Below are 1,153,433 nucleotides of genomic sequence, written 5' to 3'. Positions count from 1 at the left end.
GATCTAAGGTTGCTTGCCCCCTGGTCGGTTCAGTTACATACTGCTCAAGAAACCCATCCCAAATACACTCAATGAACTCATCCTCAAGGCAGCCCTGCCCAATTTGATTTATCCAATTAATATGACAGTTAAAATCCCCCATAATTATAGATGTTCCCTTATTACAAGCCTCAACTATTTCCTGATTGATACTCCGTCCAACAGAGTTGCCACTGTTCGGAGGCCTATAGACTACGCCCACTAGTGTTTTTTCCCCTTATTATTCCTTACCTCCACCCAAACTGTTTCATTATCCTGATCTTTTGACCCAATATCATTTCTCTGTATTACAGTGATTCCTTCCTTTATTAACATAGCCAACCCACCTCCCCTTCCTTCCTGCCTGTCCTTCCTGATCGTTAAATAACCTGGTATGTTTACTTCCCAGGCATTGTCACCCTGCAGCCATGTTTCTGTAATGGCCACAAGATCATACCCATATGTAGTTATTTGTGCCATTAACTCGTCTATTTTGTTACAAATGCTACGTGCATTCAGATAGAGAACTTTCAAATATGTTTTGTGACACTTAGTTCCTGCTTTTGTCCTTTTTATTACTTTACCTTTTACTCCATACCTTCTGCCCCTTCCTGACACGCTCTGGTTTTTAATTTCCCCACTGCTACCTAAGTCTATGATCTTCTCTGTTGTCATTTTTTTTATTTGCCCTCTAGGAACCTCCCCCCTACTAGTTAGTTTAAAGCCCTCTCTACAGCACTAGGTATATGTTCCGCCAGGACTTTAGTCCCAGCACTGGCCAAGAGAAGCCCGTCCCAACGGAACAGCTCCCTCCTGCCCCAGTACTGGTGCCAGTGTCCCAGGAAGCAAAACCCATTTCTCCCACACCAGTCTTTGAGCCACGCATTTAGCACTCTAATTTTATTTGTCCTAGCCAAATTCGCTCGTGGCTCAGGTAAGAGTTTATTACCCTTGTGGTTCTGCTTTTTAATTTGGCCCCTAGCTGCTCAAACTCCCTCGGCAGAACCTCCTTCCTTGTCCTATCTATGTCGTTGGTACCAACATGGACCACGACAACTGGATCCTCCCCCTCCCACTCCAAGTTTCTCTCCAGTCCAGAGGAGATGTCCTTAACCCTGGCACCGGGCAGGCAACACAGCCTTCGGCACTCTCGCTCTCGGCTGCAAAGAACTCTATCTATCCCCCTAACAATACTATCCCCTACCACTACAACATTTCTTTTAACTCCCCCCACTTGAATGGCCCCCTGCTCCATGGTGCTGTTAGCAGGTTGCTCATCCTCCCCGCAGTCCCTGTTCCCATCCTCACAGGGAGTAACAGCCTCGAACCTGTTGGACAAGTGCAAAGGCTGCGGCTCCTCCAACACTACCTCCTGGAATCCCGTACCTGCCTCACTTCTAGTCACAGCATCCTGACCCTGGCCATGGACTACATCTGAATTAATTAATCTAATTGGTGTGAATACCTCGTGATACACAGAGTCCAGGTAACTCTGCCCCTCCCTGATGTGTCTCAGTCTTTGAAGCTTGGACTCCAGCTCTTCATCACGGAGCCAGAGTTGCTCGAGCAGCCAACACTTACTGCAAATGTGATCACCGTGAGCATCAATGGTGTTCACCAGCTCCCACATATTGCAGCAGCAACATATCACCTGATCTCCCATTCTATGTAATTAATTAAATTTCTTCATATTATTCTTAAATATCCTCTGCCCCGATTCTAGATGGTGAATAACACACCTTAGAAACTATAAACCAAAGAGATTTAAGCTTAAAAAGGGAGAAATACTTACCAACCAATCACTTACACGCTTTCTGGTGACGTCACACTTGGATTACTTTTTACCTCTCTCCTTCCCTCCGAGTTCCCAGACTGGAGATTGGTCTCTGGGGCCTTTTATAGCCCCGCTCTGCCGCTCGAGATTCCCGCCGACGCTGTGAGGCCTTAACTGGTCTCTGGGACTTTTATAGCCCCGCTCTGCCGCTCAGGATTCCCGCCGATGCTGTGAGGCCTTAACTGGTCTCTGGGACTTTTATAGCCCCGCTCTGCCGCTCAGGATTCCCGTCGATGCTGTGAGGCCTTAACTGGTCTCTGGGATTTTATAGCCCTGCTCTGCCGCTCAGGATTCCCGCCGATGCTGTGAGGCCTTACCTGGTCTCTGGGGACTTTTATAGCCCCGCTCTGCCACTCAGGATTCCTGTCTACGCTGTGAGGCCTTACCTCGTCTCTGGGGCCTTTAATAGCCCCGCTCTGCCGCTCAGGATTCCCGCCGATGCTGTGAGGTCTTACCTGGTCTCTGGGACTTTTATAGCCCCGCTCTGCCGCTCAGGATTCCCGCCGATGCTCTGAGGCCTTACCTGGTCTCTGGGACTTTTATAGCCAAGCTCTGCCGCTCAGGATTCCCGCCGACGCTGTGAGGCCTTACCTGGTCTCTGGGGCCTTTTATAGCCCCGCTAAAACAGGTTTGCTCACAATCTTGCTTTGGTGTTTCACAGTTGCGAGAAATCCCGGGTTCAAATCCCGGACGAGTCCCGCTACATTTTAGTCAAAACTGAGCTTCTTATAGCCAATCAACATTGCAGAAAACTTAAATACTTTCTATTAAAAACAAGTGATTTCGTGTCATTTTGTCCATATCTTTCGAAATCACAGAGCTTCACTGAAGCAACTGAAAACCAACCAACTGAGAAAAGTTAAAGGCTCCCAGGTGTATTCTGCTCGGTGTCTCATTGGACGCCTTGCACCCGTGTTCGATTCCGGCCAATGCAGGAACTTTACATTTTTCTTTCTGCATCCATGAGCTCGCCTGAATTGGGATAAACTTACATTCAGCGTCAATCTTCTTGAAACACCCTCTTCCCTGAATATTGGTCAGTCCTGCTTTCTCTGGCGCTGAAAGGATGTGAGAAGCTGCCTTGTGAATTGGTCCTATGTGTGCCGAATTCAAACCGTACAGGGTTCTGGACTGGCCAGGAATCAAACCGGCATGACCAGCCTGCCTGGTCTGATTAAAAGGGATGCACACCTCATCTTTCATTTAAGCACTTTCCATCCTGTCTGAACTAATGGAAAGCCTTTTGCTTACAGAAGCTGATTCTACATTTTCACCATTGTCGATCTGGGTGCACAGGCAGGACAAGCGGTGAAGTGGACTTTCTTGTGGAGTATTTCTGTTTGGATGCAAAAAGCAGGAAATGGAATGTCTGAGTTGTCGTAGCCGGGAGACGAGAGGTTATGACGATGGAATGTTAATCCATTGTGCTTATTTATTGTGTTGAATGTTTGATGCTGAAAAACCTTCCCAGCATTTGACTGAATCTGACATAAAATTAGCTTTAAATTCTAATCTCGTCCAAACCACTGGACTTGGCCCCTTCATTGTTCATATCTTGTTTAAATCAACACAGACCATTGGAATTCTTCACCTTCTTCAAAGAAGGTTAAACAGAGACTGCGAATCAGAGAGAGAACTTTCTTCCTTCTTCCTTCAGTTCGTTCGGCTGGAGTGAAATGACGGAGATAAATATAACTCTTATATCTCCGCACCCCTGGAGCAATCTGTTTCGGAAGGTAAGAAAATACCCTGGATGGGTTCAAGATGAGCCTTTGAGAGGCAATATCTTAGTCCAATTCGTCATCACGTGTAATATTTGATATCTGCTGATGTCCACAGACAAGGGCCGGGAAATTCGTCTCGGGCGGTGACACAAAACTGGAGGTATTGAATCGGGCGCCCGTTATAGAGAGCGCCTGATAATAAGCTCCACTGCAGTCAATGACCAATGGGTAGGGCGAGGTCCCCAATTCTTACACTACATTTCCACGTTTTTCTGTAAATGTGAATTCACTTCAGTGTCAAATAATTAGTCTCAGTAATCACAGAATCACAGAAACCCAACAGTGCAGATAAAGGCCATTTCGTCCCATCGAGCCTGCACCGACACATATCCCACCCTAGCCCCATAACCCCGCGTATTTAATCCCCCTAACACTAAAGGTCAATTTTATCACAGCCAATCAACCTAACCTGCACATCTTTGGACTGTGGGAGGAAACCGGAGCAAACCCACGCAAACACGGGGAGAATGTGCAAACTCCACACAGTCACCCGAGGCCGGATTCGAACCCGGGTCCCTAGCGCTGTGAGGCAACAGTGCTAAGCACTATGCCACCGTGCTGCCCTTCAACTTCAACACGCACGTGGTCCCAAAAACAATTGCCCCCTTTTTAAAAAAAGAAAACATCCATTCTAGCTCTCCTTGAGAGTGGAAAGGGTTAATAAAATCTCAAAAAGATGGCGGAGCCACAGCCAGTGAAAGACAATCATCCACACAGACATTTTAAAGAGACGGGACCAGTCACACAGGCTTTTTAAAGAGACTGGACCAGTCACACAGGCTTTTTAAAGAGACGGGACCAGTCTCACAGGCATTTTAAAGAGACGGGACCAGTCACACAGGCTTTTTAAAGAGACTGGACCAGTCACACAGGCTTTTTAAAGAGACTGGACCAGTCACACAGGCATTTTAAAGAGACGGGACCAGTCACACAGGCTTTTTAAAGAGACTGGACCAGTCACACAGGCATTTTAAACAGACGGGACCAGTCACACAGACTTTTTAAAGAGACGGGACCAGTCACACAGGCTTTTTAAAGAGACGGGACCAGTCACACAGGCATTTTAAGCAGACTGGACCAGTCACACAGGCTTTTTAAAGAGACTGGACCAGTCACACAGGCATTTTAAACAGACGGGACCAGTCACACAGGAATTTTAAAGAGACGGGACCAGTCACACAGACTTTTTAAACAGACTGGACCAGTCACACAGGCATTGTAAAGAGACGGGACCAGTCACACAGGCTTTTTAAAGAGACTGCACCAGTCACACAGGATTTTTAAACAGACTGGACCAGTCACACAGGCTTTTTAAAGAGACGGGACCAGTCACACAGGCATTTTAAACAGACGGGACCAGTCACACAGGCTTTTAAAGAGACGGGACCAGTCACACAGGCTTTTTAAAGAGACGGGACCAGTCACACAGGCTTTTTAAACAGACGGGACCAGTCACAAAGGCATTTTAAAGAGACTGGACCAGTCACAGAGGCTTTTTAAAGAGACTAGACCAGTCACACAGGCATTTTAAAGAGACGGGACCAGTCACACAGGCTTTTTAAAGAGACGGGACCAGTCACACAGGCTTTTAAAGAGACGGGACCAGTCACACAGGCTTTTTAAAAAGAGACGGGACCAGTCGCACAGGCTTTTTAAAGAGACGGGACCAGTCACAGAGGCTTTTTAAAGAGACGGGACCAGTCACACAGGCTTTTTAAAGAGACGGGACCAGTCACACAGGCTTTTTAAAGAGACTGGACCAGTCACACAGGCATTTTAAAGAGACGGGACCAGTCACACAGGCTTTTTAAAGAGACGGGATCAGTCACACAGGCTGTTTAAACAGACGGGACCAGTCACACAGGCTTTTTACAGAGACTGGACCAGTCACACAGGCTTTTTAAAGAGACGGGACCAGTCACACAGGCTTTTTAAAGAGACGGGACCAGTCACACAGGCTTTTTAAAGAGACGGGACCAGTCACACAGGCTTTTTAAACAGACGGGACCAGTCACACAGGCATTTTACAGAGACGGGACCAGTCACACAGGCTTTTTAAAGAGACGGGACCAGTCACACAGGCTTTTTAAACAGACGGGACCAGTCACACAGGCATTTTGAAGAGACGGGACCAGTCACACAGGCTTTTTAAAGAGACGGGACCAGTCACACAGGCCTTTTAAAGAGACGGGACCAGTCACACGGGCTTTTAAAGAGATGGGACAAGTCACACAGGCTTTTTAAAGAGACGGGACCAGTCACACAGGCTCTTTGAAGAGACGAAACCAGTCACACATGCTTTTTAAAGAGACGGGACCAGTCACACAGGCATTTTAAAGAGACGCGACCAGTCACAAAGGCATTTTAAAGAGACGGGACCTGTCACACAGGCATTTTAAAGAGACTGGACCAGTCACACAGGCTTTTTGAAGAGACGGGACCAGTCACACAGGCATTTTAAAGAGACGGGACCAGTCACACAGGCTATTTAAAGAGACGGGACCAGTCACACAGGCTTTTTAAAGAGACGGGACCAGTCACACAGGCTTTTTAAAGAGACGGGACCAGTCACACAGGCTTTTTAAAGAGATGGGACCAGTCACACAGGCTTTTTAAAGAGACGGGACCAGTCACACAGGCTTTTTAAAGAGACGGGACCAGTCACAGAGGCTTTTTAAAGAGACGTGACCAGTCACACAGGCTTTTTAAAGAGACGGGACCAGTCACAGAGGCTTTTTAAAGAGACGGGACCAGTCACACAGGCTTTTTAAACAGACGGGACCAGTCACACAGGCATTTTAAAGAGACGGGACCATTCACACAGGCTTTTTAAAGAGACGGGACCAGTCACACAAGCTTTTTAAACAGACGGGACCAGTCACACAGGCATTTTAAAGAGACGGGACCAGTCACACAGGCTTTTAAAAGAGACGGGACCAGTCACACAGGCCTTTTAAAGAGACGGGACCAGTCACACAGGCTTTTAAAGAGATGGGACAAGTCACACAGGCTTTTTAAAGAGACGGGACCAGTAACACAAGCTTTTTAAAGAGACGGGACCAGTCACACAGGCTTTTGAAAGAGACGGAACCAGTCACACAATCTCTTTAAAGAGACGAAACCAGTCACACAGGCTTTTTAAAGAGACGGGACCAGTCACACAGGCATTTTAAAGAGACGGGACCAGTCACACAGGCATTTTAAAGAGACGGGACCTGTCACACAGGCATTTTAAAGAGACTGGACCAGTCACACAGGCTTTTTGAAGAGACGGGACCAGTCACACAGGCATATTAAAGAGACGGGACCAGTCACACAGTCTTTTAAAAGAGACGGGAGCAGTCACACAGGCTTTTTAAAGAGACGGGACCAGTCACACAGGCTTTTTAAAGAGACGGGACCAGTCACAGAGGCTTTTTAAAGAGACGGGACCAGTCACACAGGCTATTTAAAGAGACGGGACCAGTCACAGAGGCTTTTTAAAGAGACGGGACCAGTCACACAGGCTTTTTAAAGAGACGGGACCAGTCACACAGGCTTTTTAAAGAGACGGGACCAGTCACACAGGCTTTTTAAAGAGACGGGACCAGTCACACAGGCTTTTTAAAGAGATGGGACCAGTCACACAGGCTTTTTAAAGAGACGGGACCAGTCACACAGGCTGTTTAAACAGACGGGACCAGTCAAACAGGCATTTTAAAGAGACGGGACCAGTCACAGAGGCTTTTTAAAGAGACGGGACCAGTCACACAGGCTTTTTAAAGAGACTGGACCAGTCACAGAGGCTTTTTAAAGAGACGGGACAAGTCACACAGGCTTTTTAAAGAGACGGGACCAGTCATACAGGCTTTTTAAAGAGACGAGACCAGTCACACATGCTTTTTAAAGAGATGGGACCAGTCACACACGCTTATTAAAGAGATGGGGCCAGTCACACAGGCATTTTAAAGAGACGGGACCAGTCACACAGGCTTTTTAAAGAGACGGGACCAGTCACACAGGCTTTTAAAGAGACGGGGCCAGTCACACAGGCATTTTAAAGAGACGGGACCAGTCACACAGGCATTTTAAAGAGACGGGACCAGTCACACAGGCATTTTAAAGAGACGGGACCAGTCACAGAGGCATTTTAAAGAGACGGGACCAGTCACACAGGCATTTAAAAGAGACGGGACCAGTCACAGAGGCTTTTTAAAGAGACTGGACCAGTCACACAGGCTTTTTAAAGATACTGGACCAGTCACACAGGCTTTTTAAACGGACGGGACCAGTCACACAGGCTTTTTAAAGAGACGGGACCAGTCACACAGACTTTTTAAAGAGGCGGGACCAGTCACACAGGCTTTTTAAAGAGGCGGGACCAGTCACACAGGCTTTTTAAAGACACGGACCAGTCACACAGGCTTTTTAAAGAGACGGGACCAGTCACACAGGCTTTTTAAAGAGATGGGACCACTCACACAGGCTTTTTAAAGAGACGGGACCAGTCACACAGGCTGTTTGAACAGACGGGACCAGTCAAACAGGCATTTTAAAGAGACGGGACCAGTCAGACAGGCTTTTTAAAGAGACGGGACCAGTCACACAGGCTTTTTAAAGAGACGGGACCAGACACACAGGCATTTTAAAGAGAGTGGACCAGTCACAGAGGCTTTTTAAAGAGACGGGACCAGTCACACAGGCTATTTAAAGAGACAGGACCAGTCACACAGGCTTTGTAAACAGACGGGACCAGTCACACAGGCTTTTTAAAGAGACTGGACCAGTCACAGAGGCTTTTTAAAGAGACGGGACCAGTCACACAGGCTTTTTAAAGAGACGGGACCAGTCACACAGGCTTTTTAAAGAGACGAGACCAGTCACACATGCTTTTTAAAGAGATGGGACCAGTCACACACGCTTATTAAAGAGACGGGACCAGTCACACAGGCATTTTAAAGAGACGGGACCAGTCACACAGGCTTTTTAAAGAGACGGGACCAGTCACACAGGCTTTTAAAGAGACGGGGCCAGTCACACAGGCATTTTAAAGAGACGGGACCAGTCACACAGGCATTTTAAAGAGACGGGACCAGTCACACAGGCATTTTAAACAGACGGGACCAGTCACAGAGGCATTTTAAAGAGACGGGACCAGTCACACAGGCATTTAAAAGAGACGGGACCAGTCACAGAGGCTTTTTAAAGAGACTGGACCAGTCACACAGGCTTTTTAAAGATACTGGACCAGTCACACAGGCTTTTTAAACGGACGGGACCAGTCACACAGGCTTTTTAAAGAGACGGGACCAGTCACACAGACTTTTTAAAGAGACGGGACCAGTCACACAGGCTTTTTAAAGAGGCGGGACCAGTCACACAGGCTTTTTAAAGACACGGACCAGTCACACAGGCATTTTAAAGAGACTGGACCAGTCACACAGGCATTTTAAACAGACGGGACCAGTCACACAGGCTTTTTAAAGAGACTGGACCAGTCACAGAGGCTTTTTAAAGAGACGGGACCAGTCACACAGGCTTTTTAAAGAGACGGCACCAGTCACACAGGCATTTTAAAGAGACGGGACCAGTCACACAGGCATTTTAAAGAGACTGGACCAGTCAAACAGGCATTTTAAAGAGACGGGACCAGACACACAGGCTATTTATAGAGACAGGACCAGTCACACAGGCTTTGTAAACAGACGGGACCAGTCACACAGGCTTTTTAAAGAGACGGGATCAGTCACACAGGCTTTTTAAAGAGACGCGACCAGTCACACAGGCTTTTTAAAGAAAAGGGGTCAGTCACACAGGCTTTTTAAAGAGACGGGACCAGTCAGACAGGCTTTTAAAGAGACGGAACCAGTCACACAGGCTTTTTAAAGAGATGGGGCCAGTCACACAGGCTTTTTAAAGAGACGGGACCAGTCACACAGGCTTTTAAAGAGACGGAACCAGTCACACAGGCTTTTTCAAGAGGCGGGACCAGTCACACAGGCCTTTTAAAGAGACGGGTCCAGTCACACAGGCTTTTTAAAGAGATGGGACCAGTCACACAGGCTTTTTAAAGAGATGGGACCAGTCACACAGGCTTTTTAAAGAGACGGGACCAGTCACACAGGCTTTTAAAGAGACCGGACCAGTCACACATGCTTTTTAAAGAGACGGGACCTGTCACACAGGCTTTTTAAAGCGACGGGACCAGTCACAGAGGCATTTTAAAGAGACGGGACCAGTCACACAGGCTTTTTAAAGAGACGGGACCAGTCACACAGGCTTTTTAAAGAGACGGGACCAGTCACACAGGCATTTTAAAGAGACGGGACCAGTCACACAGGCTTTTTAAAGAGACGGGACCAGTCACACAGGCATTTTAAAGAGACGGGACCAGTCACACAGGCATTTTAAAGAGATTGGACCAGTCACAGAGCATTTTAAAGAGACGGGACCAGTCACAGAGGCTTTTTAAAGAGACGGGACCAGTCACACAGGCTTTTTAAAGAGACGGGACCAGTCACACAGGCTTTTTAAAGAGACGGGACCAGTCACACAGGCTTTTTAAAGAGACGGGACCAGTCACACAGGCTTTTTAAAGAGACGGGACCAGTCACACAGGCTGTTTAAACTGACGGGACCAGTCACACAGGCTTTTTAAAGAGACTGAACCAGTCACACAGCAGTTTAAAGAGAGTGGACCAGTCACACAGGCTTTGTAAACAGACGGGAAAAGTCACAGAGGCTTTTTAAAGAGACGGGACCAGTCACACAGGCTTTTTAAAGAGACGGGACCAGTCACACAGGCTTTTTAAAGAGACGGGACCAGTCACACAGGCATTTTAAAGAGACGGGACCAGTCACACAGGCATTTTAAAGAAACGGAACCAGTCACACAGGCATTTTAAAGAGACGGGGCCAGTCACACAAGCATTTTAAAGAGACGGGACCAGTCACACAGGCTTTTTAAAGAGACGGGACCAGTCACACAGGCTTTTTAAAGAGACGGGACCAGTCACAGAGGCTTTTTAAAGAGTCTGGACCAGTCACACAGGCATTTTAAAGAGACGTGACCAGTCACACAAGCATTTTAAACAGACAAGACCAGTCACACAGGCTTTTTAAAGAGACGGGACCAGTCACACAGGCTTTTTAAAGAGACGGGACCAGTCACACAGGCTTTTTAAAGAGACGGGACCAGTCACACAGGCTTTTTAAAGAGACGGGACCAGTCACACAGGCTTTTTAAAGAGACGGGACCAGTCACACAGCCCTTTTAAAGAGACAGGACCAGTCACACAGGCTTTTTAAAGAGACAGGACCGGTCACACAGGCTTTTTAAACAGACGGGACCAGTCACAGGGGCCTTTTAAAGAGATGGGAGCAGTCACACAGGCCTTTTAAAGAGACGGGACCAGTCACACAGGCATTTTAAAGAAACGGAACCAGTCACACAGGCATTTTAAAGAGACGGGGCCAGTCACACAAGCATTTTAAAGAGACGGGACCAGTCACACAGGCTTTTTAAAGAGACGGGACCAGTCACACAGGCTTTTTAAAGAGACGGGACCAGTCACAGAGGCTTTTTAAAGAGACTGGACCAGTCACACAGGCATTTTAAAGAGACGTGACCAGTCACACAAGCATTTTAAACAGACAAGACCAGTCACACAGGCTTTTTAAAGAGACGGGACCAGTCACACAGGCTTTTTAAAGAGACGGGACCAGTCACACAGGCTTTTTAAAGAGACGGGACCAGTCACACAGGCTTTTTAAAGAGACGGGACCAGTCACACAGGCTTTTTAAAGAGACGGGACCAGTCACACAGCCCTTTTAAAGAGACAGGACCAGTCACACAGGCTTTTTAAAGAGACAGGACCGGTCACACAGGCTTTTTAAACAGACGGGACCAGTCACAGGGGCCTTTTAAAGAGATGGGAGCAGTCACACAGGCCTTTTAAAGAGAAAAACCTCTGAAAACAGATGGGCCTGTAACGTCCTCCGGTGGTGGCACAAAACAGGTGGTATCTGATCCGAAATTCGGATTGGAAAATCTAGGCCCTCATTTTGGTCCTATCAGATTATTCCATCATTAATGTTCCTTCACAGGTTCTAAGCTCGTCCTCAATATCACCGCTTAGAACCTACTGATTTTGCAGACTCCAGGTTTTAGCATGTGTAATTTTCCAATCATATTGAGCAATGATTCATAAAATTATTAGAATTAGTTGGATCTTACCCTATGTCATCCCTCCGTCTACACTTAGTAGAGAATATTCCATAACTCTCTTGACTTGTGCCTTGTAGGCTTTGGAGATGCTTTGGGGAATCATGAGGTGTGTTAGCAACGCAGAATATGCAGCCTCTGACCTGCTGTTAAAGCCCCGACATTTTTCTGGCTGGTCCATTTGAGTGTAGGATAAATGAAGAACCCTAGGAGTTTGATGGATGAGCATTTGTTGGTGGAAACACCTTTGACCGACAATCTCTTGTTGAGGTGGTCATCTTCTGCCACTTGTGTGGAGAGAATTTACCATAACGACACCAGGGATGTGATTTCAGTTATATGGGTAAATGAGAGAAGCTGGGATTGTTCTCCTTATAGCAGAGCAGATTAGGGAGAGATTGAATATATGTATTGAGGTTCTTTGCAACAGTAGATTAGGAGAAACTATTTCACTACTTGTCTTGTCATTACAAAAAGGACACATTTATAAGATAATTGGTTAAAGACACAGGGGACTGGTGAGAAGTACGTTGGTCATGCAGAGAGAGTTTATATTCTTGAATGGACTCCGTGAAAATCAGGTGGAAGCAAGATTTGGTAGGGTCAAGTCCTAGCAATCTCGGCTCTGAGTCAGCAGCTTTTGGTTTCAAGTCCCACTCCAGAAACTTGAGTGCAAAATCTAGGCTAACACTCCCGTGCAGTGCTGAGGGAGTGCTACACTGCCGGAGCGGCTGTCCATCAGATGCAACGTAAAACCGATGTCCTGTCTGTTCTCTAAGGTGGACGTAAACAATTCCTTTGCATTATACTGAAGAAGATAGGGTGGAGTTATCCCAGGTATTCGGCCAAACATTTATCTAAATCAATATCACTCAAACATTATTACATTTCTGTTCGTGGGTGCTTGCTGTGCCCAAATTGGCTGTTGTGTTTCCTACATTATAAGATTGACTACACTTCAAAGGTTATTCATTAGCTCTAAATGTCGTGAAAAGCCCTATTTAAATGGAAGTCTTTCTTAATAGTAACTTTCAAAAGCTATTTGGATACATACTTGAAAAGGGAGAAATTTTCAGGGCTATGGGGAAACGGCTTAATTGTTTACTACCATTCACGACTGGATATGACAGTTTTGACACAATCTGATCTGTTGGTTGCGGGATCACTTGGCTCTGTTTAATTTCATCCCGCTGAGCACGATGGTAGTGACACATTATAGGTTGGATGTAGTCCTCAGGGTGAAGACGAGACTTATTCTCCACAGATATAGTGCAGTTTTCAGTCCTATCAATATCGTCATGGGCAGATAGATATGTGATAGGTAGGTTGGAGAAGACGAGGGCAAGCAGGCTAATCGCTCATCTTGTTTCTCCCACCACCTGCCGCAATCCCAGTATGGCAGCTGTGTTCTTCAGGGCTTGGTTAATAATGGTGCTTCCGAGCCACACTGATGGACACTGAAGTTTCCCCCTCATGACCCAGGGTATATTTTGTGACGTTTTTGCTCTCGTTACTCCCATCAACTGGTGTTCAGCATGAAGATGTGACGATTCCTCATTGAGGGAGAGCGGAAGTTGTTAATCAGCAGAAGGTTACCTTGCCCCTGTCCGACTGGGAGACATGATAAATTATTAAGTCTTTAGGCAATGTTCAGGGCTCGCAAGAACCACTGTTCCCCCACAGCTGTTGTGCCTGTGCTGCCGGTGGGGCAAAACACACCCTGGGATTGTGGTGGAGAGGTCAGGAATTTTGACTAATCGGTATGGTTCTGTGGGTATGACTAGCCGAGAATTCCATGTTTCCAAAGCGTTTCATGGAGTATTTTAGATGCTTACAATGCATATATCTCATTGCTTAATGTTTTAAAAGGTTTCCTCTGATTCCTTTGTGTCAATCCTTTGCTTCTTTTATTTTTTTTCCCACTCAGTAAAGCACCATTCCATGTACGGTAAAGGTCACACTTTAGAAACAATTTGCTGTTCTTGTTCTAATTTCAGGCCAACAGAATGCCGTGGGAATGACACTCCTGGATTGAGGTGGCAGCAGTGTCATTTAGGCAAGTCCCATCGTTCCATCACTGGGATCATCTGTAAGATCCTGTAGGTTATGAAAAATTATTTATTGTGAATGTTTTTACCTTGATGGACTGGCTAGAATAATTCAGATAGGGGCAATCCATCTGCTTCAACATTTATTCCTTCTTTTTTCTGTGAATTTCTAGTCTTTTATTCTCAGTTTTTGTTCGATACATGAAGATAAACTCCGCTCTCTCTGTTCTGTCCTCGGTGTTCTAAGGTCGGGTGAAAAATTATGGATTCGCTGACTTTTAATTTAAAACTGTGTACAATAAGGCGAGCTAGATTGTGTTGCAGTAAATTGTTGTGGTGACAATGATTCAATGAGTCTGTTTGTTCAATGACTGTAGTTAATGCCAGTTACGTGACACCTAATGAAGTCATTCGGGGATTTCTCTCTGCTCTCAATAAGGAGCTCCCTTCACTGTGTCACCACATAAAATCAGCGCGTTGCCTCCAGCACAAAGACCACCAGACATTCATAGAAGGGAAGTCGTGGGTTTGAGCACGCTGAAGCGGTCCGATAACGGTAATGGCCCAGAAATTGGGGTCGGAGGCTTCCCGCGGGTGTAAGCCCCCAAACTGCACTTACCTTGCGCGCCGGTCGTTGAGCTGTGGGACCCCGTGGAACTCTGATCCGGGGCCTGGTCCAGCTGCCGGCGCGCAGTGCTTGCGTATCCCAGGCGCGCAGTTAGTTCGATGCATCCCCTGGGATCACGTGGGCCATGGGGAGCCAATCGGAGCAGGGAATGCTCCATTCAAAAGTTTGACAGGAAGAGCTGTCAAAACTTATAAATGCTACGGACCCCAAAACAGCACTAAGTCTTCAAATAAAATAATAAAAAACATCACATTTTTAAATAAACTATAAATTGCATGAAATAACTATGTTAAGCAATAATTTAAATAGTTGAAAAAAATAATTTTATTTTATAATGGGGCTAAAAATAAACTTACCTTGTTTTAAAGTATTTAAAAATGATAAACCTGTGGAAAAAATGTTTGAATTTTAATTAATTCACCACTTACCTTGTAAAAAGCAGGCCTTAAATGTGTAAATTCTGGAGACTTACCTTCCCGGGAAAACCTGTAAGAAAATCCGAAGTTCAATGCGCACACGCAGCCTCTGCTGCGCATGCGTTCGACTTCTGAACCCCTTCGTTCAGGGGAATGGAAGTGCCGGTTTCCCACGCATGCGCATTGCATGCAGGAAACCGGCACTCCCCTTGGGCCTATGGGTGAGTACCCCGTGCTTACCTATGTGTACCTATGTCCAGTTGTTACATCTGTAAACCATGTTACACTGTAATATTATTCTTGCTATTTACCGTGGGATATTCATTTATTAATATTATTATATATTTCAAGTTGCTCCCTCTTTGATAATGCATGGTTTGTTGTATAATTATTCTGGAATATCCTCGCTGCTTTTGGTGTCCCTGTTAAATCTCTGTATCCACCTATTAATTCTGTGGTCATGCTTAACTGTATTTCTCTCCTTTCCATTCCCCTTCCCATCTGTGCTGCTGTCAGCTATTGGTTCTGAACGTGATAAGTTGTTAACCAGATTCAAATGTTCTATATCCAACTGAGGACGAGATACTTTATTTAATGAACTTCCGTCTGTTATCTACACTGATCATTTGTAACAGATCAGAAGAATGTTGTCTTGGTTCAGGAGACATCTCACCTAATGGCAAAGGTCATCGATCTCAAACGTGGACTTTGTTTCTATCATCACAGATGCTGCCTGACGCGCTGAGTATTTCCAAAAAATTAGGTTTCCATTTCAGATTCCCAGCATCCACTTTATTTTGCACTTGTTTTCACCTATTGTTCGGTATGGTACCTACAGAGAGTCACAGGAACAAATCACATACACATCTTTAAATGTCTGAAATATCCTCTAACCATTCAGTTCCAGTCAGTGTCTCCTGTCCCACCATCTCCAGTTTTGCATTAGTGGCCCTGCTTCTGATATTTGGAGTAGGATTACAAGGATAATTTAACATTCTCATAAAATGTTCATTTAGCCAGCTTTCAATACATTTGTTTCCAATCTTGTTTTGAACTTACAATTGGATCCCATACCCGGCTGCCAAAATTCAATGGATCGCTCAGTGAGGCCCAGAGTGATTCTTCTGCTGTGCTGCAGGATAAACAGCAGATTGTAACTGAAGTACTGAGGATAAGAAAATCCTTTGATATTTTGTCACCTAATATTCTCTGCCCAAGTTGGAAAGCATTAGGTGAAAAAGTACAATAAATGTCTTCTATTTCTGTTCAGATGCTTTACAAATGCTTTTAGCGGCACTTTTCCTTTGGGATAAGTTGTCTGCTTCTGCTGATAAGAAATGCATTTAGTGGGACATTATGCGGTCAATGATAATGATTTATTTTAATTTATATTCCATTCTTATTGCTGTTATGTGCAATATTATTTGGAAATCTTCTTTTGAATGAGATACAATTTGTGTATATCGACAAAAATGTGGAAAACTCATTCTTCAGTACACTTCTGGATATCTTTATAACTACAGTGCATCTCTACTGATTATTTTGGCATTTGCATATTAGATCAATAGAATTTAAATGCCCTGTGATTATTGCTTTCCAAAGTTGCAGTTTCAGTATTTTGCTTTTGAATTCATTTCTGAGTTCGAAATATAATGGATATTCTAAACAGGCACAGGAATCCAAGCGGGATTTGCTCCTCCCTAACACAAGGGCACGGAAGCGAATTGCTCCACTCCAAATGCTGACTGATCCCGGGAAACGTAGGCTTTGTGAGATATTAGATTTTTGTGTCCCTGGTATCTCGGGTGGTGCTTTTGGCTGCTGGGCTGAAGGTAGATCTATCATTGGACCTCTCATTGATCAACTATCTGTTACTTTAATGTTGTATGTATCCCCATTTTATGTATTGATTCCACAGTGTACTACCGATTATTCTTACAAAAAATAATGTGTTCAGATCCAATAGGTAATAGAATTAGGTATTATTGAATCTCGCTAATAAGTAGCAGACTTCACCACGAAATGGTTGACGCTTTGCTGATCATCTTCCAGCATTCGATGGAATCAGGAACAGTACCCATGGATTGGAGGGTAGCTAACGTTACCCCACTATTCAAAAAAGGTGGTAGAGAGAAAACGGGGAATTACAGACATCGCCTGACATTGGTAATGGGGAAAATGCTAGAGTACATTATAAAAGATGTAAAGCAGTGCACTTGAAAAACAGTGATGGGCTCGGACAAAGTCAACATGGATTTACAAAAGGTAAATCGTGCTTGACTAAACTACTGGAATTTTTGAGGATGTAACTGGTAAAATAGATAAGGGAGAACCAGTGGATGTGGTGTATTTGGACTTTCAGAAGGCTTTCGATAAGGTCCCGCATAAGAGATTAGCGTGTAAAGTTAAGGCACATGGGATTTGGGGCAAGGTATTGAGTTGGATAGAGAACTGGTTGGCAGACAGAAAGCAAAGAGTTGGAATAAATGGGTCTTTTTCCGAGTGGCAGGCAGTGACTAGTGGGGTACCGCAGGGATCGGTCCCTGGGCCCCAGCTATTCACAATATATATTAATGATCTAGACAAGGGAACTAGATGTAATATCTCCAAATTTGCAGAGGACACAAAGCTGGGTGGGCGTGTGTGCAATATAAGGTGGATAAATGCGAGGTTATCCACTTTTGTGACAAGAACAGGAAGGCAGATTATTATCTGAATGGCAATATATTGGGAGAAGGGGAAGTGCAACGAGACCTGGGTGTCCTTGTGCACCAATCGCTGAAGGTAAGCATGCAGGTGCAGCAGGCGGTTAAGAAGGCAAATGGCATGTTGGCCTTTGGAGCGAGTAGGTTTGAGTACAGGAACAAGGATGCCTTGCTGCAGTTATACAGGGCCTTGGTGAGACCACATCTTGAGTATTGTGTGCAGTTTTGGTCGCCTTATCTGAGGAAGGATGTTCTTGCCATGGAAAGAGTTCAGCGAAGATTCACCAGGCTGATACCTGGGATGGCAGGAATGACGTATGAGGAGAGATTGGGTCGATTGGGCTTGTACTCGCTGCAGTTTAGAAGAATGAGAGGGGATCTCATTGAAACTTATAAAATTCTGACAGGACTGGACAGACTAGAAGCTGGAAGGATGTTCCCGATGGTCGGGGAGTCCAGAACCAGGGGTCACAGTCTAATGATCAGAATAGGTCATTTAGGACAGAAATGAGGAGGAGTTCTTCACCCAGAGAATGGTGAACCTGTGGAATTCTCCATCACAGAAGGAAGTAGAGGCCAATACATTTGGCCAGAAATTGCTGAACGGGGCTTGCAGCCCCGTTTTTGCACTTACCCCGCGCTCCTGCCGATCAGCTCCAGGGACGCCTGCACTTGGTGAAACAGAAAGAAGAATCCCGGGCAGTGTATGACGTCACGCCGCCCAGGAGTGCAGCCAGCGCGAAGCCAGGAGCGTGCAGTGCAAGTGAGACACGCCCCTTGAGGTCTCTGTTTCACTGGACACGCCCCCAATGTTTCTGTCAAGCTGCTAAGCATTTTTACATGCAAAGCAGCAGTTTAAATAGGTTTTTGGAAGTTTTTGGAAGATTTTGGTAAATTTTATAAACTTTTTTAAATGTTTACATTATTTTGAGTAATCTGAAGTAGTTTTAAACAGAATGAAAGCAATTTAAAGACTTTTAAAAGCCCTAAAAGAATTTTTCTAATTCCATTTATTTCTTTAGCAATGTCGTCGTCATACGTGTCTTCACACTGTTCCCTTTGGGGAACTGTATGAAGTGGTGGAAGGATTTATGGCCATGATTAACGCTCATTCCGTGACCGTAACCATCTTTGAACCAGCCATTAGGGCGGTTAGTCCTATGGCGGGAGGGTTTTACGGGCTCCCACAAGCTATACAAGAAGGGGGGCCACCCACACCCACGGACGCAAATATCCCACTGGATGTCAACCCAGAACTTAGAGCCGGAGCTCCGACTCCACTTGCCGGGACTGTCTGGAGGGGGGTTCGAAACTCTACCCTGATCTGGCCCAGCGGTGGGGATCCTACCGCTATGACAAAGGCCCAATCCGATTAGCAACGTGAAATGGCAGCATAGGGCTCCAGTCACAGGGAGGGAAAAGGCGCAGGAAACGTTAGAGTGTCACTTTCAGCTCACTCACTCTGCCACCTTCAACCCTCAGTCACACAGGCCAGTTGGCAAATCGTTAAATTGTTATATTTTTCACTTTATTGAAATGTTAAATGTTTTATTACATATTTAAATTCAACTGTTTTTTAATGAAGGAAAGGATACGTAACCTTATCGTTTAATCAGTACACCCAGTAAGCAATGTTGAAAGAATTTAAACATTTATTTAACTTCAAAAACTTTTACAACAAATGTTACAAAATTGTAAAATATCTAGTTTGCACTTTGAATATCTGTATTGCAGTACGAAAGTAAAAATTACTGTAAAATGTTGATACTTTATTTTGTTACAGTCACCATTTTGCACATGTTCGAAGACATTGAAAGAGGTAGTTAGCATCTTTATTTTTGTTATATCACTAAGAATCAAACACAAATAGTTAAACCTGTTTACAAAGTGATTTAAAAACTGTTAACATTAACATTTTACAATTGCATTAAGTAGGTCATTAACATCCTTGAACAAAGAAAGACAAGTAAAGACGAATTCTTTCCAATAACACTTCCTCAATGTTCCTGCCCATTAATTTTTTTTAATGTTAATAAATGTTACTTAAAATTTACAAGTTATTCACTTTATACATTGAAACTGAATCTGAAAAGTTTTTCATTATACCATAAAAGGTCAATGTTGCACTTTATTATGTGTCTGCTTCTGTCTTTGCCTTGTGGGTGGAGGGGTAGGTACAGGGCATAACTACCGCGTGAAGGTGTTGGCTACCAGCAGTTCGCGAGCAGCCTTAGATTCGGCGGCACTTGGTTCCTCTCCATGAGGCCTGGCAGCATGCACATTGCCATCGCCTTCATCCTGCACTTCAACAGGCAGCTGTTCCTCATTGTTAAGGGTCAGTCCTTCCTGCAGGGCAAGGTTGTGCAAAGCACAACAGGCCAGCACAATCGTTGACACTTTCTGGTGAGAGTACTGCAAGGTCCCCCCTGACCTATCCAGGCACCGGAAGCGTGATTTCAGAACTCCTATTGTCCTCTCCACCACTTGACGTGTAGTCACATGTGCATGGTTGTATCTCTCCTGAGACTGATTAATGGTATTGCGGTAGGGGGTCATCAGCCATGGTTTTAGCGGGTAGCCCTTGTCGCCCAATATCCATGCGGATCCTGTAGGCAATTTGCTGAGAGAATCATACAATTTAGAGTTCCGGAGGGCAAATGAGTCATGATTACTTCCCCGGTGTCCAGAATTAACGTTTAGGATCCTCAGGCGTGCATCACATAATATCATTACATTCAATGAATGATACCCCTTCCTGTTAATGAATGTCACAGGTGCATCCTTGGGTGACTTCAGTGCAATATGTGTTCCATCGACGGCCCCAATCACTTTGGGGAATCCAGCAATGCGACAAAAAGCTAAGGCCATCTCCTTCTGATGTCGAGTTGACAAGTCATAAAGAATGAAATCTGAAATCCTACGGCAAATGGCTGCTGTGACCTGGTGAATGCAGACCCTCGCAGCATTCTTGGAGATGTTGGTTATGCTTGAAATGATCCACTTGCAAAGAAGTTCACTGCTGTGGTTACCTTCATGTTCACTGACAAGGCAGTGTGGATCTTCGAGCGTGGCTCCAAGTCTGCCTTCAACATGTCACATAGTCGACCAATTGCCTCTTTACTGAAGCGCAGCCGCCTGATACACAACTCCTCGGACAGCATTTTAAATGATCGCCTCTCCCTGTGAACTCTGTTTGGTGGGTAGTTGTTCCTTCTGATCAAGAGACGTTCCTGGTTCCTCAATCTTCCACGTTGTTCCCTGGCATTCCTATTTCTTTGCAGCAAATACAGAAATAGCATCAGGGCTAAATTTCTACAGCAGGGCATTTTCCTCGCTCACAGGACTACTCCTCACACAGACGTACCTGTACGGAGTAAATGGAAATAGTTGTTACACCTCTGTTAATAAACTGAGTGCCTATAACATCAACTCTGCCTATGCCAGGAAGCATGCTTTTACGGCTTGCAAACACATCCTTCCCGCCTGATGAATATCACAGACCTACATCTTATTCACTGAAAGGAATACATACATAAATGCACATCCTAAATGGAATATATACAGACATACATACAATCATACATACATACTTACTAAATATTACTGATGACTATTTCATTCTGTAAGCATTTCATTATTTTAAGCATAAATTTAACATTTTCGGAAAAAAATTTCAATGAGGCCTTGCCCACAGCCACAACAGTTGCTCGTTCTAACTACAGCACTGAAAAACCGTTTAAACAAAAAAAATGTTTTAACTTACCTCAGCCTTTCTTAAAATAAGTTTCCTCCCTTTCCCAAACAGAAATAGAAGACTTTCTGAAGCTCCACGATAAAATGTTTCTTCCTCCGCAGCCAATGATCAACTTTACACTTGCTTTTTTCAAGTGTAACTATCAAGGACTTAACCTCACTGAATCCATCAGTGAAATCTACAAAGTTCACTGCACAAGCGCTGCCTGTGCAGTCGCACGCGCTGTGAATAGACCTCGGGTCTGGAAATGCCGGCGTTCCCCGCATGCGCTGTTCCTGCTGAACGCCGGCATTTCCAACGGCCAGCTGCGTGAGTAACCCGACCATACTCACGCTTCTGGCCGCGAATTTCTGGCCCATTAAATATATTCAAGAAGGAGTTGGATATATTTCTTAAGGCTAAAGGGATGAAAGGGTATGGGGAGGAAGCAGGGACCGGGTACTGAATTTGGATGATCAGCCATGATCGCATTGAATGGCGGAGCAGGCTCGAGGTGCCGAATGGCCTACTGCTGCTCCTATCTTCTATGTTTCTTTGTTTCTATGAATGCCATCAAACTGATTTTCGTGCTCCCAGGCTGATGTATAATTTCTCTGTTGAATTCCCTTCCTCACAGTTAACTTAGTGACGATTGTGATCCTGTCTCGGGGAAAGTGCGGTCTCTCCAAGTGTGTCACTCGGTACCTGGTGGCCATGGCAGCAGCGGATCTACTGGTCGTTATCCTCGACCTGATATTGAGACACATTCCGATTGTTTATAGGGAATATTTTATTCTCGTGAAGTCCATCCACATGTGTAATGTCCACGCTGTCCTGCTTTATGCAGCCACAGACTGTTCTGTCTGGTTCACCGTAGCGTTCACCTTTGATCGATATGTGACCATTTGTTGCCAGAAGCTGAAACCTAACTACTGCACTGAGAAAACGGCGGCTGTGGCTCTGGGAACAATGACTGTGCTAAGCTGCTTAAAGAACGTTTTCTGGTATTTTATGTACACAGATTGGCACTGGCTTACGAACAGCCCCTGGTTTTGTTGGGTAACAAGCGATGTTCTGCAATCACGGATCTGGCGAGCACTCGAGTTCGCTCATTATATCCTCACTCCATGTGTCCCATTTGTTCTGATTCTGCTGCTAAATGCTTTAACGGTCAGATGCATTTTAGTGGCCAGCAGAGCCCGCAGGAGAATCCGGAGTCCCAGCAGTGCTGAGAGTCCCAAAGACCTAGAGATGGAGAGCCGTATGAAATCCATCATTTTATTGTTTGTTATTTCGGGCAATTTCATACTGTTATGTTCACTGTTTATGTTGTATTCTATATGGAGGCGGATGTGGGATGCTGGGTATCAGTCTGTATAACTACCTCGTTATATACAAGAAATGGGCTTTAGCTCCAGCTCCTGAGTTGCTGCACAAACACTGGTATTTATGCCGTGACCCAGACTAAGTTCAGAGAGCAGTTGAAAATGTTGGTGAAATATCCCTTTACACTCATTGTAAAATTAATTAAACGGTGAGAAGAAGCGGAGGTTTCACTGATTCGGTGCTCAATGCGGCCTGATATCTTCCTCTCCCTGCAGGGCCGTGAGCTGGATGAACATTAACATGCTCACTCACACACTTTCAGCACTGGGCTCCCTGTGAGGGGTGCGGCTATCTGTCAGGCCCCTCTGTAAAGGCATCAGTGCCATAAACAAAGGTGGCCGGACCCTAAATCGCCGAATAAAGCAGCAGGAATCCCGCCCACAGTAAAAATGACCGCTGCCGTGCCCTAGTCAAGATTCCTCAATGAATGAATCACCAGGACCCCGGCACCACACCCTCAAACCTCGCTGCCCCTCATAAATAAGGCGACACTCGCACCCGCACAGCAAGAGCAGCTCTGGTGCCCAATGCCAAGATGGCAGGGGGGCCTTTTCCCCGTTGGGCTGGTTCACAACATTGAGGTTCCCCTTTCCCAGAAGTGAGGCCGGGTAAGATGCGGCAGAATCCAGCGGCCGGTGGGCAGGAGCAGCTGGAGGTACTTTTACCCTGCGAGCAAGTGAGCAGCGAGGGGATGGGTGGCCCGTCATCAGGTCATTGTAAATTATTGTAACGCTTCATAAATCATTATAATCTTTTATAAATCATTATGAACCTTTGTAAACCATTATAACCCTTATAAATCATTATGACCATTTATAAATCATATATGACCAGTTGAAAGTCATTTCAACGCTTTTAAAATCATTATTACTCTTTCAGAATCATTGTACAATTTTATCAAGCATTATGACACTTTATAAAAGATTATCACCCATAAATCTTTATGACTCTTTGTAAATCATTATAACACTTCATAATGCTTTATAAATCGTTATGTCCCTATGAAATACATTATAATGCTTCAAAAATCATTATAACCATTGCAACTTATTATATTCCTTTTTAAACTATTATGACACTTTATGTATCATTACAACACTTTATAAACTATTACGACCCAATCCCAATTTTTAGTACCGTTTAACATGCATTATAAATCATTATGATCGTTTAAAAATCAGTATAACTCCTGATAAATCATGTAATTCTTCATAAAGTTTTGACACTTTATATATCATCATGAACACTTATAAATTGTTATAAACTTTTATAAATCGTTATATGCTTTTCTAAATCATTGTGATCCTTCATAAATAATGAAGACTCTTTATAACATAGAAACATATAAAAATAGGAGCAGGAGTAGGCCATTCGGCCCTTCGAGCCTGCTCTACCATTCAATATGATCATGGCTGATCCTCTATCTCAATTCCATATTCCCGCTCTCTCCCCATGCCCCTTCATACCTTTTGTGTCTACAAATCTATCTATCTCCTTCTTAAATACACCCAGTGACCCGGCCTCCACAGCCCTCTGTGGCAGAGGACTCCACAGGTTCACTACCCGCCGAGTGAAGAAATCTCTCACCATCCCACTCCCAGTCCCATAAACCTTTATGCGGAGAAATTCATTAGAACCCAGAAATGGGCGGTAACTTATGAAAAATTGAGATTGTGCACCAGGCGCTAATGTATCACACAACACACAAAATTATGACTCGTCACTCAAAGAAAGAATTGGTGCATTAAATGAAGTGCTAATGGCCTCATTCAGTGGCGTTACACTCAAAGCGCTAAGCAATATTAGGTGCAGTCAAATTGCAAGTCGTCATTGCCACAGGCTCTTTCCAGTTCTTATCGGGGAGGTTCATTGCTGCTGCAGAAGCACTTTCACAGCATTTCTGGCTGTGAAGCTATGCCAGCAAGCAGGAGTAGGCCAAGCCCAAGGAGCTGGACGATCCAAGTAGGTTTCATGATGACAGATCCACGCCCCAAGCATTGGGGAAGTTGGTCTTCGCTGTGGAGAGACGGAGGGTGGTGCTCTGCCCAGCACATGGCACGAGGCCCTCCCCTCAAGTCTTCCGTGCTATGTGGAGGGAGGTTGCCCAGCATTTCTCGGGTAGCTCTCTGGTCCCCAGGACCCACACGCAGTTCAGGAAGAAATTTAACGACCAAACTCGGGTGGTCAGGGTGCGTCAATGCCTCAACAAATGCTACATACCACCATCCGAGCTACAGCCTGCACACCAAAGCTCCACACACTCATCACTCACCCATCAACAGTCTCCACCTACCAACACTCACACGCACACCTCATACATTGCACACAATGACAGCTATACATCTATGGCAGGCACATCACCCAAACAAATTGTGCCCCACTCACTCACATACTTTCATTTCTCTTACAGGCCAAGGTGGCTCACAACAGGAGGGAACAGGAGCGCAGAGGCGGGGGACATCCGGACACCAAACCACTGTCTATGCTTGAAAATAGAGTGCTGCAGACCATTGGGCGCCCGGTGGTGAGCGCCGAGGCCACCATGACGATGACCCCCTTGGGAACAACAACAGCATGTTCATCCCTGCTCCTTCTTCTCACATCCCACTTCCCCATCTCTTACCAAACTTTAGCACTTTCCAATTAATCATGCTGTATACATGAATTTCTCCTTCCTTGCCCCTCCCCTTACTTTAACCCAACTCTGGTGCATATATGCTTTCAGATAATGAGGGAGCAGCTGATCAGCCGGTCCCTGACGTCACCATACAGAGTGAGGTGGGAGAAGAAGACATCGCATCAATGCATGTCTGACCTGCAGGCACCAACTCAAATACTGTGCATTCTTGAGAGACCAGTATAGTAAAGGGATCTGCACAGGGTGATGCCCCGGGAACTAGCGGGCTGCAGAAAGGCTAGGGAGAAAGGATAGCTCGGTGATCAGCTTCCCAGATTGCGAGTTCGCACGTGAGTTCTCCTGGAAAGAGCTCAGATATGCACCCCGATGGGGAAGCCGTTAGATGAAGGGTGATGGGCATGCACACGGAGATGTTAGGTGCATTGGCAAGGATGGCCAGGAATCTCTCGGCCGTGGTTAGGAGCATGGAGGAGTACGCCTCCAGCATTGCACAAGGCTCTGTGCACAACATGGAGCCCATCATTTGCAGTCTGGAAAGAATGGTAGAGCCCCAGGGAGACGGCGGTGACCCAGACCTGATGCCGTGTTGAAGGGAAATCTGGCAGCTTCCATTGCAGCACAGGAGGAAGCGAGGCAGCATCTTAGTGCTTGTTGCCATTCAATCTCAGACTGCTCCCATGCAGCTTCAGCTTGCTGCCATGCAAGCTCCGACTGCTGCCATCGTAGCTGTGTCTACCACATCGACTGAGGCTTTCACCGTGTCACAGCAGGCAAGCAAGCATTTTTTATTCATCATTATGGGATGTGGGCATCGCTGGCAAGGCCTGCATTTATTGCCCATCCCTAATTGCCCTTGAAAAGGTGGTGGTGAGTCACCTTCTTGAACCACTGCAGTCCGTGTCATGAAGGTACTCCCACCGTGCTGTTAGGTAGCGAGTTCCAGGATTTGGACCCACCGACGTTGAAGGGTCAGCGACGTACTTCTAAGTTAGGATGATGTGTGACTTGGAGGGGAAGTACTAAGTGGTGGAGTTCCCATGTGTTTGCTGCCCTTGTCCTTCTAGGTGGAAGTTCGCGAGTTTGGGAGGTGCTGCCAAAGAAGCCTTTGTGATTTGCTGCAGTGCGTCTTGTAGATGGTACCCACTGCAGCCACGGTACGCCTGTGGTGGAGGGATTGAATGTTTAAGGTGGTGGATGGGATGCCAATCAAGTGGGCTGCTCTGTCCTGGATGGTGTCAAGCTATTTCAGTGCTGTTGGAGCTGTACTCAGCCAGGGAAATGGAAAATATTCCTTCACACTCCTGACTTATGACTTATAGATGATGGAAGGGCATTTGGGAGGCAGGAGGTGAGACACTCGCCACAGAATGCCTAGCCTCTGACCTGCTCTTGTTGCCACAGTGTTTATATGGCTGGTCCAGCTAAGTTTCTGGTCAATGATAAGCCCCAGGATATTCAGCGGTGTCTGATTTTTTTCCAGGTCTTGCTGCATGCGAGCATGGACAGCTTCATTATGTGAGGAGTTGTCAAAAGAACTGAACACTGTGCAAACTTCAGCGATCTCCTCCACTTCAGACCTTATGATGGAGGGAAGGTCATTGATGAAGCAGCTGAAGTTGGTTGGGCCAAGAACACTGCCCTGAGGAACTCCTGCAGCGATGTTCTGGTGCTGAAATGTTTGGCCTCCAACAACCACAACCATGTTCCTTTGTGCTAGGTATGACCCTGGCCAGTGCAGAGTTTTCCACCTGATTCCTATTGACTTTAATTTTACTAACGCTCCTTGGTGCCGCACTTGGTCACATGCTTCCGGAATGTGAAGGGGGTTACTCTGTGTCGGAGCTTACTGAGTTTGTGTAGGAGCTTTCTGCGTTTGTGCAGGAGCTGTCAGGGTCGGTGCAGGTGCTGTCTGGATTTGTTTACGAGCTGTCTTGGTTTGTGTAGGAGCTGTCTGGGTCTCTGCAGGAGTTGTCTGGGTTTGTGTAGTTGCTCTCTGGGTCTGTACAGGAGCTGTCTGGGTTTGTGTAGGAACTATCTCGGTCTGTGCAGGAGCTGTCTGGGTTTGTGTAGGAGCTGTCGCGGTCTGTGAGTGGCTGTCTGGGTTTGTGTAGGAGCTGTCTGGGTTTGTTTATGAGCTGTCTGGGTCTGTGCAGGAGTTATCTGGATTTGTGTAGGAGCTCTCTCGGTCTGTGCAGGAGCTGTCTGGGTTTGTGTAGAAGCTGTCTGGTTTTGTGTAGGAGCTGTCTGGGTCTGTGCCGAAGCATCCTGATTCTTTGTAAGAGCTGCCGGGTCTGTGTAGGAGTTATTTGTGTCTCTGAAATGAACCTACTGGCTCTGTAAAGGAGCAGTCGTGGTCTGGAGAAGCGTTGCCTGTTTCTGCGTAGGAGCATTCTGCATCTGTGTAGGAGCTATCTGCGTCTATAAAGGCACTGCCTGCGTCTATATGAGCTTCTAGATCTGTGTGTATGTTCCCAGTTGCTGTGCAAGGTGTTGTCTGGCTGTGTATAGGAACTTACCAGGTCAGTGATAGGAACTGTCTTGTTAAAATAAGGAATAGTCTAGGTTTTTGTAGGCCCTGCCTGGCATATTTAGAAGCTGTCTAAATCTGTGCAACAGCTGCAGTGTCTGTGGAGGAGCTCCCTGTGTTTGGGTGGGTGCTGTCTATTTCTGTGTTGCAGCTCCGTGTTGCAGGGTGGCAGCTGTCTGTGTCTATGTTAGACCTGCTGAATCTGTGTAGGAGTTTCCTGTGTCTGCCGCACGCTCTGTCCCCCACCTCCCACTTGTAAAGTCTCTGAACATCTGTCTCCCCCATCTGTCACCTTTGTCTGACTTCAGTCGTCTGTCTGCCTCTCTCTCCCCCGTCTGTCTCTCCCCTTATTTCTCCGCTTCTGTCTCTCTCACATTCTCCTCACCTGTCTCTCTTTCTTTCCACTCGCCTGTCTCTCTCTCTCTTTCTCTTCTCATCCCCATCTGTCATTCAGCGACTGTCTCTCATCTGTCTCCACCGCTCTATCTCCCCCTGTCTGTCTCTCTCTCTGTCTCCCCACTGTCTCCCTCTCTCTGTCTGTCCTGTCTGTCTCCCCCTCCATCTGTCTGTCTCTCTATATCCACGTCTGTCTCCACCCCGTCTGTCTATCTCTTTTCTGTCTTTGTTGCTCCTTGTCTCTCCCGGTCTGTGCATTCTGTCTCCTGCCTGACTTGCTATCTCTCCATCTAGCTCTTTCTCTGTCTACTCTCCATCTGTCGCCCCCTATCTTTCTGATGCTCTGTTTCCCCACGTATGTCTTTTTCTCTTTCTCTTTGTCTGCCGCATCTGCCTCTCCCACTGTACATCTCTCCCGTCTGTCTGACTCGCTGTCTCCCACGTCCGTCACCCCCATCTGTCACTGACTCTGTTAGCAACTGTGTCTCTCACCCCCAGTCTGTTTTGGCCCATCTTTTGCTCCCTCTGGGCGGAATTCTAACCCCTTGGGTGGAGGTCGGGTGGGAGCTTAAAATGTGCAACCTCAGTGATAAGCACCATTAAAAAATTAACTTTGACTGGTCGTGTTACTCAGGCCTCGAGGAATCCGCCAGCTTAAGGGAGCCGAGGAATGCTGCCTCCAAGAGCTAAGTGCTGTTCCACTTATGTCCTGGATCCAGTGTCCTTGCCTCACCCACCCATCCGAGGCAATCCCCCCTGCTCCTTGCACGATTCCCCTCCAGATCAACCGGCCCCGAGCCCCCGTCCCTCAATCCCTCCTCTCTGCAGCACTAGAGGCCTCCCGATCACCACAGATCCCTAAACCAATCACCCCGTCTTTTATGTCTGTGTATAATTGAGACACGGACTGCAGGAGTTGATTATAACAAGTCTTTACTGAATGGAGACAACCTGGAAACTGAAACTACAGAAGCCTGCTAGGGCCTTTTATACAGTGGTGGTCACTGCTGGTACTGCAGTCTGAGACCAGTTATTCCCTTAAAGGTACATACACAACAATTCCTCCCCTTTTAGATAAACAGTACATAACATTCATTTAACAACTAAATAATAACTAATTACAATTACAATTACGGTTGCTAGATACATTGGTTGAAGTTAAGCAATTATAAGTTCAGTCTTTGAGGAGGCCTCCTGATTCTGTCTGGATAACGCCTCTTTGGGATATCAGGTTCTTCTGGCAAGGTTGAGTCGGGATCAATGTCGTTGTTTGGTTCGTCTGCTTCCAATATCACCGATTCTGCGGTAGATGCAATTGGTACTTCGGTTTCATCGCCAGGTGTATCAGATCGTGGTGTGGAGTTGACGTTTTCCAGTGACTCTAGAATCTGGTCAGCATGGCGTCTTACAATGCTCTCTCCAACGTCCACGGTATACATTAGAGGTCCTTGCCGTGTACAGATCGTTCCTGGCTGCCATTTCTCTGTGCGGTAGTCCCGGGCCAAAACTGGTTGACCTATCTTAAAACTCCTGGTCGGCCTTTCATTCATATTCTGAAACTGCCTGTTCTCCACATCTCTTCTGACGTTTGGCTTAACCAAATCCAAGCGGCATCGTAGTCTTCGATTGCAGAACATCATGGCTGGAGTTTGGTTGGTAACCGCATGTGTCGCATTCCGGTAGGCAAACAAGAAGTTATCCACCTTGTGTTGTAGGGGTATATCTTCATTACACATTGCCTTGATAGCCTTCTTGAATGTTTGAACAAACCTCTCGGCCAATCCATTAGTGCCTGGATGATATGGGGTGGATGTGTAATGCTTAACACCATTGTTCTTTAAGAACCTCCGGAAATCTTCAGACACAAACTGTGGTCCATTGTCAGAGCAAATCTGTTCAGGCAGCCCATTCCTGGCGAATATGGTTCGTAAGACTGTGATAGTTTTTTCTGTGGTGGTTGAGGACATTTTTATTACCTCTGGCCACTTTGAATGTGCATCCACCGCAATTAAAAACATCGAGTCTATAAAGGGACCAGCAAAATCAACGTGCACCCTTTGCCATGGAGATGAGGGCCACTCCCATGGATGTAGAGGGGCTTGTGGTGGTGCGTTTTGGACCTTCTGGCATCCTGTACAGCTCTTGGTCATCACTTCGATTTCTCTATCGATTCCCGGTCACCACACAAACGCTCTGTCTAAGTTCTTCATTTTTACCCCTCCCAGATGACCCTCATGAAGCTCATTGAGCACTCTATCCTTCAATTTGTGTGGAATTACTACTCTGGATCAACACATCAAGGTTCCTCTGCACACTGACAGCTGTTCTCTTCTCGGCGAGAATGCTGGCAGCAGTGGTTTGCCATGTGCTGGCCATCCCTTCACTGTTAATTCATAGACCCAGGAGAGTGTCGGGTCATTTCGTGTTTCCTTTTCTATGTTTGCATTCGTCACAGGGAGACATTCGACTATAGTCGAGTGGAGTAACTCCACTGGATCCACTGCCAGTTCTTCTTCCACCATCGGCAACGGAAGGCGCGACAATCCACCAGCATTCCCATGCTGTTTAGTTCCTTTGTACTCGATGTCATATTGGTGTGCCCCTAGGAAAAAGGACCACCTCTGTAGCCGTTGTGCCGTCATTATCGGTACGCCCTTCTGAGGGTTGAAAATGGAGACGAGAGGTTGATGATCAGTTAGTAGAGTAAATTTCTGACCGTGCAGGTAGTGATTGAACTTCTTCACTCCCCACACCAGGCTGAGGGCCTCTCTGTCAATCTGGGCGTAGTTACGCTCGGCTGAAGTTAACGAGCGTGACGAAAAAGCTATCGGCCTCTCTGAACCGTCAAGGAATTTATGTGACAGTACCGCCCCAATGCCGTAGGGAGACGCATCACACGCCAGTCTTATCGGTAGTGATGGGTTGTAGTGAGCCAATACTTCTCTTGAAGTGATTAGGTCCTTACTCTTCTGAAAGGCCCGCTTACATTCATCGCTCCATTTCCATGCTACTCCCGTTCATAGTAGGGCATTCAGCGGATGCAGAATTGTGGACAAATTCGGCAAAAACTTATGGTAGTAATTCACCAATCCGAGGAATTACCTCAGTTGCGACACATTTTCAGGCGCTGGAGCCTTAACTACCGCTTCAATTTTGTCAGGGGACTTATGCAACCCCTCTTCATCAATCACGTGGCCACAATACGATATCTGTTTCTTAATAAACTCGCACTTGGGGCGATTGGCTCGTAGCCCATGTTCACGTAGTCTAGTGAGCACCTGCTCTAGGTTGGCAAGGTGTTCACTGTCATCTTCACCTGCCACTAGGATGTCGTCCAAGCAACACTGAATCCCCGGAATCCCTTGCAGGACTTGTTCCATCGCTCTTTGTCATATCGCCGGAGCTGATGCTACTCCGAATACCAGTCGATTATACTGGTAAAGACCTTTGTGAGTGTTTATCGTGAGATACTTCCTAGAGGATTCTTCAACCTCCATCGGCAAATATGCTTGTGCTAGGTCAATTTTTGTAAAACGCTTCCCTCCAGATAATGAGGCGAAGATATCTTCTATCTTTGGAAGAGGATATTGTACTGTGTGAAGGACTGGGTCCACCATCACCTTGAAGTCCCCACAGATGCGAACCTTCCTTGGCTCCTCAGACTTATTGTTTAACGTTTTCTTCATGACAGGAACGATGGGTGTCGCCCACTCACTCCAGTCTACCTTAGATAACACGCCTGCATTCTCCAGATTCTCCAGCTCTGCCTCGACGGCTGGGCGAATTGCATATGGTACCGGTCTTGCTTTGAAAAACTTGGGAATTGCATTCTCCTCTATTTTTATCGAGGCGGTTACGCCTTTAAGAGTGCCCAGTTCTTGTTGAAATACCTCTTTGGCGTCAGCTAAGATTGTTGACAATCGTCCAGGAGTGACGTCGTCATCCTTTTTACCAGCCACCGTCAGTGCCTGAATGGAGTGCCAGTCTAAACTTATCTTTCTGATCCATTCACGCCCCAATAACGGTGGTCCATCATCTTGCAGAAAGTAGAGATGCAATTTCCATATTTTCTTGCCGTTGTATTCGACAGGCACCCTTATTTTTCCTCTGGGGTATACTTTTTGCCCTGTATACGTCCTCAAGACAATGGATGTCTCTCTCATGGGTATGTGTGAGAATAGCCGCTCGTTGTCTCGTCGATTCATGACGGTTAGAGCTGATCCTGTATCCAATTCCATTTTGACTTGGGACCCTGCTATCGTGAGGGTGACCCAAATGGTTCGGTGATCCTCTTTTGCGATTACGTTGTGAAGTTTGAGACAGCTTAGTCTCTTGTTCCCGGATTCACTATCGCTCATCTGGTCTTCGGAACTACTGTCCATCATCTTTTGTACTTTCCTGTACAGTTCCTTAGTAGCCTTTTTGTTGTCGTTCGTCTTCTTCCCAGACCTGCAAACTCGTGCAATGTGTCCCATCTTTCCGCATTGCCTGCATATTTTTTCCTTGGACCAGCAGTCCTTCTGGTCATGGTTTGTTCTGCCGCAGCGATAACATTTTGCAAATCCCCATGTCATTTCGTGGGTGCAGTATCCCTGTGGCTTTTGTTGTATTTCTGCAGCTCCCCTTGCTGCTGCTTCGTACGATTCTGCCACGCTGAAAGCCTTATCTAGCGTCAGCTCTTTCTCTGTGAGTAACCTCTTCTGGGTTCCTTCACTCAGGAGTCCACAGACAAATTTGTCCCGTAAGGTATCTCCCAGTCCTGCTCTGAACTGGCAGTGCTTTGATAGCTTGCGTAGTTCCATAAGGTAATCAGCATTGCTCTCATTTTTATGCTGATTTCTCCTGTGGAATTTAAATCTTTCTGCTATCAGCAGCGGTGTAGGATTTAGGTGTTCCTGTAGGATAGCAACAATTTTGTTAAAACTCTTCGCCTTCGGTTTGGCTGGAGTAATCAGGTCCCGCAATAGGCCGTACTTTCTTGCGCCCATTAAATTTAGCAATACCGATGCCTTTTTCTCATCAGCTATTTTGTTTGCCTCGCAATATACCTCGACTCTTTCCACATACGTGGTCCAGTCCTCTATTGCATTATCAAAGGCAGTGATATCGCCAGTCTTTGGCATCTTGAAAATCTAAGATGGCGCCTCCCGCGCTTCATCCCCGACAGATCAAAATGGCGCCTCCCGTGCTTTACCTTCTTCCCCGCTGAGTTAAGATGTCGCCTCCCACGCGTTCGCGCCACTGCCGCTGCTGCCAACGCTTTTGCTGGCGATTATATTTATTTTACTATCCTGTAATGGCGACGCGCTATGGTCTTCGTGCCTCGCCGATCGCTGCTGCCAACGCCGCTCTCTGCGGCATTTATATTTTTCTATCGCGCTTCAATATTTGCTCCGTTAATTGAAGAACCGTTCCCATCGTGGAGCGGACCCTCTGGGACACTTCCCTCCCTCTTCTTAGGTCCGAGCGCTGCCCGGCTTTGAAGCACCAGCCGTGCCCTGTGTGCTCCACCCTCTCTCTCTCTCTTTGCTTCCCGACTCGCTGCCCGGCCCTGTTGCAGAGCCACCCGTTCGAGCTCTAGCCCGCCACAGCCCAGGAAGTATCAGTGCACTACCTGCCACCAGCCTGGTTAGCTGGGAAACCACAGACATGAGAACCAAGCCTGGCTCTCGACAGTCTGTCCTGTACTTTTCAATTCGATGATTTGTAGGGCGGTTGCCCACGGTCGACGCCCGTTTCTCGAGTTTCTTTGGATTTTTTTTTTTTTTTTTCTTTCTTCTGGCTTCGACCTTCAATAACGTCGTCTGAGGTGCTGCCGAGTTGCAGTTAAGTTCGTTTCTTACTCGTCGCCAATATTATGTCCGTGTATAATTGAGACACGGACTGCAGGAGTTGATTATAACAAGTCTTTACTGAATGGAGACAACCTGGAAACTGAAACTACAGAAGCCTGCTAGGGCCTTTTATACAGGGGTGGTCACTGCCGGTACTGCAGCCTGAGACCAGTTATTCCCTTAAAGGTACATACACAACACTGACCCTCCCCTTTGTATCACTAAATGCCCCCGCCCCCGATCCCTCTCTCCATCTGTCTGGCTGTGGGTGGGAAACAGAGCTTTGAAATGCTAATCACGCCCTGTCGTTCTCCTTGGTTTCCCAATTGTCATCTTGTCCACCCGCTCCCGATCCGCCTTCACATTAAAATTATGGCCTATGTCTCCCAACATACCTTTCACCCCCAGTCCATCTCCACCTGTCTGTTTCCTCCCCGTCTGCCTCTCTCTGTCTCACCTTTCAGTATCTCTCTCACTCTGTCTCTCTCCCTGTCTCCCATTCTGTCTCTTTCTATGCCTGCCCCTTTCTGACTCCCTGCAGTCTGTCTCACCGTTCCTGTCCCATTCTGACTGTTGCACCATCTGTCTGCCCCTCTGTCTCCATTTCACTATCTTCCCCGTTTGTCTCTCTCTTTTTTTAATCCGGCTGTCTCCTCCATCTGTTTTCCAATCTCTCTCTCTCTATCTCACCACGTCTGACTCCACTGCTCCGTCTTTCTCCATCTGTCTCTCTCCCACTGGTCTGTTTCCCCATACACTCTGTCTCACGCTCTGTCTCTGCCATATGTTTCTCATCCTCTGTCTCCCCCGGTTTGTTCCTTCGTTCTGTCTCCCACCAAATTTCTCCCCATTTCATTCTCTTGCTGTCCATCTCATCATCTGTCTCCCATCGTCTGTCAGTCTGTCTCTATCCTTCTGTCTCCTGCCTGTCGCGCTTTCTCGCTGTGTCCCTCACTCTCTGTCTCCACCGCACTGTCTTGACTCACCTATCCCCCCGTCTGCCTCTGCCATCTGCCTCCACTCGGCTCTCTCTCTCTCCATCTCCCAATCGTCCATCTCAATCCATATAACTCCCCCCGTCTGTCTCTCCCACTTTCATCCCCATCAATTTATTCCTAGCTCCCTCTTTGCCGCTATACTATCTCCCAGCCATCTGTCTCCCATCGTCTATCCCTCTCTCTCACTGCCTCCCCATCGTTGGTCACCTCGTCTGTCTCTCTCACTGACTCCCTTGTCTATCACTCTCCCTCTGTCTCCCCATCTCTCTCCCACGTCTGTCTACCCCCGTCCGTCTCTCTACATTCTCTGCCTTCCCCACCTCTCTCTCTATCTTTCTGTCACACTTTCTCTATCTCTCTATCTCTGTCTGCCACTTCTGACTCCCCACCTTCTGTCTCCCACCTCTGCCTCCATCCGCCAATATACCCACCTGACTCCTCCAGTCAGCCTCCCCGTCTCTCCCTCTCTCTTTCTGTCTAAACTCGTCTACCTCCCAGTTCCGTCTCCCCACCGGCTGTCTCTCTCTGTCTGCCTCTGTCTCTCTCTCTCACTCACTCTCTGCCTCACACCGTCGGACTCCTCGTCTGTCTCTGCCCGTCTGTCTCCCTCTCTTTCTCCCACATTTTGTATGTCTCTCCCTCTGTCTCCTCCCATCTATCTCCCCCATCTATCTCCCCGTGTGTCTCTTCCGCTGTCTGCCCACTGTCTACCCCCGGCATTCTCCCCTTCTCTTTTATCTCTCTCAACTCTGTCCCTCTGTCTCTCTCCATCCCGTTTGCCTCCCTACAATCTGTCTCTCCTCGTCTGTCCCTTTCTCTTGTGTCCCTGCCTGTCGCCCCTATCTTTCTACCCAGTCTGTCTATCTCTCCATCTCCCCGTTTGTCTCTCTCTTTCCGTCACTCCATCTGTCTCCCCAATTTGTCTCCCCATCTGTCTTCCAACCTGTTTCGACGTCTGTCTCCTATCTCCGGTCTCTCTCTCTACCTCTTGCCCATCTGTGTGTCTCGCCATCTCTCTCTCTCTTTCTCTCTCTCTCCCACCTGTATCTCTCTCCCTCTCTGTCTCCGTCTGACTGTCTTGCCTCGTCTGTCTTCCCCTTTCTGACTGCGCCCGACTCCCTCTCCCACTTTTGTCTTAAATCGTCTGTCTCCCCACCGTCTGTCTCCATCTGTCTCTGTAATCCAGGTCTGCCTACGCCGCCCCCACGCCCCTGCCCCACATCGGTGTCTGTCTCTCTCTCTCTTTTTCTATCTTTAACCTGTCTATCCACACGTCTGTCTCTCTTTGTATCCCTGTCTATCTCCCTCTCTATTTCCCCCCGTATGACTGCTTTGTCTGTCTCACCCATCTGTCTCTCTCTCTCTCCCCATTTGATTCTTTCGCTCTCTCTCCATCTCTCTCTCTCTTTATGTCTCACTCCTTCTGACTCTCTTCCCCCCTCTCTCTCTCTCTGCCTTCACTTCTGTCTCCCCATCTGACTCTTTGTAATCTCCCCACGTCAGTCTCTCTCTCTCTCATTTTATCTGTCTCAAAACGTCTGTCTGCGCCCTCCCACCGTCTGTCTCTCTCTCTGCCTCCCGATGTCTGTCTCCCTGGACTGTCTCCCTCCATCAGTCTCCCCTGTCTGTCTCCCTCGCTGTCTCCCCAGTATTTATTTCGCTCACTCTATTCATCTGATCTCTCTTTCACTCTCTGTCACCCACCGTCTGTCTCCACCCATTACTCTCCATCTGCCTCTCTCTCTCTCCCTCTCTGTCTCGCCATCTGTCACCCCATTAGCCTGCCTGTATTCCTTGCTGACATCTGTCTCTCTAGTAGATTGATGGTTAGGATCAGATCAGCCATGATCTTATTGAATGGCGGAGCAGGCTCGAGGGGCCGATTGGCCTACTCCTGCTCCTATTTCTTATGTTCTTATGTTCTTATGTTCTATCTGGCCCTCCCTCTTGTCACTGCTGACTTTCGCTCTCTCACTCTCTCTGTCTCCCCGTCTGTCTCCCCCGTCTGCCTACCACATCTGTCCCTCACTACATTCCCCACCTTCCATTTATTACTCCCTCTCCTTTTATCTGTCTCCCCGTCTGCCTGCACCAGCATTCTCCCCCGTAGTATTCCCTGGTCTGTCTACCCCCATCAGTCTGCATCCACCTCTCTCCCTCTGGTCTGTCTCCCCCTGGTCTGTCCTTTGCTCTATCTCCCCAGTATGACTCACTGCTTTTCTACTCCTCATCTAGCTCCATCACCTACCCCCGTCTGTCTGTCTTGCAGTCTCCATTGTCTCAACCTTCTGTCTCCACACCGTTTCCCTCTCTCTCTATCGCACCACGTCTGTATCCCCATCTCTCTCCACCTGTCTGTCTCCCCCATCTGTCACCCCATCCGTCTCTCTCTCCATCCATCTTTCTCCTCCACCCGCCATCTGTCGCTCCTCGCTCTGTCTGCCCCATCTGTCTCACTACCATCTGCCTCTCCCTGTCTATCTCACTCTCTCTTGTTGCCTCCCCATCTGACTCTGTTTCTCTGTCTCACCCTTCTGCCTCCCCTTCTGCCTCCCCCCATATATCTTTCCCCATCTCTCTCCTTTCCACGTCTGTCTCCCTCCATCCCTTTTTATATCACTGTCTCACTCCATCTGTCCCCCTGGTCTGTCTCTCCACCGTCTGCCCCTCTCTCTCTCTCTCTCTATGTCCTTCATTTGTACCTCTCTTTATGTCTTCACCGACTGTCTCGCCCCAATGTTCACCCCTGTCTTTCTCTCTATGTCTCGGTCTCCTCCGAACTATCTCATGCAGTCTTTGTCCACCAGTCTCTCTCCCCCTCTCCTTCTCACCCGGTCTGTCCCTGTCTGGTCTCTCCTGAACCTCTCTCTCGCTCTGTCTCTCTGCTCTGTCTCCACCATCCGTATCCCACCATTTGTCTCCCATGTCTGTATCTCTCACTGTCTCCTCCCCTGTCTCTCTCCCATCTCTCCCCCGCCTGTCTCTGCCTGACTACCCCATCTGTCCCGCGCCATCTGTTTCCCTCCATCTGTATCCCCCATCTGTGTCCCTCGCTCTCTTCTGCCATCTCGCTCCCTTCTGTCTCCCATATTTTTCTCGCTCTCTTGCTGTCTCTCCCGTGTCTGTTTCACTCTGTCTGTCTCTCTCTCTGTCTCACCACAGCTTCTCAGTCCACCTATGTTTTTCTTAACCCCATCGGATCCGGTTCTCTCTCAGCCTGCCTTTCTCCCCTCTCTGTCTCCATTCCGTCTATCTCCCTATCTGCCTCCTCCCATCTATTCCCCCCTCCCACCGTTTGTCTCAACCCTCTGTCATCCACAATCTGTCTCCTGTCAGTCAGTCTCCATCTGTCTCTCTCTCCCCATCTGTCTGTATCTCCCACCCCAGTCTCTCTATCTTCAACCTTATGTGTCACTCTCTTTGTCTCCCCGTCTGCCTCCCCCATTTCTGTCGCCCTGTCTGCCTCTCCCTCTATGTCTTCCCTCTGTCCATCTCCCCATCGTCTTTCTCCCTCTCTGTCTCCCTCTCTGACTCGCCCTGTACATCTCCCCATTTGTCTCCCCGTTTCTGTCTAATCCCTTCTGAACCCTGTCTGTATGTCTCTGTCTCCCGTCTGTCACTCTTTCTGTCTCCTCCATCTGCCACCCACCATCTGTCTCTCACTCTCTCTTTGTCCCACCTTCACCTGTCTTAAAATCTGTCTTTCACCTGGATGAAGATCGCTCTGTCTCACCCAGTCTGTCTTCATTTCTGCTTCCACGTTTGTCTTCCATTCTGTCTATCCCGTCTAGCTCCCCATCTGTCTCCCCGTCTCTCTCTCTTTCTCTCTCACTCTCTGTCAAAAATACATCTTTCTCCCATCCGACTCCATCTGTCGCTCTCTATCTGTGTTCCCGTTGTCTATTTCTCCCAACACTTTTTGTGGCTCCATTTATCCCCCTCTAGCTGCCTACCGTCTGTCTCCCCCATTGGTCTGCCCCCGTATCTTTCTCTCTCTCTCTGTCTTCGTGTGTCTGTCTTCCAATATCTGACTCCACCTGAATATCTTTCCCTGTCTCTCTCTCTCACAATGTCCGTGTCTCTACCCCCGGCTGTCACCCCCATCAGCATCGCCGCCTATCTCTTCCCTTCTCTCTGCCAGTCATATGACTGCCCTCTGTCTTTCTCTCTGGCTGTCTCTGTCTCTCTCTGTCCCTCTGTCTCACATGCTTCTTGCCATGCCCATCCCACCCCGGTCCCTTGGGTAATATACTAGCATGGATTGAGGATTGGTTAACGCACAGAAAACAGAGAGTATGACTAATCGTGTCATTTTCGGGATGGCAGGCTGTAACTTTGTGTGGTACTGCAAGGATTAGTGTTGGGCCTCAGCTATTCACAATCTACAACAATGATTTGAATGAGGGGACCAAATGTAACATATCCATGCTCACTGATGATAGCAAGCTAGGTGGGAATATAAGCAGGATGCAAAGAGGCTTCAAGGGGATATAGACAGGCTAAGTGTGTGGGCAAGAACACTGCATTTGGAAATGGAGAAATGTGAAGTTATCCACTTTGTTATGGAAAATAGAAAAGCTCGGTATTTTATAAATGTTGCGAGATTGGGAAATGTTGGTGTTCAGTGGGACCTCGGTGTCCTTATAACAGAATCACTGAAAGTTACCATGCAGGTATAGCAAGAAATTAGAAATGCAAATGGTATGTCAGCCTTTATTACAAGAGGATTTGAATATAAGCTTAAAGATGTCTTACTGGAATTATATAGGGCCCTGGTGAGACCACACCTGGAGTATTGTGTACTCAGCAGCGGTGGACCTGGGTGAAGCGATGGCAGTGGCGGAGCTAATTTAAATCAAGGTGGCAGCAGCAGGTAGGCCCCACATTGGCGGCGGACCTGGGTGAAGAGGCGGCGGTGGTGGATCTAATTTAAACAGAGGTGGCAGAGCAGGTAGGCCCCACAGCGGCGGCGGGCCTGGGTGAAGCAGCGGCGGTGGTGGAGCTAATTTATTCTGAGGCGGCGGAGCAGGTAAGCCCCACAGCAGTGGCGGACCTTGGTGGAGCGAGGCGGTGGCAGAGCTAATTTAAACTGAGGTGGCAGCAGCAGATAGGCTTCCCAATCTCAGAGCGGGAGAGAGGGAAGTAAAAAGTAATCGAAGTGTGACGTCACCAGAAAGCAGATAATGATTGGTTGGTGAGAATTTCTCTCTTTCTCCTTTTATCCAAACTTAAACTCTGTGGTTTATAGTTTCTAAGCTCTCTGTGGTGTAGCAGGGCCGTTGCAAAACAAGGGCACTTGAGTATATCATTTAATTATAGTGTAATTGGTGCCATTGATTTGATTTAATTTAATTTAAATTAATTAAAGGATAAATCATGGCAGGAGAGCTCGGCCCCATGGTATGCTCCTGCTGCGCTATGTGGGAAATCAGGGACACTTCCTTTGTCCCTGAAGACCATGTGTGCAGGAAGTGTATCCAGCTGCAGCTACTGGCAGACCGCATTGCGGCGCTGGAGCTGTGAATGGATACACACTGAAGCATTCACGATGCTGATGACGTCGTGGATATCACAATTAATCAGTTGGTCACACCACAGGTAATGGTTGCACAGACAGAAAAGGAATGGATGACCACCAGGCAGAGTAGTGATGGTATCTCAAAGTACCACCCTATAATGGAAGAGACTGTATATGAGGGTATTTGAGACGCAACAGGATTTTGGGAACCCGTCTGACTCCAGATCATAAGACCGCCTGCTCGAATCAGGCCCAGATCGCGGCGACTTTTATACCAGAATAAATCTAAACCGCTCACAATAAATACTGTCAACTTTCAATGTTTAGTGGACGATTTTCCCCGAGCGATGTATCTGATCCTCTCATTAATACGTTTGTACAAACTTTGGGAAAAGACGGAGCTGGAAATTATTGACAGGGAAATCATCTGAACATATCGTCAAGTCTCCCGGTCACCCACAAAGAAGCTCAATCTCACCGATTCAGCGTCATTTGCCGTAATCGGCTCTGTGGCGCAATGGGTAGCGCATTGGCCTTTCTAGTGTTAATGGCTGGAAAGGTCATTCAAATGTTGTGGGTTTGAGGCCCGCCAGAGTCGCTGTTCAGTCATGTTTCGGTGATGAACTTTTAAAGCAAAACCACATTGATGTCCTTCAAGGACTGAGAATCGCCAATGAGGTCAGTTGAGTTGTAAACAATTATCATGTCAGCTTCAATCTGCGCACATTCTGCAACTGTACAAAGACAGCGTTTGAATCTGGGAACCTCTCCCATAGAAACCAATGAAACCCCTCGAGCGAGATTCAAACTCCGAGACAAACAAGCCGCTGGTAAATGAAGCTGTAAGATTTCTTTCAGACTGCTTCTGTCCTTACAACCTCGAGTTCCTATAAAATGTACAGCAATATCAAGTGGTACCCGAAATATTTCAAGTCAACAATATCATCCTTACGTCATCGGGTTCGGTCTGAAAATTGGAATTTGACTTTTTAAAGACGTTCCCTGCCGTCTCAGTCATTGTTTCTTTCTTTACCCTTTCCTGCTGGTGCGGCAGGTTAGATCAGACTTGGCAGTTGAAGGAAGCCTGAGACGTCCATCAGTGGAAAACACAGAGAGACAAGACACAGAGACGTGAGACATTGAAAGATAGAGTCTAGCGGTATGATTCTCGCACAGAAAAATCCATTGATTTAAAAGCGAGAGGCGAGGACCCAAATCCCGGATGAGCCCCCGCTCTTTAATCAAAAATCCCCAATTCCCTCAGTTTGGCGACATTGCAGAAGATTTAAAATAATAACTGTTAAAATTCCGCGATTTTATAATTAAAAGCGGGAATTCAGTCCTAGATGTGCGGAAACTGTGAGGTAAATATATAAATCCGCTTGTTTACAGAAGACTGCTCCACATTTTCCACATTCTCAATCTGGGAGAGCGAACAGCACATATCTACATGTCTGCCGCTCACCCACAAAGCAGCACAAACTCACGGATTCAGAAACAGCTCATAGATGAAGAATGAAAGATAAACACAACCAGAGAAACATGCAAAACTGAAGTCAATTGGAATCAAGGGGAAAACTCTCCATTGGTTCGAATCATACCTAGCACAAACGAAGTGCTGGGTCCCCACCTTCAACATTCGCTCCCTCCACCACCGGCGCACTGTGGCTGCAGTGTGTACCATCTACAAGATGCACTGCAGCAACTCGCCAAAGCTCCTTCAAGAGCACCTTCCAAACCCGCGACCCCTACCACTTAGAAGGACAAGGGCAGCAGACGCATGGGATCATCACCACCTACAAGTTCTGCTCCAAGCCACACACCATCCTGACTTGGAACTGTATCGCCGCTCATTCACTGTCGCTGGGCCAAAATCTTGGAAGTCCCTTCCTAACAGCATTGTGGGTGTAACTACACCATATGGACTGCAGCGGTTCAAGAAGACTGCTCACCACCATCTTCTCAAGGGCAATTAGGGATGGCCACTAAATGCACGCATAGCCAGCGACGCCCACATCCCATCAATGACTTTAATTTTTTTTTTAAAAACATGTAACACAGTAACGACGAGGATGGGATCCCAACCCACGCGTGCAGCACACAATGGATTAGCAGTCCATCGCCTTAACCTTTCAGACACCTCGTCTCACCGATGCTTGGAAAGTGCATCAGCATCAAACATGCAACACAGTAACGACGAGGATGGGATTCAAACCCACGCGTGCAGCATACAATGGATTAGCAGTCAATCGCCTTAACCTCTCGGTCACCTCGTCTCACCAACGTACTGCTTTCAGACATTCCATTTCCTGCTTTTTGCATCGAAGTAGAAATACCCTGAAAGAAAGTCAACTTCACTGCTTATCCTGCCCGTGCACACAGTTCTACAATGCTGAAAATGTACAATCAGCTTAATGTAAGCAAAAGGCCTTCCGTTGCTTCCCTTTATCTCCGTCATTTCTCTCCAGCCAAATGAACTGAGTGTAGGTGTCAGCCGTGGCTCAGCGGCAGCAAAGTCAAGCACCACTCCAGAGACTTGAGCACACAATCCAAGCTGACACTCCAGTGCAGTACTGAGGTAGTGCTGCACTGTTGGTGCCTCCGTCTTTCTAGTAAGACGTTAAACCGAGCCTTCCGATCCCATGAGAGTATGCCGAAAAGCACGAGGATTTCTCGCCCATTATTTATATCTCAACCAAAGACACTAAAACAGAAAATCTCGTCATTAAGGTTGATACATATTATTGAAATTACATTGCCTCCTAAAGGAGAAATTTATGTTTCTGCTCCCTAATCATTTGCCTCTGTTCCCGTTAATCTTTCATTCGGTGACAATCTCAGCAGAAGAAAGGAGAATTCGACAATCTCCGAATCGCGATCACTGCTCCACCTTCATTCATGAAGTTGAAGAATTGCAGTGGTCTCTCTTAATTTTAACAAGACGTGAGTAATGCATGGGGCACAGACCAGTTCTGACGAAATTGCATTTGAAAGCTTGTTTTAGGCAAGATTCAGTTAAATGCTCGGAAAGTGTGCCAGTTTCAAACGTAATAACGACGAGGATGGGATCTCGAATTCTCGCGTACATATCGGCAATGTATTAACCGTCCATCGCCTTAACCTCTCGGCCACCTCGTCTCAAACATGCACTGCTCTCAGCCAGTCCATTTCCTGCTTTTTGCATCTAAGCAGAAATACCCTGAAAGAAAGTCCACTTCACCGCTTATCCTGCCCGTGCACACAGATCTACAATGTTGAAAATGTACAATCAGCTTAATGTAAGCAAAAGGCCTTCCGCTGCTTCAGTTGAGGGATTTTTGAAAATGGTCGGTTTGAAGCTAGATTCAGAACAGAAAAAGTGTCGCCCAGTTAATTAAACGACTGCGGCAGGACTCGAACCTGCAATCTTCTGATAAACTGAAAAACTCATAACCGAAGACAGACGCATTATCCATTAGGCCACGTGGCCGCTGATACTGCTAAGTCTCTTTTTATGGGGAGAATTGTGAGCAGATTCAAGGAAACTGTTCGAAAAAAGTAGCGGATTGAGGAGAAGATAAACATTTTAACTGAATGAACAGAACTTCTGCGAGCTGGGTTTGCACCAGCGCAGGGAATCGCAATGCAACTTGCAGCAGAACATCGGCGGCCCGTTGGTCTAGGGGTATGATTCTCGATTAGGGAATTTTTGTGGCTTAAAATGCGAGATATCCCGGACGAGCCCCGCTGCATTTAGTTAAACTCAACACCTCGGTCATGAAAGCTGAAATCGCTCTACTTAAAAAAAAACGGAATGATCCGGGATTGTGAGCTCTGCAATTTTAAACAGGCACAGAATAATCCTGGACTGTGAGCACTCCCGATTTAAACAGACCCAGAGTGATTAACAACTGACCACGACCGATTCCATTATAGACAGGCCTGATTTTCAATGCTTATGAAATCGATGGCAGCATAAATCGGACTGTTTCTATAACAGGCGGCCGATTACGATGCCCGCTTTTCTGTTGGACGACAAACTGAAGGTTTACTCCATTTTAACATTTCCGTTTATCTCCGTCATTTCTCTCCAGCCAAATGAACTGAGTGTAGGTGTCAGCCGTGGCTCAGCTGCAGCAAAGTCAAGCACCACTCCAGAGACTTGAGCACATAATCCAGGCTGACACTCCAGTGCAGTAATGACGTAGTGCTGCACTGTTGGTGCCTCCATCTTTCTAGTAAGACATTAAACCGGGGTCTCAGATCCCATTAGAATATGCCGAAAAGAACGAGGATTTCTCGCCCATTATTTATCTCTCAACCAAAGACACTAAAACAGAAAATCTCGTCATTAAGGTTGATAAATATTTTTGAAATTACATTGCCTCCTAAAGGAGAAATTAATGTTTCTGCTCCCTAATCATTTGCCTCTGTTCCCGCTACTCTTTCATTCTATGACAATCTCAGCAGAAGAAAGGAGGAGTTCGACATCTCCGAATCGCGCTCACTGCCCCATCCTCATTCAAGATGCTGAAGAATTGCAGTGGCCTCTTTTAATTTTAACAATATAGGTGTAATGCATGGGGCAAAGACCAGGAGCACCAGGGCGATTCTGACGAAATTGCATTTGAAAGCTTATTTTAGGCAAGATTCAGTTAAATGCTCAGAAAGTATACCAGTTTCAAACATAATAACGACGAGGATGGGATTCGAACCCTCGCGTAAAGATCGGCAAAGAATTAACAGTCCATCGCCTTAGCCTGTCGGCCACCTCGTCTCCACCATACACTGCTCTCAGACATTCCATTTCCTGCTTTTTGCATCTAAGCAGAAATACACTGAAAGAAAGTCCACAGTGTCGGCGGGAAACTCGAATGTCAGAGCGGGGCTATAAAATGCCCCAGAGCCCAGGTAAGTCCTCACAGCGTCGGCAGGAAACTCGAGCGGCAGAGCGGGGCTATAAAAGGGCCCAGAGCCCAGGTAAGGCCTCCGTGTCGGCGGGAAACCCGAGCGGCAGAGCGGGGCTATAAAAGGCCCCAGAGCCCAGGTAAGGCCTCAGTGCGAGAATCGGCGAGAATCGCGGGCTGAGCGGCTGTATAAAGGCCCCAGAGCCCAGGTAAGGCTCTCCAATCTCCAGTCTTGGAACTCGGAGGGAAGGAGAGAGGTAAAAAGTAATCCAAGTGTGACGTCACCAGAAAGCGGGTAAGTGATTGGTTGGTAAGTATTTCTCTCTTTTTAAGCTTAAATCTCTTTGGTTTATAATTTCTAAGGTGTGGTATTCACCATCTAGAATCGGGGCAAAGGGTATTTAAGAATAATATTAATAAATTTAATTAATTACTTAGAATGGGAGATCAGGTGATGTGTTGCTGCTGCAATATGTGGGAGCTGGTGGACACCATTGATGCTCACGGTGATCACATTTGCAGTAAGTGTTGGCTGCTCGAGGAATTCCGGCTCCGTGTTGAAGAGCTGGAGTCCGAGCTTCAAACACTGAGACACATCAGGGAGGGGGAGAGTTACCTGGAACATGTGTATCACGAGGTATTCACACCAAATAGATTAAATAATTCAGATGTAGTCCGTGGCCAGGGTCAGGATGGTGTGACTAGAAGTGAGGCAGGTCCGGGGATCCAGGGGGTAGTGTTGGAGGAGCCTCAGCCCTTGCTCTTGTCCAACAGGTTCGAGGCACTTACTCCCTGTGAGGATGGGAACAGGGACTGCGGGGAAGATGAGCAACCTGGCCACAGCACCGTGGAGCGGGGGGCCATTCAAGTGGGGGGAGTTAAAAGAAATGTTTTAGTGGTAGGGGATAGTATCGTTAGGGGGATAGATAGAGTTCTTTGCAGCCGAGAGCGCGAATCCCGAAGGCTGTGTTGCCTGCCCGGTGCCAGGGTTAAGGACATCTCCTCTGGACTAGAGAGAAACTTGGACTGGGAGGGGGAGGATCCAATTGTCGTGGTCCATGTTGGTACCAACGACATAGATAGGACAAGGAAGGAGGTTCTGCTGAGGGAGTTTGAGCAGCTAGGGGCCAAATTAAAAAGCAGAACCACAAGGGTAATAATCTCGGGATTATTACCTGAGCCACGAGCTAATTTGGCTCAAAGGCTGGTGTGGGAGAAATGGGTTTTGCATCCTGGGACACTGGTACCAGTACTGGGGCAGGAGGGAGCTGTTCCGTGGGGACGGGCTTCATTTGGCCAGTGCTGGGACTAGAGTCCTGGCGGATCATATAACTAGGGCTGTAGAGAGGGCTTTAAACTAACTAGTTTGGGGGGAGGTTCCGAGAGAGCAAATAATAAAAATGACAACAGAGAAGGTCATAGACTTAGGTAGCAGTGGGGAAATTAATAACCAGAGCGTGTCAGGAAGGGGCAAAAGGTATGGAGTAAAAGGTAAAGTAATAAAAAGGGCAAAAGCAGGAACTAAGTGTCACAAAACATCTTTGAAAGTTCTCTATCTGAATGCACGTAGCATTCGTAACAAAATAGACGAGTTAATGGCACAAATAACTACATATGGGTATGATCTTGTGGCCATTACAGAAACATGGCTGCAGGGTGACAATGCCTGGGAATTAAACATACCAGGTTATTTAACGATCAGGAAGGACAGGCAGGAAGGAAGGGGAGGTGGGGTGGCTATGTTAATAAAGGAAGGAATCACTGTAATACAGAGAAATGATATTGGGTCAAAAGATCAGGATAATGAAACAGTTTGGGTGGAGGTAAGGGATAATAAGGGGAAACAAACACTCGTGGGCGTAGTCTATAGGACTCCGAACAGTGGCAACTCTGTTGGACGGAGTATCAATCAGGAAATAGTTGAGGCTTGTAATAAGGGAACATCTATAATTATGGGGGTTTCTAAATATCATATTAATTGGACAAATCAAATTGGGCAGGACTGCCTTGAGGATGAGTTAATTGAGTGTATTAGGGATGCGTTTCTTGAGCAGTATGTAACTGAACCGACCAGGGGGCAAGCAACCTTAGATCTGGTCCTGTGTAACGAGACAGGATTAATTAAAAATGTCCTAGTAAAGGATCCCCTTGGAATGAGTGACCATAACATGGTTGAATTCCATATTCAATTAGAGGGTGAGAAGGTTGGATCTCAAACAAGTGTGCTAAGCTTGAATAAAGGAGACTATGAAGGTATGAGAGCGGAATTGAGTAGATTGGATTCGGAAAATAGATTAAAGGGTAAGACGATACATGATCAGTGGTGTACATTTAAGGAGTTATTTTACAACTTCCAAAAAATATATATTCCACTGAGAAGAAAAGGGTGTAAAAGAAAAGACAGCCATCCGTGGCTAAGTAAAGAAATTAAGGATAGTATTCGACAAAAAACAAGGGCATATAAGGTAGCCAAATCTAGTGGGAGGATAGAGGATTGGGAAAACTTTAAAAGACAGCAAAAAATAACAAAAAGATAGATTAAGAAAGGGAAGATAGATTATGAAAGTAAATTAGCACAAAATATAAAAATAGATAGTAAGAGTTTTTATAGTTGTATGAAAAGAAAAAGGGTGGCTAAAGTAAATGTTGGTCCCTTAGAGGATGAGACGGGGAAATTAATGGAGGGTAATATGGAGATGGCAAAAACACTGATTGAATATTTTATATCAGTCTTTACAGTAGAAGACACTAAGAATATCCCAACACTGGACAAACAGGGTGATAAAGGGGGGGAGGAGCTAAACACTATCAAAATCACTAAGGAAGTGGTACTCGGTAAAATAATGGGACTCAAGGCGGATAAATCACCTGGACCTGATGGCTTACATCCTAGGGTCTTGAGGGAAGTGGCGGTAGTGATTGTGAATGCATTGGTAATAATTTTCCAAAACTCACTGGACTCGGCAATGGTCCCGGCAGACTGGAAAACTGCTAATGAAACACCCTTATTTAAAAAGGGCATGTAGACAGAAGGCTGGAAACTATAGACCGGTTAGCCTAACATCTGTGGTAGGTAAAATTTTGGAGTCAATTATTAAGGAGACAGTCACAGGACATTTGGATAATCATAATTTAATAGGACAAAGTCAGCATGGTTTAATGAAGGGGAGTCGTGTTTGACAAATTTGCTGGAGTTCTTTGAGGAAGTAACATATAGGGTGGATAAAGGGGAACCAGTGGACGTAGTGTGTTTAGACTTCCAAAAGGCAATTGACAAGGTGCCACACAAAAGATTATTGCTTAAGATAAAAAATCACGGGATTGGGGGTAATATTCTGGCATGGATAGAGGATGGGCTATCTAACAGAAGGCTGAGATTTGGGATAAATGGTTCATTCGCAGGCTGGCAATCAGTAACTAGTGGTGTTCCGCAGGGGTCAGTGCTGGGTCCCCAACTCTTTACAATCTATATTAACGATTTGGAGGAGGGGACCAAGTGTAACATATCAAAGTTTGCAGATGATACTAAGATGGGAGGGAAAGTAGTGAGTGAGGAGGGCATAAAAAACCTGCAAGGGGACATAGACAGGCTAAGCAAGTGGGCAGAGATTTGGCAGATGGAATACAATACTGGAAAGTGTGAGGTTATGCACTTTGGCAGGAAAAATCGTAGAGCGAGTTATTATCTTAATGTCAAGAAACTGGAAAGTACTGAAGCACAAAGGGATCTGGGGGTCCTGGTGCATGAAACTCAAAAGGTTAGTATGCAGGTGCAGCAAGTGATTAAGAAGGCCAATGGCTTTCATTGCTTGGGGGATAGAATATAAAAATAGAAAGGTATTGCTTCAGTTGTACAAGGTGTTGGTGAGACCGCACCTGGAATACTGCGTACAGTTCTGGTGTCCATACTTAAGAAAGGACATACTTGCTCTCGAGTCAGTACAAAGAAGGTTCACTCGGTTAATCGCGGGGATGAGGGGATGGACATATGAGGAGAGGTTGAGTAGATTGGGACTCTACTCATTGGAGTTCAGATGAATGAGAGGCGATCTTATTGAAACATATAAGATTGTGAAGGGTTGGACCGGGTGGATGCGGGGAGGATGTTCCCGATGATGGGTGAAACTAGAACTAGGGGACATAGTCTTAGGATAAGGGGCTGCTCTTTCAAAACTGAGATGAGGAGGAACTACTTCACTCAGAGGGTGGTAGGTCCATGGAATATGCTGCCCCAAAAAGCTGTAGAAGCTACATCATTACATAAATTTAAAACAGAAATAGACAGTTTCCTAGAAGTAAAGGGAATTAAGGATTACGGGGGGCGGGCAGGAATTTGGACATGAGTCTAGGTCCGGATCGGTCATGGCCCTGTGGGTAGCGGAACGGGTCCAGGGGCCGTGTAGCCTGATCCTGCTCCTATTTCGTGTGTCTAATTCTTTTAGATTCAGGAGATGGTTCTGTGATAGTGGATTGGCGGTTAGGATCAGATCAGCCATGATCTTATTGAATGGCGGAGCAGGCTCGAGGGGCTGATTGGCCTGCTCCTGCTCCCATTTCTTATGTCCTTATGTTCACCGCTTATCCTGCCCGTGCACACAGATCTACAGTGTTGAAAATGTACAATCAGCTTAATGTAAGCAAAAGGCCTTCCGCTGCATCAGTTGAGGGACTGTCAAAAATGGTCGGTTTTAAGCCAGATTCAGAACAGAAAAAGCGTCGCACAATTAATTATACGACCGCGGCAGAACTCGAACCTGCAATCTTCTGATAACTGAAAAACTCGCAACCAAAGTCAGACGCCTTATCCATTAGGCCACGCGGCCGCTGATGTTGATAAGCCTCTTTTTATGGGGAGAATTGTGAGCAGATTCAAGGAAACTGCTCGCAAAAAGAAGCGGATTGCGGAAAAGATAAACATTTTAACTGAATGAACAGGACTTCTTCGAGCTGGGTTTGCACCAGCGCAGGGAATCGCAATGCAACTTGAAGCAGAGCATCGGCGGCTCGTTTGTCTAGGGGCATGATTCTCGCTTTGGGAATTTCTGTGGTTTAAAATGGGAGAGGTCCCGGGTTCAAATCCTGGGACGAGCCCGGCTGCATTTATTTAAACTCAACATCTTGGTCATGAAAGCTGAATTCGCTCGACTTTAAAAAAAAACGGAATGATCCGGGACTGTGAGTTCTGCCATTTTAAACAGACACAGAGTGATCCGGTACTGTGAGCAACCCCGGTTTAAACAGACCCAGAGTGATTAACAACTGACCACGACCCATTCCATTAAAGACAGGCCTGATTTGATTTTAAATGCTTATGAAATCGATGGCAACATAAATCGGACTGCTCTATAACAGGCGGCCGATTACGATGTCCGCTTTTCTGTTGGACGACAAATTGAAGGTTTACTCCATTATAATTTTTCCCTTTATCTCCGTCATTTCTCTCCAGCCAAATGAACTGAGTGTAGGTGTCAGCCGTGGCTCAGCGGCAGCAAAGTCAAGCACCACTCGAGAGACCTGAGCACATAATCCAGGCTGACACTCCAGTGCAGTACTGAGGTAGTGCTGCACTGTTGGTGCCTCCGTCTTTCTAGTAAGACGTTAAACCGGGCCATCCGATCTCATGAGAGTATGCCGAAAAGAACGAGGATTTCTCGCCCTTTATTTAGCTCTCAACCAAAGACACTAAAACAGAAAATCTCTTCATTAAGGTTGATAAATATTTTTGTAATTACATTGGCCCAGTAATTCCTCTCTGAATGCGTGAGTACGGACGGGGTACTCACGCGTGTGGCCGGAGGAATTGCCGGTTTTCAGCATGCACAGCGCATGCGGGGAAAACTGCCATTTCCTGTCCCCTGACCTAAGGGGTTCAGAGGCACAGCGCGTGCGACTGCACAGGCAGCGCGTGCGCAGTGAACTTTGTCGATTTCATTCATGGATTCAGTGAGGGTAAGTCCTGACAACTTGGAAATAAAAAAAGCAGAAGTAAAGCTATCGAGAAACTGCGGAGGAAGAAGTCTGTCATCGTGGAGCTTCTGAAAGTCATTTTATTTCTGTTTGGGAAAGGGAGGAAAGTTATTATAAGAAAGGCTGAGGTAAGTTTAAAAAATTTTTTTTCTTTAAAACGGTTTTTCAGTATTGTAGGTAGAAGGAGCAATTGTGGCTGTGGGCAAGGACTCATTGAATTTATTTTTATAAAATGTGAAATTTACTGTTTAAAAAAAAATAAAATGCTGACAAAATGAAATTGTCATCAGTAATATTTAGTAATATGTATGTACAATTGTATGTATGTCTGTATATATTCCATTAAGGATGTGCATTTATGTATGTAATCTTTTCAGTACGTGGATGAAGGTATTTATGTAATGATGAATTTCTGCAAATGTAATTTATTAGAAAAGGATCTAGGCCTGTGATATTCATCAGGCGGGAAGGATGTGTTTGCAAGCTGTTAAAGCATGCTTCCTGGTATAGGCCGAGTTGATGTTATAGGCACTAAGTTTATTAAAATAACTGTAACAACTATTTCCATTTACTCCGAACAGGTACGTCTGTGCAGTGAGGAGTCCTGTGAGCGAGAAACATGCCCTCTTATAGAAATGTTGCCACGATGTTCTATGTGTATTTGCTTCAAAGAAATCGCAAGGCCAGGGAGCAACATAGAAGATTGAGGAACCATAACCATCGCCTGATCAGAAGAAACAACTACCCACCACACAGAGTTTACAGGGAGAGGCGATCATTTGATATGCTGTCCGAGGAGTTGTGTATCAGGAGGCTGCGCTTCAGTAAAGAGGCAATTGGCCGACTGTGTGACATGTTGAAGGCGGACTTGTAGCCACGCTCGAAAACACGTACTGCCTTGTCAGTGAACATGAAGGTAACCACAGCATTGAACTTCTTTGCAAGTGGATCATTTCAAGCAGGCACCGGTGACATATGCAACATCTCCAAGAATGCTGCGAAGGTCTGCATTCACCAGGTCACAGAAGCCATTTGCCGTAGGCTTTCAGATTTCATTCATTATGACTTGTCCACTCGACATCAGAAGGAGATGGCCTTAGCTTTTTATCGCATTGCTGGATTCCCCAAAGTGTTTGGGGCTGTCGATGGAACCCACATTGCTTTGAAGGCACCCAAGGATGCACCTGTGACATTCATTAACAGGAAGGGGTATCATTCATTGAATGTTATGATATTATGTGATGCACACCTCCGGATCATAAACGTGAATGCAGGGCACCGGGAAAGTAATCATGACTCCTTCGTCCTCCGTAACTCTAAATTGTATGATTCTCTCAGCAAATTGCCTACAGGTTCCGCATGGATATTGGGCGACAAGGACTACCTGCTAAAATCATGGCTGATGACGCCCTACCGCAATACCATTAATCAGTCTCAGGAGAGATACAACCATGCACACGTGACTACACGTCAAGTGGTGGAGAGGACAATAGGAGTTCTGAAATCACGCTTCCGGTGCCTGGATAGGTCAGGGGGGACCTTGCAGTACTCTCACCAGAAAGTGGCACGGATTGTGCTGGCCTGTCCTTGCCCTGCAGGAAGGACTGACCCTTAACAATGACGCCTGTTGAAGTGGAGGATGAAGGCGATGGCAATGTGCATGTTGCCAGGCCTCATGGGGAGGAGCCAAGTGCCGCCGAATCTAAGGCTGCTCACGAACTGCTGGTAGCCAACACCTTGACGCAGTAGTTACGCCCTGTACCTACCCCTCCCCCCGCAAGGCAAAGACAGAAGCAGACACATATTAAAGTGAAAGAGTGACCTTTTATTGCATCATCAAAAACTTTTCATCTTCAATTTCGATGTATACAGTGAATAACTTGTAAATTTTAAGTAAAGCTTCTGTAGTTTTAAAAATTTTCTAAAAATGAACAATGAGGAAGAAATATTGTGAACAGTTCGTTTTTACTTGTCTTTCTTTTGTTGTGCAAGTAAAACATTCAGGATGTTAAGGACCTCTTTTATGCACTTTAATAATATTAAAGTTAACAATTTTGAAATCACTTTATAAGCAGGTTTAAGTAATTTTTGTCTGATTTACAGTGAAATGGCAAAATTTAAGATGGGTACTACCTCATGTAACGTTTTCAAACATGTGCATAATGCTAATTGTTGGCAAAGAAAGTGTAAACATTTTACAGTAATTTTTACTTTCTTACTGCAATACAAACATTCAAGGTAAGAACTAGCTAGTTTCTACTTGTGTAACTGTTGTAAAAAAAATTGAAATAAAAGAAATGTTTAAATTGTTTTAAGATTGACTACTGGGTGTACTACTTAAACGAAAAGGTAACATATCCTTTCATGCTGAAATAAACATTTAAATTTAAATATGAAAGAAAACATTAAACATTTCAATAAAATGAGAAATATAACAATTTAACGAATTGGCCACTGGCCTCTGTGGCTGAGGGTTGAAGGAGGCGGAGTGGGCAGAAGGTGACACGCTAACGTTTCCTGCGCCTTTTCAATGCCCTCTGCGGCCGCTGACTCCACGCACTGCTCATCCCGTGTTTGACAGGTACTCTGTCCAGCTGTGGGAATGAAGCAGAAAACATTTGCAAAGGTAAAGCAAGATGTGCCACATCACCGATATTCAACACACAACTATCCTTCTTCAACATATAGCTGGGCAGGGCAACTCACTATGAGGGTCAGCAATGTTTGTTTCAGATCCTTCAGCAGGGCGATTGCTAGCAAATCCACACATCTGTTCGACCCGTTCCTCATGCTCGGTCAAAACCCTCAGCAACACCACTGCCTGTGCGTGTGCGTTCTCTGGCATTGTGAGAACTCTTACTCTGATATTAAAGAAGAGGAAATAGAATCAGACAGCTGCATTTCTGACATGGTCAGCAGAGGCTTTGAAGACTGGGTTGGGTGTTTCTTAAAATCTCTGATTGAAGTTTTACAGCTCAAAGCACTGGAATCAAAATAAGAGAACAGAAGGTAACCCTGAGCTGCCCCCAAAGCCACAAAGTTTTATTGCTAGCTCAGGTGACTTTACCATGAATTAGCTTTAGAAAATTTAATGCAGAAGCCTTTTGCAATCCAGTTAAAATAAACTCTTAGCAATTTAACAGTACACTTTCGTTAAAACTGTACAAACCCTGACACATCGCAACAAATTTCTTGCGACATTGTTCCGCTGTACGTGGAATGGTGGAGCTCGCGCTGACAGCTTGTGCAACTTCCGACCACGCTACCATCTGACCTTTTTGCGGTGCCCTCGACTGCTCATTCCCCATGATGCGCAGGCGCCTCGCCTCCACCTCGCTGAGGAGATTTCTGAGGTCATCCTCAGTGAAGTTCTGAGTTCTTTTAATCACGTTAAATGTGGTCATTCCAGCCATCTCAATTTGCTAATTAACTGAACAGAATTAAAAGATTGATTTCAAGGCTTTAAAAACTGCTCAAACAGCTTCAATTCTCTTTAAAACATTCTGAGAGTCATCAAAATCATTCAAAACTTTTTAAAAGTTTATAAAAGTTACCAAAACATTGATAAAAATACACAGAACCTACCTGCACTTCTCTTCTGTAAGAAAGAGTGCTCTCCAGCTGCTTTCACAGATTATGGGCGTGTCCTTTTAAAATGAGACCTCAAGGGGCGTGTCTCACTTGCACAACGCACCGCAGGCTTCGCGCTGGCTGCGCTCCTGGGCGGCGTGACGTCATACGCTGCCCGGGATTCTTCTCTTTCAAAAAGGAATTCCAGGCGTCCCTGGAGGTGAACGGCAGGCACGTTGGGTAAGTGCAGATCGGGGGCTTGCACGCGCGACAAGCCCCCGATCGTAATTTCTGCCGCATTACCTCCAAAAGGAGAAATTTATGTTTCTGCTCCCTAATCATTTGCCTCTGTTCCTGCTACTCTTTCATTCGGTGACAATCTCAGCAGCAGAAAGGAGGAGTTCGACAATCTCCGAATCGCGATCACTGCTCCACCTTCATTCAAGAAGTTGAAGAATTGCAGTGGTCTCTTTTAATTTTAACAAGATATCAGTAATGCATGGGGCACAGACCAGGACGATGCTGACGAAATTGCATTTGAAAGCTTATTTTAGGCAAGATTCAGTTAAATGCTCGGAAAGTGTACCAGCATCAAACGTAATAACGTCGAGGATGGGATCCAAACCCTCGCGTACAGATCAGCAATGGATTAACAGTCCATCGCCTTAACCTCTCGGCCACCTCGTCTCCACCATGCACTGCTCTCAGCCATTGCATTTCCTGCTTTTTGCATCGAAGCAGAAATACCCTGAAAGAAAGTCCACTTCACCGCTTATCCTGCCCGTGCACACAGATCTACAATGTTGAAAATGTACAATCAGCTTAATGTAAGCATAAGGCCTTCCGCTGCTTCAGTTGAGGGACTGTCAAAAATGGTCGGTTTGAAGCTAGATTCAAAACATAAAAAGTGTCGCCCACGATTCGAACCTGCAATCATTCTGATAACTGAAAAACTCACAAGGAAAGTCAGGTGCTTTATCTATTCGGCTATGCAGCCGCTGATATTGGGGAGCCTCATTATATGGGGAGAATTGTGAGCAGATTCAAGGAAACTGTTTGCAAAAAGAAGCGGATTGAGCAGAAGATAAACATTTTATCTGAAAGAACAGGACTTCTGCGAGCTGGGTTTGCACCAGCGCAAGGAATCACAATGCAACTTGAATCAGAATATCGGCGGCTCGTTGGTTTACGGGTATGATTCTCGCTTAGGGTAATTCTGTGGCATAAAATGCGAGATGTCCCGGGTTGAAATCCCGGACGAGCCCCGCCGCATTGAGTTAAACTCAACACCTCGGTCATGAAAGCTGAAATCGCTCTACTTCAAAAAAAACGGAATGATCCGGGACTGTGAGCTCTGCCATTTTAAACAGACACAGAATGATCCGGGACTGTTAGCACTCCCGGTTTAAACAGAACCAAAGTGATTAACAACTGACCACGACCCATTCCATAATAGGCAGGCCTGATTTTCAATGCTTATGAAATCGATGGCAACATAAATCGGACTGTTTCTATAACAGGCGGCCGATTACAATGCCCGCTTTTCTGTTGGACGACAAATTGAAGGTTTACTCCAATATAATTTTTCCCTTTATATCCGTCATTTCTCTCCAGCCAAATGAACTGAGTGTAGGTGTCAGTCGTGGCTCAGCGGCAGCAAAGTCAAGCACCACTCCAGAGACTTGAGCACATAATCCAGGCTGACACTCCAGTGCGGTACTGAGGTCGTGCTGCACTGCTGGTGCCTCCGTCTTCCTAGTAAGACGTTAAACTGGGTCCTCCGATCCCTTGAGAGTTTGCCGGAAAGAACGAGGATTTCTCGCCCATTATTTATCTCTCAACCAAAGACACTAAAACAGAAAATCTCTTCATTAGGGTTGATAAATAGTTTTGAAATTACATTGCCTCCTAAAGGAGAAATTTATGTTTCTGCTTCCTAATCATTTGCCTCTGGTCCCGCTAGTCTTTCATTCGGTGACAATCTCAGCAGAAGAAAGGAGGAGTTCTCCAATCTCTGAATCGCGATCACTGCTCCAACTGCATTCAAGAATTGCAGTGGTCTCTTTTAATTTTAACAAGATATGAGTAATGCATGGGGCACAGACCAGGAGCACCAGGGCGATTCTGACGAAATTGCATTTGAAAGCTTATTTTAGTCAAGATTCAGTTAAATGCTCGGAAAGTATACCAGTTTCAAACGTAATAACGACGAGCATGGGATCCGAATACTCACGTACAGATCGAGCAATGAATAAACAGTCCATCTCCTTAGCCTGTCGGCCACCTCGTCTCCACCATATCCTGCTCTCAGCCATTCCATTTCCTGCTTTTTGCATCTAAGCAGAAAAATCCTGAAAGAAAGCCCACTTCACCGCTTATCCTGCCCGTGCACACAGATCTACAATGTTGAAAATGTACAATCAGCTTAATGTAAGCAAAAGGCCTTCCACTGCTTCAGTTGAGGGACTGTCAAAAATGATCGGTATGAAGCCAGATTCGGAACAGAAAAAGTGTCGCGCAGTTAATTAAATGACCGCGGGAGGACTCGAACCTGTAATTTTCTGATAACTGAAAAACTCGCTAACCGAATTCAGACGCCTTACCCATTAGGCCACGCAGCCACAGATGCTGCTGAGCTTCGTTTTATGGGGAGAATTGTGAGCAGATTCAAGGAAACTGCTCGCAAAAAGAAGCGGATTGAGGAAAAGTTAAACATTTTAACTGAATGAACAGGACTTCTGCGAGCTGGGTTTGCACCAGCGCAGGGAATCGCAATGCAACTTGAAACATAACATCGGCGGCTCGTTGGTCTAGGGGTATGGTTCTCGCTTAGAGAGTTTCCATGGCTTAAATTTTGCGAAAGGTCCCGGGTTCAAATCCCGGACGAGCCCCGCCACATTTAGTTGAATTCAACACCTCGGTCATGAAAACTGAAATCGTTCTCCTTTAAAAAAAACGGAATGATCCGGGACTGTGAGCTCTGCCATTTCAAACAGACACAGAATGATCCGGGACTGTGAGCACTCCCGGTTTAAATAGCCCCAGAGTGATTAACAACTGACCACGACCCATTCCATTATAGACAGGCCTGATTTTCAATGCTTATGAAATCGATGGCAACATAAATCGGACTGTTTCTATAACAGACGGCCGATTACGATGCCCGCTTTTCTGTTGGGTGACAAATTGAAAGTTTACTCCATTGTAATTTTTCCCTTTATCTCCGTCATTTCTCTCCAGCCAAATGAACTGAGTCTAGGTGTCAGCCGTGGCTCAGCGGCAGCAAAGTCAAGCACCACTCCAGAGACTTGAGCACATAATCCAGGCTGACACTCCAGTGCGGTAATGAGGTAGTGCTGCACTGTTGGTGCCTCCGTCTTTCTAGTAAGACGTTAAACCGGGTCCTCGGATCCCATGAGAGTATGCCGAAAAGAACGAGGATGTCTCGCCCCTTATTTATATCTCAACCAAAGACACTAAAACAGAAAATCTCGTCATTAAGGTTGATAAATATTTTTGAAATTACATTGCCTCCTAAAGGAGAAATTTATGTTTCTGCGCCCTAATCATTTGCCTCTGGTCCCGCTACTCTTTCATTCGGTGACAATCTCAGTAGAAGAAAGGAGGAGTTCGACAATCTCCGAATCACGATCACTGCTCCACCTTCATTCAAGAAATTTGAAGAATTGCAGTGGTCTCTTTTAATTTTAACAAGATATGAGTAATGCATGGGGCACAGACCAGGAGGATTCTGACGAAATTGCATTTGAAAGCTTATTTTAGGCAATATTCAGTTAAATGCTATGAAAGTATACCAGTTTCAAACGTAAGTAACGACGAGGATGGGATCCGAAACCTAACGTACAGATCGGCAATGGGTAAACAGTCTTAGCTTGTCGGCCACCTCGTCTCCACCATACCCTGCTCTCAGCCATTCCATTTCCTGCTTTTTGCATCTAAGCAGAAATACCCTGAAAGAAAGTCCACTTCACCGCTTATCCTGCCCGTGCACACAGATCTACAATGTTGAAAATGTTCAATCAGCTTAATGTAAGCAAAAGGCCTTCCGCTGCTTCAGTTGAGGGACTGTCAAAAATGGTCGGATTGAAGCTAGATTCAAAACGAACCTTGGATGACAAGGGATATACAAATATGCATTAGGCAAAAAAGGGGGGCTTTTGGCAGTTACAAAAGATTAAAGACGGAGGAAGCCCTAGAGGCGTATAAAAAGTGCAGGGGCATACTTAAAAAAGAAATTAGGAGGGCGAGGAGGGGCCATGAAATAACACTGGCGAGCAAAATAAAGGAAAATCCTAAGATGTTTTATAAGTATATTAAGGGCAAGAGGATAACCAGCGAAAGGGTAGGGCCCATTAGGGACCAAAGTGACAATCTGTGTGTAGAGCCAGATGATGTAGGCGGGGTTTTAAATGAATTTTTTGCATCTGTGTTCACTATGGAGAAAGACGATGTAGACATAGAAATCGGGCAACGGGTCTGTGACATACTTGAAAATATTAGCATCGAGAGGGACGAGGTACTAGCGGTTTGATGGTCGAAGGTTGCTTTTGTGACTGGAAGCCTGTGTCCAGTGGGGTACCTCAGGCATCGGTGCTGGGTCCCTTGCTGTTTGTGATCTACATAAATATGATTTGGATGAGAATGTAAAAGGTATGATCAGTAAGTTCGCAGATGACACGAAAATTCGTGGGGTGGTAAATTGTGAGGAGGAAAGCCTCAGGCTACAGCACGATATAAACGGGTTGGGCAGATGGGCAGAAATGTGGCAAATGGAATTTAACCCTGAAAAGTGCGAGGTGATGCATTTTGGACGGACAAATAAGGCAAGGGAATAAACAATAAGTGGTAGGACCCTAGGAAGTACAGAGGGCCAGAGGGACCTTGGTGTACATGTACATAGATCGCTGAAGGCAGCGGAACAGGCAGATAAGGTGGTTAAAAAGGCATATGGGATACTTGCCTTCATTAGCCGAGGCATAGAATATAAGAGCAGGGAGGTTATGATGGAGCTGTACAAAACGCTGGTGAGGCCACAGCTGGATTACTGCCTGCAGTTCTGGTCGCCTCACTATAGGAAGGATGTGATTGCTTTGGAGAGGGTGCAGAGAAGATTCACCAGGATGTTACCTGGGATGGAGCGCCTCAACTATGAAGAAAGACTAAACAGGCTGGGGTTGTTTTCCTTGGAGCAAAGAAGGCTGAGGGGGGACCTAATTGAGGTGTACAAAATGATGAGGGGCATAGATAGGGTAGATAAAGAGAAACTTTTCACCTTAGTAGGGGGGTCAATAACAAGGGGGCATAGATTCAAGGTAAGGGGCAGGAAGTTTAGAGGGGTTTTGAGGAGGAACTTTTTCAGCCAGAGGGTGGTTGGAATCTGGAACTCACTGCCTGAAAGGGTGGTAGAGGCAGGAACCCTCATAACATTCAAGAAGCATTTGGATGAGCACTTGAAATGCCATTGCATACAAGGCTATGGACCAAATGCTGGAAAATGGGATTAGACTGGACAGGGATTGATGGACGGCGCAGAAACGATGGGCCGAAGGGCCTCTTTCTGTGCTGTATAAATCTATGACTCTATGACTGTATGACCTCCGTCATGAAAGCTGAAATCGCTCTACTTTTAAAAAAACGGAATGATCCGGGCCTGTGAGCTCTGCCATTTTAAACAGACACAGAATGATCCGGGACTGTGAGCACTCCCGATTTAAACAGACCCAGAGTGATTAACAACTGACCACGACCCATTCCATTATAGACAGGCCTGATTTTCAATGCTTATGAAATCGATGGCAACATAAATCGGACTGTTTCTATAACAGGCGGCCGATTACGATGCCCGCTTTTCTGTTGGACGACAAATTGAAGGTTTACTCCATTATAATTTTTCCCTTTATCTCCGTCATTTCACTCCAGCCAAATGAATTGAGTGTAGGTGTCAGCCGTGGCTCAGCGGCAGCAAAGTCAAGCACCACTCCAGAGACTTGAGCACATAATCCAGGCTAACACTGCAGTGCGGTACTGAGGTAGTGCTGCACTGTTGGTGCCTCCGTCTTTCTAGTAAGACATTAAACCGGGTCCTCTGATCCTTTGAGAGTATGCCGGAAAGAACAAGGATTTCTCGCCCATTATTTATCTCTCAACCAAAGACACTAAAATAGAAAATCTCTTCATTAGGGTTGAAAAATATTTTTGAAATTACATTGCCTCCTAAAGGAGAAATTTATGTTTCTGCGCCCTAATCATTTGCCTCTGGTCCCGCTACTCTTTCATTCGGTGACAATCTAAGCAGAAGAAAGGAGGAGTTCGACAATCTCCGAATCCCGATCACTGCTCCAACTTCATTCAAGAATTTGAAGAATTACAGTGGTCTCTTTTAATTTTAACAAGATATGAGTAATGCATGGGGCACAGACCAGGAGCACCAGGGCGATTCTGACGAAATTGCATTTGAAAGCTTATTTTAGGCAAGATTCAGTTAAATGCTCGGAAAGTACACCAGTTTCAAACGTAATTAACGACGAGGATGGGATCCAAACCCTCACGTACAGATCAGCAATGGGGCAAACAGTCCATCGCCTTAGCCTGTCGGCCACCTCGTCTCCAACATACACTGCTCTCAGCCATTCCATTTCCTGCTTTTTGCATCTAAGCAGAAATATCCTGAAAGAAAGTCCACTTCACCGCTTATCCTGCCCATGCACACAGATCTACAATGTTGAAAAGGTACAATCAGCTTAATGTAAGCAAAAGGCCTTCCGCTGCTTCAGTTGAGGGACTGTCAAAAATGGTCGGATTGAAGCTAGATTCAAAACATAAAAATTGTCGCCCAGTTAATTAAACGACCGCGGCAGGATTCGAACCTGCAATCTTCTGATAACTGAAACACTCGCAACCGAAGTCAGACGCCTTATACATTAGACCACGCGGCCGCTGATATCGGAAAGCCTCTTTTTATGCGGAGAATTGTGAGCAGATTCAAGGAAACTGTTCGCAAAACAAGCGGATTGAGGAGAAGATAAACATTATCACTGAATGAACAGGACTTCTGCGAGCTGGGTTTGCACCAGCGCAGGGAATCGCAATGCAACTTGATAGTAGAACATCGGCGGCTCGTTGGTCTACGGGTATGATTCTCGCTTAGGATAATTCCGTGGCTTAAAATGTGAGAGGTGTGGGATTCAAATCCCGGACGAGGCCCCCTGCATTTAGTTAAACTCAACACCTCCGTCATCAAAACTGAAATCGCTCTACTTTTAAAAAAACGGAATGATCCGGGCCTGTGAGCTCTGCCATTTTAAACAGGCACAGAATGATCCGGGACTGTGAGCACTCCCGATTTAAAGAGACCCAGAGTGATTAACAACTGACCACGACCCATTCCATTGTAGACAGGCCTGATGTTCAATGCTTATGAAATCGATGGCAACATAAATCTGACTGTTTCTATAACAGGCGGCCGATTACGATGCCCGCTTTTCTGTTGGACGACAAATTGAAGGTTTACTCCATTATAATTTTTCCCTTTATCTCCGTCATTTCTCTCCAGCCAAATGAACTGAGTGTAGATGTCAGCCGTGGGTCAGCGGCAGCAAAGTCAAGCACCACTCCAGAGACTTGAAAACATAATCCAGGCTAACACTGCAGTGCGGTACTGAGGTTGTGTTGCACTGTTGGTGCCTCCGTCTTTCTAGTAAGACATTAAACCGGGTCCTCCGACCCCTTGGGAGCCCGGTATAAAAACCGGCGACCAGCGAGGCCCGAGACCAGTCGGAACACGGAGCAGGGAGGTGAGGAGCCCGGTATAAAAACCGGCGACCAGCGAGGCCCGAGGCCAGTCGGAGCACGGAGCAGGGAGGTGAGGAGCCCGGTATAAAAACCGGTGACCAGCGAGGCCCGAGACCAGTTGGAGCACGGAGCAGGGAGGTGAGGAGCCCGGTATAAAAACCGGCGACCAGAGAGGCCCGAGACCAGTCGGAGCACGGAGCAGGGAGTTGAGGCATACCAACTCAGCAGCGGGGGAGAGGTAAAAAGTAATCAGAGTGTGACGTCACCAGGGAGCAGGTAAGTGATTGGTTGGTGAGTATTTCTCTTTTTTAAACTTTAACTCTGTAGTTTATAGTTACTAGGTTCTTTTCTGGTATAGCAGGGACTGTTGGTAGATTATACAAGCGCCTTAGAGATATCTTTAGTTGGTGATAGTAAATTAATTTAAACTAATTAAAGGGAAGGTCATGCCAGGAGAGCCCAGCCCCGTGATATGCTCCTCTTGCTCTATGTGGGAATTCAGGGACACTGCCGGTGCCCCTGATGACCACGTGTGCCGGAGATGCATCCATCTGCAGCTACTAGCAGGCCGCATTGAGGCACTGGAGCTGCGGGTGGATGGGTTGTTGAGCATTCACGATGCTGAGAGGGTCGTGGATAACACGTTTAGTGAGTTGGTCACACCGCAGGTAAGGGCTGCACAGGAAGATAGGAAATGGGTGACCACCAGGCGGAGCAATAGAAGCAGGCAGGTATTGCAGCAGACCCCTGTGACCATTCCCCTCTCAAACAGGTATACCGATTTGGATACTGTTGAGGGGGATGACTCACCAGGGGAAGGCAGCAGCAGCCAACTTCCTGGCACTGGGGGTGCTCCTGCTGCCCAGGAAGGGAGGAAAAAGGGTGGGAGAGCAATAGTGGTAGGGGATTCTATAGTAAGGGGAACAGATAGGCGTTTCTGTGGCCGTAGATGTGAATCCAGGATGGTTTGTTGCCTCCCTGGTGCCAGTGTCAAGGATGTCACTGAGCGGCTGCAGGGCATTCTGGAGGGGGAGGGTGAACAGCCAGAGGTCGTGGTCCACATTGGTACCAACGACATACGTAAAAAGAGGGATGAGGTCCTGCAGCAAGAATTTAGGGAGCTAGGTGGAAGATTAAAGAGCAGGACCTCAAAGGTTGTAATCTCTGGATTACTCCCGGTGCCACGTGCTAGTGAGTATAGGAATAGGAAGATAGAACAGATGAATGTGTGGCTAAAGGGATGGTGCAGGAGGGAGGGCTTTAGTTTCCTGGATCACTGGGTCTGCTTCTGGGAAAGGTGGGACTTGTACAAGTCGGACGGTTTACACCCAAACCAGAGGGGAACCAATATCCTTGCGGGGAGGTTTGCTAGCACTGCTGGGGGGGGGTTTAAACTAACTTGGCAGGGGGATGGGATACAGAGTGGAGCTATAGTAGGGGGTGATTTACAGCCAAATACGGAGGAAAAAGCAAGTCAGCTGGGAAGGCAGAGCAAATATGTAAAGGCAAAAGGGAATATGGCAGGGCTGGAAGGCATTTATTTTAATGCAAGCAGTCTTGCAAATAAGGTGGATGAACTGAAGTTGTTGTTGAAAACATGGGAGTACGATATTGTTGCTATCACGGAGACATGGTTGAGGGAGGGTCAGGACTGGCAGCTCAATATTCCGGGGTATAGAATCTTCAGGCGAGACAGAGGGGGGTGTAAAAGGGGAGGGGGTGTTGCAATATTAATTAAGGAGTCAATTACTGCTGTAAGGAGGGACGATATATTAGCGGGTTCCTCTAATGAGGCCATATGGGTAGAACTTAAAAACAAAAAGGGGGCAAGCACTTTGCTGGGAGTGTAATATTGGCCCCCAAACATTCAGGGGGAGATAGAGGAACAGATATGTAGGCAAATCTCAGAGAAGTGCGAAAATAATAGGGTAATAATAGTGGGGGATTTCAACTTCCCCAATATTAATTGGGATAGTCAGAGTGTGAAAGGGCTAGAGGGTGCAGAATTCTTAAAGTGCATCCAGGAGAGCTTTTTGAGCCAACATGTGGAAAGTCCTACAAGAGAGGGGGCGGTACTGGATCTAATTCTAGGGAATGTAGTCGGGCAAGTGGTGGAAGTGTCAGTAGGAGAGCATTTTGGCGACAGTGACCATAATTCGGTGAGATTTAAGGTGGTCATGGAAAAAGACAAAGACGGCCCGGAAATAAGGGTTCTAAATTGGGGGAAGGCCGATTTTAATATGATAAGGCAGGATATGGCCAAAGTGGACTGGGAGCAGCTACTTATAGGAAAATCCACATCAAAACAGTGGGAGACTTTTAGAAGGGAAATAGAGGGAGTACAACGCCAACATGTTCCTGTAAAGGTCAAGGGTGGGACCAACAAGCAAAGGGAACCTTGGATGACAAGGGATATACAAAAATGCATTAGGAAAAAAAGGGGGGCTTTTGGCAGTTACAAAAGACTAAAGACGGAGTATAAAAAGTGCAGGGGCATACTTAAAAGAGAAATTAGGAGGGCGAGGAGGGGCCATGAAATAACAATGGCGAGCAAAATAAAGGAAAATCCTAAGATGTTTTATAAGTTTATTAAGGGCAAGAGGATAACCAGGGAAAGGGTAGGGCCGAATAGGGACCAAAGTGGCAATCTGTGTGCAGAGCCAGATGATGTAGGCGGGGTTTTAAATGAATTTTTTGCATCTGTGTTCACTGTGGAGAAAGATGATGTAGGCATAGAAATCGGGCAAGGGGACTGTGACATACTTGAACATAATAGCATCGAGAGGGAGGAGGTACTAGCGGTTTTAGCAGGCCAAAAAGTGGATAAATCCCCAGACCCGGACGAGATGTATCCCAAGCTGTTGTGTGAGGCAAAGGAGGAGATTGCAGGGGCCCTGACACAAATTTTCAGAACCTCTCTGGCCACAGGGGATGTACCAGAGGACTGGAGAACAGCTAACGTAGTGCCATTATTCAAGAAGGGTAGCAGGTATAAACCAGGGAATTACAGGCCAGTGAGCCTAACATCTGTGGTAGGGTAATTATTGGAAAAAATTCTGAGGGACAAAATTAGTCACCACTTGGAGAGGCAAGGATTAATTGGGGATAGTCAGCATGGCTTTGTCAAGGGTAAATCATGTCTGACCAATCTGATTGAATTTTTCGAGGGGGTGACTAGGTGTGTGGATGAGGGGAATGCTGTGGATGTGGTCTACATGGACTTCAGTAAAGCTTTTGACAAAGTCCCGCATAGGAGACTGGTCAAGATGGTAAGAGCCCATGGGATCCAGGGTGCCTTGGCGCATTGGATCCTAAACTGGCTGAGTGGCAGGAGGCAGAGGGTGATGGTCGAAGGCTGCTTTTGTGACTGGAAGCCTGTGTCCAGTGGGGTACCTCAGGGATCGGTGCTGGGTCCCTTGCTGTTTGTGATCTACATAATGATTTGGATGAGAATGTAAAAGGTATGATCACTAAATTCGCAGATGACACGAAAATTGGTGGGGTGGTAAATTGCGAGGAGGAAAGCCTCAGGCTACAGGACGATATAAACGGGTTGGTCAGATGGGCGGAAAAGTGGGAAATGGAATTTAACCCTGAAAAGTGCGAGGTGATGCATTTTGGACGGACAAATAAGACAAGGGAATACACAATGAGTGGTAGGACCCTAGGAAGTACAGAGGGTCAGAGGGACCTTGGTGTACATGTACATAGATCCCTGAAGGCAGCGGAACAGGCAGATAAGGTGGTTAAAAAGGCATATGGGATACTTGCCTTCATTAGCCGAGGCATATAATATAAGAGCAGGGAGGTTATGATGGAGCTGTACAAAACGCAGGTGAGGCCACAGCTGGAGTACTGTGTGCAGTTCTGGTCGCCTCACTATAGGAAGGATGTGATTGCTTTGGAGAGGGTGCAGAGAAGATTCACCAGGATGTTACCTGGGATGGAGCGCCTCAGCTATGAAGAAAGGCGAAACAGGCTGGGGTTGTTTTCCTTGGAGCAAAGAAGGCTGAGGGGGGACCTGATTGAGGTGTGCAAAATGATGAGGGGCGTAGATAGGGTAGATAAAGAGGAACTTTTCCCCTTAATAGGGGGGTCAATAACAAGGGGGCATAGATTCAGGGTAAGAGGCAGGAGATTTAGAGCGGATTTGAGGAGGAACTTTTTCATCCAGAGGGTGGTTGGAATCTGGAACTCACTGCCTGAAAGGGTGGTAGAGGCAGGAACCCTCACAACATTCAAGAAGCATTTGGATGAGCACTTGAAATGCCATTGCTACAAGGCTATGGAGCAAATGCTGGAAAATGGGATTAGACTGGACAGGGATTGATAGACGGTGCAGACACGATGGGCCGAAGGGCCTCTTTCTGTGCTGTAAAACTCTATGACTCTGTGACACCCGGCACTGCAGCTGGCCGATGCAGCCGAAGTCGCGGGCGCGGTAGGCCGAGTTGTGCCGGCTGCCGTCACGGGAGGCCGAGCTGGGTTGGCGGCCACCGCGCGTGCGTCACGTGATTCGTGACGTGACGGCAGCGCATTAGGACGCGTCCTTAAAGGGGCAACGGCCCAAACAGGTACGTTAAAGGGGCAACGGCCCAAACAGGTAAGTTATGCACATACAAAGGTAAGTTAAAGGGGATTATGTATATACATAGTAAGGGACACCCGGTGGAACCGCCACATGCATCCCCACCAGAATTCACTTTAACGAAAGTCGAAAGATGAGATGGTCTGATGAGCTACTGGTCTCGGCGGGCATGCTGTCTCGACTTGGCAGGCGAGGTTTGAAGATGCTGGTCATAAGCTGATCCTTACGCATGTTGTCGCAAATAAAACATATCCATCAGGTGAAGGACCATGGAGACGTGCGAAACAGCCGGCCTTATCAGACTGACGGGCAGATTGGGCGGACATGGGCGATGTCTCCGTTGATGTTGAAACAAGTCCTTGTTCTGACAAACTCTGCAGGAACGCCAAATGATGGATCCAGAAGGACTTGACAGGCGAGGTTGGTGAACTCGCCGACAGGTGAGCGTATTGTTCGGGAGGCTGGAGCACACAGAACGGTGCGTGCCATAGTGCTCCGATGATAACACAACGGAGGTTGAAATTTGCTGCGTTGATCAGTGATCGGTGAAAACAGCAACTTTCCCGTGGCAGATCATGGCCGGGGGATGCCCGTTGGACCCGTCCTCGATGTTTGCAGCGTCAGTAGCTGTTTGCGTTTGTTAAGGAGAAAACTGGAGAAAGGACGGCAACAGTCCGGGTTGTTGTGAATTTCGGTAGCGGTAAACTGCCTGGAGGATGGCAAAGTTTTTTGTTGTTGTTGACTTAGTGGAAAAACTGCCGAGAGGGCGGCACGCTTCTCCGCCTCGCTGAAAAGTGTGGTAGGTCACACAACCAGCAGGCTGACGGGCTGGTGCATCGTCGGCAGGGAACGAGTCTTCGTGGTTGGGGTCACCAATGCAGCAGTTCGTGTTCACCTCGGTAGGTATTGAATGAATGACTGCTAAATAATCGAGTTGGACGCCAGGAGAACAATGAATAAGTTATTTAATGCAGGAAACAGATGTTATACAGCAGACAATGGAGTTGGATGCAGGAGAGCCGGTAGGTAGGTCTTAACCCAGCGGGGACACCACGAGGACTAAGTCCGCAGTCCTGTGGGTTGTGTGATGATGTCATCACGCTCGGCAGTGTTTTCCCGCAGTTCGGGCGTCACGGGACCGCGTCGTGACGTCAGAGCGTTCGCCCGCGCTTGGGGCGGTCACATGATCTGCGCCGATACGTCGGCGCATTTACCCAGCACTGAGGCTGGCCGTTGCGGCCGAAGTCCGAGCGCGAGAGGCACCCGGCACTGTTGCCGGCTGTTGTGACCGTCGAGGGAGCGGACGGCCGAACTAGGCCGGCGGCCGACGCGTTTAGGTGTGTCACGTGCTGCGTTATGTTACGTCAGTGCATTATGTCGCGGCCTGAAAGTGGCAACGGCCCAAACAGGTCTGTTAAAGGGGTAACGGCCCAAAGAGGTAAGTTATGTACATACATAAGTATGTTAAAGTGAATTATGTATAATATATGTAACGGACACCCGGTGGAACCGCCACAAGAATGTTATTGGCAGATTTCAGGAGGACATAGACAGACCGGCGAAATGGTCATGGCAGATGAAATTTGACGAATTAATTTTAGTAGGAAGTATCAGGAGAGTGAAAATAAACCACGTGTTACGTTTAAAGTGGGTGCAGGAACAGAACGACCTGGGGGTGTACGGTCACAAGCATTTGGGGGTGGGAGAACAAGTTGAGAAGGCTGCAAGGAGGGCATCGCGGTCCTTGACTTTATAAATCGGGGAATAGAGCAAAAAAGCAAGGAATTTATGTTCAAACTTCATAAAACCCTAATTAGGCCCAAGCTGGAGTATTGTGACCAATTCTGGGCTCCACAGTGAGGAAGGATGTCAAGCCCTCAGAGAGTGTGCAGTGGAGATTTACTAGAATGGTACCAGTGATCAAAGACTTCAGTTACGTGCAGAGACTAGAGAAGCTGGGTTGTTCTCGTTAGAGCAGAGAAGCTTAAGGGGAGATTTGAGGGAGGTGATTAAAAACTTGAAGGATTTGGGGAGAGTTAAGAAGAACAATCTGTTTCAAGTGACCAGAGGGTGGGTTACCTGAATTCACAGATTTACGGTATTTGGAACTGAAACAGAAGTGACAGGAGGAAACATTAATACAGTGAATTTTTATGATCTGTAATGCACTGCCTGAAGGGGTAGTGGAAGCAGATTCAATGCTAACATTAATAAGGTAATTGGATAAACACTTGGAAATATAAAATATGCTGGACTATGGGGAACCCGCAGGGGAGAGGGATTAATTGGTTCACTCTTTCAAAGGCTCGATGGGCCGAATGCCCCCTACTGTGCTGTAATATTCTATCATTCTATGATTCTATGTTATCGACCTCCATGGCGTCACCTATAGGCGTGAGATGTAATGCTCTGCACAACTCTGCTTCAGTGGGATCTTGTTCCCCAGAGATGGGCTGTAATGCAGTGTCTGTTGCCACATTCGCTGCTATTTGCCAGCAGCGGGTTATTGAAGAGAGCTGCTTTTCGCGGCCTCACTCATTCTGGGCTCTGGAAAACAGCAACAAAATGATAGATTTGCTGCCGTGTCTCAAATTCAGCTTAAAACAGTTATTATTAACCGAGGCAGCCCTGCAGGATCTTATAATGATCTCTCACAAACCAACTGAAGCCAGTGAGAATGTGAATATCATTTTGCTTTTCCAAAATAAACGGTGTGACATTCATTGTAGAAACACGGAGAGAGCCTGGTGTGGCTCACTGCGGAAACATCCATGTCACAGCGAACCAGCTCTCCTGCAGCCAGTGCGGCCTCCCATCCGTCCTTTCGGGGCCTTGTCTGCTAAGATGAATTCTGATTTCCGTGAAGCCAGTCTCAGGCTTTTATATATTTTTGATGTGCTTGCTATCCGACCGCAGGGTAAATGTTGGGAATATCAGCCGGGCCCAGCTGGCAATGTTTGCAGCACATTTGTGTTCATTCGTTGAAAACTGAAACTGTGAGACATTAAGATAAAGATTACTCGATCGTTAATGGAACCATCAATTATTTGAGCTGACAGCTGACCTTGTCAACCGATTGTGCCACAGAGACCCAACCCTTTCCAAACTGAAACACCGAGCTACAACCTCAGGTTACAGCGACCAATATGGATCGATGATGTATTACAAATTACTTTCAGTCTGATTTAGATAAGTGGAGCATTGGAGACTGCACTTTATACATTCTGAATTCCAATGTCCTGTCAGCTCAGCCCGCAGATCTATTCCCATTCCCAGCCCTCTTTCACATTTCGATGACGTCCATCCTATAACCAAGTTTGCTGATGGCATTAAGTTAGGTGGCACAGTAAGTAGTGTAGGTGAGAGCAGAAAGTTCCAAGGGAACATTGATAGATTAAGTGAGTGGGCAAAACTGTGGCCGATGGAGTTCAACGTGGAGAACTGTGAGATCATCCACTTTAGACCTGTGTAATACAAATCAGAGTATCTTCAAAAAGGTGAGGAGTTAGGAACTCTGGAGGAGCAGAAAATATTAAAACTCCACGTAGAGTAATTACTTCAAGCTACTGGACAGGTACAACATAAAATGAAAGGTTCATGGAATTGTAGCCTTCATATCAAGTTGGCGGTAATACAGAGTGGTGGAAGTTCTGCTGGAAGTCAACAGGAAAGATAGGGAAATGGTACAAGGGGAGTCGTAGTCTTCGTGATTAAGCATGAAATCACTACAATGCTAAGAGAGGATATAATGAGAGATAAGTAGGCTATGGAGACTTTATGGGTAGAATTAAGAGCTAGGAAAAGAATTAAGACTGTAGTGGAAGTTGGGTAGAGGCCCCCTGGTCGCAGCTGTGAAATGTTAGATTTTATAAATGCAGAAATTAGACAAGCGCGTAGGAAAAGCAGAGTGGTTTTAATGGAGGATTTAAATTTTCCTACAGATAGCGATAAGCAGACTAGCACCTGTCAGATAGTTAATTAATTTATTGAGTGCGTCCGGAATAGTTTTCTACAACAATATGCCTTAGAAAAAACACGCGGGCAGGCCATATTTGATTTAGTAATGAGTAATGAGTCAGATTTATTCAACAGACTAAAGGCGCATGAACATTTATTTAATAGTGATCATAACATGATCGAGTTCAACATAGTGTTTGAAAGGAAGAAACGCGAAACAACTGCTAAGATTCTAGATTTGGGTGGGGCCGACTTCAACGGGATGAGACAGAGACTGTCCACATTAAACTGGGCAAATCTGTTAATAGGTAAAATGACAGAAAATCAGTGGGAGGTGTTCAAAATAAATTTAACATGGAACAGAATCAGTTTATACTGCTGAGGGGCAAGAACTCTACTGGACAAAAAAACAGGCATGGACGACTAAAGAGGTAAGAGACAGACAGCGGTGAAATAAAATAAAAAGCATACAAAAAAGCTAAACATAGCACAGATCCTGGCGAATGGGAAAGATACAAAGCACAGATAGTAAGAGCAGATAGTAAGAGCTACAAAGAGGGAGTATGAACAGAAAGAGACTGGTGAAATGGGCAGACACATGGCAGATGAAAGTTAACGTAGGTAAGTGCAAAGGGATATATTTTGGTCGGAAGAATGAGGAGAGGCAATGTAAATTAAATGGTACTAATTTAATGGGGCCGATTATTTCCTTTTATCGGCTCCCTCTGGAGATCACTGGCCCCTAAATTGCTCACAATGCTCTCCCCTGCAATTTATTAACCAGCTCTAAATGGTACAATTATAAAGAAGTTGCAGGAACAGGGAGACATTGGGTGTGTGCACACAAACCTTTGAAGGTGGCAGGACAAGGCGAGAAGGGTGTTAGAAATGATTAGGGTTCCTTTCTTATATTAATAGATGAATAGAGCATAAAAGCAAGGAAATTATGCTAAACATTTATAAAGCACTGGTGAAGCCTCAGCTGGAGTATTGCGTTCAATTCTGGGCACCACACTTTAGGAAAGAACTCAAGGCCTTGTAGAGAGTCCAGAATAGAGTTACTGGAATGGTGCCAGGGATGGGGGACCTCATTTATGTGAAGAGACTGGAGAAGCTGGGATTTTTCTCCTTAGAGCAGTGAATGTCAAGAAGATTGTTGATAGATATGTTCAAAATTAAGAATGGTTTTGATAGAGATAAAAAAAGGAGAAACCTTAAAAATGTCAAATTAAATATGATAAAACCCTCCCAGGCACAGTTGTGGGTGATATTTGGTTTATGAGACGGACGCCTTACCACTTGGCCACCGTGCAGTACTCAGAGCTTGAGTTGAGGTTGAGGGAAAACAGAACAGATACTTGTATACAGCAATAAAATGAGATAGTGGAGCTGGCAAATAATCGCCTCATTTAGATGAATCCTTTAATAAAACCTTTCAGAGAATCAGAGAATCATACATCACAGAATGAGGCCATTTGCCCCGTCGTGCTCTTGAAAGAGCAATCCAATTATTCCCAGCTCTTTCCCCATACACCTGCACAATTTTCCAATTCAAGTATTTATCCAATTCCCTTTTGAAACTTACTATTGAAGCTGCATCCACCACCATTTCAGGCAGAGCATTACACATTATAATAACTCGTAATGTAAAAAAGAAAAACTCCTCATCCCCCCTCTGTTTATTTTGCCAATTACATTTCGACTGTTGTCCTCTGGGTGTTGCCAGGACTGGAGAATTTTGGCTCTGAGGAAAGATTGGATAGGCTGGAGTTGCTTTCTTTGGAACAGAGGAGGCGGAGGTGAGACTTAATTCAGGTGTATAAAATAATGAGGGGCCGAGCTAGAGTGGATAGGAAGCATCCGTTTCAGTTAGCAGAGAGGTTAATAACAAGGAGGAATAGATTTAAAGTAATTGGTAGAAGAATTAGAGGGAAGTTGGGGAGAACTTTTTTCACCCAAAGGGTGGTGGGGGTCTGTAACTCTCTACCTGAAATGGTGGTAGAGCAGGAACCCACGTCATATTTGAAAAGTACTTGGATATTCACTTGATGTGCCGTAAACTGCAAGGCTACGGACCAATAGCTGGAAAGTGGGATTAGGCTGGGTCGGTCTTTCAGCCAGAGCCTATCACCCTCCTTCTGTGCTGTAAATTTCTAAGGTTCTTTGAGTCTAAGAGGTACTGAGTTCTCCTAGGTGTCCTGGGCATAGCTGTGTCCGACAGCCAACATCACAGTGGGATCTTGCTGTGCAGAAATCGGCTGCCGTGTTTTCCTATATTATAAGCAGTGACTATGCTTCAAAAAGTACTTCATTTTCTGTAAAGCAATTTTTAAAAAATCACCATTGATGGGATGTGGGTGTCGCTGGCAATATCAGAATTTATTGCACATCCCTAATTGCCCTTGAAAAGGTGGTGATGAGCGCCTTTTCGAAACACTGCAGTCCGTGAGGTGAAGGTACCCACGTTGCTTTTAGGGATGGAGATCCCGGATTTTGACCCAGCGACAATGAAGGAACGGTGATATATATCCAAGTCAGGATGGTGCATTCCTTGGAGGGGAACTTGTAGGTGGTGGTGTTCCCATGCACTAACTGCTCTTGTCCTTCTATGAGGTACAGGTCGCGGTTTTGGGAGGTGCTGTGGAAGAAGCTTCGGCACTTGTGTAGCGCGATGGTTGCTTACCACATATCAGCCCAAGCCTGAATGTTGTGCAGGTCTTGCTGAATGCAGGCCAGGATTGATTCATGATCTGATGAGAAGAGAATGGAACTGAACATTGTGCAATCATCGCTGAACATCCCCAGGTCAGACCTTATGATAGAAGGAAGGTCATTGATGAAGCAGGTGAAGATTAACTCCTGCAGTGATGTCCCGGTGCTGACATGATTCGCCTCCAACATCCACAAGCATCTTCCTTTATGCTAGGTATGTCTCCAAAAGTCGACTTTCCCCTGTGTCCACCCACAAGTTCCATTGACTTCAATTTTACTCGGGCTCATTGGTGCAACACTTGGTCTAATGCTGTTTTGCTGCTAAGAGCAATCACTCTCACCTCGCCTTTAGAATTCAGCTCCTTTGTCCATGTTAGAATCAAGGCTGTAATGTGGTCTGGAACCTAGTGGTCCTGTCGGGACTCAAACTGAGCATTGGTGAGCAACTGGGACGTCCGACGGTCGTGAAAGGTGCTATAGGAGTGCAAGTTGTCTTTTTTACTGTTTAAAAACTACTAACATATGCATGATGTTTATTTGTAGGAACAGATGGTCATCGAGCTGAAACCTTAACTCTGCCTTCCTCTCCCCACAGATCCTGCCAGGGTGTCCCAGCATGGCCCGTTTATAAATGTTGATATTAAATAAATGGTTCCATCTGCAGTGGGGAAAGAGTAAAAGTGACATCGCTGGCAGTTGCACTGAATGGTGTAATAAAGAAAATAATCTAATAAGTCTTTGCAGTAGTAAGCTTTTTCTAAATTGCTGAACTGGCAGTTGAGATAACCTAAGTGGTAGTGTTAGAACTGCAGACTGTGTCACTTACAGACAATTGCAAATAGTCAGATGTGGAAACCATAAGAGGCCTAGAGGATGTAAGTTCTGTTCTAGCAGGAAAGTAAAACAATGAGTTGGAAGTAAAGAGGCCTAGAGAGGCAGGAAAGGAGGACAATGAGTCAGAAGTACAATGTTGATGAGACCCTATCTCGCATAAGCAAAGATCATAGGTGCAACAACAGCGTGGGGGATAACGGACATAAAGGTTTACGATAATAAAAGTGGTACTTTAATGTTATGCAGCATAGGCAACCAATCAGTGAAGATGCATATGGCCAAGGCCCAATCAGGTGGCAGGAATGAATTCTGAGCGAGCAGGACATATGTGTTTTAATGTGTAAAAATGTAGTGTTTGCTGTACCAATTTGGTGAAGTCTGGCTAAGACAGAGCAGATTGTCTCCCCACCAGTGTAATGAAGAAGACTTGATTATCGATCCGAAAACCTTGTGTCAAGTGTTTGTTTAAAATGCTCCACATCAATTGGCATCACGAACAGGATCCTCACGGACGGGAAGCATGGGCGAGTGAAGCTGAGCCAAAAACGTGAGTACTTTAAAAAGCCACATACAGTTAGGGCAAGGTAACACCGTCTCATGTCCACCGCCCCCTTTTGAATCAAAGAACTAAAACATGTGAATCGATAAGTCAAGCGGTCTTGGGGTGCAGGTGAAATGCGCGGAAGTGTAGGTGTGGTATGTGTTGCAAGTAGTGCGTTAACTTTGGAGAAAAAGTCTAAAACATAACTCTGACAACTCGAGTTGCAAGCAATGCAGAAAGTTTAAGCATACCTCTGACAACTCCAGTTGAAAGTAGTGCTCAGCATACATCTGACAACAAATTACCCGAACAAAATTGTTGCCAGGATGGACTCACTCTGTGAGAGTAAATAAGGGAGATACCTCTGAGAACTGCGGTTGCAAGTAACATCTCACTCTGCGAGAGTAAAGCAAAGATGGTACCTCTGACAACTGTGGTTGCAAGTACTGTCTCACTCTGCGAGAGTAAAGTACGGGATGTACTGCTGACAACAATTAACCATGGAAAGTGAAAAACTCGAGTGGGGACCGGTGGGGTCTCTGACATGCTATTTAGCGCAAAAAATAAAAGATGAATTGACAAAATTGTTAATAAGGATTGGCAACCGAATGACCCACCGGCGAAACAAAGAGAATGGTAAGCTAAAGAAACAAAATTAAATGAAGAAAAGGCCATCATTTTAGTGGCTCACGCATATTATGAGTTGAGTAGCCGTGCTCGAATTTGGACCAAAAACGGGCGCGAAAATTGTACCGAAGTACCAGTAATGGCAACAGATCCTGCAGCGCCATCAGAGGTGAAAAGAGTATTCAAGGACAGGATAGACTGGGAGGTGCTAAGCCAAAAAGGGGCTGAACATGACCTCGACTGTAATGATGGGGATATCCCGCCCCCATATGACGACGTAAAAACGGCACCTATTAAGGTGGAATTTATTCCGGGCACCCCGGCGGTGCCTATACTGGTAGGGGCATCCACAGGCACCATTACCATCCCAGCAGTACCAGTTCAGATAAAAAACACTTACGTACCTTTCTCCCCAGGAGATAAATTAAAGTTGCTTCAAATACTGCCGGAACTAAAGCCCCGACAGAGTAATGCCATATTCTGACAGAAACTAAGAGAAATGAGAATAGGTCAGAACTTCCAAAACCGGGATGCTGATGGAGTAGTGAGGGCAAAAATGAGTGAAGATATGTGGGGTCAATTAACTCAACAATATAGGGACGGAACATGGTATCAAAATGTAGCCCCTACAAAGCAGCAACGAGATATGGATTATACAGCATTTAGGACCGCAGTTACGCACGTTTTAGGATTTGTACAAGTAAAGTAGGGACAAGTCATGGGAATTAGTCAGGGGAAAGGGGAGTCCGCCCATGACTATGGAGAACGGAAGTGGACTAGTTTTGTAGCCCACTCAGGCATAATAGCACCACAACAAGACAATTTGGCATGTTGTTAAATGTACAAGGAAGGGCTGTGTGGTGCCCATCAGGCCACACTGAAAACTGGATTGGTCACCATGCAGACCTTTGATGAACTGATCAGATGGGCGACCGAGGTAGACAACCAGCAGAAAGTTAAAGTGGCTGCCTTGGAGGAACATATAGCTGCAGTATAGGAGATGGCAGAGCTAAGCGATCTCACAACCATCGGATCAAATCAAAGCTCTGCAGCCCTGCCACATCCAGTCGTGAGTGGTGGTGGACAATTAAACAGTTAACAGGAGGAGGAGGCTCCAAACATATCCCCATCCACAATGATGGTGGAGCCCAGCACGTGAGTGTAAAAGACATGGCTGAAGCATTTGCAACTATCTTCAGCCAGAAGTGCCGAGTGGATGATTCATCTCGGCCTCCTCCTGAGGTCCCCAGCATCACAGATGCCAGTCTTCAGCCCATTCAATTCACTCCACGTGATGTCAAGAAACGGCTGAAGACACTGGATACTGCAAAGGCTATGGGCCCTGATAACATTCCGGCAATAGTACAAAAGACTTGTGCTCCAGAACAAGCTGCGCCCCGAGCCAAGCTGTTCCAGTACAGCTACAACACTGGCATCTACCCGGCAATGTGGAAAATTGCCCAAGTATGTCCTGTCTACAAAAAGCAGGACAAATCCGACCCAGCCAATTACCGTCCCATCAGTCTACTCTCAATCATCAGCAAAGTGATGGAAGGTGTCCTTGACAGTGCCATCAAGCGGCACTTACTCAGCAATAACCTACTAACTGACACCCAGTTTGGGTTCCTCCAGGGCCACTCAGCTCCTGACCTCATTACAGCCTTGGTCCAAACATGGACAAAAGAGCTGAACTCAAGAGGTGACGTGAGAGTGACTGCCCTTGACATCAAGGCAGCATTTGATCGAGTGTGGCATCAAGGAGCCCTAGCAAAACTGAAGTCAATGGGAATCAAGGGGAAAACTCCCCATTGGTTAGAATCATACTTAGCACAAAGGAAGTTGGCTGTGGTTCTTGGAGGTCATTCATCTCAATCACATGGCATCACTGCAGGAGTTCCTCAGGGCAGTGTCCTAGGCCCAACCATCTTCAGCTGTTTCATCAATGACCTTCCCTCCATCATAAGGTCAGAAGTGATGATGTTCGCTGATGATTGCACACTGTTCAGCACCATTCGAGACTCGTCAGATACTGACACAGTCCGTGTCCATATGCAGCAAGACCTGGACAACATTCAGACTTGGGCTGGCAAGTAACATTCGCACCACACAACTGCCACGCAATGACCATCTCCAACAAGCGAGACTCTAACCATCTCCCCTTGACATTCAATGGCATTACCATCGCTGAATCCCCCACTATCAACATTCTAGGGGTTACCATTGATCAGAAACTGAACTGGACCAGCCATGTAAATACTGTGGCTACAAGAGCAGGCCAGAGGCTGGGAATTCTGCGGCGAGTGTCTCACCTCCTGACTCCCCAAAGCCTTTCCACCATCTGTAAGGCACAAGTCGGGAGTGTGATGGAATACTCTCCACTTGCCTGGATGAGTGCAGCTCCAACAACACTCAAGAAGCTCGACACCATTCAAGATAAGGCAGCCCGCTTGATTGGCACTCCATCCACCACCTTCAACATTCACTCCCTCCACCACCAGCGCACTGTGGCTGCAGTGTGTACCATCTACAAGATGCACTGCAGCAACTCGCCAAAGCTCCTTCAACAGCACCTTCCAAACCCGCGACCTCTACCACTTAGAAGGACAAGGGCAGCAGACACATCGGAACATCACCACCTACAAGTTCCCCACCAAGCCACACACCATCCGGACTTGGACCTGTATCGCTGGTCCTTCACTGCCGCTGGGCCAAAATCCTGGAACTCCCTTCCGAACAGCATTATGGGAGTACCTACACCATATGGACTGTACCGGTTCAAGAATGCGGCTCACCACCATCTTCTCAAGGGCAATTAGGGATAAGCACTAAATGCAGGCCAACCAGCTAGCGACGCCCACATCCCATCAATGAATTAAAAAAAAAATGTCTGTTTTAAATGCAATAGGCTTTGGCACAAGAGTTATGAGTGGTCAGTTGTTAATGACTTCTTTTTGCGAGCAGTTTCCTTGAATCTGCTCACAATTCTCCCCTTAAAAAGAGGCGCAGTATCATCAGCGGCCGCGTGGCCTAATGGATAAGGCGTCTGACGTCAATTGTGAGTTTTACAGTTATCAGAAGATTGCAGGTTTGAGTCTTGCCGCGGTCGTTTAATTAAGTGGGCGACACTTTATCTGTTCTGAATCTGGCTTCAAACCGACCATCTTTGACAGTCCCTCAACTGCAGCAGCGGAAGGACTTTTGCTTACATTAAGCTGATTGTTCATTTTCAACATTGTAGATCTGTGTGCACGGGCAGGATAAGCGGTGAAGTGGACTTTCTTTCAGGGTATGTCTGCTTAGATGCAAAAGGGAGGAAATGGATTGGCTGAGAGCAGTGTATGTTTGAGACGAGGTGGCCGAGAGGTTAAGGCGATGGACTGTTAATCCATTGTGCTCTGTACGCGAGGGTTTGGATCCCATCCTCGTCGTTTTTACGTTTGATGCTGGTACACTTTCCGAGCATTTAACTGAATCTTGCCTAAAATAAGCTTTGAAATGCAATTTCGTCAGAACCGCCCTGGTGCTCCTGGACTGTACACCATGCATTACTCATATCTTGTTAAAATTAAAAGAGACCACTGCAATTCTTCAACTTCTTGAATGAAGGTGGAGCGGAGATAGCGATTCGGAGATTGTCGAACTCCTCCTTTCTTCTGCTGAGATTGTCACCGAATGAAAGAGTAGCGGGCACAGAGGCAAATGATTAGGGAGCAGAAATTATATTTCTCCTTTAGGAGGCAATGTAATTTCAAAAATATTTATCAACCTTAATGACGAGATTTTCTGCTTTAGCGTCTTTGGTTGAGAGATATATAATGGGTGAGAAATCCTCGTTCTTTTCGGTACACTCTCATGGAATCGGAGGGCCCGATTTAACGTCTTACGAGAAAGGCGGAGGCACCAACAGTGCAGCACTGGAGTGTCAGCCTGGATTATGTGCTCAAGTCCCTGGAGCGGTGCTTGACTTTGCTGCCGCTGAGCCACGGCTGACACCAACACTCAGTTCATTTGGCTGGAGAGAAATGACGGAGATAAAGGGAAAAATTAAAATGGAAAAACCTTCCATTTGTTGTCCAACAGAAAATCGGGCATCGTAATCGGCCGCCTATTATAGAATCAGTCCGTTTGATATTGCCATCGATTTCATAAGCATTGAAAATCAGGCCTGTCTATAATGGAATGGGTCGTGGTCAGTTGTTCATCACTCTGGGAAACTATAATGGAGTAAACCTTCAATTTGTCGTCCAACAGAAGAGCGGGCATTGTAATCGGCCGCCTATTATAGAAACAGTCCGATTTATGTTGGCATCGCTTTCTTAAGCATTGAAAATCAGGCCTGTCTTTAATGGAATGGGTCGTGGTCAGTTGTTAATCACTCTGGGTCTGTTTACACCGGGAGTGCTCACAGTCCCGGATCATTCTGTGTCTGTTTAAAATGGCAGAGCTCACAGTCCCGGATCATTCCGTTTTTTTTAACGTTGAGCGATTTCAGCTTTCATGACTGAGGTGTTGAGTTTAACTAAATGTGTCGGGGCTCGTCCGGGATTTGAACCCGGGACCTCTCGCATTTTAAGCCACAGAAACTCCCGAAGCGAGAATCATACCCCTAGACCAACGAGCCGCCGATGTTATGTTTCAAGTTGCATTGCGATTCCCTGCGCTGGTGCAAACCCAGCTCGCAGAAGTCCTGTTCATTCAGTTAAAATATGTTTATCTTTTCCTCAATCCGTTTCTTTTTGGCGAGCATTTTAATTGAATCTGATCACAATTCTCCCCATAAAAAAAGGTACAGCCGCATCAGTGGCCGCGTGGCCTAATGGATAAGGCGTCTGACTTCGGTTGCGAGGTATTTCAGTTATCAGACGATTGCAGGTTCGAGTCCTGCCGCGGTCGTTCAATTAACTCGGCGACACTTTTTCTGTTCTGAATCTGGCTTCAAACCGACCATTTTTGACAGTCCCTCAACTGAAGCAGCGGAAGGCCTTTTGCTTACATTATGCTGATTGTACATTTTCAACATTGTAGATCTGTGTGCATGGGCAGGATAAGAGGTGAAGTGGACTTTCTTTCAGGGTATTTCTGCTTAGATGCAAAAACCAGGAAATGGAATGGCTGAGAGCAGTGCATGGTTGAGACGAGGTGGCCGAGAGGTTGAGGCGATGGACTGTTAATCGAGAATGCGGATCCCATCCTCGTCGTTATTACGTTTGATACTGGTCCCCTTTCCGAGCTTTTAACTGAAAATTGCCTAAAATAAACTTTCAAATGCAATTTCGTCAGAATCGCCCTGGTGCTCCTGGTCTGTGCCCCATGCATTACTCATATCTTGTTAAAATTAAAAGAGACCACTGCAATTCTTCAACATCTTGAATGAATGTGGAGCAGTGATCGTGATTCGGAGATTGTCGAACTCCTCCTTTCTTCTGCTGAGATTGTCACCGAATGAAAGGTTAGCGGGACCAGAGGCAAATGTTTAGGGAGCAGAAACATAAATTTCTCCTTTAGGAGGCAATGTAATTTCAAAAATATTTATCAACCTTAATGAAGAGATTTTCTGTTTTAGTGTCTTTGGTTGAGAGCTAAATAATGGGCGAGAAATCCTCGTTCTTTTCGGCATACTCTCATGGGATCAGAGGGCCCGGTTTAACGTCTTACCAGCAAGACGGGGGCACCAACAGTGCAGCACTACCTCAGTACTGCACTGGAGTGTCAGCCTGGATTATGTGCTCAAGTCTCTGGAGTGCTGCTTGACTTTGCTGCCGCTGAGCCACGGCTGACACCTACACTCAGTTCATTTGGCTGGAGAGAAATGACGGAGATAAATGGAAAAATTATAATGGAGTAAACCTTCAATTTGTCGTCCAGCAGAAGAGCGGGCATTGTAATCGGCCGCCTATTTTAGAAACAGTCCGATTTATGTTGCCATCGATTTCATAAGCATTGAAAATCAGGCCTGTCTTTAATGGAATGGGTCGTGGTCAGTTGTTAATCACTCTGGGTCTGTTTACACCGGGAGTGCTCACAGTCCCGGATCATTCTGTGTCTGTTTAAAATGGCAGAGCTCACAGTCCCGGATCATTCCGTTTTGTTTAACGTAGAGCGATTTCAGCTTTCATCACTGAGGTGTTGAGTTTAACTAAATGTGTCGGGGCTTGTCCGGGATTTGAACCCGGGACCTCTCGCATTTATAAGCCACAGAAATTCCCTAAGCGAGAATCATACCCCTAGACCAACGAGCCGCCGATGTTATGTTTCAAGTTGCATTGCGATTCCCTGCGCTGGTGCAAACCCAGCTCGCAGAAGTCCTGTTCATTCAGTTAAAATATGTTTATCTTTTCCTCAATCCGTTTCTTTTTGGCGAGCATTTTAATTGAATCTGATCACAATTCTCCCCATAAAAAGAGGTACAACCGCATCAGTGGCCGCGTGGCGTAATGGATAAGGCGTCTGACTTCGGTTGCGAGGTATTTCAGTTATCAGACGATTGCAGGTTCGAGCCTTGCCGCGGTCGTTCAATTAACTCGGCGACACTTTTTCTGTTCTGAATCTGGCTTCAAACCGACCATTTTTGACAGTCCCTCAACTGAAGCAGCGGAAGGCCTTTTGCTTACATTATGCTGATTGTACATTTTCAACATTTTTGATCTGTGTGCATGGGCAGGATAAGAGGTGAAGTGGACTTTCTTTCAGGGTATTTCTGCTTAGATGCAAAAACCAGGAAATGGAATGGCTGAGAGCAGTGCATGGTTGAGACGAGGTGGCCGAGAGGTTGAGGCGATGGACTGTTAATCGAGAATGCGGATCCCAACCTCGTCGTTATTACGTTTGATACTGGTCCCCTTTCCGAGCTTGTAACTGAAAATTGCCTAAAATAAACTTTCAAATGCAATTTCGTCAGAATCGCCCTGGTGCTCCTGGTCTGTGCCCCATGCATTACTCATATCTTGTTAAAATTAAAAGAGACCACTGCTATTCTTCAACATCTTGAATGAATGTGGAGCAGTGATCGCGATTCGGAGATTGTCGAACTCCTCCTTTCTTCTGCTGAGATTGTCACCGAATGAAAGATTAGCGGGACCAGAGGCAAATGTTTAGGGAGCAGAAACATAAATTTCTCCTTTAGGAGGCAATGTAATTTCAAAAATATTTATCAACCTTAATGAAGAGATTTTCTGTTTTAGTGTCTTTGGTTGAGAGCTAAATAATGGGCGAGAAATCCTCGTCTTTTCGGCATACTCTCATGGGATCAGAGGGCCCGGTTTAACGTCTTACCAGCAAGACGGGGGCACCAACAGTGCAGCACTACCTCAGTACTGCACTGGAGTGTCAGCCTGGATTATGTGCTCAAGTCTCTGGAGTGCTGCTTGACTTTGCTGCCGCTGAGCCACGGCTGACACATACACTCAGTTCATTTGGCTGGAGAGAAATGACGGAGATAAATGGAAAAATTATAATGGAGTAAACCTTCAATTTGTCGTCCAGCAGAAGAGCGGGCATTGTAATCGGCCGCCTATTATAGAAACAGTCCGATTTATGTTGCCATCGATTTCATAAGCATTGAAAATCAGGCCTGTCTTTAATGGAATGGGTCGTGGTCAGTTGTTAATCACTCTGGGTCTGTTTACACCGGGAGTGCTCACAGTCCCGGATCATTCTGTGTCTGTTTAAAATGGCAGAGCTCACAGTCCCGGATCATTCCGTTTTTTTTAACGTAGAGCGATTTCAGCTTTCATCACTGAGGTGTTGAGTTTAACTAAATGTGTCGGGGCTCGTCCGGGATCTCTCGCATTTTAAGCCACAGAAATTCCCGAAGCGAGAATCATACCCCTAGACCAACGAGCCGCCGATGTTATGTTTCAAGTTGCATTGCGATTCCCTGCGCTGGTGCAAACCCAGCTCGCAGAAGTCCTGTTCATTCAGTTAAAATATGTTTATCTTTTCCTCAATCCGTTTCTTTTTGGCGAGCATTTTAATTGAATCTGATCACAATTGTCCCCATAAAAAGAGGTACAGCCGCATCAGTGGCCGCGTGGCCTAATGGATAAGGCGTCTGACTTCGGTTGTGAGGTATTTCAGTTATCAGACGATTGCAGGTTCGAGTCCTGTCGCGGTCGTTCAATTAACTCGGCGACACTTTTTCTGTTCTGAATCTGGCTTCAAACCGACCATTTTTGACAGTCCCTCAACTGAAGCAGCGGAAGGCCTTTTGCTTACATTATGCTGATTGTACATTTTCAACATTGTAGATCTGTGTGCATGGGCAGGATAAGAGGTGAAGTGGACTTTCTTTCAGGGTATTTCTGCTTAGATGCAAAAACCAGGAAATGGAATGGCTGAGAGCAGTGCATGGTTGAGACGAGGTGGCCGAGAGGTTGAGGCGATGGACTGTTAATCGAGAATGCGGATCCCATCCTCGTCGTTATTACGTTTGATACTGGTCCCCTTTCCGAGCTTTTAACTGAAAATTGCCTAAAATAAACTTTCAAATGCAATTTCGTCAGAATCGCCCTGGTGCTCCTGGTCTGTGCCCCATGCATTACTCATATCTTGTTAAAATTAAAAGAGACCACTGCAATTCTTCAACATCTTGAATGAATGTGGAGCAGTGATCGTGATTCGGAGATTGTCGAACTCCTCCTTTCTTCTGCTGAGATTGTCACCGAATGAAAGATTAGCGGGACCAGAGGCAAATGTTTAGGGAGCAGAAACATAAATTTCTCCTTTAGGAGGCAATGTAATTTCAAAAATATTTATCAACCTTAATGAAGAGATTTTCTGTTTTAGTGTCTTTGGTTGAGAGCTAAATAATGGGCGAGAAATCCTCGTTCTTTTCGGCATACTCTCATGGGATCGGAGGGCCCGGTTTAACGTCTTACCAGCAAGACGGGGGCACCAACAGTGCAGCACTACCTCAGTACTGCACTGGAGTGTCAGCCTGGATTATGTGCTCAAGTCTCTGGAGTGCTGCTTGACTTTGCTGCCGCTGAGCCACGGCTGACATCTACACTCAGTTCATTTGGCTGGAGAGAAATGACGGAGATAAATGGAAAAATTATAATGGAGTAAACCTTCAATTTGTCGTCCAGCAGAAGAGCGGGCATTGTAATCGGCCGCCTATTATAGAAACAGTCCGATTTATGTTGCCATCGATTTCATAAGCATTGAAAATCAGGCCTGTCTTTAATGGAATGGGTCGTGGTCAGTTGTTAATCACTCTGGGTCTGTTTACACCGGGAGTGCTCACAGTCCCGGATCATTCTGTGTCTGTTTAAAATCGCAGAGCTCACAGTCCCGGATCATTCCGTTTTTTTTTAACGTAGAGCGATTTCAGCTTTCATCACTGAGGTGTTGAGTTTAACTAAATGTGTCGGGGCTCGTCCGGGATCTCTCGCATTTTAAGCCACAGAAATTCCCGAAGCGAGAATCATACCCCTAGACCAACGAGCCGCCGATGTTATGTTTAAATTGCATTGCGATTCCCTGCGCTGGTGCAAACCCAGCTCGCAGAAGTCCTGTTCATTCAGTTAAAATATGTTTATCTTTTCCTCAATCCGTTTCTTTTTGGCGAGCATTTTAATTGAATCTGATCACAATTCTCCCCATAAAAAGAGGCACAGCCGCATCAGTGGCCGCGTGGCCTAATGGATAAGGCGTCTGACTTCGGTTGCGAGGTATTTCAGTTATCAGACGATTGCAGGTTCGAGTTCTGCCGCGGTCGTTCAATTAACTCGGCGACACTTTTTCTGTTCTGAATCTGGCTTCAAACCGACCATTTTTGACAGTCCCTCAACTGAAGCAGCGGAAGGCCTTTTGCTTACATTATGCTGATTGTACATTTTCAACATTGTAGATCTGTGTGCATGGGCAGGATAAGAGGTGAAGTGGACTTTCTTTCAGGGTATTTCTGCTTAGATGCAAAAACCAGGAAATGGAATGGCTGAGAGCAGTGCATGGTTGAGACGAGGTGGCCGATAGGTTGAGGCGATGGACTGTTAATCGAGAATGCGGATCCCATCCTCGTCGTTATTACGTTTGATACTGGTCCCCTTTCCGAGCTTTTAACTGAAAATTGCCTAAAATAAACTTTCAAATGCAATTTCGTCAGAATCGCCCTGGTGCTCCTGGTCTGTGCCCCATGCATTACTCATATCTTGTTAAAATTAAAAGAGACCACTGCAATTCTTCAACATCTTGAATCAATGTGGAGCAGTGATCGTGATTCGGAGATTGTCGAACTCCTCCTTTCTTCTGCTGAGATTGTCACCGAATGAAAGATTAGCGGGACCAGAGGCAAATGTTTAGGGAGCAGAAACATAAATTTCTCCTTTAGGAGGCAATGTAATTTCAAAAATATTTATCAACCTTAATGAAGAGATTTTCTGTTTTAGTGTCTTTGGTTGAGAGCTAAATAATGGGCGAGAAATCCTCGTTCTTTTCGGCATACTCTCATGGGATCGGAGGGCCCGGTTTAACGTCTTACCAGCAAGACGGGGGCACCAACAGTGCAGCACTACCTCAGTACTGCACTGGAGTGTCAGCCTGGATTATGTGCTCAAGTCTCTGGAGTGCTGCTTGACTTTGCTGCCGCTGAGCCACGGCTGACACCTACACTCAGTTCATTTGGCTGGAGAGAAATGACGGAGATAAATGGAAAAATTATAATGGAGTAAACCTTCAATTTGTCGTCCAGCAGAAGAGCGGGCATTGTAATCGGCCGCCTATTTTAGAAACAGTCCGATTTATGTTGCCATCGATTTCATAAGCATTGAAAATCAGGCCTGTCTTTAATGGAATGGGTCGTGGTCAGTTGTTAATCACTCTGGGTCTGTTTACACCGGGAGTGCTCACAGTCCCGGATCATTCTGTGTCTGTTTAAAATGGCAGAGCTCACAGTCCCGGATCATTCCGTTTTTTTTAACGTAGAGCGATTTCAGCTTTCATCACTGAGGTGTTGAGTTTAACTAAATGTGTCGGGGCTCGTCCGGGATTTGAACCCGGGACCTCTCGCATTTATAAGCCACAGAAATTCCCTAAGCGAGAAGCATACCCCTAGACCAACGAGCCGCCGATGTTATGTTTCAAGTTGCATTGCGATTCCCTGCGCTGGTGCAAACCCAGCTCGCAGAAGTCCGGTTCATTCAGTTAAAATATGTTTATCTTTTCCTCAATCCGTTTCTTTTTGGCTAGCATTTTAATTGAATCTGATCACAATTCTCCCCATAAAAAGAGATACAGCCGCATCAGTGGACGCGTGGCCTAATGGATAAGGCGTCTGACTGCGGTTGCGAGGTGTTTCAGTTATCAGACGATTGCAGGTTCGAGTCCTGCCGCGGTCGTTCAATTAACTCGGCGACACTTTTTCTGTTCTGAATCTGGCTTCAAACCGACCATTTTTGACAGTCCCTCAACTGAAGCAGCGGAAGGCCTTTTGCTTCCATTATGCTGATTGTACATTTTCAACATTGTAGATCTGTGTGCATGGGCAGGATAAGAGGTGAAGTGGACTTTCTTTCAGGGTATTTCTGCTTAGATGCAAAAACCAGGAAATGGAATGGCTGAGAGCAGTGCATGGTTGAGACGAGGTGGCCGAGAGGTTGAGGCGATGGACTATTAATCGAGAATGCGGATCCCATCCTCGTCGTTATTACGTTTGATACTGGTCCCCTTTCCGAGCTTTTAACTGAAAATTGCCTAAAATAAACTTTCAAATGCAATTTCGTCAGAATCGCCCTGGTGTTCCTGGTCTGTGCCCCATGCATTACTCATATCTTGTTAAAATTAAAAGAGACCACTGCAATTCTTCAACATCTTGAATGAATGTGGAGCAGTGATCGTGATTCGGAGATTGTCGAACTCCTCCTTTCTTCTGCTGAGATTGTCACCGAATGAAAGATTAGCGGGACCAGAGGCAAATGTTTAGGGAGCAGAAACATAAATTTCTCCTTTAGGAGGCAATGTAATTTCAAAAATATTTATCAACCTTAATGAAGAGATTTTCTGTTTTAGTGTCTTTGGTTGAGAGCTAAATAATGGGCGAGAAATCCTCGTTCTTTTCGGCATACTCTCATGGGATCGGAGGGCCCGGTTTAACTTCTTACCAGCAAGTCGGGGGCACCAACAGTGCAGCACTACCTCAGTACTGCACTGGAGTGTCAGCCTGGATTATGTGCTCAAGTCTCTGGAGTGCTGCTTGACTTTGCTGCCGCTGAGCCACGGCTGACACCTGCACTCAGTTCATTTGGCTGGAGAGAAATGACGGAGGTAAATGGAAAAATTATAATGGAGTAAACCTTCAATTTGTCGTCCAGCAGAAGAGCGGGCATTGTAATCGGCCGCCTATTATAGAAACAGTCCGATTTATGTTGCCATCGATTTCATAAGCATTGAAAATCAGGCCTGTCTTTAATGGAATGGGTCGTGGTCAGTTGTTAATCACTCTGGGTCTGTTTACACCGGGAGTGCTCACAGTCCCGGATCATTCTGTGTCTGTTTAAAATGGCAGAGCTCACAGTCCCGGATCATTCCGTTTTTTTTAACGTAGAGCGATTTCAGCTTTCATCACTGAGGTGTTGAGTTTAACTAAATGTGTCGGGGCTCGTCCGGGATTTGAACCCGGGACCTCTCGCATTTTAAGCCACAGAAATTCCCGAAGCGCGAATCATACCCCTAGACCAACGAGCCGCCGATGTTATGTTTCAAGTTGCATTGCGATTCCCTGCGCTGGTGCAAACCCAGCTCGCAGAAGTCCTGTTCATTCAGTTAAAGTATGTTTATCTTTTCCTCAATCCGTTTCTTTTTGGCGAGCATTTTAATTGAATCTGATCACAATTCTCCCCATAAAAAGAGGTACAGCCGCATCAGTGGCCGCGTGGCCTAATGGATAAGGCGTCTGACTTCGGTTGCGAGGTATTTCAGTTATCAGACGATTGCAGGTTCGAGTCCTGCCGCGGTCGTTCAATTAACTCGACGACACTTTTTCTGTTCTGAATCTGGCTTCAAACCGACCATTTTTGACAGTCCCTCAACTGAAGCAGCGGAAGGCCTTTTGCTTACACTATGCTGATTGTACATTTTCAACATTGTAGATCTGTGTGCATGGGCAGGATAAGAGGTGAAGTGGACTTTCTTTCAGGGTATTTCTGCTTAGATGCAAAAACCAGGAAATGGAATGGCTGAGAGCAGTGCATGGTTGAGACGAGGTGGCCGAGAGGTTGAGGCGATGGACTGTTAATCGAGAATGCGGATCCCAACCTCGTCGTTATTACGTTTGATACTGGTCCCCTTTCCGAGCTTTTAACTGAAAATTGCCTAAAATAAACTTTCAAATGCAATTTCGTCAGAATCGCCCTGGTGCTCCTGGTCTGTGCCCCATGCATTACTCATATCTTGTTAAAATTAAAAGAGACCACTGCTATTCTTCAACATCTTGAATGAATGTGGAGCAGTGATCGTGATTCGGAGATTGTCGAACTCCTCCTTTCTTCTGCTGAGATTGTCACCGAATGAAAGATTAGCGGGACCAGAGGCAAATGTTTAGGGAGCAGAAACATAAATTTCTCCTTTAGGAGGCAATGTAATTTCAAAAATATTTATCAACCTAAATGAAGAGATTTTCTGTTTTAGTGTCTTTGGTTGAGAGCTAAATAATGGGCGAGAAATCCTCGTTCTTTTCGGCATACTCTCATGGGATCGGAGGGCCCGGTTTAACGTCTTACCAGCAAGACGGGGGCACCAACAGTGCAGCACTACGTCAGTACTGCACTGGAGTGTCAGCCTGGATTATGTGCTCAAGTCTCTGGAGTGCTGCTTGACTTTGCTGCCGCTGAGCCACGGCTGACATCTACACTCAGTTCATTTGGCTGGAGAGAAATGACGGAGATAAATGGAAAAATTATAATGGAGTAAACCTTCAATTTGTCGTCCAGCAGAAGAGCGGGCATTGTAATCGGCCGCCTATTATAGAAACAGTCCGATTTATGTTGCCATCGATTTCATAAGCATTGAAAATCAGGCCTGTCTTTAATGGAATGGGTCGTGGTCAGTTCTTAATCACTCTGGGTCTGTTTACACCGGGAGTGCTCACAGTCCCGGATCATTCTGTGTCTGTTTAAAATCGCAGAGCTCACAGTCCCGGATCATTCCGTTTTTTTTAACGTAGAGCGATTTCAGCTTTCATCACTGAGGTGTTGAGTTTAACTAAATGTGTCGGGGCTCGTCCGGGATTTGAACCCGGGACCTCTCGCATTTTAAGCCACAGAAATTCCCGAAGCGAGAATCATACCCCTAGACCAACGAGCCGCCGATGTTATGTTTCAAGTTGCATTGCGATTCCCTACGCTGGTGCAAACCCAGCTCGCAGAAGTCCTGTTCATTCACTTAAAATATGTTTATATTTTCCTCAATCCGTTTCTTTTTGGCGAGCATTTTAATTGAATCTGATCACAATTCTCCCCATACACAGAGGTACAGCCGCATCAGTGGCCGCGTGGCCTAATGGATAAGGCGTCTGACTTCGGTTGCGAGGTATTTCAGTTATCAGATGATTGCACGTTCGAGCCTTGCCGCGATCGTTCAATTGACTCGGCGACACTTTTTCTGTTCTGAATCTGGCTTCAAACCGACCATTTTTGACATTCCCTCAACTGAAGCAGCGGAAGGCCTTTTGCTTACATTATGCTGATTGTACATTTTCAACATTTTTGATCTGTGTGCATGGGCAGGATAAGAGGTGAAGTGGACTTTCTTTCAGGGTATTTCTGCTTAGATGCAAAAACCAGGAAATGGAATGGCTGAGAGCAGTGCATGGTTGAGACGAGGTGGCCGAGAGGTTGAGGCGATGGACTGTTAATCGAGAATGCGGATCCCATCCTCGTCGTTATTACGTTTGATACTGGTCCCCTTTCCGAGCTTTTAACTGAAAATTGCCTAAAATAAACTTTCAAATGCAATTTCGTCAGAATCGCCCTGGTGCTCCTGGTCTGTGCCCCATGCATTACTCATATCTTGTTAAAATTAAAAGAGACCACTGCAATTCTTCAACATCTTGAATGAATGTGGAGCAGTGATCGTGATTCGGAGATTGTCGAACTCCTCCTTTCTTCTGCTGAGATTGTCACCGAATGAAAGATTAGCGGGACCAGAGGCAAATGTTTAGGGAGCAGAAACATAAATTTCTCCTTTAGGAGGCAATGTAATTTCAAAAATATTTATCAACCTTAATGAAGAGATTTTCTGTTTTAGTGTCTTTGGTTGAGAGCTAAATAATGGGCGAGAAATCCTCGTTCTTTTCGGCATACTCTCATGGGATCGGAGGGCCCGTTTTAACGTCTTACCAGCAAGACGGGGGCACCAACAGTGCAGCACTACCTCAGTACTGCACTGGAGTGTCAGCCTGGATTATGTGCTCAAGTCTCTGGAGTGCTGCTTGACTTTGCTGCCGCTGAGCCACGGCTGACACCTGCACTCAGTTCATTTGGCTGGAGAGAAATGACGGAGATAAATGGAAAAATTATAATCGAGTAAACCTTCAATTTGTCGTCCAGCAGAAGAGCGGGCATTGTAATCGGCCGCCTATTATAGAAACAGTCCGATTTATGTTGCCATCGATTTCATAAGCATTGAAAATCAGGCCTGTCTTTAATGGAATGGGTCGTGGTCAGTTGTTAATCACTCTGGGTCTGTTTACACCGGGAGTGCTCACAGTCCCGGATCATTCTGTGTCTGTTTAAAATGGCAGAGCTCACAGTCCCGGATCATTCCGTTTTTTTTAACGTAGAGCGATTTCAGCTTTCATCACTGAGGTGTTGAGTTTAACTAAATGTGTCGGGGCTCGTCCGGGATTTGAACCGGGACCTCTCGCATTTTAAGCCACAGAAATTCCCGAAGCGAGAATCATACCCCTAGACCAACGAGCCGCCGATGTTATGTTTCAAGTTGCATTGCGATTCCCTGCGCTGGTGCAAACCCAGCTCGCAGAAGTCCGTTCATTCAGTTAAAATATGTTTATCTTTTCCTCAATCCGTTTCTTTTTGGCGAGCATTTTAATTGAACCTGATCACAATTCTCCCCATAAAAAGAGGTATAGCCGCATCAGTGGCCGCGTGGCCTAATGGATAAGGCGTCTGACTTCGATTGCGAGGTATTTCAATTATCAAGACGATTGCAGGTTCGACTCCTGCCGCGGTCGTTCAATTAACTCGGCGACAATTTTTCTGTTCTGAATCTGGCTTCAAACCGACCATTTTTGACAGTCCCTCAACTGAAGCAGCGGAAGGCCTTTTGCTTACATTATGCTGATTGTACATTTTCAACATTGTAGATCTGTGTGCATGGGCAGGATAAGAGGTGAAGTGGACTTTCTTTCAGGGTATTTCTGCTTAGATGCAAAAACCAGGAAATGGAATGGCTGAGAGCAGTGCATGGTTGAGACGAGGTGGCCGAGAGGTTGAGGCGATGGACTGTTAATCGAGAATGCGGATCCCATCCTCGTCGTTATTACGTTTGATACTGGTCCCCTTTCCGAGCTTTTAACTGAAAATTGCCTAAAATAAACTTTCAAATGCAATTTCGTCAGAATCGCCCTGGTGCTCCTGGTCTGTGCCCCATGCATTACTCATATCTTGTTAAAATTAAAAGAGACCACTGCAATTCTTCAACATCTTGAATGAATGTGGAGCAGTGATCGTGATTCGGAGATTGTCGAACTCCTCCTTTCTTCTGCTGAGATTGTCACCGAATGAAAGATTAGCGGGACCAGAGGCAAATGTTTAGGGAGCAGAAACATAAATTTCTCCTTTAGGAGGCAATGTAATTTCAAAAATATTTATCAACCTTAATGAAGAGATTTTCTGTTTTAGTGTCTTTGGTTGAGAGCTAAATAAAGGGCGAGAAATCCTCGTTCTTTTCGGCATACTCTCATGGGATCGGAGGGCCCGGTTTAACGTCTTACCAGCAAGACGGGGGCACCAACAGTGCAGCACTACCTCAGTACTGCACTGGAGTGTCAGCCTGGATTATGTGCTCAAGTCTCTGGAGTGCTGCTTGACTTTGCTGCCGCTGAGCCACGGCTGACACCTACACTCAGTTCATTTGGCTGGAGAGAAATGACGGAGATAAATGGAAAAATTATAATGGAGTAAACCTTCAATTTGTCGTCCAGCAGAAGAGCGGGCATTGTAATCGGCCGCCTATTATAGAAACAGTCCGATTTATGTTGCCATCGATTTCATAAGCATTGAAAATCAGGCCTGTCTTTAATGGAATGGGTCGTGGTCAGTTGTTAATCACTCTGGGTCTGTTTACACCGGGAGTGCTCACAGTCCCGGATCATTCTGTGTCTGTTTAAAATGGCAGAGCTCACAGTCCCGGATCATTCCGTTTTTTTTTAACGTAGAGCGATTTCAGCTTTCATCACTGAGGTGTTGAGTTTAACTAAATGTGTCGGGGCTCGTCCAGGATTTGAACCCGGGACCTCTCGCATTTTAAGCCACAGAAATTCCCTAAGCGAGAATCATACCCCTAGATCAACGAGCCGACGATGTTATGCTTCAAGTTGCATTGCGATTCCCTGCGCTGGTGCAAACCCAGCTCGCAGAAGTCCTGTTCATTCAGTTAAAATATGTTTATCTTTTCCTCAATCCGTTTCTTTTTGGCGAGCATTTTAATTGAATCTGATCACAATTCTCCCCATAAAAAGAGGTACAGCCGCATCAGTGGCCGCGTGGCCTAATGGCTAAGGCGTCTGACTTCGGTTGCGAGGTATTTCAGTTATCAGACGATTGCAGGTTCGAGTCCTGCCGCGGTCGTTCAATTAACTCGGCGACACTTTTTCTGTTCTGAATCTGGCTTCAAACCGACCATTTTTGACAGTCCCTCAACTGAAGCAGCGGAAGGCCTTTTGCTTACATTAAGCTGATTGTACATTTTCAACATTGTAGATCTGTGTGCATGGGCAGGATAAGAGGTGAAGTGGACTTTCTTTCAGGGTATTTCTGCTTAGATGCAAAAACCAGGAAATGGAATGACTGAGAGCAGTGCATGGTTGAGACGAGGTGGCCGAGAGGTTGAGGCGATGGACTGTTAATCGAGAATGCGGATCCCATCCTCGTCGTTATTACGTTTGATACTGGTCCCCTTTCCGTGCTTTTAACTGAAAATTGCCTAAAATAAACTTTCAAATGCAATTTCGTCAGAATCGCCATGGTGCTCCTGGTCTGTGCCCCATGCATTACTCATATCTTGTTAAAATTAAAAGAGACCACTGCAATTCTTCAACATCTTGAATGAATGTGGAGCAGTGATCATGATTCGGAGATTGTCGAACTCCTCCTTTCTTCTGCTGAGATTGTCACCGAATGAAAGATTAGCGGGACCAGAGGCAAATGTTTAGGGAGCAGAAACATAAATTTCTCCTTTAGGAGGCAATGTAATTTCAAAAATATTTATCAACCTTAATGAAGAGATTTTCTGTTTTAGTGTCTTTGGTTGAGAGCTAAATAATGGGCGAGAAATCCTCGTTCTTTTCGGCATACTCTCATGGGATCGGAGGGCCCGGTTTAACGTCTTACCAGCAAGACGGGGGCACCAACAGTGCAGCACTACCTCAGTACTGCACTGGAGTGTCAGCCTGGATTATGTGCTCAAGTCTCTGGAGTGCTGCTTGACTTTGCTGCCGCTGAGCCACTGCTGACACCTACACTCAGTTCATTTGGCTGGAGAGAAATGACGGAGATAAATGGAAAAATTATAATGGAGTAAACCTTCAATTTGTCGTCCAGCAGAAGAGCGGGCATTGTAATCGGCCGCCTATTATAGAAACAGTCCGATTTATGTTGCCATCGATTTCATAAGCATTGAAAATCAGGCCTGTCTTTAATGGAATGGGTCGTGGTCAGTTGTTAATCACTCTGGGTCTGTTTACACCGGGTGTGCTCACAGTCCCGGATCATTCTGTGTCTGTTTAAAATGGCAGAGCTCACAGTCCCGGATCATTCCGTTTTTTTTAACGTAGAGCGATTTCAGCTTTCATCACTGAGGTGTTGAGTTTAACTAAATGTGTCGGGGCTCGTCCGGGATTTGAACCCGGGACCTCTCGCATTTTAAGCCACAGAAATTCCCTAAGCGAGAATCATACCCCTAGATCAACGAGCCGCCGATGTTATGCTTCAAGTTGCATTGCGATTCCCTGCGCTGGTGCAAACCCAGCTCGCAGAAGTCCTGTTCATTCAGTTAAAATATGTTTATCTTTTCCTCAATCCGTTTCTTTTTGGCGAGCATTTTAATTGAATCTGCTCACAATTCTCCCCATAAAAAGAGGTATAGCCGCATCAGTGGCCGCGTGGCCTAATGGATAAGGCGTCTGACTTCGGTTGCGAGGTATTTCAGTTATCAGACGATTGCAGGTTCGAGTCCTGCCGCGGTCGTTCAATTAACTCGGCGACACTTTTTCTGTTCTGAATCTGGCTTCAAACCGACCATTTTTGACAGTCCCTCAACTGAAGCAGCGGAAGGCCTTTTGCTTACATTAAGCTGATTGTACATTTTCAACATTGTAGATCTGTGTGCATGGGCAGGATAAGAGGTGAAGTGGACTTTCTTTCAGGGTATTTCTGCTTAGATGCAAAAACCAGGAAATGGAATGACTGAGAGCAGTGCATGGTTGAGACGAGGTGGCCGAGAGGTTGAGGCGATGGACTGTTAATCGAGAATGCGGATCCCATCCTCGTCGTTATTACGTTTGATACTGGTCCCCTTTCCGTGCTTTTAACTGAAAATTGCCTAAAATAAACTTTCAAATGCAATTTCGTCAGAATCGCCCTGGTGCTCCTGGTCTGTGCCCCATGCATTACTCATATCTTGTTAAAATTAAAAGAGACCACTGCAATTCTTCAACATCTTGAATGAATGTGGAGCAGTGATCATGATTCGGAGATTGTCGAACTCCTCCTTTCTTCTGCTGAGATTGTCACCGAATGAAAGATTAGCGGGACCAGAGGCAAATGTTTAGGGAGCAGAAACATAAATTTCTCCTTTAGGAGGCAATGTAATTTCAAAAATATTTATCAACCTTAATGAAGAGATTTTCTGTTTTAGTGTCTTTGGTTGAGAGCTAAATAATGGGCGAGAAATCCTCGTTCTTTTCGGCATACTCTCATGGGATCGGAGAGCCCGGTTTAACGTCTTACCAGCAAGACGGGGGCACCAACAGTGCAGCACTACCTCAGTACTGCACTGGAGTGTCAGCCTGGATTATGTGCTCAAGTCTCTGGAGTGCTGCTTGACTTTGCTGCCGCTGAGCCACTGCTGACACCTACACTCAGTTCATTTGGCTGGAGAGAAATGACGGAGATAAATGGAAAAATTATAATGGAGTAAACCTTCAATTTGTCGTCCAGCAGAAGAGCGGGCATTGTAATCGGCCGCCTATTATAGAAACAGTCCGATTTATGTTGCCATCGATTTCATAAGCATTGAAAATCAGGCCTGTCTTTAATGGAATGGGTCGTGGTCAGTTGTTAATCACTCTGGGTCTGTTTACACCGGGTGTGCTCACAGTCCCGGATCATTCTGTGTCTTTTTAAAATGGCAGAGCTCACAGTCCCGGATCATTCCGTTTTTTTTAACGTAGAGCGATTTCAGCTTTCATCACTGAGGTGTTGAGTTTAACTAAATGTGTCGGGGCTCGTCCGGGATTTGAACCCCGGACCTCTCGCATTTTAAGCCACAGAAATTCCCTAAGCGAGAATCATACCACTAGATCAACGAGCCGCCGATGTTATGCTTCAAGTTGCATTGCGATTCCCTGCGCTGGTGCAAACCCAGCTCGCAGAAGTCCTGTTCATTCAGTTAAAATATGTTTATCTTTTCCTCAATCCGTTTCTTTTTGGCGAGCATTTTAATTGAATCTGCTCACAATTCTCCCCATAAAAAGAGGTACAGCCGCATCAGTGGCCGCGTGGCCTAATGGATAAGGCGTCTGACTTCGGTTGCGAGGTATTTCAGTTATCAGACGATTGCAGGTTCGAGTCCTGCCGCGGTCGTTCAATTAACTCGGCGACATTTTTTCTGTTCTGAATCTGGCTTCAAACCGACCATTTTTGACAGTCCCTCAACTGAAGCAGCGGAAGGCCTTTTGCTTACATTAAGCTGATTGTACATTTTCAACATTGTAGATCTGTGTGCATGGGCAGGATAAGAGGTGAAGTGGACTTTCTTTCAGGGTATTTCTGCATGGATGCAAAAACCAGGAAGTGGAATGACTGAGAGCAGTGCATGGTTGAGACGAGGTGGCCGAGAGGTTGAGGCGATGGACTGTTAATCGAGAATGCGGATCCCATCCTCGTCGTTATTACGTTTGATACTGGTCCCCTTTCCGAGCTTTTAACTGAAAATTGCCTAAAATAAACTTTCAAATGCAATTTCGTCAGAATCGCCCTGGTGCTCCTGGTCTGTGCCCCATGCATTACTCATATCTTGTTAAAATTAAAAGAGACCACTGCAATTCTTCAACATCTTGAATGAATGTGGAGCAGTGATCATGATTCGGAGATTGTCGAACTCCTCCTTTCTTCTGCTGAGATTGTCACCGAATGAAAGATTAGCGGGACCAGAGGCAAATGTTTAGGGAGCAGAAACATAAATTTCTCCTTTAGGAGGGAATGTAATTTCAAAAATATTTATCAACCTTAATGAAGAGATTTTCTGTTTTAGTGTCTTTGGTTGAGAGCTAAATAATGGGCGAGAAATCCTCGTTCTTTTCGGCATACTCTCATGGGATCGGAGGGCCCGGTTTAACGTCTTACCAGCAAGACGGGGGCACCAACAGTGCAGCACTACCTCAGTACTGCACTGGAGTGTCAGCCTGGATTATGTGCTCAATCTCTGGAGTGCTGCTTGACTTTGCTGCCGCTGAGCCACGGCTGACACCTACACTCAGTTCATTTGGCTGGAGAGAAATGACGGAGATAAATGGAAAAATTATAATGGAGTAAACCTTCAATTTGTCGTCCAGCAGAAGAGCGGGCATTGTAATCGGCCGCCTATTATAGAAACAGTCCGATTTATGTTGCCATCGATTTCATAAGCATTGAAAATCAGGCCTGTCTTTAATGGAATGGGTCGTGGTCAGTTGTTAATCACTCTGGGTCTGTTTACACCGGGAGTGCTCACAGTCCCGGATCATTCTGTGTCTGTTTAAAATGGCAGAGCTCACAGTCCCGGATCATTCCGTTTTTTTTAACGTAGAGCGATTTCAGCTTTCATCACTGAGGTGTTGAGTTTAACTAAATGTGTCGGGGCTACGTCCGGGATTTGAACCCGGGACCTCTCGCATTTTAAGCCACAGAAATTCCCTAAGCGAGAATCATACCCCTAGATCAACGAGCCGCCGATGTTATGCTTCAAGTTGCATTGCGATTCCCTGCGCTGGTGCAAACCCAGCTCGCAGAAGTCCTGTTCATTCAGTTAAAATATGTTTATCTTTTCCTCAATCCGTTTCTTTTTGGCGAGCATTTTATTTGAATCTAATCACAATTCTCCCCATAAAAAGAGGTACAGCCGCATCAGTGGCCGCGTGGCCTAATGGATAAGGCGTCTGACTTCGGTTGCGAGGTATTTCAGTTATCAGACGATTGCAGGTTCGAGTCCTGCCGCGGTCGTTCAATTAACTCGGCGACACTTTTTCTGTTCTGAATCTGGCTTCAAACCGACCATTTTTGACAGTCCCTCAACTGAAGCAGCGGAAGGCCTTTTGCTTACATTAAGCTGATTGTACATTTTCAACATTGTAGATCTGTGTGCATGGGCAGGATAAGAGGTGAAGTGGACTTTCTTTCAGGATATTTCTGCTTAGATGCAAAAACCAGGAAATGGAATGGCTGAGAGCAGTGCATGGTTGAGACGAGGTGGCCGAGAGGTTGAGGCGATGGACTGTTAATCGAGAATGCGGATCCCATCCTCGTCGTTATTACGTTTGATACTGGTCCCCTTTCCGAGCTTTTAACTGAAAATTGCCTAAAATAAACTTTCAAATGCAATTTCGTCAGAATCGCCCTGGTGCTCCTGGTCTGTGCCCCATGCATTACTCATATCTTGTTAAAATTAAAAGAGACCACTGCAATTCTTCAACATCTTGAATGAATGTGGAGCAGTGATCGTGATTCGGAGATTGTCGAACTCCTCCTTTCTTCTGCTGAGATTGTCACCGAATGAAAGATTAGCGGGACCAGAGGCAAATGTTTAGGGAGCAGAAACATAAATTTCTCCTTTAGGAGGCAATGTAATTTCAAAAATATTTATCAACCTTAATGAAGAGATTTTCTGTTTTAGTGTCTTTGGTTGAGAGCTAAATAATGGGCGAGAAATCCTCGTTCTTTTCGGCATACTCTCATGGGATCGGAGGGCCCGGTTTAACGTCTTACCAGCAAGACGGGGGCACCAACAGTGCAGCACTACCTCAGTACTGCACTGGAGTGTCAGCCTGGATTATGTGCTCAATCTCTGGAGTGCTGCTTGACTTTGCTGCCGCTGAGCCACGGCTGACACCTACACTCAGTTCATTTGGCTGGAGAGAAATGACGGAGATAAATGGAAAAATTATAATGGAGTAAACCTTCAATTTGTCGTCCAGCAGAAGAGCGGGCATTGTAATCGGCCGCCTATTATAGAAACAGTCCGATTTATGTTGCCATCGATTTCATAAGCATTGAAAATCAGGCCTGTCTTTAATGGAATGGGTCGTGGTCAGTTGTTAATCACTCTGGGTCTGTTTAAACCGGGAGTGCTCACAGTCCCGGATCATTCTGTGTCTGTTTAAAATGGCAGAGCTCACAGTCCCGGATCATTCCGTTTTTTTTAACGTAGAGCGATTTCAGCTTTCATCACTGAGGTGTTGAGTTTAACTAAATGTGTCGGGGCTCGTCCAGGATTTGAACCCGGGACCTCTCGCATTTTAAGCCACAGAAATTCCCTAAGCGAGAATCATACCCCTAGACCAACGAGCCGCCGATGTTATGTTTCAAGTTGCATTGCGATTCCCTGCGCTGGTGCAAACCCAGCTCGCAGAAGTCCTGTTCATTCAGTGAAAATATGTTTATCTTTTCCTCAATCCGTTTCTTTTTGGCGAGCATTTTAATTGAACCTGATCACAATTCTCCCCATAAAAAGTGGTACAGCCGCATCAGTGGCCCCTTGGCCTAATGGATAAGGCGTCTGACTTCGGTTGCGAGGTATTTCAATTATCAGACGATTGCAGGTTCGAGTCCTGCCGCGGTCGTTCAATTAACTCGGCGACACTTTTTCTGTTCTGAATCTGGCTTCAAACCGACCATTTTTGACAGTCCCTCAACTGAAGCAGCGGAAGGCCTTTTGCTTACATTATGCTGATTGTACATTTTCAACATTGTAGATCTCTGTGCATGGGCAGGATAAGAGGTGAAGTGGACTTTCTTTCAGGGTATTTCTGCTTAGATGCAAAAACCAGGAAATGGAATGGCTGAGAGCAGTGCATGGTTGAGACGAGGTGGCCGAGAGGTTGAGGCGATGGACTGTTAATCGAGAATGCGGATCCCATCCTCGTCGTTATTAAGTTTGATACTGGTCCGCTTTCCGAGCTTTTAACTGAAAATTGCCTAAAATAAACTTTCAAATGCAATTTCGTCAGAATCGCCCTGGTGCTCCTGGTCTGTGCCCCATGCATTACTCATATCTTGTTAAAATTAAAAGAGACCACTGCAATTCTTCAACATCTTGAATGAATGTGGAGCAGTGATCGTGATTCGGAGATTGTCGAACTCCTCCTTTCTTCTGCTGAGATTGTCACCGAATGAAAGATTAGCGGGACCAGAGGCAAATGTTTAGGGAGCAGAAACATAAATTTCTCCTTTAGGAGGCAATGTAATTTCAAAAATATTTATCAACCTTAATGAAGAGATTTTCTGTTTTAGTGTCTTTGGTTGAGAGCTAAATAATGGGCGAGAAATCCTCGTTCTTTTCGGCATACTCTCATGGGATCGGAGGGCCCGGTTTAACGTCTTACCAGCAAGACGGGGGCACCAACAGTGCAGCACTACCTCAGTACTGCACTGGAGTGTCAGCCTGGATTATGTGCTCAATCTCTGGAGTGCTGCTTGACTTTGCTGCCGCTGAGCCACGGCTGACACCTACACTCAGTTCATTTGGCTGGAGAGAAATGACGGAGATAAATGGAAAAATTATAATGGAGTAAACCTTCAATTTGTCGTCCAGCAGAAGAGCGGGCATTGTAATCGGCCGCCTATTATAGAAACAGTCCGATTTATGTTGCCATCGATTTCATAAGCATTGAAAATCAGGCCTGTCTTTAATGGAATGGGTCGTGGTCAGTTGTTAATCATTCTGTGTCTGTTTAAAATGGCAGAGCTCACAGTCCCGGATCATTCCGTTTTTTTTAACGTAGAGCGATTTCAGCTTTCATCACTGAGGTGTTGAGTTTAACTAAATGTGTCGGGGCTCGTCCGGGATTTGAACCCGGGACCTCTCGCATTTTAAGCCACAGAAATTCCCTAAGCGAGAATCATACCCCTAGATCAACGAGCCGCCGATGTTATGCTTCAAGTTGCATTGCGATTCCCTGCGCTGGTGCAAACCCAGCTCGCAGAAGTCCTGTTCATTCAGTTAAAATATGTTTATCTTTTCCTCAATCCGTTTCTTTTTGGCGAGCATTTTAATTGAATCTGATCACAATTCTCCCCATAAAAAGAGATCCAGCCGCATCAGTGGCCGCGTGGCCTAATGGATAAGGCGTCTGACTTCGGTTTCGAGGTATTTCAGTTATCAGACGATTGCAGGTTCGAGTCCTGCCGCGGTCGTTCAATTAACTCAGCGACACTTTTTCTGTTCTGAATCTGGCTTCAAACCGACCATTTTTGACAGTCCCTCAACTGAAGCAGCGGAAGGCCTTTTGCTTACATTAAGCTGATTGTACATTTTCAACATTGTAGATCTGTGTGCATGGGCAGGATAAGAGGTGAAGTGGACTTTCTTTCAGGGTATTTCTGCTTAGATGCAAAAACCAGGAAATGGAATGGCTGAGAGCAGTGCATGGTTGAGACGAGGCGGCCGAGAGGTTGAGGCGATGGACTGTTAATCGAGAATGCGGATCCCATCCTCGTCGTTATTACGTTTGATACTGGTCCCCTTTCCGAGCTTTTAACTGAAAATTGCCTAAAATAAACTTTCAAATGCAATTTCGTCAGAATCGCCCTGGTGCTCCTGGTCTGTGCCCCATGCATTACTCATATCTTGTTAAAATTAAAAGAGACCACTGCAATTCTTCAACATCTTGAATGAATGTGGAGCAGTGATCGTGATTCGGAGATTGTCGAACTCCTCCTTTCTTCTGCTGAGATTGTCACCGAATGAAAGATTAGCGGGACCAGAGGCAAATGTTTAGGGGCAGAAACATAAATTTCTCCTTTAGGAGGCAATGTAATTTCAAAAATATTTATCAACCTTAATGAAGAGATTTTCTGTTTTAGTGTCTTTGGTTGAGAGCTAAATAATGGGCGAGAAATCCTCGTTCTTTTCGGCATACTCTCATGGGATCGGAGGGCCCGGTTTAACGTCTTTCCAGCAAGACGGGGGCAACAACAGTGCAGCACTACCTCAGTACTGCACTGGAGTGTCAGCCTGGATTATGTGCTCAAGTCTCTGGAGTGCTGCTTGACTTTGCTGCCGCTGAGCCACGGCTGATACCTACACTCAGTTCATTTGGCTGGAGAGAAATGACGGAGATAAATGGAAAAATTATAATGGAGTAAACCTTCAATTTGTCGTCCAGCAGAAGAGCGGGCATTGTAATCGGCCGCCTATTATAGAAACAGTCCGATTTATGTTGCCATCGATTTCATAAGCATTGAAAATCAGGCCTGTCTTTAATGGAATGGGTCGTGGTCAGTTGTTAATCACTCTGGGTCTGTTTAAACCGGGAGTGCTCACAGTCCCGGATCATTCTGTGTCTGTTTAAAATGGCAGAGCTCACAGTCCCGGATCATTCCGTTTTTTTTAACGTAGAGCGATTTCAGCTTTCATCACTGAGGTGTTGAGTTTAACTAAATGTGTCGGGGCTCGTCCAGGATTTGAACCCGGGACCTCTCGCATTTTAAGCCACAGAAATTCCCTAAGCGAGAATCATACCCCTAGACCAACGAGCCGCCGATTTTATGTTTCAAGTTGCATTGCGATTCCCTGCGCTGGTGCAAACCCAGCTCGCAGAAGTCCTGTTCATTCAGTTAAATATGTTTATCTTTTCCTCAATCCGTTTCTTTTTGGCGAGCATTTTAATTGAATCTGATCACAATTCTCCCCATAAAAAGAGGTAAGCCGCATCAGTGGCCGCGTGGCCTAATGGATAAAGCGTCTGACTTCGGTTACGAGGTATTTCAGTTATCTAGATGATTACAGGTTCGAGTCCTGCCGCGGTCGTTCAATTAAATCGGCGACACTTTTTCTGTTCTGAATCTGGCTTCAAACCGACCATTTTTGACAGTCCCTCAACTGAAGCAGCGGAAGGCCTTTTGCTTACATTATGCTGATTGTACATTTTCAACATTGTAGATCTGTGTGCATGGGCAGGATAAGAGGTGAAGTGGACTTTCTTTCAGGGTATTTCTGCTTAGATGCAAATAACAGGAAAAGGAATGGCTGAGAGCAGTGCATGGTTGAGACGAGGTGGCCGAGAGGTTGAGGCGATGGACTGTTAATCGAGAATGCGGATCCCATCCTCGTCGTTATTACGTTTGATACTGGTCCCCTTTCCGAGCTTTTAATTGAAAATTGCCTAAAATAAACATTCAAATGCAATTTCGTCAGAATCGCCCTGGTGCTCCTGGTCTGTGCCCCATGCATTACTCATATCTTGTTAAAATTAAAAGAGACCACTGCAATTCTTCAACATCTTGAATGAATGTGGAGCAGTGGTCGTGATTCGGAGATTGTCGAACTCCTCCTTTCTTCTGCTGAGATTGTCACCGATTGCAAGATTAGCGGGACCAGAGGCAAATGTTTAGGGAGCAGAAACATAAATTTCTCCTTTAGGAGGCAATGTAATTTCAAAAATATTTATCAACCTGAATGAAGAGATTTTCTGTTTTAGTGTCTTTGGTTGAGAGCGAAATAATGGGCGAGAAATCCTCGTTCTTTTCGGCATACTCTCATGGGATCGGAGGGCCCGGCTTAACGTCTTACCTGCAAGACGGGGGCACCAACAGTGCAGCACTACCTCAGTACTGCACTGGAGTGTCAGCCTGGATTATGTGCTCAATCTCTGGAGTGCTGCTTGACTTTGCTGCCGCTGAGCCACGGCTGACACCTACACTCAGTTCATTTGGCTGGAGATAAATGGAAAAATTAAAATGGAGTAAACCTTCAATTTGTCGTCCAGCAGAAGAGCGGGCATTGTAATCGGCCGCCTATTATAGAAACAGTCCGATTTATGTTGCCATCGATTTCATAAGCATTGAAAATCAGGCCTGTCTTTAATGGAATGGGTCGTGGTCAGTTGTTAATCACTCTGGGTCTGTTTACACCGGGAGTGCTCACAGTCCCGGATCATTCTGTGTCTGTTTGAAATGGCAGAGCTCACAGTCCCGGATCATTCCGTTTTTTTTAACGTAGAGCGATTTCAGCTTTCATCACTGAGGTGTTGAGTTTAACTAAATGTGTCGGGGCTCGTCCGGGATTTGAACCTGGGACCTCTCGCATTTTAAGCCACAGAAATTCCCTAAGCGAGAATCATACCCCTAGATCAACGAGCCGCCGATGTTATGCTTCAAGTTGCATTGCGATTCCCTGCGCTGGTGCAAACCCAGCTCGCAGAAGTCCTGTTCATTCAGTTAAAATATGTTTATCTTTTCCTCAATCCGTTTCTTTTTGGCGAGCATTTTAATTGAATCTGATCACAATTCTCCCCATAAAAAGAGATCCAGCCGCATCAGTGGCCGCGTGGCCTAATGGATAAGGCGTCTGACTTCGGTTGCGAGGTATTTCAGTTATCAGACGATTGCAGGTTCGAGTCCTGCCGCGGTCGTTCAATTAACTCGGCGACACTTTTTCTGTTCTGAATCTGGCTTCAAACCGACCATTTTTGACAGTCCCTCAACTGAAGCAGCGGAAGGCCTTTTGCTTACATTAAGCTGATTGTACATTTTCAACATTTTTGATCTGTGTGCATGGGCAGGATAAGAGGTGAAGTGGACTTTCTTTCAGGGTATTTCTGCTTAGATGCAAAAACCAGGAAATGGAATGGCTGAGAGCAGTGCATGGTTGAGACGAGGTGGCCGATAGGTTGAGGCGATGGACTGTTAATCGAGAATGCGGATCCCATCCTCGTCGTTATTACGTTTGATACTGGTCCCCTTTCCGAGCTTTTAACTGAAAATTGCCTAAAATAAACTTTCAAATGCAATTTCGTCAGAATCGCCCTGGTGCTCCTGGTCTGTGCCCCATGCATTACTCATATCTTGTTAAAATTAAAAGAGACCACTGCAATTCTTCAACATCTTGAATCAATGTGGAGCAGTGATCGTGATTCGGAGATTGTCGAACTCCTCCTTTCTTCTGCTGAGATTGTCACCGAATGAAAGATTAGCGGGACCAGAGGCAAATGTTTAGGGAGCAGAAACATAAATTTCTCCTTTAGGAGGCAATGTAATTTCAAAAATATTTATCAACCTTAATGAAGAGATTTTCTGTTTTAGTGTCTTTGGTTGAGAGCTAAATAATGGGCGAGAAATCCTCGTTCTTTTCGGCATACTCTCATGGGATCGGAGGGCCCGGTTTAACGTCTTACCAGCAAGACGGGGGCACCAACAGTGCAGCACTACCTCAGTACTGCACTGGAGTGTCAGCCTGGATTATGTGCTCAAGTCTCTGGAGTGCTGCTTGACTTTGCTGCCGCTGAGCCACGGCTGACATCTACACTCAGTTCATTTGGCTGGAGAGAAATGACGGAGATAAATGGAAAAATTATAATGGAGTAAACCTTCAATTTGTCGTCCAGCAGAAGAGCGGGCATTGTAATCGGCCGCCTATTATAGAAACAGTCGGATTTATGTTGCCATCGATTTCATAAGCATTGAAAATCAGGCCTGTCTTTAATGGAATGGGTCGTGGTCAGTTGTTAATCACTCTGGGTCTGTTTACACCGGGAGTGCTCACAGTCCCGGATCATTCTGTGTCTGTTTAAAATCGCAGAGCTCACAGTCCCGGATCATTCCGTTTTTTTTTAACGTAGAGCGATTTCAGCTTTCATCACTGAGGTGTTGAGTTTAACTAAATGTGTCGGGGCTCGTCCGGGATTTGAACCCGGGACCTCTCGCATTTTAAGCCACAGAAATTCCCGAAGCGAGAATCATACCCCTAGACCAACGAGCCGCCGATGTTATGTTTCAAGTTGCATTGCGATTCCCTGCGCTGGTGCAAACCCAGCACGCAGAAGTCCTGTTCATTCACTTAAAATATGTTCATCTTTTCCTCAATCCGTTTCTTTTTGGCGAGCATTTTAATTGAATCTGATCACAATTCTCCCCATACAAAGAGATACAGCCGCATCAGTGGCCGCGTGGCCTAATGGATAAGGCGTCTGACTTCGGTTGCGAGGTATTTCAGTTATCAGACATAGATACATAGAAGATAGGAGATAGGAGCAGGAGTAGGCCATTCGGCCCTTCGTGCCTGCTCCGCCATTCGATGAGATCATGGCTGATCCTTTAATTCAGTATCCCGTCCCCGCCTTCTCTCCGTAACCCTTAACCCCTTTTGCCCGTAGAAATATATCTAATTCCCTCTTAAATATATTTAATGAGCTGGCGTACACTGCCCTCTGTGGCAATGAGTTCCACAGGTTCACCACTCTCTGAGTGAAGAAATTCCCCCTCATCTCTGTCCTAAATGGTTTAGCCCTTATCCTTAAATTATGTCCTCTAGTTCTGTTCTCACCCGCCAAGGGAAACATTCCTTCTGCATCCAGTCTGTCTAGACCTGTCAGAATTTTATACACTTCTATGAGGTCCCCTCTCAATCTTCTAAACTCCAGTGTGTACATCCCTAAACTACATAGTCTCTCCTCATAGGTCATTCCCGCCATTCCTGGTATCAGCCTGGTGAATCGCCGCTGCACCCCCAAATGGCAAGAACATCCTTCCTCAGATGAGGCGACCAAAACTGTACACAGTACTCGAGGTGTGGTCTCACCAGTGCCCTGTACAGCTGCAGCAAGGTATCCCTGTTCCTGTATTCTAACCCTTTTGCTATGAAGGCCAGCATACCGTTTGCCTTCTTGACCGCCTGTTGCACCTGCATGCTCGCCTTCAGTGACTGGTGTACAAGAACACCCAGGTCTCTCTGTACTTCCCCCTCTCCCAATCTATTGCCATTTAAATAATAATTTGCCCTCCCGTTCCTGCACCCAAGGTGGATAACTTCGCACTTGTCCACATTATAGTGCATCTGCCATTTATCCGCCCAATCGCCCAGTCTGTCCAAATCGCTCTGGAGCTTCCTGGTCTCTTCCTCTGAGCCCACCCCCCCTCCTAGTTTAGTGTCGTCTGCAAATTTGGAAATGCTGCATCCGACTCCCTGATCCAGGTCATTAATGTAAATTGTGAACAGCTGGGGGCCCAGGACAGATCCCTGTGGTACCCCACTTGTTACTGCCTGCCATTCAGAAAATGAGCCGTTTATTCCAACTCTCTGTTTTCTATCTGACAGCCAGTTCCCTATCCACGCCAAAACTTTCCCCTTTATCCCATGAGCCTCAATTTTCCATGCTAATCTTTTATGTGGGACCTTATCGAAGGCCTTTTGGAAGTCCAGGTACACCACATCTACTGGCTCTCCCCCATCTATTCTACCAGTTACTCCCTCAAAAAATTCCAATAGATTAGTCAAGCACGATTTACCCTTTGTAAATCCATGTTGACTCTGTCCTATCCTGTCCCCATTTGCTAAGTGCTCCGCTATTTCATCCTTAATGATGGACTCCAGCATTTTGCCCACAACTGATGTAAGGCTTACAGGTCTGTAATTACCTGCTTTTTCCCTACCCCCCTTTTTGAATAGTGGGGTAACGTTAGCTACCCTCCAATCCATCGGCACTGTTCCCGAGTCTAATGAATTCTGAAAAATCATCCTTAGTGCATCCGCTATCTCTAGGGCCACCTCCTTCAGTACCCTAGGATGCATGTTATCAGGCCCTGGGGATTTGTCCACCTTCAATCCCTTTAGCTTCCTTAACACCATATCCTTAGAGATATTGATTTGCGTCAGTTCCTCCTTTGCCAATGTCCCTATTTTTCCCGATATCCCAGGGAGGTTTTTTGTGTCTTCCTTCGTAAAGACTGACCCAAAGTATGCATTTAGTTGATCTGCCATTTCCTTATTTCCCATTATATATTCCCCCGTATCTGACTGCAATGGACCAACTTTGGTTTTCACCAGTCTTTTCCTTTTGATATATTTATAAAAGCTTTTGGAGTTAGTTTTTATATTTTCCGCCAGCTTGTTTTCGTAAGCTATTTTGCCCCTCTTGATCATGCCCTTTGCCCTCCTTTGCTCTATCTTAAACTGTTCCCAATCTTCCGCTCTGGCGCTTTTTTGGCTATTTTATACGCCCTATCTTTGGATTTTATGCTGTCTCTAATTTCCCCTGTTATCCACGGTTGAGTCACCTTTTTAGATTTCCTTTTATGCCAGATTGGTATAAACAATTTTTGCAATTTTGTCATTCTATCTTTAAATGTTTGCCATTGTTTATCTACCTCCAGTCCTCCCAGGAACGTTGTCCAATCAGACCTACTCAGTTCCCGTCTCATGGCATCATAATTCCCCTTGTTTAAATTCAGGACCTTAGTCTCTGAGTCAATTTCTTCTCTCTCCATTTCGAGTGAGAAATCGATCATGTTATGATCGCTCTGACCCAAGGGTCCCCGTACAACAAGATTACTGATTAGTCCCTTCTCATTGCACAGTACCCAGTCCAATATAGCCTGTTCCCGAGTTGGTTCCTCGACATATTGATCCAGATAACCATCCCTCAAACACTCAAGGAATTCCTCCTCCTCATTATTTTTACTGATTAGGCTAGTCCAATCTATATGTAAGTTAAAGTCACCTATGATGACAGCTGTGCTCTTATTGCACGCTTCTCTAATTTCCCTCGTGATGCCCTCCCTAACCTCTATTTTACTATTTGGAGGCCTATATACCACTCCTATTAATGTTTTTCGCCCCTCGCTATTTCTTAGCTCCACCCATATAGATTCTGTATTAACTGAGTTAATATCCTTCTTTTCAATTGCATTTATCCCCTCTTTTACTAGCAATGCTACCCCTCCTCCCTTTCTTTTTTGTCGATCCTTCCTAAATACTGAATACCCCTGTATGTTAAGCTCCCAGCCCTGCTCACCCTGCAACCATGTTTCCGTAATCCCAATTAGATCATAATTATTAACCTCTATTTCCACAGCTAATTCATCTACCTTGTTCCTGATGCTTCTCGCATTAAGGTATAAAACCCTCAGGCTTTTTTTATGCTCACATTTTTTATGAATTAGTTTGGCCCTTTGTTTTTTGTTCCTCACCCTTTTACCATTTATTTCTGTCTGCCTTTCACTTTCCTCTATTTCACTACATAGGTTTCTAGCCCCCTGCCATACTAGTTTAAATGCTCCCGAACTGCTTTATCAAAAATTACCCCGAGAACATCAGTTCCATCTCTGCACAGGTGTAGACCGTCCCTTTTGTATAGGTCACACCTACCACAAAACTGGTTCCAATGCCTCAAAAATTTAAAACCCTCCCTCTTACACCACTTGCAGGTTCGAGCCTTGCCGCGATCGTTCAATTAACTCGGCGACACTTTTTCTGTTCTGAATCTGGCTTCAAACCGACCATTTTTGACATTCCCTCAACTGAAGCAGCGGAAGGCCTTTTGCTTACATTATGCTGATTGTACATTTTCAACATTTTTGATCTGTGTGCATGGGCAGGATAAGAGGTGAAGTGGACTTTCTTTCAGGGTATTTCTGCTTAGATGCAAAAACCAGGAAATGGAATGGCTGAGAGCAGTGCATGGTTGAGACGAGGTGGCCGAGAGGTTGAGGCGATGGACTGTTAATCGAGAATGCGGATCCCATCCTCGTCGTTATTACGTTTGATACTGGTCCCCTTTCCGAGCTTTTAACTGAAAATTGCCTAAAATAAACTTTCAAATGCAATTTCGTCAGAATCGCCCTGGTGCTCCTGGTCTGTGCCCCATGCATTACTCATATCTTGTTAAAATTAAAAGAGACCACTGCAATTCTTCAACATCTTGAATGAATGTGGAGCAGTGATCGTGATTCGGAGATTGTCGAACTCCTCCTTTCTTCTGCTGAGATTGTCACCGAATGAAAGATTAGCGGGACCAGAGGCAAATGTTTAGGGAGCAGAAACATAAATTTCTCCTTTAGGAGGCAATGTAATTTCAAAAATATTTATCAACCTTAATGAAGAGATTTTCTGTTTTAGTGTCTTTGGTTGAGAGCTAAATAATGGGCGAGAAATCCTCGTTCTTTTCGGCATACTCTCATGGGATCGGAGGGCCCGGTTTAACGTCTTACCAGCAAGACGGGGGCACCAACAGTGCAGCACTACCTCAGTACTGCACTGGAGTGTCAGCCTGGATTATGTGCTCAAGTCTCTGGAGTGCTGCTTGACTTTGCTGCCGCTGAGCCACGGCTGACATCTACACTCAGTTCATTTGGCTGGAGAGAAATGACGGAGATAAATGGAAAAATTATAATGGAGTAAACCTTCAATTTGTCGTCCAGCAGAAGAGCGGGCATTGTAATCGGCCGCCTATTATAGAAACAGTCCGATTTATGTTGCCATCGATTTCATAAGCATTGAAAATCAGGCCTGTCTTTAATGGAATGGGTCGTGGTCAGTTGTTAATCACTCTGGGTCTGTTTACACCGGGAGTGCTCACAGTCCCGGATCATTCTGTGTCTGTTTAAAATCGCAGAGCTCACAGTCCCGGATCATTCCGTTTTTTTTTAACGTAGAGCGATTTCAGCTTTCATCACTGAGGTGTTGAGTTTAACTAAATGTGTCGGGGCTCGTCCGGGATTTGAACCCGGGACCTCTCGCATTCTAAGCCACAGAAATTCCCGAAGCGAGAATCATACCCCTAGACCAACGAGCCGCCGATGTTATGTTTCAAGTTGCATTGCGATTCCCTGCGCTGGTGCAAACCCAGCACGCAGAAGTCCTGTTCATTCACTTAAAATATGTTCATCTTTTCCTCAATCCGTTTCTTTTTGGCGAGCATTTTAATTGAATCTGATCACAATTCTCCCCATACAAAGAGGTACAGCCGCATCAGTGGCCGCGTGGCCTAATGGATAAGGCGTCTGATTTCGGTTGCGAGGTATTTCATGTATCAGACGATTGCAGGTTCGAGCCTTGCCGCGATCGTTTAATTAACTCGGCGACACTTTTTCTGTTCTGAATCTGGCTTCAAACCGACCATTTTTGACATTCCCTCAACTGAAGCAGCGGAAGGCCTTTTGCTTACATTATGCTGATTGTACATTTTCAACATTTTTGATCTGTGTGCATGGGCAGGATAAGAGGTGAAGTGGACTTTCTTTCAGGGTATTTCTGCTTAGATGCAAAAACCAGGAAATGGAATGGCTGAGAGCAGTGCATGGTTGAGACGAGGTGGCCGAGAGGTTGAGGCGATGGACTGTTAATCGAGAATGCGGATCCCATCCTCGTCGTTATTACGTTTGATACTGGTCCCCTTTCCGAGCTTTTAACTGAAAATTGCCTAAAATAAACTTTCAAATGCAATTTCGTCAGAATCGCCCTGGTGCTCCTGGTCTGTGCCCCATGCATTACTCATATCTTGTTAAAATTAAAAGAGACCACTGCAATTCTTCAACATCTTGAATGAATGTGGAGCAGTGATCGTGATTCGGAGATTGTCGAACTCCTCCTTTCTTCTGCTGAGATTGTCACCGAATGAAAGATTAGCGGGACCAGAGGCAAATGTTTAGGGAGCAGAAACATAAATTTCTCCTTTAGGAGGCAATGTAATTTCAAAAATATTTATCAACCTTAATGAAGAGATTTTCTGTTTTAGTGTCTTTGGTTGAGAGCTAAATAATGGGCGAGAAATCCTCGTTCTTTTCGGCATACTCTCATGGGATCGGAGGGCCCGGTTTAACTTCTTACCAGCAAGTCGGGGGCACCAACAGTGCAGCACTACCTCAGTACTGCACTGGAGTGTCAGCCTGGATTATGTGCTCAAGTCTCTGGAGTGCTGCTTGACTTTGCTGCCGCTGAGCCACGGCTGACATCTACACTCAGTTCATTTGGCTGGAGAGAAATGACGGAGATAAATGGAAAAATTATAATGGAGTAAACCTTCAATTTGTCGTCCAGCAGAAGAGCGGGCATTGTAATCGGCCGCCTATTATAGAAACAGTCCGATTTATGTTGCCATCGATTTCATAAGCATTGAAAATCAGGCCTGTCTTTAATGGAATGGGTCGTGGTCAGTTGTTAATCACTCTGGGTCTGTTTACACCGGGAGTGCTCACAGTCCCGGATCATTCTGTGTCTGTTTAAAATGGCAGAGCTCACAGTCCCGGATCATTCCGTTTTTTTTAACGTAGAGCGATTTCAGCTTTCATCACTGAGGTGTTGAGTTTAACTAAATGTGTCGGGGCTCGTCCGGGATTTGAACCCGGGACCTCTCGCATTTTAAGCCACAGAAATTCCCGAAGCGAGAATCATACCCCTAGACCAACGAGCCGCCGATGTTATGTTTCAAGTTGCATTGCGATTCCCTGCGCTGGTGCAAACCCAGCACGCAGAAGTCCTGTTCATTCACTTAAAATATGTTCATCTTTTCCTCAATCCGTTTCTTTTTGGCGAGCATTTTAATTGAATCTGATCACAATTCTCCCCATAAAAAGAGGTACAGCCGCATCAGTGGCCGCGTGGCCTAATGGATAAGGCGTCTGACTTCGGTTGCGAGGTATTTCAGTTATCAGACGATTGCAGGTTCGAGTCCTGCCGCGGTCGTTCAATTAACTCGGCGACACTTTTTCTGTTCTGAATCTGGCTTCAAACCGACCATTTTTGACAGTCCCTCAACTGAAGCAGCGGAAGGCCTTTTGCTTACATTAAGCTGATTGTACATTTTCAACATTTTTGATCTGTGTGCATGGGCAGGATAAGAGGTGAAGTGGACTTTCTTTCAGGGTATTTCTGCTTAGATGCAAAAACCAGGAAATGGAATGGCTGAGAGCAGTGCATGGTTGAGACGAGGTGGCCGATAGGTTGAGGCGATGGACTGTTAATCGAGAATGCGGATCCCATCCTCGTCGTTATTACGTTTGATACTGGTCCCCTTTCCGAGCTTTTAACTGAAAATTGCCTAAAATAAACTTTCAAATGCAATTTCGTCAGAATCGCCCTGGTGCTCCTGGTCTGTGCCCCATGCATTACTCATATCTTGTTAAAATTAAAAGAGACCACTGCAATTCTTCAACATCTTGAATGAATGTGGAGCAGTGATCGTGATTCGGAGATTGTCGAACTCCTCCTTTCTTCTGCTGAGATTGTCACCGAATGAAAGATTAGCGGGACCAGAGGCAAATGTTTAGGGAGCAGAAACATAAATTTCTCCTTTAGGAGGCAATGTAATTTCAAAAATATTTATCAACCTTAATGAAGAGATTTTCTGTTTTAGTGTCTTTGGTTGAGAGCTAAATAATGGGCGAGAAATCCTCGTTCTTTTCGGCATACTCTCATGGGATCGGAGGGCCCGGTTTAACGTCTTACCAGCAAGACGGGGGCACCAACAGTGCAGCACTACCTCAGTACTGCACTGGAGTGTCAGCCTGGATTATGTGCTCAAGTCTCTGGAGTGCTGCTTGACTTTGCTGCCGCTGAGCCACGGCTGACATCTACACTCAGTTCATTTGGCTGGAGAGAAATGACGGAGATAAATGGAAAAATTATAATGGAGTAAACCTTCAATTTGTCGTCCAGCAGAAGAGCGGGCATTGTAATCGGCCGCCTATTATAGAAACAGTCCGATTTATGTTGCCATCGATTTCATAAGCATTGAAAATCAGGCCTGTCTTTAATGGAATGGGTCGTGGTCAGTTGTTAATCACTCTGGGTCTGTTTACACCGGGAGTGCTCACAGTCCCGGATCATTCTGTGTCTGTTTAAAATGGCAGAGCTCACAGTCCCGGATCATTCCGTTTTTTTTAACGTAGAGCGATTTCAGCTTTCATCACTGAGGTGTTGAGTTTAACTAAATGTGTCGGGGCTCGTCCGGGATCTCTCGCATTTTAAGCCACAGAAATTCCCGAAGCGAGAATCATACCCCTAGACCAACGAGCCGCCGATGTTATGTTTAAATTGCATTGCGATTCCCTGCGCTGGTGCAAACCCAGCTCGCAGAAGTCCTGTTCATTCAGTTAAAATATGTTTATCTTTTCCTCAATCCGTTTCTTTTTGGCGAGCATTTTAATTGAATCTGATCACAATTCTACCCATAAAAAGAGGCACAGCCGCATCAGTGGCCGCGTGGCCTAATGGATAAGGCGTCTGACTTCGGTTGCGAGGTATTTCAGTTATCAGACGATTGCAGGTTCGAGTTCTGCCGCGGTCGTTCAATTAACTCGGCGACACTTTTTCTGTTCTGAATCTGGCTTCAAACCGACCATTTTTGACAGTCCCTCAACTGAAGCAGCGGAAGGCCTTTTGCTTACATTATGCTGATTGTACATTTTCAACATTGTAGATCTGTGTGCATGGGCAGGATAAGAGGTGAAGTGGACTTTCTTTCAGGGTATTTCTGCTTAGATGCAAAAACCAGGAAATGGAATGGCTGAGAGCAGTGCATGGTTGAGACGAGGTGGCCGATAGGTTGAGGCGATGGACTGTTAATCGAGAATGCGGATCCCATCCTCGTCGTTATTACGTTTGATACTGGTCCCCTTTCCGAGCTTTTAACTGAAAATTGCCTAAAATAAACTTTCAAATGCAATTTCGTCAGAATCGCCCTGGTGCTCCTGGTCTGTGCCCCATGCATTACTCATATCTTGTTAAAATTAAAAGAGACCACTGCAATTCTTCAACATCTTGAATCAATGTGGAGCAGTGATCGTGATTCGGAGATTGTCGAACTCCTCCTTTCTTCTGCTGAGATTGTCACCGAATGAAAGATTAGCGGGACCAGAGGCAAATGTTTAGGGAGCAGAAACATAAATTTCTCCTTTAGGAGGCAATGTAATTTCAAAAATATTTATCAACCTTAATGAAGAGATTTTCTGTTTTAGTGTCTTTGGTTGAGAGCTAAATAATGGGCGAGAAATCCTCGTTCTTTTCGGCATACTCTCATGGGATCGGAGGGCCCGGTTTAACGTCTTACCAGCAAGACGGGGGCACCAACAGTGCAGCACTACCTCAGTACTGCACTGGAGTGTCAGCCTGGATTATGTGCTCAAGTCTCTGGAGTGCTGCTTGACTTTGCTGCCGCTGAGCCACGGCTGACATCTACACTCAGTTCATTTGGCTGGAGAGAAATGACGGAGATAAATGGAAAAATTATAATGGAGTAAACCTTCAATTTGTCGTCCAGCAGAAGAGCGGGCATTGTAATCGGCCGCCTATTTTAGAAACAGTCCGATTTATGTTGCCATCGATTTCATAAGCATTGAAAATCAGGCCTGTCTTTAATGGAATGGGTCGTGGTCAGTTGTTAATCACTCTGGGTCTGTTTACACCGGGAGTGCTCACAGTCCCGGATCATTCTGTGTCTGTTTAAAATGGCAGAGCTCACAGTCCCGGATCATTCCGTTTTTTTTAACGTAGAGCGATTTCAGCTTTCATCACTGAGGTGTTGAGTTTAACTAAATGTGTCGGGGCTCGTCCGGGATTTGAACCCGGGACCTCTCGCATTTATAAGCCACAGAAATTCCCTAAGCGAGAAGCATACCCCTAGACCAACGAGCCGCCGATGTTATGTTTCAAGTTGCATTGCGATTCCCTGCGCTGGTGCAAACCCAGCTCGCAGAAGTCCTGTTCATTCAGTTAAAATATGTTTATCTTTTCCTCAATCCGTTTCTTTTTGGCGAGCATTTTAATTGAATCTGATCACAATTCTCCCCATAAAAAGAGGTACAGCCGCATCAGTGGACGCGTGGCCTAATGGATAAGGCGTCTGACTGCGGTTGCGAGGTGTTTCAGTTATCAGACGATTGCAGGTTCGAGTCCTGCCGCGGTCGTTCAATTAACTCGGCGACACTTTTTCTGTTCTGAATCTGGCTTCAAACCGACCATTTTTGACAGTCCCTCAACTGAAGCAGCGGAAGGCCTTTTGCTTCCATTATGCTGATTGTACATTTTCAACATTGTAGATCTGTGTGCATGGGCAGGATAAGAGGTGAAGTGGACTTTCTTTCAGGGTATTTCTGCTTAGATGCAAAAACCAGGAAATGGAATGGCTGAGAGCAGTGCATGGTTGAGACGAGGTGGCCGAGAGGTTGAGGCGATGGACTATTAATCGAGAATGCGGATCCCATCCTCGTCGTTATTACGTTTGATACTGGTCCCCTTTCCGAGCTTTTAACTGAAAATTGCCTAAAATAAACTTTCAAATGCAATTTCGTCAGAATCGCCCTGGTGTTCCTGGTCTGTGCCCCATGCATTACTCATATCTTGTTAAAATTAAAAGAGACCACTGCAATTCTTCAACATCTTGAATGAATGTGGAGCAGTGATCGTGATTCGGAGATTGTCGAACTCCTCCTTTCTTCTGCTGAGATTGTCACCGAATGAAAGATTAGCGGGACCAGAGGCAAATGTTTAGGGAGCAGAAACATAAATTTCTCCTTTAGGAGGCAATGTAATTTCAAAAATATTTATCAACCTTAATGAAGAGATTTTCTGTTTTAGTGTCTTTGGTTGAGAGCTAAATAATGGGCGAGAAATCCTCGTTCTTTTCGGCATATTCTCATGGGATCGGAGGGCCCGGTTTAACTTCTTACCAGCAAGTCGGGGGCACCAACAGTGCAGCACTACCTCAGTACTGCACTGGAGTGTCAGCCTGGATTATGTGCTCAAGTCTCTGGAGTGCTGCTTGACTTTGCTGCCGCTGAGCCACGGCTGACACCTGCACTCAGTTCATTTGGCTGGAGAGAAATGACGGAGGTAAATGGAAAAATTATAATGGAGTAAACCTTCAATTTGTCGTCCAGCAGAAGAGCGGGCATTGTAATCGGCCGCCTATTATAGAAACAGTCCGATTTATGTTGCCATCGATTTCATAAGCATTGAAAATCAGGCCTGTCTTTAATGGAATGGGTCGTGGTCAGTTGTTAATCACTCTGGGTCTGTTTACACCGGGAGTGCTCACAGTCCCGGATCATTCTGTGTCTGTTTAAAATGGCAGAGCTCACAGTCCCGGATCATTCCGTTTTTTTTAACGTAGAGCGATTTCAGCTTTCATCACTGAGGTGTTGAGTTTAACTAAATGTGTCGGGGCTCGTCCGGGATTTGAACCCGGGACCTCTCGCATTTTAAGCCACAGAAATTCCCGAAGCGCGAATCATACCCCTAGACCAACGAGCCGCCGATGTTATGTTTCAAGTTGCATTGCGATTCCCTGCGCTGGTGCAAACCCAGCTCGCAGAAGTCCTGTTCATTCAGTTAAAGTATGTTTATCTTTTCCTCAATCCGTTTCTTTTTGGCGAGCATTTTAATTGAATCTGATCACAATTCTCCCCATAAAAAGAGGTACAGCCGCATCAGTGGCCGCGTGGCCTAATGGATAAGGCGTCTGACTTCGGTTGCGAGGTATTTCAGTTATCAGACGATTGCAGGTTCGAGTCCTGCCGCGGTCGTTCAATTAACTCGACGACACTTTTTCTGTTCTGAATCTGGCTTCAAACCGACCATTTTTGACAGTCCCTCAACTGAAGCAGCGGAAGGCCTTTTGCTTACACTATGCTGATTGTACATTTTCAACATTGTAGATCTGTGTGCATGGGCAGGATAAGAGGTGAAGTGGACTTTCTTTCAGGGTATTTCTGCTTAGATGCAAAAACCAGGAAATGGAATGGCTGAGAGCAGTGCATGGTTGAGACGAGGTGGCCGAGAGGTTGAGGCGATGGACTGTTAATCGAGAATGCGGATCCCAACCTCGTCGTTATTACGTTTGATACTGGTCCCCTTTCCGAGCTTTTAACTGAAAATTGCCTAAAATAAACTTTCAAATGCAATTTCGTCAGAATCGCCCTGGTGCTCCTGGTCTGTGCCCCATGCATTACTCATATCTTGTTAAAATTAAAAGAGACCACTGCTATTCTTCAACATCTTGAATGAATGTGGAGCAGTGATCGTGATTCGGAGATTGTCGAACTCCTCCTTTCTTCTGCTGAGATTGTCACCGAATGAAAGATTAGCGGGACCAGAGGCAAATGTTTAGGGAGCAGAAACATAAATTTCTCCTTTAGGAGGCAATGTAATTTCAAAAATATTTATCAACCTAAATGAAGAGATTTTCTGTTTTAGTGTCTTTGGTTGAGAGCTAAATAATGGGCGAGAAGTCCTCGTTCTTTTCGGCATACTCTCATGGGATCGGAGGGCCCGGTTTAACGTCTTACCAGCAAGACGGGGGCACCAACAGTGCAGCACTACGTCAGTACTGCACTGGAGTGTCAGCCTGGATTATGTGCTCAAGTCTCTGGAGTGCTGCTTGACTTTGCTGCCGCTGAGCCACGGCTGACATCTACACTCAGTTCATTTGGCTGGAGAGAAATGACGGAGATAAATGGAAAAATTATAATGGAGTAAACCTTCAATTTGTCGTCCAGCAGAAGAGCGGGCATTGTAATCGGCCGCCTATTATAGAAACAGTCCGATTTATGTTGCCATCGATTTCATAAGCATTGAAAATCAGGCCTGTCTTTAATGGAATGGGTCGTGGTCAGTTCTTAATCACTCTGGGTCTGTTTACACCGGGAGTGCTCACAGTCCCGGATCATTCTGTGTCTGTTTAAAATCGCAGAGCTCACAGTCCCGGATCATTCCGTTTTTTTTAACGTAGAGCGATTTCAGCTTTCATCACTGAGGTGTTGAGTTTAACTAAATGTGTCGGGGCTCGTCCGGGATTTGAACCCGGGACCTCTCGCATTTTAAGCCAGAGAAATTCCCGAAGCGAGAATCATACCCCTAGACCAACGAGCCGCCGATGTTATGTTTCAAGTTGCATTGCGATTCCCTACGCTGGTGCAAACCCAGCTCGCAGAAGTCCTGTTCATTCACTTAAAATATGTTTATCTTTTCCTCAATCCGTTTCTTTTTGGCGAGCATTTTAATTGAATCTGATCACAATTCTCCCCATACAAAGAGGTACAGCCGCATCAGTGGCCGCGTGGCCTAATGGATAAGGCGTCTGACTTCGGTTGCGAGGTATTTCAGTTATCAGATGATTGCAGGTTCGAGCTTTGCCGCGATCGTTCAATTAACTCGGCGACACTTTTTCTGTTCTGAATCTGGCTTCAAACCGACCATTTTTGACATTCCCTCAACTGAAGCAGCGGAAGGCCTTTTGCTTACATTATGCTGATTGTACATTTTCAACATTTTTGATCTGTGTGCATGGGCAGGATAAGAGGTGAAGTGGACTTTCTTTCAGGGTATTTCTGCTTAGATGCAAAAACCAGGAAATGGAATGGCTGAGAGCAGTGCATGGTTGAGACGAGGTGGCCGAGAGGTTGAGGCGATGGACTGTTAATCGAGAATGCGGATCCCATCCTCGTCGTTATTACGTTTGATACTGGTCCCCTTTCCGAGCTTTTAACTGAAAATTGCCTAAAATAAACATTCAAATGCAATTTCGTCAGAATCGCCCTGGTGCTCCTGGTCTGTGCCCCATGCATTACTCATATCTTGTTAAAATTAAAAGAGACCACTGCAATTCTTCAACATCTTGAATGAATGTGGAGCAGTGATCGTGATTCGGAGATTGTCGAACTCCTCCTTTCTTCTGCTGAGATTGTCACCGAATGAAAGATTAGCGGGACCAGAGGCAAATGTTTAGGGAGCAGAAACATAAATTTCTCCTTTAGGAGGCAATGTAATTTCAAAAATATTTATCAACCTTAATGAAGAGATTTTCTGTTTTAGTGTCTTTGGTTGAGAGCTAAATAATGGGCGAGAAATCCTCGTTCTTTTCGGCATACTCTCATGGGATCGGAGGGCCCGTTTTAACGTCTTACCAGCAAGACGGGGGCACCAACAGTGCAGCACTACCTCAGTACTGCACTGGAGTGTCATCCTGGATTATGTGCTCAAGTCTCTGGAGTGCTGCTTGACTTTGCTGCCGCTGAGCCACGGCTGACATCTACACTCAGTTCATTTGGCTGGAGAGAAATGACGGAGATAAATGGAAAAATTATAATCGAGTAAACCTTCAATTTGTCGTCCAGCAGAAGAGCGGGCATTGTAATCGGCCGCCTATTATAGAAACAGTCCGATTTATGTTGCCATCGATTTCATAAGCATTGAAAATCAGGCCTGTCTTTAATGGAATGGGTCGTGGTCAGTTGTTAATCACTCTGGGTCTGTTTACACCGGGAGTGCTCACAGTCCCGGATCATTCTGTGTCTGTTTAAAATCGCAGAGCTCACAGTCCCGGATCATTCCGTTTTTTTTAACGTAGAGCGATTTCAGCTTTCATCACTGAGGTGTTGAGTTTAACTAAATGTGTCGGGGCTCGTCCGGGATTTGAACCGGGATCTCTCGCATTTTAAGCCACAGAAATTCCCGAAGCGAGAATCATACCCCTAGACCAACGAGCCGCCGATGTTATGTTTCAAGTTGCATTGCGATTCCCTGCGCTGGTGCAAACCCAGCTCGCAGAAGTCCTGTTCATTCAGTTAAAATATGTTTATCTTTTCCTCAATCCGTTTCTTTTTGGCGAGCATTTTAACTGAATCTGATCACAATTCTCCCCATAAAAAGCGGTACAGCCGTATCAGTGGCCGCGTGGCCTAATGGATAAGGCGTCTGACTTCGGTTGTCGAGGTATTTCAGTTATCAGACGATTGCAGGTTCGAGTCCTGCCGCGTTCGTTCAATTAACTCGGCGACACTTTTTCTGTTCTGAATCTGGCTTCAAACCGACCATTTTTGACAGTCCCTCAACTGAAGCAGCGGAAGGCCTTTTGCTTACATTATGCTGATTGTACATTTTCAACATTGTAGATCTGTGTGCATGGGCAGGATAACAGGTGAAGTGGACTTTCTTTCAGGGTATTTCTGCTTAGATGCAAAAACCAGGAAATGGAATGGCTGAGAGCAGTGCATGGTTGAGACGAGGTGGCCGAGAGGTTGAGGCGATGGACTGTTAATCGACAATGCGGATCCCATCCTCGTCGTTATTACGTTTGATACTGGTCCCCTTTCCGAGCTTTTAACTGAAAATTGCCAAAAAAAAATTTCAAATGCAATTTCGTCAGAATCGCCCTGGTGCTCCTGGTCTGTGCCCCATGCATTACTCATATCTTGTTAAAATTAAAAGAGACCACTGCAATTCTTCAACATCTTGAATGAATGTGGAGCAGTGATCGTGATTCGGAGATTGTCGAACTCCTCCTTTCTTCTGCTGAGATTGTCACCGAATGAAAGATTAGCGGGACCAGAGGCAAATGTTTAGGGAGCAGAAACATAAATTTCTCCTTTAGGAGGCAATGTAATTTCAAAAATATTTATCAACCTTAATGAAGAGATTTTCTGTTTTAATGTCTTTGGTTGAGAGCTAAATAATGGGCGAGAAATCCTCGTTCTTTTCGGCATACTCTCATGGGATCGGAGGGCCCGGTTTAACGTCTTACCAGCAAGACGGGGGCACCAACAGTGCAGCACTACCTCAGTACTGCACTGGAGTGTCAGCCTGGATTATGTGCTCAAGTCTCTGGAGTGGTGCTTGTCTTTGCTGCCGCTGAGCCACGGCTGACACCTACACTCAGTTCATTTGGCTGGAGAGAAATGACGGAGATAAATGGAAAAATTATAATGGAGTAAACCTTCAATTTGTCGTCCAGCAGAAGAGCGGGCATTGTAATCGGCCGCCTATTATAGAAACAGTCCGATTTATGTTGCCATCGATTTCATAAGCATTGAAAATCAGGCCTGTCTTTAATGGAATGGCTCGTGGTCAGTTGTTAATCACTCTGGGTCTGTTTACACCGGGAGTGCTCACAGTCCCGGATCATTCTGTGTCTGTTTAAAATGGCAGAGCTCACAGTCCCGGATCATTCCGTTTTTTTTAACGTAGAGCGATTTCAGCTTTCATCACTGAGGTGTTGAGTTTAACTAAATGTGTCGGGGCTCGTCCGGGATTTGAACCCGGGACCTCTCGCATTTAAGCCACAGAAATTCCCGAAGCGAGAATCATACCCCTAGACCAACGAGCCGCCGAGGTTATGTTTCAAGTTGCATTGCGATTCCCTGCGCTGGTGCAAACCCAGCAGGCAGAAGTCCTGTTCATTCAGTGAAAATATGTTTATCTTTTCCTCAATCCGTTTCTTTTTGGCGAGCATTTTAATTGAACCTGATCACAATTCTCCCCATAAAAAGAGGTATAGCCGCATCAGTGGCCGCGTGGCCTAATGGATAAGGCGTCTGACTTCGATTGCGAGGTATTTCAATTATCAAGACGATTGCAGGTTCGAGTCCTGCCGCGGTCGTTCAATTAACTCGGCGACAATTTTTCTGTTCTGAATCTGGCTTCAAACCGACCATTTTTGACAGTCCCTCAACTGAAGCAGCGGAAGGCCTTTTGCTTACATTATGCTGATTGTACATTTTCAACATTGTAGATCTGTGTGCATGGGCAGGATAAGAGGTGAAGTGGACTTTCTTTCAGGGTATTTCTGCTTAGATGCAAAAACCAGGAAATGGAATGGCTGAGAGCAGTGCATGGTTGAGACGAGGTGGCCGAGAGGTTGAGGCGATGGACTGTTAATCGAGAATGCGGATCCCATCCTCGTCGTTATTACGTTTGATACTGGTCCCCTTTCCGAGCTTTTAACTGAAAATTGCCTAAAATAAACTTTCAAATGCAATTTCGTCAGAATCGCCCTGGTGTTCCTGGTCTGTGCCCCATGCATTACTCATATCTTGTTAAAATTAAAAGAGACCACTGCAATTCTTCAACATCTTGAATGAATGTGGAGCAGTGATCGTGATTCGGAGATTGTCGAACTCCTCCTTTCTTCTGCTGAGATTGTCACCGAATGAAAGATTAGCGGGACCAGAGGCAAATGTTTAGGGAGCAGAAACATAAATTTCTCCTTTAGGAGGCAATGTAATTTCAAAAATATTTATCAACCTTAATGAAGAGATTTTCTGTTTTAGTGTCTTTGGTTGAGAGCTAAATAATGGGCGAGAAATCCTCGTTCTTTTCGGCATACTCTCATGGGATCGGAGGGCCCGGTTTAACGTCTTACCAGCAGGACGGGGGCACCAACAGTGCAGCACTACCTCAGTACTGCACTGGAGTGTCAGCCTGGATTATGTGCTCAAGTCTCTGGAGTGCTGCTTGACTTTGCTGCCGCTGAGCCACGGCTGACACCTACACTCAGTTCATTTGGCTGGAGAGAAATGACGGAGATAAATGGAAAAATTATAATGGAGTAAACCTTTAATTTGTCGTCCAGCAGAAGAGCGGGCACTGTAATCGGCCGCCTATTATAGAAACAGTCCGATTTATGTTGCCATCGATTTCATAAGCATTGAAAATCAGGCCTGTCTTTAATGGAATGGGTCGTGGTCAGTTGTTAATCACTCTGGGTCTGTTTACACCGGGAGTGCTCACAGTCACGGATCATTCTGTGTCTGTTTAAAATGGCAGAGCTCACAGTCCCGGATCATTCCGTTTTTTTTAACGTAGAGCGATTTCAGCTTTCATCACTGAGGTGTTGAGTTTAAACTAAATGTGTCGGGGCTCGTCCGGGATTTGAACCTGGGATCTCTCGCATTTTAAGCCACAGAAATTCCCGAAGCGAGAATCATACCCCTAGACCAACGAGCCGCCGATGTTATGTTTCAAGTTGCATTGCGATTCCCTGCGCTGGTGCAAACCCAGCTCGCAGAAGTCCTGTTCATTCAGTTAAAATATGTTTATCTTTTCCTCAATCCGTTTCTTTTTGGCGAGCATTTTAATTGAATCTGATCACAATTCTCCCCATAAAAAGAGGTACAGCTGTATTTGTGGCCGCGTGGCCTAATGGATAAGGCGTCTGATCTTCGGTTGTCGAGGTATTTCAGTTATCAGACGATTGCAGGTTCGAGTCCTGCCGCGGTCGTTCAATTAACTCGGCGACACTTTTTCTGTTCTGAATCTGGCTTCAAACCGACCATTTTTGGCAGTCCCTCAACTGAAGCAGCGGAATGCCTTTTGCTTACATTATGCTGATTGTACATTTTCAACATTGTAGATCTGTGTGCATGGGCAGGATAACAGGTGAAGTGGACTTTCTTTCAGGGTATTTCTGCTTAGATGCAAAAACCAGGAAATGGAATGGCTGAGAGCAGTGCATGGTTGAGACGAGGTGGCCGAGAGGTTGAGGCGATGGACTGTTAATCGACAATGCGGATCCCATCCTCGTCGTTATTACGTTTGATACTGGTCCCCTTTCCGAGCTTTTAACTGAAAATTGCCTAAAATAAACTTTCAAATGCAATTTCGTCAGAATCGCCCTGGTGCTCCTGGTCTGTGCCCCATGCATTACTCATATCTTGTTAAAATTAAAAGAGACCACTGCAATTCTTCAACATCTTGAATGAATGTGGAGCAGTGATCGTGATTCGGAGATTGTCGAACTCCTCCTTTCTTCTGCTGAGATTGTCACCGAATGAAAGATTAGCGGGACCAGAGGCAAATGTTTAGGGAGCAGAAACATAAATTTCTCCTTTAGGAGGCAATGTAATTTCAAAAATATTTATCAACCTTAATGAAGAGATTTTCTGTTTTAATGTCTTTGGTTGAGAGCTAAATAATGGGCGAGAAATCCTCGTTCTTTTCGGCATACTCTCATGGGACCGGAGGGCCCGGTTTAACGTCTTACCAGCAAGACGGGGGCACCAACAGTGCAGCACTACCTCAGTACTGCACTGGAGTGTCAGCCTGGATTATGTGCTCAAGTCTCTGGAGTGCTGCTTGACTTTGCTGCCGCTGAGCCACGGCTGACACCTACACTCAGTTCATTTGGCTGGAGAGAAATGACGGAGATAAATGGAAAAATTATAATGGAGTAAACCTTCAATTTGTCGTCCAGCAGAAGAGCGGGCATTGTAATCGGCCACCTATTATAGAAACAGTCCGATAAATGTTGCCATCGATTTCATAAGCATTGAAAATCAGGCCTGTCTTTCATGGAATGGCTCGTGGTCAGTTGTTAATCACTCTGGGTCTGTTTACTCCGGGAGTGCTCACAGTCCCGGATCATTCTGTGTCTGTTTAAAATGGCAGAGCTCACAGTCCCGGATCATTCCGTTTTTTTTAACGTAGAGCGATTTCAGCTTTCATCACTGAGGTGTTGAGTTTAACTAAATGTGTCGGGGCTCGTCCGGGATTTGAACCCGGGACCTCTCGCACTTTAAGCCACAGAAATTCCCGAAGCGAGAATCATACCCCTAGACCAACGAGCCGCCGAGGTTATGTTTCAAGTTGCATTGCGATTCCCTGCGCTGGTGCAAACCCAGCTGGCAGAAGTCCTGTTCATTCAGCGAAAATATGTTTATCTTTTCCTCAATCCGTTTCTTTTTGGCGAGCATTTTAATTGAACCTGATCACAATTCTCCCCATAAAAAGAGGTATAGCCGCATCAGTGGCCGCGTGGCCTAATGGATAAGGCGTCTGACTTCGGTTGCGAGGTATTTCAGTTATCAGACGATTGCAGGTTCGAATCCTGCCGCGGTCGTTCAATTAACTCGGCGACACTTTTTCTGTTCTGAATCTGGCTTCAAACCGACCATTTTTGACAGTCCCTCAACTGAAGCAGCGGAAGGCCTTTTGCTTACATTATGCTGATTGTACATTTTCAACATTGTAGATCTGTGTGCATGGGCACGATAAGAGGTGAAGTGGACTTTCTTTCAGGGTATTTCTGCTTAGATGCAAATACCAGGAAATGGAATGGCTGAGAGCAGTGCATGGTTGAGACGAGGTGGCCGAGAGGTTGAGGCGATGGACTGTTAATCGAGAATGCGGATCCCATCCTCGTCGTTATTACGTTTGATACTGGTCCCCTTTCCGAGCTTTTAACTGAAAATTGCCTAAAATAAACTTTCAAATGCAATTTCGTCAGAATCGCCCTGGTGCTCCTGGTCTGTGCCCCATGCATTACTCATATCTTGTTAAAATTAAAAGAGACCACTGCAATTCTTCAACATCTTGAATGAATGTGGAGCAGTGATCGTGATTCGGAGATTGTCGAACTCCTCCTTTCTTCTGCTGAGATTGTCACCGAATGAAAGATTAGCGGGACCAGAGGCAAATGTTTAGGGAGCAGAAACATAAATTTCTCCTTTAGGAGGCAATGTAATTTCAAAAATATTTATCAACCTTAATGAAGAGATTTTCTGTTTTAGTGTCTTTGGTTGAGAGCTAAATAATGGGCGAGAAATCCTCGTTCTTTTCGGCATACTCTCATGGGATCGGAGGGCCCGGTTTAACGTCATACCAGCAAGACGGGGGCACCAACAGTGCAGCACTACCTCAGTACTGCACTGGAGTGTCAGCCTGGATTATGTGCTGAAGTCTCTGGAGTGCTGTTTGACTTTGCTGCCGCTGAGCCACGGCTGACACCTACACTCAGTTCATTTGGCTGGAGAGAAATGACGGAGATAAATGGAAAAATTATAATGGAGTAAACCTTCAATTTGTCGTCCAGCAGAAGAGCGGGCATTGTAATCGGCCGCCTATTATAGAAACAGTCCGATTTATGTTGCCATCGATTTCATAAGCATTGAAAATCAGGCCTGTCTTTAATGGAATGGGTCGTGGTCAGTTGTTAATCACTCTGGGTCTGTTTACACCGGGAGTGCTCACAGTCCCGGATCATTCTGTGTCTGTTTAAATGGCAGAGCTCACAGTCCTGGATCATTCCGTTTTTTTTTAACGTAGAGCGATTTCAGCTTTCATCACTGAGGTGTTGAGTTTAACTAAATGTGTCGGGGCTCGTCCGGGATTTGAACCCGGGACCTCTCGCATTTTAAGCCACAGAAATTCCCTAAGCGAGAGTCATACCCCTAGACCAACGAGCCGCCGATGTTATGTTGCAAGTTGCATTGCGATTCCCTGCGCTGGTGCAAACCCAGCTCGCAGAAGTCCTGTTCATTCAGTTAAAATATGTTTATCTTTTCCTCAATCCGTTTCTTTTTGGCGAGCATTTTAATTGAATCTGATCACAATTCTCCCCATAAAAAGAGGTACAGCCGCATCAGTGGCCGCGTGGCCTAATGGATAAGGCGTCTGACTTCGGTTGCGAGGTATTTCAGTTATCAGACGATTGCAGGTTCGAGTCCTGCCGCGGTCGTTCAATTAACTCGGCGACACTTTTTCTGTTCTGAATCTGGCTTCAAACCGACCATTTTTGACAGTCCCTCAACTGAAGCAGCGGAAGGCCTTTTGCTTACATTATGCTGATTGTACATTTTCAACATTGTAGATCCGTGTGCATGGGCAGGATAAGAGGTGAAGTGGACTTTCTTTCAGGGTATTTCTGCTTAGATGCAAAAACCAGGAAATGGAATGGCTGAGAGCAGTGCATGGTTGAGACGAGGTGGCCGAGAGGTTGAGGCGATGGACTGTTAATCGAGAATGCGGATCCCATCCTCGTCGTTATTACGTTTGATACTGGTCCCCTTTCCGAGCTTTTAACTGAAAATTGCCGAAAATAAACTTTCAAATGCAATTTCGTCAGAATCGCCCTGGTGCTCCTGGTCTGTGCCCCATGCATTACTCATATCTTGTTAAAATTAAAAGAGACCACTGCAATTCTTCAACATCTTGAATGAATGTGGAGCAGTGATCGTGATTCGGAGATTGTCGAACTCCTCCTTTCTTCTGCTGAGATTGTCACCGAATGAAAGATTAGCGGGACCAGAGGCAAATGTTTAGGGAGCAGAAACATAAATATCTCCTTTAGGAGGCAATGTAATTTCAAAAATATTTATCAACCTTAATGAAGAGATTTTCTGTTTTAGTGTCTTTGGTTGAGAGCTAAATAATGGGCGAGAAATCCTCGTTCTTTTCGGCATACTCTCATGGGATCGGAGGGCCCGGTTTAACGTCTTACCAGCAAGACGGGGGCACCAACAGTGCAGCACTACCTCAGTAATGCACTGGAGTGTCAGCCTGGATTATGTGCTCAAGTCTCTGGAGTGCTGCTTGACTTTGCTGCCGCTGAGCCACGGCTGACACCTACACTCAGTTCATTTGGCTGGAGAGAAATGACGGAGATAAATGAAAAATTATAATGGAGTAAACCTTCAATTTGTCGTCCAGCAGAAGAGCGGGCATTGTAATCGGCCGCCTATTATAGAAACAGTCCGATTTATGTTGCCATCGATTTCATAAGCATTGAAAATCAGGCCTGTCTTTAATGGAATGGGTCGTGGTCAGTTGTTAATCACTCTGGGTCTGTTTACACCGGGAGTGCTCACAGTCCCGGATCATTCTGTGTCTGTTTAAAATGGCAGAGCTCACAGTCCCGGATCATTCCGTTTTTTTTTAACGTAGAGCGATTTCAGCTTTCATCGCTGAGGTGTTGAGTTTAACTAAATGTGTCGGGGCTCGTCCGGGATTTGAACCCGGGACCTCTCGCATTTTTAAGCCACAGAAATTCCCTAAGCGAGAATCATACCCCTAGACCAACGAGCCGCCGATGTTATGTTGCAAGTTGCATTGCGATTCCCTGCGCTGGTGCAAACCCAGCTCGCAGAAGTCCTGTTCATTCAGTTAAAATATGTTTATCTTTTCCTCAATCCGTTTCTTTTTGGCGAGCATTTTAATTGAACCTGATCACAATTCTCCCCATAAAAAGAGGTACAGCCGCATCAGTGGCCGCGTGGCCTAATGGATAAGGCGTCTGACTTCGGTTGCGAGGTATTTCAGTTATCAGACGATTGCAGGTTCGAGTCCTGCCGCGGTCGTTCAATTAACTCGGCGACACTTTTTCTGTTCTGAATCTGGCTTCAAACCGACCATTTTTGACAGTCCCTCAACTGAAGCAGCGGAAGGCCTTTTGCTTACATTATGCTGATTGTACATTTTCAACATTGTAGATCTGTGTGCATGGGCAGGATAAGAGGTGAAGTGGACTTTCTTTCAGGGTATTTCTGCTTAGATGCAAAAACCAGGAAATGGAATGGCTGAGAGCAGTGCATGGTTGAGACGAGGTGGCCGAGAGGTTGAGGCGATGGACTGTTAATCGAGAATGCGGATCCCATCCTCGTCGTTATTACGTTTGATACTGGTCCACTTTCCGAGCTTTTAATTGAAAATTGCCGAAAATAAACTTTCAAATGCAATTTCGTCAGAATCGCCCTGGTGCTCCTGGTCTGTGCCCCATGCATTACTCATATCTTGTTAAAATTAAAAGAGACCACTGCAATTCTTCAACATCTTGAATGAATGTGGAGCAGTGATCGTGATTCGGAGATTGTCGAACTCCTCCTTTCTTCTGCTGAGATTGTCACCGAATGAAAGATTAGCGGGACCAGAGGCAAATGTTTAGGGAGCAGAAACATAAATTTCTCCTTTAGGAGGCAATGTAATTTCAAAAATATTTATCAACCTTAATGAAGAGATTTTCTGTTTTAGTGTCTTTGGTTGAGAGCTAAATAATGGGCGAGAAATCCTCGTTCTTTTCGGCATACTCTCATGGGATCGGAGGGCCCGGTTTAACGTCTTACCAGCAAGACGGGGGCACCAACAGTGCAGCACTACCTCAGTAATGCACTGGAGTGTCAGCCTGGATTATGTGCTCAAGTCTCTGGAGTGCTGCTTGACTTTGCTGCCGCTGAGCCACGGCTGACACCTACACTCAGTTCATTTGGCTGGAGAGAAATGACGGAGATAAATGGAAAAATTATAATGGAGTAAACCTTCAATTTGTCGTCCAGCAGAAGAGCGGGCATTGTAATCGGCCGCCTATTATAGAAACAGTCCGATTTATGTTGCCATCGATTTCATAAGCATTGAAAATCAGGCCTGTCTTTAATGGAATGGGTCGTGGTCAGTTGTTAATCACTCTGGGTCTGTTTACACCGGGAGTGCTCACAGTCCCGGATCATTCTGTGTCTGTTTAAAATGGCAGAGCTCACAGTCCTGGATCATTCCGTTTTTTTTTAACGTAGAGCGATTTCAGCTTTCATCACTGAGGTGTTGAGTTTAACTAAATGTGTCGGGGCTCGTCCGGGATTTGAACCCGGGACCTCTCGCATTTTAAGCCACAGAAATTCCCTAAGCGAGAATCATACCCCTAGACCAACGAGCCGCCGATGTTATGTTGCAAGTTGCATTGCGATTCCCTGCGCTGGTGCAAACCCAGCTCGCAGAAGTCCTGTTCATTCAGTTAAAATATGTTTATCTTTTCCTCAATCCGTTTCTTTTTGGCGAGCATTTTAATTGAATCTGATCACAATTCTCCCCATAAAAAGAGGTACAGCCGCATCAGTGGCCGCGTGGCCTAATGGATAAGGCGTCTGACTTCGGTTGCGAGGTATTTCAGTTATCAGACGATTGCAGGTTCGAGTCCTGCCGCGGTCGTTCAATTAACTCGGCGACACTTTTTCTGTTCTGAATCTGGCTTCAAACCGACCATTTTTGACAGTCCCTCAACTGAAGCAGCGGAAGGCCTTTTGCTTACATTATGCTGATTGTACATTTTCAACATTGTAGATCCGTGTGCATGGGCAGGATAAGAGGTGAAGTGGACTTTCTTTCAGGGTATTTCTGCTTAGATGCAAAAACCAGGAAATGGAATGGCTGAGAGCAGTGCATGGTTGAGACGAGGTGGCCGAGAGGTTGAGGCGATGGACTGTTAATCGAGAATGCGGATCCCATCCTCGTCGTTATTACGTTTGATACTGGTCCCCTTTCCGAGCTTTTAACTGAAAATTGCCGAAAATAAACTTTCAAATGCAATTTCGTCAGAATCGCCCTGGTGCTCCTGGTCTGGGCCCCATGCATTACTCATATCTTGTTAAAATTAAAAGAGACCACTGCAATTCTTCAACATCTTGAATGAATGTGGAGCAGTGATCGTGATTCGGAGATTGTCGAACTCCTCCTTTCTTCTGCTGAGATTGTCACCGAATGAAAGATTAGCGGGACCAGAGGCAAATGTTTAGGGAGCAGAAACATAAATTTCTCCTTTAGGAGGCAATGTAATTTCGAAAATATTTATCAACCTTAATGAAGAGATTTTCTGTTTTAGTGTCTTTGGTTGAGAGCTAAATAATGGGCGAGAAATCCTCGTTCTTTTCGGCATACTCTCATGGGATCGGAGGGCCCGGTTTAACGTCTTACCAGCAAGACGGGGGCACCAACAGTGCAGCACTACCTCAGTAATGCACTGGAGTGTCAGCCTGGATTATGTGCTCAAGTCTCTGGAGTGCTGCTTGACTTTGCTGCCGCTGAGCCACGGCTGACACCTACACTCAGTTCATTTGGCTGGAGAGAAATGACGGAGATAAATGGAAAAATTATAATGGAGTAAACCTTCAATTTGTCGTCCAGCAGAAGAGCGGGCATTGTAATCGGCCGCCTATTATAGAAACAGTCCGATTTATGTTGCCATCGATTTCATAAGCATTGAAAATCAGGCCTGTCTTTAATGGAATGGGTCGTGGTCAGTTGTTAATCACTCTGGGTCTGTTTACACCGGGAGTGCTCACAGTCCCGGATCATTCTGTGTCTGTTTAAAATGGCAGAGCTCACAGACCCGGATCATTCCGTTTTTTTTTAACGTAGAGCGATTTCAGCTTTCATCACTGAGGTGTTGAGTTTAACTAAATGTGTCGGGGCTCGTCCGGGATTTGAACCCGGGACCTCTCGCATTTTAAGCCACAGAAATTCCCTAAGCGAGAATCATACCCCTAGATCAACGAGCCGCCGATGTTATGCTTCAAGTTGCAATGCGATTCCCTGCGCTGGTGCAAACCCAGCTCGCAGAAGTCCTGTTCATTCAGTTAAAATATGTTTATCTTTTCCTCAATCCGTTTCTTTTTGGCGAGCATTTTAATTGAATCTGATCACAATTCTCCCCATAAAAAGAGGTACAGCCGCATCAGTGGCCGCGTGGCCTAATGGATAAGGCGTCTGACTTCGGTTGCGAGGTGTTTCAGTTATCAGACGATTGCAGGTTCGAGTCCTGCCGCGGTCGTTCAATTAACTCGGCGACACTTTTTCTGTTCTGAATCTGGCTTCAAACCGACCATTTTTGACAGTCCCTCAACTGAAGCAGCGGAAGGCCTTTTGCTTACATTATGCTGATTGTACATTTTCAACATTGTAGATCCGTGTGCATGGGCAGGATAAGAGGTGAAGTGGACTTTCTTTCAGGGTATTTCTGCTTAGATGCAAAAACCAGGAAATGGAATGGCTGAGAGCAGTGCATGGTTGAGACGAGGTGGCCGAGAGGTTGAGGCGATGGACTGTTAATCGAGAATGCGGATCCCATCCTCGTCGTTATTACGTTTGATACTGGTCCCCTTTCCGAGCTTTTAACTGAAAATTGCCGAAAATAAACTTTCAAATGCAATTTCGTCAGAATCGCCATGGTGCTCCTGGTCTGTGCCCCATGCATTACTCATATCTTGTTAAAATTAAAAGAGACCACTGCAATTCTTCAACATCTTGAATGAATGTGGAGCAGTGATCATGATTCGGAGATTGTCGAACTCCTCCTTTCTTCTGCTGAGATTGTCACCGAATGAAAGATTAGCGGGACCAGAGGCAAATGTTTAGGGAGCAGAAACATAAATTTCTCCTTTAGGAGGCAATGTAATTTCAAAAATATTTATCAACCTTAATGAAGAGATTTTCTGTTTTAGTGTCTTTGGTTGAGAGCTAAATAATGGGCGAGAAATCCTCGTTCTTTTCGGCATACTCTCATGGGATCGGAGGGCCCGGTTTAACGTCTTACCAGCAAGACGGGGGCACCAACAGTGCAGCACTACCTCAGTACTGCACTGGAGTGTCAGCCTGGATTATGTGCTCAAGTCTCTGGAGTGCTGCTTGACTTTGCTGCCGCTGAGCCACTGCTGACACCTACACTCAGTTCATTTGGCAGGAGAGAAATGACGGAGATAAATGGAAAAATTATAATGGAGTAAACCTTCAATTTGTCGTCCAGCAGAAGAGCGGGCATTGTAATCGGCCGCCTATTATAGAAACAGTCCGATTTATGTTGCCATCGATTTCATAAGCATTGAAAATCAGGCCTGTCTTTAATGGAATGGGTCGTGGTCAGTTGTTAATCACTCTGGGTCTGTTTACACCGGGTGTGCTCACAGTCCCGGATCATTCTGTGTCTGTTTAAAATGGCAGAGCTCACAGTCCCGGATCATTCCGTTTTTTTTAACGTAGAGCGATTTCAGCTTTCATCACTGAGGTGTTGAGTTTAACTAAATGTGTCGGGGCTCGTCCGGGATTTGAACCCGGGACCTCTCGCATTTTAAGCCACAGAAATTCCCTAAGCGAGAATCATACCCCTAGATCAACGAGCCGCCGATGTTATGCTTCAAGTTGCATTGCGATTCCCTGCGCTGGTGCAAACCCAGCTCGCAGAAGTCCTGTTCATTCAGTTAAAATATGTTTATCTTTTCCTCAATCCGTTTCTTTTTGGCGAGCATTTTAATTGAATCTGCTCACAATTCTCCCCATAAAAAGAGGTATAGCCGCATCAGTGGCCGCGTGGCCTAATGGATAAGGCGTCTGACTTCGGTTGCGAGGTATTTCAGTTATCAGACGATTGCAGGTTCGAGTCCTGCCGCGGTCGTTCAATTAACTCGGCGACACTTTTTCTGTTCTGAATCTGGCTTCAAACCGACCATTTTTGACAGTCCCTCAACTGAAGCAGCGGAAGGCCTTTTGCTTACATTAAGCTGATTGTACATTTTCAACATTGTAGATCTGTGTGCATGGGCAGGATAAGAGGTGAAGTGGACTTTCTTTCAGGGTATTTCTGCTTAGATGCAAAAACCAGGAAATGGAATGACTGAGAGCAGTGCATGGTTGAGACGAGGTGGCCGAGAGGTTGAGGCGATGGACTGTTAATCGAGAATGCGGATCCCATCCTCGTCGTTATTACGTTTGATACTGGTCCCCTTTCCGTGCTTTTAACTGAAAATTGCCTAAAATAAACTTTCAAATGCAATTTCGTCAGAATCGCCCTGGTGCTCCTGGTCTGTGCCCCATGCATTACTCATATCTTGTTAAAATTAAAAGAGACCACTGCAATTCTTCAACATCTTGAATGAATGTGGAGCAGTGATCATGATTCGGAGATTGTCGAACTCCTCCTTTCTTCTGCTGAGATTGTCACCGAATGAAAGATTAGCGGGACCAGAGGCAAATGTTTAGGGAGCAGAAACATAAATTTCTCCTTTAGGAGGCAATGTAATTTCAAAAATATTTATCAACCTTAATGAAGAGATTTTCTGTTTTAGTGTCTTTGGTTGAGAGCTAAATAATGGGCGAGAAATCCTCGTTCTTTTCGGCATACTCTCATGGGATCGGAGGGCCCGGTTTAACGTCTTACCAGCAAGACGGGGGCACCAACAGTGCAGCACTACCTCAGTACTGCACTGGAGTGTCAGCCTGGATTATGTGCTCAAGTCTCTGGAGTGCTGCTTGACTTTGCTGCCGCTGAGCCACTGCTGACACCAACACTCAGTTCATTTGGCTGGAGAGAAATGACGGAGATAAATGGAAAAATTATAATGGAGTAAACCTTCAATTTGTCGTCCAGCAGAAGAGCGGGCATTGTAATCGGCCGCCTATTATAGAAACAGTCCGATTTATGTTGCCATCGATTTCATAAGCATTGAAAATCAGGCCTGTCTTTAATGGAATGGGTCGTGGTCAGTTGTTAATCACTCTGGGTCTGTTTACACCGGGTGTGCTCACAGTCCCGGATCATTCTGTGTCTGTTTAAAATGGCAGAGCTCACAGTCCCGGATCATTCCGTTTTTTTTAACGTAGAGCGATTTCAGCTTTCATCACTGAGGTGTTGAGTTTAACTAAATGTGTCGGGGCTCGTCCGGGATTTGAACCCCGGACCTCTCGCATTTTAAGCCACAGAAATTCCCTAAGCGAGAATCATACCACTAGATCAACGAGCCGCCGATGTTATGCTTCAAGTTGCATTGCGATTCCCTGCGCTGGTGCAAACCCAGCTCGCAGAAGTCCTGTTCATTCAGTTAAAATATGTTTATCTTTTCCTGAATCCGTTTCTTTTTGGCGAGCATTTTAATTGAATCTGCTCACAATTCTCCCCATAAAAAGAGGTACAGCCGCATCAGTGGCCGCGTGGCCTAATGGATAAGGCGTCTGACTTCGGTTGCGAGGTATTTCAGTTATCAGACGATTGCAGGTTCGAGTCCTGCCGCGGTCGTTCAATTAACTCAGCGACATTTTTTCTGTTCTGAATCTGGCTTCAAACCGACCATTTTTGACAGTCCCTCAACTGAAGCAGCGGAAGGCCTTTTGCTTACATTAAGCTGATTGTACATTTTCAACATTGTAGATCTGTGTGCATGGGCAGGATAAGAGGTGAAGTGGACTTTCTTTCAGGATATTTCTGCTTAGATGCAAAAACCAGGAAATGGAATGGCTGAGAGCAGTGCATGGTTGAGACGAGGTGGCCGAGAGGTTGAGGCGATGGACTGTTAATCGAGAATGCGGATCCCATCCTCGTCGTTATTACGTTTGATACTGGTCCCCTTTCCGAGCTTTTAACTGAAAATTGCCTAAAATAAACTTTCAAATGCAATTTCGTCAGAATCGCCCTGGTGCTCCTGGTCTGTGCCCCATGCATTACTCATATCTTGTTAAAATTAAAAGAGACCACTGCAATTCTTCAACATCTTGAATGAATGTGGAGCAGTGATCGTGATTCGGAGATTGTCGAACTCCTCCTTTCTTCTGCTGAGATTGTCACCGAATGAAAGATTAGCGGGACCAGAGGCAAATGTTTAGGGGCAGAAACATAAATTTCTCCTTTAGGAGGCAATGTAATTTCAAAAATATTTATCAACCTTAATGAAGAGATTTTCTGTTTTAGTGTCTTTGGTTGAGAGCTAAATAATGGGCGAGAAATCCTCGTTCTTTTCGGCATACTCTCATGGGATCGGAGGGCCCGGTTTAACGTCTTACCAGCAAGACGGTGGCAACAACAGTGCAGCACTACCTCAGTACTGCACTGGAGTGTCAGCCTGGATTATGTGCTCAAGTCTCTGGAGTGCTGCTTGACTTTGCTGCCGCTGAGCCACGGCTGACACCTACACTCAGTTCATTTGGCTGGAGAGAAATGACGGAGATAAATGGAAAAATTATAATGGAGTAAACCTTCAATTTGTCGTCCAGCAGAAGAGCGGGCATTGTAATCGGCCGCCTATTATAGAAACAGTCCGATTTATGTTGCCATCGATTTCATAAGCATTGAAAATCAGGCCTGTCTTTAATGGAATGGGTCGTGGTCAGTTGTTAATCACTCTGGGTCTGTTTAAACCGGGAGTGCTCACAGTCCCGGATCATTCTGTGTCTGTTTAAAATGGCAGAGCTCACAGTCCCGGATCATTCCGTTTTTTTTAACGTAGAGCGATTTCAGCTTTCATCACTGAGGTGTTGAGTTTAACTAAATGTGTCGGGGCTCGTCCAGGATTTGAACCCGGGACCTCTCGCATTTTAAGCCACAGAAATTCCCTAAGCGAGAATCATACCCCTAGACCAACGAGCCGCCGATGTTATGTTTCAAGTTGCATTGCGATTCCCTGCGCTGGTGCAAACCCAGCTCGCAGAAGTCCTGTTCATTCAGTGAAAATATGTTTATCTTTTCCTCAATCCGTTTCTTTTTGGCGAGCATTTTAATTGAACCTGATCACAATTCTCCCCATAAAAAGAGGTACAGCCGCATCAGTGGCCCCTTGGCCTAATGGATAAGGCGTCTAACTTCGGTTGCGAGGTATTTCAATTATCAGACGATTGCAGGTTCGAGTCCTGCCGCGGTCGTTCAATTAACTCGGCGACACTTTTTCTGTTCTGAATCTGGCTTCAAACCGACCATTTTTGACAGTCCCTCAACTGAAGCAGCGGAAGGCCTTTTGCTTACATTATGCTGATTGTACATTTTCAACATTGTAGATCTCTGTGCATGGGCAGGATAAGAGGTGAAGTGGACTTTCTTTCAGGGTATTTCTGCTTAGATGCAAAAACCAGGAAATGGAATGGCTGAGAGCAGTGCATGGTTGAGACGAGGTGGCCGAGAGGTTGAGGCGATGGACTGTTAATCGAGAACGCGGATCCCATCCTCGTCGTTATTACGTTTGATACTGGTCCGCTTTCCGAGCTTTTAACTGAAAATTGCCTAAAATAAACTTTCAAATGCAATTTCGTCAGAATCGCCCTGGTGCTCCTGGTCTGTGCCCCATGCATTACTCATATCTTGTTAAAATTAAAAGAGACCACTGCAATTCTTCAACATCTTGAATGAATGTGGAGCAGTGATCGTGATTCGGAGATTGTCGAACTCCTCCTTTCTTCTGCTGAGATTGTCACCGAATGAAAGATTAGCGGGACCAGAGGCAAATGTTTAGGGAGCAGAAACATAAATTTCTCCTTTAGGAGGCAATGTAATTTCAAAAATATTTATCAACCTTAATGAAGAGATTTTCTGTTTTAGTGTCTTTGGTTGAGAGCTAAATAATGGGCGAGAAATCCTCGTTCTTTTCGGCATACTCTCATGGGATCGGAGGGCCCGGTTTAACGTCTTACCAGCAAGACGGGGGCACCAACAGTGCAGCACTACCTCAGTACTGCACTGGAGTGTCAGCCTGGATTATGTGCTCAATCTCTGGAGTGCTGCTTGACTTTGCTGCCGCTGAGCCACGGCTGAAACCTACACTCAGTTCATTTGGCTGGAGAGAAATGACGGAGATAAATGGAAAAATTATAATGGAGTAAACCTTCAATTTGTCGTCCAGCAGAAGAGCGGGCATTGTAATCGGCCGCCTATTATAGAAACAGTCCGATTTATGTTGCCATCGATTTCATAAGCATTGAAAATCAGGCCTGTCTTTAATGGAATGGGTCGTGGTCAGTTGTTAATCATTCTGTGTCTGTTTAAAATGGCAGAGCTCACAGTCCCGGATCATTCCGTTTTTTTTAACGTAGAGCGATTTCAGCTTTCATCACTGAGGTGTTGAGTTTAACTAAATGTGTCGGGGCTCGTCCGGGATTTGAACCCCGGACCTCTCGCATTTTAAGCCACAGAAATTCCCTAAGCGAGAATCATACCACTAGATCAACGAGCCGCCGATGTTATGCTTCAAGTTGCATTGCGATTCCCTGCGCTGGTGCAAACCCAGCTCGCAGAAGTCCTGTTCAATCAGTTAAAATATGTTTATCTTTTCCTCAATCCGTTTCTTTTTGGCGAGCATTTTAATTGAATCTGCTCACAATTCTCCCCATAAAAAGAGGTACAGCCGCATCAGTGGCCGCGTGGCCTAATGGATAAGGCGTCTGACTTCGGTTGCGAGGTATTTCAGTTATCAGACGATTGCAGGTTCGAGTCCTGCCGCGGTCGTTCAATTAACTCGGCGACATTTTTTCTGTTCTGAATCTGGCTTCAAACCGACCATTTTTGACAGTCCCTCAACTGAAGCAGCGGAAGGCCTTTTGCTTACATTAAGCTGATTGTACATTTTCAACATTGTAGATCTGTGTGCATGGGCAGGATAAGAGGTGAAGTGGACTTTCTTTCAGGGTATTTCTGCATGGATGCAAAAACCAGGAAATGGAATGACTGAGAGCAGTGCATGGTTGAGACGAGGTGGCCGAGAGGTTGAGGCGATGGACTGTTAATCGAGGATGCGGATCCCATCCTCGTCGTTATTACGTTTGATACTGGTCCCCTTTCCGAGCTTTTAACTGAAAATTGCCTAAAATAAACTTTCAAATGCAATTTCGTCAGAATCGCCCTGGTGCTCCTGGTCTGTGCCCCATGCATTACTCATATCTTGTTAAAATTAAAAGAGACCACTGCAATTCTTCAACATCTTGAATGAATGTGGAGCAGTGATCATGATTCGGAGATTGTCGAACTCCTCCTTTCTTCTGCTGAGATTGTCACCGAATGAAAGATTAGCGGGACCAGAGGCAAATGTTTAGGGAGCAGAAACATAAATTTCTCCTTTAGGAGGGAATGTAATTTCAAAAATATTTATCAACCTTAATGAAGAGATTTTCTGTTTTAGTGTCTTTGGTTGAGAGCTAAATAATGGGCGAGAAATCCTCGTTCTTTTCGGCATACTCTCATGGGATCGGAGGGCCCGGTTTAACGTCTTACCAGCAAGACGGGGGCACCAACAGTGCAGCACTACCTCAGTACTGCACTGGAGTGTCAGCCTGGATTATGTGCTCAATCTCTGGAGTGCTGCTTGACTTTGCTGCCGCTGAGCCACGGCTGACACCTACACTCAGTTCATTTGGCTGGAGAGAAATGACGGAGATAAATGGAAAAATTATAATGGAGTAAACCTTCAATTTGTCGTCCAGCAGAAGAGCGGGCATTGTAATCGGCCGCCTATTATAGAAACAGTCCGATTTATGTTGCCATCGATTTCATAAGCATTGAAAATCAGGCCTGTCTTTAATGGAATGGGTCGTGGTCAGTTGTTAATCACTCTGGGTCTGTTTACACCGGGAGTGCTCACAGTCCCGGATCATTCTGTGTCTGTTTAAAATGGCAGAGCTCACAGTCCCGGATCATTCCGTTTTTTTTAACGTAGAGCGATTTCAGCTTTCATCACTGAGGTGTTGAGTTTAACTAAATGTGTCGGGGCTACGTCCGGGATTTGAACCCGGGACCTCTCGCATTTTAAGCCACAGAAATTCCCTAAGCGAGAATCATACCCCTAGATCAACGAGCCGCCGATGTTATGCTTCAAGTTGCATTGCGATTCCCTGCGCTGGTGCAAACCCAGCTCGCAGAAGTCCTGTTCATTCAGTTAAAATATGTTTATCTTTTCCTCAATCCGTTTCTTTTTGGCGAGCATTTTATTTGAATCTAATCACAATTCTCCCCATAAAAAGAGGTACAGCCGCATCAGTGGCCGCGTGGCCTAATGGATAAGGCGTCTGACTTCGGTTGCGAGGTATTTCAGTTATCAGACGATTGCAGGTTCGAGTCCTGCCGCGGTCGTTCAATTAACTCGGCGACACTTTTTCTGTTCTGAATCTGGCTTCAAACCGACCATTTTTGACAGTCCCTCAACTGAAGCAGCGGAAGGCCTTTTGCTTACATTAAGCTGATTGTACATTTTCAACATTGTAGATCTGTGTGCATGGGCAGGATAAGAGGTGAAGTGGACTTTCTTTCAGGATATTTCTGCTTAGATGCAAAAACCAGGAAATGGAATGGCTGAGAGCAGTGCATGGTTGAGACGAGGTGGCCGAGAGGTTGAGGCGATGGACTGTTAATCGAGAATGCGGATCCCATCCTCGTCGTTATTACGTTTGATACTGGTCCCCTTTCCGAGCTTTTAACTGAAAATTGCCTAAAATAAACTTTCAAATGCAATTTCGTCAGAATCGCCCTGGTGCTCCTGGTCTGTGCCCCATGCATTACTCATATCTTGTTAAAATTAAAAGAGACCACTGCAATTCTTCAACATCTTGAATGAATGTGGAGCAGTGATCGTGATTCGGAGATTGTCGAACTCCTCCTTTCTTCTGCTGAGATTGTCACCGAATGAAAGATTAGCGGGACCAGAGGCAAATGTTTAGGGGCAGAAACATAAATTTCTCCTTTAGGAGGCAATGTAATTTCAAAAATATTTATCAACCTTAATGAAGAGATTTTCTGTTTTAGTGTCTTTGGTTGAGAGCTAAATAATGGGCGAGAAATCCTCGTTCTTTTCGGCATACTCTCATGGGATCGGAGGGCCCGGTTTAACGTCTTACCAGCAAGACGGTGGCAACAACAGTGCAGCACTACCTCAGTACTGCACTGGAGTGTCAGCCTGGATTATGTGCTCAAGTCTCTGGAGTGCTGCTTGACTTTGCTGCCGCTGAGCCACGGCTGACACCTACACTCAGTTCATTTGGCTGGAGAGAAATGACGGAGATAAATGGAAAAATTATAATGGAGTAAACCTTCAATTTGTCGTCCAGCAGAAGAGCGGGCATTGTAATCGGCCGCCTATTATAGAAACAGTCCGATTTATGTTGCCATCGATTTCATAAGCATTGAAAATCAGGCCTGTCTTTAATGGAATGGGTCGTGGTCAGTTGTTAATCACTCTGGGTCTGTTTAAACCGGGAGTGCTCACAGTCCCGGATCATTCTGTGTCTGTTTAAAATGGCAGAGCTCACAGTCCCGGATCATTCCGTTTTTTTTAACGTAGAGCGATTTCAGCTTTCATCACTGAGGTGTTGAGTTTAACTAAATGTGTCGGGGCTCGTCCAGGATTTGAACCCGGGACCTCTCGCATTTTAAGCCACAGAAATTCCCTAAGCGAGAATCATACCCCTAGACCAACGAGCCGCCGATGTTATGTTTCAAGTTGCATTGCGATTCCCTGCGCTGGTGCAAACCCAGCTCGCAGAAGTCCTGTTCATTCAGTGAAAATATGTTTATCTTTTCCTCAATCCGTTTCTTTTTGGCGAGCATTTTAATTGAACCTGATCACAATTCTCCCCATAAAAAGTGGTACAGCCGCATCAGTGGCCCCTTGGCCTAATGGATAAGGCGTCTGACTTCGGTTGCGAGGTATTTCAATTATCAGACGATTGCAGGTTCGAGTCCTGCCGCGGTCGTTCAATTAACTCGGCGACACTTTTTCTGTTCTGAATCTGGCTTCAAACCGACCATTTTTGACAGTCCCTCAACTGAAGCAGCGGAAGGCCTTTTGCTTACATTATGCTGATTGTGCATTTTCAACATTGTAGATCTCTGTGCATGGGCAGGATAAGAGGTGAAGTGGACTTTCTTTCAGGGTATTTCTGCTTAGATGCAAAAACCAGGAAATGGAATGGCTGAGAGCAGTGCATGGTTGAGACGAGGTGGCCGAGAGGTTGAGGCGATGGACTGTTAATCGAGAATGCGGATCCCATCCTCGTCGTTATTACGTTTGATACTGGTCCGCTTTCCGAGCTTTTAACTGAAAATTGCCTAAAATAAACTTTCAAATGCAATTTCGTCAGAATCGCCCTGGTGCTCCTGGTCTGTGCCCCATGCATTACTCATATCTTGTTAAAATTAAAAGAGACCACTGCAATTCTTCAACATCTTGAATGAATGTGGAGCAGTGATCGTGATTCGGAGATTGTCGAACTCCTCCTTTCTTCTGCTGAGATTGTCACCGAATGAAAGATTAGCGGGACCAGAGGCAAATGTTTAGGGAGCAGAAACATAAATTTCTCCTTTAGGAGGCAATGTAATTTCAAAAATATTTATCAACCTTAATGAAGAGATTTTCTGTTTTAGTGTCTTTGGTTGAGAGCTAAATAATGGGCGAGAAATCCTCGTTCTTTTCGGCATACTCTCATGGGATCGGAGGGCCCGGTTTAACGTCTTACCAGCAAGACGGGGGCACCAACAGTGCAGCACTACCTCAGTACTGCACTGGAGTGTCAGCCTGGATTATGTGCTCAATCTCTGGAGTGCTGCTTGACTTTGCTGCCGCTGAGCCACGGCTGACACCTACACTCAGTTCATTTGGCTGGAGAGAAATGACGGAGATAAATGGAAAAATTATAATGGAGTAAACCTTCAATTTGTCGTCCAGCAGAAGAGCGGGCATTGTAATCGGCCGCCTATTATAGAAACAGTCCGATTTATGTTGCCATCGATTTCATAAGCATTGAAAATCAGGCCTGTCTTTAATGGAATGGGTCGTGGTCAGTTGTTAATCATTCTGTGTCTGTTTAAAATGGCAGAGCTCACAGTCCCGGATCATTCCGTTTTTTTTAACGTAGAGCGATTTCAGCTTTCATCACTGAGGTGTTGAGTTTAACTAAATGTGTCGGGGCTCGTCCGGGATTTGAACCCGGGACCTCTCGCATTTTAAGCCACAGAAATTCCCTAAGCGAGAATCATACCCCTAGACCAACGAGCCGCCGATGTTATGTTGCAAGTTGCATTGCGATTCCCTGCGCTGGTGCAAACCCAGCTCGCAGAAGTCCTGTTCATTCAGTGAAAATATGTTTATCTTTTCCTCAATCCGTTTCTTTTTGGCGAGCATTTTAATTGAACCTGATCACAATTCTCCCCATAAAAAGTGGTACAGCCGCATCAGTGGCCCCTTGGCCTAATGGATAAGGCGTCTGACTTCGGTTGCGAGGTATTTCAATTATCAGACGATTGCAGGTTCGAGTCCTGCCGCGGTCGTTCAATTAACTCGGCGACACTTTTTCTGTTCTGAATCTGGCTTCAAACCGACCATTTTTGGCAGTCCCTCAACTGAAGCAGCGGAATGCCTTTTGCTTACATTATGCTGATTGTACATTTTCAACATTGTAGATCTGTGTGCATGGGCAGGATAACAGGTGAAGTGGACTTTCTTTCAGGGTATTTCTGCTTAGATGCAAAAACCAGGAAATGGAATGGCTGAGAGCAGTGCATGGTTGAGACGAGGTGGCCGAGAGGTTGAGGCGATGGACTGTTAATCGACAATGCGGATCCCATCCTCGTCGTTATTACGTTTGATACTGGTCCCCTTTCCGAGCTTTTAACTGAAAATTGCCTAAAATAAACTTTCAAATGCAATTTCGTCAGAATCGCCCTGGTGCTCCTGGTCTGTGCCCCATGCATTACTCATATCTTGTTAAAATTAAAAGAGACCACTGCAATTCTTCAACATCTTGAATGAATGTGGAGCAGTGATCGTGATTCGGAGATTGTCGAACTCCTCCTTTCTTCTGCTGAGATTGTCACCGAATGAAAGATTAGCGGGACCAGAGGCAAATGTTTAGGGAGCAGAAACATAAATTTCTCCTTTAGGAGGCAATGTAATTTCAAAAATATTTATCAACCTTAATGAAGAGATTTTCTGTTTTAGTGTCTTTGGTTGAGAGCTAAATAATGGGCGAGAAATCCTCGTTCTTTTCGGCATACTCTCATGGGATCGGAGGGCCCGGTTTAACGTCTTACCAGCAAGACGGGGGCACCAACAGTGCAGCACTACCTCAGTACTGCACTGGAGTGTCAGCCTGGATTATGTGCTCAATCTCTGGAGTGCTGCTTGACTTTGCTGCCGCTGAGCCACGGCTGACACCTACACTCAGTTCATTTGGCTGGAGAGAAATGACGGAGATAAATGGAAAAATTATAATGGAGTAAACCTTCAATTTGTCGTCCAGCAGAAGAGCGGGCATTGTAATCGGCCGCCTATTATAGAAACAGTCCGATTTATGTTGCCATCGATTTCATAAGCATTGAAAATCAGGCCTGTCTTTAATGGAATGGGTCGTGGTCAGTTGTTAATCATTCTGTGTCTGTTTAAAATGGCAGAGCTCACAGTCCCGGATCATTCCGTTTTTTTTAACGTAGAGCGATTTCAGCTTTCATCACTGAGGTGTTGAGTTTAACTAAATGTGTCGGGGCTCGTCCGGGATTTGAACCCGGGACCTCTCGCATTTTAAGCCACAGAAATTCCCTAAGCGAGAATCATACCCCTAGATCAACGAGCCGCCGATGTTATGCTTCAAGTTGCATTGCGATTCCCTGCGCTGGTGCAAACCCAGCTCGCAGAAGTCCTGTTCATTCAGTTAAAATATGTTTATCTTTTCCTCAATCCGTTTCTTTTTGGCGAGCATTTTAATTGAATCTGATCACAATTCTCCCAATAAAAAGAGATCCAGCCGCATCAGTGGCCGCGTGGCCTAATGGATAAGGCGTCTGACTTCGGTTTCGAGGTATTTCAGTTATCAGACGATTGCAGGTTCGAGTCCTGCCGCGGTCGTTCAATTAACTCAGCGACACTTTTTCTGTTCTGAATCTGGCTTCAAACCGACCATTTTTGACAGTCCCTCAACTGAAGCAGCGGAAGGCCTTTTGCTTACATTAAGCTGATTGTACATTTTCAACATTGTAGATCTGTGTGCATGGGCAGGATAAGAGGTGAAGTGGACTTTCTTTCAGGGTATTTCTGCTTAGATGCAAAAACCAGGAAATGGAATGGCTGAGAGCAGTGCATGGTTGAGACGAGGCGGCCGAGAGGTTGAGGCGATGGACTGTTAATCGAGAATGCGGATCCCATCCTCGTCGTTATTACGTTTGATACTGGTCCCCTTTCCGAGCTTTTAACTGAAAATTGCCTAAAATAAACTTTCAAATGCAATTTCGTCAGAATCGCCCTGGTGCTCCTGGTCTGTGCCCCATGCATTACTCATATCTTGTTAAAATTAAAAGAGACCACTGCAATTCTTCAACATCTTGAATGAATGTGGAGCAGTGATCGTGATTCGGAGATTGTCGAACTCCTCCTTTCTTCTGCTGAGATTGTCACCGAATGAAAGATTAGCGGGACCAGAGGCAAATGTTTAGGGGCAGAAACATAAATTTCTCCTTTAGGAGGCAATGTAATTTCAAAAATATTTATCAACCTTAATGAAGAGATTTTCTGTTTTAGTGTCTTTGGTTGAGAGCTAAATAATGGGCGAGAAATCCTCGTTCTTTTCGGCATACTCTCATGGGATCGGAGGGCCCGGTTTAACGTCTTTCCAGCAAGACGGGGGCAACAACAGTGCAGCACTACCTCAGTACTGCACTGGAGTGTCAGCCTGGATTATGTGCTCAAGTCTCTGGAGTGCTGCTTGACTTTGCTGCCGCTGAGCCACGGCTGATACCTACACTCAGTTCATTTGGCTGGAGAGAAATGACGGAGATAAATGGAAAAATTATAATGGAGTAAACCTTCAATTTGTCGTCCAGCAGAAGAGCGGGCATTGTAATCGGCCGCCTATTATAGAAACAGTCCGATTTATGTTGCCATCGATTTCATAAGCATTGAAAATCAGGCCTGTCTTTAATGGAATGGGTCGTGGTCAGTTGTTAATCACTCTGGGTCTGTTTAAACCGGGAGTGCTCACAGTCCCGGATCATTCTGTGTCTGTTTAAAATGGCAGAGCTCACAGTCCCGGATCATTCCGTTTTTTTTAACGTAGAGCGATTTCAGCTTTCATCACTGAGGTGTTGAGTTTAACTAAATGTGTCGGGGCTCGTCCAGGATTTGAACCCGGGACCTCTCGCATTTTAAGCCACAGAAATTCCCTAAGCGAGAATCATACCCCTAGACCAACGAGCCGCCGATTTTATGTTTCAAGTTGCATTGCGATTCCCTGCGCTGGTGCAAACCCAGCTCGCAGAAGTCCTGTTCATTCAGTTAAATATGTTTATCTTTTCCTCAATCCGTTTCTTTTTGGCGAGCATTTTAATTGAATCTGATCACAATTCTCCCCATAAAAAGAGGTATGCCGCATCAGTGGCCGCGTGGCCTAATGGATAAGGCGTCTGACTTCGGTTACGAGGTATTTCAGTTATCTAGATGATTACAGGTTCGAGTCCTGCCGCGGTCGTTCAATTAAATCGGCGACACTTTTTCTGTTCTGAATCTGGCTTCAAACCGACCATTTTTGACAGTCCCTCAACTGAAGCAGCGGAAGGCCTTTTGCTTACATTATGCTGATTGTACATTTTCAACATTGTAGATCTGTGTGCATGGGCAGGATAAGAGGTGAAGTGGACTTTCTTTCAGGGTATTTCTGCTTAGATGCAAATAACAGGAAAAGGAATGGCTGAGAGCAGTGCATGGTTGAGACGAGGTGGCCGAGAGGTTGAGGCGATGGACTGTTAATCGAGAATGCGGATCCCATCCTCGTCGTTATTACGTTTGATACTGGTCCCCTTTCCGAGCTTTTAATTGAAAATTGCCTAAAATAAACATTCAAATGCAATTTCGTCAGAATCGCCCTGGTGCTCCTGGTCTGTGCCCCATGCATTACTCATATCTTGTTAAAATTAAAAGAGACCACTGCAATTCTTCAACATCTTGAATGAATGTGGAGCAGTGGTCGTGATTCGGAGATTGTCGAACTCCTCCTTTCTTCTGCTGAGATTGTCACCGATTGCAAGATTAGCGGGACCAGAGGCAAATGTTTAGGGAGCAGAAACATAAATTTCTCCTTTAGGAGGCAATGTAATTTCAAAAATATTTATCAACCTGAATGAAGAGATTTTCTGTTTTAGTGTCTTTGGTTGAGAGCGAAATAATGGGCGAGAAATCCTCGTTCTTTTCGGCATACTCTCATGGGATCGGAGGGCCCGGCTTAACGTCTTACCTGCAAGACGGGGGCACCAACAGTGCAGCACTACCTCAGTACTGCACTGGAGTGTCAGCCTGGATTATGTGCTCAATCTCTGGAGTGCTGCTTGACTTTGCTGCCGCTGAGCCACGGCTGACACCTACACTCAGTTCATTTGGCTGGAGATAAATGGAAAAATTAAAATGGAGTAAACCTTCAATTTGTCGTCCAGCAGAAGAGCGGGCATTGTAATCGGCCGCCTATTATAGAAACAGTCCGATTTATGTTGCCATCGATTTCATAAGCATTGAAAATCAGGCCTGTCTTTAATGGAATGGGTCGTGGTCAGTTGTTAATCACTCTGGGTCTGTTTACACCGGGAGTGCTCACAGTCCCGGATCATTCTGTGTCTGTTTGAAATGGCAGAGCTCACAGTCCCGGATCATTCCGTTTTTTTTAACGTAGAGCGATTTCAGCTTTCATCACTGAGGTGTTGAGTTTAACTAAATGTGTCGGGGCTCGTCCGGGATTTGAACCTGGGACCTCTCGCATTTTAAGCCACAGAAATTCCCTAAGCGAGAATCATACCCCTAGATCAACGAGCCGCCGATGTTATGCTTCAAGTTGCATTGCGATTCCCTGCGCTGGTGCAAACCCAGCTCGCAGAAGTCCTGTTCATTCAGTTAAAATATGTTTATCTTTTCCTCAATCCGTTTCTTTTTGGCGAGCATTTTAATTGAATCTGATCACAATTCTCCCCATAAAAAGAGATCCAGCCGCATCAGTGGCCGCGTGGCCTAATGGATAAGGCGTCTGACTTCGGTTTCGAGGTATTTCAGTTATCAGACGATTGCAGGTTCGAGTCCTGCCGCGGTCGTTCAATTAACTCGGCGACACTTTTTCTGTTCTGAATCTGGCTTCAAACCGACCATTTTTGACAGTCCCTCAACTGAAGCAGCGGAAGGCCTTTTGCTTACATTAAGCTGATTATACATTTTCAACATTGTGGATCTGTGTGCATGGGCAGGATAAGAGGTGAAGTGGACTTTCTTTCAGGGTATTTCTGCTTAGATGCAAAAACCAGGAAATGGAATGGCTGAGAGCAGTGCATGGTTGAGACGAGGTGGCCGAGAGGTTGAGGCGATGGACTGTTAATCGAGAATGCGGATCCCATCCTCGTCGTTATTACGTTTGATACTGGTCCCCTTTCCGAGCTTTTAACTGAAAATTGCCTAAAATAAACTTTCAAATGCAATTTCGTCAGAATCGCCCTGGTGCTCCTGGTCTGTGCCCCATGCATTACTCATATCTTGTTAAAATTAAAAGAGACCACTGCAATTCTTCAACATCTTGAATGAATGTGGAGCAGTGATCGTGATTCGGAGTTTGTCGAACTCCTCCTTTCTTCTGCTGAGATTGTCACCGAATGAAAGATTAGCGGGACCAGAGGCAAATGTTTAGGGGCAGAAACATAAAATTCTCCTTTAGGAGGCAATGTAATTTCAAAAATATTTATCAACCTTAATGAAGAGATTTTCTGTTTTAGTGTCTTTGGTTGAGAGCTAAATAATGGGCGAGCAATCCTCGTTCTTTTCGGCATACTCTCATGGGATCGGAGGGCCCGGTTTAACGTCTTACCAGCAAGACGGGGGCAACAACAATGCAGCACTACCTCAGTACTGCACTGGAGTGTCAGCCTGGATTATGTGCTCAAGTCTCTGGAGTGCTGCTTGACTTTGCTGCCGCTGAGCCACGGCTGACACCTACACTCAGTTCATTTGGCTGGAGAGAAATGGAAAAATTAAAATGGAGTAAACCTTCAATTTGTCGTCCAGCAGAAGAGCGGGCATTGTAATCGGCCGCCTATTATAGAAACAGTCCGATTTATGTTGCCATCGATTTCATAAGCATTGAAAATCAGGCCTGTCTTTAATGGAATGGGTCGTGGTCAGTTGTTAATCACTCTGGGTCTGTTTAAACCGGGAGTGCTCACAGTCCCGGATCATTCTGTGTCTGTTTAAAATGGCAGAGCTCACAGTCCCGGATCATTCCGTTTTTTTTAACGTAGAGCGATTTCAGCTTTCATCACTGAGGTGTTGAGTTTAACTAAATGTGTCGGGGCTCGTCCGGGATTTGAACCCGGGACCTCTCGCATTTTAAGCCACAGAAATATCCCTAAGCGAGAATCATACCCCTAGACCAACGAGCCGCCGATGTTATGTTTCAAGTTGCATTGCGATTCCCTGCGCTGGTGCAAACCCAGCTCGCAGAAGTCCTGTTCATTCAGTTAAAATATGTTTATCTTTTCCTCAATCCGTTTCTTTTTGGCGAGCATTTTAATTGAATCTGATCACAATTCTCCCCATAAAAAGAGGTACAGCCGCATCAGTGGCCGCGTGGCCTAATGGATAAGGCGTCTGACTTCGGTTGCGAGGTATTTCAGTTATCTAGACGATTACAGGTTCGAGTCCTGCCGCGGTCGTTCAATTAACTCGGCGACACTTTTTCTGTTCTGAATCTGGCTTCAAACCGACCATTTTTGACAGTCCCTCAACTGAAGCAGCGGAAGGCCTTTTGCTTACATTATGCTGATTGTACATTTTCAACATTGTAGATCTGTGTGCATGGGCAGGATAAGAGGTGAAGTGGACTTTCTTTCAGGGTATTTCTGCTTAGATGCAAATAACACGAAATGGAATGGCTGAGAGCAGTGCATGGTTGAGACGAGGTGGCCGAGAGGTTGAGGCGATGGACTGTTAATCGAGAATGCGGATCCCATCCTCGTCGTTATTACGTTTGATACTGGTCCCCTTTCCGAGCTTTTAACTGAAAATTGCCTAAAATAAACATTCAAATGCAATTTCGTCAGAATCGCCCTGGTGCTCCTGGTCTGTGCCCCATGCATTACTCATATCTTGTTAAAATTAAAAGAGACCACTGCAATTCTTCAACATCTTGAATGAATGTGGAGCAGTGATCGTGATTCGGAGATTGTCGAACTCCTCCTTTCTTCTGCTGAGATTGTCACCGAATGAAAGATTAGCGGGACCAGAGGCAAATGTTTAGGGGCAGAAACATAAATTTCTCCTTTAGGAGGCAATGTAATTTCAAAAATATTTATCAACCTTAATGAAGAGATTTTCTGTTTTAGTGTCTTTGGTTGAGAGCTAAATAATGGGCGAGAAATCCTCGTTCTTTTCGGCATACTCTCATGGGATCGGAGGGCCCGGTTTAACGTCTTTCCAGCAAGACGGGGGCAACAACAGTGCAGCACTACCTCAGTACTGCACTGGAGTGTCAGCCTGGATTATGTGCTCAAGTCTCTGGAGTGCTGCTTGACTTTGCTGCCGCTGAGCCACGGCTGACACCTACACTCAGTTCATTTGGCTGGAGAGAAATGGAAAAATTATAATGGAGTAAACCTTCAATTTGTCGTCCAGCAGAAGAGCGGGCATTGTAATCGGCCGCCTATTATAGAAACAGTCCGATTTATGTTGCCATCGATTTCATAAGCATTGAAAATCAGGCCTGTCTTTAATGGAATGGGTCGTGGTCAGTTGTTAATCACTCTGGGTCTGTTTACACCGGGAGTGCTCACAGTCCCGGATCATTCTGTGTCTGTTTAAAATGGCAGAGCTCACAGTCCCGGATCATTCCGTTTTTTTTAACGTAGAGCGATTTCAGCTTTCATCACTGAGGTGTTGAGTTTAACGAAATGTGTCGGGGCTCGTCCGGGATTTGAACCCGGGATCTCTCACATTTTAAGCCACAGAAATTCCCGAAGCGAGAATCATACCCCGAGACCAACGAGCCGCCGATGTTATGTTTCAAGTTGCATTGCGATTCCCTGCGCTGGTGCAAACCCAGCTCGCAGAAGTCCTGTTCATTCAGTTAAAATATGTTTATCTTTTCCTCAATCCGTTTCTTTTTGGCGAGCATTTTAATTGAATCTGATCACAATTCTCCCCATAAAAAGAGGTACAGCCGCATCAGTGGCCGCGTGGCCTTAATGGATCAGGCGTCTGACTTCAGTTACGAGGTATTTCAGTTATCAGACGATTGCAGGTTCGAGTCATGCCGCGGTCGTTCAATTAACTCGGCGACACTTTTTCTGTTCTGAATCTGGCTTCAAACCGACCATTTTTGACAGTCCCTCAACTGAAGCAGCGGAAGGCCTTTTGCTTACATTAAGCTGATTGTACATTTTCAACATTGTAGATCTGTGTGCATGGGCAGGATAAGAGGTGAAGTGGACTTTCTTTCAGGGTATTTCTGCTTAGATGCAAAAACCAGGAAATGGAATGGCTGAGAGCAGTGCATGGTTGAGACGAGGTGGCCGAGAGGTTGAGGCGATGGACTGTTAATCGAGAATGCGGATCCCATCCTCGTCGTTATTACGTTTGATACTGGTCCCCTTTCCGAGCTTTTAACTGAAACTTGCCTAAAATAAACTTTCAAATGCAATTTCGTCAGAATCGCCCTGGTGCTCCTTGTCTGTGCCCCATGCATTACTCATATCTTGTTAAAATTAAAAGAGACCACTGCAATTCTTCAACATCTTGAATGAATGTGGAGCAGTGATCGTGATTCGGAGATTGTCGAACTCCTCCTTTCTTCTGCTGAGATTGTCACCGAATGAAGGATTAGCGGGACCAGAGGCAAATGTTTAGGGAGCAGAAACATAAATTTCTCCTTTAGGAGTCAATGTAATTTCAAAAATATTTATCAACCTTATTGAAGAGATTTTCTGTTTTAGTGTCTTTGGTTGAGAGCTAAATAATGGGCGAGAAATCCTCGTTCTTTTCGGCATACTCTCATGGGATCGGAGGGCCCGGTTTAACGTCTTACCAGCAAGACGGGGGCACCAACAGTGCAGCACTACCTCAGTACTGCACTGGAGTGTCAGCCTGGATTATGTGCTCAAGTCTCTGGAGTGCTGCTTCATTTTGCTGCCGCTGAGCCACGGCTGACATCTACACTCAGGTCATTTGGCTGGAGATAAATGGAAAAATTATAATGGAGTAAACCTTCAATTTGTCGTCCAGCAGAAGAGCGGGCATTGTAATCGGCCGCCTATTATAGAAACAGTCCGATTTATGTTGCCATCGATTTCATAAGCATTGAAAATCAGGCCTGTCTTTAATGGAATGGGTCGTGGTCAGTTGTTAATCACTCTGGGTCTGTTTCCACCGGGAGTGCTCACAGTCCCGGATCATTCTGTGTCTGTTTAAAATGGCAGAGCTCACAGTCCCGGATCATTCCGTTTTTTTTAACGTAGAGCGATTTCAAGCTTTCATCACTGAGGTGTTGAGTTTAACTAAATGTGTCGGGGCTCGTCCGGGATTTGAACCCGGGACCTCTCGCATTTTAAGCCATAGAAATTCCCGAAGCGAGAATCATACCCCTAGACCAACGAGCCGCCGATGTTATGTTTCAAGTTGCATTCGGATTCCCTGCGCTGGTGCAAACCCAGCTCGCAGAAGTCCTGTTCATTCAGTTAAAATATGTTTATCTTTTCCTCAATCCGTTTCTTTTTGGCGAGCATTTTAATTGAATCTGATCACAATTCTCCCCATAAAAAGAGGTACAGCCGCATCAGTGGCCGCGTGGCCTAATGGATAAGGCGTCTGACTTCGGTTGCGAGGTATTTCAGTTATCAGACGATTGCAGGTTCGAGTCCTGCCGCGGTCGTTTAATTAACTCGGCGACACTTTTTCTGTTCTGAATCTGGCTTCAAACCGACCATTTTTGACAGTCCCTCAACTGAAGCAGCGGAAGGCCTTTTGCTTACATTAAGCTGATTGTACATTTTCAACATTGTAGATCTGTGTGCATGGGCAGGATAAGAGGTGAAGTGGACTTTCTTTCAGGGTATTTCTGCTTAGATGCAAAAACCAGGAAATGGAATGGCTGAGAGCAGTGCATGGTTGAGACGAGGTGGCCGAGAGGTTGAGGCGATGGACTGTTAATCGAGAATGCGGATCCCATCCTCGTCGTTATTACGTTTGATACTGGTCCCCTTTCCGAGCTTTTAACTGAAACTTGCCTAAAATAAACTTTCAAATGCAATTTCGTCAGAATCGCCCTGGTGCTCCTGGTCTGTGCCCCATGCATTACTCATATCTTGTTAAAATTAAAAGAGACCACTGCAATTCTTCAACATCTTGAATGAATGTGGAGCAGTGATCGTGATTCGGAGATTGTCGAACTCCTCCTTTCTTCTGCTGAGATTGTCACCGAATGAAGGATTAGCGGGACCAGAGGCAAATGTTTAGGGAGCAGAAACATAAATTTCTCCTTTAGGAGTCAATGTAATTTCAAAAATATTTATCAAACTTATTGAAGATATTTTCTGTTTTAGTGTCTTTGGTTGAGAGCTAAATAATGGGCGAGAAATCCTCGTTCTTTTCGGCATACTCTCATGGGATCGGAGGGCCCGGTTTAACGTCTTACCAGCAAGACGGGGGCACCAACAGTGCAGCACTACCTCAGTACTGCACTGGAGTGTCAGCCTGGATTATGTGCTCAAGTCTCTGGAGTGCTGCTTGACTTTGCTGCCGCTGAGCCACGGCTGACACCTACACTCAGTTCATTTGGCTGGAGAGAAATGACGGAGATAAATGGAAAAATTATAATGGAGTAAACCTTCAATTTGTCGTCCAGCAGAAGAGCGGGCATTGTAATCGGCCGCCTATTATAGAAACAGTCCGATTTATGTTGCCATCGATTTCATAAGCATTGAAAATCAGGCCTGTCTTTAATGGAATGGGTCGTGGTCAGTTGTTAATCACTCTGGGTCTGTTTACACCGGGAGTGCTCACAGTCCCGGATCATTCTGTGTCTGTTTAAAATGGCAGAGCTCACAGTCCCGGATCATTCCGTTTTTTTTAACGTAGAGCGATTTCAGCTTTCATCACTGAGGTGTTGAGTTTAACTAAATGTGTCGGGGCTCGTCCGGGATTTGAACCCGGGACCTCTCGCATTTTAAGCCACAGAAATTCCCTAAGCGAGAATCATACCCCTAGATCAACGAGCCGCCGATGTTATGCTTCAAGTTGCATTGCGATTCCCTGCGCTGGTGCAAACCCAGCTCGCAGAAGTCCTGTTCATTCAGTTAAAATATGTTTATCTTTTCCTCAATCCGTTTCTTTTTGGCGAGCATTTTAATTGAATCTGATCACAATTCTCCCCATAAAAAGAGGTACAGCCGCATCAGTGGCCGCGTGGCCTAATGGATAAGGCGTTTGACTTCGGTTGCGAGGTATTTCAGTTATCAGACGATTGTAGGTTCGAGTCCTGCCGCGGTCGTTCAATTAACTCGGCGACACTTTTTCTGTTCTGAATCTGGCTTCAAACCGACCATTTTTGACAGTCCCTCAACTGAAGCAGCGGAAGGCCTTTTGCTTACATTAAGCTGATTGTACATTTTCAACATTGTAGATCTGTGTGCATGGGCAGGATAAGAGGTGAAGTGGACTTTCTTTCAGGGTATTTCTGCTTAGATGCAAAAACCAGGAAATGGAATGGCTGAGAGCAGTGCATGGTTGAGACGAGGTGGCCGAGAGGTTGAGGCGATGGACTGTTAATCGAGAATGCGGATCCCATCCTCGTCGTTATTACGTTTGATACTGGTCCCCTTTCCGAGCTTTTAACTGAAAATTGCCTAAAATAAACTTTCAAATGCAATTTCGTCAGAATCGCCCTGGTGCTCCTGGTCTGTGCCCCATGCATTACTCATATCTTGCTAAAATTAAAAGAGACCACTGCAATTCTTCAACATCTTGAATGAATGTGGAGCAGTGATCGTGATTCGGGGATTGTCGAACTCCTCCTTTCTTCTGCTGAGATTGTCACCGAATGAAAGAGTAGCGGGACCAGAGGCAAATGTTTAGGGAGCAGAATCATAAATTTGTCTTTTAGGAGGCAATTTAATTTCAAAAATATTTATCAACCTTAATTCTGAGATTTTCTGTTTTAGTGTCTTTGGTTGAGAGCTAAATAATGGGCGAGAAATCCTCGTTCTTTTCGGCATACTCTCATGGGATCGGAGGGCCCGGTTTAACGTCTTACTCGCAAGACGGGGTCACCAACAGTGCAGCAGTACCTCAGTACTGCACTGGAGTGTCACCCTGGATTATGTGCTCAAGTCTCTGGAGTGCTGCTTGACTTGGCTGCAGCTGAGCCACGGCTGACACCTACACTCAGTTCATTTGGCTGGAGAGAAATGACGGAGATAAATGGAAAAATTATAATGGAGTAAACTGTCAATTTGTCGTCCAACAGAAGAGCGGGCATTGTAATCGGCCGCCTATTATAGAAACAGTCTGATTTATGTTGCCATCGCTTTCTTAAGCATTGAAAATCAGGCCTGTCTTTAATGGAATGGGTCGTGGTCAGTTGTTGATCACTCTGGGTCTGTTCATACCGGGAGTGCTCACAGTCCCGGATCATTCTGTGTCTGTTTAAAATGGCAGAGCTCACAGTCCCGGATCATTCCGTTTTTTTTAAAGTACAGCGATTTCAGCTTTCATGACTGAGGTGTTGAGTTTAACTAAATGCGACTGGGCTCGTCCGGGATTTGAACCCGGGACCTCTCGCATTTTAAACCACAGAAATTCCCTAAGCGAGAATCATACCCGCTAGACCCACGAGCCGCCGATGTTATGTTTCAAGTTGCATTGCGATTCCCTGCGCTGGTGCAAACCCAGCTCGCAGAAGTCCTGTTCATTCAGTTAAAATATGTTTATCTTTTCCTCAATCCGTTTCTTTTTGCGAGCATGTTCCTTGAATCTGCTCACAATTCTCCCCATAAAAAGGGGTTCAGCAATATCAGTGGCCGCGTGTCCTAATGGATACAGGCGTCTGACTTCGGTTGTCGAGGTTTTTCAGTTATCAGACGATTGTAGGTTCGAGTCCTGCCGCGGTCGTTCAATTAACTGGGCGACACCTGTTCTGAATCTGGCTTCAAACCGACCATTTTTGACAGTCCCTCAACTGAAGCAGCGCAAGGCCTTTTGCTTACATTAAGCTGATTGTACATTTTCAACATTGTAGATCTGTGTGCACGGGCAGAATAAGCGGTGAAGTGAACTTTCTTTCAGGGTATTTCTGCTTAAATGCAAAAAGCAGGAAATGGAATGGCTGAGAGCAGTGTATGGTGGAGACGAGGTGGCCGAGAGATTAAGGCGATGGACTGTTAATCTATTGGGCTCTGTACGCGTGGGTTCTGGATCCCATCCTCGTCGTTATTACGTTTGATAGGGATTGCCAGCGAGGCCCACGTTCCAGGAAGGAATAAAAAGAACAGTTTTTTCGCGCATGATGTTGCTTAATGAAGGGATTGTTGATGAAGTGCCTGTTTCACTCGATGCTACTTGACCTGATCAACGTTCGCTCCATCATATATTTTTTATTTTGAACTTTGCAGCGAGCATTTTTTCGGGCAACAACAAAATCAATACAATTTTATTACAGGAGTGGGTTTCGAATCCACGCCCCCGAAAAGAATAGAGTTTTAATTCAGTGCCTTAGACTGCTCGGCCACGCTACCACACCCGTGTTATTTCATTTCTGATACTGGTGACTGATAATTGAAAGCCGGCATTGAGTCAAGGGCTTTGCATTGAGAAAGAAGGAAACAAAGAGCTTTCTGAGCTCTGTTTATGGAGCGAGGTGGTTGAGGGGTTAAGGCGGTGGGTCGCTAATCATCTGTGCTCTACACGCATTGTTTTGAATTCTACCGTTATTGTATTTAAGACTAGATATTTTTCAACGCATCCAAGACTCCTGAGTCCTTTCCTTGCCCAATCCGCAGTGGGAAGTTTTGTTTTGCTGCCTCACTCTATTTGCACAAATCAGCAAAGTCCTCATTTCAGCCCAAACTGTTTCTTGCACGGAGGTGTTGAAATTGTAAGCTATAATTTACGTGAAGTGTAATTGAAAGTGGACAGTGACGTCTGGTAAAAGGAAAATTTCTCTTCAGATGCTGCCTGATCTATTGAATATTTCCAATATGTCCTGTTTTAATTTTGTGCTTTCACTGTAGCAGTTTACCCGACAACACAAAACTTGCCTCAAGGGCGCAGTTTCAGGCAAAACGTTTCTGCGCTCTTCTCACATACAAGATCTACTTACCTGTTAGTAGGAGATGTGCTAAAAAAAATTGATGCACTTTGCGCTCCCAAAAAGAATGAGACGTATGAAAAATACATCTTCCGTTCTCGGACACAGCAACAAAATGAGACTTTTGCTAGCTTTATAACTGATCTGAAACTGAAAGCACAGACATGTAATTTCTCTGAGCTCAAAGCATCCATGATTCGTGACCAGATTGTGTTTGGTGTTCATGATAAAAAAGTCAGGGAACGTCTGTTGAGAGAAACCAAACTAAATTTGGAAAATGCGGTGAAAATATGCCAAGCCAGCGAGCTAGCTCGAAAGCACATGAAGACTTTCAGTGAAATCAATAATGATGCGATTGCAATGAGTGATAATGCTGCTGTCGGTGCTGTGTAATACAAGGGGAAGAAACGTGGGCAGAACAGAAATGAAAAGCAATCGGAGGATGAAATTTTTAATTGCAAACGCTGTGGTTACAAACACCAGTTAAGACAATGCCCAGCGTTTGGAAAAATGTGCACAAAGTGTAATGGAAAGAATCACTTTGCCAAGCAATGCTTTTCAAAAGTAAAAACAACGAAAGGGCAACAAGTTAATGTGATTGAGGACATTGATGCTCAAAGTGATCACATTTGCAGTAAGTGTTGGCTGCTCGAGGAACTCCGGCTCCGTGTTGAAGAGCTGGAGTCCGAGCTTCAAACACTGAGACACATCAGGGAGGGGGAGAGTTACCTGGACTCTGTGTATCACGAGGTAGTCACACCAATTAGATTAATTAATTCAGATGTAGTCCGTGGCCAGGGTCAGGATGGTGTGACTAGAAGAGAGGCAGGTGCGGGGACCAAGGAGGTGGTGTTGGAGGAGCCGCAGCCCTTGCACTTGTCCAACAGGTTCGAGGCTCTTACTCCCTGTGGGGACAGGAGCAGGAACTGCAGGGAGGATGAGCAACCTGGCCACAGCACCGTGGACAGGGGGCCATTCAATTGGGGGGAGTTAAAATAAATGTTGTAGTGGTAGGGGATAGTATCGTTAGGGGGATAGATAGAGTTCTTTGCAGCCGAGAGCGAGAGTCCCGAAGGCTGTGTTGCCTGCCGGGTGCCAGGGTTAAGGACATCGCCTCTGGACTGGAGAGAAACTTGGAGTGGGAGGGGGAGGATCCAGTTGTCGTGGTCCATGTTGGTACCAACGACATAGATAGGACAAGGAAGGAGGTACTGCTGAGGGAGTTTGAGCAGCTAGGGGTCAAATTAAAAAGCAGAACCACAAGGGTAATAATCTGAGCCACGAGCGAATTTGGCTAGGACAAATAAAATTAGAGAGTTAAATGCGTGGCTCAAAGACTGGTGTGGGAGAAATGGGTTTTGCTTCCTGGGGCACTGGCACCAGTACTGGGGCAGGAGGGAGCTGTTCCATTGGGATGGGCTTCACTTGGCCAGTGCTGGGACTAGAGTCCTGGCGGATCATATAACTAGGGTTGTAGAGAGGGCTTTAAACTAACTAGTGGGGGGGAGATTCCTAGAGAGCAAATAATAAAAATGACAACAGAGAAGGTCATAGACTTAGGTTGCAGTGGGGAAATTAAAAATCAGAGCGTGTCAGGAAGGGGCAGAAGGTATGCAGTAAAAGGTAAAGTACTAAAAAGGGGAAAAGCAGGAACTAAGTGTCACAAAACATCTTTGAAAGTTCTCTATCTGAATGCACGTAGCATTTGTAACAAAATAGACGAGTTAATGGCACAAATAACTACATATGGGTATGATCTTGTGGCCATTACAGAAACATGGCTGCAGGGTGACAATGCCTGGGAATTAAACATACCAGGTTATTTAACGATCAGGAAGGACAGGCACGAAGGAAGGGGAGGTGGGGTGGCTATGATAATAAAGGAAGGAATCACTGTAATAGAGAGAAATGATATTGGGTCAAAAGATCAGGATAATGAAACAGTTTGGGTGGAGGTAAGGAATAATAAGGGGAAGAAACACTAGTGGGCGTAGTCTATAGGCCTCCGAACAGTGGCAACTCTGTTGGACGGAGTATCAATCAGGAAATAGTTGAGGCTTGTAATAAGGGAACATCTATAATTATGGGGGATTTTAACTATCATATTAATTGGACAAATCAAATTGGGCAGGGCTGTCTTGAGGATGAGTTCATTGAGTGTATTAGGGATGGGTTTCTTGAGCAGTATGTAACTGAACCGACCAGGGGGCAAGCAACCTTAGATCTGGTCCTGTGTAACGAGATGGGATTAATTAAAAATGTCCTACTAAAGGATCCCCTTGGAATGAGTGACCATAACATGGATGAATTCCATATTCAATTAGAGGGTGAGAAGGTTGGATCTCAAACAAGCATGCTAAGCTTGAATAAAGGAGGCTATGAAGGTATGAGAGCGGATTGAGTAGAGTGGATTGGGACAGTAGATTAAAGGGTAAGACGATACATGATCAGTGGTGTACATTTAAGGAGTTATTTTACAACTTCCAAAAAAAATATATTCCACTGAGAAGAAAAGAGTGTAAAAGAAAAGACAGCCATCCGTGGCTAAGTAAAGAAATTAAGGATAGTATTCGACTAAAAACAAGGGCATATAAGGTAGCCAAATCTATTGGGAGGATAGAGGATTGGGAAAACTTTAAAAGACAGCAAAAAATAACAAAAAGATTGATTAAGAAAGGGAAGATAGATTATGAAAGTAAATTAGCATAAAATATAAAAACAGATAGTAAGAGTTTTTATAGTTATATAAAAAGAAAAAGGGTGGCTAAAGTAAATGTTGGTCCCTTAGAGGATGAGACTGGGAAATTAATGGTGGGAAATATGGAGATGGCAAAAACACTGAATGAATATTTTACATCAGTCTTTACAGTAGAAGACACTAAGAATATCCCAACACTGGATAAACAGGGGGCTAAAGGGGGGGATGAGCTAAACACGATCAAAATCACTAAGGAAGTGGTACTCAGTAAAATAATGGGACTCAAGGCGGATAAATCATCTGGACCTGATGGCTTACATCCTAGGGTCTTGAAGGAAGTGGCGGTAGGGATTGTGGATGCATTGGTAATAATTTTCCAAAACTCCCTGGACTCGGCAAAGGTCCCGGCAGACTGGAAAACTGCTAATGTAACACCCTTATTTAAAAAGGGCAGTAGACAGAAGGCTGGAAACTATAGACCGGTTAGCCTAACATCTGTGGTAGGTAAAATTTTGGAGTCCATTATTAAGGAGACAGTAACAGGACATTTAGAATATCATAATTTAATAGGACAAAGTCAGCATGGTTATATGAAGGGGAAGTCATGTTTGACAAATTTGCTGGAGTTCTTTGAGGAAGTAACATATTGGGTGGATAAAGGGGAACCAGTGGACGTAGTGTATTTAGACTTCCAAAAGGCATTTGACAAGGTGCCACACAAAAGATTATTGCTTAAGATAAAAAATCACGGGATTGAGGGTAATATTCTGGCATGGATAGAGGATTGGCTATCTAACAGAAGGCAGAGAGTTGGGATAAATGGTTCATTCTCAGACTGGCAATCAGTAACTAGTGGTGTTCCGCAGGGGTCAGTGCTGGGGCCCCAGCTCTTTACAATCTATATTAACGATTTGGAGGAGGGGACCGAGTGTAACATATCAAAGTTTGCAGATGATACTAAGATGGGAGGGAAAGTAGTGAGTGAGGAGGACATAAACAACCTGCAAGGGGACATCGACAGGCTAAGTAAGTGGGCAGAGATTTGGCAGATGGAATACAATACTGGAAAGTGTGAGGTTATGCACTTTGGCAGGAAAAATCGTAGAGCAAGTTATTATCTTAATGGCAAGAAACGGGAAAGTACTGAAGTACAAAGGGATCTGGGGGTCCTGATGCACGAAACTCAAAAGGTTAGTATGCAGGTGCAGCAAGGGATTAAGAAGGCCAATGGAATGTTGGCTTTCATTGCTAGGGGAATAGAATATAAAAATAGGGAGGTATTGCTTCAGTTGTACAAGGTATTGGTGAGACCGCACCTGGAATACTGTGTACAGTTTTGGTGTCCATACTTAAGAAAGGACATACTTGCTCTCGAGTCAGTACAAAGAAAGTTCACTCGGTTAATCCCAGGGATGAGGGGATGGACATATGAGGAGAGGTTGAGTAGATTGGGACTCTACTCATTGGAGTTCAGAAGAATGAGAGGCGATCTTATTGAAACATATAAGATTGTGAAGGGGTTGGATCGGGTGGATGCGGGGAAGATGTTGCCGATGATGGGTGAAACTAGAACTAGGGGGCATAGTCTTAGAATAAGGGGCTGCTCTTTCAAAACTGAGATGAGGAGGAACTACTTCACTCAGATGGTGGTAGGTCCATGGAATATGCTGCCCCAAAAAGCTGTAGAAGCTACATCATTACATAAATTTAAAACAGAAATAGACAGTTTCCTAGAAGTAAAGGGAATTAAGGGTTACGGGGAGCGGGCAGGAATTTGGACATGAGTCTAGGTTCGGATCGGTCATGGCCCTGTGGGTAGCGGAGCGGGCCCAGGGGCCGTGTAGCCTGATACTGCTCCTATTTCGTGTGTCTAATTCTGTTAGATTCAGGAGATGGTTCTGTGATAGTGGATTGGCGGTTAGGATCAGATCAGCCATTACTTATTGAATGGTGGAGCAGGCTCGAGGGGCCGATTGGCCTACTCCTGCTCCTATTTCTTATGTTCTTATGATTTAAGTGAGACATTTTTTGTAGGAATGGTGTCATGTGACGATATCAAAAAAAATACAGAAAATGTGCAGCCCTCAGAAATGGACAATGCTGAACATAAAGTCAATGCAGTAAAAGTGGACAAATGGATGATCCCACTGCAGATAAATGGAGCATTAGTTACATTGATACTGGACACTGGGGCAAAAGCAAACTTAATCAGTATGAGTGACATAAAAAATATGAAAGAAAAGCCGAAAATACAGAATAAGTCAGTACTACTGAAGAGCTATAATGGACAGAACATAGATAGCTTAGGTGTATGCAGACTTAAAGTGACAGTCAAAGACAAAGTGCATCATCTCTTGTTTTCTGTTGTGGCTGAACGACTTGATTCGATACTAGGTGACAAAGCTTGTGAAGAGTTAGAACTGGTCAAGAGAGACTACCGTATAAACTGTGCCATAAGCAGACCAGATGACTCAGGTGATGAAGCAGAGAGCCCATCAAGGATGAAAAGGCGAAAGGTATCCATGTCTTCAAAAAGCCTAGTTTCTCCAAGAAGAAGGAAAAATACTTTAAGGTCAAAGAGAAGCCGCAGGAAGAAAAGCACAAAGAGGAAAACACAAGGAGAAAAAGTCCAAAGATATAACCGCAGCAGATGTTGTTAAGCAGTGGAAAGAGAAAAAGAAAAAGAAGAAGCCTGCACCAGAGCAGGAAGCAGTTCCGGAGGATACTCATTCTTCCCTCAGGCCAATCTTTGGTGTTCCATTAGCTGAGGCTGCTGAGAGGACTATGCTGTATGATGGGATCCAGCTGCCAGCAGTTTTTCGAGAGTGCATTGACTACATTGAGAGTTATGGCATGAAGAGTGAAGGAAACACTGAAACCCTCTCCAAGCAAAGATTGCAAGGAGACCTCGATCTATTCAAGACCAGATTGATGAGAATGCCGCAACTGCATCTTGTCATTCACCTCCAGAACAATCTCATGAAGACACATCAGACTTACCCGTGTTGAGAAGATCCACACGTGAAGTAAAAGAGCCTGATAGACTTAATCTTTGAGTACAATGTAAAGCTTTGAATAGGGCTGACTGTTTTGAAAATGTTTATGTTTATAGAGCACTAACAAAAGTGTTACTGATATTATCTTTATTGTTTTCTTGAAAGTTGATTGATATTGATTTTGTTAAACCTCAAAGAAAGGGGGATGTAACGATCAATAACATGTCATTCTATAGTGGACACTAGGTGGAGCCGTAGAGCTGTGTAGAGCTGTATATAAGACTACACTACTCAGCTGTATATATATTAAGACTACATTACCCATGAGGCACTAGGCTACCCACAAGGCAGCAGTCAAGATGGAAGCCTCTACAGATACTGTACCAGTCCACATGAGCTCAATAAAGTAACTAGCAAAAGCTAGCTGTGTTCATAATAAAAATGTCTATTTATTAATGAACATAACAGGGACAATGGGAAGATAGAATGGTGTCGGACTGGACATTTGCAGCGCTCAGATATACATTTATTACATTTATTACTGACACAGATCCCCCACCCAATACAAAAATAATAATACAGACACATCTAACTATATTAGTAAATAACAGAGACGCAAAATCATTTACATTCAACACATTAGCAACTCGCAAATACACGTGTATCTAACATGGGCACACCTAAATATATTTTAAAGGATCACAGGTTATTGATTGCTAAAAAAAGACTTTAATTGAGTGTCTTTAAGTCCTGAAGTAAATATGCTAGTTTACATTTGCCTTCTTCCAAAGCCACTGGAGATTGCTGTGGAATGATATGGGCCCTATCTGATAATTTATGATGTGGAACTGCAAGTTTGAAGCACAATGGATTGATTCCACTGGCCCTGTTCTGCTGACTGCCAACACAATACATACTTACAACCAATGAAACAAACCTGCCTTGGATGGAAGTGGGCTTCGTTTTCTGGAAGGAATAAATCAACTGGGCCGAAAAATTACCTCCAAAAAATCTAGATAAAATTGTTCTGTATAAGTAAAGGACAAATTGTCAGAAGTGGAATTCGAACACTCGTCTCTAGAGGAAATTACAACCATAAACAGAGCGCCTTAGACCATTCGATCATTCTGACCTCCTGATTCAAAACTTAATGACCCTGCAGTTACACACTGAGGTAAACAAAACGCGAACTGTTGCTGGAAGGCCCTGGGATTTCACTGTCAATGTGTTCTGTGTATGAGGAGGCCTCGCTGGGCCATGTGGTATCTTGCTTCACTGGCAGTAATGCGCTGCTTTCGCTGCAGTGGGTCCCCCAGCGATGGGTATTAGGATTATTTCTTTTCTTGTTTTATATAAATGACCTGGAGTTGGGTATAGCGAGTCAAATTTCAAAGTTTGTGGATGTGTTGGCAACGTAATAAGTAGTGAGTATGTTATTGGCAGATTTCAGGAGGACATAGACAGACCGGCGAAATGGTCATGGCAGATGAAATTTGACAAATTAATTAAGTTTGGTAGGAAGTATCAGGAGAGTCAAAATAAACCACGTGTTTCATTTAAAGTGGGTGCAGGAACAGAGCGACCTGGGGGTGTACGTTCACATGTATTTGCAGGTGGTGGGACAAGTTGAGAAGGCTGTAAGGAGGGCATTCGCGGTCCATGACTTTATAAATCGAGGATTTGAGGAAAAAGCAAGGAATTTATGTTCAAACTTCATAAAATACTAATTAGGCACAAGCTGGAGTATTGTGGCCAATTCTGGGCTCCACAGTGAGGAATCATGTCAAGCCCTCAGAGAGTGTGCAGTGGAGATTTACTGGAATGGTACAAGTGATGAAAGACTTCAGTTAGGTGCAGAGCTGATTCAATACTAACATTTAAAAGGTAATTAGATAAACACTTGGAAATAAAAAAAATATGCTGGACTATGGGGAACCCGCAGGGGAGTGGGATTAATTGGTTCACTCTTACAAAGGCTCGATGGGCCGAATGCCCCCTACTGTGCTGTAATATTCTATGATTCTATGTTATCAATTTCCATGGTGTCACCTATAGGCGAGAGATGCAAAGCTCTGCAGAACTCTGCTTCAGTGGTATCTTGTTCCCCAGAAATGGGCTGTAATGCGCTGTCTGAGGCCACATTCGCTGCTATTTGCCAGCAGCGGGTTATTGAAGAGAGCTGCTTTCGCGGCCTCACTCATTCCAGGCTCTAGAAAACAGCAACAAAACGATAGATTTGTTGCCGTGTCTGAAATGTAGATTAAAACAGTTGTTATTAACCGAGGCAGCCCTGCAGGATCTTATAATGATCTCTCACAAATCAACTGAAGCCAGTGAGGATGTGAATATCATTTTGCTTTTCTAAAATAAACGGTGTGACTTTCATTGTGGAAACATGGAGAGCGTCTGGTGTGGCTCACTGCGGAAATATCCATGTCACAGTGAACCAGCTCTCCTGCAGCCAGTGCAGCCTCCCATCCGTCCTTTCGGGGCCTAGTCTGCTAAGATGAATTCTGATTTCCGTGAAGCCAGTCTCAGGCTTTTATATATTTTTGATGTGCTTGCTATCCGACCGCAGGGTAAATGTTGGGAATATCAGCCGGGCCCAGCTGGCAATGTTTGCAGCACATTTGTGTTCATTCGTTGAAACCTGAAACAGTGAGACAATAAGGTAAAGATTACTCGATCGTTAATGGAACCATCAATTATTTGAGCTGACAGCTGACCTTGCCAACCGATTGTGCCAACGAGACCCAACCCTTTCCAAACTGAAACACCGAGCTACAACCTCAGATTACAGCGACCAGTATGGATCGATGATGTATTACAAATTACTTTCAGTCTGATGCAGATAAGTGGAGCATTGGAGACTGCACTTTATACATTCCGAATTCCAATGCCCTGTCAGCTCAGCCCGCTGATCTATTCCCATTCCCAGCCCTTTTTCAAATTTCGATGACGTCCATCCTATAACCAAGTTTGCTGATGGCATTAAGTTAGGTGGCACAGTAAGCAGTGTAGGTGGGAGCAGAAAGTTCCAAAGGAACATTGATAGATTAAATGAGTGGGCACAACTGTAGCCGATTGAGTTCAAAGTGGAGAACCGTGAGATCATCCACTTTAGACCTGAGAAATATAGATCAGAGTATATTCAAAAAGGTGAGAATTTAGGAACCGTGGAGGAGCAGAAAGTGTTAAAAGTCTACGTACATTAATTACTTCAAACTGCTGGACAGGTACAAAAGAAGATGAAAGGTTCATGGAATTGTAGCCTTCATCTCAAGTTGGCAGTAATACAGAGTGGTGGAAGGTCTGCTGGACGCCTACAGGAAAGATAGGGAAATGGTACAGGGGGGAGCAGTAGTCTTAGTGACTAAGCATGAAATCACTTCAATCATAAGAGAGACTATAATGAGAGATAAGCAGGCAATGGAGACTTTATGGTTAGAATTAAGCGCTAGGAAAAATTTAAGACTGCAGTGGGAGTTGAGTAGAGGCCCTCTGATCGCAGCTGTGAAGTGCTAGATTTTATAAAGAACATAAGAACATAAGAAATAGGAGCAGGAGTAGGCCAATCGGCCCCTCGAGCCTGCTCCACCATTCAATAAGATCATGGCTGATCTGATCCTAACCTCAAATCTTCTATCACTCTGCATCCACCCGAAACCATGTGAGGCGAAAAACCAGATAAAGACCCAATGGCCAATTTGGGAGAAAAAAATCTGGGAAATTCCTCTCCGACTCATCTAGGCGATCGAAATTCTTCCAGGAGATCACTCTGTCCCTATATTTTCTACAGTACTCACCTTCTGTAAAGGCGATCTCCACCCCAGCCAGGAACAGGAATAAAACCATCTCCTGAAATCTAACACAGAATTAGAACACAGTAGGTGCAGAACAAGGCTACACGGCCCCTGGGCCCACTCCACTACCCACAGGGCCATGACCATTCCGAACCTAGACTCATGTCCAATTTCCTGCCCGCTCCCCGTAACCCTTAATTCCCTTTACTTCTAGGAAACTATCTATTTCTGTTTTAAATTTATTTAATGATGTAGCTTCCACAGCTTTTTGGGGCAGCAAATTCCACAAACCTACCACCCTCTGAGTGAAGAAGTTTCTCCTCATCTCAGTTTTGAATGAGCAGCCCGTTATTTTAAGATTATGCCCCCTAGTTCTAGTAAAAGCAGAAATTAGACAAGCGTGTAGGAAAAGCAGAGTGGTTTTAATGGAGGATGTAAATTTTCATATAGATAGGGATAAGCAGACTAGTACCTATCAGAAAGTTAATTTATTGAGTGCATCCAGAATAGTTTTCGACAACAATATGCCTTAGAAACAACACACGGGCAGGCCATATTTGATTTAGGAATGAGTAATGAGTCAGATTTATTCAACAGACTAAAGGTGCATGAATATTTATTTAATAGTGATCATAACATGATCGAGTTCAACGTAGTGTTTGAAAGGGAGAAACGCGACACAACTACTAAGATTCTAGATTTGGGTGGGGCCGACTTCAACGGATGAGGCAGAGAATGTCCACATTAAACTGGGCAAATCTGTTAATAGGTAAAATGACAGAAGATCAGTGGGAGGTGTTCAAAATAAATTTAACATGGTACGGAATCAGTTTATACCCCTGAGGGGCAAGAACTCTACTGGACAAAAAAAACAGGCATGGACGACTAAAGAGGTAAGAGACAGACAGCGGTAAAATAAAATAAAAAGCGTACAAAAATGCTAAACATAGCACAGATCCTGGCGAATGGGAAAGATACAAAGCACAGATAGTAAGAGCAGATAGTAAGAGCTACAAAGAGGGAGTATGAACAGAAAGAGACTGGTGAAATGGGCAGACACATGGCAGATGAAAGTTAACGCAGAGAAGTGCAAAGGGATATATTTTGGTCGGAAGAATGAGGAGAGGCAATGTAAACTAAATGGCACTAATTTAATGGGGCCGATTATTTCCTTTTATCGGCTCCCTCTGGAGATCACTGGCCCCGAAACTGCTCACAATGCTCTCCACTGCAATTTATTAACCAGCTCTAAATGGTTCAATTTTAAAGAAGGTGCAGGAACAGGGAGACATTGGGTGTGTGCACACAAATCTTTGAAGGTGGGAGGACAAGGTGAGAAGGATGTTAAAAATGATTAGGGTTCCTTTCTTTTATCAATAGACGAATAGAGCATAAAAGCAAGGAGATTATGCTAAACATTTATAAAGCACTGGTGTATTGCGTTCAATTCTGGGCACCACATATTTGGACAGAAGTCAAGGCCTTGGAGAGAGTGCAGACTAGAGTTACTGGAATGGTACCAGGGATGGGGGACCTCATTTATGGGAAGAGACTGGAGAAGCTGGGATTTTTCTTCTTAGAGCAGCGAATGTCAAGAGGAGAGTTGATAGAAATATTCAAAATTATGAATGGTTTTGATAGAGATAAAAAAGGAGAAACCTTAAAAATGTAAAAGATATTATGATAAAATCCACCCAGGCGCAGTTGGGGGCCGAACCCATGATATTCGGCTTATATGACAGACGCCTTATCACTTGGCCACCACGCCGTACATCAGCCTTTGCCTTGAAATTGAGGGAAGGCAGAACAGACACTTGTATACGGGAATAAAATGAGATGGTGGAGCCAGCAAATAACCGCCTCATTTAGATGAATCTTTTCATAAAACCTTTCAGAGAATCAGAGAATCATACATCACAGAAGGAGGCCATTTGCCCCGTTGTGCTCTTGGAAGAGCAATCCAATTATTCCCAGTTCGTTCCCCATACCCCTGCAAAATTTTCCAATTCAAGTATTTATCCAATTCCCTTTTGAAAGTTACTATTGAATCTGCTTCCTCCACCATTTCAGGCAGAGCATTAAGATGATAATAAATTGTAATGTAAAAAAGAAAATCTCCTCATCTCCCCTCTGGATCTTTTCCAATTCGATGTCGTCTGTTGTCGTCTGGGTGTTGCCAGGAGTGGAGGATTTTGACTCTGAGGAAAGATTGGAGAGGCTGGAGTTGCTTTCTTTGGAACAGAGGAGGCGGAGGGGAGGCTTAATTGAAGTGTATAAAATTATGAGCGGCCGAACTATAGTGGATAGGAAGCACCCATTTTAGTTAGCAGAGAGGCCAATAACAAGGAGGAATAGATTTAAAGTAATTGGTAGAAGAATTAGAGGGAAGTTGAGGAGAACTTTTATCACCCAAAGGGTGGTGGGGTCTGTAACTCACTACCTGAAATGGTGGTAGAGGCAGAAACCCTCATCATATTTGAGAAGTACTTGGGTATGTACTTGATGTGCCGTAAACTGCAAGGCTATGGGCCAAGAGCTTGAAAGTGGGATTAGGCTGGATAGCTCTTTCGACCAGAGCCGATGACCCTCCTTCTGTGCTGCAAATTTCAAAGATTCTATGATTCTAACAGGTACTGATTTTCCTAGGTGTCCTGGGCATAGCTGTGTCCGACAGCCAACATCAATTCAATTTCAATTTTATTTGTCACGTAACCAAATACAACAAGTGAAATCCAGTAAGTGAAATGCTTTTTCCTTAACAAACCGAGCGCACCAAGCAGCAAGGACACTTTGCTACCTGGTACACACGGAGCCCGCAAGGACGGCAGCCATCTTCATCGGCGCCACAAAACAGCGCCCAAACTGGGACAGCAACAACATCACAGTGGGATCTTTCTGTGTAGAAATCGGCCGCCGTGTTTTCTTATATTATAAGCAGTGACTACGCTTCAAAAAGTACTTCATTTTCTGTAAAGCAATTTAAACAAAAATCACCATTCATGGGATGTGGATGTCGCTAACAATATCAGCATTTATTGCACAATCCCACTTGCCCTTGAGAGGGTGGTGATGAGCCCCTTTTTGAACCACTGCAGTCCGTGAGGTGAAGGGACCCAGAGTGCTGTTAGGGAAGGATGTCCCGGATTTTGACCCAGCGACAATGAAGGAATGACGATATATTTACAAGTCAGGATGGTGCATGCCTTGGAGGGGAACTTACAGGTGGTGGTGTTCCCATGCGCAAACTGCTCTTGACCTTCTAGGAGGTACAGGTCGCGGTTTTGGGAGGTGCTGTGGAAGAAGCTTTGGCACTTGTGTAGCGCGATTGTTACTTTCCACATATCAGCCCAAGCCGGAATGTTGTGCAGGTCTTTCTGCATGCAGGCCAGGATTGCTTCATTATCTGATGAGATGAGAATGGAACTGAACACTTTGCGATCATCGCTGAACATCCCCACGTCTGACCTTATGATAGAGGGAAGGTCATTGATGAAGCAGGTGAAGATTAACTCCTGCAGTGATGTCCTGGTGCTGACATGATTGACCTCCAACAACCACAAGCATCTTCCTTTATGCTAGGTATGTCTCTAACAGTGGACTTTCCCCCGTGTCCACCCACAGGTTCCATTGACTTCAATTTTACTCGGGCTCCTTGATGCAACACTTGGTCTAATGCTGTTTTGCTGCTAAGAACAATCACTCTCACCTCGCCTTTAGAATCCAGCTCCTTTGTCCATGTTAGGATCAAGGCTGTAATGAGGTCTGGAAACTAATGGTCCTGTCGGGACTCAAACTGAGCATTGGTGAGCATTAGGACGTCCCAAGGTCGTGAAAGTTGCTATAGGAGTGCAAGTTCTCTTTTTTACTGTTTAAAAACGACTAACATATGCATGATGTTTATTTGTAGGAACAGATGATCATCGAGCTGAAACCTTAACCCTACCTTCCTCTCCCCACAGATCGTGCCAGGGTGTCCCAGCATGGCTCATTTATAAATGTTGATATTAAATAAGTGGTTCCTTCTGCAGTGGGGGAAGAGTTAAACTGACACCGCTGGCAGTTTTACTGAATGGTGTAATAAAGAAAAAATCTAATAGGTACTTGCAGTAGTAAGCTTTTTCTAAAGTGCTGAACTGGCAGTTGAGACAACCTAAGCAGTAGTGTTAGAACTGCATACTGTGTCAATTAGTGACAATTGGAAATAGTCGGATGTGGAAACCATAAGAGGCCTAGAGGATGTAAGTTCTGTTCTGGCAGGAAAGTAAAATAATGAGTTGGAAGTAAAGAGACCTACAGAGGCAGGAATGGAGGACAATGAGTCAGAAGTACAATGTTGATGAGACCCTATCTGGCATAAAGAAAGGTCATAGGTGCAACAATAGCTTGGGGGATAACGGACCTATAGGTTTGCGATAATAAAAGTGGTACATTAATATAACGCATCATAGGCAACCAATCAGTGAAGATGCATACGGGCCAAGATCCAATCAGGTGGCAGGAATGAATTCTGACCGAGCTGGACATATATGTTTTAATGTATAAAAATGTACTGTTTGCTGCACCAATTTGGTGAAGTCTGGCTATGACAGAGCAGATTGTCTCCCCACCAGTGTAATAAAGATGACTGATTATCGATCCGAAAACCTTGTGTCGAGTGTTGGTTTGAAATACTCCACAGCAATTGGCATCACGAACAGGATCCCACATGGATGGGTGGCATGGACGAGTGAAGCTGAGCAAAAATGTGAGTTATTTTGAAAAACCACGTACAGTTAGGGCAAGGCAACACCGTCTCGTGTCCACCACCCCCTTTGGAATCAAAGAACTAAAAGATTTGAATCAATAAGTCAAGTGGTCTTGGGGTTCAGGTGAAATACGCAGAACTATAGGCGTGGTATGTGTTGCAAGTAGTGCGTTAACTTTGGAGTAAAAGTCTAAAGCATACCTCTGACAACTCGAGTTACAAGCAATGCAGAAAGTTTAAGCATACCTGTGACAACTCCAGTTACAAGCAATGCAGAAAGTTTAAGCATACCTCTGACAACTCCAGTTACAAGCAATGCAGAAAGTTTAAGCATACCTCTGACAACTCCAGTTGCAAGTAGTGCTAAGCATACATCTGACAACAAGTTACCCGAACAAAATTGTTGCAAGTATGGACTCACCCTGCGAGAGTAAATAAGGGAGCTACCTCTGACAACTGTGGTTGCAAGTACCGTCTCACACTGTGAGAGTAAAGCAAGGATGGTACCTCTGACAACTGCGGTTGCGAGAGTAAAGGATGGGACATACCGCTGACAACAATTAACCATGGAAAGTGAAAAACTCGAGGGGGCTCGGTGGGGTCGCTGATACACTGTTTAATGGACAAAAATAAAAGATGCAATGACAAAATTGTTAATAACGATTGGCAACCGAACGACCCACCGGCCAAACAAAGAGAATGGTGAGCTAAAGAAACAAAATTAAAGGAAGAAAGGGCCATCATTTTAGTGGCTCATGCATATTATGAGTTGAGCAGCTGTGCTCGAGTTTGGACCAAAAACGGGTGCCAAAATTGTACCCAAGTACCCATAATGGCAACAGCTCCTGTAGCGCCATCTGAGGTGAAAAGAGTAGAGGAGGACAGGATAGACTGGGATGCGTTGAGCCGAAAAGTTGCTGAACATGACCCCGACTATAATGATGGGGAAATCTCGCCCCCATATGACGATGTAAAGGTGGCACCTATTAAGGTGGAATTTATTCCGGTCACCCCGGCGGTGCCTATACTTGTAGGGGCACCCACAGGCACCATAGCGATCCCAGCAGTACCAGTTCAGGTATAAATCACTTATGTATCTTTCTCCACAGGAGATAAATTAAAGTTGCTTCAAATTCTGCCGGAAGTAAAGCTCCGACAGGGTAATGCCATATTCTGGCAGAAACTAAGAGAAATGAGAATATGTCACAACTTCCAGAACCGGGATGTTGATGGACTAGTGAGGGCAAAAATGAGGGAAGATATGTTGGGTCAATTACCTCAACAATATAGGGAGGGGACATGGTGTCAAGATGTAGCCCCTGTAAACCAGCAATGAGATGTGGATTATACAGCTTTTAGGACCGCTGTTACACAAGTTATAGGATTAGTACCAGTAAACTGGGGACTAGTCATGGGAATTAGTCAGGGGAAAGGGGTGGCAACCCATGATTATGGAGAACGGAAGTGGACTAGTTTTGTAGCCCACTCCGGTATAATAGCATCACAACGAGACAATTTGGCATTTTTGAAAATGTACAAGGGCTGAGTCGTGCCCATCAGGCCATAGTACATTTGGATTGGTCACCATACAGACCTTTGATGAATTGATCAGATGGGCGACTGAGGTAGACAACCAGCAGAAAGTTAAGGTGGCTGCCTTGGAGGAACAGATAGCTGCAGTAAAGGAGATGGAAGCCTGTATAAAATGCAATAGGCTTGGGCACAAGAGTTATCATTGCACATTAACTAGGAAAGACACAGGAAGGAGATGTAACAACTGTAATAAACCTGGACATGAACAGCGAGACTGTTGGTCCAAGGGAGGGGGGAAGGAAGGTCAAGGCTCAAGACAACAAGAGGCAGCGTGTAGCGAGAAGATAACGGACGAGGCCAATATGAATAAGATTCAATTGATTGAACTAATCAAAACCCTGTCACAGTCCCGCTAGGTATCATCGGCCCTCGGTACAGGCACCGATCCCCGTCTGTATCTAACAGCACTGTTATGGGGCCAGCAGTGCGATAAGTTAGTTGACACAGGGGCATCAGTGTCTATAACCAATTTGGACCTCCGGCACACAAAAACCTCAAAACCTCAATAATGATACAAGGAGTGGGCGGGAAGAGTAATCACGCTTACAAAAGCAATACACAATTATTGGAACTAGGAGGAACTTTACTCACATTCCAGTTATGGACATGTGATAACCCAGAGGGAACAATCTTAGGAGTGGATAAAATAAGTGAACTGGACCATGTGACAGATGTATGAAATAAGACTGTATTACGAAAGCGCGTAATTGATGATAAATTTGAAGCCAGGATTATGGCCAGTTATATGATAAAGATCGGTAGTAAAGGGATTGGGAACAATATGGAATATGGGGAGTCCTATGCCAGGTGTTGGAAGGAGTATGGGTCACCTCTAAACAGGACTGTGGACTAACTACAATTAACCCTATCATGATACCCGGACCGGAGCACAAGGCGCATAGACAATACCCGATAAAACCAGCAGCCAAAGAGGCTGTATTCAGGATAAAAACCGAGTTACTGAAACAGGAAGTGTTAAAAGAAACCACAGCAACCATAAACTCACCAATTTGGCCGGTAGGTAAACCAGACAGATCAGAAGTAGTGACTCTCACGGAAGCATTGAAATTGGCAAAAGGAAAACGAGTAAATATATACACAGACAGTAGATATGCGTTTGGGGTAGTGAATGATTATATGACAGCGTGGAATAGGAGAGGATATGTAACCTCCAGAGGAGGAGAAATACAGCATGAGGAAGTAGTGAGAGACCGAGTAGAAGCGGTAAAAGGAGCAGAAGAGGTAGCAGTGATTAAAATAAAGGCACACCGCAAGATAGTGAGCGAGCAACAAAAAGGAAATATGCTAGCTGATCAGGCAGCAAGAACAGCAGCGGACACAGAGATCCCTACACCAATAGCTGCAAGTAGAATAACAGCAGAGGAAGTGAACATTAAAATAATCCAAGAGGAGACCGAAATGGAGGAGCAGGAGCAGTAGATAAAGAAAGGCACAGCCAAAGGTGGAATATGGAAAAAGGATCACAGGGGAATTTGTTGAAAATGTACCATGAGCCAGACCATGGGGGGCGGAATGGCATGATAGGTAGGCTAAGTATAGATTGGTAGTGGAGTGGAGTGGGAAAAGATGTGGCAAGATACTGCAGACGCTGCATCATCTGCGGACAACACAACCCAGGTAGGCCCATAAAGGTTGGAATAGCCCACCAGCCACGACACAAAGGCCACTGGGAAAACCTCCAATTAAACTTTACTGGAACCCTACCTAACAGTAGAGGGAAGAAATACTGATTAGTGATCATAAACCAGTTTACAAGGTGGGTGGAAGCATTCCCTACTGTAGTGCTCAGACTGTGGCCCGAATATTTGCATACGACGTGATACCGAGATGGGGGTCCCATTGCAAATAGATTCAGATCAAGGTACCCACTTTACGGGAAAGGTAATGAAAGAAACTTGTAAGTTACTGGGAGTAAGACAGAAGTTCCAAATCCCCTACCATCCGCAAAGCTCAGGCATGGTAGAGCGAATGGACAGAACCCTGAAAACAGCCTTAAACAAGGCCATAGCCGAAACTGGACAGGGGTGGGTGGATGTCCTTCCATGTATCCTGATGAGGCTGCGAGCCAACTCAAACAGGATGACCGGACTGACACCATATGAACTCATGAGTGGACAAGCAATGTGTCTGCCGGAAGTATTAGCATCTGGTAGCGAGGGATTGGACCATTAAACGATAAAATTAGGAAATACGTGCAAACATTGGATAATCAATTGAAAGAGCTCAAACAAGAAGTTAAAGAACAACAAGACATCAGAGATAAAAATACACAAAAGTAGGGGTCCTCGGAGCCCCTACCCAAGGTGGGCGAGCAGGTGGTTATTAAAATATTGCCAGAGAGATCGGGATTCTCACCTAGATGGACCAGAACATTTGAGGTTATCATGACCAGCGATATGTGCGCATGTATACATATGAGGGGAAAGGATAGATGGAAACATTGGACACAACTAAACCAGTACAACAATAACCCATCTGATCTTAAGTCCCACAGAAACAATGGAATAAACACTGGAGATGAGCTACCTCTGGTGACAGCCAGACCTCTGCTAAATTACAGATAAACATGGATCCCGTAAGATGGATTGTCATAACTACCCTGGTGACAGCATTTATAAGTACAAATAACGGGCTGGAAGAAATGGACTGCAAGTTAAGATCCCCTAATGGCGACTTCATGGAGGCTTCATCATATCACACAGTTAGGAGTGTGAAAAACAAGGAAAATTATGTTACTGGTGTAACGGTACCTGAGTGAACTTGAATCAACAACCATGCGGACCCTGTAGAATGAAAAATGCCAGCATATGGTAGAATGTAATAGACACTGGCAGGTGTTGGCTCAAGTAGGGGGAGGATATGTCCTGAGCTGCGCAGAAAATGATATAAGATGGACTATTGTACACGGCATTACAACACATCAACCAACAACAACAAGGACCACACCACAAGGGTTAACCCTAGAAACAACAACACCCCCAATCACAACAATACCTGAAGAACGGAGGTGTCCGAAATGGACGCCTGGGCCTGAAAATGGACTGGTGATATTCACTGAGGGAGAACAATTGTATGATAGCGTGAGACACGAAATTGTACCGGTACTAATGAACTTAACCATGTTACAATGGCCAGGGTATTCTGAAAGGTTTACTAAAACTAGAAAATTCTATGCATATATGATAAAGAATGTAATTAACCAAGCTGCTGATGTGACAGGGGCTACTGATTTTAGGGGACATGCTGCATTTCACCAAAGGATTAAGAGGAGCTTAATAACCGATATACCCATGGGAACAAACACGGGGACATCATTCATTAATGCCCTAGATATACAACGTGGCCAGAGCCATGTGGAACGACTACAAAGGGTAACACTTCAGATTTTAGAGAAGGAAACTGGTTTGGTTCGACAAGGATCAGAGTTGGGAGGACATACGATAAGGAAGTTACTCAAGGGAATCAAGGTTATAGAGGACCATGCTAGCATTATCAACAAACCAAACCATAGAGATGAGGAACAGGCAAAAGACGGGGTAGGAAGAGGCTTGTGTTAAGCCTATGGCCAATGGATCACTGGACAGTTAAACACAATCTTCCACAGATACAGCGAGGCGATGTACCAGACTGGATTAACAGCACACAGCTCTGTGGCCTGAGCCAGAATCCAGGCCCTCTGACTGCTTGTACCCTCAAAGGGATGACCAGCGTATATCCAGTGATACAAAAATGTAAAGCAGAAGTGACAGCAATGATAGGCATGGTACTCCTGATGTCAGTGGTGGGACTAGACATGGCTCCATACCCACAGTACCAGGTAACAAACATAGGCATAGTGAGGGGTGAGACATACCTCCAATACTATTCAATTGATAACTATGCCATCAGGAAGAATGATACTATGAGAGGCGTCTCCCTAAACGGATGCCACAGGAAAGGCACGCTTATGGTGTGCCCACATCCAGTAGGAGAAGGCCCTATAGATGAGTGCGCCTATAATAAGACAGAGAGTGTGTGTTGGACTGATCACAAGTTGATCACCATCACACCCGCTCAGGATATAAAGGCGAAGGGGAGTATTGTACAGCCACCACAGAGGCTGAGTACCAATCGAGTAACCTTGTATGTGCAATCACAATGCCTAACTTTTGCTTTACGCCAAAGATCCCTGTCACAATTGGACACACCAGATTGGTGTATGTACATTCAAGGGAGGAGATAAACCTAAATGTGCCAGATAGTCTAAAGAAAGAGTTGGTCAATTATGAAGCAGCAGTAGGGACCGCAATACCCCACCTGCAAGAGGATCTGCAAGAATTGAAAGAGGATTTAAGTAAGATGGTGAAACAATACATAGTGCTGCAAAGGGACCTTGGGGAATTAGAAAGGGTAATAGAGATAGAGCTACATGAGCTCCCGTGGTATGAGAAGCTGTGGGATTGGGGAATGAATGTCAACATACAACCATGGATCCGCACCATTTCCCATATATATTAGTGATAGTACAGTTAGTCATGGCTATATGATGGGGAATAGCATCATGCACCACTTGTAACAAGAAACGGACCAACAAAGAGCTAAAGTGAAGCGGAAAGAGCTGGAATAAACAAGTTTGCTCTGCACATGATGGGTATGCAGGGCCTCCTGAGCCAGCGCCTGATCACCACATGGGGCAGGAGGCACAGCAATGCTTATACATGTTGTTCAACTTGGGCAGTGGCCAAGTACCAAAAGGGGGGATTGCAGTGGGGAATGAGTTAAACTGACATCGCTGGCAGCTTCACTGAATGGTGTAATAAAGAGAATAATCTAATATTTGCAGTGGTAAGCTTTTTCTAAATTGCTGAACTGGCAGTAGAGATAACCTAAGCAGTAGTTGTAGAACTGCTTACTGTGTCACTAAGAGACAGTTGCAAATAGTCGGAGGTGGAAACCATAAGAGGCCTAGAGGATGTAAGCTCTGTTCTGGCAGGAAAGTAAAATAATGAGTTGGAAGTAAAGAGGCCTAGAGAGGCATGAAAGGAGGACAATGAGTCAGAAGTACAATGTTGATGAGACCCCATCTGGCATAAACAAAGGTCATAGGTGCAACAACAGCGTGGGGGATAATGGACATGTACTTTTCCGATAATAAAGGTGGTACTTTAATATAACGCAGCATAGGCAACCAATCAGTGAATATGTATACGGGCCAAGGACCAATCAGGTGGTAGGAATGAATTTTGAATGAGCTGGACATATATGTTGTAATGTATAAAAATGTAGGGCTTGCTAATCCAATTTGGAGAAGTCTGGCTAAGACAACTTGATTATCGATCCGAAAACCTTGTGTCAGGTGTTGGTTTAAAATACTCCACAACACTTCTATAGTTATTAATGACTTAGAAAATTCCTATATCCACGTTTGCTGATGATGCAAAGGCTGGTGGTATAGTAAGTCGTGTAGACAGCAGCATATAATTACAAAGATATATTGATAGATTAAGTGAATGGGCGAAACAGTGGCTGATGGATTACAACGCAGGTAAGTATATCGTCATTCATTTTAGACCTAAAAAGTAGATCCGAGTATTAATTACATGGTGCAGAGTTCGGAACAGTGGAGTTCCAAAGGGGTTTCGGGTCCATGTACACAGACCACTGAAATGTAGCAGTAAGGTACAAAAATAATCAAAAAAATAGAATATAAAGGAGAGGAAGTAATTCTGCAGCTATACAGCGACCTGGTTAGACCACATCTGGAGTTCTGTGTACCGTTCTGGGCACCGCCTGTTAGAAAGGATAGATTGACCTTAGAGGAAGTGCAGTGCACATTCACCAGAACGTTACCAGCGCTCCAATGGTTAAAATATGAACAGAGATTACATAAACTGGGCTTGTATTTCCTGGAATATAGAAGGTTGTGGGGATTTGATTGAGGTTTTAAGATTTTGAAACGAATTGATAAGTTAGATAGAGAGAAACCTTTTTTGGCCGTTGGTGGGGGAGCCGAGGACAAGGGGACATAATCATAAAATCAGAGGCAGGCCATTCGCGAAAGAAGTTAGGATACATTTCTTCACATGAAGGTTGGTAGCAGTGTGGAACTCTCTCCCACAAAATAGCAGTATATGCCAGCTCAACTAATAATGTAAATCTGAGATCGGTACGTTTTTGCTACACATGCGTTGAATTGATGTGTTGCCAAAGCAGCTGGATGGAGTTAAGGCAAAGCTCAGACAGGAATTCAGTGAAGGGCGAACAGGCTCAAGGGGCTGAAAGGCCTCCTCCGGTTCCTATGTTCAGTACACCAATTGTAAATGAAGAAACGCTGTCTTGAAGGGTGAATTATAAATATGGCACCATCCCTTGCAGAGATCATAAGCGTTTTCATACCAAAAATAGCTTTAGGTTTTACTTTCAACCTCGTTGCCTTAGCATCTACCAGGAGTGGGGTTCGAACCCACGCAGACACACGCCCATTGAATCTTAAGTCCAACGCCTTAACCACTCGGCCACCCTAGTGGCAGAAGCCCACCCGCGCAGTGCTTGAAAATTCGACAAATCCCTTGCTGACTAAGTTTATTTTTCAGCGTAGAGCAAACTACGCGTCAGCATAATCTGAAAATGTGAGAGGATAAAGACATTTTCTAAAACTACAGACGGTGAAAAGCTGAACTGCAAAAGCACAGCAGCTGGGCAAGTAACGCATTGAGCTGACCGTTCGTAACTGGACAAGAATCCCCTCGGCTTTTAGCCCACAGAACATGTAACCCTCCCGTCAACACTGAAAACCTTTGAAGGAAGAATGTTAAAATGCAGGTCAAACACCCAGGATCAGCAAGCTCTAAACTGAGCCAGCGCTTAAAGGGTTATATTATAAGGTGCAGAGTAAAACGATGTGGGGGAGCGATGGGGAGAGTGACCGAGAAAGTAATAGTTGGACGGATAAACAGAGACCCAATGAGAAAAGCTTACAGAAAGTGACTGAGACTGAGTGAGACATACAGAGAGACTGACAGATGGTAAGAACGACAGAAACAGAGAGAAATAGAACGAATCATAGAGCGAGAAAAAGAGAAACATCACATTAAAGGTGAGAAAGTCGCTGCCGGCTCGGACGGGAATTAAAGCCGTGACCTGAGGTTTACCGGTGAAAACACAAGCTCACTGAGGGAGAGCATTGTCGCATCATAGAACCATAGAATGACGCACTTGCCCCACAGCCCTGCACATTGTTCGCCATCAAGTATTTATCCAATTCCCTTCTGAAAGTGACTATTGGATCAGCGATCGGATCTGCTTCCACCAACAGTTCAGACAGTGAATTCCAGATCATAACTACGCTCTGAGTAATAAAACAATCTCATCGTCTGAGTAATAAAACAATCTCATCTCACCTCGCGTTCTTTTGCCAATGTAATTAATAATTTAAAGCTCAGGTCGATAGTTTTCTGTTAGGCAAGATAGGGATTGATTAGAAGTCAAAGCAGGTGGGTGAAGTTAAGATCCAGGTCAGACATGATCTCACTGAATGCCGGAACAGGTTCGAAGGGTTAAATGGCCTACTCCTGTTTCTATTTTCAGTCAATCGGCGGAGAGCCTGCTGTAAATGTAGGAACGCTGCCTGGAAATGTGAGAGATAAATATTAAAACTTCCTTTCCAATGGTTACAATTCTCGGACGAGTTATCGCATCCACCAGCAGCAGTGCTCGAAGCCACACGAACTGAAGTACACTCGATCTTTAACACGAATCCTTCAACCGCCCTGCTGATTTAAACAGCGACGCGCAGTTGTACACAATTCAACAAATTCTTTTCACATCAACATACCAATCCATTGATAATGCCAGTGATTTGAAAGCTGCTGTGGAAAAAAACAGCAGTTACTTTCCAGTTTCCTGTTCCTCATCGTCTCCCTTTCACTGTGGGCATCCAATCCCTCTAAATTCCATCAGCCACCAGGACGGCAGGAGGGCCCTCCGCTTCTTCCTTGAACGGAGGCCAACACAGTCACCATCCACCAGCCCCTCCTCCGCCTGGCTGCCCTTGTATTGAAAATACATTGAACTAATTCTCCTTTGAATCCATTCACTTCAACCAAATAAGCCCAGCTGCTCCCATAGCTAACTTGACGACACTTCCTCCCACCTTGATTCCTGTAAGGGCTCTATTCCTTTTTCTCCGTTTCTCCATCTCCATCGCATCTCTTCTGATGATGCCACCTTCCGATATGTTTTACTTTTCCCTCAACCAAGGACTCCCCTCCACCATGGTGGACAGGACTCTCGACTGTTCCATTTCCCGCACTTCTGCTCTCACCCATTCCTCTTCCTCTCAGAAGCACGATAGGATTTCCCTTGTCCTCACCTTTCACCCCACCAGCCTCCACATTCAACGGATCATCCTCCGCCATTTCCACCACCTCCAGCGTGATCCCATCACCAAACACATCTTCCCCTGCCGTCCCCTTTCAGCAGTCAGCAGAGACCGCTCCCTCTGCGACACTCTGGTCCACTCATCTATCACCCGCCCACACCTTCCCCTTCCCACGACGCCTTCCCGTGCAAGCGCAGGAGATGCAACACCGGCCCTTTTACCTCTTCCCTTCTCACTGTCCAGGGACCCAAACACAACTTCCAGGTGCAACAACGATTTACTTTTCTTCTTGCAATTTAGTAAACTGTACTTGCTGCAGACTCCGCTACATTGGGGAGACCACACAGAGATTGGGTGATTGCTTTGCGGAACACCTCAATTCACTTTTGAAAGTTACTATTAATATGCTTGGATCTCCCTTGTTGATATAATAATACAAATCTAAGTGAAAGGACGCTGGGATAGTTGGACCAGTGAATCATCTTAAAGCATTCTGACATAAATCATCTTAAATCATGCTAACATTTCCCCCCTTTAGACCCAGAATTTGAGCAATCACTCTGAGCCAATTAACTTTCTTTCTGTCTTTACTGTTGATTTGCTTGGAGTATACAGTCGATTACTGTTACATTGATGTCAGCACACCAAACATGTCCGCATGGCTCCAACGGTTCCTTTGGCCTTATTTCATTGGTTGATCATTATTCCTGAGTTTCCCCGCACTCCAGGCTTGGGAGAGCTCTCTGCTGACCCGGCTCCTTGTTTTTCCTCTTCAATTGTGTAAGGGCTTGTCGAAGCAATGCGTACAGAATGATCACCAGGAACAGTAGACGGCATTGGAAAGTAATTAACAGTTGTGAAATAATTCTGAACAACAGGTGTATCAAGATGTTATTGACTTGCTCCCACCGTGATTTCCTTCCCACTCCCTCTAGCTCTGTTAGCAGGTTTTCATTTTCCTGGTGTAGTTGGTGCAGGTGTTTTACTGTGATCACGGTTCGTTTTCTAATCTATTTTAGTTTTAGTGACGTGCGTGGTGTGGCGGAGGGGCGTCCAGTGGATATCTATCCAAATCCAATCAATATTGTGTCAGTGTCTAAGAGCATATCACCGTGCACTGTGATGTTAGTAACATTATGCTTGATCACTGGTATCAGGATCTCATGATCTATCTTGGTGACCTGGGTTGGTTCAAAGCAGAAAGAGGAGTGGGTGACAGGGCAGGTGAGGGGTCTGTATTCACAGAGGCTGCGGCCGTAGTGACGCAATAGCGCCCCTGTGCGACACAACTAGTATTAGTTTATCTCTGGTGCCAGCATATTACAGACATGGTGCAATTTGGAGTTTCTTAATTCCAAACAAGACCACCATAGTGTTTCATTAACTTCCCTCAGGTGATATCAACACATCCTTTGATTAAAAAACATTTTGCCATGTCTGGCACTGTCTTTCCTTCATTTACTTGAACCATGTACGGTGGGAATGGCTGATATTCATAATGCAATTTCTCTTCCAACATCAGAACTGATTCTACTGACCATACTTTTATGGATATTGGGTCGCTTGTATTGTCAGGGCAGGAATGCTCCCTCCCAGACCCTTCAGTTTAGCATGGCACGGGTGAGTCGTAGCCCAGACTCTGCCCAACCTCCTGAGTTCACAAATGGAAAGCGTGACGTCGACACCTTCCATTCTGCCAGCTGTTTATTTGTCACAAAGTTGGGGATTAGGTTGTTCTTGATATCACCCCATCCCCGGTGTATTAGGGGAAAGAAGGAATACCCCATACATGCTACAAGCAACTCCCTTTGAGGCGTCAATTGAAGCCTGAGCATCCTCTTGGATGGTGCACTAATTTTGACCTGCAGTTTATGTTCATTGGACACTCGGTCCGTCACTGAGAACAACACCTGTCTAATCTCCCCTCCCTGGTCCTTGAACATCTGGTCCTCCTTTAACAACATTCCTTCAAGCTGCCATTGCATCTTTTCCTCACTTCCAGCCAAGGAATCAAAGTCCATCATATTGCACCTGGCAGTGCCCCCCAGCTCAATACCCAACCACTGCTCCCACCACAGCTGCAATACACAACAATTGTCCCCCCGGCTCCAATACTCAACCATTGCTCCCACCACAGCTGCAATACCCAACCATTGCCCCTCAGCTCCAATACCCAACCACTGCTCCCAGCACAGCTCCAATACCCAATCACTGCTCCCACCACAGCTACAATGCACAAACATTGCCCCCACCACAGCTACAATACCCAACCAATGCCCCCAAGCTCCAATACCCAACCACTGCTTCCACCACAGCTACAGAACCCAACCATTGCCCCCAGGCTCCAATACCCAACCATTGCCCCCGCCTCCAATACCTAACCACTGCTCCCACCACTGCTACAATACCCAACCATTGCCCCCAGGTTCCAATACCCAACCATTGATCCCACCACAGCTGCAATACCCAACCATTGCCCATTAGCTCCAGTACCCAACCACTGCTCCCACCACAGCTTCAATACCCAACCATTACCCACCGGCTCCAATACCGAACCACTGCTCCCACCACAGCTACAATACCCAACCAGTGCATCCCCCCGCCCCGCAGCTCCAATACCCAACCATTGCCCCCGGCTCCAATACATACACACTGCTCCCACCACAGCTGCCATACTCAACCACTGCCCCCCGGAGCCAATACACAAACACAGCTCCACCAACAGCTACAAAACCCAACCATTGTCACCGGCTCCAATGCCCAACCATTGCCCCCCGGATCCAATGCACGAACACAGCTCCCCCCACAGCAACAATTCCAAACCATTGCACCCAGCTCCAATGCCCAACAATTGCCCCCAGCTCCAATACCCAACCATTGCCCATCGTCTCCAATACTCCACCATGCCCCACTGCAACACGCCCGGCCCTCGGCTCCAATACTCAAATATTCACCCACTGCACCACCCTTGCACCCCCAGCTCCAGTACCCAAGCATTCAACCACTGCCCCCCGGTGCCAATACCCAACCATTCACCCACTGCTCCCCGGCTCCAGTACACAACCATTCACCCACTGCCCCCCGGCTCCAGTACCCAAACATTCACCCACTGCCCCCTCAGCTCCAGTACCCAGCCATTCACCCACTGCCCCCTGGCTCCAGTACCCAACCATTCGCCCACTGCCCCCGCAGCTCCAGTACTCAGACATACACCCATTGCCCCCTCGGCTCCAATATGCAATCATGACCCCCGGCACCAATACCCAACCATTCACCCATGGACTGCCGGCTCCAATACCCAAACATTCACCCACTGCCCCCCGGCTCCAATACCCAACCATTCACCCACTGCCCCCCGTCTCCAATACCCAACCATTCACCCATGGACTGCCGGCTCCAATACCCAAACATTCACCCACTGTCCTCCGGCTCCAATACCCAACCATTCACCCACTGCCCCCCGTCTCCAATACCCAACCATTCACCCACGGACCCGCGACCACAATACCCAACCATTCACCCACTGCCCCCTCGTCTCCAAAACCCAACCATTCACCCAGGGACCCCCGGCTCCAATACACAACCATTCACCCACTGCCCCCCGGCTCCAATGCCCAATCATTCACCCACTGCCCCCCGGCTCCAATATCCAACCATTCACCCACTGCCCCCCCCCGGCTCCAATACCCAACCATTCACCCACGCACCCCCAACTCCAATTCCCACCCATTCACCCACTGCCCCACGGCTCCAATACCCAACCAGGTGTTGTATGCATGTGGGTTTGCTTTTAATCACCTGAGCTTAAAGTAAATGATTTTTGATACTTGCTTGTGATAAGTACATGAATTGAGTACTGTTTGTATTCTGCTAATTTTACTTGTAACCTCTTGTGAATTTTTAATTAAAAGAAATTTCACAGATTCATTGGGTTTTGTGTTGTCTGTTCCACGAGTCTGAACTCTATAAACTATCAGACAATCAGACTGTCTTACAACTCCCATCTGCACCAGTTCTCCAGCCACACGTCAACATGTCTTATCTTACTTCTCCTATATGCTCCAGGACGTGACACTGGGAGTAATCCAGGGATAACTGCCATTTTTGGTCCTGCAATTTAACTTGCTCTGGAAAATGTGCCTGTAGGAACACAGCCCGTTTCCTATCTCTGTCATTGGTTCCAACAATGATCATGGCTGCTGGCTGTTCATCTGCCCTTCGCAAAATGTTATGCACCCTATCAATGATGTCCATCACCCTGGCATCAGGGAGGCAACATACTCTGCGAGAATCACGACGACTGATGCTGTAACGCCTGTCTCTCCCCGCTGAATATCAAATCCCCAAGCACTACTAAATGTGCTCGCATTGCTGCGCCCCCTGTGCAGCCATTTGCCCCACGAAGCCGTTTAGCAGATTCACCCATCTCTCCCTTCACCAAGCTCTTTGCTCTAGGATGCACTCCCCCAGGGTGTCATCACCGTCACTGGTATCAGCACGGAAAACCGGGTTGAGAGGGCCAGATTCGCGGGGGATTCCTGCAGGGCCTGCCTCTTCCTCACCTGCCGGCTGGCCACCCACTTACTCCCCACCTGAACTCTCTGTAGCTGCGGGGTTACCACCTCCTGCAACTTTTTCTACGGGGAATTGCCATCACCCGAATGCCCAGCAGTGACTCCCGCCGCTCCTCAGTCTCAGAAACCCTGAGCTCGAGAAATTGGGGGCTCATCCTGCACACGTGATTGTCCAGGAAACAGGAAACTTTCTGCAGCTGCTAAATGCCACAAGAATTGCAGGCATCGGGTCTCACCTGCCCCTTGATCTTGATTAAAATTGGACCTGTATTTGTAGGGAACTGATTTCCAGGATTAAGAGTAAAACGCTGGGGTCTGGCTTCAAATTTTACCGCTCTTTCAAAGAACAGGCACTGGCACGATGGGCCGAATGGCCCCTTCGGTGCTGTAAACTTCTATGATTCTATTCTATTATTCTATATATATTAATTTAGCACTCCTTACTCCTACTTATTATTTAATTAATGACGTACATCCGATTTTTATTTAATGCAGTTCAGATTCCTTTAATGTTGCTATCCTGAACTTAGTTAATTTTAATTTTATCCCTAGTTCTAATTAGTTCGACTATTTTGGTGTATTTACTGTTGTTCCTTGATTTAAATTACTGAGCAGCTCCCTCCCCCTCTGCACCGAAGTCCCACTCTCACCAACTTCCCATCACCACTCAGTTTAGCAGATTCACCCAACGCTATCTTCACCAAGCTCTCTGCTCACGGCAGGTGGAAAACACTTCTCCATTGAAAGCACATGATGTTCATATTATTGTATCATTATTCTATCAGCCCCGAGGTTTAATGTTTAAATATATCTGGAGATCCAAGCTGTTTCTGTTAAAGCAGAATGACAATGAGTGCAGTGGGAAATGTGAAGAAACAGCAGCAATTCCTTCTGCTCACTGTACACACTGAGGGCAATTATTGTTGAGCAGCAGCCGCAGTGGAAACCACAGTTCGCCTGCCCCTCTTCATCTTAACTGTGCGCCCCATTTTATAAATAATGTGAGGTAACTTTAAACACAATACATGACAATACATTCAGCTGCAATGTAGATTCACGCTGCCATCTTCTGACTATTGTCTGATTTAAAGTCAAAGTTTCCGTGAAATTAATGTAAGGTGGAAATACCGGCCAGGACACCGGGAGAATTACTTGGGATGGTTTTACGATGTTGAAGAATTAGCGAACAGGTCCCCGTAGAGTTCCTTCTTTCCTATATTTGTTTGAATCCGTCATTCCCGGATTGGGTGTCTGGCAGGTCACTAATTCACCACTTCCTTTAATTTCCCCGATTGGCTTCCCGCTCTTCTCAGAGAGATTCTTTCGCTCAACAGGACACCTGCAACCTGTCGGTTCCAACAATCCGGGAAGCTCCAGCTCCGTTTCGATACAATGAAGTGGTCCTTCAGGGAGGCTGTGTGTCAGCCCTGGCTCAGTTGGTGACACCCTGAATCAGAAAGATATTGGTTCAGAGACCTGGGCACTGCAGTGCCGCACTGAAGGAGTGCTGCACTGTTGGAGTTGCCGTGTTTTAGCTGAGACGTTAAAACCAAGCCCCGTCTGCCCTCTCAGGTGGGCGTAAAAGATCACATACGGCACTACTTCGATAAAGAGCAGGGAAATTACCCGGTGTCCTGGTCAATATTTATCCCTCAATCAACTCAAAACAACAGATTATCTGGTCATTGTCACATTGCCGTTTGTGGGAGCTTGCTGTGCACAAATTGGCTGCTGCGTTTCATAATAACATTAGAAAAAGGAGCAGGAGTAGGCCATAGAAACCCTCGAGGCTGCTCCACCAATCAGTAAGATCATGGCTGAACTTCCACCACAAATTCAGTTTCCCGCCCGATCTTCATATCCCTTGATTCAGTTGGTGCGCAGATATCTATCGATCTCAGTCATGAAGATAGTCATCCACAGCCCTATGGAGATTCCCCTCTCTCTGACCACATTTACCTGCTGCTGACCCTCTTCCCCCTCTCTCTGACCCCATTTACCTGCTGCTGATCCTCTTCCCCCTCTCTCTGACCCCATTTATCTGCTGCTGACCCTCTTCCCCCTCACACTGACCACATTTACCTGCTGCTGACCCTCTTCCCCTCACTCTGACCCCATTTACCTGCTGCTGATCCTCTTCCCACTCTCTCTGACCCCATTTACCTGCTGCTGACCCTCTGCCCCATCTCTCTGACCCCATTTACCTGCTGCTGACCCTCTTCCCCCTCTCTCTGACCCCATTTACCTGCTGACCCTCTTCCTCCTGTCTCTGACCACATTTACCTGCTGCTGACCCTCTTCCCCCTCCCTCTGACCCCATTTACCCGCTGCTGACCCTCTTCCCCCTCCCTCTGGCCGCATTTACCTGCTGCTGACCCTCTTCCCCCTCTCTCTGACCCACTTACCTGCTCCTGACCCTCTTCCCCCTCTGTTTGACCCCATTTCCCTGCTGCTGACCCTCTTCCCCACTCTCTTTGACCCCATTTACCTGCTACTGACCCTCTTCCCCCCTCTCTCTGACCCCATTTACCTGCTGCTGACCCTCTTCCCTCCTCTCTCTGGCCCGATTTACCGGCTGCTGACCCTCTTTCCCCCTCTCTTTGAACCCATTTACCTGCTGCTGACCATCTTCCCGCACTCCCTGGCCCGATTTATCTGCTGCTGATTCACTTCCCCCGTCTCTAGGATCCCATGTACCTGCTGTTGACCCTCTTGCCCCCTCTCCCTAACCGCATTCCTCTGTCATGACCCTCATTCCCCCTCTGGCTGACCCCATTATCCTCTCTCTGACCTCCCATTCTCTAGTCTTCCCATCCTCCGACCCCCATTGCCCCTCTCTTTCCACGAGGCCCCAATCTGTCCCTCCAATCCATTTTCCAGTCTTCCTTCCTTCTCTCACCTCCCGAGTCCCTCACTGATTATATATAGGCCTTGGAGTTGATGCAGCACAGAATCACCTGAAATTTACCTGAGCTAAAAGGGTTAAATTACGAGGACATGTTGCAAAATATTGCTTCCATTTCCTTGAGAAAAGGAGATTGAGGGCTGACCTGTAGGAGGTGCTTAAAATGTCTAACGATTCAATAGGGTAGATACCGGGAAACAATTCTGTCTGGTGCAAGAATCATGAACAAGGGGACGTATTGTCGAACTCGCTACCACAATCATTAGGTGAATCGAGTTGCACAGATGTATTTAAGGGGAAGCTAGATAAATACATGAGGGTGAAATGACTAGAAGGCCATGGTGATGGGGTGAGAGGAGACTGGTAGAGCAGAAACAGCAGCTTGGACCAGTTGGGCCGAATGGCCTGTTCCTCTGCTGTATATTATCTGTAATTCTATACAATAAGCTTAACATTAGATTTATGTCATTCAGGAGCGAAATCAAGATACACTTTGTCACACGATGGCTGGTGGGAATTTGAAACTCTAACCCACAAAAAGCTGCAGATGCTCGGGATTATTTGGAGCTTTCATGGCTGTGATCGATACATTGTTGTAAGGTGAGGATATGAAGCGATAAGCAGCAAAGCCGGGGAAACGGGTCTGAGCTGCAGATCAGCCATGATCAAATTGAATGGCGGAGCAGGCCCGAGACGCTGAATGACTTACTCCTGGTCTGAATGCACCTGTGTCCCACGGACTGACCTTCGATAATATCACTGGAAAGATCAAAGTGAAACTACCGGGAATGGGATAATAATAGAAAATAATGAAATGAGCAGAAACTCTAATCCCCACCGCAGCCCACATAATCCTGGGGGATGGAGATTTCCACAGCGATTCTGCTCTAAATGTGGCCCAACCTATTTCAATATTGTATAGTACCCCATACCTAGATTATCCCTCTAAAGGAACAGGGCTCTGCCTTAACCTGTAACCTTTATAGAATGTGGATTTCAGTGAAATCCAGGATTTTTCGAGCCCCTGTCCATGGTTTCATTTTTCTACCTGAGATTTTAGATTTAATTTATTCCAGGTGTTGCTGCAAAGACCGAACTCTTCCCGTCCTAAAGACACAAATTCCTCACTCAATTGCCAGCCTAAACTCCCACATTGAAAGCGCTGAGTTTGGAGCTCCGGGGGCGGTGTAAACACTGAAAGATGTTGGAGAATTGGGGGAGTTCAGTTGCTGCATCGACAGGACTGAGCCGTGTGACGTCACAGGGGGGACCCTGAAGCTGCTTCTGTTGAAGGTGTTGCAGCGATGCTGTCAGAGCCCGGCTTTCAGTACATTGACAGAGAGAAATGTGAGCAAAGTATTATTCCAATCTTTGGGCGGTTTCATTTCAAAACACTTGCAATATCAATTTGTATCTAATTAGTGCAGCACAAACATGACAGTGTAGGGAGTTGACACGCTGCCCAAATGACTGGAAGTAATGTCAATACTCCTGATGCTTCCTGATCCCACGGGAAGTGTCCCTCAATTATAAATGGTTTTCTCTCAATCACTCATCTCACAGACTCAGTTGAGCCCTGTGTCCAGTGCAAAGAGTCACCATCACTTCTCCGACAGAATGAGAGTTCCGTACATTGCATATCCATTTACCATCTTACCGCCAGTTATACAGGCAGTAATGATTTACTATCCGATTATAGCAGCCGTTGGAATCCCCGGTAAGAGATTATCTTCCATTACTGAAGTTGTGAATCAGGGTTGACTCTGTTTCTGCTCCTATCTCGGTAAGTGTCCTTTTCTCACTGTTTTTCACAAGTCAATTGAAAGGCAGAAATTCAGTGACTGTATTTCCCGCTGTACCTCGTTCATTGACTGATAATTTTTTGCATTTTTTAGTTTCTTTAAACCCCATAAAAACTGCAGATTATTTTCTGCATTTAATGTCTTTCCAATGATTCCATTTTAACTGAGAACTCGTGCAATGTGTGATTCCATGGAATATTTTCATTCCATTGTTTCCATGCCCGGCCAAATTTTCTCTCCTCCCCTTCTTTCCAGTAACACTCGGTAATACCTGACAAGGACTATATTTTGCTGAACATTCACTGTGTTATAAAATGCTCCAGTTTTTCCCCCTCTGACTCCCGCTGGGGATCGGTCGACTGACGGCCGCTCCTGGATATATACCTGGGAATCCGTACAGTCAGGACTGGGATTTGTTCAGTCTCATTAATCAGAATCTTCCCGCTCTTCTCAGTCTGTTTCCAGCAAAGTGCTGGATATTGTTCCTGCTGAACACACTCCATGCCGAGGGTGGGTTTGTGCTCCATGCAGGGACATAGGATCTCGCCCTGGTCTTCTCTCCTGACCGGTCACCAGCCTGTTCTCATACTCCTCTTCACCCACCGGGCGGGCACAGTGCTGCCTGTCACATCCCTTCCAGCAGCTCAGACCGGGAATCCAATGCAGTGAGAGAGTAATTGAAACAAAGCAGCGGCACTCTGTGAAACTCTCCTGGGTTTGTCCCCATTTGAAAAATCCGTTTCAGCTTCCATCACCCGCATTTTACCCAGAGCACCGATCAGAAGCCGGGTTCTGGTCCCTTTATACAAACCGGACACTTTTATTGTTCAGATCATACACTTGCATGTTGATATAACACTGGCTGAACTCTCAGCCAGCCTGTCCGCCCGGTCAAACCGCTGCTCGCTACCAAGTTATAATTAGTTCCCTTCTGATCCTTACAGTTAGAAGATATTTGTAAAGACAGTTAACCAGCCTGTCCCGATATCCCTTCATCACCTCTTCCTCCATCAACCTATCCACTCTACTCTGAAACTGAGCATAGCTTCTGCCTCAACCACTAACCCTGGAACTGAACTCCACCGCCTCCCAACTCTCTTTGTAAAGATGATTCTCCCACTCCCTTTTCCAATGTACCGAATGTCTTCTGTTCAATCTTGTATCTATGACACCTCGTTCTTGACCCCATCATTTGCTGGAATCAATCTGCTTCTATCTACCTTCTCCCATCCTTGCAACATTTTAAACACTTTGATCATATCGCCCTGTAATCTGTGTCTGTGTTACATTCATCTAGCTCAGATTCATAGTTTAGTGTGACTGAGCCCTGGGTATGAAAGCGGTGTATTTTAACTCCTACATTCCAAGGAATCAAATTCTCCCCTTCAGCTGGGAAACTGAAATCTCACATTCAGTGGAATGAGTTCCCAACACCCGCTGCTACTAAAAGTTCCAGGTTGCTTTTTGAACAAATGTGATCGGCATCAAACTCCAATATTTCTACTATTGCTTTTAAAACTCTGCCAGGTCTGTTTAAAGATGTTACTCAGTAAGGACATAGTGAAGTGAGTTGTCTCACTGTCCCACTGACTCTCACAAATCTCAGGGACAATGCAGCCTAATGCTCCCATTGGAAGCTTCGCTCCTGTATTAATAAGTCTTTCTCTGAATATTACAGCTCACAGGGTCCATTGTGGCTCGGTGTCCTGCACCAAGAGTCCCCATCATTTCTCAGAGATAAATAAAGTGGAATGTATTGTATATCTGTTTGCCATGTTCCCGTTCTACAAGCGGTATTTGGTGTTCCCGCTAACTGATTCTGAACTTACTGACTTTGTGAATCAGGGTTTATGTGTGTCACTGGTCTTTGTACATGCCCGATATTTTTTCTGTTCCTTCTGAAGAATTTGTTTTGCTTTTTCCAAATCAATGTCAGAATTTAATTGAATATCACATCCTCCCTGTCTGCCATCTTCTTTGAGTGATATGTTCATTGAGATCATAATGCACATATAATATCCAGCAAAAGCTCCAATTATTATCTTCATTCAATGTCCTGTCAGCGGGGGTAATTTTAACTGTAAAAACCGTCAGCACACGATGCAATGGAATGTTGGTCCCCATATTCTCAAGTTGTAATACAGTGTCAGTTATTTCCCTGCTTCAGATAAAGTTTCACACAGAAATTATTAACAAAGGTGAGATTGCACAGTATTGGAGGTAACCTTGTGAGACGGGTTGGTAGTTGCTTGCGAGGAAGGAGACAAAAAGCAGGGATAAATGTTGATGGGATTTTGTTTTTTTTCACAAGGGTGTTTAAATTCGAAAGTGAGCAAGTGATGCTTCAGTTAAATCGAACCTTGGTCAGACCCCACCTGGAGCACGAGTTCAGTCTTGGGCACCGCATCGCCGGAAACATGTATTCGTCTTGGAGGGAGTTCAGCGCAGGTTCACCTGAATTACACCGGGGCTTAAAGGGTTAAATTGTGAGGACAGATTGCATAAACTTAGTTTGTATTCCTTGTGTTTAGAATGTTGAGGGGTGTTATATACGAGTTATTTAAAATGATAAAGAGATTCGATAATGTATATGCAGAGAAACTGTTTCCTTGGTGGAGATTGGAGAACGAGGGGACATGATCTTAAAATGAGAGTTATGCCATTTAGGAGGTAAATCAGGAAACACTTTCTCACACAAAGGGCAGTGTTTTCTGGAACTCGTTTTCCCAAAAGCCCGTCAATGCTCGGTCAATTGAAATTTTGAAGACTGTGATGGATATAACTTTTTATGGTATGAGTATCATGGGATATGGAACCAAGACAGGTAAATGGAGTTAAGGTGCAGATCAGCCAGGGTCTAATGTGATGTTGGAAAAGGCTTGTGGGGCTGAATAACCTCCTCCTGTGTCCCTGTGTAGCTGTGCATCAAGCTCCCAAGTCATCAGCATTTCTGCAATGGGAGTTCCATTAATCGCGTGTCCATTTTCAGTGTAACTGGTATAAGTGATTTCTGAAGTTATACTTGTCGCCCGTGGAGTTCCCGGTGAGGCATTGTAACCGGTTATTGATTGTATAAGTCCGTGTCTCTTTGTATTACTGCTCTCCTTGCGGGTCTGCTCAGTTGCTGTGTTTGTCCGGAGGTGATTATTCTACAGATTACGGGTCAGTTTCAGAAATTCTGGGAATATCACGCCCTAACTGTCCTCCCTCTTCCTTTTGTGATATGCTTATTGATATTATAATGTTCTGTGCTTTAATGGTTATATTCGGGACATTGCATGGAGAGTGAGCCCGGAGACTGAAGGAACGGAGAGCTGGGGAAATAGAAACATTACGGCACAGCAGTAAAGATATTTTTATTTTTAACTGACGACATTGGTGGTTGGATTCTCAGAGTGGTGGATATTCTTTTCTTCATATTCCGTCATTGCACTTGGAAATAGAAACAAGTGTAATTGACGGCAATCGTTGTGTAACTAGATCGTTTGTTATTTAAGTGTCACCACTGTTTAAAGTGTGACTCTAAGTAAGGCGGGACTATAATTAATAAACCATTGAAACACTGATCCAATTGTTGAATCAATTAATGGTTTAGTGCATGATAAATGTGGCGAATAATTTTAGCAATTTTGTAAAATGCTGCATATTTTAGATAAAGAAATTACTGAAATGGTTTGAGTCATTACAAAATATTGGTAACATTGGGAAAAAATTATCCCATCACATTTGGTGCATAGTAACTGTGTCCAAACCTTAGAAGTGCCGCCCTAACAGCCCTGTGGGAGTAACTTCACCACATGGACTGCAGCTGTTCAAGCAGAAGGTCCACCTCAACCTGCTCAGGGTCACTAGACAGCACCTCATATCTCTTATCTCTGATTCGGGGGCAGTACCTTTACAATATATTTCTGTATCCATGGAGATCCCACCAGCTGCTTAACTATTTAAAAATTATACACGCCTAAAATCATGTCATATCATTTCCACCGAAGTTTCTCTTGTCTAAAGACGGTTCTGCAGGAAGACAGTGAATTATTTCTACTTCACCTACCTTATCTTGCAAAGGCTTCTCCTTCTGCAGAGTTGTCTCTGATATATATAGTTCTCGTTTTTCTCTCTCTCTGCCTCTGTCTCTCAATCTCAATTTTTCTTTCTCCCTCTCTCTCCCCTCTCCTTTTCACTGACTCTCTCTTTTAGTCTCTCCCTATCTCGTTCTATCCGTCTCTCATTCTCTCTCTCTCCCACACACTCTTTCTCTCTCTTATTCTGTACCAATTAACCCATGACGCTTCTTTCCATGTCAAGCTGACAACCTGCCATACGACACATTATCCTGAGTGAAACTCTGATATTGTTGATTGTTTATTCCGAATGCTCAGTTGTATATATTTCCCATATCTGCTAGGATGTAATTTTGGAAAATCTTACAGACCAGGGTGACAGGTTCTCAATATTGCTCGTGTGTCGGATTAATTTTACAGATGGATTCGTCCAATTCAGAGGTACAACCTTCCCACTAAAACTTTCTGAAGCTGAATCTCGGCAGGTACTTTGTTGTCATGGGTTGGACAGCAGCCGCTATTGTCACTTGCACTGGTCTTTGCTGTAAGCCTCGGATCGCCGCCATCACCTCCCTCTGAAGTTTCATCCATTATCAGAGGTGACAAAAGCGAGGTCGGGAGTGTGCTCGTCTTACTACGTGTACTTTGGAAGGTTCAATTGTTCCTGGGATCACAGAACAAGGTCAGCTTGTTTGTTGCTGCTCACATCTGACCTACTCCCCCTTGCGGTGATTGTTGGAGTTTGCCCACATGATGTTGAACTGTTCAAGGCACCGATGTCAGGACCTGGGGTTTCCAGCGAGGGGAAGTCGGTTGATCAGGTGAACTGTCCATCTGACTTTTTCCTGTTCTAACGAAGGGTCATCGACCTGAGACGTTAAATGTGTTTCTCTCTCTGCAGATGCTGCCTGACCTGCTGAGTATTTCCAGCATTTTCTGTTTTAATTTCAGATTTCCAGCATCCGCAGTATTTTGCTTTTGTTGAAATGTCCATCCGGTGGTTTGTAAACAGAAACTGGTCGAGTTGACCCACAACAAGTCGCTTTGTAACATGGTGTTTGACATTTGTCTTTTCAACAGTTTTTAGTCATTCCCCCCAGTCTGAGAATCCAACCTGACAAATACGAGCCTGTTCTGACCCCCGCCTGGTATCTGCTCCCCTCTCCTGGCCACGGATCCAAACCCCGCCGATGATCTCACCATCGGTGCTCCCCGTTTAGCATTTACCACATTTCGGGCCGGCTTCATTCTCACTGCTCCTCACCCATCATTTATCTCTCAATTTATAACTGGCCATTCAGTACTTATTTTCAATCACTTTAATTTCGTTTTGTTTTCATTCGTTCTTCTGTCACTGAACTGCTACTTGTTGCTATTAATTATAACTCATTAACTGGCTGTCCATTTGCTCGTACAATTAAAGGGCTGGTAATTTACTCGGGACTCGTCGGGATTCCTTTCACTTCTGATGAAGCTGTGATGGTGGAAGAGGAGCAGCTCTGAGGAAATTCCCAGAGAATCCATTTTGTTCATGTTTTAATCTTTGCTGGAGGCGTTTATTTTCACTTATTTACTCCAGACTCTCTTATACTGAACATTGCAATTTTATGTTAAAATTGTTATCAACTGCCCAATCCTAGCAGCGGTAACGAGTTCAGTTCCCATTCCCAGATCCTGCAGTAAAGTACATTTCACATCAAATACTGTGAAACTGGCTCCCTTGCTGTAATCTGAAGGCTGATTCCCTGTTTCTGTTTGTTTCCCATTTACAGCGAACGTGATGACGATTGTGATCCTGTCCCGGGGAAAGTGCGGTCTCTCCAGGTGTATCACCCGCTATCTGGTGGCCATGGCGGCGGCGGATCTACTGGTCATTATCACTGATGTGATACTGGTTCGGATTAATGGTTATTATTTCCCAACTACCTTCCTGTGGCTCACACCTGTGTGTTCTTTCCACACTGTCCTGGTCCGTGCAGTCACAGATATTTCTGTCTGGTTAACAGTCGCTTTTACTTTTGATCGTTTTGTTACCATTTGTTGCCAGAGGCTGAGGACTAAATATTGCACTGAGAAAACTGCAGCCATGGTTATAGGAACCGTGTGTCTGCTGTTCTGTTTGAAAAACATTCCCTGGAACTTTGCATTTGAACCCTGGTATACAATCGACAACATACCCTGGGGCTGTAATACAAAACTAGAGTATTACACTGTAACTGCGTGGGTAGCATTTACCTGGATTCAGCGCTGTTTCACCCCACTGCTCCCAATAGTCCTGATGCTGCTGCTCAATGCTCTGACCGTAGGACAAATTTTGGCGGCCAGTAGAGTCCGCAGGAGGCTGAGGAGCAGCAAGAATGATGCGAATCACAATGATCCGGAGATGGAGAACCGAAGGAAATCCATTATCTTACTCTTCGCTATATCCGGAAACTTCATACTGCTCTGGACGACGTACGTGATAGTTTTCTTATTAATGCGAATTACAAACCGTTATTATTCAACAGGTTTCAATGACCCGATGCTTATCGCAGATTGGACCAGCTATATGCTCCTGCTATTGAGCTGCTGCACAAACACGTGTATTTATGCAGTAACACAGACTAAATTCAGAGAGGAGCTGAAGATTGGGATGAAATATCCACTGAGAATAATATTTAAATTAGTTTAGCAACGAAAAGTTCGGAGGAATTCCCAGCATTAGACCTGCATTGCATCTCATATCCCATCCTGTGCTCTTGCATCTTTTAGCGGAACCCCAACAGGCTCCATCTCTGCCCCAGGCTTCTCCAGATATAACGCTGGCCTCTATCTGACAAGGCCCGCGTGTTTCCATGTAAGAGTCAGTGAGCAAGGTAGAAGAGCTAGCATCATGTGGATGGTAAGGTTATAAAAGCGGTAGGGGTTTAATTGGATTAAATCAAACTCTGGACACAAAGAAATACAAGACCCAGCATTGTGGTTTAGGCTGATGTGAGAATGGGGTGTTGATTGCTGGATGAGCGTCAGAACACGTGGGTTACACCAGTTGAGTGTGAAAGGAGAATAAGCCCGTCTGTAATTAATATTTAAATAATATAAGGACATGAACAATAACTGTGGCGGCTTATGTGTGTGGATTGCCTGGAGAACAATAAACAGATCATTAAAACAATCAGCATGTGCTGTCTTTGGACTTTTACTTTCTCTAGCTCGTGAACAGCTCCTCCATCACCGGTGGGACTGTGGGATTTATTGGAACTAAAGCGATGTTGTTTCCTATAGTGAGACTCCTGGACTTGTGCCGATGAACAGTGGTGAACTCCGTTCCCAGCCACTGACTCCATCCCTCTCCCTAACATCTGTCTGCGGCTGACCCACACTGTTCACAACCTTGGGTCATATTTGACCCTGGAATGAGCTTCCGAGTATCTGCAGCATAATGAAGACCGCCTATTTCCACCTCAGTAACATCGCCCGTCTCCCCACTTGCCTCAGCTCATCCACTGCTGAAACTCTCACCCATGCCTTTGTTACCTCTAGACTTCACTGTTCCATCTCACACCTAGCTGGCCTCCCACATTCCACACTATGTAAACTTGAGGTGATCCAAAATTCAGCTGCCTGTGTCCTTACTCGCACCAAGTCCCGTTCACCAATCACCCCTGTGCTCGTTGAGCTACTTTGGCTCCGGCTTAAAGCCTCGATTTCAAAATTCCCATCATAATATTCAAATCCCACCATGGCATCGCCTCTTCCTATCTCTGTAAACTCCTCCAGCCCCACAGCCCCCCGAGTTATCTGCGCTCCTCTAATTCTGCCCTCTTTAGCATCCCTGATTATAATCATTCAACCATTGGTGGCCGTGCCTTCTGTTGCCTCGGCCCTAAGCTCTGGAATTCCCTCCCTAACCCTCTCCGCCTCTCTACCTCTCTTTCCTCCATTAAGACACTCCTTAAAACCTACCTCTATGACCAAGCGTTTGTTCACCTGCCCGAATTTCTCCTTATGCATCTCTGTGTCGTTTTTTGTCTTTTTATGCACCTGCGCAGTGCCTTGTGACGATTTACTACTTTAAAGGTGCTATGTAAATAAAAGTTGTTGTTATTGTTGTTGCTTCCAGCATCGAGTTCCCCTGCACTTGTGTCTATGAACAAGGATGCTTCCAATAGTGAGACCCATGTCCCTGTGTCTATGAACAGAGGTGTTTCCAGTAGTGAGTCCCCTCACCCGGTGTCTATGAACAGTGGTGTTTCCAGTAGTGAGTCCCCTGTCCCTGTGTCTATGAACAGTGGTGTTTCCAGTAGTGAGTCCCCTGTCCCGGTGTCTATGAACAGTTTTGTTTCCAGTCGTGAGTCCACTGTCCCGGTGTCTATGAACAGTGGTGTTTCCAGTAGTGAGTCCCCTGTCCCGGTGTCTATGAACAGTGGTGTTTCCAGTAGTGAGTCCCCTGTCCCTGTGGCTATGGACAGTGGTGTTTCCAGTAGTGAGTCCCCTGTCCCGGTGTCTATGAACAGTGGTGTTTCCAGTCGTGGGTCCACTGTCCCGGTGTCTATGAACAGTGGTGTTTCCTGTAGTGAATTCCATGTCCCGGTGTCTATGAACAGTGGTGTTTCCAATAGTGAGTCCCATGTCCCGGTGTCTATGAACAGTGGTGTTTCCAGTAGTGAGTCCCCCGTCCCGGTGTCTATGGACAGTGGTGTTTCCAGTAGTGAGTCCCCTGTCCCGGTGTCTATGAACAGTGGTGTTTCCAGTCGTGGGTCCCCTGTCCCGGTGTCTATGAACAGTGGTGTTTCCAGTAGTGAGTCCCCCGTCCCGGTGTCTATGGACAGTGGTGTTTCCAGTAGTGAGTCCCCTGTCCCGGTGTCTATGGACAGTGGTGTTTCCAGTAGTGAGTCCCCCGTCCCGGTGTCTATGGACAGTGGTGTTTCCAGCAGTGAGCCCCCTGTCCCGGTGTCTAGGAACAGTGGTGTTTCCAGTAGTGAGTCCCCTGTCCCGGTGTCTATGAACAGTGGTGTTTCCAGTAGTGAGTCCCCTGTCCTGGTGTCTATGAACAGTTGTGTATCCAGTAGTGAGTCCCCTGTCCCTGTGTCTATGAACAGTGGTGTTTCCAGTAGTGAGTCCCCTGTCCCGGTGTCTATGAACAGTGGTGCTTCCAGCAGTGAGTCCCCTGTCCCGGTGTCTATGAACAGTGGTGATCCACTAATGAGTCCCCTGTCCCAGTGTCTATGAACAAGGATGCTTCCAATAGTGAGACCCATGTCCTGGGGTCTGAACAGTGGTGTTTCCAGTAGTGAGTCCCCTGTCCCGGTGTCTATGAACAGTGGTGTTTCCAGTAGTGAGTCCCCTGTCCCGGTGTCTATGAACAGTGGTGTTTCCAGTAGTGCGTCCCCTGTCCCTGTGTCTATGGACAGTTGTGTTTCCAGTAGTGAGTCCCCTGTCCCGGTGTCTATGAACAGTGGTGTTTCCCGTAGTGAGTCCCCTGTCCCGGTGTCTATGAACAGTGGTGTTTCCAGTAGTGAGTCCCCTGTCCCGGTGTCTATGAACAGTGGTGTTTCCAGTAGTGAGTCCCCTGTCCCGGTGTCTGTGAACAGTGATGTTTCCAGTCGTGAGTCCCCTGTCCCGGTGTCTATGAACAGTGATGTTTCCAGTCGTGGGTCCCCTGTCCCGGTGTCTATGAACAGTGGTGTTTCCAGTAGTGAGTCCCCCGTACCGGTGTCTGTGAACAGTGATGTTTCCAGTCGTGAGTCCCCTGTCCCGGTGTCTATGAACAGTGGTGTTTCCAGTCGTGGGTCCCCTGTCCCGGTGTCTATGAACAGTGGTGTTTCCAGTAGTGAGTCCCCCGTCCCGGTGTCTATGGACAGTGGTGTTTCCAGTAGTGAGTCCCCTGTCCCGGTGTCTATGGACAGTGGTGTTTCCAGTAGTGAGTCCCCCGTCCCGGTGTCTATGGACAGTGGTGTTTCCAGCAGTGAGCCCCCTGTCCCGGTGTCTAGGAACAGTGGTGTTTCCAGTAGTGAGTCCCCTGTCCCGGTGTCTATGAACAGTGGTGTTTCCAGTAGTGAGTCCCCTGTCCTGGTGTCTATGAACAGTTGTGTATCCAGTAGTGAGTCCCCTGTCCCTGTGTCTATGAACAGTGGTGTTTCCAGTAGTGAGTCCCCTGTCCCGGTGTCTATGAACAGTGGTGTTTCCAGCAGTGAGTCCCCTGTCCCGGTGTCTATGAACAGTGGTGTTTCCAGCAGTGAGTCCCCTGTCCCGGTGTCTATGAACAGTGGTGATCCACTAGTGAGTCCCCTGTCCCAGTGTCTATGAACAAGGATGCTTCCAATAGTGAGACCCATGTCCTGGGGTCTGAACAGTGGTGTTTCCAGTAGTGAGTCCCCTGTCCCGGTGTCTATGAACAGTGGTGTTTCCAGTAGTGAGTCCCCTGTCCCGGTGTCTATGAACAATGGTGTTTCCAGTAGTGAGTCCCCTGTCCCTGTGTCTATGAACAATGGTGTTTCCAGTAGTGAGTCCCCTGTCCCGGTGTCTATGGACAGTGGTGTTTCCAGTAGTGAGACCCATGTCCTGGGGTCTATGAACAGTGGTGTTTCAAGTAGAGTCCCCCGTCCCGGTGTCTATGGACAGTGGTGTTTCCAGTAGTGAGTCCCCTGTCCCTGTGTCTATGAACAGTGCTGTTTCCAGTAGTGAGTCCCCTGTCCCGGTGTCTATGAACAGTGGTGTTTCCAGTAGTGAGTCCCCTGTCCCGGTGTCTATGGACAGTGGTGTTTCCAGTAGTGAGTCCCCTGTCCCGGTGTCTATGGACAGTGGTGTTTCCAGTAGTGAGTCCCCTGTCCTGGTGTCTATGAACAGTGGTGTTTCAAGTAGTGAGTCCCCTGTCCCGGTGTCGATGAACAGTGGTGTTTCCAGTAGTGAGTCCGCTGTCCCGGTGTCTATGGACAGTGGTGTTTCCAGTAGTGAGTCCCCTGTCCCGGTGTCTATGGACAGTGGTGTTTCCAGTAGTGAGCCCCGCGTCCCGGTGTCTATGGACAGTGGTGTTTCCAGTAGTGAGTCCCCTGTCCCGGTGTCTATGGACAGTGGTGTTTCCAGTAGTGAGTCCCCTGTCCCTGTGTCTATGAACAGTGCTGTTTCCAGTAGTGAGTCCCCTGTCCCGGTGTCTATGAACAGTGGTGTTTCCAGTAGTGAGTCCCCTGTCCCGGTGTCTATGGACAGTGGTGTTTCCAGTAGTGAGTCCCCTGTCCCGGTGTCTATGGACAGTGGTGTTTCCAGTAGTGCGTCCCCCGTCCCGGTGTCTATGGACAGTGGTGTTTCCAGTAGTGAGTCCCCCGTCCCGGTGTCTATGAACAGTGGTGTTTCCAGTAGTGAGTCCCCCCCGCTGAATTCCCCCCCCCCGCCGAATTTCCACCCCACCGAATTCCCCCCCGCCGAATTATCCCCCCCGCCGAATTTCCCTCCCGCCGAATTCCCTCCCACTGAATTTCCCCCCACGCTACTCAATTCCCCCGTCTAATACCCCTGTGATACGCTCTTCTCCCCCGTTTAATACCCGTGATACGCTCTTCTCCCCTCTGAGCTACTCACTTCCCCCTGTCTAATACCCCCGTGATACTCTTCTCCTCCCCAGCTCATCTAATACCCGTGATAGATACTCTCTTCTCCCCCGTCTAATACCCGTGATACTCTCTTCCCCAGCTTGTCTAATACCCCTGTGATACTCTTTCCCCCAATACCCGTGATACTCTCTTCTCTCCCTTGCCTAATGCCCGTGATACTCTCTTCTCCCCCCGTCTAATACCCCCGTGATGCTCTCTTCTTCCCCCCATCTAATACCCCCGTGATACTCTCTTCTTCCCCCCCATCTAATACCCCCGTGATACTCTCTTGCCCCCCGTGTAATACCCCCGTGATACTCTCTTCTCCCCCCGTGTAATACCCCCGTGATACTCTCTTCTTCCCCCCATCTAATACCCCCGTGATACTCTCTTCCCCCCTAATACCCCTGTGATACTCTCTTCTCTCCCTTGTCTAATACCCGTGTGATAGTCTCTTCCCCCCAGCTCGTCTAATACCCCTGTGATTCACTCTTCTTCCCCCCGTCTAATACCCGTGATACTCACTTCCCCCCCATACCCCCGTGATACTCTTACCCCCAATACCCGTGATACTCTCTTCCCCCCAATACCCCTGTGATACTCTCTTCTCTCCCTTGTCTAATACCCCTGTGATACTCTTCCCCCCAGCTCGTCTAATACCCCCGTGATACTCTCTTCCCCCCCAATACCCGTGATACTCTCTTCCCCCCCAATACCCGTGATACTCTCTTCTCTCCCTTGTCTAATACCCGTGATACTCTTCCCCAGCTCGTCTAATACCCCCGTGATACTCTCTTCCCCCCCAATACCCGTGATACTCTCTTCTCCCCCAGTACCCGTGATACTCTCTTCTCCCCCGTCTAATACCCGTGACTATAGCTCCGTGACATCCCCCCTATAATACAACCCATTAAAATCCCCCATAATACCCCTGCGTACTACACCCTCGTGAAGTTACCCCACCGTGAAACTCTCCACCTATAATTTCCCCCCCGTTTAATCCCCCTCTGAATTCCCCCCACTTGTAGAATTCCCCTCGCTTATCTCCTGCGCCCCCCCCTGCTGTATTGTCCACCCGTGTGCCACTCCTGTAAAATAACTCCCCCTGTATAATTCACCCCATCTCCCTGTACACTCCGCCCCCTGTACCTCTCTCCCTCTGTGAAACTCCTTCCCTCCTCCCCCTTGGTGAAACTCCACAGCCCCCCCTGTATAAGACCCCCATATATCTCCATCCATGTATAATCACCCCGCCCTGTCAATCTCCCTCCCCACCGCTGGTGAAACTCCACAGCCCCCCCTGTATAAGACCCCCATATCTCCATCCCTGTATAATCCTGCCCACCCTGTCAATCTCCCTCCCCACCGCTGGTGAAACTCCACAGCCCCCCCTGTATAAGACCCCCATATGTCTCCATCCATGTATAATCGCCCCGCCCGCCCTGTCAATCTCCCTCCCCACCGCTGGTGAAACTCCACAGCCCCCCACTGTATAAGACCCCCATATATCTCCATCCATGTATAATCCTGCCCGCCCTGTCAATCTCCCTCCCCACCGCTGGTGAAACTCCACAGCCCCCCCTGTATAAGAGCCCCATATCCTCCATCCATGTATAATCCTGCCCGCCCTGTCAATCTCCCTCCCCACCGCTGGTGAAACTTTATTTTGCCCCGTGTGTGAATCACTCACTTACCTGGTGTGGCTCCAAATCACAACTCTCTTTAATTTGCTTTAATTCACGTCCAAACAAACAGACAATGTAAAACACTCCCCCCGCACCGAGCACAAAATGGCTGCCCACCCGCACCGAGCACAAAATGGATGCCTCCCCCCGCACCAAGCACAAAATGGCTGCCTCCCCCAGCACCGAGCACAAAATGGCTGACCCCTCGCACCGAGCACAAAATGGCTGCCTCCCCCCGCACCAAGCACAAAATGGCTGCCCCCCCGCACCGAGCACAAAATGGCTTCCCCCTGCACCAAGCACAAAATGGCTTCCCCCTGCACCAAGCACAAAATGGCTGTGGCCGCTCACTCAGTCGGTGGCTGTAAAATGAGTGTCTGGAACCTAATGGGAGAGAGATTGAGAAGCCTGGGAATACAGGAGGGTGAGAGAGTGAGATGGGGGGCATTAGAGATCAGAGGGGGGTGCAGACGTGGAGCAAGAGATGACGGACATTCCCAATCTTCCCGCACAGTACCATCCCAGCTCCAGGTATGTTCCTCACTGCAGGAAGGTGTTTACCCCCCGCCAACCCCCATCAGTGTAGTGGGAAACAAAACCTGAGCTGGGTGTCCCTGAACAGAGAAAAGACACACAGAGATTTGGGTGACATAGGAGGCCATTCAGCCCTTCGAGCCTGTCCCACCAATGTTAGATTGTGGCTGATCTGCACCTCGACTCCATTTACCCACAGGAGAGAGGCAGAGACGTAGAGGGAAAGAAACTGTTTGACTTGGCGTTATACAACAAACCGGGTGATGGTTAATCAGCCTCCCGTTTCACATCTCGCCCTATTGTAACATTGATGGAAATCAACCTCGGGAGAGATGTGACGCAGGATGCAGGTTTATTGTCACTGGGTTCACACTGTGGCAGCGGGTCAACATCTGGCCCAGTGAGAGGGACTGAGGAGCAGAAAGCAGAGATACGGAAAGTGAGAAGGACAAAGAGGCAGAACGGAGTGAGAGGGAGCAAGATTGGGAATAAGAGAGAGAGAGGGAGCCAGAACCAGTGAGAGGAGCGGAGATCAGAAGGCAGAGAAACTGAGATTCAAATTATAAAGAGAGGCAGATGGACAAAGAGAGAGGGAGAGAGTGGCTGGCAGAGAGAGAGAGAGAGAGAGAGTTAGGGAGAGAGGCAGAAATAGAGAGTTGGAGATCGAGAAAGACAGAGAGTGCTGCAGAGAAAGAGTTGGAGAGGCAGAGATATCAAGAAAGACGTAGATACAAAGAAGATTCGAGAGGGAGATGAAGGGATGCAAAGATTAACGTTGCAGGAAGAGATAAAGAACAACGGAGAGAGAGAGACTGACGGAGAGATACAGATATAACGAAAGATGTGCCGATACAGAGATGTGACTCGAGAGGGAGGGAGGTGGAGAGTGGAATATACAGCTTACAGTGGGCGATCTGGAGAACTAACTCCAGTGGAAATTCAAGCCCCCCGATGTGTCTACGGGGACAGGTGTCTCTGACTGACTGTACGGCCTGGCCTGCGTGTGTCTCTGTCACTGGTCCCAGGCTGTAAGGGACAGACAGAGAGATGGGGAAATAGGGAGAGAGAGAGAGAGGGAATGGTACAAGTTTAGAGCAAAGAAGGAGGCCATTCGGCCCCTCATGTCTGCGCCGGACGATTTATGAAGCTATCCAGCCTAATCCCACTCTCCTGCTCTGGGTCCGTCGCCTTATCGGTTACGGCACTTCTAGTGCATATATGGCTCCTGGTTATTGACCTCTCTGCTGGGGGGAAGCAGTCCTTCCCATCCACTCTATCTAGGCCCCTCATCATTTTATACACCTCCATTTAATCTCCCTCAGTCTCCTCTATTCCAAAAACCAACCCAGCCTATCCAGTCTTTCCTCATAGCTAATAAAGGAAAGTATCTAGTCTGCCATCTTCAGTGCCTTTTCTACAGAGGTAAAAAGAGAGAGAGAGGGTGGTGCAGAAAGATGTACAAGTTACATTGGGGGGAGCAAGCGATGGCAATGAATCGCAGGGTGATAAACAGACACATTGGCGGCCAGGCAGGCAGCCTGTGCTGAGGGGGCCTCGGTCACTCTCCTCCCTCTGAAGGAAGCACTTCTCCAGGATTCCACCTCCCAAAACACTCTCTCTCTGCATCGTCACGTTGCAGCTTCTGGAGAGAGAGAAATGAAAATTGATTAAAAGAAAGCACGCAATGAATTAAAAAACTACATGCACAGCTCTGACCCAGGAAATGGAGTTTATTTTGCTGATTTGTCATCATTTACTGGTTTCTAAAAATGTCCCAATCCTCTGGCCTAACACTAATCTTGGCAACATTGTCTGCCTTTTCTTTCAATGTGATCCCATCTTTAACTCCCTTAGTTAGCCACGGATGGTGCGTCCTCCTCGTAGAGCCTTTCTTTCTCACTGGAATACACCTTTGCTGAGATTGATGAAATATCTCCTCAAATGTCTGCCACTGCTGAGCTAGCGTCTTACCCTTTCATCTATTTTCCCAGTCCGCTTTAGCCAACTCTGTCCTCGTACCCTTGTAATTGCCTTTATTTCAGTTTAGGACACTAGTTTCAGACCCAAGTTTCTCACCCTCAAAATAAATTTGAAATTCTACCAATCACTCTTTCTTAGGGGATCCTTTACTATGAGATCATTAATTAATCCTGTCTCATTACACATTACCAGATCTAAAATAGCATCTCCCACTTCTGGCATTTAACAGTCACCTCCATCTGCGCCCCCCCTCTCTCTCTCTCCCCATCGCTTGTTCTCTTTCCCCCTCTCTCTATTCCTATCTAGCTCCCCATCTCTGTCGCTCTTTTTCATTCACTCATCTGCTCTCTCTCTCTGATTCTTTCCCTCTATCTCAGCTTTAATCTTGATTAAAATGTATTCTGAAATGTTTCTGTCTCAACATTTAAAATAACGACAAATCCAATTGCATTTTTTAAGTTAAGGGGGAAAAATTCGGTTGCAATGCAAAAAGAGAGAGAGAGCAAGCGAGAGAAAGCTCGAGAGAAATAACAACAACAATTAGATTTGTATAGTGCCTTTAATGTAGTTAAACCTCCCAGGGAGCTGCACAGGAGTGTTATAAAACAAAATTTCACATTGAGCCACACAAGAGAAAGATGGCGAGAGAGAGAGAGAGACAGAGAAAGATGGCGAGAGAGAGACAGAGAAAGCTGGAGAGAGAGACGGAGAAAGCTGGAGAGAGAGACAGAGAAAGCTGGAGAGAGAGACAGAGAAAGCTGGAGAGAGACAGAGAAAACTGGAGAGAGAGACAGAGAAAGCTGGAGAGAGAGACAGACAGAGAAAGCTGGCGAGAGAGAGAGAGAGAAAGCTGGAGAGAGACAGAGAAAGCTGGAGAGAGAGAGAGGAAGCTGGAGAGAGAGAGAGGAAGCTGGTGAGAGAGAGAGAGAAACCTGGAGAGACAGAGAAAGCTGGCAGGAGAGAGAGAGAGAGAAAGCTGGCGAGAGAGAGACAGAGAAAGATGGCGAGAGAGAGAGACAAAGATGGCGAGAGAGAGAGAGAGAAAGCAGGCGAGAGAGAGAAAGCTGGCGAGAGAGAGAGAGACAAAGATGGCGAGAGAGAGAGAGAGAAAGCAGGCGAGAGAGAGAAAGCTGGCGAGAGAGAGAAAGCTGGACAGAGAGACAGAGAAAGCTAGAGAGAGAGAGAGACAGAGAAAGCTAGAGAGAGAGAGACAGAGAAAGCTGGAGAGAGAGAGACAGAGAAAGCTGGAGAGAGAGAGACAGAGAAAGCTGGAGAAAGAGACAGATAAAGCTGGCGAGAGAGACAGAGAAAACTGGAGAGAGAGAGACAGAAAAAGCTGGAGAGAGAGACAGACAGAGAAAGCTGGCGAGAGAGAGAGAGAGAAAGCTGGAGAGAGACAGAGAAAGCTGGAGAGAGAGAGAGGAAGCTGGTGAGAGAGAGAGAGAGAAACCTGGAGAGACAGAGAAAGCTGGCAAGAGAGAGAGAGAGAGAAAGCTGGCGAGAGAGAGACAGAGAAAGATGGCGAGAGAGAGAGAGAGCCAAAGATGGCGAGAGAGAGAGAGAGAAAGCAGGCGAGAGAGAGAAAGCTGGCGAGAGAGAGAAAGCTGGACAGAGAGACAGAGAAAGCTGGAGAGAGAGAGACAGAGAAAGCTGGAGAGAGAGAGACAGAGAAAGCTGGAGAGAGAGAGACAGAGAAAGCTGGAGAGAGAGAGACAGAGAAAGCTGGAGAGAGAGAGACAGAGAAAGCTGGAGAGAGACAGAGAGAGAGACCGAGAGACCAGCCCAGAGACACAGTAAGGCCCGGGGACAGAGAGAGAGAGAGCGAGGTCGCAGGAACAGAGAGAGAGAGAACCCGGGAACAGAGAGAGAGATCCCGGCAACAGAGAGAGAGGACATCGGAGCGGGAGGGAGCGAGAGAGCGTGAGAGAGAGAGAGGAGAGGAAACACCAGCTGGAGAGAAAAAGCTGGAGAGAGAGAGAAACAGAGGCCTGAACCGCGAGACCGGAGACCGGGAGGAGCAGCCCGAACCAGGACAATAAATAAGAGGCCTGGGGAGGGGGAACCCGAGAACGCGAGGCCCAGAGACCGCGGGATCGGAGACCGGGAGGAGCGGCCCGAACCGGGAAAACAAGTAAGAGGCCTGGGAAGGGCGAACCCGAGACCGCGAGGTCGGAGAACGGGAGGAGCGGCCCGAACCGGGAAAACAAGTAAGAGGCCTGGGGAGGGTGAACCCGAGACCGCGAGGCCCAGAGACCACGGGAACGGAGACCGGGAGACCAGGGCAGAAAACAGCCTGGTCAGTCAAAAAACCCGGGGGCCTGAGACCGACACGACGACACAAGGAGATCCGCCCAGAGCGCGGAAAGCGAATGAGTCCGGGGCACGGAGAGTGGACGAGTTTGGAACACGGAGAGGGAGAGCGAGTCCGAGACCCGGAGAGCGAGTGAGAGAGTCGGAAGAGAAAAAAAAAAAAAAACGGAGAAATAAGTTTTACCTAATTCTACCTAAGTTTCATTTTAGTTAAAGTTAGTTCGGAAAAAGTTTAAGTTTATTTAAATTTAGTTCGAAAAAACCTGAAAAAAGAACAACAAACCCGCGAGGAAAAGGAATAGAAACCCGAGAGAAACGATAAACTACCCGAACCAAGATCCTGTGAGAGAAAGAGAAAGATAAACCTTTAAGAACAGCTATATCAAAGATGAACCCCTGAAAAACTCCCAATTTTGGACCTAAAAGTGGGCTAAGGTGGAACACGACACAAAAAAGAGGAAAAAAAGATATCTATCTGAGACAAAAAAAAAAACGACTACAATGAGCAGGGAAATGATATATCCTGAGCAATGCACAAAAAATAAAGCAAAGGAAAAATACAAGTACACAACACTAAAAAATAACCCAGAGATCCTCTACGTTGACTATACCACACACAAAGGGACTAAGCTGAAGAACAACCTCATATTCTACACCGAATATGTCACCTCCTGGAAGGAGACTTTACAAAAACACTACGCATACGTCTCCAGTGAAGGTATTGGCAGTGGAGGCAGACTGAAAATATGTAAAGATGGAAACCTAGATAAAGATGACCCCCTGCTAACCATAAGCTACTACAACAAAAATAGAAAGATCATGATACAGGGGAATGTGGAAAATCTGGACTCCTTCGAAAAGGAATTCCCCCAGTTGAAAACTAAGGCAGACACAAAGAAGACCAATGGACAGGAAGCAAAAGAGAGTCGAACAGAGGATGATGAGAACCAAGTGGAGGAAGAAGAAGAGAGACCAGCAGAGGAAAACACCTCCCTGTCCATCTCCACCCCCCCCCCCCCACACCTCTCAACGAAAACAAAATGATGAAAGAGAATCTGGCCAAACTAGAACTTGATTTCAACGAATACAGAGAAACACTGGCCAAGAATCTGAAGGAGGAATTCAAACAGCTAAAAACGGAACACGAATCCACCATCCACAAGATGACAAAGACCATAGAGGAGCAAAGAAATGAGATCAAAGAACTCCGTACTCAACTAAACAAAACGAAGGAGACCGTAGAAAGGCTCAGCAGGCAACACAAACCTCTTAAGGTCCAAAAACCTGAGGACACAAAAACAACACACACAAGGACACAGAACCCGCCGGATGCCACCCCACACGACGACACACCGAAAGCCACAAACCCCGCTCCAACCAGCCCTCAGTCGAATCATGCCCAGACTACTGCTACCCAGTCCTCGCACACAGGAACACAAAAACCGACAGATACCCCCCCAAACGAGGACACACCGAAAGCCCCAAACCCCGCTCCTGCCACACAACATATCCCAGAAACCCAGCCAACAACCAGCCATCAGTCGAGTCCTACCCAGACTACTGTTACCCAGTCTGAAAAACCAGCCCCTCAGGCGGTCCTGCTTACCGACTCCAACGGAAAGTTCCTGGACCCCCAGAGGCTGTTCCCAGACCATCAAGTCCTGAAAAAATGGTGCAGCAACACAGACCAAGCAATGAAGATCCTGAACAAAGAATCCCTTGGAAGCCTCAAATGGATTGTGATCCACACAGGCACGAACGACCTACGCACCCTACAGGAAGGCACTGCTAGGGCGGTGAGCAGGATGGCGGAAAAGGCCAGCAGGGAATTCCCCGAGGCGCGGATCGTGATCTCCACACTACTGCCCAGAAAGGACACCCCAGCCTATATAATCCACAACACCAACAGGGAGATCGACACGAGATGTTCTGTCCTCCCCAACGTCTCCCTGGCCCATCATCCAAACATCAACACAAGGGACCTCTATGACGAAATACATCTACTCAAACAGCGGATGTGGGTCTTCGCAAGAAACCTCATAAACACTGCCAAAAGACGCAGCCCTCCCACCCCCTCTACCATTGGGAGCCCAAACAGGACCACCAATGTCCCCCACCCCCCATTACAAAACCAACAACAGAACCGTGCTTTTATACCTGACCCAAGACCCCCCTCTAGACCACAGACTGTAGACCAAGAACTGAGAAAGATCATGACGATGCTGAACAGCCTGATAGAAAGCCGGAGAAATTATTAATATTGTTATTTATCATTATCATTATTGTTATCTTATCAGTATTATTACTATTATTAGATAGATATATGTGCATGCCTCATGAAATTTATACTAAATCATCATTTAGCATTATAGAAAATAGTGTTTCCACACTCATCCCACAAAATAGGTCCATTTTATTTCGTTTTATTGAACTATATAAATGCGTTCTTTCCACATAAGCTGCTGGAATATCCAGGGCCTCCGCTCCTCAACTTTTGGGATGAAGAGTACAGACCCTGAATTCCTAAAAGCTATAAAAGACATTGATATAATTGTGTTAACAGAAACATGGTGCCAAAAGGACGTGCCGACCCACTGTCCCCCAATGTACCATGAAATCATTGTGCCCTTAGTAAAGAACACTAAAACACGCAAGGGCAGAACCTCCGGGGGAATATTGGTGTGGTACAAGGGAGAACTGGACAAACACATCTCACCGGTAAAACAGGGAAAATCACACGTATGGCTAAAACTAGATAAAAATATAGGAATAGCAAAAAAAGATGTTTACTTATGTGCGATCTACATACCTCCAATAGAATCGCCATATTTCGAAGAGGAGTTATTTGATACTCTCCACATGGAAATCAGCCATTTCCAGGCCCAAGGAAAGGTGATAATATATGGGGACCTAAATGCAAGGACCGGTTGTGAACCTGACTTCATAGACCCACAGGGAAACAACCATGTGTTTGGCCAGACCCCTTTAGATGTCACACCAGCCATCGCAAATCGGAACAACCTTGATCGTGAAATAAATAAAAGCGGTAGGGAGGTAGTGCAACTCTGCCGAGCCTTAGGCCTGTACATAGTTAACGGTAGGTTCAGAGGGGACTCCCTAGGGAGACTCACATACTCCTCAAATCTTGGGTCTAGTGTGGTGGACTATACAATCACTGACCTGGACCCCTGCGATATCAACTCATTCACTGTCAGGCAGCAATCCCCCCTCTCAGACCATAACCAAATAAATATGTACCTTAAACTTTCTGCCCAAACTACAGACACGAAAAAGGAACCCAGTAAGCTCCATAAAATAAACCAGACATACAGATGGGCCCCAGACAGTGAAGAAAAATTCATCACAGCACTAAAGTCACCTGATATCACAAGTAAAATATCAAAATTTAAAGAAAACCCATACAAGATCACCAGAGATGGTGTAAACATGGCCATAGAGGATATAAATACGATCTTCCATGAGGCAGCTGTAAAAGCCGACCTTGTGAAACAGAAGAGGAAGCGTCACAAAAGACAAAATAAAAATAAGAAATGGTTTGACCACGAATGCAAAAATGCCAGAAAAGACCTGAGAAAAATATCAAACCAAAAGCATCGCCAACCAAACAATCCGGACCTACGTACTAGATACAATGAAACCCTCAAAAGATATAAACACACCATTAGGAACAAAACACAAAACTATACCCACAAAATACTCGAAGAAATTGAAAACTCCACCAATCCAAAACAATTCTGGGAAATGTGGAATAACCTGAGTACAACACAATTGCAAGCATTACCAATCCAAGATGGCGACATCTGGAGAACACATTTTGAAAACCTCTACAAAGACATCCCAATAAACGAAACAAACCCAAGTCAACATCAGGTCACAGAAAAACTCCACACATTAGAAGCAACAATTAAAGACAACCAAAACCCTCTAGACTCCCCAATCACATGGAAAGAACTGGCCACAAAAACAAAATCTCTCCACCTAAAGAAAGCCTGTGGCCCAGACAACATCAAAAATGAAATGCTCAAGTTCAGCAATATGGAGATGCAGGTTGCGGTACTCAAATTATTCAACATCATATTACGTTCAGGCTGTTTTCCCGATATCTGGTGCCAAGGACTAATCTCCCCCATATATAAAAGTGGAAACAAATCAGACCCAAATAACTACCGCGGCATCTGTGTCAACAGTTGTCTAGGGAAGTTATTCTGCAGTATTCTAAATAGTAGATTACTTGATTTTCTTAACAAACATAATATCCTCAGAAAAAACCAAATAGGCTTTCTTCCAAAACACCGCACCGCCGACCATATCTATACCCTTCACACCCTCATTGGAAAACATATACACCAAACAAAAAATGTGAAAATATTCGCCTGTTTCATCGACTTCAAGAAAGCCTTTGACTCTATATGGCATGAAGGGCTCTATTATAAACTTCTTCAGTGTGGAATAGGGGGCAAAGTCTATGACCTTATTAAATCAATGTATCTGAAAAACAAATGCGGGGTCAAAATTGGAGACAAACGCACCGATTTCTTCACCCAGAGAAGAGGCGTCCGGCAGGGCTGCAATTTGAGCCCGACCCTGTTTAACATATACATAAATGAATTAGCAGACATGCTGGAGCAAAGCGAGTCACCAGGTCTCCGTCTCCTGGACGGAGAAGTGAAATCCCTGTTCTATGCGGACGATCTGGTTCTGCTGTCTCCCACAGAACAGGGATTACAGCAACAACTAGACCTACTCGACAAATACTGCCAAAATTGGGCTCTAACAGTAAATCTAAAGAAAACCAACATCATGATTTTTCAAAAAAGGCCCAGATGTCAGGAAAACAAATACCAGTTTACCCTCAGTGATACCACTATAGGACACACTATGAGCTACACCTACCTTGGTCTAACTATTACAGCATCAGGGAGCTTCAGCATAGCAGTGAATGCACTAAAAGAAAAAGCCCGAAGAGCCCTATATGCAATAAAAAGAAAATTCTACAACATCCAAATCCCAATCAAAATCTGGCTCAAAATATTTGACAGCATAATCCTGCCCATTGCACTGTACGGTAGTGAAGTATGGGGCCCGCTAAATCACCAAAGCTACACTAAAGAAAAACGCCAACAAATGCATGCAGAGCCGAACTAGGCAGATACCCACTGATAATAAACATCCAAAAACGAGCACTAAACTTCCTAAATCACCTCAAATCTAGCTCCCCAGACACCCTTCATTTCAAAGCCTTTCAGACCCAAGAGCTAAACCCAGAAAAGAGTCCCCTGAGTCAGCTGCTACTGAAGCTAAGTACTCAGCCGGACCCTGACCAGCCCCAGACCAACACAGCCGTCCAAACACCAATCCGAGTGAACCAAATCATTAAAAAATGCAAAGAAACCTACCTGGAACATTGGAACAAAATAACCGAAAGCCAAAGCAGATTAGAATGTTACCGGGCCCTAAAAAGAGAATATAAACTGGCAGACTACCTCACGACCATCAGAGACACAAAACAGAGACAGACCCTCACCAGGTACAGACTAAGCGACCACCAACTGGAAATTGAAAAAGGCAGATACAAGAAATCCTGGAAGCCTAGAGAGAATAGAATATGCGATCAATGTCTGGCCGGCGAGGTTGAAACAGAGATGCATTTCCTCCTAAAATGCGAAAAATTCAACACATCAAGAAACATATTATTCAACAAGCTAAGCCAAACAACCCCAGATTTCAAGGAATTGGATGACCTGTCAAAATTGAGATTAGTCCTAGGAGAAGGAGACAGACCATACCTTGGGGCCAAATATGTAACAACATGTCACAACCTGAGGACTGTTTAAAATTAAGACTGTTTAAAATTATTATTGAACGTACCAAATGAAGTACAAAGACTGTTTAAAATTAATATTGTTTAAAAGTAATATTGTATGTACCCAACAAATGTCAAATCGATTGACACCTACAGAATGTTGGAAAACTGTACCTTTTTGCTATGTAAGCTTTGGCAATATGGTTCTCTGTAAACTTTCATGCCAATAAAGCATTTGAATTGGAATTGGAATTGGACAGAGAATTTGCACACAGCATACACACACACAGCAGATTGAGAGAAATGGCCCTTCTGGAGGAAGGAGGGATTAGGACTGGGACCCTCCCACCCTCAGGACTGGGACCCTCCCCCCCCCTGGACTGGGACCCTCCCACCCCCAGGACTGGGACCCTCCCCCCCCTGGACTGGGACCCTCCCACCCTCAGGACTGGGACCCTCCCCCCCACCCCTGGACTGGGACCCTCCCACGCCCAGGTCAGCAAATTGCAGAGTCCACCCCTTGAGCCATTGACATGTTGGCTTTGCTCCCTAGGGAGTCTGTCTATTGACATGCTAATCCATGGATAGCCCAGGGCAGCACTCTGGCAAGGGAAATAACTACAGGAAATGCTGGAAAAACTCAGCAGGCCAGGCAATGACTGCAGAGAAATTAGAGTCAACGTTTCGGGTCAAAACCCTTTGTCATTACCTTTGCATTGCAAATGACTAGAATATTGATCAGTGATATTCCATTGCAATATTCCATTACATTGCAAATGACTAGAATATTGATCAGTGATATTCCATTGCAATATTCCATTACATTGCAAATGACTAGAATATTGATCAGTGATATTCCATTGCAATATTCCATTACATTGCAAATGACTAGAATATTGATCAGTGATATTCCATTGCAATATTCCATTACATTGCTAATGACTAGAATATTGATCAGTGATATTCCATTGCAATATTCCATTACATTGCAAATGACTAGAATATTGATCAGTGATATTCCATTGCAATATTCCATTACATTGCAAATGACTAGAATATTGATCAGTGACATTACATTGCAAATGACTAGAATATTGATCAGTGATATTCCATTGCAATATTCCATTACATTGCAAATAACTTGATTATTGATCAGTGATATTCCATTGCAATATTCCATTACATTGCAAATGACTAGAATATTGATCAGTGATATTCCATTGCAATATTCCATTACATTGCAAATGACTAGAATATTGATCAGTGACATTACATTGCAAATGACTAGAATATTGATTAGTGATATTCCATTGCAATAATCCATTACATTGCAAATGACTAGAATATTGATCAGTGATATTCCCTTGCAATATTCCATTACATTGCAAATGATTAGAATATTGATCAGTGATATTACATTGCAAATTACTTGAATATTGATAAGTGATATTACATTGCAATATTCCATTACATTGCAAATAACTTGATTATTGATCAGTGATATTACATTGCAAATGACTCGAATATTGATCAGTGATATTACATTGCAAATGACTAGAATATTGATCAGTGATATTACATTGCAAATGACTATAATATTGTTCAGTGATATTACATTGCAATATTCCATTACATTGCAAATGACTTGAATAGTGATCAGTGATATTACATTGCAAATGATTAGAATATTGATCAGTGATATTACATTGCAAATTACTTGAATATTGATCAGTGATATTCCATTGCAATATTCCATTACATTGCAAATGACTAGAATATTGATCAGTGATATTCCATTGCAAATGACTAGAATATTGATCAGTGATATTACATTGCAAATGACGAGAATATTGATCAGTGATATTACATTGCAATATTCCATTACATTGCAAATGACTTGAATATTGATCAGTGATATTACATTGCAAATGACTAGAATATTGATCAGTGATATTACATTGCAATATTCCATTACATTGCAAATGACTAGAATATTGATCAGTGATATTCCATTGCAAATGACTAGAATATTGATCAGTGATATTACATTGCAAATGACAAGAATATTGATCAGTGATATTACATTGCAAATGACTAGAATATTGATCAGTGATATTCCATCGCAAATGACTAGAATAATGATCAGTGATATTCAATTGCAATGTTCCATTACATTGCAAATGACTAGAATTTTGATCATGTGATATTCCATTGCAACTGACTAGAATATTGATCTGTGATATTGCATCACAATGTTCCATTCCAGTGCAAATGACTAGAATATTGCTCAGTGTGTGTGTCTCTCTGTCTGTCTCTCCCTCTGTGCAACTCTCTCTCGCTGTCTCTATCTCTGTCTCTCGCTCTCTCACTCGCTCTCTTGCTCTATGTCTCCCTGGGTCTCTATCGCTCTTTCTGTCTCTCGCTGTCTCTGTCTCACTCTCGCTCTCTATGTCTCTCTCTCGCTCTCTATGTCTCTCTCTCGCTCTCTGTCCCTCTCTCGCTCTGTCCCTCTCGGTCTCTGTCCCTCTCTCTCTCTGTCCCTCTCTCTCTCTGTCCCTCTCGGTCTGTCCCTCTCTCTCTCCCTCCCTCTCTCTGTGCCTCTCTCGCTCTGTCCCTCTCTCTCTGTCTCTCTCTCTCTCTGTCCCTTTCTCTCTCTGTCTCCCTCTCTCTCTCTGTCCCTCTCCCTCTCTCTCTCTCTCTCTGTCCCTCTCCCTCTCTGTCCCTCTCCCTCTCTGTCCCTCACTCTCTCTGTCCCTCTCTCTGTCCCTCTCTCTCTCTGTCCCTCTCTCTCTCTCTCTCTCCCTCTCTCTCTGTCCCTCTCTCTCTCTGTCCCTCTCTCTCTCTCTCTGTCCCTCTCTCTCTCTGTCCCTCTCTCTCTGTCTCTCTCTCTCTCTGTCCCTCTCTCTCTCTGTCCCTTTCTCTCTCTGTCTCCCTCTCGCTCTCTCTGTCCCTCTCTCTCTCTGTCCCTCTCTCTCTCTGTCCATCTCTCTCTCTGTCCCTCTCTCTCTCTGTCTCTCTCCCTCTGTCCCTCTCTCTCTGTCTGTCTCTCTCTCTCTCTGTCCCTCTCTCTCTGTCCCTCTCTCTCTGACCCTCTCTCTCTATCTGCCTCTCTCTCTCTGTCCCTCTCTGTCTCTGTCCCTCTCTCTCTCTGTCCCTCTTGCTCTGTCCCTCTCTCTCTCTGTCCCTCTCTCTCTCTGTCCCTCTCTCTCTCTCTCTCTCTGTCCCTCTCTCTCTCTGTCGCTCTCTCTCTCTGTCGCGCTCTCTCTGTGTCCCTCTCTCTCTGTCCCTCTCTCTCTGTCCCTCTCTCTCTCTGTCCCCCTCTCTCTCTGTCCCTCTCTCTCTCTGTCCCTCTCTCTCTCTGTCCCTCTCTCTCTGTCTCTCTCTCTCTGTCCCTCTCATTCTGTCCCTCTCTCTCTGTCCCCCTCTCTCTCTGTCCCCCTCTCTCTCTGTCGCTCTCTCTCTCTGTCCCTCTCTCTCTCTCTCTGTCCCTCTCTCTCTCTGTCCATCTCTCTGTCCCTCTCTCTCTCTGTCCCTCTCTCTCTCTGTCCTCTCTCTCTCTCTCTCTCTGTCCCTCTCTCTCTCTGTCCCCCTCTCTCCCCATATTCCTGCATCAATCCTAAACTAATCACACTGCCCCGCCCTCTCCTGATAACCCTGTATCAATCCCCAAAGTAATCCCACTGCCCAGCTCTCTCCCGATAGCCCTGTATCAATCCCAAACTAATCCAACTGCCCCGCTCTCCCCCCATAGCCCTGCATCAATGACAAACTAATCACACTGCCCCGATCACTCCCGATAGCACTGTATCAATCCCAAACTAATCCCACTGCACCGCTCTCTCCCCATAGCCCTGTATCAATCCCAAACTAATCCCACTGCCCCGCTCTCCCCCCATAGCCCCGCATCAATGCCAAACTAATCCCACTGCCCCGCTCTCTCCCCATAGTCCTGCATCAATGCCAAACTTATCCCACTGCCCCGCTCTCTCCCCATAGTCCTGCATCAATCCCAAACTAATCCCACTGCCCCGCTCTCACCCCAAAGCCCTGCATCAATCCCCAAACTAATCCCACTGCCCCGCTCTCTCCCCAAAGCCCTGTATCAATCCCCAAACTAATCACACACGTAAACTCGAGGAACAGCACCTCATCTTCCGATTAGGCACTCTGCAGCCTTCCAGACTCAATATCGAGTTCAACAATTTCAGATTATAACCTCGGCCCCTATTTCATTTTTTCCTGTAATTTTTCCACTCCTTTCCCCCGCCCCCCCCCTTTCCTTTTGTTTCGCTCTCACTCCTGGCAGCTAACCCTTGCCCTGCCAGTACACTTTACACCCAATCTCAGCCTATTACCATCTCGTCTAGCTTCTAACACCTTTCATTGTCTCTTTTTTACTTCTTTTGTTTCTTTTATTCTATTGTCCGATCGCAGCCCTGCCTCCGATCCATCTTTTCTTTCCAGTTTTGATGAAAGGTTCGACCGGAAACGTCAACTCAAATTTCTGTCCACGGATGTTGCCTGAACTGCTGAGATTTTCCAGCATTTTCTGTTGTTAATCACACTGCCCCACTCACTCCCCATATCCCTGTATCAATCCCAAACTAATCCCCCTGCCCTGCTCTCTCCCCATAGCCCTGTAACAATCCCAATCTAATCCCACTGCCCCGCTCACTCCCCATAGTCCTGTATCAATCCCAAACTAATCCCACTGCCCCGCTCATTCCCCTTAGCCCTGTATCAATCCCAAACTAAACCCCCTGCCCTGCTCACTCCCCATAGCCCTGTATTAATCCCACTGCCCTGCTCACTCCCGATAGCCCTGTATCAATCCCAAACTAATCTCACTGCCCTGCTCTCCCGATAGCCCTGCATCAATCCCAAACTAATCACACTGCCCCCATCTCTCCCAAGAGCCCTGTATCAATCCCAAACTATTGCCAATACCTCGCTCTTTCCTGATAGCCCTGTATCAATCTCAAAATAATCCCACTACCCCGATCTCTCCTGATAACCCTGTATCAATCCCAAACTAATCCCACTGTCCCGCTCTCTCCCCATAGCCGTGTATCAATCCCAAACTAATCCCACTGCCCCGCTCTCTCCCCATAGCCATGTATCAATCCCAAACTAATCACACTGCCCCGATCACTCCCCATAGCCCTGTATCAATCCTAAACTAATCACACTGCCCCGCTTTCACCACATAGCCCTGTATCAATCCCCAAACTAATCCCACTGCCCAGCTCTATCCCCATAGCTCTGTATCAATCCCAAACTAATCCCACTGCCCCGCTCTCTCCCCATAGTCCTGTATCAATCGCAATCTAATCCCAATGCCCCGCTCTCTCCCCAAAGCCCTGTATCAATCCCAAACTAAACGCACTCCCCCGATCTCTCCCGATAGCCCTGTATCAATCCCAAACTATTCCCAATGCCTCGCTCTCTCCCAATAGCCCTGCATCAATCTCAAACTAATCCCACTGCCCTGATCTCTCCCGATAGCCCTGTATCAATCCCAAACTAATCCCACTGCCCCGCTCTCTCCCCATAGCCCTGTATCAATCCCAAACTAATCACACTGCCCCGATCTCTCCCGATAGTCCTGCATCAATCCCAAACTAATCCCACTGCCCCGTGCTCTCCCCACAGCCGTGTATCAATCCCAAACAAATCACACTGCCCCGCCCTCTCCCCAAAGCCCTGTATCAATCCTAAACTAATCACACCGCCCAGCTCTCACCACATAGCCCGGTATCAATCCCCAAAGTAATCCCACTGCCCAGCTCTCTCCCGATAGCCCTGTATCAATCCCAAAATAATCTCAAAGGCCCGCTTTCTCCCGATAGCCCTGTATCAATCCCCAAACTAATCCCACTGCCCCGCTCTCTCCCCATAGCCCTGTATCAATCCCAGTCTAATCCCACTGCCCCACTCTCTCCCCATAGACCTGTATCAATCCCAAACTAATCACACGGCCCCGCACTCTCCCCATAGCCGTCTATCAATCCTAAACTAATCCCACTGCCCTGCTCTCAGCCCAGAGCCCTGTATCAATCCCCAAAATAATCTCACTGCCCAGCTCTCTCCCCATAGCTCTGTATCAATCCCAAATTAATCCCACTGCCCAGCACTCTCCCCATAGCTCTGTATTAATCACAATCTAATCCCACTGCCCCGCTCTCTCCCCATAGCCCTGTATCAATCCCAAACTAATCCCACTGCCCCGCTCTCTCCCCATAGACCTGCATCAATGCCAAACTTATCCCACTGCCCCGCTCTCTCCCCATAGTCCTGTATCAATCCCAAACTAATCCCACTGCCCCGCTCTCACCCCAAAGCCCTGTATCAATCCCCAAACTAATCGCACACGTAAACTCGAGGAACAGCACCTCATCTTCCGATTAGGCACTCTGCAGCCTTCCAGACTCAATATCGAGTTCAACAATTTCAGATTATAACCTCGGCCCCTATTTCATTTTTTCTTGTAATTTTTCCACTCCTTTCCCCCGCACACCCCCCCCTTTCCCTTTGTTTCTCAATCACACCTGGCAGCTAACCCTTGCCCTGCCAGTACACTTTACACCCAATCTCAGCCTATTACCATCTCGCCTAGCTTCTAACACCTATCATTGTCTCTTTTTTACTTCTTTTGTTTCTTTTATTCTTTTGTCCGATCGCAGCCCTGCCTCCGATCCATCTTTTCTTTCCAGTTTTGATGAAAGGTTCGACCAGAAACGTCAACTCTAATTTCTGTCCACGGATGTTGCCTGAACTGCTGAGTTTTTCCAGCATTTTCTGTTGTTAATCCCACTGCCCCGCTCACTCCCCGTAGTCCTGTATCAATCCCAAACTAATCACACTGCCCCGCTCACTCCCCATAGCCCTGTATCAATCCCAATCTAATCCCACTGCCCCGCTCTCTCCCCGTAGTCCTGTATCAATCCCAAACTAATCCCACTGCCCCGCTCACTTCCCATAGCCCTGTATCAATCCCCAAACTAATCCCACTGCCCCGCTCACTCCCCATAGCCCTGTAATAATCCCAAACTAATCTAACTGCCCTGCTCTCTCCCGATAGCCCTGCATCAATCCCAAACTAATCTCACTGCCCCGCGCACACCCCATAGCCCTGTATCAATCCCAAACTAATCACACTGCCCCGATATCTCCCGATAGTCCTGCATCAATCCCAAACTAATCCCATTGCCCCGCGCTCTCCGCACAGCCGTGTATCAATCCCAAACTAATCACACTGCCCAGCTCTCTACCCATAGCCCTGTATCAATCCTAAACTAATTACACCGCCCCGCTCTCCCCGCATAGCCCTGCATCAATCCCAAACTAATCCCACTCCTCTGCTCTCACCACATAGCCCTGCATCAATCCCTAACATTTCCCAATGCCTCGCTCTCTCCCGATAGCCCTGTATGAATCTCAGACTAAATCCACTGCGCCGCTCTCTCCCCAAAGCCCTGTAGCAATCCCAAACTAATCACACTGCCCCGCTCTCACCCCATAGCCCTCTACCAATCCCAAACTAATCCCACTGCCCCGCTCACTCCCCATAGCCCTGTATCAATCCACAAACTAATCCCACTGCCCCGCTCTCTCCCCATAGCCCAGTATCAATCCCAAAACTAATCCCGTTGCCCCGCTCTCCCCCCATAGCCCTGTATGAATCTCAGACTAAATCCACTGCACCGCTCTCTCACCAAAGCCCTGTAGCAATCCCAAACTAATCACACTGCCCCGCTCACTCCCCATAGCTCTGTATCAATCCCAAACTAATCCCACTGCCCCGCTCACTCCCGAGTGCCCTGTATCAATCCCAAACTAATCCCATTGCCTCGATCTTTCCAGATAGCCCTGTATCAATCCCAAACTAATCCCACTGCCCCGCTCACTCCCCATAGCCCTGTATCAATCCCAAATTAATCACACTTCCCCGATCTCTCCCGATAGCCCTGTATCAATCACAAACTATTCCCAATGCCTCGCTCTCACCCGATAGCCCTGTATCAATCTCAATCTAATCCCACTGCCCGATCTCTCCTGATAGCCCTGTATCAATCCCAAACTAATCTTACTGCCCCGCTCGCTCCCCAAAGCCTTGCATCAATCTCAAACGAATCCCACTGCCCCGCTCTCCCCGCATAGCCCTGCATCAATCCCAAAATAATCCCACTCCTCTGATCTCACCCCATAGCCCTGCATCAATCCTTAACTTTTCCCAATGCCTCGCTCTCTCCCGATAGCCCTGTATGAGTCTCAGACTAAATCCATTGCGCCGCTCTCTCCCCAAAGCCCTGTAGCAATCCCAAACTAATCACACTGCCCCGCTCTCTCCCCATAGCACTCTATCAATCCCAAACTAATCCCACTGCCCAGCTCACTCCCCATAGCCCTGTATCAATCCCCAAACTAATCCCACTGCCCCGCTCTCTCCCCATAGACCAGTATCAATCCCGAAACTAATCACACTGCCCCGCTCACTCCCCATAGCTCTGTATCAATCCCAAACTAATCCCACTGCCCCGCTCACTCCCGAGAGCCCTGTATGAATCCCAAACTAATCCCACTGCCTCGATCTTTCCAGATAGCCCTGTATCAATCCCAAACTAATCACACTGCCTCGCGCTCTCACGGTAGCCCTGCATCAATCCCAAACTAATCCCGCTGCCCCGCTCTCCCCCCATAGCCCTGCATCAATCCCAAACTAATCCTACTGCCCCGCTCTCTCCCCGTAGTCCTGCATCAGTCCCAAACTAATCCCACTGCCCCGATCTCTCCCCAAAGCCCTCTATCAATCCCCAAACCAATCGCACTGCCCCGCTCACTCCCGATAGCCCTGTATGAATCTCAAACTAAATCCACTGCTCCGCTCTCTTCCCAAAGCCCTGCATCAATCCCAAACTAATCCCCCTGCCCTGCTCTCTCCCCATAGCCCTGCATCAATCCCAATCTAATCCCACTGCCCCGCTCTCTCCCTGTAGTCCTGTATCAATCCCAAACTAATCCCACTGCCCCGCTCACTCCCCATAGCCCTGTATCAATCCCCAAACTAATCCCACTGCCCCGCTCACTCCCCATAGCCCTGTATTAATCACAAACTAATCTCACTGCCCTGCTCTCTCCCAATAGCCCTGCATCAATCCCAAACTAATCCCACTGCCCCGCGCACTCCCCATAGCCCTGTATCAATCCCAAATTAATCACACTGCCCCGATCTCTCCCGATAGTCCTGCATCAATCCCAAACTAATCCCATTGCCCCGCGCTCTCCCCACAGCCGTGTATCAATCCTAAACTAATCACACCGCCCCGCTCTCAGTCCATAGCCATGTATCAATCCCCAAAGTAATCCCACTGCCCAGCTCTCTCCCGATAGCACTGTATCAATCCCAAACAAATCACACTGCCTCGCTCTCCCCCCCATCGACCTGAATAAATCCAAAACTAATCCCACTGCCCGCCCGCTCCCCATAGCCCTGTATCAATCCGCAAACTAATCCAACTGCCCCGCTCAATCCCCATAGCCCTGTATCAATCCCAATCTAATCCCACTGCCCCGCTCGCTCCCCATAGACCTGTATCAATCCAAAACTAATCACACTGCCCCGCACTCTCCCCATAGCCGTCTATCAATCCTAAACTAATCCCACTGCCCGGCTCTCAGCCCACAGCCCTGTATCAATCCCCAAAGTAATCTCACTGCCTTGCTCTCCCCCCATAGGTCTGTCTTAATCCCAAACTAATCCCACTGCCCTGCTCCGTCTCCATAGTCCTGCATCAATCCCAAACTAATCCCACTGCCCTGCTCTCTCCCTATGGCACTCTATCAATCCCAAACTAATCTTATTGCCCCGCTCGCTCCCCAAAGCCTTGCATCAATCTCAAACTAATCCCACGGCCCCGCTATCCCCGCATAGCCCTGCATCAATCCCAAACTAATCCCACTCCTCTGCTCTCACCCCATAGCCCTGCATCAATCCCTATCTTTTCCCAATGCCTCGCTCTCTCCCGATAGCCCTGTATGAATCTCAGACTAAATCCATTGCGCCGCTCTCTCCCCAAAGCCCTGTAGCAATCCCAAACTAATCACACTGCCCCGCTCTCTCCCATAGCAGTCTATCAATCCCAAACTAATCCACTGCCCCGCTCACTCCCCATAGCCCTGTATCAATCCCCAAACTAATCCCACTGACCCGCTCTCTCCCGATAGACCAGTATCAATCCCGAAACTAATCACACTGCCCCGCTCACTCCCCATAGCTCTGTATCAATCCCAAACTAATCCCACTGCCCCGCTCACTCCGAGAGCCCTGTATCAATCCAAACTAATCCCACTGCCTCGATCTTTCCAGATAGCCCTGTATCAATGCCAAACTAATCACATTGCCTCACTCTCTCCCGGGAGCCCTGTATCAATCCCAAACTAATCCCACTGCCCCGCTCTCCCCCCATAGCCCTGCATCAATCCCAAACTAATCCACTGCCCCGCTCTCTCCCCGTAGTCCTGCATCAGTCCCAAACTAATCCCACTGCCCCGATCTCTCCCCAAAGCCCTCTATCAATCCCCAAACTAATCGCACTGCCCCACTCACTCCCGATAGCCCTGTATGAATCTCAAACTAAATCCACTGCCCCGCTCTCTTCCCAAAGCCCTGTATCAATCCCAAACTAATCCCCCTGCCCTGCTCTCTCCCCATCGCCCTGTATCAATCCCAATCTAATCCCACTGCCCCGCTCTCTCCCCATAGTCCTGTATCAATCCCAAACTAATGCCACTGCCCCGCGCTATCCCCATAGCCCTGTATCAATCCGCAAACTAATCCCACTGCCCCACTCTCTCCCCACAGCCCTTTATCAATCCTGAAACTAATCCCACTGCCACGCTCTCTCCCCATAGCCCAAAATCAATCCCAAAGTAATCCCACTGTCCCACTCTCTCCCGATAGCCCTGTATCAATCCCAAACTAATCTCAAAGGCCCGCTTTCTCCCGATAGCCCTGTATCAATCCCAAACTAATCACACTGCCCCGCTCTCTCCCCATAGTCCTGTATCAATCCCAAACTAATCCGAATGCCCGCTCTCACCCCATAGCCCTGTATCAATCCCCAAACTAATCCCACTGCCCCGCTCTCTCCCCATAGCCCTGTATCAATCCCAGTCTAATCCCACTGCCCCACTCTCTCCCCATAGACCTGTATCAATCCTAAACTAATCCCACTGCCCTGCTCGCTCTCAGCCCAGAGCCCTGTAGCAATCCCCAAAGTAATCTCACTGCCCAGCTCTCTCCCCATAGCTCTCTATCAATCCCAAACTAATCCCACTGCCCAGCTCTCTCCCCATAGCTCTGTATCAATCCCAATCTAATCCCACTGCCCCGCTCTCTCCCCGTAGCCCTGTATCAATCCCAAACTAATCCCACTGCCCCGCTCTCTCCCCATAGTCCTGCATCAATGCCAAACTTATCCCACTGCCCCGCTCTCTCCCCATAGTCCTGCATCAATCCCAAACTAATCCCACTGCCCCGCTCTCACCCCAAAGCCCTGTATCAATCCCCAAACTAATCGCACACGTAAACCCGAGGAACAGCACCTCATCTTCCGATTAGGCACTCTGCAGCCTTCCAGACTCAATATCGAGTTCAACAATTTCAGATTATAACCTCGGCCCCTATTTCATTTTTTCTTGTAATTTTTCCACTCCTTTCCCCCGCACACCCCCCCCCCTTTCCTTTTGTTTCGCTCTCACACCTGGCAGCTAACCCTTGCCCTGCCAGTACACTTTACACCCAATCTCAGCCTGTTACCATCTCGTCTAGCTTCTAACACCTTTCATTGTCTCTTTTTTACTTCTTTTGTTTCTTTTATTCTTTTGTCCGATCGCAGCCCTTCCTCCGATCCATCTTTTCTTTCCAGTTTTGATGAAAGATTCGACCCGAAACGTCAACTCAAATTTCTGTCCACGGATGTTGCCTGAACTGCTGAGTTTTTCCAGCATTTTGTGTTGTTAATCCCACTGCCCCGCTCACTCCCCATAGCCCTGTATCAATCCCCAAACTAATCCCACTGCCCCGCTCTCTCCCCATAGACCAGTATCAATCCCGAAACTAATCACACTGCCCCGCTCACTCCCCATAGCTCTGTATCAATCCCAAACTAATCCCACTGCCCCGCTCACTCCCGAGAGCCCTGTATGAATCCCAAACTAATCCCACTGCCTCGATCTTTCCAGATAGCCCTGTATCAATCCCAAACTAATCACACTGCCTCGCGCTCTCACGGTAGCCCTGCATCAATCCCAAACTAATCCCGCTGCCCCGCTCTCCCCCCATAGCCCTGCATCAATCCCAAACTAATCCTACTGCCCCGCTCTCTCCCCGTAGTCCTGCATCAGTCCCAAACTAATCCCACTGCCCCGATCTCTCCCCAAAGCCCTCTATCAATCCCCAAACCAATCGCACTGCCCCGCTCACTCCCGATAGCCCTGTATGAATCTCAAACTAAATCCACTGCTCCGCTCTCTTCCCAAAGCCCTGCATCAATCCCAAACTAATCCCCCTGCCCTGCTCTCTCCCCATAGCCCTGCATCAATCCCAATCTAATCCCACTGCCCCGCTCTCTCCCTGTAGTCCTGTATCAATCCCAAACTAATCCCACTGCCCCGCTCACTCCCCATAGCCCTGTATCAATCCCCAAACTAATCCCACTGCCCCGCTCACTCCCCATAGCCCTGTATTAATCACAAACTAATCTCACTGCCCTGCTCTCTCCCAATAGCCCTGCATCAATCCCAAACTAATCCCACTGCCCCGCGCACTCCCCATAGCCCTGTATCAATCCCAAATTAATCACACTGCCCCGATCTCTCCCGATAGTCCTGCATCAATCCCAAACTAATCCCATTGCCCCGCGCTCTCCCCACAGCCGTGTATCAATCCTAAACTAATCACACCGCCCCGCTCTCAGTCCATAGCCATGTATCAATCCCCAAAGTAATCCCACTGCCCAGCTCTCTCCCGATAGCACTGTATCAATCCCAAACAAATCACACTGCCTCGCTCTCCCCCCCATCGACCTGAATAAATCCAAAACTAATCCCACTGCCCGCCCGCTCCCCATAGCCCTGTATCAATCCGCAAACTAATCCAACTGCCCCGCTCAATCCCCATAGCCCTGTATCAATCCCAATCTAATCCCACTGCCCCGCTCGCTCCCCATAGACCTGTATCAATCCAAAACTAATCACACTGCCCCGCACTCTCCCCATAGCCGTCTATCAATCCTAAACTAATCCCACTGCCCGGCTCTCAGCCCACAGCCCTGTATCAATCCCCAAAGTAATCTCACTGCCTTGCTCTCCCCCCATAGGTCTGTCTTAATCCCAAACTAATCCCACTGCCCTGCTCCGTCTCCATAGTCCTGCATCAATCCCAAACTAATCCCACTGCCCTGCTCTCTCCCTATGGCACTCTATCAATCCCAAACTAATCTTATTGCCAAGCTCGCTCCCCAAAGCCTTGCATCAATCTCAAACTAATCCCACGGCCCCGCTATCCCCGCATAGCCCTGCATCAATCCCAAACTAATCCCACTCCTCTGCTCTCACCCCATAGCCCTGCATCAATCCCTATCTTTTCCCAATGCCTCGCTCTCTCCCGATAGCCCTGTATGAATCTCAGACTAAATCCATTGCGCCGCTCTCTCCCCAAAGCCCTGTAGCAATCCCAAACTAATCACACTGCCCCGCTCTCTCCCCATAGCAGTCTATCAATCCCAAACTAATCCCACTGCCCCGCTCACTCCCCATAGCCCTGTATCAATCCCCAAACTAATCCCACTGACCCGCTCTCTCCCGATAGACCAGTATCAATCCCGAAACTAATCACACTGCCCCGCTCACTCCCCATAGCTCTGTATCAATCCCAAACTAATCCCACTGCCCCGCTCACTCCCGAGAGCCCTGTATCAATCCCAAACTAATCCCACTGCCTCGATCTTTCCAGATAGCCCTGTATCAATGCCAAACTAATCACATTGCCTCACTCTCTCCCGGGAGCCCTGTATCAATCCCAAACTAATCCCACTGCCCCGCTCTCCCCCCATAGCCCTGCATCAATCCCAAACTAATCCCACTGCCCCGCTCTCTCCCCGTAGTCCTGCATCAGTCCCAAACTAATCCCACTGCCCCGATCTCTCCCCAAAGCCCTCTATCAATCCCCAAACTAATCGCACTGCCCCACTCACTCCAGATAGCCCTGTATGAATCTCAAACTAAATCCACTGCCCCGCTCTCTTCCCAAAGCCCTGTATCAATCCCAAACTAATCCCCCTGCCCTGCTCTCTCCCCATCGCCCTGTATCAATCCCAATCTAATCCCACTGCCCCGCTCTCTCCCCATAGTCCTGTATCAATCCCAAACTAATGCCACTGCCCCGCGCTATCCCCATAGCCCTGTATCAATCCGCAAACTAATCCCACTGCCCCACTCTCTCCCCACAGCCCTTTATCAATCCTGAAACTAATCCCACTGCCACGCTCTCTCCCCATAGCCCAAAATCAATCCCAAAGTAATCCCACTGTCCCACTCTCTCCCGATAGCCCTGTATCAATCCCAAACTAATCTCAAAGGCCCGCTTTCTCCCGATAGCCCTGTATCAATCCCAAACTAATCACACTGCCCCGCTCTCTCCCCATAGTCCTGTATCAATCCCAAACTAATCCGAATGCCCGCTCTCACCCCATAGCCCTGTATCAATCCCCAAACTAATCCCACTGCCCCGCTCTCTCCCCATAGCCCTGTATCAATCCCAGTCTAATCCCACTGCCCCACTCTCTCCCCATAGACCTGTATCAATCCTAAACTAATCCCACTGCCCTGCTCTCAGCCCAGAGCCCTGTAGCAATCCCCAAAGTAATCTCACTGCCCAGCTCTCTCCCCATAGCTCTCTATCAATCCCAAACTAATCCCACTGCCCAGCTCTCTCCCCATAGCTCTGTATCAATCCCAATCTAATCCCACTGCCCCGCTCTCTCCCCGTAGCCCTGTATCAATCCCAAACTAATCCCACTGCCCCGCTCTCTCCCCATAGTCCTGCATCAATGCCAAACTTATCCCACTGCCCCGCTCTCTCCCCATAGTCCTGCATCAATCCCAAACTAATCCCACTGCCCCGCTCTCACCCCAAAGCCCTGTATCAATCCCCAAACTAATCGCACACGTAAACCCGAGGAACAGCACCTCATCTTCCGATTAGGCACTCTGCAGCCTTCCAGACTCAATATCGAGTTCAACAATTTCAGATTATAACCTCGGCCCCTATTTCATTTTTTCTTGTAATTTTTCCACTCCTTTCCCCCGCACACCCCCCCCCTTTCCTTTTGTTTCGCTCTCACACCTGGCAGCTAACCCTTGCCCTGCCAGTACACTTTACACCCAATCTCAGCCTGTTACCATCTCGTCTAGCTTCTAACACCTTTCATTGTCTCTTTTTTACTTCTTTTGTTTCTTTTATTCTTTTGTCCGATCGCAGCCCTTCCTCCGATCCATCTTTTCTTTCCAGTTTTGATGAAAGATTCGACCCGAAACGTCAACTCAAATTTCTGTCCACGGATGTTGCCTGAACTGCTGAGTTTTTCCAGCATTTTCTGTTGTTAATCCCACTGCCCCGCTCACTCCCCATAGCCCTGTATCAATCCCAAACTAATCCCCCTGCCCTGCTCTCTCCCCATAGCCCTGTATCAATCCCAATCTAATCCCACTGCCCCGCTCTCTCCCCACAGTCCTATATCAATCCCAAACTAATCCCACTGCCCCGCTCACTCCCCATAGACCTGTATCAATCCCCAAACTAATCCCACTGCCCCGCTCACTCCCCATAGCCCTGTATTAATCTCAAACTAATCTCACTGCCCTGCTCTCTCCCGATAGCCCTGCATCAATCCCAAACTAATCCCACTGCCCCGCACACTCCCCATAGCCCTGTATCAATCCCAAACAGTCACACTGCCCCGATCTCTCCCGATAGTCCTGCATCAATCCCAAACTAATCCCATTGCCCCGCGCTCTCCCCACAGCCGTGTATCAATCCCAAACTAATCACACTGCCCGCTCTCTCCCCATAGCCCTGTATCAATCCCTAACGTTTCCCAATGCCTCGCTCTCTCCCGATAGCCCTGTATGAATCTCAGACTAAATCCACTGCGCCGCTCTCTCCCCAAAGCCCTGTAGCAATCCCAAACTAATCACACTGCCCCGCTCTCTCCCCATAGCCCAGTATCAATCCCGAAACTAATCCCATTGCCCCGCTCTCCCCCCATAGCCCTGTATCAATCCCCCAACTAATCACACTGCCCCGCTCACTCCCCATAGCTCTGTGTCAATCCCAAACTAATCCCACTGCCCCGCTCACTCCCGAGTGCCCTGTATCAATCCCAAAATAATCCCACTGCCTCGATCTTTCCAGATAGCCCTGTATCAATCCCAAATTAATCACACTGCCTCGCTCTCTCCAGGTAGCCCTGTATCAATCCTGAACTAATCCCACTGCCCCGCTCTCCCCCCATAGCACTGCATCAATCCCAAACTAATCCCATTGCCCCGCTCTCTCCCTGTAGTCCTGCATCAGTCCCAAACTAATCCCACTGCCCCGATCTCTCCCCAAAGCCCTCTATCAATCACCAAACTAATCGCACTGCCCCGCTCACTCCCCATAGCCCTGTATGAATCTCAAACTAAATCCACTGCCCCGCTCTCTTCCTAAAGCCCTGTATCAATCTCAAACTAATCCCCCTGCCCTGCTCTCTCCCCGTAGCCCTGTATCAATCCCAATCTAATCCCACTGCCCTGCTCCCTCCCCGTAGTCCTGTATCAATCCCAAACTAATCCCACTGCCCCGCTCACTCCCCATAGCCCTGTATCAATCCCCAAACTAATCCCACTGCCCCGCTCACTCCCCATAGCCCTGTATTAATCCCAAACTAATCTCACTGCCCTGCTCTCTCCTGATAGCCCTGCATCAATCCCAAACTAATCCAATTGCCCCGCGCTCTCCCCACAGCCGTGTATCAATTCCAGACTAATCACACCGCCCCGCTCTCACCCCATAGCGCTGTATCAATCCTCAAAGTAATCCCACAGCCCAGCTCTCTCCCGATAGCCCTGTATCAATCCCAAACAAATCACACTGCCTCGCTCTCCCCCCATAGACCTGAATAAATCCCAAACTAATCCCACTGCCCGCTCACTCCCCATAGCCCTGTATCAATCCGCAAACTAATCCCACTGCCCCGCTCACTCCCCATAGCCCTGCATCAATCCCAATCTTATCCCACTGCCCCGCTCTCTCCCCATAGATTTGTATCAATCCAAAACTAATCACACTGCCCCGCATTCTCCCCATAGCCGTCTATCAATCCTAAACTAATCCCCCTGCCCGGCTCTCAACCCAGATCCCTGTATCAATCCCCAAATTAATCTCACTGCCATGCTCTCCCCGCATAGGTCTGTCTTAATCCCAAACTAATCCCACTGCCCTGCTCCCTCCCCATAGTCCAGCATCAATCCCAAACTAATCCCACTGCCCCGCTCTCCCCCCATAGCCCTGCATCAATCCCAAACTAATCCCACTGCCCCGCTCTCCCCCCATAGCCCTGTATCAATCCCCAAACTAATCACACTGCCCCGCTCTCTCCCCATAGCCCTGCATCAATCCCAAACTAACCACACTGCCCTGCACACTCCCGATAGTCCTGTATCAAACCCCAAAACTAATCACACTGCCCCGCTCTCTCCCCATAGCCCTGTATCAATCCCAAACTAATCACACTTCCCCGATCTCTCCCGATAGCCCTGTATCAATCACAAACTATTCCCAATGCCTCCCTCTCACCCGATAGCCCTGTATCAATCTCAATCTAATCCCACTGCCCGATCTCTCCTGATAGCCCTGTATCAATCCCAAACTAATCTTATGGCCCCGCTCGCTCCGCAAAGCCTTGCATCAATCTCAAACTAATCCCACTGCCCCGCTCTCCCCGCATAGCCCTGCATCAATCCCAAACTAATCCCACTCCTCTGCTCTCACCCCATAGCCCTGCATCAATCCCTAACTTTTCCCAATGCCTCGCTCTCTCCCGATAGCCCTGTATGAATCTCAGACTAAATCCACTGCGCCACTCTCTCCCCAAAGCCCTGTAGCAATCCCAAACTAATCACACTGCCCCGCTCTCTCCCCATAGCCCTCTATCAATCCCCAAACTAATCCCACTGCCCCGCTCACTCCCCATAGCCCTCCATCAATCCCGAAACTAATCCCACTGCCCCGCTCACTCCCCATAGCCCTCTATCAATCCCCAAACTAATCCCACTGCCCCGCTCACTCCCCATAGCCCTCTATCAATCCCAAACTAATCCCACTGCCCCGCTCACTCCCCATAGCCCTGTATCAATCCCCAAACTAATCCCACTGCCCCGCTCTCTCCCCATAGCCCAATATCAATCCCGAAACTAATCCCATTGCCCCGCTCTCCCACCATAGCCCTGTATCAATCCCCAAACTAAACACACTGCCCCGCTCACACCCCATAGCTCTGTATCAATCCCAAACTAATCCCACTGCCCCGCTCACTCCCGAGAGCCCTGTATCAATCCCAAACTAATCCCACTGCCTCGATCTTTCCAGATAGCCCTGTATCAATCCCAAACTAATCACACTGCCTCACTCTCTCCCGGTAGCCCTGTATCAATCCCAAACTAATCCCACTGCCCCGCTCTCCCCCCATAGCCCTGCATCAATCCCAAACTAATCCCACTGCCCCGCTCTCTCCCCGTAGTCCTGCACCAGTCCAAAACTAATCCCACTGCCCCGATCTCTCCCCAAAGCCCTCTATCAATCCCCAAACTAATCGCACTGCCCCGCTCACTCCCGATAGCCCTGTATGATTCTCAAACTAAATCCACTGCCATGCTCTCTTCCCAAAGACCTGTATCGATCCCAAACTAATCCCCCTGCCCTGCTCTCTCCCCATAGCCCTGTATCAATCCCAATCTAATCCCACTGCCCCGCTCTCTCCCCATAGTCCTGTATCAATCCCAAACTAATCCCACTGCCCCGCTCACTCCCCATAGCCCTGTATCAATCCCCAAGCTAATCCCACTGCCCCGCTGACTCCCCATAGCCCTGTATTAATCCCACTGCACCGCTCACTCCCGATAGCCCTGCATCAATCCCAAACTAATCTCACTGCCCCGCGCACTCCCCATAGCTCTGTATCAATCCCAAACTAATCACACTGCCCCCATCTCTCCCAACAGCCCTGATTCAATCCCAAACTATAGCCAATGCCTCGCTCTCTCCTGATAGCCCTGTGTCAATCTCAAACTAATCCCACTACCCCGATCTCTCCTGATAGCCCTGCATCAATCCCAATCTAATCCCACTGCCCCGCTCTCTCCCCATAGACCTGTATCAATCCAAAACTAATCACACTGCCCCGCACTCTCCCCATAGCCGTCTATCAATCCTAAACTAATCCCACTGCCCGGCTCTCAGCCCACAGCCCTGTATCAATCCCCAAAGTAATCTCACTGCCTTGCTCTCCCCCCATAGGTCTGTCTTAATCCCAAACTAATTCCACTGCCCCGCTCTCCCCCCATAGTCCTGCATCAATCCCAAACTAATCCCACTGCCCTGCTCTCCCCCCATAGCCCTGCATCAATCCCAAACTAATCCCACTGCCCTGCTCTCCCCCCATAGCCCTGTATCAATCCCAAGCTAACCACACTGCCCCGCTCTCTCCCCATAGCCCTGTATCAATCCCAAACTAATCCCACTGCCCTGCTCTCCCCCCATAGCCCTGTATCAATCCCAAACTAATCCCACTGCCCCGCTCTCCCCCCATAGCCCTGTATCAATCCCAAACTAATCCCACTGCCCCGCTCTCTCCCCATAGCCCTGTATCAATCCCAAACTAATCCCACTGCCCTGCTCTCCCCCATAGCCCTGCATCAATCCCAAACTAACCACACTGCCCCGCTCACTCCCGATAGTCCTGTATCAATCCCCAAACTAATCCCACTGCCCCGCTCAATCCTCATAGTCCTGTATCAACCCCCAAACTAATCACACTGCCCCGCTCTCTCCCGATAGTCCTGTATCAACCCCCAAACTAATCACACTGCCCCGCTCACTCCCGATAGTCCTGTATCAATCCCCAAACTAATCACACTGCCCCGCTCTCTCCCCATAGCCCTGTATCAACCCCCAAACTAATCACACTGCCCCGCTCTCTCCCCATAGCCCTGCATCAATCCCAAACTAACCACACTGCCCCGCTCACTCCCGAAAGTCCTGTATCAATCCCCAAACTAATCACACTGCCCCGCTCTCTCCCCATAGCCCTGTATCAACCCCCAAACTAATCACACTGACCCGCTCTCTCCCCATAGCCCTGCATCAATCTCAAACCAACCACACTGCCCCGCTCACTTCCAAAATCCTGTATCAATCCCCAAACTAATCACACTGCCCCGCTCTCTCCCCATAGCCCTATATCAATCCCAAATTAATCACACTTCCCCGATCTCTCCCGATAGCCCTGTATCAATCACAAACTATTCCCAATGCCTCGCTCTCACCCGATAGCCCTATATCAATCTCAATCTAATCCCAATGCCCGATCTCTCCTGATAGCCCTGTATCAATCCCAAACTAATCTTACTGCCCCGCTCGCTCCCCAAAGCCTTGCATCAATCTGAAACTAATCCCACTCCTCTGCTCTCACCACATAGCCCTGCATCAATCCCAAACTTTTCCCAATGCCTCGCTCTCTCCCGATAGCCCTGTATGAATCTCAGACTAAATCCACTGCGCCGCTCTCTCCCCAAAGCCTTGTAGCAATCCCAAACTAATCCCACTGCCCCGCTCTCTCCCCATAGCCCTCTATCAATCCCCAAACTAATCCCACTGCCCCGCTCACTCCCCATAGCCCTGTATCAATCCCCAAACTAATCCCACTGCCCCGCTCTCTCCCCATAGCCCAGTATCAATCCTGACACTAATCCCATTGATCCGCTCTCCCCCCATAGCCCTGTATCAATACCCAAACTAATCACACTGCCCCGCTCACTCCCCATAGCTCTGTATCAATTCCAGACTAATCCCACTGCCCCGCTCACTCCCGAGAGCCCTGTATCAATCTCAAACTAATCCCACTGCCTCGATCTTTCCAGATAGCCCTGTATCAATCCCAAACTAATCACACTGCCTCGCTCTCTCCCGGTTGCCCTGTATCAATCCCAAACTAATCCCACTGCCCCGCTCTCCCCCCATAGCCCTGCATCAATCCCAAGCTAATCCCATTGCCCCGCTCTCTCCCCGTAGTCCTGCTTCAGTCCCAAACTAATCCCACTGCCCCGATCTCTCCCCAAAGCCCTCTATTAATCCCCAAAATTATCTCACTGCCCAGCCCTGTATCAATCCCAAGCTAATCACACTGCCCCCATCTCTCCCAACAGCCCTGTATCAATCCCAAACTATAGCCAATGCCTCGCTCTCTCCTGATAGCCCTGTGTCAATCTCAAACTAATCCCACTACCCCGATCTCTCCTGATAGCCCTGCATCAATCCCAAACTAATCCCACTGACCCGCGCACTCCCCATAGCCCTGTATCAATCCCCAAATTAATCCCACTGTCCCGCTCTCTCCCCATAGCCGTGTATCAATCCCAAACTAATCCCACTGCCCCGCTCTCTCCCCATAGCCGTGTATCAATCCAAAACTAATCATACTGCCCCGATCTCTCCCCATAGTCCTGTATCAATCGCAATCTAATCCCAATGCCCCACTCGCTCCCCAAAGCCCTGTATCAATCCCAAACTAATCACACTGCCCTGATCTCTCCCGATAGCCCTGTATCAATCCCAAACTATTCCCAATGCCTCGCTCTCTCCCAATAGCCCTGCATCAATCTCAAACTAATCCCACTGCCCTGATCTCTCCCGATAGTCCTGTATCAATCCCAAACTAATCCCACTGCCCCGCTCTCTCCCCATAGCCCTGTATCAATCCCAAACTAATCACACTGCCTCGATCTCTCCCGATAGTCCTGCATCAATCCCAAACTAATCCCACTGCCCCACGCTCGCCCCACAGCCGTGTATCAATCCCAAACTAATCACACTGCCCCGCTCTCTCCCCATAGCCCTGTATCAATCCAAACTAATCACACCGCCCCGCTCTCACCCCATAGCCCTGTATCAATCCCCAAAGTAATCCCACTGCACAGCTCTCTCCCGATAGCCCTGCATCAATCCCAAACTAATCACACTGCCTCGCTCTCCCCCATAGACCTGAATCAATCCCAAACCTATCCCAGTGCCCTGCTCTCTCCCCGTAGTCCTGCATCAGTCACAAACTAATCCCACTGCCCCGCTCTCACCCCAAAGCCCTGTATCAATCCCCAAACTAATCACACTGCCCCGCTCACTCCCCATATCCCTGTATCAATCCCAAACTAATCCCCCTGCCCCGCTCTCTCCCCATAGCCCTGTATCAATCCCAATCTAATCCCATTGCCCCGCTCTCTCCCCATAGTCCTGTATCAATCCCAAACTTATCCCACTGCGCCGCGCTCTCGCCATAGCCCTGTATCAATCCGCAAACTAATCCCACTGCGCCACTCTCTCCCCACAGCCCTGTATCAATTCTGAAACTAATCCCACTGCCACGCTCTCTCCCCATAGCCCAAAATCAATCCCAAAGTAATCCCACTGTCCCACTCTCTCCTGATAGCCCTGTATCAATCCCAAACTAATTTCAAAGGCCCGCGCTCTCCCCATAGTCCTGTATCAATCCCAAACTAATCCGGCTGCCCGCTCTCACCCAATAGCCCTGTATCAATCCCCAAACTAATCCCACTGCCCCGCTCTCTCCCCATAGCCCTGTATCAATCCCAATCTAATCCCACTGCCCCACTCTCTCCCCATAGACCTGCATCAATCCCAAACTAATCACACTGCCCCGCACTCTCCCCATAGCCGTCTATCAATCCTAAACTAATCCCACTGCTCTGCTCTCAGCCCAGAGCCCTGTATCAATCCCCAAAGTAATCTCACTGCCCAGCTATCTCCCCATAGCTCTGTATCAATCCCAAACTAATCCCACTGCCCAGCTCTCTCCCCATAGCCCTGTATCAATCCCAAACTAATCCCACTGCCCCGCTCTCTCCCCATAGTCCTGCATCAATGCCAAACTTATCCCACTGCCCTGCTCTCTCCCCATAGCCCTGTATCAATCCCAAACTAATCCCACTGCCCCGCTCTCACCCCAAAGCCCTGTATCAATCCCCAAACTAATCGCACACGTAAACTCGAGGAACAGCACCTCATCTTCCGATTAGGCACTCTGCAGCCTTCCAGACTCAATATCGAGTTCAACAATTTCAGATTATAACCTCGGCCCCTATTTCACTTTTTCTTGTAATTTTTCCACTCCTTTCCCCCGCACACCCCCCACTTTTCTTTTGTTTCGCTCTCACACCTAGCAGCTAACCCTTGCCCTGCCAGTACACTTTACACCCAATCTCAGCCTATTACCATCTCGTCTAGCTTCTAACACCTTTCATGGTCTCTTTTTCACTTCTTTTGTTTCTTTTATTCTTTTATCCGATCGCAGCCCTGCCTCCGATCCATCTTTTCTTTCCAGTTTTGATGAAAGGTTCGACCAGAAACGTCAACTCTAATTTCTGTCCACGGATGTTGCCTGAACTGCTGAGTTTTTCCAGCATTTTCTGTTGTTAATCCCACTGCCCCGCTCACTCCCCATAGCCCTGTATCAAGCCCAATCTAATCCCACTGCCCCGCTCTCTCCCCACTGTCCTGTATCAATCCCAAACTAATCGCACTGCCCCGCTCACTCCCCACAGCCCTGTATCAATCCCAAACTAAACCCCCTGCCCTGCTCTCTCCCCATAGCCCTGTATCAATCCCAATCTAATCACACTGCCCCGATCTCTCCCGATAGTCCTGCATCAATCCCAAACCAGTCCCATTGCCCCGCGCTCTCCCCTCAACCGTGTATCAATCCCAAACTAATCACACTGCCCCGCTCTCTCCCCATAGCCCTGTATCAATCCCCAAAGTAATCCCACTGCCCAGCTCTCTCCCAATAGCCCTGTATCAATCCCAAACAAATCACACTGCCTCGCTCTCCCCCCATTAGACCTGAATAAATCCCAAACTAATCCCACTGCCCACTCACTCCCCATAGCCCTGTATCAATCCGCAAACTAATCCCACTGCCCCGCTCACTTCCCATAGCTCTGTATCAATCCCAATCTAATCACACTGCCCCGCACTCTCCCCATAGCCGTCTATCAATCCTAAACTAATCCCACTGCCCGGCTCTCAGCCCACAGCCCTGTATCAATCCCCAAAGTAATCTCACTGCCTTGCTCTCCCCCCATAGGTCTGTCTTAATCCCAAACTAATGCCACTGCCCTGCTCCCTCCCCATAGTCCTGCATCAATCCCAAACTAATCCCACTGCCCTGCTCTCCCCCCATAGCCCTGCATCAATCCCAAACTAATCCCACTGCCCCGCTCTCCCCCCATAGCCCTGCATCAATCCCAAACTAATCCCACTGCCCTGCTCTCTCCCCATAGCCCTGCATCAATCCCAAACTAATTCCACTGCCCCGCTCTCCCCCCATAGCCCTGTATCAATCCCCAAACTAATCACACTGCCCCGCTCTCTCCCCATAGCCCTGCATCAATCCCAAACTAACCACACTGCCCCGCTCACTCCCGATAGTCCTGTATCAATCCCCAAACTAATCACACTGCCCCGCTCTCTCCCCATAGCCCTGTATCAATCCCAAATTAATCACACTTCCCCGATCTCTCCCGATAGCCCTGTATCAATCACAAACTATTCCCAATGCCTCGCTCTCACCCGATAGCCCTATATCAATCTCAATCTAATCCCAATGCCCGATCTCTCCTGATAGCCCTGTATCAATCCCAAACTAATCTTACTGCCCCGCTCGCTCCCCAAAGCCTTGCATCAATCTGAAACTAATCCCACTCCTCTGCTCTCACCACATAGCCCTGCATCAATCCCAAACTTTTCCCAATGCCTCGCTCTCTCCCGATAGCCCTGTATGAATCTCAGTCTAAATCCACTGCGCCGCTCTCTCCCCAAAGCCCTGTAGCAATCCCAAACTAATCCCACTGCCCCGCTCTCTCCCCATAGCCCTCTATCAATCCCCAAACTAATCCAACTGCCCCGCTCACTCCCCATAGCCCTGTATCAATCCCCAAACTAATCCCACTGCCCCGCTCTCTCCCCATAGCCCAGTATCAATCCCGAAACTAATCCCATTGATCCGCTCTCCCCCCATAGCCCTGTATCAATGCCCAAACTAATCACACTGCCCCGCTCACTCCCCATAGCTCTGTATCAATCCCAGACTAATCCCACTGCCCCGCTCACTCCCGAGAGCCCTCTATCAATCCCAAACTAATCCCACTGCCTCGATCTTTCCAGATAGCCCTGTATCAATCCCAAACTAATCACACTGCCTCGCTCTCTCCCGGTTGCCCTGTATCAATCCCAAACTAATCCCACTGCCCCGCTCTCCCCCCATAGACCTGCATCAATCCCAAGCTAATCCCATTGCCCCGCTCTCTCCCCGTAGTCCTGCATCAGTCCCAAACTAATCCCACTGCCCCGATCTCTCCCCAAAGCCCTCTATTAATCCCCAAACTAATCTCACTGCCCCGCTCACTCCCGATAGCCCTGTATGAATCTCAAACTAAATCCACTGCCCCGCTCTCTTCCCAAAGCCCTGTATCAATCCCAAACTAATCCCCCTGCCCTGCTCTCTCCCCATAGCCCTGTATCAATCCCCAAACTAATCCCACTGCCCCGCTCACTCCCCATAGCCCTGCATTAATCCCACTGCCCCGATCACTCCCGATAGACCTGCATCAATCCCAAACTAATCTCACTGCCCCGCGCACTCCCCATAGCCCTGTATCAATCCCAAACTAATCACACTGCCCCGCTCACTCCCCATAGCCCTGTATCAATCCCCAAACTAATCCCACTGCCCCGCTCACTCCCCATAGCCCTGCATTAATCCCACTGCCCCGATCACTCCCGATAGACCTGCATCAATCCCAAACGAATGTCACTGCCCCGCGCACTCCCCATAGCCCTGTATCAATCCCAAACTAATCACACTGCCCCCATCTCTCCCAAGAGCCCTGTATCAATCCCAAACTATAGCCAATGCCTCGCTCTCTCCTGATAGCCCTGTATCAATCTCAAACTAATCCCACTACCCCGATCTCTCCTGATAGCCCTGCATCAATCCCAAACTAATCTCACTGCCCCGCGCACTCCCCATAGCCCTGTATCAATCCCAAACTAATCACACTGCCCCCATCTCTCCCAAGAGCCCTGTATCAATCCCAAACTATAGCCAATGCCTCGCTCTCTCCTGATAGCCCTGTATCAATCTCAAATAAATCCCACTACCCCGATCTCTCCTGATAGCCCTGCATCAATCCCAAACTAATCCCACTGAACCGCGCACTCCCCATAGCCCTGTATCAATCCCCAAATTAATCCCACTGTCCCGCTCTCTCCCCATAGCCGTGTATCAATCCCAAACTAATCCCACTGCCCCGCTCTCTCTCCATAGCCGTGTATCAATCCCAAACTAATCACACTGCCCCGATCTCTCCCCATCGACCTGCATCAATCCCCAACGTAAGCCCACTGCCCTGCTTTCTCCCCATTGCCCTGTGTTATATCCAAACAAATCCCACTGCCCCGCTCTCCTCATAGCCCTGTATCAATCCCCAAACTAATCCCACAGCCCCGCTCTCTCCCCATAGCACTGTATCAATCCCCAAACTAATCCCACTGCCCCGCTCTCTCCCCATAGCCCTGTATCAATCCCCAAACTAATCCCACTGCCCCGCTCTCTCCCCATAGTCCTGTATCAATCCCAAAGTAAGCACGCTGCCACGCTCTCTCCCCGTAGCCCTGTATCAATCCCAAACTAATGCCACTGCTCCGCTCTCTCCCGATAGCACTGTATCAATGCCAAACTTTTCCCAATGCCTCGCTCTCTCCCGATAGCCCTGTATCAATCCCAAACTAATGCCACTGCCCCACTCTCTCCCGATAGCCCTGTATCAATTCCAAACTAATCACAATGCCCCGCTCTCTCCCCATAGACCTGTATCAACCTCAAACTTTTCCCAATGCCTTGCTCTCTCCCGATAACCCTGTATCAATCCCAAACTAATCCCACTGCCCCGATCTCTCCCGATAGCCCTGTATCAATCCCAAACTAATCCCATTGCCCCGCTCTACCCCATAGCACTGTAACAATCCCAAACTAATCCCAATGCCCCGCTGTTTCCCCATAGATCTGTATCAATCCCAAACTAATCACACTGCCCTGCTCTCTCCCCATAGCCCTGTATCAATTCCAAACTAATCACACTGCCCCACTCTCACCCAATAGCCCTGTATCAATCCCCAAACAAATCCCACTGCCCCGCTCTCTCCCCATAGCCCTATTTAAATCCCAAACTAATCACACTGCCCCGCTCTCTCCCCATAGTCCTGTATCAATCCCAAACTAATCCGGCTGCCCACTCTCACCCAATAGCCCTGTATCAATCCCCAAAGTAATCCCACTGCCCCGCTCTCTCCCCATAGCCCTGTATCAATCCCAATCTAATCCCACTGCCCCACTCTCTCCCCATAGACCTGCATCAATCCCAAACTAATCACACTGCCCCGCACTCTCCCCATAGCCGTCTATCAATCCTAAACTAATCCCACTGCTCTGCTCTCAGCCCAGAGCCCTGTATCAATCCCCAAAGTAATCTCACTGCCCAGCTCTCTCCCCATAGCTCTGTATCAATCCCAAACTAATCCCACTGCCCAGCTCTCTCCCCATAGCCCTGTATCAATCCCAAACTAATCCCACTGCCCCGCTCTCTCCCCATAGTCCTGCATCAATGCCAAACTTATCCCACTGCCCTGCTCTCTCCCCATAGTCCTGCATCAATCCCAAACTAATCCCACTGCCCCGCTCTCACCCCAAAGCCCTGTATCAATCCCCAAACTAATCGCACACGTAAACCCGAGGAACAGCACCTCATCTTCCGATTAGGCACTCTGCAGCCTTCCAGACTCAATATCGAGTTCAACAATTTCAGATCATAACCTCGGCCCCTATTTCATTTTTTCTTGTAATTTTTCCACTCCTTTCCCCCGCACACCCCCCACTTTTCTTTTGTTTCGCTCTCACACCTAGCAGCTAACCCTTGCCCTGCCAGTACACTTTACACCCAATCTCAGCCTATTACCATCTCGTCTAGCTTCTAACACCTTTCATTGTCTCTTTTTCACTTCTTTTGTTTCTTTTATTCTTTTATCCGATCGCAGCCCTGCCTCCGATCCATCTTTTCTTTCCAGTTTTGATGAAAGGTTCGACCAGAAACGTCAACTCTAATTTCTGTCCACGGATGTTGCCTGAACTGCTGAGTTTTTCCAGCATTTTCTATTGTTAATCCCACTGCCCCGTTCACTCCCCATAGCCCTGTATCAATCGCAAACTAAACCCCCTGCCCTGCTCTCTCCCCATAGCCCTGTATCAAGCCCAATCTAATCCCACTGCCCCGCTCTCTCCCCATAGACCTGTATCAATTCCAAACTAATCCCACTGCCCCGCTCACTCCCCATAGCCCTGTATCAATCCCCAAACTAATCCCACTGCCCCGCTCACTCCCCATAGCCCTGTATTAATCCCAAACTAATCTCACTGCCCTGCTCTCTCCCGATAGCCCTGTATCAATCCCCAAACTAATCCCACTGCCCCGCTCACTCCCCATAGCCCTGTATCAATCCCCAAACTAATCCCACTGCCCCGCTCACTCCCCATAGCCCTGTGTCAATTCCAAACTAATCGCACTGCCCCGCTCACTCCCCACAGCCCTGTATCAATCCCAAACTAAACCCCCTGCCCTGCTCTCTCCCCATAGCCCTGTATCAATCCCAATCTAATCACACTGCCCCGATCTCTCCCGATAGTCCTGCATCAATCCCAAACCAGTCCCATTGCCCCGCGCTCTCCCCACAACCGTGTATCAATCCCAAACTAATCACACTGTCCCGCTCTCTCCCCATAGCCCTGTATCAATCCCCAAAGTAATCCCACTGCCCAGCTCTCTCCCAATAGCCCTGTATCAATCCCAAACAAATCACACTGCCTCGCTCTCCCCCCATTAGACCTGAATAAATCCCAAACTAATCCCACTGCCCACTCACTCCCCATAGCCCTGTATCAATCCGCAAACTAATCCCACTGCCCCGCTCACTTCCCATAGCTCTGTATCAATCCCAATCTAATCCCACTGCCCCGCTCTCTCCCCATAGACCTGTATCAATCCAAAACTAATCACACTGCCCCGCACTCTCCCCATAGCCGTCTATCAATCCTAAACTAATCCCACTGCCCGGCTCTCAGCCCACAGCCCTGTATCAATCCCCAAAGTAATCTCACTGCCTTGCTCTCCCCCCATAGGTCTGTCTTAATCCCAAACTAATGCCACTGCCCTGCTCCCTCCCCATAGTCCTGCATCAATCCCAAACTAATGCCACTGCCCTGCTCTCCCCCCATAGCCCTGCATCAATCCCAAACTAATTCCACTGCCCCGCTCTCCCCCATAGCCCTGCATCAATCCCAAACTAACCACACTGCTCCGCTCACTCCCGATAGTCCTGTATCAATCCCCAAACTAATCACACTGCCCCGCTCTCTCCCCATAGCCCTGTATCAAACCCAAATTAATCACACTTCCCCGATCTCTCCCGATAGCCCTGTATCAATCACAAACTATGCCCAATGCCTCGCTCTCACCCGATAGCCCTATATCAATCTCAATCTAATCCCAATGCCCAATCTCTCCTGATAGCCCTGTATCAATCCCAAACTAATCTTACTGCCCCGCTCGCTCCCCAAAGCCTTGCATCAATCTGAAACTAATCCCACTCCTCTGCTCTCACCACATAGCCCTGCATCAATCCCAAACTTTTCCCAATGCCTCGCTCTCTCCCGATAGCCCTGTATGAATCTCAGACTAAATCCACTGCGCCGCTCTCTCCCCATAGCCGTGTATCAATCCCAAACTAATCCCACTGCCCCGCTCTGTCCCCATAGCCGTGTATCAATCCAAAACTAATCACACTGCCCCGATCTCTCCCCATAGCCCTGTATCAATCCTAAACTAATCACACTGCCCCGCTCTCACCACATAGCACTGTATCAATTACCAAACTAATCCCACTGCCCAGATCTATCCCCATAGCTCTGTATCAATCCCAAACTAATCCCACTGCCCTGCTCTCTCCCCATAGTCCTGTATCAATCGCAATCTAATCCCAATGCCCCACTCTCTCCCCAAAGCCCTGTATCAATCCCAAACTAATCACACTGCCCTGATCTCTCCCGATAGCCCTGTATCAATCCCAAACTATTCCCAATGCCTCGCTCTCTCCCAATAGCCCTGCATCAATCTCAAACTAATCCCACTGCACAGCTCTCTCCCGATAGCCATGCATCAATCCCAAACTAATCACACTGCCTCGCTCTCCCCCATAGACCTGAATCAATCCCAAACCTATCCCAGTGCCCCGCTCTCTCCCCGTAGTCCTGCATCAGTCCCAAACTAATCCCACTGCCCCGCTCTCATCCCAAAGCCCTGTATCAATCCCCAAACTAATCACACTGCCCCGCTCACTCCCCATATCCCTGTATCAATCCCAGACTAATCCCACTGCCCCGCTCACTCCCGAGAGCCCTGTATCAATCCCAAACTAATCCCACTGCCTCGATCTTTCCAGATAGCCCTGTATCAATCCCAAACTATTCCCAATGCCTCGCTCTCTCCCAATAGCCCTGCATCAATCTCAAACTAATCCCACTGCCCTGATCTCTCCCGATAGTCCTGTATCAATCCCAAACTAATCCCACTGCCCCGCTCTCTCCCCATAGCCCTGTATCAATCCCAAACTAATCACACCGCCCCGCTCTCACCCCATAGCCCTGTATCAATCCCCAAAGTAATCCCACTGCACAGCTCTCTCCCGATAGCCCTGCATCAATCCCAAACTAATCACACTGCCTCGCTCTCCCCCATAGACCTGAATCAATCCCAAACCTATCCCAGTGCCCCGCTCTCTCCCCGTAGTCCTGCATCAGTCCCAAACTAATCCCATTGATCCGCTCTCCCCCCATAGCCCTGTATCAATACCCAAACTAATCACACTGCCCCGCTCACTCCCCATAGCTCTGTATCAATCCCAGACTAATCCCACTGCCCCGCTCACTCCCGAGAGCACTGTATCAATCCCAAACTAATCCCACTGCCTCGATCTTTCCAGATAGCCCTGTATCAATCCCAAACTAATCACACTGCCTCGCTCTCTCCCGGTTGCCCTGTATCAATCCCAAACTAATCCCACTGCCCCGCTCTCCCCCCATAGCCCTGCATCAATCCCAAGCTAATCCCATTGCCCCGCTCTCTCCCCGTAGTCCTGCATCAGTCCCAAACTAATCCCACTGCCCCGATCTCTCCCCAAAGCCCTCTATTAATCCCCAAACTAATCTCACTGCCCCGCTCACTCCCGATAGCCCTGTATCAATCCCAAGCTAATCACACTGCCCCCATCTCTCCCAACAGCCCTGTATCAATCCCAAACTATAGCCAATGCCTCGCTCTCTCCTGATAGCCCTGTGTCAATCTCAAACTAATCCCACTACCCCGATCTCTCCTGATAGCCCTGCATCAATCCCAAACTAATCCCACTGACCCGCGCACTCCCCATAGCCCTGTATCAATCCCCAAATTAATCCCACTGTCCCGCTCTCTCCCCATAGCCGTGTATCAATCCCAAACTAATCCCACTGCCCCGCTCTCTCCCCATAGCCGTGTATCAATCCAAAACTAATCACACTGCCCCGATCTCTCCCCATAGCCCTGTATCAATCCTAAACTAATCACACTGCCCCGCTCTCACCACATAGCACTGTATCAATTACCAAACTAATCCCACTGCCCAGATCTATCCCCATAGCTCTGTATCAATCCCAAACTAATCCCACTGCCCCGCTCTCTCCCCATAGTCCTGTATCAATCGCAATCTAATCCCAATGCCCCACTCTCTCCCCAAAGCCCTGTATCAATCCCAAACTAATCACACTGCCCTGATCTCTCCCGATAGCCCTGTATCAATCCCAAACTATTCCCAATGCCTCGCTCTCTCCCAATAGCCCTGCATCAATCTCAAACTAATCCCACTGCCCTGATCTCTCCCGATAGTCCTGTATCAATCCCAAACTAATCCCACTGCCCCGCTCTCTCCCCATAGCCCTGTATCAATCCCAAACTAATCCACTGCCCCACGCTCGCCCCACAGCCGTGTATCAATCCCAAACTAATCACACTGCCCCGCTCTCTCCCCATAGCCCTGTATCAATCCTAAACTAATCACACCGCCCCGCTCTCAACCCATAGCCCTGTATCAATCACCAAAGTAATCCCACTGCACAGCTCTCTCCCGATAGCCCTGCATTAATCCCAAACTAATCACACTGCCTCGCTCTCCCCCATAGACCTGTATCAATCCCAAACTATTCCCAATGCCTCGCTCTCTCCCAATAGCCCTGCATCAATCTCAAACTAATCCCACTGCCCTGATCTCTCCCGATAGTCCTGTATCAATCCCAAACTAATCCCACTGCCCCGCTCTCTCCCCATAGCCCTGTATCAATCCCAAACTAATCCCACTGCCCCACGCTCGCCCCACAGCCGTGTATCAATCCCAAACTAATCACACTGCCCCGCTCTCTCCCCATAGCCCTGTATCAATCCTAAACTAATCACACCGCCCCGCTCTCAACCCATAGCCCTGTATCAATCACCAAAGTAATCCCACTGCACAGCTCTCTCCCGATAGCCCTGCATTAATCCCAAACTAATCACACTGCCTCGCTCTCCCCCATAGACCTGAATCAATCCCAAACCTATCCCAGTGCCCCGCTCTCTCCCCGTAGTCCTGCATCAGTCCCAAACTAATCCCACTGCCCCGCTCTCACCCCAAAGCCCTGTATCAATCCCCAAACTAATCACACTGCCCCACTCACTCCCCATATCCCTGTATCAATCCCAAACTAATCCCCCTGCCCCGCTCTCTCCCCATAGCCCTGTATCAATCCCAAACCTATCCCAGTGCCCCGCTCTCTCCCCGTAGTCCTGCATCAGTCCCAAACTAATCCCACTGCCCCGCTCTCATCCCAAAGCCCTGTATCAATCCCCAAACTAATCACACTGCCCCGCTCACTCCCCATATCCCTGTATCAATCCCAGACTAATCCCACTGCCCCGCTCACTCCCGAGAGCCCTGTATCAATCCCAAACTAATCCCACTGCCTCGATCTTTCCAGATAGCCCTGTATCAATCCCAAACTATTCCCAATGCCTCGCTCTCTCCCAATAGCCCTGCATCAATCTCAAACTAATCCCACTGCCCTGATCTCTCCCGATAGTCCTGTATCAATCCCAAACTAATCCCACTGCCCCGCTCTCTCCCCATAGCCCTGTATCAATCCCAAACTAATCACACCGCCCCGCTCTCACCCCATAGCCCTGTATCAATCCCCAAAGTAATCCCACTGCACAGCTCTCTCCCGATAGCCCTGCATCAATCCCAAACTAATCACACTGCCTCGCTCTCCCCCATAGACCTGAATCAATCCCAAACCTATCCCAGTGCCCCGCTCTCTCCCCGTAGTCCTGCATCAGTCCCAAACTAATCCCATTGATCCGCTCTCCCCCCATAGCCCTGTATCAATACCCAAACTAATCACACTGCCCCGCTCACTCCCCATAGCTCTGTATCAATCCCAGACTAATCCCACTGCCCCGCTCACTCCCGAGAGCACTGTATCAATCCCAAACTAATCCCACTGCCTCGATCTTTCCAGATAGCCCTGTATCAATCCCAAACTAATCACACTGCCTCGCTCTCTCCCGGTTGCCCTGTATCAATCCCAAACTAATCCCACTGCCCCGCTCTCCCCCCATAGCCCTGCATCAATCCCAAGCTAATCCCATTGCCCCGCTCTCTCCCCGTAGTCCTGCATCAGTCCCAAACTAATCCCACTGCCCCGATCTCTCCCCAAAGCCCTCTATTAATCCCCAAACTAATCTCACTGCCCCGCTCACTCCCGATAGCCCTGTATCAATCCCAAGCTAATCACACTGCCCCCATCTCTCCCAACAGCCCTGTATCAATCCCAAACTATAGCCAATGCCTCGCTCTCTCCTGATAGCCCTGTGTCAATCTCAAACTAATCCCACTACCCCGATCTCTCCTGATAGCCCTGCATCAATCCCAAACTAATCCCACTGACCCGCGCACTCCCCATAGCCCTGTATCAATCCCCAAATTAATCCCACTGTCCCGCTCTCTCCCCATAGCCGTGTATCAATCCCAAACTAATCCCACTGCCCCGCTCTCTCCCCATAGCCGTGTATCAATCCAAAACTAATCACACTGCCCCGATCTCTCCCCATAGCCCTGTATCAATCCTAAACTAATCACACTGCCCCGCTCTCACCACATAGCACTGTATCAATTACCAAACTAATCCCACTGCCCAGCTCTCTCCCCATAGCCCTGTATCAATCCCAATCTAATCCCACTGCCCCACTCTCTCCCCATAGACCTGCATCAATCCCAAACTAATCACACTGCCCCGCACTCTCCCCATAGCCGTCTATCAATCCTAAACTAATCCCACTGCTCTGCTCTCAGCCCAGAGCCCTGTATCAATCCCCAAAGTAATCTCACTGCCCAGCTATCTCCCCATAGCTCTGTATCAATCCCAAACTAATCCCACTGCCCAGCTCTCTCCCCATAGCCCTGTATCAATCCCAAACTAATCCCACTGCCCCGCTCTCTCCCCATAGTCCTGCATCAATGCCAAACTTATCCCACTGCCCTGCTCTCTCCCCATAGCCCTGTATCAATCCCAAACTAATCCCACTGCCCCGCTCTCACCCCAAAGCCCTGTATCAATCCCCAAACTAATCGCACACGTAAACTCGAGGAACAGCACCTCATCTTCCGATTAGGCACTCTGCAGCCTTCCAGACTCAATATCGAGTTCAACAATTTCAGATTATAACCTCGGCCCCTATTTCACTTTTTCTTGTAATTTTTCCACTCCTTTCCCCCGCACACCCCCCACTTTTCTTTTGTTTCGCTCTCACACCTAGCAGCTAACCCTTGCCCTGCCAGTACACTTTACACCCAATCTCAGCCTATTACCATCTCGTCTAGCTTCTAACACCTTTCATGGTCTCTTTTTCACTTCTTTTGTTTCTTTTATTCTTTTATCCGATCGCAGCCCTGCCTCCGATCCATCTTTTCTTTCCAGTTTTGATGAAAGGTTCGACCAGAAACGTCAACTCTAATTTCTGTCCACGGATGTTGCCTGAACTGCTGAGTTTTTCCAGCATTTTCTGTTGTTAATCCCACTGCCCCGCTCACTCCCCATAGCCCTGTATCAAGCCCAATCTAATCCCACTGCCCCGCTCTCTCCCCACTGTCCTGTATCAATCCCAAACTAATCGCACTGCCCCGCTCACTCCCCACAGCCCTGTATCAATCCCAAACTAAACCCCCTGCCCTGCTCTCTCCCCATAGCCCTGTATCAATCCCAATCTAATCACACTGCCCCGATCTCTCCCGATAGTCCTGCATCAATCCCAAACCAGTCCCATTGCCCCGCGCTCTCCCCTCAACCGTGTATCAATCCCAAACTAATCACACTGCCCCGCTCTCTCCCCATAGCCCTGTATCAATCCCCAAAGTAATCCCACTGCCCAGCTCTCTCCCAATAGCCCTGTATCAATCCCAAACAAATCACACTGCCTCGCTCTCCCCCCATTAGACCTGAATAAATCCCAAACTAATCCCACTGCCCACTCACTCCCCATAGCCCTGTATCAATCCGCAAACTAATCCCACTGCCCCGCTCACTTCCCATAGCTCTGTATCAATCCCAATCTAATCACACTGCCCCGCACTCTCCCCATAGCCGTCTATCAATCCTAAACTAATCCCACTGCCCGGCTCTCAGCCCACAGCCCTGTATCAATCCCCAAAGTAATCTCACTGCCTTGCTCTCCCCCCATAGGTCTGTCTTAATCCCAAACTAATGCCACTGCCCTGCTCCCTCCCCATAGTCCTGCATCAATCCCAAACTAATCCCACTGCCCTGCTCTCCCCCCATAGCCCTGCATCAATCCCAAACTAATCCCACTGCCCCGCTCTCCCCCCATAGCCCTGCATCAATCCCAAACTAATCCCACTGCCCTGCTCTCTCCCCATAGCCCTGCATCAATCCCAAACTAATTCCACTGCCCCGCTCTCCCCCCATAGCCCTGTATCAATCCCCAAACTAATCACACTGCCCCGCTCTCTCCCCATAGCCCTGCATCAATCCCAAACTAACCACACTGCCCCGCTCACTCCCGATAGTCCTGTATCAATCCCCAAACTAATCACACTGCCCCGCTCTCTCCCCATAGCCCTGTATCAATCCCAAATTAATCACACTTCCCCGATCTCTCCCGATAGCCCTGTATCAATCACAAACTATTCCCAATGCCTCGCTCTCACCCGATAGCCCTATATCAATCTCAATCTAATCCCAATGCCCGATCTCTCCTGATAGCCCTGTATCAATCCCAAACTAATCTTACTGCCCCGCTCGCTCCCCAAAGCCTTGCATCAATCTGAAACTAATCCCACTCCTCTGCTCTCACCACATAGCCCTGCATCAATCCCAAACTTTTCCCAATGCCTCGCTCTCTCCCGATAGCCCTGTATGAATCTCAGTCTAAATCCACTGCGCCGCTCTCTCCCCAAAGCCCTGTAGCAATCCCAAACTAATCCCACTGCCCCGCTCTCTCCCCATAGCCATCTATCAATCCCCAAACTAATCCAACTGCCCCGCTCACTCCCCATAGCCCTGTATCAATCCCCAAACTAATCCCACTGCCCCGCTCTCTCCCCATAGCCCAGTATCAATCCCGAAACTAATCCCATTGATCCGCTCTCCCCCCATAGCCCTGTATCAATGCCCAAACTAATCACACTGCCCCGCTCACTCCCCATAGCTCTGTATCAATCCCAGACTAATCCCACTGCCCCGCTCACTCCCGAGAGCCCTCTATCAATCCCAAACTAATCCCACTGCCTCGATCTTTCCAGATAGCCCTGTATCAATCCCAAACTAATCACACTGCCTCGCTCTCTCCCGGTTGCCCTGTATCAATCCCAAACTAATCCCACTGCCCCGCTCTCCCCCCATAGACCTGCATCAATCCCAAGCTAATCCCATTGCCCCGCTCTCTCCCCGTAGTCCTGCATCAGTCCCAAACTAATCCCACTGCCCCGATCTCTCCCCAAAGCCCTCTATTAATCCCCAAACTAATCTCACTGCCCCGCTCACTCCCGATAGCCCTGTATGAATCTCAAACTAAATCCACTGCCCCGCTCTCTTCCCAAAGCCCTGTATCAATCCCAAACTAATCCCCCTGCCCTGCTCTCTCCCCATAGCCCTGTATCAATCCCCAAACTAATCCCACTGCCCCGCTCACTCCCCATAGCCCTGCATTAATCCCACTGCCCCGATCACTCCCGATAGACCTGCATCAATCCCAAACTAATCTCACTGCCCCGCGCACTCCCCATAGCCCTGTATCAATCCCAAACTAATCACACTGCCCCGCTCACTCCCCATAGCCCTGTATCAATCCCCAAACTAATCCCACTGCCCCGCTCACTCCCCATAGCCCTGCATTAATCCCACTGCCCCGATCACTCCCGATAGACCTGCATCAATCCCAAACGAATGTCACTGCCCCGCGCACTCCCCATAGCCCTGTATCAATCCCAAACTAATCACACTGCCCCATCTCTCCCAAGAGCCCTGTATCAATCCCAAACTATAGCCAATGCCTCGCTCTCTCCTGATAGCCCTGTATCAATCTCAAACTAATCCCACTACCCCGATCTCTCCTGATAGCCCTGCATCAATCCCAAACTAATCTCACTGCCCCGCGCACTCCCCATAGCCCTGTATCAATCCCAAACTAATCACACTGCCCCCATCTCTCCCAAGAGCCCTGTATCAGTCCCAAACTATAGCCAATGCCTCGCTCTCTCCTGATAGCCCTGTATCAATCTCAAATAAATCCCACTACCCCGATCTCTCCTGATAGCCCTGCATCAATCCCAAACTAATCCCACTGAACCGCGCACTCCCCATAGCCCTGTATCAATCCCCAAATTAATCCCACTGTCCCGCTCTCTCCCCATAGCCGTGTATCAATCCCAAACTAATCCCACTGCCCCGCTCTCTCTCCATAGCCGTGTATCAATCCCAAACTAATCACACTGCCCCGATCTCTCCCCATCGACCTGCATCAATCCCCAACGTAAGCCCACTGCCCTGCTTTCTCCCCATTGCCCTGTGTTATATCCAAACAAATCCCACTGCCCCGCTCTCCTCATAGCCCTGTATCAATCCCCAAACTAATCCCACAGCCCCGCTCTCTCCCCATAGCACTGTATCAATCCCCAAACTAATCCCACTGCCCCGCTCTCTCCCCATAGCCCTGTATCAATCCCCAAACTAATCCCACTGCCCCGCTCTCTCCCCATAGTCCTGTATCAATCCCAAAGTAAGCACGCTGCCACGCTCTCTCCCCGTAGCCCTGTATCAATCCCAAACTAATGCCACTGCTCCGCTCTCTCCCGATAGCACTGTATCAATGCCAAACTTTTCCCAATGCCTCGCTCTCTCCCGATAGCCCTGTATCAATCCCAAACTAATGCCACTGCCCCACTCTCTCCCGATAGCCCTGTATCAATTCCAAACTAATCACAATGCCCCGCTCTCTCCCCATAGACCTGTATCAACCTCAAACTTTTCCCAATGCCTTGCTCTCTCCCGATAACCCTGTATCAATCCCAAACTAATCCCACTGCCCCGATCTCTCCCGATAGCCCTGTATCAATCCCAAACTAATCCCATTGCCCCGCTCTACCCCATAGCACTGTAACAATCCCAAACTAATCCCAATGCCCCGCTGTTTCCCCATAGATCTGTATCAATCCCAAACTAATCACACTGCCCTGCTCTCTCCCCATAGCCCTGTATCAATTCCAAACTAATCACACTGCCCCACTCTCACCCAATAGCCCTGTATCAATCCCCAAACAAATCCCACTGCCCCGCTCTCTCCCCATAGCCCTATTTAAATCCCAAACTAATCACACTGCCCCGCTCTCTCCCCATAGTCCTGTATCAATCCCAAACTAATCCGGCTGCCCACTCTCACCCAATAGCCCTGTATCAATCCCCAAAGTAATCCCACTGCCCCGCTCTCTCCCCATAGCCCTGTATCAATCCCAATCTAATCCCACTGCCCCACTCTCTCCCCATAGACCTGCATCAATCCCAAACTAATCACACTGCCCCGCACTCTCCCCATAGCCGTCTATCAATCCTAAACTAATCCCACTGCTCTGCTCTCAGCCCAGAGCCCTGTATCAATCCCCAAAGTAATCTCACTGCCCAGCTCTCTCCCCATAGCTCTGTATCAATCCCAAACTAATCCCACTGCCCAGCTCTCTCCCCATAGCCCTGTATCAATCCCAAACTAATCCCACTGCCCCGCTCTCTCCCCATAGTCCTGCATCAATGCCAAACTTATCCCACTGCCCTGCTCTCTCCCCATAGTCCTGCATCAATCCCAAACTAATCCCACTGCCCCGCTCTCACCCCAAAGCCCTGTATCAATCCCCAAACTAATCGCACACGTAAACCCGAGGAACAGCACCTCATCTTCCGATTAGGCACTCTGCAGCCTTCCAGACTCAATATCGAGTTCAACAATTTCAGATCATAACCTCGGCCCCTATTTCATTTTTTCTTGTAATTTTTCCACTCCTTTCCCCCGCACACCCCCCACTTTTCTTTTGTTTCGCTCTCACACCTAGCAGCTAACCCTTGCCCTGCCAGTACACTTTACACCCAATCTCAGCCTATTACCATCTCGTCTAGCTTCTAACACCTTTCATTGTCTCTTTTTCACTTCTTTTGTTTCTTTTATTCTTTTATCCGATCGCAGCCCTGCCTCCGATCCATCTTTTCTTTCCAGTTTTGATGAAAGGTTCGACCAGAAACGTCAACTCTAATTTCTGTCCACGGATGTTGCCTGAACTGCTGAGTTTTTCCAGCATTTTCTATTGTTAATCCCACTGCCCCGTTCACTCCCCATAGCCCTGTATCAATCGCAAACTAAACCCCCTGCCCTGCTCTCTCCCCATAGCCCTGTATCAAGCCCAATCTAATCCCACTGCCCCGCTCTCTCCCCATAGACCTGTATCAATTCCAAACTAATCCCACTGCCCCGCTCACTCCCCATAGCCCTGTATCAATCCCCAAACTAATCCCACTGCCCCGCTCACTCCCCATAGCCCTGTATTAATCCCAAACTAATCTCACTGCCCTGCTCTCTCCCGATAGCCCTGTATCAATCCCCAAACTAATCCCACTGCCCCGCTCACTCCCCATAGCCCTGTATCAATCCCCAAACTAATCCCACTGCCCCGCTCACTCCCCATAGCCCTGTGTCAATTCCAAACTAATCGCACTGCCCCGCTCACTCCCCACAGCCCTGTATCAATCCCAAACTAAACCCCCTGCCCTGCTCTCTCCCCATAGCCCTGTATCAATCCCAATCTAATCACACTGCCCCGATCTCTCCCGATAGTCCTGCATCAATCCCAAACCAGTCCCATTGCCCCGCGCTCTCCCCACAACCGTGTATCAATCCCAAACTAATCACACTGTCCCGCTCTCTCCCCATAGCCCTGTATCAATCCCCAAAGTAATCCCACTGCCCAGCTCTCTCCCAATAGCCCTGTATCAATCCCAAACAAATCACACTGCCTCGCTCTCCCCCCATTAGACCTGAATAAATCCCAAACTAATCCCACTGCCCACTCACTCCCCATAGCCCTGTATCAATCCGCAAACTAATCCCACTGCCCCGCTCACTTCCCATAGCTCTGTATCAATCCCAATCTAATCCCACTGCCCCGCTCTCTCCCCATAGACCTGTATCAATCCAAAACTAATCACACTGCCCCGCACTCTCCCCATAGCCGTCTATCAATCCTAAACTAATCCCACTGCCCGGCTCTCAGCCCACAGCCCTGTATCAATCCCCAAAGTAATCTCACTGCCTTGCTCTCCCCCCATAGGTCTGTCTTAATCCCAAACTAATGCCACTGCCCTGCTCCCTCCCCATAGTCCTGCATCAATCCCAAACTAATGCCACTGCCCTGCTCTCCCCCCATAGCCCTGCATCAATCCCAAACTAATTCCACTGCCCCGCTCTCCCCCATAGCCCTGCATCAATCCCAAACTAACCACACTGCTCCGCTCACTCCCGATAGTCCTGTATCAATCCCCAAACTAATCACACTGCCCCGCTCTCTCCCCATAGCCCTGTATCAAACCCAAATTAATCACACTTCCCCGATCTCTCCCGATAGCCCTGTATCAATCACAAACTATGCCCAATGCCTCGCTCTCACCCGATAGCCCTATATCAATCTCAATCTAATCCCAATGCCCAATCTCTCCTGATAGCCCTGTATCAATCCCAAACTAATCTTACTGCCCCGCTCGCTCCCCAAAGCCTTGCATCAATCTGAAACTAATCCCACTCCTCTGCTCTCACCACATAGCCCTGCATCAATCCCAAACTTTTCCCAATGCCTCGCTCTCTCCCGATAGCCCTGTATGAATCTCAGACTAAATCCACTGCGCCGCTCTCTCCCCATAGCCGTGTATCAATCCCAAACTAATCCCACTGCCCCGCTCTGTCCCCATAGCCGTGTATCAATCCAAAACTAATCACACTGCCCCGATCTCTCCCCATAGCCCTGTATCAATCCTAAACTAATCACACTGCCCCGCTCTCACCACATAGCACTGTATCAATTACCAAACTAATCCCACTGCCCAGATCTATCCCCATAGCTCTGTATCAATCCCAAACTAATCCCACTGCCCTGCTCTCTCCCCATAGTCCTGTATCAATCGCAATCTAATCCCAATGCCCCACTCTCTCCCCAAAGCCCTGTATCAATCCCAAACTAATCACACTGCCCTGATCTCTCCCGATAGCCCTGTATCAATCCCAAACTATTCCCAATGCCTCGCTCTCTCCCAATAGCCCTGCATCAATCTCAAACTAATCCCACTGCACAGCTCTCTCCCGATAGCCATGCATCAATCCCAAACTAATCACACTGCCTCGCTCTCCCCCATAGACCTGAATCAATCCCAAACCTATCCCAGTGCCCCGCTCTCTCCCCGTAGTCCTGCATCAGTCCCAAACTAATCCCACTGCCCCGCTCTCATCCCAAAGCCCTGTATCAATCCCCAAACTAATCACACTGCCCCGCTCACTCCCCATATCCCTGTATCAATCCCAGACTAATCCCACTGCCCCGCTCACTCCCGAGAGCCCTGTATCAATCCCAAACTAATCCCACTGCCTCGATCTTTCCAGATAGCCCTGTATCAATCCCAAACTATTCCCAATGCCTCGCTCTCTCCCAATAGCCCTGCATCAATCTCAAACTAATCCCACTGCCCTGATCTCTCCCGATAGTCCTGTATCAATCCCAAACTAATCCCACTGCCCCGCTCTCTCCCCATAGCCCTGTATCAATCCCAAACTAATCACACCGCCCCGCTCTCACCCCATAGCCCTGTATCAATCCCCAAAGTAATCCCACTGCACAGCTCTCTCCCGATAGCCCTGCATCAATCCCAAACTAATCACACTGCCTCGCTCTCCCCCATAGACCTGAATCAATCCCAAACCTATCCCAGTGCCCCGCTCTCTCCCCGTAGTCCTGCATCAGTCCCAAACTAATCCCATTGATCCGCTCTCCCCCCATAGCCCTGTATCAATACCCAAACTAATCACACTGCCCCGCTCACTCCCCATAGCTCTGTATCAATCCCAGACTAATCCCACTGCCCCGCTCACTCCCGAGAGCACTGTATCAATCCCAAACTAATCCCACTGCCTCGATCTTTCCAGATAGCCCTGTATCAATCCCAAACTAATCACACTGCCTCGCTCTCTCCCGGTTGCCCTGTATCAATCCCAAACTAATCCCACTGCCCCGCTCTCCCCCCATAGCCCTGCATCAATCCCAAGCTAATCCCATTGCCCCGCTCTCTCCCCGTAGTCCTGCATCAGTCCCAAACTAATCCCACTGCCCCGATCTCTCCCCAAAGCCCTCTATTAATCCCCAAACTAATCTCACTGCCCCGCTCACTCCCGATAGCCCTGTATCAATCCCAAGCTAATCACACTGCCCCCATCTCTCCCAACAGCCCTGTATCAATCCCAAACTATAGCCAATGCCTCGCTCTCTCCTGATAGCCCTGTGTCAATCTCAAACTAATCCCACTACCCCGATCTCTCCTGATAGCCCTGCATCAATCCCAAACTAATCCCACTGACCCGCGCACTCCCCATAGCCCTGTATCAATCCCCAAATTAATCCCACTGTCCCGCTCTCTCCCCATAGCCGTGTATCAATCCCAAACTAATCCCACTGCCCCGCTCTCTCCCCATAGCCGTGTATCAATCCAAAACTAATCACACTGCCCCGATCTCTCCCCATAGCCCTGTATCAATCCTAAACTAATCACACTGCCCCGCTCTCACCACATAGCACTGTATCAATTACCAAACTAATCCCACTGCCCAGATCTATCCCCATAGCTCTGTATCAATCCCAAACTAATCCCACTGCCCCGCTCTCTCCCCATAGTCCTGTATCAATCGCAATCTAATCCCAATGCCCCACTCTCTCCCCAAAGCCCTGTATCAATCCCAAACTAATCACACTGCCCTGATCTCTCCCGATAGCCCTGTATCAATCCCAAACTATTCCCAATGCCTCGCTCTCTCCCAATAGCCCTGCATCAATCTCAAACTAATCCCACTGCCCTGATCTCTCCCGATAGTCCTGTATCAATCCCAAACTAATCCCACTGCCCCGCTCTCTCCCCATAGCCCTGTATCAATCCCAAACTAATCCCACTGCCCCACGCTCGCCCCACAGCCGTGTATCAATCCCAAACTAATCACACTGCCCCGCTCTCTCCCCATAGCCCTGTATCAATCCTAAACTAATCACACCGCCCCGCTCTCAACCCATAGCCCTGTATCAATCACCAAAGTAATCCCACTGCACAGCTCTCTCCCGATAGCCCTGCATTAATCCCAAACTAATCACACTGCCTCGCTCTCCCCCATAGACCTGTATCAATCCCAAACTATTCCCAATGCCTCGCTCTCTCCCAATAGCCCTGCATCAATCTCAAACTAATCCCACTGCCCTGATCTCTCCCGATAGTCCTGTATCAATCCCAAACTAATCCCACTGCCCCGCTCTCTCCCCATAGCCCTGTATCAATCCCAAACTAATCCCACTGCCCCACGCTCGCCCCACAGCCGTGTATCAATCCCAAACTAATCACACTGCCCCGCTCTCTCCCCATAGCCCTGTATCAATCCTAAACTAATCACACCGCCCCGCTCTCAACCCATAGCCCTGTATCAATCACCAAAGTAATCCCACTGCACAGCTCTCTCCCGATAGCCCTGCATTAATCCCAAACTAATCACACTGCCTCGCTCTCCCCCATAGACCTGAATCAATCCCAAACCTATCCCAGTGCCCCGCTCTCTCCCCGTAGTCCTGCATCAGTCCCAAACTAATCCCACTGCCCCGCTCTCACCCCAAAGCCCTGTATCAATCCCCAAACTAATCACACTGCCCCACTCACTCCCCATATCCCTGTATCAATCCCAAACTAATCCCCCTGCCCCGCTCTCTCCCCATAGCCCTGTATCAATCCCAAACCTATCCCAGTGCCCCGCTCTCTCCCCGTAGTCCTGCATCAGTCCCAAACTAATCCCACTGCCCCGCTCTCATCCCAAAGCCCTGTATCAATCCCCAAACTAATCACACTGCCCCGCTCACTCCCCATATCCCTGTATCAATCCCAGACTAATCCCACTGCCCCGCTCACTCCCGAGAGCCCTGTATCAATCCCAAACTAATCCCACTGCCTCGATCTTTCCAGATAGCCCTGTATCAATCCCAAACTATTCCCAATGCCTCGCTCTCTCCCAATAGCCCTGCATCAATCTCAAACTAATCCCACTGCCCTGATCTCTCCCGATAGTCCTGTATCAATCCCAAACTAATCCCACTGCCCCGCTCTCTCCCCATAGCCCTGTATCAATCCCAAACTAATCACACCGCCCCGCTCTCACCCCATAGCCCTGTATCAATCCCCAAAGTAATCCCACTGCACAGCTCTCTCCCGATAGCCCTGCATCAATCCCAAACTAATCACACTGCCTCGCTCTCCCCCATAGACCTGAATCAATCCCAAACCTATCCCAGTGCCCCGCTCTCTCCCCGTAGTCCTGCATCAGTCCCAAACTAATCCCATTGATCCGCTCTCCCCCCATAGCCCTGTATCAATACCCAAACTAATCACACTGCCCCGCTCACTCCCCATAGCTCTGTATCAATCCCAGACTAATCCCACTGCCCCGCTCACTCCCGAGAGCACTGTATCAATCCCAAACTAATCCCACTGCCTCGATTTTTCCAGATAGCCCTGTATCAATCCCAAACTAATCACACTGCCTCGCTCTCTCCCGGTTGCCCTGTATCAATCCCAAACTAATCCCACTGCCCCGCTCTCCCCCCATAGCCCTGCATCAATCCCAAGCTAATCCCATTGCCCCGCTCTCTCCCCGTAGTCCTGCATCAGTCCCAAACTAATCCCACTGCCCCGATCTCTCCCCAAAGCCCTCTATTAATCCCCAAACTAATCTCACTGCCCCGCTCACTCCCGATAGCCCTGTATCAATCCCAAGCTAATCACACTGCCCCCATCTCTCCCAACAGCCCTGTATCAATCCCAAACTATAGCCAATGCCTCGCTCTCTCCTGATAGCCCTGTGTCAATCTCAAACTAATCCCACTACCCCGATCTCTCCTGATAGCCCTGCATCAATCCCAAACTAATCCCACTGACCCGCGCACTCCCCATAGCCCTGTATCAATCCCCAAATTAATCCCACTGTCCCGCTCTCTCCCCATAGCCGTGTATCAATCCCAAACTAATCCCACTGCCCCGCTCTCTCCCCATAGCCGTGTATCAATCCAAAACTAATCACACTGCCCCGATCTCTCCCCATAGCCCTGTATCAATCCTAAACTAATCACACTGCCCCGCTCTCACCACATAGCACTGTATCAATTACCAAACTAATCCCACTGCCCAGATCTATCCCCATAGCTCTGTATCAATCCCAAACTAATCCCACTGCCCCGCTCTCTCCCCACAGTCCTGTATCAATCGCAATCTAATCCCAATGCCCCACTCTCTCCCCAAAGCCCTGTATCAATCCCAAACTAATCACACTGCCCTGATCTCTCCCGATAGCCCTGTATCAATCCCAAACTATTCCCAATGCCTCGCTCTCTCCCAATAGCCCTGCATCAATCTCAAACTAATCCCACTGCCCTGATCTCTCCCGATAGTCCTGTATCAATCCCAAACTAATCCCACTGCCCCGCTCTCTCCCCATAGCCCTGTATCAATCCCAAACTAATCCCACTGCCCCACGCTCGCCCCACAGCCGTGTATCAATCCCAAACTAATCACACTGCCCCGCTCTCTCCCCATAGCCCTGTATCAATCCTAAACTAATCACACCGCCCCGCTCTCAACCCATAGCCCTGTATCAATCACCAAAGTAATCCCACTGCACAGCTCTCTCCCGATAGCCCTGCATTAATCCCAAACTAATCACACTGCCTCGCTCTCCCCCATAGACCTGTATCAATCCCAAACTATTCCCAATGCCTCGCTCTCTCCCAATAGCCCTGCATCAATCTCAAACTAATCCCACTGCCCTGATCTCTCCCGATAGTCCTGTATCAATCCCAAACTAATCCCACTGCCCCGCTCTCTCCCCATAGCCCTGTATCAATCCCAAACTAATCCCACTGCCCCACGCTCGCCCCACAGCCGTGTATCAATCCCAAACTAATCACACTGCCCCGCTCTCTCCCCATAGCCCTGTATCAATCCTAAACTAATCACACCGCCCCGCTCTCAACCCATAGCCCTGTATCAATCACCAAAGTAATCCCACTGCACAGCTCTCTCCCGATAGCCCTGCATTAATCCCAAACTAATCACACTGCCTCGCTCTCCCCCATAGACCTGAATCAATCCCAAACCTATCCCAGTGCCCCGCTCTCTCCCCGTAGTCCTGCATCAGTCCCAAACTAATCCCACTGCCCCGCTCTCACCCCAAAGCCCTGTATCAATCCCCAAACTAATCACACTGCCCCACTCACTCCCCATATCCCTGTATCAATCCCAAACTAATCCCCCTGCCCCGCTCTCTCCCCATAGCCCTGTATCAATCCCAAACCTATCCCAGTGCCCCGCTCTCTCCCCGTAGTCCTGCATCAGTCCCAAACTAATCCCACTGCCCCGCTCTCATCCCAAAGCCCTGTATCAATCCCCAAACTAATCACACTGCCCCGCTCACTCCCCATATCCCTGTATCAATCCCAGACTAATCCCACTGCCCCGCTCACTCCCGAGAGCCCTGTATCAATCCCAAACTAATCCCACTGCCTCGATCTTTCCAGATAGCCCTGTATCAATCCCAAACTATTCCCAATGCCTCGCTCTCTCCCAATAGCCCTGCATCAATCTCAAACTAATCCCACTGCCCTGATCTCTCCCGATAGTCCTGTATCAATCCCAAACTAATCCCACTGCCCCGCTCTCTCCCCATAGCCCTGTATCAATCCCAAACTAATCACACCGCCCCGCTCTCACCCCATAGCCCTGTATCAATCCCCAAAGTAATCCCACTGCACAGCTCTCTCCCGATAGCCCTGCATCAATCCCAAACTAATCACACTGCCTCGCTCTCCCCCATAGACCTGAATCAATCCCAAACCTATCCCAGTGCCCCGCTCTCTCCCCGTAGTCCTGCATCAGTCCCAAACTAATCCCATTGATCCGCTCTCCCCCCATAGCCCTGTATCAATACCCAAACTAATCACACTGCCCCGCTCACTCCCCATAGCTCTGTATCAATCCCAGACTAATCCCACTGCCCCGCTCACTCCCGAGAGCACTGTATCAATCCCAAACTAATCCCACTGCCTCGATCTTTCCAGATAGCCCTGTATCAATCCCAAACTAATCACACTGCCTCGCTCTCTCCCGGTTGCCCTGTATCAATCCCAAACTAATCCCACTGCCCCGCTCTCCCCCCATAGCCCTGCATCAATCCCAAGCTAATCCCATTGCCCCGCTCTCTCCCCGTAGTCCTGCATCAGTCCCAAACTAATCCCACTGCCCCGATCTCTCCCCAAAGCCCTCTATTAATCCCCAAACTAATCTCACTGCCCCGCTCACTCCCGATAGCCCTGTATCAATCCCAAGCTAATCACACTGCCCCCATCTCTCCCAACAGCCCTGTATCAATCCCAAACTATAGCCAATGCCTCGCTCTCTCCTGATAGCCCTGTGTCAATCTCAAACTAATCCCACTACCCCGATCTCTCCTGATAGCCCTGCATCAATCCCAAACTAATCCCACTGACCCGCGCACTCCCCATAGCCCTGTATCAATCCCCAAATTAATCCCACTGTCCCGCTCTCTCCCCATAGCCGTGTATCAATCCCAAACTAATCCCACTGCCCCGCTCTCTCCCCATAGCCGTGTATCAATCCAAAACTAATCACACTGCCCCGATCTCTCCCCATAGCCCTGTATCAATCCTAAACTAATCACACTGCCCCGCTCTCACCACATAGCACTGTATCAATTACCAAACTAATCCCACTGCCCAGATCTATCCCCATAGCTCTGTATCAATCCCAAACTAATCCCACTGCCCCGCTCTCTCCCCATAGTCCTGTATCAATCGCAATCTAATCCCAATGCCCCACTCTCTCCCCAAAGCCCTGTATCAATCCCAAACTAATCACACTGCCCTGATCTCTCCCGATAGCCCTGTATCAATCCCAAACTATTCCCAATGCCTCGCTCTCTCCCAATAGCCCTGCATCAATCTCAAACTAATCCCACTGCCCTGATCTCTCCCGATAGTCCTGTATCAATCCCAAACTAATCCCACTGCCCCGCTCTCTCCCCATAGCCCTGTATCAATCCCAAACTAATCCCACTGCCCCACGCTCGCCCCACAGCCGTGTATCAATCCCAAACTAATCACACTGCCCCGCTCTCTCCCCATAGCCCTGTATCAATCCTAAACTAATCACACCGCCCCGCTCTCAACCCATAGCCCTGTATCAATCACCAAAGTAATCCCACTGCACAGCTCTCTCCCGATAGCCCTGCATTAATCCCAAACTAATCACACTGCCTCGCTCTCCCCCATAGACCTGAATCAATCCCAAACCTATCCCAGTGCCCCGCTCTCTCCCCGTAGTCCTGCATCAGTCCCAAACTAATCCCACTGCCCCGCTCTCACCCCAAAGCCCTGTATCAATCCCCAAACTAATCACACTGCCCCACTCACTCCCCATATCCCTGTATCAATCCCAAACTAATCCCCCTGCCCCGCTCTCTCCCCATAGCCCTGTATCAATCCCAATCTAATCCCATTGCCCCGCTCTCTCCCCATAGTCCTGTATCAATCCCAAACTAATCCCACTGCCCCGCGCTCTCGCCATAGCCCTGTATCAATCCGCAAACTAATCCCACTGCGCCACTCTCTCCCCACAGCCCTGTATCAATTCTGAAACTAATCCCACTGCCACGCTCTCTCCCCATAGCCCAAAATCAATCCCAAAGTAATCCCACTGTCCCACTCTCTCCCGATAGCCCTGTATCAATCCCAAACTAATCTCAAAGGCCCGCTTTCTCCCGATAGCCCTGTATCAATCCCAAACTAATCACACTGCCCCGCTCTCTCCCCATAGTCCTGTATCAATCCCAAACTAATCCGGCTGCCCGCTCTCACCCAATAGCCCTGTATCAATCCCCAAAATAATCCCACTGCCCCGCTCTCTCCCCATAGCCCTGTATCAATCCCAATCTAATCCCACTGCCCCACTCTCTCCCCATAGACCTGCATCAATCCCAAACTAATCACACTGCCCCGCACTCTCCCCATAGCCGTCTATCAATCCTAAACTAATCCCACTGCTCTGCTCTCAGCCCAGAGCCCTGTATCAATCCCCAAAGTAATCTCACTGCCCAGCTCTCTCCCCATAGACCTGTATCAATCCCAAACTAATCCCACTGCCCCGCTCTCTCCCCATAGTCCTGCATCAATGCCAAACTTATCCCACTGCCCTGCTCTCTCCCCATAGTCCTGCATCAATCCCAAACTAATCCCACTGCCCCGCTCTCACCCCAAAGCCCTGTATCAATCCCCAAACTAATTGCACACGTAAACTCGAGGAACAGCACCTCATCTTCCGATTAGGCACTCTGCAGCCTTCCAGACTCAATATCGAGTTCAACAATTTCAGATTATAACCTCGGCCCCTATTTCATTTTTTCTTGTAATTTTTCCACTCCTTTCCCCCGCACACCCCCCACTATTCTTTTGTTTCGCTCTCACACCTAGCAGCTAATCCTTGCCCTGCCAGTACACTTTACACCCAATCTCAGCCTATTACCATCTCGTCTAGCTTCTAACACCTTTCATTGTCTCTTTTTCACTTCTTTTGTTTCTTTTATTCTTTTATCCGATCGCAGCCCTGCCTCCGATCCATCTTTTCTTTCCAGTTTTGATGAAAGGTTCGACCCGAAACGTCAACTCAAATTTCTGTCCACGGATGTTGCCTGAACTGCTGAGTTTTTCCAGCATTTTCTGTTGTTAATCCCACTGCCCCGTTCACTCCCCATAGCCCTGTATCAATCCCAAACTAAACCCCCTGCCCTGCTCTCTCCCCATAGCCCTGTATCAAGCCCAATCTAATCCCACTGCCCCGCTCTCTCCCCATAGTCCTGTATCAATCCCAAACTAATCCCACTGCCCCGCTCTCTCCCCGTAGTCCTGTATCAATCCCAAACTAATCCCCCTGCCCTGCTCTCTCCCCATAGCCCTGTATCAAGCCCAATCTAATCCCACTGCCCCACTCTCTCCCCACAGCCCTGTATCAATCCCAAACTAATCCCACTGCCCCGCTCACTCCCCACAGCCCTGTATCAATCCCAAACTAATCACACTGCCCTGCTCTCTCCCCATAGCCCTGTATCAATCCCAATCTAATCGCACTGCCCCGCTCACTCCCCATAGCCCTGTATTAATCCCAAACTAATCGCACTGCCCCGCTCACTCCCCATAGCCCTGTATCAATCCCAAACTAAACCCCCTGCCCTGCTCTCTCCCCATAGCCCTGTGTCAATCCCAATCTAATCACACTGCCCCGATCTCTCCCGATAGTCCTGCATCAATCCCAAACCAGTCCCATTGCCCCGCGCTCTCCCCACAACCATGTATCAATCCCAAACTAATCACACTGCCCCGCCCTCTCCCCATAGCCCTGTATCAATCCCCAAAGTAATCCCACTGCCCAGCTCTCTCCCAATAGCCCTGTATCAATCCCAAACAAATCACACTGCCTCGCTCTCCCCCCATTAGACCTGAATAAATCCCAAACTAATCCCACTGCCCACTCACTCCCCATAGCCCTGTATCAATCCGCAAACTAATCCCACTGCCCCGCTCACTTCCCATAGCTCTGTATCAATCCCAATCTAATCCCACTGCCCCGCTCTCTCCCCATAGACCTGTATCAATCCAAAACTAATCACACTGCCCCACACTCTCCCCATAGCCGTCTATCAATCCTAAACTAATCCCACTGCCCGGCTCTCAGCCCACAGCCCTGTATCAATCCCCAAAGTAATCCCACTGCCTTGCTCTCCCCCCATAGGTCTGTCTTAATCCCAAACTAATGCCACTGCCCTGCTCCCTCCCCATAGTCCTGCATCAATCCCAAACTAATCCCACTGCCCTGCTCTCCCCCCATAGCCCTGCATCAATCCCAAACTAATTCCACTGCCCCGCTCTCCCCCCATAGCCCTGCATCAATCCCAAACTAACCACACTGCTCCGCTCACTCCCGATAGTCCTGTATCAATCCCCAAACTAATCACACTGCCCCGCTCTCTCCCCATAGCCCTGTATCAATCCCAAATTAATCACACTTCCCCGATCTCTCCCGATAGCCCTGTATCAATCACAAACTATTCCCAATGCCTCGCTCTCACCCGATAGCCCTATATCAATCTCAATCTAATCCCAATGCCCGATCTCTCCTGATAGCCCTGTATCAATCCCAAACTAATCTTACTGCCCCGCTCGCTCCCCAAAGCCTTGCATCAATCTGAAACTAATCCCACTCCTCTGCTCTCACCACATAGCCCTGCATCAATCCCAAACATTTCCCAATGCCTCGCTCTCTCCCGATAGCCCTGTATGAATCTCAGACTAAATCCACTGCGCCGCTCTCTCCCCAAAGCCCTGTAGCAATCCCAAACTAATCACACTGCCCCGCTCTCTCCCCATAGCCCTCTCTCAATCCCCAAACTAATCCCACTGCCCCGCTCACTCCCCATAGCCCTGTATCAATCCCCAAACTAATCCCACTGCCCGCTCTCACCCCATAGCCCAGTATCAATCCCGAAACTAATCCCATTGATCCGCTCTCCCCCCATAGCCCTGTATCAATACCCAAACTAATCACACTGCCCCGCTCACTCCCCATAGCTCTGTATCAATCCCAGACTAATCCCACTGCCCTGCTCACTCCCGAGAGCCCTGTATCAATCCCAAACTAATCCCACTGCCTCGATCTTTCCAGATAGCCCTGTATCAATCCCAAACTAATCCCACTGCCCCGCTCTCCCCCCATAGCCCTGCATCAATCCCAAGCTAATCCCATTGCCCCGCTCTCTCCCCGTAGTCCTGCATCAGTCCCAAACTAATCCCACTGCCCCGATCTCTCCCCAAAGCCCTCTATTAATCCCCAAACTAATCTCACTGCCCTGCTCACTCCCGATAGCCCTGTATGAATCTCAAACTAAATCCACTGCCCCGCTCTCTTCCCAAAGCCCTGTATCAATCCCAAACTAATCCCCCTGCCCTGCTCTCTCCCCATAGCCCTGTATCAATCCCCAAACTAATCCCACTGCCCCGCTCACTCCCCATAGCCCTGCATTAATCCCACTGCCCCGATCACTCCCGATAGACCTGCATCAATCCCAAACTAATCTCACTGCCCCGCGCACTCCCCATAGCCCTGTATCAATCCCAAACTAATCACACTGCCCCGCTCACTCCCCATAGCCCTGTATCCATCCCCAAACTAATCCCACTGCCCCGCTCACTCCCCATAGCCCTGCATTAATCCCACTGCCCCGATCACTCCCGATAGACCTGCATCAATCCCAAACTAATCTCACTGCCCCGCGCACTCCCCATAGCCCTGTATCAATCCCAAACTAATCACACTGCCCCCATCTCTCCCAAGAGCCCTGTATCAATCCCAAACTATAGCCAATGCCTCGCTCTCTCCTGATAGCCCTGTATCAATCTCAAACTAATCCCACTACCCCGATCTCTCCTGATAGCCCTGCATCAATCCCAAACTAATCCCACTGAACCGCGCACTCCCCATAGCCCTGTATCAATCCCCAAATTAATCCCACTGTCCCGCTCTCTCCCCATAGCTGTGTATCAATCCCAAACTAATCCCACTGCCCCGCCCTCTCTCCATAGCCGTGTATCAATCCCAAACTAATCACACTGCCCCGATCTCTCCCCATCGACCTGCATCAATCCCCAACGTAAGCCCACTGCCCTGCTTTCTCCCCATTGCCCTGTGTTATATCCAAACAAATTCCACTGCCCCGCTCTCCTCATAGCCCTGTATCAATCCCCAAACTAATCCCACAGCACCGCTCTCTCCCCATAGCACTGTATCAATCCCCAAACTAATCCCACTGCCCCGCTCTCTCCCCATAGCCCTGTATCAATTCCAAACTAATCCCACTGCCCCGATCTCTCCCGATAGCCCTGTATCAATCCCAAACTAATCCCATTGCCCTGCTCTACCCCATAGCACTGTAACAATCCCAAACTAATCCCAATGCCCCGCTGTTTCCCCAAAGACCTGTATCAATCCCAAACTAATCACACTGCCCTGCTCTCTCCCCATAGCCCTGTATCAATTCCAAACTAATCACACTGCCCCACTCTCACCCAATAGCCCTGTATCAATCCCAAAACTAATCCCCCTGCCCGCTCTCTCCCCATAGCCCTGTATCAATCCCCAAACAAATCCCACTGCCCCGCTCTCTCCCCATAGCCCTATTTAAATCCCAAACTAATCACACTGCCCTGCTCTCTCCCCATAGCCCTGTATTAATCCCAAACGAATCACACTGCCCCGCTTTCACCCCATAGCCCTGTATCAATCGAAAACCAATCCCAATGCCCCGCTCTGTCTCCATAGCCCTGTATCAAAGCCAAACTAATCAGGCTTCCCCGATTTCTCCTGATAGCCTTGTATCAATCCCAAACTATTCCCAATGCCTCACTCTCTCCCGATTGCCCTGTATCAATCCCAAACTAATCACACTGCCCCGCTCTCTCCCCATAGCCCTCTATCAATCCCCAAACTAATCCCACTGCCCCGCTCACTCCCCATAGCCCTCCATCAATCCCGAAACTAATCCCACTGCCCCACTCACTCCCCATAGCCCTCTATCAATCCCCAAACTAATCCCACTGCCCCGCTCACTCCCCATAGCCCTCTATCAATCCCAAACTAATCCCACTGCCCCGCTCACTCCCCATAGCCCTGTATCAATCCCCAAACTAATCCCACTGCCCCGCTCTCTCCCCATAGCCCAGTATCAATCCGGAAACTATTCCCATTGCCCCGCTCTCCCACCATAGCCCTGTATCAATCCCCAAACTAAACACACTGCCCCGCTCACACCCCATAGCTCTGTATCAATCCCAAACTAATCCCACTGCCCCGCTCACTCCCGAGAGCCCTGTATCAATCCGAAACTAATCCCACTGCCTCGATCTTTCCAGATAGCCCTGTAGCAATCCCAAACTAATCACACTGCCTCACTCTCTCCCGGTAGCCCTGTATCAATCCCAAACTAATCCCACTGCCCTGCTCTCCCCCCATAGCCCTGCATCAATCCCAAACTAATCCCACTGCCCCGCTCTCTCCCCGTAGTCCTGCACCAGTCCAAAACTAATCCCACTGCCCCGATCTCTCCCCAAAGCCCTCTATCAATCCCCAAACTAATCGCACTGCCCCGCTCACTCCCGATAGCCCTGTATCAATCCCAATCTAATCCCACTGCCCCGCTCTCTCCCCATAGTCCTGTATCAATCCCAAACTAATCCCACTGCCCCGCTCACTCCCCATAGCCCTGTATCAATCCCCAAGCTAATCCCACTGCCCCGCTGACTCCCCATAGCCCTGTATTAATCCCACTGCACCGCTCACTCCCGATAGGCCTGCATCAATCCCAAACTAATCTCACTGCCCCGCGCACTCCCCATAGCCCTGTATAAATCCCAAGCTAATCACACTGCCCCCATCTCTCCCAACAGCCCTGTATCAATCCCAAACTATAGCCAATGCCTCGCTCTCTCCTGATAGCCCTGTGTCAATCTCAAACTAATCCCACTACCCCGATCTCTCCTGATAGCCCTGCATCAATCCCAAACTAATCCCATTGACCCGCACACTCCCCATAGCCCTGTATCAATCCCCAAATTAATCCCACTGTCCCGCTCTCTCCCCATAGCCGTGTATCAATCCCAAACTAATCCCACTGCCCCGCTCTCTCCCCATAGCCGTGTATCAATCCAAAACTAATCACACTGCCCCGATCTCTCCCCATAGCCCTGTATCAATCCTAAACTAATCACACTGCCCCGCTCTCACCACATAGCACTGTATCAATTACGAAACTAATCCCACTGCCCAGATCTATCCCCATAGCTCTGTATCAATCCCAAACTAATCCCACTGCCCCGCTCTCTCCCCATAGTCCTGTATCAATCGCAATCTAATCCCAATGCCCCACTCTCTCCCCAAAGCCCTGTATCAATCCCAAACTAATCACACTGCCCTGATCTCTCCCGATAGCCCTGTATCAATCCCAAACTATTCCCAATGCCTCGCTCTCTCCCAATAGACCTGCATCAATCTCAAACTAATCCCACTGCCCTGATCTCTCCCGATAGTCCTGTATCAATCCCAAACTAATCCCACTGCCCCGCTCTCTCCCCATAGCCCTGTATCAATCCCAAACTAATCACACTGCCTCGATCTCTCCCGATAGTCCTGCATCAATCCCAAACTAATCCCACTGCCCCACGCTCGCCCCACAGCCGTGCATCAATCCCAAACTAATCACACTGCCCCGCTCTCTCCCCATAGCCCTGTATCAATCCTAAACTAATCACACCACCCCGCTCTCACCCCATAGCCCTGTATCAATCCCCAAAGTAATCCCACTGCACAGCTCTCTCCCGATAGCCCTGCATCAATCCCAAACTAATCACACTGCCTCGCTCTCCCCCATAGACCTGAATCAATCCCAAACCTATCCCAGTGCCCCGCTCTCTCCCCGTAGTCCTGCATCAGTCCAAACTAATCCCACTGCCCCGCTCTCACCCCAAAGCCCTGTATCAATCCCCAAACTAATCACACTGCCCCGCTCACTCCCCATATCCCTGTATCAATCCCAAACTAATCCCCCTCCCCCGCTCTCTCCCCATAGCCCTGTATCAATCCCAATCTAATCCCATTGCCCCGCTCTCTCCCCATAGTCCTGTATCAATCCCAAACTAATCCCCCTGCCCCGCTCTCTCCCCATAGCCCTGTATCAATCCCAATCTAATCCCATTGCCCCGCTCTCTCCCCATAGTCCTGTATCAATCCCAAACTAATCCCACTGCCCCGCGCTCTCGCCATAGCCCTGTATCAATCCGCAAACTAATCCCACTGCGCCACTCTCTCCCCACAGACCTGTATCAATTCTGAAACTAATCCCACTGCCACGCTCTCTTCCCATAGCCCAAAATCAATCCCAAAGTAATCCCACTGTCCCCCTCTCTCTCCCGATAGCCCTGTATCAATCCCAAACTAATCTCAAAGGCCCGCTTTCTCCCGATAGCCCTGTATCAATCCCAAACTAATCACACTGCCCCGCTCTCTCCCCATAGTCCTGTATCAATCCCAAACTAATCCGGCTGCCCGCTCTCACCCAATAGCCCTGTATCAATCCCCAAAATAATCCCACTGCCCCGCTCTCTCCCCATAGCCCTGTATCAATCCCAATCTAATCCCACTGCCCCACTCTCTCCCCATAGACCTGCATCAATCCCAAACTAATCACACTGCCCCGCACTCTCCCCATAGCCGTCTATCAATCCTAAACTAATCCCACTGCTCTGCTCTCAGCCCAGAGCCCTGTATCAATCCCCAAAGTAATCTCACTGCCCAGCTCTCTCCCCATAGCTCTGTATCAATCCCAAACTAATCCCACTGCCCAGCTCTCTCCCCATAGCCCTGTATCAATCCCAAACTAATCCCACTGCCCCGCTCTCTCCCCATAGTCCTGCATCAATGCCAAACTTATCCCACTGCCCTGCTCTCTCCCCATAGTCCTGCATCAATCCCAAACTAATCCCACTGCCCCGCTCTCACCCCAAAGCCCTGTATCAATCCCCAAACTAATTGCACACGTAAACTCGAGGAACAGCACCTCATCTTCCGATTAGGCACTCTGCAGCCTTCCAGACTCAATATCGAGTTCAACAATTTCAGATTATAACCTCGGCCCCTATTTCATTTTTTCTTGTAATTTTTCCACTCCTTTCCCCCGCACACCCCCCACTATTCTTTTGTTTCGCTCTCACACCTAGCAGCTAACCCTTGCCCTGCCAGTACACTTTACACCCAATCTCAGCCTATTACCATCTCGTCTAGCTTCTAACACCTTTCATTGTCTCTTTTTCACTTCTTTTGTTTCTTTTATTCTTTTATCCGATCGCAGCCCTGCCTCCGATCCATCTTTTCTTTCCAGTTTTGATGAAAGGTTCGACCCGAAACGTCAACTCAAATTTCTGTCCACGGATGTTGCCTGAACTGCTGAGTTTTTCCAGCATTTTCTGTTGTTAATCCCACTGCCCCGTTCACTCCCCATAGCCCTGTATCAATCCCAAACTAAACCCCCTGCCCTGCTCTCTCCCCATAGCCCTGTATCAAGCCCAATCTAATCCCACTGCCCTGCTCTCTCCCCATAGTCCTGTATCAATCCCAAACTAATCCCACTGCCCCGCTCTCTCCCCGTAGTCCTGTATCAATCCCAAACTAAACCCCCTGCCCTGCTCTCTCCCCACAGCCCTGTATCAAGCCCAATCTAATCCCACTGCCCCGCTCTCTCCCCACAGCCCTGTATCAATCCCAAACTAATCCCACTGCCCCGCTCACTCCCCACAGCCCTGTATCAATCCCAAACTAATCACACTGCCCTGCTCTCTCCCCATAGCCCTGTATCAATCCCAATCTAATCGCACTGCCCCGCTCACTCCCCATAGCCCTGTATTAATCCCAAACTAATCGCACTGCCCCACTCACTCCCCATAGCCCTGTATCAATCTCAAACTAAACCCCCTGCCCTGCTCTCTCCCCATAGCCCTGTATCAATCCCAATCTAATCACACTGCCCCGATCTCTCCCGATAGTCCTGCATCAATCCCAAACCAGTCCCATTGCCCCGCGCTCTCCCCACAACCGTGTATCAATCCCAAACTAATCACACTGCCCCGCCCTCTCCCCATAGCCCTGTATCAATCCCCAAAGTAATCCCACTGCCCAGCTCTCTCCCAATAGCCCTGTATCAATCCCAAACAAATCACACTGCCTCGCTCTCCCCCCATTAGACCTGAATAAATCCCAAACTAATCCCACTGCCCACTCACTCCCCATAGCCCTGTATCAATCCGCAAACTAATCCCACTGCCCCGCTCACTTCCCATAGCTCTGTATCAATCCCAATCTAATCCCACTGCCCCGCTCTCTCCCCATAGACCTGTATCAATCCAAAACTAATCACACTGCCCCGCACTCTCCCCATAGCCGTCTATCAATCCTAAACTAATCCCACTGCCCGGCTCTCAGCCCACAGCCCTGTATCAATCCCCAAAGTAATCTCACTGCCTTGCTCTCCCCCCATAGGTCTGTCTTAATCCCAAACTAATGCCACTGCCCTGCTCCCTCCCCATAGTCCTGCATGAATCCCAAACTAATCCCACTGCCCTGCTCTCCCCCCATAGCCCTGCATCAATCCCAAACTAATTCCACTGCCCCGCTCTCCCCCCATAGCCCTGCATCAATCCCAAACTAACCACACTGCTCCGCTCACTCCCGATAGTCCTGTATCAATCCCCAAACTAATCACACTGCCCCGCTCTCTCCCCATAGCCCTGTATCAATCCCAAATTAATCACACTTCCCCGATCTCTCCCGATAGCCCTGTATCAATCACAAACTATTCCCAATGCCTCGCTCTCACCCGATAGCCCTATATCAATCTCAATCTAATCCCAATGCCCGATCTCTCCTGATAGCCCTGTATCAATCCCAAACTAATCTTACTGCCCCGCTCGCTCCCCAAAGCCTTGCATCAATCTGAAACTAATCCCACTCCTCTGCTCTCACCACATAGCCCTGCATCAATCCCAAACTTTTCCCAATGCCTCGCTCTCTCCCGATAGCCCTGTATGAATCTCAGACTAAATCCACTGTGCCGCTCTCTCCCCAAAGCCCTGTAGCAATCCCAAACTAATCACACTGCCCCGCTCTCTCCCCATAGCGCTCTATCAATCCCCAAACTAATCCCACTGCCCCGCTCACTCCCCATAGCCCTGTATCAATCCCCAAACTAATCCCACTGCCCCGCTCTCTCCCCATAGCCCAGTATCAATCCCGAAACTAATCCCATTGATCCGCTCTCCCCCCATAGCCCTGTATCAATACCCAAACTAATCACACTGCCCCGCTCACTCCCCATAGCTCTGTATCAATCCCAGACTAATCCCACTGCCCCGCTCACTCCCGAGAACCCTGTATCAATCCCAAACTAATCCCACTGCCTCGATCTTTCCAGATAGCCCTGTATCAATCCCAAACTAATCACACTGCCTCGCTCTCTCCCGGTTGCCCTGTATCAATCCCAAACTAATCCCACTGCCCCGCTCTCCCCCCATAGCCCTGCATCAATCCCAAGCTAATCCCATTGCCCCGCTCTCTCCCCGTAGTCCTGCATCAGTCCCAAACTAATCCCACTGCCCCGATCTCTCCCCAAAGCCCTCTATTAATCCCCAAACTAATCTCACTGCCCCGCTCACTCCCGATAGCCCTGTATGAATCTCAAACTAAATCCACTGCCCCGCTCTCTTCCCAAAGCCCTGTATCAATCCCAAACTAATCCCCCTGCCCTGCTCTCTCCCCATAGCCCTGTATCAATCCCCAAACTAATCCCACTGCCCCGCTCACTCCCCATAGCCCTGCATTAATCCCACTGCCCCGATCACTCCCGATAGACCTGCATCAATCCCAAACTAATCTCACTGCCCCGCGCACTCCCCATAGCCCTGTATCAATCCCAAACTAATCACACTGCCCCGCTCACTCCCCATAGCCCTGTATCAATCCCCAAACTAATCCCACTGCCCCGCTCACTCCCCATAGCCCTGCATTAATCCCACTGCCCCGATCACTCCCGATAGACCTGCATCAATCCCAAACTAATCTCACTGCCCCGCGCACTCCCCATAGCCCTGTATCAATCCCAAACTAATCACACTGCCCCCATCTCTCCCAAGAGCCCTGTATCAATCCCAAACTATAGCCAATGCCTCGCTCTCTCCTGATAGCCCTGTATCAATCTCAAACTAATCCCACTACCCCGATCTCTCCTGATAGCCCTGCATCAATCCCAAACTAATCCCACTGAACCGCGCACTCCCCATAGCCCTGTATCAATCCCCAAATTAATCCCACTGTCCCGCTCTCTCCCCATAGCTGTGTATCAATCCCAAACTAATCCCACTGCCCCGCCCTCTCTCCATAGCCGTGTATCAATCCCAAACTAATCACACTGCCCCGATCTCTCCCCATCGACCTGCATCAATCCCCAACGTAAGCCCACTGCCCTGCTTTCTCCCCATTGCCCTGTGTTATATCCAAACAAATCCCACTGCCCCGCTCTCCTCATAGCCCTGTATCAATCCCCAAACTAATCCCACAGCCCCGCTCTCTCCCCATAGCACTGTATCAATCCCCAAACTAATCCCACTGCCCCGCTCTCTCCCCATAGCCCTGTATCAATCCCCAAACTAATCCCACTGCCCCGCTCTCTCCCCATAGTCCTGTATCAATCCCAAAGTAAGCACACTGCCACGCTCTCTCCCCGTAGCCCTGTATCAATCCCAAACTAATGCCACTGCCCCACTCTCTCCCGATAGCCCTGTATCAATCCCAAACTAATCACAATGCCCCGCTCTCTCCCCATAGACCTGTATCAATCTCAAACTTTTCCCAATGCCTTGCTCTCTCCATATAACCCTGTATCAATCCCAAACTAATCCCACTGCCCCGATCTCTCCCGATAGCCCTGTATCAATCCCAAACTAATCCCATTGCCCTGCTCTACCCCATAGCACTGTAACAATCCCAAACTAATCCCAATGCCCCGCTGTTTCCCCATAGACCTGTATCAATCCCAAACTAATCACACTGCCCTGCTCTCTCCCCATAGCCCTGTATCAATTCCAAACTAATCACACTGCCCCACTCTCACCCAATAGCCCTGTATCAATCCCAAAACTAATCCCCCTGCCCGCTCTCTCCCCATAGCCCTGTATCAATCCCCAAACAAATCCCACTGCCCCGCTCTCTCCCCATAGCCCTATTTAAATCCCAAACTAATCACACTGCCCTGCTCTCTCCCCATAGCCCTGTATTAATCCCAAACGAATCACACTGCCCCGCTTTCACCCCATAGCCCTGTATCAATCGAAAACCAATCCCAATGCCCCGCTCTGTCTCCATAGCCCTGTATCAAAGCCAAACTAATCACGCTTCCCCGATTTCTCCTGATAGACTTGTATCAATCCCAAACTATTCCCAATGCCTCACTCTCTCCCGATTGCCCTGTATCAATCCCAAACTAATCACACTGCCCCGCTCTCCCCATAGCCCTCTATCAATCCCCAAACTAATCCCACTGCCCCGCTCACTCCCCATAGCCCTCCATCAATCCCGAAACTAATCCCACTGCCCCGCTCACTCCCCATAGCCCTCTATCAATCCCCAAACTAATCCCACTGCCCCGCTCACTCCCCATAGCCCTCTATCAATCCCAAACTAATCCCACTGCCCCGCTCACTCCCCATAGCCCTGTATCAATCCCCAAACTAATCCCACTGCCCCGCTCTCTCCCCATAGCCCAGTATCAATCCCGAAACTAATCCCATTGCCCCGCTCTCCCACCATAGCCCTGTATCAATCCCCAAACTAAACACACTGCCCCGCTCACACCCCATAGCTCTGTATCAATCCCAAACTAATCCCACTGCCTCGATCTTTCCAGATAGCCCTGTATCAATCCCAAACTAATCCCACTGCCTCGATCTTTCCAGATAGCCCTGTATCAATCCCAAACTAATCACACTGCCTCACTCTCTCCCGGTAGCCCTGTATCAATCCCAAACTAATCCCACTGCCCCGCTCTCCCCCCATAGCCCTGCATCAATCCCAAACTAATCCCACTGCCCCGCTCTCTCCCCGTAGTCCTGCACCAGTCCAAAACTAATCCCACTGCCCCGATCTCTCCCCAAAGCCCTCTATCAATCCCCAAACTAATCGCACTGCCCCGCTCACTCCCGATAGCCCTGTATCAATCCCAATCTAATCCCACTGCCCCGCTCTCCCCCATAGTCCTGTATCAATCCCAAACTAATCCCACTGCCCCGCTCACTCCCCATAGCCCTGTATCAATCCCCAAGCTAATCCCACTGCCCCGCTGACTCCCCATAGCCCTGTATTAATCCCACTGCACCGCTCACTCCCGATAGCCCTGCATCAATCCCAAACTAATCTCACTGCCCCGCGCACTCCCCATAGCCCTGTATCAATCCCAAGCTAATCACACTGCCCCCATCTCTCCCAACAGCCCTGTATCAATCCCAAACTATAGCCAATGCCTCGCTCTCTCCTGATAGCCCTGTGTCAATCTCAAACTAATCCCACTACCCCGATCTCTCCTGATAGCCCTGCATCAATCCCAAACTAATCCCACTGACCCGCGCACTCCCCATAGCCCTGTATCAATCCCCAAATTAATCCCACTGTCCCGCTCTCTCCCCATAGCCGTGTATCAATCCCAAACTAATCCCACTGCCCCGCTCTCTCCCCATAGCCGTGTATCAATCCAAAACTAATCACACTGCCCCGATCTCTCCCCATAGCCCTGTATCAATCCTAAACTAATCACACTGCCCCGCTCTCACCACATAGCACTGTATCAATTACCAAACTAATCCCACTGCCCAGATCTATCCCCATAGCTCTGTATCAATCCCAAGCTAATCCCACTGCCCCGCTCTCTCCCCATAGTCCTGTATCAATCACAATCTAATCCCAATGCCCCACTCTCTCCCCAAAGCCCTGTATCAATCCCAAACTAATCACACTGCCCTGATCTCTCCCGATAGCCCTGTATCAATCCCAAACTATTCCCAATGCCTCGCTCTCTCCCAATAGCCCTGCATCAATCTCAAACTAATCCCACTGCCCTGATCTCTCCCGATAGTCCTGTATCAATCCCAAACTAATCCCACTGCCCCGCTCTCTCCCCATAGCCCTGTATCAATCCCAAACTAATCACACTGCCTCGATCTCTCCCGATAGTCCTGCATCAATCCCAAACTAATCCCACTGCCCCACGCTCGCCCCACAGCCGTGTATCAATCCCAAACTAATCACACTGCCCCGCTCTCTCCCCATAGCCCTGTATCAATCCTAAACTAATCACACCGCCCCGCTCTCACCCCATAGCCCTGTATCAATCCCCAAAGTAATCCCACTGCACAGCTCTCTCCCGATAGCCCTGCATCAATCCCAAACTAATCACACTACCTCGCTCTCCCCCATAGACCTGAATCAATCCCAAACCTATCCCAGTGCCCCGCTCTCTCCCCGTAGGCCTGCATCAGTCCCAAACTAATCCCACTGCCCCGCTCTCACCCCAAAGCCCTGTATCAATCCCCAAACTAATCACACTGCCCCACTCACTCCCCATATCCCTGTATCAATCCCAAACTAATCCCCCTGCCCCGCTCTCTCCCCATAGCCCTGTTTCAATCCCAATCTAATCCCATTGCCCCGCTCTCTCCCCATAGTCCTGTATCAATCCCAAACTAATCCCACTGCCCCGCGCTCTCGCCATAGCCCTGTATCAATCCGCAAACTAATCCCACTGCGCCACTCTCTCCCCACAGCCCTGTATCAATTCTGAAACTAATCCCACTGCCACGCTCTCTCCCCATAGCCCAAAATCAATCCCAAAGTAATCCCACTGTCCCACTCTCTCCCGATAGCCCTGTATCAATCCCAAACTAATCTCAAAGGCCCGCTTTCTCCCGATAGCCCTGTATCAATCCCAAACTAATCACACTGCCCCGCTCTCTGCCCATAGTCCTGTATCAATCCCAAACTAATCCGGCTGCCCACTCTCACCCAATAGCCCTGTATCAATCCCCAAACTAATCCCACTGCCCCGCTCTCTCCCCATAGCCCTGTATCAATCCCAATCTAATCCCACTGCCCCACTCTCTCCCCATAGACCTGCATCAATCCCAAACTAATCACACTGCCCCGCACTCTCCCATAGCCGTCTATCAATCCTAAACTAATCCCACTGCTCTGCTCTCAGCCCAGAGCCCTGTATCAATCCCCAAAGTAATCTCACTGCCCAGCTCTCTCCCCATAGCTCTGTATCAATCCCAAACTAATCCCACTGCCCAGCTCTCTCCCCATAGCCCTGTATCAATCCCAAACTAATCCCACTGCCCCGCTCTCTCCCCATAGTCCTGCATCAATGCCAAACTTATCCCACTGCCCTGCTCTCTCCCCATAGTCCTGCATCAATCCCAAACTAATCCCACTGCCCCGCTCTCACCCCAAAGCCCTGTATCAATCCCCAAACTAATCGCACACGTAAACCCGAGGAACAGCACCTCATCTTCCGATTAGGCACTCTGCAGCCTTCCAGACTCAATATCGAGTTCAACAATTTCAGATCATAACCTCGGCCCCTATTTCATTTTTTCTTGTAATTTTTCCACTCCTTTCCCCCGCACACCCCCCACTTTTCTTATGTTTCGCTCTCACACCTAGCAGCTAACCCTTGCCCTGCCAGTACACTTTACACCCAATCTCAGCCTATTACCATCTCGTCTAGCTTCTAACACCTTTCATTGTCTCTTTTTCACTTCTTTTGTTTCTTTTATTCTTTTATCCGATCGCAGCCCTGCCTCCGATCCATCTTTTCTTTCCAGTTTTGATGAAAGGTTCGACCAGAAACGTCAACTCTAATTTCTGTCCACGGATGTTGCCTGAACTGCTGAGTTTTTCCAGCATTTTCTGTTGTTAATCCCACTGCCCCGTTCACTCCCCATAGCCCTGTATCAATCGCAAACTAAACCCCCTGCCCTGCTCTCTCCCCATAGCCCTGTATCAAGCCCAATCTAATCCCACTGCCCCGCTCTCTCCCCATAGTCCTGTATCAATCCCAAACTAATCCCACTGCCCCGCTCACTCCCCATTGCCCTGTATCAATCGCCAAACTAATCCCACTGCCCCGCTCACTCCCCATAGCCATGTATTAATCCCAAACTAATCTCACTGCCCTGCTCTCTCCCGATAGCCCTGTATCAATCCCCAAACTAATCCCACTGCCCCGCTCACTCCCCATAGCCCTGTATCAATCCCCAAACTAATCCCACTGCCCCGCTCACTCCCCATAGCCCTGTGTCAATCCCAAACTAATCGCACTGCCCCGCTCACTCCCCACAGCCCTGTATCAATCCCAAACTAAACCCCCTGCCCTGCTCTCTCCCCATAGCCCTGTATCAATCCCAATCTAATCACACTGCCCCGATCTCTCCCGATAGTCCTGCATCAATCCCAAACCAGTCCCATTGCCCCGCGCTCTCCCCACAACCGTGTATCAATCCCAAACTAAACCCCCTGCCCTGCTCTCTCCCCATAGCCCTGTATCAATCCCAATCTAATCACACTGCCCCGATCTCTCCCGATAGTCCTGCATCAATCCCAAACCAGTCCCATTGCCCCGCGCTCTCCCCACAACCGTGTATCAATCCCAAACTAATCACACTGTCCCGCTCTCTCCCCATAGCCCTGTATCAATCCCCAAAGTAATCCCACTGCCCAGCTCTCTCCCAATAGCCCTGTATCAATCCCAAACAAATCACACTGCCTCGCTCTCCCCCCATTAGACCTGAATAAATCCCAAACTAATCCCACTGCCCACTCACTCCCCATAGCCCTGTATCAATCCGCAAACTAATCCCACTGCCCCGCTCACTTCCCATAGCTCTGTATCAATCCCAATCTAATCCCACTGCCCCGCTCTCTCCCCATAGACCTGTATCAATCCAAAACTAATCACACTGCCCCGCACTCTCCCCATAGCCATCTATCAATCCTAAACTAATCCCACTGCCCGGCTCTCAGCCCACAGCCCTGTATCAATCCCCAAAGTAATCTCACTGCCTTGCTCTCCCCCCATAGGTCTGTCTTAATCCCAAACTAATGCCACTGCCCTGCTCCCTCCCCATAGTCCTGCATCAATCCCAAACTAATCCCACTGCCCTGCTCTCCCCCCATAGCCCTGCATCAATCCCAAACTAATTCCACTGCCCCGCTCTCCCCCCATAGACCTGCATCAATCCCAAACTAACCACACTGCTCCGCTCACTCCCGATAGTCCTGTATCAATCCCCAAACTAATCACACTGCCCCGCTCTCTCCCCATAGCCCTGTATCAATCCCAAATTAATCACACTTCCCCGATCTCTCCCGATAGCCCTGTATCAATCACAAACTATTCCCAATGCCTCGCTCTCACCCGATAGCCCTATATCAATCTCAATCTAATCCCAATGCCCGATCTCTCCTGATAGCCCTGTATCAATCCCAAACTAATCTTACTGCCCCGCTCGCTCCCCAAAGCCTTGCATCAATCTGAAACTAATCCCACTCCTCTGCTCTCACCACATAGCCCTGCATCAATCCCAAACTTTTCCCAATGCCTCGCTCTCTCCCGATAGCCCTGTATGAATCTCAGACTAAATCCACTGCGCCGCTCTCTCCCCATAGCCATGTATCAATCCAAAACTAATCACACTGCCCCGATCTCTCCCCATAGCCCTGTATCAATCCTAAACTAATCACACTGCCCCGCTCTCACCACATAGCACTGTATCAATTACCAAACTAATCCCACTGCCCAGATCTATCCCCATAGCTCTGTATCAATCCCAAACTAATCCCACTGCCCTGCTCTCTCCCCATAGTCCTGTATCAATCGCAATCTAATCCCAATGCCCCACTCTCTCCCCAAAGCCCTGTATCAATCCCAAACTAATCACACTGCCCTGATCTCTCCCGATAGCCCTGTATCAATTCCAAACTATTCCCAATGCCTCGCTCTCTCCCAATAGCCCTGCATCAATCTCAAACTAATCACACTGCCCTGATCTCTCCCGATAGTCCTGTATCAATCCCAAACTAATCCCACTGCCCCGCTCTCTCCCCATAGCCCTGTATCAATCCCAAACTAATCCCACTGCCCCGCTCTCTCCCCATAGCCCTGTATCAATCCTAAACTATTCACACCGCCCCGCTCTCAACCCATAGCCCTGTATCAATCCCCAAAGTAATCCCACTGCACAGCTCTCTCCCGATAGCCCTGCATCAATCCCAAACTAATCACACTGCCTCGCTCTCCCCCATAGACCTGAATCAATCCCAAACCTATCCCAGTGCCCCGCTCTCTCCCCGTAGTCCTGCATCAGTCCCAAACTAATCCCACTGCCCCGCTCTCACCCCAAAGCACTGTATCAATCCCCAAACTAATCACACTGCCCCGCTCACTCCCCATATCCCTGTATCAATCCCAAACTAATCCCCCTGCCCCGCTCTCTCCCCATAGCCCTGTATCAATCCCAATCTAATCCCATTGCCCCGCTCTCTCCCCATAGTCCTGTATCAATCCCAAACTAATCCCACTGCCCCGCGCTCTCGCCATAGCCCTGTATCAATCCGCAAACTAATCCCACTGCGCCACTCTCTCCCCACAGCCCTGTATCAATTCTGAAACTAATCCCACTGCCACGCTCTCTCCCCATAGCCCAAAATCAATCCCAAAGTAATCCCACTGTCCCACTCTCTCCCGATAGCCCTGTATCAATCCCAAACTAATCTCAAAGGCCCGCTTTCTCCCGATAGCCCTGTATCAATCCCAAACTAATCACACTGCCCCGCTCTCTCCCCATAGTCCTGTATCAATCCCAAACTAATCCGGCTGCCCGCTCTCACCCAATAGCCCTGTATCAATCCCCAAAATAATCCCACTGCCCCGCTCTCTCCCCATAGCCCTGTATCAATCCCAATCTAATCCCACTGCCCCACTCTCTCCCCATAGACCTGCATCAATCCCAAACTAATCACACTGCCCCGCACTCTCCCCATAGCCGTCTATCAATCCTAAACTAATCCCACTGCTCTGCTCTCAGCCCAGAGCCCTGTATCAATCCCCAAAGTAATCTCACTGCCCAGCTCTCTCCCCATAGCTCTGTATCAATCCCAAACTAATCCCACTGCCCAGCTCTCTCCCCATAGCCCTGTATCAATCCCAAACTAATCCCACTGCCCCGCTCTCTCCCCATAGTCCTGCATCAATGCCAAACTTATCCCACTGCCCTGCTCTCTCCCCATAGTCCTGCATCAATCCCAAACTAATCCCACTGCCCCGCTCTCACCCCAAAGCCCTGTATCAATCCCCAAACTAATTGCACACGTAAACTCGAGGAACAGCACCTCATCTTCCGATTAGGCACTCTGTAGCCTTCCAGACTCAATATCGAGTTCAACAATTTCAGATTATAACCTCGGCCCCTATTTCATTTTTTCTTGTAATTTTTCCACTCCTTTCCCCCGCACACCCCCCACTTTTCTTTTGTTTCGCTCTCACACCTAGCAGCTAACCCTTGCCCTGCCAGTACACTTTACACCCAATCTCAGCCTATTACCATCTCGTCTAGCTTCTAACACCTTTCATTGTCTCTTTTTCACTTCTTTTGTTTCTTTTATTCTTTTATCCGATCGCAGCCCTGCCTCCGATCCATCTTTTCTTTCCAGTTTTGATGAAAGGTTCGACCCGAAACGTCAACTCAAATTTCTGTCCACGGATGTTGCCTGAACTGCTGAGTTTTTCCAGCATTTTCTGTTGTTAATCCCACTGCCCCGTTCACTCCCCATAGCCCTGTATCAATCCCAATCTAATCACACTGCCCCGATCTCTCCCGATAGTCCTGCATCAATCCCAAACCAGTCCCATTGCCCCGCGCTCTCCCCACAACCGTGTATCAATCCCAAACTAATCACACTGCCCCGCTCTCTCCCCATAGCCCTGTATCAATCCCCAAAGTAATCCCACTGCCCAGCTCTCTCCCAATAGCCCTGTATCAATCCCAAACAAATCACACTGCCTCGCTCTCCCCCCATTAGACCTGAATAAATCCCAAACTAATCCCACTGCCCACTCACTCCCCATAGCCCTGTATCAATCCGCAAACTAATCCCACTGCCCCGCTCACTTCCCATAGCTCTGTATCAATCCCAATCTAATCCCACTGCCCCGCTCTCTCCCCATAGACCTGTATCAATCCAAAACTAATCACACTGCCCCGCACTCTCCCCATAGCCGTCTATCAATCCTAAACTAATCCCACTGCCCGGCTCTCAGCCCACAGCCCTGTATCAATCCCCAAAGTAATCTCACTGCCTTGCTCTCCCCCCATAGGTCTGTCTTAATCCCAAACTAATGCCACTGCCCTGCTCCCTCCCCATAGTCCTGCATCAATCCCAAACTAATCCCACTGCCCTGCTCTCCCCCCATAGCCCTGCATCAATCCCAAACTAATTCCACTGCCCCGCTCTCCCCCCATAGCCCTGCATCAATCCCAAACTAACCACACTGCTCCGCTCACTCCCAATAGTCCTGTATCAATCCCCAAACTAATCACACTGCCCCGCTCTCTCCCCATAGCCCTGTATCAATCATAAATTAATCACACTTCCCCGATCTCTCCCGATAGCCCTGTATCAATCACAAACTATTCCCAATGCCTCGCTCTCACCCGATAGCCCTATATCAATCTCAATCTAATCCCAATGCCCGATCTCTCCTGATAGCCCTGTATCAATCCCAAACTAATCTTACTGCCCCGCTCGCTCCCCAAAGCCTTGCATCAATCTGAAACTAATCCCACTCCTCTGCTCTCACCACATAGCCCTGCATCAATCCCAAACTTTTCCCAATGCCTCGCTCTCTCCCGATAGCCCTGTATGAATCTCAGACTAAATCCACTGCGCCGCTCTCTCCCCAAAGCCCTGTAGCAATCCCAAACTAATCACACTGCCCCGCTCTCTCCCCATAGCCCTCTATCAATCCCCAAACTAATCCCACTGCCCCGCTCACTCCCCATAGCCCTGTATCAATCCCCAAACTAATCCCACTGCCCCGCTCTCTCCCCATAGACCAGTATCAATCCCGAAACTAATCCCATTGATCCGCTCTCCCCCCATAGCCCTGTATCAATACCCAAACTAATCACACTGCCCCGCTCACTCCCCATAGCTCTGTATCAATCCCAGACTAATCCCACTGCCCCGCTCACTCCCGAGAGTCCTGTATCAATCCCAAACTAATCCCACTGCCTCGATCTTTCCAGATAGCCCTGTATCAATCCCAAACTAATCACACTGCCTCGCTCTCTCCCGGTTGCCCTGTATCAATCCCAAACTAATCCCACTGCCCCGCTCTCCCCCCATAGCCCTGCATCAATCCCAAGCTAATCCCATTGCCCCGCTCTCTCCCCGTAGTCCTGCATCAGTCCCAAACTAATCCCACTGCCCCGATCTCTCCCCAAAGCCCTCTATTAATCCCCAAACTAATCTCACTGTCCCGCTCACTCCCGATAGCCCTGTATGAATCTCAAACTAAATCCACTGCCCCGCTCTCTTCCCAAAACCCTGTATCAATCCCAAACTAATCCCCCTGCCCTGCTCTCTCCCCATAGCCCTGTATCAATCCCCAAACTAATCCCACTGCCCCGCTCACTCCCCATAGCCCTGCATTAATCCCACTGCCCCGATCACTCCCGATAGACCTGCATCAATCCCAAACTAATCTCACTGCCCCGCGCACTCCCCATAGCCCTGTATCAATCCCAAACTAATCACACTGCCCCGCTCACTCCCCATAGCCCTGTATCAATCCCCAAACTAATCCCACTGCCCCGCTCACTCCCCATAGCCCTGCATTAATCCCACTGCCCTGATCACTCCCGATAGACCTGCATCAATCCCAAACTAATCTCACTGCCCCGCGCACTCCCCATAGCCCTGTATCAATCCCAAACTAATCACACTGCCCCCATCTCTCCCAAGAGCCCTGTATCAATCCCAAACTATAGCCATTGCCTCGCTCTCTCCTGATAGCCCTGTATCAATCTCAAACTAATCCCACTACCCCGATCTCTCCTAATAGCCCTGCATCAATCCCAAACTAATCCCACTGAACCGCGCACTCCCCATAGCCCTGTATCAATCCCCAAATTAATCCCACTGTCCCGCTCTCTCCCCATAGCTGTGTATCAATCCCAAACTAATCCCACTGCCCCGCTCTCTCTCCATAGCCGTGTATCAATCCCAAACTAATCACACTGCCCCGATCTCTCCCCATCGACCTGCATCAATCCCCAACGTAAGCCCACTGCCCTGCTTTCTCCCCATTGCCCTGTGTTATATCCAAACAAATCCCACTGCCCCGCTCTCCTCATAGCCCTGTATCAATCCCCAAACTAATCCCACAGCCCCGCTCTCTCCCCATAGCACTGTATCAATCCCCAAACTAATCCCACTGCCCCGCTCTCTCCCCATAGCCCTGTATCAATCCCCAAACTAATCCCACTGCCCCGCTCTCTCCCCATAGTCCTGTATCAATCCCAAAGTAAGCACACTGCCACGCTCTCTCCCCGTAGCCCTGTATCAATCCCAAACTAATGCCACTGCCCCACTCTCTCCCGATAGCCCTGTATCAATCCCAAACTAATCACAATGCCCCGCTCTCTCCCCATAGACCTGTATCAATCTCAAACTTTTCCCAATGCCTTGCTCTCTCCCGATAACCCTGTATCAATCCCAAACTAATCCCACTGCCCCGATCTCTCCCGATAGCCCTGTATCAATCCCAAACTAATCCCATTGCCCCGCTCTACCCCATAGCACTGTAACAATCCCAAACTAATCCCAATGCCCCGCTGTTTCCCCATAGACCTGTATCAATCCCAAACTAATCACACTGCCCTGCTCTCTCCCCATAGCCCTGTATCAATTCCAAACTAATCACACTGCCCCACTCTCACCCAATAGCCCTGTATCAATCCCAAAACTAATCCCCCTGCCCGCTCTCTCCCCATAGCCCTGTATCAATCCCCAAACAAATCCCACTGCCCCGCTCTCTCCCCATAGCCCTATTTAAATCCCAAACTAATCACACTGCCCTGCTCTCTCCCCATAGCCCTGTATTAATCCCAAACGAATCACACTGCCCCGCTTTCACCCCATAGCCCTGTATCAATCGAAAACCAATCCCAATGCCCCGCTCTGTCTCCATAGCCCTGTATCAAAGCCAAACTAATCACGCTTCCCCGATTTCTCCTGATAGCCTTGTATCAATCTCAAACTATTCCCAATGCCTCACTCTCTCCCGATTGCCCTGTATCAATCCCAAACTAATCACACTGCCCCGCTCTCTCCCCATAGCCCTCTATCAATCCCCAAACTAATCCCACTGCCCCGCTCACTCCCCATAGCCCTCCATCAATCCCGAAACTAATCCCACTGCCCCGCTCACTCCCCACAGCCCTCTATCAATCCCCAAACTAATCCCACTGCCCCGCTCACTCCCCATAGCCCTCTATCAATCCCAAACTAATCCCACTGCCCCGCTCACTCCCCATAGCCCTGTATCAATCCCCAAACTAATCCCACTGCCCCGCTCTCTCCCCATAGCCCAGTATCAATCCCGAAACTAATCCCATTGCCCCGCTCTCCCACCATAGCCCTGTATCAATCCCCAAACTAAACACACTGCCCCGCTCACACCCCATAGCTCTGTATCAATCCCAAACTAATCCCACTGCCCCGCTCACTCCCGAGAGCCCTGTATCAATCCCAAACTAATCCCACTGCCTCGATCTTTCCAGATAGCCCTGTATCAATCCCAAACTAATCACACTGCCTCACTCTCTCCCGGTAGCCCTGTATCAATCCCAAACTAATCCCACTGCCCCGCTCTCCCCCCATAGCCCTGCATCAATCCCAACCTAATCCCACTGCCCCGCTCTCTCCCCGTAGTCCTGCACCAGTCCAAAACTAATCCCACTGCCCCGATCTCTCCCCAAAGCCCTCTATCAATCCCCAAACTAATCGCACTGCCCCGCTCACTCCCGATAGCCCTGTATCAATCCCAAACTAATCCCACTGCCACGCTCTCTCCCCATAGCCCAAAATCAATCCCAAAGTAATCCCACTGTCCCACTCTCTCCCGATAGCCCTGTATCAATCCCAAACTAATCTCAAAGACCCGCTTTCTCCCGATAGCCCTGTATCAATCCCAAACTTATCCCACTGCCCTGCTCTCTCCCCATAGTCCTGCATCAATCCCAAACTAATCCCACTGCCCCGCTCTCACCCCAAAGCCCTGTATCAATCCCCAAACTAATCGCACACGTAAACCCGAGGAACAGCACCTCATCTTCCGATTAGGCACTCTGCAGCCTTCCAGACTCAATATCGAGTTCAACAATTTCAGATCATAACCTCGGCCCCTATTTCATTTTTTCTTGTAATTTTTCCACTCCTTTCCCCCGCACACCCCCCACTTTTCTTTTGTTTCGCTCTCACACCTGGCAGCTAAACCTTGCCCTGCCAGTACACTTTACACCCAATCTCAGCCTATTACCATCTCGTCTAGCTTCTAACACCTTTCATTGTCTCTTTTTCACTTCTTTTGTTTCTTTTATTCTTTTATCCGATCGCAGCCCTGCCTCCGATCCATCTTTTCTTTCCAGTTTTGATGAAAGGTTCGACCAGAAACGTCAACTCTAATTTCTGTCCACGGATGTTGCCTGAACTGCTGAGTTTTTCCAGCATTTTCTGTTGTTAATCCCACTGCCCCGTTCACTCCCCATAGCCCTGTATCAATCCCAAACTAAACCCCCTGCCCTGCTCTCTCCCCATAGCCCTGTATCAATCCCAAACTAATCCCACTGCCCCGCTCACTCCCCATAGCCCTGTATCAATCCCCAAACTAATCCCACTGCCCCGCTCACTCCCCATAGCCCTGTATTAATCCCAAACTAATCTCACTGCCCTGCTCTCTCCCGATAGCCCTGTATCAATCCCCAAACTAATCCCACTGCCCCGCTCACTCCCCATAGCCCTGTATCAATCCCCAAACTAAACCCACTGCCCCGCTCACTCCCCACAGCCCTGTATCAATCCCAAACTAAACCCCCTGCCCTGCTCTCTCCCCATAACCCTGTATCAATCCCAATCTAATCACACTGCCCCGATCTCTCCCGATAGTCCTGCATCAATCCCAAACCAGTCCCATTGCCCCGCGCTCTCCCCACAACCGTGTATAAATCCCAAACTAATCCCACTGCCCACTCACTCCCCATCGCCCTGTATCAATCCGCAAACTAATCCCACTGCCCCGCTCACTTCCCATAGCTCTGTATCAATCCCAATCTAATCCCACTGCCCCGCTCTCTCCCCATAGACCTGTATCAATCCAAAACTAATCACACTGCCCCGCACTCTCCCCATAGCCGTCTATCAATCCTAAACTAATCCCACTGCCCGGCTCTCAGCCCACAGCCCTGTATCAATCCCCAAAGTAATCTCACTGCCTTGCTCTCCCCCCATAGGTCTGTCTTAATCCCAAACTAATGCCACTGCCCTGCTCCCTCCCCATAGTCCTGCATCAATCCCAAACTAACCCCACTGCCCTGCTCTCCCCCCATAGCCCTGCATCAATCCCAAACTAATTCCACTGCCCCGCTCTCCCCCCATAGCCCTGTATCAATCCCCAAACTAATCCCACTGCCCCGCTCACTCCCCATAGCCCTGCATCAATCCCAAACTAACCACACTGCCCTGCTCTCTCCCGATAGTCCTGTATCAATCCCCAAACTAATCACACTGCCCCGCTCTCCCCCCATAGCCCTGTATCAACCCCCAAACTAATCACACTGCCCCGCTCTCTCCCCATAGCCCTGCATCAATCCCAAACTAACCACACTGCCCCGCTCACTCCCGATAGTCCTGTATCAATCCCCAAACTAATCACACTGCCCCGCTCTCTCCCCATAGCCCTGTATCAATCCCAAATTAATCACACTTCCCCGATCTCTCCCGATAGCCCTGTATCAATCACAAACTATTCCCAATGCCTCGCTCTCACCCGATAGCCCTATATCAATCTCAATCTAATCCCAATGCCCGATCTCTCCTGATAGCCCTGTATCAATCCCAAACTAATCTTACTGCCCCGCTCGCTCCCCAAAGCCTTGCATCAATCTGAAACTAATCCCACTCCTCTGCTCTCACCACATAGCCCTGCATCAATCCCAAACTTTTCCCAATGCCTCGCTCTCTCCCGATAGCCCTGTATGAATCTCAGACTAAATCCACTGCGCCGCTCTCTCCCCAAAGCCCTGTAGCAATCCCAAACTAATCACACTGCCCCGCTCTCTCCCCATAGCCCTCTATCAATCCCCAAACTAATCCCACTGCCCCGCTCACTCCCCATAGCCCTGTATCAATCCCCAAACTAATCCCACTGCCCCGCTCTCTCCCCATAGACCAGTATCAATCCCGAAACTAATCCCATTGATCCGCTCTCCCCCCATAGCCCTGTATCAATACCCAAACTAATCACACTGCCCCGCTCACTCCCCATAGCTCTGTATCAATCCCAGACTAATCCCACTGCCCCGCTCACTCCCGAGAGTCCTGTATCAATCCCAAACTAATCCCACTGCCTCGATCTTTCCAGATAGCCCTGTATCAATCCCAAACTAATCACACTGCCTCGCTCTCTCCCGGTTGCCCTGTATCAATCCCAAACTAATCCCACTGCCCCGCTCTCCCCCCATAGCCCTGCATCAATCCCAAGCTAATCCCATTGCCCCGCTCTCTCCCCGTAGTCCTGCATCAGTCCCAAACTAATCCCACTGCCCCGATCTCTCCCCAAAGCCCTCTATTAATCCCCAAACTAATCTCACTGTCCCGCTCACTCCCGATAGCCCTGTATGAATCTCAAACTAAATCCACTGCCCCGCTCTCTTCCCAAAACCCTGTATCAATCCCAAACTAATCCCCCTGCCCTGCTCTCTCCCCATAGCCCTGTATCAATCCCCAAACTAATCCCACTGCCCCGCTCACTCCCCATAGCCCTGCATTAATCCCACTGCCCCGATCACTCCCGATAGACCTGCATCAATCCCAAACTAATCTCACTGCCCCGCGCACTCCCCATAGCCCTGTATCAATCCCAAACTAATCACACTGCCCCGCTCACTCCCCATAGCCCTGTATCAATCCCCAAACTAATCCCACTGCCCCGCTCACTCCCCATAGCCCTGCATTAATCCCACTGCCCTGATCACTCCCGATAGACCTGCATCAATCCCAAACTAATCTCACTGCCCCGCGCACTCCCCATAGCCCTGTATCAATCCCAAACTAATCACACTGCCCCCATCTCTCCCAAGAGCCCTGTATCAATCCCAAACTATAGCCATTGCCTCGCTCTCTCCTGATAGCCCTGTATCAATCTCAAACTAATCCCACTACCCCGATCTCTCCTAATAGCCCTGCATCAATCCCAAACTAATCCCACTGAACCGCGCACTCCCCATAGCCCTGTATCAATCCCCAAATTAATCCCACTGTCCTGCTCTCTCCCCATAGCTGTGTATCAATCCCAAACTAATCCCACTGCCCCGCTCTCTCTCCATAGCCGTGTATCAATCCCAAACTAATCACACTGCCCCGATCTCTCCCCATCGACCTGCATCAATCCCCAACGTAAGCCCACTGCCCTGCTTTCTCCCCATTGCCCTGTGTTATATCCAAACAAATCCCACTGCCCCGCTCTCCTCATAGCCCTGTATCAATCCCCAAACTAATCCCACAGCCCCGCTCTCTCCCCATAGCACTGTATCAATCCCCAAACTAATCCCACTGCCCCGCTCTCTCCCCATAGCCCTGTATCAATCCCCAAACTAATCCCACTGCCCCGCTCTCTCCCCATAGTCCTGTATCAATCCCAAAGTAAGCACACTGCCACGCTCTCTCCCCGTAGCCCTGTATCAATCCCAAACTAATGCCACTGCCCCACTCTCTCCCGATAGCCCTGTATCAATCCCAAACTAATCACAATGCCCCGCTCTCTCCCCATAGACCTGTATCAATCTCAAACTTTTCCCAATGCCTTGCTCTCTCCCGATAACCCTGTATCAATCCCAAACTAATCCCACTGCCCCGATCTCTCCCGATAGCCCTGTATCAATCCCAAACTAATCCCATTGCCCCGCTCTACCCCATAGCACTGTAACAATCCCAAACTAATCCCAATGCCCCGCTGTTTCCCCATAGACCTGTATCAATCCCAAACTAATCACACTGCCCTGCTCTCTCCCCATAGCCCTGTATCAATTCCAAACTAATCACACTGCCCCACTCTCACCCAATAGCCCTGTATCAATCCCAAAACTAATCCCCCTGCCCGCTCTCTCCCCATAGCCCTGTATCAATCCCCAAACAAATCCCACTGCCCCGCTCTCTCCCCATAGCCCTATTTAAATCCCAAACTAATCACACTGCCCTGCTCTCTCCCCATAGCCCTGTATTAATCCCAAACGAATCACACTGCCCCGCTTTCACCCCATAGCCCTGTATCAATCGAAAACCAATCCCAATGCCCCGCTCTGTCTCCATAGCCCTGTATCAAAGCCAAACTAATCACGCTTCCCCGATTTCTCCTGATAGCCTTGTATCAATCTCAAACTATTCCCAATGCCTCACTCTCTCCCGATTGCCCTGTATCAATCCCAAACTAATCACACTGCCCCGCTCTCTCCCCATAGCCCTCTATCAATCCCCAAACTAATCCCACTGCCCCGCTCACTCCCCATAGCCCTCCATCAATCCCGAAACTAATCCCACTGCCCCGCTCACTCCCCACAGCCCTCTATCAATCCCCAAACTAATCCCACTGCCCCGCTCACTCCCCATAGCCCTCTATCAATCCCAAACTAATCCCACTGCCCCGCTCACTCCCCATAGCCCTGTATCAATCCCCAAACTAATCCCACTGCCCCGCTCTCTCCCCATAGCCCAGTATCAATCCCGAAACTAATCCCATTGCCCCGCTCTCCCACCATAGCCCTGTATCAATCCCCAAACTAAACACACTGCCCCGCTCACACCCCATAGCTCTGTATCAATCCCAAACTAATCCCACTGCCCCGCTCACTCCCGAGAGCCCTGTATCAATCCCAAACTAATCCCACTGCCTCGATCTTTCCAGATAGCCCTGTATCAATCCCAAACTAATCACACTGCCTCACTCTCTCCCGGTAGCCCTGTATCAATCCCAAACTAATCCCACTGCCCCGCTCTCCCCCCATAGCCCTGCATCAATCCCAACCTAATCCCACTGCCCCGCTCTCTCCCCGTAGTCCTGCACCAGTCCAAAACTAATCCCACTGCCCCGATCTCTCCCCAAAGCCCTCTATCAATCCCCAAACTAATCGCACTGCCCCGCTCACTCCCGATAGCCCTGTATCAATCCCAAACTAATCCCACTGCCACGCTCTCTCCCCATAGCCCAAAATCAATCCCAAAGTAATCCCACTGTCCCACTCTCTCCCGATAGCCCTGTATCAATCCCAAACTAATCTCAAAGACCCGCTTTCTCCCGATAGCCCTGTATCAATCCCGAAACTAATCCCACTGCCCCGCTCACTCCCCACAGCCCTCTATCAATCCCCAAACTAATCCCACTGCCCCGCTCACTCCCCATAGCCCTCTATCAATCCCAAACTAATCCCACTGCCCCGCTCACTCCCCATAGCCCTGTATCAATCCCCAAACTAATCCCACTGCCCCGCTCTCTCCCCATAGCCCAGTATCAATCCCGAAACTAATCCCATTGCCCCGCTCTCCCACCATAGCCCTGTATCAATCCCCAAACTAAACACACTGCCCCGCTCACACCCCATAGCTCTGTATCAATCCCAAACTAATCCCACTGCCCCGCTCACTCCCGAGAGCCCTGTATCAATCCCAAACTAATCCCACTGCCTCGATCTTTCCAGATAGCCCTGTATCAATCCCAAACTAATCACACTGCCTCACTCTCTCCCGGTAGCCCTGTATCAATCCCAAACTAATCCCACTGCCCCGCTCTCCCCCCATAGCCCTGCATCAATCCCAACCTAATCCCACTGCCCCGCTCTCTCCCCGTAGTCCTGCACCAGTCCAAAACTAATCCCACTGCCCCGATCTCTCCCCAAAGCCCTCTATCAATCCCCAAACTAATCGCACTGCCCCGCTCACTCCCGATAGCCCTGTATCAATCCCAAACTAATCCCACTGCCACGCTCTCTCCCCATAGCCCAAAATCAATCCCAAAGTAATCCCACTGTCCCACTCTCTCCCGATAGCCCTGTATCAATCCCAAACTAATCTCAAAGACCCGCTTTCTCCCGATAGCCCTGTATCAATCCCAAACTTATCCCACTGCCCTGCTCTCTCCCCATAGTCCTGCATCAATCCCAAACTAATCCCACTGCCCCGCTCTCACCCCAAAGCCCTGTATCAATCCCCAAACTAATCGCACACGTAAACCCGAGGAACAGCACCTCATCTTCCGATTAGGCACTCTGCAGCCTTCCAGACTCAATATCGAGTTCAACAATTTCAGATCATAACCTCGGCCCCTATTTCATTTTTTCTTGTAATTTTTCCACTCCTTTCCCCCGCACACCCCCCACTTTTCTTTTGTTTCGCTCTCACACCTGGCAGCTAAACCTTGCCCTGCCAGTACACTTTACACCCAATCTCAGCCTATTACCATCTCGTCTAGCTTCTAACACCTTTCATTGTCTCTTTTTCACTTCTTTTGTTTCTTTTATTCTTTTATCCGATCGCAGCCCTGCCTCCGATCCATCTTTTCTTTCCAGTTTTGATGAAAGGTTCGACCAGAAACGTCAACTCTAATTTCTGTCCACGGATGTTGCCTGAACTGCTGAGTTTTTCCAGCATTTTCTGTTGTTAATCCCACTGCCCCGTTCACTCCCCATAGCCCTGTATCAATCCCAAACTAATCACACTGCCCTGCTCTCTCCCCATAGCCCTGTATCAATTCCAAACTAATCACACTGCCCCACTCTCACCCAATAGCCCTGTATCAATCCCAAAACTAATCCCCCTGCCCGCTCTCTCCCCATAGCCCTGTATCAATCCCCAAACAAATCCCACTGCCCCGCTCTCTCCCCATAGCCCTATTTAAATCCCAAACTAATCACACTGCCCTGCTCTCTCCCCATAGCCCTGTATTAATCCCAAACGAATCACACTGCCCCGCTTTCACCCCATAGCCCTGTATCAATCGAAAACCAATCCCAATGCCCCGCTCTGTCTCCATAGCCCTGTATCAAAGCCAAACTAATCACGCTTCCCCGATTTCTCCTGATAGCCTTGTATCAATCTCAAACTATTCCCAATGCCTCACTCTCTCCCGATTGCCCTGTATCAATCCCAAACTAATCACACTGCCCCGCTCTCTCCCCATAGCCCTCTATCAATCCCCAAACTAATCCCACTGCCCCGCTCACTCCCCATAGCCCTCCATCAATCCCGAAACTAATCCCACTGCCCCGCTCACTCCCCACAGCCCTCTATCAATCCCCAAACTAATCCCACTGCCCCGCTCACTCCCCATAGCCCTCTATCAATCCCAAACTAATCCCACTGCCCCGCTCACTCCCCATAGCCCTGTATCAATCCCCAAACTAATCCCACTGCCCCGCTCTCTCCCCATAGCCCAGTATCAATCCCGAAACTAATCCCATTGCCCCGCTCTCCCACCATAGCCCTGTATCAATCCCCAAACTAAACACACTGCCCCGCTCACACCCCATAGCTCTGTATCAATCCCAAACTAATCCCACTGCCCCGCTCACTCCCGAGAGCCCTGTATCAATCCCAAACTAATCCCACTGCCTCGATCTTTCCAGATAGCCCTGTATCAATCCCAAACTAATCACACTGCCTCACTCTCTCCCGGTAGCCCTGTATCAATCCCAAACTAATCCCACTGCCCCGCTCTCCCCCCATAGCCCTGCATCAATCCCAACCTAATCCCACTGCCCCGCTCTCTCCCCGTAGTCCTGCACCAGTCCAAAACTAATCCCACTGCCCCGATCTCTCCCCAAAGCCCTCTATCAATCCCCAAACTAATCGCACTGCCCCGCTCACTCCCGATAGCCCTGTATCAATCCCAAACTAATCCCACTGCCACGCTCTCTCCCCATAGCCCAAAATCAATCCCAAAGTAATCCCACTGTCCCACTCTCTCCCGATAGCCCTGTATCAATCCCAAACTAATCTCAAAGACCCGCTTTCTCCCGATAGCCCTGTATCAATCCCAAACTTATCCCACTGCCCTGCTCTCTCCCCATAGTCCTGCATCAATCCCAAACTAATCCCACTGCCCCGCTCTCACCCCAAAGCCCTGTATCAATCCCCAAACTAATCGCACACGTAAACCCGAGGAACAGCACCTCATCTTCCGATTAGGCACTCTGCAGCCTTCCAGACTCAATATCGAGTTCAACAATTTCAGATCATAACCTCGGCCCCTATTTCATTTTTTCTTGTAATTTTTCCACTCCTTTCCCCCGCACACCCCCCACTTTTCTTTTGTTTCGCTCTCACACCTGGCAGCTAAACCTTGCCCTGCCAGTACACTTTACACCCAATCTCAGCCTATTACCATCTCGTCTAGCTTCTAACACCTTTCATTGTCTCTTTTTCACTTCTTTTGTTTCTTTTATTCTTTTATCCGATCGCAGCCCTGCCTCCGATCCATCTTTTCTTTCCAGTTTTGATGAAAGGTTCGACCAGAAACGTCAACTCTAATTTCTGTCCACGGATGTTGCCTGAACTGCTGAGTTTTTCCAGCATTTTCTGTTGTTAATCCCACTGCCCCGTTCACTCCCCATAGCCCTGTATCAATCCCAAACTAAACCCCCTGCCCTGCTCTCTCCCCATAGCCCTGTATCAATCCCAAACTAATCCCACTGCCCCGCTCACTCCCCATAGCCCTGTATCAATCCCCAAACTAATCCCACTGCCCCGCTCACTCCCCATAGCCCTGTATTAATCCCAAACTAATCTCACTGCCCTGCTCTCTCCCGATAGCCCTGTATCAATCCCCAAACTAATCCCACTGCCCCGCTCACTCCCCATAGCCCTGTATCAATCCCCAAACTAAACCCACTGCCCCGCTCACTCCCCACAGCCCTGTATCAATCCCAAACTAAACCCCCTGCCCTGCTCTCTCCCCATAACCCTGTATCAATCCCAATCTAATCACACTGCCCCGATCTCTCCCGATAGTCCTGCATCAATCCCAAACCAGTCCCATTGCCCCGCGCTCTCCCCACAACCGTGTATAAATCCCAAACTAATCCCACTGCCCACTCACTCCCCATCGCCCTGTATCAATCCGCAAACTAATCCCACTGCCCCGCTCACTTCCCATAGCTCTGTATCAATCCCAATCTAATCCCACTGCCCCGCTCTCTCCCCATAGACCTGTATCAATCCAAAACTAATCACACTGCCCCGCACTCTCCCCATAGCCGTCTATCAATCCTAAACTAATCCCACTGCCCGGCTCTCAGCCCACAGCCCTGTATCAATCCCCAAAGTAATCTCACTGCCTTGCTCTCCCCCCATAGGTCTGTCTTAATCCCAAACTAATGCCACTGCCCTGCTCCCTCCCCATAGTCCTGCATCAATCCCAAACTAACCCCACTGCCCTGCTCTCCCCCCATAGCCCTGCATCAATCCCAAACTAATTCCACTGCCCCGCTCTCCCCCCATAGCCCTGTATCAATCCCCAAACTAATCCCACTGCCCTGCTCACTCCCCATAGCCCTGCATCAATCCCAAACTAACCACACTGCCCTGCTCTCTCCCGATAGTCCTGTATCAATCCCCAAACTAATCACACTGCCCCGCTCTCCCCCCATAGCCCTGTATCAACCCCCAAACTAATCACACTGCCCCGCTCTCTCCCCATAGCCCTGCATCAATCCCAAACTAACCACACTGCCCCGCTCACTCCCGATAGTCCTGTATCAATCCCCAAACTAATCACACTGCCCCGCTCTCTCCCCATAGCCCTGTATCAATCCCAAATTAATCACACTTCCCCGATCTCTCCCGATAGCCCTGTATCAATCACAAACTATTCCCAATGCCTCGCTCTCACCCGATAGCCCTATATCAATCTCAATCTAATCCCAATGCCCGATCTCTCCTGATAGCCCTGTATCAATCCCAAACTAATCTTACTGCCCCGCTCGCTCCCCAAAGCCTTGCATCAATCTGAAACTAATCCCACTCCTCTGCTCTCACCACATAGCCCTGCATCAATCCCAAACTTTTCCCAATGCCTCGCTCTCTCCCGATAGCCCTGTATGAATCTCAGACTAAATCCACTGCGCCGCTCTCTCCCCAAAGCCCTGTAGCAATCCCAAACTAATCACACTGCCCCGCTCTCTCCCCATAGCCCTCTATCAATCCCCAAACTAATCCCACTGCCCCGCTCACTCCCCATAGCCCTGTATCAATCCCCAAACTAATCCCACTCCCCCCCCCTCTCCCCATAGCCCAGTATCAATCCCGAAACTAATCCCATTGATCCGCTCTCCCCCCATAGCCCTGTATCAATACCCAAACTAATCACACTGCCCCGCTCACTCCCCATAGCTCTGTATCAATCCCAGACTAATCCCACTGCCCCGCTCACTCTCGAGAGCCCTGTATCAATCCCAAACTAATCCCACTGCCTCGATCTTTCCAGATAGCCCTGTATCAATCCCAAACTAATCACACTGCCTCGCTCTCTCCCGGTTGCCCTGTATCAATCCCCAAACTAATCCCACTGCCCCGCTCACTCCCCATAGCCCTGCATTAATCCCACTGCCCTGATCACTCCCGATAGACCTGCATCAATCCCAAACTAATCTCACTGCCCCGCGCACTCCCCATAGCCCTGTATCAATCCCAAACTAATCACACTGCCCCCATCTCTCCCAAGAGCCCTGTATCAATCCCAAACTATAGCCAATGCCTCGCTCTCTCCTGATAGCCCTGTATCAATCTCAAACTAATCCCACTACCCCGATCTCTCCTGATAGCCCTGCATCAATCCCAAACTAATCCCACTGAACCGCGCACTCCCCATAGCCCTGTATCAATCCCCAAATTAATCCCACTGTCCCGCTCTCTCCCCATAGCTGTGTATCAATCCCAAACTAATCCCACTGCCCCGCTCTCTCTCCATAGCCGTGTATCAATCCCAAACTAATCACACTGCCCCGATCTCTCCCCATCGACCTGCATCAATCTCCAACGTAAGCCCACTGCCCTGCTTTCTCCCCATTGCCCTGTGTTATATCCAAACAAATCCCACTGCCCCGCTCTCCTCATAGCCCTGTATCAATCCCCAAACTAATCCCACAGCCCCGCTCTCTCCCCATAGCTCTGTATCAATCCCCAAACTAATCCCACTGCCCCGCTCTCTCCCCATAGCCCTGTATCAATCCCCAAACTAATCCCACTGCCCCGCTCTCCCCATAGTCCTGTATCAATCCCAAAGTAAGCACACTGCCACGCTCTCTCCCCGTAGCCCTGTATCAATCCCAAACTAATGCCACTGCCCCACTCTCTCCCGATAGCCCTGTATCAATCCCAAACTAATCACAATGCCCCGCTCTCTCCCCATAGACCTGTATCAATCTCAAACTTTTCCCAATGCCTTGCTCTCTCCCGATAACCCTGTATCAATCCCAAACTAATCCCACTGCCCCGATCTCTCCCGATAGCCCTGTATCAATCCCAAACAAATCCCATTGCCCCGCTCTACCCCATAGCACTGTAACAATCCCAAACTAATCCCAATGCCCCGCTGTTTCCCCATAGACCTGTATCAATCCCAAAACTAATCCCCCTGCCCGCTCTCTCCCCATAGCCCTGTATCAATCCCCAAACAAATCCCACTGCCCCGCTCTCTCCCCATAGCCCTATTTAAATCCCAAACTAATCACACTGCCCTGCTCTCTCCCCATAGCCCTGTATTAATCCCAAACGAATCACACTGCCCCGCTTTCACCCCATAGCCCTGTATCAATCGAAAACCAATCCCAATGCCCCGCTCTGTCTCCATAGCCCTGTATCAAAGCCAAACTAATCACGCTTCCCCGATTTCTCCTGATAGCCTTGTATCAATCCCAAACTATTCCCAATGCCTCACTCTCTCCCGATTGCCCTGTATCAATCCCAAACTAATCACACTGCCCCGCTCTCTCCCCATAGCCCTCTATCAATCCCCAAACTAATCCCACTGCCCCGCTCACTCCCCATAGACCTCCATCAATCCCGAAACTAATCCCACTGCCCCGCTCAATCCCCATAGCCCTCTATCAATCCCCAAATTAATCCCACTGCCCCGCTCACTCCCCATAGCCCTCTATCAATCCCAAACTAATCCCACTGCCCCGCTCACTCCCCATAGCCCTGTATCAATCCCCAAACTAATCCCACTGCCCCGCTCTCTCCCCATAGCCCAGTATCAATCCCGAAACTAATCCCATTGCCCCGCTCTCCCACCATAGCCCTGTATCAATCCCCAAACTAAACACACTGCCCCGCTCTCTCCCCATAGCCCTGTATCAATCCCCAAAGTAATCCCACTGCCCAGCTCTCTCCCAATAGCCCTGTATCAATCCCAAACAAATCACACTGCCTCGCTCTCCCCCCATTAGACCTGAATAAATCCCAAACTAATCCCACTGCCCACTCACTCCCCATCGCCCTGTATCAATCCGCAAACTAATCCCACTGCCCCGCTCACTTCCCATAGCTCTGTATCAATCCCAATCTAATCCCACTGCCCTGCTCTCTCCCCATAGACCTGTATCAATCCAAAACTAATCACACTGCCCCGCACTCTCCCCATAGCCGTCTATCAATCCTAAACTAATCCCACTGCCCGGCTCTCAGCCCACAGCCCTGTATCAATCCCCAAAGTAATCTCACTGCCTTGCTCTCCCCCCATAGGTCTGTCTTAATCCCAAACTAATGCCACTGCCCTGCTCCCTCCCCATAGTCCTGCATCAATCCCAAACTAACCCCACTGCCCTGCTCTCCCCCCATAGCCCTGCATCAATCCCAAACTAATTCCACTGCCCCGCTCTCCCCCCATAGCCCTGTATCAATCCCCAAACTAATCCCACTGCCCCGCTCACTCCCCATAGCCCTGCATCAATCCCAAACTAACCACACTGCCCTGCTCTCTCCCAATAGTCCTGTATCAATCCCCAAACTAATCACACTGCCCCGCTCTCCCCCCATAGCCCTGTATCAACCCCCAAACTAATCACACTGCCCCGCTCTCTCCCCATAGCCCTGCATCAATCCCAAACTAACCACACTACCCCGCTCACTCCCGATAGTCCTGTATCAATCCCCAAACTAATCACACTGCCCTGCTCTCTCCCCATAGCCCTGTATCAATCCCAAATTAATCACACTTCCCCGATCTCTCCCGATAGCCCTGTATCAATCACAAACTATTCCCAATGCCTCGCTCTCACCCGATAGCCCTATATCAATCTCAATCTAATCCCAATGCCCGATCTCTCCTGATAGCCCTGTATCAATCCCAAACTAATCTTACTGCCCCGCTCGCTCCCCAAAGCCTTGCATCAATCTGAAACTAATCCCACTCCTCTGCTCTCACCACATAGCCCTGCATCAATCCCAAACTTTTCCCAATGCCTCGCTCTCTCCCGATAGCCCTGTATGAATCTCAGACTAAATCCACTGCGCCGCTCTCTCCCCAAAGCCCTGTAGCAATCCCAAACTAATCACACTGCCCCGCTCTCTCCCCATAGCCCTCTATCAATCCCCAAACTAATCCCACTGCCCCGCTCACTCCCCATAGCCCTGTATCAATCCCCAAACTAATCCCACTCCTCCCCCCTCTCCCCATAGCCCAGTATCAATCCCGAAACTAATCCCATTGATCCGCTCTCCCCCCATAGCCCTGTATCAATACCCAAACTAATCACACTGCCCCGCTCACTCCCCATAGCTCTGTATCAATCCCAGACTAATCCCACTGCCCCGCTCACTCTCGAGAGCCCTGTATCAATCCCAAACTAATCCCACTGCCTCGATCTTTCCAGATAGCCCTGTATCAATCCCAAACTAATCACACTGCCTCGCTCTCTCCCGGTTGCCCTGTATCAATCCCCAAACTAATCCCACTGCCCCGCTCACTCCCCATAGCCCTGCATTAATCCCACTGCCCTGATCACTCCCGATAGACCTGCATCAATCCCAAACTAATCTCACTGCCCCGCGCACTCCCCATAGCCCTGTATCAATCCCAAACTAATCACACTGCCCCCATCTCTCCCAAGAGCCCTGTATCAATCCCAAACTATAGCCAATGCCTCGCTCTCTCCTGATAGCCCTGTATCAATCTCAAACTAATCCCACTACCCCGATCTCTCCTGATAGCCCTGCATCAATCCCAAACTAATCCCACTGAACCGCGCACTCCCCATAGCTCTGTATCAATCCCCAAATTAATCCCACTGTCCCGCTCTCTCCCCATAGCTGTGTATCAATCCCAAACTAATCCCACTGCCCCGCTCTCTCTCCATAGCCGTGTATCAATCCCAAACTAATCACACTGCCCCGATCTCTCCCCATCGACCTGCATCAATCCCCAACGTAAGCCCACTGCCCTGCTTTCTCCCCATTGCCCTGTGTTATATCCAAACAAATCCCACTGCCCCGCTCTCCTCATAGCCCTGTATCAATCCCCAAACTAATCCCACAGCCCCGCTCTCTCCCCATAGCTCTGTATCAATCCCCAAACTAATCCCACTGCCCCGCTCTCTCCCCATAGCCCTGTATCAATCCCCAAACTAATCCCACTGCCCCGCTCTCTCCCCATAGTCCTGTATCAATCCCAAAGTAAGCACACTGCCACGCTCTCTCCCCGTAGCCCTGTATCAATCCCAAACTAATGCCACTGCCCCACTCTCTCCCGATAGCCCTGTATCAATCCCAAACTAATCACAATGCCCCGCTCTCTCCCCATAGACCTGTATCAATCTCAAACTTTTCCCAATGCCTTGCTCTCTCCCGATAACCCTGTATCAATCCCAAACAAATCCCATTGCCCCGCTCTACCCCATAGCACTGTAACAATCCCAAACTAATCCCAATGCCCCGCTGTTTCCCCATAGACCTGTATCAATCCCAAAACTAATCCCCCTGCCCGCTCTCTCCCCATAGCCCTGTATCAATCCCCAAACAAATCCCACTGCCCCGCTCTCTCCCCATAGCCCTATTTAAATCCCAAACTAATCACACTGCCCTGCTCTCTCCCCATAGCCCTGTATTAATCCCAAACGAATCACACTGCCCCGCTTTCACCCCATAGCCCTGTATCAATCGAAAACCAATCCCAATGCCCCGCTCTGTCTCCATAGCCCTGTATCAAAGCCAAACTAATCACGCTTCCCCGATTTCTCCTGATAGCCTTGTATCAATCCCAAACTATTCCCAATGCCTCACTCTCTCCCGATTGCCCTGTATCAATCCCAAACTAATCACACTGCCCCGCTCTCTCCCCATAGCCCTCTATCAATCCCCAAACTAATCCCACTGCCCCGCTCACTCCCCATAGACCTCCATCAATCCCGAAACTAATCCCACTGCCCCGCTCAATCCCCATAGCCCTCTATCAATCCCCAAACTAATCCCACTGCCCCGCTCACTCCCCATAGCCCTCTATCAATCCCAAACTAATCCCACTGCCCCGCTCACTCCCCATAGCCCTGTATCAATCCCCAAACTAATCCCACTGCCCCGCTCTCTCCCCATAGCCCAGTATCAATCCCGAAACTAATCCCATTGCCCCGCTCTCCCACCATAGCCCTGTATCAATCCCCAAACTAAACACACTGCCCCGCTCTCTCCCCATAGCCCTGTATCAATCCCCAAAGTAATCCCACTGCCCAGCTCTCTCCCAATAGCCCTGTATCAATCCCAAACAAATCACACTGCCTCGCTCTCCCCCCATTAGACCTGAATAAATCCCAAACTAATCCCACTGCCCACTCACTCCCCATAGCCCTGTATCAATCCGCAAACTAATCCCACTGCCCCGCTCACTTCCCATAGCTCTGTATCAATCCCAATCTAATCCCACTGCCCCGCTCTCTCCCCATAGACCTGTATCAATCCAAAACTAATCACACTGCCCCGCACTCTCCCCATAGCCGTCTATCAATCCTAAACTAATCCCACTGCCCGGCTCTCAGCCCACAGCCCTGTATCAATCCCCAAAGTAATCTCACTGCCTTGCTCTCCCCCCATAGGTCTGTCTTAATCCCAAACTAATGCCACTGCCCTGCTCCCTCCCCATAGTCCTGCATCAATCCCAAACTAATCCCACTGCCCTGCTCTCCCCCCATAGCCCTGCATCAATCCCAAACTAATTCCACTGCCCCGCTCTCCCCCCATAGCCCTGCATCAATCCCAAACTAACCACACTGCTCCGCTCACTCCCGATAGTCCTGTATCAATCCCCAAACTAATCACACTGCCCCGCTCTCTCCCCATAGCCCTGTATCAATCCAAAATTAATCACACTTCCCCGATCTCTCCCGATAGCCCTGTATCAATCACAAACTATTCCCAATGCCTCGCTCTCACCCGATAGCCCTATATCAATCTCAATCTAATCCCAATGCCCGATCTCTCCTGATAGCCCTGTATCAATCCCAAACTAATCTTACTGCCCCGCTCGCTCCCCAAAGCCTTGCATCAATCTGAAACTAATCCCACTCCTCTGCTCTCACCACATAGCCCTGCATCAATCCCAAACTTTTCCCAATGCCTCGCTCTCTCCCGATAGCCCTGTATGAATCTCAGACTAAATCCACTGCGCCGCTCTCTCCCCAAAGCCCTGTAGCAATCCCAAACTAATCACACTGCCCCGCTCTCTCCCCATAGCCCTCTATCAAACCCCAAACTAATCCCACTGCCCCGCTCACTCCCCATAGCCCTGTATCAATCCCCAAACTAATCCCACTGCCCCGCTCTCTCCCCATAGCCCAGTATCAATCCCGAAACTAATCCCATTGATCCGCTCTCCCCCCATAGCCCTGTATCAATACCCAAACTAATCACACTGCCCCGCTCACTCCCCATAGCTCTGTATCAATCCCAGACTAATCCCACTGCCCCGCTCACTCCCGAGAGCCCTGTATCAATCCCAAACTAATCCCACTGCCTCGATCTTTCCAGATAGCCCTGTATCAATCCCAAACTAATCACACTGCCTCGCTCTCTCCCGGTTGCCCTGTATCAATCCCAAACTAATCCCACTGCCCCGCTCTCCCCCCATAGCCCTGCATCAATCCCAAGCTAATCCCATTGCCCCGCTCTCTCCCCGTAGTCCTGCATCAGTCCCAAACTAATCCCACTGCCCCGATCTCTCCCCAAAGCCCTCTATTAATCCCCAAACTAATCTCACTGCCCCGCTCACTCCCGATAGCCCTGTATGAATCTCAAACTAAATCCACTGCCCCGCTCTCTTCCCAAAGCCCTGTATCAATCCCAAACTAATCCCCCTGCCCTGCTCTCTCCCCATAGCCCTGTATCAATCCCCAAACTAATCCCACTGCCCCGCTCACTCCCCATAGCCCTGCATTAATCCCACTGCCCCGATCACTCCCGATAGACCTGCATCAATCCCAAACTAATCTCACTGCCCCGCGCACTCCCCATAGCCCTGTATCAATCCCAAACTAATCACACTGCCCCGCTCACTCCCCATAGCCCTGTATCAATCCCCAAACTAATCCCACTGCCCCGCTCACTCCCCATAGCCCTGCATTAATCCCACTGCCCTGATCACTCCCGATAGACCTGCATCAATCCCAAACTAATCTCACTGCCCCGCGCACTCCCCATAGCCCTGTATCAATCCCAAACTAATCACACTGCCCCCATCTCTCCCAAGAGCCCTGTATCAATCCCAAACTATAGCCAATGCCTCGCTCTCTCCTGATAGCCCTGTATCAATCTCAAACTAATCCCACTACCCCGATCTCTCCTGATAGCCCTGCATCAATCCCAAACTAATCCCACTGAACCGCGCACTCCCCATAGCCCTGTATCAATCCCCAAATTAATCCCACTGTCCCGCTCTCTCCCCATAGCTGTGTATCAATCCCAAACTAATCCCACTGCCCCGCTCTCTCTCCATAGCCGTGTATCAATCCCAAACTAATCACACTGCCCCGATCTCTCCCCATCGACCTGCATCAATCCCCAACGTAAGCCCACTGCCCTGCTTTCTCCCCATTGCCCTGTGTTATATCCAAACAAATCCCACTGCCCCGCTCTCCTCATAGCCCTGTATCAATCCCCAAACTAATCCCACAGCCGCGCTCTCTCCCCATAGCACTGTATCAATCCCCAAACTAATCCCACTGCCCCGCTCTCTCCCCATAGCCCTGTATCAATCCCCAAACTAATCCCACTGCCCCGCTCTCTCCCCATAGTCCTGTATCAATCCCAAAGTAAGCACACTGCCATGCTCTCTCCCCGTAGCCCTGTATCAATCCCAAACTAATGCCACTGCCCCACTCTCTCCCGATAGCCCTGTATCAATCCCAAACTAATCACAATGCCCCGCTCTCTCCCCATAGACCTGTATCAATCTCAAACTTTTCCCAATGCCTTGCTCTCTCCCGATAACCCTGTATCAATCCCAAACTAATCCCACTGCCCCGATCTCTCCCGATAGCCCTGTATCAATCCCAAACTAATCCCATTGCCCCGCTCTACCCCATAGCACTGTAACAATCCCAAACTAATCCCAATGCCCCGCTGTTTCCCCATAGACCTGTATCAATCCCAAACTAATCACACTGCACTGCTCTCTCCCCATAGCCCTGTATCAATTCCAAACTAATCACACTGCCCCACTCTCACCCAATAGCCCTGTATCAATCCCAAAACTAATCCCCCTGCCCGCTCTCTCCCCATAGCCCTGTATCAATCCCCAAACAAATCACACTGCCCCGCTCTCTCCCCATAGCCCTATTTAAATCCCAAACTAATCACACTGCCCTGCTCTCTCCCCATAGCCCTGTATTAATCCCAAACGAATCACACTGCCCCGCTTTCACCCCATAGCCCTGTATCAATCGAAAACCAATCCCAGTGCCCCACTCTGTCTCCATAGCCCTGTATCAAAGCCAAACTAATCACGCTTCCCCGATTTCTCCTGATAGCCTTGTATCAATCCCAAACTATTCCCAATGCCTCACTCTCTCCCGATTGCCCTGTATCAATCCCAAACTAATCACACTGCCCCGCTCTCTCCCCATAGCCCTCTATCAATCCCCAAACTAATCCCACTGCCCCGCTCACTCCCCATAGCCCTCCATCAATCCCGAAACTAATCCCACTGCCCCGCTCACTCCCCATAGCCCTCTATCAATCCCCAAACTAATCCCACTGCCCCGCTCACTCCCCATAGCCCTCTATCAATCCCAAACTAATCCCACTGCCCCGCTCACTCCCCATAGCCCTGTATCAATCCCCAAACTAATCCCACTGCCCCGCTCTCTCCCCATAGCCCAGTATCAATCCCGAAACTAATCCCATTGCCCCGCTCTCCCACCATAGCCCTGTATCAATCCCCAAACTAAACACACTGCCCCGCTCACACCCCATAGCTCTGTATCAATCCCAAACTAATCCCACTGCCCCGCTCACTCCCGAGAGCCCTGTATCAATCCCAAACTAATCCCACTGCCTCGATCTTTCCAGATAGCCCTGTATCAATCCCAAACTAATCACACTGCCTCACTCTCTCCCGGTAGCCCTGTATCAATCCCAAACTAATCCCACTGCCCCGCTCTCCCCCCATAGCCCTGCATCAATCCCAACCTAATCCCACTGCCCCGCTCTCTCCCCGTAGTCCTGCACCAGTCCAAAACTAATCCCACTGCCCCGATCTCTCCCCAAAGCCCTCTATCAATCCCCAAACTAATCGCACTGCCCCACTCACTCCCGATAGCCCTGTATCACTCCCAAACTAATCCCACTGCCACGCTCTCTCCCCATAGCCCAAAATCAATCCCAAAGTAATCCCAAAGACCCGCTTTCTCCCGATAGCCCTGTATCAATCCCAAACTAATCACACTGCCCCGCTCTCTGCCCATAGTCCTGTATCAATCCCAAACTAATCCGGCTGCCCGCTCTCACCCAATAGCCCTGTATCAATCCCCAAACTAATCCCACTGCCCCGCTCTCTCCCCATAGCCCTGTATCAATCCCAATCTAATCCCACTGCCCCACTCTCTCCCCATAGACCTGCATCAATCCCAAACTAATCACACTGCCCCGCACTCTCCCCATAGCCGTCTATCAATCCTAAACTAATCCCACTGCTCTGCTCTCAGCCCAGAGCCCTGTATCAATCCCCAAAGTAATCTCACTGCCCAGCTCTCTCCCCATAGCTCTGTATCAATCCCAAACTAATCCCACTGCCCAGCTCTCTCCCCATAGCCCTGTATCAATCCCAAACTAATCCCACTGCCCCGCTCTCTCCCCATAGTCCTGCATCAATGCCAAACTTATCCCACTGCCCTGCTCTCTCCCCATAGTCCTGCATCAATCCCAAACTAATCCCACTGCCCCGCTCTCACCCCAAAGCCCTGTATCAATCCCCAAACTAATCGCACACATAAACCCGAGGAACAGCACCTCATCTTCCGATTAGGCACTCTGCAGCCTTCCAGACTCAATATCGAGTTCAACAATTTCAGATCATAACCTCGGCCCCTATTTCATTTTTTCTTGTAATTTTTCCACTCCTTTCCCCCGCACACCCCCCACTTTTCTTTTGTTTCGCTCTCACACCTGGCAGCTAACCCTTGCCCTGCCAGTACACTTTACACCCAATCTCAGCCTATTACCATCTCGTCTAGCTTCTAACACCTTTCATTGTCTCTTTTTCACTTCTTTTGTTTCTTTTATTCTTTTATCCGATCGCAGCCCTGCCTCCGATCCATCTTTTCTTTCCAGTTTTGATGAAAGGTTCGACCAGAAACGTCAACCCTAATTTCTGTCCACGGATGTTGCCTGAACTGCTGAGTTTTTCCAGCATTTTCTGTTGTTAATCCCACTGCCCCGTTCACTCCCCATAGCCCTGTATCAATCCCAAACTAAACCCCCTGCCCTGCTCTTTCCCCATAGCCCTGTATCAATCCCAAACTAATCCCACTGCCCCGCTCACTCCCCATAGCCCTGTATCAATCCCCAAACTAATCCCACTGCCCCGCTCACTCCCCATAGCCCTGTATTAATCCCAAACTAATCTCACTGCCCTGCTCTCTCCCGATAGCCCTGTATCAATCCCCAAACTAATCCCACTGCCCTGCTCACTCCCCATAGCCCTGTATCAATCCCCAAACTAATCCCACTGCCCCGCTCACTCCCCACAGCCCTGTATCAATCCCAAACTAAACCCCCTGCCCTGCTCTCTCCCCATAACCCTGTATCAATCCCAATCTAATCACACTGCCCCGATCTCTCCCGATAGTCCTGCATCAATCCCAAACCAGTCCCATTGCCCCGCGCTCTCCCCACAACCGTGTATCAATCCCAAACTAATCACACTGTCCCGCTCTCTCCCCATAGCCCTGTATCAATCCCCAAAGTAATCCCACTGCCCAGCTCTCTCCCAATAGCCCTGTATCAATCCCAAACAAATCACACTGCCTCGCTGTCCCCCCATTAGACCTGAATAAATCCCAAACTAATCCCACTGCCCACTCACTCCCCATAGCCCTGTATCAATCCGCAAACTAATCCCACTGCCCCGCTCACTTCCCATAGCTCTGTATCAATCCCAATCTAATCCCACTGCCCCGCTCTCTCCCCATAGACCTGTATCAATCCAAAACTAATCACACTGCCCCGCACTCTCCCCATAGCCGTCTATCAATCCTAAACTAATCCCACTGCCCGGCTCTCAGCCCACAGCCCTGTATCAATCCCCAAAGTAATCTCACTGCCTTGCTCTCCCCCCATAGGTCTGTCTTAATCCCAAACTAATGCCACTGCCCTGCTCCCTCCCCATAGTCCTGCATCAATCCCAAACTAATCCCACTGCCCTGCTCTCCCCCCATAGCCCTGCATCAATCCCAAACTAATTCCACTGCCCCGCTCTCCCCCCATAGCCCTGTATCAATCCCGAAACTAATCCCACTGCCCCGCTCACTCCCCATAGCCCTGCATCAATCCCAAACTAACCACACTGCCCTGCTCTCTCCCGATAGTCCTGTATCAATCCCCAAACTAATCACACTGCCCCGCTCTCCCCCCATAGCCCTGTATCAACCCCCAAACTAATCACACTGCCCCGCTCTCTCCCCATAGCCCTGCATCAATCCCAAACTAACCACACTGCCCTGCTCACTCCCGATAGTCCTGTATCAATCCCCAAACTAATCACACTGCCCCGCTCTCTCCCCATAGCCCTGTATCAATCCCAAATTAATCACACTTCCCCGATCTCTCCCGATAGCCCTGTATCAATCACAAACTATTCCCAATGCCTCGCTCTCACCCGATAGCCCTATATCAATCTCAATCTAATCCCAATGCCCGATCTCTCCTGATAGCCCTGTATCAATCCCAAACTAATCTTACTGCCCCGCTCGCTCCCCAAAGCCTTGCATCAATCTGAAACTAATCCCACTCCTCTGCTCTCACCACATAGCCCTGCATCAATCCCAAACTTTTCCCAATGCCTCGCTCTCTCCCGATAGCCCTGTATGAATCTCAGACTAAATCCACTGCGCCGCTCTCTCCCCAAAGCCCTGTAGCAATCCCAAACTAATCACACTGCCCCGCTCTCTCCCCATAGCCCTCTATCAATCCCCAAACTAATCCCACTGCCCCGCTCACTCCCCATAGCCCTGTATCAATCCCCAAACTAATCCCACTGCCCCGCTCTCGCCCCATAGCCCAGTATCAATCCCGAAACTAATCCCATTGATCCGCTCTCCCCCCATAGCCCTGTATCAATACCCAAACTAATCACACTGCCCCGCTCACTCCCCATAGCTCTGTATCAATCCCAGACTAATCCCACTGCCCCGCTCACTCCCGAGAGCCCTGTATCAATCCCAAACTAATCCCACTGCCTCGATCTTTCCAGATAGCCCTGTATCAATCCCAAACTAATCACACTGCCTCGCTCTCTCCCGGTTGCCCTTTATCAATCCCAAACTAATCCCACTGCCCCGCTCTCCCCCCATAGCCCTGCATCAATCCCAAGCTAATCCCATTGCCCCGCTCTCTCCCCGTAGTCCTGCATCAGTCCCAAACTAATCCCACTGCCCCGATCTCTCCCCAAAGCCCTCTATTAATCCCCAAACTAATCTCACTGCCCCGCTCACTCCTGATAGCCCTGTATGAATCTCAAACTAAATCCACTGCCCCGCTCTCTTCCCAAAGCCCTGTATCAATCCCAAACTAATCCCCCTGCCCTGCTCTCTCCCCATAGCCCTGTATCAATCCCCAAACTAATCCCACTGCCCCGCTCACTCCCCATAGCCCTGCATTAATCCCACTGCCCCGATCACTCCCGATAGACCTGCATCAATCCCAAACTAATCTCACTGCCCCGCGCACTCCCCATAGCCCTGTATCAATCCCAAACTAATCACACTGCCCCCATCTCTCCCAAGAGCCCTGTATCAATCCCAAACTATAGCCAATGCCTCGCTCTCTCCTGATAGCCCTGTGTCAATCTCAAACTAATCCCACTACCCCGATCTCTCCTGATAGCCCTGCATCAATCCCAAACTAATCCCACTGAACGGCGCACTCCCCATAGCCCTGTATCAATCCCCAAATTAATCCCACTGTCCCGCTCTCTCCCCATAGCCGTGTATCAATCCCAAACTAATCCCACTGCCCCGCTCTCTCTCCATAGCCGTGTATCAATCCCAAACTAATCACACTGCCCCGATCTCTCCCCATCGACCTGCATCAATCCCCAACGTAAGCCCACTGCCCTGCTTTCTCCCCATTGCCCTGTGTTATATCCAAACAAATCCCACTGCCCCGCTCTCCTCATAGCCCTGTATCAATCCCCAAACTAATCCCACAGCCCCGCTCTCTCCCCATAGCACTGTATCAATCCCCAAACTAATCCCACTGCCCCGCTTTCTCCCCATAGCCCTGTATCAATCCTAAAACTAATCCCACTGCCCCGCTCTCTCCCCATAGTCCTGTATCAATCCCAAAGTAAGCACACTGCCACGCTCTCTCCCCGTAGCCCTGTATCAATCCCAAACTAATGCCACTGCTCCGCTCTCTCCCGATAGCACTGTATCAATCCCAAACTTTTCCCAATGCCTCACTCTCTCCCGATAGCCCTGTATCAATCCCAAACTAATGCCACTGCCCCACTCTCTCCCGATAGCCCTGTATCAATCCCAAACTAATCACAATGCCCCGCTCTCTCCCCATAGACCTGTATCAATCTCAAACTTTTCCCAATGCCTTGCTCTCTCCCGATAACCCTGTATCAATCCCAAACTAATCCCACTGCCCCGATCTCTCCCGATAGCCCTGTATCAATCCCAAACTAATCCCATTGCCCCGCTCTACCCCATAGCACTGTAACAATCCCAAACTAATCCCAATGCCCCGCTGTTTCCCCATAGACCTGTATCAATCCCAAACTAATCGCACTGCCCTGCTCTCTCCCCATAGCCCTGTATCAATTCCAAACTAATCACACTGCCCCACTCTCACCCAATAGCCCTGTATCAATCCCAAAACTAATCCCCCTACCGCTCTCTCCCCATAGCCCTGTATCAATCCCCAAACAAATCCCACTGCCCCGCTCTCTCCCCATAGCCCTATTTAAATCCCAAACTAATCACACTGCCCTGCTCTCTCCCCATAGCCCTGTATCAATCCCAAACGAATCACACTGCCCCGCTTTCACCCCATAGCCCTGTATCAATCGAAAACCAATCCCAATGCCCCGCTCTGTCTCAATAGCCCTGTATCAAAGCCAAACTAATCACGCTTCCCCGATTTCTCCTGATAGCCTTGTATCAATCCCAAACTATTCCCAATGCCTCACTCTCTCCCGATTGCCCTGTATCAATCCCAAACTAATCACACTGCCCCGCTCTCTCCCCATAGCCCTCTATCAATCCCCAAACTAATCCCACTGCCCCGCTCACTCCCCATAGCCCTCCATCAATCCCGAAACTAATCCCACTGACCCGCTCACTCCCCATAGCCCTCTATCAATCCCCAAACTAATCCCACTGCCCCGCTCACTCCCCATAGCCCTCTATCAATCCCAAACTAATCCCACTGCCCCGCTCACTCCCCATAGCCCTGTATCAATCCACAAACTAATCCCACTGCCCCGCTCTCTCCCCATAGCCCAGTATCAATCCCGAAACTAATCCCATTGCCCCGCTCTCCCACCATAGCCCTGTTTCAATCCTCAAACTAAACACACTGCCCCGCTCACACCCCATAGCTCTGTATCAATCCCAAACGAATCCCACTGCCCCGCTCACTCCCGAGACCCCTATATCAATCCCAAACTAATCCCACTGCCTCGATCTTTCCAGATAGCCCTGTATCAATCCCAAACTAATCACACTGCCTCACTCTCTACCGGTAGCCCTGTATCAATCCCAAACTAATCCCACTGCCCCGCTCTCCCCCCATAGCCCTGCATCAATCCCAAACTAATCCCACTGCCCCGCTCTCTCCCCGTAGTCCTGCAGCAGTCCAAAACTAATCCCACTGCCCCGATCTCTCCCCAAAGCCCTCTATCAATCCCCAAACTAATCGCACTGCCCCGCTCACTCCCGATAGCCCTGTATGAACCTCAAACTAAATCCACTGCCATGCTCTCTTCCCAAAGCCCTGTATCAATCCCAAACTAATCCCCCTGCCCTGCTCTCTCCCCATAGCCCTGTATCAATCCCAATCTAATCCCACTGTCCCGCTCTCTCCCCATAGTCCTGTATCAATCCCAAACTAATCCCACTGCCCCGCTCACTCCCCATAGCCCTGTATCAATCCCCAAGCTAATCCCACTGCCCCGCTGACTCCCCATAGCCCTGTATTAATCCCACTGCACCGCTCACTCCCCATAGCTCTGTATCAATCCCAGACTAATCCCACTGCCCCGCTCACTCCCGAGAGCCCTGTATCAATCCCAAACTAATCCCACTGCCTTGATCTTTCCAGATAGCCCTGTATCAATCCCAAACTAATCACACTGCCTCGCTCTCTCCCGGTTGCCCTGTATCAATCCCAAACTAATCCCACTGCCCCGCTCTCCCCCCATAGCCATGCATTAATCCCAAGCTAATCCCATTGCCCCGCTCTCTCCCCGTAGTCCTGCATCAGTCCCAAACTAATCCCACTGCCCCGATCTCTCCCCAAAGCCCTCTATTAATCCCCAAACTAATCTCACTGCCCCGCTCACTCCCGATAGCCCTGTATCAATCCCAAGCTAATCACACTGCCCCCATCTCTCCCAACAGCCCTGTATCAATCCCAAACTATAGCCAATGCCTCGCTCTCTCCTGATAGCCCTGTGTCAATCTCAAACTAATCCCACTACCCCAATCTCTCCTGATAGCCCTGCATCAATCCCAAACTAATCCCACTGACCCGCGCACTCCCCATAGCCCTGTATCAATCCCCAAATTAATCCCACTGTCCCGCTCTCTCCCCATAGCCGTGTATCAATCCCAAACTAATCCCACTGCCCCGCTCTCTCCCCATAGCCGTGTATCAATCCAAAACTAATCACACTGCCCTGATCTCTCCCCATAGCCCTGTATCAATCCTAAACTAATCACACTGCCCCGCTCTCACCACATAGCCCTGTATCAATTACCAAACTAATCCCACTGCCCAGATCTATCCCCATAGCTCTGTGTCAATCCCAAACTAATCCCACTGCCCCGCTCTCTCCCCATAGTCCTGTATCAATCGCAATCTAATCCCAATGCCCCACTCTCTCCCCAAAGCCCTGTATCAATCCCAAACTAATCACACTGCCCTGATCTCTCCCGATAGCCCTGTATCAATCCCAAACTATTCCCAATGCCTCGCTCTCTCCCAATAGCCCTGCATCAATCTCAAACTAATCCCACTGCCCTGATCTCTCCCGATAGTCCTGTATCAATCCCAAACTAATCCCACTGCCCGCCCTCTCCCCATAGCCCTGTATCAATCCCAAACTAATCACACTGCCTCGATCTCTCCCGATAGTCCTGCATCAATCCCAAACTAATCCCACTGCCCCACGCTTGCCCCACAGCCGTGTATCAATCCCAAACTAATCACACTGCCCCGCTCTCTCCCCATAGCCCTGTATCAATCCTAAACTAATCACACCACCCCGCTCTCACCCCATAGCCCTGTATCAATCCCCAAAGTAATCCCACTGCACAGCTCTCTCCCGATAGCCCTGCATCAATTCCAAACTAATCACACTGCCTCGCTCTCCCCCATAGACCTGAATCAATCCCAAACCTATCCCAGTGCCCCGCTCTCTCCCCGTAGTCCTGCATCAGTCCCAAACTAATCCCACTGCCCCGCTCTCACCCCAAAGCCCTGTATCAATCCCCAAACTAATCACACTGCCCCGCTCACTCCCCATATCCCTGTATCAATCCCAAACTAATCCCCCTGCCCCGCTCTCTCCCCATAGCCCTGTATCAATCCCAATCTAATCCCATTGCCCCGCTCTCTCCCCATAGTCCTGTATCAATCCCAAACTAATCCCACTGCCCCGCGCTCTCGCCATAGCCCTGTATCAATCCGCAAACTAATCCCACTGCGCCACTCTCTCCCCACAGCCCTGTATCAATTCTGAAACTAATCCCACTGCCACGCTCTCTCCCCATAGCCCAAAATCAATCCCAAAGTAATCCCACTGTCCCACTCTCTCCTGATAGCCCTGTATCAATCCCAAACTAATCTCAAAGGCCCGCTTTCTCCCGATAGCCCTGTATCAATCCCAAACTAATCACACTGCCCCGCTCTCTCCCCATAGTCCTGTATCAATCCCAAACTAATCCGGCTGCCCGCTCTCACCCAATAGCCCTGTATCAATCCCCAAACTAATCCCACTGCCCCGCTCTCTCCCCATAGCCCTGTATCAATCCCAATCTAATCCCACTGCCCCACTCTCTCCCCATAGACCTGCATCAATCCCAAACTAATCACACTGCCCCGCACTCTCCCCATAGCCGTCTATCAATCCTAAACTAATCCCACTGCTCTGCTCTCAGCCCAGAGCCCTGTATCAATCCCCAAAGTAATCTCACTGGCCAGCTCTCTCCCCATAGCTCTGTATCAATCCCAAACTAATCCCACTGCCCAGCTCTCTCCCCATAGCCCTGCATCAATCCCAAACTAATCCCACTGCCCCGCTCTCTCCCCATAGTCCTGCATCAATGCCAAACTTATCCCACTGCCCTGCTCTCTCCCCATAGTCCTGCATCAATCCCAAACTAATCCCACTGCCCCGCTCTCACCCCAAAGCCCTGTATCAATCCCCAAACTAATCGCACACGTAAACTCGAGGAACAGCACCTCATCTTCCGATTAGGCACTCTGCAGCCTTCCAGACTCAATATCGAGTTCAACAATTTCAGATTATAACCTCGGCCCCTATTTCATTTTTTCTTGTAATTTTTCCACTCCTTTCCCCCGCACACTCCCCACTTTTCTTTTGTTTCGCTCTCACACCTGGCAGCTAACCCTTGCCCTGCCAGTACACTTTACACCAAATCTCAGCCTATTACCATCTCGTCTAGCTTCTAACACCTTTCATTGTCTCTTTTTCACTTCTTTTGTTTCTTTTATTCTTTTATCCGATCGCAGCCCTGCCTCCGATCCGTCTTTTCTTTCCAGTTTTGATGAAAGGTTCGACCAGAAACGTCAACTCTAATTTCTGTCCACGGATGTTGCCTGAACTGCTGAGTTTTTCCAGCATTTTCTGTTGTTAATCCCACTGCCCTGCTCTCTCCCCATAGCCCTGTATCAATCCCAATCTAATCCCACTGCCCCGCTCTCTCCCCACAGTCCTGTATCAATCCCAAACTAATCGCACTGCCCCGCTCACTCCCCACAGCCCTGTATCAATCCCAAACTAAACCCCCTGCCCTGCTCTCTCCCCATAGCCCTGTATCAATCCCAATCTAATCACACTGCCCCGATCTCTCCCGATAGTCCTGCATCAATCCCAAACGAGTCCCATTGCCCCGCGCTCTCCCCACAACCGTGTATCAATCCCAAACTAATCACACTGCCCCGCTCTCTCCCCATAGCCCTGTATCAATCCCCAAAGTAATCCCACTGCCCAGCTCTCTCCCAATAGCCCTGTATCAATCCCAAACAAATCACACGGCCTCGCTCTCCCCCCATTAGACCTGAATAAATCCCAAACTAATCCCACTGCCCACTCACTCCCCATAGCCCTGTATCAATCCGCAAACTAATCCCACTGCCCCGCTCACTTCCCATAGCTCTGTATCAATCCCAATCTAATCCCACTGCCCCGCTCTCTCCCCATCGACCTGTATCAATCCAAAACTAATCACACTGCCCCGCACTCTCCCCATAGCCGTCTATCAATCCTAAACTAATCCCACTGCCCGGCTCTCAGCCCACAGCCCTGTATCAATCCCCAAAGTAATCTCACTGCCTTGCTCTCACCCCATAGGTCTGTCTTAATCCCAAACTAATGCCACTGCCCTGCTCCCTCCCCATAGTCCTGCATCAATCCCAAACTAATCCCACTGCCCTGCTCTCCCCCCATAGCCCTGCATCAATCCCAAACTAATTCCACTGCCCCGCTCTCCCCCCATAGCCCTGTATCAACCCCCAAACTAATCACACTGCCCCGCTCTCCCCCCATAGCCCTGCATCAATCCCAAACTAACCATACTGCCCCGCTCACTCCCGATAGTCCTGTATCAATCCCCAAACTAATCACACTGCCCCGCTCTCTCCCCATAGCCCTGTATCAATCCCAAATTAATCACACTTCCCCGATCTCTCCCGATAGCCCTGTATCAATCACAAACTATTCCCAATGCCTCGCTCTCACCCGATAGCCCTATATCAATCTCAATCTAATCCCAATGCCCGATCTCTCCTGATAGCCCTGTATCAATCCCAAACTAATCTTACTGCCCCGCTCGCTCCCCAAAGCCTTGCATCAATCTGAAACTAATCCCACTCCTCTGCTCTCACCACATAGCCCTGCATCAATCCCAAACTTTTCCCAATGCCTCGCTCTCTCCCGATAGCCCTGTATGAATCTCAGACTAAATCCACTGCGCCGCTCTCTCCCCAAAGCCCTGTAGCAATCCCAAACTAATCACACTGCCCCGCTCTCTCCCCATAGCCCTCTATCAATCCCCAAACTAATCCCACTGCCCCGCTCACTCCCCATAGCCCTGTATCAATCCCCAAACTAATCCCACTGCCCCGCTCTCTCCCCATAGCCCAGTATCAATCCTGAAACTAATCCCATTGATCCGCTCTCCCCCCATAGCCCTGTATCAATACCCAAACTAATCACACTGCCCCGCTCACTCCCCATAGCTCTGTATCAATCCCAAACTAATCCCACTGCCTCGATCTTTCCAGATAGCCCTGTATCAATCCCAAACTAATCCCACTGCCTCGATCTTTCCAGATAGCCCTGTATCAATCCCAAACTAATCACACTGCCTCGCTCTCTCCCGGTTGCCCTGTATCAATCCCAAACTAATCCCACTGCCCCGCTCTCCCCCCATAGCCCTGCATCAATCCCAAGCTAATCCCATTGCCCCGCTCTCTCCCCGTAGTCCTGCATCAGTCCCAAACTAATCCCACTGCCCCGATCTCTCCCCAAAGCCCTCTATTAATCCCCAAACTAATCTCACTGCCCCGCTCACTCCCGATAGCCCTGTATGAATCTCAAACTAAATCCACTGCCCCGCTCTCTTCCCAAAGCCCTGTATCAATCCCAAACTAATCCCCCTGCCCTGCTCTCTCCCCATAGCCCTGTATCAATCCCAAACTAATCACACTGCCCCGCTCTCTCCCCATAGCCCTGTATCAATCCCAAATTAATCACACTTCCCCGATCTCTCCCGATAGCCCTGTATCAATCACAAACTATTCCCAATGCCTCGCTCTCACCCGATAGCCCTATATCAATCTCAATCTAATCCCAATGCCCGATCTCTCCTGATAGCCCTGTATCAATCCCAAACTAATCTTACTGCCCCGCTCGCTCCCCAAAGCCTTGCATCAATCTGAAACTAATCCCACTCCTCTGCTCTCACCACATAGCCGTGCATCAATCCCAAACTTTTCCCAATGCCTCGCTCTCTCCCGATAGCCCTGTATGAATCTCAGACTAAATCCACTGCGCCGCTCTCTTCCCAAAGCCCTGTAGCAATCCCAAACTAATCACACTGCCCCGCTCTCTCCCCATAGCCCTCTATCAATCCCCAAACTAATCCCACTGCCCCGCTCACTCCCCATAGCCCTGTATCAATCCCCAAACTAATCCCACTGCCCCGCTCTCTCCCCATAGCCCAGTATCAATCCCGAAACTAATCCCATTGATCCGCTCTCCCCCCATAGCCCTGTATCAATACCCAAACTAATCACACTGCCCCGCTCACTCCCCATAGCTCTGTATCAATCCCAAACTAATCCCACTGCCTCGATCTTTCCAGATAGCCCTGTATCAATCCCAAACTAATCCCACTGCCTCGATCTTTCCAGATAGCCCTGTATCAATCCCAAACTAATCACACTGCCTCGCTCTCTCCCGGTTGCCCTGTATCAATCCCAAACTAATCCCACTGCCCCGCTCTCCCCCCATAGCCCTGCATCAATCCCAAGCTAATCCCATTGCCCCGCTCTCTCCCCGTAGTCCTGCATCAGTCCCAAACTAATCCCACAGCCCCGATCTCTCCCCAAAGCCCTCTATTAATCCCCAAACTAATCTCACTGCCCCGCTCACTCCCGATAGCCCTGTATGAATCTCAAACTAAATCCACTGCCCCGCTCTCTTCCCAAAGCCCTGTATCAATCCCAAACTAATCCCCCTGCCCTGCTCTCTCCCCATAGCCCTGTATCAATCCCAAACTAATCCCACTGCCCCGCTCACTCCCCATAGCCCTGCATTAATCCCACTGCCCCGATCACTCCCGATAGACCTGCATCAATCCCAAACTAATCTCACTGCCCCGCGCACTCCCCATAGCCCTGTATCAATCCCAAACTAATCACACTGCCCCGCTCACTCCCCATAGCCCTGTATCAATCCCCAAACTAATCCCACTGCCCCGCTCACTCCCCATAGCCCTGCATTAATCCCACTGCCCCGATCACTCCCGATAGACCTGCATCAATCCCAAACTAATCTCACTGCCCCGCGCACTCCCCATAGCCCTGTATCAATCCCAAACTAATCACACTGCCCCCATCTCTCCCAAGAGCCCTGTATCAATCCCAAACTATAGCCAATGCCTCGCTCTCTCCTGATAGCCCTGTATCAATCTCAAACTAATCCCACTACCCCGATCTCTCCTGATAGCCCTGCATGAATCCCAAACTAATCCCACTGAACCGCGCACTCCCCATAGCCCTGTATCAATCCCCAAATTAATCCCACTGTCCTGCTCTCTCCCCATAGCCGTGTATCAATCCCAAACTAATCCCACTGCCCCGCTCTCTCTCCATAGCCGTGTATCAATCCCAAACTAATCACACTGCCCCGATCTCTCCCCATCGACCTGCATCAATCCCCAACGTAAGCCCACTGCCCTGCTTTCTCCCCATTGCCCTGTGTTATATCCAAACAAATCCCACTGCCCCGCTCTCCTCATAGCCCTGTATCAATCCCCAAACTAATCCCACTGCCCCGCTCTCTCCCCATAGCCCTGTATCAATCCCCAAACTAATCCCACTGCCCCGCTCTCTCCCCATAGTCCTGTATCAATCCCAAAGTAAGCACACTGCCACGCTCTCTCCCCGTAGCCCTGTATCAATCCCAAACTAATGCCACTGCTCCGCTCTCTCCCGATAGCACTGTATCAATCCCAAACTTTTCCCAATGCCTCGCTCTCTCCCGATAGCCCTGTATCAATCCCAAACTAATGCCACTGCCCCACTCTCTCCCGATAGCCCTGTATCAATCCCAAACTAATCACAATGCCCCGCTCTCTCCCCATAGACCTGTATCAATCTCAAACTTTTCCCAATGCCTTGCTCTCTCCCGATAACCCTGTATCAATCCCAAACTAATCCCACTGCCCCGATCTCTCCCGATAGCACTGTAACAATCCCAAACTAATCCCAATGCCCCGCTGTTTCCCCATAGACCTGTATCAATCCCAAACTAATCACACTGCCCTGCTCTCTCCCCATAGCCCTGTATCAATTCCAAACTAATCACACTGCCCCACTCTCACCCAATAGCCCTGTATCAATCCCAAAACTAATCCCCCTGCCCGCTCTCTCCCCATAGCCCTGTATCAATCCCCAAACTAATCCCACTGCCCCGCTCTCTCCCCATAGCCCTATTTAAATCCCAAACTAATCACACTGCCCTGCTCTCTCCCCATAGCCCTGTATCAATCCCAAACGAATCACACTGCCCCACTTTCACCCCATAGCCCTGTATCAATCGAAAACCAATCCCAATGCCCCGCTCTGTCTCCATAGCCCTGTATCAAAGCCAAACTAATCACACTTCCCCGATTTCTCCTGATAGCCTTGTATCAATCCCAAACTATTCCCAATGCCTCACTCTCTCCCGATTGCCCTGTATCAATCCCAAACTAATCACACTGCCCCACTCTCTCCCCATAGCTCTGTATCAATCCCAAACTAATCCCACTGCCCTGCTCTCTCCCCAAAGCCCTGTATCAATCCCAAACAAATCACACTGCCCCGCTCTCTCCCCATCGCCCTGTATCAATCAGAAACTAATCCCACTGCCCCGCTCTCTACCCATAGTCCTGCCTCAATCGCAAACTACTCCCACTGCCCTGTTCTCGCCCCATAGACCTGTATCAATCCCAAACTAATCACACTGCCCCGATCTCACCCGATAGTCCTGTATCAATCCCAAACTATTCCCAATGCCCCACTCTCTCCCGATAGCCCTGTATCAATCTCAAACTAATCCCACTGCCCCGGTCTCTCCTCATAGCCCTGTATCAATCCCAAACTAATCCCAATGCCCCGCTCTCTCCCCACAGCCCTGTTTCAGTCCCCAAACTAATCCCACTGCCCCGCTCTCTCCCCATAGCCCTGTATCAATCCCAAATTAATCCCACTGCCCTGCTCTCTCCTGTTAGCCCTTTATCAATCCCCAACCTAATCCCACTGCCCCGCTCTCTCCCCATAGCCCTGTATCAGTCCCCAACCTAATCCCACTGCCGCTCTCTCTCCCCATAGCCCTGTATCAATCACCACACTAATCCCACTGCCCCGCTTTCTCCCCATAGCCCTGTATCAATCACAAACTATTTCCACTGCCATGCTCTCTACCCATAGCCCTGCATCAATCCCCAACATAAGCCCACTACCCGCTCTCTCCCCATAGCCCTGTGTTATATCCAAACAAATCCCACTGCCCGCTTTCTCCCCATAGCTGTGTTATATCCAAACTAATCACACTACCCCGCTCTCTCCCCATAGCCCTGTATCAATCCCCAACGTAAGCCCACTGCCCTGCTTTCTCCCCATAGCCCTGTGTTATATCCAAACAAATCCCACTGCCCCACTCTCTCCCCATAGCCCTGTATCAATCCCCAACGTAAGACCACTGCCTCGCTTTCTCCCCATAGCCCTGTGTTATATCCAAACAAATCCCACTGCCCCGCTCTCTCCCCATAGCCCTGTATCAATCCTGCATGTAAGCCCACTGCCGCGCTAACTCCCCATAGCCCTGTGTTATATCCAAACCAATCCCACTGCACCACCATCTCCCCATAGCCCTGTATCAATCCCAAACTAATCCCAATGCCCCGCTCTCTCCTCTAGCCCTGTATCACTCACAAACTAATCCCACTGCTATGCTCACTCCCCATAGCCCCGGATCAATCCCAAGCTTAACCCGCTCCTGATCACTATCCAGTGACCTCTGTTTCAGAGAGAGGGGAAATCAGCCAGGATTCCTGCTCCTGATCACTGTCCAGTGAACCCTGGGTTAGAGAGAGATGGGAAATCAGCCAGGGTTCCTGCTCCTGATCACTGCCCAGTGACCCCTAGTTTAGAGAGAGGGGGAAATCAGCCAGGGTAGCTGCTCCTGATCTCTGCCCAGTGACCCCTCGGTTAGAGAGAGGGGAAATCAGCCAGGGTTCCTGCTCCTGATCACTGCCCAGTGACCCCTGGGTTAGAGAGAGGGGAAATCAGCCAGGGTTCCTGCTCCTGATCACTGCCCAGTGACCCCTAATTTAGAGAGAGGGGGAAATCAGCCGGGGTAGCTGCTCCTGATCTCTGCCCAGTGACTCCTGGGTTAGAGAGAGAGGGAAATCAGCCAGGGTTCCTGCTCCTGATTACTGACCAGTGACCCCTGGGTTAGAGAGAGGGGAAATCAGCCAGAGTTCCTGCTCCTGATCACTGTCCAGTGACCCCTGGGTTAGAGAGAGGGGATATCAGCCAGGGTTCCTGCTCCTGATCACTGTCCAGTGACCCCTGAGTTAGAGAGAGGGAAATCAGCCTGGGTTCCTGCTCCTGATCACTGCCCAGTGACCCCTGGGTTAGTGGGAGGGGAAGTCAGCCGGGTTTCCTGCTCCTGATCACTGCCCAGTGACCCCTGGGTTAGACAGAGAAGGAAATCAGCTAGGGTTCCTGCTCCTGATAATTGCCGAGTGACCCCTGGTTACAGAGAGAGGGAAATCAGCCTGGGTTCCTGCTCCTGATCACTGCCCAGTGACCCCTGGGTTAGAGAGAGAGGGAAATCAGCCTGGGTTCCTACTCCTGATCACTGCCCAGTGACCCCTGGGTTAGAGAGAGAGGGGAAATCAGCCTGGGTTCCTGCTCCTGATCACAGTCCAGTGACCCCTGGGTTAGAGAGAGAGGGGAAATCAGCCTGGGTTCCTGCTCCTGATCATTGCCCAGTGTCCCCTGGGTTAGAGAGAGGGGAAATCAGCCAGGGTTCCTACTCCTGATCATTGTCCAGAGACCCCTGTGTTAGAGAGAGGGGAAATCAGCCAGGGTTCGTGTTCCTGATCACTGTCCAGTGACCCCTGGGTTAGAGAGAGAGGAAATCAGCCCGGGTTCCAGCTCCTGATCGCTATCCAGTGTCCCCTGAGTTAGAGAGAGGGGGAACCAGCCAGGGTTCCTGCTCCTGATCATTGTCCAGTGACCCCTGCTTTAGAGAGAGGGGAGATCAGACAGGGTTCGTGCTCCTGATCACTGTCCAGTGACCCCTGGGTTAGAGAGGTGAAATCAGCCAGGGTTCCTGCTCCTGATCACAGTCCAGTGAACCCTGGGTTAGAGAGAGAGGGGAAATCAGCTAGGGTTCATGCTCCTGATCACTATCCAGTGACCCCTGGGATAGAGAGAGGGGAAATCAGCCAGGGTTCCTGCTCCTGATCACAGTCCAGTGACCCGTGGGTTAGAGAGACAGGTGAAATCAGACAGGGTTCCTGCTCCTGATCACAGTCCAGTGACCCAGGGTTAGAGAGAGATGGTAAATCAGCCAGGGTTCATGCTCCTGATCACTATCCAGTGACCACTGGGTTAGAGAGAGAGGGACATCAGCCAGGGTTCATGCTCCTGATCACTGCCCAGTGACCCCTGGGTTAGAGAGAGGGGAAATCAGCCAGGGTTCCTGCTCCTGATCACTGCCCAGTGACCCCTGGGTTAGAGAGAGAGGGGAAATCAGCCAGGGTTCATGCTCCTGATCACTATCCAGTGACCACTGGGTTAGAGAGAGAGGGACATCAGCCAGGGTTCATGCTCCTGATCACTGCCCAGTGACCCCTGGGTTAGAGAGAGGGGAAATCAGCCAGTGTTCCTGCTCCTGATCACTGCCCAGTGACCCCTGGGTTAGAGAGAGAGGGGAAATCAGCCAGGGTTCATGCTCCTGATCACTGCCCAGTGACCCCTGGGTTAGAGAGAGGGGAAATCAGCCAGGGTTCCTGCTCCTGATCACTGCCCAGCGACCCCTGGGTTAGAGAGAGAGGGGAAATCAGCCAGGGTTCATGCTCCTGATTTCTGCCCTGTGACCCCTGCGTTAGAGAGAGAGGGAAATAAGCCAGGGTTATTTAAATCATGTTGCGAGAAAGGGAAATAGTTTGTGCCCCCGTTTGTACCTCAGGGTCTGAGAGACGGAGGGAACGGCAACAGAAAAAGACGAAACAACCTCTCCAAAAACTGATCCCAACTCATCACCAAGGCTGGGGATAGATAACCTCGCTGCCTTCTTAGGAAGTTTAACCACTTTATTCACTTTCTGATTGGAGCTCCGTTTGGAGTTAGACTTTATTTTGTCGGATGTTTAACGACAGCATTGAAGGTGGAAGAAGAAACTTGGAGCAACTTCTTCTGTCAAAGCTGCAGTGAGACTTGAAAGAATTTAAAGATTTTTAATGAACTTTTCACCAAAAATGAGTGTAAAAAACACTTTTCCCCGCTGAGTTTCGAACATGATTTTGGAAGAGGCTGAAGCAAATGCCAATTTTCCCCTCACCTAAACAAGGTTCAACCAGGTCTTGAAGTCCAAACGCTTTTAAAGAGCTCGGAAATGGTTAAAATGTTTTCAAATTGAAATATCTCAAGATTTGATTTTGAGTGATTGACTGAAGTGAGTAGCTTTACACAAACAAGCAATCATGGTGTTGAGGAGGGGGAAGGTAGGGGAGGATTTGTAGGAGTTACATATTACTTTTTAATGACTTTTAAAAAATATACCATTAAGACATTTAGGAAGAGAACCAAGAAAGGGGAAAAACACAAACCATTTTATAATGTCTGTCCTTCGATCGTCCTAACAAGTCGCAGGAATAACGTAAATATAGATTTCCTCTTAAACATTTAGTGGAGTGTTAATTGAAGCAAGAGTTATGTAATGATGTATAAAAATTGCAGGAAGCTACTTTAGAAGAAACCACTCTTTGTTTATTGAGAGAGACACAGAAAATACTTTGATTAAAGTGATAACGTACAATTCGATTTGGTTTGAATGTTTGAAATAGGAGATTAAAATTTGTGAGTATAATGAAGTTTGTTTCCTGCTTTTAATTGCGAAGTACCTAAAATAATTCAACACTCCCTGTGACAAGAGCAGGGATTAATATTGTGGAGAATGTTTGAGAGAAAAACATTAGAAGCGAAATTGGTAAATTATACATCTTTACGTCAACATATCAGTAAACATTTGCAAGTCAGTCTGACTGATTTTGCTGTCCAGGAAGAAAATCAAGTGTTTATTTCTGTAAAGTCATAGCTTTGCCTGCTTTTTGTTTATAATTCAGTGACACAAATTGTGTGTATATTTGTAAGTTGTAAAATAACAGCAATAAATCACATTTCTGTGACATTCTTTATGTCTTAAATGATTCAATTTGTGGCTCGGAATCTAGAAGCTTATTTAGCTGAAAGGTTTGAATGGTTAAAGTTGATCTCAGCTTATGGGATCAAAAGCTGTTTGATACATTCCTGCATTGTGGAACAGTATGATGTCTTTGCAGAGACCCGAAATTGCATTGTTGAATGGAGGTTTTTCTGATCTGTTGCATCCTGTGTAGATCAGAAACAGGTAAAGGTGTTCATAGTAAACAGCCCAAGACAATGAAATGCTTAAACAATGTCTGGCCAAGGTCAGAGACTTCAAGCACAGGACATGTTGAATATAAAAAACACCATAGCCCTGTATCAATCTCAAACTAATCGCAATGCCCAGCTTACTTCCCTAGCCCTGTATCAATCCCAAACTAATGCAACTGCCCCGCTCTCTCCCGATAGCCCGGTATGAATCCCAAACTTTTCCCAATGCCTCGTTCTCTCCCGATAGCCCTGTATCAATCCCAAACTAATCCCACTGCCCCGATCTCTCCCGATAGCCATGTATCAATCCCAAACTAATCCCACTGCCCTGCTTTCTCTCCATAGCCCTGTATCAATCCCAAACAAATCCCACTGCCCCGCTCTCTCCCCATAGTCCTGTATCAATCCAAAACTAATCCCAAAGACCCGCTCTCTCCCCATAGTCCTGTATCAATCCCAAACTAATCAGACTGCCCCGCTCTCTCCCCATAGCCCTGTATCAATCCCAAACAAATCCCACTGCCCCGCTCTCTCCCCATAGCCCTGTGTTAGATCCAAACAAATCCCACAGCCCGCTTTCTCCCCATAGCCCTGTGTTATATCCAAACTAATCCCACTGCCCCGCTTTCTCCCCATAGCCCTGTATCAATCCCAAACAAATCCCACTGCCCCGGTTTCTCCCCATAGCCCTGTATCAATCCCCAACGTAAGCCCACTGCCCTGCTTTCTCCCCATAGCCCTGTGTTATATCCAAACAAATCCCACTGCCCCGCTCTCTCCCCATAGCCCTGTATCAATCACAAAATAATCCCAATGCCACGCTCACTCCCTATAGCCCCGGATCAATCCCACGCTTATCCCACTCCTGATCACTATCCAGTGACCTCTGTGTTAGAGAGAGGGGAAATCAGCCAGGCTTCCTGCTCCTGATCACTGCCCAATGACCCCTGGGTTAGAGAGAGGGGGAATCAGCCAGGGTTCCTGCTCCTGATCGCAGTCCAGTGACCCCTGGGTTAGAGAGAGGGGAAATCAGCCAGAGTTCCTGCTCCTGATCACTGTCCAGTGACCCCTGGGTTAGAGAGAGGGGAAATCAGCCAGGGTTCCTGCTCCTGATCACTGTCCAGTGACCCCTGAGTTAGAGAGGGGAAATCAGCCAGGGTTCCTGCTCCTGATCACTGTCCAGTGACCCCTGGGTTAGAGATAGAGGGGAAATCAGCCAGGGATCATGCTCCTGATCACTGCCCAGTGACCCCTGGGATAGTGAGAGGGGAAATCAGCCAGGGTTCCTGCTCCTGATCACTGCCCAGTGACCCCTGGGTTAGACAGAGAAGGAAATCAGCCAGGGTTCCTGCTCCTGATAACTGCCCAGTGACCCCTGGTTACAGAGAGAGGGAAATCAGCTAGGGTTCATGCTCCTGATCACAGTCCAGTGACACCTAGGTTAGAGAGACAGGTGAAATCAGCCTAGGTTCCTGCTCCTGATCACAGTCCAGTGACCCCTGGGTTAGACAGAGAGGGGAAATCAGCCAGGGTTCCTGCTCCTGATCACAGTCCAGTGACACCTGGGTTAGAGAGAGAGGGGTAATCAGCCTGGGTTCCTGCTCCTGATCACTGCCCAGTGACCCCTGGCTTAGAGAGAGAGGGAAATCAGCCTGGGTTCCTGCTCCTGATCAATGCCCAGCGACCCCTGGCTTACAAAGAGAGGGGAAATCAGCCTGTGTTCCTGCTCCTGATCACTGTCCAGTGACCCCTGGGTTAGAGAGAGAGGGGAAATCAGCCAGGGTTCCTGCTCCTGATCATTGCCCAGTGTCCCCTGGGTTAGAGAGAGGGGAAATCAGCCAGGGTTCCAGCTCCTGATCACTGTCCAGTGAGCCGTGAGTGAGAGAGAGGGGAAACCAGCCAGGGTTCCTGCTCCTGATCACTATCCAGTGTCCACTGGGTTAGAGAGAGAGGGGAAATCAGCCAAGTTTCCTGCTCCTGATCATTGTCCAGTGACCCCTGGGTTAGAGAGAGGGGAAATCAGCCAGGGTTCATGCTCCTGATCACAGTCCAGTGACCCCTGGGTTAGAGAGAGAGGGGAAATCAGCCAGGGTTCATGCTCCTGATCACTGTCCAGTGACCCCTGGGTTAGAGAGAGGGGGGCATCAAACCCCAACGTAAGCCCACTGCCCGCTTTCTCCCCATAGCCCTGTGTTATATCCAAACAAATTACACTGCCAGCTTTCTCCCCATAGCCCTGTGTTATATCCAAACAAATCCCACTGCTCCGCTCTCTCCCCATAGCCCTGTATCAATCCCCCATATAAGCCCACTGCCCTGCTTTCTCCCCATAGCCCTGTTATATCCAAACTAATCCCATTGCACCACTATCTCCCCATAGCCCTGTATCAATCCCAAACTAATCCCAATGCCCCGCTCTCTCCTCTAGCCCTGTATCAATCACAAACTAATCCCACTGCCATGCTCGCTCCTCATAGCCCCGGATCAATCCCAAGATTATCCCGCTCTGGTCACTATCCAGTGACCCCTGTGTTAGAGAGAGGGGAAATCAGCCAGGATTCCTGCTCCTGATCATTGTCCTGTGACCCCTGTGTTAGAGAGAGATGGGAAATCAGCCAGGGTTCCTGCTCCTGATCACTGCCCAGTGACCCCTAGTTTAGAGAGAGGGGGAAATCAGCCGGGGTAGCTGCTCCTGATCTCTGCCCAGTGAATCCTGGGTTAGAGAGAGAGGGAAATCAGCCAGGGTTCCTGCTCCTGATCACTGTCCAGTGACCCCTGAGTTAGAGAGAGGGGAAATCAGGCAGGGTTCCTGCTCCTGATCACTGCCCAGTGACCCCTGGGTTAGTGAGAGGGGAAATCAGCCAGGGTTTTTGCTCCTGATCACTGCCCAGTGACCCCTGGGTTAGACAGAGAAGGGAATCAGCCAGGGTTCCTGGTCCTGATAACTGCCCAGTGACCCCTGCTTACAGAGAGAGGGAAATCCGCTAGGGTTCGTGCTCCTGATCACAGTCCAGTGACCCCTGGCTTAGAGAGACAGGTGAAATCAGCCTGGGTTCCTGCTCCTGATCACAGTCCAGTGACCCCTGGGTTAGAGAGTGAGGGGAAATCAGCCAGGGTTGCTGCTCCTGATCACAGTCCAGTGACCCCTGGGTTAGAGAGAGGGGAAATCAGCCCGGGATCCTGCTCCTGATCACTGCCCAGTGACACCTGGGTTAGAGAGGGGAAATCAGCCAGGGTTCCTGCTCCTGATCACTGCCCAGCGACCCCTGGGTTAGAGAGAGAGGGAAATCAGCCAGGGTTATTTAAATCATGTTGCGAGAAAGGGAAATAGTTTGTGCCTCCGTTTGTACTTCAGGGTCTGAGACACGGAGGGAACGGCAACAGAAAAAGCAGAAACAACCTCTCCAAAAACTGATCCCAACTCATCGCCAAGGCTGGGGATAGATAACCTCGCCGCCTTCTTAGGAAGTTTAACCACTTTATTCACTTTCTGATTGGAGCTCCGTTTGGAGTTAGACTTTATTTTGTCGGATGTTTAACGACAGCATTGAAGGTGGAAGAAGAAACTTGGAGCAACTTCTTCTGTCAAAGCTGCAGTGAGACTTGAAAGAATTTAAAGATTTTTAATGAACTTTTCACCAAAAATGAGTGTAAAAAACACTTTTCCCCGCTGAGTTTCGAACATGATTTTGGAAGAGACTGAAGCAAAAGCCAATTTTCCCCTCACCTAAACAAGTTTCAACCAGGTCTTGAAGTCCAAACGCTTTTAAAGAGCTCGGAAATGGTTAAAATGTTTTCAAATTGAAATATCTCAAGATTTGATTTTGAGTGATTGACTGAAGTGAGTAGCTTTACACAAACAAGCAATCATGGTGTTGAGGAGGGGGAAGGTAGGGGAGGATTTGTAGGAGTTACATATTACTTTTTAATGACTTTTAAAAAATATACCATTAAGACATTTAGGAAGAGAACCAAGAAAGGGGAAAAACACAAACCATTTTATAATGTCTGTCCTTCGATCGTCCTAACAAGTCGCAGGAATAACGTAAATATAGATATCCTCATACATTTAGTGGAGTGTTAATTGAAGCAAGAGTTATGTAATGATGTATAAAAATTGCAGGAAGCTACTTTAGAAGAAACCACTCTTTGTTTATTGAGAGAGACACAGAAAATACTTTGATTAAAGTGATAACGTACAATTCGATTTGGTTTGAATGTTTGAAATAGGAGATTAAAATTTGTGAGTATAATGAAGTTTGTTTCCTGCTTTTAATTGCGAAGTACCTAAAATAATTCAACACTCCCTGTGACAAGAGCAGGGATTAATATTGTGGAGAATGTTTGAGAGAAAAACATTAGAAGCGAAATTGGTAAATTATACATCTTTACGTCAACATATCAGTAAACATTTGCAAGTCAGTCTGACTGATTTTGCTGTCCAGGAAGAAAATCAAGTGTTTATTTCTGTAAAGTCATAGCTTTGCCTGCTTTTTGTTTATAATTCAGTGACACAAATTGTGTGTATATTTGTAAGTTGTAAAATAACAGCAATAAATCACATTTCTGTGACATTCTTTATGTCTTAAATGATTCAATTTGTGGCTCGGAATCTAGAAGCTTATTTAGCTGAAAGGTTTGAATGGTTAAAGTTGATCTCAGCTTATGGGATCAAAAGCTGTTTGATACATTCCTGCATTGTGGAACAGTATGATGTCTTTGCAGAGACCCGAAATTGCATTGTTGAATGGAGGTTTTTCTGATCTGTTGCATCCTGTGTAGATCAGAAACAGGTAAAGGTGTTCATAGTAAACAGCCCAAGACAATGAAATGCTTAAACAATGTCTGGCCAAGGTCAGAGACTTCAAGCACAGGACATGTTGAATATAAAAAACACCATAGCCCTGTATCAATCTCAAACTAATCGCAATGCCCAGCTTACTCCCCTAGCCCTGTATCAATCCCAAACTAATGCAACTGCCCCGCTCTCTCCCGATAGCCCGGTATGAATCCCAAACTTTTCCCAATGCCTCGTTCTCTCCCGATAGCCCTGTATCAATCCCAAACTAATCCCACTGCCCCGATCTCTCCCGATAGCCATGTATCAATCCCAAACTAATCCCACTGCCCTGCTTTCTCTCCATAGCCCTGTATCAATCCCAAACAAATCCCACTGCCCCGCTCTCTCCCCATAGTCCTGTATCAATCCAAAACTAATTCCAAAGACCCGCTCTCTCCCCATAGTCCTGTATCAATCCCAAACTAATCAGACTGCCCCGCTCTCTCCCCATAGCCCTGTATCAATCCCAAACAAATCCCACTGCCCCGCTCTCTCCCCATAGCCCTGTGTTAGATCCAAACAAATCCCACAGCCCGCTTTCTCCCCATAGCCCTGTGTTATATCCAAACTAATCCCACTGCCCCGCTTTCTCCCCATAGCCCTGTATCAATCCCAAACAAATCCCACTGCCCCGGTTTCTCCCCATAGCCCTGTATCAATCCCCAACGTAAGCCCACTGCCCTGCTTTCTCCCCATAGCCCTGTGTTATATCCAAACAAATCCCACTGCCCCGCTCTCTCCCCATAGCCCTGTATCAATCACAAAATAATGCCAATGCCACGCTCACTCCCTATAGCCCCGGATCAATCCCACGCTTATCCCACTCCTGATCACTATCCAGTGACCTCTGTGTTAGAGAGAGGGGAAATCAGCCAGGCTTCCTGCTCCTGATCACTGCCCAATGACCCCTGGGTTAGAGAGAGGGGGAATCAGCCAGGGTTCCTGCTCCTGATCGCTGTCCAGTGACCCCTGGGTTAGAGAGAGGGGGAATCAGCCAGGGTTCCTGCTCCTGATCGCTGTCCAGTGACCCCTGGGTTAGAGAGAGGGGAAATCAGCCAGAGTTCCTGCTCCTGATCACTGTCCAGTGACCCCTGGGTTAGAGAGAGGGGAAATCAGCCAGAGTTCCTGCTCCTGATCACTGTCCAGTGACCCCTGAGTTAGAGAGGGGAAATCAGCCAGGGTTCCTGCTCCTGATCACTGTCCAGTGACCCCTGGGTTAGAGATAGAGGGGAAATCAGCCAGGGTTCGTGCTCCTGATCACTGCCCAGTGACCCCTGGGATAGTGAGAGGGGAAATCAGCCAGGGTTCCTGCTCCTGATCACTGCCCAGTGACCCCTGGGTTAGACAGAGAAGGAAATCAGCCAGGGTTCCTGCTCCTGATAACTGCCCAGTGACCCCTGGTTACAGAGAGAGGGAAATCAGCTAGGGTTCATGCTCCTGATCACAGTCCAGTGACACCTAGGTTAGAGAGACAGGTGAAATCAGCCTAGGTTCCTGCTCCTGATCACAGTCCAGTGACCCCTGAGTTAGACAGAGAGGGGAAATCAGCCAGGGTTCCTGCTCCTGATCACAGTCCAGTGACACCTGGGTTAGAGAGAGAGGGGAAATCAGCCTGGGTTCCTGCTCCTGATCAATGCCCAGCGACCCCTGGCTAACAAAGAGAGGGGGAATCAGCCTGTGTTCCTGCTCCTGATCACTGTCCAGTGACCCCTGGGTTAGAGAGAGAGGGGAAATCAGCCAGGGTTCCTGCTCCTGATCATTGCCCAGTGTCCCCTGGGTAAGAGAGAGGGGAAATCAGCCAGGGTTCCAGCTCCTGATCACTGTCCAGTGAGCCGTGAGTGAGAGAGAGGGGAAACCAGCCAGGGTTTCTGCTCCTGATCACTATCCAGTGTCCACTGGGTTAGAGAGAGAGGGGAAATCAGCCAAGTTTCCTGCTCCTGATCATTGTCCAGTGACCCCTGGGTTAGAGAGAGGGGAAATCAGCCAGGGTTCATGCTCCTGATCACTTTCCAGTGACCCCTGGGTTAGAGAGAGAGGTGAAATCAGCCAGGGTTCCTGCTCCTGATCACAGTCCAGTGACCCCTGGGTTAGAGAGAGAGGGGAAATCAGCCAGGGTTCATGCTCCTGATCACTGTCCAGTGTCCCCTGGGTTAGAGAGAGGGGAAATCAGCCAGGGTTCCAGCTCCTGATCACTGTCCAGTGAGCCGTGAGTGAGAGGGGAAACCAGCCAGGGTTCCTGCTCCTGATCACTATCCAGTGTCCACTGGGTTAGAGAGAGAGGGGAAATCAGCCAAGTTTCCGGCTCCTGATCATTGTCCAGTGACCCCTGGGTTAGAGAGAGGGGAAATCAGCCAGGGTTCATGCTCCTGATCACTTTCCAGTGACCCCTGGGTTAGAGAGAGAGGTGAAATCAGCCAGGGTTCCTGCTCCTGATCACAGTCCAGTGACCCCTGGGTTAGAGAGAGAGGGGAAATCAGCCAGGGTTCATGCTCCTGATCACTGTCCAGTGACCCCTGGGTTAGAGAGAGGGGGGCATCAAACCCCAACGTAAGCCCACTGCCCGCTTTCTCCCCATAGCCCTGTGTTATATCCAAACAAATTACACTGCCAGCTTTCTCCCCATAGCCCTGTGTTATATCCAAACAAATCCCACTGCTCCGCTCTCTCCCCATAGCCCTGTATCAATCCCCCATATAAGCCCACTGCCCTGCTTTCTCCCCATAGCCCTGTTATATCCAAACTAATCCCATTGCACCACTATCTCCCCATAGCCCTGTATCAATCCCAAACTAATCCCAATGCCCCGCTCTCTCCTCTAGCCCTGTATCAATCACAAACTAATCCCACTGCCATGCTCGCTCCTCATAGCCCCGGATCAATCCCAAGATTATCCCGCTCTGGTCACTATCCAGTGACCCCTGTGTTAGAGAGAGGGGAAATCAGCCAGGATTCCTGCTCCTGATCACTGCCCAGTGACCCCTGGGTTAGACAGAGAAGGAAATCAGCCAGGGTTCCTGCTCCTGATAACTGCCCAGTGACCCCTGGTTACAGAGAGAGGGAAATCAGCTAGGGTTCATGCTCCTGATCACAGTCCAGTGACACCTAGGTTAGAGAGACAGGTGAAATCAGCCTAGGTTCCTGCTCCTGATCACAGTCCAGTGACCCCTGGGTTAGACAGAGAGGGGAAATCAGCCAGGGTTCCTGCTCCTGATCACAGTCCAGTGACACCTGGGTTAGAGAGAGAGGGGTAATCAGCCTGGGTTCCTGCTCCTGATCACTGCCCAGTGACCCCTGGCTTAGAGAGAGAGGGAAATCAGCCTGGGTTCCTGCTCCTGATCAATGCCCAGCGACCCCTGGCTTACAAAGAGAGGGGAAATCAGCCTGTGTTCCTGCTCCTGATCACTGTCCAGTGACCCCTGGGTTAGAGAGAGAGGGGAAATCAGCCAGGGTTCCTGCTCCTGATCATTGCCCAGTGTCCCCTGGGTTAGAGAGAGGGGAAATCAGCCAGGGTTCCAGCTCCTGATCACTGTCCAGTGAGCCGTGAGTGAGAGAGAGGGGAAACCAGCCAGGGTTCCTGCTCCTGATCACTATCCAGTGTCCACTGGGTTAGAGAGAGAGGGGAAATCAGCCAAGTTTCCTGCTCCTGATCATTGTCCAGTGACCCCTGGGTTAGAGAGAGGGGAAATCAGCCAGGGTTCATGCTCCTGATCACAGTCCAGTGACCCCTGGGTTAGAGAGAGAGGGGAAATCAGCCAGGGTTCATGCTCCTGATCACTGTCCAGTGACCCCTGGGTTAGAGAGAGGGGGGCATCAAACCCCAACGTAAGCCCACTGCCCGCTTTCTCCCCATAGCCCTGTGTTATATCCAAACAAATTACACTGCCAGCTTTCTCCCCATAGCCCTGTGTTATATCCAAACAAATCCCACTGCTCCGCTCTCTCCCCATAGCCCTGTATCAATCCCCCATATAAGCCCACTGCCCTGCTTTCTCCCCATAGCCCTGTTATATCCAAACTAATCCCATTGCACCACTATCTCCCCATAGCCCTGTATCAATCCCAAACTAATCCCAATGCCCCGCTCTCTCCTCTAGCCCTGTATCAATCACAAACTAATCCCACTGCCATGCTCGCTCCTCATAGCCCCGGATCAATCCCAAGATTATCCCGCTCTGGTCACTATCCAGTGACCCCTGTGTTAGAGAGAGGGGAAATCAGCCAGGATTCCTGCTCCTGATCATTGTCCTGTGACCCCTGTGTTAGAGAGAGATGGGAAATCAGCCAGGGTTCCTGCTCCTGATCACTGCCCAGTGACCCCTAGTTTAGAGAGAGGGGGAAATCAGCCGGGGTAGCTGCTCCTGATCTCTGCCCAGTGAATCCTGGGTTAGAGAGAGAGGGAAATCAGCCAGGGTTCCTGCTCCTGATCACTGTCCAGTGACCCCTGAGTTAGAGAGAGGGGAAATCAGGCAGGGTTCCTGCTCCTGATCACTGCCCAGTGACCCCTGGGTTAGTGAGAGGGGAAATCAGCCAGGGTTTTTGCTCCTGATCACTGCCCAGTGACCCCTGGGTTAGACAGAGAAGGGAATCAGCCAGGGTTCCTGGTCCTGATAACTGCCCAGTGACCCCTGCTTACAGAGAGAGGGAAATCCGCTAGGGTTCGTGCTCCTGATCACAGTCCAGTGACCCCTGGCTTAGAGAGACAGGTGAAATCAGCCTGGGTTCCTGCTCCTGATCACAGTCCAGTGACCCCTGGGTTAGAGAGTGAGGGGAAATCAGCCAGGGTTGCTGCTCCTGATCACAGTCCAGTGACCCCTGGGTTAGAGAGAGGGGAAATCAGCCCGGGATCCTGCTCCTGATCACTGCCCAGTGACACCTGGGTTAGAGAGGGGAAATCAGCCAGGGTTCCTGCTCCTGATCACTGCCCAGCGACCCCTGGGTTAGAGAGAGAGGGAAATCAGCCAGGGTTATTTAAATCATGTTGCGAGAAAGGGAAATAGTTTGTGCCTCCGTTTGTACTTCAGGGTCTGAGACACGGAGGGAACGGCAACAGAAAAAGCAGAAACAACCTCTCCAAAAACTGATCCCAACTCATCGCCAAGGCTGGGGATAGATAACCTCGCCGCCTTCTTAGGAAGTTTAACCACTTTATTCACTTTCTGATTGGAGCTCCGTTTGGAGTTAGACTTTATTTTGTCGGATGTTTAACGACAGCATTGAAGGTGGAAGAAGAAACTTGGAGCAACTTCTTCTGTCAAAGCTGCAGTGAGACTTGAAAGAATTTAAAGATTTTTAATGAACTTTTCACCAAAAATGAGTGTAAAAAACACTTTTCCCCGCTGAGTTTCGAACATGATTTTGGAAGAGACTGAAGCAAAAGCCAATTTTCCCCTCACCTAAACAAGTTTCAACCAGGTCTTGAAGTCCAAACGCTTTTAAAGAGCTCGGAAATGGTTAAAATGTTTTCAAATTGAAATATCTCAAGATTTGATTTTGAGTGATTGACTGAAGTGAGTAGCTTTACACAAACAAGCAATCATGGTGTTGAGGAGGGGGAAGGTAGGGGAGGATTTGTAGGAGTTACATATTACTTTTTAATGACTTTTAAAAAATATACCATTAAGACATTTAGGAAGAGAACCAAGAAAGGGGAAAAACACAAACCATTTTATAATGTCTGTCCTTCGATCGTCCTAACAAGTCGCAGGAATAACGTAAATATAGATATCCTCTTATACATTTAGTGGAGTGTTAATTGAAGCAAGAGTTATGTAATGATGTATAAAAATTGCAGGAAGCTACTTTAGAAGAAACCACTCTTTGTTTATTGAGAGAGACACAGAAAATACTTTGATTAAAGTGATAACGTACAATTCGATTTGGTTTGAATGTTTGAAATAGGAGATTAAAATTTGTGAGTATAATGAAGTTTGTTTCCTGCTTTTAATTGCGAAGTACCTAAAATAATTCAACACTCCCTGTGACAAGAGCAGGGATTAATATTGTGGAGAATGTTTGAGAGAAAAACATTAGAAGCGAAATTGGTAAATTATACATCTTTACGTCAACATATCAGTAAACATTTGCAAGTCAGTCTGACTGATTTTGCTGTCCAGGAAGAAAATCAAGTGTTTATTTCTGTAAAGTCATAGCTTTGCCTGCTTTTTGTTTATAATTCAGTGACACAAATTGTGTGTATATTTGTAAGTTGTAAAATAACAGCAATAAATCACATTTCTGTGACATTCTTTATGTCTTAAATGATTCAATTTGTGGCTCGGAATCTAGAAGCTTATTTAGCTGAAAGGTTTGAATGGTTAAAGTTGATCTCAGCTTATGGGATCAAAAGCTGTTTGATACATTCCTGCATTGTGGAACAGTATGATGTCTTTGCAGAGACCCGAAATTGCATTGTTGAATGGAGGTTTTTCTGATCTGTTGCATCCTGTGTAGATCAGAAACAGGTAAAGGTGTTCATAGTAAACAGCCCAAGACAATGAAATGCTTAAACAATGTCTGGCCAAGGTCAGAGACTTCAAGCACAGGACATGTTGAATATAAAAAACACCATAGCCCTGTATCAATCTCAAACTAATCGCAATGCCCAGCTTACTCCCCTAGCCCTGTATCAATCCCAAACTAATGCAACTGCCCCGCTCTCTCCCGATAGCCCGGTATGAATCCCAAACTTTTCCCAATGCCTCGTTCTCTCCCGATAGCCCTGTATCAATCCCAAACTAATCCCACTGCCCCGATCTCTCCCGATAGCCATGTATCAATCCCAAACTAATCCCACTGCCCTGCTTTCTCTCCATAGCCCTGTATCAATCCCAAACAAATCCCACTGCCCCGCTCTCTCCCCATAGTCCTGTATCAATCCAAAACTAATCCCAAAGACCCGCTCTCTCCCCATAGTCCTGTATCAATCCCAAACTAATCAGACTGCCCCGCTCCCTCCCCATAGCCCTGTATCAATCCCAAACAAATCCCACTGCCCCGCTCTCTCCCCATAGCCCAGTGTTAGATCCAAACAAATCCCACAGCCCGCTTTCTCCCCATAGCCCTGTGTTATATCCAAACTAATCCCACTGCCCCGCTTTCTCCCCATAGCCCTGTATCAATCCCAAACAAATCCCACTGCCCCGGTTTCTCCCCATAGCCCTGTATCAATCCCCAACGTAAGCCCACTGCCCTGCTTTCTCCCCATAGCCCTGTGTTATATCCAAACAAATCCCACTGCCCCGCTCTCTCCCCATAGCCCTGTATCAATCACAAAATAATCCCAATGCCACGCTCACTCCCTATAGCCCCGGATCAATCCCACGCTTATCCCACTCCTGATCACTATCCAGTGACCTCTGTGTTAGAGAGAGGGGAAATCAGCCAGGCTTCCTGCTCCTGATCACTGCCCAATGACCCCTGGGTTAGAGAGAGGGGGAATCAGCCAGGGTTCCTGCTCCTGATCGCTGTCCAGTGACCCCTGGGTTAGAGAGAGGGGGAATCAGCCAGGGTTCCTGCTCCTGATCGCTGTCCAGTGACCCCTGGGTTAGAGAGAGGGGAAATCAGCCAGAGTTCCTGCTCCTGATCACTGTCCAGTGACCCCTGGGTTAGAGAGAGGGGAAATCAGCCAGGGTTCCTGCTCCTGATCACTGTCCAGTGACCCCTGAGTTAGAGAGGGGAAATCAGCCAGGGTTCCTGCTCCTGATCACTGTCCAGTGACCCCTGGGTTAGAGATAGAGGGGAAATCAGCCAGGGTTCGTGCTCCTGATCACTGCCCAGTGACCCCTGGGATAGTGAGAGGGGAAATCAGCCAGGGTTCCTGCTCCTGGTCACTGCCCAGTGACCCCTGGGTTAGACAGAGAAGGAAATCAGCCAGGGTTCCTGCTCCTGATAACTGCCCAGTGACCCCTGGTTGAGAGAGAGGGAAATCAGCCTGGGTTCATGCTCCTGATCACAGTCCAGTGACACCTAGGTTAGAGAGACAGGTGAAATCAGCCTAGGTTCCTGCTCCTGATCACAGTCCAGTGACCCCTGGGTTAGACAGAGAGGGGAAATCAGCCAGGGTTCCTGCTCCTGATCACAGTCCAGTGACCCCCTGGGTTAGAGAGAGAGGGGAAATCAGCCAGGGTTCCTGCTCCTGATCACAGTCCAGTGACCCCTGGGTTAGAGAGAGAGGGGAAATCAGCCAGGGTTCATGCTCCTGATCACTGTCCAGTGACCCCTGGGTTAGAGAGAGGGGGGCATCAAACCCCAACGTAAGCCCACTGCCCGCTTTCTCCCCATAGCCCTGTGTTATATCCAAACAAATTACACTGCCAGCTTTCTCCCCATAGCCCTGTGTTATATCCAAACAAATCCCACTGCTCCACTCTCTCCCCATAGCCCTGTATCAATCCCCCATATAAGCCCACTGCCCTGCTTTCTCCCCATAGCCCTGTTATATCCAAACTAATCCCATTGCACCACTATCTCCCCATAGCCCTGTATCAATCCCAAACTAATCACACTACCCCGCTCTCTCCCCATAGCCCTGTATAAATCTCAAACTAATCACACTGCCCCGCTCTCTCCCCATAGCCCTGTATAAATCCCAAACTAATCACACTGCCCCGCTCTCTCCCCATAGCCCTGTATCAATCCCAAACTAATCCCACTGCCTCGCTCACTCCACATAGCCCTGTATCAATCCCAACCTAATCCCACTGCCCCGCCCACTCCCGATAGCCGTGTATCAATCGCAAACCTATCGCAGTGCCCCGCTCTCTCCCCATAACCCTGTATCAATGCCAAACTAATCACACTGCCCTGATCTCTCCCCACAGCCCTGTATCAATCCCAAACTATTCCCAATGCCTCGCTCTCTCCTGATTGCCCTGTATCAATCCCCAAACTAATCCAACTGCCCCGCTCTCTCGGGAGGGACAGGGGGGGGGTGAGGGACAGGGGGGGGAGGGACAGAGGGGGGGGAGGGACAGAGAGAGAGCGCGGGACAGAGAGAGAGCGCGGGACAGAGAGAGCCAGAGCGCGAGAGCGAGAGAGCCAGAGCGCGAGAGCGAGAGAGCCAGAGCGCGAGAGAGCGAGAGAGCCAGAGAGCCAGAGAGCCAGAGCGCGAGAGAGCGAGAGAGCCAGAGAGCCAGAGAGCCAGAGAGCGAGAGAGCCAGAGAGCCAGAGAGCCAGAGAGCGAGAGAGCGAGAGAGCCAGAGAGCGAGAGAACCAGAGAGCCAGAGAGAACCAGAGAGCCAGAGAGCGAGAGAGCCAGAGAGAGAGCGAGAGAGAGAGAGAGCGAGCGAGCGAGAGAGCGAGCGAGAGAGCGAGCGAGAGAGCGAGCGAGCGAGAGAGCGAGCGAGAGAGCGAGCGAGAGAGAGAGCGAGAGAGAGAGCGAGAGAGCGAGCGAGCGAGAGAGCGAGCGAGCGAGAGAGCCCGAGAGAGAGAGCCAGAGAGAGAGCGCGAGAGAGAGCGCGAGAGAGAGAGCGAGAGAGAGCGAGCCAGAGAAAGAGCGCGAGAGAGCGAGCCAGAGAGAGAGCGCGAGAGAGAGAGCCAGAGAGAGAGCGCGAGAGAGCCAGAGCGCGAGAGAGCCAGAGAGCCAGAGAGCCAGAGAGCGAGAGAGCGAGAGAGCCAGAGAGCGAGAGAGCCAGAGAGCGAGAGAGCCAGAGAGAGCGAGAGAGAGAGCGAGAGAGAGAGCGCGAGAGAGAGAGCGAGAGAGAGAGCGAGAGAGAGAGCCCGAGAGAGAGAGCGAGAGAGCCCGAGAGAGAGAGCCAGAGAGAGAGCGCCAGAGAGAGAGCGAGAGAGCCAGAGAGCGAGAGAGCGAGCCAGAGAGAGAGCGCGAGAGAGCGAGCCAGAGAGAGAGCGCGAGAGAGCGAGCCAGAGAGAGAGCGCGAGAGAGAGAGCCAGAGAGAGAGCGCGAGAGAGAGAGCCAGAGAGAGCGAGAGAGCCAGAGAGAGAGCGCGAGAGAGCCAGAGAGAGCGCGAGAGAGCCAGAGAGAGAGCGCGAGAGAGCCAGAGAGAGAGCGCGAGAGAGCCAGAGAGAGAGCGCGAGAGAGCCAGAGAGAGAGCGCGAGAGAGCGCGAGAGAGCCAGAGAGAGAGCGCGAGAGAGCCAGAGAGAGAGCGCCAGAGAGAGAGCGCCAGAGAGAGAGAGCCAGAGAGAGAGCGCCAGAGAGAGAGCGCCAGAGAGAGAGCGCCAGAGAGAGAGCGCCAGAGAGAGAGCGCCAGAGAGAGAGCCAGAGAGAGAGCGCGAGAGAGCCAGAGAGCGAGAGAGCGAGAGAGCCAGAGAGCGAGAGAGCCAGAGAGAGCGAGAGAGAGAGCGAGCGAGAGAGCGAGCGAGAGAGCGAGCGAGAGAGCGAGAGAGAGAGCGAGAGAGAGAGCGAGAGAGAGAGCGAGAGAGAGAGCCCGAGAGAGAGAGCGAGAGAGCCCGAGAGAGAGAGCCAGAGAGAGAGCGCGAGAGAGAGAGCCAGAGAGCCAGAGAGCGAGAGAGCGAGCCAGAGAGAGAGCGCGAGAGAGCGAGCCAGAGAGAGAGCGCGAGAGAGCGAGCCAGAGAGAGAGCGTGAGAGAGAGAGCCAGAGAGAGAGCGAGAGAGCCAGAGAGCACGAGAGAGCCAGAGAGAGAGCGCGAGAGAGCCAGAGAGAGAGCGCGAGAGAGCCAGAGAGAGAGCGCGAGAGAGCCAGAGAGAGAGCGCGAGAGAGCCAGAGAGAGAGCGCGAGAGAGCCAGAGAGAGAGAGAGAGAGCCAGAGAGAGAGAGCGCCAGAGAGAGAGCGCCAGAGAGAGAGCGCCAGAGAGAGAGCGCCAGAGAGAGAGCGCCAGAGAGCCAGAGAGAGAGCGCCAGAGAGCCAGAGAGAGAGCGCCAGAGAGCCAGAGAGAGAGCGCGCGAGAGCCAGAGAGAGAGCGAGAGAGCCAGAGAGAGAGCGAGAGAGCCAGAGAGAGAGCGAGAGAGCCAGAGAGAGAGCGAGAGAGCCAGAGAGAGAGCGAGAGAGCCAGAGAGAGAGCGAGAGAGAGAGCGAGAGAGAGAGCGAGAGAGAGAGCGCGAGAGCCAGAGAGAGCGAGAGAGCGCGAGAGAGAGAGCGAGAGAGCGCGAGAGAGAGAGCCAGAGAGCGCGAGAGAGCCAGGCAGAGAGAGTGCGCGAGAGAGCCAGAGACAGAGCGAGAGCCAGAGAGAGAGCGAGAGAGAGAGCGAGAGAGCCAGCGAGAGAGCGAGAGAGCCAGAGAGAGAGCGAGAGAGAGCGAGAGAGAGAGCGAGAGAGAGCGAGAGAGAGAGCCAGAGAGCGAGAGAGAGAGCGAGAGAGAGAGCGAGAGAGCGAGAGCCAGAGAGAGAGCGAGAGAGCGCGAGAGAGCCAGAGAGAGAGCGCGAGAGAGCCAGCCAGAGAGAGTGCGCGAGAGAGCCAGAGACAGAGCGAGAGCCAGAGAGCGAGAGAGAGCGAGAGAGCGAGAGAGAGAGCGAGAGAGAGAGCGAGAGAGCCAGAGAGAGCCAGAGAGAGAGCCAGAGAGAGAGCGCGAGAGAGAGCGCGAGAGAGAGAGCCAGAGAGAGAGCCAGAGAGAGAGCGCCAGAGAGAGAGCGCCAGAGAGAGAGCGCCAGAGAGAGAGCGCCAGAGAGCCAGCCAGAGAGAGAGCACGAGAGAGCCAGAGAGAGAGCGAGAGAGAGCGAGAGCCAGAGAGCGAGAGAGCCAGAGAGACAGAGAGAGCGAGAGAGAGAGAGAGAGAGAGCGAGAGAGAGAGCCAGAGAGAGAGCCAGAGAGAGAGCCAGAGAGAGAGCCAGAGAGAGAGCCAGAGAGAGCCAGAGAGAGCCAGAGAGAGAGCGAGAGAGCCAGAGAGAGAGCCAGAGAGAGAGCCAGAGAGAGAGCGAGCCAGAGAGAGCGAGCCAGAGAGAGAGCCAGAGAGAGAGAGCCAGAGAGCGCGAGAGAGAGCCAGAGAGAGAGCGCGAGAGAGCCAGCCAGAGAGAGTGCGCGAGAGAGCCAGAGACAGAGCGAGAGCCAGAGAGAGAGCGAGAGAGAGCGAGAGAGCCAGAGAGAGCGAGAGAGAGAGCGAGAGAGAGCCAGAGAGAGAGCGCCAGAGAGAGAGCGCCAGAGAGCCAGCCAGAGAGAGAGCGCGAGAGAGTCAGAGAGAGAGCGAGAGAGCCAGAGAGCCAGAGAGCCAGAGAGAGAGCGAGAGAGCCAGAGAGAGAGCCAGAGAGAGCCAGAGAGAGACAGAGAGAGAGCCAGAGAAAGAGCAAAGTCTGCAGAGGAAACCCCGCCTCCAACTCCACCACCGCCGCGTGCACACCGTGGGAGCGGCCATCTTGGAAGCCATCTTGTCCACCCTCATGGAGTCCACCATCTTGCCCCGACTACACGGACCTCCAGGACCCACTGGTGGCCTCGATCACAGTGGATCAGTCCAGGCCGCATCCGTTGTCTAAATCGATGATGGACAGAGGTAAACGGGAACAAGGTTAAATGCTTGATTGACTGTGGGAGCACCGAAAGCTTTATTCATCCTAGCCTGGTAAAACGACTTTCAATAACGATAGTCCCCACACAGGGCAAAATCGCCATGGCCGATAAGACTCATACCTCAAAAATTACACGTTTCTGCACGGTTATGTTGTCGGTAAAAGGCAATGATTACAGAGATTTTAAACTATTGATAATGCCAGATCTCTGAGCGTGATCTTGGGTCTGGACTTCCAGTGTGTGGTAAACCACTGTTTGTATTCCACTGTGTACATGCCTGGGCTGACTCCTCCAACGAATCCAGGTATAAAGGTGACTGCTCCACAGCCCCTTTGTATTCTGGACTGGTCGACCACTCGTGGCACACCTTCATTCTCTTGTTAATAAAAGCCTGTTAATTACTCGCTTAATCTCAGTCTTTTGAGTTATTGGTAGCGCATCAATTTTATTAACAAGATTTTTATAATGGAGAAGATCCTCACACCAGCATGCCTAGACTTAGACCATCGGGAGGCGGATACATCCACCAAGTTTACTCACTGGCTGAGGTGCTTTGAAAAATTCCTGATCGCCTCCGCTGAAACAGTCAAATCGGACGAGGACAAACTGGATGTCCTGACCTCCAAAGTGAACCACCGAGTGTACTCGGTCATCCAAGACGCGACCTCGTACGCGGATGCTAGCAAGCTCAAGGACCAGTACACGCGCCCAGTGAACGAAGTGTACGCCAGGCACCTTCTGGGGAGTCGTAAACAACAACCTGGGGAATCGACCGAGGAATACCTTCAGGCACTGTCTGTGCTTGGCCGGGCCTGTGGTTGTAAGGATGTAAAGGCCGCTGTGTACACAGAGAAACTTATCCGGGACGCTTTTGTAGCGGGCCACAGGTCCAATTACACCCGACAGCGACTGTTGGAGCAGAGTGACCTCGACCTCACCAAGGCCTCTGAACTCGCACTATCATTGGACGCAGCCTACCGGGGCATGGATGCCTACTCCTCTGCACCGTGGACGCCGCAGGGAATGACAGCCTGGGACACGGTAGGACCGTCTCATAGCGCTGTGCCACCCCAGCAACGGCCCAACTACCGCAGCAGTGTCCCAACTACCGCAGCAGTGTCCCAAGGCCAGACAGCAGTGCCCCAAGGCCAGAAATGCTACTTCTGTGGCCAGGCCAAACACCCCAGAGCGCGCTGCCCGGCGAAAAATGCGATCTGCTCGGGCTGCGGGAAGAAGGGACACTACGCCAGCGTCTGCAGGGCCAATGCCACCCCGAACCCCAGCAGTGCCACGTGTGGGCCGTGCGGGCCAACATCTTGGGCCTCCCCAGCCATGTGCGAACCACCGGAACAGCAGCCATTTTGGATGCCTCCAGCCACATGGGGATCATGGACGCTGCCATCTTGGACGACAGCCGGGACGCAGCAGGCCCCCAACACCGCCTCATCTGATACCCGCAGTGACACACCGACTCCTATGCTGGCCTCCGTTACACTGGACCAAGCGAGACCGCACCAGCTGGCCAGTTCCACAATGGACATAAAGGTCAATGGTCACGAAACAATCTGCCTTTTTGACTCTGGGAGCACGGAGAGCTTCATCCACCCCGACACGGTGCGGCGTTGCTCTCTCCCAGTCCTGCCTGCGCACCAGCAGATTTCTATGGCCTCCGAGTCCCAGTCGGCGGACATTGGCGGCTACTGCATGGTGACACTCGTAGTAGACGGGACTGTGTACAATAATTTTAAACTTCTGGTCCTGCCCGACCTCTGCACTGCCGTTCTACTGGGGTTAGATTTTCAGTGCCACTTTAAAAGTGTTACGATGGCGTACGGTGGACCCCTCCCCCCACGCTCAGTCCGCAGCCAGCAGCTTCCAAATTGCCCGCCGCGCACCAGGTGCAACCTCTCCACACTCAGAGTCACCCCCCCCCCCCCACTGTTTGCTAACCTCACCCCAGACTGTAAGCCCATCGCCACAAAGAGCAGGCGATACAGTGCCGGGGGACAGGGTTTTCATTAAAACCAAAGTGCAGCGGCTCCTGAAGGAAGGGATTATTGAGGGCAGCACCAGCCCCTGGCGAGCCCAGGTTGTGGTCATTAAGACCGGCGAGAAGCAGCGCCTGGTCATCGACTACAGCCAGACAATAAATCGCTACACCCTGCTGGACACTTACCCACTCCCCCGCATTGCTGATATGGTCAAGCAGATCGCGCAGTACCGCGTCTTCTCAACCATTGACTTGAAATCAGCATACCACCAGCTCCCTATCCGCCCTGAGGACCGCCAGTATACTGCCTTTGAGGCAAACGGCCGCCTCTATCACTTCCTTAGGGTTCCCTTTGGCGTCACCAACGGGGTCTCCGTCTTCCAAAGGGAGATGGACTGGATGGTCGATCAAAATGCGTTGCAGGCCACTTTCCCATATCTGGACAATGTGACCATCTGCGGCCATGACTTGCAGGACCATGACGCAAACCTCGAAAAATTCCTCTGCACCGCCAAACTCCTCAACCTGATGTATAACAAGGAGAAGTGCATATTCCGCACAACCCACCTCGCCATCCTTGGCTGTGTTGTGGAACACGGAGTCATCGGCCCCGACCCCGACCGGATGCCCCACTGCCTCAAGGCCCTGAAGAGGTGCCTAGGGTTTTTCCTCGTATTACGCCCAGTGGGTCCCCTACTATGCAGACAAGGCCCATTCGCTGATCAAGTCCACCTCTTTTCCTGTGACGGCAGAGGCCCGCTTAGCCTTCCTCCGTATCAAGGAAGACATTGCCAAAGCCACCATGCACGCAGTGGACGAATCCATCCCCTTCCAGGTGGAAAGCGATGCGTCAGACTTTGCCCTGGCCGCTACCCTCAATCAGGCGGGGAGACCCGTGGCCTTCTTTTCATGAACCCTCCAGGGCCCGGAGACCAGACACTCCGCTGTTGAGAAGTAGGCCCAGGCTATTGTGGAGGCTGTGCGTCATTGGAGGCACTACCTGGCCGGAAAACGATTTACCCTGCTCACTGACCAGCGTTCAGTTGCTTTCATGTTTAACAACAAGCAGAGGGGCAAAATCAAAAACGACAAGATCTTGAGGTGGAGAATCGAACTTTCCACCTACAATTATGAGATCTTGTACCGGCCCGGGAAGCTCAATGAACCCCCGGATGCTCTATCACGTGGCACCTGCGCCATCGTGCAGATCGATAGACTGCGGGCCCTCCACAATGACCTCTGCCACCCGGGGGTCACCAGGTTCTTCCACTTCATCAAGGCCCGCAACCTGCCTTACTCCATTGAGGAGGTCAGGACCATGACCAGGAACTGCCAAGTCTGCGCTGAGTGCAAACCGCACTTTTATAGACCAGACAGGGCTCACCTGATAAAAGCCACTCTCCCCTTCGAGCGCCTGAGCGTTGATTTTAAAGGGCCTCTCCCCTCCTCCGACCGCAATGTGTACTTCCTCAATATTATTGATGAGTACTCCCATTTCCCGTTCGCCATCCCCTGCCCGGACGTGACCAGTGCCACGGTCATTAAATGTCTGAACGACCTCTTCATCCTGTTCGGTTTCCCCAGCTATATCCATAGCAACCGGGGCTCATCATTTATGAGCGACGAACTCCGTCAGTACCTGCTAGCTAGGGGTATTGCCACAAGCAGGACCACCAGTTACAACCCCCGGGGGAACCGACAGGTGGAAAGAGAGAATGCGACAGTTTGGAAGGCCGCCCTGCTAGCCTTAAAGTCTAGGGGCCTTCCGACCTCCCGCTGGCAGGATGTGCTACCCGATGCACTCCACTCTATTCGGTCACTGCTCTGCACTGCCACTAACGCCACCCCTCATGAGAAAATGTTTGTCTTCCCAAGGAAGTCCACATCGGGGACACCGCTACCGCCATGGCTGACGTCCCCAGGGCCGGTCCTACTGAGAAGACACGCGAGGACCCATAAAACGGACCCCTGGTCGAGAGGGTCGACCTCCTCCATGCCAACCCCCAGTATGCTTACATTGCGTACCCGGACGGGCAGGAGGACACAGTCTCCATAAGAGACCTCGCACCCTCGGGGGCCGCAGTAACCCACTACCCACTACCAACCCCCCCACGATCCGATATCCAGCCCCAGCAGACGGCAGGCCTGGGCCCCGTGACCCTGATAGCGCATCACAATGCCACCAAAGTATCACGCTTACCTACGGTGGGTCCCAGCCGCCCCACAGTGTCCGGTCTGGCTACCCTGAAGGTCAAGCCGCCCTCTGTTCGCCAACCTCGCACCCAACTGTCGACCCATAGCGACCAAGAGTAGGCGGTACAGCTGGGAGGACAGACGGTTCATTGCGTCGGAAGTAGAAAGACTCAAGTGGGAAGGTATCACGAATGCAGTACCAGCCCGTGGCGTGCCCAGTTAGTAGTAGTTAAGGGTAGTGAAAAGAAGCGGATGGTGATAGATTATAGCCAGACGGTTAATCTATACACCCAGCTAGATGCCTACCCTCTGCCCCGCATAGCGGATATGGTTAACCAAATCGCGCAATATCGGGTGTTTTCCACCATCGAACTAAAGTCGGCATACCACCAGCTCCCCATTAGGCTGGAGGACCATCCATACACCGCCTTCGAGGTGAACGGACGTCTCTACCAGTTCCTCAGAGTCCCCTTTGGGGTAACGAGCGGGGTCTCGGTCTTCCAGCGGGAGATGGACCGCATGGTCGATGAGAACCAGTTAACAGCCACCTACCCATACCTAGGCAACGTCACCATCTGTGGCCACGACCAGCAAGACCACGACTCGAACCTCGCAAGATTTCTGAAAACCGCCCTCAGACTCAATCTCACCTACAACAAGGATAAGTGTGTCTTTAGCACCACGCGCCTCTGTATCCTGGGCTGCGTGGTGGAAAATGGGGAAATCGGTCCGGACCCCGACCGATTGCGCCCCCTATGGGAGCTACCCCTACCAAACACCCCCAAGGCCCTGAAAAGGTGCCTGGGGTTCTTCTCCTATTACGCCCAATGGGTCCCCAATTATTCCGACAAGGCCCGTCCCCTCCTGAAATCAACGTCCTTCCCGCTCACGGCCGAGGCCCACGCCGCCTTCAACAGCATTAAACACAACATTGAGAAGGCCGTGCTGCGGGCAGTGGATGAAAACATCCCTTTCCAGGTCGAAAGCGATGCGTCCGACTTCGCTTTAGCAGCCAACCTCAACCAGGATGGGCGGCCCGTAGCCTTTATCTCAAGAACCCTCCAAGGGCCAGAGATCGGTAGAGAAGGAGGCCCAGGCCATAGTGGAGGCAGTGCGGCACTGGAGGCACTACCTAGCCGGCAAACGCTTCACCCTGCTTACTGACCAGCGGTCGGTAGCCTTCATGTTTAACAACAAACAGAGGGGGAAGATCAAGAACGACAAAATTCTCAGGTGGTGGATCGAACTCTCCACGTTGGAGTACGACATAATATATAGGCCGGGGGCCCTCAACGAATCCCCCGACGCCCTATCATGAGGGATGTGTGCCAGCATCCAGGGGGACAGGCTACAGGGCCTCCACAATGGCCTCTGCCACCCGGGGGTCACCCGGCTACTCCACTTTATAAAATCCCGTAACCTGCCCTATTCCATTGAGGAGGTCCGGTCTATGACCAGGGACTGCCGCACTTGTGCGGAATGCAAGCCCCGTTTTTTCAGGCCCGACCGAGCCCACCTGATCAAAGCTACATGGCCATTCGAGCGCCTGAGCTTAGATTTCAAGGGACCACTCCCCTCCACCGACCGCAATGTGTACTTCCTCAACATTGTGGACGAGTACTCCCGCTTCCCATTTGCCTACCCCTGCCCAGATATGACCAGTGCCACGGTCATCAAGTGCCTCGGCTACCTGTTTTGCACGTTCGGCATGCCCAACTACATCCACACTGACAGGGGGGGCGTCGTTCATGAGCAATGAACTGCGCCAATACCTGCTGTCAAAGGGGATAGCCATGAGTCGGACCACTAGTTATAACCCCCGGGGTAATGGGCAAGTGGAGAGGGAGAACGCGACAGTGTGGAAGGCGGTCACCTTAGCACTAAGGTCTAAAGGCCTCCCCATCTCCCGCTGGCAGGAGGTCCTCCCAGATGTACTCCACTCGATAAGGTCGCTACTGTGTACTGCTACTAACGCCACTCCTCACGAGAAGATGTTTGTTTTCCCCGCAAATCAACCTCAGGAGTATCCCTACCCTCGTGGCTCTCCGCCCCAGGGACAGTCCTGTTACGGAAGCATGTGCGGGGCCACAAAACGGATCCCCTCATGGAGGAGCGGGGGAGGGGAAGATACAAGCACGCTGAAGATGGGTTGCTGAAGTTTTAGTGTTTTTAGTGTTTAAAGTGGGGAAAAAAGTTTCATTTCAAGTTTTAATAAAGTTTAAAAGTTAAATCTATTTTTAGTTAAGTTAGTTTAGTTTAGTGAAGTTGAAGTTGAAGTTTAGGTAAGTCTAGATTAAGTAAGGAAGGAAAAGACCGCCAAAGAGAACACCAAAGCCGACAGAAAAAAAAAAAAAAAAAAATCTGTGGATAACAGCAGAAAGAAACAAAGCAAAGGGACAGAAGAAGGAAAGGAATAAACCCGGGGAAAAACCAGGAGAACGAGGCACCGAGCGGCAAACGCAATCCAGGGCCCGAGCGGCGGCTGGGATTCAGCGCGAGTGACAGCCGCAATCCAGGGCCCGAGCGGCGGCTGGGAGACAGCCCGAGCGGCGGCTGGGATACAGCCCGAGTGACGGCCGCAATCCAGGGCCCGAGCGGCGGCTGGGATACAGCCCGAGCGGTGAATGAGACACGGCACGAGCGGCGGACGCAATCCAGAGCCCGAGCGGTGAACGAGACACGGCCCGAGCGACGGCCGCAATCCAGCAGCCGAGCGGCGGCTGGGATACAGCCCGAGTGGCGGCTGGGATACAGCCCGAGCGGCGGCTGGGATACAGCCCGAGCAGCGGCCGCAATCCAGCACCCGAGTGGCGAACGAGACACGGCCCGAGCGGCGGCTGGGATAGAAAGCCCGGGAAAGGCCCGAGGAGCCAGGCCGAGACAGAGGCCCAGAGACCTCTGAGGGGGAGGGGAACAGCCCAGAGGCACCGGGAATCAGCGACTCACAGACTCAGACTAGGACAGTGAGTACGGGGCCTGGGAACGGTGAACCCGGGAGCCGAGGCCCAGGGACCACGGGGTCGGAGAGGGGGAGCAGCCCGGAGGCAATGTGAAACAACCTGGAGAGCGAGCGAGCGAGTCCGGGGCCCAGGAAAGTCCACGAGCCGAGAGAGGGAAACACCAAACCCGGGGCCCCAGAAAAGTTTACTCTAAGGTCAGCAAGAATCTTTACTATTTCTGCTAAAAATGAACGAGTCAGAGGAGCCGCAGCAGCTCCCATGGCGCACTGAGAGCAGCTCCTTCCAGCTTCCACCCAACGTCAAAAAAAAAAAAAAACACTCGCTCAAGCATAAGCAGCTGAGAACGAAACCAGAAACTCTCTTTGCTGACTGGTATACCACTGGGAACATGAGTAATCTCATTTTTTACTCAGAGCAGCCAGCAGCTTGGATCAAAGCAATAAACATACACTATCCCAAGGTCAAGCAGGAAAAAACCATGAATGGGTCCAAACCGAAAATAAAGAAATCAGGGGACCCTGGTAGCGAAACCACGACGGTCAACCTGTACAGAAACGGTACAATAATGGTGCAAGGCAACCTCAAAGACTTTGAAACGGCCTTCCAGAAACTGAGAGAAATAATTGAGAAAGGAAAGACCAACCCCAGGGTAACTACCAGGGAAAAAGCCATTCCCCCCACCACTTACAACAACTCACCTGGAGTAATTCAACCTGGCCAGGAAGTGAATGAGCCCTCCAGCTCTGACCCAACACACACCCCGGGGCCCTACAACCTCATGGTACATTTGACCAGCCCCAGCGGAAATATCAGAGAGGAAGCCACACACTCTCCCCCTACCACCTCCAGCTCACCAAGAGAAAAGCAGCCTAGCCAGGAAGTGAGTGAGCCCTCCAGCTCCGACCAGACACACACCCTGAGACCCCACAGCCCGGTACAGCTAAAGGAGAAATTTAACCAGCTGGAGATACAGCTGGTTAAACTTACAAAGGAGGTCCTTAAAATGAAAACCGACCAAGAAAACATCATTTCAGCAATAAAACAGGAACAAGAACAAGAGAGGGAGAGACACAGGAGGGATCTGAACTTACTTCAGAAGCAGGTGAAAGAGCTGCAGAAAGACAAAGAGAGACACAGGGAAGAGAGAGCGGCATTAGCCCAGCAGCCAGAGGCTAGAGATAAGACAGTACAGAGCCCGACTGGGCAGCTACACTCTCACAATGAACAACAGCAGCAGACCCACAATACAGGGGGAGCCACACAGACCGACCAGCACACTGAAACCCAGTCTGCCCCCACCACTTTGGAACCACAGCCGAGCCGCTCACAAGAGGAACGCTCACACCAGACACGACCACCCTGGTCCAACACACAACCGGGGAGTCCAGATGAAAGCCAAAAACCAGTAAACACCAACAAGGCTGACATCGTAATCCTCAGACTCAAATGGGAAATACCTATGGGAGAAAAGGCTCTTCCCTAGACGTAAAGAAGAAAAGCTCTGGTGCCCAACAACAGACAGAGCCCTAGAATGGCTGACCAAAACCCAATTAGGCTCCCCCCCAAGACATAATAATACACACCGGCACAAATAACCTAAGGGCCCAGCAGGAAAGGGTAGAAACATCGCTCGGATCAGTGATCAAGAAGGCAAGCGACACCTTCCCAAACACTAGAATCACGGTTTCCACACTATTGCCGAGAAGAAACTTCAATAACAAAATAATCCACGAGATAAATGCAAGCATAGCAAGAGACTGTGAATTAAAACATAACGTGCACCTGGCCCAAAACCCCACCCTCGATGTGAAATGTCTTTACGACCAAGTCCATGTCCACAGGAACCGAATGTCGGTCTTTGCAAAGGACCTGAAGGACGCCGCTTTTAACCGGGTCCACACCCAAATCCCAAAAAGACTCCCCCCGATCACCAAAGACCAACGGGATACAGACCAGGACTACTACAGAGACCATCACCACACCAACCAGGACCAGAGAGGATCCCCACGCACAACAACGTCGGACCTGCACCTCTCATGTACTACAGGGGAATAGGACCACCCCCAGCCAGGCAGAGGGAGAGGTGCTCAGAGCATATGCAATACCACTGGCAGAGACAATCCACTAAGAGACATAATGCAGGCGATCAGCAGCATCCACTCCCGCCTTGTGGGTCAGAAAAAAGTAAGGACTAGTTGTTAGAAAAAGTTGTAACCAATTATCCTCAGCATTTATAGACAATTGAAATGTTCTTTTTTCCCCCCATTTAGACACGACAAACACATATTACTATTTATCATATTCTAACCCATCACAGTAAAAGATCAATTTTAGCATGAAATCCTTATATATCTCAACCTGGAATATCCAAGGTCTACGCTCTTCTATGCTTGGCATGAAGAGTGGGACCCCAGAGTTCAGAGATGAGATTAAAGGTCTAGATATTATCTTTTTACAGGAAACCTGGTGTAGAGGAGAAGGGCACACTGGCTGTCCCATTGGGTACACAGAGCTGGTGGTCCCCTCCAATAAATTGCCAGGAGTAACCCAGGGCAGAGAATCTGGAGGCATACTGATTTGGATCAAAGCAGAACTTAGGAGTTGCATTGAATTTGTGGAAAAGGGCGAAAACCACTTATGGCTCAAAGTTAACAGGGGCATCATCTCCAGCATGAAAGATGTTTTCATTTGCACACTATATCCCCCCGACAGAATCCCCGTACTTCAAAGAGGACACCTTCTCTAACATAGAGGGAGATTATCCAATTCCAGGCCCAGGGAAATGTGTTGATATGTGGGGACCTCAACTCAAGAACGGGAGAAGAACCAGACTTCCCCAATAATCACAGGAATAATTACATATTTGGGAATAACCACTTTGATCTCCCTTCCCATCCACACAGGCATAACTGCGACAAACAGACAAATGCTAATGGAAAACAGCTCCTGCAGCTCTGTCGAAGCCTGGGTCTGTACATTGTCAATGGTAGGTTATTGGGAGACTTCCTAGGAAGATCCAACTATTGCTCACCTCTTGGCTTCAGCACCGTAGACTATATGATTACAGATCTAGACCCATCCTCTTTCAGAACATTCACAGTCAAACCACAAACAACACTGTCAGACCATAGTCAAATTACTGCATATCTTGAAAGGACAGAAACAACCAACACAGAAACACAACCCAGTAAACTGTACAACATTAAAAAATCTTACAGATGGGCCAAAAACAGCACGGAAAAATACCAGAAAGCAATTAGCAACCAAACAACTCAAGCTCTCTTGGACACCTTTCTGGAAAATACATAAACACACAATAAAGAAGGCGTAAACCGGGCAGTGAATAACCTAAATAATATTTTTGATAATTTGGCATCAATGTCAAACTTGAAAGTTCGCAAGAACAAACCCAAAACAAAAAACTACGAAAAATGGTTTGACTCCGATTGCCAGAACATGAGGAAAAAACTCAGAAAAATATCAAACCAAAAACACAGACAACCAGAAAATGAGGAATAACGCCTTACTTATTGTCAGGCACTAACACAATACAAAAATACACTCAGAACCAAGAAAGAGCAGTATATTAAGAATACACTCATCTCCATTGAGGAATCCATTGATTCCAATTGTTTCTGGGACAACTGGAATACATTACACAAAAAACAACACGACAAATTGGCCATTCAAAACGGAGACACATGGGAAAACCATTTTGAAAAATTATACCAGAAAAACACACTAAGCCCAGAGCAATACCAAATATGCGAAAAACTGGCAAAGCTAGAATTTGCCATAAAAGATAACCAAAACCCGATAGACCCCATAATATCTGAAAAAGAGCTAATTGAAAAACTCAAGGACCTGCGACCAGGAAAAGCTTGTGGTGCAGACGGCATCCTAAGCGAGATGATTAAACACACGGACGATAAAATGAAATTGGCTATACTGAAACTCTTCAACTTGGTTCTGAGTGTCGGTTACTTTCCTGATATCTGGAACAAAGGACTCATAACGCCCATATACAAAAGTGGGGATAAAGTTGACCCAAATAACTATCGAGGCATCTGTGTAAACAGTAACCTGGGGAAGGTTTTCTGTAGTATCATAAACAAAAGACATAAACTTCCTTGAGGAGCACAGTGTCTTGAGTAAAAGCCAAATTGGATTCCTGCCAAACTATAGAACATCAGATCATATCTTCACCCTACAGGCCCTAATTGACAAACACGTTCATCAAAACAAAAGCAAAATCTACGCATGCTTTATAGATTTCCAGAAGGCTTTCGATTCCATCTGGCATGACGGTCTATTCCTGAAACTTATCGAAAGCGGGGTAGGGGGAAAAACATATGATGTAATTAAATCAATGTATACAAACAACAAATGTGCAGTTAAAATTGGAGACAAACAAACAAAATACTTCCCACAGGGGCGGGGGGTGACGCAGGGCTCGCCAATCTCACCGACACTCTTTAATATTTACATCAATGAACTGGCAAAACTACTTGAACAATCTACAGCACCCGGCCTCACCCTATATGAATCCAAGGTTAAATTCCTCCTCTATGCAGATGCCCTGGATCTGCTGTCACCAACTAAGGAGGGTCTACAGCAGAAACTGGATCTGCTGGAGTCGTTCTGTCAGACCTGGGCCCTGACAATAAGCCCCCAAAAAAACAAAGTCCTCGTGTTCCAGCAAAGATCCAGACATCAGGGACCCAAAATAAATCTCACACTAGGAACAACTAAAATCGAACAAACCACTAACTACACATACTTGTGCATAAAAATCAGCTCTATGGGAAATTTCAAACTGGCTGTGAATGAACTGAAAGAGAAAGCAAGAAGGGCTTTCTATGCCATTGAAAGATCAATCCAAATAGAAATCCCAATTAGCATTTGGCTCAAAATTTTCAAATCAGTAATTGAACCAATTGCACTCTATGGCAGTGAGGTGTGGGGACCGCTAACACAATAAGAATTTGCAAAATGGGACAAACACCCAATTGAGATCCTACATGCAGAATTCTGCATAAGTATCCTCCGAACTCAAAGGAAAACCGTTAATGCATGCAGGGCAGAACTAGGCCAATATCCACTAATAATTACTATCCAAAAAAGAGCCACCAAATTTTGGAAACACCTAAAAATGAGCAACCCCCATTGCGATCATTACGAAGCCTTGAAATGCCAAGAGAGGACCATAAAGAAGAACACCCTCAGTCAACTAGTCCTGGGACTGAGTGAAGCAACCACCAACACTACTAACAATAACCAGCCCCAGGACAGTGACATCATTGCACAGAGAATTCGACCCAACAGAATTGTCACTAAGCAAAAGGAAAAATACCTGTCATATTGGGCAGAAACTACAAAAACCCAAAGCAAACTCAATTGCTACTTGGCCCTAAACAGACAATACAACATGGCTGATTACCTGACCATGGTAAAGGATAGCAAACTGAGAAAAACCTTGACAAGGTACAGACTTAGTGAACATAGCCTGGCGATCGAAAAAGACAGACCCAGGCAGACCAGGCTGCCAAGAGAGGACAGGATATGCTCTCACTGCAGTCAGGGAGTGGTGGAGACAGAGATGCACTTCCTCACAGCTTGTGGAAAATATCAGGGCATCAGGGAGAATTTCTACCAAACATTCTCACAAATATGCCCTGAATTCAGAAATTTGAATGACGACCAAAAACTCCCATACCTACTAGGGGAAGAGAGAAACTGTGTAACACTAGCGGCACACTATGTTACAGCTTGCCATAATCAGAGGGACAACCAGTTAACCTAAGAAAAGAGTATATACAAATTATACGAATGTATATTTATACACTCAGGGATATATCTGTTTATACACTGTACGAATAGATCTGCGTTTATGTGTTCAACCATAAATGTATTTCGATGCTTTGGCAACATAAGATGTACCTTATCATGCCAATAAAGCGATTTGAATTGAATTGAATTGAATTGAGAGAGAGAGAGAGAGAGACAGAGAGAGACAGAGAGAGAGAGAGAGAGAGAGAGAGAGAGAGAGAGAGAGAGGGACAGAGAGAGGGACAGAGAGAGAGAGAGAGGGACAGAGAGATGATGAAATGATGAAAGAGAATCTGGCCAAACTAGAACTTGATTTCAACGAATACAGAGAAACACTGGCCAAGAATCTGAAGGGGGAATTCAAACAGCTAAAAACGGAACACGAGTCCACCATCCACAAGATGACAAAGACCACAGAGGAGCAAAGAAATGAGATCAAAGAACTCCGTACTCAACTAAACAAAACGAAGGAGACCGTAGAAAGGCTCAGCAGCCAACACAAACCTCTTAAGGTCCAAAAACCTGAGGACACAAAAACAACACACACAAGGACACAGAACCCGCCGGATGCCACCCGACACGACGACACACCGAAAGCCACAAACCCCGCTCCAACCAGCCCTCAGTCGAATCATGCCCAGACTACTGCTACCCAGTCCTCGCACACAGGAACACAAAAACCGACAGATACCCCCCCAAACGAGGACACACCGAAAGCCCCAAACCCCGCTCCTGCCACACAACATATCCCAGAAACCCAGCCAACAACCAGCCACCAGGCGAGTCCTACCCAGACTACTGTTACCCAGTCTGAAAAACCAGCCCCTCAGGCGGTCCTGCTTACCGACTCCAACGGAAAGTTCCTGGACCCCCAGAGGCTGTTCCCAGACCATCAAGTCCTGAAAAAATGGTGCAGCAACACAGACCAAGCAATGAAGATCCTGAACAAAGAATCCCTTGGAAGCCCCAAATGGATTGTGATCCACACAGGCACGAACGACCTACGCACCCTACAGGAAGGCACTGCTAGGGCGGTGAGCAGGATGGCGGAAAAGGCCAGCAGGGAATTCCCCGAGGCGCGGATCGTGATCTCCACACTACTGCCCAGAAAGGACACCCCAGCCTATATAATCCACAACACCAACAGGGAGATCGACACGAGATGTTCTGTCCTCCCCAACGTCTCCCTGGCCCATCATCCAAACATCAACACAAGGGACCTCTATGACGAAATACATCTACTCAAACAGCGGATGTGGGTCTTCGCAAGAAACCTCATAAACACTGCCAAAAGACGCAGCCCTCCCACCCCCTCTACCATTGGGAGCCCAAACAGGACCACCAATGTCCCCCACCCCCCATTACAAAACCAACAACAGAACCGTGCTTTTATACCTGACCCAAGACCCCCCTCTAGACCACAGACTGTAGACCAAGAACTGAGAAAGATCATGACGATGCTGAACAGCCTGATAGAAAGCCGGAGAAATTATTAATATTGTTATTTATCATTATCATTATTGTTATCTTATCAGTATTATTACTATTATTAGATAGATATATGTGCATGCCTCATGAAATTTATACTAAATCATCATTTAGCATTATAGAAAATAGTGTTTCCACACTCATCCCACAAAATAGGTCCATTTTATTTCGTTTTATTGAACTATATAAATGCGTTCTTTCCACATAAGCTGCTGGAATATCCAGGGCCTCCGCTCCTCAACTTTTGGGATGAAGAGTACAGACCCTGAATTCCTAAAAGCTATAAAAGACATTGATATAATTGTGTTACCAGAAACATGGTGCCAAAAGGACGTGCCGACCCACTGTCCCCCAATGTACCATGAAATCATTGTGCCCTCAGTAAAGAACACTAAAACACGCAAGGGCAGAACCTCCGGGGGAATATTGGTGTGGTATAAGGGAGAACTGGACAAACACATCTCACCGGTAAAACAGGGAAAATCACACGTATGGCTAAAACTAGATAAAAATATAGGAATAGCAAAAAAAGATGTTTACTTATGTGCGATCTACATACCTCCAATAGAATCGCCATATTTCGAAGAGGAGTTATTTGATACTCTCCACATGGAAATCAGCCATTTGAAGGCCCAAGGAAAGGTGATAATATGTGGGGACCTAAATGCAAGGACCGGTTGTGAACCTGACTTCATAGACCCACAGGGAAACAATCATGTGTTTGGCCAGACCCCTTTAGATGTCACACCAGCCATCGCAAATCGGAACAACCTTGATCGTGAAATAAATAAAAGCGGTAGGGAGGTAGTGCAACTCTGCCGAGCCTTAGGCCTGTACATAGTTAACGGTAGGTTCAGAGGGGACTCCCTAGGGAGACTCACATACTCCTCAAATCTTGGGTCTAGTGTGGTGGACTATACAATCACTGACCTGGACCCCTGCGATATCAACTCATTCACTGTCAGGCAGCAATCCCCCCTCTCAGACCATAACCAAATAAATATGTACCTTAAACTTTCTGCCCAAACTACAGACACGAAAAAGGAACCCAGTAAGCTCCATAAAATAAACCAGACATACAGATGGGCCCCAGACAGTGGAGAAAAATTCATCACAGCACTAAAGTCACCTGATCTCACAAGTAAAATATCAAAATTTAAAGAAAACCCATACGAGATCACCAGAGATGGTGTAAACATGGCCATAGAGGATATAAATATGATCTTCCATGAGGCAGCTGTAAAAGCCGACCTTGTGAAACAGAAGAGGAAGCGTCACAAAAGACAAAATAAAAATAAGAAACGGTTTGACCACGAATGCAAAAATGCCAGAAAAGACCTGAGAAAAATATCAAACCAAAAGCATCGCCAACCAAACAATCCGGACCTACGTACTAGATACAATGAAACCCTCAAAAGATATAAACACACCATTAGGAACAAAACACAAAACTATACCCACAAAATACTCGAAGAAATTGAAAACTCCACCAATCCAAAACAATTCTGGGAAATGTGGAATAACCTGAGTACAACACAATTGCAAGCATTACCAATCCAAGATGGCGACATCTGGAGAACACATTTTGAAAACCTCTACAAAGACATCCCAATAAACGAAACAAACCCAAGTCAACATCAGGTCACAGAAAAACTCCACACATTAGAAGCAACAATTAAAGACAACCAAAACCCTCTAGACTCCCCAATCACATGGAAAGAACTGGCCACAAAAACAAAATCTCTCCACCTAAAGAAAGCCTGTGGCCCAGACAACATCAAAAATGAAATGCTCAAGTTCAGCAATATGGAGATGCAGGTTGCGGTACTCAAATTATTCAACATCATATTACGTTCAGGCTGTTTTCCCGATATCTGGTGCCAAGGACTAATCTCCCCCATATATAAAAGTGGAAACAAATCAGACCCAAATAACTACCGCGGCATCTGTGTCAACAGTTGTCTAGGGAAGTTATTCTGCAGTATTCTAAATAGTAGATTACTTGATTTTCTTAACAAACATAATATCCTCAGAAAAAACCAAATAGGCTTTCTTCCAAAACACCGCACCGCCGACCATATCTATACCCTTCACACCCTCATTGGAAAACATATACACCAAACAAAAAATGGGAAAATATTCGCCTGTTTCATCGACTTCAAGAAAGCCTTTGACTCTATATGGCACGAAGGGCTCTATTATAAACTTCTTCAGTGTGGAATAGGGGGCAAAGTCTATGACCTTATTAAATCAATGTATCTGAAAAACAAATGCGGGGTCAAAATTGGAGACAAACGCACCGATTTCTTCACCCAGAGAAGAGGTGTCCGGCAGGGCTGCAATTTGAGCCCGACCCTGTTTAACATATACATAAATGAATTAGCAGACATGCTGGAGCAAAGCGAGTCACCAGGTCTCCGTCTCCTGGACGGAGAAGTGAAATCCCTGTTCTATGCGGACGACCTGGTTCTGCTGTCTCCCACAGAACAGGGATTACAGCAACTAGACCTACTCGACAAATACTGCCAAAATTGGGCTCTAACAGTAAATCTAAAGAAAACCAACATCATGATTTTTCAAAAAAGGCCCAGATGTCAGGAAAACAAATACCAGTTTACCCTCAGTGATACCACTATAGGACACACTATGAGCTACACCTACCTTGGTCTAACTATTACAGCATCAGGGAGCTTCAGCATAGCAGTGAATGCACTAAAAGAAAAAGCCCAAAGAGCCCTATATGCAATAAAAAGAAAATTCTACAACATCCAAATCACAATCAAAATCTGGCTCAAAATATTTGACAGCATAATCCTGCCCATTGCACTGTACGGTAGTGAAGTATGGGGCCCGCTAAATCACCAAAGCTACACTAAATGGGAAAAACACACAATAGAAGCCCTACATGCAGAATTCTGCCGAAGCATCCTTCGCACCCAAAGAAAAACGCCAACAAATGCATGCAGAGCCGAACTAGGCAGATACCCACTGATAATAAACATCCAAAAACGAGCACTAAACTTCCTAAATCACCTCAAATCTAGCTCCCCAGACACCCTTCATTTCAAAGCCTTTCAGACCCAAGAGCTAAACCCAGAAAAGAGTCCCCTGAGTCAGCTGCTACTGAAACTAAGTACTCAGCCGGACCCTGACCAGCCCCAGACCAACACAGCCGTCCAAACACCAATCCGAGTGAACCAAATCATTAAAAAATGCAAAGAAACCTACCTGGAACATTGGAACAAAATAACCGAAAGCCAAAGCAGATTAGAATGTTACCGGGCCCTAAAAAGAGAATATAAACTGGCAGACTACCTCACGACCATCAGAGACACAAAACAGAGACAGACCCTCACCAAGTACAGACTAAGCGACCACCAACTGGAAATTGAAAAAGGCAGATACAAGAAATCCTGGAAGCCTAGAGAGAATAGAATATGCGATCAATGTCTGGCCGGCGAGGTTGAAACAGAGATGCATTTCCTCCTAAAATGCGAAAAATTCAACACATCAAGAAACATATTATTCAACAAGCTAAGCCAAACAACCCCAGATTTCAAGGAATTGGATGACCTGTCAAAATTGAGATTAGTCCTAGGAGAAGGAGACAGACCATACCTTGGGGCCAAATACGTAACAACATGTCACAACCTGAGGACTGTTTAAAATTAAGACTGTTTAAAATTATTATTGAACGTACCAAATGAAGTACAAAGACTGTTTAAAATTAATATTGTTTAAAAGTAATATTGTATGTACCCAACAAATGTCAGAATGTTGGGAAACTGTACCTTTTTGCTATGTAAGCTTTGGCAATATGGTTCTCTGTAAACTTTCATGCCAATAAAGCATTTGAATTGGAATTGGAATTGGAGAGAGCGACAGAGAGAGAGAGAGCGACAGAGAGAGAGAGAGCGACAGAGAGAGAGAGAGCGAGAGAGAGAGAGAGCGACAGAGAGAGAGAGAGCGACAGAGAGAGAGAGAGCGACAGAGAGAGAGAGAGAGCGACAGAGAGAGAGAGAGCGCGACAGAGAGAGAGCGACAGAGAGAGAGAGAGCGACAGAGAGAGAGAGCGACAGAGAGAGAGAGAGCGACAGAGAGAGAGCGACAGAGAGAGAGAGCGACAGAGAGAGAGCGACAGAGAGAGAGAGAGCGACAGAGAGAGAGAGCGACAGAGAGAGAGAGAGCGACAGAGAGAGAGAGAGCGACAGAGAGAGAGCGACAGAGAGAGAGAGAGCGACAGAGAGAGAGAGCGACAGAGAGAGAGAGCGACAGAGAGAGAGAGAGCGACAGAGAGAGAGAGAGCGACAGAGAGAGAGAGAGCGACAGAGAGCGACAGAGAGAGAGAGAGCGACAGAGAGAGAGAGCGACAGAGAGAGAGAGAGCGACAGAGAGAGAGAGAGCGACAGAGAGAGAGAGAGAGAGCGACAGAGAAAGAGAGAGCGACAGAGAGAGCGACAGAGAGAGAGCGACAGAGAGAGAGAGAGCGACAGAGAGAGAGCGACAGAGAGAGAGAGCGACAGAGAGAGAGAGCGACAGAGAGAGAGAGCGACAGAGAGAGAGAGAGCGACAGAGAGAGAGCGACAGAGAGAGAGAGAGCGACAGAGAGAGAGAGAGCGACAGAGAGAGAGAGAGAGCGACAGAGAGAGAGAGAGCGACAGAGAGAGAGAGAGAGAGAGAGCGACAGAGAGAGAGAGCGACAGAGAGAGAGAGAGCGACAGAGCGAGAGAGAGAGCGACAGAGAGAGAGAGCGACAGAGAGAGAGAGAGAGAGCGACAGAGAGAGAGAGAGCGACAGAGAGAGAGAGAGCGACAGAGAGAGAGAGAGCGACAGAGAGAGAGAGAGCGACAGAGAGAGAGAGAGCGACAGAGAGAGAGAGAGAGCGACAGAGAGAGAGAGAGCGACAGAGAGAGAGAGAGCGACAGAGAGAGAGAGAGAGCGACAGAGAGAGAGCGACAGAGAGAGAGAGAGCGACAGAGAGAGAGAGAGCGACAGAGAGAGAGCGACAGAGAGAGAGCGAAAGAGAGAGAGAGAGCGACAGAGAGAGAGAGACAGAGAGCAATGTATTGATTTCTTTGTGGGTTCAATGACGAGACATTTATGAAAGAGAATGAGTTTTAATCTAAAGTCTGTTCAACTCTTGTACAGCTTTTACAGGAGACACGAAGCTTGTGATGCATTTAGAACGAAACTGAAACTAAACTAAACTGCCTTGCTTGCCTTGGTCACATGACCTCTGCTGGTCAGGCATAAGTAATCAATACCTGCAAACATGCTGATAAGGCATCATAATCAAACAGGCAAATAACATCACTATTTGCTGATATCATTACATCTCCTTTTCTTAAAACAAAAGTATTTTAATTTTAACTAACAACATGTTTTCTTTGTATTAATCTGCATTTTAACTGTAACACTTAATGAACTTACATTATCATTATCATGATCAAGGTTTTTCAACCTTGCTTTGTGTGTTCACATGAAATATGTCAATTCACTAGAACTTGAAGAATGAATAAGATATCATTACTTCCCTCTATAACAATAGTCCTTAAATTTGCTCAATGAGTCTCTCAGGGGGCTTCACGTGTCTTGAGGATTTTCTGATTGATTGTCCTTGAATCTGAGTTGTTGCCTCAGATGATGTGTTCTCAGCTGTGTGATCAGGTTGTTCAACAGTATCAGTCTCTTGACCTGCTGTGGCTGGTCCCATGAGAAGATCTCGACGATTTCTTCTCAGAACAGCACCCTCATCTGTCTGAATGGTGTATGATCTTGGTTGAACTTCACTCAGGACAGTTCCCTTCTGAGTCCATGTGTTTGTTTTGTCTTTGAACCTTACTTGGTCACCAGTGTGTCACATATTTGATTTCTCCATGATAAGAGAAGACAAATTGATGTTCTGTTCCAGACTGTTTAATTTTCGGGCCTTTTCTTCCTCTAGATTATTTCCGTTCTCATCTCGTTCGCCTTTTACCACATCAAACCCCAAGCCTGCTCCGTTTACATAGAAACATGGAAGATAGGAGCAGGAGGCGGCCATTCGGCCCCTCGAGCCTGCTCCGCCATTCAATGAGATCATGGCTGATCATCCAAATTCAGTACCCGGTCCCTGCCTTCTCCCCATATCCCTTGATACCTTTAGCATTAAGAAATATATCTAACTCCTTCTTGAATATATTTAAAGACTTGGCCTCAACCGCCTTCTGTGGTAGAGAATTCCACAGGTTCACCACTCTCTGGGTGAAGAAATTCTTCCTCATCTCTGTCCTAAATGGCTTACCCCTTATCCTTAGACTATGACCCCTGGTTCTGGACTCTCCAACCAGCAGGAACATTCTACCTGCATCTAATTTGTCCAGACCCGTCAGAATTTTATAAGTTTCGATGAGATCCCCACTCATTCTTCTAAACTCCAGCGAGTATAAGCCCAATCGACCCAATCTCTCCTCATACGTCATTTCTGCCATCCCAGGGATCAGCCTTGTGAATCTTCGCTGAACTCCTTCCATGGTAAGAACATCCTTCCTCAGATAAGGCGACCAAAACTGCACACAGTACTTAAGGTGTGGTCTCACCAAGGCCCTGTCCAACTGCAGCAGGACATCCTTGCTCCTGTACTCAAACCCTTTTGCTATGAAGGCCAACATACCATTTGCCTTCTTCACCGCCTGCTACACCTGCATGCTTACCTTCAGCGACTGGTGCACAAGGACACCCAGGTCTCGTTGCACTTCCCCTTCTCCCAATCTATTGCCATTCAGATAACAGTCTGCCTTTCTGTTTTTGACACCAAAGTGGATAACCTCGCATTTATCCACGTTATATTGCATCTGCCACGCTTCTGCCCAATCACCCAACCTCTGGGATCTCAGAAAACACCATGAATATACAACTGGTGGATTTGACTGCTGTTTTACAATCATAATTCTCCATTTGTGTGTGTGCCCGTGCGTTATAACTATCAATCAGCAGCCTTTCCTTTCCCCACTGTGGAAATGTAAAAGCGATTGTTAATTCAGTACCAGTTTGAGTCTTAGTGAAACAGCAAAGTACTGAATTTTACAAACGCTGCCACTAGTGTAATAAACACACAAAAGCAACAGAGGGGCAAGGAGAATGTGTGAGAAATGATTAGTGGTAACATAATAGGGAACACTAATGCCTTTTATAAACATATAAAGCGTGAAAGAATAGCCCAAGGAAAGGTGGGGCTGATTACTGACCAAAAAGGCAATCATCTTGTGGAAGCAGAGGACATGGCTGAGGTACTAAATTAACACTTTGCCTGCGTATTCACTAAAGGAGAGGATGCTGCCAATCGTACAGTAAAGGAGGAGGTGTTAGAGAAATTGGACAGGATATAAATCGATTAGGACGATGTACTAAATTGGTTGGCAGGGCTCAAAGTAGAAATGTCACCCGCTCTGCCACAATCTTCCAATCCTTGGATATGGGAAAGGTGCCAGAGGACGGGAGGGTTGCAAACGTTACTTCCCTGTTCAAAAAAGGAGAGCGCGATGAACCAAATAACTACAGGCGACTCAGCTTAACATCGGTGTTATTTCCGAAACACAATTAACCGTCACTTGGAAGAACATGGGTTTATTAGCGACAGACAAAATGGATTTTATTTAAAGGCAAATCTAACCTGGCTGACTTGAATGAGCCAATGGATGAAATAGGAGAGGGTTGATGAAGGTGGTGCAGTTGATGTTCTGTATATGGACTTTCAGAAGGCCTTTGATAAAGTACCTCATAATAGACTGGTGAACAAAATTGGAGCCAATGATATTAAAGGAGCAGTGGCAGCGTGGATACTAAACTGGCGAAGGGACAGAAAACAGACAGTAGTTGTGAACCGATATTGTTCACACTGGAGGGAAGTTTACTGTGTCCCCAGGGGGCGGGATTAGGACCACTGCTCTTTTGGATTTATTTCAGTGACATGGACTTAGGTATACAGGGCATAGTTTAAAAGTTTGTCGATGACACGAATCTCGGAAAAGTTGTAAACCATGAGGAGGACAGCAGAAGACTTCAGGAGGAAATAGAGACACTGGTGAAATGGGCAGACACATGGCCGGTGAAGTTTAATGCAGAGAAGTGTGAAATGCTGCATTTTGGAAGGAAGAATGAGGCGATGCAATTTAAACCAACTGGTACAATTTAAAAGGGTTGCAGGAACAGTAAAACTTGGGGGTATAGATACAGAAATCTTTTGACGGTGGCAGGACAGGACGATAAGGCTTTTAGAAACGTATATGGGAGCATTGGCTTTATAAATAGAGGCACAGGAACATCGGAACAGGAGTAGGCCGCTCATTCACTCCAGCTTGTTCCTCCATTCAATTCGATCATGGCTGAGCTGTATCTTAACTCCATCTCCCCGCCTTGGTTCCATAACCCTAAATACCATTGCCTAACACAAATCTATCAATGGCAGTTTGTCATTTTCAATTGACCGAGACTCAACAGCTTCTTGAGGGCGAGTGTTCCAGATTTCCACTACACGGTGTCTGAAGAAATGCTTTGTAACATCACCCCTGAACGGCCTCGCTCTGCGGTTAAGGTTACGTGGACCCCTCGTTCTCTCTGCCCATCCACAGTTCCTAACTTCTAACCATTTAGAACATTCTCTGATCGATCCTTTAGGTCCAACGTGAATGAGCTCATTTCTTTCTGAAGTGAGGGGAGTGCGACAAACTCGCTCAATCCACTCCAGGAGGGTGGGTTCTCCGGCATTCTGAATGTTATTTAATATTGGTGTCGCGAGTCTAACGCCCTCGAATGTATATGTGGATACGGTGTCAAGATGTAATGAGAGTGGGAGGAGGCTCCCGTGGAGTATAAACACAGCATAGACCACTAGAGCCGAATGGACTGTTTCTCTGCTGCAGTTTCGATGTAAATCTAATCTGACCCGAACTGTCACAAACTCCAATCTCTGTGACTGTGACCATGGTGTGTAACCCTTCCTTGTCCATCATTCACCTTCCCACAGCATTCGATATAGTCTCATCTGGCATTCTTTTCCATGTCACGGCCTCCATTGTCCATCCCATAAAACTGATCCTCGTGTGCTTCCTGCCCTAGCTCACTGATCGCAGATCGCAAATCTCCAGCAATGGGTTAACTTTTGTCTTTCTATCCACACCTATACTGTTGGCCAATATTGAACCGATGATGCTGCTTCTGGTGCACAGTAACTGATTACTGTAGCGCCGGAGGCAGATGGGATTGTTTCAATACCTGCTTCTTGGGATTTGCTGGTGCATTGAAATCTCTGTGCCGAGATCGCCTCATCAGGCACCTCCATTGACTGGGCGAGGCTGCATCATAGACCCATAATATGATACAGCACAGGAGGTCATTCAGCCCATCAGGCACCTCCATTGACTGGGCGAGGCTGCATCATAGACCCATAATATGATACAGCACAGAAGGAGGTCGTTCAGCCCATCAGGCACCTCCATTGACTGGGCGAGGCTACATCATAGACCCATAATATGATACAGCACAGAAGGTCATTCAGCCCGTCAGGCACCTCCATTGACTGGGCGAGGCTGCATCATAGACCCATGATATGATACAGCACAGAAGGTCATTCAGCCCGTCAGGCACCTCCATTGACTGGGCGAGGCTGCATCATAGACCCATAATATGATACAGCACAGGAGGTCATTCGGCCCATCACACCGGTGCTGGCTCTTTGGAAGAGCTATCCCATTATTACCACTGTCCCTCTCTTTCCCCATAGCCCTGTAAATGTTTTCCCTTCAAGTATTTATCCAATTCCCTTTTCAATGTTACCACAGAATCTGCTTCCTCCACCCTTTCAGACAATGCATTCCAGATCTCACTAACTCGCTGTGTAACACAATGTTACCTCACCACCCTGTTGGGCAATGCATTCCAGATCTCACTAACTCGCTGTGTAACACAATGTTACCTCACCACCCTGTTGGGCAATGCATTCCAGATCTCACTAACTCGCTGTGTAACACAATGTTACCTCACCACCCTCTCGGGCAATGCATTCCAGATCTCACTAACTCGCTGTGTAACACAATGTTACCTCACCACCCTTTCGGGCAATGCATTCCAGATCTCACTAACTCGCTGTGTAACACAATGTTACCTCACCACCCTTTCGGGCAATGCATTCCAGATCTCACTAACTCGCTGTGTAACACAATGTTACCTCACCACCCTTTCAGACAATGCATTCCAGATCTCACTAACTCGCTGTGTAACACAATGTTACCTCACCACCCTTTCAGACAATGCATTCCAGATCTCACTAACTCGCTGTGTAACACAATGTTACCTCACCACCCTCTCGGGCAATGCATTCCAGATCTCACTAACTCACTGTGTAACACAATGTTACCTCACCACCCTCTCGGGCAATGCATTCCAGATCACACTAACTCGCTGTGTAACACAATGTTACCTCACCACCCTGTTGGGCAATGCATTCCAGATCTCACTAACTCGCTGTGTAACACAATGTTACCTCACCACCCTGTTGGGCAATGCATTCCAGGTCTCACTAATTCGCTGTGTAACACAATGTTACCTCACCACCCTGTCGGACAATGCATTCCAGATCACACTAACTCGCTGTGTAACACAATGTTACCTCACCACCCTCTCGGGCAATGCATTCCAGATCTCACTAACTCGCTGTGTTACACAATGTTACCTCACCACCCTGTTGGGCAATGCATTCCAGATCTCACTAACTCGCTGTGTAACACAATGTTACCTCACCACCTTCTCGGGCAATGCATTCCAGATCTCACTAACTCGCTGTGTAACACAATGTTACCTCACCACCTTCTCGGGCAATGCATTCCAGATCTCACTAACTCGCTGTGTAACAATGTTACCTCACCACCTTCTCGGGCAATGCATTCCAGATCTCACTAACTCGCTGTGTAACAATGTTACCTCACCACCTTCTCGGGCAATGCATTCCAGATCACACTAACTCGCTGTGTAACACAATGTTACCTCACCACCCTCTCGGGCAATGCATTCCAGGTCTCACTAACTCGCTGTGTAACACAATGTTACCTCACCACCCTGTTGGGCAATGCATTCCAGATCTCACTAACTCGCTGTGTAACACAATGTTACCTCACCACCTTCTCGGGCAATGCATTCCAGATCTCACTAACTCGCTGTGTAACACAATGTTACCTCACCACCCTCTCGGGCAATGCATTCCAGATCTCACTAACTCGCTGTGTAACAATGTTACCTCACCACCTTCTCGGGCAATGCATTCCAGATCTCACTAACTCGCTGTGTAACAATGTTACCTCACCTCGCCTGTGGCTCTGTTTCCACTCACTTTAAATCTGCGTCGTCTGGTTACTGACCCCTTCTGCCAATGGAAACAGTTCCTCCTTATTTACTCATCAAAACCAATCATGAGTTTCAACAGCTCTATAAAATCTTCGTTTAACCAACTCTGCTCTAAAAAGAACAAACCAGTCTCTCCCCAGAACTGAAGTCCCTGATCCTTGGTACAATTCTCTCAAATCTCTTCTGCACCATCTCCAAGGCCTTGATATCCTCCCTAAAGTGTGGTGCCCAGAATTGAAAACCATACTTCAGCTGAGGCCTAACCAGTCTGTTCTAACAGTTGAACATCACTTCCTTGCTGTTATTCGCTATTCCTCCTGTAATAAAGCCGAGGACATGGCTCATGGTGTCAGCACTTGACTAATGAGCACTGTCGGAGGCGAGGACATTCACCACTGCTCCACTAATATTAACAGTGGTGTCACTTTAAGCAGATTGGTGATGCAATATCTTTAGGGGTCTTACAATATCTGGAAACCTCTTAAATACATAACTGGTTTGATCTGACTGCTGTTTTACAATTATAATTCTCCACATGTGCGCGTGTCCCGCTGTGTGTCTAACAAACTCTCAGTCAGCGTCCTTCCCTTTCCCCACTGGGGAAATGTGAAAGCGATTCAGTCCCGGATCAGTAATTTCTCCAAACTTAAGTTGATGTTATTCGCCGGCATTAAGTTATAACCCAATTTGAGACCTTGTAAGATGGAGTTTTCTGCTGTTTGACACACGCAGACTCTGGTATAATAAACACACGACAACAACAGCAGCACCGTAGGGAATCAAGCTGAATACAGAAAGTACAGAGGAGAAATCAAAAACAAACTAAGAGGGGCACGGAAAAACTGAGGAAAGATTAGTGGGAATAGAATAGGGAACATTAAAATCTTTCTTAAACATGTAAAGCCTCAAAGGAGAGTCAATGGAAAGGTGCGATGATTAAGGACCAAAAGGGCAATCTTCTGGTGGATGCAGTGGGCATGGCTGAGGTACTGAATGAGTACTTTGCATCTGCCTTCACTAAAGAGGATGCTGCCAATGTTACAGTAAAGGAGAGGGTGGTAGTGAAATTGGACAGGATATAAATAGACCAAGAGGATGTAGTGAAACAGTTGACAGCGCTCAAAGTGGAAGTCTCATGGTCTGGATGGGATGCATCCTGGGTTACTGAGAGAAGTCTGGCTCTGGCCACAATCTTTGAATCCTCCTTGGATAGGGGAGTGGTGCCACAGGACTGGGGATTTGCAAATGTTACCCCCTCATTTAAAAACGGAGCGTGTGGTAAACCAATGAACGACAGGCAAATCAGTCTAGCGCTGGTGTTCAGGAACCTTCTGGAGATAAATCATTGAGAACCTGCTAAGATATCATCCCTCCTTACAGCAGTAATTGACTCCTTGATTAATACTGCGACACCCCCTCCTCTTTTACACCCCCCTCTGTCTTGCCTGAAGATTCTATACCCTGGAATACTGAGCTGCCAGTCCTGCCCCTCCCTCAACCATGTCTCTGTGATAGCAACAATATCATACTCCCATGTGTTCATCAACACCTTGAATTCATCTGCTTTACTCGCAAGACTCCTTGCATTAAAATAAATGCCATCCAGCCTTGCCATACTCCCTTGTGCCGTTACATATTTGCTCTGCCTTCCAGGCCGACTTGTTTTTTCCTCTATATTTGGCTGTGCATCACACCCTATTGTAGCTCCACTCTGTATCCCATCCCCCTGCCAAGTTAGTTTAAACCCCCCCCAACAGTACCAGCAAACCTCCCTGCAAGGATGTTGGTCCCGTTCCGATTCATGTGCAACCCGTCCGACTTGTACAGGTCCCACCTTCCCCAGAAGCAGAGCCAGTGATCCAGGAAACTAAAGCCCTCCCTCCTGCACCAACTCTTCAGCCACGCATTCATCTGCTCTATCCACCTATTCCTATACTCACTACAACGTGGCACCGGGAGTAATCCAGAGATTACAACCTTTGAGGTCCTGCTTTTTAATCTGCTACCCAGCTCCCTAAATTCTTGTTGCAGGACCTCATCCCGCTTTCTACCCATGACCTTGGTACCAATGTGAACCACGACCTCTGACTGTTCGCCCTCCCCCTTCAGAATGCCCTACAGCCGTTCAGTGACATCCTTGACCCTGGCACCAGGGAGGCAACATACCATGCTGGAGTCACGTCTGCAGCCACAGAAATGTCTATCTGTTCCCCTTACGATAGAATCCCCCATCACTATTGCGCTCCCACTCTTTTTGCTCCCCTCCTGTGCAGCTGAGCCACTCATAGTGCCACGGACTGGGCTCTTGCTGCATCCCCCTCAGAAAGCATCTCCCCAGCAGTATCCAAAACGGAAAATCTGTTGGAGAGAGAGATGGACCCAGGGGACTCCTGCACTGCCTTCCTAGTTCTTTTACTCTGTCTGGCGGTCACCCATTTCCTGTCTGCCTGTGCATTCTTTACCTGCGGTGTGACGACCTCGTTAGACAAGCTATCCATGAAGAACTCAGCTTTGCGGATGCTCCAGTGACTCCAGCCGCAGCTCCAAAACGCAGATTGCGAGTAGCTGCAGCTGGAGACACTTCCTGCACACATGTTCGCCCTGGACACCAAAAGTGTCCCTGACCTCCCACATTGCACAGGAGGAGCACTCCACACTGCTGAGCTGCTCTGCCAAGTCCTATCCTTAATTTACTCCCTTTAAATATTAAATACACTAGGGACCTTACTTCCCTTTAAACACGACTTACGCTAAACTAGAGACCTTACTTTTACTTTAACGACTGGACTGTAGAAATACTCACCAGGTCCTACGTACCAATCAGCTCCTTCCCTGGTTGTGATGTCACTTCAGCGGTTTTGCAGTTGTAGTTTGACTGCTCCCGCTCTCAGATTCTTTCCTGCAGTCCTGTGACGTCACTCCTTGATTTTGCTGTTCTTTTGGAATTCGCCGGATAAGTATCGGCCTCCTCACTGCTGCCGACTCCTCGCAGGTCCGCGCTGTCCTCGGCCTCCCGCTGTTCAGCGAATGAGGCCCGACCAGAGCGGACCTGCGAGCGAGCAGCTGAGGAGTTTCAAAAACCGGCGGCAGTTGGGGCGCGGCGGCTGATTCAGCGAACGAGGCCCGACCAATTCAACAGCAGGGGAAGAGAGGTAAAAAGTAATCAAATTGTGACGTCACCAGGAAGCAGGTAAGTGATTGGTTGGTGAGTATTTCTCTCTTTTTTAAACTTTAACTCTGGTTTATAGTTTCTAAGGTCTCTCTAGTGTAGCAGGGACTGCTGGTAAACCAGTTAACTGTAGTGTAATTAGTGGGATTGATTGATTTAATTTAAATTCAATTAATTAAAAGGGTAAGTCATGGCAGGACAGCCGGGCCCCGTGATCTGCTCCTCCTGCGATATGTGGGAACTCAGGGACACTTCCTGTGTCCCTGACAACTACATGTGCAGGAAGTGCATCCAGCTGCAGCTACTGACAGACCGCATTGCGGCGCTGGAGCTGCGATTGGATACATACCGGAGCGTTCACGATGCTCAGGACATCGTGAATAGCACATTTACGGAGTTGGACACACCACAGGTAGAGGTTGGACAGGAAGAAAGGGAATGGGTGCCAACAGGCAGAGTACTAGGCACAGGCAGGTAGCGCAGGGGTCCCCTGTGGCCATTCCCCTCTCCACCAGATACACTGATGTAAGAAAAAGGAGGCTTACCATCAAGTAACTTTAAAGTAAGCTTTAAGTAACCTATAAACACACTATATACAAGAGAGGTCTTTACCATGCCTCTGGTAGAAGCCTCTTACAATACTGAACAGACCAGTATTTATACCAGTCCAACAGGAAGTGACACATGACAGGAAGTGAGGTATGTACACAGTTCATAGTTCATAGTTCACAGTTCACAGGAAGTGATGACATAACTTCCCGGAAGTTATTATTTTTATCACATTCTTCCCTCCTGCAGGTTTAGGAGGTTGTGGTCTACCTTTTGGTCCGCAGCCGCCGAACAAGGAAGAGTCGCACCCGTTTGGATTCCCGTCGTAGAGGGTCGCTGGTCCGCTTACATGCGGTTGGCCATTGGCCAGAGTCCGTGTGGCCTGGATTGCCCTGTGAAGGGTCGGGGAGATCATGGCTTCGAGTACGAGCCCCAATAGGTTCAAAGTCAGACTGCCTCTGTTCAGAGGGAGGTGCAGAGCTGGTCTGTGGCAGACCAGTACTTTCATGCGTGGTACTGGGAGGGTCGCAACCTTGAGCACGGGGTTCTACCGGCACCAAGCTAGTTGGTGTCCGATCAGGATCCTGGAGAGGGGTACCCGATAGGTCCCAAGAGTTTCCTGGTGAAATGCCATCACCCGATGTCCCACTAGGTCCTGGTGGGCAGGGAGCCAGATCCCGTAATGATACGGTAGATTCTCGGCCGTCGGAATATCGTATGTTTGCATAGGTGGGGTTGGCATCGGTTAGTTCAACCTCGTCTACAAGAGGGTCATTTTTAGACGTCCGAACGTATCTTCGGAGTAATACAGGTCCAGGAGTAGTTAGCCATGACGGGAGTGATGTCCCATGAGATGAGCGACGCTGGAATCCAAAGAACCGCTCATGAGGTGTAGTATTTGTGGCTGTAGAAAGCAGGGACCGTATAGAGTGCAATGCATCCGGAAGCACTGTTTCCCATTGCTGGTCTGGTAGGCCCCGAGATCTTAAAGCGAGACGTACGGAATTCCAGATGATACCGTTATACCTCTCTACCTGCCCATTTCCGATGGGATGGTATGGTGTTGTTTTGCTTGTAGCAATTCCCCGTTCTGAGAGGTAGTCCTTGAGTTCCCTCGACATAAAGGATGGACCCCGATCTGAGTGAATATAAGCCGGCATGCCAGAGAGAGAAAATACCTGCTCAAGGCAGGAGATTACTGTGGACGCCAGCATATTGGAGCAGGGGAAGGCAAATGGAAAACGTGAATATTCGTCGATCATGGCGAGCAAATATGTGTTCCGAGTTGAAGAGGGCACTGGGCCCTTAAAATCGATGCTAAGTCGTTGCATCGGTTGGGTTGCATGTATGAGTATACCATCTGAGGGGCGGAAGAACTGAGGTTTTAATTCCGCACAAAGCCGGCATTCTGAGCATATTTTCTTTACATCTCCAGTGGAAAAAGGGAGATTCCGTGATCGTACGAAATGTAGCATGCGCGTAACGCCAGGATGGCACAAACCATTGTGGACATCCATGAGGGTGGAGGATGACATAGTGGAGCAGAATGCCCGTGTGAGGGTGTCCGGGGCCACATTCTCCTTGCCAGGCCGATAGAGAATGGTATAACCAAAAGAGGCCAGTTCCATCCTCCAAAGTTGTATTTTATTATTCTTAATTTTGGTTCGTTTTCGATTATCGAGCATGAAGGCGACTGATCGTTGGTCCGTGATCAATGTAAAGTGCTGGCGAGCTAGAAAATGGTTCCACTTCCGTACTGCCTCTATGATGGCTGTGGCTTCTTTCTCAACCGGAGGATAATGTAGCTCGGCACCTTGTAAGGTCCTGGACATAAATGCTACAGGACGACCTTCCTGATTCAGAGTAGCCGAGATCGCCACCTCCGAGGCATCACATTCAACCACGAAAGGGAGATTCTCATCAATGGAGTGAAGAGCCGCTTTCTCCAACTGTTTTTTGAGAAGGTTAAAGGCTGCAACAGCCGCTGTTCCCAGTGGAAATGATCTAGTATGCAGCAAGGGTTGGATTTTTCCGAAAAATGAGGAATCCATTTAGCGTAGTATGCAAACAGACCGAGAGCCCGACGTAAAGAAGCCGGATTCTTAGGTGACGGGAGCTCATGGAGCGGGCGAAGTCTTTCTGGGTCTGGCTTAATGATACCATTGCCTACGCAGTAGCCAAGGATGTTGATGGTCGGTTGCGACTCAACAGATTTGGATTCATTCAGGGTCAAATTACGGCGATGGAGGGCATCCCGAAATTTTTGGAGGTTGGAGTCGTGTTCCTGTTGATCGTGACCTGCAATGGTAATGTTATCAAGATAGGGAAAAGTGTCCCTTAGGTTTTCCTGCTTAACCAGGCCATCCATTGCCCGTTGAAAGACAGCCACTCCATTAGTAACCCCGAATGGGAGGCGACGAAATTGGTACAGCCGTCCATTAGCCTCAAAGGCTGTGTACTGCTTATCTGAGACCTTCAAGGGTAACTGATGATAGGCACTTTTTAAATTGTAAGTTGAGAACACTTTGTATTCGGCCAGTTTATTAACCATATCATCAATGCGTGGCAATGGGTAGGCGTCCAAGTCGGTATATTGATTGATGGTTTGCGAATAATCGATGCATAGTCGCTGTTTGTGAGGTTTTAGAGGGTTCTTGACAATGACGACTTGAGCCCGCCAGGGCGACGAACATGGTTCAATGATATCCTCTGCTAGAAGTCGAGAGATTTCAGCCGCAATAAAAGATTGGTCTTCCTGATTAAAGCGCCGCGATTTCGTTATTATCGGTTGGCATTGAGGCGGAATACTGGCAAATAATGAGGGTTCATCAAGTGAAGCTGCTGATAATGCACAAAATGGTAATTTAGACGGTATATTAGAAATAGTAAGTCCGGGTTTGGATCCACCAAACTCAATGGTGAGTTTCTTATGCTGTTTTTGGAAGTCCAGTCCTAAGAGGAGATCACTACATAAGTCCTTGAGCACCGAAAGTCGGGTGGAGGGATACATACGACCATGAAGTGTCATATCAACAACACAAAAGCCGGAGATTCTGGTATTAAGTGATGACTGGGCCATCGCAATTGCCTGGTCCGATGGGAAGACATGTAGTTTCAATTTCGCAACAATCTGTTCCTTAATGAAACTATCAGTACTTCCTGAGTCAATTAAGGCATCTAAGGTATGCCCTTTAATTGAAATTTTTGTGGCAGCATGAGACAGGTTCTGTGGGCAAGCAGCTGTAATTGGTGTCGTTGCACAGAGAGTGGCTAAAACTCTCGGTGTGCTTCTTCGGGAGAGAGCTCGAGAGGAAGCTTGATAGGTCCTAGCTGGAGCATCTTGATAGGCCCTAATTGGGGCAGTTCGGTAGGCCTTAGCTGGATTGGCCCTCGTAGAGGCCCTTGATAGGCAAACTTTAGCAAAGTGTCCTTTTTTCCCGCAATAACTGCAGATTGCATTGCGAGCAGTGCAGGTTTTCCTAGGGTGAAAAGCATCTCCACAAAAGAAGCATTCCTTCCTAGATTGCCAAGAGGCTGCTAAAGTGGGGTCGTCCTCCTCTTCTTCATCAGAATTATCAGAATTAGATTCCCCCATGATAGGGTTCACCTGAGACCGCTTGAATTGTCTGGTTGCAGCTACAGCAGCAGATCAAGATCTGGGCAGCTGATAGAGGTCTGCATTTCTCTTTGCCAAATCCAGTGAACAAGCTAGGTCAAAAGCTTTTTGTAGCTCAAGTGTTTTACTTTCTAGTAGACGCTGGCGTATAAATGGAGAGGCAATCCCGCAGATGAAAGCATCACGAATCATTTCTTGGCGGTACAGCTCAGCTGAGGCTGCCTGAAAGTTACAATCTACGCTGAGCCTGCGAAGTTCTTGCAGGAATTCGTCAAGTGATTCCCCTGGCCCTTGTCGGGCTGTGGCCAGTAGATGTCTAGCATAGACCTCATTTGGGGTCTTGGCATACAGTTTCTTAAGTGCCCGAATCACCTCATCGTAATTATCCCATTCATCAACATATTCGAACACTTTTGGGGTCACATAATTGATAAGTATCTTCAATCTAGCAGGAGCATCCGCTTCACATTCATCCAGAAAATTCTCAAAAGTACGGTACCAATGCTTCCATACCCTGCCAGCTGCTGGTGCATTCGGGTCCAAGTCCAGACGAATAGGTCTAAGGATTTTCTCCATGATGGGTGGTTCCCTGGATCCTTAATTCCGAGTTTGTCCGAAGGTCTAGTATTCGTGAGTGTAAATACTAAGTTACTTAAATTGATGTAAGAAAAAGGAGGCTTACCATCAAGTAACTTTAAAGTAAGCTTTAAGTAACTTATAAACACACTATATACAAGAGAGGTCTTTACCATGCCTCTGGTAGAAGCCTCTTACAATACTGAACAGACCAGTATTTATACCAGTCCAACAGGAAGTGACACATGACAGGAAGTGAGGTATGTACACAGTTCATAGTTCATAGTTCACAGTTCACAGGAAGTGATGACATAACTTCCCGGAAGTTATTATTTTTATCACATACACCACTTTGAGTACTGTTGGGGGGGGGATGGCTTATCAGAGGAAGGCAGCAGCAGCCAACTTCCTGGCACCAGGGGTGGCTCTGCTGCACAGAATGGGAGGAAAAAGGGTAGAGCTATAGTAATAGGGGATTCAATTGTAAGGGGAATAGATAGGCGTTTCTGCGGCCGCAAACGAGACTCCAGGATGGTGTGTTGCCTCCCTGGTGCAAGGGTCAAGGATGTCTCAGAGCGGCTGCAGAACATCTTGGAAGGGGAGGGTGAACAGCCAGTTGTCGTGGTGCATATAGGCACCAACGATATAGGTAAAAAGCGGGATGAGGTCCTAAAAAGCGGAATATAGGGAGTTAGGAGATAAATTAAAACACAGGACCTCAAAAGGTAGTAATCTCAGGATTGCTACCAGTGCCACGTGCTAGTCAGAGTAGAAATAGAAGGATACTTCAGATGAATACGTGGCTAGAGGAATGGTGCCAGGGGGAGGGGTTCAAGTTCCTGGGACACTGGAACTGGTTCGAGGGGAGGTGGGACCAGTTCAAACCGGACGGTTTGCACCTGGGCAGGGCCGGAACCGATGTCCTAGGGGGGAGTGTTTGCTAGTGCTGCAGGGGAGGGTTTAAACTAAAATGGCAGGGGTTTGGGAACCTGAGCAGGGAGACAGAGGAAAGGGAAACAAGGATAAAAGCAAAAGATAGGAAGGAGAAAAACAAAAGTGGCAGTCAGAGAAATCAACGGTTTAAATCAAACGTGGCCACAGTAAATAATAATTTTAATAGGTCTAAGAGCGTTAAAAAAACAAGCCTGAAGGCTTTGTGTCTGAATGCGAGGAGCATTTTTAATAAGGTGGATGAATTGGCTGCGCAAATAGAAGTAAACAAATACGATTTGGTTGGGATTACGGAAACGTGGCTCAAGGAAGGCCAGGACTGGGAACTCACCAGGGGTATTCGATATTCAGGAAAGATAGGCAAAAAGGAAAGGGAGGTGGGGTAGCATTACTGGTTAAAGAAGAGATTAACACAATTGTAATGAAGGATATTAGCTCTGATGAGGTGGAATCTGTATGGGTAGAATTGAGAAATACTAAGGGGAAAAAAACGTTAGTGGGAGTGGTTTATAGACCTCCAAACAGTAAGGCGGAGGTTGGGGATGGCATTAAAAGGGAAATTAAAGAAGCGTGCAATAAGGGCACAGCAGTCGTCATGGGTGACTTTAATCTACATATAGATTGGGCCAACCAAATTAGTAACAATACTGTGGAGGAGGAATTCCTGGAGTGTTTACGGGATGGTTTCCTGGACCAATATGTCGAGGAACCAACCAGAGATCAGGCCATCTTAGACTGGGTATTATGGAACGAGAAAAGATTAATTAGCAATCTTGTTGTACGAGGCCCCTTGGGTCGGAGCGACCATAATATGATCGAATTCTTCATTAAGATGGAGAATGAAGTAGTTGACTCGGAGACTAGGGTCCTGAATTTAAATAAAGGAAACTACGATGGTCTGAGCAGCGAGTTGGGGAGGATTGATTGGGGAATGGCGCTCAAAGGGTTGATGGTGGATCGGCAATGGCAAACATTCAAAGACCGAATGGATGAACTACAGAATTTGTTCATCCCAGTTTGGCATAAAAATAAAACAAAAAAGGTGACCCAACCGTGGCTAACAAGGGAAATTAAGGATAGCATAAGGTCCAAGGAGAGGGCATATAAATTGGCCAGAAAAAGCAATAATCCTGAGGATTGGGAGCAGTTTAAGATTCAACAAAGGAGGACAAAGGGATTAATTCAGAAAGGGAAAATAGAATATGAGTGTAAGCTTGCAGGGAACATAAAAACTGACTTCACATATCTATAAAAGCTTTTACAGAGAAAAAGATTGGTGAAGTCAAGCGTAGGTCCCTTGCAGTCAGAATCGGGGGAATTTATAATGGGGAACAAAGAAATGGCAGACCAACTGAATACATATTTTGGTTCTGTCTTCACAAAGGAGGACACAAATAACCTCCCAGAGATGCCGGGGAACATAGGGTCTGATGAAAGGGTGGAACTGAAAGAAATCAGTATTTGTAGGGAAATGGTGTTAGGAAAATTGATGGGACTGAAGGCCGATAAATCCCCAGGGCCTGATAATCTACATCCCAGGGTACTTAAGGAAGTGGCCCTAGAAATAGTAGATGCATTGCTGGTCATCTTCCAGAACTCGATAGACTCTGGAACGGTACCCATGGATTGGCAGGTAGCTAATGTTACCCCACTATTCAAAAAAGGTGGTAGAGAAAAGGCGGGGAATTATAGACCGGTAAGCTTGACATCGGTAGTGGGGAAAATGCTAGAGTCCATTATAAAAGATGTAATAGCAGAGCACTTGGAAAGCAGTGACTGGATCAGACAAAGTCAACATGGATTTACAAAAGGTAAATCGTGCTTGACTAATCTACTGGAATTTTTTGAGGATGTAACTGGTAAAATAGATAAGGGAGAATCAGTGGATGTGGTGTATTTGGACTTTCAGAAGGCTTTCGATAAGGTCCCGCATTAGAGATTAGAGTGCAAAATTAAGGCACATGGGATTGGGGGCAAGGTATTGACTTGGATAGAGAACTGGTTGGCGGACAGAAAGCAAAGAGTTGGAATAAACGGGTCGTTTTCCGAGTGGCAGGCAGTGACTAGTGGGCTGTCGCAAGGATCGGTCCTAGGACCCCAGCTGTTCACAATATCTATTAATGATCTGGACGAGGGAATTGGATGTAATATCTCAAAATTTGCAGACGACACAAAGCTGGGTGGGAGGGTATGCTGTGAGGAGGATGTCGTGAAACTCCAGTACGATTTGGACAGGTTGGGTGATTGGGCAGAAACATGGCAAATGCACTATCATGTGGATAAATGTGAGGTTATCCACTTTGGTGGCAAAAACAGGAAGGCAGATTATTATTTGAATGGCAATAGATTGGGAGAAGGGGAAGTGCAAAGAGACCTGGGTGTTCTTGTGCACCAGTCGCTGAAGGTAAGCATGCAGGTGCAGCAGGCGGTTAAGGCGGCAAATGGTATGTTGGCCTTCGTAGCAAGAGGGTTCGAGTACAAGAACAAGGATGTCTTGCTGCAGTTGTACAGGGCCTTGGTGAGACCGCACCTTGAGTATTATGTGCAGTTTTGGTCACCTTACCTGAGGAAGGACGTTCTTGCCATGGAAGGAGTGCAGCGAAGATTCACCAGGCTGATACCTGGGATGGCAGGAATGACGTATGAGGAGAGAGTGTGTCGATTGGGATTATACTCACTGGAGTTTAGAAGATTGAAAGGGGATCGCATCGAAACCTATAAAATTCTGTCAGGCCTGGACAGACTAGATGCAGGAAGGATGTTTCTGATGGCTGGGGAGTCCAGAACCAGGGGTCATAGTCTAAGGATAAGGGGTAAGCCATTTAGGACTGAAATGAGGAGGAATTTCTTCACCCAGAGAGTGGTGAACCTGTGGAATTCTCTGCCACAGAGGGCGGTGGAGGCCAGTTCATTAAGTATATTCAAGAAAGGGTTGGATATATTTCTTAAGGCTAAAGGGATCAAGGGATATGGGGAGAAGGCAGGGACAGGGTACTGAATTTGGATGATCAGCCATGATCTCATTGAATGGCGGAGCAGGCTCGAGGGGCCGAATGGCCTACTCCTGCTCCTATCTTCTATGTTTCTAAAAGGCATTTGATAAGGTGCCACATAAAAGGTTGCTGTGCAAGATAAGGACTCATGGGGTTGAGGGTAATATATTAGCTACAAGGACAGGTTGGAGAGGCTGGATTTGTTTTCATTAGAGCAAAGGAAGTTGAGGGGTGATTTGATAGCGGTGTACAAGATTATGACGGGTTTGGATAGGCTAGACAGGGAAAGGCTGTTCCCACTAGTTGATGGTACAAGGACTAGGGGACACAGATTTAAGGTTTTGGGCAAGAGATACAGGGGGGGCGATGTGAGTAAAAACCTTTTTACACAGCGAGTGGTGAGGACCGGGAACTCGCTGCCGACGGAAGTGGTGGAAGTGGAGACACTCGATGTTTTCAAGGGGAGGCTGGATAGGCACTTGAGGGAAATTAACTTGCAGGGCTACGGGGATAGAGCGGGGGAATGGGACTGACTGGATTGCTCCACAGAGAGCCGGCACGGACTGGATGGGCCGAATGGCCTCCTTCTGTGCCATTATGACTATTAGCATTGATAGAGGATTGGTTAACTGACAGAAAACAGAGAGTAGGGATAAACAGGACATTTTCAGCTTGGCAGGCTAGTGGGGTGCCACAAGGATCAGTGCTGGGCCCTCTGCTATTTACAATCTATATTACTGACTTAGATGAAGGGACCGAGTGCAATGTATCCAAGTTTGCTGCTGATACAAAGCTAGGTGGGACAGTAAGCTATGGGGACACAGAGCCTGCAAAGGGATATGGGCAGTCTAAGTGTGCGGGCAGTAAGGTGACAGATGGAATACAATGTGGGGAAATGTGTGCGTATTCACTTTAGTAGGAAGAGTAGAAAGACAGAACCTTTTTTAAATGGTGAAAAATGATTAAATGTTGGCGTTCAGAGAGATTTAGGTGTTCTCGTACAGGAAACAAAGTTAGCATGCAGGTACAGCGAGCAATTGGGCAGGCGAATGGCATGTTGGCCTTTATTACAAGGGGTTGGAATACAACAGTGAGGAAGTCTTGCTACAATTGGACAGAGCTTTGGTGAGACAACACCGGAGTACCGGGCACAGTTTGGTCTCCTTTAGGAGCATTAGGAACAAGGTGGATGAATTAGTTGTGGAAATAGAGGTAAACAAGTATGATTTGATTGGGATTACAGAAACGTGGCTGCAGGGTGGGCAAGGCTGGGAACTTAACATCCAGGGATATACAATATTTAGGAAGGATCGGCAAAAAGGTAGGGGAGGTGGGGTAGCATTGCTGGTAAAGGAGGGGATTAATGCAATGGAAAGGAAGGATATTAACTCGGATGAAACGGAATCTGTATGGGTAGAAATGAGAAATAGCAAGGGGAGGAAAACGTTAGTGGGTGTGATATATAGGCCTCCAAATAGTAATATGGAGGTGAGGGAAGGCATAAAAAGGGAAATTAGAGAAGCGTGCGATAAGAGCACAGCTGTCATCATGGGTGACTTTAATTTACATATTGATTGGACTACCCAAATTAGTAAAAATTCTGAGGAGGAGGAATTCCTGGAATGTTTTCGGGACGGTTATCTGGACCAATATGTCGAGGAGCCGACTCGAGATCAGGCCATTTTAGACTGGGTATTGTGCAATGAGAAGGGACTTATCAACAATCTTCTTGTACGAGGCCCCTTGGGTCAGAGCGATCATAATATGATCGAGCTCTCAGTCGAGATGGAGAGTGAGGAAATTGAATCAGAGACTAAGGTCCAGAACTTAAATAAAGGGAATTACGAGGGTATGAGACGGGAATTGGGTAAGATTGATTGGGTGGTGTTTCTGGGGGGATTGACAGTGGATAGACAATGGCAAGCATTCAAAGATAGAATGGAAGAATTCCAGAACATGTTTATACCGGTTTGGCATAAAAATAAACCTAAAAAGGTGGCTCAACCGTGGATAACGAGGGAAATTAGGGACAGCATAAAATCAAAAAAAAGGGCATATCAACTGGCAAAAAAAAGCACCAGACCGGAAGATTGGGGGCAGTACAGGATACAGCAAAAGAGGACAAAGGGATTAATCAGGAAGGGGAAAATAGAATACGAAAGTAAACTTGCAGCAAACATAAAGACAGACTGCAAAAGCTTTTATCGGTATATCAGGAGGAAAAGACTGGTAAAATCCCAAGTCGGTCCCTTGCAGTCCGATTCGGGAGAATATATAATGGAGAATAAGGAAATGGCAGACCAATTAAACTCATACTTTGGTTCTGTATTCACAAAGGAGGACACAAATAACCTCCCAGGAATATCGGCAAACATAGGGATTAATGAGAGGGAGGAGCTGACAGAAATTAGTATCTCTAGGGATATGGTGTTGGGTAAGTTGAGGGGACTGAAGGCCGACAAATCCCCGGGGCCTGATAAACTACATCCTAGGGTACTTAAGGAGGTGGCCCTGGAGATAGCAGATGCTCTAAGGATCATCTTCCGGAACTCCATTGACTCGGGAACAGTACCCGTGGATTGGAGGGTAGCTAATGTTACCCCAATATTTAAAAAGGGGGGTAGAGAGAAAGCAGGGAATTATAGACCAGTAAGCCTTACATCGGTTGTGGGCAAAATGCTAGAGTCCATTATTAAGGATAAAATAGCGGAGCACTTGACAAATGGGGAAAGGATCGGACAGAGTCAACATGGATTTACAAAGGGTAAATCGTGTTTGACTAATCTGCTGGAATTTTTTGAGGAAGTAACTGGTAAAATAGATGGGGGAGAGCCAGTGGATGTGGTGTACCTTGACTTCCAGAAAGCCTTCGATAAGGTTCCACACAAAAGATTATCATGCAAAATTAAGGCTCATGGGATTGGGGGCAAAGTATTAACGTGGATAGAGAACTGGCTGGCGGATAGAAAACAGAGAGTTGGAATAAACGGCTCGTTTTCGGAGTGGCAGGCAGTGACCAGCGGGGTGCCGCAAGGATCTGTCCTGGGACCCCAGCTGTTCACAATATATATAAATGATCTGGATCAGGGAATTGGATGCAATATTTCCAAATTCGCTGACGACACTAAACTAGGAGGAGGGGTGGGCTCTGATGAGGATGTCAGGAGGCTACAGTGCGATTTGGACAGGTTGGGGGAATGGGCGGATACGTGGCAGATGCACTATAATGTGGATAAATGCGAGGTTATCCACTTTGGGGGTAAAAACAGGAGGGTAGATTATTATCTAAATGGCAATAGATTGGGAGATGGGGAAGTGCAGAGGGACCTGGGTGTTCTTGTGCACCAGTCACTGAAGGAGAGCATGCAGGTGCAACAGGCGATTAAGAAGGCAAATGGTATGTTGGCCTTCATATCAAGGGGGTTCGAGTATAGGAATAGGGATACCTTACTACAGCTGTACAAGGTGCTGGTGAGACCGCATCTGGAGTATTGTGTACAGTTTTGGTCGCCCCATCTGCGGAAGGATGTTCTTGCCATGGAAAGAGTGCAGCGGCGATTCACCAGGCTGATACCTGGAATGGCGGGAATGACCTACGAGGAGAGATTGAATAGTTTGGGCTTGTACTCACTGGAGTTTAGAAGATTGAGAGGGGATCTCATCGAAACATATAAAATTATGGCAGGCCTGGACAGGCTGAATTCAGAGAGAATGTTTCCAATGGCAGGGGAGCACAGAACCAGGGGCCACAGTCTAAAAATAGCGGGCAAATCATTTCAAACAGAGATGAGGAAGAATTTCTTCACTCAAAGAGTGGTGAGCCTGTGGAATTCCCTGCCACAGAGGGCTGTGAAGGCTAATTCAATAAATATTTTCAAGAGAGAATTGGATATATTTCTGAAGGCTAAGGGGATTAAGGGTTACGGAGAAAAGGCGGGGACGGGGTACTGAACTGGTAAGATCAGCTAAGATCTCAGACGAAGATCAGCCATGATCTCATTGAATGGCGGAGCAGGCTCGAAGGGCCGAATGGCCTACTCCTGTTCCTATCTCTATGTTTATGTTTATCGTTAAAGGATGGGATAAAGACAGGAGGGAGAAATTACCTCAGCTCCAAAAATAAAGTTAAAAAATCAGTTTGGGTGGAGCCAAGAAACAGCAAGGGGCAGAAAACATTGGTTGGAGATGTTAAAAGGCCCCCAACTGTAGTTGTAATGTAGGGCGGCGTATAATTCAGGGAACTAGAGGTGCATGCAGCAAGGGTAATATATTAATCATGGGGGATTTGAAGCTATGTATAGATTGGGAAAAACAAATCTGCAGTAATAGTATGGGGACATCATCTGAGTCAATGGGACTCTCTCTGACCTTTCTCCCCAGTCCATCTCCAGGATCAGTGTGTATCTGAGTCAATGGAAATCTCTGACCTTTCTCCCCAGTCCATCTCCAGGACCAGTGTGTATCTGAGTCAATGGGACTCTCTGACCTTTCTCCCCAGTCCATCTCCAGGACCAGTGTGTATCTGAGTCAATGGAAATCTCTGACCTTTCTCCCCAGTCCATCTCCAGGACCAGTGTGTATCTGAGTCAATGGGACTCTCTGACCTTTCTCCCCAGTCCATCTCCAGGACCAGTGTGTATCTGAGTCAATGGGACTCTCTCTGACCTTTCTCCCCAGTCCATCTCCAGGACCAGTGTGTATCTGAGTCAATGGGACTCTCTCTGACCTTTCTCCCCAGTCCACCTCCAGGACCAGTGTGTATCTGAGTCAATGGGACTCTCTGACCTTTCTCCCCAGTCCATCTCCAGGACCAGTGTGTATCGGAGTCAATGGGACTCTCTCTGACCTTTCTCCCCAGTCCACCTCCAGGACCAGTGTGTATCGGAGTCAATGGGACTCTCTGACCTTTCTCCCCAGTCCATCTCCAGGACCAGTGTGTATTGGAGTCAATGGGACTCTCTCTGACATTTCTCCCCGGTCCATCTCCAGGACCAGTGTGTATCGGAGTCAATGGGACTCTCTCTGACCTTTCTCCCCGGTCCATTTCCAGGACCAGTGTGTATCTGAGTCAATGGGACTCTCTCTGACCTTTCTCCCCAGTCCATCTCCAGGACCAGTGTGTATCTGAGTCACTGGGGCTCTCTCTGACCTTTCTCCCCAGTCCATCTCCAGGACCAGTGTGTATCTGAGTCAATGGGACTCTCTCTGACCTTTCTCCCCAGTCCATCTCCAGGACCAGTGTGTATCTGAGTCAATGGAATTCTCTGACCTTTCTCCCCAGTCCATCTCCAGGACCAGTGAGTATCTGAGTCAATGGGACTCTCTCTGACCTTTCTCCCCAGTCCATCTCCAGGACCAGTGTGTATCTGAGTCAATGGAATTCTCTGACCTTTCTCCCCAGTCCATCTCCAGGACCAGTGTGTATCTGAGTCACTGGGACTCTCTCTGACCTTTCTCCCCAGTCCATCTCCAGGACCAGTGTGTATCTGAGTCAATGGGACTCTCTCTGACCTTTCTCCCCAGTCTATCTCCAGGACCAGTGTATATCTGAGTCAATGGGACTCTCTCTGACCTTTCTCCCCAGTCCATTTCCAGGACCAGTGTGTATCTGAGTCAATGGGACTCTCTCTGACCTTTCTCCCCAGTCCATCTCTAGGACCAGTGTGTATCTGAGTCAATGGGACTCTCTCTGACCTTTCTCCCCGGTCCATCTCCAGGACCAGTGTGTATCTGAGTCAATGGGACTCTCTGACCTTTCTCCCCAGTCCATCTCCAGGACCAGTGTGTATCTGAGTCAATGGGACTCTCTCTGACCTTTCTCCCCAGTCCATCTCCAGGACCAGTGTGTATCTGAGTCAATGGGACTCTCTCTGACCTTTCTCCCCAGTCTATCTCCAGGACCAGTGTATATCTGAGTCAATGGGACTCTCTCTGACCTTTCTCCCCAGTCCATTTCCAGGACCAGTGTGTATCTGAGTCAATGGGACTCTCTCTGACCTTTCTCCCCAGTCCATCTCTAGGACCAGTGTGTATCTGAGTCAATGGGACTCTCTCTGACCTTTCTCCCCGGTCCATCTCCAGGACCAGTGTGTATCTGAGTCAATGGGACTCTCTGACCTTTCTCCCCAGTCCATCTCCAGGACCAGTGTGTATCTGAGTCAATGGGACTCTCTCTGACCTTTCTCCCCAGTCCATCTCCAGGACCAGTGTGTATCTGAGTCAATGGGACTCTCTCTGACCTTTCTCCCCAGTCCACCTCCAGGACCAGTGTGTATCTGAGTCAATGGGACTCTCTCTGACCTTTCTCCCCAGTCCATCTCCAGGACCAGTGTGTACCTGAGTCAATGGGACTCTCTCTGGCATTTCTCCCCAGTCCATCTCCAGGACTAGTGTGTATCTGAGTCAATGGCACTCTCTCTGACCTTTCTCCCCAGTCCATCTCCAGGACCAGTGTGTATCTGAGTCAACGGGACTCTCGGACCTTTCTCCCCAGTCCATCTCCAGGACCAGTGTGTATCTGAATCAATGGGACTCTCTCTGACCTTTCTCCCCAGTCCATCTCCAGGACCAGTGTATATCTGAGTCAATGGGACTCTCTCTGACCTTTCTCCCCAGTCCATCTCTGGGACCAGTGTGTATCTGAGTCAATGGGACTCTCTCTGACCTTTCTCCCCAGTCCATCTCCAGGACCAGTGTGTATCTGAGTCAATGGGACTCTCTCTGACCTTTCTCCCCAGTCCATCTCCATGACCAGTGTGTATCCGAGTCAATGGGACTCTCTCTGACCATTCTCCCCAGTCCATCTCCAGGACCAGTGTGTATCTGAGTCAATGGGACTCTCTCTGACCTTTCTCCCCAGTCTATCTCCAGGACCAGTGTGTATCTGAGTCAATGGGACTCTCTCTGACCTTTCTCCCCAGTCTATCTCCAGGACCAGTGTGTATCTGAGTCAATGGGACTCTCTGACCTTTCTCCCCAGTCTATCTCCAGGACCAGTGTGTATCTGAGTCAATGGGACTCTCTCTGACCTTTCTCCCCGGTCTATCTCCAGGACCAGTGTGTATCTGAGTCAATGGGACTCTCTCTGACCTTTCTCCCCAGTCCATCTCCAGGACCAGTGTGTATCTGAGTCAATGGGACTCTCTCTGACCTTTCTCCCCAGTCCATCTCCAGGACCAGTGTGTATCTGAGTCAATGGGACTCCCTCTGACCTTTCTCCCCAGTTAATCTCCAGGACCAGTGTGTATTTGAGTCAATGGGACTCTCTCTGACCTTTCTCCCCAGTCTATCTCCAGGACCAGTGTGTATCTGAGTCAATGGGACTCACTCTGACCTTTCTCCCCAGTCCATCTCCAGGACCAGTGTGTATCTGAGTCAATGTGACTCTCTCTGACCTTTCTCCCCAGTCCATCTCCAGGACCAGTGTGTATCTGAGTCAATGTGACTCTCTCTGACCTTTCTCCCCAGTCTATCTCCAGGACCAGTGTGTATCTGAGTCAATGGGACTCTCTCTGACCTTTCTCCCCAGTCCATCTCCAGGACCAGTGTGTATCTGAGTCAATGGGACTCTCTGACCTTTCTCCCCAGTCCATCTCCAGGACCAGTGTGTATCTGAGTCAATGGGACTCTATGACCTTTCTCCCCAGTCCATCTCCAGGACCAGTGTGTATCTGAGTCAACGGGACTCTCGGACCTTTCTCCCCAGTCCATCTCCAGGACCAGTGTGTATCTGAGTCAATGGGACTCTCTCTGACCTTTCTCCCCAGTCTATCTCCAGGACCAGTGTGTATCTGAGTCAATGGGACTCTCTCTGACCTTTCTCCCCGGTCCATCTCCAGGACCAGTGTGTATCTGAGTCAATGGGACTCTCTCTGACCTTTCTCCCCAGTCCATCTCCAGGACCAGTGTGTATCTGAGTCAATGGGACTCTCTCTGACCTTTCTCCAAGGTCCATCTCCAGGACCAGTGTGTATCTGAGTCAATGGGACTCTCTCTGGCCTTTCTCCCCAGTCCATCTCTAGGACCAGTGTGTATCTGAGTCAATGGGACACTCTGACCTTTCTCCCCAGTCCATCTCCAGGACCAGTGTGTATCTGAGTCAATGGGACTCTCTGACCTTTCTCCCCAGTCCATCTCCAGGACCAGTGTGTATCTGAGTCAATGGGAGTCTCTCTGACCTTTCTCCCCAGTCCATCTCCAGGACCACTGTGTATCTGAGTCAATGAGACTCTCTGACCTTTCTCCCCAGTCCATCTCCAGGACCAGTGTATATCTGAGGCAATGGGACTCTCTCTGACCTTTCTCCCCAGTCCATCTCCAGGACCAGTGTGTATCTGAGTCAATGGGACTTTCTCTGACCTTTCTCCCCAGTCCATCTCCAGGACCAGTGTGTATCTGAGTCAATGGGACTCTCTGACCTTTCTCCCCAGTCCATCTCCAGGACCAGTGTGTATCTGAGTCAATGGGACTCTCTCTGACCTTTCTCCCCAGTCCATCTCCAGGACCAGTGTGTATCTGAGTCAATGGGACTCTCTCTGACCTTTCTCACCAGTCTATCTCCAGGACCAGTGTGTATCTGAGTCAATGAGACTCTCTCTGACCTTTCTCCCCAGTCCATCTCCAGGACCAGTGTGTATCTGAGTCAATGGGACTCTCTCTGACCTTTCTCCCCAGTCTATCCCCAGGACCAGTGTGTATCTGAGTCAATGGGACTCTCTCTGACCTTTCTCCCCAGTCCATCTCCAGGACCAGTGTGTATCTGAGTCAATGGGACTCTCTCTGACCTTTCTCCCCAGTCCATCTCCAGGACCAGTGTGTATCTGAGTCAATGGGACTCCCTCTGACCTTTCTCCCCAGTCCATCTCCAGGACCAGTGTGTATCTGAGTCAATGGGACTCTCTCTGACCTTTCTCCCCAGTCCATCTCCAGGACCAGTGTGTATCTGAGTCACTGGGACTCTCTGACCTTTCTCCCCAGTCCATCTCCAGGACCAATGTGTATCTGAGTCAATGGGACTCTCTCTGACTTTTCTCCCCAGTCCATCTCCAGGACCAGTGTGTATCTGAGTCAATGGGACTTTCTCTGACCTTTCTCCCCAGTCCATCTCCAGGACCAGTGTATATCAGAGCGTTGGCGGGAATCTCGAGTGGCAGAGCGGGGCTATACAAGGCCCCAGAGACCAGGTAAGGCCTCAGAGCGTCGGCGGGAAACTCGAGCGGCAGAGCGGGGCTATAAAAGGCCCCAGAGACCAGGTAAGGCATACCAAGCTCCAGTCTGGGAACTCGGAGGGAAGGAGAGAGGTAAAAATTAATCCAAGTGTGACGTCACCAGAAAGCGGGTAAGTGATTGGTTGGTAAGTATTTCTCTTTTTTTTTAAGCTTAAACTCTGGTTTATAGTTTCTAAGGTGCGATATTCATCATCTAGAATCAGAGCAGAGGGTATTTAAAAATAATATTAATAAATGTAATTAATTACATAGAATGGGAGATCAGGTGATGTGTTGCTGCTGCAATATGTGGGAGCTGGTGGACACCATTGATGCTCACGGTGATCACATTTGCAGTAAGTGTTGGCTGCTCGAGGAATTCCGGCTCCGTGTTGAAGAGCTGGAGTCCGAGCTTCAAACACTGAGACACATCAGGGACGGGGAGAGTTACCTGGACTCTGTATCAGGAGGTAGTCACACCAATTAGATTAATTAATTCAGATGTAGTCCGTGGCCAGGGACTAGAAGTGAGGCAGGTATGGGGATCCAGGAGGTAGTGTTGGAGGAGCCGCAGCCCTTGCTCTTGTCCAACAGGTTTGAGGCTCTTACTCCCTGTGAGGATGGGAACAGGGACTGCGGGGAGGATGAGCAACCTGGCCACAGCACCGTGGAGCGGGGGGCCATTCAAGTGGGGGGATTTAAAAGAAATGTTGTAGTGGTAGGGGATAGTATTGTTAGGGGGATAGATAGAGTTCTTTGCAGCCGAGAGCGAGAGTCCCGAAGGCTGTGTTGCCTGCCCGGTGCCAGGGTTAAGGACATCACCTCTGGGCTAGAGAGAAACTTGGAGTGGGAGGGGGAGGATCCAGTTGCCGTGGTCCATGTTGGTACCAACGACATAGATAGGACAAGGAAGGAGGTTCTGCTGAGGGAGTTTGAGCAGCTAGGGGCCAAATTAAAAAGCAGAACCACAAGGGTAATAATCTCTGGATTACTACCTGAGCCACGTGCAAATTTGGCTAGGGTAAATAAAATTAGAGAGTTAAATGCGTGGCTCAAAGACTGGTGTGGGAGAAATGGGTTTTGCTTCCTGGGACACTGGCATCAGTACTGGGACAGGAGAGAGCTGTTCCGTTGGGACGGACTTCACTTGGCCAGTGCTGGGACTAGAATCCTGGCGAATCGAATAACTAGGGCTGTAGAGAGGGCTTTAAACTAATTAGTGGGGGGGAGGTTTTAAGAGAGCGAAAAATAAAAATGACAGTGGAGAAGGCAATAGAGCAAGGTAGCAGTGGGGGAATTAAAAACCAGAGCGTGTCAGGAAGGGACAGAATGAATAATGATAAAGGTAAAGTAGTAAAAGGGGTAAAAGCAGGAATAAATTGTCAGAAAACATATTTGAAAGTTCTTTATCTGAATGCACTCAGCATTCGTAACAAAATTGACGAGTTGACGGTGCAAATAACTACACATGGGTATGATCTGGTGGCCATTACGGAAGCATGGCTGCAAGATAATCATGACTGGGAACTAAACATACAAGGGTATTTGACAATTAGGAAGGACAGACAGGAAGGAAAGGGAGGTGGGGTTGCTATGTTAATCAAGGATGGAATCACTGCAATAGTCAGAAATTATATTGGGTCAAAGGATCAGGATAGTGAAACAGTTTGGGTGGAGATAAGGAATAATAAGGGGAAAAAGTCACTAGTGGGCGTAGTCTATAGGCCTCCTAACAGTTGCAACTCTGTTGGTCGGAGTATAAATCAGGAAATAGTTGGGGCTTGTAATAAGGGAACAGCTATAATCATGGGGGATTTTAACTTTCATATTGACTGGACTAATCAAATTGGGCATGGCAGCATTGAGGAAGAGTTCATAGAGTGTATTAGAGACGGGTTCCTTGAGCAGTATGTAACTGAACCAACCAGGGGGCAGGCAATCTTAGATCTGGTCCTGTGTAATGAGACAGGATTAATAAAAAATGTCCTAGTAAAGGATCCCCTTGGACTGAGTGACCATAATATGGTTGAATTCCAAATTCAGTTTGAGGGTGAGAGAGTTGGAACTCAAACCAGCGTGCTAAGCTTAAATAAAGAAGACTATGAAGGTATGAGAGTAGAATTGACTAAAGTGGACTGGGAAAACAGATTAAAGTGTAAGACGGTACAAGAGCAGTGGTCTACATTCAAGGAGACATTTCACATCTTTCAAGATAAATATATTCCACTGAGGAAAAAGGGGAGTAAAAGAAAAGACAGCCATCCGTGGCTTAGTAAAGTAATAAAGGATAGTATCCGACTGAAAACAAGGGCATATAAAGTAGCCAAATCTAGTGGGAGGATAGAAGATTGGGAAGCATTTAAAAGCCAGCAAACAATAACTAGAAGGTTAATTAAGAAAGGGAAGATAAATTATGAAAGTAAACTAGCAAAAAATATAAAAACAGATAGCAAGAGTTTCTACAGCTATATAAAAAGAAAAAGGGTGGCTAAAGTGAACGTTGGTCCCTTAGAGGATGGGACCGGGAAACTACTGGTGGGGAACATGGAGATGGCAAAGACGCTAAACAAAGATTTTGTATCAGTCTTTACAGTAGAGGACACTAAAAATATCCCAACGCTGGACAAACAGGGGGCAATGGGGGGGGAGGAGCTAAAGACGATTAAAATCACTAAGGAGATGGTACTCAGTAAAATAATGGGACTTAAGGCGGATAAATCCCCCGGACCTGATGGCCTACATCCTAGGGTCTTGAGAGAAGTGGCGGTAGGGATTGTGGATGCATTGGTGATCATTTTCCAGAACTCCCTGGACTCAGGAAAGGTCCCGGCAGATTGGAAAACTGCTAATGTAACACCCTTATTTAAGGAGGGAAGTAGACAAAAAGCTGGAAACTATAGACCAGTTAGCCTAACATCTGTGGTTGGCAAAATGTTGGAGTCCATTATTAAGGAAACAGTAACAGAGCATTTGGATAAACATAATTTAATAGGACAGAGTCAGCATGGTTTTACGAAGGGGAAGTCATGTTTGACAAATTTGCTCAAATTCTTTGAGGATGTAACATACAGGGTGGATAAAGGGGAACCAGTGGATGTAGTGTATTTGGACTTCCAAAAGGCATTTGACAAGGTTCCACACAAAAGATTACTGATCAAGATAAAAAAATCACGGGATTGGGGGTAATATATTGGCATGGGTGGAAGATTGGCTATCTAACAGAAAACAAAGAGTTGGGATAAATGGTTCGTTCTCGGGCTGGCAATCAGTAACTAGTGGTGTTCTGCAGGGGTCAGTGCTGGGACCCCAACTCTTTACAATCTATATTAACGATTTGGAGGAAGGGACCGAGTGCAACATATCCAAGTTTGCCGACTATACAAAGATGGGGGGGAAAGCAGTGAGTGAGGCGGACATAAAAAACCTGCAAAAGGACATAGACAGGCTAAGTGAGTGGGCAGAGATTTGGCAGATGCAATATAATGTTGGAAAGTGTGAGGTTATGCACTTTGGCAGAAAAAATCAAAGAGCAAGTTATTATCTAAATGGAGAGAAACTGCAAAGTACTACAGTACAAAGGGATCTGGGGGTCCTGGTGCATGAAACACAAAAAGTTAGTATGCAGGTGCAGCAGGTGATCAGGAAGGCCAATGGAATCTTGGCTTTTATTGCAAGGGGGATGGAGTATAAAAACAGGGAAGTCTTGCTGCAGTTATACAGGGTATTGGTGAGGCCACACCTGGAATACTGCGTGCAGTTTTGGTTTCCATATTTAAGAAAAGATATACTTGCTCTTGAGGCGGTTCAGAGAAGGTTCACTCGGTTGATTCCGGAGATGAGGGGATTGACTTATGAGGAAAGGTTGAGTAGATTGGGACTCTACTCATTGGAGTTCAGAAGAATGAGAGGCGATCTTATCGAAACATATAAGATTGTGAGGGGGCTTGATCGCGTGGATGCAGTGAGGATGTTTCCACTGATGGGTGAGACTAGAACTAGGGGGCATAATCTTAGAATAAGGGGCTGCCCTTTCAAAACTGAGATGAGGAGAAACTTCTTCACTGAGAGGGTAGTAAATCTATGGAATTTGCTACCTCAGAGAGCTGTGGAAGCTGCGACATTAAATAAATTTCAAACGGAGATAGACATTTTCCTAGCAGATAAGGGAATTAGAGGTTACGGGGAGAGGGCAGGGAAGTGGACGTGAGTCTAGGTTCGGATCAGCCATGATCCTATTGAATGGCGGAGCAGGCCCGAGGGGCCATATGGCCTACTCCTGCTTCTTATGTTCTTAATAGGACTCTCTCTGACCTTTCTCCCCAGTCCATCTCCAGGACCAGTGTGTATCTGAGTCAATGAGACTCTCTCTGACCTTTCTCCCCAGTCCATCTCCAGGGCCAGTGCGTATCTGAGTCAATGGGACTCTCTCTGACCTTTCTTCCCAGTCCATCTCCAGGACCAGTGTGTATCTGGGACAATGAGACTCTCTCTGACCTTTCTCCCCAGTCCATCTCCAAGACCAGTGTGTATCTGAGTCAATGGGACTTTCTCTTACCTTGCTCCCCAGTCGGTCTCTGGAAGCTCTTTGAATCGGAAGGGTTGGTGCTCACAATCCTGTGCTGGTTAACCGGCTGTTGTTCCTCAGTCGACAATCCCTGTTTACTTTGAGCTGAGCACCTTCGTCAATCACACCATCATTCACCGGGAGATCTAACTGTGGCAAAGCAGAAAATAAGAACAACATTGAAAGCGTGAAATAATGTAATGTAGACATTTAATCTGCTTACTAATAATCCAATGTGAAGGCGGAGTATTTGTTTGATTTTGTGCCTTTGCTCAGATCCCCAGTTGCGGGGCTGTGTGTTTAGTTTGGGGATTTTCCCTCAGATCCCCAGTTGCGGGGCTGTGTGTTTAATTTGGAGATTTTCCTCAGATCCCCAGTTGCGGGGCTGTGTGTTTAGTTTGGAGATTTTCCTCAGATCCCCAGTTGCAGGGCTGTGTGTTTAGTTTGGGGGATTTTCCTCAGATCCCCAGTTGCGGGGCTGTGTGTTTAGTTTGGGGATTTTCCTCAGATCCCCAGTTGCGGGGCTGTGTGTTTAGTTTGGAGATTTTCCTCAGATCCCCAGTTGCGGGGCTGTGTGTTTAGTTTGGAGATTTTCCTCAGATCCCCAGTTGCGGGGCTGTGTGTTTAGTTTGGAGATTTTACTCACAGTAAATTTCCGGCCTCCTGAGACTCCCCCATTCTCACTGCTCTGGGCGGAAATGCGCCATTTTCTGTGCGGAGTTACTGCCCGGAGTGGTGACCCTGTGAAACTCGGGGCTGAGCAGCCGCTGTCGGGCCGGGTGCTGAATGGAGCGGAGTTCCCTCAGTCACAGAGCGCCAGCCTAGAACCAGCGCTGTGACCCTCCCTCCCTCGCTGTGATCTAAACTCGGGGCTGAGCAGCCGCTGTCGGACCGAGTTCCCTCAATCACAGAGCGGGCCCTGTAACCCGGGCAACCAGCCTGTGTCTGACCCTCACTCACCGATCAACCCGCGCCGCCCGGCCCAGCACACAGCAGGGGAGAGGCACTGCGCCTGCGCCGGAGGGCAGGGGAGCGGCACTGCACCTGCGCGGGAGAGGGAGAAAGGGAGCGGCAATGCGCCTGCGCCGGAGGGCAGGGGAGCGTTACTGCGCCTGCGCGGGAGAGGAAAGGGAGCGGCACTGCGGCTGCGCGGTAGAGCTGTGTCGCACGAACGCATCAATGTCGCTCCCACTGCTAGGAGAACTACATCGGAACATATACAGGCCCAGGTTAACGGCAGCCATCTTTGTAAAGGAGGGAGGAAAGTTCAGTGCGACGTCACCATATGCCTGAAGCAAAGAGCCTTGTGTCCAATGCGGGGAATAAAAGCCCACAGCCTCCCCGGGCCCTGAACACGGGACTGGAGAAACTCGCTGCCCTGCGGATCAGACAATCAGCCGGCGCTAGTCCCGCCCCTCGGGCTCCCCGATTGGTTGGAGGATCCGCCGCCGGTTCGCTCCTCCAGCCCCGCCCACTGGGTGCCGCTAGTCCCGCCCTCGGGCTCCCCGATTGGTTGGAGGACCCGCCGCGGGCTCGCTCCCTATTGGTCGGAAGCACCCGTCAATCAGGCCGAGGACCCGCGTCACATGTTTATGAGACGATGACGTCAGTGGGGCCGCCGGCCCCGGTCACGTGTCTGAGAGTCCGCGAGGCTGAATCCGCTCCGTTCGCTTTCCGGGACCCTAAAACTACCAGGTTTGTGTTTACCGTCATTTATTTCCCCGTCCTTCTCCACTCGTCCGTCTAACTGAGAAAACTCGCTTTCGGCCCGTCATTCCGACTCTTCAACCGTTAACGACCGTCACCCAGAGTTTCGCCCCCGAGCATGCGCACTAGCAGCTGGTCCTGGGACTCTGCCCCTGAGCATGTGCACTAGCAGCTGGTCCTGGGACTCTGCCCCCTGAGCATGCGCACTAGCAGCTGGTCCTGGGACTCTGCCCCTGAGCATGTGCACTAGCAGCTGGTCCTGGGACTCTGCCCCCTGAGCATGCCCACTAGCAGCTGGTCCTGGGACTCTGCCCCCTGAGCATGCCCACTAGCAGCTGGTCCTGGGACTCTGCCCCTGAGCATGCGCACTAGCAGCTGGTCCTGGGACTCTGCCTCTGAGCATGCCCACTAGCAGCTGGTCCTGGGACTCTGCCCCCTGAGCATGCGCACTAGCAGCTGGTCCTGGGACTCTGCCCCCTGAGCTTGCCCACTAGCAGCTGGTCCTGGGACACTGCCCCTGAGCATGCCCACTAGCAGCTGGTCCTGGGACTCTGCCCCTGAGCATGCCCACTAGCAGCTGGTACTGGGACTCTGCCCCTGAGCATGCCCACTAGCAGCTGGTCCTGGGACTCTGACCCTGAGCATGCGCACTAGCAGCTGGTCCTGGGACTCTGCCCCTGAGCATGCGCACTAGCAGCTGGCCCTGCGACTCTGCCCCTGAGCATGCGCACTAGCAGCTGGTCCTGCGATTCTGCCCCTGAGCATGCCCACTAGCAGCTGGTTCTGGGACTCTGCCCCTGAGCATGCCCACTAGCAGCTGGTCCTGGGACTCTGCCCCTGAGCATGCGCACTAGCAGCTGGTGCTGGGACTCTGGGCCCCTGAGCATGCCCACTAGCAGCTGGTCCTGGGACTCTGACCCTGAGCATGCGCACGAGCAGCTGGTCCTGGGACTCTGCCCCCTGAGCATGCGCACTAGCAGCTGGTCCTGGGACTCTGCCCCCCTGAGCATGCGCACTAGCAGCTGGTCCTGGGACTCTGCCCCTGAGCATGCGCACTACCAGCTGGTCCTGGGACTCTGCCCCTGAGCATGCCCACTAGCAGCTGGTCCTGGGACTCTGCCCCTGAGCATGCGCACTAGCAGCTGGTCCTGGGACTCTGCCCCTGAGCATGCCCACTAGTAGCTGGTCCTGGGACTCTGGGCCCCTGAGCATGTGCACTAGCAGCTGGTCCTGGGACTCTGCTGCCCCTGAGCATGCGCACTAGCAGCTGGTCCTGGGACTCTGCCCCTGAGCATGCCCACTAGCAGCTGGTCCTGGGACTCTGCCCCTGAGCATGCCCACTAGCAGCTGGTCCTGGGACTCTGGGCCCCTGAGCATGTGCACTAGCAGCTGGTCCTGGGACTCCGCTGCCCCTGAGCATGCGCACTAGCAGCTGGTCCTGGGACTCTGCCCCTGAGCATGCCCACTAGCAGCTGGCCCTGGGACTCTGCCCCTGAGCATGCGCACTAGCAGCTGGTCCTGGGACTCTGCTGTCCCTGTGCATGCCCACTAGCAGCTGGTTCTGGGACTCTGCCCCTGAGCATGCCCACTAGCAGCTGGTCCTGGGACTCTGCCCCTGAGCATGCGCACTCGCAGCTGGTCCTGGGGCTCCGCTGCCCCTGAGCATGCCCATTAGCAGCTGGTCCTGGGACACTGCCCCTGAGCATGCCCACTAGCAGCTGGTCCTGGGACTCTGCCCCTGAGCATGCCCACTAGCAGCTGGTCCTGGGACACTGCCCCTGAGCATGCGCACTCGCAGCTGGTCCTGGGACTCTGCCCCTGAGCATGCCCACTAGCAGCTGGTCCTGGGACTCTGCCCCTGAGCATGCCCACTAGCAGCTGGTTCTGGGACTCTGGGCCCCTGAGCATGCGCACTAGCAGCTGGTCCTGGGACTCTGCCCCTGAGCATGCCCACTAGCAGCTGGTCCTGGGACTCTGGGCCCCTGAGCATGCCCACTAGCAGCTGGTCCTGGGACTCCGCTGCCCCTGAGCATGCGCACTAGCAGCTGGTCCTGGGACTCTGCCCCTGAGCATGCCCACTAGCAGCTGGTCCTGGGACTCTGCCCCTGAGCATGCCCACTAGCAGTTGGTCCTGGGACTCTGGGCCCCTGAGCATGTGCACTTGCAGCTGGTCCTGGGACTCCGCTGCCCCTGAGCATGTGCGTTCTAAACCCCAACAAGCATGCTGACATTGAGGTGCTCAGAGAGGAATCTGTCATTTGCCTTTGATCAATAACCCTCATGTTCTTGAGGACCTCCATCAGGCTGGCCCTCATCCTTCGCTGCTTCAGTGCAAAGAAAAGCCGCAAACTTCTCCAATCTCTGTTACTAACTGCTCTTTGGAACTGAGGAGACTGAGGGAGACTTGATTGAGGTGTATAAAGTTATGAGGGGCCTGGATAGAGTGGGTAGGAAGGACCTATTTTCCTTAGCAGCGAGGTCAATAACCAGGGCCCATAGATTTAAAGTAATTGGTAAAAGGATTACAGGGGGGTTGAGGAGAACTTTTTTCACTCAGAGCGTGGTCGGGGTCTGGAACTTTCTGCCTGAAAGGGTGGTAGAGGCAGAAACCCTCATCTCAGTTAAAAAGTACTTGGATATGAACATGAAGTGCTGTCACCTGCAGGGCTACGGGCCAAGAGCTGGAAAGTGAGATTAGGCTGGAAAGCTGTTTTTTGGCCGGCTCAGGCACAATGGGCCGAATGGCCTCCTTCTGTGCCCTAAATTTCTGTGATTCTATGATAACCCCTCCATTGCTCGACAGTCTGGGTCAAAATGGAGTGAAAAAGAAAAACAAAGAACTTAAAGAAAAGAAAGACTTGCATTTATATAGCGCCTTTCACGTCCATCGCACGTCCCAAAGCGCTTTACAGCCAATGAAGTGGAGTCACTGTTGTAATGTAGCAAAAGTGGCAGCCAATTAGCGCACAGCAATATCCCACAAACAGCAATTCCAAAATTCTATAGATTATGGAACAGTTCCTGCAGATTGGAGGGTGGCAAATGTAACCTCACTATTAGCCTAACATCAGTAGTAGGGAAAGTGCTAGACTCGAGTATAAAGGATGTGATAACACGACACTTAGAAAATATCAACGGGATTAGACCGAGTCAACATGGATTGATGAAAGGGAAATCGAGTTTGACAAACCGACTGGAGTTTTTTGAGGATGTAACTGGTAGAATAGATAAGGGAGAACCAGTGGATGTGGTGTATTTGGATTTTCAGAAGGCCTTTGATTAAAGTCCCACATCAGAGGTTTGTGTGCAAAATTAAAGCTCATGGGATTGGGGGTAATATACTGGCATGGATTAAAAATTGGTTAACAGACAGGAAACAGAGAACAGGAATAAATGGGTCTTTTTCTGGGTGGCAGGTGGTGACTAGTGGGGTACCGCAGGGATCAGTGCTTGGGCCCCAGCTATTCACAATATAGATCAATGATTTGGATGAGAGAACCAAATGTAATATTTCCAAGTTTGCTGACGACACGAAACTAGGTGGGATTGTGAGTTGTGAGGAGGATGCAAAGAGGCTTCAAGGCGATTTAGACAAGTTGAGTGAGCGGGCAAATACATGGCAGATGCAGTATAACGTGGATAAATGTGAAGTTCTCCACTTCGGTAGAAAAAACAGAAAGGCAGAGTATTATTTAAATGGTGATAGATTGGGAAATGTTGATGTACAAAGGGACCTGGGTGTCCTTGTGCACCAGTCACTGAAAGCACACATGCAGGTGCAGCAAGCAGTTAGGAAGGCAAATGGTATGCTGGCCTTCATTGCAAGAGGATTTGAGTACAGGAGCAAGGATGTCTTACTGCAGTTATACAGGGCCTTGGTGAGACCACACCTGGAGTACTGTGTGCAGTTTTGGTCTCCTTACCAAAGAAAGGATATACTTGCCACAGAGGGAGTGCAGCGAAGGTTCACCAGACTGATTCCTGCAATGGCAGGGCTGTCGTATGAGGAGAGATTGGGTCGACTAGGCCTGTATTCACTGGAGTTTAGAAGAATGAGAGGGGATCTCATTGAAGCGTATAAATTTCTGACAGGGCTAGTCTGGGTGCAGGGAGGATGTTTTCCCTGGCTGGGGGTTTAGAACAAGGGGTCACAGTCTCAGGATATGGGGTCGGCTATTTAGGACTGAGATGAGGAGAAATTTCTTCACTCAGAGGGTGGTGAACCTGTGGAATTCTCTGCCACAGCAGGCTGTGGAGGCCAAGTCACTGAATATATTTAAGAAGGTAGATAGATAGATTTCTAGACACAAAAGGCATCAAGGGGTATGGGGAGAGAGCGGGAATATGGTATTGAGATAGAGGATCAGCCATGATCATATTGAATGGTGGAGCAGGCTCGAAGGGCCGAATGGCCTACTCCTGCTCCTATTTTTCTATGTTTTGATGCAACGTAATAATGACTAGATAATCTGTTTTTTTTTTAGTGATGTTGATATTGGCCAGGACACCGGGGATAATTCCCCTAATCTTCTTCGAAATAGTGCCCTGGGATCATTTACGTCCACCCGAGAGAGCAGCCGAGGCCTCGGTTTAACGTCTGATCTGAAAGACGGCACCTCCGACAGTGCCGCACTCCCTCAGCACTGCACTGGAGTGTCAGCCTGGATTTTTGGGCTCAAGTCTCTGGAGTGGGACTTGAACCCACAACCTCTGACTCAGAGGCGAGGGTGCATTTACTCGCCGCCCTTCACGACCCCAGGATGCCCATAACACTTCAGGGCCAATTCATTGATTTTGAATTGCTGTCGCTGTTGTAATGTAGGGAAAGGTGCCAGCCAATTTATACTCGGGGACCCTCCGTTATTCCTTCCCCTGGCTTCCCTCAGAATCCTCGGATGGAAACCATCATGTCCCTGGGATTTGTTCCCCCTCCGTTTGAGGAACGTCTTCAGTCCCGTATCTTGTAGCTTTTAAAAGCTCTTTAGAATAATTTGTCCGTGACTACACTGTTGTGGAGTATTTTAAACCAACACTCGACACAAGGTTTTAGATCGATAGTCAAGTTGTCTTTATTGCACTGGTGGGGAAACAGTCTGCTCTGTCTTAGCCAGACCTTTCCAAATTGGTACAGCAAACACTACATTTTTATACATTACAATACACATGTCAAAATTCATTCCTGCCACCCGATTGGACCTTGGCCCGCATGCACCTTCACTGATTGGTTGCCTGTGCTGTGTTACATTAAAGCACCACCTTTAATATCGTCCGTTATCCCACAAGCTGTTGTTGCACCCATGACCTTTGTTTATGCCAGATGGGTCTCATCAACATTGTACTTCTGACTCATTGTCCTCCTTTCCTGCCTCTCTCGGCCTCTTTCATTGGTTTACTTCCCTGCCAGAACAGAACTTACATCCTCTTCGGTCTCATGGTTTCCACATCCGACTATGTTATCAACTTAGAAAAAGCTTACTACTGCAAAAGGCCCATTAGATTATTGTCTTTATTACACCATTCAGTGAAACTGCCAGCGATGTCAGTTTAACTCTTTCCCCACTGCAATCCCCCCTTTTGGTACTTGGCCCTTGCCCAAGTTAAACCACATGTAGAAGCATCGCTGTGCCTCCTGCCCCATGCGGTGATCAGGCGCTGGTTCGGGAGGCCCTGCATACCCATCATATTTAGAGCAATCTTGTGTTTTCCGACTCGCTTTAGCTCTTTGTTTGGTCCGTTTCTTTTTACAAGCGGTGCATGCTGCTATTCCCCATCCTATAGCCATGACTAACTATTATCACTAATATATGAGAAATGATGCGGATCCATGGGTGTATGTTGACATTCACTCCCCAATCCCACAGCTTCTCATACCACGGGACGTCCTGTAGCTCTACCTCGATGTCCCTTTTGTCGAAATCTCGACTCTCAATGGGACTCTGAAACGATCAGCTCCGGTAGATGTTCTTTTTTAATAAATTTTTACTTGTTGCAAGGAGAGCGTCCCGCTCAGTCAAAGGCTAGCAGAGACTCTCCAGAATTACAGATTAACAACACATTTATACAGTAAAGTAAACAGGTTATGGTTTCGTCATGTGTCTTTCAAGTCAGACAAAGGGACAAAGAATTCTTCAATCCTTAACTAAGTTTCTACATATTTCTAAAGTCTGGCGTAGCGAAAGACTATTGATAATACAATGGGTAGTTATTTATTCTAGACTATTTAATTAAGACCATCAGTATTGAATGGAATGTAGATACTTCATACAGTATGTTTCTTCTGTTATCTGGTGGTCAAGCCTCTGGCCAGGTGGCTTGCGTAAGGTTCCCTTTACTCGTGTAAATGGTCTTTGTTTGCAACGCAGATAAGCAACAGTTTACAGTGTTTAGTCAAGGTTAATATGTTTAAGGAAGGAATAGAAGACATTTCTGCAGAGGCTTCTGGGAGGACCGGGACTCCATTTTGTTTGTCAAAAAGGGGCACATGTAACTATATTCAGCTTTAAAAGGTACATTTCCACACTTTCTAACTCCCCAAGATCCCTTTGCAGCACTATGTACTGTTTCACCATCTTACTTAAATCCTCTTTCATTTCTTGCAGATCCTCTTGCAGGCGGGGTTTATTGGGGCCCTGACTGGTCTTCATAATTAACCAACTCGTCCTTTAGACTATCTGACACATTTAGTTTTATCTCCTCCTTTGAATGTACATACACCAATCTGGTGTGTCCAATTGTCACAGGGACCTTTGGCGTAAAGCAAAAGTTAGGCATTGTGATTGCACATACAAGGTTACTATATTGGTACTCAGTCTCTGTGGTGGCTATACAATACTCCCCTTCACCTCTATATCTCGAGCGGGTGTGATGGTGATCAACATGTGATAATTCCAACACACATCCCTCTGTCTTATTATAGCCGCACTCATCCTTACGGCCTTCTCCTACCGGATGTGGGCATATCGTAAGCGTGCCTTTCTCGTGGCATCCGTTTAGGGAGACTCCTCTCATAGTACCATTCTTCCTGATGGCATAGGTATCAATTGGATAGTATTGGAGGTATGTCTCGCCCCTCACTATGCCTATGTTTGTTACCTGGTACTGTGGGTATGGAGTCGTGTCTAGTCCCACCACTGGTACCATGCCTATCATTGCTGTCACTTCTGCTTTACATTTTTGTATCACGATATACTCTGGTTATCCCTTTGAGGGTACAAGCACTCCGAGGGCCTGGATTATGGCTCAGGCCATAGAGCCGTGTGCTGTTAATCCAGTCTGGTACCTCGCCTCACTGTATCTGTGCCAGATTGTGTTTTAACTGTCCGGTGATCCATTGGCCATAGGCATGACACAAGCCTCTTCCTACCCCATCTTTTGCCTGTTCCTCATCTCTATGGTTTAGTTTGTTGATAATGCTAGCATGGTCCTCTATAACCTTGATTGCCTCGAGTAATTTCCTTATCGTATGTCCTCCCAACTCTGATCCTTGTCGAACCAAACCAGTTTCCTTCTCTAAAATCTGTTGTATTACCCTTTGTAGTCGTTCCACATGGCTCTGGACTCCTTGTATATCTAGGGCATTAATGAATGATGTCCCCGTGTTTATTCCCGTGAGTATATCGGTTCCTAAGCTCCTCTTAATCCTTTGGTGGAATGCAGCATGTCCCCTGAAACTAGTGGCCCCTGTCACATCAGCAGCTTGGTTAATTACATTCTTCATCATATATGCTTACAATTCTCTAGTTTTAGTAAACCTTTCACAATATCCTGGCCATTGTAACATGGTTAAGTTCATTAGCACCGGTACAATTTTGTGTCTCCCGTTACCATACAATTGTTCTCCCTCGGTAAATAATACTAGTCCATTCATGGGCCCAGGTTTCATATCTGGACATTGTAGCATCCTCGGTTCGCTTGTCTCTTCTTTCTGTGTATTGGGAGCCGTGGATGAGACTCCGAATGTGATTGTTCCATTAAAACATGGTGCTTCTTCATCATGTACTTGTCGTGTAATGTGGGATGTCCCTTTGCTTATTTTGTGTCCCAGCAGTAATCCCACCTTCATGGTGAAGTTTCCCTGTAAATTAAGCAGAAGCCTGGTCGTCACCAGAGGTTAGTTTATCTCCGGTGTTTATTCCATTGTTCCTGTGGGATTTAAGATCAGATGGGTTATTGCTTTATCGTTTTAATTGGGTCCAATGTTTCCATCTACCCTTTCCTCTCCTATCTATACATGCGCACGTATCGCTGGTCATGATAACCTCAAATGGTCCGGTCCATCTAGGTGAGAATCCAGATCTCTCTGTCAATATTTTAACACATACCTGCTCGCCCACCTTGGGTAGGGGCTCCGAGGCCCCCTGCTTTTGTGTATTTTTATCTCTGATGTCTTGTTGTTCTTGAACTTCTTGTTTGAGCTCCTTCAATTGATTATCCAATGTTTGTACGTATTTCCTAATTTTATCTTTTAAGGGTCCTAGTCCCTCGCTACCAGATGCTACTCCTTCCGGCAGACACATTGCTCGTCCAGTCATGAGTTCAGATGGTGTCAGTCCGGTCACCCTGTGATCCTTTTTCCATGCGCCTCTCTTTGTCCACTGCTCCTGCTCCTCCATTTCAGTCTCCTATTGGATTCTTTTAATGTTCACTTCCTCTGCTGTTATTCTACCTGCTGCTCTTGCTGCCTGATCAGCTAGCATATTTCCTTTTTGTTGCTCGCTCACTATCTTGCGGTGTGCCTTTATTTTAATCACTGCTACCTCTTCTCCTTTTACCACTCCTACTAGGTCTCTCACTACCTCCTCATGCTGTATTTGTCCTCCTCCGAAGGTTACATATCCTCTCCTATTCCACGCTATCATATAATCATGCACTACCCCAAACGCATACCCACTATCGGTGTATATATTTACTCGTTTTCCCTTTGCCAATTTCAATGCTTCTGTGAGAGCCACTGGTTCTGCTACTTGAGCTGAGGTTCCCCCTTCAAGCCCTCCCTTTGCGACTGTTTCTCCGTTCTCAGATACTACTGCCCGACCGTGTGTGGCTCCCCATTTATATATCGGCGCGATCCGTCTACATAAAAGGTGTTTTGGGGATTTTCAAGGGGCGATTCTGATACGGTTCCTCTGACCTCTTCTTTGATTACTAACTGTCACTCGTGTGCCTCACCCTCTGTTAGCATTCCCTCTGTGGGGTTGACTCTGTGTTCCCTTATGATCTGGACTAATCTGTCCTTGGGTATCAATACTGCTTCCCAAGCTGCCCTCCTTCTGTCTGATACAGCCTTCATTTTGCCTGTGTTTAGCAGGTCCACACTGTGTTGTGTGTGTAATATCAGCTGTCCTGACATAGTGACGGGCTCGCATATCCGCACCACCCATGCGGCGCAGTCGAGGGCCGCCACACATCTCACCATTCCTTTAGCCACGGGGGTTTGCTGGGTGGAGCAATAGGCAATTGGCCTCATATCTCCCCCGTACTCTTGGGTGACTACAGCGTTATAGAAGTTCCCGTCTATACTATAATATATATGGAATGGTTTGACTATATTTGGCAATCCTAGTGCGGGTGCGGACGTCAGGGCTGCTTTTAATTTTGCATAAGCCTTGTCATGCTCCGATTCCCATTCTATCTTATCAGTGGCGGGTCTCCCCCTTTAACTAACCGTTAAATCGGCTCTGCTTTCCCTGCAAAGTCTGATATAAAATTCCTGCAGTAGTTAAACAGTCCCAACACTTTCCTTACTCCCCGGACGGTCACTGGCCTTGCCATGTCTTTTATGGCTGCCTTTCGTTCCTGCGGGAGTGCCTTATACCCCTGGCTAATTTCGTGCCCTAGATACTTTACTTTGGACAGTCCAACCTTTGCCTTTTTTTGCGGGGTTCAGTTTAAAGCCAGCTTTCTTAAGTGTCTGGAGGGTGGCTAGTAATACTCCCATGTATCCTTTGGCATCCTCTGATGCAATCATTATGTCATCGACATATTGGAGTAGGGCTCTCTGGTACTTTGATAGGTCTAACCCGTCAAAGGCTTGACTCAGTACACGGTGGAATATATTTGGACTGTTGTGGAACCCCTGCGGGACCCTGGTCCATGTATACTGTCTATCCCCACACAGGTTCGAATCCCGTTTGTGACGCCAATTGTTGTGGAGTATTTTAAACCAACACTCGACACAAGGTTTTAGATCGATAGTCAAGTTGTCTTTATTGCACTGGTGGGGAAACAGCCTGCTCTGTCTTAGCCAGACCTTTCCAAATTGCCACAGCAAACACTACATTTTTATACATTACAATACACATGGCCATCTCATGCACAATTCATTCCTGCCACCCGATTGGACCGTGGCCCGCATGCATCTTCACTGATTGGTTGCCCATGCCGCGTTACATTAAAGTACCGCCTTATCGGAAAAGTATATGTCAAGCTGTTGTTGCACCTCTGACCTCTGTTGGTTCCATGTCTGGCTATGTTATCTCCACTGTCAATTCAGCAACTTAGAAAAAGCTTATTACTGCAAAGTATGGTCTTTATTCCACCATTCAGTGAAACTGCCAGCGATGTCCGTTTAACTCTTTCCCCACTGCAACACTCCTCCTTGATTGCAATGTCTACATCGTCCCTCTCTTTTGTGAAAACAGACGCAAAGTATTCATTAAGAACCATATTCATGTCTTCCGCTTCCACGCACAGGTTACCTTTATAGTCCCTAATAGGCTCCACTTGTTTTCCTTGCCAATATTTTTTCATGCCCTTTCTTTGCTTTTCTTCTTTCAAATAGTGCCATAGGATCTTTGATGTCCACCTGAGAGAGCAGACGGGGCCTCGGTTTAACGTCTACTCCAAAAATCGGCACCTCCAACAGTGCAGCACTCCCTCAGCACTGCACTGGAGTGTCAGCCTAGATTTTTGTGCTCAAGTCTCTGGAGTGGAACTTGAACCCACAACTTTCTGACTCTGAGGCAAGAGTGCTACCAACTGAGCCACTGGCTGACACTAAAGAACAAGCAGTTCTGACGGGTCGGAGCGATCATAATATGATCGAATTCTTCATTAAGATGGAGAATGAAGTAGTTGACTCAGAGACTAGGGTCCTGAATTTAAATAAAGGAAACTACGATGGTATGAGGCGTGAGTTGGGTAGGATTGATTGGGGAATGTCACTCAAAGGGTTGACGGTGGATAGGCAATGGCAAACATTCAAAGATTGCATGGATGAACTATCGAATTTGTTCATCCCTGTTTGGCATAAAAATAAAACAAAGAAGGTGACTCAACTGTGGCTAACGGAAATTAGGGATAGCCCTGACAACATTCCGGCAATAGTACTGAAGACTTGTGCTCCAGAACTAGCTGCGCCCCTAGCCAAGCTGTTCCAGTACAGCTACAACACTGGCATCTACCCAACAATGTGGAAAATTGCCCAAGTATGTCCTGTCTACAAAAAGCAGGACAAATCCGACCCGGCCAATTACCGTCCCATCAGTCTACTCTCAATCATCAGCAAAGTGATGGAAGGTGTCGTCGACAGTGCTATCAAGCGGCACTTAGCAATAACCTGCTAACTGACGCCCAGTTTGGGTTCCGCCAGGGCCACTCAGCTTCTGACCTCATTACAGCCTTGGTCCAAACATGGACAAAAGAGCTGAACTCGTGAGGTGAGAGTGACTGCCCTGGACATCAAGGTAGCATTTGATCGAGTGTGGCATCAAGGAGCCCCAGCAAAACTGAAGTCAATGGGAATCAAGGGGAAAACTCTCCATTGGTTGGAATCATACCTAGCACAAAGGAAATTGGCTGTGGTTGTTGGAGGTCATTCATCTCAATCACATGACATCACTGCAGGAGTTCCTCAGGGCAGTGTCCTAGGCCCAACCATCTTCAGCTGTTTCATCAATGACCTTCCCGCCATCATAAGGTCAGAAGTGGGGATGTTCGCTGATGATTGCACACTGTTCAGCACCATTCGAGACTCATCACTGACGCAGTCCGTGTCCATATGCAGCAAGACGTGGACAACATTCAGACTTGGGCTGACAAGTGGCAAGTAACATTTGCACCACACAAGTGCCAGGCAATGACCATCTCCAACAAGCGAGACTCTAACCATCTCCCCTTGACATTCAATGGCATTACCATCGCTGAATCCCCCACTATCAACATCCTGGGGGTTACCATTAATCAGAAACTGAACTGGACCAGCCATATAAATACTGTGGCTACAAGAGCAGATCAGAGGCTGGGAATTCTGCGGCGAGTGTCTCACCTCCTGACTCCCCAAAGCCTTTCCACCATCTACAAGGCACAAGTCAGGAGTGTGATGGAATACTCTCCACTTGCCTGGATGAGTGCAGCTCCAACAACACTCAAGAAGCTCAACACCATTCAGGATAAAGCAGCCCGCTTGACTGGCACTCCATCCACCACCTTCAACATTCACTCCCCCCACCACTGGCGCACTGTGGCTGCAGTGTGTACCATCTACAAGATGCACTGCAGCAACTCGCCAAAGCTCCTTCAACAGCACCTTCCAAACCCGCGACCTCTACCACTTAGAAGGACAAGGGCAGCAGATGCATGGGAACATCACCACCTACAAGTTCCCCTCCAAGCCACACACCATCCTGACTTGGACCTGTATCACCGTTCCCTCACTGTCGCTGGGCCAAAATCCTGGAACTCCCTTCCTAACCGCATTGTAGGTGTACCTACACCGTATGGACTGCAGCGGTTCAAGAAAGCGGCTCACCACCATCTTCTCAAGGGCAATTAGATATGGGCACTAAATGCAGGCCTAGCCAGCGACGCCCACATCCCATCAATGAATTTTAAAAAAGCATAAGGTCCAAGGAGAGGACATATAAATTGGCCAGAAAAAGCAGTAAACCTGAGGATTGGGAGCAGTTTAAGATTCAGCAAAGGAGGACAAAGGGATTAATTAAGAGGGGGAAAATAGAGTATGAGAGTAAGCTTGCAGGGAACATAAAAACTGACTGTAAAAGCTTTTATAGATATGTGAAGAGAAAAAGATTGGTGAAGTCAAGCGTAGGTCCCTTGCAGTCAGAATCAGGGGAATTTATAATGGGGAACAAAGAAATGGCTGACCAATTAACGACATACTTTGGTTCTGTCTTCACAAAGGAGGACACAAATAACTTCCCAGAGAGGTCGGGAACATAGGGTCTAATGAGAGGGAGGAACTGAATGAAATCAGTATTTGTAGGGAAATGGTGTTAGGAAAATTGACGGAATTGAAGGCCGATAAATCCCCAGGGCCTGATAATCTACATACAGGGTACTTAAGGAAGTGGCCCTAGAAATAGTAGATGCATTGCTGGTCATCTTCCAAAATTCAATAGACTCTGGAACAGTACCCATGGATTGGAGGGTAGCTAATGTTGCCCCACTATTCAAAAAAGGTGGTAGAGAGAAAATGGGGAATTACAGACCGGTAAGCCTGACATCGGTAGTGGGGAAAATGCTGGAGTCCATTATAAAAGATGAAATAGCAAAGCACTTGGAAAACAGTGACAGGATCGGACGAAGTCAACATGGATTTACAAAAGGTAAAACGTGCTTGACTAATCTACTGGAATTTTTTGAGGATGTAACTGGTAAAATAGATAAGGGAGAACCAGTGGATGTGGTGTATTTGGATTTTCAGAAGGCTTTCGATAAGGTCCCACATAAGAGATTAGCATGTAAAGTTAAGGCACATGGGATTGGGTGCAAGGTATTGTCTTGGATAGGGAACTGGTTGGCAGACAGAAAGCAAAGAGTTGGAATAAACGGGTCTTTTTCTGAGTGGCAAGCAGTGACTCGTGGGGTACCGCAGGGATCGGTCCTAGGACCCCAGCTATTCACAATATATATTAATGATCTAGATGAGGGAACTAAATGTAATATCTGCAGGTTTACAGACGACACAAAGCTGGGTGGGCGTGTGTGCTGTGAGGAGGATGCCGAGAAACTCCAGTATGATTTGGACAGGTTGGGTGATTGGACAGAAGCATGGCAGATGCAATATAATGTGGATAAATGCGAGGTTATCCACTTTGGTGTCAAAAATAGGAAGGCAGATTATTATCTGAATGGCAATAGATTGGGAGAAGGGGAAGTGCAATGAGACCTGGGTGTCCTTGTGCACCAGTTGCTGAAGGTAAGCATGCAGGTGCAGCAGGTGGTTAAGGCAAATGGCCTTCGTAGCGAGAGGGTTCGAGTATAGGAACAAGGATATCTTGCTGCAGTTGTACAGGGCCTTGGTGAGACCACATCTTGAGCATTGTGTGCAGTTTTGGTCACCTTATCTGAGGAAGGATGTTCTTGCCATGGAGGGAGTGCAGCGAAGGTTCACCAACCTGATACTTGGGATGGCAGGAATGACGTATGAGGAGAGATTGGGTCGATTGGGCTTATACTTGCTGGAGTTTAGAAGATTGAGAGGGGATCTCATTGAAACTTATAAAATTCTAACAGGACTAGACAGACTAGATGCAGGAAGGATGTTCCCGATGGTGGGGGAGTCCAGAACCAGGGGTCACAGTCTAAGGATAAGGGGTAAGCCATTTAGGACAGAGATGAGGAGGAATTTCTTCACCCAGAGAGTGGTAAACCTGTGGAATTCTCTACCACAGAAGGCAGTAGAGGCCAATTCATTAAATATATTCAAGAAGAAGTTAGATATATTTCTTAAGGGTAATGGGATCAAGGGATATGGAGAGAAAGCAGGGACAGGGTACTGAATTTGGATGATCAGCCATGATCACATTGAATGGCGAAGAAGGCTCGAGGGGCCGAATGGCCTACTCCTGCTCCTATCTTCTATGTTTCTATGTTTATGACGAAGGGTGATCGACCTGAAACAGTAACTCTGTTTCTGTCTCCACAGGTGCTGCCTGACCTGCTGAGTATTTCCAGCCGTTTCTGTTTTTATTAAAGAAATGAGGGAGAGATTGCTGACAGGAAGAATGTTGGGTTGTCCTGTGCATGCGCACCTCCCTGGCGGCTGAGGCGAAACACCAACTCGCCCCCACCTGAGCCGCGCACGCGTACCAGATGTTGTGACTCCGCATGCGCGCCTGATGTTCTAACCGCGGGGTTTTGTGCGCTGAGCATGCGTGTTGCGGACCGATTGGGACGGGCGATTGTCGAGCAGGAGGGAGAGCGCGGGGGCCATGAGCACATGAGCAGGACTCCGAGTCAGCAGAGCGCTTTCTGGAGCGTCGGGGCTTGTGGGTATTACAGCCGCCATTACTGCTGATCCTTTCAACCAACCTGTGCAGCAGCTGCGGCCTGAAAATCAGCTTCACTGCCTCTAGGTTCAGAAAGGGGAAAATTAAACAACAGTTTGCCTCTGATCCTTTTCTGATCTGAATTTACAGGGTTATAGAAGTGGAGCAGTTACAGGCCGGAAGGTCAGACCAAACATCATGTCAAGATCCGACAGAGTCGCTGGATTCATCAGGACCTGAATATCATCGGCCTTTGCACATGGAAGGAGAGAGCAGGGATCGCAACGCAGACAAACCGCACATGTGTTCGGTGTGTGGACTCGGATTCAGCCGATCGCCTGACCTGGCGAGACACGTGCACCGTCAGACCGGGGAGAAACCGGGTAAAGGTGGGGACGGCGGGAAGGGATTCATTTCCCCGTCTGCATTGGAAGTTCAAAAGCGCAGTCACACCAGGGACAGTCCGTTCACCTGCTCCGTGTGTGGAAAGGGATTTGTTTGTTCAACCCACCTGGAAACACACCAGCGCGTTCACACTGATGAGAGACCATTGCAATGTTCTGACTGTGGGAAGAGCTTTAAAAGCTCCAGGGAGCTGAAGAGACACCAAAACTTACACACTAGGGAGAGACCATTCACCTGCTCTGTGTGTGGGAAGGGATTTGCTCAGCCCTCCAACCTGCTGGCACACCAGCGAGTTCGCACTGATGAGAGACCATTTCAATGTTCTAACTGTGGGAAGAGCTTTAAAAGCTCCGGGGATCTGAAGGGACACCAGCGAGTTCACACTGATGAGAGACCATTTCAGTGTCCTAACTGTGGGAAGAGCTTTAAAAGCTCCGGGGAACTGAAGCGACACCAGCGAGTTCACACTGATGAGAGACCATTTCGGTGTCCTAACTGTGGGAAGAGCTTTAAAAGCCCCCAGGAACTGAAGGGACACCAGGAAGTTCACACTGATGAGAGGCCATTTCAGTGTCCTAACTGTGAGAAGAGCTTTAAAAGCCCCCAGGATCTGAAGGGACACCAGCGAGTTCACACTGATGAGAGACCATTTCAGTGTCCTAACTGTGGGAAGAGCTTTAAAAGCCCCGGGGAACTGAAGCGACACCAGCGAGTTCACACTGATGCGAGACCATTTCAGTGTCCTAATTGTGAGAAGAGCTTTAAAAGCCCCCAGGATCTGAAGGGACACCAGCGAGCTCACACTGATGAGAGACCATTTCAGTGGCCTAACTGTGAGAAGAGCTTTAAAAGCTCCGAGGATCTGAAGGGACACCAGCGAGTTCACACTGATGATAGACCATTTCAGTGTCCTAACTGTGAGAAGAGCTTTAAAAGCTCCGAGGATCTGAAGAGACACCAGCGAGTTCACACTGATGAGAGACCATTTCAGTGTCCTAACTGTGAGAAGAGCTTTAAAAGCTCCGAGGAACTGAAGGGACACCAGCGAGTTCACACTGATGAGAGACCATTTCAGTGTCCTAACTGTGAAAAGAGCTTTAAAAGCCCCCAGGATCTGAAGGGACACCAGCGAGTTCACACTGATGAGAGACCATTTCAGTGTCCTAACTGTGAGAAGAGCTTTAAAAGCTCCGAGGAACTGAAGGGACACCAGCGAGTTCACACTGATGAGAGACCATTTCAGTGTCCTAACTGTGAGAAGAGCTTTAAAAGCTCCGAGGATCTGAAGGGACACCAGCGAGTTCACACTGATGAGAGACCATTTCAGTGTCCTAACTGTGAGGAGAGCTTTAAAAGCCCCCAGGAACTGAAGGGACACCAGCAAGTTCACACTGATGAGAGACCATTTCAGTGTCCTAACTGTGAGAAGAGCTTTAAAAGCCCCCAGGATCTGAAGGGACACCAGCGAGTTCACACTAATGAGAGACCCTTTGAATGTTCTGACTGTGGGAAGAGCTTTAAAAGCTATAAGATCCTTAAGAGACACCAGCGTCTTCACACTGATCATCGAATCTAACAGCACAGAAGGTGGTGATTCGGCCCATCGTGTCTTTGAAAGAGCTGTCCAATTTAGTCCCACACCCCAGCTTTATCCCCAGAACTCTGCAAACTAGTCCTCTTCAAGTACATGTCCAATTACCGTTGGAAAGTTCCTGTGGAACCTGATTCCAGCATCCTTTCAGATGGTGCGTTCCAGTTCTTAACAACCCTCTGTGTGAAAACAATTCTCCTCATTTCCCCTCTAGTTGTTTTAGCAACTATTTTAAATCTGTGACCTTTGGTTACCGACCCACTTGCCAGAGTGAACAGTTTCTCCCTACTTGCTCGATCAAAACCCCTCTGTTGTGGCGAAATTAAATAATTAAGTCTGCACACTAGTCTCTAAATGGTAAAGAGCCAAGCAGTTTATTTAAAACACAAAACAATTCAACAGTACAATACAAACAGTCCGCAGAGGTAACTAAAGGCTGATCAGGGAGTACAGCTAGAGCTCCAGCTCGTTCCTGGTTGTCTCCTCGATTTACTTCAATTTCTATTATTTAAGTACAAAAGCTGTGGATACCTCGTGCACAGCTCATGACATTGTTCTAATTGGCTTAAAGCCCACATGCACAATTCGTTACATTGTTTTAATTGGCTTGAAGCCCGCATGCACAATTGCTGATTGTCACATGATCTTTACGACCTTATCTGTTGTTCCCCAAGTGGTTTTACTTCCCTAGTTCGTGGCTGGTGCTTCTGTCTCCGCTGTCATCCTGTGTGCAAGCTGCACTGTTAACCCCTTAAGTCCTGAAGGGCACCTATGTTACCCTTCACTAAAAATCCACTTCAAACCCCCCTTTGGTCCTTGGCTACCCCAGCCCATGAGACCACACGAAACTAAGTTATGCCAATTTGTCCCGCCCCCTGTTTGGTGATCAGCCGATGGGTTAAGGAGGAATAGGTGCGTGATGTCAGCGGTTAAATTCCACTACTCATCAGATGCTTCCTTTCCTCAAGCACCTTTACTATCTGCTGGGCGTGGCGTCTTCTGCAGGATGAGCAAAACATGAAAGCATAACCAAGAACTAAGACTAATTGTGCTGCCACCAATATGTGTGATATGATACGTATCCACGGGTGGATATTAACATTTAGTCCCCAATTCCACGCCTTCATATACCACGGAATGTAGCGAAGGTCTGTCTCAATGTCCTTGCCCAGCTGGCGCAGCTCCTTTTTGAGAACGTGGTATCTCTTATTCTTGGGCAGCTGGGGTATTGGTGCAGCCAATTCACTCTCATACTGGTACAAATCGTATTTCAAATCATCAGTTACAGTCAGGATAGTGGTTTGCCACGCATATATGTATGTCATTCGCGCTTGTCCGATCGTGACCGGTAGCCTTGGGGTCAAACAGAAATTAGGATTAGTAATGTTACATTCCAGACCATCATAGCCATATGTTCACTGATTTGTGACTACGCAGTATTCCCCCTTTCCGTGGTAGGCTGAGTGTGTGCGTTTGCACTCTGATGGGCTTATTTCAAGGGCACAACCGATTGTTTGGTTGAATCCGCACCCATCCTCACTTCCCCAGCCTACTGGATGTGGACATATAGTTAGGCTTCCGACCCTGTGGCGCCCTGTTTATGAGACCCTTCTCATGGTTCCGTTCCGTTTGATCCCATAAGGTAGTACCGCATGTAGTCCTCGCCCCGGATGAGTCCCAAGTTCTCTACCTCAACCTGGAGATATGGTCCCAATTCTCCACTTGCCATCACCGGAATCATTAGGACCATTCTCACCAGGGCCGAATGTGAGTCTGTGCACGCACCTGTCACGGGAAAGACCCGAGTCATTCCCTTCAAGGTGCACGCGTCTAGCGACCCTGAGTGTTGCGGTAGGTGGAACAGGTGGGTACTGTTTATCCAATCTGGGACTTCGCCTCGGTGTATTTGGTCGAGGTTCAACCATCCATCCCCCGTAAGCATGGCAGAGATCCCTTTGGACCTCCGTTCTTTCAGAATCAAATTCTCAATCGATTAGGCGATTAATGGTGGTAGCATGGCCCTCCAGGACTATAATCCCTTTGGCTAAGCTCCCCGCTGCCCCATCACCTTCCCGCACAGCTCCTTTGTGTCTGCCTGCCCCTGCAGCAGCTTTCTGACTGTGTCTCTAAGAATGTCCGCCCGTACAGATTATCCATTTCCCCATGTCTGTCTTCTCCTCCTGACCCCGTTGGCCATGTATCGGGGAGAGGATGTCATCCCGGTATTCAGATGTTTGGACTCGGTAGTGTCCTTCCATGGCCATGCTGGGTTTGAACTTTACTCGCCCCCTGTTGAGATGCGTCGCTTCTTTTTTTTTTCATGGGGGTTGCTCTGCAAAGTATTAGGATCACAAGTCTTCCGCATAGTTCCTTCATTCTGTTAATTCGATATAGGCCCCCGAATGGGGTGTGTTAGATTCATTTCAGTTGGGACCAGTGTTTCCATCATCCCACACCATTCATATCCACACATGCACATGTATCACCACTGATCAATAGCTGTTTCATGGTCGGGGCCCCAGTCCACCAGCTCCTGGGATGGTTTCCCCCCTTTGATCAGATCTTGTATAGGCTGGGCCATTTCTGCATATTCTGGGATAAAGTTCTGGCAATAATTAAATAGCCCTAGTACCTGCTTGACCCCCTCCCCTCTCTGGTGCGGTCCCTTCCTGCTAGCTTTCCTCTTGGTCCTAGTGCCCCTCCCATCTGTCCGGGCATTTGTCTCTTCCCTTGTGTTATTATGTATCCTAGGTAGATTACTTCGTCCTTCCCTACCTGTACCTTTCTAGGGTTTAACTTTAGTCCCGCATCCTGTAGGGCTCCCAGTACCGTAGTCAATTAAATATTGTAGAGGGACCTGTCACTATCGGATGTTCTTGCGGAGCAGAGTTATCTTATTCAATTCGGACTACACCAATTTACACCAACCAGAATTTCACCGTGGCCACAATGGAAGTCTGGTTTTAGTAGATTAATTAACCTCATAACTCCAATTTAATCCAGATCAATTTCTTTTAAACTAACTTGGAAAACAAAGCAAGAAGCCACATTAACAAAGAAACAATGTTCTCCCAAGCACATTGGCAACTGTAACTTCAAGGCTGAAGCTTATCTTTTGTTAAACAAACTTTAAGAACAGAAGAAATAGGAGCAGGAGTAGGCTAATCGGCCCCTCGAGCCTGCTCTGCCATTCAATAAGATCATGGCTGATCTGATCCTAACCTCAAATCTACTTCCACTCTCCATCCCACCCGAACCCATGTGATCTCCCGGGAGAGGCGAGAAACCAGATAAAAAACCCAATGGCCAATTTGGGAGAAAAAATCTGGGAAATTCCTCTCCGACCCATCTAGGCGATCGAAACTCGTCCAGGAGATCACTCTCTCCCTGTATTTCCTGCAATACTTACCTTCTGTAAAAGGTGATCTCCACCCCAGCCAGGAACAGGCCCAATTTACTCTTGAAGGACTCCTAGCTGGCAACCTGTTCCCGAGGTCTCCACTAATCCCTGTGAATAGAACCATCTCCTGAAATCTAACACAGAATTAGAACACAAGAAGTAGGAGCAGGACCAGGCTATACGGCCCCTGGGCCCGCTCCGCTACCCACAGGGCCATGACCATTCCGAACCTAGACTCTTGTCCGATTTCCTGCCCACTCCCCGTAACCCCTAATTCCCTTTACTTCTAGGAAACTGTCTATTTCTGTTTTAAATTTATTTAATGATGTAGCTTCCACAGCTCTCTGGGGCAGCAAATTCCACAGACCTACCACCCTCTGAGTGAAGAAGTTTCTCCTCATCTCTGTTTTGAAAGAGCAGCCCCTTATTTTAAGATTATGCCCCCTAGTCCTAGTTTCACCCATCATTGGGAACATCCTCACCGCATCCACCTGATCCAACCCCTTCACAATCTTATATGTTTCAATAAGATCGCCTCTCATTCTTCTGAACTCCAATGAGTAGAGTCCCAATCTACTCAACCTCTCCTCATATGTCCCCCCGCCTCATCCCCGGGATTAACCGAGTGAACCTTCTTTGTACTGCCTCGAGAGCAAGTATGTCTTTTCTTAAGTATGGACACCAAAACTGTACTCAGTATTTCTGTTGGTCTTCAGTTTTTACACACCAGCTTAACTTAAATTAGTTCAAAGTTTTTTTATCAATTTTGGGGGCACAATCTTATTTACACATTCTTAAAACTTCCAAAATCCAAGACGACAAAAGGGTTAAATGCTTTTTTAACACAGAGAAGTGAGTGGAGCTAAAACAAACATGACAGAATCTTTCTTTTAAAGACAGACTTTCAGACAAAAGAAATACTGTAATTCTTAAACATTCATAGACAGGAAAAGTTTCACAATTTAACACACATTCTCATACTAACTGAAATTCCAGCATATTTTTAAGGTTCCTTTCACTCAGCAAATCTTGTGTTTTATTTGTCTCGGCACAGATGATAACTTCCATGTTGGTAAAGCTTTAAGTTTATCTTTTTTTCTTTTTAAATCGGTGACTCAGCAGCTTTTCCTGGCTTTCCAAATCCCTTTTTTTCCCCCTCCTTTGCTGAGTTTTCAAATTGGTTCACCTGCAAATTAGATCTTTTTCCTTCTTTATCTCCCCCTTCTGTTTCAATTCCTTCCATTGTTTCTGGTAACAAGCTAAGATTACCATTCCCCCTTTTCCCTCTTTATCTTTGGTTTGTCCCCTCCACCAAGCCCTGTGGATCGATTAACGCTCCCAATTGTTCGAGAATGTCGATTCCTAATATTGTACCCTCCTTATTGGGACAAACATAAAATTGTGCAGGGGTTAGAATCCCTGCCACCTCCAATAATATTACTTCACTTAAATGCGTTCTTGTGGCAGATCCCCCAACCCCGGTGATCAAAACTGCCCGTTTATTTGCTGCCTGTGCTCCTTGTGTCACCGTCAAAGGTGCAACGGCGAGGCCTTCTCCCTCCTCACTATCAGCATCATCTCCTTCCTGTGTTTTATTATACGGAGGAGGAGGTGGAGCGGTAGGTGTACATGATCAGGGACCAAAGAGACCCCTTTCACTCTGACTCGCCTGAATTTCTCTCAGTTGTTTTTTATTTCTGCTCTGGCTGCTTTTAATTCCTCTGTTTTTGGTTTGTTTAAGGGGGTACATTGTAAAAGCTGTCGTACTACTATTACACCGGCCTTTTGGGTACGTTTAGTTTTCTCTTTTTGCCACCAAGACTTTTGAATGACGCGGTCCTGACTTGGATCCCATCTGTCTCTTAACATTTTGTCGATTAAGCCCTTCTGCATAGAATCTAGTAAGGGTTCCTTCCACACCCCAGTCTAATTCTTTCCCCGACGCCATTTTGTGGTCTGACCTTCCCCGGCTTTACATACAACTTCTATTTGAGTTTATGTCCATTCGGCCTCTCCACGCGACTTAAATCCTATCCCAAAATGTATTTACACAATAATATACGTAGTAAAAGACTCGATGTCAACACTCGTGCATTTACCTTTCACTCTGACTGGTTTTTATCGCAATGACAATGTCTCTTCCAATACTTTGTCTAATGTTTACGCGTAATATATCAAGATTATACTCACTACACGTCCAAACGCGTCTGTCATTTTACTGCTTTATAGACTCGTCACGGTTCGGATACTCGTTCCGCAGACAGATGGGTGACCACCTGGATCACGTAATTTTTCAGAGTGGTGTCTCAAATCTACTCACCCCCTTCTGTCCTCGTGGCCGTTGTCTGTCTACATTCCGACATCCTGCCGACTACGCCAAATGTTGTGGTGAAATTAAATAATTAAGTCCGCACACTAGTCTGTAAATGGTAAAGAGCCAAGCAGTTTATTTAAAACACAAAACTATTCAACAGTACAATACAAACAGTCCGCGGAGGTAACTAAAGGCTGATCAGGGAGCACAGCTCGAGCTCCTTTAGCTTGTTCCTGGCTGTCTCCTCGATTGACTTCAATTTCTATTATTTAAGTGTACAAAAGCCGTGGATATCTCGTGCACAGCTCATGACATTGTTCTAATTGTCTTAAAGCCCACATGCACAATTCGTTACATTGTTTTAATTGGCTTGAAGCATGCATGCACAATTGCTGATTGTCACATGATCTTTATGACCTTATCTGTTGTTCCCCAAGTGGTTTTACTTCCCGAGTTCATGGCTGGTGCTTCTGTCTCCGCTGTCATCCTGTGTGCAAGCTACACTGTTAACCCCATAAGTCCTGAAGGGCACCTATGTTACCCTTCACTAAAAATCCACTTCACCCTCATCATTTTCAACACCTCTATTAGGTCTCCTCTTAACCTTTACTGCTCTAAGGGGAACAATCCCAGCTTCTCCAATTTCCCCACATAACTGAAGTCCCTCATCCCTGGTACCATCCTGGTCAACCTCCTCTGCACCCTCTCCAAGGCCTTGACATCCTTCCTAAAGTGTGGTGCCCAGAACTGTACACAAGACTCCAGCTGAGGCCAAAACCCTGCAGCTGTGCAAAACCCTGGTTAGACCACACCTGGAGCACTGTGAGCAGTTCTGGGCACCACACCTTAGGAAGGATATATTGGCCTTGGAGGGAGTGCAGCGTAGGTTTACCAGAATGACACCCGGACTTCAAGGGTTAAGTTACGGGGAGAGTTTACATAAATTAGGTCTCTATTCCCTAGAATTTAGAAGGTTTTAGATCTGATCGATGTTTTCAGGACATTAAGGGGAACAGATAGGGTAGATAGAGAGAAACTATTTCTGCTGGTTGGGGATTCTAGGACTGGGGGCATAATCTAAAAATTAGAGCCAGACCTTTCAGGAGTGAAATTAGGAAACACTTCTACACACAAAGGGTGGTAGAAGTTTGGAACTCTCTTCCGCAAACAGCAATTGATGCTCGATCAATTGTTAATTTTAAATCTGAGATTGATAGGTTTTTGTTAACCAAAGGTATTAAGGGATATGGGCCAAAGGCGGGTGTATGGAGTTAGGTCGCAGATCAGCCATGATCTCATTGAATGGCGGAACAGGCTCGAGTGGCTGAATGGCCTCCTCCTGTCCTATGTTCCTAACTAGTGATTTGTCAAGGTTTAGTGTAACTTCCTTGTTTTTGTATTCAATGGCCCTATTTACAAAGCCAAGTATCCCATACGCTTTCTGAACCGCCTCACCAACTTGCCGTGGCACTTTCAAAGACTTGTGAATATGGACCCCCAGGTCCCTCTGCTCTTGCACCCCCTCAAACTAGTCCCATTTAGATTATACGGCCTCTCTCTGTTGTTTCTCCCAAAGTGCATCACTTCACACTTATCCTCATTTAATGTCATTTGCCTTGTGTCTGCTCATTTCACAGTCTGTCTCTGTCCTTCTGAAGTCTGCTACTACTACACTCACAAAACTTGGCAACATAGTAAATAGTATCATCCGTAAACTTTGAAATTGTTCACCTATACCCAAGTCCAGGTCAGTTATATATAACAAGAAAAGCAATGGTCCTAATCCCGACCCCTGGGGGAGCCCACTGCATACTTCCCTCCAGTCAGAAAAACATCCCTCAGCACTGCTCACTGCCTCCTCTCCCTTAGCCAATTATATACCCAAATTACCATCAGCCCTTTAATTCCCTCTGCTTCTATTTTCAGAGTATGTCTCTTATGTGGTATTTTATCAAATGCCTTTTAAAAGTCCATATATACAACATCTGCTGCACTACCTTCATCAACCCTCTGTTACTTCATCAGAGAACTCAATCAGGTTAATCAGACACGATTTACCTTTAGCAAATCCATACTGGCTGCCCCTTATTAACCCATGCTTCTCCAAGTGAGAATTAATTTTGTCCTTGACAATGGTCTCTAGTCGTTCACCCACCACTGACATTAGACTGATTGGCCTGTAGTTACCAGGTTTATCCCTCTTCCCTTTTTTTAAACAGGGTGTAACATTTGCAATCCTCCAGTCCTCTGGCACCACTCCCATATATCTGAGGGAGATTGAAAGATTCTGGTCGGAGCTTCTGCTATCTCCACCCTAGCTTCCCGCAGCAATCTAGGATGCATCCACCTGGAGTGGGTGACTTGTTAACTTTGAGTGATGACAACCTATTTAGCACCTCCTTTCTATCCATTTTTATCCAATTTCTCTACTCCCCCCCCCCCCCCCGCTCTACTGCGACATTAACTTCATCCTCTTCTTTTGTGAAGACAGATGCTAAGTATTCATTCAGTACCTCAGCCACGCCCTCTGCCTCCGTATGATGAGCTCCTATTTGGTCGCTAATCTGCCCCACCATTCCTTTAACTATCCTTTTACTTTTCATATGTTTATAAAAGATTTTTGGGTTCCCTTTTAAATTACCCACTAATCTTTTCTTGTCTTCTCTCCCTTGTGCCAGCTGTGGCTCAGTGGGTAGCACACTTGCTCTCTGAGTCAGAAGGTTGTGAGTTGGTGGCATAGTGGTTAGCACTGTTGCCTCACAGCGCCAGAGACCCGAGTTCGAATCCGACTGTCTGTGTGGAGTTTGCACATTCTCCCCGTGTTTGCGTGGGTTTTCTCCGGGTGCTCCGGTTTCCTCCCACAGTCCAAAGATGTGCGGGTTAGGTTGATTGGCTATGATAAATTGACCCTTCATGTTAGGGGGATTAAATACGTGGGGTTACAGGGATAGGGTGGGATATGTGTTGGTGTAGGGGTTACGGGGATCGGGTGGGATATGTGTCGGTGCAGGCTCGATGGGCCGAAATGGCCTCTATCTGCACTGTGGGGTTTCTGTGATTCTAGTCCCACTCCAGGGACTTGAGCACCTAAAGCTAGGCTGACACTCCAGTGCAGTGCTGAGGGAGTGCTGCACTGTTTCTGATGAAACTTTAAGCTGAGGCTCTGTCTGCTCTCAGGTGGATGTAAAAGATCCCATGGCACTCTTTTGAAGAAGAGTAGGGGAGTTATCCCCGGTGTCCTGGCCAAAATTTATCCCTCATATAACATAACAAAAACAGATTACCTGGTTATTATCACAATGCCGTTTGTGGGAGCTTGCTGAGCACAAATTGGCTGCCGTGTTTCCCACATTACAACAATGACTCCACTTCAAAAGTACTTCATTGGCTGTAAAGAGCTTTGAGATGTCTGGTGGTCGTGAAAGGCGCAATATAAATGCAAGTCCTTCTTTCATATATCCTTTTTCAATTTCCCCCCCGCTCTCTGTATTCTCCTGGATTTTCACTGCATTCTGTACCTGACATTTGTCGTAAACCTCCTTTTTCTGTTTTATTCTAATGTCTACATCCTTTGTCATCCAGGGAGCTTGAGCTTTGGACGCCCCATCTTTCCTCCTTATGGGAATATGCTTGGTTTGTACCTGGTGTCAAATTTTGTTTTATAACGCTCCCGTGAAGCACGTTGGGACATTTTACTACATTAAATACGTTCTATAAATACAAGTTGTTGTTATTGTCGGAAACTAACAAATTCCACAGAGGGAAAAATAACAGTATTTTTACTCCCAAATATTAAATATTTTGTTCCACGAGATTTATCTGCTTTTATTGATGAATTTAAAAAGTCACTATTAAAACCTGAGCCAGTGTGTTGTGAGCCAAAGAGCCTTGTGTCCAATGCGGGGAATAAAGGCCCACAGCCTGCCCAGGCCCTGAACAAGGGACTGGAGAAACTCGCTGCCCTGCGGATCAGACAATCAGCCGGCGCTAGTCCCACCCCTCGGGCTCCCCGATTGGTTGGAGGACCCGCCACTGGCTCGCTCCTCCAGTCCCGCCCCGCTCACTCCCTATTGGTTGGAAGCTCTCGTCAATCACCCGGGCAGTGTGAGCTGAGCATGCGCGGACCTTGTCAGCTGCCGCTGACACATCAGGTGAGAGAGCTCAGGGAGCGGGTTAATGAACCCTGGGGGAGGCTGCGAGATTCTCAGCAGCTCAGCTCTGCTCGGTGTTGTGTGAACGGGCTGCTCCACACCCCGGCTGCTCACGGGGAATGTCAGTGCGGAGGGCCCAGTGCAGAAGGCCCAGAGGAGAGTGTCCTAGGTGGGAGGCCCAGCACGGAGGACCCCAGGCGGGAGGCCCAGCACGGAGGACCCCAGGCGGGAGGCCCAGCACAGAGGACCCCAGGCGGGGGGGCCCAGTGCGGAGAACCCCAGGCGGGGTGCCCAGCATAGAGGACCCAGAGGAGAGTGTCCTAGGCAGGAGGCCCAGGGCTGAGGACCCCAGGCGGGGAGCCCAGCACGGAAGACCCAGAGGAGAGTGTCCTCGGCGGGAGGCCCAGCACGGAGGACCCCAGGCAGGGAGCCCAGGGTGGAGGACCCCAGGCGGGGGGGCCCAGAAGGGAGGACCCCAGGTGGGAGGCCCAGCACAGAGGACCCCAGGCGAGGGGCCCAGCACGGAGGACCCCAGGCGGGAGGCCCACCACGGAGGGCCCCAGGCGGGGGCCCAGCATGGAGGACCCAGAGGAGAGTGTCCTAGGTGGGAGGCCCAGCATGGAGGGTCCCAGGTGGGAGGCCCAGCACGGAGGGGTCCAGGCGGAGGACCCCAGGTGGGGGGCCCAGCACGGAGGACCCCAGTCGGGAGGCCCAGGGTGGAGGACCCCAGGCGGGGGGCCCAGGGCGGAGCGGCAGGTCGACAGAAGCGGAGTCGGGGGATGCTGTGGGTGAGCATGCTGCACGGTTTCTAAAGTTGAAGAACGGTCTCCAGCCCGAATGAGTTCCAGCGGCCCCGCCTGTGCTTCGTCTGGTGGCAGCTGTGGGGCTTTGTTTCGGTGATGGGATCGGGTTTGTGTGCTGCCATTTGGTGGAGGAAAGACAGACTGTTCCTATCTATGGTATGGTGCTTGAACAGCCATAAGATGGGAAAAGAGAACGGGATAAAAGTGAAAGGAGAAAAGGAAAATAAAAGACAAAACAAGGTATATCGGCAAGGAATAACCAATGTCTTGATGGCTGGGTCCTGTGAGTGATTACAGCAAGAAGAAGGAAATTTGAGTACTCGTTTTCCTCTTTTACGGGATTTGAGAAAGTGGTCGGCTTCTTTTCTGTGGAAAGGTTGAAGACTGTGGATAAGGATTATGACATTATATGGTTGGATAACATCAACTGAAGGTGAGGAGTTATTAGAGTGCCAATAGGACTGGCGTTGAACTGGTATTACTTGTTTTTTGAAGAAGTTTCGGGTTCTGGTTAAGAGTAATTTACTTGAAGTCTTAAGTGATTTTTTGATATGGTTGAAGGACTTTGTATATTGTGGTGTTATTTCGTGTTAAAGCCTTCCTTAATTGAACGAACGAACACTGTCCTGTGTAACGAGACGGGATTAATTAAAAATGTCCTAGTAAAGGATCCCCTTGGAATGAGTGACCATAACATGGTTGAATTCCATATTCAATTAGAGGGTGAGAACGTTGGATCTCAAACAAGCGTGCTAAGCTTGAATAAAGGAGACTATGAAGGTATGAGAGCAGAATTGAGTAGAGTGGATTGGGAAAATAGATTAAAGGGTAAGACGATGCATGATCAGTGGTGTACATTTAAGGAGTTATTTTACAACTTCCAAAAAAAATATATTCCACTGAGAAGAAAAGGGTGTAAAAGAAAAGACAGCCATCCGTGGCTAAGTAATGAAATTAAGGATAGTATTCGATTAAAAACAAGGGCATATAAGGTAGCCAAATCTAGTGGGAGGATAGAGGATTGGGAAAACTTTAAAAGACAGCAAAAAATAACAAAAAGATTGATTAAGAAAGGGAAGATAGATTATGAAAGTAAATTAGCAAAAAATATAAAAACAGATAGTAAGAGTTTTTATAGTTATATAAAAAAAAAGGGTGGCTAAAGTAAATGTTGGTCCCTTAGAGGATGAGACCGGGAAATTAATGGTGGGAAATATGGAGATGGCAAAAACACTGAATGAATATTTTGTATGAATGAATGAATGAATGAATATTACAGTAGAGGACACTAAGAATATCCCAACACTGGACAAACAGGGGCTAAAGGGGGGGAGGAGCTAAACACTATCAAAATCACTAAGGAAGTGGTACTCGGTAAAATAATGGGACTCAAGGCAGATAAATCACCTGGACCTGATGGCTTACATCCTAGGGTCTTGAGAGAAGTGGCGGTAGGGATTGTGGATGCATTGGTAATAATTTTCCAAAAATCCCTGGACTCGGTAAAGGTCCCGGCAGACTGGAAAACTGCTAATGTAACACCCTTATTTAAAAGGGCAGTAGACAGAAGGCTGGAAACTATGGACCGGTTAGCCTAACATCTGTGGTAGGTAAAATTTTGGAGTCCATTATTAAGGAGACAGTAACAGGACATTTGGATAATTATAATTTAATAGGACAAAGTCAGCATGGTTTTATGAAGGGGAAGTCATGTTTGACAAATTTGCTGGAGTTCTTTGAGGAAGTAACGTATAGGGTGGATAAAGGGGAACCAGTGGACGTAGTGTATTTAGACTTCCAAAAGGCATTTGACAAGGTGCAACACAAAAGATTATTGCTTAAGATAAAAAATCACGGAATTGGGGGTAATATTCTGGCATGGATAGAGGATTGGCTATCTAACAGAAGGCAGAGAGTTGGGATAAATGGTTCATTCTCAGACTGGCAATCAGTAACTAGTGGTGTTCCGCAGGGGTCAGTGCTGGGTCCCCAACTCTTTACAATCTATATTAACGATTTAGAGGAGGGGACCGAGTGTAACATATCAAAGTTTGCAGATGATACTAAGATGGGAGGGAAAGTAGTGAGTGAGGAGGACATAAAAAACCTGCAAGGGGACATCGACAGGCTAAGTAAGTGGGCAGAGATTTGGCAGATGGAATACAATACTGGAAAGTGTGAGGTTATGCACTTCGGCAGGAAAAATCGTAGAGCAAGTTATTATCTTAATGGCAAGAAACTGGAAAGTACTGAAGTACAAAGGGATCTGGGGGTCCTGGTGCACGAATCTCAAAAGGTTAGTATGCAGGTGCAGCAAGTGATTAAGAAGGCCAATGGAATGTTGGCTTTCATTGCTAGGGGGATAGAATATAAAAATAGGGAGGTATTGCTTCAGTTGTACAAGGTATTGGTGAGACCGCACCTGGAATACTGCGTACAGTTTTGGTGTCCATACTTAAGAAAGGACATATTTGCTCTCGAGTCAGTACAAAGAAGGTTCACTCGGTTAATCCCGGGGATGAGGGGATGGACATATGAGGAGAGGTTGAGTAGATTGGGACTCTACTCATTGGAGTTCAGAAGAATGAGAGGCGATCTTATTGAAACATATAAGATTGTGAAGGGGTTGGATCGGGTGGGTGCGGGGAAGATGTTCCCGATGATGGGTGAAACTAGAACTAGGGGACATAGTCTTAGAATAAGGGGCTGCTCTTTCAAAACTGAGATGAGGAGGAACTACTTCACTCAGAGGGTGGTAGGTCCATGGAATATGCTGCCCAAAAAGCTGTAGAAGCTATGTCATTACATAAATTTAAAGCAGAAATAGACAGTTTCCTAGAAGTAAAGGGAATTAAGGGTTACGGGGAGCGGGCAGGAATTTGGACATGAGTCTAGGTTTGGATCGGTCATGGCCCTGTGGGGAGCCTGCTCCTATTTCGTGTGTCTAATTCTGTTAGATTCAGGAGATGGTTCTGTGATAGTGGATTGGCGGTTAGGATCAAATCAGCCATGATATTATTGAATGGCGGAGCAGGCGCGAGGGGCCGATTGGCCTACTCCTGCTCCTATTTCTTATGTTCTTATGTTCTTATGTAACACTCTAGTGAACGCACGCATGCGGATACAAATATATGCACACATGCACGCATACACAATGGAACTTACGTTCGACTGAATGAAGGGCCCGCTCCCCAGAACGGGGGTCACTCGGTGAGTGTGAGGCCTGCCGGACGGATGAACGAACGCACGCATGCACACAGGTAGACAAATGATATGCACACATACACAATGGAACTTACGTTCGACCGAATGAAGGGCCCTCACTCCCCAGGATGAAGGCCCGCTTGGAGAGTGTGAGGCCTGCTGGACAGATGAACGAACACACGCATGCACACAGACAGAAACGGCACACATGTATGCAGTCATGCACAATGGAACTTACGCTTGAGCGAACGAACGGACGAATGGAGGAATGAATGATTGAACGATGCCAGTTGGACTGGTGTGTACGGATTCTTGGTTTATTAAATAGTTGCAGTTTGTACTGTAAACATTATTGATTTACCTGTAAAATTTATTGTTGTATTTATATTGTTGACCATGATTGGTCAATGAATGTAATGGATTTACTATGTAACTGATGAGTTTTATAAGTACTGTTGTACTTGAATGTTAAAATTTTAAAAAGCACAACAGGTTATACCAAGCAAAAATGACGAGTTACTAGATTGCCAGTAGGACTGGATGTATTGTTTTTTTACTACGGGTACCTGTATTGTTGACATTGTTTTTGTCTGGAAAAATGTATTATTGTATTTGTACTGTTAATCTTAAAGCTGTTTTTTTAAGGCTTAGCCTTATTGTGGTTAATGAATGTAATGGATTTATCATGTAATTGATGAGTTGTAACAAGTACTACCAGATTTAAATAAAAGAGGAAAAATGAACCCTGGGATCCCTGATAGCCAGCCAGGAATCTTGTGCTGCTGCTGTGCCAGAAGAGAGGAGAGGAGAGGAGAGGTGAGGTCTCTCTCTCTGTGTCGAGGAGTTGAGACCACATCTGTTGCTACTGCAGCTACTATTGGATTTCCAGACGAGAAGAGAGGAGAGACCAGGAGACCAGACCAGAGCTAACAACAAAGGGAAGCCATTCCATCACTGTTTCCCGAACTGGTCTCCATTACAGGAGAGGGAGAGAGGTGAGAAAAACGAACATCCTACATCTGTTCAGAAAGCGGGAGAGCTGTTGGAATACTTCTACAGGTGGGTGTTTCATGGTGCACTCTCATAAAGACTGTAGAGGGCTAGAAATTTGGTATCTCCCTGTTTGGGGTGCTAGTCCTGGTGAAGCGCAAAATTTAGCACCAGGCGCAATTTAGCGCCACCTGAAGGTGATTGCGGCGCTAAATCAGGCGCTGCACGAGACTCCTAAGGCGCTAACCCGGCAGCGCAACCCAATTTCGCGGCAACGGGGCGCAGCACAGGTGCTGTCAATAATCACTTTCCCTGAGACACACTGGCGCCGGCCAGCTCTTAAAGGGGCAGGTCAATTGGCATCACCAGACACACTCACTGCCTTGTAGGCCTTTAAATTGGTGGGAGCCTACCTGTGGCGCACCAGCCTAGCAAGACATGGAAAGGGTGAGGCAGAGGGCGGAACGAGTCACTGATGGGGCCTTGGATGCTTTGGTTGGCGCAGTGGAATCAAGGCCAAGGAAGATGGTCGGAATGTTATTTATGTTTTGGACAGTCTCCCGGGTGTGAGAGTCAGTTATGTGTCAGTGTGTTAGTTTTGCTTTCTGTTGCCATAGCTTTCTCATGTTTGAAGGAACCACATTTTGTGTAATGAAGCACTTTCTTCATTTACAATGGCCATGTCTGCTATTTACATGCATCTTCCTTGGGGGTATCAGACCAGTTTCATTCCTGTTCTTGGAATGGCAGCAAGCATTCCGTGAGAGGGGCCTAGGAGCTACTTCTGATCAGTCTCTGACGCGCAGCCTGAGAAGAGCCGCTCGCGTAGAAGTTCAGGCCAGCAGGCATCTTCTCAGCCACCGACAGAGATGTCCTGCACCTTATCTGAGGCTGCAGATCTGGCTGAAGCAGCTGGCACAGCTCAGTCACCACCTCCTTTCTAAATCGCAGCCTTCTGACACACTGCTCCTCCGACATGTTCATGTAGGAAAACTGCTGTCGGAAAGCCCTGCCAGCGTATGGTCTGCTGTGGCGACGTCTGTTGACCCTCCTCCATCTGGCCATGCCCACCTCCCTCTCCCAGCGTCTCAGTGCCCTTTTCAGATGATTCAGCAGCAGGACGTTCCCCTCCAATGCAGCCCCCATAATAAGTGCCCACAGGAAGGTTCCCCGTTGTTAAGGCTCACCAACAGCAAGGTGATGGTCAGAAGGCAGAAGTTCATCTGCCTGCACTGGCTCAGTGGTCAAATGGCTCTCAGTGTGCAGCTCAGCAACTCTTTGTAGCTCTCGAGGAAGTTGTGCTCCAAAAATGGCTGCCGCTTTTAAACCACACCAGTCCCCTTTAAATAACGCTCCTCCAGCCCGAGAGCGACTTGGTAAGGCCCAGGTAAGCTGTCACTATTAGCGCCAGGCGCTACGGAGGGGGGTGCCACTGAATTACTGGTCCGGGGCACCCAAAAGGCGTTGCGCACTCAAATGACATCATAATCTGCCTGCGCCCATGAGCGGGCGCTAAGATTTAACGCCGGCACTAAATGCATGGTCAATATGGGGCTAGGCGCCATACGCCCACCCGGAAATTGGTTAGCGCCCCACTTTTTGGTCTCTTTAGGCGCTAATCTGTGGTGCTACCAACTGAATTTCTAGCCCTTTGTGTTTAAGTGGGGGGGAGGTAAGAAGAAGGAGAAGAAAACATCTAGGGGTGTGTGTGAGTGTGTGTGGCTCTTGTAAAAACTAGGCCACACACACCACCAGCAAACACCCCTCCCTATTGCTTGACCTGGGACAGCTGGAGCTGCCCAGGCGAAGTCATCATTTAATTATCACATTGTTAATACCTGGTGGTGGACTGAGCCTGGGCATCTCCAGCTTTATTTTCCCAGGTGAAGACATCTTCTCCCCCCACAAGAAGACCATCAATCGAGACTTATTTTTCAGAGAGTGCACCCCTGTGAGCACCCACCCACCATCTTGAGTGGAGACCCAGCACCTGCGGCCTCCCTCCTTCCCACCCCCCTTTCTCTCTTTCTTTGTCTCTCTCTAAAGAGTCACCTCATATCCATCAATTGCCCATTGAGCAGAGGAGAGAAGGCCCCTCTCCCAATTTAATCAACAAGGGGAGAGGTGTGCCTTCACTTTTAAAGCTCCCCCTGCTCAAGGAAAACAACCACTGAGGCCATTAACATCACCAGGGGCCTAGTTTTTACATGAGCCACACACACTCACACACACCCCTAGATGTTTTCTTCTCCATCTTCTTTCCTTCCCCCCACTTAAATACAAAGTCTTTATGAGAGTGCACCATGAAACACCCACCTGTAGAAGTTTTCCAACAGCTCTCCCTCCTTCTGAACAGATGTAGGATGTTCGTTTTTCTCACCTCTCTCCCTCTCCTGTAATGGAGACCAGTTGGGGAAACAGTGATGGAATGGCTTCCCTTTGTTGTTAGCTCTGGTCTGGTCTCCTGGTCTCTCCTCTCGTCTGGCACCCCAGTAGTAGCTGCAGCAGCAACAGATGTGGTCTCTCCTCCTGGACACAGAGAGAGAGACCTCACCTGTCCTCTCCTCTCCTCTCTTCTGGCACAGCAGCAGCACAAGATTCCTGGCTGGCTATCAGGGATCCCAAGATTCATTTTTTCTCTTTTATTTAAATCTGGTAGTACTTGTTACAACTCATCAATTACATGATAAATCCATTACATTCATTAACCACAACAAGGCTAAGCCTTAAAAAACAGCTTTAAGATTAACAGTACAAATACAATAATACATTTTTCCAGACAAAACCAATGTCAACAATACAGGTACCCGTAGTAAAAAACAATACATACCAGTCCTACTGGCAATCTAGTAACTCTTCATTTTTGCTTGGTATAACCTGTTGTCCTTTTTAAAATTTTAACATTCAAGTACAACAGTACTTATACAACTCATCAGTTACATAGTAAATCCATTACATTCATTGACCAATTATGGTCAACAATATAAATACAACAATAAATTTTACAGGTAAATCAATAATATTTACAGTACAAACTGCAACTATTTAATAAACCAAGAATCCGTACACACCAGTCCAACTGGCATCGTTCAATCATTCATTCCTCCATTCGTCCGTTCGTTCGCTCAAGCGTAAGTTCCATTGTGCATGACTGCATACATGTGTGTCATTTCTATCTGCGTGCATGCGTGCGTTCGTTCATCCAGCAGGCTTCGTGCTCACCAAGCGGGCCTTCATCCTGGGGAGCGAGGGCCCATCATTCGACCGAACGTAAGTTCCATTGTGTATGTGTGCGTATCATTTGTCTACCTGTGTGCATGCGTGCATTCGTTCATCCATCCGGCAGGCTTCACACTCACCGAGTGACCCCCATCCTGGGGAGCGAGGGCCCTTCATTCGGTCGAACGTAAGTTCCATTGTGTATGCGTGCATATCATTTGTCTACCTGTGTGCATGCGTGCGTTCGTTCATCCATCCAGCAAGCCTCACGCTCACCGAGTGACCCCCGTCCTGGGGAGCGGGCCCTTCATTCGGTCGAACGTAAGTTCCACTGTGTATGCGTGTGTGCGTGCATATATTTGTATCCGCATGCGTGCGTTCACTAGAGCGTTCGTTCATTCGATTAAGGAAGGCTTTAACACTAAATAACACCACAATATACAAAGTCATGCAACCATATCAAAAAATCACTTAAGACTTCAAGTGAACTACTTTTAACCAGAACCCGAAACTTCTTCAAAAAACAAGTAATACCAGTTCAACGCCAGTCCTATTGGCACTCTAATAACTCCTCATCTTCACGTGATGTTATCCAACCATATAATGTCATAATCCTTATCCACAGTCTTCAACCTTTCCACAGAAAAGAAGCCGACCACTTTCTCAAATCCCGTAAAAGAGGAAAACGAGCACTCAAATTTCCTTCTTCTTGCTGTTATCACTCACAGGACCCAGCCATCAAGACATTGGTTATTCCTTGCTGATATACCTTGTTTTGTCTTTTATTTTCCTTTTTCACTTGTATCCCGTTCTCTTTTCCCATCTTATGGCTGTTCAAGCACCAGACTATAGATAGGAACAGTCTGTCTTTCCTCCACCAAAATGGCAGCGCACAAACCCGATCCCATCACCGAAACAAAGCCTCACAGCTGCCACCAGACGAAGCACAGATGGGGCCGCTGGAACTCATTCGGGCCGGAGACCATTCTTCAACTTTAGAAACCATGCAGCATGCTCACCCACAGCATCTCCCGACTCCGCTTCTGTCGACCAGCCGCTCAGCCCTGGGCCCCCCACCTGGGGTCCTCCGTGCTGGGCCCCCTGCCTGGGGTCCTCCGCCCTGGGCCCCCTGCCTGGGGTCCTCCGTGCTGGGCCCCCCGCCTGGGGCCCTCCGTGCTGGGCCCCCCGCCTGGGGCCCTCCGTGCTGGGCCCACCGCATGGGGTCCTCTGCCCTGGGGCCCTCCGTGCTGGGCCACCCGCGTGGGGCCCTCCGTGGTGGGCCTCCCGCCTGGGGTCCTCCGTGCTGGGCCCCTCGCCTGGGGTCCTCTGTGCTGGGCCTCCTGCCTGGGGTCCTCCGCTCTGGGCCCCCCACCTGGGGTCCTCCGTGCTGGGCCCCCCGCCTGGGGTCCTCCGTGCTGGGCCCCCCGTCTGGGGCCCTCCGTGCTGGGCCTCCCGCCTAGGACACTCTCCTCTGGGCCTCCCACCCTGGGCCTTCTGCACTGGGCCCTCCGCACTGACATTCCCCGTGAGCAGCCGGGGTGTGGAGCAGCCCGTTCGCACAGCACCGAGCAGAGCTGAGCTGCTGAGAATCTCGCAGCCTCCCCTGGGGTTCATTAACCCGCTCCCTGAGCTCTCTCACCTGATGTGTCAGCGGCAGCTGCCAAGGTCCACGCATGCTCAGCTCACACTGCCCGGGTGATTGACGGGAGCTTCCGACCAATAGGGAGCAAGCGGGGCGGGGCTGGCGGAGCGAGCCGGCGGCGGGTCCTCCAACCAATCGGGGAGCCTGAGGGCGGGACTAGCGCTGGCTGATTGTCTGATCCGCAGGGCAGCGAGTTTCTCCAGTCCCTTGTTCAGGGCCCGGGGCCTAGGGAGGCTGTGGGCCTTTATTCCCTGCATTGGACATGAGGCTCTTTGTCTCACAACACACTGGCTCAGGTTTTAATAGCGACTTTTAAAATTCATCAATAAAAGCAGATAAATCTCGTGGAACAAAATATTTAATATTTGGGTGTAAAAATACTGTTATTTTTCCTCTGTGGAATTTGTTAGTTTCAGACAATAACAACGATTTGTATTTATAGAACGTATTTAATGTAGTAAAATGTCCCAACGTGCTTCACGGGAGCGTTATAAAACAAAATTTGACACCAGGTGCAAACCAAGCATATTCCCATAAGGAGGAAAGATGGGGCGTCCAAAGCTCAAGCTCCCTGGATGACAAAGGATAACGAGGTTAGAATAAAACAGAAAAAGGTTTACGACAAATGTCAGGTACAGAATGCAGTCAAAAACCAGGAGAATAGAGAGAGAGTGGGGGGAAATTGAAAAAGGATATATGAAAGAAAGACTTGCATTGATATAGCGCCTTTCACGACCACCAGACATCTCAAAGCTCTTTACAGCCAATGAAATACTTTTGAAGTGGAGTCATTGTTGTAATGTGGGAAACACGGCAGCCAATTTGTGCTCAGCAAGCCCCCACAAACGGCATTGTGATAATAACCAGGTAATCTGTTTTTGTTATGTTGGTTGAGGGATAAATATTGGCCAGGACACCGGGGATAACTCCCCCACTCTTCTTCAAAAGAGTGCCATGGGGTCTTTTACATCCACCTGAGAGCAGACGGGGCCTCAGTTTAAAGTCTCATCAGAAACAGTGCAGCACTCACTCAGCACTGCACTGGAGGGTCAGCCTAGCTTTATGTGCTCAAGTCCCTGGAGTGGGCACTAGAACCCACAACCTTCTGACTCAGAGAGCAAGTGTGCTACCCACTGAGCCACAGCTGGCACAAGGGAAAGAAGACAAGAAAAGATTAGTGGGTAATGTAAAAGGGAACCCAAAAATCTTTTATAAACATATGAAAAGTAAAAGGATAGTTAAAGGAATGGTGGGGCCGATTAGGGACCAAATAGGAGCTCATCATACGGAGGCAGAGGGCGTGGCTGAGGTACTGAATGAGTACTTAGCATCTGTCTTCACAAAAGAAGAGGATGAAGTTAATGTCGCAGTAGAGGAGGGGGGAGTAGAGAAATTGGATAAAAATGGATAGAAATGAGGTGCTAAATAGGTTGTCATCACTCAAAGTTAACAAGTCACCCAGTCCAGCTGGATGCATCCTAGATTGCAGAGGGAAGCTAGGGTGGAGATAGCAGAAGCTCCGACCACAATCTTTCAATCTCCCTCAGATATATGGGAGTGGTGCAAGAGGACTGGAGGATTGCAAATGTTACACCCTGTTTAAAAAAAGGGAAGAGGGATAAACCTGGTAACTACAGGCCAATCAGTCTAATGTCAGTGGTGTAGGTGGGCATCCTTTACCTGGTTTACGGTAATTTACCTGGTCAGGCAGCCTTTGCCACTGCACTGTGACCAATTCCAATCGGCGGTTTTGAATCGCTAAACAGCCCCCCCCTCCAGTTCTGACTTGAGGAACTTATAATTAATGATATATTAAAAACGGACAAATGGTCTGGATGCAAGAAAGTGAATTTTTATTAAAACTAAAGAAACTACACCACACCATCAAAGTAATCACGGTAAAATTGCTTAACAGGGGAAGGCAGACGGCAAAAACAAGGGATAAATGACTACAATGTTAACCTTACAATCTTAGCAACATTTCCCTTAAATTACCACCCCTTTACTTCTCACTAGATTGTCTTGCTAGTGGGTCAAAACCTTGCTCACCTGCAGTCCAAAGAGTAAGAGACAAAAAAGGGGGCAGAGGACTTCCTGGGCTTAATCTTTATACCCTGGGAGTCCCTGCTGTTTTCACGCCGAAAAGGTCCGTGCACAATTTCGCGCCGAATAATCCGAATACACAAGAGAAGGGCTTTTAACTTCCTCCATTCATACATGGAGACATCATGTAGTAGAGTCAATTTCAGTGAATGGATGTGTGTAAACAACCCATTGTGCTTGCTGTCCGATGATTGGCTGATTCAAACGGGCTACTCCCCAGTGTAAACAAGCAGCTTGTAGGTTACCGGACCCGCCCAATACCACAGGGTGACTGACAGCTCGGGCTCCATTCAAACTTACTGCAGGGCAGCGCTGAGCTTTTCATATGCTAACAGCCTGTCTGTCCTTTTCTGCTGCCTTTTAAAATTCTGTTTCCATGAGGTCTGTTCAGCCATTTTTATGCCCTGGGCAATTTAAACAGTCCAAACTCAAGAGTACACCTTTTAATAAAATGTACAATCTTAAAGTGTGCGATTTTCACAAAGTTCTTGGATTCCAGTGTGCAAGTGCTGCCTAGCTTACGAGCTTTTTAACGCAGCCTTTTGCAGTTCTGGGTATGTTTTAAAACATTGTCCAACCCAGAGACAATTTAAATCACACAAGTCTTCGTCCACGATGTGGATTAATATTTCCTGATCTGAGGGGATTTTGCGACCCCTACAGTGGTGGGTGAATGACTAGAGACCATTGTCAAGGACAAAATTGATGCGCTATCAATTACTGAGAAAGACTGGAAGTTAACATTCAAGAAGCATTTGGATGAGCACTTGAAATGCCATTGCATACAAGGCTATGGACCAAATGCTGGAAAATGGGATTAGACTGGACAGGGATGGATGGGCGGCGCAGACACGATGGGCCGAAGGGCCTCTTTCTGTGCTGTAAAACTCTATGACTCTATGACTCTTAAGAAAGTAACAAACAGGCTTTTATTAGCTAAAGAACGAAGGCATGCCTCTAGTGGTCGACCGGTCCTGAATGCCTGGGGAACTGCAGAGCAGCCGCCTTTATACCAGGGCATATGGGTGGAGCCAGGGGCGGAGCCAGCTGAGGCATGCACAGACAGGTACAACAATGGGCAAGAGTGAACAACAGTGAAGTGAACAACAGTGAACAACAGTGGTTTACCACAAAAATTAATTCTCACTTGGAGAAGCATGGATTAATAAGGGGCAGCCAGGATGGATTTGTGAAAGGTAAATCGTGTCTGATTAACCTGATTGTGTTCTCTGATGAAGTAACAGAGGGTTGATGAAGGTAGTGCAGCAGATGTTGTATATATGGACTTTCAAAAGGCATTTGATAAAATACCACATAAGAGACTTACTCTGACAATAGAAGCAGAGGGAATTAAAGGGCTGATGGTAATTTGGGTATATAGTTGGCTAAGGGAGAGGAGGCAGTGAGCAGTGCTGAGGGATGTTTTTCTGACTGGAGGGAGGTATGCAGTGGGCTCCCCCAGGGGTCGGTATTAGGACCATTGCTTTTCTTGTTAGATATAAATGACCTGGACTTGGGTATAGGTGAACAATTTCAAAGTTTATGGATGATACTATTTTCTATGTTGCCAAGTTTTGTGAGTGTAGTAGTAGCAGACTTCAGAAGGACAGAGACAGACTGTGAAATGAGCAGACACAAGGCAGATGAAATTAAATGAGGTTAAGTGTGAAGTGATGCACTTTGGGAGAAACAACAGGGAGAGGCCGTATAATCTAAATGGGACTAGTTTGAGGGTGTGCAAGAGCAGAGGGACCTGGGGGTCCATATTCACAAGTCTTTGAAAGTGCCACGGCAAGTTGGTGAGGCGGTTCAGAAAGCGTATGGGATACTTGGCTTTGCAAATAGGGCCATTGAATACAAAAAAAAGGAAGTTACACTAAAACTTCACAAATCACTAGTTAGGAACATAGGACAGGAGGAGGCCATTCAGCCCCTCGAGCCTGTTCTGCCATTCAATGAGATCATGGCTGATCTGTGACCTAACTCCATACACCCGCCTTTGGCCCATATCCCTTAATACCTTTGGTTAACAAAAACCTATCAATCTCAGATTTAAAATTACCAATTGATCGAGCATCAATTGCTGTTTGCAGAAGAGAGTTCCAAACTTCTACCACCCTTTGTGTGTAGAAATGTTTCCTAATTTCACTCCTGAAAGGTCTGGCTCTAATTTTCAGACTATGCCCCCAGTCCTAGAATCCCCAACCAGCGGAAATAGTTTCTCTCTATCTACCCTATCTGTTCCCCTTAATATCCTGAAAACTTCGATCAGACGACCCCTTAACTTTCTAAATTCCAGGGAATACAACCCTAATTTGTGTAATCCCTCCTCGTAACTTAACCCTTGAAGTCCAGGTATCATTCTGGTAAACCTACGCTGCACTCCCTCCAAGGCCAATATATCCTTCCTAAGGTGTGATGCCCAGAACTGCTCACAGTGCTCCAGGTGTGGTCTAACCAGGGTTTTGTACAGCTGCAGGGTTTTGGCCTCAGCTGGAGTCTTGTGTACAGTTCTGGGCACCACACTTTAGGAAGGATGTCAAGGCCTTGGAGAGGATGCAGAGGAGGTTGACCAGGATGGTACCAGGGATGAGAGACTTCAGTTATGTGGAGAGATTGGAGTAGCTGGGATTGTTCCCCTTAGAGCAGAGAAGGTTAAGAGGAGACCTAATAGAGGTGTTCAAAATGATGAGGGATTTTGATCGAGCAAGTAGAGAGAAACTGTTCACTCTGGCAAGTGGGTTGGTAACCAAAGGTCACAGATTTAAAATAGTTACTAAAAGAGCTATAGGTGAAATGAGGAGAATTGTTTTCATACAGAGGGTTGTTCAGATCTGGAACGCACCATCTGAAAGGATGCTGGAATCAGGTTCCACAGGAACTTTCCAACAGTAATTGGATGAGTCCTTGAAGAGGACTAGTTTGCAGAGTTCTGGGGATAAAGCTGGGGCGTGGGACTAAATTGGACAGCTCTTTCAAAGACACGATGGGCCGAATCACCTCCTTCTGTGCTGTTAGATTCTATGATCAGTGTGAAGTCGCTGGTGTGTCAGCAGGTTCCTGGGACTAGGGACAGGGTCACTGGCAAGGCTTGGAAACTAAGCAGAGCCAGGCCTGATTAGTACCTGGAGGGGTGACCATCAGGGAAGACCAGGTGCAGAAGGTCACGGAAGGAGCCCCGAGGAGGGGCGGTTGGTGAGAAGGTCATGGACGGAGCCCCGGGAGGGGCGGCTGGTGAGCAGGCCTGGGCGTTGGGTGAAGATTGTCGGACAGGAGGAATGGTGGAAATGGAATGGCGGCGCGCACAGACGCAGCGGCTTTGCTTCTCCCAGGGTGGTGCTATTTACATTTAATGTTAATGTTATTTGTACTGGACTCATGGGAGCTTGCAAGATCACATTTCGTTGTTCATGTACTTGTGCATTGTACAATGACAATAAAGTTGAATTATTATTAGGTTGGATGACTGAGTGAATCCCTTCCTACACACGGAGCAGGTGAACGGTCTCTCCCCAGTGTGAACTCGCTGATGTACCAGCAGGTAGGATGACTGATTGAATCCCTTCCCACACACGGAGCAGGTGAACGGCCTCTCCCCAGTGTGTAGGTGTTGGTGTCTCTTGAGCTCCCGGGAGCTTTTAAAACTCGTCCCACAGTCAGAACATTTAAAGGGCCTCTCGTCAGTGTGAACTCGCTGATGTACCAGCAGGTGGGATGACCGAGTGAATCCCTTCCCACACACGCAGCCGGTGAACAGCCTCTCCCCAGTGTGTAGGTATTGGTGTCTCTTCAGATCCCTGGAGCTTTAAAGCTCTTCCCACAGTCAGAACATTTAAAGGGCCTCTCGTCAGTGCGAACTCGCTGATGTGTCAGCAGGTTGGATAACTGAGTGAATCCCTTCCCACACACGGAGCAGGTGAATGGCCTCTCCCCAGTGTGAACTCGCTGGTGTCTCTTCAGCTCCCTGGAGCTTTTAAAGCTCTTCCCACAGTCAGAACATTTAAAGGGCCTCGCGTCAGTGTGAACTTGCTGATGTGTCAGCAGGTGGGATGACCGAGTGAATCCCTTCCCACACACAGAGCAGGTAAACAGTCTCTCCCCAGTGTGAACTCATTGATGTGCCAGCAGGCTGGATGATACAGTGAATCCCTTCCCACACACGGAGCAGGTGAACGACCTCTCCCCAGTGTGTAGGTGTTGGTGTATCTTGAGCGCCCCGGAGCTTTTAAAACTATTCCCACACTCAGAACATTGCAAGAGTCTCACCCCAGTGTGAACTCGCTGGTGTCCCTTCAGCTCCCCAGAGCTTTTAAAGCTCTTCCCACAGTCAGAACATTTAAAGGGTCTCTCGTCAGTGTGAACAAGTTGGTGTTGCTTTCGTTCCCCGGGGCTTTTAAAGATCTTCCCACAGTTAGGACACTGAAATGGTCTCTCATCAGTGTGAACAAGTTGGTGTAGCTTTAGTTCCTTGGGGCTTTTAAAGCTCTTCCCACAGTTAGAACATTGAAATGGTCTCTCATCAGTGTGAACAAGCTGGTGCCCCTTCAGCTACTGAGCGCTTTTAAAGCTCTTCCCACAGTCAGACCATTGTAATGGTCTCTCATCAGTGTGGACAAGTTGGTGTTGCTTTAGTTCCCCAGGGCTTTTAAAGCTCTTCCCACCGTCAGGACACTGAAATGGTCTCTCATCAGTGTGAACAAGCTGGTGTCCCTTCAGATACTGAGCACTTTTAAAGCTCTTCCCACAGTCAGAACATTGAAATGGTCTCTCATCAGTGTGGACAAGTTGGTGTTGCTTTAGTTCCCCGGGGCTTTTAAAGCCCTTCCCACAGTCAGGACACTGAAATGGTCTCTCATCAGTGTGAATTCCCTGGTGTGTTTGCAGGTGGGATGAACAAACAAATCCCTTTCCACACATGGAGCAGGTGAACAGACTGTCCCTGGTGCGACTGCGCCCTTGAAATTCCAATGCAGACGGGGAACTGAATCCTTTCCCCCCGTCCCCACCTTTACCCGGTTTCTCCCCGGTGTGACGGTGCACGTGTCTCACCAGGTCAGGTGATCGGCTGAATCTGCGTCCACAGACTGAACACGTGTGCAGTTTGTCTGCGTTGCGATCCCTGCTCTCTCCTTCCATGTGCAAAGGCCGATGATATTCAGTTCCTGATGAATCCAGCGACTCTGTCAGATCTTGACATAATGTTTGGTCTGAGCTTCCCGCCTGTAACTGCTCCACTTCTATAACCCTGTTAATTGAGATCAGAAAAGGATCAGAGGCAAACTGTTGTTTAATTTTCCCCTTTCCGAACCTAGGGGCAGTGACGCTGATTTTCAGGCCCCAGCTGCTGCACAGGTTGGTTGAAAGGATCAGCAGTAATGGCGGCTGTAATACCCACAAGCCCCCACGCTCCAGAAAGCACTCTGTTGACTCTGAGTCCCGTGCATGTGCTCATGGCCCCCGCGCTCTCCCTCCTGCTCTACAATCGCCCGTCCCGATCGGTCCGCAACACGCATGCTCAGCACACAAAACCCCGTGGTTGGAACATCGGGCGTGCATGCAGAGCCGCAACATCTGGTACGCGTGCGCGGCTCAGGTGGGGGCGAGTCGATGTTTCGCCTCAGCCGCCAGAGAGTTGCGCATGTGCAGGACGACCCAACATTCTTCCCGTGAGCAATCACTCCCTCGTTTCTTTAATAAAAACAGAAAATGCTGGAAATACTCAGCAGGTCAGGCAGCATCTGTGGAGAGAGAAACAGAGTTAACGTTTCAGGTCGATGATCATTCGCCAGAACTGCTTGCTCTTTAGTGTTAACCAGTGGCTCAGTGGGTAGCAATCTCGCCTCTGAGTCAGGAAGTTGCGAGATCATAGTCCCACTCCAGAGACTTGAGTACAAAAATCCAGGCTGACACTCCAGTGCAGTGCTGAGGGAGTGCGGCACTGTCGGAGGTGCCGTCTTTCAGATGAGATGTTAAATTGAGGCCCTGTTTGCTCTCTCAGGTGGATGTAAAAGATCCCATGGCATTATTTCAGGAAAGAAAGACTTGCATTTACATAGTGCCACCAGATATCCTAAAGTGCTTTACAGCCAATGAAGTACTACAATGAAGTAGTCACTGTTGTAATGTGGGAAAGAGCAGGGGAATTATCCCCAGTGTCCGAGCCAATGTTTATCCCTCAATCAACATAAAAAATGATAGATTATCTGGTCATTATCACATTGCTGTTTGTGGGAGCTTGCTGTGCGCTAACTGACTGCCACATTTCCTACATTACAAGAGTGACTACACTGCAAAAGCACTTCATTGGCTGTAAATACTTTGGAACGTCCGTTGATGGTGAAAGGCGCTATATAAATGCAAGTCTGTCTTTCTTCACTGATCTCACCAGCGACCTCTTCTGGCGGTTGGTTGATTGACAGCCGAGAGTCCGCGCATGCGTACAGAGAACGGCGGTTTGGGTCGAGTCCGGCACAGCGACCCCTCCCGGTCACCAAGGGCAACAACTGCGCATGCCCAGTGGAGACCAGCCCCCTCCCCCACTCGGAGCTGCGCCTGCGCACTCGGATCCTGCCGGATGGAGTCAGCACGGGGCCATTCTGGGGAAAGGCCTTCGTGTCGGTTCCAGAGTCGCGATCGGTGATGCAAAGTGAGTTTTCTCCACTCCGATTGGGTGGAGAATGACGCGGGGTGGATCGGGAGAGAATAGAGAGAAATAGAAAAACCTCAGAGTCCGCGAGGCCCCGGACCGAGCGGCGGCACTTGGACGCTGCACGTGATCTCCTCGGGGACACGTCACCCGGGCCCGCGGCCTGATTGACTGCAGCTTCCCACCAATAGGGAGCGAGCGGGGCGGGGCTGGAGGAGTGAGCCGGCGGCGGGTTCTCCAACCAATCGGGGAGGCCGATGGGCGGGACTAGCGGCACCCAGTGGGCGGGGCTGAAGGAGCGAACCTGCGGTGGGTCCTCCAACCAATCGGGGAGCCCGAGGGGCGGGGTGTGCGAGTCCCAGTGGGCGGGGCTGGAGGAGCGAGCCGGCGGCGGGTCCTCCAACCAATCGGGGAGCCCGAGGGGTGGGTCTAGCGCCGGCTGATTGTCTGATCCGCAGGGCAGCAAGTTTCTCCAGTCCCTTGTTCAGGACCCGGGGCCAGGGGAGGCTGTGGGCCTTTATTCCCCGCATTGGACACAAGCCTCTTTGTCTCACAACACACTTATAAGAAGTCACACAACACCACGTTATAGTCCAACAGCTTTATTTGAAATCACAAGCTTTCGGAGCGCTGCTCCTTCGTCAGCTGACTTCAGACTTCACCTGACGAAGGAGCAGCGCTCCGAAAGCTTGTGATTTCAAATAAAGCTGTTGGACTATAACCTGGTGTTGTGTGACTTCTTACATTTGTCCACCCCAGTCCAACTCCGGCATCTCCACACCATCACAACACACTGGCTCAGGTATTAATAGAGACTTTTTAAATTCATCAATAAAAGCAGATAAACCTCGTGCTTCTGTGGAACGAACTTTCTAATATTTTATAGAATCATAGAATGGTTACAGCACAGAAGGAGGCCATTCGACCTGTCGAGCCCGTGCCGGCTCTCTGCAAGACCACTTCAGTGAGTCCCACTCCCCGCCCTTTCCCCGTAACCCTGCACATTTCTTTCCTTCAGATACTTATTCAATTCCCTTTTGAAAGCTGTGATTGAATCTGCCTCCACCACCCTTTCAGGCAGTGCATTCCAGATCCTAACCCCTCGCTACATAAAAAAGCTTTTCCTCATGTCGCCTTTGGTTCTTCTGCCAATCACCTTAAATCTGTGTCCTCTGGTTCTCGACCCTTCCAGCAATGGGAACAGCTTCTCTCTATCTACTCGGACCTGGGTGAGGATTTCAGCACGAGGCGGAGCTTATAACCGGCAGCGAACGAGGCCCGACCAGAGCATCGGACCTGGGTGAGGATTGCAGCACGAGGCGGAGCTTATAACTGGCAGCGAATGAGGCCCGACCAGAGCATCGGACCTGGGTGAGGATTGCAGCGCGAGGTGGAGCTTATAACCTGCAGCGAACGAGGCCCGACCAGAGCATCGGACCTGGGTGAGGATTGCAGAACAAGGCGGAGCTTGTAACCTGCAGCAAACAAGGCCCGACCAGAGCATCGGACCTGGGTGAGGATTGCAGCGTGAGGCGGAGCTTATAACCAGCAGCGAACGAGGCCCGACCAGAGCATCGGACCTGGGTGAGGATTGCAGCGTGAGGCGGAGCTTATAACTGGCAGCGAACGAGGCCCGACCAGAGCATCGGACCTGGGTGAGGATTGCAGTGTGAGGCGGAGCTTATAACCGGCAGTGAACGAGGCCCGACCAGAGCATCGGACCTGGATGAGGATTGCAGCACGAGGCGGAGCTTATAACCGGCAGCGAATGAGGCCCGACCAGAGCATTGGACCTGGGTGAGGATTGCAGCGCAAGGTGGAGCTTATAACTGGCAGCGAACGAGGCCCGACCAGAGCATCGGACCTGGGTGAGGATTGCAGCATGAGGCGGAGCTTATAACCGGCAGCGAACGAGGCCCGACCAGAGCATCGGACCTGGGTGAGGATTGCAGCACGAGGCGGAGCTTATAACTGGCAGCGAACGAGGCCCGACCAGAGCATCAGACCTGGGTGAGGATTGCAGCGTGAGGCGGAGCTTAAAACCGGCAGTGAACGAGGCCCGACCAGAGCATCGGACCTGGGTGAGGATTGCAGCACGAGGCGGAGCTTATAAGCGGCAGCAAACGAGGCCCGACCAGAGCATCGGACCTGGGTGAGGATTGCAGCGCAAGGCGGAGCTTATAACTGGCAGTGAATGAGGCCCGACCAGAGCATCGGACTTGGGTGAGGATTGCAGCATGAGGCGGAGCTTATAACCGGCAGCGAACGATGCCCGACCAGAGCATCGGACCTGGGTGAGGATTGCAGCACGAGGCGGAGCTTATAACCGGCAGCAAACGAGGCCCGACCAGAGCATCAGACCTGGGTGAGGATTGCAGTGCAAGGCGGAGCTTATAACTGGCAGCGAACGAGGCCCGACCAGAGCATCGGACCTGGGTGAGGATTGCAGCATGAGGCGGAGCTTATAACCGGCAGCGAACGATGCCCGACCAGAGCATCGGACCTGGGTGAGGATTGCAGCATGAGGCGGAGCTTATAACTGGCAGCGAACGAGGCCTGACCAGAGCATCGGACCTGGGTGAGGATTGCAGCGTGAGGCAGAGCTTATAACCGGCAGCGAATGAGGCCCGACCAGAGCATCGGACCTGGGTGAGGATTGCAGCATGAGGCGGAGCTTATAACCGGCAGCGAATGAGGCCCGATCAGAGCATCGGGCCTGGGTGAGGATTGCAGCGCGAGGCGGAGCTTATAACCGGCAGCGAATGAGGCCTGACCAGAGCATCGGACCTGGGTGAGACTTGCAGCGTGAGGCAAAGCTTATAACCGGCAGCGAACAAGGCCCGACCAACTCAGCAGCAGGGAGAGAGGTAAAAAGTAATCAAAGTGTGACGTCAGCAGGAAGCAGGTAAGTGATTGGTTGGTGAGTATTTCTCTCTTTTTTAAACTTTAACTCTGGTTTATAGTTTCTAAGGTCTCTCTGGTGTAGCGGGGACTGTTGGTAAACTATCTAACTGTAGTGTAATTAGTGGGATTGATTGATTTAATTTAAATTCAATTAATTAAAGGGTAAATCATGGCCGGACAGCGCGGGCATGTGATATGCTCCTCCTGCGATATGTGGGAACTCAGGGACACTTACTGTGTCCCTGCCAACTACGTGTGCAGGAAGTGCACCCAGCTGCAGCTACTGACAGACTGCATTGCGGGGCTGGAGCTGTGATTGGATGCATACTGGAGCGTTCACGATGCTCGGGACATCGTGAATAGCACGTTTAGGGAGTTGGACACACCACAGGTAGAGGTTGGACAGGAAGAAAGGGAACGGGTGACCAACAGGCAGAGTGCTAGGCATAGGCAGGTAGTGCAGGGGTCCCCTGTGGCCATTCCCCTTTCCAACAGATACACCACTTTGAGTGCTGTTGGGGGGGATGGCTTATCAGAGGAAGGCAGCAGCAGCCAACTTCCTGCCACCAGGGGTGGCTCTGCTGCACAGAATGGGAGGAAAAAGAGTGGTAGAGCTATAGTAATAGGGGATTCAATTGTAAGGGGAATAGATTGGCGTTTCTGCGGCCGCAAGCGAGACTCCAGGATGGTGTGTTGCCTCCCTGGTGCAAGGGTCAAGGATGTCTCCGAGTGGCTGCAGAACATCTTGGAAGGGGAGGGTGAACAGCCAGTTGTCGTGGTGCATATAGGCACCAACGATGTAGGTAAAAAGCAGGATGAGGTCCTAAAAGCGGAATATAGGGAGCAAGGAGGTAAATTAAAAAACAGGACCTCAAAGGTAGTAATCTCAGGATTGCTACCAGTGCCACGTGCTAGTCAGAGTAGAAATAGAAGGATACTTCAGATGAATACGTGGCTAGAGGAATGGTGACAGGGGGAGGGATTCAAGTTCCTGGGACATTGGAACCAGTTCTGGGGGAGGTGGGACCAGTTCAAACCGGACGGTCTGCACCTGGGCAGGGCTGGAACCGACGTCCTAGGGGGTTTGTTTGCTAGTGCTGTGGGGGAGGGTTTAAACTAAAATGGAAGGGGGTTGGGAACCTGAGCAGGGAGACAGAGGAAAGGGAAACAAGGATAAAAGCAAAAGATAGGAAGGAGAAAAACAAAAGTGGCAGTCAGAGAAATCAACGGTTTAACTCAAACTTGGCCACAGTAAATAATAATTCTAATAGGTCTAAGAGCGTTAAAAAAACAAGCCTGAAGGCTTTGTGTCTTAATGCGAGGAGCATTTGTAATAAGGTGGATGAATTGGCTGTGCAAATAGAGGTAAACGAATATGATTTGTTTGGGATTACGGAAACGTGGCTCAAGGATGGCCAAGACTGGGAACTCAACATCCAGGGGTATTCGATATTCAGGAAAGACAGGCAAAAAGGAAAGGGAGGTGGGGTAGCATTACTGGTTAAAGAAGGGATTAACACAATTGTAATGAAGGATATTAGCTCTGATGATGTGGAATCTGTATGGGTAGAATTGAGAAATACTAAGGGGAAAAAAACATTAGTGGGAGTGGTATATAGATCTCCAAACAGTAAGGCGGATGTTGGGGATGGCATTAAAAGGGAAATTAAAGAAGCGTGCAATAAGGGCACAGCAGTCATCATGGGTGACTTTAATCTACATATAGATTGGGCTAACCAAATTAGTAACAATACTGTGGAGGAGGAATTCCTGGAGTGTTTATGGGATGGTTTCCTGGACCAATATGTCGAGGAACCAACCAGAGATCAGGCCATCTTAGACTGGGTATTATGTAACGAGAAAGGATTAATTAGCTATCTTGTTGTACGAGGCCCCTTGGGTCGGAGCGATCATAATATGATCGAATTCTTCATTAAGATAGAGAATGAAGTAGTTGACTCAGAAACTAGGGTCCTCAATTTAAATAAAGGAAACTACGATGGTCTGAGGAGCGAGTTGGGTAGGATTGATTGGGAAATGGCACTCAAAGGGTTGACGGTGGATAGGCATGGCAAACATTCAAAGACCGAATGGATGAACTACAGAAGTTGTTCATCCCAGTTTGGCATAAAAATAAAACAAAAAAGGTGACTCAACCGTGGCTAACAAGGGAAATTAGGGATAGCATAAGATCCAAGGGGAGGACATACAAATTGGCCAGAAAAAGCAATAATCCTGAGGATTGGGAGCAGTTCAGGATTCAACAAAGGAGGACAAATGGATTAATCAAGAAAGGGAAAATAGAATATGAGAGTAAGCTTGCAGGGAACATAAAAACTGACTGTAAAAGCTTTTATAGATATGTGAAGAGAAAAAGATTGGTGAAGGGCAGCACGGTGGCATAGTGGTTAGCACTGTTGCCTCACAGCGCCAGGGACTCGGGTTCGAATCCGGCCTCGGGCTACTGTCTGTGTGGAGTTTGCACATTCTCCCCGTGTTTGCATGGGTTTTCTCCGGGTGCTCCGGTTTCCTCCCACAGTCCAAAAATGTGTGGGTTAGGTTGATTGGCTATGATAAATTGACCCTTAGTGTTAGGGGGATTAAATACGTGGGGTTACGGGGATAGGGCGGGATATGTGTCGGTGCAGGCTCGATGGGCCGAAATGGTCTCTATCTGCATTGTGGGGTTTCTGTGATTCTGTGAAGTCAAGCGTAGGTCCCTTGCAGTCAGAATCAGGGGAATTTATAATGGGGAACAAAGAAATGGCAGACCAACTAAATACATATTTTGGTTCTGTCTTCACAAAGGAGGACACAAATAACCTCCCAGAAATACCGGGAAACATAGGGTCTGATGAAAGGGTGGAACTGAAAGAAATCAGTATTTGTAGGGAAATGGTGTTAGGAAAATTGATGGGACTGAAGGCCGATAAATCCCCAGGGCCTGATAATCTACATCCCAGGGTACTTAAGGAAGTGGCCCTAGAAATAGTAGATGCATTGCTGGTCATCTTCCAGAACTCGATAGACTCTGGAACAGTACCCATGGATTGGAGGGTAGCGAATGTTACCCCACTATTCAAAAAAGGTGGCAGAGAAAAAGCGGGGAATTATAGACCGGTAAGCCTGACATCGGTAGTGGGGAAAATGCTAGAGTCCATTATAAAAGATGTAATAGCAGAGCACTTGGAAAGCAGTGACAGGATCGGACAAAGTCAACATGGATTTACAAAAGGTAAATCATGCTTGACTAATATACTGGAATTTTTTGAGGATGTAACTGGTAAAATAGATAAGGGAGAACCAGTGGATGTGGTGTATTTGGACTTTCAGAAGGCTTTCGATAAGGTCCCACATAAGAGATTAGCGTGCAAAATTAAGGCACATGGGATTGGGGGCAAGGTATTGACTTGGATAGAGAACTGGTTGGTGGACAGAAAGCAAAGAGTTGGAATAAACGGGTCGTTTTCCGAGTGGCAGGCAGTGACTAGTGGGGTACCGCAAGGATCAGTCCTAGGACCCCAGCTGTTCACAATATATATTAATGATCTGGATGAGGGAATTGAATGTAATATCTCCAAATTTGCAGACGACACAAAGCTGGGTGGGAGGGTATGCTGTGAGGAGGATGTCATGAAACTCCAGTACGATTTGGACAGGTTAGGTGATTGGGCAGAAACATGGCAAATGCATTTTATGTGGATAAATGTGAGGTTATCCACTTTGGTGGCAAAAACAGGAAGGCAGATTATTATTTGAATGGCAATAGATTGGGAGAAGGGGAAGTGCAAAGAGACCTGTGTGTTCTTGTGCACCAGTCGCTGAAGGTAAGCATGCAGGTGCAGCAGGCGGTTAAGAAGGCAAATGGTATGTTGGCCTTCGTAGCAAGAGGGTTCGAGTACAGGAACAAGGATTTCTTGCTACAGTTGTACAGGGCCTTGGTGAGACCACACCTTGAGTATTGTGTGCAGTTTTGGTCACCTTATCTGAGGAAGGACGTTCTTGCCATGGAAGGAGTGCAGCGAAGATTCACCAGGCTGATACCTGGGATGGCAGGAATGACGTATGAGGAGAGATTGTGCTGATTGGGCTTATACTCACTGGAGTTTAGAAGATTGAGAGGGGATCTCATCGAAACCTATAAAATTCTGTCAGGCCTGGACAGACTAAATGCTGGAAGGATGTTCCCGATGGTCGGGGAGTCCAGAACCAGGGGTCATAGTCTAAGGATAAGGGGTAGGACATTTAGGACTGAAATGAGGAGGAATTTCTTCACCCAAAGAGTAGTGATCCTGTGGAATTCTCTGCCACAGAGGGCGGTAGAGGCCAGTTCATTTGATATATTCAAGAAAGAGTTGGATATATTTCTTAAGGCTAAAGGGATCAAGGGATATGGGGAGAAGGCAGGGACAGGGTACTGAATTTGAATGATCAGCCATGATCTCATTGAATGGCGGAGCAGGCTCGAAGGGCCGAATGGCCTACTCCTGCTCCTATCTTCTATGTTTCTATGTTTCTATGTTACTCTATCCAGAACCCTCATGATTTTGAACACCTCTATCAAATCTCCTCTCAACCTTCTCTGCTCTAAGGAGAACAACCCCAGCTTCTCCAGTCTAACCACATAATTGAAGTCCCTCATCCCTGGATTCATTCTAGTCAATCTCTCCCTTAACCTTCTCTGCTCTAAGGAGAACAACTCCAGCTTCTCCAGTCTAACAACATAACTGTAGTCCCTCATCCCTGGAACCATTCTTGTAAATCTTTTCTGCACCCTCTCTAAGGCCTTCACATCCTCCCTAAAGTGCGGGGCCCAGATTTGGACACAATACTCCAGTTGAGGCCGAACCAGTGTTTTATAAAGGTTCATCATCACTTCCTTGCTTTTGGACTCTATGCCTCTATTTATAAAGCCCAGGATCCCGTATGCTTTTTTAACCGCTTTCTCAACCTGCCCTGCCACCTTCAACGATTTGTGCACACATACCCCTAGGTCTCTCTTTCATGCACCCACTTTAGAATTGTACCCTTTCGTTTATATTGGCTCACTTGGTTCTTCCTATCAAATGTATCACTTCGCACTTTTCTGCATTAAATTTAATCTCCCACGTGTCCGCCCATTCCACCAGCCTGTCTACGTCCTCTTGATGTCTGTCACTATCCTCCTCACTGTTCACTTTACTTCCAAGTTTTGTGTCATCTGCAAATTTTGAAATTGTGCGCTGTACACCCAAGTCCAAGTCATTAATATATATATCAAGTAAAGCAGTGGTCCTAGTACCGACCCCTGGGGAACACCACTGTGTACCTTCCTCCAGTCTGAAAAACAACCGTTCACCACTACTCTCTGTTTTCTGTCACTTTGCCAATTTTGTATCCATGCTGCCACTGTCCCTTTTATTCCATGGCCTTCAACTTTGCTGGCAAGCCTATTATGTGGCACTTGTCGAAAGCCTTTTCGAAATCCATGTACACCACGTTAACCGCATTGCCCTCATCAACCCTCTCTGTTACCTCATCAAAAACTCAATCAGAATCAGAGCGGCCGCGCCCGGCGGACGTGCGGCCAGAGCCCCGGCAGCAGGAAACCCAGGGTGCAGCGCCTCCCCCATCCGAGCTGTCGCTTCCCGGTTTCTTCAGCCGGTTCCACTGAGTCCGACTCGGGAAAAGGACAGGAGCCAGGCTCCCAGAATGGCCCGTGGCCCCGGGGAGCATGCGCACTCTCAGCAAGGAAATCAGCGCATTGGATAGAGCGGTTTCTGGGGCGCGGGGAATTGTGGGTGCTGCGGCCGCCATTAGTCAGCGGCTGTGGGGAAGAATTTTATTGCAGGCTGACGGAAGGTAGGTCCCTGGCCGCCTGTGTAGGTCTTTTTGTTGCTTCAGTTTGAGCTGGAGTGGAGATGGAGGAGAAGCTGCTGGGTTTAACCCCCAGTACTTCTGAGTCCAGGAGGACCCACCAATTTCCAATGTGTGACAGTCAAGGGAGGTGGATTCTGGGGGAGATTAGGTTGTTAAACAGACACTGTCCGTACAATGTAAAAGAATATTGTTTTAGGACTAAGTATTTCTGGAGAGGCTTTTATCCAGTTTACATATACAGATTTGTTTTAATTCATTCTTGGGATGTGGGCATCGCTCGCAAGAGCAGGATATATTGCCAATCCCCATCTTCCCGTTGAGAAGGTGGTGGTGAGTCGCCTTCTTGAACCGCTGCAGTCCGTGTGGTGAAGGTACTGATGCACTATCAATTGCTACAAAAGACTGGAGATTGAGAAAGTAATAAACAGGCTTTTATTACCAAAGAACAGAGCATGCCTCTTGTGGTTGCCTGGTATCCAAAAGGGCCAGAGGCTGCCGAGCAGCGACCTTTATACCCAGCCATGAGGGTGGAGCCAGGGGCGGAGTCAGCTGAGGCATGCACAGACAAGTACAACAATATGCAAGAGTGAACAACAGTACTAACAGTGAACAACAGTACTAACAACAGTGGTGAACAACAATACTAACAACAGTGGTTTACCACATTCACCCCTTGTTTAGAATTGAGTCCAGCGGGGTTAAGTGCACTAAAAATTCGTGTACTGAAGTCTATCAGGAGGCCTTGTAAGCCGTCCTGAGCGTCGCAGCAGCGGCGGTGATGGTGCAGCATCCAACGTTGAACCTGGTGTCTCGTTCAGAGGAGGTGTAGCAGGTGGCGGACCCTGGGGCTGCTGCATGCCGTCTACAGGGGTCAGAGCATGGGTAATGGGAGGTAGCGATGGTGGTCTCTCAGAGGCACCCGAAGGTGCGAGGTCTCGTGCGGGGACTGTGTCCTGGGGGTAGGCAGGAGTAGCGGTGGGTGGCGAAGAGGGTGTTTCAGGAGCACCCGCAGGTGCGAGGTCTCGAATGGAGACTGTGTCCTCCCGCCCGTTCGGGTACACCACGTAAGCATACTGCGGGTTGGCGTGGAGGAGGCTCACCCTCTCGACCTGGGGGTCCGCCTTATGGGTCCTCACGTGCTTCCGCAGTAGGACGGGACCTGGAGAAGTCAGCCATGTTGGTAGCGAAATCCCCGACGTGGACTTCCTGGGGAAGGAGAACATTCTCTCATGAGGAGTGGCATTGGTGGGTGTACAGAGCAGCGACCGAATGGAATGGAGCGCCGCAGGGAGGACCTCCTGCCAGCGGGAGGTCGGAAGGCCCTTAGATTTTAAGTTTAAAAGGACTGCCTTCCAGACTGTCGCATTCTCCCTTTCCACCTGGCCATTACCCCGGGGGTTGTAGCTGGTGGTCCTGCTTGTAGCAATGCCTCTCGCGAGCAGGTACTGCCGAAGTTCGTCGCTCATAAAAGATGAGCCCCTGTCGCTATGGATATAGCTAGGGAAACCGAACAATGCGAAGAGGTCATTCAGACATTTAATGACCGTGGTACTGGTCATGTCCGAGCAAGGGATGGCAAACGGGAAACGGGAGTACTCATCAATTATATTGAGGAAGTACACATTGCGGTCATAGGAGGGGAGGGGCCCTTTAAAATCGATGCTCAGCCGCTCGAAGGGGCACGTGGCTTTGATCAGGCTCGCTCTGTCTGGCCTATAAAAATGCGGCTTGCACTCGGCACAGATCTGGCAGTTCCTGGTCATGGTCCTGACCTCCTCGATGGAGTAGGGCAGGTTACGGATTTGATAAAATGGAAGAACCTGGTGACCCCCGGGTGGCAGAGGTCATTGTGGAGGGTCTGTAATCGATCAACCTGCGCGTTGGCGCACGTACCACGTGATAGGGCATCTGGGGGCTCATTGAGTTTCCCGGGCTGGTACAAGATATCATAATTGTAGGTGGAGAGTTCGATTCTCCACCTTAATATCTTGTCATTCTTGATTTTGCCCCGCTGCTTATTATGAAACATAAAAGCTATTGAACGCTGGTCAGTGAGCAGGGTAAATCGTTTTCCGGCCAGGTAATGCCGCCAATGTCGCACGGCTTCCACAATGGCCTGGGCCTCCTTTTCGACAGAGGAGTGTCGAATCTCGGGGCCCTGGAGGGTCCTTGAGAAAAAGGCCACGGGTCTCCCCGCCTGGTTAAGGGTTGCAGCTAGGGCAAAGTCGGATGCGTCGCTCTCCACTTGAAAAGGGAGGGACTCATCCACAGCGTGCATTGTGGCCTTCGCAATATCGCTTTTTATGAGAGTGAAGGCTGCACAGGCCTCTGCTGTCAGGGGGAAGGAGGCAGACTTGATGAGGGGTCGGGCTTTATCCGCATAGTTGGGCACCCACTGAGCATAGTAAGAGAAAAACCCCAGGCATCTCTTCAGTGCTTTCTGGCAGTGGGGGAGGGGGAGCTCCATAAGAGGGCGCATTCTATCGGGGTCTGGGCCGATGACTCCGTTCTCCACTACGCAGCCAAGAATAGCAAGGCGCTTAGTACGAAACATACATTTGTCTTTGTTGTATGTGAGATTCAGCCGCTGGGCCGTCCGGAGGAATTTCCCTAGATTAACGTCGTGGTCCTGCTGGTCGTGGCCGCAGATGGTGACGTTGTCTAGATATGGGAAAGTGGCCTGGAGCGCATTCTGGTCAACCATCCGGTCCATCTCCCGTTGGATGACAGAAACTCCGTTGGTGACGCCGAAGGGAAATCTGAGAAAGTGATAGAGCCGACCGTCAGCTTCAAAAGCTGTGTACTGGCGATCCTCAGCCCTGATGGGGAGCTGGTGATATGCCGACTTCAGATCAATCGTCGAGAACACCTTGTATTGTGCTATCTGATTGACCATGTCAGATATGTGGGGGAGTGGGTATGCATCCAACTGGGTGTAGCGATTGATCGTCTAGCTGTAGTCAATAACTAGGCGCTGTTTTCCGACAGTCTTCACCACCACCACTTGTGCTTGCCATGGGCTATTGCTGCTCTCGATAATCCCTTCCTTCAGGAATCTCGCTACCTCGGATTTAATGAAACCCCTTTCCCCGGCACTGTAACGCCTACTTTTGGTAGTGATGGGCTTACAGTCGCGGGTGAGGTTAGCGAACAAGGAGGGGGGAGACTTTAAAGGTGGAGAGGCTGCAAATGGCGCGCGGCGGGCGATTTAAAAACTGCTGGCTGCAGACCGTGAGAGGGGGGAGGGGTCCACCGTACGCTAAAGTGACACTCTTAAGGTGGCACTGAAAATCCAACCCCAGTAGGACGGCAGCGCAGAGATCGGGCAGGACCAGAAGTTTAAAATTTTTGTATTCAGTACCCTGCACTGAAAGAGTCACCATACAGTAGCCACCGACTTCCGCTGACTGGGCTTTGGAAGCCATAGAGATGCGATGACGCGTCGGCAGGACCGGGAGAGAGTAACTGCGCACCGTGTCGGGGTGTATAAAACTCTCCATGCTCCCGCTGTCAAAAAGGCAGGTAGTGGCGCGGCCGTTTACCATAATGTCCATCATGGGCCTGGACAGTTGATGCGGGAGAGATTGATCCAGCATCACGGAAGCCAGCGTATGTTCAAGCACGTCGATGCGGTCGTCCGATGAGGTGGTGGTGGATTCCGGGTCCCCCGTAACCGAAGTCGGAGGCGTCCAAGATGGCGGACAAAATGGCGGCACCCATGGTCCCGATCCCCACGTGGCTGGGGGAGCCCAAGATGGCGGGCAAGATAGCTGCGCCCACGGTTCGCACGCGGCGCTGCTGGCATTAGCGGTCTTCCCTTTGCAGGCGCTAACGTAGTGACCTTTCTTCCCGCAGCCGGAGCAGGTAGCAATCTTCGCGGGGCAGCGTGCTCTACGGTGTTTAGCTTGGCCACAAAAATAGCATTTTTGTGCCTTGGACATCGCTGCAGCAGTCGGAGGTGGTGGTCCCATGGCCCAAGATTGCAGCGTCCATGGCGCGGGGCGATTAGGGGAGAAAGCGTCCATATTTCTGTGGGCCGCGTCGAGCGAGAGCGCGAGGGACACTGCCTTTGTCAAGTCTATTTCACCCTTCTCCAGCAGCCTCTGCCGGGAGTAGTCGGACCTTAGACCCGCAACGAAAGCGTCTCGTATCAGTCCCTCCACATGTGCCATGGCCAATACTTCCTTGCAGTCGCAGCCACGTCCGAGTACCCGCAGTGCCCGTAGGAAGGCCTCCACCGATTCCCCGGGCTGCTGTCTGCGAGATCTTAAAAGGTGCCTGGCATAGACCGTGTTAACCAGGCGTGCATACTGCCCTTTCAGTAGGTCGATAGCCGCTGCGTAGGTCGTCGCATCTTGGATTAAAGTATAGACTTGGTGGCTCACCTTCGAGGCCAGGATTTTCAGTTTATTTTCATCAAGAGTCACGGTCGAGGCTTCCAGATATGCCTCAAAGCATCGCAGCCATTGTGCGAATTTAGTCGACGAACCCGCTTCTTGGGGGTCTAGGTCCAGGCATGTTGGTCTGAGGGCTCGCAGCAGCGCCTGCTGCTCAGCGTTTTGCGCCATCGGTTGATCAGCATCCGCAGCCAACATTTAACTTTGGTAATAAAATTGATGCACTATCAATTGCTACAAAAGACTGGAGATTGAGAAAGTAATAAACAGGCTTTTATTACCAAAGAACAGAGCATGCCTCTTGTGGTTGCCTGGTATCCAAAAGGGCCAGAGGCTGCCGAGCAGCGACCTTTATACCCAGCCATGAGGGTGGAGCCAGGGGCGGAGTCAGCTGAGGCATGCACAGACAAGTACAACAATATGCAAGAGTGAACAACAGTACTAACAGTGAACAACAGTACCAACAACAGTGGTGAACAACAATACTAACAACAGTGGTTTACCACAGGTACTCCCACAATGCTGTTGTGTAAGGAGTTCCACGATTTTCACCCAGTGATGATGTAGCAACGGCAATATATGTCCAAGTCAGGATGGTGTGTGATTGGGCGAACTTGGAGGTGATGGTGCTCCCATGCACCTTCTGCCTTTGTCCTTCTAGGTGCTGGAGGTTGTGGGTTTTGGAGGTTCTGTCAAAGTTCTGGTCGAGTTGCAGATGTATGAAGTCCATCTCCTTCGCCCCCTCCCACTCCCACCTCTCTCTCTCTCTCTCTCTCCTCCCATAGGGGCCAGAGGCCCAGACCAGGTGGCAGATTCCCTTCACTGAGGGACATTAGTGAACCAGTGGGATTTTATGACAATCCGGCAGCTTTCATGGTCACTTTTTTCCAGTGCCGGCCCCACAAATGACCAGATTAATTGAGCTCAATTTCACAACCTGCCTCTTTAGTGGGTTCTCTCTCACGCTCCCTGTTTAAAATTCATTTTACAGGGTATTAGAAGGGGAGGATTTGCAGACGGGAAACTCAAACCAAACATCACGTCAAGATCTGACAGTCACTCAATTCATCAGGAACTGAATATCACCGGCCTTTGAATATGGAAGCAAAAAGCACCGTTCACACCGGGGAGAGGCCGTTCACCTGCTCTGAGTGTGGGAAGAGATTCACTCAGTCATCCACCCTGTTGACACACCAGCGAGTTCACTCTGGGGTGAGGCCGTTCACCTGCTCTGAGTGTGGGAAGGGATTCACTAATTCATCCCACCTGCTGAATCACCAGCGATTTCACACTGATGAGAGACCTTTTAACTGCTCGGACTGTGGGAAGTGCTTTAAAAGTTCCGGGGAAATGATACGCCATCAACGTTTTCACACTGGGGAGAGACCGTTCAGGTGCTCGCACTGTGGGACTGGGTTCAGGCGGACATCTGAGCTCACTGTACACCAGCGCACTCACACTGGGGAGAGACCGTTCACCTGCTCCGTGTGTGGGAAGGGATTCACTCGCTCATCCACCCTGCTTACACACCAGCGAGTTCACTCTGATGAGAGACCTTTTAAATGCTCGGACTGTGGGAAGAGCTTTAAAGGTTCCGGGGAACTAATACACCATCAACGTGTTCACACTGATGAGAGACCGTTCAGGTGCTCTCACTGCGGGACTGGGTTCAGGCAGTCATCTGACCTCACTGTCCACCAGCGCACTCACACTGGGGAGAGACCATTCACCTGCTCCGTGTGTGGGAAGGGATTCACTAATTCATCCAACCTGCTGACGCACCGGCGAGTTCAATCTGAGAGACCTTTTAACTGCCCGGACTGTGGGAAGTGCTTTAAAAGTTCCGGGGAAATGATACACCATCAACGTGTTCACGCTGACGAGAGACCGTTCAGGTGCTCTCACTGCGGGACTGGGTTTAGGCAGTCATCTGACCTCACTGTACACCTGCGCACTCACAGTGGGGAGAGGCCATTCACCTGCCCTGAGTGTGGGAAGGGATTCACTCAGTCATCCAACCTGCTGACACACCAGTGAGTTTACACTGGGGAGAGACCGTTCACCTGCCCTGAGTGTGGGAAGGGATTCACTTAGTCATCCCACCTCCTGACACACCAGCGAGTTCACAAGTGACTGCAGGGGTTGGATTCTGTTGTTGTTGCTGCTGTTAATCACATCCAGGACTGAACCATGTTCATTCTGACAGGTGGGGATTGTTTCTGCTGATTTTAATAACTCCAGGAACTGGGCTGGAGTTTAATATTCTGGATAGATGTCAAATAAATCAGCTTTGTTTTAAACACATTGTTGTAGATTTTTGTCTTTCCCACCTGAGTGTTTAGCATCACCTGGCTGGAGCTCAGAAAGGACAATCTGGGGGAGGATCGTACGGTGGGAACAGAACTCCAGCCTGGACACAGTCCTTCAGGGCCACACTGAGAGGGGCAAACAGCACTTTGGGCTTTCTCGTCTCTCTTCACTGACAGCAAAGTTGCCGTGCGCGTTAATCTCAAGGCATGTCAGAAATGTGTCCCAGCCGCTCTCTGCCATGGTTCAGAGCTCCTAGGCACGGAACAGAAGGCTCCTTTAGGAATGTACCCCAGTGCTTTTTTTAAATGACCTTATTAACCTGTGTTGCTACTTCTAGTGATTTGTGTATCTGTATCCCTGGATCCCTCTGCTCCTCCAGCCCATTTAGACTCTTAGGGAGAAATTTGGTGGTGCCGGAGTTAATTTTAGCGCCCCAAAAAAGTTAGAGCGCCTGCACATTAAATTCAGTGGTAGCGCCCCAGGCAGGAGGCAGGGTGCTACTGGAAGCATTCCCCTCCATCTTGAGGCACTACCAGTGAATTTCATGGCGCTTTGTGTAACAGCTCCACGCCCATCGGCACATAGCACCACGTCATAGCAGACTTCCCTCCCTGATTAAAGTGGAGGGGCCTAGCACTGGGCACACCGGGGCCCTGCTGGACTACCGGGGAGTGGGGTGTCGGATCAAGAGGAGCGCCGGGCTGAGCGATCGTGGCCGACATCCCTAAGAAGAAAGGGGAAGGGGGCAGGTGCTGGCAGTTGGCCAAAATAAAAAGTTGCTGCCCGACACCTGCCCTTTAAGTGGTGTCGCCGCGGCTGCAGGAACGACCCCTGACCCTGTCGGACATATCGTCCGGTGATAGGTCAGGGGTCGCAACCCAAGGTTGCATCCGGGGTGCTGTGCACGGTGATGACGTCATTTCCGGCAGTGCAGTGCCGCGGGGCGCAACCGGCTTCTGCTGCCGCTAACCTCCCGCGGAATATCACAGGAGGCGCAAAGCAACCCAATTTCACCCCCTTGTCCAAGTAGTGTGTGGCCTCCTTATTCTTCCCACCAAAACACACCACCTCACACTGACCTATAGTGAAATTCATTAACACACCACCTCACACTGATCTACAGTGAAATTCATTAACACACCACCTCACACTGATCTATAGTGAAATTCATTAACACACCACCTCACACTGAGCTACAGTGAAATTCATTAACACACCACCTCACACTGAGCTATAGTGAAATTCATTAACACACCACCTCACACTGATCTATACTGAAATTCATTAACACACCACCTCACACTGATCTACAGTGAAATTCATTAACACACCACCTCACCCTGATCTATAGTGAAATTCATTAACACACCACCTCACACTGATCTATAGTAAATTTCATTAACACACCACCTCACACTGATCTATAATGAAATTCATTAACACACCACCTCACGCTGATCTACAGTGAAATTCATTAACACACCACCTTACACTGATCTATAGTGACATTAATTAACACACCACCTCGCAGTGATCTATAGTGACATTCATTAACACACCACCTCACACTGATCTATAGTGAAATTCATTAACACACCACCTCACACTGATCTATAGTGACATTCATTAACACACCACCTCACACTGTTCTACAGTGAAATTCATTAACACACCTCACACTGATCTGTAGTGAAATTCATTAACACACCCCTCACACTGATCTATAGTGAAATTCATTAACACACCACCTCACACTGATCTATAGTGACATTCATTAACACACCACCTCACACTGATCTATAGTGACATTCATTAACACACCACCTCACACTGATCTATAGTGACATTCATTAACACACACCCTCACACTGATCTACAGTGACGTTCATTAACACACCACCTCACACTGATCTGTAGTGAAATTCATTAACACACCCCTCACACTGATCTGTAGTGAAATTCATTAACACACCACCTCACACTGATCTATAGTGACATTCATTAACACACCACCTCACACTGATCTATAGTGACATTCATTAACACACCACCTCACACTGATCTATAGTGACATTCATTAACACACACCCTCACACTGATCTACAGTGACGTTCATTAACACACCACCTCACACTGATCTATAGTGAAATTCATTAACAAACCACCTCACACTGATCTATAGTGAAATTCATTAACACCACCTCACACTGACCTACAGTGAAACTCATTAGCACACAACTTCACACTGATCTATAGTGAAATTCATTAACACACCACCTCACACTGACCTACAGTGAAATTCATTAACACACCACCTCACACTGATCTATAGAGAAATTCATTAACACACCTCCTCACACTGATCTACAGTGAAATTCATTAACACACCACCTCACCCTGATCTATAGTGAAATTCATTAACACACCACCTCACACTGATCTATAGTGAATTTCATTAACAGACCACCTCACACTGATCTATAATGAAATTCATTAACACACCACCTCACACTGATCTACAGTGAAATTCATTAACACACCACCTTACACTGATCTATAGTGACATTAATTAACACACCACCTCGCACTGACCTATAGTGACATTCATTAACACACCACCTCACACTGATCTATAGTGAAATTCATTAACACACCACCTCACACTGATCTATAGTGACATTCATTAACACACCACCTCACACTGTTCTACAGTGAAATTCATTAACACACCTCACACTGATCTGTATTGAAATTCATTAACACACCCCTCACACTGATCTATAGTGAAATTCATTAACACGCCACCTCACACTGATCTATAGTGACATTCATTAACACACCACCTCACACTGATCTATAGTGACATTCATTAACACACCACCTCACACTGATCTATAGTGACATTCATTAACACACACCCTCACACTGATCTACAGTGACGTTCATTAACACACCACCTCACACTGATCTGTAGTGAAATTCATTAACACACCCCTCACACTGATCTATAGTGACATTCATTAACACACCACCTCACACTGATCTATAGTGACATTCATTAACAGCCCACCTCACACTGATCTATAGTGACATTCATTAACACACACCCTCACACTGATCTACAGTGACGTTCATTAACACACCACCTCACACTGATCTATAGTGAAATTCATTAACAAACCACCTCACACTGATCTATATTGAAATTCATTAACACCACCTCACACTGACCTACAGTGAAACTCATTAGCACACCACTTCACACTGATCTATAGTGAAATTCATTAACACACCACCTCACACTGACCTACAGTGAAATTCATTAACACACCACCTCACACTGATCTATAGAGAAATTCATTAACACACCTCCTCACACTGATCTATAGTGAAATTCATTAACACACCACCTCACACTGATCTACAGTGAAATTCATTTGCCAATTACACCCCCCATTCTGAAATTTATTCATGCCTTCTTGCATTTTATCTTCCAATATTAACTCTACCTCCCAATTTGGTGTTATCGACAAACTTTGAAATTGTTCTTCTGAATCCCGAGTCCAAATCGTTTATGAACAACAGTGATCCCAGCACCAATCCCTGTGGAACACCACTTCCCACCTTTTGCCAGTCTGAGTAGCTACTCCCAACCACTACTCTCTGTTTTCTGTTTTGTAATCAGCTTGCTACCCATAAACAGCATGTAAGATCGACAAGATGACCAAGGTCAGGCCGTGTGGAGTGAAGGGCCAGGCAGCAGAATGGATGGAAAGCTGGCTACAAAACAGAAATCAGAGGGTTGGAGTTAAGGGAAGTTTGTTGCGATCTTTCCATCCATTCTGTTACCTGACCTTTGAATCCACACGGTCTGACCGTGGTCATCTTGTAGACCGTACACACTGCAGGCACAGTGCACCAGTGGTGGAGGGGCTGGATATTGAGTCCTGTGGCAGGGGCGCCCCTGAAAGGGTTACAGACCCTTCAGCCACTGGAGAGACATGAAGAGCTGAGCTCGGCAGCATTAGTCCGGTTTTGTCTCCTTTGGAGACCAGGTGTATGAGCAGAGTGAGCGCAGCCTTCACAGCAACTGCAATAAAATTGTTACAGTTGTGAAGGAACTTTGTGTCAGTGCACTGGACCACAAAGAAAGTATGTTTGTCGATTATTGTCTGACTGCGTTACTGTGACTTTTTAAAGGTGCTATATAAAGGTAAGTTGTTGTTGGTTTGAGTTTGCGGTGTGTAAATGCTGCCCTTCTCACAGCCTGTAAAAGGAGTTTACAAAAGCCATCACTGGGAGTCCAGGATAGAAATTGACAAGATTCTCTCCTCCTGGTTCCTGGCCAAGGGGGCCGTGCATGTGCCCTGCTGCCCCCTGAGCCTCTCAAGATGGCGGCCGTGAACCCGGGCCTGTCACTGGGAGAAAGCCCCGCAGCTGCCGCCCTGCTCGGGGCAAACGCCCGGCCCGGAGGCTCTTGTTCAGGGCCTGAGGCCCACCCTAGGTGTTTGTGAAGCGGATAATGTTGAGCCTTTTCTCCGGGCTGGGCCAGGGGCCGCACTCGGGCTGTGTGCAGCCCGCGTCCCCCCGGGGTTAGTTAACCTGCTCCCTCCACCCATCTCTCACCTGCTGCCCGCCCGCCCGCACATGCTCAGCTCACACTGCCCGCCCGGGTGATTGACGGAAGCGGCAGACCAATTGGAAGAGCGGGGCGGAGCTGGAGGACCAAGCGGGCGGTGGGTCCCCCAACCAATCAGAGTGTGTGTGGGGCAGGACTTGCGGCACCCAGTGGGTGGGGCTCAGCCCGGAGCTCCCTCATTGGCTGAAGCTCTGCATCATTTTCAAACCTGATTTCTCTCAAACTCCAGGAGAAAACTGGAGCTTTCCATTGTGGCTTTAAACAGATGAAACCCTGTGGTGTGGAGCAAACATCGCAACATTTGGTAGTGAAATGGATTCATTCAGGGCAGACAGCAGGGATTATTTCAGGAAATAACACAGTGTAGTGAGGGAGGAAATGCAGTGGATGTTGTGTCGATGGATTGTCTGAATCTGTTTGATAAGGTGCCGGACAGGAGGCTTGTTGATCAAATTAAGGCTCATGGTATTAAAGGGAGTGAGGCAGCGTGGATAGGAAGTTGGGTAAAGGGCAGAAAACAGAGAGTAGTGGTTAATGGATGTTCAGACTGGAGGGATGTAAACAGTGGTGTCCCCCAGGGTCAGTGTTGGCACCATTGCTCTTCCCAATATAACTAAATGAGCTGGGCTTGTGTTTATGGGGCACAAGGTCAAATTCACCAGATGAGGCTGAAATAGGGAGCATGGCCACCTGTGAAGAGGACTGTAATTGACTTCAGTGTGAATACACAGGTTTGTATATGGGGCGGGTAGATGTCAAATTAAACTTCATGCTAAGAAATATGAGTTGATAAGAACATAAAACGTAGGAGCAGGAGTTGGTCATTTGGCCCCTCGAGCCTGCTCTGCATTTCAACAAGATCATGGCTGATCTGATCTTGGCCTCAACTCCACTTCCCTGCCTGCTCCCCATAACTCTTGACTCCCTTATCGTTCAAGAATCTGTCTATCTCCACCTTAAACATACTCAATGACCCAACCTCCACAGCTCTCTGGGGAAGAGAATTCCACAGATTCACGACCCTCTGAGAGAAGAAATTCCTCCTCATTTCCAATTTAAAAGGGTGCCCCCTTATTTTGAAATTATGGCCCCTAGTTCTACATTCCCCCACGAGGGAAAACATCCTCTCTGCATCTACCCTGTCAAGCCCCCTCAGAATCTTATATGTTTCAATAAGATCACCTCTCATTCTTCGAAACTCGAATGAGTAGAGGCCCAGCCTGCTCAACCTTTCCTCATAAGACAACCCCTTCATCTCCAGATTCAACCTACTGAACCTTCTCTGAACTGCCTCCAATGCAAGTATACCCTTCCTTCAATAAGGGACCAAAACTGTATGCCATAAGGCAGGATCTGGCCAAAGTGGATCGGGATAAGCTACTTGAAGGAAAATCCACATCAGAGCAATGGGAGTCTTTCAGAAAGGAAATAGAGAGAGTACAACGCCAACATGTTCCCGTAAAGGTCAAGGGTGGGACCAACAAGCACAGGGCACCCTGGATATCAAGAGATATACAAGAATGGATTAGGGGGAAAAAAGGAGGCTTTTGGCAGATACAAAGGACTAAAAACAGTGGAAGCTCTAGATGAGTATAGAAAGTGCAGGGGGGTACTTAAAAAAGAAATTAGGAGAGCGAAGAAGGGGCATGAAAAAACACTGGTGGGCAAAATAAAGGAAAATCCCAAGGTGTTTTATAAGTATATTAAGGGCAAGAGGATAACCAGGGAAAGAGTAGGGCCCATTAGGGACCAAAGTGGCAATCTGTGTGTAGAGCCGGAAGATGTGGGTGAGGTGTTAAATGAATATTTTGCCCCTGTGTTCACTATGGAGAAGGACAATGTAGGTATAGAAATCAGGCAGGGGGATTGTGATATACTTGAACAAATTAGTATTGAGAGGGAGGAGGTACTAGCGGTTTTAGTGGGCTTAAAAGTGGATAAATCCCCAGGCCCAGACGAAATGTATCCCAGGCTGCTGTGTGAGGCAAGGGAGGAGATTGCAGGGGCTCTGACACAAATGTTCATAACCTCTCTGACCACAATGGAGGTGCCAGAGGGCTGGAGGACAGCTAACGTAGTACCATTATTCAAGAAGGGTAGTAGGGATAAACCAGATAATTACAAGCCAGTGAGCCTAACATCAGTGGTAGGGAAATTATTGGAAAAAATTCTGAGGGACAGAATTAGTCCCCACTTGGAGGGACAAGGATTAATCAAGGATAGTCAGCATGGCTTTGTCAGGGGAGATAATGTCTAGCCAATTTGATTGAATTTTTCGAGGGAGTGACTAGGTGTGTGGATGAGGGTAGTGCAGTTGATGTAGTCTATATGGACTTCAGTAAGGCTTTTGACAAAGTCCCGCATGGGAGACTGGTCAAGAAGGTAAGAGCCCATGGGATCCAGGGCAATTTGGCACATTGGATCCAAAATTGGCTTAATGGCAGGAGGCAGAGGGTGGTGGTCGAAGGTTGTTTTGTGACTGGAAGCCTGTGTCCAGTGGTGTACTGCAGGGATCGGTGCTGGGTCCTTTGCTGTTTGTAGTGTACATTAATGATTTAGATATGAATGTAGGAGGTATGATCAGTAAGTTTGCAGATGACACGAAAATTGGTGGAGTGGTAAATAGTGAGGAGGGAAGCCTTAGGCTACAGGATGATATAGATGGGTTGGTGAGATGGGCAGGACAGTGGCAAATGGACTTTAACCCTGAAAAGTGTGAGGTGATGCATTTTGGGAGGACTAACAAGGCAAGGGAATACACAATGAATGGTAGGATCCTAGGAAGGACAGAGGGTCAGAGGGACCTTTGTGTGCATGTACATAGATCCCTGAAGGCAGCAGGACAGGTAGATAAGGTGGATAAGAAGGCATATGGGATACTTGCCTTCATTAGCCGGGGCATAGAACCTAAGAGCAGGGAGATTATGATGGAGCTGTACAAAATGCTAGTTAGGCCACAGCTGGAATACTGTGTGCAGTTCTGGTCACCACTCTATAGGCAGGATGTGATTGCATTGGAGAGGGTGCAGAGGAGATTCACCAGGATGTTACCTGGGATGGAGCGCTTCAGCTATGAAGAAAGATTGGACAGGCTGGGGTTGTTTTCCTTAGAGCAGAGAAGGCTGAGGGGGGACCTGATTGAGGTGTACAAAATTATGAGGGGCATAGATAGGGTAGATAGAAAGGAACTTTTCCCCTTAGTAGAGGGGTCAATAACAAGGGGGCATAGATTCAAGGTAAGGGGCAGGAGGCTTAAAGGGGATATGAGGAAAAACTTTTTCACCCAGAGGGTGGTTGGAATCTGGAACTCACTGCCTGAAAGGGTGGTAGAGGCAGGAACACTCACAACATTCAAGAAGCATTTAGATGAGCACTTGAAACGCCAAAGCTTACAAGGCTATGGACCAAGTGCTGGAACTCGATGGGCCGAATGGCCTCCTTCTGTGCCTCTATGACTCTATGTGGTTGCTGTGGATCACACTGGGGTCCACCAGCTCCCACATGCTACAGCTGCAACACATCACCTGCCCCGCCATCTCTATTGTATTTTATTTAACTAATTCGGTTTTCAATGGGCTTGATGGCCGGCACGGACACGATGGGCCGAAGGGCCTCTTTCTGTGCCGTATAACTCTATGACTCTAACTCTGAGCCCAAGTTCCTCGAGTTGCAGACACTTCTGGTCACCACACTTTAGAAAGGATGTGAAGGCCCTTGAGAGGGTGCAGAGGAGATTTACCAGAATGGTTCCGGGGATGGGGGATCTTAGCTACAAGGACAGGTTGGAGAAGCTGGATTTGTTTTCATTAGGGCAAAGGAGGTTGAGATGTGATTTGACAGAGGTGTACAAGATTATGACCAGTTTGGATAGGCTAGACGGGGAAAGGCTGTTCCCACTAGTTGATGGTACAAGGACTAGGGGACACAGATTTAAGGTTTTGGGCAAGAGATACAGGGGGGGACGTGAGGAAAAACTTTTTTACGCAGCGAGTGGTGAGGACCTGGAACTCACTGCTGATGGAAGTGGTGGAAGCGGAGACACTCAATGTTTTCAAGGGGAGACTGGATAGGCACTTGAGGGAAATAAACTTGCAGGGCTACGGGGATAGAGCGGGGGAATGGGACTGACTGGATTGCGCTACAGAGAGCTGGCACAGACTCGATGGGCCGAATGGCCTCCTTCTGTGCCTCTATGACTCTATGTGGTTGCTGTGGATCACACTGGGGTCCACCAGCTCCCACATGCTACAGCTGCAACACATCACCTGCCCCGCCATCTCTATTGTATTTTATTTAACTAATTCGGTTTTCAAGTTTTGAAATACCCAATTCTCTATTAATAGTTTTTAATCTAGGTGATACATTTAGTTTTATGCTTTACGTCTTTACTGTAACTTAGCCCACAGTCCTAACTTGTACTTCTCGCAATCTAGTATACTGTATTCGCTGCTCACGATGTGGTCTCCTCTACATTGGGGAGACCAAACGCAGATTGGGTGACCGCTTTGCAGAACACCTCCGTTCAGTCCGTAAGGGTGACCCCGAGCTTCCGGTCGCCTGTCATTTTAATTCACCGCTCCATTCCCACTCGGACCTCACTGTCCTTGGCCTCTTGTATTGTTCCACGGAAGCTCAACGTAAACTCGAGGAACAGCACCTCATCTTCCGATTAGGCAGTCTGCAGCCTTCCGGACTGTTGTGGGGAAAATAAATTCACATCTAAACCGTGTAAAAGTAAAAAGACGCAGTTTATTATCAGAGCTCTGGGAGAAGAGTCTCAGACCCCGTGGTCTGTGCGAGCACCTTCTCGTTCTCTCTTGGTTGGTACAGCTTTTTATTCTATTTTCATCCAATCACATTGTATTACAATAATCACCTGATCACATTGTATTACAATAATCACCTGATCACAAATGGATTCTTTTCAGTATTAATAAAGGTTAGTTACATCTTACTATGCCTTTGGTTACAGGTCAAATTCCCATGACCCCTATATTCTGCTGTGTCTACAATTTTTAGCTAAAGCAGCATATTCCTTATCGGTTACGCAAAACGCACATACTCTGTCTGGTCCCACAATTGCGTCTTATCTTGGTTTTTCGAAGCTTCTCACATTGTTCTTTGTTTAGTTTTGCCTCTTTACGTAAGTCAATTTTTATTGTGATATTTCTTATCTTATTCACTTTCACATGACCCCACTCCTTTGTTCTGAGTTTAATTTTACTGGCATCACTTAATTAGTGGTCACCTCGGCTGTCCGAATTCTGAGAGGGTTCAATTTAACCCCTTCAATACAATAGCTAATTAATCCTCCCCTGCAATGATTCTGGCGGTTAGGCCCTTGTGACCCTTCTTGGTCTGCAATACTGGGCTGCAGGTCATAGGTTACAGTATCAACAACTCGTTTGTAACTGAGCCCATTCTTTCTGTTCTGTTTCTTATCTCTGCCACCTGGATTATGACGTCTGGTTCTACAGGCTGCCAGACCATAGTTGCTAGGCTGAGGTTTCTTTAATAATCTACGCAAGCCATTTTGTTTCTTTATGTTACTAGTTTAAGTTTATTAAATCTTTCTCACACTTCAGCATTAGCTGTGTGTAGCTTGGTGGCTATGCCTTATCTTATTCTTGTAAGGCTCCATTGTATAATGTCCTTGAGCTGGGCAGACATTTTATCGCCACCTGGCTTCTCCTCAGCTCTTAGTGATTTCGCACATAACCCCTCTCTCTTTCCTTTGTAATTTGTTTGCTTTGCATTTTAAACACTGAGAGGATTTGCTTTTAACCCTTTCACGGACTCAATATTGAGTTCAACAATTTCAGATCATAACCTCGGCCCCTATTTCATTTTTTCTTGTAATTTTTCCACTCCTTTCCCCCCCCACCCTTTCCTTTTGTTTCTCACACCTGGCAGCTATCCCTTGCCCTGCCAGTACACTTCACACCTAATCTCAGCCTATTACCATCTCGTCTAGCTTCGTATACCTTTTATTGTCTCTTTTTTACTTCTTTTGTTTCTTTTATTCTTTTGTCCGATCGCAGCCCTGCCTCCGATCCATCTTTTCTTTCCAGTTTTGAAGAAGGGTTCAACCCGAAACGTCAACTCAAATTTCTGTCCACGGATGTTGCCTGACCTGCTAAGTTTTTCCAGCATTTTCTGTTGTTATTTCGGATTTCCAACATCCGCATTATTTTGCTATCGTACTAATTAAACCCTAGTTGTTTATATTTTTTTAATGTATCAAGCAGCACCTCTTACCCCCACCTCATCGAATTCCCTCACTCACCCAATTCCCGAGTTACGTACTCTGTAGAAGCAGTACTCCATGGAACTGGACTCTGTGCTACTTACCTCCCAAACATTTCTCCTTCCACACTCAAAATGCAGATGAATTTCAGGTCCTGATGAATGGAGTGACTCTCTGAGATCTTGATGTGAAGTTTGGTTTGAGTTTCCCCGTCTGTCAATCCTGCCCTTCTCACAGCCTGTGAAAGGAGTTTACAAAAGCCATCACTGAGAGTCTAGGACAGAAATTGACAACATTCTCTCCTCCTGCTCCCTGGCCCAAGGGGGCCATGCATGCGCCCCGCTGCACACTCGGCCTCTCAAGATGGTGGCTGTTGAGCCGGGCCTGTCACCGGGAGAAAGCCCTGCAGCCGCCGCCCCGCTCGAGGCAAACGCGGGACCCGTAGGTTCTTATTTGGGGGCTTGAGGCCTACACCAGGTGTTTATAAAGCCTCCCCACCGGTTCCATTGCTCCCCTGCGCCCCTCCACCTCCCCGCTCTGGAATCTTCTCTCCGCCTTCTGCCGCCATCACCCGACTGGCGGCACTGACTGCGCACGCGCGGGACCCGCCCTGCCCCCATGCCTTGCCTGCGCACCAGGCCCCTGCAGCATTGATAGGGCCTATTCTGCCGTGCGGAGCGTTCTGGATAACAGCCACCGTCATTGTCTAGGGCGGCTGAGGAGTGCAGACATACATTTAGGGCAAGCAATAGGAGGAGGAGGAGAAAATCAATGAAAGTTGATTCTTGTGATTTCAGACACTGGGATGAGCCATGCGGCGTCCATTGGAGCAATGCTCGGATACACTCAGCGCACGGGCAACTAGCACAATTTTAGAAAGGGTTAGAAGATTCGATTAAATTATTATAGTTTATTATTCTATTAAAAAAATTAAGTGGATGTGGTGATTATTCTTGTTTTATAAGAAGCATTGTAATTGGTTGCCTGTTTTCCTGCCTTGAAATATATGCTGTAAACTTATTGGTTAGTTGATTCCATGTGACGGCCATCTTAAATTCAGTTCTCTACAGTTTGGTTGAGACTGGGTGCTCAACATGTACTTGCTGGTTTTTTAAGGTTAATAAAGCCTAGCTTTTGAAAGGCAATCGACTCTTTATTTCAATTTATTAACCTTTTGCTATAATGCAATGATATCTTCGACCAGAACGATTTAATGCTGACCCTAATTCTGCAGGAGTGGATGATCAATGGAAACATTGGTATCGTACATTTAAAAACTTTTCGGGTGTGTTGGATCAGCAATCTCTAAATATGTTGGATATACTAATCAACTACATTGCTCCGGATGTGTATAAGTATATTTTGGACTGTGAAACTTATGAATTGGCTATTGCTACGTTGGAAAAAAAATTTGCTAAACCCAAAAATGAGGTATTTGCACGTCACCTTTTATCTGCCCGTAGGCAGCAGGCGGGAGAATCCTTGGATGCTTATTTACAAGCACTCCGGCACCTTGGTGCTAACTGTAATTATAAGGCCGTGTCTGCAGAAGAACATAGGGAAGAGTCGGTACGGGATGAATTTATTAATGGATTATTGTCTAGATCAATTCGTCAGCGGTTATTAGAAAATAAGATCTTGAATCTTAAGAGTGCTTTTGAGCAAGCCTCTACATTGGATTTGGCTCAGAGAAGTTCGGATTCTAATGCTCTTTTTGATTGGCCTGCGACCGTGGTTTCGGCAGTTCCGGATGAAAGGGAGCTATGTGGATTTAATAGGAGTGGTTTACCAGATTCCGAAACAGTTTCTACTTCGGCAGCTGTTGCCTCTAGGATTCAGAAGTGTTATTTTTGCGGGAACGCCCGGCACCCCCGTCTGAAGTGCCCTGCCCAGGAGGCTGTGTGTAGTAAATGCGGCAAGGGAGGTCATTACGCACGTGTTTGCAAATCAGTTGCCTCCTCTGCGACCATTCAGCCTTTAGATAGGGCGTTTATTGCATCAGTTTCTGCTGCCTTTTCCCATGGCCTAAACAAAGCTATAGTTATGGCCCAAGTTAATGGGTTAGAAGTGAAGGCCCTTATAGATACGGGCAGTACTGAGAGTTTTATAAGTCTTCAGTTTGTGAGGGAGAAGCGTTTGAAAATTTCGCCTGTTTCCTACCAGGTGTGTATGGCTCAGACGACTCTCACCTCACAAGTAGCTGGTTGTTGCCTTGTGAAATTAATTCTCCTAGGTAATACGTATACTATATGCCTATCTGTTCTGCCTAATCTCTGTGCAGACATTTTGATTGGTCATGATGTGATTCAATTACATGAGTCCCTTAGTCTTTCTTTCGGAGGAACCAAGCCACCTTTGTCTATTTGTGGATTAACTTCTTTATTTATTTCTCCATTATCACTTTTTTCCAATTTGATGCCGGACTGTAAGCCAATTGCTACCAAGTCAAGAAGGTATAGCAGTCAGGATAAAGAATGTATTAATTCTGAAGTTCAACGTCTTTTATCGGAAGGAATCATTGAACCTAGTTTTTCGCCCTGGCGGGCACAGGTAGTTATCACCACTAATGAGAGACATAAGAAGCGAATGGTGATAGACTACTCTCAAACTATTAACAGGTATATTCAATTAGATGCGTACCCCCTGCCTAAGATTGATGAGCTTATCAATAAAGTATCTCAATATAAGGTTTTTAGCACTATTGACCTAAAGAGTGCTTATCATCAGATTCCTATCGCTAAGAGGGACAAACCATATACGGCCTTTGAAGCTGGCGGAAAGCTGTACCAGTTTTGCCGAGTACCATTCAGTGTTACTAACGGTGTCGCCTGTTTTCAACGGAAAATGGATGCTTTTATAAGTGATAACTCTCTCTCTGACACCATCTCATATTTAGATGACATCACAGTGTGTGGCAAATCAAGGGTGGAGCATGATTTTAATCTAGAAAGATACCTTCAAGTTGCGGAAAAAGTTGGCTTAACTTTCAATAAAGAGAAGTGTATCTTTTCGACCACCGAGGTAAATTTACTGGGGTATATTATCTCGGGAAACAAGATTAAACCAGATCCAGAATGGCTGCGACCACTGATTGATTTACCTTGCCCTACTAATTCTAAGGCCTCGCAACGAGTTGTTGGACTGTTTTCTTATTATTCTAATTGGATTGTAAACTTCTCGCAGAAGATCCGGCCCTTTATTCGGGTTATGACATATCCTCTATCATGGGAGGCCAGGATGTGTTTTGATAATTTTAAAAAGGATATCCTTGGAGCAGTTGTGCATTCTATTGATGAGCAGGTTCCCTTCGTGATTGAGATGGACGCTTCCGATTTTGCAATTGGGGCTATCCTGAACCAAAATGGAAGACCTGTGGCCTTTTTCTCACGTACTCTGAGCAATAGTGAGCAGAGACATTCATCAATAGAGAAAGAGGCGTACGCAATAGTAGAAGCACTGCGTAAATGGAGACATTATTTATCTGGGCGACATTTTACGTTAGTGTTGATTTTAAGGGGCCTCTTCCTTCAACGACTCAGAATCGATATATATTTACTGTTGTGGATGAGTTTTCAAGGTTCCCTTTTGCTTTTCCTTGTGCAGATGTATCAGCTGCTACAGTTATTAAATGTCTGACTCAACTTTTTGTCATCTTTGGGATGCCTGCATATATCCATTCGGATCAGGGAAGTTCTTTTATGTCTTCCCAGTTGAAGGAATACCTCCAGAGTCGGGGAATTTCTACTAGCAGAACTACCCCGTATAATCCCCAGGGTGATGGACAGTGTGAACGATACAATGGGGTGATCTGGAAGGCAGTTATGTTGGCTTTGACATCCCGGAACCTTAAGAATACACAGTGGGAAATGGTACTGCCTGATGCCCTGCATTCCATTAGATCATTGCTTTCAATGGCTACTAATGTGACCCCCCATGAAAGGCTCTTCAACTATCCGCGGAGATCCACTACGGGATATTCGGTACCTTCATGGCTTACTATGCAGGGACCTGTGCTGCTCCAACACCATGTTAGCCTGTCAAAGTATGATCCTTTAGTGGAGGAGGTGGAGCTATTGGAGGCAAATTCCCAATATGCTCATATTCGATTCCAAGATGGGAAAGAAAGTACGGTTTCAGTTAAAGACTTAGCTCCTTGTGGTGGCCAGCTCTCTCCTGAGGACATTAACAATAGCCATAATTCAGATAATGTTGATGTCGTCACAGATACTACAAACATTTCCAATCCTATTGCAGACACTTACAATTCTCTTAGTGTGCCCCCGATGGATGTTCATGACCCTCCCAGTCTACCTTCTAATGGGGCTTCCAATCCGGAAACCGTTGATAATCGGGATATTGATAGCCTCCCTGCAGAAGATATTTCTGTGTCTCCTGGTGTGGGAGGGCAAGGAACTCCACCAAGGCTAAGAAGGTCGACATGAACAAGATATCCGGTCGACCAATTAAAAATGGACTTTTAAAATAATTAATATTTTAATAGTAAAATTTTAAAATTGTTGAAGGCATTATACATGTATTGCTCTAGTCATAAATAACTAATTGTAAACTGTAAAGGCTACCTCGGTTGAAGTATATTTTAAAAGGGGGGTGAATGTGGTGATTATTCTTGTTTTATAAGAAGCATTGTAATTGGTTGCCTGTTTTCCTGCCTTGAGATATATGCTGTAAACTTATTGGTTAGTGGATTCCATGTGACCTGTGGTGGCCATCTTAAATTCAGTTTTCTACAGTTTGGTTGAGACTGGGTGCTCAACATGTACTTGCTGGTTTTTTAAGGTTAATAAAGCCTAGCTTTTGAAAGGCAATCTACTCTTTATTTCAGTGGATGATTAGCATGGGTTAGATACAAATTAAGACTCCCTCCGCACTGTCCCATTACACACTCCCAGGACAGGTACAGCAGGGATGAGATACAGAACACAGATACAGAACACAGCTCCCTCTACATTCATGGGATGTGGGCGTCACTGGCAAGGCCAGCATTTATTGCCCATCCCTAATTGCCCTTGAGCAGGTGGTGGTGAGCCACCTTCTTGAACCGCTGCAGTCCTTGTGGTGAAGGTACTCCCACAGTGCTGTTAGGGAGGAAGTTCCAGGATTTTGATCCAGTGACGATGAATGATCAGCGATATATTTCCAAGTCAGGATGGTGTGTGACTTGGAGGGGAACTTGCAGGTGGTGGTGTTCCCATGTGCCTGCTGTGCTTGTCCTTCTCGGTTGAAGAGGTCGCGGGTTTGGGAGGTGCTGCCGAAGAAGTATTGGCGAGTTGCTGCAGTGCATCTTGTAGATGGTACACACTGCAGCCACAGTACGCCAGTGGTGCAGTGAGTGAATGTTTAAGGTGGTGGATGGGGTGCTAATCCAGCGGGCTGCTTTGTCCTGGATGGTGTCGAGCTTCTTGAGTGTTGTTGGAGCTGCACTCATCCAGGCAAGTGGAGAGTATTCCATCACACTCCTTACTTGTGCCTTGTAAATGGTGGAAAGGCTTTGGGGAGTTAGGAGGTGAGACAGTTGCCACAGGATACCCAACCTCTGACCTTTGGAATTCTCTTCCCCAGAGAGCTGTGGAGGCTGGGTCATTGATGTGTTTAAGGTGGAGATAGACCGATTTTTGAACAATAAGGGAGTCAAGGGTTCACAGAATCACAGAAACCCCACAGTGCAGATAGAGGCCATTTCGGCCCATCGAGCCTGCCCCGACACATATCCCACCCGATCACCGTAACCCCTGCACCAACACATATCCCACCCTATCCCCGTAACCCCACGTATTTAATCCCCCTAACACTAAGGGTCAATTTATCATAGCCAATCAACCTAACCTGCACATCTTTGGTTATGGGGAGCGGGCAGGGAAGTGGAGTTCAGGCCAAGATCAGATCAGCCATGATCTTATTGAATGGCGGAGCAGGCTCGAGGGGCCAAATGACCAACTCCTGCTCCTACGTCTTAGGTTCCTGTTTCTCGCATCAGCTCCGGCTGCCGCGCTGAGTTGTGGCTGAGCCCACGCCTGCGCCCCATGGCCCCGCCATCTCCTGCTCCACAGGCACCTGGCCTGCACCGCGCCTGCTCAGCACACACCCTGGGCCCCTGTCAATCATCCTTCCCCGCACTTGCACGCTGGGCCCCTGAGCTCCAGGCTGCCGTGCGGGGCTTTCTTTGTAAAGTCGGTGTTGGTGAAGAGCCACAATCAGTGGGGGAAAGTGAGTTTTGCGAGGGGGCGGAGTGAGCCGCAGCACGTGATCGCGGGGCCTGTGACTGACGGGAGCACTGACCAATAGGAAGAGCGTGGGCGGAGCCGACTGGCGGCCTGGTCCTCCAACCAATGGTGGCGCGGCAAGGGGGCAGGGCCTCCTCTCCAGCTCAGGTGCGCTGGGGCCGATTGTGACGCGCTGTCCCCAGGTGAGAGCAGCTCAGTCAGCACAGAGCTGGGACTGGAATCTGGGAGAGGGGCCGCAGGCAGCACAGAGTTGGGGCTGGAATCTGGGAGAGGGGCCGCAGGCAGCACAGAGCTGGGGCTGGAATCTGGGAGAGGGGCCGCAGGCAGCACAGAGCTGGGGCTGGAATCTGGGAGAGGGGCCGCAGGCAGCACGGAGCTGGGGCTGGAATCTGGGAGAGGGGCCGCAGGCAGCACGGAGCTGGGGCTGGAATCTGGGAGAGGGGCCGCAGGCAGCACAGAGCTGGGGCTGGAATCTGGGAGAGGGGCCGCAGGCAGCACAGAGCTGGGGCTGGAATCTGGGAGAGGGGCCGCAGGCAGCACAGAGCTGGGGCTGGAATCTGGGAGAGGGGCCGCAGGCAGCACAGAGCTGGGGCTGGAATCTGGGAGAGGGGCCGCAGGCAGCGGGCCTGGCAATGGGGCAATCACTGATTGAATAATAAACAGGGGTAAGTGGACACTAACCTCACATCATATATATATTAATGAATACTTTACATCTGTTTTCACAAAAGAGAGGGACGATGCAGACATTGCAATCAGGGAGGAGGAGTGTGAAATTTAGATGAAATAAACAGTGAGAGAGGAAGTATTAAAGTGTTTAGCTTATTTGAAAGTGGACAAATCCCCAGGCCCGGATGAAATGTATCCCAGACTGTTAAGAGAAGTGAGAGGGGAAATAGCAGAGGCTCTGACCATCATTTTCCAATCCTCTCTGGCTACAGGGGTGGTGCCGGAGGACTGGAGGGCTGCTGACGTGGTGCCATTGATTAATAAGGGAGAAAGGGATAGACTGAGTAATTACAGGCCAGTCAGCCTAACCTCGGTGGTGGGAACATTATTGGGAGAAATTCTGAGGGACAGGATAAATCTTCATTTAGAAAGACACGGATTAATCAGGGACAGTCAGCATGGATTTGTTAAGGGGAGGTCATGTCTGACTAACCTGAATGCATTTTTTGAGGAGGTAAGAAGGAGGGTCGATGAGGGTAGTGTGTTTGCTGTAGTCTATATGGATTTTAGCAAGGCTTTTGATAAGGTCCCACATGACAGACTGGTCACAAAAGTAAAAGCCCATGGGATCCAAGGCAAAGTGGCAAGTTGGATCCCAAATTGGCTCAGAGGCAGGAAACAAAGGGTAAAGGTCGAAGGGGGTTTTTGTGACTGGAAGGCTGTTTCCAGTGGGGTTCCGCAGGGCTCAGTACTGGGTCCTTTGCTTTTTGTGGTATATATCAATGATTTGTGGACTTGAATGTAGGAAGCATGATTAAGAAGTTTGCAGATGATGCAAAAGTTGGCCGTGTGGTTGATAATGAAGAAGAAAACTGCAGACTGCAGGAAGATATCAATGGACTGGTCAGGTGGGCAGAACAGTGGCAAATGGAATTCAATCTGGAGAAGTGTGAGGTAATACATCTGGGGAGGGCTAACAAGGCAGGGGAATAAACTATAAATGGTAGGACACTGAGAAGTGCAGAGGATCAGAGGGACCTTGGAGTGCATGTCCACAGGTCCCTGAAGGTAGCAGGACAGGTAGATAAGGTGGTTAAGAAGGCACACGGGATACTTGCCTTTATTAGCCGAGGCATAGAATATAAGAGCAGGGAGGTTATGCTTGAACTGTATAAAACACTAGTTAGGCCACAGCTCGAATACTGCGTGTAGTTCTGGTCACCACATTACAGGAAGGATGTGATTGCACTAGAGGGGGTACAGAGGAGATTTATGAGGATGTTGCTTGGTCTGGAGAATTTTAACTGTGAGGAAAGATTGGATAGACTGGGGTTGTTTTCTTTGGAACGGAGGAGGCTGAGGGGAGATTTAATTGAGGTGTATAAAATTATGAGGGGCCTAGATAGAGTGGATAGGAAGGACCTATTTCCCTTAGCAGAAGGGTCAATAACCAGGGGGCACAGATTTAAAGTAATTGGTGTGAAGTTTAGAGGGGATTTGAGGAGAAATGTTTTCACCCAGAGGGTGGTGGGGGTCTGGAACTCACTGTCTGAAAGGGTGGTAGAGGGAGAAACTCTCATCACATTTAAAAAGTACTTGGATATGCACTTGAAATGCTGTAACCTACAGGGCTATGGACCAAGTGCTGGAAAGTGGGATTAGGGTGGATAGCTCCGTCGGCCGGCACGGACAAGATGGGCCGAATGGCCTCCTTCTGTGCTGTAAATTTCTATTATTCTATGATTCTTTGATCATCCCATTCCCAAGCTGCCTCTGTGTTAATACCTCAGACAAGCCATCCCACGTAGGGTGACTCCCTCAACCTGTTCTCCCGGTTACAGAACCAGTTTGTCTCTCTCAGGAATGCCCAAGGCTCTGTTGTCTGTCCACCAACTCACTCGTGACCTCACATGTTGCAACAAGTCTGCTGCCTGAGCAGTTTGCAGTGTCATTAGGTCTGTGGGTCTCTTAGCAACCACCTCCCTTATCTAGGCAAAGGGCTCATCTCCTGACTTTGGGTGTTATCATTCTAAACTTCAGCATTCTTTGGTCTAGAAATTCACTTTGGGCCTGCCAGCTGGCGTGCGCCCAAAAGTTAGCGCTGAGCGCGGAGCCAGTTGCGCCCGTCAGATATTCAGTTTTAGCGCCCCAAGTCGGAACCAGGCGCTATTCCAGGGTGTGCCCGCCCCCGCTTGGGGCGCTGAAACTGAATTTCAGCGCTCTAGGCACCGCTGCACCACCTGCTGTGGAGCGGCAGGCTGCGGTACTGCAGGCCTCCTCCTTCTCTTAAGGGGGAGGTGCCTGCAACGGGGAGATCGCCGCTGGATAGTGCCGGCAAATGAGCCCGGCACCACGGAGAAGTGCCGGGTTCGCGGAAAGCAGCCGGCAATGCCGCGGGGGGGAGGGTGGAGGAGGCCGGGGAAGGAGGTGCGGGCAGGCGGCCGCCAAAAAAGCGGCCGGCCGCACCTCCACCTTAAAGCGCCCCACTAAGGCTACAGTACGGCCCCGTTTTCTGATCGCTGTTTGCGGCCGCTGCGGAAGACGCGGCCGCAACTAAATATGGCGGTCGGGCCGGTAGCGGGGCGGTAGCGGGGCACTGCGCACACCGATGATGTCATCGGTGGTGGCGCAGCGCTACTGGCTAACGCCACCATTACCGCAGCGCTGAATATCGGCGAAAGCTCAGCAAGTGGCGCAAAAGCCCTCTTTGGGTGAAAACTGGGCGCAAAGCCTACTGAATTTCTAGGCCTATGTCTTTTAGCTTCAATCTGTCTGTGTCCACCCAGTGACAACACTGAACTCCTCCCTCCAACCATTGACACTTGCCCTCTTACTGAGAAAGACTTGCATTTATATAGCGCCTTTCACAACCTCAGGATGTCTCAGAGCGCTTTACAGCCAATGAAGAACTTCTGAAGTGTAGTCACTGTTGTAATGTAGGAAACACGACAGCCAATTGGTGCACAGCAAGCTCCCACAAACATACAATGTGACAATGACCAGATAATCTATTTCAGTGATGTTGATTGAGGGATAAATATTGGCCCCAGGACACCGGGAAGAACTCCCCTGCTCTTCTTCAATGTAGTGCCATGGGATCTTTTACATCCACCTGAAAGAGCAGACGGGGCCTCGGTTTAACATCTCATCTGAAAGACGGCACCTCTGACAGTGCAGCACTCTCTCAGTACTGGAGTGTCGGCCTAGATTTTTATGCTCAAGTCTCTGGACTGGGACTTGAACCCACGACCTTCTGACTCAGAGGTGAGAGTGCTGCCCACTGAGCTAAAGTGCCTGGAGCTAAGCCAGCTGGGATACTTGACATAGGATTACATCGGATATACGGCACAGAAACAGGCCATTCGGCCCAACCAGTCCATGCCGGTGTTTATGCTCCACTCGAGCCTCCTCCCGTCTTTCCTCATCTAAATCTATCAGCATAACCCTCGATTCCCTTCTCCCTCATATGCTTGTCTAGCCTCCCCTTAAATGCATCGATACTATTCGCTTCAACCACTCCCTGTGGCAGCGAGTTCCACATTCTCACCACTCTCTGGGTAAAGAAGTTTCTTCTGAATTCCCTATTGGATTTCTTGGTGACTATCTTATATTGATGGCCTCTAGTTATGCTCTTCCCCACAAGTGGAAACATTCTCTCTGTATCCACTCTATCAAAATTTTTCATAATTTTAAAGACCTCTATTAGGTCACCCCTCAGCCTTCTGTTTTCAAGAGAAAAGAGACCCAGCCTGTTCATCCTTTCCTGATATGTATACCCTCGCATTTCTGGTATCACCCTTGTAAATCTTCTCTGCACCCTCTCCAGTGCCTCTATATCCTTTTTATAATATGGTGACCAGAACTGTACGCAGGACTCCAAGTGTGGTCTAACCAAGGTTCGATACAGGTTTAGCATAACTTCCCTACTTTTCAATTCTATCCCTCGAGAAATAAACCCTAGTGCTTGGTTTGCTTTTTTATGGCCTTGCTAGCCTGTGTCGCATCTTTTAGTAATTTGTGTATTTGTACTCCGAGATCCCTTTGTTCCTCTACCCCACCTAGACTCGCACCCTCCAAGTGATAAGTGACCTCCCCATTCTTCCAACCAAAATGTAATACCTCACATTTATCTGTTCATCCTTGGGCACTCTGCAAAAACTTTGAAATGTTTAATAATGAAATCAGGGAGTCAAAAAGCTCAGGTGAGGCAGTTTAAAAAGACAGTCCCTGACCAGAGATTGCTGGATGCTGACACTCGGTGCTCACGAGGATAGAATGTCCCATTCCCCAGGCACAGACATCCAGCACCTCGATCACAGCAACAATTCACAAAACACTGGCAATATAACTTGGAGCAGAGACGGTTAAGTGGAGCTGTGATCGAGATGCTCAAAATTATGAGGGGTTTTGATCGAGCAAACAAGGAGAAGCTGTTGTCACTGGCAGGAGGGTCAGTAACGAGAAGACACAGATTTCAGATCATTGGCAAAAGAATCGAGAGAGGAAATGAGGAGACTTTTTTTACACAGCGAATTGTGATGATCTGGAATGCACTGCCTGAATGGGAGGTGGAAGCAGATTCAATAGTAACTGTCAAAAGGGAATTGGATATATACTAAAGGCAGAAATTTGCAGGGCTGTGGGGAAAGAGCAGGGCAGTGGGACTAATTGCATCGCTCTTTCAGAGAGCCGGCACCAGCACGATGGGCCGAAAGGCATCCTACTGTGCTCTATGATTCTATAACATCAGCTTCTCTCTGCTCACGAGTACTGAGAGAACAGGGAATAATCTTTAAATCCAGCCCAGTTATTGGGGGCTCTTAACATTAACAAGCCCCAGTTGCCTGAATTAACATGGTTCGGTCCTGGATGTGATTAACGGCATCGGAAACAGTGGAATCGACCCACCGCAGACACAATGTGCACACTCTGGTGTGTCAGCGGGTGGGATACACCAGGGAATCCCTTTCCACACACTGAGGTTGACTCTAATGATCAGGAGTCCTAGGGTTTCTGATACCAGATAATCAAGCTCACAAGAACACAAATTGTCTCTCCAGTCTTTATTAAGAGCGCTGCATAACACAGATCGGGTGATAATTCCCTCAATCTGGAGAATAGAAGTACAGTGGATTCGCGCGCGATCTTCTCGAGTCTGTTCCAACTGACAACGGCTTAAGTGGCCTGTTCTTATACACAAGCTTGGTTACCACTCAGGAAATGGGATTGTTTGGACCCGTCTGTTGACCGCCTCCTGAACTCCTGCTAATTCGGGGAATTTAGTCCATCTGTGACCAGACTATAACCACAAGCCCGTCTGGTTATCACACCTACATGGTCCGTGAGGTTATTATTAGATTCACACCCAGACGTTGTGCCTTCACTTGTCTGGCACTTTATCCCATAACACGGGTACAGGGGCTCAGTAATGTTTCATTCATCAGAAAAAGACAAAGTACAACAACGTACTGGTCAGCTTAACAGAATCTCATCATATTTATGGGGCTATAAATATAAAAGTCACTAATAAATCCAGGAGGGAATTCAGGAGAAACTTCTTTACCCAGAGAGTGATGAGAATGGGGAACTCACTTCCACAGGGAGTAGTTGAGGCCAATGGTATAGATGTATTTAAGGAGAAGCCAGATAAACATAGGAGGATATGTCGGAGGAGGCTCGTGTGGAGCATAAACCCCGACATGGACCAGTTGGGCCGAATGGCCTGTTTCTGTGATGTACATTCGATGTAATAACATGAACAGTCCACCGGCGCGCTCGAGGCCTTCTGTGACCGGTGGGTACCGGAGGGACTGGCGTGCATCATCACCACCGAAAATAGAATTTTAATTTCATTTAAGTTTCCTTTAAACTTTTTTTGTTATGTTAGAGGTTTTATTGGTTGTGATGGTTGACTTTTAATAGGCAATTGCCTGTGATAAGGAGAAAAACAAAAATAACATTAACAGTCAAATCAAGGGAATCATCAGCACAACAGATTGAAAGATTAAACAGCAATACAAGAATTTATAAAACATTCATCCATTCCACGTTCAGGTCACTCCAGCTGTTTACAGGTCCCTGCGCGACAGAACAGTGTGAACTCGCTGGTGTCTCAGCAGGTCATTGGAGCTTTTAAAGCTCTTCCCACAGTCAGAACATGTAAATGCTCTCTCATCAGTGTGAACAAGCTGATGTTCCAGCAAGGTAGATGAATCAGAGAATCCCTTTCCACACACGGAGTAGGGAAATGGCCTATCCCCAGTGTGAACAAGCTGATGTGTGGTCAGAGCCCTGGAGCTTTTAAAGCTCTTCCCACAATCAGAACATGTAAATAGTCTCTCATCAGTGTGAACAAGCTGGTGTTGCTTCAGGTCCCCGGTGCATTTAAAGCTCTTCCCACAGTCAGAACATTTAAAGGGTCTCTCATCAGTGTGAACAAGCTGGTGTGTCAGCAAGTTAGATGAATCAGAGAATCCCTTTCCACACACAGAGCAGGTGAACGGCCTCTCCCCGGTGTGAACTTGCTGGTGTTGCTTCAGATCCTTGGGGTACTTGAAGCTCTTCCCACAGTTGGAACATTGAAACGGCCTCTCATCAGTGTGAACAAGCTGGTGTCTCAGCAGGTTGCATGAATAAACAAATCCCTTCCCACACACGGAGCAGGTGAATGGACTGTCCCCGGGGTGACTGCGCCGATGGACATCTGACGCAGATGGGGAACTGAATCCCTTCCCGCTGTCCCCACCTTTACCCGGTTTCTCCCCGGTGTGATGGTGCACATGTCTCGCCAGGTCAGGCAATCGGCTGAATCCGCGTCCACACACTGAACACGTGTGCGGTTTGTCTGCGCTGCGATCCCTGCTCTCTCCTTCCATGTGCAAAGGCTGATGATATTCAGGTCCTGATGAATCGAGTGACTCTGTCTGACCCTGATGTGATGTTTGGTCTGAGCTTCCTGTCTCTAAATGCTCCACTTCTAAAACCTTGTAAAAGGAGTTTAGAAAGGGGGTAAGAGGGAAAATGTTGCCTCATAGAAACATAGAAGATAGGAGCAGGAGTCGGCCATTCGGCCCTTTGAGCCTGCTCCGCCATTCAATGAGATCATGGCTGATCATGTCGCCCTTTCCCAGCCCAGGGGCTGTGCAGCTGATTTTCAGGCCCCAGCTGCTGCACAGGTTGGTGGAAAGGATCAACAGTAATGGTGGCTGCAATCCCCACAAGCCCTCGCGCTCCAGAAAGCGCTCCGGCCGCCGTGCTGACCCGCGCATGCGCCCCATGGCCCCACCCTCTCCTGCTCCACAGGCACCCGGCCCACACCGCGCATGTTCAGCACACACTGTGGGCCCCATCAATCATCCTTCCCCGCGCCTGCGCGCTGGGCCCCTGAGCTCCAGGCTGCCGCACGGGGCTTTCTTTGTAAAGTCGGTGTTGGTGAAGAGCCGCAATCAGTGAGGGAAACATAGAAACATAGACGATAGAAGCAGGAGTAGGCCATTCGGCCCCTCGAGCCTGCTCCGCCATTCAATGAGATCATGGCAGATCATCCAAATTCAGTACCCTGTCCCTGCCTTCTCCCCATATCCCTTGATCCCTTTAGCCTCAAGAAATATATCCAACTCCTTCTTGAATATATTTAATGAATTGGCCTCCACTGCCTTCTGTGGTAGAGAATTCCACAGGCTCACCACTCTCTGGGTGAAGAAATTCCTCCTAATTTCTGTCCTAAATGGGTTACTCCTTATCCTTTGACTGTAACCCCTGGTTCTGGACTCCCCGGCCATCGGGAACATCCTTCCTGCATCCAGTCTGTCCAGTCCTGTTAGAATTTTATAAATTTCAATGAGATCCCCTCTCATTCTTCTAAACTCCAGCGAGTATAAGCCCAATCGACCCAATCTCTCCTCATACGTCATTCCTGCCATCCCAGGTGTCAGTCTGGTGAATCTTCGCTGCTCTCCCTCCATGACACGAACATCCTTCCTCAGATAAGGCAACCAAAACTACACACAATACTCAAGGTGTGGTCTCACCAAGGCCCTGTACAACTACAACAAGACATCCTTGTTCCTGTACTCAAACCCTCTCGCTACGAAGGCCAACATACCATTTACCTTCTTAACCGCCTGTTGCACCTGCATGCTTACCTTCAGCGACTGGTGCACAAGGACACCCAGGTCTCGTTGCACTTCCCCTTCTCCAAATCTATTGCCATTCAGATAATAATCTGCCTTCCTGTTTTTGCCACGAAAGTGGATAACCTCGCATTTATCCACATTATACTGCATCTGCCATGCTTCTGCCCAATCACCCAACCTGTCCAAATCATACTGGAGTTTCTCGGCATTCCTCACAGCACACACGCCCACCCAGCTTTGTGTCATCTGCAAACTTGGAGATATTACATCTAGTTCTCTCGTCCATATCATTTATATATATTGTGAAGAGCTGGAGTCCTAGGACCGATTCCTGCGGTACCCCACTAGTCACTGCCTGCCACTCGGAAAAAGACCTGTTTATTCCAACTCTTTGCTTTCTGTCTGCCAACCAGTTCTCTATCCAAGTCAATACCTTGCCCCCAATCCCGTGGGCTTTTACTTTGCACGCTAATCTCTTATGCGGGACCTTATCGAACGCCTTCTGAAAGTCCAAGTACATCACATCCACTGGTTCTCCCTTATCTATTCTACCAGTTACATCCTCAAAAAATTCCAGTATTTTAGTCAAGCACGATTTACCTTTTGTAAATCCAAGTTGACTTTGTCCGATCCCGACACTGTTTTCCAAGTGCTCTGCTATTACATCTTTTATAATGGACTCTAGCATTTTCCCCACTACCGATGTCAGGCTTACCGGTCTATAATTCCCTGTTTCCTATCTACCACCTTTTTTGAATAGTGGGGTAACATTAGCTACCCTCCAATCCATGGGAACTGTTCCAGAGTCCATCGAATGTTGGAGGATGACCAGCAATGCACCTACTATTTCTAGGGCCACTTCCTTAAGTACCCTAGGATGTAGATTATCAGGCCCTGGGGATTTATCGGCCTTCAATCCCGTCAATTTCCCTAACACCAATTCCCTACAAATACTGATTTCTTTCAGTTCCTCCCTCTCATTAGCAGTAACATAGAAGATAGGAGCAGGAGTAGGCCATTCGGCCCCTCAAGCCTGCTCCACCATTCAATGAGATCATGGCTGATCATCCAAACTCAGTACCCTGTCCCTGCCTTCTCCCCATATCCCTTGATCCCTTTAGCCTTAAGAAATATATCTAACTTCTTCTTGATGCACTGTCCCCAGGTGAGAGCAGCTCAGTCGGCACAGAGCTGGGGCTGGAATCTGGGAGAGCGGCCGCAGTCAGCACAGAGCTGGGGCTGGAATCTGGGAGAGGGGCCGCAGGCAGCGGGTCTGGCAATGGGACAATCACTGATTGAATAATAAACAGGGGTAAGGGGGCACTAACCTCACATCATATATATCTATAGCTTATGAGTAGATAGATTTTAAGCCAAACGATGGGACCCATGGCTGCAATTCCTGTGCCATGCAGGAACTCCGGGACGCTTCACGTGTCCTGGTGAACCGCGTGTGCAGGAAGCGCCTCCTGTGGCTGGAACTCGAGCTCAGGGTCTCTGAGCTTGTGGAGCGGCTGGAGTCACTGCCGGGCAGATTGAAGGCTGAGAGTTTCCTGGAGCACACGTTCCAGGAGGTGGTCACCCCGCAGCCACAGAGAGTTTGTGGGAATTGTAACTGGGTGGCCGCCCAGCGGGGTTTGAGGAGGCAAGGCAGTGCAGTGTGGAAACGTGAATAAAATGGACAATGAATTGGCTTACAAAAATGGTTTGGATTTGGAAATGGGAATAAAATGGACAATGAATTGGCTCACAAAATGGCTTCACACAAGAAAAGTCTAGATTAAATTAAAAAGCAGCCCCAGCTTTGCAAAGTGCAAAAGCTAGCAGAACAGAGAATCTGCCTCAGCCTGAGGCCAAGTGTTAACGAAGTGCTAACGACCAGATCAGGGCCACTGAAAAAGCCTAACTGCTGACTAGAGAATGATTGACTAGCCATTGTCAAACCGAAAGGGCTTGAGTGATCCCTTATTGGAGAACGTTTGTTGCCAGGGAAGTGATGTAAGGAAACACTTGTTGCCAGGGAAGTGATGTAGTGACCCTTGTCCCAAGGTATAATAGGGGCTTCCCCACCGGTACTCTCTCTCTCTTAGCCAGAAGTCGTGTGGAACATCAAGAGGGTCAGACATCTCCCGGGGACGTAAATGCTGGCACCACATGTCTAACCCGGTGTGACCCTCGGGACACGAATGTACTGTCGATATGCTGTATGCCCACTCCGAACAGTAATGAATAAAATGATGTTGTTTTAACTCTCCGAACCCTCGAGCCTGGAATTCTTCGTACTACGGAACTCAAGAAGAGGACCAGAAAAACCCGGTTCTTACAGCAGGAATCCCCCGGGAGTGCGGCGCTCTCAAACCGGTTTTCAGTGCTGAATCCCGGTGAGGTTGACGACAAGTCGGGGGGGAGAGTGCAGTCCAGAGCGCATCCACTGCACTGTGGGGCAAGGCCAATTTCAGTGGGATGAGAATGGATCTGGCCCGGGTAAATTGGAATCAAAGATTGGCAGGAAAAACTGTAGAGGAACAATGGGCTGCCTTTAAAGAGGAAATAATTCGGGTACAGTCGAGGTACATTCCCACTAGGGGGAAATGTAGGGCAACTAAAGTCAGGGCTCCCTGGATGATGAAAGAGATAGCGAGTAAGATGAAGCAGAAAAAGAGCGCGTATGACAGATGTCAGGTCGAGAATACATCTGAGAATCAGGCTAAATATAGAAAGTTCAGAGGAGGAGTGAAAAAGAAAATACGAGGGGCAAAGAGAGAGCATGAGAATAGAATGGCAGCCAACATAAAGGGTAATCCAAAAGTCTTCTATAGGCATATAAATAGTAAACAGGTAGCAAGAGGAGGGGTGGGGCCGATTAGGGACCAAAAAGGAGACTTACGCACGGAGGCAGAGGGTAAGGCTGAGGTACTAAATCAGTACTTTGCATCTGCCTTCACCAAGGAAGAAGATGCTGCCATAGACATAGTGCAGGAGGGGGTAGAGGAGATACTGGATGGGAGAAAAATTGATAAAGTCAAGGTACTAGAAAGGCTGGCTGTACTTAAAGTAGATAAGTCACCAGGACCAGATGGGAAGAATCCTTGTATGCTGAGGGAAGTGAAGGAAGAAATTGCGGAGGTACTGGCCATAACCTTCCAAATCCTCATTAGAAACTGGGGTGGTGCCAGAGGACTGGAGAATTGCAAATGTCACACCCTTGTTCAAACCCAGCAACCACGGGCCAGTCAGTTTGACCTCGGGAGTGGGGAAGCTTTTAGCAACAAAAATCAGGGACAAAATTAACAGTGTGAATTAATTAAGGAAAGCCAGCACGGATTTGTTAAAGGCAAATTGTGTTTAACCAACTTGATGGAGTTCTTTGATGAGGTAACAGAGATGGTTGATGAGGGCAATGCGGTTGACGTGGTGTACATGGATTTCCAAGGCATTCGACAAAGTGCCACATAATAGGCTTACCAGCAAAGTTGAAGCCCATGGAATAAAAGGGACAATGGCTGCAAGGATAGGGAATTGGCTAAGTGACAGGAAACAGTGAGTAGTGGTGAACAGTTGTTTTTCGGACTGGAGCAAGGTACACAGTGGTGTTCCCCAGGGGTCGGTTCTAGGACCACCGCTTTTCTTGATATATGTTAAAGACTTGGATGTGGGTGTACAGGGCACAATTTCAAAATTTGCAGATGACACAGAACTTGGAAGTATAGTGAACAGTGAGGAAGATAGTGATAGACTTCAAGAGGACATAGACAGGCTGGTGGAATGGGCGGACACGTGACAGATTAAAATGTGAAGTGATACATTTTGGTAGAAAGAATGAGGAGAGGAAATCTAAACTAAAGGGTACAATCCTAAAGGGGGTGCATGAACAGAGAGACCTGGGGGTATATGTGCACAAATCATTGAAGGTGGCAGGGCAGGTTGAGAAAGCAGTTAAAAAAGCTGATGGAAACCTGGGCTTCATGAATAGAGGTATAGAGTACAAAAGTGTGGAAATTATGAAGAAACTGTATAAAACACTAGTTCAGCCTCAACTGGAGTATTGTGTCCAATCCTGGGCACCGCACTTTAGGAAGGATGTGAAGGCCTTAGAGAGGGTGCAGAAAAGATTTACGAGAATGATTCCAGGGATGAGGGACTTCAGTTACATTGATAGACTGGAGAAGCTGGGGTTGTTCTCCTTGGAGCAGAGAAGATTGAAAGGAGATTTGATAGAGGTGTTCAAAATCAAGAGGGGTCTGGACAGAGTAGATAGAGAGAAACTCTTCCAATTGGCAGAGGAGTCGAGAACCAGAGGACACAGATTTAAGGTGATTGACAAAAGAACCAAAGGTGACATGAGGAAAAACTTCTTTATGCAGCGAGTGGTTAGGATATGGAATGCACTGCCTGAAAGGGTAGTGGAGGCAGATTCAATCACCGCTTTCAATAGGGAATTGGATAAGTACCTGAAAGAGAAATATTGCAGGACTTCAGATTCCTGGGGCATTGGGACCAGTTCTGGGGCAGGAGGGACCTATCCAAGGTGGACGGGTTGCACCTCAACAGAGCTGGGACCAATGTCCTCATGGGACGGTTAACTAGTGCTGTGGGGGAGGGTTTAAATTAATTAGACAGGGGGATGGGCACCAGGATGAAACATTCGAGGAGAAACAAGGTGAAGAAAGGACTGGGAGAGACAAGTAGCACTAGAGGGACAGAATTACTGGTCATCTTCCAAAATTCGATAGACTCTGGAACAGTTCCCATGGATTGGAGGGTAGCTAATGTTACCCCACTATTCAAAAAAGGTGGTAGAGAGAAAACGGGGAATTATAGACCGGTAAGCCTGACATCGGTAGTGGGGAAAATGCTAGAGTCCATTATAAAAGATGTAATAGCAGAGCACTTGGAAAATAGTGACAGGATCGGACAAAGTCAACATGGATTCACAAAAGGTAAATCGTGCTTGACTAATCTACTGGAATTTTTTGAGGATGTAACTGGTGAAATAGATAAGGGAGAACCAGTGGATGTGGCGTATCTGGACTTTCAGAAGGCCTTCGATAAGGTCCCGCATAAGAGATTAGCGTGTAAAGTTAAGGCACATGGGATTGGGGGCAAGGTATTTACTTGGATAGAGAACTGGTTGGCAGACAGAAAACAAAGAGTTGGAATAAACGGGTCTTTTTCTGAATGGCAGGCAGTGACTAGTGGGGTACCGCAGGGATCGGTCCTTGGACCCCAGCTATTCACAATATTTATTAATGATCTAGACAAGGGAACTAGATGTAATATCCCCAAATTTGCAGACGACACAAAGCTGGGTGGGCGTGTGTGCTGTGAGGAGGATGCCGAGAAACTCCAGGATGATTTGGGCATGTTGGGTGATTGGGCAGAAACATGGCAGATGCAATATAACGTGGATAAATGTGAGGTTGTCCACTTTGGCGGCAAAAACAGGAAGGCAGATTATTATCTAAATGGCAATAGATTGGGAGAAGGGGAAGTGCAACGAGACCTGGGTGTCCTTGTGCACCAGTCGCTGAAAGTAAGCATGCAGGCGGTTAAGGCGGCAAATGGTATATTGGCCTTCGTAGCGAGAGGGTTTGAGGACAGGAATAAGGATGTCTTGCTGCAGTTGTACAGGGCCTTGGTGAGACCACATCTTGAGTATTGTGTGCAGTTTTGGTCGCCTTATCTGAGGAAGGATGTTCTTGCCATGGAGGGGGTTCAGCGAAGATTCACCAGGCTGATACCTGGGATGGCAGGAATGACGTATGAGGAGAGATTGGGTTGATTGGGCTTATACTCGCTGGAGTTTAGAAGAATGAGAGGTGATCTCATTGAAACTTATAAAATTCTGACAGGACTAGACAGACTCGATGCAGGAAGGATGTTCCCGATGGTCGGGGAGTCCAGAACATGGGGACACAGTCTAAGGATAAAGGTTAGGCCATTTAGGACAGAAATGAGGAGGAATTTCTTCACCCAGAGAGTGGTGAACCTGTGGAACTCTCTACCACAGAAGGCAGTGGAGGCCAGTTCATTAAATATATTCAAGAAGGAGTTGGATATATTTCTTAAGGCTAAAGGGATCAAGGGGTATGGGGAGAAAGCAGGGACCGGGTACTGAGTTTGGATGATCAGCCATGATCGAATTGAATGGCGGAGCGGGCTCGAGGGGCTGAATGGCCTACTCCTGCTCCTATCTTCTATGTTTCTATGTATAGCCTGCTCTCTGGTTTGCTCCAGAACGTGCTGTTCAAAGAAACTATCCCGAAAACATTCTATGAACTCCTCATCTAGGCTACCTTTGCCCATCTGATTTTTCCAGTCTATATGTAGATTAAAATTCCCCATGATTATTGCCATACCTTTCTGACAAGCTCCCATTATTTCTTCCTTTATACTCCATCCTACCGTGTGGTTACTGTCAGGGGGCCTGTACACCACTCCAAGTGACTTCTTGCCTTTGTCATTTCTCATCTTAACACGCAGGTGCAGCAAGCAATTAGGAAAGCAAATGGTACGTTAGTCTTTATTACAAGAGGATTGGAGTATAAGAGTAAAGAAGTCTTACCGCAATTATATAGGGCCTTGGTGAGACCACACCTGGAGTATTGTGTACAGTTTTGGTCTCCTTACCTAAGGAAGGATATACTTGCCTTAGAGGGAGTGCAACAAAGGTTCACCAGACTGATTCCTGGGATGGGGGGATTGTCCTATGAGGAGAGATTGAGGAGACTGGGCCTATATTCCCATGAATTTTGAAGAATGAGAGGTGATCTCACTGAAACATCTACAATTCTTACAGGGCTTGACAGGGTAGATGCTGGGAGACTGTTTCCCCTGGCTGGGGAGTCTAGAACCAGGGGTCACAGTCTCAGAATAAGGGGTTGGCCATTTAGGACTGAGATGAGGAGAAATTTCTTCACTCAGAGGGTGGTGAATCTTTGGAATTCTCTGCCCCAGAGGGCTGTGGAGGCTCAGTCATTGAGTATAATCAAGGCTGAGATCGATAGATTTTTGGACTCATGGGGAATCAAGGGATATGGGGATCGGGCGGGAAGGTGGAGATGAGGTAGAAGATCAGCCATGATCTTATTGAATGGCAGAGCAGGCTCGAAGGGCCGAATGGCCGACTCCTGCTCCTATTTCTGATGTTCTTAAGAAAGCTGTTTGCTATAGCCAGCTGCGCCATGACAAATACACAGAGGATTTCAGTTACGTGGAGAGACTGGAGAAGCTGGGATTGTTCTCCTTGGAGCAGAGAAGGTGCAGCGGAGATTTAATAGAGGTGTTCAAAACACGAAGGGTTTTGATAGAGTAAATAAGAGCATGGGAACAGGAGGAGGCTATTCAGCCCCTCCAGCCTGTTCCGCCATTCAATGAGATCATGGCCGATCTGTGTCTTAACTCCACCCACCTGCCTTGGCTCTATATCCCTTTGCTCCCTTGTCTAGCAAAAATCTATCACTCTGGGATTTTAAATGATTAATTGAGCTGGCATCGACTGCTTTCTGTGGGAGAGGGTTCCACACTTCTACCACCCATTGTGTGAAGAAGTGTTTCCCAACTTCTCTCCTGAATGGTCTGGCTCTGCTTTTAAGGTGATGTCCCCTTGTCCTCGACTCCCCCACCGGCGGAAAAAGTTTCTCTCTACCTTCTCCATTCAAAATCCTAAAATCCTCAATCACTCCTTAACCTTCTAGATTCCAGGGAACACAAGCCTAGTTTATGTAATCTCTCCCTCATAATCTAACCCTTGGAGCCCGGGTAACATTCTGGTGAATCTGTGCTGCACTCCTTCCAAGGCCAGTATATCCTTTCTGAGGTGCGGTGCCCAGAACTGTACACAGTGCTCCAGGGAGTTCCTGGGAGTTAATGTGCGTAGGTCGCTGAAGGTAGCAGGACATATTGAGAGAGTGGTTAACAAAGCATGTGGGATCTTGGGCTTCATAAATAGAGGTATTGAGTACAAAAGTAGAGAAGTTATGCTGAACCTTTATAAAGCGCTGGTTAGGCCACAACTGGAGTATTGCGTCCAGTTCTGGTCACCACACTTCAGGAAGGATGTGAAGGCCCTTGAGAGGGTGCAGAGGAGATTTACCAGAATGGTTCCGGGGATGGGGGATCTTAGCTACAAGGACAGGTTGGAGAAGCTGGATTTGTTTTCATTAGAGCAAAGGAGGTTGCGGGGTGATTTGATAAGAGGTGTACAAGATTATGATGGGTTTGGATAGGCTAGACGGGGAAAGGCTGTTCCCACTAGTTGATGGTTCAAGGACTAGGGGACACAGATTTAAGGTTTTGGGCAAGAGATACAGGGAGGGGGGGGTGAGGAAAAACTTTTTTATGCAGCCAGTGGTGATGACCTGGATCTCACTGCCGACGGAAGTGGTGGAAGCGGAGACACTCAATGTTTTCAAGGGGAGACTGGATAGGCACTTGAGGGAAATAAACTTGCAGGGCTACGGGGATAGAGCGGGGGAGTGGGACTGACTGGATTGCTCTACAGAGAGCTGGCACAGACTGGATGGGCCGAATGGCCTCCTTCTGTGCTGTTATGACTCTCTGGGGTCTAACCAGGGCTTTGTATAGCTGTAGCTTATAAGGAGAAACTGGTTCCAGTGGCAGGAGGGTCGGTAACCAGAGGACACAGATATAAGGTCATTGACAAAAGAACCAGAGGCGAGGTGAGGAGAATTTTATTGACGCAGCGAGTTGTTGTGATCTGGAATGCGCTGCCTGAAAGGGCGGTGGAAGCAGAGTCAATAATAACGTTCACTGGGGAATTGGATAAATACTTGAAGGGGAAACATTTTCAGGGCTATGGGGAAAGAGCAGGGGAGTGGGACTAAATGGAGAGCTCTTTCAAAGAGCCGGCACAGGCACGATGGGCTGAATGGCCTCCTTCTGTGCTGTATGATTCTAGGAGCCACTCCTGGAGTGGAGTGGTGCCCGCAGGGATCGCTTGGCAGGAAATTGGGAGGAGGTGGTTCACACGCAGACAGCACCTGATTTCGAGACACTATCCTTTTAAAATTGGCCCTCCACAGGCAAGGAGGGACTCGGTCCCTTTAATGAAAATCACTTTGAAAAGAAGAGTCCCTGTCCCTTTAAGAGCCCTCCGCCCACCATTCCCACCTTTTTCGTAAAGTCTTTGAAATTAATAATAAAAGTTCATGCAGAAAAAATGTGAGTGTGTCTCTGACTGTATTTTAGTGAGTATCTGTGTGTGTGTCTGTCTGACTGTATGTGTGTGTGTCTGTGTAGAATAGCATCATAGAATGATACAGCACAGAAGGAGGCCATTCGGCCCATCGTGCCTGTGCCGGCTCTTTGAAAGAGCGATCCAATTAATCCCACTCCCCCTGCTCTTTCCCCAAAGCCCTGTAAATGTTTTCCCTTCAAGTATTTACCTCAATCTCTTTTGAATTATAATATCGAATCTGCTTCCACCGCCCTTTCAGGCAGTGCATTCCAGATCACAACAACTGGTGTAAAAATCTGTTTCCTCATGTCACCTCTGGTTCTTTTGCCAATCGCCTTAAATCTGGTTTCTGTCCCTCCAGCCATTGGAAACGGTTTCTCCTTATTTACTCTCTCAAAATCCATCCTGATTTTGAACAACTCTATTAAATCTCCTCTTAATCTTCTCTGCTCTAAGGAGAACAACCCCAGCTTCTCCCGTCTCTCCACGTAACTCAAGTCCCTCATCCCTGGTCCCATTCTCGTCAATTTCTTCTGCACCCTCTCCAAGGCCTTGACATCCTTCCTAAAGTGTGGTGCCCAGCGGAAGCCTAGCCAGTGTTTTATAAAGGCTTAGCATAACTTCCTTGCTTTTGTACTCTATTCCTCTATTAATAAAGTCAAGGATCCTGTCTGCTTTTTTAACAGCCTTCTCAACTTGTCCTGCCACCTTCTAAGATTTGTGTACATACCCCCCGAGGCCTCTCTGTTCCTGCACCCTCTTTAAAACTGGACCATTTAGTTTATATTGCCTCTCCTCATTCTTCCTGCCAAAGTGAATCACTTCACACTTCTCTGCATTAAATTTAATCTGCCACGTTTCTGCCCATTTCACCAGTCTGGCTACATCCTCCTGAAGTCTGTTACTATCCTGTCCCTTTCCTCATTGTTTGCTACATTTCCGAGTATCGTGTCATCTGTAAATTTTGAAATTTTGCCCTGGATCCCCAAGTCCAGGTCATTAATATATATCAAAAAAAGCAGTGGTCTGAATCAATGTTCACGTTAAGTTGCGCGGCCACGCAGCGGACTGCAGGTCCAACGCAACCGGCTCACCGCCCGATAAATGGAATAAACGCGCATGCGCGGAAATTTGAATGGGCCGTGCAGCCCGTTAAAGGGGACACGCACCTCAAAAAAAGAGGGAACATTGATCCTAATACCGACCCCTGGGGAACATCACTGTTTACCTACCTCCAGTCTGAAAAGAAACCGTTCACCACTACTCTCTGCTTTCTGTCCCTTGGCAGAAAATTGGGAGGGGGAGAGAGCAAACAGCACCTGATTTCTCACCAAGCACTCACGGGAGCAGAGGATTTGCCCTACTTTAAATGTCAGTGTCAGTCGGTGCACGCCGGGGACGTCGTGACGTTGCAGGGTGGGCGGTTGGAGCAGGCGGGAAATTAAATTCATTAAATCTCCCATCAGCCTGCTCTGTCCCACTCAGCCGGCGCAAGTCCCGCCCCTGGGGCTCCCGGATTGGTTGGAGGACCCGCCACCCGCTCGCTCCTCCAGCCCCGCTCACTGGGTGCCACTAGGCCCGCCCCTCGGGCTCCCCGATTGGTTGGAGGACCCGCCGCCGGCTCGCTCCTCCAGCCCCGCCCACTGGGTGCCGCTAGTCCCGCCCCTCGGGCTCCCTGATTGGTTGGAGGACCCGCCGCCGGCTCGCTCCTCCAGCCCCGCCCACTGGGTGCCGCTAGTCCCGCCCCTCGGGCTCCCCGATTGGTTGGAGGACCCGCCGCCCGCTCGCTCCTCCAGCCCCGCCCTCTGGGTGCCGCTAGCCCCGCCCCTTGGGCTCCCCGATTGGTTGGAGGACCCGCCGCCCGCTCACACCTCCAGCCCCGCCCACTGGGTGCCGCTAGTCCCGCCCCTCGGGCTCCCCGATTGGTTGGAGGACCCGCCGCCGGCTCGCTCCTCCAGCCACGCCCCGCGCGCTGCCTATTGGTGGGAAGCTGCCGTCAATCAGGCCGCGGGCCCGGGTGACGTGTCCCCGAGGAGATCACGTGAACCGTCCAAGTGCCGCCGCTCGGTCCGGGGCCTCGCGGACTCTGAGGTTTTTCTATTTTTCTCGATTCTCTCCCGATCCACCCCGCGCCATTCTCCACCCAATCGGAGCGGAGAAAACTCACTTCGCGTCACCGATCGCGACTCTGGAACCGACACCAAGGCCTTTCCCCGGAATGGCCCTGCGCCGACTCCGTCCGGCAGGATCCGAGTGCGCAGCCGCAGCTCCGAGTGGGGGAGGGGGGGTTGGTCTCCTCTGGCCTTCGCGCGGTCGTTACCCTTTGTGACCGGGAGGGGTCGCTGTGCCGGACTAGGCCCAAACCGCCGCTCCGTGTGCGCATGCGCGGGCTCTCGGCTGTCAATCCACCAACCGCCAGAAGAGGTCGCTGGTGAGACCATTGAAGAAAGAAAGACTTGCATTTATATAGCGCCTTTCACCACCACTGGACGCCCCAAAGTGCTTTACAGCCAATGAAGTACTTTTGCAGTGTAGTCACTGTTGTAATGTAGGAAATGCGGCAGTCAGTTAGCGCACAGCAAGCTCCCACAAACAGCACTGTGATAATGACCAGATAATCTATCATTTTTTATGTTGATTGAGGGATAAACATTGGCTCGGACACTGGGGATAATTCCCCTGCTCTTTCCCACATTACAACGGTGACTACTTCATTGTAGTACTTCATTGGCTGTAAAGCACCTTAGGATATCTGGTGGCACTATGTAAATGCAAGTCTTTCTTTCCTGAAATAGTGCCATGGGATCTTTTACATCCACCTGAGAGAGCAAACAGGGCCTCAATTTAACATCTCATCCGAAAGACGGCACCTCCGACAGTGCCGCACTCCCTCAGCACTGCACTGGAGTGTCAACCTGGATTTTTGTGCTCAAGTCTCTGGAGTGGGACTATGAACCCACAACTTTCTGACTCAGGCGAGAGTGCTACCCACTGAGCCACTGGCTGACACTAAAGAGCAAGCAGTTCTGATGAATGGTCATCGACCTGAAACGTTAACTCTGTTTCTCTCTCCACAGATGCTGCCTGACCTGCTGAGTATTTCCAGCATTTTCTGTTTTTATTAAAGAAACGAGGGACTGATTGCTGACGGGAAGAATGTTGGGTCGTCCTGCGCATGCGCACCTCCCTGGCGGCTGAGGCGAAACACCGACTTGCCCCCACCTGAGCCGCTCAGGCGTACCAGATGTTGCGGCTCCACATGCGCGCCCGATGTTCCAACCGCGGGGTTTTGTGTGCTGAGCATGCGTGTTGCGGACTGATCGGGACGGGCGATTGTAGAGCAGGAGGGAGAGCGCGGGGGCCATGAGCACATGCGCGGGACTCAGAGTCAATAGAGCACTTTCTGCAGAGCTGGGGCCTTGTGGGTATTACAGCCGCCTTCACTGCTGATCCTTTCAACCAACCTGTGCAGCAGCTGGGGCCTGAAAATCAGCTTCACTGCCCCTAGGTTCGGAAAGGCGAACATTAAACAACAGTTTGCCTCTGATCCTTTTCTGATCTCAATTTACAGGGTTATAGAAGTGGAGCAGTTACAGGCGGGAAGCTCAGACCAAACATCACGTCAAGATCTGACAGAGTCGCTGGATTCATCAGGACCTGAATATCATCGGCCTTTGCACATGGAAGGAGAGAGCAGCGATCGCAGCGATGACAAACCGCACACGTGTTCAGTGTGTGGACGCGGATTCAGCCGATCGCCTGACCTGGTGAGACACGTGCACCGTCACACCAGGGAGAAACCGGGTAAAGGTGGGGACGGCGGGAAGGGCTTCAGTTCCCCGTCTGCATTGGAAGTTCAATGGCGCAGTCACACCAGGGACAGTCTGTTCACCTGCTCCGTGTGTGGAAAGGGATTTGTTTGTTCATCCCACCTGCAAACACACCAGGGAGTTCACACTGAGGAGAGACCATTTCAATGTTCTGACTGTGGGAAGAGCTTTAAAAGCCCCGGGGAAGTAAAGCAACACCAACTTGTTCACACTGATGAGAGACCATTTCAATGTTCTGACTGTGGGAAGAGCTTTAAAAGCCCCAGGGAACTGAAGGGACACCACCAGCTTGTTCACACTGATGAGAGACCATTTCAATGTTCTGACTGTGGGAAGAGCTTTAAAAGCGCTCAGTATCTGAAGGGACACCAGCTTGTTCACACTGATGAGAGACCCTTTAAATGTTCTGACTGTGGGATGAGCTTTAAAAGCTCCGGGGAGTTGAAGAGACACCAACACCGACACACTGGGGAGAGGCCGTTCACCTGCTCCGTGTGTGGGAAGGGATTCATTCAGTCATTCCACCTGATGGCAGGAGCAGCCCGTACAGGAAACCCCTCCGCGCGGAACTAAAAGGCGTGGAGGGCATTTCCCCGAGACGGCTCAAGCTGTGAGGCGCCGGTTCCCGAGAGGGGTTTCGGGGCCGTGCGCCGATGAGGAATTCCTTTCGAATGGGGGTCAGTTTGGACGGGATCGCCCCACGTGCCTGAGCCTCCTTGATACACCTGGTGGAGTCGGGGCCCAGTGCCGCTTTCAGCGTCTCGATGGCTTTGGCCGTGAGCCGGACATTGGCCCAGTACAGGCGCTGCATCAGCTCCGCTGGCACCATCCAGCCCGCTCCTCCACCATCGAGCAGGTCCCCGACCCTGGTCACCTTACCAGACACAGCCCTGCCCTCCACCAGCTGCCCGATCCAGCGGTCACGGAGGTGTGGATTCCTGAGCAGCGGCTCCTGAAGGAGAGCCACCACACCTGATGGGGGAGAACTCCACCTGGAGGTGATGCTGTTCCATACCCATAGCAGTTCCTGGTAGAAGACAGGCAACTCCCACAGGTAGGCACGCGTACAGCCCAATTCCACAAACAGGAGCTGCATGTCATAGTTGAGGCCGTGCAGCTGGTGGAAGAAATACGTCACCAGCGCACACCATCGAGGAGGATTCTCAACGTACTGGTATCTTTGCAGGGTCTGAAGATGGAAAGTCGCTGCCCGGGTGTGAAGGCACATCAGCACCTGACCGCCCTCCCTAAGCAGGAGACTCAGAACTATGGCAGAGACCCAGTGCTTCCCTTTGTCCCAGAAGAAGTCGATGAGCTTCTTCTCAATCTTGGCGACAAACGCAGGGGGCGGGATCAAAGTGACCAACCGGTACCACAACATGATGGCCACCAGCTGGTTTATGACCAGCGCTCAACCCCTGTAGGACAACAATTGGAGCAGTCCTGTCCAGCGTCCTAGGCGAGCGTGACTTTGGCCTCCAGCTCTTGCCAGTTCGCCGGCTAGGCATCCTCGGCGGGGCTGAGGTAGACTCCCAAGTAGAGGAGGTGCGTGGTGCTCCAGGCGAAGGGCCTGAACTCCTCCGGCAGGGAGTCCACCCACCACTGGCCCACCAGGAGTCCAGAACATTTCTCCCAGTTGATCCTGGCGGAGGTTGCGTCTGAGTAAATCTGCTGGCATTCTCGCATCCTCCGCATGTCAGCGGGATCCGTGACCATGAGGAGCACATCAGCAATGTAAGCCGAGAGGAGGACTTCCACACCCGGCCCTTGCAGAGCCAGTCCCATCAGCCTCTTCCGCAAGAGGCGCAGGAAAGGCTCCACGCAGACGGCATATAACTGGCCGGACATGGGGCATCCCTGATGCAGCCTCCTCCCGAAGCGAAGCAGCGCCGTCAAAGACCCATTAACTTTAATCAGACAATACAATACAATACAATACAAATCGCTTTATTGGCATGATAAGGTACATCTTATGTTGCCAAAGCATCAAAATACATTTATGGTTGAACACATAAACGCGGTTCCATTCATACAGTGTATAAACAGGTATATCCCTGAGTTTATAAATATATTTTCGCCTTGTTTATATATACTCTTGTCTTAGTTTACTGGTTGTCCCTCTGTTCATGGCAAGCTGTAACATAGTGTGCCACCAGTGTTACACAGCTTCTCTCCTCCCCCAGTAGGAATGGGAGTTTTTGGTTGTCAGTCAGATTTCTGAATTCAGGGCATATTTGTGAGAATTTTTGATAGAAATTCTCTCTGATGCCCTGATATTTTCCACAGGCTGTGAGGAAGTGCATCTCTGTCTCAACTACTCCCTGACTGCAGTGAGAGCATATCCTGTCTTCTCTTGGCAGCCTGGTCTGCCTGTGTCTGCCTTTTTCGATCGCTAGGCTATGTTCGCTAAGTCTGTACCTTGTCAAGGTTCTTCTCAGTTTGTTATCCTTTACCATGGTCAGGTAATCAGCTATGTTGTATTGTCTGTTTAGGGCCAAGTAGCAATTGAGTTTGCTTTGGGTTTTTGTTGTTTCTGCCCAATATGACAGATATTTTTCCTTTTGCTTAGCGACGATTGTGTTGGGTCGAATTCTTTGTGTTACCCTGTCACTGTCCTGGGACTGGTTATTGTTAGTATTGTTATTAGTTACTTTATTGAGTCCCAGGACTAGTTGACTGAGGGTATTGTTCTTTATGGTCAGCTCTTGGCATTTCAGGGCGTCGTAGTGATAGCATTGGGGGTTGCTCATTTGTAGGTGATTCCAAAATTTGGTGGCTCTTTTTTGGATAGTGATTATTAATGGGTATTGGCCTAGTTCCGCCCTGCATGCGTTGTTTACTGTTTTCCTTTGAGTCCGGAGGATACTTTTACAGAATTCCGCATGTAGGATCTCAATTGGGTGTTTGTCCCATTTTGCAAAATCTTGTTGTGTTAGTGGTCCCCAGACCTCACTGCCATAGAGTGCAATTGGTTCAATTACTGATTTGAAAATTTTGAGCCAAATGCTAATTGGGATTTCTATTTGGATTGATTTTTTGATGGCATAGAAAGCCCTTCTTGCTTTCTCTTTCAGTTCATTCACAGCCAGTTTGAAGTTTCCCGTAGAACTGATTTTTAAGCCCAAGTATGTGTAGTGAGTGGTTTGTTCAATTTTGGTTGTTCCTACTGTGAAATTTATTGTGGGTCCATGTTGTTTGGATCTTTGCTGGAACACAAGGACTTTGGTTTTTTGGGGATTTATTGTCAGGGCCCAAGTCTGGCAGTACGACTCCAGCAGGTCCAGGTTCTGCTGTAGACCCTCCTTAGTTGGTGACAGCAGAACCAGGTCGTCGGCATAGAGGAGGAATTTACACTCCGCGGCAGCATACAGAAGTCGGATCCGGGCGACAAAATGCGTCCCGAACCTGAATGTGCGTAGAGTTCCGAAGAGATACTCGTGATCCACCCTGTCGAATGCCTTCAGGGAAAGGAAGGCGACCGACAGACCAGATCTCTGGGAATGGTGGACCAGGTCCCGGACCAGATGGATGTTATCATTGATAGTCCGGCCCAGGACCGTGTAGGACTGGTCGGGTGGATCATGTGGGCCAGCACAGTGCCAAGGCGGGCAGACATGGCCCTGGCAAAACTTTTATAATCCGTACTGAGGTGGGAGACCGGGCGCCAGTTTTTTAATAGGCGGAGATCGCCCCTCTTAGGCAGCAGGACAATGACCGCCCTGCGCCAAAAGAGGGGCATCTCCCCGGTCGTCAGGTCGCCCCCCAGGACGTCCCAGAACGCCCTGTGGAACTCCACGGTCAGCCCGTCCAGCCCCGGGGACTGTCCCTTCAAGAGCTGGCCGAGGGCGCCGGTCAGCTCCGCCAAGCTTAGCTGAGCATCCAATTTTTCGCCGCCCTCCGGTCCAACTTTCAATAAGTCCTCCCACAAAACTCTGTGCGCATCCTCGCTGGACGGATCAGGAGAGAACAGAGCCCCGTAATAGGCCCGGGTCTCCGCGCTGATCCCCTCTGGATCCGAGACCAGAGATCCATTGTCGGCCAGCAGCCCCAAGAGCTGCTTACGGATCCCCCATTTTTTCCAGCGAGTAGAAGAAGGAGGAGCCGTGGTCCAGGTCCCGGAGGATCTGGATCTGCGACCTCACGTACGCGCCTTGGGACCTGTCGAGCTGCAGGTCCTTCAGTGTGCCCTTCATCTCTTCGTACACCTTCCGCAGGGCCGGGTCATTGTCGACTTGACCGAGACGGGACTCCAGGTCGAGCACCTTCCTCTCCAACCGCCTGACCCAGGCCTCCCGCCTCTTGGTCGACCCCCTTGTGTACTCCTGACAGAAGAGACGGACGTGAGCCTTGTCCACATCCCACTCTAGCCTCAAGGAGGGGAAGCCCCCCCGCTTCCTTCTCCAGTCAGCCCAGAACCGACGAAACGAATCCTGGAACCGCTCGCCCTCCAGCAGCAGGTTGTTAAAATGCCAGTATGCGGACCACCCGGCGTGTGCAACGGAGCGAGCTCCGCCCACACCAGGTGCTGGTCCGTGCACGGCACCGGTCGCATGGAAGCCACCGGGATGCAGGAGACGTACGCCCGGGAAATGTAAAGGTGGTCGATTCTGGACCTTCCTCCTCCAGACCTCACGTAAGTGAAGGTGCTGGAGTCGGGATGGAGATTTCGCCAGATGTCCACCAAGTCGAAGGACCCGACCAGGTCCCTCAAATTCTCCACCAACGCCAGGCTGTGTGGGGGACCCAAATGGTCCCTCGCCTCGAGGGTGCAATTAAAATCTCCCCCGAGGATGACGCACTCGCCGACATCGATGGAGCCCAGAAGAGCGGACACTTCTTCAAAGAAGCACACTTGCTGCGCACCGGCCGCAGTGACCTGAAGCAAGCGGCCCGGCATGTGCTCCTTGACCCACAAGATAACCGGCCTGAAATGCAGGGCCAGCAAGATAGCCGCCCCGCTGGAATAGTTGGAGAGGTGACTCATGCTGACCCCTCCTTGCCACTCCAGGAGCCACGTGGCCTTGGACTCCGGAACGGTGTGGGTTTCTTGCAGGAAGCACACCGCATACCTCCAGTCCCGGAGGACCAAGAAGTTATTAAATCTACGGCGCGCATCTCTGCTGCCATTGATGTTGAGGCTGGCTATGGTTATCTTCATGACGAGCATAGTGCAACCTCTACTTAACCTAATGGGAGGAGGGAGAATGGCCGTTATTCGACCGCCACTCCCTCAGCAGCCCAGCGAGGAACTTGTTGATCCGACGCTGCTCCCGTGGCCCCGCGCCCTCTTCCCGCCCATGGATTTGACAGCGGCACGTACGGAGCTGATGAGCAGAACCGGATCTGACCATCTGTCTAGGGCCTTGGAGGCAGGGCAGTACATTTGTACATGCCCCACCTCATTACAGGCATGGCACCGCACACCGTCCGATGTCCAAAAGACGCGGTGGGCAGCCCCCTCGTGGCACATGATAAAAGCGCCCTCGGTGTCCTCCTCCCGGGCCAGCTGAACAAAAAGCTGGTGCTGGAAGGAGAAGACGTGCTGGAGGCTGGCCTCCCTGCATCCGAGCGGGATGGGTGTGATCCCCGACCTCACCTCCCCCAGTTGACGTAGGTGGGGGGAGGAGGAGCTCAGCCAAAACAAAGGGCATGACGTTTGACAAGAAGATCCTTTGCACGGTGCCCTCGAGAGGATCCACCGGCAGGAAGGTCCCGCCCATGGTGAGCCCCTTGGTTACAGCCAGGGACACCGCCCGCTCCGATGCCAGGAAGAACAGAGACTTGCTGTAAATTTTCGAGGTGGCGATGATGGCTGAACGGCCGACAACCCCAGCCATGGCCTTCATGCATGCCTCGATAGTCATGTTGGGGTGAGTGTAGCTCTTCACCCAGTGTTTTTTAGTGATGAGGCGGAATGGTAATGGGGCAGCAGAAGCAGTGGGAGCAGCTGTGGCTGCCACACTTGCATATGACCTTGCTGGCCCCGTCACCAGCGATGATGTGGTCGCCATCGTGGGGTGCTTATTATAAAGGGCTACACCCACCCAAGTCACAGGCCTGGTGATGTTAATGGCCTCAGTGGTTGTTTTCCCTGAGCAGAGGGAGCTTTAAAAGTGAAGGCACATCTCCCCCCTTGTTGATTAAATTGGGAGAGGGGCCTTCTCTCCTCTGCTCAACGGGCAATTAATGGATATGAGGTGCCTCTTTAGAGAGAGGCAAAGAGAGAGAGAAAGGGGGGTGGGAAGGAGGGAGGCCGCAGGGGATGGGTCTCCACTCAAGATGGTGGGTGGGTGCTCGCAGGGGTGCACTCTCCAAAAAATAAGTCTCTATTGATGGTCTTCTTGTGGGGGGAGAAGATGTCTTCACCTGGGAAAATAAAGCTGGAGATGCCCAGGCTCAGTCCACCACCAGGTCTTAACGATGTGATAATTAAATGATGACTTCACCTGGGCAGCTCCAGCTGTCCCAGGTCAAGCAATAGGGAGGGCTTTTGGTCGTGGTGTGTGTGGCCTAGTTTTTACAAGAGCCACACACACTGACACACACCCCCTAGATGTTTTCTTCTCCTTCTTCTTTCCTCCCCCCATTTAAATACTGATGTGCCTTCAATAACCACAAAACTAGAAGTTATAGACTTTAACAAGTTGGCTTTTAATCACTAAGATCAGAGCTAACATCTCAACACACTGACTGGCTCACAGGAATGAGTCATACAGATGCTGGGATCTTTAAGTAAGAGAAGTCAGGGGCGGAGCCAAGAGCCAAGACCTGGAACCTTCCAGGTTAGTCAGGGAAGAGGAAGTGAAACTATACACCGTGTGGGGGAGGGTAATATACATGAGTGCAAAACGAATACAGGCAAGACAAACAGATTTCATTACATTCACCCCTTCTTTAGATTTAGTCCATCGGGGTGATGTTTCTTAAAAGTTGGTATAAGTGAGTCTGTCAGGAGGTTTTGCAGTTCTCAGTGACCGGCGCAAAGCCGGTTGTGGTGCCTCTAGGGGAGTGGATTCTGGTTCCTCCGCTGTCCAGGCCTCCGCAGTGTCTTCCAGGTTATCTGCAGTGTCCTCCAGGTTAAAGTTGGGTATTGATACCTCTGGGCGTCCTGTCTCTTTTTGGTGTAGGTCTTCCTCGGGTAGTCTCTCATCGTTCTCTCCACTCCCCGAGGGAGCGAGGTCTTTTATGGAAACAGTGTCCTCTCGCCCATCAGAGTATTCGATATAGGCGTACTGAGGGTTTGCATGGAGGAGCTGTACCTTTTCCACAAGAGGGTCCGTTTTATGGCCTCTCACATGCTTCTGCAATAGTACTGTCCCCGGAGACGTCAGCCACGTGGGTAGAGATATGCCCGAGGTGGATTTCCGGGAGAAAACGAACATCTTTTCGTGAGGGGTAGCGTTAGTGGCTGTACATAACAGAGACCTTATGGAGTGGAGCACGTCTGGGAGGACTTCCTGCCAGCGGGAGGTCGGAAGGCCTTTTGACTTTAAGGCTAACGTGACAGCCTTCCAAACAGTAGCATTCTCCCTTTCCACTTGCCCATTACCCCGGGGGTTGTAGCTAGTGGTTCTGCTAGTGGCTATCCCCTTTGAGAGCAAGGACTGGCGCAGTTCGTCACTCATAAATGACGTCCCCCTATCGCTGTGTATGTAGTTCGGCATGCCAAACATGCAGAATAGATTACAGAGACACTTGATGACCATGGCACTGGTCATGTCTGGGCAGGGAATGGCGAAGGGGAAGCGGGAATATTCATCAATGATATTGAGGAAGTATACGTTACGGTCGGCAGAGGGAAGGGGTCCCTTGAAGTCCAGACTTAGGCGCTCGAATGGCCGTGTGGCTTTGATAAGGTGTGTGATATACCTATCAATTCAGTCCATGAAAAGCGACGAGTTAAGGTAGTAACTATAGGTTTTTATTGGCTAAATAACAGAGCCCACCCTCGTGGGTGATCGGTTCCAACAAGGAAGAATACTAGCCAAGCGGTCACCTTTATACCTGGGCAAGCAGGCGGAGCCATGGGTGGAGTCAGCTGAGGTCAGCCCAGGTATAACAGCGTGCGTGGCAAGAGGTAACCTTGTGTACTGATAACAACAGTGTAAACAGTGATAACAACAGTGTAACAATAGTGAACGGTTGTGAACGATAACAGTGGTTTACCACAGTGTGCACGGTCAGGCCTGTAGAAACGAGGCTTGCATTCCGTACAGGTGCGGCAGGCTCTGGTCATTGCCCTGACCTCCTCGATGGAGTGGGGCAGATTGCGGGACTTTATAAAATGGTATACTCGGGTGACCCCTGGGTGACAGAGGTCGTTGTGGAGACCCTGTAATTTGTCCATATGAATGCTGGCACACATTCCCCGCGATAGGGCATCTGGGGCTTCATTAAGGGCTCCCGGCCTGTACATAATATCATAGTCGAACGTGGATAGTTCGAACCTCCACCTGAGTATTTTGTCATTCTTGATTTTCCCCCTTTGTTTGTTATTAAACATGAAAGCCACCGACCGCTGGTCGGTGAGCAGGGTGAAACGTTTGCCGGCTAGGTAGTGTCTCCAGTGCCGCACTGCCTCCACTATAGCCTGTGCCTCCTTCTCAACAGAAGAGTGCCTGATTTCAGGTCCCTGAAGGGTTCAGGAGAAGAAGGCCACAGGTCTCCCAGCCTGATTGAGGGTCGCAGCTAAGGCAAAGTCTGACGCATCGCTTTAGACTTGAAAGGGAATGCTTTTGTCCACTGCACACAGTGCAGCCCTTTCAATGTCCTGTTTGATACTGGTGAAAGCCTCCCGAGCTTCAGCTGATAGTGGGAAGGACGTCGATTTAACGAGGGGTCGGGCCTTATCAGAGTAATTGGGCACCCATTGGGCATAATACGAAAAGAATCCCAGGCACCTTTTTAAAGCTTTGGGATTGTGTGGCAGGGGCAGTTCCTTTAGGGGGCGTAATCGGTCAGGGTCCGGTCCAATTACCCCATCTTCCACCACACAGCCGAGGATACAGAGACGGGTTGTGTTGAAGACACATTTGTCTTCGTTGTAGGTTAGATTCAGCTTTAGGGCAGTTTTTAAAAATCTCGCAAGATTTAGATCATGGTCTTGCTGGTTGTGCCCGCAGATAGTGACATTGTCCAGATAGGGGTAGGAAGCTTGTAGTTTATTCTCGTCAAGTGGTCCATCTCACGTTGGAAGACCGAGACCCCATTTGTTACCCCGAAGGGCACTCTGAGAAAATGGTAGAGGCGTCCGTTCACCTCAAAGGCGGTGTATGGGCGGTCCTCCATTCTAATGGGGAGCTGGTGATACGCAGATTTGAGGTCGATAGTCGAGAAGACTCGGTATTGCGCAATCTGGTTGACCATTTCTGATATGCGGGGTAAAGGGTAGGCGTCCAGCTGGGTATAAATATTAACAGTCTGGCTGTAGTCAATTACCATCCGTTTCTTTTCGCTATTTTTAACTATGACTACTTGGGCACGCCACGGACTGGTACTGCATTCAATAATGCCTTCCCGCAGGAGTCTGTCCACTTCCGCCTTGATAAAGTGTCTGTCTTCCAGACTGTACCGTCTACTTTTGGTCGCTATGGGCCTACAGTTCGGAGCGAGATTAGCGAATAAAGAGGGCGGGCTGATTTTTAAGGTTGATAGGCCACAGACTGTGAGTGGTGGCTGGGGCCCGCCATATGCTAGCGTGACACTTTCGTGGTGGCACTGGAAGTCCAGGCCCAAGATTACATTAACACAGAGTTCTGGCATCACGAGGAGTTTATAATCCTTGTAGTCCGTGCCTGTTACAGTCAGTGTTACCACACAGTAGCCCAAAATGTCTGAAGTGTGGGGCTTAGCAGCCATAGCAATTCTGCTCCGTGTAGGGGTTACCATTAATGAGTGCCGCCGTACCAGGCTAGGGTGGATAAAACTCTCGGTACTCCCACAGTCAATTAAACATTTCATTAAATTCCCGTTTACCTGTATGTCCATCATAGATTTTGTCAGCGGGTGTGGCCTGGATTGATCCACCGTGATCGAAGCCACTGTTGGGCCCTGGGCAGCCGCTGAGTCGGGAAAAGATGGTGGATCCCAAGATGGCGGCCCGCACGGCACGCACGAGGCGGTGACGGAGTTGGAAACTGGATTCCCCCTGCAGACTTTGCTAAAATGCCTCTTTTTCTTACATTTGAAGCATGTAGCGTCCTTCACTGGGCATCGTTGTCTGGGGTGCTTGGCCTGGCCGCAGAAGTAGCATTTTGGGCCTCGAGACATTGCCGCTGTAGTAGGACTCCTGGGTGAACTTCTGTGTGGGGACTCCGGCGGTGTAGAGCTGGTCTGAGACCTGGATGGGGAAGATGGCTGATTCCAAGATGGCGGCCTGCTCGGCGCGCATGAGGTGGTGAGGGCCGCATGGCCGGAAGAATAAGAGTCAGAGTTTTTCTGGGCCACGTCCAGCGATCGCGCAGTGGCCACTGCCTTTTTTAAGTCCAGGACCTCCTTCTCCAGCAGTCTCTGCCGGATATAATTCGATTTGAGGCCCGTGATGAAGGAATCGTGGACCAATTCGTCAGAGTACATGTTGGCCGTCACGGCCTTGCAGTTACAGTCCCAGACCAAGTCCTTTAGGCCCTGTAAGAAATCGCCCATTGATTCCTCAGGTCGCTGCCTGCGTGTAGCCAGCAGATGTCTGGCGTACACTTCGTTTAGTGGCCTCTGGTATTCAGCCTTCAGGATAGTGATGGCCTCCGTGTAAGAGGTGGCGTCCCGGATGAACGAATAAATCTGATGATTAATGCGAGTAGTCAGTAGACTCAGTTTATCTACCTCGCTAGCGGATGAGGCCCTCGCGAAGAGTTTGAAGCATTTGAGCCAGTGTCCAAATTGATTTGATGCTTCAGCAGAATGTGGATCCAAGTCCAGATGCTCTGGTTTTAGGAGTCGATCCATCCTAGTATTCTTTAGTGATTAAAATTGATGTGCCTTCAATAACCACAAAACTAGAAGTTATAGACTTTAACATGTTGGCTTTTAATCACTAAGATCATAGCTAACATCTCAACACACTGACTGGCTCACAGGAATGAGTCATACAGATCCTGGGATCTTTAAGTAAGAGAAGTCAGGGGCGGAGCCAAGAGCCAAGACCTGGAACCTTCCAGGTTAGTCAGGGAAGAGGAAGTGAAACTATACACCGTGTGGGGGAGGGTAATATACATGAGTGCAAAACGAATACAGGCAAGACAAACAGATTTCATTACAAATACAAAGTCTTTATGAGAGTGCACCATGAAACACCCACCTGTAGAAGTTTTCCAACAGCTCTCCCTCCTTCTGAACAGATGTAGGATGTTCGTTTTTCTCACCTCTCTCCCTCTCCTGTAATGGAGACCAGTTGGGGAAACAGTGATGGAATGGCTTCCCTTTGTTGTTAGCTCTGGTCTGGTCTCCTGGTCTCTCCTCTCCTCTCCTCTGGCACCCCAATAGTAGTTGCAGCAGTGTTGAGATACCGCGGCAAACGTGGGAGTCGAGACCAGGGTTAGTAAAACACAACAGCTTTATTTCAACCTCATGGCAAACAGGAACTGGAAAAGCCCGCGCCACACTTAAATACTTCCCAGACAGGAAGTGCTCCCGGCAGCCTGTCCCTGCGGGAAACAAGTTGCTGGAGGAAAGGGACCCCGGCTGGGGGCGTCTGCTTAACCTGTCCGTGCCGCCGTGAGCGGATTATGTCCAGTGGTGGTGTGTTGCCACAGCAGCAACATATGTGGTCTCTCCTCCTGGACAGAGAGAGAGAGACCTCACCTGTCCTGTCCTCTCCTCTCCTCTCCTCTCCTCTCTTCTGGCACAGCAGCAGCACAAGATTCCTGGCTGGCTATCAGGGATCCCAGGGTTCATTTTTTCTCTTTTACTTAAATCTGGTAGTACTTGTTACAACTCATCAATTACATGATAAATCCATTACATTCATTAACCACAATAAGGCTAAGCCTTAAAAAAAAACAGCTTTAAGATTAACAGTACAAATACAATAATAAATTTTTCCAGACAAAACCAATGTCAACAATACAGGTACCCATAGTAAAAAACAATACATACCAGTCCTACTGGCAATCTAGTAACTCTTCATTTTTGCTTGGTATAACCTGTTGTCCTTTTTAAAATTTTAATATTCAAGTACAACTGTACTTATACAACTCATCAGTTACATAGTAAATCCATTACATTCATTGACCAATTATGGTCAACAATATAAATGCAACAATAAATTTTACAGGTAAATCAATAATATTTACAGTACAAACTGCAACTATTTAATAAACCAAGAATCCGTACACACCAGTCCAACTGGCATCGTTCAATCATTCATTCCTCCATTCGTCCGTTCGTTCGCTCAAGCATAAGTTCCATTGTGCATGACTGTGTACATGTGTGCCATTTCTATCTGCGTGCATGCATGCGTTTGTTCATCCGTCCGGCAGCCTTCGCGCTCACCAAGAGGGCCTTCATCCTGGGGAGCAAGGGCCCTTCATTCGGTCGAACGTAAGTTCCATTGTGTATGCATGCATGCGTGCATATATTTGTATCTGCATGCGTGCGTTCACTAGAGCGTTCGTTCGTTCGATTAAGGAAGGCTTTAACACTAAATAACACCACAATATACAAAGTCCTACAACCATATCAAAAAATCACTTAAGACTTCAAGTAAACTACTTTTAACCAGAATCCGAAACTTCTTCAAAATACATGTAATACCAGTTCAACGCCAGTCCTATTGGTACTCCAATAACTCCTCGTCTTCACTTGATGTTATCCAACCATATAATGTCATAATCCTTATCCACAGTCTTCAACCTTTCCACAGAAAAGAAGCCGACCACTTTCTCAAATCCCGTAAAAGAGGAAAACGAGTACTCAAATTTCCTTCTTCTTGCTGTAATCACTCACAGGACCCAGCCATCAAGACATTGGTTATTCCTTGCCAATATACCTTGTTTTGTCTTTTATTTTCCTTTTTTCCTTTCACTTTTATCCCGTTCTCTTTTCCCATCTTATGGCTGTTCAAGCACCATACCATAGATAGGAACAGTCTGTCTTTCCTCCACCAAAATGGCAGTGCACAAACCCGATCCCATCACCGAAACAAAGCCCCACAGCTGCCACCAGACGAAGCACAGGCGGGGCCGCTGGAACTCATTCGGGCCGGAGACCGTTCTTCAACTTTAGAAACCGTGCAGCATGCTCACCCACAGCATCTCCTGACTCCGCTTCTGTCGACCTGCCGCTCCGCCCTGGGCCCCCCGCCTGGGGTCCTCCACCCTGGGCCTCCCGACTGGGGTCCTCTGTGCTGGGCCTCCCACCTGGGGCCCTCCGTGCTGGGCCTCCTGCCTGGGGTCCTCCATGCTGGGCCTCCCGCCTAGGACACTCCTCTTGGTCTTCCACCCTGGGCCTTCTGCACTGGGCCCTCCGCACTGACATTCCCCATGAGCAGCCGGGGTGTGCAGCAGCCCATTCACACAGCACTGAGCAGAGCTGAGCTGCTGAGAATATCGCAGCCTCCCCTGGGGTTCAATAACCCGCTCCCTGAGCTCTCTCACCTGATGTGTCAGCGGCTGCTGCCAAGGTCTGCGCATGCTCAGCTCACACTACCCGGGTGATTGACGGGAGCTTCCGACCAATAGGGAGCGAGCGGGGCGGGGCTGGAGCAGCAAGCGGGCGGCTGGTCCTCCAACCAATCGGGGAGCCCGAGGGGCAGGACTAGCGCCGGCTGATTGTCTGATCCGCAGGGCAGCGAGTTTCTCCAGTCCCTTGTTCAGGGCCCGGGGCCAGGGGAGGCTGTGGGCCTTTATTCCCCGCATTGGACACAAGGCTCTTTGTCTCACAATACACTGCCTCAGGTTTTAATAGAGACCTTTTAAATTAATCAATAAAGCAGATAAATCTCATGGAACAAAATATTTAATATTTGGGAGTAAAAATACTGTTATTTTTCCTCTGTGGAATTTGTTAATTTCAGACAATAACAACGATTTGTATTTATAGAACGTATTTAATGTAGTAAAATGTCCCAACGTGCTTCATGGAAGCGTTATAAAACAAAATTTGACACCAGGTACAAACCAAGCATATTCCCATAAGGAGGAAAGATGGGGCGACCAAACCTCAAGCTCCCTGGATGACAAAGGATGTAGATGTTAGAATAAAGCTGAAAAAGGAGGTTTACGACAAATGTCAGGTACAGAATACAGTCAAAAACCAGGAGAATACAGAGAGTGGGGGGAAATTGAAAAAGGATATATGAAAGAAAGACTTGCATTTATATAGCGCCTTTCACGACACCAGACATCTCAAAGCTCTTCACAGCCAATGAAGTACTTTTGAAGTGGAGTCATTGTTGTAATGTGGGAAACACGGCAGCCAATTTGTGCTCAGCAAGCTCCCACAAACAGCATTGCGATAATAACCAGGTAATCTGTTTTTGTTATTTTGGTTGAGGGATAAATATTGGCCAGGACACCGGGGATAACTCCCCTACTCTTCTTCAAAAGAGTGCCATGGGATCTTTTACATCCACCTGACAGAGCATCCACCTGGACCTCAGCTTAAAGTCTCATCAGAAACAGTGCAGCACTCCCTCAGCACTGCACTGGAGTGTCAACCTAGCTTTACGTGCTCAAATCCCTGGAGTGGGACTAGAACCCACAACCTTCTAACTCAGAAGAGCAAGTGTGCTACCCATTGAGCCACAGCTGACACAAGGGCGAGAATACAAGAAAAGATTAGTGGGTAATGTAAAAGGGAACCCAAAAATCTTTTATAAACATATGAAAAGTAAAAGGATAGTTAAAGGAATGGTGGGGCCGATTAGGGACCAAATAGGAGCTCATCATACGGAGGCAGAGGGCGTGGCTGAGGTACTGAATGAGTACTTAGCATCTGTCTTCACAAAAGAAGAGGATGAAGTTAATGTCGCAGTAGAGGAGGGGGGAGTAGAGAAATTGGATAAAAATGGATAGAAAGGAGGTGCTAAATAGGTTGTCATCACTCAAAGTTAACAAGTCACCCAGTCCAGGTGGATGCATCCTAGATTGCAGAGGGAAGCCAGGGTGGAGATAGCAGAAGCTCCGACCACAATCTTTCAATCTCCCTCAGATATATGGGAGTGGTGCCAGATGACTGGAGGATTGCAAATGTTACACCCTGTTTTAAAACAGGGAAGAGGGATAAACCTGGTAACTACAGGCCAATCAGTCTGATGTCAGTGGTGTAGGTGGGCATCCTTTACCTGGTTTACGGTAATTTATCTGGTCAGGCAGCCTTTGCCACTGCACTGTGACCAATTCCAATCAGCGGTTTTGAATCGCTAAACGCCCCCCTCAAGTTCTGACTTGAGGAACTTATAATTAATGATATATTAAAAACGGACAAATGGTCTGGATGCAAGAAAGTGAAATTTTATTAAAACTAAAGAAACAACACCACATGATCAAAGTAATCACAGTAAAATTGCTTAACAGGGGAAGGCAGATGGCAAAAATGAGGGATAAATGGCTACAATGTTAACCGTACAATCGTAGCAACATTGCCCTTAAATTACCACCCCTTTGCTTCTCACTAGATTGTCTTGCTAGTGGGTCAAAACCTTGCTCGCCTGCAGTCCAAAGAGTAAGAGACAAAAAAGGGGGCAGAGGACTTCCTGGGCTTAATCTTTATACCCTGGGAGTCCCTGCTGTTTTTGCGCTGAAAAGGTCCATGCACAATTTCGCGCCGAAAAGTCCGAATACACAAGAGAAGGGCTTTTAAATTCCTCCATTCATACATGGAGACATCACGTAGTAGAGTCAATTTCAGTGAATGGATGTGTGTTAGCAACCCACTGTGCTTGCCGTCCGATGATTGGCTGATTCAAATGGGCTACTCCCCAGTGCAAACAAGCAGCTTGTAGGTTACCGGACCCGCCCAATATCACAGGGTGACTGACAGCTCGGGCTCCATTCAAACTTACTACAGGGCAGCGCTGAGCTTCCCATATGCTAACAGCCTGTCTGTCCTTTTCTGCTGCCTTTTAAAATTCTGTTTCCATGAGGTCTGTTCAGCCATTATTATGCCCTGGGCAATTTAAACAGTCCAAAACTCAAGAGTACATCTTTTAATAAATTGTACAATCTTAAAGTGAGCGGTTTTCACAAAGTTCTTTGATTCCAGTGTCCAAGTGCTGCCCAGCTTACAAGCTTTTTAACGCAGCCTTTTGCGGTTCTGGGTATGTTTTAAAACATTGTCCAACCCAGAGACAATTTAAATCACACAAGTCTTCATCTACGATGTGGATTAATATTTCCCGATCTTCGGGGGCTGAGGGGATTTTGCGACCCCTACAGTGGTGGGTGAACGACCAGAGACCATTGTCAAGGACAAAATTAATTCTCACTTGGAGAAGCATGGATCAATAAGGGGCAGCCAGTATGGATTTGTTAAAGGTAAATCGTGTCTGATCAACCTGTTTGAGTTCTCTGATGAAGTAACAGAGGGTTGATGAAGGTAGTGCAGCAGATGTTGTATATATGGACTTTCAAAAGGCATTTGATAAAATACCACGTAAGAGACTTACTCTGACAATAGAAGCAGAGGGAATTAAGGGGCTGATGGTAATTTGGGTATATAATTGGCTAAGGGAGAGGAGGCAGTGAGCAGTGCTGAGGGATGTTTTTCTGACTGGAGGGAAGTATGCAGTGGGCTCCCCCAGGGGTCGGGATTAGGACCATTGCTTTTCTTGTTATATATAAATGACCTGGACTTGGGTATAGGTGAACAATTTCAAAGTTTACGGATGATACTATTTACTATGTTGCCAAGTTTTGTGAGTGTAGTAGTAGCAGACTTCAGAAGGACAGAGACAGACTGTGAAATGAGCAGACACAAGGCAGATGACATTAAATGAGGATAAGTGTGAAGTGATGCACTTTGGGAGAAACAACAGGGAGAGGCCGTATAATCTAAATGGGACTATTTTGAGGGGGTGCAAGAGCAGAGGGACCTGGGGGTCCATATTCACAAGTCTTTGAAAGTGCCACGGCAAGTTGGTGAGGCGGTTCAGAAAGCGTATGGGATACTTGGCTTTGTAAATAGGGCCATTGAATACAAAAACAAGGAAGTTACACTAAACCTTTACAAATCACTAGTTAGGAACATAGGACAGGAGGAGGCCATTCAGCCCCTCGAGCCTGTTCCGCCATTCAACGAGATCATGGCTGATCTGCGACCTAACTCCATACACCCGCCTTTGGCCCATATCCCTTAATACCTTTGGTTAACAAAAACCTATCAATCTCAGATTTAAAATTAACAATTGATCGAGCATCAATTGCTATTTGTGGAAGAGAGTTCCAAACTTCTACCACCCTTTGTGTGTGGAAGTGTTTCCTAATTTCACTCCTGAAAGGTCTGGCTCTAATTTTTAGACTATGCCCCCAGCCCTAGAATCCCCAACCAGCGAAAATAGTTTCTCTCTATCTACCCTATCTGTTCCCCTTAATATCCTGAAAACTTCGATCAGATGACCCCTTAACTTTCTAAATTCCAGGGAATGCAACCCTAATTTGTGTAACCACTCCTCGTAACTTAACCCTTGAAGTCCAGGTATCATTCTGGTAAACCTACGCTGCACTCCCTCCAAGGCCAATATATCCTTCCTAAGGTGTGGTGCCCAGAACTGCTCACAGTGTTCCAGGTGTGGTCTAACCAGGGTTTTGTACAGCTGCAGGGTTTTGGCCTCAGCTGGAGTCTTGTGTACAGTTCTGGGCACCACACTTTAGGAAGGATGTCAAGGCCTTGGAGAGGGTGCAGAGGAGGTTGGCCAGAATGGTACCAGGGATGAGGGACTTCAGTTATGTGGAGAGACTGGAGAAGCTGGGATTGTTCCCCTTAGAGCAGAGAAGGTTAAGAGGAGACCTAATAGAGGTGTTCAAAATGATGAGGGGTTTTGATCCAGCAAGTAGAGAGAAACTGTTCACTCTGGCAAGTGGGTCGGTAACCAAAGGTCACAGATTTAAAATAGTTATTAAAGAACTATAGGTGAAATGAGGAGAATTGTTTTCATACAGAGGGTTGTTCAGATCTGGAACGCACCATCTGAAAGGATGCTGGAATCAGGTTCCACAGGAACTTTCAAACAATATTTGGATGAGTCCTTGAAGAGGACTAGTTTTCAGAGTTCTGGGGATAAAGCTGGGGTTTGGGACTAATTTGGGCAGCTCTTTCAAAGACACGATGGGCACAGACACGATGGGCCGAATCACCTCCTTCTGTGCTGTTAGATTCTATGATCAGTGTGAAGTCGCTGGTGTGTCAGCAGGTTGGATGACTGAGTGAATCCCTTCCCACACACGGAGCAGGTGAACGGCCTCTCCCCAGTGTGTAGGTTTTGGTGTCTCTTGAGCTCCCAGGAGCTTTTAAAACTCTTCCCACAGTCAGAACATTTAAAGGGCCTCTCGTTAGCATGAACTCGCTGGTGTACCAGCAGGTAGGGGGGCCGAGTGAATCCCTTCCCACACACGGAGCAGGTGAACAGCCTCTCCCCAGTGTGTAGGTGTTGGTGTTTCTTCAGATCCCCGGAGCTTATAAAGCTCTTCCCACAGTCAGAACATTTAAAGGGCCTCTCGTCAGTGTGAACTCGCTGATGTCTCAGCAGCTGGGATGACTCAGTGAATCCCTTCCCACACACAGAGCAGATGAATGGCCTCTCCCCAGTGTGAACTATCTGGTGGCTCATCAGCTCCCTGGAGCTTTTAAAGCTCTTCCCACAGTCAGAACATTTAAAGGGCCTCACGTCAGTGTGAACTCGCTGATGTGTCAGCAGGTGGCATAACTGAGTGAATCCCTTCCCACACACAGAGCAGGTAAACGGCCTCTCCCCAGTGTGTAGGTGTTGATGTTTCTTGAGCGCCCCAGAGCTTTTAAAACTATTCCCACACTCAGAACATTGCAAGAGTCTCTCCCCAGTGTGAACTCACTGGTGTCCCTTCAGCTCCCCAGAGCTTTTAAAGCTCTTCCCACAGTCAGAACATTTAAAGGGTCTCTCCCCAGTGTGAACTCGCTGATGTGTAAGCAGGTTGGATAATTGAGTGAATCCCTTCCCACACACAGAGCAGGTGAACAGCCTCTCCCCAGTGTGTAGGAGCCAGTGTCCCTTCAGCTCCCGGGGGCTTTTAAAGCTCTTCCCACAGTCAGAACATTGAAATGGTCTCTCATCAGTGTGAACAAGCTGGTGTCTCTTCAGATACCGAGCGCTTTTAAAGCTCTTCCCACAGTCAGAACATTTAACGAGTCTCTCGTCAGTGTGGAGAAGTTGGTGTTGCTTTAGTTCCCCGGGGCTTTTAAAGCTCTTCCCACAGTCAGAACATTGAAATGGTCTCTCATCAGTGTGAACAAGCTGGTGTCCCTTCAGATACTTAGCGCTTTTAAAGCTCTCCCCACAGTCAGAACATTGAAATGGTCTCTCATCAGTGTGGACAAGTTGGTGTTGCTTTAGTTCCCTGGGGCCTTTAAAGCTCTTCCCACAGTCAGAACATTGAAATGGTCTCTCATCAGTGTGGACAAGTTGGTGTCCCTTCAGATACTGAGCGCTTTTAAAGCTCTTCCCACAGTCAGGACACTGAAATGGTCTCTCCTCAGTGTGAACTCCCTGGTGTGTTTGCAGGTGGGATGAACAAACAACTCCCTTTCCACACACGGAGCAGGTGAACAGACTGTCCCTGGTGTGACTGCGCCATTGAACTTCCAATGCAGATGGGGAATTGAATCCATTCCCCCCATCCCCACCTTTACCCAGTTTCTCCCCGGTGTGACGGTGCACGTGTCTCACCAGGTCAGGCGATCGGCTGAATCCACGTCCACACACTGAACACGTGTGCGGTTTGTCTGCGTTGTGATCCCTGCTCTCTCCTTCCATGTGCAAAGGCCGATGATATTCAGGTCCTGATGAATCCAGCAACTCTGTCAGATCTTGACGTGATGTTTGGTCTGAGCTTCCCGCCTGTAACTGCTCCACTTCTATAACCCTGTAAATTGAGATCAGAAAAGGATCAGAGGCAAACTGTTGTTTAATTTTCCCCTTTCCGAACCTAGAGGCAGTGAAGCTGATTTTCAGGCCCCAGCTGCCGCATAGGTTGGTTGAAAGGATCAGCAGTAATGGCGGCTGTAATACCCACAAGGCCCCGGCTCTGCAGAAAGTGCTCTGTTGACTCTGAGTCCCGCGCATGTGCTCATGGACCCTGCGCTCTCCCTCCTGCTCTACAATCGCCTGTCCCGATCAGTCCGCAACACGCATGCTCAGCACACAAAACCCCGCAGTTGGAACATCAGGCGTGCATGCAGAGCCGCAACATCTGGTACGTGTGAGCGGCTCAGGTGGGGGCGAGTCACTGTTTCGCCTCAGCCGCCAGGGAGGTGCGCATGCGCAGGACGACCCAACATTCTTCCCGTCAGCAATCAGTCCCTCGTTTCTTTAATAAAAACAGAAAATGCTGGAAATACTCAGCAGGTCAGGCAGCATCTGTGGAGAGAGAAACAGAGTTAACATTTCAGGTCGATGACCATTCGTCAGAACTGCTTGCTCTTTAGTGTCAGCCAGTGGCTCAGTGGGCAGCACTCGCGCCTCTGAGTCAGAAAGTTGTGGGTTCATAGTCCCACTCCAGAGACTTGAGCACAACAATCCAGGCTGACACTCCAGTGCTGTGCTGAGGGAGTGCGGCGCTGTCGGAGGTGCCGTCTTTCAGATGAGATGTTAAATTGAGGCCCTGTTTGCTCTCTCAGGTGGATGTAAAAGATCCCATGGAATTATTTCAGGAAAGAAAGACTTGCATTTATATAGTGCCACCAGATATCCTAAAGGCATTACAGCCAATGAAGTACTACAATGAAGTAGTCACTGTTGTAATGTGGGAAAGAGCAGGGGAATTGTCCACAGTGTCCGAGCCAATGTTTATCCCTCAATCAACATAAAAAATGATAGACTATCTGGTCATTATCACAGTGTTGTCTGTGGGAGCTTGCTGTGCGCTAACTGACTGCTGCATTTCCTACATTACAACAGTGACTACACTTCAAAAGTACTTCATTGCCTGTAAAGTACTTTAGGACGTCTGGTGGTGGTGAAAGGTGCTATATAAATGCAAGTCTTTCTTTCTTCACTGGTCTCACCAGCGACCTCTTCTGGTGGTTGGTTGATTGACAGCCAAGATTCCACGCATGCACACTCGGAGCGGCTGTTTGGGCCGACTCCGGCACAGCGACCCCTCCCAGTCACCAAGGGCAACAACTGCGCATGCCCAGAGGAGACCAACGCCCCTCCCCCACTCAGAGCAGCGCCTGCGCACTCGGATCCTGCCGGACGGAGTCGGTGCGGGGCCATTCCGGGGAAAGGCCTTGGTGTCGGTTCCAGAGTCGCGATCGGTGACGCGAAGTGAGTTTTCTCCGCTCCGATTGGGTGGAGAATGGCGCGGGGTGGATCGGGAGAGAATCGAGAGAAATAGAAAAACCTCAGAGTCCGCGAGGCCCCGGACCGAGCGGCGGCACTTGGACGGTGCACGTGATCTCCTCGGGGACACGTCACCCGGGCCCGCGGCCTGATTGACGGCAGCTTCCCACCAATAGGGAGCGAGCGGGGTGGGGCTGGAGGAGCGAGCCGGCGGTGGGTCCTCCAACCAATCGGGGAGCCCAAGGGGCGGGGCTAGCAGCACCCAGTGGGCGGGACTGGAGGAGCGAGCCGGCGGCGGGTCCTCCAACCAATCGGGGAGCCCGAGGGGCGGGACTAGCACCGGCTGATTGTCTGATCTGCAGGGCAGCGAGTTTCTCCAGTCCCTTTTTCAGGGCCCGGGACCCGGGGAGGCTGTGGGCCTTTATTCCCCGCCTTAGACACAAGGCTCTTTGGCTCACAACACACTGGCTCAGGTTTTAATAGAGACTTTTTAAATTAATCAATAAAAGCAGATAATCCTCGTGCTTCTGTGGAACAAACTTTCTAATATTTTATAGAATCATAGAATGGTTACAGCACAGAAGGAGGCCATTCAGCCCGTCGAGCCCGTGCCAGCTATCTGCAAGACCACTTCAGCGAGTCCCACTCCCCGCCCTTTCCCCGTAACCCTGCAAATTTCTTTCCATCAGGTACTCGAGGGGCCGAATGGCCAACTCCTGCTCCTAACTTCTATGTATCTATTATCCGAGGCACAGGTAGGCCCCACGGCAGCGGTGGACCTATGAGGAGCGGCGGTGGTGCTTTAAAGCGAGGTGGTGGAGCAGGTAAGCCCCACAGCAGCGGACCTGTGAGGAGCGGCGGCGGTGATATTAAGAGCGAGGCGGCGGAGTTTATAGGGTGTCTGTAATTCTTGTGACACTTCCTGTGTCCCTGATAACCATGTGTGCGGGAAGTGTATCCAGCTGCAGCTACTGACAGACCGCATTGCGGCGCTGGAGCTGCGAGTGGATACATACTGGAGCATTCACGATGCTGAGGACATCGTGGATAGCACGTTTAGGGAGCTGGTCACACCGCAGGTAAAGGCTACACAGGCAGGAAGAGAATGGGTGACCACCAGGCAGAGCAGTAGACGCAGGCAGGTAGTGCAGGGTTCCCCTGTGACCATCCCTCTCTCAAACAGATATACTGCTTTGGATATTGTTGGGGAGGATGGCTTATCAGGGGAAGGCAGCAGCAGCCAACTTCCTGGCAACGTGGATGGTTCCGCTGCACAGGACAGGAGGAAAAAGAGTGGGGGAGCTATAGTAATAAGGGATTCTATTGTAAGGGGAATAGATAGGCGTTTCTGCGGCCGCAAACGTGACTCCAGGATGGTATGTTGCCTTCCTGGTGCAAGGGTCAAGAATGCCTCAGAGCGGCTGCAGAACATTTTGGAAGGGGAGGGTGAACAACCAATTGTTGTGGTGCATATAGGTACCAACGATATAGGTAAAAAAAAGGGATGAGGTCCTAAAAGCTGAATATAGGGGGCTAGGAGGTAAATTAAAAAATAGGACCTCCAAGGTAGTAATCTCAGGATTGCTACCAGTGCCACGTGCTAGTCAGAGTAGAAATAGAAGGATATTTCAGATGACTACATGGCTAGAGGAATGGTGCATGGGGGAGGGATTCAAATTCCTGGGACATTGGAACCGGTTCTGGGGGAGGTGGGGCTAGTACAAACTGGACAGTTTGCACCTGGGCAGGACTGGGACCGCTGTCCTAGGGGGAGTGTTTGCTAGTGCTGTGGGGGAGGGTTTAAACTAAAATGGCATGGGGTTGGGAACCTGAGCAGGGAGACAGAGGAAAGGGAAACCAGGATAGAAGCAAAAGACAGGAAGGAGAAAAGCAAAGGTGGTGGTCAGAGAAATCAAGGGTTTAAATCAAACATGGCCACAGTAAATAATAATTCTAAAAGGTGTAAGAGTGTTAAAAAAAGCAAGCCTGAAGGCCTTGTGTCTTAATGCGAGGAGCATTCATAATAAGGTGGATGAATTATCTGCGCAAATAGAGGTAAACGGATATGATATGATTGGGATTCCGGAAACATGGCTCGAGGGAGACCAAGCCTGGGAACGCAACATCCAGGGGTTTTCAATATTCAGGAAAGATCGGCAAAAAGGAAAAGGAGGTGGGCTAGCATAGCTTTTTAAAGAGGAGATTAACACAATTGAAAGGAAGGATATTAGCTCTGATGATGTGGAATCTGTATGGGTAGAGCTGAGAAATAGCAAGGGGCAGAAAACGTTAGTGGGAGTGTTATACAGACCTCCAAACAGTAATGCGGAGGTTGGGGATGGCATTAAACGGGAAATTAGAGATGCGTTCAATAAGGGCACAGCAGTTATCATGGGTGACTTTAATCTACATATAAATTGGACTAACCAAATTAGTAACCATACTGTGGGGGAGGGATTCCTGGAGTGTATACGGGATGGTTTCCTGGACCAATATGTCGAGGAACCAACTAGAGATCAGGCCATCTTAATCTGGGTATTATGTAATGAGAAAGGATTAATTAGCAATCTTTTTGTGCGAGGCCCCTTGGGTCAGAGTGATCATAATATGATAGAATTCTTCATTAAGATGGAGAGTGAAGCAGTTGACTCAGAGACTAGGGTCCTGAATTTAAATAAAGGAAACTACGATGGTATGAGGCGCGAGTTGGGTAGGATTGATTGGGGAATGTTACTCAAAGGGTTGACAGTGGATAGGCAATGGCAAACATTCAAAGATCACATGGATGAACTACAGAATTTGTTCATCCTTGTTTGGCATAAAAGAAAAACAAAAAGTGTGACTCAACTGTGGCTAACAAGGGAAATTAGGGATAGCGTAAGATCCAAGGAGAGGACATATAAATTGGCCAGAAAACGTAGTAAACCTGAGGATTGGAAGCAGTTTAGGATTCAGCAAAGGAGGACAAAGGGATTAATTAAATGGGGGAAAATAGAGTATGAGAGTAAGCTTTCAGGGAACATAAAAACTAACTGTAGATATGTGAAGAGAAAAAGATTGGTGAAGTCAAGTATAGGTCCCTTGCAGTCAGAATCAGGGGAATTTATAATGGGGAACAAAGAAATGGCAGGCCAATAAAATACATATTTTGGTTCTGTCTCCACAAAGGAGGACACAAATAACCTCCCAGAGATGTTGAGGAACATAGGGTCTAATGAGAGGGAGGAACTGAAAGAAATCAGTATTTGTAGGGAAATGGTGTTAGGGAAATTGACAGGATTGAAGGCCGATAAATCCCCAGGGCCTGATAATCGACATCCTAGGGTAGTTAAGGAAGTAGCCCTAGAAATAGTATATGCATTGCTGGTCATCTTCCAAAATTCGATAGACTCTGGAACAGTTCCCATGGATTGGAGGGCAGCTAATATTACCGCACTATTCAAAAAAGGTGGTAGAGAGAAAACGGGGAATTATATCGGTAGTGGGGAAAATGCTAGAGTCCATTATAAAAGATGTAACAGCAGAGCACTTGGAAAACAGTGACAGGATCGGACAAAGTCAACATGGATTTACAAAAGGTAAATCATGCTTGACTAATCTGGAATTTTTTGAGGATGTATCTGGTAGAATAGATAAGGGAGAACCAGTGAATGTGGTGTATTTGGACTTTCAGAAGGCTTTCGATAAGGTACCGTATAAGAGATTAGCGTGTAAAGCTAAGGCACATGGGATTGGGGGCAAGGTACTGACTAATAGAGAACTGGTTGGCAGACAGGAAGCAAAGAATTGGAAGAAACGGATCTTTTTCCGAGTGACAGGCAGTGACTAGTGGGGTACCGCAGGGATCGGTCCTTGGACCCCAGCTATTCACAATATATATAAATGATCTAGACGAGGGAACTAGATGTAACATCTCCAAGTTTGCAGACGACACAAAGCAGGGTGGGCGTGTGTGAGGAGGATGCCGAGAAACCCCAGTATGATTTGGACAGGTTGGGTGATTAGGCAGAAGCATGGCAGATGCAGTATAATGTGGATAAATGCGAGGTTATCCACTTTGGTGGCAAAAACAGGAAGGCAGATTATTATCTGAATGGCAATAGATTGGGAGAAGGGGAAGTGCAACGAGACCTGAGTGTCCTTGTGCACCAGTCGCTGAAGGTAAGCATGCAGGTGCAGCAGACGGTTAAGAAGGCAAATGGTATGTTGGCCTTCGTAGCAAGAGGGTTTGAGTGCAGGAACAAGGATGTCTTGCTGCAGTTGTACAGGGCCTTGGTGAGACCACATTGTGAGTATTGTGTGCAGTTTTGGTCGCCTTATCTGAGGAAGGATGTTCTTGCCGTGGAAGGAGTTCAACGAAGATTTACCAGGCTGATACCTGGGATGGCAGGAATTACATGTGAGGAGAGATTGGGACGATTGGGCTTGTACTCACTGGAGTTTAGAAGAATGAGAGGGGATCTCATTGAAACTTATAAAATTCTGACAGGACTAGACAGACTAGATGCAGGAAGGATGTTCCCGATGGTCAGGGAGTCCAGAACCAGTGGTCACAGTCTAAGGATACGGGGTAAGCCATTTAGGACAGTAATGAGGAGGAATTTCTTCACCCAGAGAGTGGTGAACCTATGGAATTCTCTACCACAGAAGGCAGTAGAGGCCAATACATTAAATATATTCAAGAAGGAGTTGGATATATTTCTTAAAGCTAAAGGGATCAAGGGAGAAAGCAGGGACCAGGTACTGAATTTGGATAATCAGCCATGATCACATTGAATGGCGGAGCAGGCTTGAGGGGCTGAATAACCTACTCCTGCTCCTATCTTCTGTGCTTCTATGTTTGTATGTTTCTATGTTTCAGTTTGAGCTGGAGTGGAGATGGAGGAGAAGCTGCTGGGTTTAACCCCCAGTACTTCTGAACCCAGGAGGACCCAACAATTTCCAATGTGAGACTGTCAAGGGAGGTGGATTCTAGGGGAGTTTAGGTTGTTACACAGACACTGTCCGTACAATGTAAAAGAGTATTGTTTTCGGAACAAGTATTTCTGTACAGGCTTTTAATCTAGTTTACATCTACAGATTTGTTTTAATTCATTTTTGGGATGTGGGCATAGCTCGCAAGAGCAGCAAATACAGGAAACTTTCTGGTATCCGGCACTGACGGGACCGAGCTGGTGCCGGTCGATCAACACTGCCGGAGAAACGAGCGCTATAGTTAAAAGATACGGAGCTTCTGAGCTCCGTCTGAAGCAACAAACCCTGTTGCTTAGCAACAGCTTCAAAAAAGTCAGCGCAGCTTGAAAGCGTCTCTGTAGCTAAGCAACAGCTTCAGCTAGATGCTTGCAGAGCCACAAATGGAGAAAAAAAGCAGCTAAAGGTAAAAAAAGTTATCTGAACTGACTCCTGAATTTTGCCGGTGGATAGAGCATTCCGGATATTTAACCTCCGTTTAAATGAAAGTTTCCTGTATTGCCAATCCCCAGTTTCCCATTGAGAAGGGGGTGGTGAGTCGCCTTCTTGAGCTACTGCAGTCCGTGTGGTGAAGGTATTCCCACAATGTTGTTCGGTAAGGAGTTCCAGGATTATGACCCAGCAACGCTGAATATATCTGAGTCAGGATGGTGTGTGACTTGGAGGGGAACTTGGATGTGATGGTGCTCCCATACAACAGCTGCCCTTGTCCTTCTAGGTGGTGGAGGTTGCGGGTTTTGGAGGTTCTATCAAAGTTCTGGTTGAGTTGCAGATGTATAAAGTTCCTTTCCTTTGCCCCCTCCCCCTCCCACACCCACCTCTCTCTCTCTCTCTCCTCCCATAGAGGTCAGAGTCTTGTGTAGGCCCAGACCAGGTGGCGGATTCCCTTCCCTGAAGGACATCAGTGAAACAGTTGGGTTTTTATGACAATCCGGCAGCTTTCATGGTCACTTTTTTCTAGTGCCGGGCCCACAATTGACCAGATTCATTGAGCTCAATTTCACAACCTGCCTTTGTTTTCTTGTGGGTTGTTTCTCACGCTCCCTGTTTTAAATTAATTTTACAGGGCACTGGAAGGGGAGGATTTGCAGACAGGAAACTCAAACCAAACATCACGTCAAGATCTGACAGATCACGTGACTCATCGGATCTGAATATCATCGGCCTCTGAACATGGAAGCAAAAAGCACCGTTCACAGCGGGGAGAAATCGTACATGTGTTCTGTGTGTGGACGAGGCTTCAGCCAACCATCTGGCCTATCGCAACACAAGCGCATTCACACCGGGGAGAGGCCATTCACCTGCTCTGAGTGTGGGAAGGGATTCACTCAGTCATCCAGCCTGCTGATACACCAGCGTGTTCACACCGGGGAGAGGCCGTTCACCTGCTCTGAGTGTGGGATGGGATTTACTGAGTCATCCAAACTGCTGATACACCAGCGTGTTCACACCAGGGAGAGGCCGTTCACCTGCTCTGAGTGTGGGAAGGGATTCGCTCAGTCATCCATCCTGCTGATGCACCAGCGTGTTCACACCAGGGAGAGGCTGTTCACCTGCTCTGAGTGTGGGAAGGGATTCAGTCAGTCATCCACCCTACTGAGACACCAGCAAGTTCACACTGGGGAGAGGCCGTTCACCTGCTCTGAGTGTGGGAAGCGATTCATTGAGTCATCCAACCTGCTGAATCACCAGCGAGTTCATACTGACGAGAGACCTTTTAACTGCTCGGACTGTGGGAAGTGCTATAAAGGTTCCAGGGCACTGATACGCCATCAACATGTTCACACTGACGAGAGACCGTTCAGGTGCTCTCACTGCGGGACTGGGTTCAGGCGATCATCTGAGCTCACTGTACACCAGTGCACTCACACTGGGGAGAGACCGTTCACCTGCTCCGTGTGTGGGAAAGGATTCACTCGCTCATCCCACCTCACTGATCATCAACTTGTTCACACTGATGAGAGACCTTTTAAATGTTCTGACTGAGAACAGTTTTAAAAGCAAAAGGAAGCTGATACAACACGAATGCACTCACACTGGGGCGAGGCCATTCACCTGCTCCGTGTGTGGGAAGGGATTCACTCAGCCATCCACCCTGCTGACACACCAGCGAGTTCACAAGTGACTGCAGGGGATGAATTCTGTTGTTGTTGCTGCTGTTAATCACATCCAGGACTGAACCATGTTCATTCTGACAGGTGGGGATTGTTTCTGCTGATGTTAATAACTCCGGGAACTGGGCTGGAGTTTAATATTCTGGATATATGTCAAATAAATCAACTTTGTTTTAAACACATTGTTGTAGATTTTTGTCTTTCCCACCTGAGTGTTTAGCATCACCTGGCTGGAGCTCAGAAAGGACAATCTGTGGGAGGATCATACGGTGGGAACAGAACTCCAGCCTGGACACAGTCCTTCAGGGCCACACTGAGAGGGGCAAACGGCACTTTGGTCCTTCTCGTCTCTCTTCACTGACAGCAAAGTTGCTGTGCGGGTTAATCTCGAGGCGTGTGAGAAATGTGCCCCAGCCGCTCTCTGCCATGGTTCAGAGCTCCTAGGCACAGAACAGAAGGATCCTTTAGGAATGTACCCCAGTGCTTTTTTTTTAATGGCCTTATTAACGTGTGTCGCTACTTTTAGTGATTTGTGTATCTGTATCCTGGGATCCCTCTGCTCCTCCAGCCCATTTAGACTTTTAGGGGGAAATTCAGTGGTGCCCCCTTTGGGTCGCTAACATCACCGGGGCTAACTTTAGCACCCCGACAAAGTTAGCGCCCCTGTGCATTAAATTCAGTGGTAGCGCCCCAAGCAGGGTGCTACTGGAAGCGCTCACCTCCCTCTTGAGGCGCTACCAGTGAATTTCACGGCGGTTCATGTAACAGCGCCACGCCCGTCGGCACATAGCACCGTGTCATAGCAGACCTCCCTCCCTGATTAAAGGGGAGGGTCCTAGCACTGCGCACACCGGGGCCCTGCTGGACCACCGGGGAGTGGGGTGTCGGATCAAGAGGAGTGCCTTGCTGTGCGATCGCGGCCAACACCCCGAAGAAGAAAGGGGAAGGGGGCAGGAGCTGGTCGTCAGCCAAAATAAAAAGTTGCCGCCCGACACCTGCCCTTTAAGTGGCGTTGCCGCGGCTGCAGAAACGACCCCTGACCCTGTCGGACGTATCGTCTGGCAATAGGTCAGGGGTCACAACCCAAGGTTGCAGCCGGGGTGCTGCGCGTGGCGATGACGTCACTGCCGGCGGTGCAGTGCCGCGGGGAGCTACCGATGAACTCCGTCGCTAACCTCCTGCTGAATATCGCGGGAGGCACAAAGCAACCCAATTTCACCCCCTTGTCCAAGTACTGAGTGGCTTCCTTATTCTTCCCACCAAAACACACCGCCTCACACTGACCTATAATGAAATTCATTAACACACCACCTCACACTGATCTATAGTGAAATTCGATAAAAACACCACCTCACACTGATCTGTAGTGACATTCATTAACACACCACCTCACACTGATCTCTAGTGAAACTCATTAACACACCACCTCACACTGATCTACAGTGACATTCATTAACACCACCTCACACTGATCTATAGTGAAATTCATTAACACACCACCTCACACTGATCTATAGTGACATTCATTAACACACCACCTCACACTTATCTACAGTGAAATTCATTAACACACCACCTCACACTGATCTATAGTGAAATTCATTAACACACCACCTCACACTGATCTATAGTGAAATTCAGTAACAGACTGACTCAAACTGATCTATAGTGAAATTCATTAACACACCACCTCACACTGATCTACAGTGAAATTCATTAACACACCACCTCACTCTGATCTACAGTGAAATTCATTAACACACCACCTCATACTGATCTATAGTGAAATTCATTAACACACCACCTCACACTGATCTAGTGAAATTCTTTAACACACCACCTCACACTGATCTACAGTGAAATTCATTAACACACCACCTCACACTGATCTACAGTGAAATTCATTAACACACCACCTCACATTATCCGATAGTGAAATTCATTAACACACCACCTCACACTGATCTTTCATGAAATTCATTAACACACCACCTCACACTGATCTACAGTGAAATTCATTTGCCAATTACACCCCCATTCTGAAATTTATTAATGGCTTCTTGCATTTTGTCTTCCTCAGTATTAACTCTACCTTTTTTAGTGTTATCGACAAACTTTGAAATTGTTCTTCTGATTCCTGAATCCAAATCGTTTATGAACCACAGTGAGCCCAGCACCGATCCCTGTGGAACACCACTGTACCTGAACTCTCAAATCACTCTGCTCCTCTACTCCTTTTAAAGTTTTACATAAGAACATAAGAATTAGGAGCAGGAGTGGGTCACACGGCCCCTCGAGCCTGCTCCACCATTCAATAAGATCATGACTGATCATCGACCTCAACTCCACTTTCCCACCCGATCCCCATATCCCTTGATTCCCCTAGAGTCCAAATATCTATCTATCTCAGCCTTGAATATACTCAAAGACTCAGCATTCACAGCCCTCTGGGGCAGAGAATTCCAAAGATTCACAACCCTCTGAGTAAAGAAATTCCTCCTCATCTCAGTCTTAAATGGCCGGCCCCTTATCCTGCGATTATGCCCATTCGTTCTACACACTCCAGCCAAGGGAAACAACCTCTCAGCATCTACCCTGTCAATACCCCTCAAAATCTTGTATGTTTCAACTTAAAATGTACATTTGCCCTCATTTTTCCTCCAAAAATGTATCACTTCACATATCTCTACATTAAATTTCATCTGACCTCTACCTGTTCAATCTACTAGCCCATGTATATCACATTGAAATCACTCTTCACAGTTTCCCACCCTCCCTATTGTAGTCTCAGCTAGATATGTTGATCTTGTGCTCCATAAACCCAAGCCCAGATCATTTGTCTATATTGAGAAGAGCAATGGTCCCAACACTGACCCTAGGGGACACCACTGTTTACATCCCTCCAGTCTGAACATCCATTAACCACTACTCTCTGTCCTTTACAAAACTTCCTATCCATGCTGCCCCACTCCCTTTAATACCGCGAGCCTTAAATTGTCCTCCCACTTTTAAAGGTTTGTGTATCTGAGCCGCTTGTTTCCTACAATACAACACTGTCAGTGACTACACTTCCAAAGTACTTCATTGGCTGTGAAGCACATTGCGACGTCCTGAGGTGGTGAAAGGTGCTATATAAATGCAAGTCTTTCTTTCTTATAGGTTTAGAGATATTAACATAACAAGGCTAAAATTCATTGACATCAAATGTCGTCTGTGATATGCATTATGGGAAAGAGACGTTTAGTCTGAGTTAGAAACTCAAACAGCTGTTTCACTGCAGACAGGTCGCTATGGCAACACTGATAAGACATTCCATTCACTGAATCGACTGGTTGGAATCTGTAATCAGATCAGGGGAAAGAAGAGAGTTTGTCTGTTATTAAGCACAATATCAGCTCAAAGCAGAGTGAGTAGTAGAATAGATAAAATTATAATCTGTGCTGTTCATATGTATAATTGTGAAACTATAAGAAATAACATAATTAACAGCAGGCATGGTCCCACCCGACCTTCCCCTGACCCCAGCCCCACCCGATGGCCCCACCAACCCCGACGCAACCCGGCCCTCCACAGAGCCCGAACCCACCCGACCCGACCCCACCAAACCGTCCATCGAAACCGCCCAACCCTCCATCGACCCCGGCCCACCCGACCCTCCACCGAACACACCCAACCCTCCACCGAACCCAGCCCACCCGACCCTCCACCGACCCCACCCGACCCTCCACCGACCCCGGCCCCACCTGACCCTCCACCTACCCCGGCCCCACCTGACCCTCCACTGACCCAGTCCCACCCAACCCTCCACCGACCCCACCCGACCCACCACATACTCCGACCCCACCCAACCCTCCACCGACCCCACCCGACCCTCCACCGACCCCAGCCCCACTTGACCCTCCACCAACCCCGGCCCCACCCGACCCACCACTGACCCCATCCCCACCCGACCCTCCACTGACACCACCCAACCTTCCACCGACCCCAACCCCACCCGACCCACAAACTACCCCGGACCCACCCGAACCTCCACCGACCCCAGTCCCACCCGACCCTCCACCGATCCCACCTGCCCCTCCACATACCCTGACCCCACCCAAACCTCCACCGACCCCGGCTCCACTGACCCCACCCGACCCTCCACCGACCCCACCCGACCCTCCACCGACCCAGGCCCCATCCGACCCTCCACCGACCCCACCCGACCCTCCACCTACCCTGACCCCACCCAACCCTCCACCAACCCCGGCACTACCCAACCCTCCACCTACCCCGACCCCACCCGACCCTCCACCGACCCCACCCGACACTCCACCGACCCCGCCCCCACCCGACCCTCCACCGCCCCCGGCCCCAACCGACCCTCCCCCGACCCCACCCGACCCTCCACCGACCCTGGGCCCACCTGACCCTCCACCGACCCCGAACCCACCCGACCCTCCACTGACCCCACCCGACCCTCCACCAACCCCGACCACACCCGACCCTCCACCGACCCCGGCCCCATGCGACCTTCCACCGACCCCACCTGACCCTCCAGTGACCCCACCCGACGCTCCACCGACCCCACCCGACCCTCCACCGACCCCAACCAACCCTCCATCTACCCTGACCACACCTGACCCTCCACCGACCCCACCTGACCCCCCACCGACCCCACCTGACCCCCCACCAACCCCGTCCCCACCCGACCCTCCACCGACCCCACCCGACGCTCCACTGACCTACCCCGAACCCGCCCGACCCTCCACCGGCTCCACCCGACCCTCCACCGACCCCGGCCCCACCAGACCCTCCACCTACCCTGACCCCACCCGACCCTCCACCGACCCCACCTGACACTCCACCGACCCCGGCCCCACCCGACCCTCCACTGCCCCCGGCCCCACCTGACCCTCCACCACCCCCGGCCCCAACCGACCCGACACCGACCCCACCTGACCCTCCATCGACCCCGGCCCGACCCTCCACAGACCCCGGCCCCACCCGACCCTCCACCGACCCCGGCCCCACCTGACCCTCTACCGACCCCAGCCCCACCCAATGCTCCACCGACCCCGACCCCACCCGACACTACACCAACCCTGGCCCCACCCAACCCCACCTGACCCTCCACCGACCCCACACAACCCTCCACTGACCCCGACCCCACCCGACCCTCTGGTGACCCGAGCCCCGCCCGACTCTCCACCGACCCTGGGCCCACCCGACCCTCCACCGACCCCGGCCCCACCTGACCTCACCCGACCCTCCACCGACCCCACCCAATGCTCCACCGACCCCAACCACACCCGACCCTCCACCGACCCCGGCCCCACCCGACCCTCCACCAACCCCAGCCCCAGCCGACCCTCCACCGACCTCACCCGACCCTCCACCTACCCTGACCCCACCCGACCCTCCACCAACCCCACCCGACCCTCCACCGACCCTGGCCCCACCCGGCCCTCCCCTGACTGCCCCGACCGTCCACTGACCCCACCCGACGCTCCACTGACCACACCTGACACTCCACTGACCCCAGCCCCACCCTACCCCCCACCTACCCTGACCCCACCCGACCCTCCACTGACCCCACCCGACCCTCCACCTACCCCGACCCCACCCGACCCTCCACTGACTCCACCCGTCCCTCCACCAACCCCGGCCCCACCCGACCCTCCACCTACCCCGACCCCATTGACCCTCCACTGACCCCACCCAACACTCCACCGACCCCGGCCCCACCCGACCCTCCACCACCCCCAGCCCCAACCGACCCTCCCCCGACCCCGTCTCCACCCGACCCACCACCGACCCCGGCCCCACCCGACGCTCCACCGACCCCGGCCCCACCTGACCCTCCAACAACCCTAGCCCCACCCAACGCTCCACCAACCCTGACCCCACCCGACCCTACACCGACCCTGACCCCACCCGACCCTACACCGACCCAGGCCCCACCCGACCCCACCTGAACCTCCACCGACCCCACCAGTCCCTCCACCAGCCCCGCCCCACCCGAACCTCCACCGACCCCACCTGACCCTCCACTGACCCCGGCCCCACCCGACCCTCCACCGACCCGGGCCCCACCCGACCCTCCACCGACCCCGGCCCCAACCAACCCTCCACCGACCCGTCCCCACCCGAACCTCCACCGACCCCGGGCCCCACCCGAACCTCCACCGACCCCGGCCCCACCCGACCCTACACCGACCCCATGCAACCCTCCACCGAACCCAGCCCCACCCGACCCTCCACTGACCGCGGCCCCACCCGACCCTACACCGACCCCGACCCCACCCGACCCTACACCGAACCCATGCAACCCTCCACCGAACCCAGCCCCACCCGACCCTCCACCGACCCCGGGCCCCACCCGAACCTCCACAGACCCCGGCCCCACCCGACCCTACACCGACCCCATGCAACCCTCCACCGAACCCAGCCCCACCCGACCCTCCACCGACCGCGGCCCCACCCGACCCTACACCAACCCCACGCAACCCTCCACCGACCCCGGCCCCACCCAACCCTCCACCGACCCCGACCCTCCACCGACCCCAGCCCCACCTGATGCTCCACCAACCCCGGCCCCACCCGACCCTCCACTGACCCCGACCCTACACCGACCCTGGGCCCACCCGACCCCATCTGACCCTCCACCGACCCCACCCGACCCTCCACCGACCCCGGACCCACCCGACCCTCCACCGACCCTGGTCCCACCCGACCCTCCACCGACCCCGGCCCCACCCGACCCTCCACTGACCCCGGCCCCACCCGACCCTCCACCGACCCCGTCCCCACCCGACCCTCCACCGACCCCGGCCCCACTCGACCCTCCACCGACCCCGGCCCCACCTGACCCTCCACTGACCCCGGCCCCACCCGACCCTCCACCAACCCCGGCCCCACCCGACCCTCCACTGACCCCAACCCTCCACCGACCCCGGCCCCACCCGCCAACGACCCCGGCCCCACCCGACCCTCCACCGACCTTGGCCCCACTCGACCCTCCACCGACCCCGACCCTCCACCAACCCCGGCCCCACCCACCACCGACCCCGGCCCCACCCGACCCAACCTCGCCCCCAGCCCAACCCGACCCGGCCCGCCACTGACGGGGAAAACCGAGTTATTAATTTCCTGAAATACTTTGTGATTGCTGTAATATTCGAGAGAGAAAATTATCTCAGCTCCGGACTTTGATTCAGTTTGTTTCTCTCTCTGTTTGTGTTTAGACTGAGCGACAATAAACTGGGAGATTCAGGAGTGAAATCACTGTCTGCGGCTCTGAGGAACCCGGACTGTAAAATACAGAGACTGGAGTAAGTACCAGACTGTGTGAGATTGTGTTTATAATAACTGGATGTCTGACACTGTACATTATTATTAGTGTCAGTAATAGTGTTATTAATAAACTCTGGGGATTTACTCTGATTCCTGTTATTTCTCTCTCTGATCACTAGGCTGGGTAGTGTCGGTCTCACAGACTCTTGTGCCGAGGATCTCGCCTCCGCTATCAGTACAAACTGCTCACTGAGGATTCTGACCCTGGGATCAAACTACTTCACAGACCGATCTGTCCCCGCTCTCCACTGCCTCATACTGACCTGCAGGAGTCTGGAGTGGATCGGGTGAGTGTTTGTGTTGTAAGAACCGGGTTTTTTCTGGTCCTCTTCTTGAGTTCCGTAGTACAAAGAATTCCAGGCTCGAGGGTTCGGAGAGTTAAAACAACATCATTTTATTCATTACTGTTCGGAGTGGTCATACAGCATATCGACAGTACATTCGTGTCCCGAGAGTCACACCAGGTTAGACACGTGGTGCCAGCATTTACGTCCCCGGGAGATGTCTGACCCTCTTGATGTTCCACACGCCTTCTGGCTAAGAGAGAGAATACCTGTGGGGAAGCCCCTATTATACCGTTGGACAAGGGTCACTACATCACTTCCCTGGCAACAAGTGTTTCCTTACATCACTTCCCTGGCAACATGCGTTCTCCAATAAGGGATCACTCAAGCCCTTTCGGTTTGACCATGATCTGGTCTTCAGTCTGGCAGGCAAGTCCTGACTTGCCTCACTGCTGTGGGCACCGAACAATGGCTAGTCAATCATTCTCTAGTCAGCAGTTAGGCTTTTTCAGTGGCCCTGATCTGGTCGTTAGCACTTTTTTAACACTTGGCCTCAGGCTGGGGCAGATTCTCTCTGTTCTGCTAGCTTTTGCACTTTGCAAAGCTGGGGCTGCTTTTTAATCTAATCTAGACTTTTCTTGTGTGAAGCCATTTTGTGAGCCAATTCATTGCCCATTTTATTCCCATTTCCACATCCAAACCATTTTTGTAAGCCAATTCATTGTCTATTTTATTCACATTTCCACATCCCTCCCTTTGATTCTTTATACAATCTACAAGAATCATTATATACAAGGTATCCTCTTGATAGTGCACTTTATCAAGAACATACCCTGTGGCTCCGTTTTGTTTGTGTTCTGGCCATGAACGCAACCAAAAGGGTTTTAATTTCGAGTCTACAGATAACTGTGTAGGACCGAACAGGCTTCTTCTGGGGGCTTCCCCTCCTTTGCTGCATCTACTTCTACCCTAATTGGGGAGAGGCGAGGGAGTATAGTAGCTCCTGCACGACCCATACAACATTTGATAATATCTACAAAAATAATAATTCCCAAAATTACACCACTTATAACAATCAAACCATACAGTAATTTCTGTCCCAATGTTTTCAGCCATGTATGGGAATCATGGTACACAATAGTCCAATGTATCCTTCTGTTGGGGCTCCTGTCGTATCTCTTTTCATGTGTGACGCGTGTATCCAAGCTTTTTTTCCTTGTACTTTCACGGCTGCTCCTGTGGTCAACAGGATGACATACGGACCTTCCCACTTGTCTTCCAGGGGGGCTGGCTTTATTTTCTTTACCCAAACTTGTAGCCCGGGGACTAAACTGTGTCCTCCCGGTGGGGGTTCTTGCCACGCTGCACTGACCTGTTGGGAAGCAAAACGGACAGCACCTGTTAGATCTTTGCAATACTTTAGTACTGTGTCACTTAGAAGATGGATGTCAGCCCTACGTAGATCTATTGTTCCGGGTAGCGACATTGGTCTACCGGTAACGACCTCATAGGGGCTGAGTCCAGTGGTCCTATTCGGGGTGGCTCGAATACTACATAGGACGAGGGGTAGGGCCTGAGGCCATGGCACTCCTTCAGAGTGGTACTTAGTGAGCCGTTGTTTAATTGTCCTGTTTGCTCTTTCCACTTGTCCCGATGATTGGGGGTGGTATGGGCAATGCAATGTCCATTGTATTTGTAGTAGTCTGCAAAGTTCTTTAATTATTTCCCCTGTAAAATGTGTGCCTTGGTCTGAGTCAATACATAAGGGCACGCCCCATCTAGGAATGTAATCTTTACACAAGACTTTCGCAGTTGCAGCAGCGGTGGCGCTTCGAACTGGGGTGGCTTCAATCCAACATGAAAAGCGATCGACTATCACCAATACATCTGTATGTCCCTGACATTTTGGCAAGGAAATATAGTCGACCTGTAAATGTTGGAAGGGCCCTGCCGGAGCAGGTGCTTTTAACATTGGCACTTCAATTTTTTGTCCGGGATTTACTTTCTGGCATGTCACACATTGCTCCACTATTCTTTGGGCTTGAGTTCGAAACCCTTTTGCCCACCAATTTCTCTGGAATCTGGCTGTCATTTGCTGTGCGGCTATGTGTCCACACGAGTGTATTTGTTGGGCCAAAAACGGCATCAGTTTCTTTGGGCATCCTACTGCTCCCGTTTTGAGGTGTTGCCATATGCCATCTTTATTGGGTTGCAACCCATTTTCTAACCATGTCCATTGCTCCTCCCTTGGGGTCTCTCTTTGCATTAGTAGGATGTCCCCTTGGTCATTGTTTGTCGTGATATATCGCACCTGAGGTGTTGGTGGGTAATGGTACGGGCGGCGTGTTTTGCTGCTTCATCTGCCCTAGCATTGCCCCTAGCTTCAGGGGTATCGATTATAGGCAAAATGCCAGCGATGGCGGCGGGGCTTATAGGGTACTGTGTTGTGGAAGGTGGAGGCTTCGCTGTGAACGTTACAGGGTCCATTCGTAGGGTTCCGCACTCATATTTATCTCGCGCCCAGATAGGATGGTCCTTCAGGCCCCACTCGTCCTTACTATTCTCTTTCACAGCTCTTATCCTGCGGGGGCTGTTTTGGATCGTCCAGCCTATGTCTCCATTCCCAGTGAAGTGTAGGCTAAAGTCTAGCTTTGTCAATATGTCCAAGCCTATGATGGGGCGATGACGGGCCCAATCCATATATGTTCCCTTGTTTCATAGGGGCCGAAACACAAGGTCATTTTGTGGGTTCTATGTAAGATGATGTCTTCTCCGCTGGCCCCTAAGGATTTCTTAGTTTTTCCATCTAACGGGCAGTCTTGGGCATATTGTGTGGGGAAGACCGTCAATTCTGCTCCTGTATCCAATAGGCAGTCTACTTCCAGTGGGGGTGAGTTATCTGTTTTTCCCACCAACAAAGTCATATAGAGGCCGTCCCTGGCTTGGGTGATTAAAGCTCTCAGTTGCCAAGGTATCTCTACCTTCGGGGGTTCATTGGTGGGGTCTACTGGTTTTTTGAATGCTGTCGGGCCATGCTGTCGAAGGTTTCCCTTCCGGTGGAGTTTGAGTTCCGGTACATTTCTACCATCGCCATCTCTCCAGGGCTAAGGGTCGGTGGGGAGGGGGTAATTGCCTGGGTGTCATACAGGCCGGCGGCGCACAGGGTCTCCCACGGATTTGTGCCGGGTTGATTATCTGGGACTGCCTGTCCTTGCCATTGTCCTCCCCCACCTCTTCCTCTACCCCTGTTGCCCACTCGGCATGTTCTAGCCCAGTGTCCCTCTTTCCCACATTTGTGGCAATTGCCTGGTTTCTTATCTGGGTTTTCCCAGGGGGGTGCAGAGTTTACTCACTCCGGGGGGTTTAGTTTCATGGCTCGGAGCTTGGCACAGTGTTCTCTATCCTGGGTTACGGCTTGTTGGGTCAGGTCCGCAAAAGAAACTGCATTTGTTTTCCAGTTTGCCATTGTTAATTTTACCAATTTTGCCAGGTCAGGTCTCAAACCATTCATAAAGGCGTTTTTGCAATGGTTCATGGGTGCAGGCATCCACCTCTGCTTCGGTATTCTGTCCCATGCCAGAATACTCTAACCACTGGTTGGCGAAATGACCGGCGAAGTCATTGGGGTCTTCTTTTTCTTTTTGGACACAGGAGGCTATTTTGGACCAGTCTGGATTGGTCGGACCCCTTTCCTGTAGCCAATTTCTAATGGCCGTCCACCCTTCTGTCCTATCGGCTTCTGATTCTATCAGAGCTAGGTCAGGGGGGACTATTAGGACTGGTGGTGCTGGAGGTGGTACGGCGGGGGGTTGGGCTCCAACAGCTGGAGGTGGGTTGGCTGCTTGGTGCGCCGCTAAGGCCACTTGGTGTGCTTGTCTGGCTGTGTTAAGTAGGGCGTTTGCTCATCTGGTGAAGGCCATATTTACTATTGCCGTCAGGGCGACCGACTCTCTTGTGCTAACTACTACTGCTATAACCTAGCATCCATCAAATGGGTGCAGGTTATAGATTGTCCTTTTTCGTTCCAGGAACTGCCAGGCTTTTACTCTGCTTTTCTTTGGATGCGGCATATCAGTTGCCCATTGATCTATATCTTTTGGGTTGGCCGGGTAGTAGGTATAAATTCGGAGATTTCGGCCGCCTACTTCATGTTTTTGTAACCTGATGGGGGCAAGGCGTGGGGGTGGTTTCTTTGTTATATCTTCTTCATCTGATGAGTCCGTAAGAGGGGTATTTATTATAGCAATATGGGCTTCGTTTGATCGGGGTTGGAGCGTGGGCTGTTCATATGCCGGAGGGGTTGTCGGGGGCGCAGCAGGATAGGTAGGGTACAAGGGCGTCGGAGTAATCGTCACCACTCCTGGGCTTTCCCTGTGTGCCTCCCTTTCCTTCTTGGTTTTTGCCTTCCACTTTTCTGCTCTTTCGTTTGCTTTTTCAAGGCATTTTTGGTGTTTCTCTAACTCGGTTCTGTATTTTGTTATCTGTTCATGGAGAGCTGTTTTTTGTTCTTTCTCTTTGGCCTCTGCCGCCTTCTGAGTTATTTCCCCTCTCTGCCTACACTGTTTCAAGGTGGCCAATACCCAGCCCGTTTTTCTTTTCCCTCCTTTCATATGGGTGGTCTTGCCCCATGCTCTTTTTATATCATCAAGGGACCATTGTCCTTTTGAGGCACCAAATTTTTGTTCGATCTTATATTCATGTTGTGGGACATCGAATGTACTTTCTATATACTGTTTGAGTTGGATTACTATTTCTTCTAACGTGGTCTCAGGAGGGGCTCTGCCTTCTTTTTCCGTCGTTGGTTTTCTACTTGGTTCCGTCATGTTGCCACAGGTCGTAGACTTAACGAATAAGTTTAAAATAGACTCGAGTCGTCCCGGACTCCGCCGCGTGCTAGCTAGCAATGGGACCTGTGCTCCGTTAACCGCCAGCCAGAGGGAACGCTACCCGGTTGGTTCGTTCAATAAAGATCGCAGAGACAGGGTGCAAAAAGGGCACAATAAATTCCAGTGCTTACCTTTTTCCCCTTTCTTGATGTCTTGCGATCCTGCCGACTACGCCAAGTTGTAAGAACCGGGTTTTCTCTGGTCCTCTTCTTGAGTTCCGTAGTACGAAGAATTCCAGGCTCGAGGGTTCGGAGAGTTAAAACAACATCATTTTATTCATTACTGTTCGGAGTGGTCATACAGCATATCGACAGTACATTCGTGTCCCGAGAGTCACACCAGGTTAGACACGTGGTGCCAGCATTTACGTCCCCGGGAGATGTCTGACCCTCTTGATGTTCCACACGCCTTCTGGCTAAGAGAGAGAATACCTGTGGGGAAGCCCCTATTATACCGTTGGACAAGGGTCACTACATCACTTCCCTGGCAACAAGTGTTTCCTTACATCACTTCCCTGGCAACATGCGTTCTCCAATAAGGGATCACTCAAGCCCTTTCGGTTTGACCATGATCTGGTCTTCAGTCTGGCAGGCAAGTCCTGACTTGCCTCACTGCTGTGGGCACCGAACAATGGCTAGTCAATCATTCTCTAGTCAGCAGTTAGGCTTTTTCAGTGGCCCTGATCTGGTCGTTAGCACTTCATTAACACTTGGCCTCAGGCTGGGGCAGATTCTCTCTGTTCTGCTAGCTTTTGCACTTTGCAAAGCTGGGGCTGCTTTTTAATCTAATCTAGACTTTTCTTGTGTGAAGCCATTTTGTGAGCCAATTCATTGCCCATTTTATTCCCATTTCCACATCCAAACCATTTTTGTAAGCCAATTCATTGTCTATTTTATTCACATTTCCACATCCCTCCCTTTGATTCTTTATACAATCTACAAGAATCATTATGTACAAGGTATCCTCTTGATAGTGCACTTTATCAAGAACATACCCTGTGGCTCCGTTTTGTTTGTGTTCTGGCCATGAACACAACCAAAAGGGTTTTAATTTCGAGTCTACAGATAACTGTGTAGGATCGAACAGGCTTCTTCTGGGGGCTTCCCCTCCTTTGCTGCGTCTACTTCTACCCTAATTGGGGAGAGGTGAGGGAGTATAGTAGCTCCTGCACGACCCATACAACATTTGATAATATCTACAAAAATAATAATTCCCAAAATTACACCACTTATAACAATCAAACCATACAGTAATTTCTGTCCCAATGTTTTCAGCCATGTATGGGAATCATGGTACACAATAGTCCAATGTATCCTTCTGTTGGGGCTCCTGTCGTATCTCTTTTCATGTGTGACGCGTGTATCCAAGCTTTTTTTCCTTGTACTTTCACGGCTGCTCCTGTGGTCAACAGGATGACATACGGACCTTCCCACTTGTCTTCCAGGGGGGCTGGCTTTATTTTCTTTACCCAAACTTGTAGCCCGGGGACTAAACTGTGTCCTCCCGGTGAGGGTTCTTGCCACGCTGCGCTGACCTGTTGGGAAGCAAAACGGACAGCACCTGTTAGATCTTTGCAATACTTTAGTACTGTGTCACTTAGAAGATGGATGTCAGCCCTACGTAGATCTATTGTTCCGGGTAGCGACATTGGTCTACCGGTAACGACCTCATAGGGGCTGAGTCCAGTGGTGCTATTCGGGGTGGCTCGAATACTACATAGGACGAGGGGTAGGGCCTGAGGCCATGGCACTCCTTCAGAGTGGTACTTAGTGAGCCGTTGTTTAATTGTCCTGTTTGCTCTTTCCACTTGTCCCGATGATTGGGGGTGGTATGGGCAATGCAATGTCCATTGTATTTGTAGTAGTCTGCAAAGTTCTTTAATTATTTCCCCTGTAAAATGTGTGCCTTGGTCTGAGTCAATACATAAGGGCACGCCCCATCTAGGAATGTAATCTTTACACAAGACTTTCACAGTTGCAGCAGCGGTGGCGCTTCGAACTGGGGTGGCTTCAATCCATCATGAAAAGCGATCGACTATCACCAATACATCTGTATGTCCCTGACATTTTGGCAAGGAAATATAGTCGACCTGTAAATGTTGGAAGGGCCCTGCCGGAGCAGGTGCTTTTAACATTGGCACTTCAATTTTTTGTCCGGGATTTACTTTCTGGCATGTCACACATTGCTCCACTATTCTTTGGGCTTGAGTTCGAAACCCTTTTGCCCACCAAATTCTCTGGAATCTGGCTGTCATTTGCTGTGCGGCTATGTGTCCACACGAGTGTATTTGTTGGGCCAAAAACGGCATCAGTTTCTTTGGGCATCCTACTGCTCCCGTTTTGAGATGTTGCCATATGCCATCTTTATTGGGTTGCAACCCATTTTCTAACCATGTCCATTGCTCCTCCCTTGGGGTCTCTCTTTGCATTAGTAGGATGTCCCCTTGGTCGTTGTTTGTCATGATATATCGCACCTGAGGTGTTGGTGGGTAATGGTACGGGCGGCGTTTTTTGCTGCTTCATCTGCCCTAGCATTGCCCCTAGCTTCAGGGGTATCGATTATAGGCAAAATGCCAGCGATGGCGGCGGGGCTTATAGGGTACTGTGTTGTGGAAGGTGGAGGCTTCCCTGTGAACGTTACAGGGTTCATTCGTAGGGTTCCGCACTCATATTTATCTCGCGCCCAGATAGGATGGTCCTTCAGGCCCCACTCGTCCTTACTATTCTCTTTCACAGCTCTTATCCTGCGGGGGCTGTTTTGGATCGTCCAGCCTATGTCTCCATTCCCAGTGAAGTGTAGGCTAAAGTCTAGCTTTGTCAATATGTCCAAGCCTATGATGGGGCGATGACGGGCCCAATCGATATATGTTCCCTTGTTTCATAGGTGCCGAAACACAAGGTCATTTTGTGGGTTCTATGTAAGATGATGTCTTCTCCGCTGGCCCCTAAGGCTTTCTTAGTTTTTCCATCTAACGGGCAGTCTTGGGCATATTGTGTGGGGAAGACCGTCAATTCTGCTCCTGTATCCAATAGGCAGTCTACTTCCAGTGGGGGTGAGTTATCTGTTTTTCCCACCAACAAAGTCATATAGAGGCCGTCACTGGCTTGGGTGATTAAAGCTCTCAGTTGCCAAGGTATCTCTACCTTCGGGGGTTCATTGGTGGGGTCTATTGGTTTTTTGAATGCTGTCGGGCCATGCTGTCGAAGGTTTCCCTTCCGGTGGAGTTTGAGTTCCGGTACATTTCTACCATCGCCATCTCTCCAGGGCTAAGGGTCGGTGGGGAGGGGGTAATTGCCTGGGTGTCATACAGGCCGGCGGCGCCCAGGGTCTGCCACGGATTTGTGCTGGGTTGATTATCTGGGACTGCCTGTCCTCGCCATTGTCCTCCCCCACCTCTTCCTCTACCCCTGTTGCCCACTCGGCATGTTCTAGCCCAGTGTCCCTCTTTCCCACATTTGTGGCAATTGCCTGGTTTCTTATCTGGGTTTTCCCAGGGGGGTGCAGAGTTTACTCACTCCGTGGGGTTTAGTTTCATGGCTCGGAGCTTGGCACAGTGTTCTCTATCCTGGGTTACGGCTTGTTGGGTCAGGTCCGCAAAAGAAACTGCATTTGTTTCCCAGTTTGCCATTGTTAATTTTACCAATTTTGCCAGGTCAGGTCTCAAACCATTCATAAAGGCGTTTTTCAATGGTTCATGGGTGCAGGCATCCACCTCTGCTTCGGTATTCTGTCCCATGCCAGAATACTCTAACCACTGGTTGGCGAAATGACCGGCGAAGTCATTGGGGTCTTCTTTTTCTTTTTGGACACAGGAGGCTATTTTGGACCAGCCTGGATTGGTCGGGCCCCTTTCCTGTAGCCAATTTCTAATGGCCGTCCACCCTTCTGTCCTATCGGCTTCTGATTCTATCAGAGCTAGGTCAGGGGGGACTATTAGGACTGGTGGTGCTGGAGGTGGTACGGCGGGGGGTTGGGCTCCGACAGCTGGAGGTGGGTTGGCTGCTTGGTGCGCCGCTAAGGCCACTTGGTGTGCTTGTCTGGCTGCGTTAAGTAGGGCATTTGCTCATCTGGTGATGGCCATATTTACTATTGCCGTCAGGGTGGCCGACTCTCTTGTGCTAACTACTACTGCTATAACCTAGCATCCATCAAATGGGTGCAGGTTATAGATTGTCCTTTTTCGTTCCAGGAACTGCCAGGCTTTTACTCCACTTTTCTTTGGATGCGGCATATCAGTTGCCCATTGATCTTTATCTTTTGGGTTGGCCGGGTAGTAGGTATAAATTCGGAGATTTCGGCCGCCTACTTCATGTTTTTGTAACCTGATGGGGGCAAGGCGTGGGTGTGGTTTCTTGGTTATATCTTCTTCATCTGATGAGTCCGTAAGAGGGGTATTTATTATAGCAATATGGGCTTCGTTTGATCGGGGTTGGAGCGTGGGCTGTTCATATGCCGGAGGGGTTGTCGGGGGCGCAGCAGGATAGGTAGGGTACAAGGGCGTCGGAGTAATCGTCACCACTCCTGGGCTTTCCCTGTGTGCCTCCCTTTCCTTCTTGGTTTTTGCCTTCCACTTTTCTGCTCTTTCGTTTGCTTTTTCAAGGCATTTTTGGTGTTTCTCTAACTCGGTTCTGTATTTTGTTATCTGTTCATGGAGAGCTGTTTTTTGTTCTTTCTCTTTGGCCTCTGCCGCCTTCTGAGTTATTTCCCCTCTCTGCCTACACTGTTTCAAGGTGGCCAATACCCAGCCCGTTTTTCTTTTCCCTCCTTTCATATGGGTGGTCTTGCCCCATGCTCTTTTTATATCATCAAGGGACCATTGTCCTTTTGAGGCACCAAATTTTTGTTCGATCTTATATTCATGTTGTGGGACATCGAATGTACTTTCTATATACTGTTTGAGTTGGATTACTATTTCTTCTAACGTGGTCTCAGGAGGGGCTCTGCCTTCTTTTTCCGTCGTTGGTTTTCTACTTGGTTCCGTCATGTTGCCACAGGTCGTAGACTTAACGAATAAGTTTAAAATAGACTCGAGTCGTCCCGGACTCCGCCGCGTGCTAGCTAGCAATGGGACCTGTGCTCCGTTAACCGCCAGCCAGAGGGAACGCTACCCGGTTGGTTCGTTCAATAAAGATCGCAGAGACAGGGTGCAAAAAGGGCACAATAAATTCCAGTGCTTACCTTTTTCCCCTTTCTTGATGTCTTGCGATCCTGCCGACTACGCCAAGTTGTAAGAACCGGGTTTTCTCTGGTCCTCTTCTTGAGTTCCGTAGTACGAAGAATTCCAGGCTCGAGGGTTCGGAGAGTTAAAACAACATCATTTTATTCATTACTGTTCGGAGTGGTCATACAGCATATCGACAGTACATTCGTGTCCCGAGAGTCACACCAGGTTAGACACGTGGTGCCAGCATTTACGTCCCCGGGAGATGTCTGACCCTCTTGATGTTCCACACGCCTTCTGGCTAAGAGAGAGAATACCTGTGGGGAAGCCCCTATTATACCGTTGGACAAGGGTCACTACATCACTTCCCTGGCAACAAGTGTTTCCTTACATCACTTCCCTGGCAACATGCGTTCTCCAATAAGGGATCACTCAAGCCCTTTCGGTTTGACCATGATCTGGTCTTCAGTCTGGCAGGCAAGTCCTGACTTGCCTCACTGCTGTGGGCACCGAACAATGGCTAGTCAATCATTCTCTAGTCAGCAGTTAGGCTTTTTCAGTGGCCCTGATCTGGTCGTTAGCACTTCATTAACACTTGGCCTCAGGCTGGGGCAGATTCTCTCTGTTCTGCTAGCTTTTGCACTTTGCAAAGCTGGGGCTGCTTTTTAATCTAATCTAGACTTTTCTTGTGTGAAGCCATTTTGTGAGCCAATTCATTGCCCATTTTATTCCCATTTCCACATCCAAACCATTTTTGTAAGCCAATTCATTGTCTATTTTATTCACATTTCCACATCCCTCCCTTTGATTCTTTATACAATCTACAAGAATCATTATGTACAAGGTATCCTCTTGATAGTGCACTTTATCAAGAACATACCCTGTGGCTCCGTTTTGTTTGTGTTCTGGCCATGAACACAACCAAAAGGGTTTTAATTTCGAGTCTACAGATAACTGTGTAGGATCGAACAGGCTTCTTCTGGGGGCTTCCCCTCCTTTGCTGCGTCTACTTCTACCCTAATTGGGGAGAGGTGAGGGAGTATAGTAGCTCCTGCACGACCCATACAACATTTGATAATATCTACAAAAATAATAATTCCCAAAATTACACCACTTATAACAATCAAACCATACAGTAATTTCTGTCCCAATGTTTTCAGCCATGTATGGGAATCATGGTACACAATAGTCCAATGTATCCTTCTGTTGGGGCTCCTGTCGTATCTCTTTTCATGTGTGACGCGTGTATCCAAGCTTTTTTTCCTTGTACTTTCACGGCTGCTCCTGTGGTCAACAGGATGACATACGGACCTTCCCACTTGTCTTCCAGGGGGGCTGGCTTTATTTTCTTTACCCAAACTTGTAGCCCGGGGACTAAACTGTGTCCTCCCGGTGAGGGTTCTTGCCACGCTGCGCTGACCTGTTGGGAAGCAAAACGGACAGCACCTGTTAGATCTTTGCAATACTTTAGTACTGTGTCACTTAGAAGATGGATGTCAGCCCTACGTAGATCTATTGTTCCGGGTAGCGACATTGGTCTACCGGTAACGACCTCATAGGGGCTGAGTCCAGTGGTGCTATTCGGGGTGGCTCGAATACTACATAGGACGAGGGGTAGGGCCTGAGGCCATGGCACTCCTTCAGAGTGGTACTTAGTGAGCCGTTGTTTAATTGTCCTGTTTGCTCTTTCCACTTGTCCCGATGATTGGGGGTGGTATGGGCAATGCAATGTCCATTGTATTTGTAGTAGTCTGCAAAGTTCTTTAATTATTTCCCCTGTAAAATGTGTGCCTTGGTCTGAGTCAATACATAAGGGCACGCCCCATCTAGGAATGTAATCTTTACACAAGACTTTCACAGTTGCAGCAGCGGTGGCGCTTCGAACTGGGGTGGCTTCAATCCATCATGAAAAGCGATCGACTATCACCAATACATCTGTATGTCCCTGACATTTTGGCAAGGAAATATAGTCGACCTGTAAATGTTGGAAGGGCCCTGCCGGAGCAGGTGCTTTTAACATTGGCACTTCAATTTTTTGTCCGGGATTTACTTTCTGGCATGTCACACATTGCTCCACTATTCTTTGGGCTTGAGTTCGAAACCCTTTTGCCCACCAAATTCTCTGGAATCTGGCTGTCATTTGCTGTGCGGCTATGTGTCCACACGAGTGTATTTGTTGGGCCAAAAACGGCATCAGTTTCTTTGGGCATCCTACTGCTCCCGTTTTGAGATGTTGCCATATGCCATCTTTATTGGGTTGCAACCCATTTTCTAACCATGTCCATTGCTCCTCCCTTGGGGTCTCTCTTTGCATTAGTAGGATGTCCCCTTGGTCGTTGTTTGTCATGATATATCGCACCTGAGGTGTTGGTGGGTAATGGTACGGGCGGCGTGTTTTGCTGCTTCATCTGCCCTAGCATTGCCCCTAGCTTCAGGGGTATCGATTATAGGCAAAATGCCAGCGATGGCGGCGGGGCTTATAGGGTACTGTGTTGTGGAAGGTGGAGGCTTCCCTGTGAACGTTACAGGGTCCATTCGTAGGGTTCCGCACTCATATTTATCTCGCGCCCAGATAGGATGGTCCTTCAGGCCCCACTCGTCCTTACTATTCTCTTTCACAGCTCTTATCCTGCGGGGGCTGTTTTGGATCGTCCAGCCTATGTCTCCATTCCCAGTGAAGTGTAGGCTAAAGTCTAGCTTTGTCAATATGTCCAAGCCTATGATGGGGCGATGACGGGCCCAATCGATATATGTTCCCTTGTTTCATAGGTGCCGAAACACAAGGTCATTTTGTGGGTTCTATGTAAGATGATGTCTTCTCCGCTGGCCCCTAAGGCTTTCTTAGTTTTTCCATCTAACGGGCAGTCTTGGGCATATTGTGTGGGGAAGACCGTCAATTCTGCTCCTGTATCCAATAGGCAGTCTACTTCCAGTGGGGGTGAGTTATCTGTTTTTCCCACCAACAAAGTCATATAGAGGCCGTCACTGGCTTGGGTGATTAAAGCTCTCAGTTGCCAAGGTATCTCTACCTTCGGGGGTTCATTGGTGGGGTCTATTGGTTTTTTGAATGCTGTCGGGCCATGCTGTCGAAGGTTTCCCTTCCGGTGGAGTTTGAGTTCCGGTACATTTCTACCATCGCCATCTCTCCAGGGCTAAGGGTCGGTGGGGAGGGGGTAATTGCCTGGGTGTCATACAGGCCGGCGGCGCCCAGGGTCTGCCACGGATTTGTGCTGGGTTGATTATCTGGGACTGCCTGTCCTCGCCATTGTCCTCCCCCACCTCTTCCTCTACCCCTGTTGCCCACTCGGCATGTTCTAGCCCAGTGTCCCTCTTTCCCACATTTGTGGCAATTGCCTGGTTTCTTATCTGGGTTTTCCCAGGGGGGTGCAGAGTTTACTCACTCCGTGGGGTTTAGTTTCATGGCTCGGAGCTTGGCACAGTGTTCTCTATCCTGGGTTACGGCTTGTTGGGTCAGGTCCGCAAAAGAAACTGCATTTGTTTCCCAGTTTGCCATTGTTAATTTTACCAATTTTGCCAGGTCAGGTCTCAAACCATTCATAAAGGCGTTTTTCAATGGTTCATGGGTGCAGGCATCCACCTCTGCTTCGGTATTCTGTCCCATGCCAGAATACTCTAACCACTGGTTGGCGAAATGACCGGCGAAGTCATTGGGGTCTTCTTTTTCTTTTTGGACACAGGAGGCTATTTTGGACCAGCCTGGATTGGTCGGGCCCCTTTCCTGTAGCCAATTTCTAATGGCCGTCCACCCTTCTGTCCTATCGGCTTCTGATTCTATCAGAGCTAGGTCAGGGGGGACTATTAGGACTGGTGGTGCTGGAGGTGGTACGGCGGGGGGTTGGGCTCCGACAGCTGGAGGTGGGTTGGCTGCTTGGTGCGCCGCTAAGGCCACTTGGTGTGCTTGTCTGGCTGCGTTAAGTAGGGCATTTGCTCATCTGGTGATGGCCATATTTACTATTGCCGTCAGGGTGGCCGACTCTCTTGTGCTAACTACTACTGCTATAACCTAGCATCCATCAAATGGGTGCAGGTTATAGATTGTCCTTTTTCGTTCCAGGAACTGCCAGGCTTTTACTCCACTTTTCTTTGGATGCGGCATATCAGTTGCCCATTGCTCTTTATCTTTTGGGTTGGCCGGGTAGTAGGTATAAATTCGGAGATTTCGGCCGCCTACTTCATGTTTTTGTAACCTGATGGGGGCAAGGCGTGGGGGTGGTTTCTTGGTTATATCTTCTTCATCTGATGAGTCCGTAAGAGGGGTATTTATTATAGCAATATGGGCTTCGTTTGATCGGGGTTGGAGCGTGGGCTGTTCATATGCCGGAGGGGTTGTCGGGGGCGCAGCAGGATAGGTAGGGTACAAGGGCGTCGGAGTAATCGTCACCACTCCTGGGCTTTCCCTGTGTGCCTCCCTTTCCTTCTTGGTTTTTGCCTTCCACTTTTCTGCTCTTTCGTTTGCTTTTTCAAGGCATTTTTGGTGTTTCTCTAACTCGGTTCTGTATTTTGTTATCTGTTCATGGAGAGCTGTTTTTTGTTCTTTCTCTTTGGCCTCTGCCGCCTTCTGAGTTAGTTCCCCTCTCTGCCTACACTGTTTCAAGGTGGCCAATACCCAGCCCGTTTTTCTTTTCCCTCCTTTCATACGGGTGGTCTTGCCCCATGCTCTTTTTATATCATCAAGGGACCATTGTCCTTTTGAGGCACCAAATTTTTGTTCGATCTTATATTCATGTTGTGGGACATCGAATGTACTTTCTATATACTGTTTGAGTTGGATTACTATTTCTTCTAACGTGGTCTCAGGAGGGGCTCTGCCTTCTTTTTCCGTCGTTGGTTTTCTACTTGGTTCCGTCATGTTGCCACAGGTCGTAGACTTAACGAATAAGTTTAAAATAGACTCGAGTCGTCCCGGACTCCGCCGCGTGCTAGCTAGCAATGGGACCTGTGCTCCGTTAACCACCAGCCAGAGGGTACGCTACCCGGTTGGTTCGTTCAATAAAGATCGCAGAGACAGGGTGCAAAAAGGGCACAATAAATTCCAGTGCTTACCTTTTTCCCCTTTCTTGATGTCTTGCGATCCTGCCGACTACGCCAAGTTGTAAGAACCGGGTTTTCTCTGGTCCTCTTCTTGAGTTCCGTAGTACAAAGTATTCCAGGCTCGAGGGTTCGGAGAGTTAAAACAACATCATTTTATACATTACTGTTCGGAGTGGTCATACAGCATATCAACAGTACATTCGTGTCCCGAGGGTCACACCGGGTTAGACACGTGGTGCCAGCATTGACGTCCCCGGGAGATGTCTGACCCTCTTGATGTTCCACACACGTTCTGGCTAAGAGAGAGAATACCTGTGGGGAAGCCCCTATTATACCGTTGGACAAGGGTCACTACATCACTTCCCTGGCAACAAGTGTTTCCTTACATCACTTCCCTGGCAACAAGCATTCTCCAATAAGGGATCACTCAAGCCCTTTCGGTTTGACCATGATCTGGTCTTCAGTCTGGCAGGCAAGTCCTGACTTGCCTCACTGCTGTGGGCACCAAACAATGGCTAGTCAATCATTCTCTAGTCAGCGGTTAGGCTTTTTCAGTGGCCCTGATCTGGTCGTTAGCACTTCGTTAACACTTGGCCTCAGGCTGAGGCAGATTCTCTCTGTTCTGCTAGCTTTTGCACTTTGCAAAGCTGGGGCTGCTTTTTAATCTAATCTAGACTTTTCTTGTGTGAAGCCATTTTGTGAGCCAATTCATTGCCCATTTTATTCCCATTTCCACATCCAAACCATTTTTGTAAGCCAAATCATTGTCTATTTTATTCACGTTTCCACAGTGTTAATGTTTAATATAATAAATAAAATATCAATGGGATTCAGTCAGTTTTCTGGGTAATATTTGTCTGTAATTATTATTGAAATATTGTCCCCTGTCTCGCGGTTGTTCACACTGATGTTCAATCTGTTTATTTCCTGTTTAATCTTTAACCTGTTACAGGCCGTGGAGGAATCAGTTCAGTTCATCTGGAGAGAGACTCCTGAGGGCGCTGCAGGAAACAAGAACCGGACTGAGTGTGGCTGTGTGACCATTACAATTGATGATGTCACTGCTCCCATTGTGTGACCACTACAAGTGATGACGTCACTGCTCCCATTGTGTGACCATTTCCGGCCGTCGATTTGATTTTAATATAATTTAAGGGTTTCCAGCTGGAGCTGATCGCGTCATCTCCCATTTTGAGGTCAGAGGCCCAGCCACAGGGTCACGTGACTCAACCGCTCCCAGGCTGCACCCCTTTCAAAATGGATGTGTGAGTGTGAGTGTCTGCAAATTGCAGAGTCTGTCTGAGTGTGTCTGTATGTGAGTGAGTGTCTGTGTGTCTGCAAATTGTAGAGTCTGTGTGAGTGTGTCTGTATGTGAGTGAGTGTCTGTGTGTCTGCAAATTGTAGAGTCTGTGTGAGTGTGTCTGTATGTGAGTGGGTGTCTGTCATCGAGGACAAAGTCCAACACCACCTTCAGTGTGCCAGTGCAGCCTTCGGTCGCCTGAGGAAGAGAGTGTTTGAAGACCAGGACCTCAAACCTGGCACTAAGCTCATGGTCTACAGAGCAGCAGTGATACCCACCCTGCTGTATGACTCATAGACATGGACCATGTACAGCATGCACCTCAAAGCACTGGAGAGGTACCACCAATGCTGCCTCTGCAAGATCCTGCAAATCCATTGGCAAGATAGGCGCGCCAACGTAAGTGTTCTTGCTCAGGCCAACATCCCCAGCAGCAAAGCTTTGACCACGCTCGATCAGCTCCGATGGAGGGGTCACATTGTCTGCATGCCCGAAACGAGACTCCCAAAACAAGCACTCTACTCAGAGCTCTGGCACAGCAAGAGAGCCCCAGGTGGGCAGTGGAAACGCTTCAAGGACACCCTCAAAACCTCCTTGAAAAAGTGTAACATCCCCACTGACACCTGTGAATCCCTGGCCCAAGACCGCACAAAGTGGAGGAGAAGCATCCGGGAATGTGCCAAACACCTCGCGTCTCTTCACTGGGAGCAAGCAGAAGCCAAGCACAGGCAGCGCAAGGAACACACATCAACCCAAGCACCCCACCCACCCGCCCCTTCAACCACCGTCTGCCCCATTCAGCCCCTTGACCCTGCTCCGCCATTCAATGAGATCAAGGCTGATCATACAAATTCAGTACCCTGTTCCTGCCTTCTCTCCATATCCCTTGATCCCTTTAGCCTTAAGAAATATATCCAACTCCTTCTTGAATACATTTAATGAATTGGCCTCTACTGCCCTCTGTGGCAGAGAATTCCACAGGTTCACCACTCTCTGGGTGAAAAAATTCCTCCTCATCTCTGTCCTAAATGGCTTACCCCTTACCCTTAGACTGTGACCCCTGACTCTGGACTCCCCGACCATCGGGAACATCCTTCCAGCATCTAGTCTGTCTAGTCCTGTTAGAATTTTATAAGTTTCAATGAGATCCCCTCTCATTCTTCTAAACTCCAGTGAGTACAAGCCCAATCGACCCAATCTCTCCTCATACATCATTCCTGCCATCCCAGGTATCAGCCTGGTGAATCTTCGCTGCACTCCTTCCATGGCAAGAACATCCTTCCTCAGATAAGGTGACCAAAACTGCACACAATACTCAAGATGTGGTCTCACCAAGGCCCTGTACAACTGCAGCAAGACATCCTTGTTCCTGAACTCGAACCCTCTCGCTATGAAGGCCAACATACCATTTGCCTTCTTTACCGCCTGCTGCACCTGCATGCTTACCTTCAGTGACTGGTGCACAAGGACACCCAGGTCTCGTTGCACTTCCCCTTCTCCCAACCTACTGCCATTCAGATAATAATCTGCCTTCCTGTTTTTGCCACCAAAGTGGATAACCTCGCATTAATCCATGTTATATTGCATCTGCCATGCTTCTGCTCAATCACCCAACCTGTCCAAATCATACTGGAGTTTCTCAGCATCCTCCTCACAGCACACACGCCCACCCAGCTTTGTGTTGTCTGCAAACTTGGAGATATTACATCTAGTTCCCCCGTCTAGATCACTTATATATATTGTGAATAGCTGGGGTCCTATGACCAATCCTTACGGTACCCCACTAGTCACTGCCTGCCACTCGGAAAAAGAGCTGTTTATTCTAACTCTTTGCTTCCTGTCTGCCAACCAGTTCTCTATCCAAGTCAGTACATTGCCCCCAATCCCATGTGCCTTAACTTTACACGCTAATCTCTTATGCGGGACCTTAGCGAAAGCCTTCTGATTACCACATCCACTGGTTCTCCATTATCTATTCTGCCAGTTACATCCTCAAAGTTCCAGTCGATTAGTCAAGCACAATTTACCTTTTGTAAATCCATGTTGACTTTGTCCGATCCTGTCACTGTTTTCCAAGTGCTCTGCTATTACATCTTTTCTAATGGGCTTTAGCATTTTCCCCACTACTGATGTCAGGCTTACCGGTCTATAATTCCCCGTTTTCTTTCTACCACCTTTTTTAATGGTGGGGTAACATTAGCTACCCTCCAATCCATGGGAACTGTTCCAGGGTCTATAGAATTTTGGAAGATGACCAGCAATACATACGTCCAGAACCAGGGGTCACAGTCTAATGATAAGGGGTAGACCATTTAGGACAGAAATTAGGAGAATTTCTTCACCCAGAGAGTGGTGAACCTGTGGAATTCTCTACCACAGAAGGCAGTAGAGGCCAATTCATTAAATATATTCAAGAAGGGGTCGGATATATTTCTTAAGGCTAAAGGGATCAAGGGGTATGGGGAGAAAGCAGGGACAGGGTAGTGAATTTGGATGATCAGCCATGATCGCATTGAATGGTGGAGCAGGCTCGAGGGGCCAAATGGCCTACTCCTGCTCCTATCTTCTATGTTTCTATGTATGTTTACTATTTCTAGGGCCACTTCCTTAAGTACCCTAGGATGTAGATTATTATGTCCTGGGGATTTATCGGCCTTCAATCCCGTCAATTTCCCTAACACCATTTCCCTACAAATACTGATTTCATTCAGTTCCTCCCTCTCATTAGACCCTATGTTCCCCGACATCTTTGGGAGGTTATTTGTGTCCTCCTTTGTGAAGACAGAACCAAAGTATATATTTAATTGGTCTGCCATTTCTTTATTCCCAGGAATTTGAATCCCTCCCCCTTGCACCATTCCTCTAGCCACGTGTTCATCTGAAATATCCTTCTATTTCTACTCTGACTAGCACGTGGCACTGGTAGCAATCCTGAGATTACTACCTTTGAGGTCCTATTTTTTAATTTACCTCCTGACTCCCTATAGTCAGCTTTTAGGACCTTATCCTGCTTTTTACCTATATCGTTGGTACCTATATGCACCACGACAACTGGCTGTTCACCCTCCCCTTCCAAAATGTTCTGCAGCCGCTCTGAGACATCCTTGCCCCTTGCACCAGGGAGGCAACACACCATCCTGGAGTCTAGTTTGCGGCCACAGAAACACCTATCAATTCCCCTTACAATAGAATCCCCTATTACTATAGCTCTCCCACACTTTTTCCTCCCGTCCTGTGCAGCAGAGCCACCCATGGTGCCAGGAAGTTGGCTGCTGCTGCCTTCCCCTGATAAGCCATCTCCCTCACCAATATCCAAACAGATCAGGACTACAGGAGGTCAAACAAGACAAGTGCATTCCTGACCAGAATGGCTGGTGGCTCAGTCTCAGGTCCATTCTGACTCTGTGTCCTTTCTGTTAGGACTCGTCCTTCTCATATTCAACACATATTCCAGGGCCATATGATAGAAATGTTTAAAATGATGAAAGATGGGATGGGGTAGATAGAAGCAGGCTGCTTCCAATGATTGAGGGATCAAGACAAGGAGCCATAGTTACAAGATTAAATGTAGGAGATTTAGAACAGTGATCAGGAAAGCCTTCTTCACACAGAGAGTTGTGAGGCTGTGGAATTCACTTCCAGGGTCAGTGGTTGGGTAACAAGGTTCTGTGCTGACAAGTGGTCCTCATGTTTTTATCCAGGACAGGCCTCAGCCCAGTCACTTGCTCCAAATGTTGATGCAATGGTTCAAGCTGAGAGGTGCCAGGGATCGGGAGCAGCAGCAGCTGTGAATAAAATCTAACTGTTAATAATCACCGATATAGTTTATCTTCATTTATTCCTATTTTAATAACTTTTGCTGAATGTGGCCAATGCCAAGTGCCAGGATATCGGATCAGACCCATCATAGAAAATGAGTTTGACACCCCTGAGGTCGACAATGTCAACTGGATTCCCCTCATCCACCAACCGAGCAATATCTTCACACAACTCCAGCTAGTTTGTAAACGTGACCTTGTTTTCTGAAGCCGTGTTGAGTCTCTCTAACGGCCCCTTCCCTTTCCCCAGTGATCATAAACAGCATCTCTCAGGATCCCTTCAAGCATCTTCGCTGTGATCGAGGTCACACTGATGGGCCTGTAGTTCCCCGGCTCTGATCTCTCCCTGATTTGGAAAATGGGAGCGAGGTGAGCTGCCTTCCAATCTCAGGGAACAATCCCTGACTTTATGGAGCTGTTGATGATATGGGCAAGAGGCTCACAGAGCACCGTCCCATCTCTTTAAACACCCGTGGGTGGATATCCTCTGGACCTGGAGCGCCATCTAATTTCAGATTTCAGATTTTATCCAAGATGACAATCCCTTTCTATTTTAATATTGATGATGTTATTTTGTCACCAGCACATCCCACAGCTGGAATCTCAGCATCATCCACAGGAGTGTAGACTGACGTGAAATCGTCATTTAACAGCTGTCACAGCCTAGGAATCTGTTTCACTCTGTCCTGAACTGTCTTTCAGTGGCCTTAAACCATCTTTAATGGTCTTCTGACTCCTGACGTAGCTGGAAAAGCTTTTGCAATTATTACCACAATTGGGCAGCTTCTTCTTTTCCAAAGATCTCTGAGCTTCTCTAATGGCTGCTTTTGTCTCACTCAATTCTGGGTGATATTTGTCCCCATTCTCCTGTAAACTGAATTCATCTTGATCCAAACTGGGTTCAATGTAAGACTGTTCAGGGAGTCAGACATCATTCTCCCCTAGACCTACGCTGACAGGTAAAACCCCAGACGGTTCCTCAGTAAGGATTCCTCTGGTTCCTCAGCATATATTTGTCAGGATACTGAAGCCCAGCTTCCTTACACTTCACTCCTGGAGGCCCCACTCCCTGAGCCTACAACCTTCAGCAGGGTCAGTGCTGGAGTTCCACAGCGCGAGTGATCCCAGAGTAACTGTCAGGATCGCACCCCCGTGGATGTTCCGGGTCATGTATTTTTAGTTATCCTGGTGTCTAACACACACACATCAATAAAACAGGGAATTCCTGGAAACATGCTGCTGGTCCTTCTTTATCTGGAGATCAAATGTCTGTTGTATAATTGTACCAGCAGTTAACAGGCTCCTGTGAACTCCTCCCTCTGCTATTTTAATGCCGACTTTAACCAATTTTATTTTAAATGGTTTTTTTTTAAATGAGTTAATGCCTGCCTTAAAATGGTAGACTCAGGACTGTCACACAAACATGTTAAATCTACGTAGAATAATGACCACAGTCATTCTTAGACTGGAAACTTAAACCTGCCGTTTCACTTTCAGTCAGGAATAGATCGCAGTTTTACACCAAACTCTGATTTGACAGCATATTTCCAGTTGTTGTTTGGCGCACTGACCTCTACCATGCAGAAGCTGAATGCCAACTCTCCGACACCTCCTCCTACCTCCACCTGGACCATGACCCCACTACCGAACATCAAACCACCGTTTCCAAGACTGTCACTGACCTCATCTCCTCTGGAGATCTTCCCCCCGCCACCAACCTCATAGTTCCCCAACCCCGCACAGCCCGCTTCTACCTCCTTCCCAAGATCCACAAACAGGACTGCCCTGGTAGACCCATCGTTTCAGCCTGTTCTTGCCCCACAGAACTTATCTCTTCCTATCTTGACTCTATCTATTCTCCCCTTGTCCAGTCTCTTCCCACCTACATCCACGACTCTTCGGACGCCCTCCGCCACTTTAACAGTTTCCAGCTTCCTGGCCCCAAACACTTCCTTTTCACCATGGACATACAATCCCTCTACATCTCCATCCCCCACCCGGATGGCCTGAGGGTGCTCCGCTTCTTCCTTGGACAGAGGCCCGACCAGTCCCCATCCACCACCACCCTCCTCCGCCTGGCTGAACTTGTTCTCACATTGAACAACTTCTCCTTTAACTCCACTCATTTCCTCCAAATCAAAGGTGTTGCCATGGGTACCCGCATGGGTCCTAGCTATGCCTGCCTTTTCGTGGGCTATGTGGAACAATCTTTGTTCCAGTCCTACTCGGGTCCCCTCCCTCACCTCTTTTTCCAATACATTGATGACTGTATCGGTGCCGTTTCCTGCTCTCACCCCGAACTTGACAATATCATTCACTTTGCCTCCAATTTCCACCCTTCCCTCACCTTCACATGGTCCATCTCTGACTCTTCCCTTCCCTTCCTCGACTTCTCCGTCTCCATCTCTGGGGATAGGTTATCGACCAATATTCACTACAAGCCCACTGACTTCCACAGCTACCTGGACTACACTTCCCCCCACCCTGCTTCCTGTAAGGACTCTATTCCATTCTCCCAGTTTCTCTGTCTCCGCCATATCTGCTCCGACGATGCCACCTTCTACACCAGTGCTTCAGACATGTCTTCCTTTTTCCGCAACCGAGGATTCCCCTCTACCGTGATTGACACTGCCCTCGACCGTGTCAGTTCTATCTCCCGCACTTCTGCCCTCACCCCTGCCCCTCCCTCCCAGAACCACGATAGGGTTCACCTTGTCCTCACCTTTCACCCCACCAGCCTCCACATTCAACGGATCATCCTCCGCCATTTCCGCTACCTCCAAAGTGATCCCACCACCAAACGTATCTTCCCCTCCCCTCCCCTTTCAGCATTCTGTAGGGACCGCTCCCTCCAAGACACCCTAGTCCACTCCTCTATCACCCCAAACAGCCCTTCCCCTTCGCCTGGCACCTTCCCGTGCAAGCGCAGGAGATGTAACACCTGCCCCTATACCTCCCCCCTTCCCACTGTCCAGGGCCCCAAACACCCCTTCCAGGTGAAACAGCGATTTACTTGTACTTCTCGCAATCTAGTATACTGTATTCGCTGCTCACGATGTGGTCTCCTCTACATTGGGGAGACCAAACGCAGATTGGGTGACTACTTTGCGGAATACCTCCGTTCAGTCCGCAAGGGTGACCCCGAGCTTCCGGTCACCTGTCTTTTTAATTCACCGCTCCATTCCCACTCGGACCTCACCATCCTTGGCCTCTTGTATTGTTCCATGGAAGCTCAACGTAAACTCGAGGAACAGCAACTCATCTTCTGATTAGGCACTCTGCAACCTTCCAGACTCAATATCGAGTTCAACAATTTCAGATCATAACCTCGGCCCCTATTTCATTTTTTCTTGTATTTTTCCACTCCTTCCCCCCCCCCCACTTTCCTTTTGTTTCTCTCTCACACCTGGCAGCTATCTCTTGCCCTGCCAGTACACTTTACACCTAATCTCAGCCTATCACCATCTCGTCTAGCTTCTAATACCTTTTATTGTCTCTTTTTTACTTCTTTTGTTTCTTTTATTCTTTTGTCCGATCACAGCCCTGCCTCCGATCTATCTTTTCTTTCCAGTTTTGAAGAAGGGTTCGACCCAAAACATCAACTCAAATTTCTGTCCACGGATGTTGCCTGACCTGCTGAGTTTTTCCAGCATTTTCTGTTGTTATCCAGCATTCACTGTTGTTCTTCCTGACTCTAAACACAGTTGTAAAGGAGTCTTCTGTTCCATGCCTAGGAGCTCTGAACCATGGAAGGGAGCGGCTGGGACACATTTCTTACTCGCCTCAAGATTAACCCACACGGCGACTTTGCTGTCAGTGAAGAGAGATGAGGAATCCACACCAAGGTGTTTAAACCAAAGCTGATTTATTTGACAAATATCCAGAATATTAAACTCCAGCCCAGTTACAGGGGTTATTAACATCAGCAGAAACAAACCCCAACTGTCAGAATGAATACGATTCAGTCCTGGATGTGATTAACAGCAGCAAAAACAACAGAATCCAACCCCTGCTGTGACTTGTGAACTTGCTGGTGCCTCCGCAGATCATTTCTGCTTTTAAAGCTCTTCTCACAGACAGAACATTGAAAAGATCTCTTATTGGTGTGAACATACTGGTGTGAAGTGAGGTGGGATGAGCGAGTGAATCCCTTCCCACACACGAAGCAGGTGAACGGTCTCTCCCCAGTGTGGGTGCGCTGGTGTACAGTGAGGTCAGATGATTGCTTGAACCCAGTCCCACAGCGAGAGCACCTGAACAGTCTCTTGTCAGTGTGAACACGTTGATGGCATGTCAATTCCCCAGAACTTTTAAAGCACTTCCCACAGTCTGGGCATTTAAAATGTCTCTCATCAGAGTGAACACGCTGGTGTGTCAGCAAGTTGGATGACTGAGTGAATCCCTTTCCACACTTAGAGCAGGTGAACGGTCTCTCCCCAGTGTGAACACGTTGATGGCATGTCAATTTCCCAGAACTTTTAAAGCACTTCCCACAGTCCGAGCATTTAAAAGGTCTCTCATCAGAGTGATCTTGCTGGTGTCTCAGCAGGTGAGATGACTGAGTGAATCCCTTCCCACACACGGAGCAGGTGAACAGCCTCTCCCCGGTGTGATTGTGTTGGTGTCTCAGCAGACCACTTCCGCTTTTAAAGCTCAGCTCACACTTCGAACATTTAAACAGTCTTTTATCAGAGTGAACAAGTTTGTGTTTCCGCAGGGTGGAAGAATGAGTGAATTTCTTCCCACACATGGCGCAGGTGAACGGCCTCTCCCCAGTGTGAACACGTTGATGGCATGTCAATACCCCAGAACTTTTAAAGCACTTCCCACAGTCCGGGCATTTAAAAGGTCTCTCATCAGAGTGAACTCGCTGGTGTCTCAGCAGGTGAGATGACTGAGTGAGTCCCTTCCCACACACGGAGCAGGTGAACAGCCTCTCCCCAGTGTGACTGCATTGATGTGTTTCCAGCTCAGACAGGTAATTGAATCCCTTTTCACAATCCCCACATTTACAGTCCTCACGTTCCTCCATGGTGTGGGTGTCCTTGTGCCTCTCCAGGTTGGACTATCAGTTGAAGCCTCGTCTGCACACAGAACACGTGTACAGTTTCTCCCCGCTGTGAATGGGGTGATGTTTGTTCAGGCTGTGTAACTGGTTAAATCTCTTTCCACACTCAGTGCACTGGAACACTCTCACTCGGGTGTGTGTGTCAATCATCGTCTCTCCTGGTCACAGGGACCCTGAAGCTCCGCCCACTCATTGTTCCGGCACAAGTTAGCCGGGCATGCGCTGTGATCCCACCCTGTCCAAGATGGTGGCCAGTGACCCCTTGACCCAGGCGGCCGGGCCTGTCACCGCGGGGCAAACACAAGGCCTGTGGGCTCTTATTCGGGGCCTGAGGCCTACCCTGGGTGTTTATGAGGCTTCCCAGCCCACCAGCGGGTCCAATTCCTCCCCGAGCCCACAATCTCCTACCGCCTGCCAGAAGGGCATGCTCAGAGCAAGCCCTGTCCTGCGCCTGCACACTGGGCTCCTGTAGTCATTGATAGGGCACATTCTGCTGCGCAGTGGATTCTGGGTAAACACCCCGCCATTGAAAATCCCCATTGGTGACAGAAATAATATTTTTGTCATCCCATCGAGCTTGTGGGTGAAGAGGCAATAAACTAAGTCAATCAAGAAATTATGCAGAAACCTGACTGGGTGCCACTTTTCCGTCACCAACATCTTTCTCTGGCCCACTTCTCGCAGCCTGGTTTAGTCACTAAATGTTTTCTAACTGTTTTCAAATCGAATTCAGGCCTGTTGTTCAAAGGGAAACTCTAGAGGCTTCATTCTTTGTGTGCCCTATCTGAGAGACTGTTCACGGGTTAAATAAGCTGGCAACAAGAGTTTATAAAAGACGGAAAGGGTTTAAAAATACCACTGGCAATGCCTCTAAACACACGGGACAGAAAAATCCACTTTGTCTGCGCCCCTACCACATGTCCCAATATCCAACTCCTCCACCACTGGTGCCATATGTCTGCAGCATATACGGTTTACAAGATGAGCAAGATGGAGTCAAGGGCCGGGTAGCAGAATGGATGGAAAGATGGCTACAAAACAGAAATCAGAGGTTGAAGTTTAAGAACATTTCTCGGTGTGGCAGAAAGTGAGAAGTGGTGTCCCGCAGCGATCTGTGCTGCTGGGACTAGTGTTGTTTCCCATGACAGAGCAGCAAAATACTGCGGATGCTGGAAATCTGAAATAAAAACAAAATGCTGGAAATACTCAGCAGGTCAGGCAGCATCTCTGGAGAGAGAAACAGAGTTAGCATTTCAGGTCGATGACCCTTCATCAGAACTGGGAAAAGCTGGAGATGGAACAGGTTTTTAAACAAGTGTAGGGGCATGGAGAGGGAGGAGGGGAGGAAAGAACAAAAGGGAAGGTCTGTGATAGGTGATGTGCCTCAATAAATCCGAGACTCAATGTTAGCGGAACAAAACAAGGCTTTTATTAACTTAGAAGATAACACACAGTGGAGAGGTATCTTCCATCCAGAGGTCTGCTGTACTGGATGTGAGGCAGGCTGGGCTTGCTTACATAGGGGCCAGGTATGGGCGGAGCCCTACACACAATACATTACAATACAATACAATGGTGAGGAAACGGAACTGAGGTAAGGGAATTGAAACTGAAACTAAACCACAGTCACAGGCAGAGAATGCCGATGAGTGATGAGTGGCATATTTCATCACAATAGGGTGGAAGGCATGAGATATTAAGAGACAAAAGGGATGATGGTGCAAAGCAGAAGGAGATGGTAATGGGACAGGTTAAGCAATGAAAGATGGCTCTAGATGAGGTGTAAATGGCAATGGCAGGAAGATCAACAGGGGCCTTGTGAGAGAGGGGGAAAAATGAAAAGAAGATAGGGACAGAGAATTGTTGAACACGATGTTGAATCCGGAAGGCTGTAAAGTGCCTACTCGAAAGAAGAGGTGCTGTTCCTCGAGCTTACATTGAGCTTCATTGGAACAATGTAAGAGGCCGAGGATAGTGAGGTCAGAGTGGGAGTAGAATGGAGAATTAAAGTGCCAGGTGACCGGAAGCTCGGGGTCACGCTTACGGACTGAATGGAGGTGTTCCGCAAAGCGGTCACCCAATCTGCGTTTGGTCTCCCCAATGTTGAGGAGACCACATCACGAGCAGCGAATACAGTATACTAAATTGCAAGAAGTACAAGTAAATCGCTGTTTCGCCAGGAAGGAGTGTTTGGGGCCCTGGACAGTGGGAAGGGAGGAAGTAAAAGGGTAGGTGTTGCAACTCCTGTGCTTGAACGTGAAGGTGCCAGGCGAAGGGGTGTTGGGGGTGATAGAGGAGTGGACCAGAGCGTTGCGGAGGGAGTGGTCCCTTCAGAATGCTGAAAGGGGAGGTGAGGGGAAGATGTGTTTGGTGGTGGGATCATGCTGGAGGTGGTGGAAATGGCAGAAGATATTCTGTTGAATGTGGAGTCTGGTGGGGTGAAAGGTGAAGACAAGGGGAACCCTAGGAGGGAGGGGATGGGGTGAGAGCAGAAGTGCAGGAAATGGAATGGACACAGTCAAGGGCCGTGTCAACCACAGTAGAGGGAAATCCTCAGTTGAGGAAAAAGAGAGACATGTCGGAAGCACTGGTATGGAAGTTGACATCAGAGCAGGTGCAGCAGAGATGGAGAAACTGGGAGAATGGAATAGAGTCCTTACAGGAGGCGGGGTGGGAGGAAGTGTAGTCCAGGTAGCTGTGGGAGTCAGTGGGCTTATAGTGAATGTTTACCATGATTTGGACTCAGAACTTGGAGTATGGTATCAGAGTTTGCAGATGGCACCAAATTGGGTGGTGTAACTAATAATGTTGGGGACTGCACCAAAATACAGGAAAACATAAACAGGCTTGCAGACTTGGCCGATAAATGGGGAATGAAACTCAATATTGCAAAATGTGAGCTGGTTCATTTTGGTAGGAGGAATAAGGAGGCCACTTATTCCCTGTGCTCGCTGACCTACATTGGCTCCCGGTTAAGCAGCACCTCGATTTCAAAATTCTCATCCTTGTGTTCAAATCCCCCCATGGCCTCGCTCTTTCCTATCTCTGTAATCTCCTTCAGCCCCACAACCCCGAGATATCTGCACTCCTGTAATTCTGCCCTCTTGAGCAACCCTGATTATAATCGCTCCACCTTTGGTGGCCGTGCCTTCTGTTGCCTCGGCCCTAAGCTCTGGAATTCCCTGCCTAAACCTCTCTGCCTCGCTATCTATCTTTCCTCCTTTAAGACACTCCTTAAAACCTACCTCTTTGACCAAGCTTTTGGTCACCTGCCCTAATTTATTCTTATGCGGCTCAGTGTCAATGTTTTTGTCTTAAAATACTCCTGTGCAGCGCCTTGGGACATTTTACTACATTAAATGTGCTTTATAAATACAAGTTGTTGTTGTTGTTGTTAGAAGGGAATGAATTAAATGGAATAAAAGTGCAAAGAGATCTGTGATTACAGACACATAAAAGTAGCAACACAAGTTGAACAGGCCATAAAGAGTGCAAAGAAAGGACTGGGGCCCATTCCAAGAATAGAATACAAAAGCCGGGAGGTAATGTTGAATTTATATTGAACCTTGGTGAGACCACAGTTGGAGCACTGTGAGCGGTTCTGGTCTCCACTCTACAAAAGGATATTGAAGCACTGGAGAAAATGCTGAAAAGATTGACAAGAACGTTACCAGAATTGAGAGGATGCGACTCTCAGGCACGAGTGAGCAGGTTTGGGCTCTTTTCTCTGGAAGAGAAGACTAAGAGGAATCCTCATAGAGTCATAGAGTCATAGAGTTTTACAGCACAGAAAGAGGCCCTTCGGCCCATCGTGTCTGCGCCGCCCATCCATCCCTGTCCAGTCTAATCCCATTTTCCAGCATTTGGTCCATAGCCTTGTATGCAATGGCATTTCAAGTGCTCATCCAAATGCTTCTTGAATGCTGTGAGGGTTCCTGCCTCTACCACCCTTTCAGGCAGTGAGTTCCAGATTCCAACCACCCTCTGGGTGAAAAAGTTCCTCCTCAAATCCCCCCTAAATCTCCTGCCCCTTACCCTGAATCTATGCCCCCTTGTTATTGACCCCCCTACTAAGGGGAAAAGTTCCTCTTTATCTACCCTATCTATGCCCCTCATCATTTTGTACACCTCAATCAGGTCCCCCCTCAGCCTTCTTTGCTCCAAGGAAAACAACCCCAGCCTGTTTAGTCTTTCTTCATAGCTGAGGCGCTCCACCCCAGGTAGCATCCTGGTGAATCTTCTCTGCACCCTCTCCAAAGCAATCACATCCTTCCTATAGTGAGGCGACCAGAACTGCACACAGTACTCCAGCTGTGGCCTCACCAGCGTTTTGTACAGCTCCATCATAACCTCCCTGCTCGTATATTCTATGCCTCGGCTAATGAAGGCAAGTATCCCATATGCCTTTTTAACCACCTTATCTACCTGTTCCGCTGCCTTCAGAGATCTATGTACATGTACACCAAGGTCCCTCTGACCCTCTGTACTTCCTAGGGTCCTACCACTCATTGTGTATTCCCTTGCCTTATTTGTCCGTCCAAAATGCATCACCTCACACTTTTCAGGGTTAAATTCCATTTGCCACATTTTCGCCCATCTGACCAACCCGTTTATATCATCCTGTAGCCTGAGGCTTTCCTCCTCGCAATTTACCACCCCACCAATTTTCGTGTCATCTGCGAACTTACTGATCATACCTTTTACATTCTCATCCAAATCATTTATGTAGATCACAAACAACAAGGGACCCAGCACCGATCCCTGAGGTACCCCACTGGACACAGGCTTCCAATCACAAAAGCATCCTTCAACCATCACCCTCTGCCTCCTGCCACTCAGCCAGTTTAGGATCCAACGCGCCAAGGCAACCTGGATCCCATGGGCTCTTACCTTCTTGACCAGTCTCCTATGCGGGACTTTGTCAAAAGCTTTACTGAAGTCCATGTAAACCACATCCACAGCATTTCCCTCATCCACCCCCCTAGTCACCCCCTCGAAAAATTCAATCAGATTTGTCAGACATGATTTACCCTTGACAAAGCCATGCTGACTATCCCCGATTAACCCTTGCCTCTCCAAGTGGAGACTAATTTTGTCCCTCAGAATTTTTTCCAATAATTTCCCTACCACAGATGTTAGGCTCACTGGCCTGTAATTCCCTGGTTTATCCCTGCTGCCCTTCTTGTATAATGGTACTACATTAGCTGTTCTCCAGTCCTCTGGTACATCCCCTGTGGCCAGAGAGGTTCTGAAAATTTGTGTCAGAGCCCCTGCAATCTCCTCCTTTGCCTCCCACAGCAGCCTGGGATACATCTCGTCCAGGCCTGGGGATTTATCCACTTTTTGGCCTGCTAAAACCGCAAGCACCTCCTCCCTCTCGATGCTAATATGTTCAAGTATGTCACAGCCCCCTTGCCCGATTTCTATGTCTGCATCATCTCTCTCCATAGTGAACACAGATGCAAAAAATTCATTTAAAATCCCGCCTACATCATCTGGCTCTACACACAGATTGCCACTTTGGTCCCTAATGGGCCCTACCCTTTCCCTGGTTATCCTCTTGCCCTTAATATACTTATAAAACATCTTAGGATTTTCCTTTATTTTGCTCGCCAGTGTTATTTCATGGCCCCTCCTCGCTTCCTAATTTCTTTTTTAAGTATGCCCCTGCACTTTTTATACTCCTCTAGGGCTTCTTCCGTCTTTAGTCTTTTATAACTGCCAAAAGCCCCCCTTTTATTTCTAATGCATTTTTGTATATCCCTTGTCATCCAAGGTTCCCTTTGCTTGTTGGTCCCACCCTTGACCTTTACAGGGACATGTTGGCGTTGTACTCTCTCTATTTCCCTTCTGATTGATATGAAGGTGTTCGATAGGATACATGTGGCAAAATTGTTTCCACTTATGGGTGAGTCTGGACAAGAGTGGAGCAATATAAGATAGTCACTAACAGATGAAATAAAGAAGTTCGGAGGAAGTTCTTCACACACAGTGTGGTGAGAATGTGGAACTCGCCGCCACACTGAGTGACTGAAGCAGATAGCAATGGTACATTTAAGAGCAGGGTTGATGCATCTATGAGAGAAGGGAATAAAGGAACATGAGGGCAGGGTAGGAAGCGATCATTCGAGTGGGTGGAGGCTCGTTGATGCGCTATCAATAACTCAAAAGACTGAGATTAAGCGAGTAATTAACAGGCTTTTATTAACAAGAGAATGAAGGTGTGCCTCGAGTGGTCGACCGGTCCAAAATACAAAGGGGCTGTGGAGCAGTCACCTTTATACTAGGATTTGTGGGCGGAGTCAGCCGAGGCATGTACAGGCATGAACACAGTGGAATACAAACAGTGGTTTACCACATTCACCCCTTGTTTAAAATTGAGTCCGGCGGGGTGAAGTGTATTAAAAGTTAGTGTATTGGAGTCTCTCCGGAGGTCTTGTCTGCCGCTGTGATTGATGTGGCGACAGCAGGGGTAGTGAAGCTTCCGGCATCGAGACCCACGTAGGCTGGGGCACTGGTGTGTCGTCCTCGTAGATGTCGAGCGGGTCGCGGGGCCCAGGCCTGCCATCTGCTGGGGCTGGATATCGGATCGTGGGGGGGGGGTAGTGGGTAGTGGGTTACTGCGGCCCCCGAGGGTACGAGGTCTCTTATGGAGACTGTGTCCTCCTGCCCATCCGGGTATGCAATGTAAGCATACTAGGGGTTGGCGTGGAGGAGGTCGACCCTCTCGACCAGGGGGTCTGTTTTATGGGTCCTCACGTGTCTTCTCAGTAGGACCAGCCCTGGGGACATCAGACATGGCGGTAGCGATGTCCCCGATGTGGACTTCCTTGGGAAGACAAACATTTTCTCATGAGGGGTGGCGTTAGTGGCAGTGCAGAGCAATGACCGAATAGAGTGGAGTGCATCGGGGAGCACATCCTGCCAGCGGGAGGTCGGAAGGCCCCTAGACTTTAAGGCTATCAGGGCGGCCTTCCAAACTGTCGCATTTTCTCTTTCCACCTGTCCGTTCCCCCGGGGGTTGTAACTGGTGGTCCTGCTTGTGGCAATACCCCTAGCTAGCAGGTACTGATGGAGTTCGTCGCTCATAAATGATGAGCACCGGTCGCTATGGATATAGCTGGGGAAACCGAACAGGGTGAAGAGGTCGTTCAGACATTTAATGACCGTGGCACTGGTCATGTCCGGGCAGGGGATGGCGAACGGGAAATGGGAGTACTCATCAATAATATTGAGGAAGTACACATTGCGGTCGGAGGAGGGGAGAGGCCCTTTAAAATCAATGCTCAGGCGCTCGAAGGGGCGAGTGGCTTTTATCAGGTGAGCCCTGTCTGGTCTATAAAAGTGCGGTTTGCACTCAGCGCAGATTTGGCAGTTCCTGGTCATGGTCCTGACCTCCTCAATGGAGTAAGGCAGGTTGCGGGCCTTGATGAAGTGGAAGAACCTGGTGACCCCCGGGTGGCAGAGGTCATTGTGGAGGGCCCGCAGTCTATCGATCAGCACGCTGGTGCAGGTGCCACGCGATAGAGCATCCGGGGGTTCATTGAGCTTCCCGGGCCGGTACAAGATCTCGTAATTGTAGGTGGAAAGTTCGATTCTCCACCTCAAGATCTTGTCGTTTTTGATTTTGCCCCTCTGCTTGTTGTTAAACATGAAAGCAACTGAACGCTGGTCAGTGAGCAGGGTAAATCGTTTTCCGGCCAGGTAGTGCCTCCAATGATGCACAGCCTCCATAATAGCCTGGGCCTCCTTCTCAACAGCGGAGTGTCTGGTCTCCGGGCCCTGGAGGGTTCGTGAAAAGAAGGCCACGGGTCTCCCCGCTTGATTGAGGGTAGCGGCCAGGGCAAAGTCAGACGCGTCGCTTTCCACCTGGAAGGGGATGGATTCGTCCACTGCATGCATGGTGGCTTTGGCAATGTCTTCCTTGATACGGTGGAAGGCTAAGCGGGCCTCTGCCGTCACGGGAAAAGAGGTGGACTTGATCAGCGGACGGGCCTTGTCCGCATAGTAGGGGACCCACTGGGCGTAATAAGAGAAAAACCCTAGTCACCTCTTCAGGGCCTTGAGGCAGTGGGGCAGTGGGAGTTCCATAAGGGGACGCATCTGGTCGGGGTCGGGGCTGATGACTCCATGTTCCACAACACAGCCAAGGATGGCGAGGTGGTTTGTGCGGAATATGCACGTCTCCTTGTTATACGTCAGGTTGAATAGTTTGGCGGTGCAGAGGAATTTTTTGAGGTTTGCGTCATGGTCCTGCAAGTCATGGCCGCAGATGGTCACATTGTCCAGATATGGGAAAGTGGCCTGCAATGCATTTTGATCTACCATCCGGTCCATCTCCCTTTGGAAGACGGAGACCCCATTGGTGACGCCAAAGGGAACCCTAAGGAATTGATAGAGGCGGCCGTTTGCCTCAAAGGCAGTATACTGGCGGTCCTCAGGGTGGATAGGGAGCTGATGGTATGCTGATTTCAGGTCAATGGTCGAGAAGACGCGGTACTGCGCGATCTGGTTGACCATATCAGCTGTGCAGGGGAGTGGGTAAGCGTCCAGCAGGGTGTAGCGATTTATTGTCTGGCTGCAGTCGATGACCAGGCGCTGCTTCTCGCCGGTCTTAACGACCACAACCTGGGCTCGCCAGGGGCTGGTGCTGCCCTCAATAATCCCTTCCTTCAGGAGCCGCTCCACTTCGGTTTTAATGAAAACCCTGTCCCCAGCACTGTATCGCCTGCTCTTTGTGGCGATGGGCTTACAGTCGGGGGTGAGGTTAGCAAACAGTGGGGGGGGGTGACTCTGAGTGTGGAGAGGTTGCACCTGGTGCGCAGCGGGCAATTTGGAAGCTGCTGGCTGCGGACTGTGAGTGGGGGGAGGGGTCCACCGTACGCCATCGTAACACTTTTAAGGTGGCACTGAAAATCTAACCCCAGCAGAACGGCAGCGCAGAGGTCGGGCAGGACCAGAAGTTTAAAATTATCGTACACAGTCCCGTCTACTACGAGTGTCACCACGCAGTAGCCACCAATATCCAGCGACTGGGACTCGGAGGCCATAGAAATCCGCTGGTGCGCAGGCAGGACTGGGAGAGAGCAACGCCGCACTGTGTCGGGGTGGATGAAGCTCTCCGTGCTCCCAGAGTCAAAAAGGCAGATTGTTTCATGACCATTTACCTTAATGTCCATTGTGGAACTGTCCAGCTGGTGCGGTCTCGCTTGGTCCAGTGTAACAGAGGCCAGCGTAGGGGTCGGTGTGTCGCTGCGGGTATCAGATGAGGCGGTGTTGGGGGCCTGCTGCGTCCCGGCTGTCGTCCAAGATGGCGGCGTCCATGATCCCCATGTGGCTGGAGGCGTCCAAAATGGCTGCTGTTCCGGTGGTTCGCACATGGCTGGGGAGGCCCAAGATGATGGCCCACACGGCCCACACGCAGCGCTGCTGGGGTTCGGGGTGGCTTTGGCCCTGCAGACGCTGGCGTAGTGTCCCTTCTTCCCGCAGCCCGAGCAGATCGCATTTTTTGCCGGGCAGCGCGCTCTGGGGTGTTTGGCCTGGCCACAGAAGTAGCATTTCTGGCCTTGGGGCACTGCTGTCTGGCCTTGGGGCGCTGCTGTCTGGCCTTGGGACACTGCTGCGGTAGTTGGGCCGTTGCTGGGATGTGGCTGGGGTGGCACGGCGCTATGAGACGGTCCTACCATGTCCCAGGCTGTCGTTCCCCGCGGCGTCCACAGTGCAGAGGAGTAGGCATCCATGCCCCGGTAGGCTGCATCCAATGATAATGCGAGTTCAGAGGCCTTGTTCAGGTCGAGGTCACTCTGCTCCAACAGTCGCTGTCGGGTGTAATTGGACCTGTGGCCCGCTACAAAAGCGTCCCGGATAAGTTCCTCTGTGTACACGGTGGCCTTTACATCCTTACAACCACAGGCCCGGCCAAGCACAGACAGTGCCTGAAGGTATTCCACGGTCGATTCCCCAGGTTGTTGTTTACGACTCCCCAGAAGGTGCCTGGCGTACACTTCGTTCACTGGGCGCGTGTACTGATCCTTGAGGAGCTTGATAGCGTCCGCGTATGAGGTCGCGTCTTGGATGACCGAGTACACTCGGTGGTTCACTTTGGAGGTCAGGACATCCAGTTTGTCCTCGTCTGATTTGATTGTCGCGGAGGCGGTCAGGAATTTTTCGAAACACTTAAGCCAGTGAGTAAACTTGGTGGATGAGTCCGCCTCCCGATGATTTAAGTCCAGGCATGCTGGTGTGAGGGTCTTCTCCATTATAAAAATCTTGTTAATAAAATTGATGCGCTATCAATAACTCAAAAGACTGAGATTAAGCGAGTAATTAACAGGCTTTTATTAACAAGAGAATGAAGGTGTGCCTCGAGTGGTCGACCGGTCCAGAATACAAAGGGGCTGTGGAGCAGTCACCTTTATACTAGGATTTGTGGGAGGAGTCAGCCGAGGCATGTACACAGTGGAATACAAACAGTGGTTTACCACACTCGTGTAGGGTATAAACACTGGCACAGACCAGTTGGGCCAAATGGCCTGTTTCTAGGCTGTCAATTCTATGTACGTACAGCAGGGGTGGATTAATATTCGGGCCCTCAGGGCCCTGGGGTGGATTAATGCTCAGAGCTATGTGGCCCTTGCCCATGGGGTGCTTTTGGAACATACATAAGAATTAGGAGCAGGAGTAGGCCATACGGCTCTTCGAGCCTGCTCTGCCATTCAATAAGATCATGGATGATCTTCGACCTCAACTCCACTTTCTCACCCGATCCCTATATTCCGTGATTCCCCTAGAGTCCAAAAATCTATCTATTTTAGCCTTGAATATACTCAAAGACTCAGCATCCACAGCCATTTGGGGTAGAGAATTCCAAAGATTCAGAACCCTCAGTTAAGAAATTTCTCCTCATCCTTAAATGGCCGACGCCTTATCCTGAGACTATGCCCCCTAGTTCTAGACTCTCCAGTCTGGGGAAACAACCTCTCAGCATCTACCCTGTCAATCCCCCTCAGAATCTTACATGTTTCAATGAGATCACCTCTCATTCTTCTAAACTCCAGAGAGTATCGGCCCATTCTACACAATCTCTCATCATAGGAGAAGCCCCCTCATCCCAGGAATCAATCTAGTGAACCTTCGTTGCACCGCCTCTAAGGCAAGTATGTCCTTCCTCAGATAAGGAGACCAAAACTGTGCACAGTTCTCCAGGTGTGGTCTCACCAAGGCCCTGTACAATTGTAGTAAGACTTCCTTACTCTTGTACTCCATCCCCCTTGCAGTAAAAGCCAACATGCCATTTGCCTTCCTAATTGTCTGCTGTACCTGCATGCTAACATTCGGTGTTTCCTGGACGAGGACACCGAAATCTCTCTGAACACCAACATTTAATAGTTCCTCAATGTTAAAAAATATTCTGCTTTCCTATTTTTCCTATCAAAGTGAATAACCTCACAATTCTCCACATTATACTCCATCTGCCGTCTTATTGCCCCCTCACCTAACCTGTCTACATACCTTTGCAGGCTGCTTGTGTCCTCCTCTCAGCTGACGTTCCCACCTAGCTTTGTATTGTCAGCAAACCTGAATACATTGCACTTGGTCCCTTCATCTAATCATTGATATAGATTGTAAATAGCTGAGGCCCAAGCATCCTTGTGGCACCCCACGAGTTACAGCCTGCCAATCAGAAATTGACCTGTTTATTCCTACTCTCTGTTTTCTGTCAGTCAACCAATCCTCTCTCCAAACTAATACATTACCCTCAATCCCACAAGCCCTTATCTTGCTTAGCAACCTTTTATGTGGCACATTATCGAATGCCTTTTGCAAATCCAAATATACTACATCCACTGGTTCGCCTTTATCTACCCTGCCAGTTACATCCTTAAAAAACCTAATACATTTGTTAAACACGATTTCCCTTTCATAAAACCATGTTCACTCTGCCTAAGTGCCCTGTTACCACTTCCTCAGTAATGGATTCCAGCATTTTCCCCACGACTGATGTCAGGCTAACTGGACTGTAGTTCCCTGTTTTTGCTCTCCCTCCTTTCTTGAATAGAATGCTTGGGCCGATGGGCCCTCCCCAGAGGAGGATTAATGCTCGTGCCTATGGGGCCCTCCCCTATGGATGGATGAATGCTGCTGATGGCCCACAGCGCCTTATGGGTACCCAGTTTTGAGCTGCTAGGTCTGTTCAAATTCTATCGCACTTAGCACAATGGATCGTTTGCACAGTGTGAAGACACTTGGTGTAATCTGTTAATTCCAGCAACATACCTCTAGTTTCTGAGTCCAAATGATAGTGAACACCAGTGGTCCCAGCACGGATCCGTGTGGGACACCAGTTCTCACTTTCTGCTAGTCCGAGAAACTCCCCTTAACTTCCACCCTCTGATTTCTGTTTTGCAGCCAGCTTTCCATCCATTCTGCTGCCTGGCCCTTCTCTCCACACGGCCTGACCTGCGTCATCTTGTCGATCTTACATGCTGTTTATGGATAGCAAGCTGGTCACAAAACAGAAAACAGAGAGTAGGGGTTGGGAGTAGCTACTCAGACTGGCAAAAGGTGGGAAGTGGTGTTCCACAGGGATCGGTGCTGGGATCACTATTGTTCACAATTTATATAAACGATTTGGACTCGGGAATCAGAAGAACAATTTCAAAGTTTGTCAATAACACCAGAAAAGGTAGAGTTAATACTGAGGAAGACAAAATGCAAGAAGATATTAATAAATTTCAGAATGGGTGTGTAATTGGAAAAAGAATTTCACTATAGATCAGTGTGAGGTGATGTGTTAATGAATTTCACTATAGATCAGTGTGAGGTGGTGTGTTAATGAATTTCACTATAGATCAGTGTGATGTGGTGTGTTAATGAATTTCACGATAGATCAGTGTGAGGTGGTGTGTTAATGAATTTCACTATTGGTCAGTGTGAGATGGTGTGTTAATGAATTTCACTATAGATCAGTGTGAGCTGGTGTGTTAATGAATTTCACTATAGGTCAGTGTGAGGTGGTGTGTTTTGGTGGGAAGAATAAGGAGGCCACTCACTACTTGGATAAGGGGGTGAAATTGGGATGCTTTGTGCCTCCTGTGATATTCAGTGGGAGGTTAGCGGTGGCAGTAGATGGTAGCTCCCCGCGGCACTGCACTGCCGGCAATGACGTCATCGCCATGCGCAGCACCCCGGCTGCAACCTTGGGTATGAAACACCTGACCTATCGCCGGACGATATGTCAGAAAGGGTCAGGGGTCGTTCTTGCAGCCGCGGCGACGCCACTTAAAGGGCAGGTGTCGGGCGGCAACTTTTTATTTTGGCCGACTGCCAGCACCTGCCGACTTCCCCTTTCTTCTTCGGGGTGTTGGCCGCGATCGCTCAGCCCGGCGCTCCTCTTGATCCAACACCCCGCTCCCCAGTGGTCCAGCAGGGCCCCGGTGTGCGCAGTGCTAGGCCCCTCCCCTTTAATCAGGAAGGGAGGTCTGCTATGTCGCTATGTGCCGACGGGCGTGGCGCTGTTGCACGAACTGCCGCGGAATTCACTGGTCACGCCCCAAGAGAGAGGGGAGCGCTTCCAGTAGCACCCCTCCTCCTGCTTGGGGTGCCACCACTGAATTTAATGCGCAGGGGTGCTAACTTCGCCCCGGCGACGTTAGCAACCCAAAGGGGGCGCCACCAAATTTTTCCCCCTAAGCGTCTAAATGGGCTGGAGGAGCAGAGGGATCCAGGGATACAGATAAACAAATCACTAAAAGTAGCGACACAGGTTAATAAGGCCATTAAAAAGAAAGCACTGAGTACATTCCTAAAGGAGCCTTCTGTTCCGTGCCTAGGAGCTCTGAACCATGGCAGAGCGCGGATGGGACACATTTCTCACACGCCTCGAGATTACCCGCATGGCGACTTTGCTGTCAGCGAAGAGAGATGAAAAAGACCAAAGTGCCGTTTGCCCCTCTCAGTGTGGCCCTGAAGGACTGTGTCCAGGCTGGGGTTCTGTTCCCGCCGTACGATCCTTCCCCAGATTGTCCTTTCTGAGCTCCAGCCAGGTGATGCTAAACACTCAGGTGGGAAGGAAGAAAATCTGCAACAATGTGCTTAAAATAAAGCTGGGTTATTTGACATCTATCCAGAATATTAAATTCCAGCCCAGTTACAGGAGTTATTAACATCAGCAGAAACAAACCCCAACTGTCAGAATGAACATGGTTCAGTCCTGGATGTGATTAACAGCAGCAATAACAGCAGAATCCAACCCCTGCAGTCACTTGTGAACTCGCTGGTGTCTCAGCAGGTTGGATGACTGAGTGAATCCCTCCCCACACACGGAGCAGGTGAACGGCCTCTCCCCAGTGTGAGTGCGCTGATGTACAGTGAGGTCAGATGATCGCCTGAACCCAGTCCCACAGTAAGAGCACCTGAAAGGTCTCTCGTCAGTGTGAGCTCGCTGGTGTCTCAGCAGGTGGGATGAGCGAGTGAATCCCTTCCCACACACGGAGCAGGTGAACGGACTCTCCCCAGTGTGAGTGCGCTGGTGTACAGTGCGGTCAGATGACTGCCTAAACCCAGTCCCGCAGTGAGAGCACCTGAATGGTCTCTCGTCAGTGTGAACACGTCGATGGCATGTCAGTTCCCAGGAACTTTTAAAGCACTTCCCACAGTCCGAGCAGTTAAAAGGTCTCTCGTCAGTGTGAACTCGCTGGTGATTCAGCAGGTTGGATGACTCAGTGAATCCCTTCCCACACACAGGGCAGGTGAATGGCCTCTCCCCAGTGTGAACTCGCTGGTGTCTCAGTAGGTGGGATGACTGAGTGAATCCCTTCCCACACTCAGAGCAGGTGAACGGCCTCTCCCCGGTGTGAACTCGCTTGTGTCTCGATAGGCCAGATGGTTGGCTGAAGCCTCGTCCACACACAGAACACGTGTACGGTTTCTCCCCGCTGTGAACGGTGCTTTTTGCTTCCATGTTCAGAGGCCGATGGTATTCAGATCCGATGAGTCGAGTGACTCTGTCAGATCTTGAAGTGATGTTTGGTCTGAGCTTACCGTCTGTAAATCCTCCCCTTCCAGTGCCCTGTAAAATTAATTTAAAACAGGAAGCGTGAGAGACAACCCACAAGAAAACAAAGGCAGGTTATGAAATTGAGCTCAACGAATCTGGTCAATTGTGGGGCCGGCACTAGAGAAAAGTGACCATGAAAGCTGCCGGATTGTCATAAAAACCCAACTGGTTCACTGATGTCCTTCAGGGAAGGGAATCCGCCACCTGGTCTGGGCCTACACAAGACTCTGACCTCAATGGGAGGAGAGAGAGAGCGCGAGAGAGAGAGCGCGAGAGAGAGAGGTGGGTGTGGGAGGGGGAGGGGGTGAAGGAAAGGAACTTTATACATCTGCAACTCAACCAGAACTTTGATAGAACCTCCAAAACCCGCAACCTCCACCACCTAGAAGGACAAGGGCAGCTGTTGTATGGGAGCACCATCACCTCCAGGTTCCCCTCCAAGTCACACACCATCCTGACTCAGATATATTCATCGTTGCTGGGTCATAATCCTGGAACTCCTTACCGAACAACATTGTGGGAATACCTTCACCACACGGACTGCAGTAGCTCAAGAAGGTGACTCACCACCCCCTTCTCAATGGGAAACTGGGGATTGGCAATACAGGAAACTTTCGTTTAAACGGAGGTTAAATATCCGGAATGCTCTATCCACCGACAAAATTCAGGAGTCGGTTCAGATAACTTTCTTTACTTTTAGCTGCTTTTTTTCTCCATTTGTGGCTCTGCAAGCATCTAGCTGAAGCTGTTGCTTAGCTACAGAGACGCTTTCAAGCTGCGCCGACTGCTTTGAAGATGTTGCTAAGCAACAGGGTTTGTTGCTTCAGACGGAGCTCAGAAGCTCCGTATCTTTTAACTATAGCGCTCGTTTCTCCGGCAGTGTTGATCGACCGGCACCAGCTTGGTCCCGTCAGTGCCGGATACCAGAAAGTTTCCTGTATTTGCTGCTCTTGCTAGCTACGCCCACATCCCAAGAATGAATTAAAACAAAACTGTAGATGTAAACTGGATTAAAAGCCTGTACAGAAATACTTGTTCCTAAAACAATACTCTTTTACATTGTACGGACAGTGTCTGTGTAACAACCTAATCTCCTCTAGAATCCACCTCCCTTGACAGTCTCACATTGGAAATTGTTGGGTCCTCCTGGGCTCAGACGTACTGGGGGTTAAACCCAGCAGCTTCTCCTCCATCTCCACTCCAGCTCAAACTGAAACATAGAAACATACAAACATAGAAACATAAAAGATAGGAGCAGGAGTAGATTATTCAGCCCCTCAAGCCTGCTCCGCCATTCAATGCGATCATGGCTGATTATCCAAATTCAGTACCTGGTCCCTGCTTTCTCCCCATACCCCTTGATCCCTTTAGCTTTAAGAAATATATCCAACTCCTTCTTGAATATATTTAATGTATTGGCCTCTACTGCCTTCTGTGGTAGAGAATTCCATAGGTTCACCACTCTCTGGGCGAAGAAATTCCTCCTCATTACTGTCCTAAATGGCTTACCCCGTATCCTTAGACTGTGACCACTGGTTCTGGACTCCCTGACCAGCGGGAACATCCTTCCTGCATCTAGTCTGTCCAGTCCTGTCAGAATTTTATACGTTTCAATGAGATCCCCTCTCATTCTTCTAAACTCCAGTGAGTACAAGCCCAATCAGCACAATCTCTCCTCATACGTAATTCCTGCCATCCCAGGTATCAGCCTGGTAAATCTTCGTTGAACTCCTTCCACGGCAAGAACATCCTTCCTCAGATAAGGCGACCAAAACTGCACACAATACTCACAATGTGGTCTCACCAAGGCCCTGTACAACTGCAGCAAGACATCCTTGTTCCTGTACTCAAACCCTCTCGCTACGAAGGCCAACATACCATTTGCCTTCTTAACCGCCTGCTGCACCTGCATGCTTACCTTCAGCGACTGGTGCACAAGGACACCCAGGTCTCGTTGCACTTCCCCTTCTCCCAATCTATTGCCATTCAGATAATAATCTGCCTTCCTGTTTTTGCCACCAAAGTGGATAACCTCGCATTTATCCACATTATACTGCATCTGCCATGCTTCTGCCTAATCACTGTGAGGGTGCCAGTTAGTTCCTTCTGTAACCTCTAGATGGCACCTTCACTTTGTTTCCTTTGTTAATTGTTTCTAGTCTTCTGTGTTAATTCTTAATTGACTGTTATTGGGTTTATTAGTTAACTGCTTGTTATCTGCTTATGAGTTTCACCTGTGATTTGTAGTACATAAGTTCTGTGGTTTATTCCCTCTTTGCTCAGTCCTCACTAGGGAGTTCGTCTGGACAAGGTTCTCTGTCTTGACTAGGTGCTCTGTGGCAGCTTGCCTTCACAAGCTGGTTGCCATGGTTCTTGCTTGTTTTTAAGATGTATTTAAGCCTGTTGTTCTGTCAAGTTGCTTGTCTTGGTCAGGTGCTGTTTGGACAAGCGTGTTGCTATGTGGGAGCCGTTTGGGAGCTTGTCTTGGGCTTTTTATTGATAAGCCGATTACCCCTGTGGTAGCTTGTCTCGAGTCTCGTCTCGGCAAGCCAGTTGCCCTTGTGGTAGCTTGTCTCAAGCTCAGTATGGACAAGTGGGTTGCCTCATGGAAGCTGTCCGGAGTTCCTATCTTGACTAGCTGTTTGGTTGCTTGTCTTGAGTCCCTATGTATTGTTGCTGTGTTCCTTGTGTGAATCTAGTTATGTGTGAATCTAGTAAAGTTCAAACAAAGTACTGTATATTTGCCTCTCGTCTCATTTCTGCACTTGGGTCCAGAACCTACATTACCCGGAGAGCACAGCCCCGTATCTACACGGCCCCGTGGCTCCCCAACCCTGACAGTAGGACTGAGCCATACATGGACCCAGCAGAAACCAACCAGCTAAGGTTTGAAACTCGAGTTAATTTTTTGAGCTCTTTTGGGCAAATTTTTGGCCTCCTAGGACGAAGACTCCCCACTGTGTCGGTTTTTAATTTTTGAGTCTCCTAGGAAGAAGACCCCCACTGTGTTAAATTTTCAAGTGAACTTTCAAGTCTTCTGTGTTAAATTTTTTAGTGAATTTTCAAGTCTCCAGTGTTAAACTTCTGAATGGACTTTCATTGTGTTAACTTTCTAGTTAACTCTCAAGCTTCCTGGGCCTCTACTGTGTTAGACCCCCAAGTAAACTCTCAAGCTTCCTGGGCCTCTACTGTGTTAGACCCCCAAGTAAACTCTCAAGCTTCCTGGACCTCTACTGTGTTAGACCCCCAAGTGAATTCTCAGGCCCCCTGTTTGGCCTTCATAGTGTTAGATTTTTTGAGTAAATTTTCAAGTCTCCTATCTTAAATTCAAGTGAACTTTCAAGTCTACTGGACCTTTATCGTGTTAAGCTTTCAAATTCTCCTAGAAAAGAGAAACTTTCAAGTCCTTCTGGGCAAATTAAGCTTTCGAGTTCTCCTGGACAAATATAATCCATTGAGTGTGCTAACTCTGGAGAACGATGGCTCCGTTGCTTACAAAGATTTTGGTCATATGATCGCCACGACATGTACTTGCTGTTAGTGGATTAGGAGGATGATTCTGTCTTGAGATTTCTGAACATCTGCAGTTTGTGAACAGTTGGAATGGGAAATATCATTGCTTGAAAAGCTAAGAAGATTCGCCATGTGTGCTAATACAGACTTTTTCATTTTTTGACTTAGTTTTAAATGCCCAGGAGGGTGCGTGGCTGGCTTTTGTTGTACTCATGTGACTTTGGATTTATCTAGCTTGAGCCTTTTAAGTCTTTCCCCCCCCCCCCCCCCTTGGGTATCCATACCACTATAATTCAGAAGTGTAGAGAATTTAAGCATTTGTTCTATGTTCATTTAAATGAGTATTAGAATCCTGTGTATTAGAATCCTGTGTATTAGGATCCTGTGTATTAGAATCCTGTGTATTAGATTCCTGTGTATTAGGATCCTGTGTATTAGAATCCTGTGTATTAGATTCCTGTGTATTAGAATCCTGTGTATTAGAATCCTGTGTATTAGATTCCTGTGTATTAGAATCCTGTGTATTAGAATCCTGAGTTTTAGATTCTGTGTATTAGAATCCTATGTATTAGAGCCCTGTTTATTGCGGATCCTGCACGCCTTAGGGATTTTCGCTGTCTCCATCCTGATCGTCCAGAGGGAACGTTGGGAGCCGTTCCTAGGGGAGGGGGTCCTGTGAGGGTGCCAGTTAGTTCCTTCTGTAACCTCTCGATGGCACCTTCACTTTGTTTCCTTTGTTAATTGTTTCTAGTCGTCTGTGTTAATTCTTAATTGACTGTTATTGGGTTTATTAGTTAACTGCTTGTTATCTGCTTATGAGTTTCACCTGTGATTTGTAGTATATAAGGGCAGCACGGTGGCATAGTGGTTAGCACTGTTGCCTCACAGCGCCAGGGACCCGGGTTCGAATCCGGCCTCGGGTGACTGTCTGTGTGGAGTTTGCACATTCTCCCCGTGTTTGCGTGGGTTTCCTCCGGGTGCTCCGGTTTCCTCCCACAGTCCAAGATGTGCGGGTTAGGTTGATTGGCTATGATAAATTGACCCTTAGTGTTAGGGGGACAAAATATGTGGGGTTACGGGGATAGGGTGGGATATGTGTTGGTGTAGGGGTTACGGGGATTGGGTGGGATATCGGTGCAGGCTCGATGGGCCGAAATGGCCTCTATCTGCACTGTGGGGTTTCTGTGTGATTTCTGTGATAAGTTCTGTGGTTTATTCCCTCTTTGCTCAGTCCTCACTAGGGAGTTAGTCTGGACAAGGTTCTCTGTCTTGACTAGGTGCTCTGTGTGGCTAGCCTTTGCTCTGTGGCAGCTTGCCTTCACAAGCTGGTTGCCATGGTTCTTGCTTGTTTTTAAGATGTATTTAAGCCTGTTGTTCTGTCAAGTTGCTTGTCTTGGTCAGGTGCTGTTTGGACAAGCGTGTTGCTATGTGGGAGCCGTTTGGGAGTTTGTCTTGGGCTTTGTATTGATAAGCCGATTACCCCTGTGGTAGCTTGTCTCGAGTCTCGTCTCGGCAAGCAAGTTGCCCTTGTGGTAGCTTGTCTCAAGCTCAGTATGGACAAGTGGGTTGCCTCATGGAAGCTGTCCGGAGTTCCTATCTTGACTATCTGTTTGGTTGCTTGTCTTGAGTTCTTTATGTTTGTTGCTTGTCTTGAGTCCCTATGTATTGTTGCTGTGTTCCTTGTGTGAATCTAGTTATGTGTGAATCTAGTAAAGTTCAAACAAAGTACTGTATATTTGCCTCTTGCCTCGTTTCTGCACTTGGGTCCAGAACCTACATTACCCGGAGAGCACGGCCCCGTATCTACATGGCCCCGTGGCTCCCCAACCCTGACAATCACCCAACCTGTCCAAATCATACTGGAGTTTTTCGGCATCCTCCTCACACACGCCCACCCTGCTTTGTGTCGTCTGCAAACTTGGAGATGTCACATCTAGTTCCCTCGTCTAGATCATTTATATATATTGTGAATAGCTGGGGTCCTAGGACCGATCGGTACCCCACTAGTCACTGCCTGCCACTCGGAAAAAGACCCGTTTATTCCAACTCTTTGCTTCCTGTCTGCCAACCAGTTCTCTATCCAAGGCAATACCTTGCCCCCAATCCCATGTGCCTTAACTTTACACGCTAATCTCTTATACGGTACCTTATCGAAAGCCTTCTGAAAGTCCAAATACACCACATTCACTGGTTCTCCCTTATCTATTCTACCAGATACATCCTCAAAAAATTCCAGATTAGTCAAGCATGATTTACCTTTTGTAAATCCATGTTGACTTTGTCCGATCCTGTCACTGTTTTCCAAGTGCTCTGCTATTACATCTTTTATAATGGACTCTAGCATTTTCCTCACTATCGATATAATTCCCCGTTTTCTCTCTACCACCTTTTTTGAATAGTGCGGTAATATTAGCTGCCCTCCAACCCATGGGAACTGTTCCAGAGTCTATCGAATTTTGGAAGATGACCAGCAATGCATCTACTATTTCTAGGGCTACTTCCTTAACTACCCTAGGATGTCGATTATCAGGCCCTGGGGATTTATCGGCCTTCAATCCCGTCAATTTCCCTAACACCATTTCCCTACAAATACTGATTTCTTTCCGTTCCTCCCTCTCATTAGACCCTATGTTCCTCAACATCTCTGGGAGGCTATTTGTGTCCTCCTTTGTGGAGACAGAACCAAAGTATGTATTTAATTGGCCAGCCATTTCTTTGTTCCCCATTATAAATTCCCCTGATTCTGACTGCACGGGACCTATACTTGACTTCACCAATCTTTTTCTCTTCACATATCTACAGTTAGTTTTTATGTTCCCTGAAAGCTTACTCTCATACTCTATTTTCCCCCATTTAATTAATCCCTTTGTCCTCCTTTGCTGAATCCTAAACTGCTTCCAATCCTCAGGTTTACTACGTTTTCTGGCCAATTTATATGTCCTCTCCTTGGATCTTACGCTATCCCTAATTTCCCTTGTTAGCCACAGTTGAGTCACACTTTTTGTTTTACTTTTATGCCAAACAAGGATGAACAAATTCTGTAGTTCCTCCATGTGATCTTTGAATGTTTGCCATTGCCTATCCACTGTCAACCCTTTGAGTAACATTCCCCAATCAATCCTACCCAACTCGCGCCTCATACCATCGTAGTTTCCTTTATTTAAATTCAGGACCCTAGTCTCTGAGTCAACTGCTTCACTCTCCATCTTAATGAAGAATTCTATCATATTATGATCACTCTGACCCAAGGGGACTCGCACAACAAGATTGCTAATTAATCCTTTCTCATTACATAATACCCAGATTAAGATGGCCTGATCTCTAGTTGGTTCCTCGACATATTGGTCCAGGAAACCATCCCGTATACACTCCAGGAATCCCTCCTCCACAGTATGGTTACTAATTTGGTTAGTCCAATTTATATGTAGATTAAAGTCACCCATGATAACTGCTGTGCCCTTATTGCACGCATCTCTAATTTCCCATTTAATGCCATCCCCAACCTCCGTATTACTGTTTGGAGGTCTGTATAACACTCCCACTAATGTTTTCTGCCCCTTGGTATTTCTCAGCTCTACCCATACAGATTCCACATCATCAGAGCTAATATCCTTCCTTTCAATTGTGTTAATCTCCTCTTTAAAAAGCAATGCTACCCCACCTCCTTTTCCTTTTTGCCTATCTTTCCTGAATATTGAATACCCCTGGATGTTGAAACCTTTGCTTTTCTCCTTCCTGTCTTTTGCTTCTATCCTGGTTTCCCTTTCCTCTGTCTCCCTGCTCAGGTTCCCAACCCCCTGCCATTTTAGTTTAAACCCTCCCCCACAGCATGAGCAAACACTCCCCCTAGGACAGCGGTCCCGGTCCTGCCCAGGTGCAAACCGTCCAGTTTGTACGAGCCCCACCTCCCCCAGAACCGGTTCCAATGTCCCAGGAATTTGAATCCCTCCCCCATGCACCATTCCTCTAGCCACGTAGTCATCTGAAATATCCTTCTATTTCTACTCTGACTAGCACGTGGCACTGGTAGCATTCCTGAGATTACTACCTTGGAGGTCCTATTTTTTAATTTACCTCCTAACCCCCTATATTCAGCTTTTAGGACCTCATCCCATTTTTTTACCTACATCGTTGGTACCTATATGCACCACGACAATTGGTTGTTCACCCTCCCCTTCCAAAATGTTCTGCAGCCGCTCTGAGGCATTCTTGACCCTTGCACCAGGAAGGAAACATACCATCCTGGAGTCACGTTTGCGGCCGCAGAAATGCCTATTTATTCCCCTTACAATAGAATCCCTTATTACTATAGCTCTCCCACTCTTTTTCCTCCCGTCCTGTGCAGCAGAACCACCCACGTTGCCAGGAAGTTGGCTGCTGCTGCCTTCCCCTGATAAGCCATGCTCCCCAACAATATCCAAAGCAGTATATCTGTTTGAGAGGGGGATGGTCACAGGGGACCCTTGCACTACCTGCCTGCGCCTACTGCTCTGCCTGGTGGTCACCCATTCTCTTCCTGCCTGTGTAGCCTTTACCTGCGGTGTGACCAACTCCCTAAACGTGCTATCCACGATGTCCTCAGCATCGCGAATGCTCCAGTATGTATCCACTCGCAGCTCCAGCGCCGCAATGCGGTCTGTCAGTAGCTGCAGCTGGATACACTTCCCGCACACATGGTTATCAGGGACACAGGAAGTGTCACAAGAATTACAGACACCCTGTAAACTCCGCCGCCTCGATCTTTATATTACCGCCGCCGCTCCTCACAGGTCCGCCGCCGCTGAGGGGCCTACCTGCGCCTCGGATAATTGATACATAGAAGATAGGAGCAGGAGTTGGCCATTCGGCCCCTCGAGTACCTGAAGGAAAGAAATTTGCATGGTTACGGGGAAAGGGCGGGGAGTGGGACTCGCTGAAGTGGTCTTGCAGAGAGCTGGCACGGGCTCGACGGGCCGAATGGCCTCCTTCTGTGCTGTAACCATTCTCTGATTCTATAAAATATTAGAAAGTTTGTTCTACAGAAGCACGAGGTTTATCTGCTTTTATTGATGAATTTAAAAAGTCTGTAGTAAAACCTTGTGTCCAATGCGGGGAATAAAGGCCCACAGCCTCCCCGGGCCCCGGGCCCTGAACAAGGGGCTGGAAAAACTCGCTGCCCTGCGGGTCAGACAATCACCCGGCGCTAGTCCCGCCCCTCGAGCTCCCCGATTGGTTGGAGGACCCGCCGCCGGTACGCTCCTCCAGCCCCGCCCTTCGGGCTCCCCGATTGGTTGAAGGACCCGCCGCCGGCTCGCTCCTCCAGCCCCGCCCACTGGGTGCCTCTAGTCCCGCCCCTCGGGCTCCCCGATTGGTTGGAGGACCCGCCGCCGGCTCGCTCCTCCAGCCCCGCCCACTGGTTGCCGCTAGTCCCGCCCCTCGGGCTCCCCGATTGGTTGGAGGACCCGCCGCCGGCTCGCTCCAACAGCCCCGCCCCGCTCGCTCCCTATTGGTGGGAAGCTGCCGTCAATCAGGCGGCGGGCCCGGGTGACGTGCCCCCGAGGAGATCACGTGCACCGTCCAAGTTCCGCCGCTCGGTCCGGGGCCTTGCGGACTCTGAGGTTTTTCTATTTCTCTCGATTCTCTCCCGATCCACCCCGCGCCATTCTCCACCCAATGGGAGCGGAGAAAACTCACTTCGCGTCACCGATCGCGACTCTGGAACCGACACCAAGGCCTTTCCCCGGAATGGCCCCGCGCCGACTCCGTCCGGCAGGATCCGAGTGCGCAGGCGCAGCTCCGAGTGGGGAGGGGGGTTGGTCTCCTCTGGGCATGCGCGGTCATTACCCTTGGTGACCGGGAGGGGTCGCTGTGCCGGTCTCGGCCAAAACCGCCGCTCCCTGTGCGCATGCGCGGGCTCTCGGCTGTCAATCAACCAACCGCCAGAAGAGGTCGCTGGTGAGACCAGTGAAGGAAGAAAGACTTGCATTTATATAGCGCCATTCACCACCACCGAACGTCCCAAAGTACTTTACAGCCAATGAAGTACTTTTGCAGTGTAGTCACTGTTGTAATGTAGGAAATGCAGCAGTCAAATAGCGCACAGCAAGCTCCCACAAACAGCACTGTGATAATGACCAGATAATCTATCATTTTTTATATTGATTGAGGGATAAACATTGGCTTGGACACTGGGGTTAATTCCCCTGCTCTTTCCCACATTACAACAGTGACTACTTCATTGTAGTACTTCATTGGCTGTAAAGCACTTTAGGATATCTGGTGGCACTGTATAAATGCAAGTCTTTCTTTCCTGAAATAATGCCATGGGATCTTTTACATCCACCTGAGAGAGCAAACAGGGCCTCAATTTAACATCTCATCCGAAAGACGGCACCTCCGACAGTGCCGCACTCCCTCAGCACTGCACTGGAGTGTCAGCCTGGATTTTTGTGCTCAAGTCTCTGGAGTGGGACTATTAACCCACAACTTTCTGACTCAGAGGCGAGAGTGCTGCCCACTGAGCCACTGGCTGACACTAAAGAGCAAGCAGTTCTGACGAATGGTCATCGACCTGAAACGTTAACTCTGTTTCTCTCTCCACAGATGCTGCCTGACCTGCTGAGTATTTCCAGCGTTTTCTGTTTTTATTAAAGAAACGAGGGAGTGATTGCTGACAGGAAGAATGTTGGGTCGTCCTGCGCATGCGCACCTCCCTGGCGGCTGAGGCGAAACACCGTCTCGCCCCCACCTGAGCCGCTCACGCGTACCAGATGTTGTGGCTCCGCATGCACGCCCGATGTTCCAACCGCGGGGTTTTGTGTGCTGAGCATGCGTGTTGCGGACTGATCGGGACGGGCGATTGTAGAGCAGGAGGGAGAGCGCGGGGGCCATGAGCACATGCGCGGTACTCAGAGTCAATAGAGCACTTTCTGGAGCGCTGGGGCTTGTGGGTATTACAGCCGCCATTACTGCTGATCCTTTCAACCAACCTGTGCAGCAGCTGGGGCCTGAAAATCAGCTTCACTGCCCCTAGGTTCGGAAAGGGGAAAATTAAACAACAGTTTGCCTCTGATCCTTTTCTGATCTCAATTTACAGGGTTATAGAAGTGGAGCAGTTACAGGCGGGAAGCTCAGACCAAACATCACGTCAAGATCTGACAGAGTCGCTGGATTCATCAGGACCTGAATATCATCGGCCTTTGCACATGGAAGGAGAGAGCAGGGATCGCAACGCAGACAAACCACACACGTGTTCGGTGTGTGGACGCGGATTCAGCCGATCGCCTGACCTGGTGAGACACGTGCACCGTCACACCAGGGAGAAACCGAGTAAAGGCGGGGACGGCGGGAAGGGCTTCAGTTCCCCGTCTGCATTGAAAGTTCAACGGCGCAGTCACACCAGGGACAGTCTGTTCACCTGCTCCGTGTGTGGAAAGGGATTTGTTTGTTCATCCCACCTGCAAACACACCAGGGAGTTCACACCGGGGAGAGACCATTTCAGTATCCTGACTGTGGGAAGAGCTTTAAAAGCCCCGGGGAACTAAAGCAACACCAACTTGTCCACACTGGGGAGAGACCATTTCAATGTTCTGACTGTGGGAAGAGCTTTAAAAGCGCTCAGTATCTGAAGGGACACCAGCTTGTTCACACTGATGAGAGACCATTTCAATGTTCTGACTGTGGGAAGAGCTTTAAAAGCCCCAAGGAACTAAAGCAACACCAACTTGTCCACACTGATGAGAGACCATTTCAATGTTCTGACTGTGGGAAGAGCTTTAAAAGCGCTCAGTATCTGAAGGGACACCAGCTTGTTCACACTGACGAGAGACCTTTTAAATGTTCTGACTGTGGGAAGAGCTTTAAAATCTCCTGGGAGCTGAAGGGACACCAGCGAGTTCACACTGGGGAGAGACTCATGCAATGTTCTGAGTGTGGGAATAGTTTTAAAAGCTCCTGGGCGCTCAAGAAACACCAACACCTACACACTGGGGAGAGGCCGTTCACCTGCTCCGTGTGTGGGAAGGGATTCACTGTGTCATCCAACCTGCTGGCACATCAACAAGTTCACACTGGGGAGAGACTGTTCACCTGCTCTGTGTGTGGGAAGGGATTCACTCGGTCATCCCACCTGCTGGTACATCAGCGAGTTCACACTGACGCGAGGCCCTTTAAATGTTCTGACTGTGGGAAGAACTTTAAAAGCTCCAGGGAGCTGAAGAGACACCAGCGAGTTCACACTGGGGAGAGACCGTTCACCTGCTCCGTGTGTGGGAAGGGATTCACTCAGTTATCCCACCTGCTGACACATCAGCGAGTTCACACTGACGAGAGGCCCTTTAAATGTTCTGACTGTGGGAAGAGCTTTAAAAGCTCTGGGGATCTGAAGAGACACCAATACCTACACACTGGGGAGAGGCTGTTCACCTGCTCCGTGTGTGGGAAGGGATTCGCTCGGCCCTCCTACCTGCTGGTACACCAGCGAGTTCACACTGACGAGAGGCCCTTTAAATGTTCTGACTGTGGGAAGAGCTTTATAAGTTCCGGGGAGCTGAAGGGACACCAGCGAGTTCACACTGACGAGAGGCCCTTTAAATGTTCTGACTGTGGGAAGAGTTTTAAAAGCTCCTGGGAGCTCAAGAGACACCAACACCTACACACTGGGGAGAGGCCGTTCACCTGCTCCGTGTGTGGTAAGGTATTCACTCAGTCATCCAACCTGCTGACACATCAGCGAGTTCACACTGACGAGAGGCCCTTTAAATGTTCTGAGTGTGGGAAGAGTTTTAAAAGCTCCCGGGAGCTCAAGAGACACCAACACCTACACACTGGGGAGAGGCCGTTCACCTGCTCCGTGTGTGGGAAGGGATTCACTCAGTCATCCAACCTGCTGACACATCAGCGAGTTCACACTGACGAGAGGCCCTTTAAATGTTCTGACTGTGGGAAGAGCTTTAAAAGCTCCGGGGAGTTGAAGAGACACCAGCGACTTCACACTGATCATCGAATCTAACAGCACAGAAGGAGGTGATTCGGCCCATCGTGTCTTTGAAAGAGCTGTCCAATTTAGTCCCACACCCCAGCTTTATCCCCAAACTAGTCCTCTTCAAGGACTCGTCCAATTACTATTTGAAAGTTCCTGTGGAACCTGATTCCAGCATCCTTTCAGATGGTGCGTTCCAGATCTGAACAACCCTCTGTATGAAAACAATTCTCCTCATTTCCCCTCTAGTTCTTATAGTAACTATTTTTGTGGTGTATGTAACCTGTTCCACCTTAAGAGCACTTAAACCTGTTCCACCTTAAGAGATGTACTACTTTCTCTGGCTGCTGTATACTGTAACACCGGTGGTGACCACACCGGTATATAAGTGCTGTGTACTGATCTGTTGTGCAGTTCAGCCCCGACCTCTGAATAGTAAAGACCTATTTGAAAGTTATTCTTGTAGTCTGTGTCAGTAATTGATCTTAAGTATACTGGAACACACAGACTTAACAGTGGCGACGAGTCCAATTCTTACCCTGCGGCAGTTACATCCACGGCAGCTTCGTCCTCAGAATGGGCGTCGAGAAGAGGCATCCACCCTCATCATCCTGCTGAACAGCACGTCGCGCGGGAGGCATCGAGAACCCGGAGTGAAGAAGAGAAATTCTGAACTCGAAGCCATCCATCAGCGGCAGACATCGATCTTCCTTCTACCTCGGTGGTGGGTAAGCCGATCAGCGACACGACAGCAGAAAGTCGGCCGCGTTGACTGTAGTGAAGGGGAGGGAAGACGGAGGAAAGGGGCGGTGAAATCGACTGCGGCCGGTGAAAAGGGCCGGGCCGCGTTCGGGCCGAAAGGCACAGTGACTGGGGCAGCAGAAGGCGCGAGAGCCGCGGTGAATCCAAACGCAGCCGGTGCACATAACCGGGCTGCAAGAAGGGCTGCGAGGCGCGATGGCAGGGAAGCGCGAATGCCCACGGGAACCGCGGTGGAGTTGAAGCGGCGTCGGGGGAGTTACTAACCGCTGGGGAGGCGAGTACTGCAGCAGCAAGTCAATCGCCATTGCAGACAGCGGAAGAAGACGAGCACGGGAAAGACAAGCATGGGAAGCCGCCATTTAGTAGGCGGAGGACGAAGACAAGCGCTGGAAGCCGCCATTTTGGAATTTAAAAAAAAAAAAAATTTAAATATATAATTGCAAAGATGCCTAAACATGGGAACATTAATACTTTTGATAGTGACATCGAAGGCTGGTCTACGTATGTAGAACGCATAGAAGTTTATTGTAAAGCAAATAAGATACCAGATGAGGATAAAGCAATAACCTTATTAAACTCAATGGGTGCGAAGACATACGGGCAATTGAAACACCTTATATCACCAGAGAATCCGGCGGATAAGACTTTCGCGGCGATTGTTACTGTCCTGAGAAATCATTTAAACCCCACGCCGCTGATGCTAGCGGAACGATTTAAATTTTACAGCAGAATGCAGCTGAAAGATGAAAGCAATGCTGAATTTTTAATGGAATTGCGTAAGCTAGCAAAGTACTGCAAGTTTGGAGCAAGACTAACGGAGGTGCTAAGAGATAAATTTGTGTGTGGATTGTTTAAAGAAGAGACACAAAAGCGACTGCTTGAGGAGAATGAGCTGACGCTTGATAGAGCTGTCACTATGGCAGCATCGCACGAAGCCGCAGCGAGAGGCACGGCGGTAATGCAACTACGGTCACCGGAACTCAGCACAAATCAAATGGTCGTGGGTACAGTAAAATGTTATCATTGTGGAAAGACAACACACGATCAGAACCAGTGCTGGTTCAAGAATCAGGAATGCAGAAAATGTGGCAGGCTAGGTCACATAGCTAAAGTATGCCGGTCAGGGAAGAAGACCAGCGACAAAAAGTCACCACAAGGAATGTACAGGAAGGTACACAAGGTGACAGAGCAGAGTTCGAACGAACAGAAGTCAGATTCAGACGCCAGCAGTAATGAACTGGGTAGCTTAAGAGTACACAACGTTGGCAAGGAAGCAGACCTCCAGACAATTTGGGTCACACTTCAGATAGCAGGAGTCCAAGTGAAGATGGAATTGGACACTGGATCGGCATTGACGGTCATGAATCGAAAAGATTATAAAAGGTTATTCCAACATATTCCCCTACGGGATACAGAGATCGTATTGAAAACATACACGGGGCAAAGAGTATACCCCATCGGAAAGATAGAGGTAAAGGTGGTCCACAAGGGCAAAGAAAGCCGAGGAATGGACTTATATGTGCTACCTGAAGGAGGTCCACCACTACTGGGACGGGAGTGGATTAGAAAAATGAATATGGACTGGCATTCCTTAAAAGCGCTAACGGTAGATTCCAGGGAAACAGATGTCAAATCTAAACGATTGTCCAGAATATTGGACGATGCTAAAGAGGTGTTCCAGCAGGGACTGGGAACACTGAGAGGAATTACAGCAAACATAAAAATTGAAGAACATGCACACCCAAAATTTTTCAAAGCCAGACCGGTACCCTATGCGATACGACCTGTTGTGGAAGCAGAGCTGGAAGCGCTAGAACATTCAGGAGTACTGTCTAAGGTAGACTGGAGTGAGTGGGCTACGCCCATTGTTCCCGTGATGAAACGTCCTTCGAGCAACAAGCTGGGAGAACAAGGGAAGGTTTGCATCTGTGGAGATTTCAAGATCACTGTTAATCCGGTGCTTCACACGGTGCAGTATCCGCTTCCGCGGATTGAGGATATCTTCGCTTCATTATCTGGCGGGAAACACTTTACCAAGATAGACCTGGCGCATGCGTACTTACAGATGGAGGTTGAGGAAGAGTCACACCAGTACCTCACGATCAACACGCATAGAGGCTTGTACCGATATAATAGACTGGTTTTTGGAGTGGCATCGGCTCCAGCAATTTGGCAGAGGGCCATGGAGCAGGTATTACAGGGAATTCCAGGCACACAATGTTACCTGGACGATATCCTGATTACAGGTGATTGTGACGAGGAACACCTCGCAAATTTGGAACTGGTGCTCATCAGATTGAAAGAATATGGACTTCGAGTTAATCGGCAGAAGTGTGAGTTCTTTCAGAAGCGGATCTCGTACTGTGGCCATGTCATTGACCAGGAGGGGCTTCATAAGTCTCCTGACAAGATCGAAGCGGTTGTGAAGGCTCCCGCTCTGGATAATGTATCTCAGCTGAGGTCGTTCCTAGGATTGATTAACTATTACCATAAGTTTCTGCCAAATTTATCCACGGTGCTGCACCCGCTGAACGTTCTTTTGCAGAAGGGAGTACCATGGAAGTGGAGCGAGGACTGTAAGAAGGCCTTTCGCAAAAGCAAGGAATTGATCACCTCAGAGGAAGTGTTGGCTCACTTCAACCCAACACTGCCTATTCGTTTGGCTTGTGATGCTTCTCCATATGGTATCGGGGCAGTACTCTCACACAAGTTGCCAAATGGCATGGAGAGGCCAGTCGCGTTCGCATCCAGATCATTGACCTCCGCTGAGCGCAACTATGCTCAGATAGATAGGGAGGCTCTCAGCCTTGTGTGGGGAGTAAAGAAGTTTAATCACTACCTACAGGGCCAAAAGTTTACGCTTCTGACAGACCATCAGCCGTTGGTATCCATTTTCAACCCTAAGAAGGGTGTTTTGGTGATGACAGCACAGAGACTCCAGAGATGGTCCCTTTTCCTAGGGGCGCATCAATATCAGATAGAATTCAGAGGTACAAAGCAGCATGGTAATGCTGATGGGCTGTCGCGCCTGCCACTACCTGAAGAAGAGAAGACAACGAAGGTTGACCCTGTTGAGCTATTTCACTCGACCATCATCGAGTGTTTACCAGTCACCAATGCAAGTATTGAAAGAGAAACCAGGAACGACCCGACACTGTCCCGAGTCTACAAGGTGACAGTGAAGGGATGGCCAGCGCATGGAGATCCTCGGTTACCGGCATTCTCAGCAAGATGAGACCAGTTGTCCGTCTGTCAAGGAACATTGATGTATGGAACGAGAGTGATTATCCCTCCTAAGTTAAGGGAGAGAGTTCTAAAGGAACTGCATGAAGGTCATCTGGGGGGAGTCAAGATGAAAAGCCTTGCTAGGGCTTATGTGTGGTGGCCGGGTATCGACCAACAGATAGAGGAGCTGACGAAAAGCTGCTCAGGGTGCCAAAGAGTGCAAAATGCACCTCCGATTGCACTGCTGCATCCATGGGAATGGCCTTCAGCCCCATGGCAACGCGTACATATTGACTTCGCTGGTCCATTCATGGACTCCATGTTTCTAATTGCGGTGGACGCGCATTCTAAATGGCCAGAAGTGATCAAGATGACTACCACTACTTCAGAAAAAACTATTGCGGTGTTAAGAACGATATTCGCAAGGAACGGATTGCCAGAACAAATCTGTTCAGACAATGGACCACAGTTCGTGTCAGAAGAATTCCAAAAATTCTTAAAGAAGAATGGGGTGAAACATTATACCTCTGCACCATATCATCCGGCTACAAATGGGTTGGCCGAGAGATTTGTACAAACATTCAAAAAAGCGATAAAGGCCATGAGCGAAGATCAGATTCCACTACAACACAAGGTGGACAAGTTCCTACTGGCATATCGAAACGCCGCTCATGCAGTGACAAACCAAAGCCCTGCCATGATGTTTTATAACAGGAGGTTGCGGTCCAGGTTGGACTTGTTAAAACCAAATGTGCGGAGGGAAGTTGAAAACAAACAGTTCCAGCACATGAATAACAAGACCACTCGGAGTTTCGAGGTAGGACAACCAGTGTTGGTCAGGGACTATGGAAACGAGAAATGGCAATCCGGAACAATTCGGGCCAGACAAGGACCCCTGATGTACACGGTAGATATTGGTAAAAATGTAATACGGCGTCATGCTGATCAACTGGTAGAATCGAGAACAAGGGTCGAACCCATGGTTACGACAGAGACAACTGTGGAAGAAGTTAGTGAACCTGAAGCATCTACCTCGGCAGTGAATGTACCTAATGATGATGTCCAATACATAGGAGACCAACTAGAGGAGTCACCTCAACAACCAGATTCAGAGACCCTTGAAAGACGTTATCCAACTCGAATCAGGAGGCCTCCTGAGAGACTGAACCTTTGAACTATTTCTACATGAAGTTGTATATGTATATATGTTATTATATTGTGTTAAATGGGGATATAACTGTTAAGCTAAAAAGGGAGGATTGTGGTGTATGTAACCTGTTCCACCTTAAGAGCACTTAAACCTGTTCCACCTTAAGAGATGTACTACTTTCTCTGGCTGCTGTATACTGTAACACCGGTGGTGACCACACCGGTATATAAGTGCTGTGTACTGATCTGCTGGGCAGTTCAGCCCCGACCTCCGAATAGTAAAGACCTATTTGAAAGTTATTCTTGTAGTCTGTGTCAGTAATTGATCTTAAGTATACTGGAACACACAGACTTAACAATTTTAAATCTGTGACCTTTGGTTACCGACCCACTTGCCAGAGTGAACAGTTTCTCTCTACTTGCTCGATCAAAATCCCTCATCATTTTGAACCCCTCTATTAGGTCTCCTCTTAACCTTCTCTGCTCTAAGGGGAACAATCCCAGCTTCTCTAGTCTCTCCACATAACTGAAGTCCCTCATCCCTGGTACCATCCTGGTCAACCTCCTCTGCACCCTCTCCAAGGCCTTGACATCCTTCCTAAAGTGTGGCGCCCAGAACTGTACACAAGACTCCAGCTGAGGCCAAAACCCTGCAGCTGTACAAAACCCTGGTTAGACCACACCTGGAGCACTGTGAGCAGTTCTGGGCACCACACCTTAGGAAGGATATATTGGCCTTGGAGGGAGTGCAGCGTAGGTTTACCAGAATGATACCCGGACTTCAAGGGTTAAGTTACGAGGAGGGATTACACAAACTAGGGTTGTATTCCCTGGAATTTAGAAAGATAAGGGGTGATCTGATCGAAGTTTTCAGGATATTAAGGGGAACAGATAGGGTAGAGAGAGAGAAACTATTTCCGCTGGTTGGGGATTCTAGGACTGGGGGCAGAGTCTAATAATTAGAGCCAGACCTTTCAGGAGTGAAATTAGGAAACACTTCTACACACAAAGGGTGGTAGAAGTTTGGAACTCTCTTCCGCAAACAGCAATTGATGCTCGATCAATTGTTAATTTTCAATCTGAGATTGATAGGTTTTTGTTAACCAAAGGTATTAAGGGATATGGGCCAAAGGCGGGTATATGGAGTTAGGTCGCAGATCAGCCATGATCTCATTGAATGGCGGAACTGGCTCGAGGGGCTGAATGGCCTCCTCCTGTCCTATGTTCCTCACTAGTGATTTGTAAAGGTTTAGTGTAACTTCCTTGTTTTTGTTTTCAATGGCACTATTTACTAAGCCAAGTATCCCATACGCTTTCTGAACCGCCTCACCAACTTGCCGTGGCACTTTCAAAGACTTGTGAATATGGACCCCCAGGTCCCTCTGCTCTTGCACCCCCTCAAAATAGTCCCATTTAGATTATACGGCCTCTCCCTGTTGTTTCTCCCAAAGTGCATCACTTCACACTTATCCTCATTTAATTTCATATGCCTTGTGTCTGCTCATTTCACAGTCTGTCTCTGTCCTTCTGAAGTCTGCTACTGCTACACTCACAAAACTTGGCAACATAGTAAATAGTATCATCCGTAAACTTTGAAATTGTTCACCTATACCCAAGTCCAGGTCAGTTATATATAACAAGAAAAGCAATGGTCCTAATTTCGACCCCTGGGGGAGCCCACTGCATACCTCCCTCCAGTCAGAAAAACATCCCTCAGCACTGCTCACTGCCTCCTCTCCCTTAGCCAATTATATACCCAAATTACCATCAGCCCTTTAATTCCCTCTGCTTCTATTTTCAGAGTAAGTCTCTTATGTGGTATTTTATCAAATGCCTTTTGAAAGTCCATATATACAACATCTGCTGCACTACCTTCATCAACCCTCTGTTACTTCATCAGAGAACACAATCAGGTTAATCAGACACGATTTACCTTTAACAAATCCATCCTGGCTGCCCCTTATTAATTCATGCTTCTCCAAGTGAGAATTAATTTTTGTGGTAAACCACTGTTGTTCACTGTTGTTCACTCCACTGTTGTTCACTGTTGTTCACTTCACTGTTGTTCACTCTTGCCCATTGTTGTACCTGTCTGTGCATGCCTCAGCTGGCTCCGCCCCTGGCTCCACCCATATGCCCTGGTATAAAGGCGGCTGCTCTGCAGTTCCCCAGGCATTCAGGACCGGTTGACCACTAGAGGCATGCCTTCGTTCTTTAGCTAATAAAAGCCTGTTTGTTACTTTCTGAAGAGTCATAGAGTTTTACAGCACAGAAAGAGGCCCTTCGGCCCATCGTGTCTGCGCCGCCCATCCATCCCTGTCCAGTCTAATCCCATTTTCCAGCATTTGGTCCATAGCCTTGTATGCAATGGCATTTCAAGTGCTCATCCAAATGCTTCTTGAATGTTAACTTCCAGTCTTTCTCAGTAATTGATAGCGCATCAATTTTGTCCTTGACAATGGTCTCTAGTCATTCACCCACCACTGTAGGGGTCGCAAAATCCCCTCAGATCAGGAAATATTAATCCACATCGTGGACGAAGACTTGTGTGATTTAAATTGTCTCTGGGTTGGACAATGTTTTAAAACATACCCAGAACTGCAAAAGGCTGCGTTAAAAAGCTCGTAAGCTAGGCAGCACTTGGACACTGGAATCCAAGAACTTTGTGAAAATCGCACACTTTAAGATTGTACATTTTATTAAAAGATGTACTCTTGAGTTTGGACTGTTTAAATTGCCTAGGGCATAAAAATGGCTGAACAGACCTCATGGAAACAGAATTTTAAAAGGCAGCAGAAAAGGACAGACAGGCTGTTAGCATATGAAAAGCTCAGCGCTGCCCTGCAGTAAGTTTGAATGGAGCCCGAGCTGTCAGTCACCCTGTGGTATTGGGCGGGTCCGGTAACCTACAAGCTGCTTGTTTACACTGGGGAGTAGCCCGTTTGAATCAGCCAATCATCGGACAGCAAGCACAATGGGTTGTTTACACACATCCATTCACTGAAATTGACTCTACTACGTGATGTCTCCATGTATGAATGGAGGAAGTTAAAAGCCCTTCTCTTGTGTATTCGGACTATTCGACGCAAAATTGCGCACGGACCTTTTCGGCGCGAAAACAGCAGGGACTCCCAGGGTATAAAGATTAAGCCCAGGAAGTCCTCTGCCCTTTTTTTGTCTCTTTTACTCTTTGGACTGCAGGTGAGCAGGGCTTTGACCCACTAGCAAGACAACCTAGTGAGAAGTAATGGGGTGGTAATTTAAGGGAAATGTTGCTAAGATTGTAAGGTTAACATTGTAGCCATTTATCCCTCGTTTTGCCCTCTGCCTTCCCCTGTTAAGCAATTTTACCGTGATTACTTTGATGGTGTGGTGTAGTTTCTTTAGTTTAAATAAAATTTGACTTTCTTGCATCCAGACCATTTGTCCGTTTTTAATATATCATTAATTATAAGTTCCTCAAGTCAGAACTGGAGGGGGGGGGTTTAGTGATTTGAAACTGCTGATTGGAATTGGTCACAGTGCAGTGGCAAAGGCTGCCCGACCAGGTAAATTACTGTAAACCAGGTAAAGGATGCCCACCTACACCACTGACATTAGACTGATTGGCCTGTAGTTACCAGGTTTATCCATCTTCCCCTTTTTTTAAACAGGGTGTAACATTTGCAATCCTCCAGTCCTCTGGCACCACTCCCATATATCTGAGGGAGATTGAAAGATTGTGGTCGGAGCTTCTGCTATCTCCACCCTAGCTTCCCTCTGCAATCTAGGATGCATCCACCTGGACTGGGTGACTTGTTAACTTTGAGTGGTGACAACCTATTTAGCACCTCCTTTCTATCCATTTTTATCCAATTTCTCTACTCCCCCCTCCTCTACTGCGACATTAACTTCATCCTCTTCTTTTGTGAAGACAGATGCTAAGTACTCATTCAGTACCTCAGCCACGCCCTCTGCCTCCGTATGATGAGCTCCTATTTGGTCCCTAATCGGCCCCACCATTCCTTTAACTATCCATTTACTTTTCATATGTTTATAAAAGATTTTTGGGTTCCCTTTTATATTACCCACTAATCTTTTCTTGCCTTCTCTCCCTTGTGCCAGCTGTGGCTCAGTGGGTAGCACACTTGCTCTCTGAGTCAGAAGGTTGTGGGTTCCAGTCCCACTCCAGGGACTTGAGCACATGAAGCTAGGCTGACACACCAGTGCAGTGCTGAGGGAGTGCTGCACTGTTTCTGATGAGACTTTAAACTGAGGCCCCGTCTGCTCTCCCAGGTGGATGTAAAAGATCCCATGGCACTCTTTTGAAGAAGAGTAGGGGAGTTATCCCCGGTGTCCTGGCCAATATTTATCCCTCAACCAAAATAACAAAAACAGATTACCTGGTTATTATCACAATGCTGTTTGTGGGAGCTTGCTGAGCACAAATTGGCTGCCGTGTTTCCCACATTACAACAATGACTCCACTTCAGAAGTACTTCATTGGCTGTAAAGAGCTTTGAGATGTCTGGTGGTCGTGAAAGGCGCTATATCAATGCAAGTCTTTCTTTCATATATCCTTTTTCAATTTCCCCCCACTCTCTCTATTCTCCTGGTTTTTGACTCTATTCTGTACCTGACATTTGTCGTAAACCTCCTTTTTCTGTTTTATTCTAACGTCGATATCCTTTGTCATCCAGGGAGCTTGAGCTTTGGACGCCCCATCTTTCCTCCTTATGGGAATGTGCTTGGTTTGTACCTGGTGTCAAATTTTGTTTTGTAACGTTCCCGTGAAGCACGTTGGGACATTTTACGACATTAAATACGTTCTATAAATACAAGTTGTTGTTATTGTCTGAAACTAACAAATTCCACAGAGGAAAAATAACAGTATTTTTACTCCCAAATATTAAATATTTTGTTCCACGAGATTTATCTGCTTTTATTGATGAATTTAAAAAGTCTGTATTAAAACCTGAGCCAGTGTGTTGTGAGACAAAGAGCCTTGTGTCCAATGCGGGGAATAAAGGCCCACAGCCTCCCCTGGCCCCGAACAAGGGACTGGAGAAACTCGCTGCCCTGCGGATCAGACAATCAGCCGGCGCTAGTCCCGCCCCTCGGGCTCCCCAATTGGTTGGAGGACCCGCCGCCGGCTCACTCCTCCAGCCCCGCCCCGCTCGCTCCCTATTGGTCGGAAGCTCCCGTCAATCACCCGGGCAGTGTGAGCTGAGCATGCGCGGACCTTGGCAGCTGCCGCTGACACATCAGGTGAGAGAGCTCAGAGAGCGGGTTAATGAACCCCAGGGAAAGCTGTGAGATTCTCAGCAGCTCAGCTCTGCTCGGTGCTGTGTGAACGGGCTGCTCCACACCCCGGCTGCTCACGGGGAATGTCAGTGCGGAGGGCCCAGTGCAGAAGGCCCAGGGTAGAAGACCCAGAGGAGAGTGTCCTACGCGGGAGGCCCAGCACAGAGGACCCCAGGCGGGGGGCCCAGCACGGAGGACCCCAGGCGGGCGGCCCAGTATGGAGGACCCCAGGCGGGGGGCCCAGGGTGGAGGACCCCAGGCGGGGGGCCCAGGCGGGGGGCCCAGGGCGGAGGACCCCAGGTGGGGGGCCCAGGGCGGAGCGGCTGGTCGACAGAAGTGGATTCGGGAGATGCTGTGGGTGAGCATGCTGCACGGTTTCTAAAGTTGAAGAGCGATCTCCGGCCCGAATGAGTTCCAGCGGCCCCGCCTGTGCTTCATCTGGTGGCAGCTGTGAGGCTTTGTTTCGGTGATGGGATCGGGTTTGTGCGCTGCCATTTTGGTGGAGGAAAGACAGACTGTTCCTATCTATAGTCTGGTGCTTGAACAGCCATAAGGTGGGAAAAGAGAACGGGATAAAAGTGAAAAAGGAAAATAAAAGACAAAACAAGGAATAACCAATGTCTTGATGGCTGGGTCCTGTGAGTGATAACAGCAAGAAGGAGGAAATTTGAGTACTCGTTTTCCTCTTTTACGGGATTTGAGAAAGTGGTCGGCTTCTTTTCTGTGGAAAGGTTGAAGACTGTGGATAAGGATTATGACATTATATGGTTGGATAACATCAAGTGAAGACGAGGAGTTATTAGAGTGCCAATAGGACTGGCGTTGAACTGGTATTACTTGTTTTTTGAAGAAGTTTCGTGTTCTGGTTCAAAGTAGTTTACTTCAAGTCTTAAGTGATTTTTTGATATGGTTGTAGGACTTTGTATATTGTGGTGTTATTTAGTGTTAAAGCCTTCCTTAATCGAATGAACAAACGCTCTAGTGAACGCACGCATGCGGATACAAATATATGCACACACGCACGCATACACAATGGAACTTACGTTCGACCGAATGAAGGGCCCACTCCCCAGGACGGGGGTCACTCGGTGAGCGTGAGGCCTGCCGGATGGATGAACGAACGCACGCATGCACACAGGTAGACAATGATCCACACGCATACACAATGGAACTAATGTTCGACCGAATGAAGGGCCCGCGCTCCCCAGGTGAAGGTCCGCTTGGTGAGCGTGAAGCCTGCCGGATGGATGAACGAACGCACGCATGCACGCAGACAGAAATGGCACACATGCATGCAGTCATGCACATGGAACTTACGCTTGAGCGAACAAACAGACAAATGCAGGAATGAATGATTGAACGATGCCAGTTGGACTGGTATGTACGGGTTCTTGGTTTATTAAATAGTTGCAGTTTGTACTGTAAATGTACTGGCCTCGCTAGACGTGCTCCTATCTAGTTATCCAGCAAGTTAAACACTCATTCAAATAATTCTTCGTGAAGCCGTTTCGCTGTTTTGACGCTTTACTTGAACAAATTTGTGAAACTGTAAACAAAGACAAAGTATGTTTTGTACATAAACTGAGTGCTATACATTAGATATAACATAAGATATAAACATATTTACAACAGTAGAATAGACTAATTGTATAACTAACGAACATTTGGACTGTACTTCTGTAAATATCAAATATTAACCTTTTATAAACATAGTGTTATCAAAATACTATGCTGACAAAGTTACTATCATGCTAACAGACAAAGATACTCACAGATATTGCGCCTGGCCTAACATATGAGATCAGATTACATTGGATGAGAATCCCTCATGGCAGATCCTCCATTACTGCCAGGTTCTTTCTGGGAAAACTACTTCCTGGGGTCAAACAGGAAGAAAGGTAGAAAGGTCAAATGACCTTTGCTGCATATAAATGCTGCTAACACAATAACTACCACCAGAGGGTGCTATCTGCATGTAAAATGTCCATAATGTCCAGAACAGTAAATATTATTGATTTACCTGTAAAATTTATTGTTGTATTTATATTGTTGACCATAATTGGTCAATGAATGTAATGGATTTACTATGTAACTGATGAGTTGTATGACTACTGTTGTACTTGAATGTTAAAATTTTAAAATGGACAACAGGTTATACCAAGCAAAAATGAAGAGTTACTAGATTGCCAGTAGGACTGGGATGTATTGTTTTTAACTACGGGTACCTGTATTGTTGACATTGTTTTTGTCTGGAAAAATTTATTATTGTATTTGTACTGTTAATCTTAAAGCTGTTTTTTTTAAGGCTTAGCCTTATTGTGGTTAATGAATGTAATGGATTTATCATGTAATTAATGAGTTGTAACAAGTACTACCAGATTTAAATAAAAGAGAAAAAATGAACCCCGGGATCCCTGAGAGCCAGCCAGGATTCTTGTGCTGCTGCTGTGCCAGAAGAGAGGAGAGGAGAGGACAGGACAGGACAGGTGAGGTCTCTCTCTCTCTCTGTGTTCAGGAGGAGAGACCACATCTGTTGCTGCTGCAGCTACTATTGGGGTGCCAGAGGAGAGGAGAGACCAGGAGACCAGACCAGAGCTAACAACAAAGGGAAGCCATTCCATCACTGTTTCCCCAACTGGTCTCCATTACAGGAGAGGGAGAGAGGTGAGAAAAACGAACATCCTACATCTGTTCAGAAGGAGGGAGAGCCGTTGGAAAACTTCTACAGGTGCGTGTTTCATGGTGCACTCTCATAAAGACTTTGGGGGAGAAATTCGGTTGTTAGCGCCACCGATTAATGCCTAAAGAGGCCGAGAAGTGGGGCGCTAGCCAATTTCCGGGCGGGCGCAAGGCGCCTTGCCCCATATTGAGCATACATTTAGCACCGGCGCTAAGTCTTAGCGCCCGCTCATGGGTGCAGGCTGATTATGACATCATGTGAGTGTGCAACGCATTTTGGGCGCCCCGGACCGGAAATTCAGTGGTGCCCCCCTCCGTAGCGCCTGGCGCTAATAGTGACAGCTTACCTGGGCCTTACCAACTCGCTCTCGGGCTGGAGGAGCGTTATTTAAAGGGGACTGGTGTGGTTTAAAAGCGTCAGCCATTTTTGGAGCACAACTTCCTCGAGAGCTATAAAGAGTTGCTGAGCTGCACACTGAGAGCCAATAGACCACTGAGCCAGCGCAGGCAGACGATCTTCAGCCTTCTGACCATCACCTTGCTGTGGGTGAGCCTTAACAACGGGGAACCTTCCTGTGGGCACTTATTATGGGGGCTGCATTGGAGGGGAACGTCCTGCTGCTGAATCATCTGGAAAGGGCACTGAGATGCTGGGAGAGGGGGGCGGGCATGGCCAGACGGAGGAGGGCCAACAGACGTCGCCACAGCAGACCTTACGCTGGCAGGTTTTTCTGACAGCAGTTTTCCTACATGAACATGTCAGAGGAGCAGTGTGTCAGAAGGCTGTGATTTAGAAAGGAGGTGGTGACTGAGCTGTGCCAGCTGCTTCAGCCAGATCTGCAGCCTCAGATAAGGTGCAGGACATCTCTGTCGGTGGCTGAGAAGATGCCTGCTGGCCTGAACTTCTACGCGAGTGGCTCTTCTCAGGCTGCGCGTCATAGGCTGATCAGAAGTAGCTTCTAGGCCCCTCTCATGGAATGCTTGCTGCTATTCCAAGAACAGGAATGGAACCGGTCTGATACCCCCAAGCCTGTGAAGGGCAAGATGCATGTAAATAGAAGGCATGGCCATTGGAAATGAAGAAAGTGTTTCATTACACAAAATGTGGTTCCTTCAAACATGAGAAAGCTATGGCAACAGAAAGCAAAACTAATACACTGACACATAACTGACTCTCACACCCGGGAGACTGTCCAAAACATAAATCACATTCCGGCCATCTTCCTTGGCCTTGATTCCACTGCGCCAACCAAAGCATCCAATGCCCCATCAGTGAGGCATTCCACCCTCTGCCTCACCCTTTCCATGTCTTGCTAGGCTGGTGCACCACAGGTAGGCTCCCACCACATTGAAGGCCTACAAGGCAGTGAGTGTGTCTGGTAATGCCAATTGACCTGCCCCTTTAACAGCTGGCCGGCGCCAGTGTGTCTCAGGGAAAGTGATTATTGACAGCACCGTCGCTGCGCCCCGCCACCATGAAATTGGGTTGCGCCGCCGGGTTAGCACCTTAAGAGTAGCGTGCAGCGCCTGATTTAGCGCCACAATCACCTTTAGGGGCGCTGCAACCCAATATCGCGCTAGGTGGTGCTAAATTGCACCTGGCGCTAAACTTTGCGCATTACCAGGACTAGCGCCCCAAACACGGCGCTACTGAATTTCTAGGCCTTTGTATTTAAGTGGGGGGGGGGGGAGGAAAGAAGAAGGAGAAGAAAACATCTAGGGGTGTGTGTGAGCGTGTGTGCCTCTTGTAAAAACTAGGCCACACACCACTAGCAAACACCCCTCCCTATTGCTTGGCCTGGGACAGTTGGAGCTGCCCAGGCGAAGTCATCATTTAATTATCACATCGTTAAGACCTGGTGGTGGACTGAGCCTGGGCATCTCCAGCTTTATTTTCCCAGGTGAAGACATCTTCTCCCCCCACAAGAAGACCATCAATAGAGGCTTATTTTTCAGAGAGTGCACCCCTGTGAGCACCCACCCACCATCTTGAGTGGAGACCCAGCCCCTGCGGCCTCCCTCCTTCCCACCCCCCTTTCTCTCTCTCTTTGTCTCTCTCTAAGAGGCACCTCATATCCATTAATTGCCCGTTGAGTAGAGGAGAGAAGGCCCCTCTCCCAATTTAATCAACAAGGGGAGAGGTGCGCCTTCACTTTTAAAGCTCCCTCTGCTCAGGGCAACAACCACTGAGGCCATTAACATCACCAGGCCTGTGACTTGGGTGGGTGCAGCCCCACGATGGTGACCACATCATCGCCGGTGACGGGGCCAGCAAGGTCATACGCAAGTGTGGCAGCCACGGCCATGGATGCTCCCGCTGCTTCTGCTGCCCCATCACCATGCCGCCTCATCACTAAAAAACATGGGGTGAAGAGCTACACTCACCCCAACATGACTATCGAGGCGAGCGTGAAGCCATGGCTGGGGTTGTCGGCCCTTCAGCCATCGTCGCCGCCTCGAAAATGTACGGCAAGGCGGTGTTCTTCCTGGCATCGGAGCGGGCGGTGTCCCTGGCTGTAACCAAGGGGCTCACCATGGGCGGGACCTTCCTGCCGGTGGACCCTCTCGAGGCCACCGCGCAAAGGATCCTCTTGTCAAACGTCCCGCCCTTTGTTTTGGCTGATTTCCTCCTCCCCCCACCTACGTCAACTGGGGGAGGTGAGGTCGGGGATCACGCCCATCCTGCTCGGATGCAGGGAGGCCAGCCTCCGGCATGTCTTCTCCTTCCAGCACCAGCTTGTTGTTCAGCTGGCCCGGGAGGAGGACACCGAGGGCGCTTTTATCGTGTGCCACGAGGGGGCTGCCCACCGCATCTTTTGGACATCGGACGGTGTGCAGTGCCATGCCTGTAAGGAGGTGGGGCATGTACGAAAGAACTGCCCTGCCTCCAAGGCCCTAGACAGATGGTCAGATCTGGCGCTGCTCGTCGGCTCCGTACGTGCCGCTGTCAAATCCATGGGTGCGGACGAGGGCGCGGGGCCACGGGAGCAGCGTTGGATCAACAAGTTCCTTGCTGGGCTGCTGAGCGAGTGGCGGTCGAATAGCGGCTGCTCTCCCTCCTCCCGTTAGGTTAAGTAGAGGTTGCACTATACTCGTCATGAAGATAACCATAGCCAGCCTCAACATCAACGGCAGCAGAGATGCGCGCTGTAGATTTAATAACTTCTTGGTCCTCCAGGACGGGAGGTATGCGGTGTGCTTCCTGCAAGAAACCCACACCGTTCCAGAAGATGAGGCCACGTGGCTCCTGGAGTGGCAAGGAGGGGTCAGCATGAGTCGCCTCTCCAACTACTCCAGCGGGGTGGCTATCTTGCTGGCCCTGCATTTTCAGCCGGTTATCTTGTGGGTCAAGGAGCATGTGTCGGGCCGCTGGCTTCAGGTCACTGCGGCTGGTGCGCAGCAAGTGTGCTTCTTTGAAGAAGTGTCCACTCTTCTGGGCTCCATCGACGTCGGCGAGTGCGTCATCCTCGGGGGAGATTTTAATTGCACCCTCGAGGTGAGGGACCGTTCGGGTCCCCCGCGCAGCCTGGCATCAGTGGAGAAGTTGAGGGACCTGGTCGGGTCCTTCGACTTGGTGGACGTCTGGCGAAATCTCCATCCCGACTCCAGCGCCTTCACTTACGTGAGGTCTGGAGGAGGAAGGTCCAGAATTGACCGCCTTCACATTTCCCGGGCGTACGTCTCTTGCGTCTCGGCGGCTTCCATGCGGCCGGTGCCGTGCACGGACCACCAACTGGTGTGGGCGGAGCTCACTCCGTTGCACACGCAGGGGCGGTCCGCGTACTGGCATTTTAACAACCTGCTGCTGGAGGACGCGCAGTTCCGGGATTCGTTTCGTCGGTTCTGGGCCGACTGGAGTAGAAAGCGGGGGGGCTTCCCCTCCTTGAGGCTATGGTGGGACGTGGGCAAGGCTCACGTCCATCTCTTCTGTCAGGAGTACACGAGGGGGTCGACCAAGAGGTGGGAGGCCTGGGTCAGGCGGTTGGAGAGGGAGGTGCTCGACCTGGAGTCCCATCTCGGTCAAGTCGTCGATGACCCTGCCCTGCGGAAGGTGTATGAAGAGAAGAAGGGCGCACTGAAGGACCTGCAACTCGTCGGGTCCCAAGGTGCGTACGTGAGGTCGCAGATCCAGATCCTCCGGGACCTGGACCGTGGCTCCCCCTTCTTCTACTCGCTGGAAAAAGTGGGGGGTCCGTAAGCAGCTCTTGGGGCTGCTGGCCGACAACGGATCTCTGGTCTCGGATCCGGAGGGGATCAGCGCGGAGATCCGGGCCTAATACGGGGCTCTGTTCTCTCCGGATCCGTCCAGCGAGGATGCGCGCAGAGTTTTGTGGGAGGATTTGCTGAAGGTCGGCCCGGAGGGCACCGAAAAATTGAACGCTCCGCTAAGCTTGGCGGAGCTGACCGGCGCCCTCGGCCAGCTCTCGAAGGGAAAGTCCCCGGGGCTGGACGTGCTGACCGTGGAGTTCCACAGGGTGTTCTGGGATGTCCTGGGGGGCGACTACGTGCGGGTCCTGGGGGAAAGTCTGGCGATCGGGGAGATGCCCCTCTCTTTGCGCAGGGTGGTCATTGTCCTGCTGCCTAAGAGGGGCGATCTCCGCCTATTAAAAAACTGGCGCCCGGTCTCCCTTCTCAGCACGGATTATAACATTTTTGCCAGGGCCATGTCTGCCCGCCTTGGCGTCGTGCTGGCCCACATGATCCACCCGACCAGTCCTACATGGTCCCGGGCCGGACTATCCACGATAACATCCATCTGGTCGGGACCTGGTCCACCATTCCCAGAGGGCTGGTCTGTCGGTCGCCTTCCTTTCCCTGGATCAGGAGAAGGCGTTCGACAGGGTGGAGCACGAGTATCTTTTCGGAACTCTGCGCGCATTCGGGTTCAGGACGCATTTTGTCACCCAGATCCGACTTCTGTATGCTGCCGCGGAGTGTCTGATTAAAGTTAACGGGTCCTTGACGGCGCCCCTTCACTTTGGGAGGGGGGTGCGTCAGGGATGCCCCACATCCGATCAGTTATACGCCGTCTGTGTGGAGCCTTTCCTGCGCCTCTTGCGGAAGAGGCTGACGGGACTGGCTCTGCAAGGGCCGGGCGTGGAGGTGGTCCTCTCGGCTTAGGCCAATGATGTGCTCCTCATGGTCACGCATCCCGCTGACTTGCAGGGGATGCGAGAATGCCAGCAGATTTACTCGGATGCACCCTCCACCAGGATCAACTGGGAGAAATGTTCTGGACTCCTGGTGGGCCATGGGCGGGTGGACTCCCTGCCGGAGGAGTTCAGGCCCTTCGCCTGGAGCACCATGCACCTCCTCTACTTGGGAGTCGACCTTAGCCCTGCCGAGGACGCCTGGCCGGCGAACTGGCAAGAGCTGGAGGCCAAAATCAGCACTCGTCTAGGATGCTGGACAGGACTGCTCCGAGTGTTGTCCTACAGGGGTCGAGCGCTGGTCATAAACCAGCTGGTGGCCACCATGTTGTGGTACCGGTTGGTCACTTTGATCCCGCCACCTGCGTTTGTCGCCAAGATGCGGAAGAAGCTCATCGACTTCTTCTAGGACAACGGGAAGGACTGGGTCACTGCCGCGGTTCTGAGTCTCCCGCTTAGGGAGGGCGGTCAGGCGCTGGTGTGCCTTCACACCTGGGTGGTGAATTTCTGTCTTCGGACCCTGCAGAGATACCTGTACGTCGAGAATCCTCTTCGATGGTGTGCACTGGCGATGTATTTCTTCCGCCAGCTGCAAGGCCTCAACTACGACATGCAGCTCCTGTTTGTGGAATTGGGCTGTACGCGTGCCTACCTGCGGGAGCTGCCTGTCTTCTACCAGGAACTGCTATGGGTCTAGAACAGCGTTGCCTCCAGGCGGAGTTCTCCCCTGTCAGGAGCCGCTGCTCAGGAATCCGCACCTCCGTGACCGCTGGATCGGGCGGCTGGCGGAGGGCAGTTCTGTGCCTGGTAAGGTGACTAGGGTCAGGGACCTGCTCGATGGTGGAGGAGCGGGCTGGATGGTGCCGGAGGAGCTGATGCAGCGCCTGTCCTGGGCCAATGTCCGGCTCACGGCCAAAACCATCGAGACGCTGAAAGCGGCGCTGGGCCCCAACTTTTCTAGGTGTATCAAGGAGGCTCAGGCACATGGGGCAATCCCATCTGAACTGGCCCCGAAACCCCTCTCGGGAACCGGCACCTCACAACTTGAGCCGTCTCGGGGAAATGCCCTCCGTGCCTTTCAGTTCTGCGCGGAGGGGTTTCCTGTACGGGCTGCTCCTGCACACTCACCACTTTGCCATCTTTGCCTGCCATCCGGACACGCCTTGGCGTGCCATCTTGCTGTCTGGCGGAGGCGGAGGTCCCCCATGGGGGGCTCTCTATGCGGGAGTCCTCCCTTTATCTATTGGGGACTTGGCCTGGAGGGTGCTGTATGGCGCAGTCCCGTGCAATAAGATTTATGTAAGTTCACGGACTCCCAGGCCGCTTGCTATTTTTGCAGCCTAGAGGCGTCCGTGTTCCGCGTTTATGTGGAACGTGAGAGGTTGCAGCCCCTGTTCCATTATTTGAAGGGGCTGCTCCTCGATTTTTGGCTGCACTTCAGTCCCACGCTCCTGATCTACGGCCACCCGGTGCGGAGGAGAGAGTGCAGGTCGGAGGACCTCCTCGTAGGACTGTTCCTGGGCCTGGCCAAAGTGGCCATAAACAGGTCCAGGCAGCAGGCGGTCGAGGGGGTCGATCGGCCCGATTGCCTGCCTCTCTTCCGCGTCTATGTTCACGCCCGTTGGCCCTGGAGATGGAGCACGCAGTGTCTGCCGGCACGCTTGAGACCTTCCGAGACCGGTGGGCGCTGCGGGGACTGGAGTGCATCATCACCCCGGCCAATGTGATTTTAATTTAATTTGATTCGTTTTTTAAAGCAATCCAGTGTTTTTAAGCAATTTTACAGTCCACTTGTTCGGCTGGGAGAGTGGGAGGCTGCGCTCGGCGATGCAGAGAGCCCTGCAGATGGAGAAGAATGTTGGCCAGAGTCCCACTATCTGGATGAACAAGTGAAGATGATCAGGAAGCTTGGAGATCACATCACTAACTTGCAGAGACACGGACCCCTGCCTTGCAGGCAAGAGGGCTTGTGACTTTTTACAGAGAGTTGAGACTTGAGCTCTGTGAATGTCATTTACTGTAAAAATGTTCAAATTTTAAATTAAAAAATGAACCCCGGGGGGACGCTGGCTGCACACACCCGGGGTGGGCCCCAGGCCCCATTATTAAAACACACAACATTATCCGCTTCACACACACCCGAGGTGGGCCTCAGGCCCCCTTATTAAAACACTCAACATTATCCGCTTCACACACACCCGGGGTGGCCCCAGGCCCCATTATTAAAACACACAACATTATCTGCTTCACACACACCCGGGGTGGGCCCCAGGCCCCATTATTAAAACACACAACATTATCTGCTTCACACACACCCGGGGTGGGCCTCAGGCCCCATTATTAAAACACTCAACATTATCCGCTTCACACACACCCGGGGTGGGCCCCAGGCCCCATTATTAAAACACTCAACATTATCCGCTTCACACACACCCGGGGTGGGCCCCAGGCCCCATTATTAAAACACTCAACATTATCCGCTTCACACACACCCCGAGTGTGGCCCCAGGCCCCATTATTAAAACACTCAACATTATCCACTTCACACACCCCCGGGGTGGGCCTCAGGCCCCATTATTAAAACACTCAACATTATCCACTTCACACACACCCGGGGTGGGCCTCAGGCCCCATTATTAAAACACACAACATTATCTGCTTCACACACACCCGGAGTGTGGCCCCAGGCCCCATTATTAAAACACTCAAAATTATCCGCTTCACACACCCCGAGTGTGGCCCCAGGCCCCATTATTAAAACACTCAAAATTATCCGCTTCACACACACCCGGGGTGGGCCTCAGGCCCCATTATTAAAACACTCAACATTATCCGATTCACACACCCCGAGTGCGGCCCCAGGCCCCATTATTAAAACACTCAACATTATCCGCTTCACACACATCCGGGCTGGGCCTCAGGCCCCAGTATTAAAACAGTCAACATTATCCGCTTCACACACAACCCGAGTGTGGCCCCAGGCCCCATTATTAAAACGCTCAACATTATCCGATTCACACACACCCGGGGTGGGCCCCAGGCCCCATTATTAAAACACTCAACATTATCCGCTTCACAAACACCTGGGGTGGGCCCCAGACCCCATTATTAAAACACTCAACATTATTCGCATCACACACCCCGGGGTGGGCCCCAGGCTCCATTATTAAAACACTCAACACTATCCGATTCACACACACCCCGAGAGCGGCCGCAGGCACCATTATTAAAACACTCAACATTATCCACTTCAGACACAACCGGGGTGGGCCCCAGGCCCCATTATTAAAACACTCAACATTATCCGCTTCACACACACCCAGGGTGGGCCTCAGTCCCCATTATTAAAACACTCAACATTATCCGCTTCACACACACCCCGAGTGCGGCCCCAGGCCCCATTATTGAAACACTCAACATTATCTGCTTCACACACACCCGGGGTGGGCCCCAGGTCCCATTATTAAAACACGCAACATTATCTGCTTCACACACACCCCGGCTGGGCCTCAGGCCCCATTATTAAAACACTCAACATTATCCGCTTCACACACACCCGGGGTGGGCCTCACGCCCCATTATTAAAACACTCAACATTATCCGCATCACACACACCCCGACTGTGGCCCCAGGCCCCATTATTAAAACACTCAACATTATCCGCTTCACACACACCCGGGGTGGGCCTCAGGCCCCATTATTATAAAACTCAACATTGTCCGCTTCACACACACCCGGGGTGTGGCCCCAGGCCCCATTATTATAACACTCAACATTATCGGCTTCACACACACACGGGGTGGGCCTCAGGCCCCATTATTAAAACACTCAACATTATCCGCTTCACACACACCCGGGCTGGGCCCCGTTATTAAAACACTCAACATGATCCGCTTCACACACACCTGGGGTGGGCCCCAGGCCTCATTATTAAAACACTCGACATTGTCCGCTTCACATACACCTCGGGTGGGCCCCACGCCCCATTATTAAAACACTCAACATTATCCGCTTCACACACACCTGGGGTGGGCCCCAGGCCCCATTATTGAAACACTCAACATTATCCGCTTCACACACACCCTGAGTGTTGCCCCAGGCCCCATTATTAAAACACTCAACATTATCCGCTTCACACACCCCGAGTGTGGTCCCAGGCCCCATTATTAAAACACTCAACATTATCCGCTTCACACACACCCGGGGTGGGCCCCAGGCCCCATTATTAAAACACTCAACATTATCCGCTTCACACACCCCGAGTGTGGTCCCAGGCCCCATTATTAAAACACTCAACATTATCCGCTTCACACACATCCGGGGTGGGCCCCAGGCCCCATTATTAAAACACTCAACATTATCCGCTTCACACACCCCGAGTGTGGTCCCAGGCCCCATTATTAAAACACTCAACATTATCCGCTTCACACACACCTGGGGAGGGCCCCAGGCACCATTATTAAAACACTCAACATTATCCGCTTCACACAGAACCGGGGTGGTCCTCAGGCCCCATTATTAAAACACTCAACATTATCCGATTCACACACACCTGGGGTGGGCCCCAGGCCCCATTATTAAAACACTCAACATTATCTGCTTCACACACACCCGGGGTGGGTCCCAGGCCCCATTATTAAAACACTCAACATAATCCGCTTCACACAAACCCGAGTGTTGTCTCAGGCACCATTATTAAAACACTCAACATTATCCGCTTCACACACGCCCTGAGTGTGGCCTCAGGCTCCATTATTAAAACACTCAACATAATCCGCTTCACACACATCCGAGTGTGGCCTCAGGCACCATTATTAAAACACTCAACATTATCCGCTTCACACACACCCGGGGTGGGCCTCAGGCCCCATTAATAAAACACTCAACATTATCCACTTCACACACACCTGGGGTGGGCCCAAGGCCCCATTATTAAAGCATGTTACATTATCCACTTCACACACACCCCGAGTGTGGCCCCAGGCCCCATTATTAAAACACTCAACATTATCCACTTCACAATCACCCGGGGTGCGCCTCAGGCCCCATTATTAAAACACTCAACATTATCCGATTCACACACACCCGGGGTCGGCCCCAGGCCCCATTATTAAAACACTCAACATTATCCGCTTCACACACCCCGAGTGTGGTCCCAGGCCCCATTATTAAAACACTCAACATTATCCGCTTCACACACACCCGGGGTGGGCCCCAGGGCCTATTATTAAAACACTCAACATTATCTGCTTCACACACACCCGGGGTGGGCCTCAGGCCGCTTTATTAAAACACTCAACATTATCCGCTTCACACACACCCGGGGTGGGCCTCAGGCCCCATTATTAAAACAATCAACATTATCCGCTTCACACACACCCGGGGTGGGCCCCAGGCCCCAATATTAAAACACTCAACATTATCCGCTTCACACACACCAGGGGTGGGCCCCAGGCCCCATTATTAAAACACTCAACATGATCCGCTTCACACACACCCCTCGTGCGGCCTCAGGCCCCATTATTAAAACACTCAACATTATCCACTTCACACACACCCGGAGTGGGACTCAGGCCCCATTATTAAACACTCAACATTATCCGCTTCACACACAGCCGGGGTGGGCCCCAGGTCCCATTATTAAAAGACTCAACATTATCCGCTTCACACACATCCGGGGTGGGCTAAAGGCCCCATTATTAAAACACTCAACATTATCCACTTCACAGACACCCGGGGTGGGCCTCAGGCCCCATTATTATAAAACTCAACATTGTCCGCTTCACACACACCCGGGGTGTGGCCCCAGGCCCCATTATTATAACACTCAACATTATCCGCTTCACACACACCCAGGGTGGGCCTCAGGCCCCATTATTAAAACACTCAACATTATCGGCTTCACACACACACGGGGTGGGCCTCAGCCCCATTATTAAAACACTCAACATTATCCACTTCACACACACCCGGGGTGGGCCCCAGGCCCCATTATTAAAACACTCAACATTATCCGCTTCACACACACCCGGGCTGGGCCCCGTTATTAAAACACTCAACATTATCCGCTTCACATACACCTCGGGTGGGCCCCACGCCCCATTATTAAAACACTCAACATTATCCGCTTCACACACACCCGGGGTGGGCCCCAAGCCCCATTACTAAAACACTCAACATTATCCGCTTCACACACATCCGGGGTGGGCCCCAGGCCCCATTATTGAAACACTCAACATTATCCGCTTCACACACACCCTGAGTGTGGCCCCAGGCCCCATTATTAAAACACTCAACATTATCCGCTTCACAAACACCCGGAGTGGGCCTCAGGCCCCATTATTAAAACACTGAACATTATCCGCTTCACACACATCCGGGGTGGGCCCCAGGCCCCATTATTAAAACATGTAACATTATCCACTTCACACACACCCCGAGTGTGGCCCCAAGCCCCATTATTAAAACACTCAACATTATCCGCTTCACACACACCCGGGGTGGGCCCCAGGCCCCATTATTAAAACACTCAACATTATCCGCTTCACACACCCCGAGTGTGGTCCCAGGCCCCATTATTAAAACACTCAACATTATCCGCTTCACACACACCCGGGGTGGGCCTCAGGCCCCATTATTAAAACACTCAACATTATCCGCTTCACACACACCTGGGGTGGGCCCCAGGCCCCATTATTAAAACACTCAACATTATCTGCTTCACACACACCCGGGGTGGGCCCCAGGCCCCATTATTAAAACACTCAACATAATCCGCTTCACACACACCCGAGTGTGGCCTCAGGCACCATTATTAAAACACTCAACATAATCCGCTTCACACACACCCTGAGTGTGGCCTCAGGCACCATTATTAAAACACTCAACATTAGCCGCTTCACACACACCCCGGGTGGGCCCCAGGCCCCATTATTAAAACACTCAACATTATCCACTTCACACACACCCGGAGTGGGCCCAAGGCCCCATTATTAAAGCATGTAACATTATCCACTTCACACACACCCCGAGTGTGGCCCCAGGCCCCATTATTAAAACACTCAACATGATCCGCTTCACACACACCCCTAGTGCGGCCTCAGGCCCCATTATTAAAACACTCAACATTATCCACTTCGCACACACCCGGAGTGGGACTCAGGCCCCATTATTAAAACACTCAACATTATCCACTTCACACACACCCGGGGTGGGACTCAGGCCACATTATTAAAACACTCAACATTATCCACTTCACACACACCCGGAGTGGGACTCAGGCCCCATTATTAAAACACTCAACATTATCCACTTCACACACACCCGGAGTGGGACTCAGGCCCCATTATTAAAACACTCAACATTATCCACTTCACACACACCTGGGGTGGGCCCCAGGCCCCATTATTAAAACACTCAACATTATCCGCTTCACACTCACCCGGGGTGGGCCCCAGGCCCCATTATTAAAACACTCAACATTATCCACTTTTCACACACCTGGGGTGGGCCCCAGGCCCCCATATTAAAACACTCAACATTATCCACTTCACACACACCCCGAGTGTGGCCCCAGGCCCCATTATTAAACACTCAACATTATCCGCTTCACACACACCTGGGGTGGGCCCGAGGCCCCATTATTAAAACACTCAACATTATCCGCTTCACACACACCCGGGGTGGCCTCAGGCCCCATTATTAAACACTCAACATTATCCGCTTCACACACACCTGGGGTGGGCCCCAGGCCCCATTATTAAAACACTCAACATAATCCGCTTCAAACACACCCGGGGTGGCCTCAGGCCCCATTATTAAACACTCAACATTATCCGCTTCAGACACACCTGGGGTGGGCCCCAGGCCCCATTATTAAAACACTCAACATTATCCGCTTCACACACACGCGGGGTGGGCCCCAGGCCCCATTATTAAAACACTCAACATTATCGGCTTCACACACAACCGGGGTGGGCCTCAGGCCCCATTATTAAAACACTCAACATTATCCGCTTCACACACACCCCGAGTGTGGCCCCAGGCCCCATTATTAAAACACTCAACATTATCCGCTTCACACACACCCGGTGTGGGCCTCAGGCCCCATTATTAAAACACTCAACATTATCCGCTTCACACACACCCGGTGTGGGCCGCAGGCCCCATTATTAAAACACTCAACATTATCGGCTTCACACACAACCGGGGTGGGCCTCAGGCCCCATTATTAAAACACTCAACATTATCCACTTCACACACACCCCGAGTGTGGCCCCAGGCCCCATTATTAAAACACTCAACATTATCGGCTTCACACACAACCGGGGTGGGCCTCAGGCCCCATTATTAAAACACTCAACATAATCCGATTCACACTCACCCCGAGTGTAGCCTCAGGCCCCATTATTAAAACACTCAACATTATCCACTTCACACACACCCGGAGTGGGCCCAAGGCCCCATTATTAAAGCATGTAACATTATCCACTTCACACACACCCCGAGTGTGGCCCCAGGCCCCATTATTAAAACACTCAACATGATCCGCTTCACACACACCCCTAGTGCGGCCTCAGGCCCCATTATTAAAACACTCAACATTATCCACTTCGCACACACCCGGAGTGGGACTCAGGCCCCATTATTAAAACACTCAACATTATCCACTTCACACACACCCGGGGTGGGACTCAGGCCACATTATTAAAACACTCAACATTATCCACTTCACACACACCCGGAGTGGGACTCAGGCCCCATTATTAAAACACTCAACATTATCCACTTCACACACACCCGGAGTGGGACTCAGGCCCCATTATTAAAACACTCAACATTATCCACTTCACACACACCTGGGGTGGGCCCCAGGCCCCATTATTAAAACACTCAACATTATCCGCTTCACACTCACCCGGGGTGGGCCCCAGGCCCCATTATTAAAACACTCAACATTATCCACTTTTCACACACCTGGGGTGGGCCCCAGGCCCCCATATTAAAACACTCAACATTATCCACTTCACACACACCCCGAGTGTGGCCCCAGGCCCCATTATTAAACACTCAACATTATCCGCTTCACACACACCTGGGGTGGGCCCGAGGCCCCATTATTAAAACACTCAACATTATCCGCTTCACACACACCCGGGGTGGCCTCAGGCCCCATTATTAAACACTCAACATTATCCGCTTCACACACACCTGGGGTGGGCCCCAGGCCCCATTATTAAAACACTCAACATAATCCGCTTCAAACACACCCGGGGTGGCCTCAGGCCCCATTATTAAACACTCAACATTATCCGCTTCAGACACACCTGGGGTGGGCCCCAGGCCCCATTATTAAAACACTCAACATTATCCGCTTCACACACACGCGGGGTGGGCCCCAGGCCCCATTATTAAAACACTCAACATTATCGGCTTCACACACAACCGGGGTGGGCCTCAGGCCCCATTATTAAAACACTCAACATTATCCGCTTCACACACACCCCGAGTGTGGCCCCAGGCCCCATTATTAAAACACTCAACATTATCCGCTTCACACACACCCGGTGTGGGCCTCAGGCCCCATTATTAAAACACTCAACATTATCCGCTTCACACACACCCGGTGTGGGCCGCAGGCCCCATTATTAAAACACTCAACATTATCGGCTTCACACACAACCGGGGTGGGCCTCAGGCCCCATTATTAAAACACTCAACATTATCCACTTCACACACACCCCGAGTGTGGCCCCAGGCCCCATTATTAAAACACTCAACATTATCGGCTTCACACACAACCGGGGTGGGCCTCAGGCCCCATTATTAAAACACTCAACATAATCCGATTCACACTCACCCCGAGTGTAGCCTCAGGCCCCATTATTAAAACACTCAACATTATTCGCTTCACACACACCCGGGATGTGGCCTCAGTTAACATTATTAAAACACTCAGCATTATCTGCTTCACACACACCCGGGGTGGGCCCCAGGCCCCATCATTAAAACACTCAACATTATCCGCTTCACACACACACCGAGTGTGGCACCATGCCCCATTATTAAAATACTCAACATTATCCGCTTCACACACACCCGGGGTGGGCCTCAGGCCCCATTATTAAAACTCCCAACATTATCCGCTTCACACACACCCAGGGTGGGCCCCAGGCCCCATTATTAAAACACTCAACATTATCGGCTTCACACACACCCGGGGTGGGCCTCAGGCCCCATTATTAACACACTCAACATTATCCGCTTCACACACATCCTGAGTGTGGCCCCAGGCCCCATTATTAAAATACTCAACATTATCCGCTTCACACACAGCCGGGGTGGCCCCAGGCCCCATTATTAACACACTCAACATTATCCGCTTCACACACACCCGAGGTGGGCCCCAGGCCCCATTATTAAAACACTCAACATTATCTGCTTCAAACACCCCGAGTGTGGTTCCAGGCCCCATTATTAAAACACTCAACATTATCCGCTTCACACACACCCGGGGTGGCCCCAGGCCCCATTATTAAAACACTCAACATGATCCGCTTCACACACACCCGGGGTGGGCCCCAGACCCCATTATTAAAACACTCAACATTATCCGCTTCACACACACCCGGGGTGGGCCCCAGGCCCCATTATTAAAACACTCAACATTATCCACTTCACACACACCCCGAGTGTGGCCCCAGGCCCCATTATTAAAACACTCAACATTATCCGCTTCACACACACCCGGGGTGGGCCCCAGGCCCCATTATTAAAACACTCAACATTATACACTTCACACACACCCCGAGTGTGGCACCAGGCCCCATTATTAAACACTCAACATTATCCGCTTCACACACACCCGGGGTGGGCCCCAGGCCCCATTATTAAAACACTCAACATTATCTGCTTCACACACACCCGGGGTGGGCCCCAGGCCCCATTATTAAAACACTCAACATTATCCGCTTCACACACACCCGGGGTGGGCCTCAGGCCCCATTATTAAAATACTAAACATTATCCGCTTCACACACATCCGCGGTGGGCCTCAGGTCCCATTATTAAAACACTCAACATTATCCGCTTCACACACACCCGGGGTGGGCCCCAGGCCCCATTATTAAAACACTCAACATTATCCGCTTCACACACACCCCGAGTGTGGCCCTAGGCCCCATTATTAAAACACTCAACATTATCCGCTTCACACACACCCCGAGTGTGGCCCCAGGCCCCATTATTATAACACTCACCATTATCCGCTTCACACACACCCGGTGTGTACCCCAGGCCCCATTATTAAAACACTCAACTTTGTCCGCTTCACACGCACCCTGAGTGTGGCGCCAGGCCCCATTATTAAAACACTGAACATTATCCGCTTCACACACACCCGGGGTGGGCCCCAGGCCCCATTATTAAAATACTCAACATTATCCGCTTCACACACACCCGGGGTGGGCCTCAGGCTCCATTATTAAAACACTCAACATTATCCGCTTCACACACAGCCGGGGTGGCCCCAGGCCCCATTATTAAAACACTCAACATTACCCGCTTCACACACACCCCGAGTGTGGCCCCAGGCCCCATTATTAAAACACTCAACATTATCCACTTCACACACACCCCGAGTGTGGCCCCAGGCCCCATTATTAAAACACTCAACATTACCCGCTTCACACACATCCGGTGTGTACCCCAGGCCCCATTATTAAAACACTCAACTTTGTCCGCTTCACACGCACCCTGAGTGTGGCGCCAGGCCCCATTATTAAAACACTCAACATTATCCACTTCACACACACCCTCAGTGTGGCCCCAGGCCCCATTATTAAAACACTCAACATTATCCACTTCACACACACCCTCAGTGTGGCCCCAGGCCCCATTATTAAAACACTCAACATTATCCGCTTCACACACACCCGGGGTGGGCCCCAGGCCCCATTATTAAAACACTCAACATTATCCGCTTCACAGACACCTGGGGTGGGCCCCAGGCCCCTTTATTAAAACATTCAACATTATCCGCTTCAAACACACCCGGGGTGGGCCCCAGGCCCCATTATAAAAACACTCAACATTATCCGCTTCCCACACACCCGGGGTGGGCCCCAGGCCCCTTTATTAAAACACTCAACATTATCCGCTTCACACACACCCGGGGTGGGCCTCAGGCTCCCTTATTAAAACACTCAACATAATCCGCTTCACACACACCCCGAGTGTGGCCTCAGGCACCATTATTAAAATACTCAACATTATCCGCTTCACACACACCCGGGGTGGGCCTCAGGCCCCATTATTAAAACACTCAACATTATCCGCTTCACACACACCCGGGGAGGGCCTCAGCCCCATTATTAAAACACTCAACATTATCTGCTTCACACACGCCCGGGGTGGGCCCCAGGCCCCATTATTAAAACACTAAACATTATCTGCTTCACACACGCCCGGGGTGGGCCTCAGGCCCCATTATTAAAAAACTCAACATTATCCACTTCACACACACCCGGGGTGGGCCCCAGGCCGCATTATTAAAACACTCAACATAATCCGCTTCACACACACCCCGAGTGTGGCCCAGGCCCCATTATTAGAACACTCAACATTATCCGCTTCACACACACTCGGGGTGGGCCCCAGGCCCCATTATTAAAACACTCAACATTATCCGCTTCACACACACCCCGAGTGTGGCCTCAGGCAGCATTAATAAAACACTCACCATTATCCGCTTCACACACACCCAGGGTGGCCCCAGGCCCCATTATTAAAACACACAACATTATCCGCTTCACACACACCCGGGGTGGGCCCCAGGCCCCATTATTAAAAATCTCAACATTATCCGCTTCACAGACATCTGGGGTGGGCCCCAGGCCCCATTATTAAAACACTCAACATTATCGGCTTCACACACACCCCGAGTGTGGCCTCAGGCCCCTTATTAAAACACTCAGCATTATCGGCTTCACACACACCGACTGTGGCCGGAGGCCCCATTGTTAAAACACTCAACATTATCCGCTTCACACACACCCGGGGTGGGCCCCAGGCCCCATTATTAAAACACTCAACATTATCCACTTCACACACACCCAGGGTGGGCCTCAGGCCCCATTATTAAAACACTCAACATTATCCGCTTCACACACCCCCGGGGTGGGCCTCAGGCCCCATTATTAAAACACTCAACATTATACGCTTCACACACACCCGGGGTGGGCCCCAGGCCACATTATTAAAACATTCAACATTATCCGCTTCACACACACCCGGGGTGGGCCCCAGGCCCCATTATTAAAACACTCAACATTATCCGCTTCACACACACCCGGGGTGGGCCTCAGCCCCATTATTAAAACGCTAAACATTATCCACTTCACACACACCCGGGGTGGGCCTCAGGCCCCATTACTAAAAAACTCAACATGATCCGCTTCACACACACCCCGAGTGTGGCCTCAGGCAGCATTAATAAAACACTCACCATTATCCGCTTCACACACACCCAGGGTGGCCCCAGGCCCCATTATTAAAACACACAACATTATCCGCTTCACACACACCCCGGGTGGGCCCCAGGCCCCCTTAATAAAACACTCAACATTATCCGCTTCACACACATCCGGGGTGGGCCTCAGGCCCCATTATTAAAACACTCAACATGATCCGCTTCACACACACCCGGGGTGGGCCCCAGACCCCATTATTAAAACACTCAACATTATCCGCTTCACACACACCCGGGGTGGGCCCCAGGCCCCATTATTAAAACACTCAACATTATCCACTTCACACACACCCAGGGTGCGCCCCAGGCCCCATTATTAAAACACTCAACATTATCCGCTTCACACACACACCGAGTGTGGCACCATGCCCCATTATTAAAACACTCAACATTATCCGCTTCACACACACCCGGGGTGGGCCTCAGGCCCCATTATTAAAACACTCAACATTATCCGCTTCACACACAGCCGGGGTGGCCCCAGGCCCCATTATTAACACACTCAACATTATCCGCTTCACACACACCCGAGGTGGGCCCCAGGCCCCATTATTAAAACACTCAACATTATCTGCTTCAAACACCCCGAGTGTGGTTCCAGGCCCCATTATTAAAACACTCAACATTATCCGCTTCACACACACCCGGGGTGGCCCCAGGCCCCATTATTAAAACACTCAACATGATCCGCTTCACACACACCCGGGGTGGGCCCCAGACCCCATTATTAAAACACTCAACATTATCCGCTTCACACACACCCGGGGTGGGCCCCAGACCCCATTATTAAAACACTCAACATTATCCACTTCACACACACCCGGGGTGGGCCCCAGGCCCCATTATTAAAACACTCAACATTATTCGCTTCACACACACCCGGGATGTGGCCTCAGTTAACATTATTAAAAAACACAACATTATCCGCTTCACACACACCCGGTGTGGGCCCCAGGCCCCATTATTAAAACACTCAGCATTATCTGCCTCACACACACCCGGGGTGGGCCCCAGGCCCCATTATTAAAACACTCAACATTATCCGCTTCACAGACACCCAGGGTGCGCCCCAGGCCCCATTATTAAAACACTCAACATTACCCGCTTCACACACACCCGGGGTGGCCCCAGGCCCCATTATTAAAACACTCAACATTACCCGCTTCACACACATCCGGGGTGGGCCCCAGGCCACATTATTAAAACACTCAACATTATCTGCTTCACACACACCCTCAGTGTGGCCCCAGGCCCCATTATTAAAACACTCAACATTATCCGTTTCACAGACACCCGGGGTGGGCCCCAGACCCCATTCGTAAAACACTCAACATTATCCGCTTCACAAACACCCGGGGTGGGCCGCAGGCCCCATTATTGAAGCACTCAACATTATCCACTTCACACACACCCGGGGTGGGCCTCAGGCCCCCTTATTAAAACACTCAACATAATCCGCTTCACACATACCCCGAGTGTGGCCTCAGGCCCCATTATTAAAACACCCAACATTATCCGCTTCACACACACCCCGAGTGTGGCCTCAGGCACCATTAATAAAACACTCAACATTATCCACTTCACACACACCCGGGGTGGGCCCCAGGCCCCATTACTAAAACACTCAACATTATCCGCTTCACACACACCCGGGGTGGGCCCCAGGCCCCATTACTAAAACACTCAACATTATCCGCTTCACACACACCCGGGGTGGGCCCCAGGCCCCATTATTAAAACACTCAACATTATCCGCTTCACATACTCCCGGGGTGGGCCCCAGGCCCCATTACTAAAACACTCAACATTATCCGCTTCACACACACCTGGGGTGGGCCCCAGGCCCCATTATTAAAACACTCAGCATTATCCACTTCACACACACCCGGGGTGGGCCCCAGGCCCCCTTATTAAAACACTCAACATTATCCACTTCACACACACCCTGGGTGGGCCCCAGGCCACATTATTAAAACACTCAACATTATCCGCTTCACACACACCTGGGGTGGGCCCCACGCCCCATTATTAAAAAACTCAACATTATCCGCTTCACACACACCCGGGGTGGGCCCCAGGCCCCATTATTAAAACACTCAACATTATCCGCTTCACACACACCCCGAGTGTGGCACCAGGCCCCATTATTAAAACACTCAACATAATCCGCTTCACACACACCCGGGGTGGGCCCCAGGCCCCATTATTAAAACACTCAACATTATCCGCTTCACACACACCCGGGGTGGGCCCCAGGCCCCATTATTAAAACAGTCAACATTATCCGCTTCACACACACCCGGGGTGGGCCTCAGGCCCCATTATTAAAACACTCAACATTATCCACTTCACACACACCCGGGGTGGGCCCCAGGCCGCATTATTAAAACACTCAACATTATCCGCTTCACACACACCCGGGGTGGCCCCAGGCCCCATTATTAAAACACTCAACATTATCCGCTTCACAGACACCCGCGGTGGGCCTCAGGCCCCATTATTAAAACACTCAACATTATCCGCTTCACACACACCCGGGGTGGGCCCCAGGCCCCTTTGTTAAAACATTCAACATTATCTGCTTCACACACACCCGGGGTGGGCCCCAGGCCCCATTATAAAAACACTCAACATTATCCGCTTCACCCGCAGCCGGGGTGGCCCCAGGCCCCATTATTAAAACACTCAACATTATCCGCTTCACACACACCCGGGGTGGGCCTCAGGCCCCATTATTAAAACACTCAACATTATCCACTTCACACACACCCGGGGTGGGCCCCAGGCCACATTATTAAAACACTCAACATTATTCGCTTCACACACACCCGGGATGTGGCCGCAGGCCCCATTATTAAAACACTCAACATTATCCGCTTCACACACACCCGGGGTGGGCCCCAGGCCCCATTATTAAAACACTCAACATTATCCGCTTCACACACACCCGGGGTGGGCCTCAGGCCCCCTTATTAAAACACTCAACATAATCCGCTTCACACACACACCGAGTGTGGCCTCAGGCACCATTATTAAAAAACTCAACATTATCCGCTTCACACACACCCGGGGTGGCCCCAGGCCCCATTATTAAAACACTCAACATTATCCGCTTCACACACACCCTGGGTGGGCCTCAGGCTCCATTATTAAAACACTCAACATTATCCGCTTCGCACACACCCCGAGTGTGGCCCCAGGCCCCATTATTAAAACACTCAGCATTATGCGCTTCACACACACTCGGGGTGGGCCTCAGGCCCCATTATTAAAACACTCAACATGATCCGCTTCACACACACCCGGGGTGGGCCTCAGGCCCCATTATTAAAACACTAAACATTATCTGCTTCACACACACCCGGGGTGGGCCTCAGGCGCATTATTAAAACACTCAACATTATCCACTTCACACACACCCTGGGTGGGCCCCAGGCCCCATTATTAAAACACTCAACATTATCCGCTTCACACACACCCGGGGTGGGCCCCAGGCCCCATTATTAAAACACTCAACATTATCCGCTTCACACACCCCGAGTGTGGCCCCAGGCCCCATTATTAAAACACTCAACATTATCCACTTCACACACACCCTGGGTGGGCCTCAGGCCCCCTTAATAAAACACTCAACATTATCCGCTTCACACACACCCGGGGTGGGACCCAGGCCCCATTATTAAAACAATCAACATTATCCGCTTCACACACATCCGGGGTGGGCCTCAGGCCCCATTATTAAAACACTCAACATTATCCGCTTCACACACACCCGGGGTGGGCCCCAGGCCCCATTATTAAAACACTCAACATTATCCACTTCACACACACCCGGGGTGGGCCCCAGGCCCCATTATTAAAATACTAAACATTATCCGCTTCACACACACCCGGGGTGGGCCCCAGGCCCCATTATTGAAACACTCAACATTATCCGTTTCACACACACCCAGGGTGTATCCCAGGCCCCATTATTAAAATACTCAACATTATCCGCTTCACACACACACCGAGTGTGGCACCAGGCCCCATTATTAAAACACTCAACATTATCCGCTTCACACACACCCGGGGTGGGCCCCAGGCCCCATTATTAAAACACTCAACATTATCCGCTTCACACACACCCGGGGTGGGCCCCAGGCCGCATTATTAAAACACTCAACATTATCCGTTTCACACACACCCCGAGTGTGGCCTCAGGCACCATTAATAAAACACTCAACATTATCCGCTTCACACACACCCGCGGTGGCCCCAGGCCCCATTATTAAAACACTCAACATTATCCGCTTCACACACACCCCTGGTGGGTCCCAGGCCCCCTTAATAAAACACTCAAAATTATCCGCTTCACACACACCCGGGGTGGGACCCAGGCCCCATTATTAAAACACTAAACATTATCCGCTTCACACACATCCGGGGTGGGCCTCAGGCCCCATTATTAAAACACTAAACATTATCCGCTTCACACACACCCGGGGTGGGACCCAGGCCCCATTATTAAAACACTCAACATTATCTGCTTCACACACATCCGGGGTGGGCCCCAGGCCCCATTATTAAAACACTCAACATTATCCGCTTCACACACACCCTGAGTGTGGCCCCAGGCCCCATTATTAAAATACTCAACATTATCCGCTTTACACACACCCGGGGTGGGCCCCAGGCCCCATTATTAAAACACTCAACATTATCCGCTTCACACACACCCGGGGTGGGCCCCAGGCCCCATTATTAAAACACTCAACATTATCTGCTTCACACACACCCCGAGTGTGGCACCAGGCCCCATTATTAAAACACTCAACATTATCCACTTCACACACACCCAGGGTGGGACCCAGGCCCCATTTTTAAAACACTCAACATTATCCGCTTCACACACACCCCGAGTGTGGCCCCAGGCCCCATTATTAAAACACTCAACATTATCCGCTTCACACACACCCGGGGTGGGCCCCAGGCCCCATTATTATAACACTCAACATTATCCGCTTCACACACACCCCGAGAGTGGCACCAGGCCCCATTATTAAAACACTCAACATCATCTGCTTCACACACACCCGGGCTGGGCCCCAGGCCCCATTATTAAAACACTCAACATTATCCGCTTCACACACACCCCGAGTGTGGCCTCAGGCACCATTAATAAAACACTCACCATTATCCGCTTCACACACACCCAGGGTGGCCCCAGGCCCCCTGAATAAAACACTCAACATTATCCGCTTCACACACACCCGGGGTGGGCCCCAGGCCCCATTATTAAAACACTCAACATTATCCGCTTCACACACATCCGGGGTGGGCCTCAGGCCCCATTATTAAAACACTCAACATTATCCGCTTCACACACACCCTGAGTGTGGCCCCAGGCCCCATTATTAAAACACTCAACATTATCCGCTTCACACACACCCGGGGTGGGCCCCAGGCCCCATTATTAAAACACTCAACATTATCCGCTTCACACACACCCAGGGTGGGCCCCAGGCCCCATTATTAAAACACTCAACATTATCCGCTTCACACACACCTGGGGTGGGCCCCTGGCCCCATTATTAAAACACTCAACATTATTCGCTTCACACACACCCCGGGTGGGCCCCAGGCCCCATTATAAAAACACTCAACATTATCCGTTTCACACACACCCCGAGTGTGGCCCCAGGCCCCATTATTAAAACACTCAACATTATCCGCTTCACACGCGGCCGGGGTGGGCCTCAGGCCCCCTTATTAAAACACTCAACATAATCCGCTTCACACACACCCCGAGTGTGGCCTCAGGCACCATTAATAAAACACTCACCATTATTTGGCAGGGCTGGAAGGCATTTATTTTAATGCAAGGAGTCTTGCAAATAAGGTGGATGAACTGAAGTTGTTGTTGAACACATGGGAGTACGATGTTGTTGCTATCACGGAGACATGGTTGAGGGAGGGTCAGGACTGGCAGCTCAATATTCCGGGGTATAGAATCTTCAGGCGAGACAGAGGGGGGTGTAAAAGGGGAGGGGGTGTTGCAATATTAATTAAGGAGTCAATTACTGCTGTAAGGAGGGACGATATATTAGCGGGTTCCTCTAATGAGGCCATATGGGTAGAACTTAAAAACAAAAAGGGGGCAAGCACTTTGCTGGGAGTGTACTATAGGCCCCCAAACAGTCAGGGGGAGATAGAGGAACAGATATGTAGGCAAATCTCAGAGAAGTGCGAAAATAATAGGGTAATAATAGTGGGGGATTTCAACTTCCCCAATATAAATTGGGATAGTCAGAGTCTGAAAGGCTTAGAGGGTGCAGAATTCTTAAAGTGCATCCAGGAGAGCTTTTTGAGCCAACATGTAGAAAGTCCTACAAGAGAGGGGGCGGTACTGGACCTAATTCTGGGGAATGTAGCCGGGCAAGTGGTGGAAGTATCAGTAGGAGAGCATTTTGGCGACAGTGACCATAATTCGGTGAGATTTAAGGTGGTCATGGAAAAAGACAAAGACGGCCCGGAAATAAGGGTTCTAAATTGGGGGAAGGCCGATTTTAATATGATAAGGCAGGATCTGGCCAAAGTGGACTGGGAGCAGCTACTTATAGGAAAATCCACATCAAAACAGTGGGAGACTTTCAGAAGGGAAATAGAGAGAGTACAGCGCCAACATGTTCCTGTAAAGGTCAAGGGTGGGACCAACAAGCAAAGGGAACCTTGGATGACAAGGGATATACAAAAATGCATTAGAAATAAAAGGAGGGCTTTTGGCAGTTACAAAAGACTAAAGACGAAAGAAGCCCTAGAGGAGTATAAAAAGTGCAGGGGCATACTTAAAAAAGAAATTAGGAGGGCGAGGAGGGGCCATGAAATAACACTGGCGAGCAAAATAAAGGAAAATCCTAAGATGTTTTATAAGTATATTAAGGGCAAGAGGATAACCAGGGAAAGGGTAGGGCCCATTAGGGACCAAAGTGGCAATCTGTGTGTAGAGCCAGATGATGTAGGCGGGGTTTTAAATGAATTTTTTGCATCTGTGTTCACTATGGAGAAAGACGATGCAGACATAGAAATCGGGCAAGGGGACTGTGACATACTTGAACATATTAGCATCGAGAGGGAGGAGGTGCTAGCGGTTTTAGCAGGCCAAAAAGTGGATAAATCCCCAGGCCCGGACGAGATGTATCCCAGGCTGCTGTGGGAGGCAAAGGAGGAGATTGCAGGGGCTCTGACACAAATTTTCAGAACCTCTCTGGCCACAGGGGATGTCCCAGAGGACTGGAGAACAGCTAATGTAGTACCATTATACAAGAAGGGTAGCAGGGATAAACCAGGGAATTACAGGCCAGTGAGCCTAACATCTGTGGTAGGGAAATTATTGGAAAAAATTCTGAGGGACAAAATTAGTCTCCACTTGGAGAGGCAAGGATTAATCGGGGAAAGTCAGCATGGCTTTGTCAAGGGTAAATCATGTCTGACAAATCTGATTGAATTTTTCGAGGGGGTGACTAGGGGGGTGGATGAGGGAAATGCTGTGGGTGTGGTTTACATGGACTTCAGTAAAGCCTTTGACAAAGTCCCGCATAGGAGACTGGTCAAGAAGGTAAGAGCCCATGGGATCCAGGGTGCCTTGGCGCGTTGGATCCTAAACTGGCTGAGTGGCAGGAGGCAGAGGGTGATGGTCGAAGGTTGCTTTTGTGACTGGAAGCCTGTGTCCAGTGGGGTACCTCAGGGATCGGTGCTGGGTCCCTTGTTGTTTGTGATCTACATAAATGATTTGGATGAGAATGTAAAAGGTATGATCAGCAAGTTCGCAGATGACACGAAAATTGGTGGGGTGGTCAATTGCGAGGAGGAAAGCCTTAGGCTACAGGACGATATAAACGGGTTGGTCAGATGGGCGGAAAAGTGGCAAATGGAATTTAACCCTGAAAAGTGCAAGGTGATGCATTTTGGATGGACAAATAAGGCAAGGGAATACACAATGAGTGGTAGGACCCTAGGAAGTACAGAGGGTCAGAGGGACTTTGGTGTACATGTACATAGATCCCTGAAGGCAGCGGAACAGGTAGATAAGGTGGTTAAAAAGGCATATGGGATACTTGCCTTCATTAGCCGAGGCATAGAATATAAGAGCAGGGAGGTTATGATGGAGCTGTACAAAACGCTGGTGAGGCCACAGCTGGAGTACTGTGTGCAGTTCTGGTCGCCTCACTATAGGAAGGATGTGATTGCTTTGGAGAGGGTGCAGAGAAGATTCACCAGGATGTTACCTGGGATGGAGCGCCTCAGCTATGAAGAAAGACTAAACAGGCTGGGGTTGTTTTCCTTGGAGCAAAGAAGGCTGAGGGGGGACCTGATTGAGGTGTACAAAATGATGAGGGGCATAGATAGGGTAGACAAAGAGGAACTTTTCCCCTTAGTAGTGGGGTCAATAACAAGGGGGCATAGATTCAGGGTAAGGGGCAGGAGATTTAGAGGGGATTTGAGGAGGAACTTTTTCACCCAGAGGGTGGTTAGAATGTGGAACTCAATGCCCAAAAGGGTGGTAGAGGCAGGAACCCTCACAACATTCAAGAAGCATTTGGATGAGCACTTGGAATGCCATTGCATACAAGGCTATGGACCAAATGCTGGAAAATGGGATTAGACTGGACAGGGATGGATGGGCGGCGCAGACATGATGGGCCGAAGGGCCTCCTTCTGTGCTGTAAAACTCTATGACTCTATTATCCGCTTCACACACACCCAGGGTGGCCCCAGGCCCCCTGAATAAAACACTCAACATTATCCGCTTCACACACACCCGGGGTGGGCACCAGGCCCCATTATTAAAACACTCAACATTATCCGCTTCACACACACCCGGGGTGGGCCCCAGGCCCCATTATTAAAACACTTAACATTATCCACTTCACACACACCCAGGGTGGGCCCCAGGCCCCATTATTAAAATACTCAACATTATCCGCTTCACACACACCCCGAGTGTGGCACCAGGCCCCATTATTAAAACATTCAACATTATCCGCTTCACACACACCCGGGGTGGGCCCCAGGCCCCATTGTAAAAACACTCAACATTATCCGCTTCACACACACCCGGGGTGGGCCCCAGGCCCCATTATTAAAACACTCAACATTATCCGATTCACACACACCCGGGGTGGGCCCCAGGCCCCATTATTAAAACACTCAACATTATCCGCTTCATACACACCCGTTGTGGGGCTCAGGCCCCATTATTAAAACACTCAACATTATGCGCTTCACACACACCCCGGGTGGGCCCCAGGCCCCCTTATTAAAACACTCAACATTATCCGATTCACACACAACCGGGGAGGGCCTCGGGCCCCATTATTAAAACACTCAACATTATCTGCTTCACACACACCCGGGGTGGGCCCCAGGCCCCATTATTAAAACACTCAACATTATCCGCTTCACACACACCCGGGGTGGGCCCCAGGCCCCATTATTAAAACACTCAACATTATCTGCTTCACACACACCCGGGGTGGGCCCCAGGCCCCATTATTAAAACACTCAACATTATCCGCTTCACACACACCCGGGGTGGGCCTCAGGCCCCCTTTTTAAAACACTCAACATAATCCGCTTCACACACACCCCGAGTGTGGCCTCAGGCACCATTAATAAAACACTCAACATTATCCGCTTCACACACACCCGCGGCGGACCCAGGCCCCATTATTAAAACACTCAACATTATCCGCTTCACACACACCCCGGGTGGGCCCCAGGCCCCATTATTAAAACATTCAACATTATCCGCTTCACACACACTCGGGGTGGGCCCAGGCCCCATTATTAAAACACTCAACATTATCCGCTTCACACACACCCGGTGTGGGCCCCAGGCCATTGTAAAAACACTCAACATTATCCGCTTCACACACACCCGGGGTGGGCCCAGGCCACATTATTAAAACACTCAACATTATCCGCTTCACACACACCCGAGGTGGGCCCCAGGTCCCATGATTAAAACACTCAACATTATCCGCTTCACACACACCCGGGGTGGGGCTCAGGCCCCATTATTAAAACACTCAACATTATCCGCTTCACACACACCCCGAGTGTGGCCCCAGGCCCCATTATTAAAACACTCAACATTATCTGCTTCACACACACCCGGGGTGGGCCTCAGGCACCATTATTAAAACACTCAACATAATCCGCTTCACACACACCCCGAATGTGGCCTCAGGCACCATTAATAAAACACTCAACATTATCCGCTTCACACACACCCGGGATGGGCCCCAGGCCCCGTTATTAAAACACTCAACATAATCCGCTTCACACACACCCCGAGTGTGGCCTCAGGCACCATTATTAAAACAGTCAACTTTATCCGCTTCACACGCACCCGGGGTGGGCCCCAGGCCCCATTATTAAAACACTCAACATTATCCGCTTCACACACACCCTGAGTGAGGCCCCAGGACCCATTATTAAAACACTCAACATTATCTGCTTCACACACACCCGGGGTGGGCCTCAGGGCCCACTATTAAAACACTCAACATTATCCGCTTCACACACACCCCGAGTGTGGCCTCAGGCACCATTATAAAAATACTCAACATTATCCGCTTCACACACACCCTGAGTGTGGCCCCAGGCCCCATTATTAAAACACTCAACATTATCCACTTCACACACACCCCGAGTGTGGCACCAGGCAACATTATAAAAATACTCAACATTATCCGCTTCACACACACCCGGGGTGGGCCTCAGGCCCCATTATTAAAACACTCAACATTATCTGCTTCACACACACCCAGGGTGGGCCCCAGGCCCCATTATTAAAATACTCAACATTATCCGCTTCACACACACCCCGAGTGTGGCCCCAGGCCCCATTATTAAAACACTCAACATAATCTGCTTCACACACACCCCGAATGTGGCCTCAGGCACCATTAATAAAACACTCAACATTATCCGCTTCACACACACTCAGGGTGGGCCTCAGGGCCCACTATTAAAACACTCAACATTATCCGCTTCACACACACCCGGGGTGGGCCTCAGGCCCCCTTTTTAAAACACTCAACATAATCCGCTTCACACACACCCCGAGTGTGGCCTCAGGCACCATCAATAAAACACTCAACATTATCCGCTTCACACACACCCGGGGCGGACCCAGGCCCCATTATTAAAACACTCAACATTATCCGCTTCACACACACCCCGGGTGGACCCCAGGCCCCATTATTAAAACATTCAACATTATCCGCTTCACACACACTCGGGGTGGGCCCAGGCCCCATTATTAAAACACTCAACATTATCCGCTTCACACACACCCCGGGTGGGCCCCAGGCCCCATTATTAAAACACTCAACATTATCCGCTTCACACACACCCGGGGTGGGCCCAGGCCACATTATTAAAACACTCAACATTATCCGCTTCACACACACCCGAGGTGGGCCCCAGGTCCCATTATTAAAACACTCAACATTATCCGCTTCACACACACCCGGGGTGGGGCTCAGGCCCCATTATTAAAACACTCAACATTATCCGCTTCACACACACCCCGAGTGTGGCCCCAGGCCCCATTATTAAAACACTCAACATAATCCGCTTCACACACACCCCGAATGTGGCCTCAGGCACCATTAATAAAACACTCAACATTATCCGCTTCACACACACCCAGGGTGGGCCCCAGGCCCCATTATTAAAATACTTAACATTATCCGCTTCACACACACCCCGAGTGTGGCACCAGGCCCCATTATTAAAACACTCAACATTATCCGCTTCACACACACCCGCGGTGGGCCTCAGGCCCCATTATTAAAACACTGAACATTATCCGCTTCACACACACCTGGGGTGGGCCCCAGGCCCCATTATTAAAACACTGAACATTATCCGCTTCAGACACACCCGGGATGGGCCCCAGGCCCCATTATTAAAACACTCAACATTATTCGCTTCACACACACTCAGGGTGGGCCTCAGGCCCCATTATTAAAACACTCAACATTATCCGCTTCACACACACCCGGGGTGGGCCTCAGGCCCCATTATTAAAACACTCAACATTATCCGCTTCACACACACCCCGAGTGTGGCCCCAGGCCCCATTATTAAAACACTCAACATTATCCGCTTCACACACAACCTGGGTGGGCCCCAGGCCCCATTATTAAAACACTCAACATTATCCGCTTCACACACACCCGTGGTGGGCCCCAGGCCCCATTATTAAAACACTCAACATTATTCGCTTCACACACACCCGGGGTGTGTCCCCAGGCCCCATTATTAAAACACTCAACATTATCCACTTCACACACACTCAGGGTGGGCCTCAGGCCCCATTATTAAAATACCCAACATTATCCGCTTCACACACACCCGGGGTGGGCCCCAGGCCCCCTTATTAAAATACTCAACATTATCCGCTTCACACACACCCCGACTGTGGCACCAGGCCCCATTATTAAAACACTCAACATTATCCGCTTCACACACACCCCGAGTGTGGCCTCAGGCACAATTAATAAAACACTCAACATTATCCGCTTCACACGCACCCGGGGTGGCCCCAGGCCCCATTATTAAAACACTCAACATTATCCGCTTCACACACATCCGGGGTGGGCCCCAGGCCCCATTATTAAAACACTCAACATTATCCGCTTCACACACACCCGGGGTGGACCCCAGGCACCATTATTAAAACATTCAACATTATCCGCTTCACACACACCCGGGGTGGGCCTCAGGCCCCATTATTAAAACACTCAACATTATCCACTTCACACACACCCGGGCAGGGCCCCAGGCTCCATTATTAAAACACTCAACATTATCCGCTTCACACACGCCCCGAGTGTGGCCCCAGGCCCCATTGTAAAAACACTCAACATTATCCGCTTCACACACACCCGGGGTGGGCCTCAGGCCCCATTATTAAAACACTCAACAATATCCACTTCACACACACCCGGGCAGGGCCCCAGGCTCCATTATTAAAACACTCAACATTATCCGCTTCACACACACCCGGGGGGGGTCCCAGGCCCCATTATTAAAATACTCAACATTATCCGCTTCACACACATCCCGAGTGTGGCACCAGGCCCCATTATTAAAACATTCAACATTATCCGCTTCACACACACCCGGGGTGGGCCCCAGGCCCCATTGTAAAAACACTCAACATTATCCGCTTCACACACACCCGGGGTGGGCCCAGGCCCCATTATTAGAACACTCAACATTATCCGCTTCACACACACCCGGGGTGGGCCCCAGGCCCCATTATTAAAACACTCAACATTATCCACTTCACACACACCCGAGGTGGGCCCCAGGCCGCATTATTAAAACACTCAACATTATCCACTTCACACACACCCGGGGTGGGCCCCAGGCCCCATTATTAAAACACTCAACATTATCCACTTCACACACACCCGGGGTGGGCCCCAGGCCGCATTATTAAAACACTCAACATTATCCGCTTCACACACACCCCGAGTGTGGCCCCAGGCCCCATTATTAAAACACTCAACATTATCCGCTTCACACACAACCTGGGTGGGCCTCAGGCCCCCTTATTAAAACACTCAACATAATCCGCTTCACACACACCCCGAGTGTGGCCTCAGGCACCATTATTAAAACACTCAACATTATCCGCTTCACACACACCCGGGGTGGACCCCAGGCCCCATTATTAAAACATTCAACATTATCTGCTTCACACACACCCAGGGTGGGCCCCAGGACCCATTATTAAAATATTCAACATTATCCGCTTCACACACACCCCGACTGTGGCACCAGGCCCCATTATTAAAACACTCAACATTATCCGCTTCACACACATCCGGGGTGGGCCCCAGGCCCCATTATTAAAACACTCAACATTATCCGCTTCACACACACCGAGTGTGCCCCAGGCCCCATTATTAAAACACTCAACATTATCCACTTCACACACACCCGGGGTGTGGCCCCAGGCCCCATTATTAAAACACTCAACATTATCCGCTTCACACATACTCAGGGTGGGCCTCAGGGCCCATTATTAAAACACTCAACATTATCCACTTCACACACACCCGGGGCGGGCCCCAGGCCGCATTATTAAAACACTCAACATTATCCGCTTCACACACACCATGAGTGTGGCCCCAGGCCCCATTATTAAAACACTCAACATAATCCGCTTCACACACACCCCGAGTGTGTCCTCAGGCACCATCAATAAAACACTCAACATTATCCGCTTCACACACACCCGGGGTGTGGCCCCAGGCCCCATTATTAAAACACTCAACATTATCCGCTTCACAAAAACTCAGGCTGGGCCTCAGGCCCCATTATTAAAACACTCAACATTATCCGCTTCACACACACCCCGAGTGTGGCACCAGGCCCCATTATTAAAACACTCAACATTATCCGCTTCACACACACGCGGGGTGGGCCCCAGGCCCCCTTATTAAAACACTCAACATTATCCGCATCACACACACCCGGGGTGGACCCCAGGCCCCATTATTAAAACATTCAACATTATCCGCTTCACACACACCCGGGGTGGGCCTCAGGCCCCATTATTAAAACACTCAACATTATCCGCTTCACACACGCCCCGAGTGTGGCCCCTGGCCCCATTATTAAAACACTCAACATTATCCGCTTCACACACACTCAGGGTGGGCCTCAGGCCCCCTTATTAAAACACTCAACATAATCCGCTTCACACACACCCCGAGTGTGGCCTCAGGCACAATTAATAAAACACTCAACATTATCCGCTTCACACACACCCGGGGTGGGCCTCAGGCCCCATTATTAAAACACTCAACATTATCCGCTTCACACACACCCGGGGTGGCCCCAGGCCCCATTATTAAAACACTCAACATTATCCGCTTCACACACACCCGTGGTGGGCCCCAGGCCCCATTATTAAAACACTCAACATTATCCGCTTCACACACACTCAGGGTGGGCCTCAGGCCCCATTATTAAAATACTCAACATTATCCGCTTCACACACACCCGGGGTGGGCCCCAGGCCCCATTATTAAAACACTCAACATTATCCGCTTCACACACACCCCGAGTGTGGCACCAGGCCCCATTATTAAAACACTCAACATTATCCGCTTCACACACACCCGGGGTGGGCCTCAGGCCCCATTATTAAAACACTCAACATTATCCGTTTCACACACACCCAGGGCGGGCCCCAGGCCCCATTATTAAAACACTCAACATTATCCGCTTCACACACACCCGGGGTGGGCCCCAGGCCCCATTATTAAAACACTCAACATTATCCGCTTCACACACACCCCGAGTGTGGCACCAGGCCCCATTATTCAAACACTCAACATTATCCACTTCACACACACCCGGGGTGGGCCTCAGGCCCCATTATTAAAACACTAACATTATCCGCTTGACACACACCCGGGGTGGGCCTCAGGCCCCATTATTAAAACACTCAACATTATCCACTTCACACACACCCGGGGTGGGCCCCAGGCCCCATTATTAAAACACTCAACATTATCCACTTCACACACACCCGGGGTGGGCCCCAGGCCCCATTATTAAAACACTCAACATAATCCGCTTCACACACACCCCGAGTGTGGCCTGAGGCACAATTAATAAAACACTCAACATTATCCGCTTCACACGCACCCGGGGTGGCCCCAGGCCCAATTATTAAAACACTCAACATTATCCGCTTCACACACATCCGGGGTGGGCCCCAGGCCCCATTATTAAAACACTCAACATTATCCGCTTCACACACACCCTGAGTGTGGCACCAGGCCCCATTATTAAAACACTCAACATTATCCGCTTCACACACACCCGGGATGGGCCCCAGGCCCCATTATTGAAACACTCCACATTATTCGCTTCACACACACCCGGGGTGTGGCCCCAGGCCCCATTATTAAAGCATTCAACATTATCCGCTTCACACACACTCAGGGTGGGCCTCAGGCCCCATTATTAAAACACTCCACATTATCTGCTTCACACACACCCCGAGTTTGGCCCCAGGCCCCATTATTAAAACACTCAACATTATCCGCTTCACACACACCCGGGGTGGGCCCCAGGCCCCATTATTAAAACACTCAACATTATCTGCTTCACACACACCCAGGGTGGGCCCCAGGACCCATTATTAAAATACTCAACATTATCTGCATCACACACACCCCGACTGTGGCACCAGGCCCCATTATTAAAACACTCAACATTATCCGCTTCACACACACCCGCGGTGGGCCTCAGGCCCCATTATTAAAACACTCAACATTATCCGCTTCACACACACCCGGGGTGGGCCCCAGGCCCCATTATTAAAACATTCAACATTATCCGCTTCACACACACCCGGGGTGGGCCTCAGGCCCCATTATTAAACACTAAACATTATCCGCTTGACACACACCCGGGGTGGGCCTCAGGCCCCATTATTAAAACACTCAAAATTATCCGCTTCACACACATCCGGGGTGGGCCCCAGGCCCCATTATTAAAACACTCAACATTATTCGCTTCACACACACCCGGGGTGTGGCCCCAGGCCCCATTATTAAAACACTCAACATTATCCGCTTCACACACACTCAGGGTGGGCCTCAGGCCCCATTATTAAAACACTCAACATTATCCGCTTCACACACACCCCGAGTGTGGCACCAGGCCCCATTATTAAAACACTCAACATTATCCGCTTCACACACACCCGGGGTGGGCCCCAGGCCCCATTATTAAAACACTCAACATTATCCGCTTCACACACACCTGGGGTGGGCCCCAGGCCCCATTGTAAAGACACTCAACATTATCCGCTTCACACACACTCAGGGTGGGCCTCAGGCCCCATTATTAAAACACTCAGCATTATCCGCTTCACACACACCCGGGGTGGGCCCCAGGCCCCATTACTAAAACACTCAACATTATCCGCTTCACACACACCCAGGGTGGGCCCCAGGCCCCATTATTAAAACACTCAACATTATTCGCTTCACACACACCCGGGGTGGGCCTCAGGCCCCATTATTAAAACACTCAACATGATCCACTTCACACACACCCTGAGTGTGGCCCCAGGCCCCATTATTAAAACACTAAACATTATCCGCTTCACACACACTCAGGGTGGGCCTCAGGCCCCGTTATTAAAACACTCAACATTATCCGCTTCACACACACCCGATGTGGGCCTCAGGCCCCATTATTAAAACATTCAACATTATCCGCTTCACACACACCCGGGGTGGGCCTCAGGCCCCATTATTAAAACACTCAACATTATCCGCTTCACACACACCCGGGATGGGGCCCAGGCCCTATTATTAAAACACTCAACATTATTCGCTTCACACACACCCGGGGTGTGGCCCCAGGCCCCATTATTAAAACACTCAACATTATCCGCTTCACACACACCCGGGGTGGGCCCCAGGCCCCATTATTAAAATACTCAACATTATCCGCTTCACACACACCCCGAGTGTGGCACCAGGCCCCATTATTAAAACACTCAACATTATCCGCTTCACATACACCCGGGGTGGGCCCCAGGCCCCATTATTAAAACACTCAACATTATCCGCTTCACACACACCCGGGGTGGGCCCCAGGCCCCATTATTGAAACACTCAACATTATCCGCTTAACACACACCCGGGATGGGCCCCAGGCCCCATTATTAAAACACTCAACATTATCCGCTTCACACACACCCGGGGTGGGCCCCAGGCCCCATTATTAAAACACTCAACATTTTCCGCTTCACACACACCTGGGGTGGGCCCCAGATACCATTATTAATACACTCAACATTATCCACTTCAAACACAGCCGGGGTGGCCCCCGGCCCCATTATTAACACACTCAACATTATCCGCTTCACACACACCCGGGGTGGGCCCCAGGCCCCATTATTAAAACACTCAACATTATCTGCTTCACACACCCCGAGTGTGGTCCCAGGCCCCATTATTAAAACACTCAACACTATCCGCTTCACACACACCCGGGGTGGGCCCCAGGCCACATTATTAAAATACTCAACATTATCCGCTTCACACACACCCCGAGTGTGGCCCCAGGCCCCATCATTAAAACACTCAACATTATCCGCTTCACACACACCCGGGGTGGGCCTCAGTCCCCCTTATTAAAACACTCAACATTATCCGCTTAACACACACCCGGGATGGGCCCCAGGCCCCATTATTAAAACACTCAACATTATCCGCTTCACACACACCCTGAGTGTGGCCCCAGGCCCCATTATTAAAACACTCAACATTATCCGCTTCACACACACCCCGGGTGCGCCCCAGGCCCCATTATTAAAACACTCAACATTATCCGCTTCACACACACCCGGGGTGGGCCCCAGGCCCCATTATTAAAACACTCAACATTATCCGCTTCACACATACCCGGGGTGGGCCCTAGGCCCCATTATTAAAACACGCAACATTACCCGCTTCACACACACCCGGGGTGGGCCCCAGGCCCCATTATTAAAACACTGAACATTATTCGCTTCACACACACCCGGGGTGTGGCCCCAGGCCCCATTATTAAAACACTCAACATTATCCGCTTCACACACACTCAGGGTGGGCCTCAGGCCCCATTATTAAAACACTCAACATTATCCGCTTCACACACATCCCGAGTGTGGCACCAGGCTCCATTATTAAAACACTCAACATTATCCGCTTCACACACAGCCGGGGTGGCCCCAGGCCCCATTATTAACACACTCAACATTATCCGCTTCAAACACACCCGGGGTGGGCCCCAGGCCCCATTATTAAAACACTCAACATTATCCACTTCACACACACCCCGAGTGTGGCCCCAGGCCCCATTATTAAAACACTCAACATTATCCACTTCACACACACCCGGGGTGGTCCCGAGGCCCTATTATTAAAACACTCAACATTATCCGCTTCACACACACCCCGAGTGTGGCCCCAGGCCCCATTATTAAAACACTCAACATTATCTGCTTCACACACACCCGGGGTGGGCCCCAGGCCCCATTATTATAACAACATTATCTGCTTCACACACACCCAGGATGGGCCTTCGGCCCCATTATTATAACACTCAACATTATCCGCTTCACACACACCCGGGGTGGGCCTCAGGCCCCATTATTATAACACTCAACATTATCCGCTTCACACACACCCTGGGTGGGCCTCAGGCCCATTATTAAAACACTCAACATTATCCGCTTCACACACACCCAGGGTGGGCCTCAGGCCCCGAATAAGAGCCTCCGGGCCGGGTGTTTGCCCCGAGCGGGGCGGCAGCTGCGGGGCTTTCTCCCAGTGACAGTCCCGGGCTAACGGCTGCCATCTTGAGAGGCTCAGGGGGCAGCAGGGCCCATGCGCGGCCGCCTTGTCCAGGAACCAGGAGGAGAGAATCTTGTCAATTTCTATCCTGGACTCACAGTGATGGCTTTTGTAAACTCCTTTTACAGGTGTGAGAAGGGCAGCATTTACACTCTGCAAACTCAGATCAACAACAACTTACCTTTATATGGCACCTTTGAAATGTCACAGTAGCGCAGTCAGACAATAATTGACACACGTACTTTGTTTGTGGTCCAGTGCACTTACACAAAGTTCCTTCACAACTGTAACAATTTTATTACGGTTGCTGTGAAGGCTGCGCTCACTCTACTCATACACCTGGTCTCCAAAGGAGGCAAAACCGGACTAATGCTGCCGAGCTCAGCTCTCCATGTCTCTCCAGTGGCTGAAGGGTCTGTAACCCTGTCAGGGGCGCCCTGGCCACAGGACTCAATATCCACCCCCTCCACCACTGGTGCACTGTGTCTGCAGTATGTGCGGTCTACAAGATGACCACGGTCAGGCCGTGTGGAGTCAAGGGCCAGGCAACAGAATGGATGGAAAGATCACAACAAACTTCCCTTAACTCCAACCCTCTGATTTCTGTTTTGTAGCCATCTTTCCATCCATTCTGCTGCCTGGCCCTTCACTCCACACGGCCTGACCGTGGTCATCTTGTCGATCTTACATACTGTTTATGGATAGCAAGCTGGTCACAAAACAGAAAACAGAGAGTAGGGGTTGGGAGCAGCTACTCAGGCTGGCAAAAGGTGGGAAGTGGTGTTCCACAGGGATTGGTGCTGGGATCACTGTTGTTCATAAACGATTTGGACTCGGGAATCAGAAGAACAATTTCAAAGTTTGTCGATAACACCAAATTGGGAGGTAGAGTTAATATTGAGGAAGACAAAATGCAAGAAGACATTAATAAATTTCAGAATGGGCATGTAATTGGCAAATGAATTTCACTATAGATCAGTGTGAGGTGGTGTGTTAATGAATTTCACTGCAGATCAGTGTGACGTGGTGTGTTAATGAATTTCACTATAAGTCAGTGTGAGGTGGTGTGTTAATGAATTTCACTGTAGGTCAGTGTGAGGTGGCATGTTAATGAATTTCACTATAGGTCAGTGTGAGGTGGTGTGTTAATGAATTTCACTATAAGTCAGTGTGAGGTGGTGTGTTAATGAATTTCACTGTAGGTCAGTGTGAGGTGGCGTGTTAATGAATTTCACTGTAAGGCAGTGTGAGGTGGCGTGTTGATGAATTTCACTGTAGGTCAGTGTGAGGTGGCGTGTTGATGAATTTCACTATAGATCAGTGTGAGGTGGCGTGTTAATGAATTTCACTGTAGATCAGTGTGAGGTGGTGTGTTGATGAATTTAACTATAGATCAGTGTGAGGTGGCGTGTTAATGAATTTCACTAGATCATTGTGAGGTGGTGTGTTGATGAATTTCACTATAGATCAGTGTGAGGTGGTGTGTTAATGAATTTCACTAGATCAGTGTGAGGGGGTGTATTGATGAATTTCACTATAGATCAGTGTGAGGCGGTGTGTTAATGAACTTCACTATAAGTCAGTGTGAGGTGGTGTGTTTTGGTGGGAAGAATAAGTGGGCCACACTCTACTTGGACAAGGGGGTGAAATTGGGTTGCTTTGCACCTCCCGCGATATTCAGTGGGAGGTTAGCGGCGGCGGTAACCGGTAGCACCCCGCAGCACTGCACCGCCGGCAATGACATCATCACCATGCGCAGCACCCCGGCTGCAACCTTGGGTTGTGACCCCTGACCTATCAACGGACGATATGTCCAATGGTCAGGGGTCGTTCTTGCAGCTGCGGTGACACCACTTAAAGAGCAAGGGCTAGATTTTCAGTATAGACAGTTTTGGGGCACTAACCTGAGCGCCCGCCCGAAGTTAGCGCCCGCCCTGAACCATGGCAGAGAGCGGCTGGGACACGTTTCTCACACGCCTCGAGATTAACCCGCACGGCAACTTTGCTGTCAGTGAAGAGAGATGAGAAAGACCAAATTGCCGTTTGCCCCTCTCAGTGTGGCCCTGAAGGACTGTGTCCAGGCTGGAGTTCTGTTCCCGCCGTACGATCCTCCCCCAGATTGTCCTTTCTGAGCTCCAGCCAGGTGATGCTAAACACTCAGGTGGGAAAGACAAAAATCTACAACAATGTGTTTAAAACAAAGTTGATTTATTTGACATATATCCAGAATATTAAACTCCAGCCCAGTTCCTGGAGTTATTAGCATCAGCAGAAACAATCCCCACCTGTCAGAATGAACATGGTTCAGTCCTGGATGTGATTAACAGCAGCAACAACAACAGAATCCAACCCCTGCAGTCACTTGTGAACTCGCTGGTGTGTCAGGAGGTGGGATGACTGAGTGAATCCCTTCTCACACTCGGGGCAGGTGAACGGCCTCTCCCCAGTGTGAACTCGCTGGTGTCTCAGCAGGTGGGATGACTGAGTGAATCCCTTCCCACACTCAGGGCAGGTGAACGGCCTCTCCCCACTGTGACTGCGCAGGTGTACAGTGAGGTCAGATGACTGCCTAAACCCAGTCCCGCAGTGAGAGCACCTGAACGGTCTCTCATCAGTGTGAACACGTTGATGGTGTATTAGTTCCCCGGAACCTTTAAAGCACTTCCCACAGTCCGAGCATTTAAAAGGTCTCTCATCAGAGTGAACTCGCTGGTGTGTCAGCAGGGTGGATGAGCGAGTGAATCCCTTCCCACACACGGAGCAGGTGAACGGTCTCTCCCCAGTGTGAGTGCGCTGGTGGACAGTGAGGTCAGATGATTGCCTGAACCCAGTCCCGCAGTGAGAGCACCTGAACGGTCTCTCGTCAGTGTGAACACGTTGATGGTGTATTAGTTCCCCGGAACCTTTAAAGCACTTCCCACAGTCCAAGCATTTAAAAGGTCTCTCATCAGAGTGAACTCGCTGGTGTGTCAGCAGGGTGGATGAGCGAGTGAATCCCTTCCCACACATGGAACAGGTGAACGGTCTCTCTCCAGTGTGAGTGCACTGGTGTACAGTGAGCTCAGATGACCGCCTGAACCCATTCCCGCAGTGAGAGCACCTGAACGGTCTCTCCCCAGTGTGAAAACGTTGATGGCGTATCATTTCCCCAGAACTTTTAAAGCACTTCCCACAGTCCGAGCAGTTAAAAGGTCTCTCATCAGTGTGAACTAGCCGGTGTGTCAGCAGGGTAGATGAGCGAGTGAATCCCTTCCCTCACACGGAGCAGGTGAACGGTCTCTCCCCAGTGTGAATGCGCTGGTGGACAGTGAGGTCAGATGACTGCCTGAACCCAGTCGCACAGTGAGAGCACCTGAACGGTCTCTCGTCAGTGTGAACACGTTGATGGTGTATCAGTTCCCCGGAACTTTTAAAGCACTTCCCACAGTCCGAGCAGTTAAAAGGTCTCTCATCAGTGTGAACTCACTGGTGATTCAGCAGGTGGGATGAATGAGTGAATCCCTTCCCACACTCAGAGCAGCTGAACGGCCTCTCCCCAGAGTGAACTCGCTGGTGTGTCAGCAGGGTGGATGGCTGAGTGAATCCCTTCCCACACTCAGAGCAGGTGAACGGCCTCTCCCCGGTGTGAACGGTGCTTTTTGCTTCCATATTCAAAGGCCGATGATATTCAGTTCCTGATGAATCGAGTGACTGTCAGATCTTGACGTGATGTGTGGTTTGAGTTTCCCGTCTGCAAATCCTCCCCTTCTAATACCCTGTAAAATGAATTTAAAACAGGGAGCGTGAGAGAGAACCCACTAAAGAGGCAGGTTGTGAAATTGAGCTAAATGAATCTGGTTATTTGTGGGGCCGGCACTAGAAAAAAGTGACCATGAAAGCTGCCGGATTGTCATAAAATCCCACTGGTTCACTAATGTCCCTCAGTGAAGGGAATCTGCCACCTGGTCTGGGCCTCTGGCCCCTATGGGAGGAGAGAGAGAGAGAGAGAGAGAGAGAGAGGTGGGAGTGGGAGGGGGCGAAGGAGATGGACTTTATACATCTGCAACTCGACCAGAACTTTGACAGAACCTCCAAAACCCGCAACCTCCAGCACCTAGAAGGACAAAGGCAGAAGGTGCATGGGAGCACCATCACCTCCAAGTTCCCCTCCCAGTCACACATCATCCTGACTTGGACATATATCGCCGTTGCTACATCATCACTGGGTGAAAATCCTGGAACTCCTTACACAACAGCATTGTGGGAGTACCTTCACCACACGGACTGCAGCAGTTCAAGAAGGCGACTCACCACCCCCTTCTCAACGGGAAACTGGGGATTGGCAATATTTGCTGCTCTTGCGAGCGACGCCCACATCCCAAGAATGAATTAAAACAAATCTGTAGATGTAAACTGGATTAAAAGCCTGTACAGAAATACTTGTTCCTAAAACAATACTCTTTTACATTGTAGGGACAGTGTCTAACAACCTAATCTCCCCCAGAACCCACCTCCCTTGACAGTCCCACGTTGGAAATTGTTGGGTCCTCCTGGGCTCAGAAGTACTGGGGGTTAAACCCAGCAGCTTCTCCTCCATCTCCACTCCAGCTCAAACTGAAGCAACAAAAAGACCTACACAGGTGGCCAGGGACTGACTTCTGCATTCAGCGCCCACCCTGATACAAGCCGGCTCTGGATTGGCGGCTCTGCTGTGTCGATCCAGTTGTGGTTTCTCCTATCTGGGGGAGGCGCTGCACCCTGGGTTTCCTGGTGCTGGGACCCTGGCCGCACGTCCGCCGGGCCCAGCCGCTCTGATTCTGATTGAGTTTTTGATGAGGTAACAGAGAGGGTTGATGAGGGCAATGCGGTTAACGTGGTGTACATGGATTTCCAAAAGGCGTTCGACAAAGTGCCACATAATAGGCTTGCCAGCAAAGTTGAAGCTCATGGAATAAAAGGGACAGTGGCAGCATGGATATGAAATTGGCAAAGTGACAGAAAACAGGGAGTAGTGGTGACTGGTTGTGTTTTGGACTGGAGGAAGGTACACAGTGGTGTTCCCCAGGGGTCGGTACTAGGACCACTGCTTTACTTGATATATATATATATTAATGACTTGGACTTGTGTGTACAGGGCACAGTTTCAAAATATGCAGATGACAAAAAACTTGGAAGTATAGTGAACAGTGAGGAGGATAGTGATAGACTTCAAGAGGACATAGACAGGCTGGTGGAATGGGCGGACACGTGGGAGATGAAATTTAACGCAGAAAAGTGCGAACTGATACATTTTGGTAGGAAGAACAAGGAGAGGCAATATAAACTAAATGGTACAATTCTAAAGTGTGCGCATGAACAGAGAGACCTGGGGGTATGTGTGCACAAATCATTGAAGGTGGCAGGGCAGGTTGAGAAAGTGGTTAAAAAAGCATACGGGATCCTGGGCTTAATAAATAGTGGCATAGAATCCAAAAGCAAGGAGGTTATGATGAACCTTTATAAAACACTGGTTCAGCCAGAACTGGAGTATTGTGTCCAATTCTGGGCACCCCACTTTATGAAGAATGTGAAGGCCTTAGAGAGGGTGCAGAAAAGATTTACAAGAATAGTTCCAGGGATAAGAGATGAGGGACTTCAGTTATGTGGATAGACTGGAGAAGCTGGGGTGGTTCTCCTCAGAGCAGAGAAGGTTGAGAGGAGATTTGATACAGGTGTTCAAAATCATGAGGGGTCTGGACAGAGTAGAAACTGTTCCCATTGACAGAAGGGTCGAGAACCAGAGGACACAGATTTAAGGTGATTGGCAGAAGAACCAAAGGCGACATGAGGAAAAACTTTTTTATGTAGCGAGTGGTTAGGATCTGGAATGCACTGCCTGAAAGGGTGGTGGAGGCAGATTCAATCACCGCTTTCAAAAGGGAATTGGATAAGTACCTGAAGTAAAGAAATGTGCAGGGTTACGGGGAAAGGGCGGGGAGTGGGACTCGCTGAAGTGGTCTTGCAGAGAGCTGGCACGGGCTCGAGAGGCCGAATGGCCTCCTTCTGTGCTGTAACCATTCTATGATTCTATAATGGTGTGGAGATGCCGGAGTTGGACTGGGGTGGACAAATGTAAGAAGTCACACAACACCAGGTTATAGTCCAACAGCTTTATTTGAAATCACAAGCTTTCGGAGCGCTGCTCCTTCTTCAGGTGAAGTGGAGAAATGCATAAAGACACAGCTTATATAGTCAGAGAATCATGTAAGATGTTTGCAGGTAACCTTTCCAACTGCCATTTATCGCACCTCGGCAGAGAGATAATCACAGCAGTCAAAGGTGTGAATGGTGTCCAAACAGGTCAGTCAGGGAAACATTACATCAAAGAACAATGAGGTGGGGTCACAAGGGGTCAAATATTGCAGATGCTGGGGTCTGTATGAAAAAAAACCAGACAAAAAACATTTTTTTTGGCTGGAAATCACAGCAGGTCCGGCCGCATCTGTGTCGAGAGAACAAGCCAATGTCAACTCGAGTCTGGATGACCCTGCATCAGGTGGGGTTACATGTAGCGTGATATGAACCCAAGATCTCGGTTGAGGACGTCCTCATGGGTGCGGAACTTGGCTATCAGTTTCTGCTCGACGATTTTGCGTTGTCGTGTGTCTCGAAGGCCACCTTGGAGAATGCTTACCTGAAGATCGGAGGCTGAATGTCCTTGACTGCTGAAGTGTTCCCCGACTGGGAGGGAACACTCCTGCCTGGTGATTGTTGTGCGGTGTCCATTCATCCGTTGTCGCAGTGTCTGCATGGTCTCGCCGATGTACCATGCTCCTGGGCATCCTTTCCTGCAACGTATGAGGTAGACAACGTTGGCCGAGTCACATGAGTATGTACCATGTACCTGGTGGGTGGTGTCCTCACGTGTGATGATGGTATCTGTGTTGATGATCTGGCATGTCTTGCAGAGGTTGCTGTGGCAGGGTTGTGTGGTGTCGTGGTCGCTGTTCTCCTGAAAGCTGGGTAATTTGCTGCGAACGATGGTCTGTTTGAGGTTAGGCGGCTGTTTGAAAGCGAGTAGTGGAGGCGTGGGTATGGCCTTAGCGAGGTGTTCGTCGTCATCGATGACATGTTGAAGGCTGCGAAGAACATGGCGTAGTTTCTCCGCTCCAGGGAAGTACTGGACGATGAAGGGTACTCTGTTGGTTGTGTCCCGTGTTTGTCTTCTGAGGAGGTCTATGCGATTTTTCGCTGTGGCCCGTCGGAACTGTCGATCGACGAGTCGAGCGTCATATCCCGTTCTTACAAGGGCGTCTTTCAGTGTCTGTAGGTGTCCATCGCGTTCCTCCTCGTCTGAGCAGATCCTGTGTATTCGCAGGGCTTGTCCATAGGGGATGGCTTCTTTAACGTGGTTAGGGTGGAAGCTGGAGAAGTGAAGCATCGTGAAGAAGGAGCAGCGCTCCGAAAGCTTGTGATTTCAAATAAAGCTGTTGGACTATAACCTGGTGTTGTGTGACTTCTTACATGATTCTATAAAATACTAGAAAGTTTGTTCCACAGAAGCACAAGGTTTATCTGCTTTTATTGATGAATTTAAAAAGTCTCTATTAAAACCTGAGCCAGTGTGTTGTGAGACAAAGAGCCTTGTGTCCAATGCGGGGAATAAAGGCCCACAGCCTCCCCGGGCCCCGGGCCCTGAACAAGGGACTGGAGAAACTCGCTGCCCTGCAGATCAGACAATCAGCCGGCGCTAGTCCCGCCCCTCGGGCTCCCCGATTGGTTGGAGGACCCGCCGCCGGCTCGCTCCTCCCGCCCCGCTCGCTCCCTATTGGTCGGAAGCTCCCGTCAATCAGGCCGTGCGCACGGGTCACGTGCCCCTGATGCGATGACGTCACTGAGGCCCAGGTCACGTGTCTCTGAGGAAGTCTGACCCGCTCCGCGAGGCTGAATCTGCTCCGTTCGATTCTCGGGACCCTAAACCTCCCAGGTTTGTGTTTACCGTCATTTATTTCCCCGTCCCTCTCCGCTCGTCCGTCCAGCTGAAAAAACTCGCTTTCGGCCGGTAATTCCGACTCTTCAACCATTAAGGACCGTCACCCAGAGTGTCGGCCCTGAGCATGCCCACCAGCAGCTGGTCCTGGGACTCTGCCCCTGAGCATGCGCACTAGCAGCTGGTGCTGGGACTCTGCCCCTGAGCATGCGCACTAGCAGCTGGTCCTGGGACTCTGCCCCTGAGCATGCCCACTGGCGGCTGGTCCTGGGACTCTGCCCCTGAGCATGCCCACTAGCAGCTGGTCCTGGGACTCTGCCCCTGAGCATGCCCACTAAATCAAATCAAATCAACTTTTATTGTCATTGTTAGTGCACAAGTGCAGTACAACGAAATGTAGGCTTGCGGCTCCCAAGAGTGTACAATTTGGATTAAGACACTTAAGCATTCAACATACATTTATACATTTGGCTTGCAGTATATTAGCATAAATATGACCATAATAAAGTGCATTGGCAGATGTGCAGGCTTTAGTGTTTATTTGTGGAGTTCAGTAGGATGACAGCCCTGGGAAAGAAGCTGTTCCTAAATCTGGTCGTACGGGTGCGAATGCATCTGTAGCGTCTTCCAGAAGGTAGGAGGGTGAACAGACTGTGGCTGGGGTGGGTACAGTATTTGATGATGGACCGTGCCCTCCGTAGGCAGCGTTTCTGATATATATGCTCTATGGTTGGTAGCCGGGTGCCGGTAATGCGTTGGGCAGCTGGTCCTGGGACTCTGCTGCCCCTGAGCATGCGCACAAGCAGCTGGTCCTGGGACTCTGCCCCTGAGCATGCCCACTAGCAGCTGGTCCTGGGACTCTGCTGCCCCTGAGCATGCTCACTAGCAGCTGGTCCTGTGAATCTGGGCCCCTGAGCATGCGCACTAGCAGCTGGTCCTGGGACTTTGCTGCCCCTGAGCATGCGCACTAGCAGCTGGTCCTGGGACTCTGGGCCCCTGAGCATGCGCAACTGCAGCTGGTCCTGGGACACTGCCCCTGAGCATGCCCACTAGCAGCTGGTCCTGGGAATCTGCCCCTGAGCATGCGCAATTGCAGCTGGTCCTGGGAATCTGCCCCTGAGCATGCGCACCAGCAGCTGGTCCTGGGGCTCTGCTGCCCCTGAGCATGCGCACTAGCAGCTGGTCCTGGGACTCTGCCCTGAGCATACGCAATTGCAGCTGGTCCTGGGACTCTGCCCCTGAGCATGCGCAATTGCAGCTGGTCCTGGGACTCCGCCCCTGAGCATGCCCACCAGCAGCTGGTCCTGGGACTCCGCCCCTGAGCATGCGCGCTAGCAGCTGGTCCTGGGACTCTGCCCCTGAGCATGCGCACTAGCAGCTGGTTCTGGGACTCTGCCCCTGAGCATGCCCACTAGCAGCTGGTCCTGGGACTCGGGGCCCCTGAGCATGCCCACTAGCAGCTGGTCCTGGGACTCTGCTGTCCCTATGCATGCCCACTAGCAGCTGGTCCTGGGACTCTGCTGCCCCTGAGCATGCGCATTAGCAGCTGGTCCTAGGACTCTGCTGCCCCTGAGCATGCGCACTAGCAGCTGGTCCTGGGACTCTGCCCCTGAGCATGCGCACTAGCAGCTGCTCCTGGGACTCTGCCCCTGAGCATGCGCACTAGCAGCTGCTCCTGGGACTCTGCCCTGAGCATGCGCAATTGCAGCTGGTCCTGGGACTCTGCCCCTGAGCATGCGCAATTGCAGCTGGTCCTGGGACTCTGCCCCTGAGCATGCGCACTAGCAGCTGGTCCTGGGACTCTGCCCCTGAGCATGCGCACTAGCAGCTGGTTCTGGGACTCTGCCCCTGAGCATGCCCACTAGCAGCTGGTCCTGGGACTCTGGGCCCCTGAGCATGCACACTAGCAGCTGGTCCTGGGACTCTGCAGCCCTGAGCATGCCCACTAGCAGCTGGTCCTGGGACTCTGCTGCCCCTGAGCATGCGCATTAGCAGCTGGTCCTGGGACTCTGCTGCCCCTGAGCATGCGCACTAGCAGCTGGTCCTGGGACTCTGCCCCTGAGCATGCGCACTAGCAGCTGGTCCTGGGACTCTGGGCACCTGAGCATGCGCACTAACAGCTGGTTCTGGGACTCTGGGCCCCTGAGCATGCCCACTAGCAGCTGGTCCTGGGACTCTGATGACCCTGAGCATGCCCACTAGCAGCTGGTCCTGGGACTCTGCTGCCCCTGAGCATGCCCACTAGCAGCTGGTCCTGGGACTCTGATGACCCTGAGCATGCCCACTAGCAGCTGGTCCTGGGACTCTGCTGCCCCTGAGCATGCCCACTAGCAGCTGGTCCTGGGACTCTGGGCCCCTGAGCATGCCCACTAGCAGCTGGTCCTGGGACTCTGATGACCCTGAGCATGCCCACTAGCAGCTGGTCCTGGGACTCTGCTGCCCCTGAGCATGCCCACTAGCAGCTGGTCCTGGGACTCTGATGACCCTGAGCATGCCCACTAGCAGCTGGTCCTGGGACTCTGCTGCCCCTGAGCATGCCCACTAGCAGCTGGTCCTGTGAATCCGCCACTGAGCATGAGCACTAGCAGCTGGTCCTGGGACTCTGATGACCCTGAGCATGCCCACTAGCAGCTGGTCCTGTGAATCCGCCACTGAGCATGCCCACTAGCAGCTGGTCCTGGGACTCTGCTGCCCCTGAGCATGCGCACTAGCAGCTGGTCCTGTGAATCCGCCACTGAGCATGAGCACTAGCAGCTGGTCCTGGGACTCTGCCCCTGAGCATGCCCACAAGCAGCTGGTCTTGGGACTCTGCCCCTGAGCATGCGCACTAGCAGCTGGTCCTGGGACTCTGCCCCTGAGCATGGCCACTAGCAGCTGGTCCTGGGACTCTGCCCCTGAGCATGCCCACTAGCAGCTGGTCCTGGGACTCTGCGCCCCTGAGCATGCCCACTAGCAGCTGGTCCTGGGACTCTGCCCCTGAGCATGCGCACTAGCAGCTGGTCCTGGGACACTGCCCCTGAGCATGCGCACTAGCAGCTGGTACTGGGACTCTGCCCCTGAGCATGCGCACTAGCAGCTGGTCCTGGGACTCTGCCCCTGAGCATGCCCACTAGCAGCTGGTCCTGGGACTCTGGGCCCCTGAGCATGCCCACTAGCAGCTGGGCCTTGGACTCTGGGACCCTGAGCATGCGCACTAGCAGCCTATCCTGGGACTCTGCCCCTGAGCATGCGCACTAGCAGCTGGTCCTGGGAGTCTGCCCCTGAGCATGCCCACTAGCAGCTGGTCCTGGGACACTGCCCCTGAGCATGCCCACTAGCAGCTGGTCCTGGGACTCTGCCCCTGAGCATGCGCACTAGTTGCTGGTCCTGGGACTCTGGGCCCCTGAGCATGCGCACTAGCAGCTGGTCCTGGGACTCTGGGCCCCTGAGCATGGCCACGAGCAGCTGGTCCTGTGATTCTGCCCCCTGAGCATGCCCACTAGCAGCTGGTCCTGGGACTCTGCTGCCCCTGAGCATGCGCACTAGCAGCTGGTCCTGGGACTCTGCCCCTGAGAATGCCCACTAGCAGCTGGTCCTGGGACTCTGCCCCTGAGCATGCGCACTAGCAGCTGGTCCTGGGACTCTGCCCCTGAGCATGCGCACTAGCAGCTGGTCCTGGGACTCTGCCCCTGAGCATGCGCACTAGCAGCTAGTCCTGGGAATCTGCCCCTTGAGCATGCCCACTAGCAGCTGGTCCTGGGACTCTGCCCCCTGAGCATGCGCACTAGCAGCTGGTCCTGGGACTCTGCCCCTGAGCATGCCCACTAGCAGCTGGTCCTGAGACTCTGCCCCTGAGCATGCCCACTAGCAGCTGGTGCTGGCACTCTGCCCCTGAGCATGCGCACTAGCAGCTGGTCCTGGGACTCTGCCCCATGAGCATGCCCACTAGCAGCTGGTCCTGGGACTCCGCTGCCCCTGAGCATGCCCACAAGCAGCTGGTCCTGGGACTCTGCCCCTGAGCATGCCCACTAGCAGCTGGTCCTGGGACTCTGCCCCTGAGCATGCGCACTAGCAGCTGGTCCTGGTACTCTCCCCCTGAGCATGCCCACTAGCAGATGGTCCTGGGACTCCGCTGCCCCTGAGCATGCCCACTAGCTGCTGGTCCTGGGACTCTGCATCTGAGCTTGCCCACTAGCAGCTGGTCCTGGGACTCTGCCCCTCGAGCATGCGCACTAGCAGCTGGTCCTGGGACTCTGCCCCTGAGCATGCGCACTAGCAGCTGGTCCTGGGATTCTGCCCCTGAGCATGCCCACCAGCAGCTGGTCGTGGGAATCTGCCCCTGAGCATGCCCACTAGCAGCTGGTCCTGGGACTCTGCCCCTGAGCATGCCCACTAGCAGCTGGTTATGGGACTCTGCCCCTGAGCATGCCCACTAGCAGCTGGTTATGGGACTCTGCCCCTGAGCATGCCCACTAGCAGCTGGTCCTGGGACTCTGCCCCTGAGCATGCCCACTAGCAGCTGGTCCTGGGACTCTGCCCCTGAGCATGCCCACTAGCAGCTGGTCCTGGGACTCTGCCCCTGAGCATGCTCACTAGCAGCTGGTCCTGGGACTCTGCCCCTGAGCATGCCCTCTAGCAGCTGGTCCTGGGTCTCTGCTGCCCCTGAGCATGCCCACTAGCAGCTGGTCCTGGGACTCCGCTGCCCCTGAGCATCCCCACAAGCAACTGGTCCTCGGACTCTCTGCCCCTGAGCATGCCCACTAGCAGCTGGTCCTGGGACTCTGCCCCTGAGCATGCCCACTAGCAGCTGGACCTGGGACTCTGCCCTTGTGCATGCCCACTCGCAGCTGGTCCTGGGACTCTGCTGCCCCTGAGCATGCCCACGAGCAGCTGGTGCTGGGACTCTGCCCCCTGATCATGCCCACTAGCAGCTGGTCCTGGGACTCTGCCCCTGAGCATGCGCACTAGCAGCTGGTCCGGGCACTCTGCCAATGAGCATGCCCACTAGCAGCTGGTCCTGGGACACTGCCCCTGAGCATGCCCACTAGCAGCTGGTCCTGGGACTCTGCCCCTGAGCATGCGCCCTAGCAGCTGGTCCTGGGACTCCGCTGCCCCTGAGCATGCCCACCAGCAGCTGGTCCTGGGACTCTGCCCCTGAGCATGCCCACCAGCAGCTGGTTTTGGGACTCTGCCCCTGAGCATGCCCACTAGCAGCTGGTCCTGGGATTCTGCCCCTGAGCATGCCCACTAGCAGCTGGTCCTGGGACTCTGCCCCTGAGCATGCCCACTAGCAGCTGGTCCTGGGACTCTGCCCCTGTGCATGCCCACTAGCAGCTGGTCCTGGGACTCTGCTGCCCCTGAGCATGCCCACTAGCAGCTGGTCCTGGGACTCTGCCCCTGAGCATGCCCACTAGCAGCTGGTCCTGGGTCTCTGCTGCCCCTGAGCATGCCCACTAGCAGCTGGTCCTGGGACTCTGCTGCCCCTGAGCATGCCCACAAGCAGCTGGTCCTCGGACTCTCTGCCCCTGAGCATGCACACTAACAGCTGGTCCTGGGACTCTGCCCCTGTGCATGCCCACTCGCAGCTGGTCCTGGGACTCTGCCCCTGAGCATGCCCACTAGCAGCTGGTCCTGGGACTCTGCCCCTGAGCATGCCCACTAGCAGCTGGTCCTGTGACACTGCTGCCCCTGAGCATACGCACTAGCAGCTGTTCCTGGGACTCTGCCTCTGAGCATGCCCACTAGCAGCTGATCCTGGGACTCTGCCCCTGAGCATGCGCACTAGCAGCTGATCCTGGGACTCTGCCCCCTGAGCATGCCCACTAGCAGCTGGTCCTGGGACTCTGCCCCCTGAGCATGCCCACTAGCAGCTGGTCCTGGGACTCTGCTGCCCCTGAGCATGCCCACAAGCAGCTGGTCCTGGGACTCTGCCCCTGAGCACGCGCACTAGCAGCTGGTCCTGGTACTCTGCCCCTGAGCATGCCCACTAGCAGCTGGTCCTGGGACACTGCCCCTGAGCATGGCCACTAGCAGCTGGTCCTGGGACTCTGCCCCTGAGCATGCGCACTAGCAGCTGGTCCTGGGACTCCGCTGCCCCTGAGCATGCCCACAAGCAGCTGGTCCTGGGACTCTGCCCCTGAGCATGCTCACTAGCAGCTGGTCCTGGGACTCTGCCCCTGAGCATGCCCACTAGCAGCTGGTCCTGGGTCTCTGCTGCCCCTGAGCATGCCCACGAGCAGCTGGTCCTGGGACTCCGCTGCCCCTGAGCATGCCCACAAGCAACTGGTCCTCGGACTCTCTGCCCCTGAGCATGCCCACTAGCAGCTGGTCCTGGGACTCTGCCCCTGAGCATGCCCACTAGCAGCTGGTCCTGGGACTCTGCCCCTGTGCATGCCCACTAGCAGCTGGTCCTGGGACTCTGCTGCCCCTGAGCATGCCCACGAGCAGCTGGTGCTGGGACTCTGCCCCCTGAGCATGCCCACTAGCAGCTGGTCCTGGGACTCTGCCCCTGAGCATGCGCACTAGCAGCTGGTCCTGGAACTCTGCCCCTGAGCATGCCCACTCGCAGCTGGTGCTGGGACACTGCCCCTGAGCATGCCCACTAGCAGCTGGTCCTGGGACTCTGCCCCTGAGCATGCGCCCTAGCAGCTGGTCCTGGGACTCCACTGCCCCTGAGCTTGCCCACCAGCAGCTGGTCTTGGGACTCTGCCCCTGAGCATGCCCACTAGCAGCTGGTCCTGGGATTCTGCCCCTGAGCATGCCCACTAGCAGCTGGTCCTGGGACTCTGCCCCTGAGCATGCCCACTAGCAGCTGGTCCTGGGACTCTGCCCCTGAGCATGCCCACTAGCCGCTGGTCCTGGGACTCTGCCCCTGAGCATGCCCACTAGCAGCTGGTCCTGGGACTCTGCCCCTGAGCATGCCCACTAGCAGCTGGTCCTGGGACTCTGCCCCTGAGCATGCCCACTAGCAGCTGGTCCTGGGTCTCTGCTGCCCCTGAGCATGCCCACTAGCAGCTGGTCCTGGGACTCCACTGCCCCTGAGCATGCCCACAAGCAGCTGGTCCTCGGACTCTCTGCCCCTGAGCATGCGCACTAGCAGCTGGTCCTCGGACTCTGCCCCTGTGCATGCCCACTAGCAGCTGGTCCTGGGACTCTGCCCCTGAGCATGCCCACTAGCAGCTGGTCCTGGGACTCTGCCCCTGAGCATGCCCACTAGCAGCTGGTCCTGGGACACTGCTGCCCCTGAGCATACGCACTAGCAGCTGTTCCTGGGACTCTGCCTCTGAGGATGCCCACTAGCAGCTGATCCTGGGAACCTGCCCCTGAGCATGCGCACTAGCAGCTGATCCTGGGTGTCTGCCCCCTGAGCATGCCCACTAGCAGCTGGTCCTGGGACTCTGCCCCCTGAGCATGCCCACTAGCAACTGGTCCTGGGACTCCGCTGCCCCTGAGCATGCCCACAAGCAGCTGGTCCTGGGACTCTGCCCCTGAGCATGCGCACTAGCAGCTGGTCCTGGTACTCTGCCCCTGAGCATGCCCACTAGCAGCTGGTCCTGGGACACTGCCCCTGAGCATGCCCACTAGCAGCTGGTCCTGGGACTCTGCCCCGTGGCATGCGCACTAGCAGCTGGTCCTGGGACTCCGCTGCCCCTGAGCTTGCCCACAAGCAGCTGGTCCTGGGACTCTGCCCCTGAGCATGCCCACTAGCAGCTGGTCCTGGGACACTGCCCCTGAGCATGCCCACTAGCAGCTGGTCCTGGGACTCTGCCCCTGAGCATGCGCACTAGTTGCTGGTCCTGGGACTCTGGGCCCCTGAGCATGCGCACTAGCAGCTGGTCCTGGGACTCTGGGCCCCTGAGCATGGCCACGAGCAGCTGGTCCTGTGATTCTGCCCCCTGAGCATGCCCACTAGCAGCTGGTCCTGGGACTCTGCTGCCCCTGAGCATGCGCACTAGCAGCTGGTCCTGGGACTCTGCCCCTGAGAATGCCCACTAGCAGCTGGTCCTGGGACTCTGCCCCTGAGCATGCGCACTAGCAGCTGGTCCTGGGACTCTGCCCCTGAGCATGCGCACTAGCAGCTGGTCCTGGGACTCTGCCCCTGAGCATGCGCACTAGCAGCTAGTCCTGGGAATCTGCCCCTTGAGCATGCCCACTAGCAGCTGGTCCTGGGACTCTGCCCCCTGAGCATGCGCACTAGCAGCTGGTCCTGGGACTCTGCCCCTGAGCATGCCCACTAGCAGCTGGTCCTGAGACTCTGCCCCTGAGCATGCCCACTAGCAGCTGGTGCTGGCACTCTGCCCCTGAGCATGCGCACTAGCAGCTGGTCCTGGGACTCTGCCCCATGAGCATGCCCACTAGCAGCTGGTCCTGGGACTCCGCTGCCCCTGAGCATGCCCACAAGCAGCTGGTCCTGGGACTCTGCCCCTGAGCATGCCCACTAGCAGCTGGTCCTGGGACTCTGCCCCTGAGCATGCGCACTAGCAGCTGGTCCTGGTACTCTCCCCCTGAGCATGCCCACTAGCAGATGGTCCTGGGACTCCGCTGCCCCTGAGCATGCCCACTAGCTGCTGGTCCTGGGACTCTGCATCTGAGCTTGCCCACTAGCAGCTGGTCCTGGGACTCTGCCCCTCGAGCATGCGCACTAGCAGCTGGTCCTGGGACTCTGCCCCTGAGCATGCGCACTAGCAGCTGGTCCTGGGATTCTGCCCCTGAGCATGCCCACCAGCAGCTGGTCGTGGGAATCTGCCCCTGAGCATGCCCACTAGCAGCTGGTCCTGGGACTCTGCCCCTGAGCATGCCCACTAGCAGCTGGTTATGGGACTCTGCCCCTGAGCATGCCCACTAGCAGCTGGTTATGGGACTCTGCCCCTGAGCATGCCCACTAGCAGCTGGTCCTGGGACTCTGCCCCTGAGCATGCCCACTAGCAGCTGGTCCTGGGACTCTGCCCCTGAGCATGCCCACTAGCAGCTGGTCCTGGGACTCTGCCCCTGAGCATGCTCACTAGCAGCTGGTCCTGGGACTCTGCCCCTGAGCATGCCCTCTAGCAGCTGGTCCTGGGTCTCTGCTGCCCCTGAGCATGCCCACTAGCAGCTGGTCCTGGGACTCCGCTGCCCCTGAGCATCCCCACAAGCAACTGGTCCTCGGACTCTCTGCCCCTGAGCATGCCCACTAGCAGCTGGTCCTGGGACTCCGCTGCCCCTGAGCATCCCCACAAGCAACTGGTCCTCGGACTCTCTGCCCCTGAGCATGCCCACTAGCAGCTGGTCCTGGGACTCTGCCCCTGAGCATGCCCACTAGCAGCTGGTCCTGGGACTCTGCCCCTGAGCATGCGCACTAGCAGCTGGTCCTGGGACTCCGCTGCCCCTGAGCATGCCCACAAGCAGCTGGTCCTGGGACTCTGCCCCTGAGCATGCTCACTAGCAGCTGGTCCTGGGACTCTGCCCCTGAGCATGCCCACTAGCAGCTGGTCCTGGGTCTCTGCTGCCCCTGAGCATGCCCACGAGCAGCTGGTCCTGGGACTCCGCTGCCGCTGAGCATGCCCACAAGCAACTGGTCCTCGGACTCTCTGCCCCTGAGCATGCCCACTAGCAGCTGGTCCTGGGACTCTGCCCCTGAGCATGCCCACTAGCAGCTGGTCCTGGGACTCTGCCCCTGTGCATGCCCACTAGCAGCTGGTCCTGGGACTCTGCTGCCCCTGAGCATGCCCACGAGCAGCTGGTGCTGGGACTCTGCCCCCTGAGCATGCCCACTAGCAGCTGGTCCTGGGACTCTGCCCCTGAGCATGCGCACTAGCAGCTGGTCCTGGAACTCTGCCCCTGAGCATGCCCACTCGCAGCTGGTGCTGGGACACTGCCCCTGAGCATGCCCACTAGCAGCTGGTCCTGGGACTCTGCCCCTGAGCATGCGCCCTAGCAGCTGGTCCTGGGACTCCACTGCCCCTGAGCTTGCCCACCAGCAGCTGGTCTTGGGACTCTGCCCCTGAGCATGCCCACTAGCAGCTGGTCCTGGGATTCTGCCCCTGAGCATGCCCACTAGCAGCTGGTCCTGGGACTCTGCCCCTGAGCATGCCCACTAGCCGCTGGTCCTGGGACTCTGCCCCTGAGCATGCCCACTAGCAGCTGGTCCTGGGACTCTGCCCCTGAGCATGCCCACTAGCAGCTGGTCCTGGGACTCTGCCCCTGAGCATGCCCACTAGCAGCTGGTCCTGGGTCTCTGCTGCCCCTGAGCATGCCCACTAGCAGCTGGTCCTGGGACTCCACTGCCCCTGAGCATGCCCACAAGCAGCTGGTCCTCGGACTCTCTGCCCCTGAGCATGCGCACTAGCAGCTGGTCCTCGGACTCTGCCCCTGTGCATGCCCACTAGCAGCTGGTCCTGGGACTCTGCCCCTGAGCATGCCCACTAGCAGCTGGTCCTGGGACTCTGCCCCTGAGCATGCCCACTAGCAGCTGGTCCTGGGACACTGCTGCCCCTGAGCATACGCACTAGCAGCTGTTCCTGGGACTCTGCCTCTGAGGATGCCCACTAGCAGCTGATCCTGGGAACCTGCCCCTGAGCATGCGCACTAGCAGCTGATCCTGGGTCTCTGCCCCCTGAGCATGCCCACTAGCAGCTGGTCCTGGGACTCTGCCCCCTGAGCATGCCCACTAGCAACTGGTCCTGGGACTCCGCTGCCCCTGAGCATGCCCACAAGCAGCTGGTCCTGGGACTCTGCCCCTGAGCATGCGCACTAGCAGCTGGTCCTGGTACTCTGCCCCTGAGCATGCCCACTAGCAGCTGGTCCTGGGACACTGCCCCTGAGCATGCCCACTAGCAGCTGGTCCTGGGACTCTGCCCCGTGGCATGCGCACTAGCAGCTGGTCCTGGGACTCCGCTGCCCCTGAGCTTGCCCACAAGCAGCTGGTCCTGGGACTCTGCCCCTGAGCATGCCCACTAGCAGCTGGTCCTGGGACACTGCCCCTGAGCATGCCCACTAGCAGCTGGTCCTGGGACTCTGCCCCTGAGCATGCGCACTAGTTGCTGGTCCTGGGACTCTGGGCCCCTGAGCATGCGCACTAGCAGCTGGTCCTGGGACTCTGGGCCCCTGAGCATGGCCACGAGCAGCTGGTCCTGTGATTCTGCCCCCTGAGCATGCCCACTAGCAGCTGGTCCTGGGACTCTGCTGCCCCTGAGCATGCGCACTAGCAGCTGGTCCTGGGACTCTGCCCCTGAGAATGCCCACTAGCAGCTGGTCCTGGGACTCTGCCCCTGAGCATGCGCACTAGCAGCTGGTCCTGGGACTCTGCCCCTGAGCATGCGCACTAGCAGCTGGTCCTGGGACTCTGCCCCTGAGCATGCGCACTAGCAGCTAGTCCTGGGAATCTGCCCCTTGAGCATGCCCACTAGCAGCTGGTCCTGGGACTCTGCCCCCTGAGCATGCGCACTAGCAGCTGGTCCTGGGACTCTGCCCCTGAGCATGCCCACTAGCAGCTGGTCCTGAGACTCTGCCCCTGAGCATGCCCACTAGCAGCTGGTGCTGGCACTCTGCCCCTGAGCATGCGCACTAGCAGCTGGTCCTGGGACTCTGCCCCATGAGCATGCCCACTAGCAGCTGGTCCTGGGACTCCGCTGCCCCTGAGCATGCCCACAAGCAGCTGGTCCTGGGACTCTGCCCCTGAGCATGCCCACTAGCAGCTGGTCCTGGGACTCTGCCCCTGAGCATGCGCACTAGCAGCTGGTCCTGGTACTCTCCCCCTGAGCATGCCCACTAGCAGATGGTCCTGGGACTCCGCTGCCCCTGAGCATGCCCACTAGCTGCTGGTCCTGGGACTCTGCATCTGAGCTTGCCCACTAGCAGCTGGTCCTGGGACTCTGCCCCTCGAGCATGCGCACTAGCAGCTGGTCCTGGGACTCTGCCCCTGAGCATGCGCACTAGCAGCTGGTCCTGGGATTCTGCCCCTGAGCATGCCCACCAGCAGCTGGTCGTGGGAATCTGCCCCTGAGCATGCCCACTAGCAGCTGGTCCTGGGACTCTGCCCCTGAGCATGCCCACTAGCAGCTGGTTATGGGACTCTGCCCCTGAGCATGCCCACTAGCAGCTGGTTATGGGACTCTGCCCCTGAGCATGCCCACTAGCAGCTGGTCCTGGGACTCTGCCCCTGAGCATGCCCACTAGCAGCTGGTCCTGGGACTCTGCCCCTGAGCATGCCCACTAGCAGCTGGTCCTGGGACTCTGCCCCTGAGCATGCTCACTAGCAGCTGGTCCTGGGACTCTGCCCCTGAGCATGCCCTCTAGCAGCTGGTCCTGGGTCTCTGCTGCCCCTGAGCATGCCCACTAGCAGCTGGTCCTGGGACTCCGCTGCCCCTGAGCATCCCCACAAGCAACTGGTCCTCGGACTCTCTGCCCCTGAGCATGCCCACTAGCAGCTGGTCCTGGGACTCTGCCCCTGAGCATGCCCACTAGCAGCTGGACCTGGGACTCTGCCCTTGTGCATGCCCACTCGCAGCTGGTCCTGGGACTCTGCTGCCCCTGAGCATGCCCACGAGCAGCTGGTGCTGGGACTCTGCCCCCTGATCATGCCCACTAGCAGCTGGTCCTGGGACTCTGCCCCTGAGCATGCGCACTAGCAGCTGGTCCGGGCACTCTGCCAATGAGCATGCCCACTAGCAGCTGGTCCTGGGACACTGCCCCTGAGCATGCCCACTAGCAGCTGGTCCTGGGACTCTGCCCCTGAGCATGCGCCCTAGCAGCTGGTCCTGGGACTCCGCTGCCCCTGAGCATGCCCACCAGCAGCTGGTCCTGGGACTCTGCCCCTGAGCATGCCCACCAGCAGCTGGTTTTGGGACTCTGCCCCTGAGCATGCCCACTAGCAGCTGGTCCTGGGATTCTGCCCCTGAGCATGCCCACTAGCAGCTGGTCCTGGGACTCTGCCCCTGAGCATGCCCACTAGCAGCTGGTCCTGGGACTCTGCCCCTGTGCATGCCCACTAGCAGCTGGTCCTGGGACTCTGCTGCCCCTGAGCATGCCCACTAGCAGCTGGTCCTGGGACTCTGCCCCTGAGCATGCCCACTAGCAGCTGGTCCTGGGTCTCTGCTGCCCCTGAGCATGCCCACTAGCAGCTGGTCCTGGGACTCTGCTGCCCCTGAGCATGCCCACAAGCAGCTGGTCCTCGGACTCTCTGCCCCTGAGCATGCACACTAACAGCTGGTCCTGGGACTCTGCCCCTGTGCATGCCCACTAGCAGCTGGTCCTGGGACTCTGCCCCTGAGCATGCCCACTAGCAGCTGGTCCTGGGACTCTGCCCCTGAGCATGCCCACTAGCAGCTGGTCCTGTGACACTGCTGCCCCTGAGCATACGCACTAGCAGCTGTTCCTGGGACTCTGCCTCTGAGCATGCCCACTAGCAGCTGATCCTGGGACTCTGCCCCTGAGCATGCGCACTAGCAGCTGATCCTGGGACTCTGCCCCCTGAGCATGCCCACTAGCAGCTGGTCCTGGGACTCTGCCCCCTGAGCATGCCCACTAGCAGCTGGTCCTGGGACTCTGCTGCCCCTGAGCATGCCCACAAGCAGCTGGTCCTGGGACTCTGCCCCTGAGCACGCGCACTAGCAGCTGGTCCTGGTACTCTGCCCCTGAGCATGCCCACTAGCAGCTGGTCCTGGGACACTGCCCCTGAGCATGCCCACTAGCAGCTGGTCCTGGGACTCTGCCCCTGAGCATGCGCACTAGCAGCTGGTCCTGGGACTCCGCTGCCCCTGAGCATGCCCACAAGCAGCTGGTCCTGGGACTCTGCCCCTGAGCATGCTCACTAGCAGCTGGTCCTGGGACTCTGCCCCTGAGCATGCCCACTAGCAGCTGGTCCTGGGTCTCTGCTGCCCCTGAGCATGCCCACGAGCAGCTGGTCCTGGGACTCCGCTGCCCCTGAGCATGCCCACAAGCAACTGGTCCTCGGACTCTCTGCCCCTGAGCATGCCCACTAGCAGCTGGTCCTGGGACTCTGCCCCTGAGCATGCCCACTAGCAGCTGGTCCTGGGACTCTGCCCCTGTGCATGCCCACTAGCAGCTGGTCCTGGGACTCTGCTGCCCCTGAGCATGCCCACGAGCAGCTGGTGCTGGGACTCTGCCCCCTGAGCATGCCCACTAGCAGCTGGTCCTGGGACTCTGCCCCTGAGCATGCGCACTAGCAGCTGGTCCTGGAACTCTGCCCCTGAGCATGCCCACTCGCAGCTGGTGCTGGGACACTGCCCCTGAGCATGCCCACTAGCAGCTGGTCCTGGGACTCTGCCCCTGAGCATGCGCCCTAGCAGATGGTCCTGGGACTCCACTGCCCCTGAGCTTGCCCACCAGCAGCTGGTCTTGGGACTCTGCCCCTGAGCATGCCCACTAGCAGCTGGTCCTGGGATTCTGCCCCTGAGCATGCCCACTAGCAGCTGGTCCTGGGACTCTGCCCCTGAGCATGCCCACTAGCAGCTGGTCCTGGGACTCTGCCCCTGAGCATGCCCACTAGCCGCTGGTCCTGGGACTCTGCCCCTGAGCATGCCCACTAGCAGCTGGTCCTGGGTCTCTGCTGCCCCTGAGCATGCCCACTAGCAGCTGGTCCTGGGACTCCACTGCCCCTGAGCATGCCCACAAGCAGCTGGTCCTCGGACTCTCTGCCCCTGAGCATGCGCACTAGCAGCTGGTCCTCGGACTCTGCCCCTGTGCATGCCCACTAGCAGCTGGTCCTGGGACTCTGCCCCTGAGCATGCCCACTAGCAGCTGGTCCTGGGACTCTGCCCCTGAGCATGCCCACTAGCAGCTGGTCCTGGGACACTGCTGCCCCTGAGCATACGCACTAGCAGCTGTTCCTGGGACTCTGCCTCTGAGGATGCCCACTAGCAGCTGATCCTGGGAACCTGCCCCTGAGCATGCGCACTAGCAGCTGATCCTGGGTCTCTGCCCCCTGAGCATGCCCACTAGCAGCTGGTCCTGGGACTCTGCCCCCTGAGCATGCCCACTAGCAACTGGTCCTGGGACTCCGCTGCCCCTGAGCATGCCCACAAGCAGCTGGTCCTGGGACTCTGCCCCTGAGCATGCGCACTAGCAGCTGGTCCTGGTACTCTGCCCCTGAGCATGCCCACTAGCAGCTGGTCCTGGGACACTGCCCCTGAGCATGCCCACTAGCAGCTGGTCCTGGGACTCTGCCCCGTGGCATGCGCACTAGCAGCTGGTCCTGGGACTCCGCTGCCCCTGAGCTTGCCCACAAGCAGCTGGTCCTGGGACTCTGCCCCTGAGCATGCCCACTAGCAGCTGGTTCTGGGACTCTGCCCCTGAGCCTGCGCACTAGCAGCTGGTCCTGGGACTCTGCCCCTGAGCATGCCCACTAGCAGCTGGTCCTGGGGCTCTGCCCCTGTGCATGCCTACTAGCAGCTGGTCCTGGGACTCTGCTGCCCCTGAGCATGCCCACTAGCAGCTGGTCCTGGGACTCCACTGCCCCTGAGCATGCCCACTAGCAGCTGGTCCTGGGACTCTGCCCCTGAGCATGCCCACTAGCAGCTGGTCCTGGGACTCTGCCCCTGAACATGCGCACTAGCAGCTGGTCCTGGGACTCTGCCCCTGAGCATGCCCACTAGCAGCTGGTCCTGGGCCTCTGCCCCTGAGCATGCGCACTTGCAGCTGGTCCTGGGACTCCGCCCCTGAGCATGCGCACTAGCAGCTGGTCCTGGGACTCTGCCCCTTGAGCATGCGCAGTAGCAGCTGGTCCTGGGACTCTGCCCCTGAGCATGCCCACTTGCCGCTGGTCCTGGGACTCTGCCGCTGAGCATGCCCACTAGCAGCTGGTCCTGGGACTCTGCCCCTGAGCGTGCCCACTAGCAGCTGGTCCTGCGACTCTGGGCCCCTGAGCATGCGCACTAGCAGCTGGTCCTGGGACTCTGCCCCTGAGCATGCCCACTAGCAGCTGGTCCTGGGACTCTGCCCCTGAGCATGCGCCCTCACAGCTGGTCCTGGGACTCCGCTGCCCCTGAGCATGCTCACAAGCAGCTGGTCCTGGGACTCTGCCCCTGTGCATGCCCACTAGCAGCTGGTCCTGGGGCTCTGCCCCTGAGCATGCCCACTAGCAGCTGGTCCTGGGGCTCTGCCCCTGTGCATGCCCACTAGCAGCTGGTCCTGGGACTCTGCTGCCCCTGAGCATGCCCACTAGCAGCTGGTCCTGGGACTCCACTGCCCCTGAGCATGCCCACTAGCAGCTGGTCCTGGGACTCTGCCCCTGAGCATGCCCACTAGCAGCTGGTCCTGGGACTCTGCCCCTGAGCATGCCCACTAGCAGCTGGTCCTGGGACTCTGCCCCTGAGCATGCCCACTAGCAGCTGGTCCTGGGCCTCTGCCCCTGAGCATGCGCACTAGCAGCTGGTCCTGGGACTCCGCCCCTGAGCATGCGCACTAGCAGCTGGTCCTGGGACTCTGCCCCTTGAGCATGCGCACTAGCAGCTGGTCCTGGGACTCTGCCCCTGAGCATGCCCACTAGCAGCTGGTCCTGGGACACTGCCCCTGAGCGTGCCCACTAGCAGCTGGTCCTGGGACTCTGCCCCTGAGCATGCGCTCTAGCAGCTGGTCCTGCGACTCTGGGCCCCTGAGCATGCGCACTAGCAGCTGGTCCTGGGACTCTGCCCCTGAGCATGCCCACTAGCAGCTGGTCCTGGGACTCTGCCCCTGAGCATGTGCCCTCACAGCTGGTCCTGGGACTCCGCTGCCCCTGAGCATTCTCACAAGCAGCTGGTCCTGGGACTCTGCCCCTCTGCATGCGCACTAGCAGCTGGTCCTGGGACTCTGCCCCTGAGCATGCGCACTAGCAGCTGGTCTTGGGACTCTGCCCCTGAGCATGCCCACTAGCAGCTGGTCCTGGGACTCTGCCCCTGAGCATGCCCACTGGCAGCTGGTCCTGGGACTCTGCCCCACAGCATGCCCACTAGCAGCTGGTCCTTGGACTCTGCCCCTGAGCATGCCCACTAGCAGCTGGTCCTGGGACTCTGCCCCTGAGCATGCCCACTAGCAGCTGGTCCTGGGACTCCGCTGCCCCTGAGCATGGCCACTAGCAGCTTGTCCTGGGACTCTGGGCCCCTGAGCATGCCCACTAGCAGCTGGTCCTGGGGCTCCGCTGCCCCTGAGCATGCGCATTCTAAACCCCAACAAGCATGCTGACATTGAGGTGCCCGGAGAGGAATCTGTCATTTGCCTTTGATCAATAACCCTCATGTTCTTGAGGACTTCCATCAGGCTGGCCCTCATCCTTCGCTGCTTCAGTGCAAAGAAAAGCCCCAAACTTCTCCAATCTCTGTTACTAACTGCTCTTTGGAACAGAGGAGACTGAGGGAGACTTGATTGAGCTGTATAAAATTATGAGGGGCCTGGATAGAGTGGGTAGGAAGGACCGATTTTCCTTAGCAGTGAGGTCAATAACTAGGGGCCATAGATTTAAAGTAATTGGTAGAAGGATTACAGGGGAGTTGAGGAGAACTTTTTTCACTCAGAGCGTGGTCGGGGTCTGGAACTTTCTGCCTGAAAGGGTGGTAGAGGCAGAAACCCTCATCTCAGTTAAGAAGTACTTGGATATTCACCTGAAGTGCTGTCACCTGCAGGGCTACGGACCAAGAGCTGGAAAGTGAGATTAGGCTGGAAAGCTGTTTTTTGGCCGGCTCAGGCACGATGGGCCGAATGGCCTCCTTCTGTGCCTTAATTTCTGTGATTCTATGATAACCCCTCCATTGCTCGACAGTCTGGGTCAAAATGGAGTGAAAAAGAAAAACAAAGAACTTAAAGAAAGAAAAGAAAGACTTGCATTTATATAAGAACATAAGAAATAGGAGCAGGAGTAGGCCAATTGGCCCCTCGAGCCTGCTCCGCCATTCAACAAGATCATGGCTGATCTGATCCTAACCGCCAATCCACTATGACAGGACTACCTCCTGAATCTAACAGAATTAGACACACAAAACAGGAGCAGGATCAGGCTACACGGCCCCTGGGCCCGCTCCACTACCCACAGGGCAATGACCGATCCGAACCTAGACTCATGTCCAAATTCCTGTCCGCTCCCCGTAACCCTTAATTCCCTTTACTTCTAGGAAACTGTCTATTTCTGTTTTGAATTTATGTAATGATGTAGCTTCCACAGCTCTCTGGGGCAGCAAATTCCACAGACCTACCACCCTCTGAGTGAAGAAGTTTCTCCTCATCTCAGTTTTGAAAGAGCAGCCCCTTATTCTAAGATTATGCCCCCTAGTTCTAGTTTCACCCATCATTGGGAACATCCTCACCGCATCCACCCGATCAAGCCCCTTCGCAATCTTACATGTTTCAATAAGATCGCCTCTCATTCTTCTGAACTCCAATGAGTAGAGTCCCAATCTACTCAACCTCTCCTCATATGTTCCCCCCCCCCATCCCCAGGATTAACCGAGTGAACCTTCTTTGTACTGCCTCGAGAGCAAGTATGTCTTTTCTTAAGTATGGACACCAAAATTGTATGCAGTATTTCTGTTGGTCTTCAGTTTTTACACACCAGCTTAACTTAAATTAGTTCAAAGTTTTTTTTATCAATGTCCAAATTCCTGCCCGCTCCCCGTAACCCTTAATTCCCTTTTCTTCTAGGAAACTGTCTATTTCTGCTTTAAATTTATGTAATGATGTAGCTTCGACAGCTTTTTGGGGCAGCATATTCCATGGACCTACCACCCTCTGAGTGAAGTAGTTCCTCCTCATCTCAGTTTTGAAAGAGCAGCCCCTTATTCTAAGACTATGCCCCCTAGTTCTAGTTTCACCCATCATCTGGAACATCCTCCCTGCATCCACCCGATCCAACCCCTTCATAATCTTATATAGCGCCTTTCACGTCCATCGCACGTCCCAAAGTGCTTCACAGCCAATGAAGTGGAGTCACTGTTGTAATGTAGGAAAAGCGGCAGCCAATTTGCGCCCAGCAACATCCCACAAACAGCAATTTTGGGCCCCAGCTATTCACAATATATATCAATGATTTGGATGAGAGAACCAAATGTAATATTTCCAAGTTTGCTGACGACACGAAACTAGGTGGGATTGTGAGTTGTGAGGAGGATGCAAAGAGGCTTCAAGGCGATTTAGACAAGTTGAGTGAGCGGGCAAATACATAGCAGATGCAGTATAACGTGGATAAATGTGAAGTTATCCACTTCGGTAGAAGAAACAGAAAGGCAGAGTATTATTTAAATGGTGATAGATTGGGAAATGTTGATGTACAAAGGGACCTGGGTGTCCTTGTGCACCAGTCACTGGAAGCACACATGCAGGTGCAGCAAGCAGTTAGGAAGGCAAATGGTATGCTGGCCTTCTTTGCAAGAGGATTTGAGTACAGGAGCAAGGATGTCTTACTGCAGTTATACAGGGCCTTGGTGAGACCACACCTGGAGTACTGTGTGCAGTTTTGGTCTCCTTACCTAAGAAAGGATATACTTGCCATAGAGGGAGTGCAGCGAAGGTTCACCAGACTGATTCCTGGGATGGCAGGGCTGTCGTATGAGGAGAGATTGGGTCGACTAGGCTTGTATTCACTGGAGTTTAGAAGAATGAGAGGGGATCTCATTGAAACATATAAAATTCTGACAGGGCTAGTCTGGGTGCAGGGAGGATGTTTTCCCTGGCTGGGGGTTTAGAACGAGGGGTCACAGTCTCAGGATATGGGGTCGGCTATTTAGGACTGAGATGAGGAGAAATTTCTTCACTCAGAGGGTGGTGAACCTGTGGAATTCTCTACCACAGAAGGCTCTGGAGGCCAAGTCACTGAATATATTTAAGAAGGTAGATAGATAGATTTCTAGACACAAAAGGCATCAAGGGGTATGGGGAGAGAGCGGGAATATGGTATTGAGATAGAGGATCAGCCATGATCATATTGAATGGTGGAGCAGGCACGAAGGGCCAAATGGCCTGCTCCTGCTCCTATTTTTCTATGTTTCTATGCAACGTAATAATGACTAGATAACCTGTTTTTTTTTAGTGATGGTGATATTGGCCAGGACACCGGGGATAATTCCCCTAATCTTCTTCGAAATAGTGCCCTGGGATCATTTACGTCCACCCGAGAGAGCAGACGAGGCCTCGGTTTAACGTCTGATCTGAAAGACGGCACCTCCGACAGTGCCGCACTCCCTCAGCACTGCACTGGAGTGTCAGCCTGGATTTTTGGGCTCAAGTCTCTGGAGTGGGACTTGAACCCACAACCTCTGACTCAGAGGCAAGGGTGCATTTACTCGCCGCCCTTCACGACCCCAGGATGCCCATAACACTTCAGGGCCAATTCATTGATTTTGAATTGCTGTCGCTGTTGTAATGTGGGGAAAGGTGCCAGCCAATTTATACTCAGGGACACTCCGTTATTCCTTCCCCTGGCTTCCCTCAGAATCCTCGGATGGAAACCATCATGTCCCTGGGATTTGTTCCCCCTCTGTTTGAGGAACGTCTTCAGTCCCGTATCTTGTAGCTTTTAAAAGCTCTTTAGAATAATTTGTCCGTGACTACACTGTTGTGGCGTATTTTAAACCAACACTCGACACAAGGTTTTAGATCGATAGTCAAGTTGTCTTTATTGCAATGGTGGGGAAACAGTCTGCTCTGTCTTAGCCAGACCTTTCCAAATTGGTACAGCAAACACTACATTTTTATACATTACAATACACATGTCAAAATTCATTCCTGCCACCCGATTGGACCTTGGCCCGCATGCACCTTCACTGATTGGTTGCCTATGCTGTGTTACATTAAAGCACCACCTTTATCATCGGCCGTTATCCCACAAGCTGTTGTTGCACCCATGACCTTTGTTTATGCCAGATGGGTCTCATCAACATTGTACTTCTGACTCATTGTCCTCCTTTCCTGCCTCTCTCGGCCTCTTTCATTGGTTTACTTTCCTGCCAGAACAGAACTTACATCCTCTTCGGTCTCATGGTTTCCACATCCGACTATGTTATCAACTTAGAAAAAGCTTACTACTGCAAAAGGCCCATTAGATTATTGTCTTTATTACACCATTCAGTGAAACTGCCAGCGATGTCAGTTTAACTCTTTCCCCACTGCAATCCCCCCTTTTGGTACGTGGCCCTTGCCCAAGTTAAACCACATGTAGAAGCATCGCTGTGCCTCCTGCTCCATGCGGTGATCAGGCGCTGGTTCGGGAGGCCCTGCATACCCATCATGTTTAGAGCAATCTTGTGTTTTCCGACTCGCTTTAGCTCTTTGTTTGGTCCGTTTCTTTTTACAAGTGGTGCATGCTGCTATTTCCCATCCTATAGCCATGACTAACTGTACTATCACTAATGTATGAGAAATGATGCGGTTCCATGGGTGTATGTTGACATTCACTCCCCAATCCCACAGCTTCTCATACCACGGGACATCCTGTAGCTCTACCTCGATGTCCCTTTTGTCGAAATCTCGACTCAGTGGGACTCTGAAACGATCAGCTCCGGTAGATGTTCTTTTAATAAATTTTTACTTGTTGCAAGGAGAGCGTCCCGCTCAGTCAAAGGCTAGCAGAGACTCTCCAGAATTACAGATTAACAACACATTTATACAGTAAAGTAAACAGGTTATGGTTTCTTCATGTGTCTTTCAAGTCAGACAAAGGGACAAAGAATTCTTCAATCCTTAACTAAGTTTCTACATATTTCTAAAGTCTGGCGTAGCGAAAGACTATTGATAATACAATGGGTAGTTATTTATTCTAGACTATTTAATTAAGACCATCAGTATTGAATGGAATGTAGATACTTCATACAGTATGTTTCTTCTGTTATCTGGTGGCCAAGCCTCTGGCCAGGTGGCTTGCGTAAGGTTCCCTTTACTCATGTAAATGGTCTTTGTTTGCAACGCAGATAAGCAACAGTTTAGTGTTTAGTCAAGGTTAATATGTTTAAGGAAGGAATAGAGGACATTTCTGCAGAGGCTTCTGGGAGGACCGGGACTCCATTTTGTTTGTCAAAAAGGGGCACATGTAACTATATTCAGCTTTAAAAGGTACATTGCCACCCTTTCTAACTCCCCAAGATCCCTTTGCAGCACTATGTACTGTTTCACCATCTTACTTAAATCCTCTTTCATTTCTTGCAGATCCTCTTGCAGGCGGGGTATTGGGGCCCTGACTGGATCTTCATAATTAACCAACTCGTCCTTTAGACAATATGGCACATTTAGTTTTATCTCCTCCCTTGAATGTACATACACCAATCTGGTGTGTCCAATTGTCACAGGGACCTTTGGCGTAAAGCAAAAGTTAGGCATTGTGATTGCACATACAAGGTTACTATATTGGTACTCGGTCTCTGTGGTGGCTATACAATACTCCCCTTCACCTCTATATCTCGAGCGGGTGTGATGGTGATCAACATGTGATAATTCCAACACACACCCCTCTGTCTTATTATAGCCGCACTCATCCTTACGGCCTTCTCCTACCGGATGTGGGCCTATCGTAAGCGTGCCTTTCCCGTGGCATCCGTTTAGGGAGACTCCTCTCATAGTACCATTCTTCCTGATGGCATAGGTATCAATTGGATAGTATTGGAGGTATGTCTCACCCCTCACTATGCCTCTGTTTGTTACCTGGTACTGTGGGTATGGAGTCGTGTCTAGTCCCACCACTGGTATCAGGAGTACCATGCCTATCATTGCTGTCACTTCTGCTTTACATTTTTGTATCACTGGATATACTCTGGTCATCCCTTTGAGGGTACAAGCACTCCGAGGGCCTGGATTATGGCTCAGGCCATAGAGCTGTGGGCTGTTAATCCAGTCTGGTACCTCGCCTCGCTGTATCTGTGCCAGATTATGTTTTAACTGTCCGGTGATCCATTGGCCATAGGCATGACACAAGCCTCTCCCTACCCCATCTTTTGCCTGTTCCTCATCTCTATGGTTTAGTTTGTTGATAATGCTAGCATGGTCCTCTATTACCTTGATTCCCTCGAGTAATTTCCTTATCGTATGTCCTCCCAACTCTGATCCTTGTCGAACCAAACCAGTTTCCTTCTCTAAAATCTGTTGTATTACCCTTTGTAGTCGTTCCACATGGCTCTGGACTCCTTGTATATCTAGGGCATTAATGAATGATGTCCCCGTGTTTATCCCCATGAGTATATGTACATGGCAGCACGGTGGCATAGTGGTTAGCACTGTTGCCTCACAGCGCCAGGGACCCGGGTTCAAATCCGGCCTCGGGTGACTGTCTGTGTGGAGTTTGCACATTCTCCCCGTGTTTGCGTGGGTTTCCTCCGGGTGCTCCGGTTTCCTCCCACAGTCCAAAGATGTGCGGGTTAGGTTGATTGGCCATGATAAAAATTGGTCCTTAGTGTTAGGGGGGATTAAATACGTGGGGTTACGGGGTTATGGGGATAGGGCTTGGGTGGGATGGCTGTCGGTGTAGGGACCGGGTGCTAGGGTTTGGATGATCAGCCATGATCTCGTTGAATGGCGGAGCAGGCTCGAAGGGCCGAATGGCCTACTCCCGCTCCTATCTTCTATGTTTCTATGTATATCGGTTCCTAAGCTCCTCTTAATCCTTTGGTGGAATGCAGCATGTCCCCTGAAATTAGTAGCCCCTGTCGGATCATCAGCTTGGTTAATGACATGCTTCATCATATATGCTTACAATTCTCTAGTTTTAGTAAGCCTTTCACAACATCCTGGCCATTGTAAAGTTCATTAGTACCGGTACAATTTTGTGTCTCCCGTTTGTTGTGTCCGTGTGTTAATGGAGACACGGAATGCAGGAGTTGGTTTACAGGTGTTTACTGGACAACGTCTGGAGGTGAACTAACAGATACAAGACACTATACAGGCCTATATAGCCGAGTGGCCACTACCGGCATTACAGTACACAGGGGTTCTTAAAGGCACATACACCACAATTCCTCCCCTTTTAGACAACCAGTACATAACATTTTAAGTAATTGTTATTTAACATGTTTACAAGAACAATAATCTACATATTGCTGCAGTTAATCAATTATAAGTCAGTCTCCCTGGAGGCTTCCTGACTCGGTCCGGATAATGCCTCGGTGGTGTAGTAGTTTTCGGTGGTGTAGTAGGTTCTTTTGGCAAGGTCGATTCGGCTGGAATGCCAGTGTCGGGTACATCTGGTTCTAGCATCACCGGATCGGAGGTAGATACTATGGGTATCTCTGCTTCATCATCAGGTGTATAGAGTTGTGCTGTAGGTTGTCCCTTTTCGGATGACTCTATGATCTGGTCAGCATGGCGCCTTATTATGCTTTCTCCAATGTCCACGGTATACATCAGCGGTCCTAGTTGTGTGCAAATAGTTCCAGGCTGCCATTTCTCGGTACGGTAGTCCCGGGCCAAAACTTGTTGACCTATCTGGAAGGTTCTAGTTGGCCTTTCATTCATGCCTTGAAATTGCCGGTTCTCTACATCCCTTCTGATGTTTGGCTTGATCAAATCCAGCCGGCATCTTAGTCTTCTATTGAAAAACATCATGGCGGGAGTCTGGTTTGTAACCATATGTGTTGAATTCCTGTATGCAAACAAGAGGTTATCTACCTTATGCTGTAGATTTATGTCTTCATTACCCATGGCCTTTATGGCCTTCTTGAAGGTCTGGACAAACCTTTCAGCCAATCCATTGGTGGCGGGATGGTATGGGGCGGACGTATAGTGCTTAACCCCATTGTTTTTTAAGAACTTCCTGAATTCTTCGGACACAAATTGTGGTCCATTATCAGAACATATCTGCTCCGGCAGCCCATTCCTGGCAAATATGGTCCTTAATACTGTGATGGTTTTTTCCGTGGTGGTGGAGGACATTTTTATTACCTCCGGCCACTTGGAGTGTGCATCAACCGCGATTAAGAACATTGAGTCCATAAATGGACCAGCAAAGTCGATGTGTACCCTTTGCCATGGAGATGAGGGCCACTCCCATGGATGTAGAGGGGCTTGTGGTGGGGCATTTTGGACCTTCTGGCATCCTAGACAGCCCTTGGTCATTTCTTCGATGTCTCCATCGATACCTGGCCACCACACAAACGCTCTGGCTAGGTTCTTCATTTTCACTCCACCCAGATGCCCCTCGTGAAGCTCCTTTAGCACTTTATCCTGGAGTTTTGGTGGAATCACCACTCTGGATCCACACATCAATGTTCCTCGGCACACTGACAGCTGTTCCCTTCTTTGCGAGAATGCTGGCAACAGTGGTTCGCCATGTGCTGGCCATCCCTTCACCGTTAAATCGTAGACTCGTGAGAGAGTCGGGTCATTTCGTGTTTCCTTTTCAATGGCAGAATTTGTTACTGGTAGACATTCTACTATGGTAGAGTGGAACATTTCCACTGGGTCCACTGTAGGTGCCTCTTCTACCATTGGCAATGGTAGACACGATAAACCATCAGCATTTCCATGCTGTTTTGATCCTTTGTATTCTATGTCATATCGGTGTGCCCCTAGGAAAAGGGACCACCTCTGTCGCCTTTGTGCTGTCATAATGGGAACGCCCTTTTTAGGGTTGAATATGGAGGCGAGGGGTTGATGGTCAGTCAACAAGGTAAATTTTTGTCCGTGTAGGTAATGGTTGAATTTCTTCACTCCCCATACCAGGCTGAGTGCTTCCCTGTCGATCTGGGCATAGTTACGCTCAGCTGAGTTCAATGAGCGTGACGCAAAAGCTATCGGCCGTCCTGAGCCATCAGGGAATCTATGTGGTAGTACCGCTCCTACACCGTAAGGGGATGCATCGCACACCAGTCTGATTGGCAGTGATGGGTTGTAATGAGCCAAAACTTCCTTGGACGTGATCAAGCCTTTACATTTATGGAAGGCACGTTTACAGTCCTCGCTCCATTCCCAAATTACTCCTGTTTGTAGCAGTTCATTAAGAGGGTGCAGAACAGTTGACAAGTTCGGTAAAAATTTATGATAGTAATTTATCAATCCCAGGAACGACCTTAATTGTGAGACATTTTCAGGTGCTGGTGCTTTTATGACAGCTTCAATTTTCTCAGGGGACTTATGCAACCCTTCATTATTAATTGTGTGGCCACAATATGATATTTGTTTCTGGAAAAATTCACACTTGGGGCGGTTTCATCGTAGGCCCCGTTCTCTCAGTCTAGTGAGCACCTTCTCCAAATTGGCAAGGTGTTCGTTGTCATTTTCTCCTGTTACAAGGATGTCGTCTAGGTAGCATTGAGTCCCAGGAATCCCTTGCAGGACTTGTTCCATAGCTCTTTGCCTGATAGCTGGAGCTGATGCTATTCCGAAAACCAGTCAATTGTACTGGTACAGGCCTTTGTGTGTGTTTATTGTGAGATACTTTTTAGAGGCCTCCTCAACCTCCATCTGTAGATATGCCTGTGCCAAGTCAATTTTTGTGAAACATTTCCCTCCGGATAGTGAGGCGAAAATATCTTCTATCCTCGGAAGAGGATACTGTACCGTGTGAAGGACCGGGTTTACAGTCACCTTGAAGTCCCCACAGATGCGAATTTTTCTCTGTTCTTCAGATTTATCATTATTCAAAGTTTTCTTCATGACCGGGACGATGGGTGTTGCCCACTCGCTCCAATCTATCTTGGATAACACGCCTGTCCTTTCCAAATTCTCCAGCTCTGCCTCGACTGCTGGACGAATTGCGTATGGCACCGGCCTTGCCTTAAAAAACTTGGGAATTGCCACATCTTCCACCTTTATTGAGGCGGTGACACCTTTCAAGGTTCCTAGTTCCTGTTGGAACACTTCTTTGGCGTTGGCCAAGATGTCTTTTAATCGTTCAGGTATGATGTCATCATCATTTTTTTTCTTACTGGTCACCGTCAGTGCCTGAATGGAGTGCCAGTCCAAATGTATCTTCCTGATCCATTCACGTCCCAACAGCGGTGGACCACCATCTTGCAGAACGTATAAATACAACTTCTGTATTTCCTTGCCGTTGTATACAACAGGCACCTTTATTTTCCCTTTGGGGTATACTTTCTGCCCCGTATATGTTTTCAAGATAATGGATGTGTCTTTCAAAGGTATATGCGGAAATAGCCGCTCGTAATCCTGTCTATTTATGACGGTCAGAGCTGATCCTGTATCTAGCTCCATTTTAACTGGGGACCCTGCTATCGTGAGGGTAACCCAAATGGTCTGGTAATCTTTGGCAATTACATTATGTAATTTGAGAGAGCTTAGTCTCTTGTTTCCGGAGTCGCTATCGCTTTTCTGGTCTTCGGAGCTCCTGTCCGTCATCATTTGTACCTTTCTGTACTTTTCCTTATTGATTTTTTTTCTGTCAGTGGATTTTTTGTTTCCAGATCAACATACACGTGTAATGTGTCCCATCTTTCCGCATTGCCGGCATGCTTTGTCCTTGAACCAGCAGTCCCTCTGGTCATGGGTGGATCTGCCACAGCGATAACATCTCTCGAAACCCCGTGTCATTTCATGGGTGCTGAATTCCTGTGGCTTTTGCTGTATCTCTGCAGCTCCTCTTGCTGCTGCTTCGTATGATACAGCTACACTGAAAGCCTTGTCCAGTGACAAATCTTTCTCAGAAAGTAGCCTTTTTTGTGTTCCTTCACAGAGGAGACCGCAGACGAATTTGTCTCGTAGAGAATCTGCCAGTCCTGCCCCTAATTGGCAGTGCTTTGACAGCTTTCGTAATTCAGTGAGGTAATCAGCGTTACTTTCATTCTTGTGCTGATTCCTCCTGAAGAATTTGAATCGTTCCGCTATCAGCAGCGGTGTTGGGTTTAAGTGCTCCTGTAGGGTATCAACAATCTCCTTAAAATTCTTGTCCATCGGTTTGGCTGGAGTGATTAAGTTTCGTAACAGCCCGTATGTCTTTGCGCCCATTAGATTTAGAAGTACCGATGCCTTTTTATCATCCGCTACTTCATTCGCCTTGCAATATACCTCCACTCTTTCCACATATGTGGCCCAATCCTCTACATCACTATCGAAAGTAGTAATGTTGCCAGTCTTAGGCACCCTGAAAAAAAAATGGCGCCTCCTGCGCGTTCCCGCCACTGTTGCTGCTGACAACGCTGTTCTCCGCGGGTTTTAATTATACAAATATTTTTAATAGTCGGAGACTTGTTCCCGCCGGACTCTCTGGGACTTTCCCCTCTCTCTGCGTGGTCCGAACGCCGACCTGCTTTGCAGAGCTGGCCGTCTCCCGAGTGCTCCACCCTTCGTCTCTGTTTGCCTGCGCCTTCACTGCTTGGCCCCGCTGTAGAGCCAGCCGATCGAGCCCCAGCCCGCCGCCCAGGAAGGATTATTGCAGTACCTGCCACCAGCCCAGCTAGCTGGTGAAACACAGTTTTTTTTCTTTTTTTACTTTTCTTCTTCCTTCGTCTGAGGAATCGATCTCCTTGAGGTGCTGCCGAATTGCAGGTAAGTCCGTTTCCAATTCGTCGCCACTGTTGTGTCCGTGTGTTAATGGAGGCACGGAATGCAGGAGTTGGTTTACAGGTGTTTACTGGACAAAGTCTGGAGGTGAACTAACAGATACAAGACACTATACAGGCCTACATAGCCGAGTGGCCACTACCGGCATTACAGTACACAGGTGTTCTTAAAGGCACATACACCACACCGTTACCATACAATTGTTCTCCCTTGGTAAATAATACTAGTCCATTCATGGGTCCAGGTTTCATATCTGGACATTGTAGCATCCTCGGTTCGCTTGTCTCTTCTTTCTGTGTATTGGGAGCCGTGGATGAGACTCCGAATGTGATTGTTCCATTAAAACATGGTGCTTCTTCATCATGTACTTGTCGTGTAATGTGGGATGTCCCTTTGCTTATTTCGTGTCCCAGCAGTAATCCCACCTTCATGCTGAAGTTTCCCTGTAAATTAAGCAGAAGCCTGGTCGTCACCAGAGGTTAGTTTATCTCCGGTGTTTATTCCATTGTTCCTGTGGGATTTAAGATCAGATGGGTTATTGCTTTATTGTTTTAATTGGGTCCAATGTTTCCATCTACCCTTTCCTCTCCTATCTATACATGCGCACGTATCGCTGGTCATGATAACCTCAAATGGTCCGGTCCATCTAGGTGAGAATCCAGATCTCTCTGTCAATATTTTAACACATACCTGCTCGCCCACCTTGGGTAGGGGCTCCGAGGCCCCCTGCTTTTGTGTATTTTTATCTCTGATGTCTTGTTGTTCTTGAACTTCTTGTTTGAGCTCCTTCAATTGATTATCCAATGTTTGTACGTATTTCCTAATTTTATCTTTTAAGGGTCCTAGTCCCTCGCTACCAGATGCTACTCCTTCCGGCAGACACATTGCTCGTCCAGTCATGAGTTCAGATGGTGTCAGTCCGGTCACCCTGTGATCCTTTTTCCATATTCCATCTCTACCTTTGGCTGCACCTCTCTTTGTCCACTGCTCCTGCTCCTCCATTTCAGTCTCCTATTGGATTCTTTTAATGTTCACTTCCTCTGCTGTTATTCTACCTGCTGCTCTTGCTGCCTGATCAGCTAGCATATTTCCTTTTTGTTGCTCGCTCACTATCTTGCGGTGTGCCTTTATTTTAATCACTGCTACCTCTTCTCCTTTTACCACTCCTACTAGGTCTCTCACTACCTCCTCATGCTGTATTTGTCCTCCTCCGAAGGTTACATATCCTCTCCTATTCCACGCTATCATATAATCATGCACTACCCCAAACGCATACCCACTATCGGTGTATATATTTACTCGTTTTCCCTTTGCCAATTTCAATGCTTCTGTGAGAGCCACTGGTTCTGCTACTTGAGCTGAGGTTCCCCCTTCAAGCCCTCCCTTTGCGACTGTTTCTCCGTTCTCAGATACTACTGCCCGACCGTGTGTGGCTCCCCATTTATATATCGGCGCGATCCGTCTACATAAAAGGTGTTTTGGGGATTTTCAAGGGGCGATTCTGATACGGTTCCTCTGACCTCTTCTTTGATTACTAACTGTCACTCGTGTGCCTCACCCTCTGTTAGCATTCCCTCTGTGGGGTTGACTCTATGTTCCCTTATGATCTGGACTAATCTGTCCTTGGGTATCAATACTGCTTCCCAAGCTGCCCTCCTTCTGTCTGATACAGCCTTCATTTTGCCTGTGTTTAGCAGATCCACACTGTGTTGTGTGTGTAATATCAGCTGTCCTGACATAGTGACGGGCTCGCATATCCGCACCACCCATGCGGCGCAGTCGAGGGCCGCCACACATCTCGCCATTCCTTTAGCCACGGGGGTTTGCTGGGTGGAGCAATAGGCAATTGGCCTCATATCTCCCCCGTACTCTTGGGTGACTACAGCGTTATAGAAGTTCCCGTCTATACTATAATATATATGGAATGGTTTGACTATATTTGGCAATCCTAGTGCGGGTGCGGACGTCAGGGCTGCTTTTAATTTTGCATAAGCCTTGTCATGCTCCGATTCCCATTCTATCTTATCAGTGGCGGGTCTCCCCCTTTAACTAACCGTTAAATCGGCTCTGCTTTCCCTGCAAAGTCTGATATAAAATTCCTGCAGTAGTTAAACAGTCCCAACACTTTCCTTACTCCCCGGACGGTCACTGGCCTTGCCATGTCTTTTATGGCTGCCTTTCGTTCCTGTGGGAGTGCCTTACACCCCTGGCTAATTTCGTGCCCTAGATACTTTACTTTCGACAGTCCAACCTTTGCCTATTTTTGGGGGTTCAGTTTAAAGCCAGCTTTCTTAAGTGTCTGGAGGGTGGCTAGTAATACTCCCATGTATCCTTTGGCATCCTCTGATGCAATCATTATGTCATCGACATATTGGAGTAGGGCTCTCTGGCACTTTGATAGGTTTAACCCGTCTAAGGCTTGACTCAGTACACGGTGGAATATATTTGGACTGTTGTGGAACCCCTGCGGGACCCTGGTCCATGTATACTGTCTATCCCCACGCAGGTTCAAATACCGTTTGTGACGACAATTGTTGTGGAGTATTTTAAACCAACACTCAACACAAGGTTTTAGATCGATAGTCAAGTTGTCTTTATTGCACTGGTGGGGAGACAGTCTGCTCTGTCTTAGCCAGACCTTTCCAAATTGCCACAGCAAACACTACATTTTTATACATTACAATACACATGGCCATCTCATGCACAATTCATTCCTGCCACCCGATTGGACCGTGGCCCGCATGCATCTTCACTGATTGGTTGCCCATGCCGCGTTACATTAAAGTACCGCCTTATCGGAAAAGTATATGTCAAGCTGTTGTTGCACCTCTGACCTCTGTTGGTTCCATGTCTGGCTATGTTATCTCCACTGCCAATTCAGCAACTTAGAAAAAGCTTATTACTGCAAAGTATGGTCTTTATTCCACCATTCAGTGAAACTGCCAGCGATGTCCGTTTAACTCTTTCCCCACTGCAACACTCCTCCTTGATTGCAATGTCTACATCGTCCCTCTCTTTTGTGAAAACAGACGCAAAGTATTCATTAAGAACCATATTCATGTCTTCCGCTTCCACGCACAGGTTACCTTTATAGTCCCTAATAGGCTCCACTTGTTTTCCTTGCCAATATTTTTTCATGCCCTTTCTTTGCTTTTCTTCTTTCAAATAGTGCCATAGGATCTTTGATGTCCACCTGAGAGAGCAGACGGGGCCTCGGTTTAACGTCTACTCCAAAAATCGGCACCTCCAACAGTGCAGCACTCCCTCAGCACTGCACTGGAGTGTCAGCCTAGATTTTTGTGCTCAAGTCTCTGGAGTGGGACTTGAACCCACAACTTTCTGACTCTGAGGCAAGAGTGCTACCAACTGAGCCACTGGCTGACACTAAAGAACAAGCAGTTCTGACGGGTCGGAGCGATCATAATATGATCGAATTCTTCATTAAGATGGAGAATGAAGTAGTTGACTCAGAGACTAGGGTCCTGAATTTAAATAAAGGAAACTACGATGGTATGAGGCGTGAGTTGGGTAGGATTGATTGGGGAATGTCACTCAAAGGGTTGACGGTGGATAGGCAATGGCAAACATTCAAAGATTGCATGGATGAACTATCGAATTTGTTCATCCCTGTTTGGCATAAAAATAAAACAAAGAAGGTGACTCAACTGTGGCTAACGGAAATTAGGGATAGCCCTGACAACATTCCGGCAATAGTACTGAAGACTTGTGCTCCAGAACTAGCTGCGCCCCTAGCCAAGCTGTTCCAGTACAGCTACAACACTGGCATCTACCCAACAATGTGGAAAATTGCCCAAGTATGTCCTGTCTACAAAAACCAGGACAAATCCGACCCGGCCAATTACCGTCCCATCAGTCTACTCTCAATCATCAGCAAAGTGATGGAAGGTGTCGTCGACAGTGCTATCAAGCGGCACTTAGCAATAACCTGCTAACTGACGCCCAGTTTGGGTTCCGCCAGGGCCACTCAGCTTCTGACCTCATTACAGCCTTGGTCCAAACATGGACAAAAGAGCTGAACTCGTGAGGTGAGAGTGACTGCCCTGGACATCAAGGTAGCATTTGATCGAGTGTGGCATCAAGGAGCCCTAGCAAAACTGAAGTCAATGGGAATCAAGGGGAAAACTCTCCATTGGTTGGAATCATACCTAGCACAAAGGAAATTGGCTGTGGTTGTTGGAGGTCATTCATCTCAATCACATGACATCACTGCAGGAGTTCCTCAGGGCAGTGTCCTAGGCCCAACCATCTTCAGCTGTTTCATCAATGACCTTCCCGCCATCATAAGGTCAGAAGTGGGGATGTTCGCTGATGATTGCACACTGTTCAGCACCATTCGAGACTCATCACTGACGCAGTCCGTGTCCATATGCAGCAAGACCTGGACAACATTCAGACTTGGGCTGACAAGTGGCAAGTAACATTTGCACCACACAAGTGCCAGGCAATGACCATCTCCAACAAGCGAGACTCTAACCATCTCCCCTTGACATTCAATGGCATTACCATCGCTGAATCCCCCACTATCAACATCCTGGGGGTTACCATTAATCAGAAACTGAACTGGACCAGCCATATAAATACTGTGGCTACAAGAGCAGATCAGAGGCTGGGAATTCTGCGGCGAGTGTCTCACCTCCTGACTCCCCAAAGCCTTTCCACCATCTACAAGGCACAAGTCAGGAGTGTGATGGAATACTCTCCACTTGCCTGGATGAGTGCAGCTCCAACAACACTCAAGAAGCTCAACACCATTCAGGATAAAGCAGCCCGCTTGACTGGCACTCCATCCAGCACCTTCAACATTCACTCCCCCCACCACTGGCGCACTGTGGCTGCAGTGTGTACCATCTACAAGATGCACTGCAGCAACTCGCCAAAGCTCCTTCAACAGCACCTTCCAAACCCGCGACCTCTACCACTTAGAAGGACAAGGGCAGCAGATGCATGGGAACATCACCACCTACAAGTTCCCCTCCAAGCCACACACCATCCTGACTTGGACCTGTATCACCGTTCCCTCACTGTCGCTGGGCCAAAATCCTGGAACTCCCTTCCTAACCGCATTGTAGGTGTACCTACACCGTATGGACTGCAGCGGTTCAAGAAGGCGGCTCACCACCATCTTCTCGAGGGCAATTAGATATGGGCACTAAATGCAGGCCTAGCCAGCGACGCCCACATCCCATCAATGAATTTAAAAAAAGCATAAGGTCCAAGGAGAGGACATATAAATTGGCCAGAAAAAGCAGTAAACCTGAGGATTGGGAGCAGTTTAAGATTCAGCAAAGGAGGACAAAGGGATTAATTAAGAGGGGGAAAATAGAGTATGAGAGTAAGCTTGCAGGGAACATAAAAACTGACTGTAAAAGCTTTTATAGATATGTGAAGAGAAAAAGATTGGTGAAGTCAAGCGTAGGTCCCTTGCAGTCAGAATCAGGGGAATTTATAATGGGGAACAAAGAAATGGCTGACCAATTAACGACATACTTTGGTTCTGTCTTCACAAAGGAGGACACAAATAACTTCCCAGAGAGGTCGGGAACATAGGGTCTAATGAGAGGGAGGAACTGAATGAAATCAGTATTTGTAGGGAAATGGTGTTAGGAAAATTGACGGGATTGAAGGCCGATAAATCCCCAGGGCCTGATAATCTACATACAGGGTACTTAAGGAAGTGGCCCTAGAAATAGTAGATGCATTGCTGGTCATCTTCCAAAATTCAATAGACTCTGGAACAGTACCCATGGATTGGAGGGTAGCTAATGTTGCCCCACTATTCAAAAAAGGTGGTAGAGAGAAAATGGGGAATTACAGACCGGTAAGCCTGACATCGGTAGTGGGGAAAATGCTGGAGTCCATTATAAAAGATGAAATAGCAAAGCACTTGGAAAACAGTGACAGGATCGGACGAAGTCAACATGGATTTACAAAAGGTAAAACGTGCTTGACTAATCTACTGGAATTTTTTGAGGATGTAACTGGTAAAATAGATAAGGGAGAACCAGTGGATGTGGTGTATTTGGATTTTCAGAAGGCTTTCGATAAGGTCCCACATAAGAGATTAGCATGTAAAGTTAAGGCACATGGGATTGGGTGCAAGGTATTGTCTTGGATAGGGAACTGGTTGGCAGACAGAAAGCAAAGAGTTGGAATAAACGGGTCTTTTTCTGAGTGGCAGGCAGTGACTCGTGGGGTACCGCAGGGATCGGTCCTAGGACCCCAGCTATTCACAATATATATTAATGATCTAGATGAGGGAACTAAATGTAATATCTGCAGGTTTGCAGACGACACAAAGCTGGGTGGGCGTGTGTGCTGTGAGGAGGATGCCGAGAAACTCCAGTATGATTTGGACAGGTTGGGTGATTGGACAGAAGCATGGCAGATGCAATATAATGTGGATAAATGCGAGGTTATCCACTTTGGTGTCAAAAATAGGAAGGCAGATTATTATCTGAATGGCAATAGATTGGGAGAAGGGGAAGTGCAATGAGACCTGGGTGTCCTTGTGCACCAGTTGCTGAAGGTAAGCATGCAGGTGCAGCAGGTGGTTAAGGCAAATGGCCTTCGTAGCGAGAGGGTTCGAGTATAGGAACAAGGATATCTTGCTGCAGTTGTACAGGGCCTTGGTGAGACCACATCTTGAGCATTGTGTGCAGTTTTGGTCACCTTATCTGAGGAAGGATGTTCTTGCCATGGAGGGAGTGCAGCGAAGGTTCACCAACCTGATACTTGGGATGGCAGGAATGACGTATGAGGAGAGATTGGGTCGATTGGGCTTATACTTGCTGGAGTTTAGAAGATTGAGAGGGGATCTCATTGAAACTTATAAAATTCTAACAGGACTAGACAGACTAGATGCAGGAAGGATGTTCCCGATGGTGGGGGAGTCCAGAACCAGGGGTCACAGTCTAAGGATAAGGGGTAAGCCATTTAGGACAGAGATGAGGAGGAATTTCTTCACCCAGAGAGTGGTAAACCTGTGGAATTCTCTACCACAGAAGGCAGTAGAGGCCAATTCATTAAATATATTCAAGAAGAAGTTAGATATATTTCTTAAGGGTAATGGGATCAAGGGATATGGAGAGAAAGCAGGGACAGGGTACTGAATTTGGATGATCAGCCATGATCACATTGAATGGCGAAGAAGGCTCGAGGGGCCGAATGGCCTACTCCTGCTCCTATCTTCTATGTTTCTATGTTTATGACGAAGGGTGATCGACCTGAAACATTAACTCTGTTTCTGTCTCCACAGGTGCTGCCTGACCTGCTGAGTATTTCCAGCCGTTTCTGTTTTTATTAAAGAAATGAGGGAGAGATTGCTGACAGGAAGAATGTTGGGTTGTCCTGTGCATGCGCACCTCCCTGGCGGCTGAGGCGAAACACCAACTCGCCCCCACCTGAGCCGCGCACGCGTACCAGATGTTGTGACTCCGCATGCGCGCCTGATGTTCCAACCGCGGGGTTTTGTGCGCTGAGCATGCGTGTTGCGGACCGATTGGGACGGGCGATTGTAGAGCAGGAGGGAGAGCGCGGGGGCCATGAGCACATGAGCAGGACTCCGAGTCAGCAGAGCGCTTTCTGGAGCGTCGGGGCTTGTGGGTATTACAGCCGCCATTACTGCTGATCCTTTCAACCAACCTGTGCAGCAGCTGCGGCCTGAAAATCAGCTTCACTGCCTCTAGGTTCAGAAAGGGGAAAATTAAACAACAGTTTGCCTCTGATCCTTTTCTGATCTCAATTTACAGGGTTATAGAAGTGGAGCAGTTACAGGCCGGAAGCTCAGACCAAACATCATGTCAAGATCCGACAGAGTCGCTGGATTCATCAGGACCTGAATATCATCGGCCTTTGCACATGGAAGGAGAGAGCAGGGATCGCAACGCAGACAAACCGCACATGTGTTCGGTGTGTGGACTCGGATTCAGCCGATCGCCTGACCTGGCGAGACACGTGCACCGTCAGACCGGGGAGAAACCGGGTAAAGGTGGGGACGGCGGGAAGGGATTCATTTCCCCGTCTGCATTGGAAGTTCAACAGCGCAGTCACACCAGGGACAGTCCGTTCACCTGCTCCGTGTGTGGAAAGGGATTTGTTTGTTCAACCCACCTGGAAACACACCAGCGCGTTCACACTGATGAGAGACCATTGCAATGTTCTGACTGTGGGAAGAGCTTTAAAAGCTCCAGGGAGCTGAAGAGACACCAAAACTTACACACTAGGGAGAGACCATTCACCTGCTCTGTGTGTGGGAAGGGATTTGCTCAGCCCTCCAACCTGCTGGCACACCAGCGAGTTCACACTGATGAGAGACCATTTCAATGTTCTAACTGTGGGAAGAGCTTTAAAAGCTCCGGGGATCTGAAGGGACACCAGCGAGTTCACACTGATGAGAGACCATTTCAGTGTCCTAACTGTGGGAAGAGCTTTAAAAGCCCCGGGGAACTGAAGCGACACCAGCGAGTTCACACTGATGAGAGACCATTTCGGTGTCCTAACTGTGGGAAGAGCTTTAAAAGCCCCCAGGAACTGAAGGGACACCAGGAAGTTCACACTGATGAGAGGCCATTTCAGTGTCCTAACTGTGAGAAGAGCTTTAAAAGCCCCCAGGATCTGAAGGGACACCAGCGAGTTCACACTGATGAGAGACCATTTCAGTGTCCTAACTGTGGGAAGAGCTTTAAAAGCCCCGGGGAACTGAAGCGACACCAGCGAGTTCACACTGATGCGAGACCATTTCAGTGTCCTAATTGTGAGAAGAGCTTTAAAAGCCCCCAGGATCTGAAGGGACACCAGCGAGCTCACACTGATGAGAGACCATTTCAGTGTCCTAACTGTGAGAAGAGCTTTAAAAGCTCCGAGGATCTGAAGGGACACCAGCGAGTTCACACTGATGATAGACCATTTCAGTGTCCTAACTGTGAGAAGAGCTTTAAAAGCTCCGAGGATCTGAAGAGACACCAGCGAGTTCACACTGATGAGAGACCATTTCAGTGTCCTAACTGTGAGAAGAGCTTTAAAAGCTCCGAGGAACTGAAGGGACACCAGCGAGTTCACACTGATGAGAGACCATTTCAGTGTCCTAACTGTGAAAAGAGCTTTAAAAGCCCCCAGGATCTGAAGGGACACCAGCGAGTTCACACTGATGAGAGACCATTTCAGTGTCCTAACTGTGAGAAGAGCTTTAAAAGCTCCGAGGAACTGAAGGGACACCAGCGAGTTCACACTGATGAGAGACCATTTCAGTGTCCTAACTGTGAGAAGAGCTTTAAAAGCTCCGAGGATCTGAAGGGACACCAGCGAGTTCACACTGATGAGAGACCATTTCAGTGTCCTAACTGTGAGGAGAGCTTTAAAAGCCCCCAGGAACTGAAGGGACACCAGCAAGTTCACACTGATGAGAGACCATTTCAGTGTCCTAACTGTGAGAAGAGCTTTAAAAGCCCCCAGGATCTGAAGGGACACCAGCGAGTTCACACTAATGAGAGACCCTTTGAATGTTCTGACTGTGGGAAGAGCTTTAAAAGCTATAAGATCCTTAAGAGACACCAGCGTCTTCACACTGATCATCGAATCTAACAGCACAGAAGGTGGTGATTCGGCCCATCGTGTCTTTGAAAGAGCTGTCCAATTTAGTCCCACACCCCAGCTTTATCCCCAGAACTCTGCAAACTAGTCCTCTTCAAGTACATGTCCAATTACCATTGGAAAGTTCCTGTGGAACCTGATTCCAGCATCCTTTCAGATGGTGCGTTCCAGTTCTTAACAACCCTCTGTGTGAAAACAATTCTCCTCATTTCCCCTCTAGTTGTTTTAGCAACTATTTTAAATCTGTGACCTTTGGTTACCGACCCACTTGCCAGAGTGAACAGTTTCTCCCTACTTGCTCGATCAAAACCCCTCTGTTGTGGCGAAATTAAATAATTAAGTCTGCACACTAGTCTCTAAATGGTAAAGAGCCAAGCAGTTTATTTAAAACACAAAACAATTCAACAGTACAATACAAACAGTCCGCAGAGGTAACTAAAGGCTGATCAGGGAGTACAGCTAGAGCTCCAGCTCGTTCCTGGTTGTCTCCTCGATTTACTTCAATTTCTATTATTTAAGTACAAAAGCTGTGGATACCTCGTGCACAGCTCATGACATTGTTCTAATTGGCTTAAAGCCTACATGCACAATTCGTTAAATTGTTTTAATTGGCTTGAAGCACGCATGCACAATTGCTGATTGTCACATGATCTTTACGACCTTATCTGTTGTTCCCCAAGTGGTTTTACTTCCCTAGTTCGTGGCTGGTGCTTCTGTCTCCGCTGTCATCCTGTGTGCAAGCTGCACTGTTAACCCCTTAAGTCCTGAAGGGCACCTATGTTACCCTTCACTAAAAATCCACTTCAAACCCCCCTTTGGTCCTTGGCTACCCCAGCCCATGAGACCACACGAAACTAAGTTATGCCAATTTGTCCCGCCCCCTGTTTGGTGATCAGCCGATGGGTTAAGGAGGAATAGGTGCGTGATGTCAGCGGTTAAATTCCACTACTCATCAGATGCTTCCTTTCCTCAAGTACCTTTACTATCTGCTGGGCATGGCGTCTTCTGCAGGATGAGCAAAACATGAAAGCATAACCAAGAACTAAGACTAATTGTGCTGCCACCAATATGTGTGATATGATACGTATCCACGGGTGGATATTAACATTTAGTCCCCAATTCCACGCCTTCATATACCACGGAATGTAGCGAAGGTCTGTCTCAATGTCCTTGCCCAGCTGGCGCAGCTCCTTTTTGAGAACGTGGTATCTCTTATTCTTGGGCAGCTGGGGTATTGGTGCAGCCAATTCACTCTCATACTGGTACAAATCGTATTTCAAATCATCAGTTACAGTCAGGATAGTGGTTTGCCACGCATATATGTATGTCATTCGCGCTTGTCCGATCGTGACCGGTAGCCTCGGGGTCAAACAGAAATTAGGATTAGTAATGTTACATTCCAGACCATCATAGCCATATGTTCACTGATTTGTGACTACGCAGTATTCCCCCTTTCCGTGGTAGGCTGAGTGTGTGCGTTTGCACTCTGATGGGCTTATTTCAAGGGCACAACCGATTGTTTGGTTGAATCTGCACCCATCCTCACTTCCCCAGCCTACTGGATGTGAACATATAGTTAGGCTTCCGACCCTGTGGCGCCCTGTTTATGAGACCCTTCTCATGGTTCCGTTCCGTTTGATCCCATAAGGTAGTACCACATGTAGTCCTCGCCCCGGATGAGTCCCAAGTTCTCTACCTCAACCTGGAGATATGGTCCCAATTCTCCCCTTGCCATCACCGGAATCATTAGGACCATTCTCACCAGGGCCGAATGTGAGTCTGTGCACGCACCTGTCACGGGAAAGACCCGAGTCATTCCCTTCAAGGTGCACGCGTCTAGCGACCCTGGGTGTTGTGCTAGGTGGAACAGGTGGGTACTGTTTATCCAATCTGGGACTTCGCCTCGGTGTATTTGGTCGAGGTTCAACCATCCATCCCCCGTAAGCATGGCAGAGATCCCTTTGGACCTCCGTTCTTTCAGAATCAAATTCTCGATCGATTAGGCGATTAATGGTGGCAGCATGGCCCTCCAGGACTATAATCCCTTTGGCTAAGCTCCCTGCTGCCCCATCACCTTCCCGCACAGCTCCTTTGCGCCTGCCTGCCCCTGCAGCAGCTTTCTGACTGTGTCTCTAAGAATGTCCGCCCGTACAGATTATCCATTTCCCCATGTCTGTCTTCTCCTCCTGACCCCGTTGGCCATGTATCGGGGAGAGGATGTCATCCCGGTATTCAGATGTTTGGACTCGGTAGTGTCCTTCCACGGCCATGCTGGGTTTGAACTTTACTCGCCCCCTGTTGAGATGCGTCGCTTCTGGGTTTTTTTTCATGGGGGTTGCTCTGCAAAGTATTAGGGTCACAAGTCTTCTGCATAGTTCCTTCATTCTGTTAATTCGATATAGGCCCCCGAATGGGGTGTGTTAGATTCGTTTCAGTTGGGACCAGTGTTTCCATCGTCCCACACCATTCATATCTACACATGCACACGTATCACCACTGATCAATAGCTGTTTCATGGTCGGGGCCCCAGTCCACCAGCTCCTGGGATGGTTTCCCCCCTTTGATCAGATCTTGTATAGGCTGGGCCATTTCTGCATATTCTGGGATAAAGTTCTGGCAATAATTAAATAGCCCTAGTACCTGCTTGACCCCCTCCCCTCTCTGGCGCGGTCCCTTCCTTCTAGCTTTCCTCTTGGTCCTAGTGCCCCTCCCATCTGTCTTCAGGCATTTGTCTCTTCCCTTGTGTTATTATGTATCCTAGGTAGATTACTTTGTCCTTCCCTACCTGTACCTTTCCAGGGTTTACCTTTAGTCCCGCATTCTGTAGGGCTCCCAGTACCGTAGTCAATTAAATATTTAGAGGGACCTGTCACTATCGGATGTTCTTGCGGAGCAGAGTTATCTTATTCAATTCGGACTACACCAATTTACACCAACCAGAATTTCACCGTGGCCACAATGAAAGTCTGGTTTTAGTGGATTAATTAACCTCATAACTCCAATTTAATCCAGATCAATTTCTTTTAAACTAACTTGGAAAACAAAGCAAGAAGCCACATTAACAAAGAAATAATTTTCTTCCAAGCACATTGGCAACTGTAACTTCAAGGCTGAAGCTTATCTTTTGTAAAACAGTGAACAGATAAAACAAAACAAAATAGCACATTCTTGCAGAAAACAGTAAATTACGTCGTATTTCTTATTGTCCTTTCTTCAGATATCTTTCCAAAATACTGTAAAAACATTGAATATAACTGGAGAAAAATTAGTTTTCACATTTAAACAAATCAAATCAAACTGCTTTGGAAGATTTCACCATAGCAACCGCGACTCCAAGGTTAAATCTTAGACTGAAACTTAATCTTTTGTTAAACAAACTTTAAGAACATAAGAAATAGGAGCAGGAGTAGGCCAATCAGCCCCTCGAGCCTGCTCCGCCATTCAATAAGGTCACGGCTGATCTGATCCTAACCTCAAATCTACTTCCACTCTCCATCCCACCCGAACCCATGTGATCTCCCGGGAGAGGCGAAAAACCACATAAAGAACCCAATGGCCAATTTGGGAGAAAAAATCTGGGAAATTCCTCTCCGACCCATCTAGGCAATTGAAACTCGTCCAGGAGATCACTCTGTCCCTGTATTTCCTGCAGTACTTACCTTCTGTAAAAGGTGATCTCCACCCCAGCCAGGAACAGGCCCAATTTACTCTTGAAGGACTCGTAGCTGGCAGCCTGTTCCCGAGGTCTCCACTAATCCCTGTGAATAGAACCATCTCCTGAAATCGAACACAGAATTAGAACACAAGAAGTAGGAGCAGGACCAGGCTACACGGCCCCATGGCCTGCTCCGCCATCCACAGGGCCATGACCGTTCTGAACCTAGACTCATGTCCGATTTCCTACCCACTCCCCGTAACCCCTAATTCCCTTTACTTCTAGGAAACTGTCTATTTCTGTTTTAAATTTATTTAATGATGTAGCTTCCACAGCTTTCTGGGGCAGCAAATTCCACAGACCTACCACCCTCTGAGTGAAGAAGTTTCTCCTCATCTCAGTTTTGAAAGAGCAGCCCCTTATTCTAAGATTATGCCCCCTAGTTCTAGTTTCACCCATCATTGGGAACATCCTCACCGCATCCACCCGATCAAGCCCCTTCGCAATCTTATATGTTTCAATAAGATCGCCTCTCATTTTTCTGAACTCCAATGAGTATTGTCCCAATCTACTCAACCTCTCCTCTTATGTCCATCCCCTCAACCCCGGGATTAACCGAGTGAACCTTCTTTGTACTGCCTCGAAAGCAAGTATGTCTTTTCTTAAGTATGGACACCAAAACTGTATGCAGTATTTCTGTTGGTCTTCTCAGTTTTTACACACCAGCTTCACTTGAATTAGTTCAAAGTTTTTTTAATCAATTCTGGGGGCACAATCTTATTCGCACATTCTTAAAACTTCCAAAATCCAAGACGACAAAAGGGTTAAATGCTTTTTTAACACAGAGAAGTGAGTGGAGCTAAAACAAACATGACAGAATCTTTCTTTTAAAGACAGACTTTCAGACAAAAGAAATACTGTAACTTCTTAAACATTCATAGTCAGGAAAAGTTTCACACTTTAACACACATTCTCATACAAACTGAAATTCCAGCATATTTTTACGGTTCCTTTCACTCAGCAAATCTTGTGTTTTATTTGTCTCGGCACAGATGATAACTTCCATGTTGGTAAAGCTTTAAGTTTATCTTTTTTTCTTTTTAAATCGGTGACTCAGCAGCTTTTCCTGGCTTTCCAAATCCCTATTTCCCCCTCCTTTGCTGAGTTTTCAAATTGGTTAGCCTGCAAATTAGATCTTTTTCCTTCTTTATCTCTCCCTTCTGTTTCAATTCCTTACATTGTTTCTGGTAACAAGCTAAGATTACCATTCCCCCTTTTCCCTCTTTATCTTTGGTTTGTCCCCTCCACCAAGCCCTGTGGATCGATTGACGCTCCCAATTGTTCGAGAATGTCGATTCCTAATATTGTACCCTCCTTATTGGGACAAACATAAAATTGTGCAGGGGTTAGAATCCCTGCCACCTCCAATAATATTACTTCACTTAAATGCGTTCTTGTGGCAGATCCCCCAACCCCGGTGATCAAAACTGCCCGTTTATTTGCTGCCTGTGCTCCTTGTGTCACTGTCAAAGGTGCAACGGCGAGGCCTTCTCCCTCCTCACTATCAGCATCATCTCCTTCCTGTGTTTTATTTTACGGAGGGGGTGGTGGAGCGGTAGGTTTACATGATCGGGGACCAAAGAGATCCCTTTCACTCTGACTCACCTGAATTTCTCAGTTTTTTATTTCTGCTCTGGCTGCTTTTAATTCCTCTGTTTTTGGTTTGTTTAAGGGGGTACATTGTAAAAGCTGTCGTACTATTATTACACCGGCCTTTTGGGTACGTTTAGTTTTCTCTTTTTGCCACCAAGTCTTTTGAATGATGGGGTCCTGACTTGGATCCCCTCTGTGTCTTAACATTTTGTCAATTAAGCCCTTCCGGTCCTCTGCATAGAATCTCGTAAGGGTTCCTTCCACGCCCCAGTCTAATTCTTTCCCCGATGCCATTTTGTGGTCTGACCTTCCCCGGCTTTACATACAACTTCTACTTGAGTTTATGTCCATTCGGCCTCTCCACGCAACTTAAATCCTATCCCAAAATGTATTTGCACAATAATACACATAGTAAAGGACTCTATGTCAACACTCGTGCATTTACCTTTCAGTCTGACTGGCTTTTATCGCAATGACAATGTCTCTTCCAATACTTTGTCTAATGTTTACGCGTAATATATCAAGATTATACTCACTACACGTCCAAACGCGTCCGTCGTTTTACCGCTTTATAGACTCATCACGATTCAGATACTCGTTCCGCAAACAGATGGGTGACCGCCTGGATCACATAATTTTTCCAGGTGGTGTCTCAAATCTACTCACCCCCTTGTGTCCTCGTGGCCGTTGTCCGTCTACATTCCGACATATCCTGCCGACTACGCCAAATGTTGTGGCGAAATTAAATAATTAAGTCCGCACACTAGTCTGTAAATGGTAAAGAGCCAAGCAGTTTATTTAAAACACAAAACTATTCAACAGTACAATACAAACAGTCCACGGAGGTGACTAAATCCTGATCAGGGAGTACAGCAAGAGCTCCTTTAGCTCGTTCCTGGCTGTCTGTTCGATTGACTTCAATTTCTATTATTTAAGTGTACAAAAGCTGTGGATACCTCGTGCACAGCTCATGACATTGTTCTAATTGGCTTAAAGCCCACATGCACAATTCGTTACATTGTTTTAATTGGCTTGAAGCCCGCATGCACTATTGCTGATTGTCACATGATCTTTACAATCTTGTATGTTGTTCCCCACGTGGTTTTACTTCCCTAGTTCATGGCTGGTGCTTCTGTCTCCGCTGTCATCCTGTGTGCAAGCTGCACTGTTAACCCCTTAAGTCCTGAAGGGCACCTATGTTACCCTTCACTAAAAATCCACTTCACCCTCATCATTTTGAACACCTCTATTAGGTCTCCTCTTAACCTTTTCTGCTCTAAGGGGAACAATCCCAGCTTCTCCAATTTCTCCACATAACTGAAGTCCCTCATCCCTGGTACCATCCTGGTCAACCTCTTCTGCACCCTCTCCAAGGCCTTGACATCCTTCCTAAAGTGTGGTGCCCAGAACTGTACACAAGACTCCAGCTGAGGCCAAAACCCTGCAGCTGTACAAAACCCTGGTTAGACCACACCTGGAGCACTGTGAGCAGTTCTGGGCACCACATCTTAGGAAGGATATATTGGCCTTGGAGGGAGTGCAGCGTAGGTTTACCAGAATGACACCCGGATTTCAAGGGTTAAGTTACGGGGAGAGTTTACATAAATTAGGGCTCTATTCCCTAGAATTTAGAAGGCTTTAGATCTGATCGATGTTTTCAGGATATTAAGGGGAACAGATAGGGTAGATAGAGAGAAACTATTTCTGCTGGTTGGGGATTCTAGGACTGGGGGCAGAGTCTAAAAATTAGAGCCAGACCTTTCAGGAGTGAAATTTGGAAACACTTCTACACACAAAGGGTGGTAGAGGTTTGGAACTGTCTTCCGCAAACAGCAATTGATGCTCGATCAATTGTTAATTTTAAATCTGAGATTGATAGGCTTTTGTTAACCAAAGGTATTGAGGGATGTGGGCCAAAGGCGGGTGTATGGAGTTAGGTCGCAGATCAGCCATGATCTCATTGAATGGCGGAACAGGCTCGAGGGGCTGAATGGCCTTCTCCTGTCCTATGTTCCTAACTAGTGATTTGTAAAGGTTTAGTGTAACTTCCTTGTTTTTGTATTCAATGGCACTATTTACAAAGCCAAGTATCCCATACGCTTTCTGAACCACCTCACCAACTTGCCGTGGCACTTTCAAAGATTTGTGAATATGGACCCCGAGGTCCCTCTGCTCTTGCACCCCCTCAAAATAGTCCCATTTAGATTATACGGCCTCTCCCTGTTGTTCCTCCCAAAGTACATCACTTCACACTTATCCTCATTTAATGTCATCTGCCTTGTGTCTGCTCATTTCACAGTCTGTCTCTGTCCTTCTGAAGTCTGCTACTACTACACTCACAAAACTTGGCAACATAGTAAATAGTATCATCCGTAAACTTTGAAATTGTTCACCTATACCCAAGTCCAGGTCATTTATATATAACAAGAAAAGCAATGGTCCTAATACCGACCCCTGGGGGAGCCCACTGCATACTTCCCTCCAGTCAGAAAAACATCCCTCAGCACTGCTCACTGCCTCCTCTCCCTTAGCCAATTATATACCCAAATTACCATCAGCCCTTTAATTCCCTCTGCTTCTATTTTCCGAGTAAGTCTCTTATGTGGTACTTTATCAAATGCCTTTTGAAAGTCCATATATACAACATCTGCTGCACGACCTTCATCAACCCTCTGTTACTTCATCAGAGAACTCAATCGGGTTAGTCAGACAGGATTTACCTTTAACAAATCCATCCTGGCTGCCCCTTATTAACCCATGCTTCTCCAAGTGAGAATTAATTTTGTCCTTGACAATGGTCTCTAGTCGTTCACCCACCACTGACATTAGACTGATTGGCCTGTAGTTACCAGGTTTATCCCTCTCCCCTTTTTTAAACAGGGTGTAACATTTGCAATCTTCCAGTCCTCTGTCACCACTCCCATATATCTGAGGGAGATTGAAAGATTGTGGTCGGAGCTTCTGCTATCTCCACCCTAGCTTCCCTCTGCAATCTAGGATGCATCCACCTGGACTGGGTGACTTGTTAACTTTGAGTGATGACAACCTATTTAGCACCTCCTTTCTATCTATTTTTATCCAATTTCTCTACTCCCCCCTCCTCTACTGCGACATTAACTTCATCCTCTTTTGTGAAGACAGATGCTAAGTACTCATTCAGTACCTCAGCCACGCCCTCTGCCTCCGTATGATGAGCTCCTATTTGGTCCCTAATCGGCCCCACCATTCCTTTAACTATCCTTTTACTTTTCATATGTTTATAGAAGATTTTTAGGTTCTCTTATGTTACCCGCTAATCTTTTTTCATAATGTCTCTTTGCCCGTCTTATATCCTGTTTCATTTCCCCCCCACACACTCTGTATTCTCCTGGTTTTTGACTGTATTTTGTACCTGACATTTGTCATAAACCTCCTTTTTCTGTTTTATTCTAACCTCGATATCCTTTGTCATCGGGAGCTCGAGCTTTGGACGCTCCATCTTTCCTCCTTATGGGAATATGCTTGGTTTGTACCCGAACTATCTTAGCCCTGAAGGCCTGCCATTGGTCATTCACTGTTTTCCTGGACAAACTTTGTTTCTAGTCCACCTGTGCTCGATCCCTTCTCAAATCACTGAAATTGGCTCTCTTCCAGCTGGGTATTTTCACCATTGATTTTAATTTGTCCCTTTCCATAACTACTTTAAACCTAATGATATTGTGATCACTGTTAACCAGATCCCTCCTGCCCCAGAACCAATGAGAGATCCTTTAAATGATCTGACTGTGCAAAGAGGTTTCAGAGTTCATCCAACCTGCTGAGTCACCAGCGAGTTCATACAGATGCTCAACGAAAGGAAAATGTTTTAGAAAGGCTGGTGACACTAAATGTTCGCAGCCATCTCAGAGTTGTGTCCCTTTAATTACAGTCTCGCGGAACAAGAAGAATCGCTGTCCCTTTAACTTCCACAAATCCCTGTGTGGAGGAGAGGGGAGATACAGTCTGTCCCAGTAACTGTCGCAGAACAGAATTAACGACAATGCCGCATAAGGGCTTGACCCTCCCCCACCCCCTGCTTTTCCTCAAAATTCTCAGCCTTGTTTTCAAATCCCTCTGTGGCCTCGCCCCTCCCTATCTCTGTAATCTCTTCCAGCCCTGACAACCCCCCCGAGATGTTTGCACTTCTCTAATTCCGGCCTCTTGAGCATCCCCCAATTTAAGCGCTCCACCATTGGCGGCCGTGCCTTCAGTTGCCTGGGCCCTAATCTCTGGAATTCCTTCCCTAAACCTCTCCATCTCTCTATCTCTCTCTCTCCTTCTTTAAGATGCATCGGACCTGCGAGGGAGCAGTGAGGCGAGGTATAAAACCGGCTGATTCAGCGAGGCCCAACCAGAGCATCGGACCTGCGAGGCAGCAGTGAGGCGAGGTATAAAACTGACTGATTCAGCGAGGCCCAACCAGAGGATCAGACCTGTGAGGGAGCAGTGAGGTGAGGTATAAAACCGGCTGATTCAGCGAGGCCCGACCAGAGCATCGGACCTGCGAGGGAGCAGTGAGGCGAGGTATAAAACTGGCTGATTCAGCGAGGCTCGACCAGAGCATCGGACCTGCGAGGGAGCAGTGAGGCGAGCTATAAAACCGGCTGATTCAGCGAGGCCCGACCAGAGCATCGGACCTGCGAGGGAGCAGTGAGGCGAGGTATAAAACCGGCTGATTCAGCGAGGCCCGACCAGAGCATCAGACCTGCGAGGGAGCAGTGAGGCGAGGTATAAAACTGGCTGATTCAGCGAGGCCCGACCAGAGCATCGGACCTGCGAGGGAACAGTGAGGCGAGTTATAAAACCGGCTGATTCAGCGCGGCCCGACCAGAGCATCGGACCTGCGAGGGAGCAGTGAGGCGAGGTATAAAACCAGCTGATTCAGCGAGGCTCGACCAGAGCATCGGACCTGCGAGGGAGCAGTGAGGCGAGCTATAAAACCGGCTGATTCAGCAAGGCCCGACCAGAGCATCGGACCTGCGAGGGAGCAGTGAGGCGAGGTATAAAACCGGCTGATTCAGCAAGGCCCGACCAGAGCATCGGACCTGCGAGGGAGCAGTGAGGCATACTAATTCAGCAGTAGGGGAGAGAGGTAAAAAGTAGTCCAAGTGTGACGTCACCAGGAAGCAGGTAAGTGATTGGTTGGTGAGTATTTCTTTCTCCTTTTCATTACAAGCTTAAATTCTGCTGTTTATATTTTCTAGGGGCTCTGTGGTGTAGTGGGGACAGTTGGTAAATAAGCGCCCTAGAGTATATCTTTAACTGGTGGTATTGAATTAATTTAAATTAATTAAAGGGGTAAGTCATGCCAGGAGAGCCCAGCCCCGTGTTATGCTCCTCTTGGTCTATTTGGGAATTCAGGGACGCTGCCAGTGTCCCTGACGACCACGTGTGCCAGAAATGCATCCAGCTGCAGCTACTAGTGGGCCGTATTGAGGCGCTGGAGCTGTGGATGGATGGGTTGTGGAGCATTCACGATGCCGAGAGGGTCGTGGATTACACGTTTGATGAGTTGGTCACGCCGCAGGTTAGCGCTGCACAGGCAGAAGGTGAAATGGGTGACCACCAGGCAGAGCAATAGAAGCAGGCAGGTAGTGCAGGGGACCCCTGTGTCCATCCCCCTTTTAAACAGGTATACCAATTTGGATACTGTTGAGGGGGATGACTCGCCTGGGGAAGGCAGCAGCAGCCAACTTCCTGGCACATGGGGTGCTTCTGCTGCTCAGGAAGGGAGGAAAAAGAGTGGGAGAGCAATAGTGGTAGGGGATTCTATCGTAAGGGGAACAGATAGGCGTTTCTGTGGCCATAGACGTGACTCCAGGATGGTTTGTTGCCTCCCTGGTGCCAGGGTCAAGGATGTCACTGAACGGCTGCAGGGCATTCTGAAGGGGGAGGGTGAAGAGGCAGAGATCATGGTTCACATTGGGACCAACGACATGGGTAGGGAGAAGGATGAGGTCCTGCAGCAAGAATTTAGGGAGCTAGGTAGCAGATTAAAGAGCAGGACCTCAAAGGTTGTAATCTCTGGATTACTCCCAGTGCCACGTGCTAGTGAGTATAGGAATAGGAGGATAGAGCAGATGAATGCGTGGCTAAAGAGTTGGTGTAGGAGGGAGGGCTTTAGTTTCCTCGATCACTGGCTCTGCTTCTGGGGAAGGTGGGACTTGTACAAGTCGGACGGGTTGCACCTGAACCAGAGCGGGACAAATATCCTTGCAGGGAGGTTTGCTAGCACTGTTGGGGGGGGTTTAAACTAACTTGGCAGGGGGATGGGATACAGAGTGTAGCTACAATAGGGGGTGATGTACAGCCAAATATAGAGGAAAAAACAAGTCAGCTTGGAAGGAAGGGCAAATATGTAACGGCACAAGGGAGTAGGGCAAGGCTGGATGGCATTTATTTTAATGCAAGGAGTCTTGCGAATAAGGTGGATGAACTGAAGGTGTTGATGAACACGTGGGAGTATGATATTGTTGCTATCACGGAGACATGGTTGAGGGAGGGGCAAGGCTGGCAGCTCAATATTCCAGGGTATAGAATCTTCAGGCGAGACAGAGGGGGAGGTAAAAGAGGAGGGGGTGTCGCAATATTAATTAAGGAGTCAATTACTGCTATAAGGAGGGATGATATATTAGCAGGTTCCTCTAATGAAGCCATATGGGTGGAACTTAAAAACAAAAAGGTGGCAAGCACTTTGCTGGGAGTGTACTATAGGCCCCCAAACAGTCAGGGGGAGATAGAGGAACAGATATGTAGGCAAATCTCAGAGAAATGTGCAAATAATAGGGTAATAATAGTGGGGGATTTCAGCTTCCCCGATATTAACTGGGATAGTCAGAGTGTGAAAGGCTTAGAGGGTGCAGAATTCTTAAAGTGCATCCAGGAGAGATTTTTGAGCCAGCATGTAGAAAGTCCTACAAGAGAGGGGGCGGTACTGGACCTAATTCTAGGGAATGTGGCCGGGCAAGTGGTAGAAGTGTTAGTAGGTGAGCACTTTGGTGACAGTGACCATAATTCAGTGAGACTTAAGTTGTCATGGAAAAGGAGAGAGATGGACCGGAAATAAAGGTTCTAAATTGGGGGAAGGCCGATTTTAATAGGATAAGGCAGGATCTGGCCAAAGTGGACTGGGATCAGCTACTTGTAGGAAAATCCGCATCGGAGCAATGGGAGTCTTTCAGAAGGGAAATTGAGATCGTACAATGGCAACATGTTCCCGTAAAGGTCAAGGGTGGGTCCAAAAACCCCAGGGAACCTTGGATGTCAAGGGATATACGAGAATGGATTAGGAAAAAAAGGAGGGCTTTTGGCAGTTAGAAAAGGCTAAAGACAGAGGAAGCCCTAGAGGAATATAAAAAGTGCAGGGGGATACTTAAAAAAGAAATTAGGAGAGCGAGGAGGGGCCATGAAATAACACTGGCGAGCAAAATCAAGGAAAATCCTAAGGTGTTTTATAAGTATATTAAGGGTAAGAGGATAACTAGGGAAAGAGTAGGGCCCATTAGGGACCAAAGTGGCAAACTGTGTGTGGAGCCAGAAGATGTAGGTGGGGTTCTAAATGAATTTTTTGCATCTGTTTGCACTATGGAGAAGGACGATGCAAACATAGAAATAGGGCAGGGGGACTGTGATATACTCGAACATATTAGCATCGAGAGGGAAGAGGTATTGGCGGTTCTAGCAGGCTTAAAAGTGGATAAATCCCCAGGCCCGGATGAGATGTATCCCAGGCTGCTGTGTGAGGCAAAAGAGGAGATTGCAGGGGCTCTAACACAAATTTTCAGAACCTCTCTGGCCACAGGAGGTGTGCCAGAGGACTGGAGAACAGCTAATGTAGTACCATTATTCAAGAAGGGTAGTAGGGATAAACCAGGGAACTACAGGCCAGTGAGCCTAACATCAGTGGTAGGGAAATTATTGGAAAAAATTCTGAGGGACAAAATTAGTCTCGACTTGGAGAGGCAAGGATTAATCAGGGATAGTCAGCATGGCTTTGTCAAGGGAAGATCAAATCAAATCAACTTTTATTGTCATTGTTAGTGCACAAGTGCAGTGCAATGAAATGTAGGCTTGCGGCTCCCGAGAGTGTACATTTGGATTAAGACATTTAAACATTCAACATACATTTGGCTTGTAGTATATTAGCATAAACATAACCATAACCATCCTGTCTGACATAAGAACATAAGAGGTAGGAGCAGGAGTAGGCCATACGGCCCCTCGGGCCTGCTCTGCCATTCAATAGGATCATGGCTGATCCGAATCTAGACTCATGTCCACTTCCCTGCCCTCTCCCCGTAACCCCTAATTCCCTTATCTGCTAGGAAACTGTCTATCTCCATTTTAAATTTATTTAATGTTGCAGCTTCCACAGCTCTCTGGGGTAGCAAATTCCATAGATTTACTACCCTCTGAGTGAAGAAGTTTCTCCTCATCTCAGTTTTGAAAGCGCAGCCCCTGATTCTAAGATTATGCCCCCTAGTTCTAGTCTCACCCATCAGTGGAAACATCCTCACCGCATCCACCCGATCAAGCCCCCTCACAATCTTATATAGAGTCATAGAGTTTTACAGCACAGAAAGAGGCCCTTCGGCCCATCGTGTCTGCGCCGCCCATCCATCCCTGTCCAGTCTAATCCCATTTTCCAGCATTTGGTCCATAGCCTTGTATGCAATGGCATTTCAAAAGCTCATCCAAATGCTTCTTGAATGTTGCGAGGGTTCCTGCCTCTACCACCCTTTCAGGCATTGAGTTCCACATTCCAACCACCCTCTGGGTGAAAAAGTTCCTCCTCAAATCCCCTCTAAATCTCCTGCCCCTTACCCTGAATCTATGCCCCCTTGTTATTGACCCCCCCACTAAGGGGAAAAGTTCCTCTTTATCTACCCTATCTATGCCCCTCATCATTTTGTACACCTCAATCAGGTCCCCCCTCAGCCTTCTCTGCTCCAAGGAAAACAACCCCAGCCTGTCCAGCCTCTCTTCATAGCTGAGGCGCTCCATCCCAGGTAACATCCTGGTGAATCTTCTCTGCACCCTCTCCAAAGCAATCACATCCTTGTTTCGATAAGATCGCCTCTCATTCTTCTGAACTCCAATGAGTAGAGTCCCAACCTACTCAACCTTTCCTCATACGTCAACCCCCTCATCTCCGGAATCAACCGAGTGAACCTTCTCTGAACCGCCTCGAGAGCAAGTATATCTTTTCTTAAATATGGAAACCAAAACTGCATGCAGTATTCCAGGTGTGGCCTCACCAATACCCTGTATAACTGCAGCAAGACTTCTCTGTTTTTATACTCCATCCCCCTTGCAATAAAAGCCAAGATTCCATTGGCCTTCCTGATCACCTGCTGCACCTGCATACTAACTTTTTGTGTTTCATGCACCAGGACCCCCAGATCCCTTTGTACTGTAGCACTTTGCAGTTTCTCTCCATTTAGATGATAACTTGCTCTTTGATTTTTTCTGCCAAAGTGCATAACCTCACACTTTCCAACATTATATTGCATCTGCCAAATCTCTGCCCACTCACTTAGCCTGTCTATGTCCTTTTGCAGGTTTTTTATGTCCTCCTCACTCATTGCTTTCCCTCCCATCTTTGTATCGTCGGCAAACTTGGATATGTTGCACTCGGTCCCTTCCTCCAAATCATTAATATAGATTGTAAAGAGTTGGGGTCCCAGCACTGACCCCTGCGGAACACCACTAGTTACTGATTGCCAGCCCGAGAATGAACCATTTATCCCAACTCTTTGTTTTCTGTTAGATAGCCAATCTTCCACCCATGCCAGTATATTACCCCCAATCCCGTGATTTCTTATCTTGATCAGTAATCTTTTGTGTGGAACCTTGACAAATGCCTTTTGGAAGTCCAAATACACTACATCCACTGGTTCCCCTTTATCCACCCTGTTTGTTACATCCTCAAAGAATTCGAGCAAATTTGTCAAACATGACTTCCCCTTCATAAAACCATGCTGACTCTGTCTTATTAAATTATGTTTATCCAAATGCTCTGTTACTGTTTCCTTAATAATGGACTCCAACATTTTGCCAACCACAGATGTTAGGCTAACTGGTCTATAGTTTCCAGCTTTTTGTCTACTTCCCTTCTTAAATAAGGGTGTTACATTAGCAGTTTTCCAATCTGCCGGGACCTTTCCTGAGTCCAGGGAGTTCTGGAAAATAATCACCAATGCATCCACAATCCCTACCGCCACTTCTCTCAAGACCCTAGGATGTAGGCCATCAGGTCCGGGGGATTTATCCACCTTCAGTCCCATTATTTTACTGAGTACCATCTCCTTAGTGATTTGAATCGTCTTTAGCTCCTCCCCCCCATTGCCCCCTGTTTGACTAATTTGATTGAATTTTTTGAGGGGGTGACTAGGTGTGTGGATGAGGGTAGTGCAGTGGATGCAGTAAACATGGATTTCAGTAAGGCTTTCGATAAAGTCCCGCATAGGAGACTGGTCAAGAAGGTAAGAGCCCATGGAATCCAGGGTGCCTTGGCACATTGGATACAAAACTGGCTTAGTGGCAGAAGGCAGAGGGTGATGGTTGAAGGTTGTTTTTGTGACTGGAAGCCTTTGTCCAGTGGGGTACCGCAGGGATCGGTGCTGGGCCCCTTGCTGTTTGTAGTCTACATTAATGATTTGGATGTGAATGTAAAAGGTATGATCAGTAAGTTCGCAGATGACACGAAAATTGGTGGGGTGGTAAATAGCGAGGAGGGTAGCCTTAGTCTGCAGGACGAGATAGATGGGTTGGTCAGATGGGCGGAACAGTGGCAAATGGAATTTAACCCTGAAAAGTGAGGTGATGCACTTTGGAGGGACTAACAAGGCAAGGGAATACACAATGAATGGTAAGACCCTAGGTAAGACGGAGGGTCAGAGGGACCTTGGTGTGCATGTACATAGATCCCTGAAGGCAGCAGAACAGGTGGATAAGGTGGTTAAAAAGGCATATGGGATACTTGCCTTCATTAGCCGAGGCATAGAATATAAGAGCAGGGAGGTTATGATGGAGCTGTACAAAACGCTGGTAAGGCCACAGCTGGAATACTGTGTGCAGTTTTGGTCGCCACACTATAGGAAGGATGTGATTGCTTTGGAGAGGGTGCAGAGGAGATTCACCAGGATGTTACCTGGGCTGGAGCATGTCAGCTATGAAGAGAGACTGGACAGGCTGAGTTTGTTTTCCTTGGAGCAGAGAAGGCTGAGGGGGGACCTGATTGAGGTGTACAAAATTATGAGGGGCATAGATAGGGTAGATAGAAAGGAGCTTTTTCCCTTAGTAGAGGGGTCAATAACAAGGGGGCATAGATTCAAGGTAAGGGGCAGGAGGTTTAGAAGGGATTTGAGAGGGAAGTTTTTCACCCAGAAGGTGGTTGGAATCTGGAACTCACTGTCTGAAAGGGTGGTAGAGGCAGGAACACTCAACATTCAAGAAGCATTTGGATGAGCACTTGAAATGCCATAGCATACAAGGCTATGGACAAAACACTGGAAAATGGGATTAGATTAAACAGGGCTTGTTCACCGGCACGGACGCGATGGGCCGAAGGGCCTCTTTCCGTGCTGTATAACTCTATGAGATACACACTGGTCCTGGAGATGGACAGGGGAGAAAGGTCAGAGAGAGTCCCATTGACTCAGATACACACTGGTCCAGGAGATGGACTGGGGAGAAAGGTCAGAGAGAGTCCCATTGCCTCAGATACACACTGGTCCTGGAGATGGACTGGGGTGAAAGGTCAGAGAGAGTCCCATTGACTCAGATACAAACTGGTCCTGGAGATGGACTGGGGAGAAAGGTCAGAGAGAGTCCCATTGACTCAGATACACACTGGTCCTGGAGATGGACTGGGGAGAAAGGTCAGAGAGAGTCCTGTTGACTCAGATACACACTGGCCCTGGAGATGGACTGGGGAGAAAGGTCAGAGAGGGTCCCATTGATTCAGATACACACTGGTCCAGGAGATGGACTGGGGAGAAAGGTCATAGAGAGTCCCATTGACTCAGATACACACTGGTCCTGGAGATGGAGTGGGGAGAAAGGTCAGAGAGAGTCCCATTGACTCAGATACACACTGGCCCTGGAGATGGACTGGGGAGAAAGGTCAGAGAGAGTCCCATTGACTCAGATACACACTGGTCCTGGAGATGGACCGGGGAGAAAGGTCAGAGAGGGTCCCATTGACTCAGATACACACTGGTCCAGGAGATGGACTGGGGAGAAAGGTCATAGAGAGTCCCATTGACTCAGATACACACTGGTCCTGGAGATGGACTGGGAGAAAGGTCAGAGAAAGTCCTGTTGACTCAGATACACACTGGCCCTGGAGATGGACTGGGGAGAAAGGTCAGAGAGGGTCCCATTGACTCAGATACACACTGGTCCAGGAGATGGACTGGGGAGAAAGGTCATAGAGAGTCCCATTTACTCAGATACACACTGGTCCTGGAGATGGAGTGGGGAGAAAGGTCAGAGAGAGTCCCATTGACTCAGATACACACTGGTCCTGGAGATGGACTGGGGAGAAAGGTCAGAGAGAGTCCTGTTGACTCAGATACACACTGGTCCTGGAGATAGACTGGGGAGAAAGGTCAGAGAAAGTCCCATTGACTCAGATACACACTGGTCCTGGAGATGGACTGGGGAGAAAGGTCAGAGGGAGTCCCATTGACTCAGATACACACTGATCCTGGAGATTGTCTGGGGAAAAAGTTCAGAGAGTCTCATTGACTCAGATACACACTGGTCCTGGAGATGGACTGGGGAGAAAGGTCAGAGAGAGTCCCATTGACTCATGCGCACTGGTCCTGGAGATGGACTGGGGAGAAAGTCCCATTGACTCAGATACACACTGGTCCTGGAGATGGACTGGGGAGAAAGGTCAGAGAGAGTCCCCTGATCCTGGAGATGGACTGGGGAGAATAGTCAGAGATAGCCCCGTTGACTCAGATACACACTGGTCCTGGAGATGGACTGGGGGGAAAGGTCAGACAGAGTCCCCTTGACTCAGATACACACTGGTCCTGGAGATGGACTGGGGAGAAAGGTCAGAGAGACTCCCATTTTTTTTTTATTCATTGATGGGATGTGGGCATCACTGGCTGGCTAGGCCTGCATTTAGTGCCCATCCCTAATTGCCCTTGAGAAGATGGTGGTGAGCCACCTTCTTGAACCGCTGCAGTCCATACGGTGTAGGTACACCCACAGTGCTGTTAGGGAGGTAGTTCCAGGATATTGGCCCAGCGACAGTGAAGGAATGGCGATACAGGTCCAAGTCAGGATGGTGTGTGACTTGGAGGGGAACTTGTAGGTGGTGATGTTCCCATGCGTCTGCTGCCCTTGTCCTTCTAAGTGGTAGAGGTCGCGGGTTTGGAAGGTGCTGTTGAAGGAGCTTTGGCGAGTTGCTGCAATGCATCTTGTAGATGGTACACACTGCAGCCACAGTGCACCGGTGGTGGAGGGAGTTAATGTTGAAGGTGGTGGATGGAGTGCCAATCAAGCGGGCTGCTTTATCCTGAATGGTGTCGAGCTTCTTGAGTGTTGTTGGAGCTGCACTCATCCAGGCAAGTGGAGAGTATTCCATCACACTCCTGACTTGTGCCTTGTAGATGCTGGAAAGGTTTTGGGGAGTCAGGAGGTGAGACACTCGCTGCAGAATTCCCAGCCCCTGGCCTGCTCTTGTAGCCACAGTATTTATATGGCTGGTCCAGTTCAGTTTCTGATCAATGGTAACCCCCAGGATGTTGATAGTGGGGGATTCAGCGATGGTAATGCCATTGAATGTCAAGGGGAGATGGTTAGAGTCTCGCTTGTTGGAGATGGTCATTGCCTGGCACTTGTGTGGTGCAAATGTTACTTGCCACTTGTCAGCCCAAGTCTGAATGTTGTCCAGGTCTTGCTGCATATGGACACGGACTGCGTCAGTATCTGACGAGTCTCGAATGGTGCTGAACAGTGTGCAATCATCAGCGAACATCCCCACTTCTGACCTTATGATGGAGGGAAGGTCATTGATGAAACAGCTGAAGATGGTTGGGCCTAGGACACTGCCCTGAGGAACTCCTGCAGTGATGTCATGTGATTGAGATGAATGACATCCAACAACCACAGCCAACTTACTTTGTGCTAGGTATGATTCCAACCAATGGAGAGTTTTCCCCTTGATTCCCATTGACTTCAGTTTTGCTAGGGCTCCTTGATGCCACACTCGATCAAATGCTGCCTTGATGTCACTCTCACCTCACCTCTTGAGTTCAGCTCTTTTGTCCATGTTTGGACCAAGGCTGTAATGAGGTCAGGAGCTGGGTGGTCCTGGCAGAACCCAAACTGGGCGTCAGTTAGCAGGTTATTGCTGAGTAAGTGCTGCTTGATAGCACTGTCGATGACACCTTCCATCACTTTGCTGATGATTGAGAGTAGACTGATGGGACGGTAATTGGCCGGGTCGGATTTGTCCTGCTTTTTGTAGCCAGGACATACTTGGGCAATTTTCCACATTGCTGGGTAGATGCCAGTGTTGTAGCTGTACTGGAACAGCTTGGCTAGGGGTGCAGCTAGTTCTGGAGCACAAGTCTTCAGTACTATTGCCGGAATGTTATCAGGGCCCATAGCCTTTGCAGTATCCAGTGTCTTCAGCCGTTTCTTGACATCACGTGGAGTGAATTGAATGGGCTGAAGACTGGCATCTGTGATGCTGGGGACCTCAGGAGGAGGCCGAGATGGATCATCCACTCGGCACTTCTGGCTGAAGATAGTTGCAAATGCTTCAGCCTTGTCTTTTGCACTCACGTGCTGGGCTCCACCATCATTGAGGATGGGGATATTTTTGGAGCCTCCTCCTCCTGTTAACTGTTTAATTGTCCACCACCACTCACGACTGGATGTGGCAGGACTGCAGAGCTTTGATTTGATCCGATGGTTGTGAGATCGCTTAGCTCTGTCTATCGCATGTTGCTTCCGTTGTTTGGCATGCAAGTAGTCCTGTGTTGTAGTCTCACCAGGTTGACAACTCATTTTTCGGTATGCCTGGTGCTGTTCCCGGCATGCTCTCCTGCACTCTTCGTTAAACCAGGTTTGATCTCCCGGCTTGATGGTAATGGTAGATTGAGGGATATGCCGGGCCATGAGGTTACAGATTGTGGTTGAATACAATTCTGCTGCTGCTGATGACCCACAGTGCCTCATGGATGCCCAGTTTTGAGTTGCCAGATCTGTTCGAAATCTGTCCTATTTAGCACAGTGGTAGTGCCACACAACACAGTGGAGGGTATCCTCAACATGAAGACGGGACTTCGTCTCCACAAGGACTGTGCGGTGGTCACTTCCACCAATGCTGTCACGGACAGATGCATCTGCAACAGGTAGATTGGTGAGGACGAGATCAAGTAGGTTTTTCCATCTTGTTGGTTCCCTCACCACCTGTCGCAGACCCAGTCTGGCAGCTTTGTCCTTTAGGACTCGGCCAGCTCGGTCAGTTGTGGTGCTACCGAGCCACTCTTGGTGATGGACATTGAAGTCCCCCACCCAGAGGACATTTTGTGCCCTTGCTACTCTCAGTGCTTCTTCCAATTGGTGTTCACCATGAAGGAGTACTGATTCATCAGCTGAGGGAGGGTGGTAGGTGGTAATTAGCAGGAGGTTTCCTTGCCCATGTTTGACTTGATGCCATGAGACCTCATGGGGTCCTGAGTCAATGTTGAGGACTCCCAGGGCTACTCCCTCCCGACTGTATACCACGGTGCCACCACCTCTGGTGGGTCTGTCCTGCCGGTGGGACAGGACATACCCAGGGATGGTGATGGTGGTGTCTGGGATGTTGGTTGTAAGGTATGATTCGGTAATTATGACTATGTCAGGCTGTTGCTTGACTAGTCTGTGGGACAGCTCTCCCAATTCTGGCACAAGCCCCCAGATGTTGGTAAGGAGGACTTTGCAGGGTCGACAGGGCTGGGTTTGCCGTTGTCGTTTCCAGTGCCGAGGTCGATGACGGGTGGTCCGTCCGGTTTGATTCTTATTGTTTTTCGTAGCAGTTGTTTACAACTGAGTGGCTTGCTAGGCCATTTCAGAGGGCATTAAGAGTCAACCACATTGCTGTGGGTCTGGAGTCACATGTAGGCCAGACCAGGTAAGGATGGCAGATTTCCGTCCCTAAAGGACATTAGTGAACCAGATGGGTTTTTGCAACAATCGACAATCGTATCATGGTCGCCATTAATAAGACTAACATTTAATTCCAGAATTAAATTGAATTGAATTTAAATTCCACCAGCTGCTGTGGTGGGATTTGAACCCATATCTTCAGAGCATTTGACTGAGCCTCTGGCTTACTAGTCTAGAGACATAACCACTACACCACCACCTCCCCTTGACTCATATACACACTGGTCCTGGAGATGGACTGGGGAGAAAGGTCAGAGGGAGTCCCATTGACTCAGATACACACTGGTCCTGGAGATGGACTGTGGAGAAAGGTCAGAGAGAGTCCCATTGACTCAGATACACACTGGTCCTGGAGATAGACCGGGGAGAAAGGTCAGAGAGAGTCCCATTGACTCAGATACACACTGGTCCTGGAGATGGACTGGGGAGAAAGGTCAGAGAGAGTCCCATTGACCCAGATACACACTGGTCCTGGAGATAGACTGGGGAGAAAGGTCAGAGAGAGTCCCATTGACCCAGATACACGCTGGTCCTGGAGATAGACTGGGGAGAAAGGTCAGAGGGTCTCATTGACTCAGATACACACTGGTCCTGGAGATAGACTGGGGAGAAAGGTCAGAGAGTCCCATTGACCCAGATACACACTGGTCCTGGAGATAGACTGGGGAGAAAGGTCAGAGAGAGTCCCATTGACTCAGATACACACTGGTCCTGGAGATGGACTGGAGAGAAAGGTCAGAGAGAGTCCCATTGACTCAGATACACACTGGTCCTGGAGATGGACTGGGGAGAAAGGTCAGAGAGAGTCCCATTGACTCAGATACACACTGGTCCTGGAGATGGACTGGGGAGAAAGGTCAGAGAGAGTCTCATTGACTCAGATACACACTGGCCCTGGAGATGGACTGTGGAGAAAGGTCAGAGAGAGTCCCATTGACTCAGATACACACTGGTCCTGGAGATAGACTGGGGAGAAAGGTCAGAGAGTCCCATTGACCCAGATACACACTGGTCCTGGAGATAGACTGGGGAGAAAGGTCAGAGAGAGTCCCATTGACTCAGATACACACTGGTCCTGGAGATGGACTGGAGAGAAAGGTCAGAGAGAGTCCCATTGACTCAGATACACACTGGTCCTGGAGATGGACTGGGGAGAAAGGTCAGAGAGAGTCCCATTGACTCAGATACACACTGGTCCTGGAGATGGACTGGGGAGAAATGTCAGCGAGAGTCCCATTGACTGAGATACACACTGGTCCTGGAGATGGACTGGGGAGAAAGGTCAGAGAGTCCGATTGACTCAGGTACACACTGGTCCTGGAGATGAACTGGGAGGAAAGGTCAGAGAGAGTCCCATTGACTCAGATACACACTGGTCCTGGAGATGGACTGGGGAGGAAGGTCAGAGAGAGCCCCATTGACTCAGATACACACTGGTTCTGGAGATGGACTGGGGAGAAAGGTCAGAGAGAATCCCATTGACTCAGATACACACTGGCCCTGGAGATGGACTGGGGAGAAAGGTCAGAGAGAGTCCCATTGACTCAGATACACACTGGTCCTGGAGATGGACTGGGGAGAAATGTCAGAGAGAGTCCCATTGACTGAGATACACACTGGTCCTGGAGATGGACTGGGGAGAAAGGTCAGAGAGTCCGATTGACTCAGGTACACACTGGTCCTGGAGATGAACTGGGAGGAAAGGTCAGAGAGAGTCCCATTGACTCAGATACACACTGGTCCTGGAGATGGACTGGGGAGGAAGGTCAGAGAGAGCCCCATTGACTCAGATACACACTGGTTCTGGAGATGGACTGGGGAGAAAGGTCAGAGAGAATCCCATTGACTCAGATACACACTGGCCCTGGAGATGGACTGGGGAGAAAGGTCAGAGAGAGTCCCATTGACTCAGATACACACTGGTCCTGGAGATGCACTGGGGAGAAAGGTCAGAGAGAGTCCCATTGACTCAGATACACACTGGCCCTGGAGATGGACTGGGGAGAAAGGTCAGAGAGTCCCATTGACTCAGATACACACTGGTCCTGGAGATGGACTGGGGAGAAAGGTCAGAGAGAGTCCCATTGACTCAGATACACACTGGTCCTGGAGATGTACTGGGGAGAAAGGTCAGAGAGAGTCCCATTGACTCAGATACACACTGGTCCTGGAGATGGACTGGGGAGAAAGGTCAGAGAGAGTCCCATTGACTCAGATACACACTGGTCCTGGAGATGGACTGGGGAGATAGGTTAGAGAGAATCCCATTGACTCAGATACACACTGGTCCTGGAGATGGACTGGGGAGAAAGGTCAGAGAGAGTCCCATTGACTCAGATACACACTGGTCCTGGAGATGGACCGGGGAGAAAAGTCAGAGAGAGTCCCATTGACTCAGATACACACTGGTCCTGGAGATGGACTGGGGAGAAAGGTCAGAGAGAGTCCCATTGACTCAGATACACACTGGTCCTGGAGATGGACTGGGGAGAAAGGTCAGAGAGTCCCAGTGACTCAGATACACACTGGTCCTGGAGATGGACTGGGGAGAAAGGTCAGAGAGAGTCCCATTGACTCAGATACACACTGGTCCTGGAGATGGACTGGGGAGAAAGGTCAGAGAGTCCCATTGACTCAGATACACACTGGTCCTGGAGATGGACTGGGGAGAAAGTTCAGAGAGAGTCCCATTGACTCAGATACACACTGGTCCTGGAGATGGACTGGGGAGAAAGGTCAGAGAGAGTCCCAGTGACTCAGATACACACTGGTCCTGGAGATGGACTGGGGCGAAAGGTCAGAGAGAGTCCCATTGACTCAGATACACACTGGTCCTGGAGATGGACTGGGGAGAAAGATCAGAGAGAGTCCCATTGACTCAGATACACACTGATCCTGGAGATGGACTGGGGAGAAAGGTCCGAGAGAGTCCCATTGACTCAGATACACACTGGTCCTGGAGATGGACTGGGGAGAAAGGTCAGAGAGAGTCCCATTGACTCAGATACACACTGGTCCTGGAGATGGACTGAGGAGAAATGTCAGAGAGAGTCCCATTGACTGAGATACACACTGGTCTTGTAGATGGACTGGGGAGAAAGGTCAGAGACTCCCATTTACTCAGATACACAGTGCTGGAGATGAACTGGGAGGAAAGGTCAGAGAGAGTCCCATTGACTCAGATACACACTGGTCCTGGAGATGGACTGGGGAGAAATGTCAGGGAGAGTCCCATTGACTCAGATACACACTGGTCCTGGAGATGGACTGGGGAGAAAGGTCAGAGAGTCCCATTGACTCAGATACACACTGGTCCTGGAGATGGACTGGGGAGAAAGTTCAGAGAGAGTCCCATTGACTCAGATACACACTGGTCCTGGAGATGGACTGGGGAGAAAGGTCAGAGAGAGTCCCATTGACTCAGATACACACTGGTCCTGGAGATGGACTGGGGAGACAGGTCAGAGGGAATCCCATTGACTCAGATACACACTGGTCCTGGAGATGGACTGGGGAGAAAGGTCAGAGAGAGTCCCATTGACTCGGATACACACCGGTCCTGGAGATGGACTGGGGAGAAAGGTCAGAGAGAGTCCCATTGACTCAGATACACACTGGTCCTGGAGATGTACTGGGGAGAAAGGTCAGAGAGAGCCCCATTGACTCAGATACACACTGGTCCTGGAGATGGACTGGGGAGAAAGGTCAGAGAGAGTCCCATTGACTCAGATACTCACTGGTCCTGGAGATGGACTGGGGAGAAAGGTCAGAGAGAGTCCCATTGACTCAGATACACACTGGTCCTGGAGATGTACTGGGGAGAAAGGTCAGAGAGAGTTGCATTGACTCAGATACTCACTGGTCCTGGAGATGGACTGGGGAGCAAGGTCAGAGAGAGCCCCATTGACTCAGATGATGTCCCCGCACTATTACTGCAGATTTGGTTTTCCCAATCTATACATAGCTTAAAATCCCCCATGATTAATATATTACCCTTGCTACATGCACCTCTAGTTCCCTGAATTATACGCCGCCCTACATTACAACTACAGTTTGGGGGCCTATAAACACCTCCAACCAATGTTTTCTGCCCCTTGCTGTTTCTTGGCTCCACCCAAACTGATTTTTTTACTTTATTTTTGGAGCTAAGATAATTTCTCCCTACTCTCTTTATCCCATCCTTTATCGACATGAGACCAAAACTGTGCCCGGTACTCCGGTGTTGTCTCACCAAAGCCCTGTCCAATTGTAGCAAGACTTCCTCACTGTTGTATTCCAACCCCTTGTAATAAAGGCCAACATGCCATTCGCCTGCCCAATTGCTCGCTGTACCTGCATGCTAACTTTGTCTCCTGTACGAGAACACCTAAATCTCTCTGAACACTAACATTTAATAATTTTTCACCATTTAAAAAAGGTTCTGTTTTTCTACTCTTCCTACTAAAGTGAATACGCACACATTTCCCCACATTATGCTCCATCTGTCACCTTATTGCCCGCACACTTGGACTGCCCATATCCCTTTGCAGGCTCTCTGTGTCCCCATAGCTTACTTTCCCACCTAGCTTTGTATCAGCAGCAAACTTGGATCCATTACACTCGGTCCCTTCATCTAAGTCAGTAATATAGATTGTAAATAGCAGAGGCCCACGCACTGATCCTTGTGGCACCCCACTAGCCTGCCAAGCTGAAAATGTCCTGTTTATCCCTACACTCTGTTTTCTGTCAGTTAACCAATCCTCTATCAATGCTAATAGTCATAACGGCACAGAAGGAGGCCATTCGGCCCATCCAGTCCGTGCCGGCTCTCTGTAGAGCAATCCAGTCAGTCCCATTCCCCCGCTCTATCCCTGTAGCCCTGCAAGTTTATTTCCCTCAAGTGTCTATCCAGTCTCCCCTTGAAAACATTGAGTGTCTCCGCTTCCACCACTTCTGTCGGCAGCGAGTTCCAGGTCCTCACCACTCGCTGTGTAAAAAGGTTTTTACTCACATTCGCCCCCTCTATCTCGTGCCCAAAACCTTAAATCTGTGTCCCCTAGTCCTCGTACCATCCATTAGTGGGAACAGCCTTTCCCCGTCTAGCCTACCCAAACCCGTCATAATCTTGTTCACCTCTATCAAATCACCCCTCAACCTCCTTTGCTCTAATGAAAACAAATCCAGCTTCTCCAACCTGTCCTTGTAGCTAATATATTCCCCTCACCCCATGAGTCCTTATCTTGCACAGCAACCTTTTATGTGGCACCTTATCAAATGCCTTTTGGCAATCCAAATATTTTACATCCACCAGTTCCCCATTATCTATCCAGCTAGTTGCATCCTCAAAAAACACTAATAGCATGATTTCTCTTTCATAAAACCATGTTGACTCAGCCTGATCATATTGTGATTTTCTAAGTGCCCTCTTACCCCTCCCTTAATAATGGATTCCAGCATTTTCCTGACGCCAGGCTCACCGGCCTGTAGTTCCCTGCTTTCTCTCTTCCCCCTTTCTAGAATAGCGGGGTTACTTTTTCTGCCTTCTAATCCGCTGGGACTGTTCCAGAATCTAGTGAATTTTGGAAGATCACAACCAATGCATCCACGATCTCTTCAGCCACCTCTTGTAGAACCCTAGGATGTCGGCCGTCAGGTCCAGGGGATTTGTCGGATTTTAGTCCCATTAGTTTCTCAAGTACTTTTTTTCTCGAAGGAACTTCAAGTAATTGATGTCAGTCCTTTCATTAGTCCCTTGGTTCCCTGCTATTTTTGGTGCGCTACTTGTGTCTTCCACTGTGAAGACAGATACAAAATATTTGTTTAAAATCTGCCATTTCCTTATTTCCCATTATAATTCCTCCTGTCTCAGCCTCTAAGGGGCCAATGCTTACTTTTGCTACTCTTCATGTTTACTTACTTTCAGAAGCTCCTACAATTTTTAAATGTTTCTTGCTAGTATACTCATTCGATTTTCTCCCTTTTTTAATCAATTTTTGGTCATCGTTTGCTGGTTAACAGAATTAAACTACCCAATGCAATTTCACACGCTAAAGGTCTGCTTCCGTAAATAGCATTCAGGTACATTTATTGTTTATTACTCGCTCAGGAACAAAGAGTTCGAGGTTGATATCATAGAAACTTGGGACCAGACAGCACAGAATGAGGCCATTGGGCACAGCGGGCCTGTACCGGCTCTTTGGAAGAGCAGACCAATGTGTCCCACTCCCCTGCTCTGTGCCCAGAGCACTGCTAATGTTCTCCCCTTCGTGTGTTTCACTAATTCAGGTTTAAAAGTTACTATTGCCTCTGCTCCATCACTCTATCAGACATTGCATTCCAGATCATAACACGATGCCTAAAAACAATCTTATCTTACCTCACCTCTGGCGTTTTGTCAGTTACATTAAATCCGTCTCCTCTGTTTACCGACCCTTCTATCAGTGGGTACAGTTGCTCCTTATTTACTCTATGGAAACACCTTCATGATTTTGAGCACCTCTATTAAATCTCCCAATTAACATTTTCTGCTCTAAAGAGAAATTGTGAGGAGTCAGCAGCAGCGAGGAGGCCGAGGACAGCGCGGACCTGCGAGGAGTCGGCAGCAGCAGCGAGGAGGCCGAGGACAGCGCGGACCTGCGAGGAGTCGGCAGCAGCAGTGAGGAGGCATAAATAGAGCGGGAGGCCGAGGACAGCGTGGACCTTCAAGGAGTCGGCAGCAGTGAGGAGGCAGATACAAGTCCGGCGAATTCCAAAAGTACAGCAAAATCGAGGAGACACGTCACAGGACTGCAGGAAAGAGTGAGAGCGGGAGCAGTCAAACTACAACTGCAAAACTGCTAAAGTGACGTCACAACCAGGGAAGGAGCTGATTAGGAAGTAGGACCTGGTGAGTATTTCTACAGTCCAGTCGTTAAAGTAAAAGTAAGGTCTCTAGTTTAGCATAAGTAGTGTTTAAAGGGAAGTAAGGTCCCTAGTATATTTAATATTCTTTAAAGGGAGTAAATTAAGGGTAGGACATGGCAGGGCAGCTCGGCAGCGTGGAGTGCTCCTCCTGTGCTATGTGGGAAGTCGGGGACACTTTCGGTGTCCAGGGCGAACATGTGTGCAGGAAGTGTCTCCAGCTGCAGCTACTCGAAATCCATGTTTCTGAGCTGGAGCTGCGGCTGGAGTCACTGTGGAGCATCCGCGAAGCTGAGATCTTCATAGATAGCTCGTCTAACGAGGTGGTCAGACGGAATGGGTGACCGCCAGACAGAGTAAAAGAACTAGGAAGGTAGTGCAGGGTCCATCTCCCTCGCCAACAGATTTACCGTTTTGGATACTGCTGGGGGAGATGCTTTCTTGGGAATGCAGCAAGAGCCAAGTCCGTGGCACTACGAGTGGCTCAGCTGCACAGGAGGGGAGGAAAAAGAGTGGGAGAGCAATAGTGATAGGGGATTCTATCGTAAGGGGAACAGATAGACGTTTCTGTGGCTGCAGATGTGACTCCAGGATGGTATGTTGCCTCCCTGGTGCCAGGGTCAGGGATGTCACTGAACGGCTGCAGAGCATTCTGAAGGGGGAGGGCGAACAGTCAGAGGTCGTGGTTCACATTGGTACCAAGGACATAGATAGAAAGTGGGATGAGGTCCTGCAACAAGAATTTAGGGAGCTAGGTAGCAGATTAAAAAGCAGGACCTCAAAGGTTGTAATCTCTGGATTACTCCCGGTGCCATGTGCTAGTGAGTATAGGAATAGGAGGACAGAGCAGATGAATGCGTGGCTAAAGAGTTGGTGCAGGAGGGAGGGCTTTAGTTTCTTTGATCACTGGCTCTGTTTCTGGGGAAGGTGGGACCTGTACAAGTCGGACGGTTTGCACCTGAACCGGAATGGGACCAATGTCCTTGCAGGGAGGTTTGTTAGTACTGTTGGGAGTTTAAACTAACTTGGCAGGGGGATGGGATACAGAGTGGAGCTATAGTAGGGGGCGATGCACAGCCAAACATAGAGGAAAAAACAGGTCAGCCTGCAAGGCAGAGCAAATGTGTAACGGCACAAGGGAGTATGGCAAGGCTGGATGGCATTTATTTTAATGCAAGGAGCCTTGCGAGTAAGGCAGATGAATTTAAGGTGTTGATGAACACATGGGAGTATGATATTGTTGCTATCACAGAGACATGGTTGAGGGAGGGGCAGGACTGGCAGCTCAGTATTCCAGGGTATAGAATCTTCAGGCAAGACAAGGGTGTAAAAGAGGAGGGGGTGTTGCAATATTAATCAAGGAGTCAATTACTGCTGTAAGGAGAGATGATATCTTAGCAGGTTCTCATTGATTTATCTCCAGAAGGTTCCTGAACACCGGCGCTAGACTGATTTGCCTGTCGTTCATTGGTTTACCACACGCTCCATTTTTAAACAAGGGGGTAACATTTGCAAATCCCCAGTCCTGTGGCACCACTCCCCTATCCAAGGAGGATTCAAAGATTGTGGCCAGAGCCTTCCTTCTCTCAGTAACCCAGGATGCATCCCATCCAGACCATGACACTTCCACTTTGAGCGCTGTCAACTGTTTCACTACATCCTCTTGGTCTATTTATATCCTGTCCAATTTCACTACCACCCTCTCCTTTACTGTAACATTGGCAGCATCCTCTTCTTTAGTGAAGGCAGATGCAAAGTACTCATTCAGTACCTCAGCCATGCCCACTGCATCCACCAGAAGATTGCCCTTTTGGTCCTTAATCATCGCACCTTTCCATTGACTCTCCTTTTAGGCTTTACATGTTTAAGAAAGATTTTAATGTTCCCTATTATATTCCCACTAATCTTTCCTCAGTTTTTCCGTGCCCCTCTTAGTTTGTTTTTGATTTCTCCTCTGTACTTTCTGTATTCAGCTTGGTTCCCTACGGTGCTGCTGTTGTTGTCGTGTGTTTATTATACCAGAGTCTGCGTGTGTCAAACAGCAGAAAACTCCATCTTACAAGGTCTCAAATTGGGTTATAACTTAATGCTGGCGAATAACATCAACTTAAGTTTGGAGAAATTACTGATCCGGGACTGAATCGCTTTCACATTTCCCCAGTGGGGAAAGGGAAGGACGCTGACTGAGAGTTTGTTAGACACACAGTGGGACACGTGGAGAATTATAATTGTAAAACAGCAGTCAGATCAAACCAGTTATGAATTTGACCCCTAAAGATATTGCGTCACCAATCTGCTTAAAGTGACACCACTGTTAATATTAGTGGAGCAGTGGTAAATGTCCTCGCCTCCGACAGTGCTCATTAGTCAAGTGCTGACACCATGAGCAATGTCCTCGGCTATAGCGAATAACAGCAAGGAAGTTATGTTAAACTGTTATAACAGACTGGTTAGGCCTCAGCTGGAGTATGGTTTTCAATTCTGGGCACCACACTTTAGGGAGGATATCAAGGCCTTGGAGATGGTGCAGAAGAGATTTGAGAGAATTGTACTAAGGATCAGGGACTTCAGTTCTGGGGAGAGACTGGTTTGTTCTCTTTAGAGCAGAGTTGGTTAAACGAAGATTTTATAGAGCTGTTGAAACTCATGATTGGTTTTGATGAGTAAATAAGGAGGAACTGTTTCCATTGGCAGAAGGGTCAGTAACCAGACGACACAGATTTAAAGTGAGTGGAGAAAGAGCCACAGGCGAGGTGAGGTAACATTGTGTTACACAGCGAGTTAGTGTGATCTGGAATGCATTGTCCGAAAGGGTGGTGAGGTAACATTGTGTTACACAGCGAGTTAGTGAGATCTGGAATGCATTGTCTGAAAGGGTGGTGAGGTAACATTGTGTTACACAGCGAGTTAGTGTGATCTGGAATGCATTGCCCGAAAGGGTGGTGAGGTAACATTGTGTTACACAGCGAGTTAGTGAGATCTGGAATGCATTGCCCAACAGGGTGGTGAGGTAACATTGTGTTACACAGCGAGTTAGTGAGATCTGGAATGCATTGCCCGAAAGGGTGAAGGAAGCAGATTCTGTTGTAACATTGAAAAGGGAATTGGATAAATACTTGAAGGGAAAACATTTACAGGGCTATGGGGAAAGAGAGGGACAGTGGTAATAATGGGATCGCTCTTCCAAAGAGTCAGCACCGGTGTGATGGGCTGAATGACCTTCTGTGCTGTATCATATTATGGGTCTATGATGCAGCCTCGCCTCGTCAGTGGAGGTGCCTGATGGGCTGAATGACCTCCTGTGCTGTATCATATTATGGGTCTATGATGCAGCCTCGCCCAGTCAATGGAGGTGCCTGATGGGCTGAATGACCTCCTGTGCTGTATCATATTATGGGTCTATGATGCAGCCTCGCCCAGTCAATGGAGGTGCCTGATGAGGTGATCTCGGCACCGAGATTTCAATCCACCAGCAAATCCCAAGAAGCAGATATTGAAACAATCCAATCTGCCTCCGGCGCTACAGTAATCGGTTACTATGCACCAGAAGCAGCATCATCGTTTCAATATTGGCCAACAATATAGGTGTTGATAGAAAGACAAAAGTTAACCCATTGCTGGAGGTTTGCGATCTGCGATCAGGGAGCTAGGACAGGAAGCACATGAGGATCAGTTTTATGGGATGGACAATGGAGGCCATGACATGGAAAAGAATGCCAGATGAGACTATATCGAATGCTGTGGGAAGGTGAATGATGGACAAGGAAGGGTTACACACCATGGTCACAGTCACAGAGATTGGAGTTTGTGACAGTTCGGGGCAGATTAGATTTACATTGAAACTGCAGCAGAGACACAGTCCATTCGGCTCTAGTGGTCTATGCTGTGTTTATACTCCACGGGAGCCTCCTCCCACTCTCATTATATCTTGACACCGTGTCCACATATACGTTCGAGGGCGTTCAACTCGCGACACCAATATTAAATAACATTCAGAACGCCGGAGAACCCACCCTCCTGGAGTGGATTGAGTGAGTTTGTCGCACTCCCCTCACTTCAGAAAGAAATGAGCTCATTCACGTTGGACCTAAAAAGGATCGATCAGAGAATGTTCTAAATGGTTGGAAGTTAGGAACTGTGGATGGGCAGAGAGAACGAGGGGTCCACGTAACCTTAACCGCAGAGCTCGGCCGTTCAGGGGTGATGTTATAAAGCATTTCTTCAGACACCGTGCAGTGGAAATCTGGAACACTGGCCCTCGAAGCTGTTGAGGTTCGGTCAATTGAAAATGACAAACTGTGATTGATAGATTTGTGTTAGGCAATGGTATTTAGGGTTATGGAACCAAGGCGGGGAGATAGAGTTAAGATACAGCTCAGCCATGATCGAATTGAATGGAGGAACAAGCTGGAGTGAATGAGTGGCCTACTCCTGTTGCGATGTTCCTGTGCCTCTATTTATAAAGCCAATGCTCCCATATACGTTTCTAAAAGCCTTATCGTCCTGTCCTGCCACCGTAAAAGATTTCTGTATCTATACCCCCAAGTTTTACTGTTCCTGCAACCCCTTTAAATTGTACCAGTTGGTTTAAATTGCATCGCCTCATTCTTCCTTCCAAAATGCAGCATTTCACACTTCTCTGCATTAAACTTCACCTGCCATGTGTCTGCCCATTTCACCAGTGTCTCTATTTCCTCCTGAAGTCTTCTGCTGTCCTCCTCACGGTTTACGACTTTTCCGAGATTCGTGTCATCGACAAACTTTTAAATTATGCCCTGTATACCTAAGTCCATGTCACTGAAATAAATCCAAAAGAGCAGTGGTCCTAATACTGACCCCTAGGAACACTGTATACTTCCCTCCAGTGTGAACAACATCCGTTCACAACTACTGTCTGTTTTCTGTCCCTTCGCCAGTTTAGTATCCACGCTGCCACTGCTCCTTTAATATCATTGGCTCCAATTTTGTTCACCAGTCTATTATGAGGTACTTTATCAAAGGCCTTCTGAAAGTCCAGAAACAGAACATCAACTGCACCACCTTCATCAACCCTCTCCTATTTCATCCATTGGCTCATTCAAGTCAGCCAGGTTTGATTTGCCTTTAAATAAAATCCATTTTGTCTGTCGCTAATAAACCCATGTTCTTCCAAGTGATGGTTAATTGTGTTTCGGAAATAACACTGATGTTAAGCTGAGTCGCCTGTAGTTATTTGGTTCATCGCGCTCTCCTTTTTTGAACAGGGAAGTAACGTTTGCAGCCCTCCCGTCCTCTGGCACCTTTCCCATATCCAAGGATTGGAAGATTGTGGCAGAGTGGGTGACATTTCTACTTTGAGCCCTGCCAACCAATTTAGTACATCGTCCTAATCGATTTATATCCTGTCCAATTTCTCTACCACCTCCTCCTTTACTGTACGATTGGCAGCATCCTCTCCTTTAGTGAATATGGAGCCAAAGTGTTAATTTAGTACCTCAGCCATGTCCTCTGCTTCCACAAGATTGCCTTTTTGGTCAGTAATCGGCCCCATCTTTCCTTGGACTATTCTTTCACGCTTTATATGTTTATAAAAGGTGTTGGCGTTCCCTATTATGTTACCACTAATCATTTCTCATACATTCTCCTTGCCCCTCTGTTGCTGTTGTGTGTTTATTACACTAGTGGCAGCGTTAGTGAAACAGCAAAGTACTGAATTTTACAAAGTCTCAAACTGGTACTGAATTAACAATTGCTTTTACATTTCCACAGTGGGGAAAGGAAAGGCTGCTGATTGATAGTTATAATGCACGGGCACACACACAAATGGAGAATTATGATTGTAAAACAGCAGTCAAATCCACCAGTTGTATATTCATGGTGTTTTCTGAGATCCCAGAGGTTGGGTGATTGGGCAGAAGCATGGTAGATGCAATATAACATGGATAAATGCGAGGTTATCCACTTTGGTGTCAAAAACAGAAAGGCAGACTGTTATCTGAATGGCAATAGATTGGGAGAAGGGGAAGTGCAACGAGACCTGGGTGTTCTTGTGCACCAGTCGCTGAAGGTAAGCATGCAGGTGTAGCAGGCGGTTAAGAAGGCAAATGGTATGTTGGCCTTCATAGCAAAAGGGTTCGAGTACAGGAGCAAGGATGTCCTGCTGCAGTTGTACAGGGCCTTGGTGAGACCACACCTTGAGTACTGTGTGCAGTTTTGGTCGCTTTATCTGAGGAAGGATGTTCTTACCATGGAAGGAGTTCAGCGAAGATTCACAAGGCTGATACCTGGGATGGCAGGAATGACGTACGAGGAGAGATTGGGTCGATTGGGCTTATACTCGCTGGAGTTTAGAAGAATGAGCGGGGATCTCATCGAAACTTATAAAATTCTGACAGGTCTGGACAAATTAGATGCAGGTAGAATGTTCCTGATGGTCGGAGAGTCCAGAACCAGGGGTCATAGTCTAAGGATAAGGGGTAAGCCATTTAGGACAGAGATGAGGAAGAATTTCTTCACCCAGAGAGTGGTGAACCTGTGGAATTCTCTACCACAGAAGGCGGTTGAGGCCAAGTCTTTAAATATATTCAAGAAGGAGTTAGATATATTTCTTAGAGCTAAAGGTATCAAGGGATATGGGGAGAAGGCAGGGACCGGGTACTGAATTTGGATGATCAGCCATGATCTCATTGAATGGCGGAGCAGGCTCGAGGGGCCGAATGGCCTACTCCTGCTCCTATCTTCTATGTTTCTATGTAAACGGAGCAAGCTTGGGGTTTGATGTGGTAGAAGGCGAACGAGACGAGAACGGAAATAATCTAGAGTAAGAAAAGGCCCAAAAATTAAACAGTCTGGAACAGAACATCAATTCGTCTTCTCTTATCATGGAGAAATCAAATATTTGACACACACTGTGTTTGAAACAAAACTTATTTATTCACTGAAATAACAGCAGAAAATGCTGGAAATACTCAGCAGGCCAGGCAGGATCCGTGGAGAGAGAAACAGAGTTAACGTTTCAGGTCTGGGACCCTTCATCAGAACTGGAAAAAGCTGGAGATGTAACAGATATTACTAAGGTAAGAGGCAGGAAAGTTATCCTGGGTGGATCTGAAACAGGAAGGGTGGAAGTTCAGTTGTAATCCACGTGGAATAAGTTGGAACCGGCGACAGGTGCTGAGGAAAGAGATGTGGCTGTGAAACCGAGTCTTGGAAAATGTTGCAAATGGGGATGGCAAAATCGTACAGCATGAAAAATGGGAGTAAGGGTTAAAGTCTGAAATTGTTGAACTCAATGTTGAGTCCAGAAGGCTGTAAAGTGCCTAATTGAACGATGAGGTGCTGTTCCTCGAGCTTTATTTATTCACTATTTAAACAGAATATTAATCTCCAGTGCAGATACAGGAGTTATTAAGATCAGCAGAAACAAACCATGACTACTAGAATGAACATGGTTCAGTCCTCAATCTGATCACAGTAAATCATGTTCCATTCATTAATCTGGTCTTTTACCCAGCATTCCCTGCAGTGGACCACGTGCCGCACCCAGACAACAAGAGCCCAGTGTGCAGGCGTGGGAGGGGTCGGTATATTGAGCATGCGCAGTGCGTTACTGAAGATGGAGAGGGGCTGAAGCCAGGAGCGCGATGGTGCAGCCGGTAAAAATCGCAACGGAGGGGAGTAATGGACCGGTAGGTGGGTGGGGAGGCTTCATAAACAACTCGTGCAGGAGGCAAGCCCCGAATAATAAGCTGAAGATCCCGTAATTGCAGTTGCAGGGATTTCTTCCCCTTACAGGCCCAGGTTAACGGCAGCCACCTTTGTAAAGGAGGATGGAAAGTTTCAGTGCGACGTCACCCTATGCCTGAGAATAAAGAGCCTTGTGTCCAATGCGGGGAATAAAGGCCCACAGCCTCCCCGGGCCCTGAACAAGGGACTGGAGAAACTCGCTGCCCTGCGGATCAGACAATCAGCCGGCGCTAGTCCCGCCCCTTGGGCTCCCCGATTGGTTGGAGGGCCCGCCACCGGCTCGGTCCTCCAGCCCCGCCCACTGGGTGCTGATAGTCCCGCCCCTCAGGCTCCCCGATTGGTTGGAGGACCCGCCACCGGCTCGCTCCTCCAGCCCCGCCCCGCTCGCTCCCTATTGGTCAGAAGCTGCCATCAATCAGGCCGCAGGCCCGGGTGACATGTCCCCGAGGAGATCACGTGCACCGTCCAAGTGCCGCCGCTCGGTCCGGGGCCTCGCGGACTCTGAGGTTTTTCTATTTCTCTCGATTCTCTCCCGATCCACCCCGCACCATTCTCCACCCAATCGGAGCAGAGAAAACTCACTTCGCATCACCGATCGTGACTCTGGAACCGACACCAAGGCCTTTCCCCGGAATGGCCCCGCGCCGACTCTGTCCAGCAGGATCCGAGTGCGCAGGCGCAGCTCCGAGTGGGGGAGGGAGTTTGGTCTCCTCTGGGCATGCGCGGTCATTACCCTTGCTGACCGGGAGGGGTCGCTGTGCCAGACTCGGCCCAAACCGGCGCTCCGTGTGCGCATGCGCGGACTCTCGGCTGTCAATCAACCAACCGCGAGAAGAGGTCGCTGGTGAGACCAGTGAAGAAAGAAAGACTTGCATTTATATAGCGCCTTTCACCACCACCGGACGTCCCAAAGTACTTTACAGCCAATGAAGTACTTTTGCAGTGTAGTCACTGTTGTAATGTAGGAAATGCGGCAGTCAATTAGCGCACAGCAAGCTCCCACAAACAGCAATGTGATAATGACCAGATAATCTATCATTTTTTTATGTTGATTGAGGGATAAACATTGGCTCGGACACTGGGGATAATTCCCCTGCTCTTTCCCACATTACAACAGTGACTACTTCATTGTAGTACTTCATTGGCTGTAAAGCACTTTAGGATATCTGGTGGCACTATATAAATGCAAGTCTTTCTTTCCTGAAATAATGCCATGGGATCTTTCACATCCACCTGAGAGAGCAAACAGGGCCTCAATTTAACATCTCATCCGAAAGACGGCACCTCCGACAGTGCCGCACTCCCTCAGCACTGCACTGGAGTGTCAGCCTAGATTTTTGTGCTCAAGTCTCTGGAGTGGGACTATGAACCCACAACTTTCTGACTCAGAGGCGAGAGTGCTACCCACTGAGCCACTGGCTGACAGTAAAGAGCAAGCAGTTCTGATGAATGGTCATCGACCTGAAACGTTAAATCTGTTTCTCTCTCCACAGATGCTGCCTGACCTGCTGAGTATTTCCAGCATTTTCTGTTTTTATTAAAGAAACGAGGGAGTGATTGCTGACGGGAAGAATGTTGGGTCGTCCTGCGTATGCACAGCTCCCTGGCGGCTGAGGCGAAACACCGACTCGCCCCCACCTGAGCCGCGCATGCGTACCAGATGTTGCGGCTCCGCATGCACGCCCGATGTTCCAACCGCGGGGTTTTGTGTGCTGAGCATGCGTGTTGCGGACCGATCGGGACGGGCGATTGTAGAGCAGGAGGGAGAGCGCGGGGGCCATGAGCACATGCGCGGGACTCAGAGTCAACAGAGCACTTTCTGCAGAGCCGGGGCCTTGTGGGTATTACAGCCGCCATTACTGCTGATCCTTTCAACCAACCTGTGCAGCAGCTGGGGCCTGAAAATCAGCTTCACTGCCCCTAGGTTCGGAAAGGGGAAAATTAAACAACAGTTTGCCTCTGATCCTTTTCTGATCTCAATTTACAGGGTTATAGAAGTGGAGCAGTTACAGGCGGGAAGCTCAGACCAAACATCACATCAAGATCTGACACAGTCGCTGGATTCATCAGGACCTGAATATCATCGGCCTTTGCACATGGAAGGAGAGAGCAGGGATCGCAACGCAGACAAACCGCACACGTGTTCGGTGTGTGGACGCGGATTCAGCCGATCGCCTGACCTGGTGAGACACGTGCACCGTCACACCAGGGAGAAACCGGGTAAAGGTGGGGACGGCGGGAAGGGCTTCAGTTCCCCACCTGCATTGGAGGTTCAACGGGGCAGTCACACCAGGGACAGTCTGTTCACCTGCTCCGTGTGTGGAAAGGGATTTGTTTGTTCATCCCACCTGCAAACACACCAGCGAGTTCACACTGAGGAGAGACCATTTCAATGTTCTGACTGTGGGAAGAGCTTTAAAAGCGCTCGGTATCTGAAGGGACACCAGGAAGTTCACACTGATGGGAGACCATTTCAGTGTCCTAACTGTGGGAAGAGCTTTAAAAGCCCCGGGGAACTAAAGCAACACCAACTTATTCACACTGACGAGAGACCTTTTAAATGTTCTGACTGTGGGAAGAGCTTTAAATGCCCCCAGAAGCTGAAGGGACACTGGCTCCTACACACTGGGGAGAGGCCATTCACCTGCTCCGTGTGTGGGAAGGGATTCACTGATTCATCCCACCTGCTGGTACATCAGTGAGTTCACACTGACGAGAGACCCTTTAAATGTTCTGACTGTGGGATGAGCTTTAAAAGCTCTGGGGAGTTGAAGAGACACCAACACCTACACACTGGGGAGAGGCCATTCACCTGCTGCGTGTGTGGGAAGGGATTCATTCAGTCATTCCACCTGATGGTACATCAGCGAGTTCACACTGGGGAGAGACTGTTCACCTGCTCCGTGTGTGGGAAGGGATTCGCTCGGCCCTCCAGCCTGCTGAAACACCAGCGAGTTCACACTGACGAGAGACCCTTTCAATGTTCTGAGTGTGGGAAGAGTTTTAAAAGCTCCGAGGAGCTCAAGAAACGCCAACACCTACACACTGGGGAGAGGCCGTTTACCTGCTCCATGTGTGGGAAGGGATTCACTCTGTCATCCCGCCTGCTGGTACACCAGCGAGTTCACACTGGGGAGAGACCATTCACCTGCTCCGTGTGTGGGAAGGGATTCACTCAGTCATCCAGCCTGCTGACACATCAGCGAGTTCACACTGACGAGAGGCCCTTTAAATGTTCTGACTGTGGGAAGAGCTTTAAAAGCTCCAGGGAGCTGAACGGGCACCAGCGAGTTCACACTAACGAGAGACCCTTTAAATGTTCTGAGTGTGGGAAGAGTTTTAAAAGCTCCAGGGAGCTCAAGCTACACCAACACCTACACACTGGGGAGAGGCCGTTCAGCTGCTCTGTGTGTGGGAAGGGATTCGCTGATTCATCCAACCTGCTGGCACATCGGCGAGTTCACACTGACGAGAGGCCCTTTAAATGTTCTGACTGAGGGAAGAGCTTTAAAAGCTCCGGGAAGTTGAAGAGACACCAGCGACTTCACACTGATCACAGAATCTAACAGCACAGAAGGAGGTGATTCGGCCCATCGTGTCTGTGCCCATCATGCCTTTGAAAGAGCTGTCCAATTTAGTCCCACACCCCAGCTTTATCCCCAGAACTCTGCAAACTAGTCCTCTTCAAGGACTCGTCCAATTACTGTTTGAAAGTTCCTGTGGAACCTGATTCCAGCATCCTTTCAGATGGTGCGTTCCAGATCTTAACAACCCTCTGTATGAAAACAATTCTCCTCATTTCCCCTCTAGTTCTTTTAGCAACTATTTTAAATCTGTGACCTTTGGTTACCGACCCAGTTGCCAAAGTGAACAGTTTCTCCCTACTTACTCGATCAAATCCCCTCATCATTTTGAACATCTCTATTAGGTCTCCTCGTAACCTTCTCTGCTCTAAGGGGAACAATCCCAGCTTCTCCAATCTCTCCACATAACTGAAGTCCCTCATCCCTGGTACCATCCTGGTCAACCTCCTCTGCACCCTCTCCAAGGCCTTGACATCCTTCCTAAAGTGTGGTGCCCAGAACTGTACACAAGACTCCAGCTGAGGCCAAAACCCTGCAGTTGTACAAAACCCTGGTTAGACCACACCTGGAGCACTGTGAGCAGTTCTGGGCACCACACCTTAGAAGGATATATTGGCCTTGGAGGGAGTGCAGCGTAGGTTTACCAGAATGATACCCGGACTTCAAGGGTTAAGTTACGAGGAGGGATTACACAAATTAGGGTTGTAATCCCTGGAATTTAGAAAGTTAAGGGGTCATCTGATCGAAGTTTTCAGGATATTAAGGGGAACAGATAGGGTAGATAGAGAGAAACTATTTCCGCTGGTTGGGGATTCTAGGACTGGGGGCAGAGTCTAAAAATTAGAGCCAGACCTTTCAGGAGTGAAATTAGGAAACATTTCTACACACAAAGGGTGGTAGAGGTTTGGAACTCTCTTCCGCAAATGGCAATTGATGCTCGATCAATTGTTAATTTTAAATCTGAGATTGATAGGTTTTTGTTACCCAAAGGTATTGAGGGATATGGGCCAAAGGCGGGTGTATGGAGTTAGGTCACAGATCAACCATGATCTCATTGAATGGCGGAACAGGCTCGAGGGGCTGAATGGCCTCCTCCTGTCCTATGTTCCTAACTAGTGATTTGTAACAGTTTAGTGTAACTTCCTTGTTTTTGTATTCAATGGCCCTATTGACAAAGCCAAGTATCCCATATGCTTTCTGAACTGCCTCACCAACTTGCCATGGCACTTTCAAAGACTTGTGAATATGGACCCCCAGGTCCCTCTGCTCTTGCACCCCCTCAAAATAGTCCCATTGAGATTATACGGCCTCTCCCTGTTGTTTCTCCCAAAGTGCATCACTTCACACTTATCCTCATTTAATGTCATCTGCCTTGTGTCTGCTCATTTCACAGTCTGTCTCTGTCCTTCTGAAGTCTGCTACTACTACACTCACAAAACTTGGCAACATAGTAAATAGTATCATCCGTAAACTTTGAAATTGTTCACCTATACCCAAGTCCAGGTCAGTTATATATAACAAGAAAAGCAATGGTCCTAATCCCGACCCCTGGGGGAGCCCACTGCATACCTCCCTCCAGTCAGAAAAACATCCCTCAGCACTGCTCACTGCCTCCTCTCCCTTAGCCAATTATATACCCAAATTACCATCAGCCCTTTAATTCCCTCTGCTTCTATTTTCAGAGTAAGTCTCTTCTGTGGTATTTTATCAAATGCCTTTTGAAAGTCCATATATAAAACATCTGATGTACTACCTTCATCAACCCTCTGTCACTTCATCAGAGAACTCAATCAGGTTAATCAGACACGATTTACCTTTAACAAATCCATCCTGGCTGCCCCTTATTAACCCATGCTTGTCCAAGTGAGAATTAATTTTGTCCTTGACAATGGTCTCTAGTCGTTCACCCACCACTGTAGGGGTCGCAAAATCGCCTCAGCCCCCGAAGATTGGGAAATATTAATCCACATCGTGGACGAAGACTTGTGTGATTTAAATTGTCTCTGGGTTGGACAATGTTTTAAAACATACCCAGAACTGCAAAAGGCTGCGTTAAAAAGCTCGTAAGCTAGGCAGCACTTGGACACTGGAATCAAAGAACTTTGTGAAAATCGCACACTTTAAGATTGTACATTTTATTAAAAGATGTACTCTTGAGTTTTGGACTGTTTAAATTGCCCAGGGCATAAAAATGGCTGAACAGACCTCATGGAAACAGAATTTTAAAAGGCAGCAGAAAAGGACAGACAGGCTGTTAGCATATGAAAAGCTCAGCGCTGCCCTGTAGTAAGTTTGAATGGAGCCCGAGCTGTCAGTCACCCTGTGATATTGGGCGGGTCCGGTAACCTACAAGCTGCTTGTTTACACTGGGGAGTAGCCCGTTTGAATCAGCCAATCATCAAACAGCAAGCACAATGGATTGTTAACACACATCCATTCACTGAAATTGACTCTACTACGTGATGTCTCCATGTATGAATGGAGGAAGTTAAAAGCCCTTCTCTTGTGTATTCGGAATTTTCGGCGTGAAATTGCGCACGGACCTTTTCGGCGCGAAAACAGCAGGGACTCTCAGGGTATAAAGATTAAGCCCAGGAAGTCCTCTGCCCCCTTTTTTGTCTCTTACTCTTTGGACTGCAGGTGAGCAAGGTTTTGACCCACTAGCAAGACAATCTAGTGAGAAGTAAAGGGGTGGTAATTTAAGGGAAATGTAGCTAAGATTGTAAGGTTAACATTGTAGCCATTTATCCCTCGTTTTTGCCATCTGCCTTCCCCTGTTAAGCAATTTTACCGTGATTACTTTGATCGTGTGGTGTAGTTTCTTTAGTTTTAATAAAATTTCACTTTCTTGCATCCAGACCATTTGTCCGTTTTTAATGTATCATTAATTATCAGTTCCTCAAGTCAGAACTGGAGGGGGGGGGTGGTTTAGCGATTCAAAACCGCTGATTGGAATTGGTCACAGTGCAGTGGCAAAGGCTGCCTGACCAGGTAAATTACCGTAAACCAGGTAAAGGATGCCCACCTACACCACTGACATTAGACTGATTGGCCTGTAGTTACCAGGTTTATCCCTCTTCCCTTTTTTTAAACAGGGTGTAACATTTGCAATCCTCCAGTCATCTGGCACCACTCCCATATATCTGAGGGAGATTGAAAGATTGTAGTCAGAGCTTCTGCTATCTCCACCCTAGCTTCCCTCTGCAATCTAGGATGCATCCACCTGGACTGGGTGACTTGTTAACTTTGAGTGATGACAACCTATTTAGCACCTCCTTTCTATCCATTTTTATCCAATTTCTCTACTCCCCCCTCCTCTACTGCGACATTAACTTCATCCTCTTCTTTTGTGAAGACAGATGCTAAGTACTCATTCAGTACCTCAGCCACGCCCTCTGCCTCCGTATGATGAGCTCCTATTTGGTCCCTAATCGGCCCCACCATTCCTTTAACTATCCTTTTACTTTCCATACGTTTATAAAAGATTTTTGGGTTCCCTTTTGCATTGCCCACTAATCTTTTCTTGTATTCTCTCCCATGTATCAGCTGTGGCTCTCTGAGTCAGAAGGTTGTGGATTCTAGTCCCACTCCAGGGACTTGAGCACATAAAGCGAGGCTGACACTCCAGTGCAGTGCTGAGGGAGTGCTGCACTGTTTCTGATGAGACTTTAAACTGAGGCCCCGTCTGCTCTCTCAGGTGGATGTAAAAGATCCCATGGCACTCTTTTGAAGAAGAGTAGGGGGGTTATCCCCGGTGTCCTGGCCAATATTTATCCCTCAACCAACATAACAAAAACAGATTACCTGGTTATTATCACAATGCTGTTTGTGGGAGCTTGCTGAGCACAAATTGGCTGCCGTGTTTCCCACATTACAACAATGACTCCACTTCAAAAGTACTTCATTGGCTGTAAAGAGCTTTGAGATGTCTGGTGGTCGTGAAAGGCGCTATATCAATGCAAGTCTTTCTTTCATATATCCTTTTTCAATTTCCCCCCACTCTCTTTATTCTCCTGGTTTTTGACTGCATTCTGTACCTGACATTTGTCGTAAACCTCCTTTTTCTGTTTTATTCTAACGTCTACATCCGTTGTCATCCAGGGACCTTGAGCTTTGGACACCCCATCTTTCCTCCTTATGCGAATATGCTTGGTTTGTACCTGGTGTCAAATTTTGTTTTATAACGCTCCCGTGAAGCACGTTGGGACATTTTACTACATTAAATACGTTCTATAAATACAAATCGTTTTTATTGTCTGAAACTAACAAATTCCACAGAGGAAAAATAACAGTATTTTTACTCCCAAATATTAAATATTTTGTTCCACAAGATTTAGCTGCTTTTATTGATGAATTTTAAAAGTCTCTATTAAAACCTGAGCCAGTGTGTTGTGAGACAAAGAGCCTTGTGTCCAATGCGGGGAATAAAGGCCCACAGCCTCCCTCGGCCCCGGGCCCTGAACAAGGGACTGGAGAAACTCGCTGCCCTGCGGATCAGACATTCAGCCGGTGCTAGTCCCGCCCTCGGGCTCCCCGATTGGTTGGAGGACATGCCGCCGGCTCGCTCCTCCAGCCCCGCCCCGCTCGCTCCCTATTGGTCGGAAGCTCCCGTCAATCACCCGGGCAGTGTGAGCTGAGCATGCACAGACCTTGGCAGCTGCCGCTGACACATCAGGTGAGAGCTCAGGGAGCGGGTTAATGAACCCCAGGGGAGGCTGCGAGATTCTCAGCAGCTCAGCTGTGCTCGGTGGTGTGTGAACGGGCTGCTCCACACCCCGGTTGCTCACGGGGAATGTCAGTGCGGAGGGACCAGTGCAGAAGACCCAGAGGAGAGTGTCCTAGGTGGGAGGCCCAGCACGGAGGACCCCAGATGGGGGGCCCAGCACGGAGGACCCCAGGCGGGGGGCCCAGCATGGAGGACCACAGGCGGGGGGCCCAGCATGGAGGACCCCAGGCGGGGGGCCCAGCACGGAGGACCCCAGGCGGGAGGCCCAGCATGGAGGACCCCAGGCGGGAGGCCCAGGGCAGAGGACCCCAGGCAGGGGGCCCAGGGCAGAGGGCCCCAGGTGGGAGGCCCAGCACAGAGGACCCCAGGCAGGGGGCCCAGGGCGGAGGACCCCAGGTGGGGGGCCCAGAGCGGAGGCCCCCAGGTGGGAGGCCCAGCACAGAAGACCCCAGGCGAGGGGCCCAGCACGGGGGACCCCAGGTGGGAGGCCCACCATGGAGGGCCCGAGGCGGGTGGCCCATCACGGAGGGCCCCAGGGCAGAGGACCCCAGGCGGGGGGCCCAGCATGGAGGGCCCCAGGCAGGGGGCCCAGCACGGAGGGCCCCAGGCGGGGGGCCCAGCACGGAGGACCCCAGGCGGGGGGCCCAGGGCGGAGGACCCCAGGCGGGGGGCCCAGGGCGGAGGACCCCAGGCGGGGGGCCCAGGGCGGAGGACCCCAGGTGGGGGGCCCAGCACGGAGGACCCCAGGCAGGAGGCCCAGCACAGAGGACCCCAGGCGGGGGTCCCAGGGCTGAGCGGCTGGTCGACAGAAGCGGAGTCGGGGGATGCTGCGGGTGAGCATGCTGCACGGTCTCTAAAGTTGAAGAACGGTCTCCAGCCCGAATGAGTTCCAGCGGCCCCGCCTGTGCTTCGTCTGGTGGCAGCTGTCAGGCTTTGTTTCGGTGATGGGATTGGGTTTGTGCACTGCCATTTTGGTGGAGGAAAGACAGACTGTTCCTATCTATAGTCTGGTGCTTGAACAGCCATAAGATGGGAAAAGAGAACGGGATACAAGTGAAAAAGGAAAATAAAAGACAAAACAAGGTATATCAGCAAGGAATAACCAATGTCTTGATGGCTGGGTCCTGTGAGTGATAACAGCAAGAAGAAGGAAATTTGAGTACTCGTTTTCCTCTTTTACGGGATTTGAGAAAGTGGTCGGCTTCTTTTCTGTGGAAAGGTTGAAGACTGTGGATAAGGATTATGACATTATATGGTTGGATAACATCACGTGAAGACGAGGAGTTATTAGAGTGCCAATAGGACTGGCGTTGAACTGGTATTACTTGTTTTTTGAACAAGTTTTGGGTTCTGGTTAAAAGTAGTTTACTTGAAGTCTTAAGTGATTTTTTGATATGGTTGTATGACTTTGTATATTGTGGTGTTATTTAGTGTTAAAGCCTTCCTTAATCGAATGAATGAATGCTCTAGTGAACGCACGCATGCGGATACAAATATATGCATGCACACACACATACACAGTGGAACTTACGTTCGACCGAATGAAGGGCCCGCTCCCCAGGACGGGGGTCACTCAGTGAGCGTGAGGCTTGCCGGATGGATGAACGAACACATGCACACAGGTAGACAAATGATATGCACGCATACACAATGGAACTTACGTTCGACTGAATGAAGGGCCCGCTCCCCAGGACGGGGGTCACTCAGTGAGTGTGAGGCCTGCCGGATGGATGAACGAACGCACGCATGCACACAGGTAGACAAATGATACGCACACATACACAATGGAACTTACATTCGGTCGAATGAAGGGCCCTCGCTCCCCAGGATGAAGGCCCACTTGGTGAGTGTGAAGCCTGCCGGACGGATGAACGAACGCACGCATGCACGCAGATAGAAATGACACACATGTATGCAGTCATGCACAATGGAACTTATGCTTGAGCGAACGAATGTACGAATGGAGGAATGAATGTTTGAACGATGCCAGTTGGACTGGTGTGCACGGATTCTTGGTTTATTAAATAGTTGCAGTTTGTACTGTAAATATTATTGATTTACCTGTAAAATTTATTGTTGTATTTATATTGTTGACCATAATTGGTCAATAAATGTAATGGATTTACTATGTAACTGATGAGTTGTATAAGTACTGTTGTACTTGAATGTTAAATTTTAAAAAGGACAACAGGTTATACCAAGCAAAAATGAAGAGTTACTAGATTGCCAGTAGGACTGGTATGTATTGTTTTTCACTACGGGTACCTGTATTGTTGACATTGGTTTTGTCTGGAAAAATGTATTATTGTATTTGTACTGTTAATCTTAAAGCTGTTTTTTAAGGCTTAGCCTTATTGTGGTTAATGAATGTAATGGATTTATCATGTAATTGATGAGTTGTAACAAGTACTGCCAGATTTAAATAACAGAGAAAAATGAACCTCGGGATCCCTGATAGCCAGCCAGGAATCTTGTGCTGCTGCTGTGCCAGAAGAGAGGAGAGGAGAGGACAGGACAGGACAGGTGAGGTCTCTCTCTCTCGCTGTGTCCAGGAGGAGAGACCACATCTGTTGCTGCTGCAGCTACTGTTGGGGTGCCAGAGGAGAGGAGAGACCAGGAGACCAGACCAGAGCTAACAACAAAGGGAAGCCATTCCATCACTGTTTCCCCAACTGGTCTCCATTACAGGAGAGGAAGAGAGGTGAGAAAAACGAACATCCTACATCTGTTCAGAAGGAGAGAGAGCCGTTGGAAAACTTCTACAGGTGGGTGTTTCATGGTGCACTCTCATAAAGACTTTGTATTTAAGTGGGGGGGGGGAAAGAAGAAGGAGAAGAAAACATCTAGGGGTGTGTGTGAGTGTGTGTGGCTCTTGTAAAAACTAGGCCACACACACCACTAGCAAACACCCCTCCCTATTGCTTGACCTGGGACAGCTGGAGCTGCCCAGGCAAAGTCATCATTTAATTATCACATCATTAAGACCTGGTGGTGGACTGAGCCTGGGCATCTCCAGCTTTATTTTCCCAGGTGAAGACATCTTCTCCCCCCACAAGAAGAGACTTATTTTTCAGAGAGTGCACCCCTGCAAGCACCCACCCACCATCTTGAGTGGAGACCCAGCCCCTGCGGCCTCCCTCCTTCCCACCCCCCTTTCTCTCTTACTTTGTCTCTCTCTAAAGAGTCACCTCATATCCATCAATTGCCCATTGAGCAGAGGAGAGAAGGCCCCTCTCCCAATTTAATCAACAAGGGGAGAGGTGTGCCTTCACTTTTAAAGCTCCCTTTGCTCAGGGAAAACAACCACTGAGGCCATTAACATCACCAGGCCTGTGACTTGGGTGGGTGTAGCCCTTTATAATAAGCGCCCCACGATGGTGACGACATCATCGCTGGTGACGGGGCCAGCAAGGTCATACACAAGTGTGGCAGCCACAGCCACAGCTGCTCCCACTGCTTCTGCTGCCCCATCACCATTCCGCCTCATCACTAAAAAACACGGGGTGAAGAGCTACTCTCACCCCAACATGACTATCGAGGCATGCTTGAAGGCCATGGCTGGGGTTGTCGGCCCTTCAGCCATCATCGCTGCCTCGAAAATGTACGGCAAGGCGGTGTTCTTCCTGACATCGGAGCAGGCGGTGTCCCTGGCTGTAACCAACGGGCTCACCGTGGGCAGGACCTTCCTGCCGGTGGATCCTCTCAAGGCCACCACGCAAAGGATCCTCTTGTCAAACATCCCGCCCTTTGTTTTGGCTGAGCTCCTCCTCCCCCCACCTACGTCAACTGGGGGAGGTGAGGTCGGGGATCACACCCATCCCGCTCAGATGCAGGGAGGCCAGTCTCCGGCACGTCTTCTCCTTCCAGCACCAGCTTTTGGTTCAGCTGCCCCGGGAGGAGGACACCGAGTGCGCTTTTATCGTGTGCCACGAGGGGGCTGCCCACCGCATCGTTTGGACATCGGACGGTGTGCAGTGCCATGCCTGTAAGGAGGTGGGGCATGTACGAAAGAACTGCCATGCCTCCAAGGCCCTAGACAGATGGTTGGATCTGGTGCTGCTCGTCGGCTCTGTACGTGCCGCTGTCAAATCCATGGGCACGGACGAGGGCGCGGGGCCACGGGAGCAGCGTCGGATCAACAAGTTCCTCGCTGGGCTGCTGAGGGAGTGGCGGTCGAATAGCGGCCGCTCTCCCTCCTCCCGTTAGGTTAAGTAGAGGTTGCACTATGCTCTTGTCATGAAGATAACCATAGCCAGCCTCAGCATCAACGGCAGCAGAGATGTGCGCCGTAGATTTAATAACTTCTTCGTCCTCCGGGATGGGAGGTATGCAGTGTGCTTCCTGCAAGAAACCCACACCGTTTCGGAGGACGAGGCCACGTGGCTCCTGGAGTGGCAAGGAGGGGTCAGCATGAGTCACCTCTCCAACTATTCCAGCGGGGTGGCTATCTTGCTGGCCCTGCATTTTAGGCTGGTTATCTTGTTGGTCAAGGAGCACGTGTCGGGCCGTTTGCTTCAGGTCACTGTGGCCGGTGCGCAGCAAGTGTGCTTCTTTGAAGAAGTGTCCGCTCTTCTGGGCTCCATCGACATCGGCGAGTGCGCCATCCTCGGGGGAGATTTTAATTGCACCCTCGAGGCAAGGGACCATTTGGGTCCCCCGCACAGCCTGGTGTTGGTGGAGAATTTGAGGGACCTGGTCGGGTCCTTTGACTTGGTGGACGGCTGACGAAATCGCCATCCCGACTCCAGCGCCTTCACTTACGTGAGGTCTGGAGGAGGAAGGTCCAGAATCGACTGCCTTTACATTTCCCGGGCGTACGTCTCCTGCGTCCCAGCAGCTTCCATGTGGCCGGTGCTGTGCATGGACCACCACCTGGTGTGGGCGGAGCTCGCTCCATTGCACACGTCGGGGGGTCCACGTACTGGCATTTTAACAACCTGCTGCTGGAGGACGAGTATTTCTGGGATTCGTTTCGTCGGTTCTGGGCCGACTGGAGAAGGAAGCGGGGGGGCTTCCCCTCCTTGAGGCTATGGTGGGACCTGGACAAGGCTCACGTCCTTCTCTTCTGTCAGGAGTACACAAGGGGGTCAACCAAGAGGCGGGAGGCCTGGGTCAGGTGGTTGGAGAGGGAGGTGCTCAACCTGGAGTCCTGTCTCGGTCAAGTCGTCGATGACCCAGCCCTGCGGAAGGTGTACGAAGAGAAGAAGGGCACACTGAAGGACCTGCAGCTCATCGGGTCCTGAGGCGCGTACGTGAGGTCATGGATCCAGATCCTCCGGGACCTGGACCATGGCTCCCCCTTCTTCTACTCGCTGGAAAAAATGGGGGTCCATAAGCAGCTCTTGGGTCTGCTGGACGATGACGGATCTCTGGTCTCGGATCCGGAGGGGATCAGCACGAAGACCTAGGCCTATTACAGGGCTCTGTTCTCTCCGGATCCGTCCAGCGAGGATGCACGCAGAGTTTTGTTGGAGGACTTGTTGAAGGTCGGCCCGGAGGGCGTCGAAAAATTGGACACTCCGCTAAGCTTGGTGGAGCTGACCGGCGCCCTCAGCCAGCTCTCGAAGGGAAAGTCCCCGGGGCTGGATGGGCTGACTATGGAGTTCCAGAGGGCATTCTGGGATGTCCTGGGGGGCGACTACATGTGGGTCCTGGGGGAAAATCTGGCGACCGGGGAGATGCCCCTCTCTTGGCGCAGGGCGGTCATTGTCCTGCTGCCTAAGAGGGGCGATCTCTGCCTATTAAAAAACTGGTGCCCGGTCTCCCACCTCAGTACATAAGAACATAAGAACATAAGAAATAGGAGCAGGAGTAGGCCAATCGGCCCCTCGAGCCTGCTCCACCATTCAATAAGATCATGGCTGATCTGATCCTAACCTCAAATCTTCTATCACTGTGCATCCACCCGAACCCATGTGATGGATTATAAAATTTTTGCCAGGGCCATGTCTGCCCGCCTTGGCACCGTGCTGGCCCACATGATCCACCCGACCAGTCCTACACAGTCCTGGGCTGGACTATCCACGATAACATCCATCTGGTCCGGGACCTGGTCCACCATTCCCAGAGATCTGGTCTGTCGGTCGCCTTCCTTTCCCTGGATCAGGAGAAAGCGTTCGACAGGGTGGATCATGAGTATCTCTTCGGAACTCTGCACGCATTCGGGTTCGGGATGCATTTCGTCGCCTGGATCCGACTTCTGTACGCTGCCGTGGAGTGTCTGATTAAAGTTAATGGGTCTTTGACGATGCCGCTTCGCTTTGGGAGGGGTGTGCATCAGGGATGCCCCATGTCCAGCCAGTTATATGCCATCTGCGTGGAGCCTTTCCTGCGCATCTTGCGGAAGAGGCTGACGGGACTGGCTCTGCAAGGGCCGGGTGTGGCAGTCGTCCTCTCGGCTTATGCCGATGACGTGCTCCTCATGGTCATGGATCCCGCTGACTTGCGGAGGATGCGAGAATGCCAGCAGATTTACTCGGACGCATCCTCCGCCAGGATCAACTGGGAGAAATGTTCTGGACTCCTGGTGGGCCATGGGCGGGTGGACTCCCTGCCGGAGGAGTTCAGGCCCTTCGCCTGGAGCACCACGCACCTCCTCTACTTGGGAGTCCACCTCAGCCCCGCCGAGCATGCCTGGCCGGCGAACTGGCAAGAGCTGGAGGCCAAAGTCACCGCTCGCCTAGGACGCTGGACAGGACTGCTCCGAGTGTTGTCCTACAGGGGTCGAGTGCTGGTCATAAACCAGCTGGTGGCTGCCATGTTGTGGTACCGGTTGGTCACTTTGATCCCGCCCCCTGCGTTTGTCGCCAAGATGCAGAAGAAGCTCATCGACTTCTTTGGGACAAAGGGAAGCACTGGGGCTCTGCCGTGGTTCTGAGTCTTCCACTTAGGGAGGGCGGTCAGGCGCTGGTGTGCCTTCGCACCCGGGCGGTGACTTTCCATCTTCGGACCCTGCAGAGATACCTGTACGTCGAGAATCCTCCTCGATGGTGTGCGCTGGTGACGTATTTCTTCCGCCAGCTGCACAGCCTCAATGACGACATGCAGCTCCTGTTTGTGGAATTGGGCCATGCGCGTGCCTGCCTGTGAGAGCTGCCTGTCTTCTACCAGGAACTGCTATGGGTCTGGAACAGCGTCGCCTCCAGGCAGAGTTCTAACCTGTCAGGAGTGGAGGCTCTCCTTCAGGAGCCGCTGCTCAGGAATCCGCACCTCCGTGACCGCTGGATCGGGCGGCTGGCGGAGGGCAGGGCTGTGCCTGGTAAGGTGACCAGGGTCAGGGACCTGCTCGATGGTGGAGGAGCGGGCTGGATGGTGCCGGAGGCGCTGGCGCAGCGCCTGTCCTGGGCCAACGTCCGGCTCATGGCCAAATCCATCGAGACGCTGAAAGCACCACTGGGCCTCGACTCCACTAGGTGTATCGAGGAGGCTCAGGCACGTGGGGCGATCCCGTCCGAACTGACCCCTGTTCAGACAGAATTCCTCATCGGTGCACGGCCCCAAAACCCCTCTCAGAAACCAGCACCTCACAGCTTGAGCCGTCTCGAGGAAATGCCCTCCATGCCTTTTAGTTCTGCGCGGAGGGGTTTCCTGTATGGGCTGCTCCTGCACACTCTCCACTTTGTCATCTTCGCCTGCCGTCCGGACATGCCTTGGCATGCCATCTTGCTGTCCGGCGGAGGTGGAGGTCCCCAATGGGGGGCTCTCTATGCGGGAGTCCTCCCTTTATCTATTGGGGACTTGGCCTGGAGGGTATTGCATGGAGCAGTCCCGTGCAATAAGATTTTAAGTAAGTTCACGGACTCCCAGGCCTCTTGCTATTTTTGCGGCCTAGAGGAGCCTGTGTTCCATGTTTATGTGGAATGTGAGAGGTTGCAGCCCCTGTTCCATTATTTGAAGGGGCTGCTCCTCGATTTTTGGCTGCACTTCAGTCCCACGCTCCTGATCTACGGCCACCCGGTGCAGAGGAGAGAGGGTAGGTCGGAAGACCTCCTTGTAGGACTGCTCCTGGGCCTGGCCAAAGTGGCCATAAACAGGTCCAGGCAGCGGGCGGTCGAGGGGGTCATTCGGCCCAATTGCCTGCCTCTCTTCTGCAGCTATGTTCACACCTGGGTTGCCCTGGAGATGGAGCACGCAGTGTCTGCCGGCACACTTGAGACCTTCCAAGACAGGTGGGTGCCGCGGGGACTGGAGTGCATCATCACCCCGGCCAATGTGATTTTAATTTAATTTGATTCGTTTTTTAAATTAATCCAGTGTTTTTAAGCTTCTTTACAGTCCATCTATTCGGCTGGGAGAGCAAGAGGCTCCGCTCGGCGATGCAGAGAGCCCTGCAGATGGAGAAGAATTTCGACCAGAGTCTGCTGGATCTGCACAAACTCTCCACTGGGAACGCCAACCTTCAACTTTGTGAATTCCTGGAGACCCACTATCCGGATGAACAAGTGAAGATGATCAAGAAGCTTGGAGATCACATCATTAACTTGAAGAGACTTGGACCCCTGCCTTGTAGGCATGAAGGCTTGTGACTTTGTACAAAGAGCTGAGACTTGAGCTCTGTGAATGTCATTAAAAAAAAGCACCAAAAAAAATGAATCAAAACAAATATTTAAAATTTAAAAAAAATATATATATAAAAAAATATAAACTAAAAAAAAATAAACTGTGGGTAGGCCGCGTCGCAGGGTTTATAAAGTTGGAGAATGGTCTCAGGCCCAAATGAGATCCAGCGGCTGAATGTGTTCCGCCGGACGGCAGCGGTGAGGCGTTTTCTCGGTGACAGACCCGGGTTACACGCCGCCATCTTGGTGAAGGGAAGACAGACCGGTTCTACCTGCAGCAGGGCACATGCGTGGCCATCTTTGTACAGGAACAGAGAGTGGGCAGGGCTTCAGGGTCCCAGTGACCAGGAGAGACAATCATTGACTCATTGATTTTATTCTCACTCTGCACACAGCGGGTGTGGAACTGAAGGTTTCAGGGTCCCAATGATCAAGAGGGACAATCATTGACTCATTGATTTTATTCTCACTCTGCACACAGCGGGTGTAGAACTGAACCCAACCAGAGTAGAGGGAGGGAGAAAACTGGGAGTGGAGGAAAGAAATGTTGGAGATGGTGCGATGGGTTTGGATTTCAGCACAGGGAGAGGGAGAGTGTGTGGGACGGGGATTTACAGCTTTGGGGTTAAAATGTGTTATTTTGGTCATTTTTCTAGATTTGCCATTTTTTGCCCACAGGGCAATCACAGTGCACTGACCAACACCTCAGCTTGTCAGAATAGGGCAGGTGGAACCGAGCCAGAGGCAGCTCTGGGACTTCATCTTCTGAGCATTGGGTTGGGAAAGAAGAATTCCATTGTTTATTGGGCCCTGGGCGAGCACTGCCCTCCCTCCCACAATTTTAATATTTTGATGCATCTGTCTATTTATATACTAGGAATGTTTTAATTGCTTTCACAGCAAAATGCATTTATTATTAAACCTCCACAGAAGCAACTGTGGTAACAATTGAATAAAACTCAGAGAGTTGTCAGGATCTGGAACGCTCGACCTGAAAAGGTCATGAGCTGATTCCATCAATGATTTTAAAAGGGAGTTGGGCGGGTACTTGAGGATGAGGATCTTACAGGGTTACGGACAACAAGCAGGGATGTGGGACTAAGCACGAGTGCTCTTTCTAAGGGCCAGCACAGGCATGATGGGCCGAATGGCTTCCTTCGTGCTGGACGTTTCCATGATTCTGTGAAAACTAACAGAACCAAACAAAGAAATGATCTTCCTTGGTTATTGATCATTTCACTAAATTTCAACAGAGTTCTCTATACACCAACAACAATTTACATTTGTATAGAGCTTTTAAAACATCTCAAGGCACTTTACAGTAGGGTAATGTGATGAAATAACTCTGTGTTCTGGCATTTGTATTGTCTGTTGTTGTTGTACTTGTTAATGTCTGGAATGTTCTACAGGTGTAGCCACTAATGCTCCTCCCTAGCCCCACCCCTCTGGATCCTTCCGGATTGGTGTGAGTCTTACTCATAAGGGCTGGGTCGGTGATGAATGATGGTTGCCCTGTTTTAACTCGATGCCATGTTCTTACTTAATTAAAGCCTTTAGTTTTAAGCTTTAACCTCTTGGATTCAGGCAGTTATTTGGCACATCAATTTTATTAAGTAACAACTTTTGCAAGATGGATCGATTTTTGAAACCAGAGCGTCTGGATATCGATCCCCATTAAGCAGATGCGTTGAAGAAATTTACGCATTGGCTTCGATGTTTTGAACACTTCATCGCATCGTTCGATCCAACGGTTAACAAGTTGGGTCTTCTAACCAACTTGGTAAGTCATCAAACCTACTTTATAATTGAAGATATTACTACATATGAAGAGGCCCTCGCAGCCCTTAAGGCCCAGTACCTTAAGTCGGTTAATGAAGTATACGCCAGGTATCGTTTGGCAAAGATGCCCAGCCAGAGAGGCTACCTGTTTTAAATGTAAGAAACGGGGACATTTTCATAAAGTGTGTAAGGGTAATCCTGTACCCGATGTCTTCTCTGCTGCCGCCTATCGTTTTACTCTAGCCTCGGTTACGGTTGACCAGACCATACCGTGTTCCTTGTCGAAATCTATGATGGACATCAAGATTAATGGTCGTCCTACTGGGTGTTTGATAGACTGTGGCAGTACTGAAAGTTTTATACACCCCAACCTTGTTAACTCCTGTTCATTGAAGGTGTATCCTACTCAAAGTGAAATCATGATGGCGTCCAAGTTCCTTACTTCGGAGGTAACTGGATATTGTAAAGTCACATTGACCGTTAAGGATACAGAGTATAAGGACTTTAAACTCCTCATATTACCTCAGTTGTGTGTGAACTTAATTTTAGGCTTGGACTTCCAGTGTCAGCATGAGAGCGTTACCCTTAAGTGCCTTGTGCATTGAGTAGTGCTGGAGTTTTGCTAAGTGGGAGAAAAATCATTTAAGTGTATTTTGTGAATTTTAGTGTGTTAAGAAGTCAATTATTTGAAGTAAGTTTAATTTTTTAAGGGTTTTTTTAACTCTTGGGCAGTTTAAACCGGAAGTAGAATCCGGGTATAAAAGGGGAGGGGCTAGTGCAGTGCACGGAGTGCCTCATGCATTGAGTGGTGCTGGAGTTTTGCTAAGTGGGAGAAAAATCATTTAAGTGTATTTTGTGAATTTTAGTGTGTTAAGAAGTCAATTATTTGAAGTAAGTTTAATTTTTTAAGGGTTTTTTTTAAACTCTTGGGCAGTTTAAACCGGAAGTAGAATCCGGGTATAAAAGGGGAGGGGCTAGTGCAGTGCACGGAGTGCTTTGTGCATTGAGTGGTGCTGGAGTTTTGCTAAGTGGGAGAGTTCGGATAAGTGGGAGGTGAGGGTGTGTTTTTTGCTCTGTTTTTTTCCCCACTCCCAGGCTTGGACAACACTGCAGAGGCGGAGCAGGGAGACGAGTCAACCAAACAGGCCCCACAGACAGTATTCAAGGAGGAGGTTGGTGATCAGCTGGTTGGTTGGTTTTCTTCCTTCTCTTCTCTTTTATACCTTTAAGTTGGTAAGTCCTTTGAATAGTGGTGTGACATTATCATCTATATCTGGGCAGTGTCTTCATAACTAATAATAAGAAATTTAATTAATGATATAGAATGGAGCAGGTGATGTGTTACTGTTGCGAGATGTGGGAGCCGGTGAACCCCATTGAGGCTCACGGTGATTACATCTGCGACAAGTGTTTGCTGCTAGAGAAACTCAAGTTCCATGTTATGGAGCTTGAGACCGATCTTCAGACACTGCGACACATCAGGGAGGGGGAGAAGTTCCTGGACTCTATGTTTCAGGAGATGGTCACACCTATGAAGTTAATTACTGCAGATGTAGTCCGTGGTCAGGGACAGGATGGTGTGACTACGAGTGAGGAAGGTACAGGGATCCAGGATGTAGTGTTGAAGGAGACGCAGCCCTTGTTCTTGTCCAGCAGAATCGAGGTTCTTACTCCCTGTGAGGGCAGGAGCAGGGACTGCAGGGAGGATGAGCAACCTGGCCACAGCACCGTGGTACAGGGGGCCATTCAAGTGGAGGGAGTAAAAAGAAATGTTGTAGTGGTAGGGGATAGTATCATTAGGGGGATAGATAGGGTTCTCTGCAGTCAAGAGCGGGAGTCCCGAAGGCTGTGTTGCCTGCCTGGTGCGAGGGTTAAGGACATCTCTTCTGAGCTGGAAAGAAACTTGGAGTGGGAGGGGGAGGATCCAGTTGTCGTGGTCCATGTTGGTACAAACGACATAGATAGGACAAGGAAGACGGTTCTGTTAAAGGAGTATGAGCAGCTAGGGGTCAAATTAAAAAACAGAACCACAAGGGTAATAATCTCTGGGTTATTACCTGAGCCACGAGTGAATATGGCTAGGATAAATAAAATTAAAGAGTTAAATGCGTGGCTCAAAGACTGGTGTGGGAGAAATGGGTTTTGCTTCTTGGGACACTGGCACCAATACTGGGACAGGAGGGAGCTGTTCCGTTGGGACGGACTCCACTTGGCCAGTGCTGGGACTAGAGTCCTGGTGAATCATATAACTAGGGCTGTAGAGAGGGCTTTAAACTAATTAGGGGGGGGGAGGTTTCTAGAGAGCAAATAATAGAAATGACAACAGAGAAGGTCATAGACTTAGGTAGCAGTGGGGGAATTAAAAAACAGAATGTGTCAGGAAGGGACAGAAGGTATGGAGCAAAAAGTAAAGTACTAAAAAGGGAAAAAACAGGAACTAAGTGTTACAAAACATATTTGAAAGTTCTTTATCTGAATGCACGTAGCATTCGTAACAAAATGAATGAGTTAACGGCACAAATAATGACATATGGGTATGATTTTGTGGCCATTACAGAAACATGGCTGCAGGGTGACCATGACTGGGAATTAAACATACCAGGTTATTTAACAATCAGGAAGGACAGGCAGGAAGGGAGAGGAGGTGGGGTGGCTATGTTAATAAAGGAAGGAATCACTATAATACAGAGAAATAATATTGGGTCAAAGGAGCAGGATAGTGAAACAGTTTGGGTGGAGATAAGGAATAATAAGGGGAAAAAAACACTAGTGGGTGTAGTCTATAGGCCTCCGAACAGTTGCAACTCTGTTGGATGGAGTATTAATCAGGAAATAGTTGAGGCTTGTAATAAGGGAACAGCTATAATTATGGGGGATTTTAATTATCATATTAACTGGACAAATCAAATTTGGCAGAGCAGCCTTGAGGATGAGTTCATTGAGTGTATTAGGGATGGGCTTCTTGAGCAGTATGTAACTGAACCAACCAGGGGGCAAGCAACCTTAGATTTGGTCCTGTGTAATGAGACAGGATTAATTAAAAATGTCCTAGTAAAGGATCCCCTTGGAATGAGTGACCATAACATGGTTGAGTTCCATATTCAATTAAAGGGTGAGAAGGTTGGATCTCAAACAAGCGTGCTGAGCTTGAATAAAGGAGACTATGAAGGTATGAGAGCGGAATTGATTAGAGTGGACTGGGAAAATAGATTAAAGGGTAAGACGGTACATGATCAGTGGTGTACATTTAAGGAGTTCTTTTACAACTTCCAAAAAATATATATTCCACTGAGGAAAAAAGGGTGTAAAAGAAAAGATAGCCATCCGTGGCTAAGTAAAGTAATTAAGGATAGTATCCGACTAAAAACAAGGGCATATAAGGTAGCCAAATCTAGTGGGAGGATGGAAGATTGGGAAGCCTTTAAAAGACAGCAAAAAATAACTAAAAGATTGATTAAGAAAGGGAAGGTAGATTATGAAAGTAAATTAACAAAAAATATAAAAACAGACAATAAAAGTTTCTATAGTTATACAAAAAGAAAAAGGGTGGCTAAAGTAAATGTTGGTCCCTTAGAGGTTGAGACCGGGAAATTAATGGTGGGAAACATGGAGATGGCAAAAACACTGAACAATTATTTTGTATCAGTCTTTACAGTAGAGGACACTAAGAATATCCCAACACTGGACAAACAGGGGGCTCTAGGGGGGGAGGAACTAAATACGATTAAAATCACTAAGGAAGTGGTACTTGGTAAAATAATGGGACTCAAGGCGAATAAATCCCCTGGACCTGATGGCTTGCATCCTAGGGTCTTGAGGGAAGTAGCGGTAGGGATTGTGGATGCATTGGTAATAATTTTCCAAAACTCACTGGACTCAGCAAAGGTCCCGGCAGATTGGAAAACTGCTAATGTAACACCCTTATTTAAAAAGGGTAGTAGGCAGAAGGCTGGGAAACTATAGACCTGTTAGCCTAACATCTGTGGTTGGTAAAATGTTAGAGTCCATTATTAAGGAGACCGTAACGGGACATTTGGATAAACATAATTTAATAGGACAAACTCAGCATGGTTTCATGAAGGGGAAGTCATGTTTGACAAATTTGCTGGAGTTTTTTGAGGAAGTAACATACAAGGTGGATAAAGGGGAACCAGTGGACGTAGTGTATTTAGACTTCCAAAAGGCATTTGACAAGGTGCCACACAAAAGATTATTGCTCAAGATAAAAAATCACGGGATTGGGGGTAATATTCTGGCGTGGGTGGAGGATTGGCTCTCTAACAGAAAGCAGAGAGTTGGGATAAATGGTTTGTTCTCAGATTGGCAATCAGTAACTAGTGGTGTTCCGCAGGGGTCAGTGCTGGGTCCCCAACTCTTTACAATCTATATTAACGATTTGGAGGAGGGGACCGAGTGTAACATATCAAAGTTTGCAGATGATACAAAGATGGGACGGAAAGTAGTGAGTGAGGAGGACATAAAAAACCTGCAAAGGGACATAGACAGGCTAAGTAAGTGGGCAGAGATTTGGCAGATGGAATACAATACTGGAAAGTGTGAGGTTATGCACTTTGGCAGGAAAAATCATAGAGCAAGTTATTATCTTAATGGCAAGAAACTGGAAAGTACTGGAGTACAAAGGGATCTGGGGGTCCTGGTGCACGAAACTCAAAAAGTTAGTATGCAGGTGCAGCAAGTGATCAAGAAGGCCAATGGAATGTTGGCTTTTATTGCTAGGGGGATAGAATATAAAAACAGGGAGGTATTGCTGCAGTTGTACAAGGTATTGGTGAGACCGTACCTGGAACACTGCATACAGTTTTGGTGTCCATACTTAAGAAAAGACATACTTGCTCTCGAGTCAGTACAAAGAAGGTTCACTCGGTTAATCCCGGGGATGAGGGGGTGGTCATATGAGGAGAGGTTGAGTAGATTGGGACTCTACTCATTGGAGTTCAGAAGAATGAGAGGCGATCTTATTGAAACATATAAGATTGTGAAGGGGCTTGATCGGGTGGATGCGGTGAGAATGTTCCCAATGATGGGTGAAACTAGAACTAGGGGGCATAATCTTAAAATAAGGGGCTGCTCTTTCAAAACTGAGATGAGGAGAAACTTCTTCACTCAGAGGGTGGTAGGTTTGTGGAATTTGCTGCCCCAGAAAGCTGTGGAAGCTGCATCATTAAATAAATTTAAAACAGAAATAGATAGTTTCCTAGAAGTAAAGGGAATTAAGGGTTACGGGGAGCAGGCAGGAAATTGGACATGAGTCTAGGTTCGGAATGGTCATGGCCCTGTGGGTAGTGGAGTGGGCCCAGGGGCCTTGTAGCCTGGTTCTGCTCCTATTGTTTTCTAATTCTGTGTTAGATTTCAGGAGATGGTTTTATTCCTGTTCCTGGCTGGGGTGGAGATCGCCTTTACAGAAGGTAAGTACTGTAGAAAACATAGGGACAGAGTGATCTCCTGGAAGAATTTCGATCGCCTAGATGGGTCGGAGAGGAATTTCCCAGATTTTTTTCTCCCAAATTGGCTATTGGGTCTTTATCTGGTTTTTCGCCTCTCCCGGGAGATCACATGGGTTCGGGTGGATGCACAGTGATAGAAGATTTGAGGTTAGGATCAGATCAGCCATGATCTTATTGAATGGTGGGGCAGGCTCGAGGGGCCGATTGGCCTACTCCTGCTCCTATTTCTTATGTTCTTACGTTCTTATCTTATGTTCTTATGGTGGATCCCAGCCTCCGCTCGCAGTCTGCAGCCTTTCTACTTTAAAAATAAGTCCGCCTTCTTTGTTCATGAACCTTGCTCGTAATTGTAGACCTATAGCGACTAAGAGTCGACGGTATAGTTCAGAAGATAAAACATTTGTAAAAGAGGAAGTGGAAAGGCTTCAATGGGAGGGAATCATTGAACACAGTAATAGCCCGTGGTGTGCCCAGGTGGTGGTGGTTAAAACTAATGAAAAGAAAAGACTTGTGGTCGATTGTAGTCAGACTATAAACTTGTATACCCAATTAGATGCCTACCCTTTGCCTCGTATTTCTGAGATGGTGAACCAGATAGCTCAGTACCGCGTGTTCTCCACCATTGATTTAAAGTCTGCCTACCATCAACTCCCCATCAAAATAGAAGACCGACCTTATACGGCCTTCGAAGCTAATGGGCGCCTGTACCAATTCCTTAGGGTGCCCTTTGGAGTGACGAATGGGGTATCCGTCTTCCAACGGGAGATGGATCATATGGTGGATGAATATGCATTGGAAGCAACATTCCCGTACCTGGACAATGTTACTATCTGTGGCCGCGACCAAAGGGAGCATGATCAAAATCTCGTGAAGTTCCTGGAGAATGCAAAGAGGTTAAACCTGACCTACAACGAAAACAAGTGTACCTTCAATACTACACGTTTGTGTATTCTTGGTTGCGTTCTGGGGAATGGGGTAATCGGGCCAGATCCTGAAAGATTACGCCCACTTAAGGAATTACCTTTACCTCACACTGTAAAAGCTTTAAGAAGGTGTCTGGGATTCTTCTTGTACTATGCCCAGTGGGTGGCTAGCTACTCAGATAAAGTCCGACCTCTTATTAAGTCGACGTCTTTTCTGCTATCGGTGGAAGCTCAGGAGGCTTTCTTTAATATCAAACGGGACATTGAGAAGGCAATGGTATGTGCCGTGGATGAGAAGATCCATTTTCAAGTGGAAAGTCGATGCATCTGATTTTGCATTGGCAGCAACTCTTAACCAAGCTGGTAGACCAGTAGCTTTCTTCTCTCATACATTGCAAGGACCAGAAGTTCGACATTCTTCAGTGGAAAAGGAGGAACAGACGATTATCGAAGCAGTCAGGTATTGGAGACATTATCTCGCTGGCCAATGTTTTACGCTTATTACTGACCAGCGATCTGTGGCCTTTATGTTCAATACTAAGCAGAGAGGCAAGATCAAAAATGATAAGATTTTAAGATGGCGAATAGAACTGTCAACATATGACTATGATATTCAGTACAGGCCTGGAGTATTCAATGAGCCATTGGATGCTTTGTCATGCGGAGTATGTGCTAGTCTAGGTATAGATAAGCTTCAAAGTCTCCACGACGCAATCTGCCACCCTGGGGTTACCAGAATGAACCACTTCATTAAGTCCCACAATCTACCCTATTCTATTGAGGAGGTCCGGACAATGACAAGAACCTGTTGTGTTTGTGTTGAATGCAAACCCCGCTTCTATAAGCCGTCCGAGCCAGCTCATCTTATTAAAGCAACTCGACCATTTGAGCGTTTGAGTCTCGATTTTAAAGGTCCCCTTCCATCGAGTGACCGTAATGTCTATTTTCTTAATATTATAGACGAATACTCTTGGTTCCCTTTTGTTATCCCCTGTCCGGATGTGACCAGTGCTGTTGTAATTAAATGCCTCTGCCAACTGTTTTCCTTGTTTGGCATGCCTAACTATATACATAGTGATAGGGGTTCTGCCTTTATGAGCGAAGAATTGTGACAGTTTTTGCTATCGAAAGGGATTGCAACGAGTAGAACTACCAGCTATAACCCTCGTGGTAATGGTCAGGTCGAGAAAGAAAATGCGACAGTGTGGAAGGCTATTGTACAGTCTCTGAATTTGCGAGGCCTGCCGACCTCTCGCTGGCAGGATGTCCTGCCAGACATGCTGCATTCCATAAGGTCTCTTTTGTGTACAGCGATGAATGCCACCCCTCATGAAAGGATGTTTAGCTTTCCAAGAAAAGCTACCAATGGAGTACTGTTACCCACATGGTTGACGACCACGGGCCCTGTGCTGTTGCGCAGACATGTGAGAGGCCACAAGACTGATCCACTGGTGGAGGAAGTACAACTCCTCCATGCTAATCCCCAGTATGTGTACATTCAATATCCGGATGGGCGAGAGGATACAGTCTCTATTAAAGATCTTGCACCTGCTGGAGCTCGAAAAGAGTTCGACTCTGAGAGTAGAGTTTTCAATCGTGGTATTGGACCTTCAGAGACACAAACCCTCAGTGTGGAAAACACTGATGATTCTGGGAATTCGAATGAACTGGACCTAATACCCTGGGAGGAGCCTCAGCAAGAGTTACATCATTCCCAGTGGACTATCAGACCTCCTGACAGACTGAATCTATAGCAGGGGTGAATGTGATGAAATAACTCTGTGTTCTGGCATTTGTATTGTCTGTTGTTGTTGTACTTGTTAATGTCTGGAATGTTCTACACGTGTAGCCACTAATGCTCCTCCCTAGCCCCGCCCCTCTGGATCCTTCCGGATTGGTGTGAGTCTTACTCATAAGGGCTGGGTCAGTGATGAATGATGGTTTCCCTGTGTTAACTCGATGCCATGTTCTTACTTAATAAAAGCCTTTAGTTTTAAGCTTTAACCTCTTGGATTCAGGCAGTTATTTGGCACATCAGGTAATAAGACAATAATCAACATACATATTTTGTTTGTGGTCCAGTGCACTTACACAAAGTTCCTTCACAACTGTAATAATTTTATTGCGGTTGCTGTGAAGGCTGCGCTCACTCTACTTGTACACCTCGTCTCCAAAGGAGGCAAAACAGGACTAATGCTGCCGACCTCAGCTCTTTTTGATCAGAAAATATCAACTGTTTCGCGTCACCAGGAAATGCACAAAAGAGGCAGCAGTGCTGATTGGCTGCCCAGGGAAGTCCTATTTAGATTAAACTCCTTCACCCAGAGGGTGCTGAGAATGTGGAACTTACTGCCACAGGGAGTAGTTGAGGTGAAGAGCATGGATGTATTTAAGGGGAAGCTGGATAAACACATGGGAGAAAGGAATAGAAGGAGATGCTGATAGGGTGAGAAGAAGAGAGATGGGACGAGGCTCGTGTGGAGCATAAACACCACATGGACCAGTTGGGCCGATTGGCCTGTTTCTGTGCTGTACAATGTGTGTAATTCTATGTAATAAGAGAGGAGAGAATGTTCCATAGAAACTAGAATTATCTGTTCCAACTTTTAATCCTGAACTTACAGTGATGTCTTTTGTAAACTGCTTTTACAGGGAATATCGGCCTTTGAATGTAGAAGGAGAAAAGTTTGCCTGTTCTGTCTGTGGGAAAAGATTTCGAAGATCGGTGTGACTGGAAAAGCACCGAGACACACACACCCGAGTGAGAGTGTTCCAGTGCACTGACTGCAGAAAGAGCTTTAAACAGTTACTCAGTCTGAAAAAACATCGCACCGTTCACAGCGGGGAGAAACCGTACACGAGTTGTCTGTGTGGATGAGGCTTCAACTGATTCAGCTCCATGTCCCAGCTGGAAACTCATCGATGCAGCGAGTTCACACCGGGGAGAGGCCGTTCACCTGCTCCGAGTGTGGGAAGGGATTCACTAATTCATCCAACCTGCTGATACACCAGCACATTCACACTGGGGAGAGACCGTTCACCTGCTCCATGTGTGAGGAGGGATTCACTAATTCATCCAACCTGCTGATAAACCAGCACATTCACACTGGGGAGAGACCATTCACCTGCTCCGTGTGTGAGAAGGGATTCACTAATTCATCCAACCTGCTGATACACCAGCACATTCACACTGGGGAGAGACTGTTCACCTGCTCCGTGTGTGAGAAGGGATTCACTAATTCCTCTGACCTTCTGAGACACCAGCGCATTCACACTGGGGAGAGGCCATTCACCTGCTCCGTGTGTGGGAAGGGATTCACTAATTCCTCTGACCTTCTCAGACACCAGCGCATTCACACTGGGGAGAGGCCATTCACCTGCTCCGTGTGTGGGAAGGGATTCAATCAGTCATCCACCCCGCTGACACACCAGCGAGTTCACACCGGGGAGAGGCCGTTCACCTGCTCAGTGTGTGAGAAGGGATTCAATCAGTCATCCAACCTGCTGAGACACCAGCAAGTTCACAAGTGACTGCAGAGGTTCGATTCTGCTGTTATTGCTGCTGTTAGTCACATCCAGGACTGAACCATGTTGATTCTGACAGTTGGGGTTTGTTTCTGCTGATGTTAATAACCCCTATAACTGGGCTGGATTTTAATATTCTGGATATATAGCTGATTGAGTTGTCAGGGCAACAGTGTCCCTTTAAGTACTGCTGTCTGATCTTTCCCCTTAATTTCTGTGGTGTGTCCCTGAAATATTTTACAATAAAATTATGACCTTTTACTTCAATTGTATATTAATCTTTGCTATAAAATCTACAATTCATTGCCTGAAAGATTCCATTGATTATCATCTCCAATTAGAAAGTGCTGATTAATCCTCACTGACAACTCTTACTGACTTACACATTACACACAGTGGCACCTCCATTATCCACCAGAAAGAAGGGGAATGGGAATTGGTGGAGAATCGAGAGTCCCCAAATGTTGCCCCTCCCATCTGGTACAGCAATCCCCTTGGCACGGGAATGGAGACAAGTCCAGTTATAGTGATGGGATGAGTTAAAGGTATTTACTCAGACGGGCGGAAGGTGGGAAGTGGTGTTCCATGCGGATTGGTGCTGGGACCACTGTTGTTCACCATTTACATGAATGATTTGGACTTGGGAATCAGAAGTACAATTTCAAAATTTGCCGATAACACTAAATTGGGGGGTGTATTTAATACTGAGGAAGACAGTGATAGCATCCTTGTAGAATTATTCAGTTGTGTTCAGTAAATAGCACCATCTTTTAATTTGCTTTGACTGATCACATCACTATATAGTTATGTGAAAAACAGAAATTATTAACAGCTCCCAATTTCAGAATTGTCAGATTCAAACTCAACTTCTTCCAAGTACAATCTAACATTTCAAAAATTGTAATGGATGTAGGTGAGATATTAGGACTGTTGTCTAACACAATCCAAACACAGTGACACACAGACAGATGGGCAGGTGTAGCTTCACAGTGAATCCTTTCAAGCCTCACTAAAAAGTGGCAGACTGGCAATCCATTGTCCACTAATGGAGTTGTGATCTTTGTAAATTAAGAAATGGAAATGTGTCGAAGAGTTGATTAACAGAGTGGGGCATCATCTTCCTTTGGTTTCTATTTCTGACACCAGGCAACAGAAAAGTGTCATTACAACACGACATAAACAGACTCTTCAGGTGTGAGACATCAGACTTCAGAACAACATGTCTGCCAGCTCTGGCCACAAACCTCAGTACAGTCAACCTTTCAGCAGCTGCAGCCCGGATTAAATAACTAGTAGTTTAACATGTCTAGCAGAACTTTTGTATCAAAATAGAAGAAATGTATTTGTGACACACAGACAATTAATAATTAAATCACAATGTGATTGTGAGGATCGATTATCGCATCTTGATACCTTCCGTGTCCACCAGTCGAGGAAGGTATCAAGTGAACCGGTGGACACCGCCTGCTCCCTCTCCAGGGCCACCCGGGCAGTGATAAGACCATGGGAGAGAGGCAGGCAGCCAGAGTGAACCCCCATGGGCCCCGCCCATCCAGGGCCTACAAATTGCTGTTTTCACCAGGCCCAAGAGCAGGTCCAGGAGAAGATCCTCCCACTTACCCACCCCCACTCCGCACCTGGCGGCCAAAGATTAGGAGCGTGGGGCTAAAGTGTAACCAAGAGTTGAGGAGCAGCCCCTTCAGGGAACTATACAGGGGCTGTAACCTCTCACACTGAATATATACATGGCACGTGGACTCGTCTAGGTCGCAAACATCACATCTGACCTTGGAGTCCGGAAAGGAGCTTAAACTGTTGCACACGACAGCTCCCTGCAACAGTCTCCACCCCAGATCCCCAATGGTGCTGGGAAGGGCTCCCGCATAGAGAGCCCTCCATTGGGGACCCATGCCTCCATCAGACAGCAAGATGACCCACCAGTCTGATTGAGATTAAGCAATAAACAAAATTAATCAATAAATGACACAGAAACCCGAGTCCCCGGGTCCTCAGCCCTGGTGTGAAGTATGCTGGCCACCAATTTTCCGTTACTAACTCGCACCTCAGGCCCCGCCCAGTCTGGTTTAATTACTGAATGTTTTCTAACTCGGGTTTCAGGCCTGTCATTCTGAGGGAAACAAGGCCTCATTTATTGGTGTGTCCCACCCGAGCGGCTGTTAATGGCTTTAATAAACTGGCAGCAAGGTTTTTTTTAAAGGTGAAAAGAGGTGAAAAACACAACTAGCGATGCCTCAAAACTCACGGACAGAGAAATCCACTTCATCAGTGCCCCTGCCACAGGACTCAATATCCACCCCCTCCACCACTGGTGCACTGTGTCTGCAGTATGTACGGTCGACAAGATGACCACGGTCAGGCCGTGTGGATTCAAGAGCCAGGCAACAGAATGAATGGAAAGATCGCAACAAACTACCCTTAACTCCAACCCTCTGATTTCTGTTTTGTAGCCAGCTTTCCATCCATTCTGCTGCCTGGCCCTTCACTCCACACGGCCTGACCTTGGTCATCTTGTCAATCTTACATACTGTTATGGATAGCAAGCTGGTCACAAAACAGAAAACAGAGAGTAGGGGTTAAGAGTAGCTACTCAGACTGGCAAAAGGTGGGAAGTGGTGTTCCACAGGGATCGGCGCGGGGATCACTATTGTTCACCATTTACATAAACGATTTGGACACGTGAATCAGAAGAACAATTTCAAAATTTGTCAATAACACCAAATTGGGAGGTAGAGTTAATACTGAGGAAGACAAAATGCAAGAAGACATTAATAAATTTCACAATGGGTGTGTAATTGGCAAATGAATTTCACTGTAGATCAGTGTGAGGTGGTGTGTTAATGAATTTCACTGTAGATCAGTGTGAGGTGGTGTGTTAATGAATTTCACTATAGATCAGTGTGAGGTGGTGTGTTAATGAATTTCACTGTAGATCTGTATGAGGTGGTGTGTTAATGAATTTCACTATAGATCAGTGTGAGGTGGTGTGTTAATGAATTTCACTATAGATCAGTGTGAGGTGGTGTGTTAATGAATTTCACTGTAGATCAGTGTGAGGTGGTGTGTTAATGAATTTCACTATAGATCAGTGTGAGGTGGTGTGTTAATGAATTTCACTATAGATCAGTGTGAGGTGGTGTGTTAATGAATTTCACCATTGATCAGTGTGAGGGAGTGTGTTAATGAATTTCACTATAGGTCAGTGTGAGCTGGTGTGTTAATGAATTTCACTGTAGATCAGTGTGAGGGGGTGTGTTAATGAATTTCACTATAGATCAGTGTGAGGTGGTGTGTTAATGAATTTCACTATAGGTCAGTGTGAGGTGGTGTGTTTTGGTGGGTAGAATAAGGAGGCCGCTCACTACTTGGACAAGGGGGTGAAATTGGGTTGCTTTGTGCCTCCCGCGATATTCAGCAGGAGGTTAGCGGCGGAGGTAGTCGGTAGCTCCCCGTGGCACTGCACCTCCGGCAATGACGTCATCGCCACGCGCAGCACCCCGGCTGCAACCTTGGGTTGCGACCACTGACCTATCGCTGGACGATATGTCCGACAGGGTCAGGGGTCATTTCTGCAGCCATGGCGACGCCACTTAAAGGGCAGGTGTTGGGCGGCAACTTTTTATTTTGGCCAACAGCCAGCACCTGCTCCCTTCCCCTTTCTTCTTCGGGGTGTCGGCCACGATCGCACAGCCCAGCGCTCCTCTTGATCTGACACCCCACACCCCGGTGGTCCAGCAGGGCCCCGGTGTGTGCAATGCTAGGCCCCTCCCCTTTAATCAGGGAGGGAGGTCTGCTATGACATGGTGCTATGTGCCGACAGGCATGGCGCTGTTACACGAAGCGCCGTGAAATTCACTGGTAATGCCTCAAGAGGGAGGGGAGCACTTCCAGTAGCACCCTGCTTCCTGCCTGGGGTGCTACCACTGAATTTAATGCGCAGGGGCGCTAAATTTTTTGGGGCGCTAAAATTAGCCCCGGCGCCACCGAATTTCTCCCTAAGAGTCTAAATGGGCTGGAGGAGCAGAGGGATCCAGGGATACAGATAAATAAATCACTAAAAGTAGCAACACAGGTTAATAAGGCCATTAAAAAAAAAAGCACTGGTGTGCATTCCTAAAGGAGCCTTCTGTTCCGTGCCTAGGAGCTCTGAACCATGGCAGAGAGCGGCTGGGACACGTTCCTCACACGCCTCGAGATTAACCCGCACGGCAACTTTGCTGTCAGTGAAGAGAGACAAGAAAGACCAAAGTGCCGTTTGCCCCTCTCAGTGTGGCCCTGAAGGATTGTGTCCAGGCTGGAGTTCTGTTCCCGCCGTACGATCCTCCCCCAGATTGTCCTTTGAGCTCCAGCCAGGTGATGCTAAACACTCAGGTGGGAAAGAAGAAAATCTACAATAATGTGTTTAAAACAAAGCTCGTTTATTTGACATCTATCCAGAATATTAAACTACAGCCCAGTTATAGGGGTTATTAACATCAGCAGAAACAAACCCCAACTGTCAGAATGAACATGGTTCAGTCCTGAATGTGATTAACAGCAGCAACAACAGCAGAATCCAACCCCTGCAGTCACTTGTGAACTCGCTGGTGTGTCAGCAGGTTGGATGACTGAGTGAATCCCTTCCCACACACGGAGCAGGAGAACGGCCTCTCCCCAGTGTGAACTCGCTAGTGTATCAGCAGTTTGGATGCCAGATTGAATCCCTTCCCTCACACGGAGCAGGTGAACGGCCTCTCCCCAGTGTGAACTCGCTGGTGATTCAGCAGGTTGGATAAATTTGTGAATCCCTTCCCACACTCAGAGCAGGTGAACGGCCTCTCCCCAGTGTGAACTCGCTGGTGATTCAGCAGGGTGGATGACTGAGTGAATCCCTTCCCATACTCAGAGCAGGTGAACGGCCTCTCCCCAGTGTGAACTCGCTTGTGATTCAGCAGGTTGGATGAGTTAGTGAATCCCTTCCCACACTCAGAGCAAGTGAACGGTCTCTCCCCAGTGTGAACTCGCTGGTGTGTAAGTACGTGGGATGAATGAGTGAATCCCTTCCCACACTCAAAGCAGGCGAACGCCCTCTCCCCAGTGTGAACTCGCTGGTGATTCAGCAGGTTGGATGACTTAGTGAATCCCTTCCCACACTCAGAGCAGGTGAATGGGCTCTCTCCAGTGTGAACTCGCTGGTGATTCAGCAGGTTGGTTGAATTAGTGAATCCCTTCCCACACTCAGAGCAGGTGAATGGGCTCTCTCCAGTGTGAACTCGCTGGTGATTCAGCAGTTTGGATGAATTAGTGAATCCCTTCCAACACTCAGAGCAGGTGAACTGCCACTACCCAGTATGAATTCGCTGGTGTGTCTGAAGGTCAGATGACTGAGTGAATCCCTTCCCACACTCAGAGCAGGTGAATGGCCCCTCCCCAGTGTGAACTCGCTGGTGTGTCAGTAGGTGGGATGAATTAGTGAATCCCTTCCCACACTCAGAGCAGGTGAACAGTCTCTCCCTGGTGTGAATGCACTTGTGTCTCGATAGGCCAGAGGATCGGCTGAAGCCTCGTCCACACACAGAACACGTGTACGGTTTCTCCCCGCTGTGAACGGTGCTTTTTGCTTCCATGTTCAGAGGCCGATGATATTCAGATCCGATGAGTCGAGTGACTCTGTCAGATCTTGAAGTGATGATTGGTTTGAGCTTACCATCTGTAAATCCTCCCCTTCCAGTGCCCTGTAAAATTAATATAAAACAGGGAGCGTGAGAGACAACCCACAAGAAAACAAAGGCAGGTTGTGAAATTGAGCTCAATGAATCTGGTCAATTGTGGGGTCGGCACTAGAAAAAAGTGACCATGAAAGCTGCTGGATTGTCATAAATACCCAACTGGTTCACTAATGTCCTTCAGGGAAGGGAATCCGCCACCTGGTCTGGGCCTACACAAGACTCTGACCTCTATGGGAGGAGAGAGAGAGGTGGGAGGGGGAGGGGGAGGGGGCGAAGGAAAGGAACTTTATACATCTGCAACTCGACCAGAACTTTGATAGAACCTCCAAAACACGCAACCTCCACCACCTAGAAGGACAAGGGCAGCTGTTGTATGGGAGCACCATCACATCCAAGTTCCCCTCCAAGTCACACGTCATCCTGACTCAGATATATTCATCGTTGCTGGGTCATAATCCTGGAACTCCTTACCGAACAACATTGTGGGAATACCTTCACCACACGGACTGCAGTAGTTCAAGAAGGCGACTCACCACCCCCTTTCTCAACGGGAAACTGGGGATTGGCCATATTTGCTGCTCTTGCGAGCTACGCCCACATCCCAAGAATGAATTAAAACAAATCTGTAGATGTAAACTGGATTAAAAGCCTGTACAGAAATACTTGTTCCTAAAACAATACTCTTTTACATTGTACGGACAGTGTCTGTGTAACAACCTAATCTCCCCCAGAATCCACCTCCCTTGACAGTCTCACATTGGAAATTGTTGGGTCCTCCTGGGCTCAGAAGTACTGGGGGTGAAACCCAGCAGCTTCTCCTCCATCTCCACTCCAGCTCAAACTGAAACATACAAACATAGAAACATAGAAGATAGGAGCAGGAGTAGGCCATTCGGCCCCTCTAGCCTGCTCCGCCATTCAATGCGATCATGGCTGATCATCCAAGTTCAGTACCCGGTCCCTGCTTTCTCCCCATACCCCTTGATCCCTTTAGTCTTAAGAAATATATCCAACTCCTTCTTGAATATATTTAATGTATTGGCCGCTACTGCCTTCTGTGGTAGAGAATTCCACAGGTTCACCACTCTCTGGGTGAAGAAATTCCTCCTCATTTCTGTCCTAAATGGCTTACCCCATATCTTAGACTGTGACCCCTGGTTCTGGATTCCCCCGACCTTCGTGAACATCCTTCCTGCATCTAGTCTGCACAGTCCTGTCAGAATTTTATAAGTTTCAATGAGATCCCCTCTCATTCTTCTAAACTCCAGTGAGTACAAGCCCAATCGTCCCAATCTCTCATACGTCATTCCTGCCATCCCAGGTATCAGCCTGGTGAATCTTCGTTGAACTCCTTCCACGGCAAGAACATCCTTCCTCAGATAAGGCGACCAAAACTGCACACAATACTCAAGATGTTGTCTCACCAAGGCCCTGTACAACTGCAGCAAGACATCCTTGTTTCTGTACTCAAACCCTCTCGCTACGAAGGCCAACTTACCATTTGCCTTCTTAACCGCCTGCTGCACCTGCATGCTTACCTTCAGCGACTGGTGCACAAGGACACCCAGGTCTCATTGCACTTCCCCTTCTCCCAATCTATTGCCATTCAGATAATAATCTGCCTTCCTGTTTTTGCCACCAAAGTGGATAACCTCGCATTTATCCACATTATACTGCATCTGCCATGCTTCTGCCTAATCACCCAACCTGTCCAAATCATACTGGAGTTTCTCGGCATCCTCCTCACACACGCCCACCCTGCTTTGTGTCGTCTGCAAACTTGGAGATGTTACATCTAGTTCCCTCGTCTAGATCATTTATATATACTGTGAATAGCTGGGGTCTTAGGACCAATCCCAGTGGTGCCCCACTAGTCACTGCCTGCCACTCGGAAAAATACCTGTTTATTCCAACTCTTTGCTTCCTGTCTGCCAACCAGTTCTCTATTAGTCAGTACCTTGCCCCCAATCCCATGTGCCTTAGCTTTACACGCTAATCTCTTATACGGTACCTTATCAAAAGCCTTCTGAAAGTCCAAATACACCACATCCACTGTTCTCCCTTATCTATTCTACCAGTTACATCCTCAAAAAATTTCAGTAGATTAGTCAAGCACGATTTACCTTTTGTAAATCCATGTTGACTTTGTCCGATCCTGTCACTGTTTTCCAAGTGCTCTGCTATTACATCTTTTATAATGGACTCGAGCATTTTCCCCACTACCGATATAATTCCCCATTTTCTCTCTACCATCTTTTTTGAATAGTGGGGTAATATTAGCTACCCTCCAATCCATGGGAACTGTTCCAGAGTCTATTGAATTTTGGAAGATGATCAGCAATGCATCTACTATTTCTAGGGCTACTTCCTTAAGTACCCTAGGATGTCGATTATCAGGCCCAGGGGATTTATCGGCCTTCAATCCCGTCAATTTCCCTAACACCATTTCCCTACAAACACTGATTTCTTTCAGTTCCTCCCTCTCATTAGACCCTATGTTCCCCGACATCTCTGGGAGGTTATTTGTGTCCTCCTTTGTGAAGACAGATCCAAAGTATGTATTTAATTGGCCTGCCATTTCTTTGTTCCCCATTATAAATTCCCCTGATTCTGACTGCAAAGGACCTATGCTTGACTTCACCAATCTTTTTCTCTTCACATATCTACAGTTAGTTTTTATGTTCCCTGAAAGCTTACTCTCATATTCTATTTTCCCCCTCTTAATTAATCCCTTTGTCCTCCTTTGCTGAATCCTCAAATGCTCCCAATCCTCAGGTTTACTACTTTTTCTGGCCAATTTATATGTCCTCTCCTTGGATCTAAAGCTATCCCTAATTTCCCTTGTTAGCCACGGTTGAGTCACCTTTTTTGTTTTATTTTTATGCCAAACAGGGATGAATAAATTCTGTAGTTCATCCCTGTGATCTTTGAATGTTTGCATAGCCTATCTACCGTCAACCCTTTGAGTAACATTCCCCAATCAATCCTACCCAACTCGCACCTCATACCATCATAGTTTCCTTTATTTAAATTCAGGACCCTAGTCTCTGAGTCAACTACTTCACTCTCCATCTTAATGAAGAATTCTATCATATTATGATCGCTCTGACCCAAGGGGCCTAGCACAACAAGATTGCTAATTAATCCTTTCTCATTACATAATACCCAGTCTAAGTTGGCCTGATCTCTAGTTGGTTCCTCGACATATTGGTCCTGGAAACCATCCCGTATACACTCCAGGAATTCCTCCTCCACAGTATGGTTACTAATTTGGTTAGCCCAATCTATATGTAGATTAAAGTCACCCATGATAATTGTTGTGCCCTTATTGCACGCATCTCTAATTTCCCATTTAATGCCATCCCCAACCTCCGCATTACTGTTTAGCAGTCTGTATAACACACCCACTAATGTTTTCTGCCCCTTGGTATTTCTTAGCTCTACCCACACAGATTCCATATCATCAGAGCAAATATCCTTCCTTTCAATTGTGTTAATCTCCTCTTTAAAAAGCAATGCTACCCCACCTCCTCTTCCTTTTTGCCTATCTTTCCTGAATATTGAATACCCCTGGATGTTGAGTTCCCAGCCTTGGTCACCCTGGAGCCATGTTTCCGGAATCCCAATCATATCATATCCGTTTACCTCTATTTGCACAACTAATTCATCCACCTTATTACGACTGCTCTTCGCATTAAGGCACAAGGCCTTCAGGCTTGTTTTTTTAACACTCTTACACCTTTTAGAATTATTATTTACTGTGGCTATGTTTGATTTAAACCCATGATTTCTCTGACCGCCACCTTTGTTTTTCTCCTTCCTGTCTTTTGCTTCTATCCTTGTTTCCCTTTCCTCTGTCTCCCTGCTCAGGTTCCCAACCCCCTGCCATTTTAGTTTAAACCCTCCCCCAGAGCACTAGCAAACACTCCCCCAAGGACATCAGTCCCGGTCCTGCCCAGGTGCAAACCGTCAGGTTTGTACTAGCCCCACCTCCCCCAGAACCGGTTCCAATATCCCAGGAATTTGAATCCCTCCCCCTTGCACCATTCCTCTAGCCACGTAGTCATCTGAAATATCCTTCTATTTCTACTCTGACTAGCACGTGGCACTGGTAGCAATCCTGAGATTACTACCTTGGAGGACCTATTTTTTAATTTACCTCCTAACCCCCTATATTCAGCTTTTAGGACCTCATCCCATTGTTTTATCTATATCGTTGGTACCTATATGCACCACGACAATTGGCTGTTCACCCTCCCCTTCCAAAATGTTCTGCAGCCGCTCTGAGACATCCTTGACCCTTGCACCAGGAAGGCAACATACCATCCTAGAGTCACGTTTGCGGCTGCAGAAACGCCTATCTATTCCCCTTACAATAGAATCCCTTATTACTATAGCTCTCCCACTCTTTTTCCTCCCATCCTGTGCAGCAGAACCACCCACGGTGCCAGGAAGTTGGCTGCTGCTGCCTTCCCCTGATAAGCCATCCTCCCCAACAATATCCAAAGCGGTATATCTGTTTGAGAGGGGGATGGTCACAGGGGACCCCTGCACTACCTGCCTGCGCGTACTACTCTGCCTGGTGGTCAACCATTCTCTTCCTGCCTGTGCAGCCTTTACCTGCGGTGTGACCAACTCCCTAAACGTGCTATCCACGATGTCCTCAGCATCGCGAATGCTCCAGTATGTATCCACTCGCAGCTCCAGCGCCGCAATGTGCTGTCAGTAGCTGCAGCTGGATACACTTCCCGCACACATGGTTATCAGGGACACAGGAAGTGTCACAAGAATTACAGACACCCTATAAACTCCGCCGCCTCGCTCTTTATATCACCGCCGCCGCCTCTCACAGGTCCGCTGCTGTGGGGCTTACCTGCTCCACCACCTCGCTTTATATCACCACCGCCGCTCCTCACAGGTCCGCCGCCGCCATGGGGCCTACCTGTGCATCGGATAATAGATACATAGAAGATAGGAGCAGGAGTTGACCATTCGGCCCCTCGAGTACATGAAGGAATGAAATGTGCAGAGTTACGGGGAATGGGCGGGGAGTGGGACTCGCTGAAGTGGTCTTGCAGAAGGCCGGCACGGGCTCGACGGGCCGAATGGCCTCCTTCTGTGGTGTAACCATTCTCTGATTCTGTAAAATATTAGAAAGTTTGTGCCACAGAAGCACAAGGTTTATCTGCTTTTATTGATGAATTTAAAAAGTCTCTATTAAAACCTGAGCCAGTGTGTTAACAGTGAGACAAAGATCCTTGTGTCCAATGCGGGGAATAAAGGCCCACAGCCTCCCCGGGCCCTGAACAAGGGACTGGAGAAACTCGCTGCCCTGCAGTTCAGACAATCAGCCGGCGCTGGTCCCGCCCCTCGGGCTCCTGGATTGGTTGGAGGACCCGCCGCCGGCTCACTCCTCCAGACCCACCCACTGGGTGCCGCTAGCCCCGCCCCTCGGGCTCCCCGATTGGTTGGAGGACACGCCGCCGGCTGGCTCCTCCAGCCCCGCCTACTGGATGCCGCTAGTCCCACCCCTCGGGCTCCCTGATTGATTGGAGGACCCGCCGCCGGCTCGCTCCTCCAGCCCCGCCCACTGGGTGCCGCTAGTCCCGCCCCTCGGGCTCCCCGATTGGTTGGAGGGCCCGCCGCCGGCTCGCTCCTCCAGCCCCGCCCCGCTCGCTCCCTATTGGTGGGAAGCTGCTGTCAATCAGGCCGCGGGCCCGGGTGATGTGTCCCCGAGGAGATCACGTGCACCGTCCAAGTGCCACCGCTCGGTCCGGGGCCTCACGGACTCTGAGTTTTTTCTATTTCTCTCAATTCTCTCCCGATCCACCCCGCACCATTCTCCACCCAATCGGAGCGGAGAAAACTCACTACACGTCACCGATCGCAACTCTGGAACCGACACCAAGTCCTTTCCCCGGAATGGCCCCGCGCCGACTCCGTCCGGCAGGATCCGAGTGCGCAGGCGCAGCTCCGAGTGGGGGGAGGGGGGTTGGTCTCCTCTGGGCATGCGCGGTCATTACCCTTGGTGACCGGGAGGGGTCACTGTGCCGGACTCGACCCAGACCGCCACTCCAAGTGCACATGCGCGGACTCTCGGCTGTCAGTCAACCAACCGCCAGAAGAGGTCGCTGGTGAGACCAGTGAAGGAAGAAAGACTTGCATTTATATAGCGCCTTTCACCACCACCGGATGTCCCAAAGTACTTTATAGCCAATGAAGTACTTTTGCAGTGTAGTCACTGTTGTAATGTAGGAAATGCAGCAGTCAATTAGCGCACAGCAAGCTCCCACAGACAGCAATGTGATAATGACCAGATAATCTATCATTTTAAATGTTGATTGAGGGATAAACATTGGCTCGGACACTGGTGATAATTCCCCTGCTCTATCCCACATTACAACAGTGACTACTTCATTGTAGTACTTCATTGGCTGTAAAGCACTTTAGGATATCTGGTGGCACTATATAAATGCAAGTCTTTCTTTCCTGAAATAATGCCATGGGATCTTTTACATCCACCTGAGAGGGCAAACAGGGCCCCAGTTTAACATCTCATCTGAAAGACGGCACCTCCGACAGTGCCGCACTCCCTCAGCACTGCACTGGAGTGTCAGCCTAGATTTTTGTGCTCAAGTCTCTGGAGTGGGACTATGAACCCACAACTTTATGACTCCGAGGCGAGAGTGCTGCCCACTGAGCCACTGGCTGACACTAAAGAGCAAGCAGTTCTGACGAATGGTCATCGACCTGATATGTTAACTCTGTTTCTCTCTCCACAGATGCTGCCTGACCTGCTGAGTATTTCCAGCATTTTCTGTTTTCATTAAAGAAATGAGGGAGTGATTGCTGACGGGAAGAATGTTGGGTCATCCTGCGCATGCGCACCTCCCTGGTGGCTGAGGCGAAACACCGACTCGCCCGCACCTGAGCCGCTCACGCGTACCAGATGTTGCGGCTCCGCATGCACGCCCGATGTTCCAACCGCGGGGTTTTGTGTGCTGAGCATGTGTGTTGTGGACCGATCGGGTGGGCGATTGTAGAGCAGGAGGGAGAGCGCGGGGGCCATGAGCACATGCGCGGGACTCAGAGTCAACAGAGTGCTTTCTGGAGCGCGTGGACTTGTGGGTATTACAGCCGCCATTACTGCTGATCCTTTCAACCAACCTGTGCAGCAGCTGGGGCCTGAAAATCAGCTTCACTGCCCCTAGGTTCGGAAAGGGGAAAATTAAACAACAGTTTGCCTCTGATCCTTTTCTGATCTCAATTTACAGGGTTATAGAAGTGGAGCAGTTACAGACGCGAAGCTCAGACCAAACATCACGTCAAGATCTGACAGAGTCGCTGGATTCATCAGGACCTGAATATCATCGGTCTTTGCACATGGAAGGAGAGAGCAGTGATCGCAACGCAGACAAACCGCACACGTGTTCAGTGTGTGGACGCGGATTCAACCGATCACCTGACCTGGTGAGGCACGTGCACCGTCACACCGGGGAGAAACCGGGTAAAGGTGGGGACGGCGGGAAGGGATTCAGTTCCCCGTCTGCATTGGAAGTTCAACGGCGCAGTCACACCAGGGACAGTCTGTTCACCTGCTCCGTGTGTGGAAAGGGATTTGTTTGTTCATCCCACCTGCAAACACACCAGGGAGTTCACACTGGGGAGAGACCATTTCAGTGTCCTGACTGTGGGAAGAGATTTAAAGGCCCCCAGGATCTGAAGAGACACCAGCTTGTTCACACTGATGAAAGACCATTTCAATGTTCTGACTGTGGGAAGAGCTTTAAAAGCTCCGGGGAACTAAAGCAACACCAACTTGTCCACACTGATGAGAGACCATTTCAATGTTCTGACTGTGGGAAGAGCTTTAAAAATGCTCAGTATCTGAAGAGACACCAGCTTGTTCACACTGATGTGAGACCATTTCAATGTTCTGACTGTGGGAAGACCTTTAAAAGCCCCAGGGAACTGAAGGGACACCAGCTTGTTCACACTGATGAGAGACCATTTCAGTATCCTAACTGTGGGAAGAGCTTTAAAAGCCCCAGGGAACTAAAGCAACACCAACTTGTTCACACTGACGAGAGACCCGTTAAATGTTCTGACTGTGGGAAGAGCTTTAAAAGCCCCCAGGAGCTGAAGGGACACTGGCTCCTACACACTGGGGAGAGACCGTTCACCTGCTCCATGTGTGAGAAGGGATTCACTCGGTCATCCCACCTACTGACACACCAGCGAGTTCACACTGGGGAGAGACCGTTCACCTGCTCTGTGTGTGGGAAGGGATTCACTCTGCCCTCCAACCTGCTGTTACATCAGCGTGTTCACACTGGGGAGGGGTCGTTCACCTGCTCCGTGTGTGGGAAGGGATTCACTCAGTCATCCAACCTGCTGGTACATCGGCGAGTTCACACTGGGGAGAGCCCGTTCACCTGCTCTGTGTGTGGGAAGGGATTCACTCAGTCATCCAACCTGCTGACACATCAGCAAGTTCACACTGACGAGAGGCCCTTTAAATGTTCTGCCTGTGGGAAGTGCTTTAAAAGCTCTAACATCCTTAAGGGACACCAGCGACTTCACACTGATCATAGAATCTAACAGCACAGAAGGAGGTGGTTCGGCCCATCGTGTCTGTGTCCATCGTGTCTTTGAAAGAGCTGTCCAATTTAGTCCCAAACCCCAGCTTTATCCCCAGAACTCTGCAAACTAGTCCTCTTCAAGGACTCGTCCAATTACTGTTTGAAAGTTCCTGTGGAACCTGATTCCAGCATCCTTTCAGATGGTGCATTCCAGATCTTAACAACCTTCTGTATGAAAACAATTCTCCTCATTTCCCCTCTCGTTCTTTTAGCAACTATTTTAAATCTGTGACCTTTTGGTTACCAACCCACTTGCCAGACTGAGCAGTTTCTCCCTACTTGCTCGATCAAAACCCCTCATCATTTTGAACACCTCTATTAGGTCTCCTCTTAACCTTCTCTGCTCTAAGGGGAACAATCCTAGCTTCTCCAATCTCTCCACTTAACTGAAGTCTCTCATCCCTGGTACCATCCTGGTCAACCTCCTCTGCACCCTCTCCAAGGTCTTGACATCCTTCCTAAAGTGTGGTGCCCAGAATTGTACACATTACTCCAGCTGAGGCCAAAACCCTGCAGCTGTACAAAACCCTGGTTAGACCACACCTGGAGCACTGTGAGCAGTTCTGGGCACCACACCTTAGGAAGGATATATTGGCCTTGGAGGGAGTGCAGCGTAGGTTTACCAGAATGATACCTGGACTTCAAGGGTTAAGTTACGAGGAGGGATTACACAAATTAGGGTTGTATTCCCTGGAATTTAGAAAGTTAAGGGGTCGTCTGATCGAAGTTTTCAGGATATTAAGGGGAACAGATAGGGTAGATAGAGAGAAACTATTTCCGCTGGTTGGGGATTCTAGGACTGGGGGCATAGTCTAAAAATTAGAGCCAGACCTTTCAGGAGTGAAATTAGGAAACACGTCTACACACAGGGCGGTAGAGGTTTGGAACTCACTTCTGCAAACAGCAATTGATGCTCGGTCAATTGTTAATTTTAAATCTGAGACTGATAGGTTTTTGTTAACCAAAGGTATTAAGGGATATGGGCCAAAGTCGGGTGTATGGAGTTAGGTCGCAGATCAGCCATGATCTCGTTGAATGGTGGAACAGGCTCGAGGGGCTGAATGGCCTCCTCCTGTCCTATGTTCCTAACTAGTGATTTGTAAAGGTTTAGTGTAACTTCCTTGTTTTTGTATTCAATGGCACTATTTACAAAGCCAAGTATCCCATACGCTTTCTGAACCACCTCACCAACTTGCCGTGGCACTTTCAAAGACTTGTGAATATGGACCCCCAGGTCCCTCTGCTCTTGCACCCCCTCAAACTAGTCCCATTTAGATTATACGGCCTCTCCCTGTTGTTTCTCCCAAAGTGCATCACTTCACACTTATCCTCATTTAATGTCATCTGCCTTGTGTCTGCTCATTTCACAGTCTGTCTCTGTCCTTCTGAAGTCTGCTACTACTACACTCACAAAACTTGGCAACATAGTCAATAGTATCATCCGTAAACTTTGAAATTGTTCACCTATACCCAATTCCAGGTCATTTATATATAACAAGAAAAGCAATGGTCCTAATCCCGACCCCTGGGGAACCCACTGCATACTTCCCTCCAGTCAGAAAAACATCCCTCAGCACTGCTCACTGCCTCCTCTCCCTTAGCCAATTATATACCCAAATTACCATCAGCCCTTTAATTCCCTCTGCTTCTATTTTCCGAGTAAGTCTCTTATGTGGTATTTTGTCAAATGCCTTTTGAAAGTCCATATATACAACATCTACTGCACTACCTTCATCAACCCTCTGTTACTTCATCAGAGAACTCAATCAGGTTAATCAGACATGATTTACCTTTAACAAATCCATACTGGCTGCCCCTTATTAACCCATGCTTCTCCAAGTGAGAATTAATTTTGTCCTTGACAATGGTCTCTAGTCGTTCACCCACCACTGACGATAGACTGATTGGCCTGTAGTTACTAGGTTTATCCCTCCCTTTTTTTAAACAGGGTGTAACATTTGCAATCCTCCATCCTCTGTCACCACTCCCATATATCTGAGGGAGATTGAAAGATTGTGGTCGGAGCTTCTGCTATCTCCACCCTAGCTTCCCTCAGCAATCTAGGATGCATCCACCTGGACTGGGTGACTTGTTAACTTTGAGTGATGACAACCTATTTAGCACCTCCTTTCTATCCATTTTTATCCAATTTCTCTACTCCCCCCCTCCTCTACTGCGACATTAACTTCATCCTCTTCTTTTGTGAAGACAGATGTTAAGTACTCATTCAGTACCTCAGCCACGCCCTCTGCCTCTGTATGATGAGCTCCTATTTGGTCCCTAATCGGCCCCACCATTCCTTTAACTATCCTTTTACTTTTCATATGTTTATAGAAGATTTTTGGGTTCTCTTTTATGTTACCTGCTAATCTTTTCTCATATTCTCTCTTTGCCCTTCTTATATCCTGTTTCATTCCCCCCCGCCCCCCACTCTCTGTATTCTCCTGGTTTTTGACTGTATTCTGTACCTGACATTTGTCGTAAACCTCCTTTTTCTGTTTTATTCTAACCTCGATATCCTTTGTCACCGGGAGCTCTAGCTTTGGATGCCCCATCTTTCCTCCTTATAGGAATATGCTTGGTTTGTACCCGAACTATCTCAGCCTTGAAGACCTGCCATTGGTCATTCAGTTTTCCTGGACAATCTTTGTTTCCAGTCCACCTGTGCTCGATCCCTTCTCACATCACTGAAATTGGCTCTCTTCCAGTTGGGTATTTTCACCATTGATTCTTCTTTGTCCCTTTCCATAACTACTTTAAACCTAATGATATTGTGATCACTGTTAACCAGATCCCTCCTGTCCCAGAACCGATGAGAGACCCTTTAAATGTTCTGACTGTGTAAAGAGGTTTCAGAGTTCATCCAACCTGCTGAGTCACCAGCGAGTTCATACAGATCCTCAAAGAAAGGAAAATGTTTTAGAAAGGCTGGCGACACTAAAGATTCGTAGCCATCTCAGAGTAGTGTCCCTTTAATTACAATCTCGCAGAACAAGAAGAATCGCTGTCCCTTTAACTACCACAAATCCCTGTGTGGAGGAGAGGGGAGATACAGTCTGTCCCAGTAACTGTCGCAGAACAGAATAAACGACCCTGTCCCGTAAGGGCTTCACCCTCCCCCACTCCCTGCTTTTCCTCAAGTGTCTGATCTTAACATTCTCAGCCTTGTTTTCAAATCCCTCTGTGGCCTCACCCCTCCCTATCTCTGGAATCTCCTCCAGCCCCTACAGCCTTCCGAGATATTTGCGCTCCTCTGATTCCGGCCTCTTGAGCATCCCCGATTTTAATCGCTCCACCATTGGCGGCCGTGCCTTCAGTTGCCTGGGCCCTAAGCTCTGGAATTCCTTCCCTAAACCTCTCCATCTCTCTACCTCTCTCCTTCTTTAAGATGCTCCTTAAAACCTACTTCTTTGACCAAGCTTTTGGTCATCTGCCCGAATATCTCCTTATGTGGCTCGGTGTCAAATTTTGTTTTCTAATGCTCCTGTGAAGAGCCTTGGGATGTTTCACTACCTTAAAGGCGTTGTTGTTTCCTGAAACTAATAATAAATTCCGCAGAGGGAAAATAACTTGTACTTTTACTCCCAAATATTAAAAAGTTTGTTCCACAGAAGCACAGGGTTTATCTGCTTTTATTGATGAATTAAAAAAGTCTCAATTAAAACCTGAGCCAGTGTGTTGTGAGCCAAAGAGCCTTGTGTCCAATGCGGGGAATAAAGGCCCACAGCCTCCCCTGGCCCCGGGCCCTGAACAAGGGACTGGAGAAACTCGCTGCCCCGCGGATCAGACAATCAGCCGGCGCTAGTCCCGCCCCTCGGGCTCCCCGATTGGTTGGAGGACCCGCTGCCGGCTCGCTCCTCCAGCCCCGCCTACCGGCTGCCGCTAGTCCCACGCCTTGGGCTCCCCGATTGGTTGGAGGACCCGCTGCCGTCTCGCTCCTCCAGCCCCGCCCACTGGGTGCCGCTAGTCCTGCCCCTCGGGCTCCCTGATTGGTCGGAGGCACCGCCGCCGGCTCGCTCCTCCAGCCCCGCCCCGCTCGCTCCCTGTTGATCGGAAGCTCCCATCAATCAGGCCCTGGGCTCGGGTCACGTGTCCCTCACCGACTTTACAGAGAAAGCCCCACGCAGTCGCCGGGCGGAGATGCAGGTCGGCGGGAGCGGGGCCGGGAGATTAATAAACTGTGGGTAGGCCGCACCGCAGAGTTTATAAAGTTGGAGAATGGTCTCAGGCCCGAATGAGATCCAGCGGCCGAATGTGTTCCGCCAGATGGCAGCGGTGAGGCTTTTTCTCGGTGACAGGCCCGGGTTAGGCGCTGCCATCTTGGTGGAGGAAAGGCAGACCAGTTCCACCTGCAGCACAGCGCATGTGCGGCCATCTTGGTACAGGAACAGAGAGTGGGTGGGGCTTCAGGGTCCCAGTGACCAGGAGAGACAATGATTGACTCATTGATTTTATTCTCACTCTGCACACAGCAGGTGGAGAACTGTAGGTTTCAGGGTCCCAGTGACCAGGAGAGACAATCATTGACTCATTGATTTTATTCTCACTCTGCACACAGCGGGTGTAGAACTGAACCCAACCAGAGCAGAGGGAGGGAGAAAACTGGGAGAAGAGGAAAGAAATGTTGGAGATGGTGCGGTGGGTTTGGATTTCAGCACAGGGAGGAGAGAGAGTGTGTGGGACGGGGATTTACATCTTTGGGGTTAAAATGTGTTATTTTGGTCATATTTCTGTATTTGCCATTTTCTGCTCACAGGGCAATCACAGTGCACTGACCAACACCTCAGCTTGTCAGAATAGGGCAGGTGGAACCGAGCCAGAGGCAGCTCTGGGACTTCATCTTCTGAGCATTGGGTTGGGAAACAAGAATTCCATTGTTTATTGGGCCCTGGGCGAGCACTGCCCTCCCTCCCACAATTTTAATATTTTGATGCATCTGTCTATTTATATACTAGGAATGTTTTAATTGTTTTCACAGCAAAATGCATTTATTATTAAACCTTCACAGAAGCAACTGTGGTAACAATTGAATAAAACTCATAGAGTTGTCGGGATCTGGAACGCTCTACCTGAAAAGGTCATGAGCTGATTCCATCAATGATTTTAAAAGGGAGTTGGGCGGGTACTTGAGGATGAGGATCTTACAGGGTTACGGACAACAAGCAGGGATGTGGGACTAAGCACGAGTGCTCTTTCTAACAGCCAGCACAGGCATGATGGGCCGAATGGCCTCCTTCGTGCTGTACTTTTCCATGATTCTATGAAAACTAACAGAACCAAACAAAGAAATGATCTTCCTTGGTTATTGATCATTTCACTAAATTTCAACAGAGTTCTCTATACACCAACAACAATTTACATTTACATAGAGCTTTTAAAACATCTCAAGGCACTTTACAGTAGGGTAATGTGATGAAATAACTCTGTGTTCTGGCATTTGTATTGTCTGTTGTTGTTGTACTTGTTAATGTCTGGAATGTTCTACAGGTGCAGCCATTAATGCTCCTCCCTAGTCCCGCCCCTCTGGATCCTTCCGGATTGGTGTGAGTCTTACTCATAAGGGCTGGGTCGGTGATGAATGATGGTTGCCCTGTGTTAACTTGATGCCATGTTCTTACTTAATAAAAGCCTTTAGTTTTAAGCTTTAACCTCTTGGATTCAGGCAGTTATTTGGCACATCAATTTTATTAAGTAACAACTTTTGGAAGATAGATCGATTTTTGAAACCAGAGCGTCTGGATATTGATCCCCATTCGGCAGATGCGTTGAAGAAATTTACGCATTGGCTTCGATGTTTTGAACACTTCATCGCATCATTCGATCCGACGGTTAACAAGTTGGGTCTTCTAACCAACTTGGTAAGTCATCAAACTTACTTTATAATTGAAGATATTACTACATATGAAGAGGCCCTCGCAGCCCTTAAGGCCCAGTACCTTAAGTCGGTTAACAAAGTATACGCCAGGTTTCTTTTGTCTACTCGCAGGCAATTACCCGAGGAATCACTGGACGATTTTCTGCAGGGTCTTAAGGCTTTGGCTAAGGATTGCAACTATAAGGCTGTCTCTGCCATATTGTATCAGGAAGAAGCCATCTGCGATTCTTTCATATCTGGCCTCCGATCTAATTATATTAGACAGAGACTCCTCGAGAATGACTCATTAGTTTTAAAAACGGTCGTCACTACTGCTCTATCGTTTGATGTAGCCCAGAAGAATTTAGAAGTATACGCATCAGCCCATGTGTCTCTCTCAGCCTCATGCTTTCCGAGTATGGAGGCATCCATAACACCAAAGGAGCCTCCACATAATCCTATTGTTGCGGCTGTACCCCATGGGTCTAAGTGTTATTTTTGTGGCCAATCTAAACACCCCAGGCAAAGATGCCCAGCCAGAGAGGCTACCTGTTTTAAATGTAAGAAACGGGGACATTTTTGTAAAGTGTGTAAGGGTAATCCTGTACCCGATGTCTTCTCTGCTGCCGCCTATCGTTTTACTCTAGCCTCGGTTACGGTTGACCAGACCATACCGTGTTCCTTGTCGAAATCTATGACGGACATCAAGATTAATGGTCATCCTACTGGGTGTTTGATAGACTGTGGCAGTACTGAAAGTTTTATACACCCCAACCTTGTTAACGCCTGTTCATTGAAGGTGTATCCTACTCGAAGTGAAATCATGATGGCGTCCAAGTCCCTTCAGAGGTAATTGGATATTGTAAAGTCACATTGGCCGTTAAGGATACGGAGTTTAAGGACTTTAAACTCCTCATATTACCTCAGTTGTGTGTGAACTTAATTTTAGGCTTGGACTTCCAGTGTCAGCATGAGAGCGTCACCCTTAAGTATGGTGGATCCCAGCCTCCGCTCGCAGTCTGCGGCCTTTCTACTTTAAAAATAAGTCTGCCTTCTTTGTTCGTGAACCTTGCTCCTAATTGTAGACCTATAGTGACTAAGAGTCGATGGTATAGTTCAGAAGATAAAAAATTTATAAAAGAGGAAGTGGAAAGGCTTCAACGGGAGGGAATCATCGAACACAGTAATAGCCCGTGGCGTGCCCAGGTGGTGGTGGTTAAAACTAATGAAAAGAAAAGACTTGTGGTCGATTATAGCCAGACTATAAACTTGTATACCCAATTAGATGCCTATCCTTTGCCTCGTATTTCTGAGATGGTGAACCAGATAGCTCAGTACCGCGTGTTCTCCACCATTGATTTAAAGTCTGCCTACCATCAACTCCCCATCAAAATAGAAGACTGACCTTATACGGCCTTTGAAGCTAATGGGCGCCTGTACCAATTCCTTAGGGTGCCCTTTGGAGTGACGAATGGGGTATCCGTCTTCCAACAGAAGATGGATCGTATGGTGGATGAATACGCATTGGAAGCAACATTCCTGTACCTGGACAATGTTACTATCCGTGGGCGCGACCAACGGGAGCATGATCAAAATCTCGTGAAGTTCCTAGAGACTGCAAAGAGGTTAAATCTGACCTACAACGAAAACAAGTGTACCTTCAATACTACACGTTTGTGTATTCTTGGTTGCGTTGTGGAGAATGGGGTAATCGGGCCAGATCCTGAAAGATTACGCCCACTTAAGGAATTACCTTTACCTCACACTGTAAAAGCTTTAAGAAGGTGTCTGGGATTCTTCTCGTACTGTGCCCAGTGGGTGGCTAGCTACTCAGATAAAGTCCGACCTCATTAAGTCGACGTCTTGTCCGCTATCGGTGGAAGCTCAGGAGGTTTTCTTTAATATCAAACGGAACATTGAGAAGGCAGTGGTATGTGCCGTGGATGAGAAGATCCCTTTTCAAGTGGAAAGTCGATGCATCTGATTTTGCATTGGCAGCAACTCTTAACCAAGCTGGTAGACCAGTAGCTTTCAACTCTCGTACATTGCAAGGACCAGAAGTTCGACATTCTTCAGTGGAAAAGGAGGCACAGGCGATTATCGAAGCAGTCAGGTATTGGAGACATTATCTCGCTGGCCAACGTTTTACGCTTATTACTGACCAGTGATCTGTGGCCTTTATGTTCAATACTAAGCAGAGAGGCAAGATCAAAAATGGTAAGATTTTAAGATGGCGAATAGAACTGTCAACATATGACCATGATATTCAGTACAGGCCTGGAGTATTCAATGAGCCATCGGATGCTTTGTCACGAGGTGTATGTGCTAGTCTAGGTATAGATAAGCTTCAAAGTCTCCACGATGCACTCTGCCACCCTGGGGTTACCAGAATGAACCACTTCATTAAGTCCCACAATCTACCCTATTCTATTGAGGAGGTCCGGACAATGACCAGATCCTGTCGTGTTTGTGCTGAATGCAAACCCCGCTTCTATAAGCCATCCGAGCTAGCTCATCTTATTAAAGCAACTCGACCATTTGAGCGTTTGAGTCTCGATTTTAAAGGTCCCCTTCCATCGAGCGACCGTAATGTCTATTTTCTTAATATTATAGACGAGTACTCTCGGTTCCCTTTTGTTATCCCCTGTCCGGATGTGACCAGTGCTGTTGTAATTAAATGCCTCTGCCAACTGTTTTCCTTGTTTGGCATGCCTAACTATATACATAGTGATAGGGGTTCTGCCTTTATGAGCGAAGAATTGTGAAAGTTTTTGCAATCGAAAGGGCTTGCAACGAGTAGAACTACCACCTATAACCCTCGTGGTAATGGTCAGGTCGAGAAAGAAAATGCGACAGTGTGGAAGGCTATCGTACGGTCTCTGAAGTCGCGAGGCCTGCCGACCTCTCGCTGGCAGGATGTCCTGCCAGACATGCTGCATTCCATAAGGTCTCTTTTGTGTACAGCGATGAATGCCACCCCTCATGAAAGGATGTTTAGCTTTCCAAGAAAAGCTACCAATGGAGTACTGTTACCCACATGGTTGACGACCACGGGCCCTGTGCTGTTGCGCAGACATGTGAGAGGCCACAAGACTGATCCACTGGTGGAGGAAGTACAACTGCTCCATGCTAATCCCCAGTATGTGTACATTCAATATCTGGATGGGCGAGAGGATACAGTCTCTATTAAAGATCTTGCACCTGCTGGAGCTCGAAAAGAGTTTGACTCTGAGAGTAGAGTTTTCAATCGTGGTATTGGACCTTCAGAGACACAAACCCTCAGTGTGGAAAATACTGATGATTCTGGGAATTCGAATGAACCGGAGTTAGTCCCCTGGGAGGAGCCTCAGCAAGAGTTACATCGTTCCCAGTGGACTATCAGACCTCCTGACAGACTGAATCTATAGCAGGGGGTGAATGTGTTGAAATAATTCTGTGTTCTGGCATTTGTATTGTCTGTTGTTGCTGTACTTGTTAATGTCTGGAATGTTCTACAGGTGTAGCCACTAATGCTCCTCCCTAGCCCCGCCCCTCTGGGATCCTTCCAGATTGGTGTGAGTCTTACTCATAAGGGCTGGGTCAGTGATGAATGATGGTTTCCCTGTGTTAACTCGATGCCATGTTCTTACTTAATAAAAGCCTTTAGTTTTAAGCTTTAACCTCTTGGATTCAGGCAGTTATTTGGCACATCAGGTAATAAGACAATAATCGACACACATATTTTGTTTCTGGTCCAGTGCACTTACACAAAGTTCCTTCACAACTGTAACAATTTTATTGCGGTTGCTGTGAAGGCTGCGCTCACTCTACTTGTACACCTGGTCTCCAAAGGAGGCAAAACAGGACTATTGCTGCCGACCTCAGCTCTTTTTGATCAGAAAATATCAACTGTTTTGCCTTGTCAGGAAATGCACAAAAGAGGCAGCAGTGCTGATTGGCTGCCCGGGGAAGTCCTATTTAGATTAAACGCCTTCACCCAGAGGGTGCTGAGAATGTGGAACTTGCTGCCACAGGGAGTAGTTGAGGCGAAGAGCATGGATGTATTTAAGGGGAAGCTGGATAAACACATGGGAGAAAGGAATAGAAGGAGATGCTGATAGGGTGAGATGAAGAGAGATGGGAGGAGGCTCGTGTGGAGCATAAACACCACATGGACCAGTTGGGCCGATTGGCCTGTTTCTGTGCTGTACAATCTGTGTAATTCTATGTAATAAGAGAGGAGAGAATGTTCCATAGAAACTAGAATTATCTGTTCCAAATTTTAATCCTGAACTTACAGTGATGTCTTTTGTAAACTGCTTTTACAGGGAATATCGGACTTTGAATGTGGAAGGAGAAATGTTTGCCTGTTCTGTCTGTGGGAAAAGATTTCAAAGATCGGTGTGACTGGAAAAGCACCGAGACACACACACCCGAGTGAGAGTGTTTCAGTGCACTGACTGTGGAAAGAGCTTTAACCAGTTACACAGTCTGAAAAAACATCACACCGTTCACAGCGGGTAGAAACCGTACACGTGTTGTGTGTGTGGATGAGGCTTCAACTGATTCAGCTCCATGGCCCAGCTGGAAACTCATCGACGCAGCGAGTTCACACCGGGGAGAGGGCATTCACCTGCTCCGAGTGTGGGAAGGGATTCACTAATTCATCCAACCTGCTGATACACCAACACATTCACACTGGGGAGAGACCGTTCACCTGCTCCATGTGTGAAGAGGGATTCACTAATTCCTCTGACGTTCTGAGACACCAGCGCATTACACTGGGGAGAGGCCATTCACCTGCTCCGTGTGTGAGAAGAGATTCACTAATTCCTCTGACCTTCTGAGACACCAGCACATTCACACTGGGGAGAGGCCCTTCACCTGCTCCGTGTGTGAGAAGGGATTCACTAATTCCTCTGACCTTCTCAGACACCAGCGCATTCACACTGGGGAGTGGCCGTTCACCTGCTCTGTGTGTGGGAAGGGATTCACTCAGTCCTCCAACCTGCTGACACACCAGTGAGTTCACATCGGGGAGAGGCCGTTCACCTGCTCAGTATGTGAGAAGGGATTCTATCAGTCATCCAACCTGCTGGCACACCAGCGAGTTCACGCCGGGGAGAGGCCGTTCACCTGCTCAGTGTGTGAGAAGGGATTCAATCAGTCATCCAACCTGCTGAGACACCAGCAAGTTCACAAATGACTGCAGAGGTTCGATTCTGCTGTTATTGCTGCTGTTACTCACATCCAGGACTGAACCATGTTGATTCTGACAGTTGGGGTTTGTTTCTGCTGATGTTAATAACCCCTATAACTGGGCTGGATTTTAATATTCTGGATATATAGCTGATTGAGTTGTCGGGGCAACAGTGTCCCTTTAAGTACTGCTGTCTGATCTTTCCCCTTAATTTCTGATGCGTGTTCCTGAAATATTTTACAATAAAATTATGAACTTTTACTTCAATCATATATTAATCTTTGCTATAAAATCTACAATTCATTGTCTGAAAGATTCCATTGATTATCATCTCCAATTAGAAAGTGCAGATTAATCCTCGCTGACAACTCTTACTGACTTGCACATTACACACAGTGGCACCTCCATTATCCACCAGAAAGAAGGGGAATGGGAATTGGTGGAGAATCGAGAGTCCCCAAATGTTGCCCCTCCCATCTGGTACAGCAATCCCCTCGGCACGGGAATGGAGACAAGTCCAGTTATAGTGATGGGATGAGTTAAAGGTATTTACTCAGATAGGCAGAAGGTGGAAGTGATGTTCCACGGGGATTGGTGCTGGGACCACTGTTGTTCACCATTTACATGAATGATTTGGACTTGGGAATCAGAAGTACAATTTCAAAATTTGCTGATAACACTAAATTGGGGGGTGTAGTTAATACTGAGGAAGACTGTGATAGCATCCTTGTAGAATTATTCAGTTGTGTTCAGTAAATAGCAGCATCTTTTAATTTGCTTTGACTGATCACATCACTATATAGTTATGTGAAAAACAGAAATTATTAACAGCTCCCAATTTCAGAATTGTCAGATTCAAACTCAACTTCTTCCAAGTACAATCTAACATTCAAAAATTGTAATGGATGTAGGTGAGATATTAGGACTGTTGTCTAACACAATCCAAACACAGTGACACACAGACAGATGGGCAGGTGTAGCTTCACAGCGAATCCTTTCAAGCCTCACTAAAAAGTGGCAGACTGGCAATCCATTGTCCACTAATGGAGTTGTGATCTTTGTAAATTAAGAAATGGAAATGTGTCAAAGAGTTGATTTACAGAGTGGGGCATCATCTTCCTTTGATTTCTATTTCTGACACCAGGCAACAGAAAAGTATCATTACAACACGACATAAACAGACTCTTCAGGTGTGAGACATCAGACTTCAGAACATGTCTGCCAGCTCTGGCCACAAACCTCAGTACAGTCAACCTTTCAGCAGCTGCAGCCCGGATTAAATAACTAGTAGTTTAACATGTCTAGTAGAACTTTTGTATCAAAATAGAATGGCGGAGCAGGCTCGCTGGGCCGAATGGTCTACCCCTGCTCCTATCTTCTATGTTTCTATGTAATCACTGTCCCTTTAACTGCCACAAATCCCTGTGTGGAGGAGAGGGGGAGATACAGTCTGTCCCAGTAACTGTCACAGAACAGAATTAGCGACTCTGTCCCATAAGGGCTTGACCCTCCCCCACTCCCTGCTTTTCCTCAAGTGTCTCATTCTTAAATTTCTCATCCTTGTTTTCAAATCCCTCTGTGGCCTCGCCCCCTCCCTATCTCTGTAATCTCTTCCAGCCCCTACAACCTCTGAGATATTTGCGCTCCTCTAATTCTGGCCTCTTGAGCATCCCCGATTTTAATCGCTCCACCATTGGCGGCCGTGCCTTCAGCTGCCTGGGCCCTGAGCTCTGGAATTCCCTCCCTAAACCTCTCCATCTCTCTACCTCTCTCTCTCCTTCTTTAAGATGCCCCTTAAAACCTTCCTCTTTGACCAAGCTTTTGGTCATCTGCCCGAATATCTCCTTATGTGGCTTGGTGTCAATTTTTGTTTTATAGCGCTCCTGTGAAGATCCTTGGGACGTTTCACTACATTAAAGGCGCTTTATAAATACAAGTGGTTGTTGTTGTTTCCTGAAACTAATAATAAATTCCCCAGAGGGAAAAAAACTTGTCCTTTTACTCCCAAATATTAAAAAGTTTGTTCCACAGAAGCACGAGGTTTATCTGCTTTTATTGATGAATTTAAAAAGTCTCTATTAAAACCTGAGCCAGTGTGTTGTGAGCCAAAGAGCCTTGTGTCCAATGCGGGGAATAAAGGCCCAAAGCCTCCCCGGGCCCCGGGCCCTGAACAAGGGACTGGAGAAACTCGCTGCCCTGCGGATCAGACAATCAGCCGGCGCTAGTCCCGCCCCTCGGGCTCCCCGATTGGTTGGAGTACCCGCAGCCGGCTCGCTCCTCCAGCCCCACCCCACTTGCTCCCTATTGGTTGGAAGCTCCCATCAATCAGGCCGTGGGCCCAGGTCAAGTGTCCCTCAATGACTTTACAAAGAAAGCCTCACGCAGTCACCGGGCGGAGCTGCAGGTCTGCGGGAGCGGGGTCGGGAGATTAATAAAGTGCCGGTCGGCCGCGCCACAGGGTTTATAAAGTTGGAGAGCGGCCTCAGGCCCAAATGAGATCCAGCGGCCCGGTCTGTGATCTGCCGGACGGCAGCGGTGAGGCTTTTTCTCATTGACAGGCCTAGGTTAGGCGCCGCCATCTTCGTGGAGGAAAGACAGACCGGTTCCACCTGCAGCACGGCGCATGCACGGCCATGTTGGTACAGTAACAGTGAGTGGGCGGGGCTTCAGGGTCCCAGTGACCAGGAGAGACAATCATTGACTCATTGATTTTATTCTCACTCACACAGCGGGTGTAGAACTGAACTCAACCAGAGTAGAGGGAGGTGGAAAACTGGGAGTGGAGGAAAGAAATGTTGGAGATGGTGCGATGGGTTTGGATTTCAGCACAGGGAGGAGGGAGTGTGTGTGGGATGGGGATTTACAGCTTTGGGGGAACAAGAGAGGAAAGAATGTTCCACAGAAACTAGAATTGTCTGTTCTGAATTTCTATCCTGTACTTACAGTGATGACTTTTGTAAACTCCTTTTACAGGCTGTTAGAAGGGAAGGATTTACAGATGGGAAACTCAAACCAAACATCACATCAAGATCTGACAGTCACTCCATTCATCAGGACCTGACTATCAGCCTTTGAATGTGGAAGGAGGAATGTTTGTTTGTTCTCTCTGTGGGGAAAGATTTCAAACATCAGTGTGACTGGAAAAGCGCTTTAACCAGTTACACAGCCTGAAAAAACATCGTACCATTCACAGCGGGGAGAGAAAGGGAGTGAGAGAGAGAGAGGGAGAGAAAGGGAGCGAGAGAGAGAGAGGGAGAGAAAGGGAGCGAGAAAGAGAGATAGAGAGAAAGGGAGCGAGAGAGAGAAAGAGAGCGAGATAGAGAGAGAGAGAAAGGGAGCCAGAGAGAGAGAGAGTGTTCCATGTGTGGATGAGGCTTCAACTGATCATCCAACCTGGAGAGACACAAGGACACACGCACCACAGAGAAACCCTGGAAATGTGGGGACTGTGGGGAGGGATTCAATTATCCATCCAAGCTGGAAACGCATCAGTGCACTCACACCGGGGAGAGGCCGTTCACCTGCTCCGTGTGTGGGAAGGGATTTGCAGAGTTATCCAAGCTCCAGATACACCAGCGAGTTCACACCGGGGAGGGCCGCTCACCTGCTCCGTGTGTGGGAAGGGATTTGCAGAGTTACCCAAGCTCCAGATACACCAGCGAGTTCACACTGGGGAGAGGCCGTTCATGTGTATCGAATGTGGGAAGGGATTCACTCAGTCATCCAGCCTCCATAGACACCAGCGAGTTCACACTGGGGAGAAACCGTTCCCCTGCTCCATGTGTGGGAAGGGATTTGCAGAGTTACCCAAGCACCTGATACACCAGAGAGTTCACTCTGGCGAGAGGACGTTCACATGTATTGAATGTGGAAAGGGATTCAGTCAGTTATACCATCTCCAGATACACCAGCGAGTTCACACTGGGGAAAGGCCATTCATCTGCTCTATGTGTCGGAAGGGATTCATTCAATCATCCCATCTTCTGACACACCAACTTGTTCACACTGGTAAAAGACCATTTAGATGTTCTGACTGTGAGAAGAGCTTTAAAAGCATAAGCGACCTGCTGACCCACTAATGCACTCACACTGGGGAGAGGCCGTTCACCTGCTCCGTGAGTGGGAAGGGATTCACTCAGTCATGCACTCTGCTGAGACACCAGCAAGTTCACACTGAAGAGCGATCTTTCACCTGCTCTTATTGTGGGAAGGTTTTCACTTGGAAGTCTAACCTGCTTAATCACCAGCGAGTTCACACTGGGGAGAGGCCGTTCACCTGCTCCGTGTGTGGGAAGGGATTCGCTCAGTCATGCACTTTGAAGAGACACCAGCGAGTTCACCAGTGATTGCAGAGGTTGGATTCTGCTGTTATTGCTGCTGTTAATCACATCCAGGACTGAACCATGTTCACTCTGGCAATTGGGCTTTGTTTCTGCTGATGTTAATAACTAGAATAACTGGGCTTGAGATTAATATTCTGGACCAATATTAAATAAATCAGCTTTGTTTCAAACACACAGTGTGTCTAATATTTGATTTCTCCATAATAAGAGACTAATTGGTGTTCTGTTACTGACTGTTTCTTACTCTGGATTATTTCAGCTCTCATCTAACTCGCCTTCTACCACATCGAATCCCAAGCTTGTTCCATTTGTGTACACGGCTTGAGGGTGTCATAGACTGAACTGTAGTGTCTCACTTTACACTCACCTGAAATTCCTTTGAACCACCCCTTTACAGAACTAACTTGCATAAGATTTGAAATGTTATTTTCTGTATCATTTAACATCTCTTGGATCCGATTAAAAAAAACTCCACACATACTGCATGTGACAGCCTTAGAAATGTTCTGATCTTTGTCATTGTCATTGCTGATTTTGATGGTCCCGTCAATTAGTCTCATTACTAACATACCTTGCACTATTTCTTTAATCGAGATAATTGTTTCAAATACTTCTTTATCAGGTCTTTAGCTCCTCCATTGATCCCTGTCAATAATCCTTGGTCGGGGCTGGGGTTAGGGTGTAGGCTTAGGGGTTAGTGGTTGGGGTTCGTGGTTATTGGTTAGGATTGGGGCCAGTGGTTATTGGTTAGGATTGGGGCCAGTGGTTATTGGTTAGGATTGGGGCCAGTGGTTATTGGTTAGGATTGGGGTTAGTGGTTATTGGTTAGGATTGGGGTTAGTGGCTGGGGGTAGCCGATAGGATATTAGGCTTAGGAGATAGTGATTAAGGTTACAAACCACTATTGACAACACCAGTGTCACTAGATGCGTCCTTTTTCATTTCATGTTTTTGAACCTCACACAGGCGAGTCACGAAACAGCCTCATGAATTGTTCATTCATGGAACCTTCTTTCTGGCCCGAGAGTGATTTCCTCCCTTCTTTCACATCTCTACATTTCTCACAGAAACAGACATCAGGGACATTAGACTTTGTGATTTGGGACAAGAACAGGTGGATCCAGGTATTGTGCAGATTACATCCAATCATCGGCCTGCCTGAAAAGGGCTTCTGACAATAACCTGCCACCAGGCCCCACCAATCCTCATCTGATTCCACCGTCATATCTTCCTCCATTACCCGCCTTTCACCCTCACGAGAGCTGGTTTCGCCACCATGACCATTCCTCATACCGAGTCGCTCTGATTCCCATTTATAATCACCTGGATTTGGTGTCTCAGTGTAAGTGGTCCCTGGATTTGGTGCCACAGTGTAAATGGTACCTCGATTTGGTCTCAAAGTGTAAATGGTCACAGGATTTGGTGTCACAGGCAACAACAATAACTTGCATTTATATAGTGCCTTTAACTAATAAAACATCCCATGTTGCTTCACAGGAAAGTTTTCAAACAAAATTTGACAGTGAGTCATATAAGGAGAGACAGGAAACTCGTTTAAACAGCACCTAAATATCCGGAATTCGCTATTAACCGGCAAAATTCATACTCCGAAAACAACACCTCAATAACCGGAAATGTTGCCGAGTCCGAGTCTCCCGCGGTGGCCGAGTTAGTCAGTGGGGGTAGTTCTCCAAACTGCCACTATTCGGCCTCTTGGCGCTATCGGAAGTCGGAACACCTCAATGACAGGAGTCTGGCTCTCCCACGCTGCCGGTAGTCTCTTTCGATCCGCCATTTTTCTGTTTACTGTATAAGTTTTGTTTTACTGTTAAGTAATTAAAGAGTTATGGATTACCCTCAACTGGCAGTACTGTACTTAATCAAGCATCTTCTACCATCCATTTAACACAACATTCTGTAGGTGAGTAGCCAATTACTGTATACTGCACATTTCTTGATTTTTTTTATTTTTGTTTGTTAAAAATAGACTTGGTAGTTAACTCTCTCTGTCATCCGGAATTTTTAATCAACCGGCACCATCCCGGTCCCGTCGGTGCCGGATACCAAAGAGTTTCCTGTATTAGGGCAGGTCACCAAAACCTTGGTCAAAGAGGTAGATTTTAAGGAGCATCTTAAAGTAGGAAAGAGAGATGGAGAGGTTTAGGGAGGGAATTCCAGAGCTTGCCAATATAGTAACAGGATGTTAATAACACCATTCAGCCCCTCGAGCCTGCTCACCATTCAATGATTTGACAACACAGTTCCAGCATTCGCCGTTCTTCCTGACTCTAAACACAGTTGTAAAGGAGCCTTCTGCTCCGTGCCGAGGAGCTCTGAACCATGGCAGAGAGCGACTGGGACACATTTCTTACACATCTCGAGATTAACCCACACGGGGACTTTGCTGTCAGTGAAGAGAGACGAGAAAGACCAAAGTGCCGTTTGCCCCTCTCAGTGTGGCCCTGAAGGACTGTGTCCAGGCTGGAGTTCTGTTCCCGCCGTACGATCCTCCCCCAGATTGTCCTTTCTGAGCTCCAGCCAGGTGATGCTAAACACTCAGGTGGGAAAGACAAAAATCTACAAAAATGCATTGAAAACAAAGCTGATTTATTTGACACATATCCTGAATATTAAACTCCAGCCCAGTTATAGGGGTCATTAACCTCATCAGAAATAAACCCCAACTGTCAGAATGAACATGGTTCAGTCCTGGATGTGATTAACAGCAGCAACAACAGCAGAATCCAACCCCTGCAGTGACTTGTGAACTCGCTGGTGTCTCAGCAGAGTGAATGACTGAGTGAATCCCTTCCCACACACGCAGCAGGTGAACGGCCTCTCCCCAGTGTGAACTCACTGGTGTCTCAGCAGGCTGGATGACTGAGAGAATCTCTTCCCACACACGGAGCAGGTGAACGGCCAATCCCCAGTGTGAGTGCGTTCATGTTGTATCAGTTTCCTTTTGCTTTTAAAGCTCTTCTCACAGTCAGAACATTTAAAAGGTCTCTCATCGGTGTGAACAAGTTGATGATCAGTGAGGTAGGTTGAGCGAGTGAATCCCTTCCCACACAAGGAGCAGGTGAATGGTCTCTTCTCCAGTGTGGGTGCGCTGGTGTACAGTGAGTTCAGATGATTGCCTGAACCCAGTCCCACAGAGAGCACCGGAATGGTCTCTCGTCAGTGTGAACACGTTGATGGCGCATCAGTTCCCCAGAACTTTTATAGCACTTCCCACAGTCCGAGCATTTAAAAGGTCTCACGTCAGTGTGAACTAGCTGGTGTGTCAGCAGGTTGGATGAATCAGTGAATCCCATCCCACACTTGGAGCAGGTGAACGGCCTCTCCCCAGTGTGAGTGCGCTGGTGTCTCAGCAGTGTGGTTGAATGAGTGAATCCCTTTCAACACACGGAGCAGGTGAACGGCCTCTCCCCAGTGTGACTGCGTCGATGAGTTTCCAGGTGGAATGGGCAACGGAATCCCTTTCCACAGTCCCCACATTCCTACGGTTTCTCTGTGGTATGGGTGTCCTTGTGTCCCTCCAGGTTGGACGGTCGGTCGAAGCCTCGTCCACACACACAACACGTGTACGGTTTCTCCCTGCTGTGAATGGTGTGATGTTTTTTCAGGCTGTGTAACTGGTTAAAGCTCTTTCCACAGTCAGTGCACTGGAACACTCTCACTCGGGTCTGTGTCTTGGTGCTTTTCCAGTCACACTGATGTTTGAAATCTTTTCCCACAGACAGAACAGAGAAAAAGGCCGATGATATTCAGGTCCTGATGAATTGAGTGACTGTCAGATCTTGTTGTGATGTTTGGTTTGAGTTTCCCGTCTGTAAATCCTCCTCTTCTAACACCCTGTAAAAGGAGTTTAAAAAAGTCATCACTGTAAGTACAGGATAGAAATTCAAAACAGACCATTCTAGTTTCTATGGAACATTCTTTCCTCTCTTGTTCCCCCAAAGCTGTAATCCCCGTCCCACACACTCTCCCTCCTCCCTGTGCTGAAATCCAAACCCATCGCACCACCTCCAACATTTCTTTCCTCCACTCCCAGTTTTCCCCCTCCCTCTACTCTGGTTGGGTTCAGTTCTACACCTGCTGTGTGCAGAGTGAGAATAAAATCAATGATTGTCTCTCCTGGTCACTGGGACCCTGAAGCCCCGCCCAATCTCTGTTCCTGTACCAAGATGGCCATGCATGCGCCATGCTGCAGGGGGAACAGGTCTGTCTTCCCTACAGCAATATGGCGGCACCTAACCCGGGCCTGTCACCGAGAAAAAGCCTCACAGCTGCCGTCCGGCACAACACATTTGGCTGCTAGATCTCATTCGGGCCTGAGGCCGTTCTCCAACTTTATACACCCTGCGGCATGGCCTACCCGCAGTTTATTAATCTCCCGACCCCGCTCCCGCCGACCTGCAGCTCCGCCCAGCGACCGCGTGAGGCTTTCTTTGTAATAACAACAGAAAATGCTGGAAAAACTCAGCAGGCCATGCAACATCCGTGGAGAGAAATTAGAGTCGACGTTTCTTTGTAAAGTCGGTGAGGGACACGTGGCCGGCCCCACGGCCTGATTGACGGGAGCTTCCGACCAATAGGGAGCGAGCGGGGCGGGACTGGAGGAGCGAGCCGGCGGCGGTTCCTCCAACCAATCGGGGAGCCCGAGGGGTGGGACTAGCGCCGGCTGATTGTCTGATCCGCAGGGCAGCGAGTTTCTCCAGTCCCTTGTTCAGGGCCCGGGGCCCGGGGAGGCTGTGGGCCTTTATTCCCCGCATTGGACACAAGGCTCTTTGGCTCACAACACACTGACTCAGGTTTTAATGGAGACTTTTTAAATTCATCAATAAAAGCAGATAAATCTCATGCTTCTGTAGAACAAACTTTTTAATATTTGGGAGTAAAAGGACAAGTTTTTTTCCCTCTGGGGAATTTATTATTAGTTTCAGGAAACAACAACAACCACTTGTATTTATAAAGCGCCTTTAATGTAGTAAAACATCCCAAGGCTCTTCACTGGAGCGTTATAAAAAAAAAATTGACGCCGAGCCACATAAGGAAATATTCGGGCAGATGACCAAAAGCTTGGTCAAAGAAGTAGGTTTTGTAAAGTATGTGTCTATACTTTATCCAATAATGAAGAGACAGCTTGGAAGGTTCAACATAGGTCTTTACTTAATGCCAACAGGCGGGAACTGAGGGGAGATCAGTACCCACAGTACTATTTATACCCCTATGGCCAGGAGTGGTACTATGGTATCACTACGCCCTACAAAGTAGTGCTGCCCTGGCCATAGGTTTAAAGTAACATACATATTACATACACAACATTCCTCCCCTTTTAATTAAAACGTACCCGTGCAATTAAGTCAACAGATGCACCATAACTAGGGCTAATAACATTTGGTAACACAACATACATAACATATTTACATCAGAGTTGTCTACCTATATATATATATAAAAAGAAACATGTTATAGATTCAGTCTCTGAGGAGGCCTCCTGTCTCGACTAGGATAACGTCTTTCTCTAGTCGGTCTCGGTGTAAGCGGCGGTACTTCCGTCACCACTTCATCGCTGGAGTCGTCGGTGTCTGATGGCACATCCTGTGCCGTGGAGCTCACTGGAGTGATGAACTCCTCGCAATCCTGAGACCTCTGTAACGACGAGCTGGGCCGTGATTCCGCTGGAACAATGTGCTGAGACGTTTGAGGTAGTGAATCAGTTGGGTTTCTGGACTCCACAAGTTCTGACAACCAAGCTTCTTTAGACATTTTAAAACTGCTGAAGAGGTTTTCCTGCCATTTTCCACTAGATGGCACTGTTGCTTTTTTTATTTTAAACTGCTGAAGAGAAAAACTTCTCCCCTTTCTCCACTAGATGGCGCTTTTCCCGCCTTTTCTCCCTCTGCTGTCAACGACCTCTCTCCAGGTTCGTTATTTTTGGCCCTTGCAGCTCCCGTTATTGCCACCGCCGCTATTACAACGACCTTCCCCTCTCGTGGCCCGCTAGTCCTCGTGGCTCCGTTTGTTCCCCAGATCGCCTGCCCGTTCTGGCCCTTGCAGCTCGCGTTCCCCGGAAAGGATTGCAGTTTACCTGGCCCTGGGTGGACTTTTGCCCCGTGGCTGGAACACCCGTTCAGCCTCTTCTCTCAGCTGCCGCAGCCTCCGCTGGAAACCTCTCTCTCTCGCTCCGTTGCTGCTGCTCCTCCCGAACTGGGTAGCCTCCTTCGGTCGACGCTGGACTCTGCAGGCTGGCTGGTAAGAAGCCTCTCTCCTTCTCTCTCCATACTGCTACCAATCCTTTGTTGCACCGTGTACTGGTGAGTTCGAATGTTACTCGTCGCCAGTGTAAAGTATGTGTCTATGCTTTATCCAATAATGAAGAGACAGCTTGGAAGGTTCAACATAGGTCTTTACTTAATGCCAACAGGCGGGAACTGAGGGGAGATCAGTACCCACAGTACTATTTATAACCCTATGGCCAGGAGTGGTACTACGGTATCACTACGCCCTACAAAGTAGTGCTGCCCTGGCCATAGGTTTAAAGTAACATACATATTACATACACAACAGGTTTTAAGGAGCATCTTAAAGAAGGAGAGAGGTAGAGTGATGGAGAGGTTTAGGGAGGGAATTCCAGAGCTGGAGGCACGGCCGCCAATGGTGGAGCGATTAAAATCGGGAATGCTCAAGAGGCCGGAATTAGAGGAGCGCAAATATCTCGGAAGGTTGTAGGGGCTGGAAGAGATTACAGAGATAGGGAGGGGTGAGGCCACAGAGGGATTTGAAAACAAGGCTGAGGATTTTAAGGATCAGACACTTGAGGAAAAGCAGGGAGTGGGGGAGGGTCAAACCCTTATGGTACAGGGTCGCTTATTCTGTTCTGCGACAGTTACTGGGACAGACTGTATCTCCCCCTCTCCTCCACACAGGGATTTGTGGTAGTTAAAGGGACAGCGATTCTTCTTGTTCTGCGAGATTGTAATTAAAGGGACACTACTCTGAGATGGCTACGAATCTTTCGTGTCGCCAGCCTTTCTAAAACATTTTCCTTTCTTTGAGGATCTGTGTGAACTCGCTGGTGACTCAGCAGGTTGGATGAACTCTGAAACCTCTTTGCACAGTCAGAACATTTAAAGGGTCTCTCATCGGTTCTGGGGCAGGAGGGATCTGGTTAACAGTGATCACAATATCATTAGGTTTAAAGTAGTTATGGAAAGGGACAAAGAAAAATCAATGGTGAAAATACCCACTGGAAGAGAGCCAATTTCAGTGATTTGAGAAGGGATTGAGCACAGGTGGACTGGAAACAAAGATTGTCCAGGAAAACAGTGAATGACCAATGGCAGGCCTTCAAGGCTGAGATAGTTCGGGTACAAACCAAACATATTCCCATAAGGAGGAAAGATGGGCCATCCAAAGCTCGAGCTCCCTGGATAACAAAGGACATTGAGGTTAGAATAAAACAGAGAAAGGAGGTTTACAACAAATGTCAGGTACAGAATAAAGTCAAAAACCAGGCAGAATACAGAGAGTGCGGGGGAAAATGAAGTAGGATGTAAGAAGGGCAAAGAGACATTCTGAAAAAAGATTAGTAGGTAACATAAAAGAGAACCTAAAAATCTTCTATAAACATATGAAAAGTAAAAGGATAGTTAAAGGAATGGTGGGGCTGATTAGGGACCAAATAGGAGCTCATCATATGGAGGCAGAGGGCGTGGCTGAGGTCCTGAATGAGTACTTAGCATCTGTCTTCACAAAAGAAGAGGATGAAGTTAATGTCGCAGTAGAGGAGGGGGAGTAGAGAAATTGGATAGGATAAAAATAGATAGAAAGGAGGTGCTAAATAGGTTGTCATCACTCAAAGTTAACAAGTCACCCGGTCCAGATGGGATGCATCCTAGATTGCTGAGGGAAGCTAGGGTGGAGATAGCAGAAGCTCCGACCACAATCTTTCAATCTCCCTCAGATATATGGGAGTGGTGCCAGAGGATGGAGGATTGCAAATGTTACACCCTGTTTAAAAAAGGGGAGAGGAATAAACCTGGTAACTACAGGCCAATCAGTCTAATGTCAGTGGTGGGTGAATGACTAGAGACCATTGTCAAGGACAAAATTAATTCTCACTTGGAGAAGCATGGGTTAATAAGGGAGAGCCAGTATGGATTTGTTAAAGGTAAATCGTGTCTGACTAACCTGATTGAGTTCTTTGATGAAGTAACAGAGGGTTGATGAAGGTAGTGCAGCAGATGTTGTATATATGGACTTTTAAAAGGCATTTGATAAAGTACCACATAAGAGACTTACTCTGAAAATAGAAGCAGAGGGAATTAAAGGGCCGATGGTAATTTGGGTATATAATTGGCTAAGGTAGAGGAGGCAGTGAGCAGTGCTGAGGGATGTTTTTCTGACTGGAGGGAAGTATGCAGTGGGCTCCCCCAGGGGTCGGAATTAGGACCATTGCTTTTCCTGTTATATATAACTGACCTGGACTTGGGTATAGGTGTACAATTTCAAAGTTTACGGATGATACAAAACTTGGCAATGTAATAAATAGTGAGCATAGTAGTAGCAGACTTCAGAAGGACAGAGACAGACTGTGAAATGAGCAGACACAAGGCAGATGAAATTAAATGATGGTGTGGAGATGCCGGAGTTGGACTGGGGTGGACAAATGTAAGAAGTCAAACACCAGGTTATAGTCCAACAGTTTTATTTAAAATTACAAGCATTGACGAAGGAGCAGTGCTCCAAAAGCTTGTGATTTCAAATAAAACTGTTGGACTATAACCTGGTGTTGTGTGACTTCTGAAATTAAATGAGGATAATTGTGAAGTGATGCAGTTTGGGAGAAAAAACAGGGAGAGGCCGTATAATCTAAATGGGACTAGTTTGAGGGGGTGCAAGAGCAGAGGGACCTGGGGGTCCATATTCACAAGTCTTTGAAAGTGCCACGGCAAGTTGGTGAGGCGGTTCAGGAAGTGTATGGGATACTTGGCTTTGTAAATAGGGCCATTGAATACAAAAACAAGGAAGTTACACTAAACCTTTACAAATCACTAGTTAGGAACATAGGACAGGAGGAGGCCATTCAGCCCCTCGAGCCTGTTCCACCATTCAATGAGATCATGGCTGATCTGTGACCTAACTCCATACACCCGCCTTTGGCCCATATCCCATAATACCTTTGGTTAACAAAAACCTATCAATCTCAGATTTAAAATTAATAATTGATCTCGCATCAATTGCTGTTTGCGGAAGAGAGTTTCAAACTTCTACCACCCTTTGTGTGTAGAAATGTTTCCTAATTTCACTCCTGAAAGGTCTGGCTCTAATTTTTAGACTATGCCCCCAGTCCTAGAATCCCCAACCAGCGGAAATAGTTTCTCTCCATCTACCCTATCTGTTCCCCTTAATATCACAGAATCACAGAAACCCCACAGTGCAGATAGAGGCCATTTCGGCCCATCGAGTCTGCACCAACACATATCCCACCCGATCCCCGTAACCCCTACACCAACACATATCCCACCCTATCCCCGTAACCCCACGTATTTAATCCCCCTAACACACTAAGGGTCAATTTATCATTGCCAATCAACCTAATCCGCACATCTTTGGACTGTGGGAGGAAACCGGAGCACCTGGAGGAAACCCACGCAAACACGGGGAGAATGTGCAAACTCCACACAGACAGTCACCCGAGGCCGGATTCGAACCCGGGGCCCTGGCGCTGTGAGGCAACAGTGCTAACCACTATGCCACCGTGCTGAAAACTTCGATCAGATCACCCCTTAACTTTCTAAATTCCAGGGAATACAACCCTAATTTGTGTAATCCCTCCTCGTAACTTAACCCTTGAAGTCCAGGTATAATTCTGGTAAACCTACGCTGCACTCCCTCCAAGGCCAATATATCCTTCCTAAGGTGTGGTGCCCAGAACTGCTCACAGTGCTCTAGGTGTGGTCTAACCAGGGTTTTGTGCAGCTGCAGGGTTTTGGCCTCAGCTGGAGTCTTGTGTACAGTTCTGGGCACCACACTTTAGGAAGGATGTCAAGGCCTTGGAGAGGGTGCAGAGGAGGTTGACCGGGATGGTACCAGGGATGAGGGACTTCAGTTATGTGGAGAGATTGGAGAAGCTGGGATTGTTCCCCTTAGAGCAGAGAAGGTTAAGAGGAGACCTAATAGAGGTGTTCAAAATGATGAGGGGTGAAGTGGATTTTTAGTGAAGGGTAACATAGGTGCCCTTCAGGACTTAAGGGGTTAACAGTGCAGCTTGCACACAGGATGACAGCGGAGACAGAAGCACCAGCCACGAACGGGGGAAGTAAAACCACTTGGGGAACAACAGATAAGGTCGTAAAGATCATGTGACAATCAGCAATTGTGCATGCGTGCTTCAAGCCAATTAAAACAATGTAACAAATTGTGCATGTGGGCTTTAAGCCAATTAGAACAATGTCATGAGCTGTGCACGAGGTATCCACGGCTTTTGTACACTTAAATAATAGAAATTGAAGTCAATCGAGGAGACAGCCAGGAACGAGCTAAAGGAGTGTGGTGATTATTCCTTATGTTTAGTAAGAAGTATTGTAATTGGTGAATGTGGTGGTTATTCTTCATGTTAGTAAGAAGTATTGTAATTGGTTGTTTGTTTCTGCCTTGCGATATATGCTGTAAGCTCATTGGTAGTTGATGTCATGTGATTTGTGGTAGCCATCTTAAATTCAGTTCTCTACAGTCATGGTTAGGGACTGGGTGTGGAAAGATGTGCTACTGGATTTTTAAAGTTAATAAAGCCTAGATTAGAAAGGCAAATCTACTCTTTATTTCAATTTATTAACTTTAAATCAGAATGGAGCGAAATCTTCAACCGGAACGATTCAATGCTGACCCTAATTCTGCAGGAGTGGATGATAAATGGAAACACTGGTATCGTACATTTACAAACTTTTTGGGTGTGTTGGATCAAGAGTCTCTGAATAAGCTGAATATGCTGATCAACTACATTGCTCTGGATGTGTATAAGTATATTTTGGACTGTAAAACTTACGAATTGGCTATTTCTGCATTGGAAAAGATTTTTGTTAAACCAAAGAATGAGGTATTTGCACGTCACCTTCTATCTGCCCGTAGGCAGCAGGTGGGAGAATCTTTGGATACTTATTTACAAGCACTTCGGCACCTTAGTACTAACTGTAATTATAAGGCCGTGACGGCTGAAGAATGTAAGGAAGAATCGGTACGGGATGCTTTTATTAATGGATTACTGTCTAGATCAATTCGTCAGCGGTTGTTAGAAAATATGACTTTGGATCTCAAGAGTGCTTTTGAGCAAGCCTCTTCATTGGATGCGGCTCAGAGTTCGGATTCTTATGCTCTTTTTAATCGGCCTGCGACTGTGGTTTCGGCAGTTCCGGATGAAAAGGAATTATGTGGACTTAATGGGAGTGGTTTACTAGATTCTGAAACAGTTTTTACTTCAGCGGCTGTTGCCTCTAGGATTCAGAAGTGTTATTTTTGTGGGAACGTCCGGCACCCTCGTTTGAAGTGTCTTGCTCGGGAGGCTGTGTGTAGTAAATGCGGCAAGAGAGTTCATTATGCACGTGTTTGTAAATCATTAGATTCAATTACCTCCTCTGCGACTATTCAACCTGTAGATAGGACGTTTATTGCATCAATTTCTGCTGCATTTGCTCATGGCCTAAACAAAGCTATAGTTACGGCCCAAGTTAATGGGTTAGAAGTGAAGGCCCTTATAGATACGGGCAGTACCGAGAGTTTTATAAGTCTTCAGTTTGCGAAGGAGAAGCGTTTGAAAATTTTGCCTGTTACTTATCAGGTGTGTATGGCTCAGACGACTCTTACTTCACAAGTAGCTGGTTGTTGCCTTGTGAAATTGATTCTTCTAGGTAATACGTATACTGATATACGCCTATCTGTTTTGCCTAATCTTTGTGCGGATATTTTGATTGGTCATGATGTGCTTCAATTGCACGAGTCTCTCAGTCTTTCATTTGGAGGGACTAAGCCACCTTTATCCATTTGTGGATTAACTTCTTTATCCATTTCTCCATTATCACTTTATTCCAATTTGATGCCGGATTGTAAGCCAATTGCTACCAAGCCAAGAAGGTATAGCAGTCAGGATAGAATTTATTAATTCTGAAGTTCAACGTCTTTTATTGGAAGGAATCATTGAACCTAGTTGTTCGCCTTGGCGAGCACAGGTAGTTGTCACCACTAATGAGAGACATAAGAAACGAATGGTGATAGACTACTCTCAAACTATTAATAAGTATACTCAATTAGATGCGTACCCTTTGCCTAAGATTGATGAGCTTATCAACAAAGTATCTCAGTATAAGGTTTTTAGCACTATTGACTTAAAGAGTGCTTATCATCAGATTCCTATTGTTAAGAGGGATCAACCATATACGGCCTTTGAGGCTGGTGGAAAGCTGTATCAGTTTTGCCGAATACCATTTGGTGTTACTAATGGTGTTGCTTGTTTTCAACGGGCAATGGATGCTTTTATAAGTGATAACTCTCTCTCTGACACCTTTTCATATTTAGATGACATTACGGTGTGTGGCAAATCAAGGGTGGAGCATGATTCTAATTTAGAAAGATTCCTGCAAGCTGCAGATAAAGTTGGTTTAACTTTCAATAAAGAGAAGTGTATCTTTTCGACCACTGAGGTAAATCTACTGGGGTATATTATCTCGGGAAACAAGATTAAACCAGATCCAGAATGTCTGCGACCATTGATTGATTTACCTTGTCCTACTAATTCTAAGGCTTTGCAACGAGTTGTTGGACTGTTTTCTTACTATTCTAATTGGATTGCAAACTTTTCGCAGAAGATCCGGCCCCTTATTCGGGTTACGACATATCCTCTATCATGGGAGGCCAGGGCATGTTTTGATAATTTTAAAAAGGATATCCTCGGAGCAGTTGTGCATTCTATTGATGAGCAGATTCCCTTTGTGATTGAGACGGATGCTTCTGATTTTGCAATTGGGGCTACTCTGAACCAAAATGGAAGACCTGTGGCCTTTTTCTCACGTACTTTGAACAATAGTGAAAAAAGACATTCTTCAATAGAGAAAGAGGCATATGCAATAGTAGAAGCACTGCGTAAATGGAGACATTATTTATCGGGGCGACATTTCACGTTGGTAACCAATCAAAAATCTGTGTCCTTTAAACATTTTGGAAAGATCAAAAATGATAAAATAATGAGGTGGAGGATTGAGTTGGCATGTTACCATTTTGATATAGTTTATCATCCGGGGAAGGATAATGTTGCTGCTGATGCGCTGTCGAGGGCTTATTGTTCTGTGATTCACGGAGATACGCTTATTAATCTTCACAATGCCTTATGTCATCCTGGGGTTACGAGGATGATACACTTCGTACGCAGTAAGAATTTGCCCTTTTCAGTTGAAGATGTCAAGCGGATGACTTCATCATGTTCTATCTGTGCTCGGTGTAAACCGAATTTCTTTAAGCCTCAACGAGCTCATCTTATAAAGGCTACTTCTCCTTTTGAACGTTTGAGCGTTGATTTTAAGGGGCCTCTTTCTTCAACGACTCAAAATCGATACATATTTACTGTTGTGGATGAGTTTTCAAGGTTTCCTTTTGCTTTTCCTTGCGCAGATGTATCAGCTGCTACAGTTATCAAATGTCTGACTCAACTTTTTGTCATCTTTGGGATGCCTGCGTATATCCATTCGGATCAGGGAAGTTCTTTTATGTCTTCCCAGTTGAAGGAATACCTTCAGAGTCAGGGAATTTCTACTAGTAGAACGACCCCGTATAACCCCCAGGGTAATGGACAGTGCAAACGATACAATGGGGTGATCTGGAAGGCAGTTATGTTGGCTTTGACATCCCGGAACCTTAAGAATACACAGTGGGAAATGGTACTGCCTGATGCCCTGCAGTCCGTTAGATCGTTGCTTTCAACAGCTACTAATGTGACCCCGCATGAAAGGCTCTTTAATTACCCGCGGAGATCTACTACGGGATATTCGGTACCTTCATGGCTTACTATGCAGGGACCTGTGCTGCTTCGACGCCATGTTAGATTGTCAAAATATGATCCTTTAGTGGAGGAGGTGGAGCTGTTGGAGGCAAATTCCCAATATGCTCATATTCGATTCCAAGATGGGAAAGAAAGTACTGTTTCAATCAAAGACTTGGCTCCTTGTGGTGGCCAGCCCTCTTCTGAGGATATTAACAATAGTCATGATTCAGATAATGTGGATGTTGTTATAGATACTACGAATATTTCCAATCCTATTGCAGATAAATATACTTCTATTAGTCAGCCTTCGATGGATGTTCATGACCGTCCCAGTTTACTTCCTGATGGGATTTCCAATCCGGAAACCGTTGATAATCGGGATATGGATAGCCTTCCTGCAGAAGATACTTCTGTGTCTCCGGGTGTGGGAGGGCAAGGAATTTCACCAAGGTTAAGAAGGTCGACATGAACAAGATATCCGGTCGACTGACTGAAAATGGACTTTTAAATTGATAGTAATGTTTTTAAATTGTTGAAATATTGTAATTGCATTTTAGTTGTAAATAAATTAATTATAAATTGTAAAGGTTAATTAGGTTGGAGCATGTTTTAAAAGGAGGGGTGAATGTGGTGATTATTCCTTATGTTTAGTAAGAAGTATTGTAATTGGTGAATGTGGTGGTTATTCTTCATGTTAGTAAGAAGCATTGTAATTGGTTGTTTGTTTCTGCCTTGAGATAATGCTGTAAGCTCATTGGTAGTTGATGTCATGTGATTTGTGGTGGCCATCTTAAATTCAGTTCTCTACAGTCATGGTTGGGGACTGGGTGTGGAAAGATGTGCTACTGGATTTTTAAAGTTAATAAAGCCTAGATTAGAAAGGCAAATCTACTCTTTATTTCAAGGAGCTCTAGCTGTACTCCCTGATTAGCCTTTAGTTACCTCCGCGGACTGTTTGTATTGTACTGTTGAATAGTTTTGTGCTTTAAATAAACTGCTTGGCTCTTTACCATTTACAGACTAGTGTGCGGACTTAATTATTTAATTTCGCCACATTTGGCGCAGTCGGCGGGATATGTCGGAATGTAGACGGACAACGGCCACGAGGACACAAGGGGGTGAGTAGGTTTGAGACACCACCTGGAAAAATTACATGATCCAGGCGGTCACCCATCTGTCTGCGGAACGAGTATCTGAATCGTGATGAGTCTATAAAGCGGTAAAACGACGGACGCGTTTGGACGTGTAGTGAGTATAATCTTGATATATTACGCGTAAACATTAGACAAAGTATTGGAAGAGACATTGTCATTGCGATAAAAGCCAGTCAGACTGAAAGGTAAATGCACGAGGGTTGACATTGAGTCTTTTACTACGTATATTATTGTGTAAATACATTTTGGGATAGGATTTAAGTCGCATGGAGAGGCCGAATGGACATAAACTCAAGTAGAAGTTGTATGTAAAGCCGGGGAAGGTCAGACCACAAAATGGCGTCGGGGAAAGAATTAGACTGGGGTGTGGAAGGAAGCCTTACTAGATTCTATGCAGAGGACCGGAAGGGCTTAATCGAGAAAATGTTAAGAGACAGATGGGATCCAAGTCAGGACCCCGTCATTCAAAAGTCTTGGTGGCAAAAAGAGAAAACTAAACGTACCCAAAAGGCCGGTGTAATAATAGTACGACAACTTTTACAATGTACCCCCTTAAACAAACCAAAAATAGAGGAATTAAAAGCAGCCAGAGCAGAAATAAACAACTGAGAGAAATTCAGGCGAGTCAGAGTGAAAGGGGTCTCTTTGGTCCCTGATCATGTAAACCTACCGCTCCACCACCTCCTCCGTACAATAAAACACAGGAAGGAGATGATGCTGATAGTGAGGAGGGAGAAGGCCTCGCCGTTGCACCTTTGACAGTGACACAAGGAGCACAGGCAGCAAATAAACAGGCAGTTTTGATCACCGGGGTTGGGGGATCTGCCACAAGAATGCATTTAAGTGAAGTAATATTATTGGAGGTGGCAGGGATTCTAACCCCTGCACAATTTTATGTTTGTCCCAATAAGGAGGGTACAATATTAGGAATCGACATTCTCGAACAATTGGGAGCGTTAATCGATCCACAGGGCTTGGTGGAGGGGACAAACCAAAGATAAAGGGGGAAAAGGGGGAATGGTAATCTTAGCTTGTTACCAGAAACAATGTAAGGAATTGAAACAGAAGGGAGAGATAAAGAAGGAAAAAGATCTCATTTGCAGGTGAACCAATTTGAAAACTCAGCAAAGGAGGGGGAAAAAAAAAGGGATTCGGAAAGCCAGGAAAAGCTGCTGAGTCACCGATTTAAAAAGAAAAAAAGATAAACTTAAAGCTTTACCAACATGGAAGTTATCATCTGTGCCGAGACAAATAAAACACAAGATTTGCTGAGTGAAAGGAACCTTAAAAATATGCTGGAATTTCAGTTTGTATGAGAGTGTGTGTTAAAGTGTGAAAGTTTTCCTGACTATGAATGTTTAAGAAGTTACAGTATTTCTTTTGTCTGAAAGTCTGTCTTTAAAAGAAAGATTCTGTCATGTTTGTTTTAGCTTCACTCACTTCTCTGTGTTAAAAAAGCATTTAACCCTTTTGTCTTGTCTTGGATTTTGGAAGTTTTAAGAATGTGTAAATAAGATTGTGCCCCCAGAATTGATTAAAAAAAAACTTTGAACTAATTTAAGTTAAGCTGGTGTGTAAAAACTGAGACCAACAGAAATACTGCATACAGTTTTGGTGTCCATACTTAAGAAAAGACATACTTGCTCTCGAGGCAGTACAAAGAAGGTTCACTCGGTTAATCCCGGGGATGAGGGGGGGGGCATATGAGGAGAGGTTGAGTAGATTGGGACTCTACTCATTGGAGTTCAGAAGAATGAGAGGCGATCTTATTGAAACATATAAGATTGTGAAGGGGCTTGATCGGGTGGATGCGGTGAGGACGTTCCCAATGATGGGTGAAACTAGAACTAGGGGGCATAATCTTAGAATAAGGGGCTGCTCTTTCAAAACTGAGATGAGGAGAAACTTCTTCACTCAGAGGGTGGTAGGTCTGTGGAATTTGCTGCCCCAGAAAGCTGTGGAAGCTACATCATTAAATAAATTTAAAACAGAAATAGACAGTTTCCTAGAAGGGAATTAGGGGTTACGGGGAGTGGGCAGGAAATCGGACATGAGTCTAGGTTCGGAACGGTCATGGCCCTGTGGGTAGTGGAACGGGCCCAGGGGCCGTGTAGCCTGGTCCTGCTCCTACTTCTTGTGTTCTAATTCTGTGTTAGATTTCAGGAGATGGTTCTATTCACAGGGATTAGTGGAGACCTCGGGAACAGGCTGCCAGCTAGGAGTCCTTCAAGAGTAAATTGGGCCTGTTCCTGGCTGGGGTGGAGATCACCTTTTACAGCAGGTAAGTACTGCAGGAAATACAGGGACAGAGTGATCTCCTGGACGAGTTTCAATCGCTTAGATGGGTCGGAGAGGAATTTCCCAGATTTTTTCTCCCAAATTGGCCATTGGGTTCTTTAATCTGGTTCTTCGCCTCTCCCGGGAGATCACATGGGTTCGGGTGGGATGGAGAGTGGAAGTAGATTTGAGGTTAGGATCAGATCAGCCATGATCTTATTGAATGGCGGAGCAGGCTCGAGGGGCCGATTGGCCTACTCCTGCTCCTATTTCTTATGTTCTTAAAGTTTGTATAACAAAAGATTAAGGGCTAAAAATTCAGTTTGGGACGCCCAGCTCGCCTGGGCGCCGGAATTACCGCTGCGCGCGGAGCCACTTGCGCCATCGGGATATTCAGTTTCAGCCCCCCAAGTGGAAGCCGGCCACTAAACAAGGGTTTCGGCGCCCCGCTTGGGGCGCTGAAACTGAATATCGGCGCGCAAAGTGCCGCAGCGCCACCCGCTGTGGCACGGCAGGCTGCAGTACTGCAGGCCTTCCTCCCACTGTTAAGGGGGAGGTGCCTGCAACTGCGCGAGCCCTGCTCGCGAGTGCCAGCAAATGAGCCCGGCACCAAAGAGAAGTGCCGGGCTCTCGGGAAACAGCCGGCAATGCCGTGGGGGGGAGGGGGTGTAGGAGGCCGGGGACGGAGGTGCGGGCAGGCGGCCACCGAAAAAGCGGCCGGCCGCACCTCCACCTTAACTAGCGCCACAACTGCCACAGGTAGGCCCCGTGTACCGGTCGCTGTTTGCGGCCGGCGCGGAGGAGGCGGCCGCGACCTAATATGGCCAGCGGGGCGCTGCGCACACCGATGACGTCATCGGTGCCGGCGCAGCGCTACAGGCTAACGCCGCCATTAGCGCCCCGCTAAATATCATGGTGGTTGTGTCCAGAGGCGCTAAAGCCTCTGAGTGGCCTCTTTGTGCGCTAACTGGTGGCGCAAGCAAGTGAATTTCTAGGCCTAAGTTTCAGTCTAAGGTTTAACCTTGGAGTCGCGGTTGCTATGGCGAAATCTTCCAAAGCAGTTTGATTTGTTTAAATGTGAAAAACTAATTTTTCTTCAGTTATATTCAATGTTTTTACAGTATTTTGGAAAGATAGCTGAAGAAAGGACAATAAGAAATACGACGTAATTTACTGTTTTCTGCAAGAATGTGCTATTTTGTTTTGTTTTATCGGTTCACTGTTTTACAAAAGATAAGCTTCAGCCTTGAAGTTACAGTTGCCAATGTGCTTGGAAGAAAATTGTTTCTTTGTTAAAGTGGCTTCTTGCTTTGTTTTCCAAGTTAGTTTAAAAGAAGTTGATCTGGATTAAATTGGAGTTATGAGGTTAATTAATCTACTAAAACCAAACTTCCATTGTGGCCATGGTGAAATTCTGGTTGGTGTAAATTGGTGTAGTCCGAATTGAATTAAGATAACTCTGCTCCGGAAGAACATCCAATAGTGACAGGTCCCTCTACAATATTTAATTGACTACGGTACTGGGAGCCCTACAGAATGCGGGACTAAAGGTAAACCCTAGAAAGGTACAGGTAGGGAAGGGCAAAGTAATCTACCTAGGATACATAATAACACAAGGGAAGAGACAAATGCCTGAAGACAGATGGGAGGGGCACTAGGACCAAGAGGAAAGCTAGCAGGAAGGGACCGCGCCAGAGAGGGGAGGGGGTCAAGCAGGTACTAGGGCTATTTAATTATCGCCAGAACTTTATCCCAGAATATGCAGAAATGGCCCAGCCTATACAAGATCTGATCAAAGGGGGGAAACCATCCCAGGAGCTGGTGGACTGGGGCCCCGACCATGAAACAGCTATTGATCAGTGGTGATACGTGTGCATGTGTGGATATGAATGGTGTGGGACGATGGAAACACTGGTCCCAACTGAAACGAATCTAACACACCCCATTCGGGGGCCTATATCGAATTAACAGAATGAAGGAACTATGCGGAAGACTTGTGATCCTAATACTTTGCAGAGCAACACCCATGAAAAAAAAAACAGAAGCGATGCATCTCAACAGGGGGCGAGTAAAGTTCAAACCCAGCATGGCCATGGAAGGACACTACCGAGTCCAAACATCTGAATACCGGGATGACATCCTCTCCCCGATACATGGCCAACGGGGTCAGGAGGAGAAGACAGACATGGGGAAATGGATAATCTGTACAGGCGGACATTCTTAGAGGCACAGTCAGAAAGCTGCTGCAGGGGCAGGCAGACACAAAGGAGCTGTGCGGGAAGGTGATGGGGCAGCAGGGAGCTTAGCCAAAGGGATTATAGTCCTGGAGGGCCATGCTGCCACCATTAATCGCCTAATCGATCGAGAATTTGATTCTGAAAGAACGGAGGTCCAAAGGGATCTCTGCCATGCTTACGGGGGATGGATGGTTGAACCTTGACCAAATACACCGAGGCGAAGTCCCAGATTGGATAAACAGTACCCACCTGTTCCACCTACCGCAACACTCAGGGTCGCTAGACGCGTGCACCTTGAAGGGAATGACTCGGGTCTTTCCCGTGACAGGTGCGTGCACAGACTCACATTTGGCCCTGGTGAGAATGGTCCTAATGATTCCAGTGATGGCAAGGGGAGAATCGGGACCATATCTCCAGGTTGAGGCAGAGAACTTGGGACTCATCCGGGGCGAGGACTACATGCGGTACTACCCTATGGGATCAAACGGAACCATGAGAGGGGTCTCATAAACAGGGCGCCACAGGGTAGGAAGCCTAACTATATGTCCACATCCAGTAGGCTGGGGAAGTGAGGATGGGTGCGGATTCAACCAAACAATCGGTTGTGCCCTTGAAATAAGCCCATCAGAGTGCAAACGCACACACTCAGCCTACCACGGAAAGGGGGAATACTGCGTAGTCACAAATCAGTGAGCATATGGCTATGATGGTCTGGAATGTAACATTACTAATCCTAATTTCTGTTTGACCCCGAGGCTACCGGTCACGATCGGACAAGCGCGAATGACATACATATATGCGCGGCAAACCACTATCCTGACTGTAACAGATGATTTGAAATACGATTTGTACCAGTATGAGAGTGAATTGGCTGCACCAATACCCCAGCTGCCCAAGAATAAGAGATACCACGTTCTCAAGAAGGAGCTGCGCCAGCTGGGCAAGGACATTGAGACAGACCTTCGCTACATTCCGTGGTATATGAAGGCATGGAATTGGGGACTAAATGTTCATATACGTATCATATCACACATATTGGTGGCAGCACAATTAGTCTTAGTTCTTGGTTATGCTTTCATGTTTTGCTCATCCTGCAGAAGACGCCACGCCCAGCAAATAGTAAAGGTACTTGAGGAAAGGAAGCATCTGATGAGTAGTGGAATTTAACCACTGACATCATGCACCTATTCCTCCTTAACCCATCGGCTGATCACCAAACAGGGGGCGGGACAAATTGGCATAACTTAGTTTAGTGTGGTCTCATGGGCTGGGGTAGCCAAGGACCAAAGGGGGGTTCGAAGTGGATTTTTAGTGAAGGGTAACATAGGTGCCCTTCAGGACTTAAGGGGTTAACAGTGCAGCTTGCACACAGGATGACAGCGGAGACAGAAGCACCAGCCACGAACTAGGGAAGTAAAACCATGTGGGGAACAACAGATAAGATCGTAAAGATCATGTGACAATCAACAATTGTGCATGTGGGCTTTAAGCCAATTAGAACAATGTGCACGAGGTATCCACGGCTATTGTACACTTAAATAATAGAAATTGAAGTCAATCGAGGAGACAGCGAGGAATGAGCTAAAGGAGCTCTAGCTGTACTCCCTGATCAGCCTTTAGTTACCTCCGCGGACTGTTTGTATTGTACTGTTGAATAGTTTTGTGTTTTAAATAAACTGCTTCGCTCTTTACCATTTACAGACTAGTGTGCAGACTTAATTATTTAATTTCGCCACAACAGAGTGGTTTTGATCGAGCAAGTAGGGAGAAACTGTTCACTCTGGCAAGTGGGTCGATAACCAAAGGTCACAGATTTAAAATAGTTGCTAAAAGAACTAGAGGGGAAATGAGGAGAATTGTTTTCATGCAGAGGGTTAAGATCTGGAACGCACCATCTGAAAGGATGCTGGAATCAGGTTCCACAGGAACTTTCAAATGGTAATTGGACGAGTCCTTGAAGAGGACTAGTTTGCAGAGTTCTGGGGATAAAGCTGGGGTTTGGGACTAAATTGGACAGCTCTTTCAAAGAGCCGGCACAGACACGATGGGCCGAATCACCTCCTTCTGTGCTGTTAGATTCTATGATCAGTGTGAAGACGCTGGTGTCCCTTAAGGCTCTTCGAGCTTTTAAAGCTCTTCCCACAGTCAGAACATTCAAAGGGTCTCTCATCAGTGTGAGCTCGCTGGTGTCCCTTCAGATCCTGGGGGCTTTTAAAGCTCTTCTCACAGTTAGGACACTGAAATGGTCTCTCATCAGTGTGAACTCGCTGGTGTCGCTTCAGTTCCCCGGGGATTTTAAAGCTCTTCCCACAGTTAGGACACTGAAATGGTCTCTCATCAGTGTGAACTCGCTGGTGTCGCTTCAGTTCCAGGGGGCTTTTAAAGCTCTTCTCACAGTTAGGACACTGAAATGGTCTCTCATCAGTGTGAACTCGCTGGTGTCCCTTCAGTTCCTGGGGGCTTTTAAAGCTCTTCTCACAGTTAGGACACTGAAATGGTCTCTCATCAGTGTGAACTCGCTGGTGTCCCTTCAGTTCCTCGGAGCTTTTAAAGCTCTTCTCACAGTTAGGACACTGAAATGGTCTCTGATCAGTGTGAACTTGCTGGTGTCCCTGCAGCTCCCTGGAGCTTTTAAAGCTCTTCCCACAGTTAGGACAATGAAATGGTCTCTCATCAGTGTGAACTCGCTGGTGTGTTTGCAGGTGGGTTGAACAAACAAATCCCTTTCCACACACGGAGCATGTGAATGGTCTCCCCCCAGTGTGTAAGTTTTGGTGTCTCTTCAGCTCCCAAGAGCTTTTAAAGCTCTTCCCACAGTCAGAACACTGAAATGGTCTCTCATCAGTGTGAGCTCGCTGGTGTCCCTTCAGATCCTGGGGGCTTTTAAAGCTCTTCCCACAGTCAGAACACTGAAATGGTCTCTCCCCAGTGTGAACTCGCTGGTGTCGCTTCAGTTCCCCGGGGCTTTTAAAGCTCTTCTCACAGTTAGGACACTGAAATGGTCTCTCATCAGTGTGAGCTCGCTGGTGTCCCTTCAGATCCTGGGGGCTTTTAAAGCTCTTCCCACAGTCAGAACACTGAAATGGTCTCTCCCCAGTGTGAACTCGCTGGTGTCGCTTCAGTTCCCCGGGGCTTTTAAAGCTCTTCCCACAGTCAGAACATTGAAATGGTCTCTCCTCAGTGTGGACAAGTTGGTGTTGCTTTAGTTCCCCGGGGCTTTTAACGCTCTTCCCACAGTCAGGACACTGAAATGGTCTCTCCCCAGTGTGAACTCCCTGGTGTGTTTGCAGGTGGGTTGAACAAATAAATCCCTTTCCACACACGGAGCAGGTGAACGAACTGTCCCTGGTGTGACTGCGCCGTTGAACTTCCAATGCAGACGGGGAACTGAATCCCTTCCCGCCGTCCCCACCTTTACCCGGTTTCTCCCCGGTGTGACGGTGCACGTGTCTCGCCAGGTCAGGCGATCGGCTGAATCCGCATCCACACACCGAACACATGTGCGGTTCGTCATCGCTGCGATCGCTGCTCTCTCCTTCCATGTGCAAAGGCCGATGATATTCAGGTCCTGATGAATCGAGTGACTCTGTCAGATCTTGACGTGATGTTTGGTTATGAGCTTCCCGCCTGTAACTGCTCCACTTCTATAACCCTGTAAATTGAGATCAGAAAAGGATCAGAGGCAAACTGTTGTTTAATTTTCCCCTTTCCGAACCTAGGGGCAGTGAAGCCGATTTTCAGGCCCCAGCTGCTGCACAGGTTGGTTGAAAGGATCAGCAGTAATGGCGGCTGTAATACCCACAAGCCCCGATGCTCCAGAAAGTGCTCTGCTGACGCCGAGTCCCGCGCATGTGCTCATGGCCCCCGCGCTCTCCCTTCTGCTCTACAATCGCCCGTCCCGATCGGTCCGCAATGCGCATGCTCAGCGCACAAAACCCCGCGGTTGGAACATCGGGTGCGCATGCGGAGCCATAACATCTGGTACGCGTGCGCGGCTCAGGTGGGGGCGAGTTGGTGTTTCGCCTCAGCCGCCAGGGAGGTGCGCATGCGCAGGACGACCCAACATTCTTCCTGTCAGCAAACACTCCCTCATTTCTTTAATAAAAACAGAAACTGCTGGAAATACTCAGGTCAGGCAGCACCTGTTGAGACAGAAACAGAGTTAATGTTTCAGGTCGATCACCCTTCGTCATAAACATAGAAACATAGAAGATAGGAGCAGGAGTAGGCCATTCAGCCCCTCGAGCCTTCTTCGCCATTCAATGTGATCATGGCTGATCATCCAAATTCACTACCCTGTCCCTGCTTTCTCTCCATATCCCTTGATCCCTTTAGCCTTTAGAAACATATCTAACTTCTTCTTGAATATATTTAATGAATTGGCCTCTATTGCCTTCTGCGGTAGAGAATTCCACAGGTTCACCACTCTCTGGGAGAAGAAATTCCTCATCTCTGTCCTAAATGGCTTACCCCTTATCCTCAGACTGTGACCCCTGGTTCTGGACTCCCCCACCATCGGGAACATCCTTCCTGCATCTAGTCTGTCTAGTCCTGTTAGAATTTTATAAGTTTCAATGAGAACCCCTCTCAATCTTCTAAACTCCAGCAAGTATAAGCCCAATTGACCCAATCTCTCCTCATACGTCATTCCTGCCATCCCAAGTATCAGGTTGGTGAATCTTCGCTGCACTCCCTCCATGGCAAGAACATCCTTCCTCAGATAAGGCGACCAAAACTGCACACAATGCTCAAGATGTGGTCTCACCAAGGCCCTGTACAACTGCAGCAAGATATCCTTGTTCCTATACTCGAACACTCTCGCTACAAAGGCCAACATACCATTTGCCTTAACCACCTGCTGCACCTGCATGCTTACCTTCAGCAACTGGTGCACAAGGACACCCAGGTCTCGTTGCACTTCCCCTTCTCCCAATCTATTGCCATTCAGATAATAATCTGCCTTCCTGTTTTTGACACCAAAGTGGATAACCTCGCATTTATCCACATTATATTGCATCTACCATGCTTCTGTCCAATCACCCAACCTGTCCAAATCATACTGGAGTTTCTCGGCATCCTCCTCACAGCACACACGCCCACCCAGCTTTGTGTCGTCTGCAAGCCTGCAGATATTACAGTTAGTTCCCTCATCTAGATCATTAATATATATTGTGAATAGCTGGGGTCCTAGGACCGATCCCTGTGGTACCCCACGAGTCACTGCCTGCCACTCGGAAAAAGACCCGTTTATTCCAACTCTTTGCTTTCTGTCTGCCAACCAGTTCTCTATCCAAGACAATACCTTGCCCCCAATCCCATGTGCCTTAACTTTACACGCTAATCTCTTATGCGGGACCTTATCGAAAGCCTTCTGAAAATCCAAATACACTACATCCACTGTTTTTCCCTTATCTATTTTACCAGTTACATCCTCAAAAAATTCCAGATTAGTCAAGCACGTTTTACCTTTTGTAAATCCATGTTGACTTTGTCCGATCCTGTCACTGTTTACCAAGTGCTTTGCTATTACATCTTTTGTAATGGACTCTCGCATTTTCCCCACTACCGATGTCAGGCTTACCGGTCTGTAATTCCCCGTTTTCTCTCTACCACCTTTTTTGAATAGTGGGGTAACATTAGCTACCCTTCAATCCATGGGTACTGTTCCAGAGTCTATTGAATTTTGGAAGATGACCAGCAATGCATCTACTATTTCTAGGGCCACTTCCTTAAGTACCCTGTATGTAGATTATCAGGCCCTGGGGATTTATCGGCCTTCAATCCCATCAATTTTCCTAACACCATTTCCCTACAAATACTGATTTCATTCAGTTCCTCCCTCTCATTAGACCCTATGTTCCCCGACCTCTCTGGGAAGTTATTTGTGTCCTCCTTTGTGAAGACAGAACCAAAATATGTATTTAATTGGTCAGCCATTTCTTTGTTCCCCATTATAAATTCCCCTGATTCTGACTGCAAGGGACCTACGCTTGACTTCACCAATCTTTTTCTCTTCACATATCTATAAAAGCTTTTACAGTCAGTTTTTATGTTCCCTGAAAGCTTACTCTCATACTCTATTTTCCCCCTCTTAATTAATCCCTTTGTCCTCCTTTGCTGAATCCTAAACTGCTCCCAATCCTCCGGTTTACTGCTTTTTCTGGCCAATTTATATGTCCTCTCCTTGGATCTTATGCGTTTTAAAAATTCATTGATGGGATGTGGGTGTCGCTGGCTAGGCCTGCATTTAGAGCCCATATCTAATTGCCCTCGAGAAGATGGTGGTGAGCCGCCTTCTTGAACCGCTGCAGTCCATACGGTGTAGGTACACCTACAATGCGGTTAGGAAGGGAGTTCCAGGATTTTGGCCCAGCGACAGTGAAGGAACGGCGATACAGGTCCAAGTCAGGATGGTGTGTGGCTTGGAGGGGAACTTGTAGGTGGTGATGTTCCCATGCGTCTGCTGCCCTTGTCCTTCTAAGTGGTAGAGGTCGCAGGTTTGGAAGGTGCTGTTGAAGGAGCTTTGGCGAGTTGCTGCAGTGCATCTTGTAGATGGTACACACTGCAGCCACAGTGCGCCAGTGGTGGAACCCAAACTGGGCGTCAGTTAGCAGGTTGTTGCTGAGTAAGTGCTGCTTGATAGCACTGTCGACGACACCTTCCATCACTTTGCTGGTGATTGAGAGTAGACTGATGGGACGGTAATTGGCCGGGTCGGATTTGTCCTGCTTTTTGTAGACAGGACATACTTGGGCAATTTTCCACATTGCCGGGTAGATGCCAGTGTTGTAGCTGTACTGGAACAGCTTGGCTAGGGGCGCAGCTAGTTCTGGAGCACAAGTCTTCAGTACTATTGCCGGAATGTTGTCAGGGCTATCCCTAATTTCCCTTGTTAGCCACAGTTGAGTCACCTTCTTTGTTATATTTTTATGCCAAACAGGGATGAACAAATTCGATAGTTCATCCATGCAATCTTTGAATGTTTGCCATTGCCTATCCACCGTCAACCCTTTGAGTGACATTCCCCAATCAATCCTACCCAACTCGCGCCTCATACCATCGTAGTTTCCTTTATTTAAATTCAGGACCCTAGTCTCCGAGTCAACTACTTCATTCTCCATCTTAATGAAGAATTCTATCATATTATGGTCGCTCTGACCCGTCAGAACTGCTTGTTCTTTAGTGTCAGCCAGTGGCTCAGTTGGTAGCACTCTTGCCTCTGAGTCAGAAAGTTGTGGGTTCAAGTCCCACTCCAGAGACTTGAGCACAAAAATCTAGGCTGACACTCCAGTGCAGTGCTGAGGGAGTGCGGCACTGTTGGAGGTGCCGATTTTTGGAGTAGACGTTAAACCGAGGCCCCGTCTGCTCTCTCAGGTGGACATCAAAGATCCCATGGCACTGTTTGAAAGAAGAAAAGCAAAGAGAGGGCATGAAAAAATATTGGCAAGGAAAACAAGTGGAGCCTATTAGGGACTATAAAGGTAACCTGTGCGTGGAAGCGGAAGACATGAATATGGTTCTTAATGAATACTTTGCGTCTGTTTTCACAAAAGAGAGGGACGATGTAGACATTGCAATCAAGGAGGAGGAGTGTTGCAGTGGGGATAGAGTTAAACGGACATCGCTGGCAGTTTCACTGAATGGTGTAATAAAGACCATACTTTGCAGTAATAAGCTTTTTCTAAGTTGCTGAATTGGCAGTGGAGATAACATAGCCAGACATGGAACCAACAGAGGTCAGAGGTGCAACAGCTTGACATATACTTTTCCGATAATAAGGCGGTACTTTAATGTAATGCGGCATAGGCAACCAATCAGTGAAGATGCATGCGGGCCACGGTCCAATCGGGTGGCAGGAATGAATTGTGCATGAGATGGCCATGTGTATTGTAATGTATAAAAATTTAGTGTTTGCTGTGGCAATTTGGAAAGGTCTGGCTAAGACAGAGCAGACTGTCTCCCCACCAGTGCAATAAAGACAACTTGACTATCGATCTAAAACCTTGTGTCGAGTGTTGGTTTAAAATACTCCACAACAATTGGCGTCACAAACGGGATTCGAACCTGTGTGGGGATAGACAGTATACATGGACCAGGGTCCCACAGGGGTTCCACAACAGTCCAAATATATTCCACCGTGTACTGAGTCAAGCCTTAGATGGGTTAGGCCTATCAAAGTACCAGAGCACCCTACTCCAATATGTCGATGACATAATGATTGCATCAGAGGATGCCAAAGGATACATGGGAGTATTACTAGCCACCCTCCAGACACTTAAGAAAGCTGGCTTTAAACTGAACCCCCAAAAAAAGGCAAAGGTTGGACTGTCCAAAGTATCTAGGGTACGAAATGAGCCAGGGGTATAAGGCACTCCCGCAGGAACAAAAGGCAGCCATAAAAGACATGCCAAGGTCAGTGACCGTCCGGGGAGTGAGGAAAGTGTTGGGACAGTTTAACTACTGCAGGAATTTTATATCAGACTTTGCAGGGAAAGCAGAACCAATTTAACGGTTAGTTAAAGGGGGAGACCCGCCACTGATAAGATAGAATGGGAATCAGAGCATGACAAGGCTTATGCAAAATTAAAAGCAGCCCTGACGTCCGCACCCGCACTAGGATTGCCAAATATAGTCAAACCATTCCATATATATATTATATATATAGACGGGAACTTCTATAATGTTGTAGTCACCCAAGAGTACGGGGGAGATATGAGGCCAATTGCCTATTACTCCACCCAACAAACCCCCGTGGCTAAAGGAATGGCGAGATGCGTGGCGGCCCTCGACTGCGCCGTGTGGGCGGTGCGGATATGCGAGTCTGTCACTATGTCAGGACAGCTGATACTACACACACAACACACAGTGTGGACCTGCTAAACACAGGCAAAATGAAGGCTGTATCAGACAGAAGGAGGGCGGCTTGGGAAGCAGTATTGATACCCAAGGACAGATTAGTCCAGATCATAAGGGAACACAGAGTCAACCCCGCAGAGGGAATGCTAACAGAGGGTGAGGCACACGAGTGACAGTTAGTAATCAAAGAAGAGGTCAGAGGAACTGTATCAGAATCGCCCCTTGAAAATCCCCAAAACACCTTTTATGTAGACGGATCGCGCCGATATATAAATGGGGAGCCACACACGGTCGGGCAGTAGTATCCGAGAACAGAGAAACAGTCGCAAAGGGAGGGCTTGAAGGAGGAACCTCAGCTCAAGTAGCAGAACCAGTGGCTCTCACAGAAGCATTGAAATTGGCAAAGGGAAAACGAGTCAATATATACACCGATAGTGGGTATGCGTTTGGGGTAGTGCATGATTATATGATAGCGTGGAATAGGAGAGGATATGTAACCTCCGGAGGAGGACAAATACAGCATGAGGAGGTAGTGAGAGACCTAGTAGGAGTGGTAAAAGGAGAAGAGGTAGCAGTGATTAAAATAAAGGCACACCGCAAGATAGTGAGCGAGCAACAAAAAGGAAATATGCTAGCTGATCAGGCAGCAAGAGCAGCAGGTAGAATAACAGCAGAGGAAGTGAACATTAAAAGAATCCAAGAGGAGACTGAAATGGAGGAGCAGGAGCAGTGGACAAAGAGAGGTGCAGCCAAAGGTAGAGATGGAATATGGAAAAAGGATCACAGGGTGACCGGACTGACACCATCTGAACTCATGACTGGACGAGCAATGTGTCTGCTGGAAGGAGTAGCATCTGGTAGCAAGGGACTAGGACCCTTAAAAGATAAAATTAGGAAATACGTACAAACATTGGATAATCAATTGAAGGAGCTCAAACAAGAAGTTCAAGAACAACAAGACATCAGAGATAAAAATATACAAAAGCAGGGGCCCTCGGAGCCCCTACCCAAGGTGGGCGAGCAGGTATTTGTTAAAATATTGCCAGAGAGATCGGGATTCTCACCGAGATGGACCGGACCATTTGAGGTTATCATGACCAGCGATACGTGCGCATGTATAGATATGAGGGGAAAGGGTAGATGGAAACATTGGACCCAATTAAAACGATAAAGTAATAACCCATCTGATCTTAAATCCCACAGGAACAATGGAATAAACACCAGAGATAAACTAACCTCTGGTGACGACCGGGCTTCTGCTTAATTTACAGGGAAACTTCACCATGAAGGTGGGATTACTGCTGGGACACGAAATAAGCAAAGGGACATCCCACATTACACGACAAGTACATGATGAAGAAGCACCATGTTTTAATGGAACAATCACATTCGGAGTCTCATCCACGGCTCCCAATACACAGAAAGAAGAGACAAGCGAACCGAGGATGCTACAATGTCCAGATATGAAACCTGGACCCATGAATGGACTAGTATTATTTACCGAGGGAGAACAATTGTATGGTAATGGGAGACACAAAATTGTACCGGTACTAATGAACTTACCCATGTTACAATGGCCAGGATATTGTGAAAGGTTTACTAAAACTAGAGAATTGTAAGCATATATAATCAAGAATGTCATTAACCAAGCTGCTGATGCGACAGGGCTACTAGTTTTAGGGGACATGCTGCATTCCACCAAAGGATTAAGAGGAGCTTGGGAACCGATATACTCACGGGAATAAACACGGGGACATCATTCATTAATGCCCGAGATATACAAGGAGTCCAGAGCCATGTGGAACGACTACAAAGGGTAATACAACAGATTTTAGAGAAGGAAACTGGTTTGGTTCGACAAGGATCAGAGTTGGGAGGACATACGATAAGGAAATTACTCGAGGGAATCAAGGTTATAGAGGACCATGCTAGCATTATCAACAAACTAAACCATAGAGATGAGGAACAGGCAAAAGATGGGGTAGGGAGAGGCTTGTGTCATGCCTATGGCCAATGGATCACCGGACAGTTAAAACACAATCTGGCACAGATACAGCGAGGCGAGGTACCAGACTGGATTAACAGCACACAGCTCTATGGCCTGAGCCATAATCCAGGCCCTCGGAGTGCTTGTACCCTCAAAGGGATAACCAGAGTATATCCAGTGATACAAAAATGTAAAGCAGAAGTGACAGCAATGATAGGCATGGTACTCCTGATACCAGTGGTGGGACTAGACACGACTCCATACCCACAGTACCAGGTAACAAACATAGGCATAGTGAGGGGTGAGACATACCTCCAATACTATCCAATTGATACCTATGCCATCAGGAAGAATGGTACTATGAGAGGAGTCTCCCTAAAAGGATGCCATGGGAAAGGTACGCTTACGATATGCCCACATCCGGTAGGAGAAGGCCGTAAGGATGAGTGCGGCTATAATAAGACAGAGGGATGTGTGTTGGAATTATCACGTTGATCACCATCACACCCGCTCGAGATATAGAGGTGAAGGGGATTATTGTATAGCCACCACAGAGACTGAGTACCAATATAGTAACCTTGTATGTGCAATCACAATGCCTAACTTTTGCTTTACGCCAAAGGTCCCTGTGACAATTGGACACACCAGATTGGTGTATGTACATTCAAGGGAGGAGATAAAACTAAATGTGCCAGATAGTCTAAAGGATGAGTTGGTTAATTATGAAGATCCAGTCAGGCACCCAATACCCCGCCTGCAAGAGGATCTGCAAGAAATGAAAGAGGATTTAAGTAAGATGGTGAAACAGTACATAATGCTGCAAAGGGATCTTGGGGAGTTAGAAAGGGTGGAAATGTACCTTTTAAAGCTGAATATAGTTACATGTGCCCCTTTTTGACAAACAAAATGGAGTCCCGGTCCTCCCAGAAGCCTCTGCAGAAATGTCCTCCATTCCTTCTTTAAACATATTAACCTTGACTAAACACTGTAAACTGTTGCTTATCTGCGTTGCAAACAAAGACCATTTACATGAGTAAAGGGAACCTTACGCAAGCCACCTGGCCAGAGGCTTGGCCACCAGATAACAGAAGAAACATACTGTATGAAGTATCTACATTCCATTCAATACTGATGGACTTAATTAAATAGTCTAGAATAAATAACTACCCATTGTATTATCAATAGTCTTTCGCTACGCCAGACTTTAGAAATATGTAGAAACTTAGTTAAAGATTGAAGAACTCTTTGTCCCTTTGTCTGACTTGAAAGACACATGAAGAAACCATAACCTGTTTACTTTACTGTATAAATCTGTTGTTAATCTGTAATTCTGGAGAGTCTCTGCTAGCCTTTGACTGAGCGGGATGCTCTGCTTGCGACAAGTAAAAATTTATTAAAAAAGAACATCTACCGGAGCTGATCGTTTCAGAGTCCCATTGAGAGTCGAGATTTCGACAAAAGGGACATTGAGGTAGAGCTACAGGATGTCCCATGGTATGAGAAGCTGTGGGATTGGGGAGTGAATGTCAACATACACCCATGGATCCGCATCATTTCTCACACATCAGTGATAGTACAGTTAGTCATGGCTATAGGATGGGAAATAGCAGCATGCACCGCTTGTAAAAAGAAACGGACCAAACAAAGAGCTAAAGCGAGTCGGAAAACACAAGATTGCTCTAAACATGATGGGTATGCAGGGCCGCCCGAACCAACGCCTCATCACCGCATGGAGCAGGAGGCACAGCGATGCTTCTACATGTGGTTTAACTTGGGCAAGGGCCAAGTACCAAAAGGGGGTATTGCAGTGGGGAAAGAGTTAAAGTGACATCGCTGGCAGTTTCACTGAATGGTGTAATAAAGACAATAATCTAATGGGCCTTTTGCAGTAGTAAGCTTTTTCTAAGTTGATAACATAGTCGGATGTGGAAACCATAAGAGACCTAAGAGGATGTAAGTTCTGTTCTGGCAGGAAAGTAAACCAATGAAAGAGGCCGAGAGAGGCAGGAAAGGAGGACAATGAGTCAGAAGTACAATGTTGATGAGACCCATCTGGCATAAACAAAGGTCATGGGTGCAACAACAGCTTGTGGGATAACGGCCGATAATAAAGGTGGTGCTTTAATGTAACGCAGCATAGGCAACCAATCAGTGAAGGTGCATGTGGGCCAAGGTCCAATCGGGTGGCAGCAATGAATTTTGACGTGTGTTGTAATGTATAAAAATGTAGTGTTTGCTGTACCAATTTGGAAAGGTCTGGCTAAGACAGAGCAGACTGTTTCCCCACCAGTGCAATAAAGACAACTTGACTATCGATCTAAAACCTTGTGTCGAGTGTTGGTTTAAAATACTCCACAACAGTGTAGTCACGGACAAATTATTCTAAAGAGCTTTTAAAAGCTACAAGATACGGGACTGAAGACGTTCCTCAAACGGAGGGGGGACAAATCCCAGGGACATGATGGTTTCCATCCGAGGATTCTGAGGGAAGCCAGGGGAAGGAATAACGGAGGGTCCCCGAGTATAAATTGGCTGGCACCTTTCCCTACATTACAACAGTGACAGCAATTCAAAATCAATGAATTGGCCCTGAAGTGTTATGGGCATCCTGGGGTCATGAAGGGCGGCGAGTAAATGCACCCCCGCCTCTGAGTCAGAGGTTGTGGGTTCAAGTCCCACTCCAGAGACTTGAGCCCAAAAATCCAAGCTGACACTCCAGTGCAGTGCTGAGGGAGTGCGGCACTGTCGGAGGTGCTGCCGTCTTTCAGATCAGACGTTAAACAGAGGCCTCGTCTGCTCTCTCGGGTGGACGTAAATGATCCCAGGGCACTATTTCGAAGAAGATTAGGGGAATTATCCCCGGTGTCCTGGCCAATATCAACATCACTAAAAAAAAAATTATCTAGTCATTATTATATTGCATAGAAACATAGAAAAATAGGAGCAGGAGTAGGCCATTCGGCCCTTCGAGCCTGCTCCACCATTCAATATGATCATGGCTGATCCTCTATCTCAATACCATATTCCCGCTCTCTCCCCATACCCCTTGATGCCTTTTGCGTCTAGAAATCTATCGATCTACCTTCTTAAATATATTCAGTGACTTGGCCTCCACAGCCTGCTGTGGTAGAGAATTCCATAGGTTCACCACCCTCTCAGTGAAGAAATTTCTCCTCATCTCAGTCCTAAATAGCCGACCCCATATCCTGAGACTGTGACCCCTCGTTCTAAACCCCCAGCCAGGGGAAACATCCTCCCTGCACCCAGACTAGCCCTGTCAGAATTTTATACGTTTCAATGAGATCCCCTCTCATTCTTCTAAACTCTAGTGAATACAGGCCTAGTCGACCCAATCTCTCCTCATACGACAGCCCTGCCATCCCAGGAATCAGTCTGGTGAACCTTCGCTGCACTCCCTCTGTGGCAAGTATATCCTTTCTTAGGTAAGGAGACCAAAACTGCGCACAGTACTCCAGGTGTGGTCTCACCAAGGCCCTGTATAACTGCAGTAAGACATCCTTGCTCCTGTACTCAAATCCTCTTGCAATGAAGGCCAACAGACCATTTGCCTTCCTAACTGCTTGCTGCACCTGCATGTGTGCTTTCAGTGACTGGTGCACAAGGACACCCAGGTCCCTTTGTACATCAACATTTCCCAATCTATCACCATTTAAATGTAATACCCACTGGAATGTTACGGTGGCGGAATCTGGAACACCTGGTTTGACCGCGACCTCACAATGCCGGCAGTGTGACAGGTGGATTCATGCTGTTTGCCAGAATCTAAACACAGAAGATGAAGTAGAGACTGCAGCAGACAATGGCTATGACCTCACCCGCGCGCTGAGGCGGTTGAACGGCAGTTGAGGAACGGCAGTTGAAGAGCGACTGGAAGGGAAGAGGGCAGGAGCTCTGAAAAGAGGGCTCAGGAGGCGGTGGAACGGCCGTTGAGGAGCGACTGAAACAGTTGAGGAGCGACTGAAACAGTTGAGGAGCGACTGAAGCAGTTGAGGAGCGACTGAAACAGTTGAGGAGCGACTGAAGCAGTTGAGGAGCGACTGAAGCAGTTGAGGAGCGACTGAAACAGTTGAGGAGCGACTGAAACAGTTGAGGAGCGACTGAAGCAGTTGGGGAGTGACTGAAACAGTTGAGGAGTGACTGAAGCAGTTGAGGAGCGACTGAAACAGTTGAGGAGTGACTGAAGCAGTTGAGGATTCAGTGATCGTGAAGAGAATTCAACGAAGGGGTTCGGAGTCATAAGCCTTGCAGACATTATACATACTATGAGCTCCAACTTAAGCGCGCCAACGAAAGAGTGCACTCGAATTTGGACACAGGGACAGATTCTCCTTTGAATCCATATAAATGGAGAATGTATGTTTATTATGTCTAGATTCATTCTAATGTATGCAAATGTCTAATTTAATTCATTGACCTGTAATCTTCTTATACTGTCTGATGTTAAAACTATAAAGTAAGATAATTAGAGTTAAGCCATTGTAGTAGTGATCTCCTTACTGGACGATAGAATACTGTCTACAACAGAGACCACATCTCACATATATTTAAAGAACCGTGAAGGGGTTACATTTTGGGGGCTCGTCCGGGATTGTGGTCTATTTATGTCAGTAAACTAACAGTATTGAATGCTCATTGTTAAGAGAGTGGTTTGTGGTTTCTACTGGGCTGTTTGAGCATAAAAGATGGATGTTATTGAGGTTGAAGCTTGGTGCAAACGGAAGCAGATAGCTACGACCCATGCCATTGTGCTGAATGGTGTTGCTAACGATGACCCTAATGATGTCTTGCTAAGGGCTCTGAATTGTGCCAAAGCCTTTGGAAAGGTTAGGATAGTTGAGCGCTGCTTGGATACAGCTACCAAGAAGCAGTTTGTGTTGATCCAGACATCAGAGAACCTGAGAGGTCATGGTTTACCTGAGGCAGTTGGGCTTTCTGAAGAGGCTGGTCCCTGGCCAGTTCAGTTTGTCCCTATTACTATTAAGGAAGAAGAAGGGTTTCAGACCAAGTTGTTGTCATTCTTGAGACAAGAAGGAAAGACTGTTGCTGATGTCAAAGGTCTGATAGGTCCTTCGGCCCTGGATATGAACACTCAGTTGGTCAGTGCCATTAGTTCTCTGGTGGATAAATGCACCAATCTGCCCTTCGAGGCTCAGGGATACCGTAAGCTCCGTATGTTCTCAGGAGTGAGACCAACTCCCAGTGGGGAAGAAGAGTATGACGCCTGGGCTGAGCAGACCCTGCCTCTGCTAGAGGAATGGCAGTGCAGTGACAATGTGAAGAGGCAGAGAATAGTAAAAAGCCTTAAGGGTCCTGCTGCTGACATTGTAAGATTCTTAAAGGCGCAGAACACCTCTGCTACTTCCTTTGACTACATGCAGGCTCTAGAAACTGCCTTTGGAACTACTGAAACCATTTCAGATTTGCTGGTCAGATTCAGAAGCACATTCCAGTGTGAGGGAGAGAAGCTGTCCAGTTATCTGCTGAGAATAGAAAAACTGCTGCATTGTATGTTACGGAAAAGAGGGATTGAGTTGCCTGAAATGAATCGGTTCCGCATTGAACAGGTTGTGCGAGGTGCATTGCTCGAAGACGTGACTGCTCTTCGCATACGCATGACCCATAAGTTGCGAGATCCACCTACCTTCACTGAGCTGCTAAGGGAAGTCAGAGAGGAGGAGGATATGCTTCAGGCCCGGAATGTAGCAAAGAGTGCTGTGATGTCCAAGCTTGTGACTCCTGTTACAGTTCCTACTCCTAAGGGTGATGTCAACCCTGAGCTGGAACAGCTGAAGAAGGAAATAAATGTCATGAGAGCCGAGATGGCATATTTTCGGTCTAAGCCCAACACAGAAAGGGATGACGCACGGGTGCAAAAGGTTGAACACCCTGCGAAGTCTAACAGCAAAATGAATGATTCCTCTAAAGGATATCCCCATGAAGGAGATAGACCTGGAGTCTTTTGTTATAACTGTGGAAAGGATGGACATTTCAAGCGAGAATGTAGAGGTGAGGAAAATCTAAAAAAAGTAAATGACCGTCTCATAAAACTTACCAAGAAGTCGGGAAACTACAAAGGGGCACAGTAACGGAACGGCCTGCTGTCCCTGTAGTTAAGACACATTCCGCTAAGTGCAATAATAGACGAGGGGATATGAAAGACATCATACCTGAAGGTTTAGTAGGGCCGAGTTCTGCTGTATCAATACAGATTGATGGCATTTATACTAAAGCTATCCTCGACATGGGTTCTCAGGTTACCATACTGTACAGATCCTTCTATGACCAATACCTGACGCATTTGCCGTTAACCCCAATCAGTCTTCTGCAGATCTGGGGCCTTAGTCCTGCTGATTACCCATAAGATGGCTATTTGTCGCTGAGGTTGGAGTTCTTGGAAGCTGATATAGGGACCACTGAGACCATTGATGCACTTGTGTTGGTTTGCCCTGACCCCATGGTGAAAGGTGAGGCTTCCATACTGGTTGGCAGTAATACACCTATAGTGAGATGACTCCTGACAAGCTGCAAAGAGCAGGGAGGTGAAAACTTCTTGAGCACCAGACACATTCACCCTGTTTTCAAAAAGGCTTTTGAGAAACTGCCTGAACTTTCTTCCGACGTAGATGATAGCAAAAGAGGAACAGTAAAGTGGTTCAACGTACGAAATGGCTATGGATTTATCAACAGGAATGATACAAAGGAAGATGTATTTGTACATCAGACTACCATAAAGAAGAATAACCCATGGAAATATCTACGCAGTGTTGGTGACGGTGAAACTGTGGAGTTTGACGTAGTGGAAGGTGAAAAGGGTGCAGAGGCGGCAAACGTCACTGGTCCAGGTGGAGTTCCAGTTCAAGGAAGCCGATATGCCGGGGACCGAAATCGTTACCGTCGCTACAACCCTCGCCGCCGAGGGCCACCACGTAATTACCAACAGAACATTGACGCAGATGCTCTGTCTCGTCGCCCACACTACCAGAAACCAGAGTGGAAAGATGTTGCTTCAGCAGATGTGAAAGTAATGTGTCAGATGTCCGTGGTATCTGGACCAAAGAATTCATTTCATGCCCGAGAGATTGACCACTTGGGAGCGTCAATGCATGCTGTTCCCCAGGCATTTTGCAACCTTTCCAGTTTGGATGTACAAAACTTACCCATGTTGTGTTCATCTGAAATATCCAAAGCACAACAGGAGGATCCCTGTATTCATGAGGTGTTTTCAGCTTTCCGTCTGGGTGATATTACACAGATCGACAAATCAAAACATCCTGACTGTCGTCTGCTCCGAAGAGAATGGCAACCACTTATGTGTAAAGTTCATTAGTCATGGGGACATGCCTATATTTGGTGGGGGGGGGGGGGGGGGTGGGGAGAGTGTAATACCCACTGGAATGTTACGGCAGCGGAATCTGGAACACCTGGTTTGACCGCGACCTCACAATGCCGGCAGTGTGACAGGTGGATTCATGCTGTTTGCCAGAATCTAAACACAGAAGATGAAGTAGAGACTGCAGCAGACAATGGCTATGACCTCACCCGCGCGCTGAGGCGGTTGAACGGCAGTTGAGGAACGGCAGTTGAAGAGCGACTGGAAGAGAAGAGGGCAGGAGCTCTGAAAAGAGGGCTCAGGAGGCGGTTGAACGGCCGTTGAGGAGCGACTGAAACAGTTGAGGAGCGACTGAAGCAGTTGAGGAGCGACTGAAATAGTTGAGGAGCGACTGAAGCAGTTGAGGAGCGACTGAAACAGTTGAGGAGCGACTGAAACAGTTGAGGAGCGACTGAAGCAGTTGAGGAGCGACTGAAATAGTTGAGGAGCGACTGAAACAGTTGAGGAGCGACTGAAACAGTTGAGGAGCGACTGAAGCAGTTGGGGAGTGACTGAAACAGTTGAGGAGCGACTGAAACAGTTGAGGAGCGACTGAAGCAGTTGAGGAGCGACTGAAACAGTTGAGGAGTGACTGAAGCAGTTGAGGATTCAGTGATCGTGAAGAGAATTCAACGAAGGGGTTCGGAGTCGTAAGTCTTGCAGACGTTATACATACTATGAGCTCCAACTTAAGCGCGCCAACGAAAGAGTGCACTCGAATTTGGACACAGGGACAGATTCTCCTTTGAATCCATATAAATGGAGAATGTATGTTTATTATGTCTAGATTCATTCTAATGTATGCAAATATCTAATTTAGTTCATTGACCTGTAATCTTCTTATAATGTCTGATGTTAAAACTATAAAGTAAGATAATTAGAGTTAAGCCATTGTAGTAGTGATCTCCTTACTGGACGATAGAATACTGTCTGCAACAGAGACCACATCTCACATATATTTAAAGAACCGTGAAGGGGTTACATAAATAATACTCTGCCTTTCTGTTTTTTCTACCGAAGTGGATAACTTCACATTTATCCACGTTATACTGCATCTGCCATGTATTTGCCCACTCACTCAACTTGTCTAAATCGCCTTGAAGCCTCTTTGCATCCTCTTCACAACTCACAATCCCACCTAGTTTCGTGTCGTCAGCAAACTTGGAAATATTACATTTGGTTCTCTCATCCAAATCATTGATCTGTATTGTGAATAGCTGGGGCCCAAGCACTGATCCCTGCGGTACCCCACTAGTCACCACCTGCCACCCAGAAAAAGACCCATTTATTCCTGTTCTCGGTTTCCTGTCTGTTAACCAATTTTTAATCCATGCCAGTATATTACCCCCAATCCCATGAGCTTTAATTTTGCACACTAACCTCTGATGTGGGACTTTAATCAAAGGCCTTCTGAAAATCCAAATACACCACATCCACTGGTTCTCCCTTATCTATTCTACCAGTTACATCCTCAAAAAACTCCAGTCGGTTTGTCAAACTCGATTTCCCTTTCATCAATCCATGTTGATTCTGTCTAATCCCGTTGATATTTTCGAAGTGTCGTGTTATCACATCCTTTATAATCGAGTCGAGCATTTTCCCTACTACTGATGTTAGGCTAATAGCGGGGTTACATTTGCCACCCTCCAATCTGCAGGAACTGTTCCATAATCTATAGAATTTTGGAATTGCTGTTTGTGGGAGCTTGCTGTGCGCTAATTGGCTGCCACTTTTGCTACATTACAACAGTGACTCCACTTCATTGGCTGTAAAGCGCTTTGGGACGTGCGATGGTCATGAAAGGCGCTATATAAATGCAAGTCTTTCTTTTCTTTCTTTAAGTTCTTTGTTTTTCTTTTTCACTCCATTTTGACCCAGACTGTCGAGCAATGGAGGGGTTATCATAGAATCACAGAAATTTAGGGCACAGAAGGAGGCCATTCAGCCCATCATAGAAACATAGAAACATAGAAGCTAGGAGCAGGAGTAGGCTATTCGGCCCTTCGAGCCTGCTCCGCCATTCAATGTGATCATGGCTGATCATCCAAACTATCCCGCCCGATCCCCGTAACCCCTACACCAACACATATCCCACCCTATCCCCGTAGCCCCACGTAATTAATACCCCTAACACTAAGGGTCAATTTATCATAGCCAATCAACCTAACCCGCACATCTTTGGACTGTGGGAGGAAACCGGAGCACCCGGAGGAAACCCACGCAAACACGGGGAGAATGTGCAAACTCCACACAGTCACCCGAGGCCGAATTCGAACCTGGGTCTCTGGCACTGTGAGGCAACAGTGCTAACCACTATGCCATCGTGCCTGAGCCGGCCAAAAAACAGCTCTCCAGCCTAATCTCACTTTCCAGCTCTTGGCCCGTAGCCCTGCAGGTGACAGCACTTCAGGTGCATATCCAAGTACTTTTTAACTGAGATGAGGGTTTCTGCCTCTACCACCCTTTCAGGCAGAAATTTCCGGACCCCGACCATGCTCTGAGTGAAAAAAGTTCTCCTCAACTCCCCTGTAATCCTTCTACCAATTACATTAAATCTATGGCCCCTGGTTATTGACCGCGCTGCTAAGGAAAATCAGTCCTTCCTACCCACTCTATCCAGGCCCCTCATAATTTTTTACACCTCAATCAAGTCTCCCTCAGTCTCCTCTGTTCCAAAGAGCAGTTGGTAACAGAGATTGGAGAAGTTTGGGGCTTTTTTTTGCACTGAAGCAGTGAAGGATGAGGGCCAGCCTGATGGAGGTCCTCAAGACCATGAGGGTTATTGATCAAAGGCAAATGACAGATTCCTCTCCGGGCACCTCAACGTCCGCATGCTTGTTGGGGTTTAGAACGCGCATGCTCAGGGGCAGAGTCCCAGGACCAGCTGCTAGTGGGCATGCTCAGGGGCAGAGTCCCAGGACCAGCTGCTAGTGCGCATGCTCAGGGGCAGAGTCCCAGGACCAGCTGCTAGTGGGCATGCTCAGGGGCAGCAGTGTCCCAGGACCAGCTGCTAATGGGCATGCTCAGGGGCAGCAGAGTCCCAGGACCAGCTGCTAGTGGGCATGCTCAGGGGCAGAGTCCCAGGACCAGCTGCTAGTGGGCATGCTCAGGGGCAGAGTCCCAGGACCAGCTGCTAGTGGGCATGCTCAGGGGCAGCGGAGTCCCAGGACCAGCTGCTAGTGCGCATGCTCAGGGCAGAGTCCCAGGACCAGCTGCTAGTGGGCATGCTCAGGGGCAGAGTCCCAGGACCAGCTGCTAGTGGGCATGCTCAGGGGCAGAGTCCCAGGACCAGCTGCTAGTGCGCATGCTCAGGGGCAGCGGAGTTCCAGGACCAGCTGCTAGTGGGCATGCTCAGGGCAGCAGAGTCCCAGGACCAGCTGCTAGTGGGCATGCTCAGGGTAGCAGAGTCCCAGGACCAGCTGCTAGTGGGCATGCTCAGGGCAGCAGAGTCCCAGGACCAGCTGCTAGTGGGCATGCTCAGGGCAGCAGAGTCCCAGGACCAGCTGCTAGTGGGCATGCTCAGGGACAGCGGAGTCCCAGGACCAGCTACTAGTGCGCATGCTCAGGGGCGACCCTCTGGGTGACGGTCGTAAACGGTTGAAGAGTGGGAATTACCGGCCGAAAGCGAGTTTTCTCAGCTGGACGGACGAGCGGAGAGAGACGGGGAAATAAATGACGGTAAACACAAACCTGGGAGTCCGAGGGTCCCGGGAATCGAACGGAGCGGATTCAGGCTCGCGGAGCGGGACAGACTTCCTCAGAGACACGTGACCGGTGCCTCAGTGACGTCATCGCACCAGGGGCACGTAACCCGGGCCCACGGCCTGATTGACGGCAGCTTCAGACCAATAGGGAGCGAGCGGGGCGGGGCTGGAGGAGCGAGCGGGCGGCGGGCCCTCCAAGCAATCGGGGAGCCCGAGGGGCGGGACTAGCGGCATCCAGTGGGCGGGGCTGGAGGATCGAGCCGGCGGCGGGTCCTCCAACCATTCGGGGAGCCCGAGGGGCGGGACTAGCGGCACCCAGTGGGCGGGTCTGGAGGAGCGAACCGGCGGCGGGTCCTCCAAGCAATCGGGGAGCCCGAGGGGCGGGACTAGCGGCACCCAGTGGGCGGGCCTGGAGGAGCGAGCCGGCGGCGGGTCCTCCAACCAATCGGGGAGCCCGAGGGGCGGGACTAGCGGCACCCAGTGGGCGGGGCTGGAGGAGCGAGCCGGCGGCGGATCCTCCAACCAATCGGGGAGCCCGAGGGGCGGGAGCAACGGCACCCAGTGGGCGGGGCTGGAGGATCGAGCCGGCGGCGGGTCCTCCAACCAATCGGGGAGCCCGAGGGGCGGGGCGGGGCTAGCGGCACCCAGTGGGCGGGGCTGGAGGAGGGAGCCGGCGGCGTGTCCTCCAACCAATCGGGGAGCCCGAGGGGCGGGACTAGCGGCGGCTGAATGTCTGATCCGCGGGGCAGCGAGTTTCTCCAGTCCCTTGTTCAGGGCCCGGGGCCAGGGGAGGCTGTGGGCCTTTGTTCCCCGCATTGGACACAAGGCTCTTTGTCTCACAACACACTGGCTCAGGTTTTAATAGAGACTTTTTAAATTCATCAATAAAAGCAGATAAACCTCGTCCTTCTGTGGAACAAACTTTCTAATATTTTATCGAATCATAAAATGGTTACAGCACAGATGGAGGCCATTCGGCCCGTCGAGCCCGTGCCGGCTCTCTGCAAGACCACTTCAGCGAGTCCCACTCCCCGCCCTTTCCCCGTAACCCTGCAATTCTTTTTCATTCAGGTACTTATCCAATTCCCTTTTAAAAGCGGTGATTGAATCTGCCTCCACCACCCTTTCAGGCAGTGCATTCCAGATCCTAACCACTCGCTGAGTAAAAAAGTTTTTCCTCATGTCGCCTTTGGTTCTTCTGCCAATCACCTTAAATCTGTGTCCTCTGGTTCTCGACCCTTCTGTCAATGGGAACAGTTTCTCTCTCTCTACTCTGTCCAGAACCCTCATGATTTTGAACACCTGTATCAAATCTCCTCTCAACCTTCTCTGCTCTGAGGAGAACCACCCCAGTTTCTCCAGTCTATCCACATAACTGAAGTCCCTCATCCCTTATCCCTGGAACTATTCTTGTAAATCTTTTCTGCACCCTCTCTAAGGCCTTCACATCCTTCATAAAGTGCGGTGCCCAGAATTGGACACAATACTCCAGTTGAAGCCGAACCAGTGTTTTATAAAGGTTCATCATAACCTCCTTGCTTTTGGACTCTATGTCTCTGAAGCCCAGGATCCCATATGCTTTTTTAACCACTTTCTCAACCTGCCCCGCCACCTTCAACGCTTTGTGCACACATACCCCCAGGTCTCTCTGTTCATGCACACACTTTAGAATTGTACCCTTTAGTTTACATTGCCTCTCCTCGTTCTTCCTACCAAAATGTATCAGTTCGCACTTTTCTGCGTTAAATTTCATCTCCCACGTGTCCTCCCATTCCACCAGCCTGTCTATGTCTTCTTGAAGTCTATCACTATCCTCCTCACTGTTCACTATACTTCCAAGTTTTTTGTCATCTGCATATTTTGAAATTGTGACCTGTACACCCAAGTCCAAGTCATTAATATACATATATATCAAGAAAAGCAGTGGTCCTATTACCGACCCCTGGGGAACACCACTGTATACCTTCCTCCAGTCCAAAAAACAACCGTTCACCACTACTCTCTGTTTTCTGTCACTTTGCCAATTTCATATCCATGCTGCCACTGTCCCTTTTATTCCATGGGCTTCAACTTTGCTGGCAAGCCTATTATGTGGCACTTTGTCGAACGCCTTTTGGAAATCCATGTACACCACGTTAACCGCATTGCCCTCATCAACCCTCTCTGTTACCTCATCAAAAAACTCAATCAGAATCAGAGCGGCCGGGCCCGGCGGACGTGCGGCCAGGGTCCCGGCACCAGGAAACCCAGGGTGCAGCGCCTCCCCCAGACAGGAGAAACCACAACTGGATCGACACAGCAGAGCCACCAATCCAGAGCCGGCTTGTAACAGGGCGGGCGCTGAATGCAGAAGTCAGTTCCTGGCCGCCTGTGTAGGTCTTTTTGTTGCTTCAGTTTGAGCTGGAGTGGAGATGGAGGAGAAGCTGCTGGGTTTAACCCCCAGTACTACTGAGCCCAGGAGGACCCAACAATTTCCAACGTGGGACTGTCAAGGGAGGTGGATTCTGGGGGAGATTAGGTTGTTAGACACTGTCCCTACAATGTAAAAGAGTATTGTTTTAGGAACAAGTGTTTCTGTCGAGGCTTTTAATCCAGTTTACATATACAGATTTGTTTTAATTCATTCTTGGGATGTGGGCGTCACTAGCAAGAGCAGCAAATATTGCCAATCCCCAGTTGCCCATTGAGAAGGTGGTGGTGAGTCGCCTTCTTGAACTGCTGCAGTCCGTGTGGTGAAGGTACTCCCACAATGCTGTTGTGTAAGGAGTTCCAGGATTTTCACCCAGTGATGATGTAGCAACGGCGATATATGTCCAAGTCAGGATGATGTGTGACTTGGAGAACTTGGAGGTGATGGTGCTCCCATGCACCTTCTGCCTTTGTCCTTCTAGGTGCTGGAGGTTGTGGGTTTTGGAGGTTCTGTCAAAGTTCTGGTCGAGTTGCTGATGTATAAAGTCCATCTCCTTTGCCCCCTCCCACTCCCACCTCTCTCTCTCTCTCTCTCTCCTCCCATAGAGGCCAGAGGCCCAGACCAGGTGGCAGATTCCCTTCACTGAGGGACATTAGTGAACCAGTGGGATTTTATGACAATCCAGCAGCTTTCATGGTCACTTTTTTCTGGTGCCGGCCCCACAAATAACCAGATTCATTGAGCTCAATTTCACAACCTGCCTCTTTAGTGGGTTCTCTCTCACGCTCCCTGTTTTAAATTCATTTTACAGGGTATTAGAAGGGGAGGATTTGCAGACGGGAAACTCAAACCAAACATCACGTCAAGATCTGACAGTCACTCGATTCATCAGGAACTGAATATTATCGGCCTTTGAATATGGAAGCAAAAAGCACCGTTCACAGCGGGGAGAGGCCGTTCACCTGCTCTGAGTGTGGGAAGGGATTCACTCGCTCATCCAACCTGCTGAGACACCAGCGAGTTCACACTGACGAGAGACCGTTCAGGTGCTCTCACTGCGGGACTGGGTTCAGGCGATCATCTGAGCTCACTATACACCAGCGCACTCACACTGGGGAGAGGCCGTTCACCTGCTATGAGTGTGCGAAGGGATTCACTCAGTCATCCCACCTGCTGACACACCAGCGACTTCACACTGGGGAGAGGCCGTTCACCTGCTCTGAGTGTGGGAAGGGATTCACTAATTCATCCCACCTGCTGACACACCAGCGAGTTCACATTGATGAGAGACCTTTTAAATGCCTGGACTGTGGGAAGTGCTTTAAAAGTTCTGGGGAACTGAGCTGCCATGAATGTTTTCACACTGACGAGAGACCGTTCAGCTGCTCTCACTGCGGGACTGGGTTCAGGCAGTCATCTGACCTCACTGTCCACCAGCGCACTCACACTGGGGAGAGTCCGTTCACCTGCTCTGAGTGTGGGAAGGGATTCACTCGCTCATCCCACCTGCTGAATCACCAGCGAGTTCACACTGATGAGAGACCTTTTAAATGCTCGGACTGTGGGAAGTGCTGTAAAAGTTCTGGGGAACTGAGACGCCATCAACATGTTCACACTGATGAGAGACCGTTCAGGTGCTCTCACTGCGGGACTGGGTTCAGGCAGTCATCTGAGCTCACTGTCCACCAGCACACTCACACTGGGGCGAGGCCATTCATCAGGAACTGAATATCATTGGCCTTTGAATATGGACACATAAAGCACCGTTCACAGTGGGGAGAAACCGTACACGTGTTCTGTGTGTGGACGAAGCTTCAGCCAACCTTCTGGCCTATCGAGACACAAGCGCATTCACACCGGGGAGAGGCCGTTCACCTGCTCTGAGTGTGGGAAGGGATTCACTCAGTCATCCACTCTGCTGACACACCAGCGGGTTCACACTGGGGAGAGGCCGTTCACCTGCCCTGAGTGTGGGAAAGGATTCACTCAGTCATCCGACCCGCTGAGACACCAGCGAGTTCATACATGGGAGAGGCCGTTCACATGCCCTGAGTGTGGGAAGGGATTCACTCAGTCATCCAACCTCCTGACACACCAGTGCGTTCACAAGTGACTGCAGGGGTTGGATTCTGTTGTTGTTGCTGCTGTTAATCACATCCAGGACTGAACCATGTTCATTCTGAGAGTTGGGGTTTGTTTCTGCTGATGTTAAACTCCAGCCCAGTTACAGGAGTTATTAATATTCTGGATATATGTCAAATAAATCAGCTTTGCTTTAAACACATTGTTGTAGATTTTTGTCTTTCCCACCTGAGTGTTTAGCATCACCTGGCTGGAGCTCAGAAAGGACAATCTGGGGGAGGATCGTATGGCGGGAACAGAACTCCAGCCTGGACACAGTCCTTCAGGGCCACACTGACAGGGGCAAACGGCACTTTGGTCTTTCTTGTCTCTCTTCACTGACAGCAAAGTCCCCGTGTGGGTAATCTCGAGGCATGTGAGAAACGTGTCCCCGCCACACTCTGCCATGGTTCAGAGCTCCTAGGCATGGAACAGGAGGCTCCTTTAGGAATGTAGCCCAGTGCTTTTTTTTTAAATGGCCTTATTAACCTGTGGCGCTACTTTTAGTGATTTGTGTATCTGTATCCCTGGAACCCTCTGCTCCTCCAGCCCATTTAGACTCTCAGAGGGAAATTTGGTGGCACCCCCTTTGGGTCACTAACGTCGCCGGGGCTAATTTTAGCCCCCTAAAAAAGTTAGCACCCCTGCGCATTAAATTCAGTGGTAGCGCCCCAAGCAGGAGGCGGGGTGCTACTGGAAGCGCTGCCCTCCCTCTTGAGGTGCTACCAGTGAATTTCACGGTGCTTTGTGTAACAGCGCCACGCCTGTCGGCACATAGCACCGCGTCATAGCAGACCTCCCTCCCTGATTAAAGGGGAGTGGCCGAGCACTGCACACACCGGGGCCCTGCTGGACCACCGGGGAGCGGGGTGTCGGATCAAGAGGAGCTCCGGGCTGAGCGATCGCGGCCGGCACCCCGAAGAAGGGGAAGGGGGCAGGTGCTGGCAGTCGGCCAAAATAAAAAGTTGCCGCCTGTGGAAACGTGAATAAAATGGACAATGAATTGGCTTACAAAAATGGTTTGGATTTGGAAATGGGAATAAAATGGGCAATGAATTGGCTCACAAAATGGTTTCACACAAGAAAAGTCTGGATTAAATTAAAAAGCAGCCCCAGCTTTGCAGAGTGCAAAAGCTAGCAGAACAGAGAGAATCTGCCTCAGCCTGAGGCCAAGTGTTAACGAAGTGCTAACGACCAGATCAGGGCCACTGAAAGGGCCTAACTGCTGACTAGAGAATGATTGACTAGCCATTGTTCGGTGCCCACAACAGTGAGACAAGTCAGGACTTGCCTGCCAGACTGAAGACCAGATCATGGTCAAACTGAAAGGGCTTTAGTGATTCCCATTGGAGAACGCTTGTTGCCAGGGAAGTGATGTAACAAAACACTTGTTGCCAGGAAAGTGATGTAGTGACCCTTGTCCCACGGTATAATAGGGGCTTCCCCACCGGTATTTTCTCTCTCTCTTAGCCAGAAGGTGTGTGGAACGTCAAGAGGGTCAGACATCTCCCGGGGACGTAAATGCTGGCACCACGTGTCTAACCCGGTGTGACCCTCGGGACACGAATGTACTGTCGATATGCTGTATGACCACTCCGAACAGTAATGAATAAAATGATGTTGTTTTAACTCTCCGAACCCTCGAGCCTGGAATTCTTCGTACTACGGAACTCAAGACGAGGACCAGAAAAACCCGGTTCTTACAACTTGGCGTAGTCACGGCAGGATCGCAAGACATCAAGAAAGGGGAAAAAGGTAAGCACTGGAATTTATTGTGCCCTTTTTGCACCCTGTCTCTGCGATCTTTATTGAACGAACCAACCGGGTAGCGTACCCTCTGGCTGGCGGGTAACGGAGCACAGGTCCCATTGCTAGCTAGCATGCGGCAGAGTCCGGGACGACTCTAGTCTATTTTAAACTTATTCGTTAAGTCTACGACCTGTGCACAGGTCTCATTGCTAGCTAGCACGCAGCGGAGTCTGGGACGACTCTAGTCTATTTTAAACTTATTCGTTAAGTCTACGACCTGTGGCAACATGACGGAACCAAGTAGAAAACCAACGATGGAAAAAGGAGGCAGAGCCCCTCCTGAGACCACGTTAGAAGAAATAGTAATCCAACTCAAGCAGTATATAGAAAGTACACTCGATGTCCCACAACATGAATATAATATCGAACAAAAATTTGGTGCCTCAAAAGGACAATGGTCCCTTGATGATATAAAAAGAGCATGGGGCAAGACCACCCGTATGAAAGGAGGGAAAAGAAAAACGGGCTGGGTATTGGCCACCTTGAAACAGTGTAGGCAGAGAGGGGAAATAACTCGGAAGGCGGCAGAGGCCAAAGAGAAAGAACAAAAAACAGCTCTCCACGAACAGATAACAAAATACAAAACCGAGTTAGAGAAACACCAAAAATGCCTTGAAAAAGCAAACGAAAGAGCAGAAAAGTGGAAGGCAAAAACCAAGAAAGAAAGGGAGATACACAGGGAAAATAGGGAAAATCCCGGAGTGGTGACGACTACTCCAACACCCTTGTATCCTACCTATCCTGCAGCGCCCCCTACAGCCCCTCCGGCATATGAACAGCCCACGCTCCAACCCTGATCAAATGGAGCCCATATTGCTATAATAAATACCCCTCTTACGGACTCATCAGATGAAGAAGATATAACCAAGAAACCACCCCCACGCCTTGCCCCCATCAGGTTACAAAAACATGAAGTAGGCGGCCGAAATCTCCGAATTTATACCTACTACCCGGCCAACCCAAAAGATAGAGATCAATGGGCAACTGATATGCCGCATCCAAAGAAAAGTGGAGTAAAAGCCTGGCAGTTCCTGGAACGAAAAAGAACAATCTATAACCTGCACCCATTTGATGGATGCCAGGTTATAGCAGTAGTTGTTAGCACAAGAGAGTCGGCCGCCCTGACGGCAATAGTAAATATGGCTGTCACCAGATGAGCAAACGCCCTACTTAACGCAGCCAGACAAGCACACCAAGTGGCCTTAGCGGCGCATCAAGCAGCCAACCCACCTCCAGCTGTCGGAGCCCAACCCCCTGCCGTACCACCTCCAGCACCACCAGTCCTAATAGTCCCCCCTGACCTAGCTCTGATAGAATCAGAAGCCGATAGGACAGAAGGGTGGACGGCCATTAGAAATTGGCTACAGGAAAGGGGCCCGACCAATCCAGACTGGTCCAAAATAGCCTCCTGTGTCCAAAAAGAAAAAGAAGACCCCAATGACTTCGCCGGTCATTTCGCCAACCAGTGGTTGGAGTACTCTGGCATGGGACAGAATACCGAAGCAGAGGTGGATGCCTGCACCCATGAACCATTGAAAAACGCCTTTATGAATGGTTTGAGACCTGACCTGGCAAAATTGGTAAAATTAACAATGGCAAACTGGAAAACAAACGCAGTTTCTTTTGCGGACCTGACCCAACAAGCCATAACCCAGGATAGAGAACACTGTGCCAAGCTACGAGCCATGAAACTAAACCCCCCGGAGCGAGTAAACTCTGCACCCCCCTGGGAAAACCCAGATAAGAAACCAGGCAATTGCCACAAATGTGGGAAAGAGGGACACTGGGCTAGAACATGCCGAGTGGGCAACAGGGGTAGAGGAAGAGGTGGGGGAGGACAATGGCAAGGACAGGCAGTCCCAGATAATCAACCCGGCACAAATCCGTGGCAGACCCTGGGCGCTGCCGGCCTGTATGACACCCAGGCAATTACCCCCTCCCCACCGACCCTTAGCCCTGGAGAGATGGCGATGGTAGAAATGTACCGGAACTCAAACTCCACCGGAAGGGAAACCTTTGACAGCATGGCCCGACAGCATTCAAAAAACCAATAGACCCCACCAACGAACCCCCGAAGGTAGAGGTACCTTGGCAACTGAGAGCTTTAATCACCCAAGCCAGGGACGGCCTCTATATGACTTTGTTGGTGGGAAAAACAGATAACTCACCCCCACTGGAAGTAGACTGCCTATTGGATACAGGAGCAGAATTAACGGTCTTCCCCACACAATATGCCCAAGACTGCCCATTAGATGGAAAGACTAAGAAAGCCTCAGGGGCCAGCAGAGAAGACATCATCTTACATAGAACCCACCAAATGACCTTGTGTTTCGGCCCCTATGAAACAAGGGAACATATATGGATTGGGCCCGTCACCGCCCCCATCATAGGCTTGGACATATTGACAAAGCTAGACTTTAGCCTACACTTCACTGGGAATGGAGACATAGGCTGGACGATCCAAAACAGCCCCCGCAGGATAAGAGCTGTGAAAGAGAATAGTAAGGACGAGTGGGGCCTGAAGGACCATCCTATCTGGGCGTGAGATAAATATCAGTGCGGAACCCTACGAATGGACCCCGTAACATTCACAGGGAAGCCGCCACCTTCCACAGAACAGTACCCTATAAGCCCCGCCGCCATCACCGGCATTTTGCCTATAATCGAACAATTAGAAAAACGAGGGGTGTTAATTAAGACACACTCTGCCTCCAACAGCCCCGCGTGGCCAGTGGAAAAATCCAATGGACAATGGCAACTGACCATTGATTATCGAAAGGCCAACGAGTGCATAGAACAAAAGACCCAATTGGTGGCGGACCCATCAGTTATCTTTAACTCCTTGGGATCTGAGGAAGAAATATTCTCAGTAATAGATATGGCCAATGGCTTTTGGGCCATACCCTTAGCCAAAGAGGTGCAGCCGTGGTTCGCCTTTACGGTAAACCAACAGCAGTACACCTGGACACGGATGCCACAGGGCTTCCACAGTAGTCCTACGGTGTACCACCGAGTGATACAGAAGGACCTACGAGCACTGCCCCCTCTGGAATCTACGGTGATCCAATATGTAGATGATATCCTTATAGCCTCAAAAACAAAAGAGCAACACCAAAAAGATCTTCTGATAATCCTAGGGCACCTAGAGCGGGCAGGACACAAGGCAACGTGGGATAAAGCACAGATTAATAGAACCACAGTCACATACCTAGGACAACAGATATCCAAGGGAAATAGGGGACTGGCGGAGGATAGAAAAAAGACAATTCAAATGGCCGCATGCCCACGAACTGTAAAAGCCCTGAGATCATTTCTAGGCCTGTGTAACTTCAGCCACCTCTGGATAGAATCATACAGCCAAAAAGCGCAGCCTTTGACCAAACTGCGAAAGGACAATCCGGGTTCCAGGGATCAGATCGCATTAAACCCAGAGCAAATGCGGATGTTCGAAGAACTGAAGCGCGCTCTATGTAGCGCACCGGCTTTAGCCATTCCCGATGCGCGGATGCCATTCCGCCTCTATGTACACGAAAAGGACGGCTCTATGACAGCAGTACTAACCCAGGCCCACGGAGATAGACACAGGCCCGTAGGATGCTATAGTACTCAGTTGGATTTCGTGGCCCAAGGATGGGGCAGCTGTCTGAGAGCTATGCAAGCAACCTGCCTAGCAATAGAAGTTACAGCCCCGGTAGTTTTACCACAAAAGCTGGTGGTCCAATGCCCGCACACCGTCCATGCCATGTTAGGAATGAATAAGGTAGCTCAAGTGACCGCCTCTCGATGGACCCGATGGACCATGATTATGGAAACAGATAATTTGACCATTACTAAATCCGGGCCGGGCAATCCAGCAAGCATGATGCCCCTGACAAACCCCGGAGAACTAGAAAGTAATCACGACTGTGTAAACCTATTAGACGCCATGCAGCAAAGGGCTGAGACACAGGAAATACCCTTACCCAATCCCGAAATGGTCCTTTACACGGATGGGTCATCCTTTGTGGAAAAAGGTACTCGATTGGCAGGGTGGGCGGTCACAACAGAATTCGCAGTAGTACGAGCAGGAAGCATGGGAGGAGGAGCCTCAGCACAACAGGCAGAACTAGTCGCCCTCACCCAAGCCTGCCTCTATGCTCGAGACAAGACGGCCAATATATATACCGATTCTAGATATGCCTTTGGCATCGCTCATGACTTTGGACAATTATGGAAACAAAGAGGCTTTCTGACAGCTGCAGGTACACCCATAAAAAATGGAAGAGAGGTAACAGCATTAATGAAGGCCATCCAGTTACCCGAAGAAGTGGCCATACTAAAATGTAAGGGCCATAGCAAAGAGGATACCCCTGAAGCTAGGGGCAACGCTAGGGCAGACGAAGCAGCAAAACACGCCGCCCATACCATTACCCCCCCCAACACCTCAGGTGCGATATATCACGACAAACAACGACCAAGGGGACATCCTACTAATGCAAAGAGAGACCCCAAGGGAGGAGCAATGGACATGGTTAGAAAATGGGTTGCAACCCAATAAAGATGGCATATGGCAACATCTCAAAACGGGAGCAGTAGGATGCCCAAAGAAACTGATGTTGTTTTTGGCCCAACAAATACACTCGTGTGGACACATAGCCGCACAGCAAATGACAGCCAGATTCCAGAGAAATTGGTGGGCAAAAGGGTTTCGAACTCAAGCCCAAAGAATAGTGGAGCAATGTGTGACATGCCAGAAAGTAAATCCCGGACAAAAAATTGAAATACCAATGTTAAAAGCACCTGCTCCAGCAGGGCCCTTCCAACATTTACAGGTCGACTATATTTCCTTGCCAAAATGTCAGGGATATACAGATGTATTGGTGATAGTCGATCGCTTTTCACGATGGATTGAAGCCACCCCAGTTCGAAGTGCCACCGCTGCTGCAACCGCGAAAGTCTTGTGTAAAGATTACATTCCGAGATGGGGCGTGCCCTTATGTATTGACTCAGACCAAGGCACACATTTTACGGGGGAAATAATTAAAGAACTTTGCAGACTACTACAAATACAATGGTCATTGCATTGCCCATACCACCCCCAATCATCGGGACAAGTGGAAAGAGCAAACAGGACAATTAAACAACGGCTCACTAAGTACCACTCTGAAAGAGTGCCATGGCCTCAGGCCCTACCCCTTGTCCTATGTAATATTCGAGCCACCCCGAATAGGACCACTGGACTCAGCCCCTATGAGGTCGTTACCGGTAGACCAATGTCGCTACCCGGAACAATAGATCTACATAGGGCTGACATTCATCTTCTAAGTGACACAGTACTAAAGTATTGCAAAGATCTAACAGATGCTGTCAGTTTTGCTTCGCAACAGGTCAGCGCAGCGTGGCAAGAACCCCCACCGGGAGGACACAGTTTAGTCCCCGGGCTACAAGTTTGGGTAAAGAAAATAAAGCCAGCCCCCCTGGAAGACAAGTGGGAAGGTTCGTATGTCATCCTGTTGACCACAGGAGCAGCCGTGAAAGTACAAGGAAAGAAAGCTTGGATACACGCGTCACACGTGAAAAGAGATACGACAGGAGCCCCAACAGAAGGATAAATTGGACTTATTGTGTACCATGATTCCCATACATGGCTGAAAACATTGGGACAGAAATTACTGTATGGTTTGATTGTTATAAGTGGTGTAATTTTGGGAATTATTATTTTTGTAAATATTATCAAATGTTGTATAAGTCATGCAGGAGCTACTATACCCCCTCGCCTCTCCCGAATTAGGGTAGAAGTAGACACAGCAAAGCAGGGGGAACCCCCAGAGGAAGCCTGTTCGGTCCTACACAGTTATCTGTAAATTTGAAATTAAAACCCTTTTGGTTGTGTTCATGGCCAGAACACAAACAAAACGGAGCCACGGGGTATGTTCTTGATAAAGTGCACTATCAAGAGGATACCTTGTATATAATGATTCTTGTAGATTGTATAAAGAATCAAAGGGAGGGATGTGGAAACGTGAATAAAATGGACAATGAATTGGCTTGCAAAAATGGTTTGGATTTGGAAATGGGAATAAAATGGGCAATGAATTGGCTCACAAAATGGCTTCACACAAGAAAAGTCTGGATTAAATTAAAAAGCAGCCCCAGCTTTGCAGAGTGCAAAAGCTAGCAGAACAGAGAAATACCTGCCCCAGCCTGAGGCCAAGTATTAACGAAGTGCTGACGACCAGATCAGGGTCACTGAAAGGGCCTAACTGCTGACTAGAGAATGATTGACTAGCCATTTTTCGGTGCCCACAGCAGTGAGACAAGTCAGGACCTGCTTGCCAGACTGAAGACCAGATCATGGTCAAACTGAAAGGGCTTTAGTGATTCCCATTGGAGAACGCTTGTTGCCAGGGAAGTGATGTAACAAAACACTTGTTGCCAGGAAAGTGATGTAGTGACCCTTGTCCCAAGGTATAATAGGGGCTTCCCCACCGGTATTCTCTCTCTCTTAGCCAGAAGGTGTGTGGAACATCAAGAGGGTCAGACATCTCCCGGGGATGTAAATGCTGGCACCACATGTCTAACCCGGTGTGACCCTCGGGACAGGAATGTACTGTCGATATGCTGTATGACCACTCCGAACAGTAATGAATAAAATGATGTTGTTTTAACTCTCCGAACCCTCGAGCCTGGAATTCTTCATACTACGGAACGCAAGACGAGGACCAGAAAAACCCGGTTCTTACACGGCCGACACCTGCCCTTTAAGTGGCGTCGCCGCAGCTGCAGAAACGACCCCTGACCCTGTCGGACATATCGTCCAGCGATAGGCCGGGTCGCAACCCAAGGTTGCAGCCGGGGTGCTGCGTGTGGTGATGATGTAATTGCCGGCGGTGCTGTGCCGCGGGGAGCTACCGACTACCTCCGCCACTAACCTCCCGCTGACTATCGCGGGAGGCACAAAGCAACCCAATTTCACCCCCTTGTCCAAGTAGTGTGTGGCCTCCTTATTCTTCCCACCCAAACACACCACTTCACACTGACCTACAGTGAAATTCATTAACACACCGCCTCACATTGATCGATAGTGAAATTCGTTAACACACCATCTCACACTGATCTATAGTGAAATTCATTAACACACCACCTCACACTGATCTATAGTGAAATTCATTAACACACCACCTCACACTGATCTATAGTGACATTAATTTGCCAATTACACGCCCATTCTGAAATTTATTAATATCTTCTTGCATTTTGTCTTCCTCAGTATTAACTCTACCTCCGAATTTGGTGTCCTCGACAAATTTTGAAATTGTTCTTCTGATTCCCGAGTCCAAATCATTTATGAACAACAGTGATCCCAGCACCGATCCCTGTGGAACACCACTTCCCACCTTTTCCCAGTCTGAGTAGCTACTCCCAACCCCTACTCTCCGTTTTCTGTTTTGTAACCAGCTTGCTATCCATAAACAGTCCGTAAGATTGACAAGATGACGAAGGTCAGGCCATGTGGAGTCAAGGGCCAGGCAGCAGAATGGATGGAAAGCTGGCTACAAAACAGAAATCAGAGGGTTGGAGATAAGGGAAGTTTGTTGTGATCTTTCCATCCATTCTGTTGCCTGGCCCTTGACTCCACACGGCCTGACCATGGTCCTCTTGTAGACCGTACATACTGCAGACACAGTGCACCAGTGGTGGAGGGGGTGGATATTGAGTCCTGTGGCAGGGGCGCTGATGAGGTGGATTTCTCTGTCCGTGAGTTTTGAGGCATCGCTAGTGGCGTTTTTCACCACTTTCCTCCTTTAAAAAAACCTTGCTGCCAGTTTATTAAAGCCATTAACAGCCGTTCGGGTGGGACACACCAATAAATGAGGCCTTGTTTCCCTCAGAATGACAGGCCTGAACCCGAGTTAGAAAACATTCAGTAATTAAACCAGACTGGGCGGGGCCTGAGGTGTGAGTCAGTAATGGAAAATTGGTGGCCAGCGTAATTCACACCAGGACTGAGGACCCGGGGACTCGGGTTTCTGTGTCATTTATTGATTAATTTTGTTTATTGCTGAATCTCAATCAGACTGGCGGGTCATCTTTCTGTCTGACGGAGGCGAGGGTCCCCAATGGAGGGCTCTCTATGTGGGAGTCCTTCCCAGCACCATTGGGGATCTGGGGTGGAGACTGTTGCAAGGAGCTGTCGTGTGCAACAGTTTTTAAACTCCTTTCCAGACTCCAAGGCCAGATGTGTTTTTTGTGGCCTAGAGGAGTCCACGGGCCATGTATATATTCAGTGTGAGAGGTTGCAGCCCCTGTATAGTTACCTGAAGAGGCTGCTCCTCAACTCTTGGTTACACTTTTGTCCCACGCTCCTAATCTTTGGCCACCCGGTGCGGAGTGGGGGTGGGTAAGTGGGAGGATATTCTCCTGGACCTGCTCTTGGGCCTGGTGAAAACAGCAATTTGTAGGCCCAGGATGGGCGGGGCCCATGGGGGGGTGTCACTCTGGCTGCCTGCCTCTCTCCCATGGTCTTGTCCCTATCGGGTGGCCCTGGAGAGGGAGCAGGCGGTGTCCACCAGTTCACTTGATACCTTCCTCGACTGGTGGACACGGAAGGTATCAAGATGCAATAATCGATCCTCACAATCACATTGTGATTTAATTATTAATTGTGTGTGTGTCACAAATACATTTCTTCTATTTTGATACAAAAGTTCTACTAGACATGTTAAACTACTAGTTATTTAATCAGGGCTGCAGCTGCTGAAAGGTTGACTGTACTGGGGTTTGTGGCCAGAGCTGGCAGACGTGTTGTTCTGAAGTCTGATGTCTCACACCTGAGGAGTCTGTTTATGTCGTGTTGTAATGACCTTTTTCTGTTGCCTGGTGTCAGAAATAGAAATCAAAGGAAGATGATGCCCCACTCTGTTAATCAACTCTTTGACACATTTCCATTTCATAATTTACAAAGATCACAACTCCATTAGTGAACAATGGATTGCCAGTCTGCCACTTTTTAGTGAGGCTTGAAAGGATTCGCTGTGAAGCTACACCTGCCCATCTGTCTGTGTGTCACTGTGTTTGGATTGTGTTAGACAACAGTCCTAATATCTCACCTACATCCATTACAATTTTTGAAATGTTAGATTGTACTTGGAAGAAGTTGAGTTTAAATCTAACAATTCTGAAATTGGGAGCTTTTAATGATTTCTGTTTATCACATAACTATTGATGCGCTATCAATTACTCAAAAGACTGAGGTTAAGCGAGTAACTAACAGGCTTTTATTAACAAGAGAATGAAGGTGTGCCTCGAGTGGTCGACCAGTCCAGAATACAGAGTGACTGTGGAGCAGTCACCTTTATACCTGGACTCGTGGGAGGAGTCAGCCGAGGCATGTACAGACATGTACACAGTGGAATACAAACACACACACAGGCAGGTATAACAGTGGTTTACCACAACTATATAGTGATGTGATCAGTCAAAGCAAATTAACAGATGGTGCTATTTACTGAACACAACTGAATAATTCTACAAGGATGCTATCGCAGTCTTCCTCAGTATTAACTACACCCCCCAATTTAGTGTCATCAGCAAATTTTGAAATTGTACTTCTGATTCCCAAGTCCAAATCATTCATGTAAATGGTGAACAACAGTGGTCCCAGCACCAATCCACGTGGAACACCACTTCCCACCTTCCGCCCATCTGAGTAAATACCTTTAACTCATCCCGTCACTATAACTGGACTTGTCTCCATTCCCGTGCCGAGGGGATTGCTGTACCAGATGGGAGGGGCAACATTTGGGGACTCTCGATTCTCCACCAATTCCCATTCCCCTTCTTTCTGGTGGATAATGGAGGTGCCACTGTGTGTAATGTGTAGGTCAGTAAGAGTTGTCAGTGAGGGTTAATCAGCACTTTCTAATTGGAGATGATAATCAATGGAATCTTTCAAACAATGAATTGTAGATTTTATAGCAAAGATTAATATACGATTGAAGTAAAAGTTCATAATTTTATTGTAAAATATTTCAGGAACACGCATCAGAAATTAAGGGGAAAGATCAGACAGCAGTACTTAAAGGGACTCTGCAGCCCCAACAACTCAATCAGCTATATATCCAGAATATTAAAATCCAGCCCAGTTATAGGGGTTATTAACATCAGCAGAAACAAACCCCAACTGTCAGAATCAACATGGTTCAGTCCTGGATGTGATTAACAGCAGCAATAACAGCAGAATCAAACCTCTGCAGTCACTTGTGAACTTGCTGGTGTCTCAGCAGGTTGGATGACTGATTGAATCCCTTCTCACACACTGAGCAGGTGAACGACCTCTCCCCAGTGTGAACTCGCTGGTGTGTCAGCAGGTTGGATGACTTTGTGAATCTCTTCCCACACACGGAGCAGGTGAACGGCCTCACCCCAGTGTGAGCTCGCTGGTGTGTCAGCAGGTTGGATGACTGATTGACCACGGTAGTAGACCAGATCACCAACAACGATGAGTCAGCCTACAGGGAGGAGGTCCAGCATCTCGTGAAGTGGTGCGCCGATAACAGCCTGGCCCTTAACATCAAGAAAACCAAAGAAATCATTGTGGGCTTCAGGAAATCTAAAGGCGGAAGTCACACCCCCATCCACAGGGCTGTGGTGGAAAGGGTGGACAGCTTTAAGTTCCTCGGAGTCCACATCACGGAAGACCTCTCCTGGTCCCTCAATACCTCCTCTCTGGTGAAGAAGGCCCAGCAGCGCCTATATTTCCTAAGGAGGCTGAAGGGATGTAACCTGTCACTCCTGATCCTCTCTAACTTTTACCGCTGCACAATAGAGAGCATCCTGACGAACTGTATCACAGTATGGTATGGCAGCTGTAGCTACTATGACCGGAAAGCCCTGCAGCGGGTAGTCAAAACTGCCCAACACATTACCGGCACCCGGCTACCGACCATAGAGCACATATACCAGAAACGCTGTTTACGGAGGTCACGGACCATCATCAAAGACCCTACCCACCCCAGCCACAGTCTGTTCACCCTCCTGCCATCTGGGAGATGCTACAGATGCATTCGCACCCGAACGACCAGATTTAGGAACAGCTTCTTTCCCAGGGCTGTCATCCTACTGAACTCCACTAATAAACTCTAAAGCCTGCACATCTGCCAATGCACTTTATTATGGTTATGTTTATGTTAATGTATTACAAGCCAAATGAATGTTGAATGTTTAAATGTCTTAATCTAAATGTACACTCTCGGGAGCCGCAAGCCTACATTTCGTTGTACTGCACTTGTGCACTAACAATGACAATAAAGTTGATTATGATTATGATTATGATTTCCCACACACGGAGCAGGTGAATGGCCTCTCCCCAGTGTGAATGCGCTGGTGTCTCAGAAGGTCAGAGGAATTAGTGAATCGCTTCTCACACACGGGGCAGGTGAAAGGTCTCTCTGCAGTGTGAATGTGCTGGTGTATCAGCAGGGTGGATGAATTAGTGAATCCCTTCTCACACACAGGGCAGATGAACGGTCTCTCCCCAGTGTGAATGCACTGGTGCTCAATGACATGAGATGATTGCCTGAACCTCTTCCCACATTGAGAGCAACTGAATGGTCTCTCCTCAGTGTGAAGTCGCTGGTGTGTCAGAAGGTGGGATGACTGACTAAATCCCTTCCCACACTTGGAGCAGGTGAATGGCCTCTCCCCGGTGTGACTGCACAATGAGTTTACAGCCGGGGCGGGGAGCTAAATCCCTTCCCACAGTCCCCACATTCCCACAGTTTCTCCGTGGTGCGGGTGTCCTTGTGTCTCTCCAGGTTGGAAAATCGGTTGAAGCCTCATCCACACACACAACACGTGTACGGTTTCTCCCCACTGTGAACGGTGCGATGTTTTTTCAGACTGTGTAACTGGTTAAAGCTCTTTCCGCAGTCAGTGCACTGGAACACTCTCACTCGGTTGTGTGTGTCTCGGTGCTTTTCCAGTCACACCGATCTTTGAAAGCGTTTCCCACAGACAGAACAGGCAAACATTTCTCCTTCCACATTCAAAGGCCGATGATATTCCCTGTAAAAGCAGTTTACAAAAGACATCACTGTAAGTTCAGGATTAAAATTCAGAACAGATAATTCTAGTTTCTATGGAACATTCTCTCCTCTCTTATTACATAGAATTACACAGATTGTACAGCACAGAAACAGGCCAATCGGCCCAACTGGTCCATGTGGTGTTTATGCTCCACACGAGCCTCCTCCCATCTCTCTTCATCTCACCCTATCAGCATCTCCTTCTATTCCTTTCTCCCATGTGTTTATCCAGCTTCCCCTTAAATACATCCATGCTCTTCGCCTCAGCTACTCCCTGTGGCAGCAAGTTCCACATTCTCAGCACCCGCTGGGTGAAGGAGTGTAATCTAAATAGGACTTCCTGGGGCAGCCAATGAGCACTGTTGCCTCTTTTGTGCATTTCCTGGCGAGGTGAAACAGTTGATATTTTCTGATCAAAAAGAGCTGAGCTCGGCAGCATTAGTCCTGTTTTGCCTCCTTTGGAGACCAGGTGTACGAGCAGAGTGAGCGCAGTCTTCACAGCAACTGCAATAAAATTGTTACAGTTGTGAAGGAACTTTGTGTCAGTGCACTGGATCACAAACAAAGTATGTGTGTCGATTGTTGTCTTATTACCCTACTGTAAAGTGCCTTGAGATGTTTTAAAAGCTCTATATAAAGGTAAGTTGTTGTTGGTGTACAGAGAACTCTGTTGAAATTTAGTGAAATGATCAATAACCAAGGAAGGTCATTTCTTTGTTTGGTTCTGTTAGTTTTCATAGAATCATGGAAACGTACAGCACGAAGGAGGCCATTCGGCCCATCGTGCCTGTGCTGCCTCTTAGAAAGAGCACTCGTGCTTAGTCCCACATCCCTGTTTGTTGTCCGTAACCCTGTAAGATCCTCATCCTCAAGTACCCGCCCAACTCCCTTTTAAAATCATTGATGGAATCAGCTCATGACCTTTTCAGGTCGAGCGTTCCAGATCCCGACAACTCTCTGAGTTTTATTCAATTGTTACCACAGTTGCTTCTGTGGAGGTTTAATAATGAATGCATTTTGCTATGAAAGTAATTAAAACATTCCTAGTATATAAATAGACAGATGCATCAAAATATTAAAATTGTGGGAGGGAGGGCAGTGCTCGCCCAGGGCCCAATAAACAATTTAATTCTTGTTTCCCAACCCAATGCTCAGAAGATGAAGTCCCAGAGCTGCCTCTGGCTCGGTTCCACCTGCCCTATTCTGACAAGCTGAGGTGTTGGTCAGTGCACTGTGATTGCCCTGTGAGCAGAAAATGGCAAATCTAGAAATATGACCAAAATAACACATTTTAACCCCAAAGCTGTAAATCCCCGTCCCACACACTCTCCCTCCTCCCTGTGCTGAAATCCAAACCCATCACACCATCTCCAACATTTCTTTCCTCCACTCCCAGTTTTCCCCCTCCCTCTACTTTGGTTGGGTTCAGTTCTCCACCCGCTGTGCGTAGAGTGAGAATAAAATCAATGAGTCAATGATTGTCTCTCCTGTTCACTGGGACCCTGAAACCTTCAGTTCCACACCCACTGTGTGCAGAGTGAGAATAAAATCAATGAGTCAATGATTGCCCCTCTTGGTCACTGGGACCCTGAAGCCCTGCCCACTCTCTGTTCCTGTACAAAGGTGGCCACGCATGTGCCCAGCTGCAGGTAGAACCAGTCTGTCTTTCCTTCACCAAGATGGCGGCGCGTAACCCGGGCCTGTCACCGAGAAAAAGCCTCACCGCTGCCGTCCGGCGGAACACATTCAGCCGCTGGATCTCATTCGGGCCTGAGACCATTCTCCAACTTTATAAACCCTGCAGCGCGGCCTACCCGCAGTTTTTTGTTTACTTTATATTTTTTTATATATATTTTTTTTTAATTTTTTGAAATTTTTTTTTGGTTCTTTTTTTTGGGTGCTTTTTTTTAATGACATTCACAGAGCTGAAGTCTCGGCTCTTTGTACAAAGTCACAAGCCCTCATGCCTACAAGGCAGGGGTCCCAGTCTCCAAGTTAATGATGTGATCTCCAAGCTTCTTGATCATCTTCACTTGTTCATCCGGATAGTGGGTCTCCAGGAATTCACAAAGTTGAAGGTCGGCATTCCCAGTGGAGAGTTGTGCAGATCCAGCAGACTCTGGTCGACATTCTTCTCCATCTGCAGAGCCTCTCGCTCTCCCAGCCGAACAAGTGGACTGTAAAGAAACTTAAAAACACTGGATTAATTTAAAAAACGAATCAAATTAAATTAAAATCACATTGGCCGGGGTGATGATGCACTCCAGTCCCTGCAGTGCCCACCTGTCTCGGAAGGTCTCGAGTGTGCCGGCAGACACCGCGTCCTCCATCTCCAGGGCAACCCAGGCGCGAACATAACCGCGGAAGAGAGGCAGGCAATCGGGCCGAACGACCCCCTCGACCGCCCGCTGCCTGGACCTGTTTATGGCCACTTTGGCCAGGCCCAGGAGCAGTCCCACAAGGAGGTCCTCCGACCTGCCCTCTCTCCTCCGCATCGGGTGGCCGTAGATCAGGAGCATGGGACAGAAGTGCAGCCAAAAATCGAGGAGCAGCCCCTTCAAATAATGAAACAGGGGCTGCAACGTCTCACATTCCACATAAACATGGAACACGGACTCCTCTAGGCCACAAAAATAGCAAGCCGCCTGGGAGTCCGTGAACTTATTTAAAATCTTATTGTACGGGACTGCTCCATGCAACACCCTCCAGGCCAAGTCCCCAATAGATAAAGGGAGGACTCCCACGTAGAGAGTACCCATTGGGGCCCTCTGCCTCTGCTGGCTGGCAAGATGGCACGCCAAGGCGTGTCCGGACGGCAGGCGAAGATGACAAAGTGGAGAGTGTGCAGGAGCAGCCCATACAGGAAAACCCTCCACGCAGAACTAAAAGGCACAGAGGGCATTTCCTGAAGATGGCTCAAGTTGTGAGGCACCGGTTCCCGAGAGGGATTTTGGGGCCGTGCGCCGATGAGGAATTCCGTCTGAACAGGGGTCAGTTCAGACGGGATCACCCCACGTGCCTGAGCCTCCTCGATACACCTAGTGGAGTTGAGGCCCAGTGCCACTTTCAGCGTCTCGATGGATTTGGCCGCGAGCCGGACATTGGCCCAGGACAGGCACTGCGCCAGCTCCTCCGGCACCGTCCAGCCCGCTCCTCCACCATCGAGCAGGTCCCCGACCCTGGTCACCTTACCAGGCACAGCCCTGCCCTCCACCAGCCGCCCGATCCAGCGGTCACAGAGGTGCGGATTCCTGAGCAGCAGCTCCTGAAGGAGAGCCGCCACTCCTGATGGGGGAGAACTCCACCTGGAGGCGATGCTGTTGCAGACCCATAGCAGTTCCTGGTAGAAGACAGGCAGCTCCCACAGGTAAGCATGCATATGGCCCAATTCCACAAACAGGAGCTGCGTGTCGTAATTGAGGCCATGCAGGTGGCGGAAGAAATATATCGCCAGCGCACACCATCGAAGAGGATTCTCGATATTCAGGTATCTCTGCAGGGTCCAAAGATGGAAAGTCGCCACCCGGGTGCGAAGGCACACCAGCGCCTGACCGCCCTCCCTAAGCGGGAGACTCAGAACCACAGCAGAGACCCAGTGCTTCCCTTTGTCCCAGAAGAAGTCAATGAGCTTCTTCTGCATCTTGGCGACAAACGCAGGGGGTGGGATCAAAGTGACCAACCGGTACCACAACATGGCGGCCACCAGCTGGTTTATGACCAGCGCTCAAGCCCTGTAGCACAACAATCAGAGCAGTCCTGTCCAGCGTCCTAGGCAAGTGGTGACTTTGGCCTCTAGCTCTTGCCTGTTCGCTGGCCAGGCATCCTCGGCGGGGCTGAGGTAGACTCCCAAGCAGAGGAGGTGTGTGGTGCTCCAGGCGAAGGGCCTGAACTCCTCTGGCAGGGAGTCCACCCGCCACTGGCCCACCAGGAGTCCAGAACATTTCTCCCAGTTGATCCTGGCGGAGGATGCGTCTGAGTAAATCTGCTGGCATTCTCGCATCCTTCGCATGTCAGCGGGATCCGTGACCATGAGGAGCACATCATCGGCGTAAGCCGAGAGGATGAACTCCACGCCCGGCTCTTGCAGAGCCAGTCCCCTCAGCCTCTTCCGCAAGAGGCGCAGGAAAGGCTCCACACAGAAGGCATATAACTGGCCGGACATGGGGCATCCCTGACGCACCCCCCTCCCGAAGCGAAGCAGCGCCGTCAAAGACCCGTTAACTTTAATCAGACACTCCGCAGCGGCGTACAGAAGTAGGATCCGGGCGACAAAATGCGTCCCAAACCCGAATGCGCGCAGAGTTCCGAAGAGATACTCATGATCCACCCTGTCGAATGCCTTCTCCTGATCCAGGGAAAGGAAGGCGACCGACAGACAAGATCTCTGGGAATGGTGGACCAGGTCCTGGACCAGATGGATGTTATCATGGATAGTCCGGCCCAGGACCGTGTAGGACTGGTCGGGTGGATCATGTGGGCCAGCATGGTGCCAAGGCGGGCAGACATGGCCCTGGCAAAAATTTTATAATCCGTACTGAGGTGGGAGACCGGGCACCAGTTTTTCAATAGGTGGAGATCAACCCTCTTAGGTAGCAGGACAATGACCGCCCTGCACCAAGAGAAGGGCATCTCCCCAGTCGCCAGACTTTCCCCCAGGACCCGCACATAGTCGCCCCCCAGGATGTCCCATAACGCACTGTGGAACTCCACGGTCAGCCCGTCCAGCCCCGGGGGCTTTCCCTTCGAGAGTGGCCGAAGGTGCTGGTCAGCTCCGCCAAGCTTAACGGAGCATCCAATTTTTCGGCGCACTCCGGGCCGACCTTCATCAAGTCCTCCCACAAAACTCTGCGCGCATCCTCGCTGGACAGAGCCGCAGAGAACAGAGCCCCGTAATAGGCCCGGGTCTCCGCACTGATCCCCTCCGGATCCGAGACCAGAGATCCGTCATCGGCCAGCAGACCCAAGAGCTGCTTACGGACCCCCCATTTTTTCCAGCGAGTAGAAGAAGGGGGAGCCGCGGTCCAGGTCCCAGAGGATCTGGATCCGCGACCTCACGTACGTGCCTCGGGACCCGATGAGCTGCAGGTCCTTCAGTGTGCCCTTCTTCTCTTCGTACACCTTCTGCAGGGCCAGGTCATCAATGACTTGACCAAAAAGGGACTCCAGGTCAAGCACCTCCCTCTCCAACCACCTGACTCAAGCCTCCCGTCTCTTGGTCGACCCCCTTGTGTACTCCTGACAGAAGAGATGGACGTGAGCCTTGCCCACGTCCCACCATAGCCTCAAGGAGGGGAAGCCCCCCCGCTTTCTTCTCCAGTCGGCCCAGAACCGACGAAACGAATCCCGGAACCGCTCGTCCTCCAGCAGCAGGTGGTTAAAATGCCAGTACGTGGACCCCCCGGCGTGTGCAATGGAGCGAGCTCTGCCCACACCAGGTGGTGGTCCATGCACAGCACCGGCCACATGGAAGCCGCCGGAACGCAGGAGACGTATGCCCGGGAAATGTAAAGGCGGTCAATTCTGGACCTTCCTCCTCCAGAACTCATGTAAGTGAAGGCGCTGGAGTCGGGATGGAGATTTCGCCAGATGTCCACCAAGTCGAAGGACCCGACCAGGTCCCTCAACTTCTCCACCAACACCAGGCTGCGCGGGGGACCCGAACAGTCCCTTGCCTCGAGGGTGCAATTAAAATCTCCCCCGAGGATGATGCACTCGCCAACGTCGATGGAGCCCAGAAGAGCGGACACTTCTTCAAAGAAGCACACTTGCTGCGTACCGGCTGCAATGACCTGAAGCAAGCGGCCTGGCACATGCTCCTTGACCCACAAGATAACTGGCTGAAAATGCAGGGCCAGCAAGATAGCCACCCCGCTGGAATATTTGGAGAGGTGACTTATGCTGACTCCTCCTTGCCACTCCAGGAGCCACATGGCCTCGTCCTCCGGAACGGTGTGGGTTTGTTGCAGGAAGCACACCGCATACCTCCTGTCCCGGAGGACCAAGAAGTTATTAAATCTACGGCGCGCATCTCTACTGCCGTTGATGTTGAGGCTGGCTATGGTTATCTTCATGACAAGAGCATAGTGCAACCTCTACTTAACCTAACGGGAGGAGGGAGAGCGGCCGCTATTCGACCGCCAGTCCCTCAGCAGCCCAGCAAGGAACTTGTTGATCCGACGCTGCTCCCATGGCCCCGCGCCCTCGTCCGCGCCCATGGATTTGACAGCGGCATGTACGGAGCCGACGAGCAGCACCAGATCCGACCATCTGTCTAGGGCCTTGGAGGCAGGCCAGTTCTTTCGTACGTGCCACACCTCCTTACAGGCGTGGCACTGCACACCATCCGACATCCAAAAGACGCAGTGGGCAGCCCCCTCATGGCACACAATAAAAGTGCCCTCGGTGTCCTCGTCCCGGGCAAGCTGAACAAAAAGCTGGTGCTGGAAGGAGAAGACGTGCCGGAGGCTGGCCTCCCTGCATCTGAGTGGGATGGGTGTTATCCCCGACCTCACCTCCCCCAGTTGACGTAGGTGGGGGGGAGGAGGAGCTCAGCCAAAACAAAGGGCGGGACGTTTGACAAGAGGATCCTTTGCACGGTGGCCTCGAGAGGATCCACCGGCAGGAAGGTCCCGCCCACGGTGAGCCCCTTGGTTACAGCCAGGGACACCGCCCGCTCCGATGCCAGGAAGAACACCGCCTTGCCATACATTTTTGAGGTGGCGACAATGGCTGAAGGGCCGACAACCCCAGCCATGGCCTTCATGCATGCCTCAATAGTCATGTTGGGGTGAGTGTAGCTCTTCACCCCATGTTTTTTAGTGATGAGGAGGAATGATGCGGGGCAGCAGAAGCAGCGGGAGCGGCTGTGGCTGCCACACTTGCATATGACCTTGCTGGCCCCGTCACCAGCTATATATAAAGAAATAGGGTGGCTAAAGTGAACGTTGATCCCTCAGAGGATGGGACCGGGAAACTAGTGGTGGGGAACATGGAGATGGCAAAGATGCTGAACAAATATTTTGTATCAGTCTTTACAGTAGAGGACACTAAAAATATCCCAACACTGGACAAACAGGAGGCAATGGGGGGGGGGGGTGGAGGAGCTAAACACGATTAAAATCACTAAGGAGATGGTACTCAGTAAAATAATGGGACTTAAGGCGAATAAATCCCTCGGACCTGATGGCCTACATCCTAGGGTCTTGTGAGAAGTGACGGTAGGGATTGTGGATGCATTGGTGATTATTTTCCAGAACTCCCTGGACTCAGGAAAGGTCCCGGCAGATTGGAAAACTGCTAATGTAACACCCTTATTTAAGAAGGGAAGTAGACAAAAAGCTGGAAACTATAGACCAGTTAGCCTTATATCTGTGGTTGGCAAAATGTTGGAGTCCATTATTAAGGAAACAGTAACAGAGCATTTGGATAAACATAATTTAATAGGACAGAGTCAGCATGGTTTTATGAAGGGGAAGTCATGTTTGACAAATTTGCTCGAATTCTTTGAGGATGTAACAAACAGGGTGGATAAAGGGGAACCAGTGGATGTGGTGTATTTGGACTTCCAAAAGGCATTTGACAAGGTTCCACACAAAAGATTACTGATCAAGATAAGAAATCACGGGATTGGGGGTAATATACTGGCATGGGTGGAAGATTGGCTATCTAACAGAAAACAAAGAGTTGGGATAAATGGTTCATTCTCGGGCTGGCAATCAGTAACTAGTGGTGTTCCACAGGGGTCAGTGCTGGGACCCCAACTCTTTACAATCTATATTCACGATTTGGAGGAAGGGACCGAGTGCAACATATCCAAGTTTGCCGACGATACAAAGATGGGAGGGAAAGCAGTGAGTGAGGAGAACATAAAAAACCTGCAAAAGGACATAGACAGGCTAAGTGAGTGGGCAGAGATTTGGCAGATGGAATATAATGTTGGAAAGTGTGAGGTTATGCACTTTGGCAGAAAAAATCAAAGAGCAAGTTATTATCTAAATGGAGAGAAACTGCAAAGTGCTACAGTACAAAGGGATGTGGGGGTCCTGGTGCATGAAACACAAAAAGTTAGTATGCAGGTGCAGCAGGTGATCAGGAAGGCCAATGGAATCTTGGCTTTTATTGTGAGGGGGATGGAGTATAAAAACAGGGAAGTCTTGCTGCAGTTATACAGGGTATTGGTGAGGCCACACCTGGAATACTGCGTGCAGTTTTGCTTTCCATATTTAAGAAAAGATATACTTGCTCTTGAGGCGGTTCAGAGAAGGTTCACTCGGTTGATTCCGGAGATGAGGGGGTTGACGTATGAGGAAAGGTTGAGTAGGTTGGGCCTCTACTCATTGGAGTTCAGAAGAATGAGAGGCGATCTTATCGAAACACATAAGATTGTGAGGGGGCTTGATCGGGTGGATGCGGTGAGGATGTTTCCACTGATGGGTGAGGCTAGAACTAGGGGGCATAATCTAAGAATACGGGGCTGCCCTTTCAAAACTGAGATGAGGAGAAACTTCTTCGCTCAGGGGGTAGTAAATCTATGGAATTTGCTACCCCAGAGAGCTGTGGAAGCTGCAACATTAAATAAATTTAAAATGGAGATAGACAGTTTCCTAGCTGATAAGGGAATTAGGGGTTATGGGGAGAGGGCAGGGAAGTGGACGTGAGTCTAGATTCGGATCAGCCATGATCCTATTGAATGGTGGAGCAGGCCAGAGGGGCCGTATGGCCTAATCCTGCTCTTACTTCTTATGTTCTTATGATGATGTGGTCGCCATCGTTGGGTGCTTATTATAAAGGGCTACACCCACCCAAGTCACAGGCCTGGTGATGTTAATGGCCTCAGCGGTTGTTTTCCCTGAGCAGAGGGAGCTTTAAAAGTGAAGGCACACCTCTCCCCTTGTTGATAAAATTGGGAGAGGGGCCTTCTCCCCTCTGCTCAATGGGCAATCAATGGATATGAGGTGCCTCTTTAGAGAGAGACAAAGAGAGAGGCAAAGAGAGATAGAAAGGGGGGTGGGAAGGAGGGAGGCCACAGGGGCTGGGTCTCCACTCAAGATGGTGGGTGGGTGCTCGCAGGGGTGCACTCTCCAAAAAATAAGTCTCTATTGATGGTCTTCTTGTGGGGGGAGAAGATGTCTTCACCTGGGAAAATAAAGCTGGAGATGCCCAGGCTCAGTCCACCACCAGGTCTTAACGATGTGATAATAAAATGATGACTTCGCCTGGGCAGCTCCAGCTGTCCCAGGTCAAGCAATAGGGAGGGGTGTTTGCTAGTGGTGTGTGTGGCCTAGTTTTTACAAGAGCCACTAGAGCGTTCGTTCGTTCGATTAAGGAAGGCTTTAACACTAAATAACACCACAATATACAAAGTCCTACAACCATATCAAAAAATCACTTAAGACTTCAAGTAAACTACTTTTAACCAGAACCTGAAACTTCTTCAAAAAACAAGTAATACCAGTTCAACGCCAGTCCTATTGGCACTCTAATAACTCCTCGTCTTCACTTGATGTTATCCAACCAAATAATGTCATAATCCTTATCCACAGTCTTCAACTTTTCCACAGAAGAAGCCAACCACTTTCTCAAATCCCGTAAAAGAGGAAAACGAGTACTCAAATTTCCTTCTTCTTGCTGTTATCACTCACAGGACCCAGCCATCAAGACATTGGTTATTCCTTGCCGATATACCTTGTTTTGTCTTTTATTTTCCTTTTTTCCTTTTTCACTTTTATCCCGTTCTCTTTTCCCATCTTATGGCTGTTCAAGCACCATACTATAGATAGGAACAGTCTGTCTTTCCTCCACCAAAATGGCAGCGCACAAACCCGATCCCATCACCGAAACAAAGCCTCACAGCTGCCACCAGACGAAGCACAGGCGGGGCCGCTGGAACTCATTCGGGCCGGAGACCGTTCTTCAACTTTAGAAACTGTGCAGCATGCTCACCCACAGCATCTCCCGACTCCGCTTCTGTCGACCAGCCACTCCACCCTGGGCCCCCCGCCTGGGGTCCTCCGTGCTGGGCCCCCCGCCTGGGGTCCTCCGTGCTGGGCCCCCCACCTGGGGTCCTCCGCGCTGGGCCCCCCGCCTGGGGTCCTCCGTGCTGGGCCTCCCACCTAGGGTCCTGATATACCTATCAATTCATCCAATGAAAAGCGACGAGTTAAGAAAGTAACTATAGGTTTTTATTGGCTAAATAACAGAGCCCACCCTCGTGGGTGATCGGATCTAACAAGGAGGAATACCGGCCAGTTGACCACCTTTATACCTGGGCAGGTAGGTGGAGCCATGGGCGGAGTCAGCAGTGGTCAGCCCAGGTATAACAGCGTGACAAGAGGCGACCTCATGTAGTGATACAACAGTGTAACAGTGATAACCATAGTGTAACGATATAACAGTGGAAAACATAGTGTAACGATAGTGAACGATAAAAGTGGTTTACCACATTCACCCTTTGTTTAGATTTGAGTCCGGTGGGGTGAAGTGTATTACCAGTTCGGGTATGTCAGTCTGTCCGGAGGCCTCGTAAGCCTTTCCGATCGTCGCAGCAGCGGCGGCGGTGTTGCAGTATTCGATGTTGTTGCTGGTGTCTGCGTGGTCGGCGAAGGCTCGTGGGGTTCCGGCATGCCGTCTACCTGGGCTGGATTAGGGGGGGTGGTGGGGGGGGGGGTAGCGGTGGTGTCTCAGGAATGCCCGAGGGTGCGAGGTCTCGTAAAGAGACTGTGTCCTCCCGCCCGTCTGGGTACGCCACATAGGCGTACTGGGGGTTGGCGTGCAGGAGGTCCACCCTCTCGACCAGGGGGTCCATTTTATGGGCCCTCATGTGCTTTCGCAGGAAGACGGGCCCCGGAGAGGTCAGCCAGGTTGGTAGCGTGGTTCCCGTAGTCGACTTCCTGGGGAAAACAAACATTCGTTCATGGGGGGTGGCGTTAATGGCAGTGCAAAGCAGTCACCGGATGGAGTGCAGCGTTGCCGGGAGGACTTCCTGCCAGCGAGAGGTTGGGAGGCCCTTAGACTTTAAGGCTAAGAGGACGGCCTTCCATACAGTCGCGTTCTCTCTTTCCACCTGGCCGTTCCCTCGGGGGTTGTAGCTGGTGGTCCTGCTTGCAGCAATACCTCTCGCTAGTAGGAACTGGCGAAGTTCCTCGCTCATGAAGGAGGAGCCCCGGTCGCTATGTATATAGTTTGGGAACCCGAACAAGGCGAAGAGGTCGTTCAGGCATTTGATGACCGTGGTGCTGGTCATGTCTGGGCAGGGAAGGCAAAGGGGAAACGGGAGTACTCATCAATAATGTTGAGGAAGTACACATTACGGTCAGAGGACGGGAGGGGCCCCTTAAAATCGATGCTCAAGCGCTCGAAGGGGCGGGTGGCCTTGATCAGGCTTGCTCTGTCCGGCCTAAAGAAATGCGGTTTGCATTCGGCACAGGTTTGGCAGTTCCTGGTCATGGTCCTGACCTCCTCGATGGAGTAGGGCAGGTTGCGGGCCTTAATGAAGTGGTAAAGTCTGGTGACCCCGGGGTGGCAGAGGTCGTTGTGGAGGGTCTGCAGTCGATCACTTTGCACGCTGGCGCATGTACTTCGTGATAGAGCATCTGGGGGTTCGTTCAGTTTACCAGGCCGGTACAAGATATCATAATCATAGGTGGAGAGCTCGATTCTCCACCTCAAGATCTTGTCGTTCTTGATTTTGCCCCTCAGCTTGTTATTAAACATAAAAGCGACCGAACGCTGGTCGGTGAGGAGGGTAAATCGTTTGCCTGCCAGGTAATGCCTCCAGCGTCGTACAGCCTCCACGATCGCCTGGGCCTCCTTCTTGACCAAAGAGTGTCGGATCTCAGGGCCCTGGAGGGTCCTTGAGAAGAAGGCCACTGGTCTCCCCTCCTGGTTAAGGGTTGCGGCCAGGGCGAAGTCGGATGCATCGCTCTCCACTTGGAAAGGGATAGACTCATCCACTGCGTGCATTGTGGCCTTAGCAATGTCTCCCTTAATGAGGGAGAAGGCTGCGCACGCTTCTGCCGTCAGGGGGAAGGAGGTGGACTTCATGAGGGGTCTGGCTTTGTCCGCATAATTCGGCACCCATTGGGCATAGTAGGTGAAGAGCCCCAGGGTTCTCCTCAGCGCCTTTGGACAGTGGGGGAGGGGAAGCTCCATGAGGGGGTGCATTCTTTCGGGGTCGGGGCCGATGACTCCGTTCTCTACTACGCAGCCGAGGATGGCAAGGCGCGAGGTGTTAAACACACATTTCTCCTTATTGTAGGTGAGGTTCAGCCGCTGGGCCGTATGGAGGAATCTCTCCAGATTAGCATCGTGGTCCTGCCGGTCGCGGCCGCAGATGGTGACGTTATCTAGATAGGGGAACGTGGCTTGCAGCCCGTTCTGGTCAACCATCCGGTCCATCTCCCTTTGGAAGACCGAAACCCCGTTGGTGACGCCGAAGGGAACCCTCAGGAAGTGGTAGAGGCGGCCATTCGCCTCAAAGGCGGTATACTGGCGGTCCTCAGGGCGGATAGGGAGTTGGTGATAGGCCGACTTAAGGTCGATGGTAGAGAATACGCGGTACTGTGCAATCTGGTTGACCATATCAGATATGCGGGGGAGGGGGTATGTGTCCAGCTGGGTGTACCGGTTTATGGTTTGGCTGTAGTCGATGACTAGGTGGTTTTTATCGCCGGTCTTGACGACTACAACCTGAGCGCGCCAGGGGCTGTTGCTCCTCTCGATGATGCCCTCCTTCAGGAGGCGCTGCACTTCAGAGCTAATAAAAGCTCTGTCTCCGGCGCTGTACTGCCTGCTCTTGGTGGCGACGGGTTTGCAGTCGCGGGTGAGGCTGGCGAACAGGGAGGGAGGCGGGACCCTGAGGGTGGATAGGCCGCAGGTGGTACACGGTGGGCGGTTTAATGGCTGCTGGTTGTCGACTGTGAGTGGGGGGAGGGGTCCACTGTATGCTAGAGTGACACTTTGAAGGTGGGATTGGAAATCCAGCCCTAGTAGGACGGCAGCGCAGAGTTGGGGCAGGACGAGAAGTTTGAAATTTTTATACTCCGTGCCCCTAACCGACAGGGTCACAACACAGTAGCCGCTGATGTCTGTAGAGTGGGACCTAGACGCCATCGAGACCCGGTTGCGCGTTGGCCGGACAGTGAGGGAGTAGTGGCTCACCGTGTCTGGATGGATGAAGCTCTCCGTGCTTCCGCTGTCGAACAGGCAGGTCGTGGCGTGGCCGTTTACTTCGATGTCCATCATGGACTTGGACAGGTGATGCGGGCGAGCTTGGTCCAGTGTGACGGAGGCTAGTGTATGGCTGAGCGAGCTGTTGTAGTCTGCGGGTGAGGCGGTGGTCGGGTCTGGAGGCGAGGTGGCGGTCGAGTGTGGTGGGTAAAATGGCGGCGCCCACGAGGTGGAGTAAAGTGGCGGAGAAGATGGCTGCCCCCACAACTCACATGTGGCACTGCTGGTGTCGGTGGCCTTGATCAAAGATGGCCGCCCCCATGACTCACACAAGGGGATACTGGCATCTGTGGCCTTGATGAAAGATGGCCGCCCCCACAGCTCGCATGAGGCACTGCTGGTGTCTGTGGCTCTCCCTCTGCAGGCCTTCGCGAAGTGGCCTTTCTTCTGGCAACTGGAGCAAATCGCGTTTCTTGCAGGGCAGCGCGACCTCGGGTGTTTCGCCTGGCCGCAGAAGAAGCAGCCGGCGGCCCGATCGCGGGGGTCCGATGTCGCAGCCGGTACCGGGGGTGGCGGTCCCGATCGGGTCTGGGACGCCGACGCTGAGGTAGGTCCCAGGGGCGGCGCTGCGAGGGGTATTGCGGTCGGGGTCGGTCCCGAGTCCCAGGGGCGCGAATTACAGTACCTGGAGTACGCCTCGAGGTCCCGATGGGCCACTTCTAGGGAGCGAGCGAGGGCTGCAGCTGTGTTCAGGTCGAGGTCCTTTGCTTCAAGCAGTCTTTGCCGTGAGTAGTCGGACCGCAGGCCTTTCACGAAGGCATCGCGGATATTATCTTCAGTATTTTCTGCCGCCGTTACCGCTTTAAAGTCACAGTCCCTGCCGAGTGTTTGTAGCACCCGTAAAAATTCATCTACAGACTCTCCTGGCTGTTGCGGGCAGGATCTTAGGAGTTGTCTGGCGTACATGGAATTTACCGGGCTCCGGTACTGTTGTTTCAGCAGGTTGATGGCGGTCTCGTATGTAGTAAGGTCCCGGATGAGTGCGAATACTTTAGGGCTCACTTGGGCGGTCAGAACTCTTAGTTTGGATCTCTGAGGCACGCCGGATTCTCCCAGGTAGGATTCGAAACAGCTCAGCCAGTGTTCGAAGTTGAGGGCTGAGTTTGCTGCCTGTGGGTTTAGATCCAGGTACGGTGGTCGGAGGGCTCGCAGCCAGGCCGGCTGTTGTGGCTGTTGTAGCTGGGCGTCTGACTGGTCGTTTGGCTGCTCCGTTGACTGGTCGTTTGGCTGCTCAAGTAACGACATTTTAAAATTTAGCCAATAAAATTGATATACCTATCAATTCATCCAATGAAAAGCGACGAGTTAAGAAAGTAACCATAGGTTTTTATTGGCTAAATAACAGAGCCCACCCTCGTGGGTGATCGGATCCAACAAGGAGGAATACCAGCCAGTCGACCACCTTTATACCTGGGCAGGTAGGTGGAGCCATGGGCGGAGTCAGCAGTGGTCAGCACAGGTATAACAGCGTGACAAGAGGCGACCTCATGTAGTGATACAACAGTGTAACAGTGATGACCATAGTGTAACGATGTAACAGTGGAAAACATAGTGTAACGATAGTGAACGATAAAAGTGGTTTACCACAGGTCCTCTGTGCTGGGCCTCCCACCTGGGGTCCTCCGTGCTGGGCCTCCCGCCTGGGGTCCTCCATGCTGGGCCCCCCACCTGGGGTCCTCTGTGCTGGGCCTCCCGCCTAGGACACTCTCCTCTGGGTCCTCTGTGCTGGGCCAGCCGCCTGGGGTCCTCCGTGCTAGGCCTCCTGCCTAGGAGACTCTCCTCTGGGTCCTCCGTGCTGGGCCCCCCGCCTAGGACACTCTCCTCTGACTCTCCCACCCTGGGCCTGCTGCACTGGGCCCTCCGCACTGACATTCCCCGTGAGCAGCCGGGGTGTGGAGCAGCTCGTTTACACAGCACCGAGCAGAGCTGAGCTGCTGAGAATCTCGCAGCCTCCCCCAGGGTTCATTAACCCGCTCCCTGAGCTCACTCACCTGATGTGTCAGCCGCAGCTGCCAAGGTCCGCGCATGCTCAGCTCACACTGCCCGGGTGATTGACGGGAGCTTCCGACCAATAGGGAGCCGGCGGCGGGAGCTTCCGACCAATAGGGAGCCGGCGGCGGGTCCTCCAACCAATCGGGGAGCCCGAGGGGCGGGACTATCGGCACCCAGTGGGCGAGACTGGAGGAGCGGGCCGGCGGCGGGCCCTCCAACCAATCGGGGAGCCCGAGGGGTGGGACTAGCGCCGGCTGATTGTCTGATCCGCAGGGCAGCGAGTTTCTCCAGTCCCTTGTTCAGGGCCCGGGGCCCGGGGAGGCTGTGGGCCTTTATTCCCCGCATTGGACACAAGGCTCTTTGTCTCACAACACACTGGCTCAGGTTTTAATCGGGACTTTTTAAATTCATCAATAAAAGCAGATAAATCTCGTGGAACAAAATATTTAATATTTGGGAGTAAAAATACTGTTATTTTTCCTCTGTGGAATTTGTTAGTTTCAGACAATAACAACGATTTGTATTTATAGAACGTATTTAATGTAGTAAAATGTCCCAACGTGCTTCACGGGAGCGTTATAAAACAAAATTTGACACCAGGTACAAACCAAGCATATTCCCATAAGGAGGAAAGATGGGGCGTCCAAAGCTCAAGCTCCCTGGATGACAAAGGATGTAGACGTTAGAATAAAACAGAAAAGGGAAGTTTACGACAACTGTCAGGTACAGAATACAGTCAAAAACCAGGAGAATAGAGAGAGTGGGGGGAAATTGAAAAAGGATATATGAAAGAAAGACTTGCATTTATATAGCGCCTTTCAAGACCACCAGACATCTCAAAGCTCTTTACAGCCAATGAAGTACTTTTGAAGTGGAGTCACTGTTGTAATGTGGGAAACACGGCAGCCAATTTGTGCTCAGCAAGCTCCCACAAACAGCATTGTGATAATAACCAGGTAATCTGTTTTTGTTATGTTGGTTGAGGGATAAATATTGGCCAGGACACCGGGGATAACTCCCCTACTCTTCTTCAAAAGAGTGCCATGGGATCTTTTACAGCCACCTGAGAGAGCAGACGGGGCCTCAGTTTAAAGTCTCATCAGAAACAGTGCAGCACTCCCTCAGCACTGCACTGGAGTGTCAGCCTAGCTTTATGTGCTCAAGTCCCTGGAGTGGGACTAAAACCCACAACCTTCTGACGCAGAGAACAAGTGTGCTACCCACTGAGCCACAGCTGACACAAGGGAGAGAATACAAGAAAAGATTAGTGGGTAATGTAAAAGGGACCCAAAAATCTTTTATAAACATATGAAAAGTAAAAGGGTAGTTAAAGGAATGGTGGGGCCGATTAGGGACCAAATAGGAGCTCATCATACGGAGGCAGAGGGCGTGGCTGAGGTACTGAATGAGTACTTAGCATCTGTCTTCACAAAAGAAGAGGATGAAGTTAATGTCGCAGTAGAGGAGGGGGGAGTAGAGAAATTGGATAAAAATGGATAGAAAGGAGGTGCTAAATAGGTTGTCATCACTCAAAGTTAACAAGTCACCCAGTCCAGGTGGATGCATCCTAGATTGCAGAGGGAAGCTAGGGTGGAGATAGCAGAAGCTCTGACCACAATCTTTCAATCTCCCTCAGATATATGGGAGTGGTGCCAGATGACTGGAGGATTGCAAATGTTACACCCTGTTTAAAAAAAGGGGAAGAGGGACAAACCTGGTAACTACAGGCAATCAGTCTAATGTCGGTGTAGGTGGGCATCCTTTACCTGGTTTACGGTAATTTACCTGGTCAGGCAGCCTTTGCCACTGCACTGTGACCAATTGCAATCAGCGGTTTTGAATCGCTAAACCACCCCCCTCCAGTTCTGACTTGAAGAACTGATAATTAATGATATATTAAAAACGGACAAATGGTCTGGATGCAAGAGTCAAATTTTATTAAAACTAAAGAAACTACACCACACGATCAAAGTACTCACGGTAAAATTGCTTAACAGGGGAAGGCAGACGGCAAGAACGAGGGATAAATGGCTACAATGTTAACCGTACAATCTTAGCAACATTTCCCTTAAATTACCACCCCTTTACTTCTCACTAGATTGTCTTGCTAGTGGGTCAAAACCTTGCTCACCTGCAGTCCAAAGAGTAAGAGACAAAAAAGGGGGCAGAGGACTTCCTGGGCTTAATCTTTATACCCTGGGAGTCCCTGCTGTTTTCGCGCCGAAAAGGTCCGTGCGCAATTTTGCGCCAAAAGTCCGAATACACAAGAGAAGGACTTTTAACTTCCTCCATTCGTACATGGAGACATCACGCAGTAGATTCAATTTCAGTGAATGGATGTGTGTAAACAACCCATTGTGCTTGCTGTCCGATGATTGGCTGATTCAAACGGGCTACTCCCCAGTGTAAACAAGCAGCTTGTAGGTTACCGGACCCGCCCAATACCACAGGGTGACTGACAGCTCGGGCTCCATTCAAACTTACTACAGGGCAGCGCTGAGCTTTTCATATGCTAACAGCCTGTCTGTCCTTTTCTGCTGCCTTTTAAAATTCTGTTTCCATGAGGTCTGTTCAGCCATTTTTATGCCCTGGGCAATTTAAACAGTCCAAAACTCAAGAGTACATCTTTTAATAAAATGTACAATCTTAAAAGTGTGCGATTTTCACAAAGTTCTTTGATTCCAGTGTCCAAGTGCTGCCTAGCTTACGAGCTTTTTAACACAGCCTTTTCCGGTTCTGGGTCTGCTTTAAAACATTGTCCAACCCAGAGACAATTTAAATCACACAAGTCTTCGTCCACGATGTGGATTAATATTTCCCAATCTTCGGGGGCTGAGGCGATTTTGCGACCCCTACAGTGGTGGGTGAACGACGAGAGACCATTGTCAAGGACAAAATTAATTCTCACTTGGACAAGCATGGGTTAATAAGGGGCAGCCAGGATGAATTTGTTAAAGGTACAGCATGTCTGATTAACCTGATTGAGTTCTCTGATGAAGTGACAGAGGGTTGATGAAGGTAGTGCATCAGATGTTGTATATATGGACTTTCAAAAGGCATTTGATAAAATACCACAGAAGAGACTCTGAAAATAGAAGCAGAGGGAATTAAAGGGCTGATGGTAATTTGGGTATTTAATTGGCTAAGGGAGAGGAGGCAGTGAGCAGTGCTGAGGGATGTTTTTCTGACTGGAGGGAAGTATGCAGTGGGCTCCCCCAGGGGTCGGGATTAGGACCATTGCTTTTCTTGTTATATATAACTGACCTGGACTTGGGTATAGGTGAACAATTTCAAAGTTTACGGATGATACTATTTACTATGTTGCCAAGTTTTGTGAGTGTAGTAGTAGCAGACTTCAGAAGGACAGAGGCAGACTGTGAAATGAGCAGACACAAGGCAGATGAAATTAAATGAGGATAAGTGTGAAGTGATGCACTTTGGGAGAAACAACAGGGAGAGGCCGTATAATCTCAATGGGACTAGTTTGAGGGGGTGCAAGAGCAGAGGGACCTGGGGGTCCATATTCACAAGTCTTTGAAAGTGCCACGGCAAGTTGGTGAGGCGGTTCAGAAAGCGTATGGGATACTTGGCTTTGTAAATAGTGCCATTGAATACAAAAACAAGGAAGTTACACTAAACCTTTACAAATCACTAGTTAGGAACATAGGACAGGAGGAGGCCATTCAGCCCCTCGAGCCTGTTCCGCCATTCAATGAGATCATGGTTGATCTGTGACCTAACTCCATACACCCGCCTTTGGCCCATATCCCTTAATACCTTTGGTTAACAAAAACCTATCAATCTCAGATTGAAAATTAACAATTGATCGAGCATCAATTGCTGTTTGTGGAAGAGAGTTCCAAACCTCTACCACCCTTTGTGTGTAGAAGTGTTTCCTAATTTCACTCCTGAAAAGTTTGGCTCTAATTTTTAGACTATGCCCCCAGTCCTCGAATCCCCAACCAGCGGAAATAGTTTCTCTCTATCTACCCTATCTGTTCCCCTTAATATCCTGAAAACTTTGATCAGATGACCCCTTAACTTTCTAAATTCCAGGGAATACAACCCTAATTTGTGTAATCCCTCCTCGTAACTTAACCCTTGAAGTCCAGGTATCATTCTGGTAAACCTACGCTGCACTCCCTCCAAGGCCAATATATCCTTCCTAAGGTGTGATGCCCAGAACTGCTCACAGTGCTCCAGGTGTGGTCTAACCAGGGTTTTGTACAGCTGCAGGGTTTTGGCCTCAGCTGGAGTCTTGTGTACAGTTCTGGGCACCACACTTTAGGAAGGATGTCAAGGCCTTGGAGAGGGTACAGAGGAGGTCGACCAGGATGGTACCAGGGATGAGGGACTTCAGTTATGTGGAGAGACTGGAGAAGCTGGGATTGTTCCCCTTAGAGCAGTGAAGGTTAAGGAGACCTAAGAGAGGTGTTATAAATGATGAGGGGTTTTGATCGAGCAAGTAGGGAGAAACTGTTCAGTCTGGCAAGTGGGTCGGTAACCAAAGGTCACAGATTTAAAATAGTTACTAAAAGAACTAGAGGTGAAATGAGGAGAATTGTTTTCATACAGAGAGTTGTTCAGATCTGGAACGCACCATCTGAAAGGATGCTGGAATCAGGTTCCACAGGAACTTTCAAAGAGTAATTGGACGAGTCCTTGAAGAGGACTAGTTTGCAGAGTTCTGGGGATAAAGCTGGGGTGTGGGACTAAATTGGACAGCTCTTTCAAAGACACGATGGGCCGAATCACCTCCTTCTGTGCTGTTAGATTCTATGATCAGTGTGGAGTCGCTGGTGTCTCTTCAACTCCCCGGAGCTTTTAAAGCTCTTCCCACAGTCAGAACATTTAAAGGGCTTCTCGTCAGTGTGAACTCGCTGGTGCCCCTTCAGGTCCCCGGAGCTTTTAAAGCTCTTCCCACAGTCAGAACATTTAAAGGGCCTCTCGTCAGTGTGAACTCGCTGATGTGTCAGCAGGTTGGATGAATCAGCGAATCCCTTCCCACACACAGAGCAGGTGAACGGTCTCTCCCCAGTGTGAACTCGCTGGTGTACCAGCAGGCGGGATGACAGAGTGAATCCCTTCCCACACACAGAGCAGGTGAATGGTCTCTCCCCAGTGTGAACTCGCTGATGTACCAGCAGGGTGTATGACTGACTGAATCCCTTCCCACACATGGAGCAGGTAAACGGCCTCTCCCCAGTGTGTAGGTGTTGGTGTTTCTTGAGCTCCTCGGAGCTTTTAAAACTCTTCCCACACTCAGAACATTGAAAGAGTCGCTCCCCAGTGTGAACGCGCTGGTGTCCCTTCAGCTCCCCAGAGCTTTTAAAGCTCATCCCACAGTCAGAACATTTAAAGGGCCTCTCGCCAGTGTGAACTCGCTGATGTACCAGCAGGTGGGATGACTGAGTGAATCCCTTCCCACACACGGAGCAGGTGAACGGTCTCTCCCCAGTGTGAACTCGCTGATGTACCATCAGGTAGAATGACTGAATGAATCCCTTCCCACACGCAGAGCAGGTGAATGGCCTCTCCCCAGTGTGTAGGCGTTGGTGTCTCTTCAACTCCCCGGAGCTTTTAAAGCTCTTCCCACACTCAGAACATTTAAAGGGTCTCTCGTCAGTGTGAACTCGCTGATGTACCAGCACGTGGGATGAATCAGTGAATCCCTTCCCACACACGGAGCAGGTGAATGGCCTCTCCCCAGTGTGTAGGTGTTGGTGTCTCTTCAACTCCCCGGAGCTTTTAAAGCTCTTCCCACACTCAGAACATTTAAAGGGTCTCTCGTCAGTGTGAACTCGCTGATGTACCAGCATGTGGGATGAATCAGTGAATCCCTTCCCACACACGGAGCAGGTGAACGGCCTCTCCCCAGTGTGTAGCAGCCAGTGTCCCTTCAGCTCCTGGGGGCTTTTAAAGCTCTTCCCACAGTCAGAACATTTAAAGGGTCTCTGGTCAGTGTGAATAAGTTGGTGTACCTTTAGTTCCCCGGGGCTTTTAAAGCTCTTCCCACAGTTAGGACACTGAAATGGTCTCCCATCAGTGTGAACTCCCTGGTGTCCCTTCAGATACCGAGCGCTTTTAAAGCTCTTCCCACAGTCAGAACATTGAAATGGTCTCTCATCAGTGTGGACAAGTTGGTGTAGCTTTAGTTCCCCGGGGTTTTTAAAGCTCTTCCCACAGTCAGAACATTGAAATGGTCTCTCATCAGTGTGAACTCCCTGGTGTCCCTTCAGATACCGAGCGCTTTTAAAGCTCTTCCCACAGTCAGAACATTGAAATGGTCTCTCATCAGTGTGGACAAGTTGGTGTAGCTTTAGTTCCTTGGGGCTTTTAAAGCTCTTCCCACAGTCAGAACATTGAAATGGTCTATCCTCAGTGTGAACTCGCTGGTGTGTTTGCAGGTGGGATGAACAAACAAATCCCTTTCCACACACGGAGCAGGTGAACAGACTGTCCCTGGTGTGAGTGCCCCGTTGAACTTCCAATGCAGACGGGGAACTGAAGCCCTTCCCGCCGTCCCCACCTTTACCCGGTTTCTCCCTAGTGTGACGGTGCACGTGTCTCACCAGGTCAGGCGATCGGCTGAATCCGCGTCCACACACTGAACACGTGTGCGGTTTGTCTGCGTTGCGATCCCTGCTCTCTCCTTCCATGTGCAAACGCCGATGATATTCAGGTCCTGATGAATCCAGCGACTGTGTCAGATCTTGACGTGATGTTTGGTCTGAGCTTCCCGCCTGTAACTGCTCCACTTCTATAACGCTGTAAATTGAGATCAGAAAAGGATCAGAGGCAAACTGTTGTTTAATTTCCCCCTTTCCAAACCTAGGGGCAGTGAAGCTGATTTTCAGGCCCTAGCTGCTGCACAGGTTGGTTGAAAGGATCAGCAGTAATGGCGGCTGTAATACCCACAAGGCCCCGGCTCTGCAGAAAGTGCTCTGTTGACTCTGAGTCCCGCGCATGTGCTCATGGCCCCGCGCTCTCCCTCCTGCTCTACAATCGCCCGTCCCGATCGGTCCACAACACGCATGCTCAGCACACAAAACCCTGCAGTTGGAACATCGGGCGTGCATGCGGAGCCGCAACATCTGGTACGCGTGCGCGGCTCAGGTGGGGGCGAGTCGGTGTTTCGCCTCAGCCGCCAGGGAGGTGCGCATGCGTAGGACCACCCAACATTCTTCCTGTCAGCAATCACTCCCTCGTTTCTTTAATAAAAACAGAAAATGCTGGAAATACTCAGCAGGTCAGGCAGCATCTGTGAAGAGAGAAACAGAGTTAACGTTTCAGGTCGATGACCATTCGTCAGAACTGCTTGCTCTTTAGTGTCAGCCAGTGGCTCAGTGGGTAGCACTCTCGCCTCTGAGTCAGAAAGTTGTGGGTTCATAGTCCCACTCCAGAGACTAGAGCACAAAAATCCAGGTTGACACTCCAGTGCAGTGCTGAGGGAGTGCGGCACTGTCGGAGGTGCGTCTTTCGGATGAGATGTTAAATTGAGGCCCTGTTTGCTCTCTCAGGTGGATGTAAAAGATCCCATGGCATTATTTCAGGAAAGAAAGACTTGCATTTATATAGTGCCACCAGATATCCTAAAGTGCTTTACAGCCAATGAAGTACTACAATGAAGTAGTCACTGTTGTAATGTGGGAAAGAGCAGGGGAATTATCCCCAGTGTCCTAGCCAATGTTTATCCCTCAATCAACATAAAAAATGAAGATTATCTGGTCATTATCACATTGCTGTTTGTGGGAGCTTGCTGTGCACTAATTGACTGCCACATTTCCTACATTACAACAGTGACTACACTGCAAAAGTACTTCATTGGCTGTAAAGTACTTTGGGACGTCCGGTGGTGAAAGGCGCTATATAAATGCAAGTCTTTCTTTCTTCACTGGTCTCACCAGCGACCTCTTCTGGCGGTTGGTTGATTGACAGACGAGAGTCCACGCATGCGCACAGGGAGCGGCGGTTTGGGCCGAGTCCAGCACAGCGACCCCTCCCGGTCACAAAGGGCAACAACTGCGCATGCCCAGAGGAGACCAACACCCCTCCCCCCACTCGGAGCTGCGCCTGCGCACTCGGATCCTGCCGGATGGAGTCGGTGCGAGGCCATTCCGGGGAAAGGCCTTGGTGTCGGTTCCAGAGTCGCAATCGGTGACGCGAAGTGAGTTTTCTCCGCTCCGATTGGGTGGAAAATGGCGCGGGGTGGATCAGGAGAGAATCGAGAGAAATAGAAAAACCTGAGTCCGCGAGGCCCCAGACCGAGCGGCGGCACTTGGACGGTGCACGTGATCTCCTCGGGGACATGTCACCCGGGCCCGCGGCCTGATTGACGGCAACTTCCCACCAATAGGGAGCGAGCGAGGCGGGGCTGGAGGAGCGAGCCGGTGGCGGGTCCTCCAACCAATCGGGGAGCCCGAGGGGCGGGACTAGCGGCACCCAGTGGGCGGGGCTGGAGGAGCGAGCTGGTGGCGGGCCCTCCAACCAATCGGGGAGCCCGAGGGGCGGGACTAGTGACACCCAGTGGGCGGGGCTGGAGGAGCGAGCCGGCGGCGAGTCCTCCAACCAATCGGGGAGCCCGAGGGGCGGGGCTTGCGGCATCCAATGGGCGTGGCTGGAGGAGCGAGCCGGCGGCGGGTCCTCCAACCAATCGGGGAGCCCGAGGGGCGGGACTAGCGCCGGCTGATTGTCTGATCCGCAGGGCAGCGAGTTTCTCCAGTCCCTTGTTCAGGGCCCAGGGCGGCTGTGGGCCTTTATTCCCCGCATTGGACACAAGGCTCTTTATCTCAGGCATAGGGTGACGTCGCACTGAAACTTTCCGCCCTCCTTTACAAAGATGGCTGCCGTTAATCTGGACCTGTAAGGGGAAGAAATCCCCGCAACTGCAAACACGGGATCTTCAGCTTATTATTCAGGGCTTGCCTCCTGCACGAGTTGCTTATGAAGGCTCCCCACCCACCTGCCGGTCCATTACTCCCCTCCGTCGCGATTTTTACCCGCTGCACCATCGCGCTCCCGGCTTCAGCTCCTCTCCATCTCCAGTAACGCACTACGCATGCTCAATATACCGGCCCCTCCCGCGCCTGCGCGCTGGGCTCTTGTAGGCAGGGTGCGGCACGTGGTCCACCGCGGGGAATGCTGGGTAAAAGACCAGATTAGTGAATGGAACATGATTTACTGTGATCAGATTGAGGACTGAACCATGTTCATTCTAGTAGTCATGGTTTGTTTCTGCTGATCTTAATAACTCCTGTATCTGCGCTGGAGATTAATATTCTGTTTAAATAGTGAATAAATAAAGCTCGAGGAACAGCACCTCATCTTTCAATTCGGCACTTTACAGCCTTCTGGACTCAACATTGAGTTCAACAATTTCAGACTTTAACACTTACTCCCATTTTTCATGCTGTATGATTTTGCCATCCCCATTTGCAACATTTTCCAAGACTCGGTTTCACAGCCACATCTCTTTCCTCAGCAACTGTCTCCGGTTCCAACTTATTCCACGTGGATTCCAACTGAACTTCCACCCTTCGTGTTTCAGATCCACCCAGGATAACTTTCCTGCCTCTTACCTTAGTAATATCTGTTACATCTCCAGCTTTTTCCAGTTCTGATGAAGGGTCCCAGACCTGAAACGTTAACTCTGTTTCTCTCTCCACGGATGCTGCCTGGCCTGCTGAGTATTTCCAGCATTTTCTGTTGTTATTTCAGTGAATAAATAAGTTTTGTTTCAAACACAGTGTGTGTCAAATATTTGATTTCTCCATGATAAGAGAAGACAAATTGATGTTCTGTTCGAGACTGTTTAATTTTTGGGCCTTTTCTTACTCTAGATTATTTCCGTTCTCAACTCGTTCGCCTTCTACCACATCAAACCCCAAGCTTGCTCCGTTTACATAGAAACATAGAAGATAGGAGCAGGAGTAGGCCATTCGGCCCCTCGATCCTGCTCCGCCGTTCAATGAGATCATGGCTGATCGTCCAAACTCAGTACCCGCCTTCTCCCCATATCCCTCGATACCTTTAGCTCTAAGAAATATATCTAACTCCTTCTTGAATATATTGAAAGACTTGGCCTCAACCGCCTTCTGTGGTAGAGAATTCCATAGGTTCACCACTCTCTGGGTGAAGAAATTCTTCCTCATCTCTGTCCTAAATGGCTTACCCCTTATCCTTAGGCTATGACCCTTGGTTCTGGACTCTCCGACCATCAGGAACATTCTACCTGCATCTAATTTGTCCAGACCTGTCAGAATTTTATAAGTTTCGATGAGATCCCCGCTCATTCTTCTAAACTCCAGTGAGTACAAGCCCAATCGACCCAATCTTTCCTCATACGTCATTCCTGCCATCCCAGGTATCAGCCTTGTGAATCTTCGCTGCACTCCTTCCATGGCAAGAACATCCTTCCTCAGATAAGGCGACCAAAACTGCACACAGTACTCAAGGTGTGGTCTCACCAAGGCCCTGTACAACTGCAGCAGGACATCCTTGCTCCTGTACTCAAACCCTTTTGCTATGAAGGCCAACATACCATTTGCCTTCTTCACCACCTGCTACACCTGCATGCTTACCTTCAGCGACTGGTGCACAAGGACACCCAGGTCTCGTTGCACTTCCCCTTCTCCCAATCTATTGCCATTCAGATAACAGTCTGCCTTTCTGTTTTTGACACCAAAGTGGATAACCTCGCATTTATCCACGTTATATTGCATCTGCCACGCTTCTGCCCAATCACCCAACCTCTGGGATCTCAGAAAACACCATGAATATACAACTGGTGGATTTGACTGCTGTTTTACAATCATAATTCTCCATTTGTGTGTGTGCCCGTGCGTTATAACTATCAATCAGCAGCCTTTCCTTTCCCCACTGTGGAAATGTAAAAGCAATTGTTCATTCAGTACCAGTTTGAGTCTTTGTAAATTTTAGCATGTTGCTGTTTCACTAACGCTGCCACTAGTGTAATAAACACACAACAGCAACAGAGGGGCAAGGAGAATGTATGAGAAATGATTAGTGGTAACAGAATAGGGAACACTAATGCCTTTTATAAACATATAAAGCATGAAAGAATAGTCCAAGGAAAGGTGGGGCCGATTACTGACCAAAAAGGCAATCTTGTGGAAGCAGAGGACATGGCTGAGGTACTAAATTAACGCTTTGGCTCCATATTCACTAAAGGAGGATGCTGCCAATCGTACAGTAAAGGAGGAGGTGTTAGAGAAATTGGACAGGATATAAATCGATTCGGACGATGTACTAAATTGGTTGGCAGGGCTCAAAGTAGAAATGTCACGCGCTCTGCCACAATCTTCCAATCCTTGGATATGGGAAAGGTGCCAGAGGACGGGAGGGCTGCAAACGTTACTTCCCTGTTCAAAAAAGGAGCGCGATGAACCAAATAACTACAGGCGACTCAGCTTAACATCGGTGTTATTTCCGAAACACAATTAACCGTCACTTGGAAGAACATGGGTTTATTAGCGACAGACAAAATGGATTTTATTTAAAGGCAAATCAAACCTGGCTGACTTGAATGAACGAATCGATGAAATAGGAGAGGGTTGATGAAGGTGGTGCAGTTGATGTTCTGTTTCTGGACTTTCAGAAGGCCTTTGATAAAGTACCTCATAATAGACTGGTGAACAAAATTGGAGCCAATGATATTAAAGGAGCAGTGGCAGCGTGGATACTAAACTGGCGAAGGGACAGAAAACAGACAGTAGTTGTGAACCGATATTGTTCACACTGGAGGGAAGTTTACAGTGTTCCCAGGGGGCGGGATTAGGACCACTGCTCTTTGATTTATTTCAGTGACATGGACTTAGGTATACAGGGCATAATTTAAAAGTTTGTCGATGACACGAATCTCGGAAAAGTCGTAAACCGTGAGGAGGACAGCAGAAGACTTCAGGAGGAAAGAGAGACACTGGTGAAATGGGCAGACACATGGCAGGTGAAGTTTAATGCAGAGAAGTGTGAAATGCTGCATTTTGGAAGGAAGAATGAGGCGATGCAATTTAAACCAACTGGTACAATTTAAAAGGGTTGCAGGAACAGTAAAACTTGGGGGTATAGATACAGAAATCTTTTACGGTGGCAGGACAGGACGATAAGGCTTTTAGAAACGTATATGGGAGCATTGGCTTTATAAATAGAGGCACAGGAACATCGGAACAGGAGTAGGCCACTCATTCACTCCAGCTTGTTCCTCCATTCAATTCGATCATGACTGAGCTGTATCTTAACTCCATCTCCCCGCCTTGGTTCCATAACCCTAAATACCATTGCCTAACACAAATCTATCAGTCACAGTTTGTCATTTTCAATTGACCGAGACTCAACAGCTTCTTGAGGGCCAGTGTTCTAGATTTCCACTACACGGTGTCTGAAGAAATGCTTTGTAACATCACCCCTGAACGGCCTCGCTCTGTGGTTAAGGTTACGTGGACCCCTCGTTCTCTCTGCCCATCCACAGTTCCTAACTTCTAACATCACCCCTGAACGGCCTCGCTCTGCGGTTAAGGTTACGTGGACCGCTCGTTCTCTCTGCCCATCCACAGTTCCTAACTTCTAACCAGTTAGAACATTCTCTGATCGATCCTTTTTAGGTCCAACGTGAATGAGCTCATTTCTTTCTGAAGTGAGGGGAGTGCGACAAACTCGCTCAATCCACTCCAGGAGGGTGGGTTCTCCGGCGTTCTGAATTATATTTAATAATGGTGTCGCAAGTCGAACGCCCTCGAACGTATATGTGGACACGGTGTCAGGATATAATGAGAGTGGGAGGAGGCTCCCGTGGAGTATAAACACAGCATAGACCACTAGAGCCGAATGGACTGTGTCTCTGCTGCAGTTTCAATGTAAATCTAATCTGCCCCGAACTGTCACAAACTCCAATCTCTGTGACTGTGCCCATGGTGTGTAACCCTTCCTTGTCCATCATTCACCTTCCCACAACATTCGATATAGTCTCATCTGGCATTCTTTTCCATGTCATGGCCTCCATTGTCCATCCCATAAAACTGATCCTCATGTGCTTCCTGTCCTAGCTCCCTGATCGCAGGTCGCAAACCTCCAGCAATGGGTTAACTTTTGTCTTTCTATCCACACCTATATTGTTGGCCAATATTGAACCGATGATGCTGCTTCTGGTGCATAGTAACCGATTACTGTAGCGCCGGAGGCAGATTGGATTGTTTCAATATCTGCTTCTTGGGATTTGCTGGTGGATTGAAATCTCGGTGCCGAGATCGCCTCATCAGGCACCTCCATTGACTGGGCGAGGCTGCATCATAGACCCATAATATGATACAGCACAGGAGGTCATTCAGCCCATCAGGCACCTCCATTGACTGGGCGAGGCTGCATCATAGACCCATAATATGATACAGCACAGGAGGTCATTCAGCCCATCAGGCACCTCCATTGACTGGGCGAGGCTGCATCATAGACCCATAATATGATACAGCACAGAAGGTCATTCAGCCCATCACACCGGTGCTGACTCTTTGGAAGAGCTATCCCATTATTACCACTGTCCCTCTCTTTCCCCATAGCCCTGTAAATGTTTTCCCTTCAAGTATTTATCCAATTCCCTTTTCAATGTTACAACAGAATCTGCTTCCTCCACCCTTTCGGGCAATGCATTCCAGATCTCACTAACTCGCTGTGTAACACAATGTTACCTCACCACCCTGTTGGGCAATGCATTCCAGATCTCACTAACTCGCTGTGTAACACAATGTTACCTCACCACCTTCTCGGGCAATGCATTCCAGATGTCACTAACTCGCTGTGTAACACAATGTTACCTCACCTCGCCTGTGGCTCTTTCTCCACTCACTTTAAATCTGCGTCGTCTGGTTACTGACCCTTCTGCCAATGGAAACAGTTTCTCCTTATTTACTCATCAAAACCAATCATGAGTTTCAACAGCTCTATAAAATCTTCGTTTAACCAACTCTGCTCTAAAGAGAACAAACCAGCCTCTCCCCAGAACTGAAGTCCCTGATCCTTAGTACAATTCTCTCAAATCTCTTCTGCACCATCTCCAAGGCCTTGATATCCTCCCTAAAGTGTGGTGCCCAGAATTGAAACCCAGACTCCAGCTGAGGCCTAACCAGTCTGTTGTAACAGTTGAACATCACTTCCTTGCTGTTATTCGCTATTCCTCTTGTAATAAAGCCGAGGACATGGCTCATGGTGTCAGCACTTGACTAATGAGCACTGTCGGAGGGGAGGACATTCACCACTGCTCCACTAACATTAACAGTGGTGTCACTTTAAGCAGATTGGTGATGCAATATCTTTAGGGTTCTTACAATATCTGGAAACCTCAAATACATAACTGGTTTGATCTGACTGCTATTTTACAATTATAATTCTCCACGTGTGCACGTGTCTAACAAACTCAGCCAGCGTCCTTCCCTTTCCCCACTGGGGAAATGTGAAAGCGATTCAGTCCCGGATCAGTAATTTCTCCAAACTTAAGTTGATGTTATTCGCCGGCATTAAGTTATAACCAAATTTGAGACCTTGTAAGATGGAGTTTTCTGCTGTTTGACACACGCAGACTCTGGTATAATAAACACACGACAACAACAGCAGCACCGTAGGGAATCAAGCTGAATACAGAAAGTACAGAGGAGAAATCAAAAACAAACTAAGAGGGGCACGGAAAAACTGAGGAAAGATTAGTGGGAATATAATAGGGAACATTAAAATCTTTCTTAAACATGTAAAGCCTAAAAGGAGAGTCAACGGAAAGGTGCGATGATTAAGGAGCAAAAGGGCAATCTTCTGGTGGATGCAGTGGGCATGGCTGAGGTACTGAATGAGTACTTTGCATCTGCCTTCACTAAAGAAGAGGATGCTGCCAATGTTACAGTAAAGGAGAGGGTGGTAGTGAAATTGGACAGGATATAAATAGACCAAGAGGATGTAGTGAAACAGTTGACAGCGCTCAAAGTGGAAGTGTCATGGTCTGGATGGGATGCATCCTGGGTTACTGAGAGAAGGAAGGCTCTGGCCACAATCTTTGAATCCTCCTTGGATAGGGGAGTGGTGCCACAGGACTGGGGATTTGCAAATGTTACCCCCTCGTTTAAAAACGGAGCGTGTGGTAAACCAATGAACGACAGGCAAATCAGTCTAGCGCCGGTGTTCAGGAACCTTCTGGAGATAAATCAATGAGAACCTGCTAAGATATCATCCCTCCTTACAGCAGTAATTGACTCCTTGATTAATATTGCAACACCCCCTCCTCTTTTACACCCCTGTCTTGCCTGAAGATTCTATACCCTGGAATGTTGAGCTGCCAGTCCTGCCCCTCCCTCAACCATGTCTCTGTGATAACAATATCATACTCCCATGTGTTCATCAACACCTTGAATTCATCTGCTTTACTCGCAAGACTCCTTGCATTAAAATAAATGCCATCCAGCCTTGCCTTACTCCCTTGTGCCGTTACATATTTGCTCGGCCTTGCAGGCTGACCTGTTTTTTCCTCTATATTTGGCTGTGCATCACCCTCTACTGTAGCTCCACTCTGTATCCCATCCCCCTGCCAAGTTAGTTTAAACTCCCAACAGTACTAACAAACCTCCCTGCAAGGATGTTGGTCCTGTTCCGATTCATGTGCAACCCGTCCGACTTGTACAGGTCCCACCTTCCCCAGAAACAGAGCCAGTGATCAAAGAAACTAAAGCCCTCCCTCCTGCACCAACTCTTCAGCCACGCATTCATCTGCTCTATCCACCTATTCCTATATACTCACTAGCACATGGCACCGGGAGTAATCCAGAGATTACAACCTTTGAGGTCCTGCTTTTTAATCTGCTACCCAGCTCCCTAAATTCTTGTTGCAGGACCTCATCCCGCTTTCTATCTATGTCCTTGGTACCAATGTGAACCACGACCTCTAACTGTTCGCCCTCCCCCTTCAGAATGCCCTGCAGCCGTTCAGTGACATCCCTGACCCTGGCACCAGGGAGGCAACATACCATCCTGGAGTCACATCTGCAGCCACAGAAACGTCTATCTGTTCCCCTTACGATAGAATCGCCTTTCACTATTGCTCTCCCACTCTTTTTCCTCCCCTCCTGTGCAGCTGAGCCACTCGTAGTGCCACGGACTTGGCTCTTGCTGCATTCCCAAGAAAGCATCTCCCCCAGCAGTATCCAAAACGGAAAATCTGTTGGCGAGGGAGATGGACCCTGCACTACCTTCCTAGGTCTTTTACTCTGTCTGGCGGTCACCCAATCCGTCTGACCACCTCATTAGACGAGCTATGAAGATCTCAGCTTCGCGGATGCTCCACAGTGACTCCAGCCGCAGCTCCAGCTCAGAAACGTGGATTTCGAGTAGCTGCAGCTGGAGACACTTCCTGCACACATGTTCGCCCTGGACACCGAAAGTGTCCCCGACTTCCCACATAGCACAGGAGGAGCACTCCACGCTGCCGAGCTGCCCTGCCATGTCCTACCCTTAATTTACTCCCTTTAAAGAATATTAAATACACTGGTGTGGCGTTGCCACATTGGGGAAACACTATGTAGATAAACCTGTATAATCCCCTTTTAACTGCTGTATTCCCCTCCCCCCGCAAGACAGTTGCAAGCTGAGAGGAATAAGGCATGTTCAGACTTGCCTGCTGCTGAGAGAAGGAAAACCAATCAGGTTTCAGCAGGTGACCAATCCGTGAGTCATCACAGGTTCGCGGGCTTTACGAATTCAGTACTGTATTGTGAGAGTTGGAGTAAAGACCTATTTCTTGTAGCTCAGTGTTACCTATTTCTTTACACGGGAGACCGTAGTCCCCCACATCGGTGACCCCGAATGTCGGCGGCCGAAGCCCCCGACTCACGCAGCCCTACAGAGGCCAGCAACGACCCGATGGCAACCAGCAGCAGCCCGATGTCGGCCGGCGCCGCGTCCTTGAAGCTCCCCACCTTCTGGGAACACCAAGCACCAGCTTGGTTCGCGCACTCGGAAGCCCAATTCACCCTTCGCAGGGTTCAAGACGATGAAGAAAGGTACCTCCACGTAGTCTCAGCACTAGTAAGCTCTACCACTGCCGAAATTCTCGACCTGCTGGGGAACCCACCACAGACCGGCAAGTACTCAACCATTAAGGGCTGCTTGCTGCAGGCTTACGGCCTGTCCAGGGAGGAGAGGGCCCGCAGGCTTCTCTCACTACCAGGCCTCGGCGACTCTACCCCGACCCAGTTGATGAGCCGGATGCTTGCGCGCCTGGGCTCTGAACCGCAGTGCTTCTTGTTTCGGGCCCTTTTCCTCAGCCTGCTTCCTCAGCAGGTACAGACTGCCCTCGCGGGGTCCCCGATCACGGACTGCGTACAACTGGCAGCCGCCGCTGACAAAGTCTTCGCCGTCGCCCAACTCGGCTGTGCAGCCGCGAGGCTCCCAGACACCACCGAACGCACGCCGCCACGCCAGGCCGCAGAACTATGCTACTACCACGCGCGTTTCGGCCACAAGGCCCAACGCTGCAGAGCACCCTGCTCTTTCGATCAAACCAAGATGGCCGCCCAGCCCAACGCACCAGCCCCGCGCCGCCACCTAGGCCCGCTCGACTGCACCCCCGCCGCCACGGTGGCCATCGGCACCGCATGTAAACTGCTGTACGTAACCGACTCTCTTTCAGGGCGCAGATTCCTTTGCGACACCGGAGCCCAATGCAGCAGAATTCCTGCCTCCCAGCTCGACATCCAGGCAGGCCGCAGCGGCCCACCCCTCGTGGCGGCAAATGGCGCAGCCATCGTTACTTTCGGAAAGCGACGGGCCGAGGTTTGTTTCAACGGCCAGCGATTTACGTGGGATTTCGTGACGGCCTCGGTGGCACATCCCTTGCTGGACGCCGATTTTCTTTGCGCCCACGGACTCCTGGTCGACGTCCGCGGCAGGCGCCTGAGCGACGCAGCAACTTTCGCTTCACTGGCCTGCCAGCAGAGCAACAGCCCGGCCCTCGTCGGGTCCTGCTCCGCCCCGGCGCATGACGACTACGCCCGCCTACTCGCAGATTTCCCGAGGCTCACACAACCGACCTTCTCAGCCGCGGCAGCCAAGCATGGGGGTCGAGCACCACATCGCCACTACGGGACCATCAGTGTTCGCCCGAGCCAGACGCCTGGACCCAGCCAAGATGGCGGTGGCCAAGGAAGAATTCGCCACGATGGAAAAACTGGGCATCATCCGCCGCTCGAACAGCCCCGGGTCATCCCCCCTCCACATTGTGCCCAAGCCGGGCGGTGGCTGGCACCCCTGCGGTGACTACAGACGGCTCAACGATGCCACCACGCCCGATAGATACCCCATTCCGCACATCCAAGATTTCTCGGCACACCTAGCAGGAAAGTCCGTCTTTTCCAAGGTCGACCTGATTCGCGGCTACCATCAGGTCCCCGTCCACCATGCAGACGTCCAGAAGACGGCGGTCATCACCCCCTTTGGACTGTTCCGAGTTACTGCGCATGCCCTTCGGGCTCAAGAACGCCGCACAGGCCTTCCAACGGCTCATGGACTCCGTCCTACGGGACCTGAGCTTCCTGTTCGTCTATCTGGACGATATCCTCGTGGCCAGCACCAGCAAGGCCGAGCACATCGCGCATTTGCGCTCCCTTTTCCAGCGCCTCAGCCAACATGGGCTAATCGTCAACCCGGCCAAATGCCAGTTCGGAGCAGCCCAAATTGACTTTCTCGGCCACAGAATCTCGCCAAGGGGAGCCATTCCCCTACCTTCCAAGGTGCAGGCAGTGGCGGACTTTCCCCAGCCCACCTCGGTCAAGGCACTGCAGGAATTTTTGGGGATGGTCAATTTCTATCACCGGTTCGTGCCCAAGGCCGCCGCACTCATGCGCTCCCTCTACGAAGCCACCAGGGACAAAACGGGCAAAGAGCAACTCACCTGGTCCAGCGAGATGGCGACAGCCTTCCACCAGATCAAAAGCGCCTTGGCCAACGCCACACTACTGGCCCACCCCCTCCCGGGCGCCAAGACCGCCCTCACCACGGACGCCTGGGATTACGCCGTCGGCGCCGTCCAGCAACAGTGGGTCGAAGGCGCGTGGCAGCCACTGGCATTTTTCAGCCGACAGCTGCGCAAGAACTAGCAGGCCTACAGCACGTTCGACAGAGCTCCTGGCCCTGTTCCTGGCAATCCGGCACTTCCGTTTCCTTCTGGAAGGCCGGCCGTTCACCGCATTCGTGGACCACAAGCCGCTCACTTTCGCCATGGCCAAAGTAACTGAACCCTGGTCCGTGCGCCAACTCAACTTTCATCTCGGAGTTCACCACGGACATCCGCCACGTCGCCGGCAAGGACAATTTGGTGGCCGACTGCCTCTCAAGACCCTCGCTCCACAGTGCACCTGGGCGTCGACTACGCCAGCATGGCGAGAGACCAGGCCGCCGACGCGGAGATCCATGCCCTCAGGACGTCAACTACCAGCCTCACCTTGGCCGACATCCACTTCCACGCAGCCGGCACAACCCTACTGTTCGACGTCTCAGTCCCCTCGCCTAGGCCGGTCGTCCCATCCGCCTGGCGCAAGCGAGTTTTCGACATCATCCACAGCCTCTCACATCCAGGGATGCGTGCGTCTCAGAAACTTATGTCCGCCAAGTTCGTCTGGCCTGGACTCCACAAGGATGAGAGAGACTGGACCAACACATGCGTGCCGTGTCAGCGCGCTAAGGTCCAGCAGCACACCAAGGCGCCATTGGAGTGTTTCCCGGTGCCCGAGAGGCGTTTCGACCACGTCCACGTCGATCTGGTAGGCCCCTTGCTGCCGTCGCACGGTTTCACACACCTGCTCACGATCGTCGACCGCACCACCAGATGGCCCCGAGGCGGTTCCCCTCGCCTCCACCACCACGACCGACGTCGCGCGAGCATTCGTCTCGACATGGGTGGCCCGGTTCGGCGTGCCGACCGACATATCCTCGGACAGAGGCCCCCAGTTCACCTCCCACTTGTGGAATGCCATCACCGCCGGCCTCGGCACCAAGTTGCACAGGACAACAGCCTACCACCCGCAGGCCAACGGGCTCTGCGAGCGCTTTCATCGTTCCTTGAAAGCCTCCCTCCGCGCCAGCCTGGCCAACACTAGCTGGATCGACAAACTACCCTGGGTCCTCCTGGGATTGCGCACTGCGCCCAAAGAGGACCTCCGCGCCCGAGATGGTCTACGGCCAACCGCTCAGAGTACCAGGCGACTTCCTCCCCCTGACAACGGAGCCGTGGTCGGCCGCCAGACAGCTTTCCCCGCACAAGGACGCGGCCCAGCAATTCCGTCCAGTGCCCACTTCGCAACACGGCCCGCAGCCGTCCTACGTGCCTCGAGGCTTACGACATGCGGAGTTCGTCTTCGTGCGCCGGGACGCGCACAGAGGCCCGCTGCAGGCACCATATACCAGCCCCTTCCCAGTATTGGAGATGGGGGACAAAGCTTTTCTTATCGATGTTGGCGGGAAGCCGGACCTTATTTCAGTAGACCGCCTCAAACCGGCGCACCTGGACCTCAGCTTCCCGTTTCGGCCGGCTCTTCCCCCACGGCGGGGCAGACCTCCCGCGTTGGTGGCGGCCCCACAAGAGGACCAAGACACGCCAGAACCTTGCTCCCGGCCGCCGCCCCACCTTCGCCGGCAGCCCGTCCAGCCAGCCCACCGGCAGACCAGCCGCCAGACCAGCCAACGAACCAACCGGCCGACCTCCCAGACAGCCCTCCTCACACGCCAGATGGCTACTACAGCCGCTTGGTCAAACCTCCGCAGAGACTGATTTTTACAGTTAACGGGGATTCTTGGGGGGGGGGGGGGGGGGGGGGGCGGGGGGGGTGTGGTATGTGGCGTTGCCACATTGGGGAAACACTGTATGTAGATAAACCTGTATAATCCCCTTTTAACTGCTGTATTCCCCTCCCCCCACAAGACAGTTGCAAGCTGAGAGGAATAAGGCACGTTCAGACTTGCCTGCTGCTGAGAGAAGGAAAACCAATCAGGTTCCAGCAGGTGACCAATCCGTGAGTCATCACAGGCTTCACGAATTCAGTGCTGTATTGTGAGAGTTGGAGTAAAGACCTATTTCTTGTAGCTCGCTGTGTTGCCTATTTCTTTACACGGGAGACCGTAGACCCCCACACTAGGGACCTTACTTCCCTTTAAACACTACTTACGCTAAACTAGAGACCTTACTTTTACTTTAACGACTGGACTGTAGAAATACTCACCAGGTCCTACTTCCCAATCAGCTCCTTCCCTGGTTGCGACGTCACTTTAGCGGTTTTGCAGTTGTAGTTTGACTGCTCCCGCTCTCACTCTTTCCTGCAGTCCTGTGACGTTTCTCCTCGATTTTGCTGTACTTTTGGAATTCGCTGGACTTGTATCTGCCTCCTCACTGCTGCCGACTCCTTGAAGGTCCACGCTGTCCTCGGCCTCCCGCTCTATTTATGCCTCCTCGCTGCTGCTGCCGACTCCTTGCAGGTTCTCTTTAGAGCAGAAAAATGTTAATTGGGAGATTTAATAGAGGTGCTCAAAATCATGAAGGTGTTTCCATAGAGTAAATAAGGAGCAACTGTACCCACTGACAGAAGGGTCGGTAAACAGAGGAGACGGATTTAATGTAACTGACAAAACACCAGAGGGGAGGCAAGAGAAGATTGTTTTTAGGCATCGTGTTATGATCTGGAATGCAATGTCTGAATGAGTGCTGGGAGCAGAGGCAATAGTAACTTTTAAACCTGAATTAGTGAAATACACGAAGGGGAGAACATTAGCAGTGCTCTGGGCACAGAGCAGGGGAGTGGGACACATTGGCCTGCTCTTTCAAAGAGCCGGTACAGGCACGTTGTGCCCAATGGCCTCATTCGGTGCTGTCTGGTCCCAAGTTTCTATGGTATCAACCTCGAACTCTTTGTTCCTGAGCGAGTAATAAACGATAAATGTACTTGAATGCTATTTACAGAAGCAGACCTTTAGCGTGTGAAATTGCATTGGGAAGTTTAATTCTGTTAACCAGCAAACGATGACCAAAAATTGATAAAAAGGGAGAAAAATCGACTGAGTATACTAGCAAGAAACATTTAAAAATTGTAGGAGCTTCTGAAAGTAAGTAAACATGAAGAGTAGCAAAAGTAAGCATTGGTCCCTTAGAGGCTGAGACAGGAGGAATTATAATGGGAAATGAGGAAATGGCAGATTTTAAACAAATATTTTGTATCTGTCTTCACAGTAGAAAACACAAGTAGCACACCAAAAATAGCAGGGAACCAAGGGACTAATGAAAGGACTGACATCAATTACTTTAAGTTCCTTAGAGAAAAAAAGTACTTGAGAAACTAATGGGACTAAAATCCGACAAATCCCCTGGACCTGACGGCCTACATCCTAGGGTTCTACAAGAGGTGGCTGAACAGAGAGTGGATGCATTGGTTGTGATCTTCCAAAATTCCCTAGATTCTGGAACAGTCCCAGCGGATTAGAAGGTAGAAAAAGTAACCCCGCTATTCTAGAAAGGGGGGAAGAGAGAAAGCAGGGAACTACAGGCCAGTGAGCCTGGCGTCAGGAAAATGCTGGAATCCATTATTAAGGGAGGGGTAAGAGGGCACTTAGAAAATCATAATATGATCAGGCGGAGTCAACATGGTTTTATGAAAGAGAAATCATGCTATTAGTGTTTTTTGAGGATGCAACTAGCCGGATAGATAATGGGGAACTGGTGGATGTAAAATATTTGGATTGCCAAAAGGCATTTGATAAGGTGCCACATAAAAGGTTGCTGTGCAAGATAAGGACTCATGGGGTGAGGGGAATATATTAGCTACAAGGACAGGTTGGAGAAGCTGGATTTGTTTTCATTAGAGCAAAGGCGGTTGAGGGGTGATTTGATAGAGGTGAACAGGATTATGACGGGTTTGGGTAGACTAGACGGGGAAAGGCTGTTCCCACTAATGGATGGTACGAGGACTAGGGGACACAGATTTAAGGTTTTGGGCAAGAGATAGAGGGGGCGAATGTGAGTAAAAACCTTTTTACACAGCGAGTGGTGAGGACCTGGAACTCGCTGCCGACAGAAGTGGTGGAAGTGGAGACACTCAATGTTTTCAAGGGGAGACTGGATAGGCACTTGAGGGAAATAAACTTGCAGGGCTACAGGGATAGAGCGGGGGAATGGGACTGACTGGATTGCTCTACAGAGAGCTGGCACAGACTCGATGGGCCGAATGGCCTCCTTCTGTGCCGTGATGACTATTAGCATTGATAGAGGATTGGTTAACTGACAGAAAACCGAGAGTAGGGATAAACAGGACATTTTCAGCTTGGCAGGCTAGTGGGGTGCCACAAGGATCAGTGCTGGGGCCTCTGCTATTTACAATCTATATTACTGACTTAGATGAAGGGACCGAGTGTAATGGATCCAAGTTTGCTGCTGATACAAAGCTAGGTGGGAAAGTAAGCTATGGGGACACAGAGCCTGCAAAGGGATATGGGCAGTCCAAGTGTGCGGGCAATAAGGTGACAGATGGAACATAATGTGGGGAAATGTGTGCGTATTCACTTTATTAGGAAGAGTAGAAAAACAGAACCTTTTTTAAATGGTGAAAAATTATCAAATGTTAGTGTTCAGAGAGATTTAGGTGTTCTCGTACAGGAAACAAAGTTAGCATGCAGGTACCGCAAGCAATTGGGCAGGCGGATGGCATGTTGGCCTTTATTACAAGGGGTTGGAATACAACAGTGAGGAAGTCTTGCTGCAATTGGACAGGGCTTTGGTGAGACAACACCGGAGTACTGGGCACAGTTTTGGTCTCATGTCGATAAAGGATGGGATAAAGAGAGTAGGGAGAAATTATCTTAGCTCCAAAAATAAAGTTAAAAAATCAGTTTGGGTGAGCCAAGAAACAGCAAGGGGCAGAAAACATTGGTTGGAGGTGTTTATAGGCCCCCAAACTGTAGTTGTAATGTAGGGCGGCGTATAATTCAGGGAACTAGAGGTGCATGTAGCAAGGGTAATATATTAATCATGGGGGATTTTAAGCTATGTATAGATTGGGCAAACCAAATCTGCAGTAATAGTGCGGGGACATCATCTGAGTCAATGGGGCTCTCTCTGACCTTTCTCCCCAGTCCATCTCCAGGACCAGTGTGTATCTGAGTCAATGGGAGTCTCTCTGACCTTTCTCCCCAGTCCATCTCCAGGACCAGTGTGTATCTGAGTCAATGGGACTCTCTCTGACCTTTCTCCCCAGTCTATCTCCAGGACCAGTGTGTATCTGAGTCAATGGGACTCTGACCTTTCTCCCCAGTCCATCTCCAGGACCAGTGTGTATCTGAGTCAATGGGACTCTCTCTGACCTTTCTCCCCAGTCCATCTCCAGGACCAGTGTGTATCTGAGTCAATGGGACTCTCTCTGACCTTTCTCCCCAGTCTATCTCCAGGACCAGTGTGTATCTGAGTCAATGGGACTCTCTCTGACCTTTCTCCCCAGTCCATCTCCAGGACCAGTGAGTATCTGAGTCAATGGGGCTCTCTTTGACCTTTCTCCCCAGTCCATCTCCAGGACCAGTGTGTATCTGAGTCAATGGGACTCTCTCTGACCTCTCTCCCCAGTCCATCTCCAGGACCAGTGAGTATCTGAGTCAATGGGGCTCTCTCTGACCTTTCTCCCCAGTCTATCTCCAGGACCAGTGTGTATCTGAGTCAATGGGACTCTCTCTGACCTTTCTCTCCGGTCGATCTCTGGAAGCTCTTTGAATCGGAAGAGTTCTCTCTGGTTGGTGCTCTCACAATCCTGTGTTGGTTCACCTGCTGTCGTTCCTCAGTCTACAATCCCGGTTTACTCTCAGCTGTGAACCTTTCTCAATCACTCAGTCTTTCACCGGGAGATCTAATTATGGCAGGACAGAAAATAACAATATCAACAGTGTGAAGTAATGTAATATAGACATTTCTTCTGCTTCATAAAAATAAAAGTTTGGGTCTGAGTGCTTCTGTCTGATGTTGTCCCTTTTCTCAGATCCCCGCCACGCCCGCCTGGGCTTCCAGCAAATCACCAAAGTTCTGGATAGAAATGTACAATTTCCCTGTGCTTTAGGAAAACCGAAGCTGGGGCAATCTTTCCCAGGTAACACACTGACTGATCTCACCGGACCCATCCTCCCCAGGTTACACACTGTCTGATCTCACTGGGCCCGGGTTACACACTGTCTGATCTCACTGGGCCCATCCTCCCTGGGTGACACACTGGGCCCATCCTCCCCGGGTTACACACTGGGCCCATCCTCCCCGGGTTACACACTGTCTGATCTCACTGGGCCCATCCTCCCCGGGTTACACAGTCTGATCTCACTGGGCCCATCCTCCCCGGGTTACACACTGTCTGATCTCACTGGGCCCATCCTCCCCGGGTTACACACTGTCTGATCTCACTGGGCCCATCCCCCCCGGGTTACACACTGTCTGATCTCACTGGGCCCATCCTCCCCGGGTTACACACTGTCTGATCTCACTGGGCCCATCCTCCCCGGGTTACACACTGTCTGATCTCACTGGGCCCATCCTCCCCGGGTTACACACTGTCTGATCTCACTGGGCCCATCCCCCCCGGGTTACACACTGTCTGATCTCACTGGGCCCATCCTCCCCGGGTTACACACTGTCTGATCTCACTGGGCCCATCCTCCCCGGGTTACACAGTATCTGATCTCACTGGGCCCATCCCCCCCGGGTTACACACTGTCTGATCTCACTGGGCCCATCCTCCCCGGGTTACACACTGTCTGATCTCACTGGGCCCATCCTCCCCGGGTTACACACTGTCTGATCTCACTGGGCCCATCCCCCCCGGGTTACACAGTCTGATCTCACTGGGCCCATCCTCCCCGGGTTACACACTGTCTGATCTCACTGGGCCCATCCTCCCTGGGTTATACACTGTCTGATCTCACTGGGCCCATCCTCCCTGGGTTACACACTGTCTGATCTCACTGGGTCCATCCTCCCCGGGTTACACACTGTCTGATCTCACTGGGCCCATCCTCCCCGGGTTACACACTGACTGATCTCACTGGGCCCATCCTCCCCGGGTTACACACTGACTGATCTCACTGGGCCCATCCTCCCCGGGTTACACTGTCTGATCTCACTGGGCCCATCCTCCCCGGGTTACACTGTCTGATCTCACTGGGCCCATCCTCCCCGGGTTACACACTGTCTGATCTCACTGGGCCCATCCTCCCCGGGTTACACACTGTCTGATCTCACTGGGCCCATCCTCCCCGGGTTACACACTGACTGATCTCACTGGGCCCATCCTCCCCGGGTTACACTGTCTGATCTCACTGGGCCCATCCTCCCCGGGTTACACACTGACTGATCTCACTGGGCCCATCCTCCCCGGGTTACACACTGACTGATCTCACTGGGCCCATCCTCCCCGGGTTACACTGTCTGATCTCACTGGGCCCATCCTCCCCGGGTTACACTGTCTGATCTCACTGGGCCCATCCTCCCCGGGTTACACACTGTCTGATCTCACTGGGCCCATCCTCCCCGGGTTACACACTGTCTGATCTCACTGGGCCCATCCTCCCCGGGTTACACACTGACTGATCTCACTGGGCCCATCCTCCCCGGGTTACACACTGTCTGATCTCACTGGGCCCATCCTCCCCGGGTTACACTGTCTGATCTCACTGGACCCATCCCCCCCGGGTTACACACTGTCTGATCTCACTGGGTCCATCCTCCCCGGGTTACACAGTATCTGATCTCACTGGGCCCATCCTCCCCGGGTTACACACTGTCTGATCTCACTGGGCCCATCCTCCCCGGGTTACACACTGTCTGATCTCACTGGGCCCATCCTCCCCGGGTTACACACTGTCTGATCTCACTGGGCCCATCCTCCCCGGGTTACACAGTATCTGATCTCACTGGGCCCATCCTCCCCGGGTTACACACTGTCTGATCTCACTGGGCCCATCCTCCCCGGGTTACACACTGTCTGATCTCACTGGGCCCATCCTCCCCGGGTTACACACTGTCTGATCTCACTGGGCCCATCCTCCCCGGGTTACACACTGTCTGATCTCACTGGGCCCATCCTCCCCGGGTTACACACTGTCTGATCTCACTGGGCCCATCCTCCCCGGGTTACACACTGTCTGATCTCACTGGGCCCATCCTCCCCGGGTTACACACTGTCTGATCTCACTGGGCCCATCCTCCCCGGGTTACACACTGTCTGATCTCACTGGGCCCATCCTCCCCGGGTTACACACTGTCTGATCTCACTGGGCCCATCCTCCCCGGGTTACATACTGTCTGATCTCACTGGGCCCATCCTCCCCGGGTTACACAGTGTCTGATCTCACTGGGCCCATCCTCCCTGGGTTACACACTGTCTGATCTCACTGGGCCCATCCTCCCTGGGTTACACACTGTCTGATCTCACTGGGCCCATCCTCCCCGGGTTACACACTGTCTGATCTCACTGGGCCCATCCTCCCCGGGTTACATACTGTCTGATCTCACTGGGCCCATCCTCCCCGGGTTACACACTGTCTGATCTCACTGGGCCCATCCTCCCCGGGTTACACACTGTCTGATCTCACTGGGCCCATCCTCCCCGGGTTACACACTGTCTGATCTCACTGGGCCCATCCTCCCCGGGTTACACACTGTCTGATCTCACTGGGCCCATCCTCCCCGGGTTACACAATCATAGAAACTTACTGCACAGAAGGCTGCCATTCAGCCCATCTTGTCCGAGCCGGCTGACAAAGATCTATCCACTCTAATCCCACTTTCCCGCACTTGGTCCGTAGCCGTGTAGCTTACGGCACTTCAAGCAGTTTTTAAACGTGATGAGTGTCTCTGCCTCGACCACCCTTTCAGGCAGTGAGTTCCAGACCTCCACCACCCTCGGTGTAAAAAACTTCTCCTCAAATCCCCTCTAATCCTTTGACCATCTGCTTTAAATCTGTGCCCCCTGGCTATTGACCTCTCCACTAAGGGAAATAGGTCCTTCCTATCCACTCAATCTAGGCCCCTAATAAATTGATGCACCTCAGTCGAGTCTCCCGCTTGGCCTTCTCTGTTCCAGAGAAAACAACCCCAGCCTATCCAATCGTTCCACATAGCAAAAATTCCCCAGCCCAGGCAAAATCCCCGTAAATCTCCTCTGCACCCTCTAGTGCAATCACATCCTTCCTGTAATGTGGTGACCAGAACTGCACGCAGTATTCTAGCTGAGGCCTAACTATACAGTTCACTCATTACCTCCCAGCTCTTATATTCTATGCCTCGGCTAGTAAAGACCTTTCTCCCCAGTCCATCCACTAGAGGGTGCAGAGCAGATGTAATTTTTTTCACCCAGAGGGTGATAGGGGTCTGGAACTCACTGCCTGAAAGGGTGGTAGAGGCAGAGACCCTCAGCACATTTAAAAAGTACTTGGGTGTACACTTGAAGAGCCGTAACCTACAGGGCTGTGGAGGAAGAGTCTGCAGGACGGGTTGATGGAATCCATTCGGGACAGTTTCCTGGAACAAAATGTCATGGAACCAACAATGTTAGAACTTGTATTGTGTAATAAGACAGGGTTAATTAACAACCTCATAGTAAAGGATCCAGTGGGGCAGAGTGATCATAATATGTTAGAACTTCACATTAATTTTGAGAGAGAGTGACTTGCCTAAGTCCGAAACTAGTGTCTTAAACTTAAATAAAGCCAATTACATAGGTGTGAGGGGAGAGTTGGCTGAGGTAGATTGGAAAAATAGATTAAAAGGTATGGCGGTAGATAAGCAGTGGCTAGCATTTAAAGAAATATTTCATAATTCTCAACTAAAATACATTCCATTGAGAAACAAAAACTCCACGGGAAGTGATCCAACCATGGCTAACTAAAGAAGGTAAGGATAGCATTAGATTGACAGAAGCTTATAATGTTGCAAAGAATAATAGTAAGCCTGAGGATTGAGAGAGTTTCAGAAACCAGCAAAGAGTGACCAAAAATTGATTAAAAAAAAGGGAAAAAATGCAATGACAGAAAACGAGCAAGAAATCTAAAAGCAGATTGTAAGATTGTCTACAAGTATGTAGGAAGGAAGACAGTAGCAAAAGTAAACATTGGTCCCTTAGAGGCTGAGACAGGAGAAATGATTATGGGGAATAAGGAAATGGCAGGAACGTTAAACAAATATTTTGTATCTGTCTCCACAGGAGAAGACACAAAAAGCATATCAAAAATGGTGGGGAACCAAGGGTCTAATGAGGGTGAGGAACTTAACGTAATTCATACGAGTAGCGAAAAAGTACTTGAGAAACTAATAGGACTGAAAACCGACAAATCCCCTGGACCTGACCGCCTACATCCTAGGGTTGTAAAAGAGGTGGCTGAAGAGATAGTGGACGCATTGGTTTTGATCTTCCAAAATTCCCTAGATTCTGGAATAGTCCCAGCAGATTGGAAGGTCGCAAATGTAACCCCGCTATTCAAGAAAGGAGGGAGAGGAAGAACAGGGAATGACAGACCAGTTAGCCCGACATCAGTCATTCGGAAAACACTGGAATCCATTGTTAAGGAAGTGGTATCAGGGCACTTAGAAAAATCATAACATGATTAGGCAGAGTCAACATGGTTTTATGAAAGGGAAATCATGTTTGACAAATTTAGAGTTTTTTGATGATGTTACTAGCAGGGTAGATAAAGGGGAACCAGTGGATGTAGTATATTTAGATTTCCAAAAGGCAGTCGATAAGGTGTCACATAAAAGGTTATTGCACAAGATTAGGGCTCATGGGGTTGGGGTAATACAGTAGCATGGATCAAGGATTGGTTACCAGACAGAAAACAGTAGGGATAAATGGATCTTTTTCAGGTTGGCAGGCTGTAACTAGTGGGGTGCCGCAAGGATCAGTGTTGGGGCCTCAGCTATTTACAATCTACATTAATGACCTAGATGAAGGGAGAATGTGTAATGTATCCAAGTTTGCTGACGATACAAATCTAGGTGGGACGGTAAGCGGTGAGGAGAACACAAAGACTCTGCAAAGGGATATAGATAGACTAAGTGAGTGGGCAGTAAGGTGGCAGATGGAGTGTAATGTGGGGAAATGTGAGGTTATTCACTTTGGTAGGAAGAATAGAAAAACAGAATATTTTTTAAATGGTGAGAAACTTTCAAATGTTGGTGTTCAGAAAGATTTGGGTGTCCTCGTGCAAGAAACACAGAAAGCTAGCCTGCAGGTACAGCAAGCAATAAGGAAGGCAAGTGACATATTGGTGTTTATTGCAAGGGGTTTGGAGTATAAGAGTAAGGAAGTCTTGCTCCAATTGTACAGGGCTTTGGTGAGACCACACCGGGAGTACTGGGCACAGTTCTGGTCTCCTTATTTAAGGAAGGATATACTTGCCTTGGAGGCGGTGCAACGAAGGTTCATTAGATTGATTCCTGGGATGAGAGGGCTGTCCTGTGAGGAGAGATTGTGTAGAATGGGCCGATACTCTCTGGAGTTTAGAAGAATGAGAGGTGATCTCATTGAAACATGTAAGATTCTGAAGGGGATTGACAGGGTAGATGCCGAGAGGTTGTTTCCCCGGGCTGGAGTGTCTAGAACTAGGGGGCATAGTCTCAGGGCATAGTCTCACAACGTGGACCACTTTCCATACCTCGGGAGCCTACTGTCAACAAGGACAGACGTCGATGACAAAGTCCAACACCGCCTTCAGTGTGCCAGTGCAGCCTTCGGTCGCCTGAGGAAGAGAGTGTTTGAAGACCAGGACCTCAAACCCGGCACTAAGCTCATGGTCTACAGAGCAGCAGTGATACCCACCCTGCTGTATGCCTCAGAGACATTGACCATGTACAGCAGGCACCTCAAAGCACTGGAGGTACCACCAACGCTGCCTCTGAAAGATCCTGCAAATCCATTGGCAGGATAGACACACCAACGTCAGTGTTCTCGCTCAGGCCAACATCCCCAGCATCGAAGCTCTGACCCCGCTCGATCAGCTCCGATGGACGGGTCACATTGTCCGCATGCCCGATACGAGACTCCCAAAACAAGCGCTCTGCTCGGAGCTCTGACACGGCAAGAGAGCCCCAGGTGGGCAGAGGAAACGCTTCAAGGACACCCTCAAAGCCTCCTTGAAAAAGTGTAACATCCCCACCGACACCTGTGAATCCCTGGCCCAAGACCGCACAAAGTGGAGATGAAGCATCCGGGAAGGCACCGAACACCGAGCCTCCTCGCGGGAGCAATCGGAAGACAAACGCAGGCAGCGCAAGGAGCGCACGTCAACCCAAACACCCCACACAATACAATACAAATCGCTTTATTGGCATGATAAGGTACATCTTATGTTGCCAAAGCATCAAAATACATTTATGGTTGAACACATAAACGCGGTTCCATTCATACAGTGTATAAACAGGTATATCCCTGAATTTATAAATATACATTCGCCTTGTTTATATATACTCTTGTTTATATAGACCCCCGCACCCAAAGAATCACCCCCCCCCGGTTCCCAGAGATTGCCTGAGAGGCCGGCGCTGCTGTAAATGCCGGAGATTCTCTGATCCACACTCACCGCACCATCCGCCGCTCCTCAGTCCCGCCGCCATTTTATCTCCTTCCTCAAACCGGAGCCTCATCCGGGGACTGCGAGCAGCAGCGAGCATGCGCACTGCGGGCACGCAGCCCGCGCTTTAAGTTCCTCACGGAGTCCGTCTCTTCTATTGGCTGCGACTCGTAGATTGACAGCTGCGCTGACCAATCGCAGCCCGCAACGCCTCGGAGCCCCGCCCACTGTGTTGAAAGGCCGCCGCCAGCTCCGGGGTCACGTGGCTCCTGATCGGCCGTTCAACCGCCTCAGCGCGCGGGTGAGGTCATAGCCCCGCCCACCCGCGAGCCCTTGTTGCCCAAGGTGTCGGCCGACTGCTGTCCCTTCTCCCCGGGCGGGCAGCTGTCCTTCCCCCGGGGGTCGGACTCCTCTCTAACTCTGTTCTTCAACTGCTCCTCCCCACTCCGGGCTGTGGCTTTTATAGCAGCCGCCGGCCCCGCCCAGCCCAGCCCAGCCGCGCCTTCTGATTGGCTGAATACCCGGCAAATCTCCGCCTCTGATTGGCGCGTTTTTCAATCCGCTCCAACCTCGGACACCAACGAAAAAGACGGCTTATAGAATAAGAGCTCGTCTGTGAATCAGACTCGTTATTGTTAAAGTGATGGCCCTCTGTGGGACTGACTGTTAACCAGTTATTAAAATCATTGCATCTATGGGACTGAATATTAACCAGTTATTGAAATCATGGCATCTGTGGGACTGAATATTAACCAGTTATTAAAATCATTGCATCTGTGGGACTGAATAATGATCATTTTTGTTTAAATCATTGCATCTGTGGGATTGAATAATAATCTTTATTGTTTAAATTATTGCATCTGTGGGATTGAATAATAATCATTACAAGAACATAAGAAATAGGAGCAGGAGTAGCCAATCGGCCCCTCGAGCCTGCCCCGCCATTCAATAAGATCATGGCTGATCTGATCCTAACCACCAATCCACTATCACAGAACCATCTCCTGAATCTAACAGAATTAGACACACGAAACAGGAGCAGGATCAGGCTACACAGCCCCTGGGCCCGCTCCGCTACCCACAGGGCCATGACCGATCCGAACCTAGACTCATGTCCAAATTCCTGCCCGCTCCCCGTAACCCTTAATTCCCTTTACTTCTAGGAAACTGTCTATTTCTGTTTTAAATTTATGTAATGATGTAGCTTCTACAGCTTTTTGGGGCAGCATATTCCATGGACCTACCACCCTCTGAGTGAAGTAGTTCCTCCTCATCTCAGTTTTGAAAGAGCAGCCCCTTATTCTAGGACTATGCCCCCTAGTTCTAGTTTCACCCATCATCGGGAACATCTTCCCCGCATCCACCCGATGCAACCCCTTCACAATCTTATATGTTTCAATAAGATCGCCTCTCATTCTTCTGAACTCCAATGAGTAGAGTCCCAATCTACTCAACCTCTCCTCATATGTCCATCCCCTCATCCCCGGGATTAACCAAGTGAACCTTCTCTGTACTGACTCGAGAGCAAGTATGTCTCTTAAGTATGGACACCAAAACTGTACGCAGTATTCCAGGTGCGGTCTCACCAATACCTTGTACAACTGAAGCAATACCTCCATATTTTTATATTCTATCCCCCTAGCAATGAAAGCCAACATTCCATTGGCCTTCTTAATCACTTGCTGCACCTGCATACTAACCTTTTGAGTTTCGTGCACCAGGACCCCCAGATCCCTTTGTACTTCAGTACTTTCCAGTTTCTTGCCATTAAGATAATAACTTGCTCTACGATTTTTCCTGCCAAAGTGCATAACCTCACACTTTCCAGTATTGTATTCCATCTGCCAAATCTCTGCCCACTTACTTAGCCTGTCGATGTCCCCTTGCAGGTTTTTTATGTCCTCCTCACTCACTACTTTCCCTCCCATCTTAGTATCATCTGCAAACTTTGATATGTTACACTCGGTCCCCTCCTCCAAATCGTTAATATAGATTGTAAAGAGTTGGGGACCCAACACTGACCCCTGCGGAACACCACTAGTTACTGATTGCCAGTCTGAGAATGAACCATTTATCCCAACTCTCTGCCTTCTGTTAGATAGCCCATCCTCTATCCATGCCAGAATATTACCCCCAATCCCGTGATTTTTTATCTTAAGCAATAATCTTTTGTGTGGCACCTTGCCAAATGCCTTTTGGAAGTCTAAATACACTACGTCCACTGGTTCCCCTTGATCCACCCTATACGTTACTTCCTCAAAGAACTCCAGCAAATTTGTCAAACATGACAGCCCCTTCATAAAACCATGCTGACTTTGTCCTATTAAATTATGATTATCCAAATGTCCTGTTACTGTCTCCTTAATAATGGACTCCAAAATTTTACCTACGACAGATGTTAGGCTAACCGGTCTATAGTTTCCAGCCTTCTGTCTACTGCCCTTTTTAAATAAGGGTGTTACATTAGCAGTTTTCCAGTCTGCCGGGACCTTTGCCGAGTCCAGGGAGTTTTGGAAAATTATTACCAATGCATCCGCAATCCCTACCGCCACTTCCCTCAAGACCCTAGGATGTAAGCCATCAGGTCCAGGTGATTTATCCGCCTTGAGTCCCATTATTTTACTGAGTACCACTTCCTTAGTGATTTTGATCGTGTTTAGCTCCTCCCCCCCTTTAGCCCCCTGTTTGTCCAGTGTTGGGATATTCTTAGTGTCTTCTACTGTAAAGACTGATGTAAAATATTCATTCAGTGTTTTTGCCATCTCCATATTTCCCACCATTAATTTCCCGGTCTCATCCTCTAAGGGACCAACATTTACTTTAGCCACCCTTTTTCTTTTTATATAACTATAAGAACTCTTACTATCTGTTTTTATATTTTTTGCTAATTTACTTTCATAATCTATCTTCCCTTTCTTAATCAATCTTTTTGTTATTTTTTGCTGTCTTTTAAAGTTTTCCCAATCCTCTATCCTCCCACTAGATTTGGCGACCTTATATGCCCTTGTTTTTAGTCGAATGCTTTCCTTAATTTCTTTACTTAGCCACGGATGGCTGTCTTTTCTTTTACACCCTTTTCTTCTCAGTGGAATATATTTTTTTTGGAAGTTGTAAAATAACTCCTTGAAAGTACACCACTGATCATGTATCGTCTTACCCTTTAATCTATTTTCCCAATCCACTCTACTCAATTCCGCTCTCATACCTTCATAGTCTCCTTTATTCACAAATTATTGCATCTGTGGATTTGAATAATAATCATTATTGTTTAAATTATTGCATCTGTGGGATTGAATAATAATCGTTAAAATTATGGTATCTGGGACTGAATAATTAAAACTATGGCATTTGTGAGACTAAATAATAATCATTACTGCTAAAGATTGTCATCTGTGGGATTGAATAATCATTTTAATTAAAATTATAGCGTCTGTGGGACTGAATAATCATTAAAATGGCATCTGTGAGACTGAATAATTCATTATTAAATTTGAATTATGGCAAATTGATCCTTTAAAATTACTGGTCCCTGAATTGACAGATTTAATTTCATTTTAGCTTTTCAGCGACCCGCTTATAAATGAGTGCTTTGTACAAAACAGGGCAGTGACAATGCATCATTTTGTTATATATTTGTTAAATTTCAATCTATTTTAAATTAACGATATACTGTATTACAAAAACACACCAGCAAAATCTGAACATACGACAAAAAAATGAAAGTGAGGGTCAAATAAAGAAAGGATGATAAAACATTTTTTAAAAGAGTTTCATTCTTTATGCTGTCCATATTTCAAATGTCATTAGTCAAATGAAAATAAATAGTCCCTTCTGGATCTCGTGAGTGGCTCTGAAAAGAGCCTTTGGGTTGAGTTTTTAAGGTGGGAGGAATGAGAGGCTTTATTTGCAGCTGGTGTATTTGGTGACTGCTTACGTCCCCTCCGAGACGGCGTGCTTGGCCAGTTCCCCCGGGCAGCAGGAGGCGGACGGCGGTCTGGATCTCCCGGCCGGGAGGAGATGGTCTGGTGTTTGGTGTAATGGATCAGGCGGGAGGCCTCGCAGGACTCTGAGTGATTGATAGGGAATAAGGCGGACGTCAACCCTTTATATCAGAGGGGAGAAGAAACTCTCCCGGTTTACCCTTACTGAAGTGCCAAACAACGGTCTGAATCCAAGAGGTTAAGGCTTATAACTCAAGGCTTTTATTAAGTAAGGACATAACATAATATTAACACAGGGCAACCATCATTCATCACCGACCCAGCCCTTATGAGTACAACCCAGCTCTTATAAGTAAGACTCACACCAATCCAGAGGGGCCGGGCTAGGGAATAGCATTAGTGATTACACCTGTAAAACATTCCAGACATTAACAAGTACAACACAACAGCCAATACAAATGCCAGAACACAAATGCCAGAACACAGAGTTATTTCATCACATTCACCCCCTGCTATAGATTCAGTCTGTCAGGAGGTCTAATAGTCCTCTGGGAATGACGTAACTCTTGCTGAGGCTCCTCCCAGGGTACTAACTCCGGTTCATTCAAAGTCCCAGAATGATCAGTGTTTTCCACACTGAGAGCTTGTGTCTCTAAAGGTCCAATACCATGATTAAAAACTCTACTCTCAGAGTCAAACTCTTTTTGAGCCCCAGCAGGTGCAAGATCTTTAATAGAGACCGTATCCTCTCGCCCATTCAGATATTGAATGTACGCATACTGGGGATTAGCATGGAGGAGTTGTACTTCCTCCACCAGTGGATCAGTCTTGTGGCCTCTCACATGTCTGCGCAACAGCACAGGGCCCGTGGTCGTCAACCATGTGGGTAACGATACTCCATTGGTAGCTTTTCTTGGAAAGCTAAACATCCTTTCACGAGGGGTGGCATTCGTCGCTGTACACAAAAGAGACCTTATTGAATGCAGCACGTCTGGCAGGACATCCTGCCAGCGAGAGGTCAGCAGGCCTCGCGACTTCAGAGACCGTACGATAGCCTTCCACACGGTCGCATTTTCTTTCTCGACCTGCCCATTACCACGAGGGTTATAGCTGGTAGTTCTACTCGTTGCAATCCCTTTCGATAGCAAAAACTGTCGCAATTCTTCACTCATAAAGGCAGAACCCCTATCACTATGTATATAGTTAGGCATGCCAAACAATGAAAACAGTTGGCAGAGGCATTTAATTACAACAGCACTGGTCACATCCGGACAGGGGATAACAAAAGGGAACCGAGAGTACTCGTCTATAATATTAAGAAAATAGACATTACGGTCACTCGATGGAAGGGGACCTTTAAAATCGAGACTCAAACGCTCAGATGGTCGAGTTGCTTTAATAAGATGAGCTGGCTCGGACGGCTTAAAGAAGCGGGGTTTGCATTCAGCACAAACACAACAGGTACTGGTCATTGTCCGGACCTCCTCAATAGAGTAGTGTAGATTGTGAGACTTAATGAAGTGGTTCATTCTGGTAACCCCAGGGTGGCAGAGTGCGTCGTGGAGACTTTGAAGCTTATCTATACCCAGACTAGCACATACTCCTCGTGACAAAGCATCCGATGGCTCATTGAATACTCCAGGCCTGTACTGAATATCATAGTCATATGTTGACAGTTCTATTCGCCATCTTAAAATCTTATCATTTTTGATCTTGCCTCTCTTAGTATTGAACATAAAGGCCACAGATCGCTGGTCAGTAATGAGCGTAAAACATCGGCCAGCGAGATAATGCCTCCAATACCTGACTGCTTCAATAATTGCCTGTGCCTCCTTTTCCACTGAAGAATGTCGAACTTCTGGTCCTTGCAATGTATGAGAGAAGAAAGCTACTGGTCTACCAGCTTGGTTAAGAGTTGCTGCCAACGCAAAATCAGATGCATCACTTTCCACTTGAAAAGGGATCTTCTCATCCACGGCACATACCACTGCCTTCTCAATGTCCCGTTTGATATTTAATAAAGCCTCCTGAGCTTCCACCGACAGCGGAAAATACGTCGACTTAATAAGAGGTCGGACTTTATCTGAGTAGTTAGCCACCCACTGGGCATAGTACGAGAAGAATCCCAGACACCTTCTTAAAGCTTTTACAGTGTGAGGTAAAGGTAATTCCTTAAGTGGGCGTTGTGGCGTACCGATCACAGAAAGGACACAATCCGCTTTTCGGTCCGTAGACTATAAATCAGGCATCATGCCTTTAAGAAGGATCACACCTTTAAGAAACTCGATCTGCAACATAGTTAAGCCCAGAGCGGGGGAGGAGCAGTCGAAGCTGTGGACTGATGAAAGGCAGTCGGACTTGATGTAGTCTCTGACACCATTTTTGTGTTCAAAATGCAGTCTCAACAATTAAACCTTTTCTGTTGAACCTCTCCGAGTTCAGTATTTTTTGCGTAGACTCCTACATTGGTGACCCCGACGCTCAGGACGACTCCTAAGCGTAACCATGGCTGACACAAACGCAGTTTCTGTGAAGCTGCCAGAGTTCTGGGAGAACCTAGCCACCGCCTGGTTCCTTCAAGCCGAATCGCAATTCCGACTCCGCGGCATCACCGCCGACGCAACGATGTACGACTACCTCCTCACCTCCCTGGGCAGCTCCACAATCACGAAAGTCTGGACAACACTACAAAACCCTTCGGAGGAAGGCAAGTACGCACATCTCAAGGCCGCGCTCCTTAAAAAATTCACAGCCTCCCAATTTTTGCGCAATTGCCACCTCCTCGACCTCCCGGGCCTCGGTGACTCCACGCCATCAGACTTGCTCTCACATATGCTTGCTCTGACCGACGAGAAACCGCCCGGCTCCCTCTTCCACACGCTCTTTATCCGCCAACTACCTCCCAGCATCCGCCCGGCGATTGTGGCATCCAGCCTCACGGACCTCGAGGCCCTGGCCGACGAAACCGATAAGCTCCTGTCCGCCGGCTCCAACCACGCCGTCACTCCCGACCTGGCCTCCGCAGCGTTGGCGCGCGCTCCACCCTCTATCGCGTGGCCACACAGCTCGGCCACGAGGCCCCCCAGGCCCCCACGTCCCCCAAGTCCTCCGACCCAGGGCTGCTGCTACTTCCATACCCGGTTCGGCGCACGGGCACGCCGCTGCAGCCATCCCTGCACGTTTCCAACCGTCCCCACACTGGCCTACACGATGGCCGTGGGGCAAGCAGGCGCGCTGCTGTACGTTACGGATAGCGCCTCCGGATGCCGTTTCCTATGCGACATGGGCGCGCAGCGCCGCATCATCCCCGCGTCCGCCCTCGAGATCCAGCGAGGCGGCCGCGGCCCTGTGCTGGCTGTCGCCAATGGCACCGACATCCGGACGTACGGCACCCGCGCCGTCACCATCGACCTCGCAGGCCGCCGCTACCACTGGGAGTTTATCACCACCAAGGTGCTCTCCCCACTCCTCGGTGCGGATTTCCTGTGCGCCCACGGCCTGTTGGTCGACATGCCTCGGCGCCGCTTCGTGGACATGAACACCATGTCACCTATCCCGGGCGCTATGGCCCCCTCCCAACCCACCGAAATGGCGTGGCAGTGCCACGCCCGCTCAATGGACGACTACTCAGCACTCCTGGCTGAGTTCCCAGCCCTCACCAACACGACCTTCTCCGCGAAAGTTGCTAAGCACGGGGTAGAACACTTCATCCCCACCACAGGCACACCGGTGTATGCCCACGCCCACAGGCTGGACCCGGCCAAGCTGGAGGTCGCGCGGGCCGAGTTCACCACAATGGAACAGCTCGGCATCATCCGCCGCTCCAACAGCCCCTGGGCCTCCCCACTCCACATCGTCACCAAACCCGATGGGGGATGGCGCCCCTGCGGGGACTACTGGTGCCTAAACGATGCCACCACGCCGGATTGGTACCCCGTACCGCACATTCAAGACTTCTTGGCTAGACTGGCCGGCCGCTCAGTCTTCTCCAAAGTCGACCTGGTGCGCGGTTACCATCAGGTGCAAGTCCACCCCACGGACGTTCCCAAAACGGCCACAATCACCCCTTTTGGGCTATTAGAGTTTCTCCGAATGCCCTTCGGCCTCAAAAACGCGGCCCAGGCCTTCCAGCGGCTCATGGACTCGGTCCTCCGGGACCTGAAGTTCCTCTTTGTCTACCTGGATGACATCCTGGTAGCTAGTTCCTCCAAGCAGGAACACATCGAGCACCTCCGCACCCTGTTCCAGCGGTCAGTGAGCACGGGCTCATCATCAGCCCAGCCAAGTGCCAATTCGGCCTCAGCAGGATCGAATTCCTCGGCCACCACATCACGCAGGACAGAGCCATTCCCCTGCCCGCCAAGGTGCAAGCCGTCCAGCAGTTCCCCCGGCCCACCACCATCAAAGGCCTCCAGGAGTTCTTGGGGATAATCAACTTTTACAACCGCTTCATTCCCGGAGCGGCCTCCCTCACACGGCCCCTATATGAAGCCCTCCGGGGTAAGAAAGACAGAATGGCGATCGAGTGGTCGGCGGACATGTTGACCGCTTTCGACTCAACCAAAAAGGTGCTCGCTGACGCCACCATGCTCGCTCACCCACAGCCCAATGCCAGGGTGGCCCTCACCACGGACGCCCCCGACCACGCGGTCGGAGCTGTGGACTGATGAAAGGCAGTTGGACTTGGTGTAGTCTCTGACACCATTCTTGTGTTCAACATGCAGTCTCAACAATTAAACCTTTTCTGTTGAACCTCTCCGAGTTCAGTATTTTTTTGCTAGGAGTACGTAGACTCCTACAGCGTAATCTTTCAGGATGCAGCCCAATTACCCCATTCTCCACAATGCAACCAAGAATACACAAACGTGTAGTATTGAAGGTACACTTGTTTTCGTTGTAGGTCAGGTTTAACCTCTTTGCAGTCTCTCGGAACTTCGTGAGATTTTGATCATGCTCCCATTGGTCGCGCCCACAGATAGTAACATTGTCCAGGTACGGGAATGTTGCTTCCAATGCGTATTCATCCACCATACGATCCATCTCCCGTTGGAAGATGGATACCCCATTCGTCACTCCAAAGGGCACCCTAAGGAATTGGTACAGGTGCCCATTATCTTCGAAGGCCGTATAAGGTTGGTCTTCTATTTTAATGGGGAGTTGATGGTAGGCAGACTTTAAATCAATGGTGGAGAACACGCGGTACTGAGCTATCTGGTTCACCATCTCAGAAATACGAGGCAAAGGATAGGCGTCTAATTGGGTATACAAGTTTATAGTCTGGCTATAATCGACCACAAGTCTTTTCTTTTCATTAGTTTTAACCACCACCACCTGGGCACGCCACGGGCTATTACTGTGTTCGATGATTCCCTCCTGTTGAAGCCTTTCCACTTCCTTTTATAAATCTTTTATCTTCTGAACTATACCGTCGACTCTTAGTCGCTATAGGTCTACAATTAGGAGCAAGGTTCATGAACAAAGAAGGCGGACTTATTTTTAAAGTAGAAAGGCCGCAGACTGTGAGCGGAGGCTGGGATCCACCATACTTAAGGGTGACGCTCTCATGCTGACACTGGAAGTCCAAGCCTAAAATTAAGTTCACACACAACTGAGGTAATATGAGGAGTTTAAAGTCCTTATACTCCGTATCCTGAATGGTCAGTGTGACTTTACAATATCCAGTTACCTCCGAAGTAAGGGACTTAGACGCCATCACGATTTCACTTCGAGTAGGATGCACCTTCAATGAACAGGAGTTAACAAGGTTGGGGTGTATAAAACTTTCAGTACTGCCACAGTCTATCAAACACCCAGTAGGATGACCATTAATCTTGATGTCCATCATAGATTTCGACAAGGAACTCGGTTTGGGCTGGTCAACCGTAACCGAGGCAACAGCAGAGAAAACATCGGGTACAGGATTACCCTTACACACTTTACTAAAATGTCCCCGTTTCTTACATTTAAAACAGGTAGCCTCTCTGGCTGGGCATCTTTGCCTGGGGTGTTTAGATTGGCCACAAAAATAACACTTAGACCCATGGGGTACAGCTGCAACAATAGGATTAAGTGGAGGCTCCTTTGGTGTTATGGATGCCTCCATACTCGGAGCACACGAGGCTGAAAGAGACGCATGGGCTGATGCATACACTTCTAAATTCTTCTGGGCTACCTCTAATGATCGAGCAGTAGCGACGACCGTTTTTAAAACTAACGAGTCATTCTCGAGAAGTCTCTGTCTAATATAATTAGATCGGAGACCAGATATGAAAGAATTGCGGATGGCTTCTTCCTGATACACTATGGCAGAGACAGCCTTGTAGTTGCAATCCTTAGCCAAAGCCTTAAGGTCCTGCAGGAAATCGTCCAGAGATTCCTCGGGTAATTGCCTGCGAGTAGACAAAAGATACCTGGCGTATACTTCGTTGACCGACTTAAGGTACTGGGCTTTAAGGGCTGCCAGGGCCTCTTCATAAGTAGTAATAATATCTTCAATTATGAAGTAAGTTTGATGACTTACCAAGTTGGTTAAAAGACCCAACTTGTTAACCGTCGGATCAGTGAATGATGCGATGAAGTGTTCAAAACATCGAAGCCAATGCGTAAATTTCTTCGACGCATCTGCCGAATGGGGATCGGTATCCAAACGCTCTGGTTTCAATAATCGATCCATCTTCCAAAAGTTGTTACTTAATAAAATTGAAGTGCCGAACAATGGTCTGAATCCAAGAGGTTGAGGCTTAAAACTCAAGACTTTTATTAAGTAAGAACAGAACATAATATTAACACAGGGCAACCATCATTCATCACCGACCCAGCCCTTATGAGTAAAACCCAGCTCTTATAAGTAAGACTCCCACCAATCCAAAGGATCCAGAGGGGCACTCTTTTGGTTGAACCAAACATAAACAAATAGACTGTAACTAATAAAACTTTAAATAAACCTTAACAAATCAAATTAAAATTTGGTTGTCCAAATCAATTATGCACTCCAGTCCCCGCGTCGCCCACCGGTCGCGGAAATACTCGAGCGTGCCGGCGGACACCGCGTGCTCCTTCTCCAGGGCCACCCGGGCACGAACATGGCCGCGGAAGAGAGGCAGGCAATCCGGCTGGACGACCCCCTCGGCCGCCCACTGCCTGGACCAATTGATGGCTTTTTTAGCCAGGCCCAGGAGCAGACCCACGAGGAGGTCCTCCAACCTGCCCACTCCTCTCCGCACCGGGTGACCGTAGATCAAGAGCGTGGGACTGAAGTGCAACCAAAAATCGAGGAGCAGCCCCTTCAAGTAATGGAAGAGGGGCTGCAACCTCTCACACTCCGTATATATATGAAAAACAGACTCCTCCAGGCCGCAGAAAAAACAGGCGGCCTGGGAGTCCGTGAACCTATTAAAAAATATATTGCACGGGACTGCTCCGTGCAACACCCTCCAGGCCAAGTCCCCAATAGAACAAGGGAGGACTCCCGCATAGAGAGCCCTCCATTGGGGACCTCCGCCTCAAGGCAAGATGGTGTCCGGACGGCAGGCGAAGATGGCAAAGTGGAGAGTGTGCAGGAGCAGCCCGTACAGGAAACACCTCCGTGTGGAATGAAAAGGCACGGAGGGTATTTCCTCGAGACAGCTCAAGTTGTGAGGCGCCGGATCCCGAGGGGAGTTTCGGGGCCGGGCGCCGATGAGAAATTCAGTCCGAACGGGGGAAAGCTCGGACGGGATTGCCCCACGTGCTTGAGCTGCCTCGATACACCTTGTGGCGCCGGGGCGCAGTGTCGCTTTCATCGACTCGATGGCTTTGACCGCGAGCTGGACGTTGGCCCAAGACATGCGCCGCGCCAACCCCTCCGGCGCCATCCAGCCCGCTCCTCCACCATCGAGCAGATCCCCGACTCTGGTCACCTTGCCAGGCACAGCCCTGCCCTCCTCCAGCCGCCTGAACCCGCGGTCATGGAGGTGCGGATTCCTGAGCAGCGGCTCCCGAAGGACATCCGCCATTCCTGACGGGGGAGAGCTCTGCCTGGAAGCGGCGTAGTTCCAAACCCATAGCAGTTCCTGGTAAAAGACAGGCAGCTCCTGCAGGCTGGCACGCGTGCCGCCCACTTTCACAAACAGGAGCTGCATGTCGTAATTGAGGCCGTGCAGCTGGCGGAAAAAATACGTCGCCAGCGCACACCATCTCGGAGGATTCTCGACGTACAGGTACCTCTGCAGCATCTGAAGATGGAAAGTCGCAGCCTGGGTGCGAAGGCACACCAGCGCCTGACCGCCCTCCCTAAGCGGGAGACTCAGAACCGTGGCAGAGACTCAGTGCTTCCATTTGTCCCAGAAGAAGTCGATGAGCTTCTTCTGCATCTTGGCGACAAACGCAGGGGGAGGGATCAAAGTGACCAACCGGTACCACAACATGGCGGCCACCAGCTGGTTTATGACCAGCGCTCGACCCCTGTAGGACAACACTCGGAGCAGTCCTGTCCAGCATCCTAAGCGAGTGGTGACTTTGGCCTCCAACTCTTGCCAGTTCGCCGGCCAGGCATCCTCGGCAGGGCTAAGGTTCGGATCAGCCACAATCCTTTTGAATGGCGGAGCAGGCCCGAGGGGCCGTATGGTCTACTTCTGCTCCTACTTCTTATGTTCTTATGTTCTTTTTCTCTTCACATATCTATAAAAGTTTTTACAGTCAGTTTTTATGTTCCCTGAAAGCTTACTCTCATATTCTATTTTCCCCTTCTTAATTAATCCCTTTGTACTCCTTTGTTGAATCCTAAACTGCTCCCAATCCTCAGGTTTACTGCTTTTTCTGGCCAATTTATATGTCCTCTCCTTGGATCTTATGCTATCCCTAATTTCCCTTGTTAGCCACGGTTGAGTCACCTTTTTTGTTTTATTTTTATGCCAAACTGGGATGAACAAATTCTGTAGTTCATCCATGCGGTCTTTGAATGTTTGGCATTGCCTATCCACCGTCAACCCTTTGAGTGACATTCCCCAATCAATGCTACCCAACTCGTTCCTCAGATCATCGTAGTTTCCTTTATTTAAATTTAGGACCCTAGTCTCTGAGTCAACAATTTCATTCTCCATCCTAATTAAGAATTCGATCATATTATGATCACTCCGACCCAAGGGTCCTCGTACAACAAGATTGCTAATTAATCCTTTCTCGTTACATAATACCCAGTCTAAGATGGCCTGATCTCTGGTTGGTTCCTCGACATATTGGTCCAGGAAACCATCCCGTAAACATAAGAACATAAGAACATAAGAAATAGGAGCAGGAGTAGGCCATACGGCCCCTCGGGCCTGCTCCGCCATTCAATAGGATCATGGCTGATCTGAATCTAGACTCACGTCCACTTCCCTGTCCTCTCCCCGTAACCCCTAATTCCCTTATCTGCTAGGAAAAAGTCTACCTCCATTTTAAATTTATTTAATGTTGCAGCTTCCGCAGCTCTCTGGGGTAGCAAATTCCATAGATTTACTACCCTCTGAGTGAAGAAGTTTCTCCTCATCTCAGTTTTGAAAGGGCAGCCCCTTATTCTAAGATTATGCCCCCTAGTTCTAGTCTCACCCATCAGTGGAAACATCCTCACCGTATCCACCCGATCAAGCCCCCTCACAATCTTATATGTTTTGATAAGATCGCCTCTCATTCTTCTGAACTCCAATGAGTAGAGTCCCAACCTACTCAACCTTTCCTCATACATCAACCCCCTCATCTCTGGAATCAACCGAGTGAACCTTCTCTGAACCGCCTCGAGAGCAAGTATATATTTTCTTAAATATGGAAACCAAAACTGCATGCAGTATTCCAGGTGTGGCCTCACCAATACCCTGTATAACTGCAGCAAGACTTCCCTGCTTTTATACTCCATCCCCCTTGCCATAAAAGCCAAGATTCCATTGGCCTTCCTGATCACCTGCTGCACCTGCATACTAACCTTCTGTGTTTCATGCACCAGGACCCCCAGATCCCTTTGTACTGTAGCACTTTGCAGTTTCTCTCCATTTAGATAATAACTTGCTCTTTGATTTTTCCTGCCAAAGTGCATAACCTCACACTTTCCAACATTATATTCCATCTGCCAAATCTCTGCCCACTCACTTAGCCTGTCTATGTCCTTTTGCAGGTTTTTTACGTCCTCCTCACTCACTGCTTTCCCTCCCATCTTTGTATCGTCGGCAAACTTGGATATGTTGCACTCGGTCCCTTCCTCCAAATCGTTAATATAGATTGTAAAGAGTTGGGGTCCCAGCACTGACCCCTGCGGAACACCACTAGTTACTGATTGCCAGCCCGAGAATGAACCATTTATCCCAACTCTCTGTTTTCTGTTCGATAGCCAATCTTCCACCCATGCCAGCATATTACCCCCAATCCTGTAATTTTTTATCTTGATCAGTAATCTTTTGTGTGGCAACTTGTCAAATGCCTTTTGGAAGTCCAAATGCACTACATCCACTGGTTCCCCTTTATCCACCCTGTATGTTACATCCTCAAAGAATTCGAGCAAATTTGTCAAACATGACTTCCCCTTCGTAAAACCATGCTGACTCTGTCCGATTAAATTATGTTTATCCAAATGCTCTGTTACTGTTTCCTTAATAATGGACTCCAACATTTTGCCAACCACAGATGTTAGGCTAACTGGTCTATAGTTTCCAGCTTTTTGTCTACTTCCCTTCTTAAATAAGGGTGTTACATTAGCAGTTTTCCAATCTGCCAGGACCTTTCCTGAGTCCAGGGAGTTCTGGAAAATGATCACCAATGCATCCACAATTCCTACCGCCACTTATCTCAAGACCCTAGGATGTAGGCCATCAGGTCCGGGGGATTTATCCACCTTAAGTCCCATTATTTTACTGAGTACCATCTCCTTAGTGATTTTAATCGTGTTTAGCTCCTCCGCCCCCCCGCCCCCCCATTGCCCCCTGTTTGTCCAGTGTTGGGATATTTTTAGTGTCCTCTACTGTAAAGACTGATACAAAATATTTGTTTAGCGTCTTTGCCATCTCCATGTTCCCCACCACTAGTTTTCCAGTCCCATCCTCTAAGGGACCAACGTTCACTTTAGCCACCCTTTTTCTTTTTATATAGCTGTAGAAACTCTTGCTATCTGTTTTTATATTTTTTGCTAGTTTACTTTCATAATCTATCTTCCCTTTCTTAATTAATCTTTTAGTTATTGTTTGCTGGCTTTTAAATGCTTCCCAATCTTCTATCCTCCCACTAGATTTGGCTACTTTATATGCCCTTGTTTTCAGTCGGATACTATCCTTTATTACTTTACTAAGCCACAGATGGCTGTCTTTTCTTTTACTCCCCTTTTTCCTCAGTGGAATATATTTATCTTGAAAGATGTGAAATGTCTCCTTGAATGTAGACCACTGCTCTTGTACCGTCTTACACTTTAATCTGTTTTCCCAGTCCACTTTAGTCAATTCTACTCTCATACCTTCATAGTCTCCTTTATTTAAGCTTAGCACGCTGGTTTGAGTTCCAACTCTCTCACCCTCAAACTGAATTTGGAATTCAACCATATTATGGTCACTCAGTCCAAGGGGATCCTTTACTAGGACATTTTTTATTAATCCTGTCTCATTACACAGGACCACATCTAAGATTGCCTGCCCCTTGGTTGGTTCAGTTACATACTGCTCAAGGAACCCGTCCCTAATACACTATGAACTCTTCCTCAATGCTGCCATGCCCAATTTGATGAGTCCAGTCAATATGAAAGTTAAAATCCCCCATGATTATAGCTGTTCCCTTATTACAAGCCCCAACTATTTCCTGATTTATACTCCGACCAACAGAGTTGCAACTGTTAGGAGGCCTATAGACTACACCCACTAGTGACATTTTCCCCTTATTATTCCTTATCTCCACCCAAACTGTTTCACTATCCTGATCCTTTGACCCAATATCATTTCTGACTATTGCAGTGATTCCATCCTTGATTAACATAGCAACCCCACCTCCCTTTCCTTCCTGTCTGTCCTTCCTAAATGGTCAAATACCCTTGTATGTTTAGTTCCCAGTCATGATTATCTTGCAGCCATGTTTCCGTAATGGCCACCAGATCATACCCATGTGTAGTTATTTGCACCGTCAACTCATCAATTTTGTTACGAATGCTGCGTGCATTCAGATAAAGAACTTTCAAATATGTTTTCTGACAATTTATTCCTGCTTTTACCCCTTTTACTACTTTACCTTTTTCATTATACATTCTGTCCCTTCCTGACACGCTCTGGTTTTTAATTCCCCCACTGCTACCTTGCTCTATTGCCTTCTCCGCTGTCATTTTTATTTTTCGCTCTCTTGAAACCTCCCCCCCCACTAATTAGTTTAAAGCCTTCTCTACAGCCCTAGTTATTCGATTCGCCAGGATTCTAGTCCCAGCACTGGCCAAGTGAAGTCCGTCCCAACGGAACAGCTCTCTCCTGTCCCAGTACTGGTGCCAGTGTCCCAGGAAGCAAAACCCATTTCTCCCACACCAGTCTTTGAGCCACGCATTTAACTCTCTAATTTTATTTACACTAGCCAAATTTGCACGTGGCTCAGGTAGTAATCCAGAGATTATTACCCTTGTGGTTCTGCTTTTTAATTTGGCCCCTAGCTGCTCAAACTCCCTCAGCAGAACCTCCTTCCTTGTCCTATCTATGTCGTTGGTACCAACATGGACCATGACAACTGGATCCTCCCCCTCCCACTCCAAGTTTCTCTCTAGCCCAGAGGAGATGTCCTTAACCCTGGCACCGGGCAGGCAACACAGCCTTCAGGACTCTCGCTCTCGGCTGCAAAGAACTCTATCTATCCCCCTAATGATACTATCCCCTACCACTACAACATTTCTTTTAACTCCCCCCACTTGAATGGCCCTCCGCTCCACGGTGCTGTGGCCAGGTTGCTCATCCTCCCCGCAGTCCCTGTTCCCATCCTCACAGGGAGTAAGAGCCTCAAACCTGTTGGACAAGAGCAAGGGCTGCGGCTCCTCCAACACTACCTACTGGATCCCCGTACCTGCCTCACTTCTAGTCCCTGGCCACGGACTACATCTGAATGAATTAATCTAATTAATGTGACTACCTCCTGATACACAGAGTCCAGGTAACTCTCCCCCTCCCTGATGTGTCTCAGTGTTTGAAGCTCGGACTCCAGCTCTTCAACACGGAGCCGGAATTCCTCGAGCAGCCAACACTTACTGCAAATGTGATCACCGTGAGCATCAATGGTGTCCACCAGCTCCCACATATTGCAGCAGCAACACATCACCTGATCTCCCATTCTATGTAATTAATTACGTTTATTAATATTATTTTTAAATACCCTCTGCTCTGATCCTAGATGATGAATATCGCACCTTAGAAACTATAAACCAGAGTTTAAGCTTAAAAAAAGAGAAATACTTACCAACCAATCACTTACCCGCTTTCTGATGACGTCACACTTGGATTAATTTTTACCTCTCTCCTTCCCTCCGAGTTCGGAGACTGGTTGGCCTTACCTGGTCTCTGGGGCCTTTTATAGCCCCGCTCTGCCGCTCGAGTTTCCCGCCGACGCTCTGAGGCCTTACCTGGTTGTTAGAACCGGGTTTTCCTGGTATTCGTCTTGAGTTCCATAGTACGAAGAATGATTTCAGGCTCGAGGGTTCGGAGAGTTAAAACAACATTTTATTACTTCCAACTGTTCGCAGTGGTCACACAGTATATTGAGGTCTTTTACAGTACATTCGTGTCCCGAGAGTCACACCGGGTTAGGCACGTGTTGCCAGCATTTACGTCCCCGGGAGGTGTCTGACTCTCTTGATGATCCACATGTCTTCTGGCTAAGAGCGAATACCGGTAGGGAAGCCCCTTTTATACAGTGGGACAAGGGTCATTACATCACTTCCCTGGCAACAAGCGTTCTCCAATGGGGATCACTTAAGCCCTTTCAGTTTGGCCATGATCTGGTCTTCAGTCTGGCGGGCAAGTCCTGAGTAGTCTCACTGCTGCATATGCCTTCCTGAAGTAGCGGATCGTGATTGGGCACCGCACAATAGCTAGTCAATCATCTTCTAGCTAGCAGTTAAGCCCTTTCAGTGACCTTTATTGCTCGTTAACACTTGGCCGCAGGCTGGGGCAGGTGTCTCTTTTTCCTGCTAGCTTTGCACTTTGCAAAGCTGGGGCTGCTCTTTAATCTAATCTAGACTTTCCTTGTGCGAAGCCATTTTTGTAAGCCAATTCATCGTCCATTTTATTCACATTTCCACATCCCTCCCTTTGATTCTGAAATAAAGAATAGATTTGCCTTCCAAAGTTAGGCTTTATTAAACTTTAAAATCGGCAGCATATCTTTCTACATCCAGTCCCAACTAAAGCTAGAAAAGGACTGAATTTAAGGTAGCCACAACACATCATGTGATCATCAACTACCAATGAGATTACAACACATATCCCAAGGCAGTTAACAAACAACGAATCACAATACTTTTACTAATCAAGGAATAATCACCACATTCACCCCTCCTTTAAAATATACTCTAACCTAATAACTTTTACAATTTACAATTAATTATTTACAACTAAACTATGCACGAGAATAAAACTATTTACATAACACAATACTAAATGAACAACAAATAATAACATTACGCATAAGTATTAAGTATCTCTCAACTAAAACAATATACTATAATATTTCAACAATTTTTTAAAACATTACTATCAATTTAAAAGTCCATTTTCAATCGGTCGACCAGATATCTTGTTCGTGTTGACCTTCTTAACATTGGTGAAATTCCTTGCCCTCCCACGCCAGAAGGCACAGAAGTATCTTCAACAGGAAGGCTATCCATATCCCGATTCTCAACGGTTTCTGGATTAGAAATCCCATCAGAAGATGAACTGGGATGGTCATAAACATCTATCAAAGGCTGACTAATAGAAGTATGATTATCTGCAATCGGATTGGAAATATTCGTAGTATCTGTAACAGCATCCACATTATCTGAATCATGACCATTATTAATATCCTCAGAAGAGGGCTGGCCCCCACAAGGAGCCAAGTCTTTAATTGAAACAGTACTTTCTTTCCCATCTTGGAATCGAATATGAGCATATTGGGAATTTGCCTCCAACAGCTCCACCAAGGGGTCATATTTTGACAATCTAACATGGCGTCGAAGCAACACAGGTCCCTGCATAGTAAGCCATGAAGGTACCGAATATCCCGTAGTAGATCTCCGCAGATTGTTAAAGAGCCTTTCATGGGGGGTCACATTAGTAGCCGTCGAAAGCAATGATCTAATGGAATGCAGGGCATCAGGCAGTATCATTTCCCACTGTGTATTCTTAAGGTTCCGGGATGTCAATGCCAACATAACTGCCTTCCAGATCACCCCATTGTATCATTCGCACTGTCCATTACCCTGGGGATTATACGGGGTAGTTCGACTAGTAGAAATTCCCTGACTCTGAAGGTATCCCTTCAACTGGGAAGACATAAAAGAACTTCCCTGATCCGAATGGATATACGCAGGCATCCCAAAGATGACAAAAAGTTGAGTCAAACATTTAATAACTGTAGCAGCTGATACATCTGCACAAGGAAAAGCAAAAGGGAACCTTGAAAACTCATCCACAACAGTAAATATATATCGGTTTTGAGTAGTTGAAGGAAGAGGTCCCTTAAAATCAACACACTCAAACGTTCAAAAGGAGAAGTAGCCTTTATAAGATGAGCTCGTTGAGGCTTAAAGAAATTCGGTTTACACCGAGCACAGATAGAACATGATGAAGTCATCCACTTGACGTCTTCAACTGAAAAAGGCAAGTTCTTACTGCGTACAAAGTGTATCATCCTCGTAACCCCAGGATGACATAAGGCATTGTGAAGATTAATAAGCGTATCTCCGTGAATCACCGAACAATAAGCCCTCGACAGTGCATCAGCAGCAACATTATCCTTCCCCGGACGATAAACTATGTCAAAATGGTAACATGCCAACTCAATCCTCCATCTCATTATTTTATCATTTTTAATCTTTCCAAAATGTTTAACATCAAACATAAAGGACACAGATTTTTGGTCAGTTACCAACGTGAAATGTCGCCCCGATAAATAATGTCTCCATTTACGCAATGCTTCTACTATTGCGTATGCCTCTTTCTATTGAGGAATGTCTTTTTTCACTATTATTCAAAGTACTTGAGAAAAAGGCCACAGGTCTTCCATTTTGGTTCAAAGTAGCCCCAATTGCAAAATCCGAAGCGTCCGTCTCAATCACAAAGGGAACCTGCTCATCAATGGAATGCACAACTGCTCCTAAAATATCCTTTTTAAAATTCTCAAAACATGTCCTGGCCTCCCATGATAGAGGATATGTCGTAACCCGAATAAGAGGCCGGATCTTCCGTGAAAAATTTGCAATCCAATTAGAATAATAAGAAAACAGTCCAACAACTCGTTGCAAAGCCTTAGAATTAGTAGGACGAGGTAAATCGATCAATGGTCGCAGACGTTCTGGATCTGGTTTAATCTTATTTCCCGAAATAATATACCCCAATAGATTTACCTCAGTAGTCGAAAAGACACATTTCTCTTTGTTAAAAGTTAAACCAACTTTTTCCGCAGCTTGAAGGAATCTTTTTAAATTAGAATCATGCTCCACCCTTGATTTGCCACACACTGTGATGTCATCTAAGTATGAAAAGGTGTCAGAGAGGGAGTTATCACTTATAAAAGCATCCATTGCCCGTTGAAAACAAGCAACACCATTAGTAACACCAAATGGTATTCGGCAAAACTGATACAGCTTTCCACCAGCCTCAAAGGCCGTATATGGTTGATCCTTCTTAACAATAGGAATCTGATGATAAGCACTCTTTAAATCAATAGTGCTAAAAACTTTATACTGAGATACTTTATTGATAAGCTCATCAATCTTAGGCAAAGGGTGTTTTGTACAAGTCCCACCTTCCCCAGAAGCAGGCCCAGTGATCCAGGAAAGTAAAACCCTCCCCCCTACACCAACTCTTTAGCCACGCATTCATCTGCTCTATCCTCCTATTCCTATACTCACTAGCACGTGGTACTGGGAGTAATCCAGAGATTACAACCTTTGAGGTCCTGCTCTTTAATCTGTTACCTAGCTCCCTAAATTCTTGATGCAGGACCTCATCCCCCTTCCTACCTATGCCTTATGCCAGAAGGGCTTACAGACGCCGTGAGAGAGTGGCAGCCCTGGCTAGATGCAGAGGGGGCAACAGGCGTCGCCAACTGAGGCCTTACCCACCCAGGGTATACCGCCAGCAGTCCTCTTATCTGACCATGTCTGCCGCGATGTGTGTTAGGAGGCTGCGAGTCAGAAGGGAGGTGGTTGCAGACATCTGCCAGCTGCTTCACAGAGATCTGCAGCCACAGCTGATGCGCAGGACGTCTCTGTCGGTGGCAGTGAAGGTGACGGTGGCTCTCAACTTCTATGCCACCGGCTCCTTCCAATCCGCTGCTGGGGACATCGCTAACATCTCCCAGTTTGCCGTGCATTGCTGCATCCGCCAGGTGACCGAAGCCCTTTTCAGAAGGAGACATCAACTCATCTCCTTCCCCATGACCCTGGACAAGCAGCAGCAGCGTGCAGTGGGATTTGCAAGAATAGCGGGCTTCCCCATGGTGCAGGGCGCCATTGACTGCACGCATGTGGCTTTGCGGGCACCTCTGGAGCATGCCGAGGATTACCGCAACCGGAAGGGCTACCATTCCCTCAACGTACAGCTGGTGTGTGACCACAGGCAGCGCATCCTAGCTGTCAATGCCCGCTTTCCAGGCAGCAGCCCGATGCCTTTATCCTGCGACAGACAACTGTGGCTGACATGTTCCAGGCACAGCCTCACCCAAGAGGATGGCTTATCGGAGAAAAAGGCTATCCTTTGTGTACCTGGCTCATGACCCCGCTCCGCGCGCCCATGACCCCTGCTGAAGAGGCATACGAGAGCCATCAAGCGACTAGGAACATCATAGAACAAACAATCGGCGTCCTCAAGCAACGGTTCCGCTGTCTCGATCGCTCCGGGGGAGCCCTCCAGTATTCGCAGGACCGAGTCTCCCAATTCGTCGTCGTTTGCTGCATGCTGCACAACCTGGCTATCTGCAGGACTCAGGCACTGCCACCTCATGTTGGACCCCCACCTCAGGAGGAGGAGCAGGAGGAGCATGAGGAGGAGGAGGACGAGGAGTACCAGCCCAGGAGGGAGGCAGAAGGTCCAAGGGCCGCCCGTCGGCGGCTTATTGAACGTCACTTCTAGGCCCCCTGTCAGGGAATGGCTTGTGCCAATGAAAGAACATGATTGCAGCCGCTCCGCAAGCCCTCAGCCGGTTAAGGCAACAAACACTTCAAAGATCAAACATGGACAATGTTAATAAATAAAATGCTTTATTGTACAAACTCAGGGCCCTTCCCACATGAAAACCAAAAACAGACGAAACCCCCAAAAAACACGCAAACACATTACTCGCTCCCACAACCTGGAGAGGATTAACAAAACAGTGCAACTAAAATGGCCGTCATCCTCGGCCTTCGTAAAAAACAAACATCACATCCTCGGCCTTCAAATAACAAACATCCAATTCTCGGCCTTCAAAAAACAAACATCCAATTCTCGGCCTCAAAAAACAAACACAACTGGCCACACATTCGACTTTTTGGCCCGCTAGGGCGATGCCTTGGCCATCTTTGTGTGGCCCCTGCCTGCCCTGCTGCTCCTCCTCAAAAGTAAGGCCATTGGCTGCTGCAAGGCTGGGGGCAGGCTCCAGAGGGGCACATGTCGTGACGGCAGATGCCCTTGGGGGTCGGCCTAGTCGAGGTCTGGCCGTCGAGCGGGCGGCTGTTGAATGCTGCAGCTGTGGCTGGCCAGCATCAGTCGCTGCAGCAGCTCCTGGCAGCTCCACTGGGGGAGTGGCAGTGGCGGCTGGAGGAATGAGGGCAAGCTGGCGGATGGCAGGCGCTCGCTGGTCGCCTGAGACACTGGCACTCGCCCGGGCCAGCACTGCAGCATGCGCACCAATCTGCCGAGGGACAGACCGCTGTGCTGCTGCAGTGCGCCGGGTGCCCTGGCGATGCCTGGCTGACACAGCGAGTGTGGCAGCAGCGAGTGCCCGTGTTGACCTGTTCAGTGACCTCATCAGAGCACCCAGTGACTGCATGGCACCACTGATCAGCTGCCCACTCGCTGCCTGAGCTGCCCCGAATGCCGCCCGACTCGCTGCCTGCTCTGCCCCGAATTCCACCAAACTGATGGCCTGTGAGGCCCCAACGTCGGTGACACTCAGAGAGGGACTCGATGGCCTCAGGCAACCGTGCCACTACCCTCATGAGCTCCGTGTGCCGGTGCTCCGAGTCCGCGGACAAGTCCTCGAGGCGTTCCATCTCCTCGGCGAAGACCATCTCCGGACTGGAGGCCGGACTCTCCCTCTGGGGAGAAGGCCGCCGAGCTGGCCGACCCTTCCTGCATTGCTGGACGCCGCTGGGCCCAGCAATTGGACTCCCCTCTGACCCTTCCCCCCTCTGGGGAGAAGGCCGCTGAGCTTCCACCCCCCTCCCGTGCTTCTGCAGGCCGCAGGTCCCATGCGCTCCCCTCCCCTCCGACACTTCCGCCACGCTCCCCTCCAGGGAAGACGTGTCCCCTACATTCGCATGGGTTGCCGCGGATGACGGTTCCCCTGATGGGCCGCCTTCCTCTTGCTCCTCCTCCTCCTCCTCTTCTGAGGGGCTGTCACTGGCAAGTTCAGGGACCTCCTCCTCACCATCTGAAAGCAGGAAGGCACAAGAGTAGCTTTAGAGTGAGGAGAGGGCGTCAGCGAGGGATGCATGAGTGGTGGCATTCAGCGCATTGGTTGGATAGTGGCAAAGGATGTAGATCTGATGCGCAAGTGGGACGAGAGAGGTCCAAACGTTGATGTCCTTACCATTGGTGCCCAGAACAGGGTCGGCATCTCCACATGCAACGGGGCCAATCACCCGGCCACCCATGATGCGCTCCACGCGATGTTGCAACTCGGTGATCGGCTGGATCTGGGGTCAGCCTCCCCCGGTCACAGTCCGGCTCTTCCTATTATTGGCCAGCTTGGCCTGCAAGAGAAAGGACGGCCTCTAAGTACAGTGTGTAGCCCTGATCTTGTGTGCACTGCCTCCCATGGTGGAATAGCTTGGCCAGTGTGTCGCCCTGATCTTGTGTGCACTGCCTCCCATGGTGGAATAGCTTGGCCAGTGTGTTAAGTGCAGAATGTGCAATTGATGTTCATGCCTGTCCCATTGCTGCTGGATGAGGGCTGGCCATTAGGGCTTTCAGGTCCCTTTGCCCATAATGTGAGGTGCATATGCAAGGATGAGGAGGACACTGGAAAGGGTACTAAGCCTGACAATCTGAGTGAGGTCATTAAACTTTTTGTGGCATTGGACACCGGTCCTGGGGACCTCGCTGTTGGCTGACACCTTGCTGGCGACATGCCTCCAGGCTCTCCGGTAGACGCGGACCGGCGCCTTCCTGCCATTGTCCGGGTACAAAAGATGGCGCCTCTTCTCCACACCACCAACCAGCACACTCAGATCACGCTCTGAGAAGCGCGGCGCTCGTTCACGGGCCTTCTGCATGGCTTCAGGCGCTATTTGGGTCCAGCAGCAGTGTTCAGGCCTAGCTGGAGGGCTCCACTATCCAGGGCGTGGCAGCAGACCAAGTCGACCCTTCCCCCTTAAGAGCTGGCCGGCGCCAGGGTGTCTGCTGTCAATCACGAGATGGCCGCACCTGCGCTGCGCCCGGCCTCGGCGCTCTCGCTCAGCACCTCCGGCTTAGCGCCTAAAGAGAGGCATCCAGCGCCAGTTTTAGCGCTCGAGCAATCTCTTAGGGTGAAGCTAATGAATATCGGAGAAGTGGCCTCGGTTTGGCAGCGGGCGCAAACTTTAGCGGCCGCCCGACTTTACCGCCCCAAAAGTGGCTACAATGAATTTCTAGGCCGTAGGGTTGCCATTTCCTTATTTATGGCGGTTAATGCTTTAATGGTGCTATTGCCCAGGAGGGTGATTCCGTACATTAGATAATTCCTATTCTTGGCTGCTATCACTCCTGCGCCCCCTCCCAATGATATGGCTGATAGAATACCCCACCCTACTGAGCTACCCAGTGTGGTCGGATCCCGCCAATCTGCACAGAACTCCTCGGAGACTGCCCGGGGTTTCCGTCTGGATGGTGTATTGGTGGGGCAGGGAACAGCTACGGGGGCGATTACTCCTACTGCGAAGAGAGAGGGGAGTTTTGGCGTCGCTGTTGTGTATGTTCCCTTGAGGAGGAACGCAAATCCGTTCTTTGCTCGGTAACATTTGACCTCCCCGTTATCAACCTTCGCAAACTGTGTATAATAATAGTTAAGGGGGTCATTTGAGTTTCCCGCAGACCCGGACAGCTGGAATGTATCAAATGGGAAGGTCCATTTACCGGACGATACATGGGTCCCATTACACTGACCACAAATGAATTGTCATCCTGCTGTGACATTAAAGCACCTTTGTTCCTCGCATGTACAGGCCAGCTGGCCCCTGTGTACCTGACAGTGGTGTCGGGCACATTGTTGCTGTATGCAGGTATTGTCCTGGGGACAAGGGCATATACGCATCCCCATCCCTTACCCGTGAAACACAGGGGATAGCTACCTGACGTTGTGCAATTCTTACCCACGAGCCCTCGGCAAACGGGGTCTGTGGAGCTTATTAGCTGCATGCATCGCCCTCGAATGCCCTGGCTATATCGGCCCGTCTGACCCTCGCATGTCTGTTTCGTTGTGTCAGCGGTATATAGTGGGAGGGGTTGCCAACCTGGTGTGGCTGCAAACAAGGATTCCACTGATGTGGCCAGGGGGTAGCATACACTCCGGTCTCTGTGTATCTGTAGGTGGGTCTGATAAAATAAGTTATTCTCTATACCTCCTACCCATGTTAGAAAAAGGGTAAAGGAGATGGCTAGCAATATGCTGATGGGAATCATGGTACACAATAAGTCCCAATTTATTCTTCTGTTGGGGCTCCTGTCGTATCTCTTTTCACGTGTGTCACGTGTATCCAAGCTTTTTTTCCTTGTACTTTCACGGCTGCTCCTGTGGTCAACAGGATGACATACGGACCTTCCCACTTGTCTTCCAGGGGGGCTGGCTTTATTTTCTTTACCCAAACTTGTAGCCCGGGGACTAAACTGTGTCCTCCCGGTGGGGGTTCTTGCCAAGCTGCGCTGACCTGTTAGGAAGCAAAACTGACAGCATCTGTTAGATCTTTACAATACTTTAGTACTGTATCACTTAGAAGATGAATGTCAGCCCTACGTAGATCTATTGTTCCGGGTAGCGACATTGGTCTACCGGTAACGACCTCATAGGGACTGAGTCCAGTGGTCCTATTCGGGGTGGCTCGAATATTACATAGGACAAGGGGTAGGGCCTGAGGCCATGGCACTCCTTCAGAGTGATACTTAGTGAGCCGTTGTTTAATTGTCCTGTTTGCTCTTTCCACTTGTCCCAATGATTGGGGGTGGTATGGGCAATGCAATGACCATTGTATTTGTAGTAGTCTGCAAAGTTCTTTAATTATTTCCCCCGTAAAATGTGTGCCTTGGTCTGAGTCAATACATAAGGGCACGCTCCATCTAGGAATGTAATCTTTACACAAGACTTTCGCGGTTGCAGCAGCGGTGGCGCTTCGAACTGGGGTGGCTTCGATCCATCGTGAAAAGCGATCGACCATCACCAATACATCTGTATATCCCTGACATTTTGGCAAGGAAATATAGTCGACCTGCAAATGTTGGAAGGGCCCTGCCGGAGCAGGTGCTTTTAACATTGGTACTTCAATTTTTTGTCCGGGATTTACTTTTTGGCATGTCACACATTGCTCCACTATTCTTTGGGCTTGAGTTCGAAACCCTTTTGCCCACCAGTTTCTCTGGAATCTGGCTGTCATTTGCTGTGCGGCTATGTGTCCACACGAGTGCATTTGTTGGGCCAAAAACGGCATCAGTTCCTTTGGGCATCCTACTGCTCCCGTTTTGAGATGTTGCCATATGCCATCTTTATTGGGTTGCAACCCATTTTCTAACCATGTCCATTGTTCCTCCCTTGGGGTCTCTCTTTGCATTAGTAGGATGTCCCCTTGGTCGTTGTTTGTCGTGATATATCGCACCTGAGGTGTTGGGGGGGTAATGGTACGGGCGGCGTATTTTGCTGCTTCGTCTGCCCTAGCGTTGCCCCTAGCTTCAGGGGTATCCTCTTTGCTATGGCCCTTATATTTTAGTATGGCCACTTCTTCGGGTAACTGGATGGCATCCATTAATGCTGTTACCTCTCTTCCATTTTTATGGGTGTACCTGTAGCTGTCAGAAAACCTCTTTGCTTCCATAGTTGTCCAAAGTCATGAGCGATGCCAAAGGCATATCTAGAATCGGTATATATATTGGCCGTCTTGTCTCGAGCATAGAGACAGGCTTGGGTGAGGGCGACTAGTTCTGCCTGTTGTGCTGAGGCCCCTCGTCCCATACTTCCTGCTCGTACTACTGCGAATTCTGTTGTAACCGCCCACCCTGCCAATCGGGTTCCTTTTTCCACAAAGGATGACCCATCCGTGTAAAGGACCATTTCGGGATTGTGTAAGGGTAGTTCCTGTGTCTCAGCCCTCTGCTGCATGGCGTCTAACAGGTTTACACAGTCATGATCACTTTCTAGTTCTCCGGGGTTTGTCAGGGGCATCATGCTTGCTGGATTGCCTGGCCCGGATTTAGTAATGGTCAAATTATCTGTTTCCATAATCGTGGTCCATCGGGTCCATCGAGAGGCGATCACTTGAGCTACCTTATTCATTCCTAACATGGCATGGACGGTGTGCGGGCATTGGACCATCAGCTTTTGTGATAAAACTACCGGGGCTGTAACTTCTATTGCTAGGCAGGTTGCTTGCATAGCTCTCAGACAGCTACCCCATCCTTGGGCCACCAAATCCAACTGGGTACTATAGTATCCTACGGGCCTGTGTCTATCTCCGTGGGCCTGGGTTAGTACTGCTGTCATATAGCCGTCCTTTTCGTGTACATAGAGGCGGAATGGCATCCACGCATCGGGAATGGCTAGAGCCGGTGCGCTAGAGCACGCTTCAGTTCTTTGAACGTCCGCATTTGCTCTGGATTTAATGCGATCTGATCCCTGGAACCCGGATTGTCCTTTCGCAGTTTGGTCAAAGGCTGCGCTTTTTGGCTGTATGATTCTATCCAGAGGCGGCTGAAGTTACACAGGCCTAGAAATGATCTCAGGGCTTTTACAGTTCGTGGGCATGCGGCCATTTGAATTGCCTTTTTTCTATCCTCTGTCAGTCCCCTATTTCCCTTGGATATTTGTTGTCCTAGGTATGTGACTGTGGTTCTATTAATCTGTGCTTTATCCCACGTTGCCTTGTGTCCTGCCCGCTCTAGGTGCCCTAGGATTATCAGAAGATCTTTTTGGTGTTGCTCTTTTGTTTTTGAGGCTATAAGGATATCATCTACATATTGGATCACCATAGATTCCAGAGGGGGCAGTGCTCGTAGGTCCTTCTGTATTGCTCGGTGGTACACCGTAGGACTACTGTGGAAGCCCTGTGGCATCCTTGTCCAGGTGTACTGTTGTTGGTTTACCATAAAGGCGAACCACGGCTGCACCTCTTTGGCTAAGGGTACGGCCCAAAAGCCATTGGCCATATCTATTACTGAGAATATTTCTTCCTCAGATCCCAAGGAGTTAAAGATAACTGATGGGTCCGCCACCAATTGGGTCTTTTGTTCTATGCACTCGTTGGCCTTTCGATAATCAATGGTCAGTCGCCATTGTCCATTGGATTTTTCCACTGGCCACGCTGGACTGTTGGAGGCAGAGTGTGTCTTAATTAACACCCCTCGTTTTTCTAATTGTTCGATTATAGGCAAAATGCCGGCGATGGTAGCGGGGCTTATAGGGTACTGTTTTGTGGAAGGTTGCGGCTTCCCTGTGAACGTTACGGGGTCCATTCGTAGGGTTCTGCACTCATATTTATCTCACGCCCAGATAGGATGGTCCTTCAGGCCCCACTCGTCCTTACTATTCTCTTTCACAGCTCTTATCCTGCGGGGGCTGTTTTGGATCGTCCAGCCTATGTCTCCATTCCCAGTGAAGTGTAGGCTAAAGTCTAGCTTTGTTAATATGTCCAAGCCTATGATGGGGGCGATGATGGGCCCAATCCATATATGTTCCCTTGTTTCATAGGGGCCGAAACACAAAGGTCATTTGGTGGGTTCTATGTAAGATGATGTCTTCTCCGCTGGCCCCTAAGGCTTTCTTAGTTTTTCCATCTAACGGGCAGTCTTGGGCATATTCTGTGGGGAAGACCGTCAATTCTGCTCCTGTATCCAATAGGCAGTCTACTTCCAGTGGGGGTGAGTTATCTGTTTTTCCCACCAACAAAGTCATATAGAGGCCGTCCCTGGCTTGGGTGATTAAAGCTCTCAGTTGCCAAGGTATCTCTACCTTCGGGGGTTCGTTGGTGGGGTCTATTGGTTTTTTGAATGCTGTCGGGCTATGCTGTCGGAGGTTTCCCTTCCGGTGGACTTTGAGTTCCGGTACATTTCTACCATCGCCATCTCTCCAGGGCTAAGGGTCGGTGGGGAGGGGGTAATTGCCTGGGTGTCATCCAGGCCGGCGGCGCCCAGGGTCTGCCACGGATTTGTGCCGGATTGATTATCTGGGACTGCCTGTCCTTGCCATTGTCCTCCCCCACCTCTTCCTCCATTATTGCTTCTTCCTCTACCCCTGTTGCCCACTCGGCATGTTCTAGCCCAGTGTCCCTCTTTCCCACATTTGTGGCAAGTGCCTGGTTTCTTAGCTGGGTTTTCCCAGGGGGGTGCAGAGTTTACTCGCTCCGGGGGGTTTAGTTTCATGACTCGGAGCTTGGCACAGTGTTCTCTTTCCTGGGTTACGGCTTGTTGGGTCAGGTCCGCAAAAGAAACTGCGTTTGTTTTCCAGTTTGCCATTGTTAATTTTACCAATTTTGCCAGGTCAGGTCTCAAACCATTCATAAAGGCGTTTTTCAATGGTTCATGGGTGCAGGCATCCACTTCTGCTTCGGTATTCTGTCCCATACCAGAGTACTCTAGCCACTGGTTGGCGAAACGACCGGTGAAGTCATTGGGGTCTTCTTTTTCTTTTTGGACACAGGAGGCTATTTTGGACCAGTCTGGATTGGTCGGGCCCCTTTCCTGTAGCCAATTTCTAATGGCCGTCCACCCTTCTGTCCTATCGGCTTCTGATTCTATCAGAGCTAGGTCAGGGGGGACTATTAGGACTGGTGGTGCTGGAGGTGGTACGGCGGGGGGTTGGGCTCCGACAGCTGGAGGTGGGTTGGCTGCTTGATGCGCCGCTAAGGCCACTTGGTGTGCTTGTCTGGCTGCGTTAAGTAGGGCGTTTGCTCGTCTGGTGACGGCCATATTTACTATTGCCGTCAGGGCGGCCGACTCTCTTGCGCTAACTACTACTGCTATAACCTGGCATCCATCAAATGGGTGCAGGTTATAGATTGTTCTTTTTTGTTCCAAGAACTGCCAGGCTTTTACTCTGCTTTTCTTTGGGTGCAGCATATCAGTTGCCCATTGATCTATATCTTTTGGGTTGGCCGGGTAATAGGTATAAATTCGGAGATTTCGGCCGCCTACTTCATGTTTTTGTAACCTGATGGGGGCAAGGCGTGGGGGTGGTTTCTTGGTTATATCTTCTTCGTCTGATGAGTCCGTAAGAGGAGTATTTATTTTAGCAATATGGGCTTCGTTTGATCGGGGTTGGAGCGTGGGCTGTTCATATGCCGGAGGGGCTGTAGGGGGCGCTGCAGGATAGGTAGGATACAAGGGCGTCGGAGTAATCATCACCACTCCGGGTCTTTCCCTGTGTATTTCCCTTTCCTTCTTGGTTTTTGCCTTCCACTTTTCTGCTCTTTCGTTTGCTTTTTCAAGGCATTTTTGGTGTTTCTCTAACTCAGTTCTGTATTTTGTTATCTGTTCATGGAGAGCTGTTTTTTGTTCTTTTTCTTTGGCCTCTGCCGCCTTCCGAGTTATTTCCCCTCTCTGCCTACACTGTTTCAAGGTGGCCAATACCCAGCCCGTTTTTCTTTTCCCTCCTTTCATACGGGTGGTCTTGCCCCATGCTCTTTTTATATCATCAAGGGACCATTGTCCTTTTGAGGCACCAAATTTTTGTTCAATATTATATTCATGTTGTGGGACATCGAATGTACTTTCTATATACTGCTTGAGTTGGATTACTATTTCTTCTAACGTGGTCTCAGGACGGGCTCTGCCTCCTTTTTCCGTCGTTGGTTTTCTACTTGGTTCCGTCATGTTGCCACAGGTCATAGACTTAACGAATAAGTTTAAAATAGACTAGAGTCATCCTGGACTCTGCTGCATGCTAGCTAGCAATGGGACCTGTGCTCCGTTAACCGCCAGCCAGAGGGTACGCTACCCGGTTGGTTCGTTCAATAAAGATCGCAGAGACAGGGTGCAAAAAGGGCACAATAAATTCCAGTGCTTACCTTTTTCCCCTTTCTTGATGTCTTGCGATCCTGCCGACTACGCCAAGTTGTAAGAACCGGGTTTTTCTGGTCCTCTTCTTGAGTTCCGTAGTACGAAGAATTCCAGGCTCGAGGGTTCGGAGAGTTAAAACAACATCATTTTATTCATTACTGTTCGGAGTGGTCATACAGCATATCGACAGTACATTCGTGTCCCGAGGGTCACACCGGGTTAGACACGTGGTGCCAGCATTTACATCCCCGGGAGATGTCTGACCCTCTTGATGTTCCACATGCCTTCTGGCTAAGAGAGAGTACCGGTGGGGAAGCCCCTATTATACCGTGGGACAAGGGTCACTACATCACTTCCCTGGCAACAAGCGTTCTCCAATGGGAATCACTCAAGCCCTTTCGGTTTGACCATGATCTGGTCTTCAGTCTGGCAAGCAGGTCCTGACTTGTCTCACTGCTGTGGGCACCGAACAATGGCTAGTCAATCATTCTCTAGTCAGCAGTTAGGCCCTTTCAGTGGCCCTGATCTGGTCGTTAGCACTTCGTTAACACTTGGCCTCAGGCTGAGGCAGATTCTCTCTGTTCTGCTAGCTTTTGCACTTTGCACAGCTGGGGCTGCTTTTTAATCTAATCTAGACTTTCCTTGTGTGAAGCCATTTTTGTAAGCCAATTCATTGCCCATTTTATTCACGTTTCCACACAGGCTTCTCGGTTTGGTGAAGCTAATAGCAAATCATCTACATATTGAATCAGTGTTGAACCCGCTGCTAGGGTTACATCGTCCAGATCCTTCTTTAAACATTGAGAGAAAATCGTAGGGCTTTCGGTAAATCCTTGTGGGAGTCTAGTCCAAGTATACTGCTGGCCTTTATAGGTGAATGCAAATAAAAATTGTGACTCTGGATGTATTGGTATTGAAAAGAAAGCGGAACATAGATCAATTACCGTGTAGAAAGTAGTGTCTGCCGGTATGCTGATTAAAATGGTGACTGGATTGGGGACCACCGGATAGGTAGGGAAGACTGCTTCATTTATGGCCCTTAAATCTTGCACAAAGCTCCATTTGTGAGACTCTGCCTTTTCTCCTGGCAGAATCGGGGTATTGCAAGGGCTTTTAGTAGGAACAATGATACCTTGTTCTAAAAGTGATTCGATTACTGGCTGTATCCCCCTTTCTGCTCTTTCAGACAATGGGTACTGCTGTCTTCGTGGTAATGGTGCCGCTGGATTTATGGTAACTTTATAGGGCTGTGCAGTGTACATCTTTCCTACCTCATTTGGGTGTTTTGCCCACAAAATATCGGGTAATTGTTTTAAAAGCGTTTCAGCCTCTTGGCATAGCCACGTTCTTGCTTCCAATTTTTCTTCTCTTGTCAGGAGTCCGTTGAAAGTTATTTTCTGATTTAATCTAACGGAAAATCCCTTATCTCCGTATTCTGTAAGTGTGGCGCCACCCCTACACCAAGTTTTCGGGGTGGGTAAAGAGCCCATACGCTTTACCATAGGTCCTAAATCTTTAGAATGGTGAAATTTGGCTACTGCAAGAGTGCAGTGAGGATCGGCATCATTGACCTTGTAGAGTGCCTTCGTAGCTTGTGAGAGGTTAATTAAGGCTGCAACGCCTTCTGGCCCGACGAAAATTTGTCTAATAATTAGGAGGTATTTTAAATTTAAAAACGGCTGATAATCTTGTCCTGTTTTGTCATAGCAGGCCGTGCAGTGCAATTTTGAATGCCATTTCCCTAGTTTCAGGGATTCCTGGTATTGTTTTATGGAGCTTGTAACGAATCCCCACGCTCCTAACAGACTGACAAGTTTGGGACTCAAACTTGGGTCGGCAATTTCCCATGCGTAAAGAACAGGGTGTTTTATTTCTGTTACTGGGTACGCATAAGACTTATCTACTTGGATTTCTACCGTTACTCCTGATGGGGAGCAAATGATTGTCGCATTCATTTTGCACAGCAAGTCTCTTCCACATAAATTCATAGAGACATCTCCTGATAACAGAAAGGAGTGTTCTTCCTCAAATTCTTCTACTTTTACTGTGAGGGGAGTCGATTGATTCAAGCATTGTAGTATTCCAGCCAATCCAGCTATCGGGGTCTTTTTCCCATTAATAGGCATTCCTTCAGAATATCCTTTCCCTAACACCGAAAAGGTTGCTCCTGCATCTACTAAAATGACATAGGTCTCCCAGCTATTTGCATTTTAACTTCAGGTTCGCTGCGTGAATTTAAAGAAACGGGCATTTGGTGGTCTGTGGCGCCTGGGGCTGCTGGTGTCAGTCAGTAATTCTGATCTCTATTTCTCCTAAATCCCTGTCCGTTTGTAGGGTAACCTCCTGACTGGTCCGAAAAAGGGTTATGGACAGTGAAATTAGGACCTTTATTCTCAAACGGAGGTCCATTATTGGAGGTTTGGTTCTGATGATTTTTCGCAGGCCATTGGTTTGCCCAATGTCCGGGTTGTCCGCAATTGTAACAATTACCAGATCGTCCATACCCTCTTACTCTACCACGTCTTCCTCTATATTCCCCTCTATTCATCCTTCTATAGTTACCTTGTTATCCTACCATAATAGAGGAGAAAGGTGTTTCTTCGGGGTAATTTTTTTAAATTCTGATTCAACAAACATAGAGGCAGTCTTTTTATCTGGCTGTTCTCTATTTCTCTCTTGTCCGTTAAACATTCCTCGAGGCAAGTAATTCTTTCTATGTTAAATGAACCATCTGAGGGAAAGGGTCTAGTCTTATTTACAGTCCATTTGGACCAATTTGGTAGGTGATCAATGGATGATTGACCACAGTTCTTTAACATAAAGGCTGCTGGCGTTCCTTTCTCAGGCAGTTTACTGTTACTAGAACCCATTGTAGCAGCTTAAATATTTTAGTGTTAAAACATACAACAATTCCGTAACACTCTATGATCTGCGTGGGATGCCTCTACAGATCAGACATGATTAAACATTAATACATATGACAATAAACAATACTCTTGTTAAGCAACAACCAAAGTGTTACTAAATTCCCAACCTATGCAGCCTTACTGGACGAAGTTGATCGATAATAACAAATAGTTAAATACTCACTCTCATAAACATTAAACATTGACACTGTGTTTCAGACAATCACCCACTCTCTCTCCCTCTACCCTACTCCCTTTAGCCAAATCTTTAGCAAAAAGGGCCTTCAATTTGTCCCAACTAACTTCACCCACTCTCTCTCCCTCTACCCTACTCCCTTTAGCCAAATCTTTGACAAAAAGGGCCTTCAATTTGTCCCAACTAACTTCAAGCTGGAACCTTGCTAGTTCAATTTCCAGTAAATCGCCAGCTCCTTAGTTAATCAAATTCGTGACTTAACCTTCTCTCTCAGCAAGCTGGAACCTTGCTAGTTCAATTTCCAGTAAATCGCTAGCTCCTTAGTTAATCAAATTCGTGACTTAACCTTCTCTCTCAGCAAGCTGGAACCTTGCTAGTTCAATTTCCAGTAAATCGCCAGCTCCTTAGTTAATCAAATTCGTGACTTAACCTTCTCTCTCAGCAAGCTGGAACCTTGCTAGTTCAATTTCCAGTAAATCGCTAGCTCCTTAGTTAATCAAATTCGTGACTTAACCTTCTCTCTCTGGTACCTTTATTTCAGCGCTTCCTACCGTCCTTTTCTGCACGATCCAGTTCGCGGGGTGTCAGCGCCTCATGGCTGATCCTCTGTTCCGTTTCTGAAAGGGAAACAGTCACAACAGCAGTTTAACCTCCGAACCTTGTGAGTCAATTACCCGATGGCAGTACTGTCCAATGGAATAAACAGACTATGCGCAGCTATGCTTCTGGCAGGGAAAGTCCCAAAAATGTGGCAAACCACCTTCGGCCGATGGGATTTTCCTAACCGAGCAACGTACTCGGCGTCTGTTAACCCACCAATTGGTGCAGCAAGCCATCTCGGTGGAACCTCCAAATTGTCAAAGTGCCTTTTTCTTAGCTCTGGGTAATGACTCAATACACTCTTGGATTCGTCAGACGGACAGGCCTTTTATTTCGCTTGCAAGGGGAATCAGTACCTCCACTCAAGGGGTGAGGCTACTATTCCAATGATACAGCGTAAGCATTCCATATTTATACAGTGTAACAAACAAGTTTAATTGACATTCCTTTGTTCCTCAATCAGGATACATTTTAGATTAATCATTAGGTCTTATGACATATTGACAGAAGGATCCTGGACACATAAGTCAACGGTTAAGATATAACAGGATATGAATCGTGTAACCGGAGGTCCTCTTTAATCATAATCATGTATCTGGAGACTAGGTCTAACAAGTTATTAGGTCACTGGGTACTTCAAACGGAACCCATTGTTTCACTTCTACATTCTTATTAGGTGGGCAGACATCTGTTCTTGGCTGTAATCCAGGTACGTGCAATAGCTCTAGTTACACATCGACTCTTGACCTATGTCAAGTCTGAAAACTTTTACCCAGCAAGCACTTGAAATTAACCCCTTATATCATGTAGATTTCCTCAAGGGTAACATAGGTGCCCTTCAGGACTTAAGGGGTTAACAGTGCAGCTTGCACACAGGATGACAGCGGAGACAGAAGCACCAGCCACGAACTAGGGAAGTAAAACCACTTGGGGAACAACAGATAAGGTCGTAAAGATCATGTGACAATCAGCAATTGTGCATGCGTGCTTCAAGCCAATTAAAACAATGTAACGAATTGTGCATGTGGGCTTTAAGCCAATTAGAACAATGTCATGAGCTGTGCACGAGGTATCCACGGCTTTTGTATTTAAATAATAGAAATTGAAGTCAATCGAGGAGACAGCCAGGAACGAGCTGAAGGAGCTCGAGCTGTACGCCCTGATCAGCCTTTAGTTACCTCTGCGGACTGTTTGTATTGTACTGTTGAATTGTTTTGTGTTTTAAATAAACTGCTTGGCTCTTTACCATTTACAGACTAGTGTGCAGACTTAATTATTTAATTTCGCCACAACAGAGGGGTTTTGATCGAGCAAGTAGGGAGAAACTGTTCACTCTGGCAAGCGGGTCGGTAACCAAAGGTCACAGATTTAAAATAGTTGCTAAAAGAACTAGAGGGGAAATGAGGAAAATTGTTTTCACACAGAGGGTTGTTAAGAACTGGAACGCACCATCTGAAAGGATGCTGGAATCAGGTTCCACAGGAACTTTCCAACGGTAATTGGACATGTACTTGAAGAGGACTAATTTGCAGAGTTCTGGGGATAAAGCTGGGGTTTGGGACTAAATTGGACAGCTCTTTCAAAGAGCCGGCACAGACATGATGGGCCAAATGCGCTGTTAGATTCGATGATCAGTGTGAAGACGCTGGTGACTCTTAAGGATCTTAGAGCTTTTAAAGCTCTTCCCACAGTCAGAACATTTAAAGGGTCTCTCATCAGTGTGAGCTCGCTGGTGTGCCTTCAGTTCCTGGGGGCTTTTAAAGCTGTTCTCACAATTAGGACACTGAAATGGTCTCTCATCAGTGTGAGCTCGCTGGTGTCCCTTCAGTTCCTGGGGGCTTTGAAAGCTCTTCCCACAGTTAGGACACTGAAATGGTCTCTCATCAGTGTGAGCTCGCTGGTGTCCCTTCAGATCCTGGGGGCTTTTAAAGCTCTTCTCACAGTTAGGACACTGAAATGGTCTCTCATCAGTGTGAACTCGCTGGTGTCCCTTCAGTTCCTGGGGGCTTTTAAAGCTCTGCTCACAGTTTGGACACTGAAATGGTCTCTCATCAGTGTGAGCTCGCAGGTGTGCCTTCAGTTCCTGGGGGCTTTTAAAGCTGTTCTCACAATTAGGACACTGAAACGGTCTCTCATCAGTGTGAACTCGCTGGTGTCCCTTCAGTTCCCTGGGGCTTTTAAAGCTCTTCCCACAGTTAGGACACTGAAATGGTCTCTCATCAGTGTGAACTCGCTGATGTACCAGCAGGTTGGAGCGCTGAACAAATCCCTTCCCACATACGGAGCATGTGAATGGTCTCTCCCCAGTGTGTAAGTTTTGGTGTCTCTTCAGGTCACTGGAGCTTTTAAAGCTCTTCCCACAGTCAGAACATTGAAATGGTCTCTCCCCAGTGTGAACTCGCTGGTGTTGCTTTAGTTCACCGGGGCTTTTAAAGCTCTTCCCACAGTCAGGACATTGAAATGGTCTCTCATCAGTGTGAACTCGCTGGTGTGTTTGCAGGTGGGATGAACAAACAAATCCCTTTCCACACACGGAGCAGGTGAACGGACTGTCCCTGGTGTGACTGCGCCGTTGAACTTCCAATGCAGACGGGGAACTGAAGCCCTTCCCGCTGTCCCCACCTTTACCCGGTTTCTCCCTGGTATGACGGTGCACGTGTCTCGCCAGGTCAGGCGATCGACCAAATCCGCGTCCACACACCGAACACGTGTGCGGTTTGTCATCGCTGCGATCACTGCTCTCTCCTTCCATGTGCAAAGGCCGATGATATTCAGGTCCTGATGAATCGAGTGACTCTGTCAGAGCTTGACGTGATGTTTGGTCTGAGCTTCCCGCCTGTAACTGCTCCACTTCTATAACCCTGTAAATTGAGATCAGAAAAGGATCAGAGGCAAACTGTTGTTTAATTTTCCCCTTTCCGAACCTAGGGGCAGTGAAGCTGATTTTCAGGCCCCAGCTGCTGCACAGGTTGGTTGAAAGGATCAGCAGTAATGGCGGCTGTAATACCCACAAGGCCCCGGCTCTGCAGAAAGTGCTCTGTTGACTCCGAGTCCCGCGCATGTGCTCATGGCCCCACGCTCTCCCTCCTGCTCTACAATCGCCCGTCCCGATCGGTCCGCAACACGCATGCTCAGCACACAAAACCCCACGGTTGGAACATCGGGCGCGCATGCGAAGCCACAACATCTGGTACGCGTGCGCGGCTCAGGTGGGGGCGAGTTGGTGTTTCGCCTCAGCCGCCAGGGAGGTGCGCATGCGCAGGACGACCCAACATTCTTCCTGTCAGCAAACACTCCCTCATTTCTTTAATAAAAACAGAAACTGCTGGAAATACTCAGCAGGTCAGGCAGCACCTGTGGTGACAGAAACAGAGTTAACCACTCCCATTAAGTCCACATAATTCCTTTACATCCGGAACTGCCGAAACCACAGTCGCAGGCTGTGGTAAACCACTGTTTGTATTCCACTGTGTGCATGCCTGTACATGCCTCGGCTGCCTCCTCCCACGAATCCAGGTATAAAGGTGACTGCTCCACAGCCCCTTTTTATTCTGGACCGGTCAACCACTCGAGGCACACCTTCATTCTCTTGTTAATAAAAGCCTCTTAATTACTCGCTTAATCTCAGTCTTTTGAGTTATTGATAGCGCATCAATTTTATTAACAAGATTTTATAATGGAGAAGATCCTCACACCAGCATGCCTAGACTTAGACCATCAGGAGGCGGACGCATCCACCAAGTTTACTCACTGGCTGAGGTGCTTTGAAAAATTCCTGATCGCCTCCGCTGAAACGGTCAAATCGGACGAGGACAAACTGGATGTGCTGACCTCCAAAGTGAACCACCGAGTGTACTCGGTCATCCAAGACGCGACCTCGTACGCGGATGCTATCAAGCTCAAGGACCAGTACATGCACCCAGTGAATGAAGTGTACGCCAGGCACCTCCTGGGGAGTCGTAAACAACAACCTGGGGAATCGACCGAGGAATACCTTCAGGCACTGTCTGTGCTTGGCCGGGCCTGTCGTTGTAAGGATGCAAAGGCCGCCGTGTACACAGAGGAACTTATCCGGGACGCTTTTGTAGCGGGCCACAGGTCCAATTACACCCGACAGCGACTGTTGGAGCAGAGTGACCTCGACCTCAACAAGGCCTCTGAACTCGCACGATCATTGGACGCAGCCTACCGGGGCATGGACGCCTACTCCTCTGCACCGTGGACGCCACGGGGAACGACAGCCTGGGACACGGTAGGACCGTCTCATAGCGCCGTGCCACCCCAGCCACGGCCCAACTACCGCAGCAGTGTCCCAAGGCCAGAAATGCTACTTCTGTGGCCAGGCCAAACACCCCAGAGCGCGCTGCCTGGCGAAAAATGCGATCTGCTCAGGCTGCGGGAAGAAGGGACACTACGCCAGTGTCTGCAGGGCCAAAGCCACTCCGAACCCCAGCAGCGCCGCGTGTGGGCCGTGCGGGCCACCATCTTGGGCCTCCCCAGCCATGTGCGAACCACCGGAACAGCAGCCATTTTGGACCCCTCCAGCCACATGGGGATCATGGACGCCGCCATCTTGGACGACAGCCGGGACGCAGCAGGCCCCCAACACCGCCTCATCTGATACCCGCAGCGACACACCGACCCCTACGCTGGCCTCCGTTACACTGGACCAAGCGAGACCGCACCAGCTGGCCAGTTCCACAATGGACATTAAGGTAAATGGTCACGAAACAATCTGCCTTTTTGACTCTGGGAGCACAGAGAGCTTCATCCACCCCGACACGGTGCGGCGTTGCTCTCTCCCAGTTCTGCCTGCGCACCAGCGGATTTCTATGGCCTCCGAGTCCCAGTCGGCGGACATTGGCGGCTACTGCGTGGTGACACTCGTAGTAGACGGGACTGTGTACGAAAATTTTAAACTTCTGGTCCTGCCCGACCTCTGCGCTGCCGTTCTACTGGGGTTAGATTTTCAGTGCCACCTTAAAAGTGTTACGATGGCGTACGGTGGACCCCGCCCCCCACTCACAGTCCGCAGCCAGCAGCTTCCAAATTGCCCGCCGTGCACCAGGTGCAACCTCTCCACACTCAGTCACCCCCCCCCCACTGTTTGCTAACCTCACCCCCGACTGTAAGCCCATCGCCACAAAGAGCAGGCGATACAGTGCCGGGGACAGGGTTTTCATTAAAACCGAAGTGGAGCGGCTCCTGAAGGAAGGGATTATTGAGGGCAGCACCAGCCCCTGGCGAGCCCAGGTTGTGGTCGTTAAGACCGGTGAGAAGCAGCACCTGGTCATCGACTACAGCCAGACAATAAATCGCTACACTCTGCTGGACGCTTACCCACTCCCCCGCATAGCTGATATGGTCAACCAGATCACGCAGTACCGCGTCTTCTCGACCGTCGACCTGAAATCAGCGTACCACCAGCTCCCTATCCGCCCTGAGGACCGCCAGTATACTGCCTTTGAAGCAAACGGCCACCTCTATCGCTTCCTTAGGGTTCCCTTTGGCGTCACCAACGGGGTCTCCATCTTTCAAAGGGAGATGGACCGGATGGTCGATCAAAATGCGTTGCAGGCCACTTTCCCATATCTGGACAATGTGACCATCTGCGGCCATGACTTGCAGAACCATGACACAGTCTCCATACGCGACCTCGCACCCTCGGGGGCCCCAGTAACCCACTAACGCCACCCCTCACGAGAAAATGTTTGTCTTCCCAAGGAAGTCCACATCGGGGACATCGCTACCGCCATGGCTGACATCACCAGGGCCGGTCCTACTGAGAAGACACGTGAGGACCCATAAAATGGACCCCCTGGTCGAGAGGGTCGACCTCCTCCACGCCAACCCCCAGTATGCTTACATTGCGTACCCGGACGGGCGGGAGGACACAGTCTCCATACAAGACCTCGCACCGTCGGGGGCCCCAGTAACCCACTACCACCACCCCCCCACGATCCAATACCCAACCCCAGCAGATGGCATGCCTGGGCCCCGCGACCCGCTCGACACCCACGAGGACTACACACCAGTGCCCCAGCCTACGCGGGACTCGATGCCGGAAGCTTCACTACCCCTGCCGTTGCCACGTCAATCTCCGGAGAGACTCCAATACACAAACTTTTAATACACTTCACCCCGCCGGACTCATTTTTAAACAAGGGGTGAATGTGGTAAACCACTGTTATACCTGCCTGTGTGGGTGTTTGTATTCCACTGTGTACATGTCTGTACATGCCTCGGCTGACTCCTCCCATGAGTCCAGGTATAAAGGTGACTGCTCCACAGTCCCTCTGTATTCTGGACTGGTCGACCACTCGAGGCACACCTTCATTCTCTTGTTAATAAAAGCCTGTTAGTTACTTGCTTAACCTCAGTCTTTTGAGTAATTAATAGCGCATCATGCGCATGTATAGATATGAGGGGAAAGGGTAGATGGAAACATTGGACCCAATTAAAACAATAAAGCAATAACCCATCTGATCTTAAATCCCACAGGAACAATGGAATAAACACCGGAGATAAACTAACCTCTGGTGACGACCGGGCTTCTGCTTAATTTACAGGGAAACTTCACCATGAAGGTGGGATTACTGCTGGGACACGAAATAAGCAAAGGGGCATCCCACATTACACGACAAGTACATGATGAAGAAGCACCATGTTTTAATGGAACAATCACATTCGGAGTCTCATCCACGGCTCCCAATACACAGAAAGAAGAGACAAGCGAACCGAGGATGCTACAATGTCCAGATATGAAACCTGGACCCATGAATGGACTAGTATTATTTACCGAGGGAGAACAATTGTATGGTAACGGGAGACACAAAATTGTACCGGTACTAATGAACTTAACCATGTTACAATGGCCAGGATATTGTGAAAGGTTTACTAAAACTAGAGAATTGTAAGCATATATGATGAAGAATGTCATTAACCAAGCTGATGATGATCCGACAGGGGCCACTAGTTTTAGGGGGCATGCTGCATTCCACCAAAGGATTAAGAGGAGCTTAGGAACCGATATACTCATGGGAATAAACACGGGGACATCATTCATTAATGCCCTAGATATACAAGGAGTCCAGAGCCATGTGGAACGACTACAAAGGGTAATACAACAGATTTTAGAGAAGGAAACTGGTTTGGTTCGACAAGGATCAGAGTTGGGAGGACATACGATAAGGAAATTACTCGAGGGAATCAAGGTTATAGAGGACCATGCTAGCATTATCAACAAACTAAACCATAGAGATGAGGAACAGGCAAAAGATGGGGTAGGGAGAGGCTTGTGTCATGCCTATGGCCAATGGATCACCGGACAGTTAAAACACAATCTGGCACAGATACAGCGAGGTGAGGTACCAGACTGGATTAACAGCACACAGCTCTATGGCCTGAGCCATAATCCAGGCCCTCGGAGTGCTTGTACCCTCAAAGGGATAACCAGAGTATATCCAGTGATACAAAAATGTAAAGCAGAAGTGACAGCAATGATAGGCATGGTACTCCTGATACCAGTGGTGGGACTAGACACGACTCCATACCCACAGTACCAGGTAACAAACAGAGGCATAGTGAGGGGTGAGACATACCTCCAACACTATCCAATTGATACCTATGCCATCAGGAAGAATGGTACTATGAGAGGAGTCTCCCTAAACGGATGCCACGGGAAAGGCACGCTTACGATATGCCCACATCCGGTAGGAGAAGGCCGTAAGGATGAGTGCGGCTATAATAAGACAGAGGGATGTGTGTTGGAATTATCACATGTTGATCACCATCACACCCGCTCGAGATATAGAGGCGAAGGGGATTATTGTATAGCCACCACAGAGACTGAGTACCAATATAGTAACCTTGTATGTGCAATCACAATGCCTAACTTTTGCTTTACGCCAAAGGTCCCTGTGACAATTGGACACACCAGATTGGTGTATGTACATTCAAGGGAGGAGATAAAACTAAATGTGCCAGATAGTCTAAAGGTCGAGTTGGTTAATTATGAAGATCCAGTCAGGGACCCAATACCCCGTCTGCAAGAGGATCTGCAAGAAATGAAAGAGGATTTAAGTAAGATGGTGAAACAGTACATAGTGCTGCAAAGGGATCTTGGGGAGTTAGAAAGGGTGGCAATGTACCTTTTAAAGCTGAATATAGTTACATGTGCCCCTTTTTGACAAACAAAATGGAGTCCCGGTCCTCCCAGAAGCCTCTGCAGAAATGTCCTCTATTCCTTCCTTAAACATATTAACCTTGACTAAACACTGTAAACTGTTGCTTATCTGCATTGCAAACAAAGACCATTTACATGAGTAAAGGGAACCTTACGCAAGCCACCTGGCCAGAGGCTTGGCCACCAGATAACAGAAGAAACATACTGTATGAAGTATCTACATTCCATTCAATACTGATGGTCTTAATTAAATAGTCTAGATTAAATAACTACCCATTGTATTATCAATAGTCTTTCGCTACGCCAGACTTTAGAAATATGTAGAAACTTAGTTAAAGATTGAAGAACTCTTTGTCCCTTTGTCTGACTTGAAAGACACATGAAGAAACCAGAACCTGTTTACTTTACTGTATAAATGTGTTGTTAATCTGCAATTCTGGAGAGTCTCTGCTAGCCTTTGACTGAGCGGGACGCTCTCCTTGCGACAAGTAAAAATTTATTAAAAAAGAACATCTACCGGAGCTGATCGTTTCAGAGTCCCACTGAGAGTCGAGATTTCGACAAAAGGGACATTGAGGTAGAGCTACAGGACGTCCCATGGTATGAGAAGCTGTGGGATTGGGGAGTGAATGTCAACATACACCCATGGATCCGCATAATTTCTCATACATTAGTGATAGTACAGTTAGTCATGGCTATAGGATGGGGAATAGCAGCATGCACCGCTTGTAAAAAGAAACGGACCAAACAAAGAGCTAAAGCGAGTTGGAAAACACAAGATTGCTCTAAACATGATGGGTATGCAGGGCCTCCCGAACCAGCGCCTGATCACCGCATGGGGCAGGAGGCACAGCGATGCTTATACATGTGGTTTAACTTGGGCAAGGGCCAAGTACCAAAAGGGGGTATTGCAGTGGGGAAAGAGTTAAACTGACATCGCTGGCAGTTTCACTGAATGGTGTATTAAAGACAATAATCTAATGGGCCTTTTGCAGTAGTAAGCTTTTTCTAAGTTGATAACATAGTCGGATGTGGAAACCATAAGAGACCGAAGAGGATGTAAGTTCTGTTCTGGCAGGGAAGTAAACCAATGAAAGAGGCCGAGAGAGGCAGGAAAGGAGGACAATGAGTCAGAAGTACAATGTTGATGAGACCCATCTGGCATAAACAAAGGTCATGGGTGCAACAACAGCTTGTGGGATAACGGCCGATATTAAAGGTGGTGCTTTAATGTAACACAGCACAGGCAACCAATCAGTGAAGGTGCATGCGGGCCAAGGTCCAATCGGGTGGCAGGAATGAATTTTGACATGTGTATTGTAATGTATAAAAATGTAGTGTTTGCTGTACCAATTTGGAAAGGTCTGGCTAAGACAGAGCAGACTGTTTCCCCACCAGTGCAATAAAGACAACTTGACTATCGATCTAAAACCTTGTGTCGAGTGTTGGTTTAAAATACTCCACAACAGTGTAGTCACGGACAAATTATTCTAAAGAGCTTTTAAAAGCTACAAGATACGGGACTGAAGACGTTCCTCAAACGGAGGGGGAACAAATCCCAGGGACATGATGGTTTCCATCCGAGGATTCTGAGGGAAGCCAGGGGAAGGAATAACGGAGGGTCCCCGAGTATAAATTGGCTGGCGCCGTTCCTTACATTACAACAGCGACAGCAATTCAAAATCAATGAATTGGCCCTGAAGTGTTATGGGCATCCTGGGGTCGTGAAGGGCGGCGAGTAAATGCACCCTCGCCTCTGAGTCAGAGGTTGTGGGTTCAAGTCCCACTCCAGAGACTTGAGCCCAAAAATCCAGGCTGACACTCCAGTGCAGTGCTGAGGGAGTGCGGCACTGTCGGAGGTGCCGTCTTTCAGATCAGACGTTAAACCGAGGCCTCGTCTGCTCTCTCGGGTGGACGTAAATGATCCCAGGGCACTATTTCGAAGATGATTAGGGGAATTATCCCCGGTGTCCTGGCCAATATCAACATCACTAAAAAAAAACAGATTATCTAGTCATTATTACGTTGCATAGAAACATAGAAAAATAGGAGCAGGAGTAGGCCATTTGGCCCTTCAAGCCTGCTCCACCATTCAATATGATCATGGCTGATCCTCTATCTCAATACCATATTCCCGCTCTCTCCCCATACCCCTTGATGCCTTTTGTGTCTAGAAATCTATCGATCTACCTTCTTAAATATATATTCCGTGACTTGGCCTCCACAGCCTGCTGTGGTAGAGAATTCCACAGGTTCACCACCCTCTGAGTGAAGAAATTTCTCCTCATCTCAGTCCTAAATAGCCGACCCCATATCCTGAGACTGTGACCCCTTGTTCTAAACCCCCAGGCAGGGGAAACATCCTCCCTGCATCCAGACTAGCCCTGTCAGAATTTTATACGTTTCAATGAGATCCCCTCTCATTCTTCTAAACTCCAGTGAATACAGGCCTAGTCGACCCAATCTCTCCTCATACGACAGCCCTGCCATCCCAGGAATCAGTCTGGTGAACCTTCGCTGCACTCCCTCTATGGCAAGTATATCCTTTCTTAGGTAAGGAGACCAAAACTGCACACAGTACTCCAGGTGTGGTCTCACCAAGGCCCTGTATAACTGCAGTAAGACATCCTTGCTCCTGTACTCAAATCCTCTTGCAATGAAGGCCAGCATACCATTTGCCTTCCTAACTGCTTGCTGCACCTGCATGTGTGCTTTCAGTGACTGGTGCACAAGGACACCCAGGTCCCTTTGTACATCAACATTTCCCAATCTATCACCATTTAAATAATACTCTGCCTTTCTGTTTTTTCTACCGAAGTGGGTAACTTCACATTTATCCACGTTATACTGCATCTGCCATGTATTTGCCCGCTCACTCAACTTGTCTAAATCGCCTTGAAGCCTCTTTGCATCCTCCTCACAACTCACAATCCCACCTAGTTTCATGTTGTCAGCAAACTTGGAAATATTACATTTGGTTCTCTCATCCAAATCATTGATATATATTGTGAATAGCTGGGGCCCAAGCACTGATCCCTGCGGTACCCCACTAGCCACCACCTGCCACCCAGAAAAAGACCCATTTATTCCTATTCTCTGTTTCCTGTCTGTTAACCAATTTTTAATCCATGCCAGTATATTACCCCCAATCCCATGAGCTTTAATTTTGCACACTAACCTCTGATGTGGGACTTTAATCAAAGGCCTTCTGAAAATCCAAATACACCACATCCACTGGTTCTCCCTTATCTATTCTACCAGTTACATCCTCAAAAAACTCCAGTCGGTTTGTCAAACTCGATTTCCCTTTCATAAATCCATGTTGATTCTGTCTAATCCCGTTGATATTTTCTAAGTGTCGTGTTATCACATCCTTTATAATCGAGTCGAGCATTTTCCCTACTACTGATGTTAGGCTAATAGCGGGGTTACATTTGCCGCCCTCCAATCTGCAGGAACTGTTCCATAAGCTATAGAATTTTGGAATTGCTGTTTGTGGGAGCTTGCTGTGCGCTAATTGGCTGCCACTTTTGCTACATTACAACAGTGACTCCACTTCATTGGCTGTAAAGCACTTTGGGACGTGCGATGGACGTGAAAGGCGCTATATAAATGCAAGTCTTTCTTTTCTTTTCTTTAAGTTCTTTGTTTTTCTTTTTCACTCCATTTTGACCCAGACTGTCGAGCAATGGAGGGGTTATCATAGAATCACAGAAATTTAGGGCACAGAAGGAGGCCATTCGGCCCATCGTGCCTGAGCCGGCCAAAAACAGCTTTCCAGCCTAATCTCACTTTCCAGCTCTTGGCCCGTAGCCCTGCAGGTGGCAGCACTTCAGGTGCATATCCAAGTACTTCTTAACTGAGATGAGGGTTTCTGGCTCTACCACCCTTTCAGGCAGAAAGTTCCAGACCCCGACCACGCTCTGAGTGAAAAAAGTTCTTCTCAACCCCCCTGTAATCCTTCTACCAATTACTTTAAATCTATGGCCCTTGGTTATTGACCTCGCTGCTAAGGAAAATCGGTCCTTCCTACCCACTCTATCCAGGCCCCTCATAATTTTATACACCTCAATCAAGTCTCCCTCAGTCTCCTCTGTTCCAAAGAGCAGTTAGTAACAGAGATTGGAGAAGTTTGGGGCTTTTCTTTGCACTGAAGCAGCGAAGGATGAGGGCCAGCCTGATGGAGGTCCTCAAGAACATGAGGGTTATTGATCAAAGGCAAATGACAGATTCCTCTCTGGGCACCTCAATGTCAGCATGCTTGTTGTGGTTTAGAACGCGCATGCTCAGGGGCAGCAGAGTCCCAGGACCAGCTGCTAGTGGGCATGCTCAGGGGCCCAGAGTCCCAGGACCAGCTGCTAGTGGGCATGCTCAGGGGCAGAGTCCCAGGACCAGCTGCTAGTGCGCATGCTCAGGGGCCCAGAGTCCCAGAACCAGCTGCTAGTGGGCATGCTCAGGGGCAGAGTCCCAGGACCAGCTGATAGTGGGCATGCTCAGGGACAGAGTCCGAGGACCAGCTGCTAGTGGGCATGCTCAGGGGCAGTGTCCCAGGACCAGCTGCTAGTGGGCATGCTCAGGGGCAGCGGAGTCCCAGGACCAGCTGCGAGTGCGCATGCTCAGGGGCCTAGTCCCAGGACCAGCTGCTAGTGGGCATGCTCAGGGGCAGCAGAGTCCCAGGACCAGCTGCTAGTGGGCATGCTCAGGGGCAGAGTCCCAGGACCAGCTGCTAGTGCGCATGCTCAGGGGCAGCAGAGTCCCAGGACCAGATGCTAGTGGGCATGCTCAGGGGCAGCAGAGTCCAAGGACCAGCTGCTAGTGGGCATGCTCAGGGGCAGAGTCCCAGGACCAGCTGCTAGTGGGCATGCTCAGGGGAGCAGAGTCCCAGGACCAGCTGCTAGTGGCCATGCTCAGGGGAGCAGAGTCCCAGGACCAGCTGCTAGTGGGCATGCTCAGGGGCAGAGTCCCAGGACCAGCTGCTAGTGGCCATGCTCAGGGGAGCAGAGTCCCAGGACCAGCTGCTAGTGGGCATGCTCAGGGGCAGAGTCCCAGGACCAGCTGCTAGTGGGCATGCTCAGGGGCAGAGTCCCAGGACCAGCTGCTAGTGCGCATGCTCAGGGGCAGTGTCCCAGGACCAGCTGCTAGTGGGCATGCTCAGGGGCAGAGTCCCAGGACCAGCTGCTAGTGGGCATGCTCAGGGGCAGTAGAGTCCCAGTACCAGCGAACGGAGCAGATTCAGCCTCCCGGAGCGGGTCAGACTTCCTCAGAGACACGTGACCGGGGCCTCAGTGACGTCATCGCACCAGGGGCACGTGACGCGAGCCCACGGCCTGATTGACGGCAGCTTCCGACCATTAGGGACCGAGCGGGGCGGGGCTGGAGGAGCGAGCCGGCGGCGGATCCTCCAATCAATCGGGGAGCCCGAGGGGCGGGACTAGCGGCACCCAGTGGGCGGGGCTGGAGGAGCGAGCCGGCGGCGGGTCCTCCAACCAATCAGGGAGCCCGAGGGGCGGGACTAGCGGCACCCAGTGGGCGGGGCTGGAGGAGCGAGCCGGCGGCGGGTCCTCCAACCAATCAGGGAGCCCGAGGGGCGGGACTAGCGGCACCCAGTGGGCGGGGCTGGAGGAGCGAGCCGGCGGCGGGTCCTCCAACCAATCGGGGAGCCCGAGGGGCGGGGCTAGCGTCACCCAGTGGGCGTGTCTGGAGGAGCCAGCCGGCGGCGAGTCCTCCAACCAATCGGGGAGCCCGAGGGGCGGGACTAGCGCCGGCTGATTGTCTGATCCGCAGGGCAGCGAGTTTCTCCAGTCCCTTGTTCAGGGCCCGAGGAGGCTGTGGGCCTTTATTCCCCGCATTGGACACAAGGCTCTTTGGCTCAGGCATAGGGTGACGTCGCAATGAAACTTTTCGCCCTCCTTTACAAAGATGGCTCTTTATCTCAGGCATAGAGTGACGTCGCACTGAAACTTTCCGCTCTCCTTTACAAAGATGGCTGCCGTTAACTACTGTAAGGACAAGAAATCCCAGCAACTGCAAACACGGGATCTTCAGCTTATTATTCGGGGCTTGCCTCCTGCACGAGTTGTTTATGAAGCCTCCCCACCCACCTACAGGTCCATTACTCCCTCCGTCGCCCTCCCGGCTTCAGCTCCATCTCCAATAACGCACTGCGCATGCTCACTATACCGGCCCCTCCCGCGCCTGCGCGCCGGGCTCTTGTAGTCTGGGTGCGGCACGTGGTCATAAGAACCTAAGAACATAAGAAATAGGAGCGGGAGTAGGCCAATCGGCCCCTCGAGCCTGCTCCGCCATTCAATAAGATCATGGCTGATCTGATCCTAACCGCCAATCTACTATCACAGAACCATCTCCTGAATCTAACAGAATTAGACACACGAACTAGGAGAAGGATCAGGCTACACAGCCCCTGGGCCCGCTCCGCTACCCACAGGGCCATGAGCGATCCGAACCTAGACTCATGTCCAAATTCCTGCCCGCTCCCCGTAACCCTTAATTCCCTTCTAGGAAACTGTCTATTTCTGTTTTAAATTTATGTAATGATGTAGCTTCTACAGCTTTTTGGGGCAGCATATTCCATGGACCTACCACCCTCTGAGTGAAGTAGTTCCTCCTCATCTCAGTTTTGAAAGAGCAGCCCCTTATTCTAGGACTATGCCTCCTAGTTCTAGTTTCACCCATCATCGGGAACATCCTCCCCGCATCCACCCGATCCAACCCCTTCACAATCTTATATGTTTCAATAAGATCGCCTCTCATTCTTCTGAACTCCAATGAGTAGAGTCCCAATCTACTCAACCTCTCCTCATCCCCGGGATTAACTGAGTGAACCTTCTTTGTACTGACTCGAGAGCAAGTATGTCCTTTCTTAAGTATGGACACCAAAACTGTACGCAGTATTCCAGTATTCCCCGCATTGGACACAAGGCTCTTTGGCTCACAACACACTGGCTCAGGTTTTAATAGAGACTTTTTAAATTCATCAATAAAAGCAGATAAACCTTGTGCTTCTGTGGAACAAACTTTCTAATATTTTATACAATCATAGAATTGTTACAGCACAGAAGGAGGCCATTCGGCCCGTCGAGCCCGTGCCAGCTCTCTGCAAGACCACTTCAGCGAGTCCCACTCCCCGCCCTTTCCCCGTAACCGTGCAAATTTCTTTACTTCAGATACTTATCCAATTCCCTTTTAAAAGCCGTGATTGAATCTGCCTCCACCACCCTTTCAGGCAGTGCATTCCAGATCCTAACCACTTGCTGCATAAAAAAGTTTTTCCTCATGTCGCCTTTGGTTCCTCTGCCAATCACCTTAAATCTGTTTCCTCTGGTTCTCGACCCTTCTGTCAATGGGAACAGTTTCTCTCTCTACTCTGTCCAGACCCCTCATGATTTTGAACACCTGTATCAAATCTCCTCTCAACCTTCTCTGCTCTGAGGAGAACCACCCCAGTTTCTCCAGTCTATCCACATCAATGGGGCGGAGGTGGAAAGGGTGGCCAGCTTTAAGTTCCTCGGAGTTCACATCACGGAAGACCTCTCCTGGTCCCTCAACACCTCCTCTCTGGTGAAGAAGGCCCAGCAGCGCCTATATTTCTTGAGGAGGCTGAAGGGATGTAATCTGTCACCCCCGATCCTCTCTAACTTCTACCGCTGCACTATAGAGAGCATCCTGACAAACTGTATCACGGTATGGTACGGCAGCTGTAGCTCCCATGACCGGAAAGCCCTGCAGCAGGTAGTCAAAACTGCCCAACGCATCACCGGCACCCGGCTACCGACCATAGAACATATATATCAGAAACGCTGCCTACGGAGGGCACGGTCCATCATCAAAGACCCTACCCACCCCAGCCACAGTCTGTTCGCCCTCCTACCATCTGGAAGACGCTACAGATGCATTCGCACCCATACGACCAGATTTAGGAACAGCGGTGTAGGTGGGCATCCTTTACCTGGTTTACGGTAATTTACCTGGTCAGGCAGCCTTTACCACTGCATTGTGACCAATTCCAATCAGCGGTTTCAAATCGCTAAACCCCCCCCTCCAGCTCTGACTTGAGGAACTGATAATTAATGATATATTAAAAATGGACAAATGGTCTGGATGCAAGAAAGTGACTGATGTGCTATCAATTCCTCATAAAAGACAGAGAGTTAATTAATAGGCTTTTATTAGCAAAGAACAGAGCATGCCTCTCGTGGTTGCCTGGTACCCAAAAGGGCAGGGGGCTGCAGAGCAGTCACCTTTATACCCGGGCATGTGGGTGGAGCCAGGGGCGGAGTCAGCTGAGGCATGCATAGGCACAACAGTGTGCAACAACAACAACAACAATAACAAACAGTGGTTTACCACATTCACCCCTTGTTTAAAATTGAGTCCGGCGGGGTGAAGTGTACTAAAAGTTCGTGTAACCTAAAAGTTCGTGTAATTAAGTCTATCAGGTGGCCTTGTATGCCGTCCTGATCGTCGTAGCAGCGGCGGTGATGGTGCAGCATCCAACGCCGAACCTGGCGTCTCGTTGAGAGGTTGTGTAGTCAATGGCGGGTCCTGGGGCTGCGGCATGCCATCTACAGGGGTCGGGGTGTGGGTAGTGGTGGGTGACGATGGTGGTGTCTCGGGCACCCGAAGGTGCGAGGTCTCGTGTGGAGACTGTGTCCTCCCGCCCGTCCGGGTACGCTACGTAAGCATACTGGGGGTAGGCGTGGGTAGTGGTGGGTGGCGAAGGAAGTGTTTCGGGAGCACCCGAAGGTGCGAGGTCTCGTATGGAGACTGTGTCCTCCCGCCCGTCCGGGTACACCACGTAAGCATACTGAGGGTTGGCGTGGAGGAGGCTCACCCTCTCGACCAGGGGGTCCATCTTATGGGACCTCACGTGCTTCCGCAGTAGGACGGGTCCTGGAGAAGTCAGCCATGTCGGTAACGAGACACCCGACGTGGACTTCCTGGGGAAGGAGAACATTCTCTCATGAGGGGTGGCATTGGTGGCTGTACAGAGCAGTGACCGAATGGAATGGAGCGCCGCAGGGAGGACCTCCTGCCAGCGAGAGGTCGGAAGGCCCTTAGATTTCAAGTTTAAAAGGATTGCCTTCCAGACCATCGCATTCTCTCTTTCCACCTGGCCATTCCCCCGGGGGTTGTAGCTGGTGGTCCTGCTTGTAGCAATACCTCTCGCGAGCAGGTACTGACGAAGTTCGTCGCTCATAAAGGATGAGCCCCTGTCGCTATGAATATAGCTAGGGAAACCGAACAATGCGAAGAGGTCATTCAGACATTTAATGACCGTGGTACTGGTCATGTCTGAGCAAGGGATGGCAAACGGGAAATGGGAGTACTCGTCAATTATATTGAGGAAGTACACATTGTGGTCAGAGGAGGGGAGGGGCCCTTTTAAATCGCCGCACAGCCGCTCGAAGGGGCGCGTGGCTTTGATCAGGCTCGCTCTGTCTGGCCTATAAAAATGCGGTTTGCACTCGGCACAGATTTGGCAGTTCCTGGTCAAGGTCCTGACCTCCTCGATGGAGTAGGGCAGGTTACGGGATTTGATGAAATGGAAAAACCTGGTGACGCCTGTGGTAAACCACTTTTATCGTTCACTATCGTTACACTATGGTTATCACTGTTTATATCGTTACACTATGGTTATCACTGTTTACACTGTTGTATCACTACACAAGGTCACCTCTTGCCACGCTGTTATACCTGGGCTGACCACAGCTGACTCTGCCCATGGCTCCGCCTGCTTGCCCAGGTATAAAGGTGGTCGACTGGCTGGTATTCCTCCTTGTTGGATCCGATCACCCACGAGGGTGGGCTCTGTTATTTAGCCAATAAAAACCTATAGTTACTAACTTAACTTGTCGCTTTTCATGAACTGAATTGATAGGTATTGTGGAGGGTCTTCAGTCTATCAACCTGCGCGTTGGCGCATGTACCACGTGATAGGGCATCTGGGGGCTCATTGAGTTTCCTGGGCCAGTACAAGATATCATAATTGTAGGTGGAGAGTTCGATCCTCCACCTCAAGATCTTGTCATTCTTGATTTTGCCCCTCTGCTTATTATTAAACATAAAAGCTACTGACCGCTGGTCAGTGAGCAGGGTAAATCGTTTTCCGGCCAGGTAATGCCTCCAATGTCGCACAGCTTCCACAATGGCCTGGGCCTCCTTTTCGACAGAGGAGTGTCGAATCTCGGGGCCCTGGAGGGTCCTTGAGAAAAAGGCCACGGGTCTCCCCGCCTGGTTAAGGGTTGCAACTAGGGCAAAGTCGGATGCGTCGCTCTCCACTTGGAAAGGGATGGACTCATCCACTGTGTGCATTGTGGCCTTCGCAATATCTCTTTTTATGAGAGTGAAGGCTGCACATGCCTCTGCTGTCAGGGGGAAGGAGGCGGACTTGATGAGGGGTCTGGCTTTGTCCGCATAGTTGGGCACCCACTGAGCATAGTAAGAGAAAAACCCAAGGCATCTCTTCAGTGCTTTTTGGCAGTGGGGGAGGGGGAGCTCCATAAGGGGGCACATTCTGTCGGGGTCGGGGCCGATGACTCCGTTCTCCACTACGCAGCCAAGAATGGCAAGGCGCGTAGTACGAAACATACATTTGTCCTTGTTGTATGTTAGATTCAGCCGCTGGGCCGTACGGAGGAATTTCTCTAGGTTAACATCATGGTCCTGCTGGTCGTGGCCGCAGATGGTGACGTTGTCTAGATAGGGGAAAGTGGCCTGGAGCGCGTTCTGGTCAACCATCCGGTCCATCTCCCGTTGGAAGACTGAAACCCCGTTGGTGACGCCGAAGGGAACTCTGAGGAAGTGGTAGAGATGACCGTCAGCTTCAAAAGCTGTGTACTGGCGGTCCTCAGCCCTGATGGGGAGCTGGTGGTATGCCGACTTCAGATCAATCGTCGAGAACACCCGGTATTGTGCTATCTGATTGACCATGTCAGATATGCGGGGGAGTGGGTATGCATCCAACTGGGTGTAGCGATTGCATCCAACTGGGTGTAGCGATTGATTGTCTGGCTGTAGTCAATAACTAGGCGCTGTTTTTCGCCAGTCTTCACTACCACCACTTGTGCTCGCCATGGGCTGGTGCTACTTTCAATAATCCCTTCCTTCAGGAGTCTCGCTACCTCGGATTTAATGAAGCTCCTATCCCCGGCACTGTAACGCCTGCTTTTGGTAGTGATGGGCTTACAGTCGCGGGTGAGGTTAGCGAACAAGGAGGGGGGGGAGACTTTAAGGGCGGAGAGGCTGCAAATGGTGCGCGGTGGGTGATTTAAAAGCTGCTGGCTGCAGACTGTGAGTGGGGGGAGGGGTCCGTCGTACGCTAATGTGACACTTTTAAGGTGGCACTGAAAATCCAACCCCAGTAGAACGGCAGCGCAGAGATGGGGCAGGGCCAGAAGTTTAAAATTTTTGTATTCTGTGCCCCGTACTGAAAGGGTCACTACACAGTAGCCACCGACGTCTGCTGAATGGGATTTGGAAGCCATAGATATCCGATGGTGCATCGGCAGGACCGGGAGAGAGTAACTGCACACCGTGTCAGGGTGGATAAAGCTCTCCGTGCTCCCGCTGTCAAAAAGGCAGGTAGTGGCGCGGCCGTTTACCATAATGTCCATCATGGACCTGGACAGTTGATGAGGGAGAGATTGGTCCAGCGTCACAGAGGCCAGCGTATGGTCAAGCGAGTCGATGTGGTCGTCAGATGAGGCGGTGGTTGAGTCCGGGTCCCCCGTGATTGAAGTTGGAGGCGTCCAAGATGGCGGACAAAATGGCGGCGCCCATGATCCCGATCCCCACGCGGCTGGGGGAGCCCAAGATGGCGGACAAGATGGCTGCCCCCACGGTTCGCACGCGGCGCTGCTGGCGTTAGCGGTTTTACCTTTGCAGGCGCTGACATAGTGTCCTTTCTTCCCGCAGCCAGAGCAGGTAGCGTTTTTCGCCGGGCAGCGTGCTCTGGGGTGTTTTGCCTGGCCACAAAAATAACATTTCTGTGCCTTGGACATCGCTGCAGCAGTTGGAGGTGGCGGTCCCATGAGCCAAGGTTGCGGCATCCACGGTGCGGAGCGGTTAGGGGAGAAAGCGTCCATATTCCTGTGGGCCGCGTCGAGCGAGAGCGCGAGGGACACTGCCTTTTTCAGGTCTATTTCTCCCTTCTCCAACAGTCTCTGCCGGGAGTAGTCGGACCTTAGACCCGCAACGAAAGCATCTCGGATCAGTCCCTCCGTGTGTGCTTCGGCTGATACTTCTTTGCGATCGCAGCCTCGGCCGAGTATCTGTAGTTCCCGTAGGAAAGCCTCCACCGATTCCCCGGGCTGCTGTCTGCGGGATCTTAAGAGGTGCCTGGCATAGACCGTATTTACCGGGTGTGTGTACTGCCCTTTAAGCAGATCGATAGCCGCCGCGTAGGTCGTCGCGTCCTGGATTAGTGTATAAACTTGGTGGCTCACCTTTGAGGCCAGGATTTTCAGCTTGTTTTCGTCTAGGGTCACAGTTGAGGCTTCCAGGTAAGCCTCGAAGCAACGCAGCCATTGAGCGAATTTGGTAGCCGAACCCGCTTCTTGGGGGTCTAGGTCCAGGCATGTTGGTCTGAGGGCTCGCAGCAGCGCCTGCTGCTCAGCATTTGGCGCCGTCGGTTGATGCAGCTCCTGCTGTTCAGCATTTGGACCCGACATTTTGTTTTGCTAATAAAATTGATGCGCTATCAATTCCTCATAAAAGACAGAGAGTTAATTAATAGGCTTTTATTAGCAAAGAGCAGAGCATGCCTCTCGTGGTTGCCTGGTATCCAAAAGGGCAGGGGGCTGCAGAGCAGTCACCTTTATACCCGGGCATGTGGGTGGAGCCAGGGGCGGAGTCAGCTGAGGCATGCATAGGCACAACAGTGTGCAACAACAACAACAACAAAGTGGTTTACAACACATTTTATTAAAACTAAAGAAACTACACCACACGATCAAAGTAATCACAGTAAAATTGCTTAACAGGGGAAGGCAGACGGCAAAAATGAGGGATAAATGGCTACAATGTTAACCTTACAATCTTAGCAACATTTCCCTTAAATTACCACCCCTTTACTTCTCACTAGATTGTCTTGCGAGTGGGTCAAAACCTTGTTCACCTGCAGTCCAAAGAGTAAGAGACAAAAAAGGGGGCAGAGGACTTCCTGGGCTTAATCTTTATACCCTGGCAGTCCCTGTTGTTTTTGCGCCGAAAAGGTCCGTGCGCAATTTTGCGCCGAAAAGTCCGAATACACAAGAGAAGGGCTTTTAACTTCCTCCATTCATACATGGAGACATCATGTAGTAGAGTCAATTTCAGTGAATGGATGTGTGTAAACAATCCATTGTGCTTGCTGTCCGATGATTGGCTGATTCAAACGGGCTACTCCCCAGTGTAAACAAGCAGCTTGTAGGTTACCGGACCCGCCCAATACCACAGGGTGACTGACAGCTCGGGCTCCATTCAAACTTACTACAGGGCAGCGCTGAGCTTTTCATATGCTAACAGCCTGTCTGTCCTTTTCTGCTGCCTTTTAAAATTCTGTTTCCATGAGGTCTGTTCAGCCATTTTTATGCCCTGGGCAATTTAAACAGTCCAAAACTCAAGAGTACATCTTTTAATAAAATGTACAATCTTAAAGTGTGCGATTTTCACAAAGTTCTTTGATTCCAGTGTCCAAGTGCTGCCTAGCTTACGAGCTTTTTAACGCAGCCTTTTGTGTTCTGGGTATGTTTTAAAACATTGTCCAACCCAGAGACAATTTAAATCACACAAGTCTTCATCCATGATGCGGATTAATATTTCCCAATCTTCGGGGGCTGAGGGGATTTTGCGATCCTACAGTGGTGGGTGAACGACTAGAGACCATTGCCAAGGACAAAATTAATTCTCACTTGCAGAAGCATGGATTAATAAGGGGCAGCCAGTATGGATTTGTTAAAGGTAAATCGTGTCTGATTAAACTGATTGAGTTCTCTGATGAAGTAACAGAGGGTTGATGAAGGTAGTGCAGCAGATGTTGTATATATGGACTTTCAAAAGGCATTTGATAAAGTACCACATAAGAGACTTACTCTGAAAATAGAAGCAGAGGGAATTAAAGGGCTGATGGTAATTTAGGTATATAATTGGCTAAGGGAGAGGAGGCAGTGAGCAGTGCTGAGGGATGTTTTTCTGACTGGAGGGAGGTATGCAGTGGGCTCCCCCAGGGGTCGGAATTAGGACCATTGCTTTTCTTGTTATATATAAATGACCTGGACTTGGGTATAGGTGAACAATTTCAAAGTTTACGGATGATACTATTTACTGTGTTGCCAAGTTTTGTGAGTGTAGTAGTAGCAGACTTCAGAAGGACAGAGACAGACTGTGAAGTGAGCAGACACAAGGCAGATGACATTAAATGAGGATAAGTGTGAAGTGATGCACTTTGGGAGAAACAACAGGGAGAGGCCGTATAATCTAAATGGGACTATTTTGAGGGGGTGCAAGAGCAGAGGGACCTGGGGGTCCATATTCACAAGTCTTTGAAAGTGCCACGGCAAGTTGGTGAGGCGGTTCAGAAAGCGTATGGGATACTTGGCTTTGCAAATAGTGCCATTGAATACAAAAACAAGGAAGTTACACTAAACCTTTACAAATCACTAGTTAGGAACATAGGACAGGAGGAGGCCATTCAGCCCCTCGAGCCTGTTCCACCATTCAATGAGATCATGGCTGATCTGTGACCTAACTCCATACACCCGCCTTTGGCCCATATCCCTTAATACCTTTGGTTAACAAAAACCTATCAATCTCAGATTGAAAATTAACAATTGATCGAGCATCAATTGCTGTTTGCGGAAGAGAGTTCCAAACTTCTACCACCCTTTGTGTGTAGAAGTGTTTCCTAATTTCACTCCTGAAAGGTCTGGCTCTAATTTTTAGACTATGTCCCCAGTCCTAGAATCCCCAACCAGCGGAAATAGTTTCTCTCTATCTACCCTATCTGTTCCCCTTAATATCCTGAAAACTTCGATCAGATCACCCCTTAACTTTCTAAATTCCAGGGAATACAATCCTAATTTGTGTAATCCCTCCTCGTAACTTAACCCTTGAAGTCCAGGTATCATTCTGGTAAACCTACGCTGCACTCCCTCCAAGGCCAATATATCCTTCCTAAGGTGTGATGCCCAGAACTGCTCACAGTGCTCCAGGTGTGGTCTAACCAGGGTTTTGTACAGCTGCAGGGTTTTGGCCTCAGCTGGAGTCTTGTGTACAGTTCTGGGCACCACACTTTAGGAAGGACGTCAAGGCCTTGGAGAGGGTGCAGAGGAGGTTGACCAGGATGGTACCAGGGATGAGGGACTTCAGTTATGTGGAGAGACTGGAGAAGCTGGGATTGTTCCCCTGAGAGCAGAGAACGTTAAGAGAAGACCTAATAGAGGTGTTCAAAATGATGAGGGGTTTTGATCGAGCAAGTAGGGAGAAACTGTTCACTCTGGCAAGTGGGTTGGTAACCAAAGGTCACAGATTTAAAATAGTTACTAAAAGAACTATAGGTGAAATGAGAATTGTTTTCATACAGAGGGTTGTTAAGATCTGGAACGCACCATCTGAAAGGATGCTGGAATCAGGTTCCACAGGAACTTTCAAACAGTAATTGGATGAGTCCTTGAAGAGGACTAGTTTGCAGAGTTCTGGGGATAAAGCTGGGGTTTGGGACTAAATTGGACAGCTCTTTCAAAGACACGATGGGCCGAATCACCTCCTTCTGTGCTGTTAGATTCTATGATCAGTGTGAAGTCGCTGGTGTGTCAGCAGGTTGGGTGACTGAGTGAATCCCTTCCCACACACGGAGCAGGTGAACGGTTTCTCCCCAGTGTGAACTCGCTGATGTACCAGCAGGTAGGATGACCGAGTGAATCCCTTCCCACACACGGAGCAGGTGAATGGCCTCTCCCCAGTGTGTCGGTGTTGGTGTCTCTTGAGCTCCCAGGAGCTTTTAAAACTCTTCCCACACTCAGAACATTGAAAGAGTCTCTCCCCAGTGTGAACTCGCTGGTGTGCCTTCAGCTCCCCGGAGCTTTTAAAGCTCTTCCCACAATCAGAACATTTAAAGGGCCTCTCGTCAGTGTGAACTAACTGATGTGTCAGCAGGTTGGATGACTGAGTAAATCCCTTCCCACACACAGAGCAGGTGAACTGTCTCTCCCCAGTGTGAACTCGCTGATGTATCAGCAGGTTGGATGACTGAGTGAATCCCTTCCCACACACGGAGCAGGCGAACGGCCTCTCCCCAGTGTGAACTCGCTGATGTACCAGCAGGTTGGGTGAATTAGCGAATCCCTTCCCACACACAGAGCAGTTGAACGGCCTCTCCCCAGTGTGTAGGTGTTGGTGTCTCTTGAGCTCCCCGGAGCTTTTAAAACTCTTCCCACACTCAGAACATTGAAAGAGTCTCTCCCCAGTGTGAAGTCGCTGGTGTCCCTTCACCTCCCTGGAGCTTTTAAAGCTCTTCCCAGTCAGAACATTTAAAGGGACTCTTGTCAGTGTGAACAAGCTGGTGTCCCTTCAGATACTGAGCGCTTCTAAAGCTCTTCCCACATTCAGAACATTGCAACAGCCTCTCCCCAGTGTGAACTCGCTGGTGTCCCTTCAGCTCCCCGGAGCTTTTAAAGCTCTTCCCAGTCAGAACATTTAAAGGGACTCTCGTCAGTGTGAACAAGCTGGTGTCCCTTCAGATACTGAGCGCTTCTAAAGCTCTTCCCACAGTCAGAACATTGAAATGGTCTCTCATCAGTGTGGACAAGTTGGTGTTGCTTTAGTTCCCCGGGGCTTTTAAATCTCTTCCCACAGTCAGGACATTGAAATGGTCTCTCATCAGTGTGAACAAGTTGGTGTCCCTTCAGATACTGAGCGCTTTTAAAGCTCTTCCCACAGTCAGAACATTGAAATGGTCTCTCATCAGTGTGGACAAGTTGGTGTTGCTTTAGTTCCCCGGGGCTTTTAAAGCTCTTCCCACAGTCAGGACATTGAAATGGTCTCTCATCAGTGTGAACAAGCTGGTGTCCCTTCAGATAATGAGCGCTTTTAAAGCTCTTCCCACAGTCAGAACATTGAAATGGTCTCTCATCAGTGTGGACAAGTTGGTGTTGCTTTAATTCCCCGGGGCTTTTAAATCTCTTCCCACAGTCAGGACACTGAAATGGTCTCTCCCCAGTGTGAACTACCTGGTGTGTTTGCAGGTGGGATGACTGAGTGAATCCCTTCCCACACACAGAGCAGGTGAACTGTCTCTCCCCAGTGTGAACTCGCTGATGTATCAGCAGGCTGGATGATTGAGTGAATCCCTTCCCACACACGGAGCAGGTGAACGGCCTCTCCCCAGTGTGAACTCGCTGATGTACCGGCAGGTTGGATGAATGAGCGAATCCCTTCCCACACACAGAGCAGATGTACGGCCTCTCCCCAGTGTGTAGGTGTTGGTGTCTCTTGAGCTCCCCGGAGCTTTTAAAACTCTTCCCACACTCAGAACATTGCAACAGCCTCTCCCCAGTGTGAACTCGCTGGTGTCCCTTCACATCCTCGGAGCTTTTAAAGCTCTTCCCACAGTCAGAACATTTAAAGGGTCTCTCCCCAGTGTGAACTCGCTGATGTGTCAGCAGTTTGGATGACTGAGTGAATCCCTTCCCACACACAGAGCAGGTGAACGGCCTCTCCCCAGTGTGTAGGAGCCAGTGTCCCTTCAGCTCCTGGGGGCTTTTAAAGCTTTTCCCACAGTCAGAACATTTAAAGGGTCTCTCGTCAGTGTGGACAAGTTGGTGTTGCTTTAGTTCCTTGGGGCTTTTAAAGCTCTTCCCACAGTCAGAACATTGAAATGGTCTCTCATCAGTGTGAACAAGCTGGTGTCCCTTCAGATACTGAGCGCTTTTAAAGCTCTTCCCACAGTCAGAACATTGAAATGGTCTCTCGTCAGTGTGGACAAGTTGGTGTTGCTTTAGTTCCCCGGGGCTTTTAAAGCTCTTCCCACAGTCAGGACACTGAAATGGTCTCTCCCCAGTGTGAACTCCCTGGTGTGTTTGCAGGTGGGATGAACAAACAAATCCCATTCCACACACGGAGCAGGTGAACAGACTGTCCCTGGTGTGACTGCGCCGTTGAACTTTCAATGCAGACGGGGAACTGAAGCCCTTCCCACCGTCCCCACCTTTACTCGGTTTCTCCCCGGTGTGACAGTGCACGTGTCTCGCCAGGTCAGGCGATCGGTTGAATCCGCGTCCACACACTGAACACGTGTGCGGTTTGTCTGCGTTGCGATCCCTGCTCTCTCCTTCCATGTGCAAAGGCCGATGATATTCAGGTCCTGATGAATCCAGCAACTCTGTCAGATCTTGACGTGATGTTTGGTCTGAGCTTCACGCCTGTAACTGCTCCACTTCTATAACCCTGTAAATTGAGATCAGAAAAGGATCAGAGGCAAACTGTTGTTTAATTTTCCCCTTTCCGAACCTAGGGGCAGTGAAGCTGATTTTCAGGCCCCAGCTGCTGCACAGGTTGGTTGAAAGGATCAGCAGTAATGGCGGCTGTAATACCCACAAGCCCCCGCGCTCCAGAAAGCACTCTGTTGACTGAGTCCCGCGCATGTGCTCATGGCCCCCGCGCTCTCCCTCCTGCTCCACAATCGCCCATCCCGATCGGTCCGCAACATGCATGCTCAGCACACAAAATCCCGCGGTTGGAACATCGGGCGTGCATGCGGAGCCACAACATCTGGTACTGGTGCGCGGCTCAGGTGGGGGCGAGTCTGTGTTTCGCCTCAGCCGCCAGGGAGGTGCGCATGCGCAGGACGACCCAACATTCTTCCCGTCAGCAATCACTCCCTCGTTTCTTTAATAAAAACAGAAAATGCTGGAAATACTCAGCAGGTCAGGCAGCATCTGTGGAGAGAGAAACAGAGTTAACGTTTCAGGTCGATGACCATTCATCAGAACTGCTTGCTCTTTAGTGTCAGCCAGTGGCTCAGTGGGTAGCACTCTTGCCTCTGAGTCAGAAAGTTGTGGGTTCATAGTCCCACTCCAGAGACTTGAGCACAAAAATCCAGGCTGACACTCCAGTGCAGCGCTGAGGGAGTGCGGCACTGTCGGAGGTGCCGTCTTTCAGATGAGATGTTAAATTGAGGCCCTGTTTGCTCTCTCAGGTGGATGTAAAAGATCCCATGGCACTATTTCAGGAAAGAAAGACTTGCATTTATATAGTGCCACCAGATATCCTAAAGGGCTTTACAGCCAATGAAGTACTACAATGAAGTAGTCACTGTTGCAATGTGGGAAAGAGCAGGGGAATTATCCCCAGTGTCCGAGCCAATGTTTATCCCTCAATCAACATAAAAAAACGATAGATTATCTGGTCATTATCACATTGCTGTTTGTGGGAGCTTGCTGTGTGCTAATTGACTGCCGCATTTCCTACATTACAACAGTGACTACACTGCAAAAGTACTTCATTGGCTGTAAAGCACTTTGGGACGTCCGGTGGTGGTGAAAGGCGCTATCGAAATCCAAGTCTTTCTTTCTTCACTGGTCTCACCAGCGACCTCTTCTGGCAGTTGGTTGATTGACAGCTGAGAGTGCGCACAGGGAGCGGCGGTTTAAGGACATAAGAAATAGGAGCAGGAGTAGCCCAATCGGCCCCTCGAGCCTGCTCCGCCATTCAATAAGATCATGGCTGATCTGATCCTAACTGCCAATCTACTATCACAGAACCATCTCCTGAATCTAACAGAATTAGACACACGAAATAGGAGCAGGATCAGGCTACACAGCCCCTGGGCCCGCTCCGCTACCCACAGGGCCATGACCGATCCGAACCTAGACTCATGTCCAAATTCCTGCCCGCTCCCCGTAACCCTTAATTCCCTTTACTTCTAGGAAACTGTCTATTTCTGTTTTAAATTTATGTAATGATGTAGCTTCTACAGCTTTTTGGGGCAGCATATTCCATGGACCTACCACCCTCTGAGTGAAGTAGTTCCTCCTCATCTCAGTTTTGAAAGAGCAGCCCCTTATTCTAAGACTATGCCCCCTAGTTCTAGTTTCACCCATCATCGGGAACATCTTCCCCGCATCCACCCGATCCAACCCCTTCACAATCTTATATGTTTCAATAAGATCACCTCTCATTCTTCTGAACTCCAATGAGTAGAGTCCCAATCTACTCAACCTCTCCTCATATGTCCATCCCCTCATCCCCGGGATTAACCGAGTGAACCTTCTTTGTACTGACTCGAGAGCAAGTATGTCCTTTCTTAAGTATGGACACCAAAACTGTACGCAGTATTCCAGGTGCGGTCTCACCAATACCTTGTACAACTGAAGCAATACCTCCCTATTTTTATATTCTATCCCCTTAGCAATGAAAGCCAACATTCCATCGGCCTTCTTAATCACTTGCTGCACCTGCATACTAACCTTTTGAGTTTCGTGCACCAGGACCCCCAGATCCCTTTGTACTTCAGTACTTTCAGTTTCTTGCCATTAAGAGTCCGGCACAGCGACCCCTCCCGGTCACCAAGGGCAACAACCGCGCATGCCCAGAGGACACCAACCCCCTCCCCTACTAGGAGCTGCGCCTGCGCACTCGGATCCTGCCGGACGGAGTCGGCGCGGGGCCATTCCGGGGAAAGGCCTTGGTGTCGGTTCCAGAGTCGCGATCGGTGACGCGAAGTGAGTTTTCTCCGCTCCGATTGGGTGGAGAATCGCGCGGGGTGGATCGGGAGAGAATAAAGAGAGATAGAAAAACCTCAGAGTCCGCGAGGACCCAGACCGAGCGGCGGCAGTTGGACGGTGCACGTGATCTCCTCGGGGACACGTGACCCGGGCCTGCGGCCTGATTGACGGCAGCTTCCGACCAATAGGGAGCGAGCGGGGCGGGGCTGGAGGAGCGAGCCGGCGGCGGGTCCTCCAACCAATCGGGGAGCCTGAGGGGCGGGACTAGCGGCACCCAGTGGGCGGGGCTGGAGGAGCGAGCCGGCGGCGGGCCCTCCAACCAATCGGGGAGCCCGAGGGGCGGGACTAGCGGCACCCAGTGGGCGGGGCTGGAGGAGCTAGCCGGCGGTGGGTCCTCCAACCATTCGGGGAGCCCGAGGGGCGGGGTTTGCGGCACCCAGTGGGCGGGGCTGGAGGAGCGAGCCGGCGGCGGGTCCTTCAACCAATCGGGGAGCCCGAGGGGCGGGACTAGCCCCGGCTGATTGTCTGATCCGCAGGGCAGCGAGTTTCTCCAGTCCCTTGTTCAGGGCCCGGGGCCAGGGGAGGCTGTGGGCCTTTATTCCCCGCATTGGACACAAGGCTCTTTGTTTCAGGTAGGGTGACGTCGCACTGAAACGTTCCGCTCTCCTTTACAAAGATGGCTTTGTCTCAGGCATAGGGTGACGTCGCACTGAAACTTTCCGCTCTCCTTTACAAAGATGGCTTTGTCTCAGGCATAGGGTGACGTCGCACTGAAACTTTCCGCCCTCCTTTACAAAAATGGCTGCCGTTAACCTGGGCCTGTAAGGGGAAGAAATCCCCGCAACTGCGAACACGGGATCTTCAGCTTATTATTCGGGGCTTGCCTCCTGCACGAGTTGTTTATGAAGCCTCCCCACCCACCTACCGGTCCATTACTCCCCTCCGTCGCGATTTTTACCCGCTGCATTGTCACGCTCCCGGCTTCAGCTTCTCTCCATCTCCAGTAACGCACTGCGCATGCTCAATATACCGGTCCCTCCCGCGCCTGCGCGCTGGGCTCTTGTAGTCTGGGTGCGGCACGTGGTCCACCGCGGGGAATGCTGGGTAAAAGACCAGATTAGTGAATGGAACATGATTTACTGTGATCAGATTGAGGACTGAACCATGTTCATTCTAGTAGTCATGGTTTGTTTCTGCTGATCTTAATAACCCCTGTATCTGCGCTGGAGATTAATATTCTGTTTAAATAGTGAATAAATAAAGCTCGAGGAACAGCACCTCATCTTTCGATTAGGCACTTTACAGCCTTCTGGACTCAACATTGAGTTCAACAATTTCAGACTTTAACACTTACTCCCATTTTTCATGCTGTATGATTTTGCCATTCCCATTTGCAACATTTTCCAAGACTCGGTTTCACAGCCACATCTCTTTCCTCAACAACTGTCTCCGGTTTCAACTTATTCCACGTGGATTCCAACTGAACTTCCACCCTTCGTGTTTCAGATCCACCCAGGATAACTTTCCTGCCTCTTACCTTAGTAATATCTGTTACATCGCCAGCTTTTTCCAGTTCTGATGAAGGGTCCCAGACCTGAAACGTTAACTCTGTTTCTCTCTCCACGGATGCTGCCTGGCCTGCTGAGTATTTCCAGCATTTTCTGTTGTTATTTCAGTGAATAAATAAGTTTTGTTTCAAACACACAGTGTGACAAATATTTGATTTCTCCATGATAAGAGAAGACAAATTGATGTTCTGTTCCAGACTGTTTAATTTTTGGGCCTTTTCTTACTCGAGATTATTTCCGTTCTCATCTCGTTCGCCTTCTACCACATCAAACCCCAAGCTTGCTCCGTTTGAGTACACAACTTGTGGGTGTCATAGAATGAACTGCAGTCATAGAGTCATAGAGTTATACAGCACGGAAAGAGGCCCTTCGGCCCATCGCGTCCGTGCCGGCCATCAAGCCCTGTCTAATCTAATCCCATTTTCCAGCGTTTGGTCCGTAGCCTTGTATGCTCTGGCATTTCAAGTGCTCTTCCAAATGCTTCTTGAATATTGCGAGGGTTCCTGCCTCCACCACCCTTTCAGACAGTGAGTTCCAGATTCCAACCACCCTCTGGGTGAAAAAGTTCTTCCTCAAATCCCCTCTAAACCTCCTGCCTCTTACCTTGAATCTATGCCCCCTTGTTATTGACCCCTCTACTAAGGGAAAAAGCTCCATTCTATCTACCCTATCTATGCCCCTCATAATTTTGTACACCTCAATCGGGTCCCCCCTCAGCCTTCTCTGCTCCAAGGAAAACAAACCCAGCCTGTCCAGTCTCTCTTCATAGCTGACACTCTCCAGCCCAAAAAATTCAATCAAATTAGTCAGACATGATCTTCCCTTGACAAAGCCAAGCTGACTATCCCTAATTAATTCTTGCCTCTCCAAGTGGAGACTAATTTTGTCCCTCAGAATTTTTCCAATAATTTCCCTACCACTGATGTTAGGCTCACTGGCCTGTAGTTCCCTGGTTTATTCCTACTACCCTTCTTGAATAATGGTACTAGATTAGCTGTTCTCCAGTTCTCCGGCACATCCCCTGTGGCCAGAGAGGTTCTGAAAATTTGTGTTAGAGCCCCTGCAATCTCCTCTTTTGCCTCACACAGCAGCCTGGGATAAATCTCGTCCGGGCCTGGGGATTTATCCACTTTTAAGCCTGCTAGAACCGCCAATACCTCCTCCCTCTCGATGCTAATATGTTCGAGTATATCACAGTCCCCCTGCCCTATATCTATGTTGACATCGTCCTTCCCCATAGTGAAAACAGATGCAAAAAATTCATTTAGAACCCCACCTACATCTTCCGGCTCCACACACAGATTGCCACTTTGGTCCCTAATGGGCCCTACTCTTTCCCTAGTTATCCTCTTTCCCTTAATATACTTATAAAACACCTTAGGATTTTCCTTGATTTTGCTCACCAGTGTTATTTCATGGCCCCTCCTCGCTCTCCTAATTTCTTTTTTAAGTATCCCCCTGCACTTTTTATACTCCTCTAGGGCTTCCTCTGTCTTTAGTCCTTTGTATCTGCCAAAAGCCCTCCTTTTTTTCCTAATCCCTTCTCGTATATCCCTTGACATCCAAGGTTCCCTGGGGTTTTTGGACCCACCCTTGACCTTTACGGGAACATGTTGCCATTGTACGATCTCAATTTCCCTTCTGAAAGACTCCCATTGCTCCGATGCGGATTTTCCTACAAGTAGCTGATCCCAGTCCACTTTGGCCAGATCCTGCCTTATCCTATTAAAATCGGCCTTCCCCCAATTTAGAACCTTTATTTCCAGTCCATCTCTGTCCTTTTCCATGACTACCTTAAATCTCACCGAATTATGATCACTGTCACCAAAGTGCTCAGCTACTAACACTTCTTCCACTTGGCCGGCCACATTCCATAGAATTAGGTCCAGTACCGCCCCCACTCTTGTAGGACTTTCTACATGCTGGCTCAAAAAGCTCTCCTGGATGCACTTTAAGAATTCTGCACCCTCTAAGCCTTTCACACTCTGACTATCCCAGTTAATATTGGGGAAGTTGAAATCCCCCACTATTATTACCCTATTATTTGCACATTTCTCTGAGATTTGCCTACATATCTGTTCCTCTATCTCCCCCTGACTGTTTGGGGGCCTATAGTACACTCCCAGCAAAGTGCTTGCCCCCTTTTTGTTTTTAAGTTCCACCCATATGGCCTCATTAGAGGAACCTGCTAATATATCATCCCTCCTTATAGCAGTAATTGACTCCTTAATTAATATTGCGACACCCCCTCCTCTTTTACCTCCCCCTCTGTCTCGCCTGAAGATTCTATACCCCGGAATATTGAGCTGCCAGTCTTGCCCCTCCCTCAACCATGTCTCCGTGATAGCAACAATATCATACTCCCATGTGTTCATCAACACCTTCAGTTCATCCACCTTATTCACAAGACTCCTTGCATTAAAATAAATGCCATCCAGCCTTGCCCTACTCCCTTGTGCCATTACATACTTGCCCTTCCTTCCAAGCTGACTTGTTTTTTCCTCTATATTTGGCTGTACATCACCCCTTATTGTAGCTCCACTCTGTATCCCATCCCCCTGCCAGGTTAGTTTAAACCCCCCACAACAGTGCTAGCAAACCTCCCCGCAAGGATATTTGTCCCGCTCTGGTTCAGGTGCAACCCGTCCGACTTGTACAAGTCCCACCTTCCCCAGAAGCAGAGCCAGTGATCCAGGAAACTAAAGCCCTCCCTCCTACACCAACTCTTTAGCCACGCATTCATCTGCTCTATCCTCCTATTCCTATACTCACTAGCACGTGGCACCGGGAGTAATCCAGAGATTACAACCTTTGAGGTCCTGCCCTTTAATCTGCTACCTAGCTCCCTAAATTCTTGCTGCAGGACCTCATCCCTCTTCCTACCCATGTCATTGGTCCCAATGTGAACCACGACCTCTGCCTGTTCACCCTCCCCCTTCAGAATGCCCTGCAGCCGTTCAGTGACATCCTTGACCCTCTGACCCTCCGTCTTACCTAGGGTCTTACCATTCATTGTGTATTCCCTTACCTTGTTAGTCCCTCCAAAGTGCATCACCTCACACTTTTCAGAGTTAAATTCCATTTGCCACTGTTCCGCCCATCTGACCAACCCATCTATATCGTCCTACAGACTGAGGCTACCCTCCTCGCTATTTACCACCCCACCAATTTTCATGTCATCTGCGAACTTACTCACAGAATCTTACTTACTGATCATACCTTTTACATTCACATCCAAATGATTAATGTAGACCACAAACAGCAAGGGACCCAACACCGATCCCTGCGGTACCCGACTGGACACAGGCTTCCAGTCAAAAAAACAACCTTTGACCATCACCCTCTGCCTTCTGCCACTAAGCCAGTTTTGTATCCAATGTGCCAAGGCACCCTGGATCCCATGGGCTCTTACCTTCTTGACCAGTCTCCTATGCGGGACTTTATCGAAAGCCTTACTGAAATCCATGTATACCACATCCACTGCACTACCCTCATCCACACACCTAGTCACCCCGTCAAAAAATTCAATCAAATTAGTCAGACATGATCTTCCCTTGACAAAGCCATGCTGACTATCCCTGATTAATTCTTGCCTCTCCAAGTGGAGACTAATTTTGTCCCTCAGAATTTTTTCCAATAATTTCCCTACCACTGATGTTAGGCTCACTGGCCTATAGTTCCCTGGTTTATTCCTACTACCCTTCTTGAATAATGGTACTACATTAGCTGTTCTCCAGTCCTCCGGCACATCCCCTGTGGCCAGAGAGGTTCTGAAAATTTGTGTTAGAGCCCCTGCAATCTCCTCTTTTGCCTCACACAGCAGCCTGGGATACATCTCGTCCGGGCCTGGGGATTTATCCACTTTTAAGCCTGCTAGAACCGCCAATACCTCCTCCTTCTCGATGCTAATATGTTCGAGTATATCACAGTCCCCCTGCCCTATATCTATGTTGACATCGTCCTTCTCCATAGTGAAAACAGATGCAAAAAATTCATTTGGAACCCCACCTGCATCTTCCGGCTCCACACACAGATTGCCACTTTGGTCCCTAATGGGCCCTACTCTTTCCCTAGTTATCCTCTTTCCCTTAATATACTTATAAAACACCTTAGGATTTTCCTTGATTTTGCTCACCAGTGTTATTTCATGGCCCCTCCTCGCTCTCCTAATTTCTTTTTTAAGTATCCCCCTGCACTTTTTATACTCCTCTAGGGCTTCCTCTGTCTTTAGCCTTTTGTATCTGCCAAAAGCCCTCCTTTTTTTCCTAATCCATTCTCGTATATCCCTTGACATCCAAGGTTCCCTGGGGTTTTTGGACCCACCCTTGACCTTTACGGGAACATGTTGCCATTGTACTCTCTCAATTTCCCTTCTGAAAGACTCCCATTACTCCGATGCGGATTTTCCTACAAGTAGCTGATCCCAGTCCACTTTGGCCAGATCCTGCCTTATCCTATTAAAATCGGCCTTCCCCCAATTTAGAACCTTTATTTCCGGTCCATCTCTGTCCTTTTCCATGACTACCTTAAATCTCACTGAATTATGGTCACTGTCACCAAAGTGCTCTCCTACTAACACTTCTTCCACTTGGCCGGCCACATTCCCTAGAATTAGATCCAGTACCGCCCCCTCTCTTGTAGGACTTTCTACATGCTGGCTCAAAAAGCTCTCCTGGATGCACTTTAAGAATTCTGCAACCTCTAAGCCTTTCACACTCTGACTATCTGAGTCAATGGGACCCTCTCTGACCTTTCTCCCCAGTCCATCTCCAGGACCAGTGTGTATCTGAGTCAATGGGACTCTCTCTGACCTTTCTCCCCAGTCCATCTCCAGGACCAGTGTATATCACAGCGTCGGCGGGAATCTCGAGCGGCAGAGCGGGGCTATAAAAGGCCCCAGAGACCAGGTAAAGCCTCACAGTGTCGGCGGGAATCTCGAGCGGCAGAGCGGGGCTATAAAAGGCCCCAGAGACCAGGTAAGGCCTCACACCGTCGGCGGGAAACTCGAGCAGCAGAGCGGGGCTATAAAAGGCCACAGAGACCAGGTAAGTACAACCAGTCTCCGAACTCGGAACTCGGAGGGAAGGAGAGAGGTAAAAATTAATCCAAGTGTGACGTCACCAGAAAGCTGGTAAGTGATTGGTTGGTAAGTATTTCTCTTTTTTTTTTAAGCTTAAACTCTGGTTTATAGTTTCTAAGGTGCGATATTCATCATCTAGGATCAGAGCAGAGGGTATTTAAAAATAGTATTAATAAATGTAATTAATTACATAGAATGGGAGATCAGGTGATGTGTTGCTGCTGCAATATGTGGGAGCTGGTGGACACCATTGATGCTCACGGTGATCACATTTGCAGTAAATGTTGGCTGCTCGAGGAATTCCGGCTCCGTGTTGAAGAGCTGGAGTCCAAGCTTCAAACACTGAGACACATCAGGGACGGGGAGAGTTACCTGGACTCTGTATCAGGAGGTAGTCACACCAATTAGATTAATTAATTCAGATGTAGTCCGTGGCCAGGGACTAGAAGTGAGGCAGGTACGGGGATCCAGGAGGTAGTGTTGGAGGAGCCGCAGCCCTTGCTCTTGTCCAACAGGTTTGAGGCTCTTACTCCCTGTGAGGATGGGAACAGGGACTGCGGGGAGGATGAGCAACCTGGCCACAGCACCATGGAGCGGGGGGCCATTCAAGTGGGGGGAGTTAAAAGAAATGTTGTAGTGGTAGGGGATAGTATCATTAGGGGGATAGATAGAGTTCTTTGCAGCCGAGAGCGAGAGTCCCGAAGGCTGTGTTGCCTGCCCGGAGCCAGGGTTAAGGACATCTCCTCTGGGCTAGAGAGAAACTTGGAGTGGGAGGGGGAGGATCCAGTTGTCGTGGTCCATGTTGGTACCAACGACATAGATAGGACAAGGAAGGAGGTTCTGCTGAGGGAGTATGAGCAGCTAGGGGCCAAATTAAAAAGCAGAACCACAAGGGTAATAATCTCTGGATTACTACCTGAGCCACGTGCAAATTTGGCTAGGGTAAATAAAATTAGAGAGTTAAATGCGTGGCTCAAAGACTGGTGTGGGAGAAATGGGTTTTGCTTCCTGGGACACTGGCATCAGTACTGGGACAGGAGAGAGCTGTTCCATTGGGACAGACTTCACTTGGCCAGTGCTGGGACTAGAATCCTGGCGAATCGAATAACTAGGGCCGTAGAGAGGGCTTTAAACTAATTAGTGGGGGGGAGGTTTTAAGAGAGCGAAAAATAAAAATGACAGCGGAGAAGGCAATAGAGCAAGGCAGCAGTGGGGGAATTAAAAACCAGAGCGTGTCAGGAAGGGACAGAATGTATAATGAAAAAGGTAAAGTAGTAAAAGGGGTAAAAGCAGGAATAAATTGTCAGAAAACATATTTGAAAGTTCTTTATCTGAATGCATGCAGCATTCGTAACAAAATTGATGAGTTGACGGTGCAAATAACTACACATGGGTATGATCTGGTGGCCATTACGGAAACATGGCTGCAAGATAATCATGACTGGGAACTAAACATACAAGGGTATTTGACAATTAGGAAGGACAGACAGGAAGGAAAGGGAGGTGCGGTTGCTATGTTAATCAAGGATGGAATCACTGCAATAGTCAGAAATGATACTGGGTCAAAGGATCAGGATAGTGAAACAGTTTGGGTGGAGATAAGGAATAGTAAGAGGAAAAAGTCACTAGTGGGCGTAGTCTATAGGCCTCCTAACAGTTGCAACTCTGTTGGTCGGAGTATAAATCAGGAAATAGTTGGGGCTTGTAATAAGGGAACAGCTATAATCATGGGGGATTTTAACTTTCATATTGACTGGACTAATCAAATTGGGCATGGCAGCATTGAGGAAGAGTTCATAGAGTGTATTAGGGACGGGTTCCTTCAGCAGTATGTAACTAAACCAACCAGGGGGCAGGCAATCTTAGATCTGGTCCTGTGTAATGAGACAGGATTAATAAAAAATGTCCTAGTAAAGGATCCCCTTGGACTGAGTGACCATAATATGGTTGAATTCCAAATTCAGTTTGAGGGTGAGAGAGTTGGAACTCAAACCAGCGTACTAAGCTTAAATAAAGGAGACTATGAAGGTATGAGAGTAGAATTGACTAAAGTGGACTGGGAAAACAGATTAAAGTGTAAGACGGTACAAGAGCAGTGGTCTACATTCAAGGAGACATTTCACATCTTTCAAGATAAATATATTCCACTGAGAAAAAAGGGGAGTAAAAGAAAAGACAGCCATCCGTGGCTTAGTAAAGTAATAAAGGATAGTATCCGACTGAAAACAAGGGCATATAAAGTAGCCAAATCTAGTGGGAGGATAGAAGATTGGGAAGCATTTAAAAGCCAGCAAACAATAACTAAAAGATTAATTAAGAAAGGGAAGATAGATTATGAAAGTAAACTAGCAAAAAATATAAAAACAGATAGCAAGAGTTTCTGCAGCTATATAAAAAGAAAAAGGGTGGCTAAAGTGAATGTTGGTCCCTTAGAGGATGGGACCGGGAAACTAGTGGTGGGGAACATGGAGATGGCAAAGACATTAAACAAATATTTTGTATCAGTCTTTACAGTAGAGGACACTAACAATATCCCAACACTGGACAAACAGGGGGCAATGGGGGGGCAGGAGCTAAACACGATTAAAATCATCACTAAGGAGATGGTACTCAGTAAAATAATGGGACTTAAGGCGGATAAATCCCCCGGACCTGATGGCCTACATCCTAGGGTCTTGACAGAAATGGCGGTAGGGATTGTGGATGCATTGATGATCATTTTCCAGAACTCCCTGGACTCAGGAAAGGTCCCGGCAGATTGGAAAACTGCTAATGTAACACCCTTATTTAAGAAGGGAAGTCGACAAAAAGCTGGAAACTATAGACCAGTTAGCCTAACATCTGTGGTTGGCAAAATGTTGGAGTCCATTATTAAGGAAACAGTAACAGAGCATTTGGATAAACATAATTTAATAGGACAGAGTCAGCATGGTTTTACGAAGGGGAAGTCATGTTTGACAAATTTGCTCGAATTCTTTGAGGATGTAACATACAGGGTGGATAAAGGGGAACCAGTGGATGTAGTGTATTTGGACTTCCAAAAGGCATTTGACAAGGTTCCACACAAAAGATTACTGATCAAGATAAAAAATCACGGGATTGGGGGTAATATATTGGCATGGGTGGAAGATTGGCTATCTAACAGAAAACAAAGAGTTGGGATAAATGGTTCGTTCTCGGGCTGGCAATCAGTAACTAGTGGTGTTCTGCAGGGGTCAGTGCTGGGACCCCAACTCTTTACAATCTATATTAACGATTTGGAGGAAGGGACCGAGTGCGACATATCCAAGTTTGCCGACAATACAAAGATGGGAGGGAAAGCAGTGAGTGAGGCAGACATAAAAAACCTGCAAAAGGACATAGACAGGCTAAGTGAGTGGGCAGAGATTTGGCAGATGCAATATAACGTTGGAAAGTGTGAGGTTATGCACTTTGGCAGAAAAAATCAAAGAGCAAGTTATTATCTAAATGGAGAGAAACTGCAAAGTACTACAGTACAAAGGGATCTGGGGGTCCTGGTGCATGAAACACAAAAAGTTAGTATGCAGGTGCAGCAGGTGATCAGGAAGGCCAATGGAATCTTGGCTTTTATTGCAAGGGGGATGGAGTATAAAAACAGGGAAGTCTTGCTGCAGTTATACAGGGTATTGGTGAGGCCACACCTGGAATACTGCGTGCAGTTTTGGTTTCCATATTTAAGAAAAGATATACTTGCTCTTGAGGCGGTTCAGAGAAGGTTCACTCGGTTGATTCCGGAGATGAGGGGGTTGACTTATGAGGAAAGGTTGAGTAGATTGGGACTCTACTCATCGGAGTTCAGAAGAATGAGAGGCGATCTTATCGAAACATATAAGATTGTGAGGGGACTTGATCGGGTGGATGCAGTGAGGATGTTTCCACTGATGGGTGAGACGAGAACTAGGGGGCATAATCTTAGAATAAGGGGCTGCCGTTTCAAAACTGAGATGAGGAGAAACTTCTTCACTGAGAGGGTAGTAAATCTATGGAATTTGCTACCTCAGAGAGCTGTGGAAGCTGCGACATTAAATAAATTTAAAACGGAGATAGACATTTTCCTAGCAGATAAGGGAATTAGAGGTTACGGGGAGAGGGCAGGGAAGTGGACGTGAGTCTAGGTTCGGATCAGCCATGATCCTATTGAATGGCGGAGCAGGCCCGAGGGGCCATATGGCCTACTCCTGCTTCTTATGTTCTTAATAGGATTCTCTCTGACCTTTGTCCCCGTTCCATCTCCAGGACCAGTGTGTATCTGAGTCAATGGGACCCTCTCTGACTTTTCTCCCCAGTCCATCTCCAGGACTAGTGTGTATCTGAGTCAATGGGACTCTCTCTGACCTTTCTCCCCAGTCCATCTCCAGGACCAGTGTGCATATGAGTCAATGGGACCCTCTCTGACCTTTCTCCCCAGTCCATCTCCAGGACCAGTGTGTATCTGAGTCAATGGGACTCTCTGACCTTTCTCCCCAGTCCATCTCCAGGACCAGTGTGTATCTGAGTCAATGGGACTCTCTCTGACCTTTCTCCCCAGTCCATCTCCAGGACCAGTGTGTATCTGAGTCAATGGAACTCTCTCTGACCTTTCGCCCCAGTCCATCTCCAGGACCAGTGTGTATCTGGGTCAATGGGTCTCTCTCTGACCTTTCTCCCCGGTCCATCTCCAGGACCAGTGTGTATCTGAGTCAATGGGACAATCTCTGACCTTTCCCCAATCCATCTCCAGGACCAGTGTGTATCTGAGTCAATGGGACTCTCTCTGACCTTTCTCCCCAGTCCATCTCCAGGACCAGTGTGTATCTGAGTCAATGGGACTCTCTCTGACCTTTCTCCCCAGTCCATCTCTGGGACCAGTGTGTATCTGAGTCAATGGGACTTTCTCTGACCTTTCTCCCAGTCCATCTCCAGGACTAGTGTGTATCTGAGTCAATGGGACTCTCTCTGGCCTTTCTCCCCAATCCATCTCCAGGACCAGTGTGTATCTGAGTCAATGGGACTCTCTCTGACCTTTCTCCCCAGTCCATCTCCAGGACCAGTGTGTATCTGAGTCAATGGGACTCTCTCTGACCTTTCTCCCCAGTCCATCTCCAGGACCAGTGTGTATCTGAGTCAATGAGACTCTCTCTGACCTTTCTCCCCAGTCCATCTCCAGGATCAGTGTGTATCTGAGTCAATGGGACTCTCTCTGACCTTTCTCCCCAGTCCATCTCCAGGACCAGTGTGTATCTGAGTCAATGGGACTCTCTCTGACCTTTCTCCCCAGTCCATCTCCAGGACCAGTGTGTATCTGAGTCAATGGGACTCTCTCTGACCTTTCTCCCCAGTCCATCTCCAGGACCAGTGTGTATCTGAGTCAATGGGACTTTCTCTTACCTTGCTCCCCAGTCGATCTCTGGAAGCTCTTTGAATCGGAAGGGTTCTCTCCGGTTGGTGCTCACAATCCTGTGCTGGTTAACCGGCTGTTGTTCCTCAAGCGACAATCCCTGTTTACTTCGAGCTGAGCACCTTCGTCAATCACACCATCATTCACCGGGAGATCTAATTGTGGCAAAGCAGAAAATAAGAACAACACTGAAAGCGTGAAATAATGTAATCACAGAATCACAGAAACCCCACAGTGCAGATAGAGGCCATTTCGGCCCATCGAGCCTGCACCAACACACATCCCACCCGATCCCCGTAACCCCTACACCAACACATATCCCACCCTATCCCCGTAACCCCACGTATTTAATCCCCCTAACACTAAGGGTCAATTTATCATAGCCAATCAACCTAACCCGCACATCTTTGGACCGTGGGAGGAAACCGGAGCACCCGGAGGAAACCCATGCAAACACGGGGAGAATGTGCAAACTCCACAGTCACCCGAGGCCGGATTCGAACCCGGGTCCCTGGCGCTGTGAGGCAACAGTGCTAACCACTAATGTAGACTTTTAATCTGCTTACTAATAATCCAATGTGAAGGCGGAGTATTTGTTTGATTTTGTGCCTTTGCTCAGATCCCCAGTTGCAGGGCTGTGTGTTTAGTTTGGAGATTTTCCTCAGATCCCCAGTTGCAGGGCTGTGTGTTTAGTTTGGAGATTTTGCTCACAGTAAATTTCCGGCCTCCTGAGACTCCCCCATTCTCACTGCTCTGGGCGGAAATCCGCCATTTTCTGTGCGGAGTTACTGCCCGGAACGGTGACCCTGTGAGCCTCCTTCACTGTGACCTAAACTCGGGGCTGAGCAGCCGCTGTCGGGCCGAGTTCCCTCAATCACAGAGCGGGCCCTGTAACCCGGGCAACCAGCCTGTGTCTGACCCTCACTCACCGATCAACCCGCGCCGCCCGGCACAGCACACAGCAGGGAAGAGGCACTGCGCCTGCGCCGGAGTGCAGGGGAGCGGCACTGCGCCTGCGCCGGAGCAGGGAAGCGGCACTGCGCCTGCGCCGGAGGGCAGCGGCGCGGCACTGCGCCTGCGCCGGAGGGCAGGGGAGCGGCACTACGTCTGCGCCGGAGGGCAGGGGAGCGGCACTACGCCTGCGCCGGAGGGCAGGGGAGCGGCACTGCGCCTGCGCGGGAGAGGAAAGGGAGCGGCACTGCGCCTGCGCGGTAGAGCTATGTCGCACGAACGCATCACTGTCGCTCCCAGTGGTGGGAGGACTACATCAGAACATATACAGGCCCAGGTTAACGGCAGCCATCTTTGTAAAGGAGGGAGGAAAGTTTCAGTGCGACGTCACCGTATGTCTGAGACAAAGAGCCTTGTGTCCAATGCGGGGAATAAAAGCCCACAGCCTCCCCGGGCCCTGAACAAGGGACTGGAGAAACTCGCTGCCCTGCGGATCAGACAATCAGCCGGCGCTAGTCCCGCCCCTCGGACTCCCCGATTGTTTGCAGGACCCGCCGCCGGCTCGCTCCTCCAGCCCCGCCCCGCTCGCTCCCTATTGGTCGGAGGCTCCCGTCAATCAGGCCGCGGGCCCGGGTGACGTGTCCCCGAGGAGATCACGTGCACCGTCCAACTGCCGCCGCTCGGTCCGGGGCCTCGCGGACTCTGAGGTTTTTCTATTGCTCTCTATTCTCTCCCGATCCACCCCGCGCCATTCTCCACCCAATCGGAGCGGAGAAAACTCACTTCGCCTCACCGATCGCGACTCTGGAACCGACACCAAGACCTTTCCCGGAATGCCCCGCGCCGACTCTGTCCGGCAGGATCCGAGTGCGCAGGCGTAGGTCCGAGTGTGGGACGGGGTTGGTCCCCAGTGGGCATGCGCGGTTATTACCCTTGGTGACCGGCAGGGGTCGCTGTGCCGGACTCGGCACAAACCGCCGCTCCATGTGCGCATGCGCGGGCTCATGGCTGTCAATCAGCCAGCAGCCAGAAGAGGTCGCTGGTGAGACCAGTGAAGAAAGAAAGACTTGCATTTATATAGCGCCTTTCACCACCACCGGATGTCCCAAAGCGCTTTACAGCCAATGAAGTACTTTTTGAAGTGCAGTTACTGTTATAATGTAAACAAAGAAACAGAGAAGATCGGAGCAGGAGTAGGCCATTCGGCCCCTCGAGCCTGCTCCGCCATTCAATGAAATCATGGCTGATCATCCAAACTCAATACCCTGTCCCTGCCTTCCCCCCATATCCCTTGATCCCTTTAGCCTTAAGAAATATATCCAACTCCTTCTTGAATATATTTAATGAATTGGCCTCCACAGCTTTCTGTGGTAGAGAATTCCACAGGTTCACCACTCTCTGGGTGAAGAAATTCCTCCTCATCTCTGTCCTAAATGGCCTACCCCTTATCCTTAGACTGTGACCCCTGGTTCTGGCGTAGGAACCGCGGAAGTCAGTAAGCGCACCGCAAGCTCCCACAAACAGCAATGTGATAATGACCAGATAATCTTATCTTTTTGTTGTGTTAATTGAGGGATAAACATTGGCTAGGACACCGGGGGATAACTCCCCTGCTCTTTCCCACATTACAACAGTGACTACACTCCAATAGTACCTCATTGGCTGTAAAGCACTTCAAGACATCTGCTGGTCATGAAAGGCACCATATAAATGCAAGCCTGTCTTTCTCGAAATAGTGCCATGGGATCTTTTATATCCACCTGAGAGAGCAGACAGGGCCTCAGTTTAACATCTCCTCCAAAAAACGACACCTCCAACAGTGCCACACTCCCTCAGCACTGCACTGGAGTGTCAGCCTGCATTTTTGTGCTCAAGTCTCTGGAGTGGGACTATGAACCCACAACTTTGTGCCTCAGAGGCGAGAGTGCTACCCACTGAGCCACTGGCTGACACTAAAGAACAAGCAGTTCTGATGAAAGGTCATCGACCTGAAACATTAACTCTATTTCTGTCTCCACAGATGCTGCCTGACCTGCTGAGTATTTCCAGTAGTTTCTGTTTTTATTAAAGAAACGAGGGAGTGATTGCTGACAGGAAGAATGTTGGGTCGTCCTGCGCATGCGCACCTCCCTGGCGGCTGAGGCGAAACACCGACTCGCGTACCAGATGTTGCGGCTCCGCATGCGCGGCCGGTGTTCCAACCGCGGGGTTTTGTGTGATGAGCATGCGCGTTGCGGACTGATCGGGACGGGCGATTGTAGAGCAGGAGGGAGAGCGCGGGGCCATGAGCACATGCACGGGACTCAGCGTCAACAGAGTGCTTTCTGGAGCGCGGGGGCTTGTGGGTATTACAGCCGCCATTACTGCTGATCCTTTCAACCAACCTGTGTAGCAGCTGGAGCCTGCAAATCAGCTTCACTGCCCCTAGGTTCGGAAAGGGGAAAATTAAACAACAGTTTGCCTCTGATCCTTTTCTGATCTCAATTTACAGGGTTATAGAAGTGGAGCAGTTACAGGGGGGAAGCTCAGACCAAACATCACGTCAAGATCTGACAGAGTCACTCGATTCATCAGGACCTGAATATCATCAGCCTTTGCACATGGAAGGAGAAAGCAGCGATCGCAGCGATGACAAACCGCACATGTGTTCGGTGTGTGGACGCGGATTCAGCCAATTGCCTGACCTGGTGAGACACGTGCACCGTCACACCGGGGAGAAACCGGGTAAAGGTGGGGACGGCGGGAAGGGATTCAGTTCCCCGTCTGCATTGGAAGTTCAATGGCACAGTCACACCAGGGACAGTCTGTTCACCTGCTCCGTGTGTGGAAAGGGATTTGTTTGTTCATCCCACCTGCAAACACACCAGCGAGTTCACACTGGGGAGAGACCATTTCAGTGTTCTGACTGTGGGAAGAGCTTTAAAAGCCCCAGGGATCTGAAGAAACACCAGCTTGTTCACACTGATGTGAGACCCTTTAACTGTCCTGACTGTGGTAAGAGCTTTAAAAGTCCCCGGGAGCTCAAGCAACACCAGCGAGTTCACACTGGTGAGAGGCCGTTCACCTGCTCCATGTGTGGGAAGGGATTCACTCAGTCATCCACCCTCCTGTCACACCAGCTTGTTCACACTGACAAGAGACCCTTTAAATGTTCTGACTGTGGGAAGAGTTTTAAAAGCTCGAAGAGCCTTAAGAGTCACCAGCGTCTTCACACTGATCATCGAATCTAACAGCACAGAAGGAGGTGATTCGGCCCATCGTGTCTGTGCCGGCTCTTTGAAAGAGCTGTCCAATTTAGTCCCAAACCCCAGCTTTATCCCCAGAACTCTGCAAACTAGTCCTCTTCAAGTACATCCCTTAATGCCTTTGGGTAACAAAAACACTTCTACACACAAAGGGTAGTAGAAGTTTGGAACTCTCTTCCGCAAATGGCAATTGATGCGAGATCAATTGTTAATTTTAAATCTGACATTCATAGGTTTTTGTTACCCAAAGGCATTAAGGGATATGGGCCAAAGGCGGGTGTATGGAGTTAGGTCACAGATCAGCCTGATAATCTACATCCTAGGGTACTTAAGGAAGTGGCCCTAGAAATAGTAGATGCATTGCTGATCATCTTCCAATATTCGATGGAATCTGGAACAGTTCCCATGGATTGCAGGGTAGCTAAAAAAGGTGGTAGAGAGAAAACGGGGAATTACAGACCGGTAAGCCTGACATCGGTAGTGGGGAAAATGCTAGATTCCATTATAAAAGATGTAATAGCAGAGCACTTGGAAAACAGTGACAGGATCGGATAAAGTCAACATGGATTTACAAAAGGTAAATCGTGCTTGACTAATCTACTGGAATTTTTTGAGGATGTAACTGGTAAAATAGATAAGGGAGAACCAGTGCATGTGGTGTATTTGGGCTTTCAGAAGGCTTTCGATAAGGTCCCACATAAGAGATTAGCATGTAAAGTTAAGGCACATGGGATTGGGGGCAAGGTATTGACTTGGATAGAGAACTGGTTGGCAGATAGAAAGCAAAGAGTTAGAATAAACGGGTCTTTTTCCGAGTGGCAGGCAGTGACTAGTGGGGTACCGCAGGGATCGGTCCTTGGACCTCAGCTATTCACAATATATATTAATGATCTAGACAAGGGAACTAGATATAATATCTCCAAATTTGCAGACGACACAAAGCTGGGTGGGCGTGTGTGCTGTGAGGAGGATGCCGAGAAACTACAGGATGTTTTGCACAGGTTGGGTGATTGGGCAGAAGCATGGCAGATGCAATATAACGTGGATAAATGTGAGGTTATCCACTTTGGTGGCAAAAACAGGAAGGCAGATTATTATCTGAATGGCAATAGATTGGGAGAAGGGGAAGTGCAACGAGACCTGGGTGTCCTTGTGCACCAGTCGCTGAAGGTAAGCATGCAGGTGCAGCAGGCGGTTAAGAAGGCAAATGGTATGTTGGCCTTCGTAGCAAGAGGGTTCGAGTGCAGGAACAAGGATGTCTTGCTACAGTTGTACAGGGCCTTGGTGAGACCACACCTTGAGTATTGTGTGCAGTTTTAGTTGCCTTATCTGAGGAAGGACATTCTTGCCATGGAAGGAGTTCAGCGAAGATTCACCAGGCTGATATCTGGGATGGCAGGAATGACGTATGAGGAGAGATTGGGTCGATTGGGCTTGCACTTGCTGGAGTTTAGAAGAATGAGAGGGGATCTCATTGAAACTTATAAAATTCTGGCAGGACTGGACAGACTAGATGCAGGGAGGATGTTCCCGATGGTCAGGGAATCCAGAACCAGGGGTCACAGTCTAAGGATAAGGACAGAAATGAGGAGGAATTTCTTCACCCACAGAGTGGTGAACCTGTGGAATTCTCTACCACAGAAGGCAGCAGAGGCCAATTCATTAAATATATTCAAGAAGGAGTTGGTATTTCTTAAGGCTAAAGGGATCAAGGGGTATGGGGAGAAAGCAGGGACCGGGTACTGAACTTGGATGATCAGCCATGATCACATTGAATGGCGGAGCAGGCTCAAGGGGCCGAATGGCCTCCTCCTGTCCTATGTTCTTAGTGATTTGTAAAGGTTTAGTGTAACTTCCTTGTTTTTGTATTCAATGGCCCTATTTGCAAAGCCAAGTATCCCATACGCTTTCTGAACCGCCTCACCAACTTGCCGTGGCACTTTCAAAGATTTGTGAATATGGACCCCCAGGTCCCTCTGCTCTTGCACCCCCTCAAAATAGTCCCATTTAGATTATACGGCCTCTCCCTGTTGTTTCTCCCAAAGTGCATCACTTCACACTTATCATTTAATTTCATCTGCCTTGTGTCTGCTCATTTCACAGTCTGTCTCTGTCCTTCTGAAGTCTGCTACTACTATACTCACTATTTACTACGTTGCCAAGTTTTGTATCATCCATAAACTTCAAAATTGTACACCTATACCCAAGGCCAGGTCATTTATATATAACAAGAAAAGCAATGGTCCTAATCCCAACCCCTGGGGGAGCCCACTGCATACTTCCCTCCAGTCAGAAAAACATCCCTCAGCACTACTCACTGCCTCCTCTCCCTTAGCCAATTATATACCCAAATTATCATCGGCCCTTTAATTCCCTCTGCTTCTATTTTCAGAGTAAGTCTCTTATGTGGTATTTTATCAAATGCCTTTTGAAAGTCCATATATACAACATCTACTGCACTACCTTCATCAACCCTCTGTCACTTCATCAGAGAACTCAATCAGGTTAATCAGACACGATTTACCTTTAACAAATCCATACTGGCTGCCCCTTATTAACCCATGCTTCTCCAAGTGAGAATTAATTTTGCCCTTGACAATGGTCTCTAGTCGTTCACCCACCACTGACATTAGACTGATTGGCTTGTAGTTACCAGGTTTAACCCTCTCCCCCTTTTTAAACAGGGGTGTAACATTTGCAATCCTCCAGTCCTCTGTCACCACTCCCATATATCTGAAGGAGATTGAAAGATTGTGGTCGGAGCTTCTGCTATCTCCACCCTAGCTTCCCTCAGCAATCTAGGATGCATCACATCTGGACTGGGTGACTTGTTAACTTTGAGTGATGACAACCTATTTAGCACCTCCTTTCTATCCATTTTCATCCAATTTCTCTACTCCCCCCTCCTCTACTGCGACATTAACTTCATCCTCTTCTTTTGTGAAGACAGATGCTAAGTACTCATTCAGTACCTCAGCCACGCCCTCTGCCTCCGTATGATGAGCTCCTATTTGGTCTCTAATCGGCCCCACCATTCCTTTAACTATCCTTTTACTTTTCATATGTTTATAAAAGATTTTTGGGTTCCCTTTTACATTACCCACTAATCTTTTCTTGTCTTCTCTCCCTTGTGCCAGCTGTGGCTCAGTGGGTAGCACACTTGCTCTCTGAGTCAGAAGGTTGTGGGTTCTAGTCCCACTCCAGGGACTTGAGCACATAAAGCTAGGCTGACACTCCAGTGCAGTGCTGAGGGAGTGCTGCACTGTTTCTGATGAGACTTTAAACTGAGGCCCCGTCTGCTCTCAGGTGGATGTAAAAGACCCCATGGCACTCTTTTGAAGAAGAGTAGGGGAGTTATCCCCGGTGTCCTGGCCAATATTTATCCCTCAACCAACATAACAAAAACAGATTACCTGGTTATTATCACATTGCTGTTTGTGGGAGCTTGCTGTGCACAAATTGGCTGCCGTGTTTCCCACATTACAACAGTGACTTTGAGATGTCTGGTGGTCGTGAAAGGCGCTATATAAATGCAAGTCTTTCTTTCATATATCCTTTTTCAATTTCCCCCCACTCTCTCTATTCTCCTGGTTTTTGACTGTATTCTGTACCTGACATTTGTCGTAAACCTCCTTTTTCTGTTTTATTCTAACCTCGATATCCTTTGTCATCGGGAGCTCGAGCTTTGGATGCCCCATCTTTCCTCCTTATGGGAATATGCTTGGTTTGTACCCGGTGTCAAATTTTGTTTTATAACGCTCCCGTGAAGCGTGTTGGGACATTTTGCTGCATTAAATACGTTCTATAAATACAAATCGTTGTTATTGTCTGACACTAACAAATTCCACAGAGGAAAATAATTTTTTTACTCCAAAATATTAAATATTTTGTTCCACGAAGTTTATCTGCTTTTATTCATGAATTTAAAAAGTCTCTATTAAAACCTGAGCCAGTGTGTTGTGAGACAAAGAGCCTTGTGTCCAATGCGGGGAATAAAGGCCCACAGCCTCCCCTGGCCCCGGGCCCTGAACCAGGGACTGGAGAAACTCGCTGCCCTGCGGATCAGACAATCAGCCGCCGCTAGTCCCGCCCCTCGGGCTCCCCGATTGGTTGGAGGAACCGCCGCCGGCTCACTCCTCCAGCCCCGCCCACTGGGTGCCGCTAGTCCCGCCCCTCGGGCTCCCCCATTGGTTGGAGGACCCGCCACCTGATCGCTCCTCCAACCCCGCCCACTGGGTGCCGCTAGTCCTGCCCCTCGGGCTCCCCGATTGGTTGGAGGACACGCCGCCGGCTCGCTCCTCCAGCCCCGCCCACTGGGTGCCGCTAGTCCCGCCCCTCGGGCTCCCCGATTGGTTGGAGGACCCGCCGCCGGCTCGCTCCTCCAGCCCCGCCCCGCTCGCTCCCTATTGGTCGGAAGCTCCCGTCAATCAGGCCGCGGGCACCGGTTACGTGTCTCTGAGGAAGTCTGACCCGCTCCGCGAGGCTGAATCCGCTCCGTTCCATTCCCGGGACCCTCGGACTCCCTGATTTGTGTTTACCGTCATTTATTTCCCCGTCTCTCTCCGCTCGTCCGTCCAGCTGAAAAAACTCGCTTTCGGACGGTAATTCCCACTCTTCAACCGTTAACGACCGTCACCCAGAGTGTCGCCCCTGAGCATGCGCACTAGCAGCTGGTCCTGGGACTCTGCCCCTGAGCATGCGCACTAGCTGCTGGTCCTGTGACTCTGCTGCCCCTGAGCATGCGCACTAGCAGCTGGTCCTGGGACTCTGCCCCTGAGCATGCCCACTAGCAGCTGGTCCTGGGACTCTGCTGCCCCTGAGCATGCCCACCAGCAGCTGGTCCTGGGACTCTGCCCCTGAGCATGCCCACTAGCAGCTGGTCCTGGGACTCTGGGCCCCTGAGCATGCCCACTAGCAGCTGGTCCTGGGACTCTGGGCCCCTGAGTATGCCCACTAGCAGCTGGTCCTGGGACTCTGCCCCTGAGCATGCGCACTAGCAGCTGGTCCTGGGACTCTGCCCCTGAGCATGCGCACTAGCAGCTGGTCCTGGGACTCTGCCCCTCAGCATGCCCACTAGCAGCTGGTCCTGGGACTCTGCCCCTGAGCATGCGCACTAGCAGCTGGTTCTGGGACTCTGGGCCCCTGAGCATGCCCACTAGCAGCTGGTCCTGGGACTCTGCCCCTGAGCATGCCCACTAGCAGCTGGTTCTGGGACTCTGCTGCCCCTGAGCATGTGCACTAGCAGCTGGTCCTGGGACTCTGCCCCTGAGCATGCCCACTAGCAGCTGGTCCTGGGATTCTGCCCCTGTGCATGCCCACTAGCAGCTGGTCCTGGGACTCTGCTGCCCCGGAGCATGCCCACTAGCAGTTGGTCCTGGGACTATGCTGCCCTTGAGCATGCCCACTAGCAGCTGGTCCTGGGACTCTGCCCCTGAGCATGCCCACTAGCAGCTGGTCCTGGGACTCTGCCCCTGAGAATGCCCGCTAGCAGCTGGTCCTTGGACTCTGCCCCTGAGCATGCCCACTAGCAGCTGGTCCTGGGACTCTGCCCCTGAGCATGCCCACTAGCAGCTGGTCCTGGGACTCTGCCCCTGAGCATGCCCACTAGCAGCTGGTCCTGGGACTCTGCCCCTCAGCATGCCCACTAGCAGCTGGTCCTGGGACTCTGCCCCTGAGCATGCGCACTAGCAGCTGGTTCTGGGACTCTGGGCCCCTGAGCATGCCCACTAGCAGCTGGTCCTGGGACTCTGCCCCTGAGCATGCCCACTAGCAGCTGGTTCTGGGACTCTGCTGCCCCTGAGCATGTGCACTAGCAGCTGGTCCTGGGACTCTGCCCCTGAGCATGCCCACTAGCAGCTGGTCCTGGGATTCTGCCCCTGTGCATGCCCACTAGCAGCTGGTCCTGGGACTCTGCTGCCCCGGAGCATGCCCACTAGCAGTTGGTCCTGGGACTATGCTGCCCTTGAGCATGCCCACTAGCAGCTGGTCCTGGGACTCTGCCCCTGAGCATGCCCACTAGCAGCTGGTCCTGGGACTCTGCCCCTGAGCATGCCCGCTAGCAGCTGGTCCTTGGACTCTGCCCCTGAGCATGCCCACTAGCAGCTGGTCCTGGGACTCTGCCCCTGAGCATGCCCACTAGCAGCTGGTCCTGGGACTCTGCCCCTGAGCATGCCCGCTAGCAGCTGGTCCTGGGACTCTGCCCCTGAGCATGCCCGCTAGCAGCTGGTCCTTGGACTCTGCCCCTGAGCATGCGCACTAGCAGCTGGTCCTGGGACTCTGCCCCTGAGCATGCCCACTAGCAGCTGGTCCTGGGACTCTGCCCCTGAGCATGCGCACTAGCAGCTGGTCCTGGGACTCTGCCCCTGAGCATGCCCACTAGCAGCTGATCCTGGGACCCTGCCCCTGAGCATCCCCACTAGCAGCTGGTCCTGGGACTCTGTCCCTGAGCATGCGCACTAGCAGCTGGTCCTGGGACTCTGCCCCTGAGCATGCGCACTAGCTGCTGGTCCTGGGACTCTGCCCCTGAGCATGCCCACTAGCAGCTGGTTCAGGGACTCCGCCCCTGAGCATGCTCACTAGCAGCTGGTCCTGGGATTCTGCTGCCCCTGAGCATGCCCACTAGCAGCTGGTCCTGGGACTCTGCTGCCCCTGAGCATGCCCACTAGCAGCTGGTCCTGGGACTCTGCTGCCCCTGAGCATGCCCACTAGCAGCTGGTTCTGGGACTCCGCCCCCGAGCATGCGCACTAGCAGCTGGTCCTGGGACTCTGGTCCCCTGAGCATGCTCACTAGCAGCTGGTCCTGGGACTCCGCCCCTGAGCATGCCCACTCGCAGCTGGTCCTGGGTCTCTGGGCCCCTGAGCATGCTCACTAGAAGCTGGTCCTGGGACTCCGCCCCTGAGCATGCCCACTAGCAGCTGGTCCTGGGACTCTGCCCCTGAGCATGCCCACTAGCAGCTGGTCCTGGGACTCTGCTGCCCCTGAGCATGTCCACTAGCAGCTTGTCCTGGGACTCTGCTGCCCCTGAGCATGCCCACTAGCAGCTGGTCCTGGGACTCTGTCCCTGAGCATGCCCACTAGCAGCTGATCATGGGACTCTGCTGTCACTGTGCATGCCCACTAGCAGCTGGTCCTGGGACTCTGCCCCTGAGCATGCCCACTAGCTGCTGGCCCTGGGACTCTGCTGCCCCTGAGCATGCCCACTAGCAGCTGGTCCTGGGAATCTGGGCCCCTGAGCATGCCCACTAGCAGCTGGTCCTGGGACTCTGCCCCTGAGCATGCCCACTAGCAGCTGGTCCTGGGACTCTGCCCCTGAGCTTGCGCACTAGCAGCTGGTTCTGGGATTCTGCTACCCCTGAGCATGTGCACTAGCAGCTGGTCCTGGGACTCTGCTGCCCCTGAGCATGCCCATTAGCAGCTGGTTCTGGGACTCTGGGCCCCTGAGCATGCGCACTAGCAGCTGGTCCTGGGACTCTGCCCCTGAGCATGCGCACTAGCAGCTGGTTCTGGGATTCTGCTACACCTGAGCATGTCCACTTGCAGCTGGTCCTGGGACTCTGCTGCCCCTGAGCATGCCCACTTTCAGCTAGTCCTCGGACTCTGCTGCCCCTGAGCATGCCTGTTGTATCCGTGTGTTAATGGAGACACGGAATGCAGGAGTTGGTTTAACAGGTGTTTACTGAACAAAGCCTGGAGGTGAACTAAAAGATACAAGACACTATACAGGCTTATATAGCCCGAGTGGCCACTACCGGCATTACAGTACACAGGGGCTCTTAAACGCACATACACCACAATTCCTCCCCTTCTAGACAACCAGTACATAACATTTTTAAGTCATCATTTATTAACATGTTTACAAGAACAATAATCTACACATATGCTGCAGTTAATCAAAGGTAAGTTAGTCTCTCTGGAGGCTTCCTGACTCGGTCCGGATAACGCCTCGGTGGTGTAGTAGTTTTCGGTGGTGTAGTAGGTTCTTTTGGCAAGGTCGATTCGGCTTGAATGCCAGCGTCGGGTTCATCTGGTTCCAGTATCACCAGATCGGAGGTAGATACTATGGGTATCTCTGCTTCATCATTAGGCGTATAGAGTTGTGGTGTAGGTTGTCCCTTTTCGGATGACTCTATGACCTGGTCAGCATGACGCCTTATTATGCTTTCTCCAATGTCCACGGTATACATCAGCGGTCCTAGTCGTGTGCAAATAGTTCCAGGCTGCCATTTCTCGGTACGGTAGTCCCGGGCCAAAACTTGTTGACCTATCTGGAAGGTTCTAGTTGGCCTTTCATTCATGCCTTGAAATTGCCGGTTCTCTACGTCCCTTCTGATGTTTGGCTTGATCAAATCCAGCCGGCATATTAGTCTTCTATTGAAAAACATCATGGCGGGAATTTGGTTTGTAACCACATGTGTTGCATTCCTGTATGCAAACAAGAAGTTATCTACCTTATGCTGAAGTTTTATGTCTTCATTACCCATGGCCTTTATGGCCTTCTTGAAGGTCTGGACAAACCTTTCAGCCAATCCATTGGCGGCGGGATGGTATGGGGCGGACGTGTAGTGCTTAACCCCATTGTTTTTTAAGAACTTCCTGAATTCTTTGGACACAAATTGCAGTCCATTATCAGAACAGATCTGTTCAGGCAGCCCATTCCTGGCAATATGGTCCTTAATACTGTGATGGTTTTTTCCGTGGTGGTGAAGGACATCTTTATTACCTCCGGCCACTTGGAGTGTGCATCAACCGCGATTAAGAACATTGAGTCCATAAATGGACCAGCAAAGTCGATGTGTACCCTTTGCCATGGAGATGAGGGCCACACCCATGGATGTAGAGGGGCTTGTGGTGGGGCGTTTTGGACCTTCTGGCATCCTAGACAGCCCTTGGTCATTTCTTCGATGTCTCCATCGATACCTGGCCACCACACAAACGCTCTGGCTAGGTTCTTCATTTTCACTCCACCCAGATGCCCCTCGTGAAGCTCCTTTAGCACTTTATCCTGGAGTTTGGGTGGAATCACCACTCTGGATCCACACATCAAGGTTCCTCGGCACACTGACAGCTGTTCTCTTCTTTGCGAGAATGCTGGCAACAGTGGTTCGCCATGTGCTGGCCATCCCTTCGCCGTTAAATCGTAGACTCGTGAGAGAGTCGGGTCATTTCTCGTTTCCTTTTCAATGGTAGAATTTGTTACTGGTAGACATTCCACTATGGTTGAGTGGAACATCTCCACTGGGTCCACTGTAGGTGCCTCTTCTACCATTGGCAACGGTAGATGCGATAAACCGTCAGCATTTCCATGCTGTTTTGATCCTTTGTATTCTATGTCATATTGGTGTGCCCCTAGGAAAAGGGACCACCTCTGTAGCCTTTGCACTGTCATAATGGGAACGCCCTTTTTAGGGTTGAATATGGAGACGAGGGGTTGATGGTCAGTCAACAAGGTAAATTTTTGTCCGTGTAGGTAATGGTTGAATTCCTTCACACCCCATATTAGGCTGAGTGCTTCCCTGTCGATCTGGGCATAGTTACGCTCAGCTGAGTTCAATGAGCGTGACGCAAAAGCTATCGGCCGCTCCGAGCCATCAGGGAATCTATGCGATAATACTGCTCCTACGCCGTAAGGGGATGCATCGCACGCCAGTCTGATTGGCAGTGATGGGTTGTAATGAGCCAAAACTTCCTTGGACGTGATCAAGCCTTTGCATTTATGGAAGGCACGTTTACAGTCTTCGCTCCATTTCCAAATTACTCCCGTTTGTAGCAGTTCGTTAAGAGGGTGCAGAACAGTTGACAAGTTCGGTAAAAATTTATGATAGTAATTTATCAATCCCAGGAACTGTGGTGTATGTGCCTTTAAGAGCCCCTGTATACTGTAATGCCGGTAATGGCCACTCGGACTACATAAGCCTGTATAGTGTCTTGTATCTGTTAGTTCACCTCCAGACTTTGTTCAGTAAACACCTGTGAAACCTACTCCTGCATTCCGTGTCTCCATTAACCATTGGAAACGGACTTACCTGCAATTCGGCAGCACCTCAAGGAGATCGATTCCTCAGACGAAAGTCGAATAAAAACAAGAAATAAAAAAAATCAATAAGGAAAATACAGAAAGGTACAAATGATGACGGACAGTAGCTCCGAAGACCAGAAGAGCGATAGCGACTCCGGAAACAAGAGACTAAGCTGTCTCAAATTACATAATGTAATTGCCAAAGAAGATTACCAGACCATTTGGGTTACCCTCACGATAGCGGGGTCCCCAGTTAAAATGGAGCTAGATACAGGATCAGCTCTGACCGTCATAAGTCGACGGGATTACGAGCGGCTATTTCCGCATATACCTTTGAAAGACACATCCATTATCTTGAAAACATATATGGGGCAGAAAGTATACCCAAAAGGGAAAATAAAGGTGCCTGTTGTATACAACAGCAAGGAAATACAGAAGTTGTATTTGTACGTTCTGCAAGATGGTGGTCCACCGCTGTTGGGACGTGAATGGATCAGGAAGATACGTTTAGACTGGCACTCCATTCAGGCACTGACGGTGACCAGTAAGAAAAAAAATGATGATGACGTCATACCTGAACGATTAAAAGACATCTTAGCCAACGCCAAGGAAGTGTTTCAACAGGAACTAGGAACCTTGAAAGGCGTCACCGCCTCAATAAAAGTGGAAGATGCGGCAATTCCCAAGTTTTTGAAGGCAAGGCCGGTGCCATACGCAATTCGTCCAGCAGTCGAGGCAGAGCTGGAGAATTTGGAAAAGGCAGGCGTGTTATCCAAGATAGATTGGAGCGAGTGGGCAACACCCATCATCCCGGTCATGAAGAAAACGTTGAATAATGATAAATCTGAAGAACAGAGAAAAATTCGCATCTGTGGGGACTTCAAGGTGACTGTAAACCCGGTCCTTCACACGGTACAGTATCCTCTTCCGAGGATAGAAGATATTTTCGCCTCACTATCCAGAGGAAAATGTTTCACCAAAATTGACTTGGCTCAGGCATATCTACAGATGGAGGTTGAAGAGGCCTCTAAAAAGTATCTCACGATAAATACACACAAAGGCCTGTACCAGTACAATCGACTGGTTTTTGGAGTAGCATCAGCTCCAGCTATCTGGCAAAGAGCTATGGAGCAAGTCCTCCAAGGGATTCCGGGGACTCAATGCTACCTAGACGACATCCTTGTAACAGGAGAAAACGACAACGAGCACCTTGCCAATTTGGAGCAGGTGCTCACTAGGTTGAGAGAACGGGGCCTACGAGCAAATCGCCCCAAGTGCGAATTTTTCCAGAAACAAATATCATATTGTGGCCACATAATTAACGAGGAAGGGTTGCATAAGTCACCTGAAAAAATTGAAGCGGTCATAAAAGCCCCAGCACCTGAAAATGTTTCACAATTAAGGTCGTTCCTGGGATTGATAAATTACTATCATAAATTTTTACCGAACTTGTCAACTCTTCTGCACCCTCTTAACGAACTGCTACAAACGGGAGTAATTTGGAAATGGAGCGAAGACTGTAAACGTGCCTTCCAAAAATGCAAAGGCTTGATCACGTCCAAGGAAGTTTTGGCTCATTACAACCCATCACTGCCAATCAGACTGGTGTGTGATGCATCCCCTTACGGCGTAGGAGCGGTATTATCGCATAGATTCCCTGATGGCTCGGAGCGGCCGATAGCTTTTGCGTCACGCTCATTGAACTCAGCTGAGCGTAACTACGCCCAGATCGACAGGGAAGCACTTAGCCTGGTATGGGGAGTGAAGAAATTCAACCATTACCGGCATGGACAAAAATTTACTGTGTTGACTGACCATCAACCCCTCGTCTCCATATTCAACCCTAAAAAGGGCGTTCCCATTATGACAGGGGTCCACGTAACCTTAACCGCAGAGCGAGGCCGTTCAGGGGTGATGTTAGAAGTTAGGAACTGTGGATGGGCAGAGAGAACGAGGGGTCCACGTAACCTTAACCGCAGAGCGAGGCCGTTCAGGGGTGATGTTAGAAGTTAGGAACTGTGGATGGGCAGAGAGAACGAGGGGTCCACGTAACCTTAACTGCAGAGCGAGGCCGTTCAGGGGTGATGTTAGAAGTTAGGAACTGTGGATGGACAGAGAGAACGAGGGGTCCACGTAACCTTAACCACAGAGCGAGGCCGTTCAGGGGTGATGTTAGAAGTTAGGAACTGTGGATGGGCAGAGAGAACGAGGGGTCCACGTAACCTTAACCGCAGAGCGAGGCCATTCAGGGGTGATGTTACAAAGCATTTCTTCAGACACCGTGTAGTGGAAATCTGGAACACTCGCCCTCAAGAAGCTGTTGAGTCTCGGTCAATTGAAAATGACAAACTGTGATTGATAGATTTGTGTTACGCAATGGTATTTAGGGTTATGGAACCAAGGCGGGGAGATGGAGTTAAGATACAGCTCAGTCATGATCGAATTGAATGGAGGAACAAGCTGGAACGAATGAGCGGCCTACTCCTGTTCCGATGTTCCTGTGCCTCTATTTATAAAGCCAATGCTCCCATATACGTTTCTAAAAGCCTTATCGTCCTGTCCTGCCACTGTCAAAGATTTCTGTATCTATACCCCCAAGTTTTACTGTTCCTGCAACCCTTTTAAATTGTACCAGTTGGTTTAAATTGCATCGCCTCATTCTTCCTTCCAAAATGCAGCATTTCACACTTCTCTGCATTAAACTTCACCGGCCATGTGTCTGCCCATTTCACCAGTGTCTCTATTTCCTCCTGAAGTCTTCTGCTGTCCTCCTCACGGTTTACGACTTTTCCGAGATTCGTGTCATCGACAAACTTTTAAATTATGCCCAGTATACCTAAGTCCATGTCACTGAAATAAATCCAAAAGAGCAGTGGTCCTAATCCCGACCCCTGGGAACACTGTAAACTTCCCTCCAGTGTGAACAATATCGGTTCACAACTACTGTCTGTTTTCTGTCCCTTCGCCAGTTTAGTATCCACGCTGCCACTGCTCCTTTAATATCATTGGCTCCAATTTTGTTCACCAGTCTATTATGAGGTACTTTATCAAAGGCCTTCTGAAAGTCCAGAAACAGAACATCAACTGCACCACCTTCATCAACCCTCCTATTTCATCCATTGGCTCATTCAAGTCAGCCAGGTTTGATTTGCCTTTAAATAAAATCCATTTTGTCTGTCGCTAATAAACCCATGTTCTTCCAAGTGACGGTTAATTGTGTTTCGGAAATAACACCGATGTTAAGCTGAGTCGCCTGTAGTTATTTGGTTCATCGCGCTCTCCTTTTTTGAACAGGGAAGTAACGTTTGCAGCCCTCCCGTCCTCTGGCACCTTTCCCATATCCAAGGATTGGAAGATTGTGGCAGAGAGGGTGACATTTCTACTTTGAGCCCTGCCAACCAATTTAGTACATCGTCCTAATCGATTTATATCCTGTCCAATTTCTCTAACCCCTCCTCCTTTACTGTACGATTGGCAGCATCCTCTGCTTTAGTGAATGCGGATGCAAAGTGTTAATTTAGTACCTCAGCCATGTCCTCTGCTTCCACAAGATGATTGCCTTTTTGGTCAGTAATCGGCCCCACCTTTCCTTGGACTATTCTTTCACACTTTATATGTTTATAAAAGGCATTAGTGTTCACTATTATGTTGCCACTAATCATTTCTCACACATTCTCCTTGCCCCTCTGTTGCGTTTGTGTGTTTATTGGACTAGTGGCAGCGTTAGTGAAACAGCAAAGTACTGAATTTTACAAAGACTCAAACTGGTACTGAATTAACTGAATCGCTTTTACATTTCCACAGTGGGGAAAGGAAAGGCTGCTGATTGATAGTTTCAATGGACGCACGTGCGCGGGCTCACACACAAATGGAGAATTATGATTGTAAAACCGCAGTCACATCCACCAGTTGTATATTCATGGTGTTATGAGATCCCAGAGATACCAGCTGCTGTACTGATGAGGGAGGAGGGACTTGATATCATGTTAACAAGGCAACGTTCTCCTTCTCATTTTAATATTTCCCTCGAACCCTCCATCAATGTTATATTTCTAACAGAGTATCATAATCTTGGAACACCTGTCACCACCATGGCTGAAGGTCCAGACAGGGGAGAAGATCCAACCTCTACAAAAAGAATGAGAATGGACACAGGTAGGCTCGCAAAATACTTTAAAATACAATTTCTGTCCTGACAAAAGGTCCAGATCTATTGCCTGAACCTACAGCTCTCTCGGGTCGAGGGAACAGGACAGGGGCTGAGTACAAAGAGGGAAGTGAGTGACCATCTAGAGGGACACCGCAGTCACAGGTGGAGGGAGCCCCTGAGTACTGGAACTGCCCAATAGATACCTGGTATTGGGGACTGTGTAAGGTGGATAGAGACAGTGACTCAGAGGATCACAGTCACAGGTGGAGGAAGCCCCTGAGTACTGGAACTGCCCAATAGATACCTGGTATTGGGGACTGGAAGGTGGATAGAGACAGTGACTCAGAGGATCAGTCACAGGTATAATAATAATAATCAACTTTATTGTCATTGTTAGTGCACAAGTGCAGTACAACGAAATGTAAGCTTGCGGCTCCCGAGTGTACATTTTGATTAAGACATTTAACATACATTTGGCTTGTAACATAAACATAATAAAGTGCATTGACAGATGTGCAGGCTTTAGAGTTTATTAGCAGAGTTCAGTAGGATGACAGCCCTGGGAAAGAAGCTGTTCCTAAATCTGGTCGTGCGGGTGCGAATGCATCTGTAGCGTTTCCCAGATGGCAGGGGGGGCGAACAAACTGTGGCTGGGGTGGGTAGGGTCTTTGATGATGGACCGTGACCTCCGTAAACAGCGTTTCTGGTATATGTGCTCTATGGTCGGTAGCCGGGTGCCGGTGATGCGTTGGGCAGTTTTGACTACCCGCTGCAGGGCTTTCAGGTCATAGTAGCTACAGCTGCCATACCATACTGTGATACAGTTTGTCAGGATGCTCTCAATTGTGCAGCAGTAAAAGTTAGAGAGGATCAGGGGTGACAGGTTACATCCCTTCAGCCTCCTTAGGAAATATAGGCGCTGCTGGGCCTTCTTCACCAGAGAGGAGGTATTGAGGGACCAGGAGAGGTCTTCCGTGATGTGGACTCCGAGGAACTTAAAGCTGTCCACCCTTTCCACCACAGCCCCATTGATGTGGATGGGGGTGTGTCTTCCGCCTTTAGACTTCCTGAAGTCCACAATGATTTCCTTGGTTTTCTTGATAAGGTGGAGGGAGCCCCTGAGTACTGGAACTGTCCAATAGATACCTGGTATTGGGGACTGTAAGGTGGAGAGAGACAGTGACTGAGGATCACAGTCACAGGTGGAGGGAGCCCCTGAGTACTGGAACTGTCCAATAGATACCTGGTATTGGGGACTGGAAGGTGGAGAGAGACAGTGACTCAGAGTCACAGGTGGAGGGAGCCTCTGAGTACTGGAACTGTCCAATAGATACCTGGTATTGGGGACTGTAAGGTGGAGAGAGACAGTGACTCAGGACCACAGTCACAGGTGGAGGAAGCCCCTGAGTACTGGCACTGTCCAATAGATACCTGGTATTGGGGACTGTAAGGTGGATAGAGACAGTGACTCAGGACCATATTCTTGAGCAAACAGTGTGGCCCCAGAGAGCAGGAGGCCACCCAGCGGGGCGAGAGTGAGAGGCAGGTGGGGCCCAGGAATAGGAGAGCGGGACTGGTGGCAGATTGTATAGTCGGGGGAATAAGCAACCTCTTCTGAGCCCTGAGCAGCTCATGAATGGTTAGTTACCTCCCTGGTGCCGAGGGAAGAACATCCTTGACCGGTGGGACTACCTCTGGGCAGGAAAGGAGAGTAGAAAATAGCCAATGGTCGGAGCCAGTAACATGGATAGAAATACATTTATAGAGGGACTATTGAGACTGAGGCACTAAACTAAGAAACCAGGCCTCAAGCTGTTGATCTCCGGATTGTTTTGCACTGGGCTGCTTAAGACGGGTAATATGAGGCTAGTCAATGTGTGGCTGAGGGCTGGAGCAGGAGGGAAGTGTTCACGTTCTTGGGGCACTAGGGTGAGTTCAGTTGGAAGGGAAGGGACGGCCGCGATCTGTACCGACCAACATTAATGGTTTTACAGAAAAGATGAATGGAGCAGTGGGAGGGTATTTGGATGTGACTGGAGAGTGGGAAATATCCAGATCTCAGACTAGAGAGAGGAATTAATAAAAATGCTGGAGTTGAAACAGAAGATTGAAGAAATAGTGAAAAAGGTATTAGCAAGAAAAAGGAAAGAGGATTTGAAATAGTGAGAGACAAATTCACTTGTTTATAAAAAGAAACGGGGACAAGTCAACATTCCAAGTGTTGGAGCTAGTGTTGTGTGTGAGTGTACAAATCATTCCAAACATTCAGAAACATGAGATGTGATCTAGTATCTATAGAAGAAACGGGGACAAGTCAACATTCCCAGTGTTGGAGCGAGTATTGAGTTGTGTGTGAGTGAACAAATCATTCCAAACATTCAGAAACATGAGATGTGATCTAGTATCTATCAGACAGGGCCTTGGTTTTCACAGGACTCAGAGGGAAATGTTTCTGGTGATAACATTTTGAGGGAAGAGTGAAAGTTTGTGGCCGCAAGTATTAATAAACATTCTATGACTGACAGCGTAGAACAGCAACAAGAACAAACATGTGTTTATATAGCACCTTTAATGTGGTAAAACGTCTCAAGTGCTTCACAGGAGTGTGACCAATCAAAATCTTACACCGAGTCTCACAAGGTGATATTAGGATAGGTGAGCAAAAGCTTGCTCAAAGTGGTAAGGTTTATGGAACGTCTGAAAGGAGGAGAGCGAGAGAGGCGGAGGGGTTTAGAACATACGGTTGTTCCAGGGAGCAATGCTAAGATGGAATCCATATGTAGGGAATGCAGCAACAGGAAGGGAGATAGCCCAATTCTCAGTGGGTTTTACAGGCCAGCGAGCAGTGGAGGTGAGAGGTGGGACTGGGGAAACTAGTTGTGGGGGAGGCAATTTTGGGGAGATACAAAATATTTCCTTTACTTTCTAAAAATGATGGTGGAAGTGAGAATGTTGACGTACTGGAGGAGGATGTGGTCCACAGTTACAGATCACTGCAGAGAAGGATTTGGATCTGAGTAAAGTCGCCGAGGTGGAGAAGTCACCTGGGCTCAGAATTAATGCACCCCAGACTGTTAGAGGAAGTCAGAGAGGAGATAGGAGGGACTGAGCACAGCATTTCAACCCAGGTTTAATATCAGACTGTTAGAGGAAGTCAGAGAGGAGATAGGAGGGACTGACCACAGCATTTCAACCCATGTTTAATATCAAAAATATACAGGTGGGCTGAAGGAGCCCAAGTGATTCTGTTCTAATGTGGAGAGAGGATCAACCTGGTAACCAGAGGCCATTGTGTAGAAACTCCTCAAATCTGTTAATCCAGGTCGAATTAGCGAGCATTTAGCGATGAAGATGATGATGCAGGGTGGCTGGAACGGATTAGCTGTAGAAAAGTTGTATTTGACAATTTGACCTTTTGGTCCATCCAGCCTTTCCTAGGCAATTGCAATGCTTTGTCATAATTTGTTCTAGCTATCCCAAACTAAACCATGGGTGAGGTGAAAAACACAGGCCACTTTGGAGGATTAAAATAGGGGAAATTCCTCTCCGACCCATCTAGGCGATTGAAACTAGTCCAGCAGATCAATCTTGCACTGAATTCCCGGAGGTGTCTTCCTGTTGTAAGCGGTGATGTCCGCACCAAACAGGAACCGGTCCAGTTCTCACCTGAAGGAATTCACCGAGTCAGTGTCCACCGCCAGAGAAGGTATCCTGTTCCAGAGGTCGACTATTCTCTGGGAAAAGAACCACCTCCTGACATCTAACGTAAATCTGGCCTTTCACAACTTAAAATGGTGACCCCTGGCCCTCCGTAAGCTATGTAATTGGAACAAAGTGTCAAATGGAACACAATCGATTCCCTCCATCATCTTATAAACCTCAATCAGATCACCGCTTAGTTTTTGCTTCTCTAAAGTGTAGAGTCCAAATTCTTAGCCTATCTTGATAACTAAGTTGCTTTATACTGGGAATTAGTCTAATGTCCCTCTGCATCAGTTTCAAAGCCTCAATATCACCCACCTTATGTGGGGACCATAACTGGACACAGTATTCCAAGTGAAGCCTTTACCAAAGTCTTGTACTAGGACAGAATAGGTCGTCTTATACCCTACTGTCCTATGAATGCACCCCAATATCCCCTTTGTTCTAGCTACCACTTCACGGCATTGCTCCTGTACCTTTAGAGATGTATCCACAAGAATGCCTGGATCTTCCTTTCTCCCCCTTATTTAATGCCATGAAGGGTGTATGAATGTTGAGCACTCGCCCTGCCCACAGGCATAACACGGCACTTATCCAAGCTAAACACCATTTGCCAGTCATGTGCCCAATCTCCCAACACATTAAGATGTAGTTTTGTGGAGCCGTGACTATACAGGTTGATGGAATGTTGTACATGTGGTGTATGTGGGTTATCAGAAGGTGTTTGATAATGTGGCTCACCAGAAGGTGTTTGATAATGTGGCTCACCAGAAGGTGTTTGTTAATGTGGCTCACAGGAAGCTGTAGCCATTTGGTATACGATGACATGTAGCTGCCTGGGTAGAAAGTGGATAATGTGTTTAGTTTTCTCCATTTGTGTTCACAGATCTGAACTCTACAATCACTGAGTTCTTGCCAAAGTGCGACGATTACCAGCTGTTCCGGTTCACGAAATTCTACCGGGACAGACTGGAACAGGCGATTGAAGGAGGGGTGGACGGACTGAGCTCGTTGTTAACAAACGAGAGGCATTTCAGTGAACAAGAACATCGGGTAAGTGAAAGGGACACAGAATGAGTCTGGATTATTTAAACATCACAGAACTGACAGGATATCAGATCTTAGAATCACAGAATGTTACCGAAGAGAAACTCGTCAAATAGGAACTAAATAGATAAAACTGAAAATATTGTGAATCTGAAACAATGATATGAAGAGGTGAAAATACCCAGCGGATCGGTCCGTATCTGTACAAAGGACAGGGGAACGGTTCGGGTATAACTCATTGTGGACTGAAAACAAAGGGAACAGTTTAAGTGGGACTGGGAAAAGGAGAGGCCAGATGCAACAGACAGGAATTACAGGGAACGTCATGAGTTAACTGACCTGGAAACTACTTAAAGTAAATTAAGGAACCGGGAGATGACAAAAATCATCTGTGGAGTAAATGAGAGGCTTTTCAAGAACAAAAACACAATGGTTAAAATGTCTGAGACACGAACAGGAAAACTAACCCCCCAAAGAATGAGGATTGAAAACCCGACGCTGTGCAGGTTTTTCCTCCCCCTGCATCACCGGGAGTCAATTCCAACTTCGGCAGAGACTCAATACTGGTGGTAGAACCTGTCCTGGAGCGTCACTCCCCGGGACAGCACTTAAGAGCATTACAGGCTGCTTGCTGTAATTTCCTTGTCAGTTAACTGTAATGGAACAGAACTAAATGGAAATGATAATCGGGCAGGGTGTTTAATGGACGGTCGGCCTGCTACCAACTTTCCCAGTCGATAATCTAGGAAATTTACTCTCATCCCAACCTCCTGCTCACTGCCCATTACTGTTAATATCCCACCTAGTCTAAACCCAACCTCCTGCTCACTGCCCATTACTGTTAATATCCCACCTAGTCTAAACCCAACCTCCTGCTCACTGCCCATTACCGTTAATATTCCACCTAGTCTAATCCCAACCTCCTGCTCACTACCCATTACCGTTAATATCCCAACTAGTCTAATCCCAACCTCCTGCTCACTACCCCATTTCTGTTAATATCCCACCTAGTCTAATCCCAACCTCCTGCTCACTGCCCATTGCTGTTAATATCCCACCTAGTCTAATCCCAACCTCCTGCTCACTGCCCATTACTGTTAATATCCCACCTAGTCTAATCCCAACCTCCTGCTCACTGCCCATTGCTGTTAATATCCCACCTAGTCTAATCCCAACCTCCTGCTCACTGCCCATTACTGTTAATATCCCACCTAGTCTAATCCTAACCTCCTGCTCACTGCCCATTACTGTTAATATCCCACCTAGTCTAATCCCAACCTCCTGCTCACTGCCCATTACTGTTAATATCCCACCTAGTCTAATCCCAACCTCCTGCTCACTGCCCATTACTGTTAATATCCCACCTAGTCTAATCCCAACCTCCTGCTCACTGCCCATTGCTGTTAATATCCCACCTAGTCTAATCCCAACCTCCTGCTCACTGCCCATTACTGTTAATATCCCACCTAGTCTAATCCTAACCTCCTGCTCACTGCCCATTACTGTTAATACCTCACCTACTCTAATCCCAACCTCCTGCTCACTGCCCATTACTGTTAATATCCCACCTAGTCTAATCCCAACCTCCTGCTCACTGCCCATTACCGTTAATATCCCACCTAGTCTAATCCCAACCTCCTGCTCACTGCCCATTTCTGTTAATATCCCACCTAGTCTAATCCCAACCTCCTGCTCACTGCCCATTGCTGTTAATATCCCACCTAGTCTAATCCCAACCTCCTGCTCACTGCCCATTACTGTTAATATCCCACCTAGTCTAATCCCAACCTCCTGCTCACTGCCCATTACTGTTAATATCCCACCTAGTCTAATCCCAACCTCCTGCTCACTGCCCATTAATGTTAATATCCCACCTAGTCTAATCCCAACCTCCTGCTCACTGCCCATTACTGTTAATATCCCACCTTGTCTAATCCCAACCTTCTGCTCACTGCCCATTACTGTTAATATCCCACCGAGTCTAATCCCAACCTCCTGCTCACGGCCCATTACTGTTAATATCCCACCTAGTCTAATCCCAACCTCCTGCTCACTGCCCATTACTGCTAATATCCCACCTAGTCTAATCCCAACCTCCTGCTCACTGCCCATTACCGTTAATATCCCACCTAGTCTAATCCCAACCTCCTGCTCACTGCCCATTACTGTTAATATCCCACCTAGTCTAATCCCAACCTCCTGCTCACTGCCCATTACCGTTAATATCCCACCTAGTCTAATCCCAACCTCCTGCTCACTGCCCATTACTGTTAATATCCCACCTAGTCTAATCCCAACCTCCTGCTCACTGCCCATTACTGTTAATATCCCACCTAGTCTAATCCCAACCTCCTGCTCACTACCCATTACTGTTAATATCCCACCTAGTCTAATCCCAACCTCCTGCTCACTGCCCATTACTGTTAATATCCCTCCTAGTCTAATCCCAACCTCCTGCTCACTACCCATTACTGTTAATATCCCTCCTACTCTAATCCCAACCTCCTGCTCACTGCCCATTACTGTTAATATCCCACCTAGTCTAATCCCAACCTCCTGCTCACTACCCATTACTGTTAATATCCCACCTACTCTAATCCCAACCTCCTGCTCACTGCCTATTACTGTTAATATCCCTCCTAGTCTAATCCCAACCTCCTGCTCACTACCCATTACTGTTAATATCCCACCTAGTCTAATCCCAACCTCCTGCTCACTGCCTATTACTGTTAATATCCCACCTAGTCTAATCCCAACCTCCTGCTCACTGCCCATTACTGTTAATATCCCTCCTAGTCTAATCCCAACCTCCTGCTCACTACCCATTACTGTTAATATCCCTCCTACTCTAATCCCAACCTCCTGCTCACTGCCCATTACTGTTAATATCCCACCTAGTCTAATCCCAACCTCCTGCTCACTGCCCATTACCCTTAATATCCCACCTAGTCTAATCCCAACCTCCTGCTCACTACCCATTACTGCTAATATCCCACCTAGTCTAATCCCAACCTCCTGCTCACTGCCTATTACCGTTAATATCCCACCTAGTCTAATCCCAACCTCCTGCTCACTACCCATTACTGTTAATATCCCACCTAGTCTAATCCCAACCTCCTGCTCACTGCCCATTACTGTTAATATCCCACCTAGTCTAATCCCAACCTCCTGCTCACTGCCCATTACCGTTAATATCCCACCTAGTCTAATCCCAACCTCCTGCTCACTGCCCATTACTGTTAATATCCCACCTAGTCTAATCCCAACCTCCTGCTCACTACCCATTACTGTTAATATCCCACCTAGTCTAATCCCAACCTCCTGCTCACTGCCCATTACCGTTAATATCCCACCTAGTCTAATCCCAACCTCCTGCTCACTGCCCATTACTGTTAATATCCCACCTAGTGTAATCCCAACCTCCTGCTCACTGCCTATTACCGTTAATATCCCACCTAGTCTAATCCCAACCTCCTGCTCACTACCCATTGCTGTTAATATCCCACCTAGTCTAATCCCAACCTCCTGCTCACTACCCATTTCTGTTAATATCCCACCTAGTCTAATCCCAACCTCCTGCTCACTGCCCATTACTGTTAATATCCCACCTAGTCTAATCCCAACCTCCTGCTCACTACCCATTTCTGTTAATATCCCACCTAGTCTAATCCCAACCTCCTGCTCACTGCCCATTACCGTTAATATCCCACCTAGTCTAATCCCAACCTCCTGCTCACTGCCCATTACTGTTAATATCCCACCTAGTCTAATCCCAACCTCCTGCTCACTACCCATTACTGTTAATATCCCACCTAGTCTAATCCCAACCGCCTGCTCACTGCCCATTACTGTTAATATCCCTCCTAGTCTAATCCCAACCTCCTGCTCACTGCCCATTACCCTTAATATCCCACCTAGTCTAATCCCAACCTCCTGCTCACTACCCATTACTGTTAATATCCCACCTAGTCTAATCCCAACCTCCTGCTCACTGCCCATTACCGTTAATATCCCACCTAGTCTAATCCCAACTTCCTGCTCACTGCCCATTACTGTTATTATCTCACCTAGTGTAATCCCAACCTCCTGCTCACTGCCCATTACTGTTAATATCGCACCTAGTCTAATCCCAACCTCCTGCTCACTGCCCATTACCGTTAATATCCCACCTAGTCTAATCCCAACTTCCTGCTCACTGCCCATTACTGTTATTATCTCACCTAGTCTAATCCCAACCTCCTGCTCACTGCCCATTACCGTTAATATCGCACCTAGTCTAATCCCAACCTCCTGCTCACTGCCCATTACTGTTAATATCCCACCTAGTCTAATCCCAACCTCCTGCTCACTGCCCATTACCGTTAATATCCCACCTGGTCTAATCCCAACCTCCTGCTCACTGCCCATTACCGTTAATATCCCAACTAGTCTAATCCCAACCTCCTGCTCACTGCCCATTACCGTTAATATCCCACCTAGTCTAATCCCAACCTCCTGCTCACTGCCCATCACTGTTAATATCCCACCTAGTCTAATCCCAACCTCCTGCTCACTGCCCATTACCGTTAATATCCCACCTAGTCTAATCCCAACCTCCTGCTCACTGCCCATCACTGTTAATATCCCACCTAGTCTAATCCCATCCTCCTGCTCACTGCCCATTACTGTTAATATCCCACCTAGTCTAATCCCAACCTCCTGCTCACTGCCCATTACTGTTAATATCCCACCTAGTCTAATCCCAACCTCCTGCTCACTTCCCATCACTGTTAATATCCCACCTAGTCTAATCCCAACCTCCTGCTCACTGCCCATTACCGTTAATATCGCACCTAGTCTAATCCCAACCTCCTGCTCACTGCCCATTACTGTTAATATCCCACCTAGTCTAATCCCAACCTCCTGCTCACTGCCCATTACTGTTAATATCCCACCTAGTCTAATCCTAACCTCCTGCTCACTGCCCATTACTGTTAATACCTCACCTACTCTAATCCCAACCTCCTGCTCACTGCCCATCACTGTTAATATCCCACCTAGTCTAATCCCAACCTCCTGCTCACTGCCCATTACCGTTAATATCCCACCTAGTCTAATCCCAACCTCCTGCTCACTGCCCATCACTGTTAATATCCCACCTAGTCTAATCCCATCCTCCTGCTCACTGCCCATTACTGTTAATATCCCACCTAGTCTAATCCCAACCTCCTGCTCACTGCCCATTACTGTTAATATCCCACCTAGTCTAATCCCAACCTCCTGCTCACTTCCCATCACTGTTAATATCCCACCTAGTCTAATCCCAACCTCCTGCTCACTGCCCATTACCGTTAATATCCCACCTAGTCTAATCCCAACCTCCTGCTCACTGCCCATCACTGTTAATATCCCACCTAGTCTAATCCCATCCTCCTGCTCACTGCCCATTACTGTTAATATCCCACCTAGTCTAATCCCAACCTCCTGCTCACTGCCCATTACTGTTAATATCCCACCTAGTCTAATCCCAACCTCCTGCTCACTTCCCATCACTGTTAATATCCCACCTAGTCTAATCCCAACCTCCTGCTCACTGCCCATTACCGTTAATATCGCACCTAGTCTAATCCCAACCTCCTGCTCACTGCCCATTACTGTTAATATCCCACCTAGTCTAATCCCAACCTCCTGCTCACTGCCCATTACTGTTAATATCCCACCTAGTCTAATCCCAACCTCCTGCTCACTGCCCATTACTGTTAATATCCCACCTAGTCTAATCCCAACCTCCTGCTCACTTCCCATCACTGTTAATATCCCACCTAGTCTAATCCCAACCTCCTGCTCACTGCCCATTACCGTTAATATCGCACCTAGTCTAATCCCAACCTCCTGCTCACTACCCATTACTGTTAATATCCCACCTAGTCTAATCCCAACCTCCTGCTCACTGCCCATTACTGGTAATATCCCACCTAGTCTAATCCCAACCTCCTGCTCACTGCCCATTATCGTTAATATCCCACCTAGTCTAATCCCAACCTCCTGCTCACTGCCCATTACTGTTAATATCCCTCCTAGTCTAATCCCAACCTCCTGCTCACTGCCCATTACCCTTAATATCCCACCTAGCCTAATCCCAACCTCCTGCTCACTGCCCATTACCCTTAATATCCCACCTAGTCTAATCCCAACCTCCTGCTCACTGCCCATTACTGTTAATATCCCACCTAGTCTAATCCCAACCTTCTGCTCACTACCCATTTCTGTTAATATCCCACCTAGTCTAATCCCAACCTCCTGCTCACTACCCATTTCTGTTAATATCCCACCTAGTCTAATCCCAACCTCCTGCTCACTGCCCATTACCATTAATATCCCACCTACTCTAATCCCAACCTCCTGCTCACTGCCCATTACTGTTAATATCCCACCTAGTCTAATCCCAACCTCCTGCTCACTGCCCATTACTGTTAATATCCCACCTAGTCTAATCCCAACCTCCTGCTCACTGCCCATTACTGTTAATATCCCACCTAGTCTAATCCCAACCTCCTGCTCACTACCCATTACTGTTAATATCCCACCTAGTCTAATCCCAACCTCCTGCTCACTGCCCATTACTGTTAATATCCCTCCTAGTCTAATCCCAACCTCCTGCTCACTGCCCATTACCCTTAATATCCCACCTAGTCTAATCCCAACCTCCTGCTCACTACCCATTACTGTTAATATCCCACCTAGTCTCATCCCAACCTCCTGCTCACTGCCCATTACCGTTAATATCCCACCTAGTCTAATCCCAACCTCCTGCTCACTGCCCATTACTGTTAATATCCCACCTAGTCTAATCCCAATCTCCTGCTCACTGCCCATTACTGTTAATATCCCACCTAGTCTAATCCCAACCTCCTCACTGCCCATTACCGTTAATATCCCACCTAGTCTAATCCCAATCTCCTGCTCACTGCCCATTACCGTTAATATCCCACCTAGTCTAATCCCAACCTCCTGCTCACTGCCCATTACTGTTAATATCCCACCTAGTCTAATCCCAATCTCCTGCTCACTGCCCATTACTGTTAATATCCCACCTAGTCTAATCCCAACCTCCTCACTGCCCATTACCTTTAATATCCCACCTAGTCTAATCCCAACTTCCTGCTCACTGCCCATTACTGTTAATATCCCACCTAGTCTAATCACAACCTCCTGTTCACTGCCCATTACTGTTATTATCTCACCTTGTCTAATCCCAACCTCCTGCTCACTGCCCATTACTGTTAATATCCCACCTAGTCTAATCCCAACCTCCTGCTCACTGCCCATTACTGTTAATATCCCACCTAGTCTAATCACAACCTCCTGCTCACTGCCCATTACTGTTAATATCCCACCTAGTCTAATCCCAACCTCCTGCTCACTGCCCATTACTGCTAATATCCCACCTAGTCTAATCCCAACCTCCTGCTCACTGCCCATTACCATTAATATCCCACCTAGCCTAATCCCAACCTCCTGCTCACTGCCCATTACCGTTAATATCCCAACTAGTCTAATCCCAACCTCCTGCTCACTGCCCATTACCGTTAATATCCCACCTAGTCTAATCCCAACCTCCTGCTCACTACCCATTACTGTTAATATCCCACCTAGTCTAATCCCAACCTCCTGCTCACTACCCATTACTGTTAATATCCCACCTAGTCTAATCCCATCCTCCTGCTCACTGCCCATTACTGCTAATATCCCACCTAGTCTAATCCCAACCTCCTGCTCACTGCCCATTACTGTTAATATCCCACCTAGTCTAATCCCAACCTCCTGCTCACTTCCCATTACTGTTAATATCCCACCTTGTCTAATCCCAACCTCCTGCTCACTGCCCATTACCGTTAATATCGCACCTAGTCTAATCCCAACCTCCTGCTCACTACCCATTACTGTTAATATCCCACCTAGTCTAATCCCAACCTCCTGCTCACTGCCCATTACTGTTAATATCCCACCTAGTCTAATCCCAACCTCCTGCTCACTGCCCATTACTGGTAATATCCCACCTAGTCTAATCCCAACCTCCTGCTCACTGCCCATTACCGTTAATATCCCACCTAGTCTAATCCCAACCTCCTGCTCACTGCCCATTACCGTTAATATCCCACCTAGTCTAATCCCAACCTCCTGCTCACTGCCCATTACTGTTAATATCCCACCTAGTCTAATCCCAACCTCCTGCTCACTACCCATTACTGTTAATATCCCACCTAGTCTAATCCCAACCGCCTGCTCACTGCCCATTACTGTTAATATCCCTCCTAGTCTAATCCCAACCTCCTGCTCACTGCCCATTACCCTTAATATCCCACCTAGTCTAATCCCAACCTCCTGCTCACTACCCATTACTGTTAATATCCCACCTAGTCTAATCCCAACCTCCTGCTCACTGCCCATTACCGTTAATATCCCACCTAGTCTAATCCCAACTTCCTGCTCACTGCCCATTACTGTTATTATCTCACCTAGTGTAATCCCAACCTCCTGCTCACTGCCCATTACTGTTAATATCGCACCTAGTCTAATCCCAACCTCCTGCTCACTGCCCATTACCGTTAATATCCCACCTAGTCTAATCCCAACTTCCTGCTCACTGCCCATTACTGTTATTATCTCACCTAGTCTAATCCCAACCTCCTGCTCACTGCCCATTACCGTTAATATCGCACCTAGTCTAATCCCAACCTCCTGCTCACTGCCCATTACTGTTAATATCCCACCTAGTCTAATCCCAACCTCCTGCTCACTGCCCATTACCGTTAATATCCCACCTGGTCTAATCCCAACCTCCTGCTCACTGCCCATTACCGTTAATATCCCAACTAGTCTAATCCCAACCTCCTGCTCACTGCCCATTACCGTTAATATCCCACCTAGTCTAATCCCAACCTCCTGCTCACTGCCCATCACTGTTAATATCCCACCTAGTCTAATCCCAACCTCCTGCTCACTGCCCATTACCGTTAATATCCCACCTAGTCTAATCCCAACCTCCTGCTCACTGCCCATCACTGTTAATATCCCACCTAGTCTAATCCCATCCTCCTGCTCACTGCCCATTACTGTTAATATCCCACCTAGTCTAATCCCAACCTCCTGCTCACTGCCCATTACTGTTAATATCCCACCTAGTCTAATCCCAACCTCCTGCTCACTTCCCATCACTGTTAATATCCCACCTAGTCTAATCCCAACCTCCTGCTCACTGCCCATTACCGTTAATATCGCACCTAGTCTAATCCCAACCTCCTGCTCACTGCCCATTACTGTTAATATCCCACCTAGTCTAATCCCAACCTCCTGCTCACTGCCCATTACTGTTAATATCCCACCTAGTCTAATCCCAACCTCCTGCTCACTGCCCATTACTGTTAATATCCCACCTAGTCTAATCCCAACCTCCTGCTCACTTCCCATCACTGTTAATATCCCACCTAGTCTAATCCCAACCTCCTGCTCACTGCCCATTACCGTTAATATCGCACCTAGTCTAATCCCAACCTCCTGCTCACTACCCATTACTGTTAATATCCCACCTAGTCTAATCCCAACCTCCTGCTCACTGCCCATTACTGGTAATATCCCACCTAGTCTAATCCCAACCTCCTGCTCACTGCCCATTATCGTTAATATCCCACCTAGTCTAATCCCAACCTCCTGCTCACTGCCCATTACTGTTAATATCCCTCCTAGTCTAATCCCAACCTCCTGCTCACTGCCCATTACCCTTAATATCCCACCTAGCCTAATCCCAACCTCCTGCTCACTGCCCATTACCCTTAATATCCCACCTAGTCTAATCCCAACCTCCTGCTCACTGCCCATTACTGTTAATATCCCACCTAGTCTAATCCCAACCTTCTGCTCACTACCCATTTCTGTTAATATCCCACCTAGTCTAATCCCAACCTCCTGCTCACTACCCATTTCTGTTAATATCCCACCTAGTCTAATCCCAACCTCCTGCTCACTGCCCATTACCGTTAATATCCCACCTACTCTAATCCCAACCTCCTGCTCACTGCCCATTACTGTTAATATCCCACCTAGTCTAATCCCAACCTCCTGCTCACTGCCCATTACTGTTAATATCCCACCTAGTCTAATCCCAACCTCCTGCTCACTGCCCATTACTGTTAATATCCCACCTAGTCTAATCCCAACCTCCTGCTCACTACCCATTACTGTTAATATCCCACCTAGTCTAATCCCAACCTCCTGCTCACTGCCCATTACTGTTAATATCCCTCCTAGTCTAATCCCAACCTCCTGCTCACTGCCCATTACCCTTAATATCCCACCTAGTCTAATCCCAACCTCCTGCTCACTACCCATTACTGTTAATATCCCACCTAGTCTCATCCCAACCTCCTGCTCACTGCCCATTACCGTTAATATCCCACCTAGTCTAATCCCAACCTCCTGCTCACTGCCCATTACTGTTAATATCCCACCTAGTCTAATCCCAATCTCCTGCTCACTGCCCATTACTGTTAATATCCCACCTAGTCTAATCCCAACCTCCTCACTGCCCATTACCGTTAATATCCCACCTAGTCTAATCCCAATCTCCTGCTCACTGCCCATTACCGTTAATATCCCACCTAGTCTAATCCCAACCTCCTGCTCACTGCCCATTACTGTTAATATCCCACCTAGTCTAATCCCAATCTCCTGCTCACTGCCCATTACTGTTAATATCCCACCTAGTCTAATCCCAACCTCCTCACTGCCCATTACCTTTAATATCCCACCTAGTCTAATCCCAACTTCCTGCTCACTGCCCATTACTGTTAATATCCCACCTAGTCTAATCCCAACCTCCTGCTCACTGCCCATTACTGGTAATATCCCACCTAGTCTAATCCCAACCTCCTGCTCACTGCCCATTACCGTTAATATCCCACCTAGTCTAATCCCAACCTCCTGCTCACTGCCCATTACCGTTAATATCCCACCTAGTCTAATCCCAACCTCCTGCTCACTGCCCATTACTGTTAATATCCCACCTAGTCTAATCCCAACCTCCTGCTCACTACCCATTACTGTTAATATCCCACCTAGTCTAATCCCAACCGCCTGCTCACTGCCCATTACTGTTAATATCCCTCCTAGTCTAATCCCAACCTCCTGCTCACTGCCCATTACCCTTAATATCCCACCTAGTCTAATCCCAACCTCCTGCTCACTACCCATTACTGTTAATATCCCACCTAGTCTAATCCCAACCTCCTGCTCACTGCCCATTACCGTTAATATCCCACCTAGTCTAATCCCAACTTCCTGCTCACTGCCCATTACTGTTATTATCTCACCTAGTGTAATCCCAACCTCCTGCTCACTGCCCATTACTGTTAATATCGCACCTAGTCTAATCCCAACCTCCTGCTCACTGCCCATTACCGTTAATATCCCACCTAGTCTAATCCCAACTTCCTGCTCACTGCCCATTACTGTTATTATCTCACCTAGTCTAATCCCAACCTCCTGCTCACTGCCCATTACCGTTAATATCGCACCTAGTCTAATCCCAACCTCCTGCTCACTGCCCATTACTGTTAATATCCCACCTAGTCTAATCCCAACCTCCTGCTCACTGCCCATTACCGTTAATATCCCACCTGGTCTAATCCCAACCTCCTGCTCACTGCCCATTACCGTTAATATCCCAACTAGTCTAATCCCAACCTCCTGCTCACTGCCCATTACCGTTAATATCCCACCTAGTCTAATCCCAACCTCCTGCTCACTGCCCATCACTGTTAATATCCCACCTAGTCTAATCCCAACCTCCTGCTCACTGCCCATTACCGTTAATATCCCACCTAGTCTAATCCCAACCTCCTGCTCACTGCCCATCACTGTTAATATCCCACCTAGTCTAATCCCATCCTCCTGCTCACTGCCCATTACTGTTAATATCCCACCTAGTCTAATCCCAACCTCCTGCTCACTGCCCATTACTGTTAATATCCCACCTAGTCTAATCCCAACCTCCTGCTCACTTCCCATCACTGTTAATATCCCACCTAGTCTAATCCCAACCTCCTGCTCACTGCCCATTACCGTTAATATCGCACCTAGTCTAATCCCAACCTCCTGCTCACTGCCCATTACTGTTAATATCCCACCTAGTCTAATCCCAACCTCCTGCTCACTGCCCATTACTGTTAATATCCCACCTAGTCTAATCCCAACCTCCTGCTCACTGCCCATTACTGTTAATATCCCACCTAGTCTAATCCCAACCTCCTGCTCACTTCCCATCACTGTTAATATCCCACCTAGTCTAATCCCAACCTCCTGCTCACTGCCCATTACCGTTAATATCGCACCTAGTCTAATCCCAACCTCCTGCTCACTACCCATTACTGTTAATATCCCACCTAGTCTAATCCCAACCTCCAGCTCACTGCCCATTACTGGTAATATCCCACCTAGTCTAATCCCAACCTCCTGCTCACTGCCCATTATCGTTAATATCCCACCTAGTCTAATCCCAACCTCCTGCTCACTGCCCATTACTGTTAATATCCCTCCTAGTCTAATCCCAACCTCCTGCTCACTGCCCATTACCCTTAATATCCCACCTAGCCTAATCCCAACCTCCTGCTCACTGCCCATTACCCTTAATATCCCACCTAGTCTAATCCCAACCTCCTGCTCACTGCCCATTACTGTTAATATCCCACCTAGTCTAATCCCAACCTTCTGCTCACTACCCATTTCTGTTAATATCCCACCTAGTCTAATCCCAACCTCCTGCTCACTACCCATTTCTGTTAATATCCCACCTAGTCTAATCCCAACCTCCTGCTCACTGCCCATTACCGTTAATATCCCACCTACTCTAATCCCAACCTCCTGCTCACTGCCCATTACTGTTAATATCCCACCTAGTCTAATCCCAACCTCCTGCTCACTGCCCATTACTGTTAATATCCCACCTAGTCTAATCCCAACCTCCTGCTCACTGCCCATTACTGTTAATATCCCACCTAGTCTAATCCCAACCTCCTGCTCACTACCCATTACTGTTAATATCCCACCTAGTCTAATCCCAACCTCCTGCTCACTGCCCATTACTGTTAATATCCCTCCTAGTCTAATCCCAACCTCCTGCTCACTGCCCATTACCCTTAATATCCCACCTAGTCTAATCCCAACCTCCTGCTCACTACCCATTACTGTTAATATCCCACCTAGTCTCATCCCAACCTCCTGCTCACTGCCCATTACCGTTAATATCCCACCTAGTCTAATCCCAACCTCCTGCTCACTGCCCATTACTGTTAATATCCCACCTAGTCTAATCCCAATCTCCTGCTCACTGCCCATTACTGTTAATATCCCACCTAGTCTAATCCCAACCTCCTCACTGCCCATTACCGTTAATATCCCACCTAGTCTAATCCCAATCTCCTGCTCACTGCCCATTACCGTTAATATCCCACCTAGTCTAATCCCAACCTCCTGCTCACTGCCCATTACTGTTAATATCCCACCTAGTCTAATCCCAATCTCCTGCTCACTGCCCATTACTGTTAATATCCCACCTAGTCTAATCCCAACCTCCTCACTGCCCATTACCTTTAATATCCCACCTAGTCTAATCCCAACTTCCTGCTCACTGCCCATTACTGTTAATATCCCACCTAGTCTAATCACAACCTCCTGTTCACTGCCCATTACTGTTATTATCTCACCTTGTCTAATCCCAACCTCCTGCTCACTGCCCATTACTGTTAATATCCCACCTAGTCTAATCCCAACCTCCTGCTCACTGCCCATTACTGTTAATATCCCACCTAGTCTAATCACAACCTCCTGCTCACTGCCCATTACTGTTAATATCCCACCTAGTCTAATCCCAACCTCCTGCTCACTGCCCATTACTGCTAATATCCCACCTAGTCTAATCCCAACCTCCTGCTCACTGCCCATTACCATTAATATCCCACCTAGCCTAATCCCAACCTCCTGCTCACTGCCCATTACCGTTAATATCCCAACTAGTCTAATCCCAACCTCCTGCTCACTGCCCATTACCGTTAATATCCCACCTAGTCTAATCCCAACCTCCTGCTCACTACCCATTACTGTTAATATCCCACCTAGTCTAATCCCAACCTCCTGCTCACTACCCATTACTGTTAATATCCCACCTAGTCTAATCCCATCCTCCTGCTCACTGCCCATTACTGCTAATATCCCACCTAGTCTAATCCCAACCTCCTGCTCACTGCCCATTACTGTTAATATCCCACCTAGTCTAATCCCAACCTCCTGCTCACTTCCCATTACTGTTAATATCCCACCTTGTCTAATCCCAACCTCCTGCTCACTGCCCATTACCGTTAATATCGCACCTAGTCTAATCCCAACCTCCTGCTCACTACCCATTACTGTTAATATCCCACCTAGTCTAATCCCAACCTCCTGCTCACTGCCCATTACTGTTAATATCCCACCTAGTCTAATCCCAACCTCCTGCTCACTGCCCATTACTGGTAATATCCCACCTAGTCTAATCCCAACCTCCTGCTCACTGCCCATTACCGTTAATATCCCACCTAGTCTAATCCCAACCTCCTGCTCACTACCCATTACTGTTAATATCCCACCTAGTCTAATCCCAACCTCCTGCTCACTGCCCATTACTGTTAATATCCCACCTAGTCTAGTCCCAACCTCCTGCTCACTGCCCATTACTGTTAATATCCCAACCTCCAGCTCACTGCCCATTACTGTTAATATCCCACCTAGTCTAATCCCAACCTCCTGCTCACTGCCCATTACTGCTAATATCCCACCTAGTCTAATCCCAACCTCCTGCTCACTGCCCATTACTGTTAATATCCCACCTAGTCTAATCCCAACCTCCTGCTCACTGCCCATTACTGTTAATATCCCACCTAGTCTAATCCCAACCTCCTGCTCACTACCCATTACTGTTAATATCCCACCTAGTCTAATCCCAACCTCCTGCTCACTGCCCATTACTGTTAATATCCCACCTAGTCTAATCCCAACCTCCTGTTCACTACCCATTACCGTTAATATCCCACCTAGTCTAATCCCAACCTCCTGCTCACTACCCATTACCGTTAATATCCCACCTAGTCTAATCCCAACCTCCTGCTCACTGCCCATTACTGTTAATATCCCACCTAGTCTAATCCCAACCTCCTGCTCACTGCCCATTACTGTTAATATCCCACGTAGTCTGATCCCAACCTCCTGTTCACTACCCATTACCGTTAATATCCCACCTAGTCTAATCCCAACCTCCTGCTCACTGCCCATTACCGTTAATATCCCACCAAGTCTAATCCCAACCTCCTGCTCACTGCCCATTACCGTTAATATCCCACCAAGTCTAATCCCAACCTCCTGCTCACTGCCCACTACTGTTAATATCCCACGTAGTCTGATCCCACCTCCTGTTGACCACATTAAGGTTAGTATCCCAGTCAGTCCAGGTGCAATCTTCCCTTCACTCCCCACACTCCAACATTCCTTTCTATCCACGCAGCAATAGAAAGAGATTTTAGCAAATCAATGTCCACTTGCTTCCACCATAGCTTGTGGGATTGAATTCTGCTTTCTAACCACCGCATGTGTAATTACATTTATCAACCTTCACCCCAATTCTTTGAATTAGCCTAAATATGTGCCCTCTGGGCAATCAGTGGAAATATCAGTAAATATTTATTTGATCAGAACTCCTCACTTAACCTGCTCACCTCTCGTGGAATGAGCCCAACGTTCTCAAATCGCACTCTCTAACGGTAACTCCACATCCCTGGTAACATCCCAGTGCAATTGCACGCCAGTTTTTTCCACTGCTTTTACATTCTATAAATGGAGTGTCCAAACCTGTACACAACTGGGTAAATTACCTGCCCCTGTGCTCTTGGTGTGGGACGTCACTCCCCAGGGTGAACATGAGGAAATTGAGATTTCTCAGTCTGTAATTACCTGCCCCTGTGCTCTTGGTGTGGGACGTCACTCCCCAGGGGGGAACATGAGGAAATTGAGATTTCTCAGTCTGTAATTACCTGCCCCTGTGCTCTCGGTGTGGGACGTCACTCCCCAGGAGGAACATGAGGAAATTGAGATTACTCAGTCTGTAATTACCAGCCCCTGTGCTCTTGGTGTGGGACGTCACTCCCCAGGGGGGAACATGAGGAAATTGAGATTTCTCAGTCTGTAATTACCCCCCCTGTGCTCTTGGTGTGGGACGTCACTCCCCAGGGTGAACATGAGGAAATTGAGATTACTCAGTCTGTAATTACCAGCCCCTGTGCTCTTGGTGTGTGATGTCACTCCCCAGGGTGAACATGAGGAAATTGAGATTTCTCAGTCTGTAATTACCTGCCCCTGAGCTCTTGGTGTGGGACGTCACTCCCCAGGGGGGAACATGAGGAAATTGAGATTTCTCAGTCTATGATTACCTGCCCCTGTGCTCTTGGTGTGGGACGTCACTCCCCAGGGGGAACATGAGGAAATTGAGATTTCTCAGTCTGTAATTACCAGCCCCTGTGCTCTCAGTGTGGAACGTCACTCCCCAGGGGGGAACATGAGGAAATAGAGATTTCTCAGTCTATGATTACCTGCCCCTGTGCTCTTGGTGTGGGACGTCACTCCCCAGGGGGAACATGAGGAAATTGAGATTTCTCAGTCTGTAATTACCCCCCCTGTGCTCTTGGTGTGGGACGTCACTCCCCAGGGGGAACATGAGGAAATTGAGATTTCTCAGTCTGTAATTACCCCCCCTGTGCTCTTGGTGTGGGACGTCACTCCCCAGGGGGGAACATGAGGAAATTGAGATTTCTCAGTCTGTAATTACCTGCCCCTGTGCTCTTGGTGTGGGACGTCACTCCCCAGGGGGGAACATGAGGAAATTGAGATTTCTCAGTCTGTAATTACCTGCCCCTGTGCTCTCGGTGTGGGACGTCACTCCCCAGGAGGAACATGAGGAAATTGAGATTTCTCAGTCTGTAATTACCCCCCCTGTGCTCTTGGTGTGGGACGTCACTCCCCAGGGGGGAACATGAGGAAATTGAGATTTCTCAGTCTGTAATTACCTGCCCCTGTGCTCTTGGTGTGGGACGTCACTCCCCAGGGGGGAACATGAGGAAATTGAGATTTCTCAGTCTGTAATTACCTGCCCCTGTGCTCTCAGTGTGGGACGTCACTCCCCAGGGGGGAACATGAGGAAATTGAGATTTCTCAGTCTGTAATTACCTGCCCCTGTGCTCTTGGTGTGGGACGTCACTCCCCAGGGGGAACATGAGGAAATTGAGATTTCTCAGTCTGTAATTACCTGCCCCTGTGCTCTTGTTGTGTGATGTCACTCCCCAGGGGGGAACATGAGGAAATTGAGATTACTCAGTCTGTAATTACCTGCCCCTGTGCTCTTGGTGTGGGACGTCACTCCCCAGGGGGAACATGAGGAAATTGAGATTTCACAGTCTGTAATTACCTGCCCCTGTGCTCTCGGTGTGGGACGTCACTCCCCAGGGGGAACATGAGGAAATTGAGATTTCACAGTCTGTAATTACCAGCCCCTGTGCTCTCGGTGTGGGACGTCACTCCCCAGGGGGGACATGAGGAAATTGAGATTTCTCAGTCTGTAATTACCTGCCCCTGTGCTCTCGGTGTGGGACGTCACTCCCCAGGGGGAACATGAGGAAATTGAGATTTCTCAGTCTGTAATTACCAGCCCCTGTGCTCTCGGTGTGGGACGTCACTCCCCAGGGGGGACATGAGGAAATTGAGATTACTCAGTCTGTAATTACCAGCCCCTGTGCTCTTGGTGTCGGACATCACTCCCCAGGGGGGAACATGAGGAAATTGAGATTTCTCAGTCTGTAATTACCTGCCCCTGAGCTCTTGGTGTGGGACGTCACTCCCCAGGGGGAACATGAGGAAATTGAGATTTCTCAGTCTGTAATTACCTGCCCCTGTGCTCTCGGTGTGGGACGTCACTCCCCAGGGGGAACATGAGGAAATTGAAATTACTCGGTCTGTCATTTTCCATCCGCTCACTTTAATGGTTTGGTTTCTGCACCATTTTGTTCAAGGACTGGGTGACTGGGGGATGAAATAGTGGTAGTTTCATATTTTCGCAATAGGCCAGATTTTGCGGTAGAAATAACGGTGGGGCTAGCAGCGCTCACTGTTATTAAAGTGTTAATTGGACAGTAACTTCCAGTGACCGCACATGCGGAGATAAACAGGAAAATTGGGAAGGTCCTGTCCGAGTTGCCCTGTTGCTCAGCAAGCTGCGCGAGGATGGTGTCTCGCCGAGAGACTCGCCATTGAAATGGAACGGCGTAAAATTACTGTACTTACCTGATAGATACACAGGAAACTCACCAGGAAAAGTCAGGACTTGCCTATTCCAGTGTAATTATTTGTTTAACGGCGTGATCAGCCTTAACTAATGCCAGACAACCTCTCTTGCACTGAAAATTAACATTTACACCTGTGGAGTCTCATTCCTTCAGATTTTAATTATTGTTGGAGCTGTACAAACAAAAATTCAATAATGTTGGTACCTTTTCTTTATCACTTTTTTCGTTCCCTCTGAACATAAGATAAGAAATAATAGCAGGAGCCCATTTACCCCTTCGTGTCTGCTCTGCCATTCGATGAGATCATGGCTGATCATCCACATTCAGTACCCTGTCCCTGCCTTCTCCCCATATCCCTTGATCCCTTTAGCCTTAAGAAATATATCTAACTCCTTCTTGAATATATTTAATGAATTGGCCTCAACTGCCTTCTGTGGCAGAGAATTCCACAGGTTCACCACTCTCTGGGTGAAGAAATTCCTTCTGATCTCTGTCCTAAATGGCTTACCCCTTATCTTTAGACTGTGACCCCTGGTTCTGGACTCCCTGGCCATCGGGAACATCCTTCCTGCATCTAGTCTGTCCAGTATTGTCAGAATTTTATAAGTTTCAATGAGATCCCCTCTCGTTCTTCTAAACTCCAGCGAGTATAAGCCTAATTGAACCAATCTCTCTTCATACATCATTCCTGCCATCCCAAGTATCAGTCTGGTGAATCTTCACTGCACTCCTTCCATTGCAAGAGTATCCTTCCTCAGATAAGGCGACCAAAACTGCACACAATACTCAAGGTGTGGTCTCACCAAGGCCCTGTACAAATGCTGCAAGACATTCTTGCTCCTGTACTCTAATCCTCTCCCTACGAAGGCCAACATACCACTTGCCTTCTTAAACACTGGCTGCACCTGCATGCTTACCTTCCGCGACTGGTGCACAAGGACACCCAGGTCATGTTGCACTTCCCCTTTTCTCAATCTATTGCCGTTCAGATAATCTGTCTTCCTGTTTTTGCCACCAAAGTGGATAACCTTTCATTCATCCACATTATTCTGCATTTGCCATGCATCTGCCCAATCACCCAACCTGTCCAAATCGTAATGGATCATCTCTGCATCTTCCTCACAGCACATACGCCCACCCAGCTTTGTGTCATCTGCAAACTTGGAGATATTACATCTAGTTCCCTCGTCCAGATCATTAGCATATATTGTGAATAGCTGGGGTCCTAGGACCGATCCCTGTGGTACCCCACTAGTCACTGCCTGCCACTCGGAAAAAGACCCGTTTATTCCAACACTTTGTTCCTGTCTGTCAACCAGTTCTCTATACAAGTCAGTACCTTACCCCCAATCCCAAGTGCCTTAACTTTGCACACTAATCTCTTATGCGGGACCTTATCGAAAACCTTCTGAAAGTCCAAATATACCGCATCCACTGGTTCTCTCCTATCTATTCTACCAGTTACATCCTCAAAAAATTCCAGTAGATTAGTCAAGCATGATTTACTTTTTGTGAATCCATGTTGACTTTGTCCGATCCCATCACTGTTTTCTAAGTGCTCTGCTATTACATCTTTTATAATGGACTCTAGCATTTTCCCCACTACCGATGTCAGGCTTACCGGTCTATAAGTCCCCATTTTCTCTCTACCACCTTTTTTAAATAGTGGGGTTACATTAGCTACCCTCCAATCCATGGGAACTGTTCCAGAGCCTATAGAATTTTGGAAGATGACCAGCAATGCATCTACTATTTCTAGGGCCACTTCCTTAAGTACCCTAGGATGTAGATTTATCAGCCTTCAATCCCATCAATTTCCCTAACACCATTTCCCTACAAATGCTGATTTAATTCAATTCCTCCCTCTCAGTAGACCCTATGTTCCCTGACATATCGGAGTTTATTTGTGTCCTCCTTTGTGAAGACAGAACCAAAGTATGTATTTAATTGGTCCGCCATGTCTTTGTTCTCCATTATAAATTCCCCTGATTCTGACTGCAAGGGACCTACACTTGACTTCACCAATCGTTTTCTCTTCACACATCTATGGAAGCTTTTACAGTCAGTTTTTATGTTCCCTGCAAGCTTACCTTCATATTCTATCTTCCCCCTCTTAATTAATCCCTTTGTCCTCCTTTGCTGAATCCTAAACTGCTCCCAATCCTCAGGTTTGCAGCTTTTTCTGGCCAATTTATATGTCCTCTCCTTGGATCTTATGCTATCCCTAATTTCCCTTGTTAGCCACGGTTGAGTCACCTTTTTTGTTTTATTTTTATGCCAAAAAGGGATGAACAAATTCTGTAGTTCATCCATGTGATCTTTAAATGTTTGCCATTGCCTATCCACCATCAACCCTTTGAGTAACATTCCCCAATCCATCCTAGCCAACTGACGCCTCATACCATCGTAGTTTCCTTTATTTAAATTCAGGACCTTAGTCTCTGAGTCAACAACTTCACCCTCAATCTTAATGAAGATTTACCCTGTCAAGCCCTGTAAGAACGTTGTATGTTTCAGTGAGAAGCATTCTGAATCCAATCTTTCTTTCCCTCTCTCTCTCTCTATTTCACTTTCTGCTTGTGATTTGACATTGCATTCTATATTCTAACTAAGACTTCCTGGTTCAGACTTTGCGTAAGGATTCTTCAAGCTGATTGGTTAAGGAAACATAGTCGCTTCTCCTGTTCCCTCTGTAGAGGGTGTTTTGGCTCTAATTTACACTGACGATGAAGGAACGGCGATATCTGTTCAAGTCAGGATCGTCTGTTACTTGAAGTGGAACTTGGAGGTGGCGGTGTTTCCATGCGGATGCTGCTCTTGTCCTTCTAGGTGGCAGAGGGCGTGGGTTTGAGAGGTGCTGTCAAAGAAGCCTTGGTGAACTGCTGCAGTTCTTTCTGTAAATAGCACACACTGCAGTGATGGTGCACCGTAGGTGGAGGGATTGGATGTTTAAGGTGGTGGGTGGGCTGCTGATGAAGCGTATTTCTCTGTCCTGGATTGCGTGGAGCTTCTTCAGTGTTGTTGCAGCAGCACCTATCCAGGCAAGTGGCGAGTTTTCCATCACACGCCGCAGTTGTACCTATAGGTGCAGGAGAGGCTCCTGGGTGGCCGGGAGTTGAGCCACTCGCCACAGAATACCCAGCCTCTTACCTGCTCTAGCAGCCACGAGTTTTTTGTGGCTAGTAAATGGTAGGGATTTGACGATGGCAATGCCAGTGAATGACAAAGGGACATGGTTGGACTCTCCTGTGAGAGATGGGCATTGCCTGACACTTGTGGGGTGCGAATGTTACTTGCCACTTGTCTGCCCAAGTCTAGATTTTGTCCAGGACTTGCTGCATTCGAGCACGGGCTGCTTCATTATCTGACTAATTGAAAATGGAGCTGAACACTGCAATCATCAGAGAACATCCCCACTCTTGACTTTATGATGGAGGGAAGGTAATTGGTGAAGCAGCTGAAGTGGTTAGTCCGAAGATTCTGCCCCGAGGAACTCCTGCAGTGATGTCCTGGTGCTGAGACGATTCTCCAATAACCACACTCCATGGTGCCACACACGACGAACACTGTCCCGAGGATCTCCTGCAGTGATGTCCTGGCGCTGAGATGATTCTCCTCCAATAACCACACTCCATGGTGCCACACACGACGAACACTGTCCCGAGGATCTCCTGCAGTGATGTCCTGGTGCTGAGACGATTCTCCTCCAATAACCACACTCCATGGTGCCACACACGTCGAACACTGTCCCGAGGATCTCCTGCAGTGATGTCCTGGTGCTGAGACGATTCTCCAATAACCACACTCCATGGTGTCACACACGTCGAACACTGTCCCGAGGATCTCCTGCAGTGATGTCCTGGTGCTGAGACGAGTCTCCTCCAATAACCACACTCCATGGTGTCACACACGTCGAACACTGTCCCGAGGATCTCCTGCAGTGATGTCCTGGTGCTGAGACGATTCTCCTCCAATAACCACACTCCATGGTGCCACACACGCCGAACACTGTCCCGAGGATCTCCTGCAGTGATGTCCTGGTGCTGAGATGATTCTCCTCCAATAACCACACTCCATGGTGCCACACATGTCGAACACTGCCTTGATGTCAAGCACAGTCACTGTCACCTCACAGCTGGAATTCAGTTCTTTAGTCCTTTGTTTGGAGTCGATTGGTCCTGGTGGAACTCAAATTGAGCCTCGGTGAGCAGCTTATTTGTGACGAAGTGCTGCTTGATAGCAGTGTTTATAACTCCTTCCAACACTTTGATGATGATTGCGAGCAGGCTGATAGGGCGGTAATTGATCGGGTTGGATTTGACCTGCTCTTTGTGGACAGGACATACCTGGACAATTCTCGACATTGTCAGGCAGATTCCAGTGATGTGGATATACTGGAACAACTTCACTAGATGTGCGGTTAGTTCCAAAGCACAGATCTTCAACACCACAGCCAGAATATTGACGGGACCTTTAGCATTTGCTGTGCCCAGTTCATTCATTTGTTTCTTGATACTGAAATGCGGGGGAACTCTGCACTAAATCTCACACCACCTGTACATTCTGGAACTTTTGTCACCTTTAGTGCTTCCTCCAAGTTGTGTTCAAAATGGAGGAGCACTGATTCATCGGCTGAGGGAGGGCGGTAGGTGGTAATCAGCAGGAGGTTTCCTTGCCCATGTTTGACCTGAAGGCATGAGATTTCCTTGGCTCTGGAGTCAATGTTAATGACACGAAGGACACTTGCATCTGAGGGTACATCACTGTGTCCCACCACTGGTGGGTCTGTCCTGTCCGATGACTGCTGATGGAGGTACCTGGGACTTTGCCTAATAACTATGATTTTAAATGTATCACTATGTCACACAGTTGCTTGACTAATGTGTGGTCCACTTCTCCCTACTTTGGCACCAGTCCCCAGGAGTTAGTGAGGAGGGATTGGCAGGGTTGACTGAGCTGGGTGTTCCTTCGCCGTGTCCGAATCCAATGCAGAAGCCGAGCGGTCCGCTTTCTTTCGGTCCGCCTTCTTTCGAGAGGCTTTCTAGGCCATTTCAGAGGCCATCACATTGGTGAAGGACTGGAGTCACGTATAGACCAGGTGTAAAGGGCATTGGGTTTTACGACAATCTTTACTAATATCAGCTTTTTGTTTTGAAATGTTTCAAATTTGAATTCAAATTCATGAAACGTCCACGGTGATATTTGGACCGTTATCTCAGGATTACCCATCCAGTAACATAACCAACAGGCTATCGTTCTCCACACCTCGCCCTCTCTATCGTTACCCGACCAGTAACATAACCAACAGGCTATCGTTCTCCACACCTCGCCCTCTCTATCATTACCCGTCCAGTAACATAACCAACAGGCTATCGTTCTCCACACCTCGCCCTCTCTATCATTACTGGTCCAGTAACATAACCAACAGTCTATCATTCTCCACACCTCGCCCTCTCTATATCATTACTCGTCCAGTAACATAACCAACAGGCTATCGTTCTCCACACCTCGCCCTCTCTATATCATTACCCGACCAGTAACATAACCAACAGGCTATCGTTCTCCACACCTCGCCCTCTCTATATCATTACCCGTCCAGTAACATAACCAACAGGCTATCGTTCTCCACACCTCGCCCTCTCTATATCATTACCCATCCAGTAACATAACCAACACGCTATCGTTCTCCACACCTCGCCCTCTCTATATCATTACCCGTCCAGTAACATAACCAACACGCTATCGTTCTCCACACCTCGCCCTCTCTATATCATTACCCGTCCAGTAACATAACCAACAGGCTATCGTTCTCCACACCTCGCCCTCTCTATATCATTACCCATCCTGTAACATAACCAACAGGCTATCGTTCTCCACACCTCGCCCTCTCTATATCATTACTCGTCCAGTAACATAACCAACAGGCTATCGTTCTCCACACCTCGCCCTCTCTCTATATCATTACCCGTCCAGTAACATAACCAACAGGCTATCGTTCTCCACACCTCGCCCTCTCTATATCATTACCCGTCCAGTAACATAACCAACAGGCTATCGTTCTCCACACCTCACCCTCTCTATATCATTACCCAACCAGTAACATAACCAACAGGCTATCGTTCTCCACACCTCGCCCTCTCTATATCATTACCCGTCCAGTAACATAACCAACAGGCTATCGTTCTCCACACCTCGCCCTCTCTATATCATTACCCATCCAGTAACATAACCAACAGGCTATCGTTCTCCACACCTCGCCCTCTCTATCATTACCCGACCAGTAACATAACCAACAGGCTATCGTTCTCCACACCTCGCCCTCTCTATATCATTACCCGTCCAGTAACATAACCAACAGGCTATCGTTCTCCACACCTCGCCCTCTCTATATCATTACCCGTCCAGTAACATAACCAACACGCTATCGTTCTCCACACCTCGCCCTCTCTATATCATTACCCGTCCAGTAACATAACCAACACGCTATCGTTCTCCACACCTCGCCCTCTCTATATCATTACCCGTCCAGTAACATAACCAACAGGCTATCGTTCTCCACACCTCGCCCTCTCTATATCATTGCCCATCCTGTAACATAACCAACAGGCTATCGTTCTCCACACCTCGCCCTCTCTATATCATTACCCATCCAGTAACATAACCAACAGGCTATCGTTCTCCACACCTCGCCCTCTCTATATCATTACCCGACCAGTAACATAACCAACAGGCTATCGTTCTCCACACCTCGCCCTCTCTATATCATTACCCGTCCAGTAACATAACCAACAGGCTATCGTTCTCCACACCTCGCCCTCTCTATATCATTACCCATCCAGTAACATAACCAACAGGCTATCGTTCTCCACACCTCGCCCTCTCTATATCATTACCCATCCAGTAACATAACCAACAGGCTATCGTTCTCCACACCTCGCCCTCTCTATATCATTACCCGACCAGTAACATAACCAACAGGCTATCGTTCTCCATACCTCGCCCTCTCTATCATTACCTGACCAGTAACATAACCAACAGGCTATCGTTCTCCATACCTCGCCCTCTCTATATCATTACCCGTCCAGTAACATAACCAACAGTCTATCGTTCTCCATACCTCGCCCTCTCTATATCATTACTCGTCCAGTAACATAACCAACAGGCTATCGTTCTCCACACCTCGCCCTCTCTATATCATTACCCATCCAGTAACATAACCAACAGGCTGTCGTTCTCGACGTCTCATCATTTCTGTGTCCATTGTCTGATTGCACCTCTGTGAAGTACCTTTTGACGCTTTCTTTTCTGCATTAAAGGTGTTCTATAAATGTAATCTTTGATGATGAAAGTCCTGACTACACCAACCCCATTGCTGGATATCTGTTCCCGGTTACCGAGGTTTCATACCGGCAGCGGATGTGTAAAATAACGGGTGTCGGACATTTCAATTACCGGGGGGAGAAAGCGATTAGATTTTTCATTATTTTTATTGGTTGATTCTCCAGCCCTACACCAACAGTGATTGTTTCGATTAGTCAGTGTAATTTCTCAGGCAGTTTTCTAGCTGTTTCTCTCACTTCAGATTCGTTCCTTCCCTGCCACTAGAGTTCTGACTCGCTGCTTTTTTATTTCTCGGGAAATCGCAAAGTGCAGCAGCAGGAAAAACTGAGAGAAAGGAGTCTATCGTATTGTCAGTCAGTAATCTGATGTCATGTTGGACACTGAAGGACAGAGACAAATAATCACGTTAAAACTGCTCTCAGTGATTCCTCACTCTCCGAGAACTATAATTCATCAAATGTCTTTGCCATTAATGACTGAATCAAGATGTTTACAGAATATTCAGCCAATGTTCAGAATGGATCAGAACCTGGCACAGTGACTGCTTCCTGTGCTCAACAACTGGGAGATCCCATCACTGAGCAGATCCTTTCCTTCACATTCTCGGTGTTTATATTTCACTCAGCTCCTCAATATATTCATTACTGTTCTTTACAGGAAGTCACTGAGCTTGCGGAGAAGGGAAACCGGGCAGACAGTTCCAAACTTCTCCTAACTCTGGTGATGGAGAAAGGCTCTCGGGCCCGAAGGGTGATGTGGGAATCCTTTGTGAAAGTGCGCCATGGGGTACCAAAGCTGGACAAAATACTGAAAGAAATACAGGAACTTGGTACGGTAAAATCACACTGAATTCAATTTCACATTCAAACAGGATTTTACTATAATATCACACACATCTGATTTCATGAACGCTAATTGATTTAAACAGGTTCTGATCCATTTGATTACATGAACATCGCACGAGGTTTATCCGAAGTACCCAGTCACCTGAGAGGTTAGTGATGAAATGGAGATTTCAAACCGTTTATTTCACTATAGAATCCAAATATTTGACAGGAGCTGATTTGTTTAAATGTTGTCAGAACCTGTGAATGAGAAGGTCCAAGGCTCAGGGAATAGGATTGAACATTATTTGGATTCGTGATTAATCCACAAAAGTTCTGCATAGATTCAATTTACAAATAAAGCCGATTTTTGAATTATTGGTAAATTTGCAGGTCTTGTATGCTGCAGTTAATCCAACTGCACATTGCCTACACCTGGCAGGATCCTGATACACTGTGAAACCCCATACACACCTGGCAGGATCCTGATACAATGTGAAACCCCATACACACCTGGCAGGATCCTGATACACTGTGAAACCCCATACACACCTGGCAGGATTCTGATACTCTGTGAAACCCCATACACACCTGGCAGGATTCTGATACTCTGTGAAACCCCATACACACCTGGCAGGATCCTGATACACTGTGAAACCCCATACACACCTGGCAGGATCCTGATACAATGTGAAACCCCATACACACCTGGCAGGATCCTGATACACTGTGAAACCCCATACACACCTGGCAGGATTCTGATACTCTGTGAAACCCCATACACACCTGGCAGGATCCTGATACACGGTGAAACCCCATACACACCTGGCAGGATCCTGATACACTGTGAAACCCCATACACACCTGGCAGGATCCTGATACACTGTGAAACCCCATACACACCTGGCAGGATTCTGATACTCTGTGAAACCCCATACACACCTGGCAGGATCCTGATACACTGTGAAACCCCATACACACCTGGCAGGATCCTGATACACTGTGAAACCCCATACACACCTGGCAGGATCCTGATACACTGTGAAACCCCATACACACCTGGCAGGATCCTGATACACTGTGAAACCCCATACACACCTGGCAGGATCCTGATACACTCTGAAACCCCACACACACCTGGCAGGATCCCGATACACTGTGAAGCCCCATACACACCTGGCAGGATCCCGATACACTGTGAAGCCCCATACACACCTGGCAGGATCCTGATACACTGTGAAACCCCATACACACCTGGCAGGATCCTGATACACTGTGAAACCCTATACACACCTGGCAGGATCCTGATACACTGTGAAACCCCATACACACCTGGCAGGATCCCGATACACTGTGAAACCCCATACACACCTGGCAGGATCCTGATACACTGTGAAGCCCCATACACACCTGGCAGGATCCCGATACACTGTGAAACCCCATACACACCTGGCAGGATCCTGATACACTGTGAAGCCCCATACACACCTGGCAGGATCCTGATACACTGTGAAACCCCATACACACCTGGCAGGATCCTGATACACTGTGAAACCCCATACACACCTGGCAGGATCCTGATACACTGTGAAACCCCATACACACCTGGCAGGATCCTGATACACTGTGAAACCCCATACACACCTGGCAGGATCCTGATACACGGTGAAACCCCATACACACCTGGCAGGATCCTGATACACTGTGAAACCCCATACACACCTGGCAGGATCCTGATACACTGTGAAACCCCATACACACCTGGCAGGATCCCGATACACTGTGAAACCCCACACACACCTGGCAGGATCCCGATACACTGTGAAACCCCACACACACCTGGCAGGATCCTGATACACTGCGAAACCCCATACACACCTGGCAGGATCCTGATACACTGTGAAACCCCACACACACCTGGCAGGATCCTGATACACTGCGAAACCCCATACACACCTGGCAGGATCCTGATACACTGTGAAACCCCACACACACCTGGCAGGATCCCGATACACTGTGAAGCCCCATACACACCTGGCAGGATCCTGATACACTGTGAAACCCCATACACACCTGGCAGGATCCTGATACACGGTGAAACCCCATACACACCTGGCAGGATCCTGATACACTGTGAAACCCCATACACACCTGGCAGGATCCTGATACACGGTGAAACCCCATACACACCTGGCAGGATCCTGATACACTGTGAAACCCCATACACACCTGGCAGGATCCTGATACACTGTGAAACCCCACACACACCTGGCAGGATCCTGATACACTGCAAAACCCCATACACACCTGGCAGGATCCTGATACACGGTGAAACCCCATACACACCTGGCAGGATCCTGATACACTGTGAAACCCCACACACACCTGGCAGGATCCCGATACACGGTGAAACCCCATACACACCTGGCAGGATCCTGATACACTGTGAAACCCCATACACACCTGGCAGGATCCTGATACACCGTGAAACCCCACACACACCTGGCCAGATCATTATACCGTGTGAAACCCCATACACACCTGGCAGGATCCTGATACACGGTGAAACCCCATACACACCTGGCAGGATCCCGATACACGGTGAAACCCCATACACACCTGGCAGGATCCTGATACACTGTGAAACCCCATACACACCTGGCAGGATCCTGATACACTCTGAAGCCCCATACACACCTGGCAGGATCCTGATACACGGTGAAACCCCATACACACCTGGCAGGATCCCGATACACGGTGAAACCCCATACACACCTGGCAGGATCCTGATACACGGTGAAACCCCATACACACCTGGCAGGATCCTGATACACGGTGAAACCCCATACACACCTGGCAGGATCCCGATACACGGTGAAACCCCATACACACCTGGCAGGATCCTGATACACGGTGAAACCCCATACACACCTGGCAGGATCCTGATACACGGTGAAACCCCACACACACCTGGCAGGATCCTGATACACTGTGAAACCCCATACACACCTGGCAGGATCCTGATACACTGTGAAACCCCATACACACCTGGCAGGATCCTGATACACTGTGAAACCCCACACACACCTGGCAGGATCCTGATACACAGTGAAACCCCATACACACCTGGCAGGATCCTGATACACTGTGAAACCCCATACACACCTGGCAGGATCCCGATACACTGTGAAACCCCACACACACCTGGCAGGATCCTGATACACTGTGAAACCCCACACACACCTGGCAGGATCCTGATACACTGTGAAACCCCATACACACCTGGCAGGATCCCGATACACTGTGAAACCCCATACACACCTGGCAGGATCCCGATACACTGTGAAACCCCATACACACCTGGCAGGATCCCGATACACTGTGAAACCCCATACACACCTGGCAGGATCCTGATACACGGTGAAACCCCATACACACCTGGCAGGATCCTGATACACTGTGAAACCCCATACACACCTGGCAGGATCCTGATACACTCTGAAACCCCATACACACCTGGCAGGATCCTGATACACTGTGAAACCCCATACACACCTGGCAGGATCCTGATACACGGTGAAACCCCATACACACCTGGCAGGACCCTGATACACTGTGAAACCCCATACACACCTGGCAGGATCCTGATACACGGTGAAACCCCATACACACCTGGCAGGATCCTGATACACTGTGAAACCCCATACACACCTGGCAGGATCCTGATACACTCTGAAACCCCATACACACCTGGCAGGATCCTGATACACTGTGAAACCCCACACACCTGGCAGGATCCTGATACACTCTGAAACCCCATACACACCTGGCAGGATCCTGATACACTGTGAAACCCCATACACACCTGGCAGGATCCTGATACATGGTGAAACCCCATACACACCTGGCAGGATCCTGATACACTGTGAAACCCCATACACACCTGGCAGGATCCTGATACACTGTGAAACCCCACACACCTGGCAGGATCCTGATACACTGTGAAACCCCATACACACCTGGCAGGATCCTGATACAATGTGAAACCCCATACACACCTGGCAGGATCCTGATACACGGTGAAACCCCATACACACCTGGCAGGATCCTGATACACGGTGAAACCCCATACACACCTGGCAGGATCCTGATACACTGTGAAACCCCACACACCTGGCAGGATCCTGATACACTGTGAAACCCCATACACACCTGGCAGGATCCTGATACATGGTGAAACCCCACACACACCTGGCAGGATCCTGATACACGGTGAAACCCCATACACACCTGGCAGGATCCTGATACACTGTGAAACCCCACACACCTGGCAGGATCCTGATACACTGTGAAACCCCATACACACCTGGCAGGATCCCGATACACTGTGAAACCCCACACACACCTGGCCAGACCATTATACCGTGTGAAACGAATGCCTTTGTGCCTGATGTGGATGTTATCTCTGCCCCTGGGCAGCTATTCAGCACAAACTGTGGTAAGTGGTGGGGAATTGGGAAAAGGTTAAGCATTACCATTGTACATCACCTCATGAACATCCGATAGTGTTCGCTCTAATCTGAGAAGATGTTCAGAATTTCACAATCAAACATTAACTGAGGAGGAACATGAGCAATAGGCCATGTTATGGGTGATTTGAAATTGATTGTGCCGATTACCTCTGGCAGTAAAACAGACAAACTAGGCACAGAGAATCTTGTACTGAAAGAACCGTTACTTCATTCAGGGGGATTTTGAATCCCAATTTAATTATTATCACAAACATATTTATAATTTTCAAAACTACATTATCGGCAACTCGTATCCAAATGAAACGATGGAGTTTAATAATAGTAACTGTTGAAATGAAGTCTGTCTTCCCTAACGTAATACGGAGTGAAGTGGGCGGTAGTTCTATTTCTGATTCTGATCGGTTATCTGATGAGACTGTTATCTAAAAATAATATAAATGTAAAATTACTGAAAGCTGATCGCATTTTCTGAAACACAACAGGAGGATGTTTAGGGGAACAAAAGGCTACTTTGGTCCAAACCAGTCTGTCCCTGTTCGAGATGAACTCACCTTCCCCTCTTCAGTTTACCCACAGAAATACAACCAATTGTCTCTTGTCCCCAATCACACTGCCCCTTAGTGTCCTCCCTGGTAACTGGTCTCCCACTCTACTACCCTTCAGTGAAAAATATTACCCTGATTTCTCACAGAAACACAACCAATTGTCTCTTGTCCCCAATCACACTGCCCCTTAGTGTCCTCCCTGGTAACTGGTCTCCCACTCTACTACCCTTCAGTGAAAAATATTACCCTGATTTCACACAGAAACACAACCAATTGTCTCTTGTCCCCAATCACACTGCCCCTTAGTGTCCTCCCTGGTAACTGGTCTCCCACTCTACTACCCTTCAGTGAAAAATATTACCCTGATTTCCCTTCTTACTCCTGGCGAGTTAGTCAGTTTTCCCTTAATTAATTGTGTTCTTTATGAATCTCATTCCGGCATTAAGTTTGTGACTTCGATTAGAAATTCTGATCAATTCCTGACACACAGTCATCGTATTTCCCTTTGCACTTTCACCATTTCAATAATAATATTCCTGTGATTAGAAGGGCACACAATACCTGCCCATGGTCTGATAGACAAACGGTGGAATTTCTGTCCATTCACAGTCTGTCCCTCTCCCAGTGTACACACTAACCCAGATAACCTGCCCACGGTCTGATACAGTAACAGTGCAAGTTCTGTCCATTCACAGTCTGTCCCTCTCCCAGTGTACACACTAACCCAGATAACCTGCCCACGGTCTGATACAGTAACAGTGCAAGTTCTGTCCATTCACAGTCTGTCCCTCTCCCAGTGTACACACTACCCCAGATAACCTGCCCACGGTCTGATACAGTAACAGTGCAAGTTCTGTCCATTCACAGTCTGTCCCTCTCCCAGTGTACACACTAACCCAGATAACCTGCCCATGGCCTGATACAGTAACAGTGCAAGTTCTGTCCATTCACAGTCTGTTCCTCTCCCAGTGTACACACTAACCCAGATAACCTGCCCACGGTCTGATACAGTAACAGTGCAAGTTCTGTCCATTCACAGTCTGTCCCTCTCCCAGTGTACACACTAACCCAGATAACCTGCCCACGGTCTGATACAGTAACAGTGCAAGTTCTGACCATTCACAGTCTGTCCCTCTCCCAGTGTACACACTAACCCAGATAACCTGCCCACGGTCTGATACAGTAACAGTGCAAGTTCTGTCCATTCACAGTCTGTCCCTCTCCCAGTGTACACACTACCCCAGATAACCTGCCCACGGTCTGATACAGTAACAGTGCAAGTTCTGTCCATTCACAGTCTGTCCCTCTCCCAGTGTGTACACTAACCCAGATAACCTGCCCACGGTCTGATACAGTAACAGTGCAAGTTCTGTCCATTCACAGTCTGTCCCTCTCCCAGTGTACACACTAACCCAGATAACCTGCCCATGGTCTGATACAGTAACAGTGCAAGTTCTGTCCATTCACAGTCTGTCCCTCTCCCAGTGTACACACTAACCCAGATAACCTGCCCATGGCCTGATACAGTAACAGTGCAAGTTCTGTCCATTCACAGTCTGTCCCTCTCCCAGTGTGTACACTAACCCAGATAACCTGCCCACGGTCTGATACAGTAACAGTGCAAGTTCTGTCCATTCACAGTCTGTCCCTCTCCCAGTGTGTACACTAACCCAGATAACCTGCCCACGGTCTGATACACTAACGGCGGGTCTTCTGCACATTGTCCCTCTCGGTGAGCAATCAATCCCGTTTTCCATTGCTTCAGAAGGGAAGCACCACTGACGGTTTCAGAGTTTGATCCACTAGAACTTCTACTGTCGTATAAACAGGATCACGTGTGGATTTGTAATGTGATTTCTAAAGCACAGCGCAGGCCGGAGAGTATTAACCATCAGAGGGAAAATATCACCTTCATTGAAACCTCCATGTTCAGTGAATATTAGAATCAAGTGAGGATTTGAAACTTTTCTCGGTCACTGTTCACTTTCAAGCGAGGTTTCCATTAACTGAGATTTAATTTCTACACGCACGTCTGTTGAAGCTGTGAATCAAACCGTGCAATATTTTACTGAACATTAAATGTTATTGAGAAGTTGTTTTTTGTCAATACAACTAACATTGAAACCACTTTCTGTCTGTTCTAATTGAAGATGTTCAGCAGAAACACAAGGAAACACTCCGGGTACAAACTGAAACACTGAGACTGAACACTATCCTAATAAAGGAGAAGGTTAAGATTTTCCAGCTGGTTGATCGATACGCTGAACTAACGATCATTTCTACTGTTCGAGATCGGACACTTGTAGAACATGAACTGCTGGCAAGAGGCCGAGACCATGAAGAGTGGAGAAAACAACATCTCCGGGGAGTGCTGGAAAAAATCCGAACTGATCAATTGTTCCACAGCAGTTTTTCCCAGAGAGAATCCAAATCTGGGAGTTCCGGAGCAGTGAGCGGAGTCCCTGGGATTGGAAAAACAACAATGGTACAAAAGATTGTTCATGACTGGGCCACTGGGAAAATATACCCAAACTTTCAATTTGTTTTCAGCTTTAAATTCCGGGATTTGAACGCTATTAACTGTAAAATAAACCTGTGGAATCTGATACTCATTTTCTATCCTTACTTGAGGAATATTCTGGGAGAGCTCTGGAAGAACCCAGAGGTATTGCTGTTTATATTCGATGGTTTGGATGAATTCAAGGACAGTATCGATTTTTCTGACAATCGGAGAAATACTGAACCTCAGCACATGTGCACGGATCCCGAATGCCGATGTAGAGTGTCTGACATTGTGTACAGTTTAATACAGCACAAGCTGCTCCCAGGATGTTCAGTGCTAGTGACCAGCCGCCCCACTGCATTACATTTATTGGAAAAGGCTGAGATCAGTGTCTGGGCTGAAATCCTGGGATTTGTTGGTGAAGAACGGAAGGAATATTTCAACAAGTTTTTTGAAGATCAGGCGGTGGCAGCAGCTGTTTTCAAACACGTGGAGGAGAACGAGATCCTGTACACAATGTGCTACAACCCTTCCTACTGCTGGATCCTCGGTCTGTCACTGGGCCCCTTCTTTACACAAAGAGACAGGAATCAGCTGCGAGTTCCCAAGACCATCACCCAACTATATTCCTACTATATTTACAACATTCTGAAAAACCATGGCCGAGAGATTGCAAGCCCCCGTGATGTGTTACTGAAGCTTGGTGAGATGGCCTTCACAGGAGTCTCCGAGAAGAAGATTGTGTTTGGAAATGGAGATTTGGTCAAGTACAATCTACAACCTTCCCAGTTCCTGTCTGGGTTCATGATGGAACTTTTGGAGAGAGATGATTCTGTCCAGAGCGTGGTGTACACATTCCCGCACCTCACCGTCCAAGAGTTTGTAGCTGCACTCGCACAATTCCTGACTCCAGATCCTGGGGACATCCTGAAACTCCTCAGAGAATCCCACAGCAAGAAAGATGGGCGATTTGAGATATTTCTCCGTTTTGTTGCTGGTCTCTCCTCCCCACAGGCAGCTCAGCCCCTGGAGGAGTTTCTGGGCCGATTTCTTCATCAAACCACCTGCCGAGTGATTGACTGGGTGAAGGAGAAGATTGAAGGACAGATTGGAGACACAGTGAGTGAAACTGATCAAAGGAACCTCCTGAACACATTCCACTACCTGTTTGAGTCTCAGAATAAAGCACTGGCTCGGCAAACAGTGGGATCTGTGAAAGCACTTACATTTCATCAATTGACATTGACCCCGATTGACTGTGCGGTCCTGTCTCACGTCATTGGACTCTGTGATACAATAAAGGAACTCGATCTAGAGAGCTGCTACATTGAGTGTGAAGGACTCCAGCGGCTGGGACCCGTACTGCACAAATGCCAGAAGTTGAGGTAACTGTTTATTTGTCTCTAACTGTTGGGCGAATTGTAGAACAGTCACGGATTGTGTTGTTGCTCCATAATGTAGGGAAACAAACAGTTCAGTTAAACCAGGGAGAAGCGGATTCAACACAAATATGACCAATAATAAGAGGATCGGTCAGTAATTCCCTAAGGACTGGAGAATCTAAAATGGATCCTTGTGAACAAGTAGGGATTTTACAGCCTTTATCGGATCAGCAGATACAGGTCACTGAGAGTCTGATAATTTAATTACAATAAATCATATTTAATAAGGCTGGACAGGTAAACATATAAAATATAATCTGGCAGTAAAGATAACATTAATTTAAAATATTTTCCACATCCACCATTTCAACTAGAAACAGGAGAGAAACCCGAGTTTAAATCACTAACAGTTCGATATTTACTCCAATACCGTGCAGGGTGTGCCCTGTCGAGGGGGTAGTTTTCTGGATTGGGAATATTGGGGAATCGGGAATTCTTTCAGCTGTAAAAGTTTACAATTATTCACAGTCCTGAACATTGAGTAAAGATTGATATTCAGGATCTTAAACCTGCCGGTGAAAAGGTTCCAATCTAACCGGAGTACAGACACACACCGGCCAGCGGTGGGGCCTCGCACACAGCGGGCGGCTCCTGGGTAAACCAGGGGCAGTGAACCCGGGAATTCCCCATAATCCACCCCCTGTGTGTGAGGCCCCACTCGGGGAGGGAACTTCCGAAAATTCCCCAAAAACTGTCGGGCCAGTTACCCCAAAATAAATGTAGAGCCAGTTTAATAATGGGAATAAAGTAAAAGACTCCCCTCCCCTATAAACTAGGAGCACAGGGACATTTAAAACTTGTAACGGGACAGAATAAACTCTCTTGCTGCTATTGACAAACATTCACTATAAGCCCTCTGACTCCCACAGCTACCTGGAATACACTTCCTCCCACCTCGCTTCCTGTAAGGACGCTGGCCCATTCTCCCAGTTTTTCTGATGGTGCCACGTTCCATCCAATGCTTCCGACATGTCTTTCTTTTCCCTCAACCGAGGATTCCCCTCTACCGTGGTTGACGTGGCTCTTGACCGTGTCTGTTCTGTTTCCCGCACTTCTGCTCTCACCCCTTCCCCTCCCTCCCAGAACCACGATAGGATTCCCCTTGTCTTCACCTTTCACCCCACCAGCCTCCACATTTAATCTCTCCTGTCTTCCACCCTATCACAGACCTTCCCTTTTGTTCTGTCCTCCGCTCCCCCCGCCTTTCCCGGCCCCGACACTTGCTTAAACATCTGTAACTTGTTCCAGTTCTGACGAGGGGTCCTTGTCCTGAAACATTAACTCTGTTTCTCTCTCTATAGATGCTGCCTGACCTGCCGGGTATTTCCAGCATTTCCTGTTTTTATTTCAGGATAAATTCTCCTTGTTATATAAAATCCTGGGGGGCGGATTTTACAGCAGCAGTGAGCGTTTCACAATATAACTCACCCCGAGATATTATACAGATTAATGTAATGCACAGAGTAGAAAGCACAGGGAATCACCGCTTTATCATTTAATTCTGAAAAAATCGACCGATTCCCATAAAATCCGGGATTTAAGGAGCAGCAGAAATGGGACAAGTTTCTCCAAACATGACGAGGCCGGTCACTGAGCTCCAGGAGGGTAATTCTGATCATCAGGGAATGAGACCGGACTGAGGGACATTTAAAGGCTTCACACAGACAGCAATTTATTTAATAAATACATTAACGGACAGTCCCTGAATATATGGGCAGTTGGACAGAGTGAGATACATTCCCTGTGAGGGGGGAATTTCGCAGGGGTCAGCGGGCGTGATCAGTGGCGGGTCGGGTGAGAAAATGGATTTTTCCCCAGTGGGTCGGGACCCCGATGTCAACCCGCCACCATGCGCCTTTCCCAAATGTCGGGTCTGGCAGAGCAGAGCAGACCCGACACGTAGCGGCGGGGGAGGCAATTCAGGTAATTATAACCTTGTTAACAGAGGATTACAGTAACAACTATTTTCAGCTCACCTTCAGAGTTTACATAGAAACATAGAAGATAGGAGCAGGAGTCGGCCAATCGGCCCCTCGAGCCTGCTCCGCCATTCAATGAGATCATAGCTGATCATCCAAATTCAGTACCCTGTTCCTGCTTTCTCCCCATACCCCTTGATCCGTTTAGCCTTAAGAAATATATCCAACTCCTTCTTGAATATATTTAATGAATTGGCCTCTGCTGCCTTCTGTGGTAGAGAATTCCACAGGTTCACCACTCTCTGGGTGAAGAAATTCCTCCTCATCCCTGTCCTAAAAGGTCTACCCCTTATCCTTAGACTGTGACCCCTGGTTCTGGACTCCCCCGCCATCGGGAACATCCTTCCTGCATCGAGTCTGTCTAGTCCTGTTAGAATTTTATAAGTTTCAATGAGATCCCCTCTCATTCTTCTAAACTCCAGCGAGTACAAGCCCAATCGACCCAATCTCAATCGACCCAATCTCTCTTCATACGTCATTCCTGCCATCCCAGGTATCAGCCTGGTGAATCTTCACTGAACTCCTTCCATGGCAAGAATATCCTTCCTCAGATGAGGTGACCAAAACTGCACACAATACTCAAGATGTGGTCTCACCAAGGCCCTGTACAACTGCAGCAAGACATCCTTGTTCCTGTACTCAAACCCTCTCACTACGAAGGCCAACATACCATTTGCCACCTTAACCGCCTGCTGTACCTGCATGCTCACCTTCAGCGACTGGTGCACAAGGACACCCAGGTCTCATTGCACTTCCCCTTCTCCCAATCTATTGCCATTCAGATAATAATCTGCCTTCCTGTTTTTGACACCAAAGTGGATAACCTCACATTTATCCACGTTGTATTGCATCTGCCATGCTTCTGCCCAATCACCCAACCTGTCCAAATCATCCTGTAGTTTCTCGGCATCCTCCTCACAACACACACGCCCACCCAGCTTTGTGTCATCTGCAACTTTGGAGATATTACATCTTGTTCCCTTGTCTAGATCATTAATATATATTGTGAATAGCTGGGGTCCAAGGACCGATCCCTGCGGTACCCCACTAGTCACTGCCTGCCTCTCAGAAAAAGACCCGTTTATTCCAACTCTTTGCTTTCTATCTGCCAACCAGTTCTCTATCCAAGTCAATACCTTGCCCCCAATCCCATGTGCCTTAACTTTACACGCTAATCTCTCATGTGGGACCTTATCGAAAGCCTTCTGAAAGTCCAAATACACCACATCCACTGGTTCTCCCTTATCTATTTTACGAGTTACATCCTCAAAAAATTCCAGTAGATTATTCAAGCACGATTTACCTTTTGTAAATCCATGTTGACTTTGTCCGATCCTGTCACTGTTTTCCAAGTGCTCTGCTATTACATCTTTTATAATGGACTCTAGCATTTTCCTCACTACCGATGTCAGGCTTACTGGTCTGTAATTCCCTGTTTTCTCTCTACCCCCTTTTTTGAACAGTGGGGTAACATTAGCTACCCTCCAATCCATGGGTACTGTTCCAGATTCCATCAAATGTTGGAAGATGATCAGCAATGCATCTACTATTTCTAGGGCCACTTCCTTAAGTACCCTAGGACGTAGATTATCAGGCCCTGGGGATTTATCGGCCTTCAATCCCATCAATTTCCCTAACACCATTTCCCTACAAATACTGATTTCTTTCAGTTCCTTTCATCAGACCCTATGTTCCTGTGGCCCACGCTGCTCAGGGATCACGTCAGGTAACCAGGGCGGGAGTTGAAAGGCCATGGAATCATTTCATTACTTGACAGCTGGAAATGTGCTATAAAAGCTCCCATCTCACAGCTGTTCACTTTCCAAGCTCAGAAGCTGTTGCTTACTGCATTTGGAAGACAGATTGAGCTTTATGCAGGTTGCAAGTGTTTGGAGCAAACTCTCTATCCAGTGTCACCTCATTGGAACAACCTCTCTCACCATTAACAGATTGCTTCTGACATCTCAAGTTCACCTGCCATCTATTACACCAGCATGGGTCTGGTTTATACTGTCTCCCCTTGGGCCTCAGAGTCTCACCACAATCAGCCCCAACACCAGCACCACCAGTCATACCAGCAACACCAACCTTCTCCACAACTCCTGATGCTGCACAGCACAGAGGGCATCAACACCCGACCACATTGCTGACCGGGTCACCAGAGATGGCCTCACCATGGCCAGAATTTCTTCATTTGGTGCTGCTCGCCCTGGATGACACATGATGCGCCAGGCTAACACCAGCCCACACCAACAACACAAAGCATCCCTACAATGCCCAAACCATTCCTGTCACACTCATCAGCATTGCGGGGGCTACCGTTATGTCTCACCATTCACTGCAACTCACTAAGCCACTTCCAAACATGTACACAAATCTTTCGAAGAACGGAAAGTGTTGAAAATAAAGATTTCAATGTTTGACACCACATTAACAGAAACTTCACATGAACATTGGCTAAAACACTTGTGTGTTGTTAGTTGGTATGATTGGACTAGGGTGAGGGTGAGTGTGAGGGGTGGCTTGTGAGATGGGGATGTGATAATATAGATAGAGAGGAATGGGTGGAGGTGCAAGGGAAGTTGATGAGAGTAAGGATGTTCAGGAGTAGGGTAGGGAAGGCAGAGTGATGGGGATGTGATGAGAGGCACAGCCTGATGAGGTTAAGTGAGGCTTTGCAGTAACGTTTTGTGATCTACTGAGATCATTGAAAGGTTTGTCACTGCAGGCTGCTCCTCCCGATGACATCCCTGCTTGAGCCCCACTGTGCAATGTGCACCCAGGCTGTGTTGGTCTCTTCCGCCCCTTGGAAGTGAAGAGAACCTCCCTGCGGGCTGTGGCTCCCTCCATAATCATATAGAGGGAGTTCTGGGAGAGCCTGGGTGCAGCCGAGCTCCTCTGTGCTGATGTCAGTGTTTGTAGAACCTCAATACTGTAGAACACAGAGCACAATGGGCAAAGTCAATGTGTGTGTCATCAAATGAGGTCATCAAACCAGCTTCCCCCAATTCCCCAGAGCGAGGCCGCGACACCCGATCCCGGACGCACCAGACCCCCCGCCGTCCCCGACCCCGGACGCACCAGACCCCCCGCCATCCCCGACCCCGGACACACCCGATCCGACCCCGGCCCGACCCTCCGCCGTCCCCGGCCCCGCCCGGCCCTCCACCGTCCCTGGCCCCGCCCGACCCTCCGCCGTCCCCGGCCCCGCCCGACCCTCCGTCGGCCCCGGCCCCGCCCGACCCTCCGCCGGCCCCGCCCAACCCTCCGCCAAACCCGACCCCAGCCCCGCCCGACCCTCCGCCGGCCCTGCCCGACCCTCCTCCCGCCGGCCCCGCCCGACCGCCGCCTCCGGCCCCCCGGCCTCGCCCCGACCCTCTCCCGACCCTGGCCCCGCCCGACCCTCTGCCGACCCTGGCCCCGCCCGACCCTCCCCGACCCCGGCCGCACCCGACACCGACCCCACCCGACCCGCCACCAACCCTGACACCCGCCCGACCCCGGCCCCCGCCCGACCCTCCACCGACCCCCGCCCGACCCTCCACCGACCCCCGCCCGACCCTTCACCGGACCCCGCCCCCGCCCGACCCTCCACCGGACCCCGCCCGACCGTCGCCGATGGGGAAAACCGGGTGATTAATTTCCTGAAGTACTTTCAGTGATTGCTGTAATATCCCAGAGAGAAAAGTATATCAGATCCGGGCTTTGATTCAGTTTGTTTCTCTCTCTCTGTTTGTTTTTAGGCTGAATGGCATTCAGTTGGGAGATTCAGGAATGAAACTAGTGTCTGCGGCTCTGAGGAACCCGGACTGTAAAATACAGACTCTGCATTAAGTACCAGACTGTGTGAGATTGTGTTTATAATAACTGGATGTCTGACACTGAACATTATTATTAGTATCAGTAATAGTGTTATTAATAAACACTGGGGATTTACTCTGATTCCTGTTATTTCTCTCTCTGATCCCCAGTCTACGGGATGTCAGTCTCACAGATTCTTGTACTGAGGATCTCGCCTCCGCTCTCGGTACAAACCGCTCACTGACGGATCTGAACCTGAGAACAAACTCCTTCACAGACCGATCTGTCCCCGCTCTCCGCCGCCTCATACTAACCTGCCGGAGTCTGGAGCGGATCGAGTGAGTGTTTGTGTTAATGTTTAATGTAATAAATAAATAATCAATGGGATTCAGTCACTTTTCTGGGTAATATTTGCCTGTAGTTATTATTGAAATATTACCCCCAGTCTCGCGGTTATTTACACTGTTGTTCAATCTGTTTATTTCCTGTTTAATCTTTAATCTGTTTCAGGCTGATGGGGAATCACTTCAGTTCATCCGGAGAAAAACAGCTGGAGTTACTGCAGGGAACAAGACCCAGACTGAGTGTGGAAGTGTGAACAGTCCAAGTGATGACCTCACTGCTCCCATTGTGTGAACAGTCCAAGTGATGACCTCACTGCTCCCATTGTGTGAACAGTCCAAGTGATGACCTCACTGCTCCCATTGTGTGAACAGTCCAAGTGATGACCTCACTGCTCCCATTGTGTGACCATTCCAAGTGATGACCTCACTGCTCCCATTGTGTGACCATTCCAAGTGATGACCTCACTGCTCCCATTGTGTGAACAGTCCAAGTGATGACCTCACTGCTGCCATTGTGTGACCATTCCAAGTGATGACCTCACTGCTCCCATTGTGTGAACATTCCAAGTGATGACCTCACTGCTCCCATTGTGTGACCATTCCAAGTGATGACCTCACTGCTCCCATTGTGTGACCATTCCAAGTGATGACCTCACTGCTCCCATTGTGTGACCAGTCCAAGTGATGACCTCACTGCTCCCATTGTGTGACCATTCCAAGTGATGACCTCACTGCTCCAATTGTGTGACCATTCCAGGTGATGACCTCACTGCTCCCATTGTGTGACCATTCCAAGTGATGACCTCACTGCTCCCATTGTGTGACCATTCCAAGTGATGACCTCACTGCTCCCATTGTGTGACCATTCCAAGTGATGACCTCACTGCTCCCATTGTGTGACCAGTCCAAGTGATGTCACTGCTCCCATTGTGTGACCATTCCAAGTGATGTCACTGCTCCCATTGTGTGACCAGTCCAAGTGATGACCTCACTGCTCCCATTGTGTGACCATTCCAAGTGATGACCTCACTGCTCTCATTGTGTGAACATTCCAAATGATGACGTCACTGCTCTCATTGTGTGACCATTTCCAATTGATGATGTCACTGCTCCTTCACCCCGCCTGTGGCCGGTAGCGGTGGGACTTCTTCACCCCGCCTGGGGCCGGTAGCGGTGGGACTTCTTCACCCCGCCCGGGGCCGGTAGCGGTGGGGCTTCTTCACCCCGCCCGGGGCCAGTAGCAGTGGGGCTCCTTCACCCCGCCCGGGGCCGGTAGCGGTGGGGCTCCTTCACCCCGCCCGGGGCCGGTAGCGGTGGGGCTCCTTCACCCCGCCCAGGGCCGGTAGCGGTGGGGCTCCTTCACCCCAACCGGGGCCGGTAGCGGTGGGGCTCCTTCACCCCACCCGGGGCCGGTAGCGGTGGGACTTCTTCACCCCGCCCGGGGCCGGTAGCGGTGGGGCTCCTTCACCCCGCCCGAAGCCGGTAGTGGTGGGGCTCCTTCACCCCGCCCAGGGCCGGTAGCGGTGGGGCTCCTTCACCCCACCCGGGACCGGTAGCGGTGGGACTTCTTCACCCCGCCCGGGGCCGGTAGCGGTGGGGCTCCTTCACCCCGCTCGGAGCCGGTAGCGGTGGCACTCCTTCACCCCACCCGGGGCCGGTAGCGGTGCAGATCCTTCAATCTCTTTGACACAACTTGCCACAATTGCCAATCACACATGTTTCCTCAAGGATATGGTGTGGAGATGCCGGAGTTGGACTGGGGTGGACAAATGTAAAAAGTCACACGACACCAGGTTATAGTCCAACAGCTTTATTTGAAATCACAAGCTTTCGGAGCACTGCTCCTTCTTCAGGTGAAGTGGAGAAATGCATAAAGACACAGCTTATATAGTCAGAGAATCATGTCAGATGTTTACAGGTAACCTTTCCAACTGCCATTAAACACACCTCGGCAGAGAGATAATCACAGCAGTCAAAGGTGTGAATGGTGTCCAAACAGGTCAGTCAGGGAAACATTACATCAAAGAACAATGAGGTGGGGTCACAAGGGGTCAAATATTGCAGATGCTGGGGTCTGTATGAAAAACAAAAAAACAGACAAAAAACATTTTTTTTTTTTTTTTTTTTTTTTTTTTTGGCTGGAAATCACAGCAGATCCGGCCGCATCTGTGTAGAGAGAACAAGCCAATGTCGACTTGAGTCTGGATGACCCTGCATCAGGTGGGGTTACATGTAGCATGACATGAACCCAAGATCTCTGTTGAGGCCGTCCTCGTGGGTGCGGAACTTGGCTATCAGTTTCTGCTCGACGATTTTGCGTTGTCGTGTGTCTCGAAGGCCACCTTGGAGAATGCTTACCCGAAGATCGGAGGCTGAATGTCCTTGACTGCTGAAGTGTTCCCCGACACTGCGACAACGGATGAACGGACACCGCGCAACAATCACCAGGCAGGAGTGTTCCCTCCCAGTCGGGGAACACTTCAGCAGTCAAGGACATTCAGCCTCCGATCTTCGGGTAAGCATTCTCCAAGGTGGCCTTCGAGACACACAACAACGCAAAATCGTCGAGCAGAAACTGATAGCCAAGTTCCGCACCCATGAGGACGGCCTCAACCGAGATCTTGGGTTCATGTCACGCTACATGTAACCCCACCTGATGCAGGGTCATCCAGACTCAAGTCGACATTGGCTTGTTCTCTCTACACGGATGCGGCCGGACCTGCTGTGATTTCCAGCCAAAAAAAAAAAAAAAAAAAAAAAATGTTTTTTGTCTGTTTTTTTGTTTTTCATACAGACCCCAGCATCTGCAATATTTGACCCCTTGTGACCCCACCTCATTGTTCTTTGATGTAATGTTTCCCTGACTGACCTGTTTGGACACCATTCACACCTTTGACTGCTGTGATTATCTCTCTGCCGAGGTGTGATTAATGGCAGTTGGAAAGGTTACCTGTAAACATCTGACATGATTCTCTGACTATATAAGCTGTGTCTTTATGCATTTCTCCACTTCACCTGAAGAAGGAGCAGCGCTCCGAAAGCTTGTGATTTCAAATAAAGCTGTTGGACTATAACCTGGTGTTGTGTGACCTTTTACATTTGTCCTCAAGGATAGTCGGTGCTTCAACGTTTCATCCTCCCTTAATCTCTCCCTCCATATAAACTACCCTACCCATATTCACAACCACCCCCTTGACCTCGCCATCTCGCGTGTCCTTGCTACTCCCATCGTGTCAATCACAGATAAGGCCATCTCTGGTCACTTCCTTGTATCACTCTCCACCCAAACACTCCTTCCCAAACCTCCTTCCTTCTGTTTCCGCCCCTGGAAAATATTCTCTCCCAATTCACTTTCAAAATTCCAACTGCCTAGCCTTTGGCCCTCCATTCACCTCAACATTTCTGCAGCTACCGATCTGCTCAACCACACCCTCACCTCCACCTTTGATGCCCTAGTCCCTATTAAAACCATTGCTCTCTCTCACCCCGTTCATTCCCCCTGGTTCGGCCCTCATCTCCACCAACTTAAGTCCAAGGGACGCAGACTTGAATGTATATTGTGGACAACTGGTTTAGCCATTCATCGCCAGGTCTGGCTGGACCACATAAAGCACTATCCTGGGTTGGGTGATTGGCAGATGCAGTAAAATGTGGATAAATGCGAGTGTGAAGGAATAGCCTTGATTCAGAGAAATACACGATACCATGAACAGATTTCTAATATTATTACAGAACATACTGGGTTTAAAAGACACCTGTCTCAGCAGACACAGGCTGTAAACAGAAATGCAGGCTTCTGAGAAAGAATCAGTTGATAACAAAGTTGTGAACAAGCTTTGAAATGGGAATTAGTTAAATATTCTAAAACAATGAAAGATTGAAGCAAACCATTGGTGCTTCCGAAAGGTTGACGGTTTGCAATGAACACAATGAAAAGACCCAGTTTAAAGTGTGAAGAGCTAACACGTAAAACAGAAACACAAACATTGAAAGAGGCACGTGCCTTTGAAAACATGACATCAAGTAAAAGAAACATCTGCTAGTCAAATAGTTTTGTTAAACTTGGAAAACAGGAACCATAAGATTAAATATGCAACCAACTGAGATAGCTAGAAAACAAGTAAACACACAGTTAAAGTGGTTTTGATTTACATATTATAATATAATACCAAAAAGAAGGCTTTGAAGATATGACTTCAATAGAGACACCAAGCAATTGCATTGTGTTTGTATTGAACTTGGAGAATGAGAGTCAAACTGGCTGCTAAGAACCAGTAAAGCCAATATTAAGAATTGAATGAAGAATCTTCGATAAGAATGGCATTAAACAGAAACCATTGCTGTCATTGTTTTTATGATGGTTTCTGTAACACCTAAAAGTAGAGAAATAATTATTCATGCAATAGTTGAATTGATAGTAAGAATAGAAAGCATTCAAAAGAGGTATCAATAAAGACCATTAGCTGACATCAGCAGAGAACATCAAAGAAGAAACCACTGCCAAAAGGGTATAAAAATAAGAACATGCTGAACGGGCAAAACGTTTCTCAACTCTACGGAGGCATCTCTAAGTTTTTAACTTTGAGTCTCGGGTAAATCAAAGTGATTGATTTTGGTGGATGTTCTGGATTTAGAAATAAGTGAGAAATAAATGTAACGAAAGTAAAGATTTGAGAATAAGGATCTCTGAGAAATGTAAGCTAATTGTATTTTGAATTGTTAATGTTGCGACTGATTCAACAGATGTTAACTGAATGTCGGCTCTTAAATAAAACTATATATTTTTAGAATTGTCTGAGTAATTCTGTATAGACTTGCAAACACACAAATTCTGTATACTCTTGTAACGAGGTGCAGAATTCTGGGGGGTATTCCGGACCCTCATAATATCCGGAAAGTTACAGTCTAGTTCAACTTATTAAAAGTACTATCTGGTGGACGGTAACATCTTTAGTCGTTCCTTTCCTTTAGGGAGAGATAGCCTGAATCTTTAGACCCATTTAAGCATCTTATGGAATTTGGCTATCTCTAACTTAAGTTGAGGGTGAACGTCTGGGGAATACGCCTGATCTGGAATAGCCCAAAAGGGCTAGGACTGTAATTATTCCTTCACGAGGTTATCCACTTTGGTGTCAAAAACAGGAAGGCAGATTATTATCTGAACGGCAATAGATTGGGAGAAGGGGGAAGTGCAACGAGACCTGGGTGTCCTTGTGCACCAGTCACTGAAGGTAAGCATGCAGGTGCAGCAGGCGGTTAAGAAGGCAAATGGTATGTTGGCGATTGTTTTATTGTTATTGTTGGCGAGCGTGCTCTCTGGGAATCTGACCCCCGTTCCTTCTCCGTGAGGAATTCAAGCTCTGCTTCAAACTTGCGCCCACCGTCAGATTGCACTTTTATCACAGCTGATGTGCAGGCTCCTGACGATGACGTGGGCAGAAAACCCTTCTTCACCCCGCCAGGGGCTAATAGCCATGGGACTTCTTCACCCTGCCCGGGGCCGGCAGCGGTGGGACTTCTTCACCGCACCCGGGGCCGGTAGCGGTGGGACTTCACCCCGCCCGGGGCCGGTAGCGGTGGGACTTCTTCACCCCGCCCGGGGCCGGTAGCGGTGGGACTTATTCACCCTGCCCGGGGCCGGTAGCGGTGGGGCTTCTTCACCCCGCCCGGGGCCAGTAGCGGTGGGACTTCTTCACCCCGCCTGGGGCCGGTAGCGGTGGGGCTTCTTCACCCCGCCCGGGGCCAGTAGCGGTGGGGCTCCTTCACCCCACCCGGGGCCGGTAGCGGTGGGGCTTCTTCACCCCGCCCGGGGCCGGTAGCGGTGGGGCTCCTTCACCCCACCCGGGGCTGGTAGCGGTGGGGCTCCTTCACCCCACCCGGGGCTGGTAGCGATGGGGCTTCTTCACCCCGCCCGGGGCCGGTAGCGGTGGGGCTCCTTCACCCCTGGCAAAGGAGGACCGAATCTGAGGGATGTCCTGCGGCCGCGATGGTGATTGGGAATTTCAGGGAAGCTCCTCTATCACAGATTACCTCTCTGGTCGGCGGTTTTTATGCGACACCGGGGTGCAGTGTAGCATCCTTCCCGCGTCAGCACTGGATATACAGGCTGGGAGGCACGGCCTCTCCCTCGAAGCAGCTAATGGCGGGGCTATTCGTACCTTTGGCAAATGGCGGGTCCAGGTGTGCTTCGGCGGGCAACGGTTTCATTGGGAATTCATCACAGCCAAGGTCTCGCAAGCCATCCTCGGTGCGGATTTCTTATGTGCCAACAGCCTCTTGGTTGATGTAAGGAACTGACGGTTAATTAATGCGGCCACTTTCCACTCCATCCCTTGCTTCCGCAGTACCGCCATGTCGCGCACTGTCTCCTGCACATTGCCCTCTCCGGACGATTTCACTCGCCTGCTAGGCGAATTCCAGGACCTGACCAGGCCCACCTTCTCCTCGGCCACTAAACATGGTGTCGAACACCACATCACTACGACTGGCTCCCCGGTCTATGCACGGGCTCGGCGTCTGGAACCTGGCAAGCTCGCGGCTGCGAAGGCGGAGTTTGCCACGATGGAGCGGCTAAGGATTATTCACCAGTCGAATAGTCCCTGGTCTTCACCTCTCCACATTGTCCCAAAACCCAGCGGCGGATGGTGGCCATGCGGCGACTACCGATGCCTTAATGATGCCACTACTCCCGATCGGTACCCGATCCCTCATATTCAAGATTTCTTTGCCCACTTGGCGGGAAATTCTATATTCTCCAAGGTCGACCTCGTCCATGGCTACCACCAGGTCCCCGTACACCCGCAAGACATCCAGAAAACTGCAGTCATTACCCCCTTTGGCCTGTTCGAGTTTCTACGGATGCCATTTGGCTGAAGAACGCTGCACAGGCTTTCCAGCACCTGATGGATTCGGTACTGCGGGCCCTTAAATTTATATTCGTCTACCTCGACGATATCCTTATTGCCAGCCCTAACAAAGAGGAGCACATCTGCCATTTACGCACCCTCTTTCGACGCCTCAGCCAACACGGCCTGATCATCAACCCAGCCAAGTGTCAGTTCGGCCTGCAGCAGATTGATTTCTTGGGCCACCGCATTACTTCGGAAGGTGCAATTCTGTTGCAGACGAAGGTAGAGGCAGTCACTGCGTTCCCACGGCTGCAGACCAGCAAGGCCCTGCAGGAATTCCTCAGCATGGTAAATTTTTACCACCGCTTTGTACCTAAGGCAGCACGGCTAATGCAGCTCCTCTACGAGGCCGTCAAAGGCAAGTCTGGCAAGGATTCGGTAACCTGGACAGTCGAAATGGACAACGCCTTCTGCAACACGAAAACCGCTTTGGCCAACGCGACCATGCTGGCGCACCCACTGCCAGGTGCCACCATCGCACTTACCACCAACGCTTCCGACTACGCCATCGGTGCCGTACAGGAACAGTGGGTCAATGGGGCGTGGCAACCACTGGCGTTTTTCAGCCATCAACTACGGCGCAACGAATGAAAATACAGCACTTTCGACCGGGAGTTGCTGGCACTCTTTCTGGCTATCCGCCATTTCCGCTTCTTGTTAGAGGGACGTCGCTTTACTGCGTTTGTGGACCACAAACCACTAACCTTCGCCATGGCCAAGACCGCCGAACCGTGGTCAGCTCGACAACAACGTCAGTTAACGTTCATATCAGAATTCACGACAGATATCCAACGAGTAGCTGGCAAGGACAACTTGGTAGCAGATTGCCTCTCTCGCGCGACCGTCCAAGCACTCCAGCTGGGCATCGACTATGCCCTCATGGCTGCCGACCAAGTAGCCGATCCTGAAACACAGGCATACCGCACCGACATCTCCAGCCTCCAACCGGCTGATGTTGAATTCCATGCAGCAGGCACCACACTGCTCTGTGACGTCTCATAGAGTCATAGAGTCATAGAGTTATACAGCACGGATAGAGGCCCATCGTGTCCGCGCCGGCCATCAAGCCCTGTCAAATCTAATCCCATATTCCAGCATTTGGTCCGTAGCCTTGTATGCTGTGGCATTTCAAGTGCTCATCCAAATGCTTCTTAAATGTTGTGAGGGTTCCTGCCTCCACAATCCTTTCAGGCAGTGAGTTCCAGACTCCAAGCACCCTCTGGGTGAAAAAGTTCTTTCTCAAATCCCCTCTAAACCTCCCGCCCTTTACCTTGAATCTATGCCCCCTAGTTATTGACCCCTCTGCTAAGGGGAAAAAGCTCCTCAGCATCCATCCTATCTACGCCCCTCATAATTTTGTACACCTCAATCATGTCCCCCCTCAGCCTCCTCTGCTCCAAGGAAAACAAACCCAATCTGCCCAGTCTCTCTTCATAGCTGAAGCGCTCCAGCCCTGGTAACATCCTGGTGAACCTCCTCTGCACCCTCTCCAACGCGATCACATCCTTCCTGTAGTGTGGCGACCAGAACTGCACACAGTATTCCAGCTGTGGCCTAACCAGTGTTTTATACAGCTCCATCATAACCTCCTTGCTCTTATATTCTATGCCTCGGCTAATGAAGGCAAGTATCCCATATGCCTTTTTTACCACCTTATCCACCTGTTCCGCTGCCTTCGGGAACCTGTGTACTTGCACGCCCAGATCCCTCTGACCCTCCGTCTTGCCTAGGGTCTTACCATTCATTGTGTATTCCCTTGCCTTGTTAGTCCCCCCAAAGTGCATCACCTCGCACTTTTCCGGGTTAAATTCCATTTGCCACTGTTCCGCCCATCTGACCAACCCATCTATATCGTCCTGCAGACTGAGGCTACCCTCCTCGCTATTTACCACCCTACCAATTTTTGTATCATCCGCGAACTTACTGATCATACCTTTTACATTCATATCCAAGTCATTAATGTAGACCACAAACAGCAAGGGACCCAGCACCGATCCCTGTGGTACCCCACTGGCCACAGGCTTCCAGCCACAAAAACAACCTTCGACCATCACCCTCTGCCTTCTGCCACTAAGCCAGTTTTGTATCCAATGTGCCAAGGCACCCTGGATTCCATGGGCTCTTACCTTCTTGACCAGTCTCCTGTGCGGTACTTTATCGAAGGCCTTACTGAAATCCATGTATACCACATCCACTGCGTTACCCTCATCCACACACCTAGTCACCCCCTCAAAAAATTCAAATTAGTCAGACATGATCTTCCCTTGACAAAGCCATGTTGACTATCCCTGAATAATCCTTGCCTCTCCAAGTGGAGACAAATTTTGTCCCTCAGAATTTTTTCCAATAATTTTCCTACCACTGATGTTAGGCTCACTGGCCTGTAGTTCCCCGGTTTTTCCCTACTTCCCTTCTTGAATAATGGTACTACATTAGCGGTTCTCCAGTCCTCTGGCACATCCCCTGTGGCCAGAGAGGTCCTAAATATATGTGTTAGAGCCCCCGCAATCTCTTCCTTTGCCTCACACAGCAGCCTGGGATACATTTCATCCGGGCCTGGGGATTTATCCATTTTTAGGCCAGCTAAAACCGCCAATGCCTCCTCCCTCTCGATGTTAATATGTTCGAGCATATCACAGTCCCCCTGCCCTATTTCTATGTCTGCATCGTCCTTCTCCATAGTGAAAACAGATGCAAAAAATTCATTTAGAACCCCTCCTACATCTTCCGGCTCCACACACAGATTGCCACTTTTGTCCCTAATGGGCCCTATTTTTTCCCTAGTTATCCTCTTACCCTTAATATACTTATAAAACATCTTAGGATTTTCCTTTATTTTGCTCGCCAGTGTTATTTCATGGCCCCTCCTTGATCACCTAATTTCTTTTTTAAGTATCCCCCTGCACTTTTTGTACTCCTCTAGGGCTTCCTCCGTCTTTATCCTTTTGTATCTGCCAAAAGCCCTCCTTTTTTTCCTAATCCATTCTCGTATATCCCCTGACATCCAAGGTTCCCTGTGGTTTTTGGAACCACCCTTGACCTTTACGGGAACATGTTGCCATTGTATGATCTCAATCTCCCTTCTGAAAGCCTCCCATTGCTCCGATGCGGATTTTCCTACAAGTAGCTGATCCCAGTCCATTTTGGCCAGACCCTGCCTTATCCTATTAAAATCGGCCTTCCCCCAATTTAGAACCTTTATTTCTGGCCCATCCATGTCCTTTTCCATGACCACCTTAAATCTTACCATATTATGGTCACTGTCACCAAAGTGCTCACCTACTAGCACTTTTTCCACTTGGCCAGCCACATTCCCTAGAATTAGGTCCAGTACCGCCCCCTCTCTTGTAGGACTTTCGACATGCTGGCTCAAAAAGCTCTCCTGGATGCACTTTAAGAATTCTACACCCTCTGAGCCTTTCACACTCTGACTATCCCAGTTAATATTGGGGAAGTTCAAATCCCCCATTATTATTACCCTATTATTTGCACATTTCTCTGAGATTTGCCTACATATCTGTTCCTCTATCTCCCCCTGACTGTTTGGAGGCCTATAGTACACTCCCAGCAAAGTGCTTGCCCCCTTCTTGTTTTTAAGCTCCACCCATATGGCCTCATTAGAGGAACCTGCTAATATATCCTCCCTCCTTACTGCAGTAATTGACTCCTTAATTAATATTGCGACACCCCCTCCTCTTATACCTCCCCCTCCATGGGAGACCCTCGCCCGATCGTTCCGGTTGCCTGGCATGGCAAAGTTTTTGATGCCATACATGGGCTTTCGCATCCTGGAATGAAGGCCACCCAAAAATTAATGTCTAAATTTGTCTGGAAATGTATGCATAAGGATATCCGCGACTGGGCTAACACCTGCGTTGTCTGCCAAAAATCTACGGTACAGCCTCATGTCAAGGCTCCATTGGCCACTTTTACAGTACCAGAGCGTCGGTTTGACCATGTAAACGTGGACCTCGTTGGGCCGCTTCCACCGTCACGGGTTCACACACCTCCTCACCATAGTAGACCGCACTACTAGATGGCCAGAGGCAGTTCCTTTGTCATCTACCACTTCCGCTAACGTCGCCCGTTTGGGCATTCCGGCGGACATTTCTTCAGACCGCGGTCCACAGTTTTCTTCTGAGCTTTGGAACGCTGTGGCCTAGGGTCTCGGCACCAAGCTACACCGCACCATGGCCTACCATCCACAGGCGAACGGCTTATGCGAGCGTTTTCACAGGTCGCTAAAAGCATCGCTGAGGGCCAGCCTCCAAGGCGCCGGATGGGTAGATAAGCTTCCGTGGGTCATGTTGGGTCTTCGCACGGCACCCAAAGAAGATCTTCAATCGTCTTCTGCTGAGCTCGTGTACAGTCAGCCACTCCGCGTACCAGGAGATTTCCTTCCGATTCCAACAGCGCCATGGTCTGCATCCGACCAACTCAGCAGCCATCGCGAAACAGCCAAGTCTTTTGCGCCAATCCCAACGTCGCACCATGGCCTCCCAACCTCACACGTCCCAGCAGAGCTAAAGAACGCCGAATTTGTGTTCATCCGACATGACGCCCATCGGGATCCGCTCAAGGCCCCTTACACAGGCCCTTTTCGTTTGTACTGGAGGCAGGTGACAAAAGTTTCTCCGTTGACATCGGTGGTAAACCCAAACACGTTTCCATTGACCGTCTCAAGCCGGCACACCCGGACCTCAGCCATCCTGTCAAGGCCGCACAGCCGCCATGACGTGGTCGACCGCCTGCAGCAGCCGCGCCAAACCAAATGCTTCCACCCGCCAGCCCGCCCACCGTCCAACAGCTTCCACTCCAGGAATATAGAAGTCGCTCCGACAGGCTTGTCAGACCTCCTAGTCGATTGACTTTTTCTGTTAAAGATAATTCTGGGGGGGTGCATGTGGCAGAGCCACTAAGGGACTTTGATCAACTGTACATAATTCCCTTTAACAATTTGTTAGCTACAGGCTGAATCTGTATCTTTGTTTATATTGTTGCATGTACATAGCGTGGTCCCTTTAAGAGCGAGACCAAATACGATGACATCATCACGTTGATCACGTGATCCTCCAGCGGGAAAACGTGACCTGGGAAGCCGCCCCAGTCAGTCCTCGTGGAGCCATCGAACTGTACAGACCTGTAACCTAAGTTCTCCTGCACTTGCATATTAAACTCTGTTGAATAGTATTAAACATCGTTTCTTTGATAGACTGACTCGACCTCAGTCCTTTAGTTAGGAATCCGGACATTCCTACAAGGCAAAACTGGGTAGGAAAAAGGGAAACATGTTCCTTTGTGCTTATGTTGTTTCTGCAATTAATTTATGAATTAATTAAAACAAAAAAATCGTTTCAGTTGAATTATAAGTTATTTCAAGTAACCTTCAATTACATGGGACAAAAACGAATCATTCTTGGGAACCAAGTATATTTACTTAATCTATTAAAAATGAATTTAATTTCGATTGAATTGCAGTAACACTGGGACCAAACTCACTGCAAAAATCTCCCCATGATAAAATTAAAATCTCCCAACAGTAATGTGATGCAACAGGAGCCTCATTTGCTTAAGCGGATTGAAAATAACTGCCCGGCCACAACCAATCAGAAATCAGCATAAGGTGACTGCCTTTTAACCAATGGCATCAAAGTACCTATTAGTCCCGTGGCGAGGTTAATCTCATTTGGCCAGACACTGATTAAACTATCCCGAAACTGTTGGGAGAATTTGAGAGCATGGTATTCAAAATGATTATGAGAGACTGTCCCCACTCCGCTCCTCCAGCTCCAGCCCTGCTCGCAGCCGCCACGGCCCTCCCTCAACCCGACCAGTCCTGATGGCCGAGACTGTCCCCGACCCCCCCCCGAACCGACCAGTCCTGATGGCTGAGACTGTCCCCGCCCCTCCCCCGACCAGTCCTGATGGCTGAGACTGTCCCCGCCCCTCCCCCGACCAGTCCTGATGGCTGAGACTGTCCCCGCCCCTCCCCCGACCAGTCCTGATGGCTGAGACTGTCCACGCCCCTCCCCGACCCGACCAGTCCTGATGGCTGAGACTGTCCCCGCCCCTCCCCCGACCAGTCCTGATGGCTGAGACTGTCCCCGCCCCTCCCCCGACCAGTCCTGATGGCTGAGACTGTCCACGCCCCTCCCCCGCCCCGCCCCGCCCCGACCAGTCCTGATGGCCGAGACTGTCCCCGACCCGACCCGACCAGTCCTGATGGCTGAGACTGTCCCCGACCCCCCCCGACCCGACCAGTGCTGATGGCTGAGACTGTCCCCGCCCCTCCCCCGACCCACCCCGACCAGTCCTGATGGCTGAGACTGTCCCTGCCCCGACCCGACCAGTCCTGATGGCCGAGACTGTCCCCGCCCCGACCCGACCAGTCCTGATGGCCGAGACTGTCCCCGCACCGACCCGACCAGTCCTGATGGCCGAGACTGTCCCCGCCCCGACCCGACCAGTCCTGATGGCTGAGACTGTCCCCGCCCCTCCCCCGACCCGCCCCGACCAGTCCTGATGGCCGAGACTGTCCCCGCCCCTCCCCCGACCCGCCCCGACCAGTCCTGATGGCTGAGACTGTCCCCGCCCCTCCCCCAACCCGACCCGACCAGTCCTGATGGCTGAGACTGTCCCCGCCCCTCCCCCGACCCGCCCCGACCAGTCCTGATGGCTGAGACTGTCCCCGCCACTCCCCCGCCCCGACCCGACCAGTCCTGATGGCTGAGACTGTCCCCGCCCCTCCCCCGACCCGCCCCGACCAGTCCTGATGGCTGAGACTGTCCCCGCCCCTCCCCCGCCCCGACCCGACCAGTCCTGATGGCTGAGACTGTCCCCGCCCCTCCCCCGCCCCGACCCGACCAGTCCTGATGGCTGAGACTGTCCCCGCCCCTCCCCCGACCCGCCCCGACCAGTATGATGGCCGAGACTGTCCCCGCCCCGACCCGACCAGTCCTGATGGCCAAGACTGTCCCCGACCCTAGCCGACCAGTCCTGATGGCTGAGACTGTCCCCGACCCGACCCGACCAGTCCTGATGGCCGAGATTGTCCCCGCCCCTCCCCCGACCCGACCAGTATGATGGCTGAGACTGTCCCCGCCCCTCCCCCGACCCATCCAGTCCTGAAGGCCGAGACTGTCCCCGCCCCTCCCCCGACCCGACCAGTCCTGATGGCCGAGACTGTCCCCGCCCCTCCCCCGACCCATCCAGTCCTGATGGCCGAGACTGTCCCCGCCCCTCCCCCGACCCATCCAGTCCTGATGGCTGAGACTGTCCCCGCCCCTCCCCCGACCCGACCAGTCCTGATGGCCGAGACTGTCCCCGCCCCTCCCCCGACCCATCCAGTCCTGATGGCCGAGACTGTCCCCGCCCCTCCCCCGACCCGACCAGTCCTGATGGCTGAGACTGTCCCCGCCCCTCCCCCGACCCGACCAGTCCTGATGGCCGAGACTGCCCCGCCCCTCCCCCAACCCGACCAGTCCTGATGGCCGAGACGGTTCCCGCCCCTCCCCCGACCAGACACGACCAGTCCTGAAGGCCGAGACTGTCCCCGCCCCTCCCCCGACCTGACCCGACCAGTCCTGATGGCCGAGACTGTCCACACCCCTCCCCCGACTTGACCGGTCCTGATGGCCGAGACTGTCCCCGCCCCTCCCCCGACCCGACCCGACCCGACCGGTCCTGATGGCCGAGACTGTCCCCGCCCCTCCCCCGACCCGACCCGACCCGACCGGTCCTGATGGCCGAGACTGTCCCCGCCCCTCCCCCGACCCGACCCGACCCGACCGGTCCTGATGGCCGAGACAGTCCCCGCCCCTCCCCCGCCCCTACCGACCCGACCAGTCCTGATGGCCGAGACTGTCCCCAACCCTCCCCCGACCCGACCAGTCCTGATGACCGATACTGTCCCCGCCTCTCCGCCGACCCGACCCGACCAGTCCTGATGGCCGAGACTGTCGCCGCTCCTCCCCCGACACGACCCGACCCGACCAGTCCTGATGGCCGAGCCTGTCCCCGCCCCTCTCCCGACCAGACCCGACCCGACCAATCCCGATGGCCGAGACTGTCCCCGCCCCTCCCATGACCCGACCAGTCCTGATGGCCAAGACTGTCGCCGCTCCTCCCCCAACCCGACCAGTCCTGATGGCTGAGACTGTCCCCGCCCCTCTCCCGACCCATCCAGTCCTGATGGCCGAGACTGTCCCCGCCCCTCCCCCGACCCGACCAGTCCTGATGGCCGAGACTGTCCCCGCCCCGACCCCGCCCCGACCCGACCAGTCCTGATGGCCGAGACTATCCCCGACCCTCTCCAGACCCAACCCGTCCAGTCCTCATGGCCGAGACTGTCCCCACCCCTCCCCCGACCCGACCAGTCCTGATGGCCGAGACTGTCCCCGACCCGACCAGTCCTGATGGCTGAGACTGTCCCTGCCCCTCCCCCGACCCGACCAGTCCTGATGGCCGAGACTGTCCCCGCCCCTCCCCCGACCCGAACAGTCCTGATTGCCGAGACTGGCTCCGCCCCTCCCCCGACCCGACCAGTCCTGATGGCTGAGACTGTCCCTGCCCCTCCCCCGACCCGACCAGTCCTGATGGCCGAGACTGTCCCCGCTCCTTCCCTGACCCGACCAGTCCTCAAGGCCGAGACTGTCCCCGCCCCTCCCCCGACCAGAACAGTCCTGATTGCCGAGACTGGCTCCGCCCCTCCCCCGACCCGACCAGTCCTGATGTCTGAGACTGTCCCCGCCCCTCCCCCGACCTGACCAGTCCTGATGGCCGAGACTGTCCCCGCCTCTCCCCCGACCCGACCAGTCCTGATGGCCGAGACTGTCCCCGCCCCTCCCCCGACGCGAGCCGACCAGTCCTGATGGCTGAGACTGGCCCCGCCCCTCCCCCGACCTGACCAGTCCTGATGGCCAAGACTGTCCCCGCCCCTCCCCCGACCCGCCCCGACCAGTATGATGGCCGAGACTGTCCCCGCCCCGACCCGACCAGTCCTGATGGCCAAGACTGTCCCCGACCCTAGCCGACCAGTCCTGATGGCTGAGACTGTCCCCGACCCGACCCGACCAGTCCTGATGGCCGAGATTGTCCCCGCCCCTCCCCCGACCCGACCAGTATGATGGCTGAGACTGTCCCCGCCCCTCCCCCGACCCATCCAGTCCTGAAGGCCGAGACTGTCCCCGCCCCTCCCCCGACCCGACCAGTCCTGATGGCCGAGACTGTCCCCGCCCCTCCCCCGACCCATCCAGTCCTGATGGCCGAGACTGTCCCCGCCCCTCCCCCGACCCATCCAGTCCTGATGGCTGAGACTGTCCCCGCCCCTCCCCCGACCCGACCAGTCCTGATGGCCGAGACTGTCCCCGCCCCTCCCCCGACCCATCCAGTCCTGATGGCCGAGACTGTCCCCGCCCCTCCCCCGACCCGACCAGTCCTGATGGCTGAGACTGTCCCCGCCCCTCCCCCGACCCGACCAGTCCTGATGGCCGAGACTGCCCCGCCCCTCCCCCGACCCGACCAGTCCTGATGGCCGAGACGGTTCCCGCCCCTCCCCCGACCAGACACGACCAGTCCTGAAGGCCGAGACTGTCCCCGCCCCTCCCCGACCTGACCCGACCAGTCCTGATGGCCGAGACTGTCCACACCCCTCCCCCGACTTGACCGGTCCTGATGGCCGAGACTGTCCCCGCCCCTCCCCCGACCCGACCCGACCCGACCGGTCCTGATGGCCGAGACTGTCCCCGCCCCTCCCCCGACCCGACCCGACCCGACCGGTCCTGATGGCCGAGACTGTCCCCGCCCCTCCCCCGACCCGACCCGACCCGACCGGTCCTGATGGCCGAGACAGTCCCCGCCCCTCCCCCGCCCCTACCGACCCGACCAGTCCTGATGGCCGAGACTGTCCCCAACCCTCCCCCGACCCGACCAGTCCTGATGACCGATACTGTCCCCGCCTCTCCGCCGACCCGACCCGACCAGTCCTGATGGCCGAGACTGTCGCCGCTCCTCCCCCGACACGACCCGACCCGACCAGTCCTGATGGCCGAGCCTGTCGCCGCTCCTCCCCCGACACGACCCGACCCGACCAGTCCTGATGGCCGAGCCTGTCCCCGCCCCTCTCCCGACCAGACCCGACCCGACCAATCCCGATGGCCGAGACTGTCCCCGCCCCTCCCATGACCCGACCAGTCCTGATGGCCAAGACTGTCGCCGCTCCTCCCCCAACCCGACCAGTCCTGATGGCTGAGACCGTCCCCGCCCCTCTCCCGACCCATCCAGTCCTGATGGCCGAGACTGTCCCCGCCCCTCCCCCGACCCGACCAGTCCTGATGGCCGAGACTGTCCCCGCCCCGACCCCGCCCCGACCCGACCAGTCCTGATGGCCGAGACTATCCCCGACCCTCTCCAGACCCAACCCGTCCAGTCCTCATGGCCGAGACTGTCCCCACCCCTCCCCCGACCCGACCAGTCCTGATGGCCGAGACTGTCCCCGACCCGACCAGTCCTGATGGCTGAGACTGTCCCTGCCCCTCCCCCGACCCGACCAGTCCTGATGGCCGAGACTGTCCCCGCCCCTCCCCCGACCAGACCAGTCCTGAAGGCCGAGACTGTCCCCGCCCCTCCCCCGACCCGAACAGTCCTGATTGCCGAGACTGGCTCCGCCCCTCCCCCGACCCGACCAGTCCTGATGGCTGAGACTGTCCCTGCCCCTCCCCCGACCCGACCAGTCCTGATGGCCGAGACTGTCCCCGCTCCTTCCCTGACCCGACCAGTCCTCAAGGCCGAGACTGTCCCCGCCCCTCCCCCGACCAGAACAGTCCTGATTGCCGAGACTGGCTCCGCCCCTCCCCCGACCCGACCAGTCCTGATGTCTGAGACTGTCCCCGCCCCTCCCCCGACCTGACCAGTCCTGATGGCCGAGACTGTCCCCGCCCCTCCCCCGACGCGAGCCGACCAGTCCTGATGGCTGAGACTGGCCCCGCCCCTCCCCCGACCTGACCAGTCCTGATGGCCAAGACTGTCCCCCGCCCCTCCCCCGACCCGAGCCGACCAGTCCTGATGGCTGAGACTGGCCCCACCCCTCCCCCGACCTGACCAGTCCTGATGGCCGAGACTGTCCCCCGCCCCTCCCCCGACCCGACACGACCAGTGCTGAAGGCCGAGACTGTCCCCACCCCTCACCCGACCCGACCCAACCAGACCTGATGGCCGAGACTGTCCCCGCCCCTCCCCCGACCCGACCCAACCAGACCTGATGGCCGAGACTGTCCCCGCCCCTCTCCCGTCGCGACCCGACCAGTCCTGATGGCCGAGTCTGTCCCCGACCCTCCCCCGACCTGACTGGTCCTGATGGCTGAGAGTGTCCCCGTCCCGACCCGACCTGTCCTGATGGCCGAGACTGTCCCCGCCCCTCCCCCGACCCGACCAGTCCTGATGACCGATACTGTCCCCGCCCCTCCCCTGACCAGACCCGACCAGTCCTGATGGCCGAGACTGTCCCCGCCCCTCCCCCAACCTGACCCGACCCGACCAATCCTGATGGCCGAGACTGTCTCCGCACCTCCCATGACCCGACCAGTCCTGATGGCCGAGACTGTCCCCGCCCCTCCCCGGACCCGACCCGACCAGTCCTGATGGCCGAGACCTCCCCCCGACCAGTCCTGATGGCCGAGACTGTCCCCGCCCCTCCCCCGACTCGACCCGACCAGTCCTGATGGCCGAGACTGTCCCCGCCCCTCCCCCGACCCGACCAGTCCTGATGGCCGAGACTGTCCCCGCCCCTCCCCCGACCCGACCAGTCCTGATGGCCGAGACTGTCCCCGCCCCGACCCCGCCCCGACCCGACCAGTCCTGATGGCCGAGACTATCCCCGACCCTCTCCAGACCCAACCCGTCCAGTCCTCATGGCCGAGACTGTCCCCACCCCTCCCCCGACCCGACCAGTCCTGATGGCTGAGACTGTCCCTGCCCCTCCCCCGACCCGACCAGTCCTGATGGCCGAGACTGTCCCCGCCCCTCCCCCGACCCGACCAGTCCTGAAGGCCGAGACTGTCCCCGCCCCTCCCCCGACCCGAACAGTCCTGATTGCCAAGACTGGCTCCGCCCCTCCCCCGACCCGACCAGTCCTGATGGCTGAGACTGTCCCTGCCCCTCCCCCGACCAGTCCTGATGGCCGAGACTGTCCCCGCTCCTTCCCTGACCCGACCAGTCCTCAAGGCCGAGACTGTCCCCGCCCCTCCCCCGACCAGAACAGTCCTGATTGCCGAGACTGGCTCCGCCCCTCCCCCGACCCGACCAGTCCTGATGGCTGAGACTGTCCCCGCCCCCTCCCCCGACCTGACCAGTCCTGATGGCCGAGACTGTCCCCGCCTCTCCCCCGACCCGACCAGTCCTGATGGCCGAGACTGTCCCCCGCCCCTCCCCCGACGCGAGCCGACCAGTCCTGATGGCTGAGACTGGCCCCGCCCCTCCCCCGACCTGACCAGTCCTGATGGCCAAGACTGTCCCCGCCCCTCCCCCGACCCGAGCCGACCAGTCCTGATGGCTGAGACTGGCCCCACCCCTCCCCCGACCTGACCAGTCCTGATGGCCGAGACTGTCCCCCGCCCCTCCCCCGACCCGACACGACCAGTGCTGAAGGCCGAGACTGTCCCCACCCCTCACCCGACCCCGACCCAACCAGACCTGATGGCCGAGACTGTCCCCCGCCCCTCCCCCGACCCGACCCAACCAGACCTGATGGCCGAGACTGTCCCCGCCCCTCTCCCGTCGTGACCCGACCAGTCCTGATGGCCGAGGCTGTCCCCGACCTGACTGGTCCTGATGGCTGAGAGTGTCCCCGTCCCGACCCGACCTGTCCTGATGGCCGAGACTGTCCCCCGCCCCTCCCCCGACCCGACCAGTCCTGATGACCGATACTGTCCCCGCCCCTCCCCTGACCAGACCCGACCAGTCCTGATGGCCGAGACTGTCCCCCGCCCCTCCCCCAACCTGACCCGACCCGACCAATCCTGATGGCCGAGACTGTCTCCGCACCTCCCATGACCCGACCAGTCCTGATGGCCGAGACTGTCCCCGCCCCTCCCCGGACCCGACCCGACCAGCCCTGATGGCCGAGACCTCCCCCCGACCAGTCCTGATGGCCGAGACTGTCCCCGCCCCTCCCCCGACTCGACCCGACCAATCCTGATGGCCGAGACTGTCCCCGCCCCAACCTGACCAGTCCTGATGGCCAAGACTCTCCCCGACCCGACCAGCCCTGATAGCCGAGACTGTCCCCGCCCCTCCCCCGACCCAACCAGTCCTGATGGCCAAGACTGTCCCCGCCCCTCCCCCGACCCGACCAGTCCTGATGGCTGAGACTGTCCCCACACCTCCCCTGACCCGACCAGTCCTGATGGCCGAGACTGTCCCCGACCCGACCCGACCAGTCCTGATGGCCGAGACTGTCCCCGCCCCTCCCCTGACCCATCCCGACCAGTCCTGATGGCCGTGATTGTCCCCGCCCCTCCCCCGACCTGACCGGTCCTGATGGCTGAGACTGTCCCCGCCCCTCCCCCGACCCGCCCCGACCAGTCCTGATGGCCGAGACTGTCCTCGCCCCTCCCCCGACCCGACCAGTCCTGATGGCTGAGACTGTCCCCGCCCCGACCCGACCAGTCCTGATGGCTGAGACTGTCCCCGCCCCTCCCCCGACCCGCCCCGACCAGTCCTGATGGCCGAGACTGTCCCCGCCCCGACCCGACCAGTCCTGATGGCCGAGAATGTCCCCGACCCGACCCGACCAGTCCTGATGGCCGAGACTGTCCCCACCCCGACCCGACCAGTCCTGATGGCTGAGACTGTCCCCGCCCCTCCCCCGACCCGACCAGTCCTGATGGCCGAGACTGCCCCGCCCCTCCCCCGACCCGACCAGTCCTGATGGCCGAGACTGTCCCCGCCCCTCCCCCGAACCGACCAGTCCTGATGGCTGAGACTGTCCCCGCCCCTCCCCCGACCCGACCCGACCAGTTCTGATGGCCGAGACTGTCCCCGCCCCTCCCCCGCCCCGACCCGGCCAGTCCTGATGGCCGAGACTGTCCCCCGCCCCTCCCCCGACCCGACCCGACCAGTTCTGATGGCCGAGACTGTCCCCGCCCCTCCCCCGACCCGACCCGACCAGTCCTGATGGCCGAGACTGTCCCCGCCCCTGCCATGACCCGACCAGTCCTGATGGCCGAGACTGTCCCCGCCCCTCCCCTGACCCAACCAGTCACGATGGCCGAGACTGTCCCCCGCCCCTCCCCCGACCCTGCCAGTCCTGATGGCCGAGACGGTCCCCGCCCCTCCCCCGACCAGACACGACCAGTCCTGAAGGCCGAGACTGTCCCCGCCCCTCCCCCGACCCTTCCAGTCCCGATGGCCGAGACGGTCCCCGCCCCTCCCCCGACCAGACACGACCAGTCCTGATGGCCGAGACTGTCCCCCACCCCTCCCCCTACTTGACCGGTCCTGATGGCCGAGACTGTCCCCGCCCCTCCCCCGACCCGACCCGACCCGACCGGTCCTGATGGCCGAGACAGTCCCCGCCCCTCCCCCGCACCTACCGACCCGACCAGTCCTGATGGCCGAGACTGTCCCCAACCCTCCCCCGACCCGACCAGTCCTGATGACCGATACTGTCCCCGCCCCTCCGCCGACCCGACCCGACCAGTCCTGATGGCCGAGACTGTTGCCGCTCCTCCCCCGACACGGCCCGACCCGACCAGTCCTGATGGCCGAGCCTGTCCCCGCCCCTCTCCCGACCAGACCCGACCCGACCAATCCCGATGGCCGAGACTGTCCCCGCCCCTCCCATGACCCGACCAGTCCTGATGGCCAAGACTGTCGCCGCTCCTCCCCCAACCCGACCAGTCCTGATGGCTGAGACTGTCCCCGCCCCTCTCCCGACCCATCCAGTCCTGATGGCCGAGACTGTCCCCGCCCCTCCCGACCCGACCAGTCCTGATGGCCGAGACTGTCCACACCCCTCCCCCGACTTGACCGGTCCTGATGGCCGAGACTGTCCCCGCCCCTCCCCCGACCCGACCCGACCCGACCGGTCCTGATGGCCGAGACAGTCCCCCGCCCCTCCCCCGCCCCTACCGACCCGACCAGTCCTGATGGGCGAGACTGTCCCCAACCCTCCCCCGACCCGACCAGTCCTGATGACCGATACTGTCCCCCGCCTCTCCGCCGACCCGACCCGACCAGTCCTGATGGCCGAGACTGTCGCCGCTCCTCCCCCGACACGACCCGACCCGACCAGTCCTGATGGCCGAGCCTGTCCCCCGCCCCTCTCCCGACCAGACCCGACCCGACCAATCCCGATGGCCGAGACTGTCCCCGCCCCTCCCATGACCCGACCAGTCCTGATGGCCAAGACTGTCGCCGCTCCTCCCCCAACCCGACCAGTCCTGATGGCTGAGACTGTCCCCCGCCCCTCTCCCGACCCATCCAGTCCTGATGGCCGAGACTGTCCCCGCCCCTCCCCCGACCCGACCAGTCCTGATGGCCGAGACTGTCCCCGCCCCGACCCCCGCCCCGACCCGACCAGTCCCTGATGGCCGAGACTATCCCCGACCCACTCCAGACCCAACCCGTCCAGTCCTCATGGCCGAGACTGTCCCCCACCCCTCCCCCGACCCGACCAGTCCTGATGGCTGAGACTGTCCCTGCCCCTCCCCCGACCCGACCAGTCCTGATGGCCGAGACTGTCGCCGCTCCTCCCCCGACACGACCCGACCCGACCAGTCCTGATGGCCGAGCCTGTCCCCCGCCCCTCTCCCGACCAGACCCGACCCGACCAATCCCGATGGCCGAGACTGTCCCCGCCCCTCATATGACCCGACCAGTCCTGATGGCCAAGACTGTCGCCGCTCCTCCCCCAACCCGACCAGTCCTGATGGCTGAGACTGTCCCCGCCCCTCTCCCGACCCATCCAGTCCTGATGGCCGAGACTGTCCCCGCCCCTCCCCCGACCCGACCAGTCCTGATGGCCGAGACTGTCCCCGCCCCGACCCCGCCCCGACCCGACCAGTCCTGATGGCCGAGACTATCCCCGACCCACTCCAGACCCAACCCGTCCAGTCCTCATGGCCGAGACTGTCCCCACCCCTCCCCCGACCCGACCAGTCCTGATGGCCGAGACTGTCCCCGACCCGACCAGTCCTGAAGGCCGAGACTGTCCCCGCCCCTCCCCCGACCCGAACAGTCCTGATTGCCGAGACTGGCTCCGCCCCTCCCCCGACCCGACCAGTCCTGATGGCTGAGACTGTCCCTGCCCCTCCCCCGACCCGACCAGTCCTGATGGCCGAGACTGTCCCCGCTCCTTCCCTGACCCGACCAGTCCTGAAGGCCGAGACTGTCCCCGCCCCTCCCCCGACCTGACCGGTCCTGATGGCTGAGACTGTCCCCGCCCCTCCCCCGACCCGCCCCGACCAGTCCTGATGGCCGAGACTGTCCCCGCCCCTTCCCCCGACCCGACCAGTCCTGATGGCTGAGACTGTCCCCCGCCCCTCCCCCGACCCGCCCCGACCAGTCCTGATGGCCGAGACTGTCCCCGCCCCGACCCGACCAGTCCTGATGGCTGAGACTGTCCCCGCCCCTCCCCCGACCCGCCCCGACCAGTCCTGATGGCCGAGACTGTCCCCGCCCCGACCCGACCAGTCCTGATGGCCGAGAATGTCCCCGACCCGACCCGACCAGTCCTGATGGCCGAGACTGTCCCCCGCCCCGACCCGACCAGTCCTGATGGCTGAGACTGTCCCCCGCCCCTCCCCCGACCCGACCAGTCCTGATGGCCGAGACTGTCCCCCGCCCCTCCCCCGACCCGACCAGTCCTGATGGCCGAGACTGTCCCCGCCCCGACCCCGCCCCGACCCGACCAGTCCTGATGGCCGAGACTATCCCCGACCCTCTCCAGACCCAACCCGTCCAGTCCTCATGGCCGAGACTGTCCCCACCCCTCCCCCGACCCGACCAGTCCTGATGGCTGAGACTGTCCCTGCCCCTCCCCCGACCCGACCAGTCCTGATGGCCGAGACTGTCCCCGCCCCTCCCCCGACCCGACCAGTCCTGAAGGCCGAGACTGTCCCCCGCCCCTCCCCCGACCCGAACAGTCCTGATTGCCGAGACTGGCTCCGCCCCTCCCCCGACCCGACCAGTCCTGATGGCTGAGACTGTCCCTGCCCCTCCCCCGACCAGTCCTGATGGCCGAGACTGTCCCCGCTCCTTCCCTGACCCGACCAGTCCTCAAGGCCGAGACTGTCCCCGCCCCTCCCCCGACCAGAACAGTCCTGATTGCCGAGACTGGCTCCGCCCCTCCCCCGACCCGACCAGTCCTGATGGCTGAGACTGTCCCCGCCCCTCCCCCGACCCTGACCAGTCCTGATGGCCGAGACTGTCCCCGCCTCTCCCCCGACCCGACCAGTCCTGATGGCCGAGACTGTCCCCGCCCCCTCCCCCGACGCGAGCCGACCAGTCCTGATGGCTGAGACTGGCCCCGCCCCCTCCCCCGACCTGACCAGTCCTGATGGCCAAGACTGTCCCCGCCCCTCCCCCGACCCGAGCCGACCAGTCCTGATGGCTGAGACTGGCCCCACCCCTCCCCGACCTGACCAGTCCTGATGGCCGAGACTGTCCCCGCCCCTCCCCCGACCCGACACGACCAGTGCTGAAGGCCGAGACTGTCCCCACCCCTCACCCGACCCGACCCAACCAGACCTGATGGCCGAGACTGTCCCCGCCCCTCCCCCGACCCGACCCAACCAGACCTGATGGCCGAGACTGTCCCCGCCCCTCTCCCGTCGTGACCCGACCAGTCCTGATGGCCGAGGCTGTCCCCGACCTGACTGGTCCTGATGGCTGAGAGTGTCCCCGTCCCGACCCGACCTGTCCTGATGGCCGAGACTGTCCCCGCCCCTCCCCCGACCCGACCAGTCCTGATGACCGATACTGTCCCCGCCCCTCCCCTGACCAGACCCGACCAGTCCTGATGGCCGAGACTGTCCCCGCCCCTCCCCCAACCTGACCCGACCCGACCAATCCTGATGGCCGAGACTGTCCCCGCCCCTCCCCCGACCCTTCCAGTCCCGATGGCCGAGACGGTCCCCGCCCCTCCCCCGACCAGACACGACCAGTCCTGATGGCTGAGACTGTCCCCACCCCTCCCCCTACTTGACCGGTCCTGATGGCCGAGACTGTCCCCGCCCCTCCCCCGACCCGACCCGACCCGACCGGTCCTGATGGCCGAGACAGTCCCCGCCCCTCCCCCGCACCTACCGAACCGACCAGTCCTGATGGCCGAGACTGTCCCCAACCCTCCCCCGACCCGACCAGTCCTGATGACCGATACTGTCCCCGCCCCTCCGCCGACCCGACCCGACCAGTCCTGATGGCCGAGACTGTTGCCGCTCCTCCCCCGACACGGCCCGACCCGACCAGTCCTGATGGCCGAGCCTGTCCCCCGCCCCTCTCCCGACCAGACCCGACCCGACCAATCCCGATGGCCGAGACTGTCCCCGCCCCTCCCATGACCCGACCAGTCCTGATGGCCAAGACTGTCGCCGCTCCTCCCCCAACCCGACCAGTCCTGATGGCTGAGACTGTCCCCGCCCCTCTCCCGACCCATCCAGTCCTGATGGCCGAGACTGTCCCCGCCCCTCCCCGACCCGACCAGTCCTGATGGCCGAGACTGTCCACACCCCTCCCCCGACTTGACCGGTCCTGATGGCCGAGACTGTCCCCGCCCCTCCCCCGACCCGACCCGACCCGACCGGTCCTGATGGCCGAGACAGTCCCCGCCCCTCCCCCGCCCCTACCGACCCGACCAGTCCTGATGGGCGAGACTGTCCCCAACCCTCCCCCGACCCGACCAGTCCTGATGACCGATACTGTCCCCGCCTCTCCGCCGACCCGACCCGACCAGTCCTGATGGCCGAGACTGTCGCCGCTCCTCCCCCGACACGACCCGACCCGACCAGTCCTGATGGCCGAGCCTGTCCCCGCCCCTCTCCCGACCAGACCCGACCCGACCAATCCCGATGGCCGAGACTGTCCCCGCCCCTCCCATGACCCGACCAGTCCTGATGGCCAAGACTGTCGCCGCTCCTCCCCCAACCCGACCAGTCCTGATGGCTGAGACTGTCCCCGCCCCTCTCCCGACCCATCCAGTCCTGATGGCCGAGACTGTCCCCGCCCCTCCCCCGACCCGACCAGTCCTGATGGCCGAGACTGTCCCCGCCCCGACCCCGCCCCGACCCGACCAGTCCTGATGGCCGAGACTATCCCCGACCCACTCCAGACCCAACCCGTCCAGTCCTCATGGCCGAGACTGTCCCCACCCCTCCCCCGACCCGACCAGTCCTGATGGCTGAGACTGTCCCTGCCCCTCCCCCGACCCGACCAGTCCTGATGGCCGAGACTGTCGCCGCTCCTCCCCCGACACGACCCGACCCGACCAGTCCTGATGGCCGAGCCTGTCCCCGCCCCTCTCCCGACCAGACCCGACCCGACCAATCCCGATGGCCGAGACTGTCCCCGCCCCTCATATGACCCGACCAGTCCTGATGGCCAAGACTGTCGCCGCTCCTCCCCCAACCCGACCAGTCCTGATGGCTGAGACTGTCCCCGCCCCTCTCCCGACCCATCCAGTCCTGATGGCCGAGACTGTCCCCGCCCCTCCCCCGACCCGACCAGTCCTGATGGCCGAGACTGTCCCCGCCCCGACCCCGCCCCGACCCGACCAGTCCTGATGGCCGAGACTATCCCCGACCCACTCCAGACCCAACCCGTCCAGTCCTCATGGCCGAGACTGTCCCCACCCCTCCCCCGACCCGACCAGTCCTGATGGCCGAGACTGTCCCCGACCCGACCAGTCCTGAAGGCCGAGACTGTCCCCGCCCCTCCCCCGACCCGAACAGTCCTGATTGCCGAGACTGGCTCCGCCCCTCCCCCGACCCGACCAGTCCTGATGGCTGAGACTGTCCCTGCCCCTCCCCCGACCCGACCAGTCCTGATGGCCGAGACTGTCCCCGCTCCTTCCCTGACCCGACCAGTCCTGAAGGCCGAGACTGTCCCCGCCCCTCCCCCGACCTGACCGGTCCTGATGGCTGAGACTGTCCCCGCCCCTCCCCCGACCCGCCCCGACCAGTCCTGATGGCCGAGACTGTCCCCGCCCCTCCCCCGACCCGACCAGTCCTGATGGCTGAGACTGTCCCCGCCCCTCCCCCGACCCGCCCCGACCAGTCCTGATGGCCGAGACTGTCCCCGCCCCGACCCGACCAGTCCTGATGGCTGAGACTGTCCCCGCCCCTCCCCCGACCCGCCCCGACCAGTCCTGATGGCCGAGACTGTCCCCGCCCCGACCCGACCAGTCCTGATGGCCGAGAATGTCCCCGACCCGACCCGACCAGTCCTGATGGCCGAGACTGTCCCCGCCCCGACCCGACCAGTCCTGATGGCTGAGACTGTCCCCGCCCCTCCCCCGACCCGACCAGTCCTGATGGCCGAGACTGCTCCGCCCCTCCCCCGACCCGACCAGTCCTGATGGCCGAGACTGTCCCCGCCCCTCCCTCGAACCGACCAGTCCTGATGGCTGAGATTGTCCCCGCCCCTCCCCCGACCCGACCCGACCAGTTCTGATGGCCGAGACTGTCCCCGCCCCTCCCCCGCCCCGACCCGACCAGTCCTGATGGCCGAGACTGTCACCGCCCCTCCCCCGACCCGACCAGTTCTGATGGCCGAGACTGTCCCCGCCCCTCCCCCGAGCCGACCCGACCAGTCCTGATGGCCGAGACTTTCCCCGCACCCCCCGACCCGACCCAACCAGTCCTGATGGCCGAGACTGTCCCCGCCCCTCCCATGACCCGACCAGTCCTGATGGCCGAGACTGTCCCCGCCCCTCCCCTGACCCAACCAGTCCCGATGGCCGAGACTGTCCCCGCCCCTCCCCCGACCCTTCCAGTCCTGATGGCCGAGACGGTCCCCGCCCCTCCCCCGACCAGACACGACCAGTCCTGAAGGCCGAGACTGTCCCCGCCCCTCCCCCGACCCTTCCAGTCCTGATGGCCGAGACGGTCCCCGCCCCTCCCCCGACCAGACACGACCAGTCCTGATGGCCGAGACTGTCCCCACCCCTCCCCCGACTTGACCGGTCCTGATGGCCGAGACTGTCCCCGCCCCTCCCCCGACCCGACCCGACCCGACCGGTCCTGATGGCCGAGACAGTCCCCGCCCCTCCCCCGCCCCTACCGACCCGACCAGTCCTGATGGCCGAGACTGTCCCCAACCCTCCCCCGACCCGACCAGTCCTGATGACCGATACTGTCCCCGCCCCTCCGCCGACCCGACCCGACCAGTCCTGATGGCCGAGACTGTCGCCGCTCCTCCCCCGACACGACCCGACCCGACCAGTCCTGATGGCCGAGCCTGTCCCCGCCCCTCTCCCGACCAGACCCGACCCGACCAATCCCGATGGCCGAGACTGTCCCCGCCCCTCCCATGACCCGACCAGTCCTGATGGCCAAGACTGTCGCCGCTCCTCCCCCAACCCGACCAGTCCTGATGGCTGAGACTGTCCCCGCCCCTCCCCCGACCCGACCAGTCCTGATGGCCGAGACTGTCCCCGCCCCGACCCCGCCCCGACCCGACCAGTCCTGATGGCCGAGACTATCCCCGACCCTCTCCAGACCCAACCCGTCCAGTCCTGATGGCCGAGACTGTCCCCACCCCTCCCCCGACCCGACCAGTCCTGATGGCTGAGACTGTCCCTGCCCCTCCCCCGACCTGACCAGTCCTGATGGCCGAGACTGTCCCCGCTCCTTCCCTGACCCGACCAGTCCTGAAGGCCGAGACTGTCCCCGCACCTCCCCCGACCCGAACAGTCCTGATTGCCGAGACTGGCTCCGCCCCTCCCCCGACCCGACCAGTCCTGATGGCTGAGACTGTCCCCGCCCCTCCCCCGACCTGACCAGTCCTGATGGCCGAGACTGTCCCCGCCTCTCCCCCGACCCGACCAGTCCTGATGGCCGAGACTGTCCCCGCCCCTCCCCCGACCCGACCAGTCCTGATGGCTGAGACTGTCCCTGCCCCTGCCCCGACCCGACCAGTCCTGATGGCCGAGACTGTCCCCGCTCCTTCCCTGACCCGACCAGTCCTGAAGGCCGAGACTGTCCCCGCACCTCCCCCGACCCGAACAGTCCTGATTGCCGAGACTGGCTCCGCCCCTCCCCCGACCCGACCAGTCCTGATGGCTGAGACTGTCCCCGCCCCTCCCCCGACCTGACCAGTCCTGATGGCCGAGACTGTCCCCGCCTCTCCCCCGACCCGACCAGTCCTGATGGCCGAGACTGTCCCCGCCCCTCCCCCGACGCGAGCCGACCAGTCCTGATGGCTGAGACTGGACCCGCCCCTCCCCCGACCTGACCAGTCCTGATGGCCAAGACTGTCCCCGCCCCTCCCCCGACCCGAGCCGACCAGTCCTGATGGCTGAGACTGGCCCCACCCCTCCCCCGACCTGACCAGTCCTGATGGCCGAGACTGTCCCCGCCCCTCCCCCGACCCGACACGACCAGTGCTGAAGGCCGAGACTGTCCCCACCCCTCACCCGACCCGACCCAACCAGACCTGATGGCCGAGACTGTCCCCGCCCCTCCCCCGACCCGACCCAACCAGACCTGATGGCCGAGACTGTCCCCGCCCCTCTCCCGTCGCGACCCGACCAGTCCTGATGGCCGAATCTGTCCCCGCCCCTCCCCCGACCTGACTGGTCCTGATGGCTGAGAGTGTCCCCGTCCCGACCTGTCCTGATGGCCGAGACTGTCCCCGACCCGACCAGTCCTGATGACCGATACTGTCCCCGCCCCTCCCCTGACCAGACCCGACCAGTCCTGACGGCCGAGACTGTCCCCGCCCCTCCCCCAACCTGACCCGACCCGACCAATCCTGATGGCCGAGACTGTCTCCGCACCTCCCATGACCCGACCAGTCCTGATGGCCGAGACTGTCCCCGCCCCTCCCCGGTCCGACCCGACCAGTCCTGATGGCCGAGACCTCCCCCCGACCCGACCAGTCCTGATGGCCGAGACTGTCCCCGCCCCTCCCCCGACTCGACCCGACCAGTCCTGATGGCCGAGACTGTCCCCGCCCCAACCTGACCAGTCCTGATGGCCAAGACTCTCCCCGAACCGACCAGCCCTGATAGCCGAGACTGTCCCCGCCCCTCCCCCGACCCAACCAGTCCTGATGGCCGAGACTGTCCCCGCCCCTCCCCCGACCCGGCCAGTCCTGATGGCTGAGACTGTCCCCACACCTCCCCTGACCCGACCAGTCCTGATGGCCGAGACTGTCCCCGACCCGACCCGACCAGTCCTGATGGCCGAGACTGTCCCCGCCCCTCCCCTGACCCATCCCGACCAGTCCTGATGGCCGAGACTGTCCCCGCCACTCCCCCGACCCGACCCGACCGGTTCTGATGGCCGAGACTGTCCCCAACCCTCTCCCGACCCGACCAGTTCTGATGGCCGAGAATGTCCCTGCCCCTCCCCCGACCCGACCAGTCCTGATGACCGATACTGTCCCTGACCCGACCCGACCAGTCCTGATGGCCGAGACTGTCCCCGCCGCTCCCCTGACCCAACCAGTCCTGATGGCCGAGACTGTCCCGGCCCCTCCCCCGACCTGACCCGACCCGACCAATCCTGATGGCCGAGACTGTCCCCGCCCCTCCCATGACCCGACCAATCCTGATGGCCGAGACTGTCCCCGCCCCTCCCCCGACCCGACCAGTCCTAATGGCCGAGTCTGTCCCCGCCCCTCCCCCGACCCGTCCAGTCCTGATGGCCGAGACTGTCCCCACCCCTCCCTCGACCCGACCAGTCCTGATGGCTGAGACTGTCCCTGCCCCTCCCCCGACCCGACCAGTCCTGATGGCCGAGACTGTCCCCGCTCCTTCCCTGACCCGACCAGTCCTGAAGGCCGAGACTGTCCCCGCCCCTCCCCCGACCCGAACAGTCCTGATTGCCGAGACTGGCTCCGCCCCTCCCCCGACCCGACCAGTCCTGATGGCCGAGACCTCCCCCCGACCCGACCAGTCCTGATGGCCGAGACTGTCCCCGCCCCTCCCCCGACTCGACCCGACCAGTCCTGATGGCCGAGACTGTCCCCGCCCCAACCTGACCAGTCCTGATGGCCAAGACTCTCCCCGACCCGACCAGCCCTGATAGCCGAGACTGTCCCCGCCCCTCCCCCGACCCAACCAGTCCTGATGGCCGAGGCTGTCCCCGCCCCTCCCCCGACCCGACCAGTCCTGATGGCTGAGACTGTCCCCACACCTCCCCTGACCCGACCAGTCCTGATGGCCGAGACTGTCCCCACCCCTCCCCCGACCCGACCAGTCCTGATGGCTGAGACTGTCCCTGCCCCTCCCCCGACCCGACCAGTCCTGATGGCCGAGACTGTCCCCGCTCCTTCCCTGACCCGACCAGTCCTGAAGGCCGAGACTGTCCCCGCCCCTCCCCCGACCCGAACAGTCCTGATTGCCGAGACTGGCTCCGCCCCTCCCCCGACCCGACCAGTCCTGATGGCTGAGACTGTCCCCGCCCCTCCCCCGATCTGACCAGTCCTGATGGCCGAGACTGTCCCCGCCCCTCCCCCGACCCGACCAGTCCTGATGGCTGAGACTGTCCCTGCCCCTCCCCCGACCCGACCAGTCCCGATGGCCGAGACTGTCCCCGCTCCTTCCCTGACCCGACCAGTCCTGAAGGCCGAGACTGTCCCCGCCCCTCCCCCGACCCGAACAGTCCTGATTGCCGAGACTGGCTCCGCCCCTCCCCCGACCCGACCAGTCCTGATGGCTGAGACTGTCCCCGCCCCTCCCCCGACCTGACCAGTCCTGATGGCCGAGACTGTCCCCGCCTCTCCCCCGACCCGACCAGTCCTGATGGCCGAGACTGTCCCCGCCCCTCCCCCGACGCGAGCCGACCAGTCCTGATGGCTGAGACTGGCCCCGCCCCTCCCCCGACCTGACCAGTCCTGATGGCCAAGACTGTCCCCGCCCCTCCCCCGACCCGAGCCGACCAGTCCTGATGGCTGAGACTGGCCCCACTCCTCCCCCGACCTGACCAGTCCTGATGACCGAGACTGTCCCCGCCCCTCCCCCGACCCGACACGACCAGTGCTGAAGGCCGAGACTGTCCCCACCCCTCACCCGACCCGACCCAACCAGACCTGATGGCCGAGACTGTCCCCGCCCCTCCCCCGACCCGACCCAACCAGACCTGATGGCCGAGACTGTCCCCGCCCCTCTCCCGTCGCGACCCGACCACTCCTGATGGCCGAGTCTGTCCCCACCCCTCCCCCGACCTGACTGGTCCTGATGGCTGAGAGTGTCCCCGTCCCGACCCGACCTGTCCTGATGGCCGAGACTGTCCCCGCCCCTCCCCCGACCCGACCAGTCCTGATGACCGATACTGTCCCCGCCCCTCCCCTGACCAGACCCGACCAGTCCTGATGGCCGAGACTGTCCCCGCCCCTCCCCCAACCTGACCCGACCCGACCAATCCTGATGGCCGAGACTGTCCCCGCACCTCCCATGACCCGACCAGTCCTGATGGCCGAGACTGTCCCCGCCCCTCCCCGGACCCGACCCGACCAGTCCTGATGGCCGAGACCTCCCCCCGACCCGACCAGTCCTGATGGCCGAGACTGTCCCCGCCCCAACCTGACCAGTCCTGATGGCCAAGACTCTCCCCGACCCGACCAGCCCTGATAGCCGAGACTGTCCCCGCCCCTCCCCCGACCCAACCAGTCCTGATGGCCGAGACTGTCCCCGCCCCTCCCCCGACCCGACCAGTCCTGATGGCTGAGACTGTCCCCACACCTCCCCTGACCCGACCAGTCCTGATGGCCGAGACTGTCCCCACACCTCCCCCGACCCGACCAGTCCTGATGGCTGAGACTGTCCCCGCCTCTCCCCCGACCCGACCAGTCCTGATGGCCGAGACTGTCCCCGCCCCTCCCCCGACCCAACCAGTCCTGATGGCCGAGGCTGTCCCCGCCCCTCCCCCGACCCGACCAGTCCTGATGGCTGAGACTGTCCCCACACCTCCCCTGACCCGACCAGTCCTGATGGCCGAGACTGTCCCCACCCCTCCCCCGACCCGACCAGTCCTGATGGCTGAGACTGTCCCTGCCCCTCCCCCGACCCGACCAGTCCTGATGGCCGAGACTGTCCCCGCTCCTTCCCTGACCCGACCAGTCCTGAAGGCCGAGACTGTCCCCGCCCCTCCCCCGACCCGAACAGTCCTGATTGCCGAGACTGGCTCCGCCCCTCCCCCGACCCGACCAGTCCTGATGGCTGAGACTGTCCCCGCCCCTCCCCCGATCTGACCAGTCCTGATGGCCGAGACTGTCCCCGCCCCTCCCCCGACCCGACCAGTCCTGATGGCTGAGACTGTCCCTGCCCCTCCCCCGACCCGACCAGTCCTGATGGCCGAGACTGTCCCCACACCTCCCCCGACCCGACCAGTCCTGATGGCTGAGACTGTCCCCGCCTCTCCCCCGACCCGACCAGTCCTGATGGCCGAGACTGTCCCCGCCCCTCCCCCGACCTGACCGGTCCTGATGGCCGAGACTGTCCCCGCCACTCCCCCGACCCGACCCGACCGGTTCTGATGGCCGAGACTGTCCCCAACCCTCTCCCGACCCGACCCGACCCGACCAGTCCTGATGGCCGAGAATGTCCCTGCCCCTCCCCCGACCCGACCAGTCCTGATGACCGATACTGTCCCTGACCCGACCCGACCAGTCCTGATGGCCGAGACTGTCCCCGCCACTCCCCTGACCCAACCAGTCCTGATGGCCGAGACTGTCCCGGCCCCTCCCCCGACCTGACCCGACCCGACCAATCCTGATGGCCGAGACTGTCCCCGCCCCTCCCATGACCCGACCAATCCTGATGGCCGAGACTGTCCCCGCCCCTCCCCCGACCCGACCAGTCCTGATGGCCGAGTCTGTCCCCGCCCCTCCCCCGACCCGTCCAGTCCTGATGGCCGAGACTGTCCCCGCCACTCCCCCGACCCGACCCGACCAGTCCTGATGACCGAGACTGTCCCCAACCCTCTCCCGACCCGACCCGTCCAGTCCTGATGGCCGAGACTGTCCCCGCTCCTCCCCCGACCCGACCCGACCAGTCCTGATGGCCGAGACTGTCCCCGCCCCTCCCCGACCCGACCAGTCCTGATGGCCGAGAATGTCCCCGCCCCTCCCCCGACCCGACCAGTCCTGAAGGCCGAGACTGTCCCCGCCCCTCCCCCAACTCAACCGGTCCTGATGGCCGAGACTGTCCCCGCCCCTCCCCCGATCCGACTCGACCGGTCCTGATGGCTGAGACTGTCCCCGCCCCTCCCCCGATCCGACCCGACCGGTCCTGATGGCTGAGACTGTCCCCGCCCCTCCCCCGATCCGACTCGACCGGTCCTGATGGCTGAGACTGGCCCCGCCCCTCCCCCGACCTGACCAGTCCTGATGGCCAAGACTGTCCCCGCCCCTCCCCCGACCCGAGCCGACCAGTCCTGATGGCTGAGACTGGCCCCACCCCTCCCCCGACCTGACCAGTCCTGATGGCCGAGACTGTCCCCGCCCCTCCCCCGACCCGACACGACCAGTGCTGAAGGCCGAGACTGTCCCCACCCCTCACCCGACCCGACCCAACCAGACCTGATGGCCGAGACTGTCCCCGCCCCTCCCCCGACCCGACCCAACCAGACCTGATGGCCGAGACTGTCCCCGCCCCTCTCCCGTCGCGACCCGACCAGTCCTGATGGCCGAGTCTGTCCCCGCCCCTCCCCCGACCTGACTGGTCCTGATGGCTGAGAGTGTCCCCGTCCCGACCCGACCTGTCCTGATGGCCGAGACTGTCCCCGCCCCTCCCCCGACCCAACCAGTCCTGATGACCGATACTGTCCCCGCCCCTCTCCCGTCGCGACCCGACCAGTCCTGATGGCCGAGTCTGTCCCCGCCCCTCCCCCGACCTGACTGGTCCTGATGGCTGAGAGTGTCCCCGTCCCGACCCGACCTGTCCTGATGGCCGAGACTGTCCCCGCCCCTCCCCCGACCCGACCAGTCCTGATGACCGATACTGTCCCCGCCCCTCCCCTGACCAGACCCGACCAGTCCTGATGGCCGAGACTGTCCCCGCCCCTCCCCCAACCTGACCCGACCCGACCAATCCTGATGGCCGAGACTGTCCCCGCACCTCCCATGACCCGACCAATCCTGATGGCCGAGACTGTCCCCGCCCCTCCCCGGACCCGACCCGACCAGTCCTGATGGCCGAGACCTCCCCCCGACCCGACCAGTCCTGATGGCCGAGACTGTCCCCGCCCCTCCCCCGACTCGACCCGACCAGTCCTGATGGCCGAGACTGTCACCGCCCCAACCTGACCAGTCCTGATGGCCAAGACTCTCCCCGACCCGACCAGCCCTGATAGCCGAGACTGTCCCCGCCCCTCCCCCGACCCAACCAGTCCTGATGGCTGAGACTGTCCCCACACCTCCCCTGACCCGACCAGTCCTGATGGCCGAGACTGTCCCCGCCCCTCCCCCGACCCGACCCGACCAGTCCTGATGGCCGAGACTGTCCCCGCCCCTCCCCTGACCCATCCCGACCAGTCCTGATGGCCGAGACTGTCCCCGCCCCTCCCCCGACCCGACCCGACCGGTTCTGATGGCCGAGACTGTCCCCAACCCTCTCCCGACCCGACCCGACCCAACCAGTCCTGATGGCCGAGAATGTCCCTGCCCCTCCCCCGACCCGACCAGTCCTGATGACCGATACTGTCCCTGACCCGACCCGACCAGTCCTGATGGCCGAGACTGTCCCCGCCCCTCCCCTGACCCAACCAGTCCTGATGGCCGAGACTGTCCCGGCCCCTCCCCCGACCTGACCCGACCCGACCAATCCTGATGGCCGAGACTGTCCCCGCCCCTCCCATGACCCGACCAATCCTGATGGCCGAGACTGTCCCCGCCCCTCCCCCGACCCGACCAGTCCTGATGGCCGAGTCTGTCCCCGCCCCTCCCCCGACCCGTCCAGTCCTGATGGCCGAGACTGTCCCCGCCCCTCCCCTGACCCGACCAGTCCTGATGGCCGAGACTGTCCCCGCCACTCCCCCGACCCGACCCGACCAGTCCTGATGACCGAGACTGTCCCCAACCCTCTCCCGACCCGACCCGTCCAGTCCTGATGGCCGAGACTGTCCCCGCCCCTCCCCCGACCCGACCCGACCAGTCCTGATGGCCGAGACTGTCCCCGCCCTTCCCCCGACCCGACCAGTCCTGATGGCCGAGAATGTCCCCGCCCCTCCCCCGACCCGACCAGTCCTGAAGGCCGAGACTGTCCCCGCCCCTCCCCCAACTCAACCGGTCCTGATGGCCGAGACTGTCCCCGCCCCTCCCCCGATCCGACTCGACCGGTCCTGATGGCTGAGACTGTCCCCGCCCCTCCCCCGATCCGACCCGACCGGTCTTGATGGCCGAGACTGTCCCCGCCCCTCCCCCAACCCTACCGACTCGACCAGTCCCGATGTCCGAGACTGTCCCCGCCCCTCCACCGACCCGACCCGGCCAGTCCTGATGGCCGAGACTGTCCCCGCTCCTCCCCCGACCCGACCCGACCATTCCTGATGGACGAGACTGTCCCCGCCCCTCCCACGCCCTGACCCGACCCGACCAATCCTGAGGGCTGAGACTATCGCCGCACCCCCATGACCTGACCAGTCCTGATGGCCGAGACTGTCGCTGCCCCTCCCCCGACCCGACCAGTCCTGATGGCCGAGACGGTCCCCGCCCCTCCCCCGACCCGACCCGACTAGTCCTGATGGCCGAGACCTCCCCCGACCCGACCAGTCCTGATGGCCGAGACTGACCCCGCCCCTCCCCCGAGCTGACCCGACCAGTCCTGATGGCCGAGACTTTCCCCGCCCGCCCCCGACCTGACCCGACCAGTCCTGATGGCTGAGATTGTCCCCGCCCCTCCCCCGACCCGGCCAGTCCTGATGGCCGAGACTGTCCCCGCCCCTCCCCCGACCCGGCCAGTCCTGATGGCCGAGACTGTCCCCGCCCCTCCCATGACCCGACCAGTCCTGATGGCCGAGACTGTCCCCGCCCCTCCCCTGAGCCAACCAGTCCTGATGGCCGAGACTGTCCCCGCCCCTCCCCCGACCCTTCCAGTCCTGATGGCCGAGACTGTCCCCACCCCTCCCCCGACCCGATCAGTCCTGATGGCCGAGACAGTCCCCGCCCCTCCCCCGCCCCTACCGACCCGACCAGTCCCGATGGCCGAGACTGTCCCCAACCCTCCCCCGACCCGACCAGTCCTGATGGCCGAGACAGTCCCCGCCCCTCCGCCGACCCGACCCGACCAGACCTGATGGCCGAGACTGTCCCCGCCCCTCTCCCGACCAGACCCGACCCGACCAATCCCGATGGCCGAGACTGTCCCCGCCCCTCCCATGACCCGACCAGTCCTGATGGCCAAGACTGTCACCGCTCCTCCCCCGACCCGACCAGTCCTGATGGCTGAGACTGTCCCCACCCCTCCCCCGACCCATCCAGTCCTGATGGCCGAGACTGTCCCCGCCCCTCCCCTCCCCCGACCCATCCAGTCCTGATGGACGAGACTGTCCCCGCCCCTCCCCCGACCCGACCAGTCCTGATGGCCGAGACTGTCCCCGCCCCTCCCCCGCCCCTACCGACCCGACCAGTCCTGATGGCCGAGACTGTCCCCGCCCCTCCCCCGACCCTTCCAGTCCTAATGGCCGAGACTGTCCCCGCCCCTCCCCCGACCAGACACGACCAGTCCTGATGGCCGAGACTGTCCCCACCCCTCCCCCGACCCGACCGGTCCTGATGGCCGAGACAGTCCCCGCCCCTCCCCCGCCCCTACCGACCCGACCAGTCCCGATGGCCGAGACTGTCCCCAACCCTCCCCCGACCCGACCAGTCCTGATGACCGATACTGTCCCCGCCCCTCCGCCGACCCGACCCGACCAGACCTGATGGCCGAGACTGTCCCCGCCCCTCTCCCGACCAGACCCGACCCGACCAATCCCGATGGCCGAGACTGTCCCCGCCCCTCCCATGACCCGACCAGTCCTGATGGCCAAGACTGTCACCGCTCCTCCCCCGACCCGACCAGTCCTGATGGCTGAGACTGTCCCCACCCCTCCCCCGACCCATCCAGTCCTGATGGCCGAGACTGTCCCCGCCCCTCCCCTCCCCCGACCCATCCAGTCCTAATGGACGAGACTGTCCCCGCCCCTCCCCCGACCCGACCAGTCCTGATGGCCGAGACTGTCCCCGCCCCTCCCCCGCCCCGACCCGACCAGTCCTGATGGCCGAGACTAGCCCCGACCCTCTCCCGACCCAACCCGTCCAGTCCTGATGGCCGAGACTGTCCCTGCCCCTCCCCTGACCCGACCAGTCCTGATGGCCGAGACTGTCCCCGCTCCTTCCCTGACCCGACCAGTCCTGAAGGCTGAGACTGTCCCCGCCCCTCCCCCGACCCGAACAGTCCTGATGGCTGAGACTGTCCCCGCCCCTCCCCCGACCCGACCAGTCCTGATGGCTGAGACTGTCCCCGCCCCTCCCCCGACCCGACCAGTCCTGATGGCCGAGACTGTCCCCGCCCCTCCCCCGACCCGAGCCGACCAGTCCTGATGGCTGAGACTGGCCCTGCCCCTCCCCCGACCTGACCAGTCCTGATGGCCAAGACTGTCCCCGCCCCTCCCCCGACCCGAGCCGACCAGTCCTGATGGCTGAGACTGGCCCCGCTCCTCCCCCGACCTGAACAGTCCTGATGGCCGAGACTGTCCCCGCCCCTCCCCCGACCCGACCCGACCAGTGCTGAAGGCCGAGACTGTCCCCACCCCTCACCCGACCCAACCAGACCTGATGGCCGAGACTGTCCCCGCCCCTCCCCCGACCCGACCCAACCAGACCTGATGGCCGAGACTGTCCCCGCCCCTCTCCCGACGCGACCCGACCAGTCCTGATGGCCGAGTCTGTCCCCGCCCCTCCCCCGACTTGACTGGTCCTGATGGCCGAGACTATCCACGCCCCTCCCCCGATCCGAACAGTCCTGATTGCCGAGACTGACTCTGCCCCTCCCCCGACCCGACCAGTCCTGATGGCCGAGACTGTCCCTGCCCCTCCCCCGACCCGACCAGTCGTGAAGGCCGAGACTATCCCCGCCCATCCCCCGACCCGACCAGTCCTGATGGCCGAGACTGTCCCCGCCCCTTCCCTGACCCGACCAGTCCTGAAGGCCGAGACTGTCCCCACCCCTCCCCCGACCCGAACAGTCCTGATTGCCGAGACTGGCTCCGCCCCTCCCGCGACCCGACCAGTCCTGATGGCTGAGACTGTCCCCGCCCCTCCCCCGACCCGACCTGTCCTGATGGCCGAGACTGTCCCCGCCCCTCCCCTGACCCGAGCCGACCAGTCCTGATGGCTGAGACTGTCCCCACCCCTCCCCGGCCCGACCAGACCTCATGGATGAGACAGTCCCCGCCCCTCCCCCGACCCGACCCGACCAGTGCTGAAGGCCGAAACTGTCCCCATCCCTCCCCCGACCCGACCAGTCCTGATGGCCGAGACTGTCCCCGCCCCTCCCCCGACCTGACTTGTCCTGATGGCCGAGACTGTCCCCCCCCTCCCCCGACCTGTCCTGATGGCCGAGACTGTCCCCGCCCCTCCCCCGACCCTACCGACCCGACCAGTCCTGATGACCGATACTGTCCCCGCCCCTCCCCTGACCCGACCCGACCAGTCCTGATGGCCGAAGAATTGTCCCCGCCCCTCCCCTGACCCGACCAGTCCTGATGGCCGAGACTGTCCCGGCCCCTCTCCCGACCTGACCCGACCCGACCAATCCTGATGGCCGAGACTGTCCCCGCCCCTCCCCCGACCCGACCAGTCCTGATGGCCGAGTCTGTCCCCGCCCCTCCCCCAACCCGACCGGTCCTGATGGCCGAGACTGTCCCCGCCCCTCCCCCGATCCGACTCGACCGGTCCTGATGGCCGAGACTGTCCCCGCCCCTCCCCCGATCCGCCCCGACCGGTCCTGATTGCCAAGACTGTCCCCGCCCCTCCCCCAACCCTACCGACTCGACCAGTCCCGATGTCCGAGACTGTCCCCGCCCCTCCACCGACCCGACCCGGCCAGTCCTGATGGCTGAGACTGTCCCCGCTCCTCCCCCGACCCGACCCGACCAGTCCCGATGTCCGAGACTGTCCCTGCCCCTCCACCGACCCGACCCGACCAGTCCTGATGGCCGAGACTGTCCCCGCTCCTCCCCCGACCTGACCCGACCATTCCTGATGGACGAGATTGTCCCCGCCCCTCCCACGCCCTGATCCGACCCGACCAATCCTGACGGCCGAGACTATCACCGCCCCCCCATGACCTGACCAGTCCTGATGGCCGAGACTGTCGCTGCCCCTCCCCCGACCCGACCAGTCCTCATGGCCGAGACTGTCCCCGCCCCTCCCCCGACCCGACCCGACTAGTCCTGATGGCCGAGACCTCCCCCGACCCGACCAGTCCTGATGGCCGAGACTGTCCCCGCCCCTACCCCAACCCGACCCGACCCGACCATTCCTGATGGCCGAGACTGTCCCCGTCCCGACCCGACCAGTCCCGAAGGCCGAGACTGTCCCCGCTCCTCACTCGACTCGACACGACCCGACCCGACCATTCCTGATGGACGAGACTGTCCCCGCCCCTCCCCCAACCTGACCCGACCCGACCAATCCTGATGGCCGAGACTGTCGCCGCCCCCCCATGACCTGACCAGTCCTGGTGGCCGAGAATGTCCCCGCCCCTCCCCCGACCCGACCCGACCAGTCCTGATGGCCGAGACTGTCCCCGACCCGACCCAACCACTCCTGATAGCCGAGACCTCCCCCGACCCGAACAGTCCTGATGGCCGAGACGGTCCCCGCCCCTCCCCCGACCCGACCTGACCAGTCCTGATGACCGAGACTGTCCCCGGCCCTCTCCCGACCCAACCCGTCCAGTCCTAATGGCTGAGACTGTCCCCGCCCCTTCCCCGACCCGACCAGTCCTGATGGCTGAGACTGTCCCCGCCCCTCCCCCGACCCTTCCAGTCCTGATGGCCGAGGCTGTCCCCGCCCCTCCCCCGACCAGACACGACCAGTCCTGAAGGCCGAGACTGTCCCCGCCCCTCCCCCGACTTGACCGGTCCTGATGGCCGAGACTGTCCCCGCCCCTCCCCCGACCCGACCCGACCGGTCCTGATGGCCGAGACAGTCCCCGCCCCTCCCCCGACCCTAACGACCCGACCAGTCCTGATGGCCGACACTGTCCCCAACCCTCCCCCGACCCGACCAGTCCTGATGACCGATACTGTCCCCGCCCCTCCCCCGACCTGACCCGACCCGACCAATCCCGATGGCCGAGACTGTCCCCGCCCCTCCCATGACCCGACCAGTCCTGATGGCTGAGACTGTCCCCGCCCCTCTCCCGACCCATCCAGTCCTGATGGCCGAGACTGTCCCCGCCCCTCCCCCGCCCCGACCCGACCAGTCCTGATGGCCGAGACTACCCCCGACCCTCTCCCGACCCAACCCGTCCAGTCCTGATGGCCGAGACTGTCCCCGCCCCTCCCCTGACCCGACCAGTCCTGATGGCTGAGACTGTCCCCGCCCCTCCCCCGACCCGACCAGTCCTGATGGCCGAGACTGTCCCCGCCCCTTCCCTGACCCGACCAGTCCTGAAGGCCGAGACTATCCCCGCCCCTCCCCCGACCCAAACAGTCCTGATTGCCGAGGCTGGCTCTGCCCCTCCCCCGACCCGACCAGTCCTGATGGCTGAGACTGTCCCCGCCCCTCCCCCGACCCGAACTGTCCTGATAGCCGAGACTGTCCCCGCCCCTCCCCCGACCCGACCAGTCCTGATGGCCGAGACTGTCCCCGCCCCTTCCCTGACCCGACCAGTCCTGAAGGCCGAGACTATCCCCGCCCCTCCCCCGACCCGACCAGTCCTGATGGCCGAGACTGTCCCCGCCCCTTCCCTGACCCGACCAGTCCTGAAGTCCGAGACTGTCCCCGCCCCTCCCCCGACCCGAACAGTCCTGATTGCCGAGACTGGCTCTGACCCTCCCCCGACCCGACCAGTCCTGATGGCTGAGATTGTCCCCGCCCCTCCCCCGACCCGACCTGTCCTGATGGCCGAGACTGTCCCCGCCCCTCCCCCGACCCGACCTGTCCTGATGGCCAAGACTGTCGCCGCCCCTCCCCCGACCCGACCGGTCCTGATGGCCAAGACTGTCCCCGCCCCTCCCCCGACCCGAGCCGACCAGTCCTGATGGCTGAGACTGGCCCCGCCCCTCCCCCGACCAGACCTGATGGCCGAGACTGTCCCCGCCCCTCCCCGGCCCGACCAGACCTGATGGCCGAGACTGTCCCCGCTCCTCCCCCGACTTGACCCGACCAGTCCTGATGGCCGAGACTTTCCCCGCCCCTCCCCCGACCCGACCAGTCCTGATGGCCGAGACTGTCCCCGCCCCTCCCCCGACTCGACCAGTCCTGATGGCCGAGACTGTCCCCGCCCCTCCCCCGACCCGTCCCGACCAGTGTTGAAGGCCGAGACTGTCCCCATCCCTCCCCCGACCCGACCAGTCCTGATGGCCGAGACTGTCCCCGCCCCTCCCCCGACCTGACCAGTCCTGATGCCTGAGACTGTCCCCGCCCCTCCCCCGACCTGACTTGTCCTGATGGCCGAGACTGTGCCCGCCCCTCCCCCGACCTGTCCTGATGGCCGAGACTGTCCCCACCCCTCCCCCGACCCTACCGACCCGACCAGTCCTGATGGCCGAGACTGTCCCCGCCCCTCCCCCGACCCGACCAGGCCTGATGACCGAAACTGTCCCTGCCCCTCCCCCGACCCGACCCGACCAGTCCTGATGGCCGAGACTGTCCCCGACCCGACCAGTCCTGATGGCCGACACTGTCCCCGCCCCAAATTGACCAGTCCTGATGGACGACACTGTCCCCGCCCCAACCTGACCAGTCCTGATGGCCGAGACTGTCCCCGCCCCTCCCCCGACCCGACCAGGCCTGATGACCGAAACTGTCCCTGCCCCTCCCCCGACCCGACCCGACCAGTCCTGATGGCCGAGACTGTCCCCGACCCGACCAGTCCTGATGGCCAACACTGTCCCTGCCCCAACCTGACCAGTCCTGATGGCCGACACTGTCCCCGCCCCAACCTGACCAGTCCTGATGGACGACACTGTCCCCGACCCGACCCGACCAGTCCTGATGGCCGAGACTGTCCCCGACCCGACCAGTCCTGATGGCCGACACTGTCCCCGCCCCAACCTGACCAGTCCTGATGGACGACACTGTCCCCGCCCCAACCTGACCAATCCTGATGGCCGAGACTGTCCCCACCCCTCCCCCGACACGACCAGTCCTGATGGCTGAGGCTGTCCCCGCCCCTCCACCGACCCGACACGACCCGACCCGACCAGTCCTGAAGGCCGAGACTATGCCCGACCCTCCCCGACCCGACCAGTCCTGATGGCCGATACTGTCCCCGACCCTCCCCGACCCGACCAGTCCTGATGGCCGATACTGTCCCCGCCCCTCCCCCGACCCGACCAGTCCTGAAGGCCGAGACTATCCCCACCCCTCCCCCGACCCGACCAGTCCTGATGGCCGATACTGTCCCCGCCCCTCCCCCGACCCGACCAGTCCTGATGGCCGATACTGTCCCCGCCCCTCCCCCGACCCTACCTGTCCTGATGGCCGAGACTGTCCCCGCTCATCCCCTGACATGACCTGACCATTCCTGATGGCCGAGACTGTCCCCGCCCCTCCCGCGACCTGACACGACCTGACCAATCCTGATGGCCGAGACTGTCGCCGCCCCCCCATGACCTGACCCGTCCTGATGGCCGAGACTGTCGCAGCCCCTCCCCCGACCCGACCCGACCAGTCCTGATGACCGAGACTGTCCCCGCCTCTCAGCCGACCTGACCCGACCAGTCCTTATGGCCGAGACCTCCCCCGACCCGACCAGTCCTGATGGCCGAGACTGTCCCCGCCCCTCCCCCAACCCAACCCGACCAGTCCTGATGGCCGAGACTGTCCCCGCCCCGACCCGACCAGTCCTGATGGCCACGACTGTCCCCGCCCCTCTCCCGACCCTACCCGTCCAGTCCTGATGGCTGAGACTGTCCCCGCCCCTCCCCCGACCCGATCCGTCCTGATGGCTGAGACTGTCCCCGCCCCTCCCCCGACCCAACCAGTCCTGATGGCCACAACTGTCCCCGCCCCTCTCCCGACCCTACCCGTCCAGTCCTGATGGCTGAGACTGTCCCCGCCCCTCCCCCGACCCTTCCAGTCCTGATGGCCGAGACTGTCCCCGCCACTCCCCCGACCCGACCCGTCCTGATGACCGAGACTGTCCCCGCCCCTCCCCCTCCCCGACCCGACCCAACTAGTCCTGATGGCCGAGACTGTCCCCGACCCTCTCCCGACCCGACCCGTCCGATCCTGATGTCCGAGACTGTCCCCACCCCTCCCCCGACCCGACCAGTCCTGATGGCTGAGACTGTCCCCGACCCGAGCAGTCCTGATGGCCGAGACTGTCCCCGCCCCTCCCCCAACCCGTCCAGTCCTGATGGCTGCGACTGTCCCTGCCCCTTCCCCGACCCGTCCAGTCCTGATGGCTGAGACTGTCCCCGCCCCTCCCCCAACCACATAGAAGACTGGTTGGGTCATGGAATACGTGGGTCAGTGGCAGCTTGGATAAGGAATTGGCTTAAGGACTGAAAACAGCGAGTTGTGGTAAATGGCTGTTTTTCAAACTGGAGGATTGTTGACAGTGGTCTTCCCCGGGGTCAGTGCTGGGGCCACTGCTTTTTTTGATAAATATAAATTACCTGGATATTGGAATACAGAGTAGAATTTCTAAATTTGCTGATGACACCAAACTTGGAGGTGTGGCAAACAGTGAGGATGATACCAATCCACTGCAACAGGACATAGAAGAATAGAAGAATGGGCAGACAAGTGGCAGATGGAATTTAATACAGAGAAGTGTGTGGGTGATGCATTTTAGCAGAAGGAACAGGGAGAGGCAATATACACTTAATGGCACAATTTTAAAAAGTGTGCAGGGACAGAGGGACCTGGGAGTTAATGTGCGTAGGTCCCAGAAGGTGACGGGTCATATTGAGAGTGTGGTTAACAAAGCATTTGGGATCTTGTAAGGGGTTTTGTCCTGGTTCTCTCTCTCCCGTGAGACCTCTCTCTTTTACACAGTAATTTACTGAGAGTTTCGACCCACTCACCCCTTAGGTTCTGTACACTGGGCTTTGAGGCAGGAACTACAATGCAGAGAATACTCTGTAGGCCAGGTTTAATGAAACGAAGTGAAATTTTATTGCATGAAGAAATATTGGATGTAAGCCAATAAGGTACATGGGAGGGAAAACAAATCATAATACAGTACTGACCAATATATCCGCAGGCATATTACACTTTACAAGGTTCAACATGAAATATTAGAAACACACGGAACATCGAGGGACAACAACTCATTGTTAATTATCCCTTAAAATGCCCACCCCCTAAACCTAGCTAGGTTAGATTATGAGGGGCCAGAAACATGCTCACCAGTCCCAGTTAGAAAATAGAGGTTTTGAAGTCTGCGTTTTGGTCCTCTCAGGCGTCCTGTCTCCACGTGGTCAGCGGAACGCAGCGGGCTGCGACACACTCTTTTCTCCCTCGAGGTGATGGACACGGACAGGCTGGATGTTAGCAGGCCTGGACGTTGGCGTGGAGAGAGACCAACTGTTTGACCATTTTCTTATAGGTTTCTTTGTGGAGGGTCAGTCTTTTGTCTCGTCAACGGCCCGGGGTTTATCGATGATCTCCCGATAGCTACCCCGGGTCTGGACGCAGACTCTGCCTGGACCACCAATGCCTCTACAAAGCTCTCTTTCGATCAACTCCGTCGGTCATCTCCCGGATGCTCTCCCTTCAAGAAGTGCTCCCGATGATCTCTGATGGCCTCGATGCTCCCGGTCCTTCCTGATGGCCTCAATCTCCGATGATCTCGAATCAATAGCCCCCGATGCCTACCCCAGGTCTCCAGTTATACTTTTCATCGAGGCCCTTATCTCCCGTCATATCAAGGTTAGTCTTTGTTTAACTTTTGGCGGGCTTGTAGCACAGAGGGGTAGTCATTGTGTTTAAAGTACTTTCGGGATGGCCGGTAACTGCCATCTCTGGTCTGGAATGACCTTGTATTGTCTTTAATGGGTCTTGATGTCCCCCTTCGAACTTGAAGCTGTTTCCCTTTGTCTGGGTAAACAGTTTGATGGCATTTATCCACAGGCCGATCTGATCGGATCTGTATCCAATCCATATGTATGGGGTTCTGTCTGGTTTCGCATTCTCCGAAATTGCATTCCAGAACTTACTGTGGGCTGAATCCACAAAAGCTGTCTGTGGACTGCAGGAACCATTAAAAAAATGTCCCAAAAAGCTGGTCACGGGGTCTGGTGGCCATTTTGTGTGCCCCTTTTCCTGGGCTTCTTTTCAAACAGTCTTTAAAAAATTAAGGCCTTTTCTGCCAATAGACCCTTATAGGACAATGTTCAATTTTGCGAATCCTACAATCTTGGGCTTAATAAATAGAGGTATTGAGTACAAAAGTAGAGAAGTTATGCTGAACCTTTATAAAGCGCTGGTTAGGCCACAACTGGAGTATTGCGTCCAGTGCTGGTCACCACACTTCAGGAAGGGTGTGAAGGCCCTTGAGAGGGTGCAGAGGAGATTTACCAGAATGGTTCCGGGGATGGGGGATCTTAGCTACAAGGACAGGTTGGAGAAGCTGGATTTGTTTTCATTAGAGCAAAGGAGGTTGAGGGGTGATTTGATGGAGGTGTACAAGATTATGACGGGTTTGGATAGGCTAGACGGGGAAAGGCTGTTCCCACTAGTTGATGGTACAAGGACTAGGGGACACAGATTTAAGGTTTTGGCCAAGAGATACAGGGGGGATGTGAGGAAAAACTTTTTTACGCAGCGAATGGTGAGGACCTGGAACTCGCTGCCGACGGAAGTGGTGGAAGCGGAGACACTCAATGTTTTCAAGGGGAGACTGGATAGGCACTTGAGGGAAATAAACTTGCAGGGCTACGGGGATAGAGCGGAGGAATGGGACTGACTGGATTGCTCTACAGAGAGCCGGCACAGACTCGATGGGCCAAATGGTCTCCTTTTTTTGCCGCTGTGACTCTATGACCTCTACCACCTAGAAGGATAAGGGCAGCAGACACATGGGAACACCACTACCTCCAAGTTCCCCTCCATGTTACACACCATCCTGACTTGGAAGTATATCGACTGATCCTTCATCGTCGCTGGGTCAAAATCCTGGAACTCCCTCTGAACAGCACTGTGGGAGTACCTTCACCACACGGACTGCAGCGGTTCAAGAAGGCGGCTCACTACCACCTTCTCAAGGGCAACTAGGGATGGGCAATAACTGCTGGCATTACCAGCGACACCCAGATCCCATGAACGAATAAAATAAATACGACCTCCCTGATTTTGTCCGTATATTTTCCTTTCCTGCTCTTTCTCTTGCTGCCTTTCCTCTCCACATCTCTCTCTAATTGGCTGCTACATTACATTCATACATGACCACACCTCAGAAGTCCTGTAATTGCTGCACAGCGCTTGGAGATGTCCTGAAATTGTGAAAGGTGCTGTACATATTCAAGATCTTTCTTTCTTCGTACTTACCTCCTCTCCTGTCTCATTTTTGAAATGTCAATGTTTCTGATCATCACTCACTTTCTCCTCAAATTCTTTTCTTCTCATCTCCTTCGTTTGTCTCTTTCTTACTTTGATCTTTAGTTTTTCTTTCCTTGTCTCTCATTTATTTCTAATGTCTTGTTTCACTTCCCTTATTACTCTCACTATTACCTCAATGCTAATCAATCGAGGGAAACTCTCCACTGGCTGGAGTCAGACCGAGCACAAAGGAAGATGGTTGTGGTGGTTGGAGGTCAATCATCACAGCCCCAGGATATCGCTGCAGGAGTTCCTCAGGGCAGTGTCCAAGGCCCAACCATCTTCAGCTGCTTCATCAGTGACCTTCCCTCCATCATAAGGTCAGAAATGGGGATGTTCGCTGATGACTGCACAGTGTTCAGTTCCATTCGCAACTCCTCAGATAATGATGCAGTCCATGCCCGCATGCAACAAGACCTGGACAACATTCAGGCTTGGGCTGATAAGTGGCAGGTAACATTCGCACCACACAAGTGCCAGGCAATGACTATCACCGACAAGCGAGCGTCTAACCACCGCCCCATGACATTCAACGGCATTACCATCTCTGAATCCCCCACCATCAATATCCTGGGGTCACCATTGACCAGAAACTTAACTGGACCAGCCACATAAATACTGTGGCAACAAGAGCAGGCCAGAGGCTGGGTATTCTGCAGCAAGTGTCTCACCTCCTGACTCCCCAAAGCCTTTCCACCATCTACAAGGCACAAGTCAGGAGTGTGATGGAATACTCTCCACTTGCCTGGATGAGTGCAGCTCCAACAACACTCAAGAAGCTCGACACCACCCAAGACAAAGCAGCCCGCTTGATTGGCATCCCATCCACCACCTTAAACATTCACTCCCTCCACCACCGGCGTACCGTGGCTGCAGTGTGTACCATCTACAAGATGCACTGCAGCAACTCGCCAAGGCTTCTTCGGCAGCACCTCCCAAACCCCCGACCTCTTCTACTTAGAAGGACAAGGGCAGCCGGTGCATGGGATACATAGGTCCCTGAAGGCAGCAGTACAGGTAGATAAGTTGGTTAAAAAGGCATATGGGATACTTGCCTTCATTAGTTGTAGTGTATGTAACCGTTCCACCTTTAAGAGAACTATTTTAAGGGTTGCACTACTTTATCTTGGCTGCTGTATACTGTAATACCGGTGGTGACCACACCGGTATATAAGTGCTGTGTAATGATTTATTGGGCAGTTCCGCCCTGACCTTCAACTAGTAAAGACCTGTTAAAGTTTACTCTTGTGGTCTGTGTAGTAATTCTCAATATAACACACAGACTTAACAGTGGCGATGATATGATCTTACCCTGCGGCAGAGATACATCCAAGGCAGTTTAACAGGCGTTGAGAGGAGGCATCCGCCCTCATCATTCTGCTGAGAATAGACTCGGGTCTGCAGAGCAAAGGAAGATTTCTGACACGAAGCCTTCCATCAGCAACAGGCAGTGATCATCCCTTCTATCACGGTGGTGGGTAAGCCGATCAGCGACGAGCAGCAAGTCGGCCACGTTGACTGTGAGTAGGGGAGAATTTTTTTTAAAAACGGAGGATATAAGGGCGGAGAACTCGACCACGGCCGGGGAAAGGAGCCGGACAGAAGTCAGGGCCAGAGGCGCTGAGATTGGGGCAGCGTAAGGCACGGGAGCCGTGGTGAATGCAAACGCAGCCGGTGCGAAAGACCGGGCTGCAAGCGGGCTGGGAGACGCAACAGCGTCGAGAGCGAGCTCGACCGTGACCGGTGAAAAAGGCCGGGCAGCTACCGAGGCCGCGAGGCGCAGCGACCGGGTCAGCGTAAGGCGCGGGAGAATTTTTTTTTTTAAACCGCGGAGAACTCAGCCGCAGCTGGGGGGGGAAAGGACTGGACTGCAAGAGGGGCTGGGAGGCACGATTCGAAAACCGCTGGGGGAGGGCGAATGCAGCAAATCAGCAATCGCCATTACAGCCAGCGGGGGAGAAAGGCAAACGCGGGAAGCCGCCATTTCCGGAGGCGGGGGAAGAAGACGAGCGCGGGAAACCGCCATTTTGTAAAAGAAAAATAAATAGATAAATAAAATAATTCTTTTGTTTCTCAAGAAGATCGCGAGGATGCCTAAGCATGGTAACATCAATGATTTCGATCCTGATGTTGAAGATTGGGCCATGTATGTAGAACGCATAGAGGTATATTGTAAGGCAAATAAAATATCAGATGAAGATAAAGCAATAACCTTACTAAACTCAATGGGTGCAAAGACATACGGGCTATTGAAGCATCTTCTATCACCAGCTAAACCGGCGGAGCAGACTTTCGCTAATATTGTTGCTGTCCTGAAGAATCATTTGAACCCCACACCGCTGATGTTAGCGGAACGATTTAAATTTTATGCGAGAACGCAACTGACAGAGGAAAGCAACGCGGAGTATTTAATTGAGCTGCGTAAGCTAGCGAAATACTGTCAGTTTGGGGAAAGCCTGACAGAGGCACTGAGAGACAAATTCGTGTGTGGATTGTCGAAAGAAGGAACACAAAAGCGGTTGCTTGAAGAGAATGATCTTACACTTGATAAGGCTGTCACTATTGCAGCATCGCCTGAAGCCGCAGCGAGAGGCACCGCGGAAATGCAGCTGAAGGCAGCGGTACTCAGCGTAGATCAAATGGCTTCAGGTACAACGAAATGTTATCGTTGTGGGAAGACAACACACGATCAGAACCAATGCTGGTTTAAAAACCAGGAATGTAGAAAATGTGGCAAGCTTGGTCACATAGCTAAAGTATGCCGGTCAGGAAAGAAGACCAGCAACAAAAAGTCACCACAGGAAAGTGCAGAAAGGTACATAAGGTGGCTGAGAAGAGTTCAGATGAATAGAATTCAGATTCAGACTCCAACAGCAAGGAACTGGGTAGTCTGAGAATTCACAACGTGAGTAAGGAAGCTGACCGACAAACTATCTGGGTCACACTGCAGGTAGCAGGAGTCCAAGTGAAGATGGAATTGGACACCGGATCGGCGTTGACGGTCATGAATAAGCAAGATTACAAAAAGTTATTCAAACATATTCCCCTATGGGATACGGAGATAGTATTGCAGACATACACGGGGCAAAAAGTATACCCCATCGGAAAGATAAAAGTCAAGGTGATACACAAGGGCAAAGAACACCAAGGAATGGACTTATATGTACTACCTGAGGGGGGTCCACCACTTCTGGGACGGGAGTGGATCAGGAAAATAAATATGGACTGGCACTCCCTAAACGCAATAACGGTAGATTCCGGAAAAAAAGAGGTCAAACCTGAACGATTGTCCAGAATATTGGATGAGGCTAAAGAGGTGTTCCAACAGGGACTGGGAACACTGAGAGGAATTAAGGCAAAAATCAAGATTGCAGAACATGCAAACCCAAAATTTTTCAAAGCCAGACCGGTACCTTATGCGATATGACCTGCTGTGGAAGCTGAGCTGGAAGGGCTAGAACGTTCAGGAGTACTGTCTAAGGTGGACTGGAGTGAGTGGGCCACGCCCATTGTTCCCGTCATGAAGCGTGCATCGAGTAACAAGCCAGGGGAACCGGGGAAGGTCCGCATCTGTGGAGACTTCAAGATCACAGTTAATCCGGTGCTTCACACGGTGCAATATCTGCTTCCGCGGATTGAGGATATCTTTGCTTCATTGTCTGGCGGGAAACGCTTCACCAAGATAGACCTGGCGCAAGCGTACTTACAGATGGAAGTTGAGGAAGAGTCGCGCCAGTATCTCACAATCAACACGCACAGGAGCTTGTATCAATATAATAGACTGGTTTTTGGAGTGGCTTCGGCTCCAGCAATTTGGCAGAGGGCCATGGAGCAGGTATTACAGGGAATTCCAAGCACTCAATGTTACTTGGACGATATCCTGATTACAGGAGATGATGATGAGGAACACCTTGCAAATTTGAAACTGGTGCTCACCAGGTTGAAGGAATATGGCCTTCGAGTTAATCGCCAGAAATGTGAGTTCTTTCAGAAACGGATCTCGTACTGTGGTCATGTCATTGACCAGGAGGGGCTGCACAAGTCACCTGACAAGATCGAAGCTGTTGTGAAGGCTCCCGCTCCGGAAAATGTATCCCAGTTGAGGTCGTTCCTAGGGTTGATTAATTATTACCATACGTTTCTGCCAAATCTATCCACGGTGCTGCACCCGCTGAATGCTCTTTTGCAGAAAGAAGTACCATGGAAGTGGAGTGAGGACTGGAAGAAGGCCTTTCACAAAAGCAAGACATTGATCACCTCAGAGGAAGTGTTGGCTCACTTCAACCCAACGCTACCTATTCGTTTAGCTTGTGATGCTTCTCCTTATGGTATTGGAGCAGTACTCTCACACAAGTTGCCAAATGGCTCGGAAAGGCCAGTCGCATTTGCATCCAGATCATTGACCTCCGCTGAGCGCAACTATGCTCAGATAGATAGGGAGGCTCTCAGCCTGGTGTGGGGAGTAAAGAAGTTTCATCATTACCTGCAGGGCCAGAAGTTTACACTGCTGACAGACCACCAGCCGTCGGTATCCATATTCAACCCTAAAAAGGGCGTTTCCATTATGACAGCGCAAAGGCTACAGAGGTGGTCCCTTTTCCTAGGGGCACACCAATATGACATAGAATACAAAGGATCAAAACAGCATGGGAATGCTGACGGTTTATCACGCCTACCGTTGCCAACGGTAGAAGAGGCGCCTACAGTGGACCCAGTGGAGATGTTCCACTCAACCATAGTGGAATGTCTACCAGTAACAAATTCTACGATCGAAAAGGAAACAAGAAATGACCCGACTCTCTCATGAGTCTACGATTTAACGGTGAAGGGATGGCCAGCACATGGCGAACCACTGTTGCCAGCATTTTTGCAAAGAAGAGAACAGCTGTCAGTGTGCCGAGGGACTTTGATGTGTGGATCCAGAGTGGTGATTCCGCCCAAACTCCAGCATAAAGTGCTAAAGGAGCTTCACGAGGGGCATCTGGGTGGAGTGAAAATGAAGAACCTAGCCAGAGCGTTTGTGTGGTGGCCAGGTATCGATGGAGACATCGAAGAAATGACCAAGAGCTGTTTAGGATGCCAGAAGGTCCAAAACGCCCCACCACAAGCTCCTCTGCATCCATGGGAGTGGCCCTCATCTCCATGGCAAAGGGTACATATCGACTTTGCTGGTCCATTTATGGACTCAATGTTCTTAATCGCGGTGGATGCACACTCCAAGTGGCCGGAGGTAATAAAGATGTCCTCCACCACCACGGAAAAAACCATCACAGTATTAAGGACCATATTTGCCAGGAATGGGCTGCCGGAACAGATCTGTTCTGATAATGGACCGCAATTTGTGTCCGAAGAATTCAGGAAGTTCTTAAAAAACAATGGGGTTAAGCACTACACGTCCGCCCCATACCATCCCGCCACCAATGGATTAGCTGAAAGGTTTGTCCAGACCTTCAAGAAGGCCATAAAGGCCATGGGTAATGAAGACATAAATCTACAACATAAGGTAGATAACTTTTTGTTGGCGTACAGGAATGCAACACATGCGGTCACAAACCAAACTCCCGCCATGATGTTTTTCAATAGAAGACTAAGATGCCGGCTGGATTTGATCAAGCCAAACATCAGAAGGGACGTAGAGAACCGGCAATTTCAAGGCATGAATGAAAGGCCAACTAGAACCTTCCAGATAGGTCAACAAGTTTTGGCCCGGGACTACCGTACCGAGAAATGGCAGCCTGGAACTATTTGCACACGACTAGGACCGCTGATGTATACCGTGGACATTGGGGAAAGCATAATAAAGCGTCATGCTGACCAGATCATAGCGTCATCCGAAAAGGGACAACCTACACCACAACTCTATACGCCTAATGATGAAGCAGTGATACCCATAGTATCTACCTCCAATCCGGTGATACTGGAACCAGATGATCCCGACACTGACATTCAAGCCGAATCGACCTTGCCAGAAGAACCTACTACACCACCGAAAACTACTACACCACCGAGGCGTTATCCGGACCGAGTCAGGAAGCCTCCAGAGAGACTGAATCTGTGAACTGTTTTTACATTAAGTTGTGTATATATGTTATGATGTTATGTTTAATGGGAATATATACTGTTAAGCTAAAAAGGGAGGATTGTAGTGTATGTAACCGTTCCACCTTTAAGAGAACTATTTTAAGGGTTCCACTACTTTATCTTGGCTGCTGTATACTGTAATACCAGTGGTGACCACACCGGTATATAAGTGCTGTGTAATGATTTATTGGGCAGTTCCGCCCTGACCTTCAACTAGTAAAGACCTGTTAAAGTTTACTCTTGTGGTCTGTGTAGTAATTCTCAATATAACACACAGACTTAACAGTTGTGGCATAGAATATAAGAGCAGGGAGGTTATGATGGAGCTGTACAAAACGCTGGTAAGGCCACAGCTGGAATATTGTGTGCAGTTCTGGTCGCCACACTATAGGAAGGATGTGATTGCTTTGGAGAGGGTGCAGAGGAGATTCACCAGGATGTTACCTGGGCTGGAGCGCTTCAGCTATGAAGAGAGACTGGACAGGCTAGGGTTGTTTTCCTTAGAGCAGAGAAGGCTGAGGAGGGACCTGATTGAGGTGTACAAAATTATGAGGGGCATAGATAGGGTAGATAGAAAGGAACTTTTCCCCTTAGTAGAGGGGTCAATAACCAGGGGGCATAGTTTCAAGGTAAGGGGCAGGAGGTTTAGAGGGGATTTGAGGAAAAACTTTTTCACCCAGAGGGTGGTTGGAATCTGGAACTCACTGCCTGAAAGGGTGGTAGAGGCAGGAACCCTCACAACATTCAAGAAGCATTTAGATGAGCACTTGAAACGCCATAGCATACAAGGCTACGGACCAAGTGCTGGAAAATGGGATTAGAATAGGCAGGGCTTGATGGCCGGCGTGGACACGATGGGCCGAAGGGCCTCTTTCTGTGCTGTATAACTCTATGACTCTATGACCACCACCATCCCCACCTGCTTCAAGATGACATCGGTTATTCCAGTCCCCAAAAAAACAAAAGTAACCTGTTTAAACGACTACCGCCCCATAGCACTCACTTCTGTCATGATGAAGTGCTTTGAGAAGCTGGTCAAAACCCACATCGACTCCTTACTAACTGACACACTGGACCCACTCCAATTTGCTTACCGCCCAAAAAGATCTAGGGATGATGCCATCGCCACTGTACTGCACACTGCCTTATCACACCTGGATAAGAGGAACACCTATGTGAGAATGTTGTTCATTGATTATAGTTCAGCATTCAATACCATTATCCCCTCCAAGCTTGTCAACAAGCTCAGTGAGCTAGGACTTAACACCTCCCTATGCAACTGGATCCTGGACTTCCTGACGGGCAGACCCCAGGTGGTGAAAATAGGCAGTAACACCTCCTCCACACTGATCCTGAACACGGGGGCTCCCCAGGATTGTGTGCTCAGCCCCCTTCTGTACTCCCTGTTTACTCACGATTGCGTGGCTACGCACAACTCCAACTCCATCATCAAGTTTGCTGATGACACTACCGTTGTAGGCCTGATCACAGATGGCGACGAGACAGGCTACAGGGAGGAGGTAAGAGCCCTAGCAGAATGGTGCAAGTACAACAACCTCTCCCTCAACATCAGCAAAACAAAGGAGATGACCGTGGACTACAGGAAGCGGCAGGGGAGGGACACACCCCGATCTACATCGAAGGGGCTGAGGTGGAGAGGGTCAGCAGCTTCAAATTCCTGGGTGTATTCATTATGGAGGACTTAACGTGGTCCTATCACATCGACGTTGTAACCAAGAAGGCATGCCAACGCCTGTTCTTCCTCAGGTGACTGAAGAAATTTGGAATGGCCCCCCAGATTCTCACCAACTTCTACCGGTGCACCATCGAGAATATCCTGTCCGGCTGCATCACTACCTGGTATGGCAACTGCACCGCCACAGACCGCAAGGCTCTGCAGATGGTGGTGAAAGCTGCACAACATACTATGGGAATTAAACTACCTGCTGTCCAGGATATCTACCCCGAGAGGTGCCGGGGAAGGCCCTGAGAATCATTAAAGACGCGAGCCACCCCAGCCACAACCTCTTCGCCCTGCTCCCGTCCGGTAAGAGATACCGAAGCATATGGTCTCGTACCAGCAGGTTTCGAAACAGCTTCTACCCCCAGGCCATAAGACTCATGAACGTATAATTTATTATTATTTATTACTGTTGTTTTATTTATTATTACTGTATTTCTATTAGTATTTTTATCATTGTTATGCCATATTTATTCCAATGTTGGGAGGACTCGTAAAAATCAACATTTCATTGTGCAGTACACACGTCTGCTGCATATATGACAAATAAAATTGCATTGAATTGAAGTATATCGGCCATTCCTTCATCGTCGCTGGGTCAAAATCCTGGAACTCCCTGACAGCACTGTGGGAGCACCTTCACCACACGGACTGCAGCAGTTCAAGAAGGCGGCTCACCACCACCTGCTCAAGGGCAATTAGGGATGGGCAATAAATGCTGGCCTTGCCAGCGACGCCCACATCCCATGAATGAATAAAAAAACTTCATCCCATAACACGGGTCCAGGGGCTCAGTGCCGTTTAATTAATCAGAAAAAGACAAAGTACAACAACATACTGGTCAGATTAACAGAGTCTCGTCATATTTATGAGGCCACAAACTTAAAATAGTCACTAATAAATCCAGGAGGGAATTCAGGAGAAATGTCTTTACCCAGAGAATGGTGAGAATGGGGAACTCGCTACCACAGGGAGTAGTTGAGGTGAACAGCACAGATGGGTTTATGGGGAAGCCACATGAGGGAGAAAGGAATGGGAGGAGATGTTGACCGGGTTAATTGAGGTAGGGTGGGTGTGGAGCATAAACACCGGCATGGACCAGTTGGGCCGAATGGCCTGTTTCTGTGCTGTACATTCTATGTAACACCATGAACAGTTAATCAAAGGTAATCATCAGCACAACAGTCTTAAAGATTAAACAGCAGTACAAGAATTTATAAAACATTCATCCATTCCATGTTCATGTCACCCCAGCTGTCTACAGGGCCCTGTGCTACAGAACAGTGTGAACTCGCTGGTGTGTCAGCAGAGTCGAGGACTGAGAGAATCCCTTCCCACACACAGAGCAGGTGAACGGCCTCTCCCCAGTGTAAATTCGCTGGTGTCTCTTCAGCTACCCAGAGCTTTTAAAGCTCTTACCACAGTCAGAACATTTAAATAGTCTCTCATCAGTGTGAACTTGCTGGTGTGTCAGCAGGTTGGATGACTGAGTGAATCCCTTCCCACACACGGAGCAGGTGAACATTCTCTCCCCAGTGTGAACTCGCTGGTGTCCGTTCAGATTCCTGGAGCTTTTAAAGCTCTTCCCACAGACAGAACATTTAAATGGTCTCTCATCGGTGTGAACTTGCTGGTGTCCCTTCAGATCCCTAGAGGTTTTAAAGTCTTTCCCACAGTCAGAACATTTAAATGGTCTCTCATCAGTGTGATATCGCTGGTGTGTCAGTAGGTGGGATGACTGAGTGAATCCCTTCCCACACACAGAACAGGTGAACGCTCTCTCCCCAGTGTGAACTCGCTGGTGCCCCTTCAGATCCCCAGAGGTTTTAAAGCTCTTCCCACAGTCAGAACATTTAAATGGTCTCTCATCGGAGTGAACTCGCTGGTGTCTCACCAGGCTTGATGGCTGAGTGAATCCCTTCCCACACACAGAGCAGGTGAACGGTCCCTTTCCTGCTGTCTCCAGCTGGTGGCCCTTCAGCTCCTGGGACCTTTTAAAGCTTTTCCCACAGTTGGAATGTTTTACCGGCCTGTCCCCAGCGTGAACTTGCTGGTGTGCCAGCAGATTAGAGGACCGAGTGAATCCCTTCCCACACTCAGAGCAGGTGAACGGCCTCTCCCCAGTGTGAACTTGCTGGTGTCTCTCATCAGTGTGGACAAGATGGTGTCTCAACAGCACGGAGTGTGCAATTAATCCCTTCCCACACACGGAGCAGGTTAAAGGTCTCTCCCTAGTGTGATCTTGCTGGTGTGCCATCGGAGCGGATGACTGAGTGAATCCCTTCCCACACACGGGGCTGGTGAACGGGCTCTCCTCAGTGTGTAGCCACTGGTGTCGCTTCAGGTACTTGTAGATTTTGAAGCTCTTCCCACACTCAGAACATTTAAAAGGTCTCACATCATTGTGAACTTACTGGGGTGCCAGCAGATTGGAGGAGCGACTGAATCAGGTCCTGATGAATCAAGCGACTCTGTCTGTTCTTGACGTGATGTTTGGTCTGAGCTTCCTGTCTGTAAATACTCCACTTCTAAAATCCTGTAAAAGGAGTATAGAAAGGGGTAAGAGGGAGAATGTTGCCTCATGTCCCCCTTTCCCAGCCCAGGGGCAGTGAAGCTGATTTTCAGGCCCCAGCTGCTGCACAGGTTACATACGAACATACGAATCAGGAGCAGGAGTCGGCCACTCGGCCCCTCGAGCCTGCTCCGCCATTCAATAAGATCATGGCTGGTCCGATTACTCCACATTCCCGCCTACCCCCGATAACCTTTCACCCCCTTGCTTATCAAGAATCTATCTACCTCTGCCTTAAAAATATTCAAAGATTCTGCTTCCACCGCCCTCTGAGGAAGAGAGTTCCAAAGAAGGCCATCAGGCCCCGGGGACTTGTCAGCCCGCAGGTCCAACAATTTGCTCAGTACCACTTCCCTGGTGATTGTCATTTTCACAGATCACAGAAATCACAGAAACCCCACAGTGCAGATAGAGGCCATTTCGGCCCATCGAGCCTGCACCGACACATATCCCACCCGATCCCCGTAACCCCTACACCGACACATATCCCACCCTATCCCCGTAACCCCACTTATTTAATCCCCCTAACACTAAGGGTCAATTTATCATAGCCAATCAACCTAACCCGCACATCTTTGGACTGTGGGAGGAAACCGGAGCACCCGGAGGAAACCCACGCAAACACGGGGAGAATGTGCAAACTCCACACAGGGAGGGAGGAATTTCTTGAATTCCTCCCTCCCTTCCATTTCCTGATTTACAGCTATTTCTGGGATGTTACTTGTATCCTCTATAATGAAGACCGATGCAAAATACCTGTTTAATTCAACTGCCATCTCCTTATTTTCCATTATTAATTCCCCAGACTCACTTTCTATAGGACCAATGCCCACTTTGTTAACTCTTTTCTTTTTTAAATATCTATAGAAACTCTTACTATCCGTTTTTATATTTCTAGTTAGCTTTCTCTCATACTCTAATTTTTCTCTCCTTATTAACCTTATATTCATTCTTTGCTGGTTTTTATATTCTGTCCAACCTTCTGACCTGCCACCCTTCTTTGCGCAATTATATGCTTTTTCTTTAAGTTTGATACTATCTTTAACTTTTTTAGTTAACCACGGATGGTGGGTCCTCCCCTTGGAATTTTTCTTTCTCGTTGGAATGTATCTATTCTGTGTACAGGAAACTTTCTGGTATCCGGCACCGATGGGACCGAGCTGGTGCCGTTAGATCAAAACTGCCGGAGAAACCAGCGCTAATGTTAAAACATACAGAGCTTCTGAGCAGCTTGCAAGCATCTAGCTGAAGCTGTTGCTTAGCTACAGAGATGCTTGCAGAGCCAGGACTGGAGAAAAGAAGCAACAAAAAGAAAAAAAACTTATCTGAACTGACTCCTGAATTTTGCCAGTAGATAGAGTTTTCCGGACATTTAACCTCCGGATAAATGAAAGTTTCCTGTATTCTGAAATATCCCCTTAAATGTCTGCCACTGCCACTCTCTTGACCTATCCCTTAACCTAATTGGCCAGTTCACTTTAGCTAGCTCTGCTTTCATGCCCTCAGAATTGCCCTTATTTAAGTTTAAAGTACTAGTCTGGGACCCACTCTTCTCTCCCTCAAACTGAAGGTAAAATTCAATCATATTATGATCGCTGTTACCTAGGGGCGCCTTCACTATGAGGTCATTAATTAATCCTACCTCGTTGCACAATACCAGGTCTGGTATAACCTGCTCTCTGGTTGGCTCCAGAACGTGCTGTTCAAAGAAACAATCCCAAAAACATTCTATGAACTCCCCATCTAGGCTACCTTTGCCCATCTGATTTTTCAAATCTATATGTAGAATAAAATCCCCCACAATTATTGCCGTACCTTTCTGACAAGCTCTCATTATTTCTTCCTTTACACTCCATCCTACTGTTAGGGGGCCTGTACACCACTCCCACAAGTGACATTTTGCCTTTATCATTTCTCATCTCTACCCAAACCGCTCCTACATCCTGGTTTCCTGAACTTGGGTCATCCCTCTCTATTGTGCTAATACCATCATTAATTATCAGAGCCACCCCTCCACCTTTTCCCACCTTCCTGTCCTTCCTAAATGTCATGTACCCTTCAATATTCAGGTCCCAATCTATGTCACCCTGCAGCCATGTTTCTGTAATGGCTATCAGGTCGTACTTATTTATTCCTATTTGCACTATCAGTTCATCTGTTTTGTTTTGAATGCTTCGTGCATTCAGATGCAGAGCCTTTAGTTTTGTCCTTTTATTATTTTTGTAACCTCTAGCCGTAACTGTTGATTTACTCTTAGATTTGTACTCTCTATCCCGTCCTGTCACGGTCTGTTTATCATTTCCCATATTAATACCTTTCTCTGTTGCCTTGTCTCCACTCTTTGATTTACCACATCTCAACAAGTTTGATCCCTTGCCCCCACTATTTAGTTTAAAACCCTCTCTACCGCCCCAGTTATATGACTTGCCAGAACACTGGTCCCAGCACGGTTCAAGTGAAGACCGTCCCAACGATACAGATCCCACTTTCCCCAGTGTGATGCCAGTGCCCCAGGAATCGAAACCCATTTCTCCCACACCAGTCTTTGAGCCACGCATTCATCTCTCTAATTTTATTTACCCTACATGCCAATTTGCTCGTGGCTCAGGTAAGAATGCAGACATTATTATCCTTGAGGTTCTACTTTTTAATTTAGCCCCTAGCTGCTCACACTCTCTCAGCAGAACCTCTTTCCTAGTTCTACCTATGTCGTTGGTACCAACATGGACCGTGGCCACTGGCTCCTCCCCCTCTCACTGCAAGTTCCTCTCCAGCCCGGAAGAGATGTCCCGAACCCTGGCACCGGGCAGGCAACACAGCCGCCTGGACTCTAACTGGTTGAAAGGATCAACAGTAATGGCGGCTGCAATCCCCACAAGCTCCCGCGCTCCAGCCGCCGCGCTGAGTTGTGGCTGATCCCGTGCATGCGCCCCATGGCCCCGCCCTCTCCTCCTCCACAGGCGCCCAGCCCGCACCGCGCATGCTCAGCACACACCCTGGGCCCCTGTCAATCATCCTCCCCCTCGCCTGCGTGCTGGGCCCCTGAGCTCCAGGCTGCCGCGCGGGGCTTTCTTTGTAAAGTTGGTGTTGGTGAAGAGCCGCAATCAGTGAGGGAAAGTGAGTTTTCCCCCAGATCCGATTGAGATCAGAGGAGGGGAGAGAATAAAGGGGAATCCAAACCTGAGAGTCCGAGGGCTCTGCAGGCACTGAATGGAGCGACTTCACTCGGGCGGAGCCGGAGAGCGCCTCAGGGGCATGTGACTGTGGGCAGTGGGCGGGATTGATGTGTCCACCGACCAATAGGGAGAGAGATCGCGGGAGCAGTGGGCGGGCGGCGGGTGACGCGCTCTCCAACGTCTTGATGTCATAAAAAGTGCAGGCGTCATAACGTGTTTCTGCTGAGTGCTGTACATCAATGAGTTGGTCTTGAACAGAGCAAGTATGATTAAGAAGTTTGCAGATGATGCAAAAGTTGTCCGTGTGGTTGATAAAGAAGAAGAAAGCTGCAGACTGCAGGAAGATATCAATGGACTGGTCAGGTGGGCAGAACAGTGGCAAATGGAATTCAATCCGGAGAAGTGTGAGGTAATGCATTTGGGGAGGGCTAACAAGGCAAGGGAATACACTATAAATGGTAGGACACTGAGAAGTGCAGAGGATCAGAGGGACCTTGGAGTGCATGTCCACAGATCCCTGAAGGTAGCAGGACAGGTAGATAAGGTGATTAAGAAGGCACACGGGATACTTGCCTTTATTAGCTGAGGCATAGAATATAAGAGCAGGGAAGTTATGCTTCAACTGTATAAAACACTAGTTAGGCCGCAGCTAGAGTACTGCGTGCAGTTCTGGTCACCACATTACAGGAAGGATGTGATTGCACTAGAGAGGGTACAGAGGAGATTTACGAGGATGTTGCCTGGGCTGGGGAATTTTAGCTATGAGGAAAGATTGGAGAGGCTGGGGTTGTTTTCTTTGCAACAGAGGAGGCTGAGGGGAGAATTAACTGAGGTGTATACAATTATGAGGGGCCTAGATAGAGTGGATAGGAAGGACCTATTTCCCTTAGCAGAAGGGTCTATAACCAGGGGGCATAGATTTAAAGTAATTGGTCAGAGGTTTAGAGAGTATTTGAGGCAAACTTTTTTCACCCAGAGGGTGGTGGGGGTCTGGAACTCACTGCCTGAAAGGGTGGTAGAGGCAGAGACCCTCATCACATTTAAAAAGTACTTGGATATGTACTTGAAGTGCCGTAACCTACAAGACTATGGACCAAGTGCTGGAAAGTGGGGTTAGGGTGGATAGCTCTTTGTCGGCCGGCATGGACAAGATGGGCCGAATGGCCTCCTTCTGTGCTGTAAATTTCTATGATTCTATGAGTGAGGGAGTCTGGGGGTCAAGGTTGACTGACATTCTGTGCTGACCCTTGACCTCCCTTTCCCCCGCTCCCCAGGATAGGTTGCACATTCCAGCTGCACACTGTGGGGGTGCTCAGCTGATCCCGGCCTGGGATGCAGTTGGGGAGACTGCAGTTAGCCTCAGTGCCCTGGGCTCCTGCTACTGATCACTGTCCAGTCACCCCCCAGCAGCAAAGGCCGAGTCTGCAAAGGGGGCTTGATTTTGTCTGTGACGCCCCCCAAGGTTGAATAGGCTGCCAACAGTCACTGCACACCCTCACACATTGGCCACTCAGAGGGGCACTAGAAGGCAACCAGTGACTGTGGGACTGTATCCCAGCGGATACCCACCTTTCACAATAGAGGGAGGGAAACTTGAATAACAGTTAAAAAACTAAAAAGTGCAGGGGGAGTTCACCCTGTGTCCTGGGGCCAATGTTTATCATTCACCCAACATCACCAATACAGCTTATCCAGTCATTATCACACTGCTATCTGTGCGAGCTTGGTGTGAGTGAATTCACTGCCACGTTTCCTGCCTGAAACCCTCATCCAAACCTTTGTTACCTCCAGACTCGACTGTTCGTACCCTAACTCGCACCAAGTCCTGTTCACCCTGTGCTCGCTGACCGACATTCACTCCTGGTCCAGCAATCTCATCCTTGTTCTCAAATCCCTCCATGGCCCTCGGTCTCTCCCTAACTCTGTAACCTCCTCCAGCCCCACAACCCTCCCCGATCTCTGCGCTCCTTGATATATGATCAGCCATGATCTCATTGAATGGCGGAGCAGGCTCGAGGGGCCGAATGGCCTACTCCTGCTCCTATCTTCCATGTTTCTATGTTTCCCACCCCTCCAGCCAAATCCTCTGGTAGTCTCATAGCTCGTCCTGTCATTAATTCATAGGGGGTCAGTCCGGTCGTTCGTCCTGGGGTGGCTCGCAGCCTCATTAGTATGCTGGGTAATAATTCCGACCATCCCTTCCCTGTCTCTTGGATGACTTTTGTCAGCGTGTTTTTCAGTGTCCTATTCATTCTTTCTACCATCCCTGAGCTCTGGGGGTGATATGGTATGTGATATTTTGTGTCACATGTAGCAGTTTACAGATTTCTTTCATTATTTTGCTGGTGAAATGAGTGCCGTTGTTTGAGTCAATTTGCAGAGGCACTCCCCAATGGGGTATAACCTCGGTAGCCAATATTAGTGCAACTGTTTTTGCAGAGCAGTCTCGGGTAGCAAAGGCTTCCACCCAGCTGGTAAATTGGTCAATTATTACCAGGCAATATTTCTTCCCCCGGTCCTGCGCTAAGGGGCCGGTAAAGTCAATTTGTAAATGTTCCCAGGGTCCTTGGGGCCTGGGTTGGTTTGCTACTCTAACTCGACATCTCTGTCCTACATTATTCTTGCGCATATTATACAGTGGTGGCAATACTTCGCTACTTCCCGACCTATCTTTGGCCACCACCAGTACTGTGTCAGTAGGTGCAACATGTTACTTCTGCCAGTATGTGTTACACCATGGTATAGCGCCATCAGTTGTTGTCTACAACATTCCGGTGCCACCACCTGGTTACGTGGGCCCCATTTCCAAATTCCATCTTGTAATTGCGCGCCAGCTTGTCTCCATTTCTCCTTTTGCTCTTTACTAGTATTTTCTTGTAGCTCCATTATATTCACTTCCTGTACCCCACTGACTATCATGACCATATTTATTTTGTTTTTGAACGTGTCATCTGGTTGCATTTCTTCCGCAACTAGTTTTGCGCCTAGATCTGCATACCTATTCCCCATAGGGGCCTGGTCCTGGGGTTCATAGAAACATAGAAGATAGGAGCAGGAGTAGGCCATTCGACCATAGAGTCATAGAGTTATACAGCACAGAAAGAGGCCCTTCGGCCCATGTGTCCGCGCCGGCCATCAAGCCCTGCCTAATCTAATCCCATTTTCCAGCACTTGATCCGTAGCCTTGTATGCTCTGGCATTTCAAGTGCTCATCTAAACGCTCCTTGAATGTTGGGAGGGTTCCTGCCTCTACCAGCCTTTCAGGCAGTGAGTTCCAGATTCCAACCACCCTCTGGGTGAAAAAGTTTTTCCTCAAATCCCCTCTAAAACTCCTGCCCTTTACCTTGAAACTATGCCCCCTTGTTATTGACCCCTCTACTAAGGGAAAAGTTCCTTTCTATCTACCCTATCTATGCCCCTCATAATTTTGTACACCTCAATCAGGAACCCCTCAGCCTTCTCTGCTCCAAGGAAAACAATCCCAGCCTGTCCAGTCTTTCTTCATAGCTGAAGCACTCCAGCCCAGGTAACATCCTGGTGAATCTCCTCTGCACCCTCTCCAATGCAATCACATCCTTCTTACAGTGTGGCGACCAGAACTGCACACAGTATTCCAGCTGTGGCCTAACTAGCGTTTTGTACAGCTCCATCATAACCTCCCTGCTCTTATATTCAATGCCTCGGCTAATGAAGGCAAGTATCCCATATGCCTTTTTAACCACCTTATCCACCTGTTCTGCTGCCTTCAGGGATCTATGTACATGCACACCAAGGTCCCTCTGATCCTCTGTCTTTCCTAGGGTCTTACCATTCATTGTGTATTCCACTGCCTTGTTAGTCCATCCAAAATGCATCACCTCACACTTTTCAGGGTGAAATTCCATTTGCCACTGTTCCGCCCATCTGACCAACCCATCTATATCGTCCTGTAGCCTGAAGCTTCCCTCCTCGTTATTTACCACCCCACCAATTTTTGTGTCATCTGCGAACTTACTGAACATACCTTTTACATTCACATCCAAATCATTAATGTAGACCACAAACAGCAAGGGACCCAGCACCGATCCCTGCGGTACCCCACTGGACACAGGCTTCCAGTCGCAAAAACAACCTTCCACCATCACCCTCTGCCTTCTGCCACTAAGCCAGTTTTGGATCCAATTTGCCCAGGCACCCTGGATCCCATGGGCTCTTACCTTCCTGACCAGTCTCCTATGCGGGACTTTATCAAAAGCCTTACTGAAATCCATGTAAACCACATCCACTGCACTACCCTCATCCACACACCTAGTCACCCCCTCGAAAAATTCAATCAAATTGGTGAGACACGATCTTCCCTCGACAAAGCCATGCTGGCTATCCCTAATTAATCCCTGCCTCTCCAAGTGGAGACCAATTCTGTCCCTCAGAATTTTTCCAATAATTTCCCTACCCTCGAGCCTGCTCCGCCATTCAATGAGATCATGGCTGATCATCCAAATTCAGTACCCTGTCCCTGCCTTCTCCCCATATCCCTTGATCCCTTTAGCCTTAAGAAATATATCCAACTCCTTCTTGAATATATTTAATGAATTGGCCTCCACTGCCTTCTGTGGTAGAGAATTCCATAGGTTCACCATTCTCTGGGTGAAGAAATTTCTCCTCATCTCAGTCCTAAATGGCCTACCCCTTATCTTTAGACTGTGACCCCTGGTTCTGGACTCCCTGAACATCGGGAACATCCTTCCTGCATCTAGTCTGTCTAGTCTTGTTAGAATTTTATAAGTTTCAATGAGATCCCCTCTCATTCTTCTAAACTCCAGTGAATATAAGCCCAATCGACCCAATTGTAAGGATTTGGGGGCTTCTTTAAACTGGTTTAAAGTAATTTTCCTGGTCTTGCAGCCTTTGCCTGCACTCAGACCAATTTAAAAATAAAACCAATTTTAAAACAGCGGTTTCGAATCGCTACCCCACCTTCCAGTCCTGACTGCAGGGCTTATAATTATTGATATTAAAACAGACACGTAGTTTGGATGAGAGAAAAAAATCAAGTTTTATTAACTAAAAGAAACTATAATCAAAATATCAAACTATCCCACACGGACACAGTAATTACAGTAAAATTGCATAACAGGGGTTGCAGACGGCGAAAACAAGGGATACAATGGCTACAATGTTATTTAAACAATCTTAGCAATTCCCTTAAATCACCATCCCCCAAACTCCTTAACTAGGTTGCTATGCTGAGGAGTCAGAACACTCGGCTCACCTGTGGTCCAGCGAAGTAAGCGAGAGAGATAGCTTCAGCAGCTATCTTTATACCTGGTGAGGCCCCTGCCGTCCTGCCTTGCAAGGGCTGTGTGCAAAATTCCCCACCCAAAAGGGTCCAATACACAAGAGAAAGCTGTGATTGGCTAACTCGGAGTGGTTGGACTGGATTAATGTGTCTTCCGGAGCTTCCTGGGCTGAAACAAAAGGGAGATACAACTGCTCTATTGTCCAGTGCTGGGTGATTTAAAACCCAATCAAATCTTGAACGATTCCCATTCAAGGTGCAAAAGTCTCTTCTGCAGTTTAGATGTATCCACTCGATATACAAACAAATGCTAATAGCATTCAATTGCTTTGTAAACAAAGCATTGTCCTTTGTCTTCGGCCATGTGGTGACAGACATTTTTATCCCTGGAAATTTAAAAGCACATCGCCAGGGATTCTTTAATCAAAAAAATGAATCTTCAGAACTGTAAATTATTGCGAATTCTTACAGTCCGCCCTTGGATACTTCCAGCTTGCTTGTAGTATCCTCTTGAAGAAATTAGCAATAATTTCTGACCCCCCACAAACAACCATCCCCTGTATTTACCTAATAGCTATCTGCCACTGATCCCCATCCCGTCTATTCCCCTTAAATTCAAGAAAAAACCATGGTACGGTAGGCATCTTACAGATACTTCAGTTTTCAATAAGGGGTCTCATACCCCTACACGCTTGTAAAATTATACAGTGTAAACCAAATTTACAATCACCTTTTTTTTTTACATCATAAGTTATTACAAAATGTTGCAATCTTAGTTACACAATGTACTCAAATTGTCGCAAGCACGGAGAGAGTCCTACGCCTCTGCTCAACTTGGAGTTGTCACAAACTGGTCCCAAGCACGGAGAGGATCCGACGCCTCTGCTCAACTTGGGGCTGCAACACAAAATACAAAAAATCATTAAACAACATGCTAAAATGAACCCCGATCATCACGTACCGATGATGGGTCGCGAAATTCGAGTGGGTATTGCTCCTCCCACTCGGGCAGTAAAAGTACCTTCCACCCCCCTTTGATCAGCTTAAACTTTAAAACAGGCAGAATGGATTTACCGACCAGCCTGTTCCGCCAGCCCCGAACCGTTCCCTTGTCCCTTTGTGGAGGCGGGGTACCCCTCACGTTTAAATTACCTTGGCACAGACCGAGACCGGGGAGTATGGGATCTCATGACTCCCAGTCCCTCCCCCTCCCATCTTCCCTCGACTAGCTGCAGAAAATGATGGGTGCCTGTGTGGCGGCTCTCCCTGGCCCCACACTGATCCGGCCACCCACTCATCCTTCCCAGCCACACTTATCCTCTTTGCCCGTGGGCCCCCGGGTGAGTTCCTCCCTCCCCCGACCGCACCCACGCGACTCTTGGGTCTCCCCCCTCATCTATACAATCATTCCCGGGCCATCACCACCCACCCCCGAGGAACACGTCCCGATGACCAGGCGCCCGCGCTTCCCCATCGTGACTCCTCGACAGCGAGGTCTCCCGCAAGTGAACTTCGGTCAGGATAGTGCTGGGTTGAGGGCCGTGCCCCACCCAGCTGGGGCCATCTCCTCCCCGTAGGAGGAGTAGGCAAGTTCCTCCGGACTCTGTCCGGTTTTTCCCGAAGACCGCTGCGGGGTCTCCTGGATTCGTCCAGTGGCGAGGTGATCCCCAACATTCCGTATCTTCATTCGATGTCCAGCTCGGGCTGGGCGAACATGGCTGCTTCATTTTCCAATCTCCTGCAAAACTTAAAAGGACATGCAGCCAGGTCTCGCTGACCTGCTGCCTTAGGTGGAGACATGGTCGGGTCCCTCGACCTCGGACCAAAACATAAACATTCGGCACACATGTAAACTTAAACTCTTTAAACTTTAACTTGAAACTAGTTAAATCCAAAACTTAAAATACACCTTTGGTACACGCTATATACACACACATAGCTTTAATACAAATGCCGCCTGTCTCCGGACGGCCAGGCTAATCTCTGGCACTGTCGCAGATTGCTGCTAGCTGCAGCGAAGCTGGACTGTCTCCTGTCTCTGGTCCCTCGCAGCTTATGGCTGTTGAGTGGGGGCCTCTGTTCTCTGGCTTCTCCCTGGCTCGGGAAACCGCCTTACTCCACTGTAAAGTGGGTGACCATGCTTTCTTAGGCTGGGGCACCCGCTGAGACCTTCTGAGGGGTGTCTCTATGGGGGAAACTTTGGCTGGCGGACCCTGAGCTTGGGTCACAGCCCCAGCTGGCTGGGAACTTTCTCCCCCATGTCCAAGTAGCCCGCAATGTATAATGTACCTGGCAGCCTGCCGGTGCAAATCTCTCTCTGGGTTTGTCTGCTCTTCCCTGGAAACAAGTCACAGTTCCTATTTTTGTAGGCTGTGAACTTAGAGTCATAGAGTCATAGAGTCATAGAGTTATACAGCACGGATAGAGGCCCTTCGGCCCATCGTGTCTGCGCCGGCCATCAAGCCCTGTCAAATCTAATCCCATATTCCAGCATTTGGTCCGTAGCCTTGTATGCTGTGGCATTTCAAGTGCACATCCAAATGCTTCTTCAATGTTGTGAGGGTTTCTGCCTCCACAACCCTTTCAGGCAGTGAGTTCCAGACTCCAACCACCCTCTGGGTGAAAAAGTTCTTTCTCAAATCCCCTCTAAACCTCCCGCCCTTTACCTTGAATCTATGCCCCCTAGTTATTGACCCCTCTACTAAGGGAAAAAGCTCCTCAGTATCCATCCTATCTATGCCCCTCATAATTTTGTACACCTCAATCATGTCCCCCCTCAGCATCCTCTGCTCCAAGGAAAACAAACCCAATCTGCCCAGTCTCTCTTCATAGCTGAAGCGCTCCAGCCCTGGTAACATCCTGGTGAATCTCCTCTGCACCCTCTCCAAAGCGATCACATCCTTCCTGTAGTGTGGCGACCAGAACTGCACACAGTATTCCAGCTGTGGCCTAACCAGTGTTTTATACAGCTCCATCATAACCTCCTTGCTCTTATATTCTATGCCTCGGCTAATGAAGGCAAGTATCCCATATGCCTTTTTTACCACCTTATCCACCTGTTCCGCCGTCTTCAGGGATCTGTGTACTTGCACACCCAGATCCCTCTGACCCTCCATCTTGCCTAGGGTCTTACCATTCATTGTGTATTCCCTTGCCTTGTTAGTCCCCCCAAAGTGCATCACCTCGCACTTTTCTGGGTTAAATTCCATTTGCCACTCGTCCGCCCATCTGACCAACCCATCTATATCGTCCTGCAGACTGAGGCTACCCTCCTCGCTATTTACCACCCTACCAATTTTTGTATCATCCGCGAACTTACTGATCATACCTTTTACATTCATATCCAAGTCATTAATGTAGACCACAAACAGCAAGGGACCCAGCACCGATCCCTGTGGTACCCCACTGGCAACGGGCTTCCAGTCACAAAAACAACCATCGACCATCACCCTCTGCCTTCTGCCACTAAGCCAGTTTTGTATCCAATGTGCCAAGGCACACTGGATTCCATGGGCTCTTACCTTCTTGACCAGTCTCCTGTGCGGGACTTTATCGAAGGCCTTACTGAAATCCATGTATACCACATCCACTGCGTTACCTTCATCCACACTCCTAGTCACCCCCTCAAAAAATTCAATCAAATTAGTCAGACATGATCTTCCCTTGACAAAGCCATGTTGACTATCCCTGATTAATCCTTGCCTCTCCAAGTGGAGACTAATTTTGTCCCTCAGAATTTTTTGCAATAATTTTCCTACCACTGATGTTAGGCTCACTGGCCTGTAGTTCCCCGGTTCTTCCCTACTTCCCTTCTTGAATAATGGTACTACATTAGCGGTTCTCCAGTCCTCTGGCACATCCCCTGTGGCCAGAGAGGTCCTAAATATATGTGTTAGAGCCCCCGCAATCTCTTCCTTTGCCTCACACAGCAGCCTGGGATACATTTCGTCCGGGCCTGGGGATTTATCCATTTTTAGGCCTGCTAAAACCGCCAATACCTCTTCCCTCTCGATGTTAATATGTTCGAGCATATCACAGTCCCCCCGCCCTATTTCTATGTCTACATCGTCCTTCTCCATAGTGAAAACAGATGCAAAAAATACATTTAGAACCCCTCCTACATCTTCCGGCTCCACACACAGATTGCCACTTTTGTCCCTAATGGGCCCTATTTTTTCCCTAGTTATCCTCTTACTCTTAATATACTTATAAAACATCTTAGGATTTTCCTTTATTTTGCTCGCCAGTGTTATTTCATGGCCCCTCCTTGATCTCCTAATTTCTTTTTTAAGTATCCCCCTGCACTTTTTGTACTCCTCTATGGCTTCCTCCGTCTTTATCCTTTTGTATCTGCCAAAAGCCCTCCTTTTTTTCCTAATCCATTCTCGTATATCCCCTGACATCCAAGGTTCCCTGTGGTTTTTGGAACCACCCTTGACCTTTACAGGAACATGTTGCCATTGTATGATCTCAATCTCCCTTCTGAAAGCCTCCCATTGCTCCGATGCGGATTTTCCTACAAGTAGCTGATCCCAGTCCATTTTGGCCAGATCCTGCCTTATCCTATTAAAATCAGCCTTCCCCCAATTTAGAACCTTTATTTCCGGCCCATCCCTGTCCTTTTCCATGACCACCTTAAATCTCACCATATTATGGTCACTGTTACCAAAGTGCTCACCTACTAGCACTTTTTCCACTTGGCCGGCCACATTCCCTAGGATTAGGTCCAGTACCGCCCCCTCTCTTGTAGAACTTTCTACATGCTGGCTCAAAAAGCTCTCCTGGATGCACTTTAAGAATTCTACACCCTCTGAGCCTTGCACACTCTGACTATCCCAGTTAATATTGGGGAAGTTGAAATCCCCCATTATTATTACCCTATTATTTGCACATTTCTCTGAGATTTGCCTACATATCTGTTCCTCTATCTCCCCCTGACTGTTTGGAGGCCTATAGTACACTCCCAGCAAAGTGCTTGCCCCCTTTTTGTTTTTAAGCTCCACCCATATGGCCTCATTAGAGGAACCTGCTAATATATCATCCCTCCTTACTGCAGTAATTGACTCCTTGAACTTGCATGGACAGCAAACTCATGTTCCCTCACCCAGGTGGCTTTAACTGGGGAATTTTGGACCTGCCTTTCGTCTGGGGCCAAAACTATCCCCTGTGTGCCTCCCTTGTCTCGGATTTCTGCTACTGGATCTGCTCTACAGGGGTCCCAGAACTCTCCTTTCCTGTTCCCTGGCTTAAACAGCTTACTCTGAATATGAATGGCTCCTCCCCCCACACAAGCCACCGTGCTTGCTTGTGAACTCGAACATGCTGTGGGCTGAGGATTCCTATTCTCAGGCTCACTCCTCACTGGTGGACCGTACCTCCGTTGTTGGAGGGGTACACTGGTCCTGGTCCCCGCCTGCCAACGGGATCTGCTGGTGTTCTCCTACCACCCCATTGTCTACCCCTCCTTGCTGCCAGAGCTCCTCAAAACCCGGAGCTGTTGGCTGCTGTCTTGGGATCTCTAATTCCCTAGCCAGCCTTTCCCTGGGTGTTGCCTGTGGGGCGGTTTGATTTGGGCTGCCAGTAAAATCCGGCTGACCTGCCTTCGGGCTGATCATGCAAGTCATTCCCTTTGATGCCTTTAAAGCCATGTTAAGGCTTTCTATCTCTGCCCTACAGGGGCCATGATCTGCTTCACCAAACCTGACATTCTCTTCCCGCAGTCTCATCTCATTTTCCCTGGCCTCAGTGATTTGGTACTTTCGGAATTCTATCTCGTTTCTCGCATGACTCTCTCCCTCGCTAGCTTCTTGGGTGAGGTGCGCATTCTCCTCTTGTAGCCTCATCTCTCTGTCCCTCACCTCTGTGACTTCCTGCACAAGGCGCTCTATAAATGCCTGGCATTTCGTGACCTCTAGTGGGAGGCGTGCATTCTCTTCCCGCACCCTCATACCACTAGCTCTGGCCTCATACACCTCTCTGAGGCGTTCTACCTCCGCCTGGCATTTTTCAAGCTGGGACTCCCGATTCTTGGCCTCTTTAAACTCCTCCTGCTCTCCCATCTCACCCTTCCTAGCCCAGCCACCTATACCCCGATAGGTCAGCTTACACACTGCCACTACCTTCCGCAGGGCTGCCCACAGACTGAAAGCAAGAAAGACAATAACTGATGCTTTCTCTAGATCCAGACCACTTATCATGTCAAAAACGGCCTGCAGTCCTGCCCGCGGTCGCCATTGTAAGGGTTGGGGCTTCTTTAAACTGGTTTAAAGTAATTTTCCTGGTCTTGCAGCCTTTGCCTGCACTCAGACCAATTTTAAAATAAAACCAATTTTAAAACAGCGGTTTCGAATCGCTACCCCACCTTCCAGTTCTGACTGCAGGGCTTATAATTATTGATATTAAAACAGACACGTAGTTTGGATGAGAGAAAAAAATCAAGTTTTATTAACTAAAAGAAACTACAATCAAAATATCAAACTATCCCACACGGACACAGTAATTACAGTAAAATTGCATAACAGGGGTTGCAGACGGCGAAAACGAGGGATACAATGGCTACAATGTTATTTAAACAATCTTAGCAATTCCCTTAAATCACCATCCCCCAAACTCCTTAACTAGGTTGCCATGCTGAGGAGTCAGAACACTCGGCTCACCTGTGGTCCAGCGAAGTAAGCGAGAGAGATAGCTTCAGCAGCTATCTTTATACCTGGTGCGGCCCCTGCCGTTCTGCCTTGCAAGGGCTGTGTGCAAAATTCCCCACCCAAAAGGGTCCAATACACAAGAGAAAGCTGTGATTGGCTACCTCGGAGTGGTTGGACTGGATTAATGTGTCTTCCGGAGCTTCCTGGGCTGAAACAAAAGGGAGATACAACTGCTCTATTGTCCAGTGCTGGGTGATTTAAAACCCATTCAAATCTTGAACGATTCCCATTCAAGGTGCAAAAGTCTCTTCTGCAGTTTAGATGTATCCACTCGATATACAAACAAATGCTAATAGCATTCAATTGCTTTGTAAACAAAGCATTGTCCTTTGTCTTCGGCCATGTGGTGACAGACATTTTTATCCCTGGAAATTTAAAAGCACATCGCCAGGGATTCTTTAATCAAAAAAATGAATATTCAGAACTGTAAATTATTGCGAATTCTTACACAATCTCTCCTCATACGTCATTCCTGCCATCCCAGGTATCAGCCTGGTGAATCTTCGCTGCACTCCCTCCATGGCAAGAACATCCTTCCTCAGATTAGGCGACCAAAACTACATACAATACTCAAGGTGTGGTCTCACCAAGGCCCTGTACAACTGCAGCAAGACATCCTTGTTCCTGTACTCGAACCCTCTCGCTATGAAGGCCAACATACCATTTGCCTTCTTAACCGCCTGCTGCACCTGCATGCTTACCTTCAGCGACTGGTGAACAAGGACACCCAGGTCTCGTTGCAGTTCCCCTTCTCCCAATCTATTGCCATTCAGATAATAATCTGCCTTCCTGTTTTTGACACCAAAGTGGATAACCTCACATTTATCCACATTATATTGCATCTGCCATGCTTCTGTCCAATCACCCAACCTGTCCAAATCATAATGGAGTTTCTCGGCATCCTCCTCACAGCACACACGCCCACCCAGCTTTGTGTCGTCTGCAAACTTGGAGATATTACATCTAGTTCCCTCGTCCAGATCATTAATATATATTGTGAATTGCTGGGGTCCAAGGACCGAGCCCTGCGGTACCCCATTAGTCACTGCCTGCCACTCGGAAAAAGAGCCGTTTATTCCAACTCTTTGCTGCCTGTCCACCAACCAGTTCTCTATCCAAGTCAATACCTTGCTCCCAATCCCATGTGCCTTAACTTTACACGCTAATCTCTTATGCGGGACCTTATCGAAAGCCTTCTGACAATCCAAATACACCACATCCACTGGTTCTCCCTTATCTATTTTACCAGTTACATCCTCAAAAAATTCCAGTAGATTAGTCAAGCATGATTTACCTTTTGTAACTCCATGTTGACTTTGTCCGATCCGGTCACTTTTTTCCAAGTGCTCTGCTATTACATCCTTTATAATGGACTCTAGCATTTTCCCCACTACCGATGTCAGGCTTACCGGTCTGTAATTCCCTGTTTTCTCTCTACCACCTTTTTTGAACAGTGGGGTAACATTAGCTACCCTCCAATCCATGGGTACTGTTCCAGAGTCTATCGAATTTTGGAAGATGGTCAGCAATGCATCTATTATTTCTTGGGCCACTTCCTTAAGTACCCTAGGATGTAGATTATCAGGCCCTGGGGATTTATCGGCATTCAATCCCATCAATTTCCCCAACACCATTTCCCTACAAATACTGATTTCATTCAGTTCCTCCGTTTCATTAGACCCTATGTTCCCCGACATCTCTGGGAGGTTATTTGTGTCCTCCTTTGTGAAGACAGAGCCAAAATATGTATTTAAGACCAGGACCAGTGCAAGATAGATTAAGGCGATACTTAGTACAACTAAATCAGGAGGTACAAGCACTAAATAAAGAAGTAAGGAACCAACAACAGATTAAAGATCTAGAAAGGCAGAATGCTGGACTTAAACCAGACGAGTTGCCCAGAATAGGTCAACAAGTAATGACGCAAGTTATCGGAAGAAAGGGAATGGGGCCCGTTGGATGGGGCCATGCACTGTATTAATGACAAGTGATACGTGTGTTTGTCTACAGGAACCGATGGGTATGCGATGGAAGCAATGGACCCAGGTGAAACCATTTAACACTAAAGACCCCCATTCTACCCTCTCCTCTAGGGGAAAGAGCTCGGAAGACGACCAGACCTCTGTTTAAATTACAGATAAACATGGACCCAGTCGACCCTTTATATCAGAGGGTCCGTCTCGGGGAGAAGAAGCTCTCCCGGTTTACCCTTACGCCTGAGAACTAATTTTTAATGTGGAAGCAAGTCATCCTCAGTTCCGAGGGACTGCCTAAGAAGAAAGAAGAAGATATAATTGGAGTAAGACTTCTTTACTCCTGTACTCAAATCCTCTTGTAATGAAGGCCAGCATACCATTTGCCTTCTTAACTGCCTTTCACGACCACCGGACGTCCCAAAGCGCTTTACAGTCAATGAAGTACTTTTGAAGTGTAGTCACTGTTGTAATGTGGGAAACGTGGCAGCCAATTTGCGCACAGCAAGCTCCCACAAACAGCAATGTGATAATGACCAGATTAATGCTTTTTCGTCATGTTGATTGAGGGATAAATATTGGGCTCAAAACACCGGGGATAACGTCTTCGAAATAGCACCACGGGATCTTTTACGTCTGTGTGTAGGAAACAATTGTGCATTTGAAAGAAGCTTGTATTGTGAAGCTTGTGCCCCTTTGCCAGGCCCGCTGCCTGCGGCCCTTCTCCCAGATTCCAGCCCCAGCTCTGTGCTGCCTGCGGCCCCTCTCCCAGATTCCAGCCCCAGCTCTGTGCTGCCTGCGGCCCCTCTCCCAGATTCCAGCCCCAGCTCTGTGCTGACTGCGGCCCCTCTCCCAGATTCCAGCCCCAGCTCTGTGCTGACTGAGCTGCTCACCTGGGGACAGCGCGTCACAATCGGCCCCAGCACCTGAGCTGGAGAGGAGGCCCCGCCGCCTTGCCGCGCCGCCATTTGTTGGAGGACCAGGCCTCCCAGTTCAGTCCTCCCAGCTCAGCCCTCTTCCTATTGGTCCGCGCTCCCGTCAGTCAGAATCACATTGCTCCGGCTCACTCCGCCCCCCCGCGCGGCTCAATCCGCTCCGTTCGGTGTCCGCGGAGGTCCCGCCCGACTCTCAATTTTGGTTTTTCTCGTCTTTTACTTTATAATCTCGCTCTCCGCTCCCCCCTCACCTCGATTTAAATCGATTCCCCAACACTTGACTTTACCGCGGCCGTTGATTTCACCTCTTCCCCGGGCCCGGCCTTCCGTCTGCTCCCCGGAGGCCCCACGCAGGCGCACTAGCAGCCTCGTGTTGTGGTGAGGCCGAATGAGCATGCGCGGCCCCCGGCTCTCCACATTTAAAGGCACACCCACCCCCTCCACATTTAAAGGGACACCCACCCCCTCCGCATTTAAAGGGACACCCACCCCCTCCGCATTTAAAGGGACACCCACCCCCTCCGCATTTAAAGGGACACCCACCCCCTCCGCATTTAAAGGGACACCCATCCCCTCCGCATTTAAAGGGACAGCCACCCCCTCCGCATTTAAAGGGACACCCACCCCCTCAGCATTTAATGGGACACCCACCCCCTCCGCATTTAAAGGGACACCCACCCCCTCAGCATTTAATGGGACACCCACCCCCTCCGCATTTAAAGGGACACCCACCCCCTCCGCATTTAAAGGGACACCCACCCCCTCCGCATTTAAAGGGACACCCACCCCCTCCGCATTTAAAGGGACACCCACCCCCTCCGCATTTAAAGGGACACCCACCCCCTCCGCATTTAATGGGACACCCACCCCCCTCCGCATTTAAAGGGACACCCACCCCCTCCGCATTTAAAGGGACACCCACTCCCTCTGCATTTAAAGGGACACCCACCCCCTCCGCATTTAAAGGGACACCCACCCCCTCTGCATTTAAAGGGACACCCACCCCCCTCCACATTTAAAGGGACACCCACCCCTCCACATTTAAAGGGACTCCCTCCCCCTCCACATTTAAAGGGACACCCACCCCCTCCACATTTAAAGGGACACCCAGCCCCTCCACATTTAAAGGGACACCCACCCCCTCCGCATTTAAAGGGACTCCCTCCCCCCCTCTCATGTGTTCTTCAGATTAAACAAAGAAGAAACACAGATGATAGGAACAGGAGTTGGCCATTTGGCCCCTCGTGCACTGCCCTCGAGCTTGGACCCTCAAGCAGCGGCGGCAGGTGGGCGGACCTGCGAGGGATGAGGGGGCTGAGTGGCGGCGGTTAAAAACGGCTCCGAGACCAGGTAGGCCTCAGAGCAGCAGTGGTAGGCGGGCGGACTTGCGAGGGAACGAGGCGGCTGTGCGGCGGCAGTTTAAAAGCGGCTCCGAGACCAGGTAGGACTCAGAGCAGCGGCAGCAGGCGGGCGGACCTGCGAGGGACGAGGCGGCTGTGCGGCGGCGGTTATAAGTGGCTCTGAGACCAGGTAGGCCTCAGAGCAGCGGCGGCAGGCGGGCGGACCTGCGAGGGAACGAGGCGGCTGAGTGGCGGCAGTTTAAAAGCGGCTCCGAAACCAGGTAGGCCTCAGAGCAGCGGCAGCAGGCGGGCGGACCTGCAAGGGAATGAGGCGGCTGAGTGGCGGCAGTTTAAAAGCAGCTCCGAGACCAGGTAGGCCTCAGAGCAGCAGTGGTAGGCGGGCGGACCTGTGAGGGAATGAGGCGGCTGAGCGGCGGCAGTTTAAAAGCAGCTCCGAGACCAGGTAGGCCTCAGAGCAGCGGCGGCAGGCGGGCGGACCTGCGAGGGAATGAGGCGGCTGAGCGGCGGCAGTCCTCCCCCTCGTCCTCGGTCTCTTACACTGTTCCAACGAAGCTCAACGTAAGCTCGAGGAACAGCTCCTCATCTTTCGATTAGGCACTTTACAGCCTTCTGGACTGAACATCGAGTTCAACAATTTCAGACCATAACCTCTGCTCCTATTTTTTCCACATGGCAGCTGTTGATGATGATTCTGCCATTCCCATTTACCTCTTCTAAACTCATCTTTTGTTTCCTTATTTGTCCCATTAGAATCAGAGTGGTTACAGCACAGAAGGCCATTCGGCCCGTCGAGCCCGCGCTGGCTCTCTGCAAGAGCACTTCAGCCAGTCACACTCCCCGCCCTCTCCCCATCCCCCTGCAAATATTTGTCCTTCAGGTACTTATCCAATTCCCTTTTGAAACCCGCGATTGAATCTGCCTCCACCACCCTTTCAGGCAGTGCATTCCAGATCCGAACCACTCGCTGCGTTAAAAAGTTTTTCTGACGTCCCCTTTGGACCTTCTGCCAATCACCTTAAATCTGTGTCCTCTGGTTCTCGAGCCTTCCGCCAATGGGAACAGTTTCTCTCTATCTACTCTGTCCAGACCCCCTCACAATTTTGAACACTTCCATCAAATCTCCTTTCAACATTCTCTGCTCCAAGGAGAACAACCCCAGCTTCTCCAGTCTCTCCATGTAACTGAAGTCCCTCATCCCTGGTACCATTCTGGTCAATCTCCCCTTAACCTTCTCTGCTCTAAGGAGAACAATCCCAGCTTCTCCAGTCTCTCCACATAACTGAACTCCCTCATTCCTGGTACCATTCTGGTAAATCTTTTCTGCAGCCTCTCTAAGGCCTTCACATCCTTCCTAAAATGCAGTGCCCAGAATTGGACACAATAAGAAAGAAAGATAGACTGGTATTTATAAGAACATTAGAAATAGGAGCAGGAGTCGGCCATTCGGCCCTTCGAGCCTGCTCCACCATTCAATGAGATCATGGCTGATCTTCTGCCTCAACTCCATTCACCGGCCCTATCGCCATATCTCTTGACGCCCTTACTAGTCAGAAATCTATCGACTTCTGTTTTGAATATACCCAATGACTGAGCCTCCACAGCCCTCTGGGGTAGAGAATTCCAAAGATTCACAACCCTCTGTGTGAAGAAATTTCTTCTCATCTCAGTCCTGAATGTCCTACCCTTTACCCTCAGTCTGTGGCCCCTGGTTCTAGACTCCCCAGCCAAGGGAAACATTCTCCCAGCACCCACCCTATCAAGCCCTGTAATAATTTTGTATGCTTCAATGAGATCCACTCTCATTCTTCTGAAATCAAGAGAGTACAGGTCAAGTTTACTCAATCTCTTCTCATACGACAGTCCCGCCATCCCAGGAATCGATCTCGTGAACCTTCGTTGCACTCCGTCTAGGGCAAGTATATCCTTCCTTAGGTAAGGAGACCAAAATAGTACACAGTACTCCAGGTGTGGTCTCACCGAGGCCCTATAGAATTGGAGAAAGCGTTGGTGGTACATCTCCAGTGATTTGAGTTGCACTGGAGAGGTACCACCAACGCTGCCTCCACAAGACCCTGCAAATCCATTGGCAGGATAGATGCACCAACGTCAGTGTTCTGACTCAGGCCAACATCCCCAGTATCGAAGCTTTGACCAGGCTCAATGAGCTCCGATGGACGGGTCACATTGTCTGCATGCCCGATACGAGACTCCCAAAACATGCGCTCTACTCGGAGCTCCGGCACGGCAAAAGAGCCCCAGGTGGGCAGAGGAAACGCTTCAAGGACACCCTCGAAGCCTCCTTGGAAAAGTGCAACATCCCCACCGATAGCTGGGAATCCCTGGCCCAAGACCGCACAAAGTGGAAGGCGCCGAACACCTCAAGTCTCCTCGCCGGGAGCAAGCGAAAGCCAAGCGCAAGGGGCACACGTCAACCCAAGCACCCCACCCACCTGTCCCTTCAACCACCGTCTGCCCCACCTGTGACAGAGAATGTAGGTCCCGCATTGGACTCATCAGTCACCTGAGAACTCATTTTTAATGTGTAAGCAAGTTATCCTCGGTTCCGAGGGACTGCCTACGAAGAAGATATAATTGGAGTAAGACTTCTTCACTCCTGTACTCAAATCCTCTTGTAATGAAGGCCAGCATACCATTTGCCTTCTTAACCACCTTTCACAACCACAGGATGTCCCAAAGAGCTTTACAGCCAATGAAATACTTTTGAAGTGTAATCACAGTTGTAATGTAAGGAACGCGGCAGCCAATTTGCACACAGCAAGCTCCCACAAATAGCAATGTGATAATGACCAGATAATCTGCTTTTTCGTCATGTTGATTGAGGGATAAATATTGGACTCAAAACACCGGGGATAACTTCTTCAAAATAGCACCACGGGATCTTTTACGTCCACCTGAGGGGGCAGACGGGGGCCTCGGTTTAACGTCTCATCCGTAAGACAGCACCTCTGACACTGCAGCGCTCCTTCATTACTGCCCCTCCGACAGTGCAGCGCTCCCACAGCATTGCTTCCTCCGACAGTGCTGCACTCCCGCAGCACTGCCCCTCCGACAGTGCTGCGCTCCCTCAGTACTGCCCCTCCGACAGTGCGGCGCTCCCTCAGTACTGCCCCTCCGACAATGCAGCACTCCCACAGCATTGCTTCCTCCGACAGTGCTGCACTCCCGCAGCACTGCCCCTCCGACAGTGCTGCGCTCCCTCAGTACTGCCCCTCCGACAGTGCGGCGCTCCCTCAGTACTGCCCCTCCGACAGTGCAGCGCTCCCTCAGTACTGCCCCTCCGACAGTGCAGCGCTCCCTCAGCACTGCCCCTCCAACAGTGCAGCGCTCCCTCAGTACTGCCCCTCCGACAGTGCGGTGCTCCCTCAGCACTGCCCCTCCGACAGTGCAGCACTCCCTCAGTACTGCCCCTCCGACAGTGCGGCGCTCCCTCAGCACCACACTGGAGTGTCAGCCTCGCTTTATGTGCTCAAGTCCCTGGAGCGGGATTTGAACCCACAACCTTCTGACTCTGCTATCCACTGAGCCACAGCTGACTCCAGTCTTTTACACAGTTTCATGATAACTTCCTTGCTTTTTGCACTCTACGCCTCTCCTAAAGCAGGGAAGTTATGATGAATTGTTAAACAGTTTTTTTTGCAGAGTGACCAAGGCTGTCTGTAGGAAACAATTTTGCATTTGAAAGAAGCTTGTATTGTGAAGCTTGTGCCTCTTTGCCAGGCCCGCTGCCTGTGGCCCCTCTCCCAGATTCCAGCCCCAGCTCTGTGCTGACTGCGGCCCCTCTCCCAGATTCCAGCCCCAGCTCTGTGCTGCCTGCGGCCCCTCTCCCAGATTCCAGCCCCAGCTCTGTGCTGCCTGCGGCCCCTCTCCCAGATTCCAGCCCCAGCTCTGTGCTGCCTGCGGCCCCTCTCCCAGATTCCAGCCCCAGCTCTGTGCTGACTGAGCTGCTCTCACCTGGGGACAGCGCGTCACAATCGGCCCCAGCGCACCTGAGCTGGAGTGGAGGCCCCGCCCCCTTGCCGCGCCGCCATTGGTTGGAGGACCAGGCCGCCCAGTTCAGTCCTCTTCCTATTGGTCAGAGCTCCCGTCAGTTAGAATCACATTGCTCCGGCTCACTCCGCCACCCCGCACGGTTCTCGGGTTTGTTTTTCTCGTCTTTTACTTTATAATCTCGCTCTTCGCTGCCCCCTCACCTCGATTTAAATCGATTCCCCCAACACTTTACCCCGGCCGCTGATTCCGCCTCTTCCCCGGGCCCGGCCTTCCGTCTGCTCCCCGGAGGCCCCGCGCAGGTGCACTGGCCGTCTCGTTTTGTGGTAGGGCCGAATGAGCAAGCGCGGCCCCGCCTCTCCACATTTAAAGGAACACCCACCCCCTCCACATTTAAAGGGACGCCCACCCCTCCACATTTAAAGGGAAAACCACCCCCTCCACATTTAAAGGGACACCCACCCCTCCACATTTAAAGGGACACCCACCCCCCTCTCATGTCCTCTACTGTGGAGGAGGAATTCCTGAAGTGTTTAAGGGATGGTTTCCTGGACCAATATGTCGAGGAACCAACCAGAGATCAGGCCATCTTAGACTGGGTATTATGTAACGAGAAAGGATTAATTAGCAATCTTGTTGTACGAGGCCCCTTGGGTCGGAGTGATCATAATATGATCGAATTCTTCACTAAGATGGAGAATGAAGTTGTTGACTCAGAGACTAGGGTCCTAAATTTAAATAAAGGAAACTACAATGGTCTGAGGAACGAGTTGGGTAGGATTGATTGGGGAATGTCACTCAAAGGGTTGACGGTGGATAGGCAATGGCAAACATTCAAACACTGCATGGATGAACTACAGAATTTGTTCATCCCAGTTTAGCATAAAAATAAAATAAAAAAGGTGACTCAACCATGGCTAACAAGGGAAATTAGGGATAGCATAAGATCCAAGGAGAGGACATATAAATTGTCCAGAAAAAGCAGTAAACCTGAGGATTGGGAGCAGTTTAGGATTCAACAAAGGAGGATAAAGGGATTAATTAAGAAGGGGAAAATAGAATATGAGAGTAAGCTATCAGGGAACATAAAAACTGACTGTAAAGGCTTTTATAGATATGTGAAGAGAAAAAGAACATAAGAAGTAGGAGCAGAAGTAGGCCATACAGCCCCTCGGGCCTGCTCCGCCATTCAATAGGATCATGGCTGATCCGAACCTAGACTCACGTCCACTTCCCTGCCCGCTCCCCGTAACCCCTAATTCCCTTATCAGTTAGGAAACTGTCTATCTCCGTTTTAAATTTATTTAATGTCGCAGCTTCCACAGCTATGTGAGGTAGCAAATTCCATAGATTTACCACCCTCTGAGTGAAGAAGTTTCTCCTCATCTCAGTTTTGAAACTGCAGCCCCTTATTGTAAGCTTATGCCCCCTAGTTCTAGTCTCACCCATCAGTGGAAACATCCTCCCCGCATCCACCCGATCAAGCCCCCTCACAATCTTATATGTTTCGATAAGATCGCCTCTCATTCTTCTGAATTCCAATGGGTAGAGGCCCAACCTACTCAACCTTTCCTCATAAGTCAACCCCCTCATCTCCGGAATCAACCGAGTGAACCTTCTCTGAACTGCCTCGAGAGCAAGTATATCTTTTCTTAAATACGGAAACCAAAACTGTATGCAATATTCCAGGTGTGGCCTCACCAGTACCCTGTATAACTGAAGCAAGACTTCCCTGCTTTTATACTCCATCCCCCTTGCAATAAAAGCCAAGATTCCATTGGCCTTCCTGATCACCTGCTGCAGCTGCATACTAACCTTCTGTGTTTCATGCACCAGGACCCCCAGATCCCTTTGTACTGTAGCACTTTGCAGTTTCTATCCATTTAGATAATAACTTGATCTTTGATTTTTTCTGCCAAAGTGCATAACCTCACACTTTCCAACATTATATTCCATCTGCCAAATTTCTGCCCACTCACTTAGCCTGTCTATGTCCTTTTGCAGGTTTTTTATGTCCTCCTCACTGCTTCCCCTCCCATCTTTGTATCGTCGGCAAACTTGGATATGTTGCACTCGGTCCCCTCCTCCAAATCGTTAATATAGATTGTAAAGAGTTGGGGTCCCAGCATTGACCCCTGTGGAACACCACTAGTTACTGATTGCCAACCCGAGAATGAACCATTTATCCCAACTCTCTGTTTTCTGTTAGATAGCCAATCTTCCACCCATGCCAGTATATTACCCCCAATCCCATGATTTTTTATCTTGTGCACTAATCTTTTGTGTGGCACCTTGTCAAATGCCTTTTGGATGTCCAAATACACCACATCCACTGGTTCCCCTTTATCCACCCTGTTTGTTACATCCTCAAAGAATTCGAACAAATTTGTCAAACATGACTTCCCCTTTATAAAACCATGCTGACTCTGTCCGATTAAATTATGCTTATTCAAATGTCCTGTTACTGCTTCCTTAATAATAGACTCCAACATTTTACCAACCACAGATGTTAGGCTAACTGGTCAATAGTATCCAGCCTTTTGTCTACCTCCTTTTTAAAATAAGGGCAGCACGGTGGCATAGTGGTTAGCACTGTTGCCTCACAGCGCCAGGGACCCGGGTTCGAATCCGGCCTCGGGTGACTGTCTGTGTGGAGTTTGCACATTCTCCCCGTGTTTGCGTGGGTTTCCTCCGGGTGCTCCGGTTTCCTCCCACAGTCCAAAGATGTGCGGGTTAGGTTGATTGGCTATGATAAATTGACCCTTAGTGTTAGGGGGATTAAATACATGGGGTTACGGGGATAGAGTGGGATATGTGTTGGTGTAGGGGTTACGGGGATCGGGTGGGATATGTGTCGGTGCAGGCTCGATGGGCCGAAATGGCCTCTATCTGCACTGTGGGGTTTCTGTGATTCTGTGATTCTGTGATACATTAGCAGTTTTCCAATCTGCTGAGACCTTGCCTGAATTCAGGGAGTTTTGGAAAATTACCACCAATGCATCCGCAATCCACACCGCTAGCTCTCTCAAGACCCTAGGATGTAAGCCATCAGGTCCAGGGGATTTATCCGCCTTAAGTCCCATTATCTTACCGAGTACCATCTCCTTAGTGATTTTAATCGTGTTTAGCTCCTCCCCCCTATAGCCCCCTGTTTGTCCAGTGTTGGGATATTTTTAGTGTCCTCTACTGTAAAGACTGATACAAAATATTTGTTCAGCGTTTTTGCCATCTCCATGTTCCCCACTACTAATTTCCCGGTCTCATTCTCTAAGGGACCAACGTTCACTTTAGCCACCCTTTTTCTTTTTATATAACTGTAGAAACTCTTGCTATCTGTTTTTATATTTTTTGCTAGTTTACTTTCATAATCTATCTTCCCTTTCTTAATTAATCTTTTAGTTATTCTTTGCTGGCTTTTAAATGCTTCCCAATCTTCTATCCTCCCACTAGATTTGGCTACTTTATATGCCCTTGTTTTCAGTCGGATACTATCCTTTTGTAGGAACCATTGTTCCTAACCAAAAGATGGAGTTCGACTCAGTGAGTTAAAGTAATTAACTTTAATGAACAAACGAAGCTAGGTATCAACTACAGGATCAGATACAAACAGGGCTGGTCTGCTTGGAAGTCTCAGGAATTACTAGAAGGTTCCGAGCTCAACTGCTAGCAGGTTCCGAGCTCTACTGCCAGAAGGTTCCGAGCTCTGACGTCATGTCGTCGTCACGTGATGGACGGCGTGTCGTCGTCACGTGATGGACGGCGTGACATCATCACGCAGAGTATAGGAAAGAAGCCTGAGTATAGTAACAGATACATTTAAAGGTACATTGTCAGGCTGTATAACAAAGCTGTAAAAAGTAATTGTATACAAATGTCCATAGTCTTATGGTGGCTCCGCCACATGCGCCCCCCCAGAATTGCTTTTACTGGCGAAGGTAAGACGTGAAGGAGGTTTGACGAGCCTGTCCAAACGACTACGGTACTCTGGTAGCTGGAAAGAGGTGGGAGCAGATGAAGCAGCCGTTGCTTGAGACTGGGATGATGCTGCCGAAGAGGAAAAAGAAGACGAAGACGAAAAAGGAGAAAACGATTGCAGCCGACTCGGTGCAGTGGATTCTAACAGGACTAGACAGACTAGATGCAGGAAGGATGTTCCCATTGGCCGGGGAGTCCAGAACCAGGGGTCACAGTCTAAGGATAAGGGGTGAGCCATTTAGGACAAAGATGAGGAGGAATTTCTTCACCCAGAGAGTGGTGAACCTGTGGAATTCTCTACCACAAAAGGCGGTGGAGGCCAATACATTAAATATATTCAAGAAGGAGTTAGATATATTTCTTAAGGCTAAAGGGATCAAGGGATATGGGGAGAAAGCAGGGACAGGGTACTGAGTTTGGATGATCAGCCATGATCTCATTGAATGGTGGAGCAGGCTCGAGGGGCCGAATGGCCGACTCCTGCTCCTATGTTCTATGTTTCTATGTCTTTATTGCACCGGTGGGGAAACAGTCTGCTCTGTCTTAGCCAGACCTTTCCAAATTGGTACAGCAAACACTACATTTTTATACATTACAACACACATGACCATCTCATGCACAATTTATTCCTGCCACCTGATTGGACCTTGGCCCGCATGCATCTTCACTGATTGGTGAATTACATTAAAGTACCGCCTTTATTATCTGAAAAGTATATGTCTGTTATCCCTCAAGCTGTTGTTGCCCCCATGACCTTTGTTTATGCCAAATGGGGTCTCATCAACATTGGACTTCTGACTCATTGTCCTCCTTTCCTGCCTCTCGAGGCCTCTTTTACTTTCAACTCATTGTTTTACTTTCCTGCCAGAACAGAACTTACATCATCTTGGGCCTCTTATGGTTTCTACGTCCGGCTAGGTTATCAACTTAGAAAAAGCTTACTACTGAGATTATTGTCTTTGTTACACCATTCAGTGAACCTGCCAGCAATGTCAGTTTAACTCTTTCCCCACTGCAATTCCAACAGTGACTACGCTTTAAAAAGTACTTCATTGGCTGTATAAAACTTTGGAAGGTCCCGAGGTCATGAAAGGCACTGCAGAAAACACAAATCTTTTCTTTTCAGTCAGTTGGAGTTCGTTGCTGCTGATGTTAATAACCCGAATAACTGGACTGGACTGTGATATTCTGGATTGGAAGAATAAGCCATTGGCTGTAAATTTTGCTGTAACTTGACCGATCTTAAAAAGTTGACCAAATTTAATATACCAGCATGCTTTGAGAGGTTCCAGTGGGAATTTGTGCGCAAAACTGTTGACAGAGAAAGAGGCCTTGAACGGGAACAGAGACTTTCTGCTAAAAAAAAATGTGTAATGCTGCCAGCTGTCTTTCAACGGAAAAGGGAAACAGACCTTCGGAAAGTTCTGTGGAGAAGAGGCTATTAGCTATTGAACTGTGAAGCCGTTGCAAAAAAAAAAAGCAGAAACATCTTCAGACTGTGGAATGTAACCGGCCTTGACAGCCCAGGCATGCTTAATGGATGAGTGCTAAGAGGGTCTGAGAAACAACTAATGACCACCATGCCATATAGTTAGGGACAGGTACATAGTGGGAGGGTTGCCAAAATTTTGGGGTATAAAAGGTGCTGTTTCACGACACTCGGGGGGGCTGCAGCCGGACCACCTGGTCAGTTGTCAGAAATTGTACGTCTAGTCATTGCCGAATTAACCAATCGCTGGTGTTAATGAGCAAAACATCACATGACTGCGATCACTTGAGTTTAAAGTAAAGGGATAGCTCTGTGTGTGCTAAGGTATAGTCAGGAATTGTTATATATGCGACATCACTGGTGGGATGCTTACTTGTAATCTCTTGCTGATTTTTAAGTAAAAGCAGTTTTTCGCAGATTTATTGGGTTTGGTGTTGTCTGTTCGATGGGCCTGAAGTTTGCAGATGACACAAAGCTGGGTGGGCGTGTGTGCTGTGAGGAGGATGCCGAGAAACTCCAGTGTGATTTGGACAGGTTGGGTGATTGGGCAGAATCATGGCAGATGCAGTATAATGTGGATAAATGCGAGGTTATCCACTTTGGTGGCAAAAACAGGAAGGCAGATTATTATCTGAACGGCAATAGATTGGGAGAAGGGAAAGTGCAACGAGACCTGGGTGTCCTTGTGCACCAGTCGCTGAAGGTAAGCATGCAGGTGCAACAGGCGTTTAAGAAGGCAAATGGTATGTTGGCCTTCGTAGCGAGAGGGTTTGAGTACAGGAACAAGGATGTCTTGCTGCAGTTGTACAGGGCCTTGGTGAGACCACACCTTGAGTATTGTGTGCAGTTTTGGTCGCCTTATCTGAGGAAGGATGTTCTTGCCATGGAGGGAGTGCAGCGAAGATTCACCAGGCTGATACCTGGGATGACAGGAATGACGTATGAGGGGAGATTGGGTCGATTGGGCTTATATTTGCTGGAGTTAAGAAGAATGAGGGGATTTCATTGAAACTTATAAAATTCTAACAGGACTAGACAGACTAGATGGAGGAAGGATGTTCCCGATGGTCGGGGAGTCCCGAACCAGGGGTCAGTCTAAGGATAAGGGGTAAGCCATTTAGGACAGAGATGAGGAGGAATTTCTTCACCCAGAGAGTGGTGAACCTGTGGAATTCTCTACCAAAGAAGGCAGTGGAGGCCAATTCATTAAATATATTCAAGAAGGAGTTGGATATATTTCTTACGGCTAAAGGGATCAAGGGATATGGGGAGAAGGCAGGGACCGGGTACTGAATTTGGATGATCAGCCATGATCTCACTGAATGGCGGAGCAGGCTCGAGGGGCCGAATGGCCTACTCCTGCTCCTATCTTCTATGTTTCTATGTATTAAATTCCATCTGCCACCTGTCTGCCCGTTCTACTCGCCTTTCCATGTCCTGTTGCAGTCGATTGGTATCACCCTCACTGTTTGCCACACGCCCAAGTTTGGTGACATCGGCAAATTTAGAAATTCTACACTGCATTGCAATATCCAGGTCATTTACATGTATGTATGTATGGAGATGAGATGAGCAGGCTCGAAGGGCCGAATGGCCGACTCCTGCTCCTATTTCTTATGTTCTTACAAGTGCAAGTCTATCTTGAACCCACAACCTTCTGACTCTGCTATCCACTGAGCCACAGCTGACTCGTCTTTTACACAGTTTCATCATAACTTCCTTGCTTTTTGCACTCTACCCCTCTCCTAAAGCAAGGGAAGTTATGATGAATTAATTGTTGAACATTTTTTTTTGCAGAGTGACCCAGGCGGTGTGTAGGAAACAATTTTGCATTTCAAAAGGCAAGGCCCCGCCCCCTTGCCGCGCAACCATTGGTTGGAGGACCAGGCCGCCCAGTTCAATCCTCCCAGCTCAGCCCCCTTCCTATTGGTCAGAGCTCCCGTCAGTCACAGGCCCGGGCCGGCCTCCATCCACCTGAATGGGCCTCTTCCTCTGATAACGTCACAATCGGGCACCAGGGCCGGGGAGGAAAGGTCCCGCCCCCTAGCCGCGCCGCTATTGATTGGAGGACCAGGCCGCCCAGTTCACTCCTCCCAGCTCAGCCCTCTTCCTATTGGTCAGCGCTCCCGTCAGTCAGAATCACGTTGCTCCGGTTCACTCCGCCCACCCGCGCGACTAATCCGCTCCGTTCGGCGTCCGCGGATGTCCCGCCCGCCCGACTCTCAGGTTTGGTTTTTCTCGTATTTTACTTTATAATCTCGCTCTCCCCTCACCCCCCCTCCGGCCGCTGATTTCGCCTCTTCCCCGGGCCCGGCCTTCCGTCTGCTCAACCGAGGCCCCGCGCAGGCGCACTGACAGCCTCGTGTTGTTGTGAGGAGGTCGAATGAGCATGCGCGGCCCTGCCTCTCCACATTTAAAGGGACACCCACCCCCTCCACACACCCACCCCCTCCACATTTAAAGGGACACCCGCCCCCCTCCACATTTAAAGGGACACCCGCCCCCCTCCACATTTAAAGGGACTCCCTCCCCCCTCGTGTGTTTTTCTGATTAAAGGGATTGTGACAATTCCCCCAGCCACTGCACTTTAGCAAGGATGTGAAACATCTTGAGAACCAGCCCGTGGCTCCGTTGGGAGCACCCTCGTCTCTCAGTCAGAAAGTTGTGGGTTCAAAGGCCCCACTCCAGGGACTCGAGCATATAAACCTAGGCTGACGTTCTGGGGCAGTGTCGAAGGAGCGCCGCACTGTCACAGGGGCAGTACTGAGGGAGCGCTGCACTTTCGGAGGGGCAGTACTGAGAGAGCGGAGCACTGTGGGAGGGTCAGTACTGAAGGAGCGCCGGATTGTCGGAGGGGCAGTACTGAGGAAGCGCCGCGCTGTCGGAGCGGCAGTACTGAGGGAGCGCCGCACTGTCGGAGGGGCAGTACTCAGGGAGCGCCGCACTGTCGGCGGGGCAGTACTGAGGGAGCGCCGCACTGTCGGAGGGGCTGTACTGAGGGAGTGCCGCAGTGTCGGAGGGGCTGTACTGAGGGAGTGATACACTGTCGGAGGGGTGGTACTGAGGAAGCGCCGCACTGTCGGAGGGGCAGTACTGAGGGAGCGCCGCACTGTCGGAGGGACAGTACTAAGGGAGCGCCGCACTGTTGGAGGGCCGTCTTTCGGAAGAGACGTTCAGGTGGACATAAAAGATCCCATTATTTCGAAGAAGGGCAGGATAGTTATCCCCGGTGTCCTGGCCATTATTTAGCATGCAAATTGGCTGCAGTGTTTCCCACATTACAACAGCGACTACACTTCAAAAAGTACTTCATTGGCTGTAAAACCGTTGGTCGTGAAAGGTGCTGTATAAAGGCCAGGGTCTTTCTTTATTTTCTCTCCTGTAGTTACATTAATTACTTATATAAACCTCTTTTACTGTCTCTTGCAAGGGGAGGAATTACAGACGGGCAGCTTAACACAAACTTCACACGACGATCTGACAGTCACTCGATTCATCAGGACCTGAATATCATCGACATATGGAAGCGGAAAGCAGCAATCAGACTGCAGGCAAACTGCACACGTGTCTTGTGTGTGGACGTGGATTCAGCCGAAGGTGCAGCCTGGGGAGGCACAACTGTAACCAAAGCGAGGAGAGCCTGTGCAAATGTCGGGAATGCGGGAAGGGATTCAGTTGCCTTTCCGAGCTGGAGACTCATCAACGCAGTCATTCCGTGAAATGGCCGTTCACCTGCTCCGTGTGTGGGAAGGGATTCACGCATTCAGGCTCCCTGCGGGTACACCAGCGAGTGCACACCGGGGAGAGGCAATTCACCTGCTCCGTGTGCGGGAAGGGATTCACTCAACAATCCGCCCTGCTGAGACACCGGCGAGTTCACACCGGGGAGAAGCCGTTCGCCTGTTCTCACTGTGAAAAGAGGTTTAACCACTCTTGCCACCGGTTGATACACGAGCGTGTTCACACTGATGAGAGACCTTTTCAGTGCTCCGACTGCGAGAAGGGCTTCAGAAGTTCCAGCGAACTGATACAGCACCAGCGAGTTCACACCGGGGAGAGACCGTTCACCTGCTCCATGTGCGGGAAGGGATTCACTCTCTCCTCCAACCTGCTGACACACCAGCGAGTTCACACTGGGGAGAGGCCGTTCACCTGCTCTGTGTGTGGGAAAGGATTCACTCTCTCCTCCGCTCTGCTGAGACACCAGCTGGTTCACACTGACGAGAGGCCGTTCTCCTGCTCCGAGTGCGGGAAAGGATTCACTCGTCTCACCTCTCTGCGGGAACACCAGCAGGTTCACACTGACGAGAGGCCGTTCTCCTGCTCCGAGTGCGGGAAAGGATTCACTCGTCCCTCCTCTCTGCGGCTGCACCAGCGAGTTCACACTGACGAGAGGCCGTTCACCTGCTCCGAGTGCGGGAAAGGATTCACTTGTCCCTCCTCTCTGCGGGAACACCAGCGAGTTCACACTGACGAGTGGCCGTTCACCTGCTCCGAGTGCGGGAAAGGTTTCACTCGTCCCTCCGCTCTGCTGATACACCAGCTGGTTCACACTGACGAGAGGCCGTTCTCCTGCTCCGAGTGCGGGAAAGGATTCACTCGTCTCACCTCTCTGCGGCTGCACCAGCGAGTTCACGCTGACGAGAGGCCGTTCACCTGCTCCGAGTGCGGGAAAGGATTCACACGTTCCGACTCTCTGCGGGAACACCAGCTGGTTCACACTGACGAGAGGCCGTTTAAATGTTCCGACTGCGACAAGAGTTTCAAATGCTCCAAGGGCCTGGAGATGCATCGACGCATCCACACCGGGGAGAGGCCGTTCAGCTGCTCTCACTGCGGGAAGAGGTTTACGCGCTCATCCGATCTTCTGAAACACCAGCGCACTCACACTGGGAAGATGCCGTTCCCCTGCTCAGCGTGTGAAAAGGGATTCACCAGTTCATCTGACCTGCTGAGACACCAGCGAGTTCACACCTGAGCGCACTGGTCCCATTCTGCTGTTAATCACATGAAGGACTGTTCTGTGTTAATAATGGCAATTACAGGGTCGGGGGGGCAGGGCGCGGTTTGAAGATGCTGATAATAACCCCAGTAACTAGGCTGGAGTTTAAGAGGGATCAGCCTCGGCTCAGTGGGTGATACTCTCACCTCTAGAGTCAGAAGGTCGTGGGTTTGAGTCCCACTCTGGAGACTTGAGAATGTAATCTAGGCTGACACTCCAGGGCAATACTGAGGGAGAGCTGCTCTGTCAGAGGCGCCATCTTTCGGATGCGGCGTTAAACCAAGGCCCCGTCTGCCCTCTCAGGTGGGTGTAAAAGATCCCGTGGCCGCTATTTTGAAAAACGGAAGGGAGAAAGGATCTCGACTTGGAAGATCAGGAAGTAGATGTGAAACTGTAATGTCGCTTGAAATGATTGTAAGACTGAATTTAACTGTGACTGTAATAATCGTGTTTTGTAGGTAACAGAGCGTGGGAAAAACCAGTACGAATCCAGTATGAGGTGATTTTGGTGGTGCCTCCTGTGTCACTACCACCACAACTACCATGCTTTACGGGTCTAACAGGACCTGTCCCATCAACCAACACGTTTTTAAGTACGAGCTGCACAGTTATGTGGCACAATTCAGACCCGACATTCCCCTATTGGTTGAGGGTTTCAGTGAGCTCATGATACGACTGAACTCCTCCCTAAAGCATTTTTTATGTTTTGGAGCAAGACAACTGGAGAATAGATATTGAAATTGAAAGCATAAGGAACACACACTGGTGGGATATTGGGCTTAATACATCAGCATGCCCTTAGGCTCGTATTATTTCACACGCTCTGGTTCTCCAACTTGTAATGATTTTGTATTTGAGATATGTAACCCATGTAGTAAAACTTTGAACTATGTAAGATCAGAAGTTTGTTTAAGATCTACCCAGTTAAACACAAATGTCACAAGGTAGGGAGTCAAAAATTGTTAGGACGAATAAGACAACATAGGGACAAACATGGAAATTCCTCATTGGATTAGGATAATTTCCCATGTACTGGTCATATCCCAACTTGTAGTAATGATGTGCTTACTATTCTACACCTGCTACCTGAAACACCTAAAGTCCAATGCCCAATCACATTTAAATATGATCACAGCCCAGAACGTGTTAGAGTTACACAAACGGAAGAAAAATAATCCATATGTAAGATTTTAGTTTTGAGGGGTCGGCAAATGCCTCGCCCTCAAGGTCGGGATATGTAGGATAGGATGTACCTGTAGGATTTAGTAAACATTATTAAGATTCGATAACCATTCTAATATAACTATAATATGTGAAACTGTATGTTAAGATCCTAAAAGCCTGTATAAAATGGAGAATGGCTGAGAGCAAAGCAGGATGGGATTATGCCAACCTGACTAAAAACCTGTTTAAAATTACTGAAGTAATGGAATGTTGTGCTAAGTTTATGGAGACGAGGAATTCAGCAATATTCTGCTTAAAGAGATAAAAACTAGAGAGATAGATAAGAGTTGGAGACATCCTTCATTGGTCCAGCTATTGGATGGACAGACTGTTTTGTCAACATCCTAGGAAGTGTTCTGTGAAAAGTGAACATCTGAGATAAGGGTACTTTGTTATGCAGGGAGAAAGTCAGAAGGATCAAACAAGGTCATAAGATGGGTAACGAGGGAGCAAGACTTTTTACCAGATGTTAGAGGGTTAATTACTGCCATGTAGGGAAAACGAGAGGGAAAAGGGGTATAAAGGTACAGGTTTTGAACATCGAAAGCAGCGCACCGTGTAACCAGAGATTGACAGGAGCTTCGGTCAACAGAACACAGCAAGATCCCAAGGAAGCGCACATGGGTCAACGGAACACAGCAAGATACATCAGGAGACTTGCGCCGCGCTCACTCGGAAGGAACGCCGGGGTTTGAACGAACAGACTGTGATTATCTTCTTGTTAAGTACTACTTCTTTGTACCGGATGTTTAATGCTTAATAAACCTGTTTTACTGATACACAATATACATGTACCCAGAGTGATTTGTGTAGTCACGGACTGTTTTACTGATACACAATATACCTGGACCCAGAGTGGTTTGTGTAGTCACGGACACATTATTATAAGAGCCTTTGAAAGCTACATCAGTCATCGGGAAATTGCTGGAATCCATTGTTAAGGAAGTGGTATCAAGTCACTTAGAAAATCATAAATCATTCACAGCACATAAGTGCCAGGCAATGACCATCTCCAACAAGCGAGACTCTAACCATCTCCCCTTGACATTCAATGGCATTACCATCACTGAATCCCCCACTATCAACATCCTGGGGGTTAGCATTGATCAGAAACTGAACTGGACCAGCCATATAAATACTGTGGCTACAAGAGCAGGCCAGAGGCTGGTGTCCCACCTCCTGACTCCCAAAGCCTTTCCACCATCTACAAGGCACAAGTCAGGAGTGTGATGGAATACTCTCCACTTGCCTGGATGAGTGCAGCTCCACCAACACTCAAGAAACCCAACACCATTCAGGATAAAGCAGCCCGCTTGATTGGCACTCCCTCCACCACCGGCGCACTGTGGCTGCAGTGTGTACCATCTACAAGATGCACTGCAGCAACTCGCCAAAGCTCCTTCAACAGCACCTTCCAAACCCGTGACCTCTACCACTTAGAAGGACAAGGGCAGCAAACGCATGGGAACATCACCACCTACAAGTTCCCCTCCAAGCCACACACCATCCTGACTTGGACCTGTATCGCTGTTCCTTCACTGTTGCTGGGCCAAAATCCTGGAACTCCCTCCCTAACAGCATTGTGGGTGTACCTACACCATATGGACTGCAGCGGTTCAAGAAGGCGGCTCACCACCCTCTTCTCAAGGGCAATTAGGGATGGGCACTAAATGCAGGCCTAGCCAGCCAGCGACGCCCACATCCCATCAATGAATTAAAAAAAATAACATGATTAGGCAGAGTCAACATGGTTTTTTGAAAAGGAAATCGTGTTTGACAAATTTATTTGAGTTTTTTGAGGATGTAACTAGCAGGGTAGATAGAGTGGAACCAGTGGATGTAGTATATTTGGATTTCCAAAACGCTTTCGATAAGGTGCCACATAATTAATACAAGATTAGGGCTCCTGGGGTTGGGGGTAATATAGTAGCATGGATAGAGGATTGGTTAACGGACTGAAAACAGAGAGCAGGGATAAACAGATCTTTTCAGGTTGGCAGGCTGTATCTAGTGGGGTGCCGCGTGGATCAGTGTTGGGGCCTCAGCTATTTACAATCTATATTAATGACCAGGATGAAGGGACCGAGTGTAATGTATCCAAGTTTGCTGATGATACAAAGCTAGGTGGGACAGTAAGCTGTGAGGAGCCTTTGGACCTTCTGACAATCACCTTAAACCTGTGTCCTCTGGTTCTCGAGCCTTCCATCAATGGGAACTGTTTCCCTCATTCTACTCTGTCCAGAGCACCTCACGATTTTGAACACCTCCATCAAATCTCCTCTCAACCTTCTCTGCTCTAAGGAGAACAACTCCAGCTTCTCCAGTCTCTCCACATAACTGAAGTCCCTCATTCCTGGTACCATTCCAGTCAATCTTTTCTGCAGCCTCTCTAAGGCCTTCACAGCCTTCCTAAAGTGCGGTGCCCAGAATTGGACACAATAAGAAAGAAAGATAGACTGGTATTTATAAGAACATAAGAAATAGGAGCAGGAGTCGGCCATTCGGCCCTTCGAGCCTGCTCCGCCATTCAATGAGATCATGGCTGATCTTCTGCCTCAACTCCATTCACCAGCCCTATCGCCATATCCCTTGATGCCCTTACTGGTCAAAAATCTATCGACTTCTGTTTTGAATAAACCCAATGACTGAGCCTCCACAGCCCTCTGGGGTAGAGAATTCCGAAGATTCACCACCCTCTGTGTGAAGAAATTTCTTCTCATCTCAGTCCTGAAAGGCCTACCCTTTTATCCTGAGGCTGTGGCCCCTGGTTCTAGACCAAGGGAAACATTCTCCCAGCATCCACCCTATCAAGCCCTGTAATAATTTTGTATGCTTCAATGAGATCCCCTCTCATTCTTCTGAATTCAAAAGAATATGGCCTAGAAATTCAGTTGGGCGCGCCAGCCGTTAGCGCCTTAGGAGGAGTAGATCTTGAGCGCTAGGCGCTTATCGCCCGGGCGCAGCGCGATCTGCGCCTCTCCCCAACTTCAGGACACATTTAGCACCGGCGCAAAGTCTTTGCGTGCGCCCTGCTGCGCGCGCAGATCATGACGTCATTTAATAGTGCAACGTCCTTTGTGTGCCCCAAACCGGAACTTCACTCGCGCCGGCCCATTGTGCGCCGGGCGGCCCGAGTGACTGTGAAGTGGAACAGTACACAGGCCAGCCGGGCCGCGGGGAGTGCAAATTAAAGGGCACTTACCCAGCAGTATAAAGGCCAGCCATTTTGCAGCATTCACTCTTGTGCAACGGTTTTTTGGACAGAGACCAAGGAGGAGAGTTTACTGGTTTGGACCAACACTTGGACAGGTATTTTTGGCTCAGGCCAGAGCTTACCAATTATCTTAGCCTTCATTCAGAGCTCAGTGTTTGCCAGCATATAATGGGGGCTGCATTGGGTGGCAACGCTGAATTTCAGCCTTATGCCAGAAGGGCTTACAGACGCCGTGAGAGAGTGGCAGCCCTGGCTAGACGTAGAGGGGGCAACAGGCGTCGCCAACTGAGGCCTTACCCACGCAGGGTATACCGCCAGCAGTCCTCCTATCTGACCATGTCTGCCGCGATGTGTGTTAGGAGGCTGCGATTCCGAAGGGAGGTGGTTGCAGACATCTGCCGGCTGCTTCAGAGAGATCTGCAGCCACAGCTGATGCGCAGGACGTCTCTGTCGGTGGCAGTGAAGGTGACGGTGGCTCTCAACTTCTATGCCTCCGGCTCCTTCCAATCCGCTACTGGGGACATCGCTAACATCTCCCAGTTCGCCGTGCATTGCTGCATCCACCAGGTGACCGAAGCCCTTTTCAGAAGGAGACATCAATTCATCTCCTTCCCCATGACCCTGGACAAGCAGCAGCAACGTGCAGTGGGGTTTGCAAGAATAGCGGGCTTCCCCATGGTGCAGGGTGCCATTGACTGCACGTATGTGGCTTTGCGGGCACCTCTTGAGCATGCCGAGGATTACCGCAACCGGAAGGGCTACCATTCCCTCAATGTACAGCTGGTGTGTGACCACAGGCAGCGCATCCTAGCTGTCAATGCCCGCTTTCCAGGCAGCAGCCACGATGCCTTTATCCTGCGACAGACAACTGTGGCTGACATGTTCCAGGCACAGCCTCCCCCAAGAGGATGGCTTAGCGGGGACAAAGGCTATCCTTTGTGTACCTGGCTCATGACCTCGCTCCGCGCGCCCACGACCCCTGCTGAAGAGGCATACAACGAGAGCCATCAAGCGACGAGGAACCTCATTGAACAAACAATCGGCGTCCTCAAGCAACGGTTCCGCTGTCTCGATCGCTCCGGGGGAGCCCTCCAGTATTCGCAGGATCGAGTCTCCCAATTCGTCGTCATTTGCTGCATGCTGCACAACCTGGCTATCCGCAGGACTCAGGCACTGCCACCTCACGTTGGACCACCACCTCAGGAGGAGGAACATGAGGACGACAAGGACGAGGAGTACCAGCCCAGGAGGGACGCACAAGGTCCAAGGGCCGCCCGTCGGCGGCTTATTGAACGTCACTTCTAGGCCCCGACAGGGAATGGCTTGTGCCAATGATAGAACATGATTGCAGCCGCTCCGCAAGCCCTCAGCCGGTTAAGGCAACAAACACTTCAAAGATCAAACATGGACAATGTGAATAAATAAAATGCTTTATTGTACAAACTCAGGGCCCTTCCCACATGAAAACCAAAAACAGACGAAACCCCCAAAAAACACGCAAACACATTACTCGCTCCCACAACCTGGAGAGGATTAACAAAACAGTGCAACTAAAATGGCCGTCATCCTCGGCCTTCGTAAAAAACAAACATCACATCCTCGGCCTTCAAATAACAAACATCCAATTCTCGGCCTCAGAAAACAAACATCCAATTCTCGGCCTCAAGAAACAAACACAAATGGCCACACATTCGACTATTTGGCCCGCTAGGGCGATGCCTTGGCCATCTTTGGGTGGCCCCTGCCCGCCCTGCTGCTCCGCCTCAAAGTAAGGCCATTGGCTGCTGCAAGGCTGGGGGCAGGCTCCTGAGGGGTACATGTTGTGACGGCAGATGCCCTTGGGGGTCGGCCTAGTCGAGGTCTGGCCGTCAAGCGGCCGGCTGTTGATTGCTGCAGCTGTGGCTGGCCAGCATCATTTGCTGCAGCAGCTCCTGGCAGCTCCACTGGGGGAGTGGCAGTGGCGGCTGGAGGAATGGCGGCAAGCTGGCGGATGGCAGGCGCTCGCTGGTCGCCTGAGACACTGGCACTCGCCCGGGCCAGCACTGCAGCATGCGCACCAATCTGCCGAGGGACAGACCGCTGTGCTGCTGCAGCGCGCCGGGTGCCCTGGCGATGCCTGGCTGACACAGCGAGTGTGGCAGCAGTGAGTGCCCGTGTTGACCTGTTCACTGACCGCAGCAGAGCAGCCAGTGACTGGACGGCACCACTGATCACCTGGCCAGTCGCTGACAGATCTGCCCAGTATTCCGCCCGACTGGTGGCCTCTAAGGGCCCGAACTCGGCCACACTCCGAGAGAGGGAATCGATGGACTCAGGCAACCGTGCCACTGCCGCCATGAGCTCCATGTGCCGGCGCTCCGAGTCCGCGGACAAGTCTTCGAGGCGTTCCATCTCCTCGGCGAAGAGCATCTCCTGACTGGAGGCTGGACTCTCCCTCTGGGGAGAAGGCCGCCGAGCTGGCCGACCCTTCCTGCGTTGCTGGAGGCCGCTGGGCCCAGCAATTTGACTCCCCTCCGACGCACCCCCTCTGGGGAGAAGGCCGCTGAGCTTCCACCCCCCTCCCGCCTTTCTGCAGCACGCAGGTCCCAGGAGCTCCCCTCCCCTTCGACACTTCCGCCACGCTGCCCTCCAGGGAAGACGTGTCCCCTACATTGGCCTGGGTGGCCGCGGCTGAGGGTTCCCCTGATGGGCCACCTTCCTCTTGCTCCTCCTCCTGCTCCTCCTCGGAGGGTCTGTCACTGGCAAGTTGAGGGACCTCCTCTTGACCATCTGAAAGCAGGAAGGCACAAGAGTAGCTTTAGAGTGAGGAGAGGGCGTCAGTGCGGGATGCATGAGTGGTGGCATTCAGCGCATTGGTCGGACAGTGGCAAAGGATGTAGATCTGATGCGCAAGTGGGACGAGAGAGGTGCAAAAGGTGATGTCCTTACCATTGCTGCCCAGAACAGGGTCGGCATCTCCACATGCAACGGGCCCAATCACCCGGCCACCCATGAGGCGCTCCACACGATGTTGCAGGTCGGTGAGTGGCTGGATATGGGGTCGGCCTCCCCCGGTCGCAGTCCGGCTCTTGTGATTATTTGCCAGCTTGGCCTGCAAGAGAAAGGACGGCCTCTAAGTACAGTGTGTCGCCGTGATCTTGTGTGCACTGCCTCCCATGGTGGAATAGCCTGGCCAGTGTGTCGCCATGATCTGGTGTGCAATGCCTCCCATGGTGGAATAGCCTGGCCAGTGTGTCGCCATGATCTGGTGTGCACTGCCTCCCATGGTGGAATAGCTTGGCCAGTGTGTTAAGTGCAGAATGTGCAATTGATGCTCATGTCTGTCCCATAGCTGCTGGATGAAGGCTGGCCATTAGAGCTTTCAGGTCCCTTTGCCCATAATGTGAGGTGCACATGCAAGGATGAGGAGGTCACTGGAAAGGGTACTCACCCTGACAATGCGTGTGAGGTCATTTAACTTTTTGCGGCATTGGGCACCGGTCCTGGGGACGTCGCTGTTGGCTGACAGCTTGCTGGCGACATGCCTCCAGGCTCTCCTGTAGACGCGGACTGTGGTGTATGTGCCTTTAAGAGCAATTATGGTGTATGTGCCTTTAAGAGCCCCAGGTGTGCGTAATGCCGGTAATTGCCACTTGGGCTATATAAGCCTGTGTATTGTGTATATCCTTTAGAAACCCCCCCCAGACTTGCTTAGTAAATACCTATGAACCAACTCCTGTCTTCAGTGTCTTTATCTACACACGGACACGACAGTGGCGACGAAGTGGAAACGGACTTACCTGCAATTCGGCAGCACCTCAAGGACATCGATTCCTCCAGCGTCCAGAAGACTCAAGGAAGTAAGAGAAACTGTGGTTTCACCAGCTGGCCAAGCTGGTGACAGGTACTGCGCTAATCCTTCCTGGGCGTCAGGCTGGAGCTCCAGCGGCGGGCTCTACAGCTGAGACAGGCAGCAAAATCGAAGGCAAGTAATAACGGACTGGGAGGGTGCACTCGAGAGACGGCCGGCGCGGCAAGCAGGTCAGCGTTTAGACCTCCGTCGGGAACGAGTCTCCAACAGTGAATAAATGGAAACCACAGTAAAACAGCGTTGTTATCGGTAGCAGCGGCGGGAAAGCGCGGAAGCGCCATATCGTTGCTACAGAGAGAAAAAAAAAGCGCGGGAAGCGCCATATCTTTTCTGAAATGCCTAAATCTGGTAATATTGAGGCTTTTGATGGCGAAATAGAAGATTGGACCACATACGTGGAAAGAGTAGAGGTTTATTGCACTGCAAATGGAATAACAGATAAAAAAAAAGCTTCAGTACTTCTGAACTTAATGGGCGCGAAGACATACGGGCTGTTACGAAATTTAATCACTCCAGCCAAACCAAAGGACAAGACTTTTAAAGAAATTGTTGATACCCTGCAGGAGCATTTAAACCCAACACCGCTGCTGATAGCGGAACGATTCAAGTTCTTCAAGAGAAATCAACACAAGAATGAAAGTAACGCTGATTACCTAACCGAATTAAGAAAGCTATCAAAGTACTGCCAATTCGGAGCAGAACTATCGGATTATCTTCGAGACAAATTTGTTTGCAGTCTCTTAAGTGAAGGAACACAAAAAAGACTGCTTTCTGAAAAAGATTTAACATTGGACAAAGCTTTCAGTATGGCTGTATCATACGAAGCAGCAGCAAAAGGAGCTGCAGAGATACAACAAGAGACACAGGACTTCGGCACCCATAAAATGACACGAGTTCGGAAGATGTTATCGCTGCGGCAGATCCACCCATAACCAGAGGGACTGCTGGTTCAAGGGCAAAGCATGCAGGCAATGTGGTAAGATTGGACACATTGCACGGGTATGCCAATCTGGACAAAATAAATCCACTGACAGAAAACAAAAAATCAATAAAGAAAAGTACAGGAAGGTACAAATGATGACGGACAATAGCTCCGAAGACCAGAATAGCGATAGCGACTCCGGAAACAAGAGACTAAGCTGTCTCAAATTACATAATGTACTTGCCAAAGAGGATTACCAAACCATTTGGGTTACCCTCACAATAGCAGGGTCCCCAGTTAAAATGGAGCTAGATACAGGATCAGCTCTAACCGTAATAAATCGACGAGATTACGAGAGGCTATTTTCGCATATACCTCTAAAAGACACATCCATTATCTTAAAAACATATACGGGGCAGAAAGTCTACCCCAAAGGAAAAATAAGGGTGCCTGTGGTATACAACGGCAAAGAAATACAAAAGTTGTATTTATACATTCTACAAGATGGTGGTCCACCGTTGTTGGGACGTGAATGGATAAGGAAGATACGTTTAGACTGGCACTCCATTCAGGCACTGACGGTGACCAGTAAGGAAAAAAACAATGATGACATCATACCTGAACGATTAAAAGACATCTTGGCCAACGCCAAAGAAGTGTTTCAAGAGAAACTAGGAACCTTGAAAGGCATCACCGCCTCAATAAAAGTGGAAGATACAGCAATTCCAAAATGTTTTAAGGCAAGACCGGTGCCATACGCAATACGTCCGGCAGTCGAGGCAGAGCTGAAGAATTTGGAAAAGGCAGGCGTATTATCCAAAATAGATTGGAGCGAATGGGCAACACCCATCGTTCCAGTCATGAAAAAAACATTGAAAAATAACTCTGAGGAACAGAAAAAAAATTCGCATCTGTGGAGACTTTAAGGTGACTGTAAACCCGGTCCTTCACACGGTACAGTATCCTCTTCTGAGGATAGAAGATATTTTCGCCTCACTATCCGGAGGGAAACGTTTCACAAAAATTGACTTGGCACAGGCATATCTACAGATGGAGGTTGAGGAGACCTCTAAAAAGTATCTCACAATAAACACACACAAAGGCCTGTACCAGTACAATCGACTGGTTTTTGGAATAGCATCAGCTCCAGCTATCTAGCAAAGAGCTATGGAGCAAGTCCTGCAAGGGATTCCGGGGACTCAATGCTACCTAGACGACATCCTTATAACAGGAGAAAACGACAACGAGCACCTTGCCAATTTGGAGCAGGTGCTCACTAGGCTGAAAGGACGGGGCCTACGAGCAAATCGCCCCAAGTGCGAATTTTTCCAAAATCAGATATCATATTGTGGCCACATAATTAATAAGGAAGGGTTGCATAAGTCACCTGAAAAAATTGAAGCAGTTATAAAAGCCCCAGCACCTGAAAATGTTTCACAATTAAGGTCATTCCTGGGATTAATAAATTACTATCATAAATTTTTACCGAACTTATCAACTATTCTACACCCTCTTAATGATCTTCTACAGACAGGAGTGATTTGGAAATGGAACGAAGACTGTAAACATGCCTTCCATAAATGTAAAGACTTAATCACATCCGAGAAAATTTTGGCTCATTACAACCCATCACTACCAATCAGACTGTTGTGCGATGCATCCCCTTACGGCATAGGAGCGGTATTGTCCCATAGATTCCCTGATGGCTCGGAACGGCCGATAGCTTTTGCGTCACGCTCATTGAACTCAGCTGAGCGTAACTATGCCCAGATAGACAGGGAAGCACTCAGCCTGGTATGGGGAGTGAAGAAATTCAACCATTACCTACACGGACAAAAATTTACCTTGCTGACTGACCATCAACCCCTCATCTCCATATTCAACCCTAAAAAAGGTGTCCCCATTATGACGGCAAAAAGACTACAGAGGTGGTCCCTTTTTCTAGGGGCACACCAATACAACATTGAATACAAAGGGTCAAAACAGCATGGGAATGCTGACGGTTTATCACGCCTACCGTTGCCAACGATAGAAGAGGCACCTACAGTAGACCCAGTAGAGATATTCCACTCTACCATAGTGGAATATCTACCGGTGACAAATTCTGCCATTGAAAGGGAGACAAGAAATGACCCTACTCTCTCACGGGTCTACGATTTAACAAGGGATGGCCAGCACATGGCGAACCACTGTTGCCAGCATTCTCGCAAAGAAGAGAACAGCTGTCAGTGTGCCGAGGAACCTTGATGTGTGGATCCAGAGTGGTGATTCCACCCAAACTCCAGGATAAAGTGCTAAAGGAGCTTCACGAGGGGCATCTGGGTGGGGTGAAAATGAAGAACCTAGCTAGGGCGTTTGTATGGTGGCCAGGTATCGATGGAGACATCGAAGACATGACCAAGAGCTGCCTAGGATGCCAGAAGGTCCAAAATGCTCCGCCACAGGCCCCTCTACATCCATGGGAGTGGCCCTCATCTCCCTGGCAAAGGGTGCACATCGACTTTGCTGGTCCATTTATGGACTCAATGTTCTTAATCGCAGTTGATGCACACTCCAAGTGGCCGGAGGTAATAAAGATGTCCTCCACCACCACGGAAAAAACCATCACAGTATTAAGGACCATATTTGCCAGGAATGGGCTGCCGGAGCAGATATGTTCTGATAATGGACCGCAATTTGTGTCCGAAGAATTCAGAAAGTTCTTAAAGAACAATGGGGTAAAGCACTACACGTCCGCCCCATACCATCCCGCCACCAATGGATTGGCTGAAAGGTTTGTCCAGACCTTCAAGAAGGCCATCAAGGCCATGGGTAATGAAGACATAAAACTTCAGCACAAGGTGGATAACTTCTTATTTGCATATAGGAATGCAACGCATATGGTTACTAACCAAACTCCCGCCATGATGTTCTACAATAGAAACCTAAGATGCCGGCTGGATTTGGTCAAGCCCAACATCCGAAGGGATGTGGAGAACCGGCAGTTTCAGGGCATGAATGAAAGGCCAACTAGGGCCTTCCAGATAGGCCAACCGGTTTTGGCCCGGGACTACCGTACCGAGAAATGGCAGCCTGGAACTATCTGCACACGATTAGGACCACTGATGTATACCGTGGACATCGGAGACAGCATAATAAGGCGCCATGCTGACCAAATCATCAAGTCATCCGAAAAGGGACAACCTACACCACCACTCTATACATCTAACAATGAAGTAGAGATACCCATATCTACCTCCGATCCGGCGATACTGGAGTCCGATGAACCCGACACTGGCCTTCAAGCCGAATCAGCCTTGCCAGAAGAACCTACTACACCACCAGAAACTACTACACCCCCGAGGCGTTATCCGGACCGAGCCAGGAAGCCTCCTGAGAGACTAACTTATAATTAATTAATACAGCAATGTATATTATTTTGCATATAACATGTAATTAATAATTACTTAAAATATGATGTACTAGTTAGCTAGAAGGGGAGGAATTGTGGTGTATATGCCTTTAAGAGCCCCAGGTGTGCGTAATGCCGGTAATTGCCACTTGGGCTATATAAGCCTGTGTATTGTGCATATCCTTTAGAAACCCCCCCCCCCAGACTTGCTTAGTAAATACCCATGAACCAACTCCTGTCTTCAGTGTCTTTATCTACTCACGGACACTACACGGACCGTTGCCTTCTTGCCATTGTCCGGGTACAAAACATGGCACCTCTTCTCCACAGCAGCAAGCAGCACACTCAGATCACGCTCTGAGAAGCGCTGCGCACGTTCACGGGCCTTCTCCATGTCTTCAGGCGCTATTTGGGTCCAGCAGCAGTGTTCAGGCCTAGCTGGAGGGCTCCACTATCCAGGGCGTGGCAGCAGACACAGTCGACCCTTCCCCCTTAAGAGCTGGCCGGCGCCAGGGTGTCTGCTGTCAATCACAAGATGGCCGCACCTGCGCTGCGCCCGGCCTCGGCGCTATCGATCACCACCTCCGGCTTAGCGCCCAAAGAGAGGCGTCCAGCAGCAGTTTTAGCGCTCGCCCGAACTTGTAGGGCGAAGCTAATGAATATCGGAGAAGTGGCCTAGATTTGGCGGCCGCCGCAAACTTTAGCGGACGCCCCACTTTAGCGCCCCAAAAGTGGCGTCAATGAATTTCTAGGCCTATAGGCCTAGTTTACTCAATCTCTTCTCATACAACAGTCCCGCCATCCCAGGAATCAATCTTGTGAACCTTCGTTGCACTCCCTCTATGACAGGTATATCCTTCCTTAGGTAAGGGGACCAAAATTCTACACAGTACTCCAGGTGTGGTCTCACCAAGGCCCTATATATTTGGAGGCAGTGTTGGTGGTACCTCTCCAGTGCTTTGAGGTGTACTGGAGAGGTACCACCAACGCTGCCTCCGCAAGATCCTGCAAATTCATTGGCAGGATAGACGCACCAACGTCAGTGTTCTCGCTCAGGCCAACATCCCCAGGGTCGAAGCTTTGACCACGCTCGATCAGCTCCGATGGACGGGTCACATCGTCCGCATGCCCGATACGAGACTCCCAGAACAAGCGCTCTACTCGGAGCTCCGGCACGGCAAGAGAGCCCCAGGTGGGCACAGGAATCGCTTCAAGGACACCCTCAAAACCTCCTTGAAAAGGTGCAACATCCCCACCGACACCTGGGAATCCTTGGCCCAAGACCGCACAAAGTGGAGAAGAAGCATCCGAGAAGGCGCCGAACACCTCGAGTCTCTTCACCGGAAGCAAGGGGAAGCCAAGCGCAAGTCAACCAAAGCACCCCACCCATCCCTTCAACCTCCATCTGCCCCACCTGTGACAGAGACTGTAGGTCCCGCATTGGACTCATCAGTCACCTGAGAACTCACAATCTACATACTAGGGTACTTAAGGAAGTGGCCCTACAAATAGTAGATGCATTGCTGGTCATCTTCCAAAATTCGACAGACAGTACCCATGGATTGGCGGGTAGCTAATGTTACCCCACTGTTCAAAAAGAGTGGTAGAGAGAAAACGGGGAATTACAGACCAGTAAGCCTGACATTGGTAGTGGGGAAAATGCTAGAGTCCATTATAAAGGATGTAATAGCAGAGCACTTGGAAAAAAGTGACCGGATTGGACAAAGTCAACATGGCTTTACAAAAGGTAAATCGTGCTTGACTAATCTACTGGAATTTTTTGAGGATGTAACTGGTAAAATAGATAAGGGAGAACCAGTGGGTGTGGTGTCATTGGATTTTCAAAAGGCTTTCGATAAGGTCCCGCATAAGAGATTAGCGTGTAAAGTTAAGGCACATGGGATTGGGGGCAAGGTATTGACTTGGATAGAGAACTGGTTGGCAGACAGGAAGCAAAGAGTTGGAATAAACAGCTCTTTTTCCGAGTGGCAGGCAGTGACTAGTGGGGTACCGCAGGGATCGGTCCTTGGACCCCAGCTATTCACAATATATATTAATGATCTGGACGAGGGAACTAGATGTAATATCTCCAAGTTTGCAGACGACACAAAGCTGGGTGGGCGTGTGTACTGTGAGGAGGATGCCGAGAAACTCCATTACGATTTGGACAGGTTGGGTGATTGGGCAGAAGCATGGCAGATGCATTATAACGTGGATAAATGCGAGGTTATCCACTTTGGTGTCAAAAACAGGAAGGCAGATTATTATCTGAATGGCAATAGATTGGGAGAAGGGGAAGTGCAACGAGACCTGGACGTCCTTGTGCACCAGTCGCTGAAGGTAAGCATGCAGGTGCAGCAGGCAGCTAAGAAGGCAAATGGTATGTTGGCCTTCGTAGTGAGAGGGTTTGAGTACAGGAACAAGGATGTCTTGCTGCAGTTGTACAGGGCCTTGGTGAGACCACACCTTGAGTATTGTGTGCAGTTTTGGGCACCTTATCTGAGGAAGGATGTTCTTGCCATGGAGGGAGTGCAGCGAAGATTCACCAGGCTGATACCTGGGATGGCAGGAATGACGTAACAGGAGAGATTGGGTCGATTGGGCTTGTACTCGCTGGAGTTTAGAAGAATGAGAGGGGATCTCATTGAAACTTATAAAATTCTAACAGGACTAGACAGACTAGATGCAGGGGAGGATGTTCCCGGTGGTCGGAGTGTCCAGAACCAGGGGTCACAGTCTAAGGATAAGTGGTAGGCCTTTTAGGACAGAGATGAGGAGGAATTTCTTCACCCAGAGAGTGGTGAACCTGTGGAATTCTCTGCCAAAGAAGGCAGTGGAGGCCAATTCATTAAATATATTCAAGAAGGGGTTAGATATATTTCTTAAGGCTAAAGGGATCAAGGGATATGGGGAGAAGGCAGGGACAGGGTTCTGAATTTGGATGATCAGCCAAGGTCTCATTGAATGGCGGAGCAGTCTCGAGGGGCCGAATGGCCTACTCCTGCTCCTATCTTCTATGTTTCTATGTTTTAATGTGGAAGCAAGTCATCCTCGGTTCCGAGGGACTGCCTAAGAAGATATAATTGGAGTAAGACTTCTTTACTCCTGTACTCAAATCCTCTTGTAATGAAGGCCAGCATACCATTTGCCTTCTTAACCGCCTTTCACGACCACCGGATGTCCCAAAGCGCTTTACAGCCAATGAAGTACTTTTGAAGCGTAGTCACTGTTGTAATGTGGAAACACGGCAGCCAATTTGCGCACAGCAAGCTCCGACAAACAGATTATGGCCAGATAATCTGTTTTGTCGTCATGTTGATTGAGGGATAAATATTGGGCTCAAAACACCGGGGATAACTTCTTCAAAATAGCACCACGGGATCTTTTACGTCCACCTGAGGGGGCAGACGGGGGCCTCGGTTTAACGTCTGATCCGTAGGACCGCACCACCGACACTGCAGCGCTCCTTCATTACTGCCCCTCCGACAATGCGGCTCTCCTACAGCATTGCTTCCTCTGACAGTGCGGCGCTCCCGTAGTACTGCCCCTCTGACAGTGCGGCACTCCCTCAGTACAGCCCCTCCCACAGTGCGGCGCTCCCTCAGTACTGCCCCTCCGACAGTGCGGCGCTCCCTCAGTACCGCCCCTCCCACACTGTGGCGCTCCCTCAGCACTGCCCCTCCGACAGTGCGGCGCTCCCTCAGCACTGCCCCTCCGACAGTGCGGCGCTCCCTCAGCACTGCCCCTCCGACAGTGCGGCGCTCCCTCAGCACTGCCCCTCCGACAGTGCGGCGCTCCCTCAGCACTGCCCCTCCGACAGTGCGGCGCTCCCTCAGCACTGCCCCTCCGACAGTGCGGCGCTCCCTCAGCACTGCCCCTCCGACAGTGCGGCGCTCCCTCAGCACTGCCCCTCCGACAGTGCGGCGCTCCCTCAGCACTGCCCCTCCGACAGTGCGGCGCTCCCTCAGCACTGCCCCTCCGACAGTGCGCCGCTCCCTCAGCACTGCCCCTCCGACAGTGCGCCGCTCCCTCAGCACTGCCCCTCCGACAGTGCGACACACCCTCAGTACTGCCCCTCCGACAGTGCGGCGCTCCCTCAGCACCGCACCGGAGTGTCAGCCTCGCTTTATGTGCTCAAGTCCCTGGAGCGGGATTTGAACCCACAACCTTCTGACTCTGCTATCCACTGAGCCATAGCTGACTCGTCTTTTACACAGTTTCATCATAACTTCCTTGCTTTTTGCACTCTAGCCTCTCCAAAAGTTATGATGAATTGTTAAACAGTTTTTTTTGCAGCGTGACCAAGGCTGTCTGTAGGAAACAATTGTGCATTTGAAGGAAGCTTGTATTCTGAAGCCTGTGCCCCTTTGCCAGGCCCGTTGCCTGCGGCCCCTCTCCCAGATTCCAGCCCCAGCTCTGTGCTGCCTGCGGCCCCTCTCCCAGATTCCAGCCCCAGCTCTGTGCTGCCTGCGGCCCCTCTCCCAGATTCCAGCCCCAGCTCTGTGCTGCCTGCGGCCCCTCTCCCAGATTCCAGCCCCAGCTCTGTGCTGCCTGCGGCCCCTCTCCCAGATTCCAGCCCCAGCTCTGTGCTGACTGAGCTGCTCTCACCTGGGGACAGCGCGTCACAACCGGCCCCAGCGCACCTGAGCTGGAGAGGAGGCCCCGCCCCCTTGCCGCGCCGCCATTGCTTGGAGGACGAGCCACCCAGTTCAGGCCTCCCACCTCAGCCATCGTCCTATTGGTCCGCGCTCCCGTCAGTCACAGGCCCGGGTCGGGCCTCCGTCCACCTGATTGGGCCTCTTCCTGTGATGACGTCACAACCGGGCCACAGTCGCAGCGCGGAGAGAGAGTAAGGTCCCGCCCCCTTGCCGCGCCGCCATTGATTGGAGGACCAGACCGCCCAGTTCAGTCCTCCCAGCTCAGCCCTCTTCCTATTGGTCAGCACTCCCGTCAGTCAGAGTCACATTGCTCCGGCTCACACCGCCACCCCGCGCAGCTCAATCCGCTCCGTTTGACGTCCGCGGAGGTCCCGCCCGACTCTCAGGTTTGGTTTTTCTCGTATTTTACTTTATAATCTCGCTCTCCGTTCCCCCCTCACCTCGATTTAAATCGATTCCCCAACACTTGACTTTACCCCGGCCGCTGATTCCGCCTTTTCCCCGGGCCCGGCCTTCCATCCGGTCCCACGAGGCCCCGCGCAGGCGCACTGGCAGCCTGGTGGTGTGGTGAGGGGGCCGAATGAGAATGCGCGGCCCCGCCTCTCCACATTTAAAGGGACACCCACCCCCTCCACATTTAAAGGGACCCCCACCCCCTCCACATTTAAAGGGACCCCCTCCCCCCTCCACATTTAAAAGGACACCACCCCCTCCACATTTAAAGGGACCCCTCCCCCTCCACATTTAAAGGGACACCCACCCCCTCCACATTTAAAGGGACCCCCTCCCCCCTCCACATTTAAAAGGACACCCACCCCTCCACATTTAAAAGGACACCCACCCCCTCCACATTTAATGGGACACCCACCCCCTCCACATTTAAAGGGACACCCACCCCATCACATTTAAAGGGACAACCACCCCCTCCACATTTAAAGGGAAACCCACCCCTCCACATTTAAAGGGACACCCACCTCCTCTACATTTAAAGGGACTCCCTCCCCTCTCTCATGTGTTCTTCAGATTAAACAATGAAGAAACATAGAAGATAGGAAGAGGAGTCGGCCATTCGGCCCCTCGAGCCTGCTCCGCCATTCAATGAGATCATGGCTGATCATCCAAATTCAGTACTCTGTCCCTGCTGTCTCCCCATATCCCTTGATCCCTTTAGCCTTAAGAAATATATCTAACTCCTTCTTGAATATATTTAATGAATTGGCCTACTGCCTACGGCCTCTGTCCTAAATGGCTTACCCCTGATCCTTAGACTTAGAGATGAGGAGGAATTTCTTCACCCAGAGAGTGTTGAACCTGTGGAATTCTCTACCACACAAGGCAGTTGAGGCCAATTCATTAAATGTATTCAAGAAGGAGTTAGATATATTTCTTAAGGCTAAAGGGATCAAGGGATATGGGGAGAAGACAGGGACAGGGTACTGAATTTGGATGATCAGCCATGATCTCATTGAATGGCGGAGCAGGCTTGAGGGGCCGAATGGCCTACTCCTGCTCCTATCTTCTATGTTTCTATGCGACCCCTGGTTCTGGAATCCATGACCATCGGGAACATGCTTCCTGCATCTAGTCTGTGTAGTCCTGTTAGAATTTTATACGTTTCAATGAGATCCCCTCTCATTCTTCCAAACTCCAGCGAGTACAAGCCCAATCGACCCAATCTCTCCTCATACGTCATTCCTGCCATCCCAGGTATCAGCCTGGTGAATCTTCGCTGCACTCCTTCCATGGCAAGAACATCCTTCCTCAGATAAGGCGACCAAAACTGCACACAATACTCAAGGTGTGGTCTCACCAAGGCCCTGTACAACTGCAGCAAGACATCCTTGTTCCTGTACTCAAACCCTCTCGCTACGAAGGCCAACATACCATTTGCCTTCTTAACCGCCTGCTGCACCTGCATGCTTACTTTCAGCGACTGGTGCACAAGGACACCCAGGCCTCATTGCACTTCCCCTTCTCCCAATCTATTGCCATTCAGATAATAATCTGCCTTCCTGTTTTTGACACCAAAGTGGATAACCTCGCATTTATCCACGTTATATTGCATCTTCCATGCTTCTGCCCAATCACCCAACCTGACCAAATAATACTGGAGTTTCTTGGTATCCTCCTCACAGCACACACGCCCACCGAGCTTTGTGTCATCTGCAGACTTGGCGATATTACATCTAGTTCCCTCATCCAGATCATTAATATATATTGTGAACAGCTGGGGTCCTGTGACCGATCCCTGTGGTACCCCACTAGTCACTGCCTGCCACTTGGAAAAAGAGCCGTTTATTCCAACTCTTTGCTTTCTGTCTGCCAACCAGTTCTCTATCCAAGTCAATACCTTGCCCCCAATCCCATGTGCCTTAATTTTACACGCTAATCTCTTATGCGGGACCTTATCGAAAGCCTTTTGAAAATCCAAATACACCACATCCACTGGTTCTCCCTTATCTATTTTACCAGTTACATCCTCAAAAAATTCCAGTAGATTAGTCAAGCATGATTTACCTTTTGTAAATCCATGTTGACTTTGTCCGATTCTGTCACTGTTTTCCAAGTGCTCTGCTATTACATCCTTTATAATGGACTCTAGCATTTTCCCCACTACCGATGTCAGGCTTACCGGTCTGTAAAATGAGTCCGGCGGGGTGAAGTGTATTAAAAGCTTGTGTATTGGAGTCTCTCCGGAGGTCTTGTCTGCCGCTGTGATCGACGTGGCGACGGCAGGGGTAGTGAAGCTTCCGGCGTCGAGTCCCGCGTAGGCTGGGGCACTGGTGTGTAGTCCTCGTGGGTGTCGAGCGGGTCGCGGGGCCCAGGCGTGCCGTCTGCTGGGGTTGGATATTGGATCGTGGGGGGGGGTGGTAGTGGGTAGTGGGTTACTGGGGCCCCTGAGGGTGCGAGGTTTCGTATGGAGACTGTGTCCTCCCGCCCGTCCGGGTACGCAATGTAAGCGTACTGGGGGTTGGCGTGGAGGAGGTCGACCCTCTCGACCAGGGGGTCCGTTTTATGGGTCCTCACGTGTCTTCTCAGTAGGACTGGCCCTGGGGACGTCAGCCATGGCGGTAGCGATGTCCCCGATGTGGACTTCCTTGGGAAGACAAACATTTTCTCATGAGGGGTGGCATTAGTGGCAGTGCAGAGCAGTGACCGAATAGAGTGGAGCGCATCGGGGAGCACATCCTGCCAGCGGGAGGTCGGAAGGCCCCTAGACTTTAAGGGTAGCAGGGCGGCCTTCCAAACTGTCGCATTCTCTCTTTCCACCTGTCCGTTCCCCCGGGGGTTGTAACTGGTGGTCCTGCTTGTGGCAATACCCCTAGCGAGCAGGTACTGGCGGAGTGCGTCGCTCATAAACGATGAGCCCCGATCGCTATGGATATAGCTGGGGAAACCGAACAGGGTGAAGAGGTCGTTCAGACATTTAATGACCGTGGCACTGGTCATGTCCGGGCAGGGGATGGCGAACGGGAAACGGGAGTACTCATCAATAGTGTTGAGGAAGTACACATTACGGTCGGAGGAGGGGAGAGGCCCTTTAAAATCAACGCTCAGGCGCTCGAAGGGGCGAGTGGCTTTTATCAGGTGAGCCCTGTCTGGTCTATAAAAGTGCGGTTTGCACTCAGCGCAGACTTGGCAGTTCCTGGTCATGGTCCTGACCTCCTCAGTGGAGTAAGGCAGGTTGCGGGCCTTGATGAAGTGGAAGAACCTGGTGACCCCGGGGTGGCAGAGGTCATTGTGGAGGGCCCGCAGTCTTATCGATCTGCGCGCTGGCGCAGGTGCCACGCGATAGAGCATCTGGGGGTTCATTGAGCTTCCCGGGCCGGTACAAGATCTCGTAATTGTAGGTGGAAAGTTCGATTCTCCACCTCAAGATCTTGTCGTTTTTGATTTTGCCCCTCTGCTTGTCGTTAAACATAAAAGCAACTGAACGCTGGTCAGTGAGCAGGGTAAATCGTTTTCCGGCCAGGTAGTGCCTCCAATGACGCACAGCCTCCACAATAGCCTGGGCCTCCTTCTCAACATCGGAGTGTCTGGTCTCCAGGCCCTGGAGGGTTCGTGAAAAGAAGGCCACGGGTCTCCCCGCCTGATTAAGGGTAGCAGCCAGGGCAAAGTCAGACGTGTCGCTTTCCACCTGGAAGGGGATGGATTCGTCCACTGCGTGCATGGTGGCTTTGGCAATGTCTTCCTTGATACGGTGGAAGGCTAAGCGGGCCTCTGCCGTCAAGGGAAAAGAGGTGGACTTGATCAGCGGACGGGCCTTATCCGCATAGTAGGGGACCCACTGGGCATAATAGGAGAAAAACCCTAGGCACCTCTTCAGGGCCTTGAGGCAGTGGGGCAGTGGGAGTTCCATAAGGGGACGCATCCGGTCGGGGTCGGGACCGATGACTCCGTGTTCCACAACACAGCCAAGGATGGCGAGGCGGGTTGTGCGGAATATGCACTTCTCCTTCTTATACGTCAGGTTCAGGAGTTGGGCGGTGCAGAGGAATTTTTCGAGGTTTGCGTCATGGTCCTGCAAGTCATGGCCGCAGATGGTCACATTGTCCAGATATGGGAAAGTGGCCTGCAACGCATTTTGATCATCCGGTCCATCTCCCTTTGGAAGACGGAGACCCCGTTGGTGACGCCAAAGGGAACCCTAAGGAAGTGATAGAGGCAGCCGTTTGCCTCAAAGGCAGTATACTGGCGGTCCTCAGGGCGGATAGGGAGCTGGTGGTACGCTGATTTCAGGTCAATGGTCGAGAAGACGCGGTACTGCGCGATCTGGTTGACCATATCAGCTATGCGGGGGAGTGGGTAAGCGTCCAGCAGGGTGTAGCGATTTATTGTCTGGCTGTAGTCGATGACCAGGCGCTGCTTCTCGCCGGTCTTAACGACCACAACCTGGGCTCGCCAGGGGCTGGTGCTGCCCTCAATAATCCCCTCCTTCAGGAGCCGCTCCACTTCGGTTTTAATGAAAACCCTGTCCCCAGCACTGTATCGCCTGCTCTTTGTGGCGATGGGCTTACAGTCGGGGGTGAGGTTAGCAAACAGTGGGGGGGGGGGTGACTCTGAGTGTGGAGAGGTTGCACCTGGTGCGCGGCGGGCAATTTGGAAGCTGCTGGCTGCGGACTGTGAGTGGGGGGAGGGGTCCACCGTACGCCATCGTAACACTTTTAAGGTGGCACTGAAAATCTAACCCCAGTAGAATGGCAGCGCAGAGGTCGGGCAGGACCAGAAGTTTAAAATTATCGTACACAGTCCCGTCTACTAAGAGTGTCACCATGCAGTAGCCGCCAATGTCCGCCGACTGGGACTCGGAGGCCATAGAAATCCGCTGGTGCGCAGGCAGGACTGGGAGAGAGCAACGCCGCACCGTGTCGGGGCGGATGAAGCTCTCCGTGCTCCCAGAGTCAAAAAGGCAGATTGTTTCGTGACCATTTACCTTAATGTCCATTGTGGACCGGGCCAGTTGGTGCGGTCTCGCTTGGTCCAGCGTAACGGAGGCCAGCGTAGGGGTCGGTGTGTCATTGCGGGTATCAGATGAGGCGGTGTTGGGGGCCAAGATGACAGCTGGCGTCCAAGATGGCGGCGTCCATGATCCCCATGTGGCTGGAGGCGTCCAAAATGGCTGCTGTTCCGGTGGTTCGCACATGGCTGGGGAGGCCCAAGATGGCGGCCCGCACTGCCCACACGCGGTGCTGCTGGGGTTCGGGGTGGCTTTGGCCCTGCAGACGCTGGTGTAGTGTCCCTTCTTCCCGCAGCCCGAGCAGATCGCATTTTTCGCCGGGCAGCGCGCTCTGGGGTGTTTGGCCTGGCCACAGAAGTAGCATTTCTGGCCTTGGGACACTGCTGCGGTAGTTGGGCCGTTGCTGGGATGTGGCTGGGGTGGCACGGCGCTATGAGACGGTCCTACCGTGTCCCAGGCTGTCGTTCCCCGCGGCGTCCACGGTGCAGAGGAGTAGGCATCCATGCCCCGGTAGGCTGCGTCCAATGATAGTGCGAGTTCAGAGGCCTTGTTGAGGTCGAGGTCACTCTGCTCCAACAGTTGCTGTCGGGTGTAATTGGACCTGTGGCCTGCCACAAAAGCGTCCCGGATAAGTTCCTCTGTGTACACGGCGGCCTTTACATCCTTACAACCACAGGCCCGGCCAAGCACAGACAGTGCCTGAAGGTATTCCTCGGTCGATTCCCCAGGTTGTTGTTTACGACTCCTCAGGAGGTGCCTGGCGTACACCTCGTTCACTGGGCGCGTGTACTGGTCCTTGAGGAGCTTGAGAGCAGCCGTGTACGAGGTCGCGTCCTGGATGACCGAGTACGCTCGGTGGTTCACTTTGGAGATCAGGACATCCAGTTTGTCCTCATCCGATTTGACCGTTGCAGCGGAGGCGATCAGGAATTTTTCAAAGCACTTAAGCCAGTGAGCAAACTTGGTGGATGCGTCCGCCTCCCGATGGTCTAAGTCCAGGCATGCTGGTGTGAGGGTCTTCTCCATTATAAAAAATCTTGTTAATAAAATTGATGCGCTATCAATAACTCAAAAGACTGAGGTTAAGCGAGTAACTAACAGGCTTTTATTAACGAGAATGAAGGTGTGCCTCGAGTGGTCGACCGGTCCAGAATACAGAGGGACTGTGGAGCAGTCACCTTTATACCTGGACTCGTGGGAGGAGTCAGCCGAGGCATGTACAGACATGTACACAGTGGAATACAAACAGTGGTTTACCACACTCTCTACCACCCTTTTTGAACAGTGGGGTAACATTAGCTACCTGCCAATCCATGGGTACTGTTCCAGAGTCTATCGAATTTTGGAAGATGACCCGCAATGCATCTACTATCTCTAGGGCCACTTCCTTAAGTACCCTAGGATGTAGATTATCAGGCCCTGGGGATTTATCAGCCCTCAATCCCATCAATTTCCCTAACACCATTTCCCTACAAATACTGATTTCTATCAGTTCCTCCCTGTCATTAGACCCTATGTTCCCCAACATCTTTGGGAGATTATTTGTGTCCTCCTTTGTGAAGACAGAACCAAAGTATGTATTTAATTGGTCTGCCATTTCTTTGTTCCCCATTATAAATTCCCCTGATTCTGACTGCAAGGGACCTACGCTTGACTTCACCAATCTTTTTCTCTTCACATATCTGTAAAAGCTTTTACAGTCAGTTTTTATGTTCCCTGAAAGCTTACTCTCATACTTTATTTTCCCCCTCTTAATTAATCCCTTAACCCTCCTTTGTTGAATCCTAAACTGCTCCCAATCCTCAGGTTTACTGCTTTTTCTGGCCAATTTATATGTCCTCACCTTGGATCTTATGCTATTCCTAATTTCCCTTGTTAGCCACGGTTGAGTCACCATTTTTGTTTTATTTTTATGCCAAACTGGGATGAACAAATTCTGTAGTTCCTCCATGCGATCTTTGAATGTTTGCCATTGCCTATCCACTGTCAACCCTTTGAGTGACATTCCCCTATCAATCCTACCCAACTCGCGCCTCATACCATCGTAGTTTCCTTTATTTAAATTCAGGACCCTAGTCTCTGAGTCAACTACTTCACTCTCCATTTTAATGAAGAATTCTATCATATTATGATCGCTCCGACCCAAGGGGCCTCGCACTGCAAGATTGCTAATTAATCCTTTCTCATTACATAATACCCAGTCTAAGATGGCCTGATCTCTAGTTGGTTCCTCGACATATTGGTCCAGGAAACCGTCCCGTATACACTCCAGGAATTCCTCCTCCACAGTATTGTTACTAATTTGGTTAGCCCAATCTATATGTAGATTAAAGTCACCCATTATAACTGCTGTGCCCTTATTGCACGCATCTCTAATTTCTCATTTAATGCCATCCCCAACCTCCGCATTACTGTTTGGAGGTCTGTATACCACTCCCACTAACGTTTTCTGCCCCTTGGTATTTCTCAGTTCTACCCATACAGATTCCGCATCATCGGAGCTAATATCCTTCCTTTCAATTGTGTTAATCCCCTCTTTAACCAGCAATGCTACCCTACCTCCTTTTCCTTTTTGCCTATCCTTCCTGAATATTGAATACCCCTGGATGTTGAGTTCACAGCCTTGGTCACCCTGGAGCCATGTTTCCATAATCCCAATCATATCATATCCGTTTACCTCTATTTGCGCAGATAATTCATCCTCCTCGCATTAAGACACAAGGCCTTCAGGCTTGTTTTTTTTAACACTCTTACACCTTTTAGAATTATTATTTACTGTGGCCATGTTTGATTTAAACCCTTGATTTCTCTGACTGCCGCCTTTGTTTTTCTCCTTCCTTTCTTTTGCTTCTATCCTGGTTTCCCTTTCCTCTGTCTCCTTGCTCAGGTTCCCAACCCCCTGCTATTTTAGTTTAAACCCTCCCCCAGAGCACTAGTAAACACTCCCCCTAGGACATCGGTCCCGGTCCTGCCCAGGTGCAAACTGTCCGGTCTGTACTGGTCTCACCTCCCCCAGAACCGTTTCGAATGTTCCAGGAATTTGAATCCCTACCCCTGGCACCATTCCTCTAGCCACGTATTCATCTGAAATATCCTTCTATTTCTACTCTGACTAGCACGTGGCACTGGTAGCAATCCTGAAATTACTACCTTTGAGGTCCTATTGTTTAATTTACCTCCTAACTCCCTATATTCAGCTTTTAGGACCTCATCCCGTTTTTTACCTATATCGTTGGTACCTATATGCACCATGACAACTGGCTGTTCACCCTCCCCTTCCAAAATGTTCTGCAGCCGCTCTGAGACATCCTTGACCCTTGCACCAGGGAGGCAACATACCATCCTGGAGTCTCGTTTGCGGCCGCAGAAACACCTATCTATTCCCCTTACAATAGAATCCCCTATTACTATAGCGCCACCCCTCTTTTTCCTCCCGTCCTGTGCAGCAGAACCACCCCTGGTGCCAGGAAGTTGGCTGCTGCTGCCTTCCTCTGATAAGCCATCTCCCTCACCAATATCCAAAGCGGTATATCTGTTTGAGAGGGGGGTGGCCACAGGGGACTCCTGCACTACCTGCCTGCGCCTACTACTCTGCCTGGTGGTCACCCATTCTCTTCCTGCCTGTGCAGCCTTTACCTGCGGTGTGACCAACTCCCTAAACGTGTTATCCACGACCTCCTCAGCATCTCAAATGCTCCAGTATGTATCCACTCGCAGCTCCAGCGCCGCAATGCGGTCTGTCAGTAGCTGCAGCTGGATTCACTTCCCATACACATGGTCGTCAGGGAAACAGGAAGTGTCCCAGATTTCCCACGTAGCGCAGGAGGAGCATACCACGGGGCCGAGCTCTCCTGCCATGACTTACCCTTTAATTAATTCAAATTAAATTAAATCAAATCAATCCCACCAATTACACAACAATTAAATGATATACTCAAGGGCCCTTGTTTACCAGCAGTCCCCGCTACACCACAGACACCCGATAAACTAAAAACCACAAAATGTAAGTTTGTAAAAAAGGAGAAAGAGAGAAATACTCACCAACCAATCACTTACCTGCTTTCTGGTGACGTTACAGTTCAATTACTTTTTACTTCTCTCTCACGTTCTCGGAGCTCTGAGATTGGTAAACCTACCTGCTCCACCGCCTCGCTTTATATCACTGCCGCCTCGCTCCATACAGGTCCGCCCCCGCTGTGGGGCCTACCTGCTCCGCCGCCTCGCTTTATATCACTGCCGCCTCGCTTTATATCACTGCCGCCTCGCTCCTCACAGGTCCGCCCCCGCTGTGGGGCCTACCTGCTCCGCCGCCTCGCTTTATATCACTGCCGCCTCGCTCCACACAGGTCCGCCCCCGCTGTGGGGCCTACCTGCTCCGCCGCCTCGCTCTTTATATCACCGCCGCCGCTCCTCACAGGTCCGTCGCCATTGTGGGGCCTACCTGCTCCGCCGCCTCGCTCTTTATATATATATATATTTTTTTTTTTTATTCATTGATGGGATGTGGGCGTCGCTGGCTAGGCCTGCATTTAGTGCCCATCCCTAATTGCCCTTGAGAAGATGGTGGTGACCCACCTTCTTGAACTGCTGCAGTCCATATGGTGTAGGTACACCCACAATGCTGTTAGGAAGGTAGTTCCAGGATTTTGGCCCAGCGACAGTGAAGGAACAGCGATACAGGTCCAACTCAGGATGGTGTGTGGCTTGGAGGGGAACTTGTAGGTGGTGATGTTCCCATGCGTCTGCTGCCCTTGTCCTTCTAAGTGGTATAGGTCGCGGGTTTGGAAGGTGCTGTTGAAGGAGCTTTGGCGAGTTGCTGCAGTGCATCTTATAGATGGTACACACTGCAGCCACAGTGCGCCGGTGGTGGAGGGAGTGAATGTTGAAGGTGGTGGATGGAGTGCCAATCAAGCGGGCTGCTTTATCCTGAATGGTGTCGAGCTTCTTGAGTGTTGTTGGAGCTGCACTCATCCAGGCAAGTGGAGAGTATTCCATCACACTCCTGACTTGTGCCTTGTAGATGGTGGAAAGGTTTTGGGGAGTCAGGAGGTGAGACACTCGCTGCAGAATCCCCAGCCTCTGGCCTGCTCTTGTAGCCACAGTATTTATATGGCTGGTCCAGTTCAGTTTCTGATCAATGGTAACCCCCAGGATGTTGATAGTGGGGGATTCAGCGATGGTAATGCCATTGAATGTCAAGGGGAGATGGTTAGAGTCTCGCTTGTTGGAGATGGTCATTGCCTGGCACTTGTGTGGTGCGAATGTTACTTGCCTGTCTGAATGCTGTCCAGGTCTTGCTGCATATGGACACGGTCTGCGTCAGTATCTGACGAGTCTCGAATGGTGCTGAACAGTGTGCACTCATCAGCGAACATCCCCACTTCTGACCTTATGATGGAGGGAAGGTCATTGATGAAACAGCTGAAGATGGTTGGGCCTAGGACACTGCCCTGAGGAACTCCTGCAGTGATGTCATGTGATTGAGATGAATGACCTCCAACAACCACAGCCAACTTCATTTGTGCTAGGTATGATTCCAACCAATGGAGAGTTTTCCCCCCTTTATATCACCGTCCGCCCCCGCTGTGGGGCCTACCTGCTCCGCCTCGCTCTTTATATCACCGCTGCCTCGCTCCACACAGGTCTGCCCCCGCTGTGGGGCCTACCTGCGCCTCGGATAATAGATACATAGAAGATAGGAGCAGGAGCTGGCCATTCGCCCCCTCGCGTACCTGAAGTAAAGAAATGTGCAGGGTTACGGGGAAAGGGAGGGGAGTGGGACTCGCTGAAGTGGTCTTGCAGAGAGCCGGCACGGGCTCGACGGGCCGAATGGCCTCCTTCTGTGCTGTAACCATTCTCTGATTCTATAAAATATTAGAAAGTTTGTTCCACAGAAGCACGGGGTTTATCTGCTTTTATTGATGAATTTAAAATGTCTCTATTAAAACCTGAGCTAGTGTGTTGTGAGCCAAAGAGCCTTGTGTCCAATGCGGGGAATAAAGGCCCACAGCCTCCCCGGGCCCTGAACAAGGGACTGGAGAAACTCGCTGCCCTGCGGATCAGACAATCAGCCGGCGATAGTCCCGCCCCTCGGGCTCCCCGATTGGTTGGAGGACCCGCCACCGGCTCACTCCTCCAGCCCCGCCCCACTCGCTCCCTATTGGTCGGAAGCTCCCGTCACTCAGCCCGTGGGCCCGGGTCACGTGACCCCGAGGAGATCACGTGCACCGTCCAACTGACGCCGCTCGGTCCGGGGCCTCGCGGACTCTCAGGTTTTTCTATTTCTCTTTATTCTCTCCCGATCCACCCCTCCCCACCCCCCCCCCCCCCACCCCGCGTGATTCTCCACCCAATCGGAGCGGAGAAAACTCACTTTGCGTCACCGATCTCGACTCTGGACCCGACACCAAGGCCTCTCCCGGGAATGCCCCGCACCGACTCCGTCCGGCAGGATCCGACCGCGCAGGCGCAGCTCCGAGTGGGGGGGGGGGCTGGTCTCCTCTGGGCATGCGCAGTTATTACCCTTGGTGACCGGGAGGGGTCGCTTTGCCAGACTCGATCTCAGCCTTGAATATACCCAATGACTGAGCCTCCACAGCCCTCTGGGGTAGAGAATACCAAAGATTCACCGCCCTCTGTGTGAAGAAATTCCTCCTCATCTCAGTCCTGAATGGCCGACCCCTTATCCTGAGACTGTGGCCCCTGGTTCTAGACTCCCCAGCCAAGGGAAACATTCTCCCAGCATCCACCCTATCAAGCCCTGTAATAATTTTGTATGCTTCAATGAGATCCCCTCTCATTCTTCTGAATTCAAGAGAATACAGGCCTAGTTTACTCAATCTCTCCTCATACGACAGTCCCGCCATCCCAGGAATCGATCTCGTGAACCTTCGTTGCACTCCCTCTATGGCAAGTTTATCCTTCCTTAGGTAAGGAGACCAAAATTGTACCCAGTACTCCAGGTGTGGTCTCACCAAGGCCCTGTACAATTGGAGTAAGACTTCTTTAGTCCTGTACTCAAATCCTCTTGTAATGTCAATCAACCATCAGCTAGAAGAGGTCGCTGGTGAGACCAGTGAAGAAACAAAGACTTGCATTTAAAAAGCGCCTTTCACCACCACCGGACATCCCAAAGTGTTTTACATTCAATGAAGTACTTTTGAAGTGTAGTCACTGTTGTAATGTAAGAAACACGGCAGTCAGTTAGCGCACAGCAAGCTCCCACAAACAGCAATGTGATAATGACCAGATAATCTATCTTTTTATGTTGATTGAGAGATAAACATTGGCTAGAACACTGGGGATAATTCCCCTGCTCTTTCCCACATTACAACAGTGACTACTTCATTGTAGTACTTCATTGGCTGTAAAGCACTTCAAGACATCTGGTGGTCATGAAAGCACTATACAAATGCAAGTCTTTCTCTGAGATGCCGGGAACATAGGGTCTGATGAAATGGTGGAACTGAAAGAAATCAGTATTTGTAGGGAAATGGTGTTAGGGAAATTGATGGGACTGAAGGCCGATAAATCCCCAGGGCCTGATAATCTACATCCTAGGGTACTTAAGGAAGTGGCCCTAGAAATAGTAGATGCATTGCTGGTCATCTTCCAGAACTCGATAGACTCTGGAACAGTACCCATGGATTGGAGGGTAGCTAACGTTACCCCACTATTCAAAAAAGGTGGTAGAGAAAAAGCGGGGAATTATAGACCGGTAAGCCTGACATCGGTAGTGGGGAAAATGCTGGAGTCCATTATAAAAGATGTAATAGCAGAGCACTTGGAAAGCAGTGACAGGATCGGACAAAGTCAACATGGATTTACAAAAGGTAAATCATGCTTGACTAATCTACTGGAATTTTTTGAGGATGTAACTGGTTGTCACGGGGCCGTGCATTCATGGGGCCGTTTTGCTAGGGTTTCGGTGGTGGACCCAAGCGCAGGAAACCTATCCAAGGTCGAGAGACTGGGTAGAACTCGAAAGATGCTTCCTTGAGACTTGAGAACATAGAAACAGGGTAACACTCGAAAGGAGATTCAGTTGAGACTCGAAAACACAGAGAAACTCGAGAACGCCAGAGACACAGCAAGAGCTGTTACTTGCAGGCAGGCGAACCCAGGACTGAGCAGAGAGGACAGGAAACAGGAAGCTTAAATACAGGCCAGCGTGGTCACGTGACATAATTAATCAAATGAGACAGGAGACAAATACATTAACAGCACACAGATGAGGCCAGAGGCACAGAGGACAAGACAAGGACAAAAACGAACAACTTTATTAACTAGCCTAATTACTCTGATGCGATCAATTACTCGAGAAACAGGTGAGGAGATGGGCCCAAAGGCACGGCAGCAGCGCACCGAAGCCCCAAAAACCGCCCTCAGGCGGTGAGCAGAGGGAAGTGCCGCTGAAGCCGTGACAGTACCCCCCCCCCCCCTTTTAGGGACGGCACCTGACGTCCCATAAGCCTAAGATGATCACAATTTTATTTATTTATTTATTAATTTATTTTTTTATACTTTATTTTTAGCGAGACTCGAGAATTAAACACAAAAAACACAGTGGGAGCTCGGGAGTTTAACAGCACAAAACACAGCAAAAGCCCAAATATTTGCCCAAGATAACTTGAGAGTTTATCTTGTGCAGGAGAGCTCGAAAGTTTTAACTTGTCCAGGAGAACTTGAGAGTATCACTTGAGAATTTAACACCATGAAGGCCCAGGAAACTTGAGGGTTCACTTGGGAGTCTAACACAGTAGAGGCCCAGGAAGCTTGAAAGTTAACTAGAAAGTTAACACAATGAAGGTCCAGTAGACTTGAAAGTTCACTCGAAAATTTAACACTATGAAGGCCCAGGAAACTTGAAAGTTGACTTGAAAATCTAACACTATGAAGGCCAACAGGAGGCCTGAGAGTTCACTTGGGGGTCTAACACAGTAGAGGCCCAGGAAGCTTGAGAGTTTACTTGAAAATATAACACAACGAAGGCCCAGGAAACTTGGAAGTTAACTAGAGAATTAACACAACGAAGGCCCAGAAGACTTGAAAGTTCACTCGAAATTTTAACACAATGAAGGCCCAATAGACTTGAAAGTTCACTTAACATAGGAGACTTGAAAGTTCACTCGAAAATTTAACACAGTGGAGGTCTTCTTCCTAGGGGACTCAAAAAATTAAACACAAAGACACAGCGGGGAGTCTTCTTCCTAGGAGACCCAAATATTGCCCAAGACAGCTCGAAAATTAACTCGAGAGTTTCAAACCTTGGCTGGTTGGTTTCTGCTGGGTCCATGTATGGCTCAGTCCTACTGTCACGGGGCCGTGCATTCACGGGGCCGTTTTGCTAGGGTTTCGGTAGTGGACACAAGCGCAGGAAACCAATCCAAGGTCTCGCGACCGGGTAGAACTCGAAAGATGCTTCCTTGAGACTTGAGAACATAGAAATAGGGTAACACTCGAAAGGAGACTCAGTTGAGACTCGAAAACACAGAGAAACTCGAGAACGCCAGAGACACAGCAAGAGCTGTTACTTGCAGGCAGGCGAACCCAGGACTGAGCAAAGAGGACAGGAAACAGGAAGCTTAAATACAGGCCAGCGTGGTCACGTGACATAATTAATCAAATGAGACAGGAGACAAATACATTAACAGCACACAGGTGAGGCCAGAGGCACAGAGGACAAGACGAGGACAAAAATGAACAACTTTATTAACTAGCCTAATTACTCTGATGAGATCAATTACTCGAGAAACAGGTGAGGAGACGGGCCCAAAGGCACGGCAGCAGCGCACCGAGGCCTCAAAAACCGCCCTCAGGCGGTGAGCAGAGGGAAGTGCCGCTGAAGCCGTTACACTGGTAAAATAGATAAGGGAGAACCAGTGGATATTGTGTATTTGGACTTTCAGAAGGCTTTCGATAAGGTCCCGCATAAGAGATTAGCGTGTAAAATTAAGGCACATGGGATTGGGGGCAAGGTATTGACTTGGATAGAGAACTGGTTGGCGGACAGAAAACAAAGAGTTGGAATAAATGGGTTGTTTTCCGAGTGGCAGGCAGTGACTAGTGGGGTACCGCAAGGATCGGTCCTAGGACCCCAGCTGTTCACAATATATATTAATGATCTGGATGAGGGAATTGGATGTAATATCTCCAAATTTGCAGACGACACAAAGCTGGGTGGGAGGGTATGCTGTGAGGAGGATGTCGTGAAACTCCAGTACGATTTGGACAGGTTGGGTGATTGGGCAGAAACATAGCAAATGCACTATAATGTGGATAAATGTGAGGTTATCCACTTTGGTGGCAAAAACAGGAAGGCAGATTATTTTTTGAATGGCAATAGATTGGGAGAAGGGGAAGTGCAAAGAGACCTGGGTGTTCTTGTGCACCAGTCGCTGAAGGTAAGCATGCAGGTGCAGCAGGCGGTTAAGAAGGCAAATGGTATGTTGGCCTTCGTAGCGAGAGGGTTCGAGTACAGGAACAAGGATGTCTTGCTGCAGTTGTACAGGGCCTTGGTGAGACCGCACCTTGAGTATTGTTTGCAGTTTTGGTCGCTTTATCTGAGGAAGGATGTTCTTGCCATGGAGGGAGTGCAGCGAAGATTCACTAGGCTGATACCTGGGATGGCAGGAATGACGTATGAGGAGAGATTGGGTCGATTGGGCTTATACTTGCTGGAGTTTAGAAGAATGAGAGGGGATCTCATTGAAACTTATAAAATTCTAACAGGACTAGACAGTCTAGATGCAGGAAGGATGTTTCTGATGGCCGGGGAGTCCAGAACCAGGGATCACAGTCTAAGGATAAGGGGTAAGCCATTTAGGACTGAGATGAGGAGGAATTTCTTCACCCAGAGAGTGGTGAACCTGTGGAATTCTCTGCCACAGAGGGAGGTGGAGGCCAGTTCATTAAATATATTCAAGAAGGAGTTGGATATATTTCTTAAGGCTAAAGGGATCAAGGGATATGGGGAGAAGGCAGGGACAGGGTACTGAATTTGGATGATCAGCCATGATCACATTGAATGGCGGAGCAGGCTCGAAGGGCCGAATGGCCTGCTCCTGCTCCTATCTTCTATGTTTCTATGTTTCTTTCTTGAAATAGTGCCATGGGATCTTTTACATCCACCTGAGAGAGCAG

General features: G+C 49.4%; 9 protein-coding genes, 3 long non-coding RNA genes, 54 other non-coding genes and 4 pseudogenes across 70 annotated transcripts; 31 read left to right on the top strand and 39 right to left on the bottom strand.

The window, feature by feature from the left end:
• Positions 1 to 50,286: 50,286 nt before the first annotated feature.
• Positions 50,287 to 50,376, bottom strand: trnaq-uug (transfer RNA glutamine (anticodon UUG)). The gene is given in 2 exon segments: positions 50,287 to 50,322; positions 50,340 to 50,376. It is a non-coding gene; the product is annotated as a tRNA-Gln (tRNA).
• A 30,316-nt stretch (positions 50,377 to 80,692) lies between these two features.
• On the bottom strand, positions 80,693 to 80,782 carry trnap-cgg (transfer RNA proline (anticodon CGG)). Its single transcript is given in 2 exon segments — positions 80,693 to 80,728; positions 80,747 to 80,782. It is a non-coding gene; the product is annotated as a tRNA-Pro (tRNA).
• Positions 80,783 to 80,963: 181 nt separating this feature from the next.
• trnar-ucg (transfer RNA arginine (anticodon UCG)) lies at positions 80,964 to 81,054 on the top strand. Its single transcript is given in 2 exon segments — positions 80,964 to 81,000; positions 81,019 to 81,054. It is a non-coding gene; the product is annotated as a tRNA-Arg (tRNA).
• A 1,255-nt stretch (positions 81,055 to 82,309) lies between these two features.
• Positions 82,310 to 82,400, bottom strand: trnap-agg (transfer RNA proline (anticodon AGG)). The gene is given in 2 exon segments: positions 82,310 to 82,345; positions 82,365 to 82,400. It is a non-coding gene; the product is annotated as a tRNA-Pro (tRNA).
• Positions 82,401 to 87,406: 5,006 nt separating this feature from the next.
• trnar-gcg (transfer RNA arginine (anticodon GCG)) lies at positions 87,407 to 87,497 on the top strand. Its single transcript is given in 2 exon segments — positions 87,407 to 87,443; positions 87,462 to 87,497. It is a non-coding gene; the product is annotated as a tRNA-Arg (tRNA).
• A 1,526-nt stretch (positions 87,498 to 89,023) lies between these two features.
• trnar-ucg (transfer RNA arginine (anticodon UCG)) lies at positions 89,024 to 89,114 on the top strand. The gene is given in 2 exon segments: positions 89,024 to 89,060; positions 89,079 to 89,114. It is a non-coding gene; the product is annotated as a tRNA-Arg (tRNA).
• Positions 89,115 to 90,369: 1,255 nt separating this feature from the next.
• On the bottom strand, positions 90,370 to 90,459 carry trnap-cgg (transfer RNA proline (anticodon CGG)). The gene is given in 2 exon segments: positions 90,370 to 90,405; positions 90,424 to 90,459. It is a non-coding gene; the product is annotated as a tRNA-Pro (tRNA).
• A 4,761-nt stretch (positions 90,460 to 95,220) lies between these two features.
• Positions 95,221 to 95,310, bottom strand: trnap-agg (transfer RNA proline (anticodon AGG)). Its single transcript is given in 2 exon segments — positions 95,221 to 95,256; positions 95,275 to 95,310. It is a non-coding gene; the product is annotated as a tRNA-Pro (tRNA).
• Positions 95,311 to 95,491: 181 nt separating this feature from the next.
• Positions 95,492 to 95,582, top strand: trnar-ucg (transfer RNA arginine (anticodon UCG)). The gene is given in 2 exon segments: positions 95,492 to 95,528; positions 95,547 to 95,582. It is a non-coding gene; the product is annotated as a tRNA-Arg (tRNA).
• Positions 95,583 to 96,837: 1,255 nt separating this feature from the next.
• trnap-agg (transfer RNA proline (anticodon AGG)) lies at positions 96,838 to 96,927 on the bottom strand. Its single transcript is given in 2 exon segments — positions 96,838 to 96,873; positions 96,892 to 96,927. It is a non-coding gene; the product is annotated as a tRNA-Pro (tRNA).
• A 181-nt stretch (positions 96,928 to 97,108) lies between these two features.
• trnar-ucg (transfer RNA arginine (anticodon UCG)) lies at positions 97,109 to 97,199 on the top strand. The gene is given in 2 exon segments: positions 97,109 to 97,145; positions 97,164 to 97,199. It is a non-coding gene; the product is annotated as a tRNA-Arg (tRNA).
• A 1,526-nt stretch (positions 97,200 to 98,725) lies between these two features.
• On the top strand, positions 98,726 to 98,816 carry trnar-ucg (transfer RNA arginine (anticodon UCG)). The gene is given in 2 exon segments: positions 98,726 to 98,762; positions 98,781 to 98,816. It is a non-coding gene; the product is annotated as a tRNA-Arg (tRNA).
• A 1,254-nt stretch (positions 98,817 to 100,070) lies between these two features.
• trnap-agg (transfer RNA proline (anticodon AGG)) lies at positions 100,071 to 100,160 on the bottom strand. The gene is given in 2 exon segments: positions 100,071 to 100,106; positions 100,125 to 100,160. It is a non-coding gene; the product is annotated as a tRNA-Pro (tRNA).
• Positions 100,161 to 101,643: 1,483 nt separating this feature from the next.
• trnap-agg (transfer RNA proline (anticodon AGG)) lies at positions 101,644 to 101,733 on the bottom strand. Its single transcript is given in 2 exon segments — positions 101,644 to 101,679; positions 101,698 to 101,733. It is a non-coding gene; the product is annotated as a tRNA-Pro (tRNA).
• Positions 101,734 to 101,914: 181 nt separating this feature from the next.
• trnar-ucg (transfer RNA arginine (anticodon UCG)) lies at positions 101,915 to 102,005 on the top strand. The gene is given in 2 exon segments: positions 101,915 to 101,951; positions 101,970 to 102,005. It is a non-coding gene; the product is annotated as a tRNA-Arg (tRNA).
• A 1,254-nt stretch (positions 102,006 to 103,259) lies between these two features.
• Positions 103,260 to 103,349, bottom strand: trnap-agg (transfer RNA proline (anticodon AGG)). Its single transcript is given in 2 exon segments — positions 103,260 to 103,295; positions 103,314 to 103,349. It is a non-coding gene; the product is annotated as a tRNA-Pro (tRNA).
• A 1,783-nt stretch (positions 103,350 to 105,132) lies between these two features.
• trnar-ucg (transfer RNA arginine (anticodon UCG)) lies at positions 105,133 to 105,223 on the top strand. The gene is given in 2 exon segments: positions 105,133 to 105,169; positions 105,188 to 105,223. It is a non-coding gene; the product is annotated as a tRNA-Arg (tRNA).
• Positions 105,224 to 106,479: 1,256 nt separating this feature from the next.
• trnap-cgg (transfer RNA proline (anticodon CGG)) lies at positions 106,480 to 106,569 on the bottom strand. The gene is given in 2 exon segments: positions 106,480 to 106,515; positions 106,534 to 106,569. It is a non-coding gene; the product is annotated as a tRNA-Pro (tRNA).
• A 4,720-nt stretch (positions 106,570 to 111,289) lies between these two features.
• Positions 111,290 to 111,379, bottom strand: trnap-cgg (transfer RNA proline (anticodon CGG)). The gene is given in 2 exon segments: positions 111,290 to 111,325; positions 111,344 to 111,379. It is a non-coding gene; the product is annotated as a tRNA-Pro (tRNA).
• A 1,527-nt stretch (positions 111,380 to 112,906) lies between these two features.
• trnap-cgg (transfer RNA proline (anticodon CGG)) lies at positions 112,907 to 112,996 on the bottom strand. The gene is given in 2 exon segments: positions 112,907 to 112,942; positions 112,961 to 112,996. It is a non-coding gene; the product is annotated as a tRNA-Pro (tRNA).
• A 181-nt stretch (positions 112,997 to 113,177) lies between these two features.
• Positions 113,178 to 113,268, top strand: trnar-ucg (transfer RNA arginine (anticodon UCG)). The gene is given in 2 exon segments: positions 113,178 to 113,214; positions 113,233 to 113,268. It is a non-coding gene; the product is annotated as a tRNA-Arg (tRNA).
• A 3,130-nt stretch (positions 113,269 to 116,398) lies between these two features.
• Positions 116,399 to 116,489, top strand: trnar-gcg (transfer RNA arginine (anticodon GCG)). Its single transcript is given in 2 exon segments — positions 116,399 to 116,435; positions 116,454 to 116,489. It is a non-coding gene; the product is annotated as a tRNA-Arg (tRNA).
• Positions 116,490 to 118,015: 1,526 nt separating this feature from the next.
• On the top strand, positions 118,016 to 118,106 carry trnar-ucg (transfer RNA arginine (anticodon UCG)). Its single transcript is given in 2 exon segments — positions 118,016 to 118,052; positions 118,071 to 118,106. It is a non-coding gene; the product is annotated as a tRNA-Arg (tRNA).
• A 1,255-nt stretch (positions 118,107 to 119,361) lies between these two features.
• On the bottom strand, positions 119,362 to 119,451 carry trnap-cgg (transfer RNA proline (anticodon CGG)). The gene is given in 2 exon segments: positions 119,362 to 119,397; positions 119,416 to 119,451. It is a non-coding gene; the product is annotated as a tRNA-Pro (tRNA).
• A 3,143-nt stretch (positions 119,452 to 122,594) lies between these two features.
• On the bottom strand, positions 122,595 to 122,683 carry trnap-cgg (transfer RNA proline (anticodon CGG)). Its single transcript is given in 2 exon segments — positions 122,595 to 122,630; positions 122,648 to 122,683. It is a non-coding gene; the product is annotated as a tRNA-Pro (tRNA).
• A 3,148-nt stretch (positions 122,684 to 125,831) lies between these two features.
• Positions 125,832 to 125,921, bottom strand: trnap-cgg (transfer RNA proline (anticodon CGG)). Its single transcript is given in 2 exon segments — positions 125,832 to 125,867; positions 125,886 to 125,921. It is a non-coding gene; the product is annotated as a tRNA-Pro (tRNA).
• Positions 125,922 to 126,102: 181 nt separating this feature from the next.
• On the top strand, positions 126,103 to 126,193 carry trnar-ucg (transfer RNA arginine (anticodon UCG)). Its single transcript is given in 2 exon segments — positions 126,103 to 126,139; positions 126,158 to 126,193. It is a non-coding gene; the product is annotated as a tRNA-Arg (tRNA).
• Positions 126,194 to 127,448: 1,255 nt separating this feature from the next.
• On the bottom strand, positions 127,449 to 127,538 carry trnap-agg (transfer RNA proline (anticodon AGG)). Its single transcript is given in 2 exon segments — positions 127,449 to 127,484; positions 127,503 to 127,538. It is a non-coding gene; the product is annotated as a tRNA-Pro (tRNA).
• Positions 127,539 to 127,719: 181 nt separating this feature from the next.
• On the top strand, positions 127,720 to 127,810 carry trnar-ucg (transfer RNA arginine (anticodon UCG)). Its single transcript is given in 2 exon segments — positions 127,720 to 127,756; positions 127,775 to 127,810. It is a non-coding gene; the product is annotated as a tRNA-Arg (tRNA).
• A 1,255-nt stretch (positions 127,811 to 129,065) lies between these two features.
• trnap-agg (transfer RNA proline (anticodon AGG)) lies at positions 129,066 to 129,156 on the bottom strand. Its single transcript is given in 2 exon segments — positions 129,066 to 129,101; positions 129,121 to 129,156. It is a non-coding gene; the product is annotated as a tRNA-Pro (tRNA).
• Positions 129,157 to 129,337: 181 nt separating this feature from the next.
• On the top strand, positions 129,338 to 129,428 carry trnar-ucg (transfer RNA arginine (anticodon UCG)). The gene is given in 2 exon segments: positions 129,338 to 129,374; positions 129,393 to 129,428. It is a non-coding gene; the product is annotated as a tRNA-Arg (tRNA).
• A 1,256-nt stretch (positions 129,429 to 130,684) lies between these two features.
• On the bottom strand, positions 130,685 to 130,774 carry trnap-agg (transfer RNA proline (anticodon AGG)). Its single transcript is given in 2 exon segments — positions 130,685 to 130,720; positions 130,739 to 130,774. It is a non-coding gene; the product is annotated as a tRNA-Pro (tRNA).
• A 181-nt stretch (positions 130,775 to 130,955) lies between these two features.
• On the top strand, positions 130,956 to 131,046 carry trnar-ucg (transfer RNA arginine (anticodon UCG)). The gene is given in 2 exon segments: positions 130,956 to 130,992; positions 131,011 to 131,046. It is a non-coding gene; the product is annotated as a tRNA-Arg (tRNA).
• A 1,256-nt stretch (positions 131,047 to 132,302) lies between these two features.
• On the bottom strand, positions 132,303 to 132,392 carry trnap-agg (transfer RNA proline (anticodon AGG)). The gene is given in 2 exon segments: positions 132,303 to 132,338; positions 132,357 to 132,392. It is a non-coding gene; the product is annotated as a tRNA-Pro (tRNA).
• A 181-nt stretch (positions 132,393 to 132,573) lies between these two features.
• trnar-ucg (transfer RNA arginine (anticodon UCG)) lies at positions 132,574 to 132,664 on the top strand. The gene is given in 2 exon segments: positions 132,574 to 132,610; positions 132,629 to 132,664. It is a non-coding gene; the product is annotated as a tRNA-Arg (tRNA).
• Positions 132,665 to 133,919: 1,255 nt separating this feature from the next.
• trnap-agg (transfer RNA proline (anticodon AGG)) lies at positions 133,920 to 134,009 on the bottom strand. The gene is given in 2 exon segments: positions 133,920 to 133,955; positions 133,974 to 134,009. It is a non-coding gene; the product is annotated as a tRNA-Pro (tRNA).
• Positions 134,010 to 134,190: 181 nt separating this feature from the next.
• Positions 134,191 to 134,281, top strand: trnar-ucg (transfer RNA arginine (anticodon UCG)). The gene is given in 2 exon segments: positions 134,191 to 134,227; positions 134,246 to 134,281. It is a non-coding gene; the product is annotated as a tRNA-Arg (tRNA).
• A 1,255-nt stretch (positions 134,282 to 135,536) lies between these two features.
• On the bottom strand, positions 135,537 to 135,626 carry trnap-agg (transfer RNA proline (anticodon AGG)). Its single transcript is given in 2 exon segments — positions 135,537 to 135,572; positions 135,591 to 135,626. It is a non-coding gene; the product is annotated as a tRNA-Pro (tRNA).
• Positions 135,627 to 135,807: 181 nt separating this feature from the next.
• Positions 135,808 to 135,898, top strand: trnar-ucg (transfer RNA arginine (anticodon UCG)). Its single transcript is given in 2 exon segments — positions 135,808 to 135,844; positions 135,863 to 135,898. It is a non-coding gene; the product is annotated as a tRNA-Arg (tRNA).
• Positions 135,899 to 137,152: 1,254 nt separating this feature from the next.
• Positions 137,153 to 137,242, bottom strand: trnap-agg (transfer RNA proline (anticodon AGG)). The gene is given in 2 exon segments: positions 137,153 to 137,188; positions 137,207 to 137,242. It is a non-coding gene; the product is annotated as a tRNA-Pro (tRNA).
• A 1,483-nt stretch (positions 137,243 to 138,725) lies between these two features.
• On the bottom strand, positions 138,726 to 138,815 carry trnap-agg (transfer RNA proline (anticodon AGG)). The gene is given in 2 exon segments: positions 138,726 to 138,761; positions 138,780 to 138,815. It is a non-coding gene; the product is annotated as a tRNA-Pro (tRNA).
• Positions 138,816 to 138,996: 181 nt separating this feature from the next.
• Positions 138,997 to 139,087, top strand: trnar-ucg (transfer RNA arginine (anticodon UCG)). Its single transcript is given in 2 exon segments — positions 138,997 to 139,033; positions 139,052 to 139,087. It is a non-coding gene; the product is annotated as a tRNA-Arg (tRNA).
• Positions 139,088 to 140,613: 1,526 nt separating this feature from the next.
• On the top strand, positions 140,614 to 140,704 carry trnar-ucg (transfer RNA arginine (anticodon UCG)). Its single transcript is given in 2 exon segments — positions 140,614 to 140,650; positions 140,669 to 140,704. It is a non-coding gene; the product is annotated as a tRNA-Arg (tRNA).
• Positions 140,705 to 141,958: 1,254 nt separating this feature from the next.
• On the bottom strand, positions 141,959 to 142,048 carry trnap-agg (transfer RNA proline (anticodon AGG)). Its single transcript is given in 2 exon segments — positions 141,959 to 141,994; positions 142,013 to 142,048. It is a non-coding gene; the product is annotated as a tRNA-Pro (tRNA).
• Positions 142,049 to 143,531: 1,483 nt separating this feature from the next.
• On the bottom strand, positions 143,532 to 143,621 carry trnap-agg (transfer RNA proline (anticodon AGG)). The gene is given in 2 exon segments: positions 143,532 to 143,567; positions 143,586 to 143,621. It is a non-coding gene; the product is annotated as a tRNA-Pro (tRNA).
• Positions 143,622 to 145,104: 1,483 nt separating this feature from the next.
• Positions 145,105 to 145,194, bottom strand: trnap-agg (transfer RNA proline (anticodon AGG)). Its single transcript is given in 2 exon segments — positions 145,105 to 145,140; positions 145,159 to 145,194. It is a non-coding gene; the product is annotated as a tRNA-Pro (tRNA).
• Positions 145,195 to 145,375: 181 nt separating this feature from the next.
• On the top strand, positions 145,376 to 145,466 carry trnar-ucg (transfer RNA arginine (anticodon UCG)). The gene is given in 2 exon segments: positions 145,376 to 145,412; positions 145,431 to 145,466. It is a non-coding gene; the product is annotated as a tRNA-Arg (tRNA).
• A 1,254-nt stretch (positions 145,467 to 146,720) lies between these two features.
• Positions 146,721 to 146,810, bottom strand: trnap-agg (transfer RNA proline (anticodon AGG)). Its single transcript is given in 2 exon segments — positions 146,721 to 146,756; positions 146,775 to 146,810. It is a non-coding gene; the product is annotated as a tRNA-Pro (tRNA).
• Positions 146,811 to 148,593: 1,783 nt separating this feature from the next.
• trnar-ucg (transfer RNA arginine (anticodon UCG)) lies at positions 148,594 to 148,684 on the top strand. The gene is given in 2 exon segments: positions 148,594 to 148,630; positions 148,649 to 148,684. It is a non-coding gene; the product is annotated as a tRNA-Arg (tRNA).
• Positions 148,685 to 149,925: 1,241 nt separating this feature from the next.
• Positions 149,926 to 150,016, bottom strand: trnap-agg (transfer RNA proline (anticodon AGG)). The gene is given in 2 exon segments: positions 149,926 to 149,961; positions 149,981 to 150,016. It is a non-coding gene; the product is annotated as a tRNA-Pro (tRNA).
• A 3,120-nt stretch (positions 150,017 to 153,136) lies between these two features.
• Positions 153,137 to 153,226, bottom strand: trnap-cgg (transfer RNA proline (anticodon CGG)). Its single transcript is given in 2 exon segments — positions 153,137 to 153,172; positions 153,191 to 153,226. It is a non-coding gene; the product is annotated as a tRNA-Pro (tRNA).
• A 181-nt stretch (positions 153,227 to 153,407) lies between these two features.
• On the top strand, positions 153,408 to 153,498 carry trnar-ucg (transfer RNA arginine (anticodon UCG)). The gene is given in 2 exon segments: positions 153,408 to 153,444; positions 153,463 to 153,498. It is a non-coding gene; the product is annotated as a tRNA-Arg (tRNA).
• Positions 153,499 to 154,753: 1,255 nt separating this feature from the next.
• trnap-agg (transfer RNA proline (anticodon AGG)) lies at positions 154,754 to 154,843 on the bottom strand. The gene is given in 2 exon segments: positions 154,754 to 154,789; positions 154,808 to 154,843. It is a non-coding gene; the product is annotated as a tRNA-Pro (tRNA).
• A 25,362-nt stretch (positions 154,844 to 180,205) lies between these two features.
• Positions 180,206 to 180,288, bottom strand: trnal-uaa (transfer RNA leucine (anticodon UAA)). Its single transcript has one exon. It is a non-coding gene; the product is annotated as a tRNA-Leu (tRNA).
• Positions 180,289 to 191,203: 10,915 nt separating this feature from the next.
• LOC147093457 (putative G protein-coupled receptor 139) lies at positions 191,204 to 198,702 on the top strand (annotated as a pseudogene).
• Positions 198,703 to 339,106: 140,404 nt separating this feature from the next.
• On the bottom strand, positions 339,107 to 399,037 carry LOC147093456 (uncharacterized). 3 transcript variants are annotated; one of them, XR_015074710.1, is made up of 3 exons: positions 398,890 to 399,037; positions 397,174 to 397,332; positions 339,107 to 339,749 (listed from the first exon to the last, which is right to left on the bottom strand). It is a non-coding gene; the product is annotated as an uncharacterized LOC147093456 (long non-coding RNA). The 3 variants fall into 3 exon arrangements; XR_015074709.1 differs by lacking the exon at positions 398,890 to 399,037 and adding an exon at positions 398,143 to 398,248; XR_015074711.1 differs by lacking the exon at positions 398,890 to 399,037 and adding an exon at positions 397,829 to 398,136.
• LOC147093453 (uncharacterized) lies at positions 398,476 to 688,573 on the top strand. 2 transcript variants are annotated; one of them, XM_085974330.1, is made up of 2 exons: positions 398,476 to 398,877; positions 683,314 to 688,573. In XM_085974330.1, the coding sequence occupies exons 1-2, from the start codon at positions 398,783 to 398,785 to the stop codon at positions 685,142 to 685,144; spliced, it is 1,926 nt and encodes a 641-aa protein (XP_085830456.1). In that variant the 5' UTR covers positions 398,476 to 398,782; the 3' UTR covers positions 685,145 to 688,573. The 2 variants fall into 2 exon arrangements, with proteins under 2 accessions (XP_085830456.1, XP_085830457.1); XM_085974331.1 differs by lacking the exon at positions 398,476 to 398,877 and adding an exon at positions 647,008 to 647,164.
• On the bottom strand, positions 441,336 to 861,460 carry LOC147093447 (uncharacterized; annotated as a pseudogene). Its single transcript, XR_015074667.1, has 5 exons — positions 861,406 to 861,460; positions 517,348 to 519,069; positions 484,239 to 484,460; positions 441,737 to 441,998; positions 441,336 to 441,650 (listed from the first exon to the last, which is right to left on the bottom strand). The product of XR_015074667.1 is annotated as an uncharacterized LOC147093447 (transcript).
• LOC147093455 (uncharacterized) lies at positions 520,840 to 527,750 on the top strand. Its single transcript, XM_085974334.1, has 2 exons — positions 520,840 to 521,311; positions 526,525 to 527,750. Exon 2 carries the CDS (start codon positions 526,632 to 526,634, stop codon positions 527,442 to 527,444), a length of 813 nt encoding a protein of 270 aa, XP_085830460.1. The 5' UTR covers positions 520,840 to 521,311; positions 526,525 to 526,631; the 3' UTR covers positions 527,445 to 527,750.
• On the bottom strand, positions 559,298 to 560,440 carry LOC147093454 (uncharacterized). Its single transcript, XM_085974154.1, has 2 exons — positions 560,052 to 560,440; positions 559,298 to 559,967 (listed from the first exon to the last, which is right to left on the bottom strand). Exons 1-2 carry the CDS (start codon positions 560,438 to 560,440, stop codon positions 559,370 to 559,372), a joined length of 987 nt encoding a protein of 328 aa, XP_085830280.1. The 3' UTR covers positions 559,298 to 559,369.
• On the bottom strand, positions 570,791 to 886,873 carry LOC147093446 (uncharacterized). Its single transcript, XM_085974338.1, has 4 exons — positions 886,460 to 886,873; positions 642,693 to 642,974; positions 641,757 to 642,104; positions 570,791 to 575,335 (listed from the first exon to the last, which is right to left on the bottom strand). The coding sequence occupies exons 2-4, from the start codon at positions 642,865 to 642,867 to the stop codon at positions 574,737 to 574,739; spliced, it is 1,122 nt and encodes a 373-aa protein (XP_085830464.1). The 5' UTR covers positions 642,868 to 642,974; positions 886,460 to 886,873; the 3' UTR covers positions 570,791 to 574,736.
• Positions 754,302 to 783,336, bottom strand: LOC147093451 (uncharacterized; annotated as a pseudogene).
• Positions 778,619 to 779,678, top strand: LOC147093452 (uncharacterized; annotated as a pseudogene).
• On the bottom strand, positions 800,976 to 821,282 carry LOC147093450 (uncharacterized). Its single transcript, XM_085974332.1, has 2 exons — positions 821,196 to 821,282; positions 800,976 to 802,924 (listed from the first exon to the last, which is right to left on the bottom strand). The coding sequence occupies exon 2, from the start codon at positions 802,812 to 802,814 to the stop codon at positions 801,345 to 801,347; it is 1,470 nt and encodes a 489-aa protein (XP_085830458.1). The 5' UTR covers positions 802,815 to 802,924; positions 821,196 to 821,282; the 3' UTR covers positions 800,976 to 801,344.
• On the top strand, positions 821,077 to 825,861 carry LOC147093449 (uncharacterized). The gene is made up of 3 exons (XM_085974337.1): positions 821,077 to 821,183; positions 824,431 to 825,328; positions 825,393 to 825,861. Exons 2-3 carry the CDS (start codon positions 824,538 to 824,540, stop codon positions 825,730 to 825,732), a joined length of 1,131 nt encoding a protein of 376 aa, XP_085830463.1. The 5' UTR covers positions 821,077 to 821,183; positions 824,431 to 824,537; the 3' UTR covers positions 825,733 to 825,861.
• LOC147093448 (uncharacterized) lies at positions 826,520 to 834,201 on the top strand. The gene is made up of 2 exons (XR_015074713.1): positions 826,520 to 827,495; positions 832,916 to 834,201. It is a non-coding gene; the product is annotated as an uncharacterized LOC147093448 (long non-coding RNA).
• On the bottom strand, positions 856,748 to 948,415 carry LOC147093445 (uncharacterized). The gene is made up of 5 exons (XM_085974335.1): positions 947,107 to 948,415; positions 945,683 to 946,264; positions 940,245 to 940,248; positions 923,926 to 924,093; positions 856,748 to 860,562 (listed from the first exon to the last, which is right to left on the bottom strand). The coding sequence occupies exons 1-5, from the start codon at positions 948,198 to 948,200 to the stop codon at positions 859,603 to 859,605; spliced, it is 2,808 nt and encodes a 935-aa protein (XP_085830461.1). The 5' UTR covers positions 948,201 to 948,415; the 3' UTR covers positions 856,748 to 859,602.
• A 2,934-nt stretch (positions 948,416 to 951,349) lies between these two features.
• On the bottom strand, positions 951,350 to 964,082 carry LOC147093444 (uncharacterized). Its single transcript, XR_015074712.1, has 3 exons — positions 963,564 to 964,082; positions 962,625 to 962,789; positions 951,350 to 951,688 (listed from the first exon to the last, which is right to left on the bottom strand). It is a non-coding gene; the product is annotated as an uncharacterized LOC147093444 (long non-coding RNA).
• A 20,544-nt stretch (positions 964,083 to 984,626) lies between these two features.
• On the top strand, positions 984,627 to 1,027,705 carry LOC147093443 (NACHT, LRR and PYD domains-containing protein 3-like). Its single transcript, XM_085974213.1, has 6 exons — positions 984,627 to 984,702; positions 985,585 to 985,751; positions 1,012,139 to 1,012,310; positions 1,012,410 to 1,012,475; positions 1,019,533 to 1,021,270; positions 1,027,618 to 1,027,705. The coding sequence occupies exons 1-6, from the start codon at positions 984,627 to 984,629 to the stop codon at positions 1,027,703 to 1,027,705; spliced, it is 2,307 nt and encodes a 768-aa protein (XP_085830339.1).
• A 90,315-nt stretch (positions 1,027,706 to 1,118,020) lies between these two features.
• On the top strand, positions 1,118,021 to 1,121,582 carry LOC147093442 (uncharacterized). The gene has a single exon (XM_085974333.1). It carries the CDS (start codon positions 1,118,093 to 1,118,095, stop codon positions 1,119,548 to 1,119,550), a length of 1,458 nt encoding a protein of 485 aa, XP_085830459.1. The 5' UTR covers positions 1,118,021 to 1,118,092; the 3' UTR covers positions 1,119,551 to 1,121,582.
• Positions 1,121,583 to 1,153,433: the final 31,851 nt, after the last annotated feature.

Source organism: Somniosus microcephalus, unplaced genomic scaffold (assembly GCF_052327205.1).
Source record: "Somniosus microcephalus isolate GS21.2 unplaced genomic scaffold, FLI_Smic_1.0 unresolved_chr1, whole genome shotgun sequence".
Classification (NCBI taxonomy): Eukaryota; Metazoa; Chordata; class Chondrichthyes; order Squaliformes; family Somniosidae; genus Somniosus; species Somniosus microcephalus.
Note: the sequence above shows the minus strand (reverse complement) of the source record. Positions and strands in the feature narration are given on the sequence as shown.

Coding starts and splice junctions, on each gene's coding strand:
- LOC147093454 (XM_085974154.1), bottom strand. CDS start 560,440: ATGGAGGAACGTGAGGACTGTAAATGTGGGGATTGTGAAAAGGGATTC. Junction 559,968..560,051: donor TGTGAGCTGAGCTTTAAAAG/CGGAAGTGGTCT, acceptor GGGATTCACTCA/GTCATCTCACCTGCTGAGAC.
- LOC147093453 (XM_085974330.1), top strand. CDS start 398,783: ATGACGTCAGTGGGGCCGCCGGCCCCGGTCACGTGTCTGAGAGTCCGC. Junction 398,878..683,313: donor CGGGACCCTAAAACTACCAG/GTTTGTGTTTAC, acceptor CTCAATTTACAG/GGTTATAGAAGTGGAGCAGT.
- LOC147093446 (XM_085974338.1), bottom strand. CDS start 642,867: ATGGAAGCAAAAAGCACCGTTCACACCGGGGAGAGGCCGTTCACCTGC. Junction 642,105..642,692: donor TCATTCATCCCACCTGCTGA/ATCACCAGTGAG, acceptor GGGAACTAATAC/ACCATCAACGTGTTCACACT. Junction 575,336..641,756: donor CCTCACTGTACACCTGCGCA/GTCACAGTGGGG, acceptor GACACAAGCGAG/TTCACACCGGGGAGAGGCCG.
- LOC147093443 (XM_085974213.1), top strand. CDS start 984,627: ATGTCCGCACCAAACAGGAACCGGTCCAGTTCTCACCTGAAGGAATTC. Junction 984,703..985,584: donor AGTGTCCACCGCCAGAGAAG/GTATCCTGTTCC, acceptor TTGTGTTCACAG/ATCTGAACTCTACAATCACT. Junction 985,752..1,012,138: donor TCAGTGAACAAGAACATCGG/GTAAGTGAAAGG, acceptor TGTTCTTTACAG/GAAGTCACTGAGCTTGCGGA.
- LOC147093450 (XM_085974332.1), bottom strand. CDS start 802,814: ATGGAAGGAGAGAGCAGCGATCGCAGCGATGACGAACCGCACATGTGT.
- LOC147093445 (XM_085974335.1), bottom strand. CDS start 948,200: ATGGAAGGAGAGAGCAGGGATCGCAACGCAGACAAACCGCACACGTGT. Junction 946,265..947,106: donor TTCACTCAGTCATCCCACCT/GCAAACACACCA, acceptor GGAGCTCAAGAG/ACACCAACACCTACACACTG. Junction 860,563..923,925: donor TTCAGCGCTCCAACCTGCTG/GTACATCAGCGA, acceptor GGGGAGTTGAAG/AGACACCAACACCTACACAC.
- LOC147093449 (XM_085974337.1), top strand. CDS start 824,538: ATGGAAGCAAAAAGCACCGTTCACAGCGGGGAGAGGCCGTTCACCTGC. Junction 825,329..825,392: donor CACACTCACACTGGGGCGAG/GCCATTCATCAG, acceptor CACCGTTCACAG/TGGGGAGAAACCGTACACGT.
- LOC147093455 (XM_085974334.1), top strand. CDS start 526,632: ATGGAAGCAAAAAGCACCGTTCACAGCGGGGAGAAATCGTACATGTGT.
- LOC147093442 (XM_085974333.1), top strand. CDS start 1,118,093: ATGGAAGCGGAAAGCAGCAATCAGACTGCAGGCAAACTGCACACGTGT.